The sequence below is a fragment of the Phyllosticta capitalensis genome (genome assembly GCF_038381095.1).
Source record: "Phyllosticta capitalensis strain CBS 128856 chromosome Unknown BKA78scaffold_12, whole genome shotgun sequence".
NCBI classification, from domain to species: Eukaryota; Fungi; Ascomycota; class Dothideomycetes; order Botryosphaeriales; family Phyllostictaceae; genus Phyllosticta; species Phyllosticta capitalensis.
The window spans coordinates 377,154-1,378,820 of record NW_027117450.1 but is presented as its reverse complement, the minus strand read 5'-3'; the positions used below and the strand labels follow the sequence as shown (position 1 = coordinate 1,378,820).

The following is a 1,001,667-nucleotide window of genomic DNA, read 5'->3' as shown; positions in this document are numbered from 1 at the left end:
ACACAGAGTACGGATGCAAGACGAGAATGGAACAAACCCTTGCATAAGCATTAGAAGCTTCTTCCAGGTACCAGTGCAGGATGGATCATGGTGTTGTTGATCCGTCTGACTGCACCTCGGCCAGCATGTGCAGAAGGACGAGGAATTTTTTTTGGCTGCGGGGCCCCGCATTCGACTGAATTCTCTGCACGAAGCCAGCGTTGCACGACATGGGCAGCTGCCAGGACAAGATCCGAGCGTTTTGCAGTCGGTGGTTTGAATGGACAAATGGAATGGGAAAATGGTCGAGGCCATGGCCAAATGGGGAATTTCACGATAGGCGGGCCAGAAAGCCACGAGGCCCACCTTTGCCGCCCGCCAGCCCACAGGCCACGCCCGCTGTGTCGGATGCGGGGGAGCAACCAACATCTTCTGGACAGGTTCTGGTTGATGCTGAAGTTGCTCGACAAAAAGCCGCAGGTTCGTTGCCGGCTTACGGTACTCGTACGGATGCAGGCACGACGCGTGGCCGCAACCTAGGCATGGTCCGCTCCGCTCGCAGCAAATGGAGGCAAGCGAGATTCGACGAGGGTCCAAAGGTTGCTGCGGATCTATGCACCAGAAGTCATACTCGTCGGGGACCGAATGAGGCGAGGCCGAGCAGTGGTCGTCTGATCAATGGTGGCGACTAAAAATGGACAAGACGGAGAAGAAGAAGGAACAGTAGAGTGCAGATGTGGTGGACTGGATCCTTCTCCTGACAAGGCTGGCTCGCGGGGCTGAGAGGCGTCAAGGCGTAGTCTCGGGATGCGGTGAAGATGTGGTGGCGAGATGGATGCTGGTGAGGTGTCGGTCCCAGAAGAGTGGAGGTTGTTGTTGAGGATTTGATGATGCGTCAGCGGGTTCCGCGTCCCGACAGATAGCCGTGTGCGACGTCGGGCGGGCTGCAGCAGCAAGCCGACGACATCACATTTCTGCATGCATCTGGTGGTGCTCCGAGGCGAGGCGAGTGGGATGGCGGACTTGGTGGCGTTTGCAAGGAACGGGAACAAATCCTTCTGGAACAGGGCCTGACGATCAACCATGGGTCACCAAGCACCAGACGCCGGCAGTGGCTCTCTGGCTTGCACGCGGGCGTCGTTCGGGGCCGCCCATTTGCAGGCTGTAGACCCTTTTTCGACAGTGGCAAACGCAAGAGAGTTGGCCTGGTCAGATCTGCAGAAGCCTCTCCACAGAAAATCTCTGCGCCTCTATTCCAGGCCAGGCCCTTGCTGACCTCCAGCAGGACTACTAGCACCCAGCGACCTTAGCACACCTGCCAAACAATCCTATATAACGCTGCGAGAACTCTCCACACTCACTCAGCATCAATCCACTCACTCCTCCGCACTTTAATACCAACTCCACACTTTCGCTTCAAACCATCACCCAACAAACACCACCACCACAGCAACCATGAGCGCCAACTTCAACACCGCCGCCTTCGAGGCCGAAAAGGCCGCCATCACCTCCTACGAGGAGAACTGGGTACGTCCTCTGTCCGTCTCTCCCAAAAACCCAAAAACTAACAACTCAAAAGGACTCCTGGGACGGCCCCGTCTGGGACTGGCGCAGCACCAACGTGCCCGCCGCTGCCGCTGCACCCGCCAACAAGGCCGTCGAGGCCCTCAAGCGCCCCGGCCTCTCGCGCAACCCCTCCAGCTGCTCCAGCATCGCCTCGGTCAAGAGCGAGGACTCGGACTGGTACGCCAACGCCACGCCCGCCTGCTCGCGCTGCGGCCACGGCGCCGGCCACGCTTGAGCCCGTCTCATCCAAGTCGTCGAGTTTCCGACAATCGCTATGAGTAGTGGTTGGAAGCATGTCTCGATGACGATGAAGACGACGAAAAGCGGCACCAGGGCAGCTGAATTCTTCCCCCCTGGTGCTGCCGCCTGATGATGCCGACCCCGTGCGTGGCATCAGATGACGAGACGAGTCGAAGCAAAACGGAAAAAAAACACCTTCTGTCGTTGTTTGTTTTTGCATTGCATCATTGCATCGTCTCCGTCACCCTCTGCGAGCGCTGGCTTCTTTTCTGCTGCATCTCGCATCGCATCGCATAGACCACCTGTTTTTGGATTACGCACCTGCTAGAAAGAGGCGGGAAAATTACAAGGGGTCAAAAGCGATTGGTTGTTTTCTACTACCGTACATACTTGCATATATCTGGCATCTACCTACCTACATATCTTGTTCATACCACCACATACCAATATTTCTACCGACTATTCAATCATACTTTTCAGTCGCTACAGAACTACTGCGCCGGAGCAAAATGATTTCGCGATCGGCTGCTCGCTCATTGCATGGATAAATCTTGTTCAGTTGAGGGCAAACAGAAACAACAAAAGCAAATTCCCGTTTTTTGGCAGTAGTAGTTGTGCTGAGGACGGGAAGGAACGAACGAGCAGCACAGCAACAGCTACAGCAGATTGCGGTCAACCCAATAAGCAGGAAATCATGGAAGTGTTGCTGCGCCCCCTGAAGTTGAACATGCCACACCACGCCACCCCCTGCCTGTCTGCTCCATCCGACCCAACCCGACAGCCGCGCCACTGCCAGAACCCTGCTGCTCCGAAAACACCCGGCCGACCACCTACCTTACGCATGAGAAGCATGAGCCATGACTTCCACAAAGGACAGACGCGAGGCGTGCTCGTTCTCAACTTTTGCCTGCACTGCCTGCGCCACTCGCGCGCTCGCTCCGTGTGGCAGTTCCTTCATGCAGTTGGTACGCGCCGTACACTGCCTCCATGTTATTTGTTTGCACCACAGAGCGATGAATCGCGACATGCGCGCGTGCGGTCTCTCAGTCTGTCGTCAAGAAAATTTGTATGGCTGGTAGGCAAGCATGTGCGTGTTTTGCTTGAAGTATATTCTGTGCAGACATACAGACACTGGTGAGCCAAAGAAGTCGTTTGATTTAATATAAGTGTAGGTCAGTACAGCTGTCACTCTTCTCTAGGTAGGGTGTGTAGTTTCTCATGATTTCTCCAACCGAATTCTTTGTATCAACAAGTGGTCCTCCCCAAGATGCTCGCGACCTGGCATGATGGTTTGACGAATGCCCAATTGTGCTCGGTGGGTCGTGTACGTGGGTATGTAGTTACATGGGAGTTGGGACATGAGATGGGTGTGGTAGGGTGACAGTCACGCGATGTCAGGGTCCGGTCTGCGCCACACCTCACAGCCCTACTTGATGCATCCATCCCCTGAATTCTGCATCGCTCAGCACATACGAAGCGGGAAATGTCGGGATGAGCTGGGACCAAAATAGCCTGCTCGCCAGCCCTGCGTTGTCGGTGCGTGTTGTGTAGAGTGGGTAGTTGGTGGGTAGTGGAGAGAGGCTTTGCGTGGAGAGACTTGGACACGACACGACACGACACGACATGAGATGATGCGAAGGAAAGGAGAGGTTGGATGGGCACTTGGGGGTACATGGGTATGTAGGTATATATTCCACTCCTGCTTTTAGTCTTCATCATCGTTCCAACGGTACAACACCAACAACAACCAAACCTACCAACCTCATCGCAACCTCATCGCAACCACCAATCAACCTCTAAATCTACCAACTCATTCAACCATAACCAACCACACACAACACACCACAATGACATCAACCCCCTCGCCCTGTGCATTCGCCTGCAGCGAAACAGGCACACCCCACTGCCGCGCCCAGCGCCACGACATGGACATTGAGACGCTGACGGCGCGGTTGACGGCGGGCACCAGCAGCTCCACCACCACCACCACCACATCATCATCGCCATGTTTGCAAGTTGTGAGTCAATTGCTCGCTTTCCCTCTTCTGTCCAACGACAGCGTCTCTTCTTCCCGCCCAACAACGTCTGTTGGAAGAGTACGTACGCAGCAGACATAGCGCAATGCTGACAAACCTCGCTCGCTCCCCAGCAGCAGTCCAACAGCAGCAGCTCCACAAACAGCACCGCGCCCTCGGGTACCAGCACGCCGGCCCCGGCTCCAGCTCCGTCGAAGAGTCTGTGGATGAACCCGCGCGTGTGTAGGCGGTGTGGGGATAATGGCGACGGCGGCTGTCATTGAACAACAACAGAGACGGAGGAAAGGAGAGGAAAGAGCGGAAGGAAGAGGAAACAGTGGAAGGGGGAGTCGAGACTAGAGAAGCGAGCTTTTGCTGCTGTCGCAATGGTGCGCGGCGTTGGGATACGGTGTTCTTTTTGGAGTGTCTGTCTGGCTTCTGGCGTTTTCGGGTTGGCAGCATTGGATACAGGCTGGCAGGCAGGCAGGCGAAATGTTGGACGTAGACATGTGGGTGGTCGGACGGTTCCTCGCTACTCGTGATAGAGCTGCAAATTACGTTTTCTCTCCCTGTCGTGTCTCTTCCTCATCATTTCTCATCCAGATACAAACTGTGTCACCACCTCACCCGACGTCGGCTGAGGCCCTCGCGTCTCAGGAGTAGGTCGGATGGATGTAGATTCTGCACTTGCGAGTTGAGATAAGGTCAGTGGACGGTCTTCAAGTTTCTGTTTCGACATCGTCTGTCTCGTTGCAAATCCACGACTTCATGGCTAGGAACTTGACATTGGCATTGATTCAGGATATGGATATAACCGCAGAGTGTTAACAGTCAAAGTTTCTCGGCACCCGCGTTTGTTTTGTTGCGTCTGTAGTGCTGCGTAAAATCGTACTTGATGGCGCGCATGAACTGCAACCGGCGTCAGCAAGTGTCCGTCACTCCCGCAAATCCACCGCCCAAAAGGAGAACTCGGATGCAAACTCGACTCACATCATTCAGCTCCTCCCTCGTCCTCTCATCCACGGCAGCGCGATTGATCGTCTTGATAAACTCATCCCTCTCCCTCGCCTCATCGGCGTCCTGATCAAACAGGCGCCGAATATTCTCGCGACTGACCGGATCGGTAATGTCGAGGTACTTCTGCCGTCTGACATCGCTATACACATCCAAAATTCCCTCGTCCGCCACGCCCTCGTGGATGCCCGCCAGGCAGTCGTACAGGCCGCCGACGTCGACGATGCCGCCCGTGAGCCCCAGCCCGCCAAACGGATTGCACACGTGCCCCGCGTCGGCGGCCAGCAGGAAGCGCCCGCGCCGCATGGCCGGCGCCAGCCGCTGGTGCACCTTGTAGGGGCTGAAGCCCGTCACTTTGTACTCGGAGGGGGAGGGGTGGCCTGGGAACATGGCGGCGAATTTGGCGGGGAGACGTGAGAGCAGCTCGTCGTGGGAGAGCCCGCTCTGCTCGCCGTACGAGACGCGCCAGTATTCGCCGGCGGTGAGCCGCGCCACCATGTGCCAGTGCGAGCGGTCGATGAAGAATTGCATGTCGTGGTAGCCCCAGCGCGAGAAGTCGTAGTGCACCTGGCGGGTGTCAGTGAGGTAGAGGGGGAGGGAAGATGGGGAAACAAACGTTGGTGGCCACGATTTGCTTGTCCCATGTCATGCCGGGGAAGTTGTCGTCGCCAAACAGCAGCCGGCGGACCGTACTGCTCGCGCCATCACAGCCAACGACGTAGTCGGAGTAATACTGCTTCGTGGGCTTCTTCGTCTCGGCCCCTTCTTCTCCCTCCTTCGTCTCCTCCGTCTCCACCCACGCCCTCTGGCCCTCCTCCCCAATCGCCACGACCCTCTCCTGCCACCGAATCTCGCACTGCCCTCGCCCGTTTGCTACCTCCTTCTCGACCTCCTCGCGAATCAGCCGGCTCAGCGCGTCCAGCGGCAAGCACGCCTGGCGGTCCCAGCCGCAATCCAAATCGAGCACGCCGAGCAACTCGGCGCCGCCCTCGCTCTCGCGCTCCGTCCCCTGGACCGCCGCCGCCCGCTCCGCGCTCCACAGCTTCTTCCACGCCATCCAGCGCGGCACGTAGCCGCGGCGCTTGATCTCGTCCAGCAGGCCGGCCCGCAGCATCTCCGGGACCGCGCTGGGTCCGTAGTACGCCGCGCGTGGCCGCGTGTCGCCCCGCAGGTCCAGCGCTTCGATGATGGTGATGCGCGGCGGTGGTGTGCCCGACGGGTTGTTGGGGTGGCGTAGGAGGAGCAGCGCGAGGAGCAGCCCAGCGGGCCCGGCGCCGACGATGGTGATGGCGTTGATTGCCATTGTGGGAGGTGGTTGATTGTCTTTGCTGTATTGATCCAATAGCGGAGACGGTGCGTGACAGAGGCAAAGGAGAAGAAGGTAGTGTTGGTCAGGTCTCCAGCAACAAAGAAGCTGCCCCGGTGGTGGTGTTTGAATGCCACGCGTGGGTCCTACTGAGACAACGCTTGCAACCTCTGAATCTCGTCCAGCCTCAAGCAAAAGAGTAGCAGTAGACCTTGAAACCCGAGATAACCACTCCGCAAGTCTCCAAGCTCTTTCTTGTCTGCAGATAGGGAGATATCCGTACCACTGAACAAACGCAAAACTGACAAAAATCGCCAACGTCAAGACTCAAGGTCCAAGCACCAACTCGCAAGCCTGACCCCAGACGCAACGGCAGCCGATGCAAACCTACAAATACGCAGCAGCCGTCCGGCTCTACTTTTGATCAGCGCGGCAGCCCCTCACTCAGGCAATGTTCGTGTTCGCTCGGGGAGCGTGGGCGTCCGTCTCGCCCACCAGATGGAAGGAAAACAATGAGGGGTCCATTCAATCGGCCTCACGCCAATCACACTGCGGCAAGACCGACGTCGGACACCTTCCGACGCAAGGAGCCCCTTGCCGCGCCCCACAATGAGCATCTGTCATGACGGGCGCCGGTGGGAAAGCACGCCAATTCCTGCCGCTCGGCGCGCAAGAGTGCCAGAAGTGCAGACGCTGGCCGCGCTGCTTGGTGTTGGACGACTCGGCTCGCGCTGCCGCGCCGTGGGCTGCAGGGATGCCGCGTGGAGCAGAATGTGGGGTAGCAAGGCGTGCGGGGCGGCGAGGAAGTGGGGTGGAAACGAGGCTTGCAGGACGACTTTGGGCTACGGGTGTGGCACTGGTGTCAGGGGAGGAAGAAGGGAGAGGTGGCGGTGATGATGGGAGCGTGTTGTTGTTGAGGAGCGGATACGCGCATGTCGGCAAAGCGCCTGATGCCGTAGCCGTTCGGCACCATCAGCGGGTAGCAATTTGGAATTTTAGAGTGCAGACAAAAGATGCCAATCGGAGGTTTTTGTCATCTCGGACGTTTGCAACGACGATAGAGCGAAGGGCAAGCAGTTGAGTCGGGTTGATATGGCAGTGGGGCCGCCGACGACGGACCGCCTCAATCTACGTTTTCAAAATCCTTCAGCCAGTCCTCTCGTCCTCCCAAATACCTGTACACGACTCTGGAATCCAAGTCCCTGCAGCGCGGATCGTTCATGGCCGCCGTGTACGTCTGCAGCCCGACGTCTCCCAGCGCCAACCGCACTCCCAGCCGTTTTGCCGTGTCGACGGCCAAACCAAAGTCTTTGCGCATCAATTGCACCTTGAAGCCGCCCCTGTAGCCGTTGCTGCTGGGCACTTCGGGCACGATGCCCGGCACCGGACACCACTTGTCGAGGATGGTGCTCTGGGCGGTGCTGGCGTCGAAGATTTGCTTCAGGAGCCGTGGATCCATGCCTGCGGCCATGCCGATGCTCATGGCTTCCGACGTTGCGATGGCGATGAGTCCGCTGCAGTAGTTGTTGCACGCCTTTGCCGTCAGCCCCAGAGAGGGTCCGCCGCATGCAAAGATGTTGGAGCCCATTTTCCCGAGCAGGTCGCGCAGGAGCGGCAGACTTGGATCCGTGGACGAGCAGCCGAGCATGAAGGTGAGGGTACCCTTTTGCGCGCCGAGAACACCGCCAGATACAGGAGCATCATAAAAAGACGCAGTGGGATAGCGAGACAGCGTCTGCTCGCGGACGGCAAGAGAAGTCGCTGCGTCAATGGTCGAGCAGTCTATCAAAATCTTGCTCGACACATCGGCAACTAGGACGCCAGCCACGGGGTCCATGTAGACTCCGCGGACGTGCGAGCCCTCTGGCACCATGGACAGGATGATCGACTAAACGCACGAGTTCAGTTAACTCCTTGTGGAGACGGCGCTCTATACTACCGAGTTTTCTGCCACCTCTTTGGCACTGGCGCAGGCCACAACTCTCTCCGGATGCCTGGACACCAACGCCTCCATGGGAGCACGAGTCACGTCGAAGACGTGGAGCCGGATGGATTCCAACTTTTGGACGAGGTTATCGGCCATGTGCTGGCCCATATTTCCCAGGCCGATGAATCCAATTGTATCGTATGCAAAGGCCATTTCGAGAGATCTATGGGATGCTGTGTTGCAGATGAATCTATCCGAGGTCAGCTCAGCAAGAGGGGCAGTGGCATACTAGCGGCAGAGAAGTATTTTGTACCTTTGACGTCAGCTCATCACGTGGACCATCACATCATCACTCCTTCAGCGCCAAACAGAATGTCTTCATTCTCTGCAAGCCATTCCTCATCGTGGGCAGCGACGACGTCGACATTTGCATCCTCGGCCAGCTTGCACAACCTCTCAATTGACTCCTTGGCCGCCTTTTTGTCGTAGTGGATGCACAAGGTATGGCCGGCCTCGTCCTCCCAGGTCCCAATGTCCTTTTCCCCAGTCAAGAGTCGACGGTCGTGAAACGAATCGCCAGCCAGACACATCCAAGTCCACGGGCCGGTTCGACAAAGGAGGTTCAAGTGTCCAGGAAGATGGCCCGGAGCGTCAACGACATACATTGAGCCGTCGCCTACGAGATCGAGTGCAGCGGGAAACGGGCCAATGGGCTGCCAGTCCCAGTGGCTCTTGCTGCCAAACTCCTTGGCCACGGGCAGGGTGCTTGGAAGCTCCTCGGTGCGCTCTTCAGGCAAAAGATGGGAATCGAAGTGCTGGTGTGATCCCCCGGCTGCCACGCCGTTCCGGAGCACGTCGAGAGAACCTGGGCCGACGATGAAGTGCGCGTTGGGAAAGTCTGTTGGGTCTCCGTGGTGGTCGTAGTGGACGTGGCTCAACACTACGACATCGATGCTTGCTGGATCGACTCCCCCGGCCTTGAGCTGCTCTGCGACGCCTGCCAGTCGGTACGGCTGTCGAGTTTCCAAGTGCGCCTGCTGCGGCGGCGTGTAGCGGTCCTTGGAGCTCCTCAGGCCCAGATCGAACAGCAGTCTGAAGGGCTTGCGGAAAGAGGGCGAAGAGGCATGTTTGCCATGATTCAACAGCTCGCATCCGGGGTGCGTCACCAAGAAGCTGAGCGAAGGGACGAAGCGCCTCGCATCGTGAAGCGCGGGACGCACAAAGAAGCGTTCGGGCAGCGTCAAGTGGCCAGCAGCGATTGCAGAGACGGTCACGAAGGTTTGGTCGGGTTGGCTCGGAGGGAGCAGCGTCATGGCAGACTCGAACAGAGTTGGTGATGGCTTCGGGCGCCTTTGGACCGAGCTTGGTGGTAAAGACGATACCTTGGGGAAACCCACACAGGCGGTTGCGAGGCTGGTAGGAAAAGTCTATCACAGCGTCGTCAGAGGGCTGAGAAAGGATTTAGTCAAGTTTGGTCAGCGCGCGTCTAACCATATCACGGCGGCTGCACGTCAATTGGACGCTTGGCGAGTCCCCTTGCTCTCAGCTGTCAGCCAGATCAGATCAGTACCCCGCATCCTCGCCCCTCTCCCCTCCAACCCAACCAAAACAAGACTCCGACTATCAACTGCCGCTGCAGCCATGGCCATCAATAGATTGGAGAGCAGCATATTTGCTCGTCTGGCCAACTCGACCGTCGTCCTGCTACAACCTCCATAATCTTTCCAGAAACAACCGCCACAATGCCCGCGCCTACGCAGCTCAACGACCCCAAGGAGTATCAAGACATTTTCCATTGGGCCGAGACGCAAAAAAACGGCACCATCCAGTCCTTTGCTACCCGCAAGAATGACCCCTACGAATACCAATCCGGCTTTGGCAACAGCTTCGAGTCCGAGGCCGTCCCAGGCACCATTCCCCGCGGCCAAAACAATCCTCGCGCCGTGCGGTTTGGCCTCTACGCCGAGCAGATGACGGGGACAGCCTTTACGGCCTCGCGCCATCTCAACAAACGCTCATACCTGTATCGAGCGAGGCCAGCCGTTGCGCACCAGGGATTTGTGAGCTCCTCCTCAGACTCGTAGACTCTGTACTGACGACGCAGACCGACCTGCCCGACAACCCCGACACCGAAGCCAACTTCCTCACCATCAACCCGCGCGTGCACATCTCGCCGACGCAGCTGGCCTGGCTGCCCATCGACGTGCCCAACGAGCCGACCGACTTTGTCCGCGGGCTGCGCACCATCGCGGGCAGCGGGGACCCCACGCTGCGCGAGGGGCTCGCCACGCACGTCTACGTGTGCAACGCGAGCATGGACAACAGCGCGTTTGTCAACAGCGACGGCGAGATGCTCATCGTGCCGCAGCAGGGGGCGCTGGACATTGAAACCGAGTTCGGGCCGCTGTACGTGCAGCCGGGCGAAATCTGCGTCGTGCAGCGCGGGCAGCGCATGCGCGTGGCCGTCGACGGACCCTCGCGCGGCTACATTCTCGAAATCTGGGGGTCGGCGTGGGAGCTGCCGGAGCTGGGCCCGCTGGGCGCCAACGGGCTGGCCAACGCGCGCGACTTTCTGCACCCCACGGCCGCGTACCGCAGCACGGGCGACGCGACGCCGTGGAGCATCACGTACAAGATGGGGGGCAAGTTCTTCGCCTCGAAACAAAACCACTGCCCGTTCGACGTGGTGGCGTGGCACGGCAACTACGTGCCGTACAAGTACGACCTGACCAAGTTCGTCAACGTGGGCAGCATCAGCGTCGACCACATCGACCCCAGCATCTTCTGCGTGCTCACGGCCCGCTCGCGCGACCCGGCCGCGCCCCTCGCCGACTTCCTCATCTTCTCGCCGCGCTGGGACGTCGCCAGCCACACGTACCGGCCGCCCTACTACCACCGCAACGTGGCCAGCGAGCTCATGGGCCTCATCTACGGCGCCTACGGCGGCCGCAGCGACGCGTTCCAGCCCGGCAGCATCAGCTTCGAGTGCGGCATGGTGCCGCACGGGGTGGCGTACGAGGAGTTCAAGGCGGCCAGCGCCGACGAGCAGCCGCAGATGCAAATCTCCAAAGGCAGCGTGGCCTTCATGTTTGAGAGCTCGCGCCCGTTTACCATTACCGATTACGCGTGGAGGAGCGAAAAGAAGCACGAGCATGAGCCGTCCATGTGGGACAACCTCGTCGACAACTTTAGCAAGCACAAGGCCGAGGTGGATGAGATTCTGGCGGGTGCCGTCAAGGGCCTCAAGACGCAGGATGGCGCGGCGCATAATGGCGCTGGCAATGGCGTCAAGAGGTGAGTGATGAGAGATTGATGAAGGTAGGTGAGCGCCACGTCCAGGTGAAGACAGAAGTTGTAGTTTCCGTCCGTGTGTTTTGTGCCCCTCTCCCTTTACTTTTTCCTCACCACGTCCTCGGTTGCTGTAATCCGCAGTCAATCTTTCAGAAACGGGAAAGGAAACGGAGTCTAGGCTGATGGTGATGTTTTTTCCTCTTTTCAGTCCGCCGGCGCCTGCCTCGCCTTGCTATACCTGCTGTTGTGTCTTGGTGTCAGCCACTCTTTCTCGCTGGTTGTGGCGACAACTGGGTTCTGGGGCCAAGTGAAACCGAAAAGGATGGAAACCCAACGTTGAAGTGATGGGGCAAAGATGATGATGACGGAAATGATGACGAGCCAAAGTTTGTACACGGCCTCTTTTTTCCCTCCGTTGGTGATTGGGGTGGGTAGGCTCCGGTGGGAGTACGGCGTCCTTTGAGCTAGCTAGGTATGTAGTAGGTAGGTCGGTAGATTGTGACGAATGAGTCGAGTTGAATCGAGTCCCGCCCCGGTCCACTCGGGCCAAGTTTTAGGAGTAGATGCAATGGGAATGGGATACGTCTTCATCATCGGAGAGTCATGCATGAGCAGAGCGCACCAACAACGTGAGAGCGTGCATGGCACAAAATTTTGCTTTCATTTCATGGGCAAGAGGTTGCAGCTTGCTGGTTAAGCAGCTAGGCCCAGTCAACCCCTCCCCTGGATATTCGCGAGTATAAATCAAAACGAAAGGAACGCCAAAGATTTCCCACGCTACCTAGCCCCTACAAAGCCAAAATCATTGTACTCCCGTAAATGGACGTTGAAGCCACCACCACCAGCGTCCGGGCCCGTTTTTTGTTGAATGAACCACTTTGCATCATCATGCCGTCATCGAGTTGAGAGCCTTTTGTTTTTCCACGACAAAGAGAAATTTTTTTTGTTTTTGTACACTTCCAACAACAACATTTACACGGGGAGGGGGAAGGTGCTGGCCCAGGCAGCAATCTCCTTCTTGAGGGCGTTGATCTCGTCGACCGTGTGCGAGGCGACCTTTGCCTTGAAGTCCTTGAGCTTGTTGGCCTCCTTGGGCAGCTCGGCCTGGATCTTCTTGCACAGCTTGATGCAGGCGTCGATGTAGGTGGCAATCTTTTCAAAGTCGGCCTCGCCCAGGCCGCGCGACGTCATGGCCGGCGCGCCGATGCGGATGCCCATGGGCGTCAGGGCCGACTTGTCGCCGGGGGTGGTGTTCTTGTTGCAGGCAATGTTGACCTGCTCGAGGACGGCCTCGACGCGGGCGCCGTCGAGGCTGAGCGGCTTGAGGTCCAGCAGCACCATGTGGTTGTCGGTGCCGTTGGTGACGAGCTTGTAGCCCAGCTCGTGGAACTTGTGCTCGAGCGTCTTGGCGTTCTTGATGACCTGCTGCTGGTACTGCTTGAACTCGTCGCTCTGCGCCTGCTTGAGCGCCACCGCCAGCGCCGTGATGGTGTGGTTGTGCGGGCCGCCCTGGTGGCCGGGGAAGACGGAGAAGTTGATGGGGCCCTCGAGGTCGTAGGGAATCTCCTTGCCCGTCTTGGCGTCGGTGCTCCTGATGCCCTTGCGGAAGAAGATCATGGCACCACGGGGTCCACGCAGCGACTTGTGGGTCGTGGTGGTGACAATGTCGCAGTAGGGGAAGGGCGAGGCGTTGACGCCGGCGGCGACGAGACCGGAAATGTGGGCCATGTCCATCATCAGGTAGCAGCCGACCTTGTCGGCAATCTCGCGCATGCGCTTGTAGTCAATCTCGCGGCAGTAGGCAGAGGTACCGGCGACGAGGACCTTGGGGCGGTACATGAGCGCGTTTTGCTCGAGCTGGTCGTAGTCGATGAGGCCGGTGTCGAGGTTGACGCGGTAGGGGAACGTCTCAAAGTAGGTCGAGACGGCAGAGATCCTGCAGGGTTAGCTTTGAAAGACGGAGGGTTTCAAGAGCTCACTTCTTCTGGGGAGTCTGGTAGCCGTGGGACAAGTGACCGCCGTGGGGCAGGTCAAGACCCATCAACCTCTCGTGGGGCCTCATGATGGCCTGGTAGACCTGGAGGTTGGCGGGGCTGCCGGACAAGGTCTGGACGTTGACACCCCATTGAGCGGGGTCGAGGCCAAAGGTCTGGAGAGCGCGCTTCTGGCAAGTGAGCTCAATCTCGTCAATGTGCTCGTTGCCGCCGTAGTAGCGGGCGCCGGGGTAGCCCTCGGAGTACTTGTTGGACATGGGCGATCCCAGAGCATCGAAGACGGCGCGCGAGGTGACGTTCTCGGAGGCAATGAGCAGGATGGACTCGCGCTGGCGCTGAATCTCCTTTTTCTGCGAGCTGTCAGACGTGCGTCGAGGCGGGCGGCGGAGGCAGTGTTTGTACCATAATCTCAGCAATCTCGGGGTCAGTCTCGACCAGAGACTTCTCCATGAGCTGCAAAAGTGAGTCAGCGGGGTGCAGTGGCAATTGAGCGGGACGACACTCACGTCCTGGTGGGACTTGGGCAGAGCGTAGGAAGACATGGTGGAGGATGAATTCAACTTGCGGGAGCCGAGTTGAACAGAGAGGGTGTGTTGGTGGTGGTGGAGAGAAAAAGTGCCGAGGTGGAGGTGAAGCAAGAAAGGTGCAGCGAAATATTTCATCCGCGCTAGACACGCCGGCAGCCGATCCCGGATCTACCCCGGGCATGCTCGGCCAAGCACTCTGCTGCTTGCAGCTGCGAGAGAAGAGGACAAGTCGATCAAGACGTGTCTGCCATTGTTCAGACGACAATATCAAGAGCCCGCCGACCCCAGATTTCCCCACAATCAAAGCTCTGGAGTGGACACGGCGAGATCTGAACGGTGTGATCTGTGCTTTGCGGCATGGCGGCCACGTCCGACGCAGCACTACCCAGTTATACACCAAGTAGTGCTATACCAGTCTTCGTCAAGTGATTCTTATACACGGAGAAATCATCAACCAATCAAGTTGCCGAGGGACTTCCCAAAGCGGTAATGCTTTGTACTTGGGCTCAACACCAAACTAATAAATGATATCTCGCTGTCAGCTGCTCGTGTAGCGTGCGCCCAGAAAAGACAGCACGAATCGCCTCTTGCGGCGACCCAAGCAGCGTCCATCACCCGCAGATCCGCTGTCGTGCTGCAGGTCATCACGCAGCGATTGGCTGTCGGCCTCCAGCAGCAGCAGCCCTAGCCATGTACCTGACCGACTCCTATCGGCAAGTCCGTCTTCCGTCCTGACCAACGTCACTTTGACCGCAGTGCAACGCGAGGGCTCAGCTTTTTCGCGGCCGACAAATTTTTTGGCCAGTGTCGTGGCATATTGGCAAATCTATTGCCTCGGCCGTCGCGTGCGGCTGGAATGAGAATGGCGTTCCTGGCTGAACTGAAGAATGCCATGTAGATATATATCCTCACGCTCTCGCGAATCACAAGACGATGTATTTTTCAAGTGGTTGGCACTGTACCGGAGATCGGAGCCGGCATCCTTGTCACCTCAGTCAGCCCTACCGCGGGGTGTTCATCACTGCCGCTGTCCCGGCCACCTACCTTCTTCCCCTCTCAACACCATCAACGTCCTCTCTCGCTTCACAGGACTCTTGCTCGCTCTCAAACTATATCAGACCCTTGCCGTCGATTGACTACACCTCGTCCGCGCCTTTCCTCACCACGAAGACTACCCCGGACACGCGCGCAACAAACTAGACGGCTGCCTTCGCCATGTCACACTACCCTGGCCAGCAATACCACGGTGGTTATAATGCGCCTCCTCCCCAGCAAGGCTACGGCCCTCCTCCCCAGGGCTACCCCCCGCCCCAGCAGTACGGACCGTACGATCACCCAACTCGCCCTTTTGCGACGTCGCTGACAACTTGCAGCCCCCAAGGACAGTACGGATACCCTCCGCAGCAACAACCGCCCTACAACTACGGAACACCACCACCTGGTCAATTTGGGGGATATCAGCAGGTATGGGCTGTGTGCGCAAAAATTGTGGAAATGACTCGGCGCTGACGCGGCCAGGGACCACCACAGCCTCAGCCAGGCTACGGCTACGGTGCACCACCGCCGCAACAGCAGCAATATGGAGGGCCTCGTAAGGCACAATCGTTCTTCGCGCCTCCCCAGTTCTCGGTAGCTAATGTCCCGTAGCCCCAAACAACTATGGCGGTCAACCTAACGCTCCGCCGCCTCCTCCACAGCAAGCCCAGTCGTTTGGCGCAGGTGCTCCCTCTGGCTACTCGTTCCAATACTCCAATTGCACCGGCCGCCGCAAGGCTTTGCTCATTGGAATCAACTACTTTGGGCAGCGTGGACAGCTGCGTGGGTGCATCAATGATGTTAAGAACATGAGCAACTACCTCAACCAGCACTACGGCTACAAGCGCGAAGACATGGTCCTCTTGACCGATGACCAGCAAAATCCAATGAGCCAGCCGACCAAGGCCAATCTCTTGCGTGCCATGCACTGGCTGGTCAAAGACGCCCAGCCCAACGATTCTTTGTTCTTTCACTATTCTGGTGGGTATCATCACATTCGGCATGACGCAGCTAACAATTGCAGGACACGGTGGACAAACCAAGGATCTGGACGGCGACGAAGAGGACGGCTACGACGAAGTCATTTACCCCGTCGACTTTCGCCAGGCTGGACACATTGTCGACGACGAGATGCACCGCATCATGGTGGCGTCGCTGCAACCCGGCGTGCGCCTCACGGCCATCTTCGACTCTTGCCACTCGGGCTCCGCTCTCGACCTGCCCTACATTTACTCGACGCAGGGCGTGCTCAAGGAGCCCAACCTGGCCAAAGAAGCCGGGCAGGGCCTTCTCGGCATCGTGTCGTCGTACGCGCGCGGCGACATTGGCGGCATGGCCAGCACGGCGCTCGGCTTCTTCAAAAAGGCGACGACGGGCGACGACACGCGGCAGCGCAACCTGCGCACCAAGACGTCGCCGGCCGACGTCATCATGTGGAGCGGCAGCAAGGACTCGCAGACGAGCGCCGACGCGAGCATCGCCGGCCAGGCGACGGGCGCCATGAGCTACGCCTTTATCAGCGCCCTCAAGAAGAACCCGCGCCAGAGCTACGTCCAGCTGCTCAACTCGATACGCGACGAGCTGATGGGCAAGTACGACCAGAAGCCGCAGCTGAGCTGCAGTCATCCACTGAGTACGTCTTGTGTTGCTCCTTCCATCGCCCGCATGCTAACACGCCGACAGACACCAACCTCTTGTACGTCATGTGATTGTAGCGACCGTTTCCGAGGTACCCTACCGTTGAGGATCCGCACATGGGACTAACGGTGCGGGCTGCGTAGATTCGTCATGTGAAGAGTATGCTCTTAAGTTGTTTGCAACCGACGCGCGCATGTAGTTCGCGGTAAACCACATCTTTCTTTTTGCTTTTTCCCAGTCATTCGTCGCCAGGCACGCACGCATGCTGTATATACAGAACCAAAAAGATCAGACGACCGCACGATATATCAGACGGATGGATGACGTTGATTCGGCGATTATTCGAAAAGACTAGTCGACGGAGTCGATTGGATTGGATTCGGTTTGTTCGTTGAGTTGGGACTTAAGGTGGCGCTCTCACTCTTTCCTGCACGGGTTGTGGGGGGGGGCTTGGCTGAGCGGAGTGGAGTCGGCCGTGGTTTGGTTTGATTTTCTGGAGCTGGCAGTGGGTGGGTGGGTGGTGAAGATTTGATTTTTGTCCCTCTGCGACCTGGCTCTCGTCTTGCTCTGACTGGCGTTTTGGGGGATAAAGGTTCCGTTTTTGGTTCAATGGTTGGATGGGTTGTTGCCCTTCCTCCGGTCTCCGTCTCACGCTTCTCGCTTCAACGCCTCTGCTTCTGCTTCTGCTTCTGCTTCTGCTTCTGCTTCTGCTTCTGCTTCTTTGGCTCATCGCTGTCTGTACTGTACGTACGTACGCTCGACCTCCTCTACCAGTCTGCCCTGTCTGTCTCTCCTGTCCTGTCGGCCTTTATCAAGGGCTGGATGGACCGACTGACTGATTGACTGACTGATGGCATACAGTACCTCGTAGTCTTCTAAGTAATCATATGATTTTCTCGTTGCTGTAGCTGTTTCATCCATCCGTCGTCTTGTTGCTTCGGTCGACGCTTCGTCGCTTGGTGTCTTGTGCAGCGAGCGAGCGAGCGAGCGAGATGAAGCATACATACCACCACCACCACGACGCCTCATCTACAGTGACGATGAAATACCGTGTATGTTACGTTGCGCAAGGAGGCCCAACCGAGAGCGAGCGAGCGTGCGAGCAAGCGTGCGCATCGTCTGTCGGGTTTGTCTGGTTTGAGTTGATGGCAGTAGTAGTGGTGGAATTGCGGACCCAACTCGGATGCATGGATGGGGTCGCCGCGAAGTAAGTGAGTGAGTGGGTAGAGGTGGTGGTGGGTACGCAGGGCGCTACCTACCTACCTACCTACCTGTGCTGCTATTGATGCTGCGAGTGCTAGCGCTGCTACTACGTATGCTGCTATGTATGCCAGGTAGCGCCGCCACGTCAGGCCAACCAAGCACGCGCAGGAGGAAAGAAAGAAAGGCATGTATATTACAACTTGAACCTTGGCCGCCCTCGACGAGCCCATCCCTGCCTGCCTGCTCGACAAAAGACTCGATTGTCAGCTCAGCCTTCACACCTCACGCCGCGTGGCACCAGCCAATCCAGTCCAGTCCAGTCGCATGGTGTGGTGTGGTGTAGAAAAGAGTTTGTGAGAAGGAATAGGAACGGGAATAATGAATGAATAGTAAGCTCGCATCATCATCATCATCATCATCAGGCCATGTAGTCAAGAAGTCACAGAACCAACCAACCAAGCATGCAGTCCCAAGGAATGGATTTGCTTTGGACTTTGGAGCCAGTACAGAGATGAACATACTAGCGCGCTAGCGCGCTTGCATGATGAAGTTGCTGGGTTAGGTTGCTGTTTTTTCAACTGGCAAAGATTGCTGTTGAAGAAGATGCACGGACGGGCGGAGAATGACTATTTGTAAGGGAGGAGGTTGTAGAGAAAAGGGCAAGAAGTAAAAACCAAAGGAGAGAAGGAGAAAGAGGAGAAAGAGGAGACAAGAAGAAGAGAAAAAGTCCAAGTCTATGAGTAAAGAGCAATTACTGTAAAGAGATCAAGAGCTCCTTACCATAGCTGGGGGGCAATAAGATAAGGAGTAAGGACGCTGTGTACCTCTTCAAGCTAGGTTGGGAGTAGGAGTAAGGAAAAATAGACAAGGGGTGGAAAGAACAAGGAGGCAAAGCGTCTGCTAGCTAGCTAGCTAGCTTGCTAAAGCGGGGGGTTCTTGTGATTTATTATAGACTGTAGAGTGGCGTGGTAGGTATGCAGTGATTGTCATGTCATAGGGGCGGCGGCTGCGCGGGTGTATTTTTTCCCACCGTCGTAAACCCAGCGAGAGGATTTTTGATTTTTTTGCTGTTGTAAACATGAGGTGCAGATTGCAATTTACTTCCTAGCTACGGTCTACATTGTAATAAACGCGGGCTGTGCACTTATGCTTCAGAGGACTTTCATTTCTACCTAGCAAATTAGTAAAACGCTGCTCCAAACGGACGCCTCGCCATGGTTGCAAGGAAGAAAGGGGGTGGAATACTGCGTACGCCGCCAGCCATAGAGTAGATGCACTCACTCGATCCAATGTGTTGGTATACAGCACCAACGACGTCTCGATTGCCCAACTGCCTTGTCGATTCTATGCTACGCTGAGCCGACGCTACAGTCTCGCTACGCTACGCTCTTGCTACGCCCTCGCCTTCTTCTCCTTCTCCCTCTCCTTCTCAGACCCACTCCCACCACTCCCACTACTCCCCCACCGCCACAACCGCGCACCCAAGCGACTCCTTCCCTTTCCCCTATCCTTATCCTTCTCCTTCTTCCTCCTCTCACCCCCATCCTCTCTCTCAGCCTCTCCTCCCGCACTCCCACTCCCACCACTGCCCCTCCTCTCCCCACCAACATCACTCCCATCGCCAGCAAGCGGCGACGACACGCCCCAGCCCGCCGCCGCATTCAGCCGCGCAGCGCGCTCCGCGTCCCACGGCCCGCCGGCCCAGCGCGACATGGGGATCTCGCCGAGCTTGGTGCTGTCGGACGTGAAGCTGTAGATGGAGGCGGGCGGGGCGGGGAGCGTGGCGCGGCGGCGGGGAGGAGGGGGATGATGGGGTAGGGGTTGTGATTGAGAAAGAGTGGAAGGGTGGGGGGCGGCGGGTTCGTTTTGATGCTGAGAGATGCTAGCGGTCGGGGGCTGCTGCGCTTGAGGATGAGGATGAGGATGAGGTTGAGGCTGTAATTGAGGCGGTCGCTGCCTCTGCTGCTGCCCGAGAGGCTGAGGAGGAGGCGACTTGGAAGACGCCGCCGGTCCCACGCTCGCGAGCGGAATCGGCGGCATGGACGAATGCCTCTGCGGACGGAGGCGCGAGTGCGAGTGCGAGCGCTGACTCGACGGCGGCGGCGGCGGAAGCTGCTGCGGCGTCGTCGCCGGATAGGGCGAATAGGGCAGCAGATTGCTGCTTGGCGTCCTGTGAAGACTCCTTTGATTCTCCTCCCTTTGACCTTGAGCGAGGGGAATCTTGGGGGGTTTGGGAGGTCCTGCGTTCCGCACATGGTCGCTGCTTCGGTGTGTGCGTCGCGCCGTGTTTGCGTGCGGAGGGAGACCTGGGTAAGGGGGCGGCAGGAGAGACAGGGGGAGAGGGGGAGAGGCGGGCAGGGCGTGTTCAGGGATCGGCTCGGCGGCGAGACTCGTCATGCTTCTCAACGCATTCTTTTTCGAGAGTTTGTGCTGCCGAGGCGGAAGAGGCCTTTGCGCGGCTGCGATTGTCGTGGTTGCATCTGGTCGTGGGGGCGGACTGGGAGATCTAGGGGGCGAGATGCCTGCCGTCGCTGACAGCCTGCCAGACGGGATGGCAGAAGTTGAGCTCGACGTCTTGAGCCTGCTGCTCTTGCGCGGCCGCACCATGACGAGCTGCGACCTTGAGCTTTTCTGCCTGGGTGCCTTGGTCGATGCGCATGGCGGTGCAGCAGCAGCAGCGTTTACAGCCACGAGGCTCGGCTTCTTCGCCACGACGGGCTTCAGGTCGACGACGGAGCCGCAGTCGGCATGCTTCTGGCTGCGGCAATTGGGACAGCAAGGCCCGTTGCGGCCTCTGTCGAGACTCATTTGCGACTGCGAAAGGCGCTGGTACAGCTGGTCCAGGGCGTCGACGGCCTCGGATCGGGAGCAGTCGGCCAGGTGCGCGAGGCTCCTGTAGTCCAGATTGGATTCGTTTTTGCCGTGGCAGAGAAAGGACGAGATGATGGCCACGAGGCCGGTGTTTAGTTTCAGCAGGACTTCGGTCAGAGAGGCGTGCGCAATGGCTGTAGGCACACGAGTCAGCTGGGGGGCGTTAGGTTCGTGATACAATCGCCAAAAATACTCACAGTCTCCTTGGGCAAATGGTTCGCCAGCATGTCTGCGATTGAGCTGGTATCGGTCCTGGATCTCGACGGGCCCTCGTTGCAATGAATTGCTGAGCTGCAGTTCGTCGTCTGACAGATCCAGCGCCGTCGTCGAATGCGGTCTGGAGCAATGGGCTTTCCTAGTCTTTTTCCTCCTCCCTCGTCTCTCGCGCAATTTTCGGAATACATCCAGGCCGCTGGTGAAGGCAGTGATGATGGCAAAGACGGAGGCTTCGACCTTGCCCTGGGCCTGTTCGGCGGCCATTGCTATACTATACGGCAGCCTGGAGCCGCAGGTAAAGAGTGGTAGCAGTTTCAAGGGCCAAAAAAGAGCAACGCAGCGTCCTCAAGAGCGATATCGAGACGCATGAGAAGCGATGTTTACAGGCACGGAGACGCACCCCTTCATTCTGTGAATGGTGGGACACGACTGCCCTGGTCGTGCGTGCATCTGGACGTCAACATGATGGCGGCCTATGGAGGGCGCAGCTGCCGTCCAGGCATGTTCCCTCCCCGGAAGCAGCGTCAAAACAGGCGTTTGGTGCGACTGTGCGTTGCTGCTGTGCGTGCCTTGCGAGCCGAAGCGTTGCGGTTCGGGGGCCTTGACCCATGGCCGTCTCGCACCCATTGGCCCACTCGTCCTGCCACACGAAACGCTTCTGGCCACCATCCGATGCTTGCGTCCGCTGCTGCCATGTACTTATCTGAGGATGCAAGAACCGCCCATTCGAGGAAGCGGACGGAGAGCTGCGTTGATATAGTCGACATTCTTTCCAGCCGGGGTCTTCGTATGAGATCGAAGCGAGTCGGTGTGGCCCCATATCCGATTCTTTGGCCAAGGCAGCACTTGTCTGGCTGGCCATGAAAATTCTTCTGCTTCGTATCGTGATTCTCCCCCGCGTCTGACGTATGTGTGTCTTGGACTTGGTGTTGAGGGCAATCAAGGCGGCGGGCGGGGCATCAATGTTGCGCCTGGTCAGATGATATGGATTCCCCCCTCCCCTCGGGAGGTTGCTTGATAAATCGACGCCGGACCAATTTCCACAGTCATATCAAAGAGTTGTATACCGTCAGGATATTCAGTCACTGCACCAACTTGACCGGGTTCAAAGTATCATCTTGCGCCTGCCCCTCTGCGATGCTGGGTATACAACTAATCAACTAAACCACCATATGCCGTGCCAATCGGTCGGCCGCACAGCCAATTTCCTGTATGCTGTGAATCATGGAAATCTCCCCTCTACTTTTTGACGCTAAACTCGTCGCCCGCTCTGACGAGCACGCCTTCCTCGACCATCCGCCCCAGCAGCACGCCGACCTCTTCGACACCAAACGGGAACCCGCCCATCAGTGCGCGCTTCAGCATGGCCTGCACACGCTCGGCGCTCATACGACCCTGGTTTGTTAGCATGCCCATGACAAACTGGCGATACATGGCCATGTTGTCGACGAGAATGTCTTCGGCACGCTTGACGGCCGACGCTTGTTCTTCTGCCTCTGCGGCGGCGGCCGCCGCTGCTGCCGCTGCCGCTGCCGAAGACGATGCGTCGCTGAGCGACTCGAGTACCGTGTAGGTGTTGGGTGCCGATTCGGTGAGGACGAGCTGGGCAACCCAAAAGGTGAGAGCCGAGTGGAGGAGGGACTCGTCGAGCTCGAGGGCAGATTCGAGCTCTTCGACTGTTTTGGTGACGGGCGGAGACGGATCAGGAGTCTGACCGAGGGCGCGTAGGCGGGCGCGTCGAATGTCGTCTTCACTAGTGTCGTCCGGCTCGGGCTCATTGAAGGTGTGTATGACTGCTGCTTGCCACGAAGTGACTTCGAGGTCAAGGTGGCGGTCTGCAAAGTCGAGAGAAAGCGACACGCGACCCAGGGCAGGGAGCCAATGGAGCTTGCGCATGTCCTTGATTGCCTCAAAGCCAGCAGCATAGTCTTCAAAGGCCGACTGCACAGGGCCAGGGAGAGGAAACTCGTCTTCGCGGAGAGAAGGCCAGAAGAAGGCTGACAGGATGTGCGAGTTGACTTGAATGGCATGTGGTGTACTGGTACCTGCGGCGGTCTGAAGCAGCGTCTGGTGGATTTGCTTGTTGATGCGTTTGGATTCCAGCACGTCCTTGAGCATGACCTCGCAAGCCTGGAGGTTGTTCTCGCCAAGGCGGACTTTGAAGAATTCGAGAAGCCGAATCTGTTTCCTGTTAGCAATGTCTTGCGATTGGCTGACTGACTTGCCTCTTTCTCAAAGTCTGCGCTCTCACTTCGCAACAAGTGCTCGCCCCAAATGGTCTTGAGCTCGGAAATGAAGTCCTCCCGATCATACAAAGTCAAGAGGTAGCCAAGCACATTCTCCGACTTGGACTTGCGGTACTCTGTCGACGCATCAACTGGATCCGGCATCCAATTCATGTTACCCCAGTCCAGTTCCATGTCCTGCTCTTCAGAGGTCGACGTGATGGGATTGAGCATTTCGGCTGCAATCTCGACGCTAATCTCTGGACCAGGATCGATGCGACGACCGTCTTCATCCACAATGTCGGCCAACAGACTGGATACGATGATGCTGGCCGTGTCTTCGCGATCCCTCAAGTAGCGGCGGATTGGACGAGCCACCTTTTCTAGCAAGATTCCCTTGGCATCCAACTCGACAAAGGCGCGAATCACGTAAATGTAAATGTCTAGAATGTGCGTCGTGGTGGCGCCGGCATGTAGCAAACGGCGGGTAAGCTGCTGCAGGAAGCTGTGCGTGAGGTGGTTGCGGGCCGCGGGCGTCGAAATGTATTCTTTGAGATCTAGTATCGCACCCAACGAGCTGTCCCAGTTGACGACATAGTCAAAGAGATTGTCGACGCGCGCTCTGCCCAGCCGACCAATGGCCATTTCGGTCCACTGCTGAACACTCGTCTCAACGGTCTCCTCTCCACATGTCAGACTGACCATCAAGTCGTAGACGAGGGGAGAAAAGCCGTCCTTGACCCACTCTTTCAGAACCTTGGTGACTGATCGCCTGCCGTACCAGTCCACCTTCATGTAGTGGCTGCCGATAAAGGCATCTATCAAGCGGTCCATGGCATGCGCCAAAGCCCTTTGCGCGCAATCTCGACCGAGACCAACTTCGTGTAGCTCGCGCAGTAATTTGGTGACTTGCTGCCGCTGCCTCTGGCCATCTTCGCGCACAACCTGTTGTCTCGAAAAACCTCCATGGCCCTGCAGGTCGAAAATTTGACATCCGACATCAAGCAAGACGTGGGCCAGAGTTTTTGTGAAGCGCTGTTGAGGCAAGGCATGCAAAAATGCAGTATGCAATTCCCTCTTGAACCTGGCGGAAACGCGTGTTGCACGGTCAGTCGTTGGGATCCGGGGCAAAAGGAGGTCCGTCAGCGGCTGCAGATATTGAGACTGGGCGTTGTTCAGAAGCTTGACGGTTTCCCGCAGCGTAAGGAGCGCATTTGCGGTCGGGATTGGCTGTCTACATCAGAACCTTTTCTATTTCAGCATCATCATCACGTACAGAATCCCAGAGCTCCTTCAAAGCCGGCCGTACACAGACGATAAAATTGTCCCGTGCCTCGTCCCCGTACCAGTCGACCAGATCAGCCTGATCCTCGACGCTGCCACCCAGCAGATATTTCAATGCCTCGTCCACGTCGGCGGAGACGCGGTGTTTGCGCGACCGGGCTTTTGACACGACATCGGTGGGCAATGGAACGGGAAGCTTTAGAAATCGAGTAGCCGTGCTCCAGGCGACGTTGCGGTTGAGCGAGTGACTGGAGCGGCCGCTGGTGGTGTTGCCCGGCCGATGGTGGTGGTGGTCATGGCTGCGCGTAACGACGCCGACGCCATGGTCGGTGTGGCTCAATCCATGCGACGATGGGCGAGATTCGGAGGGCAGTGGAAAGACGGAGGCGAAGATGACAGAGGGGTGGTCGTGGATGGCGGCGGCCATGACTGGGAGAGGCTATGGTGGCGGCATGGGGGCGAATGGATTGTTGTTGACTGGCGATGCATCATTCTGAAGCGACGACGATGATGTCGCCGGGGAGCGGGAGAGCGCCAGGTCACGTGGATCGGCCTTCAAGCGAATTCTCTTGGCGCCATGGCGGGGCGGCTGCTCTGACTGGCCCAGCTCAGCACACACGTCAAGGCCTACAAAAGAGGTTGGCAGCCCAGTGCGTCTCTCGACCTCTCCCCTCCACCCCACACCCTCACCACCAACCCACCCAACCAACCACCGGCCGTCCCCGCCACGGTCGCATTCTCCAACTCCTCTTGTCCTCAGTGTCAAGCCGCCAAAAACTCGAGACCTCAACTGACCGCGCCGTGCGCCCGACAATACCGCCATGCCCAAGAACAAGGGAAAGGGCGGTAAGAACCGCAGAAGGGGCAAGAACGAGAACGACAACGAGAAGCGCGAACTCGTCTTCAAGGAGGAGGGCCAAGGTGTGTAGTCCACGCATGATCTAATCGCCACCCCACACGGCTGGCGGTAATCGCCTTACATCACATTTTAGTGATAGCTCTATCCTCCCAACAACCCAGCGCTAACACGCTCCCCCAGAATACGCCCAAGTAGTCAAGATGCTCGGCAACGGGCGCCTGGAAGCGCAATGTTTCGACGGCGAGAAGCGGCTCGCACACATCCGCGGCAAGCTGCGCAAAAAGGTGTGGATCAACCAGGGCGACATCATCCTGCTGTCGCTGCGCGACTACCAGGACGAAAAGGGCGACGTCATCCTCAAGTACAACGCCGACGAGGCGCGCTCGCTCAAGGCCTACGGCGAACTCCCCGAGACGGCCAAGATCAACGAGACCGACACGTACGGCGCCGACGGCGACGAGGGCGGCATCGGCTTCGAATTTGACGAGGACCGGAGTTCGGACGAGGAGGGCGTCAAGGACGTCGACATTGATGACATTTGAGCGCTTACCCTCGCGTTTGTGCTCGCACGACCCCTGCGCTTGTGCTGGACGTATGTGTGGACGCCTGGCGTGCCAACCCGCGCAGGCATGGGACCAAATTTTTGGGGCGAACAAACGATCCGATTGTACGGGACGAATGGAGGAGTCCAAGAACAACAGATGCGCGTGGCGGCTTCCTTCTGTCAATACACGATCAATCAGTCCAGCCCAGTCCGCCAGCCACGCCGCGATGGGAGACTGGCGTCAACCCACCACGCGCATCTCGTCTGTCGGCTGCGGCCAGGCGTTTCTTTCCCTACAGGTCCCATCACAAAGCCTACCAACTCTTGGCGCATGGGGCTCATTGTTCTTCCTCCTTTCTTCAGCTTAGGGATAGCCAACGGTCAAAAAAATTCAAAAACTGTTCTCTTATTCCGGCTCCACGTGCGTGAACAATCCGAGGCGATCTTAGCGATTTATGATTGATTGTGTCTTGGTCTACCACTCTGCTGCTCCCCATCTCGTGCTTTGCCCGATTTACCCTACTCTAGCTGTGTTGGCACCACGTGCATGGAAAATACGAAGTGACATATCTACCATGGCAGACCCGAACCCACCCTATCTTGTTAAATTTTACCTCCAATGTATATACTGAGTCCAGTGCCATACTCATCAACGCAACCAACTACCACCGTCGCGCAATCTGGTTGCGCAATGCGATGCAACGCAAGCAATCAGATTCTTCAAATCTTCAAACCATGGCAATCATCCAGTGTGGGGTGTCGGTACATTCGTTGCGTCGTCTCTGTTGCTCTCATTATGCCAATCACGATTTCCACTAAGAATCAGCAGTAGGTTAGTCTGTGCTTTTCGTCTCTGTATTACTAAATAGGTAGGGGGGTTGAACTATGATTGTGAGATGAGTAGAATGTAGATAGTATGAGTATTGAGTGTTTGCTATAGGGGATACCGGATACCTTGGGTATGATTTGTTCGAAACCTTGGAGTGACCAGGGAATAAATCAGCTACCTACAAGACCTCGTCCTCACTCTTCTGGCTACGCAGCGTAGTAAAGGGGAATTAAATATTTATTGTACCTCATACTATGTCATTAACTACACTAGCAGGCAAGCCTTCTTCTACTGACTGCTTTGATTTAGTTAGTATTTATATTGTTGGAGCCAGGAATGTGTGGCTGGCTACTTTTTCTGTATTCGTATTTCGCAAGTCTTGACATTTTGCTTCAGGCACCATGCCCGCCCTCAATAGGTAGGTACTACTGCTATTGCTCCTGTTACTGCTCCTACTCTCGTCTCCCTCTCCCTGTCCCATTACATCCTATACACGTACCCACACTCAGCAACCAGTAAATCAGCACTCAAAGCCTTTGCCAGCACGTCTCCGTCTCCATCTCCCTCACTCCACCCCATCACAAATGACTCCAACCCCATCACGCCCGCCGCAAGCATCAAACAGAGGCAAGCACCATGAAATCGACTGATTGATTTTTTAAAATTGATAACTCCTTCCTACCCTTCTTCCGTTCCTGCCTATCCTCTGCACTCGTCATCCATGACCGACCAGTCAAACAGTCGGTTCAATCAGTCGTCCATCAATCTACGTCTCTTGATCCCACACCTCGCCCCCTTTTGAACGACTGACACCCGCAGCAGCCGTAGCAGCAGCAGCAGCAATAGCGAGTTTCGTCCGTGCTGTATGCGTGCTCGTTCGTCCCTCATCCATCATCCATCATCCCTCATCCAAATCAACGAGTGCCCATCCACCCACCACCACCACCACCACCACCACCGCTCATCATCCCACCAACTTCATCCAAAAGAAGAGTCGCAAAGAATAAAAACAATCAGAAAGAAAACTCCCAACGCAAGGCAAGAAAACTTACTGCCGGCTCGTTGCATCCATCCCGCCATCCATCCATTAGAAAAGCGAAAAGAAGAAAAGAAAAAAGAAAAGAGGCCGATTTGATTTGCCCGTCATAAGTAAAGTGACGCTCTCGAGTGACATCGACACGGAACGAAAAATCTCAAGAGAAGGGGTAGGGGCTAAGAGTAAAGTGCAGGCGGACTGGGTTGGGTTCGGTGGTCTCTCCACCCCATGCGCTCGAAGCGTGATTAAAAGCCCGATCGTCTCGTTTGCGTATGGTCGCTTCAGCTGGTCCAGCGCACCGAGAGGGGGGGGTAAGAGGGAAGAAGGAGAAGGGGAGGACGAAGGCTAAAGGAGAATAATGGCAGAGCGAAAGGGAGGAAAAAGGCCGTCCGTCGTCGTGCATGATGGTGTGTATGTTGTTGGAAAAATAGCCGTGGCTATAGGGTGGTACCTGTCTGGAGCTACCTCCCTCGCTGGGAAGCGTCAATTGCAAGTGTCCGTCCATCCGTCCATCCGTTTATCCGAGAAAAGTGAAGAGAAGTAAGAAGAGAGCAAGTTGGCTTCCACATGAAAAGAAGAAGAATAAGAAGCGAGAAGAAGGGAAAGAAAAAGGGGAATCGTGCGCCCAACCAAGGTAGGTGGGCATTCGGCGTCATGTTCGTTCGTAGTCCAGCCCAGGTCGGCTCATAGCACCTCTTTTGGCTCGCAAAACTACAGCTTGCCATGGCGGCCCTTGAAAATGGCGACCTTGTCGTCGTAGAAGAGAATCTCGCGCAGCCGCAACCGCTGGCCGGCGCAGCTCTCGTCCAGACTGCCCGCCGAGCTGCCCGCGCCCCACACCTCGCTACCGTCCTCGGTCTCGTCTTCGTCGTCGTCGACAAATACGTCGTGGTGGGTCGCGCCGCCGCCGGCACCGCCTAGGCCTACTCCTCCTCCGCCCGCGGCACCGTTGGTGTTGATGTTACCCCCGCCACCCCCTCCTGCTGCTCCCGCCCCACCACCGCCTGTGCCGTCGTCGTCTTCATCCTCGTCATCATCGTCATCTTCCGTTTCTTCGTCGACGTCTTCCTCGTCCAGCTCAGCCGCTGCCGCTGCTGCATGCGCCTCTTCTTCGTCCTCGACGCCAACCGGCTCATCATCTTCGTCGTCCGAGAAGCCGAGGCCGGCTCCACCAGGACCATTGGGCACGCCCGAAGAGCCTGCTGCGTGGTGTTGGCTGTGGTGGGCGCCGTGGTGGTGGTAGTACCGGTCGTACGGTGAGGCGACAATCTTGTTCTCGAGCACCTCAAAGCACTTGTTTTGGATGCCCATGTAGCAGATTTCGACCTCGGGACGCAGCGTGATGATGTCGACGATTTGCATAGCAAGCTCGCGCGGATCAATGTTATTGCCGTGTGCGTGGTCGGCAATGTGCGGGATGTAGATGGAGCGGAGGGTAGGGACTTGGGGGAGGCGTTGGAGGAAAAAGTGCTATGTTCCGTTAGCAAATTCGAGACAGACAAAAAATCGAGTGTTCTCACCCAGTCGAGGTAGTCGATGCAAAATGCGAGTTCTCGCAGATTGCACATACGGCCGCTCGTCACAAACGTAATAATCTCGCGATTCAGCATCCATCGCCTCCACCGCGTGCTCGTCGGCGCACGATCCCCGTTGCCCTTTTCGCTGCTATCTATCATGACCTTTTTCAGACTTGCACGATGCCTCTTCAAAGCACCGCGGAAGATGGCGTTGTTGTTGACGTTGGAGTGGTAGGAGCGGTCTTCTTGCAAGAACAACACTTCCAGACTGTTAGGTGCCAGTGTCTCCTTGATGAACAAGATGAGAGGCCCGGAAACGGTATTGGTGTGAATCTTTTTGAGATTGAGACGATATTCCAAGCGGCTGTGAGTCTTGGTTGGAGATCCTCTCGAGTGTTGCGGGCCACGGGGTGCAAACTCTCTGCGCAGAGTCCGCCATAGAGTCTCATGTCCGCTACAATTCAGCAAAGTCAGGGCCGTGAGTTTCGACCAGTCAAATGCCTGCAGCATCACCGGCACAGACATGGGGACACGTTCGAGCTCAAGCGTTTCCAGCTTGAGTTTGGTGTTGAGCAGCGGTCCCAAATTCTTCTCTCGTTCTCGCCGCTCCGACTCCAAGGCCCGTTCGCGAAGATATATTGCCGCAGGAGTTTGATTCTGAACCGAATTGTCTGCGAGAGGTGCACCCGGACTCGCATCCAGCTCGCGACCATCGACGCCCGACGCATGAGGTAGGTTGACTTCGCTCTTGGTCACCGAAGGGCCATGTTCCCACACGCGATCCACGGCGATGGGCGCTTGATTTGCCTCTTGACTCTCCGTGTTGTGCCGCATGTTGTAGACTCGTCCAACAAGGATGCCCAAAATTCCACCTAACCGCTTGTCTCCAATCTTGCTCGCAGCAGTCCTCAGCGTGCTGTGGTCGACTTGTTGCGTCCCTGTACCCTCCCAGGGAATCACCCATTCTCGCTCAGCCTCGTAAGCATTCTTGGCTATTCCGACCCGCAGCTCGCGCAGCTTGTTTTGTGACCGGCCGATCAGAATGGCCATTTCATCGAGATAGGGCAGCTCATCAATGTCCAGCACGCTCAAGCTCTTCAACGCAGGAATGACGGAGAATGTGGGATGCTCAACGCGATCAATAGCCGCCAGTGCTGCTGCGCTGTGCGGCACAGGCACCACGATGGGCGCTTGCGCCGCACCGACGCCACTGGCATTGTGCGCATGAGGCGGAGGCGGCGGCAGGTTGCTTATTGGCATGGGAGGAGGCGGTACTGTGAGGTCGGCGCCAGAATTGTCGTGCCATCGAATCCACAAACGCTCCAGTCTGCAGTCTTGACCATCGTCTCTGTCTGCAAGAGACGACAGTGCCAACCAGACATCCCTCAAAACGCCCGTCGGCATGTCCCAAACAAAAGTTTCGAGATTCCGCATGCGCGCCACGGCCACTGCCACCAGTGTTCCGAGCATCTTGCCACCCTCCTTGGTGATGAGATAGTCTTGCACCCATTCGACCGGACCATTTCCGAGTGAGAACTTCTTGGTGTACTTAGCAAAGTAGTTTCCACGTCGTCGTTTGGGAATCGGGAAGGGATCGGATGATTGCCGTTGTTGCGCGCTGCTGGGAGTTTGCGTCTGCCTCAATTGCCGTGCTTGGTCTCGTTGCCATTGCGACTCTCCAAATATCTCTTCGCCCATGACCAGTGTTGCCAGCCCGTAGGTGAGAGCGTCGACGCCAGATCTCTGCTCCGAGTTTACGGTGCTGTCAGGCCACACAATGTCGAATCGAGAGTAGATGTAAGGTATGGTGAGGTTGTGCAGGGCGGAGTGACATAGTGCTAGTGAGGTCAAGTCGTTTGTATGTGGCAGCTATTGTCCATTAGCTTCGGACTCGCAGAGTCTCCGCGCGAGTGCGCCTCACATGATTTATTATCTCCTTAAGAATGTCCACGGGCAGGTCGAGAAGGCGGAGTGGGCCCTTTTTCTCTGCAATGGCGGTCCATTCCTTTTCCTTGCCATTCAGAAGCTTAGATATGGCTTCTCGTGGATGTTGCGCCTGAGAGTCCATCCTTTCCTTGCAGTCTTCGCAGTCGCAGGGTTCACGGCCGTCGAGAGCGTCGGCAACGTCGTCACCGTCGTCGTGGAGTGGTGCGGAGTCGGAGCTGTTTGGCGGTTTGGCAGAGGGCGGCGCAGAGCGGCCGGCGGGCAGGTCTTGGTTGGACGAGGGCGTCAAAGTGCCGTCTGACGGGTACGGGCTAGGAGGAGACGAAGATTCCATCGCAACCGTGTTTCAGTGGAGCATGGGCGAAGCGCATGTGTTGTGGTACAGGCTCGCGCTTGCGCGATGAAGGCGGCAGCGGGTTACTCAGGCAGAGGTGGAGGCGTAAGGCGGTGATGTTGGTGGTTGATGGGTGGACGGAGAGCCAGGAAAGCCAAGGAGCTTGAGCAGCAGATGAGATGGCTGGCGAGAGCAGAGGCAGAGGCAGGCTGTTGGTGGTGTCTGGGGGTGGAGGCTGGTGGTTGGTTGGATTAGGTACATGGAGTGCGGGCTGCGGACTGACCGACTACTGGCCCATTCGAAGGAGCGGAGTGAGGTGCAGGTGGACCTCAGGGCGTTGCCGTTGCCGCGCACGGACCATGCGTCTAGCCCGCTGCAGCCAGAGTGAGACGGCCTGTGGTCCGCAAAACACCATGACGACCATCTAGAGATTCATATTGAAATACATACATTCCATCCCACTGATATCCACTGCTTTGCTACAATGACCATGAACATTCCTCACTCCTCAGACGCCATGAAAAAGGAGCAAAAAAGTCTCTGGGCCCATAAAACTCCACACCATAATTACTGCCTGCCATATCCTGCCGGCAGCGTCTGCTGTCCACGCTCCGGATCGCTCATCTTGATGATCTTGACATCCGGACCCATCTTGACGTTGCCCATGGCCTGCGGCGTGATGAACAAAAACTGCTTGCTGGGGGATCCCCGGCAGACCTCGATGATCATCTTCATCGACATTTCTCTGTTGACATTGTCCATGAAGACATCAAACTCGTCGAGGCAACGCGTCGGCGCTCCCATGGCGTCCCACAGCGACAGAAGCAAGCAGACGGTCGAAAACGACTTTTCGCCGCCCGAGAGCGTCTTGGTTTGACGCCCGGCCGCGTCGCGCTTCGTGATATCGGGCTCCACCTGGATCTCGAGCTCCTTTTTCCTCGAGTCGATGATCAGGTTTCCTCTGAACTTGCGTGCCGAGAGCATGTACGTAAATGTGACGCTCGCGCGGTCGGCAATCAAAACACGGAACTTGGTCAGCCGTGCTCTCCGCGTTAAGAGACTGTCCTTGAATTTCTAGACACAGTCAGAAACTTGCCGAGAAAAATGCTCTGCCGATCGACTTACGAGATTGAGCTTTCGCAGGTTCTTCTGTGCAACTCTAGTTGCAGCCAATGCACCTTTGGCCTCCCAAAGCGCCTGGTTCAGTTCTTCAGCAGTCCCGCCCAACCTAGTTGCCGTCAGTTGCCTCCACGTCAAACACTAGACCCAAAACTTACACTCTTTCTTGTTCATCGAGGTCTTTCTGGAGCCTGTTGAACTTCGTTTCTAGACTTTCGGACGTCTCACCCTCGGAAATCTCGACGCGGTCGCAGACTTCACCGGCTTGTTGAGTGTATTCCTGCACGGTTTCCTCTTGCTCTCTTCTCTCCCGCTCAAAGCTCTCTCTTTGCTGGCGAAGTTCATCGACAGCTTCCAGGGCGGTGTTCTTGTGCTGTAAGGCGCGGCGACGGATTTGCTCCAACTTCTCTGCCCGGGCTTCCAATTTTCTGGCTTGCAGCTCGATTTGCTCGATTCGACCTTGGATTTCTTCGATGCTGTCCTTAAGGTTGCTGTTCTTCTCGACCAATTTGTTCTTCTCTGTCTTGGCGTCTTCGAGCATTTGTATATTGTGCTCTTGGGTTTCCTCTGCGTCTTTCAGTTGGGCCTCATATTCATCGAGCTTGCCGTCTTGCGGCTGTTCGGCTTCGAGCGCATCTGACATCTTCTCCCATTCTTCTTGCGCTTTTTGACTCTGCACTTGGAGGTTTTTCGTGTCCCTCTTATGCTTCTCTAACGCATGGCTTGCCTTGGTCGCTGCATCTTGCCGCGTCTTGAACTCTCGTTCAAATCCTACCAACTCGGTTTTCAGAGCTTCCAGGTTCTCATTTGCAGTACTGTTGCGATTAGCGTCCCGTTCTCAAAAATTGACGCCAGAACGTACGTGATTTGAGATTCTGCCGTTGTCTGCATGCGTGCCGCCTCCATCCACGGCTTCACGGGAGCTTCGGCTCGGCCACCGGCATTTGTCCAGCCAAGACGACGTCCATCCACCTGAGAGCCTCTCGCGAAACAAAACACCTGCCTCACGTTGCGTGGTCTCCCCGACTCATTGCCGTAGGCGAAATCGAACGCCTCTGACTGATCTTCGATCAAGACGGCATTCTCCACAGCGTTGTTGATGATGGATATGTTGCGAACAATGTCATGTTCAAACTGGACTTGTCAGCACGTATTGGAGTAGATGCTGGTGACGAAACCCACCTCGAGAACTCTAAGCCACGTGTCGAGGTGAGGTTCCGGCTCATTTCTGGTACAGTCAATCGGCGTTGCTGTGCAAATGAAGACGGGAGCATTACTACAGGAATGATTAGCGGGTTGGTGGCAGAACGGGAGTTTGGACTTACTAATTCGTCTTCCGCATCAGCTCCCGCAAAATACTTTCATCCCTCTTGTTCGTAACAGCGAAGCCGAAAAGGCTCCCGCCAAACGACCTTTCGAGGATGGATGACCACTTTGGCTTCAACAGCTTGATGTGACGACCAATGGGCCCAACTGGTTGGTCGCGAAATTGATGCTTGTTCCGCGAAATGGCATCTAGAAGGTGTGGGAGCTGGCTTGGAAAGGCCGACATCCATTTACCTTGGGTTTGTCTGATCTTTTCGATGCGTGCTTTTTGCTGGTTGACCTCCTCGCTCTTGGCCCTCACGACGCCTTTGAAACTTTCGACACGTTTTGAAGAGTCGGCTTTGGCCCTCTCCAGCGGCCCAAAGCTGCTACTTGCCTCCATGTAAGCACGCTGCGCATCTTCGGCTTTGATCTTGGCCTCCTGAACCTCTTCGAGCCTTCTAGCATGTTCGCCTCCGACAGCGTCAGCTTGGCGTTGCTGTTCGAGCACGATTTGCCCCTTCAAATTATCAATGAGCTTGCCGTTGTGTGTCAGGTTGCCCTTGATATCTCGATGTTGGGCTTGAATCGTCTGCATTTCGGTTTTGTTGGTGTTGAGGTCGGTCTCGATCTTCTCCTTTTCTTCTCTCAGGGGATTCGCCGACTCCTGTTGCTCCTGCACAACGCGCTGAGCCTCCTCGAGCTTGTCGTTGGCGTCATCATATTTCCGGGAAGCGTCGTCTGCCTGCTGAGTCTTTTCCTCGATGTTCTCATCGCAAGTCGCAATGCGTTCCACGACGCTTTCGAGAACCTTTTCCTGGTCTCGAACCTGTGACCAGGTGTACATCCTGCGATAATGATTCTTTCTGAGCCTCATCTCCTGGTGCTTGTCAGCCAAGTCTTTCTTCCTTCTGGCCTCCTCATATTTCGCCTTATTCGCCGCTTCGGTTTCACTGAGCATTTGCAGCTTCTCATCAGTCTCCTCTATGGACTGAGCCAGAAGCCTGTAATCGGTGTTGAGAACGGCAAGCTGAGTTCCTTCCAGGAAGAACTTGTACTTGTCGCTGGGGGATGATGAATTCAGAAACTGCCGAGCCATGTCCTGAGAGAGAACGTTCATGGGATTGTTCATCTGAAGTTGAAAAGCGTCCGATATGTTTTCCAGTTCAGATTTCTTGTTCGATTTTTCTTGTCCTTGGGCGTTCCTGATCTTGAATCCGCCTCCGCCTTTGATGTCAAACCGGCGCTCGACGATGATGGAATCGCCGTAAATTTCAGGTTGGTACGCACTGGAACCCTGATTTTTGAGCTTTACCGAGACACGCGCCTGCCTGCTAACAATTAGGTACCCAGGACAACTCAACTAAAGAACACTCACTCTTGGCCTTCCTTGATGAAGCTCTTTAGACTCTGACCGCGATTTGTGTCCGTGGCCTTGGCACCGAGGCAGAGCGTGAGGGCCGTCAAGATAGCACTCTTTCCACTACCATTATGGCCGATGATGAAGTTGATCAAAGGACCCAAGGAAACCGTGAGATGCGAATGACACATGAAGTTGACGCATTCGACTTCCTCTATGATAGCATTGTCCGCCGGCATGTTGTTCTTTTGCTCCTTTTGCTTGTCCTCCATCTGCTTCCACCAAGCACTTCTGCGTGCGGTGTGAATGTGCGTCGACTCGTTGTAGCCATCGTCCATGTCATATTCAGGAATGTTGATGGGCTGGGTTTCGTTGTAGCCATCGGGCAGGATGATACTATCTTCCGGATCCTCTGGAGCGACCGACGTAGTGGAAAGCCTTTGTCGTTTATTCTGCCATATCGTAAGAGGCTGGATCATTCACAAGCAAGGTCCAACTCACGCCATTCGGACGGTAGCTTGGACTACCATTTGGAGTCTCTTCTTCGTCGTCGTCGTCGTCATCATAAACCTCCGAGGCGCGAGGACGCCTTCGAGGTATTGGCACCATGTTTGATTGACGTCCGAGTGGCTGGCAAGGAAAGTGGTGGCTGTAGAGCAGAGAAACGAGGAGTGTGTGTGTAAGACAGCCGCCCTGGAGACGCGTCGGAGTGGTTGAGAGACGCGTGTGGCGCTAAGCCGGCGCGTTTGGCGAATGACGGAAGGCCCGCCGCGCTCACGGCAACCACTTTGCTGCCCTCACAACTCCCACTTACAACCACCACCACCATGTCGAGCTTATTTTCAAGAGCTTTGCGGCTCCAGAAGCTCCAACAAAGCTCCCGACTGGGCCTCCGCACCTTTGCTGGTCTATCGCGTGATGCGCATCTTGGCGCTGCCCCGACTCGAGGATGGACGCCGACACCCTACGTGACCGAGACGGTTGTATGTTTCCCAGCTTCACGCAGCTCGGGATGAAGCTGACTGAGTAGGCTGGCGGCTGGCATACCTGTGAGTTGACAAAAGCATCATCAGGAACACTGGACTAATGCGACTGGAAGACGACATCTTCTCCCGCTTGCTCAAAGTAAGGATTCCTCGAAGCGCATGGAGAAGCAACTGACATTCTGCTTCTAGGAACGCATTGTGTGTCTGAACGGACAAGTCGATGACAGCCTTTCTGCATCCATTGTTGCACAGCTGCTCTTTCTTGAAGCCGACAATCCAGAGAAGCCCATCAGCCTCTACATCAACTCGCCTGGTGGCTCGGTTACAGCAGGTCGCGAACCCAACTACAAACATGAGGCATCGGGGCTGATAAGGAATAGGACTCGCCATTTACGACACCATGACCTACATTCGCCCTCCCGTCACAACAATCTGCGTCGGGCAAGCTGCGAGTATGGGCTCCCTCCTTCTATGCGGAGGAGCTGCCGGCATGCGCTACTGTCTCCCGCACAGCTCCATCATGATCCACCAGCCGAGCGGCGGCTACGTCGGACAAGCCTCAGACATTGCGATTCACGCCGAGGAAATTCTGCGAGTGAGGAAACGGTTGAATATGATTTACCAGAAGCACCTCACGAAATCGCATACTCTGGAGGAGATTGACAGGATGATGGAGAGAGACAAGTTCATGTCGGCTGAGGAAGCCGTGGAGCTGGGATTGATTGACAAGATCCTCGAGAGGAGAGACGCGGACGAGAAGAAGGAGGAAAGCAAGTAGATTCAGCAATGGTGAGCAGGCCCTGCGTGGTAGCAAATAAATGCGCATTGGATTGAAGCCAGTCAACCTATGACGCGGGTCTCGGCGCCCCGGAACTTGGACCACACTTCCGATTCTGCCAAACCACCGCCAACTGCTCCGCTGCCTGTGAAGTGATGCCGCCACGACCACCTCTGCGGCGCCATCTTCATGACAATTGCCAGCGCCATGTATTGAATGGCCTACCCCAGCGCCAATCGCGGCGCTCCATCTCGCCAGACTCTACAGCGTTCGGCGGCTCAATTTCGTCAACTTCCGAGTCCGCGGACACCTCCAAAACCACCACCACACCATTCGTCCAAGATGAACGCCAGACCTGGCGGATGAGGGCAGACGGCAAGCGGAGACTCCCTCTGCCCCCAATTCTCGACCCAATCGCCATCTCGCAGCGCGAACGCTGGATCGAGCCAAAGAAGCCCGCCGCAGCGCCTGCTGAACGGACGCCGTTCCAAAAGAAGCTCCTCAACAATGCCTTTGGTGCGTCGACTGCTCCATCCGAGCTCTCACATCCCAATCCCAAAGATAAAATCCCGTCCAGAAGCTAACCTACTCCATCATCCAGCACACATGCTCAGCGCGCCCATCCGCACCGACCGCAAACTCGGCCTTGCGCTGCCCTCGTCTTTCCTCGTCCCCTTCCGCCCTCTGCGGCACCCCTCCACCGACGCCATCTGGCTGGTCCCCAGCGCCAACAGCGGGCGCGCCCTCGCGCCCACCAAGGCGGCCGGCTCGTTCAACGCGTGGGCCCTGGCTCGCGCCGCGCACCTGCGCGCCCTCGGCAACGCGAAGAAGGGCGCCTGGCGCGGCCTCACGGCCCCCGAGCAGAACGAGACCATGAGCTGCGGCAACACGCACGGTGCGGTCTGGCGCGCCGATATGGATGATGTGGTGTTGGGCATATTGAGGGAGAATGCGCGCAAGGCTTTGCGGTATGGTTTTGGCAAGCCCCGCGGTGGTGGCGTGCTTGCGCGGTTGTGGGAGGAGCCGGGGAAGGGCTTTGTGCCGTACGTGAAGGACGATGCGGGAGAGGGTGGAAATGCTGCTGCTGTTCGCGAGAGCAGCGTGGAGGAGGTTGAAGACGTCACGCATCCCCATCAAAAACCCCCTCAAAGAAGCCTCCCCGAGCAACTCGCCCGCCACCAGCCGCCCGCCGCTCTCCTCCTCCTGCGCTCGCTCAGCCCGCTCTCGACCGCGCCGCTGGACGCCGTGAGCAAGAGCCTGGACGCCGTCGACGAGCTGGTCAACATGCTCATCCACCACAAGCGCCACGTCCTCAAGGTCTTCTACCCAGGCTTCGTCCCCGGCCCGCACAGCAGGTGGGCGTACGTCGAGCGCGTCCAGCCGCGCCTGACGCCCAAGATACGGTATGGCTCGTGCCGGCCGGCCCTGGTGAGGTGGACGGCGTGTGCGGATATGGTTGATGAGGCAGAGGGCGAGGCGCTGGCACTGGCACAGGCAACATCAACACCACCATCACCATCACCAACCACCGCCATCCGAGACGACCACCACATCGACCACGGCGCCGCCCAACCCGCGTCCAAAGCCTCCAGCCAACCTCCTCACCACAGCCGCCTCATCCCCGTATACAGCCTGCCGGACCTGCTCGGCGGCGACGAGGCGCTCGCGACGTTTCTCGGCAAGCAGGGCGAGCGGCTGTGGGGACGCACCGGCGCCGTGCTGCTCAAGGCGGGGCCGGGGGCCGTCGGCGCGCTCGTGGCCTTGGAGCGGCTGCGCATGTACGTCGATGTGCCGTGGTGATGACGCAAGGCGGGACTAAGAAGAGGTCGAGTTGAGCGGATCATGAGGAAGGGGGGCGAGGGAAGGGAAGGCAAGCGTGGCGTAGAATAAGGGTGTTTGCTGCGCGTAGGGACATACCCCATCAATTGAGACAATTCGAGACTCATCGTCACCCACACACGAGCTTTTGGTGGCTAGAGATGTTCCAACCCAACTATTTTTAGAAGTTGAATCAATTTCAATTTTTTTTCGTGCTGTGACCCTGCTGACCGACCCAATCTAACAAGATAGCTACGTAGCTACCTACCTACCCACACGAATATATGAGGTACCAAAACACCTACACCTCCGTTGCTAGCTTCCAACTTGAAAAAGATTTGCCCGTCCGACGGTGCCTGGATGATGTGCCTGCTTGCTGGCTGGCTGGCTGGCTGGCTGTGTGCGCAATTTTGGAGTTGGGAACAAGAAGGCAAATGAGCAAGGGGAGGGGCATCGATCGCTATGAAATGTGAGGAGAGAAAAGGATATGGGAGATGAAAGGAAGTAGAAGGGGGAAAGGACATGTTCGATCTGTTTGAGCTGTGAGAAAGCACCCGCCCACATACTGTACCACGACAAAGAAAGGAAGAAAAGGGCCCATCCATGGTGAGAAATTTCGTTCTGACAACACGCCACCTACCTACCACACCATAACCTAACGCTCACGCCCTCAACTTCGCCCTCCAATTATCCAACTCCCTCAACACGACAGCAGCGGCAACATAGCGCCAACTCCTCAACTCGGCCCTGCGATCCCAGGCCCTGCCGCGGCGGTGGTCGGCGGTGGAGGAGGAGGAGGAGCGCTCCTGCATGCCGAGCGACAGGCAGGCAATGGCGCGGGCGAGGGCCTCGTTGCGGTCGCCGTCGTTGCCCTGCGTGATGCGGTCGACGGTGAAGGCCACGTCGTGCTCGAAGCGCTCGCGCATCTGCGCCGCCATGTTGCGCATGCGCTGCGAGGTGCTGTTGTTGCTCTTGCCGATGATGTTGCCGCCAAACACCTCGAGCTCCGACAGCGGGAATTGCGGGTGCGGGCTGAATTCCGACATGATGTCGAGGAGGTTGCTTTCGTAGCTGGCGGGGTGGTGCGGAGACGGGGTTAGTATTGGAGAGACGGCTTGGACGGGGGAGGGGTGATGGGATTGGGATGGAAGGACAAGACTCACGTATCTCGAATCTCCTTGGCCAAGTCCTGGTACTGCGCCCACTGAATCAGCTGCGTCTCGGTGCGCACATGCGCCCACACGCGTTCCATGAGAGCGCCGTTGCCGCGCACCCCGCGGCGGCCGGCCATCTGGAGCTCCTGGAAAATCTTCTTCTCGTCAATGGCGCGATACAGCTGGCCCAGGACGCGCTCGCTCTCATAGTAGCGATAGGTCTTGTAATCGGGGTCGAGGGCCTCGATGGGGTCCTCGTCGTCGTCGTCCTCGGCCAGCTCGCCGTCCTCGTCGTCCGGGAACACGATGCCCTTCTTCTCGATGAAGACGCGCGGGCCCGGCGCCATAAAGTCCGGCCGGATCATGTCGTAGCGCGGGCACTCGTTCATGTCGACCGGGTGGCCCGTCTTGGAGAAGTCGACGGCCGTGGATGCCATTTCGGCCAGCTTGAGGCAGTCTTTGCTGTGGGTTCCCGTTGGTTGGCGGTCGGCGAGTTGCATGTGGATCATGGCGATGCGGCCCAGCTGGTCCGTCTCCATGAATTGCACAAAGAAGTTTGCAATGTCCTTGCGCTCGATGGCGCGGCCGATGTTGATGGGATCCTTCTTCGTGTAGTCGGCCGCCTGCGATGTCATGTGTGGAATGAGGCGGCGGTCGAAGATGATGTTGTACAGGTCACCATCGAGGTCGCCGCCGCTGAGTTGGGAGGGCAGGTCCCGCGACCCCTTTTGGCTGAAGACGACGACGTTGTTGAGGTGGTTCAGAGGCGAGTCTGGAGGGACGTCTACCGGCCGCGCCTTTTGTATGTCGCCTGGATGCATGGCTGGCGAGCGCGTCACCACGACTTCTTCGCCCGTGTACACTGTCCGTTTCATTTTTCCATTGCTGCCTTGCCGCATGACGGTGCAGTAAATTTCGCCCTCCTCCAGGAAGCCCGTCTCGTCCATGATTCCGAAAAGCGTCACGCCCTTTTCAACTGGAATGCGGCCGCGGTGCTTCAAGTCTCGGAGATGAGACAGGGCGGCGACTTCGATGACGTGATGAAGAAAAGAGTCTTCGTTGAAGTAGAGGCCAATATCATCGAGAGCCTGGATGAGAAAGGGAATGTGCTTCTTCTCTCCAGTCAGGCCGTTCTCGAGAAACGTTGCGGCATTGACGGGCGACTTTGTGATCATGCGGAGCTCCTCGACGGCGTTGTGTTGCAAATCGAGGAAAACTTTTGCCGGCACACCCAGATCCTCCAAAATCTTGATGAATTGTCGATTGAGGTACATGGGCATCGACTTGAAATTGCCATTGCAAATTTCAAGCTCCACCATGCCCATTGGTGTGTCGCCGAGAGTGAATTTGATCATGGATGTGCGGAGGCGCATCTGTTCGCCTGGAATACGAGTATCGAGCGAGAGCATACCCTTGGCGCCTGGACACGGTCAGTCTTGGTTCAGTACAAGGCGGGGATATACCAACCAGCAAACCGAATCTGGAGACAGGTAGGCTTGCTGACATTTTGCCGCTCATATGACCTCCAGACCTTCTTCAAAAGCTTCGCGGAGATGGTTCCAACGCCGTCGCTAAATGTATGGCCGTGGTGGACAACGTCATTGATCCGCCTAACAGCCTGGGGAGGGATGGAGACGGTGTTTCTTGTATCGGAGAATGCTTGACCGATTCGAGCAGCGCATTTTGCCGGGGACTGAATCTTTGAAAAGTCACCAAGACCCTTGATGACCTCCGGAGAAGCAATCAACGAGCAAGCATTGCCATCAATGAACGGCGCCATGAACCAGCAAGTCTGTGCCCGTAGAGAGGAATGTGAGAACCCGAGGAACTGGAAACTATGGCCGCCAATGTCAATGTACTTGTTCAAGATGTCCTTGAATCGATTATGATATATTTCTGTCGGATCGGTCCTCGCCTCCGCACGGAACAAGTCTCCATCCTCGTCTTGGAATTGCACCCGGACAAAGTGGTCGGTGTGATCGGGATATTTGCGCAGGACTCGATTCGATACTTCGGCTTGCGGGCCTTCGAGGTAGATTCCTGTCGGAGTGATGACCACACGGTGTACGAGAGCCATGTGGCTGTGGCGCGAACTCAGGTCGTAGGGGGAGCCTTCGAGTTGGAAATCTTTGGCATACTGAACCAGGTCCCTTGTCAGCGTCTCGACAGAAAACTTTTGTGTTGAGATGTGCGGCCCCGCGAACTCCATGTGTTGAGCCAGCATCTTAATCGCATTAGCCGTTGCAATGTGGTCCTTTTCTTTGGAAAGTCGCAGGGTGGTTGGCAGTAGATGTATGATCTTGGCTGGCGGCAGATATGCGTTTCTGGCCAGACGCTCAACCTGAAATTTTATGGCAAATTTGAGACCGCCATACTGGTTTCCTGTTCGGAGCATGATTTTCAATTGGCGAAAGTCCTCCTCGAAAGTTGTCTCGGTCTTGGTGTAGCCCGGCGGGGTAAGCAGAGCTGTCGGCATGGCCGTGTTTTTTTGGTTAATCAAGTGGAAAAGAGGCAGCAAGTCTGCACGCTTCTCCAGAGTGATTTGATAGACCCAGCAACTTCCGACCACACTTGCATGGGAATCATCAATGGAAGATACGCGGGTGCGAGTGTACTTTTGATACTTGGGCTTGTTTGGAGCGGAGAAGCCGAGGCCAGACATGAGTCCGTTCAATCCCTCTCCCAAGCGATAGATTTTGGGCGGTTGTCTCAATGTGAACGTCACGGTCGGCTGTTCACGGGAACCTTTGACAATCGTGTCTACGGTCCAGTAGGGCATATCAATCCGGCATGTCGAAGAAACCCAATCGTCGGCGCGTAGGATCAGTGACACCAGCTTTCTGCCAAAGAGGACGACACCTCGCCTGTTGTCCTGAAAATGAGGTGCAAAGGCAGGCTCGGAGCCATCAAAGTCCCAAACACCGCACCAGAGCCCAGAAAAGCCAAAGGCGCGCGGCTGTTTGGCTTTATGGGTCAGAGTCTGTGCCGAGTTGGGCGTAATCTCAGACGGGACGTTTTTGGACTTTGCGCTCGCCTTTTGGAGTATTTTGGCCTCTTCTTTCCGTAGACATTTGACGAGGAATTCATCGGACTTGTGGTGCCCAGGAGCGAGTTTGATGAGTTTGTTCGCGTACAGCAGTCCAGGAAACGGATTGGCGGTGCCGGGACGAGTCTGGGTGCCGTAGTGCTTAATGAGTCGCCTTCCCTTTTCGGGGTCGACAATGGTGATGAAGGCCAGCGGGTGTCTCTTGACTTGGTGACAGTTGAAGGCCAAGATTCCGAATTCCTCGAGTATGGGTTTGAAGAACTTGGACAAGTCGGCCTCGCTAGTCTGCGTGGGAATGCCTTGAACAGCAACATCCATGACGCCGAATTAGATGCGAGAAGGTAGAGAAAAGAGAGACGGGTTTCTCAAGGGTATTTAGAATGGCACTAGCAGAGGCCAGTCATGACGAGGCTAAACAAGAGTCTGTCGGCGAGGAGGAGCGGTGACCAGAGCCGGTCCCGCGCCAGTCGGATACAGCCTGGCCGCCAGATTTCCCTCTGGAGATGATGCAATTGATGTCCGTCTTGGTCAAAGCAAGCAGTTGGGCACAGCAGGGCTCGACGGGTCTCTCGGTGGAGTGCAGGTAAAAAGCGGAGCGGGACGAAGTCGCGGTTCGTGGAGAGGCACACGGCGCTAAAAAGTCACTGTCGACGCGCCGCCCAGGGTCCACCCAGCGAGCCCCTCTCTGGATTTGTATTCCACACCAAAACTCGGAGGAAAACACCAGGTCAGATGTGCATGCCGTCCAAGTCACGATCACGGAACCACAACTTTAATTGGAAACCTGCAGTCGTCGAGGCTACGCATCTTGCTCGAGCCTTGATCCCGGCGCCCGCACCACCTCACAAGTCGTGGCCGCGCCCTTGTTGCTTGACCCACGACCCAACGCGCAAATGATACGCGTCGACCGCCTCAGTATTGTGTTCAAATGTTGGAATTCTGCTATTCGCTGCATGCCACTGACTCCGATATGACTCACCACCCCTCGCATAATTTTCAACCCAACCGGAATCTAGCAACTACTTTTACCCCTGCGCCGTGCCCCTGTCTACCTAGAGGGCGTTGACAAGCCCCCTGCTCTCCTTGAGTGCCACCAGCTTCTCAATCGCCACGTCCAAGTCCACCAGCTCGCCTCTCTGCTGCGTCGCCTGGTCGTCACGGTTGCGGATGTTGACCTTGCGCTGCGTCTTCTCCTCTGCGCCCACCACGAAGATGAAGTTGTACTGCTGCAGCTGTCCAGTGCGAATCTTCTTTTGCATCGTGTTGCCGCTGACGTCGACGTCGACGTTCATGCCCTTGCCCCGGAAGATGCCCTGCAGCTCGTGCACGTAGTCGTTGACCGCCGGCATGACGGGGACAATCAAAATCTGGCGCGGGCTGAGCCAGAACGGCCACTTGCCCGCAAAGTGCTCGGTGAGAATGGCAATGAAACGCTCAAAGCTACCGTAAATGGCACGGTGAATCATGACTGGACGCGCAGAGCCGGGGGTCAGAGGCTTCCTGGCCGCCTCCATGACTGGCTTCTCCTTGCCGTCCGCCGGCGCCTCGGCCTTGGGAGCAGGTGCAGCGGGCTCAGTCTTTTGCTCCTTGGGCTTCTCGGCCTTTTCAGCACTCATGTACTCGAGGTTGAACTGCTGGGGAAGCTGGAAGTCGAGCTGGATCGTAGCGCACTGGTGCTCGCGCTTGAGGGCGTCGGAGATGGTAATGTCAATCTTGGGACCGTAAAAGGCACCGTCACCAGGGTTGAGCTCCCACGCAGCACCACCTGCGGCGGTGAATTGATCCAGTGATTGCTTCAACTTCTCCTCGGCCTCGTTCCAGGTCTCAACGTCGCCGAGGAAACCTTCGGGGCGGGTGGACAGCTTCATCTTGAAAGTGAAGCCAAACTTGCCGTACACGGTCTCGAGGAAGTCAAAAAGACCGGTGATTTCTTGGCCAATCTGTGACTCATGAGTTGCCGACCCACACCATCAGATCAATTCCAAACCTACCTGATCTTCCGTGCAGAAAATGTGGGTATCGTCCTGCTGGAAACGACGCACACGGGTAAGTCCGGTCAAAGCGCCAGAAGCCTCGTTGCGGTGCAGGACGCCAAAGTCGGCAATCCTCATGGGCAGTTCCCTGTAGCTGCGCTCCCTGTGCGCAAAGAGCAAACAGTGACCGGGGCAGTTCATGGGCTTGAGCGCCCATGGGTCCTTCTCAACTTCAAAGGTAAACATGTCCTCCTGGTAGTGCTGCCAGTGTCCAGAGCGCTTCCAGAGTTCTGCGTTGTACATGTTGGGAGACTGAACCTCGGAGTATCCGCGCTTCCAGTACTCTTCGCGGAGGAATGCTTGCAGGGTGTTGTAGATGATCATTCCGTGGGGCAAGAAAAAGGCAGATCCGGGAGACCACTCGTGGAAGAAGAAGAGCTCCTGCTCCTTTCCAATCTTCCTGTGATCGCGCTTGGCGGCCTCCTCGAGGTACTTGAGATGCTCTTCCATCATCTTCTTCTCCGGGAACGATACACCGTAGATGCGCTGCAAAGAGTCATTCTTGGCGTCACCGAGGAAGTAAGAGGCGGAGTTTTTCATAATCTTGAAGAACTTGACTCTTCCAGTGTGGGGAACATGGGGACCACGGCAGAGGTCGATAAGAGGGCCGCAACGGTAGACAGTGGTGCTGGTTCCATCGGGGATCTTGTCCTTGATGATGTGCTGCTTGTACTTGTTGGTTTTGAACATTTCAAGAAGGTCCTCCTTGCTCAGAGTCAGGCGCTCAAACTTTTGCTTGTCCTTGATGGCCTTTTCGGCAACCTTTTCAAGCGGCTTGTAGTCGGTGAGCTGGACCGGCTCGCCATCGGGCAGGGCCATTTCGTAGTAGAAACCGTCCTCGACCGGGGGACCAATGCAGAGGTCACAGCCGAAGCGTCTCTCGGCAGCCTCTCCGAGAATGTGAGCGCTAGAGTGCCAAAAGACCTTCTTTCCCTCGGGGTGCTCAAAGTCCAAAAGTTCCAGGGTGCAGCTCTTCTCCAAGGGCCTCTCCAAGTCCCAGAGCTCGCCATCCACACGGGCGATGACGGTGCGCTCAAACAAGGACTTGCTGATGCCGCGGGCAATGTCGGCAGGGGAGGTGGTCCAGGATTCGCCGACATGGTTCTTTCCATCGGGCAAAGTGACGGTGATGGGCTCGCGGGGCTTGCCAGCAACATCTTGGTCATACTTTGCCTTGAGCTCCTCAAAAATCTTGATTCTGTGGTCAAAATAGGCGGGCGGAGGGGTCATTTCCAGCGGGCGACCATCAGCATCCTGTGCGGGCTTCTTCTTGTCCTTCTTGGGCTGCTGCTTTTTCTGGGCCTGTTCGGGCTTCTTGGCGTCTGAAACGGCCATGTTCTTGACGCCCTCCACGGCATCCTTGACGGCGTCCATGATGGAAAGAGTCCGGCGGGCGAATGAGTTGCAATTGGGTTGCAGAGGAAATCGTTGTGAATTCCTCTGGAGAGACTTGGCGAGGTGGCCGCGGTGAGCCCGTGACTCAATTCGGACCTCGAGCCGGGGGTTTTGCCGATCCTCCGACCCTCACCGCCCGCTAAGCAAAAATCATTTGTTCAACACCCGCGATTGAGCTCCACGTTCCGCGACTTGCACTTTCTCGGCCCCGGACTTTTCTATACCCGCACAACAATGTCATTCCGAGGAGGAGGCGGTCGCGGCGGCCGCGGCGGCGGTTCGTTTGGCGCTCGCGGTGGAGGAGGATTCCGTGGTGGACGCGGCGGAGGTGCGTGTGCGCGTATCGTCTGAATGCTGCAAGAGACTGACTGTTTGCCCACAGCTCGCGGTGGATTTGGTGCGCCCCAGGGCCCGCCTGATGAGGTCTTTGGTGAGTGAATCGTGTCGAGTTGCGCTCGTTACAGAGGCTAATTCGCATCAGAAATGGGCAAGTTTATGCACGCCTGCGAAGGCGAAATCGTCTGCGAGTCCATCAACACCAAGATCCCATACTTCAACGCCCCCATCTTCCTCGAGAACAAGGCAAGCGACACACTGGTCATGGCAAGGGATGGGAAATTGACAGTCGCAGTCCCCAATCGGAAAGGTCGATGAAATCCTCGGACCCGTCAACCAAGTCTACTTTACGATCAAGCCGCAAGAAGGCATCGTCGCGACGTCGTTCAAGCCCGGCGACAAGTTCTTCATTGGCGGAGACAAGCTGCTGCCCTTGGAGAGGTGAGCTTTGGCGCTCAAAAAATATCAAGAGCTGTACTAATGGTCATTTCCAGGTTCCTTCCCAAGCCCAAGCCTCCGGCGGGTATGACGTTCTTTTCCAGGGACCAAAGAATTACACTGACAACTTTGCAGGCGCACCCAAGCCCAAGCGTGCTGGCGGTGCCTCGCGCGGCGGACCCATGCGTGGCGGAAGAGGCGGTGCTCGTGGCGGTGCTCGTGGCGGTGGATTTGGCGGCGCCAGGGGAGGCCGCGGAGGATTTACACCCAGGGGTGGTTCCAGAGGTGGATTTGGCGGACGCGGCGCCCCCAGAGGAGGAGGCAGAGGTCGTGGCCGTTTCTAAACATTTGTGGCTCGGCTTGTCCTTTATGGCTCATGGAACGGCGTTCGCGGTCTGGGAGTGGTTTTTTCTACGTTCAAAATATCCAGGCGACGATGGTCTGGCAGGGGTTCTTGGGTCAGCAAGAAGACACGGCATCGATTGTAGTAAAAAAAAAATCCATGGATATTGTACTTCACTCTGGCGTCGAATGCGAGCGAGACAGGTAGAGCTGACCTTGATCCACATCGTGACGTCCTTGGCGTGTCCCTGCACGGGTCCAGGTCCAGGTACCTGTGACGACAGCCGCTTAGGGCCGCCGAAATCCTGAAAACACGCCTGCAGCAGCAGCACAGCCGCTTTTCAACAACACCACTTCCTCGACTCTCCTCGCCGACTCTCGTCGACCTTCACACCCTCCTCACCTTCTCCCACACCTGTTCATTTTTCCACCGCTTCTTATTCCCATGTCGCGACGCAGCGGTGCCTCGAGCGGCGCCGACAAGGATGCCCACTCTTCGCCTGCCCCGGAGAATCTAGGTATGCAAGCACCGGCTGAACCTCGTTGCCGCTATTCTGACCTGTGAGCAGCTCAAGACAAGCAGATGAGGCTGCTTGCGGCAGATGCGGGCCACTTTTCGCTCGTCAAGTATGGAATAATCGGTCGACGTCACACGGTTCGCGACTGACAGACACAGGGCGCTTCACCTCGCAGACTTGATCACGGAGCTCAATGGTATACTCTTCGTTCTTGCACCTGGAATACCGAGGCGCTAATTCATGGTGACAGGCTTCTGCGGCGTCATGTCCATCTTCTCCTCGCTGCGCTACTGCCTCGGAGACCCTGGCGAACTCGGTAACCTGTGGGCCGCCCTCGCGTTCATGCCCTTTGGACTGTTCTTCGACTTCATGGACGGCAAGGTAGCCAGGTGGAGGAAGAAGGCGTCGTTGATGGGCCAGGAACTCGACTCGCTTGCGGACCTGGTATGTGTCTTGGGTCAATGGGTTGAAGAGGGTGCTAAACATGGATCCAGATTTCTTTCGGCGTCGCACCGGCCGTCTGCGCACTTGCCATTGGCATCCGCACGCCCGTGGACCACCTGCTCCTCTCCTTCTTTGTCCTCTGCGGCCTCTCGCGTCTCGCGCGCTTCAACGTCACCGTCCAAGCGCTCCCCAAGGACGCCACGGGCAAGTCCAAGTACTTTGAAGGCACTCCCATACCAACTTCGCTCGCACTGGACAGCGTCATGGCATTCTGGGTATCCAAGGGTTGGATTCTGGACAAGATTCCTCTGGGAACAGCATTCACCGGCACGGCTTTGGAGTTTCACCCCATTGTGATCATGTTTGTGCTGCACGGGTGCCTTATGGTCAGCAAAACCTTGAAGGTCCCCAAGCCGTAGAGAAATCAGGACAAAAACTCGGGCAAGGCTAGACACGGAGTACGGATATAAATCAGCATTGGCGAACGGACAGCGGAATGTGGCTCCCGCGAATGTAACGAGATGACGAGCGTTGCTGCAATGATAGACTGCTGATTACGATTGGATACGTTCAGACGTGGTCACGGGTTTCGACTGCTATGAATACGTGCGCGCCTCGGCGGGAGGCAGGATCCGGATACGCAAGCATCGTTCCAGGTCTTCGGAACTGGAGAAGGCGATGCAAGCTTTGGGCAAATTGCTGCACAAGGCCGGGGAATGCCGCGGGGCTTGGTCGGGGTCTGGGGATGGTTGCTGCTCGGACTGCAGACTTGGTGACTGAGGACGTCGTGAACAAAGAGAGGATGAGTTGCTGCTCCGACGCTCAACAACCATCGGACTTGTCGTCCACTCACAGGGCTCACATATAAACCCCTTGGGGTCATGTGCAGAGAGGCGGCACTTCCCCAGACCCCATTTTGCCGATCGATGTCATGGCCGTCTTCTCCGGACAGGGCCCACCGCCGCCCGTTTCGTGGAGAACCTGGCACTGGATGGGATGAAGCTGGTTCCCCGCCTTTTGCTTCCGTCGCCGCTAGTCTCCCTGCGATTCAGCATAACCGGCCGGCTCAGGCTGCTGCCTCCTAGTCCTAGGTTAGCCGGTCAGTGCAAACGAGAATCATGTCGTAACTAGCCTCTGCTCCAAGTCTTTGTCTCCGACTCCAATTGTCGCTGTCGTCGCCGGGAGCAGCCTCATGTCTGGCCCATCAACTGCCGACGACCACAAAGCCGGCGACTCGCCGCCCGGCTCCAAGGAATCCCTCAACGACGGTAGACGGGCCTACCGTTGTCGTACCTGTCACCGCGACTTCAAGCGCTCCGAACACTGCTCGCGACACGAAAGAATCCACACCCGCGAGAAGCCATTCGAGTGCCAGTACTGCCACAAGAGATATGCGCGCAAGGATCTCGTCACCAGGCATGTTCGAACTCTCCATCCCAACAGAAACGACGATGCTTCACCAAGCCCCAGACGGGCCTCTGACGGCCTTGGACTTGTTTCCGCCTCGCCCGACAAGACGACTCCCCAACCTCGGCGACGCGCGACCCTGGCAGGCGACCGCAACAGCGACTTTTTCTATCCAGATGCCCCTGCGCTGCATGAACAAACACCGCCGCAATCTCGGCGACGCCCTGGCCTAAGACATGGCCGGAACGACTTTGCTTCTGCGACGCCGTTTGGCGACTTTCAACTTTCCCAGCCAGTCCAAGATCCACGGCAGTCGGTATCCTCGAACGCCACTGGTCATCCTGCAGATGTGCTCTACCCAAGTCCTCAAAGTTGCCCGGACCAGGCCTACGGCATTGGACCCCATGCTGCCGACGGTCGTGCAGAAGCAACCGAAATTCCCTTTTGCGACGTCGATTTTCCAATTGACCCGCAATTGATCGAGCCCAATCATGTCGACGTTGGACTCCAGCTCGAGCGGGCCGCATCCGACATTTCATTTCTAAATATGGACATGCCAAACGACAAGAGCGACGAGATGCCTTCGAGCAAGCGGCGCAAGGTCAATGAGCCACAGCAAGCGCAGCAGCCAGAATCGGATTACAACACCATTGACATTTTTCGCGACTTTTGGTCAGACCCATGCGCTCCTTCCCGGAATGCGCATGCTACAATGCCTGCGGACATGACGCCAGAGAGTCTTGACTTTGCGGGCCACATGGATCCATTCTTCTCCCAATCGCTGGACTTGCCAACTCCGATTCAAACCCTCTACGGTTCGCTAGGCTCGGATTTTTTCTTGGGTGCCATGCCCCCGTCACATTCGCCTTCGCTTCCTTTTGGACAACAAGACAAGACTACAAAGTTGCCAGAAATTAAAGTCACCGAAGAAGTCTTTCGCTGTCTCCACGAAGATTTTCTCACGCGCGCAAGGGAGACGTTTTCAGGATCGCATGGCTTTCCGGACCAAAACGAGCTGCAAAAGTTTATCGAGTGCTACATCAGCTGCTTCCATCGCCACCTCCCGCTTATCCACTTGGCGTCGATGAAACTCGAAGCAACTCCGAGTCCGCTCGTCTTGGCCATTTGCTGCATTGGGGCTCTGTACAGGCTAGAGAGACGGCGGGCCGAGGCCCTCTGCGATCTTGCAACGACACAAATCGAGGCAGTCATTTCTGTAAATCGATCTTGTGGGTCTCTCAAGCCGGCGCCGCTTTGGGCGGTCCAGGGGATGTTGCTACTCTCCATGTACGGGATCTATAGTGGCCGGTCAACTCCCACCATGGACACGATTGAACGTATGGGGTTTCTCGCCAATGACTATCGACTGCGTCGCCTAACCCTCGTGGATAGCTCACCAGGAGATGGCAATGTTCAGTGGGAATCATGGATCAACCGCGAGGCGGAAAAACGTCTGCTCTGCAGCGTCTTCCTTTTGAGCACAATCATCTCCATCATGTTCGGCTCCAACCCCTGCATCACTGTCAATGAAGACCTCACGTTTGAGATGCCGGAAGGAGAAGACGTCTGGGCCGCGCAAACAGAGCAGCAGTGGAATGACGTCCGTCCTCTGAACAACAGCAGTCCACGGCGAACAATCTGGGACGCAATGATGGACGCTGGCCCAAATTCTGAAGGACAAGACGAACCAGACGTGCTCGAACCGATACCTGGCTTTGTGAAGCTCGTCATGATGCACGCGGCCAACGTGCACGTGTGGACCCAACAGCAAGTTTCCCATGCCTTTGGACAAACGGTCGAGTATCAAGCCATCAGCTCAGTCATCAACTCCAAGTCTGCGCGCATTCTCGAAAAGTGTGCACAGTCGCTCGCGTCTCCAGCTCGTCACCACATACGGGCTGAAGACCACCGCGACACGCTCAACAAAGACGCCGAGGCTTCGTTGGTCTTCAATAGTGAAGCCTGTCTTCGTCTAGCACATCTCCGCCTGCTAGCAAACGACTACAAGCTCTCGTTCGACCGACTCACAGTCTTGGTGTCTGACGACCCTGACAAAGTGTCGTCTGCACTGGACGCATACGTTGCATCCCCACAGCAAGGAGGCATAGAAGCCGCGACCAAAGCGTACGAAGGCTTTCTTGTACCCGTCCGTGTCGGACACTTGCTCGTCAGGAAAACGGCAGCCTTCAACTGGAGCGTGGAGCAGGCGATAGCATTCTGGGACTGCGCCATGTTCCTGACAAAATGGGTGCACTGGGCGGAGACGAGTCTGCTGGAGGAAGGTGGAAGCGAGAGCGGCAGCAGCAGTCAGTCGTCGGACTGGAGTCTAGAACAGTCGGAGAGGCAACAGCTGCTGGCCAAGTGCAGCCATCTGCTGCGCGAGATGGAGAGCGAGCATCATGGACGGCGCAATCTGGCCGCTGCCTTGGCGAGGTCGGGTGCGCTGTTTCTCGGCGACACGTGGGTCTGGGGTGGTGAGTACAACCCTTTTGATCTTTCTACCAAAGGACAGTAGTGAAATGGTCTTTGCTAACAATGAGCGTGTTGCAGTGACGCCGCGCATGGGCAACGTGCTGACTCAGTTGGCTGATGTTTACGAGCGTAGCTAACGCTGGAAGGTGGACAGGAGTTGCTTCTTGATGAATTGAGGCGAATCTTGCATGAGATGGAAAACACGTACAAATGTATTTACGATGGACAGAGCCCACTGAAGTTGTATACACCAGGGGTGCAAACAAAATACCACTTACGGCATATCGCGTACAATTCATGCACAAACGCACAGCAAATGAACGGGCAAGCGTTGGGTCGTTTGATGCGGAGCTGCAGCCTGAGAGCGCCCGTTTTTCCTCAACCTGAGGCAAGACGGCAGCGGTTTCGCAATCCGATAGAGTTGGACTTGTTTGATGCTGGACGGATCTGTCCGTCACACTGGACCAAACGGCCTAGCGGAAGGGGAAGAAATTTGTCTAGACCCGTCCGAATGGAAAGGGCTAAGCTTTGGAGCTTTCTTTATTAACCTGGCAGTGCGTATTGGAGGTGTTGATATTGGACGTGGGACCTGTTGTCGCCATAAACAAGTCTTTGCCGGTAGGTGTGTTGGCTCGACGCTGGAATGCTGGCAACGTGTATTTGTCGCGTCCCCCGCAATCGTGACCTCGGACGTCGGTTAGCGTCGCCATTCGTCAGGAACTCAACATGCCCAACGACACGCATCATCCGACAGCCGTCCATTCCATGGCCCTCAGCGACGCCTCGACGAGCGCAGGCGCGTAGATATGCGGGATCCGGCGAGGCATTGCAAGGGTTGCTGACCATGACTGCTCGTCGTCCACGTCCTCCCCCGCCATTATTCCTCCAAGCAGCAGCTCTCCGAGACGAAGCCAGCAGCACCCCTCCTGATGTCCTCGACCCCGGCTCCTGGCCCATTTGAGGCTTCTCTCGGTTGACGCGTTTCCTCGCCCAATCGTTCACATTCCCGCGGCATTAATAACGTTGGCTACCTACCGAGTATCTAGACAGTGTTGTTAAATTGTGCCATGGTGGCTGATGAACCAGAGGAGCATTACGAGTGCCTCGTTGACAGCTGAGCTTGTTGCTGCGTAAGAAAGGGAGGAGCCCGGGTTGGGTTGCGTCCGCTGCCTGTCTGCCTGTCTGCCCGCCAGCCAGGTGCTCGAATTGATTGAGTGGTTGCGCTAGCATCGCATAATCAAGGTTTCGACGTTGTTCTTCTGTCGACCATCCATCATTCCTCGTTCCCCCGCTTGCTCGAGTACAGTACTTCTCTGACCATCACCACGCGCTCGTTGCTGTCGCAGGAAGCGTGATTGTCGACTCCGTCTCTCGTCCCGGTCGTCTCGACACACCATCAACCTGTTGCCCCACTTTGCTCCAACCCTCCTCTCATCTACCTACCCTGCATACTGCTCCAACTCCTTCCTCCCTAGCGTCCGAGCTCCACCATCATCGCACCCATATCAGACCTCGCCTTCAAGGTCGTTCGCCATCAATTCGGACTTTCAGCATGAGCGACTCTGCATCCTTCAAGCATCCGGCTCTCGGTCAGGTGCGGGGCAAGGCCCGAGACGACACGGGCGTCGTTCAGTTTTTGGGCATCAAATATACAAACTTAAAGGACCGCTTCGCACCGGCCGAGCTGATTGAAGAAGCGCACGGCGTGGATGCGACCAAATATGGGTAAGTCTTGAAAGCAACTCTTTTTTTCAAAATCTGCACGCAAGAGCTTCGAGATTGGTTGGTCCAGATTGGTGTTGGATGTGCAAGAGCATCTCTTTCACCGAGAACCATCGTGCATCATCCTTTAACGGAATTGGACATTTTTCATCTTTTCTTCGCCATGGCTTTCTGACCTGGTTGCGACTCTTGCAGCCTTCCAGTCATCTCGCCCCCGGACAGCTGCGACAGCGAACAAAAGTTCATCCAAGAGACGCTGCCAAAGCCGGCCGACGCGCCCAAGGTGCAGTCCGACATTGACGGGCTCAACCTGAACGTCACGGTCCCGAGTCTGCAGGAGAAGAACCTGCCCGTTTTGGTCTTTATCCATGGAGGTGGTTTCCGTCAGGGTGCCAATTGGTTCCCGCAGTTTGATTTTGCGCAGTTGGTCAAGTTTGGCGTTGAAAAGGACATGCCGTTTATCGGAATCAATATAAAGTGAGTACCATTCACTTGAGCACTGATGGACAGGCGGCACTTGAACCAAGACGCGGACGATTGAGATACACCACACTCTAGATGGAGCCTAATCAATTCCCAGCTATCGTCTCGGTCTGCCCGGCTTTCTCACGTCGTCCGAGCTCAAGGAGCATGGCTACTTGCCCAACAATGGCATACGAGACCAGACGGTGGCATTGAAATGGGTCCAAAAACACATTGGCGGCTTTGGAGGAGACCCGGACAACGTCACGCTCATGGGACAGAGTGCCGGAGCCAGTAAGTCATGTCCTGACGCATCGTGGCCCTTTTGCAAAGTCTTGTCCTACGTCGCATTATACTCCAAACCTACTTCCGAGTTTGGAAGTGATCGGCCGTCGAGATGACATCAACTGACATGGAGCCACCCACGCAGTCTCGACCATTTACCAACTCAATTCGTCCGAGCCTCTGTTCAAGCGCGCCATTCCGCTCGGCGGCAGTCCGCTGCTGCTGAGGCCCATGTCGTCCGAAACTGCCGAAGCTAGCTACCGCGCCGTCATATCTGCCTTTGGTCTGGCGGATCTCCCGCCGGCGGAGCGGTTGGACCGGCTGCGGACCTTGCCGCCGGTCGAGCTGCTCACCAAGATACCGCCGTCGGTGCAAATGGGCCCCGTCGTGGACGGCGAGACGGTCCTGGAGGCTCATGATTTTGATCAGTTGAAGGAGCAGGTTGAGCGTATGCCCGGAGCCAAGTGGTGCAGGGAATTGCTCATTGGATGCTGTGCTCTTGATGTATTGACCCATCACGATTCTTTTGTTCGCTACTAACCTCTGCCAGGTCTCCATCTTTGCTTATACGCATCCCCGAATGGCTCAGTCGGCACTTGCCACCGCCTTCATTACGTCCCTCACAAATTCCCTCTCCAAGTATCCCACCCTCGCCAAGCGCCTCCTCGACACGTACGGCATCACTCCTGCGACCCCTGATCCAGCTGCCCTCTCTGCCCTCACCGAACTTGGCTCCGACATTTCAGCCCGCGCCCCGGCTCGCGCCTACGCTGCTGCGTGGACGACCGAGCAGGACCCGTCTCCCATTGGCGCCGAAGAGGCGGGAGACGGCGACGACCAGAGCCCCACGCGTCCCAGACAGCAGCCGTCGAGCGCCGAGCAGGAAGAGGCGCACGCCGTCACGTCGAACCCGAACCTCGAAGGCCACCGGCCGGACGCCGAGCACACGCAGACGACGACGACGACCACGACCACCACCCTGCCCATCCACCCGGGCCCGCCCACCTCGTCCAAGCAAAAAGCGCCAGAAGCAGCAGCAACACCAACCACGCCCTCTTCCTCCTCCTCCTCCTCCTCCTCCCAACCCAAACGCCACGCCCACGTCCTCATCTTCGCCACGCCCAACCCCTGGCCGGGCAAATGGCACCGCCGCGCGACCCACATCCTCGACGTCGCCTACCTCTTCCTCAACTACGCGTCGGCGGGGCTCATCCCCACGCACTCGCTCCCCGTCGCGCACGCCCTCGCGTCCGACGTCCTCAGCTTCACGTCCGGCCGCGGGCTGCGCTGGAACCCGTTCTTCTTCGAGCGGTGCGCCGAGGACGACCCCGCGGGGACGCCGCTTCTCGCGAGTCGCGCCAGGGGTGCGCCCGGCGCCGTCAAGGGCGGCAAGGGCCTGACCAGGGAGTGGCAGCAGGTGCGGCCCGGCAAGGGCGCGCAGGTGCAGGTGTATGGCGAGACGGCGGCGAATGCGTGGGAGGGCGCGCAGGAGGTGGCCGAGGATCGGCTCGTGAGGTGTGTCAGGGAGGAGGGCGTGGGCGTGGGCGTTGTCGCGAGGGCTTGGGAGAGGTGGTTTGCCGGGTTTTGATGGCGTTGTGGGGGTGGAAGAAGGTCACAAGGGGGGTTAGGTGGGGGATGGGGTAGGGGAAAGGGGGGGCCGAAGGGAGAGTAAGGGGTCGTTGGTTGTGAGATTGTTGTTGTCGTCGTCGTCGTCGTCGTGTGATGTAGCCATAAAGCAGCGCGCGCGATCCATCGGTCGACCTCGCACCCAGACCAGAATCGAACAATCGAACCTAGGACTGACTCACTCTCGAATCGAACTTTTGAATCCAAAAAAAACCCCCATCATCAGCCTCCTTCTTCTTCTTTTTCTCGTCTATCCACCCAGCCCCCTTGATCATCCCGTCCTCCACCCTCCCTATCAATCCTCTTATCTATCACAAGTCATCAGAACAACAGGATCAACGCAACACAACTCAACGCAACTCAACGTACGCGCTCGCTCGCTCACTCGCTTGCCCTTCCCCAACGCCTCCAAATGCGATCTGAGATGGGTACCTAGCGCGTGGCCGTGGCTCCTCCTAATGACGGGAAGCAGCCGGGTTTGCTGGAAGAAGCCGATGTATGGGAAATGGGACATGGGAAATGGGAGGGGAGGTAGGCGGGCAGGATGGGGGGAGGAAGTGTGTGGAAGGTGCAGTTAGAGAGCAATGAACCACAAAAGGCAACGCCCAAATTCGACTTGACACTGACTGATGAAGTAGTAGTATTTACCCCAATGTTCCAAGGCTGGATTTTTTGCTCGTAACAAAAAAAAGCTAGGGATGAATTTTGCTTAATAGCCACAACACACCTTTTTTTTTTTTCTTTTTTCCGACTAAACAACACGAAAACTATCTCAATACACACTAAAAAATCACTCAACCCAACAAACACATTGAAACCCCCCACATTTAGTATTCAACATCATGTGAAACATGATCCGCGCTCACTTCTAATTGCATCTCCACGTAGACTTGGGGATGGATACCAAGCAAAATTACGTAGGTAACATGTCACTAAAAGCTACGCTCAAGGACCCATGACAGAGGGCGCACGGGATGCGTTGGCAGCGTTGGCAGCGTTGGGGCTATGAGTACGAGGGAGCGTGTTTTCGTCGAACTCGAAGGATGAAGGGCATCATCTGCTTCTTCCTACTTCTTCCTACCTATACTACCTATACTCCCGTGAGGCGCCGAAGGAGGCTCTGAGTCTGACTCCCGTGAGGCTGGCGGGATCGTTTTGGGCTCGTCTTTCTTTTCTTTTGTTTCTTTTTCTGACGGCTGCAACAGGGTACATCATGCTGCTTCCAACATCAAAAAAATGCTCTGGATTTGTAAAACAGTATGCCCCCACAATGCTAGCTAGCCATGCTATGCTATGCCACGAACAAACCCCCACTGCACTCCCCTGCCCCAGCAAAACGAACCCCTCCCCTTCTCCCTCCTCGCTAACCATCCCCTGCATCCACCTACCAACCTACCTACCCCTCAACAAGCCTCCTCGCCCTCTCCGCCACCACAGCCCTCAAGCCCTCGACAACCTCCCTCCCCAACCACCTCAACCGCCCACCCTCCTCAACCTCCTTCTCCGCCCACCTAAACAGCAGCCGCAACTCCTGCAAGCGGTGGCGCTCGCGAGCCGACTCGGCCGCCGCGCGCAGGACGAGCCGGTCGTCGACGACCGTGCCCTTCATGTCGGCGGCGAGCGCGCTGCCACTGCTGCCGCCGTGCGCGTCGGGCGATGCGAGGACGAGCCCGGCGTCGGCGCGGCTGAGGTCGTTGCGCTCGCGCAGCGCCGGCAGTGCGAAGATCCACTCCCACAGGGGCGCGGTGGACGAGGTGGAGGACGAGGTGGAGGTGGTGACGGCGAGGCCGCCGCTGCCGCCGTTGGCTCCGCCGCTCGCCGCGCTGCTGGCGCTGAGAGCCGCCGCCGCGTCGTTGAGGGCCGTCAGCGTCGCCGCAAAGGTCGAGCTGTGCGCCTCGTGCGCCGGGCGGCGGCGCACGTGGATGGTTTGCGAGGCGCGGAAGGCGGCCAGGTGGGCCGGGTTGCCGGCAAAGTCGAGCGTGACCTGCCAGAAGTCGGGCGAGGCGGTCGAGAGGGACGTGATGGAGGTGAGGTCGGGCAGCAGGCACGGCGCGCTGCGCTCCTCGGTCGAGCCGTCGCGCAGGTGCAGCGTAAAAGGTAGCGAGATGGCGCGGTGCGTTTCGACGTCGCGCACAATGAGGCAGCGCGGCTCGGCGGCCAGCACCCAAAAGTGGCGGAACGCTTGCAGGTGCGCCTTGTTGTCGAGCACGTCGGTCGGGAAGAGCGGGTAAAAGGCGCACACGAGCGTCGCGATGGCCAGGTTGGACGTGCCAAAGGTGTAGCTGCCGCCGGCGAGGAACAGGGCGCCGATGGCCATGTGCGCCGCAAAGTGCGAGCCGTACGGAATGTCTGGGCTGACGCGTCCGTGGAGGAGACGCAGTCGGCGAAAGACGACAATGTCGCCTGTGCCGGCCATGACCGTGGCCGCGGCCAGCGCAATCAGATCTTGACAGTTCCTAACTGTGTTGCGCGTCAGACGGGCGTCGTACCGCACGGCAGGAAGGCTGCAAATGCGGATGAATTGGTCCAGATATTCGACGAGAAAGTCTCGTACTTGAATGTCTCCGGTTCCTGCGTGTCTGAGAGAAATGCTCCAAAGCAGACCGGCAATGATGTTGTAGAACGGCATGTGCTCGCTGCGGAGCGCCTTGATATCTTTCATCGTGTGGTTGACCCTATACTCAGACGGTAGATTCCTCAGAATGAACGCGTGGTCTGCTCGAATTTGGTCCCACATGATGAGGTGCCTTGCCAGCGTCCTCAAAAGGAAAATGTCTGGGCGAACGTAGTCGAACTGGGGCAATGTGTCGGGGACGTCGATCCTCAAGGCCACGGACGAGTTGCCCGTCTTCATAAAAATGAGCGCAACTGCAATAACGGCTCCGGCCGTTGCTTGATCGAGGATGTGGACGACGTCGACCGGTCGTGGCCCAACCGCAACTGCCAACAATCGCTCAACCAAGCGCATGTCGTGAAGACCTTTGAGATCGTTGCCCTGTCCCAGGTTGATGAGACCCAATGAAAATCCAGCTGCCAGCCTGTAGCCTTCGTCCCTAATGTTGTCGCTTGGTGCCGATGGATCCTCCAGCTCGACGTGCTCAATCTCGGAAAGCATTATCTCGCTCATGCGGCGATGCTGAGTGTTGAGATAGAGCAGCCCTATACCCATGAGGCCTGTTGTTTGTGCGAGAGGAGGTAGGTTGAGGTCTGCAGCACCAGGAGGTAGCATACGAGTGACGTGGACAGACAGGAGCCGGGTGACGAGCGTATCCATTGTGCCCATATAAGACACGGACAGACCAAGAAGGAGACCAATCGACGTCATGCTGTGCTTGGGGGTAAGATATTTGAATGAAAGCCACTTGGCTACTCTCTTGAGGTGCCCATTCAGACCAAGTCCGAACAAGAGACCAGCGTGCTTGTTGCTCAGCTCGGGTGGCTTGTTGAAGGCGATCCAAGAGGTATCAATACCCTCGGCCTGCTTGGAAATGCTGAGACCAGCAGACACACCGGCGTGGAAGAATGCCCAGGCATATTTCTCCTCGGTGTACGTAGACCTGTCAGCACTGACGGTGTTGTTCAAGGGCTTCATGATACAGAGCGTCGTGAAGCCGTGGAGAGGGTACTTTTCAGTTACCATGGGCCTTTTGCTGTCGTACTGGAGCATGGAATGACCTGGTGGCAGTGCAAATGTTCGAAGCATCACCCACTCCATGACGCTGTGCTGGGCATCCAGGTGCTGTGCCTCCGTCCACGACGGATCCGGCACACATTCGGCCACAGCAGGCCGCAGAGGCTCCAACAGGCGAAGTGCCTCGATATATCTGCGGTCTTCGCTGAAAATGAGTCGAGTAATCATGTGTCTATCAGCTTCCGAGGACGTTTGGACTGAATCGCTGGCTTCGGCAGACTGGCAAATGCTATGCACGTCGCGAGTTGCCACGCCATTGCTCGGCTGCGATTGACTTGGTGTCCACTCCGCGTGGGGCTTGAGCAGCATATGCAAGTCTTCTCTGCCCACAATCTCGAGAAGCGTGTCGTTCCATGTTGTTGGTGGACTCGCTTGACACGCGACAATCGCCTCGTGCATGCCAGCCACTACTGCTGCTGGAAATGTTTCAAGCATGCTGGAGTCAATTCCAGAAACAATCATCATTTCGACCTTGGCGCTCGATGCTCTATCTCCCTTTCGAATTTTGGCGAGATACAAGCATAGCGCCACGGTCCTAGGTGTCAGATCAGTGACAACCCGAGCAAGGTTTTCAGAGGCAAATGTGGCGGGCTTGTCGGCTTGTCCAACCAGCATGTCCAGTGTCGGAAAGTTTCGGAGACCGTTGGGATTCAGCGATGCCTCCAGCCACTCGAAGACTGATGGAGGTTTCTCCCATGGCGAATTTGGAAGTGTGACAGTCGTGATTGAATCTGGAAGGTCAGCTCGAGTACTTTCCAAAAAGCGAGAATCTTACCATCTTCATAAACCCAGTCGTCCTGGCTGCCGCCATCAAGACCAAAAATATTCCCGTTCCTCCAATCCCAAAAGTCCCAGTCGAGCCATCTTCCCAACTGGGCCAGAACAGGTGCAAGATTGCCCGTCTCAGATGACCTAAAGTCCTTGGTCAGGATATTGAGTTTTGACTCTTCTCGCAATAGGTGCAGAGCGACCAAGAGCGAGGGAAGGTGGGTTGCATGCGAGTCTTGATGCTTTGATCTCGTCGATCTACCGGTGGCATCAAAAATCAAAGACTGTCCCAGCGGCTCATGTAAAAACTCTCGAGCAGTTTTGGCACAAAATGGTATGAAGTCGCTCTTCCGTTTCATTCCCAAGGAAGACTTTGATGTATCTGCCAATGCCTTGTCAACCCATGCCCACGCTGGGCTATCCCAAGTCCTGGCCGCGTGGTCTTGACTTGCGTAGCGCCACATGAGATCAAATGGCTCTTCCGAACTGTGCTTCTTGTGAGACCGCCTACTTGGAGTCGCGTCGACCGAGTGTAGAGTGTCTGTAAGGCGGACCGACTGCGGGTCAATGCTACTGACAGCAAAGGTGAAGAGAGCAGAGACTATGGCGGTCCATTCAATGTCGAAGCGCGTCTCGCCTTGCAATTTCCTGGAAATGTCCCACCACATGGCAAGGACATGCTCTCCTTGGGGAAAGGGCAGTACGAGTCGGCACACCCGCAGGACCTTTGACACAATGTCATCTCTGGGCCAAAGCTGGGTTTGGAGGCGATGGTAGTAGCCCGATTCATCGCGGAGACAAAAGATGCCGGCCAATGTAGAATGTGCGAACCCCTGAAATTGCTTGGGCGTATCGAGCAACTGGTTACCACCATGCCGGGTGGCCAGTCCAACTCCAAGATCGTCAAGATCAAGAATCCTGAGCTTTTTCGGAAGAGTCAACACGACGCGTGCTCGGGGACACCAGCCGGCGAAAATGTTGAGCACAGGACCGATAGGACCCTCTCTACTCAAGGCGAGTACGCGTTCAATGCCCTCATCGTAGATCCTTGTGGCATCCACGTACTTGAGTTGGCGCTGGGTATTTATTCCAATCGGAATCAACATCGACTCCTCGGACTTGCCACTAGTAACATGCGATGGTAGCCGCCTTCTTTGCACAATGAATTCGTGCTCGACTAGCTCGCCCTTTGACTTTTGCATCATGTAGATGAAGAAACGTCCGTCATTGGTCGCTGACTCTGTAAAAGACTGCGGTGCTCTCAACGTGAATATTTTTGCTTGGTCCTGTCAATATTCATCAGCAAGACTCGGTATTGGGGATTTCTAATCTTGACGTACCGATAATTTGAAGCTAGCCGAGGAGCGAAAGATGCTTTCCGAATTGCCAAAGGGAATCTCAGAAAACTTGACGAGTACTAGCTCTCGACGCAGGCCGGCAACCGGCTCCTGGAGGCCACCGACTCCATTTTCGTCATCGACCAAGAGCTCGTCCGGAATCTGGGAGTCGTCTAGAGTGTCGTCGAGATCGTCGTCGAGATTGTCGTCCAGTGATACCGCAAGTAAGCTGATCTGCGACACATCGCCCGGTGTCGACGCTCTAGTCTTGCGTGATACAGGCCGAGAACTTGGGCCCATGCTCGTCTTTCCAAAGCCACCAAACGACTGTCCTCTACGCCCGTGAATGCCAAGGCTGTCACGGAGACCTGCTCGGTGGGTAGCCAGGTCTTGGAATGCCGACTTATCAAAGCTGCTCGACAAGTCTGCGCGGGATATCAATGAGCTGACTCTTCTGGATGCCCTACTCGGCTGGCTGGCAAGATCCGTCTCTGGGTCAAGTTGCGATGCAAACGCTTCTTCCGCGGTTTGTTCTCCACTCGGCTCTCTTGTTTGGCTGCCATTGAATGAGCTGGCCATTTGGCTGCGTCCGGGACCAAAGCTCTCCCTAAATCCCCCTCTCGTACTCAAAGGAGTCGTAGCGCCAGTCCCTGGATTGTAGGAGCTCCGTCGCCGGGATCTGCTTGGGTTGAAGACAGAATTTCGACGTCCCTTTTTGGCCGAGGCAGGCTTCGGGTCGACGTACGAAGCATACCACACCGAATAAGCTCTTTTGTCATAATTTGCAGTGACGACCAGAATCAATGGCTTGTCTGTGGAGCCTTCAGGGTTTTGCACTTCATTTTGCCTTGTGACGTAGAGAACTTCCTCTGCTTTATCCACGGGTTCGACCGTCCTTGAACTGGATCTTCTAGCCGAAAAAGAAGCTCTCATGGAGGTCGATTGAGCTGCGACTACCAAGCCCATTTCTGAAAAAGGGTCTGTGAAAGAAAATAGACGAGGAAGACCGTCAGCAGCTGGGCTGTTTCCTGTTTTCAAAATGTCGCCAAATAATGAGGGAAATCCTGCCATGTTGCTGGCTCGGGAGCGCCGGGGGGTCAAAGAATTGGCGAATGCGAATTGAGAAGAGTTTTGAGAAAACGACTGGGTCGGCTGGCTTGTAAAGAAGGAATTTGGCGGCGCCGTTGGCACCAGCGGACTAGCAGGAGAAAGATCCAATGTCGAAATCTTTCTTTGGATCAAAAGGCCGCGGGGTGCTGGGAAGACGCGCTCAACCTCGAATGGAAGGTTTACGACATGTGTTGCTCCAGCGAGGAAGAAGACGTGGGCCTGGGTCTTGAGAAAGACGGCCAATGCTCTCGAAAGTTTGTTTGCCTGCCTATTCTTCTCCTTTCCGTTGGTCGCAGCGTCTTGTCCATCTTTCGGGGGAGTATTCGAAGACGCATTGGTCTCGTCGGATGGAAACCAGGTCAGAACGGCTTGCAGCACTTTTTCCCCTTCGACAGAAAAGTTGAAGACTTTGCGCACAATGCCGCCGCGTGACCAGACGACGCAAGTCTCCGTGTAGGTGATTTCCTCGTCGCCACCGTCATCGTTGTACGTGTCCCAGGTGTAGGAGTCGGGCGGCGCATCGTCAGGCAGGTAGCCTTCAGCGATCAAGTAGGGAAGGGCGGCGGGAGTGTGGACACCCAAGGATCGGATGGATGCCATTGTTTGCGCAGAGGGAACATGGAAGCAGCTGGCGACGTCGTGGCATAGTCGCGGAGCGGTGGTCGGTGTTTGTTGTTCACCTTTTCGGTGGGCGCATCGCGGGGGAGACGCGACTTGCGGGAAACTTCAAAGCTTCTAGCGAAGCTTCCGCTGCACCTCCGTCAACAACACAACCTCCTCGACCTCACCATGGCCGCCTGGACAGAGCCGCGCAAGACGCGCCATGGCAAGCAGACGCTTCTCTGGTGCGCTGTCTCGCCCCCCGGTCCCTCTCAACCTACTGACAAGGCTCACCAGCTACGATCTTCAACACCGCGTAAACGTCGCCAAAATCTATCCTAGGACCGCTCCAAACGGCTCGACCGTACTCGTCTACGGCCACACAAATGGAATTCACATTGTCTGGAGAGGCGGCCGGGCTCTGAAGCAGAAGGCAGTGGTCAAGGACGACAGCAAGCCCAAGGTCAACGGCACCAATGGGACGTCTTCAGATGTGGTCATGATTGACCTCATTAGCGATGACGAAAGCCCAGCGCAAGCTCCTCCGCCGCCCATGGCTCAGGATGACGCCGAATTTGAGTCTGAAGAAGACGAGGCTAGCGAGTTGGAGCCTTATCCTCACGTTGTCCAGCAACTGGACATCCCACTGGGTACCGAAGTGCTCTCCGTCGCTCTTCCGCATCTCCCCCAACTACCATCATACAATTCTGTCGACGGCATCCCACCTATATTCAACGACAAGATTGTGGTATCCGTCGCATGCGCAGATACGAGCGTCCGGGTCATTACCTTGCCGCTGACACCGCCGTCGGACGCGCGCAAAGCCACGGACCGTAGCAAAACCCCGGCACCATACGGCGAGCAGATATTACGCATCGAGGGCCAACATGGACACACGGCGATACCGAGTGGCATTACCATGACTTGGACACCCAATGAGGCCGATTCGCTCCCCGAGGACGTCGATATGGATGACGATGAAGACGCAGAGGACGACGAGAGCGAGCCCCGGCCCAGGAAGCGCATTAGTATGGGCGACATCAAAGGATGGGATCTGGTCGTGGCTTCGCACTCCATCGAGGTCACTGGCGTCTTGCACATCTTCCGCATCGCCATCGTGTCCAAAGACGATCAATTTTCTCTTACTACGAAGCCCGTTTTCCCGTACCAGACCCAATACCTGCCTGCTCCCGCAACACACGTCTCGTTCACGCCATCTCGCTTCCCAAGCCGCCGACATTTGCACCTACTCATCGCCGACTCGAAAGGCTTCGTCAAGATTTACAACCCGCTAGCTGCTCAGAGGGCAAGGCCACGATCTTCTCGTCCTGGCATGGCGCAACCAAAGCGTTTGGGCGCATGGGTCGCATCGTTCTCGACAAGCTTCGCCGTAGCAAAAGACCAACCGAATCATCCTGGCCTCGCCCAGCGCAAACGCATTCTCGATGCCAAGTGGGCTTCGGATGGTCGCAGCATCGTTGCCTTGCTCGCTGATGGCGAATGGGGCGTTTGGGACGTTGACGGCTCTGGACCTGGGTCCTCCCGGAGCGCTTCTAGCAAGACTCTCAACTTTGCTCTCCGCGGCTGGATCAGCAGTTTCGAGCACAAAAGCACCACGTCAGCTCCGATAGTGCCCTCCAAGACCGGTAGCAAGGGCCTGGCGCTTGCACCCATGACACCCAACACACGTCGCACCCGTGAAGAGAGTCTTTTCCAGGGTCCCGCTTCGTCTTCCACGTCAGACATCCCTCGGGGCGGCATTTCCGTCGCCAGCTCCATCAACAAGTCCAGCGGGCAGTCAGAAGACGCTGTTGTCATGTGGTATGGCGACGAGGTCTTCCGCATCCCCAATTTCCAACAGTTCTGGCAACGCAACAGCAGCTCCGGCAATACCATCGGGTCTCTTTACGGACCAGGATTGACGCGCGTAGAAAACATTACTCTTAACAACGAGCCCATTAATGGCATCGACCAATTTACGCGGGTCGGTGCAGCTGCTAGAATGGGTGTGCCGCGCGATCTGCTCATCACAGGCAGCACGAGGCTGCTCTTCGTCATCCACGCGACACCTCAAGCCAAGACTGGCGGCGGACTGTTTTCCAATGTGGACCCAGCGGAAAGAAACGTCGACAACGAGTTGCTCAAGAGAGGCGAACTTGATCTTGGCGGCATGGATCGGATATTGAATGGCATGTCTGGCGAAGCAGCATCTGACAATCGCAACCCCATGTTTCGGCTTGGCAATAAACCGGCGGTGGCTGCCAGTACGAGGAGAGTCGGTTTTGCTGGCTTGGGTTCGTCGAGGTAGGAGTGTCGCAAGTGTTGGGTGAGAAAGATGAAAGACCTTTGATGCCAAGAGGAAAAGCAAATCTATACCCCAGACCGGCGCTGTCTGCATCCCTTCTCGCATCGTCTTGGCTTTTGGCTACTCGTGTTCTCTTACCATGCTGCAGGTCTGTCTCCAAGTCATCAATCCCGCGGTGCAAGGTGGGGCCCAGGTCGAACTTACGCGCCTCTGGCTCAGTATTCCTCGCGGAACATCAAACGGACTGGTTTCCTTTTACTCGCTGTCTCACCTTCTCGAGCCATTTGCACAGCGGTTCGAGCAGTGGGATCAGCTACGAGTAAACAGGGGCTAGTACCATGCACACAACATCCGGCAATGTCTGGCCAAACTTCCTCTGGGAGACGGCGCGACGTTGTCGACCCAGCACACCTTGACTTGCTGCTAGCTTTGCTGTAGTGGTAAAGGTGTGCGCGCTTGGATCACTGGATGCTTTCTCTTCTTCGGGGGAGGGGGCAGCCGTTTGTGGGTCTTGAGCGTTGGGAGATGATAGTGCTACATGCATTCAATGGCTGTCATCCGAATCAAAGTCAGTCAACGTGTCACGAAAATCAATGCCAGATCCATCATTGCACGAAGGATGTCAACCTCCAAACTACGTCATGACCGTGGTATGCTGTCCTATTTTTGCACTTCATCTCCCGTTCACATGTCCCTCAAGCTCTGATCCGCCACTTGAAAACTGGCTGCCTATCATTTTTCGAGATGCGTCCATACCCACCCAATATCTTTCAAATCCAAAAGCACATCCGAGCAGACAAACAGCATGCATACACGCGCAGGCCGCGTTGTACGCAAATCCGCCCTGTCCAATTCCTAATCCTAGCCTCCCCGCCTCCGCTACACATACTGCCGGATCGGGCCGTCGGCTCGTTGCACCCGACGGGTGTGTACCGTACGCCCAGAGCTTCTTCGCGCCTCGTTGCTCCACGCTTGACAGCAGTTTTACTCAATCAGACGAGGTGCAGCGTGGCGGACGCGGGCGGTTCGGAACAATGGTCGTTCTGCATGCACCGGCCCTTGATGATGAGGTGAGGCACGGCGATCCAAGCCGAGGCTTCAGGTCTGGATCGATTTTCAGCAGGGAATGAGCGGTTTGCCGTGTGGCGCGTTGTTTGTGTGTGGTAGGAGGCGGCACAGATGCAACGGCACGGGAAGAGTCAGCTTGGTGGATTGATGGGCAAGAGGCGAAAAGAGAGAAGACCACGAGGTGGAAATGTTTTCAGGGGAGAAGCGGCTGCTCGTGGTAACTTGGAGCATGCAATGCACGTCAGCCCTGGCAGTACACCTCGACTTGGAGCTCCAAACACACGCTGATATTGCAGCTGTTGTCGTCAGTATCGTGTTACTCACCTGACTTGTCTCCAGGAGCAATCGGTCGTACCATTTCTGCACGACAAAGACATCAACTGCCCGTCTGCCAGGCCCCGAGCAGAGAGCACAAGCACTGCAGATATGAGAACAAAGGCAGCAAGAGGATGTTGCGGGTACTACGGCTCATATCCTGCATGTTGAGCTGCGAGTGGTCTGGGCAGTCCAGCAAGAAACCGAAAATATGGGAAGATCACGCTGTTCTTCCAGTAGGAGAAGACAGAAGCCTTCTCAATTTACCCCCGTCTTTTCTTTCTCTTACTACTTGAGTAAAGACAGACATGCTGGGAATGCCGTCAGTGGGTTTGACAATGACCAAAGTTTTCCTACAGCACACGCGTACCACCTCCCAGATCTGCTTAGTCTTCACCCGTCAATCCTGCAAGATCATGGCCACTAGCAAGCCTGCAGTACTTCGTCACATCCACCTGTTGCTTCTCGTGTGGCAGTGCCACAGCATCATCCTCTCCACAGCAGTCAAACGGCAAGCATCAACCTCAACACTCTTTCTCCGTCGTAACACGCCTCAGCCCGCCTCTCGACCGCAATGTCGTACGCTTCCAGCCAACTCATGGGTCTACCAAAGCACACACGGCTCCCCACACGCCCAGTCCCAATAGAAGAGGGTATAAAGCCTTTCACCAGAAGCAGATTGGGTCGATGTGTTCATCATCCGCACCTGCCACGCCCACTGCCACTGTCACTTGCTGCTCTCGTACCTCGTTGCCTATCCTTAAAGGCTATCTGTGCCGCGCGCCCCTGATCAATTGAGTTTCTGTGCTCACGTTGAGAAGGATCGTAAGACTCTTCGTCTCGAGAAGAGCAATATTCGACGCCTGAGAACCCGAATCTGGAACGCAAAGCACCATGTTGGTGAAAGGTTTTGCTGCTTTTGCTTTGGTGGCTCTTGGAGATGCCGGCCCAGTCAAGTGTAAGCTCGCCAATGTTTTAGTTCCAGTTGATCTTAAATGGTTGTTCCCAGTCCACTTCTCCTTTTAGCTGTCTGCTCAATTTGGAAGGCCGCGGTGGGGAAATGGTGGCCTCTCCTGCCCATCTTCTCTTTTTGCGTCATGTTTTGTCTCCACATTTCCTGACTTCTTTCCTTTTTCTCCTTTCTTCAAGAAACAACCATTTCATCTTCGAGATTTCATAGTGCCATCATCTGACAGCAACAAAGTCAATGTCCCGCGTGGAGACTACCCCGGCCCTTCCTACGCTCCCCCACCGTATGCGAGCACCACGAGCACCATTACCGACTGGTGGCCGAGCTCGCCAACAACCACTTGGTCTACACCCACCACTGCCACGCCTTCGACCCTGGGCCCGCCGACTTCCATTGACACGAGCGTGAGTGGCGGGGTTGGAACGCCCACGACGACGTGGACTGTTGACACGCCAACTGTCATTTCTCCTCCGCCTGGAACGACTTGGTCGACTTCGACATGGAGTTACAGCAGCACGTACATTACGGGATATTGCTGGAGTGGCAATGATTGGGTGTAAGTGGTTTTTCAATTCCCACAGGACTTTGAATTCGATCCGAGTCTTGGGACAAAACGTTTCTGAGCAACATAATAACGAAATCATAGGCCATGCAATGAACTTACGACGACATATTCCAGCACCCAAACAATCACCATCTCCAGCTCTCTGACCATCATCACGGACACTTTCCCCACGCCAACACCGACCAGCTCTTGGACCATTGACACGAGCGTCAGCGGCGGCACGGGGACACCTACCATTACGCCCACGACGTACTATCCTACATCTCCTACCACGACGCCGTGGTGGCCAACAACAACGCCTTCGAGCTCATGGACAATCTCGTCCAGCGTGAGCGGCGGGAGCTCCTGTCCGACGTACACATGTCCTGCACTGACAGTTACAACGACGAGCTACTACGGCACACCTTCCTCATGCCCATTGACTTCTAGCACAATTTATGTTCCCACCACTTACTACGGCACGCCCTCCTCGTGTGCACTGACCCCTGGCACCGTATATCTTTCCACCACCTCCACGTACTGGGCCACGACAACCGCAACCGTGAACACTCCAATCGGCACGCCAGAGCCTTGGACTGTGACATCAACAAGGACGACCTACCTTGGCACGCCTGCTCCTCCCAGCACCACCACAGTGACTCAATACAGTGTCGTGACCAGCATTTATGCGACGCCGCCCACCACGGTCACACAGACATCTACGGTTTTTGACGACTTTACCCACACGATCTACTCGACTGTGTATCGCGGAACCCCGGGTACAACCGTTTACTCGACACACTATTCCACGCTATGGGCAACATCGCTGACCACGACTACGACCACGACGACTGCAGCTCTCTGGCCCACGCCGCCCTCTTGCAGTCCCTGCAGACCATCTGGTCGCGGCACCACCATCACATCGACTCATACGGTATACACAAGCACGACAACTACGGTTTCGCCGTCGTCTTTGGTGTCCACGTCGAGCGATGTTGAAGGCTTGACTTCGACCCCAACTCCGACCCAGACCGTCGTTGGGCCACCGCCACCATTCAGCACCTCGTCGCCGCCGCCGTATGGATACCCGACCTATGCAGCGCCGAGTCTGGTTACGACAGTCTAAGGAGTCGGGGTAGAAGAGGGAAAGGCAAGTTTTCCACGATGTACGGGATGGACGAGGAGAGGCAGAGCTTTTAGGCGTGCAAAAGACGGATAAATTGACAAGCGAAGGCAGCTTCGGTTCGAGATGGCAGACTGGCGGTGAAGTGGCTCGGTCGAATGCGTCCGTATCGAATCCAGAAAAAGCGAGTGGGACATTGCGCGGTACCATGATGGACGTCGGTGAGGGAAAAGCGATGGCGGAGTGATGGGAGTCCTTCGAGTGGTTTGCGGTTCCCACGTTCCCCCTTCCCTTTCCTTCTCTTCCCTTCTTGCAACCGATGGTCGCGACTCGTCTTCTTCCCCGCACACAAAGTTTTCCTCTTCATTTTCCTTGACTCTGCCACGCTCACGGACTCTCCTTTACATCATTGGAACTGGAGCTCCGCGAGGAAGTAATAACGCGGCATCGGGACACGGGACCTTCCTTCCAACGTACCGTATATGCAGAACAATGTATCGTCAATTTCGGCCGAACGTCAGTCACCGCTTCTTTGAGCGATTCGTAGTGCTTCTCGTGCACCGCAAAAAAAAAAAAAAAAAAAAAAAAAAGCAATAGCTTTTCTTTGCTCGGCGTCTCGTTGAACGAACGAGTCGACGATGGAGTAGAGTTTTGTGAACATATGTAGATCGTCCTCTGCGGGAAGTACCGGCGGCCTCGGCAAATGGTAGTGTCGTCTTTTGCTCCTTTCTGCGGCAATGATGTTCAAGTTCTTCCCCACACGATCGTCTTGTAGCGGCCGCTAGACGAGATGGTGTTCGTGTCGCTCTTCCTGCAGTCTGTTCGTCGGTCACTCGGTCACCGGGGGCCAATTTGCGGTGCGTCATGACCCAAAGTGAATGATTCGGCCATGGAAGTGTTGCTCCATGCGCAAGATGCACGATGTCGGCGAGGAGAGAAGTCCATCCAGCCGCTCACTTGGCAGCCGAGCCATGGTCGAAAGAGCACGGGAAAACGTGACGTCCACGAGAGACACTATTGAACTCAATTCAGCGTCTCAATACCCTCAAATCTCGGCTCAGCCTTGCAGTCCACCTCAAAGGCCCCCTAGAACACCCTCTTCAACGTGGTCGAGCCGGTTTATGCCGCCCCGTAGATCACTCCGCAAGGTGGTTGCGGGCCAACGGCCTATGCGCATGGGGTAAAAAAAGGACGGTCTCACGAGAGATCAGGAAAAGGCAGCCAATGGCAGACGAAATCATCTGCCTCATGTGGTCTCTGAGCTCGTGAGTCGCTGTGGCCTCCTCGCCGTGCCTTGTACCGTGACCTCCATGGCACTGTATCATCAACGTCTAACCGAGCCGTGCCCTTTCGCGCCGTTGCGGATGCACTTGCGGTGGAACTCGACGATGTTCTCCCCGCAGACGGTTGTTGAACCACCTGCCTAACTCGTGGTCTTTGCTGGGCCGCGGCGAGCAACGGCGTCCTGGCTTGGAGAGGGATACATCGTCAACAACTGACCAAAAGGGCAAGTCAGTACACCAGGTGAGCAACGGTACGGCGAAAACTCGTTCCCGTTTCATGGACGTACCTTGGTAGTGGGCAGGTGGGCATTTGGGAAATTAGGAGCCAGAGCAACCCACCGACAAAGACTAGAGGTGAACCAGCCTTTAGGCCATCAAGAGGTCATATTACTGTCGACCCAAAGGCGTGCGACGGGTTGGCACGCCCAACAGGGCGAGATACGAGTATGTACCCGAGTCGCTCGAGATGTCTCGCCGGGTGTGACGGTGCCAAGGGCAAACACGTTCGGTGACATGGAATCCGGTAGCCCGGGAGGTTGAAGAGGCCCAGCGCAGCGGTCTCCGCCCCTATCCATTGTTCTGTTTCAGCGAGAAACGACCGCTCGCTTGGTAGAGGTGTTTATGCAGGTACAAGAGAGTCTGCTGCAGGAGCGAGTCAGCGCAGCGTCCGCTCGCGGTACAAATCGTCGTCCTCTAGCCGCATCGGGAAACCGAGCAGTACTTCGGAGCTACCCGGCCGTCGTTTCGGCCCCTTTCCGAACGACCGAGCGAGCAGTCTGACTCGTGCCCGTCCTTCAGCCTCATTGTCAGGACGGTGCACGCGCTCGTCGACTACACGACCCCAGAGCGCCAAGGTGGCCCGGCGGGCCGTGATTGGCAAGGTCTGTCTGCGAGACGGGAGTACCTTGGAGGTTTGGTAGGTCTCAAGGGACACTGTGCCTCCGCAGTGCCTCGTATACACAGACCACAGGGCCAGATGAGGGACTCGATTCTGTTGAAGCGATGGTAGTGTGCGGCGGAGTGGTCGTGGGCGACTCTCGGCAACCCGGTGATGGTCCCATCGCGGTGAGACTACCAAGGTGCTGTATTCTGGCGATGCCGCTTGAAGACTCCAAGTGACATATAAAGGGTCGCCCCGTCGAGAGAGAAGAGGAAAAAACCAGCACCACAGCACAATCCACTCACTCCAAACACTTCTTCCCACCTCAATCAACAACAATCAAACACAATGGCCTCCGCCGCTGCCGTCACCATCCTCACCACCGTCGCCACGGCGGCCATCACTGCTGCCATCAACAACGTGGCTCCCACTCTTGCCAACCTTGGCTCGTGGGACGAGACCCGTGAGGCCTTTACCCAGAAGACCGTCAAGGCCCTGTGGGACGCCAGGGACTCCAGCTACGACGCTGCCGTCTGCTACAACATGGGCTACGTCGTCAGCAACACTGCCCAGATGTACGAGTTGACCAGCGTTCAGCTCAAGCAGGACCTCCTGCACACCGAGTAAGTTGATTGTCTAGCAAGAATGAGGACGGACAACTGACCACTGCAACAGCTACGACTGCTTCTTCATGTCGGGCCCTGACAACCACTTCAACTCCCAGGGTGACGGTGGATACATCAACGTAAGTTCCACGTGCTGCTGCAATTGGGAGAGCCATTGCTAACATTCGACAGCTTGCCACCTACTACGACAGCAGCAAGTGCACGTTCGACTCCTCGACCTCGGACCTCTACTGCGCTTAGATACCCCAAACGCACGCACCTTTTCTTCTTGTGGCCGTTGAGCATCGTCCCTTGGACACCTTCTGGCATTTTGGGAAATGATTTGTTTGGAATGATGGAAATGTGTAACTAGGAGCAATTGACCAACTCCAACAAACCTTGCGGAACAATTCTCAGTGAAGTCATGGTCGGGTGATGATTTTTGTCAACATCACCCGATATCGACCAACAACATTCAACACTCCGTTTCCTTTGCACTGACATGGAGCTTTGCCCGAGCTCTTATGATTTGCAGACTGTTCGAATTCTGTGACGTGCAAGGAGATCAGGTCGTCCAGGAAAGGATGCTGACTCAGCAGCACCATTTCCATCTACAGCATTCCACATGCTGATGCCCCGTACGTAAGAGATGGAAATCAGACGCGGAAACTGATGGAAATAGTCGCTTTGAATGTCGCGAGAAATCATGTCTTCAGTGACGCGTGCGAGCTCGCACACCTCACATCCAGAGCAGAGACCAGCTTGGGTGAGAACATGTATCCTTGTCGATGATGCAAGTGATGGACGATGATGTCGTTGGATGCGGCAGGCTGGAGGTTATGTTGGTTAAAGGTCGAGCAGTTCGCGCAGAAGCTTTGCCAAGTCCAGCCAAGAAAAGAGCCTCAAGAGTCAAGCGAGCCTCATCCGCTTTGCCTCCCGCCATCCTCGTCCGCTCCTCCGACCCACGTCAACTTCGCTCCGTGTCCACCGTATCCTCGACGACTCGCCCTCAAGCCAATCGAGCAGTGCTTGCGCGGATTTGACTATCTTGCGCAGCGACCGAGACTGCCACGCGCACCCCACCAACACTCACCTGCAGGATTCCCGCTCAGCCCTGTGGCGCGCAAAGGCACTTTGATTCCCAGAACAAAGGAATCACTGCAAGCTCTCACCCACAACCACCGCTCACTAGCGCTGCTCCGACAACCCTCTGCGACTTTGACTGCCTCGCTACCTGTGGCTTTTGCTAGTCATGGCTGTACCGACCCAGTTGGCTTGTCAGAACCCCTTTGACCCCGTCGATTGCGACTACTGACACCTTTTGCCAGACCGCACTTTGAAGGGCATTGGCGTCTTCAACGCCGCTCCTGTCTACGAGAACTTGCCTGGATTTGAGAGGTGAGGGTTGCACATCTGGGCTGCCCCAGACATTCGCTGACCGCTATCGACAGGCCTGAAGGCAACCTTCGCTGCTGCTGCTACTCCCCCGACGGCCAGTATTTCGCGTGGGCATCTCCCGAAAAGTATGTTGCGATCCTCTAGCATCTTCCGACACACATCTGACGCATGTTTTGCAGGGTCTCCGTCATTGACGCGTCGACCGGAGCTGTCGTCACCACGCTCCCTGCGGAGAATGTGTTTGAACTCGGCTTCTCCCCGTTGGGCACGTACATCATCACCTGGCAGCGTCCTTCCAAAGACGAGACCGGAAACGCCACCAAGAACCTGAAGGTCTGGAGGACAATCGACGACAATGCCGGCGCCGAGGGACAGAGGAGCGTCGTGGGCCAATTTGTGCAAAAGAACCAGACTGGCTGGAACTTGCAGTACACCGCCGACGAGCAGTACTGCGCGCGCTGCGTCACCAACGTGGTGCAGTTCTACAAGAGCGACGACTTGAGCACTGTCTGGAACAATCTCAGGGTTGAAGGCGTGTCGGACTTTGCCATTTCTCCCGGCAAGAACCATTCAGTTTCAGTTTTTGTGCCGGAGCGCAAGGTGAGCAGCAAGAATAAAGGACAGGGAGCGGCTGGCTGACTTTATGCAGGGACAACCCGCTTCCGTCAAGGTTTTCCTCGTGCCGCAATTCAACTCTGCCGTGTCGCAAAAGACCTTTTTCAAGGGAGACAAGGTCCAGTTCAAGTGGAACGACTTGGGCACCAGCGTCATTGTGCTTGCACAGACCGACGTTGACAAGTCCAACAAGTCCTACTATGGAGAGACCAACATGTACATTTTGAGCGCCAGCGGCGGGTTTGACGCCAGAATCACCCTGGGTGAGTCTTTTGGGAATGATGTGAGCCCAGCTGCTAACACACACAAGACAAGGAAGGACCCATTCACGATGTTGCCTGGTCCCCCAACTCCAAGGAATTCGGTGTCGTGTATGGATACATGCCGGCCAAGACGACCATTTTCAACCAGCGCGCCGTTGCCACCCACAACTTCAACTTGGGCCCCCGCAACACGATTCTCTTTTCCCCTCACGGCCGCTTTGTCCTCGTGGCTGGCTTTGGAAACTTGGCTGGTCAGATGGACATTTACGACCTCGAGAAGGATCACGCCAAGGTCTGCACCATTGAGGCCAGCAACTCTTCGATTTGCGAGTGGAGCCCCGACGGCAAGCACATTCTTACCGCCACCACGAGCCCTCGTCTTCGCGTCGACAACGGCATCAAGATGTGGCACGTGAGCGGCCCTCTGATGTACTTTGAGGAGATGACTGAGCTGTATCACGTCACTTGGCGTCCTCAGCCAATCTCAGCCCACCCGCTCGAGAACCCCCTTGGCTCCGTCCCCGCCCCGCACGAGTCGGCTGTCAAGTACCTTAGCACTGTCAAGGCTCCGACCAAGCCCGCTGGTGCGTACCGGCCTCCCGGTGCTCGTGGTACCAGCACGCCCTTGCATTTCAAGCGCGAGGACGAGGGTGGCGCCGCGTTTGTCAACTCGGGCATTTCCTCGACTAGTGGTAACATGAATGGAGGTGGCTTTGGCAGGCACCGTCGTCAAGTCCCGGGTGCCGAGGAGCACGTTCCACCTGGGGCTGCTCCCGGTGGTGGAGTGAGCCTGGCTGGCACTGGTGAAGGCGCCGACAGCGACCTGTCCAAGGCTGCGCTCAAGAACAAGAAGAAGCGCGAGGCCAAGAAGGCCAGAGAGGCTGCGGAGAAGGCTGGCGGTCTCCAGGCCCAGGGAGGCGGACACAAGAACCACCACAGCCGCAGCCCTGACCGCGGTGGCCGCAGCCACTCGCGTACGCGTTCGCGCAACTCTCCCGACAACCGCTCACACTCTCACCACCGCCAGCAGCACCCTCGCGGCGGCAGCCACCACCACAAGAACTCGAGCGGCGGCGGCCACCCCAACGGCGCCAAGCAGCCGCCCATTCAAATCATGACGGCCAACCGGGGCCCACCTGCGCCCGCGGCCGACAACGCTGCGGCCGAGACGCCCGACGTGACGGTCACCAGCCCCGGCGGCGCGGGCGGCGCGCAGGACAAGAAGGTGCGCAGCCTGCTCAAGAAGCTGCGGGCGATTGACGACCTCAAGATGCGCCAGGCGGGCGGCGAGAAGCTCGAGGACACGCAGGTCAAGAAGATCCAGACCGAGGGCGGCATCAGGAAGGAGTTGGACGGACTGGGTTTCTCTGGTTGATTTCCCTCCCGGTCATGCCCCTGTGTTTGTCCTATTATTGTTCACTGGACGCCGAGCACTGACTGACCCCTGACATGCCCATGTCACCCACCATTCTTCCCCACATCATCACCGCGAGACCTCGCCCAAGAAAGGAACGTCGGAAAATGGAGATTTGAAAATTTACTAAACCATTATCTATCTGCTACTTTTCCCTCGTCGTCCCGTGCCTGTTTGAGTGCTTCTTTCTCCTCGCTCGTGTCTGAATGCTAACTTTGGCCTCTCGTCTCTTTGTCATCTGGAGACAACTTGTGCTAACCCGCGTGCTCGACCAGGCGATCATTTTGCAGGACGACACTCGACTGCGACTGACGGGTCTATCGACGAGGAGGCGTGCAGAGGAGACGGCGACGACGGCGACACTGGCAGCCTTGCGGGCTCATTTTCCGGCAGCAACGACAGGGACGGCAGCGACGCCATCGTCTTCTCTGGCTGGACCTCGCCCTCGCCCTCGTCCTCGCTCAACCCGCGAGGAAGAGCGCCAATACGCGATTCCGATGAATGTGGTGCAGGAAGTGGTGTATCAAGAGCACCTCACGATGCAGCCGAGGGCGATGAACGGCGGCCCACTGGATGGATGGGCAAAAGGAGAAGGGGGAAGGACAGGATGTGTACGCCGAATAAGCCGTTCGATTTGCAGGTGGGGAGGTGGGCGCCGAGGGAGACGGAAAAGGGGAAGGGTGGGCTTGTGGATGATGAGGATGCGTGGAGGTGAGGTGCCTTGTGTGGTGGGGTGTGGGTTGGGAGGTTGGTTGGACTTGGGTTCAGTCTTTGGCTTTTGCTTTGGCTTTGGACTGGTAGGGGAACTGGGGAACTATTGGTCTATTAAACTGGTGACTTAGACCGGTGGGTTTGGTCTTTTGCCGTATTCTTACTGCTTTTTCTTTACTAAGGAGTAGACAAGCGGCCGTAAGGTGTGATATCAGGGGGCAATCAAGAGGGTCAGGAAAGCAATGGACGGGGTCAGCAAAAGCTGTTCTTCTAGATCAATCAGGGATGCAACCCAACGGCCGGACGGTTTTATCCTTATTGCCCTCGAACCAGCGAACAGTTATTGTCTAGGTCTGGTGTGATTCTGTTGGCTGGCTGTAGCCTGTATGTACAATGGCCAAACGCCGCAACTTTTATTTGACGTGCTTCTCTAGGAGACTAAACACATGGATCAGTGGCGTGCATGTCTAAGCAGTCGGTTTCTTTTTCCGGCTCGTGCAAGTGTAGATACCGCATCAGGAATAAGGGCTTGGTTTTGTTTGCATAGGGAGAGGGGGGGAGTAGAGTAGGAGAGGCGGCTGTGATGGAAGAAAAGACACGGGAGAACGGGGAGTAGGAAGTGCAAAAGTTGAGACCGAGAGAGGCAGGCGTATACGTGAAAAATTGAAAGCGAAACTTTTGGATATGTATGTGGAAGGAGGAAGTACGATAGAAGTGGCGACTGCTTGGTTTAATGTTTGCCATGATATTTTTCAATACGCCAGCCTTGCGCCAATTGACTGCCAATATCGAACTACACATGTGGATGGAGATGGGTGATGGGTGATGTGATGGCGGGGCAGTTATACGTACCTACCACCTACCTGGCCAGCCGGCCGACTACTAATTAGTAGTCGCGCCACACGCAACGGCTGTTCCTCCCGCTAGCCGTTTGGGTGGCTAGCACAGCAACGATTTTTCCATTCCCCTTCCCTCGACCTAGCCAGCGCGTGCTCGCCGCGTGCTTTTCCTGCTAGCCAGGTGGCGAAGTAAGTAGGAGGTCGTCGAAATCGCGCCCAGAAAAGACATTATCTACCATGCGCTGTTGCGACAGAGTGAAAGGTGTGTTGGCTGCGAAATACAGTACCTTAGGAGTCGCGACGCAGCGCGTGTGAGAAGAGACAACTCAGCCACTTTACACTAGCCAGCCAGTCAGCCAGCCAGCCAGCCAGCCGTGCGGCTCGACGTGTCTGGTCGCGTCTCGATGGTGTTTTTGAAAGGATGCCGTGGACACAGGGAGTATAGGAAGGAGAAAAAGGACAGACGCATCAATCACATGCCAATTCAGGGTAAAGCATCGCATGGTGGTTGGCCAACCTACTCCTACCTCCCAAGCTACCGCCCGCCCCGTCGTAGCTACGTGCTCCTTAGCAACAGCAGCGGCAACGGTGATGGCAATGCAACGGCGGCGGCGGCATTCGCAGTCAGTGGTGAGGTGGAGTATAAGAAGATCAAACAAGGCTAAGGGGGGGGGGGGGGGGGGGGAAAGCTACACGTTGCTAGGTATGTAAGCGAGCACAATGCAACGCAGCACAACGTAAAACATTGCAGCATCCAAAGTCCCTGGTCACTGGTCGCTGGAGTGCGGTTCGTCCCGGAGGGCTCCGATGCAGGAGGATTGATGGATGGGGAGCAGGGCAGGCAGGCGGGCGGCTTTTGCTCGCCCGGGCTCGGCGTGAGGGGAAGGGAGTGGACGGCCGCTTAGTCGATGCTGACCACGGCGAGCTGGCTGGTGGGTGGGAGGGTAGTGAGCGTGCAAGCGTTTAGGCGACGGATACAGAGGTAGGGAGAGAGGTGAAGAGAGGAGGGTTGGTGCTACTACCGTACAATCCATGGCGTGTTGTTGTTGTTGTTGTTGTTGTTCGCAGGCGTTTCGACTATTTTGGTAGCGAGAATTAACGACTGGTCGAGATCGGGGATCTGGTAGGGCCGTGTGCGATCTGGGGTAGCAGTTTCGTCACAAGGAGAGGATGAGTACTTCTAGGTGCTGCAGGGCCCAACCGCTAGGAAAAAGGCCGACCACGTACGTCAGTGGTTAGCGGGTGGTGAGAGTGACGTCGGGGGTGATGGGTCTAGAATGGATGGGGGTTGCCACGACGAGAAAGAGTTATACAGGATTATTATTTGGTGTTGTAACTCGGCGGGTGGATCTGGTTCTAGATAGCCTCTACTCGCTAATCTGGACGCCACTCCCCTTGGGGAAGTCGAGAAGCCGATCTGGTCATACCTGTACATGTAGTCGGCAATCTACGTCCAACGGCTTGCCAGCAAATAATTGGCAGTATAACGTGGCCTGGTTCTTGGTCGTCTGTGGCTGTTTTTGTTGTACCACCACCACGGCCTAACTGGGGTGACGCAGCACAGTCTACGACGGGAGTACATCCACCAGGCTGCCCGTTATTCATATGCCGCCAACCGACTGTCAATTCTTTTGCGGTATCGACATTTAACAATCACCATCTTGAAAAAGGGCATCCTTTGCAGTTATTTCAGAGGAATCAAAAACAGACTCCAGTCCCCGCATCCCATAACCCCCCAGCTCCCGCCCGCCGGCGCGTCGGACCACGCCACGCCCTTTAACTCCGCCCGATCCAGCGCCAGAGCCAGAGCCAGAGCCCTCGCCCGTCCACTTCTCGATCCCCGTTCGCCTCCGCTCAACCCCCATCGCCCCATCGACTTTTTGGAATTCTTGCTCTGGTCTTGCACTCTTCATCCATCCACCACCCTGCCAGCCCATTTTGCTTTTTCATCGTTTAATTTGGTTGGTCCACCGCCAACTCAAAAACGCGACTCTTCCAAATAACAACCCGCGCCCCCGCTTCTCCAATCCACTCAAGCTTCGCCACCCGTCGTCCTCACCTTGGGAGCCCTCGGGTTCGATATCAGTCGTTCCTCGACGCTCACAATCCACCTTCACACTACCCACACCATGCCGCCTGTCCGAACTTTGGCCACGGCCAAGCCCGTCAAGACGGAGCGCACCCACGAGGAGAACCAAGAGAGGTTTGTCGCATCCGACCCGCAATAGCTCTCCGCTGACCCACATCAGAGCCTACATTGCCGCCTCGCGGAGAAGCGACCGCAGCCTCGAGGCTAGAATCGAGTCTGCCCGCAGAGCCTCTGAAATCCACAAGAAGCGCACCGGCCGAGCCCTGCGCGTCACCGAGCAAGATGTCGTCAACGAGGAAATGTACGAGGAAGAAGACGACGACCTTCCCGCCCAGTACCGCCGCTTGACCGCTCACCTCCAGACCAACTCGGTCGACTTTAACCGCAAGTTGCAGGCCTACCTCGCCACCCACCAGGCTGGCCGCCAGGCCTTGATGGACCCTTCGATGATGGGCGCTTTTGGGCAGCCGTATCCAAACGCTCCTCACTTTGCACCGCAGTTTTTCATGCACCAGCCGTACCAGATGCTGCCGCCGCAAATGATTCACAGGTCGCCTCAGTCCTTCCGCCAGGCCCCGTATCCCTCGCCGCAGACTCAAAAGCCCCAGCAACGTTCCGCCTCCATTGCCACGCCTTCAGATTCCAGCCACCAGCAGTCGACGGGTGCCCAGCAAGCGCGGAGTGACTCTGTCCAGGACCGCGACGAGCAGCAGCGGCGCATGTCAATGCCCGCCCAACCCATCCGGTCGCCGTCAATGCCGTCCACCAACCAAAACACTTCGCGACCTCCAACCTCGTCACCAGACGTATCCAAGGACCAAAAGCCGTCCTTTAACGAACAGCAATATCCCGCAGGCAGCACGACTCCTGCGACGCCGCAGCAACCATTCTTCTCCAGCCCGAGCATGCCGTTTAGCATGGAGCCCACGTCGATGCCGCAAATGACGAGCCCGTTCAGCATGGCGTTGCCGGCCGAGACGCAGCAGATGCTCGGTCCCACGCTCGACCCCAACGACCCGCACACGGCTCTGTTCATGGCCAACAGCGAGATGCTGCCGCAGTTTTCGCAGTACACGTACAACCCCAACTACAACAATCCCAAGGCCCATCTTGCGACGCAGGGCATGAACCAAACACTAGCGCCGAGCTCGGCACCCGAAATGGGCATCAACCCGGCCAACCTGAGTTTCGGCGGCACGACGACGGGCGCAGAATCAATGGCCCCGAGCGCCTTTTCCAGCTCGTTATACGGCTTTGACGCGATGAATTCTGGCGGTGGCCTGGGGTACAGCATGACGCGGGACAACAGCCAGCAAGGGAGCAACTCGGGGCTGCTGACGCCGGGCGGCAACGAGTGGGCCAAGTTCATTGACGGCACCATGTTTGAGGAACTCTCGTCACAGCCTTGATTCGAAAGACGCCAGCGCCGTCTCAACTGCACGTGGCTGCGCGACGGACGGTCAAACCTGCGGGGCGTCTACGAAGCATTCATATGTTCGACTTGCTTCTTTGCGCGACTCCTGCTTTCCTACTGGCTAATCGATCGGGTCGGCGGCGGACGATGGAAGAGCGTGGATGGTTACAAGAGGGCACGGGCGTTGTCGGTTCGCCGGTTCGTGGGGCCTCCCACCGCTCACTCGACAGCTAACAGCTCCACCACCGATCAGTGCGCGCGCAGTGTGTGCCGCCGGACGTTGCTCCGCCCTTGATGCGCTCCCTCGCGTCGATCTTGCGCGACCGTGGTGAGGTGTTGGCTGGCTGCCTCTCCACCACCACTCGTCCTGTGCTGTGCTGCGTTGCGCTGCTTCTGCTCTGCTTCTGCTCGCTGGCTGCACTCGGGCGGGCCGGTGTCACCTTGGTCACATTTCTTTTTTTCCTTCCTTCTCCGCCCCCGTTCGCATTGCCGCCCTTTTGATTGGACTGCGCGCGACGGTCTTGCCTCCGCTCGTTCGGGGCCCGCCGCCACCGTTGTCGCCTCCCCCTCTTTGCGTCCTGGCGTTTGAGGATACCGTCGTTTTGTTGGTGTGCCTGCGTCGCGTCTTTGCTCGTCCATCTTCATCTTTTTTTCTCGTTGACCCACGACAGGTGCCCAATATATTTTCCCAACAGCACCTGGGGGGCGTCGCTGGCCGCATGCACGCGTTGCGCTTGTTTGCCGCCACCGCCCTGTCAATCTTTCATTCTGCCTGTTTGTCTGCTCGACTGTTCTGCGCCGTCTTCTTCATTCCGTTCCGTTTTCTTTTCCACCCTTTTCCTTTTTTTTTTTTTTTTTCGACGTGGAAACAACACACCCCGCTCCGCCTCTTCACGGGCTGTCCGTCCGTCTGATGACTCGTCACGGCTCCTTGTTTTCCCCCTTTTGATCTGGTTGCTTTGATGACGTCGTGTTTTGTTTGGGCGCCCGGCGCGTTTTTGTCGTACTTTGCTGGATTGGGGTGTGTGTTGGGTTACGTTCAATAGGTGTGCGCGCTCGCCTCTCTTCTCCCGCTTGTATTGATCTGATTTTATGTCTTTTACCTTGATGATTGTGAAGGGAGGAGAAGGAGGCAAGAAGGAATGGATGGCTGTGGTTGGGGTTTACTAGCATGTTGGCGAGCCGGTGGTGAGCGTAGCAGCGCGGGAGTCTGTCCCTCGCTTCTCCTCACCTTGCTGCTTCGCTTCGCTTTGTCCTGCTCAAACTCACTGCACCCCGTCGTCCGTCTTGTCCGAGCACGCATCTTTCTGCAGGCGACGAGCAAGTAGCGGCTCGAAAGAGCTGCTGCTCTGCCGTGGTCCCTCTGGCAGGCACGTCGTCGGACTTGACAGGGCTACATACACATGTTGCAAGCTGGCGAGCGAGCGAGCGAGCTGGTGGGGGCGTGTGTGGGTGGTGGAGAAATACAAAACACAAGCGTAATTCGCAGAGAGAAGTTTGAATGGATGGACGGGAAAAGTGGGATGGGATGGCTGGTATAGGATGAGATGCGACGGACGACGATACGAGACGTACCTGGGTATGAGAAGAGCGAGAGCCTAAATAACGCAAGAAAACATGAAAAACTTTGTGAAAAACACGTTCTCGCCCTTTTTCAACCAAATCAACGTGGTTGCTTTGCGCTGGCGTGATGGTGGTGGTGTTTGTGGTGGTGGTGGTGGTCGACATGGTTGGTGGCGCTGCCTGCTGTGTGCCGTGAAGGGATATGGATGGATGGATGGATGGGATGGGATGGGTTATGGTTGATGCATTTCGTTTTACATGGTTTACATGGTCTACATGTATGTGTACCCCATTCCTCCTCTTTCCTTCTTTCTACTCTTTCTTCCTACTCTTCTCTCTACTCTTTCTTCCTATTCTCTCTACTCTTCTCTCTACCTCCCTCCCTCCCTCTCTCGCTACCTCCCTCTCTCCCTCCCTCGCCACCTCGCTCCGCCTCCCTCCTCGAGTCTCTCCGTTTCCATTCCTTCAGCTAGCTAGCTAGCTCAGTTTGACGACACTGGAGCGTTTGGTGTTGTTCTTCATTTATCCAGTCAGCAGTCGTTTAGGAGATAGCTCTGTAAGAGCTACAAGACAGAGAGAATAATAATAGCATAAGGAGCAGCCAGCCAGCCAGCCCATTTCCCCCCCTTTTTCCATTTTTCCCCCCTTTTCCTTTTTCTTTTTCAGTCCTCCCATTTTTTAATTTAATTCCCGATTTCTAATGCGATGCGACGCATTTCGAATGCGATGCGCCGAGGTGATGAGATGATTCTGATTGCCCAATCCTCTCTTCTCCCTCGTTGAAGTCAAAAAAATAATAATAATCCACTTGTAATCCACTTGTAACCCACTTGTAATCCATCCACTCCAGTCCGTCCGCTCGATTGCTCTCTCTCTCCCTCAATCATAAAGGCTCGAGAGCACTCACTCGCCGAGAAACAGAAGAATCCCCTACGTGGCAGCAATGCCAGTAAATCGGTACGGTAGCTCCCGTCGTCAGTGAGTGTGGATGTGGGCTGGCTGCTGATGCGTTCAAGAACTCTCAGATGATGCTGCGAGGGTATGTGTATAAGAGGGCAAAAAAAAAAAAAAAAAAACTGCCAATCTGCCAATTGTCAACATGGCGGGGTAAGTAAAAGAAAGAAAAATTTTTTTGTAGTAGAGAGATGCAACGTTTTGCGCTGCTGGATGATGAGGGACTCGATGCCAGCCAGCCAGCCAGCCGCTCGATAGAGACGTAGTTGTCGTCATTCGAAATTCGAACCTCGCAAGGGCTTTTTGGACGATGCAATGGTGCGGATGAGATGCTTGCTGCTGCGCGGGCCCCCAAATTCAAGGGATGGAGTGCGGCCAACGGCAATCCAACCCAGCCAACCGCCGTGGGGGAGTTGGTGTTTTGATGTTTTGATGGAGGGGGGGAGGATGGGGAGGTAAGTGCAGCAGCAGCAGCGCCTTCGAATTCTCAAATTTCCCACGGCTTGATCTCTCTCTCTCTCTCTCTCTCTCTCTCTGCCCCCGTGTACCTTGACTACCATGCCTTTCTTCTTCTTGCTCGCTCGACCGGTTGGTTGGTTGGTTGGTTGGTCCTACACCTCCCCTCTCCGCTCCTCTCTCTTCTCTACTGCGTCGTTCAGTTGACAAAGGGAAGGGACTTGGTTTGATGGAATGAAACAAAGGGGCTGCGGGATCGACCGCCGCCGCATGCGAGCGCTACGAGGTGGGTTTTTGGTTGTTGACTGGATCTGGTCGGGCGGGCAGGCTTGTTTTGCTCTTGGTTCACCTCGTCCTCGTTTCTTGCGCAAGTACGCACGTAGGGGACTGTTTGTTTTGTTTTGTGTGGACGTTTGGTGGGATAGCGGCCGCCTGAAGTGCTTGATTGCGTGTCTGTAGTCTGTAGTCTGTACGCCTTCTCTCCTCTTTTCCGCCTCCTAGGGCTTTTTCTGCGCATTTGCCTTCCTGCCGTCTCATCCATACCTACCCTCGCTCCCTCTCTTTCCCTCTCTCTCCTCTCATCGTTTCTCCCCTTCCCCCCACCTGCACCTCCCTCCATTTTCCTATCCTACTATCCCATCACCTCCCTTACCCTCAATCCCCCTACCCAGCTGCGCACGATAGACAAGGCACGTACCGCAACGCAAACCGAACGATGGCGACCCACGCAGGCGGAGAACAAAGGCGCGGGTTGCGACGGACGACGGAGATGACTGTGGGTGGGAAGGGGAGCGCGGTGGGGCAGGCAACGAAGGCATCGGGGCGCGTTGGACGGGGATGGATGGATGGGTGGATGGATGGATGGATTGATGGACAGATGGCAAGGAAGAGTGAAAGAAGGACCAAAGGACAGAGTTGAGACAGGGAAGAAGGAGAGGAGGATAGGAAGAGAATTGGAGGTGTGGGCGGAGTGTCATCGGGTGCCTGTCTCTTTGTAGGATGGGAAAGATTGGCTGCTACAATGCTTGGACATGAATTGGCTGTGTGGATGGCTGGTTGAGTGAGGTCACGGGCGGGTGCTCGGTCGATACCACACGTCACGTCACACGCGCCCTCTTGAGCTTCGAGGCGACCTTGGTAAATGAGGGCCATCTGTGGTGGGTTGCTTGGACATGCGATTGTATTATGCTGGTTCGCGGCCATCTAGATGAGAAAGACAAAAGTGTCGTTTTGTCGTCTTGCACGCAGCATGCGCCTAGTTCAACAGCCGCATCGTCATCTCGACCCTGTCATTCAGTCAGCACACAGACGGCACCAGCTCAAAGAAAAAACACTCACACAGCAAAAGTGCCCGCACTGACGGGCATCGCCCTCAGCAAGGTCGGGCCCAAGCCCTTCCAGAAGCCCCTCATGCCCTCGCCCCGCCACGTCTGGGCAAAGCAGTCGCGCATGCTGCTATACCTCGCCTTGTCGCCCAGGCCATCCGTCTGCATCTTGCTCTTGACGACATCAAAGGGGTAGCTACCGAGCCACAGGGCCTCGCCAGCCAAGCCGCCGTACAGGGCGACCTTCCAGGTGGGGATGGCAGCGCGCTCGACGCCGTTGCGGCGCGCGTCGGCCGTCATCATCCACTCGAAGGCCAGGAACCACATGCCGTAGGCCTGGGCCTCGCGCAGGATGGTCACGGCCTCGCCGCGGTACAGCCCGCGCAGCACGCCGTTGGACGCCGCCAGCTTGCGCACGCAGTCGACCGGCCCGCTGTACAGGCGCTGCGCCCCGTGCGGCTGCGTCTGCAGCCGGATGCGCACGTGCTCGATCGGCCCCGAGATGACGCTGTTGGCCACGCCCGCGAAGGCGCCCGCCAGGTAGTACTGCGGCAGCGAGAGCGTGCCGGGTTGCGTGGGGTTGGCGGCGACGTTGCGCGACTCGAGCGCGCGGCGCGCGTAGTGGAAGGCGCCGAATTGGATCGAGACCTGGACGGTTGTTGGTTTGTGTTGAGGTACATGATAAGGGGGTTGAAGGGAGGGGATTGGGAGGGCCCTTGAAAAGAAGGGGGGATACTCACACAAGCACCGATACCGAGCAGCGGCGTCAGCGTGCCCTTGTAAAAGGCCAGCGGGCCCTCATTCTTGTAAATCTTGGTCGCGCAGTCGACGGCGCCCTTGTACTCTTCCGAGGTCTGCAGGCGCACTTTGATGATGTCTTGTGGAGGTCAGTACGGAACTCGATTGGTCTGTTGTTCGTGGATCCTGGCAGATATGGACAGGGCAGACGCCTCTGTTTTCTCACGTACCGAATGGTTGACCTGGAGGAGGTTAGCTGAGTTCAATTTCTTCTCATTGCGCAAATCGGTGGACTTGTCGTCCGCATCAACGTCCCAACGGCAGGCATCCATGCCTCCCACATCCCCCATCTCCCCCCAATCACACCCCCCAAAAAAGAAAAAGTGACAAGACGAAGCAAAAAACCTGAAGAAACAAACATACCAAGCAAAACCTGCGCCACACCGCCCGCAGCGCCCGAAAAAAGGTCCTTGACCGTGCGGGCAAAACCGCCCGTCTCCTCGAGCTCTTTCTCAACACCCATCTTGACGTCGCGGGCGAGTCTGAGATTGTTGCAATTCTTCAGTCCGCTGCCTCTCTACGCTGTGGTGACCACGTGTTGTCGTTGTAGTTGTCGTTGCCGTCACACCGTCTGCTTGCGTGATTTGTCAGCGGGTGTTGTGTGCTGGTGCCGGCATGCCAATTGGCAAAATCAACCGCCTCCTGCCATGGCACGACTATCCAGCCATCTGCCTCGAGCAATCATGTCTCGCAAGCAGGACCATACGCAAGCCCAACGCGCGCAGTTGTAGCAGCAGCAACAGTCGCAAGACGCCAACATCAACAAAAAGAAAGAAAAAACAAAAACATTCGTCCAAACAACTCACCTCTCCGTCTATGAGCTTCCAACCGGAGCGCAGCCAGCCACTTTAGCCTCGCAGTCACTTGTCCCTTGCTGGTAATCTGACAGGGTACACGACGCGCGTGGTAGGGCAACAGAAGCGAGGGTAAAAAAAAAAAAGTAGAGAGTGATCTGGTACGTTGTCGCAAAAAAGATTAGATAAGGTTAGATAAGGAATGCCGCCAATTGGCGCGGCGGCGCGCACGCAATAATACTTATGCGGGCGAGCGCTGGGTACGGTGCGGCGGCGCAGGATTATGGACAAAAGTTGTCAACTTACGCTGCGATTTTCTTGCTGCTTCTGAAGAGAGGATATCCGGGTGCGGGCGATGTCGGCGGCTGGCGGCTGGCGTGTAGACGTCGACCCAAGGAGCAGCGAGCGGTTGTCGTCGTCGTCAAGTCAGAGCGCGCGACAGACACGAGACGAACGTTTGTTTGCTGGAGCCGTCGAACAATCGCAACGCAGCGCAACGCTCACTGCTTGCCCAGTCCACACACACAAAGGAGGGACGCCGAAAGAAAGGTGCCACCAAGCGCGCCCGCCTCCGTGATCGGCCTTGGTTGCTCAGGTCGGCGACTAAGACGCTCGTCGGGTATGTCGCCCGTGGTGTGTGGCTTGCGATTTTGCGGCGTTGGCCACTTACTTACCTTCGTGATGGACATGATTTCCGCTTCATTCTTCGCTGGCGTACCTAGTGGTTTGCTACATGTTATTTGACAAAAGATTCTCACTTCATCCAACCACCTCCTTTTTCTCTGTTTCTGTTTCATCCCCACCACAACGCAACCCTTCAGACCGTTGTCCATTTCCCTATTTCCCTAGATACTACCGACACCAATCAGTCGGTCTACAACACAAGCTCCAACACGGATACGACGCAAAACGACGTACAACCTTCTTTCCCACACACACTCTCTCTCTTGCTTCCTTCTCACCAACTACTGTATCCACCCCCACCTCCCACTAACCAACAGCCTCGAAGCTGAAACAAAACCCCCCAAGTCAAAAACGAGGGAGGCACCTACCTAGTCCACCAAGGTCCAAGGTCCACTACGACATGGCACAGGGTAGGGCAGGGCAGGGCAGGGCACAGGGCACAGGGCAGAGCAAGCCAGGACAGGGCTAAACCGCCAGAGCGGCGATTGCGTCCAACTGAACCTAGGCTAAAAGGGGGGACGCAAACCAAACGGGACAAAGCCTCGCAAGAAGGAGGAGGGACAAGAAGAGGACGACGAAAGGGCGAGCCAGCAGCGGACGGGCAGCCCGCCGGCGACCCGCCATCCGCCAACCGCCCGCCGTCCGCCGCGTCGCGAGCCGTCCCTGGCCGTAACTTGCCGTCGGCGTCGGCTTTTCCATGTACTGATTAAGTATTGCGTGCTTGGATTGGTGCGGGCGGGCCAGTAAGTAGAAGAACTAGGTTGGTTATCCACGTGGGTTAGAGTATATGTAGTTAGGTGGTCAAAGAAGCTGCCGAGTGCGGATACGCAGGCACAGATACCTAGGTGGTGCAGGAATGTTGATGATGGACAACATGCATGCATGCCGTAGTCGACGACAAGATGGCCTTGTTGCGGCCTGCTGGAATTGATGTTGGGTGGCCACACTACTACCGCAGCAGTGTTTTTGAGCGCGAGGCGTGTAAGCTGTGAGCTGTTCTCCGCACCGCAGACCTGGCTGGCTGGCTGGCTCGTCACGAACCACGACCGCACCACAGTTTTGCAGCCAAAGTCAAAAAGATGTGATGTCGCGAAACCCGACACCTTCCACGACTTTTGCGCGGGCATTTCCCGTTGTGGGCAAGTCGACCGAAGCACCATCAGCCAAGATTTGAGTCTGTTGGTTGCTGGGTACGTGTATGAGCATGGCTGGGTGGTCAGTCAGTTGTCCGTCAGCCATGGGAGCTGTCGAGAGATGAGACGAGACAAACAGAGACAGAAGACTTCAATCACAATCATCCCATCACCACTAGAACACGTCCATGTCATCCCATCCAGCTCTCACACAACATTGAAAGTAGACCATGATCAATCCACCCCATCCCTGTCGCACTCGCCGGCCAGACTGCCTGTTCTGTCCAGCGTCAGGTACCTACACCCACCTGGGCTATACGTGCCTGGCTGTCGAAGACGGGATACTCATGCGGGCTGCGCAAATGGACGCGTCGGTGGCTTGCCAGTTGCTCGCGGATGAGTAATGCGCAGCGCGTATCGCCCGTGGCGGTCAGGACGGGTCCCTGCGAGCAAGCTGAAGATGCCAAGGCATTTACCGACGTACTTTGCACGGCATGGTCGTAGTGTGTGTGATGAATTGAAGTCGGCGTGTCGGCGACGGCGTGCTGTCCGCAGCTAGAGCAAGTGAGCAAAGACGTCGCGGTCAGGAGTAGATGGAAAAGATGCCATGCCCTGCCCTGCCCTGTCGGAGAAACCGAGCGACGAGGGAGTAAGAAAGTGGATACGGGAGGGAGACGTGGGGCACGGGCGGAAAAGCAGTGCGGGGCACGAACTTTGCCATTTGGTCGAGTGAGACAGGTAGGGGTGTCGGGGTGAAAGGAAGGGAGGGTGTTGAGTTGTCTTGGTGCCGTCGGCTGCATGTTCAAGGTCCGGGTTTTGGCTGACTGCTGGCATGTAAAACCCAACTCGTCTAGTGCGCGCTACTGGCTATACCGACATTGGTGTGTGAAACGGACATTGGAGAGTGCGAAAGGCCATCTTGGCCATCAATTGCCATGCTACTTGTCGAGCACGTCTTGCCTGCATGTTGGGTAGCACTGGGTATAGGTCATGTTGCGAAGCCCGCGACGGATGTGTCTCCGTTCCGCTAGTTTAGGACTGAGTCTAGTGCCACTGACGCCATATGCGAGAACCCTGTAGACTCTTGACAGCATCATCGTCGTCAAAAAAGTTTCCTCACGTGAATGTGATTTTCAACGTCTAGTTTTGTCCTCAAATGTTGTACACCAATAAGAAATCTTTTTACTTTCAGCACATTCAGAGCGCATTTTCTCTTTCGAATGCCACGAAGGGGTCCTCTGGTTGTGGGTTGGTTGTTGCCGCTGAAGACGAGCTGGATGCTGTTGATTCTGGCTGCGATAGCCCGGCTGCTGAAAGCGATGGCTGCGGGAGTGCTTGTTGTGGATTGGCGGATTCCACTTCGTACGTGCCATTTTGCGCGTGTGGCTTTTCGATGGGGTTGAGGTCCACAGTCGACGTGTACGTGACGACGCCTTCTCTGGCCGCGGCGATTCTCTGCTTGAGTCCTTCTTGTCCAGCCCGTCCCAAGACACCAGCAATCACGTTGGTGGAGCGGAGACTACTGAATTAGTTTAGCTCTGGATCATTAGAGTAGGTGTCTTACCTGTCATCGTTTGCAGGAATTGGATACGTCACCCACGTAGGATCCGCGTCCGTGTCGACAATGCCAATGGTGGGAATGTGATTCTGGCCGCATTCGCGCAGCAAGATGTAGTGGTCCTTTACGGTAAGGGTGACGACGAGGTCCGGCATGAGCGCGGGCATCTTTGACAACTGGTCCTCGTAGCCCGGCACTTCTTGGTCAAACTCGTTGACCAGCTTTCTGGGGCACTTGTTGAGGAGTTGATGCCGGTTCGTCAAGGAGCCGGGTATCCACTTGTCAAAGATATGACAGCCTTGAGCGAGCTGCGCGGCTCTGACGACGCTCCTATCCTGTCCGGCGCGAGTGCCGACAAACAAGACAGTACCACCTCTTCGGGTAACTTCCGTCACAACCTTGGCGGCGCGGCGCAAATGGGCTGCAATCACATCCAGCGCAAGAATGTGTATGCCTTGCCTGATGCCAAAGATGTAGCGTGCATTTGCGGGATTCCACAGAGAGGTCGAGTGACCAATATGGGCTTGGGATGCGAGCAGCAGTTCGAGCGTGACGTCGGACGGTCTTGGAGGATTGGTGAGAAGCTTGTGCGGTTGGTAAAAGGGCTCGCGGTCGTATCCCACATTATCAATGACGCGACCTGAGGATTGTTAGTCAAGTCGCGGCGTAGGTCGAATGTTCGTACTCAGATGCTTTTTGGCTTCCCAATCCAACGCAACTGTAGGGTCTTCGGCGGCGGCTTTGCGACGGCGTTCAAGATCCCTCATCTTATCCTTGGTAGAGCGCTTGTCGACGCCATTGTCGACGGGCTCCTCGACTCTGGTAGGGACGGCGACATGCTGCTGGTCTTGGGAGAAGTCGACGTCGGACTCGGTTGCAAGAAGGCGCCTGGATTGGCGGAGGTGGACGGGCGCAAAGGCAGCGCGGGCTAGAGCGTCAATGGAGCAGCGCCAGAGGGGATGGAGGGAGCTCACCTTGCCTGCGGGCCAGCTGTCTGACTATCATGGCCGTGGGCGGTGATATGGATGTCTGCTGAAGCCTGTCCGTCCTGTCGACCTGAGCCGGGACGGCACACGGCAGAAGTTGGAAAGGCCGCGACAACCCTAGTGCTAAGCCATGTTGGGCGTTAGGTCGCTCCTACCCAACGCGCAAGCCGAACCTCCGCCAAAGTCGACAAGATAACTCTGAGATTCCTCCTACGCCCCGCGACAACCTCCAGCACCCACACCCGCCGCACGCGTGTGATCCCCGGCCATTCCACCAAGTACCACCTGCACGCGATACCTCTGGCCGTACGGGCCGCTCCGATCCTTCATGCGGCGGACCAGCGGGTGATCTCCATCGATCCTCGGTCGTTCGCATCCCAGCTCTATCGATCTCCCACTCGCAGCGCAGCGATGAACGGCTACTATCCGATCGATCAGGCCGGATCTGGGGATACCATGATGGGGGGAAGCTCCATGAACCAGGACGGCATCAGTCCAACCATTGTCGGCGGCCAGTCTCTCGACGACATTGTCAATCAAAACTCAAAGGTCGCTCGCCGCCAGAGCGTGCCCGTCCAGTATGGCTCGAATAACCGCCAGTCCGAGCTAGAGGCAGACCTGCGGAGGGTCTCGATGATGGAGTTCAGCGGCTCCAACCCAGGCCAGCTGGACCAGTACCAGTTCGACCCCGCGACAACGGCCCCGTCAATGGAGAGCGTCGGCGATGCCTACCGAAGGACCGCTGCCCCTTTCCACCGTCGAAGACCCTCCGCAGGTCATTTGAACATCGACACGGGCTATCAAAACCAACAGCAATCCTACACCACCATGGGCCCACCGAGCTCTTACGCCTCGCCCGCAGGGCTGGACATGGACATGACCAGCCCATACGTCCAATCAGGAATGTCCATGTCCATGGACATGACAGACCCGACCCTCAATCCCATGATGCAAGGCGACGGTACACCGATGAACATGTTTTCGGGGCCTCAATTCGCGTCTCCCATGATGGGCTCCCCCATCGGCCAGGACATGAACGACTCGATGCAGGCAGCCATACAAGATACTGGAGGACCTGGGAGCATGGACCTGAACGTCGGCTCCGAACACAACAGCATGTCCCCAGATTTGCCTAGGAGGGACTCGCGAGAACAGAGCGTTCCAAAGAGCGCACATTCGGCAAGGCCACCACCCGCAACGTCTCAGTCGCAGTCGTCAGAGACGCCCACGTCAAATGCTCCTTTTGGGCCGGAAGCACCACCGCAAATGGTATCTTCAGCTGGATCTGCCATGACCCCTCAACTACCCTGGGTTCCACCATCAGGTAACACTGCGGATTTTCAACAACACGAGGACCAACGGCTGATTCCTTGCGTAGGTGGTTTTCCATCAACAATGCGCAACAGGCCGCACATGCAAACTCAATTCAAAAACGTCTATTCGTCAACAGGATTCGACATGCTCGGAGTTCTCATGCGAGTGGCCACGAGACCGAAGCCCGAGATCAACATTGGATCCGTGGATCTTTCCTGCGCATTCGTCGTGTGCGATGCAGAAAAAGACGACATTCCCATTGTGTATTGTTCCGAAAATTTTGAGCGGCTGACTGGGTATACGAGGCATATGATTCTTGGGCGCAATTGCCGATTCCTCCAGTCGCCGGACGGCAAGGTCGAGGCTGGAATCAAGCGCAAGTACACCGAAGACGACGCCGTTCTCTATCTCAAAAACATGATCAACACCCGCAAGGAGGCTCAGATCAGTCTCATCAACTACAGAAGAGGAGGCCAGCCGTTTATGAATTTGCTGACAATGATTCCCATATCCTGGGATGACAGCGAATCCGTCAAGTTTTTTGTGGGCTTTCAGGTGGATCTGGTTGAACAGCCAAATTCGGTAACGAACAAGAATCCCGGTGTGTGCGCTAAGACTGCCCCGCCTTGGATGGTTGCTAATCCCTGTTGCAGATGGCTCGTACAACATCAACTACCAGCGGTCTGTGGGCTTGCCAAGATATGTTTTCAATAAGCCTGACACAAGTCACAACATGGATCTGGGCCAGACTATCCCGCGCGACGACGTTTCCGCGCTACTGGAGACCTTGGTGAATGGAGAAAGCGAGGCCTCTAAGCGCATGTGGGATAAGGCATTACTCGAAAACACCGACGACGTCATCCATGTGCTGTCTCTCAAGGGTTTGTTCCTTTACCTGTCGCCATCTGCGGCAAAGGTCTTGGAGTATGAGGCCTCCGAATTGGTAGGCACCGCTCTTTCGTCCGTCTGCCATCCCTCGGACATTGTACCAGTCACTCGCGAACTCAAGGACACATCTACTGGCTCGTCTGTCAATGTCGTGTTTCGCATCAGACGAAAGCTTAGCGGTTACATGTGGTTTGAAGGACATGGATCCCTGCACACCGAGCAGGGAAAGGGCCGCAAGTGCATCATCCTAGTTGGACGAGAACGGCCGGTCTACGCTCTAAACCGACGCGATATCGAGGCTGCCGGTGGCATTGGTGAAAACGAATTGTGGACCAAAATGTCCACGTCTGGCATGTTCTTGTTCGTCGCATCCAATGTGCGGTCGCTCCTAGACCGCCAACCGGAAGACCTTGTTGGAACGAGCATCCAAACCTTTATGCGACAAGAGTCCAAACAGGAATTTTACCGCATTCTCGAGATTGCTCGAACGGGTAAAAAGGCATCCGTCAAGCATGAAATGATCAACCGGAGAGGCCAAGTCCTTCAAGCATTTACCACACTGTATCCAGGAGACGCCCAAGAGGGCCAGAAGCCGACTTTTCTGGTTGCGCAAACTAGATTACTCAAGTTTTCCCGCGGCAGTGCCAACAACAACAGTCGACCAAGCATATATCCCAAGCACGAGCGCGATTCTGGTAGCTCAGTAGCAACGACAAACTCAGTCGGCGGTGCCGGCAGCACTCCTGGAACGGCCTCTGGTCAAACTGTTAGCTCACACATGACCAATCTCAGCAAATATCAGACGACTGATGGCTCTGCAATGACGTTTGCGGGATCCAACGGACTCAAACTCGGCCACCAAGATGCCAGCTTGGCCTCGGAAGACAATCTCTTTGACGAACTCAAGACGACGAGAAGCACGAGTTGGCAATACGAACTGCGGCAAATGGAAAAGCGCAACAGGCTGCTCGCCGAAGAAGTCCAGAGTCTGTTGGCGGCCAAGAAGAAGCGCAAGCGGAGAAAGGGAGCCGGCCAGCTGCAAAAGGATTGTGCCAACTGCCACACCATGGTGACGCCCGAGTGGCGGAGAGGACCCAGCGGCAACAGAGATCTCTGCAACAGCTGTGGACTCCGCTGGGCCAAACAGGTAAAGTGATCTGATGGGCGTCTCTACAGCCTCATGTCTGACCAAAGTCCAGAACGGGCGTGTATCGCCCCGAACGACTTCACAACACTCTGTCCACTCGGCCGGCAGCGACAAGGCCAGCAAAGCGAGTGCGTCGCCCTTGGCTCAGTCGCATCTTGCGCAAAACAACGACGCCGTCAACCCATCGGCACTGGGGAAGCAGGCTGCACCCACAACCCAGCCGGCCAAGGTTGCAAAGACGGAAGCCGCAGCATCGCAAGGCATCGGACCGCAGAGCGCTGGGACTGGCCGACCAGCCAAGATTGACGAGGAGAAGGAGGGGACGGAATAATGACGACCGACTCGCAATCACGACCAACAACTTACGACCCCTCAGCCCAATTCCGAAACGAGCGGAAAGTCGCGGGCTCTGAAAGTGTCTTTTCTTTTTAAGATTTCCATTTTCCACGTCTGTCTCTTTTTTTCGTCTCATCATCCCATTTACATTTTTCCTTGGATACACGACCGTCATCTCACCGTCATCTCACCGTCTCTCTCTTTTCCTCTCTCTTACGACGATTCATGTGGATTGTATTGTTGCAGTGGTTCATGAGGCCGACGTGGCTTCCCTCGATACCCATTTTCGACTACTAGAAGGTCTGGCCGAGACACATTTTTGACTCTGTGCCCCATGTACCTTATATATAGTTTTTTCGGGCAAGTTTGTGGACGGGGCTGCTTTTTGATTTGGCGAGGCGTTGAGCAGAGTTGGGTGTGCAAGGCGGGCCGGGGCTCCGGAGGGCGGGACGGGCAGCAGCAAGGTTTGTGTTACGGGCGGGCTTCTTCTGGCAGGGATGTGCCAGAGTCAGTCTGTTCCTTTTGACAGTCTTTTTTGTTCACTGGGCCGGGAAAATGCTGGCAATGCAAGGCAAGCGCGGGCATATGCGGTGGCTGCTCTCTCCGTCTCTCTTTTTGTTTCTTTTGGGTCTATTTATGTATGGATAACAGTAGGGACGAAGCTCCAGAAAGGGCTCGCAACATATACAACATGGCTTGGTGTTGGTGGAAACAAATGTGGAGTGCTCTGACAATGGTTCGAGAGTGCACAGACGTGGACGGAGATGTCGAGGAGGTGGACGCGTTTCGAAGGGTTGACTAGGGCGGTGCAGTGAAACGGGGCCAGTGGGAAACAGCAGTGGGAATAAGATTCGGACGTCAGCGGGTGATGGGAGGAGACTTGACGATTCTTAAGCGCGACGTGAGCCGAGAGACGAGCTGGAGCTGGAGGCACTCTGGGGCCCGGCGCCCACCCCCGGCTCCACGAATAGACCAGACCAGCGGCGACCAGGACTGCCTTCATCAATCCATCAGCCCATGTACACTATCCAACCTCACGATAACCTCCTCCTCTTCTTGTTCCCCCGCCAGCCTCACCTCTTCTCCCCCTCCCCCTCCTCTCCTCCTCCCCCGCGACATGTTCTCCACCTTGTGTTCCTGATCCTCGTGAGTCGTCGGCTGCATCTCAGGTTGCGTGGCACCGCTCGTTTCGTTTCGTTTACCTTTGGTTCTCCACCCCCCACGGGCACGCTCTCTCCTCCGCAACCGTGACATGATTCGTACTCTGTGACTGCCATTGAGCCGCCTCCTTCAACACCACAACATCAGCAACAATGGCACCTCACCATGCTTCCACGCTGCCCCAGGACCCTGACGACGACTGCGACGACTCGCACTTGCTCGACCGCGCACCCAGCCACCCCATCGCGTGCATGCAGGGCGCCTTTGACGAGTCAATCGTCGAAGCTCAACGCGCCGTCGACTACGACGACCAAGACACGCTCGACGACCCGAAAGCGAGGAGACAGCGGCTGATCGAGGACAACGATTACGGCGACTCGTACACCGCCCAATGGCGCAAGAAGAACCCCACCGCAAAATGGCACCCGCTGTGGAAACTGGTCGCGCAGATCAGCTTTGGCGTCCACCTGCTCAACCAACAACTGGCCAAGAGCGACAAGGAGGTCAGCAATATTCTCAAGAGGCATGTGCAGGAGCTGGACATCTTCTTGGAGCGCACCACCGAGGATTTCGACCTGGCCCTGGTCGACATCAAGGAGCGCATCAGTCATCTGAAGCTACCGCTGGAGCACGTCAACATCTTCGACATTATGCTCGACGACCACCAATTTCGTACAAGCATCGTTGACGGCAATGAAAAAATTGAAAAAATCGTCGAAAGAACGGCGAGAGCCATGAACGACTCGCTGATGGACGTCGAAAAGGGCATCGACGCGATTCAAGAATTGTCCAAATACCTGGCAGCAATTGGATGCGGTTGGGCGGATGGGGATGAGGAGATTATGGGTATTTATATGGCCATGTGCCAGAATTCCGAGGGCTGGCTGGAATGCTTGAGATCCTTGCAGCAAAAAGGCAACGACCTCGGCGTGGCATTGGTCCAATTGGGCAGCATCCTCAACGAGATATCAAAGAGGGCAGGCGTCGCAAGTAGAAGAAGCGTGGTACGTCACAGTCTTTGCTCACTCGACACTAGCTAACCAAACACCCCAGCTTGCGGCTCGGTCACATGATTCAGATATAAGGCCGGGCTCGAGATCAACCGCCAGCTCGCGGTCTGGAGACTCGAGGCCGCGGCTCGCGAGTCCTCCATCTTCGGCATGGGCGACTCCAAGATCGACCCCAATTCCTGGAGACAAGCCTCTGCCACGAGCTCCAGATTCCGTCAACCCAGGTCCTACCGTCCAAGCCACGTTGCGCAGGTCACAATCAAGACCACCGCAAAGGGCTCATGTCGTCCCGATTGAGCAGAGATTCGAAAATCCTCGCCTGCCACCAAAGAGCCCTGCTCGCAGCATGCGCAGCGTGGCGTCGTCTGAAAATATTCCGGTGGTCCCACATCGAGATAAAAGGCGCCAAAGGCTGCCGGAGCCACGACTGGAAACGCCCATTCCTCCGCCCTATGCCATTAATGGTTCAGCTGGTAGCTCGAGAGCCACCACGCCGAGATCACGCTCACCAGCTCGCTCACCTGCGCCCATGTCTCGCGCTCAGCTTACCGCTTCGCCATCGCCGTCATTGCAAGCTCGCCAGCAAAACAAACCCTCGACATTGCGCCCCAAATCCACCCAATCCACACAGACGAAACCGCCGCCACAACAATCCTTTGCCAACAGGTCAAGCAATCCGTTCCGTAAGCGCTTCTCACGTGAAAAGCCCAGCTCACCAAAGGTCGACTCGGCCTATTCGTCCGGATCGTCCGGATCGTCAAGATCTTCGGATGAGAACAAGCCCGACGTGCTTACTGCACCTGGCAGCATATCATCCAGGCCAGGGACAGGCTATCAAAAGAGCCAGTGCAACACGCCTAGATTTGCCCTCTTTCCATCCAGCTCGCCACGGAGTACTCCGCCGGCCCTGTCGATCCGGTCAGGAATCAGCGGCACCGTGTCGAGGACCACCACAAATACACTTGCAACCAATTCGACTTTGAGCGAAATGACTCGGCCAACAACCTCTGGTTCAAACAATACTAGTCCCAACAAGAAGAGGGGCAGTTTGAAATCGATCCGCAACATATTCCGCAGATCTAGGCACGGTGGGAATAAGCTTGGGCCCACCCTCGAAGAAGCTGAATGACCAGCAGATGGAGGCAGATGTCTGCATCGACATTTCGTATTTGTATTGCGACATATTTTGGATACCCCTTCGCTCTAACAGCATGTCTGTTGGCTGCTGTAGATGTTCTCGTAGCAGTGGTGGTCGGTCACGAATCTCGACGACTTTGCTGACGGATGGCCCTTTTCTGTAATATCTCCCAACTTGCACTTGCATCATTGCGCATCTCGGGTAGACGGCGTCTGAGCGTCCTGTCAAAAAATTGTTTCCGTCTTTTCAATTCCCCTGTCGGCGGCAATGATGCAGTCAAAATCAAAAGCTGAACCGGTTCTTGTAGCATTCTTTGTGGGTCCTGCGGCTCATCAAAAATACATCAGATTAGACGGATACCTGTTTGCTGAATTTTCTCTAGGTGATGCGCTTGACCGTGACGGTTGAGGAAGCATCCATCCTGCTGCTTCCTTCCTCGACTTGTAACCCACGGATGTGGCAGCCTTCACATGGGCTTTCTCAATCTTCCTTGTTGTCGACACCGTTCTTGCAGCTTTTGCTCGGATGAAACGGACCGAGGCCGCAGCTGCTTGAAGGGCACTTTGAGCGGCGCTTTCCTAGTTGGGATGCTGCTCTCAGTCACTCTCTTGATGTTCCCCTCCTCTGGCTCTCGACACTCCACTCCATCAACATCCACTCTTTACCTGTTCGTCGCTCGTTTCAGTCATTTTGTCGCGGCGGTTTTGGTTTTGAGTTGGATACACGCATTGGCAAGGCACCATGCCGCTCACCGAACTTGACCCTAACGTCTCCGGACGCGCGAGCCGGGCGTCGAACGTCTCGGTCAGCTCCAAAGGCGCCCGCAACAGACAGCAAGCCGGCCAATCAGACCTGCTGTCGTCGACTGGCGTCATGAGCATGCTTCGCACTTCGACTGAGCTTGGAGACATTGCAGGCATGTCATTTGGAAAGCCTTCCAGGACCTCGCAGATGCGTCCCGCCCACCGTCGACGCAGCAACAATGCTTCTTCGCGTCTATCAATCAGCTCCTCTCACACGCAGACCACGAATGGCATGTCCAGCCACCACCCGCGGCCCTCGTCGTCCTCGGCTCCTAGACGCTCCATGACCAACAGCCTCAACGCTCCTGTGTTTCTACCGGACACGCTGTCGCCGACGCAGATGAACATTCCGGGAGCTTCGCCGCTCGTCCCTCCAGCCCGTCTTTCCAAAGATGGTCGTTCTTTCTCGCTGACCACAAACTACGCCCCGGCTCACAAGCTGTCCAAACCTCGATCTTTCGCCTCTCTCAGGCACCCCGACATTGTTCAACGCCCCCGCTCTCCCTACCGCTATCCGACTCGCTTGAAGCGTCCCGGATACCGCTCCCCGTCTCCCGCAATGAGCGACGTTACGGGTTTGCAGTCGAGAAGGCCGCGCCACCATGGCCATTCGTCGCTTCCTAGACCCAGACACTCTCCGGTATCTCCCATGCTCGCCCACGAGATGCATGCAATGCCGCCTTTGCCTGTAGGATACCAGGGCACCATTGCAAATGCTATCCAGGTGTCACCTTTGCAACCGCACGAAATGGGTCACATGCCCTACCAGCAGGCTCACTTCAACCGGTCAACCCCAACCATCATGGGTGTCTCGCCTATGAACGATGCTCCAATGGTCCGCCGTCGCCCTGTTCCGGGTGGGCAGCCTGGATCGCAACCGATGCTGCTCAAGCCAATGGGCATGCGATCAGTCACTTCTCTCAGCCAACGCACAGAGTCGGATATTCCTTCGTCTGGAGCAGTGTCGCTGGCGCCTCAGACCCCGAAGCTTCAACACGAGGCCCAAGTCATGATTCAGCCAAACAGTCCGCACACGGTCAACACGACGCAGTCGCATATCGATGAGCATGGAGATAGCGAGGAGCTGATTTACTACGACTACAGCGAGCATTTTGCTGGTGAGGAACCAAAGAGTCCAAGCCCTGCTCCCGCGGAGATGGCAACAGTGGCTCCCGGTAGCTTTGTCAACCACGTCAAGACGATTCTTGAAGGACAAGGCAGAGTCGGTTCGCCGCCCATGTCGACTCCCTCGCCAAATCCAGTAACTCCCATCGAGGAACTCGGACCAGAGATTTTTGAACTTGCTGGCTCGCCTGTGCCCACGCCTCCGCGCGAGGCAGTCGAGTTGCCTGCCGAGCCGGTTCCCAAGAGAATCACCAGGGAGATGATTCTTTCAGTCATTGAGCCATCTTCGACCACGACCGGCAATGACACCACCGTCACTGTGGAAGCCAAAACGGACACGCTCATGCCCGGTCACTATCCAAGCCGTCCGCCCAGTCCTGCGCACAGCGAGTCATCCAACGACTCCATGTCGACGGCGCAGGAGCAGCCAGAAGTCGGACCTGGAGTTGCCTCGACGGATGACGGCAATGATGCCCCGCTGCGTCACAGCTCCGAGACTCGCTCGTCTGATCCGCAAGATGACAATCGTGCGTCGGCCGTCGACTTTCGTGTCAGATACTCTGTCCCGGTCACGCAAGGCTCGATTGACTCGACGGAGAGCTTCAGCGCCGATGATCTTTCGGAGCCTCAGGTCAAACTGGAAATCAGCCCCGAGACGGCTGAAGAAGATGTTGATCATACTGATGAGGTTGAAGAGGACATGTCGGGCGCGGAAGAGTCGACAACCCGTTCGCTCTTTGGACGGGCCAAGTCATTGTCAACTCCCAAGAGCCCAAAAGTCGATGTCGAAGCCAGATTTTCAGCGCCCACGCTCGGTTCTGGTATAGCCAAGGAAGAGAATGAGCAGCCAGAGTGCAAGATTCACGTCCAAGTGTCCCCGCCTGTCAACGCTTCTGCTCCCCAACCTACCCCTGCGGCCTACACTCCCCAGCCAGATGATCATGTCCTGCGCTCTGCGTACGAAACTCCAGACCCCAGTCCAGTTACGTACAGCGACGAGTGCACTCCTGGAAGCGCCACAGGGCAGACGAATAGCTCGGCCCCGGCAAAGTCTTTCAGCTCCCGCGAGAGCAACAATACAACGACGCACTTGGTATGGCCGCTGCGACGGCAGACGGTGAACAACACGGGCTTCCAAGCCGACGAGGAGTACCCGTCGCGCGGCTCTCTGGGGAACGAGACCATTTCGATTGCCAAAGACTTGCGCCTCTCCAATCCTCCGCGGTACCCTAGCCAGCTTTCGGACGTCAAGGAAGAGTCGTGCGAGGAGAGCTTTTCAGATCTCAGCAAACGCACGTCAAACCGAGCGTCGCAAAATTTCAAGTTTCCCTACTCGCGCGCCTCCGCCACCGCGACAGACGTTGGTAGCTCTGTCGATTTGGGCCGACGCACCTCGATGAGCTTCAAGTTTCCCCTGCCTGGCCGTAGTTCCGGACGTCGCACCTCGCTCGAAGAGATTTTTGTGTCGCGCACGCCGTCGGTACGTGCCTCTGCGCCAGTCTTCAAGTCGCCGAAGCGAGCAAAGAGTGGCAAGCGCAGTGCTCTCGCCGAGTCGAGACTGATTCCGTCGATGCACTTTAGCCAGATGGATTTGTTGGAGAAGCTGAGCGAAGCGTTTGGAGACCGCGCGACGCTTTCATTGGACGGCGTCCCGCCTGATTTTGATGTAGAGATTGGACTGCTGCGAGAGCGCCCCATCTCGCTGGGACCGATTCGCGAAAAATATCGCAGCTTCTTTGCCAGCTTGGACTCGACGGACCGCATGCCAGACTTTCGTCCCAAGACTCCAGTCACCGAGGAGGTCGAAAGCTCCAAGCCTAGGCCCAAGGTTGAGGTTGAAAAGGAACCAGAACCTGAGCCTGAGAAGGAGGTGGAGGTGAGTGTGGAGACGGAAACGGAGGTGCGTTCTCTACGCAGCGACACGGCCATGTCGGCCCGCGACATTTCGAGGCCATATTCGCCAGAGGAGTTGCTCGAGGAAGTGGAGCGACTGTCTGTTCCGTCAATGGCAGGTCTCACGGCTCGTCTCTCTGAACTCATCCCATCGCTCAAAAAGTATCGCAGCTCGGAAAATGTCGACGAAGATGTGGAAGAGTTGATTGACGACGATGACGAGCTCAAGGCTGACGTTGAGGATGTGCGTCATCTTGCTGAGCGTCCCGGACTGTTGAACAATATGAAGTCATCGCGGAGGTTGCGCCCTCTGCCGGGCAAGACGTCGCTCGTGTTGGTTGATGATGACATTTACGAGGAGCTCACCCTGCGTGAAAAGGAAAAGAGGGAAAAGGGCGAGACTTTTGTACTTCGCCATCATGTCCGCCGCATCGAGGAAATGAGCAGCTCGGCGTCTTCTTACAAGAGCGCTCAGGAGGAGCGCAAGAATTCGATGGCTGACGAAGACGACGCCAAAAAGACCAAACGCAAGACGCCTCTGGCAGAGCTCGAAGCGCCTCTCCCAGTTCACCTCCGTCGCAGCCACGAGATTGAGGCAACGGGCAAAAAGTCGGTGGATGACTCCAATTGGGACCTGGCAAACGTCAAGTTCCCCTCGGCCATTGACATTGACATTAGCTTCCCGATAAAGGCTCACGTCCGCGACCGTGATGGTGATCGCTCGTCTCTAGCTTCGTCGTGCTCCTCCGAGTACAGCCTTACCAACGCGACAATCAAGGACGCCGCTGCTGCTATTGGCGTACCCAGTGACAAGAATCATACGGCGACGGTGACGGCGCAATCGCACAGTACGCTCGCTGACAGTACGTCGACCCATGACACTTTTAAAAACACGCACAGTCGGCACAACAGCCGGAGGCAGTCGGCCGCTGGCAACAGCAAGCCCTGTACGAGCGTGCTGGGAACGCTGACGCGAAAAATGGGAATGGGCATCATGTCCTCGCACCGCCACTCGCACCATTCGCATCATTCGCACCACCACAACGTCTGCAACCCATCTGACCCCAATCACACACACTCGCACATCTATCTGGCTCGCCGCACTTTGTCTCCGAATCCGACCTTGACGCATCCGTCCATTTCTCTCGACGATACGCGCCCAGTTGACCCTGGCGATCGGTATCCGACTACGGGTCTCACGCCTCCGCAGGGACGCTTCAACATCAACATTGACGACGTGCGAAGCTTCTTCTCGGACGACAGCTCGCAGACCAAGGGTGCGGGTGGACTAAGGAAGCGGCTGACGGGATTGCGATTGAGGCTGGCTGGCGCGGGACCCTCGAGTCTTGGAGCTGGCGCGAAGAATGGCAACAGCAAGATGGCCGAGACGACTTCCAGCCTCATTCCACTCCCCGGTGGTTCCTCTACGGGCGGCGCGGCGGGTGCGAGCACGTCGTACCTTACGCCTCTGAGTCCACTGCCCACGCTCTCGCCATCGACACGTCGCGAATCGCCTTTGAACGTCGAATCGGAAGAACGCTCTCGCACGGGTGGTACTCTATCACTGCTCCCGATTCCCATTTCACTGCCGCTTCCTCTGCGTGGTGGTGGCAAGACTGGCGATAGCAGCAGCAGTTCTGGCGTCGGCGATGTGGGCGTCGTCATGAGCCAACCTCGCTTTGGCGCTACGTCGGCTGTCCAACCCGTTGCTGCTGGACAATCTGGAGACAACAGGGTTGCCGACGGTCCCGGCGGCCCAGGAGGTCTAGGCATGGGCATGTCGCGCGTCGAGTTCCGCACCAAACGCGTGCTCGAAAAGTTGAAGAGCTTTTGGTTCAGCCTCGGTCGCAGCCTGCTGATGGCGGCGGCGGCGGAGAAGGCGAGGGAGAAGAGGAGGGGCGGCGGTGGTGCTGCCGAGGTGGTTGTCGTCAGGGAGCACGAGAGGGAAGAAGTGTTGCTGCGTGAGGGAAACCACCAGAGACAGCTCGAGGTCGAGCGCGTCAGGGAGGTTGAAGTCGACGTCGACGTCGCCGTCCAGCCCGCCGACAAGACAAAGCGTCGCAGCAACAGCATCGCCATGGACGCTTCGCCCCCCAAGATCCAGCCCTTGCTGGCGCCACCCGTCAAACCTTCGCCTGCGACCCTCGCTCCTACAGCTTCTGACTCGAACTCGCCTACCGAGCAACCAGACGTCTTCAACGCCGTGGCGGCCCCGTCGTCGACCAACAGGGGCAGAAGCAGCACCGCCAGCCGCAACGGCCGCAGTAGCCGCCGCTCGTCGACGTATGCCAGCGCGCGTCTCGCACCCAGCGTAAGCGGCCACGGCTCGTCGCGTCGGTCGTCGCAGCGGCGCCGCCAGCGTGCCGAGAGCTGCCCTGGTTCGGCACGTAAGACTGGGCCTATGGTGGCCGCGTCGTCTTCGGTGTCGAAGAAGGTGGAGATTGTGGTAAAGAGTAGGGATGCTGCCGAGGAGAGTGAGGATGTCACCACTGCCACGACGACCGCCACGACGATGATGACGTCGTCGACGGGCGAGGATGCGTTGGCGGCGGCAGCGGCAAAACGTGGCCTCGTTCACTCGATTGCAGAGTCGTCGGTTGCGTCGTTGGATGCGAGTCAGCTTGCGACGCTCAAGTTGTTGGGGGTTGGTGTTGAGCTTGAGGGCGGTGATGAGGAGGAAAAGGAGAAGGTGAATGAGGGGGCGAGCAAGAGGAGTGCAAGTGCAAGCGCAAGTGCAGGCGTTGGCAAGGGTGGTTTGTGAGTTTGTGCGCTGGTGAATGGGGGAAAGGGGGGAAAAGGGAAGGCGACGCCGGCGTGTGTGTGCGTGTGTTGTTCGACATGGGGGTTTTCTGGCATGCTTTTTGGTGGTGGTGGTGGTGGGGGTTGGTGGCAACAAGAAGCGTTTGATGGGGAGCTGGGAGCTGGAAATCATGACTTTACGCCGAGTAGTCTTCAGAACCATTGGTCAAGAGGAGGGAAGTATGGCGGTATGTGGTGGATGGAGATGGAGTTGGGCTGGATAGCGAAGAGCATGGATGGACGGTATGGCTAGTTAGGACAGAGTATGGCTAGATAGGATTGGTATGCATATTTTGTAGCTTTTAATCGATGGGTGTATTGTATTGGAATGTGAATGGTGGTGGTGGTGATGTTTGTGGTTTACGTGTGGTGTGAGTGTGATTTGAGTGTGGGTTTGTTTTGGGTGGAATTCGTTGGTTGGACTTTTTTGAGGGGTGGGTGTCCAGGAGAAGGAAGGGGTTTGGTTATTGTTTGCTTGATTGAATCACTGGGGCACCTGACATCTAGGACCCGACACGCCTGTCGCTTGTCGCCTGACACTGAGCACGTGGGGATGGATCGTGACGGCTGTACAGAGAGAGTGCGTGACTGGGTGTATGAGGGTACTTAAAGTCGGGCATTGCCCACACACCATCAATTGTCGGTTGAGCGAGGCGAATGAACTGCCATCTGCCACATGAAAGACCGATTCAATATGATCACTTTTGTGGTCGTTGTTTGCGTGCTAAGCGCTGGCATACTGTTTTTCTTTCCTGCCCTTGGTCCGCAAAGAAAAGGGTGGAGTGGAACTACAGGTAGGGGCAAGGGGTGATGACGAGGGCAGAGGTTTTCGTGGGATGGTGAGGGATGGCTTTGTCGGACCATGTCGTGTCGCGTCGTGTTGTCGTGATGATGCAGCGGAAGAAGTACAATGATGGAGGAACAGAGAGGGGACGGTGGATTCGGCAGAATCAAAAGTCTAACCAAGAGGCTGAAGAACAGGAGCAAGAAGAGCAAAGTGTGAGGTTTCGATGAGCTTCTTGCCACGCTCAGTAGCAAAGTTTGCAGGTCCGGGCAGCAGAGACAAGTATGTAGATTGGTTGGCCGTTGTCTTGCCCCTGGCTGAGTGCGAGGAGTGTTGGTTGGAGGCGGGAGATGGAAGGGGAGGGAGGGGGGTTTATGTACTTGTGAGATGTAGGATTGGGTTGAAAGTCACGGGGGAGGCTCAAGAGCAAAGGAGGAGCAGCTACATGGTGCTGGGATGAGCTGGGTTTCTATATGATGAGGGTCGTTTTGACGTGTGATGCTGACGAGGTGCGGATTTGACATGATGGCGATGGAAAAGTCGATTGAGCCGGAGGCGGGCAAGAAATCTATGGAGATATAGCACGCGGTGGAAGACAAACGAAAAAGTGGCCAGTCTGTGTTGGGGTCCTCTCTTGCGCCCAGTGATGAACCTCTCAAAATCCAGGCAGCAGAGACAAGTATGTAGATTGGTTGGCCGTTGTCTTGCCCCTGGCTGGGTGTGAGGAGCGTTGGTTGTCGAGGGAAGATAGCAGCGGAAGGGATGGAGGGGGGTTTATATACTCGCTTGCCATGCGCCAACTTGGTTTAGTTTGAGTCACGAGTAGAGGGGCAGCGACTCGGTGCTGGGATTTCGTGGATGGCAGATGATGAGGGACGTCTTTGACGTGTGGTGCTGACGAGGCATGAGAGGGAGTTGATATAATGGCGATAGAAAGGTTGTTGAGCTAGAGGCGGGCAAGAGATGGAGGGGTAGACAGCAAGCGGTGGAAGACAAACGAAAAAAGTGTAAGTTGCCCCTAGCACCCAGCAGTAGGTACTTGGGATTAGAGCTGTAGAGGAACAGTGACAGGCTCGGCTGGCCGTTCCTCTTTGCTGCTAGGTGCGAGGAGAGTCGGCTCAACGGTTGTCGAGGAGAAGATGGCGGCAGAAGAGAGAGGTTTAAATACGCGCTCGCCATGCGCCAACTCGGTTTAGTTTGAGTGTCACGAGTTAAGGGGCAGCTGGAAGCGGTTGGGTGTCTAGTGGCTTGGCTGATTCAGGTGGCTTTAGAAGATAGCAAGGGACGTCTTTGAAGTGTGATGCTGATGAGGCGCGGATTTGATATAATGGCGATGATGGAAGAGTTGATTTAGGTCGAGGCGGGCAGGGCTGACCAATGGATGGGGAGACAACACGCAGCGGCCAGAAGCAGACGAACAAGTGTGGTCAGGAGATGAGTGATCTTCCTCTCGCTCAGCAGTAGACGGTCGGGATCGGAGCAGAAGAGGAGGCAGTGAACTGCTTCACGAAGTTTTTCTTTGCTCCTGGCTGGGTGCGAGGAGCGTTGGTTGGAGGTAGGAGGATGGTAGTGGGAGGGAGGGGGTGGTTTATATACTCGCTCGCCAGGCGCTGACTCGGTTCATTTTGAGTGTTATGGGCAAGGATGGCAGGTGCAAGGTACTGCGATTGGCTGGATTGGAGATGATGCGGGATGTCTGTGCCGTGCAGTCGTGATGGCGGAGGGAATGAGATGCGGGAGGAATGACAGGGTGCGGCCGTGGAGCGGAAGCGCGCAAGAGATGGACGAGGCAACGCGCGGCCAGAGACAAGGAACAAGTGGCCAGTCTTTGTCTTGAAATCCAGGCAGCAAAGACAAGTGAGGCATTTGTTGTTGATTTGCCCCTGACTGAGTGCGAGGAGAGCCGGTTGTTGAGGGGAAGATTGCAACGGAAGGGAGGGTTTATATACTCACTTGCCATGCGCCACCTCGGTTTAGTCTGAATATTATAAGGAAAGGGGCAGCTGGAAGCGGATGGGTGTCTAGTGACTTGGCTGATTGAGGTAGCTTGTGTAGATGGCGAGGGACGTCTTTGACGTGTGATGCTGATAAGGCACGGATTCGACATGGCGGTGGTGATAGAAGAGTTGATTGAGCCAGAGACGGACAAGAGATTGACGGGTAGACAGCACGCAGCCAAGAACGAGCAAACAAGTGTTGGGACGTGAGTGACTTTCCTGCCGCCCAGCAGTAGATCCGTAGCACTAAAGCAGCAGAGAAGGCAGTGAACTGCTTCACGAAGTTTTTCTTTGCTCCTTAGTGCGAGGAGAATTAGATGGAGGCATGGAGATGGTAGTAGGAGGGAGAGGTATATATATTCGCTCGCCATGCGCCAACTTAGTTTAGTTAGAGTATCACGAGCAAGGAGGGCAGCTGCAAGGCGCTGGAGTTAGCTAGGTGTCTACATGGCGAGGTACGTCAAAGACGTGTGATGCTGATAAGGAGCGAGAGGGATTTAATGGCGATGATAGAAGAGTTGAGTTGATTGAGCTGGAGGCGGGCAAGACTAAGAGGGCAATGGGGGGCAATACACAGCCAAGAACGAGCAAACAAGTGCCGAGGCATTTTGATTTCTGGCAGCGGAGACAAGTGGCACATTCTGTTTCTTCCTTGCCCCTGCTTGCCCCTAACTAAGTGCGAGGAGTATCGGTTGGAGGCGAGAACATTTCAGTGGGAGGGAGAGGTTTATATACTCGCTCGCCATGCGCCAACTCGGTTCAGTCTGAATGTCGCGGGTATGAAGGGTAGCTGGAAGGTACTACGATTCGCTGGATTGCAGATGATAGTGGTGCCGGATAATAGGGGTCTTCTTGGCAGCATGGCGAAGGATGTCTCTGTTGTGCGGTAATGAAGAAGAAGCGCAGAGAGTAACAGATTTAGGGGTAGTGCAGGATTGAGGTAGTGGAGTGGGGAAGGCATGGGGAGATGACACACAGGCGAAGACAGAGTCTTGAGGGTTTTGGGTTCGCTCTCACGCCCAGTGATGCCTTCCAAAAATCCTGAGGAGCAGTAGGAAGGCTGCATCACCAGTCTTCTCTCCTAGGTCTGTGGACAGTCGCTTGTTGACAGGAAGAGGCAGCAGAAGTGAATGGTTTATATATCACTGAAAACTCGACTCAAAAATCGGTTTGGAAGTCACGAGTCGAGCGAAGGAGGCAGCTGGACGATCGTGGCAGTATTTCGTTGGCTCAGGGAGATTGCAGGTGATTTGGGTGATTTGGGTGATCTAGGTGACTTGTGTAGATGGCGAGGAATGTCTTCAATGTGTGATGCTGATAAGGCGCAAGAAGGGTAGGATGTAATGACAATGGCAGAAAGGTCGATTGGGGCGAAGACAAAGACGGGCAAGAGGTGTGTCCCTGGACAACACAAAGCCAAAGAAACAAGTGATTGGTCGGAACTTCTCTTGCGCCCAGTGTCTTGCTCCAGAGATTTGGAGAAGCAGAAGTGATCGTTTTTCGAAACCTCTCCTTCGTTCTGGGTGTGAGAGGAGCGGTCTGCCGTGTCTACAGGAGGATGGCAGCGGAAGTGACTATTTTATATACCCCCTGAGAAGTCGACTCGGCCCAAATTGAAGGTCACGCATCACGAGCCAAGGGACCAGGTGGAAGAAGCCGAACACGGTTGGGTGTCTGATGATTGCCATGTGCTGCAAGATCGTGGCAGCCAGTCGTTGGCTCAGGGGGCATGCAGGTGATTCGGATTTTGATTCATGTGACAGGGGTGATTTGAGCGGAGCGGCAGAGAAAGAGGAGGTGAAAGAGGTATAAAATCCTCTCTTGAAACCCCATCTTCTTCGATTATCCATCGTTCACAGGGTGGAGGTGGCTTCACCATCAGCGCAGCGTCACTTTGGGAGGCCTTTTGACCTTTTCTGCAAACTTGGGCTTGCTTCGTCGTTGCTCGCCCTTTGGTTTTAGTCGAGTGATCTGTCCAACAACGGACGCAGTGTTTGAGTATAATGAATGGAATCATTCAAGCTGAGCGTTGCGCGACTGCACCAGCGAGTAGCGGGAAATATTCGCAGGGTTTTGAAACTTTGTTTCTTCAATTGATCGACTGCTCTTACATTGGGATGTGCATTCGAGATGTACAGGCCCTCTGTTCCCTTCTCGACTGTATCTGCCATGTCAGTCCTAACCGAAGCCTCTCCGCCCTACACCCGGAGCGTTCCTTCCTCCAATGACATCGTTCGCCACAGACTCCGCGCGTATGAGAAGCTAGACGATGAACAGTCAGCAACCAAAAAGTTTCAGACATCTGCTTTGCGAATCTTACCTTTCGACTAGCTGACGAAATCTGCATTCCCTATTTCACGCCATCCTCCATCCCATCTCCTGAATTGACGAATGCGCAACCGATCAGCCGCCTCTCACAAAGCTCAATACATTGGCTTCAACGGATGTATCAACGTAGGGAATCTTGAGACGCTCCAGCCGCGGAAGCTTGGCTTGAAGAAACATGAGTAAATCGCTAAAGGGCGCTCAAGTCGTCTGACGGAACTCGGCCGTGTAGTCGACGTTTTGGTTCCGGTGACGAAAAAGGGTAATTTCGCGCAGGTTTTTGCATTGGGCCAGAAGCGTCATTCGTTGGAGCTTGACGGCGTAAGACAAATTAAGCATCGGCAATATTGCAGTATGCTCTAAATCGAAATATCTATACATCGCGACGCTCCGACTGACACTTGGACCGAAAAAGACTGTGGTTACTTCTCAAGGAATACCAAGGAGCGTCCAACGCCTTTTGACGAGCGGGTGCATGGTGGGTGCGTAGGCAACGGCAAAGAGTCACAGATAGAAGCGCTCACTGTATTTAAGAATGAAGCCGCAGACTGTGCAGTCAACAAGCTCTTTGGCAGCAATTGAGTGGCAGTCTGAACAGGAATCAAACGATCAATCGAGCCAAGGAGTCAGCAACAAAAGCGGCAAATCAGGACTTCCTGCTATTTGACTTGGGCTTGCTTGATTCGCATTGCTTGCCCTCTGTTTTGTCTGAGTGATCTATCTGTTTCACAACAGTCGCAGCGTGTGAGCATAGTGAGGGAGTTGTTGGAGCTGACCAGTGCCCAACTGCAGCAGTGAGTAGGAAGTCTTCGCAGCATTTCAACGCGATGAAGCAGATTGTGGCAGTGTTTCAGTGATTCAGCTCTGCGCGCTAGCTGCGGTGGCAAAGGAAGAAGAAAGAAAGAAAAGAGTCTTCGATTACTGTATAATCTCACGAAAGACAAGTCTCTTTGGTGTCTTTGAGGTTCAGCACATGCGATGTAGATGCACAGCTTGAAGAGTGGGAAAACGCAGTCCTGGCAGAGGTCAAAATAGTCTTGAAGACGCCGAAGGTGGAGCTGGAATGTATTCAATCACGCGGTAAGTCAAGGCTATGTCATCCGCGTGGACCGATGCGATGGAGGCTGGCGGTCAGGAGATAAGGAGGTTCCCGAAGCACAGTTCGAGAGGATGAAAGCCTGCTGCTTCTCTTCATTTGAAGAAAGTCATGTAGGTTGTTGTTCTGGCTATGGACGGCGCGCGCCGGAAGACGCGCCTACCTACTGCTCAAGGGTGACGTCACAGGTGACTGCGCCGGAGCGTCCACTCCAACTTGATCATGATTGAAGCACAACAACCTGAGCGCTTGGATGGACCACCTGAATATATTCCACAAACGCGACTCCTTCCGCAACGACCCCTTCCCCACCCGGCCTCAAGCTGGGATAACCCGAGCCCGCTGGCGTAGTTGGGAAGGGGTCAGGCGCGGTTTAGCAAAAGAACGCGAGTTCGAGTCTAGGCCGCGACCAGTGTACCAATGACTTAATGATACTGTACCCTATAAATCCTTCGGGATTTTGATATATCCTTCGGACTACGCGCCGCGGGTGAAGTTTTGCTCTTTTGCCCTCTGCCCGGTCGGTCATTGTCTAGCTCTTGGATGCAAGGTCCTCCAAGCTTCATGTCCGAGGGTACTTGCTGGTTTGTTGAACGACTTGTTTTTGTCGCTCCTCCTTCTGCGATTCTTGCCCACCGACCTCAATGTGACTTGGACTGACAAGTTTTCAATCATCATCGCACCGGCTTCAAACTCATCTCCATTTTCACACAAAGCTGCGTCTCGCTCCATGCTGCTCATGTTTGCTCCCTTTCCTCTACAACTTTCGCTGCTCCCATGCACGCCATTCAAGAAAAGACCACCAAACGGACAAGTCAAAAAGTCTGCAATGTGTTGAAGCAGTTTTCTGTATCCATAGCAGAGGCCATTGTGCAAGCAGGCAAAGGTCTAGCAGCGTGGTTGAAGAAATCGGAAGAGAATGAGGCTTTAAATATTGCAGCAGCCGGTGAAGCCGATGGAGGTCACACGTGGACAAGTTTCGCGAGTCACCAGCCTAATCGATTGTCAAGGGAAAGGTGCAAAGAGGAGCACATTATATGTCTGAGCTTTGAAAGGACTTTATCAAACAGCCCTTGAAACTCAGTATCATTGCTTTGAACTTAAGCCATTCGTCATTTTCCCGCACTGTCGCCTCGACCTAGCTGCTTATCCAGTGGCTCCCTACCCTGCGGTTGCCTACCTTGCGTCTCTCACGAAAAAAGTGAAGAGTGGTAGAGGAGTGTTGTGCAGTAGGTTAAGAACGTCCATTCATTGCCTTGTGAAGAAACAATGCCTGCATGGCTTGATCGAGAGAGATGACTGTGTGGTTTAAATAGTGCAGCGGCTCTGATCAAGGGCTGCCAGAAGACCACGTGAGGACTTCACGCGAGCCTCGGAGCTCGCAGACGGGGCAAGCGCACGGAAGGAGTTGTCCGGGAGTCAATAGATTTGGTTCTGCCACAGACAATGTCCCAATGAAGCAGCAAAATTGCATCGAGAGAACTTTTCAACATCATCACACTCCACCAAACCCCTCCCTCGTCTTCGTATAATGTTGCCTCAACATGGCTGCTCACAAAATCACTTGTTCACTCTGCCCTTCCCTCTCTCGCGTCTACCACGCAAGATCTGGAGAGACGAGAGCCAGAGGAGCAAAGCGGTCCCGTTGCCAGTGTGTTTTGCGCAGTGGCAGGCTTGATCGTTTGCTGTCTCAAGCAACAGCAGCCTCGCCATGCAGTTGATTGAGGGAGAGACGGAGGTTTTAAATAGTGCGGCGGCCGACCAGGGGCGATTCCGCAGACCACGTGGAGATTGCATGTGGCCAGAGAATTGCAAATGGTGCAAGATTTGTCAGGAACCCACCCGTACAGCTTGTAGTAACCGTGTCAGCGTAATTCTTCAGCATCGTCGCTCTCCACTTGATCCCTTCGACGTGTTACAACAGCGCTCATTTCCGCTTGCACTTTCCGCTGCTTGCTTGCCTGTCCCCTCGAATGCTACGCGGAAAAGATTCGCTAGAAAGACGCGCTCCACAACGGAGCAGTTTGTAAATGGGTAGAAATTCGTCGCAGTCTGGCGTTGTGTGCTACCAAGCTCTTTGTGTCGCAGAAGAGTGGTAGATAGCTGAAGAGAGTAGGCGATGCGAAGGGCAGGGGTTTAAATACAGCAGCGATTGCAACCCCCGTTGGTCAGGCGAGTCAAGTGGACCAAAGGGCAGAAGACGTAGGAGGGTCAGGCGTGAGAATGAGTGGTCAGGATTTGTGTGATCGGTCTTCAGGAGGACTGCCTAAGTCGTCATCACCACCACAAAACGGCCAAAGAAGCACAAAGCAGATATCAAAGACGGTAAACAGCGCATTGAATATTAAGAACAGGAAAATTACACCACAAGCTAGAGCCCAACCAATCACCACCTCCTCTCTCCCATCAACAACCCTACACAATGCCACCCACCTCCCACAAATCCGCCACCACATCCCTATCCACGGCATCCCAATCGACTCGGCCACCCTTATACGTCTCCTCAAACGCCGCAATGCTCAGCTGGCCCAAAAAGGGCCGCACAACGCGCATGACAAACTCGGTCTTGTGCATGACCTTGACGTCGGCCAGGTCGCCCCAGACGCCCTGCTCGCGGGCAGCGGCGAGAACAGGGTTGAGGAAGCTCACGCGCTTGCGCTCGTCGGCCTCGACCGCCGCGGAGCCGCCGCCTGCGGTCGAAATGGCACCCGGCAGCGCGACCGTGTCGGTGGGTTGCGGCGAGGAGCTGGCGCCGGGGTGGTCGACGACGTCTTGGGATGCCGAGGCGTGGGCGGCGGCTTGTTGGAGGGATTCGGCGAGCTCGTCGACGAGGGCGACGGGCGTCCAGTCGCCGTCGGGCCGGTAGACGGCGTCGATGGTGTCGGTCAGGTAGAGCCATTCGTGAAGTTGGAAGTCGTCGTGGTTGATGGTGACGAGGGTGTCGAGGAGTTTGCATGCGTGGAGGATGGAGAGGTTGTTGTAGGTTTCGGGTTTGTCGTTGTTGTTCACGGGACTTGTGTCGGGGAAGAGGGAGCTGAGAGCTGCAGTGAGTTCTGATGTGACTATCGGCCAGAGGGGTGCGAGCTGAGTGGGTGAGAGGCGCAGCATGAGAGAACGTAGCAAGAGGAAGACCTCGGCGCGGGTGACCGAAGAAGGGGATGAAGCTGGTGTAGCAGTGAGCAGCTCGACGAGTTTCTCGCCCAGAGCGCCAACGTTGCCGACAAAAGTGTCTTCCTGATTTGCCATGACGAGGGCGGCAACGCGGCGCAGATTGAGCTGCGTCCGACGATCCGCCTCTTGCCTGGCACTTGTTGCACCGACACCAAACATGATGCCAGCAGTGGTTGGTGCGGAGAGACGAGAGAGCAACTCTGGCATGCGGTCCTTTTCGGCAATCGTCCATTGTCGAAGGACTGGAAGCCATTTGCTCCTTGCCAATGTTGGGTCCCCGGAGAAGAATCTAGGGTCGTTGAAGGCGTCGGCAATGTCCTTTTTCCATGCCTTTGATCCCTGGACGACTCGCGTGATTTGATAGAATAGATCCAGCAGGGCCGAAGAGACATTTTCAGGGAATGCCTTGGCTCGAACGGTTGGACCAATGACATTGGTGCTAATTGCAGTTGCAGCACTGGCGATTCGGTCGGGTTCCACCAAGACGAGCGAGAGCTTGGGGAGAATGTTGGCGAGGATGCTGACCATGTCGGGTGATCGAGAGCTCCCATTTGCCGTCTCCTCTGGGACTTTGTCGACAGATAGACTGGAAGAATCAGAAAGATATCCCATAGGTCGGGTCGTAAAGGTCGCAGTGAGCAAGCGAGTGAAGAGATCCTGCAACTGTCAGCCGAGAAAGTCAACATAGTAGGATACTTACACCCAAATCACGGCGCATGCGGCGCTGCTCGCCAAAATTGGTATTGTCGACCTTTTCAGCCAAGGTAGCGGTAAACTCCAATAATCCAGGCAAGATCTGACGATGCGGCATGGGATTCGTCAACACATCCCTCAAAAAGGTAAAGCAGTCGGGCCAGATTTCATCCATGGCGTCGTCCTCCAAAGACTTTGTGTAGTCAACCAAAAAAGCGACCAGATCAGTGTCCGCCAGGTTCGATGTCAGTGTTGACATGCGATGCGGATCCAAAGCATTTGGGTTGGTGCGACTGTATAAAGCGTTGAAAATTGTGGGTGTCGTGTGCTTCGGACTCGAGCCGTTGAGCACATTCAAGAGACTGAGCACGGCCTTGGCCTCGGGACTGCCTCTGGCGGAACTGCACCAAATCACAGCCAAAGTCTCCAGACACTCGAGAGCCTCGGCAGCAAACAAGTGCTCGAGAATGCGACGGGCCCTATTGCGCATCCTGAGAGAGGTATAGCTAAAGGAAGCAATCGAGGTGGTATCCTGCTTTGCAACCTCCAAACCGTATCCGCCCCAGGACCAAATGTTGAAACAACTGCGGACCGTGTCTTGGAAGCAGAGCAACACTGTCAGCCGACTATTTGCGGTTGAGGAGCGGGACTGAGGATGTTCAGGAGAAAATACTCCGGAAACCATGTTGCCAAAGAAACCCTGGGGCTGCTCTGGCGTCTTCGCGGCGGTGGTCCTAACTTCTTGCAAGATCAAGCGGTCGTGCGCGCTCGCCAGAATCTGTTCCAGGCCGTTCATGAGGGAAATGAGTGTCGATTCTGGAGCAGACGGGCCTTTAAAGGTCGAGTCATGAAATGTAGACTTGAGCTGGTCAAACGTGGCCTGGATTTGATTGCCCAAGCATTCGGACAAGGGCAGCAAGTTTTGGAAAATGGTGTCGGCAAACAACGGGAGGACCTCGATCAAAAACTTTACCCAGTCGTCCAGTACCAGTCGACTTTCGGGAGAAGAGAATCCAATCTTGAGGCATTCGACAAGCTGGGGCGGAGGTGCGATGGGAGGTGCGTTTGGCGTCTCGAATTCTTGCTTCTCTACAGATTCGCGGATGCTATCTTGTCGCTGTCGTGTCATGGGCCTGTCTTCGGAAGGAGTTGGAAGACCTCGAAGTCGCAGTCTCAACGCCGCCAACGTCGAGTCTAGAAGCAAGCTCTGGAGATGAGGACTTCCAGCAGCCAAACGATCCATGAGGAAATTCTCTAGCTCGAGCTCCCTGAGCGGCAATGCATACGGACTCATCAAAATCAGGCGGAGCATCGAGATTGCCGTATGATACAGCCCCTCAACATGCAGAGGCTTTTGTTGCAGCTCCGATGCGACTGAAAGCGTTCTCATGCTAGTCTGCACCAGCAGCGTCTGTAGCGACACTTCCTTCTCTTGCCCCGCTTCTGGATCATGCATGGGGACGACGTCTCGAGCAATCACCATCCAAGTAAAGTCCGAAGACCAACGCAGAATGTTGAGAAGGTGTTGCATGTAGTAGAGACATTCTTTGGAATCGTCCACCAAGACGGGCGGCCTGTGAGAGGAAGGTTGGAGCTTTTCGGTTGCTTGGTACTTGAAGCAATTGAGCGAGTGGAGATGTAGGATTATGATGTCAAATACTCTGTTCAGACTTGGCAAGTCCTGCAGCCATGCGCGGACGAAAAAGAAGAGCTCTGTGCCTTCTTCCGCAAGTGCGTCCAAGAGCAGTAGCAATGGCCTCGTGAGAATGGCTTGGTAGCCGCCCTCGAGCGTAATTAGGCCAGATAATGCTGGCACACCGCTAGGTCTCCGAGAAAGACCTCTGCCGCTTTTTTCAGCTTGGAGATTCAGTTCGTGGATTGTGTGCGCCCAGAGGACCGCGAATCGACGTCCGGAATCTGAAGACAGAGTGCAACTATCCTCGGCGGGATTTTGCAGCATCAGCGAGGTGATGGCAGCCTCTACTAGGTGGTCGGAAGCCGTCATTGCTTGAAGCTGCCAAAGACACCTTACGGCTTCAACATGGTACTTGGGCCTAAATGGCGACAAATAGTACCATGTGGCTCGGACTAGTTGGCTCACCAGGTCCGGCAATTGCTCTTGAGGAAAGTAGTCGTGTGGCCGACAGCTGGCTTGGAATGCAGCCATGATTGTTGTAATGGCCAAAATGGCGGGAAACGGCACAGAATGGTCGGGTGCGGGTTTGCCGTCGAGGCATGCATGAAAAGCCGACAAGAGCTGCTCGCGCTCCTGGTCGCCAGGATTCGTCATTTTGGACAAGATGTTGGAAAGGAGTTTGGTGCTAGTTTCGACCTTGCCAGGAACAGGATCACGAAGAGAGTTGATGAAAATTGCACATGCTTCGTGGAGAAGCGATTCCTTGAGTTGAGTCCCGGTGAAAAGGGACCCAGATGCTTCAATATTTCCCTGGGCCTTGTCATAGAATGTCCGAATCGCATCAATACTGAGAACATTCTTCGTCTTGACGTCGTGGTCGCTCGCAAAAACTCGTTCCGGTACGAATTGGACAAGCACGTCGGCAATGTCAAGCTTTGTCGAGTTGATGTCCTTTTCAAACTCATCCTGCACATCTTGTGGTCCACGATTCACGAGGTTGAGCACGACAAAGGTCAGCAAAGGGATATGATGGAGAAGCATCTCCTCCTCGCGAACGTTGAACCGGGTAATGATGAATTTTGCCAGCTTGAGTTTGCGCAGTTGCTCCTCGCGAGATTGAGACTTGTCGGACATGGCTTCGTCCAAGAGCTCCAGGATCTTGCCCCATATGAGACCGCTCTCGACTCCGTCAAAGAAGATGCTCGCGCTGCGCAGCACCTCCTCAAAGGCTTCTCTACTCGCCGTCTCTCCGTACACTCTTGCGCTTTCCAACGCAGGCAGGAAGAGGGCGGGGACGAGCAATCCACCGACTTCCCAGCGGTCCATAAGGGACAGGCAGACTCGAAATGGACGTGCTCGTGCAACGGGCGATTGGTCTCGACTGTTTATCATGGCCATGATTCCATTGGTCAATGGCCGGAGACCATAACGAGCAAAGTACGTGGCATGGTGGGAATTTAGGTCCAATATCGCACTCTTGGAATCTGCCGGAGTCTCGGGTCGCTCGTCAGCAGCAGGCTCGGGACCAAGAAACCAAGACCAGAGTCGTCGATTCAAACTCATGTCCCTTCGTGCAACTACTCCAGCAGCAGCGGTGACCAAACGTTCCAGATCCTGGGAGTCGATCCTGACCTGGAGCACCTCGGAATGCAAGGGCAGAGAGTTGACAAGGAGGTCTAGGTAGCCTCTTTGGATGAGAAGCTGGCTGTCTCCAAGTCCCGCTGCAAAGCACCGTATCAGCAGGCCTGGTTCCGGCGCAATTACAGCTTCGGCAGCGAGTGAAAGAGGTTCATTTTCGTCTCCATCTTCCAATCCTGCTGTTGAGCCTTTTCTAGGTGTCCGTGACCCAAACTTTGGCAGACGTCGCACAAGGTAGGCCAGCGCGCCCTGCCTCCGCGGCGCATTTGTGATTGTAGCCAGGAAGAAGCACTGCCAAAAGTACGAGTCCTGGGCGTCCCCAGTCCCGTCATTCTTGCGGTCGTGGGTCCCGCTAATCACGAACCGCAACTTGTCCATCATTTGCACAATCCGCTCAAAATCTTCGGCCGTCTCCTCTTCCAGACCAGGTAGTAAGCATAGTATTATGGACTTGAGGGCCGGCCGAAGCGCCTGCGGATCAACCGCGAGGATGTGAGACTCGATGAGGGAAAGAAAGGCGGGCCGTACGGAGAGCGAGGCAAACGAAAGGACAGATGCGAGGCCAGGAAAGTAGACTTGAAGATCGCGAGATAGGGCCGGCGTCTTGAGGACGGAGAATATGTACGCATAGACTTCGAGGGCTTTCTGGTGGACTCCGGACGGCAACGAGGGATTCAGGCACTGGGCGAGTCTTGTCGCAACGGTTCCGCTGTGGGGTATCGCCAAAAGATCTGGGGGATGTGTTTGGATAGCCTGAATAGACTGTCAGTGCCGTTCAAGTTCCGGCAAGGACCCAATTCCGTATACCTTCAACAGTCTCCCCAGAAACGAAATGTAGTCGGCCCATTCCTGCTGGGGCGTATCGAACAGGGCGAGGGCGCGCTCCACGTTGCTTTCATATCGGCGGAATGCTTTGTCTTTTTTGAAGGGGCCTGGAGGAGCAGTGAGCACCGAGTAGAATCAAAAGCCGTGCACCACGACGTACATACCGTCCTCGATGCGCCGTCGAGGTGAGCGAATGGGCGAGACGCGGCCTGAGCTCGCGGGCGACGCGGAGCGGTGGATTGGATCGAGAGACATGGCGCCTTGGTGGAGAGGCAGGCATCGATGTTGGATTCTCAGCGGTCTACTCGCATGGTATTGCTGTCGGGGGATATGTCGTTGTCGTCGCAAGCATAGTGGCTGTGGAGGGAGCTGGGATGGAGACGCGTCTCTCAACGTGTGCACATTGCTCTGGGGCGCACGGGCCACGTTTGCTTCCTGGACGGGCACTTGACACCGAGGGAGACGCCTCCACCACCTCGACATCACCACGATACTGGCTCACTCATTACCAACTTCAGACCACACATACCAGGACCAGCCTGAAGCCGTTTTTCATATCAATTGGCAGGCGCAGGCTTCGACCCAACGCAACACCACGATGACTAAGAACAGCAAAGACACAGCAAGGACCGTGACACGACAACCTCATCTCTCCACCACCATCATCATCTCTCATCATCAAACGATTGGAGCTCGGTAACTCTTGACCCAAGGACCCTCGTTCTCTTCGAGAATCTGCTTGATCAATGCCGAATCAAGATATGCGCGGACTTGGACAATTTGGCCCTCTTCGTTGAAGCGCATGCACCAAGCATACGTATTTTCAAACTTCAGGCCTGCGACGTCATCAGCAGATCATATCATATGGTCCCTCTTCACTTGCCGTTGTTGCATTCGACTCCATCTGCGTAGAGTTCGACCGTGGCCCACTCATGATCACCACCTCCAATGACGTTGCGAGTTTTGATCCTGATGGGCGACGTCTTCATAATGGCCTGCAGGCGCCGCAGCGTGTTGTTCTTGAAGTCTTCTAGACTCGTGTACCGTCCCGCAATAGGATGAGTTCCTTGGTCAGTTCCAGTCAGCCGGCTAACCGGAACACTTTGTGGTTTGCGTACCCATCACGGTCCACTCAACATCCGGATGTACTCTTTTGAACACCTCTTCGACATTTCCATCCTCCATGTGCTTGAACAGGGACTCTATTTCGGCACGCGATGGGTATTTGGACGCCATGTCGAAGGTCAATTTTCGGTGCGCTGTCTGTGGAAACCAAACGGATCGAATGCTACTTCCGGCCTCCGCTGTACGGAGTAGTCTTGGCTACACCTAAGCCACAGCAACCCGCTGCCGCATTCACGATGGCACGTGAGAGCATAGTGCTCAAGATGCCATACGCACCAACCGTTGTTTGAGATCCAGTCTACGGAAAAGGTGACGTCCAAAAACCAGGACAATCGTTTTCTTCGACGTCTTTGCTCACAGACAAGGTGTCTTCAATGTGGCCACAAAATCACGGGACGGCAGGTACGGAATATCTCCGCGTCAAACCGCGCTCCGCAACAAGATTCGTTAGCTGAGCTGAATTGACAACTCCTTTTGCAAATACTCAGGACGATTTCAAGATGTCGACTCTTCCGTGGAACTGGCCGAAGACTGACCGGCTAAATGATTTCGAATGCAAAATCAACGTGGACGCTTTCTCTTCATCCAGGCTCAGTGCCAAAATTCGATTTTTCCTCTATTCCAAGGGGGTGTACTCGTTGTCGTGTTCGTCTTTACTACACAAGAATGGGATCTTCCCTGCGTGGAACTCTGAAACACGCCCGAAGCTCCCTACTCCTCTGGTGAGAGAGGGGAGTGTGCACCGAGTCCCGATTAGGATTTCTCACCACAATCTTATTCTTAGAGTTCTTTTGACCGACCACCCGAACCGGTTGAACGATTTGCAAAGAGCCAGGCACGAAAAGGTATTTCCGATGAGTCGACGAACCGAACTCGAACTGCGCAAGTCGTGCCAGTGCTCTATGAGAAAAGGAATCATAGCGCGAAGGGATGCACGTCACTGGGAAAGAGATCGAGGACCCTTGTCGATACCTGCAGCTTGGAACCTTACCACCGTGCGGCCGCTTTGACCAACCATCGAGCCTCCTCCACGACGTCCAGCCCGTGGCTTTCAATCAGAGCCAGACGAATTGATCAAAAACGTCGCCTTTCAAACCTCACGAGCTTCAGAATTTCCGAATTTTTGATGCTCGGCAACGTCGTGACCGTTTACAAGAAGTTTTCCATTAACTTTCAACGTTCAGATGCTCTGAAAGTTCCTGGTTCAGCGTACAACCACAATCACGATCGGATGTTTGTCGATTCATTTGAGGTGAACGCACTGCCATCGCGGTTCAGGCCGCGAAAGCTCTTGAAATTGCAAAGATACGACTGGAGATGGACTAGTCGTGAAGTCAACGTATACGACCATTTTATCCAACCATCGTACTCCATCGACAGATCCAACTGGGTTTGATACTTGGTTCCTGGAGGCGAAGCTAGTGTCTCCAACAGCAAAGCTTCGTACTCGGAAGCTTCAAAATCTCCGGCAAAGCAGTTGTTGTGCTTTACAGCCTCGTGACCAGGATGTTGCTCCAATGTGCTCAATGCACCGGCACCAGCCCAGCAACCAAAACCGCGCAGATCACCATATGCCTCCATCTAGGACCCGGCGCCGACGTCTTGGGTACAGCAGCTACTCTAACCTCAAAAAGGCAGTCCCCTGGTGCCAATCGATGCATCATCCCTTATTTGCTCGATCGCCAAAAAAAGCGACTCGTGGATCATATTAACATGTGTTTTCAGTTTATGGAGCGCCAAGATGACCCGAAATAGGTGGCGTGCTACAACTCGAGATCTTTTACGACTGAAGTGGTCAAGTCTGCGGCTCCAATGAACCGATTCGGCGAAAGACGAGGCTTTTGAAAAAGTTCCTCCTCCTGAAATGGTCACATCACTTTGAGGCTTTTCTTGCTGTCGAAGCGGTGTAGTGAGCATAAAGTGTCATGTCCTACCACGACTACATCAAACAGGCCACGTCTTCTGCTGCTTCAGCCAGTTTGAAATACGGGACGGTCAAGTCGAAGCCACCGCATGTTGTCCGAGGAAGTGTGCGCCTAAGGCAGCTCATGAGGCTCGACTCAGGCCACATATTGCGCGAGCAGATCTGCCGGCGCGAATTAAAGTTTAGCGTCCGTTCAAGTCCGCATCACCTACCATATCCTAGTTAGTGCATGGCGGCTCGAGACCCTGGACCCTGACCGCTTCGCTAATTACGATTGCTCTGTACCTGTTGCTCCTTGGAGGAAAATGTTTTTATGGGGTGAGAGGACCACTCTCCTCCTGACTCCTGGCTGCTCGCAGACATTCACTCATTCATCGTCGTTGCTTTGCGTCTTCATAATTTCTATTCTCGCTCCGACCGCAACGCTCCTTGGCTGTTTTGAGTCCCCAGTTCAATGTGGAAAACGATAGTTTCGCTCCTGGCCGTTGCCAGCACCGTCAATGCGGGTTCTCCTCTCATTGATTTGGGATACGCCAGGTACGAGGGAGTTCGAGACGATGGTGTCCTCAAATGGCTTGGAATGAGATATGCAGACAAGCCTACTGGAGATAACCGTTTTGCTGCACCGCGAGACCCTCCAAAGGAAGATGCGGTGATCAAAGCCGACAAGGTATGACCGTTGCCGTTCTGATTCAACTTTTACTGACATGACAAGTTTGGTCCCATTTGCCCACCTCAGACTCCCGACGATGCCACTGTCTCGGGCAAGGTAGACCGCTACCGTGTCGACGAGGACTGCCTCTACGTGTCCGTCTTCGCCCCAGAGAACCCCAAAAAGACACGCATACCAGTCATGTTCTTCATCCAGGGCGGCAGCTTCAAGTCCAACTCAAACGCCAACTGGAATCCCGCAAACCTTGTCAAAGACGGCGAAATCATCGTGGTCATGTTCAACTATCGTGTTGGGCCCACAGGATTTGCGCACAGTGAGGAAATCAAGAAGAAAGGGGCACTCAATGCTGGCATCCTTGACATTAAGAAGGCCCTGGAATGGACCAAGGATCACATAGCAGCGGTAAGCTCTCTCGTAGTATGCACGTGATCCATACTAACGTTTGTCAGTTTGGTGGTGATTCGGACCAGATTGTTCTCAATGGAATCAGTGCCGGAGGAACAGCTTCGGCACTTCTCATGGCCGTTTACAGAGATGCCAAGCGGCCACCATTCGCTGGCGCCATCATCGAGTCCGGCGGTTGGGTAACGATGCGTAGTATGAAGGAAGGCGAGCAACAGTATGAATGCCTCCTCAACGCAACCAAGTGTACCAACGACATCGACACGCTTGCCTGCCTGCGCTCCAAGAAAGAATCCGAGCTGCGAACGACGGGCTGCTGGTTTGATCCGGGTATCGACGACCAAATGTTCCCCAAGCCGCTGCTCGATATGTTTTCGGACGGCTCCTTCGCAAAGGTCCCCACGATCATGGGCTTCTGCAACAACGAGGGCACCAAGTATGCCGCACCGCAGGACACTGATACGACCAGTCAGGCGCACGACTACCTCAAGAAGCAAGACGGCGCTCTAACGCAAGGCTCGCTCGACATACTCGACGACTTGTACATTAGTCGCCCGGCACCTTACTACCCCAAATCCGGGCGCAAGTGGCGGCAAACGGCCGACGCCATTGGCGACATCGGGACCAACTGCATGGTCTACGAGCTGCAAAACGCCATCGTCAAAAACAGCGTGCCCCCACCGCGCGGCAGCAGCGGCGACCTGAGCCCACCCACCTGGAACTACCGCTACGCCGCGCAAGACGAAGACGACGAAAACGCCGGCTACGGCACGTGGCATATCGTCGAGCAATACGCGCTGTGGGGGCCCAACAACACGGACAACGGCGCGCCGCCCTCCTACCTACCCAAAGGTGTCAACGAAGCCATGACGCCGGTCATGCGCAAGTACTGGCTCAGCTTCGTCAAGCAGCTGGACCCCAACAAGGAGCGCGACGGCGGCGCCCCCGAGTGGAAGCCCTGGACCGGCGCCGAGGACGGCCAGCGCCAGCGCCTCATGCTCATGACGGGAAAGACCAAGATGGAGCGCATGAGCCAGCGCCGCAGCTTGAGCTGTCGCGCAACCCGCGAGATGAGCGTCGCGCTCGGCCATCCGCGCGAGGGCGACCAGAAGACCGATTTGGATGGCAAGTTGGCGAGGGATGCCATGGCGGCTAGCGATAGCATGGATTATTGAGGCGCGCGGGTGGCATGGAGTGAGAATGAGCGGAGGACGCGGAGAGGCGTAAACGCAGAGAGTAAGACGGAGATGTTCGCTTCTTGTAATGTATTGGACGTGCACCGCAGTTTTCTTCCATGGGTAGGCCGTTCTTGCGTTTCAGGGTGGTTTGGCAAAAATAGATGAATGAAGCAAGATGACGACGTCGATGGGATCGTCCAGTGGAGGGTGACTCTGCTCTGAATTTGAAGTGGTTGTGGTCTCCTCTTCCAAGTTTGAGTATTTCCAACGCAAGCAAGTGAAAGCCAAAAAAGATGGCGGATATCGTGGGTGTTCGGTTACCACGCGCACTTGCATGAGCATCTCTACTCCACGCCGCCCCTTTTGCTGAAATCTGCGCACCACAGTAAATGCATGCTCATTGCTCATTCTTCACACACACAAGTCCTCGACGCCCTCGACGACACGCCCAAGTTCAGCACAGTCAGCATCCTGTGCAGGCCGAACAGCTCGCAAGCTTGACCACCTGTCACCTCCTGAATTCTCTTCTTCCCCCTTTTTCCACCTCCCCATTTCGTTCATCCCAATTTTGGTCTTTTGTTCGACGAGACTATTTCGTCCTCGGGTCCGCGCATCGTCCGAATATGGAAGGGAGAGACGTCGTTTCCTACTTGTGTCGACAATTTCTGGGACCTTGTGTCCACGCGGTCGATCTATCTGTATCACGAAAGAATGGGGAAAGCGGACCCAACTTTGCTGCTTTTGCAAGCTAGACACACTCATTGAGCTGCGAGAAAGATGGTGGTTTCTTGGTATGACTGTCCATCGCGCTCCGCCACGGTAGCGCACAGTGCCGATGAACAGGCAGAACAAGTGCAACAGTTTATGAAGAACGAAAGAAAACACCAACAACGCAGACCAGACAACAAAGCCAAAACTCTGCTACACCGAATGCAGATGCGAGCACCATCCCAGCTATTGGCCTACCCGAATCCCTGCACGACACTTCCCACGAATCCCTCCAGCCCTACGAGCCCTCTCCGGCCTCCGTCGGGAGTACCGCCAGTGGTGGTAGCGGCGGCGGCGGCAGCAGCAGCAGGACCCGACACCGCCCGCGCTCTGGTGGACGCCATGACTCCGTGACCGTGTACGCGACCGCCGCCACCCTCCATGACGAGGACTTGGGCGCCGGGCTCCAGGAACTCGCGCGTAGCGACGAACTGGAACGTGACGAGCGTGGCCTGGCAATCAGCCGCATCGTCCATGTCGGAGCCAGAGGGCTGGTCGTCTTCGTCGTCGAAGCCAAACGGGTCGTCGGCTGCGTCGTCCTTGCGACTCGTGCAGCTCCTCGCCGTGCGCTCTTCGCCATCCTCGTCAATGGCAATGGCGATGACCTTGGCGCTTGCACGCACGCTGGAAATGTACGTGACGACTAGACTGCCGACGATAAGGTTGCGGACGGCCGCCTTGGCGAAGCGCGCGACGAAGGAGTTGTAGGAGGGTGGCGCGGCCATGCCCGCGGCGAGCACCATGCCTTTGCGGATGCGGGTCTGGTGCGCCGTAGCGGGGAGAGTGGTGGTTGGTGGGGAATTAGTGGAGTTGGGCAGGTGAGACAGGGGCAAGATTCCCAGGGTGCCAACTTGACCAGCGCGCAAGGTGCGCACCGGGAGGCGCAGGTTGCGGATAGAGGTGATGCGGACGCGGCGCCACTCTTGTGCTCTCGTTCTGCGGGTCCAGGCCAACGTGGACGCTGGGTCTAGACGAGAGGCGAGGTCGAGGTGCCGATGGAGTGTGCCTGGGAACGAGCGGCTAGCCGTGAGCTGATCCGGCTTTGGAGAGCTGCCGCTGCTGTCGCTATCCTCGGCGGCGTGGTCAATATGAAAAGGGCCCAACAGGAGCTCGTCCCCAAGGTGCAGAACGCCGTAGCGCAGGTGCCCGCTGATGATTGAGATTCCAGCATTGGCGGCCCCGGTGTTGCTACCAAGGTTGAGTTTGTAGACATCCTCAACATGGTAGAGGGCAGTGAGCTGACTTTCAGAGGTACTCTCTGGTCCCTCTGTCTGCAAAGAATTCAGCGGCTGGGGTATACGGATTTCGTGCAAAAGAGCATGCAATTTGCGGATGCCGTTTCCTTTCACAGCACTTGTCAAGACAATTGGGACTGTGGCCAGTGAATCCTTTGCAAGTTCATCGGCAACAGTCCGAGCAATGTCCACATCAGTGGCTGGAACAGTGTGTAAATCCTCCTCCGTAATGGTGATGCTGTCAGACATGAGTCTGGGTGTTCTCCCTGCTGCCTTTAATGTGGACAGAAGCTTGTTCAATGTCTGCTTCAAGCCCGTTTTTGAAGCCAGGTCCATCTTGGTGACAACCACCATTAGAGGCATCTTGAGATTAAGGCACAGGTCCAAGTGGGCCTCTGAAAGATCAACATCTGCTACAGCGGAGCCAAGCATCTCTTCCGTAGAGGGCGTGCTGCCAACTTTGCCAGACGTGTCTTCATCATTGTCGGCTGGCATGCACAACAAGGTCCAGTGAGGGGCCCATCCCATGAGCCCACGAACAGCAGTGCGCCGGTATCTTGGATGACCCGCCGAGTCGGAGAGAAACACGAGCCGGCCACCTTGGCAGGCCGAGTGTATGTCGATCCACGAGTCGATATTGCCAGACGCATAGTTGATGACATTCAGGTCCCCAGACTCGTCATCCACGGTGTACCCAATCAATTCCTGGGTAACGGAACTCGTCATTCCAGAAACGATTTCGTGTCTGTGCTTGAGTAGGCTCAAACGGCTTTTTCCCCGGCCATTGTCAAGCGTCGCGGTAGAAAGACTACCCAGCAGACTAGATTTTCCGGACATGGTGGCGCCAGTCAAGGACAATCGAAGCTGTTCAGTTGCCTTTTTGCCGTCCTCGAGGCCCATCTGATCCAGCGATTCAGCCACTGGGTCAAGCTGAGCAGTTGGACTAGGCGTTCCTGAGCCAGCCACTTCGGGCTTGACGAGAGCTTCAGCAACCCACAGCGTGCCGGTGCGAGAATTTTCATCCGCGTCGTCAGACCACGTGCACTCGCCGACGGGAATCATGCGCAACACTTTGACGCTGCAGCCCAAGCTTGCCGCCATGGCGCGGAGATTTGTTAGGCTCTCCTCCATTTCGTCCTCGGCGAGTCCCACAAAGGTGCCATCGTCGGCGACACCAATCTCGTACAATGCGCCTTGGCTTTCCTCCAATCCAGGTAATACCTTTGCGAGGGGCTGAGTCTTGAGCTGAGGGGTGGCTTCTGGAAGCTGAGGAACAACCAGCTCATTGGCGGAAGTCGAGTGGTAGGGCGACGATTGTTGCAAGCGCCACAGCAGCTGTGTCGTCAGCTGCTCCAAGCGGTGCTGGCGCGACTGGCTGGAGGTTGACTTGGGTGGCGTGTGAGCACCGCCGGCGACTTCAGGCACAATCCGAGCAGTTGGGATGCCCAGGGCGGTGCGGTGGGATCCAGCCACGTGACGGGCGGTGCTGATGTGGGTAAAGGACCTCCGTGGACGTAGAAGCAGGTGGAGTTTGTACTCTGTTGGGCCTTCTTGCGGCTCCGCGTCCAGCTTGGTGACGGAGCTATCGGTCTCGAGCACGGCGCGTGGCGTCAAGCCGCTGGTGGCAATGGCATTGGCTTTGAGAGTGGCTGCGGTTCCCGCCGAGGAGCTGGGCTTTTGAGGCGTCACGGAACGCGGAGTCGACCAAGGAGAGGCAACTCGGGGCGGGTCAGGGTCGAATGTGAATAGGGAGGCCATTTTCCAAAATCACCGTAAAGCGGATAAATATAGAGCCAACAATGCAGTTGGTGACAGACGCCGTAATCGATATGCAGTGGACTGTAGTAGGGGCATTTTGGCTGGGATAGATGGGTGGATTTCGGGGAGTTGTCAAGTGGTATAACAACGAGGTCAGTAACGGGACGCCATGATGAAGGCGTTGATGAATGAATGAGATGGAGTTTGGTGTAGGTGGATGACTGGACGGAGGACGATGGGATGAGGCTGGAGCCCGGGTCGCAATAACGTTGCTGTGGCGGTGGACAAGTCACATGACGGGAAGAGGAGCTCGCCTAATTTGTGCTCGCTCCCTGTCCTTGTCCGTCGACATGCCCGTCCTTCTCTCAGACTTCCAATCCTTCTCTCCGACCCAGACGTCTCCCTCTGCTCGACCCTCTCAGCTTGCGCTACGCGGTGCGGCGCGGCACTCGCATGGCGTCATTTCTGCGCCGCAACCCAAGACCACATCCACTCTGCCATTGTCAACGTCGTCGCATGACTGCTTTTCCCGCAGACTTGAGCCCTCGATCTCCAGCCTCAGCGCGTCTCTCACCGCCCGTGGTTGTTGCCTGACGCCTGACGGCCGTTTGACCCGCATGCATGCCACTGCAGATGGCTGCATCTTTGGCGACTGCTTGGCGACTGTGCAGATGGTCAATTCCGCCCCCAACTTCTTTGCATCTCGACACCTCCGCTGCTACACGCCGACGCGCGCTAACCTGTCCAAACCACATGTCAATCCGTCGAAACAGAAGCTGAAGGAAACTAGTTATCCGCTCTGCTCTGCGACAATGACAGGCGCCGAGGTTTGTGTGCAACGAGCTGACTGACCTAAGCGCCGCGTCTAGGACTGAGCCTACGTTTACAGCTACGCCTCCAGCTACACACCTTATCCGCTCCGCCGTGGCCCCGGCCCTGGTGTACGCGTCCGCCGCTCGGATTACCCAGCTCAATAAGACGGGACCGTCCCGTCTGGTCTAATCCGCACGTCCGCACATGCCATCCACACCCACCAGACGGACGTTTTGTTTGTGGCATCATTTTCGAGCCAAGTTGGCCAATGCTCCGCGGCAGCACCAGCAGCAGCAGCACGACAGCAGCGCCAACATGGGCAATATCGCCAAGCCCAGGGCCAACCGTCCAACCCGGTGAACCCCGGCCCGTCTTAGCCGGGGGTGTGTGTGTTGACCACCTCTTACACAAACTCAGATCTCTGTTCAGGTTGCGAATTATCAGCTCGAACGTCAGCAGTGCAACGGGCCCAGCCAACCACCGCTCAGCGCTCGTCTAACACAGTCAGCACCTTGTTTAGACGCCGATGCCGAAGTCGACCAAACGAGCCAAGAGAGCCAGCCCGCCGACCAACCAGCCCGCCAGCCCGCCAGCCAGGCCAGCCCGACCTGTGGCAAGCCAAACCAGGCAATGTGATGAGAGCAAAGTGAGGGGCACGCGGACGCTGGCTGTAGTCGTCTCCTTCTCTCTTTGCTATTAATACACTCAACTCGCGTTTCCTACGTGACGTCGTCTGCTTTTGTCCTTTTGGCCCCCAACCGCGCAAGACCCGCGCTCATGGACAAGAGCGCAAGCCAAGCACCTCAAGAGTCGAGTCAGTGACGCAGATGAGGGGCAGAAAGAGGGGCAAGCAAGCGAGCGGCGAATGCGGTGCTTTGGTCGTTCTCCATTCTCCAAGATCTGCCAGAGAAAAAAAAAAAAGGTTATTTTTGGGGTTGTTCATGTTTTCGCCCCCAACCCGCGCGCTTCTTCTGGACCTCACCTCACGTCACCTCGTCACCAAATTTTGGCCCCCACGACTCCCAACCTCCGCTCGCTCTCGCACTCCATGCCTTGCTGGGCGAATGCAACACGTCAGTTTCCCATGTCCGCGCGCGGAACTCGCCTGCTCACTCTGCTTGTTGGGACCAACGTCCGCGGAGGGCGCCGCGGCCGTGGTTGCATACCGGCCCTCTCCTCCATTGCTTTTATCGTCGTCGACGGCTAAGCGAGGTGAGCAGTGGAGAGATGGAAGTAGCTGTGCGGACGAACGGACGGGAAAAAGCAATCCAACTGTTAGCCAGGGGAAAGGCGCAGAAGATGATGCATAGGCGCATATGCGGATCTATGGGGGCGAAAGAACGAAGAATGGCGGATGTAGGTCCGTAGGTCGGTGAGGCAGTCGACTACCGAAGGTCTGGGCAGGGCTGAATTGGACTACCTAACAAGCTACATGGACCTGGACTGGTAGTCGGGTCGGTCACGTACATCGTATGTAGGTAGGCGAGTGCGCAGGAAGCCGTACTCGCCTACGAGTGCGATTTCAAGGCAACAGCAAGAAGACTTTCAGACGCTTGCGTCTTGGCCGGCGCTGCTGGGTCTGTCTGTCTGTTTTCGTGAGTTTGCACGCTGTTGTTGCGCGCGTGTTGATGGACAGTAGTAGATAGAGACAGAAAAGGAGCAAATCCAAATAGTTGACAAAAGTGATCAAAAGTCCTTGTTGAAGAAGAGACAATCTCCAGCCTCCCGTCCACACATGGTTCTTCTTCGTCGTAAAGGCATGACAACTCGCAACACGTTTTGAGCATTGTATGTGTGTAAAACAACAACGATCCTAGATTCTCTCTTCTCTGTCTTGTCCACCCTCCACCACAGCCTCGTGTGAGATACTGTACTTGGATGTGTCTTCTCGCCATACAACACTACTACATGCAAGCTCTTCTTTCTGATTCTTGTTCGCGCTTTGGTCCAAGTAACAGCTACGAGACACTTGACCTGACTCGGCGCCCCGTCGTTGGTGTCTCGCTTCTTTCTCTCTCTCTCTCTCTTTCTTTCCCTGCCTTTCTGGTCTGTCTGTCTGTCTGTCCGTGAAGCCGAAAGACTGTAGACGACGCACATCTTCTTTCTGTGTCTTTCCCCCTTGCCCTACTTGCCCTACTTGCGCTGCCTTGGCTTGGCTTGGCTTGCCCCGTCATTTCAACAACGCTGCTACTTCTTCCATCGAACAAGCCATTCTCATTTCCTGACGCACTTGATCCACCCCACCCCACTCTTCCCATCCCCATATCCAACATAAAAAGACGAAAAAAAAAAAAAAACCAAAAAACAAATGCGAAGCGAATGCGTGACGGATGCATAAACGAACGCCCGTGGGTATGCAAAAACGGATGGATGGATGGATGGATGGATGCAACGAGCCCTCTCCCTTTATCTCTCTCTGAGCAAATGCAGTGCGATGCGATGCGATGCGATGCGGTGGAAACGAGAGATGATGAATGAAAGCAAAGGGAAAACGAGGGGGGACTGATAGATAGCGCAAGGGGATTAAGAATGCCTGGTTGTTGCGACGACTGACGCCTGCCGTGGGTGGTGGTGGTAGGTAGGTAGGCCATGTCTGGAGCCAAATGCGGGCTCGATGGACGGCCGAGGCGAAGAGCGAGCGAGCGGTCGAGGTGGGTGGGTAGGTCGGTAGGTAGGCCCGTTGTGGCAAAGGCGAAGGCGAAGCGCGGCGCATGTCGTGCTCTCGACGATGGAGGCGGCGGCAGGCGCACGATGCCATGCTGTGTCGTCGGATTCGCAAAGGGGGGCGCGGCGTCGTCGGGTAACGGTTGGTAAAGGTGGTGGTGGAGGTGGTGTGGTCCTGGCCTGATGCTGATGGATGCTGATGAAAGGTATGGTATGGTGGAACTCCGCAAGTCTCGGGGGAAAAAAAAAAAAGTAGAAAAGAAAACTCGTATGCCAGTCATTACAAGGTAGGAAAAAGAAAAACGCAAGACTGAAATGAAAATTAATAAAAAAGATCGCCACCCCTCCGTCCGTTGAGGCTGGCTGCTGGGCTGGCTGAGAGGAGCGCCCCGTTCGCCTGTTCGCCCGCCGCTTGAACCCCGTCTGTTCCTGTTCCTTATGCGCCGAGAGTGAGTGCTGCTGTGGCTACTGTGCTGTGCTGTACAATGCTCGTCTCCTTCCAACTGTGCCGCTTGCTGCCTGGGTATACATTGCGAAGATGAAGAAGAAAGAACGTGATGATGATGACGATGGTGGTGGTGGTGAAATTGGTCGAGGAGGTGGGCGAATGGTGACATGGTGGAGAGATTTTTGGCGTTCCTTTTTCCTCTCCGTCAGTAGGTAGATGTGTGGCAGCGTCAGTCTGCTCTCGTTTTTCCCGTCGTCCGGCCGTCCAGTCCGGGAGCTCGTCGTTTGTCGTTGCGTCGACCCGTGTCGACTACTCGTTGTGAATGGTGTCTCGGTCGGGATCGTCATCGTTTGGTTCGTTTGTGGTGGCTCAGAATACTGGGCGCGTCTTCGTCCGTCGCGGCGGCCGGCCGGGCAAATGTCATGCTCTCGCCCCAACCAACGCAACCAACCCATCACGAGGCGTCCGACGCCTTGCGCGGCTTGCACTTTTCATGCGCCATGTGCCCATTGCGCGCCGTGGTGCGCGTAAACTCGGCGCCACAGCGCGGACAGTACGACTTGGCCGCCGTGCCCGACTTTTCGCGCTGGTGTCGTAGCAGGTTGCTAAACGTCGAGAACTGGCGCCCGTTGCACCCATGTTCCCAGCACTGCGGCTTCGGCCGCGAGTTGAGCACCCGCACGCCCCGGTCTGGCGCGCCTCCTAGCGCTGCTGCGGCGGCCGCGGCCGAAGATGGGTCCTGCCCAGGCCCTCCTGGGTAAGGCTGCGAGTAGTGCGGTGGCGCCGGGTACATTTGCTGTGCTGACTGTGCAGGGGGATAGGCCATGCTGCCGTAGCTGGCCGCGTTGTAGGGCTGTGATCTGGAATGGGTTAGGTCTCATCTCAGAATTTGGCGCGGCACAAATCTCACGTCGTGTAGTTGGTTCCGTATGGTATGCCGCCGGGTGCAGGAAGGTTCGGGTGGATGGGCGGGTACTGCGAGGTTTGGCCTGTTGCCCCTGAGAGAGCCGAGGGGTCGTTGGTTCCGGGCATGTATCCTGCAGATGCGGCCGAAGCGAGAGAGCTGTGTCTCGATACACCAAAGTCGGCGCCGGGGCTGCTCCTCAAGACCTGGGTTGGGGGATAGGATTGCATGTATGGTGAAGGGGCGCCGCTGCTCTGAGGATAGGTGGGTTGCTGAGATGTCGAGTGTTGCGACTGGTCCTGGGGATAGCCTTGTGACGAGCATTAGCGCATGAAGTTATTGGTTTGACAAGGCAAGGTCTTTAATGCAAGTGATTCAGTTTCGAAACTTTTTCCAACAACACGACAAAAGAAAAGTTTTTGATCCAAAAAAAAGCAAAGGATCAACAACGTACCGTAGGGGTCAAAGTTGGTCCCCGAGGGAGTAAAAGAACCGTACTGAGTGGGCATCATGTAGCCAAGCGAGCTGGATGCGGATGAGTGATTGATGAGTGGGAGGGCCGGCAGGATCCTGTTACCTCATGTCTTGTGCGTCGGGGCAAGGATGAGGTTGGGCGGCGGCGGCGGCGGGAGGAGGAGCAGCAGCAGCAGCAGGATAGAAATCTTGGTCGAGAGGATCAATCGCGGCTTGGTCGTGGTCGCCACGCGGGCCTGGAGTAGCAGCAGAGTGGGGATCTCGGGTAGATGAGGATCTTGAAGGAGGAGCAAGAGGAGCCATGGTCAGTACGAACGAGATCCTTGGTGGACGAGGTGAGTAGAAGGGTGTAGTAGTGGTAGCTTACTCTTGTAGGGCGTATTTGAGAGAGTCAGTGGAGCTGGTGGTAGATTCCTAAAAACTGGCACCTTCGGATAGCAAATGCCTGCGCCATGCCCAGGGGGGGCGGAGGGTACATCATATACAAGCCTTAGTCCTCAGTCAGAACCAACAGACGTCTGGTTGGCCCCGTGCGTCGAAGGATCGCGATCCCTGCCGGCACGCTTGGGGGGAAACCCCGTGCGGGCCATATCGTGAGCAGGTAGGCAGGGCAGGCAAATTCGACAAGAGATTAGGTCAAGCTTTGGGCGCTAGCGAGGGATCCAACGGCGCCGCATTCAGCAGTGGGTGCCTTTTGGGTTTGGCATGGGCGGTGTCACTATGTTTCGCGGGCGACTTAGCCCTGAGGATACCGCCCTTGTGGGGTGTTGGTGGCGTTGGAGAGATGGTTTCAGACTGGCTGAAGGCACATTCGGCCGGTGTTCCGTCCAAGCTGTGTGACCAAAATAGGCTGGTGATCCATCTCCACTGCGCCACGGCAGCCTTTGTTTAGAAGCGTGCCCGGCGATAACGCAGGGCTGAAGACTCGAGATGGAGACGTTGTTGCCGGGGCATTGTCATGTTCGTTGTGAATGACTTTGGGGGTATAATCCAAGAGGCGGGCGTCTGTGTGAGATGAGGCCGCCGAGGGCAACTTGTTGTCATACAACCACCAGAGAAGCAAGGGATGAAGAAATGGCGTTGCGAGCTGTCGTTTCGGTCACTTGTTGTAGTCGCTGTTCGCATGTCCCCCGTGTGTGTCTGCTCTTCCAAGTCGTCTCGTCGATGATTGTGACGTTTTTTTTTTTTCTCTCGTCCGTCTCTGATCCCTGCGTTGCTGCCTGGGAGCATGCTGGTCTGCAAATTGTAGTGCCCGTCGGGAGTCCGAGTCCGAAGGGTCGGTGCTCTCCTTGTCGCCCCATTTGCCTGCCCCCCGTCGTCGCTCACGGCCTTACGCTGCCTCACCACCACCACCCTCTTCTCCACCACCTCCACCACAACCACCACCACATCAAATCTCACCTACTCCAGAATCTCTCGTGCCTGCCCCGTGCTATCCCGCCCATGACCCAGCTCGGTTTCGCTTTTGGCGCTACCTTGCCGGTCTACCGTGTTACCGCGCGCTCATCTTCACGAGGCTGCCATGCTCTTCCCCGCCTGTGCTCGCTGGGGTAACGGCACGTCTCATCGTGTCTGTCATGGCACAAACACCACTCGCATGACATGGAACCGACAAACCCTTGCATCCTGCTTGTGCAAACCTGGTTTTCTCCCACGAGGCTGCCAGAGCCCATCACGTCGGTGGCAGTGGGTTTCTCGAATGGCTCCGGCCACGACCCATGGGAGAGAGACGCGCGCGCGCGCAAAGTCTCCCTGGCATTTGCCGCGTGCCACGTCCGCCGGCGCAGGCGCTTGTCGTCGACCTTTTCCGCTACCGGTTCTCTTTCACGTCAGCCGGTCCACGTCACCCAGCGCTGGGTCGGGTGGCCAAGGTCCCAATTACCTAGCATGTAATGATGCTCTTGCTTAGCCTGCTGATACATGATCTCATTAGAGGGCCGAGATGAAAGTCTAATTTGGCAGCCATGGGCACTTGATGTCGCCTCGCGCCACTCCGGTTCAACTATTGCCCCGTTGTCTTCGTTTGTCGTCGTCACCGAGGCGTCCAACATGGCGACGGCGCTAGGTAGTGGCTGGCGAGGGTTCCGTCCAAATGGGTCTGGGGTAGAGAGGCTGGGTGGCAGTCGGCCAGCAGCACCCGGAGCCGTGGCAGTGGCTCACCATGGTAGTCTTGGTGCTAGTGAAATTTCTGACCTCAGCCGTTCTTCAGGGCCACGGCCAGGGGTCTGTTGAGATGGACAAACGCATTGACGAGGTTCGCATATGTGCCGGCCACCTAGCTGAGGTGGAGTAGTCGACAGGTACGGCGGGCCTTTCCAGCTCCCGGTTGCCAGAGCGGCGCCCTCACTCCTTCAGCCCAGCGAACCGGTGCGTCAAGCATTCCTTCCCGCAGCGGCGCACGTGAGGGCGCGTCCGGGTCCAATTTCGTTGTTATGAACGACGACGGACGGGAGCGATGCGGTCGGATTGGCGGCGCGCCTGGGGTACGAAGATTTACGAGGATTGATTTTTGATGACGCGTGTGAGACGGAGTAGTGGGCCCCGAATTGTTTGTTCATTTGGAGAGAGATGAAGGTGTTGATGCGTCGGAATCGCCTCCGCAAACAAGTTGGCAAGTCGATGAGCTGCAGACGACTCCTGGAGTTGTTGGATCACCGGCCAGGAAGGCGATGCACAGCAGATCGAACCGCGAACCGAGATGGCGGGAGAGAGACGAGGGACATGATGCCCGTCGGTCCGCCCAGTTCAATTTGCAAGGGTCCCTGTGCTCGGGGAAGTCGGCTTCGACACCAACATCTGCCCTCATGCCGTCTGCTCTTCATCAAAACCACCAATTCGGCTTGTTCCTACGCCACAGCACCGGCCACGACCGTTGGATTGCAACAGGGTCAACCCAGCAACTCTTCGATCAACTTCGACGACAACACCAAAAAGTCTCCGTCCATCCCCACACCTCCTCTCCTTTTTCATCCACTTGCGCTTCCACTTTCGAGCTCCCCAATTAAACGCCGTTCGCTTTTTTACACCGTCAAGTCTACAACATCTTCTCTTCAACCACCTCTTCTTCTCGATCCACACATCCCTCTCCTCTTCTCCCAGCCATCCCCACCCCATCCCCCACACCTGCACCCGCGCCGCGCGGACATGTTCCTGTTTTCTGCTCGTTCGACGGCGCCGAGAGCGCTGCGTTGCCCTGGTCCTGCTGCTCTGCCGCTCGGCTGACTTGCCGCGCTAACCGCGCGCGCTCTGGCCTCGCCTTTCGCCCGCCAGCCAGCCCAGCCCAGCCCGCGCTTAGCCTGATGAACACCCTCCCCGGCCATCATGTCGTCGGCTTGCCTTTTTTGGTGTTTTCTTGTCTGCGGCTCTGCGCGCACACGGCATATACGCGCCACGCCAATTTTTTTTTTTGTTTTTTTTTTCTCAGTTACGTATGCGCCTCTCTTGGTTTGCGAATACGCGGGTGGTAGCATCACCTTTTATTCGCGAACCAACGCCTTCTCTCCATTGATTTATTCAACACGGCGCAGCGTCGTGTCGTTTTTTGGATGCAGAGCTAGCTACACATGTGGCATCTCCAGCCGCCAGGGTATGTATGCATTTTGTCGACCAAGGCAGGCGAGGTAGGTAGATTAGTGGTAGCCATGACCGGGGAAAATGGGAGCGGAAGGGGGGTTTGGAGTGGACCGTGGGTTTGCGCGTTCCTGGCCGACAAAATATCCCCAGTTGCATGAATGGAGCGTGGGTGCGGATGCGATGGACTGGCTACTTGCGGACGTACGCCGTGTCAGCGGAAAGGTCGCACTGCCAACGCAGGCGTCTGTTGGCGCACCGCACACATCCGCCGCATTATGCTGGCCACGAGGAAGTAGTTGTTCCTTTTGTCAAGCAGGTGCGTCAATGAAAGGGCAAGAGATGGCAGAGACAACACCGGCCACCTGTTGCGCGCATAGGGAGGGAGGTAGGTCTGTGGGTACATTAAGCATTCAACGCTTTTGAATTACCCTGTATCCAGTGCTATAATGACATGCATGCCAGCCACCACCGTGCTGCCACGTCCACAATCATTTGAATCCCTCGTCGTTGTTGAAAAAACGCTCGCTCCCATCATCCCGTCCATCCATTCGCCAGCATGCACAAAACAAAAAGACCGTGCCTGCCACGCCCCCCCTTTTTCTTGCTTTTGATGGTACAGAGGTAGGTCCGTTTGCTGGGTTTGGGGTATACTACTATCGTTCATGGTCGTGGTTGAAACAAAATATCAGTCAGTCAATCAATCAATTTACACATGTCGGGTTGTCGTCATCATCATGCTTGGGCTCCAGCCTGCGTCTCCACGGGTCCCATGGCCGCCAACGCGTGGTTGAAGGTGGCGACGAGCTGCTCCGTGTCTTCGAGGCCGACGCTGAAGCGGACGAGATTGGACTCGACGCCGTAGGATGCCGCCTGTTGTCATCTCTGATTAGCATATCATCCCATAATCCTCCCGTGCCACTTACCCATTCGAGCTCCGTAAAGTGCGCGAGAAGCACGTAGGGTGAGCTCAAGGTGAAGTTGGTACCCAGACTGGGCCCCTTTGCCGTGTCGAGGTTGTCGAAGAACTTGACGGCGTCGTCGGTCGAGTAGAATGTTGCGGATAGGAGGCCGCCGTATCCACCGTGCGGTCGCTTGCATTGGTCGTAGTTGGCGCGCGTGGGACTGTATTTGGGGTAGTTGACTGCTTTGACTGTTGTGTTGCGTTGATTGTCAGCTTGCTGCTTGATGTAATAGTCGGCATGGAACTTACTCTTGGGATGCTTCATGAGCACATCGCAGATGGCTTCGGCATTGACATTGATCCGGTCGATTCGCGATACAAAGTCGCGGCTGTTGCGCTCGAGGAATATGGCGTCTTCGGGCCACAAGTTGTCTTCGTACTCGCTGGCCAACGTCTTCTTCAGCTGCTCGTAGTGGCGGCCCTTGGGGTTGAGAACCGCACTGCCGCCCATCACATTGCTGTCGCCGCTAAAGATCTTGGTCAAGCTGCTAACAACGACGTCGGCGTAGGGGAGAACGTGGACGTTGAGGAAGTTGCCAATCGTTTCGTCCACCACGACGCAAAAGTCGTACTTGTCGGCCAGGGCTCGGATGCGCTGGAGGTCAGGCGACTTGAGCAGTGGGTTTCCTGGAAACTCGCAAAAGAGAGCAAGGAACTTTTCGCCGCTTTCCAGCCTCTTTTCAAACTCGTCCAGCTCCTCGTTTGACCCGAATCCGTAGAAAACTGCCCCCGGTCCAAACTTTTCCAAAATCTTGAGTGTGTCGATGTACGGAAAGCCGTAGCTCACGCTCTTCTCCTGGCCCAGCGTCGCCATGAGGCATCTGTGAGTGTTGAAAATGGCACTCATGCCCGAGGGAAACAGGTAGACGTCGTCCTGTGAGAAGCCCGCAACCTGGCGCGTCCGCTCCTGGTCCGCTTCTAGCTTCAAGGCCTCCTCGAGCCCGACATTGGCAGTCAACGAACCAGCAATTCTCCGTCTGATGGCCAATTTTGCATTGTCTGCGAAACCAACGTCCAAGTTTCTTCCGAATCTCTCCTCCACGAATCGCAACGGATCCTGGCCGTCTGGTTCCCTCTCAGGTGCCGTGTGTTGTCCATTTGCACCCGGCGCTTTGACATCCACGGAACCTCGCTTTTGATATCTCTTGGGTCCCTTGACTCTGCGTTGGCCTGCCTGGCTTTTTTCAACCAACACTCCGTCTTCAAACGCTTTGTGGCAGTACTCGGCCCTGCGGCTCGACACGCCATCGCCAGAATGTTGCCAAAATGCCTTTGCAATTTTGAATTGATCCTTGGGAAAGATGACTGCCGAAACCTTGGGCAGGACGTGGTCTGCCGAATGCTTATGCTCGGGGTTGGGCACCAGATCGACGACATGAACGCGACTGGGGAAGAGCTCGGGTGCTTGCTTGCGGAACCAGTCTAGACAACGATTGGCGATGACAGGGGATGGGAAGAGCATAGCAGTGTCATCTGCATGGCCGTAAGTCGCCGCAATGGCTTCGGCGAATCGTTGGATGGACTTGTGGACGAAGAATCTACGCGCGTGAGAAGAGTTCCATGGCCTCTGAAGACGCTTACCTGGGATATCCAGTCTTCATGCGTCCAACAACGTCAGGTCTGCCTTCTTCGTAGCCAACATTGGAGTCCCAAGTCGGCAATGACACACTCACGGCCTGAATACGTCAGTCAGTGCTGGTGCCCCGCGACGCCCCGCGGCCAAAAAGCTTGGGTGGGCCTTACGTGCGCCGTGAGAGGAGGAATGGTCTCTCCGACATCATTTTCAGGGGAGGCGGCCATGATTGAAACTTGCCCCAGAGCAATGGACTTGAGCGGGAGTGGGTGAATTGGCCATGCGGAGATGCCTCTGACACAAAAGTCTCTCCGATGCCGGTGCGAGTCATGTTTGGGCTTTATCTTATCGGAGCTCGCGTGTTTCGTTTCGCGCAAGGGTTCAGCCAGGAAATTTTGTTGCCCAACCGCGACACCAACATCTCTCGCGCGCCAACATCGCAAACCGTGCGACAACCCCCCAAAATGGCTCCACCGGCGGTCAAGCGCAGAAAGCTCAGTCACGACTCGGATGCGGAGAGCAGCGACGGTGGTGTCGAGGTTGGCGCAGTCGGAAGCGGCTCAGATGTTGAGAGTGACGACGGCGACTCGGGAAGCGCAGTCTCGGACGAAGACGTGGACATGGGGGATGTAGCGCAAGAGGAAGAATCTGAAGACGGGGAAGATGAAGAGGAGGTGCAGTCGCAAGCAAAGGCGCAGAATGGAAAATCGCAGGAAAAGCCCCAAAAATCCAAGACCGAGCCTCGAAAGCCGAAGCGAGACGTCGACATGGCCGAGATGACGGGCGCATATACTGGCGAGGTGTACAAGTCCAACATGTTCAAATTGCAGGTGGACGAGTTGTTGGCTCAGGTCAGACCAAAGCACGGCAAGAAAGAGGTTGCAGCGGAAAAGGCGCTCCGCGAGCTCAAGTCCATTATTGAAAAGATTCCTGCGCGGGAGCCCTCTACGGTGAGTGGAGCTTGATGGCTCTAATGTAGCGAGACTGACTCGGCTCAGGTAATTGAAGCCGAAAGATCTTTGATCAAGCACAGCAAGGTTGCGGTGCCGTTTCCACACCCTCGACCCCCGAAAGACGCCAAGTACACCTTGCAGTACGCGAAGCCAATCGCCATCAACCCAGTCGGTAGTTACCCGTTGAAGATTAATTCTCGGACTGGAGATGAATACGCCATTGACCTCATGGTCGTCATGCCGCCGACAGTCTTCCAGGAGAAGGACTACTTGAATTATCGCTACTTTTACAAGAGGGCATTTTATCTGGCAGCGCTTGCCGCCGGCATCAAAAACTCCAAGGGCCACAGTTTGAAGCTCAGCTTTGACTATTTGAACGGCAACGAGCTGCACCCCATCATTGTCGTCCAAGGAGGTGGCGACGACGACCTTTCGACCTCGAAATACCGGATCCACATCATCCCTGCTGTTCCCGATGGAGTTTTCCCCGAAGACAAGACGCTTCCTGAGAAGAATTGCGTCAGGCCCAAGCAGACTGGTGAAGACGCGCCAATTCTCAAGCCAACTCCGTTTTACAATGCATCGCTGCGAGCAGACTGCCAAACAACAGCGTACTTGAAGCTGCTACATGGGGCTTTGAGCAAATCCGAGGCTTTCAAGGACGCCTGTCTTCTTGGTCGCACGTGGCTACGCCAGCGTGGTTTTGGCAGCAGGATCCGCAACGGAGGCTTTGGAAACTTTGAATGGGCATCCATCATGGCACTTTTGATGGAGGGCGGCGGTCCTGCCGGAAGACCTCTGTTCGCCGCAGGCTACAGCAGCTACCAGCTGTTCAAGGGTATGCTGCAGTTCTTGGCCTCAAGGGACCTCACAGAGCAGCCGCAACTGTACGAAGCGCAAGGAATCTCGATTCCAAAGGAAGACGCTGTTCCCACCTTTTTCGACGGCCCACGTTCTCTGAATGTTTTGTACAAAATGACTCCCTGGGCGTACAGGCTTCTACGGCGCGAGGCCAAGACGACAGTCTCGTCGCTTGGAGACTCTGCATTTGATCAATTCGAGGCCACCTTTGTCCTCAAGACCGATCACGTCTTGCACAGGTACGACATTGTGGCTGAAATTCCCGTCGCCTCATTTGGCATCAACTTTGGAGACGACGACCACAGCCAAAAGTTTTCAAAGAGCTTCCACAAGCTCTATCGCGCGCTCAAGCGTGGTCTGGGGGATCGCGCCCAACTCGTGTCTTTGGTATTGCCAGAGGCTCCGGCTTTTCCGCTTGGTAACGCAAAGACCATTATTCCACGAGATGCAACGCTCCAGGTCGGATTCGTCGTCGACCCGGCCAATGCGCTTCGAGCTGTGGACCACGGCCCATCTGCCGAGAGCAAGAAGGAAGCCGCCCTCTTCCGCCAGTTTTGGGGTGAAAAGGCCGAGTTGCGTCGATTCAAGGACGGCAGCATCTTGGAAAGTCTTGTGTGGTCCACCAAAGACTCGAGCGCATCCATCTTTGAGCAAATTGTCCTCTACATCCTGAATCGCCATCTCGGGAAAGAAGTTGCCGAAAACACCAAGCTGTTTGGAGAAGACTTTTCTCGGCTCGTCTCGGGCAACGGACAGGTCGGACATGATCTCTTCTTGCCATTCAAGAGGGCCTTTGACAACCTGGAGCGGGACATTCGCTCTCTGGAGGGCATGCCTCTGTCAACCCGTCACGTTTTCGCCGCGGATCCACAACTTCGCTATGCTTCTGTCGACGTGCCGCTGCAGCTCAACCACAAGCAGCCTCCCGAACCGGCCAATGTCATGATTGAATTCGAAGGATCTGCACGCTGGCCGGATGATCTGAGAGCAATCCAGATGACCAAGGTAGCCTTTTTGCTCAAGATGGGCGAGCTGCTCCAGGAGGCTGTCGAAGGCGTCACCACTCGGATTGGCCTTGAGAACCAGGGCTTTGAGATTATGAACCAGTGCTTCATGGACGTCATTTATCAATCTGGGGCTATTTTCCGTCTGAGGGTCTACCACGACCGTGAGCAAACTCTGCTCGAGCGCCGTCTCAAAGACAAGAGCCTGGACACGGCAGCCAGAGAGGCCACGGCGCTTGCTTTGGCCAGGTACAAGCGCGATTCTCAGCGCGTTCCCTCCCACACCCAAGCTGTACAGGCCCTTTCGACACGTCTTCCCGCCCTCTCTCCGACTATCCGACTCCTCAAGAAGTGGTTCGCTGCGCACCTGCTCTCCTCGCACTTTGCCCCGGAGCTCATTGAACTCATGGCCATTCGCACCTTTTTGAACTCGTACCCCTGGGAGCCGCCCACCAGCGCCATGACGGGCTTCTTGCGCACGCTATCCTTCCTCGCCCGCTGGGACTGGCGCAACGAACCCCTCATCGTCGACCTCGGCGGCGAAATGAAGACCCCAGACGTCGCGGCCATCACCACGCGCTACGAAGCCTGGCGCAAGATTGACCCGGCGCTGAACCGCGTCGTCATGTTTGCGGCCACGAGCGCCGACCCCGAGGGCACGACGTGGACGGACCACGCGCGGCCGGCCAAGGTCGTCGCCGCGCGCATGACGGCGCTCGCAAAGGCCGCGTCGCAGGCCGCCCGCGACGCCGGCACGCGCATCGAGCCGGAATCCCTCTTCTCCAGCCCGCTGGCCGACTACGACTTTGTGCTGCGCATCGCACCGCAGCACACCAAGAACGGCCGCAAAGACAAGGGCTCCAAGGCGCAGTTCAAGAACCTCGCGCTGTCGGCGGAGACGTCGGCGGCGGCGCAAAACGTCGAGCTGGCCGGCTTCGATGCCGTGCGCCTGTTCCTCGCCGAGCTGCAGGAAATCTACGGCCACGCCATCATCTTCTTCTACGACGGCGACGGCGGCGACGTCGTTGCCGGCTTGTGGCATCCGGCGAATACGGCGAGGAGGAAGTGGAAGGTCAGGATGGGCTACTCGAGCGTGCCCGTGGCGGGAGCGAGCGACGACGACGACGTGCAGGCTGATGTCAACAAAGAGGCGATTTTGGCCGAGATGGCGCGGTTGGGCGGCGAGCTGGTCAGGAAGGTGGATGTAAACCGGCGGTGATTTTTGTGTCCAAAGCTCAGATGAGCCACCATAGTCTGAAATCTACCAACCAAGACTCAAGCTTACAAGCTCAAGTGCATCATCGCCATTATCAGATTCTGTGGCAAAAAGTGACTGGACCCTCCTTCCTCCACAGCGCTAAAGCTCGGCTAGCAAGCGTAGCAGAGCAAAAAGAAAAAAGAAAAAGTGCGCAAAACGGGACTCGACCTTGCGCAGGTCGAATTACCCCTTTGAGGTTTCCAAAGAATTGTAAATGGCGTGTTGTGGCGGCCACACGGTCACTTCTGGTAAAAGGCAAGAAATGAGTTCTTTACGGCCTACCACGCCAACGATTCAAAGTCGCAAATGCAAAATATATACTACCCAAAACCCGGATGGACGCTCAACTCAGGCGGAGGATCGCTTGATTGTCCCCAGGAGCCTCATGGGTGCTTTCAACGTCTAAGAAAGCTGGTTGACAGGTGCCGAACTCGGTATCATCGTGCGTTTCGTCGTGCGTGGCCGGTCGCTATCATTGATGCGATGATTAGTAAGCGGGGTGAGCTTGGACGATAACGAGCGTCTGTTTCTGGCCTTGACGACTGGAACCACGACGCGAAGGCCATTTCTTGAGTGAACGCCCATCTCTTACCTGACCGTCATACAGGATTGAGTCTGTTTGTTTTCTACTTGTTGGAATTGTTTGCTCGAACAGCGTGGTTGAGCCCTCACTGAGCACGCAACAAGTAGCGGCAAACTAGTTGAACCGCTGCCTGTATTCATCTCATGCGGTCGCTTGAAGCCAGTACATTGAAATTGCAATTTCATTCTCATTCAGCACCACGTACCCCCATGCCTGGTCTATCATGCCAATGACGCCGCGTGCTTATTGTACACCCCAGCCAGGAAAGACCCTACGAGTCGACCTCCATCTTCTCCGCCGCCTGTGGGACATTGTCGTCCTTGAGCTCGTGCACCGTGACGTACTGGCTAATGTCCTCCTTCTTGATAATCTTCTCGTTCAAGACGGCCGTGGTGCCGCGCGCAAACTTGTAGTTGCGCTGCTTGGTCTCGCGCACGTTGGGCGTAATGTAGTTGCGCAGCAGAGTCGTCTTGTCCTCGGTAATGACGGCCACGTCGACGTTGCTGCCGGATCCCAGGTCGTTCCAGATACCAGCCTGGATGGCGTCCGAAGCCAGCTTGATGGCCTCGTCGCGCGTCAGCTGCGCCTTCCACTGCGTCTCAAAGACCGACATGGCCGCCAGCGAACCGGATCCCATGGTCACATAGGGCAGCTTGTCCGTCGAGCCGTGTGCGTGGACGGTGAAGAGGTGGGCGCCCGTCGGATCCACGCCCGCCACGACCAGGTACGCGCCAATGTGTCCTTGGTAACGGAAAAGGTGCTGCTTGAGCATCGTCATGCAGGTGACGACGCGAGGCTTGCGGCCGGTCGACAGGGAGTGCAGTTCGAGGTTGGACGAGATGATGGCAGTAGTGAATTCCGTATCAGCGGCAGTACCGGCACCGGCGCACCAGATTTGCGGGGCAATGTAGTGGAGCTTCTCGCAGTTCTATCAGCGTGTTAGCCGTGTCCTCTTGATGCTTTGGATCCAGCAGAGGCGTGCCTTGTCAGCTACGATGGGTCCGCTCGTTGCTCTCGTGTCGGCAGCAATGACGACGCCGCCCTCGAACAAGCATCCGACGATGGTGGTACCCGTGCTGGTAGCCTTTGGCAGCGGAACACCTTGAGCGTGCAGGGCCGCATTGCGGTTGTAGTTGGAGAAGTCGAAGCCGCCCATTGTGGATGGTTGCTGATTGCCTTGTTGGGCGTGTGGAGGTTGTTGTTCGCCCAGGAGGTAGTCGGCGGTTGTGGGTGAAGGCGACGGCTAGTCAGGGCCGGCAGCTGCGATGCGGATGGAGGTGAGATATTAGAACGGCGTGAGGCGAAGAGGTTGATGTCGTGTCGAGAGATGCGTGGAGGTGTAGGATGTCTGCCCAGCGGGAAGCTCAAGCTCCAGGCAACGCGAAACGACGCAGCAAGCAAGTGGCCCGAGCTTTTCGATTTCACCAGGACCGCTTGGCCGACTCTCCAGTTCGCGCTGCATCAACAACATCCACCGCGCGCCAGGCCGCCTTTTCCTCCCCTCCGAGGCCGCCATTCCTTTTGAGATACCCCTATACGTCGCTTGCTGGTCCAGTCTCTCCAACCTCCAGGACCCAGCAGCCTCCAGTCGCGTTCGAACACAACTCCATCTTGGACCTTTGCTCCGGAGTCCAGACATCTCCGCCAAAAGCGCATGGTCGAAGCGCGTCTCGCCGCCCAAGCTCCCCAAGTTTACGCGACGAGGACCGATACAAGATCCTAAAGACTGCAACCATGGCCTTTTCCATGGGCGCTGCGGCCGGGCCCCAAGCAAGACAAAGCAATGAGCTCGACGAAATCGAGACCGAGGTGAGCAGCACTTGGCCGGTAGGCGGATAATCTTGCTGACCTAGCGATTCTGCAGGGCATTCAATTCAAGTTGATTGCCGCGCACGACAAGGCGTCGGGAACAAACAAACTCAAGCTCTTCCCCCAACCGTGGCCGACCGACAGACTCCCTCCGTCCTACGCCAACTTGCTTGCAGTCGCATCGCGCAAGGGTATCGTCGCTGCTGCTGGTCCAGATTCTTTGGTGGTGGCCAGCACGGAGAAGTTGCGCCAGAAGCTGGGTGACAAAAATGCAGCAAAAGACGGAGAATGGGTTGCCTTCCAGTCGGACTTGTCGATACCCATGCCGCGCCTCTCCCAGGTTGCCTTTACCGCTGATGAGCAACACCTGGTCGTGTCGGCAGAGGAAGGTGGCGGGTTGGCCATTCACGATGTGGGCGCTCTCATGCAGGGGAATAAAGACTCGGCTTTCCAACTCGGCACAGAGAACGTTGCGGTCCGCTGCCTCGCTCCGAACCCCATGCCAGAGTTGGCGGAGAACATTGCCGTGGTGCTCACCGGAGGCCAACTGATGATTGCCAACTTGAAGGAGCAAAGATTCATCAGTGGCCAAAATGCTGCAGTCTTGAAAGACGGCGCTACTTGTGTGGCCTGGAGTAACAAGGGAAAGCAGCTCACAGCGGGCCTTCAAGATGGCACTGCCGTCCAGATGAAGCCGGACGGCTCACCGCAGGCAATCGTTCCACGTCCTCCTACGCTTGAGGGTGACCAGTACAGTAAGTCAGCGCCTGCGATTCGCACTTTTATCTAACAATAGCAGTCTCTTCCATCTCCTGGTTGTCGAATGATGAATTCTTGATTGGACACACCGCAGCCAATTCCGACACAGACATGGTCCCCGACACCACATTCCACTACATCTCAAGAGAAAAGGGCACACAAAACTATTCCTTCCACAAACTACTAGAGGAACCTTGCTTGGGATTCAACCAACAGCGGTTACCGCCGCAATACTTTATATGTCGCCTCCGTGGCTGGAAGCCTAGTCTCGACGATTTGCTCCTGGCTGCTTCCACCGCTGGTGACAAGGTCGGCATCATCACCAAGTCCTCCAAGGCGCTCTCCCGCGAACAGCCCGTAGTCAATGCATACACACAGACTACCATCGGTCTCGACTCTTGCAAGGCCGACTTTCCCTCGAGCGCCATCGCTCCGGAGGACATGGCAGACCCGCCTTCGCTGATTGGCATGTCGCTTGATCTGTCCGCCTCTGAAAAGGTATACAGACCAGTGGCGAAGAGTGATCTCGAAGAGTCATCGACACCCCTACCCGCGCTCTTTGTCCTCAATTATGAAGGTGTCTTGGGTGCTTGGTGGGTCGTGTACGGTGACTCAGTCGAGGCGGGTACACCGTTTGACGGTCTCACCGCAGCAAACGGTGCTCTGCAGTCGTCTCAGACACAGGTCGCTTCACAACCGCCAGCTTCTTCCAGCCCGTGGTCGAACTCGGGAGCGTCTGCCCCTGCGTTTGGACAGAGTTCGTTTGGCAACAGTGCCCCAAAACCCTCGCCTTTTGCGCAGTCGGGGGGATCAGCTTTCGGGTCCCCTGCAAAGCCAGCATTCGGCCAGCCGTCCCAGCCCGCTTTTGGCCAGACGAGTTTTGGTCCTTCCAAACCTGCCTTGGCTTTTGGATCGCCTTCCATGCCGGCCAAATCTCCCTTTGGACAAACGGCCTTTGGGTCACCTTCGATGCCGGGATCAAACTTTGGTCAGTCGCCGAGCCAGCCGCAACAACCCTTTTCGGCCGCAAAGGAATCGCCGTTTTCAAAATTCGGCCAGCAAGCCGGGGCATCACCGTTTGCTTCTGCCGGACAGACTGGTCAGTCGCCGTTTGGAGGTCTGAACAAGGCCAGTTCACCAGCTTTTGCCGGCACAGGTAGCGGTTCCACGTTTGGCCAGGCTTCGACCCTTGGAGGCGCCTTTGGCAAGCCAGCGGAGCCAGCGGCCACATCTTCTTTTGGTGCACCAGCTCCCCAGACGGGTGTGTTTGGCCAAAAAGCAGAGGAGCCAAAGACTCAAGAATCTGAAATGGGTGACGTTGATGACCAGCCTGCAGGTGAAAGCGCTCCCAAGGAGGAACCCTCGTCTTTCGGGCTAGGAATGAAGGGATTCAAATTGGAGTCGACGTTCAAGGGCGATGGAACTGCCAAAGACGACTTGCCAAAACCGGCGGAGCCTTCTGGGGGCTTTGGACTTGGAGCATTTGGTAAGGCCCTGGGTGAGGCTTCCAAGGAACCCGAAAAGTCTTCTCCGTTTGCAAACCTTGGAAAGACTCCCCAGGCCGAGAAGTCTTCGCCTTTTGCAAACTTTGGAAAAGCTTCCCAGACCGAGGAGAAATCTTCACCATTCGGCAAGCCCTCCCAGCCAGCCGAGTCGACGTCCCTTTTTGGAAACCTTGGAAAGACTCCTCAGAAGACTGAGCAAAAGGGCATGTTTAGCAATCTGGGAAAGCCTTCTACCCTATTTGGCAATCCGCCTTCGTCGGGGCTCTCGTTTCCCCCAAAGACAGCGGAGCCCGAATCTCCTGCAGAAGAGGATGCCCCGTTGCCGCCAGACTTTACAAAGACCAAAGTCAAGGAAGAGCCCGAAGCCGAAGATGCACCCCTTCCGCCTGATTTCACAAAGGCGCCCGCAGCAAAGGAAACGCCAGAAGATGCTCCTCTGCCACCAGATCCTGAAGAACAGTCGACCCCCACTTCTCCCCAAGACGCTCCCCTGCCTCCGGATTTCACCGCAAAGCCTGCGGAAACCGAGGAAGATTTGCCTCCTATCGCTGGAAGTCCGCCCGTAGAAGTCGAGATTCCAGAATCTCCAGAAGGAGATAAGCCCACTTGGAGTTTTGGAAGTGTGCCATCCAAGACCGAATCTCGGGATTCTCCCAAGCCACAGAGTCCCTCCAAGACAGCTGTTCCACCGACACCTGATTTCCGAGCATCGACGACTCCAGCTGGCATGCCAAAAACATACAATGTCTTTTCGCCCCCCAAGAAAGAGCCCATTCGATCCCCTAGTCCGGTTCGTGCAGCTTCCACATCGCTGCTAAGCCCGGGACCGAGGAGGCATCAACCCATTTCGCTACCTCCTCCTACACCCCTCAAGCGCCAAACCTCTCGTCCTCCCCCCGAAGAGCCAGACTTTGGGGAATGGGCCGAGGATGACAGACAGTTTGAAGACACCCAAGCGCGGCTATCCTCGTCGCCTCCGGCCAAGACCAAGCTTGGTGAACTCTATGCGCATCAAGACTATGTCGGCAAGCCAGGCTCCAATAGTATTGGGGGCTCAATGGAGCAGCTATATCGGGACATCCAGGACATGGTCGACACTGTTGGTCTGAATGCGCTCGAGTTGGCTGGATTCATCAAGGGTCACAACACTCTCACCCACGAGCGCAGTAGAGAGGATTTGGATATTGACGTCGACGGAGAGGAGAACGATTGGGTGCTCGCTGAGACCACGGAGCTGGCCAAGATTGAAGATTCTCTTGCACAGAATCTCGAGGCTGGTCGCGTTGACGACGTCAGGCGCAAGATTTCTGAGCTGATTCACCTCAGCAAGGAGGTGTCACAGCTGCGTCGTCGTATCATCGACGTCCGCAAGAGCATCGAGGCCCGGCGTGACCCAGAAAAGCAGAGGCAGATCCGCGCCACCCCCTTGAGCGAAGAACAATCCGCCCAGCAGATAGGCTTGCGCAACACCTTTGCCGAGACGCAAAAGCTGCTCTCCCAAGCCGAGGAAGGAATCGTCATCTTGAAGGCCAAGCTCGCCTCTGCCGCCGCGGCCAAGGGCTCCAACGGCGCCTCGTCCAGCTCGCACGCCACCCCGACCGCCGAAGCCGTCGAAAGCACGATTCGCAGAATGACGGCCATGGTCGAGGCCAAGAGCGGCGACCTCGACGTCATCGAGGCCAAGATGCGCAAGGCCAAGATCCTCGGCGCCTTTGATGAAGACGACGACGTCGACTACGAGCCCGCGCCCGCCGACGACCCCGAGGACATTACCGCCGGCCTGACGGCCATGACGCTGCGCTCCAGCATGGGCCACCACAGCCGCGAGAGCAGCCCCGCGACGTGGGCGACGCCCCCCAGCGCCATGCGTCGCAACCTCCGCGGCAGTACCCCCGGCGGCACCGGACGCAGCCAGCGCCTCTTGGACTGGGAGAGCGGCAGCCCGCTTCCCATCCGCGCGTCCATTGAAGGCGGCGATGTCGGTGCTGGCCTTGTCACCAAGGGCGAGGTCAAGGCGTTTGTCAGGAAGACTGAGAAGAAGCGCTTTGTGGCTGCAAAGGTCAAGGATGCGGTTGCCGCGAGGGGCGTCAAGGTCACGCGGTTTGTTCCCCAGGCGTGAGGACGGATGGATATTGTTGTGGATGTTGGATAGGCATTTTTTGGTGAGGTGGTGGGATTGTTGGCATTGTCGGGATTAGATTACACCGAGAAGCGTTTGAAAATATAGCGTAGCGGAATCACTTGGTCGAGAAAGCAGAATTGGTAGCGAGTTTTGTCATGTCTTTTCGAGTAGTTGTCAGACTATAGAACGTGCCTGTGGCCTTCATCACTGCGAGGCCCTCATTTCGACCATCAGCGCAGCAGTCTTATGGTACATCATCATCTCATCCACGATCCACCATCCCAACGCCCGTCAACGTCCCCCAGACCCGCTATCCGTCTTGAAACTCCCCTGATCCGCCCATCCAGCTATCCTTCTCCCCATCCTTCCAACAGCCCCCCGCACCCACCAATTCAACCCTTTGCCCTCACTCGTCTCAGCGCAAGCGATACACAGACGCCTCCCCACGCGGCGGAGAGCGGCTGCGCGTGCGCGCCCGCGCCTCGCCACCGCGCTGCTTCTGCCTGCCGGGCTCGACCTCGTGGCAGCGAGGAGGCGCGGACGAAGCGCGGTGGTGCTGTAGGACGGGCTTTTGTGCTGGGTCGATTTCCCACGAGGTCTGGCTTCCTGCTTGTTGTCCTGCTGCAGCTGGAGGGCCGCAGGGGAGGAAGCGGGGGCACGACGGGTCTTCGTCTTCGTCTGATGGTTCGGCGGTGGCGCCTTCGTCGCTGTCACTGTCACTGTCGGCAATGGTGGAAGACGGGGGCCGGAGATGTGCCTGCGCGAAGTCGATGGCTTGCTGATGCTCGGCGAGCTCGGTGGGAGTTGGCGATGGCGATGGTGGTGGCGGCGCGGCTAGAAGGTCGCCGCCGGGAAGATGTTCGTCTCCTTCTTCCGTCTCGTCGCCTTCGTCGTTGTAGACTTTGGCGTCCATGTCTGGCTCCTCGGCTTCGTCGCTGTCGGCGATGGTGGAAATGGTGGAAATGGAAGGCGGGTGGTGGAGGTATGCCTGCGCGAAGTCGATGGCTTGCTGATGCTCGGCGAGCTCGGTGGGAGTCGGCGATGGTGGTGGAGGTGTCTGGCCCTCAAAGTCGCCGCCGGGAAAACGCTCGTCTTCTTCTTCCATCTCGTCGTCCTCGTCATTGTCGACCTCGACGTCCATGCCTGGGTCCTCGGCGTCGTACTCGTCTTCGGCATTGTTGTCGTTTGCAGAGGCGTCGGAAGCTTGACTGCGGCCCTCCACGCTGGAGGACCGCCATGATGCTCCTCTACAATAGATGTGGTCGTGGTCTTCATCTGTTTTGTTGTGTGAGAGCTGCTGCTCTTCAAACTTGTTCGGCTCGTACTCGACCAATGGCACACCGCCGGGCGAAGACATGTCGGAGGCTGATGCCTCTGAACCACTGTCGCTGCCGCGCTCGTCATCATCGTCTTCGCCGACCATGAGTTCAGGCTGAATGGCATCTACGTCGCCCATCGGCCCACCATCTTCCAACCCACCAGAGCCCATCTCTTCGTCGTGGAGCGAGGCACTGAAGCCAGGATCATTGAAGGAATCGACCCGCATGGCCCTTTGACGCTCCACCTCGAGCTGCAGCTGGATCAGGTCCGTGCCGCTCAGCGGAGTGTTCTCGCGTATGCCAACATCCGACACAACATGTTGATTGTAGTCCCTCGCGTGGTCCGGCGAGGTGTGGCTGGGAGGAGCTTCGTGTGGCGATGAAGATGGCTCTTGTAAATCCGACCTTGGCTGGGACGTATCTTGGTTGTTTTGCGGACCAGACGCGCGCGTGGTGTTCTGCTCCAAGAAATCGCCAGGTGAATGAGAGATAGCCGTAGGATCGGTACAAGATTGACTGCGAGACATTCCGGAATACAGCGTCATGGAATCACGAGCCGAGGCGAAAGTGTCCTGCTCTGCCGGTTCAGCCTGGCCCGCGTCACTCGTTGCAATGTTTTCCAGCATTGCCGACGGGCGGGAAGCACGCCTCCGGAGCGGCGATAGCGAGTCGCGAGCAATAGTGCCTAAATGTGACTGGGCAGGTAGTTCAAACATTCCGGGACTGTTGGCCATGACGGTGTCAGAGCTGGGGATGTCGGAAGCGTGCAGGCCTTCTTGATTGTCTCGCGCGGCAGCCGGCAGGTCATCACACGCGTCGGTGGGCGTCTGGCTTCTGGTGCCTTCCAACAGGTCTTGGTCAGTATCGCTCGTGCTTTGCGCATCATGGAGAGTAGGCTGCGGTTCGATCGCCTGTTGCTGGAGGTTGCTCTCGGGAGGCGGCGAGCTGGAGGTCAAGTCAACGACGTCGGCGGAGCCGGAATTGCCCTCGTTCATATCCGCATCTTGTTTTACGTCGTATTCCTCGTCTTCGTCCATCTCGGTGCCATCGTCGTCTTCATCCACCAAGTAGCCGACCTCCTCGTCTTCTTCCATGTCTGTCTCTCCATAGTAATCCTCTGCCTCAAAGCCGCCGTCGTACTCGTTTTCCGCGTAGTCGCGCTGCTCGTCGAAGTAGATGACCGTCTGAGGCGAACCCGGACCATCGGAGGTAAGATCAATCGCGCAGTCCTCTTGGCTGCCAGGATACACGACTGGATCCCACTCAACAGACGCTGCCACATCTTGCTCGACGCCGAATGGAGACGAAAGCGGTGGAAGATGCGAGGGAGTCCCGAGAGCTTGCTGTCCAACGTCATTGTTGTCCATCCAATGGGGACCAGGATAGTAAGGGTGAGCTTCGGACTCATGAGATCCTTGGCCGTAGTCATCTTCCTGGTACGCGTCTTCGTCCTCGCTGTCCGTTACGTATGCCGCCATGTCGCGTTGGTTCGCGTAATACGCCACCATTTCCTCCGTAGTCCACTCCCTACCGCCGTGGCTGGGAAGGGGAAGGACACCGTGCTCTTGATATCCGGCATCATTGTGGAAGGTCTCGGTGTCACGATCGAGAGGCTGTGGGCGATGAATAAAGTCCTCGTCTCGGGCGGCCAACTTCGACTCGTCGCCCACATCTCCTTGGCCTTTTCCATTGGATGAAGGCGAGCTTGAAAGAAGCGAAATGACCTCGCGCTCTTCGGCAACTTGAACGACCTGTTCGCGTCAGTCACATTCCGAGCTGCATTTTTAAAGACACACCTTGTGTTCACGGGCTTCCATCACAGGAGCCAAGTCTCGAGGCGGCGTCTGAGGCCTCGCCATGCGCTCATACCACTCAAGTCCGGGACCCTCCAGCGCAATGACTTGGCGGACATGATCGATGCAACGACGCAAGGGACCGGGACATGGCTCGCCGACGTGCGCGTAGCTCAGACAAAAGAAGCAAATTCCTCTGCAGTTCGTCCGGTCGTGGTCTGGTGGCAGATCACGGCGTTGACCGAGGCAACGCAGGCACACTGAAAACCAGAACCTGTACTGCATGTCAGCGACTGCAATTTGGGGGAATTGGAGGAAATTTTACTGTTTTGTGTCGTTGTTGAGGATGGCGTCGCGGAGTTGCGCGCCGTCACAGCGCATGTTGCGGTAGGAGTAGACTTGCGGGTGGTCGCGCGAGATGTAGGTCAATCTAGAATGCCGGGTCAGAAGGCTGAATTTGATCCTTACATTTGACATACCTGTTCTCTGTCTGGGAATCTTCAGGCGAAGCCTCCTCTTCTTCCTCAGCAAGCATGTCGTAGAAGCTTTGGACGACGGGATCGTCGATCGTGTCGTAGAGGAGAAATTTGGCCTTGTCATCGCGCGTGTTGATGGCATTGATTGCCTTTGCGAGATCAGCATTCTTCTCCATTATGTCTGATGCAAAGGCGACGTGTTGTTGTTTGAGCGCAAGTTGATGAGAGGGAGAGGTTGGTGATGGGATCAGAGGCGCAGAATCTCTCCCGTTGACTGTTCACTGCAGTTGGACGCCGAGAGCGGTTAGCTTTAGGATTGCGCGGCCACTGTACCCACTCTGCGCGGCGCTAACAAGAAGTAAAGTGCCTTCGCAGCAACTTCTGCAGCCTGTGTAGAACCCCAGGAACAGATTCTGTCCAGATTGGCATACTCTTTGCACTTGAACGCATCTCGCAGAGAAAGGTCTTGCTTCCGCAGCCATGATTAGTCGTGGTCCAACTCGCTGGGCCTGTAACAGTTTTCAAGCCAGTCACCAAAGGCTCCACCTCTCAAAGCATGCACACGGGTTGATAAGGCGGTCCCCGGCCATTCTTGGAGACCGAATTGACTTTACGTATGGTGGTATGCCATTCACTCTCAATGTGATGTAGAAGAATCAAGACAACTTTGGAAAAGGGCGTAAAGACTGTCCACATCGGAGATGCAGATTTTGTGATTGATTTGGAAAGTAAGAGAACATGCCAGGTGTTAGAATAGAGCGAATAATGTAATATCATGTAAAAATGCAGTATGAGCTCTTTGAAAGCATAGAACTCGAGCAAAGGAGAGATAGAAAAGAGAAATCAGAGACTGGAGTGGTTGAGGAAACCATAGCGGACAGAAAGGTGCATCGCATCTTATGACTCTCCAAGTGACTTGCTGAAATGTCACAGAGTTGTGCATCGAGACCTGCTCAAGGCTGGGTGACGAAAGATGAGGTCAAAAGAGACGACGTCGATCAGAGCAGGGGTTTTGCGCTAGCGAGCGGATCAATGATCTCCCTGCCCGACATGTCAGGCCGCAACACCACGGTCTGAATGACAGGGGAGATCCTTTGTGTTGGAGCGCTTTTTCTGCCTTTTGTTTCTTATCTGAATGTTTGTAGCAGTATTCGAAGCTGCGTGAAAAAATGCGTCTTTATCTCTAGTCGAGTGCCCCATCCGAGAGACAAAATGATACATCAACGAAGGAGTGTACCTCATGCGGTAAGTAGGGGTGCCAAACAACACGCATCCACTCACTTCTTGCACAATCAATCCAGTGCCTTCGTGCAGGAAATCCTCATACAACACTCCCTCCCTCCATCCTCCTAAAATACACCACCGCCCACAATAAACACCCTCTCCTCCTCCCTCTTGACCCACTGAACTACCCTTCCCACCGCCTGGGCCAGCGCCGCACGGCTCGTCGCTCCCGGCGCGACGCCGTACAGCTCGAAACGCGGGGTGCTCCACGCAATGGCCGTGGCGTGCGTCGTCGACGAGTGGATGATTTTGGCCGATGCGGCGGCGCTGGACGCGGGGCGCGTGTGGAGCGTTGTGTGTAGGGGCGTGTAAATGTTGATGAGCCTGTGGACGCATAAGTTTGGTTCGGGGACGGAATGGGATGGCTTACCGCCGTCGATCCAGCGCCGACTCGAAAGTTGGACTGTACGAGGGCATGGTGAATTGCACGTGCGAACGCGACTTGTACAGAAAATGACGCAGCGGCGTGCCAGGTACAATGTCGGTGCAGAGAGGGCGGCCGCGGCGCACGGCGTCGCGCATGGTGTCCAAGCAGCCGTTGGCACTGAGTTGCTAGATGCTTGTTAGTATCTCTTCCGGCAAACTAATAGAGAAATTACCTTGACCAGTTGGTCCTTCATGTCCCGCAGCTCGAAAAAGCCCTCCTTGTCCGCGCTGATGAGGATTATGGCAATCTCGTTATCCTCGCCGCCTGCGGTGCTGGGCCGCTCTTCCTCCTGGTCCGTCCCGCCGCTCTGCACGCTCAGGAAGCTGACGTACATGTACAGGTAGCCTGTATTGTTGAAGCCGGGCAGGCATAGCGGTATCCAATTTTCGCCGCCGGCTGCCTTGACACTACCGGCTTCGAACAACATGTTGAAGATGAGCTGCAGGTCTCCAGGATGTAGACTATGCTTTTTTGGCCGAATGACGCTGACCAAACGCCCGCCGGCTACAATGAGGCCATAGAGCAGACTTGATGCTCGCGTTTTGAGGAATGTGTTGTCTATCAGTTTTCGCTGCGACTTGCGCAGACGCAGGCATTCGAGCGCCGAGAGCAGCGTCGAGGGCGAGCCGCGCGTGAAGCCGTCGGCCAGAGCTGAGAGAAGAGTCTCGGTCCCTTGGAGAGGTCGACGGAGATCAGTCGAGGCGCGAGCTCGGAACATGCGCTCCATCTGGGGCAGGGTCAGGGTTGAAAGAATCTGCATGTATAGCGATTCGAGCTGCGTTCGCAACTGGCCTTCGCTTTCGGGAAACTTTGTAATGGCGACGAGGTTGAGGGGGCCTTTGGACAAGACGACGAAGCGGACGCCGCCGGCTGTGAATCCTCTAAGCGTGTCTTGGGCATCTTGGTAGAAGGATATTATTGTCTGCACGACGCCAATTGAATTGGCAATGAGCTGGTCGTCACCATGGCGGCTGTAGATGGGCTTGCCGGCCGAGGACAGAATCAAGTAATGCTTCAATTTGGATCTCCATTGCAAGACTAGCGCTTCTACAGACACGGAGAACATCAGCGGGCGTCATGGCGAGCTGGAGCAGAGCCAGACCTTCATTCGAGCCGTCGGCCGCAAAGTCGTCCATGTCTTCAAACTCGCGATCAAACGCCGCCCTGAGCGCCGGGTCCTCCGGGAACAGGGCCTGGGCGTCGATGCCGGCGGCCGGGTGAGCCATAGCTTTCCACGCCACGTTCTCCTGCTCGGCCATGACCTCCCCCAGTATGCTCTCGACCTCGGCGCCCGCCTCGAGCGTCGGCGCGTAGCTGCGCAAGCTGGCCGTGTCGCCGGCATCGCTTCCAGCAGCCTTGGATCCAGCAATGCTAAACTGGCGTGTGGGCGACGGCCCCGAGGCATCTCTCGTGGACTCGTAAGTTTGCACGTCGGGCAGAGACAAGGCGGTGGTGGCGCGGGATTGCAAGGGGGCCCTGGGAGAGGCGGAACCCAGGCGGAACGATTCGTAGGAGGGCTTGGACTGCACGGGGAGTCTCTTGGGGCGGGGAGGGAGCGGAGGCGGGGTGCCTTCTGGGGAGGGCGCGTCGTTGTCGTCGTCGTGGTGTTGAGCGTGGTCGGTCGTGGAGATGGTGGATGGCAGCGCGTCGCCAGGAGCAGCGTCAGCCATTGCGAGGAAAAGTCATAGGTGTGGTTGTGGATGAAAGGTGGTCAAAGGCGAGGTGTAGTGTGGTGATTGGCTTTGTTGGCGTGGCTTGCAGCGAAACCCCCGACTGCGCCCACACACGCCTGGCAGCGTCAACCACCTACGACTCCACTGTCCAGACTTCAGGCACCTCGTCCATCTCACGCTCACGGCCCTGCCATCGCCACGCCCTCCACTCTCCACGTTTCGCTGCTCGTCCCGCCCTTTGCGTCCCGCCTGACCGCCGCCCGCTACACCAACCTCGTCGCCGTCTCTGTTACTTGCCGCTGCTACTCGGAACCACGGCGCTTTGGCCGACGTGCTGGCTGCGCTTCTCGTCGTCCTCGATGCTGCGCGCTCCATCAACTCAAGTCCCCGACAAGAGCTCTTCTCATGACCGGCTCATGAGCGACGCTGCTTTTCTCGAGTCGAGTTGAGCCCACGCCACGCCTCCACCATCGCCATCATCGCACGACAGCCGGCTGTTGCTCGTACATTTATATCGCAAAAATGCACAACCCCTCCAGGCAACCGTACAATCTTCCTCCCCCGCCGCCCCAGCCCTCGGGCGCTTCGCCTCATGGCATGCCTTTTCCTCCTCCGCCGCCTCGCCAGCCCTCTGCCCAGTCGCACATGGGTGGTGTGCCTCTGCCTGGCCCGCCGCCCGGCGCGCCGCCGACGACGTATTGGAATCGCAACTATCCCTCGCAGACCAACGGCCCGTTGCCCACCTACAATCCAAATGCCTACCAAGCCTACCACCAGCAACAGCAGCAGCTGAACCTCATGTCGGTGCCGGGAGAAAACGGGCCCCTGACCTCGGCGACCTACACCCCCTCTGGCGGATCATTTGGCCCGGGCGTTGGCATTCCGCCCCTGCACACTCCTAGTGAGCAGAGCTATTACTACCCTTATCCCCAAGACATTTCGTCCAACGAGACCTCTAGAGGAACGACTTTGATGCCCACGCCCCCCGAAGAGCCCTCGCATACGTACCAAAACCTGCGACACCACGAAGAGCCAGTGGAAGCCCCCTTGTCTCCCTCGGATCCGGCGCTGCAGTGGCCGCTGGACAGGGTGCTCATCTGGCTGGCGGGAAACGGCTTCTCGGGCGACTGGCAAGAGACGTTTAAGCAACTGAACCTGTACGGCGCCCAGTTTCTGGATTTGGGGAGGGGGCATGGGCCGGGTGGCAACGTCGCCATGCTGCATTCCAAGATATACCCGCAATTGAGAGAGGTGTGCGAGGAGAGCGGAACGGGATGGGACTTGACACGCGAGCGAGATGAGGGCAAACGACTGCGGCGGCTCGTGCGCAGCATCGTGGAGAATGGCGGCAACCCGACGAGCGCAAAGCTTCCGCACCGACGGACATCGCGAACGTTTGGCAACAGTTCGAGCGCCGGCACCGACGGGACAATGGAGAATTCGCCGAATCTAGGCCACCAGGATCTCTACAGCGGGACGCCCACAACGGCCGGCGGGGACAGTGACAGCCCTGGCAAGCACGGACAATTCCAGCTCAACTCGCCTGCGACGAGCAACCCGCGACGTTTCTCGGCCCAGGCCGCCCAGCGCAATTTCACCGCACCCCTCCCAACTCACCCCGATCACGTGTCGGGCACCTCGAATCGCAGCCCCTTCACCGAACAGGTCCTGAGACAGGTTGGTGGTGGGGACGCGTCCTCCAACAAGAGACACTCTCCAAACCCATCGGCAGACTACGGCGCCCAGCGCTCAGAAAGCCCTCAGCACAGCCCTGCCCTGGGTGCCGCAAGGCCGGTCCTGTCCTCGTCTGCCAGCTCGCGTTATTACCTGCACAACCGCGCCAATTCCTCCGAGTCCAACCTCTCCAACATTGCCTCGTATGGCTCCAATCCACCATCAGGTCCGCCCTCGGGCAAATCATCAGACCGTCGCCATGGGCTGGAAGGGACCCGTCCGGACAGTCGCGCCTACAGTCAGGACCCCGAAAAGTCGTCCAAAGACCACAAGAAGTTTCTTGACAGAATTGGAAAGCAGTTTCGCAGCAAGCGTAGGGGCGACGACCACATTTCCCCCGACGAGTCCTCCATCGAGTCTCCCACCAGCCCAGCCGGAGTCCGCCATCTCCCGCCAACAGCCCCATTTATGAAGTCCAGTATGAATTCGAGTGACACTTCGCTCAACGACCGACCACCGTCGAGACGATCCGCCCAAGCTGATGTTGAAGCAGCACCACCACCCATGCGCCCACGTGCTGTCACGCGAGATTCGGAGCCCAGGAGATTCTTTTTCGTCACGCCCGACGGCTGGAATTACCGTCTGGTTGATGTCACCGGCATAGACACGGCACAGAAGCTGCGGGACTTGATTTGCTGGAACCTCCAATTACCTAGCACGTCTGACATTTCGCTCCACCTTACTTCTCCAGGCCAAACTGAGCATGACGAGGCGCTGACAGACAGCTTGCTGATGCAGGCACGCCGGCTGACTGATGTATCGGGAACAGTAAAGATTTTTGTCAACGTCCAGGAACCGCCACCTGCGTCTGCCCACGTGGGATTGGGAGTCCAGCATTCCAACTCGCCGTACCGCATGTCATTGACCGGCAAAGCCATTGACCCCGCGACCATGGAAAGGCTCAAGGCGGCCGGTGGTTTGGATTCTCCTGGGCCAAAGTCGGGAGAATCCACGCTGGTTCCTAGCCAAAGCCAATCCACCTACGTGAAGAAGGAAGAGACGCCGGTAGAACCGCACAGGACGGTAGAGCCGCGTTGGGATGCCGCAGGTCCTGAAATCACGCCAGAGCAGAGCAGAGAGTTGCTCGAAGCAGCCCACGAAAAGCACCGGCAAGAGATGAAGCGCAAGCAAGAAGAGTACCTCAACAGGAGACACCCGAACCGGCCGCCCGGACACTCGCCCATCGACCCCACCGCCGTTGGATACAAGCGTGATGGCATCATCGACTTTGATCAGCGCCGAGACTCGCCCTACGAAGATGGCAAGAAACCGTTTGACAGCAAACACAAGCAACTCCCTCTGGTGCCGCTCAGAGAGCCACCTCCCGCTCCCAAGGTCGAAACAGAAACACTACTCAAGGCAAACTCGCTCAGCAAACGCGATGGTAAGGCCCGAGACTCTATCAATGACATTATCGAGGAATCTAGTGGGAAAAAGACGCCCGAAAGCGAAAAACTTCGACTTCGTTCTGCCATTCCAGATACTCCCTCGGGTGCCTTGTCGGGTATTGGCTACGCTCTTCTAGGAGCTGGCAAGCTGGGTGGTCTGGTCGGTGCACCAACGCGGGCACCCAACCGAACGCCTCCTGCTCCCCCTGTCCTGACACCCGGAGGAACCAGGCCACTCAAAACCATGGCTTCCGTCGACTTTGCAGAGTCTGCTATGCACCATGGCAGTCCAGGTGGGTCCCCCCGAACTCCTGGTGAAATCACCATGAGCAAAGGCAAGGTTCCGTTCCTGATTCCTGACTATTTTCAAGCCCTCGAACAACGTCCTGCGACCTCGGATCCATACTTTGGTGGTGCGCCTCAAAACCGGTACTTTGAAAAGGTCCAACAAAACGATGAAATCCACGACGTCAGCCCCAGTTCAGCCCACCCGAGCCACGATCTCACCCGCGGAATGTCTACGCGCTCGACCGGACCCAACCTGGACTTTAGGGAGAATCCCGTGGTGTTTGCTCGTCCGCTTTCGATCGAATCTAGTGGAGATACTGACGATGATTCTGATGATGGTCTCTTTGCAATGCCATTGGCTAGCAAGACGCCTCCCCGGAGCAAGCCTGCCGATGATGTGGAGACTCCCGAGCCCAGGAAGAGGCCACCTCTAGAAATTGAGACTCCAGGACGATCACACAAGCATGGCGTACGCTTCAACACGTCACCTGAACGCAAGCCAGATTTCCCTCGAATGATTCCTCAATCTGCGTCGACAGACTCTCCAGATGACGGCATCCCAGGAAGGCGCAAGTCTTTTGCAAGTGACGTCTGGGCGAACCGTCCTCCCCCAGAGGCTCTCGTGGAGAATCTCGACGAGTTCTTCCCCAACGTCAATCTCGACCAGCCCATAATGGATGACAATGCCATTCCATCGCCGACGTCGGAAGAAAAGAATGGCATGGTCGGAGGCCAAGGCGACGGAATCAACCATTCCGCGCCGCCGCCAAACGACGACGAAGTTGCCCCGCGGGGTGAGACGTCGCTCAAGCGTGACAATACCGTCTTGTCCGTCGCTCAGTCCGTCGCAGCTCGTAATATGAGAAAATCGGGTGGACTCGGCCGTACGCGGTCCATTCGTGAAACCGTCAAGTCGCAGTACCAGCCCATGGAGAAGAAATCCCTTCCCCCGCGGATGAATACGCTCAAGTCGGCGCAGGGTGGCAACATTGTGAGGAGGAAAAGTACCAAGATGTTTGGTGCCAGGATCGAGCAAGTCAAACCTCATCACAGCAGCCACATGATTCTTGACACCATTCCGCAAGACACACTTCCAGCTCAGCACCCACAGCGCCAGCCCACGTTTAAATGGATGAAGGGTCAATTGATTGGAAAGGGCACGTTTGGCCGCGTCTACCTCGGTATGAACATGACGACTGGCGAACTGATTGCAGTCAAGCAAGTCGAAGTCAAGCCCCACATTGCTGGCCAGGAGAAAGACAAGATTAAAGAGCTCGTCAAGGCCCTGGACATTGAGATTGACACGATGCAACATTTGGACCACCCCAACATTGTTCAATATCTCGGATGCGAACGCAAAGAGTTTTCCATTTCCATCTTTCTCGAATATATTCCCGGTGGCAGCATTGGGTCGTGCCTGCGAAAGCACGGCAAATTCGAAGAACCGGTCGTGTCGTCCCTGACGCGCCAAACTCTGTCGGGACTCGCATATCTGCATCGCGAAGGTATCCTCCACCGCGACCTCAAAGCCGACAACATTCTGCTCGACCTGGACGGCACGTGCAAAATCTCCGACTTTGGCATTTCCAAAAAGACGGACGACATTTACGGCAACGACTCGAGCAACAGCATGCAAGGTTCCGTCTTTTGGATGGCGCCTGAAGTCATTCGCTCTCAAGGTCAAGGCTACAGCGCCAAGGTGGACATTTGGTCGCTCGGCTGTGTCGTTCTCGAGATGTTTGCGGGCCGGCGACCATGGAGCAAGGAAGAGGCCATTGGCGCCATTTACAAGCTCGGCTCGCTCAACCAGGCGCCACCGATTCCTGATGATGTCAGCCAGAATATCAGCCCTGCCGCCATCAGCTTCATGTACGACTGCTTCACGATCGACCCCGCCGACCGTCCGACTGCCGACACGCTGCTCCGCGCGCCGTTTTGCTTCCTCGACCCGCATTACAACTTTTTGGATACGGAGCTGTATGCCAAGATCAAGGGCACGTACGACACGCATTACTAGTTGGGATACGCAGTGTTTATTTTTTGCGCATCTTTGAGTTGGAGCGTTTGACTGCACGCTCGGATTTTGATCTTTTTGGACGACGGAGGAAGCACGCAGCTGTTCATCTTGTCTTTTTGTCGTCACTGCTGTAAAGACCCCGCCCAACAAGCGAAAGCATGCATGCGTCACGTCGTCGTTTTACCATTGTTGTTGCTGCTACCAACACCCTTGTTTGCCTGCCTGTCACCTCCCGTATCCGCTGCTTTTTGACGACATCCCCCGAGTTTTGACGTCTTGTTCTTTGCCATCCCCCGTTTGATCGAACAGTACATTTTTTAACTGCTTGCGCATTTTCTTGCTTGTCTTGTTCCTTGGGAGGTGGGTGCTTTTGATGGCGGCTTGCATTGGCAGGGAGGTTGGCAGGCAGGTGGTTGTTGGGGACATGGCGACGGCGTCGTTTGATGGGTGCAGCAACACGTTTCGTACAGTATGGACATGCGATATGATGTGGGAGGGAAGGGAGCAGGAAAGGAGTGCACAGGCGAGATATACCCTATATATTCTTCGTTTGATATCGGCGAGTCCTCTGTCTTTTGACGCGTGTTGTAAGAGCTCACTGCTTAGCCGGCATGATTGTGCATGAGAAGAGAGACGGAAACAAGCTTTATAGACAGGCTATTGACAAATATATTTCATTCGCGAAATTTCTAATCAATCACGTCATCCCTCAGCGCCCAAATGTTGCGCCACACTTCATCCATGCGGCTCCTGACGGCATCGTGGTACATGACATTTGTGACGTACGTCTTGCAGCCCTTGATCTTGCGGGCCGTCTGCATGCTAAAGTCAAAGTCGACGTACATGTCCTCCATGTAGACGGCGGCGTACGTCGGCACCTCGTTGCGCGCCAGCTGCTCCTCGTCGTACAGGGCGGGCCAGTCGTCGGCGGCCGCCAGCAGCTCCGCCTGCCGCTTGAGCCCCCGCAGCTCCGTGTAGTCGTCCAGCATCCACGGAAACACCATTTCGCCCGTGAACAGCAGCGGCGAGTCCTGCGCCGGGTCCGTGTGGTACTCGGGCAGCGTCGCGCGGATCCGGTCCGCGGACCAGTTGGCCGGTTGCCCCTGGCAGTAGATGGGCTCGTGGAGGATGGCGTAGATGATGTGGTCGTCAAAGGGGAAGGCGGCTTCAATCGCAGACCGCGTCGGGCGCGTCAGATGGCCAAACACGTCGAGGTCGTTGGACGCGCGCAGCACCAGCTCGTGGACGGCGTCGATGCCCCCGTGGAAGCCAAAGTTGATGCCGAGCTGCAGGAAGCGGCGCGCCGAGAGGGAGCCTTCTCCCGAGAGGCGGACGGTGCTGTCGCCGAAGCGCTGCAGCAGGCTGACGATTTGCTTGACGCGCGCCACGTCTTCGGGGTACTTTTGGTAGTAGGCTTCGTTGCGCTGCGTCACCTTTTTGAAGGCGCGCTGGTACACCTCGTCCGGGTTCTTGACGAGCGGCGGCAGCCCGCCGAAGAAGAAGGCTTCCCTCAAACCCGCCGGGAACATGCTCAGATACGTCGTGATGCAGAAGCCGCCAAAGCTCTGCCCGGCCACACTCCACTGGCGCTTCTCCTCGGGCCAGTCGTGGGTCAACGCCAACCGCACCGCCTCGCAGTCGCGGACGATGGAGTCGGCCCTGAAGCTCTTGAGGTAGTTGGCTTGCGTCTCGTCGTCGCCTCGCAACCCCAGCGTGCTGGCCGACACGGCGCTGCTGAGCCCCGTCCCGCGCTGGTCCAGGCACAGCAGCTGGTACCCGCGGTCCAGCACCTGGTGCGCCCACGCCATCTCGTGCGGCGACCGGCACCCGAACCCCGGCCCGCCCTGCAGGAACAGCATCCACGGCGTCTGCTGCTTCTTGGCCTCGTCCTCGCCGGATGCTGGCTCGGCCGGCTTCTCCGCCTTGCGCGCTGAGCGTGCAAACAGCCGGAGTGGCCGCGAGTCCGCCTTGTGCCAGTGCGTGGGTACCTCGAAGAAGTACTCTGTGATTTTGATCTTGCCTGTTGGGGTTAGCAGTGGAAGCGCGGGGTTGAATGGATATTACCAGGGACCATGTGAGAGCGCTGCTCAATGATTTTGGCGGCAGAAATCATTTTGGCGTCAGATTGAGAGAAAGCAGGTCGAGGAGACACGAGATGTTGTTGACTATGTCATGGTTGCGGATCAGGGACGGGAGTGGGGTCCCTGGTCCGCCCCGCCGCTAGCGCCTACCCTGCATCGCCAAGACTTTAGCCGAGCGGATCAGCTCTGATTTTTTGGTGTCTCGTCACCTGACTTGGACGTCAACACCATACAGGAATCTTCAATCTGTCATCTCCTTTCGAATTGCATAGACTGCATCTGGTGGGTAGACTGTGGCCCAAATTGGTCCTTTTCCATCTTCGACTCGGTTGGGCAGCATTTCATCAGCCCATTTGATTCTCCTAAATGGCAAAAGACAAAAAGGACAAAAAGGCCAAGGCAGCGGCCAAGAAAGAGCGCGTGGCACAAAAGACGGACAAAAAGGCCAAACAAAAAGAAAAGAAGCAGGCAAAACGGCCCAAGGACGGAAACGACAGCGACGCCGACGATGTCGATATCGATGCGGTTCTAGCAGAGTACGCCAAGCAGCAAGAGCAATTCCTCAAAATCACCGAAGTGGTCAGCGATCCTCCCTCACCGCGAGGCTCTTCAACACTGCTTGGGTCGCCGGCAAACGACAATGAATTGTTTCTTTTCGGCGGCGAGTACTTCAACGGAGCCCTGGCCAAATTCTTCAACGACCTCTTTGTCTACAACATCAACCGCGACGAGTGGCGGAAGGTGACGTCGCCAAACTCTCCTCTCCCACGCTCCGGACATGCTTGGACCCGTGGCGGCAATGACCGCGGCGTCTACCTGTTTGGCGGCGAATTCAGCAGCCCGAAACAGGGCACATTCTACCATTACAACGACTTTTGGCGGCTCGACCCCGGCAGTCGCGAGTGGATGCGTCTTGAATCCAAAGGCAAAGGCCCGCCTGCGCGTAGCGGCCACCGCATGACGTACTTCAAGCAGTACATTATCCTCTTTGGCGGTTTCCAAGACACGAGTCAGCAGACAAAGTACCTCAACGATGTTTGGATCTATGATACGGCCAATTTCAAATGGCATGAGCCGAAGCTGCCCCTGACTGCTCAGAAACCCGACGCTAGATCGAGCTTTACATTTCTCCCTCACGACACGGGCGCAGTCCTTTTCAGCGGCTACTCGCGTGTCAAGGTCACTGCTGGAGGCAAAGGCGGCAAGGGTCCTGCTTCGCGGAATGTAATGAAGCCAATGGTGCATCAAGATACGTGGTTCCTTCGCATCGTGCCGCCCGGATCAGACGCACCAGCAGACAGTCTGCCCAAGGTGCATTGGGAGCGTCGCAAACGGCCTGCCAACCCGCCCAATCCTCCTCGAGCTGGGGCTACCATGGCGTACCACAAAGGCCGCGGCATTCAGTTTGGCGGCGTGCACGATGTCGAGGAGAGCGAGGAGGGCATGGACTCGGAATTTTTCAACACTTTGTTTGCGTGGAACGTCGAACGCAACCGCTTCTTCCCTCTGGCCCTCCGCAAACCGAGGGCGCAAAACAAGAAGCCTGCGAATGCCGAGCGCGGTGGTAGAAGAGGACGCGGCAAGGCAGATGAAGAGGAACTCTTGAGGAATCTGGCTGCGCTGGAAACAAAAGGCAAGCTGGGTGATGATGATGAAGAGGATGCAGCTTTGGCCGCCAAACTGGGCTCTTCCACGCCCGAAGACGATGAAAAGTCGGACCGCCCCCCTGAAAAGGCCGTCATTTACGAAATGCCCCACACGCGCTTCAACGCTCAGCTTGCCGTGCAAGATGATGTGCTCTACATATACGGCGGCACGTTTGAAAAGGGCGACCGCGAGTTTACATTTGACGAAATGTGGGCAATCGACCTGGGCAAGCTCGACGGCGTCAAAGAAATCTTTCGTCGCGAGCCCGAAGACTGGCAGGGCAGCGAAGACGAGGACAGCGAAGATGAAGACGAGGACGACGAAGAAGAGTCTGGCAGTGAAGACGAAGACGATGCCGCAAGCACGGCCGCAACATCCGTATCCCAAGCGCCATCCACCACTGCTGCCGAAGACGACGCCACCGCAACCGAGAAACACGCGTCGTCTTCTGCACTGGCCGAGGACGGTCTACCACACCCGCGTCCATTCGAGTCGCGCAGTGATTTCTACGCCCGCACGTCGCTCGACTGGCAGCGTGTCGTCATGGACGTGCTGGCACGGACGTACGGAGGCGAGGCGAGGGCGCCCAAGGAAATCAAGACCATGGCGTTTGAGCGCGCCGAGGAAAAGTGGTGGGATTGCCGCGAGGAGATTCGCGCGCTGGAGGACGAGCAGGAACAGGCGGGCATTCAGGAGGTTGTCAGTCTGGCGGAACGCGGCGAGGGTGGTGGTGCCGGTCGGCGACGCTGAGTTAGGTCGAAATGGATTCTGAGTCGGGATCTGTTTCCATTCCGTGGTTATACTGGGACGATTTTCAACGCCAATCCAGAAAGGTAGTCGTGGTTGCAGTCGAACGAGATCACTCGCTACCAAACTTACCACCATCCATCAGTCCAAACCACAATGTTGAGTTGCCCCAACATGCCAATTTTGAGATCACAATACTGCTTTTCCGAGTATAAGACGCGTCTTCCGTCTTTCCATTCCTCTGTCCATCCCCTTCCTCAAGTCTTCCACTCCACCATTCACTTCAAAACGCCACGAAATTCACAACCATGCCTTGTGGAATCTTTTCAATCTTCACCACCAAAAAGGCCATCGAGTCCCTCCACAGCGACACGGTCTCTCCGTCCTCCTCCCCGGTCCAGATCCCCCGACACAGGCCATCCCCGGGCTCAACACCAAACTCTCACGAATCGGACATCAGTCCCACGGCTCACTCTCGCCCCCGCCGCGGGGCAATCTTCCCAGCCCAGGACGACGACGAAGAAGACGACGACAACCAGAGGCGCCACTTCCGCTCCTCAATCTACTCGCAGCGGCCGCGGGACATTTCCTTCCCCGCCCCCTCGTCCATCTACTCACGCCCGACGGCCGCGCCATCCTCCGAACGCGAGATTGTTGCCTCGCAAACCGCCCTCTTTGGCAACTACTCCATGGGCCGCCCGGCACCGCCCGCCTCCAGGCGGAGAGAATTTTGCGCCGTCGTGCGCCAGCGCTTCGCCGCCTTCCGCCGCAGGTGCTGTGCGTTTTGCCGCCGTCGCAGGGAGCGCTCGCGTCTGCGCCGTCTTCTGGAGGGCGAGTATGAGACCGCCGGGGTGGTGCAGCGCAGTGCCGCCGAATATGACGACGACGCCGTCGCGTATGACTGCAGTGGCCGCGGCGTGTGTGGCGACGACGACTACGACGACGACGTCGACCCCCATCGCCTTGGCTTGGACATCCCGCCGGATAGCTACGCGGTGCTTGTCAGGGAGACGGGTTTGGCGATGGAGGAGGAGGAGGAGGAGGAGCGCCGGGAGTCGTGCGATTCGTACGTCTCGGTCTTTGCGGAGGAGAGGGAGAGCGAGCGGATGAAGGATACGGAGGAGTTTCTGTTCGGCGGCGGATGGAACGAGTTTGGCAATTGGAATGACCTGTCGTTCCTGATGTGGAGGTGAGGTTCTGGGTGGTTTGGGTTTGCTTTTGGAGGCGCTGCGTACCTTTTGCGAGGAGGATGTACGCATTGTCTTTGGCCGAGTCTGGTGCAGCTGCCAAATCGAAGGTCGGGATGTGCTTGAATGCTCCTTATGGTCATCCTTCTGCAGGCTGAAATGTCCAAGTCTTTGAGTGACGAGGTGTTTGAATGCTCCCTGTGCACATGGGCTGAAGACTGCGCCAGCTCCTCGGCGGCGGCAGACGCGAAGTCGGTGTTGTGGGGCTTGGGCTGGGGGTGACTGCCATGTACAGGCTCAGGTGCGACTTGATATTTTGATTTCGCAGAAACACTTTCATCAAAAATCTGTCGTGGTGCAGTGGTTTAGCACGCTGGACGCATTACTGCCGATTGAGTCGTAGGGGGTAAGCCAGAGGGCGAGACCCACGCGCAACCTGCGGCTCGCGTTTCGGAGGGTCGCAACAGTCCAGAGACCTGAGTTCGATTCTCAGCGACGGAATTCTTTTTTGCCTTTTTCAGTCTTGCTTTCTTTTTCCTCCTTCCCTTTTGCTCATCGCTCAACTTCAGACCACTCTTATCATCAGCATCACCTCACTTGCAGATGCGTGCCACAGCTTTTGCCAACAAAGTGAGCACCACGAAGGCTCCCTATACCCACGCGCTGAGCGCAATTGGAAGATGATGGCAAGGCCCAGCTCAAGTGCATCAACGCAGGCCGCCAGCCATTACATCCAGGTCCTTCTACAGCCCAACGAGCAAAGGTACTCACTCCGCCGAATCTCCAGCACCTACCACGCTAATGAATTCCAGGCTGTTTGCCTTTGCAAGCCGCAACGATTCTCACAGCCAGCAAGCTTCTCTACGAGCAACGAGTACCTTCTGGCCAGGCTTTGTCGCCGTCTCGCTACTGCCAGCCTCTACTCTTCGACTGCACGAATAATCTTTCGACATTCTTTGCGCTTGACCGATTCTCGACTGACCGACTTCTAGGGTTGTAGAACCGACTCCGTTCCTACATTCTCCCCTACTGAGGGTGCCCAATTGAATTCGTCACTCGCACACAATGCGACAATCACCGATGTCTGGCTCCCCTTGATAAATAAAATTCTTCAACTGCTGACAGGATAGAGGCACATACCATTCTTGTCTTCCAAAAGAGAAAACGTTCCCGCGACAATCCGTAAAAACACCCTGGCGGTAGTCGGCTGTGCAATGCGATCCACGCTTTTCCTCCTCCATTTCAACCTCAACCAACGCCCCTCGCATCAACCTCCAGGCGAAGTAAATAGAAAGAAGCAGGTAGAGGGAAGGAGGGTCTTGTAAACAAATCCTGGGGACAAATGCGGCTGGGTTGGCAAAGCAATCATCTCCGCAGGCTCGGGCGACTTTTGCGACGCCTCTACAGGCCCAGCTGAGACACGGTTGCACATGTATGAGCATGAGAGGATAGCCTACTCTATCCCACGGGCGGGAAGGCTGATTCTGCAAATAAAGATGGACCACTCGAGTGGCCGAGTATGACGAGACGTTGATTTTGAGTTGCATCACCCCTGTGGACTGTCGAGCCGCTCGTGTTGCTCCGCCAACGGCTGTTGACAGCTCGGCTTGCCCCTTGGTCCACGCGAAACGAACAGATCACGAAGCTCTTCTCCCGACGACGCGGCGAGCTCCCCACAATGGGCCTGGAACAATCATCATCCCACATCAGTGAAAATGCGAGTTGGTTCGAGCAGGCGACTTGAGCACTAGCATTTGTCGGCTGGAGCGGTGCAGGGGCACGGCGTCAACAACGAAGAAGATTACGCGGGTCTGCAAAGGAGAGAAACGCCCAGTTTCCGGTCATTACACTTGGCGGCTCAAGAGCTCCTGGACTGGACCTGCGTGCTTGGCCTCCTCTCTTGTTTGGGTTGGTCGCGTCGCGCGCTTCCAGGAATACGACGCCGACCTCTAACACGCAGAACGACTGCTCCCTGTAACTGTACTTCTAAAGGCTCGAGTGTCCAAGTCTTTGGGCTTCAAGGCGTCCGAATGTTCCCTGTGTACACACGTCTTGGTTCAAAAGAAAGAAACACGTTGCTCAATCAAAAAGGTGAAAAGCTATTGGTAAAGCATCATTGTACTGTCTTCCAACGTTTGTCTGATTTATCAATCCTACCACTGGAAAATTCTCTTCCGCCCTCGCATTCTCATGATCTTCTTGAAGTCTTCGAATTATTAGAGTCAGCTCGGTTGGTGATTGGTTCGGCTGTTGTTTGTAGCTTTCCTGTTGTTGATATCCAATGCACTGTTGACCTTTTTTTTTTTTTTTGGGAAATTTGCATTGTGCTTGCTCCTTCCCACAATGTCAGCAGCTGCCGGTTCGCTTCCGACATGGCCTTCCTCTACATACCTTACCATATCACCACCCTCCGGCGTTTGGTTGATCCGGCCCCGCCCTCTGGTGTTTTGCATTTTCCAATTCTTTCTCCTCTCCACAACACACTCCACACCATTTCCACAGGAGCCACACAATACAAGCACACCCTTGCTACTGTCCCTCCTCTCCCTCCTCCATCGCCCAAATGGCGATGTACGCTCACAGAGCCCCAGACATGCCTTTCAAGGCAGAAACCGATGGTGGTGACGGCCAGCCACCATTGGACGACTACGGCCAAGCTCTGCCGAGAGGCCACTATCTCGAGCGTCCTCGCTGGACGAAAGGCCAGTAAGTGTCGCTCAGTACCACTATCCAGGCTATTCTAATTTCATTAGGTGTATGACGGGCCTATGCCTCCGCTGTGGGAACGAAGTACACGGTCGAACCTGGTACCAGTGCCGTCGTCCCTGCTTCATCTGTGGCCGAGATGACCACTTCGGCCAACACTGTCCAGAGCAAAAGGATAAGTGTTGGTACAAGCACCACGAGCGCAAAGGCACTGCTCGTCGCGACTGCGACACCCAGACCCCGGGTCGTCCTTCTGGACGGCAAGACCCGATTCAACGCCGCGAGGGTAATCCTGCTGCCCCGTCAGCCCCTGCCGACGTGTTTGCCCGACTCGAAGAAGTTGAAGATGTGGTAGAGAGCATGAAAGGACGTCTGAAAGCGCTAAGTCTCCGCAACAAACAGTTGGCCGAAGATGTCCGCAAAAGCCACAGAGCTGCTGACTCGAACAACTTCCGGTTCAGGCAGTGCATCCTCTACTTGCAGCAAACTCAACATGACCTGCGGCTACAACTGCAGCGCAGTGAAGAGCGGACCATGCAGCAAACGGAGCGAATGCAGCAGCAAATTCAACATCTACTGCCGCCGCCGTACGATGCTGCTGCTGAGGAACGTCGGGCTGAGGAAATTCGGCGGCTTGAGCGGGAGGAGGATGAATACATTTTGTCCCTCCTTGCCGAGTAAACCTCATGCATGCCTTTGCCCATCGGGGCTTCTCTTTTCGTCACTTGCTGACTGACAGCCTCGTACAGTCGTACCTCTGCTCACTGGTCAAGAGTTCCCTTTTTCAGCCCTCTGGCTGGCCAATCTTGCTTTCTTCGGCAGTCGGCATACTTGCCGAATCTTCTCTTCACTGCCCACAATTTCCTTCACCCTCTGGCGAAATTTCTTTTCTCAGCTTCTGCTGGCCCTTCGGCTCTCCTCTGCCTACTTGTCGGGCTTTCTTTTTGTTGCCTTCTGCAACCCTGCAACGCCCTTCGCTTTGCGGCGAAGATCCTGTGCCTGAGCCTCTGCCGGCCACTTCCGCCGCTCTCGGCATCCTTGCAGAGCTTTGTTTTTGTTGCCTTCTGCAACACCCTTCGCTTCGCGGTGCCTCAGCCTCCGCTGGCCACTTCCGCTTTTCTCTGCATTCTTGCAGTGCTTTCTTTCGTTGCCCACTGGCTGACGCTATCTCTCGCCCTCTGGCGAAGCTCCCTTTCCCCAGCCTCTGCTATGACCTACCTTTGAAGACCCATCGGAAAGACCTGTAAGATGAAACTCGTAGTCGGTACCTCAGACAGAACTGCAATCCTAGACGCATGACTATTGAATTGACTTGCTTTTGAATCGTGAACCAGTTGCTTCCAACCTCATACGATGATTGAAATGTGTCGAAGACGTTCGTGAATGTCTGTTTTCCCGTCGGTCAGCATACACTACCAGTCCTCGTTCGAGTGTTTCCTTCCTCCCTCGCATGTTTTGGCGCGATTCCTGGACCTCCTTGACTCTTTACCGTTCCCGTGGTTCCGATTCGGTCCGGATTCCTTGCCCTCTCTTCTCTCCTCGCGTTCAGGAAAAACAGCCGCCTCGTCAAAACCTGCCAGCATCTACGAAGAGTTCAACGCCCAAGCAGCAGCCCTCCGACCTCCAACCTCCGCCCATCTCCTCGAATATCACAATCAAACAGTGCAAAGGCAGGATCAGGTCATTGAGCCACTGGTCTGTCAAGATTCATTCCGTCATCATCAAAGAACTTCTCCTTTTTACGATCTTGGACTTCTCGTTGGAATCCAATTGCTTATCCTTCTTCGCTTCCGTGGACTTCTCGTTAGACTTTACTTCATCCTCTTCCCTCTTCCTTTTTCCTTGATACTCTCTCTCTCTCTCTATCTCTCTCTCTCTGAATGTATTCCACCACACAAGAAATTCTTCCCCTTTGCTCTCTTGGACTTCTCATTGGACTCCAATTGCTTGTCTTTCTTTCCTCTCTTCGACTTCATGTCAGAATCCACTTCGTGATTCACTGCTCTTTGAATGTATTCCATCACAAGAGCTTCTTCTCCTTTGCCCCCCATGGACTTCTCGTCAGAATCAAATCACTTCTCCTCCTTTGTTCTCTTGGACCTCCCGTCGGAATCCAATTCGTCTTCCTTCTCCCTCTTCCTTTTTCCTTGTTCCTCTCGCCTTTGAATGGAATCGCCCGGCCGCATGGAGGCAGCCCGGTGCTCGACATACCCACCTGGTTGCCCAAAGATGTTCCGACTTTCAATGTATCCACGCCTAGGCTGCTCATGTACGTCCCACTTTTGAATGTACTGTGGCGGCTGCTCATAAATCTCCCGTCTCTCAACGTAGCGACGAGGCTGCTCATAAGGGTCCCGTCTCTCAATGTACCGTGGCAGCTGCTCATAACCCTCCAGTCTTTCAATGTATTGTGGCGGCTGCTGATAAGTCTCCCGCCTTTCAATGTATTCCTGCCGCTGCTCGTGGTCTCTCTGCACAGGAATGAACTCGTATCGCGGCCGGTGGTTCCCGCCTTGACTCTCCACGTAGTACCGCGGCTGCTGGTACGGGCTCCAGTTTTCCACGTAGTACTGCGGCTGGTGGGACGGGCTCCGGCTTTCCACGTAGTGTTGTGGCTGTTCGTAAGCGCTCCGGCTTTCCGCATAGAATCGCGGCTGGTCGAAGGTGGTCTGCGTACCAACGTCTCGTGTTGGGCGCCGGGCGTCTCGCGGCTGCTGTTGGGCGTCCCGCGTTTGAGGCTGGTGCTGCGGCTGCTCGAGACCGTGGCAAGGTTCAGGATATCGCAGCTGCGTGTCAGCGGCCTGCATTTCTTCGTCACCTCCGCCCTGCCTCCATACCCTTTTGTCACTTTTACGCCCGTTTTTAGCGTAAAACTTGGGAGGCGCATCGGGGCAATGCTCGCCGACGTGGCCGTATCCGTGACAGAACTGGCACTCCCTGTCGCAGTCTTTCCACGACTTTCCGTGCTCTTCGTCACGGCAGCGAAGGCACTTGCCGTCGAAAAAGCGTCTGTAATACTCAGTAGATGATTCATGAAGAAAGGCGGAACACCGAGCTCACCTCCTTCCCTGGACAACGTCTTGGTCGACATAATGGCCCTTTGGCCCATTTTCGGGAGGCGGTTTGCGGGGCGGCTTGTCGCCACGCGAGGAAGACGTGGTCGCATTCATCTTGTGTTTGCGAGTGGTGTGGTGAGGATTTGGTTAGGGTCGGCGATGCGAAAGAGCGCATACTCGCTGCAAACGCGCTTAGCCCGATTTGGACGACACGACATTTTCGACTCTGCCATGGAAGCCACCCACTCCGCCATCCAGACCCGGCCTGCACTGGCTCAAATCGCCATCAAAGACAGTTACGAAAGGCAACTACCACGATGCAAACAGCAATAGCAAAGATTTCGGGAGCGATTCTGGAGAGGTCTGAGAAGATGTCGGGAGAATCAGCCGTTTGCTCACACCCTCCCGACGAGCCAAGCGACTACAAGACAATCCCTCTGACATCTACCTCCTCCACTTTCAGAGTCCGGGTCCGCTCAACGCCTTGTTATCCGCGCATCCTCCACCACCTTCCCAGTCTTGCTCCTTTCCGCCGCAGCACCCTCTTCTCCTCACCCCATACCATCGCTTCTGTCCAACTCTGAGCAGGTCTGACTCCATGTCCCACGGCCATCGTCAAAATCTGAGCTGACATCCGACACAGGCACACACCATTGCTATCCCGCTTCTGGAAAGAAAAAGAGCTCGTGACATTCCAACCAGATGGTCGTCTGCTACGCACAGCGATCCTCGCTCTTCCTCCCCTCGCCATCGATCCTGGTCGACACCCGTTGTCATCAGCCTCAACACCAATTACAAAAGGCGGGGCAGGAGAAGGAAGTTACAACGGCAGAAGAATATCGAAGAGGAAGCGCGGAGACAAAGGCCGGCCGGTTCTGCAAAGCAATCATCTCCGCCAGGCTCGCGCGACCATTGTAACGCCTATCTGCCCTCGATCCAGCTCGATCCCGTACATGCCTGGAAAAACAAGCGACAAAGCTCCAACTATCAGGATGAAGGCAGAGCAACCGCAAGAAGGTCGACACCACAACCGGGGACGGTTTACTGGAGAAGTGCCGGACGAGAGTACGTTGAATTTGAGTTGTGCGTCGGTCCCACGGACCGTTGAGCCGCTCGTGTTGCTCCGCCAACGCCTGTCAACAGCTCGGCCTACCCCTCGGCCCATTCTGACATGCGAAACAAACAGACCACAAACCTCCTCTTCAGTCGACTCGGTGGGCTACGTGTAACAGTCCTTAAACAGCCATTGCCCCGGCCGGCGAAACGATGCACTGGTTAGGGCAAGGGAGTCGATTTGCAGCACTTGTCAATCAGGGCAGTTCTGGAGCACAACACTGACAATGAAGAAGTTTATGCGGATCTACTCGCTTCTACGCGGGAGACGCACGCGGTTTGCAGCGTCCTCGTTCCTCCTGCGGCTCTGGGTCTTTGGCCTCCTTTTCTGTCCGGTCAGGTCACGTCGCGCGCGCGTACAGGAAGACAAGCTACCTCATCAACATGTGCTGAGCCCCGGTGACCAAAGTCGTCGCACACAGAACAACGACTACTCCCTGTGATTTTACAAACTGTTTTTGGTATGCTGTTGTCTCAAGTATTTGGGGAGCTTGAATGCTCCCTAGACGCACGCTTTTTGAGATTGAAATTCTGTTTGCCTCCGCGGTCGGCTTTTTGATTACTGTCGAAACAACACCCCAAAAAGATGTCTGCGCAACTTGAGCCCTTCTTCCACCAAAAGAGGAAAAGACAAAAGGATTTCCGTCGCCGAGAATCGAACTCGGGTCTCTGGACTGTGTTGAACCCAGTCCACGTGCGGGCTCGTGTCTTCTGCAGAGCAAATCCTCGTGCACTTGACAGTCCCACAGTGCTATCGGTAATTCGTCCAGTGTGCTAAACCACTGCACCACGACAGATTTTGATGAAAGTACCTCTGCGGAATCAAAACATAAAGTCGCACCTGCAGTAGCACTCATCTCCAGTCAGTACCTTCCTTGATTTATTTGCTGAAGTTGCCAGTTTGAAGTTCCATTTCACCCGTACGCAACAGCGGCTCTTTGCGTGCAGGTGGATCTTGAAGTACCTGTCACACCTGGCCAGCCTGTCCGCTCTGTACCGATCAAAGACAGTGAGCAAGGCACTCGACGGGTGCGCCTGTCTTTTGAAACAATAACTCCGATGGTATGCGGACAAGTCAACTTTTCAAATGGACCGCATCCGACAAGAGGATGCAATGATCTTTACACCTTTGTTTCTTCTTGCTTTGTTGTTCGGTTCTTCAAACTGGCTTCGAAATCAACGACGGTCACGCGGCAAAGAGATCGAAAGCCCCGGGATCAATTGATTAGACTCCTTATCCACCACGCCTCCATTCCATTTCCGCCATGAAAAGAAACTTCCCGCCTTCGCCCTTTTGGACCTGTTTGTGGTGGGACCCGCGTCCCCATCCTCTTCCCTGTCCCTCTATCCTTGCTCTTCCTGTGCGCCGCGATCATCACGGGCATGAGCACCGCCAGCGCCACCGGATTTCGAACGAGCCTCATCCTTTGCATCTTCGTCACCAGAACCTGTGCGGGCGGAGGTGGCGGGAGACTCCTGGGACGTCGAGCCAGCTGGCGCGGCCGAAGACGCTTGAGAGGCCTTCGCTTTCTTCCTGGCGTCCCTCTCGGCATACGCAGCCGCGGCAATCTCCCGGACCTGGCAGTAGGCGCGGCGCCTCTCATCTCTCGCTGCGATCCACACCTTGCGTTGCTCAGGATCGGCGGGCATGCGCAAGCTCGGCAGCTCTGGGAGTTCGACACCCCAGCCTCTGGCAGTGTCGTTCATGAGTTCGTATTTGCGCTCTACTGTTTGTTAGCAGAAGAGAAGTAAGATAGGGGATTGAACAGCACTTACGGAGCTCGGCGTCGGCATAGTCGCTTTGAGGGTGGCGAGTCCTCGTGTTTTGGTTGTCTCAAACACTCGTCAGTAGGCGCTCACCAAGCGGCGCGACACGCTTTGAGAGGTACTCACTGGCCGGAGGGTTTCCATCAGATGCAGAAGACATCTGCATATCAAATGTAAGTCAAAGCTCGTCAAAGCTGACGTTTGGTGCTGGTACCTTCAAAGTGGCGAAGATGTTGTTTGGTGTTGGTAAAAAGTCGACCAAACACCGCAGGTGTACCATAGCCCGCCGCAATCTAAGGTACTTGCCAGTTCTCACCTGCCTGAAAACCGCAGTACCCGCGCACGAAGCTTCATCACAAGGTGTCGACAAAAAATGGCGAACTCAAGGCGACGCGGGGTGCTTGAATGCTCCCTAGACCTCTCTTTTCAAAAGCTCAAACGTCTAAGTCTTTGGGGGGCAAGGTGTTTGATCACTCCCTATGTTCACGTGTTTCATTTCCAAACTGACACTCACCACGTCTGCCTCCTCATCCTGCCCCCAAGAAATCTTCTCCAAGGTGTCCCTTTCCTCGAAAGATACTTGCAGATGACTGGAAGTTGGTCTGCAGCAGAAGAGATGGGCAATGCTTTTACATTCACCAGGCTGCCAAAAGCTGCCCAAGAAAGGGGAAATTTTGAGAAGAAGACAACGGACTGTGGATACGTTCATGGACTCTTGCCATTGGAGCGGCGTGGTCGAATCTGCCGTCTGCCCGAACGATCGAGACGCGGAGGTGAAGGTCTGCGTCTGCCGATGCGCGGGAACAACATCATCGTCCAACGGATGGTTCTTTCAATGTCCTGGCCCTCTTCTGCCCTCCAACACCGTCGAGTATTGGCACAAAAAGACGATGCGCCACACTTCCCGCATCTTTTCCGCCCAGCAGTTTTTCTTGTCCAATAAGATTTCCTCCCTGCCACCACCGCAGCGTTCTCGGCCTTGCTGTCCTGGCTCGTTGCCGCACTATGACGAATCGGTTCGGTGCCCGCTTTCGTTGATTCCTAGCGCCACTGCAAAGCAAAGGGGGCGCCGTACCAAGATGAAGCGCTGCTGTACTTGTACGTCTTGTATTCCAGCGCCATTTTCCTCGTTGTCACTTCTCGATGTCCAAAACTTGCTCCTCTCATACAGCTCGAAACCACTCCAGTATGTGCACATCGCGTCTTTGAGCGTAATTCTCGCGTCTACGGCCTGTGCCAGGTGCTGCATGTGTCAGCCGAAGAAGCGCACAATCCGAGCGCTGCGAAGATATTCTCGTGTCCTTATTCCAAGTGGCTCGAGGAGGAGGCATGATGGATTGGGGAATGCGATCGAAGTGCCGATTCTGGCGGCAGTGTTCCGGCTTCATGTGGCTTGGATCGGAGGCATGTAGACCCTGCGAAAGGTCAGTTACTGCGCTGGAGGCTCAATGACTTTGCAGAAACGTACAGCGGTCCGGACAACAGTATGCAGGAGTGCTTGCCGGATGGGTTTCCGGCTTCTGGCGCCGCCCCATTCTTCGTTCGCCGATGAATCCTGGCCGCCGCTTCGATGTAGGCACTGAGTGGTGATTTTGTTGAGCGGCTGACAGGCGCGGACTCGAATGGTGCGATGGCAGTGGAATGCAAGGCAACTGTGATGCTATTCGAAGTGGTCGATGGCGGTGCATGCGCTCAAAGCAGATTGGCCTTGCAGAGTTGAGGAACTGCAAGAAATCATGGGGTCAGGCGCCCTGGCGGTCGAAGGTCTGAGTCTTGTCCCAGGCGCAGTAGGTGATTGGGAAGGCGCAGGCGTGTCACTGCCGGCGTCCGATCTTCCAGTGTCGCTTCCGCAGCGCCGAACCCCAATGATCTCACCTCCGCAGATATATTTCCGTTCGGCGAGTGTCAAATCATTAAAAATCTGTCGTGGTGCAGTGGTTTAGCACGCTGGACGAATTACTGATAGACCAACCGTGGAGGATAACATCACCTAAGGTGGTGGCCGTTGCAGTGAACGCGGTTTCTGCACCACGGTACTGGCTTCAGCTTGATCACTGTCCAGAGACCTGAGTTCGATTCTCAGCGACGGAATCATTTTTTGCTTTTTCTTTTTCTCTCTTTAATTCGAGTCTCTCATCGTCACTCAACTCAAATCTGATTGATGGTCAAGAGGCGCGCGAGGTTTGAGATTGGTAAAAGTCGTGACGGACACATTACCTACGACAACACCAAGCTCACGGAACCTCCGCTCCGGTGCCTGCCTGCCCGGATTGTGCGCGTCTCGGCGTTTCCATGTTTGTCCCAGCTACCGTTAGCCGCGCACTAGCCCGGGAAATCTTCCTGCTCTTCCTGCTTCTTTCTTCTTCCTCTTCTTCTTCTTCCTCCACCAACAACACACAATGGCCGACGCAGCAGCTCACCCTGGCGGCGGTCCGCCACCCCCCAAACGCCCTGGCGATGGCCCGCCCAATGGCCACTACATACCGAAGGAACGGAAGAAGCAGTATGTGAAAACACTCGCCTTCGTGACGATCCGCTGACCATCTCAGGTTTTTCGACGACAAATGTCTGCGTTGCGCTGGTCCAAGGCATTATTGCCATCATTGGACAGCATGCACCATGACATGTCACATTTGCGGAACGGATGGCCACGTGGGACAGAGATGTCCACAGGCGCACCGGAGATTTTACGCGAAGAATGGTCGCGTCACCAAGCCGTCCGACAAAAGAGCAGGGAGTGCGAAGCTCGCGCAGAACGTGAGCAACGGCCTGCAAAGGACTTTTGCTGATGCAGCGGCGGGTAAGTTCTCGTCGGCTTTGGTGACGGCACCAACTGACATTGCCCCACACACCAATCTAGGTGTGCCGCCGGCTCAATTGGACCAGCGTATGCAGTTGGTCGGCCAGATCATGCCTCAGCTCTTGGACTTTGCTTTGCAACTTGTGGGCCCTGGCATGAATGGTCCGTCTGCGTACCCTGGTGCCAATTCCAACTTCGGGCGTCCCCAGCAAGGAGCCCAGGCCAACCCCGGGCTTGCTCAGCAGCCAGCCCCGACCACCCCACAGAGCAACGCTCGCGGAGGCGCCAACGTAAACCCTCGTGGAGGCGCTCCGGCCAGTGCTCGCGGAGGCGCTCCGGTCAACCCTGGCCGAGGGGGTCAATACTTTCGTGGGTTTGGAAGACGAGCCCCGGGTTACGGCGGACGGGGAGGTCACTTTTCCAGAGGACGAGGAGCACCGTTTCCCAGAGGACGAGGAGCTCCGGCATACCGTGGACGAGGGGGGTTCGACAATCGCGGAGGCTCCCACAACAACAACAACAACAACAACAACAACAACAACAACAACAACAACAACAACAACAACAACAACAACAACAACAACAACAACAACAACAACAACCAGCCCCCGGCCTGGTCCACTGCATCGGCCGCCCATATAGGTGGCGATACGGGCATGACGGGCATGCAGCCCGACATGCGGACGGAGCGGCAGAGACTCGACGATGATATGGACGAGGAGAATGTGACTGACACGATGGTGAAAGTAGAGAGCGACAGCGACGGCGAAGAGTGATGAGAAGTGGTGGTGTCTGAAAAGAGTGGACGTTGAACGAAGTGGTGTCTGAACAGAGAGAGCTCTTTCAAAAGAGTCGTCTCTGAAAGGAGTGGTGTCTGAAAAGGGAGAGCCCTTTAAAAGAGTCGTCCCTGGAAGGAGTGGCGTCTGAAAAGAGAGAGCTCCATTGAGAGAGGCGTCTCTCAGAGAAGTGGTGTCTAAACAGAGAGAGCTCTTTCAAAATAGTCGTCTCTGAAAGGAGTGGTGTCTGAAAAGGGAGAGCTCTTGGAAAGAGTCGTCCCTGGAACGAGTGGTGAGTGGTCTACTCTTGAGGAGCTTTTAAATCTGCTACAAATGAAATCTTCTTGACAGGTGAATTCTGCATTTTGCATCTCGCATTGTCTTCATGTTCGTGATTCGGTGATCCATGCATGTTTGCCACTCCATATCTGCAGACGAGTCAATTGTCCTCTGCGAGCCATGTAGGACAAGCCGTCGTCGATTCCCGCCCAAGGCACCCTCGTGCATCGTCTTCTCACATCCTTCAGCAGCTCCCGACCTGACAACCATCTGCACGCAAAGCGCGGCCATTGCGCACAGGCGAAATTGAGCTCCAAATTGTCAATCAGATCCGCCGGAAAACAGACCACCGGCCGCACATCGCCTGGGTGTTCCGGAGGTGCTAGATGCCAGTCGGCGATTGGTTAACGTGGCTGGCACGAGGAGGCCAAGGAGCGCGTTGGAGCAGTCATAGAGTGATAGAGAATTTACGAGCAAAAAGGGTTTACATCCAAGGATCAATCGAGCCCCTGAGCACCGTGATACCGGACTCTATCTACTGATCTGTTTGCGTAAAGTCACAGGGAGCAATCGTAGCTACATGCATGTATGCGGCGACCTTTGTTATCAAGACTCCGTGGATCATGGATCGCGGAAGTCAGCAGTAGAAAGAAAACCACGTGAGTTGTGCAATGTGTGATTTACTCGCCGGAATCTCCCATTCATGACAGCCCCTTCAAACGGAGTCTACTTCTTTTGTTGCATACCTCTCCTTGAATGGACTTCACTACTTTGTGTGGACCACTCCTTCAACGGACACCGCTCGCTACTTTTGAATCAGCTGACTCCTTTCAATGGAGATCACCGCTTTTGAGTAACCGAGTCCTTTCCATGGACTTCTCCACTTTTGAGTAGCCGAGTCCTTTCAATAGACACCTCCACTTTTGGAGTAGCCACGTCTTTTCAATGGTCACCTCCACTTTGGACCTTTGATCTCTGTTTTCAATTCTCACCCTTCTCCAAATATTTCTTCGCGTCCTCATCGTCCTCGCTGTCCACATCAAGTCCCTCAAATCCCTCCCAATCGAACCCCGCTCTGGCATCTTCCACCCTTTTCTCGAGATCGGCCTTCCACTCTTCCATTCTCTTGTCGACGATTTTCTTCAATTGTTCCTTCTTCTCCGCAGCGGACTTGAGCATAGCATCTTGCCATTTGTCGCGAGTCTTTTGGTATCGTTCCAGGGCTTCCGAGAGATTTCTTCGAATCGTTTCCTTGTTCTCGATGTACCACTCGACCTTTTCCGCTCGTTTGTACGCTTCGTCTTTCTCGACAAGCCGCTGCTGCTCCGCCTCCAGGTTCATGACCATGGGTGTATTTTTCTCCACCCAGTCACTGAAGTCGACCCAATGACCGTCTTCGAGGCTGTTGGAATTCTCGTCGATCTCTCCAGCACCGGTGTACGCAAATCCCCAGCCACTTTCTGTGTAGCCATCTCCGATGCAACTGAGGACAATCTCGGCAACACCTGCGTCACCTGCATCGGAAAGAAAGCAGATCGCAAACCCCTGCAGCATGCATTCGTGGTCGATTTCGCCGCTCATCCATAAATTGAAGGCGACCGATTCTGCCAGGCTCATCACACAGCTTGACCTGACATGATCCAGGTGCTGATCGATCCGAGAGGTAGGATTTCCCACGTATCCGAAATACTGTATCGGTCTACCGAGTGGGGTGTCCTGGTTCGTGATTTCCGCCATATTTTCGAGTACGTTTTTGACGAAATCTTGAACACTTGCTTCATCCCCTGGCTCTGGCTCCTTCAATTTCGCCTCCGTAGCCAGAAATGTTCGCCCCTTGTCCCGGTAGCTCGAGCCCCTCCATCTGGCTACATTTGTCTGCTGAAGGACCTCGGATTCTTTGTCGATCTCGTTGATCCCCAAAGGCCTGACTCCCATCATGCGAGCAATTTTGGTCAGGTCTGCCGGCGTAGGTGCATCTCCGTTCTGATCGACAAGGGCGAGGACGTAAATACCTGGTCGTCCAAGGTTGTTTGGACCCGGGTCACAACTACTCTTGTAAAACCTCGTAATCTCCCCAACTTCACTGTCGGGCGAGTTTGCGGCTTTGGCGATGTTTCCGCCAACAATCTCGCGGAGGATTTGGCCGGGAATGGACGCCAGGACTACCGACGACGACGAGATAAACTGGAAGCTGTCGGCTCCCTCCAGGGCTGCCCTCTTTTCGTGCTCGTGTTCCCAAACTTCTAGGGAGCACAAGTAAAAACTGTCAGCAAGAGCGGTAGCCCACTTATTACCTCGGCTCGGGTCTTCGAAGTTATGCAGCGCGGTTGGCCGTTGGCTGCAGGCCGGGGCCGATTCCAGCGTCGAAGTCGCTGCCTCGCCCTCTTCTGGCTCTTCAACCTCCCCAGTGTCTGGCGCCGAGCCGCAGTTGCTGGTTCTGTCAAAGAATGAGTGATCGCATCGGAAAAGTTGGCGAATGCTCACGTTGGCGTTGGGGCTGGCCAGGCCCAGGCGTATCTGGAAGTCTGTCAGGAGAGGAAACACGATCGCTTCTCGAAGGAACACTCACTGGCCGAAGGTTTTTCACCTTCAGACGATGACTCCGGAGGCATCTGTGCTAATGTCAGTGCAATTGACGAAAATTGGCGTGGTGCAGCAATACCGTAAAGATGATGTTTGGTGTTTGGAGTTGGGCGGTGGGTGGCGCAGAAACACCACCAACTTCACGCACCTTCCACCGTTTCCACCTCCACCTCCACCTCCGCTCGAACCTACCTGCCTGACCGTGCACCCAGCGCTTCCCTCTGTGTTCTATCCTCTCCCCATCAACATTAATTATTCGCATCTCCGCCATCGTCGCATCGTCGCATCCAGTCCTCGCAGACACTTGCGTCGGTCTTCACTCATCACGTCTTAGGTACACACAATCCTGGAGCGGCTTACTTTGCCTACAATCTTCTCGAATTCAAAGTTGCTGACCACTTCGTCAGGATGCTTGATCTCGGAGCCACTCGCCAAATCGCAGAACCTCTCCCTGTCGCAGACCAATCCAGCCCCTGAGCTGCCCGCTGTATCATGATACTCCACAGCAGCATCAAGCTCAAAGTCGGAGGACCCGAAAGCCTCGCACTTCCCTCGTCCGCAGCTCATGCAGCAGCTCCAACCGCGGCGGCCAGCGACTTCGCCCCAAGCGACACTGCGCACAATCATTTCGAAACCCGCATCGAAGACACCGGCACAACCACAAAGCGGAGGCTGCAACAAATGTCGTTTCCAAGATTTCGCACGAAATTCGCTTTGCAAAAAGCTGGTGTTCGGACCATAAAGTCAAGATGTGCGCATGCAGGGAGCATTCGAGCATCCCGACAACGCCTTGGAGTTGAACTTCCTTTCGCGTCGCCGATTCTATCTGTCACAGGTCCTGTCAACATGCACGCCTTCCCCCTGCACACAATTGCGCTTTCACCAAGCCTTTCTTCCCTTTGGGACAGCAGATCCTCTATTCATCCATTCCCAAACCGCCGGATTCAGACGCGGCGTGGAAAGATCATGACAAAGTCCCAACAAACCCTAGGGCCTCTGCACAGATCTCCACATCCAGCATGTACTTACTCATCGAGGCGGCAAGTCGGATTCGAGATACGAATCATCTGCACCATTCGACTCGATCTGCCTCATCATTTCTTCGTCGTCCTCCAAATTGTACTCCAAATTCTCAAAGCTAAACCGCCGTGGGGTATCCTCGCTTGAAGCAGCAAAGCTCAAGTCCATATCCGACGCTGTGGTGAACGCCTCCGACGCCTTCTCGGGGCTACCAGTCGTGCTCGCACCCGCCGCTTCTTCCTCCTGAATGGCGTCAGCAATCTCACACCGGTGGAATTGGAGGAGTTTACTTACTCGAGCTCGCCGCCGCTCTCTCTTTTCGTCGTCCTTCTTGTGGTGCAGCCTCTTGGCTTCCCTCTTCTCTAACCTGAGTCGCTTCTTCTCAAGGGCATAACTCTCAGGCTCCGCCGCTGCACTCTCCGGGCGATTCGGTGCGTTTCCATACTCTTTTTTGGCAGACGTAAAGCCTTGGGATGTCATGGATTCCCTTTTTGCATTTTCATGCTGCGCCGGCCGAAATCGAATTTCTCCAAATTTTCTTTGCGGTTGGAGGTGCAAGAAAGGAGTCGCTTCCTCTCCCTCCTTGCTCTCTTTGTCCCGCCCGACGACAGACTCAGGAAGATACCCCAAAAGGCTTTCCGTCTTCTCGATGCTGAATTGCCTCTTCAAGCCGACCCTCTGATCCATGTTTTCCAGCTCGACCTTTTCCCTTTCCGCGATCCCGTGATGAACCAACAAGGCCAAGACCTTTGTTTTGGCCGCGAGGTCCGCCTCCTTCTTCAGTCCCGCCGCCTGGCGCTCCGACAAAAAGTCCAAAAACGCCGGGCCTTGCTTGAGCACTTCATGCAGCTTCTTCAGCTGTACTAAACGGGCGTGGTCCTGGCACATGTCTGCAAACTCGATGGCGCACTCGAAATTTTTGATTAGCTCATCAGGCGTCTGGCGTTGGGTGTGCACGCGGCGATTCCGCAGGTCTCTGACCATCGTCATGACGTTTCGCGCGTCCGGGACGGAATAGCCCTTCTTGAGCGCGTGTTGCGGAACCCGCCCTAGCGCGACCACTTCGTAAATCTTCGTCAGCCATATTGGCAGCTCAAACGACTCGGAGTACTCGACTTGTCGAGTCTTGAGCCAATTAGGAAACCACTTCTTCATAAAGTCGTAGCAAATGTCGGACAGGATTCGCATGGCGCGGTCGAAGATGAAGTTGGACGCCTGCAAAGGGTAATACTTGCTGGCATCCCAGTGGTCCGACAGCTGCCAGCCGTTGTGCGGCGTGCATTCGAGGAGCTGTTTGACTTCGGGGAGTGACCACAGCTTGCGCGAGATGGCCGAGATGAGCGCGTCAACCTTTTCGCTCGACAGCCGCTCTTCATAGAACTCCCGAGCGCTGTGGTGGGGCCTGACATCTTGTGGTAGGCCCCCATTCTCGTCGTCAAGATTGACTGGATATTCTGAAAGAATTTGGATAGTTTTGCTGTTGAAAGCTTCGAAAAAGGTTCTGAGATTGTTGCGAGCCAGGTGACGGATCAGGTCTCTCAGCCGGGGTGCAGGCATTGATTCATCTTCTGGGACCTTGTGCTCGGCTTTCAGACGGGATATCCACCAATCCAATGACTCGTCATCTCTAAAACGGGAGTCGGAGCGGTTTGCTTGGAGAATTGGGTTGTAGGCGCGGTATATCAATTCCAACTGTGACTTGGTGACGGGACGCGAAGTCAAGGGGTATGGGGTCTTGTCGATACCCGCCGACTTGAAATATTTGACAACCGGGACAGGGCGTGGAATGCCGACGCGGGACATGGTTGGGCGCAGTGGAGTTGAAGAAGGACAGCAACGATTTTGGCAGCGCCACAGCGCCGTCAATGTGCTTGCTTCCGGACTTTTGCCGCAGGCCCTGCAGGGTCGTCACCAGGGCAACGTCACAATGGGGATGTAAACATCAAGTCATGGTCACAGTAGGTGAGGAAAGAAATTTAATCCAGGCCTAGCTTCAAGTCGTCGCACCACCTTCAGACGTAAGCGCTTGAATGCTCCCTGTGACTACCTATCAAGAAAAAAATTCTCTCTATATTGAATGTATTAAGCGCTTGAGAACTCCACATCTCTACGTATTTTAACTTGGTGATAGAGATTCCCGGATTAGCAATTTCTTTCGTCACCCACTGTGTGGTGTTGATAATTTTGACATTCCTACATGATACTAAAACAGCCTGGTGCCAATGCTCCCGTCCATTGTGTCCTGCGCAAAGTCCAGGTCCTCATCGTTTGGCTTTTCTTTTGTAGCGTCGACGCCAGGGCCTTTTTGCTCGTCGGGTTCCAACAATGAATCATCCTCCTCCATCACGTAGTAGGCTTGCAGCTTTTTGACTGGCGCCGTCTCGACCTTGTCCTCCTTCGACTCGTCCTTTTCTATCCCTGACTCTTTCGGCATCGTCTCGACCTTATCCTCCTTCGACTCGTCCTTTTCTATCCCTGACTCTTTCGACTCGTCCTTTTCTACCTCTGACTCCCTCGGCTTCGTCTCTAGAGTGCTCTTCGACTCGTCCTTCTTCGAAGCCTCTTCCAGGCCTGTCACCACCTTGGGCTGGCTCCAGTGTGTCTCGACTGGCAAATACTTCTCGGGCTTTGAGCCAGAGTTGCGAATCTCCAACGCCCGCTCTCGTATGTCAACACTAAAATCGTTTTTGCTCTGAATCCGTATCTTATAGATGTCGTCTTGAAACTTGACCCTTTTCTCACGAAAGTCTTGCAGCAGCACGATGAGAAACCTTTCAAAAACACCCATTTCGACCTCCTGCCTCCGAAGATTGGTGTGGCGCTCTTTGAGAAAGTTGATGAGTTGCGGGCCCTCTTTCAATTCATCCAGCAATCCCTGCAATTGGTCGACTCGACGCTCGTCTCCAAGCAATTTTGCAAACTCGACGGCCGACATCATCCTCTCTGCGAGCTCTTTCCATGTGCTGCGGCCTCCTCGGCCCACCTTCTTGTGCTGAACCATGTTCCGCATGTCCCGAACCTGTATGGAAAGTTCCTGAAAGTCGCTGAGGCTGCCTTGAACATGTTTTATCTGGAGATCTCCCGTGCTCAACTGCTCGCGCAAGAGTTCGAGCCAGCTGACGAGCGGTTTGTCTTGGGGGCTCTCAATCTCCTCTCTGATGAGATAGACTGGCATGTGTTGATTGAAAAAGTCGTAGATGCAGTCGGTGAGGATTTCCAGGGCTTGCGTAAAGATGTAATACTCGGCACGCCGCGGGTAGGCCTCGTCCGACGTCCAGTGTTCCTTTTGCATCCAAAACTTTTCTGGTCTGGTAATGACAAACTTCTTGACCGTCTCGTGGTTGTACAGCCAGTTTTGCATTTCGGCCAACTTTTGCTCCACCTGCTCTTCGCCCAGAGTCTCGTTCCACCACTCTCGAAGATGGGGGTCCTTTTTGACCACCGAAGGCGCGGCTGCTTTTTCGTCCGGTGTTCGAAACGTCTGCAGCTCTTTTATTTTGACGCGACCAGAGGAGATGGCTTGCTGGAGCGAGCGCAACCCTTCGCGGGCAAGGTACGCGACACGTCTAGCTTGCACTGCAATGGGAACATATTTGAGTATGGCGTTTTCTCTCGCCCTCTCGGTTGCTTCCACCATTGCAGGAATCGTTTTCTCGGGGGGCTTGTCTCTAATGATTGACCCGTAGTACTCATAATAAGCGTCGAGTTCTTTCTCGGGGAATGTCAATTGCCGGATTCCTTCTCTCCGTTTGACTTCTTCCTTGTATTGAAGGGATTGAAGGTCATAATCTCCCAGGACAACGCGACCGGAGGAAATGGCTTGCTTGGGCGAGTACAATCGTTCCTTTGACAAGAACCAGACGTTCTTGGCTTGGGTAAAGTCGGGGATTGTTTTGAACAAGGGTTCGTTGTGAGCAGATTCGACTTTTCGGATCTCAGAGAGAATCCCGAGTGAATCTGGCGCTCTTTTGACTTTGGACCTGATGATGGACCCGTAGTGCTGATAATATGCATTGAGCAATTCTTCGGAGAGCATCCAAGGGCCCAGGTTTTGCTCTCGCAAAGGCGCAAGCAAAGGGTCGCGTGCCCTTTTCCTGACCCTCCCGAACGAGGGAGCAAAACTGCGCCCAAGCATGGTGCAATGGATGACTTGGTGTTGTGGCGACGTGGTTTTTCGATCAAGTGCTGTGCCACATTGAGCGCCTCGCTCCAATGCGGGGTCACCGGGGCAACAACGATCTACAAAAGTGACAACAGCAGCGCTTCCGACGCCTGAATCAAGACATCCACCGACCCTCCTCTAACCTCGACACTCTCCGATCCGCCTCCAACAACCACTGGCAAGCCCTCGCTCTGCGCCGTCCACTGCTTACCAGCCCAGCTGATTTCCTCTGCTTGCGCCCCTCCGTCCGGCCCTGTCAGCTTTTCCACCCTCACCCGCTGCGCATCCAAACCCGTCAACGTCACCGTGACGTTTGGCCGAGGCGTCATGAAGGACCGCCGCCACAATTGGAGGTCGACGAGAGCCACCTTGGACAAGACGCCCGAGTTGTATGCGCCGTACCCGACCACGTCCTGATCTCCAGACCCGAATTCCGCCACCTGCAAATCCTTTTCCCGCCCAATCAACTCTGCGACAAACACGTTTCCATAAAAGCTACCCAGTGTCTGCGCCGGCCGCAAGCGTCCTCCGATCGTGGCCTCAATCGGCTGCCATGGCGAAAAGGCAAAGCGGGTTCCCAGCTGCATGTTGACCCGTTTCGCACCCTGCGTCGTCAGGATATTTCAAAAGTGGAGACGGAGAACACACCAGAGTCATTGTGTACAGAATCCAGTCAATGGTCCACAGCGCGGTGCCCAAGCTGGCGGCCAAGTCGTAGTCGGGAATGCCAGAGTTGTTTCCCAAACTCGCCGCCGCCTCGCCAATCACAAAGGGAATGTCGGGATGCGCCCTCTTCATGTACTGGATCCGGTCTTTGAACCGCCGGTCTGACTGCGTTACCGTCTCGCGATGGTTCATCAACGTCCCTTGCAAGCTCCGCCCGGATCGCGACTGGTAGTAGTGTTCCGAGACCGTCTTTGTCTTCTCCTTTGCCAACCCGGCGTTGAAAGCAGTTTCCCTGACACGTCAGCTCATCCCATCGACAGACCGTCCTACTCACTCGCTCCACGGATCCGCCGCGAAATTCGACAGCGCAAGCGCCTGAAACTGCGGCCCGCTCAGCGACAGGTTCCCCGCAATCGCCGCCGTCCACTCGTTATACTCCTGCACATAGTCTTTCGGTCCATACGAGTCGGGGCGGTCGTTGACGCCCTCGGCCGGGCCCGTGGCGTTGTACAAGTCGGGCTCGTTGCCAAACTCGAACGAGTTGAAGGCGTCGCCCATGGCCGCGAGGCTGTCTCTGCAAAAGAGCACCGCGTTGGACAGGTTGGCGCGCGCGAGCGGGATTTGAAAGTCCCACTTGACGTTGGGGAGCACCCGCAGCCCGTCCAGCCACGCTTTGCCAATGGTAAAGGGCGCGTGCAGGCGGCGCTCGCTGCGCTCGTTGTTGGCGAGTTCGGGCTGCACCGTCGTAATCGCTTCGGCTTGATTGGGGTCGTAGTAAAAGTTGTCGCTGCCTCTGTTACCTCTGTTCTCGGTCAAGCAATCTTCCTTACGTCGTCGTTCCTCCTAGACGAATGTACGTCGTCGCGCCGGTGATGTTGAAAAAGGTCGAAAACATGTTGACGGAGAAGCGATTCGGCGCAGAAGAACTCCCCGTGTAGTTTGTGAAATCGCGCCCTTCAATGGCCAGCCCGAGGTATGATCTATCCAAGATTTCGGACGCATTGTTGGGCACGCTCCGTGGGATTTCAATGGTGGCACCACGCGATTTCGCGAGCAAAAGGGGAACCGCAAGCTCAAGAGCCTTCATTTTGAACACGGTAGAAGCAGCATCTCATTCAACGTACTTTTCCGACTATTTACATCCATTGCCAGCGTATCGGGCACAAAATATCAAGTCTAGATATAAGGACTGCTAAGCTTTGTAGTCCAAAAACAAGGTTGCAAGTAGATGGAGATGCGCTCCCGCAGGCCGTTGTTTGGGACTTCCGGCGCTACCGGCTTGGCCTTGTCATTGGTCTTGGGAAAGATGCCCCGCCTCACAAAGCATTATCAAAGGCCGCCGCACTCTCTTCCGTCGAGCCTGCTTTGCTGCGTCGTCTCGTCGTGACGGCATTGACTCGGCAGTTTGCTGGTCTCGGGACCGGGACGGGTGGAGAGCCAAACCCTATCTTGAACGCAAAACCCGACCGCTGCTTGTCCGTCTCGGCCTTGCTGTCATGCTTGGAGAAACAGTCGTCTGTTAGGTCGCCTTGAAAGATCTACCCAAAATGCCAGGTCTCCGCCCAATCGTCGCGCTATGTCAAGTCCCAAGGGAATCCAGGCATCTGGTTGAAATACTCGACGGGCGCCCCGCCTTCATCGAGATTTGCGGCATCGTACGGCCACAGCAGCGAGTTGAAGTGGTTGAGCTGCGTCTGCGGGCTGGCCTCCGTCTGGATGACGCGTAAACACCGCGATGCCGTCGAATTCATCTGCGCCATGTCTTCCAACACCGCAACAGCCTTTTGCACCTGTTGGCCCCAGTCGTCGGCGTGTTCTGAGTCGGGCTCGTTGCGCAGCGCAATCAGCGGCACGAGGACCGCCTGGAACAGGAAGAAAATGCCGTACCAGCACGCCATGGCACTCTTGCGCTGCTCGTTCCAAAACTCGGAGATGAGGTCGATTGTTTCTCGTGCGGCATGGTGGCAGCGTTTGATGGCCGCCGTGATGGCCGGATCGTTGTATGCGTCGTCGGATTCGTGGTCGCTCCGGCGTCGACTCTGCACGATGCGCCGCACCAGAAACGGCCGGTAAATGATGATGCGAAAGTTGCGGTAGCGCCAGCGCAGGATGGCGTGGGCGAGGCGGAACTTGGGCGCTTGCAGGGCGTCTTCTCGAAAGTACGGCGGCAGACTTGCGAGCCATTGGCCGATCCACTCGTCGTCCATTTTGATCGTCGTGTCCGGATTCGGCCAGATGCCAGTCATGAGGACCGTGTAAATGTTTTGGATTGCAAAGTCAAAGGTGGCCTGGTGGTGGATGTTGGTGTAGACCGTAGTTTCGGGGGCTTCTGCGGGAAAGGTGTTGGTCGCTTTGGTGAGGTCCTATCTGGTCAGATCGAGCATGAGGAGAGACGGGCGTACTCACAGAATCTCTAAAGTTCCGCGGAAGACCAATGTTGACGCCGTTTGGGAGTTCGATGGGCCGCGAAAAGGTAATGGACGCTCCAATGTCAAAAATAATCAAACACCACCACACCCTTCTCCGCATTTCGACCTGCCACGGCTTGACTGACCATTCTGGATATTCGCGGTGGAGGCCGATGCCGACGGCCATTCGTTTGGCGAGGCCCAGATAATTGTATCCAGAATTGGGCTTGTTGGCTTTCTGGACATAGTTTGCCATGAGCGCCAGGATTTGGACGAGAAGCATGTTTCCCGTTTCGAGAATGTCGATTGTGAGTCTGCTTTTGGCAAATTCGAAAAGAGTTACATGCGTCCCAAGCGGCGCATTGCCTGAGCTGCAGGCTCCGAGTGCAGAAACCACGTAGAGCAAGACGTGCCACAGGCTGTCGGAGGGGCGCGGAACCACTTCCATGTACTCTGCGCGAAAGGTTGGCTCGTGGATGATTGGATATGAAGGATGATACAAGGCAAAGTAGTCGTCGAGATATTGGTCGAGTTGTGAGGGTAGCGGCATCTGCAGTGTCGGCGGAGCTGGAGAGGCTCTGCTGTCTCCATTTGATGGATGGGCCAGCTGGCTCAACTCGGTCAGGTGGAGAAAGTTGGTCCCGGATGCGATGCCTAAGTAATTAGCTGTGGAGCAACAGGAGGAGAAGATTGCCCACCCAAATAGCCCTCGTTCTCCTCTGGTAGATTGGCCATGCCATCTGCCCGCCGCAAGCTCTTTCTCGACAAAAGTCGCTCATCCCATTCCAAATTTCCAGATGACGAAGCGGGAGTTTGTTCGAGAGACACAGGAATGGTGCGGCGGCGGACGGGCTCGTTGGAGCACTGCGCCGATTGCTCGCGATCCAGCGGGGAGGACAGAGGCGAAGGCCCATCTTGAACGACCGTGTCGCGTCGAACCGCTTCAGGCTCGACGCTTCCATTTGCACTCCCCGACGCAGACGCGTACTGCTGGACCAGAGCCCTCGCCTCTGCAAGCTGATTCTCGACCTCGGTCAGATATCTACTGGTCAGCACGCGCACGGCACGACAATCGGCAAGCTCACTTGCGGGTCAACGGAGTCCTCTGTCTCTTTTCATACGAGCACGTCTGCCCGCTGCGACGACATGGGGTGCAAATGGGGAGCTCCCGCGAACACTGCAAAGATTAGAAATCACGTGTGCGAGAGCAAGCTGGCGCGGACCTTGATCTTCTTTCCATAACACCTTCCACAAGACTGCCTGGCGAGAGGAGGCTGTTGCATGAAAAACAAAAGACATGTGAGGGTTCCGCGGTCGGGAGCATGAGGTGAAGTTGGACGGTGATGGTGGTGATGAAAAAGTGTGGGGAACAAACGCGGCGCGACGGCAGCATCATCCATGACACAGCAGCTTCGGGCCTTTTCCCCGGATCTCTCGACTCATGTCAACAACACAAACTACCTACGCCTCCTCCCTGTACACAGTCCCCGTCTTGTCCTCGACGTCGACTACAAGTGAATCCCCTCTTTCCAGCCTCGTTCGAATATCCTCCATCATGCGAATGTCAGACTCGCCCTGGTTGCCGCCAAAAATGTCGTCCATCTCCTCAATCCGCCGCCCCTTTGTTTCGGGCACGAAAAACCAAACCCAAACGATCAATATCACGCAAAACACTTCAACATTAGCTCGAGTCTGGATCGCATTGGAAGCGCCAGCTTACCAAGGAAAAAGTAAAACGTGCCAAACTTGATGGACCTCAGCATGCGCGGAGTGATGAGCGCCACGATAAACTAATAATTAGCATCATCTCGACCATCTGGTGTGGTACTCACATTTGACAACCAATTGGTCGAAATGGCGACGCCAACAGCCTTGGAGCGCACTCCAGGCGGGAACATCTCCGACGGCATGATCCAATTCACGCATCCTTTTCCCGTCAGCTTGGCACTATTCTCGGGACGGCACCTACCAATGCTAAAGGCAAAGTTGGAAATGTACACCCAGACGAAGACGGCAGTTGCCCATCCCGCCGCGCGATTGCTTTCCCACTTGTGTTGATACACGGCGTACATGGTTCCAACAATGAGCTGGGCGACGCTCATGCCGACTCCTCCGACAAGCAGGACTGCGCGACGGCCCCATCGGTCGAGGTACATGATGGCAGGGATCGTGGAGAAGAAGTTGATTACTCCGACAACCCCCGTTGCAAGGAGGCTCACGGAGTTGCCGGAAAGGCCAATGTCTTTGAAAATCGTGGGTGCATAGCTGCAAAAGTCAGTACAGCACGTGTTGGCGCTGGCGACATACTAGATGATGGCATCTACAAATTAGCCAGAGCTCTTTCCTCGGCGATGATACTTACTAATGCCGGTGAATTGCTGAATGATTTGGAGCAGACACGCGATGATTAAGCGCCTGTTCAAATGGCGAACGACAAACAGCTCGACGTACTGCTTGACCGCCAGCTGGACCGGTGAGGTGACTCCCGGAAAGCGTACCGCGAGGTTTTCCTTGTCAAACGTGGCCGCGACCTTGATCTCCATCAACTCGGCAGCTACTCGATGGTCCTCTGGGCCAACGCGGCGCAGCCTGCACAACGTCTCGAACGCTTCGTCGTTGCGGCCTGTCAAGTCAGCACATGGTCGCAGACAGGGATCTTGACTCGCCTTGGTTCACAAGCCAACGTGGAGAATATGGCAGGAAGAATATGGCAACCACCATGACAAGAGAAGGCAGGCATTGGAGAGCAAGCGGCAGTCTCCAAGCAACGGCATGCTGTCCGTCACCGGTCCCTCCAATGTACTGGGTGCCATAGTCGAGCCAAAAAGCGACCATGATTCCAATGGTGATGGCAAGCTGTTGCAGGGCGACGAGACTTCCTCGAATGTTTGGCGGAGCAAGCTCTCCGAGGTACAATGGCACGCCCATGGACAGCATTCCGATGGAGATACCCGCGATGAATCTGCCAACAAAGATTTCCGCCGTCGTCTGGGCGGCGGCTTGAATGATGGATCCCACGAGAAAGACAATGTTGGCAAAGAGGAGCGACCACCGGCGGGAAAACTTATCCGCAGTCGGACCATTGATGAATGCGCCCACCATGGCGCCCAGGGTGAGGACAGAGACCATCCAGCCTTGAAGAGTTGGGTCGTTGGCCAGGTCCGGGAATTTCTTGCCCTGCAGAGGTCAGCGTCTTCTTTAATGCGACCCACTTCGACTTACAAAGTTGTTCATCACCAACACTCCTGAGATGACGCCTTGGTCATATCTGTTGTCGTCAGAGGGAGAACCAAGCAGAGGTATTTCCTACCCAAAGAGAAGCCCGCCGATACTGGCAAAACAGGCCATGCCCAAGACATATTTCTGGGCCAGGAGACCTTTGTATCCTGCAATGTGTTAGTACTCCTCGTCCTCCATTGCACGTCTTTTACGAACCTGCTGGACCGTACGAAATGTCATTGTCACCCGTGACGACGGTAGATGCTGAAACCATGATTGCTGAGCGTTGTCGACCGAATATCGAAAGTCGCCGTGACACGCTTTATAGACACCCGGCCTTGATTCCAGTCGAAATCCGCGGCGACTCGTGCACACGATCAAGAACCAGCCGCGCAGGGATATGCTCCGCAGTCGGCATTCTTGATTGGCTCATCCCAGCCACAAGCCGCCAGGGTTGGTCCATTTGCACGTTTCCGAGTTGCGGGGTTGAACGTCGAAATCTGGGGTAGAGAATGCTTCTACCATCACCTTTTTCCAACACAAGGTTCGGATGCTTCCACCGGAAATCTGACGTCCGTTGTTGACAGCTTTGCGGACTCCTCAGTCCGAGGGCTGTCACGCGGTCTTGAGTCTCTCTGGCATAGCCCCTGAACGACACGTATTCGCATTCACGTTGACATTCCAAGATTATGGCGACGAGCTGTATTCCAATCTGTCTATCAATCTACCGGCCGATCAATCGTACACAATGGCCGCTTTGATGCACGTCTTGTTCCTGACCGCATCCAAGGCCTCTCCAAACTGCTCCAATTTGAAGGTATGAGTAACAATTCCACGCACATCCACCTTTCGCGTCTCCAAGTAATGAACTGCTCTGGGCAGACAGAACATTTCCGAAAATGATCTTCAACCGTCAGCAGCGATCAATGAAGCAGGAAACAACTTACCCAATAATGGTAATTTCGTCACCGAAAACGCGGCCTGGCTTATTAGTTTTGTACATCTCGCTGACCAGACAGACTTACTCGGCGCCACCTTTACCACGGCATCCTTGGGATAAACGCCGTAGTAGACCAGCTTTCCTCCACGAGTGACGAGGTCAAAGGCCGTTTCAAGAAGCTTGTGAACACCGGTAGCTTCAACAACAATGTCAAATCCATACGGGTACTTGTTCTTCAAGTCGGTCCACTGCGCGGCTTGCTCCACCTCGTTTCCGCGGCGCAGGGGAATGTATTCGTCGGCAACGTTGAGCTTCTTTGCCAAATCCAGTTTGGGCCCCTCGTTCGATGCCAAAATGAGATGAGCTCCGCCGTTTTGCTTCAACAATTGAGCCAGGCAGAGTCCAGTTGCACCGGCGCCCATGACGAGAATGGAGACTCCAGGGTCCGGTCGGATACGGTCCAATCCGTGGACGGCACAAGATGCGGCTTCGAACATGGCGGCCTCTTCCCACGACAGTTTTTCAAAATGGAACAGCTTCTCCGCTGGGTAGGCGCAAAACTCGGCAAATCCACCATTGACTGCCAAGTCAGCAAAGCTCCACCATAGGATGGTCGACTTACGATGGACACCGTGGGCCAGGAAATTCTCGCAGTACAGCGGCTTGCCCTGGCGGCAGTAGTGACAGTGGCCGCAGAGCTCCGAGTTGTCGGCCGTCACCTTGTCACCAATCTTGAATCCTTGAACGTCGCTTCCAATCTTGACGACGAGACCCGAGGACTCGTGCCCGGTGACGACGGGCATGCGAGAATCGAAATTTCCATTGTGGATTTCCAAGTCGGTCCCGCAGATTCCGCACGATTTGACTGATCTCGTCAGAAATCGCTCTGGCAGCAACTTTGCACTCACGCTTGACCAAAACTTCGTGTGCCTTGGGCTCTGGGACTGGCAAATCAACCAAAGCCCAGTCTTGCACTTTGTTGTAGCGAATCGCCTTCATCGTCTTGGGAATTTCGAACGCGTCTCCATTTTGTTGGGCCATTTTGACGGTTGACAGGGAGTGTCGGGAGGAAGCAGCAAGAGCAGATTCGCGGTTTAAGTGCAGTCCTCCCACAACACGACATCTGCGGACGTCAAGCTACATGTACTTGGAAGCTTTGGAGCTCCCGCAACAACAAGAAGCTCCCCTGCCGTGGTGGGGTCTTCGGGGGCCAGCAATCCGCGTTCCACAAGTAGCGGGGTCGCTGCCGGAGCACAGAGGACCGAACCGCGTCTTGCCTCCACACAACCTTGCTGTAAACATCATGCACCAAGAGCATCATTTCCTTACTCTGTCGGCGACCGCGATACCCGGAGAGAGCAAAAGTCACAGGATTCAATGGTCATGGATTGATTGAGCTACATGATCTAAACTTGAATGTTGGGAAACGGTGGCTGCTTCAAGGAGCGAATGGCAGACTTGTATGCATTCTGATTCTCGTCAGCGATATCAACAGCATGGCACTGATTGACTCACATAGCTGTCCAACCGCATAGAGTCTGGCTGCATGCTCGGACGATACGGCCCCTGGTTTTCGAGATGCATCACCTTGGCCTTGTCGTCGTCATACTTTTGCCAGTACGCAACGTTTTTCAGGCCGTGTTTGTTCGGGTCCAGGTTGTACGCAAAAGAGATCCACCTGTCAAGTCAGCGAGATCGGCGGCGAGTGTGGAAACTTACATTGACTGCATCGTGTTGGTAAGAGCGACGTCACCCGCGGTCCGGTTTGCAGCCTCACGCACGGTACCAAAGACGTAAGCCAATTCTGACGCGTGCGAGACGCCAAGTCTCTCCAACGTCGCTTCGGGGATATCGCTGGCAGTGAATGGAAACCAAGGGTCACTGAACGAAGCCAGTGGTGGTGCCTGCTTGAAGAGGTAGCTCCATGTCGCCGCCTTTTTGCAATGTTGGCCGACCCAGACCTTCCTCGGAAAGTCCATGACCAGATCCGTGTACACAGCCTCGCCGACGTAGTAGCTAGCGTTTGCCGTGGGGTCGGCATTGTACCCGCGGCCATTCTCCTCGGCGGTATGCTTGTAGTATGTCTCGACAATGGGAATGGCCAGGTCAAGGTTTTCAGTGTCAAGGTCCTTGGCTACGAGCCCGTTCAGGTAAGTACGGTTGTCGGCGGTGCCTTCGAATACGCGGTTTCCGAGCGATCCTTCGTTGAGGTTGGTGCCGTGGATCTGCATCGGTCAACATGGTCCGTCTGGCTTTGGACTGCTTACCAGTGGAATCGGGGCGAGGTCGTGGTTCCAGTAGTACTCCGACTTGATCATCGAGCCGTCCACAGCAAGGCCGACTTGCAAGTTGCCATAGTCGTCAATGTTTTGGTACAGTGGAGACGACGAGTTGAACCACACATATTTCAACGTGTCGTACGGGACGTTGCGAAGGCAAGAGAGCTTGTCCCTTGCGCCGCTGCATCCAGTGGCATTGAGGGTTTGTGCGAGATACTCGTCTCCGCTGGAAGGTAATTGCCCTGTTTCATCAGTTCAGAGTCCTCCTGATTTTTTCAGACTTACCCTTTAGAACTATGCTCGCCGGAGCTCCACTTTCAGCAATGACCCCCTGAAACAGCTTTTTGCTCTCCTTTTTGACGGCCGCATAGCGCATTTGCATCCACGCATTGAACGAGCCAGCACTCTCGCCGTAAATGACGACCTTTTTCGGATCACCACCAAACGCCGCAATGTTGTCGTGCACCCACTCGAGCGCCGCGTGCTGGTCTTTGATTGCCACGTTGAGGATGCCCTCTTTGGCAAACAGGCTGTTGACCGAAAGACCAAAGCCGCCCGTCCGGTAGTTCATTGCGACGAAAATGATGGGCTTGTTGATGGAAGCCGAGTAATCCACGAGTGTTGAGCCATTATACCTTTCAAATCAGTAAGTGGTCACTCGAAGACTTCAAAACTCACAAAATCGTCTGTCCCGCAATCTCCGATCCGCCATAGATCCAAACCAGAACCGGCAGTTTTGCACGACGCTCCCTAGCTTCCACAGGCCGAACAACATCGAGAGTCAAACAATCCTCGGCATATCCATTGTAGAGTGGAGGCGACCGTCCCTGCGGACATCCTGGGCCATACGTCGTCGCGTTGAAGCGCTTCCTGCGAGAGCCAGAAGTGTACGGCTGTGGGTTGGCAAAACGAAGACGGCCAACCGGCGGTGCAGCATAGGGGATGGAAAGAAACTGATCGACGCCGGCCACGCTGGTGTTGGGAGTGTAGATTCCTTGGGAAAGAGACACTTCGGGCGGCAAATCCGTGCATCTGCTGGAGCACAGCTGCCAGAAAACGGAGAGCAAGAGTACGACGAGCATGATGCACCAGACTTTCCGACTTTGCAGGATGTCACTCTCGTTCGTCCACGACTGGTAAGCCCATGTATACCAGTCCAGAATGCTGCTCTTGCACGGCTCCTTCTTCCCGTGTGCGACGTGGTCGAACTGACATCGCGACACTGCAGAGCCATTCTGCCTCGCGCCATGCGCCTCATGCATGCTCGGGCGTCTTTTCTCGGACGACTCTTCAGACAGTGCTTCCATGGCGCGGTGTACACAAGGGGGAGGGCGCAAGAGCCAAGCCAACGACTGACCGGCGAAGAGGTAAGAATACGAAGAGATGGGACTTGGTGGAGAGTCGATGTCCGGCTAAAGTGTCTGTTCAGGCAAGCAGACTATTCATGTAGTCGTGCTGTGGTGGACGCACATTCTGCACGCACTCCTCTTTACACGTGGTTTTTCCCATCCCGCGTGCATACCGCCGGCCCGCTGTCAGACACATTGTTGTGGGAGGGTGGTTACACGCGGCCGCTGTTCTTCTGCCAAACCATTGATTGCGGCGCTGCGTAACGTCACACTCGTCTTCCATTTGCAGTCGAATCACGAGGTTTCGAGCGGTAACTCCCGCGGAGGTCTTGACGTGCTCAGCTTCGCATCAACGGAGAGACACCTGCTGAAGAGGCGCAAGATGCTGGCATTCAGTGGAAATCGAGCTGGCGTCGTGTACCTGTTTTCGGCATGCCCGATGGAATTGATTCTCAAGATCCTCGGACGTCCCGCAAGAGCTACCTCCGGTCCATAGGCAATTGCAAAGCAATGACGTCGGATTGTCATGATCGCTGCCAGGTTAAAGTGGCGTGGGGTTGTGGAATGCGTCGGCAGATTTTCTGTGGGACTGCAATGTTGACAAGGAAGAGCAGGGTGCTTGGAGACTCCTTGCACACACGTCTTGACTTGTAAGTTTGCGCGGCGAGCTCATGTCAGAAAGATGTGTCTGGGGAGTATGAATGCTCCCTAGATGCACATTTCAAGATACGAATTTCCCTGTCTTTGATATTTCACTTTTTTCGCCGCCTTTCCACCCTCGCTCCAGACCAACATTGCACGTTCACACGTACGTGTAGTGAACGTGTGGAATACGGGGAGGCTTCCAGTGTCCATGTGTAGTCTCCAGGAGCATTCGTGAGCATTTCGCAATACTTGGCCGTAAACGGCGGCTGGCAAGCAATACAAGCAGCAGCTCATTCTGGCCGCTCGACCATCACCCACAACTCTCGGTGGTGATACTTCGCCTCGCTCGCTTTGCCGACGCGCGCCGCTCTTACTCAAGCACTCAGCCTCGAGCCGCGTCAAAGCAAATTTTGCCGACAACGTTCGACTTTTCACCCTCCGCTCAGCTCTCTTTCCCGCACCAGATCATCGTCCTTTGCCGCGTTCTTCGAACGTCGCCTTGTGAGTAATGTCTCAGCGGCTTCCCACTGAAAGCTGAATTTTAATAGCCCTACAACATGTCTGAGACTCGTACGCAAGAGCGCGCATCCTTGCCGGCCGACGACGAGCCCTCAATCCCAGTCAAGCGCTCCAACGAACTCAATGAAGCTGCCATCAAGCACGTCACCAGAGATGTCACCTCCAGCAAGCCCTCCGACAAGTCCAAGGGCAAATCCTCCGCCAAGCCGACCGCCAAAGGTGCCACCTCCAACGAGGCGCCTGAAGAGACAGCTGAAGTGTTCGATGCTGAGCTCAGGCTTTGGCACCACCTTGCTTTGGCACCACAAGCATGGTCATCTCCCGGACCGCTTCGAGGATATTCGAAAAATCGTCGCTGAAAGGACCGCCCTTCTACGTCATCAAGGAAATTTCCAACGACATGTCTCTCTTTGGACCTAAAGGACACCAGGGATCAAGACTACCTTGGGACCAGACGCACTTGTGGGGCGCCTGGCGCAACAGTCATGCTCTTTACCCAGAGGAGGAGGAGAAGACAACGGGCTAGCGGGCGAGGAGTCGGAGCAAGCGAGACGACACCTGGGCAAGGTTGCGGCTGAAGCTTCCAAGTCAACGCAAGCGAGGTGGGATCCTGGTGGACAACAACAGCAAGTTCAGCAACGGATGAATCGAGCAATCTGACTTCTAGAAGTTCGTGTGCACAGGGAGCGTTCATGCGTCTTGTGACAGAAAGACTTGGTGATTTGTGCTCGGAGCATGGCAGACGGGGAGCGTTTGAGCACCACCACGGAAAATCTCCTTCGCTCGTTCAGTGATCTCTTAGACCAACACTGCCCACTCATTTCTCAAATTTGCGCGACCATGGCGAACCTACCAATCGACGTTGCGTGGTCTGGAACAAGCACACCGACAGCAGCACCTTCACCATGCTCCTCTACACCGACTGGGGGCTTCATGTGTTCCTGCCGTCGGCGTCGGGGCATGAGGAGTTGTCTGGAAAATGTGCCTCCGCCGCGCCCAAACCCAACTGCGCACTCGTGAGTGTGGCGGATTTCCTGCAGCGCTTGAGCGGAGGTGTTTCCATTCGCCTCAGCATCGCGTCGCTCAGCACGAGGATCGCGAGAGGAAGAGGTACTATCTGTAGTATTTTCTACGTCCGGCGCATAAGCTCAAGGAGGAATGGGCGAGGAAGGATGCGGACGCAGCAGTGGTGGGCAGTGAGATTAATGTAGAGGCTGAAACATACAGCAAGTGACTCGTGTAAAATAAGGACATACTCGCTGGCCAGAAGACTGGGCTATTTCTCCGATAATTTGCATAGTTCACCTACCTGCCAGATGAGGATTGTAGCCCGCTGGCACAGTGAATAGTCTTCGTCACAGGGTATTCGAATCCTCCCTACAGTCGTTGTTTCAGGCTCAGTAATTTGGCGAGTTGGCCGCATGTGCCAAAATTTTAGAGTCAAGATAGACGTATATAGAGAGTGATTGGAGACCTTGTTACCCAAAGACTTGGACGTTTGAGCTCCTGAAAGTATATCTACAGGGAGCATTCAAGTGTCCCGCAATGGAGAAGCGGTTTCTTTTGCGACACTTGGACTGCGCTGCGCAACTGCGACAATCAGCTCCAATGACCATTCTTCCCCTAGGCGCACCGGCCAAGGATCGACCAAAGATGAACAGTCTCGGCTCGGCCCGTCCCGCAGCTAGCCAAGCACGCCTGCAACGGCCCAAGGCTTGTTGCTAAACTTCCCGGCATTTGAAAGACAAAGTGGATGGGGAGCATTCAAGCTCTCGAGTGGATTCAGCCAAGAAACGACCGAGTCCCACCAGTTCTTAGGTATGAGGAGCAATCAGACGAGCAGTCTCAACCGGCAAGCAGCTTCTGTGCCCGCGGCGGCAGCGGCAGCCTCGGTCCGAATTCTCCTATTTCTTCACTGCACCGACAGTGTCTGAGTAGAAGATCAGCAAGAGCATTCGCCAGTCCGAGGAAGTCTTACACTTCAAAAGGCGGCACCGGCCAATGTCAAGACCAAGGAAAATGAAGATTCTGGGGTGGCTCCTCCAGCTGGACGACTTCGACATCGGTATCCTTCTCGGCTATAACAGCAATGGCGTCTGCTTCGGTGGCATCGCCATCTCCTTTTTGCGCGCTCTCGTGGAGGCGCTCAATTGGGTCCTTGCCTAAATTTGAAGAAGCCACCATTTCGGGAGTTGGCATTCGCTCTTCTCCTCCAAGGAGTCTCCAGACGTACAGGGGGGAAAGATGAAAACAACAGGTCAATCTCTACCGAAAGAGCTTGAGCAGTGTAAGTCAACAGCATCAGGTGGTGATCAAGAGGGACAAACCCATACCTGTCGGCATTTCAAGGGGATCCTGAAAAAGACTCCTGTCCAGTGTTCAAGCGCAGCCCTTCACGGTCGATTATCGCCGGAGCGCCCAGCCGTTCAAGGGCAGGAGTAGGGTCCACTCTACACTGGGCATCAAGGCCGCCATAGAAGCTTGATGAGTTCGTTTACACGCTTACCCAGGGTCTGCAAATGCAGTCAGCCAGCATGTCCAGCATTCTCCACAAAGTGACCGACAGGATCTAGATGCTCACCGCATGCAACCAATATCCGTCTTCTCTTCCATTTGCCGCAGAGCAGCGTCCAACGCATCCAGCTCCTCGCTCTTTTCCACAGGCGGCAGCAAAAGCACTGTTTGTCTTGGCTACGCCCACCGAACCACCATCGCAGCGCATCGAGCAATTTTGGGGCCTAATCTTACCACCACCTCAATCCTCTTCTGCCTCGCTCACCGCCGCGGCGCCACCCGCACTACGCCATGTCCGCCTGTCTGTACTCCTTCCATTCCTGGGTTACCGTGCTACCCCGGACGAACCTCCGGCGTGGGGTCCATATGTGTTCCTTCGTTCCTGCGTCAGCTATAGCAGCCAACCATGTTGTGCATGGCTTTGAATGTTCCCTGTAGCAGGACAAAGTGAATTTTTATCCATACCATACAGTCTGACTTTGCTGGGACACGCACGCACGCCATCTAGGCTGCCTTTCTGCAAATCCTTTGTCATTTCCCTTATGCCAGAGAAATCCAAGGGAATATCGAAGGATTCGGCCCCCTCCAGGCGTCCACTCCCAGCCTTTGGATGCTGTGGGGAGAAATACGATGGTACAAAGGCGCGTGAATCGTGGTAGAGTAGGACAAAAGCAGCGGCGCATGATATGAGGAGAAGAGATCTGGCTGACAACAAAGTCGCATGGGTAGCACAACCGCATGGCAGGGAGCCAGGAGACAGCTCCGGTCAGTCAGGCAAACCTCGCTCCTCCATCGCGGTAGAAAACGGTCATGTTGGTCGCGTAATCGTAAATTAGGGTAATTTACCGAGGACTGCTAATTGATGATGGGCGGGCAGTAGACAAAAGGAACGATTGCCGCTGAAGTGCTTGCGTTGCGTCGGTAATGCAGATGATTGAGGCTCGAAGGAGCGGCGGATTTTGCCGTTGGAGCCGGCTCTTGACGGATTGAGCGCGAGCATCTCATGAATGTCATGCTGGTCGGGCGCGATGGACTCTAGATGTCGTCTTCCGGATCAGCAAAAACCAATATTGAGTTCCTCGACGCCCCGGAAGTCGTTCGCGCCAAAATAATGGCCACTTCCTGTCCGGCCGACCATCTCGAACACTTCGGAGTACTCGGTCTCGTTCGTGATGTTCTTTTCCCGATCAGCGTGCAGCGTGTTGAGCGACTGGCTAGTCAGACCGGACTGAACGAGATTGAAGAAAAGGGCATATGCGTCGATTCACGGTTATTCTGTGCAGAAAACGCGCCAGGGGGAACGGCGTGGACAGTTTGCGTCGTACGAAGGGTTGGAAGTGTCTTTCATAACTCGTGGCGAGACCTGATGGTTTGAAAGAGGCGACAATCGAGGCATTCAATTGGTTGTTGGCACCAATTCGTGGCATCTATTCGGAGAGTAAAGAGAGACAGAAGATTGACAGGCTGGCGTATCCAGATGGCAAGGAAAGAAACAGTCGTCCCGCAAAACAAGTCCATTCTAGTCTATTTCGGCTGAGATGCTCCATGCGCATATGTCTCGCGCTTTTTGTTCTCCGACTGCCACCACTGGTCCAGATACTGCGGCACTTTGGCGACTTTGTTGGTCGACGAAGGCAAGGGCGCACCAATTGTTTCGTATACCGGCAGCACTCCAGTCCACACAGAAGACGTGACGCTCTCGTCCTTGAGGTCCTTGCGGTCGTTGCCAGGCTCGCCAGTGCTGACCTTGGCGCTGGCGCTAACAACCGACACCTTGAGCACCGTTGTGCTTGTCATCTCGGCCTTGGTGGGTGGCACGCGCGAATTGTCCCAGCGGTTGGGCACAAGGCCGTCGGTGATGAGAGCCAGGGCCCAATTCTTTTCTGCTTCGTCCGTAACAATTGACGCGTAGCCGTGGATGACGACGCTCCGGTAGTTGCACGAGTGGTTGAAAGGCGTGAGGGCCAGCTTGATGCCGTCAATCAGCGTAGCAGCAACGCAGACCGGGATCTGCTCCAACCCTTGCGCCGTTGGCAAGCGCATCAAACGCGAGGCACTGTGGCCATGAATATAGAGGTCCAGAGGTTGTGCCCCAGGGTCGTTGTCCGGCTGGGTGAACAAGCCCATGGTGCCAATCATTGGCAAAATCGTCGGGAAAGGGTCGTCAGACGGGTCGGTAGGGAGAAATGAGACATGGAGGATTGAAGTCTGGTTGACAATCGAGTGCACCGTGGCATAATCGTAGATGCCTCTCTCGCGATGCCTGCGAACGGTGTTGCGAGTCTCTTTGGCGTAGGCGGCGTCACCCATGGCTTGCGGGTTTTTGAAGTGAGATGTTGAAGAACGGAGGGCGCATTGCGGTTTTCGACAGGCGATTTATAGGTCGGGTACGGAGGTTGTTGCGATGACTCTGGTAGAGCAAAAGAGGTAGGTCCAAGAGATGGCGGGGGTGGAAAGGTGGGAGTGTAATTGCTAGACAGTCACTGGCTGGGGAGGAGCTCCCTGCAGCCATCCTCGCCTCGGGCCGTGCGACCTCAACTCCACGCCCTGTCATCGACACAACGCCCGCGGACTCACACCGGCACAGGCCAATGCAAGCCGACCGCTGGTACCGCCCTCCAGTGTTATCGCTGCAAAATCTCAATTTTCGTCATCTGTACCACCTGCTGCTCAACACCATGCCGCCCGAGACGCCAGGCCCATGCAAATCTACAAGTCCCTCTGTACAGTCATTACATCCTCTTCTTGAGCTCCAGTCCGTTTTTGGCAACTCTAGCCGCCACCAGAGTCAGCGTTCCTCCCATGAAAGCCGACCCTCCAAACAATTGCGCGTAAAGGAATCCTCCGTTGTGCTGCTGAATCAGCGCTCCGGCTATTGGCGGGCCTGTCAAGCATGCGATAGACACAAACGAAAAGCACATGCCAGTCCGAACTCCCATTTTCGAGACGTCGCTCGTCAGGCTTGCGCAGGACGCGGGAAAGAGGCTTTGGATACCGGCTCCGAAGAAGCCGTAAATCACACAAAATGCGAATAGTCCTCCGAGCGAAGACACGGCCGCCCAGCAGTAGAACAAGACGCCGGCGAAGAATGCAACTGGAATGAGCGTATTCACAGGCCCGAGGAGCCGGTCTGCTGTAAGGCCGCAAACCAGCCGTCCGGGTACTCCGACTGTATTCATCACGAGAAGAATCGTGAGAGAAGTTGATGAGGAAACACCGATAATCTTCTTGCTGAATGTGCTGACCTGGATGCTGTCAGAATAGACTCACGACCCAAGATGCAAACTCACGTAAAAGTAGGCAAAGTAGACTGCCCAGAGATTGAAGAACATGCCTACGCAAAAGAGCGTGTATGAAGGCTCCTTGAATGCGCTCCATTCGACCAGAGGACCCGTCTTCCGAGGAGGCAACCGCACGCGGGCGATTGCGACCACCACGATGGAATTGAACAGAATCACAAACCCCATGGTCCTGACGGTCCAGCCAAAGCCAACCTTGGGCAGCAGCTGTTGCGCAATGACGGGGAAGATGATGCCGCCGGTAGCGCCGCCAGATGCTGTGCACGCCATGGCCAACGAGCGCTTCTTTGAAAAGTATGTTGCCACCAGAGAAACTGTGGGACAAAATACCAAGCCGTCTCCGAGCCCCTTGCATACGCCTTGAGCGAGGAAGAGCTGCCAGTACTCTGAAGAGATGGACGTCATGAAGACTCCGAGTACTTGCAGCAACGACCCGAGGCCGAGTACGACGTGAAAGTAGCCCGCATCAAGGGCGCGGCCAGAGAATGTGCCGACCAAATACACGAGGAAAATCTGGATGGACCCGATCCAGCTAATTGCCGATGGTGAAGCAGACAAAGAAGTGGTGTAGTACGACTGGAAGAGGCCGAAAGAACTGAGGTAGCCCCAACCATTGATCAACACCAAGTGGCCCATGAGCACTTGAGTCCATGCCTGGAATCCGCCGTCTGGAGCAGGAGGGGGGAGTGTCGCGTGGAGCTCCGCTGATTCGGCGTCCGGTTCTGCGCTGAAAAGGGCATTTTCCGCCTTTTCCTCACTCTGGCGCAAAGTCGGCGTTGGCACGCCGGGCTCAGGGCAAGGGTTCGCCATGGAGGCAGAGAGGAAGGAATCGAGAAACGTGCAGAGGAAACGACAGCAACGCGGCGCCAAACAAACGATATTTACCGGTCATGGGTCCGCCAAAACTGAGCTATACCCAAAGGGGCAGCTTGAGTCACAAAGCCGGCGAAAGATTTGCGCAGGGGCTTCGAAGGGGGCCAAATGAGATAAGCTGCATCTCCGGAATTTTACAAACGTCTTTTAGTCCACGGATGCTCCTTCTGGATGGGAAACAGAACCGCGGGGTCGGGGCGGATCGTGCGGCCCGCAAGACACCCTGCTCTTGCATACCAAACGTCGTTCTAGCCACGCGGTGTATACAAGCTTTATTTGGCACCAGGTAGGGCATGTCAGACCACATACAGTACCATTCTGACGTGCTAATTTTCCGCAGGATGCTCCAATCATTTCTACTGCTACCATGACATGGCACTCTGTCGTCAACTCCTTGCATTTCTCCGTCTGAGACAGGAACCAAGCCGTCGGGCCACGCGATGATGACTGCGTCGCCGCCATCTCTTTCCAATGTACGACTGCCCAAGTTGAGTGCGAAACCGAAGCCCTGGACCTGTCTCTTAATGAGCAAGTCCAGTACTGTCTATGTTCGAATGCTCCCTGTACGCGAGACCAAAGAGCAAGACGACTCCTTGTCCAAATTGGTTCACGGAGCTTTATTGCTCCCTTTGCTCTGCTTTCCCCATCCAACCTCGTAATTGTCCCACAAATGGTACGACAACTCGTACTAGAGTAGAGGATTCTGAGCAGGGCTTCCAGGCAACTACTTCACCGCCGGCCTTTTTCGAATGGTTCTCCTCTACTCCGGTCTAGCCCCTGCTTTACCCCAAACTGGAAGTACTGACATGTGTCGCTTGCGAAAAGGTGTCAGCAACTTTTGAAGGATTCCTACCTCGAGGTATCAACATCCAATGTCCAAGCCACATAGTCAGTCTACACTTGGGGCCGTCTTGACAAAATGGAGAATAGACAGAGTCGTGTTGTTGTGAAAGTGGGGGCCGTGAGTACATATACACCCAGTTGTCTTTGACTTTTGAGATTCATTAGAATCAATCCGTCTGTCTCAGTCCCACTATCACTTCACAATGGCCGTTGCTCAAGGCGAAAGTCTAATCTTCTGGAGAGATCTTACTCCCTTTCCAACTCCCCTCCACACACCAACATCTTCTTCTCCCCATGTCTTGATCGTGGGAGGAGGAGTGACCGGACTCATCACCGCTTGGACTTTGCTTGACAAAGGGTACAAGGTCACCATTCTGGCCAAGGAATGGGCGTCGTATGGCAAGAAGCAGCGCCTCACATCTCAGATTGCTGGCGCTCTTTGGGAATTCCCCCCTGCCGTCTGCGGCCAACATACCGATGCCATCTCCCTTCAACACTCCAAGCGCTGGTGCATGGTGGCCTACCACATCTGGGATGCCATTGCAGCATCAAAGAACCTTTCGGAGCTATCGGGCGTCCGCATGAAGGGCGCCGATTTCTTCTTTCCCGTCCCGATCGAGCAAGATACCGAGCAAATGTCCAAAATGCTCGAAATCATGGCCAGCGGGATCCGCGGCTTCAGACGCGACCCGGCCATCATCAAGGAGCGTCGCGTCGCGGAAAACTACGGCGCCGTCGACGCCTATGAACACCTCGCTCCCATCATCGACACCGACGTATGCATGGCGTTCCTCAAAGACCTTGTCGTCTCCAAGGGCGCCAAGCTCATCACTCGCACCATCCACGGCGACCTCTTCTCGCAAGAGCACGCGCTGCGCAAGGAGTTCTCAGCCGACGTCATCATCAACGCAACAGGGCTCGCCGGCGCCGAAATCGCTGGCGACAAGTCCTGCTACCCAATTCGCGGCGGCCTCATCCGCGTCATCAACGACGGCAGCGATTTCCCCAAGCTCAACACGGCGCTCACAATCACTGCCGACGCGGTGCACGACTCGAACGAAATCGTCTTCCTTGTCCCGCGCAACGACAACATCCTGCTCATCGGCGGCATCGCCGAGTCCCACCAGCACGAGCTCAACCTCACACTTGACTCGCCCATCATCAAGCGCATGCGCGCACGCTGCGAGGCGTTCCTCCCAGACCTCAAGCGCGCGCGCATGGATCCCGACTACCCGCTTGCCCAGGGGCTGCGGCCGTTTCGCGAGTGCAATGTTCGCGTGGAGCGTGAGCTGCGTCATCATGATGGCAAGCCCAGTCGCATCGTTCACAGTTATGGTCAGGGTGGTGCTGGCTGGTCGCTGTCTTTTGGATGCAGCGGTGATGTCGCAGCGTTGGTCGAGGAGGCACTGCTTGATTTGGAACCCAGGCCTATGATGCTGGAGACGCAGGTCCCCAAGAAGCCGGTACCTGTTGCGGTGACCAAGCAGCAGTTGGTCGGCGAGGAGATGGGTGTGATTAAGGCGAGGTTGTAGGCATGAGGCTTCGTGTGCTTCCACTTGGCTACGGCCGCTTTCCTTGATGGGTTTCTTTGAGAAAAACGGCTTTGGGTGTTTATTTTCTTGCTTGTTTGACAGCAGTCTGTCTTCCTAGGTAACGCCTGATCAAAATGGAGGAAATGCTCGAAATCGCAAATCGAAAGCTTCAGTCGCCAAATCAGGCAACATCACAGATTCACTCCCCAAGTCAGATCTGGGTCATCTCAAGTCAGTCCACCGCATTTCCCAGCCCCTCTCACGAAACCCCCAAAGAAGAACGGCTCCCACAGCCTATCATGCCAAAGCTTGAAGATGTCCGCGCCGATGATCCTGCCATATCTCGCTCGGGAGCGCCCGGTATCTCGGGCCGTGAATGCGGCATCATCGGCAACTACCCCAGCTCCTCTGAATTGCAGCCCGTGCCCTCCTCTATCATCCCCCTGTGGGTTATACACATCAGTCTTTTCGAAGGCTTTGCCGCAGTCTCCGCGCGTACACCTGCGCCGTCGTGCGTCTGTTGCGCTGTTTCTACGGCTTCGCGAGCATCACCGGTTGAGTCGCGGGCGTGGACGAGGCGCGCAAGCATGGCAACGGCGGGCTTGTTGAATTGGGTCTGCGAATCCTGCACCGCGCGAGTGACTTTCCAGGACCGTCGTCGTTGGAGCAATTGCTGGACTTGTGGCCGCATCCATTGCGATCGACATGTTGCAGTTGTCGATGAGGCCGGTCGAGAACCGTGCGCTGCTGTTGGTCATGGCAAAGGCGTTGTTGAATGTCATGAAGTGATTGCAAGGTCAAATTTGGTGGAGACAGACCATCATGTTCTTGCTGGCATTGTTGAGAAGGAGCGGGCCTCTCTGTGGAACTGGGGAAGATGGTCATGGACGAGTCTGCACAATTCCAAAACGGACTGGCTGTCGCGAGAACGCAAGTCCAAAAGTGCTTTCAAGCATTCGCCCCGAACGCGGACAGTGGAAACAATCGTTTGCATTTCGTCATCTATTCTCAAGACCTACGATCGTATTTCAGCAAAGCAAATATGGACATCGCTCACTCAGAACCTTTCCCTGTCTATCAAACACTTTGTTAAATCGAGGGTTGGACCAGCTCCAAGGCAATAGGGAGCAGTCAATTTCGAAAACAGCACGACCTGTCTGTACATGAAGCTCCGAAAAGCTAGAGTTTCGCCAGACGACGGTGAGGCACCTTCCGGATGATTGGAAGATTTGGTGGCTCCGGTCTAGGCGTAAAGGCGGGAGCTTCAATTTCGCGGAAACTGCAAAAGTCAACACCTACACTCATCCACTGATCGACCAGTGACTTACTAGAAGATTATGAACGGCGGTCGACGGCCTTCACGAAGGGCTTGTACTCCCCCGTTGACTTCTGTGTATCCAAGCAGCTGGAATTTGCCGCAAAGTTTTTCGTAGAACATGACTTCATGGTACGCAGTGCCTGTGACGGACGCGATGTATCTACCAGTCTCGGAGAGGACGACGTAGCGAACGGGAAGCGTGCCCGGCATGTAGATTGGCTGCATGCCGAGACTGGTCGAGAATGCAATTGGTTCTGGGTTGGTAGGCCTAATGTCGGCGACGGTCGACGAGCGCTTGATATCTGTGCGTCCTTCAGTTAGTACCAGTCCAGCAACAGATGTAAAGAAACAACTCCACGGCTATGATCCAACTCCACTGTAATATTTTCAAGGGGACTGATTAGTCGGCTGGGTTACCTCTCAATGTGTAGATTCCCGGCGGACCCTTTGAATCGAGACCAGGTTCAACTTTGATCAGCATATTGAGCACATCAGTCGGTGCATTCTGCTGGGTGATGGTCCATGTTTTCACAGGATTCATCTTCCTTAGAGCCGCCTCGAGGTTGACGTGGTCGCGGAGACCAGATGCGACCCAATTCTCAATCGCCACTGTCTCGTCAAAGTCCAGACCCCACATCTGGCGCGAAGCGTCTGTTATGACCTTTCGATATTGGTCCTCCAGCGCAGGCTGCTTTGACAGAACCTGGTACTGCTCCTTCAGCTGATCGTAAAAGACGTTCATGGCGCGGCTGATGGCAGGCGGGTCCGGCGCCTGGTCAATGTAGTATTTGCGGAAGACCTCTGCTCCCTCTCGGAATACTCTGATGACCTCTGCATCCTGAGAAGCTGGGTAGGCATTTCCAAAGACGCGCTCTGCCACAGGAATTGCTTCGTCAATGGTCACATGTCGGCTGTACTGTACCGCCAATTCCCTTTGCTCTTCAGTCCGTGCGGCTCCAATGATTTCGGGTTCACGAGATGGCGTTGCTTTGCAGCAGAGGAGTTTGGCAATGTTGCCGCCTTGTCTCTTTTTGACACCTCCACCGCAAACTCCGCAGTTTTTGAATGCTGAATTAATATTAGATATGCTTTGTGAATGGAGACTTGAACAAACCATTGTGTTTGGTTGACGCTTGAAGGTCTTCAACGGCGGCGTCAGTGTAAAAAGGCACAGGCTTTCCATCGCCGTAGTCGTTGAACAGTTGAACTCTACCGCCTTTGCCCTCGGCTTCGAGAATCTTGCCCGCGCCGTTCGACACAGGTTTGAAATATGACATCACTTCCTCAATCCTCCCGACCCACTTCGCTGCGCCGGCGGCCTGGGCGAGATCATTGACGGCAAAGATGACCTGAACAACGTCGGCAAAAATCCCACCTGCTTGTTCGATTTCGCCGTTGTATGGAATCGTCGGAATAGGCTGGATACAGTGAGCCAGATGATATGAATGAGTTGGGGTCGCAGCACACCTTTTGCGGCTTGAAAACTTCAGCGCAGCCCTCTCGTGTTTTGTCAATTTCCTTTTGATCTTGTCCAGGCAGCTTGAATGTCATGGAATAGCAGGTCGACCTCGCCGAGTAGACGAGGCCATTTCTCAACAGGTTTACGAGATCAATCACACCATTGATCAAGCTTTTCATAACTCCTGTTACAATGAATCAGCGGGATTCGAAAATATCCAAAAAGAGAAGCTTCATGACGATTGATCGCAGACTTTTTGAGCAGTGAAAAGGGCTTCCACGTACCGACCCAGAATTGATCCAGAAGAGGCAAATTGTTTTCCGGCTCGCCAAATAGTGGATCACTAGCCCTCTTCTCCAACGAATACTCCCCAGATCGTGCCATTAGCCTCTTTCCCGGCTGCCCTCCACCCGAAGCAAATTGTACGATGCCGGCGAAAAGGCCACATGCACAAGCACCTCCGGGCGGATTCGCAACACACGGTCCAAGCGAGACTGCACGTATGCAAGCCTCCACTTCGGCCGACGCGTCCTTCTTGAAGCGACGAGCAGGTACATCAAAGCAAAAGGCCGGCGCCAGGTGCAGCACACACTGCATGTTGTGAGGTTTGGTCTGACATATCTCTGGCAGAGAGTTGAATGCCCGAGAAATGAGGCAGTCAAGGTTGGTGTTTGTATCCGTGTCGCAACCAGGCAGCAAGTTTTCGGCGGTGGGCTCCGTGCTTCCTGGCACCTTTTGTCCGATCAAGTTGGTAATCTGATCAGCCGGGACGTGGAAATCTTGCGCCGGAGCCGCGACGAGCTTCCCTGTCAATGCCTGATACACACAAACATTGGCATCGACGTTATCGTTGACAGACACCAATGCTCCGTTTGGATCGACCTTGATGTGCTTGACATCGGCGTTGCGCATCAGATGCATGTTTCCAGCAGTGGCTTTGGTTTCAATCTGATGTCGTTAGAATTGACTGCTGTTCACCACTGCGTCGATACTCACGTAAAACTGAAACAAACGATCCGATCCGCATGGCTTTTGCTCCACGATATCGTTTGCACCAGAAATCCAGCAGTCGCCGCCTGTTGCAAAGGGCTCGGATGCTTTAATGAACGTCTGACTGTTGGAGTCGAATTTTGCACTGTCGGCGAGCCATCCGCTGACGAACCGAAAGCTCAACGAGGCCTTGGGCCCAGATGCAGCAGGTTTTGTTGTGACGATTTTCCCATCATTTGACCAGATGGGGAGAAGACCAGCATCCTTGTCGGCGCCGGCAACATCGGGCGCGCAGGTAGTTGTTTTTGCTGTGTCCGGCGCTATGTAGAGCCGCAGATTCATTCCCACATGCTGCAAAGGTCAACATTAATACTGGTGGAGTGATTGTCTCTTACCCATTCTACAGGTCCCGCTGGGGCAGCAGCTTGCGGTGCTCCTTCCGTCGACAGCGGAAACCAGAAAAGGACAATGCTCAAAAAGAGCGAGCACAAGATACGAAACGGAGACTTGTCGCTACGCATTTTGGTTGTAGAGCCGGGACTGCCGTTTGCGCGTGGATCTGCACCGAAGGCAGACGCGTGAACATATAGAATCCGACATCTTCACTCGTCTGCAGGTTGACTTGTGTCTAAATTTGGATGAGGCTCTATAGAACGTAGGCCTGACGCTTAGAATGGTGTTGAAAACGCGTGTAAGCAAATTAGGCTCACTCGGTTTACAGGATGCTATAGTTTGGCACCTTGCACTCTAAGAACACGGCCACTTTGTTGAACCCGAGGTGTGCAATAAGTGCCGCGTGCTGTCGGTTCCGAGAACGCCGATCTGGTATAGAGTTCTAGCTTCTGTTGGCGGCAGTATTAAGGCGAACTTGCTTTGCTTAATTGTTTAAGTGAAGAGCTGCTGATGATGCGTGGGTGGCGAAGATGTCGCTGGAAGACTGACGCGACGACGAGGTTTTGCGGGGCGCGCGACACTAACCGAATCGAGCCAGGTCATCAACCCTGCATACAAACACTTACCCTTCAACATCACCACTGTGCCACGAGCATTCAAAGACCACTTCCATGATAGTTGACGATTATATTTTGAATGGTTGCTATTGTTGTATAAACGTTGTGTCGGATGTCGTCAGTCCGATCCGGAATTTTTTGGTAATGTTTGACTTCTTTGCAAAGCTCTATTAAACTTTACGATCGTTGTCTTAGGGCGGCCGTTGAAACTAAGCTTAAGAACACATCCTTGAACACAGAGTTAACAGCATGCCAACTGCCGAATGGGTACCTGCATATCTAATTTGCGGCCCCGTATGTGCAAATGTAAGTTGTCGGAATAACAGCTTAACGTGCAGCTATCTAGGTAGGACCCATATGATTGGCTAGACCAGTCGCATCGCTGCGGAGATGGGTCGTGGGAACTCCGCTCGGCTACGCGACAAATTTGCTCGGACCTTTGAAATTTGCGACCGACACTTATCAACCACCACGACCACAATCCCCAGAATCAAAAAATTTAGATCGGGGCATAAACAGCGAACGAGGTTCAAGCCGAAGAGCTAGGGAATTGTTTGCAAATTATATACACATCAAATTCTCCCTATCTCATGAATTACTCAAAAGTCCATCATCTTCATTGGTCTAGTGGTCATGATTTCCGCTTGTCACTGGCAACAGAAGCAAGCGCGGGAGACCTGGGTTCGATTCCCAGATGGAGAGTTTCTTTTTGGCTTCTTAAGTGCTGCTCATTGGGTTGTTCCAATCCTCTCTGCTTTTTAACTTTTCGTTTTTTTTTTTTTTTTTTTTTGTATTTTGGTCAGGATGGATGCGCAAGAGATGAGGACTGCTGCACTACTTTCAAACAGCTCGACAAGCACAATGAGCAATGTAGGAAATCTTAGGCGCACGCTTGTGACTTTTGGGAGTGTTTCCCCGCGATTTGGGGGTAAAGTTTTCCTTTTGGAGAAACCTTTTGGAGAAAAGGTTCGGTCGGTCTACTGCGAAAAGTTTACACAAGCCTCACTGCTTGGCTTTGAGCAAACCTCTCAAAGGTTACGAATGCCCTCTTCAAGATTGACGCGCTCGAAAAGCTATTCCATCAGATGGTGCCATTGCAATAGACCACTTGAAAAAGTACCCCCCCTATAACGCGATGCAGCCCAGGTGTGATGTGGACTCAGTTGCAGTCGCTCCTTATCGTTGCATGGGAAGTTCCACGGGTTCATCCGTCTTGGATCATTCAATCTCTTCTCGTTTGTCACACTCGACCTGAGATCATTCAATCGCGAAAAAGATCACAGTATATGCGACGTCAAGCAGACAAAAAGAGAACACTGATGTGGTGTTCAAAAGTTGAGTGACAAGTGAGAAAACCGGACAAAGCAGGAAGGAAGTCAGAGGCGAGAGCATATCCTACGGTCAGAGCAAATAACTCCAAGCGTGGTTTTTTTAGCCCATGCCTGCTCTTTACCAGTTCCTCTGACCTGCTGATCCAGATTTTGAGTTTCTGAAATACATCTCCATCGACACTGGATCCTTTGTGACCGCAATGGACTGCCAAAGAAATGTGTCGACATCAAGTCAGTGCACAAGTTCTTGAAGGCTTCCTGTACCCACAGATCTTGACTTAGCCATTGAAAACTCGCCCTGAGCCGCGTAATTTTGGCACCAAAACTTGAGTTCAATTTGCGACCTTGCCGTAGCATACGATTGGTGCAAAATGCACTACTACGGAGTCGCCGAATGCGGCAATTGCCCCCTCAACGCCAACAACCAGACCAGTGTAGTTAAGGCGATTGCTTTCGATTGGCGACACATTGGATTCAAGTATTCGAATCGCAAGAGACCACCAGGACCGCGATTCAAAAACATAAGTACTTGCCCGAGCATCTTCAAGACAAGCAAAGACTGGTACCTGATGTTGACGAAGCTATCAAGCGCACGTTTTTCAATTAGGAATCTGGTCTGTCTTGCTTGTTCAATTTGCGACTGTTCCATCGATTTGCGCATCTTGCATCCTGTTTGTTGCTTGCCTCTGGCTTCTTGATTGAAGTCACGGACACAGCACACAATTCGGCGACGAGCGGCACGAACTATAAATTGGGAACCCCCGCGTACTTTCAGACCTTCCCATCGTCGGTCGCAAAAAATATGCTACACTTGCAGCTTCGTCGGTCACAGTCCTTCAAGCTAAGTGGAAGCAGACGATGCTCGCCGGTTTGCCCCATCTGTTGTCCTTGAAATGGAATACAGTATGCATACAGTACTCTAGGGAATGCTGTATTCGAGGAGCCATCACAAGGACGACACTGTGTTTTGCGTACGACTGCTTAGCTTCTACTTCTTTTCCAGTTTTGGTGCGTCGGCGAGTGGCTCGACAAAGCGAGTCTTTATTGCCATGTTATTTTAACACTTCACAGTGTTTATCGGAGCGGACCACACGTGCCTGAACTCAGAGGCTTTCAATGCACTGACTGATTCTGCGTCAGCTTCACAATCTCTCCTCGGCGCCTCAGTCCAGTCGCCGAGGAAAGATCCGAGTTCTTCATCTCTCCGCCTTCGATTCCGGCTTCCCTTGTCACGTTGGACAACCATTCACTCACCGCCGGCGAAGAGCAGACCGATCACATTCTTGAAAACTCCTCGAACAGGAACTGTTTCAGTCGTCTTCACGAGTGACTGCTTCCTCACTCAGGCAGCAACCATCTTTTTCACCCACACGTATATTTCGCTCTTTTCTAGCTCATATAGCAGCTCTTGTAACGAAACAGTCCCATTGAACGTACTGAAAAAGACTTTAGTAGATGAGTAATGCTTGGCTTTGAAAATTTGGCTGGTACTTTTCGTGGCCATTACCCCTGAATTTGGTTACAACTCTGCCTCAGGCCAACATTCACTTGGATTCACTTTCTTTTGTGAATTCACTTTCCCACAAGATTACCCGCTGATGATGTCATTGCTTTGAGCGAGTCTGACTGACGAACCACCACGTCTTCTGCCCTGTGGAACCCTTCCATTTCCATCACCATCAGCCCGCCCACCGCTGATCGACGTGGCGACTCTCCCGACAATCCAATTGGTGAGTGTATCATTGCTTTTGTTCCCCTCGGACACTCATCTCCTAACGTAAGTCTCATCTGCAGGTCGCTCACCATGGGTAGACTTACGGCCTCGGCCAAGAGGACCTCGGTCAAGATCAGACGGCTTGTTTCACGCGGAAAACGTCAGCAAATTGCATCGTCGTTTGGACATGAAGACCTGAAGCACGCGACTCAATTTACCCTTCGCGACCGCCAGAGCCAGTAAGAGCCCCTGGCTGCGGATCAAGTGAGGTACGGGAACTGACCTTTGAGGGAAGACTTCTTGATGCTTCCCCGGCACGCAGAGAAGAAAGAGCATATGGATTGCCTCAACTAGTCGAAGCTGCCATCTCGTCTTCTGGATACCTTCAAGCGGACTTTCCATCCTCGCGGACCTCTTCAGTCTCAACCGCATCGATCAACTCTGACGCGCTCGAAGGAATGGAATTCTTGGAACGGTTCGACGAGAATCCCTTCAAGGACATCACGCTTGGACATGAGTATGCTGCGATCCAGCATGTTCGTGGTCCAGACGATGAGTTCAAAAGACCACCTATTTGGAACAACCAATCCACAGGAAGCCCCATGATTGAACCACCTACCGCCCCACGCCGTCTTCGCCTTCCATCAGGCATCAGAGTGGCTGTTGAGCAGGATCGTCAGCGCAAGAAGGAGCAACAGCAGGCGGGCAAAATCTCGGCGGAAATTGAACTCGGAGAGGACGAGGAATGGGCGCTTGAGCCTCACGAGGTTGGACCGGCAAGGTTTCCGTACGAGTACCCATTTTGCAATTCGGGCGGCATGGATCTTAGCGTCCGTCGCATTGAAAGACGCCAATCACTCTGATGGGATCCAAGAAAGGGAACAACTGAGGGTTGACGGGCGAAAAGTTTCTGGTTCATTGGACTGGAGCAAGACTGAATTCATTGCGTGGTTGCTTGGAACTCTGCCTGTATATGAAATAGTCCCCGAACGTCTTTGGTTCGACGAGTCCAAATAAATTGCTCGATGAAAAGTTTGCACACCATCTGTGTTATTTCCTGGTCGGCGTGGATAGCGTTCGATTCCACAAATCTCATCGAACACGGCAAGGCTGCAGCCGCTTGTGTAGGAGACACGACCAGTCCAAGGCGCAGCTGTTTTTGGACCTGTGCGATGCGCTCTATGGCGTGGGTTGCATAAAGCTTGAAAATCAGAGCTTCATCTTCAAATGCCTTCCAAAATTATGTCCATGTAAAAACCGTTGTTGGTATAGACATTACCCCTGAAGTTCAGTCACAAGCGCAGTATTAGCTAATCAGTTCACATTGATTCACTTCACTTTGAGAAGTGAACAATACGAAAGGTGAAACCTAGATTCTGCATTCTATGCGGCTGGGTCCGACTGCTCACAAGTACTGAGTTGTGGAGGTGCCCGGACTTGTAACCAACCACCTCATCGCTTCATCCTCCTCATCCTCACCACCGAAATCCCCATCGCAAACTGAACCCCTACCACAGTCACATCACAACATCCTCTTTCTTCATCAAGCACTTTTGTCCTGTCGTCCTCAAGTGCAACCTACCATCTCAAGCTCAACACAATGGGCAAACTCTCGGCACGCGCAAAGAAGGCAGCCGGCAGACTGAGGCAATTTGTCAACGCCAAAAGTCGTGATGAGCAAGCCGGCGTTCATCCAGTCGACACACGCAAGCAAAAGTCTTCGTGAGTTGACCACAATGTTGTTGAGAGACGAGCGCATACTAACATCTCCACCAGGTCAAGCGCGTGCTCCATGCATAGGGTCAAGGGCTGTCGGTGCAACGAGCTTCCCGGCCACACCACCATTGCAGAAGTACATCAGACCAACGGCCTTTGCAACATGCTCAACAGCGGCACCAACTCTACCATCTCGTTGGATTCCGTCGCTCTCGAGGGTATGGAGAGACTTGAGCGTACGCCCGGTAAAGACGTCGGCGAGCGTTATGGCCAGCAACCGGAGAACCAGAGCACGAACTCCAGTACTAGCAGCTTTTCCTTCATCTTCGGCGAGCCCGATCGCGTCCCTACTACTTTCAACGTCGCAGGCAACAGGCCGGTCAACGACGTCGGACCCGTGCGCCGTCTTCCGAGGCTCGACTTGCTAGAACGCGCCCGCGCTGAACGCCAGGAGCACCAGCCTCAGGGAGTAGAGCTGCAGGAGGGAGAAGAGTGGGTGCTCTTTCCAGAAGAGATCGGCCCCTTCCTCAACTATGACTTCGAGTACTCAAACTTCACTGAACTACCCAACGTCAAGAGGAGGCGCTCGTTTTGAGTCCCTTAGATTCGGCAACGTCAATCACGACGAAGCAGCTCGGCAAAGTGACGGTGTTCAAACCGGTGTTCTAGATGCTCATTTCGTTGGAAACCATCATCGCATCCACGGCTCTTTCTCTCGCAGTGCGTATCCAATGTTCCAAAATATGCGACCGTCTTCTCGTCACTAATTTTGCAACTTGACTCATCAGGACGGACAGGTTCCTGGGTCGCCAAATGCCGGAAATCGCCTCTTTGTAACAATTTCGAGGCTGGAGTGCGCACCACTAAGGGAGGAGTGATAGGGGTTTCACAGGGACCAAGACCAATCGAAGGAGGGGGGTAAAGAAATGAATATGACGATCTTGTATATTATTTAGACTCCAAAATTCATAAACGATGCGGTTGCTGCATTTGAGTCTGATCAGCACGTAGTCAGAATTGTGAAGGTCTGGTCAACTTCACTTCCTCTCCGCTACCCACCTCGATTGACACAAGATGGCACCTGAAACTGCCACAGCTGGTTCTCTCCCTTCGAAACGCGCCCATCGACGGAACGCGTCGTCGACCTTGGACTGCGACCTGTTAGTCAGCAATCACACGCAGTCTGCTGCACCCGTCTCGGTCTACGCTTAACCTCCCTGTCCGATTCACTCTGCTCCACCTCCACAACACCTACGGCGGAGATTTTCAACAACGTCCCCAAAATAGCCTTCCCGTCCCGTGCCTGAATATCATGGGGCGACTCACGACTGGAGCCAAAAAGGCGACCAGAAAGCTGAAGCACATGCTTCAGCGAAAGTCTCACGAGAACTCCCTGAAGAGGGCGCAGCACCAGCAGTGCAAGAGCTCGTAAGTTGCCGAGATGCTTGGAAAGATACACATATGCTGACGTCCATCAGACTCGATGCGTGCACTGCTCATTTAGTCAGAGGATGCCGATGCGGCGAAATCGAAAACTTCACCTCCGCAAACAAGCACACTTCTGTCATCCTCAGCAGTGGCGCTAACACCAACTCCACGGTATCTCTGGATTCCCTTACCATGGAAGGCATGCAAGAATTGAGACGCTGCAACAACCTTGACGACGACAAAGCCATCATCCGCAGCAAACGTCGTTCACACGAGCCGACTGGAGCCGAGCTGCACCTCAAAATCCGAGATGTCAAGGCCGGAGAGCGCGACTTCTCATTCTCCCTGGACGAGCCTGAGCACCTCTCGACCCCGGATGGTATCAGCATGGGAACAGCAAAACATTCGAACACCAACAAATCCATCCGCCGACTCCCTCGACTCCCGTTTCTTGAACTCGCTCGCATGCAACGTGACGAGGCCCAGTCGCAGGATCTTGACCTGCAAGATGGCGAAGAGTACTATCTCGCACCCGAGGAGATGGGCCCGATGAATTACCCGTACAAGCTCACATACTCCAATTTCACTGCGTCTCCGAAAGTGGAGAAGAGAAGGTCTATCTGAGGTATTTGGCTCGACAATCATTCTTGAGCAACTACAGAGAGCGTACACGCTCGAACGGGAGGGGTTGGGGCATTCTGAGAAGGGGAGGGGGAGGGCAACCCATTTGGGTAACGGCGAGCGATTGGCACTTGGTCCGAGCAGCAAACTCATTATAAAACAATGGCTCTGTCTGCCGGACAAAGTCACTGCACCATAACTCAGTGATTTCTTTCTTCTTTGTTAGTCATCCAGTTCCTCAAGCAATGTGTCTGTCTTCGTGCCATTAATAAAGCAACTTCAACAGTGCAACTATTTTCGGCGGATTGGATTCTCACGGTGCTGGATTGCGAGATATTGGAGGGAGGCTACTATACAATGCCGAAAGGTCCAATTTCTGAATGAGAACTGTCACCCGTAATACAATGACTTTGAATGCTCCTTGTGTTCTCACCTATACTCTTTATAGTCCGTGCCACTGCCCCGGGACCCCTGAAGCTACTTCAAATGATGTAATTGCTACACTTGAGTAGGGCTAGAGGCACATTCACACTGTTGTGAAAGCTTGGCGTGGCTCGACTGTTCACAAGCCTCGTCGATTTCACTTCCCATCTGCTGAGCGCCGCCATCTGAGTTCAGCCACAGACTCCGCCACAATACTGCAATAGGCATCTCTCTTGAGTGACCTCTGCTTTCTATCTCTTTCTACCTCGAGTCTTTTGACACCATCTCCTTGGCTCCAGCTCCTCATCCCCAACTCATCACCCCCCATCCCTCATCCCTGACTACTCACACCGGCTTCCAATCATCAGCTCGACCATCATGGTTCGACTCTCTATGAAGGCCAAAAAGGCCGCCGCCACAATCAAACGCCTTCTGAGAGCTAAGCGGTCCCAATTCAGCGCTGAACGGACGAAGATGGTCCAAAGCAAGATTTCGTGAGTGTCGCACCGCGATGTCTCCAAAGAGACGCGCGCTTACTGACGTCCCTCTTAGATCCAATGCTTGCTGCGAGCACAGAGTGAAGGGATGTCGCTGCGAGGACCTCACCAAGTTCGCGTCCGCAGAGGCAGAGGCAAGCATCTACGCGTCTCCAATTCCGAGCAACCGCACCGCTTCAACTGTTTCCCTTTGCTCCACTGCCTTGGACGGCATGGAGCCACTCGACCACTGCAAGAACTTCAACACGTCCGCGCTCCGCACGACGAGTACGAGGATGAAGATTCGACCCAGCAAAATGGAGTTGATGGACTCGATCACGCATCTCGCGACTTTTCATTCCGACTTGGACACCCTCACTACATCAACCCCGGATCGAGGAACCCCGTTCGCCAGCTACCCAAGCTCGATTTCCTCGAGCTCGCCCGGGCTCAGCGCAACGAACTCCAGTCGGAATCTGGAGTCGAGCTCAAGGAGGGAGAGGAGTGGGCGCTTGCCCCTGAAGAGATCGGGCCCGCCAGATTCCCCTACGAGCTGTCTTACTCCGACAACTACGTCGCAGCTCCACAAGTGGAGAGAAGACGCTCTATTTGAGGTGGTTGATATTGCAAGATTGGTGAGAGGTAAGACAACTGAGTAGTCTGTCAGTTGGTACATAGCTAACACGCGGAGACAGAAAAGCAGCGGCATTTCGTTAGATGAGGATACAGCCCCAAAGTTCTGTCTTTCGTGATCGGTGCGTATCCAATGGTCCGAGAAATTTGTCCGTCTCCCACCAACTAATGCCGCGACTAGTTTAGCAGAAAGCGTCTCCGAAGGAACGTCATTTTACTTTGGCAGTTACCTGAAGACGCCGCTTGGCCACCAAATTCTTGGATAGCAGGTGGATCATGACAGCTTGCGCAACCATCAAGACTGAAGGGACAAATGGGTGCAAGGGTCCAGACAGAAAGTTGTTTTATAGACTGCGCTAGTATGCAATGAACTTAAAGAGACAGTGAAGAGTTCCGATGAATCCTGCAACCCTATTTAGTATTGAGCTTCCCAAAAACACGACGATGTGATCAGTGGTCAAGCCTTTACTAGAGCGCGTTCACAAAGTTGTTTTTGGCGTGTTCTGCCAACCTGGTCGACTTCACTCACCCTTCAATCAACCTCGCCATCACAGGTCGCTTCATCTCAACTCCACGACAACGACAGTGGCAGATTTTGTTACCACATCATCAACTCGTCTGTCATGGGCCGCCTTTCGAAATCGGCCAAGAAGGCTGCCAACATGGTTAAACGCCTCGTCAAAGCCTACCAGCACGAAGTCGTCTCGGCCAGCGTCTCCCTGTCCAACAAGGCTCAGCGCGAGACCTCGTAAGCTACCTGCAATGTTTTAGAAGGGACGCGCGTGACTAACGTCTCCTCCAGATTCAGCGCGTGTACAACTCACATGGTGAAAGGATGCCGTTGCCACGAAATCGCCAAGTACACGATGGCGATGGAAGAGGCAGTCAACAACTCTCCGCTGAGCAGCCGCACCGTCTCCACCGTGTCCCTCAGTTCTCGCGTGCTCGAAGGCATGGAGCACCTTGAGCGCTGCGACGACAACGACAAGGACACCACGCGCGGCGACCTTTCGAACAAGCAAGCTGAGACCAAGCAAACCGAAATCGAGGAGACAAAGTCAGACGCTCGCAGCAGCTTCTCCTTCGACTTGAACCAGCCAGAGAGAATTACGGTCACTCCCAGGACAAGAGATGGACGCCAGCCAGTCAGCCAACCCACGCGCCGCCTACCTCGCCTTCCCTTTCTGGAAATGGTCCGTGCCATATACGACACACGGCCGGACAACTCCCCAGAGATGGGCCTCGCGGAGGATGAGGAGTGGTATCTCGCCCCAGAGGAGACGGGACCGATCAACTATCCGTACGTCCTCTCATTCTCCGAGAACAGCGTGGCTTCCCGGGTGGTGGAGCGCCGTCAATCGCTCTGAAGCCCTTGGAATCAACATCGTCGCCCCGGCTAGATCTCGAGCGACCATGACTCCTTCCGTAATCTCGTTAGCAATAGATTCAGAGAGCCGCTGCTTTGGGCAAAGATCCACACATTGGTTCAATTTTGGGATGGAGCTACAGCATGTGCGCTTCTCCTTATCAGTGATCCGTATGCGTCCAGTTGCCCAAAAGATGCCTCCACCTTCCTACCACTAATACCACAACTTGTAGGAAAGACTTGCCTTTGTAGGCGCAGATTGGTGCGTCACCAGACGATTTCCAGAGCGTGGCAGGGTTCAACGGGGAAACTGAAAGGGACCGGAGGAGATCAGGTTGACGCGGTAAATAATGGCGCCCTCAGGAGGGTCTTTTCATCTATCGCTCAAACACAATGCTTCTGCCCCGGATACAATGACATTGAAAGCTCGCCGTATAGCCCAACCCATTGTGCTCTTTGTTATATGCGCCAGCCCTTTTTCAAGTTGAAACTACCGTTTCTTTAATCATATACTCGGACTTTACCAGACGCCAAATTGTACTGTCTGGCGATGGGTTCAACACCAGACATGGCAGTTCTGATGAATTTTGCGACCCCAGTTAGTATAAAGACTCAAACTCGAGGTTCGACCCGTCAAACTTTCCCCGCCAGCTTTCTTTCACAGAGAACTACACGGGAGCTCCCGAGGGCGAGCGCAGCGACGCGGACAAGTTGCGTCAGTCCAAGGCCGAGTACGAGGAGCACCAGCGCAAGAAGGCGAACGGGGAAGTTGACCCTCTGCAGACAGCCAAGGTCACGTTCCAGCAGACAGCGCCCGAGTTCGAGCGTTCAAGCGCAGGAAGTTCGAGTGACGCAAGCGCTTGAATGCTCCCTGTGACTACCCATTAGGAGAAAATTTATCTCTATGTTGAAGGCATCAAGCGCTTGAGAACTCCACGCATACTCATTCCTCTATTTCCAAGACAGATACGCAAGCGAAAAAGCACTCGAAGAAGACTTGGTGGCGCAGCTGGACTGGGAGGACTTCAAGATTCCCTGGCTGACCAACTCGCGCGAGGATTCGAAGACAAGATTCATTCGCGCCCTGAGGAACCATGTCGTGGAGAGCGGCGTAAGTTTGCTGCATGTCTTGAGAACACCGCGCGCGTACTGACGTCTCATCAGGTCCCGCACATCGTGCTCAACGCACAGGATCAAGGGCTACCGTTGTGTAGAGCTGGTCGGGCACGGAGTCACGGAGACAGCCAACGCCGTGTCTCCAGTATTGAGCAGCCGAACCAACCAGTCGTCCGGCGACTCCCACGTCTCGCGTTCATCGAGACGGCTCGCGCAGCACTGAATCAGCAACGCGCGTCGTCGGTGGAGCTCGCAGAGGGAGAAGAGTGGTATCTGTCACCTGAGGAGACGGGTCCCGTCAACTATCCCTATATCCTGTCGTACTCGCCCTCGAGCGCTACCGTTCCGCCCATGGTAGATCGGCGCCAATCTCTCTGACTTTTGCCCCTACAACGGGACGTTTGTGATCGGCGAGCTAATGTTGAAGACGAATCTCACCGGCGACTCGTTTCGACGGCAGCAGCGCCGCTCTTCTCGCCATCACAGGCGATGTTTTCGTCATCAGTGCGTATGCAATGGCCCAAGACATGTGCCTGTCTTCTTGCCACTAATGCCGCGAGTTGCAGAGTGCAATCGTTCGTCATCAGCAGGGATGGGCCCTTTTGTTCTGAGAGGCTGGAAGATTTTGTCGGCCGGGGGCGGGTGGGTTTATGGTTGGTCTTTGCGCGGCTAGGAGGACAGAGGGTGAGGGGGGAACAGTAGAGATTTTCGGAAGACACGAATAATCATGACGACGGCTTGATGACGACTCCCCGTGCATACATACGCACCGCCTACACTTTCGCCCTCCGACCCAAGTCCACAGCTCCACCACAGGGAGCTATCGTGGAGCGCACGCCCGCTGCGACCAAGTCCGCCGCGCCTCTACAAGGAGGCTCCATGATGACCTGGGAGAGCGGGCCTGCCTGCTTGCTTGCCTGCCTGCTCATGGTGTCAGTTCTAGGTGTTCTTCGCAATACAAAAGAAAAGACTCTGGAACACTACTACTCACCGTGTACATACCCCCGCCCTATCGTCACCATCATCCACGCCCTTCACCACCTACGCGCGCCACCACTTCGGACCCCGACCCCTGAATCCAACCTTGCATCATGACAGCACCACCAGCCACAATCTAGTAAAACGGCTCTGCCAAAATTGTTGGTTTTGATTCAAATCCAACCCGCTACAATATGCTGCTCCTTCCCAACCAACGCCCAGCCATCAAATCCCAGTATCAACAAGCCCAAGCACAAAGTCCATCTGCATTCATCCAGCCCCCGCGCTCGCCTCTTGGTGGCTTGCAACAAACTTTCATTCTGTAAACATTCTGCCTGATTCGTGTCCCGGTCGTGTCATGTCGTATCTTACATTTTGTGGTTTGAAGAAGGACTGACTGCTGCGGCCGATCGCTCGGGCACCCAGCCGCCTGGTCCAGTAGTGTGTGTTTTGATGGGGAAGTCCGTCAGTCAGTCCCGTCGCTCGTCGAATCCGTTGATGCAAGAGGCACGCGTACCCATGTGGCGCGCGACAGCAAGTTCTATGTCATTTTTTCAAGCGAAGAAGAAAAGAGGAAAGAGAAAAGGGTCTAGTCAGACAAGAGGGCCACGCGCAAAGAAATCAACCAATGCCGACGCAACCCGTCCGTCTACCTAGTCCAAACCGTCCACGCGCCACCTACGACCCCGGATCGGCGTTCGGGACGATGCTAGACATGCGCCTCCTGCGGGTTTGATTCGTCGAGGTGCGCGTCTGCGGGCTCATGGGGGTGGGACTGCCCGGTCTCCTGAGGGCGCCGCCAAACGTCGTGGCGCGACGGAGCTGGTGGCCGTTGCTGGGACCGCCTCCCCAGTTGGGCACCTCGTCCTCGATCTCGTCCAGCTCCTCAATGTCGTCGAGGATCTGGGTGGGCACCTCGGTCTCGAAGACGGCCTGGATGTCGCCGTGCACGCTGAAGCGCGCCCAGTTCCAGATGGAGAACTTGCGGCGCTTGTTCGTCGTGGCGAGCGGCTTGCGGGTCGGGTTCCAGAGGTTGCGGCGCTCGTACCACGTGATGGCGAGGAGGATGGGGAGGTTGAGGATGCGGACGGCGGTGACGTTGATCTTGTGGAACCACCGCGGCGAGACTACAAACTTGAGCGGCACGAGGATGACGAGGGCGAGGACGTTAAAGGGGGGACGGTATGCAAAGAGCGAGTCGGACTTGACGCCTTCAAAGGTCAGCACCGTGCGGCGGAACTGAATCTCGGCGCTGGCGTCGGCGGCAATCTTGGAAAACGTGTCGCTGAGAATGGCCACGAGAATGGTGAGGAAGAGGGTGTTGCCGAGAAATGCAAAGGCCACCATGAGCGCCGGGCCCATGAGCAGGTGAAAGTTGGGCGCTTGCTCGATGCCGGTTGCGTCGAGACCAAACCATATGTACAGCATCCATTTGGAAATGGTAATGGGATCCGAGGTTTCGTTGTCGGGGACCTCATCCGGCGGAACTTGACCAAAGCTCAGCCATCTCAGCGCAAGCAAGAAACCGGCAAAGCACCACGCAGCAATCAGCGTGAGCAGCATAAAGTTGCCCATCATTGCCCGAAGAGATATGAACAACATGTTTTCGGGCATCAAATTGAAAGCCAGGCGCGGGAACAGAATGGGCGCAGCGACAGACAGGACGTCGAGGGCTTGCCGCGAGACTTCGAGGTTAACATGCGTCGAGCCGTAAAGTCGCATCACGAGGTAGATGACGTAAATGCCGACAAAGGTAATGTCCAGAAAAGACCACAAGTTTTGGGTGTAGACCTTCCAGCCGTGCTCCAGGATGGTGGCGCTTTCGTCCAGACACCATCCGGCGCCGTAAATGGCAAAGACAATTTCGTATCCAGTCCATTGGGTGTGGTCGCGGTTGGTCATGGTGATGGCGTAGAGAATGATCAAAATCAAGAATTGGACAATGTCGATAATGTTGCGGGTGCGAGGCACAATGAGTCGATAGTGGTTGAGTATGGGTCCCTTGCGAGGATCGTACAGACGCACCGGCTTGTGCTTGTAGTGATCAGGGATAATGTCGATAAAGGCAATTGGGGTGTAGACGACTCTACCCCGATACACGGCATCAACGACCTTTTGACATGCGGAGCCACTTAAAAAGTGCTTGCTCTCTGAGATGATGGCGATCTCCAGGGCGGTGAACTTGCCTTCGTAGCCGCCTCGGTCTTGGAGAGCCCATTCAAAGGAATGTCGACTTTCGCAGAGTACGTCTTGGGGTGCATTTTGGAATGGCTCGAAGCCTGCAACGAGGACGTTTGCCAAAAGTAAGAGGCCAGCCCGGCCAGGATGTTCTTCGTCGAATCGTCTCAAGATTTTTCCCGCAAGCAGCTCGCAAAGGTTGGCACGCGTCGTGTTGACCGTCTCATGATGGTGGGCTTGATAATAGCGCTCATGCAAAAATCGGACTCTGTTGACAAGTAGGCAGTAGACTGAAAAGTTAGAAAGCAAAGATCACATGGAGAATGACCCGATGGGATTGTGTTTCGGCATGTTTTGAACGGTCCCAAGACGGAATTCTGCATGGACAATCGGAATGCGTAGCCGACTTGGCAGAGTCTTGGGTCGGAATGCCAAGAAAGAGAAACTCACCCACAGAGCAGTCCTTGGGGTCGTATAAACGGTCGACAAGGGGCCTGACAATCAGAGCGTTCATGCGCGGATCTCTGAGCTGGACCAAGGTGTAGGGATCGTCTGTGCGGACGTCAGCGTTGTGCCCGGTGAGGTGGTTGGGGATTACGCACCGATGCTGGCGAGGATCAGGCGGCGGATCCTGTACGACCAGTTGGGTGAGCAGGATGTATGCAGACGAGAGGAACAGGCTCATTACCGATGTATGGTGCGGTAGACGGGCAGGTCCTTGTGGGGGTCGGATGCGAAGATTTCCTCGTCGGGATTGCCAGCTACGCCGCCATCGCCGTCGACACGCTCCTCGTCGTCACCGAGCAGCGTCTCTTGTTCCTCTTGAGCGCGGAGCGAGGCGAGGGCAGCGCTGAGGCGGCTAGAGTTGCGCGACGTGGTTGGACGTAGCGGCATGGTTGACGTCGTCGTCGGGGGATGATGTAGACGGGGCGGAGCGGACCGCAGTGGGCTTAGGCATGCGAGTATGCCTGTCGGCGGGTTTTGTCGAGGACGAGGAGGAGCGGAAGAGGATGAAGGATCGGGTTGTCTGGATGTCGATGGCTCTGGCGGCGCGCTACCACTACCGACGAAAATGCGGTCACTGCACGTCAAGAAACGGTCCATGTTTCGCCCGCACGCTCACCACGTCATCCCTACCGAATGGGTTTCATCGTCGACGTTTTTGTTTCGTCTCTCGGGTGCGAGTCATGGTCGTTGTCGACAACTTTGGAGATATCGATGTTGGATAGAGACGACAACTCTTCTGCAGACACGGCAATGGTTGACGATGCCGCGTGCTCTCAGCTGGGCTTTCAAGGAACGGCCCGCGGGAGACGGTGCCATACGGCGTAGCTATCCAATAATTGCTTCGTATTCTAGCTGTACCTTGGTAGACCACCGACCCGACGACGTGTTCTCGTAATTTGGCTCGCCAATCGCTCATTTCCAACGGCCTCAGGCTCCGACTGTCAGGGTCTTCAATCTTCACCTTCAACCTAACCTCACCCTCCCAAGAGACGTCACTGGCCGCCCAGCGACGACGCGTTTCGGCCGCCGTCGCAGGTCAAAAGCAATCCCACCGCCGTCGCTTCGCCTCTCACCACCACCTCTTCCTCCTCCACTCTTCTTCCTCCATCCTCTCCCGTGCGACCAAGACGCGCGCAAACCTCGACCGCAATGGACGACGACAACCGAATATCAATCACCATCTGCGGCGACGGCGGATGCGGTGAGTACCCCCAGACGACCTGTGCTACTGCAACTGGACCGCTCCGCAGACCACTAATGCGCCGCGCACAGGAAAATCCTCCATAACCCTCCGCCTGGTCCGCAGCGCCTGGACCAACGACTACGACCCCACAATCGAAGACTCGTACAGCGTCACACGCACCATCGACGGCCAAACCTACTACCTCGCCCTGACCGACACGGCCGGCCAGGAAGAATACCGCGGGCTATGGGCCGCCTCGAACCTGCGCAGCGACGCCTTTCTGCTCGTCTACGACATTACAAACGCCGCCTCGCTCGACGCCCTCGACTACTTTATGGAAATGATTGAGATGGAGACGGAGCAGCGCCTGGACAATGGCGGCGTGCCCCCCGTCAAGATTGTCGCCGGCAACAAGTGCGACTTGCAGTCTGCGCGCCAGGTGCGCTCCCAACAGGGTCTCGAGTGGGCGCGCAGCAGAAAGTGCGGCTTCATGGAGACGAGCGCCCGCGAAATGGTCAACATTGAGGAAACCTTTGCCCGTGTGTAGACTCGCCATGTCTCGCGCATCCGGATTACTAACAGCCCTGTGTAGTGCTCGTCCGTCGCGTGGTCGAAGCCCGCCGCATACACGCCTCGGGCTCCTCCGCCGCCGCGCAGACGGCCCCGCTGTCCGCCAACGAGAAGCTGTCGCCCGTCGCCGACAACCCGGCGCGCAACCGCCGCAAACCCAGCATCTGGCGCAGGCTCAAGTGCTGGTAGACATGTCAACCGTCACCTCTGTTCTTCGACTTTGAAATCCGTCTCCCGAGGCCGATTGTATTGTACCGTTCTAATACCCCCAAGCCGGCGAGCTTCTTTTGCCCCATAGCTTCTCTTTTCAAAATTACCTCTGTGACTTTTTCTCTTTCCTCGTTTGATAATTGTCCATTTCTTACCGTTTGCTTGATATCCGTGGGCCGGCCTCATCACAACCACTTGCTACATCTCCTTGCCTCAGTCTTTTGCTTTACTTTTGTTGTGATATCCAGACAGTCACGGGGGTTGGGAGAAAGAGGCTCCCAAGGCGTGTTTAGAAGGGGAGGGGGTTGCGGATTAAAAATGGGAGATTCGGGGGGGGGAGGGGGAAAAAAGGGGGAGGGGCGCGCGGTTATTGATTAACAGCATCATCGTCTTTTTTTCTTTTTCCTCATCTTTTCTCTGTACCTGGTTTAAAACTCTTTCTGTTCGATTGTATCCGTGTCACCGAGCAGCACCACCACTACTTGATGATGAGAGAGTAGGGTGGGTGTGTGCGTGGTGAAGAGGCGCATCTCTTTCTCCATTTCTCTTTTCCAGGTTTCTTCAATCCACCATCTGTTGCATCACGCGTGCTGCTGCGAAAACAAAACAGCAACAAAGCAATGTAGCCAGCCCGCCCTTCTACAAAGCATTTAATCCCGACATCAAAAAAGTCAAGCTTTGTCAAGCACTTGGAAAGCACTTCGTCGTCCTTCCGTGGCACAAACTGCATTTGCACATTGTCCTTCTCCCTATTCCAGCTCTCTCTCCATCCTTGGATCATCTGCGTGCGCCTCCTTCCCCTACCTCAGCGAGAGAGTGCGCCCATGATTGCGCCAGGATACCTACCCCAACCGCGACCACGAACCGGCCGCACCCCAGCGTGTAGATGGTGGTGCAAGAGCTGCGTGGTGAGCCACCCACGCCGACGCGCGTCGCGCCAGCCCAGTCCAGTCGGGTCTTGCTGCCTGGGTGTGGGTGCCTCACCATGTCGGCGCCGGCCGTGCCTTGGTGCCTGAGGCATCTACATCCACATACACATCTGCCCATCTATCGATCCATTCACGCGAGTTGAATAGGTCAGACAACAACGCAGAGAGGCGTCGCCGATCAACACACCTGGCTAGTTGGTTAAGCTGGCTAGCTAGCTGCTCCGTCGTCGCTCGTCCGCCGCCGCCGGCCGTTCCCGGTAGATTGTGTATGTGTGTGTGCAGTACAGGCGGGATGGTGATGGGTGGGGTTTGGCTGGTTGACGGAGGACGAGAGGAGTCAGTTGGTGGGCTGGCTAGCTGGCTGGCTGATTGACTGACTGACTGACTGCTTTCCTGGCCCCACAGTAGGCGAGGAAAGAAATCCAACGCAGGCTCTCCATGTTAAAACGTATCGAGCGCTTGAGAACTCCACCTCTCTACGTGTTTTTTTTTAACTTGGGCGACAGAGATTCCCGGATTGGCAATTTCCTTTCGTCTACCCACTACTGTGACGATTTGTAGGCTGCGTTACCCGCGTGATTTGGTTGGTTGGGGTGTCTTCCGAATTGTTTCCTGCAAAGTCTGTCTGCGTGTGGTGTGCTAGGTTCGTACAAGTGCAACGACATTGGATTGGCGTCGAGCAAGGGGGGATATAAGGAGAAAAAGGCGGCAAACAAACGCCTCCGCTAACCCGAGCAAAGCAAAGCAAAGTCAGAATCTCAAAAACGCCAGTCAGCCAGGTCCATCCCACCACAAGGAAAAATCGACAAAGTCGTCGAGGAAAGCAGAGCAGCACACCATCAAAGTCACGACGGCGCATCAGTCAACGGCACGTACTGCACGGCATACAGCTTCTTGCGCTCCACGCTGCCGTCCTCCTTCTTATCCACAACAAAAATATGCTGGACGTAGCCCTCCTCGACGGGCACGAACAGCCGCCCCGGCGCCTTGAGCTGCTGCACCAGCGCCTCGTGGTGCTCCGCCGCCGCCGCGCCCACGTGAATCGCATCGTACGGCGCGCCCTCGGGCCAGCCCTTGCGGCCGTCGCCCTTGACGTACGTGATGGTCCCGTCGGCCAGCATGGCGCGCCCGGCGCTGCTCTTGCCCGTGTTGGCCGCCGCCATGTCGACCAGCGGCTGCACGTGGTCGATGCCGACGACGCGCCCGCCCGGGCTGACGAGTTCTGCGAGCACTTGCGTCAGGTAGCCGGACCCGCTGCCGATGTCGAGCACGCGCGAGCCCGGCTTGAGCAGGGGAAGCAGTGATTCGCAGGCCGAGGCGTGCATGTGTGGCGCGCTGATGGTCGCGCTGTGGCCGATGGGCTGCGGCGAGTCTTCGTAGGCGCGGGCCGGCGCGTAGTGTGCGCGGTCGACCTGCGTGGGCGATGGATCTTGTCAGTTGGCTCTTGTTGCCGTCTCTTCCGCGGGCAATGTATGTTGGGATCCTCCCGTACCTCGAGCATGGCGCGCTTGACGCGATCAGACGTGATGAGCCCGGCCGCCGCCATGTTGTTGATGAGCTCCGAGTTGGAGTTGCCGGAGCAGGCCCACGCCATGGTGGTCAAGAGGCTGCTGCGGCTGCGACGTCTGCGATGTGGGGTGGTAAAGCTTCGCGCGAAGAAGCGGGAGAGGGCGGCCGTGGTCGAATGGGCGAGGCGGATCGTGGTGGCGGTTGCTGCTGAGGCTGACTGCGACGGGGGAGTTGCAATTGGTGGGGAGTAAAGGGAGTGAGTGGGATTGTATTGTTGGATAGGGACGAGGTGGTCAAGGTTGTTGTTGACTTGACTTGCATGTGCAGTGCGGGGAGATCTGGAGGAGCTAGCTAGCCCGGCCCAACGTCATGGCGCAAGGGAACGAAGTGGCGCGAGCTCCTGTGGCTGGTGAGCGGGGCGGGGCGGAGACGCGGAGTGAAGAGGGGCGGACACCAAAACAACGTCGCGTCGTACCAAAGAACGAAGCGAATCCAGGGAACCCAGGGCAAACAGCCCAGAAGGCGAAACATGGACCAAAACCAAACAACAATGCGTAAACTCTCCATTTCCATCTTTTCCCTCCACCCAAAAATCAAGCCACCACCATCGAAATGAGAGAAAATGGACTATAACCACCTCCTCTCGCCAGACGCCCTCTTCTCGCCCTCCAAGGCCGCCCAGCAGCGCGCCCAAGCCCACGACTGGCGGCACGTCGAGACGTGGCTGTCGGCGCTGTACCCCAACCAGCGGCTGCCGGCCTTTGAGCGCAATGACGAGACGCTAAAGGCGCTGATGGCCATGGCCGCGGCGAATGAACGTGCCGATGAGGAGGGGAGGCTTTTGGAGCAGTTGGAGGACGAAGTGAGGGAGGAGTTGCTGGGGGATGAGGTGAGTATCTTTTCGTTTGATTCTGGTGATTTTGTACGTTGCTAACGCGCGCCAGACCGCCATGATCCACGACCAAAAACAAAACACCAACAACGACATCGAAAAGAACACGGACGCCCTCACCACGACCATCGCCTCGTCCCTCTCCCCCACCGGCCTCCGCGCCCTCTCCTTCCTCAGCATCCTCTCCAGCTCCCTCAACCCCGCCACCACGTACCACGCGCCGTCACTCGCGCACGTCCTCATCGCGCACTCGACCTCGCAAGCCGCCCTCGCCGCGCACAGCGAGTCGCTGCACCACCTGCGCCTGCAGCTCGCCGCAACGCTGCTCTCGCTCCGCCGCACGCACGACGCCCTGGCGACCGACCCGGCGCTGGCGCCGCACGCGGCGCTCCCGCGGCAGACGGCCGATTTCGCCCGCCAGACCAAGCACCTCGTCCCCAAGCTGCGCGAGTACGAGGAACGCCTGGCCGGTCTTGCGGCCAACTGTCCGTGGGCGCCGGCCGGGACGGCGGCCGCTCGCCCCTCGACGGCCGGCTCGACTGCGTCGGCGGGGAGCAATCTGGGCGCCTCTGCTGCGCCAGGAGGCGGTGGTAGTCCGACGCTCTCGCGGCGCGCGCTGCACTCGCCGCCGTCGTCATCATCACCATCATCCGCCCCCGCAGCGGCGCCTCCACCAGCAGGGACGCACCTCCTCTCCTCCCCGCTAAACCCCTTCTCCGCGGCCGCGCTCTCGCAGCTGCTGGCGCAGACGGACGAGCTCGCGGCGCTGCGGCGCGGCGTCGAGCGGCTGGAGGGCCAGGTGCGCGCGTTTAGGGATCTGCCGGCCGATCGCGACGGCGCGAGGCGCGTGGTCCGCGCGCGCGAGGACACGTTGAGGCAGTTGCGGGCGGAGAGGGATGGCGCTTTTGAGGGGTTGGTTGGGTAGGCACATAAGGAGGTGGGGAGGCTTTGGGGGGGATTAGAGGGTGGGAACGCGGGGGAAAGGGGTGTGTTGGACGTCAGAGCAGGGGCTGGGCTCAGGGGGCAAACCAAATCTGCACGCATGCATGTATACAGATTCAATCAGGGCGGAGAGGACGACGAACGAGGAGTTGCGACTAGGTACACAGACGGACGAATAGGCAGCCAACAGCGCAATCAATCAATCAATCAATCAATCAAGCATGATGGAGAACGACCAAAACACCTACACTCGACCAATTCAAAAACACCCCCAACCTCCTTATCCATCCATCCATCCACTCATGACCCATCCATCCAACAAGGTCGAGAAGATTTGGCGCAATGGTGACGACCTACGTGGGCATGGACGCCATTATTGGCGCGTCGCAACGTCCAGAGTGCAGCGTGTAGAAGACTACATGTAGTGAGGAGAGATGAACAGTTTGCGTACATGTAGGTATGGAACTAGTGAGGGAGAAGTGGGATGGATGATGCATGGACACGGATTCATGGGAGAGGGACTAAGGAAAAGAGAAAAGAGTTGTTGGCATTAAATCCCCATCCCCATCATCTCTCGTCTTTTTACATGTAACACTGTACTCCACTAAAAACCCACCAACCACGACGTAATTAGCCAGGTAGAGTGAGTAAAGCACTGATAGATGTACACGCATCCACATCCACAACCGCATCCACAACCGCGCCATTACCATCCATACGACACAACCAACGTCAGTCCCTCGAGCCCTCGGTCCTGCTCAAGTCGAGAAAAGTAAAAGTGATTGGAAAAAGGTTTCAACGTTTATAGAGACATAGAGAGAGAGAGACAAGAGAGAGAGAGACAGTAAGACGTCAAGAAGATCAGCCATATAGCCACCAAGTAAACAACCGCCTCAACCACGCCACGCCCCGGATGCTCGCTTCTCCAATGCTGTGCTTCCTTCTCTACCAACCGACCGCCTTGCCACCCCCCGCCCGCCGAAAACTACACCACCGGCCAGGCAGCCAGCGGTCGCCTGGGCGCGCGTGGTCTGCTTTGCTTTTCTCTCCTCCTCTATCACCCACCAGCCATCATCCGTCAGGATGGTATTGTACATACAGCCATTCATCCATCCAACCACACGTTCACAATACCGGCTACCCGCCAGCATACGCAGCCATTCATCTACATCCAATAGTGCTTGTGCTCCTGCTCCTGCTCCTGTTCCTACTCCCGCTCATATCCCGCCTTCTTCCCATCCCGTCCATGCCGCAGTCAGTTCGTCAGTCGAGCCAACCTACCCACCTACCTACCGCGAGTCAGCCAATCGGTCGACAGGCCGACTCAAAGTGCGCCATGCTACGCTACGCTACCCGCCTCCGAAATTGACGAGAGATGAATAGATAGATCGGTGCGCAAGAAACCTCTTAAAGAGAGATGACGAGATGAAACGAGGAAGGAGTAGGAGAAGAAGAAGATTGAATTCGTCGTTCAAGTGCCCGCATGCACGCACGCACGCGTGTGAGCCGAGCTTGCCTGCCTGCTGTTCCACCCGCCAGCCAGCCAGCCGGGCAGCTCGCGTGCTCCAGTAAGAACCTGTGACAACATGGCTGCCTTGAATGATGGATTGCCAGTGTCACGAGAGATGCCAGATCACCGAAACCGCCGCCGCCGGCGCTCGCTACTGCCGCCCTAGCTCGAGACTACCTAGGAGAGAAGACGTGGACTCGTGAGTCGTATGCTCGTCGAACGTGAGCACGTGAAGAAAATCAAAAGGAAAAAAGTTGGTTTGTACAAGAAGTGAAAAAAAAGGACGACGGTCGATGGAGAGAGGGTAGGTAGTACAGAGGTGGGGGGGAAGGAGAGAATTGGAAGAAAAAGGCAATCCAGGAGCTGTTGGAAGACAGGCAAGCAAGCAGTAACGCTTTCGATGATGCAGAAGAGCTCAATGACGGAGCAATGAAAAGTGTTTTCCAAGGAGCGAAAACGATGACGCGGCGGGCGTTGGGCGTGGAATGTAAAGACGCGTACACAACGCGCCCTGCGTCTATAACTGCGAGCCCAAGATGCCCCAGAACTTTTCGGTGCCCTTGGTGTCGGAATAGTCTTTTTTCCACATGTCGTTGAAAGCGCTGAAGAGCACAAGGTCGGACTTGTTGCCGACAAAAGCTTCCTTGAGACTCGAAATGGCGGCAATGTGGTTGGATTCATCCGGAACTGGGCCAGTGTTGAAGACGTCGAGAGGAAAGGACGAGCTGTGCGGCCAGCCAGACTCGGTGATGACGGTGCGCCTGTCGCCGCAGCCCTGCTTGAATCGTCCGACCTGCATGGTCACAAAGTCGCCGGCTTCGGAGCCCTTGTTGTAGTAGCCCGACGTGTCGAAGAATGCATGGCAATTGGCTGCGTTGTAATCAGACTCTTTGCAGAGCTGGATTCCGCTGCCGTCAGGGTTGAGGAAGGTCTCGATCGTGTCAACAGTCACGACGGGGCCAGTGAAGCCACCGCCCTGGAGAACTCCGCGTGCCGCTCTCATTCCGGCAATAACCTGGCCAATTGAAGCGGCGCCGGTGCGTACAGCCTCATTGCCAACGCTGACGGTGTCGATACGGCTCCAGTCACCGCCAAAGTACTTCTTGACAGCGTCCACTATCTGCTGCGCTTCAGAAGCCGCGGAATTGACGTCGTTGATGCCGAGGAACAGCTTCATGCCATCGTGGCTCTTGACTGCGGGAATGACGGTGTTGAGCTGATCGCAGTCCACTCCATAGATGCGAATCATGGTGTACTCCTTCAAGGAATCAATGTCGCGGCTGACTGAGTTGGCGTCCTTGCAGGTACCATCGTCGTTGTACGGGTTGTAGCTGATTCCGTAGCCATTGCCGGTCGAGACGGGAACGGTAGATGGCGCAGGAGCAATTGACGGGGCCGGCGCAAACGTTGGTTCCGGCACGCTCACTGGAGGTGGAGGTGGAGGAGCCTGGATGGAAGAGAACGTCGTGGGCGCAGGGGGAGGCGGCGGTGGAGGAGGACTCTCGGACGAGGTCGGCGCGGGAGGAGGAATCACGACAGGAGGGAGCGACGTGGAGGGAGGAGTGGTAGTAGTTGGCGGAGGCGGAGGTGGAGGCGGCGGCGGCGGAGGGAAGCTCACAGGCGCTTCAGTCGAGGTCGGAGCCGGGATCTGGGGAACTCCCTCGGTGAAGGTAATGGTGTCGGTTCCAAAGACCTCAATGACGACAAGAGGAGCAGTGACGGTAACAATCTCGACCTCAGTGACGAGAGCACGGGGCTTGTTGTGAAAGCGACGGTGGCCTATCGCGCGTCAATGCGCCGGAATTTCTGGTTGAAAAATGATACTCACGGTGCGGCTGCGCAGCAGAGAGCCCCAGGAGAGAAACGAGCGTGAGGAAGATTCCAGCCTTCATTTTAAAAGAGTTGGCGCAGCAATGGCCCTGACCCAGCGAGATTGGAGAGAAGAACTGTAGTGACCGGCCAGCGGCGTTAGTACATGGCTTGAAATGAGCGTTGGCAGCAAGACAAGCAGAGGGGACAGGGGAAAGGAGCCGCTGTCAGAGGTATCGTGCGGCTGAAATTGTGGTGGAGAGGCGCCTCAAATGCGCAAAGCACACGAGGTACGAGGGCTTTGCTTACCAGCAGTCTCCAAGGCAACTTGGTCCACAGGAATGTAAAGGTCAGGCCTGGCAAACAAAGCACGTCGAGAGCGCAGCCAATGCGACTGGAATCTCGAGTGCTCCGTGAGGCTTGGCCGGCTCGATTTTGTCTTCAGGGATTCCTTGTCGGGAGAGCAAAGCCTGGGCAGGTTGTACGCTTGAGCGCGTGCGAGATGATGAAGGAATGTAGGGTCAAGGAACGGCGCAAGGGACACAGTCCGCAAAGGAGAGAAGGAGTGTGGGTGTATAGTAGTAGGAAATGATGCCGATGTAGAGAGGGCGCGCGATGAAGAGGAAACGGTGAGGTGTTGAAGAGCGATAAGGTTGGCGGGAAAGTTTCGTTTTGATTGCCATCACACTCTTGGAAGGTACCCGGACCGGGAGCCATGGGGCGTGACGTCAGCCTCAGGCATCTCTGGACTTGCTGCTCAGCGAATAAGAGTGCCAATTTTACTTGTCGTCAAACGGTTTCTGTTGGACTTCAGGGCCACCACCGGCCAAGTCCACGCTCCCATGTCGTCCTGGAGTCAGCACAGCAGTCAAGACACTGCCACACGAGACAGGCACCAAAACGGCCTTGCATGGCACGCTCTGGCAACACCACAACGGTTTTTCTGCAGGTCACGCAGTGAAACTGGTGAACCCAAGGCGGCCGTATTTCCAGCAGGACCAAAAGGGAGCGGAACTCTGGACTACTGGCAGGGAGGGAGTTGGTGTTGCAGACTGTTCAGGCCCTCTACGCCGGCAGCACTTAACGTTTTCCCCGCCCCGCAGACCAGACGCAACTCACATCACCCCTTGAGCGCGCATGACCAAGCATCATCGAACGACTGGAGGGGCGGCAGACAGGTCGACTAGGAGGTGGTTGAGACGTACGATGGACAGCGAGTCGTTAGTCGTGCGGAAGGATGCAGGACTTGACGTTGATGCAAGGGCCACTTCAGGGAAACGCCCCGTCAGCTGTCAAAGCGGGAACAAATGCGGAGAGGTGGGTCTTCCCCGACCCCGTGCCGATCCCGATGGATGGCTGCAGCCCCTCGGCCCGCTTTTCACGGCCACCTTCACTCGTCCAAATCTCTGGTCGACCCAAGACACACATGCAGGCGGGCGCGTGGCGACAAGACATGATTCACGAGCACACCAGGGACTAACTGCATGCAAAGCACCTAGCAATAACATTCACTACAAAAAAGAAACCCCGACTGGCATCTGGATCCATCCCTCGCATCCGTCTGCCCCCTGGTTTCGCAATCAATCGCTTCGTTTCTTGTGTATGTACTGTACAATTCGGGCTTTCCAAAATAATAGAGAGAGCATTGGAAAGCGCAAGCGCAACGCAATGCAATGAAATTCGTCAAATCGTGAGGCTACTTCGGGCCGGTGGACAACCCGTCGCACTGCCCTCCGCGCCGTGGGTATCACTCATGCGGCCATCGACCCCTGTCGGGGGTACTCGCCGGGGATGTGTAGGTTGCTGACACTGTAATCCGTGTCTGAACGATTGATGGACGGAAAAGAGTTGCCGTTTGGTTGGGAGTCGCCCGTCTTGGAAGTAGCTGGCGCCTCTGCGATGCCAGCAGTGACCGTGTCGTGACGAGAATTGGTCGTCTCATTGGATGCCACATTGGTCGCCGCCACGAATGCTCCTTCAGAGTCGACAGTGGGAGCGAATGAGGAATTCTGTCTCTCCAGAGGCGTCCGGGATGCCACCCCAGCTGGCTTCATATCCTCTTCAGCTATCCCAGGCTGATCACCCCCTTTCTGTTTGTAGTAAGCTGCTGCACCCACTGCGCCAGCTGCGGCACCCGCTGACGGGGCCAACCAGTCCTGGTACGTGGTCGTACTATTGTGCCTTTGAAAGTCAGGCGCATTCGGCAAAGACGAATGGGCGGGAGATACCTGCTGAACCTGCGGCTGGTATGCATATTGTGTGTCGTAGCTCCCGTCTGGCTGCCCAGATGGAAATGCTTCGTATTGATGCGTCGTCGGCTGGTGGTATTGGCGCGGAGGCTCAGCGACGTAGTTGGCCGACATTTCCGGCTGGTGGTGTTGCAGTCCCCCGGCGGCAGTGGTCAAGTCATGATCGGCATCGGAGCTACCACTAGAAGGCGAGAGTGGAGCTTGTAAGTGATGATTGACAGCAAGATCCGAAGGAAAGCGCCCACCTGGTGCAGGCCTTATCGCTGCCGGTTGTTTGATGCCCACATCAGAGTTCTGCGCAGAGTACGGAACCTCGTCCGCTTCATTGTCGTCGAGACCGTCGCTGCTAACAGACCGCGCGCTTCCTTGGCTGACGCTCCTAGTGTGCTTCCGGATAAAAGTCTCGCGCTCGAGTCCGCTCGTCTCGGTCAAAGATTTAATGTCTTCGTACCACGCAAGCATCGTGTCGTATGATTCGGCGCGGAAAACCCAAGTGTGGCCACGGTGCATGGAACCCGCTTGTCGACCCTTGAGGATAAACTTGTGCGACGAGGAGCCCGGCTGCGAGTGTGTTCCAAGTTTCTGGTCCGGCAGATACAATGACATCACGGGTGGTTGAGTGTAGATGCGATCTGCAGACTTGAACTCGTGCAGATGGGTCGGCGACAAGACATACCTGCGGCGCATTAGAGTAATTCGACAACCAAGCTTGCCAACTTACCAGCCCGGAGTGTAGCTCTTGAGATATTTGCTCTTGCGCTCGAGCATGCCCGCGCGAATCTCGGCCGCAGCTGGGTGGTGTTTGCCAGGGTAGTCGATTTCGTCAATGTTGCGCAAGGGTGTCCTGGGATTGACAAAATGCGGGTCATTTTCGACAAACTGAGTCCACTCCAGGTCCTTGGGAATGGAGACGGGGCCAGCGCGGAGTCGCTCCACAGTCTCGTAAGCCTCGTCGGCTTCGCGCTTGAGAATGCCAGCCAATGCATTGTACGCTTTTTGAATTTCGCCCACGACAATCGACTCCAGCTCTCGTCCGGAACCCTCGAGGTTGAGATATGCCTGAGAAAGTTAGCCCCAGCGCAAAACATGGTTACTTTTAATATATACCCTGTGCAGGTAATTCTCCTCTTCAATCTGCTTCTCAATCTGGCGCTCAACAGAAAGTCTCACGACAAACGGATCGCCCTTGCCGGCCACCGAAGAAGGATCGATTTCAATTGCGGCCAATGCATCTTCCAGGTGGGCCACAGCCTTGCGGGTTCCATCTTTTTCTTTTTCCACCGAATTCTTGAAGTCCCCAGAAAGCGACTTGATCTCTTTGATCTTGTTGCCGAGATCGGACCTGAGGCCGCTCAGCTGCGAAATGACGTCGGTTTCAATGTCACGGGCTTTGTTGGCCTCGACGACGGATTGCTTGTGGTAATCGCGCAGGATGCGGTTGGCCTCGTTGATGCCGCCGTCGCTAAGGAAGACGGACGGCGTGTTGGTGTTGTTGATGACGTTGGACACCTTGATCAAGGCTTTGGCGCGCGTCTCGTACGACGATTGTACCTCGCGAAAGTAGGTAATCAGGTCTTTGAGGAGCTTGCGCCATGCTGCAGCTTGCGTCAACCCACACAATGTCGATTTCAAAAACACGGCTCATGCATACCTTGGAACCTGTTTGCGAGAATGTCGGTAGGGGTGCCGGAGGTGGGGACGGGCGTGTAAAAGACATTGTTGAAGCTGTCTGGGCTTTTGGAATCGTCTTGCACGGATATGCCCTTGATGCTGCCGGCGTGCATGCTCCGGCGACTGCCGCTTCTCCGAATGCTCGTCCTCCTACTGACGGAATTTTTCTTTTTCAAGGTACCGCTGCGCGAGACGGCGGCGGCGCCTGCAGAACGCTGGGATGCGCGCGAGGCGGAGCGGTTGATGCCATCGCCGTCAAGGATGGAGGAGCCGCGCTGGCTGGCGTCAAAGTCTTCGTTGAAGCGACCGGGCAGCTGGTGGGGGGCCAGCGTCTGTGAAAGCGGGGAGGAATCCATGGCGGCGGTAGAGTCTGGGCCAGAGTTGGGCGAGGGACGGTGGCCGCGCGAGAGGCGATCGGGGTTATAGGCCATGGACGGGAGGGACGGGATGGTTTGAGGAAAACAATGCAGAGACGACGAGATATCTACCGTTGCAACAAGTCTGGATACCCGGCAGCGGAGATGACGTGATGGCAAGGCAAAGGCCGGCGGTGCAGCGCAGCGCAGCGCAGTGCAGTGCAGTGGTGGTGCTTGTGATGGTGCGCTCAGGTGGGCTGAAGAGGCGCAGCACAGGGAAGTGGCGACGGGCGGGTAATGTCGCGAGTTGAGGAGTCGGAGGGACCGAAGACAACTTCAACTGTTACTGTAGGTTATTATGTACAACAATCACCGAAGAAACACAAGGTCATAGGGGGAGCTGACGTCACTACGCCCGCATGCAGCTCCAATCTGGCGGGAGGTGGTGATCCTCTTGACATCTGCCAGGGAAAAGCGTAGCGCCACTAGCCTACCACCACTCACTCGGTGCTTACAATGCTCCCACGCCCACACCCACGCCACTGCTTTGTTGTTCATCTCCTCTTCATATTGACATTTTTCAATTTCCTCTCCTCCTCTCTCTCTCTACCCCGACGGTTATTCCTGCAGCGACACCCGCCGAGGCCAGGGATGTTTGGCGCGCTCATGTTTCAACACCAGCGCTTTTTAGCTCCCGTCTGGTCTGGACCCCTCTCTTTTGAATCTGGAGCTTAGAACCGGCTCAAACTACGTACACTAAGCTCCTGTCTTGTGAACGTGCCTCGTCTCCGTCACCACATGAGAATTGCAAATACGCACCGCACCTAGCCCAAGACCATCATCTCTCCAACACTTCCACAACCATCACCGACATGTCACGAGTCGGCGTAGCTTTGCGCCATCTACGGACGTACCCGCCTCCCACAGACAAAGCCCTCGATTGTCCCCTAGCACATCCATTCCTCTGTCCACATGGCACCGTCAAAATTGCAGATACCTACCGCACTGGCAACAATGCACGGCCGGGGATGCGCGGAGGTTGCAGCTCGTGGGCGTGGGGCGCGTCGCGGATGATCTTCACCTCTCAGGTCCCCTCCCTCCCGCCAGGCCGTCACGCAGCCTGCATGAGCATCCAATCCAGTATCCACTCCTCTGCGGCCGGCATGTGAAGGAAGCTCAAGCAAACCTAGCGACTTGTCAATCAGGGTCAAAGCAAACCGAGATCGTCGCTGCAGCTACATCCGAGCTTCAAATTGTCCGGGCATCCCTCTCTCCTCGCGCCATCACCATTATTTCAGACACGTATTGTTGCTTGCACGGAGCGTCCGTCTCTCCTTGACCAAGTGACGTTATTTGCACTGGGGATATAACTAGTAGCCATCGCCATCTCGGCTGCGGTAGGACCAATAATGCTATGCCTTGCCGTCAAATCGTAATTCTCTTCCAGACTGTCGATATTTCCCACCACGAATCCCTTTCGATAAATACTCCTCCCACAAATCCAAATTTCAATCCACCTCCCCCTTTCCCCCAACCCCCGGAAAATCCCATGTGCAAATATAGATAGCTGTGGCCAGTCTCGCTTACGCCGCAGTAATACATAATACGAAGCGACGACAACAATCACCTCGAATGACGCTTCTTTTGCGCATCCAAACCTACCGTTTGAAAGACCCGTGATCCGTCTTGAGCCAGGCGGTACGATAGGCGCGCAAGCGAAATTGCGAGGCGCCCTCGTCGCCTGCTGTCGATGGATTGTTGTGTGGTTTGGGTCTGTGGTACTCTTACTTATCTGGTGGGTGGAAAAAGAGCTTGAGAAGCGGTCATGTCTGTCTTCTGTACAAAACGTCGACTGAAGAATCTGGTTGGTGATGGAAGATGGTTGTAAATTTGTTTTTTTGCGTCGATTGGAAATTTAAAAAAAAATTTCCTCTCTGCTGTACTCAAGACTCCATGCGCTCCTCTGCCATGGCACAAAGAATTCGAGGCGACATACAATACACTCCAAAGGACTCATACCCCGCAAATCTAACACTTCAACTTGATGCCATGGCGCAGCTCCTCCTCGCGGACCTCAAACATGACCTGCACGCCGACAAACAGCGCGCCGCACGCCCCCGCGAAGAAGGCCAGGCCCGAGTAGTTGCCAAAGATGGCCTTGACCAGGGCCTGCAAGCCATCCAGACCAATGGCGAAGCCGACCAGGTTTGCCGCCATCATCATGAGCACGTTGCCCACGGCGCCGACGCCGCAGAGGACGCGGTAGGCCGTGGGTCGCGAGGCCCAGCGGCGGCGCGGGAACGCCATCGACGCCAGCACCTCGGGCGCCACGAAGAGCGTGATGAGCCAGCCCCACATGAGCAGCCGCAGCTGGATGTCGTGCCACAGGGCGACGAAGGTGAAGACGGCGAGGAAGTTTGCGACGGCCCGCGCCTTGCCCCACGGCCCGCCGCTGCGGCTGCCGCCGATGGGGATGAAGATGTAGCGCACGATCCAGCGGTTGAAGCTGCGGTGCCACCCGCGCCAAAAGGCCAGCGCCGAGTAGTTGTCGCTCATGCACCGCACCATGTTTTCCGGCGGGTCGATGCCGTCGAGCAGCGCCCACAGCCGGAAGAACCGCCACGGCAGCAGCAGCTTCAGCCAGATGTGGTGCAGGTTGAAGTAGCCGAGCATGCTGAGTTGGAAGGGCGTATACGCGGCCCAGTCGGGCTGCACGTGGAAGATGGCCACGGCGTAAATGTAGTGGCAGACAACCTCCATTGTCAACAGTGCGACGATGAAGCGGATCGCGTAGAGCGTCGTCCTTTGGCGCGTGATGCTGGGTGCCCGGTACCGCTGCTGCGAAATGTAGTCGTTGAAGGTGAGGATTGGGCCCGTGAGATACAAGGGCGAGTAGAGAGCGTAGGCGATGTAGTTGCGGAAGCTGTAATCACTCGCCTTGGCCGGAATGGACACGCGGTCTCGCTCAGAAAGGTTCGAGGGATCAAGTTGCTTCTTCTTATGTGTATAAGCAGTTATCCAGTGGTGATGGGGCCATGCAATCTTACCTCTATGGGGCTTCCTCCCCGCATGTTGATGCTCCAGTAGTAGTCCAGGTTGAAGCTGATCAAGCGCAGGACCGTAATATTAAAGAGAACCTCCCAGCGAGACATCAATCCGCCGTAGCTGTCAAGCCAGGCTCCCCAGGTCCCTTCGCCGTCGTTGCCATGGATGAATGCTGCAACGTCTTTATAGGGATAGCCTTGGAATATTTCATTTGCAAACAAAGTCCCCACATTGAATATCCAGGTAGCTGCGGGCTGGTATTTCTTGGGCACAGTGGTTGCAATTTTGTAGTTCAAGTACAGAATCCCAAGAACTTTGAGAGCCGAAAATCCGTGGAGCGCCGTCACAAAAACCAGGGCAAAGGCAAAATCAAAGGAAATTCTTTGCTCGAGTCGCGCGTCGGCGGCAGCCTCAACGCTCAAGCCCTGGGTCAGATTGAAGCCATTGTTCGCGGGTGCTGTTTGGCGGACCTGGGTATATGTATCCGCGCGGCACAGGTAGTCGTAAAGACGGCGAAGAAGGGGATGGAGAATGACGACGATGAACAAGTAGGGGATGTTGTCACGAAATGAAGAGTATTGGTGGTCCGTATTGTCCTGCACAGAGTCAATTCCTGCATACTTCTCGTTGCCTTTGAGTGACGTACGACTTTGCGACCTGGGATCCAGCCTTTGGAAAGCAGCGGCTCAATCTTTGGATAGTTGGGATGCGATGCTAAGGGTCCATCAGTCACGCCATGTCCTGATTGCCAAATGAGTTGTATTTCCTACGTTGAGATACATCATACACCGATTTGAACATCATGGGCACCACCGTGAGGAAGACCAAATAGTAAAAGTAGAACTCGGGGGTGTTCCATCTCGATGGTTGAGCATTCGTAGCCCGTATTGAAGCATTTGCAGCAGTCCCCTTGGCCTGGCCATTTTGTGTCTCTTGTGCCGAAGAATTTGCAGTGTCGGTGGCGCGCGACTCGCTATTTACTTGTTTGGCCGGAGTTGTCGAGGAGGTAGTAAAGCGAGTATCCAGCGTGTCCAAGGAGTAGAGACGGCGCAGGCCGGAGAGCCATGATATCCACGATGACATGACGAGCGACTCGTTTTCAGACCATTGCAGACAGACGCGCTCCCGAGAACGAGCGAAAAGGAGTCGGAGGCTGGCAGGAGGGCGAGGCGAAGTGCGCGAGGATGGTGGACGTGTTGGAGCGAATGGGTTGTAAGCTGACCGGGTCTCTCCCTCCGCTGGCCTCCGCGCTCCGCTACCAAGCTCCGCCCCGGGCTCGCGCGTGTCGCGCTTCCAATCGCCCTCTCAACTCGACAACTCCATCGCGCAAACCCGATTTGCATCTTCACGCTCGACACCACCTGCTTACATCAGGTCACGCTCGACGCGCAGCAAGCGCACAATCAATCCGCCTGGTCTCCTGCAAAAGCGTGCCAACCTCCATCACCATGGCGCTACCCACCTCTCAAGCACCAGCTCAGAATGAGTACGCCGGAGGTAATTGATGCCATTTGCGAGTCGATGCAAGGCCAACGATTGACATTGATTACGCAGATGAGGTCTCTGCCATCGTCCTCGACCCCGGCTACTCGACAACTCGCGCTGGCTTCGCTGGCGAAGATGTGCCAAAATCAGTGATTCCATCCTTCTATGGCCTGCGCGACGGCCAAGGCGACCCCGTTTTCGGCGAAAACTCGATCCACAACCCGCTGCTCAACCTAGAAATCAAGAACCCATGGTCCACAGAGGGCGTGGTGGAGGATTGGGACGTTGCAACAAAGTTGTGGGAATATTCCATCACTTCGCGCCTGACGGGCACAAAGGGAACCAGTGCGTCCAAGAATGGTCTTAACAACGGAGACGGCGATGTCAACATGGAAGACGCTGAAGAGTCGGAAAAGCCTCTGGAGGGCTCACCACTGCTCATGTCCGAGCCGGGCTGGGTGACTCAGAAGCATCGCGAAAAGTGCATCGAGGTTGCAATGGAGGAATGGGGAGCTCCCGCATTCTATGTCCAGAAGACGGGAGTCTTGGCTGCGTAGGTGCGATGCGATTACTAGGAAGTCTTCAAGCTGACCTCTTTAGATTCGCATCAGGAAAACCATCAGCGCTGGTAGTTGACATTGGCGCTGCAACGACTTCCGTCACCCCGGTCATTGATGGTCTCGTCATCAAGAAGGGTTAGTTTGTTCTCTTGCAGTGCTTTGGATTTTGCTAAGAAACCATGCCCAGGTATCATGAAGTCGCCTCTGGCGGGCAACTTTGTATCGCAGCAATTGCGACTCATCTTCAAGCAGTCACAGGTGCCATTGACCCCTCACTACATGGTCGCCTCCAAGACTCCTGTGGAAGCAGGTGCTCCTGCTCAGGCTGTCTACAAGAAGTTCGACAAGGAACCCCACCCGTCGTTCAGAAGACTGGAGGAGGAACGGGTCATCACGGAGTTCAAGGAATCGGTAGTGCAGATGTGGACCGGCCCAGGGAAGCTAAGCAGCAGTGGCAACGAAGAAGTTGCCAAGAGCTCCCCTACTCGACCATTCGAGATGCCCGACGGGTGGAACCAGGTCTTTGGTGTTGAGCGATTCAAGGCCGCCGAGGGGTTGTTTGACGCAAAGGCTGCTCTCACAGACTCGGATAACCCTAGGCCGCGCGATGACCAGACCATACCGCAACTCGTAGTCCAAGCCCTCAGCCACGTCGACGTCGAAGTTCGCCCGGCACTTCTCGCCAACATCGTCGTGACTGGTGGCTCCTCTCTGATGTATGGCTTCACGGACCGCTTGAACCAGGAGCTGTCAGCAATGTACCCTGGCCCGAGGATCAGGTTGCAGGCACCTGGACCTACTGTTGAGCGAAAGTATGCCAGCTGGATTGGCGGAAGTATTCTCGGGAGCCTGGGCAGTTTCCACCAGGTGAGCTTTATCGATTCAAAGCTATTACAAGCAGCGGCTAATCAGAAACATAGCTCTGGGTCAGCAAGAAGGAGTACGATGAGCATGGTGCAGCCATTGTCGAGAAGAGATGCAAGTAGGTGTAATGAGAAGCAAAGTGGTGGACGGCGTTTGTCAGGATACCAAAAGGCTGTGGCATGGTTTTGCATCTGGTTTAGACATTGGTAGTGAGGAATAAAGAACCAGACGACGTTCCGATGGTGTTTTGACAGCTCCTTGACCGTGGAACGAAATGTGGGGGACGCGCCGCACGTGCGCTGCCCGCCGGGTTTTTAGCGCGCCAAGGCGCCGATGTTTACTTTGAAGCCGCTCGTGTTGTTTGCGCCCTGGACAAACTACTCTGCCAACCCTGGGCAGGCGCGCAACCATTCTGCTACCGTTGCGAACATGGTCGACGAAGTTACTCCCGCGCGCCGTTCGAGGCGTGCTGCTCCCCGCCGCCAAACTATCGTCGAATCCTCCGGTGACGAAGACGCAAACACGACACACCAAGACAGCGAAGAAGAGTACACGCCCGCACCACCTACGACATCAAGACGACGAAAGGCTTCCGAAGTTCCTGTCGCGCCGCGCACCGCGACAAAGTCACGGCGAACGAGAGCCAGTCAGTCTGTCGAACCCTCCGAAATGGCCACACCCAGCAGAGAGAGCGTTTCGGTTGAGCCAGAGGCGGAGTCTACGAGGAAGTCATCATCCACGCGGAGAGGCAGGCGGAATGTTCGCGAGAGTCGCCGGAGTAGGCTCTCAGCCGCCCCAAGTGTAAATTGCCCCATTCAACACCATTATCCCAAAGGTCAATCTTTAAATTGCTCATCATTACTAGGAGCCAGAGGCGACACCACGACGAGCAAGCCGCGCAACCCCGCTATCCGACATCACGGACGCCGTCGATAACACATCAAATATTCATAACGAAACGGACCTTCAATCAGAGGCGACGCCCCGGCCGAAGAAGCAGCAGCCAATCCAGGAGGACTTGGAAAACACTGAAGCTTTGGCTCGTCAAAAGACACCAGTCGCGACGCGAGAGGCTTCCGAAAGACCCGAACCCACTCCTCGACAAGAGCCCGTGCAGACGGAAGATCACGACGTGACGAAGCTCGAGTCCTCGAAGAGTCCGGCAGAGGCGAAACCACCCGCTTCGCAGGCACCAATTCAGTCGCCCATGGCCACCAGGATTGACCCACGTGCTGCCATGATGGAGAGGCCCATGGATATTGCAGCCCGAGCAAAGGCGGCTGCGCAACCCATGTCCCAAGAGCCACAAGCACCAAAGGCAAGAATGGTAATCACATGGCTTGTCCTGACAAACTTCAAGAGTTATGCAGGCGAACAGAGAGTTGGGCCATTCCACTCTTCCTTCTCCGCCGTTGTAGGACCCAACGGCTCGGGCAAATCCAATGTCATCGATTCGCTTCTATTCGTCTTTGGTTTCAGAGCAAGCAAGATGCGTCAAAGCAAGATTTCTGCATTGATTCACAATTCGGCCGGTCATCCAAACCTCGATCATTGCGAGGTCGAGGTCCAGTTTCAAGAAGTCAAAGATCTCCCCGGTGGAGGCAGCGAAGTCATCCCCGATTCTGGTCTCACGGTATCTCGCAGGGCATTCAAGAACAACTCGAGCAAGTACTACGTCAACGGGAAGGAGTCCAATTTCACCGTCGTGACAGCACTGCTCCGGGACCGAGGAATTGACCTGGACCACAAACGTTTCTTGATCCTGCAGGGCGAGGTTGAATCGATTGCGACCATGAAGCCAAAAGCGCCAAGCGAACACGAGGACGGTCTTTTGGAGTATCTGGAGGATATCATCGGCACGTCCAAGTACAAGGCGCCAATCGAAGAGGCCGCGACTGAGGTCGAAAGACTCAACGAGGTTTGCCAGGAGAAGCACAACAGGGTGCAGCACGTCGAGAAGGAAAAAGAGGGCTTGGAGGAGAAGAAGAACAAAGCTTTGGCCTACGTCCGCGACGAGAATGAACTGGCTTCCAAGCAATCCGCTCTGTGGCAATTGTTCATGAGCGAGACACAAGACAACATCCAGGTCACGCAAGAGGCAGTTGACGAGATTCAAGCTTCACTCAATGAGGAATTTGAAATGCACCAGGGGCGTCAGGAGGAAATCAAGGAAATGGAAAAGCAACACAAGTCCAGCGCCAAGGAGTATGAGAAGCTCAACAAGCAAACCCAGGAGCTGCTCAAAGATCTTGCCAAGATTGACAAGGAAAATGTCAAATTCGAGGAAAAGAAAAAGTTCCTGACCAACAAGCAAAAGAAGCTTCAAAAGGTCCTTGAGACGAGCAGGTTTGGTGTTTCCGAGGGCGAAACCCACATCCAACAAGCGGACGACGACATCAAGCGGAATACTGCCCAGATTGATGAGCTGCGGGAGAAGATGGAGGGCGAGGAAGAGCAACTCAACGAAATTCGCGACAATCTAAAGGGCAAGACTCAGCACATTTCAGATGACATTGCGCGGAAACAAAAGTCGCTCGAGCCATGGAACGATAAGATCAACGAGCACAAATCCAACATGGCCGTCGCACAGAGTGAGCTGGACATTCTTAGAGAAAAGGACGGCGCCGGTGCTGCTGCGATAGCCGATACCGAAGCAAAGATTGCCGCCCTCCAGGAATCCAAGGAAGCCAAGCAAGCTGAGTTGGAGGAGTGTCGTTTGGAGAAGCGGCGGACTGAGAAGGAGATCAAAAAGGTCCAGAGTGACTTGGCGTCTCTTTTGGAACAGGAACCAGCCGTCCGAACCAAGCTGTCTTCGGCTCGCCAGAGAGCAGACGAGGCGCGGTCCAATTTCTCTGCAAGCCAATCTCAGGGCAAGGTCCTCACCGGACTGATGCGCCTCAAGGAGTCGGGACGTATCAACGGTTTCCATGGTCGTCTTGGCAACTTGGGTGCGATCGATGGCAAGTACGACGTCGCCATCTCGACTGCGTGCCCACAATTGAACAACCTAGTGGTGGATTCGGTCGGCGTTGGTGAGCAGTGCATCGAGTACCTCCGCAAAAACGATCTGGGGCGCGCAAACTTTGTGTTACTCGACCGATTGGCTCAACGCGACCTCTCCCAGATCAAGACCCCAGAAGACGCTCCTAGGCTGTTCGACCTGGTCAAGCCAAAGCACGACAAATTTAGGCCAGCTTTCTACAGCGCTCTACAAAACACGTTGGTAGCGGATGACCTTGCGCAAGCCAATCGCATCGCCTATGGCGCGAAGAGATGGCGAGTCGTCACTCTCGACGGACAGCTCATAGACAAGTCTGGAACCATGAGTGGTGGTGGCAACAGAGTTCTCAAGGGTGCAATGTCGTCAAAGTTGGCAGCGGATGTCACCAAGGAACAGGTAGCCAAGCTGGAGACTGACAGAGACACCGTCGAAAAGACCCTTCAGGAGCTGCAGCAAGAACAGAGGCAGCTTGAGACGACCCTGAGAAAGCTCAACGACACCATTCCCAAGCTCGAAACCAAGGAACAAAAAGCCGTGCTCGAGATGGAAAGCTTTGACCGCAACGAAGCCGATTTGCAGCGCCGAATCAAGGAGATTGCGGCCGAGTCACAGCCCTCGAAGACGGACAAAGCGCGCCGGGCGAGCTTGGAGAAGAATATTGCAAGTATGGAGAAGGACATTGGCAAGCTCCACGAAGAGACTTCCTCTGTCGAAGAAGAAATCAAGGCGCTCCAAGACCAGATTATGCAAATTGGTGGCATCAAACTGCGAACCCAAAAGGCCAAGGTGGACATGCTCAAGGAGCAGATTGACACATTGACGGATGAAATGTCTCGTGCCGAGGTGTCAAAGGCCAAAGCAACCAAGCAAGTCGCCAAGCAACAAAAGGCCCACAGGGAGGCAGAAGCCGAGCTGGAGAGCCTCGCTGCAGAAATGGAGAAGGTCGAGGAGGACGTGCAGACACAGAGGAAGGACTCTAGCGGCGCACGAAAGCAAGCCGAGGAAGCCCAGGATGCCCTCGAGGAGAAGAAGGATGCCCTTGAAGCCCTCAAATCTGAACTCGACGTCAAGATTGCCAAGATGAACGAGACTCGCGGCGTCGAGATTGAGATGAAGAACAAGCTGGAGGAGCACAAGAAGAGTCTGAAGGAAAACCAAATGCGCTTGAGGCATTGGGAGGACAAACTTGGCAAGCTCACCCTCACAAACATCACCGACATCGGCGAAGAGCAGGAGCCCGAGTCGCCGCCAACCTATACAAAGGACGAGCTGCAAGACATGGACAAGGCTGCGCTCAAGAGAGACATTGCCGCCCTCGAAGAGAAGACGCAAAACGTCCAGGTGGAACTTGGGGTGTTGGCTGAATACCGTCGCCGTGTCGAGGAACACGCTGCTCGCAGTGCGGACCTCGCGCAGGCAGTCGGCGAGCGCGACACCAACAAGAAGCGCTGCGAAGAGCTGCGCAGCTTGCGCCTCGAAGGCTTCATGGAAGGCCTGACCATCATTGGCCAGCGCCTCAAGGAAATGTACCAGATGATCACCATGGGCGGCAACGCCTTGCTCGAGCTGGTCGACACCATGGACCCCTTTAGCGAAGGCATCAACTTCAGCGTCATGCCGCCACGCAAGGGCTGGAAGAACATTTCCAACCTCTCTGGTGGAGAGAAGACGCTGAGCAGCCTGGCGCTCGTGTTTGCCCTGCACCACTACAAGCCGACGCCGCTCTACGTCATGGACGAAATCGATGCAGCCCTGGACTTTCGAAATGTAAGTGCCCTGCCCGGCCTCGCTCTCTCGCACAAGTCGCGTTGCTGCGAGACATTTTCTTTTCTGATTCAGTTCCTGACATGTGGCGCCCCGCCCGCCCGCCTGCAGATCTCGATTGTCGCTAGCTACATCTCCGAGCGCACCAAGAATGCCCAGTTCATCGTCATTTCGCTGCGCAACAACATGTTTGAGTCGGCTGTGCGGCTGGTTGGTATCTACAAGGTGAACCACATGGTAAGGCTCCCCCACCCATTCGCGATGACCACCGCGCGCTAATGTCTCCCACAGACCAAGAGTGTCACGGTGGAAAACAAGGACTACATTGTCGCGAGGGCGCGACCACGCGCCGCATGAGGTGGTGTGTCTCCTTGCATTTTTTTGTTGGCGAAGCGGTGGGTGCTGGTTGGACACGGATTTCTTGGGCAGGAATGGGGCCATGATCAAAGGGAAAGGGCGGTGATCATGATAAGGCGTTTTAGGGTTGTTCTTGGTAGAGTAAGGGGCACCTCGATCGGCGAAAATGCTTACTAGCAAGCCAGCAGCCCGGTCATTGAGCTGTATGAATTTGTTTTTCAACATGATTGAATTCAGACTTCTGCCCCAGCCATAGCTTTAAGATGATATGTACAAAGATGACACTCCAAACTCCATGTGGCCGGAAAAGGGTATATATCTACAAAACCAAGAGTGCGCCGTGAGCCCCCATTACCAACCGCTGTACTGTACACATGTGTCAAGGCGCCAAAAGCAGATCAGAGATACGCACGCGGCGTACGGCGCTCTACTTTTCCGGGCAGCACGGATGCGACTCGGAATGCTCGTGGTAGTGTTTGCACATGTCTCTGACCCAGGGCTTGCAGCTGGCCAGCTTCGCGGCATCGTCGCCGCAGAGGGCCTTTCCCGAGTTTGTACACGAGAGGCAAAAGACGTATCGGCAGTCGACGCACATGTTTGCGCTGAGGTTTGGCTGCATGACGTCGCGGCAGGCCCAGCAGGCGCGCGTGTCCTTCCAGGCGGCGGGCTTCCAGGCGACGAGGGCGTGGCGGCTCATGCCCTGGAGCTCGGGGCGCTTGATACGGACGACGAGGTCGCGCAAAAACAGCGGGTGCCAGTCGTCCGGGTGCGTGGCCAGCAGCACGTCCGTCTTCTTGAAGGCGAACAGGTCGACGACGAGCTTGCGCAGCAGCGCCGTGTCGCGTATGTCGTCGTACAGCGTGCACGTGTCGGACGGCGTGGGCACGCTGTTGCTCTTCTCGGCCAACTCGGCCACCTTGTCCACGACGGCGTTGCGCAGCTTCTCCACCGACAGCCGGTCCGCCAGCCCGTAGAGGTTGAGGAGCAGGTAGAAGGCCACCTTGCCCTGCCGCTGGAACACGTCGTCCAGCGTCCCCGTGTACGCCCAGTGCAGGAAGAGCTCAAACGTCGCCACGTCCTCGGCCGGCAGCGACAGCTCCTGCGACAGCCCCTCGGCGAACGTGTGGTTGAGCGCCGCCCCGAAAAACGCAGAGTGGTGTGCCAGCACGTCGCGATGCACCAGGAAGGACTGCGCGTGCGGTCCAACGAGGATCGTCGAGATGACGGTAAACGTTTTGAATTGCGTCCTGTGCCACATGGACTGTTCGTTAGCAATGCTACCCAAGTCTGTGGGAACAAGAGTGCGTTGTCATGCAGCAATCGCATCCCCTTGCTTCGACCCCCCAAAAAAGTCTCTCCACCTCCATCGACGTACCGTAGCGAGAATGGCCGAGTGTTTTTTGACCGCGCTGCCAGCGCAAAGGAACCATGAGGTCGAGGCTTGACTACTTCGGTCGCCATGAGGAAAAGGTTTCCCCTCTTGAGGGAGCGCGCGGTGGTGGTATTTGTTGTAGGAATGCGCGAGCAAGTTCGGGCTGCTTGTCGACGAGCGAGAGCAATGATCCGCAACTTTCTGGAGAATCAGCACAAAAGGTGGAGAAGTGGAGAAGAAGATTTGCAAGAGAGAATGTTTGGAAGCCCGGCGGTGGGATATCTAATTGTGCGTTTGCTGTGGGTTGGCACCAGGCATGCTGGCATGCAGTGTCAATCAAGGAGTCAAACGGGGCCAGAGGTCGGGAACTGCAGCTTTCGTCATCTTAAGCAAGGATCATATGATGATTTCAACGTTCGCGTCTTTGAAGATGTTGCAAGTCGCCGTTTGGCATGGCCGCAAACTGTTCCCTGATGCTGACGCTTTGTCTCCGCTGGCCAAGGCAGTTTCCGGATGCGGAAGTTTCGGGACCCCAACGCCATCCACTGCGGAATTTTTCTTTGATGCATTTGAATAAGTTGGATGATTTCGCTATTCCAGAGCTGATTCGAGTTTTCGGGTGAGAAACGACATTTCCACTTCCGTATCTCGATCGACGTCGAAAGTCTGCGCAAAGGCACGTCAGAAAGCTGTCCAACGCACGACCCTGAGTAACCGCCCAATTCAACGCCTCCGTTGCAACCACCGCAAAGAAATCAAAAGCAAAAACTGCCCTGCATCCATTGACTAATCATGATACAAAATTGAATCGCGCATGCCAGCTGCAGGCATACTTTTGGCCGATTGAACCCATTTTAAATATCTCCGCCCACTCAAGGAAAAGGAAAGGTATGAAACCCCTCAGATACGGTGTTTTTCGCTCTCTACAGCGACGTTAGCAGCCTTGCGACTGGCTTCACTTCTTCTTGGACTCCTCACCAAGTCGAGAGTAGAGCATGTACAGAGCCATCTGGTTGCACTCCTGAGTGCCCGTGATGGTGACGAGACGCTCGTTGCTGTTGTCCTGGGGCTCGTTAATCTTGATGACGCTGCCACTCAGCTGACGTATCTCGTTGATCTTGGCGCCACCCTTGCCAATGATTGCGCCGACCATGTCGTTGGGAATGAAGATTTGCTGGGTGATTGGCTGACCAGGCATCATGCCCTGCATGGGCTGCGCAGGCTGACCGGCATGACCAGGTTGGGCAACGTGGGGAGCACCGTACTGCTGGGGCTGGTGAGGTCCAGCACCCGTGTAGGCATGACGTGGTGAGCCAGCTCCGTAGTGCACAGGAGCTTGCGGTTGCTGAGGATACTGGCTGTGCATGGGCGCGCCACCATAGCCGCCAGAGGGAGGGTTCCTCTGAGCCTGCGCCTTGTGGCGGTAGTTCTCTGGGTGGCCCCACGAACCACCAGCTGGCTGTGGAACATAGGGGACAACCTGCATGCCTCCGGGGACTACTCCGGCAGGACCACCACTGCGAGTCGCGTAGGCGGACGCCGCTGGGCCCCCAAATCTCTCAGTCAGTTGCTCGACAAGGGTGCTTCCAACGTAGTAAGTGGCAATGTGAACCGCATCAGCAACGCCAAGGACAACAAGCGAACGCTCCGTGGAGAGAGGAAGACAAGAATCAGACGCGTTGAGGCGAGCGCCAGAGGCTTCCTGGATCTCACGGATGCGGACACCGCCCTTGCCAATGATGGAGCCAATGAGGATGTGCGGGATGAGAAGGCGGAGGGGGTAAGTCTTGGACTGTGGGGTTGAGGGGGAGTTGATGTCCTCGTTGTTCAGGGTCCGAATAATCAGGCCGAATGCCTGCGAAACGGTCAGTCTTCACTCACCAAACAGGAGCATCGGCACGTACCTTGGCAACGGCATCAACGGGACCGCTGACGGTAAGGATGCGCTCGACAGCACCACGGGAGTAGTCGCTGACAGTGCACTTAGCTCCAGACATGCGACGGATTTGCGTCACATTCTCACCGCCCTTGCCAATGACGGTGGCAGCTTCGGCGCTGGAAATGATGGCGCGCACGTGGAGCCAGTTGGACTCGTCTTGGTGGCCCGAGCCCGCGGCAGACGAGGGACCATTGGTGGAGGTGGACAGAATGGGCTGGGTGTCCGGAGGAAGAGTCGGGGCCGTCGTCGGCGCATCGGGAACCTCGGTGTCGGCTTGGCCATCATTGGAAGTGCCATTCTGAGAGACCGGGGCGGCGTCTTCCTCCTCCTTTGACTTGGGCTCAGTCGTGTCAAGAGTCGGAATGGCAACAGGCTCAGGGGCCTCAGCAACAACCTCGTTTGCATCTTCTTTGACGATCTTGTCCAAAGCGGGACGTTTCGCGTCTGGCTGGTCGCCCGGACCAGATGGGGAAGAGGGCTCCTCCAAGGGGCGCTTCTGGCTCGGGGCCGCAGTTGTCGTGGGGGAAGCAGACATGATTGGAGAGTGCAGTATGCCCTGTTTTTATCAAGTAAAGAGTTTTGTTTGCTTCTTTTTCAGATCTTTAGGGATCACCGCCAAGGACGAAAACGGGATCAAACGCCGTTGGTAAAAGTGTCTCGTATTTGTTCTCGATTTACGTACAGCAGGGGCTGTCCAAGGAAAACTTGCTGGTGTAGGCGATCGGAACAAGGGGCGAGCGGCTTGGTGCTGGTGGAAGTGACGGAAAGGTGCAATGGAGTCGCCGGAGTGGAGATGGTGCAGAGTGCGGTGGACGGTGTAATGGTGCGGCGAATGGAGAGGTGTGGTATCGAGCGGGAGGAGCTCTCGGCGACTGAATTGAAAGAGGTGCCAAAGATGGTGGAGCGGCAGTATCGGGTGAGGAGGTTGAGTGAAGGATGCAGGGCCCGGAACAAGACGAAGATGGTGTTGAGAGATGAACGCGCGCCCGTCAGAAGCAAACCTTGCAGCGGTGCAGTCTTGTAGAATGGAAACCCGAGCGAGCGAGCGAGCGAGCTAGCCGGCAGAGCAACTGCGCGCGAGCGACTTCCGAATTGGCGAGAATCGGATCAAGATGACCGGACGCTGAGGGCAAAGTGCGGGTGAAGCGACGATGGAGAGGTGGTGATGGCTTTGAAGAGTCGGCGCGACGGATGGAATGTGGTGTCGAGGTGGAGAGGAACAGGAAAGAAGGCGTATCTGCGACAGAAGCTGCGGGAATTGCGGAGCCACGGCATCACTGTTTGCCTTGGCGCCGATCTCACTCACGTGACCGGATTATTTTGTGGCCGGTCGGTACGTGCCGACTGGTGAAGTACCACGGTGAAGTCGACGCTTGTCACTTACCCCGACTCTCGCGTTCCATGGCTTCCAATCAGGCCGACGAGCTTCCAAACATCCAGCAGTATGCCTCGGACGTCCATGGCTCCCTCCAGCATACGCCCAGACCGAGACAATCCGACCTCGATGCCTTCGAGGCGAGGCTCGACCAAACCGTCCAAGAGCTCAGAGAACGTGTCCGAGAGCAACAACGCGCTTTAGAAGAGGTACGGCCGAGCTGCTCCAGGCTGTGCGATTGCTGACCCCGTCTCAGCTTCGCAAATCTCACGCGTCGACTGCGCATTTTCGCTCCGAGGATCCTAAAACACAGCTCCATCAACTGCGGGTCCTGAAAGATGCATACGACGGCCTGACGTCACTCGAGCCGGATATTCCAGCTCCAGCTTCTGTGCTGCCACCGCTTCTCGCAGCTCGCATTACCCAGCAAGTCATCAATGAGACCAAGAATGCTATCCAAGACTCGCGCAAGCAGCTCGCCAACACGAAGCGCCAGCTTGAATGCGAACAAGGCAACCTGCGTGACGCCAATTCCATCACCAAGAGCTTAGAAAGCCGAATAGAACAGCTCCAAGTTGAGGACAATGAGACCTCGACCTGGTCCCCCTCCCAATTGGCTCAGGAGATGTTGACCGCAACCATCAAGCGCAAGGATACCTACGACCTGGAGACTGATAGGTTGCGCGCCAATCTGGAAAGCTTTACCAATGACCATCTGGCGTCCATGGTGGCGGCGGAAGAGCTAGGGGGACCGATTGTCGGCGACCTTTTGGAAATTGACGGTGACATGTTGGCGGCCGGCTTTTCGCTCCAAGGCAAACCGAAGCCTTTGAAGCCGGGGAAAAGTGTGGAGGACAAGAGACAGAGACGTCTGGATGACATTTGGGGAATGGGTTCCGGGACTGATGGAGCATTGTCTTCTGAAAGAGAGGCCGCGGCTCATGAAGTCCAATCTCTCCTTCAAAGCCTCTACGCTGCTAGAATAGGGCAGACCACGAGCGGTGAATACGTAGTTCTAGAGCGCGACTCCGCGGCAGCTCGGTTTCTGGTTCGGGCAAAGGTCGCGCAGCTACATCCCAAAGACGCGCGCAGACTGCGTTTGATCGACTTTGGCAGGGAACTGGAATAGATCAAATAGAGAATTCTTGATGATTACCAAAAAGGCTCTGCACAAATACAGTCCATCGTGCGTCGTCCCTGTTGTCGTTGTGCTCCAGGCTTGGCGCATGTCACGTGTAGTTTAGCCGACGGCACCCCCGGTCCGCACACAATTTCGCTAGTCGACGCAACACCTTCGGCCGCAGACAACGACATCGAAAGCCAACCACGACGCTGCACCAGCAAATCAGTCGCCATGGCCAGTGAGTGGAAGCATTTTGCTGCCGTCTGCGCTCGATGCTAATCGCTCGCAGAGTCAAAGAACTCGTCTCAGCACAACCAGTCCAAGAAGGCCCACAAGAACGGGTACGCTTCACCCCGAACCCGCCGCGTTTCCTAGGACGACACCGCGACTCGCTCACGATACGTCCTCGCACTTTGGAACGAACCGATCGCTGACAATGGCCGAAATACAGCATCAAAAAGCCTAAGACCCAGCGCTACCCCTCTCTCAAGGGCGTCGACCCCAAGTTCAGGAGGAACCACAGGCATGCGCTGCACGGCACCATGAGGGCTCTGGTGCGTACTCCCCGGAACCCACTCTCGAACGAGCGGAAGAAGCAAACCTGGCGAGCGGAGCGGCTGACATGACACTTGCGATTTTACAGAAGGAGTTCAAGGAGGGCAAGCGCGAGTCGGCATAAACGGGGTGCAGGCGATCCAGTACACGACGTTTCTTCGGACGGTTATCATGGCACGAAAGGTCTGAATGACTACTGGCGTTTCTGAGCTGGGTTCACGCTCGAATTGCAGCCCCCCAGCCTAAACTCTGGAAAAAGAACAAAATGGAATGGCTTTCGATCCCGACGCGTCTCGATGATGAACGATTCACACGCTTCTGCCTTGTCTACCTCCCCATCGACCGGCTTTCTTTTTTGCTCAATCTTCGTGGACCACCGTAGAGGGAGATGGATGATTTCGTCAAGAGAATTTGGGGCGCTATGTTTTGATACTCGTTTTCCACGGCATTAGTGTGTACAGCTCCGCGCGCTTCCCATGCACGACAGCTGAAGGATTTATATCGTGCCAAGATTTACTGCCTTTTCACTACCAAACACCCAGCCTTATCATCGTGAGGCTTGGGTGCATGGAGAAATGGCAACATGCCAGAAGCGATGCTTTAGCTCAATCAAGACATTCTTTTAGACTGGAGTTTTTTCCGTGTTGTGACTTGGGCTAATGTTTGCAAGCAGATCAACCTCAGATACAGCTTTTCAATGGAAGTCCTGAGGATGTAAAGGTCGAGCTAGTCATCCCCAAGCAGCCCTCGTCGAGCTTTGTCGTGACTGCCGGCGCTTCCCATGACGCCCGAGCCCCATGTTTACCATTGGCCGCCAACGAAATGTCGACTCGTAAGACAGAGTAGGGGTGCTTGATAGCTCCCTGCATCTGTTCTTCAACAAATCCAAATGTCCAAGTCTGGAGACACTTGAATACTCCCTTTCCACCCTCACCTTTAGCGACATCCAAGCCTCGTCCACGGCACGAACTTCTCTGGCGCTAAGCCTCAGAGTGGACATTTCCTTCGTCATCTTCTGTGGAATCTTCTACTTTACTTCCCAGAGCACCGACTTTGACTCCGCGTTCCAGCGCTCGCTCTCGTCTCCAGAACCTCAAGCAATAAATCCCAACCTGCCACTGTCCTTGCCGAAATATCCAGCGGAATTTGCGATACCTCATCCCCCACGTTTACCTCAACGGTGCATGCGAAGGACACGAATACATGGCAAGACGGCCAGCCCACACATGTCAAGATTCGCTCCCAATGCTCGAGACGGCAGTGGTACAGTAGGTCGCAAAAGAAAAGTCAACTCAATGCGGGATAGGGACGCTCGAGTGGTTCCTGCTCCCCGCTTCAATTCTCAGTTCCGGACTGCAAGGAGCTTGCTTGGATGCTTTTCTCGCAATCTACTATAGGAGCAAGTGAACCAAGTGTCGACATCACTCGGTGGACTGCCTCTGTCCTGCCCTCTGCTGCCATGTCCTGCTCTTCCTGGAAGGCAAACAGCACGGCCGAGTCCGGAGCGTCCTGCGAGCGTTTGGATGCCGCCGACGCCCCTTTCCGCTGTCAAAATCTCGATTTTCCTTCCTCTCTTCGCGTCATCTGGCGCACCTTCCGCGACTTTTGTTGCAGTCCGAGTTTTGGATTGAGGATTGGTAAAGGCCCGTGGCATACAACAACGGCTGCTCCGTCTCTTCTCAACGAGGTGTCTAAACGTTCGAACCTCCCTACGACACTGTCAGAGGACTTGGAAAGTGTCGAGTTCTATACGCACAAGGCGCTCCAGAGTTTCCTATCTGCGCGCTTCACGAGTTGTCCCTCTGGTAGATGCGTGCCGGACCTTTGCTACCTGCTTCGGATCATGGGGGCTTTGCGTGCGCTTCGGAGACGGCAAACAATGAACGCAGCAGAGGGAAACGCTGCTGGCATTTTACGCGCCTTTTCTCGCCTGTTGCTTCCCGCAGAGCAAGTCGCCTTTATGGCTGTGAAGTGACTGATCCTATCACTGCAGGTCCATCGGACTGCCTAGTAGGCTTGATGGAGGATACGTGGAGGTGACTGTCAGCTATGCCGTGGGCATCCATCTATGAGGCCAGACTGTTGGCTCGAGTGTTTTCTTTGCGCAGCTCTTGTGATGGCCGGATGAGAATGGAGGCGCGTCTCCGAAGGCGTGGTCAATCTTGTCGCTGGGAGGGTTTTGATGGTGCGGGTATCGCATGAGCTTGAGATCTTGCATTGGTTGCCGACAGACAGGAAAGGGAGACTTTGTTGAGATCGTGTATCGTGATGATCGCAGAGCACTTGACACTCCTAGTCGTCACCCTTCTAGAAGACCGGTACTCGTTATATCCTCTTTGTCCTGAGCTCGAATGCTTGAATGGTCGAATGGTTGCTGTCTCATGTAGATCTTCACGATCCTCTTATCGAAAAATAGACTGCTTGACGAAGTCCCCGGCAAGTTTGAAGACCTTCCTCCCAAAAGAGCGCACTCCCATAGTGGAATCCGAAAAACCTCCGCCTAGAATTTGTCTTCACAAAAGCGCGCCAGACTACCTACATTATCGTTGCATGAAGCTAATTTCCTTTCAACACCCTCAGGTCCGCTGCGCATCGCATGGCTGGATACGGGTGCCTTTCCTTCAATAATCAGTCGCCGGTTCCTCTAGGACAAGCTTCCAGATATCCCTAATGTGCAGCTTGAAAAGCCGGTCAATATCAACGGCGTAGTTGAAGATGCAAAGCAGCACAAGCAATTTGTCCTGGTGTCCTTTCGTTTGCCCAGGCGCACCAAGAAAGGAAAAGCAACACACTTTGCGCGCTCATTGAGGGGTTAGGCATGCGAGTATTCATCAGGAACAACCCTCTTGCTTCCGAGAAAATCATCACCGATCTGAGAATATGCGACCCCACTGAACCTTCACGTCATGGGGTCTGTCTCCTGGCGTTTCTACTACTAAGTTCGCTGTCGTTTGTGGGAAGTGTACTTGCCGTAGTAAATCCTTGGGCATCCACAATGCAGCCATTCACCTCGACTACTTACTACTCCACTGCGGGGAATGGTCAAGTTGAAGTACATCCAAGATAAGTTAACCTTGGCTTAAAAGCTCGATAGATTTACCAGGGAGTACGAAGTTGCAGCAAACTGATCAAAATCGAAATTGAATGAAGAGCTCATCTCTATGGTTGCTATAGATATTGAGCTCCAAAAAATAGTCTCCGTGCGCATAGAGAGTGTCTTTTAAAGGGTTCAATCCAAAAACAGAGATTGAAAGAAATTTTGGGCGATAGGATGACAATTGAAGACAGCAGATGGATGGGAAGAAGTCGACACAGGCCCACGATCTTATCTGCAGATCAAGCATACCCTAGTTGCCCCGCCATCCCAACCCCACCCACCCCTTGTTCGCCAACGACATCTGCTTCATCCCATCACCAATTCACCCTTCTACATCTCCAAAATGCCTGCCTCAATGCCAGCGCCGTCCCGGCGTGTGCCTATCGAGCCACTGACTCAAGCGGCTTTCGAGCCGTTTGGAACCGTCATCGAGAACCCAGCCCGCCTCGGCGCAAAACGACCAGACCTCGACACCGTCAAAGCAAACCAGGGCACGGCGCTCAAGTATCTCGATGTCACGCACATGACCAACTTCTACCACATGTCGCCGAGCCGCAAGCCTGGGGCTGCCGTCATGAACATGTTTGTATGTTCGCCGCGGAAACTGCGGACCGCGTCGAGCAGCAATTCCAGCGGGCAGCAACGCCTCTTTGACACGACAATCCTCGAGCGACACCCGTACACCTCCCAGACATTCATCCCGCTTGGTCTCTCCCCTGAGAGTGCTGGTGCTGGCTCTGCTCCGTCGCAAACCTACTACCTCGTCATCGTTGCCCCCACTCTTCCCCAGTCTCGCGGCTCCAAGTCGAAGCGCCCCCCTCCATTCCCTCTGCCACCACCGCGTCGCCGACGTTCCATTCGCGACATCTTCTCTCGTGCGAGGCCCTCGCCATTTACCAATGAAGCGGCACCACCCCCACCCTCCGCTACAAAAGGAAGACAGGAAGGGCGGCCGCAGCCGCGACCCAAGGGGCCAGGGCTGCCCGACTTGAGCCAGCTGCGGGCGTTTATCGCACGAGGAGATCAGGCGGTGACGTACGGGGCAGGGACCTGGCACGCACCGATGGCAGTGGTAGGCGAAGAAGACGTCGACTTTGTGGTCGTGCAGTTTGCCAATGGGGTCGGCATTGAGGATTGTCAAGAGGTGGAGCTCCAAGCGGAAGGAGATGGAGGAGTTGCTGTTGTAATTGATGAGGGCCAGCCAGGCACAGAGGGCATTGGGATCAAGGCAAAACTCTAATCCTCGGAAAATCAGAAGAGCTTGGTTTGAAGCAATCGGAGAGGATTGTCGCAGAGTCGGTACAAAAGATTTGTTGTATTCTTGCTAATGGAAATACTGTCGAGTTTCTCCAGAGAAAAGTCGTCATTTTGCTTCGAGCTCGCCATGCGTCATCGAACCCGAGCTCGAAGGTCCAAGTCCGAGCAAGGGGAGCAGCAGGGGGAGAGCACCGACCACATCATCTGAAAACACCCCCTGACAATATTCCGTAAACCGCCGGCAAGCACGGATGGCAGACATCACAATCAATGGCCCAACCCACGAGCCCACATCAAAAGCCGAAACCTCGGAGACGAGACCCTCAGCTGGACCCAGCAATGATGTCGACGGCTGACGGTGGCAGATGAATTGTCTCAGTGCCACAGACGGTTGTGCTGGCGCCAGTAAAGCGCATCCATGTCGTCACTCAAAAGGACCACAGACTCAGGTCCCCTGCCCCCCTCTTTCTCACTTCAGGCCACCATCTCAGGTCCCGACCAACCCCGTCTGCCCCGTCGTCCGCCCACCCATCCCCAGCTGCAGGAACTCAAGATCCGAGCCAGCGGACAACGAGTGTCAGCGGCACAACTTCCGGACACAACACACTGACTCCAAGCCCACGACACCGCCACAACGATCGTCGTGACTCTGCATTTCTGCTTTGATTCGTCGCAGTGGCAGCACTGGTGGACCTTCTGGTGGGAACAGTGACAGGGCGTTGCGATAATAAGTCCCTCAATGCATAGTACTATGGCTGACGCGCCTGCCATACGTGATCACGGTCATCATAATTGTCAGCAGCTGCAGCAGTGGGGGAAAAGGAAGAGGAGAAGAGAAAGAAGCAACGAAGCCACTGTAGCCAGGGTCCCACCGCTCTGGCCAGGATACGCGGATCGGCTCGATCGATGGGCGAATGGCATGTCAAATCTTCGTCGACCCGAAATCACACTTTGCGCGACAAAAGTCACCGGCCATCGCACCCCTACTCCTACCACGACAGAGCGAAGGCACAAAGACGGCAACCTGCTGCTGCTCCTCGCCCTTGAGCTGCGCCGCTGATGTGCGACGCAACCAAGGAAGCTCGAGGCCTGTGTAGCCCGGCTAGGCACGTCGTTCGGCAGGTGTTGTGTGCGGTGGAGCGCCGGCACGGTACCTATCCTGAGGCACGGCGCACAAAGCCATGGTTGGTCGAAACAGAGAGAATTAGGTACATGAGACAATGTACCTGTAGCAGTTGCACGTCCGGCACGCAACGTCGAAGCAGCGGAGCAACAGAAGAGAGGTTGCGTGATGACCTGCGTGGCGGTGCGCAGCCTGCCTTAGCGCGTCGCGGGGTGCACCATCGTGGCCGTCTCTCAGCGAGTAGAGTAGGCAAACCACCATTTCTTACCCTCTCCACTACTTTTCCCCTTCTCGTGTGCTGACGTCTCTCGAGTCATTCTTGTCCCTCTCTACAATTTTGTTGCTGTCCGTCGTCATCCTTGTGCTTTGGGCGCCACTGCCGAGGGTACGCCTGAAGCTAGGCCAGAATCGTTGTCCCCATCGCGCCCCCATTTCCTTCCCCATCTCGTCGAGGCCCATCCTAACGGCGGTGTGTGTGGCGGCGGTCCTAAGGCGGCGTCACTCTAATTTTTCTTTCCACTTCTCGTCCATCTTCCATCATCGCGCCGTCATCTTGACGACGACTACGCAGTCGCGTGCTTCGTGAACTTCCCAAACAGGCAAAAAAGAAAAATTTCCCTCCTTCGCCGCGTCGCCCTATAGCTCTGACGCTCGACATTGACGTGCGGCATCCAGCGCACGACGACATGTGGCGTCGAGAATTTGGAAAACTGACTGCAGCTATCTTTCATCATCGCGGTGAAAGCACCGAGGAAGACGACAACAACCACAATGACGAAGTACGGTTAAGAATTTCCGCACAACTTGTGGATATGAGAAAAGAACAACGTCAGGCACGCAGTAGCCGTTTGGTGTGGCTGGAGCAGCACACGGCCACAAGATGTCGTCGACTCGAGGGTGCAGTATAGAAGTCCACTTCCTTGCCCTGTGACGAGCACACGGCATTCCTCCGCCAAATATAGCACTCGTTGCAGGAACGGCGTCAATCGGTCCCTGTGGATTGACTCGCGTGGTAGTTACCTTTACCTGGTACTGTCACCATGTCTCTCCTACGCGGTAGAGTACTGTACGTCTCACACGTCGTCAGTGGCACTGCACTGTGCCTAGCCGCGAGACGAGGTCCTTGCCTATTCGGGACGCGCGCACAAAACAGTCTGGCCGGCACATGCAAAAGAGGACGCTGTACGAATAGTCGGCGTGAAGCCACGGGGTGCTGCTCTTAGTCTATGATTCGCCGCCAGCTGCTTGGGAAGAGAATGCCGGACTAGAGGATGGATGGCTTGAGGGATGGCGGGTCGTCGCCCGCCAACGGCGCCATATGGCTGAGCTAGGTGCTTGCCTGCTTGCTGCCCGCCCAGCACTACTCACTACTGGGCTGGGCCGGCCCGCAGGGTACCGAGGCTGACTAGGTACATGCACCTACCTGGTGCCCAAGTGTAAAGGAAAGCTCGTGGTAGAGGTACAACAACACCACAGAAGAACGTCGTCTTTTCACAAGAGGCTTGTGCAACTTGCCCGACAGCTCGCTCGCGCTAACCTACGTTCTGATGCACGATGGTCTGCCTCGGCTGACACCAAAAATGACTGACTCACCGCGTCCATCTGCGTGTCGCTCTCGCCGTCTGTCGTCGACGAGCCGAATCCCATCGAGTCATCCTTCTGTCCGCCCACCGCGCACCCCACAAGTCCCTTGGACGAGAGCGGATGTGGCTGGGCTACGGACTAGCCACATTGCCTAGTTTGGTGCTTGGGCTTAGAGAGAGGGAACTAAATGCTGACTGACTGACGTCCATCCAGTAGCGACGACGATGGTGTGGTGGAGTGGTGGTCAGACGGGACCCCGTGTCCATGCGCACTGCTGCTGGCTGCTGGCTGCTGCTGCTGCCCCTCCCCCGCTTTTGCTCTTCCATTCCTTCGTTTGTTCTGTGCTTGGGCTGTTCCCTCTCGCTCGGCTCTTTCTCAGCTACTTGCCCGACTCGGCAGGTAGGTCGCTGTGGTAAGGTAGGAGCTCCAACCTAGCAGCTCAAGGGAGCTACGACCACCATCCCACCACGCGTGCCACCAATTCTTCGACGACGACCAATTGGAACGACCTCAGCCACTTGAGCATCGTAATGCCAATTTCCGACATCGACATGCCTTCCTCGCGATCAGGTCGGCTCATCGGTCGAGGAGGCAGTGTTCCGGACCATTGGGTAAAGATAGTCTCGATTGAGCACACGCATGTGGATGGATAAACGGCAGCCACGACACCACGTCGAAGGAGACCCAGAACAACGGGGGGCGCCACAATTGCGACCAATCAAGGGCGCCGAAAAGCGGGAGCCTGGAGGCTAGTACCTAGGACATCAGCTCGCAGCTGTGGCGACGTGGGGATGCGGCGACGATGTGGCACCACACACTTGTGGCGACGAACAAGACAGCTGTGGCAGTGAGCACTAGTCCTTACCTTGCATTGCATACATATCCGATTCTCTCTCTGAAATCCGCAAGCAAGCATCACATCACGCATATGCTCCCTAGCGATTCCGAATACCCGTGGCGCATGAGCTAGCTTTGCGCCTATCAATGGGCCGGCCGCCTTTTGTAGTTGGTGGCACAGTCTTTTCGAAGAGAGGGAAAAAAAAAAAAAAAGAATGGGGGTGGGTCAGCAGAGCTGGAGCCCAGCAATTGTTGGCGTTTCGGCGTTCGTCATTGCAGATTGGATCCAATCTCCCTCTTCGTCCATGTCGGTCGTCCCGTTTCGGATTTGCATGGCTCCCACGATCCCCTGTTCCAGGCAGGCGAGGGCGAGAAATGGGAGAAGGATTCGGGGGTTAAACCGAATGACCACAAGCGGACGAATGTGGATATGCGGCAGACGAAAAAAAAAAGGAGGAAATTGATGGGGAGGCTGGGCTGTTGCCCGATGGGTCATGATACCGGTCGTCGAACCTGGCAGACGGACACGCGCTCGCTCTGGCGATCGTTGGAATCCATAACACCATGCACTGTGCCACTGTACCACCACCACCAAGCATCCCGGAGCGAGAGGGAGGACAGGGATGGGAGGTGGAAAGCCACAGTTCGAGTCATCTGCCCGCCCGCTGGTCGTTGTTGTCGTTGCCGCTGGACGTCTGTGGATGGACAAGGGGGGGGAGCTCCCGCCACACTTTTTGTTCCCTCTCTCCATCAGCTGCCCCGCGTACCCTAGCTCGAAGGGAAATAGTCCGTCGCACAAACAAAGACGGGTGGAATACCTACCTACATGCTGTATGCAGCTCGCCTACCGCAGAGCAGAAAATGCACTCTAGACAAAACGACGAAGCGCCGAATGAACGAATGCGGCAATTGGCTACGTGATTCGATGTTTTTCCATGCCTCTCTCTCTCTCTCTTGCCGTACCTAGTCCTGCGACAGAGCGAGCGCGTCTGCGATACATGCATGTATACATGGTAGTTACGTATGCATGCATGTCCCGGTGCCCAGGTGACTGGATGGAGAACCAAGTCTGCAAACCACAAACCAACTCTCAAACGCCCTTCAATTGAGAGGGTGACGCGGTGGGAACGCGCGACCTAGTCACCTTGTTAGTCCATCGACTCGCAAGGTTGACGGATTAGAACGTCGAATCGGGGAATTGGCCAACACGCGGAGGAGAGAAGGGCGGCTGTTTGTGCGACTTTTTGATGTTTGTGCATGGTACCTATTGTATGTACCAACCGCGGCATGCAGATAGTTACATGTCAAGTCTTTGTTGGTCGATTTCGTGTCTCCAACTCACGTCTTCCTCCGTTTGGAGAGGATCGATTCGAGACGCGCAAACAGAGAGAGAATGAATGAATGGTCGGCTGCTGCGCGCCGCGTCGCGTCGCGTCTCTTCGTCGAGGTGGTGGTGTGGCGCAACCAAACCAACCCCCGGCCGGAGCCAGCTCCATGCCATCTCCCACCCAGCTGCTCGCGATTGACAACAACATGAACAACGCGGCGCATTACCTAGTTAGTGGCGATGAATGGATGGATGGCGGCAGGACTGCGGGCGGACAATCCCAAGTCCGCGGAGAGCATCAGGTCCTCTCTCAACACCGTCTGTGCCTGCCTAATCTGTAGTAGGTGGTAGCTTAGACCCGGGGCCCCGTACGCAGTACCTTAGTCCCGCGCGTCGCAGTCGGTCGTGCGTGTGCTGTGCGCGGTCTAGACCTTTTGGTTTGGCGAGACGTATAGGCGAGCTGCGAGAGAGAGAGAGAAAAGGGCAGACGAAGAAAACGCCATCGCTCAGATCGCGATCAAGAAAAATCGGGAAATGGAAAATGCGCGCGCATGGAGGACGTGATGGGTTAGCATCGGCCGGAGTGATATTGGCCAACGCCATGGGATTGGATTGGATTATTGGGGGCTGTTGTTGTGAATTCAACGGCCACATCTGCTTGTTTTCTCTTTTGCTGTATTGGTACTCCGTATGCGGATATGTGTCTCTGTCCTTGCGGATTCATACATGGCGCTCTACAACATCATTTTTTTTTTTTTTTTCATTAAGCGAGTAGTAATCCATACACACCTTTTAGAGTGACCAGGGCCGCGTATGCCACTCCTCCGGCACCTCTCTCTCTCTTCGCTTCCGCTCCGCGCGCCGGCCGGCCGGGGCAAATCGGAAAAGCCGCCGTGGCGTCGCCGTCGCGAGTGATGGCATTGAAAGGCTGACCTCACACGGTCCACGATGTGTGAATTCGCTTGTCTCGCCTCTCTGCCGCTCTCTTCACCGACCAGCGACGAAGAAGACTTGACGGGCGGGTACCTAGGTGAGCGATGAAATGATGAGCGGTGGCCGGTGCGTATCCGGTCAACGGCTCATCAGCGGTGGTGCCCGGTGATGATGCCCGTGATGCAATGGCCGCAAAGGGGCCACCTTGTCGCTGCTCGCACACATCAATCATGCCTGTTGCCCGATGATCAGAGAGAAGAAGAAGTAGAAGAAGAAGTTAGCAACAAAGACGCGGCAAAGGGCCTTTTTTTCCCCCTCTGCCGACGCAGTGGTCACCATCCGAATCTCGCGGCGACTGCGGGCAGCTCATCATCGACAACCTCGACACGGAGCAACAACAAGACAAGTGGCCCACCGCACCGCCCATCCATCCCATCTGCCGCCGGTGATGGCCGGGATTGACGATTTGACGGAAGGATTGGATCGACGTGGTGGTCGATGCGCGCGCGCGGCGGACTTGCGGTGGGTGGCCCTCACACTCCTCAGGTCGGCGGTGGTGGTGGTCGGGCAGCCGAGCCCAGGTCCACGGGCGGTGACGTGCTCGGAGCAGACGACGAACACCGGGCAACAGGGAGCCATGCCCCCGCCGCCGCTGGGTTGGCATTTCCCAAGCAATTTTTCGCGCGGTTTCATACGTCGACCGCTATAGGACCCGTTGCGAGACGGTCACGCGCACCGCAGCAAAAGAACCACGTCCCTCGGGAGGACTTTTGTTGTTCCGCAACTGACGTCACTGGGGTCCATCGAGAAGGGTAAAAATAGAGGCGGTTGAGGTAGTTTCTCTTACGAGTCAGATAACTAGCTGGGCTTACGTAGGGTGGGTACTTCAGGTTGGGTGCTGCGGCAAGTCTTTTTGATGGTATGTAGCAGTCACACGAGAGCAGCAGCAATTGTGGGCAACGAGGCTTTTCATTTCGCATTTTCGCTGTCAGCAGGTGTGCCTTGCCTTGCCTTGATACCTTCTCACCCGCTCAAAACGTCGCCACGTGTGCATTGCAACAGTAGATGGTGGTACTGGAAAGAAGAATCGATATTTGAAAGGAAGCAACGAGGAGAATGAAAAGATTTGGGGCCAAACCAAGTCCAGGCCAAGCAAAAGTGGGTATCTTGAACTCGGGGACAGAAGAAGGGGTTCGAAGAAGCAACGGAAGAAGAATGCGGAAAGAAGAGAATGGGAATATACATGTACGCTGTGCTGTGGTGGTGTAGTGTTGCTCGGTGCTATTGTAAAGCAAAGGAAAAGGGACAAATGACCAAGGTCATTAGAAGATTAAATGCGCGGACCATCCTTTCCCGTCATTCATGCAGACTAAAGACAGATAATAATGACAAATGAAAAGAAAGATCAAAGCAAAGGCCCCAGAAAGATGTGTAGATGCACAAATTAAGCCGATGAGAGAAGCTCGTACGTGAGCATGCACGCGCGCTGCCGAGGCTCGCCATGAGCCACAAGCTACAACAATAATAGCAACACCTAGTTCGTTACCAGAACGTACAGAGACACACAGACAGACCAGTGATAGGGGGTATCGTTGGAAAGGAAACTGCAGTCTCGTCATGGTGCGCACGCGCGTGCAGGCAGTCGAGGTACCAGAACGCCTGGGCCGCGCCGCTGCAACACACAACAGCCAACGTCGTCATGAGTCGTGAAATTTTTGGTGTTTCGTCTTTTTCAAGGCAGCACTGCCTCGTCAATAGTAGAGTCGCAGTTCAAAGCCCGACGTCGTGCTCGATTCGACGGCACCAACGTCGCCATCGACTTGAATGTCTGACGGACCCGAGTCCCATTCGCGTTTCATGGGCGACTCTGCGTGAAGCTCCTGGAATTCGGCCACCATGTCCTGGCCTTCGGGGATTTCCAGGACCGTCTGGTCGTCGAGGAGAACCGGAAAGGGTTTCGACTCGAGGATGCGGACGGCACGGATGACGCGGTTGGGTTCGACTTGACACTTGTTGGCGATGGCGTTGACGAGCTCACGCAGGTTCCGCTGCATCAGGTAGACGGCGCGGTAGTAGTTGTCCTCGGCGGGCTTACCAAAGGCTCGAGGCTGGATGTAGAAGCATGCGACTGCTGCCTGTCAGCATGTGACTCTAAACGCGTCGGAAACGGTGGTGAAAACTTACCAGGCTTGATTAGACGCTCAGGAGGAGATTGGTAGGAGTAGTCGACGCCGACGGCGTCAATCCAGTCATTGAGCGCCTTGTCGCCCGTCTTCCTTTGCACCTTGATGGGAAGGTTGGAGGTGTGACCGGAAAACGAGTTGAGGTCCCCTGTCGCTGTTTGAGGCATGTTGCGCCAATCGTTGGACCCCATGCGAGACGGTGGCGGAAACGAGTGGAAAGTCGAACCGTGTCGATCTCCCGAATTGACAGACTGCGAGCTTGGCGTGGGCGAAACAACCGAAGAGTTGTGCGCGCTTTGCCTGTCCCACATGGTCGAATCGCCCGTGTCAACCCTCTTGAGCTCAGGGCCAGGAGCATCTCCTGAAAGGTGGACCGGATGGACGTCTGGGTCGTCCAATTCCTCGCCCCGCAGGTACAAGACGCTTGCAGGCCTGGTCGAAGTAAACATGTCCTGCAGAGTCGCCAGCTTAAGATGCAAGTCTTCTTCAGCCGGTGGCCTAGCTCCCGTCGAGCTCGCCGAAGACATGGACCATGTGCGCTTGTGCTTGGGAACCTTGCCTGGCCGCTCGACGCTGGTTGATCCCGCCTTGATCCCGGCGCTGCTGCGTTTCCTCTTTCCAAAGTCCTTCATGCCAGACTCGACCTGCGCAATCTGCTGCTTGAGCTTGTCAATCGTCTTTTTGACGTGGGTGACGTCGTTGGAGAGCTTCCTCTCGGCGCCGTGGTCTCGGAAAAGCTTGACCTTGCAGTAGCAGATTTCGGGCTTGGGGGGATCCGGCAGACCAGCTGCCTGGACGTCCACTTGCTCTGTTTTTGCGCACAGCCGGACTGGGATGCCCTTGACGCCCTTGGAGTGGCTAAAGTCGGTCGACAAAAAGTTGAAGCGGACGGCAATGGCGCATTCGGCGGCGCCATTCGCAGCCTGAGTCCAGGTCACGGCGAAACCGTCAAAGGAAGCCGATTCGAGCTCTATCCTGGGCCTGGTTGCGCCGTCACCACCTCCGACCTGGGTGGGGTCGACAAACTCGACAGCCTGCAGGCGACCGCCGCGCTGGTGGGCTTCGTTGGTGCCACGTCCTTCTTTCCAGAGCTGCCAGCAGGCTGCCGGTCGTTGGCGTTGCTGTTCGTCCTCAAACGAGATGCGGACGTAGGTGCGGTACTTGGCAATGCCACCGGCTACAGGCTGCACGGGGGCAGTGTCGACGATGGAAATGGAATAGGCTTGGCCCTTGTTCAGGTACGTCACGGGGACCTCGTCGGCATGCTTGATCATTGCCGTCGGTGCATTGAGGGTAACGTGCCAGCGGAAGCTGTTTTGTCAGTCAACGGCGCCCAAGGGGTCGCGAGTGTGCTTACTTTTCGAGGTTCTGTTGCGGCGGTTGCTGGCGCAATTGTTCGGCGAATGCTGGGTTGAAATTGAGCGTCGGAGAGCGCTCGTGCATCTCAATGTCGACGGGCATGCCCTCGATGCCATCAGCCATGCTTTCCAGAATAGGCTCATTTTGGGCCTGGGTCATGGGGTCAAAGTGCGTTTGCTGGTGGGTGAAGTGGTGGGGCGCGAGAGAGGGGGCCTGGGAGATTTGAGGCGGCAGGCCAAAGGGGGCGGGGTTTTGGAACTGCAGCGCAGGCGCAATGGCATGGGGTTGGAAGTTGGAGACGGCGCCCGAGGTTTGGCCAGCTTGAATTGCACCCTCGGAGGTAGGCATGGAGAGCGGGGTGCCCAGGCCCATGCTGAAGCCCGGAGTGTGCAAGTCGCCAGCTTGGCTGTGGTAGAGGGTGTTTGTGCCACCAGGGGTGGGCGTGTAGTATCCCGGGGGCTGGTTTGCGAAACTGGCAAAGGCGAAGCTGTTGGGGTCCATCAGCGAGGGGGTGAAGCGCCACTGGTCGACGGGACCCCTTGGGGTGGGATCCTGGTCCTTGAAGTCTTCCGAGTCGCCAACATGACTAGAAAATGGCGATTAGCATGCGGATGATTCGAGGAGCGCGAACACAATGTGGCCCGACGGCGGCGAAGATCAAGTGGGCGTGGGATTCGCGCGCGCGCACACACGACGGGCGGGGAATGACGTTGCGCGACTGAATCGCAGAGCGGACGAGGACGATCGACTTACTGGAGAGCGAGGTCGAGCGCGGAGGTTGTGTTGTTTTGAGAAGGCGGCTGGCCAGGACGAGTGGTGGCCAGATGAGGAAAGGAAGCCTTGAAGCTCGCGAGAAGCTCGTCATTTGGTTTGTTGTTGGCCCTGGGAGGTGAGGGTGGTGGGTTAGCGCAAACAGAGCGGTGTTGAAGGTGAAGAATACGAGCAGCAGACAAGGGAAAAGGCAGGGCAGTAGGGCGACGGAGCAGGCAGAAGGAGAGGGGAAGCTCACCTGTTGCGGAACATTTCTTCGAGAGAGGGCGCGCGCGGTGCGAGCAATCAGAGGGACAGAAACATGCAGAGGTAGAGTCGAGGTTTGGGGGAGAGTGGAAGTGAAGTCGGTGATGATGGTTAGGCGCGGCTGGTGCAAGGCTGTGGCGGTGTCGGGAGGGATAGGGATTAGATATGAGGAGAGAGGGCGTCGAGTTGGAGTTAAACATGACGGGCGCTTTGGCCGGTGGTGTGCAGTAGGGACGGACGAGTGAGAGAGCAGAGGAGATGCATGATCCCTGATCCATGTGTGCCCAGCGGAGGCTCCAACGGAACAGCCGCCACATGAGCTTCCCTGATCCCTCGATGCCCGCCGCTAGAGGGTCGAGGCTATTTGGACTACTTTTGTCGACTTTTTCTTTGAGCCGGTCGTGGCCGCAGCACAGCAGCATTTACAGAGAACATGTTCTTTTTTCTCTCTCAATCTTCTCTCAATAGTACCTTTGCCATGGCCCACCTCATTGCGGAGATGACTATGACGTCGGCAGGCGCGCCATGCCCCTGCATGGATTCCGTCAAAACGGCGTCTGTGGTGAGGTCTGAGAGCACCTTGACATGGAGTCCAGGCCTCCCTGCTGGTCCCGTCACAAAAGAAAATGTGGCTGGTGCTCCCGCGCAGAAACGACGAAAAAAAAAAAAAAAAAAGACCTGGCCGCGAATCTGATGCGGCCATGTCAACAAAAGGTAAAGAGAAAAAGAGGGCGCCACGGCTGAAGCTGACCTTGCACTGTGTGTGTGCGCCGACGCCACAGGCCGTTATTCGCTGGCCAAGGGCTGACGCGTTTTCTTGCCATGCCCATCGGACACCATCCACACTCGACATGTCGTCGCCACATCGCTTCCACAGACTGCCACAGCTGCTGTCCTGTCCCTCTGTGAGTAGTAGACACCCTCGGTCGCCCGTCGTGGTACCACAGACACGCCTGCGTTACCGTATTGAAACCATCTGTATTCGCTACATGTACTCAATGTGGGGGGTCGACTTTGCGGGCGCGATGTAACTTCGCTTCAGTGGTGCACCAGCACGGCACATCTCGGCGATGATGCAACTGTGTGTTATGTGGTCATTGTGGAGCTGCGCGTGCTCCTCTTCGACCTCCTCCATCTCTTCTCTCATCCACCGCTCTCTCATCATATCCACGTCCATCATCCGCCGCCAACGGAGCTCGTGATTGGAAAATAAAGGAAAATCTCTGCACCTCTGCGCTTCTTCGGCTTGTTCCTGCAATCTCTGTTTGGTCCATGTGCCTAGGTACAGACTAGGTAGCTAGAGGTAGCTAGGTAGCAAGGTAGACGGCAGTGTGGCAGTCCCTCGTCGCCCTGCGCACCCGTTTCTTCTGCCGCCTGCGCAACCATCCTCCCCCAATCTGTATCTCGCCCTTGGCTGTCGCCGTCGCCTGCATCCCATTACGGCTCCTCTCACGTGTCGTCCGCCCATTTTACACCTTCTGCCGCCCTCTCCTCATCCTGCCTGAGACACAGAAGGCGACTGTCCTTTTTTTTTTTCTCCTTGTTCGTTTTCTTTCCGTAATAACCATCGATCGATCGCGATTGGGGGGACCCCACCGGCCGCATCGCAGAATCACAAACGACCGCCTTGGTGCAACTCGAGTCCACCCAACGCCCCGACCGCAGCCAGCCACACACGCGCGCGCCTTTGCCTGTCAAGTGTCCTGCTGTTTCAAGCTGCCGTCCTCATGCAAACCGTGCTCCTCAAAGACGTTGGGGAGCAAAATTTCCCCATGACGGCCGTGTTCCGAATCGGGATTTTGGCACTCTGCCCTTTTGACATGACCATCCCTGCATACAAACGCCCGTCAGTTTCCCCATATGCAATGCCTGCTCGCCGAGAGACGCCGCCATGCAATTGTCGAAATCCGCCACACCGTCTTTACTTTTCCCGTCGTCGATGCTCCTCCTGCTGCTGCTGTTGCTGGTGCAGTTGCTGATGCATCCTCCTGCTGTCCCGGACCTGTGAAGCCTTGCGACCCACATCCCTGTCACCCTCGGCCCGCTCGCCGTTCTTCTTCTCACCACATCCCACTGCTGCTGTTGCGCCTGTTCCTCTGTCGCTGGCGCCAACCCTCGTCGTGGTACCCGCCTCGTTCTCCTTGACATTGAGCCGTTGCTTCGTAACCGCAGTCGCATCCTGACCGCCGCCGCTTCCAATTGTCCACGGGGCCACCTGCATCGAGGCCCTCGCTTTGCTTTTAGACATGTCAGACGCTCCCGCTGCCGCTGGTCCTTGTGCTGCTGCTGCTGCTGGAGGATGATGAGTTCCCCCGCTCAACGACTTTGACGCAGGACGGGAACCAGCCATTGTCTTCTGCGCGCTCTGGTTGGCGTGCCGTTCCGCCGTCCTCGTCGACGCCGCGCCGCCGCTGCCGTAGTAGTCCAAACGATCGCTACTCCGCCGGAAGGCCGTCCGGTGCGAACTGACACTAGACGAGAGCACCACCTTGTCGCTGCTACCGCTACCCGGCCGAGACATGGTCGTCGGGCTGCCAACGAGGTGTCCTGAAGAGCCGTCCGCTTGGCGCCTGTGCGCCCCAGAGCCAACCTCTGGACAGGGACTGGGGATTTTGGTCTTGGTCTTGATCAGCGGCTGCTTCGTGTGCTCCTCTTCTTGTCCCGTTTCTTCCGAGCTGCTGATGGACAGGTCGCTAGTGACGCTCCCACGCCTAGGCTGCGACAGTTCCGATGTTTGTGTTGGGCGACGCGGCCGATCGCCATCATGCCAAAACTCCGTACTCGACCGCGCCTCACCCTGGATTGCTGCATCATCTCCGGGAGCCCAAGATGGGGGGCGGGTCGCATTCGTGTCTTGTTTCTCAGCGCTGACACGGGGCCTTTGTTCGGTCTTGTCCTCGTCAATTTGCTCATCAGCATTGTCGAAAAAGGCAACGAGCTTAGGCAGCACACGCTCTGGTTCCAAGCCGCGGTGGAGACAAACGGCCGTGGCGATTTCCTTGATTCTCGAAAAGTCGCGTCCTATCTTGTGTCAATGGCGACTCAAACCAAAATCCCGAGGGGCCATTACCTTCTCCGCTCAGCGCAGATTCGTCTTCAAACGGAGACGAGTGGTGGTCAAGAAGACTGTGAGCTGGTCCTTGAGGTGGAGTGCCGACCGGGATCTCTGACGGGCCAATCAAGGACAATTGTCTTGAAAGAAGAATCTCTCTGCTTGTTGGCGACAGGACTGAAGCGCGAGCACCTGATGTGATGGTCATCAGTAACAAGACACTCTTCATGAATCAGCAGAGCAGAAAAATACCCTTGTCTCCTTGCTTGCCATCATCAGTCTCCGTCTTTCGTCCAGTCCGCCTGTTGTTGCCCTTGCGCAGCACACTGTCCTGCCTCGAAGCCATCAACCTCGCCATGCCGTCCTGGCCCTTGGAAATGATGACCTCCAATCTCTTGATTTCTTGCTTGTAGACTGCCACCTCGTCGTCGTGGTTCTTCTCAGTCTCTCGTAGCTTTTCCTCCAGCGCGTCGACTCTCTCCCGAAAGTGTTCGTTCTCATATGTCGTGTTGCGGAACCATTCGACGAGCGCCAGGAACGACTTGTTCAAGCGAATTGGCAGGCCTTCGAACGGATTCTGGCAGAGCGTGCTCTGGATCGCGTCCATGGCCTCAAACATGGCCTCTCTGCTGTCACCAACGCCGGCTCCAGAATCATCCACCATGTCGTTCTCGTCTTCAGGCCAGCCGCAGTCGAACGGGTCCTCGGTAGCAGGCGTCTTACTGCCGCTCGGGCTACTCCTCAGGCTGCTCATTCTGCCGATCGGGTTGATGGTGTTTGCCGAAAAGTACGACGAGATCTTCTTGCGTGGGCCGCCTGCTCCGGATGTTGCTCGCGACGCTTGTAGTCCGGTCGTCAACGGAGCGCCAGAGTCTGATCGTGTGTCGGGTGCGTTGCGTAACGGGAGATCGGAGGGCGCTGTTGGCGCTGTGGGTGTGAGTGCGCTCGCAGGCTGCTTTTTTTTCTTGCGCATCCACTGTTGAATGTCGGACATGGTGGGCAATTGGTTGAGGTTTTGTGGTGGTGATGGATGGCGGGTGACGATGCTCGGCGCGCGGTGCTGAGGACCTGGTGTTTTGGGGTCGCAGCACCAAAAGCAGAAGGCGCACTGGGGCCTCTGGAGGTGGACAACTGCAGTTGGGCTTAGTGCTCACTGTCTTGATCAAAGGGAATCACAGCCGCTGTAGAATTGCTGGTTTGTTGACAGATTCACAACTCTCAACTTGGAAAGTTTCCTTAGATCATGTCCAGACGACGCGTTTTGAGAAAACCTCATAACCCATGGAAGGAACGAGCGACCTCGGGAGTCAACTATCCAGGAAAGCGCAGCAAGCGCACCACGAGGTCTTTTGCATGTTTTTGTTTGCCTATCTCGCAGCTAACTCGATATTTCGCGCAGATTCTTTTCTTTTGGCAAACATTGAGTCTGTAATGTTTGATCTTAAACACCAATTTTGGCAACGACAAGGCCTCTTCGATCGCCCGCAAACCCGCTCGTCCAAGTACTCCGTTTCAGAGCTCGACTCCTCTTAGTCTCCAAAAATATCTCTACAGCCCGGATCGATGAGCGCATCCCACTCAGGATAAAGACGCCATGCGCAAGGGAAACTCGTCAACTTGCGCTTCCAAATCCACCCAGACCTGCGCGAAAGCAGACTGTGTTCGCCGCTTCGAGCTGAATGAGCAGCTCGGGCATTCCAGAATCGAAAATTGCCCACTTACGGTGCTCCAGATGACTGGTTGAATCCTCTCCATCGCTCATTCCTGCCCGGCCACTTTTTCACCAACGAGGTAAAAGATGGCAATCTGGCAACGTCCGAATGGGCTGAGAACATTCGGCTTGCTTTTGGAGCTTCGCACAATTTGTCGGTAGGCGCTTCGTAGGAAGCCATTGAACGAGCTGTCCAAATGCTGGAGGAGTGCCACATGGTGTTTGAGTGGAGTCGACGAAGCCATCAAAGGTTGGAACAGATCTCGGAAACCCTACACGCTCGCCTTCTTTCTTTTGTCTTTTTCTCTCTCTTTCAGCTTTCCTGGGACGACAGGCCGAGCCTATTTCTCTTGATCTCGATTCTGCGGTATCAAAGTCCCGGTTTGTTCACCCTGGGCTCTCAAAAACAAGCTCGACACTCGTCCACTTCGAAGCATTTTCTTACCTTTGCACAGGCACACTGTCTGCTGGCCATCGCCCGAGAAAGAGCTTGGTTTGGGATTGGCTGGGCCAGCGGACGAGCCAGCGCTCTCGTTATGCCGAAGTGGCCGCGTACCAAAGGTCGAGGTGACTGGACTCCCGCATGACCATCTCTACATAATGAGTCGAACCCAGCACACTAGTACCGCCCCTCGCCCTTGCACCGGTTCGCTGGTGCAGTGGTTAGAGGGGCAGTCCCGAGGGTCGAGGACATAATGGAGCCAGCCAGTTGAGCGAGAGTGCCGCCGGTTCGAGTCTGGTACTGGCCGGCTCCGTTGTGACCTCCTCTCGGTTCGCGATGAATTTTTTTTTTTTTTTTCTCTAAACACCTACTCGGGCCAGTCTACAGGCTTTAGGCCAGTGCGAGAAAGGTTGAATATATCCTGTAGCCCCGATGGGGTTGCGGGTGGAGTTTTGCTCTCTCTTGCTCTCCGTCTGTCTCTGCCTCTCTCTTGCTTACTCGCCAAAAAACATCTCCCCTCCCCTTCTTTTTGCTCGCCTATCCCATTCGCTTGGCGGTTCGATATAAATGATACCCGCCAGCGCCGGTGCGACTTCCAAATCCACTCCCCCGCCATTTTATGAGGCATATTGTCGGGCTTTGCAAGTCTCTTCTCTTCGCATTTCCTCAAACCTTTCTTCTGGAGACATAGCAATCCGACCTTGATTGGCAAAATCCGCAGCAGACTCCGCGATGCGCACCGATCGCTGGTCTATTCAGAAACTCGAAAACAATTTTGTGCCAATTTTCCACGCTACAGGAAGCGACTTCAACACTGGCCACAAGAAAACGCACACAGGTGCCACACGGTACATTCAACTACCTTTGCTGGATTTTGATCCATCAGCAAGTCAGAGCAAGAATGGACGTTCTCAAGGGCCTTCTAAAGGTGGACGAGAAATCTGATGGTGGAAAGGAGCCCCGCCGATTTGCAACAGTCCAGCGCTCAGAGGCAAGAGCGCTGATACTTCCTGCCACATCAAGACAGCATGGCGAGCAACAAAAGCCGCGAGAGGACGGCTATCAACTCATCTTCCGGTGTCCTACCAACGCCAGCTTATTCAACAGCATGGCACTGGTACCCTTATTTCCTTCCTACAGGCTTGCGCTCCCTCGTCACCGCTCGTGTCGACAGCGTCAATCTTGAGTAGCATCCACACCAGCTCCATCTCCGCCAGCTTCTTGTACTCGAAACCGCGCTTGGTATCATCCACCAGCAGCGCCGCGACGCAGGGAGCCGACGACGAAACCATCCGGTGGGTGGATTTAAGAAGATAGTGGTATCTAAGCACTGTGATCTCATCCCATGCTCCGCTTCCGCCTTCTTTGGGTCGGTTTGGCCACGACCGACGTTACCAAGGGCGTTTCGACGATTCTATGGACACAAAAGAGATGAAAACCTAGATGTAACTCTGTTCCTGCCGCAAATGATGTATTTGTATCTATTAGAATACCTGTCACGATCAGGAGAAGTGGATCTTTCGCCCTACATTCTGGATTTTTGGATCGCTCTTGGCCAACCTCCAGATATCTGTGCAACAAATCGTCACTCAGCCAGGAAGAACCCACGGCGAGGATGCTCTTTCCAAGTCACCAGTCTCTACATTTTTCAGCAGCCCTACGGTCTCGAGTCCTCGTTTTGCCGTCGACGTGACAAGGGATGTTCTCCGTACATCAAACACAGAATTGATCCTAGAGCCGGTAGGGTCGTATCAGAAGGGACCAGTCAGAAAGCATTCGCGAGCACTTTTGCGAGCTGTCCCACCGCACTATCGAGCGAACCTGGCAAGCTTTGCGTCTGCATTCCCCTGAGCTTGGAATTGAGCAAATGCTTCGAGCGACTGCGATGAATTCCCGTTGTACTGACAACTCCTGGATATAGAACTAGAGACAAATTACGATTCATAAGACCGCTAAAGGTGTCCCATGCCAGAAAAATGCTTAGGATGTTCAATGAAGTGCCCGTCTGATGCAGATGACTCATTTGGGTCGGCAGTCAAACGACATAGTTGAAAGATTATGACTCTCTGGTAGAAGTCTCATCACTTGAGAGTCTACCTAACTGAAGAACCTGGACTGTGGACCATACAAGCGCGGCTGATGTGGTCCAAGGACGAAGTGATGTGTCGATTGATTGAGCACAACGCGCGCACGTACATACGCTACAAAAGAACGCAAGCAATTGGGATTGGACGGCCGTTTCGGAGCTTTTTTCACACTAGCCCCTTCACACGAAAATGTGAGACTTCAAAAGGTTTTGCAATCCCATTGGCTGCGGGCTATCAGGGGCGAATGGTAGTTGAGTCTGGGCCTGTGTGGATTGAAGAACAGCAAGCCAGTGGAAAACCCAATCGGCATCATCTTTGTCGCAGGTTTAATCCAGTAGAGAGGGAATCGTACAAAGCGCATACACATCATTGAAAGCAGCAACTTTCAAACTACAGAACCCAGACACCACCGTTTCCCGTCTCCCCAGCACAAATCATGACCGCTATCATCTGCTAGTCAAGAACGCCGGAACCCGCCCAGCACGCCTCATCAACACATCTCTCAAAGTCATGACAACAACCCAGCCCGTCTCCCCGAGACCACGCACCCCTATCCTCCCCGCCCCCTCTCTCCTCAGCCACAGCCCCCCTCCCCGCTCTCAGCGCCCTCGCCGCCAAGATGGCCTCAATTCTACTTCCCCGCTCCGCTTGGCTCTCGGCGCTCCGCGGTGTGCTGTTTTCAGCGACCGCCGCGTCATCTGAGCTGCGCGTGCCAAGGAAGGTTGGCGGTGGCGGAGCGGCGGCGGGGCGGGGAAGACGCGGCCAGCCTGCCCGCCCTTGTTGTGATATTGTGCAGGGGCGCGGACGGGACGAGACTCTGCTGTTCTTCCTGTACGTCAGTGCTGCGCCAAGCTGAGGGAAGGAAGGAGGGATGGAGGGGAGTGGGAGTGGAGTGGGAGGACTTGGTGGTGGAGGCTGTGCTGTGTGCGTTACGCCTAGGGCTGGGCAGGGCAGAGCAGGGCATCGAGGACAAGGCGTGTCGTCGCTGAGGATGGTCTGATAGATCCCTTTCTCGACACGGAATAGACAGGCAAAGCAAGTGCGCGTGGAGCAAACCCGCCAGCCATCCAGGAAGAACATGGCAAGGAGCCAGGCAATCACACCACAGAAAACAACTCGCCGGCATCAACCCAACAGCCTTCGACAAAGACGAGCCATGTGTTGCGACGAAGAAAAAGGCTAAGCTCATCGACTCGGCCCGCGCCATGCCCTAGGCGGCGGTGATGCGGTGCAGCAGCAAATTGAGGCCAAGCAACACCGCAGCAGTACGAGAGTGTGAGACGGGAAGTCGAGTTGCCGCCGCGCACTACGAAATGGCAGCATCCGTGGGAGACGTGAGTCGTTGCCATCGGAGCAGTAGCGGTGGAGGTGGTGTCATCGGATCGAGTGGTGTGGTTGTGCGCCAAATGATGGACGCCAGGAAAGCAAAGCAAAGATAGGGAGAGGTTCGGGTTGCGGTCGAAGGTCATTCTCGGATTCGCGTTCGTCGACGCAAGCCCGTCTGTGTTGGACCTGGACTTTAGTGTCAGGGTGAATTGGAATGCGAACCGCTTCAACAACCGCCATTGACATTGTCCTCTTTTCTGCTGCCTCGCGCGGTCGGTTAGTAGTCCAATCATAGTCTGATGCCTGTACCGTACAATCGATCGCTGCCGGCTGGTTATTTTCGTTTTCGCTTTCGCTCCCTCTCAAACTGCCAAAGCATCGCTCTCGCAGCTCGCACCGCCTTTGGCTTTTGGCCTGTCTCATCTCCACCAACTCTTCGCCTTTCTGCTTGGCAAGTACCTGGTATCGTCCAGGTACGGCGGCCTTGTTGTTTTCGTTCGTCGGGAGCAAAATCTCAAATCTTGTTCCTGCGCGCGGCTTGCCTTGTCGACTCCTGAGCTTCGCCATGTCCACGCTGTCACGACTCTCCTAGGCCACCTCTTCCTCGCATCAACCGCCCTCGAGCATTGGGAGCGCACAGGGAGACGTTCGATAGGATTTAGGGCGGGGGAGGGGGCCTTGCGAGAATCATGACCAAGGGCGCCCTGAGGTCGTAGCGCAGACAGCAGCAGCATGTGGCAGGTGTCAAGGCACACCTTCCTCAGAATTGTACAGCACCTGCGATAGTTTCCTTCCATCGCACCGACAGAACGCCATCAGTCCACCTGCCACAACGCCCGTCGGCAGTTGGTGTCAATCACGCAAACGCCCATGCAGCGCCGCGGCGTCATGGCGCCGAGTACCGCGACTCAATGGTGCGAAGAGCTGTTGCGAGATGATCAACTGCCAAGAGAAGTCCAAGGTGAAAGGCGTGCCGGCCCATGGCTCTGATATCTCTCGGCACTTGATCGATGCCGATGCGGCACGCAGATGCGGTCTTTTTCCTTTCCCTCCTCAACCTGGAATCGAATGCGCTATGCAACGGAGATATTTCGCTCTTTGCGGGTAGCAAGCGAGGTGCTTGTTTGGGAGCGCGAAACCAACAAGTCGCGCATCTCCTGACTGTACTGTGCACATGGGCTTGAGCGAGAACGTTGACCAAGGAAAAAGCTCGCCGTGACTCGGGGGTACGGAAATGGTGAGGAGGAGCTACCCGAGTCCGAGTGCCCTTGATGCGGGCTACCGGGTCGCCAGCAACGGGTGTCGAAACCAACCCGATAGGCAGACTTGCCTCGCAACCCCTTTCGCTACTCAGCAATCTGCTCAGCTGCCTCAAACCCCCGCAATCGATACCTACTCTTCTCTAAAGCACCTACCAACGAGGAACCAGCGCTCGTCGCGCCAACGCCGCTGCAAGGGCACGTTTTGCAAACAACACACCATCGTATCTGGTGGGTTGCTCGCTAACTGATCGGGCACACATTGCGCGAAGGTGCTCCTGAGCAGATATTTCCTAATCTGATCGGACTTTCCCCTCTCTTGCGCTTACCTCAAATTCAAAAACACCACTACAGCTCCATCAGTGGGTCCAAGCACGCGTGCGTAGAGTAAATTGGACGCGGAGCACGCCAAAAAGGAGTGTCGCGCCAAAGCGCGCGGACGAACTTACACCGAGGGGCGTTTGAAGCTGACTGACTGGTGAGCCTGCTTTCTGTGTGCACTGTGCACAATGCACAATTAAGCTAGAAGCAGCAATGAAGGTTCTTTAATCAAATAGACTTCGCAGCATGACTGGGGGCTTTGTGGCCCAAAGCAGCGATGATCATAGTGGCGCAAACGCTTGTCTGTAGACTGGCAAGCAACAATGCGGTACGTTCATATTTCACCGCGGCTAGCTGCCGTCGCTGGCAGCTTTTGGCTCGTGCAAATGAATTCGTGTCTGTCATTCAGTCAATAATCGAGGAAGCTAATTCGTCAGGTACAAGTGATAAAGCCAGCTCCCTGTCACTATGCAGACAACCAGACTTACTCGGCGGGAAACAAGGTTCATGACCAGTCTCTCCAAGTTAGAGTTGCGACAGTCAGCGATGCAGACGCAGGGAGGTAGCGCCTTGGCCCCGTTAATCAGCGAGCTCCGCGCGTTAAATTGATGCTGCGAAAGGGAAAACTTCCCAGGGTGCGCAGACTGACGCATCGTAAGGTTGTGACAATTTGGAAGGATAGTTGTTTGGCGAATAGGCCTTGAGAAAACACGGCGTCCACTTGATTTTCTGGGGGTAGATCGGCACTTGAGGATTTTAAAGTTGACGAGGGACGGTAGAGCCCCTGAAGTGGAGCGCCTGATGGTGTTGGCTCTTGGCTTTCCTAGGGTTGAAGAATTGTTTGCAGGCGGTGAGAACATGGAGGGAAAGAGGTGATAAACCGCGGTACCAGTACAGTGGTTGTCCAAGGGGCAAAGGGATTTTCCGTGCCAAACGTACCCAAGGCGGACTTCAGCGTATTGCATTGGCAGACCAGACTTTATCCGATGCAGATCAAGACGCAGAGGAGACGGCAGCGAGCAAGACTGCAACCGTCAGTCAAGGCTGCTGCTTGTGGAGGGGCCGCCTAGCAGCGATCGGTTTGCCAGTGCTATTCAAACAGCGCATCGAACTGCTGTCGTGGCTTCTGGCGTCGAATAGGATCGACATGATCAACGATTGTGTGCCGAATATCAAATCGCAGAGGGTGCTTTGGCGTCGGGGAGGCCACTGCTCCAGTCGTGGGCCGGACGAGCAACGGCACCGGGAAGATCAAACTGGAGGTGGATCCTGGCAAGTCTTCCCCAACCTCACGGTTAGCGGTTTGTGTCAGCAGCGCAATCTGGGTCGAACTCGGTTGGTAATTTTCAAGGCGCATGCAATAATTCCAACATGAGTAAACGCAGCCGCTCTCTGCATGAGCACAACGGCACCCGAGTCTGTGATTAGATGGGGGGGCGTCGGAATCGACCAATCTGATGTCCTCTGCCTTACGTGCTCTTCTCAGGCCCCGCCCGTGCACCCAATGTGCAAACGTCTCGATGATGGGTCTTCGTTGCCTCACCAGTGGCTGGGCCGTCTCACTTGCTGCTGCTGTTTGACTGGTGGGTTTTGCCGTTCAGGCTGAAAGCCACCACAATTGATGCCCAGACTTGAGCGCTCTTCAGCACCTTGCCACGACCTGATCAAGGAGCGTGGCAGAAATGCGCATCTGGTGAAGCAAGATTTTGAGGCTCGGCGTGCAGGCGGAGCGGCACGTTGCCAATTCAAGCTCCAAGGATGTTGAGCAAGGACAGGTTTCGCAGAGACGTAAATAGAGAAAGTGAAGCAACGCTCTGGCGGTCTTGGTGCGGCGTGATTGGCGGTCTCTCTGGTGGCGCGGATGAATTTCAGGCTTAGCATAAGCTAAAATGTTGGCAAACACGGCTATTTCTTTGCTGCCGAGTGCCAGGTAAGGCAGAGATTCCCTGGAGAGATGCGACTCAGGCCAGAGTTCGAGCGTGTGGTAGCAACCGAGTCAGTCAGCCACCATGGCCACGCCACTTTCCTGGTTTCTGAAAGAGCGAACCTGCGAGACTGTTGATATCTGATGAGTTAGGGGCCAATTGGCCTTCATGACTGAGCTGGATAATGGTGCGCAAAGAGGGGCTGGGTCTCGAGTGGCAAGCATCATGTCTCGCCAGCCCAACGAGACTGCGAGGCCGATTGCCATGGGTATGCACGTTTACCTTTCACGTGCGTCCTGCTCCCGGCTGATGATCGGGGATGCCGTGGCTTCTCTTGGCCACTGCGACAGGACTGCAGATCTGGTTACGGCGTTCGCCTTGGCCGTGAGCTGCATCTTGATGCGCAATGTTTTTTCACGATGGCGATGCTTCTTGTGGCTACACAGCCATTGGCCAAGTCTTGGACAACGAAGCAATAGGGCCACAAATAGGTAGCTCGAATGCTGTTATGCTTCCTGAAGAGCTCGACGACACGAAATGTGGAACTCAAGCAATAGCAGCTGCGCCAGTGTTCACGAGCTCGGATGCCGTACCATCTCCAAGTTCGGACAGGACGAGAGGGCAGAAGTGTTGCTGGCCACCGCAAAGTGCTTGTGATCTTGGTGTCTCGTATCATGCGGAAACTGCCGGCCGAGAGTCTTGGGATGTTTGTTGCCGTTGTTCGCCTGGGCTCCCCTGACTGATGAAACCTGTGGTCGCGGTCACATCCTACTTTGGATTACCTTTTTGGGCCATCTCGCTATTCGACTGTTTAGGAAGCGAAGACTGCTCCCCTTGCTGGCACGACGAAGAGACTAATCATGCCGCGACAGATGGGCACGACGCCACCGCTGCAGCAAGTCGGTGAGGATAGGGTCAAAGTCTACCGCCACCCTCAGTGCCGTGTTGAGATCGGGGGAGGGCGCCATTAATCATGAGACTCGCCGAGCTCAAGGATTAAGAGTTTGAGGGCGGAAGAGAGCTAGGAGAACCTTGTAGCGTATCCAGCGTGCTGGAAACGTTGGGTGCGGCGCGGCGCGTACGTTCAAGGGGACAGGTGTCAGGCGTCATCCACTAGCAAGTCTAGGTCTGGCGGCGAGCAAGACTATTCGCAAGATGAGTGCGGCGACTGCATGGTAGCGAAGAATCGCGAGAGACGGCGACCCAGTGAAGACGGCGATGGCGCAGCGGTCGTCGTAAACGGCGAGCGGTTTAATCGTGTGACCTGGATGGAGCAACTCAGTGCACACTGTACCTGCAACGGGGCTGGGCAGCGCAGCGTAGCGTTGGCACGGCGCGAACCGATTATCGAAAGACGGAAGAGGAAGAGTCGCTGAGTAGGTAAGCAGGAGTTGGTGAGGCAGTCAGGCGTGCGACTCGCGCTGGCCAGCTCCACACCCACAACGGATAGCATGACTCGCGAGCCGGTATGTAAGGTAATCTATGTCAAGCCGTCAGAGTCGGTTCATGCAGACCCGAGAGCCGACAGCGTCATGTGTGCGAACTCAAGCCGTCGAGATCTGCATTCGTACCGTCCGTCTGACATGTGTGCGTTGGAGGAGCAAAAGAAAGCATCCTCAGGTGTGTGGTAATGCTCTTGTTGCGTCTCTTTGGCCACTCTCCACCGGACGCGCCTCCGGGTCCATGGCTGTGGCTGTCCTGGACGCTGTCGTGAGCTAGATTCGAAAAATAGAACACCCAACAACAAACCACCTGCTTTCTGGCGTCTGAGTCTGCCTGTCCAGCCGTCAAGGGCTTGCCCTCGCTTCTTCAAACCACCACCTCCCCGCAATGACAGAGGCGAAGCTCGACGCCGGTGTTTGAAATGCTTCCAGAAAACTCGTGGAAAAGGGACATTCCGCTGAAATTACAGGCCGCTCTCATTCTGCCTGTCGCTCGGCTTTGCCCGATGTCCCGCACGCTGAACGTGGCAAGTGGCGGTCACAAAGTTTTTCGAGAAGGCTTCGAGAAGATGAGAATACACTATTGGGACAGGGACCAAGCGGGCTAGCTTTGATTGCACCGTCAAGGATGCCACTTCTGACTTGGAAAATGGTGGTGACTGCTGCCAGGGGTCGCAAATATTCTCGTCCTCTGCCTACATTTGATGGATCAATATTCGTACTCATGTGCGATTTGAACTCTGTTATTTCTGTGCAAGCTGCAGCGAGCTGCATGTTTCATTGATTCGTGTTGTTGTCGAGCACCCAAATCCGAACACTGGGCGGCGGGAGCTTTGTAGAGCACGTCCCCTTTTCAGGGCCATCCAATCAAATTGCCTCTTGTTCAGGAACCTTTTCCTGAAAAGTCAAGGTAGGTAACAAACTCTCCTAAGCGATCCACGCACGGTAGACAAACTTGCTTCCATACTTGTCGCCGCGTTTGAGGAGAACCTGGCCCTTCCACTCGTCCACGTTCGCAGCGTTCACGTAGCGACTTGGCTCGACACAGAAACCCGTGCGGAAGCCTCGTGCTGGAATGCCGTCGACTTCGGGCACATCAAGGAAGTTGCCCGTGTAGAATTGAAAAGCAGGTTCCGTGCTGTGGACTTCCAAGTGCACCTTGGTCTTGGGCTGATAGAAAGCTGCCAGTCTCTGCAGAGGCTGACTGCGCGTGTCCACAGGAACCTTGTCGGCTTCTGGGTTCATGATGAAGCAATGATCAATTTGAGGCTCCTTCTCTCCCAAAGTGAAGGTTTGGCCAGCATTCACCCCTGGGAAGGATTCGATCTTGCCAGTAGGAATTGCGTTTTCATTGACAGGCAAGTGCTTGTCGGTCGACAATGTCACCTCTGTACCTGCGATGGAGTGACTGCTTGGAGCACCAGACAGATTGAAGTAGCTGCAACAAGTTAGGTCAAAGAGCTTGGCCAAGCGCACACTAAAGCCTCACCTGTGGTTGGTGAGGCCGATAATGGTCTCCTTGACGTCGTCGGGGCCAACAAGTTCGGCCTCATATTCAGCCTCGAGGACCGTTTGCTCGACACCATTTACGTTTTCATTGTAGGCGCTGTAAAAAATCTTGAACTCAACGGTCCCCGGGTAGCCACCTTCTCCATCAGGGCTTGTGTACTTGAAGATGACAGACTCCTTGCCGTCTTTGTTGATGGGCGTGGGGCCTTGGAATTCGCGCTTTCCCCAGCCACCATCGCCTCCGTGCAAAGAGTTTGGCCCGTTGTTGGCAGCAAGGACGTAGGACTTGCCGTTGAGGCTGTTGATCTTGGCACCCGATATGCGGTTTGCGACGCGCCCGATGGTCTCCCCGAAGAAGGGCTTGTTGTACTGCTTGTACTGCTCGGCAGTGGCGAAGTTCTGGACAATGTTCAATCCGCTGACGGAGAATTCTTGGATGATGGCGCCGAGCGGCAGGAAGGTGACGTTGGATGCGGGAGGAGCCATGGCGACGAATGCGCTACCGTAGGAATGAGGATTGAGGGGAGCTGGCCAACTGCGATGGTGTTAGCGGAGGTGGTGAGCGTTGTGCCTTGAAACCTCAGTGTGGACAGAGTTGCAGAGAAGGTTAATCCAAGCCATGGTGGCCGCTCGAGCGACGACGAGGGTGACCATGGTTGCGAAACAGGGCGGGGTTGGGGTGGGGAGTGCCCCACTCGCAGTCTGCTGAGCCTCTGGCGGTTGCGGAGACTGATTGGTGCAAACACTCATCCCCGTCTACCAGAGCTCGGCGACCTCGAGCTGTCTGGCGGCGAGCTGTCGTCGGTTTTACAGTCTTCGTGACGACCAACGGCGACGTACTGGCCGAAGCTTGTGGAAAAATGAAAAGATTTTGCTGATGTGGGAAAAAAAATCAGATAAATGCGCCCATCATCGCGAGTCAGATTCGGTGATGTCGATTACCCCATTGAGAAGCGACAATGATGTGCACTCGAGGAAGCGAACCGCGAGTCAATTGATCGGCTGAAGCATTACTTCTCTGTCGAATTCTCACGTCACACAAGCGATGACAGCAGCGATCAGAGATGAGAGTATTCATCTGGGGATTCGGACATGGTAGTAGAGTACAGTCGAGAAAATACAAACAAGGTATCCAGCGATCGTTGTCCAAAAGCTTCCATCGCAACGCGTAAACATCATTCATAATAGAAAACCCAACCGGCAACAGTTCCAAAGTACGCCAGACACCGCCAGAACCCGCTTGAACGCGCCAGATCTATCCCATCCATATTAGGCGCGATCATGTGGTGACAGCGCTTGTGAAGACCAAACAACCATAACACAAGAACGGAAACCATTACGCAAATTGTGGTGCCCAATTCGTTTGTAATGCGCTTGGGTTGATCGACGACACCCAGTGATCGCTCATCTCGACCGCAGACACGGCGTAAGGGTCAAAAGCACTCTCCATGTATTTGCTCTCCATGTATCCACCGTCCAGTGTGCCGGGCATGACGCCAGAGAGACTTTCGTCCATCACAGGTGGTTCCACGTGAAATGATGGTCGCACGAGCTCTGGTGGAGGCTGCAGGCCACAATGCCTTTCATACATCGGAATGTTCTTGAAGGTTGGAGGTCCGAGGGGGAATTGGTGGTTGGATATAGAGGCCATGGTCGAAGGTGGTGTTTGGAGCGCGTTGTTTGCGGGAAAGGGATCGAAGTGCGACCGAGGAGGGGTTGGAGGAGTTCCATTCGAGGAGGGAGTCGAGATGTGACCGTGGTCCGATTCAGAGCCGATAGACCCTCGCCGCTTGGAAGGAGGGGCAGAAGCGACTTCTTCCTCATCCCGCAACCTTTTCTCCATGCGCACAAAGTCTTCCTCGAAGGCCTCATACTGGCCAGGGCCGTCCTTGGGTTGCAAAAGATCGAGGCGCTCAAGAATGTCGTGCGTCAGAGGGTGACCGCCTTGCTGATCAGACAAAGGCAAGCCAGGCCAGCCCTCACCAGTTTGCAATCGCCTGTACAGTTCGCGGAGACCGGCGACCAATTGATTCTGCTGTTGCTCGAGCATCTCCACATATCTGGTTTAATGTGAGTATTCAGTGATAGAGAAAGTAGTTCGACAGTGCAACTGACCCCTTAGGATACACCTTGTCGTGGGACTTCTTGCGCTCTCCAAAAACGCAAATGGCGTTGTCAGCCTTGCAACGGCCGCAAGGCGAAGATCCATCACACTTTTCGAATTAGTTTCGAGTCCTGAGCGCAAGAGAGAACCACCTACTTTTGACTTCTTCAACCGGCATCTGTCACAAGCTTTGCAGACGCGCTTGCGAATGTTGTTCTCGGTTGGGGAATCCATTGAAGGAGGCCGGTCAGGTGTCAACATAAAGAGACTTTGTTGTTGTAACATAGATCAAGACCTCAAACTCTGTGAAGAGAATCAAGGTCAACTGGTATAGGAGTGATGAAGCAATGTGTAATCCCTCAGGTGTGTCCAAGGTATGTGCAGGATGACGTGACAGATCAAGTGATGTAGTGTGGGGGAAGTGAAGCTATGAGGAGTTGAGCTGATGAATGGATTGAAAAAGAGGTGGAGGCACTAGGCTGACATATATCCCACAACGGAATGAGTATTGGGCCGGAAAGTTTATGTCCATGGTCGTGCTCAGCTGGCCACTGTAATTATGGATTGTGCTCAGGAAAGCGCAGGGCCGCGCACGTACCGCCAGTACGTCTGTACATCCGCGTCGTTGCGCCCAGGTCCGAGAGAGCGTTTGGATTACACTCTCGGCCGGTCGAGCGATTGCCAGGGGGGACTGTAGGGTTGTTGCTTGATGACTGGGGGTTGACACATAGGTCTGAAGCCTGATCCATGGCGCAGCAACAAAGCCAGCAAAAACGGTGCAGACAGGCCTTGACCTGGGCAAAGGCTATCCCAGAAGGGTGGACCCCGGGGGCGGGCATGCACAAGTGGCTTCGAGAAGCGTCGTGTCGGCTTTAGGCTGGGTTGTGTGCATAATTCGGCCCAGGGCTGGGCAGAAAAGGGCTGCAGAGAGACAGCGACGGGTTCGGATTCTGACAAGCTCCGCGTCTGACGAAGGCTCGGACGAAACCTGATGACTGAGTGCCGTTCCCCCCAAAACCAGTTCCCCTCCGCAGTACTATCGGCGACCGTTGTTGCCCGTCGCACCACGACCACCTACTCAGTGCTATCCTGCTCGGCGACGCTTTGCCTGGCCGCGCCCGAGATCCGGTACCTGATGCCTCAGCAGCCCGGGTCCGGATGCGGTCTCTCTCTCGCGGGGATCGTCCACGGACCATCCGAACTGCAGGCAATTTGATCTTCGAATGCTGGTGTTGATGAAGTCATGAGGTGCAAGTCAGAATAGTGTTGTAGTGGACGGCGACTGCCCAGTCCTGGGCGTCTTGTCGACTCGTCGCGCATTTGATCACGGACGGGCGTAGTTCCACTTGGGCACGATTGGAGGCCAGAGGGCGAGGGATCAGAAATGGCTCACACAATCTGACGTAAAGCGACAAAAGTGAAGACATGAATGACTGAACATGGCGAGTGAGGTGTTTGCCCTGCTGATCGCTGATGGCAGCACTGGGGGTTGTCAATAGTAAGCAGCGGAAAAAGTCCTTGCCATGCACCCCGGCCAGACTCACCACCACGCCCTTTCGCCTATCTAAACTCCGTCTCCATGGTCGAAAATTTTCTTTTTCACTTCTTCTTCACCCTCACACGCTCGTTTGATCTCCCTGCTCGGCTGTATTCCTGATTCCACGCCCTTCTTGCCCTCTAGCGTGCGGCATTTGCGCATCAGACGGGCAGCCAACTGGGGGCCATGGCCGCTTGGATCAGAGGTGTTTTATCGCGAAGATCTGTAGCGATTCAGCAGGGCCACAGCTTAATCATCAGCGAGTTTCGTCCGCCCCGTGTGCTCTGCCAAGACGTCACGATCGTTGTGAAGACATAGCAAGTCGCTATGCCAGCGTCACGCTAGCAGCCACCCGTAGTCGGAGACTTCTCGCAGCTATCGCACCTTTGTTGATGCATCGACCTGTCGTGAATCGCAACAGGCCGACAAAGCTGCATTGCAAACCTCAAACAACGACTCCAGTTTGCTTGACTTTGTCTCTTGGCTCGCTGGTCGACCGTGGCTGGAGCGTCTTGGCTGCTGTTGTCAAGATCACTCATCAATTTTCGTCCGCTGCAACCTCCGGCCAAGGCCCACGCGTATTGCCATCAACTTGTCCAAAGTCAACGCGAGTCAACAGTGACAAAACCACAGACAGCCACAACTCGTCCACGCCGCCTGGACCTGCCAGTCGTTTGGACTGATTGACTGTCACCACCGACTCAAAACCGTACCTGCAAACTTGCAACATGGCCTGCGTGACCAACTCCTGTCGCCATGAATGTTCAAGCAACAATGCCATTTCATTGCATTTCATTGCCCTACGCATGCCCACGATGCGAAAACACGTTGCGTGAGCCGCACTGGCCAAGGAGGAATGGGCTCTCCGCATCGGCAGGACCCGAGTGCCGATTAAACTCGTTCGATGCCGTCTCACGTCTCGCTTGGCCGTATTCGTATAGTGTGCTTAGTCCGAGCTTGACATTTTGTGTATTGCTAGGCAGACGATTCTGCAGCCATTTTTCAGCGACGACTCTGCAGAACTCCCTTTTGCGGACGGGATTGAGCGAAGGCCCGTGTTGCAGTTCGCGAATATAAAGTTCGGGATCGTCAGTCGAACCGAACGATGCTAAGACGCCAAGAAGCAAACACCTGACTAAGGACGCATCTTGCAAAGATCAAAAAGTCTCCGGGCCTTTTGCCAGGTGCAGACCGCGTGGCTGATGCGGCGCAGTCCTTTGACGACAAGAGACTCGAGAGTTAAGACCTTTGCATGCTCCCTCTCTCCCCTCCCTCCCCTTTGTCCCGGTAACGCGGTTGCGGTGCTCTCGCGGGTCGCGGAGCCACGTTGCCGAACCGAACGACGACTCGCCAACGTCAGGTCGTTGTTGGTCTCTGCCGGCACCCGTCTTCCGCTCTCTCCCCTCCCGTCATCAAGCCTCCTCTCTGCTGTTGCATCATCATCTCGCCCCGATTCGACCAACAACAACAGTCCTTCGCAGCAGTTGCTGCCTTGCTCCGCTTCGCCACTCAGGCAAGGATGCTAATCATTGCTCCACACCTGGTGCCAATCGCTGGCCAAGACTGTCGATTCGTATCACATCTCTTCAGTGCCCGCACGCCTTTGTTTGCGAAGGATCACCCTTTTCCGTCCCCAAATGGCCTCGAGGCACGTATGCGCGTGGCTCTGCAGATGTCCAACTCGTTCGATGGAGCTTGATCCTTCGCTTCAAAAGCCACCTTTTCTTATTCCCATCTATCGCCATACTGTGTCTAGACCCCGCCAGCAGTGAGCGTCCACTTCGGCAGCGCTGATATTCTTCACCTATTGCACCTGAATGACAGGGATAGGAAGCCTCCGTCATCTTCCCCCAGGGGTGTAATGCTTGAAAGCGCCGCAATTTTGTGCATGTTGACGGCCAATCATACCCTGCGCTTGCGGAGGTCACGCTGCCACGATGTACCCCTTTTCACTGGTCGCGTCACCCTCGAGGCCCTTCAACAGCTCGCTAGCAGTTAAACTTTCTCCTTCTTGGTGTGACTCAATCATATCCAGGTCCATCCAATGCTTGCAAGCTCGATTAGGTGTCAATCGCGCTCGGCGAGAACCAACTTCTCCCCGAGCATGATATTTGTCAACCATCAGGTTGTGCGTCGACCTCGGACGGCAACAAGCAAACCATCGAGCGCATTGCTAATCGATTCAACAGATCAACTCTAGAATTGGAATCTTACGCGGCCGTGAAAGTCTTATCCGTCACCCCAACAGAGCCTTGGCAAAGAACAAGAAATGCGAATATTCTTCCCTAGTTTGTCAACGTTTTATGGCGGAGACGAGGGGAAATAAGGTTCAAGCCGCAGCCTGTATCACGATGATTAGCAGTACAATACGACGATAAGATTACAAAGACGACCACCGTCCAGGCTGATGTGCTCACTGCCATCGCGGCGACACGTGGCTCCCATGGTAATCTTGCACGCTGCTGCTATTCGCCGTCTGGTTCCCCGCGATGTTGACCTCATGACAAGGCTGACATGCCAGGACCAACAAGCATCTTACCATGGATTGCCAAAACAGACGAGAAAGCGGGGACAGAATCCGACTGTAAAAGCATGGACCAGACGAACTTTGGCGTTTGAATCACGATGGATTGCAGTTGCGAAACAGTGTGGAAGGAGAATCCGAGAATCGTCTCTTGTTTGCCTACAGCAGCAGCAAACACGCACTGAGCACATGCTTTGACAGTTTACGCCCGCGCCAAACTTTCCCCCGTAGATAATAACACGCAGGCACCTGTTCGGCTTCAACACTGTTTGCCTGCCGAATACGTCGTCGTCAGGCAACGCGCAATCGGCTGTGCCCTCACGACTTGATCCTTATCCTTTAAACTCACACAGCCACAACCGTAAATTCAAACATTTCTAATTCCAAGGGCTCTTAGCTCGTCCCTTTTTCCAACAGTTTGGTAGCGAACCTCAAGGTCTCTGCCCCCGCTGTACTCGCCGAATCGGCCATGAAGCACGTTGACCTTGCCGTCGATTACCGGGCCTTCCCGGGCGACTGCGACAAAACCACAACATCTGAGCCTCTGCCCTCCTGACCGGCAACGCGCTGCCCGGCCCCGCGACCAAATTTGGTCGGGGGATACCTTGTAGTGGTCGGCGACACCGAGCGGAAACCCGTGCTTGCGGCAAGATGCAGATGCGCATGCACCATGAGGTCCATCTGGTCTGACTGTAAGGTTTCGGCTGTCCTGAAGATGGAAGCATCGTCGCGGACACCGGTGAAGATGCTCTGCTGAGGCTCTTGACTCTTCTTCATGGTGATACTTTCGCTACTGTACCCCAGATATTCGGTCCTCGGCAACAACACTACTAATCATGAAAAACCAAGAGAATACAGCATACTGCAGTCCACCTCAGGAAGGGCACTGAACCGAAACCCGAAAGCTTCACGACGGTGGATACTGTACACACGACCGGCTTCACACAAACCGTTCATCTGTGGAAGGCAAAGTTGACGGGCCGGTTCGGCACCTGAGGGTTCCGATTGGTCTCTGGTAGTGGCAGTGCGGATAGGGCAGGATTCCAATCGACGGTGGAAAAGGCGCAAATCTGGATGCTATGCACCCTGAGGAACACCACAAAGATTCCATGTACGGCACCTGCCGCCATCCCCTGAACTTGGCTGTCTCGTGTACTTCCCTGATGTTCCAAAACGGGGTTGAGGCGCAAATGCACACGTCTCCTCGCGTTCACGCGCTCTTGCGACAAGCACGCGCGACAGGGGTTTCTGGCGGGGAAGACGGGCTGAGGGGAGGAGACAAACACAACAAAAGTTGATGGAAGACGATTTGGTGCAGGTCAGACGGACGGACGGACGGACGGAGTGAGGCTCCGCGAGGGGACGGGTCGCACGGACCCTCCGCGGACCAAACGGAGTTAGTCTCCGACCTTGGACTTCGCGAAAGTGCGAGCCCCGACATCTCTCACCTCCCCACACCAAATCAACAAGCTCCAGGGAATCAACGGACCGTACCTTGTCCTGCCTTAGCCATACACAAGTCAGGTACGTCACTAATGTCATGCGCCACCAGGCAAACCCTCAAACACGCTGGCAACGACATGAGAAGGGCGCGACGGCGGTAAGCTTCCAGCTTTAGTGCCAGTACGAGGCCGTTTTGAGTGTTGGCTTATTTTGCACCCATCAGTAGTACCGTTACCTGATGGAGGCACCGTTGCGACCCAGACCGCTGGCCTTGGTCATGCAATTCGACGAGGACAAGAGGATGAGCTGATTTTCCCATGCTCAAACGCAACAACTGGACGCGGCATCGAGGCAGGGAAGAGTGAGCCTGTCAGTTGTGTCTGCTGACTGCGATGAATTTTTCCCCATTCGACTGAGATTCACACGATGCTGGATGACAGTCGGCATCGGCCAGTCTGCTCTGCCGGACGAAGGAAAAGAAGCAACCCGTGGCTTCAGCACGGCAAGACCAGTGGATCGACTACCTGCAGTGCCTCGCTACCGCCATGTCGTTGTCGTCATACATCATCAATGCCCAGATCTGCGATGGTTTACGAGGACCCTGTCTTCGACAGCAAAACAAAACATGCCACCCCCAGACTTCTCGCAGTGGCTGGTGATGCTGCGAACAGACCTCATTGTGCATCCGCCCTGCAGCAGCGGACGCTAGTGGCGACGGGAGCGGTGCGAGCGCAGCCGGGCACACTACACAACACCGCAGCGGGCAGCCTAGCAGGGCGTCAGCACCGGCCGACGACGGACTGCGGCCGTGCCTGGTTCCTCTCCTACCTGTCACCTGTGTGACGGACAACTACGGGAACTACTGATGGTGGACAGGCGGACTCACAAACGGAGACCGACCGTCGATTAGCGCCCCGCCATGTTGGATGACGTCGCACGCGATCTTCTGGTGCTGCTATTTTCACTTCTCAAAGAGACTTTCTTTAATTCCTGCTTACATTTAACCATGGTGTTGGTTCTGGTCGTGCTCCTTGTCCACGGATTTACATGTCGAGCTATCCGGCCGACTGAGGGCGCTTGTCACCACCATGTTAAGGTGCAAAATCTGGCTCCCGGACATGCCTGATGATCTGACTACTGGCCGCGGAGGGCCGCTGAGGCTAACTCTAAGTCTAATCATCAACGTCCGCATCGCCCAATCCCGCCTACGACTCTACGCTCTTGGTTCCTTGGTGAGACCGCGCTTCGACGGAAGACGGCAGCTGCATGCACCTTCAATGCCTAACTGCAACATCTATTGGAAAACCCAAGAGACTGGAGACCGGCAGTTGAGCCCCTGTCGACTGCAGCCCTGCCGACAAGAGCAGACACAAGCGGCCGTCTGCCAGCCAAACATTTCTTAGCCGCGGGCGAGAAAAGGCGGATTACTCACTACCTCGCTGCGTCGCGCTCTGTCCGGGACGAGTAAACCGTCTCGCACCGTTCGCTTCTGATCTTGGGCGCCAGCTTCCACAGTTTTCTCTGGCAAGTGACTTGTCTCTTTGATCGTTTGCGCTCTTTTCGCACCCAGTCCCCACCGCACGATTCGCTCGCTCGCTCGCGGTACTTCGGTGTCGGCTTCGGTCTCGTAAATGGTGCCGGCAAGCCGAGGACTTCCAAATGGTTGGCCAACACACCTCGGCTTCGGTTGGGGCTACAATTTGTCATCGCAAATGCGAGTGCGTTTGTTTTACTTCTTTCAAGGGCCTTTGCTTTTTGGCTGTTTCCGTCTGAATCGCCAGTGTTGAAACTGAGTCTATGAGCTCGGTGGCGTGGTTCTGATCTGCATCTCGGACGGAATCTTAAGACCAACCGCCCGGCCCGAGCAGGCAACGACGGGGAAGGAACGGTAGGTAAGTCTATTGGTGCATTTGCTCGGTGCTGTTTCCCCGCCATCAGACAGCATCACGAACAGAGCATTGCGCCATCTCCATTTCATTTTCAGATTCAGAAGACTTCCAGAACACCACGAAGAGTATGTACTCACTGTCGGTTCTTTTCCAATCGAGTCCACTATTTTGGGCCTGTCGATTTCTAATTCGTCAGCGTTGCGCCCGAATTACTAACGAGTAGGCTTGACTGGATCAGTTTTGCCGCTCATCCAACTCCTTGTCGGTCAATCAACCCCTTTCCCCATGACACTGAGAGCTGGGAGCAGTCAGTTCATTTTGACGGGATTCGAGATTGCTCACGGATTGTTCGCAAGATTGAAAATCGTTCAGATGATTTGACACGCAAGGTCCGCGCATCTCTGGCCTCATACCCTCATCTTCCTTTGATTGGCCTTGACAGATCTTCTGCATAACCATTCAAAAACACAAAACGTCAAACTACCAAATGTGACTGACCCCTTCTCCTCTCTCTGGGTCACCAAAGGTCCCGGTAAGGGCCACTGCTTGCGCCATTCCACGATTACAAATCCGCTTGCCATTATTACCAACACATAGAAGCACTGTGTACAGACAATCGAAAGGATTCCGCCCCCCTTCCTCATCCACCAACGAGTCCCCATCCAGGGAGTGAGCCGCTTGCGCCACCACTCATGCTTACAAACTCCCCCTTCTAGCAACCACAACAACACTAGCTCGCAACATCACAGCCCAAAGACGGCATGCTGCAACAGTAACATGCATAGCGTATCATGAGCCAATTCCTGCCGGTGTCCATCCCTTTTCCCGTACTCTCTCGCCCCTGAATCCCAGGCAAAGCCACATCGCGTCATCAATGGATTACAATTCTTTTACCAATGCCAACTTGCCCCCACGGCCCAATGGAAAGCATCGATGTCCATGGCTTAAGCATAAGCCATTACCAAGTGATTGCTATTGGCCCCCTGTCAATGCCCTTGAGCGCTTCCCCCCTTTCCCTCTTCGCTCCAATTCTCCTGGCTCCCCCTGTTGCATTCATCTATGTGAGAGATTCATTCTCCATCTAGACAAAAACCTGTATCTTCCTGCCAACATACGCACGAGATGTATTAGCAACGCCTCAAATGCCCATGCTCGTCTCACTCATCACATCGGCGCTGCTCAATCCTGTTTGGAGATATGAGCTTACCAATCTTCCCCCTCTTTCTCTTTCTTTCCTCTCCTCCTCATTTCGCCGCCCACCGCAGGGCTGTCTCGGAGACACGTATCGTTGCTTGCTCCAGCTGGCCCAGACGGTCAGTTCAGCATAGAATGTGGTCGGTGCAGGTGGTTGTCGATGGTCAACTTGGCGGCAGGTTGATTTTGGGAGACTGTGGCCGCTGGTGCACAGATAGCTTGACCGTTTTGACCATGTTCGCATTCGTTTGGCTCGATCGACTTACGTACCTGCTTTTTCCGTTAGCAGAGATGAGGCAAGTCGTGGGGTTGATGCGTCCTATCCCTGGGCGAGCAGCATCCGAGCAATCTGAGCAAGATCATTGTCTTTGAGCTGCGGAGATGTAACATCATTCACTTCCAAGGTCATTCAACATCTGAGAGGACAGCGGACAGGGGCTTTGGCTCAGCACTGTCGTGGAATAACGCCAGATTTGTTGATAGACAAGACAAACGAATATCGAAAACACGCGTAGCAACATCCATGCCGACTGTTGCTTATATGGCTTTCTTCTCACATTCATTTCCATTCATCTTGCCGCTATGCAAAGAGTCCAGACGCCGTCTGTCTTTCGACCCTTTATCTACCTGTCGAGCTGGACCTGAAGGATTCTCCTCTCCTCCCTTCGAAATCTTTTGTGCGAAATTGCAAATGCCGGAATCTGTGCAAATAGAGCCAAGCAAAAGGGGTTGGGTTTATTCAAAAAGCGGGTATGAAGGGGCCCACGAAGAAGAAGAAGAGGAAGGGAAAATGCAACCGAGCTCGCCATGCCATCGCGCTTCCGCGTGCACGCCAACTGTATGTATAAGAATAATGCTGTGTCGCTTCGTCCTCACCATCGCCGAATACGCTCAACACTGTTGCTCCAAGTCCTTCCTACCTGGGCTCACCTCTCCGCCGCAGCGGCGTTCTGTCGCATCTCTGCCTCGAGCTCTGTCGCCAGTCGCGCGACCTTGGCCTCGCGCTCCTCGTCTTCTGACGCAGCATGCTTCTCGGCGCCTACGCCGTTCCGCGCTGGGGTGACATTGCGAGGCGAGGAGAGGGCACGGGCAGGTAGACCCATGCGCGAGCGCCACCGTTCAATCCACTTCTCTCGTAACGTTTCGTACAATAGCGCAAATTGCGATTCGCCTTGCACCATCATCATGCGCTGTGTGCGAAGTGCCTCAACGGTTTCCTCAATGGGGTCTTGACCTTGGGGCACGTCGTCCAAGGAGCCTTCTGCCAGCTCCGACAGGAGATGATCGAGCGCGATGAAGGTGCCACTGCGGCCCACTCCAGCGCTACAATGGACTATTCGTGGGTTGCTCGGGTTGGAGGAGTTCTTCGTCAGAGACAACGGGACGAGGTTGAGTAGAGCCTCCTTGTCGGCACCTTCGGGGACAGAGAAGTCGGGCCATCCTTCGAAGAGGAGGTGCCAGACGGTCTTGGATTCGCCAGAGTTGCGATTCTTCATCTCAAGTTCGCGGATCTTGGACCGAGTGTGCTCGTCTTCGGTGACGGATATCAACGTGACTTCCCAAACATCGCCGTCGCCAAACTCGTCGTGCTCATTGACTACCATCTTGGGCGAGTTCAAGTCATTGGGATAGTAGCGGAAGCACTTTTCACGGCCGGATTCGTGTGTCTGTGTCAGCATCACGACGACCGCTGGCGAGGCGCATTCGTGCCAGATCATGCGCCACATGTGGCTATGGGTGTTGTCTCTTGGTCCCTGGACCGTATCAGCGGCTTGTAGCATTCAACCGCATGGATGAGCTCACCTGAGTCGCAATAAAGTTCTTTGTATTGCCGGTCTTGGAACTCTTGAGCACGATTGGAGAAGCGTTGATATACCCGTCCTGTCCTTGTGGAACCTGCAGCTTGACACAGTTATTGACGAATGGGTCGACATTGAGGTAGCGATTGCGCTGTGATGCAATGTCCCCGCTGACACGCATCCACTGTGCAGGTTTCCCATTGTTGGCAGCTGTACTGGTGTACGCCAGACGGTTCCGCTGTTGCCATTCGAGCTCCACGAATTTCTGGTGTATCTCTGCGCGCCCAAAGGTCAGCCCTGCTTTTCAGTCGCGCCACAGCCTCCTTTCTACAAAAGAGGATTCAAGACAACCTGCCTGATCTCGTATGGGAGAGGAATGGAGGGATTGGCGCTTTATCGGTCGCGGCCTCGTTGGAGTTGGCCGGCGAAGCGCCCTTGGCCGAGGAAGGCGAGGAGTTTTCTATCGAGAGCGACGATACGGCAGCGGACGAAGGTATGCTTTCGTGGGAACGGGATCTCTTGGAGGATGCCGGGGACGCCGGGACTTGAAGCGGCGACGGGGTAGACATGTCGTCTTTGTTCGCGGCTATGAAGCTAAGGCGTTTGCTTGCGGCTTTGCGCCGAAGCTCGCGGAAGTGATGCACGTTGACGGCGGCGGGTCGAAACGAAGCAGCAGGCTGAGGGCGCAAAACGAGGCAGGACTGGCTTTGGCGAAGGGAGAGGAAGAAAGGTGGTGGTGGGCGGCGCGGTTGCGCGGGCGTCTTACGGACGGCTCCAAGAGACGGCGGCACGGTGGATTATGTTGCGACAGGATTGCCGGTGAAATAAGAGTCGCGACCGGAAGCGGCGCGACAGCAGCCACAAAGGGCAGAAACAGAGGCAGTGCAGAGGATGAGGATGGGGCGAGGATCGAAGTTGAGGTCGAGGTCGAGGTCAAGGATGCGGAGGAGTCCAGGACGACCAAGGATGAGCTGATGTCAAATTCATGGAGCAGGTAATATGTCCGTCTGCCCCAGTCCGACGCCCGGCTTGTGCTTGTGCTTGTGCTTCGTGATATCGACGTCAAGTCGGGTCGAGTCCACTGAGTGTCTTTCCACACTCCGTCGCGCGACCTGACGCATCCCAGCATCGAATCCCGCTCTTCCTCCAAGTCCGCCGCCACCCACCACCCGCACCTCTTCCGATGGTCCTCCTCCACAACTCTCGCCCCCAACTCCCCCGAGATGCGTTGGGCTTGGTGGTACTTTGAGGTACGTTTGCAGCACTCGACTGTCTCGCAGTAAAACTAACCTTGGCCGCTCGTAGTACTGGGCGACCGTTCGGGTAAGCCCCGCCTGCTCTTCTTGCGATCCCGCCGCCGCCAACTGATCATTTGCGCACAGCTCCTCCGGAGCCCAGCTTTCCACCGCTGGGTGCACAGTGTCTACCGTTCCGTCTATCGCTTGAAGAATGGCACTCCGATGGAAGAGATGGGCGGGACCAAGATCGATCGTATGCCCCGAGCCCGCCCCCGTCATCGCGACTACATACACGTCTAACGAATCGTTTTGCCAGGCCCGTCGCCGCTCAAACAATTCTTCAAACACTTTGCCGCCGAAATCAAGGCGCAGCTGAGAAACCAGCCATCCAAGAAATAACGCCCGGGCGTTTGCAACACATCAAGATCTACACTGGTATACTGGATACGGCGTTGGATTGATACCAATACTTCACGGGCGCTTCATCATTCGCGTGGTCTTTGCGATAAATTTTCTCAGAATAGGTAAAACACCAATCTTGGAACCAACATTTGCCGTCTTTCTGGAAAAATCGATATTGCGTCTCGACTTCGGCGTCTTGAATGACCCCGAGGACCGCCCAGTTTTGTAGTGCACGTCATCTGGAGACGTTATATTGAGGGATAGTTTGAGCTTCTTCTCCCCAGAGCTCCACAAGAGCCGTGTTCATCACCTCGAGAGCCATCCTTCTATTCGAATCAAATTGCGGTGCGAGGATATCTTTCAGGAGGCTTCCGATTTCCCGAATAATGAAGCCCGCCGCGGGACAGTCCCACTATTCCAGGCGAAGCACTTATTACTCGGAATCATTCCCTTGGACAAACTAGAATCAAGCTGGCCTCCGCAGTATGGACAATGATCCCATCCTCTTCGCTTCTCCTGAAGGCTTCAATTTGGGGGTTGATTGATTGGCTTTTACCCACCACCAGCGGAGTTGATTCTCCATTTCTTCACCCGTGTTAATTTAACGAGTCTAGAACCCCCCGCTTCTCGTCTGGAGGATCGACCACACTCTGCTCATGACGTGTGAAGCAATAGGGAGACGTGGTAGACAGAGAGGAGCAAAATGAAGGATTGCCACACGCTGCCACTTGCATCGAGCTCCGCGGCGACAATAGTCAGCTTTGCAATTTAGCTGATGGTTTTCCTCAAAGACAATTGAATCAATCTCAAAGCCCCATAACCTCCGGCAAGCGATTCAGAGAGCGTCGTTCGCGAAATTCATGGTCGTTGGTGGCGCTATCCCTGCTCGGCCGTGCGGCATCTCTCGCCGGATCGTTCCCGCCGCCCGGCACTCGCTCCCGCCCGTCGGTTCCACACGGCGCTACCTAAGCACGGCTCTTGTCCCTTGCTTCGCTTGCCCCAAAAGCTGAGAAAGCGTCTAGGTTGTTGAATGACCGCAATCTTGCAGGTTATAGATTGCAAAAAATGCACATGAATCATGACAACGTAACCAAAGGCACAGTGCCAGAGTGGTTAATGGGTTGGACTTGAATCAACTGCTTCGAGTGTATCCAATGGCTTCGGCCTCGCAAGTTCGAATCTTGTCTGTGTCGCGTTTCATTTTTGCCTTTTTGCTCTTCGCACGCGCATGCATCTGCACCCGGGGAATGTAGCATCCCTCAGCATTCTTTTTGGTTGACCTCCACAATTGCGTGTCGACACTTGTGAGGTTACTTCACTACAGAGGACCACGTACTTCGCGATACTTAACCATTAGCCACCAAGGTACTACTAGGGTACTCCACAGCTACCAGATCTAATCAGGTCCGCTTCCCTCTCAATCTCGCTTGATCCCATTCAAGCTTGCCAAAAGTAAGGCAATTAAGCTAAAGAACTACCGCTAAAAAAGAAGGACGCAAGCGGTCTCCAACATCTGCAACCAGCGTGCTTTTCAACCAGTAATTGACGTTTTTCTCCGCGAATTAGGTATGGGCCACCATCTAATGGTCTGACACTACTCCAGTTCCAGGTGTGACCTTATATTTCAGCGGGCCAACTATAAAACCTCGAACCTTCCGCCTAAAGGACTGTAGAGTCAAGCTTTCTATTGCTACCTGACTTTGAAAGATCTGATAGCCTCAACGACATGGGGCCAACGAGAGACGTCTTGCAAACCATCCGACCCTCCTCATTGAAGCGGATCGTGCAGTGGAAAGCCGAATTTCGAGGAGGCTGGATCGATGTCCTGTCCAGCGGCGCGGAATAGCCAGCGTGTGACGCGGAGATGAGAATGTCGAAATGCTACTGGTGGCAGCGGTGAGAAGTTTCCGGGCATATCAGAGTAGCGATGAAAGCTTTCTGTACGCCTTGACAACAGAAGGAAAGTTCAAAGGAGCGAAGTCACTGCCAGAGTGTGTAAAAGAAAGACCGAGGACTTGGATTTGGCGCAAACAGAGTCAATCGAGTGCTTTCCCTCTCACCGGGAGCTCCACCCGGAAGTTTCGACGTGGAAGCTGCCTCTTTCTTGAGAGCTAACTTTTATACCAGCGCTCTGGCAGGCTGTTCCGCTCTCTTATCATGACTTTGTCCATCTGATTAGATGCTGGAACTAATAGTGACTGGCATCGATGATCAAAGATCAAATTCAACATGGTACTGATGGGTATCGACGTTCAAGACGCTCAAACTTTTTTTTTTGTTAGTAGAATAGTCTAGTATGACGGAGACCACTTACCTATCAGCCAGCTGTAGACTTCATGTCTCTCAACAGAGAAAACATAGACCGATGAGGCAAGGACGTTTTGGAGTTTGACTCGATTTTTCTATAACGTACCGAGCACCAACAATAAACCGTGCTCCGCAAACTCCACATCTATACACGTCCTTCCTTTGCCAAAAGAGCACGGTGTTTGGTTTGAAGTCGCCATCCACCCTGCCAATGCGTATGGAAACTTTACCCTTTTTTAACCACACCTGTCCCAATCAAACACAACGTCAAACGCGCCAACGCCCGGCGATGGAAACACAACAAAGGCATCCAAAACGTACGTCAATGTGCTTCACGCGCCTAACTTTTGCGAAGAGCCAGCCGGCATGTTTTGCAACGGCATGGACGAGGGCAGGACACCGTACCTGCCAAAGGTCGACTTGTCCACAGAAACATAGTGGGGCAGTCTTGCGAGTAGATTCAGCTTGCGTTCGAGCCAGCGAAGTATCTTTTCCGGCGGCGCCAGGAATTTGATGTAATTCATCCCCCAGAGATAGCCGATTGCGGCGCCGCAGAGGTGGCCTATCAGGCTCGTGTTCGGGATCAAAAAGCTGGTGATGAGGATGACGAAGAGCGGCGTTGTCCAGGTAGGTGCCTTGTAAGGTCCTATGCTAGTGTGTGTTAGCCTCTGCGCGGAATTGGGGTGCGACTGATTTACCTGAAGTACGGATTCGCCCGGTGCGTCTTGATGGCCTCGAATGAGAGCAGAAGGAACACCCACACGCTGTGACTTGGTCAGTCGACTGAACCTGGATCTTCCAGAGTCACTATGTGTACCTGGCGCCCTGTACTGGCGTATTGCCCCGAAGAATGCCGCGCTCAATGAGCAGATATATCACCCCGGGGAGGGTCGCAAATGCTACCAATGTAAGCGACCATTTGAGCCTCAGGACCGCTCCAACACGTACGCCCTGAAAAGAGGGAAAAGGATACGAGTGTGCCATGCTCCGACTCGAAGCGCTCGAGCAGCGGGGTTATCGCAACGAGGTTGATGATGAGGTGGAAGAAGCCGAGATGGGTAATGGGATACGTGTTGAGGCGATAACCTGGTGCCCGGGAGCTCGTCGTTAGTCGGACGACATGGAAAGATGATCAAAGATGGCTGGATAGAGCAGACGTGCCTGTTGCGAAGCTGACTTGGTCAGGAATCAGGGCACACTTTTGGCGCAAGTCGGTCCAAGGAATGCTCGCGACCCAGAGCGCGACAGCGAGAAAAAGGATGATGCGCGTGCAGAGCGGTAGGCGGAGGACGTATGGGCGCAATCGCGCAGGATTCAAGTTGGGTGCGGCGAAAGCCATGGTGTTGCAGGAGGAGTAGAGGTTTGCGGAAGAGAAATGCTGGGTCAGGTCGTGTCGTGACACGCGCCTCGACTGACGCCGCCAATAATCCGGGGAAGCTTGAGCTCTCCTCCTGCTTCTTCAACCAACGACCAACACGGAAGATGCGGTCGGTAGCACGGTAGCCTCTTGTCGCCGCGCCTCCCTCTCAGCCCGCACCAATGGCTTCGCTCAGTAAGTGCCCAAGTAGGCTTTTTCGGATCGCTATTCTTGGTACTGACCCTGTCCGCAGCTCCAGCTCTTCTTGGGCTCCGCCGTGATGCCCGCATACTCAAGATCCCGCCCTACCTCTCCGCCCTGTGCATCATTGTCGGCGTAATATGGCTCTTCATGTTGCCATTGGACGATTATTCGCGCCAGACGTACATCTCCGAGAATGCGCTCCTCCCCGGCCAGGTCCACACCTACTTTGGCGGTAGTGAACACAACATCTTTCGCGCCTACAGACATGAAGTCCACGAAGCCTCGAAAATGCCTCCAGAGGAGTATGTGGCTCTTACGATACCGAAGAACCTCTATGGCTAAAAGTTGGGCAGGCGAAACCAGAAGCTTGAGGAGCTGATGAGGTCGACCGGTCTCAAAACTGCGCGTCAAAAATACGAATACCGCACGCCGGGCAAGGACGTCATGGGACAGAATACATATGGACTATTGCAAGGCCCACGAGCCGACGCAACAGAGGCGGTGGTGCTTGTTGCCGCATGGGAAACAACCAATGGAGAAATCAACCAGAGCGGTGTGGCACTGGCTCTGACCCTTGCCAGATATTTCAAGAGTAGGGCACGCTCGCGCTCAAGTACATCAGCATGCTGACACAAATAAGGGTGGTCTCTGTGGTCCAAAGACATCATCGTCCTGATCGCTGGAGACAGCACTGCCGGATCACAAGCTTGGGTAGACGCCTACCACGACGCCCACGACCCGCGGACGGTGGATCCTTTGACAATCAAGAGCGGCGCTTTGCAGGGCGCCGTAGCCATTGAATATCCCGCTGGCCCTTGGGGGCATCGTTTCGACAAGATCCACGTACTTTATGATGGTATCAACGGGCAGCTCCCGAATCTGGATCTTTTCAACACGGCCGTATCCATTGCCAGCAGCCAGGTAGGCATCGGATGTACCTTGCAACGCATGTGGGATCACGAAGACAGCTACAAGGAGCGGCTCCAAACCATACTCCGAGGCATGATCAGTCAAGGTCTTGGCCACGCATCTGGTCCCCACAGCGCATTCATCCCCTACCATGTCGACGCTCTTACTCTCCAAACTGTGGGAGATGGTTGGCACGACGAGATGTCTCTTGGCCGAACGGTCGAAAGCATCTTCCGCAGTCTCAACAACCTCCTCGAGCATCTCCACCAAAGCTTTTTCTTCTACCTTCTCATGCAAGCCAATCGCTTTGTGAGCATTGGCACCTACCTCCCATCAGCCATGCTCATTGCTGTCAACTTTACGATCATTTCAATAGCGCTCTGGATCGAAAGCGGGCGTGCCCCGAGTCCTCCGACCAAAATTGCGTCGACCGAAAAAGGCAAAGACGAAAAGGAGCCAGAAATGACGGTCGTCAAGTCAGGCAAAGATGCTTCCCTCGTGCCCACGAGCAGCCTGTCAATCGTCGAACGCAGCATGTTTCTTCCGCTGTCCTTTGTCGCCGGCGTTCATTTCCTTGGACTTCTCCCCCTGTATCTTTTCAACAACACGCCGGCATCCTACCTCTCTTCCGTCTTCATCGTCGCTGCGGTGATGACCGTCCTAGGGCCTCCAACAACCGCATATTTTTTGCGGAATCTCCGGGCACCAACAAAGCAGGAGACGACGCTTTTCCAGTGCTTCTCGCTGCTACTCCTTGGCATGTTTCTCTCAGCACTGGCAACACTCAACTTCTCGCTCTCCTTTCTCGTAGGACTTTGTGCGGCACCCTTATCATTTGTGCGCTCAGTCGGCGGAGGAAACAAGCGTCGGCACCTCGCCCTCGCCGGCCTACAGTACGCCCTGCTTGTGGTCCTGAGCCCGGTCGTCGTTATGATTGTTGGGAGCCAGCAGTTGGGTCTCACCAAAGGACAAGGGTTGAGCGGCGTTGCTGAAGTGCTGGCAGAGGCTGCGTTTGGTTGGCATGTTTGGGGCTTGTGGACGCAAGTTGTGGTCTGGCTCGTGTGGTGGCCGGCGTGGTTTGTGGGCGCAGTCGTGGTCTCGGGGTCAACATTTTGACGGCGTTGCATAAGATACAGCGGCTGAGCATCCGGAGTTTGGATGTCATAATGTGTAAGATCAACTCTTGTGTTGGATCAAGACTGATAACTCAGAAATCCTAAGCTTTAGACGAATGTGCCAACGGCGAAAAGCGATGGAATTCTGAGGTTCTGGTCGTCCATCTTCCTGATTTCCGTCTCCCAGTCTCTTTTCACTTTGGTCTCGCCGGGTTCCAAACGCCAGTCTTGCAGCCTTGAAGATCCAAGCAAACCAGAACTCGCTAGTGAAGATCGCCAGCTCGCAGGGTGGACCGCTTTTGTCGCTGCTTCGAGGTATGGACTCTGTGGGATTGGCTCTCTCCCACGCCGGCATGTCTTTCCGCAATCACCTCAGTATCACTAGCATGACATGCACTCGGCCGGTTCCGATGCCTGTGAGGATATTTTCCTCCATTTACCTCCAGTAATCTGTAGATGAGAGACGAAAAACACCTGACCAGCCAAAGTGGCAGTCGAGTCCTTTACAGAGACTCAGCTATCCACATGGTACCTAGCCGTCCGTTGCTCCAACACCCACCAGCGACACACTATGGACAGATCGTCTGCAGCTCTCTTCGAGGATTGCCGCCGCGCCACATATGACAAGAGAGAGCTCAGGCAAAGAAACCCCGCACGCGCATTCTCATGTATCAATCACCTGGTAGCATCCATATTGGACCCAGAAAGCTCCAAGACGATACAGAGAAGGACTCGTGCAGCCTGGGTTGGCCAAGAGGCGGCGAAAAGAGCATTCGAATTGGTAATCCTGGACTAGCAACCAATGCCAAAATCAATCATAGAAGGCCTTTGAGAACGGGCACCGAAGCGATCGAGCTTTTCGCCCTACTGACATGCTTCTGGATATGGGCTCAGAGATACATAACCAACCCCCTCCCTGCGATGTCATCCGGCACAGCACAGCAGCAGCCCCAAGTCCGGCATGATCTCCAAGCGAGCAGAAGCAGGCAGAAAGGAAGAACAGAAAAAAGAGAAGGCAGGGTACATACCTAGGCAGCCGGAACAGGCCGTCTGGTGGGTGGTGGTGGGCCCGACAAAGGAGTGCCAAGCAAAATGGAAGCGTCGCGAGAGGGGGGGTTGGACACTGAACATGCAGGTGACGGTGCGCAACAGGTCGCAAGTCATGTACATATACGTCGAGTCGGCTTCGTCTGTGTCCAGCACCTCGAGCAGCTTGTGTGTTGCCAACTTGTTGGTCTCGAGTCCACAGTGTGTATTGTGTGTGCAAGCGAAGACGATGGAACGTAACGCCAGCGGTCCGTAGCGAGCCAGGCGTCCTCGATCCTGATACAGAGCCCTGGTACGCAGCAGCAGCAGCAGCAGCACACCCTACGGAAGAATATCACCCCCAGCCAGCCAGCCACCCCGCCAGCCCTGTCAGACACTCGCTTGCGCCTGCGACTCGAGAAGGGTAGGTGCGACTGTTTGAGCGACACGCCCGCCGCGGCGCCGCGGCGCCACAGCCCACAAGGGCTCCACTGGTAGTTGGTGCCATGGGATTATTGTGCATCGCCGGTCTGTGCGGCGGCGGATGTCCAGTACTGATAGCGAAACGGTTGTATGCAGGCGAAGTTTCATCGAAGGACCAAATATATGTGAAAATAGATGGGCCACCTAATAGGTGCAAGGGCACTGAGTTTCCGTCATTGCCTGCCTGCCTGCTTACCTACACGACAAGACAGAGCTTCGACACTGTGTGGGTGTGGGTGTGGTGGGTGCGCGTGCACGCGGGGGATTTACCACGGTGGATGCTTGGCTGGGCTGAGGCGTTTATTGGGAGGCTGGGGATGATGGTGGGTAAAAATGATTGGGACGAATAGGTGCATGGTGAGAGATATCGGCAAAGAAGACTGGCTGATGTCGGTAAGCAGCATTTCATGCCTGGGGTTATCGACAGCGAGAAGCAGAATTGGTGATGAAGTTTCTACGGAATGGAATCTAGTCAAGCAGCCGCAACCTCCAACGGCCTCCGTAACGATGCGGATATGCATGGGTATCTTCAAAAGAATACGAAAATCGACCGCCAAGTGCGCCCCTCTCCACTCAATCGTCCAACTCGACAAAATTGAGTGCTCCGGCCAATTCCTCGACGTCTTTTCCAACATCCGACGGGTCCTTCTTCGCCTTCATCTCCCGATACGCCTTCCCCACCAGCTCCATGATGACTGCATGACTCTTTCCCGGATTGTCGCTCTTGATCCTGTTGAAGTTGGCCTTCATGAAAAGTTGATACTCGCTTGCTTGGCCCTGCCTGGGCACTGGTTTCGTTTGCACAAGCTGCGATTTGCAGCCTCCGCATCTGCTGCGGGCAGGATCGATTGATTTGGAGTGGCGCTTGTACTCGTTACCACAGCATGTGCAAGTCCACACGTACTTGAAGTCGATCACGTAGGAATGCTTGGTCGTAACTTTGACATTTCGATGGGCAAAGGCCCGAGTGACTTTTGCTCCCCTGTGGCTCATGTCAGCAAGTCGGAGTTGTGGCGCCTTTGAGCAAGTTGGAACGAACCATGCCTTGAACTCCTTGCCATGTGGGTTATCTCTGATGCCGCTGATCATGTAGTTGAGAAGGTGGCAAAACTCATGGGCAAGGGTATTGACCATTCTTTCTGTTTCAAAGATGATTGGTTAGAAGCGACAACCCTCAGGAATGGATCCAATCCTCACCTTCATCGTCGATAACCTTCTCAGCCAATTCGATAGTGGCCTTGTTATGGGAGCCTTCCTTGGTCCAGATTGCCCGTCCCGCGGTTGTATTCAGGGTCTTGCTCCATACTAGCTTGATTCCGCCACGTTCGGCAGTCATCTCAGAAACCCTGCCCCCTGAGATGGTCTGGTCAAGTTCCTGAATGAACTCTTCGGCCAACCTGTGCTTGCATTCTTCGAAACTCTTTCGTTTCTGGATGGCGACCTTGTCCTTTTTGGCTGGACTCTTGACGGGACTTGTCTTCACAGACGTGCTGGAATTGTCGGCAGAGGGTTTGCTGGGCGGAATTACCGGTCTTTTGCGCGGAGAGTGCTGGTCGTTCCAATCGTTGACTACGTCGACGGCCCAAAAAGCGTCTACACTTTCCCGATGAGGACCTGTCGGAATCCGTATCTTTTTGGTTGGAGACTTGAGTTTGGTAGGACTCTTTGGAGGTGGAGGTGTGGAAGCACGACTGGTCTTGGATGTATCTGGGATCTTGATGGGGGATTTCCTTCTCGGTGGTGAGCTGGGTGGTGTTAGCTAAGGTTGAGAAAGTTGGACGAGACCCGTCTTACTACTTGAGGATCGCATCATTGTCCGCAGAGGAGGAGCTTGTAGGTCTGTCACTGGGACTTGGCTGCGTCAAAGATATGGGCACCAGAGGTTTCTTGAATATGTCGTCAAGCCCCGCATTCGACGCATTATCTCGCAAGTCCTTTTTGGCAAACAAGCGCCTTCTCGGCGAGTCTAGACGCTTATCGCTTTCGAAGATGTCCTTTGACGGGGTTTGGATGGGCTTTTGGCGAGTGGACTTGAGAATGGGTAGGTCGAGATCAGAGTCAGAGTCTGGGTCAGAGCCGTGCGCTTCAGAATATGCATCGTCCTTTTCACCACACCAAATGCTTTGTTCCATGTCCTCGGAGTTATCAGATGGACCCGGAGAACCTCCATCACTGGAGTCTTCAGCATCAGAAGGGTCTTGACTGCGATATTTGACACGTGCAGCGGCAGCTCTCTGCGGAGTGCGCTTGACGGGCGTGTCACGTTCTCGGACGGAATCCGTTTGTTTCCTCAGGGGCACAGAGCTGGAATTTTGGGCGCCTGCATCTACAAGGGGCTTGGAACCAAAGGTTGAGCGATTCAGGATGCGGTGCCGGGTCGGGCCAGGTTCATTTTTGATTTTCGGGACAAGCTTTGGCGTGTTTGCGCGGGCGACGGGAGTGGGCGCGGGACGGGGCCGTTGTAGCAGATGGGCCAGGCTTGGTAAATCGTCGTCCTCATCGCTCGAATCGACATGGGCGCGAGCCATTTCCTACGGGACGGGCGATAGGAATGACGGATGGGGGTGTAACGGGCGTGGAGGTATTTCGTAGTGGTGGTGGTGAGCAGACGGATGGTGTTGGCGGATTTTGCGGTGGCATCCTTGTCGATAGTTGCCAAGGCAACACGGCGCATTGGCCTTTTGCCGGATCGGGAAGGAAGGCGGCGAGGGCGACGGGATGGCGACAGCGGCAGGCGCACAGCAGACAGGCGCAGGGCAGAGGGCAGGCAGGGCTAGCTACAGCTACACATTACTCCCGCCGTTGGAAATTTCATGGTGGCACAATACGGAGACGAGTCCTATCTGTGCGCACAGTCCTTCTTTTTTCGCAGCTACTCAGTGCGGGTGGAGGTGAGGGCCTAGCTGAGACGGTGCCTGCAGATGGCACTGCAGAAGCTGGAGCTGCAGAAAGAAAAGGAAAAAGATGTGGGATGTGGATTGAGGACCTGAAGCTGAAAACGAAACGGCGAGACAGAGGGCCTGGCCAAAAGAAACGGTCGAGTCTTGGCAACGTGCGACCTGACTTGGCTTCTCCGTGATGACGGGCCGGTGATATCGGTGGTGGTCGGGTGGGCCGAGAGACTACTACGAACTAACAGTGTGACAGCTCAAGGTACCACGGTACGTTCCAAGCGGGATGACGGGAGCCAATGCCGTAGCGCTGCTCTACTACAAACCACCTACTCCCCCAACTTCTGCAACCTCAAGACATCAAACGTCGGCTACACAGCGGCGGACCACACGATGGCGGCAAAATGATTCCAGGGCGGCGGTGGAGAATGTGCCAAGAAGTGTAAAAGGCCGCCTGAGCAAGAATGCGGATTGAGATGGGCGCGAGTCGAAAGGGGCAGCCAACGAGGGCGAGGGCGAGCGCTGACGATGAAACACACGCGTCGAGCGACGCACAAAACACATCGCGGCGAAGGTGATGTGCGACTCCACCTGCTGTGTGCGCTGTGACGACGACGGGGCGGGTGGCGACGTGGCCTGGGTGCTTTGCTGAGTGCCCTTGGCCAGGGGCACGCACGGCTGACGACGAGGATTCCTGGCCCAGACGATCCAAATGCTCCAAATTGCTATGTCATGAAACTCCCCCAAGGCCGCGCGCCCACTACTACTGCCCTCTCCCTTATAAGATCCAATCCCGTGCCCGTCCCGTCGCCTTGGCCCACTCTTACTATCCACGGTATTTGTGTCTACCAAGACTACCACTCTCACTCACTCCTTCCTCGCTCTCTCCTCTCGTTTTGGCCTTTATCGTCGCTCTTTAGCACTTGCTTGTTGCTCTGTTCCTCGCCTCTTCCAACCATGTCCGTCAAAAACTACCGCGACCAATACACCCCCAAGCCCCTCACCGACATCTTCACTCATGACACCGACATCGACCGCCGCCAATGCAAGCGCGTTGTGCCCATGAAGGTCCTCTGCCTCGGCCTTGGACGTACCGGCACTGCTTGTGAGTTGTCCTCCGCCTGCCGCGCCTGCATAATCCACAATCGCTAACCTCGGACTTACCACCGTAGCTCTCCGTGATGCCCTCAAGGAACTCGGTTTGAACGACACCTACCACATGATGTCCGTCAGCGTCGAGAACCCTCCCGATGCGCTCTTCTGGATGGACGCTCTGCGCGCCAAGTACGACGGCGTTGGCACCTTTGGCCGCGAGCAATGGGACCAGCTTCTTGGCCACTGCCAGGTTCGCCGCATTCTCGTTCCGCTTCGGATTTCAATTGCTAACCGCCCTGCAGTCTGTGTGCGATTGGCCCGCCATCGCTTTCGTCAAGGAATTGGTCGAGGCCTATCCCGAGGCCAAGGTCATTCTCACCACCCGCGACGTTGACTCGTGGCACGCGTAAGTCCATGCTTCGGATATGAATTGTTCTAGAATTTCCCGCTGACGCGTCACTTAGCTCGACTCTCAAGACCGTTGACTGGAGGGCAAACGACCCCGAGCTCAAGATGGTTGGCAAGTGGGACTGGGGCGCGGGCCTCTACCAGCCCATGCTCCACAAGTTCTGGACCAACTTCTTCAAGGGCGACTTCAAGAAGCACGGCAAGCAAGTCTTCATCGACCACTACGCCGAGGTCCGCGCACTGGTGCCTGAGGACAGGCTGCTCGAGTACCGCATGGGCCAAGGCTGGGAGCCGCTCTGCGAGTTCCTCGAGGTCCCCATTCCCGACAAGAAGTTCCCGCACACCAACGACACTGATGGCTTTGTTGAGCGCTGCCGCGGCCGCAACAGGGCGCAAATGATGAACGTAGCTCTCCGGGCGCTGGTCGTCGGTGGCGGTGTTGCGGCTACGGTCCTTGCTTCGACCATGACGCTTCACAAGTTCTTTGGCCACCGGCTGCTGGCCGGCCACTAAACGGGTGGCTGACCAACGAGGTTACTGTTTTCAAGTTTGCATCACCACGAGCATCGTTTTGGCTTTGACGGCATTCACCTTGCATTTGGTCCTAGAGCGGGAATTGGGCATCATGTGCACTTTAATCATCATCACTTTCTCATCATCAAAATAGGCGATTCCGGAGTTGGCGGGCATACAAGACGAACGGGTCTTGATTTTCTTGGGAGCGGGTTTCAGAGCATTCAATGTCTGATGACGACGCAGACGGATTCGGACAGACATTTTCAGGCACTGGGAAGGCAGGACAGGGACTGGCATTGGCGGAGTCTCAGTTGCGCTGCGCTGTACAGTCCATAGGCGAGATTCACAAGCATTTGAGAATATACCACATGTTCGTATGTTACGTATCCAGCCTGTCAAAATGTCGCACCACCTTTGCGCGGCAGAGCAAACGTGGCGTGCGGCGAAACACGGTGGCCAGGATAGAGGGTCGAAACAAAACCTAGGGATGTCTGGATTGAGCCAGAAAGTAGCTACGAGGCAAAACCAAAATGGGGGCGTGGCGCCAAAAGACAATTGTTAGCACCAGGAATCGATACAAGATAGACATTTTCTCACGACATGTTCAAAGTTGGTCCTGGGCCCTGGCATGATGGTCGAGGTCCCCTGAAATGCCAGACGGACAGCATCCCCAGCCCAAGGGATTGCGATTGACGGGCCGCCGCCCACTAGACCAGCGAAGCAACCAACGAGGCCTCCCAAATCTTTGGTCCCCCATTCCCCGTCCTGACCGACTCGCGGTCCTGGTCCAGTCTTGCGCACGGAGAAGGAGTGCGCAGAGTGGGTACACCATTATTTCAGTTTGCACCACAGGCAGCGGTGCGCTGCGGACACGGTTGCGTTGTACGTCAGTAGAGGAGCAGGACAGGACCTTCAATCACGCGCACTCGCTGCTCCTATCCAATTTGGGCCGCGCGTCGTCCGGCGCGTACCGCAAGGTAGAGAACAGAGAGGCTGTCTGTCGTCTGCAGGCTGCTGCTCTCTTTTTTTGCTCAGTGGCTTGACCGTTCCGCTACCACTTACCACGTCCTCCGTCACAACCACCACCACCACGGCTAGCTTCCGCCCGCACTTCCCTCCCTCCCTCCCACACCTACAATCCTCCCCCCCTCCCTCTCTCTACACATTATTTCGCTTCCCTTCGCTCCGCCTGGCCGCGGGAATTGCGCGTGGTGCTGCAAGGTACTCAAGTACTGCGTCCTCGCCACGCCGCCCTCCCTCCCTCGACTTTTGACGCTTCCGTTTTGCAGACAATGGCGCTGTTTGAGCCTATTCTTTCCCGTCACTCGTTTGCCTTTCTTTGCATAGCGTTCTTTTTCACATTGGCGTCGGCCGACCTCAACAACGACACTTCGCCCACCTTTTTCTTCCAAACTGTAAGTCTGCTGCTTCTTCCGCACATCAATGCGCCGACTCTAATCCGCGCCTTCCCAGAGACCGGAGCTGCACGCGCCGATAATACATTTTGACGTACTATGGCCCGACTTTGTATCGCCGGGCTACATTTTCCTCGCGCCGTATCGAAACCACGATCCCGGCCCGTACATCTACGATAATTATGGCGTGCGTACCGCTCAATGACACGATGCACAAGGGTGGCTAATTGCGCGCGCAGAACTTGGTGTGGTCCGGAGCTGGATTCATGGGCCCAATGGTTGGCCACGCCCCGCGAGTTTGCACCTACCAAGGAAAAGACCACCTCTGCTTCTACCAGGGCGAACAGTACCAGGGCTTTGCGCGCGGCCACGGCCTCATTGTCAACGATGAATACAGGATTGTAAAAACAGTTGAGAGCGGAGGATCTACGGCCCAGGCCGACATGCACGAATTCCGCGTACTACCCGACGGCAAGACGGCGCTCCTCACCGTGTACCAGACCCGGCAGTACGACCTGTCCGCTTTTGGCATCGAGCTGGGCATGGGATGGATCGTGGACAGCGTGTTCCAGGAGGTCGACATTGAGACGGGTGACGTCGTATTCGAATGGCGTGCTCTGGACCACATCTCGCCTAGTTTCAGCTACACCATGCCCGACACAACCGACACATCTGGAACTGGACGATCCGCAGACAGGCCGTGGGATTACTTCCACATCAACTCGATTGACAAGAACGATGACGGCGACTACCTCATCTCGTCGCGCCACATGGCCGCCGTCTACAAGCTGTCGGGCGTGGATGGCCATGTCATGTGGGAGCTGAACGGCGCCAACCCCAGCTTTCACAATCTCGACCTTCATTTTTCCAGCCAGCACCACGCCAGATGGACAAAAGAAAATGGAACCCACACGATTCTTACCTTGTTCGACAACGCCAGCAACAACTTCAACATTACGAATCCCTGGTCGCGCGGCATGGTGGTTGCCATCAACCACATTGACCGGACGGCGACCATGACGCAGGAGTGGTTGGCGCCAGACGCAGCTGGTGGGGTGCTGGCCGGCTCGCAGGGCAACATTCAGACGCTCAAGGACGGCCACGTCATGATTGGGTGGGGGGACCATCCATTCTTCTCGGAGCACCTCCCCACCGGAGAGGCCGTCATGTACGGCAAGCTTGCGCTTCCAGAGTCGGGCGTCATGAACTACCGGGCCTACAAGTTTGAGTGGAAGGCGACGCCCAAGGACAACCCGGCGCTCTACACATACTCGCGGACGGGGACGAGCGTGGCCGGCATGGTCTTTTACGTGTCATGGAACGGGGCAACCGAGGTCAAAGAGTGGAAGTTTTACGGCAGCAACAGCGCGCAGGGGCCGTGGGAGACGGTTGCGCGGACCAACAAGACGGGGTTTGAGACGATGCTGCGCACCGAGACGGTCAGGAACTTTGGGTTTGCGGAGGCCGTTGACAAAGACGGCCACGTGCTCCGTCGATCGTCGGTGACGAAGACGTTTGTGCCGTCGGCAGCGCTGATGGCGGCGTGCGACGACTTTGGATGCCAACATCAACCAGAGGGGGAGCACATTGAGGCAATTCCGCCGTTTGTCGCTGACGGTGGGGCGCACTGGGACACGGGGCTGAAGAGCAACACGTACTACACGTCGCCGCCAAAGACGGCGGGATCTTTCTTCTTGAGCATCGCGGGGCCGGCGGCCGTGGGCTTTGGGATTCTGCTTTTGCTGGCGATATGCCTGTACAAGCACCGGGCGATGCGGAGCGTGTCGGGGTGGCAGAGGTCGCTGCAGCAAAAGGGAGTGGATTTGCGCGAGGTACTGAGTCCGGGTGGGGTGCGGCAGAAGCTGCTGGGGCAAAGATATCGGCGGGTGGCAGAAGGCGAGGCGGTTCCATAGAGAAGGAGAAGGGATGATAGAAGGCCTCAGGCAAGCCAGGCAGGGGGTGGACAGGTCAGATAGAGATTGGCTAGTGGAGAAGGATTGACGGCAATTGAACTGATGACAGTGATGTCATTGTAGTCTGTGCCACGGGCAGGGGGCGAGCAAGGTGTTGTGATTGTTGTTTGGTGATAAGCCGGGCAGTGAAGTCGTCGTGGTGTCGTGGGAGTGGTGGTGGAGGCGGGCCGACTGGCTGACAGTGACAGGTCCCTGGACTATTCTGGAGGCTGGACGGGAGGATTGTTCTCGGCAGTGGTTGGTGGACCGAATTCAGGCGGAGGTTTCGTCTGTGTCTTCTTTTTTTTACACCCTGGGCGTCAAGGGCGTACGTAGCGGGTGTACGTAGGCGGGCCGGGGTGGGACATGTGGCTGAGGATGGCTGAGAGGGTTGCGACGGAGAGGGCTGAGAGAGGACGGGCGGTGCGCAACCGACGGGAGGGCGGATAGAGCTGTCGTGAAGCTGTGCATTGTTGTTGATGCTGTGGTGGTGCATAATGTTTCTGGTGTTTCTTTTCCAGGCGTTTCAGCGACTCTGACCCTGACAGACAGTTGACGGGTTGGCTCAGGATGATTGCGCGGCCCTCGCTTCCCTGTCGCCAAGACCGCTCCTGAGTCCTTGAGAACTGCCACTCATCATGACTGACAGTCCCCACCCGGCAACCCGTCCATCACTGCCCACCGCCTACGCGCCCTGGCCGCGTACTCTCCTGCGTCGCTCTCATCTTTTCCGGATGGCTCTCCGCTCCAAGCCACTCACTAGCTCTCCCACTCCCACCTCGTTCCTTCTCGCGCCGGCCCACCATGCGCGATAGAAACCTGCCCCAACTCCCCGCCCAAGGTGATCCCGCAGACTCTTCCACCGGCACCAGCATCCGCCAGAACCGCGCCCACCAACGTCATGGTTCCGACGTCTATCGCAGAAACAGCTTGAACTTCAACAACAACCAACAGTCCACCTCCCACTCGCAATCTTCCTCGACCTACGGCCACTCGCGCTCCGTCAGCCTCGGCCGCCTCGAGAACTACGACGATCCCGACATGTATACTCCCGTCGAGCACTCCAAGCCGCTGCCCGCATCATGGCTCAACATGCCCCACAAGGGCCAGCTGGCCATCCTCGCCATGTCGCGTCTCGTCGACTTTTTCCAAATGGCCGCTCTCCAAACCTTCATGGTCCACCAGCTCAAGAGCTTCGATCCAACATTACCAGACTCGTCCGTTGCCCACCAGGCCGGCGTGTTGCAAGGCAGCTTCACCGCCGCCCAGATTGTCACTTCGGTCCTCTGGGGTCGTGTCGCCGACCAGCCATGGTGCGGAAGAAAGAGGGTCCTCCTCGTCGGTCTCATTGGAACCTCGGTTTCGTGCATAGGCGTCGGCTTCTCCCAAACATTCTTGCAGGCCACAGTATGGAGGATGCTTGGCGGTGCCATCAACGGCACTGTTGGCTCTGCCCGCACCATGGTTGCTGAGACTGTTGAGAAGAGATTCCACTCTCGCGCATTCCTGCTCCTTCCTCTTGCCTTCAACGTGGCCAACATTCTTGGTCCAGGTGAGTCCCACTAATCCCCCAGGTTCTTGGCAAAATTCTCATGCAGATTCCAGTCTTTAGCGGCTTGCTCGTGGAGCCCGTTGCGGCCTATCCAAAGCTCTTTGGTGTCGATGGTGTGTTTGGCGGAGCTACCGGCGTGCAATGGATGGAGCGCTACCCCTACGCCATGCCCAACGTCCTCTGCGCAATTCTTCTCCTCGCCGAGGCATTCTTCGTCCATTTCTTCTTGCGCGAGACCCTGGCCAGCATTCGCAACGCCAAGGTGCCCCTGCCAGGTCCAATGGATCAATTGAGGTCCTTGGTTTCCAGAATCACGTCGAGAGGATCGGCACAGTACTCTGTTCTCGAGGACCAGTCTGACGGGCTTCTTGCCGGCGTTGATTCAGACGCCATGGAAATGTCTCCGATGGGCGCCAAGTCCAAGGCGGCCAAACGCCCTCAGGTTCTTCCATTCAACCGCATTTGGACCGCAAACGTTCTTGCGGTTCTCTTATCAATTGCCATTTTCGATTTCCACATGGGGTAAGACCTACAATCATTTTCGATAGCTCGGCCGCTGACTTGCCTTTTAGCGCCTTTTCCAGCCTGTGGATCGTCTTCTTGTCCACCGACAGGCCGCAGTCGGCAATCGTTGCTCGTTTTGTGAAGCGCTCCAACCCCTTCATCTTCAGCGGTGGTCTTGCCTTTGAGCCCGCCGCCATTGGTTTCGCCCTGGCCGTCCTTGGTGTTGTCGGTCTTGCGCTCCAGCTTTCGATTTACCCCTGGGCCAACTCCCGCTTCGGTCTCATGCGCTGCTTCAGATACTCGCTCTTCCTCTTTCCCATGGCCTACTTCCTGGCGCCGTACCTGGCCCTGCTTCCCTCGCAAACTCCGGCGCCGAGTCCGGCGAGCGGTTTCTGGGTGTGGATCGGTATTTCGCTGATCTTGACCTTGCAAGTCTCGGCGCGCACTTTTGCTCTGCCCGCTTCGATCATCCTTCTCAACAACTCGAGCCCACATCCGAGTGTGTTGGCGACTATCCACGGAATTGGCCAAAGCGTCAGCTCCACCTTCAGGACTGTCGGCCCTATTGCGGCCGGCTATTGGTACGGTGTGGGCTTGGAAAAGGGCATCGTAGGTCTGTCCTGGTGGGTTGTAGCGGCGATCTCCTCGATCGGTTGCGTTGCCAGTTTCTGGGTCAGGAACGGAACCGGTCACGAGATTCTTCTTCCCGGCGAAGAGCCGCCAGAGAACAGCGAGAAGTGATCGTTCTCTTGTTATTTTCCTCCTTCTTTTTTTCCTTCTGATTCATATCTTCCGCTTCGTTTTTTCTTCTTGGGGCTCCTTGGATAGTCGCGGCTTGTTTGCGGCGAAAACGCGTTGGCTGCGCGACTGCATTGGGACGGCGTTTTGCATCTATACCCGGCGTAGAGAATATTTCAGATTTGGCTCGGAAGTGTAAGCATACAAAGTCGGCGACGGCAGAGAAGATGGCGGAGATCGAGGGAGAAAAGACGTTTTGCGCGTATTCTGGGCCGGACTGATCGAATTCGGATGGACGTGTGGTACGGCTTCGACGTTGTGGATCAGGAAAGTCCTGTATAGTCGCGTGTTGTTGTGTATACCAAAGTCAAATTTCACAAAAAAGAGAAAGTCCTCACGGCGTGTGATCGAGACGAGGCTCCTCGACCCTGGCAAGAGAATGCGGCTGTCGTCTATTTAAGCTCCTTGGCTCATCAGTGCGACTATGGGACGCCAATGTCGCAATCTTTTGGCCTGCGCAGGGGCGTTGACGTGACGAGCACGACATGGGACTACTGGACCCAACCCAAGTCGGGATAAGCAGCCCACGAAAAAAAAGAAAAAAAAAAAGGAACGACCGCCGCCGACTTGGCGCCGCTATATACTTGTCGTCAGCACGCATATTCGCTGAGAAGCCTAGAATGAGTTGAGTGTGACGATGGTATTGGAGGCAGATTGCTGCGAGGGACGTGGACGTCGGAAGAGTTTCGTTGGTGGTGGAGGATCAGAGGTGTGTGTGGCTCATGCATCCTTCCAATGGCTTGGATACAAAGGAAGGCAGATCAGAAGGATCAGGTGGGTGATGGGCTCGTATGTATGCATGTCATATGTCTGACATGTCGTGCTTTGTTGGGTAATCGGTGAGATGGACCTACCCGCAGCAGAGGAGACGAGAGGACGGGAGGATTGAGTGGTTGATCAGTGGGCAAGAGGGTAAGCAAGCGCAGCAGCAGCAGCAAACTGACCACACTTTAAACCTCTTTCTCCCCAAATGACTTCCATCAATGCATGACCCATCAATGCATGATGAATGGATCCATCGATTCCGGCCGTTCGACACGCTACTTCTACTGCAGCAAACGTCAGTGACCAGTAGCTTGGACATGCGTTGCTAGCAGTAGGTTCGCTTTAGCTTTTTCCCTGCATGCATGCTTGCTTTGCTTGCTCCGGCTCGCTACTCGCTAGATCCCGCTGCGCTCCCGTCTGGGTGGCCTGGATGGTTGGTTTCCGCTCTTTGATGTCCGCTTCTGTCCGTCAACGGGCGGCGAATAACGACAGACGGAGCAAATGACTGCGTGCTCAGGCGGAGCAGCCGGTTTCCACGCACTGAACTGGACAAAGAAGATTGTGTGCCAAGGGAGAGAGTTGCGGTGGCCAAGCAAAGGGTTGAGTGGTTCTTACCAGCTTTCCTGTCGACGACACCGACTTCGCTATTTTGTTGGGTAACAAAGGTCCGAGGTGAGAAGAATGGCGATGGGGGGATCGAAGCTCTCTAGACACGCAAGAGGGAAATGGCCACATCCTCTTCAGATAACGTTCGAGCTTCTTCAATGCAAAAAAATACGCGGAGCAGTTGTAGTTGCGTGCGCCACGACTTTGGCTACCAACCTGGAAGTGGAGTGCGGACGTGTGGTCGATGTGCTCTCTCTCTGTTCGTCAAGCGGCTAGATGGTAGATTGTTGATATTCCCCAACCTCAAACTGTGCTGCCGCAAAGTGCAAAATTAACGGTGTAGCGGTATCGATGGCGACAGTACTCCAGGAATGGAGAGGAGGTGTCGTCGATGTGTAGCATCCTCCATCTGTTTCGCTGCAGTCAATATCGTCATTCCCACTTTACTTGAGAAGCGCAGACCTGGGGTTGGAGAGCCGATGTGTGTGTTTCGGGCTAGCGTGCCGTGCAAATGCAGAGCAGAACGACAACTCCAGCAGCGCAACGACAACTGAGTTGGGGCATTCTGCTTTAAAGAAATATATGGGGGAGAGGAGAATGGCCGCAAGAAAAAGAAAGTGGAAGGTGACGAAGCGAAGTCTTATCCAACCGCCGTTAGAAACTCTATATATTTAATTTTCTTCTTCTTACCCGCCATTTTGTGTGGTTGGTTGGAAAAATAGCATTCGCTATAGAAACACCCCTGCACCCGCCCGCAGCATGGCCATCAAAACAAGAAGTCGGCCTTTGAAGCCAAAAGCACCGGTTCTTGCTGTCAATACTTCCGTTTGGGACATGTTTTCCGCACTTGTCGTGGACAACGGCGGCGGTTCTCTTTCGATCCACAGCCACCACGATATCTGCGATGCTCACAAATCCAAAGCAACAGTTGCATAAGCAAAGCATTTTATTGTGGGGAGTGATGGCGCTACGAAGGTGCGATGCAGCGCAGCAGTTCTAACATGGACCAATACCATTTGCGCCTTTTGAACCCAGACTTCCAGACAGCCTTCGAAACGACTTGCAGTACCAACCACCCCGAAAAGCACACGTACGCCCAGAGCGCCCCTCTTTCCCGTCAGCCGCTCTAAGAAAGACAGGAAGTAAATGGAAACCTCGAGCTCTACAAAGCAGCCAGAAAGAACGATGCTCCTGCGAAATGCTAAAGCCACAGGCTTTTCAGATCGAGGGGGAAAAACGAGACGAGACGGAACGAAACGAAGAGCTGAGAAAAAAGAAGCACAAACGAGGTGACTTAGCCAAGACCGATCTTAGACGTCTTGACAACGTGCTGCACGGGCTGGAGGATGCCTTTGTTGTCGACAGCTCCAAGACCCATGCCGGCACTCCAACCCATCTTCTCCAGCATTGCCCGGCCCTTGTTTTCGACTCCAATTTCAGGCGCCGAGGCGCCCACGACTTCTCCGTCGCGGTAAGAGGCAGCACCGTATCTGCCGCCTCCACCGCCTGCTCCTTCTCTTCCGGCTCTTTTACCTCCACCGGCCTTGTCACCACGAGGGAGAAAGCGGCGCTGGTACTTGGAGGTGAGCTTGTTGAACGTGTAGTCGTTCAATGGGGCGGTGCGAGAAGTCTTGATCAATGTAGTGAAACGCTTGTTTCCTGATCCGACTGACTTGGAATTGAGACCCAGAGAAGCGCCGATTTGATGCAGCATCGCGCGCTGATGCTTGTCCATTGGCGGAAATGGTCGACTCTGAGCCTTAGAGCCCATGAACACGCGCAACTCATCCCTGATCTCCTCAAAGGTCATGCCTTCGTCGTACTTGGCGTTCAGGTCCGGCTTGAACTTGTTTTTCCTACCAAGCAGGCCCTGTGCGCGCAATTCCTCTCGCTCAGCCTTGCGTGAACGCTTCTTCTCACGGTCTTTTTCCCATGTTGACTTCAGGTTGAGAGCGAGCTCATCATCGGAGAGTTCGAAGGGCAGGTTTGCCTTCCGTCCTTTCTGCTTCTTTCTGAGACTAGGACGCTCCCAATCCATGACGTCAAAGCCGTTGTAAGGGTCCTGGTCCAGGACATCCGCCATGAGGCTGGCAGAGGGAAAATGATCCTTTCGTTTGCCCTTGTTGTTCTTCTTGCGCGAAGGGCGAAGAATGGCCTCAAGCTCAGCGTCGTCGTCGTCGTCGTCGTCGTCGGCATCGTCGTCAAACAGAAGAAGCTCGTCAGCCCCAAATCCAAGTTCCTCCTGTTTCGCAAGAAGTCTGGCGATATGTTCGTCGCTCATTCTTTCGATTTTCCGCTGGATGAGATCCTCTTCATCCTCAAACTCTGTTTCCTCGTCATCATCGTCCTCGTCACTGTCCTCGTCGTCTTCGTCGTCGTCTTCGTCGTCGTCGTCGTCGTCGTCCTCCTCATCATCACTGGCATCCGACCAGCTGCTGTCACCGCTGGCTTCATTGCCCAACCTGATGTTCTTCACGTTTTCTTCGTAAGCAGCCACAATCTGCTTATCTCCATCATCAACGATGCTCTCCACGGAAATCCACCTTGCTTCATCATCTGTGGTCTTTTCAAACGCGACGAGATACTGGAGCCCGCTCGAGCGCTCCCTCTTGCGGAGAATACGGGCAATTTTTCCAATCATCTCCGACGACGTGCTCAACTGGTCAAAGTCTGCTAGGTCAGGCGAATCCCAGTCGCTCTTGTGAGGGTTCTCCTGGGTGGCTTCCCTGATGCCAATCGACTCCGCGGAAGAGTCGATAAACCAATCTCCTCCATCGCCTTCTCCCAAAGGCCTGCGATTGATTGTATCGATGGGATACTGGCCTTCACTTGATGACTCATTCTCTTGGTTTCTGATGTTCTCGAGATAGTCCGCGATGGCTTCATCGTCATCCGACGCAACTCTCGCCTTTCCTTTGTGTTGTTTGGCGACCTTGCCCCGGCTTGGCAGAATTCCCGAGGTAGATTCGATCGTCGAGGCTGCTGGGGTGTTGATGGTGGGCGTGGTACTGTGAACGGGATCTGCGATGGTGCGAACGGGATTACGACCCTTGAAGAGGACGACTTCCTCACTCGAGTCGGAGGGCGTCGGGGAAGAGCTTCTGACCACGGGAGGAGGAAGTCCGGTTGTAATCGAAATGTCGGCCCCGGTCGTGTCCTCAAAGAAAAATGAGGAGGCCGGAGCTGAGGACTCGCCTGGCGCAGGTGTCTTGTATGCTTCGGTGCCGTCGAGATTCATTTGCGCCATTGCATCCTGCGAGCGCGCAACGTCATCGGAAATTGACTTCTTTTGCTGTACAGAAGTCTTGTCAGGCAAGGTACCCGCCAAATGACCTCCGCTAACAAAGACGATGGGCTTGTGGCGAATTTGGTCTTCTGTGGCCCACATGCGGTCGCGACCACGAGTCTCTGTGTTGCGAGCGACATCCCTCATGGAGAATGAGCCGGCTGCAGGTACAGTCAGTGACGAATGCTTTTGGGACGTGATTTGAGGAGAGCAGACCATTTGCAGAGGGCGGCACGAATGAATTTCTGAGAGAGCCTCTGGAGGAATAGGCCGACCCTCGAGAGGGCCCTCCGCCCCTTTTTCCGCGCTTAGCCATATGGCCTGGCTATGAGGCGGATTGAGGATTGAGTGATGAGTTGATGGAGTGGAGCAGCAGGGAGATGTGAAAGTGGCGGCAGAAGGACGAGGTCGTCATGGCTTGCGCCGGGATGATATCGATAAGTGCACGCCTGACTCGGCGCACCCTGCACCTTGGTCCCAAACTGCTCACGGGTCACTGGCTGTTGGCAAGTGACAAGCAAGTTGGACAAAAGTTGGAGATGGGTAAATTGAATCTAAAAAGCCTTCCAGGCCATGGCAAACGGAGCCATCTCAAATGACGAGCCGCATGTTTGCCCGTCCCGCCATGGCCCGTCGAACGGCGAGCGGCAGCCAGGACGACAACGACGACCAGTCGCCCCGCCGTCGACGTCCGGGGTCAGCTGTCCGGGACCGCGCCTTGTCCACCTTCAACGCAGTCACAACCACCGTCCTTCCTGCCACCCAGCTCCAGCGTCTCCTCCGCCGCTTTCTTCACCATCTGTCATCCTCTGATGGGCATGAAACCCCGTTGAAGCCCGCCATCCAGTCCAACATGGCCAACGATCTCGGCCGCTACAGCAAGCGCATCGTCCAGTACTTCTGGGACCCCATCCCAACAAACGACGACGACGCCCCCATCTGGTGTCTGGGCAAGTGCTACGACTCCAAGCCGGCTACGCCAGAAGACCCTCCGCAAGCTACCCCACCTACGCTTTCGACGTCCCATGGTTCTACGACATCGTCACGGTCAGCGGGTGACGATGCTACCAGCCGGAATAGCAGCGACGAGGGCGTCGTGGTGCAAAGCAGCGATGCTCAGGATGCAGATGCCGCTGGAAGCTGGCCTCCACAATTCTTAGACGATTTCGAAGCTCGAATCTGGCTCACGTATCGATCCAACTTCGCCCCCATTCCCAAGTCGCAGGATCCCAAGGCGGCAGCCGCTATGAGCTTTAGCGTACGTTTGAAGAGCCAGTTGAGCAACCAGTCTGGATTCTCCTCCGACACTGGCTGGGGCTGTATGATCAGATCAGGGCAAAGCCTGCTTGCGAACGCACTTCAAATCCTCAAGCTCGGCAGAGGTATGGAAGCAACTTTGGCAAATGGAGTCGTGTCTGACCAAATCATTTAGAATGGCGCCGAGGTCAAGCACCAGAGGACGAACGCCGCCTGCTCTCCCTCTTCGCAGACGATTCGAAAGCTCCCTTTTCCATCCATAAGTTTGTCGAACATGGTGCCGCGGCTTGCGGCAAGCACCCCGGAGAATGGTTTGGTCCCTCAGCAACAGCGAGATGCATACAGTAAGCAGCAGCCTCAATGCGCAGATTGATGCAAGTGCCTGACGCCAGCACAGAGCCTTGACAGAGAACTACGCCGAAGCTGGCCTCAGAGTTTACATTACCGGCGACGGCTCCGAAGTATACGAAGATAGTCTCATGAGAATAGCAAAAGACGGCGATGGCACCTTTCATCCCACTCTGGTCCTCGTCGGCATTAGACTTGGCATCGACCGGGTAACTCCTGTATATTGGGAAGCCCTTAAAGCATCATTGCAACTTCCACAGTCGATTGGCATCGCTGGGTAATTGCTCGTCTGACCCTCTTTTGCCCACATGTTGTGCTGACAGATTGCAGTGGGCGACCATCGGCTTCTCATTATTTCGTCGGCACCCAGGATTCGCACTTCTTTTACTTGGACCCTCACAATACCCGCCCATTTCTGCCGTTGCACTCTGATGTCTCGCAATACAGCGCCGAAGATATCGAGTCATGCCACACTCGCCGTCTCCGTCGCCTCCACATCAAAGAGATGGATCCCTCTATGCTGATTGCATTCCTCATTCGCGATGAGTCGGATTGGAGCAACTGGCGCAAGGCCGTGACCGAAGTCCACGGCAAGCCAATCATTCATGTTGCCGATTCAGAACCCGTCATTCACGGCGGCCAAGAGCGGGAGGGCGCGATTGACGAAGTAGAAGCATTCGATGACGAAGACGACGGTTTGCCATGAGCTCGTGGGATCTTTGCGGTTGGCGTTGCGGGTTGGATTTTAGTATACCATCAAGACGATAGCGAATTTGAGGCGGATTCCGATTCTGTCGCGAGGTTGTCGTCTAAGTTTGGTTGGATTCAGGTCCGATCTGCTGGTGATTGCGGGGAAGACGCGTCCGGGGGCTCGCGACTGTTTTGATTGGAATGAAGGCCGTGCGCACCAGTAGTTGACTCGATTCGCAAGAGTTCCTGGCAGATCAGCGCATACAAAATTCCCAACACAAATATGACGAAAGCAGAAACGTTTGAAGTACCGATTCCTTTCGGACTGTTTGTCTCCGAAGAGAATAATGTACAGCGCGAGTGATATCTGAAATCCATGAGTCCGTAAAGCCTGAAACCCGGCTTGAAAAGTGAAGCAAGCCATCCCATGATCGCATTAAAAGAAACCGTGAACACCTTCCCCGAAGCCAATCCGCCCTGATGTGATCAAATCAGGGATCATCATCGATTTCCATCCGACGAGTAAACACCAAATCCGAAGAAAGCCGCTTATTTGGTCGACGAAGAGTACTTGGTGACGGCCTTGGTACCCTCAGAGACGGCGTGCTTGGCCAGCTCACCGGGCAGGATCAACCGAACGCTGAAATTGGGTTAGCGCGAATTTGACGCGAAAGGAGGATCGGGAAACGTACGAGGTCTGGATCTCACGGGAGGAGATGGTGGACTTCTTGTTGTAGGCAGCGAGCTTGGAAGCCTCAGTGGCGACGCGCTCGAAGATGTCTGAATGTCGCGTCAGTTTGGAAGATTCGCAAAAATCGGAGGGCTAAAGTAAGACGTACCGTTGACGAAGGAGTTGAGGATGGACATGGCACGGTTGGAGATACCGGTGTCAGGGTGGACCTGCTTGAGGACTAGAGTCGAAAACGCGTCAGAAGAAGCTCGAATCGCGAAAGCGGACGCGTCGAATCTCACCCTTGTAGATGTAGGAGGAGTAGGTCTCCTTCCTGGACTTGGTGCGCTTCTTCTTCTCGCCAGAGGGAGCGGCAGTCTTCTTGCCGGCCTCCTTCTTCTCAGCGGGAGCCTTGCCAGCCGGGGCCTTGCCGCCGGTGGTGGGAGTCTTCTGGGCCTTGGGGGGCATTTTTGCGGATTGAGCAGAGGTGATGGATTCGGAAAAAGTAGACTGGAAGCTGGGCTGAGCTTGCAAAAGGTAGCGGCGAGAGTCGACGTCGATGGAACAGCACGGGTGGTGGGTGGATGGAAGAGAAACGGAGGTGACGGCGTCGTCGCGCGGGCAGGCAGTGTTCTTAAAGGCGGGCGAGTGATCGGGCGGACGCAGCGCCCAGTCGCGTCTGCCGCCCGTCGGGCTGTCGGTGTTATTGCGGACGTGGAACGCTATTCCGCTTCAGGTGGCCCACACGCTGCTTACGGCCCTGTGCGTCCTGCGGTTCTGGTCGCTGCCGCCCCGTCGATTTGGCGACAGGGCGCGCTTGCCTGGATGATTCGTGATTGCGAGCCCATCATATAAGGTCTGTGACCGCCCGCCAACCCGTCGCCGTCCTCTTGCTACCCACCCACCCGTTCAGCGTCCACCATCGTCTTCCGTCGCCTCTCCATCGACTCATCGTCGCTTTCAACTCTCTCACCCAAATCCAAACCCCCAATTCTCCAACCGCAAAAATGACTGGTGGCAAGTCCGGCGGCAAGGCCAGCGGCTCCAAGTCCAACGCGCAGTCGTAAGTCGCTCGACGCGTTTTTCGCCTCCCACCGCTCAATTTCTGACTTTTCCATCTCAGGCGCTCCTCCAAGGCCGGTCTCGCCTTCCCTGTCGGTCGTGTCCACCGTCTCTTGAGGAAGGGCAACTACGCTCAGCGTGTCGGTGCCGGTACGTGTTCCAAATCCGTTGCCAAGTTTCACATCTAACTGAGGTTACAGGTGCTCCCGTCTACCTCGCCGCTGTCCTCGAGTACCTTGCTGCTGAAATCCTCGAGTTGGCTGGCAACGCTGCCCGCGACAACAAGAAGACCCGTATCATCCCCCGTCACCTTCAGCTTGCCATCCGCAACGATGAGGAGTTGAACAAGCTTCTCGGCCACGTCACCATCGCCCAGGGTGGTGTTCTGCCCAACATTCACCAGAGTACGTCTTTTTTGATCCGGAATTTCACAATGACACCCAAAGCTGACTCTTTTCCCAGACCTTCTGCCCAAGAAGACGGCCAAGCCCGGCAAGGGCGGTCCCAGCCAAGAGCTCTAAGCGCTTTCCATCCAATTCTGATCTGCTTTTTCAGGCGCGGGTTCGGTGGTTTCTTATGACTATGGGGTTTCGGCATGGGTTCTGGGTTTCACGGCTACGGCTTTGAGTACTGCAATAGGGCAGTTTGCTGCTGTACATTACATCCACGGTTCTGGATGAAATATCACGAGTTAACACTTCAGCCATTTCGTTCCATTTGCAGTGATGGCATTTTGACGCGACTTTGGTTTTTCTAACAACAACGACGCGTCTGCGGCGCGCCAGATCGTTCGACAGCGATTTGGCGGGAGCCCTGACAGCGAGTAGGGTTTCAGGGAGTTCCGGGAAACCGCGAATTCATGAACGCGTTCCAGTGGATCTTTCCAGTGTGATGTGCGGCAATCTGGGGCAGCCAGAATCCGGGGTAGTCTCCACTGTTGGATCACTTCACAGACTGCATGATCGTGGAGTTTGACGCAGCGGATAATTCGACATGATCGAGTTCTAAATTTCTAGCATATGACCATTGGCATTCCGCGATCTCAGAGCGGTTGTCAAACGCTCTCAATGATGTTGTCAACCAGCCTCCAAGCAGTACCGTCGAGCTCTTGGCACACCCGGCAGCAGCAATCGTCTCGTGCAATTCGTCTTGATTTCTGGGTATTGACGGGTTCCTGGGCCTTTTACGTAGAATCCTCATAGTTCCATCTTCGGGGGAGCTGTTGTCTGCATGAGCGCGCATAAAGTCGAGGCGGGAGTCGATATGCTTACGGTCTAGGATCGGGGCTGGGATATTGCGTTCGTACTTGGAGCCTGGAAGGCATTAGATTAAGTAGTTGACCTGGGTTGAAGGCAGACTGACCACCGGGCGCCGTTGGGGGGACGTATGGGTCAGGGTGCTTCCACTGCTCGAGCAGGCCCTCTGTCTCTTTGAGCAAGTCCTGGCAGAGTCGTTGGTGAGCGCGCACAGTCGCATATGGCCGTGTCCTACTTTGATCATCCGGGGGTCGGATACGTGTTTCTTTTCTTCGAACAGAGAGCGAATGTAGAGTGCCTGGCCTCTCCAGAGGTGTCGGTGCACCGCCCAGCTGAGGGAGAGCTTCAAGGAGCGGCGGTAGAGGGAGCTGATGGCGTGTCAGCGGAGAAGCCTTTGATCGTGATTGAGATTGGGATTGCGGACCAGACAGCTGATTTGGAAGCCATTCTGCGATGGAAGGACGGTTGATGGATTGATGATGTTGGAGCTCCAATGATTGGCACCGTGAAGCAGCGCGCCCGCATCCCTCCCGCGTGGCCCGAGCCTCAAGGTGGAGGGAGTGACAGTCTGAGCCGGGCCGACAGTAAATCCACGCAGCTAGTCGTCGTTGCCGGTGGAGCAGCCCCAGCCATCGGGTCAAACCGGCAATTACATTATTTGCGCTGGAAATCGCTCGGCGCTGACAGGCCTTTGAGCGCAAACGAGCGGGTCTTCTGCCGTCACTGTCTTCACTGCCGCAAGTGTCAACTTGAGCCTCTGCTTTCTTCCACCAAAACTTCCCCTCCTCCCCCCTCCCCCCTTCCTCTCCCCTCCGACATTTTCCACTTTGATCGCTGCGGCTGTCGGGGAAGCTCTGGATCCGCTGAAGCCATCATCTCCCACCCAACCCAACACCAGTACCCCGCCGTCGGCCCAAGTTGCTGTGCAGACTAGCCGGTAGAAAAACATCTTTTCCTCCTTCGCCATGTTCCGCCGCGTCCTCGCTACCTCGGCCAAGTTTGCCGTCACCTACCCTCGCCGCTCGCATCGCCTGCCGCTGGCCCTTTTCCCCCAGTACCGCAGCTATGCTTCCCAGATTGTCAAGGTGCCCGAGATGGCCGAGTCCATTACCGAGGGTACCCTGAAGCAGTTCAGCAAGCAGGTTGGCGACTATGTCGAGGCAGACGAGGAGATTGCCACCATCGAGACGGACAAGATCGACGTTTCTGTGAACGCGCCTGAAGCCGGTACCATTACCGAGCTTCTTGTCAAGGAGGAGGATACCGTCACTGTGGGCCAGGACCTCCTCAAGCTCGAGGCTGGTGGTGCTGCGCCGCCCAAGGAGGAGAAGGCAAAGGAGGAGCCCAAGGAGGCTGCGCCTGCGGATCAGGGCAAGAGCGCAGAGGAGAGCAAGCAAGAAAAGAAGCCTGCTGAGGAAACCAAGAAGCCGGAACCCCAAGCGCAAGAATCCAAGCCCAAGCCTGCGCCGCAAGAAAAGCAAGAAAAGAAGCCTGCCGCGCCCAAGGAGGAGCCCAAGACCGAGTCGCCCTATGGCTCTCGCGGAGAGCGCCGCGTAAGTTTAGGAAAAAGATGCGCTGGGACTTTCCAAGGCCCATGGTATGCTAATATTACTTTGTGCATAGGTCAAGATGAACCGCATGCGTCTGCGCATTGCGGAGCGCTTGAAGCAGTCGCAAAACACTGCCGCCTCGCTGACTACCTTCAACGAGGTTGACATGTCTTCTTTGATGGAGTTCAGGAAGCTCTACAAGGACGAGGTGCTGGACAAGAAGGGTGTCAAGCTCGGCTTTATGAGTGCCTTCTCCCAGGCCTGCGTTCTGGCCATGAAGGACGTGCCCGCGGTCAATGCCTCGATTGAGGGTCCCAACGGTGGAGACACCATTGTGTACCGCGACTACGTCGACATCAGCGTTGCCGTCGCGACTGAGAAGGGTCTTGTCACCCCTGTCGTCCGCAACGCCGAGAACAGGAGCATGGTCGGCATTGAGAAGGAGATTGCGGACTTGGGTAAGAAGGCACGCGACGGCAAGCTCACTCTCGAGGACATGGCGGGCGGCACCTTCACCATCAGCAACGTAGGTACAATGGTTTACTTTTCGATCTCAAGCTAATGGTCTCCTAGGGTGGCGTCTTCGGTTCCCTGTACGGAACCCCCATCATCAACCTGCCCCAAACCGGTAAGTCCAGCCCGTAGTCTTTGCGCAGGGACCCAGTGTGTCTGACTGAGCGTGTGTAGCTGTCCTTGGTCTGCATGCCATCAAGCAGAGGCCCATTGCGGTCAACGGCAAGGTTGAAATCCGCCCCATGATGTACCTGGCGCTCACCTACGACCACCGACTTCTCGACGGCAGGGAGGCCGTCACTTTCCTGGTCAAGGTCAAGGAGTACATCGAGGACCCCCGTCGCATGCTCATCGCCTAAGGTTGTAGCAAGAGTCGTAATCAATCCTAGATAGTCCCTACGGATTTCTTATAGATGTATAAACTTTTTAGGCCTAATAAATGCATTCAAGATAAGAGAGAGCAGTTTCTTTCCTGGTTACTCGCTACCTACGTGTAGTAATGTGGTGCCTCTTACCCCATCTCGCTGGAAGCGTGGCAAACGTCACTAAATGCCGACACCTTTCTCGCGATACCCTGGTGCCGTTCCCTCTCCACACCTTCCCTTTGTTGTAAAATCATGAATACTATATTCTTCTAATGTTTTATATAATGTGTAATGATTTCCTACCTCTATGCTATCTTGTGTGCATAATTAGAGATAAAAAATAGTATCTCGGTCTAATTTTATTGTAAATAAATTGTCTTTTCTACTTTAAAAATTAGATGTTATTTTAAATTCTATTCTAATCTAATCTTCTTAGTGTATAGAATAAAGGGAGTTATAGCTTAAAATCTCTATAATAATATTATTTATCATAGATTAATATTACAAAGAAACTAGAGAGTCTTATTTAAAATATAGAGATAAACTTACTTAAAATACTATTCTATTATTCTTCTATAGATTAATTCTTTTTAATATTTACTCTTAATTACTAGATTTAGGTAAGTTATAATCTATATCCCTAGATTATTTATTAATCTAATTTAATATTATTTCTTAAGTTAGAGTAAGACTAAGAGATAAGAGTCTTGTCTATATATTTTAAGAACTAGCTCTACTTACCCTTAAAACCTCTATATAGATATTAATTTTAATCTCTAACTTTCTATTAAAAAATAATAAAAAATAATTAACTACTAAATTTTCTACTACGACTAGCTCTATTTAATAGAGTATACTTAATATACCTAGGGTACTAATTTTCCACTCCTAATAAGTATACAATATAGTGCTATAAGGGGTAGAAGATTAGGTAAATAGAGGTTAAACTTTATACCCCCTTTTTCTTAATAAATACCTAACTAATTAAGATAAAACCTATACTATTTAAAAGCATACACCTGAAAGCCTATAAACTAAAAACACTTATATTAGTAATATTAGCCTTATTTATTTATTTATTTAGTTTAACGTCCCTCTTTAAGTCAACAACTATAAGAGACGGGGATAGCTATCCTAGTAGTCTATAGCTATATATAGGATAGTGCCTAGTAGGTTTGAACCATAGTAGGCTGTTATACTAATTTATAGCAATCCCTTTTTATGTTTGTTTTCAATGATTGTGGTTAGACATTTCGGGCTAAGCCCTTATAGGAAAATTACCAAATTAGTAATACAAGTAGAAATAAGCAAATACTAAGCGAGTGTGTATTTTAAAGCAAAACAGTAGTGTTTTGTAGATAGGAGAGCAAAATATAGGAAAATTATAGGAAACCTTAACTTTATAGCTAAAGCTATATAATTTATAGGTTAACCTATATACTCTCCTATCTCCTTAACCCTTCTACTAGGTGTCTTGTTAGTCGTTATACCACTATTTAGTGGCTATTTTTGTATTTTTAATAAAGGCTAGTGTAGCCTTTTCATTTTCCTGATTTTTAAAAAGGTTTTTAATACTTAATAAGGGGATGTCCCTTTTAAGTACTTTTCTTTCTTCCCTATAGTCCTTACATAATAGTAGGAGGTATATAGGTGTTTCTTTAGGATATCTATACCTACATGTACTATTATTTAACTTTTTAGTATATAATAGGTAGGTTTTAAAGTAACCATATCCTATTTTTAGCTGATAGAATACTGAGGCTGTAGGTCTTTCTATATCTCTAGGAATTAAAAGCTTATAGCTAGGTTTAGTATTAAAAATACTATAATAGGAGGAGGAATTATTAGACTTAGCCTTAGCCTTATCTATAATATCCTGCCACTCCTTATTAATAGTATCTTTAATATCCATACCTATAAGTGCTAGGGCTTTTGGATAATTCACTAGATCTTTCTTTGTATAGATTAGAGTTAAATATAACCCAATCTACCTTTTTAAGGTTATATCTTTACATATAGGTGGGGTTATCCACTAATAAGGGATCAGAATTATAGATAGTAAAGAAAACACTATAATGGTTAGATCCTATATCCCTAAGAGTCTGCCAATTATATTTTTTTTCTAGGATATTCCTAGTAGCAAAGGTTAGGTCTATTATAGATTCCCTAACTAGGTTAGGCCTATAAAAGGTCCCTTTACCTATAGTATTTACTAGGGATAGTCTATTAGCTTCTAACCATTCTACTAGCCTTGCTAAATTAGGTGATTTAGGGTTATGAGGGTCCCACCAAGGATGGTAGGAATTAAAGTCCCTAAGAATAATAGTAGGGGTGTCTATATTAATGTTATATAGATACCTTTGTATTGTTTCTTGATTATTATCTTGACCTTTTTAGTTATATTATAGACTTGTAATTAAAAGTTTAAGCCTATTATATTAATAACTATTAGGTTAGGATCTTGACAAATATCCTCTCTAGGGTTAATTTCTAAGGGCAGGGATTATCTCTTATAAATTATAACCCTAGGGTAAACCAGGGGGTTACTATAAACCAGGAGAATTAAACTATATAATAGATAATTAATAGACCTTAAGTTTAGGTAATTTTAGGGTATTTCTTTACTATTAGTAATTAAATAAGGCTCTTGTATAAATACAAGGTTAATATTTAATCTAATAGCTATTTCTAAGGCACTTTTAGTAGCTAAGCAGCTCTTATTAACATTTATTTCTAGTACCCTTAATTCCTTAATACTTATTAGGTGCTATTCTTTATTACTAAGAATTTAGGACACCTTTTATAGCTTAATTAATAGTTTTTACTATAATTAGTATATTTAGGCTCTATATAGCTATAGGTCTGCCCTTTTAGGTAGCTACTAGTCCTATAATAGTACTAGGGAGTAGGGTGGGCCCCTATATAAACTTAGTAAGTAGCCTATCTCTTACACCTATTTTCTAGGTGCCTGAATTGCTAGCAGTTCTCACACCTATAAGTTTTAGGTATAAGGATAAGCTTTTTAGTGTGTAGGCCTAACCCTACTATATTAAGCTAGGTAGATAAAGTTAGCCTTATTAGAAAATAAGACTACTATTAATCTATAGGCCTAAGTAGCTCTTTTCTCTTAGGATATAAGCTAAAAGGGTCTCCTAATAGTAGTCAGGCTATTATAGGTCTTAATTTCTTTATAGATAAGTAGTAGCCCTTCCTCTATATTAAAATTAGTAATAGGAAGGCTATAGATTACTACTTTATACTAGGATTCATCCTTTAAAGCTTTTTAGATTAGGAGGATATTTTCCTATATAGCTTAGGTAGCTAATAGGAAATCTATATTAAATTAGTTAGTAGTAGTTAATATAATTAACTTCTCAGTATAGGACTTAGCTACTAAGGAGATAACTGGTTATTTATACCCCTTAGTGGAGAAAGTAGAATTAAATTTATCCCTTATTTCCCTAGGATTAGGGATTCCAAAAGTAGTTGCCTAGAGTACTAGGACTAGTCTCCTATTAGGTAATTTTTATAGGCTAAAAGGTCTTAGTTTAATAGACCTATAATTTTTAGTACCTTTACTATATTTACTATATTTTTTAATTTCTTAGCTACTAGTATAAATTCTTTTAGTTTTTCTAGATTCCCTAACTTAGCTACACTAACCCAAGTGGGTGGTATAGTTAGATTAGTTATAGGAATTTTTTCTAAATTATTTTAAATTTTTAAAATTTTTACAGGTTACTTTTTAGGTTTAAATCCCTTTATCTATAAAACCTCTTTTTGGCAGTTTGAGTTATTTTAGTTTTTAACCTTATTCCCAAGGGTTTTAACTATTTTTTCAATATGTATAGCACTCCTAGATAGTATAGAGCCAATTATTTAGCTATTCCCTATTTCTAGGAATTTCCTAAATAGTCCTATAAAGTCTAGGACCTTAGTTTAGTCTCTTTATATAGGTGCTAGATCTGCTATCTTAATAAGTAGGGATCTAGCCTAAAATAACGTGTCTTGGTAGGTTAGGCTATTAGGCTTAACCCTACTTACTTAGCTACCTTTTTGGTCCTTATTTAGTTATTTTTGCCCCCTAGTAGTTAAGGGGGTAAATTTAAAATCTTTTGCTGTAGGGATAACCCTAGGGGGTGGTTCTTATAGTGAGGGGGTAATAGTGATAATATCTACTACCTTATCTATTTCTTATTTAATTCCTAGGTTAGGGGGTGCCCCTAGGGGGGGCTAGGGGGGGTTTTCTATACTCTTTCTTTAAAAAAAATTAACTAAGAGAGAAATATAACTAATATGAAATTACTAGCTTTTATTTTATATAAACTAAGCTGTAAATAAACTCTACTATTACTTAGTATAAGCTAGTTACTTAGAGAACTAGTAAAGTAGGTAGTTTTTCTATTAGTTTTTTCTTTTAGGGGGTTTTTTAGGGGGAAGATAGTAGAATAAAATTATTCTAAGAATACTACTAGAATTATCTTACTAAGATGGTTTAAATAGTAGTCTTATTATCCTAATCTAGTCTAGTTCTAGCTAGTTTAGAAAAAGTTATATGACTTAAGGTTGAACTAAGGTGCGGCTCTAGTGCGGCTCTTTAAGGCTAAAGCCACGCAGAAGCCTTGTGGAAGCCTGGGGATTTTTAATTTTAATCCCCTACCCTTAATCTAAGGCTAATATTGCTGATGTAAGTATTAGGTTATAGGCTTTTAGGTGTGCGCTTTTAAATAGTGTAGGTTTTATCTTAATTAGTTAAGTATTTATTAAGATAAAGGGGGTGTAAAGTTTAACCCCTAGTTTCCTAATCTTCCACCCCTTGTAGCGTAGCAGCGCGTGCTTTTCTAAAGTGGAAAATTGGTGCCCTAGGTATATTAAGTATGCTCTTTTAAATGGAGCCGGTCTTGGTGGAAAATTTAGGGGTTGATTCTATTAGTTAAAATGATTTAGATACCTAGAAAATAGGTATAAAAGGGAACTAGTATATAGGGTATACTCTAACTACTACCCTACCCCTTAACACTATTATAGGACTACTAGTTATAAGAAAGGATAGAAATATAGCTATTTAAGTCCTAAGTATATAAATTATAGTAATACTTATAAGGCTAGCTATAAAAAATATCCTAAATTCCTAGAAATTAAAAATAGCACCTAATAGGTATTAGGGAATTAAAGGTATTATAAATAAATATTAATAAGAGCTACTTAGCTACTAAAAGCGCCTTAGAAACAGCTATTAAGTTAGATATTAACCTTGTATTTATATAAGAGCCATATCTAATTATTAGTAATAATAATACCTAAAATTACCTAAACTTATAGTCTATTAATTATACTTCCTTTAGTTTAATTCTCCTGGTATTAGAAAATCCTATAGTTTACCCTAGAGTATTAATATATAAGAGATAGTTACTAGCTCTTAAAATTAATCCTAGAGAGGATATTATTAAGGACCCTAACCTACTAGTTATTAATATTATAGGCCTTAGCTTTCTATTAAGGGTCTTTAATATTTATAACTAGAAAGGTTAATTAAATAATTAAGAAACAATAGTTAAAGAGATCTATAATAAAATATAAATAGACTCTCCTACTATAGTACTTAGGGACTTTAATTCCTACTACCCTTAGTAGGATCCCTATAACCCTAAATCCCCTAATTTAGAAAGGTTAGTAGATTAGTGTAACGCGCGTAGTACTAAGGAAGATCTATTTTAGGAAGAACCAAGCCGCGGATGTACCTTGAATTAGACATAGAATTGTAGAGCTTAGCAAGCTAGTTTTAATAGTATAAGTCCTATCTTAATCTATATACAGCTCAGCTCACTACAGGCCGCGCAAGTTTTAAAAAGCCAGGTAGTTAGGGAAAGGGATATTTTTAGTAACCTAGCTACTTTCCTAGCTATCTCTATAGTAACTAGGGGTAATTTAGCCAAGCCTTACCCCTAGATACCAAAGATACTTTTTATAGTATTGGCTTCTTCTAGAAGGTCTTAGGAATCTAGCAAGAGAACCTTCCTTATTAGGAAATAGCAGGGGTTATAGATCCCCCTGGTTCTTTATAATTACTAAGCATGAAATTTAGAGGCTAGAATCTTTAGACCCTAAGGATTCTAGAACTTCTTTTGGACCAAAAATAACCCTTCTAGTTCTTAAGATATAAGCTTCCAAAGTAACTATCTTAAGAGTTAGTATAAGTCCCTTATACTAATAGTTCTACTAGTAGCAGGCCTACTTAGGACTATTATTTTAACTTTATTAGTTATTTCTTTATAGTTACTATTATTACTAGGCTAGTTACTACTACTACTAAGTTAGTTAAGTAACTAAGCTATCTTGCTTTAATTAAAGGAGCTAGGATAAGATAAGGTGCTACTCTACTTTAAAGCTACTAGCACTAGGTTAGTTAATATAACTCTTATTCTTAGGATACTTAAGATTAAGAGTTATATGGGTTATAATAAGTCCCTTAAGTTAACTTAGTTAAGTAGGAGAGTTAGTAGTAACTCTTTTCTTAGGAAAACCTAAGCTAGGAGAGTTAGTAGTAACTTCCTCCTAAGGAAACTTAAGACTAAGAGAGTTATCTTAGGACTATCTTAGTACTAAAGAGAAAGGTATATATAGAGGACTTTAGTCCTATCTAGTTTTACTCTTTAGTAGCAATTTAAATTATTCTTATAAAAAGCGCTACCAAGGTATCATAGAAGGGACCAGACTAGAACCTTTACATTAATAGATCTAGAGCACCTTTTAGAAAATAGAAACTACTATTAGATAGAGCACAAATTAAGCTCTCTAGTGGTACTAGTAACAATACCTTATAACTATAAATAGGTATAAAATTTAAGTCGGGGTTCCTAGTATAAAAAAGGTACTTTAAGGGCCTAGACTTAAATCTACTAGGATCTAGTAGTAGAAAGGACTAGGGGTAGTAGTCTAGCCCCTAATAATACTATTAGGTTAAGGGGTTACCCCTTAAATAGCTCTACTAGATCTCTAGGCCCCTACCTTACCCCTAGTCTATTTAGGACCTAGGAGAACTATTAGATAAATAGTACTATTTACTCCTTACTACCCCTACCCCTAGACTACTATAAGGTAGCCTAGGATATAGTATAAGTCTTAAAGAAATAGGCCTAGTAGTTCTAGAGATCTTAACCTTAATCTTTACCTAGACTAGGTTACCTAGCTAGCCTCTTCTAGGGCTAGAATAGAGGATTCTAAGAGTAGAAGGATGACCTACTAAATTCCCCCTTATAGAAGTTAATACTAGTATTAAGACTATACTAAAAGAATTAGAGGTCCACAGCTAGGATCTATAGAAAGAGAAAAGGTACTTAGGATCTTAGAAGAGAAAGAAGAGTCTAGATCTATATAAAATAGGCTAGATCCCTAAAGAGGTATTTTAGGTATTACTAGACCTCTCTCTAGCTATTAAGAGTCTAGACTATGGTCTAGAAGGACTTAGAAAGTCTAAAGAGTCTAGAAAGGTATAGAGCTAGGATAATCCTTCTAGGAGGATTTTAACTAGCCCTAAGATCTAGAGTCTAGACTATTAGCTAAGAGAGCTAATTCTAGCTACTAGAGGAGTATATAAGAGAGGCTTACCCTCTCTCTCTAAATAGATCTCTAATAGTAATTATATTTTTATATTTATAGTTCTACTCCTCTACTTATCTATTAACTTAGTTACTAAGACCTAGCACCCTAGACTTATTCTATTAAAGCTATACTTACTATATCTTAGTAAAATATACTAAGACTAGTAAAGGATACTTTATAGAATCTAAAGAGAAGTATTATCTTACCTCCTCCTTACCTACTCCCTAGTATAAGGTTATACCTACTTATACTAGGTTATACTAAGAGATCTAAGGCCTATAGCTCCTACCTAGCTATAGCTAATTTAGTAGGCTTCTATTAAGATAGATCCTACCTCTAATAGAAGTAGGTTAGGCCTAGGTATATATTACTATCCCCTAGTAGTTAATATTTATATCCCTATCAATAGGGTTATATATTATAGTAGGTTAAGGTATTATATAGTACTACCTACTACTACTACTAAGCAGCTTTAGTACTTACCTATCTTAGGAAGTACCTAGGGAGATACTATAATAAATAAGGACTACTTTAAAACTAGCTTCTCCTTAGTTTAAGATAAAAAGAATATAACTAACTATATTTTTAATTATATAACTAGTAGAGCTATAGATAATTTACTTTCCTTCCTTCAAGCTATAGATAGTTAAGGAGAGCTAGCTATAGACTAGGATTACTTTAAATTCTTATCTAGAATTTTTAATAACCTATATAAGAAATGGGAAGCTAAGGATACCTATAGTAATCTAAAGTACTATCTATTAGAAAACTTCTAGACCTTCTAAGCTAAGTAGACACACCTTGCCCATAAGTCTTATCTTACTCTTAAAGACTAGAAAGAAGAATTTTACTATACCTTACCCCCCTCCCTTTAGAACTTCATGGTGGAATATAAGAAAGATCTAGAGGTAGACTTTTAACTATATACTAAGAGAGTCCTTCCATATATACACACTCTTAAGGAATAGTACTTAAGTTTATACTCTACTACTTCTACTAAGTCTTAGTAAGATAAGGCTACTATATATATTATAGACTACTCCTGTAGCCAGTCAAGTTAATTATATAAGTATATAGTTACTATATAGGTTAAACCTAAGACTACTACACCTATAGCTATAGTCTCTAAGACTTATCCTTCTAATTATATAACTAACCCTTTAGCTTATGCAATTACTTCTACTTACTTAGCAGAACTTATTTACTTCCGCTATAGTAGAAAAGGCTACCAGGCTAAGTATTATACTACTACTACTAATAAGCTCTATGCTATAGAGCCTATTACATAATCTAATAAGGATAATAACTTTATATTAGCCCTAGAAGAATACTATAATCTAGATTATAAGCATTCACACAAGCACACTAATTAGGATTCTAACCTAGAAAACAATTAGTTCTAGTAAAAGCCTCTATACTAGGACTATAACTTAGAGCTATCTATATCTAAGGATCCTCTATTAATATTTAGAAACTTATTAGCAGAGAACCCTTTATTATACAACTAAAGATTTACACTAATAGTATTAGCTACAAGATTTGCGCTTTAGTTAATACTAGAGCTAGTATAATAAGCTTTATTAGCCCTAGGCTACTCCTAGTACTTAAATCTATAGGAATATACAAGCTTCCTATTACTAGTAGTTATCTTAGTATCTAAGGCTATAATAATAAGCTTAATAATAATCTTTATTATACTACCTATTTCTATATGCAACTGGACTACTACCTTATTAATATTTAGGCCTTTATATATAATATTAGAAAGCATTACAATATTATTATTGGATAATAATAGTTTAAGGATAACTAAGTTCTTATAAACTATACTAACTATTAACTCATTTAGCCTAAAAAAGAATAAAAAAATATTTCTTTCTAATATATTCTTATACTCCCTCCTATTATACCACCACCCTACATTTTAAAGAGAGATAATCCCCTTTAGGAACCCCCTACTTATAGTATAATTAATATTATAGATAGGCTTACTATTAAGGATTATAATATTTTTCTTACTTCCTACTATAAAATAGCCCTTAAGTAGTTAATTAAAATTTACTTAGTTTCCTTAGCTAATATTAATTATAAACTGTAATCCTACAAGTTAAGTTATATAATTCTTAAGGACTTAGAAATATAAGAGCTTATTAACTAGAAGCTCCCTACTGCTTACTACTAGTATACTAATATCTTCTCTAAAAGAGAATTGGACAAGCTACCTCCCTACTAAGCTAGAGTAGATTATAAGATTATCCTTACCTCTAATTCTTCTCTATACCTACCTTTAAGCCCCCTCTATAGGATATTGCATGAGCAACTATAGGTAGCAAAGGAGTATATTATAGATAACCTTAAGAAGGGTTTTATTACTAAAAGTAAGTACTATTAGGCCTCTCTAGTACTTATAGTTAAGAAACCTAGAGGTAGCTAGTATTTCTATATAGACTACTATAAACTTAATAAGTAAACTAAGAAGAACTTATACCCTCTTCCTCTTATCTAGAAGATACTCTAATGTGTATCTAAAGCTAAAATCTATACTAAGTTAGATATCTATTAAGCCTTCTATTAGATTTATATAGTACTAAATTCTAAGAACTATACTACCTTTTATATATATTATAGATTATATAAGTACTATATCCTTCCTTTTAGCCTATCTAATAGCCCTACTACTTTCTAGCGCTTTATTAATAATGCTCTCTTTAAAATTTTAGATAACTTTATTATTACCTTTATAGATAACCTCCTTATTATTTCTAATAACCCTTCTTAGCACTAAAAGTATATTAAAATTATCCTAGAATACCTTTACTAAGCAGGTCTCTAAGCTAATATTAAGAAGAGTAAGTTTAGTATTAAGTAGACTAAGTTCCTTAGCTATATTATCTCTACTAATAGTATTACTATAGACCTAGCTAAGGTAGAGGTTATATAAATATAGAAAGTATCTACCTCTCTTAAAGATCTTTAGTCTTTCCTTAGGTTCTATAACTTCTACCACTAGTTCCTTCCTAACTATAGTAGAATTAGTAGGCCCTTAAAAAAGCTCTATTCTAAGGTAAAGTAGTAACTATTATAAGAGGTTAAGATTAAAGCCTTTAAGTAGCTTAAGCTACTTATAGCTAGTAATTACCTTCTTATATACTTTAACCTAGAATAAGAGACTTAAATTAAGACTAATACTAGTAATAGGGTTATAATAGGTATTATCTCCTAGAAGTAAGAGGATAGTAACTAGAAACCTACTATATTCTACTCTAAGGTAATAGGCCCTGCTAAGCTTAAGTATAAGATTTATAATAAAGAGCTACTTACTATTATCTATGCCTTAAAAGAATAGTGTAGTATGCTTATTACTATATAAACTCCCTTTATAGTGCTTATAGATTATTAAGCCCTAGAGTACTTCTCTACTAAGTGATAGCTTAATAGCTATTAAGTATAATAGGTAGAAAAGCTAGCTAATTACTATATATAGTTTACTTACTAACTAGGTAAAGATAATATTATTACTAATATCCTTACTTATAAGTAAGAAGAGTTGTCTACCTAGAAGGCTAAAGTAGCTACAGCTAGGAATTAGTGCCTAATCCCTCTAGAACTTATTCTTCTAAGTGTTTATATAATAGAGCAAGCCCTATCCCTACCTATTAACCTTCTTAACTACCTACTAGCTATAAACTGTAACTTAGAAAGCCTTATATAATTCTAAGATATAGCTTAGTAAGAGAATGCCAAAGGCTAGGAACTATACTATAGTCTTTTACTTAAATTTAGCTAACTAGTGGTTCTAGATAATAACTATTTACATATAGAAATTATAGATACTATCTATATAACCTCTCTTATAGTATACCTAGGCTAGACTAAGACTAAGAAGCTCCTTAGTACCTACTACTACTAGCCTAGTATAGGATGTTTTGTAAACTAGTATTAGTCTAATTATTATATATGTAAATGTTCTAAGAAATTTAATAATAAAAAACCTAGCCTTCTTTACAACCTACCTATCCTAGAGCACCTGTAGTATTATATAGCTATAGATTTCAAGGAGATACCCCTAGATAAGAAAGAGTATAATGCTATTCTAGTTATTATAGATAGATTAGGAAAATATACTTTTAGCCTCCCCTATTACAAGTCTATTAATATAGAAGCAGTTATATAACTCTACTTTACTAATATCTTCTATATTTATAGAGCACCTAAGATAGTTATCTCTAACTAAGGACCCTAGTTTATCTTAGCCTTCTAGGATAAGCTATATAAGTTAATCTAAGTTAAGTAAAGGCTCTCTACTACCTATTACTTATAAACTAATAGTATTATAGAAATTGTGAATAAGATTCTTAACTAGTAGCTTTACCTATTTATTAATTACTTTATAGATAACTAGTTAGATCTTCTCCCTTGTATAGACTTTACAAAAGCTACTATACTATATTTAGCTACTAGAATAACTCCTTTTAAGACTAAATTAGGCTTCACTATAAATATCCACTTTAACTAGAGCAAACACACTATAGAATTTACTAATATAAATAATAAACTCTCTTATACTAAAGCTTAAGGCTTTAGTAAGTGCTATTACCTAGCTATTAAGATTATATAAGAAAACATTACCCATTCCTAAGCCTAAATAGCTAAGGAAGCAAATAAATATTATTATAAACCTAACTTCTTTATTAGCAACTATATGTACATCTCTAAGCAGGGCTAGAAGACTAACTATCTAAGTATTAAACTAGACTTTCCTAATAATAGACCTTTCTAAATTATAGATATATAGGGCTACTTATATATCCTAGACCTCCCTATATATATTAAGGTGTAAGATAATCTCTTCTATACTAACTAACTATATAAGGCTAATATAGAACTAGTTCTAGGCTAAATTCCTACACCTCTACCCCTAATTAAAGTTAACAATAAGCACAAGTATAATATAGACTCTATATAAGCTTTAAGAATATACTATAGCAAGCTTTAATACTATATTTAGTAGGTAGGGTATAATAAGGATAATAAGTAGTACTATATAGAAGACTTCTTAGGATCACTAGCTATAGTTAAAAAGTTCTACTAAGAAAACCTAGCTGCTGCTAGCCTAAGCATCAATTTATAGAAGTAAAAAGATACCTTCTCTATAGAAGGGTTCTATCAACCCAACGCCTTAGATAATATCCCTATTAAGAAAGAAACTTACAAGATCCTCAGGTAATATTAGAAGAAGTAGCCTATAATTATATAACCTATTACTTCTTATCTTTATCCTCCTCTTTACTCTCTAATTCCTCCTCTCCTATCTAACACTCCTTGCTATCTAAGAGCTTCTAAAGGTAAACCTCTAACTTATCTATACTAGACCTATTATATATGTGCTTATATTCTTATTAAGTAGAATAATAACTATCCTTGCAATAATCCTCTTCCTTAGCTACATAATTACACTTTATAGATTTATTATTATACATATAATTGCTATACACACTACTAAAGAACCCTAGGATTACATAACAACTATTTTTTTTTATTTTATTTAGTTTAACGTCCCTCTTTAAGTCAACGACTATAAGAGACGGGGATAGCTATCCTAGTAGTCTAGAGCTATATATAGGATAGTGCCTAGTAGGTTTGAACCATAGTAGGCTGTTATACTAATTTATAGCAATCCCTTTTTGTGTTTGTTTTTAATGATTGTGGTTGGACATTTTGGGCCAAGCCCTTATAGGAAAATTACTAAATTAGTACTATAAGTAGAAATAAGCAAATACTAAGTAAGTGTGTATTTTAAAGTAAAATGGTAGTGTTTTGTAGATAGGGGAGCAAAATATAGGAAAATTATAGGAAACCTTAACTTTACAGCAAAAGCTATAAGATTTATAGGTTAACCTATATACTTTCCTATCTCCTTAACCCTTCTACTAGGTATCTTCTCTATCCTTGTACTACTATTTAGTGGCTATTTTTGTATTTTTAATAAAAGCTAGTGTAGCCTTTATATTTTCCTGATTTTTAAAAAGGTTTTTAATACTTAATAAGGGGATGTCCCTTTTAAGTACTTTTCTTTCTTGCCTATAGTCCTTATATGATAGTAGGAGGTGTATAGGTGTTTCTTTAGGATATCTACACCTATATATACTATTATTTAACTTTTTAGTATGTAATAGGTAGGTTTTAAAGTAACTATATCCTATTTTTAGCTGATAGAACACTAAAGCTGTAGGTCTTTCTATATCTCTAGGAATTAAAAGCTTATAGCTAGGTTTAGTATTAAAAATACTATAATAGGAGTATAGCTCTTATAGGACTAGTCTTAAAAACCCCTAGAATCTTTTGTAAAGCTAGGTTCTGTATGTATTATAGTAGTTTAATAAGACTATCTATATTTTTAGCCTTATACTATAATTAATAGCTATAATCCAATATACTTATAATGTAGGTTAAGTATAACTGCCTTATAGCATGTGGATTAAGGCCTAAATTAATAGTAGTAAGTCTATTGAGCCTGAATAAGGTTAACCTAGCCTTTAATACTAAAATATTAACGTGTTATTTAAAATTTAGCTTATTATTAAAGTAGATCCCTAGCTAGTAGATGGTTTCCTTAGGCTTTATAGTAATATTATTAGGAAGATTAATAGAACTATTTTTAGCCTTATTCCAGCTAGTAAAGTGTATTAATTTAGTCTTAGAAAGGTTGAATTTTATACCGTTTATAGCACTAAGCTTATATAGCTGCTTAGTTTCTCTTTCTAGTATTTTAAGGTTTTTCCTTATACTAGTAGATAATATAGTAAGACTAATATTATCTATATATAAAAGAAACTTAACTGCCTGAGATGGGAATAATTCTAAGATATATATTAGAAAAAGTATAGGTGATATAGGACTTCCCCATGGGATCCCTATCTCTATATCCCTAAATTCTTCTAATTGTCCATTAAATAATAGTCTTAATAGGCTATTATTTAAGAAGCTAGAGACCCAGCTAATAAGAGATAGTGGTAATCCCTTTTTCTTTAATAATAATAAGAGTTTATTTTTAATAATATGGTTAAAAGCTCCTTTAATATCTAAAAATAGTGTAGAGGTAATCCTATTAGATAGTTTATTCTCTTCTACTATATTAGATAATAATAGAGCAGCATCTATAGCTGACTTTTTTAATCTACCCCCTATTTAACTAGGGTCTAGTAGATAAGTAGTTTTAGCTAGATAGCTTAATCTCTTTACTATAATTCTTTTATTTATTTTTCTAAGGTAGTTTAGTAAGGAAATTACCCTATAAGACCTAGGACTAGTATAGTCTAGCTTATTAGGTTTTCTTAAAACTGTGCCTATAGCTTATCTCTATACTTTAGGGTGATAGCCACTATTAAATAGTAAACTATATACCTTATAAAAGGTAGTAGGGCAGGCCTTATAGGTAGCTATAATAATATCTTAGTTTATAGCATCTGGCCTAGGTGTCTTCCCTTTTATTTATATAGAATAAGCTATTTCTAGCTCCTTATAGTCTAACTTAGGCCACTTCTAGCTATTATTTAAGGTATAATCCTCCTATGTAATAGGTGGAGCAGTAGGGGGCTTTGGAAATAGTGTATCCCTAAAAGTATAGTATTTTTCATCAAAGGAATTAGCTAATTCCCCTAATATAGACTTAATATGAGGTATAAAGTCTACCTTACTATCCTTAGTATAGTCTATAGCCCTAAATATAGATTTTAAATCTATATTTAAAAGGAACTACTGCTAATGTTCTTTTTTAGCCTTTTTAATAGCTAGAAAATACTTATTTTTAGCAGTTAAGTAGGCTCTTATACTAGTAGTATCTAAGTATAAGACTTAGGCTTTCTTTCTCTTATATTCTAACCTTAAATTAGTTAGGGAATCATCCTACCAAGGCTTAGATATAAGCTTATTAGGTATCTTAGGTATACTATTATTTGCAGAGGTAGTAATTAAATTACTAAGTTCCTCAGCTAATATATTAAGGTCTCTTATTAAAAGAGGGTCTTAATTTAGTATATCTAAAGTCCTAGTCCTTTATTCTAGGCTTAGTAGGTTATTAGAGTTTAGTATAGAACTATTCTCTACTAATTCTACTAGATTAGAGTTAAATTAACCCAATCTACCTTTTTAAGGTTATATCTTTACATATAGGTGGGGTTATCCACTAATAAGGGATCAGAATTATAGATAGTAAAGAAAACACTATAATGGTTAGATCCTATATCCCTAAGAGTCTGCCAATTATATTTTTTTTCTAGGATATTCCTAGTAGCAAAGGTTAGGTCTATTATAGATTCCCTAACTAGGTTAGGCCTATAAAAGGTCCCTTTACCTATAGTATTTACTAGGGATAGTCTATTAGCTTCTAACCATTCTACTAGCCTTGCTAAATTAGGTGATTTAGGGTTATGAGGGTCCCACCAAGGATGGTAGGAATTAAAGTCCCTAAGAATAATAGTAGGGGTGTCTATATTAATGTTATATAGATACCTTTGTATTGTTTCTTGATTATTATCTTGACCTTTTTAGTTATATTATAGACTTGTAATTAAAAGTTTAAGCCTATTATATTAATAACTATTAGGTTAGGATCTTGACAAATATCCTCTCTAGGGTTAATTTCTAAGGGCAGGGATTATCTCTTATAAATTATAACCCTAGGGTAAACCAGGGGGTTACTATAAACCAGGAGAATTAAACTATATAATAGATAATTAATAGACCTTAAGTTTAGGTAATTTTAGGGTATTTCTTTACTATTAGTAATTAAATAAGGCTCTTGTATAAATACAAGGTTAATATTTAATCTAATAGCTATTTCTAAGGCACTTTTAGTAGCTAAGCAGCTCTTATTAACATTTATTTCTAGTACCCTTAATTCCTTAATACTTATTAGGTGCTATTCTTTATTACTAAGAATTTAGGACACCTTTTATAGCTTAATTAATAGTTTTTACTATAATTAGTATATTTAGGCTCTATATAGCTATAGGTCTGCCCTTTTAGGTAGCTACTAGTCCTATAATAGTACTAGGGAGTAGGGTGGGCCCCTATATAAACTTAGTAAGTAGCCTATCTCTTACACCTATTTTCTAGGTGCCTGAATTGCTAGCAGTTCTCACACCTATAAGTTTTAGGTATAAGGATAAGCTTTTTAGTGTGTAGGCCTAACCCTACTATATTAAGCTAGGTAGATAAAGTTAGCCTTATTAGAAAATAAGACTACTATTAATCTATAGGCCTAAGTAGCTCTTTTCTCTTAGGATATAAGCTAAAAGGGTCTCCTAATAGTAGTCAGGCTATTATAGGTCTTAATTTCTTTATAGATAAGTAGTAGCCCTTCCTCTATATTAAAATTAGTAATAGGAAGGCTATAGATTACTACTTTATACTAGGATTCATCCTTTAAAGCTTTTTAGATTAGGAGGATATTTTCCTATATAGCTTAGGTAGCTAATAGGAAATCTATATTAAATTAGTTAGTAGTAGTTAATATAATTAACTTCTCAGTATAGGACTTAGCTACTAAGGAGATAACTGGTTATTTATACCCCTTAGTGGAGAAAGTAGAATTAAATTTATCCCTTATTTCCCTAGGATTAGGGATTCCAAAAGTAGTTGCCTAGAGTACTAGGACTAGTCTCCTATTAGGTAATTTTTATAGGCTAAAAGGTCTTAGTTTAATAGACCTATAATTTTTAGTACCTTTACTATATTTACTATATTTTTTAATTTCTTAGCTACTAGTATAAATTCTTTTAGTTTTTCTAGATTCCCTAACTTAGCTACACTAACCCAAGTGGGTGGTATAGTTAGATTAGTTATAGGAATTTTTTCTAAATTATTTTAAATTTTTAAAATTTTTACAGGTTACTTTTTAGGTTTAAATCCCTTTATCTATAAAACCTCTTTTTGGCAGTTTGAGTTATTTTAGTTTTTAACCTTATTCCCAAGGGTTTTAACTATTTTTTCAATATGTATAGCACTCCTAGATAGTATAGAGCCAATTATTTAGCTATTCCCTATTTCTAGGAATTTCCTAAATAGTCCTATAAAGTCTAGGACCTTAGTTTAGTCTCTTTATATAGGTGCTAGATCTGCTATCTTAATAAGTAGGGATCTAGCCTAAAATAACGTGTCTTGGTAGGTTAGGCTATTAGGCTTAACCCTACTTACTTAGCTACCTTTTTGGTCCTTATTTAGTTATTTTTGCCCCCTAGTAGTTAAGGGGGTAAATTTAAAATCTTTTGCTGTAGGGATAACCCTAGGGGGTGGTTCTTATAGTGAGGGGGTAATAGTGATAATATCTACTACCTTATCTATTTCTTATTTAATTCCTAGGTTAGGGGGTGCCCCTAGGGGGGGCTAGGGGGGGTTTTCTATACTCTTTCTTTAAAAAAAATTAACTAAGAGAGAAATATAACTAATATGAAATTACTAGCTTTTATTTTATATAAACTAAGCTGTAAATAAACTCTACTATTACTTAGTATAAGCTAGTTACTTAGAGAACTAGTAAAGTAGGTAGTTTTTCTATTAGTTTTTTCTTTTAGGGGGTTTTTTAGGGGGAAGATAGTAGAATAAAATTATTCTAAGAATACTACTAGAATTATCTTACTAAGATGGTTTAAATAGTAGTCTTATTATCCTAATCTAGTCTAGTTCTAGCTAGTTTAGAAAAAGTTATATAACTTAAGGTTAAACTAAGGTGTGGCTCTAGTGTGGCTCTTTAAGGCTGAAGCTATATAGAAGCCTTATAGAAGCCTAGGGATTTTTAATTTTAATCTCCTACCCTTAATCCAAGGCCAATATTGCTGATGTAAGTATTGGGTTATAGGCTTTTAGGTGCGCGCTTTTAAATAGTGTAGGTTTTATCTTAATTAGTTAAGTATTTGTTAAGATAAAGGGGGTGTAAAGTTTAACCCCTAGTTTCCTAATCTTCCACCCCTTGCAGTGCAGCAGCGCGTGCTTTTCTAAAGTGGAAAATTGGTGCCCTAGGTATATTAAGTACGCTCTTTTGAATGGAGCTGGTCTTAGTGGAAAATTCAAGGGTTGATTCTGTTGGTTGAAATAATTTAGATGTTCCACTACTATTAACATATATATTAATAGATATATTACCCTATTAAAGGCCCTTATAGACTCGAGATATAGAGGCTATATATATATTAATAAATATAGTACCCCGCGCCTTATTAAATATAGGGCTATAAAGATGCTACTTAAACACCTATAAGAGGTAACTAACTTTACAGGCACTTATATACTTAAGCTTACTTACTAGCTAAATATAAATATTTAGATTAGGCCTTACTATAACCTCTTAGTGCCACTTACCATCATGGAAATAGGTGATAATTATAATATCTATATTAGCTAGGACTATTAATAAGAGTATAGGTTTATAATTAATTATAGTATAGGTACACTAGAGGTTTAGAATCTAAAGAACCTAGGAGCCTTATAGGCCTAATAAGACTAAGAAAGGAAGATTAAGGTACTATATAAAGGTAATATAATATCTAAAGAGATACTTACACCTAAATTAAGTCCTAACCTAATAATGAAGGGCTCTACTAGTAATATATTACTAGTAGGCAAATAATTATAAGAGCTAGTTGCCTATTAAATCACCTATAGTGCGCAGGCTTAATTAAGGTGTAAGCCTAAGCCTACTACCTAGGTAAGTAAGTATAATATTGCTCCTATTACTTAGTTATTATATAAGAAGATAGCTTATAAGTATAGCCTAAAGGCCTATAGTACACTGTTCTTTACAAGGAATAATAAAGGTAAGTAGATTAATATAGTATATAACTTTACTAATATTAATAACCCTAACGCGATCAGCTGTGTTCATATAAAGATTAACTATATTATAGCTAAAGATTTTAAAGTTATAGAGAAGAAGTATACTAGGCTAGCTACTAATCTAAAGATAAAGGTACTAGCTAAATATTATAACCTCTTAGAGGTCTTCTTAAAAGAAGCTTTAGACACGCTACTACTATCCCACCTAGGGTTAGACTTTAAGATTAAGATTAGTAAAGGTACTAATACTATAAGTATTAGAGTAAGCTAACTATTATACTACTTAGAGCTTACTATATAGGAGGTTAAATGCTACCCAAAGGAGTAGAAGGATAAAGACTTTATTAAAGAGTCCTTCTCTATGCTATCCTTACTATACCTATTAGTATATAAGCCTAGAGGTGGAATCTAGTTCTATATTAATTACTATAAGCTTAATATAATTACTAAGAAAGACTACTACTCTATTCTACTTATTAATAAGACTATAGCCCTTGTGTGAGGATCTAAATAGCTTACTAAGATAGATATCTAGTAAGTATTTAATTATATTTTAGTAGATAAGCAGACTCGCGATTTACTAACCTTTTCTATACTATATAGTAACTATTAATATAAGGTTATACTGTTTAGTATTATAAATAGCTCTATATATTAGTAATATCTAATTAATTAATACCTCTTTAAATTCCTTAATAAATTCTGTGTGGCTTATCTAGATAATATACTAATATTTAGTAAGATGCTTAAAGAGCACTATAAGTATATATAAAAGATGCTAAAATGCCTCTATAAGTAGGGCCTCTAAGTTAATATAGATAAGTGTAATTTCTATGTGCAAGAGATAAGGTTCCTTAGTATTATTATTATAACTAATAGTTTATATATAGACCCTATAAAGACTAATACTATTATAAACTAGTAGACTCCTAAATTAGTATATAATATAAGGAGCTTCTTAGGATTTATTAACTTCTACTAATAATTTATTAAAGGCTTTATATATAAGGCCAAGCTGCTTATATATCTTATAGGAAAGGATATAGTGTTTAAATAGGGACCTAAGTAGTAGTAAGCCTTTAATAGCTTAAAGGAAATAGTTACTACTATACCTATTCTATAGTATTTTAATCCAGCATTAGAAACAATTATGGAGACTAATACTTTAGATATTAATATTAGTAGAGTACTCTTATAAAAGCACCCTAATAGTAAGGTTCACCCTATAGCTTACTTCTTATAGAATATAATACTAGCTAAGTTAAATTACATCATCTATAACAAGGAGCTATTGGCGATTATAAAGGCACTTAAAGCATAGGAGCCTAAGCTTAAGTTATATAAGTAGGAACTATTTATAGTACTTATAGATTACTAGACCCTATAATAGTTTACCACTATAAAGCGCCTATAATAATATTAGATATAATAGAATAAAGAGCTAGCTAGTTATTACTTTAAGATTATATACTACCCTAGTAAAGCAAATAGCAAGGTAGATACTCTAACATAGTATATATAGGATTATATAACTATAGATAATAATTATAATAAACACCTCTATTAAATAATACTCACCCCTGATCATTTGGATGAGTTATGTAATTAATAGTAGCTAGAGTTGGTTGCTACTACTACGCAATTAAAGGTAAAAGGCTTAAGCCTAGAATTAGCTAAAATAGCACTAGTAACAGCTATTACTACTAATAAGGAAGAATAAGAACTAGGAGTAGCTAATACTATAGAGCCCCTAGATAATAATTATAATAATCTAATTAGTAAAGCCTCTACTATAGAAGATGATGGTAATAATAAAGAGGTTAATAAGGATCTAGTAAGGGTGCTAGATAAGGTCCTTACAGCTAATCAAGCTAATTCTATAGAGATAACAGCTCTATATAACACTATAAAAGACCCTAAGTCTCTATATAAGATACAGGATCAGCTTGTTTATATTATAGGTAAAATCTATATACCTAACTATACTAACCTAAGAGCTTACCTCCTCTACTATATATATAGACAACCTATACTAGGCTACCTAGACCTATAGTGTATAAAGAAGGTTGTTAGTAAACACTACTACTTTCTAAAGATAGGAGAGATAATTACTTAATAATATTATAACTATAACTTATACTAAAAGAGCTATATTACACAAGGAATAAATAGATATATAGAACCTCTTCCTATTAGTAAGTATATATAGCAAGACCTAACCTTAGATTTTATTACTAGCTTAGAGAAGACTATAAATAGTAATAATACTATTCTTATTATATATAATTAATTTAGCAAAGCTAAGTACTTTATTAAGTGCACTAATTATAATAGTAGGATAAGCACCCTAAATACTACTAAACTACTCTTAAAATAGGTATTCTCTCTATATGGCCTCCTACACTTAATAGTATTAGACTAGGGACCTTAATTTATCTCTAAGGTATAGACTAAAGTAATATAATATCTAAAGATTAAGCTTAAGCTTACTATACTATATTACCTATAATTAGATAGATAAACTAAGCAGGAAAATTAAGAACTTAAGAACTATTTCTACTATTTTATAAACTATAAGTAGGATAATTAGGAAGACTAGCTACTAATTATAGAGATAGCTATAAATGCGCTTTATAATAACTCTACTAGTAACTTACTATTCTTTATCTACAATATATTTAAGCTATATATAAGCTTTGACTATATACCTACACCTAAAAAGCCTTACTTGTGTGTAAAGCGCGTAGCGGCAGACTATATTAAAATAATTAAAGAGATATAGAAGTATATATATAATATCCTAACCCTTACTAAGTAATGTTAGGTGTTCTAAGTAAATGAGCACTAATAGGACCTAGGTATTAAGGTGAATAATATAGTTTATATAGATATAAAGTATATAGATATAGGTAGGCTATATAAACTTAGCTACTAATAGATAGGCCTATATTGCGTGGCAACTATATAAGGTAATTATATTAAACTAGACCTACTATAGGGTTTATACTATGTTAATAAGTTTAATATTAAGTGCCTTATACTTGCTAGTAATAACCTACTACTAGGCTAATATAAGCTACTACTACCACCTGTACTAGATAATAAGTACTAAGAGGAGTTCTTAGTTAAAGAGGTACTTAATATATATATTAACTATAGTATCCTCTAGTTCTATATTAAATAGGAGGGATATCTAGATAACCTAATATAATAGGATATAGACTTTAGTAAATTTAATAGTACTAAGATATAGATTAAGAGGTAGTATAGAGAGAGTAAGTGTAAGTACTACTTACTAACTAGATAGACCTGATTTAATAATAGCTAGTCCTTAGGATAAGGACTTAGAGGGGAGGGGGGTAGTATAATAAACCTTAGTATAGGTAGATAGTTATTGTAGGTAATATTATAGGCTTAGGCTATATAAGGATTCTACTAGTATTTTACTATACTACTAATAGGTAGTAGGGCACATGACCTTACTTAGCTACATATGCACCTAAGTTGCCGCCACGCCCTTAACCCTCTTGTAATACTACCTTTAGCACATCTAGCTTAGTAACAATTATCGCCACCTTATTTAGCCCTGTCTACTAAGTTCGTGACAATAAGTATTAAGGAATTAAGGGTACTAGAAATAAATGTTAATAAGAGCTGCTTAGCTACTAAAAGTGCCTTAGAAATAGCTATTAGATTAAATATTAACCTTGTATTTATACAAGAGCCTTATTTAATTACTAATAGTAAAGAAATACCCTAAAATTACCTAAACTTAAGGTCTATTAATTATCTATTATATAGTTTAATTCTCCTGGTTTATAGTAACCCCCTGGTTTACCCTAGGGTTATAATTTATAAGAGATAATCCCTGCCCTTAGAAATTAACCCTAGAGAGGATATTTGTCAAGATCCTAACCTAATAGTTATTAATATAATAGGCTTAAACTTTTAATTACAAGTCTATAATATAACTAAAAAGGTCAAGATAATAATCAAGAAACAATACAAAGGTATCTATATAACATTAATATAGACACCCCTACTATTATTCTTAGGGACTTTAATTCCTACCATCCTTGGTGGGACCCTCATAACCCTAAATCACCTAATTTAGCAAGGCTAGTAGAATGGTTAGAAGCTAATAGACTATCCCTAGTAAATACTATAGGTAAAGGGACCTTTTATAGGCCTAACCTAGTTAGGGAATCTATAATAGACCTAACCTTTGCTACTAGGAATATCCTAGAAAAAAAATATAATTGGCAGACTCTTAGGGATATAGGATCTAACCATTATAGTGTTTTCTTTACTATCTATAATTCTGATCCCTTATTAGTGGATAACCCCACCTATATGTAAAGATATAACCTTAAAAAGGTAGATTGGGTTAATTTAACTCTAATCTAGTAGAATTAGTAGAGAATAGTTCTATACTAAACTCTAATAACCTACTAAGCCTAGAATAAAGGACTAGGACTTTAGATATACTAAATTAAGACCCTCTTTTAATAAGAGACCTTAATATATTAGCTGAGGAACTTAGTAATTTAATTACTACCTCTGCAAATAATAGTATACCTAAGATACCTAATAAGCTTATATCTAAGCCTTGGTAGGATGATTCCCTAACTAATTTAAGGTTAGAATATAAGAGAAAGAAAGCCTAAGTCTTATACTTAGATACTACTAGTATAAGAGCCTACTTAACTGCTAAAAATAAGTATTTTCTAGCTATTAAAAAGGCTAAAAAAGAACATTAGCAGTAGTTCCTTTTAAATATAGATTTAAAATCTATATTTAGGGCTATAGACTATACTAAGGATAGTAAGGTAGACTTTATACCTCATATTAAGTCTATATTAGGGGAATTAGCTAATTCCTTTGATGAAAAATACTATACTTTTAGGGATACACTATTTCCAAAGCCCCCTACTGCTCCACCTATTACATAGGAGGATTATACCTTAAATAATAGCTAGAAGTGGCCTAAGTTAGACTATAAGGAGCTAGAAATAGCTTATTCTATATAAATAAAAGGGAAGACACCTAGGCCAGATGCTATAAACTAAGATATTATTATAGCTACCTATAAGGCCTGCCCTACTACCTTTTATAAGGTATATAGTTTACTATTTAATAGTGGCTATCACCCTAAAGTATAGAGATAAGCTATAGGCACAGTTTTAAGAAAACCTAATAAGCTAGACTATACTAGTCCTAGGTCTTATAGGGTAATTTCCTTACTAAACTACCTTAGAAAAATAAATAAAAGAATTATAGTAAAGAGATTAAGCTATCTAGCTAAAACTACTTATCTACTAGACCCTAGTTAAATAGGGGGTAGATTAAAAAAGTCAGCTATAGATGCTGCTCTATTATTATCTAATATAGTAGAAGAGAATAAACTATCTAATAGGATTACCTCTACACTATTTTTAGATATTAAAGGAGCTTTTAACCATATTATTAAAAATAAACTCTTATTATTATTAAAGAAAAAGGGATTACCACTATCTCTTATTAGCTGGGTCTCTAGCTTCTTAAATAATAGCCTATTAAGACTATTATTTAATGGACAATTAGAAGAATTTAGGGATATAGAGATAGGGATCCCATGGGGAAGTCCTATATCACCTATACTTTTTCTAATATATATCTTAGAATTATTCCCATCTCAGGCAGTTAAGTTTCTTTTATATATAGATAATATTAGTCTTACTATATTATCTACTAGTATAAGGAAAAACCTTAAAATACTAGAAAGAGAAACTAAGCAGCTATATAAGCTTAGTGCTATAAACGGTATAAAATTCAACCTTTCTAAGACTAAATTAATACACTTTACTAGCTGGAATAAGGCTAAAAATAGTTCTATTAATCTTCCTAATAATATTACTATAAAGCCTAAGGAAACCATCTACTAGCTAGGGATCTACTTTAATAATAAGCTAAATTTTAAATAACACGTTAATATTTTAGTATTAAAGGCTAGGTTAACCTTATTCAGGCTCAATAGACTTACTACTATTAATTTAGGCCTTAATCCACATGCTATAAGGCAGTTATACTTAACCTACATTATAAGTATATTGGATTATAGCTATTAATTATAGTATAAGGCTAAAAATATAGATAGTCTTATTAAACTACTATAATACATACAGAACCTAGCTTTACAAAAGATTCTAGGGGTTTTTAAGACTAGTCCTATAAGAGCTATACTCCTATTATAGTATTTTTAATACTAAACCTAGCTATAAGCTTTTAATTCCTAGAGATATAGAAAGACCTACAGCTTTAGTGTTCTATCAGCTAAAAATAGGATATAGTTACTTTAAAACCTACCTATTACATACTAAAAAGTTAAATAATAGTATATATAGGTGTAGATATCCTAAAGAAACACCTATACACCTCCTACTATCATATAAGGACTATAGGCAAGAAAGAAAAGTACTTAAAAGGGACATCCCCTTATTAAGTATTAAAAACCTTTTTAAAAATTAGGAAAATATAAAGGCTACACTAGCTTTTATTAAAAATACAAAAATAGCCACTAAATAGTGGTATAACGACCAATAAGACACCTAGTAGAAGGGTTAAGGAGATAGGAGAGTATATAGGTTAACCTATAAATTATATAGCTTTTGCTACAAAGTTAAGGTTTCCTATAATTTTCCTATATTTAGCTCCCCTATCTATAAACCACCACTATTTTACTTTAAAATATACACTTGGTCAGTATTTACTTATTTCTACTTATATTACTAATTTGGTAATTTTCCTGTAAGGGCTTGGCCCGAAATGTCTAACTATAATCATTGAAAACAAACACAAAAAGGGATTGCTATAAATTAGTATAACAGCCTACTATGGTTCAAACCTACTAGGCACTATCCTATATATAGCTCTAGACTACTAGGATAGCTATCCCCGTCTCTTATAGTTGTTAACTTAAAGAGGGACGTTAAACTAACTAAATAAATAAATAAATAAATAGTAGCTTTTTATAGGAATTAGTTGTTTCTAAGGTTTAGAAGTTTATTCTAGGCTTATAGTAGACCTTATATCTCTATATATAAGGTGCGCGGTAAGGTTAGTATAACCTTATATTATATAATTAATATTAAGGGGTTAAAAGGGTAGGTCTTAATCTATTAACAAGAGGTTATATAGCCTTTATAAGCAAAGGCTACACAACAGGCTATCTATAGGGCCGCGTAGTAGCTAATCTATAGGCTAGGTTTTCTACTAGTAGAAAGGATTCTACTAGTAGAATCCTTACTACTAGCAGAATCCTTAACTGCTAACCTATAGTAGTAGGTCTAGGTGTGTTTAGTAATAAAGCTATAATATACTCTAGACTTCTAGATAGCTAAATATAATTACTCTTGTCTCTTTAAGCTTCTTATACTTTTACCTTCTTGGTTTTACGCGCCTAGTTAACTACTAGCATGCCTAGTTAATACCTTTATCTTATACTACCTACTACTATATTACCTAACTCTTCTACCTAGTTTTATACTACTTAGCTAAGTAGTTAATATATAGCTAATAGACGCCTATACTAAAATAATAGAAATTTAATAAATTCTATCCTAAATTCTATACCACTAATATTTTCTTTATTAGTGCTTTTTACCCCCTAATTTCACACCTATTTATGCCTTTTACTATTATTATTTAGTCTAAATTATCTTATTTAATAATTATTAGAAACATACCTATAATAGCAAACCTATATTTTTATAGGTTAACCTATAAAAGTAAGTAGCTATATAGAAACTATAGGTATTAATCTATTAAGTTTATAGTATACTATATATAGAGAAAATTCTTGTCTTTTATAGTCTTAGACTAGGAAAAGGATATTAAACTAAATAAATAAATTAATAGATAGTTATATAGATAGTTATATAGTTTTATAGCTATTACTAGGTAGTTAGTTATATAGTTAGTTATTATATAATTAGTTGCACTCTTGGTTAAGAGGGAGGGTTAGAAATCTAGTAGCCTATAATTATTAAAAACACACCTCTAATAGCGAACCTATATTTTTATAGGCTAACCTAAAAATTCTGTAGGTTTAAAAAAACTAAAACCTATAAGTATTAATCTATAAATTTTGTAGTAAAATATGTACAAAAACTCTTATCTCTTGTAGTCGCAGACTAAGAAAGGGACGTTAAACTTGATAACTAAAGGAATGACTACCTAAGGACAACTGACTGCGCGAGCGTTGCGCAACTAGCTGTGTGACTGACTAATTGTGCAAGTCCTAGCTGAGCGAGTGGCCGCGCGACTGGCTGCGCAACTGACTTAATTGATGTACTGGATGACACAATAGACGGCACACTGGATGACGCGCTGGACGACGCGCTGGTTGGTGACCACCAACCTAGGTGACTTTTGAGGGGGATCAGAAATCTAGAAAGAGGGGCTCCGAAATCCAAACACCTTTATCAACTACTCTCTCCCTCACTACCATTGTACATCACTTTACTCGCACCTGAAATAAGGCAGCTCCGAAGGGCTACTGTCCTATTAACATCAATGCAGGCCCAGCGCGTGTTCGCCCTGAAAGCTCGTGCCTGGCGAAGTTCAATAGCAATCAATATTCAATTGATGACATCACGCGCGCTGCACCTAGTCAGATGCGACAAATGGGTCATTGTAGGGAGAGGTGTTAGTAATTTGACATGGGGGGTCAGAAATCCAGCGGACGTGGGGAGCGCACGAGTGCGATGACCGATGACGTCATTCACCGTTGTCGTGGGCCGTACATAGACGCGTCTGCAGGCATTCAAACATCATATAGCATTATACACAAGATGTCAATGAAGCTGATGCATATTTCAGAGGCGAAGAGAAAGGAGATATTGTATTTAGAGAGCTACAAAATTGACATGCTACAACTCAAATCGAAGAATACGGGTGTTGTCAAAGGCCAGTTGGTGATACTTTTGGGCCATCTCTTCGTTACCGCTTCGCTTGAAAGCCTTCGCGGCCTGGAAGTAGCACATGGCTTGCCACTGCCCGTCGAGCCGTTCATGCTTCGCAAGCCAGGTCAATTCCATGGCCTCATCAACTGAGCAGCTCTGTTCCGGGTTCCAAATTTCTCCACAATTCGGCCAAATCGAGCGGAGCTTCTGGATGTGCATGTCTGAAATGTCGATCTCCTCCAGAGTTCGCGCGCAGTGGGGACAATTGCACTTGAAGCCCCAGCCTCCATGCAGGACGTAAAGCCTTTCAGCTCGGGGTGAAATCAGATTGATGTCTGAAAGGGGGTTCTGTTAGCGCAATGACTTCCAATGGCTGACGATGCACTCACAAGAAACAGTCAATTCCTGGCCGGCAGTAATAGTGCGGGCGGCATAAGTGGACTGGGTCATGCTAGACGGGTCGAAAGTGTATTCAAGACTGAGGTAAGACATCATGATCAGCTGCTGTAACCAGGCTCTCGGAAGCGACCGACGGCAAAAGAGGAAAACTTACTTGGGGCGACAGTCGTGATTGAAACGCTGTCGGAACCATTGTTAGCCTCCAGCCATACTCGCATTCATCTGCTCTGCACTCGGTCCAACTCACCGAGACCTCTGGAAAGATGGCAACGAAGGTGTGCTCTTCCCCGCCAACGCCTCCCATTGCAAATGAATTCGTGTTGATGATATCTTCAATCTCATCACCACCAAATTCTCCATGCTGCCGTAGGAACAACGACTGTTGCTCCGAGCCGAGCTGCTCAATGGCTTGTCGCTGCATTGATCGCATCTTTTCAGGGGCAGGAACACCCCGGCTACCGACATGTATCATGACCAGAGGATTGAAAAGGGTGACGCGCTCGCCCTTTTTGATGGCCCTTTTGGCTACTGCGCCCATACCGCGGCCTGGGATGATTTTGGCTTCGTAAGGAAGGTCGCTCTCGCGGTTCGCAGCGTCCAACAGTTTGTCCTCGGTGAAGGCAGGCAATTTCGTTACATTGCCAGCAATTTCCGGTGGCATAATGATCGAGATGCCTCGACCTCCGGCGAATGAACTACTGGTGTAAAGACAGGCGTTTCCACCGTCGCCGGACTCGCATCGCGGGGGGTATGCCCAGATATTTGGGTCCCAATCCGGAGTTAGGTGGAGTGAAGACGGAGACCCGCACATGCTGGAATTGTCTGCTTCAACCGTGCCCGGTATGATTTCTTGATGCTGGCCGCCATGTTCTTTCGCTGCCTGGCCCAGAACGTAGAACGAGAGCAGATTGAGAAATGCGGCCATTTTCTTTGACCCCGACATTGCAAATGAGAATTGGACAATATGAGTTCAAAGAGAATCAAAGTAGGGGTTGCAATGGAAAGAGGAGAGAAAAGGTGGCACGTAGAAATAGATGTCTGAAGACCCCGGATGCCCCTAGGGCATCTATCTGGGCAAGCGGGACGTGGAGCACGCCTCTGTATGCGCAAAGGCTGAGGATCATGGATTGTGCGAACGCCTGTATCAAAACTGAAAGAGGAAAGAGGCAAGACTGAAACTGTCGAAGTTAGCCAAATGACGTAGCCCAAGATGCCAACAAGCTTTGTCAAAGCTTAGGATACACTTGGGGTGCTCTGTGGATTACTATCCCCACACCAATCGCCATCTGCCAATACTGGCAGTGCGGTAAAGCCAAGAGTGTTTCAAAAACGGGATGGAAGAAACGGACAAATGGCACGGGAACCTGTGAGCTCCTGATTCCGCGGCTGGAGGCGTGAAACCAGCAACAGCACCACCGCATGACAGCATCGCCCATGGATTTGGCAGGGTACATCGTTCAGCAATCGAAGGGAAGCCAAGCGTACCCCTCCCTCATCAAAAGCCTTACCAATGTTTCTTTTCGGATCCGGACCGGATGACGATACGAAGAGCTGCCGCGAGATGCTGAGCAGTAGAGAAAGTGTTGATACTGTGCTTGCTTGCTCTAGATTGCCAGACCCGTTATCCGAAGAAAACTTCTACGTTGTTCGAACTGTTCGCCGTTGGTAGTGCATGGTCCACGATGATCCTTGGCGGTGATATCGCGAGCTGCCATACATGTGAAACGCAAGTGTGCGCGACTCCTCACGAACTGACCGAGGACCAAAGACTATTCCCACCTCGTATCCCATCAGTAATTGGTGGAGACACGTGAAGTTTTAGAATCAGCTTGGCTGAGATTGTTACAGCAAGATATTTTGCCTGCATTTTGCGGTGTGCAAATGTCTAGTTGAACGCATTTGATTTGCTTTTGACGATAAATCTTTGCCAGAGGAAACCCTGCAAGTGGCTTCCAAGTCGCACATGATGTCTTGTGAGCCACGTGTGGAGATTCCAGATTGGCACGCAGCGCGCGGCAGGCAGCAAACGTGTTAGTATTACTCGGACTTGGGAGCTTTTCCAACATTCCTGAGGTCCCAGTTGTTGAGGTAACCGGAACCCGCCTGCATTCAGCATCGCGATTAGAATTGGTCTTGGTCAGTGCATGTCTAGAGGGTCTTACACTCAAGTAGGTCGCAAAGCTTAGCCAGCCAAGGTAGGGAGCCATCAACCAGGCCGCGGTCTCGTCAACCTGAGCCCACGTTTTGGCGAGGTAACCCACGACACCTGTCAGGGCAATGATGTCAATGGTTGCGGCCAGGGGACGTCCAAGTCCGAAGAAGAGAGGCATCCAGATAAGGTTGAGGCCGAGTTGGACTGTGTAAAGGGTGGCTCCTTGCTGTACAGCCGATTAACACTGGGAGATGTTTTGAGCAAAGAACAAGCGCGACGCACCTTTGCCAGCATCACTTTGGAAGGGTCGATTGAACTGCTGCCGGCGGACCAGGCACGATAGGAGGCGCAGCCCATGCCGGCGTAGAGCAGAGTCCAGGCAGGACCAAAGACCCAGGCAGGGGGGCTACCGCGCGGCTGTTTGAGAGCTTTGTACATGCTGTCTGTCTGGGCTGTCGCGGATGAAAGGCATGGTCAGCGGTTGCAAGGGGATCGGGAGCGCAGCAGGACGCACGACGTGTCAAGAAGCCAACAGCCGTGCCGGCCGCAACGGGCAGCAGTACGGCGATGGCGGGCTTTTCGAAGATGACCCCGGGGAGGGTGAGCTGAGGAATGTAGGTTGTCATGATGGCGGGTTGCAACTGAATGTAATTGGAGTGACGGAGAGTGGACCGGAGCTGGGGTGGTGTTAATAACTATGGTGGTGGTTAGTCGAGCGGGCCGGAGCGTCGCGGTTGATCGCCAGAGCAGCGCCAGGGAGCTAGCTGGAGCTGTACGGAGTAAGCAATAATGATCTCACGATGTAGGTTGATCGGGCCGAGTATGCCGAGTTTGTCCTTCTCTTCAATGGTCATGGCACTCGAGACCGACCCGGCGACTGGCAACGAATTTCTGGGGTCTCCAACCTGAGATGTGCCCTGGCCGCCCGCTCGGATCCTTTTGGCGCTGGCTGGCGGGCGCTGGTCCCCGTTGGTTCCTTCCAATGGCAGCTTAGCTCGGCCGGCCACCCGCCCCGACATCAACACGTCCGACTACCACAACCTCCCATCCTTCTCCACATCCATCGTCCACCTCTCCTCCACCTCCTCCGCCTGCTCACTCGCAGCCCTTTGTGAGTGCCCACTCCTTCGTTTCTCGCCATCGCTTGCGGCAACACTTCTGCTCCTCCTTGTTTGTCTCCTTTGCTACAATCCTACCAATCTACTCCTATGCCCCATTCTCGTCCGCGCCTCGCCGCGCCCCCTCCCGCCAGCCTTCTTCTTCATCTCGTCCCTACGACTCCTCCACCTTACTCCATCTCTGTCCCCTTGCGCTCTCCATCCTGTGTCTCTGCGACATCGCCGAAACCTTCACTTTGTTCACTTACTTTGTCCCCATCCCCTCGTCTCGTCTTTCCTACTCACCCACTCCTCAATCCGTCTTTTGATTGTGCTTCTCTGACCTGAAGTCATGCTCGCAAACAGCTTCTTCCAGAAGAGACAATTGTCTGCATCCTCAAACGCAATCTCGGCATCAATGCGTTTGCCTCACCACACGGGCTCTTATCCATACGACTAGTCGCCGTTCCGCCAGCTGCAGGGCCCTCCATTCCACCCACCCACGCCTTTCGTCCATCAAGACGACTTCATTTTACACAAATGTCCACAATGGATTCATACGGGTATGTGCACCTCTCAAGTCACCCGACAGTCGATTGAAGTCGCAAGTTGCGTGTCGCTGCTCATTGGATCTTGGTTGGCTCCACATCATAACAAAGCATGGCTGACGTGGGTGCAAGTAGTCGCGACGACAGGTCCGTCACGGATTCCTATCGAAGGAGGTCTCCCGGTAAGCTGCCACCTTGGAATCTGTCCACATGCTTCCACCCCTCCATTCCGTTCGCTCGCCAAGATTACTGATTTGGAATTGGCAGCTGGTTCAGAACGCCGTCCACGCTCAGGACGCGAAAGATCTCGATCCCCGAAAGTCATCGACAGATACCAGCCCGACAGGCCAGCTCGAGACGACTACTACCGTGGCCGCGATGAACATTCAAGACGAAGATCCCCTCCGCCGGTGCAGTCAGGCATCGACCGCTACGTTCCTGGTCAAGACCCCGCACCTGGTCCAATGGCGAATCCTCTCCCGAATCCCTTGACGCTGGACTACCAGGTTGGCTTCAACTGGTTTGCTGAATGGTGGCGCATGGATCAAATGGTCAAGGAAGAGAAGGAGCGCCAGGCAAATGGTGGTCGTCGGCCAGACCGCATCAAGGGCGAAAGAGAGGGCAGAGAGGAGCGCGCGCAGGAGAGAGAGAAGATTCAGGCCGCGTACGATTCGTACAAGGAAAAGCTGCAAGTCCAGATGGCGCGTACCTTTGTGCAGCAACACAAAGGCGAGGAGTGGTTCAAGGAGCGCTACGACCCCGAAGCGCGTGCGACATTCCGACAGCACCTCAGCGAATTTCGCCACGGCCTCTACAACCGGTGGGAACACGATCTGGAGTCTGGTACTTTCGACGAGTTCACGCTGGAAGGCATCTACAAGAGCGAGAGCAACGGCGCGGGCGGTGTTGTGGAGAAGGAGGAAGGGGAGACGACCGCTGCCAACGAGGTCCTAGGCGTCAGCGACCTCCTGCCCTCAAAAGGTGGAGATTTGCGGGATGATGCGGCGTTGCAGCCAACACTGTTGATCAAGACCATCGCTCCGACGGTGAGCAGATTGAAGATGGAGGCTTTCTGCAAGGAGCACCTGGGGGAGGGAGAAGGCGGGTTCAAGTGGCTCAGTCTCAGCGACCCCAACCCGATCAAGAAGTGCCATCGAATTGGATGGGTCATTCTGAATCCAGCTTCAGAGCAGCCAGTCAAGGACGAACGTGGAGATGGCCGCGAAGAGGAAGAAGAGGGAGATGCAGATGAAGGCGCTTTGCCTGCCACGAGTACAGCCGAGAGAGCTCTCTCCGAAATCAATGGCAAGACGATTCAGGACGAAGTTCGTGGTGACTTCACTTGTCACGTTGGAGTTCACGAGCCTCCTGCCGCTCCTCGCAAAAAGGCGCTGTGGGATCTTTTTTCGGCGCCTGAAAGGGTTGAGCGAGATTTGCAACTGGCGCTCCGTCTCGTCTCGAGTCTCGACGAAGAGTTGGGAGAGGGTTACGATGGCATTGCGAAGATCGAGCAGAGGGTAGAAATGCTCAGGGATAGCGGAGCCATGCAGCCGCCCGTGACCTCGGCGCCCAAGGAAATCAAAAAGGAGTCGGAAGAGCCGGAAGAAGGCGAAGATGTCAACATGGAAGATGGCGAGGAGGGGGCTTACGACGAGGAAGCAGACGACGAAGAGCTTCTGGCGAGGAAGAAGAAGTTGGACTTGCTCGTGGAGTATCTGCGAAGGGTGTACAGCTTCTGCTTTTTCTGTGTGTTTGAGAGCGACTCGGTCCACGAGCTCACGCGCAAGTGCCCCGGAGGTCACCTACGCCGCCCACGCACAAGCCTGACGAGCGCGGCCAAGATGGTAGCCAAAGCCAGCGCTGCAGGTCAAGCCTTCCCGCTCAAGAAGCAAGAGAGTACGGCGGAAGAAGATGTCTCAGGGTCTCCGACGCAAGAGAAAAGGTCGTTCAAGACCGGGGCAAAGGCGCAACAGCAGCTTCAGCGAGCGTTCAACTGGGTCAAGACTTACGAAGACAAGCTCCTGCAGATCCTGGAACCGGAGAACGTTGACATTCGAAAGCTCGGAGGCAAGCCAGTTGAAGAAGCGCTTGAAGACGAGCTCAACAAGCACGTCAAGCAGGAGGACGAGTCCAAGTTCCGCTGCAAAGTGCCCGAATGTACGAAGCTCTTCAAAGGCCATGCCTTCTGGAGAAAGCACGTGGAGAAGAGGCACGAGGACTTTTACGAGAAGGTCAAGTCCGAGGTATGACATGATTCGTTTTCACATTGAGGAGTGCCTCTGATTAACGTGGCTCAGGTCGAGATGGTCAATCGCTATGTGCTAGACCCAGCGCACATTGCGCCTTCGCGCAGTGATGCCAACAGCAACGGACACTTTCCGCTACACAACAACGTGCCGACGGGAACTCCAAGAGGGTTCAACCTGGCCAGCATGCCCTTTGGGATTCCTGGCATGGCAGCCAACCCTGCGGCGCTGTCAGCGTTTTTCGGAGCGCAGGGAGTATCGAATGGATTCGGGCTTGGCGGCGAAGACGAGCGGCACGGGACGGGCCCGTTGCGGCGGGGCCAGGGCAGTCGGTACGGCAGCCGAATGGGTGGTCCGTATGACCGGCAGCCCAAGGACGCGCGCAACATGCGCTGGAACAATGCTGGCCGATTGACTCCGCCACGGGGAACGAGCGGTCGCACGGCTGCAGGAGGCAGATTCAGCGATGGAGGCGCAGGGGCCGTGGGTCCACGAGAGGCTGTCCAGGGGCGGAGCTTGAAGAGCTACGAGGATCTGGACGCGGCGGGCGGCAGCGTGGGCGAGCTCAACTACTAGGATTGGATCAAGAGGGTTGCCATGGCAGGGCGGAGATGGCCGCCGGTGGCTATGATGCAGATTGAAGAATGGAATGCCTTATGAGAGAGTTGAAAAATACAGACATGATTGATCTGATGCCAAGCTTTCCGGGGAAGTGCAACTGTTGAAGTCGTGATTGCAATAAAGAAGTCCGGGTGCACGGTGCTGGGGTAGGTTGGAGTAGGGGTCGTCGTTGATAATAATAGGTCGAGTGCTCTCTCACTGCCCAGGCCCAAGCCCAAGGCCAGGCGAACACAGCCCGCCCGCAAAGCTGCCCGCGCCCGCCTCTGCTGTGCTAGAGCTCCCCGCTCCGCCGCCCGCTGGCTCGCTTCCTCCTGCTCCAGCTTCGCAGGCGTCGTCATACCAAACGCGCGCGCATCCATCGCCGCTCCCGGTCCGTCGTCATGCTAAGCTTCATCCATGTAAACAACTACCACTCTTCTTCTGTTGCCTGCCGTCCTTATTCTCCTTCCGCTTCCCCACCCACAGTCGCTGCTCAAGGCTCCAAATTCCCTTTCGCTTCTTGGCCGCCTCACACGTCGCCTGTCTCACGTCGTCACCCGGACGCCTTCCATTATCCACCTTCTTCTCCCTCTCCCTCTCCACCCCCCTTCTCCCCTTCTTCTGCGCCAAACACTCCCCGTCCACCATGACAGCCAGCGATAACGCCCCCTCCAATGCTCGACTCAGCCCGCGCGACGTATCTGACGACACCTTCTACGATGCGCTCGAAGAGTCCGACCGCCCGCAACGGGACAACAACAAGCTCGAGAGATCAATCACTTCGTCCAAGTTTTCGGCCGTGTCTGTTCCGCCGCCTGGCTCCATTTTGACAGGCAAGCAGGAGCACTGTACGTCTCCCTTGGCCCCGCATTCTCGGGCCCGCCCTAATGACCCTGACTTCAGATCTAAAGCGCGAGCTCATTGCCCAGCAAACCCAATTCGAAATCTCCGAACTCTCCTCTCCAACTGCCCTTCAAAGATTCGGCGCCCCGTTTCGTTCTGATGCCGGCGAAGTTAAACCCGAAAATTCAGAGCTTCCCCTCTTGCGCTACATCTTTGTTCACCATGTTCGCAACTTTCCCTTTCTCGACCAGGCCAGGGAGAAGGAGTTTTGGCAGGATAAATTACAAGTCGTATGTCTTGGTCCAATCCATGCGCTCCGACATGATTGTGGCTGACACGGGTACTTGATTTGCAGTTTCTAGAGTCGTTTGCGAACAAGCACATTTCGTCGTCCGAGGATCGACTAGAAGAGACGAAGCGCAGGAAGCTTGCTGTGAAAGCCGAAAAGTTGGTCGAGCTCATGATGGTCTCTGGCATTCCTACAGCGTCGGGCTACGAAGAAAGGATTCGGTTCTCGGAAATGGAAGTGGTGGACAGAGGAGCCAATGAGAACGGACTGGTGGTCAACAAGCCTGAGGGACACCCGATCAATGGCTGGGATGTAAATGTGGCGGGCGTCCGCACGACGTCTGTCAAGCGTCATGTGCGCTATCACACCCACGCGGTAAGCGCCAAATACGCCATTTCTCACGTCTCCTTCAACAACATCTGCTAACCTTGGCTACCGCAACAGGAATATCTGCTCCGCGTGCAACGCCAGGGAGAACCGGAGGTCTACGTTGGCCGGAAATGGTCCGATTTTGCAAACCTGCACAAAAGGATTAGGCTCGAGCTGCCAGGCAAAGTCCTCCCTCCGCTTCCTCGCAGGAATAAGAAGAATTCGTTATTCAGCCCAAACGCCGACTACGTTGACGACGATGTATCGCTTTCATCTGTGTCCACCCAGGAAACAACTGGACTTGGCCATGGCGTTGACAATGGAAACGAAGCTAGCGGCGGAGGCGGAGGCTTCAGAAGCTATCTTCCAATACCGGGCGGGCACAGACGAAGTGCATCACGGGCATCTGTAGGGAGCTCCTCCTCCAGGAGAGCATCAGGCGAGGAGTCGAGAGTCCGAGAAAAGGTAGTGCTCTACCGTGAAGAGCAACGAGTATCCCTCCGAGCGTTTCTCCGGACATTCTTGAAGTACGAACAGATAGCCAACTCCAAGGCCATGGCGGAATTCCTGAGTAAAGATCCTGTGTCGTTGAACGAGGAGGAGATGGAGGACATTGAACGGAGAAAGGCAATGGACGAGAAACGGGTCGAAGAGCAGCGCAAATTCTACGAAATTGCCAGGCAACGAGCTGCCGAGCTTGATGTGCACATGGAGAAGTTCAGACGGGAGATTGTGGAAGCAAGTGCGTTATTCGCGTCCCTTGCCCTTGACATCATGCTAACGCGACTCCAGATGGGCTTTCGCACCTCTTCCAAGAAATCCGGGTCAAGAACAAGATCTCCGAGCTCAAACCCGAGTACCAAAAGTTTGCCGAATGGTGTCGCATCGAGGTTGCTGCCACCATCTATCATCTCTTCCTAGCTGAGGACAACTCCCCGGACCTGTTTGCCCAGCTCAAGAGAATCCATTCAATGGTGCCGTACGGCGTTATGAAGAACGTGATTCGCATAGCGAACCCTGCGGCAGTCATGAGCGGCGTGCTGGATCTGTTCCTTGCTCAACCATTCGGCGCTCGATCTCTTCTCCAGCGCATCTTTGGAATGGCCATCAACGACGGTATCAGCAATGTGCAAAAAGCCATTGACAGTCTTGCGGCAACCAAAATCAAGGACGATGTTCTGGTAGACAAAATCAAGGCGTATACGGACGCAGACGAGGACGTAAAAGAGATCATCCGCCAAGAGGCGCAAGAAGATCAGGTCGACATTCTTGTTGTCATCTTCCGGTGCAACTACTTTGGTGCAGAGCTGTCTGAAGAGCAGATTGCCATGACCTTCAACGCATTTGTGGCGTGGAACAATGCCGTTGAAAACGTGAGTGCACCACTGCGAATCGAATTAGTCAAGTGCTGACTGAAACTCGGATTCAGGTCGACAAGGAGATGCGCCAAGGAGCCGAGCTCTTTGCGCATTTGAAGCAACTTCTGAAATTGTGCTTGCGCCAGAGGGACAAGAAGATGATGCTCCAAATCATCGAAGAGGTAAGCAAAGAAGCGGGTGCGAAGATGGGACTCAACTCTGACTGAAGTGATAGCCTACCACCCTCCAATTATTCCGCGACCTCTTCACCATTTTCTACGAGCCTCTCGTGCGCGTTTACAAGTCGGCGAATGTGTACAGCAGCATAACAGACTTTGCAATCTTTGTCGACGACATCATCCGGACTGTATCGGCTGCCCAGCGAGCCGACATCTCCGCCGACCCTAATCAGACTGTCCAGGCGTTCATCGACCTATGCGCACGCCACGAGGACAACCTTTACAAGTTCATCCACGAGGTTCACATTCACGACAACGGCCTGTTCGACTCCCTGATGGGATGGATAGAGGGCATCCTAGAATTCCTCCGAAACGGACCATCGAGTGGCCGCAAGCTGGATATGAATGCGCTAGTAGCAGGGGCTTTGGAAGCTGGAGTGATTGAGAAGACGGCGGCCATCAAGGAGATCAACTCCCTGATCAAGTGGCAGGCAGCAAGAAAGAAGTGGCACCAGGACAAGACGCGGCAGAAGATGGCACAAGGCGGCGAGGAGGGCGCTGATATGATGGGCATGGGCATTGGAGGATTCAAGAGCAGCGACTTTGGTTTGCATGCTGTAAGTTGGCCCTGCGCAACGTGATTGGTTCAAGTTGACTGACTGTACGACGCAGGACGACATTGAGGACCTCAACCTTGATGACGCCGAGTCTGAGACGTACTCGGACGAAGACTCCGACGACGATGCCGATCCAATCGTAGCAGAGCGCAATCGGCGCGCACGACGGGCGGAGCAGTTGAAGAGCAGAGCAGGGGAGCCACAGAAGCCGCAAGTGGTCGAGCTGAAGAAGCTGCATCCCGCATTTCTGAACATGCTGAGGTCGGTACTGGCCGAATAGATCGGGGGAGGGATTGATTGTGTAGCACCACGGGCTTTTTCATTACTGGAACAGCGGCATGTCCGACGATGACTGCATATGTTTGATTGGAACTTTTGATTCACGGTAGATGCGGTTTCAAAGAGAACGAGACCTTTGACGGACCTAGCTGTGTCAAACGGCGAGGGCCGTGATGCGGCCCAGGTATCTATGCATTACTGGCTGCGTACCGTGGTAGGCAGCAACAGACACTAGACAGTCCGGTTCCATGCAACAAGGCAGACAGTGCCGAATAGGCTCCTATTGGAGCGGCGCAAGCGCGAAACCTCGACCACGCTGCCTGTAAATTTTCTGATGAACTTTTCCTGCGCGCTTACTACAGCATCATCCTTAGCCCATGGTCCTCAAGAAGTTGGACTCCTTGATTGCCGCTCTCCTCTTCTGGCGCATTGCTTTTGTGAGACCATCCCTCGCCTTTTCTGCCTCCAAGTTCCCCAGAACCGAGCCGTCTCCGGCTGGCAGGTCGATGGTTTGCTCGTAGAGCGGCACCTTTGGCGCCAGGGATTCTGGGTTCAACAGAGCTTGCTTGCGCAAGGCCTTTGCGGCAGCCCGACGCTGCTTTTTGGATTTTGCTATCAAAAACCCCCAAGTCAGCCCCACTGCGCGCATTTTGGCCGAGAAGAATGATCAATGGTCTGGCAACTCACAGTAAAGATCGGCCTCGAGATTCTCCGCATCTTTCTTTCCCTCGGGCTTGAGAATCCGCCACAGCCAGGGCGGATACTCCGAGTCCTCCATGGCCACGGGGTCCTGCTTGTTCTTGAGAAAGTTCAAGCCCTTGAGCGTGGTGCCCGCCGCGACGGAGCTCTGCACCGTGACCACATCGGGGGATTTCTTGGGCTTGACGGTCTCCGGGGGCGAGGGTGTAGCTGGGGTCGAGAAGGGCTGGGCGGCGGAGGTGGATGTGGCTGAGGGAGAATTTTGGGCAGATCCGGGGGCGCCCTGTCTTGGTGCAGATGCTGCTGCTGCGGCGGCGGCGTCGTGGAGGTATGAGGTGGTGCTGAATGCTGCGGCGCGCGTCGAGGCTGTGGACGTGGTCGTGGCTGTTGAGGCGGCGGCGGAGAGCCGTTGGGCGCGCAGGCTCGTGTTGGCGGTGCGGAAGAGACAGCGAGAGCAGATCATTGTGGGGCGCGTTGGAGCTGCTGCAGGCTCTCGAGGTTGGATTGGATTGGAGATGTTGGTTCTCTGATGCTTCTAGAGAGCGGTTGGCACCTCGAATTTCCGTGGCCCGTGCACCGGAGGTCACACGTGACCAGGATCTTATCACATCAGGATCTGATAACTGAGCACCTCATCGCTGCTTGTCTATATTCGTCTGGTGAATGCCAGCCTGAAGACAACCAAGAATGATGATGCCACACAGGGAGGCTTCTGGAGCCTGGCTCAATGACGCGTAGGTAACAATGTGACCATCTCACGTGCGGCTAGGAAATGTCGGCCAGGCTGCTCGTTGGCAATGAATGTGAAGCGCGACATGGACAGAGATAGACGAGGATTGTTCAGTGGGAATGCTACTCAATTTGGCAGCGCCGGTATTGGAATACGGGCATTGGCGGGGTGCAGCTGTTGGATTCTTAGTCATGGTTGGAAATGTGTCGAGCGAGAAGTTGTGGTGCGGCTGAGGTAGAGTTGGGTAAAGAGGCCGACCCCGCTTGGAACGGGTGCAATAGCATCATGGATTGATTCACGTTGGGGGCAAAGTCCGAGTGGCACAAAGGCCTACACACGTCAGCCCGAGGGCAACGCAAGGAAAAGCACATGGGAGAGGAAGCAGGCAGGCGTAGCACGAGGCCATTGCGAGGTTGCCAGGAACAGCGCCTCGAGCTCACGATAATTGGCGACGCATGCGAGGTTGCGCAACGAGAGTGATTCGGTACCGACAGCGCAGGCTGAGACGGGCAACACGAGCAGCAGAGCGGAGGTGAGAGGTGAGCCATGTGATTGGCAGGTGGGCAGCACCCGACGGCGGCAGACGAGAGAGACGAGGACGAGCGAGTTTGACGGCGGGCGGAAGGACGGACGGGGGCAAACATGTGGATGGGTGAGAGGGCGTGGGGGTAGAGGTAGTGAAGTTGTAGAGCAGCAGAGAAGATAAATAAAACTGTCGTCGACTCTCTCGCCGGCTTCGCGCAGTTCTGGAGAGCAGCAGCAGGCACGGACTACTCGGACCGGGCGTCTAGGTCTTTCTTTCCCTCTTTTAATCCTCCCGGCGGTCGCTCAACTGTCATTCAAAACTCTCTCTCCCTCGTCGCCCAATCATCGCCAAACACCATCGTCGTAAGTCCCAAGTCCTCTCTCTTCATCATGCACTGCCAGCGCACATGTCCCCTCTACCAATCAATCGTCCGTCGCCGCCGCACCCGCCAGCATCCAGCCTCCTCCCACAGCCCACAGCCCACACTCCCGCCCGCCTTGCTCACTGGCACTGCACTGCACCCACCCACCATCCACCACATTCCTTTGCTTCAGCTTCTCTCAGCTAATAATCGTCGTCTCTCAGCTCCCCCCCGCCCTCATATACTCAATACCCTTCCCATCAGTGCGCACCCAGCGCAGCGCATCGCACCGCACCGCCCCAGTCCAGCCCAGCGACAGCCGTTGGACGAGCCGCTGCCGTTGATCAATCAAGCTCCACCATCCCGACCGTCGCAGACTCTGCCACCCCAGCTTCTGCCTGACCCTGTCCGCCCCGCGCCTCTGCCTCGCTCACACCCCGGATCTGCCGCCTCATCCTGACCGTGGCCGCCCAATTGACAACGCATCGCTTCTCGTGACGTGACTCAAGCCAAAAGCTGCAGCCGCCGTCCTCGACACAACCCCGATAACTAGCCATCTCCCAACAAGGGACATCGAGGCAATTCCACGACCCTCATCGTCGGTCCGTTACCAAGTCAAACTGAGTCGCCGACGCTGTCGCGACCACCAGAGGTACGCCGGCCCTTCTTGCACTTGATTGGGCCCCCAGGGACCACGCGCTGACGGATCTTCCCTTTACCCAGGTCTTCGCCACCACTTGCACCTTGTCCACTCCATCCCACCGAGACCACTCTGACAGGCTCCTCCATTCGCGTCCGCCACGCCTGCGAACCCCATTGCTCTACCCTCGCAATTCGTCCGCTCACATATACCTGCCTGGTCCTGTTTTCCCGCTCGCCAATCAGCCACCGCGCCCCAACTAGTGGCGCGTCCGACGCGGTCGACCTCGTTCAACTTTCGCGCACTACTTCGCTCCACGCCTCTGAGCCGTCGAGCTCCGCGAGAAAATCATCCTCATGATGGAGTACGCGCCTTATCAGCAGGCACACCACGCCGGAAGCCATGGACAATCGCATCTGCAAAACACGTACTCTGCCCCGCAGCAAGCCGCCGGTCCCGGAGCCATCACCTCGCCAAACCAACAGTCGCAAATGCATCCCCAGCACAACCAGACTTCGCCAATCCTGCCGTCGCAGACGAACCCGTATTCTCAACAAAGCAACGCAAATGCGACCGGCCATGGCGTGCAACAAATGGGGTACGCGTCGGGAGGGTATCCGGTGACGGGCATGCACCAGCAATACATGTCTCCGACCCAGGCTGCAGCCATGGCGACGGCTGCCGCAGCTGGCCAGACTTACTATCCCATGGGTGATGGAGGCATGCAAAATCAGCTCAGTCAAGATCCGCGAGCCTCGCCACGCATGGCGGGCGCTCAAATCAAGTCGGACCCTCGAGGCCCCCGCTCACCGGCACAGGTCTCGAACAGCATGAGCGCGCAACCTCCCATGCCTCCGCAGGTTCAATTGTCGCGGCGCATGAGCCAACAGATCAGCAGCCCGGCCGTTCAGAACCCTCAACCAGCTGTCAATCATGCGGCGACACGTCCTTCTGTCCCGCCGCAAATGGCACCACAAGCGCCCCCGGTTCAGCAGCACCAATCGTCGCCAGACCTTGTTTCGGCCGGCGCTGATGAGGCGCCTCTGTACGTCAACGCGAAGCAGTTCCATCGCATTCTGAAGCGGCGTATGGCAAGACAAAAGTTGGAAGAAGCTCTGCGCCTCACATCCAAAGGCCGGAAGCCGTACCTCCACGAGTCGCGCCATAACCATGCCATGCGCAGACCTCGTGGTCCTGGCGGTCGTTTCTTGACTGCCGACGAAGTTGCAGCCATGGAAAAGAACAGCAAGACAAACAATGGCGAATCAGAGGGCGGGGTAAATAAGGAAAATGCCGGTACGCCCGCCAAATCTTTCTTACCTGGACAAACCGGCTCGGCCAAAAGAAAAGCTGGTCCTAACTCTTCGTCGACATCCTCGACTAAAAAGGTCAAAACTGAGGCACTACCTGTCCAACACCCCAACACAAGCGGTGACGACGCCAGTGAAGATGTGGATGAGGACGTGGACGATGACGAAGGTTGAGAAGCCAGTTGTGCTACTGGGACAAGCTCTGAGCATGTTTCCTCGCAGTTGGCGCGCCCCCTTTGTATACACGATACCCTCTCATGTGCCGCCAGGCCCTGATACGAGACACTGCGTTTCGTCCCCACGGGTTCGTTCGCAGACCCTACCGACGACTCGCATTGCACATGCGTCCCTCCTGTGTTCCGGTTGTTTCAGTCACGAGTCACGACAAGCGAGCGTGTTTTTGTTTTCTCAGCGGAGTGAGACTTCGATCCCATGTGTCGACAGTGGTATTCAGATTGAACCGGGATTCTCCTTTTGCTCCTGTTGCTTTGTGCTTTTTATTTACGCAAATTTTTTGATTTAAATGCCTTCTAGACCTGTCACTCACACTCGCTCTGCCGGGTTACAGTTCGACATGGTACACTTTCCAACCGAGGTTTGGTGGCGGGGAGCAATGGGAGGAAAACTCGTAGATGGGAGCTCCGTCACCGGAGGATATTGGAGACACCGGCGCCATCCCATATACCCCCTCATTTCGATGTTGCTGCTTTTTACAAACTTTCTCTCCTGCATTGCGTCGGGTTACGGGCTTTCACGGGTTGACGAACAAAGTTGACAGTTTTCTTTTTTTTTCCCCCTCTCAATGTTCCCTTGGCTGTCCCAGGACCACTGCGCTAGCACAATTGCGCGGTTTCCAGAGGAGCAGCATTCTTGGCTACGGAGACAAATTCCGCTCGGATATGTATACAGTCAAGTATCAGTTGGTCTCGAGGAGAGGAATATTCCCTTGTATTATAAAAGACCAGTATAGAGACAGCCGCGCTGCTGCTGACTCTGACCCAAAACACCCCCAATTCTCCAAATTGAATACAAAGCTTTGTAAATACCCCGCTGTTCCAGCCATTGAGATGCTGCCCTGCGTGTACAACTGGCCGGTGTGCTCCCGCCAATCACTCCACTGGCGTCGTGGATTGAAGGCGGAATCCACCATTTGCGCCAGCGCTTCCACCTATGGCTGCGTTGTACCACACGAGCAAAAACCTCCGTGTCTCGAGCAGACCCGACGAGCACGTTTGTTGCCCAGCAAAGACCGAAGAACGAAGCAAGCACGCTCTCTCTCTCTCTCTCTCTCTCTCTCTGATGGAATGATCTCCCGCTAGGCCCCTGGCCCATACCTACCCCTTCCCCGGCGTAGCTCATCTCCGAACCAACGAACAGGCAACCGCCGATGTATTCTTGTGTATTTGTTGGCTTGGCCCAACGACTTGTCCCCTCGAAAATAGGGACTCTCGTCGTCGTGGCGCCGCCATGCTGACCTGCCTCCTCGTTCGGATGGATGGCCACGACGGACGGACGGACAGCAAGCCACCCGGATGATCTTACGCATGTCTCACCCCTTCCTCACTGCCATACCAGAGGACTTATGTCGCCCTCAAAGACGCTCGCGACGACACGCACGGCATAGCGTGGCATGGCATGGCCTGTCGGAAGCCGAGGCACAAGAGGGAATGTATGATGTGGACGATGATTGATGCTTCAACTAGATGGAAAGATTGCTGTTGGCTGGCGTGACGATATTTCGACACGACAGCCGTGGAGCCGCCGTGATGCTCGGGTTGCACGACAGCACCTCACGGAGCTCCCTACACTATGCTGCTGTGCTGTGCACATCTTTCTCTAGTCCATATTGACTGCAATAACCATTGAGCAACACGAAGCTCCTCCTCTTCGTCAATTAATCGCCGTGACTTTCTTCGTAAGCAGATCAGCTCAAGACGCGCCCCAGTCAGCGCATTGCATTGTTGTTTCCATTCCGCCCCCCGACTGTCCATTGGCCCCCTCCCCTGAAAACGCCAGCTCAGATGCTTGATACAGTCACATTTCCCGACCCGCTGAGACAGGCCCAACTTTGCGTCTCCTCGTCTATTCAAAGTCCTCAATGTCGTCGTCGGCGAGCACGAGATCGGCAATCCCCGTCTCTCCGACTTCCATCGTGTTGGCTCCACCCGACGTTGTTGCTCCCACGCTCTTTGCTGTTGGTGGTTTTGATTGCCTCAGAGGCAATGCGCTTCGAGAGTCGTGCTTTGAGGCCCAGTCATCAAGCGCGTCCCCCTCCTCTGCGCCGCTTTGCGTGTTGGGGCCGATTCCAAAACTGCTGAAACTCGTCACCTTCTCAAGGTCTCGACAGAGCTCCGAAAGGCCAATGACGCTCTTTGACGCCGATTTCTTGTTTGCCTGCAGCATCTGAGCCATATAAGGCAGACGCTCGAGAAGCATTTCTCGCCTCATGGAGCCACTGGCGCCCATGACGGAAGAATTCATTTGATCGCTTGCGGGGTGCGCCACTGGCGTCTCGGAACCGGAGATTAGTCCATGAATAGAATCACCTTTTGTGGGAGGTCTCGTAGCCATGAGACCTTCCTGCGCCTTCTTAATAGTGTGCTCGAGGAGACCCTCCAGCTCTTCCTGCACGCGCCAAAGTCTGGCTGACGTAGGGTAGAACATTTGGTGGAGTCCACCTCCTGCATACCTAGCCCCAGGCAAATTGTCAACGCGCGGTCTTTTGACAGGTGACGGAAGGCCGAACAGCAGTCCCCTAACTGCAATCTGAAAGCTCATTTCGTCTTGGCGCAGGCTTTCTGTACCAATACCTTGATAAGCACGTCTGTTTGCTCCAATCGCACTGAAGCGGTCCGGACACAGAATGTCAGCATCGGACAGTACATCGATGCAGTCGTTTAGAGAATCCAGGGTGTCCTCCTCGCTGGGCCCACAGCAAGAGAGGGTGTAGTTCTCATGGAGGGCGGCAACATATGTCTGGATGTCTGTGCCGAGCTCATCTATGAGAGTATCAACGTCAACTTCGGACTGCTTAGGTCGCCGGAATTGGGGTAGATGCGTGGGTGGCTCCGGTAGCTGAGAGGGCCCTTCTCGCTTATTGTAGACCACTTTTCCAACCGCGTGGAAGATCCCCAAGGTGCTTTCTCGCTGGGAGATCATTGCCAGGGAGTCCTGTTCCATTTTCGTGAGAGGCCTTTCACCCGCGGCTTTCTTGCCTTTTTTGGGTTTCGCGGTGCCACCCCAGTCACCTGTCTCATCGCCGCGAAGGCATAAGAACTCAAGGGCCGATACAGCGCTGCGGACATCGCCGATCTCTGAAAGCTTTTGTACGACGAGTGGGCCTGGTGCGGTTAACCTCTTGGACGTTTGGGCTTCCTTGGTCAACGCGAGCTTGAGCGCCTTGGCAATGTAGGTTGGGGCAACAGGATTGAATTCAATGACCGTGGTTCCTTGATGGTTCATGATGCTCGGACCAAGAAGTCTATAGGCAGTGAAGCTGTCTGCAGCTGAACCAGTTGCCGATAGAAGCGTCTCTGAAATAATCATGACCACGGGGATTGGGACCGGCATGTCATCTGCTGAGCGAGTGAAGACTGACCCCAAAGAAGGCACGGAGGACGAAAGAAATTGTTCGATAGCGGAGCGAAATGATTGCAGCGCGAGTGACGATCGCGCGAACGTGTTGGGAAATTCCTCAATCAAGATCAATTGATTACCCGATGCTTTTGGCGGAAAAGGCCCTTTGGCAGATTCTCCAGTGTCGAAAGACAAGCTTCCGAACTTGCCACTCCGACCAATGAAGTCGTCGAATTGAGCGGCCAGAGACACAAAAGTAGCGGACGAAAAGTCGGATCCGACGGGATTCTTCCATTCGTTGATGGCAAACCCCAACTCTTGCGACAGCAGGTTCAGTGTGGTAGTCTTTCCTGTGCCAGCAGCACCTTTGAGTACTAAAAGCCTCTTGCGTTCGCGCTTTGCGAAGACGTTGGTAAGCCATTGCTTGACATCCGCGACCTTCTTCTTGTGCACAGCGAGCTCGTCGAGATTTGTCGGGCAAAACCTGTCCACCCAAGGCCTTGTATCAACAACAGGAGCATATGTTGATTCTTGCACAGGCGTGGGCCGTCTTTGGCCAGCAGCCGACTTGAGAAACTTTTGACTCCCACTCAAGGGCGCATCGGCATCCCCTTCCCCAAGACCAATGGAAGTATCGCGCGAACGTTTGCGAGCAGCAAGTGCGGTAACTGAGGGCCCACTGTTAATCCTGGCTCCCATTAGACCATCGTCTTCTAGCGAGTCGTCCTGTATGGTATCTTCGCAGTCCTCTAAAATATGGTCCCGACCGTTGTCATCCGTGGGCGAGAGCTTCGGCCGCTGCTTTTTGGCAGCATTCTGAAAAAAAGATTGGATCGTCTTCGGTTTCGCAGTTTGGGTTTCACCTGAGGAGGTCTGAATAGATTTGGACGACGTCTTTGATTTCTGACGAGACGGCTGGGTTCTGGACTTTGGTTTGGCGTTGGCGCGAGTGGATGGACGGCGGGACGGTGGGCTGTTTTGAGGACTCGGATCATCAGGCTCATGGTCTGAGGATGAGAGCACGACGGCTCTCTGCCTCGGCTTTGGCATGCCGCAAGACCGAAGGGATGACTGGGGCAATATCAGAGCTCATAGCGGAGCGGTCGCAGTTGGCGCGAGCAGTACGAGCAGCAAGCAGTGTGGTGAGCACTGCAAAAGGCGTGGAGGTGCTCGAGGTGGGAGGACGCGGAGCGGAATCCCAGGAAACAACGCGCGCGGTCGGTTCCGCCGCGGCGGAGGCCAAGGAAGGACTTCACCCGCACGCCAGGCGCCTTCCACCACCCGACTCCACCACCCACTTCAACACCACCCTTGGCGAGATCACCAGCACATCACTGATCACTCCCGCCCGCCTGCAGGTCATCGCTCTCGCCTCCACACGCTCCTCACCCACCAATCACTGTCCTCACCTTTGCTGGCGCTTGACTGTCACCGTCTTACGCTCAAGTCTCTCTATTTTGAACATGGTCGCCTCACTGCCGCCCGACTGACAGCTCCTCATCAGTCTCGAATCTTCTCTTTGCAACAGTCATTGTTGGCAAGGCCGTCTTGATGGCCAACCGTGCTAAACCACGCAGCGGATGCGTGCGTCACCGAGGCACCATGCAGCTGCGCCCTGTCTCCGCATCTCACCACTCATACCCCTCGTCTACAGCCTCCTCTTATTTGAATCACCTTGAGTGGATCCTACGCATGGGATGACTGCGTACACGTATATCTGTGTAACCATCGTCAAACGCCTCTGGCAAGTTGTCTTTTGACAATTGTTGAGGCGACACTGTTCCCTTCGTAAATCCCAGCCCCGTCCATGCCTTCTTCGCTCTCATTGCTCTGTCTCGTTCCATTACGCGCCAGTCTCGCCTAGCCATGGCATCATTTGTCTTTGACGTCGCTCTTGATGCCCGTTTTGGGTAGAAATTCGTCCCAAGCCATGTACCTCCTGCCATAAGAGGAATTTGTCGCCACGCGGTGCATGGACAATCGATTCTCACGCCCGTACTTAGCTGTTCTCGTCCGCTCTATGCTGCCACGCAATCAGAAGTGCATTCATCATTTGTTCCTCGCCGACAAGTCGTCTTGTTGTGATAAGGAATACCAACTTTACCATTCTTCTATATCAGTTCAACCATCCCAAGCCGCAATCATGTATTCACCAAAAACGAGGAAACTCCTCGAAAAAGAAGGGGAAAACCGCCCGAAGGGCAAGGCCCTCAAAAACTCCTCATCCCGACAAAGCGAATACACTCCCCCGACAAGTCCTCAGGTTCAACCGGAAAACCTCCCTCCTCTACCACCTTCTGTTCCTCCATCACCTGCTCTCTCGTCTCACAAGTCGAGACATCCCAGCCCTGCTCCCTCAGTCTCCTCCCTCAATCACTCCTCCCAGAGATCGCGGCACGCCTCTCCTGCGCCGTCGATTGCTTCTGTCGCTTCCAGGGCAACCCTCAGATCACTCCAACCCACTGTCGAAGACTCTCTTAGCGAAGGCGAGGAGCCCTCCTCGAAGAGTTCGTCAAAATCAAAGTCTGTTGTCTCATTGGCAAGCCACTCAAAATCAAAAGAAGCAAACGGGACTACCAGCACTATAGCTCCACTTCCAGACACGCCTCCAACCAGCAAGAAGAGTAGTCCTCAATCAAAGGACGAAGCAGCTAGCACGGCCACAACGGCTTCACCAGAGAACAAGAGCCAGGTTTCCCGGAGTGGGAGAAGCGAAAGTGCGTCACAGGCCAGCAAGAGCAAGAGTCAAACTGAGCCAAAGAAAGAGGCAGCCGAACCGATCACGACAGCCACACCAAAGACACTTAGCCAAGTTTCTCGGAGTGTTAGGAGCGAAAGCCCATCTCAGACGACCAAGAAAGCAAAGGAAGCGCCTGAATCGAACCCCCCACAGTCTGGAGCTCCGCCGACCGACGTTATATCCCCATCAGATAGCGCCTCTCAACAGGGCGATCCTCCACAGGAGCAGGATCAAGCTACTCACGCTATCCCTGATCACTCTATAGTTCCAGACCCTGCAAAAGTCGCTGGCCCCTCTCCCAAGTCAGTGTCTGTCAAACCAGATCTGCCCAAGGCCTCGCCATCACTTTCGTACATCGAGGCAAGGAGCGGCAATCACACGCCACGCTCTCCATCGCTCACAGCATTCCCAATACCACCAAGGCATCCCCCTTACCATCCTGCCTATCCCGATCCATACGGCTCGCCACATATGCCCGGTTACCAACAAGGGTACTTTTATCCTCCGCCCAACATGTCTATGACAGCCCCCCAAGGGACTCCACCGCACTATCCGCCGTATGGTGGGTACAATGGACCACCATTCCCCATGCCTTACTCAAACCAGCGCCACAACTCCACCGGATCACGTGCGAGTGCATTCGGCGAAATGGCTTCCCCTCAGGGTGGGGCCGGTGGTGGCAACGGGTCCGCAGTCGATGATGATGCAGGCGACTTGCTCTCTCGCATCTCTTCGGCCATTCCTGACCTTCACCTCTTGCTCTCGCGATACAACGAAACACGTGGTCAGCTTGGTGTGCGTGAGGAGTTGATTCGCAAGGCAGAAGCGGCCCAAGCAGACGCCCTGAAGCGAAAGGAAGATTACATCGACAAGCTGACCAAGGAATTGGCAGAAGCTGCCAAGCACCACTCCAACGAGAGCAACAAACTCAGGCTTGAAATTGGCAACCTCGAAGACAAGCGCAAGGAGCTTCAGGAGCAAATTGCCGATGCTGAGAAAGCCAAGATTGAAATGCAAGAGGCAACAGCGAGCCTAGAGCAGCAAAAGAAGGCAGTCGAGGAGGAGAAGACGAGCCTCGAGGCCGCAGCCAAAACGGACAAGGAGACTTTGTCCAAGGAACTCGAAGATGTGAAGACCAAGGCTGCTGAGCTCGAAGAGTCCAAGTCGAAACTTGAGGAGACCACAGCCAAGCTGGAAGAAGAAAGGGCGAAGATCGAGGCCGATAAGCATCAAGTCGAGGAGAAGGCTGCCGAAGAGAAGCGCGAACTCGAAAAGACTTTTGCCGAGGAGAAGGAACTTGTGGTGAAGGAATTCGAAGAGTCACAGGACAAACTCAAGGCAGAGTCTCAAGAAGCCCTCGAGAAACTCAAGGCAGAGTCTCAAGAGACCCTCGAGAAAACCAAGGAGGCGTCTGACACCGAGAAGATGGCGCTTGCCGTCGAGTTTGATCGCATGCAAAAGGACTATCACGACGAGTCCGAGAAGCGCAGAATGCAAATGATTGACGAGCACGTCAAGGACAAGGAATCGCTCCTCTCCGAGTTTCAGCGTCAAAAGAGGGAGTTGGAAGAGAGCTTTGAAAAGGTTCGCAAGGAGTTGGAATCAAAGCTCAACGCCGCTCTCTCCAACTACGAGGAGGCACTCAAGAAGGAGCGCGAGAGCCGCGACCTCTGGAACGCTGAGAGGGAAAGCCTGAAGAAGGGGTGGGAGGAGGAGTGTGAGCATTTGAAAAAGGGTTGGGATGAGCAACGTGAGTCGCTCCAAGCTCAGCACAATGCTGACAAGGAGGACATCAAGAAGTCGATGGAGAAGGTCCAGGCCGAGGCCGAAAAGAAGGCGGAAGACGAGAGACAGGCCTTTGTCAAGGAACGAGAGACCATGAGGAAAGAGTGGGACGAGGACAAGGCCAATCTCGAGCGAGTCGTTGGAGAACTCAGAAATATTGCCGGGAACTTTGGCGCTGAGAAGGAGCGCATGCAGAAAATTATCGAGGGATTTGGAGAGGCGCCCGTTGTCAAAAGCAAGGGTGATGAGTACTAGTAAGTCCATTGCCCAAGCTCAAATTGCATAATCTGGAAGATGGGGAGGGCGTTCCTTCGTTTTGATGGGTAATTTGTTTCGGTTCATGTCGTTAGCTCTTAATTCAATTTGCTGTCCTTCCGCATCCTGTCCAATGTCGCTTTGACATGTTGAGATCAGAATCGACTAACTTTGGTTTCTAGTCTCGGCGCTTTCTCTCGTCTTCAAAGACAGGTCCTCGCTGTATCGTCGAACCACTTCAAGAAGTTACCGGACCCGCCGCCGGCTGATTTGCAGAGCAACCTGCCTTCCGGTCTTCCGAACTTTCTTGCCGATAGTCCCTCAGCGGCTCATCTTAGAGTCTCCTATGCCATGTACAGCATCTCCAAAGTCTTGACGAAGCGCATTTTCGAGCCCTTCTTTTTCAGTCCCGACGGCGATAGCGACGAGAGCGTAAAGCTGCTAAAGGAGATTAGTACGCAGCTGCTAGAGAAGGACCCTCTTCGCGAAGCCACATGGCGCCAACACACTTTGAGCGCGCTGTTCCGTGGACACGACGCGAAGCGACGCATCAACGCAGCTGCCAGCTCTGTGGTCGATGAGATTTGCAAGACCTTGGAACCTCTGTTGGCGAACAAGATTGATGAGGAGCTTGTCCGAGCTGAGGTGCGCCGGATTGTGAAGTTGGCTGCAGAGACGTGGAGGTTTGCTTGCATCGAGCGCGAAGTCATCTCAACGACTCTCCCAGCCCCTGGTGAGGCTTGTGCTGAAGATGAGAATGATCTTTTCTGGCCAGCACAACATTTTGATTCGCCTGAGTATCCAGTCAGTTCGATCGGCGACCTCGACGACAAAGACGCCACAAAGAGTTCCAAGGTGCTCCTGAGATTGTTTCCTGTCGTCAGGAGGGAACCGAAGCGGAAGCTGCCCAAGGCGAATCCCGAAGATGCGGACGGAAAGACAGATAACGGCTGCGTCTACAGCTATGGACTTGCGCTGTACGAGGACTCGGCACCCGTTATGACACGTCTCAAGGAATTGGGTATCGCTGGCGGTCCAGATGGTACGAAAGACGCTGACGCTCCGCAAGGAGACAAGAAGGATGACAGTGCTGAATCGAAATCCAAGGAAGAAAGTCCTGATGGAGACAGCCCCAAGAAGAACGAATCAACCGAACCGGGCCCGGGACCTACCGCTGAAGGAGCGGCCGAGCCAGGAGACGCAGCAGCCGACACTGGTGATCAGTATAAGGCTGCCGAAGTGACCAAGAGTGCCGCCGCACCTTCGGAACAGAAGTCTGCTGAGATTGCAGAAAGCGAGGACAAGAAAGGGGAAAAGAAAGACGAGGCTTCTGCTCCGGAAGGCAAGACCGATGACAGCCAGGTGAATCCTGCGAAGAGCGAGGATATGAAAGAGCCAGCCCCGCAAGAAGAGAAGACAGAGGCCTCCGATGCTCCAAAGGAGTCACCTGCACCGGAAGGCGGTGCGGTGCCAGCTGAGACACCCGACCAAAAAGCTTCGGAGGGCGAAAAGACGACAGAGACCCCGCAGGATGGAACGAAAGCTGCTACTCCTCCCAGCACCGAGTCTACCACGCAAGATTCTGCCGAGAAGACATCTGGCGATGCTCCGCAGGAGGATAGCCCGAAAGAGGAAACCGAAAAGGCTGCTGTAACTGAGTCCGCGAACGATCAGCCTTCGGAAGACACTTCAGCGCAGGAAGCAGCAGCTGAGCCCCCTTCGGAAGAAAAGCTAGCAGAGGAAAAACCTACAGAGGAAAAGCCCGCAGAGGAAAAGCCTGCAGAGGAGAAGTCTTCCGGAGACAAGCCCGCGGAAGATGAAGCTTCTGAAGACAAACCAACTGAGGCAAAGTCTGCAGAGGAAAAGCCAGCAGAAGAAATCCCGCCCGAAGAACCGTCTGCAGAAGGGAAGCCTACAGAGGAGGCGCCTTCAGAGGAGAAGCCTGCAGATATCAAGCCTGATGACAAACCCGCCGAGGAGGACCAGGCAGAAAGCAAGCCTGCAGAGGAGCCTGCTTCTGGCGAGACAAAGATCGAGGAGAAAGAGCAGGACACAAACGACGCAGCTGCAGAGGAGAAGCCCGAGGAAAAGCCAAGTGTCGAGGAGAAGTTCGAAGAGGCATCGTCGGAAAAGCAGCCAGAAGAAGCTCCCAAGGAGGAGCCTGCTCCAGAACCGGCCGTAACGGTTACCGAGGAAGCGAAAGAGGAGTCGGTTGAGGCCACGCCCGCTGCGGAAAACAAGGACGCTGTGGATACCGAATCCAAAGTTGAAGAGAAAAAGGAAGAGCCAAAAGCCGAGTACATTTATGTGCCCCGCCGCTATGGGACATCATCGCACACTCTCAAAAGGGAGGAGCCCAAGAATCCCTCTCCACCAGGCAGCAAGCCTGCCAGCGTGAATGGCGAAAAGCCCGCGGAGGAGGTAAAGACAACTGCCAGTCCCCGTCCTGCCTCTCCGGCCCCAAGCCGCAAAGCCGAAAGCGTCAAAAGCGGAAAGTCGCATAGTAGCAAAAGTCAGGCCCCAAGCGTCAAAAGCAGCAAATCACGCAACGGAGACTCCGCGACAGTGGTGGAGCCTGCTGCAGCCAGCGAAAAGCCCAAGACGGAGCGATCATCGTCTCAAGCGCGTACGGCCTCGCGCTCTGGTCGAGACGCAACGGAAAGTTCGGAGCGGCCAGCGTACCGCATGGTTGACAAACCCAACCTCCAGCGCAGCGGCAGCTTGAAGAGCAAGCACCAGCGCAAGGAAAGCTCAGGCGAGGCACGGAGTCCAGATGCGCACCGACGACATTCTTCGACGCTGGTTGGAGATCATGCCGTGCCTGATGATGCTGGACATGCGCATTCGACTCGCAGCAGTAGCAGGCTGGCCGAGGGCACGGGGAGTAGTCGGAGTGGAAGTGTTGGTAGCAGGGGCACGGTAACTGATACTCGGAGTGCAGCCATCAAAGGTCTGTACAAACATCAGCATCAAACGTAGGTAGATTTGACAATTTTGGAGCGGTATGCGGTCATCTTATAATATGGAATCATAAGGACGACGATGGGCAGTCCTGTGTGCCACAATGTTTGCACTGGCCTGGAGAATTGGAGATCGGAATGGCATGTGGTTGTCTTAGTAATTTTCCTTCCTTTTGAGCTTGGGATTCTCAGCGATATAGAAGCAGATTGATTTGAATGTTCGCAACTCTTTTTGCACCAAGGCCTCGCACCTGCCGAGTCGGGTTAGCGCACCCGGCTGCCTTCTTTGGAGCAACGACTACTGCCTTGCATGAACACCACCCACACCGTCAGCATGGACCTATCAGTAAGCATTACAGATCATAATTGGCGTTATCGCATGCTGAGACGACCTCAGAGGGCAGTCGATCAATCAACCTTCCAACTGCACCGGAATTTCAACTTTGCCCTTACAAAATGACACCACGACTTCTCTTCTACTGCGGTAGGACTTTATCAAGTCTCACATCAACATGCGAGCAACAGCATGCCGAATGACATGCCCGCGAGAAACCACACAGACAATTCATTTTTTCGGCCCCATCGCACAGCAGGCTCTCCCGCGATCGACTGCCCCAGCCCCCAAGGCTGTGATTGAACCAGTGGCACAGATTCAGGCATTCATTCTCAGCCTTGCCGTCTTAATCCGTTGGTGTCGACCCGGGACCATGGCCCATTATAAGTCGGCCTTGTTAGCGCACTGGCCTCGATCTGCGCTTACAGTCCGAGTTTATTCCTTCCATGGGGCTCAATTTCGTAAGAAGCCATGATGAGACGGTCCGGTTCAGAAGCTGTTCATCGGAATCAACAGCAGCTAAGACAAGACATGCTGCAAGTTTCCGAAATGGAGATGGGTCTTTTGGACAGCAGCTCGCAAGCAGCTTCTGTTGATCGCCAATCGTCTTATTCGCGCCTTTCCAGTCTCAAAGATTCCCGTCTGCGCTATCCGCTCCTTCAGGTGAGTTTGTTGTCGATGAAAAGCCACGAATATCACTGAGAACCAAGGGCAAATTTTCGGACAACTTTTCGCAGCACATGGGAAAGTTTCCAGAGGATGAAGACTACAAAAAACTAGCCAAGAGCTTTCGGTTCATTGCAAAAACTCCACACAGGGGTGCATTTGGATCGCTGGCTTCTTACCTTGGCTACACACAGCATTCTGGGTTGTCTGATTTAAAACTTCCCAATGACTTGACGTGGTATTCGTGTTTTGAATCTTTCAGGACCTTGCTGCAAAAGAATGCCGAGTCCGATTTCGACCTTCTCTTAATCTTCGGGGGCTCTCCAAAGAAGATCCAGGAGACTTTCACTTTCATGCAAAAGCTTTCGCCGTCCAACCACACTCGTCTTGCCGAAGCGATCAAAACCATAAGACGATTGGTCATCCTCGAAGCGACCTTGGAATGGAACCTGTTCCCAAAAGACATAGACAAAATCAGCAAGCTTCTGGACTCAAGAAAGCCTCATAACACGGCGTGGAAAGCCAGGCTACCTTCACAACAAGCCTGTTCCGAGTACGGACCGCTGATTACCAAGCGGGACATGTTCACGTTCCGCTTCCCATCCGAGGATACCATCGAATCCTTCGCGACAGATCTCCGCGTCTATGTTTTCAGGCCTTACGGAAGGGCTCCAAGGATTGAAACACTCAACATCAGTCTGTTTTACCGCCAATCAACCCAATCGCGCAAGATCTTGGTGGTCGCAGAGAACCCCCAACCTTTTGCGGATCTGTCCGAGGCCCAGGCATGGCACCAACAATTCATGGAAATCGTGGCAGTCGCAGTATCACACATGCGGGAGAGCTACATCAAGTTTGTCAGAAAGGCTTCAGAAGAGCGGAACCAAATGGCAAGCCGATCACATTGACATTTGGACATAAGCTAACTTGGACGAAGGACACTGAAGGCCGATTGTTTCCCTCTGGCAGCAAATTGCAACATATGTTGCACCTGAAAGACTGCTTGAAAGCCGCAATGTCGACGTGTGAAGCCAACATGGAAATCCTGGGTCGGTTGGTTGAGTTTCTGCGCGAAAGCCTGGAAGATCCAATCGCTACGCAATACGCAGACCGTCTTCATGCCATTGAGGCTCTCTCCGACGACCTGGAGTATTTGGTCGGAGAAATGGAAAGTTTCATTAGCGATATTGACCGAATTCGTAGAACGACTAGGGAGCAGCTGGACTTGGTCCAGATGCGACGGACGACAGTGCTCACCTTATTCGCTGGGCTTTACATCCCCATGTCTTTTGTCACAGTATGTATTAGCCCCGTCTTCTTCTTCTTTTTTTCCCCTGTTCAAAAGGTACCGAATATTTACTAATGCCCTTTATTGCTAGTCCTTCTTCGGCATGAACCTCAATCAGTCTCAACCCTGGGAAATTTCGAGGACAAATTACACATATCTAGACCCAGACACCAACAGCATCGTTCGGAGAAACGAGACGATGGAAAAAGATAACGGCAACCGGTCTTTCAGTCTGAGTTTATACTGGGCCATTGCCGTTCCGCTGACGTTCGGCACCATTCTCTTTCCATTGCTCTGCGGCGTCTTTCTGCGCTGGTCACTGCAAATGGTGTCCAAAAGTCGATTGTGGTGGCGCCTATTTGCTGCTTTGATCGGGCTTCTGTGAGTATCCCTCTCTTAACCTCTGCTCATTCATTTAGATTTGATATTCTCCATCTCCCAAATCGTTTACTGACCTAACGTTCCCAAAGGTTTCTCCAGGCCAGCGTGATGTTCGGGCCCTATTTCCCCCTCTCCTGGATTTGCCTGGGGATCTTCGGTCTCATTTTCCTATGGCAGCTTTCGAGTTCCATACTGCGGAAAAATTGGGGAGCTATCGGCTACTGGCTTGTTATGAGTGCCATTCTAACAGGTATCACCTGTCCTGGATGGCTGTTTTTCTGGGACTGGTCAGCAGCGACTTTGTTCTGGCTATATGCCGGACCCATTTTCTGGCTTCTGTTGGGGCTGGGTTGGTGGCTCAAGCCGAACTGGTATTACCGCTGGGATGAGAAGAGGCCGAAGAGCAAGGCGCTGTGAGAGGACAGGCTTGACGGATAGTCCGAGCAAGTGCAGACTGATCAAGGATAACAGGAAGACAGCGGAAGTAGGCGGGGCATGGATATCTCACTTACCAATATACTTTGAGGAAGCGCGGGGAGGCAATTCTAACGTCCTTCGAAGAAGCGCAATTCTCTGAAACGCCACGACGGAATGCCACAAGAAGCCGAGAAGAAATCAACCGACATCGCCGACTAGCAGCATCTCCAAGAATCCATACTTGGATTATCGTTGGGGCACCAAGGCATTGCATCTACCGAATGAGGCAAGCGTTGCGGGCTGCCTTTTGGGGCAGCAACCCTCGGGATGCCTTGCAGAATCATTCCAAAAGTCACCGCGTCACTTGATGGGCTGTTGGTGACCCACTACTCGCTTCCCTCAATCAGTATTGAAGGCGTCAGGCAGACAACATTTGTACAGTACATGACAACCGACCACTTCGACAAGAAAGCCTAGGTCAACCGTCAAAACATTCATCCTCCTCTCAGCCTCAGCACGTCTTCTACTGCAGTCCCTGTGGCTTCTTTGTGACACCATCATGCAGTCGTTCAAATTTAGGCATAGATCTTCAGCCCCCATTTTTCCCAGCTGACAACGAAGCGTAAGCCTGATCAAAGAATAGTCCTCAGCCTTGTTTGATCTCGCACTCTTCCAACTGATTGTCAACCTCCTTCAGGGTCAGATCGAAATTTCATGATGATGAGAAGGAAACCTGCCGATGTTCCCATCCAGCGAAACCACCAACCGCAAAGGCGAGACACGACTCGGATGGAAATGGGCCTTGCCCACAGCGGCTCGAGGCCGAAATCAATTCGCCACATTATCAAGTCGCGCTTCTCACACGACGCAACTCTCTACCGACACGAACGCAAGCTCTCCAAGGTAGCGACGCTCACTCCTTATGATCAGTGCAATCTGACAGCCTCCAAGAGAAAATTCCCAGACGGCTATTTGCAGTACATTGCGAATAGGCCTCACAAAGGCGCCTTTCACACGCTCGTATCTTACTATGGTTACATTGAACACCCTGAGGAGACTGCATCGGAACCGCCGCAAAACTTGACGTGGTACGATTGTCTTATTTCTCTTGGTAATGTGTTGCAAAAGAACAACCAAGCCGATTTTGAACTCCTTGAAGTCTTCTTTGCTCTACCAACGGGAACTGAAGATACCTTCACATTCATGGAGAGATTGAACCCCTACAGCCAAGCCAAACTCGAAAACGCACTTAATGCCGCAAGGCATCTTACAATTCTGGAAGCAGCACTCCGATGGAACCTATTATCAAGCGAGATACTTGACATTAGGCGACTTTTGGACTAGCTCGAGCCTGGAAATTAAGTGTGGGAGGAAAATCTGCCTTCTCAAAATCGCCGACCTGGACTTCAAGATTTCTTCACATTTGACTATCCGACGGCGGAAATGATTCAGGCATATGTGACAGATTTGGCTGTCTATGTCTTCAGGCCCTTTACAAGAATCCCGAAAACGGAAAAATTCAATGTCTGTATATTCTCCCACCAATTGAACCGTTCGTACAAGATCCTGGTGCTTGCTCAAAATCCACAAGTATTTGAGAGCTTGCGTCAAGCCAAGACATGGCACGATCAGGTAATGGAAATTGTTCAACATACGTCGGACCACATAAGGAAGAGTTATGTCAAATTTGTGCTGAAAGCGTCAGAGGAGCTCAAACAAATGGCAAGCAAATCAGGAAGAACTCGTTCCATCCATTTCATTAAATGGCTAACCTCGATGCAGAAAATTAATAGGCGCAAGAATCCAACTGGAAGCAAATTACAACATCTGCTGCATCTAGAGAACTGCGTGCAGCTTGCGAGATCGACCTGCAATACAAACATCCGGACTGCCATAAGACTAGAAGCTTATCTCAGCAGAGTTTTTGTTGGTACCGTTGCAGATAAACATCAGCACCGTCTCGAGTCCATCAAGGACTTTTCAAAAGATCTGAAATATTTCCGAACTAAGCTTAACACTCTTGCCAGTGACACCCGGACCATTCGTGAAACCACTAAAGACCAACTGGAATTGAAGCAACACCGATGGACGACGGTACTAGCCATCTTCGCAGGACTTTACATACCAATGTCTTTTGTCTCGGTGAGTCTCGAGATCTGATCCGGCAGCATTGATGTCCCGCAAGTTGCTTACATTGACATAAACCTCACAGTCATTCTTTGGCATGAACATAAACCAACTGGATGCCGAAACCTCTTCCTGGACAAATCAAACATACATTGATCCAAACAATCAAAACAGAACTCTTGGGGTCAATATCACAAGAACTGCAACTCGAGGCGGCAACCAGGCCTTCGACTTGAGAACCTATTGGGCTGTGTCGGTCCCGTTGACCTTTGGTACTTTTCTATTTCCGCTCCTCCTAGGCGTGTTTCTTCGCTGGGTTCTACAAATGGTATCTAAGGGTCGCTTGTGGTGGCGTGCTATCACCGCCACGCTTGGGCTCGGGTATGTGCCCCCTTCTTATTTTTCCTGGTCATTTGCTCTCCCAGGTTTCTTCCTTCCTTCCTTTTCCATGATCAAATTTCCAAAGAGAGAGTTTCAGTGACAAGAGGCATGAAGCAACCCACTAACTAATTCTCACCCGGTCCATAGGCTCCTTGAAGCCTGTTCAATCAAGTATTCACCGTTGCCTTTACAAGTGGTCGGCATGATCTTTCCACTACTGTTTCTCTGGCAGTTTGTCATGGCCATGTTGCGGAACAACTGGTTAGCGGTGGTCTACTGGATAATCATGATGGGCCTCTTTTACGTTTTTGTTGATCCCGGTGTTGCATTTACCTATTGGGATTGGCCATGGTCGGGTTACCTGGATATTTATGCGCCACTCATTTTTGGGTCACTGCTCGGGCTAGTATGGTGGCGCAGACCGCAATGGCATTACCAGTGGAACGACACATGGCTTAAGAGGAAAGCCGCGTAATCCTCTTGGGCTGGACTGAGATCGGGAGTCTGAAAAACATGTTCGAAGGGTTAAAGTGCGCAAAAACAGGCCTCTTTTCCTTACACAAGTTGAGGAGACGAATCGAGACCGAGCTCACTTTCTTCAAGAGAGCATAATTCAAGCAAGGGAAACACGCAACATTCGAGTGCCTTGAGGAATTGGGAGTAGAGAGGTTTACCTTTCATTCTAGACTGCACTTGCCACAGCGAGTCCATGATCGACCCAGAAGTCAAATCCGACGGAGCTGCTACCAGAAAGTCGGCTCCCTTCGTCTGATGTGCATGCCATTTCATCCCTGAATCTTCATATCGCTTTGGCGAGCGCGAGGGATGTTGCGAGATGTGCGAAGCTCGATGATGTTAGTGAGGAGGGTATGCTGGCATCATGGATGAAAGGAGAATCAGGGACAGCGCAGGAAAGAAAGCACCTATGCTGTCAAGTAGATTTGACTGTGAAGCACACACACCCTGTATCTGACTGGCCAAATCGATCAGCAGAGCACAGAAGGCTTCTACCGCTTGTCTGCAGCTCATGCGTTCACAGCCTGGCCGCAACTTTACTGCAGGATGAGAAACCTACAGCGCAGACATGTAGACATCAATACTCTGCAACTCTGCGCCTTGGAACAGGAATCAGCTGGCAGGCGAAAAGCATCTTTCCCGCAAACATCAAACGAGTGACTAATAGGGGAAGAGCATTGGGTAAGAAGCGACGCTATAACGTCACTGGATTCTCGGCAGGCACCCACGTGGAGAGTAACGGCAGCTGCGGCCTGCGCCGAGACGTGTCGGGCCATGTGCCAAGGGGCCCCGTTGGAGGCTGAGTTTGCGGTGCGGATGTGGGCTGGGCTGGGCCGAGCGGGCGGCCTGCTTGGTTGGTCGTAGGGATGGATTGATGAAGAGGGAAGGTTGGAATCGGTGGACATGGGTGGAGAGGAGTACTGCGTGCCAAGCGGCCGGTGGGAAATAGGCAAGTCAGTCGAGATGGTGAAGATGCAGGTGATCTGGTGTTGATTTGGAGATGAAGATTATTGATGGCCTTGATGGATAAGTGCGGTGGAGAGGTTCGAGGTGAGCAAGGTGGTGTTGATACCGTGGAACAACATGTCGTTGCTCCATCCGGTAGTCGACGAAGTGGATGGTATATCAGCGCCTCGTATAGTTCTTCGCGATTCTCCCCTTTTACTCCCCGCGCCTTCACACCATCCGCCTCGTAGTCGTTGAAAACAAGCCAGAGGACCCTGGCTCTTTCAACCAATAGGACGAGCTGCAACAGAAATTGGTCGTCGGCGGGGTGCGTTTGTAGTTCGGCGTGATGGACGAGACCAGGGCCGGGGTCGGACGGATAGTTCGGACCGAGCTGCGTCCAAGGCGGCGCCGGCAGTCCGTCCGCGTCAGACGTTGGTCGTCGACTGGCATGTGAAACAACGCCCTTTGACTCTCTTGTCAGGAAACTGTTCGCGTGCAGGGACCACCTGTGTGTGAGGAGCAAGTTTTATAGAAGCGGACTGCGGCCCTCCATGGCCGAGTCGGTTAGTTAGGCTTTCGGATGTGGTCGAGGTGGTTTAGGGACGCCGGCTTGATCGGTGTGATTCGCGTTTCATCACGCGGCAGTTGTTTGTCCGCCTGCAGTCTGCCTGCAGCTCAGCGGCTCTTTCGTATCAGACCGTTGGTGGCTGAATCACGACGCCACAGACGACATGACGAGTGAGGAAGGTGGTCGCGTCTTGATCGCGAAGCGCGTTGTACATGAAAGAGATGAACGGGTATAAAGTGCACGCGACTGGCGGGTGGAACGGACAAACAAGCGGCTGGGACCGGGACGATCGGGAGTCGAGTTAGGTAATCATCAGGAAATGGGTTTGGTCAAGCAGATTGCCAAGGTGAGGGAGAGGGCGCGTATCTTTTCTAGAAAGCGGACGAGGCGCAGGGGCAGGCGCGCCATGGCGCATGCAGTGTTACCCAATTGCGGAATTCAAGAGCAAAGAATTAGCTAATGGGAGCTCGGGTCGTGCCAACAGCGCGAGATGGAGTTGGAGACCTGGTGAGGATCCGACGGCGAGAAGGGCGTGAGAGGAGACAATGGCCATGTCGACTCGAAAGGGTAAGCATACGATGGAGATGAAAGTCACGTGAAGGCGCGGATGGACCTCGGGAGGGCAGAAATGATGACGGGGCAGAAGCGGAGGAGAAAGGGTTACGTCAAAAAAGGTGAGCGGTGTCGTCTGTGAGTAATAGGCGATGTAATGGAGAGAGCGAGCGTGGCCAATGGACGCTGTCTGATAAGGCAGGAACAGAGGGCTTGGGCTGTGGTTCAAGAGAATATCTAGTACGTAACCGTGACCAAGCCCACGCCAAGGCTGCCCATTATTACACTAAACCCATCTCTTATCTATAACTTAACATCTACCACTTCAGAAACGCTGCAAAACACCACCAGACGTCCATCATCACCACCCGCGCCGCTCTCTTGGCTCTCCTGCCAGCAAAGCAAAGCAACGCACAGCAGCAGCAGAAGCATCTTGTTGCTTACCCCTGCTTGCTCGCGCCGCTTTGCATTATTCTTTCTCAATGACGGAACGCACCATCCACTTTCTCATCTTCCTCTCCCACGGCCCTTGAGCATTGCAGACCAGGTGGTGGTTGGCTTGTCTGCGTTGGCAGTGCTCTCGCGGCATCCCTACCTCTTTGGATACACCCACCTCATCGCGATAAGCCCGTTTAGATACTCCTACCAGACGCTCCTCCACTCCACACGCGACCCCAACTTTGAACCCAATCCGAACCCCCAGACCTTGTCCGTCGAGATCCCTTATCAGCCCGGGCGGCCTGATCAACTCACGTCACTGGTTAACCACTGGTTCGCAGCCCGCCAGACCCTCGACCCTTTCAGCGGGCACTAACCAACCTGCATCCACAGGTCCACCCGCCAGATCTGTCTATCAGGTAGGAGCTTGGTCATCTCCGCCACAAACGACATGTCGACGGCCGTAGCTATACAGCCCGCCATGCCTCGATCAGACCTTGTGCCTATAGCTGCCGCCCGTCCCAAATCAAAACCTGCCATGCTCGGCAAAGAGAACGTGTTCCCTCTAAAGCCGCACTCGTCTCAAGCCCAAATCACTCCTGCCGTCCGCTCGCGCCGTGAGAGACCCTGTGACGCCTGCCGCCGCCGCAAGAGCCGCTGCGTCATCCACGACGGCGCCCTGCTGTGTGTCTTGTGCGAGTTCCACAAGCAGGACTGCACCTTTGTCCAGAGCCCACTGCCCCGGAAGCGAAAGATCAACCAGGAACCCCAAAAGGAGGAAGGGTCCAAGAAAAGGTACCGACAAAGAACCTACCCTGCCCCCACTCGTCCTGCGTGGTACTGACTCTCGTCGACAGGTCGGTTGATAGGGAGCTGTCCAGACAACCTCCAACACCACTCCAACGCTCCCCCAGGACGAGGTTCTCGCCGCACACCCCCCAGGTCAGGGACACGACCGGCCACACTCTGCAAGAAACCCTTGGTCTCCAACGAAAGCAGCACAGCCGCTACATTGGTCCAACCACTCCTCTCGATCCGCTTCTCATCAGCCTCGCCCAGTTCGACCACCGCAACGAAAGCACCATTGACCTCGGTGTGTTGCGCAAGGTTGACAGCCATGAACATTTCATCATGCTGCCGGACGAAAACACCCAAGACTATGACCACGAGACCGAAGCCCTGAACGCCGTCGAGGCTGTCGTGGCCCCCCACGGCTCGACCTTGATGGACATTTACTTCAGCACTGTCCACCCCAGCTTTCCCGTCATCCAAAAAAGCTTGTTCATGCAGCGCCATCGGGATGCCGATCGTCAAATCTCTCCGCCGCTCTTGGCCGGCATCTACATCTTGGCATTGCAGTGGTGGTCACACGACTCGAGACTGGCCTCGCTTCCAAAACCTGACGTAGCCAGACTAGAGGCCATGGCGTACCAGCGGATGCCCAAGGCCATGGATCGGCCAAAGCTGTCCACCATCCAAGCCGGTCTGTTGCTCCTCCAGCGCCCAGACTCGGATGCATGGAGCTTGACCACTCAATTGGTCGCCATTGGACAGGAGTTGGGTCTGCATCTGGACTGCACCAACTGGTCTATTCCTCTCTGGGAACGTGGACTGCGAAAACGCATCGCCTGGGCACTGTACATGCAAGACAAGTGGAGCTCATTGATCCATGGCAGGCCATCTCACATCTTTAATGCCGACTGGGCAGTGGAGCCATTGACAGACGAGGACTTTTGCGAAGAGGGGGCTTCGTTGACGGGCGAAGTTCTCAGGGCAGGGGGCGAAGATGAGGCTGCCGAGGATGAAAAGGGGGCGTATGTGTATGCGCAGATGATTACCCTGACGGCCATCATGGCCGAAGTCATGGACACGTTTTACACGCAAACGGCCATCCAAGACTTTCGAGCTGCCGGCAAGAACTCGACGCGCCTCATTCTGGAGCGCGCCAAGCCGGTGCAGATCAAGCTGAAGGAGTGGTTCGCGAGACTGCCGCCGTCGACACGCATCGACAGCCAGAGCAGCTCGCGTTCCTCGACCAACACTGGTAATACCACCCCGCCGCCTCTGACAGACTCGTTTCGTGGCATCTTTCCCGCTAAACCGCCCGCAGCAACCGGCGCCTTGCACCTGGCTTACTTTGCGACTGAAATCACGCTGCACCGACGCATCGTGCAGTCGCTCGACCCCGACGCTTCGGATCCGTACCTCCTTTTCATCTGTCGTTCGGCGGCCAAGACGCGTCTCATCTCGGCCATGGACTTTGTCAACCGGCTGACTCCAGCGCACCTGCAGAGCTTTTGGTACTTTGCGTCCAAGATCAACTTTACGCTGATTGGAACTTTTGGATCTTTACTCTGGGCGACGGCGCCGGGCAAGGAGGAGGCTGACTTTTACCGTACGCGCCTGCGTGAGTATCGCTGGACGCTGAGCGTCAGCGCGTCTCAGGCGTCGTGGCTTCAGTACGCCATCCGCGTGCTCGATTCCAGTCGGGAGATGCTCAAGGGGGTCGACGAAAAGCCGCGTCTGGCGGACCAGCTTCCCCAACAACCGCACCGCGACCAGCCATTTTCCGTGTCCGACTCTGGCGTCCCGTCGTGGAAGGCTGGCTTGTCCTCGATGTCCGGCCTCAGCCATAGCGGTTTCCAATCCGCGGCCTCCTCGTCCTCTGGACACCCCTATTCCCGCTACACCCACAACCCCTTGCACTCGCACCATGCGTCTGCATCGGCGTCGATAGACATTGACCCCGACGACGACGGCATGCTCCTGATGAGTGAAGGCGAAGGCGAGGCTGAAGACGCCAGCGACGTCGAAATCGACGGTGAAATGGACGCGGAGGACTATGACCACGACGTCGAAGTGGATGCAGCAGACGCCGACGCTGACGAGCGCGGCGGCCTCAAGACGCCCATCAGCTCGGCGTGACAATTACTGCGGCGGCCGGTCCAAGTTCCTGGCGACTGTGGACCGCCTAGTCCGCCGGCGACAAGCGAGACAGGAACGGATGGTGAGGTCGTTGTCGAGGCCGAAGCTGAAGAGGAGGACGATGAAGAAGAAGGCGACCTCTGGGGCGATGAGATTTCTGCACCGCTTGGTTCGGGCTTGACTGGCCGCGTGCGCGAGGTCAGCGAGGAGAGTTTCTGGTCGGTTTGTTAGACGCCATTTTTAACGTTGGAGACCCCAAGTTCGATTGAGAGCGAGACATGCCAGAAGAGTAGCGCATTTTGGAGGACGAGCAAGCATTTGGAAAGCGACGAAGAAGCACGGGAAAGGAAGGGAGGGGAGCGCAAAGAGAGAAGGGGACGGGAAGCGGCGGCGTTGACACTGCGGTGTCTGCGTTACTTATCTACCTACCTTCGACCATGCCATCCATCTACCTACCTTACCTACCTTTACATGACGGACCTGCTTCGCTTTGTATGTATTATGTATACGACATGAATATCTCTTTAGACTTTGCCTTTGCGCCCATAGGTTGTGTGATTGCAATTGGTATAAGAGAATTAATAGGTGAGGTGGAAGCAAAGAGTTGAGTGGATGAGACAGACAAAGTAGGGAGGGAGGTTGACTATACTGGGAGACGAGTGAAGAAACGCGGCGGAACCTCCTCCTTACCTACTAGCCTGCCTTTCTCGCTCATCCTCACTTTTCTTCTTACCTTTGCCTTCCGCGTTCCACTCACTTCTCGCTGCTTTGCTCTTGGGTTGGATACTCACTCCTCCGCCTGCATCTCGAGCCCATCATCTCCATCCATCCCAACCTATAAACAGGTAGCTGGATACACACACAAAAGACGCAATTGCGTGCACCCTAGCTTCGGTATGCGCAGTCGGCTGGCTTGGCTGGTCTTGTTTAAAGAGGACAGCAGGAAAAACGCGGTACCGGATCAATCGATACGGCAAAAAGTATGACGAAAAAAAAAAAAAAAAAAATGAGAGATGGATAGAGAATGAGGAAATGGGGAGAAAAAGGAACAAAAGAAGAGATCAAGAGACAAGGACACTTGAGGAGAACTGCAAGAAAACGAAGCCAGTCAGCCAGCCAAGCCACCTTGACCCACTCTCTTACAGGCACAGTCTAGAGAAGCAAAAGAGCGTAGCAGCAGCAATGGATGGGCAGTGAGTGGGGATAAGGAACAAAACGTTGACGACGCGAGATGTTGGATGTATGTATGGTTGGCCAGGCGAGTGAGCACCAAGCACGCACGCATGGCGTCAGAGCACCTCACCCACCACCACCTCTTCCCCCTTCCCCTCGTTACCACGCTTCCACCTCAACCTCGTGTTGTTCAGCTCCTCGGCACATCAGAGTTGGCGGGTTGACGCAACCCAACGAAGCTACACAAGGAACCAGATGGGCGGATCGACGGCCGACTGACTCCATGTATTGCTTACATGGCGTGCGTCGTCTGCGTTGCATCCAGAACACGGAGACGGCCGACTTGGCTGCGATTGCTTTTTCTGACGCCATTATTGCTTGCTTGCTCGCTCGCACATTCAATGCGAATGTGGATGGATGCTTTCAGACATTGCATGATGGGATGACGCGCTGGCTTGGACACTCGGGTTGGCACGAGGCGCGCGAGAAGAGCATGGCTACTTGGGCGCGATGGGCAAAAAATGGGAGACCACTAGAGGGCAACGCAGCGAGAACTCCACAGGAAAAGGCCGATGAAAATGAAATGGCAGAAGAGGAAGTTTCGACTGCTTCTTCTCTGCTATATACAAACAAACCATTGGGCCAAAGTAGATACAAAGACTCGACCCAAGACAAAACGCCTACGTACGCCCCCTTCTTGCAGATTTCTTTCATCTTTTGCTGCTCCCACTTTCCCTGGGCGCATCCCTTCTGCTGCCCGAGATCTCCCCTCCTGATTCTCGAGTCTCCGTGGAAAGTAGGTATTGCACAACACGCCTCGATGCTCGTCCTCAACTCACGCTCAACGCGACATGGCCGTGGGGTCGACGGTCGACTCCAAAAATCTTGCCTGTCCTTTTCTCACTCCGTCCTCAAATTTCTTGATTGACCAATACGTACTTGTGAAATTTCTTTTCGTTTTTCTACAACTCTACAAGAGGCGGCCGCTGCCGCCCCGCCATTCATATGCATCCAACAGCTCAAACGCAACGACAACGACGGCATTGTTCCACTCAACCCGTGTGCAGCTTCTTCAGCCGCGAGCCGCCCTCGTACAGCGCGCGGTCGACGGCTGCGGCGACGGTGAGCGTGCCGCCAATGACGGCGCACACGCCCACCAGGAAGGCGGAGAAGCTCTTGGCGCGGGCTTCGCGGTTGATGACCTTCATGGGGGAGATGTCCTGCGAGTGCGTTAGTTGCGTTCGTTTGGACGTGCAAGGGTAGACAAGAGGTAGCCTACGTATGAGAAAAAGACACCCGGGATACCACCGCGAGCGTGCAGTCTGTCCTTGTGGCCCTCGCCGTCAGAACCGCCCGTCAAGCTGCGCTTGTGGCTCGTGACGCTGTACTGATGCGTCTCGATGCTGCCCTCGCCGCCGAGGCCATAGCTGCCAATGGGCAGGCTGTTGCCGTCAGGCAAGAGACCCGAAAGACCCGTCTTCTCGGCGCGCGACTCCCAGCCCAGCGGCAGGTAGGCGGTGCTGACGACCTTGACAAAGTACATGTAGTTAAAAGCCTTTTCGTCGGTGCGCTGCTCCGTCTCGTCGAGGGGGTTGACGTGGTGGTTGGTCCACAGACTGGACGCGCTCTTGCCCGACGCCTCGAGTTTGGCCACCACGTCGTCCGGCAGCTGGGGCCCGAAGCGCAGCGAGTGGATCTTGTGGCTGAAGCTGTGGCCGAATTCGTCCTTGAAGTAGTTTTCGAGGTCGTGGACGTGCATGTTGCCGGTGCTGAAGCTCTTGCCCGGGGCAAAGTGGAAGTTGCCCACGACCTTGTTGACCCGGATGCCGCCTTCGATGCGGCAGCCTTCCTTGCGCTGGGCGTCGAGCTTCTCCGCGTAGTGTTCGCGCTCGCACTGTTCAACATTCTCGCCGCGTCCAAACGACCATGAGATGCTGGCGTAGGCGTCGCGGACCTCGTCGCACGTGTTACAGCAGCCGGGCTTAATGGCGTTGGTGGGAGAGGGGGCGCCGTAGCATTCGCCGCAGTAATCGGGGTCCATATGGGAGGCTTCCTCGGAGTGGCTGTCGATTTTGGTCAACCCTGGGCTCTCTTTGACTGCTAGAAGTGGGGAGGCCTTACAGATCCAGCGCCTTGCTCTCCAGAACGCGGCTGCCCTCGTTTTCGGGCGACAGCCTGACCTTGTTGACTCCGTGCATGACGCCCGTCTGGATTTCGCCAGACACGTCCATGACGTCCAAAGTGAGCAGCTCGCAAGGTACGCGCGGGAACGAAATGTTCATATGAATCTCCATCTTCTCGCCTGCAGCATTGTCCGTCAGTCCAATTGCCTCCTTGTCTCCGTCAATTGACGCGTGCTTGTAACCCACCTCTGCCCTTGTCCACAATCAGCTCCGGCTTGACCTGGATCCGCCGGTAGTCTGCCCACTCGCCCCACACGAGCCACAGAATCATGAGCACGCTGGTGATGGTAATCAGCCCGCCCGACGTCGTGCGCACGCGCGCATCCTCAACCGTCTTTGTAAAGGCATCTAGCCGCGTGAAGCGCGACTTGGCCGGCATGGTGTGCGTGAGTTCGGGGGTGCCGTGGAGGCGCGGGGTAGTATCGAAGTCGTCGTGATGCAGGAGGTCGGGATGTGGTTTCGCCGGGGATGGGCGGGGTGGGACTAATGGACCCTTGGATCAGGCGCGGCTGGTCTGCGTGCGTGTGGTTTCGAACGAGTGGTGTGGCAATGAGATATGGTCGAAGTGGTTTGGTCGGGATTGGATAGGTGTGAACCAGAGCTTCGTGCCTCGAGTGCTGCCTGTACTCAACTGCCAATCGGCTAATTATAGAATTACAGAGGGTATCGAGGGAGAGGACAGGCGCCGTGATGCATGCAGCAGGCAGACCAAGAGTGAAGGGTATGGCGGACGCAAGGAGGTTGGCGGAAGGTCGAGGGACGACGAGTAAAATGTTCGGTTGTTTGATAAAGGCCACCTTACGTATACGCGTAGGTGGTGGTCTGGTCTGGGTTGCAGCTCCGCTCGGCCCGCACAATGCTGCAGCTCTCAGCGGCCGCAACCGAATGATGGCACTTTGCCCCTTTTGGTCCTGTCGCCGCAGCTGCTCATGTTTGATCCCCGTCACAAGTGTTTCAAACTCACGTTGTTGAAGAAATTATTGAACAAAGACGACGAAGCTGATTCATTCCTCTATCTCTAACCCAAAGCGCTCAGATATCCATCCGTCCAAAGCGAATCATGCGCTCATCATGAGACAAATGCAGAGCCCCCACCCCCAAAGAGAACAGCAAACCCAACCACTGCTGTACAATGTGGATATAATATGGTCATAAGATGCAATAGGCGTCATGAAGATTAAAAAAAGAAAGATCAATGCGGCACCAATTAGTCCGAGGGCTTGTTGATGGCGCCGTAGCCCGGCTGATGTATCCGTCTCCTCTCGACGTTTTGGACTGCCGAAATCAGCGCGCTGGTGAGGTCGACGTGGAAGAGTGGCCTATTGACGCCGGCAACCAGCACCCGCTTCTGCTCGCGACCCAACACGGTCGTCTTGTTGTAGTTCTTGTCGATGCTGTCCTGGCCTTCCTCGTCCGACGAGGTCCGAGGATCTGTCGAAATCTCGTGTTCCTCGTCTCCGCGGCGGCTGGCAATGGTCCTCTCTTCCTCGACATGCGCCGCGTTGGCCGCGCTGTCGGAGCCTCCAATTTCCGCCACACTGAAGATGGGCTTCCAGTGGCCGTACGACTCTCCAGACTGCAAATCAGGCGTGGGGTATCCAAAGCCGGCCGATGCGAGAGCACGCTTTGTCCACCGGTTGTTTATGCAAGCAAAGTGCCACTCTACAGTCTCGGGCGAAGCGTAACGATCGAGCTGGTTGCGCACGTCGATGAGGTGCTGCACTGACGTAATGTCGACGTTGTTGACAGACGAGAAATCCAGGATAATAGCCTTGAGGGTGGGTCGGCTGTCCGCTTCGAATTCTTTGCCGCGACGCGGACCCGGGTCGTTCCAGGGGCGGTCTCCGGGTCTGCCGTACGCCTGAGGGTTGGTGCGCTGGGTCTCCTTGAAAATGACCTCAACCATGTAGTCCAAGTAGTGGTTCGCGTTCGGGTAGTTGAAGCCCTCGCTGAAGCGGTAGATGAAGATTCCTGGTGCGGGCGACTGAACATTCAAGTCTGGGTTGGATCCGTCGTGGTGGTCGATGGGAAGGAAGATCTCGCGGGTCGAGTCTTCGTTGTTCTCGCTCTGCCTCGAGCCTTGCTTGAGCATGTCCTCAATGGACTTGGACTTTTGCTCGCCGTTGAGCAGTTGCTCGCCCTCGATGGACTTGACCTTGACTCTGCCCAGGAAACGACCACGAGCCTTGAACACGCGGAAGAGGAGCATTGCGGCCGAAACACAGATTGTCGTGTAGATGCCGTTCTCGATGGAGCTGAAGATGGTGACAAAGACACCGGCGAAGAAGATGGGAACCTCGAGGGGCGAAATCCTCCAGAAGCGGTAGACAGTGTCAGGCGGGGTGATGAGGTCCATGACTGCGTGGATAATGACACCGCTGAGCGTGGCATTGGGAATGTAGAAGAAGACGGCAGGCAGCGCATAAATGGCAAGAAGCACGACGATGGCGGTAATGACACCAGCGAAAGGAGTGCGGACACCGGCCTTGGACTTGATGGCAGTACGCGAGAAAGATCCGGTAGAGGCGTAACCGCCAAGGAAAGGACCGAGGAGGTTGGAGACACCAATGGCAACCAGCTCTTGAGAGGGGTCAATGGAGTAGTTGTTGATACGTCCAAACGACTTGGAGATGGAAATGTGCTCAATCAGGAGAACGATGACGGTCGCGGGGAGGTCGGTCGCAAAGAAGGAGCAAATCTCGGAGTTGATGGTCGGCACAGCAGCATGCTGGAAGCCTCGCGGGACGGTTCCGAGGACCTTGAACTTGGGGTCGTCGCGGGAGTGGCGGTTGACGAGCCAGCTGATCATGGTGTAGAGGAGAATGACGAATACGGTCCTCAGAGTGGACATGAAGAAGAAGAGCTTGGACTTGGAAGGGAACCTCTTGGCAAGCGTGGTGCACACAAATCGGATGATGTAGAGCAGGACGAGCGCAGTCAGGCCCATGGCAGCGTTCAAATCGGATCTCCCAAGATGCTTGAGCACGTTGATGACGACCTTGTAGGTGGTGTCACGCGAAGAGAAGCCAGTGATGCCCATCATGCCAGGAACCTGACCGACGGCAATGTTGAGTGCGCAGCCCGTCATAAAAGCGGAGACGGCGGTGAGCGAAATGAAGTCGACGAGCCATCCGAGGCGGGCCAGTCCGAGGAAGCAGACGATGCCACCAGCAACGACTGCCAGTGCGGATGCAATCTGATGGCCTTCGTATTGGGGGAGTTCGGTGGCAGCGCGCGCGACAATGTCTCCAGTGACGGTGGACATGACAGCGACGGGCTACATCATCTCGTCAGCGCTAGTCGATTGTTGGGGAAGAGCAAACGTACACCAATAGTAATATCCTTGGAAGTAGCAAAGAACCAGTAAACCAAGACACCCATGAATGACGAGTACAGTCCGTAGTAGACTTCGAGGTTTGCGAGCTTAGCGTAAGCCATGCCTTGGGGAACGACGACAGCGCCGACGGTGATACCTGAAGCTGTCAGATTTGGCCACGAGGAAGTGGTTTGAGATGCTTACCGGCAACCAGGTCTCCGTAAAGCCATTGCAGGTTGTAGTGAGTGATCCAAGTCAAAAAGGGAAACAAGCGCTTGAAGTACTGTCCAACATCGCGGCCCGAGGGAAAGATGCTTCGAAACCACTCTGCGACGGTGGGTTCTGTTTCGATGAAGGTATCGGCGCTGGCGACGGAGAAGACAGACTCGCCGCGGGTGACCTTGTCGTTTGCAGTAGCAGTCTCGTCGAGCTGTATGCCGAGAATCTTAGCAAGGCCGTGGCCGACCTTGCTGGCGGCGGGAGGCGCCATGAGCAGAAGCTTGGTGATACAACGTAAAGCTTGGACTTGGGATAGTGTGCGACGGGACCAGAGAGTCGGAAAGGAGAGCAGGGATCTCGATATGGATCTCTGGCGGGAGGCCGGGCGTATTTACAGGCGGACAGGTGGGCTCGACGGCGGAAAATGGTGATCTCAGGAAACAGATGTTGGGGGGTTCAGGGTTCTGGACCAGCCAAAGGCGATTACCGGATCTGTACGAGGGTATGGGATGGTAGTGCCAGCCTTGCCAATCCGCAGCCACCGTCTTGGGACCAAGGCGCCGAAAAGAAGCTTAAGAGGATGCTTGGATGGTGTGGAGAGATGCAACCGGGGTTGGGACAGGGTCTGGCGTGGTTGTGTCAGAGGAGGGCGGTATTGCGTGACAAGCCTCTGGGAAGAAGCAAGAGGAGATAAGTAGGAGGAGAGGGGGGTGGTGTATGGAGAGTTGACATTTGAGCAAGAGAGTGGCGCTGACTAACGGGGGAAGGACACATAGTGGAGAGGGTCCAATTAAGCTGGGAATGGTTTTGGTGGAGAGACGAGTCTAGGTAGTAGATTTGAGAAGGATGCACAAGTGCACGGGTCAGGTTGACGTTGGATTGTCCTCTTGCAGGGTTGACGATGGATCCGCCGTGGTGGGCAGCCCGCGCCTGTCCAATGGCCGGTCGAGAGTCTTGCGTGCTCGGCGACACTGATGTCGTCTTGCAAGAGTGCGGCGGACCCGCAAGCCGGGCGCGCGGAGGCTGATGCTTGGCTTGAAGACGACATTCTCGTCATCAATTGTTCGTCTCGATTTTCTTTATTTTCTTTGTTTCTTTTGTTTGTTCTTGAAAAGACGGCATCGTTGCGTGCAGCGGGCGGCGCTAGGCAGGTATCCCGCTGGAGCCAATTCACACCGGTGCAGGCGACCAGCGACCTTGGGTACTATCAATGTGCTCGGGGGTGCTGCGGTCTGCGGACTTTGGGACATGCAGACTTGCGGTGTTGAAATTGGAGAGGTCCAGGGATGACGTTGCTCGCCCCTAAACGCGTGTCCGCCGTGCGCCCCTTGGCTCTCGCTTGCAAGAGTTGGCCGGCCAAGAGGCAAAAAAAATCGAGAGAGAGGCGACGACGCTGTTTCGCGTCGCAGCAGGGCCTCCAGGTCTGTTGCAACCCGAGCTTGGCGGGTCGCGTCTCATCGAGGCCTGGCCTGATGTCCATCTGATCCCACGTGCAGTCGGCGACGTCGACAATGGTGATGTGGTCTTTGACTTTCTCGCGGGCGGTCAGCAGCTTCTCCCAACTCGCGCCAAGGCTAGCGCGCTCCTTCCAAGGAACTCCCAAGCTCCACGCTCCCGCTCCCCGCCCCCCGGCTCTCTGGTTCCCGCCCACAACACTCGAATGCGCCCAAACACCCGCGCGCGCGTCAGTGACATCTCCACACCTCTCCCAGCGCGTCCTCCCTCTGCATTGCCCTCCGCCATCTCGCCGTCATCATGACCAACCTCGACAGGTTTCTGCTCGAGGGCCCTCCCGATGGCAACATTCAACAGGGCCTCAAGGATCTGCGCTTCCACATTCTCGACTGCGGAATTCCATCCAACCCCGATGGCATGGTGCGTTCTGCGTCCAACCTCCTGCTGCCGTCCACTTTTCTCACAAACACCGCTCCTCCAACTGACCACCCAACAGTCCGAGCTGCGCATCTACATCTGGCTGATCCTGCTCAACGCCGAGCCCGTCCGCGCCGAAGCATACCTGGACCTCGTCCGCAACGGTGCTTCCCCAGCCTACACCAAGATAAGCAACGACACCTTTCGCACGCTGGCCACCGACCCGCTCTTTCGCAAAAAAGTAAAGGAACCTCCCTTGGTCCGCGTCCTCAACGCCGTCGCATGGAAACTGCACGACGCCCACGAGGCCCGCGTCAACGGCTGGCAGTCGCCCCCGACCCTCTCTGACGACCAGCCATTCCGCTCCCGCAGCTCCCTCACCGGCACCACTGCCACCGAAGGCTCCCAGTCCCAAGCCGGCGACCAGGCCGACCAAGATGGCTACGTCCAAGGAATGAATGTCCTCGCCGCCCCCTTTCTCTACTGCGCTCACAGCGAGGCCGAAGCCTTTGTCGCTTTCCACAAGTTCATCACCGCAGAGTGTCCTGGCTACGTCCGCGGCTCCATGGAAGGCGTGCACAAGGGCCTCGCTCTCGTCGACACGTGCCTCGACATTGTTGATCCCAAGCTGTCCATGTACCTCCGCTCCAAGGGCCTCAAGGCCGAGATCTACGCCTTTGCTTCCCTCCTGACCATGTCTGCTTGCACCCCGCCCCTCCCAGAGGTCCTGCAGCTGTGGGACTTTTTCTTCGCCTATGGCCCGCACTTGAACATTCTCTGCATCGTGGCACAACTTGTCATCATCAGGGACCAGATTCTGGCCAGCCCCAGGTAGGCTTCTTCCGGATCAACCCCCGACTTGACGTCCAAGCTAACCCCTGATGTCAGCCCGAATCAAATATTGCGCTCGCTGTCTCCGTTGCAGGCAAAGAAGATCATCAGCCTCGTTGTTGCCAACGCCTCCAAGATCCCCGAGGATGTCTATCAGCAAATGCTGGATCATGCCAAATGAACGACCCCAAACACCAGATGAAGTAATGACTTATGACACGCTTAATGAGACTGTGGGGTATTCAGGCGGCGTCGATATAAAATACCCAAAGAATCGGATTGGGCGACCCAACCAAAAGGATGAAAAGGCGGTGGAAAAGGCGTTGGATTGCCTGTGCTTCTTTTCTCAGCTTGGACACTTATGCTTTTCTTGTCCGTTGCATCAATGTTGCTGACTCTTTCGTAGGCACGCGCGCTTGTATGACTTTGTAATATGCCTACTGTTTGAACATTTTATTTGGCTTGAGGCCTCCTATTTCTTTTCCGTCCGACAGCAGCCTATGCCGCATGAGACCATTCTGCAGCTTTTCCACTAATAATCAAAACCGCTTTCCTTCAAATTCAAAACTGACTCAAGAAATCTTGGTGGTCACAGAAGCTTCTGCTAGGCGGTGCTTGCCAGTTTCCGTGTTGCCAGGGCACCGGCTCACGTCGCTTAGTCAGGAAATTGTCAGCACCCCATGCTGCTCCTGCCTTTCCTTTCCCACAACCCTCTTCTCTTATGTCTTTTCTTGAGCTTTCAATCTAATCATCGAATAAAACAAAAAGGACAGCTTCGTCTGAACCACAGAAGGATGTCGAGAAGGAGCTTCCTAGCCCGCCTTAGAGTCAACATTTCCACGAAGCCATTGTCTACTCAAACTAGAATCAGTACAAGTGGACCATTCATCATACCGTACGATCAAGAAGCAACAATAGAGAGTGGGTGAGAATTCAAGGATTCTCCTTCAGTGATTACAAGTCTAGTTTCGACGTCATTCAAATACAACACATCCATCCGTCTTCTCCTTACACTGCCGCATCCATCTCCTCCAACCACGTCGCCATCTCCTTGAGGCCATTGTTCATCGCATATCCACGAGGCGAAACGCCCTCCTTGTCCCGCATATTCAAGACGCCGCCATCGCGCGCCAACAGCAGCTCAGCAATCGGCCTGTCGTTCTTCATGACGGCCCAAAAGAAGGCGGTCCTGCTAAAGTCCTCTCGCATGCGTGGGTCGGCCCCGTGGTCGAGGAGGATCTTGACCATTTCAAACTTCTGGAACTGGACGGCTTCGATGAGGGCGGTTTTGGACTGCCAGCTGCGCTGGTTGATGTTGACGCGGGCCTTGTCCAGCAGCAGCAACAGGATGCGCTTGTTGCCGTTGCCGGCGGCGAACAGCAGCGGGTGGAACGCGGAGCCGCGCTGGGCGTCGGCGCCGCGCTCGATGAGATACTCGACCACGTCGGCGTGCTGGCGGCTCACGGCCTCGCCGATGGGCGTGATGTCGTTGAGCTGCGCGCGGTTGATGTCGACGCCCCGCGAGACGAGCAGCTCGACGCAGGCCACGGAGCCGCCGCGCGCGGCAAAGAACAGAGGCGTGTCCTGGTGGGTGCTGAGGGCTCCGGTTGGCGCGCCTGCCTCGACGAGTGCCGCGCATATCTCGGCGTGGCCCGCGTCGGCGGCTTCGTGGAGCGCTGTCCAGTTGTTCGGGCCCATGGCTTCGACGTTGGCACCCCTGGAGAGCAGGCCCCGGACGACGCTGGTGGCGCCCAAGCGGGCAAATTCGCAAAGCGCCGTCCGGCCTTTGGTGTCGCGCGCCTCGGTGGCAGTGCCGTGGAGGAGAAGCCAATGGATCTCGGTATTGGGTTGCGCGTAGAAAAGGGGCGGCTGTCCGTCTTCGTCTTCTATGGATGTAGAGGCGCCGTTGGTGAGCATTGCGCGCACCAGCGCCGTTGAGTTCGTCATCGTCGCATAGTGCAGCGGCGTCCGCATGTAGTTGTCTTCTGCATTCACCGTCGCGCCTTTGCGTATCAGGAAATTGGAGAGCTTCAGGTCGCCTTTCCCTGCGGCAATGTGAAGTGGAGTCTGCCCATCATCATCGCGGTACCGGACCCAAGACGGATTCTCCTCCAGCTCCTCGCGGAGGACGTTGATGTCCCCCTCCACAAAGGCTTCCCATGTCCTGGGGTAGTCGGATAGAAGACCTGGAGCAAGTGTCAGTCAGGCAATGCAAGAGGTTGATGAGAATGTACTCACTGGAAGTCTTGACGGGACGCTGGGTGGCTTGAGAAGTTTCACCCCCGTCGTTCTGAGGGACAGATGCCTTGTGGGCGACGAGGTCGTGGATGCGATCGAGCTCTTGTGAGAGCAAGTCCATCTGCCGCTCAAAAACGGGGACGGTAAGCATGTTGCCCCTATCCTGGGCTACGATGCGGAGAATGTCTGTAAGCTGTTGATCAAACTTCTGGTCGAATGACCTATAGGACAGTCAGTGTCTTCTACTCGACTGATTCCCCCCTGAATTCAACCCTTACCTCATCTCAATCAGCAGCCGGGTGTTTATCCGCGCCTGATACGACTCCAACAGCCTGACCGTCGCATCCAGCTCCTCCTTCTTCCACACCAGCTTGATGGCCTTGGAGACATTCTTGAGCGTCAGCTCCTTCTCGCCCGTCAAGCGCTCCATCTTGACCAGCAGCTTCTGCGCCTCGCCGTTGCAGTCGTCGCACAGGGCCTGCATCTCCTTCTCGCGCCGCCGCCTTCCTACCGCGTTGTCGTCCGAGATGGACCGCGAGAGCTCGGCCGTCGACTTTTTCAGATCCTCGACTATCGCCTGCAGCGACTGCAGCTCCGCCGCCGCCCCGTTTTCCCACATTTCCCGGCTCTTGACCACCACCTTGACCGAGAAGTCGACGACTGTGAAGACGTTGCACGCCAGTCCGAAGCCGCTCATGGGATCCATCGCGCCCATGGTTTGTTTGGGAGAGAAGCCCAAATATTCAAAAGTCTTTTGCTTTGTCGAAATTTCTCGGATATTCCAACCTTCTTCTTGGGCAAATGCCCAGCTTTCCCAAGGCTTGTTCGACGCGTGAGATTCCAAAGCAGACCAGATGACGCGTGTCCGGGAGAACAAAGTGGCAATCAAAAACCGTGCAATGCAAAATCTCGTCAAAGTTGTCAAAAGTTCTTGCACGAAAAGGGGCCGCAGCGGACCTTTCAAGACTTTATGGAAGAGCTTAGCGTGGCTGAGTGCTGCACACAGGCAGAACGGTGAAGATCAGATCTTGACACGGGACACGGAGTTCACCAATGATCAGCGTCCAGGGCCCCTCTGCCCCACGACGAAGTTTTGGCCCCCATCCTCTTCCCGACACCCTCGCCTGCATGCCTATTTCGGTAGGTGTTTGGGGTCTATCAGATATCACTTCGCGGAGGAGGTATCGGCATCGCACAACGACTCGATTTGGACATGTTGCTACCGAGTCTCCTCGTCCACCTGAAATTCTTCCGTGTGCTCGATCTCAATTCTTTCCAATATCAACACCATCCCGGCCTATCGTCCGACCCTACGAGAAAATGAAGCAGTTAAACATTGTACTCCCGCCTGCAAACCCAAGTCAGCTCGGTGCTACCAAAGAAAACACGCAGAAAACCCACCAAAAAAGGTTATAAAACCCAACAACCACCATCGCCAACCTAACCGCCTTCCTCAACCAATACTTGGGTCTGTTCTCCGGCGGTTCCAACACATCTTCAAACTCGATGGCGAGCCAGAAGAACCAGACGTGCAGGCCGGCGATGGCGAGGAAAAGACCCAAGCTGGGTTCGCGGTTCGACAGGTGGAGAATGATGACCACCATCATCCAAAAGCCCAGCGCGAGGGAGAGGGGGGAGTAATGGCCGGCGGCCAGCTTCTTCTCTTCTGGGCGGCGGCGGCGGCGGGCGGCTGGGCCATCGGATGATGGCTTTGTTCTTGCTGGATCCCGCGTGCGTGGAAGACGGCGGGATGTGTCCAGGGCCTGGTCGGGACTGGTTCCTGGGCGCTGTGGACAACAGAGCGGGCGATGCGTTTCGTGCCCGTCGGATGAGGTTATGATGATACAGGGGATGGGCGCGTGAGGACAAGGAGCCTGCCTGGGGATCTCCGACAGATCGATGACATGATCTCCGTAGCTTGGGGGAGGGCCGCGGAAGTCCATCTTGTGGGTAGAAGGTAAGGAGTAGAGAGAGAGGAGAGAGAGTGAACAGTAGAGAGTAGAGGGTGATGAGTAGAGAGTAGAGAGCAGAGAGTAGCGTGATGAGGAAAGTGCGAAGAGTGCGGTTTCCATATGTCTTTTCTAACGTTTGTTGAGGCTCAGGACAGGCTCACATCTCCCTTCACTACCACATCTCCTCGTCCATAGTCTCTCTAATCCTCTCCCCCCAACTCAAGCTCTCCCGCCCACTCCATATTAGAGCTTGGACTCATCGCATCGGATCAAAACCATGTTCGTTGTTGGGAATATCGCAGGTCCTCGTTCAGTGATGTTGTCGGATGGGGTATGACGGAGCTACTATGCATGCCAGAGTGGCTCGCAAAAGGATGATTCCAGAAAATTGCTGCCTTAAAGTCAGCCAGAAAGTGATATGAAGACCCAGTGTGATCTTTCGGTGTGCTGCTGTTTGTTGGGGGATACGCAGCTGCCATTGATTCTCAGATGTCTCCTGGCTTGAGGTGCCTCGACGCTGCGCAGCCCGGCTCATCAATGATCAACACTCTCATCGCACTACATGGATTCTTCAAATTGATGAACAGTCCGATCACCAGGTCTTTTATTTTTTGGTATTCTTCTACTGTTGCTACCACTCGCGACATACGGACCAGAGATGGCGTGGGAGGTAACGGTGTCCTTTGGGGAGGCGCGTCCAGCGTCCACGCTTCGCCACTGTGCTTCTCCTCCCGCCTCTACAAATCCAACCTCAGTCGCTTTGTATTTCGAATTTTCCCAAGGTCGTCTCAATCGCTCTTGCCCATGGCACGTCGCTTCGTATCGTCATTCTCTTTCATCCCAGAATCGCCCCATCAACCCTCGGTCTTCTTCTTCTTCTTGTCCTCCACACACTCGACATTATCCTCGGGAATCTCCTTGTACTTCTCAATCAAAAAGTCGTAGACATCGTCGCTCAGGTCACCCTGGAGGGTAATCTCCTCGCCGCCGGCGGGCAGCTTGGTGACGCTGGCGCCCGTGGCAAACTTCTTGCCGAGATCCTTGGACACCTTTTTGAGGTCCAGGCCGAACGTCTCGAGCCCCGTGATGGCCGTCACGTACTTGCGCTTGTTGCGCTCGATGCGCTTGATGATGACGTGCGATGTCGCGCGCAGCTCTTCGGCCTTTTGCGCTGCGGACTCGGCTTTGGCCGCTTTCTTCTTGGCGTCCTTTTCGGCGCGCTTCTGTGCTTCGAGCGATAGCGAGGAGAGGTTGGCTTCGATCGCGTCTATGTGAGGGAGGGGCTGTTGTCAGTCGCGACTCTTTGTTTTGGGCGGTGGTGGGCTGGGCGCTGCCGCAACGTACCAGCCGAGTAGAGGCGCTGGTGCATGTCCGGGTGGTGGGCTTGTAGCCATTCTTCGCACTTTTGCGTCGTGCCACCGAATTCACAGTACTGTCGCGTTCTTTTGTCAACCGATTCTGCTCTTAGTCACTCCTCGTCTGTGCCTCCTACCTACTTCTGGCGGCAGACTGCAGACTGAATTGTGAGTCGAGTTAGCCCGGTATTTGGCAAAGAGGAATTGGCAAGGTTGAAGTAGACGTACCTCCGCAGTAAATGACCTGCTTGGGCTCGGCCAGCTGCGGTGCTTCGGCTTCGGCCATGGTGTGTTTTGTGTTGGTATGGAGTTGTTTGAAAGGTCGAGGAATGAAGAGGGGCCGCAATGAGCGTCCAAGTCATGGTGGGGTAGTGGGGCAGCCTGAGCGAAGCGCCGGCAGCGGACTAGACATCATCACGTGCTCCATTGTCGGAACAGTCAATGAAACGTCACGAACGTTTTAGCATCGGTTTCTTGACATCAGGAAAGCATTGAATTTTCTCTCTTTAGGTCCTATAAGACCTTGACCGTCCAGGATCAATCGTTGATCAATCGTTGATGAATCGACAAGAATCATCTCCACGATTGCCAACTTTTTTGAGGGTATCGAAATGAAGCGAATCATCAGCCGCAAATCAGGTTGTGGAAAATTCCAGAGCTCTAAATCAAGGATTCTTGCACTTTTATTCCAACTGCGCCAAAGTCTTCATCGACAGCCTCCTACTCGCGAAAAGCCACTTCCGCAGGCAAGCGGAAGCTAACACAGAACATCTCCTTGCCGGGAGCAATGTCCCTGACATCGTAAATCTCTCCATCCAGTTCCTTCATCATGCTTCTGTCGATCTTGAAGTCCAGCTTCTCCGAAATCCGCCCCAGAATCTCCGTCTCCGATTCTTCAGTCGTCGGGAATTTGGGGCAAAAGCAGTGGACGTGAATCATTGGAAGCTTGTTGTTGGTATACGGGGCGAAGAGAGTCCTAGGGTCGGCTCCATTGAGGGCTTCCTTGACCGGCGAGCGCGTGTAAAGTCCAATGAAAGATGGGAGGAAGTCGATAGCAGATGCGGGGAGATTCATCACGTAGTGTGAAAAAACTTGGGGCCGATCCATGATGATAAACTCCTTTGGCTTGGGCGAGCCTTTCCGTTTCTCCGTGGTTTTGGGCCCCTTTTGCTTGGGAGCAGTGTCGTGGTAACCAGCCTGGACAGGTTTTTGCAACAAGTATGCCGCTGAGTTGCGTATGAACGCATTTCCGTCCTCGTTGTACGGCTGTGCAAACTTATCCACCTGCAAATTTCTTAGCGACGCTCCCCAGCCTTGACCGAAAGTACTCACCTTGTTTACTTTGATGTTCTCCCTCATGTAAAAGTAGGAGTCAGGGTTCAAGTCGTTGCCAAGGACAAATACTCGCTTCTTTGCTGCGGGTATCACGAAAGGTCCGACTCCTGCCATGACATCGCAAACTGCTTGGCCTGGTTGGAACTTTTCGACAAGTCTCCGATGCTCTTCTTGCAGCCGGCTGTTCCAGTAGACCTTTGCAAAGTTGAATCGGAAAAGGCAGCCGTCTTCGTGGTGCTCAACCATGAGATCATCCGGGCCAGCGAGAACCTCGTACTTGAAGGTTCGGTATGCATTCTCGTCGCCAACATTGTCAAGCTTGTTGATGACCGTCTTGATGTTGCGATTGCTCTTGTCTATCAAGACCTCGCTAATGACCTTCTTGTATGGTTCGTGCTCCTGCCTCAAGTTGAGGTGCACTACAACACTTTGTAAGGATATGACTCAGAACCGGGAGGAGGGTGATTGACTCACGGACGTGGCCAACTTCGGTGAATCGCTTGGGGAAGTAAACCTCTTGGTTTTCTTCGGGCACAATGGCGCTCATAATCTGGTCTGCGAGGAGTAAGAAAATGCGCGGACGAGTTGGGTGTACAGGCGCATACCATAGCTCCAGTAATCGTAGTCCAGGACTAGGTCGTATGGGACGACATCGACGCGCGCTTGATTCACAATCTCGGTGAGGGTGGGGCTCCATGTAGCGGGGTCTTTCTGCTTCCGTTAGCAGTTGGATCCTGAGTCTGGTAGTAGAGTGTTTCTTTACAATCGTGCTTGATATCAGGTCTCAGCAGCATGCACTTGTTGTGGGGCATGTTTGGCGCGGTCTGGAGAAGACTCAGGCGAGGGATATTGAGGGCATCATTGGACTGGTTTAAGGCCTGGCGGAGGCTGGAGATGTCCTTATTCTGCTTGACGACGGCGGCGGAGATGGGGAAGGTTTTCCTGAAGGCGTCGCGGTCGAGGGTGCGCATGGCCCGGTTGACGGGTGGGCGGAAAAGATCCGCCGCATTTGTTTCCGACATGAAGCGCTTGGTCAGGGTTTTGACGTTTGTTCTCATGGGCAAGAGGTTGGGTCGTATTGGGGGCGCAATAATGTGGAAATAAATGTGCAAGAGAAAGAGTTCAGTTGGGCGTGTCGGACGGGAAGCGCAGGGGACGCTAGGCGGCGCGGGAGGCGGGCGGCAGGGCGGCGGGACGCGCGCGTGCGCCAGCTGGAATGACGGTAGGTGGGCGATTCTCTCGACCCCAGCCGTCAACAACACCAACTCTCCCTCCCCCAACCCTCGCTCCCGCAAACTATGAAGCCGCCTTAGTCGACCGACCCGACATCACGCCTTCTGATCACTCCACGATTCTCGATTCTACGCGTCGCGCCGGCCCTTTGGCCACCAAAACCTCACCATGGCCTCTGGCGGAGGGAACATCAAGGTCGTGGTGCGCGTCCGGCCCTTCAACAGCAGAGGTTCGCCAGCCCAACCTCTGCGTACAACCTTGCTCACCTCTCTGCAGAAAAGGACCGCAATGCGCAATGTATCGTGCGCATGAAAGATACCCAGACGCACCTGACGCCGCCTAAGAATTTCGATCCAAAAGCAAAGTCTGGCAAAGCCGCCCTCGAGGGCCCAAAATCCTTCAACTTTGACAAATCGTACTGGTCCTTCAATCGCGATGATCCCAACTATGCTGGGCAGGAACATTTGTTCAAGGATCTCGGTGTGCCGCTGCTGGACAATGCTTTCAAGGGATTCAACAACTGTATCTTCGCCTATGGCCAGACCGGATCCGGTAAATCCTACTCCATGATGGGCTACGGCGAAGACCATGGTGTCATTCCCAAAATTTGTCAGGGCATGTTCGAGCGTATCGGCGAATTGCAAAAAGACCCAAACATGGGTTGCACCGTCGAGGTGTCGTATCTGGAAATCTACAACGAGCGCGTCCGCGATTTGCTCAACCCGGCCACCAAGGGCAACCTCAAAGTTCGCGAACATCCCTCAACCGGACCTTATGTCGAGGACTTGGCCAAACTCGTTGTGCGATCTTTTCAAGAGATTGAAAACCTAATGGATGAGGGTAACAAGGCGAGAACCGTCGCTGCCACCAACATGAACGAGACGTCATCTCGATCACATGCTGTCTTCACCCTTACCTTGACCCAAAAACGCCACGATACCGAAACCAACATGGACACGGAAAAAGTCGCCAAAATCAGTCTGGTTGATCTTGCGGGTTCCGAGCGTGCCACTTCGACGGGTGCAACTGGTGCACGTTTGAAAGAAGGTGCCGAGATCAACAGGTCGCTCTCGACTTTGGGACGTGTCATTGCGGCGCTCGCGGATTTGTCTTCTGGCAAAAAGAAGAATGCCTCCATGGTCCCCTATCGAGATTCTATTTTGACTTGGCTTCTCAAAGACTCACTTGGTGGCAATAGTATGACGGCCATGATCGCCGCCATATCCCCCGCCGACATCAACTTTGAGGAAACGCTTTCGACTCTGCGATATGCCGACTCCGCCAAACGCATCAAGAACCACGCCGTCGTAAACGAGGATCCAAACGCTCGCATGATTCGCGAACTCAAGGAAGAGCTTGCCCAACTGCGTGCGAAGCTTGGAGGCGGCGGCGGTGGCGGCGGAGCTGGAGGGGCGGGCGTCCCTCTTGACGAGCAATATGCGCCAGACACCCCCTTGGAGAAACAAATTGTGTCAATCACCTCGTCTGATGGCACAATTAAGAAGGTCTCAAAAGCAGAAATTGTGGAGCAGCTCAGTCAGTCTGAAAAGCTCTATGAAGACTTGAACCAGACGTGGGAAGAGAAGCTGCAAAAGACGGAGGAGATTCACAAGGAGCGCGAGGCTAAACTTGAAGAACTGGGAATCAGCATCGATAAAAACTTTGTTGGTGTCCATACACCCAAAAAGATGCCGCATTTGGTGAACTTGAGCGATGATCCGCTCCTCGCAGAGTGCTTGGTATACAATCTAAAACCGGGCACGACAAACGTTGGAAATGTCGACATGACGACTACAGCTGAAATACGCCTGAACGGCTCGAAGATTCTTCAGGACCATTGCACGTTTGAAAACACGGATGGTGTTGTCACGGTCGTACCAAAGCCCAACGCAGGTGTCATGGTCAATGGACTTCGCATTGATGAACCGAAACGGCTTCGGAGCGGCTTCCGTATCATCCTAGGAGACTTTCACATTTTCCGTTTCAACCATCCTGAGGAGGCACGAGCAGAGAGGGACAAAGAAGGCAGTTTGCTCAGACATTCGGTAACAGCGAGCCAAATGGGCACGCCAGTTGTCACACCAACTCGACCCGAACACGCTAGGACTTGGAGCGCTGTCAGTAAGGGAGACTCGGAAAATGATACGTCCCGGGGTGGCTCTCCTACGCCGTTCAAGAGCAGTCGGGATACGGACTGGTCATTTGCCCGCAGAGAGGCCGTGTCAGCCGTGCTCGGTCCCGACCAGAAAATCTCCAACCTCACTGACGATGAGTTGGACGTGCTCTTTGACGACTTACAGCGCGTCCGTGCCGTCCGCAAAGCTCGACCCGAGAGCAAGATTTTTGACAAAGACGAGGACCTGGAGTCCGATGCCTCTTATCCTGTGAGAGAAAAATATGCATCCACCAGCACGGTTGACAATTTCTCCCTGGACACTGCATTGACCATACCCGGCACCCCACACTTTGGAAGCGAAGAGGATGAGCGCATCAAGTCGACAAGAGAAGAACTGCAAACCCAACTGGACAAGCAAAGGGGAGAATACGAGGACAAACTCAAGGACGTTGAAGAATCTGCCGTCGAGATTGAAGAAATTCGGGCCGAGAAGGTCAAGATGGAGGAAGCTCTCCGTTCGGCCAAAGAAGAAATGCAACAGCAACTACAGCAACAGAGGGAAGAGTTTGAGAGACAGTTGCTAGAGCTGTCCGCGCCAACACCAGATGGGGCCAAGAAGACGATTTCCTTTGCCCTGCCAAAGGCTCAAGCTGATAGAGCTAGACAAGTCTTGTCGCATTGGAGGCAGCGCAGATATGTTGCCATGGCAGAGACTCTGCTCCACAATGCCGCCTTGTTGAAAGAAGCTCAAATCATGAGCCAGCAAATGGACAAGCATGTCGTGTTCCAATTCTGCGTGGTGGATGTCGGTCACTCGTTCGCATCCTCGTACGATCTCGTGCTCAACGGCGCGCCAGGCGAAGATGACGAAGACCTCGAAATTTGCCCAAAGCCATGCATAGGCGTCAGGGTCGTGGACTTCAAAAATCGAATCATCCATTTGTGGTCGCTGCAAAAGCTGCGAAGACGAATCAGCCAAATGCGCCAGATACATCAGTATCTCAACAAGCCCGAATCGCAGCATTTCCGCCTCGACAACCCCTTCACGGAGTCCTGCATGCCCGAGTTTTCAAGGATTGGGGATGCCGATGTCCCTCTTGCCGCCGTATTCCAATCCAAGGTGCAGGACTTTTCGATTGACGTCGTGTCGACATATACTTCGGGTGTAGTTGGCATATTGCGTCTTTCCGTGGAGCCTTCATTCGCCGAGGCGTCGTCTTCGACGCTCAAGTTCAACGTGGTAATGCACAAGATGATTGGCTTTCCTGAAAGGGAAGGGACCGACGTGCATGCCCAGCTCTTCTTCCCAGGTATCTCAGACGAGTCGGGTGCCACCACAACACAGATGATTAAGGATTTTAACGAGGGTCCTATTCGGTTTGAGAGCGTCCATAGTATGGGCTTGCCCCTCAACAGCCCACGCACGGCTTCCCTTCGAATTTCCATCTTCGCCAGGGTCACGACAACTCATCTTGATAAGCTGTTGAGCTGGGACGACATGCGGGACTCTGCACCTCCTCCCAAGCTCAAACGCAACAAATCTGCAAGGCTGCCCGAGTCCGAGTTCTACGCTGAGGACCGCCATGACATCTTTACGCGCGTTCAAATCCAGGAAATGTCCGAGGACGGAACCTATCGCCCAGTCGATGTCGTGCAGACTAACGCTATGGACCAAGGTGCCTACCAGCTTCACCAGGGCCTCCAGCGGCGTTTTGTCGTCAATCTCACTCATAGCTCTGGCAAGGTGTTGCAGTGGCAAGACATTTCTTCCATCAGAGTCGGCCGTGTCAGGCTCTTGGATCCCAATGGCCGAACTGCTGGCACAGAGTCGCCTCAGCCTGAAATCCCCGTCAAGCTGCTGTCAAAGCCTACGGTCAAAGACAACGCTGATGGCACCAGCAACGTGACATTCGTGGGTCTCTGGGACTCCAGCATGCACGGCTCTTTGCTGCTCGATCGCACGACTGCTGAGAGGTATCGTGTCCAAGTCTCGCTTATTTGGGATGTTGCATGCGCGAAGCTGTCAGGGCCCATGACGTTTTCGCTGGACATAGCAGTCCAAATACGCTCCCGATCCTACGTTCGCCCTTCTTCCATGTTCAGTCAGATTTTCGCAGCGTCGCGCATAGTCCACTCAACGGTCGGCATGTTTTCCGTTGCGATCCGTCCCCTCTCTGCCAAGAGAGTGGTCGACCTGTGGCGAATGAGCACCCAACACGACTATATCAAGGGCGAAGAGATGCTTTCCGGTTGGACTCCGCGCGGCGTCTCTCTGGTCAAAGATTTCATGGGGACGCGCAAGCGCAGGCGACGAGTAGCTGAAATTGAAACCGCTAGGAGCGTGCTGAGCTCTCGGGCGCTCACAGCCAACAAGGATGAGTACGTCTTTTCCGAAGATGGCGAGCCGACCGACCGCCAGAGAGAACTCCTTCTCAAAGTCCTGGCCCTTTGGAAGACCAAGAAAGACATTGGCGAGCTCCTCCTTGTCAAGGAAAACCTCCAACCGCCAAGTCGCGGAGCTGCTTTTGCGACCCCTCCAAACGGCGAAACCAAGCCAACTCTTATAGCAGAAGTGCGCTACGTGGCCAAAAATCCTACGATGCTCAAGTCTGGATATCTGTTGACTCCGGATGACACAAACACGCGATGGGTGCGGCGATTTGTCGAGTTGAGGCGACCGTACTTGCACGTGTACTCCATACCCGAAGGCGACGAGCTGAACGCAATCAACCTGGGCAACTCGCGGATCGACCATCAGCCGCAGCTGGCCAATCTCCTGCAGCGACACAACATGAACGTCTTTGCAGTCTTCGCGCCACAGAACACCTTTCTTTTTGCCGCGAAAAGCGAGCGCGACAAGATCGAATGGATCCTCAAGATCGACCAAAGCTACTTCAGCAGCGGAACCGCAACGCCAGCTGAGGACGACGAAGAAAGCATGTGAGGCCAACGAGGGTTGGTGTGGCCCAGCCGGACTTCAGGTTTGGGACCAGTTTTTCGATGATGATTTTGGCCATTTCACAGATCCTCCACAAAGTGTACGCTGTCTACGTCTCTCCTTTACACCCCTAAAATTTCCTGCCATTGAATTGCAAGGCGGGCATACTCGCATGCACTGATCGCGCCTTTTGAATAGTGACCACGGCGCGGCGCTGCAGCTTGTCTGTCGTCCGGTCTTGCTTGCATTTAGACACTGCTATCCTGATACCCAATGATCTTTTACTTTGTTGTCTTCTACTCCTCTTTTCATTAGATGTACATTTTTTGGTTGTTGAGATCGAAGAAGTCTTGGCTGAGATCTTCCCTGTACCATCACTTGTGTAGGCTACTTGTCTTGTAGTAAGTAGTTGGATTGGTGTGGGTAAGCTTGGACAGTCTGTCGTTGTATGACTACTTGTCTGTCTTGTTTGGGTGGACTATGCTGAAGTCTCTCGGTCTTAGAATCGCGAAAAAAAAAATTGTATATGTCACATTTCAAGAACTTGACGACTGCATCACGAATTCTCCAGAGGGGGACGCGTGCGACCAGTTCACAGTTTCGGATATCCAACAGAGGCATCCAAATTCATCCTGGCGAGAGGAGACGATTAACGAAGCACACGAAGTCCCAAATAGCATGGCCACAAGTAGTTGTCAAGCGATGATGCAGTGGACTTTGTCACTTTAGAATTCGCAGATATTTCGCAGAGGGAGGAGGGGAATTGTATTGTGAGTATCAAGAGTCCACGCACCCCTAAAATGCCTTCGGAATCTCAGCCATGCTGTTTTTTAGAGCAAAGCGCAAACCGAGTGAGCAGCAATTCTGTCATGGTCGCACCATCATCACGATTCTTGTACCAAGGGCCGCCGTACTCCTCACCCTTGAGGAAGCACAGCAACTCCTTCTCGAGGAGCGGGCTGACAGACGTCCCGATTTTGAGACGCTCGAGCCGTGGAAACTTGGCCCTGAAGTACCTGAGAATCCGGCGGAAGCCGTCTCCACGACTCGCGAAGAAGTCGGATGAGTAGTCAATGGCGTAAGGATGGGTGCGAATGAGGACGATTTCCCGCAGGCGCTTGCATTCGGTGAGCCGCGACATCCAGGCGCCCTCCGCAGTGGCGTCTTTCAGCCAGGACGTTAGTTCGATTCCAAATGCACCCCTCCATTGGGCGCGACCAACTGGACCAAGGGACTCGAGAAAAGCGAACGCCTGCTTGTCACCGCGCGCGTGGAAGCGGATGCTTCTCAAAATGTAGGAAAGGGTCTCCCGGCGGAGGTCTTCGTTGAGCCTGTGGAATCGGTCTCCTCCAACGGCATAAACGGCCATGTGGTCCATCATGTCGCGCCAGTTGAGGGGAAGAGTCTTTCTGAAGTCGACGCTGCAGGAGAGGATCGGTTCCGGATAGAGGTGGTTGTAGATTCTGTTGCGGATTTCCCCTGACAGCCGGAAGAAGTCAAACTTCCTGACCGGGCGGCGCGGCACCAGAATGAGGTCGAAGCCTCTTGGTCGCTCGAACTATTTCGAAAAGAATCGGGTTAGTAGATGCGGCGGGGAGCTTTTGATCACTTACAGTCTTGGGCAACTGGGGTCCGATCTCGTCGCCAAAGATTCTGATCTTGCCCTGCTTATCGAACTGGATTTTCAACTCGGTGCTGGTTCCGTTGAAAGAGACGAGGAGATCTGTGCCAGTCGAGATCCCGATTCTGGCTTGTTCGCGGGGGATCTCGCCGTCGATATCCTCTTCGCCGGGCGGTTCAGCGCTCACAGCGCCTGGGGACGCCATTGTGGACTGCAGGCGACGTCGAGGCGATGTTTGAAAAGAGAGTACAAGACGAGGAAGATCTTTTAAAGGCTGGCGATAGGTGGACCGTATACAGCGCGCGAGTGCGCTGAACGCCGAGAGTCATCACTGCGGCGACAGTCACCCATGAACCCCCTTGAAGGCATGTTGAGAAACGAAAACATGGGAGACATGAGCATTCTCACTGGTAGAGGAGGATCCATTTGGAATACTGGAATCTCATGGAGCATTCATCAGACCCTAAGATAGAGAGACTCGTGTCAGTTCAAAAATTCACCAGGGATAATTTTCGAGGTTTACTGGTCCCTTTTCTGTCGACAAAAATGTTAGCACTACGAGAAATATGCTCGCAGTCCATTAGGGAGCTTGTGAAAGAGCACTCAGCAAAGTAGTATCACTAGTTAACGCTGACTTTGGGGTTGAGCATCTAGATCACTGCAAAGATATTCAGTTGATGCCAGAAAACACTCGATAATCACGCTCTCCAAAAACCTTCTTGAACTTTCAAAGTGGGCAAGCTTGTAAGGCCTGACTGCAATTGCATATGCACCAGCAGAGACAAAATTGACAGTTTCAATTTATTTCTTGTAGGTTCTAGGTCATATAAGGGTATGCTGTTGTGTATGTACTCGAGATGCTTGACTGATTTTCGACTGCTATTTCGCGTCCTGGTAATTGCAGTGACAGCTCATAGAGCAGTCAGTGGATGGAGTAATGAGATCCAAATTGTCCATCCAAGTCTGGTGGCAAAAGGTGTGGCATACAACGTGCGTGATTGGCAAAAAATGGAAAGCATCCATCTTGCAAAGCGTGCGGATAGGGAGCATTCGAGTACCCTATAGAAATAGGCGTAGAAAGTCATCAAGTCCTCTGTAGAGTCCTGGGGAGATCTTCAGCACTTCAACGCGAAGACAGGGGAGCAGTCGTAGTCGACCGACGTTTGCTACCAACCCCCGAACTCCTTGGTAAGAGAATCCCCAAAACAGGAAGAGGGCTGTCTGTGGATGATGCTCCTTCTTCTCCAAAGTGAAGGCATAGAAGACAAAAGAATAAGACCTGTTCCAAACTCCATTCATACCGAAGAAACGTGTGGTGGACTCGCGCCCGCCCGGCCACGGCTGCATTAGTAGGGGAGGTAGTCGCTCTGATGGTCGTTGGCTCTTCTACTGTCGTCTATGTGGGCACGGCAGCGCGCACTCAACACCAGAAGTCCTCTCACATCTCAAAGACCTTCGAGCACCTTGGAAATCTTTGGCATCTACAACCTGACGAATGGATATCCTCCCGGCGCTCATGTGCAAAAAAGGTGACCGCAGAACACATGCAGCTTACCTGCCGCTCAATCCTTCCACTCTCACCTCAACACAGCACAAAAAAATTCAGAACCTCTCAACCACCATCGCTAGACCTCTAACACTCCTCAAGAGATCAAAAAGGGCAAAAAGATTCTTTCGGATATTACGCGACACCTGTGAGATTCGAACTCACGCTCCCGAAGGAACTGGCTTAACAGCTAAGGTCATATGAGATCTCCGATGATCGGAGAGCGCGGACAGTAGCAGGCCAGCGCGTTAACCACTCCGCCAAAGTGCCAATTGGACACCGCCTTCTCTGAGGAAGGGGAGTGCTGCCAGTTGTTACGTTGAATCAAACTTTTTGCAATATATACAACATGCCCAGAGAGAGGCAAGCTCGGCGAAAATCAACCCGTCAGACTTCACCCGAAGCCTGTTTCACCTGACTTGTCACTAAAATAGCAACTCCGAGACGCTCCAGCAACACCATCAGCATCGAGGCATGCCCAACTTCCAATGCCCCTCGATTCAAATGCGTTGTGGTGTGGCGAAACGAACGGGCCCTCGGTCGGGCGGGCCGTTGGCGCGGCGGACGGCAAGGGATTCCTTGGGCCCCACAAGAACGCCACCATCACCGCCACCTCGACCAACCCAGCGCTCCTTCACACGATGTGCAGGGACTTGTTTGGCAACAATTAGGCATCGCTGATGTGACTACGAGAGGACGGAGCTATGGAGGTGAGCAGGTTGTGAGAAAAGGAAAGGATTTTCTTGCGGCATCTTTCCATCTTTCCTCGCCAGCTGGCCTACCGCGACTTCACCCTCATTCGAGCATTGCGCCAGCGCGTGGGTCGCACAACGGATCTCAACTCCAAGACGGAGCAAGAATGCTTGAATGCTACCCTAGATATACACACATATCAGCCTGTGTCGCGCCGCTGTTGCACTCCCTTCTGTTGATTCTTCACATGTCCACTTCACATAATCCCAATCCGCATGTCTTGCCAACACGTCCATTCGAAACGAAATGTGCACGCCGTAGTCCTATCTCGAGTAAAGAAAGGGGCGAGAGACCCCAAACTGAAGGACCGCAGTCCCCAACAGCGCGGCACATCTGAAGAGGGGCTTGCTTAGCCCGGCACTTTTAACGGTGAAGCCGCGGTGGATGACGACAGCGACGACGGCCCAAAGAAGTAGAATCTCAAGGTTGGCAAAAGCAGTGATGACAGGACGCATCCCGGCGGTCCGATGGAGAAGCTGGGTCGTAGGAGCAAGTGCGATTGCTGCGCGCGGGAAGCAGTCAAGCATGGTGTGCTGTTATGAAAGAGCGTCCAAGGCACGGCATAGGCAGCTTCCGGGATGTGGAACACTAGCGCATTGAAAGGTTGCATTAAGTAGACATTTTTGAAAAGACGGGACCTGGTATGGCCTATTGACTCCATCTGTTTCTCTTCCGCCTGTTCCCACATTAAAGTCGACTGCAAAAGTGATGCCAACTCCAAGATAACGCGGATCTGCTTGAATAAAGCCTGCGGCTGTCCTTTCACCAGCCCACATTTTCAAGTCTTTAGGGTCAAGTGCTTGAGCGCACTTTGCATGCTCGTATCTCGACTGGGCCATTCTAAACTTACCTTTGGCTAGAACACGCGACTTTAACATTGAGCCTTGGAATTGACGTTTCTTTCACCATCTAGCTGTGACATTTGCCCTTCGATCCATTGACTCTCGTCACGCCGCCGCTTGTAGTCAGGCAGATCGAAGCACTCCGAATGGCCGGGAATAGAAAACACCGACTACTTACCAGAAGAAACGTAGCCAGCAAACACCATGCGCTACGCAATGCATTGCCGAAAGGCAGGTAGGCAGGCGCACGTCGTCCCGTCCCGCATCCACGTGGCGCATGCTCGTCTCCATTTATCGTGTAGATGCCGGTGCGGGTGTCCTGTACCGATGTCGAAGATAAGCAAAGGACGGGATGACGTCTCTTGATTGCAACAGCAGGAAGTCAGGGCTGCTGGCCGCGGCGGCATTGTCACTCGTCTACTTGCCCATCGTTTGGAAGGAGCAAGCACGAATCCAGCTCACGTCACTCGCTCCGAGAGCGATGTCCAGGCACCCAGCCGCTGTGCACGCGCTCAGGTCGCGCATTCAATACGCATACCGTTCTTACCGCCCAGTGCTGCGAACGCACAGGAGAAGAGGGAGGGTGATGGTGGCCTTACGATATGTACCCGGACGTACATAGAAACGCATGCATAGCACATGCGGGATCTCGCCGCTCAGTGTCCAGCGGGAACGAAACGCATGTATGCAGTCCTCTTCACGAACACATGTGTGTGCAAACGGGTCAGCGGGTGGGTGGTGTGCTTACTCGTTGCGTATTTGTCTGCAGGGACGGCCAGACACATAGGCGATGGCCCCAGACCCGGGTTCTGAGGTTGTTGTTCCTGGGTGCATCTGCGAATTGTGAGCGGCGAGAATGTGAGCTGAGAAGTAATGGGACCTGTTGGCCGTGAGGATTCAAGGGAAGGAGCCTACGCGCAAGCGGCGACCGCCTCTGCACAGTCATAGTAACAGCTGGAATGACAAAACCGTCGAATGGAAGCAAGAGAAAGAAGGAGGAGACCTCGTGCCTCGCCCAAGCGCCTCCCCCAGCCTCCGCTCCCGTGCACCGTCCTGTACGTAGCCATTTTGTCAGCGCCCGTCAGCGCGCATGCAGACCCTGCGCGAAAATGTCCGGTAGAGCGGACAAGCGGCGAGGGGTAGACAGGGGGATTCGCAGCGCCCCAGGTCCCATATACCGCTTCGAGTAGTGCACCCATGTCACTTATTTTGCTTTTTCCCTAGTGGACGGGTGTAGCCACCCAGCGCCTTCCGGTGGGTCGGCGCGCACGCGGCACACAGCTCGAGCGTCATCGCTTTATTTTCCTATTGCTGCTAGGTGCCGCTGCCGCTATCGCTACGGTCTGGGTTTTCGCTACCGACCTTACGTACTGGCGTGTCCTTTAAAGGTCGTTTGATTGTCCATCTCAATATGCGTAAGGAGATGACGGGGATGGTTGTTGGGGTCGTTTGAGAGGCCGAGGTTGCCAACGTTTTCGATGGGTGGAGGCCAGAAAAGCGCGGCGATCAGGCAACTGGAGCCGTACTCGTGTGATGGAAGGCAGCCAGAAGGACCCAAGAAGGTAGTCAGCGTCAGCAGCGTCGTGTGTTCTTGGCGGCCTCGTGGCTCTCAAGTGGACTGGCCCCCAAATGAGCGGACAAGGAAGCATTCCACCTGACTCAAAGACCGCGCTTGCCAGACAAAAAGATGTCGCGACCATTGTAGCAAGATAGTCAGGGCCAATTCCACAATTCAGAACGGCGCTAAAAAAGGTTGATACAACAGAGGAGTAGGGCCTTGACTCGCTGTTGACATTTTTATACCAAGGCACGGGTCTCAAGTCGCGCTTGGCTGGGGTGATTTGCAGCGAGGGGTTTTGGCGCAGAAGAGCGGTGCTTTGGACCCATTGTTGATGTTTCATGAGCATCGCGATGTGGAGTAGTTGTCCAAGTTCCAGAGAAACAGCCGGATTGAGATGCAGTTCATCTGTCGTAGGATCGTGAGTGGAGGTCGTGACTGGGTTGACAAAGTCTTTGCGCGCTACACATGACGGCATGTTTCTAACTGGTATTCGTTGCGCGTAGGAAATGGCAGCAAACCGGTGGTCGCGAGGCAGAGTTGTTCTCGAGGCAAAGGCGTTGTTTTGGCGCCACAGTCGTGCAGTCTGCTACTTGAACCTGTCTAGGGCGTGGACGTTACCGTTATACGCCGCGGCTGGACAGGTCTCCAGCTTGTTGGCCGTTGGTTCACGAGACGGACGGGCCACCGTCTGCGGGCGTTGAGTGTGGAGATTCATCCAAGCGCTCAAACGGGCAGGCTGCGGCCGGTTCGCAGGCAACGATCTGCACACTTTCCTTGGACGACTCCCAGAACGTCGACTGGTCATCCTGTCGACCATGAGAATCGAGCCAAGGGAGAAAAATGGGCCAGAAGTAACCAAGGTCTGGCTAGAGGCCATGATAGGAGGAAAAGTCAGGTGAAGAGATTTTCAGTGTAAGGATAGGCCAAACAGAGCTGACAGGCGGACCAGTAGACGTTGGGCATTGGTACAGGGCGTTGATGTGCGCCCGAATGCGGCGGCCGACGTCGCGAGGGTCAGCTCGAACGAGTCGCGACTCTGTGATGGCTCCTGCTGTGTGATGGAACATGGGGATTTTCCAGTTGAAGTTGGCCTCCTCTCGTGGGACGTTGCTTCATGCGGTTCGCGCATACGAGACCGAGTCTCTGTCGCAACAGTCGAGTGACTGCCGAGCCTGCGACTGGGTCAATTGCGTGCGACATCTCTCACGTCGGTCGAGGACGCAGCTCAGACATCGGGCGAGGTTCCGCGGCCATGTCGACAGCGTATTGTATTGCGTATGGCGGTGGACAATGATGGTGGTCGGTGGGCCAGAGACTCGGCAAAGATTCGAGATGCAGCAATGCAAGCGGAGCCGCAAATCCGAGGGCGCGGAATTTGAAGATGGTGATGGCGAAGAGGGCAAAGTGGTTGCGGCGCGACGGAGGGACCGGCAGCCAATTCGGGAGGCCGTCACCTTTGCGGGCAGGCTAGTGGTGTTGATTGGTTGTCGTTGACGCCGGCCCTCGCCCAGTCGGATATGCCCGCAGCTGTCTAGTGCGGCTCAGCTTCCTTCCCCCAAGACCTTCATCCCCGGCCACCAACAGTATTGGCCACGCGAAAAACCCACTTCCTCGAGCCCGAGTCCATGTCCAGCTCCTTTGACCTGGCCGCGTACTCGCCCTCCCAATGGCATCCGCCGTGGATTACACTTTACGAAGCGGAAGAAGCCATGGCGTCCAGGAACCATGGCGACGTCTACAATCCAACATGTACAAGAGCAAGGAAACGGCGTGACCAATACTCGGCATCTGCACTTTGCCATCATTGCGAGCCGCCGCAGCGGCGTCACCGGGTCCTGGCCTGGCCACTCGTGCTTTCGACATGCGCGTTCTTGTGATTCTGTGCCCGAAACACCCCTGCCCCTGTGCTCGACCTCTATCCTACCGGGATCGCCATTCTCCCGGCGCTGTTCTACCATGCTCTGATTGATCGGCCTGTCGTTCGTTTTCCCAAAGCTGAATGGGAGCGTCGGGGAACTCCACTGGTGAGGCCAGAATTTGGGCCCTTCTACTACTCGGCTCCCCATATTCTTGCCCTCTTCCCTCTTGCTTCATCTACCGCTTTTTCGACCTTCCCCTTCCAAAATTGATACACTTGGGGATACTCTACTCGGGACCTGTTCACACTCTGCCACCAGCCGTCCACGCGCACAGTGACTGCTGATCACATTGGCTCGCATTGACCCGAACGTACTATCCCGTGCCTTTTGTCCAACATCGAATATCAGTTCTGTGTCACCGTCGAACCAGTTTGCGCCGTCCGTACCGCGTGCCTGTCAAATTCAGTCCGTCTATACAGCGTCAGCTTCTATCAGCTTCCAATTTCCCCAAACTCTCGGAACAATTGGATCGTCTCGGAGTGGCAACGAAGGGAACGGATTTCGCTTCTTTGGCGCCCGGTGTACGGTTTCGAATGAGTTGAGTAGCGGCCATGTCCGGTTCGGCAGATGGATCCTGTCCGCCTCCATTCTTGAATATAGCTCAATTCGGGGATGGGGGATGTAAGTCGCGGCTTAATCCTCAGATGTGTTCGTAGCTGACATTCGTGTAGATACCCAAGGGCGGCTTTGTGCAAATGTATCAGACGTTTACACTGATCTCGAGTGCTGTCTTCCGTGTCCTATTACGGACTGGATATTTTCAGAGTGTGAGTCAAACTAAATCTGCTTCGATTTTTCAATTCTAATCAAGTCGTAGCATTCGAGTCTGGCTACAAAGTGACCGAGGCCCTAAACCTTGTCGGCTTGATTGCCTGCATGTTCCTTCTTGTATCATGGATATTTTTGCCAGTCGCAAAGACAAGACGACACTATCTCAGCGTCTGTCTAGTGGTAGGTTGCGTGGCGCTTGCAGTAGGTCTCTTCCATCTCATCCTTGATCTTTGCTGATGAAGAAAGCTTGGATTTGCAATTCCTCTTGGTTCGCAGCCTGAGCAATGCTTCGACGAAATCACCCCCAATGACATGCACTCAAGCGTATCGTGCGCTTTCTCCGGCGCACTGATTGTTGCCGGTGGCTTATCTGCAGCAATGTGGAGTAAGTCGCCTCTACATTGCTTCGACTTTCTACTGACAGCGTTCCAGTCTTAATAAGAGCTTTGTCAATGCACGTCCAAATCTGCTGGGATGCCACTCCAGGACGCAAATTCTTTTACGCTTCCCAATTCTTTGGCTGGGGGATACCAGCAATCCTCTTCGCCGTAACCATGGCTTTCACAGGTGTCTCCTTTCGCTTCGGAACAGCCTGCCACGTCAGCCTGGAAAACTCCATGGCCGACTTTTGGGGTCCGCTGCTCGGTCTAGCCGGGGCCGCAGCGCTCGTCCAGCTGGGAACATTCTGCTACTGCATCAACGTATACCTGAAGAACATCTGGAGCGACGACGAGACCGAAACCCAAGATAGCACCAGTCTGCCGTCGTACAATGCGAGCTTGAAATCGCGCAAGAACTCGGCGAAGATCGTTTATAGGCGCGTCAGCAAGGTGCTTTGGCTGCAATGGCGGGGAATCTTGATTGTCCTATTCGTCCTGGTTGACGTCATCTTCTTCTCGGTCGTTTTTGTGTACTTGGATCAAAAGGAGACGACGGCCATGAACAACATGGAGACTGCTCTACCTCTGATACGGTGCTTGGTGGAGCACCCGTACCCTAGGAGCGGCAAGTGCTCTGACGCCGCCCAAGGTCTCAGTGTTAATCAGGGCACTGCAACTGCTACCCTTGTCCTGTTGTCGGTATGTTGGAGCTTGCTCACAAGCCCACTTTGACTTTTCTAACACACCTTCAGGTTCTCGGTCTCCAGTGCTTCTTACTTTTGGGACGCTGGTCCATGGTCACCGGATGGGTGGACAAGATCCGATCGAGATTTACACCAAAACGCGAATTTGTGTCGCTCGATGCGCGCGGCTTCTCCACAGATACACGCGCATTTACGTCAGACCGCACCTTCGAACTTGTCAAGGTGCCTCAATCAAACACCTACGTGGCAGCAATCAAGGCTCCCGAAAACGCAGTGCTCAGTCCCGAGGAGCCTTGGGGGAGTCCAATCAGTTCGACCGACGGAGGAAAGACTCCAGACTACTTCGGAGGCGAATACCAAAGACATTACCGAAGTCCTGTGGGCAGTTTCAGCACACCGCGAGCACCGAGCACAGCCGGATCCAGGGACAGCTCCTACGATCCTTACAACCCGCGAGCAAGAGGAGGACTGGGCCTTCATCCCGTTTACAGCGAGAGCGACGACGACTTTACGCGCAAGTTTTGAGTACAAAAGTTAAAAGTAGAGGCCGCGAGCTCACAGCTTCCAAAGCGGATGTGAACGAATTTTCTAATTTATCAGCTCTGCTTAATCCTAGCGTTGTCGTGGATTTGGAGTAGTGGGCCGGAGTCGAAAGAAAGGGAAGCCGTGTTTCCAAGATTTTTCGTTGTCAATCGTTTTGAGGATACCAGGTTGCCGGTGTTATAATGATGAGGATCAAAAGGGCTGGGCCCACGACAGAGAGTTGGTCTACACGGTGTTTCATGTCCTTCTCTTTTTTGATTCCCCTCATCGTTCAGGTTGATATTCTGATTTCAATAACAAAAATAGCAAGTTGCGGACGCCAAAATCGTCCGTCTTACAAAGCAAATATATGGTCCTCGGTATGCTCCGAATGCCTCGGTCTGATCGACAACAGCACTGTGTGCTGTGTCAAGTCTGGTAGCGACGGCGCCACGGCTGCAGCGTTCCGATGTCTACAACATCAGTCCATGCATCATCACCTAATCCAATTGCCTTTGGAAAATGCGGCACACATATAAAAGCAGCAGCAGGTGTCGGCTTAAGCAACAGGAGCAATGTCCTCGTCAGCCCCGGATTGAATAGCGTGCCGGCCCTAACCGACAACACGAGCCACCGGTCGGCACCACAGGAACTGCCAGGTACGCGGCGACGACGGCATGTCATCAAGGGCGCGTTTCTTCAACCTGGCATGGCGTGAGGATGCTGACGAGGAAGAGACGCTGTTACCATGGCGCACAGAAAGCTCGTCAAAGCACGTGTAGTCATACACTAAAAGGAGCAAAAAGCGTTGCCGCTGCCATGCTCACAAGAAGCGCGTAGCATCGGCCACGAGATGGGTCGACAAGAATCGACCATGCACCTTGTCCCGCGTCCGCTCCAAACAACCCGCGGCGGCGAACAGCGGGGTTCCACGATAGCAGTTCGATGCTTTATCCATCTACTCTATTCGAACGATAGGAACGGTATCGATTGAGAGAGAAAAAAAGATGGGGAATATGCACAGACGACAGAGCAGCAGCACCAAATACGACGCAGCAATGGCGCCGACAAGAACACCCGCCATCCGGCAGCGGCCTTGTATATCAATCTTGCTGCCGCTCGCGCTGCTCTCGCTCATTCTCACATTTCCCACTGCGACCTTGTCTTTGCCCTTGCTCTCTTCCTCTTCCGTCTCCTTTGTCCAATCTCTCCCCCTGCTCTCTCCAAACCACAACCACCAGCAATCCCCACTTTCGACCAAACCAACCCAAACTTTGCTCAAAATGGGCGGCGGCGACCAAACACCCCCGCAGCAAAACGAGACGCTCGTCATCGCGTTACCAGACCCGGAGCCCGTCGAGCAGCTAGCGGCGCTGCAAAAGCGCTACCCCTGGGTCCGCGTCGAGTACCACCAGATTGCCGGCTGGGGGGCGGCGTTACCGGCCGAGGCGTTTGCCAATGCCACGACGCTCGTCACGGGCAGCACGTTTCCGGCAAGGAGCGAGGATGCGCCCAACCTGCGCTGGCTCCATCTGATGAGTGCCGGCTCGAATCAGGTGCAGGGGAGTTGGATCTGGGCGAATGATGACATCTTGATTACCACGAGTAGTGGCATTCACGGGCCGCAGGTGCGTTGCTACGCAGTTCTTTTATTTGCTTTGCCCCTTTTCCTTTGCTTCTCGACAAGTTGTATGCCATCTTTTCCATAATGAGTGTCCAGTCACAGAAAGAGTACTTGGCCTGAAATCTGCATCTTCATTCAAGCCTGAATTCCTCTACTCATCCTTACATTTTCTTGGAACACTGCCTAATGATACCGCTGGCAGATCTCCGAGTGGGTGCTCATGGCGCTGCTCGTCCGCACGCACCACTACGACCAATTCCATGACGCGCAAAAGGCGCACCGCTGGGAAAAGTACCGGCCGGGCCAGACGGTACGCGACCTGGCAGGTCAACGAATTGGCGTGTTGGGATATGGCAGTATAGGACGACAAGGTAAGCTCACCTCCTAAAGGTCACCTCTCCACATGCTTCCCAGGAGATTCGACAAGGAGAGCGCAAAGAGACAGACCGGGGAATGAACAATGTCCGACTTTTGAATCAAAGCATAAGCTAACCACCACCATCACCAGTCGGCCGCGTCGCCAAAGCCATGGGCATGGACGTGATAGCGTACACGGCGCACGCCAAAGACACGCCCGAAAGCCGCGCCGACAACGGGTACATCGTGCCTGGGACGGGCGACCGCGACGGGAGCATTCCGTCGGCGTGGTACAGCGGGCTCTCGACGACGTCGCTCCACCACTTCCTCGCCCAAGACATCGACGTGCTGCTGGTCAGCGTGCCCAGCACAAACGCCACGCGCCACTTCCTGGGCGCCGCCGAGTTCGACGTCCTGGCCCGCGGCAGCAACGGCACCACTGGCCACAAGCGCACCCACGCCCCCTATCTTGTCAACATTAGCCGCGGCCAGAATCTCAACCAGCCGGACCTGCTGGCTGCCCTCGAGGACGGTACTCTCGCTGGCGCGGCCCTCGATGTGACGGATCCGGAGCCCCTACCTGCTGATGACCCGCTGTGGGGTGCCCCCAACACAACCATTACGCCCCATATTAGCGCGGTCACGACGGACTACACGTCGCGCAGTTTGGAGATTCTGACCGAGAATGTCGGCAGGAGGGCGCGTGGGGACCGGTTGTGGAATGTTGTGGATCGGAAGAGGGGGTACTAGGGAAGCGGCGGCGAAAGCAAGAGCGAGAAAGAGTTGAGAGTCGAGTGTTGTTGATGTTGCGAGTCCCAAAGAGGGAGGGAATGGTTTTGACGTTCTCGTTGTTGAAAGTGTGGCATTGGAAGAAAAGTGTGGCTATTCAGCGCTGGTCCAGGGGTTATATTTCGCGGACATTGGCGGAGAAAAGCGTCGACTTTGATTCCTCTTTTCCAGCAAGTGTCCTATTTCCAGAGATTGAGCCAGCCTTCATAGTCAGTTTCTTTTGGTTTTCAAGCCAGGGACACCATCCAGCGAGAATGATTCAATGATGATGGGACAGCCAGAAGTCATAGCAGATTTGCAAGGGGAGAACGGAGAACAAACACATGACTTGATACTGTTTTCTAATTGCCATTCCGCTGGACCAAGTTGAAAGTCTACAACCCTACGACGAAAAGAAAGGGGATCGGCTCATACACTTCTTCCACGTTCATGTTCTTTCCCTCATCACCGGAACATGCGCGTCACCATGTTGCTTGCGAGGGTCTTGGCGAGGCCGCCGCCGTAGAATGCGTTGCCGGCAAAGTTGGAAGCCTGGCTGAACTTGTCGCAGCGGGAGAAGGCAAGCGTGTTGGTGATGGTGAGGATGAGGGCAATCACTGTTGCTCGTTAGCCACGAACCAAGAAACCTCCCCCAAATCCCAACGCCATATCCGATGCGGCTCTTCGCACACACGACTACTTCTATCCGACATCCGCCCCACACAAATCGGAGAAGAAGAGAGTCCAACTCACCAATCAAGGTCAACCAAATAAACTCAAACTTGACGAGCGCGACCACGGCCAAGGCGATCCAGAGCAGCGGCTGGGCGTACAGGCTGAGCCAGAAGAAGCGCTTGTCGGTCGCGTTGATCTGGCGCGTCTCCGGGTCGGCGCTCTCAAAGACCCAGCGCGAGTCGCCCGACGACGTGTCCACTTCGTTCCACCAGCGCAGCCCGACGAGCCGCCGTCCGGCAATGTTTTTGAGGTAGTAGAAGTCGGCCGCCAGTAGGATGATGGTGATGATGAAGATCATGACGCTGTGGTGTGGTGTTAGCTGGGTTTGTGGGAGTCTTTGAGGAGGAGGAGGGCGTGTTGGAGGTAGTGGGTTGGCGCGCGTGGGTTTGGGTTGAGTTTGTCGTGGACGTGGACGTACAAGTTGTCGGTGAAGAGGAGACCAAGGAGGTAGACGAGAAGACTGGCTACATTCTACAGTTAGTATCCGTTGCTGTACAATTTTCCGCCGATTGTCTGCAGAGCTCAGCAACTTACAGATGCGAAAGATCAGGAAGCAGAGCAGCGTGATGGGATGGCTGCTCAGGCGCCAATTCAACTCGCCCGATTGGGGCCCCGCGGCGTGGTCCATGATGTGTGGCCGTCTAGGCGGATCCGAGTCTTTCGCGGTGTATGAAGTTGTAGAAGTTGTAAGAGGAGCTCTTTGGCGTTGAAGCTACGCAGCCTGAGGCGTATGTAAGGGACCCTGGCGTCGGTGTTTCAGTTGCGTTTGCCGACCCATGACGCAGCCCCTCAAGCTCCAGGGCACCTCGGTGTGGGGAAGAGCTACCATCAACTTTACTTTTGCACCGACTTTCAATTCAATCTTTCATCTTTTAGCATGGCGGCGCCAGTCATTCGCCGGGCACTTCTCTATGGTATTCAAGCTCACATCACCTTGCGACAAGCATGCTGAACCTACCCAGTGCCTGGCTCATCCTCAAAGATGCTTCAAAAGTCCCGAGGTCTAAATGTAGACACGATAGCTTACGACCTTGAGGACTCTGTCACACCTGGAAAGAAAGCAGAGGCACGCTCAAATCTCCGCAGTCTCCTCGAGCAGCCTCGGGTGGAAGGCATCCGCGAGCAGGCTGTGCGAATCAACTCTGTCGACAGCGGCTATGCTCTTGATGACCTGACTGAAGTGGTCTGCACCTTAACTTACCATGACCCCATTCTGCGCTGAAATGGCAGTCACCACACAGCTCAAAGCACCCAATATCGACGCCCTCGTCATACCAAAGGTGAATTCGGCTTCCGACCTTCACTTCGTCACCGATGTCATCCGGCATGCGCTTCCGCAACGGCACCCTTCGGGCGACCAATCCGCAGCTCAACCACCTCTCCGCCTCATTGCCCTTATCGAGTCGGCCAGGGCCCTCATGGACCTGCAATCTATCTGTCGCGCAACTCCCTACCTCTCTGGTCTCATCTTTGCGGCCGAGGACTTTGCCCTCGACCTCTCCATCACCCGCACTCCGTCGCTACGCGAATTTCTCTACGCGCGCTCCGCCATTGTCACTGCCTGCCGCGCCTTCAATCTGCCATCTGCAATTGACCTGGTCTGCACGGCGTATAAGGGCGAGCAGGGCTTGCAGACGCTAGATGAAGAGTGCGCCGACGGCAAGCGCCTGGGCTTCAATGGAAAACAGTTGATTCATCCGAGCCAGGTGGATGTGTGTCAGAAGGCGTATGGGCCCGGAAAAGACGAGACGGAGTGGGCGGTCAGGGTGCTGATTGCGAATGAGAAAGCGGAGAAGGCTGGGAGAGGCGCGTGGACTCTGGATGGGAAAATGATTGATCGGCCCGTGGTCGGCAAGGCAGAGTCGTTGGTAAGGAAGGCTGAGCTTTGCGGGATGGACGTGGGATCATTGCGGGACAAGTGGAAGACTCAGGAGCCAGAGTGAGAATCATAGAGGATCTACAGAGTGAAAGTAGATAGTTTCGGTCGAATAAATCAGTCCAGGTCCCCGGCATGGAAAAGGCGTGAATGATGGGGCAGCTTTACGCGGTGTCGCGTAAAATATCCCTCCCCACAAAGGCGGTCAGCACCGGGTTGATTCTGCCACCCATTTCAATTTTCCGACAGCAGCTCGACGTCAACCGACTTTTCCACACGCGCGCACCAGCCCTGCTTCGAATTATATTTCCGCAGGCCGAACACCATGCCGCCATCCCAGCTCAAGCGCCTCAAGGCGTCCCTCCGAGAACAGGGCATCACCGGCCCTCAAAAATCCAAAAAGGAAAAGAAGCGCGCCGGCAAGGATGTCGCTAAGCGCGCGCAGCGTAACCAGGCGCTCGAAAGCATTCGCGACAGCTTCAACCCCTTTGAGATCAAGGCCAAAACGCGACCGGAAAAATTCCAATCTACAACCTTGCACAAGAAGAATGCGAAGGAGGGCATGGTTTCGGTGGCGCGACCGGGTGTTACCAAAAGCTTGGGCGAAGAGACGGTAGGCACAACACTTGGGATTTCGGGACTGGACGTGTCGCTAACGGACGATTATAACAGAGGAGGAAGATGCTGCTTCCCGAATTGCAGAAGCGAAATAAGACTGGTGGAATCATCGACAGGCGTATTGGCGAAAACGATCCGACTATGACCCCCGAGGAGAAGATGCTGGAGCGTTTCACCCGCGAACGATCACGCAAAAAGGGCAACGTTTTCAACCTGGAAGACGACGCAGATGAGGAAGAGGTGCAATTCACCCACGGCGGCATGCCCTTGGACTTTGGCGGCGAGCGCGACGATTTCGACGCTGGCAGTCTCGCGGGCGGCAGTGACGATGAGGCCGATGTGGAGCGCAAGCCCAAGAGGAGAAGGGAGAATGATGGCGAAGAGGATCAAGAAGAAGATGAGGAGCAGCCGGAGAAGAAAAAGACAAAGGCAGAGGTCATGAAGGAGGTCATTGCAAAGTCAAAATTGCACAAGTACGAGCGTCAACAAGAAAAGGAAGACGACGAAGACTTGCGAGAGAAGCTCGACGAGGGCATGTTCGATATGCTTGCAGAACTTGGTCGGTTCAAGAAACCGCCGCCGCCCAAGCCGGAGGAGGCCAACGGTGGCCTTGGTTCGATGGATCCGGAGCGTGCCAAGATGATGAGCCAGGAGGACAAGAAGAAGGCCGACAAGGAGTACGACAGATTGATGCGCGAGATGAAGCTTGACAAGCGAGCTGCTCCTACGACCAAGGTCAAGTCGGATGAAGAAAAGGCTCAAGAGGAAGCGGCACGGTTGAAGGAACTGGAGCAAAAACGTCTCAGGAGAATGAGGGGAGAAGAAGACAGCAGCGATGACGAGGAATCCGAAAAGATGGATGTCGATCCACAGGAGGAGGTGGACGAGTACGACGATGCCGCCGGGTTTGGACTTCAGGACCATCGCCTGGGCACTTTGCGACCAGAAGGCGTTGACGACGAGGACGACTTCGAGATTGATGAAGATCTTGTGGCCAGTGGATCCGACGTTGACGAGGACGATGTGTCCAGCGCAAGCGATGTGGAATCTTCGGAAGATGAGGAAGAAGAGCAACTCCGTCAGCGCGACGAGGATGAAGAAGTCGAGTTTGTGGGAAAGCCCGCGGGTGACCAAGGGGCGAAGAAGCTATCCTACACATATCCGTGCCCACAGACTCATGCCGAACTCCTCCAAGTACTCGACGGCGTCGCTGCCACCGACATTCCCACGGTCGTTCAAAGGATAAGAGCGCTGTATCATCCTCAAATAAGTGCGGATAACAGGGAAAAGATCGAGGGCTTTAGCAAGGCATTGGTTGACCACATCTCCTACATGGCGTCGCAAAAACCAGCACTGCCATTGGCGCCGATCGAGACAGTGATACGTCATATCCATTCGCTTTCTCGCACTTTTCCCACCCCTATTGCTCAGCAATTCCGCGCACACTTGAGCGCCATGTCCAAGAGCTCTGCCATCACTTCTAAGGACATGATGATTCTCACGGCCATTGGGACGATCTATCCGACCTCGGACCACTTTCACCAAGTCGTCACGCCTGCCATTACTATCATGGCCCGCTGGCTCGGGCTCACAACACCGCAAGGCCCAGAGGATCTCCTGACTGGTACCTACCTCTCGACGCTCTCGCTCAAGTACCAGGCCCTCTCCAAACGCTACATTCCCGAGCTCGTCCGCTTCACGACGCTCGCTTTGAAGCACGCTTCTCTCCCATCCACCTCACTCACCTCGACCTACCTCACCAACGTCGGTACCATGGCCAGCCTGTGGTCCTCGTCGCCAGCGTTTACCGAAATCTTTACCCCATCGCTGGAAGCCGCCCTCGAGCGCGTGAAACCCAAGCCCACCAAGACTCTCGAGCACCTGCGCATCCTGCTCTCACAAGCGCGCCTCGCGCGGCGGCCACAAGCACTGCACAACTGGCGACCACTCGCCATCAAGACGTCGGTGCCCAAGTTCGAGGAAGACTTCAACCCCAACAAGCACTACGACCCGGACCAGGAGCGGCGCGAGGCGGCCAAGCTCAAGGCCGAGTACAAGCGCGAGAAGAAGGGGGCGCTCCGCGAGCTGCGCAAGGACGCCAGCTTTGTGGCCCGCGAGAAGCTGCGCGAGAAGAAGGAGCGCGACGCCGCGTACGAGGCAAAGTACAAGCGCATTGTGGCCGAGATCCAGGGCGAGGAGGGCCGCGAGTCAAAGGCGTACGAGCGCGAGAGGGCGTCCAGGAAGAAGAGTCGCATGTAGACGAGGCAAGACTGGTGGGTTGGGAGGAATTTGGATTTAGTTTTAAGTTGATAATTTGCTGCGGTCATGTAGGAACAGGAACAGTCTGCAAAAAGCATTCAACGTCGAAAACGTTTCACACTGGAAATGGAGACACCGAATGTCAACATCAAGCCGCCTCTTCCTTCTTGACAACAACGTCTGCCTCTTCTTTCTTGACAACGACACGGCTTCCTTCCTTCTTCCTGCGACTTTCCTTGCGTTCTTTCCGCTCCTACCACTCTCCTGGCCCTTCGAACAATCCACCCACGCTTGCTTGCCGGGGGCCCGGTACTTGGCTACCCCTTTCCCATCATTCATGTACTGACCGCCGTCTGGATGGTTGTACGAGTAGCTTCCGTCTTTCCCGTGGTAGTCAAAGCCAATCTTCCCTTTGAACTCTCCTTCTAAGTACTTCCTTCGCACCCAGCTCCGCCCCTGGGCGTTGGTGCCCCGCCCGACGACTTTGTAGTCCCCGAAGCGCTTGTCATGGTGAATAGTGTTGTCCTTGTATTGGGGCTGGTGGGTCGTGGTGTTAGCGTCGGGCACGTGGTTGTGGTTTCTCGCCTACCTTTTTGCGATGGGAGAAATAGGAGGAGTTGTAGCGAGGATAATAGGGCATGTTGATAGCTGAGGTGCGTTTCGATTTTTGCTACCGTGCAGCAGTCCTTTCGAAGCATCCGGGACACAACTTTCTGCGCCTGTCTTGCCTTCTTGTTGAGGGGATCGGCGCAGCTCTTAAACCCGACCGTCAACGTTCCGTTCGATCGCCGTGTCGTCAAAAGCGGAGAGAGCGGCACAAACAAAGTTTAAAGACGAAACGTTAACAAAAAGGCAACAAACAACGACCGTTCTTATACTCATTACGGGAAGAAAGTAAACGAGCACATGCGCCGCCTCATTGGTGTTGTGAGAGGTCCAGCCGCTATCATGAGCTCCCCTTCCGCCCTTGCTGTGTCGCTCGTCCACAGCCCCGGTACGCATTGTGCGTGCCACGGGATCCAACGATGTCAACACGAGCCGATCGCTTTCCCCTTGTCCCAAGCTCATGATGCAAACTGTGCGCTCGATGGTGGAGCTTCAACATTGAGCCGCCTTTAAAGCGGCGAGGTCAACATCATCGCGCTGCAAGCAGCTGCAACGCGACTACCGGGACCGATAGCGCGACTATTGGCGACCCCTCGCGCGTGTACGCAGTCGCGTCATCACGTTCGGTCTACGTCATTGCGAGGGGTCGCTTTGGTGTACGTGGGTGGTGTTGTAAAGATTTGAAATTCAAGACCGCTTGGTCAATGGAAAAACCACAAGCACAAATAGCGGAGGCAATGCCACAGTAGTATACGAAGGAAAGGCCAGCGACGAGATTTGGTGCCAAAGTCGCGCGGCACACAGCTAATATTCAAATCGTTAGGTCGAGATGTGTGTGCATAGGAAGCATTCAAAAGTCATACATCGCTCTGGAGTTGAAATCTCCTTCGCGGCCAAGTGTGATACGGTTTCCATCTTTCGCAATGGAAAGGGACTGTCCGGATCCTTGATCATTCTTCCCGTGTTGGAAACAAATCGATACAACTGACTCACTGGGCAGTCAGCTGGGTAATCCGGTAACTTACCAGATACTTGGGCCAGAGGTGAGGGGTAAGGGGTAAATAAGGGGATACTTCAGGGGAGTCGATCGTTGGATCCCAGGGGCCATAACGCGTTCATACTGCCTTGTAAGAGCATCATTGCAAAAAAAATTTTATTCGTTTCTAAAGTTCAAAGCTCCTTTTCAATCTAGCTGGAAACACCATCTCAATCCGCTCGTGGCGTCCAGATATCTGATTTTCAACGCTGTTGGTTTGTCGAGCTGTCGAACTGCTTTGAACAAATCCTTAAGATACCTCCTGTGTCGCCTTTGGAAAAATTCGCTCGTGCAGTCCACAAGGTACCAACCAGTGGTTTTTCGCGCTACCAGCCCGTGAAAACAGATTTCGAGCGCCACCTATTTCTTCGGAAGGGGCCGTGGGGGCATGCGCTTTGTTGCTGGGATTCCATAGATCTTCCCGTTTCCATCTTCACCACTGCCATCAGGATTGAATAAGTGGAAACTCTTATCCTTTTGTTGATAGTGAGCTCCCTCATAGCCTTTGTACTTATTCTCCAGGTACAAGCACCTATCCACAACCGTGCCGTCCTTGTCCACTCTACTGCTGGTGACTGTGTAAGTGCCGTACACGGGCCTCCAAAAGACGCCCCCAACATGATTTTCGGCAGAAGGGTTTGCAGGGGAACCGTGCGGGTTCGCTGGTGATGGGTTCAGAACCTTGCCGCTGGCGAGGCTGTTAGCCTGTGAGGCTTCAAGGGCTCGACGGTCCGGACTGCGCGCTGGATTTGCACCATTGAACACTTGAGTCTTTTTGGGCTTCGTACCTGATATTGATCGTCTTGGTTTCGCCAGTTTCTGCGCTGGCAAAGTTCAGGTTCATGCGTCCGATTGACATGTTTTGCACGTTGATGGAACCGAGTTGAGAGGGATTGAGAGCCTCGACTGCGACTTTCAAGTTGCGAGAGTCGAGTGGTGCGGACTTTGATTTCGCTGAAAAGGCAATGTCAGCAATCGACCGACCACAGTCAGCGAGTAGGGAACACCCTTACTCTTTTCGGAACGAGGCGCCATGTCTGTAGAAATGCCGGAAAGCGAAGACAGCGAGTGACGAATTGAAGATCCAATGGGACGTGGAACCTGTCTTAAGTAGTCAGTCGCGCGTCAGTCAATGCGATGAAAACAATGAGTCTCTGCCCGAATAGGCCAGAATGGGGAAGAGACAAATGAACTGAGACAGTCAAACTGGTACATCTACGCTGCTTCTTATGTTCTCGCAGTCGGACTTTCAACGGCGGAGAAGCTTCGACAGTTTTGAACCTGTGTCGCACATGGTGCGGAGCGAGAGCTTTGAAACGAAGTCCTCTGTTCACAGTGTGCGACGAAAGAAATCACCAATAACTAGACTTCTATACAGCTGTGGTAGATTCTGGGCGGCTAGGGAGCATTCAAGCTCATAGTGCCAGAAGATAGAGAAAATCCATTTGCTTGAAGTATGGTTGCAAGGAGTCATCAAGGGCTTGCGTACCACGACATGCGACGACGCCCTGGCCGGTTAGTAGTTTTTTTCCTGACCCGCTATGGTTGATTGAGGAAAACCGGCGAATGAAACTCCAAGTCAATGGAACAACTAGAGTAGATGAGAGACACAAGTAGTCGTGTTCAAGAATACTGCTCGAATATCCAAAAATCCTTTGTGGCCGTCTCAGCCCCTATCTCGCCCTTTCAAGAAACATTTCTCTCCCCTCCCCTTGCCATCAAGCTGAAACGTGTCCCGAGTATAAGAGAATTATGGACGTCTTCTTTCTCTTCCATTTCCTGCGCAATCAAGAGACAGTTGGCGACACATCCCCCTTCAAAATTCTCCATTCTTCTTTAGCCCCTTTTGAGACAGGCCGCCACCTCCACTCTTCTGAATCAGCTGGTAACCACTTCTTAATTTCACCGAGGCCATCCTGCCAGTAAATCTGGCCATCTGGATTCAGGAATCCCCAGCTGCGGTCTTTGTTGTTGAATCGGTATCCAATATTCCCCTTAGAAAAGTCCCTTTCAAAGTAATGCAAACGGTATAAGCGGTTCCACTGCTCATCATGACCCTTTGCAATAATTCTGTATGCCCCATGACGCTTGGAGAAGCAGATATCACTCGGCACTATGTCTTCCATTTCGTATGTGTCGAGGGGTCCATGGGGCTTGAACTCTGAAGTTGTGTTTGGTGGAGTGGGCAGACCCTTAAGCGATGTGCTTGGAGAGCTGCTGTTTCTAATAGTTTCACTGCTCGGAAAAGTAATTTCGACCTCTGGACTCGGACTATCCTGGCTGTGCACTGAGTTTTGATTTTTGTCCTCTTGATTCAACTGGTCATTGTTGACTTGGTATGTCTTCAGATTACCAGTCGCCCTAGTTCGGGCCGGCGTTGATGGTGCTAAGTAGTCACAATCAGCCCATTTTGCCTTGGTGATAGATGATTTTTGATATGAATTTGCCTTACTTTCTTGGTAGCATAAAGGGCAAACCACCATCTTTACTTCTCATCTAGTTTCGCGATAGAGTAGAACCTGTAAAAACTTTCAAAATGTAATAAGAAATAGTAGAAAAGGATACGGGGAAGTGTTACTTATATAGACAAGGAAAGAAATCAGACTAGTGGTAGAAAGGTCTATTTCCTCATCTTATAAATCCCTTCCTTAAACCTCTTTATGTATTGCAAAGTCATTGCGTGATTATCCCTCTACTATAGATTGATTGTTCTTAAAGAGATGCTAGCCCCTGAGCTCTTCCCCTTTATAGAGAACTTGGTAAAGGGACAAGTGCTATGACTAAAAGTAACCACACTTTAGCATAGACCTAGGCACGCTTCTTTGAGCCCCTTGATTGTTAAATCTGTTACAAACTTAATTAAAGACAGTTAAATGTGTATAGACCCTTTGTTTTTGCTATACTTCCACTTTGGACCCCAACTTCTACCCCTTACTTACTTACCCCCTTTCCCCTTGTTACCTCCCCTGTTTTTAACCCCCTTTCATCACGCCGCTATCATTCTTGCATTTTTTTATCCTAACATGAAGCGTGGAAACCACTGCTACAACTGACAGCGGCAGATACGACAAGCTGGGGGACCGAGTTTCAGTCGCGAAAGTTGCGACGCAAACACATGCGGATATGTGGAAAGGTTCCATGTTAAAGCGTACGCGGATGGGGAGCATTCAAGCCCCTTCGGAGCAAAACATCAAACATTGGACATGGTGTCTGAACACCTGGCTTCACCTTTTGATTATCTGACTCCACCCTCTTTCTGTTGTAGTCCCCGGTCGTGCAGCCGATCGTGCGGCCAGTCAGATATTCAGCGGGTCTGGACAATGGACGTTGAATATCGAACACTACTCAACTCGGAGCAAGAAGAGACACAGTAGTCGTAGGTCGTGTGTCACGACTTTTCTATTGGACTTGGAACACAGTACGAACCGCTTAAGTAGTCAATCTATCAATTCCGCAAAGAAACCATTACCAATTAATTATGTCCAAGAAGATGGCCCCAGTAACACCAAGCCTTCCCCCACTTTCCAAAATCATCACCATCGATCGCTCCTTCCACGGCATCAGACCTGGTGCCGCCGCCACCCCATCTCGCCCTCTCGCACCCAAGACTTCCCATTCTTGCCCCTCCAAAACCGACTCCCGTCCCAATTGGAGTAAAAATAACTCCCATCCGAATTTGAATAATGGTACGCATTTCGATTGGGCGCACCGGGCCCATAATCGCGCTTCTCCCAACGGTTCCCGCGCGCGTTGACGCCGCGCGACACGACGGTGTAAGGCAGGTTGTGAAACGAAGGGCGCGTGGGAGAAGATGGGGACGAAGGAGCGGTTGAGGGCGAGGGCAGGGGGGGCGTGAGGAACGGGTTGCGCTGCGGAGACGCGGGGGAGCGGTTCGTTGAGGGTGAGGAAGAACCGGAGGAGGAAGGGGGCGCGCGGAACGTGAAGTCGGCTTTTGGCAGCGACAGCGCCAGCGAGGGTCTGGGCTCGCGCTCTGGGTTGGTCGAGGACTCGAGTTGTCCCTGCGCGCTAGACAGGCGCACCTGCCTGAAGTCTTCTTGCAGTGTGGAGACGGCCCCGTCGACATCTTGCGTGTTCTGTGAATCGCAATTGAGATCGGGAGAGATGGTCCGAGAAACCTGCATCTTCCGTGGATCGCAATCAGGATCAGGGGAGACACTTCGAGAGCGAGACTCAGGTGTGTAGTAGACGGTCGAAGGGGCTTGAGGAGGTGGCAGATGGGTAGGAGCGTTGAGGGGCGCTTCGGAAGGGAAGGCGCAAGGACTGCTCGGATGGGTATCTGCGGTGCGAATGCGCAAAGCAGGAAGTTTGACGACCGGCTTTTTGGCGCGTGGAATTGAAGATGAGGATGATTCGGTGACACTAATGAGGAGGTGAATTAGCAACTGTCCGTTTGTACATCTGTGTCCATCTTTCCCGAACCGTTGGACGTCAACTACGGCTTCGTCGCACACTCGAGTGCAAGTGCCTGAATGCTCCCCGTCTGCATGGACTCTTCCTCTGCATCAGGAAAACCAGTGGAAATTTCCTCCATCACCCACTGTGCCAACACTGCGCGAGAAGGGAAACAAAGAGACCATAGACGGGTCGCAAAGTGGAATCATCTTGCCCACTCACCTCTGTTGCCCCTGCCGCCCACCTTCCTTCAACACGTCAATCTTCCTCTTTGCGTCTTCTGCTGCCACAGCAAAAGCAACGCTATGATCAGTGACTGCCGACGAGTAGCCGTCAAAGGCATCAACGAGACGCTTCAGTGACTCTCCCATCTCATCCATGAACTCTCTTGCGCCGGGACCGGCGAGCACTTGCTGGAGAAGCCCCATAAAGTGACGGCACTCTCTGCCCACAGCCGAGGCCGAACTGGAAACCGATTCCACGTTCAGGAGGAGGGTTTGGAGGTTGTGCGCGGTCTGATTGTTGTCGTTTGTCGCGGAGTCTGGCATGGTGGGCGGATGGTGTTGGGAAGTGTTGGTCGTGGAGTCGGCATTGTGGGAAAAGACGAGTTAAAGGACAGTTTGAAAGCCCGAATAATCATGGTGGCAGGAGAGTAATTGATAACGAGGGGAAGTGAGATTTCTCACGATGGCCAATCGCAGTTGTGGTTCCAGTCTTTCTTTTCTCTCCGTCCAGCCTCTCTTCGCTCCCCGCCTCCACTCGCAAACTCAAAATGCTCCCATAAGGTGGAATCACATGGAGCGCTCGAAAGCAATCCAGCCACGAGACCGTTGGCCAGCTTCATTGGGTTTACGCAAAGGGTGAATTGAGGTGTTGCTCAGACTGAATAACGAAGAATGATGGCAAGCAAAACCATTGTCCCGAGTGCTCTTCAACAAAAGCATGCCAAGACCTCCAGCCTCCCGCTCCGCAGCTACCTTTTCAGCAGGGATGCCATGAAGCCCCTGAACTATGAGCTAGGACATCCCAGTCGCAACATGACCGGGTTGGCAGATACCCCACGGGGCGAGACTCACTGATACGGGCCACGGCGAGTCGTGCTGGACACAGCCAATATTCCAAGCCCCCCTAGCCTACCTGCATGAATTCTCATCAGCAAATCGGACCAGCAGCGAAAAGTCGAGCCCACCTTCGTACCTGCTCATTTCCTCTCTTGCCCCGACGCTCCTTTAGAAGCGTCGGCCGGCTGGTCCTCGGAAGCAGGAGCGGGAGTAAACTTCGAAAAACCATTGCCCTTGTCGTAGAACTTGCTCCCATCGGGGTTGGCGACAAACTTGGAACCATCTCTGTGCGCGCAGAAGGAAGTCAGCATCAAGCCAGTGCTACTTGGAACAAATACCAATCCAAACCAACCTCTCCTCAAGTATCCCGATGTCGGAAAGAAAGAAAGAGAGAGGTTTCGAGGCAAAAGATGACAACGAATGAACAATAGAATGAATGGGAGCGCAACGATTGACGACAAGCTGGCCATCTCGAACAAACTTACTTGTTGTCATAGTCGTACGAGTTGTCCTTCTGGCCGTATCTGTCGCCGTAGTCACGGCTGGTCCATTTGTTGCCCTGCACGCACGCACGCACACATTGCATGTTAGTCGATACTTGGATCTCTGAAGGACTTCGCCAGGAGACAACTTACCAGGCTGTTGGTTCCGCTGCCAGCCTCCCTGTATGACCCAAAGTTGGGATTGGAGGAGGAGCTGTTGGGGTTGTTGGAGCTATTGGGATTAGTTCCGCTGCCAGCCTCCCTGTATGACCCAAAGTCGGGATTGGAGGAGGAGCTGTTGGGATTGTTGGAGCTGTTCGGGTTGGTGGAGCTGTTTGGGGCAGACATGTTGGACGGTTCTTTCGCACAATTGAGTCTTGGGATTGATGGGTTGTTTGATGCTTTGATTCACCAGGAAAACAAAGTGCAAGGTAGGAGAAAAAGAGAGATTCTTTAGCGACCCTTAAGTAGTACAGCAGCAGGCAGTGGCATGCCAGAGCCCACAACTCCGCCAACCGGTCTGAGCCTAAATCTGGAGAACGCGTCCTAGCGGCGACTAGTCGTGTTCTGGCTAGTCAGGCACGGACCAAGGGACCGCGGGGTAAGGCGGGACAGGGCGGCAGTCGCAGGAAAGCACGACGGACATAGCAAGCAGTCGGGTTCAAATCATCAAAATCCATTGATAGTCGTATGGTGATCTCAGCTTTCATGACAGCAAGTCAACCAATCCCGGAAATCGCAAGCAGCAAAGACAGACACAACGGTCTCGCAAACATTCTCAAGTCCCGCAGTACTCGTCCAAGCCGCAGGCGCAGTCGTCAGATCGTGTCTGCCGGTAGAGAGGCCATTTGTGCCCCTGAACGTCTACTTTCCAGAAGGAGGAGTGTAGGTCGAGCCTCCCTGGCCATTGTTGTAGTAGGTAGAGCCGTTGGGGTTGCTGTAGTAAGTACGAGCCATCTCTTTAAACGCGAGTTGTGGTCAGCAAAGGCCGAAAAAGGCGTGGGGGTGGATTGGGGTAAGGGGGCGGTGGAGGAGGGGAGGGAAACAGATTCATTCGGCCGCACAGCAAGCGAGACAGCATACTTACGTGTTGGAGTAGTGGTAAGAGTTCTGGTTGGAAGCAGACGAGCCGTAGTCACGGCTGCAGTAGTGGTTGCCCTGCCCAAAGAATTGATGTCAGTATGCAAGATGGCCGGAGACATTCGCCCCGAGAGAGGGCAGCTTGATCAGGATGACATACCTGGCTGTTGGTTCCGCTACTAGTGTACGAGTAGCCAGAGCCGGAGCCAGAGCCAGAGTTGGAGTTGGAACCAGAGTTGTTGGAAGGCATGTTGAGAAAGGTCTTGAGAATGGTGGTTCGAAAATTGAAGTTGATGGATTGTTTCGAAGAGTGGAACAGTGAAGAGTGAGGAGAGGATGAGAGAGAGAAGGAGAAGCAAACGAAGAGCACCTCTTGGGGAGCTTAAGTACCAGTCTAGTGTCCCAGGAAGCTGCCATGTGCTAGTCGCGCCATACGTGACCCACGCGTTGAGCAGCGCGCGTGGAGCAAGCGCGGACCCGCTCCCCGACAGGCACAATCCTTGCGAACGCTCCACCGCTGCTTGCACATGACGACAGTTGCTATCTTTCAGTGGGCCGACAGCGGCAAGCGGTTGGCAGAGGTTGTGCAGGCCATGCGTCGTGACAGCGCCGTTTGCAGCAATCTGCAGAATTCATCGAGCGATGATGGTGTCCGGGTGGTTGACGCTAGCATAGGGAACCCGTCCTCTGCCCTACCTGGGAGATGGCTTAAAGCCTACCGGCTGATCCGGGGTTTGGTCGTCCTTGCAAACTCACGCACGAGTCAGGGGCAGGCGCATTGCGGTTTCATGACTAGCCCCAAACGGAGCCAGACGAGCGTCAAGGTCTGGGGGTCTGGCAGATGAATCAAATTCCTGGGTATCAAGCTTGCTTTTTACACAACATTGCTGCTGCGATATCATGACGTGTTGCTGCAGGTAGCAGAAACTCCCTGTGTGACGCGACATATGTCAACTCTAGAGCTTGGTGATTTAGATGCTTGCCATGCTGCTCAAATTTGGTACCAAGTCCAGGCGTGTATGTCCAAGTAGCATTCGAACGACAGCACGCCAAAGGACTTGGACAGTTGAGCTTGTGGAAGCATAAAGAGCATTCAAGTCCGCCTTGCAATTGGCATTTCTTTTGCGACCCACTTTGGTAGCATCTGTGTGAGCTGTCGCTCTTCCACTCGGATACCCGCAGAGCCATTGTACGACAACGTTGCTCGGCGTCAGGAGTTCGCAATCCCCACCAGTATTCCCGCTCTTCGTTGCTGGCTGGTAAAAGACTACATTTCCTCCCTCTTACAGGTACTTTCCTCCCGAAAACTGAGAGCCAAAGTCCTTCATTCGGCTGAACATCTGCTGCTTTTCCTTGTGCCCCATTCTTGAAGACACAGCCATATCCTTCTCCCGATCAAACGCCCTCTTGCTCGGGTCATCCTCCTCTTCCTCTTTCCCGGCCTTGCCCTTGTGTTGCTCCAAGAGGCTCGGTCCCCTCGCTTTTTCCTGCAAATCAGTCAGCCCACATGCCCCAACCCCATGAACCGGCAAACTCACATTCTTCTCCCTCAACCGTCTCGCCGTCTCCTCATCCTGCTTGCTCTTAACATCGCGCTCCGACCCCTTGGACCTCTTGCCCTCGGGCGCCGCGACGCCCATGACCTGGTTCTCCAGCCTCTTGCGCTTCTGCTCCGGCGTCTCGGTCCAGGTGCTCATGTCACCACCGCCAGTATTCCCGCTGCCGGCTGCTCGTGCCGCGCGGCCGGATTGGAAGCCGCGCGCGCGCAGCTTGGTTGGGTCCATGCGTGAGGAGGCCAGGCCGTCGGCGTCGGGCGGCAGCATCATCCACTCGTCGCGTTGGTTTTGCTTCGTGTCTTCTTGCGGCGCGTCGCGGGGGACAAGGCCGTAGTCGCTGGCCTGGTTGGCGGCGTGAGCCTGGTAGGTTGTTAGAACAAGGCAAATAATCAGGTGGGTTGGTTCTTGCCTTTGCGGCTTCGGCAGCAGTTGGAGGCGCAGGTCCAAAGTCGTCGTCGCTACTGCTGTCGCTGTCGCTTTCAGATCCATTTGGACCCGTCTTAGGCATCTCATCGAGGGGCGCTGGCGGTGGTGCTGGGCCTAGGACGCGTCTGCGCTTTTCGCCGCCGTCAGGCGAGCTGGAACGCGATCTGTTGGCAGTGTTCTTTGGCGGCGAGGACGACGCAGAAGACGAAGAGTCTTCATAGTCGCCGTCGCGCTTGCGCTTCGCGAGAAGGTGAGGTGGAAGGGTCGGTCCAATGGTCATGTTGGCGAAAGGTGAGGTTGGGATTGATTGATTGTGGAGGGAGACGAGGGCTGACGTCGACGTGACCCTGTCGCGCTAAAATTCACGACAGGGATACCCCACAAGTGCCTGCGCCTCGTCTAACGGCTGGATCCGTATCCGTACCGCTGCTAGCACCAGCCTCATCACAGTGCAACACTCACATCAATACTGCGGGACATGCGTTTGATAACTTAGACTATTGTACAACCACCACCCTCATCCTCCTATGCCACGTACAAATCCACTGTGACTTGGTATCATGCCTTTGACAACTCCCGAAACCCGGAAAAGTAACGCAAACGAAACGGGCACTCTCGACCAAACGAGGCAAGGAAATGCTTTGCCATTTGACCTGTCAAATCCTGCCATTCGTCTGATTCGTCTCAGTAATTCGCCATGTCGGCGCCATGATCATCAAGAACAACAATACTAATCAAAATCCTGCCCTATAACAAAGTCAGCGGGAACATTGGCAAGCTTAGTGAAGCAAGTTGCGCAAGTTCGGGCTCGCGCTTGCGCCGCTGGCTCCGTTTTGCACCAGGGGACCATCGCGTGGAGTGGACGGCCTGTGTTGCATCGAGCCTGGTCCTGTGACTGCAGCCGGAACAGGACCAGGACCCGGGCTTCCATGGGAGGGTGGGCCGTGAGGAGCGGCACCGTACAAGCCAGGAAACGGGCTCTCAGTGTGCCTCTGAGGTGGCGGAATGTGACCCGGCGCAGGAGATCCATATGGTCCGGTGTGAGGAGAGTGAATGCCATTCGGCAACCCGGCAATCATAGGAGAGCTTGTGTGATGCAAAGATGTTGGAGCAGTAGGAGGCGCGTATGGAGACCGAATTGTCCCCTGTGGTCCAGGAGGGCCGACCCCAGGAGGAACAGTATAAGGAGGGTAGCCGTTGGGCGGTGGCGGTGGCGGCGGATGATGTTGAGCCACTGCGGGATGGTAGGGGTGAAGCGGCGGTCCATGGGGCCCTGGGACAGGCGAATGGGTGACACCATTAAGTGGAGGCGGCGGGTGACTAGTCCACGGCGGGAGAGGCGCACTTGGATGAGCGGTAGGACCTGGGTGAGGCGGCGGGGCCGTTCCCGGCATGGGGCGCCACGAGGGCGGCGCTGGTGGTGGAAATGCTCGCGGAGGAGATCTGATCGGCTGCGGAGGTGGAGTGGGTTCCTTGGGCGAAGGCCTGAGCAGTTCCGGCTTATTCCTCCACTTCCAGTGACATTTGTTACACAGATATGTGCCTGGACGAGGGACAGGTATCCCACTTGCGGGTGTCGTTGCCCTTGATATCTCCTCTAGTGGATAATCAATGTTGATGATGCCGTTCGGAAACCGCGGCCCTTCCTGAGGCGCTGGAGTGCTCGTGGACGACTGACGGGTCTGGCCTGCCTCGATTGTATTGACTGGGAGATCAGGACTGGAGCCAGAAGTCATCGAATCAGCCTCTGGAACTTTCCACCATTTGGGCGAGACTTCAATGTCGCAAAGCTCGCATTTGACGTCGTCCTTGAGAACTGATGGCGCACGAAGTCCGTCAGCGTCCTGGTCCTCCGTCTTGGGTAGTCCAGCGGACGAAGTCCTGGCCGACCTTGATCCAGATTGCACAATTGAAGTCCTCCGGTTGACCGGAGCGCCAGCAGGAGGGGGAATGTTCTTGGTAAATTGATCCAAAAGATTGGCCTTGCGTGCCGTTCCAGTCAAGGTCTGGTCGGCGTGCTTGTAGTTTTGCACGTAGAGCTGGAGCGCAGTCATTCCCGAATCATCCACGACCTCGTTGAGCGGATGCACAATTGTCTTGGGGGTGTGATCCTTGCACCAAATTGCAGCCGCCATTGAGCCCGTTTCTTGACCAAGCGTAAAAGTCGGGACAGCATCGCGTCTTGAGCTCTTGACGGGCGTAATGTCAAAGCCAAAGATGTAGCCGGCAGAGTGCGCGCAACCGACGTGGAAGCTTGCGTGGCATTGGTGACAAGACACACAAGCCCCCTTGTTCGTCTTGCAAATCTTGCACACTTGGTCGTATTTGATCGTCGGCGTCCCAACACCTTCAACAAGCTCGTAGGTTGTGGGGTTGGTGAATTTGAGCTCAGGCGTCCAAACGGCGCAGTGCAGGTGAACCCAGTTATTCTCCGCAGTCTTCTTGAGGGGTTCGCGAGGAAGCTCAGGCCGGCCTCTGTCACGTTGCTGCTGCTGGTATTCCTTGAGCTTTTGAACTCGCAGCTCTTTTTCGAGCCGCTCCTTTTCCCGCTCTTTGTCGGTCTTCTTTTTGTGGGAGACTTTGGGGGGTTCGATCAATTCCTGGACCGTCTCTTTGATTGGACAGATAACACATTCATAAGTCTGAAAGTAGTTAGTGGTGCGGATCCCTCGGCCAGATTGGGCGACACGTACGTATGAGACGGTTTCCTTCTTGTCGTTCTTGCATTGATCACAAACCCACTTTCCTGACCGAGATTCTGTGACGCCGTAGCATTGTCGGTGAACCGTCAACCGGCACTCCTTACATACCAGTCGCTGGTCGCCGAGAGGCTCCAATTGCAGACAGACAGCGCATGGAAGCTCCCTCATCTTTGGCATCACAGGCTGCGGCGGCGGTGTTGGTGGTTTCGGCGGAGGGGCAACCTTTTTCTTTGGTTGCTCGACGGGTGCCTGTTGTGCGAGCTCACTCTCCGGGATAGCGGCTGCACCCTTTTGCCTCTTTCGCGGCGGTTCCGTCTGGGGTGGTGGGAGCGTATCGTTTGCCGGTTCAATGCTCTTGATCGGTTCCGGAGGTGCATTCTGCGCTGCCGTGATTTCATCCATCAACTCTTGGTCAATCAGTTTTCTCCACTTCTTTCCGCCAGTGGCTGAAATCTTCTTGATGAGCTCCTCAGCATCTTCGTACTTGATGGCATACTTTCTCCACAACCGCGCACAACGTTGGCATAGACCCGGGATGAGGTGCGTGCCCTTTTCTTTGCTGCGCCCATCCGCAAGTACAGTCTGTCCAGGTGCGACACCTGGGGCTCTGCGCCACTGCCGAGACTTTTTAGTCGAGCAAAACTTGCAGATAAAGGTCTTCTTGAGCTTTTCGGCCTTGCGAACATCGAAAGCGGAATCATCAACGTCATCGGCAATGTCATCGACGAGTTTCGAGGCCGGACCGAGGAGCTTTTGGTTCTTTCCTTTTCGGCCTTCAAAGTTGCCCCAGACTTGTCTTCCTCTGGGACTCCTTTTCCACATGTAGTAGTACCGGACAACATCGGCGTGGGACATGGTGCGGACGTGAAGTCGAACGTTTCGCAGCTCTGATCCGTACTTTGCAACGCCCTCTTCGAATCGCTTCTTTTCTTCCTTGTTTGGCTCCGGGTTCTTCAAATCCTTCTTCCGATTGAGCTTCTTCAGAGCTTCCAAGGCTGCATCGACATCGTAGTTGAGCGCATATAAAATCTCAAGCGCCTTTGTACGGAAGTTGGTGTCGTACCCGGCAACTTGGACGTAACCCTCACCAATGTCCACGGATTTGCGTATGTAATCGTCAATCAGCTTTTCGCGGTCAGCGGGTGAATCATCACCGCCTCCTTCTGGCATTTTGAAAATGGTCTTTGCGGTGCATCTCGGGTCGTCGTTGGGAAAGTCCTCTCCTCGTCGCACATATCCTGGCGGCTCATCCTGGACCCATTTCGGCCTCTTTGCCTTGTCGGCCCGTTCTGCCTCTACGGCCTGCGCCGACTCTTTCGCTTTGTTGTCTTTTTTGTGGCCGGGCGCCTTGAATCGCTTCCTGGCCTCAGATGGCTTGACAAGCTCAACGGGTCGTCCGTGCCAAACGTTCACGTTTGCTTGATGTCGTGGGCCTAGGCGCGAGCTGGCGCGAGGGTAGATGGCTCGGTCGTCGTACTGCAGGGCGTCCTCGACCCGGCAATGTATGCCAAGGTAGCGCATGGGCCACATTTTTGCCAGTGCAATCTCAGCCTGCGTTGCAGGATGGTCGTCGACGGGAGCATCGGAACCGCTTGGGCTGGGAGCAGTGGTGTTGATCAAACCGCCGGCATCTTCTTCCTCTTCGTCGACTTGCTCCTCCTCTTCTGGAGCAGGCCCGGCCTCACCGATGATGGGGGTCCGGCGCGCTTCGAGTTTCCTTTCCTGAGCTCTTCCGCATGGTCCGCAAGCCCACGCGAATCCTCGAGAGGGCTTCTTCAGTAGTGGGGGCCGAACACAATTCATGTGATACGTGTTGTGGCATACCGCGCACTCGACAGAGTCGTTCCTAGAGCGTGTCAGCTGATCTGCAGCACCCAAGGCCGTGCCGTCAAACTCACGTAGCGCAGTAGCCGGAGCATCGCTTGCACGTTTTCACAGCGCTGGTTAGTTCCTTGACCCGGCTTGTTTCCACTACGACAAACTTCCATCTCTCGTCTAGCGCCTTCTTCACCTTCTCCGGGACATTGATGACGGCCGCCACAGGGATTACGTCATACCACCTATGGATAAAACGATCAAAAACTTGGTTGAACCAAAAAGAGTCCTTTTGTCTGCGAAACTCTTCGAGATCGTCTATTTCGCTGCGGTGTTTGATGTTGCATTTCCCACGCAGAGAGGCGAGCGGGCAAATGTCGGAATGCATGGTTCCGTAGACTAGTCGCGTATCATTGTTGTAGCGCAACACATCCCGAGGCCGATAGTACCAATTCACTCTAAGAGAGTCTACTGGGGAACTCGGCTGCTCGTTGTTTGTGTGCAAAAACTCCATGATCCGACAAAGATAGTATGGCTCACCCGGGGGTTCACACACCAAATAGACATGATCTGCGAAGAAATTAGTAATGAGTATTTGACGATTTGTATTTTGCGCAAATTCAAGCGCTTCTGTGGGCAAGGAAAAATTACCATCAACAGCCAAAATGGTGCCGTCGTCGGCTTCCAGTTGCTGCTTGTCGTTGAGACGGTTTCCGCATTTTTCAAAAGTCATCATGTTTGTCTCGCGGCGCATGTTTGCAGCCACGACGGCATCCTTGCGTCTCGGGGCCGTTGCTGATGGGGCGGCCGACGCAGGCGCCACGTTGGAATTGGCTGCGTTGGAGCCGCCAGCCTTGCGCTTCTTGCCCTGGGCGGTTGCGGGGGTCGCGTTGGGGTTTGCATTGAAAGTAGAGGTTCCGGGTATCGTCGAGGAATCTCTGCTGGCCGCACCTGAGACGGGAGTTCCATTCGTGGCCGCAGCGGCCCTCTTGGCGCTCGGAGCCGGGGATGGAGCTGCATCAAGGCCGCTGGCGGGACTACGAGTGGTTCTTTCGGACGAGGTTCCGTTGCTACCGTTGGCGGCGGCGGCGGCAGCGGGCATTTCGAAATCCATTTCAACGTCCTCGGCATAATTGGGCCTGGCAGTGCCACGAAGGTTCCGCGAGCGGGTGCCGTAGCCGCTGGCACTTGCTGGAGTGCCGTCCTTTGCAGGCGGTTGAGATGATTCCGAGGCGGCCATGGTGGCCGACTCAGACTGCGAGGGCGCTACAGGCTGGGTCGTGACGGTCGTTGAGACCGGGGGCGTTTGCTGCGCGTCCCGCTCGGCGACCAGATGCGAATTGGAGGAATGCGAAGCGGTGTGGTGAGAAGAATCGGAGCTCTGAGGGTTGTCATGACTGGGAGACATGTCACCGGGCATGGTGTTGGCCTGGTGCGCGCGAGGTTGCGCGCTGTCTGAAGGGCTCACAGCGCCCGGGTGGGCGTGGTTGACTGCACGGAAGGAAGACGAACCACGACCCCCCTCGGCCTCGCCATCAACCATGAGAGAGAAGAGGAGAAATCACTGGGGGAAAAGCTCTGGACTGAGGATGCCACGACTCTTTCAAGACGGCCTGATGAAATCCGGGGCGGAGCGTTGCCGTCGTGGCACGATATCAACGGTGCATTGGAGAGATGGCGCAGACAGGGCAGGTTCGCGGCCGCAAAACGCGAATATCTCGGGGATTGTCGCGTACAAGAGGGATGGTGGAGGATCCCGGTAGACTGAGGCCCGGGAGAATCGAGGGGCAAGGTGTAGACTGAGTTGTGCACGGCGGGAGAAGTACACGGGCGGAGGTGGTCGAGGGATGGGAGAAGGCGAACGGTGAGAGAAAGAATGATGGATTGGAGAGAGAGAGAGTCGAGAAGGCCGCTGAGCGGCAGGCCTAATGCTCGCAGCTCCACGACTAATTGACGGGACAAGGATCCTCGCCTGACGCTACGCTACCACGCTAAGCCCCCAGCTTGCTCCAACACCCTTCCATCATCTTGTTCGTCATTCATCCTCATGCCTCGACCTGCGCCCTGCCAAAATTCATCTTCTTTGCTACGTGCATGTATCCTTCCCGCCTCCCGTCCGGTTCGACTTTGCCTGACATGGGGCGCGGCTCTTTGTCGTTGTTGGAAGCGAGGAAAAGGGCGGATGCCTCTCCGCAAATGGCCCAATGAGACGGCACCTCATCCACGACACGGCTGCCTCGACCTGTTCAGCTAAAACAACGTCGTCCCCAAGGTTTACAAGCCAGCGGGCGCTTGGCGTCGTCGGCTTCGGATGATGATGACTCCCTGGGGACGTTGGTATCCTCCCGTCACACTTTCAGCGGTGCGCTATCGTCATCTCCGTCGCATTCCTCTGTGCCAAAACACGGGCACAACGGGCACTGCCAGGGCCCAAGGTACAGGTATAGCCTCAGGGCAAAAAAGGCTTATTGGAGCGGCATCAATGCTTGAAGCGTGCTCGCCTGCCACGTATTTGCACGAGACCTTTGAAAACCCCCCCTGCCAGTTTGCGGCGATAGATGCAGTTTGACCCCGGTCGTACCTGAGGACAGCCGGGACGTAGGCGATGTGAATCGTCTGAGACAGACTGGACCACCAACGTCGCTGTTCGATGGCGGGTTGAGCAGAGGCCGCTGAGCGCGGTTGCAGACCAAAAGGAGGCTAGGCAACTTCAGGAAGTAGCGCCTTGGCCCGCCGACCTCATCAGATGGCCACGCCTACTTTTCGCCAAACTCTGATGACTTTTACCTGCCCTGACCCCCCGAATCAAGAGGGTCTATTATCCACCACTTCCTTCGACCCATTGCCGTCACTTTGTATGTTCCCCTTGTCGCGTCCGTCCCATTTGGCACCCTGTTTGGGTTTTCTCTGTTCCACACGCCTGCTGCCTCTGCTATCCTTATTTCCTGCGTTTCATCGCGTCTAAATTCTTCTTCCACGACCGTCTTCACGTGCTCTATACCAGCCTAGCGCCATGGCGAGCAACAGATGGTCGTCGACGCAAGGCGTGGGCTGCGAGGTTATTGAGGACATGGATGCAGGGGTGCTGTTCTGGGCACATTGATTGCCGTGCCTCCGCTCGTGTCTCAACCTCCCTGGCGTCAACGATCCAGCCGCGATCCACGGTCCACCACAACCATCTTTTTGGTTTATATAACCACCGCCGCCCCCAGAATTTGCACGCTGCTCGCTCTGACATTATCCAACTTCTTTCGCTTCATTTCTGTCGCCATTCGGACAATACTGCAGCGATGCGGCCTTGATGCGGACGTCGGCACTTACATGCCAGTCAGCCAGCGTGCTGCTGCCAAGGCGCATGGATGCTTCCCGCTTGCCCGCCGACAATTTTCTTTTGCCAGCCTGCAGAAACGACTCAAAACTCGTCGCCGCGAAGCTCCCTATACCTGGTAGATCCGCTGTGTCAGCCGCTCTTGTGGCGCGAGGCGCATCTCACTCCCCAAAGCTCCCGGATCCCATTCTTTGTTCCCAGAGATTCTTCAGCTGCACAATCCGGCCATTTTTTGATCGAGCCCCCACTGTTGGGTTGGTGGTGTTTGCGACGCGCCACTTTCAGTTTTGGATCTAGACTCGTCTCGGACTAGGATGCTGCTGACTGAGCCGACGTGGAACGACGTGCATAGGTACGCATTGGAGAGCCATGTCATCCTACCAACAGCCTGGATAGATTGGCGAGTCGCAGGTGGACGCGTACAACTTCAGGCTGGATTTTGAAGTGGACGCATGAGGTGTTGAGGAATAAGCAAACTTGAACGGAGGTTGATGCCGTTCTTCCGTCGCTCAAGCTTCTCGATCCAACCTGGATACGGTTGCAGAGACGAAACGTTCGTGTCAAGAAGCCTTGGCACCGCTCCGCAGTGGGTGGTGAAAGAACTTGGTAATTCCGATGATTTATATCATGTCGAGACGTGGAGTCTTCAAGCGCTTGATGTGTTGAACATGGACAGAATTCTTCTCCTTGTGGATAGTCACAGCGAGTCTCCAAGCGCTTGGTGCGTTGAACATGGAGACAATTCTTCCCCTCGTGAATAGTCACAAGGAGCCTCCAAGCGCTTGCGTCTGAGTGTGCGATGACTTGAAGCTGAGCCTTGGTTGAATTTCTTTCGTCACCTACTGTGGCTCTATGTCACGCTTTGAGTCGAAAAGGGGAAAATTATCCTGCCAAAGATCAGGCAGATCATCCCAACAAGTCGAGGAGCGTAAAAGGGGATTTGGCACGTGAGCCAATTGAAGTTACCAAAGAGAGCATGACAACCGAGACCAGATTGTGAGATCTACCACCGCTTAGTCATCGACCATGAGCCAACCTTGACAGCGAACGTGGCGCTGTGCGACAATTCAAGTACGACTTGATCGCATCGCTGTGTCAAAGAGCACATGTTCAACTGTGTAGAGACGGAGTGCGGGATGTCAGCCAAGGCACGCGTGGAGAGACCGGGGAGAAGCAAGCGATTCGGGCAGACTTTCAGCCTGGACCGGGGATGACAGACGTCGCTAACTACATGTCCCGGACAGAATGAACGGCCCGGCTTTCTTTTCTTAGCCTCTGCAATTTTTGTCTTGATCACAAAAATAAACTGGTCAAGCGGTGGTCGTCCAAGTGATGGTGGAGCCTCCATGTATTTAGTTGGGCGAAGTTATGATGGAAGGAGGCTCTAGTTTGTCGTGGTAAGACGTCTAACCCTAGTGGCGTCGGGCGGATCACGAGCGTTTGAGCGGTCTACTGCCTAAGAAGTTTGGTACCTGGATGCACACAGACTGGCAGTAGCGTCCGTTGCGGCATATTCCCGCCAAAGAGCACTGGAGCAGATTGTGAGGGGAACAAAAAGAGCGCTGAAGTTGGCTGGCGGGATGGGTTGCCAGGGTAGCTGGGTGGTTTGGTTTGATCAAGGTAGGGTAACAGGGCGTGATCCCTGCCACCCCGGCTACGGCTGCTGGCCCGAGGAAGTTCAGGGCGAAGACCGGGAGCGTTATGACGACCATGTCCATGTGCCAGGGTCTGTGGCCAAGCTGCTCGACGTTTTTTGCTTCAAAAAATTGCGACGGAAAAATTGAAAGTGCACAAATGGTAGACAGAGCAACGCAGTCTTAAGGCGACCCAAGTAATAATTTTCTTCACTAGTGATGCGGAGGAAAAAAGGGAGATGCGCTGTCTCGGTTTGTTGGAAACTGCGGCGGTAGGTAGGGTACCTCCCCCGCGGCAATGTCATCATCAGTCAACAGCCATCCCACCTCAGCCTGCCAGCCTGCCTGAAATCCAGGCATTCAAATCCAGCCTCTTCGACCACTACCTGTCAATCGCCACTTCACTCCGCTTCTAGCCCTACCAACCAACCCACACTCCGCCCATACCCACGTCGTACATGTAATGTCCACCTCGTCGCCCGCCTCTGCAGACCTCCCGGTCCCGCCCAAAGAACAACTGCGCGCCATCGCAAAGGCCCAGGACGAAAAGCACCATGCCCTGCGCGCAAAAGGAGACCATGGAGAGGAAGAAGTGGCTGCCAAGCTGATCCAGCGGAATTATCGCGGCTATCGCGAGCGCAGACAGCTCGAGGGCCTGAGGCTAGACGCTTCCACTCGCTGGATTGAGGTAAGACATGTTTTTCTTTTTTCCGACATGGTCGATTAGTGTTGCGCTTCCTTTTTAAGGCATTTTTTCCAATTGTCCGTCGCTGGCCATATTCACATGCCTAGGGATTGATTGCTAACGGACGTGCGCATCAGGCCGTAAAAGAGGGTCAGTAGTATCCACCCCCAACGTCCATCGGCCATGACCAGCGCTGAACTCCTTCAGCGCGCTACAGAAATGCGACACGCCCTCGATCGCGCCACGAGAGCAACCCTCCTTTACCCAAGCCCGACTCCATCCCACAAACCGGCCGCGCGCGCGGCAATTCGGCACCTGCGCGAGAGACCTGGAGACGAGTGGCTACCATTGCCCTTCGCGCCGGCAGCGATGACCACCAGAGCGACACATCGTCAGTGGATACCGGGGCGCTGACTCCACAAGAAAAGGAAGAGCGAAGGAAACGCAAAATAGAAGCAAAGCGATTGCGCGACAAGTCGGCACAGCGGATGCAGTTGCAGTACTACCTCGAACTGGTCGACTCGAAGCACCGATACGGCTCCAACCTGCGCGCATACCACGAGGAATGGAAAAAGTCAGATACGCACGAAAACTTCTTTTACTGGCTCGACTATGGCGAGGGCAAGAATCTCGAGGTTCCCACCTGCTCGCGCGAGCGACTGGAGCGCGAGCAAGTACGGTACTTGAGCCGCGAGGAGCGCTTGAACTACCTGGTCAAGATTGATGGTGAGGGACGTCTCTGCTGGGCAAAAAACGGCGAGCGAGTCAGCACGTCGATGGAGTACAGAGATAGCATAAATGGCATTGTGCCCACGACCGATCAGGACACGCCCGAATTTCGCTCACCGGGAGGACCCGCTTCTCGAAATACCACCTCGTCGTCGAGCAGCTCGAGTTCGAGTGATTCTTCAATTTTCTCCGCATCTGGTGGCCCGGAAGGCGAGCACTACGTCAATAACGACCTGAAGCAGACCAAGGGTGTCAAGAAAATAAAGCACATCTCGGCCGCGGCAGTGCTGGACCATTTGCTCCGCAAGTCTGTCAAGCCCAACAGCTGGATCTTTGTGCGTCTACTCGATTTCTCATCCGTCACACAGTTTGACTAACTTGATCTTTCCTCGTCCACCCAACAGGTCGCAGACACATCGTTCCGCTTGTACGTCGGCATCAAACAATCCGGCGCATTCCAACACTCGAGTTTCCTCCACGGTTCACGCATCAGCGCAGCCGGCCTCCTCAAAGTCAAGGACGGTCTTTTGACCCAACTCTCGCCGCTCTCCGGCCACTACCGACCCCCTACATCCAACTTCCGCGCCTTCGTCCACGCCCTGCGCGATGCCGGCGTTGACATGTCGCACGTCAGCATATCGCGCAGCTACGCCGTCCTGGTCGGCCTCGAAGCGTGGGTCAAAACGAGACGGCGGGTCAAGGGCGTCGGCGAGGTGTTGAAGAGGAGCGAGGAGGCGGTGCTGAGACCGGAAGATGCCAAGGGCCGGAAGGAGAGGGAAATGGATCACTCCAAGGCGGCGAGGAGGGAGGCCGAGGTCTTGAGGTCGGAGGAGGAGGAGAGGAAGAAGAAAGGGTGGAGAGGCCGCTTAGGGCGCAGGTTGAGTCGGCATGTTGAGCCTATCAAGAATGGGGGCGAGAAGGGCGGCGATCCGAGAGCCAAATTACCGGTAGAAGCAAAGGACCTGGGGAAACAAGAGCCGCGCAAAGATGAGCAAAGCAAAGACGAGAAGCCTGAGAATGAGGCAGCAAGCGAGAAGGTGGCAGAAGCGGAAGCTCGAGTGGAGGACGAAGACGCCGAATCGGCCGCACAACCTCTGCCATCGCCCCAGGATCTTGCTGCCGCGAACGCAATAGAGGGCAGTGTCGGCAGTGAAGCCAAAAAGTAGACCTGCGTCTATTTGCTGCCGTCAAGCTGCAAAGCCCTCATCCCGTGGGTTCAACTCTGTCGCGTAACAGACACCGTCGAAGAATAATACGACCCCTACTCGTTCTCGCGCCGCAATCGCACGCTTACACTTTTGTTGCCGCAATAGCATGAGCGACGTCAAGGAAAGACCTTGAAGCAAGTAGACACGCTCTCTGCATATACCCGCGCGCTTGGAGTTGGATGGCTGTTGGGTTGGTTGGTTGGTTGGTAATAACCTATTTTTCTTGATATCCCCTTTGTCTTGAATTACTTTCCTGTACATGGCTGGAATTTTGCTAGAGGTGTTTGCAGTCTGCACGCCTCGGCTTAATGCATGCTCTGAAAACCTACCTGCAAAACAAAGGCCGCATTGTTTAATCTGGTGTGAAGCTCATGAGCAGCGTGCGGCTGTCCTGCTCATCGAGCAGCCCATTGTACCTTCCACTTCTCTGATGCAGTCATTGCCGCGCAAGAACACTCGATTTGGTAAGTTTTGTTTGTTTTCTCCCTCCCTGTCCGCGCGCTTCTGCCTCTTCACTCACTTCCATTCTCGCGTGGATTTGAGCACACTCATCATTTCCCAATCATCCTTTCCCATCATCAAGTGGTAGAGTTTTTCGCCACTTTTCCCCTCTGATCCCCACACACACCAAACGTCTGCCTACCAGTGGCATTTGTCGCTTATCAGATTCGCTTTGCCTCCTGCGTCGCATTTCACTCAAAGCACGTGTGCATACGGCCCTTACTCTGATCAACGGCGAAAGGAAGGTCTCAAGCTAGGTTCAGGCAGTAGGCAGTCGCCAAGTACCTGATCAGCCTGACAGCTTCACGAACACACGCGCCGGCTACCACCTGGCCAAACGTTTCGCGGGTCATACTCCTTCCAGCTTCAGCATCAACCACCATCCACCGGCTCCGCATCAGCTTAACATGGCGAACAAGAAAAGAAAGAGCGGCAACAACACGACCAAGGCGGCGAACAAGACTAAGAGCGCGAAGCATGCCAATGACTTGTCGAGCCAAGAATTCGAGGCGCAGTTGAGAGAGGCGTCTGGAAAAAAGGAATTCAAGTCCGTCGTACAAGTACAAGAGAAGGAGATTGAGACGACGAAGAACGGTGTGGAAGATGGAATTAAGAAGAAGGAGTCACCAGAACCCGACTTCGAACTTGAGCGTCTCTTCGTCACATTTGATGGAGAAGGCTTGCCCGTAGCTGCGCGCACCACGGCAGGCCCAGCCATGATCATCAAGCACGTCCCTTCGCCGACTCTGAGAGAGCCTCATCGTGTCGTTCCGCGCTTCCAATACACCATCCCTGACGATGCTGCCGGCTCGGAACTCTTCCCTCTCATGGTGCATGTTGGACAAGGCCTCATGGATCCAGAAAACTTGCCTGGCCGAATGAAGCAAGAGGGCCAGGACTGGGCCGACTGGGACACGCTTCTCCACGAAGCTCGCGTCGGCTGCGACGTGCTGTGGTACGAGTGGGTTCACGCATACACGACCCCTTTCGAGCCGCCCTTCGTCGTCTGCGAGGGCTGGCGCGCGCAGCGCATCCTCGACTGCACCGCTTTCGAGGATCCGGAGCTGGACCGCTTCTTCTCGGCCGGCGGCGCCAACAAGAGCAACAACGAGGAAGACGATGGCGACATGGAAGACGGCGAAGTGGTCGACGAAGACGACGACGACTCCTTGTCCGACGTCTCGAGCACCCTGAGCGACGCGGGCAGCGACGCGGGCAGCGAATGGAGCGACATTGTCGACAAGATCGACAACGACATGCTGGAGCGCATGCTGGCGACGGCGCGCGAGGCAGGCAAGTACGAAGTCGACATTGCCGGCGCAACGCCGCTCCCACCGCTGCAAGAGCCGCAGCATCCGGCCAACGGCAACGGCAACCACCTGCGGTCAGACCCAGGTACGCGGTTCGGCGATGGAGTGTTTCGCTTCCTCAGAGATCTGGGGTACGATTGCACTGACATCGCTGACAACGACATTGAGAATCAGATGCGAGCGCAGACGCCGAACGACCGCCCGACTATGTACGAGCAATCGCGCCGCAGGAGGAAGAAGGCGAATGAAGGCGCTCGGGCACGAGGCTTCCCCGGCTGCGACGAGAACGAGGGCCTGGATGCGGAGACAATGCATCGGAAAAGGATGGCGGCTCAGGCATTCCGCTGGGCCGAAGAAGACGTGCGTCGTTTTCGTGATCAGGAGCCGTGCTTTCCGAGTGCGGTGAATAGCAACATGTACCTCCGAGGTGGTGGAGTGGGACGTTCGTGGCAAGTGGAGCGGCAGAGTCAGGGGTTTGTTCTGGGTGAGGTTGAGGATGAAGACGAGTGGGAGGATGTGGAGGGATGAGACGGAGCGGACGCGTGTGGTTTCTCCAGATGCTCGGATTCGTCTTGCGCGCCAGCTGGTGCTTCGGTGTTCGGTTGATAGGTTGACAGGGGAAGGTTCAAAACGTCGAGTGGTAGTTGGGGACAAAGATAGGCCACACACAGCAGCGACAAATTACCAACGCCACACTCTACAATCACCAATCCCCCTCCACTCATCTTTCTTTTCAGTCGTATGCGTCTGTTCAACAGAGACTCCTGCAGTGTCCACTACCAGGAGCAGGTCGTCTTTTCAAGCATCATCACTTTCGGAAAACGATGTGGAAGGGCAAGGAAAGCTAATGATAAAGGGACTTCAACTCCACTGGGGTGCTCGTCTGGCGCTTGGTGGTGGTGTGGACAGACAAACGAACACGGCCCAGTACGACGCTTTATTTTCTTCCACACAAGGAGTGTATGCTTCCAATCCTTGTGCAGGCCCCACCAAGCAATGGCTCCCGGAACGATGGATGAAGAAGCAAGCTAGGAAAGTGGGAAGTCTGTTGGGTTTTATACCTTGCGATTCGCCAAATCGACCACGTGGGAGAGCGGCGTGCCAACATTCAGGGGCTGAGCTGGTAAGACTGGAGGGACAATCTTCGTATGGTAGCACGATCAGCGAGCGAACAGTGATGATGTCCAGCAACGTTGGTCGACATAGCGAGTCTCTGGGTCCGCAGCCATAGTCAACGGCTCACCTGGCACCAGGTAAATGCTCCTCCAGGATGCTTCAACGACAAGGCGACCACGAACCAGTCGCCGGTTGCTATTGTTGTGGGCAGACGGCAGTGTCCGATGACTCCTTGTGTCGCCGCTGCACCTGTAAATTTCTGGCTAGGATTTTGAAAGAACCTGAAAACAAGGGTAGAGCGCGAGGTTTTATACTTGCTAGTTTCTAGACGCCCGGCTATCGGAGTGCGCCAGACACGTGCAGAGGCTTTGTGCTGCGGTTGTGGCAGGAGATATTATTCAGCTGACCTCTCTGGCTTTTGGTCAAAAGTTAGCCCAAACTGCTTGAACCTGTGCATTTTAGCCCAATGCTGCCACAATAGGTGAGGAAAATTCAAACTAGTCTCAGCTTTACGTCGTCACACCTTTAGACGCAAGCGCTTGAATGCTCCTTGTGACTACCCATCAAGAAAAAATTCTCTCCCTGTTGAAGGCATCAAACACTTGAGAACTCCACATCTCTGTGTATTTTAACTTGGCGGCAGAAATTCTTGGATTAGCAATTTCTTTTGTCACCCACCATGCTGCCAATTGCCCTTAAGATGCAGTCTGTGATGTACTGATGGTGTCTATCTTTACGATGGGAAGCTATGATGATGGAGAAACCAAGAAAGAGAGCAGGTGCGCCCATGGACGTGGTCACCTATCCAGGCAGTCACCAATGACGTCAACCAAACCCAACTGGATGGGATTCCCTTCTCTTGGCGATCTCTATTACATCTAGATACCATTGGCTGGTGGAGTAAACCTAAAGCACCAAGAGCGGGCCGCTGGACCGTTCATCAACACGACGCAGAAAGCATCTTGTAACAAGGAACTGGGCCGCGGACAGGTCAAATGCCGTGCCGGACCAAATAGACTGAGAGCAGCGAGACTACCTTTGCTCCTTTCCTTGTCCCCGTGTGTTAATAATGCTCCTATCGTTCTGTCAGGCACCTCCCACATCCTCTTCTCTTGAACGAACACCAACAGCAATCACCCTCAACCGACAGACACAGCAAGAGCCTGCGAGCATCTCCCAGCTCAATATTCCTCCCCCAAGCATCCACACCCAGCAAAATGGACGTCTTCTCCGCCAACTGCCACCGCTGGGGCGAAGGCGTTGCCGCCGGCGCCGACCAGTTCTTCGCGCACGACGCGTCCAGCTTCTTCTGCGAACTGGGCAAGCACCTCAATCGCGCAGGCCACGAGAGTCGCCAAGGCTTCGAAGGCGCCATGGCTGAAGCCGGGAAGAGTTTTGAAGGAAAGCCTCGCCGCACGGAGATTTGGCTGGCATGAGCTTCGAGGGCACCGTCATGGCGGTAGGCGAAAGCCTTGAGGGCACGCGCAGGTGCGCCGAGGAGGTTTTCACGAAAGACGTGCCAGAGTTCTTTGCGTAGAATGCAGAGGTGGTGGCGCGGCTGCTGGCGGATGCTGCATTGTTCTTCAAGTATGTTGGAGAGAATGTGTTTGGTCCTGCAGTGCGCGTTGCACTCCAGCAGCTGGCGGCCGGCGTCAGCGCATCGCTGGCCCAGATCGACATCACGGCGCGCCGGACGCAGCGCTTCTTTGAGCATACGACGAGGCGCGTGGGTGACGCGTGTGCCTCGACGTTCGTCAGTATCAAGTGGGACCAGATCCCGAAGAAGGGGCGTGCGTGGATGGAGCGGCATCCCTGGAAGACTGCCTTTTACGTAGCGTGCAGTGTTGTCTTCATCGTACAAGCGCTGGCGTACGGTCCTGCTTTGGGCACGTTTGGGTTCTCTGCTGCCGGGCTTGGTGCTGGTAAGTGGTCATTGAATCGCTTTACCCCTATTCGTCTTCGTATAATGGGGTACTACTGCAAAATATATTGACAGAAAGTGGCATCAGATTCAATAACAACGGTATCCACCGCATATGTGGTACTCCTGGCGTAGTGGTCGGGGAAGGGTCACGACAAGGAGCATCCCCCAGTTTACAAGTGTCTTCTGGTAAGAGTTGCTCCCGGGTTCAATCCTCGCCGTTGTTATTTTGTTTTATCAGTTTTTCTTTTTCCCTTTTTTTCCGCCGATGATGTCGTTTCCCTGCTTATCCCACCATGCCCACCTTGCCATTTGCATCACAATGGCAGCGGCGATCCCGGCAGAAACCACCCGCCCTCATCCTCCATCCTCTGCTCACGATGCTCCTTGGTGGAGAGATGAGTGCTGATGGCAACTGCTTTTTTGTGCAGGATCGCTGGCTGCAGGTAGTCAGTCGGCGTATTCGCCCGTCGTTGCTGGCGGCGTTTTCACCACGCTTCAGAGCGCAGCGATGGGAGGCTATGGCGCTGGGACTATTGCTGCGTTGACTCAGGCCAGCGCAGCTACGGCAGCAACGGCAGTGGGATTGTCAAACATCGATTCGAAAAAAGTCGATGAGGATGAGAAAGAAGAGTAGGGCGTCTGACCTCAATTTGTTGACTGGATTGCACTTCAGTTTTCGTGGTTAAGGGAAGGTGATCTATGCGTTGTCCAGCTTGCCAGGGTCTGAAGCAAACACCGGACAACGCTACAGCATGCTGTCGTCTTTCATCAAGAATTCACACAGCCTTTGGACGGCGTCAATACAAAACACCAGTTTCTCGTTGCGTGAAAGCAGTTCAATAAATCCACGACGATAACGCATCTCAACAGGCGGGACAGAGAACGGAACAAGAGCGATATCCATTACTGGTACGTCGTTTCAATTCTGCAGGCACGGGCGCTCAGGATGAGTCAAAATAGCAAGAGAAGGAGGAACACCTTTTATACCTGTGGTCCTTCCAAATGAGTCAAGATTGCCTTGAGCACGTGGGCGAGCTCCGGGCCTTCTGCAGTAGTTGCGACCCACAAATCCGATAGGTCGGCCCCTGGCTAGAGACACCGCAAGATCAACAGCGTGCTCTATCATTGTAAGGCAATGCTGAGTCTTTACAACCAGTCCAGGTGCTCTCTAGAGTACGCAATTGCAAGCGAGCAGGAAGGAACAGAGGGCCAAAAAGAGAAAATATCTCCTTCTCAGCTAGGTGCACGCCAACAGAGACAGTCGTCCATTAGGATGTTGAGATAGGCTGGGAATTGTCAGGTAGCAAGTGAGAATGACTCCGAGAAATGAGGAGAGAGCTGGGGCTTATATACCCGCCAACCTTCCACAGTGGTCACCTGGTCCTGAGCAGACCTGCCTGGGCCTGAGGCTGGTGCCTAGCGGACGTTCTTGCATAAATCCGACCTTGCCCTTTTCGGCAATCACTGACATACCACCCCCTTACCCCCTACGCTACCCCTGGGGACCTCCTATGTGCAAGTATCTGCGAATTTAAAAAAGTTCTCCGGCCAAAGTTCCATAGACGTTCGAAGTTGCAAGATCCGGACTAACCGTTTTCGGACATCTTAGTCACGCCCGCCCATGCCCAACCATGCCAACGTGGACGAGCTCCTCGTGCCTTCCGCAGCAGTCACAAGTTCAGTCAAAGGCCTCTTCGAACACTCGGCAAGAGTAACATCAATCCATCATACACACACAATGCTGATTCCGCTCAATCAGAAAAGACGGTCCTGAACAACGTTTTCTCACACGCTTTCCCCTGAAGCGCTCGTAGCTACAAGGCGCAGCTCCCGCAAAACCAAACACCGACAGAAAGTGGGTTCCTTCAAAGTCTGTCCACAACGCCGGTCACTCCTGCAGAAGTCAACTGCCTTTCCTTCACAGACAGTCCAGCGAACTTCCTTTGCTGGCAGTGGAAATCCGGCAGCTGAAGAGCGGTTGAGCAAGACAGAGGCAGGAGGAAAGGTGGGTGTTTTTATACCCACAATCCAGTCACATGTCTGACCTGCGCTTTTGGGCTTCGCACACGCTACCGAGATCAGCCAACGTCCACTCCACTCGCTCTTCAAACAACATCCCAACTCCACGTGGCATCACTAAAAGACAACGGTGATGAGTCGCGTCAATGCCCCAAAGCACTGCGTACCATCATCAGCCGAAGCTGTTGTCTTGCTCGGACTAGCATTCTACCGTATCCGCTAGTCTCGCGGGCCTCAGGGCTGAAGCAGCAACGCGCAAAACAAAAAGTCGTTCGTCGAGTTTGTACCATCGGCCAACGCAGCACACCAGTCGAGGCGTGCCAGATTTCCCAAATCCCGAAGCAACGGCACGTCTGTGAGGAAACAAGTCTGCCAGAAGCAAGAAGTCGAGGGGTTTTATACTTGCCGGAGGCTCCCATGCCCGCCGCAAGCGCATGGCAGCGACATTCCGCGTGACGACGCCATGAACAGCTGGTGCCTGGGATCTTCCGCGATTTGATCAGCTGAGCAATACGCGACTGGCTGGATTCCAGGGGTCGAGCGCAGCTCGTCAGGTATAAAAACCACGACTTCCTGCAGTCAACGGCTACCCCATCGGTGGACTCGCCGCAGAAAGTGAATATAGAAGCTCATTCTGTACTGGCTGGAGTCAAGTCAAACACGGTCCAATATCTTGGCTTGTTTGGCCTCCCTCTGCGGCCAAGTCCATATCCAAGTCCACTCCGCGGATCTGTCGACACTTTATAAGAAATCGTCGCGCAGCATTATTGTCCTGATGTGTAGCACATCAACAGCAGCGGATTCTAACAGCGTGACAAATGGTAGTTGTTTTGTCAGTCGAGAGAGAGATAAATTGCCAGACTCGCTTCCAAGATGGGTCGTCAAGCTGCTGAGAACACACGCATACAACGTCTGCCTGTTATGCCGTGCCCTAACCGCCCAATCAATTACCGTTCCAAGCTCTGTCCACCGGCCGTGATGATGATTCTGTGCTCCAAAAACTCATTAAATTAGCCCTTTTACGCCACGCAGTGCCGTCACTTTGAACAGTCCGACCGTGATTCTTCCATCCAACGTCTACCTCTTCAAGAACCATTGCTCATGTCAATCTCATGCGAGTACCGCGATTTGACAGATGAAAGGCGCGGGGTGGTGAGCCCGACTTTTTCTCAGTGACAAGCAACAGACTTGGTAGCGCTTGTGTTGCTAAAGACGACGTAGCCAATGAAGGCACCGACCGCGACGGAGAGCATGACCCAGCCGTTATATGTCATGAAGAGGAGCCTGGTAATAGAGGTCAGTCAACACATCCAACACCCACCGCAGCATACCACAGTCCCGCGATTCCCACCCAGACACAGAAGCGCCGGTGGCCCGGGCAGTGGAACCTCAGGCAGAACAAACCGAAGTGGACACTGAAATACTCACATGATGAAAAATGAATAAAAGACCTGGACGGCATAGAGCACGCCCTTGACGATGGTGGCCCTCTTCTGGTCGCGGGCGGTCCAGGGACCAGCGCGCCTTCTGTCTGTCGACCATAGCGATGAGCTCGAGTCGTTGTTAGGGGTGATGGTGGCGGAGCCGTCTTCAGAGTCACGGTAGGTTGGGTCTTTTTGATTTGTGGGAAGCTGGGTAAGCTTTGTGTTTTTGGTTGTGGTTTGTGGGAGAAGAGGAAAGTGGAAAGGGGCGCGATGCGAGGGAAAAGATGTGGGGAATCTGATAGACTGAAGGGATGGTGTTGGAGATGATATGTAGGGAGCTTCCACACAGCAGGTCTTCGACGTCACAACACGGGAGAACACACAAAGGCAAGAGGGGGAAGAGAGAGGGAGTGGAACTAACCAGGCAGTCCTGGCCCATCATCCTTAACCTTCTGTCTCGCCGCAACCGACGCCTCATAGCGTCGCGAGACCTCGCGGACGCCCTCGTAACCCGCACACAATAAGGCGACAGCAACGAGCGAGAACAGCAAGCTCAGAGTGCCTGTGATGTGCCAGCCGCGGAACACGATGCACAGGTCTGTCGTGTCCCAGGTGAAGAGCATCTGGTAGAATCAGCCATGAGTGCTTTGATGGTAAACATGCTTTATGTTGATATTGTTGATGACGGAAAGCATGAGAGTGACGGAGACGAACGTTCATGTTGCACTTGTGACCCATGTCCATTCCACCATGACCGCCGTGGTCCATTCCGCCATGGTCCATGCCCGAGTGATCCATCTTCTCCCTTCCTTAAATGGTGCAGAGTCGATTTGGATGTAAACGCGCGATGCAGGGTAGATGGGTGTCAGCAGTCGCCGCGTATGTGCCGATAACTCAAAGACAGGATCGACGACAAGATGGAGGGAAAAGTCTCTTGGCAGACAGAAAAACACAGACAGGAGCCGAGGACAGCTTTATCTGATGGCTCGGGCCGTTCGTCACGAGTGTTTTGGGTCGCGGGTGAGATGGGTGAGCAAGTTCGAGGTGGTTAGGCTGATGGATTAGGTAAGGGCACGCGGCCTGTCTCTGCCTGAGGCATGAGCCGACGGATTGGGTCGAGCATGACCAAGCTCTCCCTTATCTAAGCAACATCATGACTCGCCAATGCGCCAGGCTGTCTCGACTCTCGAACGATGTCATAGCTCCAGAGGCTCCTCACGGATTGACTTTCCTCTCCTCAGGTCGGACCATATCCGACCACCACCAGGTCCGCTGCCGACTCCCAAGACCAGAACGCTGCCGCCCTTGTTCCTCTTTTTGCTCGGATTCGCATCGCCTCGTTCGTCGCGTATCCACCGGCAACTGCTTCCGATCCACGCCTTGCGCAACCTTGATCTGCCCGTGGATTTTTTGATTTCCAATCGCAACCAATCGCTACGCCCCGCTCCGCCGTACGCTTCCGCTGTCCGCGCGGTGTTGCACAGACAAGCAATTGTACAGCCTCGCCCCCCGCTCCGGTATAAAACGCAGATAGTCCCTGGAGATCTTCATGATGCATTTCGCCCGCCGCATAATATCATCCACCGGTTTGCGCCGCTCCGCAACCGCACTTCGCACCTCATCGTCTACCGGAATCGCAAGGACCTCACCGCGCGCCATGGCAGCCGTCCAGTCACCACAGAGCGCCAGCTTCTCGAGCAACGGCGCGTTGAAGCAAGAGCCGCAAAGACAAACCGAGACGTTGGCGAGTCCAATCAACCTGCCAAAATGGTATTGCACCTACTCTACTTAATTCGACAACCCGCGCGCGCTCCACCCTACTAACGCAATGCCTTTGAACACGCAGGCTAAAAGAAAACTCGCACCTCCTCAAGCCGCCCGTCAACAACTACTGCGTCTGGAACAGCAGCGCAACAGTCATGATCGTCGGCGGACCCAACGCGCGCACCGATTACCACATCAACTCGACGCCCGAGTACTTCTACCAACACAAGGGCCGCATGCTGCTCAAAGTCGTCGACCACGACCCCGCCGCCGGTCCGGACGCGCCGCCCCAGTTCCGCGATATCTACATTGATGAGGGCGACATGTTTTTGCTGCCCCCGAATGTGCCGCATAATCCAGTGCGCTTTGCCGATACCGTGGGTGTGGTTTTGGAGCAGAAGAGGCCGGAAGGCAGCATCGATCGCCTGAGGTGGTATTGTCAAGGCTGTAGCAGCCAGGTGCACGAGAAGAGCTTCCACTGCACGAACTTGGGGACGCAGATTAAGGAGGCGGTTGAGTCGTTCAAGGCGGATACCGAGGCGCGGACTTGTAAGAAGTGTGGGGAGCTGTGTGATGTTGCGCCTAGGAAGGCCGAGTAAAGGTTACGGGAGAGTCTTTGGCGCAGAGTTTGATTCTTTTCGAGGAAGCGTGCGAACGGTTGAGAAATCCCGTGGCACATCTAGAGGCCCTTCCAGGCCAGTTTAGCGACATGATCAGTCTTTTTCCTGCTGGCCTTTATGAAGCCCAAATACCGCAACTCGGCGAGTGAGCGCTGGAACAAGGCCCTGCTTTTGTCAGCTTTTAATTGCGGAGATTTGTCTCGAGACGACCCACATGATAGTTTCAGCATCATTGTCACTCTCCTGGCCAATGATGGCATTGAACGCCAGCCACAGATCGTGTACGTTGATCAGATTTCCCGACTCCAGATACAGCTGATAGAGGATGGCGACTGGTGGCTGAGTTGGTGAAAGTGCGCCCTGTGGCAAATCGTCAGCTCATTATCCAAAGCCCATCAGCTTCAAACTTAGGAAAACAGACCTCCTTGCTTCCCTCACAACAGACGCAAGACAGGTAATCCCACGGTCTGGATAACGCCCGCTCGACCACATAGCGCGGCCGCGGTATGAAGACATCGCGATGCGGGCTCTTGAGATCATACACGACAACCTCATGCAGAAAGAGGTCCTGCGGCTTCAACAGCATCTCGCGAAAGAAGCCATCAAGGCGCCCGTGCAGCTCATCCACAATTTGGCTGTACTCGGCATCGCCGTTCGACATGGACGAGGCTGATTTGGCCAGCGACACCTTTTGCGCAACGACAGTCGTGCGCAGCGTCGTCGTCGCGCTATGGTCATGAGCCGAGCGCAGCGGCTGGTTGGGCTGCGCAGAGACGAGTTTGTCCAGCGATTCCATCAGCCGCGAGATGACGTCGACGCCAGCGTCGGCTTTGTGGAGGACGGCCAGCAAACGTGCGAGCACGTCTGATGGTGCCTTTTTGACGGAAAGCAGAAAGTCGCGGAGGAGTGGCGAGTCGAGGAGAGTCCCCGAGGCGGCGCGTACGTAGAGCGTGGAGAGCGGGATCCGTGGAAGACGAGGGATGCAGGTGCGGAGTTTCTGGAGAATGTCGATGGTGTCGACTATGTCGCCCATTCGGATCCGCGCTGCGTTGGCGTACTCTTTTGTCCAGTCGAAAAGTGTCTCGTCGGACTCGAGCAGCGCGCGTACAACATCGGCGTGACGCTGCTCGAGGAGATCCTCAATCAGTCTGCGAAAGGATCCAAGGTTACGCAGGGCTTCAAGGTCCTCTTTTGATACATCCTTGTATTTGAGTCCTTTGCGGAGAAAAATGCTTAGGGGGTTTGCAAAAAAGTGGGACATGTAAGCATACTAGCAGGGTCAGCAATCTGTTGCAGTATTCATCGATTCATGAATCAAACCTTCAAAGCATCAGCAAAAGTCTCGACGCTCTGGATATGGTCTTTGTGTCTTTCCAAGATCCGACTAGCCAGCTCTGGGCCAAGCCAAAGAGGTTGATCGCCATGGAGCGTTGTGCGAAAGACTTGCTCGAGGACTTCATCTGCCTGCGTAACATCGAATTTTTGGCCACGCAGACAGCGTATCGCGGTGCTGGGAAGCTTTTCTTGGAAGCCTTCTGCTGACGTGCCGATGCCGAAAAGAAGCACGAATGGGATGCGATCCAACCAAGAACTACAGAAATCAGCAACACTTCTAGGAGGAGAGAAAGGACGTACCTCATTAGCTGAATTGTATCGGCAAGCAAAGGTCCATCAAAGGCCTCGCTATCCTGGAAAGTGACAACAACATGCTTCGGCTGCTGGTCTTGACACCACTCGTACAACAGCTGCAAATCGTAGTTGAGCAGCTTTGGGCCTTTGCGGCGCGTCACCACGTGTTCGTCCCCATCGTCTTCTTCAGCGGCAGTTGCCTTGCGAATGACATTTTTGAGGAGGGTCTTCAGATTGGGACACTCTGTCGACTTGAGTGATACAAAGACGCTTTCTGTTTCATTCGAGACTCGCTCAGCCAAGCTGTCGAAGAATTGCGCGTGCGACGCGATGGCCGGCCCAGCGACTACAAGGCCAGCCGGGATGCGAGAGCCTTGGTCAGGGCTGAAGTCGGAGTCTTTGATGAAAGTCGTAATCTCATCCTGAGTAGATCGGTGCACGTCGGCTACGATTTTCTGGCAGGTTTGAGAAGAAAGAATGGTAAGATGGAGGGAGCGTACGCACGTTTATCCGCCCTTCCTGCACTTCCCACAACTCGCGACAAGTGCGCTTTCGCAGGGTCCAAGACGGGCTCTCTTTGGCAGCTACGCGTCGGCGTTTGGAAGACCTTTCATCTGTTGGTTTGAAAACATAGCACTTTTCGTGTTCCATCTCTTGCAATGCTCCAATGTTGTTGATGTTGCTGGAGGAAGGATGTTGGTAGTTGGCCGACAAGGAACGGGGAAACGCGACTGCGCGAACGCACGTGCCAGGCGTGGACCTATCATGTCGGGCGGGCAAGATGTAGATGCTTCACTCTCAGATTTTATTTCTGGGTAATAGTTTAGTTTACATGTATTACCAGTCGAGAAGTTTGGCAACAGTCAGGTCACTCGGTCATGCTGAATTGTCTCATGATTTTTCTACTACTGCTTGCCAATTCACTTGAATAGTGGCTTCTCTGGCGGCATTCAAGCCGAAGCAGAGGGGAAGGTTACTTGAGAGGTGCACCGACTGTTCAAATGTAATATGGCTTCTCCGGGCTTTCCCTCGGCAATAATGCTTCCAAAAGTTGGAAGGCATTGTCAAGAAAATGGCTTGACTCTTCCCAGGCGCGTGACTTTGAGTGGCTGTTCGACTCAGTCATGATCCTCCTCGGTCACACCAGGACAGCCTTCCATATCCTTATCCGGGTATTGGTACTTGCACCAGAAGCAGTACTTGTGTTGTTCACGCAGGTACATTACCACCTTCTCCAGCCTCTCAGAAGGCGGTAGGGCCATGAACTCTTCGAGCTCAGTGTCTTCCTCGGCCAGATCCTCGTGCACCACAAGCTCAGTCTTGTCTTTGCGCTCGAGTGCCTGCTTGTCGTCCGGGTCCAGGTCTGAATCGTCAAAAGTTGGAAGACGAGAGGAGTCGGTCGACAAGAGATGCTTTCGCATGCGCGCCTCGCTGTCATGCTCCAGACGACCACGCACAAGGCCGCGCCAGAAAACTGGGATGCTCTTCAGAGGCTTGCTAGTGCCTTCGATCGTGAATGCTGGCTTCTTGGTGGTGTCGTCGCCTTGCTCCTCTGCGTCGGCGGCGGCAGCTTGGTCCTCTGCGTCCATGTCAAGTTTCTCAGCCACCCGCTGCGCTCCTACAAACTGGCCATCCGCCCGCTTGTCTTTCCGCTCTTGCATGATCCGGGCTGTGTAGTCCTCGACCGTCTCCTTCTCGACCTTGGCCTTCTTGGCGTGCTCGTCAAAGGCTTCCCGCGCCTTGCGCTTCTTGTCTGTTTCGATGCCAATGCCCTCACGGCCCCGTCTCTCCACGACTATCGGCTGCGCACTGGGCTTGGTGGAAGGGTCGAAGCCCATTTTGGCCAGCATCTGGAATCCTTTGTTGGAGCTATCAATCGGCTTTCTCATGGCTTCTTCGGTTTCTTCTTCACGTTGTTCTTTGGTCTTCTTGGTGCGTTGACTACGTTCGATACGCTTCATTGTTAGGCTCAGCAAGCAAGGCTGCACGAGACGCGACAGAACTTACGTCACGCTTCTCGCGCTGAATGCGCTTGAGCTGCGACTCTTTGCGATCAGGCTCCTGGATGACCATGTTCATGTAATCATCCTCTTCTTCTTGAGAGGCATCCTTGGGTGAGCGCGACATTGTTTCGTGGCGACAAGAGGCTGGGCAGCGCGTGATGAATTAGTAGTGAGAAGGGCGTGATGTTTCGAAGGGATGCGCCAGCGGCGTCAGAGAAGCAAGAGAGTTGGATCCAACGACGCGCCGGGGTTCACCCGAAGTACCCATCTGTTCAGGCCGCGCAAAGTCACGACTCCAACTTTTCTTCATCCTCGTCATGCCTCTCAGTCCGTCTCGCATTGCGTCTGCTTCCCTCCTCATTCCATATCTGCAGATGCAATCTTCGAAACGACGCAGCCCCAGCCGAGAATCTGCATAACACGTCGCCATCGATCCTCGATGGAGCCTTTTCAACGACCTCGGGCGACCCTTCTGCATTATTGCAGACGCCGTGCAACCAGTCTTGCCTCCAACATGATGCAAACCGGTCCTCATCGCCCTGGGGCGTTCATCAATGCCTCGGGTCAAGCACGAGGCCAATCTGCTCCGGCTTTGGCTGGTTGTTTCAGGCAAGCCTGGGACAAGGTGTCTTCAGCCAAGTATTGATTTCCGTATTTTCTTTCTTGAGTCTCGAAACCTATTCAGCACCGCGTATATGCGAGCGTACAGCCATGGCTTCGGAGGTGGTGCACAAGACGGGAAGAGCAAACGTTGAGGCGTGACTTGGTTCCTTCTTGCATGGCTTGCAGCAACCACCTTCCGGCTTGAGCCTCGCGTCCGAGCTCGAGGCTCATCATCCCGCGATCGCCAGTTGTGATGCGGGGGGACAGAAAACATCTGTCTCAAGCTTGTCAACATCCGGCATGGCATCGTGTGGTCGATCAAGGTTGCAGCGAGCTGACCTGTGGCATATCAACGCCGAGCTAAGGTCCTAGCCGCCAGCCACCGCTGGCCCCATGTTTCTCACAGGCACTAATCACCATTCAGTCTACCCAGCTATACCGTCCCTGTCTGAAAATAAGCTATTTGCACCACAGAGTTGAAGAGGATTTCTCTTGCATCATCGCCTCGCCTCTCCCTTTTGCTGCCGTTGGACGCAATTCATCTGCACTGCGGCTTGCTTCACGTGCCTCCGTCTCACCATTTATTGCCAACTCGACCCCAAGACGCCGCTTCCAGGCCTTTGACCTCACCCTTTTGCCATCCGGCTATTCTACTTTACGGGATTCATCGGTCGACGTCCCGTAATTGCCCCCCAGAACGCACTCACGATCCTTGTCTGCTGCACGAACATGAAGCCTTGGGGCATTGATTCATTTCCTATTTAAGCTGGCTTCTCTCAATTCGTGTCTGAAAGCACGTCCCCCGTCACATTTATTGGAATAATTCTCTTTCACCAAGGTTCCATGAGCCCACCTTTCACAAGACCCTTCTCTTCGACTTGACAGAATCCTCCGGCATCCATTGCCGAAAGCTTGCCACGACCAAAGGTGGCACAGCGCCTCGGTTGTTCAAACCATTATTATAATATCCAGTCAACCCTCGCTGAGCGCGTAGCGCTCGAGGACTATCGTACGGCCATGGCGGACGTAAAATACCCCATGACGGATCAAAAATACTCCATGGTCGACCAAAAGTATCCTACGGCCGACCAAAAGTACCCTACGGCTGACCACAAGCACTCGTACGCTGACCTTCCACCGCCACCGTTGGAGGAACACAAACTTCCCGAAGGATTCCAACATGAGCCGGTTCCTTTGGAGCCCGAAGAACTTACAAGTCCGACTCCGTCGGTAGATGAGACGGAACCGACATTCAGGACCAAAGCCAAACGTCATTGTGCCAGATGGTGGTGGCTTCATCTCCTCGTCGGGATACTGATTTTTCTCATAATACTTTTACCCATGTGAGTAGCCTTTCACGGATGTTTGTACGAATAGATGCTAATTGACCGATGTAGCATCTATGTTGCTGTCCCGAAAATAGCACAACAAGCACTCGACAAAGCGAAATTGAACATTACTTCGGAAGAGTTGACGGACCCACGGCCAGATTCCTTCCATATCGCACTCAACTCGACCGTCCATTCATCTTCTCCATTCAAACCCATCCTCAAGTCCTTCAACGCTTCGCTCTACATTGGCAATGGCTCAGACTCCAACGCAAAGCCGTTTGCATACGTCACCATTCCTCAAATGAAAGTCAACCCCGGCGACAATGTCATGTACCTTGAACAAGATGTGTCCATTGCGAACATGGACGCATTCGTTGCGTACAGCAAGCAAGTGTTGGGTTCCGAAGAGTTTCAAATGGCCATCAAAGGACGACCTGGACTCAAGCTCGGCGGCTTGCCAACGTACACGCTCAACTTTAAGCAAGTCGTGACGCAAAAAGGTGAGTTGCCTCCACAGTGGAAACAGACCTTGGCTTACAACATTCTAGGCCTCAACAAGTTGAGTGGTTTTGCCATAAACAACATTACCCTCCCGACAAACGAAACCGATGGAGCAAATCTCCTCGGCATCGTCACCATGCAGAATCCAACTCTTCTCGCCCTCACGCTCGGTAACGTGACCATGGACCTCTACGTCAACGGCGAAAAGATTGGCACCTCCCTCATTCCCCACGTCGCTCTAGAGCCAGAGAAGAGTAACGCCGCTACACCCAAGGTTGCAACCAACACTTCTCTGGCCGCGACCACCGGCGGCACCCCCAACACGTTTGCCCTGCGCGGCTGGGTCGACCTCGGCAAGATTCTGTCGCTGGCGACGCTCAACTACACCAACATGATTCTCCCTGTTGATGTGCTCGGACAGGATGTCAGGGGCGCGCAGAACGAGACCCTGTCGTATTTCACGTCTGCCTTGAAAGCCACGCCCATTCGCTACGACTTGGATGTTGGCAAGGTGATTACAAATCTCGTCAACTCGGACTTGAACCAGGTCGGTCTGGCGACTCGCACGCTGGGAGATCAACTAGGCGACGATGTGTGCAGCGCGGTCGGATCCATGCTGGAGGCCATGGGAGTGGCGTGTGGGAATGGCACGTTACTTGGTTGAGGTCAAGAGATTTTGAGGCGCGAGGAAGGTGGTGATAGAATAGAGCGGAAGGGCGGCAGCTAAGCATGTTGCTTGACGACATGGAGTATTGTTGTTGTGTATGTTGACGTTTGGGGCTAGGCTACCTAGATCGACTTCCCCCTACCTAGCGCTATAGGGCGGTGCATCATCTTTGTTACTTGCGAGCGACACTTCTTTCCATCTTCCTACTTCCACACATGTATCAAATAGCATATCCATTGCAGGAGCATCTTTCCACATCAAAATTTCAACATGTCAACAACATCTCGACTATCAAACTACCGTATCCTGACCGCGGTCACCTCACCGCATCACGACATGTCCTCCATCCCATCCATCACCCGTCCCCCGAACGTGACTTTGTCACGGTCCAACCTAGCACCAATTCTTCCCAATGCGGCCAAGCCAGCATCTACGTGCAGCGCGCCGGCCTCGGTCCAACAGGCCACCAACGGCCCTTAGCCAGGTTCCAAAAGCCGTCCAACTCCAGCGCATGGAACGAACCAAGATCTGCTGCCCCGACCTGGACGCACCACGTGGGCAGGTCGACGACCCATTGCCTGGGTGGTCTTGTGCTGCAGGACCGCCGGTCGGTCAGCCTCTCGCTGTCGGCACATCAGCCGCTCGCTTGCTCGCTCGCTCTCGTATTTGTTCTATTAGGTGGATGTGGGAGCGAGACGGTTGAATTTTGTGCCGTGTGTCTATGCGGCATGCCTTGGTCGGTGTGAAGGTAGCCCTGGGTTGACAACCCGCTTGCTTCTTCTCCTCGTATGATGGGGTTGGTACCTTGCGCCCACGCGCGCCTGGAGGGGGAAAGTCCAACCTGGTTTTGCCGGTCATATGCTGTTGCGCGTCGACATTTTTGCTCTGGGATGAGTCGCCAGCGCAAACGGAGAGAATGGCGACGCAGTCCTCGTTGAAATGTACGAAAGTTTTGATGCGAGCCGACTTCAAGCATCCAGCAAGAGAGGGTGATGGTAGCAATCCAAGAACTTGTTGTGTACCAGCGTTTTCATTGCCAAGGGCCATGTCCTGGGTGTCGGTCCATTGGCACATCAGTCAATCACCTCGTTAGTCAGTGAGTCGCATCTCTTCAAGCCATACACACCAGGCACGCCGTATCAATCTACCCACCATATCGTCACGACCACCACGAAGGAGCATGGAAGCCATGGCTCACCGCGTCCACTGGGTCGGTCATATGGCGACGAGGAGAAGCACACGGCGCGGAGTCGGGTGCGCAGCGTATCCGGGGTGAAAAGCGGACAGGGCAACCTGCCTGAAGCTGGAGATCCAAGTAACTATGAGTGTGGTTGCGATCGGTCGGCCGAGGATGGAGGTCAGGAAGTTAGGGAGGTGGGTTGTGAGGTGCTGGCTGACCCAGCCAGGGCCATCATGACCACAGTGGTAGGTTTCGACACTACATTACGGTGTCTTCGCTACTGCAGCCCATCAGCCCAACCACCTGGTGCTGTCGACATGTCTGTCTGACTTGATGTCTTTCTGGAAGCCTTCTTCTGCCTTGGTCCATATCCAGCCGCGGGACTGCCCACGCTTTTCTCCCCACGTCTCCACCTTCTGCTCCCACGTAGCCATGGGGCAAGAGTGGAGCCAGCGGATACTACCCACGCATGCAGCCACATGTCGCTGTATTTCTTTTTCTCTGAGTGATGCAAACACCAACACCATATCGTCTGCCCTTCCAGAATCGCAGTAGGGCCAGAGTTCAGGAGCGCGAACAGACTTGGCCGCCCAATGACCATGTCTATGATGTTCCTTGGACGTAACAGCCCCACAAGGTCGTCCTCTCGACATCAAGAAACACATACCTCCTCATCGGTGAGTTTGGCACTCTTGGTTCGCCGTCACATGCACCGCCACAGCCCATCCACATCGTATCCCTCACGGTTGGCAGCGCCTTGGGTATCTGGGCCGAGCCTGCGGCCAACCCAAGACGCCACAAGTGAGCAAGCGAGCGCCACTCGTTCCCCTGGCGATCGACTGGTGGGAAAAGGCAGGTATGTAGACCCGCCAGTCGACGACACGGACACGCCGAGAGCAAAGCGTGCTCGGCGGCTTGCCGACATATCTAGTTGGCTGGTTGTGAGCCAATGCCGCGTCGGACGCTCCGGCTGACGGGCCGGCGGACCGTCTCTTTCTCTTGATCTCCTTTCCATGGCCCTGTCACCTTCGTAGCGCCACGGAGAACGCGTCCTCGCTAGGCGGATGTGTGCGGCATATCGTAAGCTGTGATCCAGTCGTTGCGCCGCGTATTTGCCCTGCACTAGGTTGCGGGGGTGGCTGCGGAGGTCATTTTGGAGGAAGCAACGCGCAGGATGTGTCGTTAGCGAAGAAGTACCCAGACTGATGGAGTGTAGAGGCTGGAGCCGGTGCAAAAGCAAGGCACCTATTTGCGTGTAGGCACGTCCTCGCCAGGCACCTCTGCAACACCGACTATCGAACGGCTACCTTTGTGCGAGCCGTGAGTGAAAACCAGCCATGACAGAGCTGCCAATCGGACTGAATTGAGATGCATTATATAAAGCGTAAACTCAGCCAACCTCGCATAGTAACTGTAACTCCTACCACGCAAGTGGGGTTACCTGGCGTGGTGGTTGAGTGTGCAGATCAACTTCGATAAGGAGCATCCCCCAGTTTACAAGTGTCTTCTGGTAAGAGTTGCTCCCGGGTTCGATCTGCGCAGTTTCTATTTTGTTTTGTGGTTCTTTTTCTCCTTTTTTGCTGCGCCTGCTCCACTTGTTGGTCGTTGTAGCAGGAGGGCAGGCACGTAGGTGACTGCTGGAAAGCGCGGCCAGCTGGCCCACACGCCGCGAGCGTTAGGCACTGCGAGAGTCATGTTTAAGTCCCTGCTGCCAACCAGTGGGGACGGCCTTCCAGCATGTGGATTGCTAGGGCGTTGCGATGTCGCCAGGCTGAAGCTGCTGGTGCTCGTTGCCATGCTGAACACAAATTGGACGTCAAAGTGACGAGCCGAAATTTTCGACATCCCATTGCTCTTCTCAAGTCCTGAATCGAGTAGAATGATGAGGAATGGAAATGACTGGAGGAAACAACGTGTTGATGGAAGGTGCCACTCGCCCTGGCCTAGAGCCATCACAGTAGGTGATGAAAGAAATTCAACTTGAGCTCAGCTTCAAGTTGTCACATAAGCGGACGTAAGTGCTCGAATGCTCCTTGTGACTACCTGTCAAGAGAAAATTCTCTCTATGTTTAAAGCATTCGGCGCTTGAGCACTCCACGTCCCTACATTTTCTGACTTGGTGACAGCCCAGATTCTTGGATTAGCAATTTCTTTCATGACCCACCGTGCCTAAGGCTGATGGAAATCCGTTTTTTGTGCTTCGCTCTTGAGTCTCATCTTGCCTGGCGTCTTTTTCTTGAACGTCTCAACCTACACACAAAAACAGCATTTGAGCATTGTTCGTCTGCCCTCTTGTGATTTTATGGGCTCTCAGGGCTGAGACTCTCAAATGCCACCACTGCTCTTTTTCTCGTGACAAATTTGAAGGGGATTAGAAAGAAGATGAATGAGATCGGGACACACTCGGTCGAAAAAGAGACAAACAAAACTTGTTTCCTCCGTTCGTCTACAACAGCAAACGACTTCTACGATACTCAACCCAGGTACCTACTTTGCTGTCCCATTCCAATCCCACCTACGCAACGCGACCCGAGACGCGCGCCAAGCGGGAAACGCGCGGAAGGCGTAAACGGCGGTGCGAGGGTGCCTGAGCCAATAAAGCATAACCGTACCTCGTGGCAGCGAGGAACAAACGGCAGGCGGCAAGCGGCCAACGGCATGGCGCCAAGGAATCTACTCACATAGTTGCAAATGCAATTCGGCATTGGCGTCGATGACGTTGCGATGAATGGATGCAGAGCAGACGGCACGAGGTGCGGTGGGAAGCCGGCAGCTTCCGCTATACACCATAACGGTGCGGATGGGCGCAGAAAGCGAGGACGCGACTGGCCTGTGTAGATTCGTCACAAGTGACGAAGCTGTTGATCCCGTTTCAGAGGATCATGCAGAGCTGGTGAAGATGTTTGGAAACACAGGAATGCAGCAAGCAGCAGTGTCAATAGGCAGCCCGAACAAGCATGCGGCCTCGGACACGGCCGCCCCGCACCGCCACGGGACGAGGTCATTCGTCGACCGACAAGATGCTGAGCAGGCGGAAGTGGAGTCTACAGTAGGAAGGGGTTTGTTGTTGATTGTTGTTTGCCATTCTTCCTTCATGGATGTAGAGGGTTCGCTCGGCTTGTGTTCAGGCACGCCGCTAAGCAAGTCGGTAGGCGAGCGGGCCGTCTGCCGTCTGTCACTTCCCTCACTCCTTTGCCACTGCTGTCGTCTGCAGCGCTCTCACATCTGCCATCGTCCAAATTGCCCCGATTTTTGACTTTCAGTTGAGCCGCCGACTGGCCGCCCGAGAATGCCTTCAGGCCGTGAGGCTTTTGCGTGAGTCTACCCGGTAGGTCGCTGTCTTTCGCGCTTAATGTTCGTATCCAGCTTCTTGTTGATGCACCCACGGCGCCATCAAAGGTCGTCCAGAGACTTGCGAGACATGATGGCTGCATCGCCGTGACCTGACGATTCGACAACGGCTATGTCGAAGCGGTGAAGAGACGGGAAGAAGTTGGAGCAGCCGAAAAGACGTCGCAAAAGACTTCTCACGTCAACTGCGGCGATCGACGGCGGCAGGGCCATCCCCGCGTGGACCCCAGCGCGCCTCACAGAACGACGTGCGGAGAGACGCGGGCCGGAAGCGCAGCACCGCACTGGGCAGCCATTAATCAATTCATGTGAGCTTTTTTGACTGCTGCGGGCGCCGAGGAAGCAGAAGCTCGGTCACGGCCAGCCGCTCGGTGCCTGGCCGCTGGTAGGTAGGGCGGAGTTGTTCACTTGACCTGGTTTTCTTCTCTTCATGCGCTGAGGTGCATTCCGTCCCAATGTCTTTCTCCACTTCAACGACGTCTTTGTCTTGATTCCTTCTCCACCGCCGCGCGTAATCTCGCTCACCGAGTGTGCTGTATCATCGCCGTCATTGCGCATCTTGAGAGTTTGTCTATTCTATTTTCGGACCGCGACGGGGTCCACCTAAGAAGTCGAAAAGCGGACTAGGTGAAGACGCACACGATCAAATCGTCATAACCTTCTCCGTATCCACAAGCAGTAGAGATAAGGTCTCTATACTGAAGCAATAGAAGAGGAGGACTGGTCCACCAACTCCGACAACAAACAAAGGAGTACGGGTTTTCTTTGACGACATCCCTGCAGTCACCGGTTCCAAGTCAACATCCAAACAAACCGCCAAATAAAACAGTCCCAAACCAAGGAACCTACCAAGTGCAGTCTTCAGCGGAAGTCCTAGTCGAGACAGTACAGGAGAAGGGATCAGAGGGAAAAGAGAAGAGGAAACCCACAACTTCAACCATGGCACCAGACAACTCTGGGCAATCGCCCCTCCTCGCCTCCGTCAACTCCACCTTGTGCTCCTCCATCGGAACGCCCTACCCTCCAATCCAACCCGCTCCAGCAATCATCCCAAATTTCCCCGCGAACCCAGGTGGTTGCGCGCCCAACCTCTCACCGGGCAACATAACACTGCTCTATCGGCTGCCACATCCTCTCTCCGCAGTCCTACCTCTCCTCCCCTCCTTCGGCGGCAGTATCGCCGCAACGGCGGGCGAGATAAACGTCGCGCAAGACGCCGTTATGCTAAATGGGACGGACGACGCGCCGGGCACATCGAGACGATACACAGGGGATGGAGGCGACGAGGAGGGGAACTACTTCACGGATACCTTGACCGAGTGGCAAGCGCCGCGGCACGGCGACTCAGGCGCGAATCAGACGCCTCTGGTCGTCGTGTACAGCGTGGCACCCATGTCGCTCAACGTGTCTGCTCTCGGGCCAGGCTTCGCACCCTCATCCGCATCAACAGGAGGAGGAGGTGGCGTAGGAGGCGCCGCAATAGCAGCAGCAGGCGGCGCCGGCGCAGCCGCACAGCTTCTCTCCAACGCCGACGACACCGCACGACCGGACCCCTACCGCCCGTTCCCGGACCAGCCCGTCATCGGCATGTACGCGGGCTCGCATGCGCTGGTCGTAGCGCCCGACTGCCAGAACGCGGGCAGCTCGTCGCTGTGGAACTACACCGTCTCGTTCTGCGCGACCGACGCCACGACCGCCGGCGACTGGTTCCGCTCGCGCAGCCTGCGCGCCGTGAGGAGCGTAGCGGACCGGCTGCGGGCCGACGGGCAGCAGGGCTGGGACGGCGCCATGTTGGACGAGCGGAGCGGGTTTGGCTGTCCTGGGACGCAGACGGGAGCCGGAGACTTGGGACAGGCGGCGAGCAACGCCAGTGTGGCGATTCCGGGGCCGACGGGCAGAGAGACGGGCGCCGCGAGTAGCAAGGCGTATAGCTCGCGGATGAGCATGGGGGCTGCCGTGACGTTGGCGGTGGCGGGGAGTATCGCGTTTGCGGCTATGATGGTGTAGGAGGAGCGTGGATGGGCTTTGTGGTCGTGAGTCAACTCGTAATTGTCTTTTGTGTAATCAGGGAATTTGGTGAGTAGGAGGTGGAAGTTGACTTGTGAGGAGTTTGTTGGTTCTGTCGTCCATATACCCCATACCGTATCCGTTCTCTCGCTTGTCCGTCCATGAATGTAGCTAGCAGTCAGATTGTCATCTTACCCATCAAATTATTTCTCGCTGCCTGTTCTTCCGTCACTGCGAGAAGTTGCCTCCTCAAAACCAGTGATGGTCGATCAGGTGGTCTGCCCCTGAACACTGAACAGATTGGACACCACGCAGAAGTCTTCAACATTTAGCACTCTCGCACGTCAGTCGGTTCGCAACGATGCCGCCAACACTGGCAGTGGTCTCATAACTCCCTCCCAAATAATTTGAACTGACGCCCGACTCGGAACTCTGCTTCCACAGACGCGGGAAGAGGGAGAATGTACATTTGGCCATGTTCTCCTGTCCTTGCACCACCACCGGCCAGATTGACGTTGATTGGGCCAAATGCGCCGTCCAAGACTGGAGTGGGATCAAGAGCTGGATGGGAGGGCTCAGCTTTGAAGTTCAACCCGGCTCAGCTCAGCTGGAGAAGGAAGGGGAAAGGGAAAACGAGAAGCACGGACAAGGCAAGTAAGCAGTCTCGAGCAGATAGGTACATCCAATGACCAATCTTCAAAACCACAAGTGAAGGTTCAAAAGGCAGCAGTGGCGCCGTAGAACCAGGCGCACAAAGACAGTGTAATCTTGGACCTCCTGCCCTCTTCTCAACACCCCTTTCCCCCTCATCTCGCTCTCTCGCTTCACACGTCAAATCCACCTAGTTGACAGGCCAGACAGGAGAGGTGTCGGACAGACAATGTGATATGGCAGCAGCAGCATCATCACTAATTCATCCAGACTCCAGTCCTTCCACGCGGCCATCATCCATCAAAGACATAGAAACCATAAAACCCACATTCCAAACCCTCATGTTTATATTTCCAAGACTTCGATAGTTCACCAAGGATCTGGTGGGCTAGCGCAGTTGGGTAACCTTGGTAGCTGACGATTGGTGGGAGTGCATGGTGTGTTTTCCAACACCTGCCTGTGATCGCTACAACCACGAGTTCGATTCCCGCCAGATTCTTTTTGTCTTTTTGTTCTTTGGTTATTTTTCCCTTTGGCTTACCCCACGTCGCTGGCACTATGGCGAAAGAAGTTTTAGAGGGCTTCTGTCATTTTCTTTCTCTTTAGGCCTTTGTACAGTCGCACATACGAATGGCATAAGGCAGTTCCGGGAAGAAAAGGAGCGCTTCCCTTCCAATCTCATTCATATTTGGAGCTATGCTATTTACTGTCTATCCAACTCCTTACTCCTGTCCATCTTGCGAATTGTTCCCAGTCTTTGTCAAGATCATGTTTGAGATTGGACTGTACCCCAAACATATCCCTGTGTCAGTGGCAGGCAGAAGCAATAGCAGCAGCAGCGGCAGCAGTCGGGCGTGATTGATTCCTCCGCAGCCGTACCACGCATCAACCTCATCCACCATTCCACCACCACTACCACCCGCTTCCCATCCCCACCTGCATACCTACCAACCTAGACATGACGAGAGCAAACCCGCCCGCAGTACCCAGTCAGTATTCCTTTCCCACACATACGGCACCACTCCCTTCCCACCTCGCCATCTCCCCCATGCAAAATCATAATCACAAGCCTCTTCTCTTCCCTATGCCAACTCCCTCCAACTCCGTCCAACTCCCTCCAACAGGCCAGCCAGCCAGGCCCTCTCAACACACTTTACTCGATAGCCACGTTGGCTCTCCACCACCACCACCACTCCTTTGCTCGCTATGGTCTGCTCGTGCTCGTTGCGAGTTTTTGATTAAATCATCGCGGATTATCGGATGATGGGTGGATGGTGTCTCGCACTTGTCGCCCCCTTTTTCCATCCAGGTCTTTTGGCTGCTATGGAAGAAGAAGAAGTATATGCCTGCATACATACATGCATGTATGCGTGCGTACAAAACCTACATATCTATTCATTCTTCAGCAGCTACTCGGGAGCACAAGAGAGGGGAGGGGAGGGGAGGGGAGGGGAGGGGGAGTAGCGAGTTTGATTGACTGACTACTTTTTGAACACCGTTGGACAGTTTGGCCCAACCAGGCCAAGACTCTCACTCGTCGGACACTCACCATCCTCCTCCCCACTTGCCTGCTTACTTACCCGGGGCAGTACCGCTGTACCGCTATACCGTGGGAGGAGGAGAAGAGCAGAAGCGAAAAAAGGCCGGCCGGGAGAGGCAGCGGTCGCGTCGACACGCGTGGGGCGACGAGAGAGGGGAGCAGAGCAAGATGGGTAGGGAGAAGACGAGAGCACGGGACAGAGAGAGACGCAGAACGACGACAGATGGAGAAGGGACAGGGGAGCAAAAAGGGATCAAGACACCAAAACAAGTCGACATCCAAAGCCAACCGCATAGGTACATGCCTACGCGCCAAGGTACGTACCTCAGCTGGACCCCTGACAAGCCTCTCCTCGTCCTAGGTAGGCCCTCCTGATGACAACCTAAGAAGCAACCACCACGACCATGGCGACGGCAACGATCGACAGAAGAAGAAAAAAACGCTCCCGCCCATGCCCAACACGAAAGACCAGAGACACAGAGACATCGAGAGAACCCAAGTACACCATATAATATTTTTTTTATTTATTCATTTAATTTCTTCTTGTTGTATTAATTTCCCAATTTCCCCCCAATCCCCGTCCCACACACCACATACCGGATAGAGAGAGAGAAAAGAGAGAGAGAGAGAGAGCAGCAGCCTCGCAGACACCCCGTTTGACAGCCCAAGGAACCAGAGAAGAGTCTAGGAAGAGAGGAGGGGAGGCGGTGAGTAGTGAGCCGAGGGAGCGTTTTTTGGTTTGTTTACTGGTCGGCGACGGCTCTGCCTGGGTGGATGGCCAGACGATGAGACACGGGTGTCAGATGCCAGCGAAGCTCAGGTCTTTGGTGGGCAATGGCAGCAGCTTCCAGCGCGTGCGGTTGGTAGTCCGTGGGTCGGTGTTGATTCTCGAGAGGCGCTCCGTCCGTCGTATGTCGATTGTCTGTTGGCCAGCCAGCCTACCGCGCGAGGTCCGAGTATTGATTGATGTTTGCAAACGCCGCCGCCGCCGCCGCCGCCGCCGCCGCCTTGCGTCACCTCACCGATGCAATGCTACGGCCTTCAAAGTCTGTCGAGGAGAAGAGGGTCAGGTCGGAATAGGTCGAGTCGAATCGGGTTGGGTGGTCGGTCGAGAAAGCAAGAAGTGCTCAAATGGCTCAATGCTGCAGCGGCGGTTGATAGTTGATGGGGCGCCTGTGCAAAGTCCCTTGTCAGCCATCGTCGAACGTATTGAGACGCGCGTGTCAAGTGTCGCGAGCGGACGGGAGGGTGTGAGGAAGCAAAAGGGGAAGGGGAAGGCCGACGAAACATGCGCATAATGCATCAATCATGCGCTGCGGCCGCGACTGTAGGTCTGGCTCCCCCGCCCATCCTGCGTCCCTTGGCAATCAATCGTGAAGATGGTGGTGTTGAGACATGGGACACGTACTTGAACAGCAGTATGTGAGGCTCCGGCTCGTGTACCTCGTAGTGCTCCCAGCCCAAGCTCTGTTGCGTGATGCGTTAGCCGCGATTCGATTGTCAACTTCGACGCGTGTGCGCGCGTCTTGACGCGCCAGCAATTGTTGATCGACGTACCTGTGTGATGCCCAGCGCTCTCCACTCTTCTTCCCACAGCAGCTTTAGGGTGCCCCTCGAGCCATCAAAGTACTCCTTTGGTATGACCTTGAGCATCTGCTTGGGCAGCTGGACGTGGCGGTATTCGTACTCGCTGTCAGAATACCTGGAAACAAGAGAGAGCGCGTCAGTCAAAGACTTGCCATTGAGGAGCCAGCTGCCTTGGTGCCACCAGCGGGGGGCTGGATAGCTGGAGCTGGCCTGGGGAGCTGGGTTGCGCGCACCTTGCGGAGTAGTGGATCGACTCAACGAATTCCTCGAGCCTCTCCTTCTCAGTCTCGGACAACGGCCTGGGCTTCTTGTTGCGCCGAGTGACGTCAATGTCCATGTTCATGTTGGGCGCGGGGTCGAGTCGAGTCGAGGAGCGCAAAGCAGGAGAAGGGAGGAGGGGTGGTGGGGTGTTGTGCGCTGGCGGGACGGCCAAGCAACGCGTCGAGGGGAGACGAGGTGAGGGTGAGCGAGGGCGAGGGCGCTGGAGTTGGAGGATGAGCCGTCGGTCGGCAAGAACGGTCAGTGGGCGCGGATGAGGCGTGTCGTGTAGGTGAGTTGACGGAGGGCGGTGCGCGACGGGAGGTGGTTGACGGGGCGCGTGGTTCAAGGAGATAAACACGGACGGGCGCAGGGCAAGTGTGTGAGTGGTGACTTGAAAAACATGGCCCCTCTCACGCCCCTCGCTCCCAACCCAAGCACGGCTCATCGGGCAATCCCGAGCCATCCTCATCAACTCCTCACGTCTCCCGTATGTCGTAGACCACCACGCAGCAATCGATGATGCACCTTCGCAGTTGCTGCAGCGGCAAATGCACGCATGTCTCGAAAAGGTACAGGACCGTTACATCACAGCCGAATCGCACCAGCACCGCGCATCTGCTCTGCGAAACCGCAACACTCTGGCATTCGAAGTCGAATCTATCTACTCGCCCTGTCCAATACTTTCAATCCATCCCTTTACGTCATTCTTTCCCATAGTATCCTCCAAGGTATAACAAAGTTCAAGTCCAATCCATATTCCAGCCATCGAAGAAAATCGTACAAGAGTCGTAAAGGAGTGTAATCGGTGGGTATGTGTTCCGTTGACCGTGTCGCACAGGCCTTCCATCCCCAAATCCTGCAAAAACGCCCGAGACAAAGTAAAAAATAAGGGCTGTCAAGGAGTGACGCGAATGGCAACTGTTAAATTATAGACAAGAACAAAGAGTCCTCCCTTAAGGCGAGCAGCGGCTGTCGCAGCTGCATCGGTTAACTGACTCCAGATGCACACGAGCCACGGAAAAGAGCGGCTCGTGCTCAATTCGGGAGCCAAAGGCGTCGGGCCACCAAACCGCCTGGGTCGGCCCTTCGCAAGAAGCAAAAGAAAAATGAAAAAAGAGGCACCTAGATCCACGTCGTGTTCATCGGCGTTGGCGCCGTCGAAACCTTGGTTTTGTACGTCTTCGCGGCGAGGGGTGCAATCTCCGCCAGGTAGTCGGCGGCGCAGAACCTGGCCAAGCCCTTGTCTCTCATGTGCCTGGTGTCCTCATCCAAGGCAACGTCCCGGATAGTGGTTCCCAATTCCTCGACGACCTCGTTGAGCTGCTCAAGCTCACGGCCAAAGGGGTGAGCAGGGTCGACATCGGAGCTGGAGTGACCGTGCTTGAACATGTCAAATGAAGACCGCTGCTCATGCTTGGAACCATTCCGGCTATGAGGAGAAAGAGCAGGTGGCTGTCCGCTGCGGACAGACCTCTTGCGAGCCATTATCTCATGAGCTTCCTTGCTGTGCGACCTGGCGCGGCGAGGAACCTCTGGAGTGATTTCAGGAATGGTCTCGGGCGTACGGTGGGCGACGTCGCGTTGCTGGCGAATGTTATCCACCGACCTCTTCGGCTCGAGCGACTTCTTGGTCTGGCTCTCAGCGCTCGACCTGGGAGAGATGCCGGGCCGAGAGAGCGATGTCGTCGACGCAGATCGGTGAAGAGCTTTGGCCCTGTCCGCACGGGGCGGAGGATCGAAGAATCCACCCCGGGCTTGGTGGGACTCGGGCGACGTCGGTGCTGACTCCAGAGAAGAAGCGTCGGTGGAAACTTGACGAGACCGGCTCGAGGTCGAGCTGTGATCAGACTCGTCCGTGGAGCGCGTGGAGGCGTTGGACGAATACGTGTCGATTGTGGCCTGGCGAACACCCTTGGGAATGATATCCGGCGCGTGGTAAGAGAGCATGTTGGTCGTCGAAATCAAATTGACCGGACCGGAAATCTTGACACGCTCCGAAGAATTGGAGCCGGCAGGCTTCCTGACGCTGAAGGCGCGAGCTGGAGGCGAATTGACTCTATCCGCCTTCTTCGCGCGCCTGGTGGTCAACGACCTGGAGAGAAAATCGGCCATGGCGGTGTTTGAAGTGAAAGTTTTGAGAAAAACAAAAGATCAAACAGCACAGCAAGACTCGGCAGCCTCACTCACGGTCCGGCGCTAGCAGCCAGGCAAACTAAACAAGGCGTGGTCGTTGGGAGTAGCGAGGGCGCAAACGCGAGGGGCCCCTGGCTAAAGAGAACGGTTTCTCGCAAGTGTCCAGCCTCCTGCTGTTTTTGGAAGACAGGAGTGGTCGCGGTCAGCGGACGTTTAAACGGCGGGGTAGTAGACTGGCTCCGGGAAAAAAGCTGGCAATTGGCGGTGCAACAGTGAGAGGCGTCAGGAGACCGCGTCAGAAGGTCCGAGAGGGTGGTAAGCTGGACTGCGAAGCCGGAAGACGGAAGGAAAAAAAAAAGAGGTTGGCGACGATAGGGCCTTTGTTTGTCTGATTGTAGCGCAAGTCGATGGACTTTGAAGGAGCTGACTGGCAGCGGTAAGTGGCAGTGGATGCCGTGTGCGTGAGGACTAGAAAGCAAGGCGTGGAAGGCCGTGTGAGCACAAGGAACGATGGCTGTGAGTAGCTGGTGTAGCGTGGGTTTTGTTTCGATAAGTAAAGACTGGCTGGACAGGTAGAAGGAACGATGTGCCAGAGATCGCGGCCGGGCGATGAGATGGGAAGGAGGGTAGGAATGAGGAGAGGAGAGTGGAGGAGATATGGGCAACGGGGGGGGGGGCGCGTGGGCATTCGAGGGTCGCGCGGCCTTTGAATTCATGGGACATGGAACCAGCCTGCTCGACGACGGGGGACCTGACCACTCTGGACCAGCAGGCTAGCCCCGTCTGGCCAATGGGCGCGGACGAGGTGCCGCTTGAAACAGGTGCATCAAACGACCCTGGCCGGCCGAGCAAACACGCAGTCTCAGCCAGCGACACTTAATACGCTCCCCACTTGGTGAAGACTCACCTCAACTATGTGCCGATCATGCATCTCCTCAGCATGTGGTGGTGAGGAAAGAAAATTCACACCTCAACACCATCGCCACGACGCCGCCTCGACACGTCGTCGTATCTCCACGACCATGCGTCGGTACGCTACGTGCCTCCAGCCAGCCCACCCAGCGCCTACACCACCTATCGACGCGCCAGGGGAACCGCCCGCCATCAAAATGCCCATGACACGATCCATTCGCTGCAGACTCCCGGCTCCGCTCGCCTACCAACAGCTCCAGCGCAAAAACCACTTGCTGGGACTGGAACCCTCCAGATGCGGCCCGCCGTTGAACGGACCCATTGCCATGCACGTCTTCCTCGTCCGTCGTCCTCGGTCTTTGTCGCGCCGTCGGGGCGGCCGACTTGCCGGTCGTGGAGTCACTAAGCAAGCCCCAGAATGCTTCGCGACAACCTCCAAAGGCGGCGCATTCTCAATTATCGCGCACTTTTTCGTCGACCTGGGTAAGCTGTCCTGCCACCCCGGCCAACTGACGTTGCCAAGCGCGGCATGCAGGTCCAGCGCGTCCCTCAGCCGCCCACCGTTGCTGCACGCTGCCAGCCCGTGGACCCTCGCGACCCTTCAGCTCGCAGCGGCTGGCGACTCCAGGGTCTCTCTCTCTCCTGTGCAAATTCCACTTCTACCACCAGGCAATCTGTCAGCATCATCAATGTTTGTGAGCAACCAAAAGCAACCAATCGCACGCCATGGCTCGTCGTCGTCATCTCGCTTTGCTTCTTCGTATATTGCCTTTTTTTTTCGCCATCCAGCAGCCATGCGCTCATCGCACCAACAAGCTTGTCAATCACACATCTCTCCTTCAAATTGCTCAATCAATCGCTTGTCCAGGTTCACGTCGGTCCATCACACGGCGCTATGCCCTTCTGGGGTTTCCCATTCATGTGTGTCGTTACAGGGCTGAAGTTTAAATCGCGGAGCTGTAAGGAACGTGAAACCGCCATTCATCAACTGCCCACTCCTGCCATGTCGCGGACAAGGCCCGCCAAGGCCCGACGAAACGCCCTACAACAACCACTGTGAACAAGTTTCGCGGCCTCCGCAAGTGGAGGATTGGCCATGGGGAAGAAACACTTTTGGTATTTCCTGCTTATCAACAGCGTTGCTTCTCCACCTATACATCGTCTTCGCGATCACCGCGCTCATGCTGCCCCGAAGCAAATCTGACCCAGCCAGATGCTGCTCCCTGGCGAGCTCCCCTTCCAGTTCCCTGCGACCGGGCTCTTTGCGGCCACAAGTCAAGGGTCGCTTTCTGGAAGAAGCTTGCTACGTCGATGATCCCTCTTCTTCACTGGCGGGGCAGCTGGACCCCACTTTCTTGTTCCTGACAGCAATTTCTCAAAGCCGTGCCATTAAGCTCTTTGGCTCTCAGCCCATCATTCACTCCTCCATAGACTCCCAGCCGTCGGGAGCATCACTGCCGTCATCGTCGTCGTCCTCGCCCTCCTCGCTGTCGGATTCGCTGGCGGATTCGTCGACGCCCACCAACCGCTCTTTGACTTCGCCCTCGTTGGCGACTGGCCCAACTCTGTCGGCAAACGCCCGCCGGATGGCCGCATTGGTCGACGTGTCCCACACCTGAACCGACCCTTTGCTGCCGGCCACGGCCAGGCGGAATCCGACTTCCCTGTCCGGTGCAAACGTCGTCGAGAAGACCTTGCCCACTCCGAGGTTTCTCGACACAATCATTGATGGCCCGTTTGCCTGAACGTTCCACAGCTTCACCTCCTTGTCCGTCGACCCCGTCGCAATGTAGCCAGGGATGACGGGGTTGATGTCAAACGACGATATGGACTCGTCGTGAGCCTGCAGCGTCCAAATCGGCTTCGACTGCGACGGGTTGGACGGCGCCAACCGTGCGTCGTGGTAGTGGATGACTCCATTTTCAGTAGAAATCTGCATCTCAATCAGCGGGTCGATCAAACTTGGCTGCAGCTGTTACTCACGTAGAAAAAGTTGGGGTCGTGGGGATCCCACTTGACCTGCTCAACGTCACTCTCGACTCCCCACCTTGGCGCCTTGGCTTCCGGCGCTCGCATGTCGGCCGCCACTACTGTCCTGTCGTAGCTACCGCTCAGCAGTACAGTAGTTTCAGTGGGATGCCATGCGAGCGAGCACACCTTGTCGGTGTGGTAGCTGTATGATTTGGCGCACTTGGTGGTGCTGAGATCCCACAGCTTCACCGTCTTGTCGGCTGACGACGAGGCAAGCAGGTTGCGGTGGGAGCGGTTGTGGGCGAGCGAGAGGACGGCGTCGACGTGGTAGTCATCATTGGCCTTTTTGCTCTTCTTCTTTTTCTTCTTCTTCTTGTCCGGGTTGGCAGCGTCCTCGGCGCCTTGGCCCAGAATCGCATTGGGATACATGCAGTCGACAATGTCCAGATCCCACAGTTCAATGTCTGGGTCCATGGTGCCCACGGCGACAAAGTTTCCTCTCGAGTTCTCATCGATGGGACCCTTGCCGATGGGCGTGTTCAACCACTCCAACGCAAGAGGAATCGCAGGCAACATGATGTCGTGGTGCACGTAGAGATTGTCCGCTTCATCTTCGTAGACATAGACTTCCAGGTGAGCCATCTCGTCCTCTATCCGCGCCGCCAACACGAGGTTGTCAGACTCCAAAATCTGCAAGTCTTCCCGCTCGACGTCATCGTCCAGGTTGTCCGGCATGGTTATGTAGGGGTCCTCGTCGTTGTTCTCGTGGTACACAAGCGACTTGACGTTGCCGAAGATGGCCAGCGGCTCGCCGTCCTTGTCCACTGCTTGCTCATCATCGTCGTAGTGCTCGAGGTCGTATTCCTTGAGGTCGTCGTCGATTTCGCTAGGTGGCGCATGTTAGTTTTCAAACAACCACGCAAGCGCAAAGAGAATTACATGTCGTCCTTGATCTTGTTCACCACGGCGCCCGTCGCCTCGGCCTCGCCATCATCCTTGCTCTTCTCTCCCTTTTTGGCCTCGTCCAAATCCTCCTTTGCGTCGTCCAGCTGCAGGCGCGCAAGCTGCTGTATGCGGTCGAACTCGTCCTCGTCAAAAACGTATTTCTGCGGGAACGGCGCGGCAAAGCCCCGCGGGACCCACGTCGTCGCCGTGATCATCGACATGGTGGCCGGGGCGATGTATGCTCGAGGAATGCGACGCGGCTCTTTACCGATTGGCGTCGTGCGGATGCGTGGTTGCGGTGCGTCCAGAAATTTTGGACTGGGGAACTCGCCGCACAGACGCTTTTTGCGTTTTGCCCAGCCACACCGTCCGCGAGCCGCAGCTTGGCGGCTGTGGCCGTGCGCGTCTTCTCGCCGCGGAGGTTTACCAACACCTTGCTCTTTGGACGACCCGCTCCACGTCTGTCCGCCATCAGGACGCGCCTGAAAAAACAATCTTTCCGATCCCGCGCTGGACTTGTCTGCCCACCATGGACGACTACCAAATCGCGCCCAAACGGCGCAAGCTCGACGTCTCGCGCTCTCGCCCTCCGCCTCGAGCTCACCAGGATTCGAGATTCGGAAACTCGTCGCGCGAGCAGACTCCCCGCGCCTCTGGCCGCGCTTCAAGCCCCCGCCAAAGAGCATTCGAAGGCCCGGAGCCCGGAGTGGATCAAGAGGCGGACATGGCGTTGGACCGGGACTGGTACGGAGGTGAGGAAAACGGGCACGCGTTCGGCGACGAGACGCACAACCCATTTGGAGACGAGAGCACTTGGGTCGAGGCGATGCGGAACCAGGCGTTGGCGGAGAAGAAGAATAGCCAGCGGCTGAATGCGCGGCAGCGGCAGAAGCAAAAGGACGTCGACGCCTGGGAGACGAATCGCATGCTGACGTCGGGCATTGCGCAGCGGCGTGACTTTGCGGGCGACTTTGAGGACGACGATGACGGCACGAGAATACACTTGTTGGTCCACGACCTCAGACCCCCATTTCTGGATGGCCGCAAGATCTTCACCAAGCAACTCGACCCCGTTTCGGCCGTCAAGGATCCGCAGAGTGACATGGCCGTCTTCAGTCGAAAAGGCAGCAAAGTTGTCAAGGAAAAGAGGCAACAGAAAGAACGGCAGCAGCAGGCCAAGGACTCGGTGAACATGGCAGGGACGACTTTGGGCAACATTATCGGAGTAAAGGAGGAAGACGGAGACAGCGCTGCTCCCAACGCCCCCGGGGCAGAACCGGAGAAGAAGGGCGGAAGTCAGTTTGCAGAGCACTTGAAAAAGAGTGAGGGCCAAAGTGACTTTAGTAAGAGCAAGAGCTTGAGGGAACAACGGGAATATCTTCCTGCTTTTGCCGTACGAGAAGAGCTCCTGCGCGTCATAAGAGACAACCAGGTTGTTATCGTCGTCGGTCAAACGGGTTCGGGCAAAACGACGCAGCTGACCCAGTTCCTCTATGAGGACGGGTACGGCAAGTTTGGCATGATTGGATGCACTCAGCCTCGCCGTGTTGCTGCCATGAGTGTCGCCAAGCGAGTCAGTGAAGAGATGGAGGTTGATCTCGGCGCTCTCGTTGGATACGCAATCCGCTTCGAGGACTGCACCAGCAGCGACACGCAAATCAAATACATGACAGACGGAGTGTTGCTCCGCGAGTCGCTTGTCCAGCCAGATTTGGACAAGTACTCGGTCGTCATCATGGACGAGGCGCACGAGCGAGCGTTGAATACCGACGTCCTGATGGGATTGATCAAAAAGGTCCTCGCGCGTCGCAAGGACCTCAAATTGATCGTCACATCCGCAACGATGAATGCTGAACGCTTCTCGCGCTTCTTTGGCGGCGCTCCCGAATTCTTTATTCCTGGAAGAACATTCCCAGTCGACATTCAATATTCGCGCTCACCGTGCGAAGACTATGTGGACAGCGCGGTCAAGCAGGTGCTGGCGATTCACGTCTCGCAGGGTCCGGGCGACATTTTGGTCTTCATGACAGGTCAGGAGGATATCGAAGTTACCTGCGAGCTGGTCGAGGAGCGGCTGCAGTTGCTTGTCAATCCTCCAAAGCTTAGCATCCTCCCGATCTACAGTCAGATGCCGGCGGATCTGCAAGCGCGGATTTTCGAAAAAGCGCCACCCGGAGTCCGAAAAGTAATTGTCGCAACCAACATTGCCGAGACCAGTCTGACTGTCGACGGCATCATGTACGTCGTCGATGCTGGTTACTCAAAGCTCAAGGTGTATAATCCGCGCATGGGCATGGACACGCTGCAAATCACGCCCATCTCCCAAGCAAACGCCTCGCAAAGAGCTGGCCGTGCCGGCAGGACTGGGCCTGGCAAGTCATTCCATCTATACACGGAAAGGGCATTCAAGGAAGAGCTCTACATTCAGACCATCCCGGAGATTCAAAGAACCAACCTCGCAAATACTGTGCTACTTCTCAAATCTCTTGGAGTCAAAGATCTGCTAGACTTTGACTTTATGGACCCTCCGCCGCAAGAGACGATAACGACATCTCTGTTCGACTTGTGGGCGCTGGGGGCGCTCGACAATATCGGCGAGCTGACGGACTTGGGCAAGGCCATGACGGCATTTCCAATGGACCCGCCGCTGGCAAAGCTGATCATCACCTCGAACGAGTACGGCTGCAGCGAGGAGATGCTCACCATAGTGTCCATGCTTTCAGTTCCCAACGTATTCTACCGGCCCAAGGAGCGTCTCGAAGAGGCAGATGCGGCGCGCGAAAAGTTTTGTGTGCCAGAATCAGACCATCTCACGCTACTCCACGTGTACTCGCAGTGGAAGGCGAACCGATATTCGGACTCGTGGTGCATCAAGCACTTTTTGCACCCCAAGGGCCTCCGCAGGGCCAAGGAGATCCGCGAGCAGCTTGAGGACATCATGAAGATGCAGCACATGTCGTTGGTGAGCTCTGGCACGGACTGGGACGTGATTCGCAAGTGCATCTGCTCTGGCTACTACCACCAGGCGGCGCAGGTCAAGGGCATTGGCGAGTACATCAACTTGCGGACAAGCGTGACGGTGCAGCTGCACCCCACGAGCGCGTTACACGGGCTGGGAGTACTGCCGGACTATGTCGTGTACCACGAGCTGATTCTCACGTCCAAGGAGTACATGTCATACGTGACGGCCGTGGACCCGCACTGGCTGGCGGACCTGGGCGCCGTCTTTTACTCGATCAAGGAAAAGGGCTACTCTGCGCGCGACAAGCGCATCACCGAAATCGAGTTCAACAAGAAGGCTGAACTAGAGGCTCAGATGGCCGAAGATCGCGAAAAGCAGGAGGCTGCGCGGTTGGCCAAGGAACAGCAGGGCGCAAAGTCAGCAGTGCGGAAGCCGACGACGGGCAGCGCGGTGCGGCGGGTTGCGACTAGCGGGACGGTCAAGAAGCCCGCCATGGGCCGGAGGATGGGGCGGGGATTCTGAGGTGAGAGGGGTGTTTCCGTAGCGGAATCTTGTTGGCTCATGTTGGCACAAGGGAAACATTGGAGTTGATGTTCGGTGATGGTGCAGGGCAGGCGGGCCGTTGGTGCGCCGAGCTGGCGGGCGTGCACTGCATTTGTTGGTACCGGTGACGCATGCTGGGCCCAAAAATGTTGACGCGATGGGGGAAGAAATTGAGAACGAGGAATCCCACCAGAGAGAGAATTCATGATGGATTCAGACTTGTTTGACGCCGCCTGTTTTCTCCGGCGCCCATCTCAGCCGTCACGTGTGGGCTGTTGGCCGCTCCGCCGCCGTCCTCGGAGCGTTTCTGCCAAATGCCACGCTGATATGACGGCGACCTGCCCTCTGCCTCTGCAAGAGTCTGACCCAAGTGTCGCTCTTCAACACCTGCTGCAGCTTCAGCTTCAGTACCATCGCTGGGATGCCGACCTGGAGCTGGAGGATCCCACACCACCGCGCCCACCACTATCTCCCCCGTTCACAGCAGCACGCTTCCACCGCTTCTAAGCTCCGGATTCCGCATCACCGCACACAACCTCCACTGCAACCACAACGCCTGATTGCTCCCTTTGCCGCACCGCGGGTCTCTTCCCTCTCCGACCGCCCCTTCATTGCCTCTCCGTTCGAGTACCGCCGGCCATGGGCCAGTCCAACCACGAGCATTGCCCTGCGCGCCCTTCTCCGCTTCTTCACATGGACGCCGCGCCGCCCCGTCCCGCAATCGCGAAGCCGCCCGCAACTCGCCCAGGGCACCACAACACCAGCCCCCGATGAGTCGCGCTTGATCCGGTCAGCCTCGCCCTTTTATTTTGAAGCCGGCTACGCGCTGTATGCCAAGAGGGCGTCTCGGCCGTTTCCTCCGCCCTTTTTGTCGTACCCCTCGGGCTCCTTTTCCGATCCGCTCAGCACGCATAACCGCAGCCGCGACACGGTCAATGGCGAGATGATCCGCGGCATCACCAACGGCGACGACGCGGTGCTTGTCTCGGACAACTTCATTGGCGCAAACGACGGGGTCGGCGCGTGGGCGGCCAAGGAGCGCGGCCATGCGGCGCTGTGGTCGCGGCTGATATTGCACTTTTGGGCACTGGAGGCAGAGCGCGACCTGTACGGCGGCGAGAACAAGGAGCCGGACCCGGTCGAGTACTTGCACCGGGCGTTTGAGGCGACCAAGGACGCGACGAGCGCGCCCAACGAGTGGTACGGCACGACGACGGCGTGCGGCGCGCTGCTGGGATCCGACGTGGGCGGCGACGCGACCAAGGTCAAGCGGCCGGTGCTGTGGGTGACGCAGCTGGGCGACTCGCAGGTGCTGGTGCTGCGGCCGCGGACGCGCGAGGTCATCTTCAAGACCAAGGAGCAGTGGCACTGGTTCGACTGCCCGCGCCAGCTGGGCACCAACAGCCCGGACTCGCCGCGCGAAAACGCCGTGCTGGACCGCGTCGAGATTGAAGAGGACGACGTCGTGCTCGCCATGTCCGACGGCGTCGTCGACAACCTCTGGGAGCACGAGGTCGTCCAGAGCGTCCTCGACAGCATGGCAAAGTGGGAAAATGGCGACGCGCGCTTGCTCAGGGGCATCGAGCCGGGTGACCAGTGCTACGCCGACGCCATGCAGTTTGTCGCCGAGGAGCTGGTCAAGGCCGCCAGAAACGTGGCAGAGGACCCGTTTGCCGAGAGCCCGTACATGGAAAAAGCTGTGGACGAGGGTCTCTCCATTGAAGGAGGTACGTCTTCTCCCGAAAAGATCAGCTCGCACCAAGCTAACATCCCGGAGGCAAGCTCGATGACATTAGTGTCGTGGCTGCGCAGTGCAAGCGCCGTAAGGTCTGAGGCTTTCCCTCGTTGACACGCACGATTCAGCAGAACCGGCAGAAGCAGTAGCCCAAGCACGGCTTGACACGAGCTCTGGCTGACATTTGTGGTGCGCTGACAGAAGTGAACACCCATCTGGAGATGGAGTTTACCACCTTCACGAAACTGTCCCAACCACTGCCTGCTCTCCGTGTTCGAGATCCTTGCCAGTCGGCCATTTGTTGCTCGAGCGGGATGCTGATGAGCAGCGACGGCACATGATGGAGAAGGGCCTCCTTCAACTCGCCAGCTAGGCTGCAGACCGGCCCTGCCAGACAAACATGCTCTGCGACCAACTTCATGGGTGAAACCCACATCCTCCGACCCCTCCTTGCGCCTGCTCACGCTATGAAGCTAGAGGCCAGGTCGTACTACCGCAAGAAGACTAGGCGAGACTGTTGGGCCCACCAGTGTACAGCAGAGTACAGCACAGAAAGAACGAGTCGGAGCAAGCCAGTCGGAACGACGAGAGACAATCCGCCGGGGAAACCACAGACACACAGGCGACATCAGCGAACATGACCTCTGATTCTAGTCCTCATCTTTCCTCCAGCGGCGAAGCACAGACGGAAGCAGTTTTGGAAGACAGAAACCTCGCAAGCAGGCAGAAAGAAGAAAGAGTCATTGCGCTTGCTCTACAGTAGCCTCGTAGCGAAGTAGAAAAGAGTAACACACTTGTAGATAATCAAATAATCAAGTCAATCCAATCCAAAACCCATGTGCGTAGACCACACGTCCCGACTGGCCGTTCCCCCCTTCCCTACCACCAGCAATCGAAAATCAGAATCCCATTCATTTACTCATCCATCATCCCTAATCCTTTCCCTCCCTACCAAGTCACTGCAAGCGAGAAAACCATCCAACCAAACTTTTTGACTATGCTCTCTCAAGACGATGATGTGTAGGTGATGATAGCCACCGGACCCTTCTCATCATGTTTCTAGATACAGCGAGGCTAGGCTTCAAACGCTCGACGACGGCACAATAACCGCTCGTGATTGATGAACCAACGTCGAATAACCAGGAAAACTTCCGACGAGGGAATTTCTGGTGGGCAGGTAATGGAAACGAGGGGAGGAGGAGAGCACGCGAGGCCAGGCAGGCAGAGCCATGCGTATACAAACAGAAGAATAGGTCGGCAACAAAAGGGGGGGGATCAGGAAACCAGTAAAGGGGGTCAGTCAGAAAGCCACCCCTCAAGCCGCCGGCGCCGGTGCCGGCGCGCTCCCCTCGACCCAGTCATAGACCAAGCGGACCCTCTTGACGCCCTTGCCCCCCTTGCCCCGCACAACCACATGCCTGACATACCTCCTGACGCCGTCGACGAGCTCAAAGCCCCAAATCTGCCACGCCATCCAGCCCCTGTCGACGCTCTCGACCCAGCTCTCCACCACCTCGCCGCCCTTGGCCGTCACGCTCTCGTCCCACTCGCCCTCCTTCATAAACGCCACGTCCTCGTTGCGCTCCTTGGCCACGTCCTTGCCGGCCAGGTCGCCGACGGCGTAGTCGTCGCCGATCTTGGACAGCGTCGTCCAGCGCGAGCGGCCGCGCACCGTGCCGAAGACGTGGTCGACGTGGCTGTCGAAGGACCAGGTGAGGGTGCGCTTTTCGGACGTGCCCTTGATGTTGCCGGGCGAGAGCGACTGGTCGATGTCGATGTGCGTCGCTTTGCTGTCGCCGTCGGCGGAGACGTATTGGTGCACGTGCAGCGTGACGGTCGCGAACGACACCGTTTTGCGGATGAGCCACGAGATGCCTTGCAGCTGCATCACGGCGTCCGAGTCGCCCGAGAGAGTCTTATTCTGTGGCTTGCGTTAGCTGTGTCGCTCGATTTGTGTTGGGCGGGCCGCGCGCGTTGGTCGTCAGGGGAAGAGGAGGCGGCTGCGTAGGCGAGGGGTGCCGTCAGGGGGCCCAAGTGAGCGATCAGGGGGTGCGCCGCTGCCAGCTGCTCGCGTCAACCAGCACCCAACGCCTCCCTCCGCCTGGACCGGGGCAAGGGCGGACGCTAGAAGCGCGGGTCGGCATGGCGTAGGCTTCGATGCTGCCCGGTCCGCTCTACCCACGTGGGGCATCATGCGGGCAGGCTGCTCTTCAGTGGGCATGCAAGGGGTGGGCGGGTGGTGCGGTGGGGTAGCGCATATAGGTAGCGGCCGTAAGACGTGAAACCAACATACCATGACCCAGGCGCCGTTCAGGTCGCGCAGCGTCTTCTCAGGAGGGGCAGCCATGGTGTCGAGGTGCTGTACTTGGTGCCTTTGCTTCAAGCGAAAGTTGAGGTCTTCGGGAGGAAAGCTTCCGCGGCGAGTGATGGCGCTCGACGTCGAAATGAGCCAGTGCAGGTAGACGGACAGGGGCTTCTGTCGGCGGAGGAGGAGATGGTGGTTGTTGCGGTTGCGAACGCGGTGATGGTTCTTTGGGGCAATGGTAAGGAACAGAAAGGCGATATATAATTCTGTTCTGGACTGTCCTGGCGGTTGATGCTCTGGGGTAGCTCGAGGTAGGTAAATAAGGTCAGGCAAGGTGGGTAGCGTCGGATCGGCACAAGGTGGGTAGGACTGGGTCTGTGTTTTTCGGTTTGCGTCTAAGATGGTGGACAAGGTGTGGGTAGGTTGTAGTAGTGTGGATGATGGTGGATGTTTTGGTTTCTCTCTTCACATGTACCTAGGTCGATTGCGATTGCAAACGCGCACGCAGTCTGGCCTGCCGCGGGGTAAGCGTGGTTCTATTCGGTGGGTTAGGTGCGATTCGGCGCTAGGCAAATGGGGTAGTTTCGACACGGGAGGGTAAGCAAAAGGAATGCCTACCTTGAAATCAACCAACGAAGTCGTGAAACAGACCAATTGGGCAAGAGTGCGCGTCTGGTTGCAAACGACGGCCGGCAGTAGGGGCTACTGGCCACTTATCAGCCTTGGAGATGGAGGCAGCGTCACCCACGACCGAAAGTCGTACGGTGTCGTCTCGTCTTACCCCACGGCTCCACCTCCACGAATCGGGCAGTAAACGGACAAGGCGCACAGCCACATCTTGACACAGACATATCTCCACCAACAACACAACACGCCGACCTCTACAACTTCCAATCTGCAGTGACCTGCGTGTAATCAACACCCATCTCCACCTCCGAAAATATCATCACCACAGACGGGTCTCTTCGGTCAGCTTGACCCCCAGTCGCACCACCATCTTAACCGCCTTCGGCCCGGAGCCAAAACCCAAACCCAAACCCAAACAACAAGCTTAACGGCGACCCGTCCGCCCGCCAGCCAGCCGCCGGCGGAACGACGACCGCTCTCTCGTGGACCGAAATCAGCACTTTATCGTTGGCATCGTCGTCGTCGGCCATGAGTTGCGGCCGACTATACTCGCCGACCTCCGACTATTTCCACAGAGCATGCGCATGTGAAGTCTCGACGCGCTCATTGGCCCCGCTCGAGTCACCTTGACTGCCTGACTGACTCCCGACAGACGACTAAGGGCCTCAGTCGCGGCTCTGAATAACCCAAGCCGATATGTATTCTAGAGCATCGCGCACAAAAGCCACCTAGTCATCCCACTAGCCACCTCACCTGCCCTGCATCCTCACCAGGCCATGTTTCGCGTGGCGTCAGCATTATAACTCCCCTGTTCTGCTATACCCACGCCTTGCTGTCGCCCCCTAAACGCCGTAGGCGCGGCTTTGTCAGTCACTACTAAGACATGATCGAACGACGGAGCGAATGGCTGATGAGGTGGCATGGCTTGGTACCTGTGTGCCTGTGTTGCAGAAGCCAACTTCGCACGCAGCAAAGCGTAGCGCGAGGACCATGCGCAGGGCTCATGGCTGCTTGTGCGGTTGTTCAGGGTGTTGATGAACAGACGGGGACAGGGGAAATCGCAATTCTCACTAGTGTGGTAGATGGTAGGTGAGGTAGTAGATGTGCTTCCAAAACCATGCATTTGTCTACAAGGAGAACATGTGTTTGCCGTAATACATTTGCCTCTGACTTTTCGAATGTCTCCTATGGTGCAGTTACAACGTCCCCGTGTCGTCAGTACCCCAGTCTTTCCAATCGACTTCAGTCTTTCCGATCGACTGAGATGCTTGTTGCTGTTCGCGTCACCCACTACGGGTCGCCGATCAGAATTTCTTGCCTTCATTCACAAACCCCTCCAGCGACGGATGCCGTGGTCATGGTCCGAATCCAACTTGTTTCTCGACTCATTGCACTGAATGGCGAATCAATCGTTGGACTGTCATCTGCATTCCCCCAAGTCTGTACCGGACGTTGTGAGTAGGGAAGCCAATGTACTACGGGCACTTGGGTTTTCTGCGGGATGCCGATGAGCCGGGAGGAAACCACGCCTCGGGGATAGTGTGTGCTAAGGTTGACCGTGGATTCGTGGACAGGCTGAGCACAGAGTCGAATTGTAGTGATTGCACGCTGCACAATCTCCTAGAATCGTCGGGAGAGAATCGTCCCAACCTTCTGGGATACCATGTGAGAGCCGCCTGATATGACCAGAATATTGGGGTAGAGATGTTGGGACCAGAAGTGGTCTGAGCCGTCGGCCAGTCTTGAGTTGCATAAGAAGCGGTGCTGACTTTGGCGTTCTACAGTTCATCCAACACCCGCAGCGGTCCAGAGTCTCCCTGACCCATCCCCTCCGACGTCATCGAAGGTTGGTATGTAGGGGTGCTCTGCGAACTGTGCAAGCTTTGGAAGACCTCGCGAACAGACGAGGGCAGATCATAATCAACGCTCTTGTTCGAGGACAGGAGAGATTCCGCAACGTCGGCGCTCTGTGACCGAATGCCGTACAGAATGTAGGACACAAGGAAAAGGGCAGCCAGAGCGCCCAGAATGCCCCATAGCATGCGGAGACGTCCTAATATCTGGTCAGCACGCCGTCTCGGCTCGGCTCCAAAGCCGCGTGTACTTACGGCTCGTCTTGATCCTCCACTCTTCCTCGAGCTTCTCCCTTTGATCCACCCGCTTCTTAGCAGCATCCAACCTGACCCTTAACAGGCGCGCCTTCTCCTTGGACAAGACTATTCGTGCCTCGAAATCATCCAGCTGCAATGCCTGTGCTTTGAAATCGCCGATGCTGTCAAGCGAGTTGTTTACTTCTTCCGCCAGGTCATCTGCATCCGTGGCAAATTCATCGCGCAGGTCTTTTGTCAAACTCGAGAGCTCTTGGAGATGGTCGATCATGGACCGCAGACCAGACACTTTTTCGAGTATCGAGTAGTACGTGTCGTCGAGGCGCCGCGTCGTGGCCATGGACTGTTCGGAGAGGGTATCCAGAGCAGACTGGAGTTGTCTAAAAAGACCATGTTAGACTGCGACACAAGGACAGGGCTGTAAATATCCGAAAGGGAACATACTCCTCTCGCAGCTTTCTCAAAGCCCGCTCCTTCTCGACGTCCTCAGGCCTGACCATTTTGGTCGGGACGCGTGGGAACCCATGTTCGAGCGCTTCATTCAAAGCTGTCAAGCTGCCCTCTTTTGTGCTGGTGCTGCCATCCCCAGGACTTGTTGTGGTTTTGAGGTCCTTGTCCTTCTCCTTTCCCGGCTTCACGAGATCGCCGAACCCGGTTTTTCCGGTGGGCAGGATCGCACTCTTAATCTCTCTGTCTTCCGCATACTTGTCACGGTGGCTGTGGTGGTGGTGTCCATGATGGTGCTTGTGGTGGTGCAGGCCCAGGTGGGAGCGGCGCGACTCCTTGGAGGGTGGAGCGGCAAACGTGCTGCTGCGGCCGGATTGCTGTAGTTTGGCTAAGCCGACCGGGGCGGAAATGTGGTGGTGGTCGCGATCGCGGTCAGGGCGCGCATCTTTGGAGAGGTGTTTGGGAGAATCCATGCCATGATGTGGTCATGGAAACTCTCGTCGGGAGAGAGGGGAGTGGTGTTGTGGAGATGGAGGGCGTGCGAGCGGTGGACGTCATTAGATCCGCGCTGCCCAGATCGACAAGGCGGAACCCAGTACCACGACAACAACACACCATCGCCTTCGCAGCAACATTCCAGCCCTACCACCTCTCTATCAACCTGTCAGCCTTGATTTTGTTGCCCCAAGCATGGCAAAATCGTATTTCAAATGTTGCCACGGTTGAGAACCAGGAGGTCATCATTTTCTCATGGCTAGACTTGTACTCAAGACCCATGCCGCTGGCATCGTTTCCCAATTCGCCCAAATCCAGCATCTCCACTGTGCCACCTTCATCGACCCGAAAACCTAGTAATGTGGCGCTGCCAGTGGCCATACGGTCCTTAGAGACCAATAAATCGCATCGCCCAGTCCCAACTCAACCACCCTTCCTCTGCTCTCGCGTCGGAGGGAATCGCTCAGGAAGGCCTTCGTCTTGACGCATTAGCCTTTCTGACCTCCTCTTTGGTGGAGGGAACGGCTCTGGGAGACCTTCATCTTGATGCTCTTGTGTCTCTGACCCTCCCTTTGGCGGAGGAAACGTTGCCGGAAGACCCTCGTCGACAAGCTTTTGCTGTTCCTGCTTCGCCGCCCACGCGCTGTATCGCTCAATCCACATCAAGTTGGTGCGCCTGTCGCAATCGGTCGGCACCGTCTCCTCGCCACGGCGCACCCTCTCCTGGTACTTGACAACCGTGTTCTGGTATACCTCATCGGCATACTGCTGCAACCTGCTCTTGGTACTCTCAAGCACAACGGGACGGACGTCGCTGACTGTGGCTGGCTGGACCGGCTGGGGTGGTTGCTCTGCCATCTTACGAGTCCTATAGCCCTCCTCCAACTCATCGACGGACTTGCCAAGTCCAGGGCCGAACTCAGCAAAGAAGTTTCTCCTTTTTTCCTCGAAAGTCATGGGCGGAGCCGTAACTGAGGAAGTCGGTTCGTCCTTCATCTCTTGCTCATTCAAGCAGGTGTCGCGGTAGTTCTCGCCACCAGACGACTTGGCAGGACTGGCCGCCAGTGAGACTGTGATGTCTGTTAGCGACCTGCCAAAAATAGGAAAAGGAGTTTGTGGCGGTTGGCGGTACCATTGTGAATGTTGTCGTCGACATCCATAAAATCAGGAGGTGAGCTGGACCAGAGAATCGGAGGAGTGACGGAAGAGACAGTAGGTTTGGGGTTAGGCTCGGTTTCTTCTCCAGTCTTGTCGAGTTGAAGATCTTCTTTCAGCTTGAAGTTGCGTTGAACATACTCGGGTATGTCTCTTGGTTTGCTTGCACCACCACCGCCACCACCAGGTTGATCGTTGGCGGACATGTCTCCGGGGTAAGCAACTTGGTCCTGGGAAGTGGATGAGAAGTTGATGTGGATTGACCACAGCTGATGTGTCTGCGGTGAAGAATATGTTCTCGTCTCATCGACGCTGCGATCTCTAGGGAAGGGTTCCGTTTGAGCGGGTGCCAATCGCGCGGCTGCCTTTCTGCTCTTGCCACCACGCACATCCACAGCGCCTTCCTCGTTTGCTCGTTTTTGTCTCATGCTTCCAACGGGAGATCGAGACGTTTCAGTACCACTCGAGGGACCGAGGCGAGCCTACCTCGTTTGTCTCTGCGTTTGTCTTGCACTGACTTTTACGCAGCTCGCAGTGTTCTCCCTGGGACTCGTGTCCAGTACAACAGCCTTGGCTTCGTGGCTGCAGAAGGTGACTGCCAGTACTAGAGACGTCTCTTGCGCAAGACGGGTGATTTCGGGGTGTAGCAAGAAATGGACCTCAGCAGAGCGGTTTGCATGGAGGGAGCAAGTACTTATGGTCCTCAGAAAAAAGAGTTCATGGCAGCATTGCAAACAATGGCTTCTTCTAGAAGGCTGTCGAGTCTGCACTGCTGAGGTGTGCTGAAAGAGAGTCCTCAAAGATACCCATTGTCGACCTCTACCGCGGTCCAAGCAAGCCTACCTAGCCCGAGGCTTTGAATCGAATCCATCAAATTGAGGAGCAGAAACACTGCACTTCAACAAAGAGATGGAGTCTACAAGCTCGTTAAGTTTCGGAGTGTAGAGAATCCGGCAGTTCCAAGTTTGAGATAGGTTTGCGCATACGCATGAGTTGAATGGGCAGGCGTTGGGCATTTTTGACGGGGTGCGCGTGTTCATGGTTGCTACATGTACTTGGGTAGGTTGTATTGTTGGTGGGCTATCGGGGAAGGCGCCCTGTGGCAGATGGCAGCAGTCGCTAAGGTAGGCCTTTGGATGCCTGCTGTAGTAATGACATTGCTACTGGGTCTGGTGGACGTCAACAGAGTAAGCAAGACCAGAGTCGCCCAGTGTCAACAACACCTTCTCTCACCACAGGCTGCAAAGCTCGCTGCTCCCCTTCATGTTTATATTTTCAAAAGTTTGGTCTACTTTCAAGGACGCTGGCGTGTCTCGCATGGGTACGTCTTGGTGGTGTGCTTGTCGGGGAGGTGGTGATTTTCGATGGTGTTTCGCGACACTGGATCTGCCTCCTGCCACGCCATAACCATGAGTTCGATCCACGTCAGGTCCGAATTTCTTTTATCCTTTTTTGACTTTTTTTTTTTTTCAAACACTCACTGACGAACTGATCCCCACTCTCGCTTGTCTTGCACCCGCGCCTGTACAATGTTGGGGAGTGTTGAGCATCGCCGATCGAGGAAACCATGGTTCCGCAACCCATTGTTCAGTTTGGACCAACCCAACATGATGTCCGACCAGTATAAACAGTCCAAGAAGCCCGTCGAGGCATACTGGTTTCCCACACACCGACTACCACCTCAATATTCAGCGCTTGATACCTCCCGGTCCCCTTGACAACCCCGGCTGCTTGGACACTCGACCGTTTCTGATCACCTTCCTCTCGGACGACTTCATAATCAAGATGCGGGCCGTTAAGATTGGCTCACTCGTCTTCGTGCTCCTAAGTGGAGTCTGTTTCGCTTCACTGGATGGAAGTGGCGACCTCCCAGACTCTGTATCTACTTTTGACGTCTCCACATTCGTCACCAAAACCGTCGAGCCGACTCACAAGACGAAGCCGTCTCTTTTCCCCGCCGGTCCGCCCCCTCAAATCCCCAGGGAAGGGCCCATCAGGACCAAGTCGGGCAAAAAACCCCTCCAGCTCAAAATGTGCAACAACGACAACTTCGACGGCAAGATTGGCTACAAGGTCAAACAAACAGGCTGCTTCAAGACCAAAGCAATCGAGGGAGAGTGCACAAAGTACCTCTGGCATTCGCCCGTCACGGCCATCTCCATGCCATCCGAGTGGAAATGCATGCTGTACAGCCGCGAAAACTGCAGCACCAGGGACGGCCGCATGACGTTGATCGAGGAGGCCACCAGAAACATCGGACCGCACATGAACGACCGCATGCAGAGCTTCCGATGCCTGCAGCAGTACGACGAGCAGACGGCCGAGCGAGCAGCCGTCTGGGCCTGCCGCTTCCACCACTGGCAGGGCCCCTGTCAAATGCAGCGTCCGGAGATAGGGCGCTGCGTCAACCTGCCCGGCAACCTCAAGGACAAGATCCAGTCCTTCACGCCGTACCAGGGCTACGTGTGCACCGTCTACGAGCACCCGCGCTGCAACGTCGAGAAGAAGGGCTACAGCGTCCTCATGGAAACACCCGGCTCCTCCATGCTCGGAAAGCTGCGCTCCAAGATTTCGAGCATCCGCTGCAATCATCAAAATGAGACGGCCGGAGTGCCTCTACGGGAAAGCGGTAGCTCGAGGGAGTATGAGTATGGCGCCGAAGAGTTTGAGCTCATGATTGGGGACAGGCGCTATGGCAACGACGGCAAGAAGCCCAAGGTTATGACCCCGGAGAATTGGGACTTGGACTTTGAGTTTGATTCTGAGCTCTCGCGATCATCTTAAGGAGGAACTCGAATGTTTTACTTTGTTTTTGGGAGTTGAAACTTCTTTGGAGTTCGGGGCCCTTTTGTCATTTAATGGTGCGGTGGAAGGAGATTTTGGTTTCTTTGGCACAATCAACGTGCTCGCGTGGCTTCAAACTAGTCGCAGGTCTTGATAGATAAAGTCTCGCATCACTTACGAAAAACTTGTCCTGGATCAGCCTCGCTTGTCAATTTCCCAAACGAGCCACACGCCGAACGCATCAATGACGCAAAGAAAGATTCAAAGGAAAGATCCCCTCGTAAATTGGATGTAAACGAACCTATCGGGGTATTGTAATCAAACACGTTCGAAGCAAGGCCCCTCGCAAGAGACAGGGGGTGGCTCGTACTCTGACAAGTACCTGTTCAGCATTAGGAACCATTCCATGTCCAGATATCCAATCCCTTCATTCACAAGATCAATGTCAGAATTCCGTCTCAAAAGCAAACCATAAAGCGAAAGCTGTTTCTTCACCGTCAAGAGAACGTCGCTTACGCTTCATCCTTGATGAGGTAGTCGGCCCAGTCGTCCTCGGCGCAGTAGAACGGCTTGTCCGAGCCCAGCAGCTCCAGGTCGTCAAAGTAATAGATGCTGTAGTCGTTGTCAACGCACTTGCCACCGCCCGTGGGGCCGACGTGAGGGCAGTGGATCTGGAAGATTGATCAGCAAGTGTCGAATAGACCCAAACTTGGTTCTGGGGACATACATCCGGGCGCGTGCCAGTCAGGATGAGGTGAATAATCCGACAAACAATGTTGTCAGCCCACACCTCGTCAAAGTCGCCAAACGGCTTGGCAAGCAGCTGCCGAGAGCAGTCTTCAACAGAGGCATAGACTTGGTTGGGCCCGACGCAGCGCTGCTGGATCTGCGGACACAAGGCTGTGACGATGGTGCCCTGCTGGACCTGTGGGTTGTTGTAGTCGATGCCCGAGCTGATGGCCGTCCAGATTCGCAGGCTGGGAATCCACGCGTCATACCGTAGGACCGCGCCTTCGGAATCGAAGCGCCAGAAGGCGACCTACGTGGAATGTTAGTTATGAAAATGCTCTTGGCTATGGGGTTTGACGCAAGCTCACTTGTTTGAGGGTTGTATCCATCGGACCAGGGGTGTGGACGGCCGTCTGCGGGTCGACCATTCCCGTGCGCAGATACACGACTGACGCCGCAATTTCTGGGCAGCCGCTCACGAAAGAGACGAGATCGGCTTCATAAATGCCAGTCTTTGCAGGCGTGGCGCTGGGAATGGGCGCCAGGGCAAAAAAGTACTCAATCGATTCTTCGAAAGTGGTAAAGTTTCCCAGCGGAGTGACTCGACCCTTGGCTTCGGGATTGAAGAGGCCAGGGGGCACGGCCGGACCCCCTTGAGCGACTATGGGGGCATTGTTGGGGTAGACCTATGTCACCCCTCGTGTTAGCCCGGAATGTTTCAGGTTTTGCTCTTCTTTGGTGATTGCTCGAATTCGATACGTACGGTGAGGTTGTAAATTGCCTGAACAGTCCTCAAATTACGCTCGTAATAGGCTTCTTTGGATGCATGTTTCAAAGAGGCAGAAATGGACAAGGTGGCAGGGCTTGCTTGCAAAAGATTTGCAAAGAATATACCAAGAGCAACAATGGTAATGCCGAACATTTTGGACGCTGGGTTGAGCAAGTTTGAGCAGGAAAACTACGGATTAGAAAGTTGTCTCCGGGGGCAGTTCTTAAACATTGGGATGATTCATTATCGACGGGAGGCTTGGACCGCAATCGACGCCATGCGATGTACCAATGCCGGAAACCTAGAAGTAGGGCTGGACCGAGTCATCAGGCCAGTGTAATTAATCCTGAATAAGAAGCCGTTGGCGCGTTGTATTCCTCGAACGCTGCAGCCATTGGTCGATCACGTTGTTAGGGCTGCTTATTCAAAAGCAAGCTCGTACACGAACTGCCATTGACAAGCAGAAACAGGGAATTCCAGTAAAGCCTTCAGCCTTTCTGCATTGATTAAAAAGGAAGGAGGGAGAGGAGAGTCACTTGCTCCTAAATACGGCTCAGCAGCTTCCAGGTGACCATTTCCTAGGCGCCATGACTATGCTCCCTTTTCTGTGGTGATTTTCTTCCACATTGCTCGCTCCAGCATGTTGATCTTGATTGGAAAGTCTCAATCCATGCAGGTAGGTAGGGATTTAAGCTGTTGATGATTCGTGCTCCACGGCTCGCGTGGACACCCAGGCCAAGCTGTAGGACCACCGCAATAGGAAACTCGAGATAAGGCTGAACCGAATCATTGCAATGTCGTCCCGGTTCCTGGACAATGATTCGTTCTTGACGCGGTGTGTTCTCAAAGATTAGTGACTATTGGTTGTGTTCCTAGTTTGGGCTAACCATCCACAAAAGTTAGCACCTGTCTGAGTTGCATCTGAGAAGTGGAGTCGGGATAATTAAGCTTCGCAATTTATTATCACCAACGGGGGTCCAGCTGAGACGACAACCTCGAAGTAGACGCGTTAGGCGCGAAAGTAGCGGGAGACATCGTTGTATTAGTTGGTCTATCCTATTGTCGTAGCTGTTGAGTGTAGCGAAACACAGAAATCCCCTTCAGAACGTCTTCAAAGCTGCCACTTCGCATGAGCATAGTGATTACTCACTTAGCGCATGACATGCATGCATTCTTCCCGCAGATCCCGGTCCTCGACATGTCAAGCAGAATACGCAAAGGACGCGTACCTGCTCATTCTGCCGGGTGTACTCGGTGCCATGGTCATGGATTTCGGGAAACCTGATCGGTTCGTTCGGATGTGGCTAATGATCCCGGGGTTGCGCGTGGCCGTGTTGTTGCTAATGCTTGGCACAAGACGTCCCGCCCATTACCACTGTAGAATCAGGCTGAGCCGTGTTGTTTGAGACGGCTGGATGACCTAGCGGACTGCTGTAGGAACGGAGCTTCGGCGTTTGTCCAATATCCTGGACCCGCTACGGAAGCTGTTAATTTGTTAAGAGACACAGTCAGTCCTCATGCAACTATCAATGAATCATGGAGGTTGACAATGTTTCCACATGGTTTAAGAGGTCATGTTGAGCGAATACGAAAACAAATGTTGTCCAACGTTGAAGCCGAGCAGTTGGAACGTCTTTGATCAACGTTGTCAAGATGGCTCGTGCGGTACCCAGGTGCCATGACAGCTCCTAATGAGCACCGCTCGATAGAGGTCCAGAGTTTGACAGGCCTATCCCAGAATGTGCCTAGGTTCAAGAAAAGCGTTACGAGAAGCGCATTCATGACCTTGGGATGACGATATCGGGATGTAGGATAGCCGGACTTGTTTTGTAGAGGTTGTGAAGCCCCCAGGCTTTTACTGGCCTGAAGAAGGACTGGCAGCCCGAAGATCAGGGGAGGAGAGCACGCCCAAAAGTTTGACGCCAGAAATTCTCCATTTTGAACGAAACTGGTCTTGACCAAATTTCCGACGACGCTTGTTTGCAATTATTGAAATACGATGACACAAAAAAGAGCGGCCATGGTGTTGTGGCACAAGCAGAGTGAGGGCGGCGAATAGTTGGTGGATTGGGCTCCAACGGAAATCGATGCTCCGGCGAACGGTGGAGTTTGCCGACGTCGCGTCCGAGGACTGCGGGCACAGGGCCGTGGATGTAGGAACGAAGATGAGAAAAACAGGAATAGACAGGCGAAAGGGCGCAGCAGGTGAGGTTGTGATGGAGTTGCAGCAGCAGGAATGGGGCGACAGGGATGGGTATGACGATGTTGGGAGTCCCGGCTGGACGGCTGGCGGCTCTGCCACACCACACGACGCACCGAACCACTCCACGGTCGACGCCCAGCCAGCGCCTCCAGGCCAGACCGACTGCTACCCGCTCGACAACTCCTCCGCTGCAAGACCCAGTCTCCCATCTGCTTCTTCGCTTCAGCTTTCAATCAACTCCCGTCTCTACGCTCATCTCCCTCTGACGCGCCCCCTTCTGCGTCGCCGCCCCTCCCGCTAATCCGGCCCGCTCCTCGCCCTAATCTCGTCCACGCCGACCTCCCTAATTCGGCCATAATCGAAAACCCCCTCGCCCGCTTCGCTCTCCGCCAGAGCAGCCTCGAAGCATACACATCTTTTGTACGGGCGCAATGGTCTTCCTGGGCGTCTACCGCGCCATATACGACTACAGCCCGCAGGGTGAGAATGAGCTGGACATCAAGGATGGCGACCTGCTATTCGTTCTCGAGAAGAGCACCGAGGACGATTGGTGGAGGGCAAAGAAGAAAGCTGCCAGCGAGGACGAAGAGGAACCCGAGGGCTTAATCCCCAATAACTACGTGGAAGAGGTGAGAGCGCATCTGCCCCGGCCGGCTGCCGAGTGAGGGGCATGTTGTGCACCTTGATCTTCTCCAAGCATCTCCAGGTCGCATGTATTGACCATGCCCGCAGGCCAGCCCCATTTCAAAAGCCAAGGCCTTGTATGATTATACCAGACAAACGGACGAGGAACTATCATTTACAGAGGATGCCATCCTTGACGTATACGACACATCGGACCCGGACTGGACACTTGTTGGTTTGAAAGGAGAGTATGGATTTGCCCCGGCCAACTATATTGAACTCACCCAGGGCGCTGAGGCGCCGGCTCCGGCTATGCCTGCGCGTCCTCAGGTCCCAGAAACTCTTCCAGAGCCTGAACCCGAGCCATCTCCGCCAGCAGCTGCTTCAACAGCGAGCCCTGCAGCCGCACTCGCAGGATTAATCCAGCAGAAGACTGGCCAACAATCCGCCGCCCCGCAAAGGACCGTCGTCTCCCCTCCCCCGGCCATCCAACTTCCGCGGCGCCAGACTGCGCAACTCACTCCCGAAGAGTCCGACGAGGAACCCCCGGCCCCGAGACTACCACAAAGACCCATTTCGCAAATATCCTCCCAACCCTCGCCAGTTCCCACGCCGACGATTAGAACCCAGTATGCCGACTCGCCTCGCTCTCCAGCGTCTCCGCCCGGCGTCCAGCCCTCTCCGCCCTACAACCGCGCATCTATGCATGCCGGCGATTGGGATGACGACGTGATTGAAAAGAAACAGCATCTGCCTCAGGGATACCATTTGTACAACATTCACGAAATGATTTCGCACATGGGAAAGAGCAAAAAGATGCCGATGACGCTTGGAATCAATATTCCCAAGGGCTTGATCATGATCGCACCTGAAAAGGCGCGCGATGGGCCGCAAAAAGAATGGACTGCAGACAAGCTATCACATTACTCAATCGAAGGAAAGCACGTGTTTATGGACCTGGTGAGGCCCAGTAAGAGCGTCGACTTCCATGCCGGAGCAAAAGATACGGCCCAAGAAATTGTGACTATGCTGGGCGAGCTGGCGGGGGCTGCTCGAGGAGGTGGTCTCAACGAAATCTTTGCAGCTGCGCGGGGCGCGTCAGGCAAGAAGAAGGGCAAGATGCTTTACGAGTTCATGGCACAGGGTGATGACGAGGTTACCGTTGCCGAAGGTGACGACGTCATCGTTCTGGACGATGTCAAGAGTGATGAATGGTGGATGGTCCGCCGGCTCAAGAATGGAAAAGAAGGCGTGGTGCCTAGCAGCTATGTTGAGGTTACAGGAATAGTCGAGTCAACTCCAGACCCCGCCCTTCTCCAAGCCCGTTCGACCGTCGAGCAAAACCGACTCGAAGAGGAGCGCCTGGCCAAGGAGGCCATGAAGAGGAGCAAGGAGGAGAAGGCGCGGGCGACAGAGGTAGGGACCGACATTAATTTTCCTACACGTCATAGTAGTCTCGCGAAAGTGGGTAATGACTCTGCCAAATCACAGAGAAGCAAGCGCGAGAGCAAGGCCCCATCGTCATCAAAGTCAAGTGAGTATACCCCAAACCGCACACGTTCCCTCTCGCAGTACCGATACCAACGGTATAAACGCGCAGAGCCCGATCCATCCAAGACCCGCACGTGGACCGACCGAACCGGTTCGTTCAAGGTCGAGGCGGAATTCATTGGTTTGAAGGATGGCAAGATTCATCTCCACAAGCTCAATGGTGTCAAGATTGCGGTGCCAGTGCCCAAAATGTCCATTGATGACTTGGAGTACGTTGAAAGAGCAACGGGAGTTTCGCTGGATGACGACAAGCCGCTGTCCGAGGTCAAGAGAAGAAACACGGAAAGAAGAGGCCAGCGCACCACCTCGGGCTCAGGTCCTCGTGCCGGAATTAGCTTGGAGGCCGCCAAACCGACGTACGACTGGTTCCAATTTTTCCTCGATTGCGGTGTCCACCCCCAGATATGCGAACGCTACGCCCAGTCCTTTGCCAAAGACCAAATGGGAGAAGAAGTTCTGCCGGACATTAACGAAAAAGTACTACGGACGCTTGGACTCAAGGAGGGCGACATTCTTCGTGTGATGAAGTTCCTGGACAACAAATTTGGCCGGACCGGTGAGAATTCAAAGCGAAGCGTCAGCTTTGGCGACACCTCTGTCATCGAAGACGGTGAAGGTGCTAATGGCGGTCTTTTTGCCGGTCCAGGAGGCGCCTTAAAAAACAACACTCGAAAAGGTCGCCCAGCCCCGGCCGTCCAAACCAACGATGTCGTCGATGCCGACGCGCTCAAGAAGAGGGCCGAAGAGGTCGAAGGCGGCAAGGCCACGCCATTGGCTGGTGCGAAGACTGGAGACAGCGCAACGGTTGGCGGATTCGACGACAATGCCTGGGAAGTCAAGCCATCCAAGCAGCCCGAACCCAAGTCGACGCCGGAAGCTCAGCCTGCCACGCAAGCTACCGCACCCGCCACGACCGCCGCGCCCGCTCCGCCTACTGGTGCCATGGCCGAACTTTCTTTGCTCACTCCAGCTTTACAGCCGACGCCCGCACCGCAACCCCAAGCCCAACCTCCGGCGCCTGCCGCACCCCCTGCTCCTGCGCAAATCGCTCAGCCTACGGGTGCTACTCCAGGTTTGTTTGAACAGCTGGCGAACCAGCCAGGCCAGCCAAACGCGCCCCCTAGAGCCAGGCCTCAGGCACCTCAGCAGACCGGTGCCGGCTCCCTCATTGCCCCTCCACCACAGCGCTCGTCTTCCGCGCCGCAAAATGCTTCTCAGTTTGCTCCGCCGCCGCTGCAGCCGCAAATGACGGGAATGGTGGCTCCGCCAGGGACAAGCTTGCAAGAACTCAACCAGCAGCGCCAGATGCAACTCCAAATGCAGCAGTATCCCCAAATGCAGCCCCAGCCCACGGGCTTCATGCAACCCCAGCAGACCGGCTTTCCCAACCAATTCCAGCAACCTCAGTTCGGCGGTTCGCCGCTCCAAGCCCAGCCAACAGGCTTCATGCAAACGCAGCCCACAGGCTTTGGCCAGCCACACATGGGTAACCAGTACGGCAGCCCATTCGCCGACCCCGTGCGGCCACAGTCCTTCATGCAGCCGCAGCCCACGGGCTTCCAACCGCAATCCGCGTTTGGCCAGCAGGCTCTGCACGCTCAGCAAACGGGCCAGCCGCTGCAACCGCAGGCCACGGGCATCAACGCGTTCCTGCCGCCAGCCCTGCAGCCGCAGGCCACGGGCGCCATGAACGGCTTTGGCGGCCCGCAGCAGAACAACTTCAGTCCGCCTCCTGTCCCTCCGATCCCGAACCAGCACGCGGCGCCCGCGCTCATTCCGCAGAAGACGGGCCCCCCGCCGCCCGTGCGTTTTGGTGTCCAGCCTGGCACGAAGAAGTTGGCGCCTCAGCCTACGGGCAGGGCCAATTTGAGCAAGGCTAGTAAGTCGATCCTTATTGTTGTTCATGGTTTTGGATGTGTGTTGGGAATTGCATGGCTAACGTCTGACCTACCTCTAGCACCCGACAACCCGTTTGGATTCTAAGCCTGCTTCCAAGCCTCGTGGGAGGCATGCGAGCAAGCTTCCGTACGTGCCGTGTCGTGTTGTGTCGAATACGACTCTGGCAAACACGACATCTATCGTCAAGCGTGGATGGAGCGGGAAAGGAAGCGGGGGAGAAGGATGAAAGAGGAGGAAAGGAGAGAAAGAAGGGAGAAGCGCGAGGCCGACAGGTAAGCAGTCTGTCTGTCTAACTGGTTGGTGGGGGGTTGTTGGTATGTTTGACTTAATCTATCGTTTTTTTCCTACCTGTCTCTCTTCTTTCCTCCTCTTCTTCCATTGGCTCTTCTCTCCTCTGTCATAGCAGTTTGTGGCGGGAAAGTGGGAACGTGTCATATGAGCCGGAGGAAATGACTCGAGCTGGGGGACAGCAAGACAGCGGTGGCTTTGTTTTTCATTGCTACCATCATTGATTGGATGATCGAGGGCGATGATGTCCATGGATTGGTAGCGTTCGTTGTTGGAGCGGACGGGAGGGAGGAAGCTTTCGTTGCAGCAGCAAAGGGACAGACACAGCACACGGCATACACATAGGCTTCCACTGAAGTACATACAGGAGCAGCAGGGGGGCCAGCAGTGGTGGCAGCAGTAGTGCAGATAAGCGTTGGCGCATTGCGGCGTCGTTTTTTTTTTTTTTTTTTTTTCTTGTTTTGCTCTTCATCATCATCGTCTGTCATCGTTGTCATCGTCGCGTTTTGTGGTCAAATCATTCGTCTGTCTTGATTCATCATCACCTTGGTTGGGGGGTCTGTTGGTCCGACGTCTGCATGTGTTTTTTGCTTTGGTCTTGCTTCCACCATTCCATTCTACTGGCGTCGCGTCGCCTCGCCATCATCGCATCGTCACGAGCATTGCGTCGCGCTTTGCCAAATTCGAGCCTTGCTTCTTCTTCTTCTTCTTCTTTCTTGCCTGGTGCATACATCATACACACACACTTTGCACAAATTCGAATGCACACTGTATGTACATCCGTGTAGCTACATATGTATCCAGACGTCATATACATCAGCTGTTTGCCGTTCTCCCATGCAGTCTCTCATGCTTGCCCCCACCCCCCCCCCCCCCCCCCCCCCCCATCTTCCTCCCTCCCTACATACCCACCACCCACCCACCAATTACTGCGCCCCCAACGCCTTGGCGACCCACTCCAACCTGACCGCACTGACGCCGCGGGCGTAGCTCTTGTTGGTGAAGACAAACTCGGAGAAGCAAATGGCCTCGGTCTTGCGGCCAAACAGCACGCTGCTGGGGTGGATGGCGACGGTCTGGTTGCCCATCATGGTGCGGTACGAGCCGTCGGGCACGAGGCGCGCCGTGTTGGGCGCGAAGCCCGCCAGCAGCGAGAGGAGGATGGCGTCGAAGGAGGTGGGGTCGGAGGAGGAGGATTTGGGATCGGTGGTGGATGAGGGGTTGGGAGAGGAGGAGGAGGTGGTGGTGGTGGAAGAAGGTAGGAGCTTCAGCGAGGCGCAGAGGGCGCGGAGTTGCTTGCGGACATCCTGGGAGAGAGAAGAGTTAGTCAAACCATGTACCAGAGTACCGAAAAAAAGGGGGGAAAACGACAGAAAAACTCACCATGACGTTCTGCATAGCGCGATGATTGACGCCGCGGCGCTGACACCACGCCTTGCGATCGACCGTCTCGCCCGCGTACGCCTGGACCGTCGCCAACAGGGTCAAGTGGTCGCCCTCCCTCCGTACCAACTCGCGCCTCGCCATCTCCGCCTCCTCGCGCTGCTCCTCGACCGTCAGGTTCAGGAAGACGTTCTCGACGCTCAGCGCCGCGACAATGTCAACCATGTCCTCGACGCAGCCGCGCTCCTCGGTCGCCGCTTCGACGAGGCAGCGGCCCAGCGTCGGCGTCAGGGGCAGCTGGGCAATCTGGCGGCCGATGGCGCTGATGTCGCCGTCGTCCTGCAGCGCGCCGAGCTGGTAGAGGAGGAGCAGCGCCTTCTCGAGGCTCTCGCGCCGCGGGGGGTCCAGGAAGGGGAAGTTGAGCACGTCGCGCACGCCGCGCGCCTTCATCATCAGCAGCGCGGCGCTCAGGTCGCAGCGCAGGATTTCGGGCGTCGTGTCCTTCTGCAGCGACGCGTACGCCGCCTCGGTGTACAGCCGGTAGCAGTTGCCGGGGGCCTCGCGACCCGCGCGGCCTTTGCGCTGGATGGCCGCCGACTGCGAGATGGGCTTGACGAGCAGCGAGTCGAGGTTGAGCGCGGGCCGGAACTGCTTGACCTTGGACTTGCCGCTGTCGACGACGTGGCGGACGCCGGGGACCGTGACGGACGTCTCGGCGATGTTGGTTGAGAGGATGACTTTGCGGGTGCGGTGGGGCGCGGGCTGGAAGACGCGCTGTTGCAGGAGTTGGGGCAGGGCGGCGAAGAGAGGCAGTGTTTGGATTTTGGGCAGGTCGGGAGACATGCTGGCGGCGTACTCGTTGACGAGGCGCTCGAGGGCTTCGACGGCGTCTTGACCCGTTAGGAAGACAAGAACGTCGCCAGGTAAGGGCTCCTTGACGTGGATTTCGAAGATGGTCTTGAGCGCGGATTCAATAAAGTCGGTCGTGGCTTCGGGGAGGTAGCGCACTTTGACAGGATACATGCGGCCTTCGATGTAGCATGTCGATATCGAGTGATGGTGTCTTGGTTCCGTTGGTTTTGATTCTTCCTTTGCGGCGGCTGGAGGATCGGCCGTGGCTTGTGCCTCTTTCTCCTCCTTCTTGTCCTTTCTCTTCTTCTTGCCCTTTTTCTCAGCGACCTCTGTGGGTGCTGCTGAAGGCTCCTCTTTTTCAATTTCTGCCTCCTCGTTTTGCTCCCCCTTGACCGCACTCGCACTATTCGCCTCACCTTGAGCTTCCCGAAATCCATCATCAAAGAACTTGACAAGTCTCTCGGTATCCGCCGTCGCACTCATGACCACAACCTTCAATCGCTTCCCATTTCTGCCCTTTTGCCAATCGCCACAAACAATCCTCCTCAGGAAACCCAGCACCAGATCCACATTGACACTGCGCTCGTGCACCTCGTCCACCACCACACACCCGTACGCCTTCAACCACGGATCCCTCAGCAACTCCTGGAGCAGCATGCCCTCGGTCAAAAACTTGACCTTTGTGCTCGGCGACACCGACACATCAAACCTGACGCTGTATCCGACGGTGCTCTTGGGGCTCGCAAGTCCCAGCGGCGACCCCATCTCCTCGGCGACGCGGCGCGCCAGCGAAATGGCGGCCACACGCCGCGGCTGCGTGATGGCGATGCGGCTGCCCGCAAGCCACGGCTCGTCGAGCACAAACTGCGGCACCTGGGTCGATTTACCGGATCCCGTCTCACCGACCAGTATCATGACGTCTTTGTCGTCGCGAAGTGCGCCCCGGATCTTGTCCTGTGCCGGCCAGATGGGCAGCGATTGCCGCACGGGGAGCAGCTGCTGGCGCTTTTGCGCAAGACTGCCGCCGCCGCCGCTGAAGCGCGGTTTGTTGTTCTCGTTGCCATCTCTTTGTGGGCCTGCATGGTGCTTTTTCCCCTGGTGCCCGTGGTTTGCCTGTGGTGCGCCGCCGGCGTTGCTGTGCTTCTTTCGTGGAGCGTTGTCGTTGCGATCGCGCTTGCGTTTCTTGGCTGGGTTCGGTAGTTCGCCGGACGACTGGCTTGGAGGCTCTACTGGTTTGCTATTGCTGTCGACTGTCGTGTGCGTCTTCTCGGGCATCTTTGCGATGTTTGGTTTGGAGAGTTGTAGAAGAGCCTCGAGCAGAGTCGCAGTGGAGATGCCCCAAAATTTTGGCAGGGGTCTAGATAAGATTAGATTCAATCAGCGCACAGTCCACCAGCAGCGTTTAACGGCGGACGGATTCTTTAACTCTCTCCAAGTTCATGTCACAAGAGTGGAAGAGGAGTTCTTTATTACAGATGAAAAGAATACGGCGTTCGAAACCCCGGAGCATGTCATCACTCAACATGACGACAAGCCGGTCTATCAATCTATCCATCTGATTCGGTCATATCCTCGCATGTATTTTTCCCCATTCGTCCACCCACGTATTTTCTTTCCTCTCCTCACACTCCCCGCTCATTCACTCAAATAATGAAGCAATGCTCTATCTTGAGCCTTTGTCATCCGCGCCGAGCACCTCAGCACCCGCGTCCCTAAACACCACCGAAGCACAACAAGCAACCCGAAACCCCCGCTAAAGAACGCAGCAGAGCAGAGCAGCGCAGCACGCGTTCAGGAATTTTTTCAATCCTTGGTTGGTCCCATGACCACCAAAAGCAGAAGCGCAGAAAAGTGAGGGAAGAAGCAAAGGTAAGGGAAAACGGTCGACGTAAATCTACGTCTTAAGGAATCCAATCCCGCATCTCGTAGGACGCGGAGCCTGGCGTTTGGCCGGAATCACCCGAGGTGTCACCCGTGGTGGTCGTGCCCGATAGATTCTATCTACGTCTGCCAGGGCTCCAGTTGTCCGTTTGAGAGCGCGGGGGAGGACTCCTACTGCCGCCAAAGCTGTCGTCGTCGCCCCTGATCGCGCCGCTGGCTGTGTATCCTTCGCGGTACTGGGGTGGACGGTCTCCTACTGGCAGGTGTCCGTCGCTCGGATTATCGTTGTAGGCCACAGGACTGATGAGGCCGGTTCGCGGGTCAATCGGCTCGTTATCACTGTTGCCACGGCTGCCGTGGACGATGCGGCTGCCGCGGCCTGCCGCACCGCTGCTCTCGTTCGAGTCTTCGGCGCCGCTCTGCCGTTCGGGAATTTCGGTCATGGGAGGCGCTCCTGTGGGAGGTCCGGTGATCACGCCCAGGCCCGTCTCGACGTCTTCGTGGTCGTCGGGACCGCCACGCCGCATTCTGCTGCGCGAGAAGAAGCGGTTCTTGTGGCTGGTGCGGGAGCGCGCATTGCTAATGTCGGACGGCACATGAGCAAGGTCGTGGCTTTCGCGGCCGGTACTACGGGCCGTGTCCTGCGAGGTACGCGCGCGGGAGGCGCCGTTGGTGGCGAGCGACGATGTGGTGGCGTTGGCTCCAGAGATGAGATGACTGGGCAGGCGACGTGGCGGCGCATCGTCAAATACATCGCCCGTCATATCGGCTGCGCTAATGTCCTTCATACCAAGCGAAAAATCGACGCGTCGGCCCATGGCTGCCAGCGACTCGCCACGCGGTCGTGAGCCGGCGAAACCACTGATGCTGCTTTCACGCTGTCGGAGAATGGAGGGAGGTTGTTGCGATTGGTCGCGCATGGAGCTGCCAATCTTTGGTGACTGAGAGACGGCCGGCACAAACGGAGGCGTACTAGGTCTGCCATCCTGGCGAGGCTCGTCCATCCAGCCGCTGGGGTTGTCCGGGTGTCCATTGCGACCCGTGCCAGGGGTGGCCATGTGGGGGACATTTTGAAGGTAGACGGGGAACGACTCCTTTTGGCCTGGGTAGCGCATGCGAGGGCCTTCTATGCCGCACTCTTGCATGGTAATCATCAGGGCGCAGATGAACTTGTTGCGGCGCTGGAGACGGAGGAGTTCGTTTTGCCAGTTGGACTTGTAGAAAAAGACGACGTTGAGCGTAAGAGAGTGAACTTCCTTCACCTCCCGCAGCTCAGTAAGGATATTACCCTGGTATTCGCGCTTTTCTGCACGGACAAACTCGAGAAGCTTGGTGCGCAGAGTATCAATCTGCTCGAGAGTGGTTCCGAACTTGATGCAGACCGGGACAGCCTCGGCAAGACCGCCAGAACGACGCTGGTTGAGAATGAATAGCTCATTGAGACAATTGTTGGGAGCCTGGACGACGTGGCCTTCCATCTTCTTGAATTCGGTGTACAAGAGGGCAATCTCCTTGACGAAGTAGTCGTCACCAAGACCTGTGGAACCAGTCGTGCCATAGACGGTGACTCGGTCGCCAACATCAAATGGGTGCTTGACGAAGACGAAAATGATGGACTGCAGAAACTCTTGGGCAGTTGCGGAGAAGAGCCAGGACAAGGCGAGGACCGAAGAGCCCGCCGAGGTCAAGACACCGGCAGCCGACGTGGAGATGAGCGAGATGAAGACGAGAATTGTAACGACGGCAACAATGAAGACTAGGACGTCATCGAGCTTGGAAATAACAGAGTCGAGGTCCTTGAGAGAGGCTGTGATGGCTTTACGTTCGCGCCCGATTTCGACGCACACGGCTTCCAGTTCCTCCATGGAAATGTCGCCGTTCATGTCCTTGTCAAACATGGTAAAGGCTGCATCCGCTTCTTCGTCGTTATCGAAGGCGTGTTTCAGATCGTCTGGATGCACCGTCTCGGTCTCTTCGCGAGCAAAGGTGCGGTAGAGGCGACGAGCCAGCACTTGACTCCCCGAGGTGGAGCTAAGCAGGGTCAGGATAACTTGATGAGGGTGGTTGCTCTTGTTGACGACGCGGCCAGTAAAGTCGGCAGCGATCCTCCCTGCCACGTCGCCAAATTTGGTGATGGCCTCCTTGGTGTTCTTCTGGGCCTCCTTGACTAGCTGCGCAGGGGTCAGGGCTCCCGAGGCCGGCATCGACTCGCGCGCTTCAAACTCGGAATCCTCCATGGCAATTTTTGCCTTGGACCAGGTGTAGAGCTTGACAAGACTGCCGATTTGGAATTTGTTTAGCTCGATGCGGTCGGCGTATGTTCGCAAGTGGAAACTGATGGCGATGAGTTGGATGATGATTTTCTCCGCAAAGTTGAGAACGAATCCGACAAAAATGGAGATGAAGACCTTGTAGGTGGTCTTTTCCCACGACTTGATTTTGCCCTTTTCTGCAGGATTGAGATGGTGGCTAGTCATGGTCGGGTAAAATGAGATGATGATGGCGAGCCACCAGAAAAAGAGAGTTGCCGGCAGCTCCAGCTGCTTGCCCATGTCGCGCCACTTTTTGCCATTGTTGGTGAACAAGCTGGAAATAATTCCAATGGGCCAGGGGAGACATTTGGCGAGAATCTGTCAAGTGTCAGCTTTGAATTTGGGTCTTTCAGGGGCCAATTACCCTGCCAGCCCACATGGTCAACCACACTATTTCCAACCATACTGAGAACCACAGAAGCTGGACGCCACCAACCGTGGCATCTCTGAAGACGAGTGCGCCAACAAGCAGCGGCACCAAAAGAATGATGACGACTGGAACCACATAGGTGAGGTAGCGAACCAGCCAGCTGGAGTTGTGGACCTTTTTGAAAAATTTGGCAAAACTGGTGGTGGGGTCCTCGGGAGGCTTGTAGACGGTAGCAGTTTGCTCATGCAAAGGGTTTGTTGCAGCGGCAAATTCATCGACGGGCTCGTGATAGCGAGACCGGGTCTTGTGCAGCGAAGCATCGGCGCCTTCCTCCTGCTGGGATATTTGACGCTCAATCTGCAGCAGTTGCAAGTCGTCATCCAGACGTTTTGCTCTCTCCCTAGTGGCCGATGGCGAGGGCATGCGATTTCTATTCTCCCTAATTGTATCGGCCGTGTCGACGGTCAAGTGCTGGTCGCTTGGAGGGGGCCGCAGATGATTCGAGTCGTTGTACTGGGGCTCTGAATTATGGCGGGTCGAGCCATCGCCGTGCCAGGTGCCATCCTCGTCCGAGGCGGGATCTACGTGAGCATGGAGTCTCTGGTGTTTGGGCTCGTCCTTTTCCTCAGCAGGCGAGGTCATTGCGGGAATGAGAATCTGCTGCGCAGTACCAGTGGGATGGTAGGTCGGGGCGTGCGTGATGCGAGCAGATCACTTGCGGGGCGAAGACGAGGAGAACGGCGAGGAAGAGGGAGAAGCGACAGCGAGGAAAAAGGAGAGCAGCAGCAGATACCGGGGAGCTGCAGGGTCAGGTCATTTGAGTGGAGATATGGTTCGGTGGTTGGGCATGGCCTCTTATCATGGTACGTAGTACAAAAGCAGGGCAATGGGGTTACGGGACTAAAGAAAAAAAAGATGGACGTCGCACGCGCCTTTGGGCTACGGTACTCACTAGCACTAGTAGCACGCTGGGATGACGATGGGCGTGTTTCGTTTGCTTGGTTTAGTGCCTGGCCGGCAGTGCTTCCCTGCCTCCGTTCCGGGCATGCCGATGCGGCTCCTGCCTTTTGACTGGTGGTACGCCGCTGCTTGGCGTCAGGCCCAGCGGGTAGCTTAATTGGCTTGCTCCAGGGCCTTCCTGGCTGCCCGCTGCAGCACTGCTGTGCAGACACGACCTGTGCCTGTGAGAGGAGAGAGTTTGGTGTGCGCGTCTTTTTTTACAAAGGTATTCATTGACGACCGGCGCCAGCACCGTTGGCTTTCGGACGTCTATCCCGATTCAACCTCTCCGCGACGTCATTGGTGTCGCTGACGTGCCCTCATCTGAGATCCAGGGCAAGTCTCCCCACCTCTTCTCCGGACTCTGGATCCACCCACCCACTGGACCCTAGACTTTGACCACGCCAAGTCCCTCTCGCTCCACCACGACGACATGTCTAGCCGACCCATTCTACCTCTACGCGTCAGTGTCACCCAAGACCGCCCATTCACCAAGCACATGTCAGTTTCGGCACTTCATCGTCCGACCTCATCTCTCCCGCCTTCCGCATCCTTGCTTACTCTCCCCGACCACTGGTACAGTGCGAGAGTAGGCCTCCACCCCCTTGGCCCAACCTCTCAGCTCGTGTTCGCGATCGCGATAAGCTCTCAGTCTTAGTGGCGCAGTGACAAAAGAAGCCTCAAACACTAGAGACGCGCCTACTCTTAAAAAGCACAAATCCTCTCTGCCGATGCGAACTGATCACCCCACAAACCAAGTCCCCAAAGCCCCGAACCAAGCTTCGAACGTGACCAGGAAAGCATTCCTCCATGATAAGTCAATCCCAACGTGTATGCAACACTTTGAATGCCGCGGACGCCGTGGGCCACAAACAATGGATGGACGTGCTTACACATGTTGGGTGTCTTTGCAACACCATGAAAGGGAGCGGAACGGATCGCAGTGACTGATTGCCAGCCCTGCACTTGAAGAATGCCCTGTCCTGTCGCCAAGCGCGAGTTGCATTGGTCTCCTCCTTCTTGCTCATTCAGTCTTGCAATGGCAAAGAGTCGGGTCGCTGCCTTCCATTTGCGCACTCACCCTCTGCCCGGACGCAAACCGAAGGGTCCTGCCGCAACGAGCAGCGCGACTGCCTGCCTGCTGCGAGATGATTGCCACCTCTTTAAAACTCGTTCCTCTCTCGTCTGCGACTCTACTCCTCTGCATCTCCGCTCAACCACTTGTTCTGCCTCGCAAATTCGCTGCACCCTTTTGAAACCAACCTCATTCAATTTCGCACTGCAACAACCGCCAACATGTCTGCCCTTCCTGATACCACGCCCGCTGTTCCTGTCCCCGCCAAGGAGGAAACCCCTTCGACCACGACCGACGTCAAGGAGAGGAAGGACAGCAAGGACGATTCCGCCGACATTGAGAAGCTCCTGGAGGCCAAGGCCAAGGAAGACCCTCTGCACGTCACCAAGGAGGATGCCGCTCGCCTCGAGAGTGCCGAACACAAGGCCCTGGGCCACCGTCCTCCCTCTGGCTCTGTTGCTTCCCACGTCCAGTCCCTGGCTGACAAAGTCGAGGTTGGCAAATACAACCCACTTTGATCGTCATTTGACTGACCTGATGCAGAACTTTCACAAGGTCGCTGACCCTATCGAGGAAAAGCTCCGCGAGCACCCTTCGTCCGTCACCAAGGAAGAAGCCCAGCAGGTCCTGAGCAAGGAGCACAAGGTCCTCGGCCACTACCCTCCCAAGGACAGCATCTCGGCTGAACTTCAACGTGTCGCGACTGCCAACGAGAAGGAGGCCTCCAAGAACGGCGACTCCGAGAAGGTCATCTCCAAGGAAGACTCCAAGAAGGACGACAACACCAAGCCAGCTCCCGCTTCCGACAAGGCCGAGACGGGTGCCACTCGCCGCACATCCTCTGTCGACAAGACCAAAGCCGACCAGTTCAAGGCCAAGGCTCTTGATGTGGTCATCAAAGAGGCCAAGGAGGCATTCCAGAAGGAGCTCGAGGACCAGTTCAAGACTGGCGAGGGACAGTCTCTCGAAAAAGAGACTGCCAACAACTTGCTGGCCGAGAAGACGGAGGAGATTGAGGCGAAGAAGGCCGAAGTTGAGGACGTTACCGCTGTCCCTGCGAACGGCGAGGCCAAGTAGGCTGACCGTGTGTAACGTGAGTTTTCCTCGAGACGTTGAAAAAAGCGATACTGACAAGGGGACAGGGTGCTAGTGGAGATGAGCCGACGCTAATGGCAATGGTCTGTGATGGAAGCATGGTTATGGCGCACATTTGATGGTGACGGCTAGAGAAAAGCACATGTATCCAGCTACTCAAAATTGATGACTGCCGGTGTCTTGGTGCCTACACCTCGTGATGTTTTGCGTGACTTGTCTTGTTGCAAGCTCCACAGCGATTGCCATTGACGTGCAAGTGTCTCGACAGGCTGCCTCTTGACCAATATTTGCGCAGTCACAGTGGAACAGTCTTGCCAAAGTCAAGGAGGGCTCGCGTAGCGACGCTAATTTCGGGCGGCAACATGCAAAGGATTGCCGCAGGGGCACCATGTGGGGATTCAATGCACTGCGGGAGGCGTTGATTGCGGAGAGGTGCAGAAGTGAAGAAGGCTCCATGATCATCTTGTAGTTTGTGCTGGTATGCGCCCATCAAGGTCTTCATTTCGCACAGATGAGTGTTCGCTCAGGGGAAAGGTCGGTACTGTAGACGGTGAGTGAGCAGCTGCTGAGCTTGCCTGCGGTGCTGCCCAGTGTCGTGCAGCGGCAAGTAGCGTGTTTCGTGACAGACGTCAATTGACACGGCGAAACGATGCTATGAGCTGGTTTCTCTGCAGCGCGTGAGTTGGTGTTTGAAGTCTTTCTTGGGCCGTCGACTGGAGCTCGAGTCGGGCGGCGGCGGGTTTGATTGGCTGAGCCGTGGCGTATCCCTGCACGGCCTATTTTGACGGCCCCGCTATTCGATTGTCAACACCAACACCGACTCCAACACCATCCACTGAACAAGCTTCTTCTCCTACATACCCATCACCACAAGATACCCACAACACCGCAATCATGAGGGGAGAGGTTCGTCGCCCAATTCTGCTTCCTCGACGGCCTGCGCATGCGCGTTTTACACTGCGTTTTGTCGCCCGCCCGTCTTCTTCCCCTGATCTGCACCGTTTCGCTGACACGTCTCGACGCGTAGGTTTGCCACATCCACATCGGTCAAGCTGGTATCCAGCTCGGTAACAGCGCCTGGGAGCTGTAAGCATCCGATTGCCCACTTCCAACATGCCAAAAACTGACGCCGCCCGACCAGCTACCTCCTGGAGCACGGTCTCAAGGCCGATGGTCGCCCCGACCCCGAAAGCCAGGCCGACACTGAGGGAGGCTCCTTTGAGACTTTCTTCACCGAGACTGGCAGCGGCAAATACGTCCCCCGCTCCATCTTCGTCGACCTCGACCCCTCGGTGAGCAGCTGCGAACAATTTGGATTTCTGCGTGGGAATTGACTGACGCCGGATCAGCCCGTTGACGAGATCCGCACCGGCCAATACAGGCAGCTCTTCCACCCCGAGCTGCTGATTAGCGGCAAGGAGGACGCCGCCAACAACTGTGGGTTCAGGGACCGCGCTAGTGTTGGAATGACAGCTGACGGATGACAGATGCCCGTGGCCACTACACCATTGGCAAGGAGCTTGTTGACAACGTCATTGATCGCGTCCGTCGCGTCGCTGGTTTGTTTGCTCCTCTCAATTACTTGCGCACAAGCTAAAATTGGCACAGACAACTGCTCGTCGCTCCAGGGCTTCCTGATCTTCCACTCTTTCGGTGGTGGTACCGGCTCTGGTTTCGGCGCCCTCCTTTTGGAGCGTCTGTCGACCGACTACGGCAAGAAGTCGAAGCTCGAGTTTGCCGTCTACCCTGCGCCCCGTGTCTCGACTGCCGTCGTCGAGCCTTACAACGCCGTTCTCTCGACCCACAGCACCATTGAGAACTCGGACTGCACGTTCCTTGTCGACAACGAGGCCGTCTACGACATTTGCCGTCGCAACCTGGACATTCCCCGTCCCAGCTACGAGCACCTCAACCAGCTGATTGCCCAGGTCGTCAGCTCCATCACCTCGTCGCTCCGCTTCGACGGTGCTCTCAACGTCGACCTGAACGAGTTCCAGACCAACCTGGTGCCCTACCCCCGTATCCACTACCCCTTGATCAGCTATGCGCCCGTCATTTCTGCCAACAAGAGCTCGCACGAGAGCTTCAAGGTCAGCGACCTGACCTTCCAGTGTACGTATTTCCTGCAAATTTGGAGAATTCCTGCTCACCACCATTGCAGGCTTTGAGCCCAACAACCAGATGGTCGTTTGCGACCCCCGCAACGGCAAGTACATGGCCGTCGCCCTGCTGTACCGCGGAGACGTCGTTCCCCGCGACTGCAACGCCGCCGTTGCGGCCCTCAAGGCCAAGGCCTCGTTCAACCTGGTCGAGTGGTGCCCGACTGGTTTCAAGATTGGCATCAACTACCAGAAGCCGATGCGCGTCCCCAGCGGCGAGCTTGCCCCCGTCGACCGCTGCGTCAGCATGCTGTCCAACACGACGGCCATTGCCGAGGCTTGGAGCCGTCTTGACCACAAGTTCGACCTCATGTACAGCAAGCGCGCCTTCGTCCACTGGTACGTCGGTGAGGGTATGGAGGAAGGCGAGTTCTCCGAGGCACGTGAGGACCTTGCCGCCCTCGAGAAGGACTACGAGGAGGTTGCCAGCGACGCGCTGGACGAGGAGGAGCTCGAGGAGGCCGAGTACTAAGCGACGCAGCAAACTCGTAAAGTCGTGGGCGAGAAAAAGGCGCGGCGGGAGTTTCTTTCGTCGTTGTTGGGTACATCATTCAACCATTGGGCCAGTATGGAGTTGAGTGAACTTGTCAAAGTAGGAGAAGGGCAAAGCGCTGGGAGGCTAGGGTGTAGAGTACACTTCTTTTTCCTCGTTCAGCACCACCACCTTCTTGCTGCTCTCTTTTCTCGAAATGTTGATTTACAGCCGGTTGGTTTTGAGCTTTTCAGGAGGCGACGAAACAGCGCGCGAAGCAGATGCACAAGTTTTTAATGCTAGACTATTGAATTTGACCATCGTCTGGTTGCCGTGTGAGCTTGCTGCGGTTGCGGAGGTGTGCCGTGACGTCGTTGTATAGTGATATTCATGCACGGCTCGCAGCAGCTAGTGTCGTTGAGTGCTCGATCACATCTTGTCAGCAATTATGAAGCGATGAGAGCGATGTCAGCGTTGCGGATTTACCGTCGGAGTGGCGGCGTGTGATTGGCTGGGGGGCGTCAAAGCCACAAGGCAGCGTCGGATTTCCAATCTTTTGTCAGCCACGATCAAATACCCCACGACGGCCAAAGACGTCAGGTCAACCAGCTCCACATACATTCGGCCGCCGAGAAGCACGAGCGCCAGCAAACCAAGCGCAACCGTTTCGTCGCCTTCGTCTGGCGTTCCCTTTTTGGTCGCAGTCGTCGTGCTGATCAATCACGGCCTCTTTGTTACGAGCACTCATCATGGTGGTCCCGCTGCATGGCGGTCAGTTCCATGGCCTTCTCCACCACCACTACCGTCCTTGAGCGCTAGAACAGCCGGCCTCCCTCGAATATATAAATTTCTCTCCTCGATTTCTTGTCTTCATAAACCTCCGTCCTATATGCGTCTCATCCTAACCACCAGCCTCGTCGTCTGCATCGTCGCCGCGCTCCTCGCCTACTACCTCGACCTCTCTACTACCACCCCATCCGCAACCATTTCCACCGCTACCGCCAATATTCTCGCCTGCTTGTCCCGGCAGCGTCCCACCGTTGCCTCGTGGTTCAACCTCTCTCGCGCAAGCTACTCTACGCGCTCCATGGCTTCCAACACGACGCCTTTCCAGGGCCTCCCCGTCATCCCGCCCAATGACCCGGCGTTGGCCAAGAGAGAAGAAGATGTCATACCGCGCCGTATACAGCAAAAGTTTCTGGCTATTGAGCAAGCTGAGGGAGCAGGCGCGCGTGTCAGAAGGAGTGTAGGCACGGCCAAACTGAGGAACTTTTCGCCTTTTCTGATGCTGGGTTAGTCCAAGCCACAATCTTTCCCCTCAACACCCGAATGCCAAATACTAACATGCTGTAGACCACTTCACCATCTCCCCTGGCAGCGGATTCCCCGACCACCCGCACCGCGGGCAAGAAACCATCACATACCTCCTGCAAGGCGCCGTCGACCACGAAGACTTCGCGGGCAACGCCGGCCGCATCAACGCGGGTGACCTGCAATTCATGACGGCGGGCCGGGGCATCATGCACGCCGAGATGCCAGCCCAGAACGCCGACGGCTCGCCCAACGTCGGCATGCAGCTGTGGGTCGACCTGCCGCGCCGCCTCAAGGACTGCGAGCCGCGCTACCGCGACCTGCGCGCCTCCGAGATCCCCGAGTGGACCGCCGCCGACGGCAGCGTGCGCGTCAAGGTCATCAGCGGCCGCAGGCGCGACGTCGAGAGCGTCGCCGAGCTGGCGTACACTCCAGTCTGGCTGCTCGATGTCACGATGCAGCCGGGTGCCAGCTTCACCCAGGCACTGCCCACCGGCTTCAACGCCTTCGCGTACATGCTGTCTGGCAGCGCGGCGTTCTCGGATGGCCCGGCCCCCTCGTCCTCGCAGGTCGTCCCGCAGTACCACAACGTCGTCTTTGGCAGCGAAGGCGACGGCGTGGCGGCGAGCGTCGCGCCCGATGCCAAGGAGCCTGCGCGCTTCATCCTGGTGGCGGGACTTCCGCTTGATCAGCCGATTGTCCAGTATGGTCCGTTCGTGGTCAGTTCGAGGGAAGAGGTGTATCAGGCCATGATGGATTTCAGGGGGTACCAGAATGGCTTCGAGAGGGCGAGGGATTGGGAGAGTGAGATTGGCAAGAACATGGCATTTTAGGGGGGAAAGGGTAAAGCAAAGAGGAGGAGGAGGAGGAGGAGGAGGATTGGTTGTGAGGTGTCTTGTTTCGGAGTATGGGGAAAGAAAGCCACACTGGTTTGAGAGGTCGTTTGCATCATTCACATATACCCGCTCGAATCGATTCATTGAGACCATTTTTCGTTCAGTCCACTGAGGCGACAGCAACGGAGGAGTTGGACGGCACGGACGTAGGTAGCTCCGTTTGGTCAGTCGTGTTCCGCTCCCCTTTCGCCCCCCCCCCCCCCCCCCCCTCCCCCTCTTCACCCAGCGTGAATCGAGCCAGCTTCGTCGAATTGCCAAAACAAGACGGCAATACAAGATACGAACGCGCAGGGTTTTAGCACAACACATCCAGTGATTCAGCCTCCTAGGGAATGTGAGAGGAGAAGACAGGAAGTCAAAACTAGGGCAAAAGGGGTAGAATAGGACTGACTTCAGAGACACAAAATGCTCCAAAACCAGACACCATCTCAGTCTACATGTCTCGCACTCATTTCTAGCTGACTGTCTCTATCACTTTGTCTCCAGATATCCTTCAGGACAATGCGGCGGCGGAGCTGAGTAGAAGTAGTACAAAAGCGCAAAGCAAAGCCCTGCAACGGACTCTTCAAGCAACCATCGTCTCTTGACTCTGCCACTCTCGATTGACTGAAAGCGTTACGCAGCCGTCAAAACAAACCAAACCACTACTACAGCAACCACTCACTCACGCACTACTCCACACATTGCTACTACTACAAAAAAATGTCTCAGTCTCAGTCCTCGTCCGAGTCCGAGTATGAATGCCGCTACGACGACTTGGTGCGCGAGTTGGATCAGGTACATTTCCCCTTCTCCCTCCCCCTTCCCACCAACCCCCCAGCTAACCCCTTTCCCCCCAACTCCCAGCTCGAGCGCGAAAAGACCAACGCAGCCGAAACGCTTGCGTACTGGTACTTCAAGCTCGAGTGGCGCATCTGCTACGAACAGTGTGTTGAATCGAGCAGAGAGATGGATAGAGCCAGTGAACGGTACCGCCGGGCTGAGGAGCGGGAGAAGATGGTTAGGCGGGAGTTGGAGGTGGCGGCGATATTGAAGAGGATGGGGTTGTAGGGTAGGGTTAGGGTGGTGGGGGAACGGGACGGGGGAAAGGAGGGATGGGGGATGATGGTCGTAGAAAATGGGTCAAGTGAGATGGAGGGCGTGATGAATAGTCGAGGTGCAAGGGTTAGTTGTAGAGTATAATTCAAGGGAGAAGTTTTGGTTGCGTGTGAAAAAAAAAAAAAAAAAAAAGGGAGACTAGAGTTAAGCTGGATGACGGGTGAGAATTGACATGAAAATGTAGTGTCAGAAACTTCATGGCACACTGCTTCCACCGATTGTTTTCTTGTTTTTCTGCGCCTAAGCCGACCACTTCCCCTATCCCATTCCTTTCCTTCATGCGCCGCTCCCCCTTGGGCATGCTCGCCAGCTGTTGCCTCTTCATCAGATTCAGATGATGCCCATACCAGGCCCCGCCATCGACAACCCGTGCCTGGCACGAGATTCCTCCTCGCACAACTCCTCGTACCATTCGTGCGCCTCTCTCATCGCCTTCCGGGCAGCGGCGCGTTGCCTCTTGCTTCTGGCACTCTGAAACTGCCTCAGTGCGAGCACGTGGTCGTCGAGTGCCTCGCACTTCTGGTTTTGGATCTGTGCAGTTTTCAGCGTCTTAGTTGGGGCGGTTGGGAAGAGGAGGATATGCTCACGCGTTGCAACCAGAGCAGATTATATGTGAAAATGTCTGGCATTGTGGTAATTTGAGTAAGTGCGTGTTTTTTGGGTGTTGAGCTGCGACGGTAGTGTGGTTTTGGTTGCCTGTTTGGGACGCGTTCTGCTGGCGAAGTTGATCAAGTAGATGGTAGAGTGGAGGTGGATCGATGCTGTTGGTTTGAAGAGACAACTGCAGGACTTGACTCGCGTTTTATATCTGCTCCATCGCCAGCATTGCTGTTGATGATGCTGTCAAAGCTCTGAGAGGGTTGAGAAAGTTGGTGGAGACATTGAGCGGAACCTGAGTACAGAACATGCGACTCAGACAATCTTGGAAACACATTATGTCTTTGAATTGTTGTTGTAGAGCAGCAGGGTGTGTGTGAAACTACTACTGAGATCCTCAAAAATTGTCGAAGAAAGTAAGTGCATCGTCTCAGTCTAACTCGTGCCTTAAAAGGCGTCTAGAGCAGACAGGAAATCCACTCCACGCCAAAATGCAACTCCTGTGACCTGAAAAACCAACAGAACCAAGCCAACCATTCAACTCCGCTGCCTTCTTTACATGTAGTCTTTCTACCAGTCGCACCATCACATCCCGCTCGTGACACCATCTACTTTCTTCGGGGGATACTTCAAAAGAGGACCAAGTGTCCAGCCGACTCGTTCCCAATCCTCTCCAGCTTCCCCGCCTAAGAAATCTTCAAACGGCTGAGCTCTCTGCTCATCAGCACGTCGTCCATCATCGTCTCCTCTTTTTTCACAATAGTGTCCAATTCCTTCTGCATCTCCTCCTCTTCTTTCGCAATCTTGGCCAACGCCTCCTCCGCCATTTGCACTCCGACCAATGCGCACTCGTGATGCTTTTCATCAGAGCCCTGCTCTTTTGAGAGCTTGGTATCCCAGTCGCGTAGAAACCTGTGTGAATCGTCACGCTGCGCGATTGCCTCTTCTTTGTCCTTTTGCATCTTTTCTTGGGGTGTTAGCGTAGGCGGTGAATGGCGGACGGGAGAGGAAGGAGGGGCAGGAAGGAGTTCGGACGCACCTGCTCATACTTGCTCTTCCACTTATCCTGCCATGTTTTGAGCGCGGGGTTAAGGGGTTCTCCAGGGACGCTGAAAGTCCCCCGGAAAATTGCCGATGTGTTGAGTGCGAGGTGCAGGGGTTCGGCGGTGAATGAGAATTCGAATGTACGAGTGTTTGAAGCCGGGCATTTTGCCTCTATGCGAAGCTGCTCGCGAATCTGCTCAGTGGTCTGAGATGGCGACTTGGTTTCGCATGGCGCCTCGTTGCCTACGGGAAAACTAATGGGCATCATTGCTGTTTGGGCTTGATGGAATGGGTAGTGGCAGAAGTTTGGCTTTTTTGTATAACTTTGGCTTGCGGTCGAAGTCTTTCTGGAAGCCTTGAGATGCGGAGTCTGAAACATCGCGGTCGACGATGTTGATCAGACATTGTCTCAGAGTTTTTGAGTGCTAGCTGTAGAAGTCCGAAGACCAAAAGAGAGAATAGGGTCAAGAACTTGGGGAATGCAGATTGTTTTAGCATCTCACCTACTCTGCTGTTTTCAACATTCTGGAAGCTTTGAGGGATTTGGTAATTGAATTTCCCCGTCTTTGATCAAAATGTGAATCCAACCTAACAGATCGAATGTTCCCCTTACTTCTCTGTTACTTCCAGAAGTCTCTCTGCTACCACCTGGGTAATACTCGATGATTAATAATGAGCAACTTGTAAAGTGAGGCTCGCCCGGCCATTCACCCCTGGTCCTTGATACTCACACTCCCCAATCCACCGGACGACTTATTCTACGGTTTAGATAGCTTGCTCAATTGCTTTCGCAATCTTTGTCTGCTCCACCGACTCCTTTCTGTCCTCTGCAATGCACCTCGCAGAACGTCCCAAAAGCTTTTGGAGTAGTACTGCTCGGACGCTTGGCCTCTAGGAGCAATCGTCTTCCCACTAGTTGGTGGCACAGTTCTGCGGATGATCCAATATATGGTTGCGCCGACGCTGTAAACGTCATACGCAGGCTTCGCGGAGCTATAGGCACTCGCCTTTGGAGGCCAGCCCAGCTCGGGCGGTGCAAAGCCACGCGAGAAAGCCGCCAGGTGACTGGGGCGCAGCGGCTTCCGCTTGCCACAGTTGGTGCTTTCAGCCTCCAGCGCGCCGCCAAAATCGCAAAGCTTGATTAAGGGCAATCCGAAGCCGCGAGGGTTCTTGGTCACCACGATGTTGTCCGGCTTGATGTCACGATGTATGATCGGACCGTGGGTAGAGCCCTTCGCCGGCTCATGTAGGAACTTTAGCGCGCTCAGGAGCTGCATGAAGATGTGCCGCACTTTTCTCTCAAGCATGTGGTTCGACGTTTGAAAATAGTTCCCGTACTTATCCAGCACCAGGTCCGCAAGCGTGCCCAGTTCGCAGTACTCGAAGAGCAGCACCTCGGGTTTTCCTGGGCTCATGGCCTCCCAATCTTGGCCAAACTTGACGACGTTTTCGTGGGAGACATATTTCAGCAGGTAGCCGATGTGGGATTCCTGTAGCGGGTCTGTGCGTGGTACGAGGATTTTGGCCGCGTATGCGTACCCAGTCCGTTTACTGTTTACGCGGTAGACTTTTCCGTCAGCCCCGCCGCCAAGGTACTTTCCCACAGTGTAGTGGTTGGTGAAGTTGACGTTCAGATCTCTCAGCTTGATTCGCGCCATGTCTAAGAACTGGGATTAGGCTGGATCAGGGGTCACTCCTGAGTTCAGTGGTATGTTGCGGTGGTCTTAGGCTTACGGTTTATTTTATCTCTCGGAGAGAACAAAGGACTTGGGCAGTGGATTTTATAGTCTATGTATGCTTCGAGGAAGTCGAGGAAAACTCACGGTAAACTTATAGGTGAGAATTAGACTTGGAGAGAATTGGTGCACTCGGGAAGGCAACCGACTTTGGATATATAAGCTCTACTGAGCGAGCGAAGAAAACGGCCGATTGCGCTTCGCGAACAGCGTTGACAAGGGATTGTCTCTCCGACTTTGCCGGCAAAGTCAGAAACACGTTGGCGTTGGTCACTCTCGCTGTCTCATACTACTCAACCAACATGTCTACGAAACAAGCTTCTTTGTTTCGGGTCATTGAGAAAGACCAAAGACGTGCTTTCATTGTTACACTACGCGTGTACTGTGGAAAAGCTCTGAGCGAGACACGTTTGTAGAGTGTCATGACCAGCGAAGCAACAAGAGTATAAAGCTGGTGACTTGCCAACTCGAACGGACAACAGCACAACTTCGTTCGATACGAATAGCACTCCATCCAAAACTTTTGCAAGACTCCAAATCTCTCGGCCTGGCAAAACAAGTAACCACGATGCCTGCTACTACTTCTGATACTCCTGCCGCCAAACAAGACAAGAACGAAATCATGGCTCCGCAACTATCGCAGGAGATTGCGGATAAACCCAAGGTGTGCATGAGTTCTTTGGCCCCCTGAATACGGTCAAAGCCATTTCCCCCTCCCACAAAATTGACACAAGCTGATGAATTGGTTGCAAACAGCCTAAAGCACACCGTGGCACACGCGGTGGAAAGAAAGAAAGGGCTAAGCGGGAAAAGAAGACTCTTCGAGATGCCCTCGAAAACGCTGCGGCTAAGGCACGAGATGGCCTGTCCGTCTGCAACGAGTGTCGTTGCGTTTGTCATGAGTGAAGGGTGATCCGAATGCTGGGTGCTCGGGTCCTAGGGGAAGACTTGGTCGTAAAGTGTACGGACGGGGTGCCCCCTGAGGGAAATGGGATTTCTCTATCGTTGTGATTAGGGAGTCAATTGATGTCAACATAGGCGACTGGAAAAGGCTACCTTCATGTTGCTGCGTTGACCGCGGCAGCCAATCACTCACCTCTCGGCACAGGTGAATGAAAACAACAGATGTGGCTACTAATACCGTCAACACATCCTGCCTGCATCACATTCCATCTTCCTCCGATCACTCCAGAAGCGCCTCCCCACCATGGGCTTCTTCAACCACATAGCCAGCAAAATCAAACGGGCCATCACCGCCATCGAGTCCGGCGAAGCCCTCCGCGCCATTTCGACCGTCTGCAAGCGCGCGATCACCAAAGTCAAACGCGCCGTCTTCAAGACCAAGAAGTTCCTCCGCACGCTCGACTGGGAGCAGCTCCTGCGCAACATCTGGGACCGCTTCAAGGATCTGCTGCAAGCCCTCTGGTGCTGGATCAAGGAGCATCCGTACCTCTTCGCCTTCATCGTCGTCTGCATTCTTGTTGTCATCATCGTGCCTGCTGTCGTGCCTGCGGCCCTCGGTGCGGCTGGCTTCGGTGCTGCGGGACCTATTGCTGGTAAGTTGAAGACTGGGTTTTCACCGAATGGGGAGCGTGTGGTGCTGATGACTCCTCTTCCATTGTAGGATCTGCGGCTGCGAGCTTTCAGGCTACGACTGGAGCTATTGTCGCTGGTAGCATGTTCGCCACCCTGCAGAGCGCTGCCATGGGTGGCTACGGTGTCGCGATCGTTGCGGGTACTCAGATCGTAGCTGGCGTGGCTGCTGCTCTGGCGCTTGTGTGGGCGTACTTTGACGGACGCCAGGGAAGCCGCGAGGGACACAAGCAAGTCAAGCAGGACTAGCTTCAGCAACCAATTGGAAGATTCTGGCGGGTTCATGGGACAAGACGAGGTGTGTCGGGAAGGGTTGATGAGTAAAACGGACTGAATGAGCTAGAAGACAGACATGGCTGGTCAGTCCAAAGGATTCAATGTAGCCGTGCCTATCGATGAAATTTCCCTTGTCGCTGGCACCTGGGGGTCGAGATCGTTCCGGAAGAGATTCGATTCCGTGACACAACCTGGTCCATCACAGCAGCTGCAATGTTGTAGGACTTTGAAATTGGATTGAAAAATCTTAGCCCTTCTTCGGCAACAGCTAGCTGTCCCAAAAGTCATTAGCGAGAGCAAGTACGCACGCACGAAGAGACGCAGCGGCAACAAGAACGATAGACGTGCGCATCTTTTTTTTTCCTTCTTGCCCCTCCCCCGGCTTCCAGGCCCTTCGAGTGCGTCCCCGGCGAGCTGGACCGAGAATCCGTCGTCTCCCGCCAAAAAGAATGGTCCACGCACCCCACGCCTCTCCCACCGTCACCATACACAGGCGCGACATGTGACGTCTAGAAGTTCTCTTTGCCCCACACGTATGAGAAGCCCGGGTCGCTGTACATGTTGCACTTGATGTGCAGCTGGGAGCCGAGGCCCTTGGGGCCGCAGAAGAAGACACCTGCCTCGGCCGGCGTGTGGATCTTGCGGATGCACTTGAAAATCATGTCCCAGTTGGGGCGGCCGAAGTTGGTCGGCGCGCGCAGCCCCGTGATGGCATCTTGCTCAGCGTTGGCGTCGTTGATCATGATGTTGGTTGCGTCGGCGATGTTGATTTTGGCTGTCAGGTACTAGATGAACGTTCGTTAGTCGGGAGGGACATGTGATGAGGTTGGAGCACAAGGGAAGAAAGGGCAGACAAACCGTGTGAATCTCAATCCTGTGCTCCAGATCCTGCGCCTCAATCGCCATAAGCAAGCTTCGGAACCACTCGAGACTGCCAAAGTCGCGGCAAATCCAAAAGAAGTAAACCTTGCGCAGCCGCGTCTTGCTCTGCGGGTAGTTGAGCCGGTACCAAATGGACTTGAGAATGCTAGCAAACGGCGTCACACCAATACCGGCGCCCACGAGAACTGCAATCTCAAACTTGAACACATCTTCTGACGCGCTTCCAAAGGGTCCGTCGATGTACACGCGCGGGAGCACGCGCCGGAGAGACGGGTCGACCGAGTCTTCGTCTTTTGCGGCGGACACGACGGCGCCGTCTTTGGATTCAAAGTCGCAGCCTAGCGCGCGTGCGAGAGAGCGCGTGAAGTTGCCGACGCAGCGGACGTGGACCGAGATGTAGTCTTCCTCAGGGGCTGATGTGAGAGTGAAGGGGTGGTATTGCCAGACTGAAACCTCGGGACAGCAGAGGAAGATGTACTGAATGGATTAGCAATGTGGATCGGTTGAAGGAGCAGTGTCTCACCTGTCCAGCCTTGGTTTTCGTGTTCTCCTTCTTGATCTGGATCTCGCACACGTTGCTAGGGTGCTGAACCACCTTGGACACGTACGTCTGGTGGCGGCCACGCACCTCGCGGGCAATGCGCTCAGCCAGGTACAAGAAACCTCCGTACATCCACCAGAGCCAAAATACACCGACCGTGTTGCAAAAAGGGGCAAAGTCTGGACGAATCACGCAAAAGGCTCCGTGAATACTCCACATGACGAAGAAGATGATGAAAAAGTGGTGCGTGTACCAGAAGCGTTCGTAATTTGCGCGACGTGTCTTTTCGACCGACGTGAAAACCATGGCCATGAGCGCGATGAGCATAACCCAGCCGGTCCATCCGGGGCCAGTCACAAAGTTGGCGACGAGCCATCCGGCGAAGCCAAGGTGGTTGACAGCGGCAAAGCGTCCAAAATTGTAAAAGTGAGCAATGGTGTGAATCCAGGTAAAGAGCACAATCGACCAGGCTACCAGTTTGTGGAACGTAATGTTCTTGTCGAGCTGGATGATGCCGTTGAGCGGTGTCTCGCGGAGCAACGAGATGAAGGTGCGGCACACGGGAAACAGAATGAGGGCTACGTCGAAATGTAGAACCATGGCCGCAGACCGGGCAATGATGTATCCTGTCCGGAATTCGATACGTGCTTGCGAAAGATTGTCCTTGAGGGCGTAGTTGAGGACGCCAAAGACAAAGATCATGACGTGTACCAGCATGAAAACGGCCACAAACAGCCTCCTGTACCCTTCGTTCACCATCCAACGGTCGAAACGCTCCCGTACCGTCAGATCTCGCGGTGGCTCATCGCTCATCTCTCCCGACATTAACATGCGCGTCAGAGGCGGCCATCGTGATCGCTCGCGGCCAGATAGACTCCGGAGGCTCTGCCCGGATATGCTCCCACCAGAGAACCGATTCTCGGGGTAGTATTCCTTCTCGGAGGACATAACAAGGCTTGGAGAAGCAACTTTGAATCAAGTTGCTTGCTTCGCGGCGGCGTGGCGAATAATCGTGACCAACGGCGGCGGCGGCGGCGTGCTGTGCGAGAGGAAATGGACTGACGGCGAGGCCAGCTCGGTAGTCCCAATTATCGAGTCGCGCCTAGGGATTAAAAGAAATACAGTCCTAGTCGGTACGCGTTAGAATTGAGCGAGATTGGCCGCGAGGATAGAAGGGATAGTCCTGTCCTACCAAAGAAAAGTACCAGCCTTGGAAAAGATGGAAAAGGGCCAAGTCAGAACGCGAGTGGCGAGGAGCAAAGGGTCAAGGCATTCAGGCACTGCGAAAATCACTCTATGGCGTGGGATGGAGGTTGGATGGCAGGGCGACTGCTGCGCCAGAAGCGTAGCAGAAACGAAGCCGCGGTGCCCGGAGCGGCGGGCGAACGTCAGAGGTGCAATTCATTGGCAGCCGTTGGCGAATCGCAACAGGCGGGTCGGGGCGGCGACGCGTCGGAATTGGTTGTATTGTGTTACCAGCAAGCATTGCGACGTCTCGCGTCTGCATCGTGGCCGTCATTGTTCGTGCGAACCGGTCTTGGCCCCGTGTCAGAGGTGCGTAAGCGCCACCATATACCGTCGGACCATAGTGTTCCTCCTCTTCCCAGCCGCCGATTCGTCCTTAAGCGATTCCTGTGCAGGCGGCTAACTGCCAACATCGGCGCCAGGTCTTGGACCTGCAGTGTTTCAGTTCCCATTCGAGCTGATGAATGTGATTGCGAGCTGATGGTGGCGAGATAAATGTTGTATTCTTTCTTCTGCACTAACCCCAAGCTGGTCCTTCATCCACATTCCTTCTCTTGAAACTCTTCTAGATCATGACCATGCCTCCTGTCGCGTTGATAGTTTGTCCTGTAACCCATCGGCTCGATTCTTCGGCGAGGAAGCCGACAACGCTGGCAATGTCATCGGGCTTACCGACACGACCGAGGGGCGTTACGGCCTTCAACTGCTCGATTAATGCTGGGGGAGCGCGACTAAGCATTTCAGACTCGGTGGGACCAGGTTCAACTGCGTTGACGGTGTGGCCAAAGGGGCCTAGTTCGATGGCAAGAGCGCGGGTAAGAGCCTCGAGCGCGCCCTTGGAAGCAAGATAGACGGTGTAGTACGCAACGGCAGACCGCGCTCCACTGGAGCTGATGTTGATGACACGTCCGGGAGCACGCAGGTGCGGCGCGACAGCTTGCGTCAAAAGGAGCACACCACGCACGTTGAGGTTCATAACTTCGTCAATGTCCTCAGGAGTAATCTCGTCCAACTTCTTGACCTTTTCGACGGCCGCATTGTTGACCAGGATGTCAATCGATTGCCCGAATGCTGCAGTAGTTTCGGATACAATCTTTGCCGGCGCATCGACCTTGCTGAGGTCGGCTCGGATGCTGATGGCTTGGGCGCCATTGCCGAGACCATTGATTTGGTCAACAAGCGTTTGAGCGATCTTCGTACTGTTTTCCGACGTGTACGTGAGCGCGACCTGGAATTGCCGTCATTATCCTGTGCCCACATCTTGACTCGGCAGTTCCAAATCTACCTTTGCGCCACGGGTGGCCAGCTCAAGAGCGATAGAAGCACCAATACCACGAGACGACCCCGTGACGATTGCGACCTTGTTCGCCAAGGTAGGCTGGATGTTGCTAATGGAGCCCATGATTGATATTGTGTTGAGAGGTTGAGAGTTGGGACGACTTTTCCAGGGGCATTTTCCGGAGACGTCTGTTTTTATACAGCGTCTTTCAATGACCAATCCTGAGCCAATTCATTGCTGAATGACCAAGAGGTGTCCCAAAGAAGTTGCCATGATGCCATTCGAGGGGTAATGTCCGGGGCCTAATGAGGGGAGGTGATGAGGCCAAAGATCGGTATGAGGTTTGTTCGCCATGTCTCCATTGAATGGAATGGTGTCATTGGTAATCAGTGTCGGGGACAAGGAGTTAGGAGCAGTATCTGGATCGAGCCAATGTTCAGCCCCCACAGGGACCACGGGTACCTCCACTGGGAAGCTCGTGGCATCCAAAAAAGGAAGGAGCCCGAAGTCTGCTCGAGCATTTTTCAGCATTTATAAACAAGGTCATGCCGAGCTCGACCATAGCCTTGACTTGTCCTAGACCTCAGCTGCGAATGAGCCGTGGTCGAAGCAGGAAACGTGTGCTGTGCCGGAGTCGGCATTGTCCATGGGTCGGATCATCGTTGCCGGAATGCGCACGGAGAATGGAATGAGCGCGGCCGACGAGCGGAGTGGGAGCGGGTTTGGCAAAGCGATCGAGGCCAGCGGGAAATAGTCGACAGCGGCAGAGAGCGGGATGCGAAGAGGTGGAGTGCAGGACGGAGGGTTTTAGCTTCAGCTTGGGTGTTGGTCAAACTGCGGAGATTGGCCGTAGCGAAAAGGGCGAAAAAGTCTGCGTTGGGGTCGTGAGTCTTCTTTGCTCTCTCTCTCAACACTGCACACAGTAAATCAAACCACCCGACCGGCGGATTTTTCATCTTTCGTATCATTTTTATCATGGCATCATCGAACAAGGCCGAGGGCGGTGTCAAGCTCGAGCAGAGCCAGGACGAGAGCCCCCGCCCAACCTCGATGCAGCAACGCGGAACCAAGAGAATCAGTCAGTCTTCGGCCCCAAACCACCACCACCACCACCACCTTCCCTTTGTTTCTTTTGCCGCACCAAAACACGCTCCCTCGCTCGGTTCGTTTCGTCTAACTGGGCACCATGATTTTCGACCACTCAGGAACCCAATCGCTGCCTCCTCCCGACCTCCCGCGCCTCGTTGCCGAGCAGGCCACGCCAATCCCTCGAAGCGACAAAGATACTCAACGCCTCATCGTCGTCCTCTCCAATGCCTCTCTCGAGACCTACAAGGCTTCCCACGCCCGCGCCGGCCCCGGCAAAGATGACAAGTACTCGCTTCTCAACAGCGATGAGCACATTGGTATCATGAGGAAAATGGGCCGCGACATTAGTGACGCGCGCCCAGACATTACCCATCAGGTCGGATCCAGTCTGCTATTCAACATAGTCCAAGACGGTTGACATCCTTTTAGTGCCTGCTCACCCTGCTTGACTCGCCCGTCAACAAGGCTGGCCGCCTGCAAATTTACATCCACACTGCCAAGGGCGTCTTGATCGAAGTCAGCCCTTCCGTCCGCATCCCGCGTACCTTTAAGCGCTTCGCCGGTCTCATGGTCCAGCTCCTGCACCGCCTCTCCATCAGGTCGACAACTTCCCAGGAAAAATTGCTCAAGGTGATCAAGAACCCAATTACTGACCATCTCCCGCCAAACTGCCGCAAGGTCACCATGTCCTTCGACGCCCCGGTCGTCAAGGTGCGCGACTACCTCGAAGAATTGAACCCCAACGAAAGCATCTGTGTCTTCGTTGGTGCCATGGCCAAGGGCAAGGACGACTTTGCCGACGATTTCAAGGACGACACCATAAGTATCAGCAACTACAGCCTCAGCGCCAGCGTGGCATGCTCCAAGTTCTGCCACGCTGCCGAGGATGTTTGGGACATCCTCTAATGTCCATGCGTACCCCGTACGTATGACAACACAAGTTTCAGCGGCGCAAGATACGAAGCATGGCTTCGGCGGTGGGGAGGATAGCTGGGGTTGTCCTGGAGCTGCGATCGCAACATCAAAGCTCTGGCACGACGTCCTGTCGCGATGAGGATCTGTGGAGCGGTCTCTGTTTTCGCAACCAAAACACAAGGCTTTCAACAGACTCACGGCGTCTCTCTTCGCAAAGCACTTCAACTTGCTCTGCGACTTTTCCTTGATACCATTACGTAGTGCTCACTCGAATAGGGTGCGTTTAAGCTGGCGTTCAAAGGCTGAAAAAGGCAAGGTGTTGGGGGGATAGGACTCAATCACGACTTTAGTCGGCCCTGCCGCTTCCATCTTGAGGATCATCCAGCAAGACCTGGATACTAACGCGTAGATCCCCGAATCAAAAACTTCATTACATGCGCAACACACGACCAATGGCCATCCTGACCCAACATCCATATTGAACCATTGAACGATAGAGCCACTTTCAGGAAGCCGGATCATGACAAAAAAGATGAAAGAAAAAAACACTGATCGATTTGTTGAGTTCTTGTTTTCATATCCCTAGGCCTGCCACGCCGGAGAAAAAAAGCGCTCATCCCAGGGCTTCGAGTCACGATTGATGTGGGTGAGGAGACATAAGGTGCTACTTTGGTCGAGATAAGGACATTGATGGATTTATGGTCTGCCATGCGCCGAGGAACTTCCGCAATCCACTGCAAAAGTCCACAATGCCCTTGGCGCAGACTGCTTGCCTATCTGCAATATTAGTCAAAAGGAAACAAGCTGGCAGCAGGGAAGGACGAGGCGAGCGAGGCCCAGCCAGCAAACAACGTGACCGAGCCGCATCAGTCTGTTGGTTGGATCAATGTCATCCTCGAATCAGCAGCCCATCTGATGCAGGTGAGATGCGTTAAGCGTTGCGTTGCGGGGCACGCTCTCTGCCACTTCAGATACGAAGAAACCCAACGCAGCGCGGTGCAGTTGCGCTCCCGCTCTGTCGTGTCACGCTCAGTCCGTCTCGTTTCTCTCCGACTCTTCAGTTATAAATACGAGTCCACTCGTCTCTCGACTGCTGCGGCCTCATTCTTCCCTCTGGTCAATCGGCGTTGGTGTCGATGTACGTGTGCCAGCCACCGGCTGCCAGCCACCCAGATGCCGACATGCATGCATGCAAGTGGCGACCTGACATGACAGTCTGGGCCTGGTCTGGGCCATCCTCTTTTCCTCATTGTCCACTCGAGCTCACATTGCATTGCATAATTACAGCACAGGAAACGCAAGCGCTACTGCTGCATAACCGGCTGGCGATCCCCGGCCGTTGTGTAGCCGCCAGACGTGATGCATGCGAGAAGAGTGCAGAATCTGATGGATGGGTGAGGAAACAGAGACATGAACCGCAGCAGCAGACAGGAAAGAGATGGCAAGTTTCGAGCGTCAGAGATACAGCATGGCCGTGAAAGTGGACTGTTGTCCAGGTATCAGTGGCAAACACTGCGAACGGCTCGCCGCTCAAGTCCATGCTACATGGCGTACCATATTCCAGTCAAAGGGGTCTGCCTTTCCTGCCATTCATCACAGCTGTCACATCTACCTGGTGCATTGAGCCGCAGAAGCATTGTTGCACAACGAGGCGCACTGCCCCGTGGTGCCCATACGGGTTCTCAGGCGGATTGTATGTCCACTTGGCAGTCTTTGGCAGCGCCAGTGATACGAGTTGGAAGGTGGTCGAGGTAGGTAGGCAGCTACAGGAGTAACGGCTCCGGCGGCTGCCGCGCTTGTCTACTGGTCGCCTGTTTGTCTCAGTCGCTTCTCCGCCGACTTTGGTGAGGAGTGACTAGTCGCAATTACTTGAGTGAGTGCCTCCATGGTGGAGCGTACTGGCTAGCCTCTTTGGCCCGAAGGTGACGCTACAGGAGAGCTCTTACCCCTCGTTCGTCTCCTGCTATCGGTCCGCTGCGGCTCGGACGGCCCGTGAGCTGCAGATGAATGTCGGCGCTTTCTTGTGTCAAGTTCAGGGTCTGCTCAGGAGAGCCTCGACGTTGGTTCTTGGGTGCACTAACAATGATAGGCACGGGTTCGAGAACGGTGCAGATGATGAGGCCGCTGCCTGCTCCGCCTTCTCGACTATGTGCATCTCACTGGCTCAAGCAACATTTACATGTTAGACCAGAGCTCTCATGGATAGACCATTGACAAGGCGGACACAGTGCTGTCAGAATGTAACACCATTTCGACCTTGCGCATCACCCATCTCTTTCCTTATTTGACCAAGTATCGCTAGGACTTGACCTGGATTTTTGAATATTGAACAGTTTGCAATCGTCATATTGAAAGTCCACTTACCAAGGATCGACACGTCGAAATCTAGCCGCAGTAAGCCTCCAAAAAGGCTGCTCGAATCGGACTGCTCTCGATCCAGAGGTACATGCAGGAGCATGCACACATACAGAAAAGCGACCGATTGAGGTCAAGAGTGAGGCAATCACTGTGGCCAAGACGGATCCCAGGCCCATTCCGCGTCCAACCACCAAGTCGACAACGTCTTTCAACCGCCAGCCTTACGTGGCCATGTGCGCTGACTGACGAGCGCTCAACCTGCCTGGCGGACCACGGTCATCGACGGTGCCAGATGCGTTTGCCGACCGCGACCAGGATGCTGCAGCGCTCCCCTGCGCATGCGTCGCCTTCTTTCGGGGCTTCTTTGCGCGCTTCGCCCACCTCCGCCCGAGCGAGCCCTGCCTCGACGCGGTAGGTCAAGTAGCAGCAGGAACGCTGCTCGTCTGCCTGGGAGAACTTCGCGCCATGATCTGTTACTGGGTCGAAGGAGCGCCTCAAGCAGGATTGGGGCGTTGCGGGGCGTCAGGAGTGCCTTTATCCGCAGCACACCCCCTCCACGATATATAGACCGGAGAGGTACAGCGGATGCAGCAAACATCTACCCAGGTAGATCATCTCACCTTGCTCACCGCAATTCTTCATCTTTACACTCAATTTCGCAAAAGTCTCTTTAGACTTTTTGTTTTTCTTTCTTTTCGTCAAAATGCCCGTCTCTCACATCGGTCTTACTGTCACTCATCTCCCTACGTCGTGTTCATTCTTTCTAGCTGCTCTTCAACCTCTCGGCTACCGCTTTATCGGTCAGCAGGGAGCTCAAGTCGGACTTGGAATCAACAATGAAGCCGATTTCTTCATCACCCAAGAAACACCTGGGTAAGTTTTCCCTCGCAGCAAGCACTTTCGAAATTCTGACCATTTCACTAGCATAAAAGCGGGTGCTGCTCACATCGCATTTTCGGCACCAGACCGGATTGCCGTCCGGGATTTCTACACTGCGGCATTAACTGCCGGTGGTCGCCCTCACGGCTCCCCTGCCACGCGAGACGAGGATAATGGCGTCTTCAACGCCGCCGTGCTCGACTTTGACGGCAACAGCATCGAAGTGGTCTTTCGCGAAAGTGTAGACCCCATGGACGACACGGCATCGGCCGTGGGTGGAAAGAGCCGAGTGCTGACATGGCGAAAGTCTGTCAGTGAGAGCCTGAGCGACGGCCAGTCAGTCGTCAGCGCAAAGTCGGCATCCAAGACGGCCATGGTACCCTTTGCGCAAGCTGCGCAGAGCGTGGTGTCTTCTGTTCGCTCGCAGTCCATAGCCGCACCCTCTGTGGCACCCTCTCAATCCATTAGCCAGGCTCCTACTATGATAAGGACAAGCTCCGCTCCTGTACAACCACATGCACAGACTCAAGCCTCGAAAGAGCTGAATCCGGAGCTGATGGCCGATGCTGGAGCGAGGAAAATCATTGGCACATTAATCGGCGCTGCGGCCGGGGCAGCGGTGGCATACGCCATGGTCAAGAGCGAGCGTGGAAGCGCCCGAGAGGAAGCGGAATGGATAGCATCCCAGAGAGCTGCTTCGTCCAAACCTCCTTCAATCAAAGCACCCAGTCCACAGCCGCAACAACAGCAGCCAGTCCAATACATGTATACGCCGTCTGAAGTCCACCGGATCATGCAATACGAACAACAACAGAGCCGCCGCAACTACAGCGAGACGGAATCCTATTACAGCTCGCCGCACCAGCAACGAGCAATCGAAGCTCCGCCGGCCAGGAGTGCCCACGCGCCCACTCTCGTCTCTGCCCTGCAGGCGGGCGCCACGTCTGTCCGGCAGGGACACTCGCAATCCCCCCATCGCAACTTTAGCGAGACCGAAAGTCGTTATAGCACGCCCGACAGCAGAGACCGGTATGCTCGCGCTGCTCTCGAAGCAGCCCCTGTCTCTGCAAAGGCCTACCTCAACCCGACGTGCCAATCCGTCGCCCAGTCATCACCGCATGACGAGGCCATTGACTACATCCCCGCCGGCAGCGCGGTTGCAAAGAGCCACTTTTCCATCAATCGCTCAGTGACGGCGCCCAGCGTTGTGTCGCAGACGAAGAAGAGCGCAGCACCATCGGCATCAGGGGCCTCGCCGTCCAAAGCTCCCTCCAAGGCCCCCTCGAACGCCCCCTCGAACGCCCCCTCAAAAGCCCCATCCAAATCCCCCTCCAAGCTCGCCGCCGACAACGACGCCGCAAGCGCCACCCGCCGCAGCTCCGCGCCCTCCACCCACTCGCACCACTCGCACGCCAGCAAAGCGGCGCCCGACGACCCCGAACGCCGCAGCTCCGCCGGCGGCAGCAAACACGCGTCGCGCGCCACATCGCTCATCTCGTCCTTCGTGCCCGACTACGCAGACAACGGAGCGTCGTCCTCGCGGCGGTCAAGCACAGGCGGTTCCAAAGCTTCTACCGTGCGGCCGAGCGGCGGTAGCGCAGAAAAGGCGCCGAGCCTGCTGGGCAGCGTGCTGGGCCGGGCGGCCGCGGCGGCGGAGGCGGATCGTGAGGGACGCGGCGGAGGGGGCGAGTCGGACAACGACACAGTGGCGCCGAGCGACAGCATCAGCAATGCAGGATCCTCGCCGTCGTCGCGGCGCTCGCGAACGGGCGAGAGCAGGAGCGGTGGCAGTAAGGTGTCGAGGCATTCGTCGAGGCATTCTTCCCACTCGCATTCGCACTCCCATTCCCATTCGCGTCGAGGCAGTAGGGACGCGGGCGCGTCGTCTGCGTCGACGAAGGATAAGGATAGGCGCTCGAGCGCTGGTAGTCGCAAGAGCTCGCGGGCGGGTGTTACTGAGGAGGCGGCTGTTCTCCCGGATGCTGTCAGTGAGGCGAGTACGGTGAAGCCGGGCTCGGTCAGGAAGGATAGCGTTGTGAGCGTTTCGTCGGCGAAGACCTCGCCTTCCAAGGCGAGGTCGAAGAGGGGGAGTCGGGTCGAGGCTTAGGTCGTCAATGGGAATAGATGTGTAGAGGGCGAGGTGTCGTGAGAAGAAGAGCTGCCTCGAGGGGTTTTCATCTTGACCGATATAACTATGTCCATGGGCTGCGGTTGTCTTTTGAATGTACTCTAGTATACATATTGCTTGCATCAGAGCGATCCTGTCGTCCTTCATTTGCGACTTGGTTTCGAACATTTGGCAGCTTCCATCCCCCTCAGCGCCATTATTCAAAAATGAAGATGCTTATTTTCCGGGCTCAGCACGATCTACTTATCGAACATTGACCGTGTGACTAGAGCCATGTCGTCGCATTCCTGCCACGAGCCCTTATCAGTAACAGCTCATGTGGACATCGAGACTGTAAGTCGGGTATGAAAACCACGGCTCCCTCCCCCTTTTCCGCCAGCATTGCGGTCAAGCAATTCCTGCTCTCAGGCAATGCTCGGATTTGTGACTGTTTCTTTTGGCCTCCCAGAAAATGCCAAACTCTCTGCGGGATCTTTGCGTTCAGTTCAGTAAGTACATGCCCGGGTGAGTCAACCCTTGAATTCAGGGGTCAGCAAAACCACAAAGTGCTGCTAATTAGCGTCACAGTGTTGAATCATTGACATCTTTTGGTGGTTTGATGTCCAATTACCAAGGCACTCTTATCGACTGTCGCCTGATTAGGTCTCAACTTCTTCTTTCGGAACCAGCACTAGTCGCACCACGCGGAGCTCTTCCACGTGCGCAGTATCCCCATATGGCAAGCGCGCTGAAGTCCGCTGAGTATAAGAACCTCCTCAAATCGCTCCCTCGACTGCTTCCACACTCGGGGAACTAACGAGTCGCATTGACAGGAAGACAATCATCCCACTGTGTCTGCGGCTGAAACCCCTCGTCAAATCTTCGACTGTGGTGCTCCTTTGCTTTCCGCATCGTACTTTCGAAAGCCATTCAATACTCTCTCGACATCTCCTGCTTTTCAACGATCGCGGATGGCGATTTGGAGCAGTGTCGAATAATGGTGACTTGCATCTTTGACTCTCAATCACAGAGTGCCCAAACGCTGACGGACTTGCTTCCTGGTCGAATTCCACCTGCAGAGTCACTCATGTCACGCGGAGTCCTCGCACGTGGTCAATCTTTGCCTCTGACAAGGCTAATGGTATAAAAGCCAGTGCCTCGGCTCCAGTTCCTAGATTCTAACCGTAAAGGCCTCCAGCTGCTTCTGGATACGGAACTACATTCCGTCCTCGACTGCTGTCTTTGCTTCAGCTCTTCTCAGTTTCACTTGCGTCCTGGCTCGCCCAGGACGTTGAGTGAACTTTGACTTGGGGCTCAGGGGCTCCAACTTTGGAAGCGATGCTGTCTTTTGTCAACATCTATCTACAAATTTGTTTGATCATGTTAAACAGCACTATGCTATTTCGTTCTTCCCCTGTGCCATGGAGCATCCAAAGACTGAAGTTTGGGCCAGCTGGCGTGAGCGCCGAAGGCAAGCAAAAAGAACAACCAAAGTGGCCCCAGACAATTTTGACGGTACAAGAAAGGGGACAAGCAAGTGACCCACATTGTGACTCTCTGTCTTTGCAAAGCTGGATGAAGCTGCAGAATGAAGTTGAAGATTCAGTGAGTCCCAGAAGGTATTTATACAAGAAGATCGCAGCCCGTGCGACACGTCTACCCCGTGATCTACTAGCACGGTTGGCTACATGCAGTCAGGAAGTTGGAGCAATCTTGACCATGTGCATTGGACCTCTGCAACGGTATAAAAGCAGGACAGCTCTCCCTTCAGTCCCTCGCTCATGCAGTCAGTCTTTGTGCGCAGACTCAGGGATACCGTACGGCCGAAGCCACTGTCTGTTCGTGAAAGATGGATGACATTGACATATCACTGGGAGTTGCTCCTCTACTAACCTTTCACTCGGCCCGTGGGATCTCGCCAACGCAAAGGAAGCTTCTCCCCGTTATCACAGTCAATCGACATGCCGTTTCAAAGTAACGATGCTCAGCAGCGAGAAGCATGGCTTGAATTCCTTCAGTATCAGTTGATGTTGGAGTCAGCATAGTCGAGTCAGAGAGGGTTTAGAAGGGCCTCCAGCGCGCGCAGTGCTGCTGATGGGAAGTGATACTTTTGTTGAGTCGGCAGGAGACAGTGAAATTGTCTCTAAGTAGTGTGACCATCAGACTGAGGGCGGATGGAAAGCAAAAGCTGAGAGTCTCTAGGAGGTTTATATAGCTTAAAAGACCTGGTCTGTGGCACGCATCTTCCTCATGACCTACTAGCTCATGTGCTCGAACCGACGTCAGGGAATCACAGCAGACAAACAAACGACCCGTGTTACTCGATTGGCAAGGCAGCTTCGCGCAGTGCCCCACAAGCTTCGTTGTGGCCGGAACACTTCAAGCCATGGTCGTTGTCACACCATCTGACCAGTCAAGAAGAACCCACAGGAGCTTACCCGCGCATTCAAAAGTTCCAGCAGCGGCCAGCCAGACCTACCAAGCAGACACAAGCTGTACATGCGTTATGGCAAGATTCGACCCGGGCCCGGCCGGGGTGATGGAGCGACGGGGCAAATTTTTGATCCTGATTATGGATCATTCGGGACGAAGATCAGGAACGGTAGGCAAGCAGACGTCAGTTCAGAGTGTGCATAGGATTCGTGGACCACTGAGCGAGGTGTTGATCGGCTTTCATTTTTCTACGGATGGTCCCCAAGCAAACGTACATCCGCATGGTGAGTGGACACCAAGAACGCAATCGTAGCTCGACATGGAAAGCTATGGAGTTTCTGTGATCAGCTTTTGCATTTCTCAAGACAAAAGGATGGCCCACCTGTTGACGTTGCTCGGAAATTCGGATATCCAACAGCATTTGTGACTGCCATGATCCGTGAATTCGATCGATTGCAGAGTCTCTGGCCATTCAGGTCGGTGTTGTCAAAGCAAGAGACGTCTTATTCCAGTTCCACAGGTTGGTATTGCTCAGTCGGTTCGGACGCTCGCTGGGCCCGTCGTGGTTGGTTTCTCGCGCTGGTGATCAGTCCACGCAGGGTCAGGATATGAGCGTAATTGTTGCACACGCAACCCGCAATAATTCCATTCATTCGTATTTGCGAAGCGTTTTGTTGGTGCTGGTGATTCATGTCATGCCGCAGATTCTGGATGCAGTACGCCAAGAATTGAATGTCGCTCCTCATGTCGAGATTGTCGCGTTCGAGGCGGTCAAAGATAGCCCAGACGCCATCGCTCCCCTGGTTTGTGGACCGAAGATCCAACGGCGTGTCAATGATGGAGGGTCTAGTGGCCAAGGGGGGGCAGCTCCGAGCGCGGCCTCTCTCATGACCGTCACGTTGACAATGGCCTCTGTAAACGTCCTCGCGGCTCCTTCCATGAGCAAGATCATCAGCGTTGCATGCTTGACGCTGCTCTTGAAGCTGGCCCTGGGTAGACTGCAGCCCGCTCGTGTAGTAGGCCGCTGCATCTTCAAGCTCTCTGACGTGGTGCTCGTTTTGTGTCTTCTGATCAATCGTGGCGTCGCCATGTCGATGGTACCAAGTAGTGAAGTCTCGCTTGGGGCAAGACACGCCTTGCAAAATCATGAGCGTCATTTTCTGGTTAAATTGGTGAAGTGACATACCCTGGTGGTCTCTTGTGTGACACTCGCCGCAATTTTTCTGGCACAATCGCCAGTGAGAGCACTGCTGTCGCTGCTCACAATGTAGGCAGATTGCTTTCCAGGTTCTACAAGTGAATGTCAGTGATTTGGTAGAGTGAGCAGAGGGACTTCACTTACAGCTTGTCGTCCTTGCCAGTGGGATGGCCGTCTTCGTCGCGGTCACAGTGTTCATCGGGCTATACTGGAGATTGGACTCCAGCACCAGAGCTGCCGGTGATGCCGTGTGGGTGGTGAGAGTACAGGTCAGGAGGGCGACGAGTCCTGGAGGCTGCCATGGTGCACAGGATGAAAGTGGGTGTTTTGAGAGGAATAGGACGGTCGTGCGAAGATACATCCTAATTTACAGCACCGGATTAAACAAACTCCGGTGGGCAGGGCAAAGAAGGTGTGGCTCCTTTAGGCAGGTGGGTGAGTTGGTGGATGTGAGCAAAGGAAGGTGCGAGGTGTTGCCTGGTAGCAAAAGTCGTGGCACACACAACTACGACTGCTCCCTGTGGCTCTGTACAAAGGAACGGTAAGCTCTAGTCTTAATTATACAAGGGCCTTGAATGATCCCTATACGTATACCTTCAAGATAGAACACTTCCATGCTTCCATAGCTGCTCCTTTATACACTCTCTGGTCGCTCTGGATCAGTTTCTTGCCTGTATATACCATGAATTTTGCTACCAACCAATTGCGTACAGCTTGCTTGATTGCAATCAACGTTCGGGTGGTTGTTTAGATGAAGTAAAGGAGGAGTTGCCATTGCTAGATGCGCAATCAGGGACCGCGATTGAGGGATGGGGAGTGATACCAAACCTGCCTCCCGCTCACCTCCTCACCCTCGTAACCTGCTCTCTGGCCCTGACCATATCCTCTCCCATGGTCTCCCCCTTTCCCTCTCTCGCCAACACACTACTCTCCCTCTTCCAAATCTCCACCTCCATGCCTCCCTTCACGATGCCCACACGCATCGTACTTAGCAGGTTGTGCGCCGCATTGCTATGCTCATATACTCCACCATTGAATGCTGCAGTGGCATCCTTGCCAATGTAGCCCTTGATCAGCGCTTTGCCGCCAGGATGCTCGGCGATGAAGTCAGTAACATCGTGGACGACGCCTGCGACGAGGATCCAGGCGCGCTTTTCCTTGTTTTCGGGAGAAGGGTTGGCCGAGCTGCGCGCAACGTACTCGTCCCACGAGATGACGGGGAGTTGGTCGAGTGGCGTGCCCCAGTCGAGCGTGGCGCGCGCGCGGTCGAGCTTCTTTTGCGACATTTGGAGGCGACCCTTTTCGATTTCGTTGGCACCTGGTCATGTCAGAATCAGGTGAACGGAAAGGGGTTGGAATGAGACTGACGGAATTGCTTGAGGTCGTAGGCAAGGCCGACTTGCTTCCAAGCCCAGATGAACCACTGCGTACTGTGAGCTTTGGTATGATCGAGAGTCTGCGTCATCGTACCTTTGTTGGATCATACTGCCACCATTCTGCTGTCTGTCAGTCTCTATTCACCAAGTCAGAAATTATTGGACTGACCAATGGCGTTTCTGTAGTCACTTGGGAATTCATGATGAAAGTTGTGATATCCCTCTCCCAGCGTTGCCAGCGCCGTAATCCAGTGGTCGCGCGGACTATTTTTGTCATCAAATGGCTGCTCACCAATCCAATGGGCCAAGCTGTTGATGCAAAAAGTTGCCTGCTGGACGAAAAAGATGCGGCAAATGCCTGCATACACAAGACCACCAACCCAATCGTTCCAGAGCAAGCCGGCGACGAGCGCGGGAAACACGATGCCCATGAAGAGCGCGCACTTGACGTAATGGCGGTGCTGGAAGACGACAACGGGGTCTTCGTTGAGGTCAGAAATGTCGGTGCGGCCAATGCGTTTGGGGTTTTGGTTCAGCAAAATCCATCCCATCTGGTGTACTTAGTGAGGGCCTTGGTTGTTTAGAGGTTTAAGAGCTCACGTGGCTGTACCACAGTCCCTTTTTGACTGAGTAGGGATCTTTTTCAGTGTCCGTGTAGCGGTGGTGCGCTCGATGGTCGCGGGACCACCATCTTATTGACCCTTCGACTGCTCCAGCACCAAAAGCGGCCAAGAATATACGTAGTGGAAGTGTCGCTGAATACGAAGTGTGCGACCACAGTCTATGGTAACCAGCAGTGATGGCTGACCCATGATTAGTCAAGCATTTTCATAAATGTCGAATACATACACAAGCCGGTGAAAAAGTCTGGAAAGTGTCAGCGAGGGTAGGCTCGTAGTATAGATTGATTTGAGGACGCACAGAACACGAAGGCCCAAATGGCAGTCTTCCAGCATAGAGGAACGTAGATGGCGGAGACGCATCCGGAGAAAGGGATGCCGACGGTGAGAAAGACGTTCAACCAATTGACGTGCTGGTACCAATTCCGCAATGTCAGGGGAGTGTCGGAGACGTGCGGACGTGCCATGATGGGCGGCAAAAGTCGATCAAAGGGCGGAAAATACGAGCGCTGGCCTCCTTCTCTTGACAAGTAAAGAAAGTCGACTGACTATATACAGGCATTGGCAACGTCGGATGGGCGGTTCCGTGGCAAATGTTCATATCATAGTCTCGCGATAAAACCCAACAAAACGGTGGGTACGATGCGATTTGGGGAAAAGCGGTGATGAAGTGGGTGGACGTTGCCTAGAAATCCGGGGTGCGTCGAGGCGGAGGGTGATGCTACAGGGCTGAGGTCAGGCCATGGCGTCCCAACCATTTTCGTGTCACGCCATTGGTGCACCACGGTCAATTATGGGGAATATGCACTTTGTTTCTCGACGTTTCCTGGGTTCCCTTTGGCCGTGAAGCTGCAATTGACGGCGTACGGCCGGTATATCTCCTGGCCTCGGTCGTTGAGTACTAGGCGCCAGCTTTTGACAGGTGAGTTGTTCTTCGAAGGATTCTTGCCAAGCCGAGGATATCAATTCCCAACATGGACTCTATTGGAATCAGAAGTATTCATCGCTTCTGTCCGCGGCATCTTGATCATCGCAGGTCCAGCAGTTGACAAACGACAGAACTTCACGTGACCGCCGGACATGATGCCGGAGATTCGAGCAACCTTGCGGAGAAGATAGAATCCGAAAGCGAACCGTATATTCAACATGGATATAAGAATGCATCCAACCAGTACTGGCTAGATGATCAAATTTTCCCCAGATGTATTCCTACGCCGTGCGACGATAGGTTGCCGGTAGCTGCCGCATTCCAAAGCTTCGTGTGTCGAGGGATCATGCAATGGATCGGTGGTCCCTGAATATGAAGCGGGGCAGAGGATGCACATTTGGTTGCCCTAGCAGGAAATGAGCGGTAGCGATGAAGAGATGGAGAAGATGATGAACAACAGCAACATGTGTGTTGGTCGAGATGGACGGACGGAGGGACGGAGGGGAAAAAGACGGAGGCGGTCATGTAGCGTGTCGGCCCGGGAGGACTTGGCACTTGGCAGGGGTAGTCGAGGCTCTCGCGTCCGCTATCTGTTGCATCCAAACCACAGCTCGTCAACATCGCTTGCTTCTTCGTCGCGACAAATTCCAATGCCCGTTGGCCCCTCCAGACCTGATGCCGAGACTTGAAATCACCGATGCGACGCGTCGCAAGGTGCAGAGAGAAAGAAGAAGGACAAAGCAGCCTGAGCCAGCCTCTCAGTGACGAAGGCTGCCAACGTCATCACAATCAATTCAAGCTCCACCGCACGGTCACAGAGGCGACAAAACAACATGACTAACCCAGAGTTGGCTGTATCCGTCAGGCAAATAGGCATTCATCATCCGCGCGGCCTTGCTGAGGATTTGCCGCTTGCCCCACGTCGAGCTGCTCCCTGCGCAACCTGCGAGACGTGATCAGCTGCCTCGTGCGTAAGCATTGCGCTTCGAGAAGATGGGGGGAGGACTGAGGAGTGACCCCTGGGTCCAAGCCGCTGCGACGCGGAGGCTTGCGCGATGCCGTTGTGCAAAGAGAGGGCATCAAACTCCGAGGGAGCACAAACAATGTTGGCCGCGACCGATGCGGCGTTCGAAGCGGCCTTATCGCAGCAAACCAGCGCACCGAATGGCTGGCCTGTGGCTCAAAACCGGGGGCGTAAGTTTGACGTACATGTCCACTGTCGACGCCGCGGCGGGTGAGAGGCTTTCCTTTTGTATCGGAGCGTCGCGCGCAGGCATGTCGAGTGGCTTACGACGCCCATAGCGGAGACTTGCCTGATTTTCACCTCTGCTGCCAAAAAGTCCACGTCTACATCTGCGCATGCGTCGCCCGCACGTGCATTTCGTTGCTGATCGGGCTTTTGATAAAACTCCTTGCCCTGGCAGTCGGTCACCACGATGCCGCCGTCATTTGCTTGAATTCCTTCTTCGACTCTGTCGAGCTGCAGCAGCCCCTTTCTTCCCGTTCGCGCATCCATCTTCAGGCTCGCGGCGGCCGAGCGAGCGACCTTTGCGCCTTCTCATACATCGCCGTCTTAATATCCTCAATGTTTTCGCTTCCGTCCTTTGCAGCGCTTTCAGTTTCTTCTCTGTTGGCCTTTTCGTCCCTCGGACATGCCGACTTAATTCCTTATATCGCCGACAAGGGCTACGACGCAGGCGAATATGGCTCCTATCCCATGCAAGATTTCAAGTCGACGCGCATTCGGGCGCCGCGCGTCAACATCATGGCCACCAGTCCGCAATGCGACGACGAGGGACAGTACATTTTCCTGAATCCCCGTGGTCGCGCAGTGCCCGAGGCAAACCCCATGATCTTGGATTCGGCCGGAAACCTCGTTTGGACGCTGGACGGGAAAAACCATGGAGAAACGTACAATCTGGGTGTCCAGACGTATAAGGGCGAGCAATATCTCACATTTTGGGGAGGTAATGACGCCGTTGGTGGTCATGGACAGGGCAAATATTATATGGTGAGTAGTAGTTGTAGTGGCGCCCTACAGAGCCGCGCGCGGGAGCACCCGCCCCCGAAGCACGCCATCGGCACCTGTCCATCGCACCATTCTGCGAATCGGACCCTTTGTGCAGCTCATCTTTCCATTCCGAGTAACCACGGCAATCGACTGACGTTCAATTGCAGTTTGACTCGAGCTACAATCAGGTCCGGGAGATATCGTCAGTCGGCGCCATCGATGGCGACCTGCACGAGTTCTATTTTACCGAAAACGAGACGGCCATATTATCAGTGTACGAAATCTCTCAATTGGATCTAACGCCGCTCGGCGGCTCGGAGAATAGCTGGGTGTGGGATGGATCGTTTCAAGAGATCAACCTCGAGACGGGCGAACTGCTATTCCAATGGAAGTCGACAAGCCACTACACAGCCGAAGACTGCTACCACAAGTTCGCCGGGGGTGGCACGTCTCCCAGCGGCCCGTTTGACTATTACCACATCAACAGCGTGCAAAAGGACGACAAGGGCAACTACCTCGTCAGCGCGCGCTACTCGCACTCCGTCACATACATTGACGGGCAGACGGGCGAGGTGCTGTGGCAGCTGGGCGGCAAGCGCAACAACTTCACCGACCTATCCGAAGGACGCGCAACCGACTTCCGCTGGCAGCACGATGCGCGGTTCCATGAGAATGGCACCATCATCACGCTGTTCGACAACGGAGCCGAAGCCGGGCTGTTCGAGTCCGAGTACAGCCGCGGCATGCGCATCCGCATCGACACGGAGGCCATGACTGCGGAGCTCGAGACCGAGTACATCAACCCGCAGCACACGCTGAGCAGCAGCCAGGGATCCATGCAAGTCATGGAGAACGGAAACGTGCTGGTCGGCTTTGGATACGATGCAGTCTACACCGAGTTTTCGGCCAACGGCGTCGCGCTGTGTGACGTGCACTTTGCCGCGCAGAGCAGCTGGGAGACGGGCGACGTCCAGAGCTACCGCGCACGCAAGCACAAGTGGGTTGGGCGGCCCAACACAAAGCCTGACATTGTCGTCGAAGGCTCATCTGTCTACGTGTCGTGGAATGGTGCGACTGAGGTTCACCGCTGGGTTTTGGAAGAATCGGATTACGTGCAGATGGATGGTGCAGAGGCTGGCGCCGCCGCGACGGTCAAGGGTTTTGAGAGTGATGTCGGCGAGGCGTGGTTCCCGGTGCAAACGGTCGAGAAAGCTGGATTCGAGACGGAGCTGCGTTTTGGCGTCGAAGTCAAAAAGTACGTCCGTGTCGTTGCGCTCGACAAGGACGGCCGCGTTCTAGCGGCCAGCACACCGGGAACCACGCGGTTGGATGTCGATGTGGCGGGTGTAAGTCTTTTCGCCATTTGTTGCCACATTTCTTATACTAATTTGTCTCCGAGACCTCACAGATCTATTTCGGCTTCCGGATCCAAGACTCGGACTCCACGCCCCTCATCATCCTCATCTGCCTGGGCACGCTTGCTACCGCCATCCTGGGCGTTGTTTACGCCGGTCTCGCTTACCGCCGCAAGCTTGATCGCGTCGCGTACCAGAAGATTCTGGCGGAGGAAGATCAGGATGTTGTCGAGGTGGGCGAGGAGGAGCAGGGCTTGTTGAGGGGACGGTTGTATGAGGTGGAAGATGGGGTGGGCATGAGACCTGTGGATTGGAGGAGAGAGGGAGAGGGTGGCACAAGTGCGGGAATGAGGTAGTGCGCAGGGTCCTTGGGTTGGGCGTTGAGTCGAGGAGCGTGCGAGTGTTGCGATGATACCACCATTTGCTTTGAGAGATATGCGCAAGATCTGAATGAAACAATTCAAATACTCCAGCGTGTCGTTGAAATGGAGTGATTTGTACTGTACCCAATAGATCTCGCAAGACACAATTGGGCTTGTGACGTTTCTTCGAGCTACCTTTCCTCACCTCTGCCATTACCTCATCACCACACTTGCACAATGCCCTGTCCATACTCCGAATCGCGTTTTCCATGGCGCGTTTCGACACGTCTCGCAAAGACGAGAGCGCAGAGGTCCAAAGCTGCGAACTACAGTCGCGTCCAGACAGCCAACGCGTGCGCGTGCGCGTACTCGGGCGACGGGTACCGATCACAAATTGATATCCCGCCGGACCAAATTTTTACCGAGCAGCTTCATACGGCGCCTTTTGGCGTGACTGTCGCTTCCGGTCGCCTCCGTCACAGACTACCCAGAATTCGTCGGCTCGACGCCGCCAAGGGGTGGGACCGATGAGGATTCGACGAGAGCTTGCTAACCGTGTGCTGGTCCATCAATGACTGGCATTTCCCAGAGAAAGTCGAAGAAGTCTCTGCGTTGATTCGGGCTTGTGACTCCAAGCTGTGGTGGATTGCTGGCTCGGCGAAGCGGTGGTTCAGGGGTATGGGCGAGGACGGGCGAGCCGACGAAGTCTTCTCAGCGGGGTTTCGCTTTCTTCGGATGACTGGAACCATGGTAGCAAACTTTCGAGGGAGTAAATGCTATCTGGATTGGTCTTCCCTTGTCGGTTGGCGTTGGTGACAAGTGACTTGCTATCGCGGTGATTCAGGGGCACGGACGAGACAGGGGCGGGGCAACGAGAATGCGGAAATCAGATGATTGAACAGGTGACGAACTTGAACTTGCGGATTGAAACCTGGCTGGACCGCTCTGGCTGATGTGCTTGGTGGCAGACTAAGTCTCTGCGAGTGACACTGACTGTTCAGGGGCTGCGATTAGGTGGGGCGAAGAATCTTCGTCGGTTACTCTTTGGTTTGTATGGACCTATGATAAGCTATGGTACGGAGGCTCCAAGGTTGGGTTTGAGATATTTCTGTCAGGCGGCTGCTTGGGAGAAGGACGAGTCCAGCTTGGGGGCTTTTGCCCGACAAGGTGCTACGGAGTCGCGACTTCCCAGAGCGAGAGAGTTTGAGAAACACGGGCGCAGGTGTCATTCGACACCCGTCTACCAGTGCTTGTGATGATGACAAGGTGACGAGTACTATCACATGTCTCTACGAGAACGACGAAGGGGACCGACTCTACCTGGCACGTTCCTCCAAACGCTGACACAACGACCGCCACTAACAAAATCTCTCAGACCTCGCGACTCCTCCCAGACTTCTTCAACTTAGTTGGAGCTGATTACTCCTACCGAAAATACTTTTCGGACATTTGCCAACCATTGTCAGTCCCACGAGCAAGTGAAGGCAAAAGGAGCGCGGATCAGGCCAGCCTCCAAACACTTCAACACCGTCTTTCCCTCTGAAAGATTACGCGCTCGCAACCGATGGCCATAGAAAGCTCTGAGGGTCCAGATACTTGGTACGGTCTATCGCTGCGCGAAACACTTGAATGTTGTTGAGGCAGTAGACCTGAGGCTCGTCGCCGCTGGGTCTCAGGGGCACCGGTCCGACATGATGTGCCCTTGGCACAAAAGCCTTTGAGCTGTTTGGCATACGCCAAAAAGCCCAGAGCCAAAAGCACATTTCTATGGTTGAGCCGCCGCGAGCGCGTCGATCAAGCACTTGCGCCATTTGTTCCGGTGTGGCCAACGGCACCCGCAGACAGCCCGACCCGACAACCAAACATTCAACCCCTGACAGCACCCTCGTCCTGACTCACAGAACATCGCTGGAACCAACCGCTTCGACTTCGGATTTCCAAACTTCATACGCCCACGCTACCGCAAATTCTGCCCTTCACGCGGCGGTCTGGAATTTGCCAGCTCTCACCGCCGGCCCCTCGCCCGAGTATATAACACCTTCTCCTCCCCTCCTCTGACTTTACAACTTCCACCAAGAGAGGGCTGAGCGAACGCGAGAGAGCCCTCCACTCCAGCCTCGCCGCAACGTCGCGATCGTTGCATCTGGCCACTCCCCAGCCGCCGGTCATCACACAAAGGTATGTCTCTTCTGCCCCTGAGCTTTCGTCTTCATCGAGCGACACGTCGGCAGACAGGCCAGCGAGAGCTACGCCGCCCTCGTCTCGCCTCCGAGTCTCCTCAGAGTCGTCTACTATGGCCTCTATCTGGCAGTCTGCGGACACACAAAGGTATGTGTCTCCAGCCTCTGAGATTTTGCTTTTCACCGAGCAGCAGGCAGTTCAGCGCGAGGAACCTCTGCACTCACTCTTCCTTCACCCCGACCGGAGAGTCTGAGCTGCTAGGGCGCTTTCTGCCCTCTTTCTGACCGCCCCATCGTTGAGTCACAACTTTTCTGCCCTCCCACTGACCGCCCGCCAGAGTATATGTGTCGGCCCTCCGCCCGCCTCTGAAATTTATCATCCTCTCTCTCGACACTCACCTCTCTGCAGCTCTCTCAACGCTGTCGCCCAACGCTGTCGCCCAACGCCGTCACTCATAACTGAAATTACTTACAGCTGCTCTGGCATCTCTCTGAATGCTACCGCAGGTATTAAGGTATGTTTCCCACTGCCCCAAAGCATCTCATCCTGAACGTCTCATGTCATCGAGCAGTTGGCAGGCAGACATCGACACAGGCCAGCGCAGGCCGACCTTTACTCCAGCTTGCAACGTCGTCGAATAGCGACATCTTCGAGCCTCAGCTGCTCTCGCCTCTCTCCTACCGCTTGATCGGCTGCAAAGGTACGTCTTTTGCGTCCGAAATTCCCACCTCACTGAGCGACCGGCAGGCAGACCGGCAGCCTGCAGGCCAGCATGGGCTCCCCCTCTACTCCGACTTCCCTCCGGCGTCTCTGTAGCAACAAGTTGTGAGTCACATCTTTCTGCCCTCCTACTGACCGCCCGCCAGAGTATATGTGTCCGCCCTTCTCTCTCCTCCGAAACTCATCATCCTCTTCCTCGACACTCTCCCACGTCTCTGCTCCAGCTCTCCCAACGCCGTCGGCTCACGACGCCGCTGAGCTACAGCTGCTCTGGCATCTGTCACTACTACAGCAAATGTCAAGATATGTTTCCTCCTGCCCCTGAATGTCTCATCTCCTCGAGCGGCTTGCGGGCTGGCAAGCAGACAGGGCGACAGGCCAGAGTAGGCCAGATTTTCCTCGAACTCACGACATCGTCGACTTGGCTGCTCTCGCTTCTTCTCTACTGCTTGCTCAGCCGCAAAGGTACGTATTTTGCCGCTGAAATTTCGATCTCACTGAAGCGACAGGCCGGCAGGCAGGCTCGCCAGCGTGAGCTCCCTCTCTCCAGCTAGGGCTCCCTCTCTCCGGAGTGGACTGCCTCTTGACTCCGACCTCCGTCTGGCTTCCGGCGTCTCTGGAGCAACGGTTCGTGAGTCACCCTTTTTCTGCCCTCTTACTGACCGCCCTCCAGAGTACAAAAGGTCTCGCTCCGCCGTCTCTGAACTCATCCACACCTTTCCTCTCCACCTTTCCTCTCTCACTGCTCTCTGCCTCCGGCCATCGTTTCTTCGCTCCATCTCTTCGTTCCAACGTTTCAATTTACTCTCTTTCTCTCTTTACATTCTTCTTGGTCTTCTCATCTTCTGAACTCAATCTGCCTCTTCTTCATCTTTCCGTCTCGTCGTCTCTTTGCCCTGTCGTCTTCCGACCGACAGCGTTTTACCACGACGTCTCCCTTCTTCGCAAACTTTCATCGCTTTCTGGACGTTACACAGATTTCTGTTTCTCTGTTTCTCAAAATCAGCTTCGATTCTGGCTGCTTCTCAACATTTTCCTTGTACGCGTCGCGGTCGCTCTGTTTCCCATTTTCCGACCGGGCAGTCTTTGCTGCCTTTCCTTTACGTATCTCATGAGTCACTTCTGAGATTTCTCATGTTCTTGGTCGAACCAGATTTCCTGGCGCTTTCGCCTCGCTGTTCAGCTGGGAAATCCCTCACCCCAACCTTGGGTCAGCAGTACCAACGGTTTTTCTTCTTCTCATCGAAAATGTCTCATTTCTTCAGCATTCTAAAGGACTTGGTGAGTCACTTCTGGAATATGAGTCACTGCTGGTCTGGAATAAAACCTACCCTCTTCCCTCGTCTCAACTCTTCATCCTCCATCTTCCTTTCATCCTCCTCCGTCTTCTGCGCTCTCTGCTTTCTCGCCACATTTCAACTCCATTTTCATGCTCTGACTCCAGTCTGGTCTTCGTTCGCAAGCCTCAGGTTCGACTCCTGGTCAGCTCAACGCGCATGCATTTTTATCATACTTTCCCGGGCTGGTGGTGCAGTTGGTAGCACGTATCTACGGTGGCAATCGCTGCTATGGATGAAACTCAGGTTCGATTCCTGGTCAGTCCTAGTGTGGTAGAAATGTATGCGCTATTCTCTGGGTTGGTGGTGTAGCGGTAACACGTGTTGGCGGTCTCCGCTGGCGGTCGAGCATGATTTATCCCCGCCTCGTCGTCTTTCACGGCTTCAAATTTTCGACTACAGACTATTTGGCATTCACGTTCGTCTTTCCAATTATCAGATCAGAGTTACTTTGGCGGTCGGACACTCAGTGTCGTTTTGGTGTTGGCGCGCAAAGCGAAGACACGCTCTTTCTCTTCCATCGTTTCATTTTCGCTCTACTACCAATCGAACCACTTCTGCAGCTACTTAGCTGTTTTATCAATATTTCCTCCTCCTACTCTTGACGTGACCTTTTCGGACCCATTTTCAGGACTTTTTCACCAATTCACGGAGTTAGAGCTGCTCCTGTTGGCAGGCAAAACCAGGCCCCGCTTCCCAGCTTCCAGGAAGCCACGACGAGCTACTTCCGGAAGAGAATTGGCATGGCTGCAGTCTGTCGAAGACTCCTTGAGTGACAGGTAAACAGACTTCTGCTTCTTCATTTTTGACGATGCTGATATTCCACCAAAACTCCGGAATCGACCGTATCATCCAGCATCATGTTCGTCGCGATCAGGATGGCCCACGATGAAAAGGTGAGCACCCGATCTGGTCGTTTTCCGTACACTGACTGACGGCTCTGTATCTTTCCTCGTCCGACCGCGACTATGAACTCAGAGTCAGGGATGCTCTCAAATCCCGGGTGGGTGGGCAACCAGCTTCGTGCTGGGGGTGACCGACCGACCAACCTCGCCGACCGACCGACCGGTAAGTCTCCCTTCATCCTTTCCTCCATCACTTCGTGGTTTGCTAACCTGTTGCCTTCAGAGCCGACCGAACGCCCGACCGACCGACCGCCGCCGACCCTCCGCCAGCTCAGCCAGGTCTGAAATCATTGTGGTCCCAAACCTTGAAACTTGACCCCAAAGAACCAGCGTCAACGGCCGCGCTGCATAACAAAGCCTGAGTCGTCGACGCCTCGCTTGCGTATTATACGGCTCTCCCTGTCACTACACTTTATTCCCGAGAGTACACTAGCTGCTTCGGCGGCGGGCGTCTCTGGCTGCCAGACTGGGCTGGCAGTAAAAAATAATAATTCTCAGCCGAGATGCCATACTTCCGAAAGGGGGTCCCTCGCTCTCGCCCTTACCACACCACTTCACTACTCCTATTGTCAGTTCTTTCGGGGTCAAGGATCTCGCGTTACTGATGCCAAACTTCGATCAAGAGAGCCAGCGTCTACGGCCGCGCTGCATAACAAGGCCTGAGTCGTCGACGCCTCGCTTGCGTATTATACGGCTCCCCCTGTCACTTCACCTTCAGCCCCCAGATTGGACTCTCTGCTTCGGCGGGAGGGAATTTGGTTTGCCAGACTGGGCTGGCAAGTAAAAATAATAATTCTCAGCCAAGGTGCCACACTTCCGAAAGGGGGTCCCTCGCTCTTGTCCCCTACCACACCACTGCCCTACTCCTATTGTCAGTTCTCGAAGATTGAAGTTTGGTGTCGAAGAAGTTGGCCACTTTGGTGGATGACCTGGCTGGCCGAGTCAGGGATGCTCGAGTGCTCGGATCCCGGGTGGGTGGGATCTCCAGCTTCGCGCTGGGGGGTACAATGACGAACGACGACTTTCGGCGAGAAAAGTAAGTGTTCAATGAGCCAGCTCATTTCTTGAAGACGACGTCTGTTCTCTGTCTCGTCAGCTTTTCCAGATCTTTCTCCGCTGACATTCGCGTTGCAGCCACGACGGCACATTCGACGGACGACGGACGACCATCAACGGAAGACCATCAACGGACGACCATCAACAGACGACTATCAATCGACCACCGTCAATCGACCACCATCAACAGACGACCATCAAACGACCACCATCAATCGACGACCATCAACGGACGACCATCAACAGACGACTATCAAACGACCACCATCAATCGACCACCATCGATCGACCACCATCAGAAGACCATCACGTTGACCATCGAGTCACGACTGACGACCGCGGCACTCAAACCCCGCTGGTCTCAATTTTTGGAACCTGCTGCTGAACAAGTGGCTGCTTTTTTCGTCTGCGAGCGACGGGCGTTTCGGGACAGTGTGGCCCATCAAAAATCCATTGGCGGAATCACCACAAAGACTCCATTCTTTTTTCGAGCAAGCGAGTCAATCCCAGGCGACATCAGGAGTCAGAGCTGCTCTGCAAGTCAAGCAAAGGACGAAATTCTCGTTTTTCTTTTCTTTTTCGGATTGGGCGGTGGACTGCTTGGTTCGCTGTCACTGGAGATTCGTTTGTTTGAAATGGTTTTCTTTGGATGGTGTTGGGGTTTGTCTTGGTGAATTTGATCTCGGGATCGTTTTTCTTTGGTTTGGATTGGACAGTTGAGTCCGTGTGGTTTGGATTGGGAGTCGTTTGGTCTGGGATGCTCGACGTTGCAGAAGGAGTCAAGACTGCGCTGTTGATTCGTCAACCAAATCGACAAAGGCCTGAGCGAAAGGGGCAATGCAAGCTTACCTGGGGGTCGACCTTTTCTCATCAATCAAATTTTTCTCCAACCACCTGAGTTCTTCGCTCCTAGCTTGACGTGAGCGTGAGGTGATCGTACTTGTGCAGATTCACGGGGAGCAAAAACCGCGAGAGACAATGAAGGGCAGCCGGAGATGGTGAAAATCGGATCAAGACACAATCAACGGGCAATGTCTTGTCAAAAGCGTGAAGAAAGAAACGAGTGATCCCTGGAGTTGACAAGACTTTGGCCCGAGTGTCAAGCAGGACGAAGCGTTCGGTTGGTGGTATCCACTGCGCCAGCATTGGACTGACAGATCGAACGTTGTTTTTATCATCGGAGTCCGATCGTATTCTAGCCCAAGCATTCTCGAAACAATTCCGGAGGTTGTGTGGGATTTCTGATTGGTCGGCCTGGTAGTGTTTGCGACAGGGTATCCCAGGTCATACTTGTTTCTGACAATCTTACCCCTGATTTCAAATATTCATCAGGCCTGTCCGACCTCGAGACTCAGAAGGTGACACCTCTCCTCCCAAGACGTTCAACGAAAATGAGGAGAGCCGGATTTGCCCGCTATGTAAGGTCAGTCAGAAGCCCAGAAGGGTAATTCTCCTTTTCAATTCAACGTCGGCCGTCTGGATTGAAGCGCTGGGTGCCACCTCCAATCCTGGAAGAGTGATTCTCAATATTCTCATTTTTTCAACATTGAACGTCTGTGAGCCGCCAGAGGTGCCACCTACCGTCCCGAAATAGTAATGGTCACAGTTATTCCGGCAGCGTTGGACTTCTATTGAAGTGCTGGAGGTGGCACCTCAGTCCTTGAAGAGTAGTCTTATCGTTGCTCCAACATCGACCGTCTGCGGAGGTAGCCATCTCCAGGGAGGTGAAATGATAACTGGCCCGACTGAAGCGCCCGAGGTGCCACCTCCTGTCCGCGGACGTTTGATGATGACCAGAAGGCCTACCTACCACTTTCAGCTTCGCACGGTAAGCAGGTAGCTCAAAAGGGTGATAATGCCCATCATTCTTCGAACATCAAACCTCTTGCAGTGGCCACTTCTAGGGAGTGGCAGCCGGTGTGGCCCAACTAGAAGCGCTCTGGGAGTCACTTCTTTTTGAATTGTCCGACGATTGACGCACAGCAAAGAGATCGCTGGAAAATGTGATGTACTGTTCTTCGACCATCGAAAGTCTCGATATGCCCCCTCTGGATGTTGCCTTTTCTGCCGGATGACTCTTTTGCAACCGACAACTCCCAATGCCAGCGAGGCTTGGATGCTTCTTGTCAGCACCCTGGGCCAGTCGCTCTCCGTGTGCCGCAATTCCGCCTCAAAGCCTCGCGTAGGAATTACTGATGGCGAAAAGTGCTGGTATAATGCGCATGCAAATGCGATGCTTGAATTGTGCATGACCGTTTTCGGAAGTCCGCTGCACCCCGCCTTTTGGGAACTCCTGTCGCTGCTGAGGCAATGTTGAGAATCGAGGCTCATCAAGACGCTCATGGTCTTTTCCGCAGAAAGAGCTTTGCAATCAATCTGGGGAAATGGAGAACAAGCAGCACGTCGACATGACGTCCAGCGATCTGCGGGCAGACCCGCGTGCTTTGTGTGGGGAAGACAGGGGGTCCGGGCGCCAGGGATGACGAAATGGAATGACGGACATGGGATTTTGGCACTTTGGCAGCAGGAATCCCATCATCGCAGGCGCACGGACCGTGTTCGACCTTTCTGACTGGACAAACATTCCCTCTGTGCCACTGCCTTGGTGCTCCTGACGTCAGAAGCGCTGCGTCCGGCTGCACCTGCTGCTGCTCCTTCTTAAGAGGCCTCCTTCTTTCGTCCTCAATCCATTCATCATCATCCTCCTTCTTCCTCGAACGTCGATACACCTGTCGATTTGATCAAAAGCCGTACCTCTCAAAAGACAATCACACTCCTCTTTGAACGACATCCAAATCGTCACCATGTTCCGCGCAACCGTCGCACGCAACGCCCGCCTCTTCTCCACCTCTGTCCGCTCCCAAAAGTCGGTCACCGAGACTGTCAAGGACGCTGCATCAAAGGCCAACAGAGTCATCTCCGATGCTGCGTTGAAGGGCATCGAGAAGGGCGGTACGTCAACTCCAAAGCCCTGCTTCATTGAAATGACGACTGACTTGGTTCACACAGACGAAGCTGCTTCCGCTGTGAAGGGTGACGCATCGAAGGCTTCGGGCCAGGCATCCGGAAAGGCGTCTGAACTCGCCGGAGAAGCCAAGGGAAAGGCGAACGAGCTTGCCGGCCAGGCAAAGGGAAAGGTCGAGGAGACAAAGAAGAAGATGTAAGGGCGTGTCAGGGTCCTAGTGCTGGTTGAAGAGATTGTCAAAAACCTGGGAACGGCCTCACGTCGATATGACCGATAAAGCTTTGTAGTAAACATCAATTCTTCTTTCGATTTCGCGTGGGTTCTTGTAGTGAAGAGGCACTTGTTGAGAGGCTTTTTGGGAGTCTCAAGCATTGGAATTGCAGTTGCTCAGAAGAGACAACGAGGACTCAGGATAACGTGACGCGCATTGAAGTATTCATGTTGAAATCCTTCCGCCGTCCAAAGGGGCGAAACCCAATTTGGAGGCATTAAGTCGTGACACCTTGACGCGGTAAGCTCGCAAAGAGCATGTTCTGGAAGAACCGGACTTCTAGGCGTTTCGATATGCGAGTGTAGCGTGGAGAAACCGGGCGCTGTGAAAGAGGAGACAATTGCTTGAAGGCTCTCAAGAGGTCGATTGTCTTTTGATGATAGCGCAAGATTTTTGATGTTTTCTGTCAAAAGAGACGAAGGAACTGTTGCGGGCGGCCCGGATCTTACATAAGCACAGGCGTTCGGCTACATCGTCATCTCTCGCCGACGCCGCGGCGATTTACGTGTCCGGTTGACCAGACCAGAGGAGCTGCGTCCAAGCTGCTCCTCAACACGACTTTACATTCGACGCGTCCCTCGATTCTCCACAACGTCAGATGGAGCTCTCCCGATACCAGGTTTATCACTAAATCGCCAAATCGCCATCATGCGGATCGCGGCGTACGTCGGGGTAAGCTCCACCACTTTCTACAGCTCCAAATGCAGCGTCATACTAACTGTATGGCTACAGACTTCTGTGGCTTTGGCCGCTTCGGTCCTGCTTCGCGCCGCCTATGAGAGACCAAACTTCTATTCCGCCTGTGTATACCTTTCTCAATCCAATGCTTGTCTCATGGTAAGTCAAGTTAGGCTGCTGGCGCACCAGCTGCGGGGTGTTGGTTGAGCTCGCGCGCTTCATAGTCACGCCCAAATGGGTGCAAGCATCGGCTAATCAAGGTACAGATCCTAGCAAACCTGGTGCTCCTATTCACTGCCTCCCTCATGTATGGCCTCCAGCGCCTTCTCTATGGCCCTCTTCGCCCGATGGAGATCGAGCGCCTCTACGAGCACGCCTGGTTCGCCGTCACCGAGACCCTACTCGCTATGACCATCTTTCGAGACGATGTCGGTGTCTGGTTCTTTGTCATGTTCGTGGCTCTCATCGCGGGAAGGATGTGGCAATGGATTGGAGCCGGCAGAGTCGAGTTCGTCGAACAACAGCCGCCCACCTCCAACGAGATCTTCTTCCACTCGCGACTCCTCTCGAGCTTGCTACTGTCGATCATCTATGATGTCGTCATGCTCCGATACTGCGTGGAATTTGTGCTGAGACAGGCGCGACCGAACATGATCGTCATGTTTGGATTTGAGTTTGCCCTGCTTCTCGTCGCCTCTTGCGCCACCCTGTGTCGGCATACCTTGTGCTTGGTCGACTTGTTCGTCCAGGCCAAACAGACTGAGCAGAAGAGAATTGAGATGATTCAAGAGAGAATGGCTGAAAGGGCGCGCGAGAGAGAGCAGAATGGGCAAGCGGACGCACAAGATGACGCGCCAGTCGAGGTTGACGACAACGAAATCGACGTACCTGGATGGGAGAGCAAGGGCCGATACATATTCTACCTCGACCTTGCCACTGGTGAGTATCTCAGTTGCTCCATCTTTGCTATTCTAACGCGAGCCAGATTTTGTCAAATTAACCATCTACATGGCCTTCTTCTTCATTCTTCTGACCTTCCACGGCCTACCAATCCACATCATGCGCGACGTTCTGTTGACTGCCCGATCGTTCCATCGCCGCATTTACGACTTCCTCCGTTACCGCAATGCTACTCGCGACATGAACACTCGCTACCCCGACGCAACAGCCGAGGATTTGGGAGAAAATAACATTTGCATCATCTGTCGCGAAGAGATGCGTCCATGGAACAACACGCCACAGCCAGGCAGAGAGGGCGCCCAAACAGGCCAAAATCCCCGCATTGATGAGCGACACCGAGCGAAGAAGCTTCCATGTGGTCATTGCCTGCACATTAGCTGTCTCAAGAGCTGGCTTGAACGCCAGCAAGCGTGTCCCACATGTAGACAGCCGGTCTTGGTTGAAGAGACTAGACGCCGTCAACAGGCAAACCGACCAAATGCTGCGCAAAATGGAGCGGCCAACGGAGCTGCAAATGGCGCTGCTCAACCACCCAATCCCCAGGACCAAGCCAATGCCTTGATGCAAGATCTTTTGGGAAATAACCAAAACCTTCGTCAGATACGCCTCGGTCCTATTCGCATTGGATACGGTGTGAGAGCTGTAAACCTGAACGGCCAGCAACAGCCACAGCAACAGCAGCAACGGCTGGAGCAAAATGCGCAACAAGCCAACGCCCAGGTCAACGCCGTGCGGAACATGGTTCGCCGTGACCAAGATAACTCGCGCCGCCTATTACACGAGGCATTGCAAACTCCGCTCACTACCCAGTCTCTTATCGCTCAAACACTTTGGCTGGACCAGCTCGACAGACGTCTTACTCAGGAGATCAACTCTTTGAATCTTGCGCAAAATCAGCTTCAGGTTGTGCGCGGATTGCAGGCAGAGTACTTACGGCTTCGCAGAGCAGCAGCAGCAAACGTCGTAGCTGGCTCGAGTAACGCTCAGGCGATTCCCACTCCCACTGTCAACGCCAATGCCAGTACTGTGCTTCCCGGGCTTGGCTTAGGAAATCAGGGCCATGACAACCTTCAAGGAGCTGCGTCAGCGCAACAACCGATGACAGATGGCGATCCAAATCTGCCCCCTGGACTCACCCTGCCGCCGGGTTGGTCTCTGCTGCCTCTGAACACGAACGGGGCTCAGCCTGCCCCATTGCAAAGCAACGCAGTCAATTTGCCGGGGCTCAGCACTGGAGCTGGCGCAACTAACCAAAGTTCGACGGACACTGCGGCTGAAGTTTCCCAGTTGCTTCAAGAATGGCGGGAGACGATGAACATGGAGAGAACGACTCAGGATTTCAATACCTTCATGACGCAGAGAGCTGGAGATCAAGCTGGTCTAAACGGTGGGCCTCAACCCCAGAGGTCGGGTACTCCTGCTGGAGCCGGTCAACCGCTGGGCCCGGCATCTACCTCTGGCCACCAGACAGCTGCGAATGAGCGTGCTGGCGGAGAAGAATCTCGTCTCAACTCCAGCCCCGTCCCGCAAAATGTTCAGGACCCCCGCGTTGAGCTTGCGAGGATTGCCAGACAATCTGGAGATGTCCTTGAATTTGGAAACCAAGATTCTTCGAACTCGGCGCCGGTTGATGCTGTGCCAAGCGGTAGCCAGCCCGGAGAGCAGTCATCTAGCGAGCCTCCCGCGGCAATGGCGCAGGAGGACGCTGCCATTGCCGCAAAATCATCGTCTGTCCAAGTTCCAGCCTTGTCGAGCGCTGGCCCGGCTTCGCTGTCTGCGGAGAATACGGCCGCTTCTACGACTGGAGATACAGGCACACGTCACAGCGAACCAGGGGCCTTGCCTCCTAGTCTTCAGCCGCGGGTAGAAGATGGTGACGACGATGGAACCTAGCCGCATCTTCCTTCCCCCTTTACTCCCCTCTTTCTCTTTCTCTTGTAACTACTACTGCTCTGCGATTATACCCTTTGCATAGCGTGGGCGCAAAACTTCATTTCTCCGTCCGCTGCCCTTGTCCTGTTTTGACTGGTAACACGAACTCCACTCCTCTTCACTCCTTGAGTAGAAGATGAAAGGGGCGGCGCGTCGCAAGCTGGAACGTATTGATGGCAGCAGCGGATGGACGGTTAGGGTCGGCGTGCTGGTGCTATGCAGATTGATGGCTGAATGGTTCAATGGATGGTTGGGAAGACTTTTTGATAGTTGAAATGAATATGTCAATATTGGAATTGATTTTAGACTCTAACCGGGGCTGACGATGGTGGCAGTCGTGGTGATGTGCCGCTAGGCTTTCCGCTGCAAACACACGTTGGTCCTCGCCAATCCCACACGTCTTGGAGGCTCGGATACTTCCCATCCACGCTTATTTCACTCCAATAATGCTTCTTCAGTACTCATCCACAATTTTGTGTGTCGATACTGGTATAAATCCTTGTAACTAAGAGGACACGGCGCAATAACTGTGGAAAATGTCGACAGCATCAGTTGGATCCTTTAGTTAACCCAACCTTTGACGGAGCAGACTGGCGCCAAGTGTAGGCACATCTGACATCCGCTCACATGACCATATGTATGCCAATTCTCCTCTTTTCTTGTGTTGGGAATATACAAAGTCTTTCCACAAAAGTTTTAATCATTGGTAGGTAGGTATCGCACCCAAAACTCCGAACCCTATGCGTCAAACAGGACCGCCGAATGTGGCATAAGAAATTGAGATAGGAGTTTCTTTTAAAAGCCTTTTTCTATCAACCAGTCTTGGATCTCCATCTTGCGGTTGCCCTAGATCACTGTGTCAGCATGCTGCTCGTCCCATCCGTCGCTGCAGCCTCCACTGTACCTTTATCAGAATGCTTCTAGTGACATCATTGATCTTGACCTGTGACGGGTCCAAGCCCAGCTCGGTTTGAATCGCTGATTTGAGCTTCCGGATGTCTCCCTCAATCTTGCGGAGCTTTGTTTGGTGCAAGTTGCCGCCGGCCTTGGTTTCGTGGTAGACGGGGAGTTTGGCGGAGGGCGTCCGCATGACGAAGTAGGGCAAAAGAGGTCGGGTCTTGGGTGCGACGGTTTGCGACTCGTGCTCAACTGCTGCGGCTGTCAATTCATGTCAGCAGAGGTCTCTGTCGCCGTCTGGGGCATGCTGTACCCTCCGATCTCAACCGTGCGCATTGCGAGAAGCGGGCGATGCTTGCGGTCGTTGCCGGCTTGGGTGCGACTGGGGCGCGAAAGAGGAAAGGCAGTCTGAACATATTGTCGGTGGGATTGGCGTCGGCTCAATTGATCAAAGGATGCGGCGGGGCTTTGTGATGCTGTCGTTGGAAGTTCAGTTTCCGGCGATGCTGGCTGCGAGGGTCGCTGTGGCCCGTGCGAGGCGAGCCCGGCGCGGAATTTTGAACGACTCACCCCACAGACAACCATCACCACGCGGCACCTACATCACCTCTGCCAGCGCGCGCGACCCCGGAACCTCCATCGACGCGTCTGCCCGCCTTCTCAGATACCAGGACTATCAGGACTCTCGGCAACTCGATTCACCATGGCCAGCACCGACGCCGACGTCGCGGAGCAGTATGACCTGCTCCCCAAGATGATTCCCAATCTGGACCGCCACCTCATCTTCCCTCTGATCCAGTTTACCTTTGGCGAGGAGCAGACTGTGGAGGACAAGAAGGTCATGCTGGAGCTGCTCAAGCCTACGAACATGGCAGACTACGTCGGCAACCTGCACGCTGAGATCAACAACCTGTCGCAGCCTGCGGATGAGTACACAAAGAAGAGGGAGGAGGTTCTGAGGAAGAGGGAGCAGTTTGAGGAGGAGACCAAGAAGGTTCTCGACCTTTTGGACGACGAGGCGGTCGTTAGCAACCTCCGCAGCGACAAGACGGCCAACTTGAACTACCTGAAGGAGACCCACGGCGTGACCTACGAGATGGTTGACAAGCTCTACGAGTTTGGCCAATTCCAGTACAGCTGCGGTGACTACGAGCGCGCAGCCGACCTCCTGTACCGCTTCAGGATTCTCTCGACGGACAACGAAAAGATCTCCGAGGCCACGTGGGGCAAGTTTGCCAGCAACATTCTGTCGACGGACTGGGAGGCCGCCATGGAGGAGCTCGTCAAGATCAAGGACGGCATTGACACCCGGCTATTCAACAACCCGCTCGCCCAGCTCCAGCACCGCGCTTGGCTGATCCACTGGTCCCTCTTCCCCTTCTTCAACCACGAGCCCGCCCGCGACACCCTGACCGAGCTCTACTTTTCTCCCGCCTACATCAACACCATCCAGACCAACTGCCCCTGGATCCTCCGCTACCTCGCGGCCGCCGTCATCACCAACCGCAACAGGAGCCGGACCTCGAACCAGTACCAGAAGCAGCTCAAGGACCTGATTCGCATCGTCAAGCAGGAGGGCTACGAGTACAGCGACCCCGTCACCGACTTTGTCAAGGCGCTGTACATCGACTTTGATTTCGAGGAGGCGCAGAAGAAGCTGGGCGAGGCCGAGGATGTTTTGAAGGGAGACTTCTTCCTCGTGGCGACGGCAGATGCCTTTGTCGACTCGGCACGGCATCTCATCTCCGAGTCGTACTGCAAGATTCACCAGAGGATAGACATCAAGTAAGATTCGCCGGGAAACGAGTGACTTGAGACGCTAACCATTTGCAGGGACCTGTCTACCCGTCTGGGTCTCAGCCAGGACGAGGGTGAGAAGTGGATTGTCAACCTGATCCGTGATACCCGTGTCGACGCAAAGATCGACTACCAGGCCGGCACCGTCGTCATGAACCACCCGCCGCAATCCGTCTACCAGCAGGTCATTGAGCGCACCAAGGGTGGCTTCTTCAGGACCCAGGTCCTCAGCGCTGCGGTTGCAAAGTAGAGCATTCGCTGCGATTCGTTTAGTTCTTCGGGTTTACGAAAAATTCGGCGCGGGTAAAAGCAAATCTTCGATGCGTCCTCTAGACGGGAAAACGGTCACGGGCATGAGGAATCAGGGTTACCGCAAAAGCTGCCGGCCGTCTTGAATTCTGGCCGGGTAGAGTGACGGAGCACTCAATCGCGGAGACGTGGGCTTCGGGAGGATGGCATTTTTGGAATGCATGAACGGGATTCTCCAGTGATGATTTGATTAGAGAAGGAAGGGAATTGCATGCTCCGTGAAGATAATGAATGAGATTATCAACTCCTGCGAGCGTGTACCTTTGATAAGATGAGAGCGACTCGTGAAAGATGGTTGAGTCGCGAGAGTGCAGGCCTGAGGCCAGAAGAGGAAGCGACGCCGGTCGCGTCGGTCGGTAGACGCGCGTGCTGCGTTCGTGCCGACCCTTGCGCCGGGCCGGAGCATCATCAAAATCTAAGCCTAAACAACCCTGCCAACGCTCAACTTCTGTCTTTGGAAACGTCGACTATCATCGAAGACATCACGAGTCAGGATCTGCTTGGTGCATCTATTTTGGAATCGTCAAGAACCTTCGTCGGCCGTTTGCTTCACACGGCTCATTTCAACATGGCGGGCGACAACCCACGAAAGCGCAAAGCGCCGGCGGATAACCATGGCTTCAACAGAGTGCGTCTACTGGTTTGACACTGTGTTGACGTGATGCTGACGGGCGTAATAGAAGGGCAAGAAGCAGTGGCGCAAGCTACCGCCGGCAGCCGGTGGAAGCATTGAAGCTGGAGACTCTGGCATCTGGGCCTCATGCGCCATGGGAAGAGAAGGAAAAGCAGTCGCTGAGCTTCGCGACACCTTTGATCAGGTGAACTTGTACCAGCCTCATGTCTTGAGGGACGGTACGCCAGCGGTCTTGGCTAATCCTCAACCAGTACTGCAAGAAGCTGTACGGCGTCAACGGTGACGGCACCACCGAAGGCGGCGGCGATGCTTCCGACGAGGAAGACGGAGGCGACATTGAAGCCGAGATCAAGAAGGAGATTGAAGGCATCCGCAAGCCGACCAAGGAGCCGCTCTTCAGAAGCGTGCGCATCGAGACAGATTGCAGTCCGTCCCAGCCATCATGTCAACTCCCACGGACACGCTGACGCGCGTGTAGTCATGTTTTTCAAGACGCGCTCACCTATCGACCCGGTCGAGTTTGTGCGGCGCATTTGCGAGGACGCCATGGCGGCGAGCGCTGAGCAAAAAGCAGCCGGCCGCTTTGTCAAGAGGCTGACGCCCATGACGCTCATGGGCAAAGCAACCGAAAATGGGCTTGAAGAGGTCGCGAAACAAGTCCTCGCCCCTCACTTCCACGGTCCAGAGAACGCCGGCAAAAAGGTACACAAAAAGATGCCCTCTTGCCGATTTGCTGCTCGTCAGATGGTCTAGGCGCGAGACGTGGCCGATGTGTCGTTCTCCAGAGGCTGCTTCTATTATTTGCAAGCGCGAGATGTACATTGGCTAATACGGCAACAGTTCGCCATTCGGCCCAACGTGCGCAACCACAAGACCATGACTAGAGACACCATCATCCGGACGGTTGCAGCGGCGGTCGGCCAGGGTCATTCGGTAGATCTCAAGAATTATGACCTGCTGATTCTCGTCGACATTTACAAGGCAAGTTCATTTGACGTCATGTTGGTTGGGGGGAGTGACCGTGTTTAGAACTGACGGATATATGTATAGAACATGTGCGGAATTAGCGTCGTGGGGGAGGAATTTGAGCGACTGAAACGCTTCAATCTTTCCGAGATTTACGAGCCAAGTCCGAAAGAACAGCCGAAGGAATCAGAGGCGTGGTAGGCCGTCGGCCTGTATAAGCCTGGGAATTAGTCATGGCGGTTTGGGTACGCATGAAGCATTGGACGAGCAGACGTCAGCCCCCCGAACGGTAGCAGGGAGCAGTTGATGGGGCAGTATCAGATGTCGATGTTTGCAACTGCGGGGCGGCAGCAAAGAGTGCCAGCTACGGCGGGGGCGCCGCTGACGATGGGCGGCTGTCGAGAGCTGGAATAGCATTTGGTAAGCGAGAAAGAGAAGCAGTGGAATGGTGAACAACAAAGCAATAAAAGAAGTTTGGTGGTGGTGGTGGTGCGGCAAGGGATCAAGAAACTGGGGCTTGGGGTCGCTCGCTTTCTGGAACACGGCAAGCGAGAGGCTTGAGCAGCCTCGGCGGACGCACACGCACGCCAGCGGACCTGGACCTGGACGAGGCCGAGGGCAAAACGAATCAGCAGCCGGTCGCGGCTTGCCGGAAGTGAGCGGGGAGCATGGAGGAAGCATTTTGATGAACATTTTGGCGCGGGGACTGTGTTGGTTCATGAAAAAAACGTGCTGCTTCAGCCCTGCATCCATGAGGCCCACCTGCCCGGCTCGACGCTTTCCTAATCCGGTAATCTCTGACGAGAGGTTCAAGACGACCTTTTCCACGCGCGACCACTCCCTCCCCGATCAGTCGCCCTCACCGACTATCCTGCTACCGCGTCTCGTCAGCCGCCAGCTATCCTCATCACTCTGTATCTGCGCCACTCGCTCGTCTGCATACCGGTATCCGCTTGACCCTGTCCAACGCCCTCGGACCGACTCCCCCATAGGTAACACCCTGCCGCGTACCCAGAGCCAGAGCTGCCTCTGATGCTGTAGCTATTATTTCCTGTCCCAGCCCTGCTGAAATGCACAGTCCCCATCCGCCGACAAAGTCCCAACCATCCCTGACCTGCTGCGAACCTCCCGCCGCCCACGCGATCCGCTTAGCGAGTGGTACTTCGTATGCCTCCTCTGCTCTGCCATTGGCTCGTACCATCCCACTGCTTCTGTGCTGTGCTTTGACAATCATCTCTATAACACCGGTCCCACGGCCTGCTTTCATTTCAACACTGCGCTTTTGAGCACTTTACCCGGTCCCACGTCTGTTTCACTTGCGCAGCAATTGGTACTCTACCTCTTGGAATTCTTTTGCTTGCATTACAGCTATCCTCAACGTGGTCACCTGCCGCTGCTCTCAATACCCAAGGCCTCCCAGCATCCGCTCCCAGTTAAAATGCACCTTCACGCGCCACTTGATGTTGCGCCCTTCTCCAGGTTCGCCATGAGTCCGCCGACCTTGAACCACTCCTCGGACCTCTCGACTCCCTCTCGATCCCAGTCCCCCTCTGTCGACTTTGCAAGCATACGTACACTTGTTCGGGATCTTTTGCCGTCCTCGCGGTCTCTTCAGCAACTCGAACGCTTTCCAGCCCGGCTCCATATCATCTATCTTCTTCATTTGCGGGATGGATCTCATCTGGTCCTCAAATGCCCTCCGTCTCCACGGACGCGGGTGCTGCGCTGCGAAAACTTCTCTTTGGCAAACGAATCTACCGCCCTCGGAATATTCACCAGCATGACATCCTGTCCATTTTCGGTCCCCGAGGTCATACGCTACGAAAGTGCCTCCACGACAATAGGCACACCGTACTTGCTTAGAACACATGTCGGCGGAACTCCTTTGCGTGATCTTGCTGGTCGTTTGGCTTCGACACACCGGGACACGATCGACCAATCCCTTGGATACTTTTTACGCTTTCAATCGTCACTCACTGGACCCTCATTTGGACCGTTGGTCACAGTCAACAGCGGCCGCGGAGCTCGGACGTGGCGAGAAGCATTCATGCTGCTGCTGGAATCTATCCTCCGGGATGCAGAAGACATGCTCATCGCCCTGCCGTACGACATGATTCGCTCGGGGATCCAAGCAAAGATCAGCGCTCTCGACCAGGTCTCAACACCTCGCCTGGTAGCCCTGGATGCCGGACGTCCCGAGAACGTAATCATTGACTCGAGGACCAACAACATCAACGGCCTGGTTGGATGGGGAGCCACAATCTGGGGCGATCCACTACTCGCGGCCGTGTTCTGGTTTAATGATGTCGAGAACATTCGGGAGGCTTTTTGGCAAGGACTTGGCAGGCAGAACGGTGTTGGCCAAGCGGCAGGGGAAGTAGAGAGGCTGCAGATGTGAGTCATTCCAAGCGCTTTCTCCGCTGTATATGCGAATGTTAATATGCTATTAGATATGCAGTGTTTAGGGCAGCGTATGCCGTCGTCTCGCAGTACTACCGACCGGCCCAGGAGGAACTGCAAGAGCTCGAAGGCAGGCGATGCCTCACTCGAGCGTTGAGTGAGCTGCAGGGCGCATGAGAAGAACGAATTAGGCTTGCAAGGCATTCATCGTACCATCGATTCTGCATCAGGCGCACCGAGCGTCGTGGCCGCGCCCATGCTGGCAGTTCACAACCATTCCTACATTCGTTGTAGTAGGCGCCTGCTGCCCAATTACTCGGTCGCTTTAGCACAGGCGGACAAGAGCGCGAAAGGGGGACCAAATAGGTCGCCCTGGACGCTGCCGTGGATTTCCGGGTCCGACAGGAAGGAAGGCCCTCGTCGCGTACCACGTGGGATTGATTTCAGGGCAGCCTTTCACGTCTCTGTATCTTGGGCTACTTACATAGCAGCTGCATAGAGTAGCTGCAGAGTTGCTTCGGAAGGGGGAGTTGCGGCGGCCGCAAAGAAGACCTATTGGTGGTGGAGCCACCAGGAAGAAGCGACTGGGGGGGGGGGGGGCCAGTAGTGAGAAAACAAGCCGTTTGGTTTTTTCCCTTCTGCTTTTCTGGGCACTTTCTTAATGCTTGGTACCTGTTGAGGCCCACTTGGCTTTCATGATCGCCGCCATGGGTTGCTAAACACTTCCTCTTCTCTCTGGTCTGACCACCACCCACCTATCCCTATCCTCTGCGTGGCACGGCCCTTTTCGTCACTTGTCGACTCCCACCATTGCAACCCAACCTGACCCCCAGGGCCCGACCTCCCATTCGAGGACTGCTTGCCGACGGAAAGAGCTCCGGGATCGCATTGCCGCGCGTGGCAGTGGTGGACTGGTGTGGTGGTGTCCCTGGCCCGTCGCGTCTCTCAGCTCCGCAGGCAGCCAGCAGCAACTCCTCCGACCCCATGTTGGTTTGCTTGTTTGCTTGTTAGCTTTCACCGACCTTGTCGCCACTCGTCCATCTCAACGGGCTTTCCTCGCGTCGATGCGCACCCCGAACGCGGCCGGGCCACGGCATCATGGTCCCGAGTGGGCAGTGCCACTACTATGTACTGCCGTCTGTCTGGGAGCGAGCGGGCTCTGGTGGGAAAGGAAAAATTGGCGTCCCGAAACGCAACGCACCCCGGCTCCTCGGGCCGGGCCCGCTACATTTGTTTCGGCGTCCACTCTCTGGTCCGAACTCGTCCGCGATTGCTGCTTTCCCCTTCTTGCCCAAGTTTTTCATGCTGGGGGGTGGTGTGTGTGTGTGTTGGAGGATGGTGTTGCTACTGCAGTGCCGTTGGAGGTGGTGCGGCATCGGCCCGGTCACGCCATCTGTTTAGGAACAAGCTATAAGCGCGTAGATGGTTAGATGGAAGAAAGCTTGTGGCATCCTTGTCCACTGTTCCTTTCTCTCTCGTCGTCAAATCGACAATTGGTTCTGCGTTGGCTTCCAATCCATATCTGATCCTTCTCGCGGCGCCGCGCCGGGGCTTGCATGCATGCATGCCTACATGCAGTACACATAAACACATGCAAGAAAGCAGGCACAACACGCTGTGGCGTGAGATGGGAAAAACAGGCACATATGTCGTTCGTTCGCAAGCAGCATCTCTTGCGGTTGCCGATTCCGACGCGCTGCAGATGCAATTCAGGCGTGTTAGCATTGTTTCATGCAGGGCAGCCGGCCGGGGCGCTGGAGTGACTTGCGTCGGGGTTCTGGACTTTTGTGTTGCATTGTTGCTGGTCAGGCGAGGAGGAGGGGACTGCGACTCTGGATCGCCAAAGGTAGACGATGGTGTTTGTTTTTGTATGATGCTTAGGTGCGCAAGGAGCAGCAATACATGCCTTGGAAGACTACAGAGTAGCGTCAAGACCGTCACGAGCATTTGCAAGGCTTGCAATGAAGTCTAAGGTGCGTTGCATTACTATGACTGTATTGCACATGAGAGACCAAGCGCATCCATCACGTTTATTCCCCCCACTGTTGTTTCGTTCTTGCCGCGAAACCTGCAAGATACGCAAGAGGAAAAGTGCAACGAGAAGACAATGCAAACCAACTTCGGCACAATCTTTCCACTCATCATCTAGATGCTATACACCAAATAAATCTACCAAGCAAGCAGGCCCATCATTTTTCTTTACGCCTCACCTCCCAAATGCCACCCACCTCACCACCGACAATCATTGCCGAGCGAAATCACGGCACCTGGCTGATTCCACAGCAGAAGGACCATCAGCCACCACCCACCTCGCCTTGTCGCCTCGCTATCCGGCACCTCCGAATCCTGCCTACCGCCCGCACGCACGCGAGCGAGCTGAGGCGCAAGCAAGCGACGGGGACGCCGCTCGCTCTGCTCCTCCCGCCGCCGCCGCCGCCGCCGTCACGCAAGTGCCGTGTGTTTGTGTGCCTGGAGCTGGCTGGCTGGCTGTGTCGAGCTGCAGCAGCAGCAGCCACCCCACGCTCGCACGCCGGTGGCATGCACGGCAGCGGCAAGGCGACAGGGGTAAGCGAGACGGGGGGGGGGGGGGGCGGGAGGGACAGGGGCAAAGGCAAACATGCGAGCGCGTGCCGCCGCCGCGGGTGGGTGCGCGGATGGGATGGGATGGGATGGGCTTGGGGCTGGGCTCGGTCGGAGGAGGGCTTCCATGTCGAACAGGGGTAAGCGAGCGAGCAAGCAAGCCCTCTTGCTCCTCGCTCGTTGTTGAGAGTGCTGTAGTTATTTATCCCGTTTTGCGACGGGATGCTGCACCCGCAGATATGGGGTGGGACGATCTGGGCAGGAGATTGTTGCGTCTAGGGAGGAACCGGGACGCAGCATCAGAGATGAGTCGGTGGTTTGGCAGAGCCAGAGCTGCGGGAGGCGTGTCCATTGGATGCGACGGTCAAGGGACCAACGGTGTTTTCATGCAGGTTGCGGTGGTGCAAAGCTTAGGTGGTGTGGTTTAGCATTTAGGGTTATGGTTAAGGTAGGAGGAGGCGGCGGGCGGGCGGGCTTTTGCAAAATGTGACGGGTCGTCGAGGAGTTGCAAAAGAGATGCTTTCTTTTTGCAATGGGGATTCAGGGTCAGCTTTGATGACGTTGCCAGCGATCAGGACTTGCATACTGTGCTCTTTTTTTGCGTTTTTTAACGAGTGTTTGTCGTCTGGGTTGAACTCGCAGTACCCATGACAATCGACATGTCATTCAGTCCTTGTCGAGCCATCACATGCAAGCCGAGACGCAATGCGGTTCTCAGCTACCCAAACAAGCACGCAAGACTACATCAGGATGATATTTCAGCCGTACCATTTGGTCCACGTATAGAAAAAGTACCTCGGAGATCCACAACGACATCACAAGCCTTGATTACTGTATGCTTCAGATTTTTCGACCTGCAACGACATGAGAGGTCATGTCTCATCGGATTGGCCGCTGCTTGGTAGCTTTCCCAGAGCCATGGTAGGAATCCGACGAATCCGAAACTCAGCAACCCAATGGAACAATGTAAAACGGAGCCTCCATCGCCTGTGTTTTCCCCATGAGGAAGTAATAGGCTCTAAGCTTATCCTCATTCGCCGATGCTCTCGGTAAGCGGCGGCGACCGCCGGTGAGCCACGTCAAGGCTTTTTTGTTCTTGGGCGAGTGGCTCTGCATTGACTTGGCAGACCGTGACGAGGTGGAGAGAGAGCAGATAGCGTTGTGCTCGCGGTCTGTCAACGATCGAGACTTGGTTGCAAGTGGTACACGCAACCATTTTGACTGCTTTTTCGAGCCCAACCCCGGATTGAATGCTCTCATGACTTGGAGCTGGGGTTCCTCGATACTCCCGATCCTTGCTCTTCTTTTACATCGCCAAATTCTCCAAGTCGCCACAGTCTCTCTCTCCGGTATGTGCTGTGAGTTTTGCTTTAAAGTCTCGGACCAGCAAAGCAACGTGGCGACCAAAAGTACTAGCGAGAAAATGATGGTGGTTCCAGGCTTTGGGATGCTGTAGAACCGACGACGACGTAGAGTGATATTGTAACGTAGCAACCTCTGGACCCTGAAATGGAGAATATTGCTTCTCTGTGTGTCTAAGAAGCACCCGTGTGCGTCACCTCTGTGCAACTTGGCTGAAACACACTCGTTAAATGTGGCAATCCGCAACAGTGTGCATGCAGTCTGTACACTCGCTTATACCAAACTTCTTGTTGGCTGGCAGCTTGCTTTGTGTCGGAAAACTGGAGTTGAGCATGTGTCGAAAAGAAATTCTTGGAAAAAGCTTCAGACTGTGAGACGTAGGGATGAGAGCCACGGTTGGCTGGTGCTGAAAGGAAGGAAGTATAGAGGGACTGCTTGCTTGGCTGATGGCATCCGGCGCAGAAAGCCAATTTACGAGAAGCTGAGAATTTTATGTATGACAATGGCCTGGATGTAGGCGGAAATCCACAGCACAGACCTAACTCGCGCAATGTGTTATCCAAAGTCTTTCACTTTTTAAGAAGGTCTGGGCAGGGGTAATAATTGTATCTCTGCAAACCTTGTAACGTGGGCACGTTGAGCTTGTCGATAGACGCATTCTTGGGAAGCAAGATTGAGGAAAAAAGTTGGCCGAGGAAAGAAGTTGGCGACAAGTAGTCAAACGCCAAAGTGCGAGCACTTGAATGTCCCATACAACCATCCCATTCCAAGTTCTCCCCACCATCGAGCTGCCAGAAGCTCCAATGTTTTCCTCTCCCCAGGAAGCAGGAATCCTCGGGGTTCGCGACTTCTTCCATCACACACTTTGGCGAGGTCAAAGCCATGACCAATTTTCCACAACACTGGTCCTGGAAACTGTCGAGAAAAGACGTTCTGGCTGATTACGGTTGAATGTGATTGGAGTCGGTACGTGTCCCTCAACAGTCATCTCCCTGTGTCGCTCTTTCACTTTTCGCCTTCCCCGGTCTACCTGCACGTCAAACGTCGATCTGTTTGACCGATTGGGCACAAGTAGACGACGTGGTTCCAAAAGCGGGCTGATTGACAGTCGAGATGCCAGCTTTGGAGGAAACAACCACCGACTTTTTAGGTACACACCGCCGTGGAGCCCACCCGACACTCTTTTTGATCCACAGACTCGGGTATCAATATCCGCCAGACAATGCAAGCTCGCTTCTTCTGACCGCAGCTTCATCATGGCCCCATCTAGCCTGCAAGTCCACCACCTCTGGCCATTTTGCGAGCGCGCTGATCACGCCGGTTGTGATTTGCGCGCGATGACTTGTTTGCCTCCTTCCGATGCCTGTTGGCCTGCGTCTGCTTGTCGCTGGCCGGGCCGGCAGCGCTGCTGGCGTCGGCTTGTCCACCACCACCACCACGTCCACCTCGCCCTCGCCCGCGGCCTCTCCCACCTCTGCCGCGAAACCCACCGCGACCTCCTTGACCCTCGCTGTCCTCGGTTCCTGACCCAGCGGGACTGTCCCTCCATCTTGTTGAAGCAATCTCGCGTTGTTGCCCGTCAAAGGTGGAGAACTTTGCCTCCAGCCGCTTCAGATTCCGCGGGTCCCTAGCCAGCATGATGGACCAGCCCTCTATCGCTTCATCCGTCATCCCAGTCTCGCTCTTTAGTGCCTCTCTTGCCTTGCTCCGCCGTGTCGAGGTATCCCTGTTGAACGTGTCCTTTGAAAGAGAGTAGGCGCGGAACAGGGCCTCTTCATTCTTGTCGCGCAATTCAGCCGCTTCGTCGTTGCCTGGAACAGCCGAATCAACCGTGCCACCGACGTCTTCCACATCGTACGTGTCATCGCGCTCATCATCATCCAAGTCAAAGGTTGCCAAGGCAGACAAAATGGCAGCCTTGTTCGGGGCAGCTTTTTTGTCCGCCAGTATTTTGTCCGCTGTCAGATTTTCATTCTTGCGCCCAATGTGCAACCGCGACGCATCGACCGTGAGCTGGTCGAGTTCGTCATTGTCGAAAATGTTGCGTCTTTCCGGAACAGGCGTAGAGCGAGGCTCCAGTGCGGAGTGGTGATGAACTGTCTTCTCCTGGATGGTTGGCGGAAGTTGCGCTGCCCGGTCAGCATTCTTGAGATGTGGCGGGAGCGAATCGTCGAGAAGGTGTGCCGTGACTTGCTCAACATCGTCGTTGTATTCGCGCAAGCACTGAATGATGAAGCCAGATCCGAGGTCTGGGAACAGGTCTTGTATCTGAGTGACTAGACTCATCTGGTGAACATTGACGCTCCCAGCTGCATGGCCAAACTCATCATCCAATGCTCTTCCCTTGCCCTTGTCGGCCTTGCGTCGCGCAATTTGTTTCGGCCTCGCCAAACTCGGCTGTCTAAAGGAAGACAGAGTCTCGGCAAAGTTCTTGACCCGGACGCCCTCGTCGGCGCTTCCACTATCTCTGATGCGCGCTATCAGAGGAGTATTGGTGACGAGATCGGATAAGAGGGAAGGTTGCAGGCTTGACTCTGCTACTGTCTCTGCGTTGCTTTTCAAGCTGTACAGAGTGTCTGAGAGGAGGGAGTAGCTTGGTTTCTCTCCTTTCGTCAAGGAGAGCAATGCTAGTGACGCGACGGTGACAATTTTTGCCCGAAACTCCGGTGATGATTTGGTATAGCTTGCGCAGAGAGAATCCAGAAAGTCGGTGCCGGCGATGAAAAAGGTCGCAACTTCCGGAGAGGTGTGCAACAACGGCACAAGGTCCTTCAGGGATTCTTCTGCTGTTGCTGGGGTGCTTGACTCCAGAGTCTTTGTCAGAGATGACTTTAGCCTTTGCAGGCCTGCCTCGATCTGGTCGCCATTCTTCTTCCACAGACTGGATAGCAGTTCTCTTAATCGCTCACTGCGCATGAACACGTGGCTGAGATTTGAAAGAAAAGTCCAGTCAAGGAGTTTCTGCGGAATCTTTTCTGCTGAGAGCAACCTATGTGACAGTAGGAAACATTGCTTCTTAAGCTCATGTGCCTTCTTGGACTGAAATTGAGAGTCGTTCCCGGTAGCCTTGGCCGCCTCCTGGAAGTAAGACGTCAGGAAAGAAACCAGATGGCCTTCATCTGCAGCTGCTTGTGAAAACTCGGTTTGAGAGAGATGCAAATGCGCTCCAGCAAGCGTGATCCAAGCGTCAAGACATGATTCCCATTCGGCAGGTGGAATGCTGCGTCGGACAGAAGATGGAGGAAAGGGAGCAAGAGGCGGAAGAGGCATCGTTTCAAAAGTCAGATGCAACGATCAATGACGGAGAGAGGTAGAGGAGAGGAAGGAGAAAGACTGCGACTCGAAAGCAGAAACGACAGAGATCACATTAAGGACGGCGTGACTGATGCTGAAGGTGCTCTTTTGCAGACACCGTCAGCGATGACCGCATGTAGACTGTTTGATGTGCGCTAGTCCGAAGGCGTGCTAGTGCGCCAAGATTTTTCCGAACAACGCACATTTGCCGAAAATGCGCCCGCAACACCAAACTTCTCTTCTTCAGCAACACGACAGCTGCCAGTCATCACGTTACCGAGAGGAACCCTCCGAGTCTTGACTGGATTTTCATCTTCATAACCGTACGTCGAAACCAATCAATCGCGCGCATGCCAGCAGCCGCACCGCGCAGCATCCGTCGTCAACCTCAACCCGCTAACAGCTTGTCGCCTGCAGAATCGCCAAAAATGTCTTACAACAAGGAGAAGGACTTTTCCGAGGGTCCCAAGATCCACAAGATCCGCATCACCCTGACCTCGCGCAAGGTCCAGTCGCTCGAGAAGGTCTGCCAGGAGCTCATCGACCGCGCCAAGAACAAGGACCTCCGCGTCAAGGGCCCCGTCCGCCTGCCCACCAAGAACCTCAAGGTCACCACCCGCAAGACGCCTTGCGGTGAGGGTTCCAAGACCTGGGACACCTACGAGATGCGCATCCACAAGCGCCTCATCGAGTAAGACAGATCCCTCCACACTTCCCCCGATCAGCGGGCTCGCAGGACCAGTAGACTGACGCGACTTTTTTTGCAGCCTCAACGCCCCCACCGAGGTCGTCAAGCAGATCATCATCAACATCGAGGCCGGTGTTGAGGTTGAGGTCACCATTGCTGCTTAGATATACCCACTGGCAGTGCGGAGGGGAGCGGAACAAGACATTGGGCATCTCATGTAGATTTTAATCTGACGGATCGTCCACGGCGAACATGGAGCTTTGCACTCATGTGTGAAGGTGACATTGGTGCTGAATCTGTCTCGCAGCATTCACGCCTGTCGGCCCTCCTCCCAAAGGTACGTTTTTGATCGTCTTCTTTTCACACCACCATGCCGCCGCGCACAAGGATGAGCATTATCACTAGTTATCCCTGTCTGAAATACCCTGTTGAGAAACGTATTCACACTCTGAGTTCCACATCGAGTCGCAAACTTTACACGAAAAGGCAGACTTGAATAGCCAGCTAACTTGCTCGCAGAAAGATCTACCGCTGCCAACTCCGCGAACAATGTCTGTCCCTTCGAAGAGTGCTCACCTGTGAATCCGGCATCATTTGCGCCTCGAGACTGCCTGCATTCCAGCACAAACGGAGAAATGTTCCAATGACATGACAGCACCCGAGAGAGAGGATTCCAAGCCCAGCCCAATCAAAGTGCAAAGTCTTCGCCAGTCACCCACGCAGCACGTACGGTCGTTGCCAAAAAATCAAAACTCTTGACATCACTCCACCAAGCCAGCCTTGCGTCACCTTATGAATGTTCCCATTGTCAACTCGCAATTAAGTTCCTTCTGCACTCCGATTGCAACGTCAGAAGTGTCTACATGTCTACACCCAAACTTGGGGACATGTTACGAAACACGCACCCCATCCATCCCATTTGCCTCCCGTCCACCCCATTTAATCCATTCCAAGAAAAGATTCATCACACACGGGGCATTGATTCCCCCCATTCCGTTCAGAAGAATCCACTACATGGGGATGTGTAGGAAATCAATCCTCCTTTTGAGGTGAAGGAGGCACACTCACTGCGACTTGGCATCATCCGCCAAGTATATATACATATATATATATATATATATATATTTTTGAATTTGAAAAAAGTGGCCCGCCCTCCTCCCATCACCACATACCTACATGTAGCTTATATGCTCCGGCGGCGACGACTGCGACTGCTTGGTCTACCGCGCCGTAGAACGGAGTATCAGCTTGGCTTACCTGAAGTCGATCATGGGGAGGAGGGAGGGGGGATTGCGCTGTACTTGGTCTCGGGGGGAATGAATGGCAGCAACGGGGCTTTTTGAATGTTTCCCACACCTAGCCCGTTCCCGTCCTTCTGTCCAAGTACATAGGCAATGGCAATCCAGCACCCAGACACACAAAAGGTTTCCCCGCGTCCCCTATTCTCATGTTGGGAAAAACAGGGGGGGGTTTTAACTTTTTTACTCTGAACATGCACGGCAGCGGCGTGTGTCGCAAGACAACCAACGCCGTCGTTCCCAATTGGCAAATACTATACGTCCTATAGGGGCAGAGGGCCGATAGGGGCAGAGGGCCTTTTCGCCAAAAGCCCGTAGAAGCCTGCCTACCCTACGCGTATTCCAGTCCTTATCCCCAATCCCAATGGTTTACCAACCAACCAGCCAACCCCTGAAAAATCAAAAAAATCCCAGATCCCAAATACTGATTCCCAAAACGCAGCAAGTCATTATTCCGTCTCATCCATTCCGTTCCGTTCAGAAAATGATGCGTGCGTGCGTGCGTCGCGGCCGCAGCGCAACAGTCTATTCCAACCCATATTCGATTGTCGCCTTTGCTCCAGTGGGGGAAAAGAAGCAAATTTCAAAGTCAGATAAGCCAGAACCAACTCCGTTGAACGCCAACTTTGCCCAAGACGCGAGGGAGAAAACAAAATCCAAATCCAGTCTATGCATGTGGTGGTTGATTGTGGGGTGATGCAAAAAAGGAATCGACAAAAAAGGCAGGCAAATATTGCCGTAGCCCCTTCTCCCCTCTCAAAGAATGCAAGATAGTAATGATGTGTGTTCGTGTGTATCGTCAGCAACAGCAGATTTCGAGCCCTTTCCGTTTGACTGCGGTGCTTGCTGGATTTGCGCGTGTGCTCGCTTGCTTTCCGACTCTAGGGTATACCCATGAAAACCCCCAAAAAAAAAAAAAAAAAGAATCGCAGATTTCAGAGAGAATGAAGAAATGGTGGGGAATACGAAGAATGACAAGATGTCAGAAAGGAACGAGGCGCAATGGTCACCATATGTACGTCGGTTCGTCTTTGGAAAAGGAAAAAAGATCGGACGCGCTGTTTGGGTGCGTCAGGGACCTACCGCAGATTGCGCGCAAAGTACGCCTCACCTGATGTCCAATTGAAAGGGCTTGAATTTACCGCCAATTGTACCGCATTTGGGACAACGGGCACGGTTACGGTTTTGTTCGCTCGAGAGGACGTCGACGCAGTCCTGGCACAAGCCGCAGATGCACTCGGTGCACGCGTAGCTTGCGCGCAGGAGGGACAATCTTCGACACGCAGCGCAGTAAATGTGTACCGTCTGTCCATATGTCGGAGACGAGTCTGACAGGCCCTGGGACGAAATGTGAAAATTGTGTCCCGATTGGGTGGACTCGATGGACGACTCGACCGAGGGAAAGGGCTCAAGTCCCGAGTGGTCGGGCGGTGGCGGCGTCAACGTGTTCTGCAGTGGTGAGGCGTGGTAGGATTGGAATTGGGAAGCCACATAGGGCGGCAGCGAGGCACGGTTCAGGTGGTGGTGGTGGGGCGACCCGGGGATCTACGGTGCAGCGTGAGTTCAAACGTCTGAAGCCAAATTTCGTGCAACAATGGCACATACCGGTGTCAGATCCCTACTGTCTTCTTCAGTGGCCGAAGCTGCAGCATCAATAAGATCCTCCCATCGCTTGCCATAGGCATTGGTGGTGGAGCTTGGGGGTTCGACCGAGAATGCTTTGCGGTCGTGGCTCATGCGCCGCGCCATTTCCCTCGACCTGCCCTTTTCGTGCTTTGGGCGGCGAGCATTCTGCGTGACGGAATTCTTGCGTGGGCGCGACTTGTTGGAACGAGGAATGGGGGGCAGGGTCGAGGAACGGCCTGGTGGCGAGTGGGCCAGCGACGAGGGGAGCAGCTCGCGCGGCGTCGAAGTGTTTCCGTAAGCATATTCACCTTCTCCCATGAGCTGCGGGTCCACCGCAAAGCGCGCCTTTTGCCTGTTTTTGGACTCTGGATCGGACAGGACATCCTGAGTCGTCACGGTTAGCAAAGTCCAGTAGCAGCTTGTCGCAACGCAAGGAGCGCAAATGGCAATGAATGGTGATGCGCTGCTGCTGCAATGGCAGCTCCCAGCTTGGCTCAGCGACCGCAGAGCTCACGGCATACCTGTTCAGAGTCCCATTCATAGTCTGGTCTGTGGTTGTGGAGCTGTGCCAGTGCTGCGGCTGCGCTGGCGGCTGGCAGCAGCGAGGCGCGACGCATCTCGTCCGACGATCGCGGAGTGACGTCGTCTGGGTAGAATACGGCAGCATCGCCGACATGGCCTGAGGGAGTCAGACCATATGCCCACGAGGCAGTCATGTTCTGAGCCGCAAACGCACCAGCTGATATTTGAGGAGGGGCAGCATTTGTCGGTGGAGGGGCAGGACGCTCGTGGGGCGGGGTGTTGACCATCAGGGCAAAGCTCTCCTCGGTTGCGGGCAGCTTCGGGATGTAATGCTCGGGGTGGGCGCGGCGAATGTGCTCCTGCATGGAGCGATACCGCTTCTCCTGGTGTCGGTCAGTCGTCTTGTTCTTGGCTGAGGCTGAATCGATGACGTTGCGGGCGACCTGGGACGGGAGTGGAGCAGGGCGGAACTCACACCGAGGCAGCGCTTCCGGCAGCTGGAGCCATCTTGGTTGCGCAGCGGACAGACAACCTCGTTGGTGCTGTCGGAGACGGAGAAGGAGTTTGTGAGGTTGCGAGGGGGCGGCATGGTAGAACATGCACGCAGGAGGAGCGGGCGCAAGAGCGAGAAGAAGACAAGGGTGGTTGAGGCGAGCGAGGGAGCGGTCGAATGGTCGAGGGCGCAGGTCAATGGTCGGCGGAGGCGAGTGTCGGCGAACAAGAGACGAGCGGACGAGGTGGTCGAGATAATGTACTGTAGATGTAGGGAGTAGTGTACTGTAGCTGAGGTGTAGCTGAGGTGGGAGAGAGATTGGGAGCTAGGTAAGGTAAGGTAGCTGTCGAGGAGGGGCTAGGTTTTCAGTGAAAGGACATGCGGGGATGTGCAGAACTAGGGTTCCTCTCTTTTTGCAAGCTCTGACTGATGGTGACTCGGTGATTGGCCGGCGCGCCCGGTGAGAAAAAAAATATCTGCTGGGCCATGGCCAACCTCTGCACTGCTATGCTCATCTGGCGCCATTCTCTCCGTTGCTCGGTTCTGGTCCTGGAGCTGTGTGGCTCAAAGAGCTCAAGCTTGCCGGAGCTCCTCGTAGCTACATGTAGGTGCTGAAGCTCCATGTGGGAGAGCTGTGGGAGCTATGGCGCAAAACTCAAGTCACCACCATCGACCCCGACACGGCACGACGCATCGGCTATGTGCAAGTCTCCTGGCTCAACGCAGTGGAGCGCAGCGCATTGCAGCGCGACAGTGCAGATTCGCCCTTTTCGGCAACCGCCTGGCAAAAGGCTTTGATCCTTCTGTTCCGAAGGCTTGCCACAGACGATTAGGGGCGCCCAAGGCTATCTGATATCGTAAATCATCATTTCTACACTGGTTGACGGCCGCCAGCCATTTTGCGCCAACTGCGCCCGCGACCGCGAACATGCGAGCTGCCCGTGCACTTCAATTTGCAGGCCTCTGCTCCTTGCCCGGCGATCCATCAGGACCCTTGACTCCTGCTGTGCCTTTGGCCAGCACACTCCTAGCCCAACGGCAAAACATCTTGAACATTAAATCCCTGCTGCTTCAACGTGTCGGCTTTTTCAACCAGGTCGGTGGCGCGCCTTCGGTTGCGCGGCTGGCGTCAGACTCTCCTCAGATAAACGACTGTCCTTCTCCGCGCCTTCGAGAAGCCAAAGACCACCAACCTCGCTTAATCTTGCCCCCAAGCCTCGTCCACCACCTCCAATCGATACATTATCCGCCAGGACAACATGCTGCCGCGCGCTCTCTCGCCATCCATTGCTCTGCTCTCCTCGTTCTTTGATGTGCCTCCGACTCCTCTCGCCATGACGACCACGTCCAGAGGTCCTGCACTATGCTCGTCGTCAAGGCGCTAAATGGCGATGCCTCGTTTCTGCTTGTCTTCGTCCCGTCCATCGCTCCAGATACGCCCTCAGTCTCCCAATTTCCAGGCGCCTTTACTGTCCTGATAGACCCATGGCTGACGGGACCCGCCAAAATCCTGACCTCTGCCTTCTCCGTATCGCACCACCAGGCCCAACCATGCGTGGCCTCTCTCGCCGATCTCCCGGAGCCGGACATGGTCATTATATCCCAGGACAAACCAGACCACTGCCACAAAGAAACCCTGACGCAGCTGCCACCAGATACCCGCTCTCTCATTGTCGCGGCGCCGGCTGCCGCTGCAAAGATTCGAAAATGGAAGCATTTCAAGCCAAACATCATTCATGCCCTGCAAGACTTTTCCGAGACGGACCAGTCGACCATTTTTCGCATACAGGTGCCCTCGTTTACGCCATCAGGTTCCCCGGGCCAAGTCACCGTCACGCTCATTTCGCAGAAGAACGACTTTACCGGCCTCCACAAGGCCATTGGCATCACCTATCGCGCTCCCAGCAGCGTCCTGACCCCTAATCGCCAAACTCTAATCAACCTGCCCACCAGAACCACGCGCAACGCCAAAACCGGCTCCCTGCAGACGCAGTCTACAAACACCAGCACCTCATCCGGCCCCAAGTCCAACCCCAAGGCGAGGGCCGCCTCCATCGACGTGACCGTCGCCGCCGCCCGCCTCCGCGACACCAACCAAACGCCCCCGCAACCCCCCAAGCCCATCTCGGCGCCCCTCCAGCTGCTCGACACCCCCTCGACCCTGCGCTCCGCCGTCTCGCACAGCTCCATCGCCAGCGCCCTCACTGGTGCCGGCGCCGGCGGCTGCCCCGACCCCTCTCCCACCCGCGACCGCGAACCCACCCTCTCCGTCCTCTACTCGCCCCACGGCGTGCCGTACGCGCTGCTCGAGCCATACGTGACGTCGCAGCTGATCGGGCAGGCGGCGCTGCCGCTGACGCTGCTGCTGCACGCCTTCGACCGCGTCGACAACCCGTGGTTCCTGGGCGGCAACATCTCGACGGGCGCCGAGGGCGGCGGCGCAGACATTGCCAAGCGCCTCATGGCGCGCGCGTGGGTCGCGGCGCACGACGGCGACAAGCGCAATCGCGGCGTCGGCGTCAGCATGGTCAAGACGCGCAAGATGGGCGTCGAGGACGTCAGGCGCGCCATGGTGGTGAATGCCGAGGGCGAGGTCAAGAAGGTGCCGACGCGCATTCAGCGCTTGGATAGCGGTGACGAGTTGAGGGTCAAGGGGGGGTGAGATGAGGTCCGTTTTGTTGCGAGACTTTGAACACAGCGAGAAATCTAGGGTGGGAAAAGAAGTCGCGCCGATCTTTCTGTACAATACGACGAGGAGTGATCATGTTCGCGGTCCCGGACATGGGCGCACGAGAAAGGATTCGGTGGGCGCATCGGGAGGAATCTCGACGTAGACTGGAAGGAGGAGAAGCAGCAGCAGCGACTACCTGCCCGTCTGCACGCCTGTCATGAACTTGGGCCATGCCGGACATGGACAAGAACCATAGTGGCAGCAGCAGCAGCAGCACGCAGGAGGAAAAGAACTCGCCAATCTTAAGCGGGACCTCCTCACACCATGTACATATCATGCTCGTCCTGCGCGGCCGACCCTAGATTGAGTGGCTAGCTACATAGCTACCTGCTCGGTGGGTACACCATGGATGTAAATACAACATCATGTAGTCCGACAAGACGAGAATATTTTGCCTGCAAGGGTAGGTAGGTGTAGAGGAGAACCAGGCGCGAACGCGATGCACGCTTGCTTGGGATATGATGGCAAGAACTGCACGACGCCCATCATTCTTTACAGAGCCTCCTGCGTGATGCTTGCTCCTTCAATGCCCTGAGGTGTGCCCCGTTCGAGTTGGGCAATGAGTTGATTTGAGATGGATCCATACATATGTAGATAGAGGACGGGCGGGGGATTGTTGATTCGATTTTGGACTGTCTCGGGTCGCGAGGCTACATTACGCTACATGCCTCGCCGTGTCTTTGTGTTTCAGTGGCACTTGTGACTTCGCATGTGTGCATCTTTTTTTGCTTTCGAAGTTCTTTCCCCGGCGGTCTCGATTCAGCAAGTAGATGCATGTCCATCTTCTGTATGTGTCGTGTCGCACATGACCCGGCGTCAATGATAATGATACAACGCATAGCCTTCTCGCATCATTCAATGCCATCTCTTCTTCTCCTCGGCTTTCCAACTCTTTCATTCTTCTCCCATGATCAGCCCTGCTTCTCATCCAGCACCTCAGCTTCGCCCTCGCCCCCTTCAAACAGCGCCTTCTCCTCCTCCACCGACGGCGGACTCCCCGGCTTGCTTGCCTCCGCGCTACCGGTATCCTTCGGCGGGCCCCCTGCTCTCGGCGGCCCTCCCTTCGGCGGCGGCGGCCTGCTGCCTCCCTTGGGCGTGCCGCTCCCTGACCCGTAGTCCAGCTCGCGGCTTTTGGCTTCGCCTTCGGCAAAGTACTCATCGATGCCGCCGCCGCCGTCGCGTGAGCTTGCTGCGTGGGCATGTCGCGGTTTTGCTCGGCGGCCGGCCGGAGGAGGAGCGGTGGATGATGATGACGAGGGAGGAGGTGGCGGTGCCAGTGTTCCGGCGGGAGGAGGCGTGTTGGTGCTGTTGAGCGGGGCGGGCGAGGCGCGCGACGAGCTCGCGGGCATGGCGTCGGCGGGGACGAAGAAGGAGGACGGCGTCAGCGGAGCGGGCTCGAAGCCATTCTGGCCGCCGGCGTTGTTGGTCGTGTATTGGGACTGCGGTGCCGTTGCAGCGGCAGCGGCGTGGTCGGAGCCGTCGAAGAGGGTTTCGCCAGGTCCTGCGGGCGGTTCTTCCAGAGGCGCGGGCAGCCGGTGCAGCGCGCCGAAACCGAGCACGCAGCCCAGAAGCCCTTGGCCGCCCCAGCTGCGGCTCGGCGTGATGGTGACGGGCCGCGTGACGTTGTATTCGTGGTTGTAGACGAAAAGGCGCAACGGCCGGTTGGCGTAGTCTTCGACCAGCTCGCCGAGGCCGCTTTCGCCCTTAACCAGTCCCTCTGGGCTACCGATGATGTAGTCACCGTATGGCAGCAGGCCTGCTACATCGGCTGGCGAGTTGGGAGACACGTCGAGGATATGCCAGACGTCGTCGGTGCTGGAGAGCGGCGTCCATTGCAGTGACAATCCCAGCGTCGGCGTCTCGGCGGGGATGGGCACGTAGAGCTCGCGGATGCGCTGACCCTTGGCGCTCCAGATTCCCAGGCTGATGGTGCTGCCCGCGCTGTTGCGCACCTCTTTGGCGAAGAGCGTCGGGTCCGGGTTGTCCTGTGCGAGTGTCGTGGTTAGCAAGGTATTCGTAAAAATCTGTTGGGACTGTGACCTGAGAGAAGTCTTACAATCGTCCGTCCATTGATGCCAATGACAAAGTCGAACCATGGCTCCAGCGGCAGCGTGTCGTTGGTGTTGCGCAGGATCTGGAAACCCCATGCCTCGTTGTCGCCGCCGTTGCTGCGCTCTTGCGGTTCGGCGTCGAGTCGCGCGATGAAGCGATTGAGGGCGCCAAACATGCTCATCTTGACTGTGTAGCGACCGGTCTACTCGGTTTGTTGCCGGTGTGGGTATTCGATGTTCGTCGGAGCGAGCGGTGGGGTTTTGAGGAGACAGGCTCTGGAGCTGTTGTCGTCGTGGTCTTCTGTTTTGGACCCCTGCTTGGACGGTGGTCATAGCTTCCATCCCGCTTGCATCCCGGCGCTGCTCTCGTCATTTTCACCACACCTTGCTGGTTTCCGTTGTGCTCCACAACATTTACCATTTCGAGTCTCCGGTCCTCCGTGTGCCCCGTACGCTTTCGATTACGGGTAGATCAGGGCCCGACCACGCCGTCCGGACTCGTCGATTCAAGCCATGGAAGAAGGATACGAAATTTACGGCGACGAAGCCTACGAAGAGGAGTATGAGCCCGTTGCATGGCACTACAACAGCATCGATGAGGTCCCATACAACATTCGAAAGTAAGCGTTGCCCCAGAAGTGATGTGGCTTTGGAGCATCTGACACTTATTAAGATATTTTCACCAGCGCTATAACCTCTTCGAGAAGTACGATGATGGCATCCTACTAACGGATGATGCATGGTTTGGTGTCACCCCAGAAAATGTAGCAAAGTAAGTTGCTGCTGGAAGTCTTTCAAATTTCGCTTACAGGCTTAGAATCATTGCTACACACGTGGGTAAAGCCGCCGGGTCTGAAAAAACAACCATCATCGATGCCTTTGCTGGCGTCGGTGGCAACGCCATCGCATTCGCGCTCTCGGGACGCTGGGAGCGCGTCTTTGCAATCGAAAAAGACCCAGAGACGCTCAAGTGCGCAAAACACAATGCCGAGATCTACGGCGTCGCCAACAAGATTTGGTGGATCCAGGGCGACTGTCTCGAAATCATTCCCAAGCGCTTCCCCGGCATGAAAGAGGCCGTCGTCTTCGCCAGTCCACCGTGGGGAGGCGTAAGCTATCGCCACCAGCCCGTCTTTGACCTCGAGATCATGCAGCCTTATGGATTAAAGGAGCTTTACCGCGCGCTGACCAAGGCCTCAAAAGATCTGGTTCTGTACCTGCCGCGCACGTCGGATCTGAATCAGATTGCCAAGTATGCCCCTGATGGCGTGAAGACTATGGTGGCTCACTACTGCTTGAGAGGTGCGAGCAAGGTAGGAGATCTTTAAATCGATTGAAGCGCTCTCGCTCTAACTTATGATTGCAGGCTCTCTGCGTGTACTACGGCGATTTTGGAAGCATTCCCTGAGTAGATGCTTTCTGTCCTTAGTCAATCGCATTTCTCAGTTCGAATCTGCCTACGAGTCAATGTTCCATCGCAGCTTTGAGATCATATCTCAGGAAGGCCCTGTCATGTTGAGGGCCTCTTGATGTCGCCCGCTTTCAGTCAAGTTGGAAGCATCTGACGACTTTGACCTTTTCTGGAGCAGGGATGATGGTAACTCCTGCGGTGGATAATGCTTTCCTCCAGAAGTAAAATCTTCCCGCAAAGGTGAAGTTGGAACATAGATCAGAGTGAGGCCAAGTATTTTTGGGGAAGTTTGCTACGTGCAGGATAAGTCCTGCCACGCGTCAAGTGAAATTTAGATTTGGGAATCAAGGCATTTCGTCCTCGCTGCGACGAACACTTTCAGTGCTTAAGTAGAAAGGCCCCAAAATTGCAGTCCACATTGCCAGTCCTTTACTGTCCAGAGCTGCGTGAAGTCGAGCGTGACGTCTTTTGGCCGCAAGCTTTCCTGACTCAGCATCGCCCCGACGCGTCGGGTGAGGTCTGTGCGCCGGAGGCTTGGCCGCCGCTCGCCCGCTGGCGCTTCACGTCAATCGACCTCCCCAACATCATCATATTGCTTCCTGCGCCCTGTCGCTCACCGAGCCCTTCCTTAAATGGGCTGATTAACCCCCCATAGCTCAAACACGACATTGAGGTCGTGTTCCACCCTCGAAATCACCGTCGGCGAACGTGACTCCTCATCGCTGCTGTCGCGGCAGCGCCGCCTTTCTACTCGACCTCGCCAAACACCCGAACCGATTTCCCTCAACCTTGAAGCTCACGACCCTCGACTCGCGCACCCTATCGCGTACCCGTCAAGATGCCTCATGCCGTAGACCAGCAGGAGCAGGCTGACGACGACCTCATCAGCCAGCTGCTCGCTGCGGACCCTACGCACAACCCGCTCGATGGAATCCTCACTGGCGAACGATTCGACCACGAACCCAAGGCAGATGATGCGGTAGACTATGAAGACATCGGCGACGATGATCTGGCGGACGACGATGTGGCAATCAAGACGGAAAATGACGCAAATGGAGACGTGGATGTCGACGGCGACACTCTCATGGATGATCTCTTTTCTGAGGCGAAACCTGAAGATGGTGCGGATGCAGAAGCTGAGCATGACGAGTTCGACGACCTGTTCGGCGACGGACCTTCGTCACCTGCGCCAGGAGACACTCAAGAGCTGGATGAGTCGCAAGTAGCGGCTGCCACCGAGGCCATTGCAGCAGCAGATTATGCTCCAGGCGCGCCAAAATCTCCCCCGCCTTCGCAAGTGGCGAAAGTCGTCGAAAGCCCAGAGAACCGCCGCGAGGACTCCAGTTTGAAGGTCGCGCCCCTCGAAGGAGCCAGAGGCGATGAAGAGGAGGATGATTCAGAGGAGCTTAGGATACAACGGGAGCTGTTCGCCGAGGCTCAAGCACGTCTTCGTAAGGGCGCTGTTGAGACGGACGTACTCCCTCCTGCGCCGCAGACCGACCAGGATGTCTTTCAAGCAATCTGGCACAACTACGAGCCCGGGAGCGTACTTCGCTTTGGCGAGCTGCTGCCTCATCGACGCGCATACTACGTCCCCAAAGTTCCGCTAAAGCCACCAAAGCCGGTCCAACCAACAAAGGTCAACCTTGACATACAGGCTGACCAGGAAAAAGCCTTTCGTTTACCTCCTTCGGCCACGAACAATCGTAACCAACGGCCCAACGATATTGATCACAAAGGTCTCGAGTTTATCACTGAGGCTGATGCGGGCGGAGAAGAGAGCGATGAAGATCATACTTTGCTTGATGACTTTGATCCCAATGAAAGATTTGGGGCCGTCACTGGCAACGACTTGATCATGGTGGTCGACAGCTGGGATATCCCCTCGCCGGACAGCACGTCTGAGGCCGATGCACAAGAACCCTTCGACGACTGGGACCACGAAGAAAGGCTGCGCCCCAGCAAGAAGCGTAGAACTGATTCGGGCCAGAGCTTGCCCATACTATATGACGCGCTGCCCAACTTTGAAGAGCCAGAGGATGTTACTGCAAAGACTGGACGAAAGGTCGTTCTTGACCTGAACGACCCTGAGCTCCTTTTGGACATTCAGCAACCGGAAACTGCTCGTAGGAAGGCTCGTCCGCAAGACTTCCGTCGCGAAGTCAGCGGAAGTTTGACAAAGTCTTTATTCCAAAAGTTCAACATTTCCAACGACGAAAGCTACGACGTTTTGAAGATCAACAACCGCGAAAAGGTTCGGAACATTACCAATTTGAACTCATTGGAGCACAGTCTTCCTGCAATGAGGCTGCAGTTCCCCTTCTACAAGCTCGAGCTGGCTCCTCGCGACTGTCGTGCATTCCATCGACCCAACATGACTTTTGTTCCTGGCCAGGCCGTTAGGTTTGACAAGCCAAAGTCGAAGAAGAAGAAGAACCTCAAAGGCCAGGATCCCAAGACCCTTTTCGCCAAGTCGGAAGACCTGTCCTTAGGCGACAATTCCAACATGCTCCTGCTGGAATACTCGGAAGAGTGTCCGACCACATTGTCCAACTTTGGCATGTGCAATCGGCTCATCAACTACTATAGACGCAAGGACAAGGACGACAACTTCCGTCCCAAGCTTGATCTCGGCGAGCCCGTCGTGCTGAGCCCCAATGACCAGAGTCCTTTTGCCATTTTTGGCAATGTCCATGCGGGAGAAACGGTGCCAACGCTTCACAACGGCATGTTCCGGGCGCCTGTATTTGCGCATCAGACTAAGCCGACGGATTTCTTGGTCATTCGCACCACGACCGGCATACAAGGCACTAGCTGGTACATGCGGAACCTCCAAAATTTGTTCGTGGTGGGCCAGCAATTGCCCTCGCAGCAAGTCCCGGGAATTCACTCGAGAAAGGTCACGGACATCTCTAAACGACGCCTCAAGATGATTGCATATCGGCTTTACAACAAGAACGCGAACAAGAGATCGCCTTTGACCAACCACATGATTGCGGATCATTTGCGTGGTAGCGACATCGCACAGAACCGCGGAAAAATGCGCGAGTTCATGCAATACGACAAGGAGGTTTCGTCGTGGAGACCGATGCCAGGAGAGACACTTCCAGACGAGAGTCAAATGCGTGGATGGATCTCACCAGAAGACATTTGTCTCCTCGACGCGATGCAGGTCGGCGTAAAGCAGCTGCAGGACGCTGGATACCAAGAGGACAATGATGTTGCCATGGAGGACGAAGACGGCGAAGCGACCGACGCGTACGTGCACCAGCAGTTGGCTCCCTGGAACACCACCAAGAACTTCCTCGAAGCCAGCTCGCGGAGAGCGATGTTGGAGCTCCATGGCAAGGGAGACCCGACCGGCCGTGGAGAAGGTATCAGCATGATCAAAACATCGATGAAGGGTGGATACAAGCCCCAAGGCCAGAGTGCGAACGACAAGATGGATGCCAAGGCGCGCAAAGACACCGGTGGACACAGTTACAACGTCAAGGAGCAGGAGGCAAACTACAACGCTGCCATAAATAAAATTTGGGAAGCGCAACGGACGAGCCTTACCTCAACGATCGAACACTCCGATGTTGAAATGGATCCGGATGATGCCGGAGAAGCTGTCGACACCATGAGTCGCGGAAGAACACCCCAGTCTCAATACGGCACACCCGCTACCGCCCGCCGTGACGACGAGACCATGAGTCAATTCAGTCGGTTTAGTACATCGAGTCAGACGAGGAACAGGGCTCTGAAGATTATACGCAGGATTCCAAACAAGTACGGCAAGATGGAGGTGCAAGAAGAGCTCGTGACAGACCCCACGGTCATCAGGATGTACACCGAACGGCGTCGCGATGAACAAGTGGATTCGGTCGGCATTGGACAGCTCAAACCCACTGGAGACGAAGACACGGACGCTCGCGCTCGCAAACGTCTCATGCTTGAGCTGCAACGTCTGGAGCGCAACAAGGAGCGACGACAAGTCCGCGAAAAGGCCAAAGCTGCGTTGAGCAACGTGGGCACTGGCGCCGACGGTAAGAACGTCGGGACGACGCGCAAGTGCGCCAACTGCAACCGGCCGGGACACATCAAGACTAACAAGAAGATGTGCCCGATGCTCAACAACATTGCTTCCACAATCGAAGAGTTGGACAACGTCGAAGCAGCCAATCCGGGCTCGACTTTTCCTCCGTTCGGCAAAGACAAGAAGAAAGCCAACGCCGGCGCCAACAATGCAGGTGGCGCGGGCTCTCCCCCAGGGGCGGCGACACCAGCAGCAACCCCGCAGCAACCGCTGCCGGAATTCGAAATGGCAGATTGAAAAGCGTGCATTTGGGATAGAAGTTTTGAAACATTTTTTTAGAATCAGCAACAATGAGTGGATTGCGGTGCTGCTCGACGGGAGTGCATAGAGATGTCGGCAGACGACGAAGGGCCCTTGGGAAAAGAGACAAAAGCTGCGGGGTGTTTGGGCATTACAAGATGCCATCGCATCAGCCTGGCTCTTGCCAGTGTTTCCGAATTTGGCCTGCTATCAAGATGGTGAACATCAGGCTCTCGCTCAAGGTACGGCTGACGGAGGAGTCAGAAGGAAGACTAGAGACGATAGCGAATACATGAACTACCCAAGTCCCGTGGGCTCGAGTAACACATGTCGATTGTCGAGTGAGGATGATTGGGCGGATGACCTGAAAAGGCAGACTGGCTGCTGGTGACACAAGAGTGGTTGCTGATTTTGGCAAGTGCCTGGAAGGGCGTTGAGACGGAGCTTGTCATGGAGCTGAGGCTGGTCGACGTGGCGCGTCTCCTGTCACAAGTTGGGTGTGAAGGACACAACAGCAATCACATCGGAGGCTCATAGATTTCCCATCCAGACGGGAGGAGACGCCCCAACCCCTTAGCCACTCAGACGGAGGGCGAGGGAAAAGCCATGCGCGATTTCGGTTTGGTGGTCACGAGGGCGCGTCTCCTTATCCATGTGAGCTTGGGCTAGCGCCACACCCAGAGCTGTCGAGAGCGGCCGCTGACGGCGGGAGCGAACAAGTGACTCAAAATAGACGCGCGACGAGAGAAAGGAACAGTGAGACAGTCTGAGGGACGAATGACCTTGAAGATAATGAAAAGGCATTGGTGAATGGGGAGCAATGGAGGGAGGGGTGGAGGACAGGGAAAGCAAAAGCTACGGCGCGCGATAAGAGCTAGGCACGACGTTGCGCAGCGGGAGCTGACACGGGGAGTCGATGGAGTCTTGGGCGGCCGGGGTCGAGTCAAAGAAGAGAGTGCTGGAGGTCTTGGTGGTCGTTGCTCTGCACAAGGGTAGGTGGGTGGGTGAGTCGGGGTCGGGCGTTGAAGAGAGGAAGGGTGCATGGCACGGCGCCAGGGTCGAGGTGGAACGTGGACGACGAGGAATCCAATGTATGTAAATGTAAGATTTCAGACGACAGCAGCACAGCACCAATGGATAGACGATGACTATGCGGGTTCCTCGAGGGCGTCAGGAAACGTGGAGGAGCGACATGTTGTGGTGTTATGGATTAGGTTTAGCGTTGAAGCGCTGGTCCAGAGTTGATGGGATGGTTGATTTTCAGCGCTCCGAGCTCAAAACCCCCCGCCTGCCCACCCTCACGCGCGCCTCGAGCTCCCATCACCTCGCGACCGCTACAAACACGACCACTCCACCACAAGTCCCTGCCGCTATAACCCATCCATCAAAAGCTCTGCTTCCGCTCTATCTCGTCCGACCACTTTCGCAATTCAATTTCCATCACCATGCCTCCCAAGAAGTCCGCCTCTGCCGCGCCCAAGAAGGCCGCGAGCTCCTCTGCTCACACCTCCTACCAAGGTTCGTGCCACGCACCACCACCACCGTCCGATGCAATCGCATCATGCCCATCCGCTTCGCCGATCAATTCTGACTGTCATCCATAGACATGATTTCCGATGCCATCATCGCTGTAAGTCCACATGCTCCGGCGCATCACGGTCGCAAGCGACAAGCGCGACTCGCCCGTCCGACCGCCCCACCCACTTCAACCACGACCGCTTCCACGACCCCAAGCATTGCAATTCACCGTGCTGACGCCTAGTTCTCCGTCTTCAGCTCAAGGAACGCTCCGGTAGCAGGTTGGTTTGCCCCTTTTTCCTGTCCACGTCTGCCTGTTGAGGCAGGGAGCCTTGAGCCTTGGTTTGACCGTTGAGACTGACGTGTCCGCAGCCGTCAAGCCATCAAGAAGTATGTCCAGGCCAACAACAAGATTGGCGGCGTTTCGGACGCTGCCTTCAACTCGCACATCAACCGCGCCATTGCCCAAGGTGTCGAGAAGGGCCACTTTGAGCAACCCAAGGGTAAGTGAACACATCTGATCAGGGGATGCGTTTCGCCAGCCCAAAAGCGCGCGTCGAGCGTCTCCTCCCATTCAGCTTGAGCTTCCGCTGACCTGCATCAGGTGCTTCTGGCCCCGTGAAGCTCAAGAAGTCGGACAGCAAGGCCAAGGCTGCCCCCGCTAAGAAGGAGGCGAAGAAGGAGACCAAGAAGACCACCACGGTAATTTGAACTTCTCGAGCCTTGCGCATCAGCTTGCTAACTTATTCAAAAGAAGGCTGCCCCCAAGGAGAAGGCCGCTGCCCCCAAGAAGGAGAAGGCTGCCCCCAAGAAGGCTGCCGCCCCCAAAAAGGAGAAGGCCGCTGCTAAGCCTGCCACTAAGAAGACTGCCACCAAGGCCAACACTGGCCGCGGCCGCAAGGCTGCTGCTCCCACCTCCGTAAGTTTTCTGAATGACAGTAGGAAGATCATAAATTGACGTTTTCAAAGGCCCCCGCTGTCGAAGAGAAGCCTGCTACCGTCCTCGGCAAGACCAAGTCTGGCCGCGTGACCAAGACCAAGGCACCTGTTGCCGCCAAGCCTGCCGCAAAGGCGAAGAAGGCGGCCACAGGCAAAAAGGCAACTCCCAAGAAGAAGGCCGAGGTGTAAACGACAGAACTCGACCAAAGTCTGGCGTTTCGCGTTTTCATGCTTTCATGTCCAAGTCTTTCTTGTTGCTGTTTTCGACTCGAACGCTCTTCTCGGCTACCTACTTCGAAGTGTAACGGCTGGGTCTGGGTGGCGACTGGCTACGTCGTTGTTGGCCGGTCAACAACCGCCGGGCCAGCCTTACGATCAACGGCGTCAATCCTGGGTACGGAACGTTTACGGTACGGTATAAAGGGCGCGTGAGGCAGCTCGTGACCAATTCAGCGCAGCTGCGGTGGACAGTGGATGGGAGCGACGGGCGAAGCGGAGCCCCGACGACCTCATACGGATGTCTTCTGCCTCCATTGCTGCTCTCCGTCTCTCAAAGCAACGGCTGTCTGCGTTCGACGGTCATGACTGACGGCGATGGGAGCGTTCCCTTTTGAGCTTTGTTTTGTTTTTTTCGGACGGGATGGGTGGCCGATGAGCGGGAAGGGCGCGGACGGGCGGGCCGGCCACTTCTTTCTCTCTTCTTTCCAGTGGGTTTCTTTTTTTCGCACGTCACGGCTTTGCTTTCGTTTTATTTTCCTCTTTTCCAATTTCCCCTCGACTGTCCTCTCTCGCTCTCTGCTACTACATGTTGTTTTGGGTTGTTCTGGAGGGGGGGCCTGCTGGCGTTTTCTGGGAGGGTATGCGGTCTCTGCTCAAGCTTGTCAAGGGAAAGTACCGGGACGGATGAAGGAACGAAACAGGCAGATGGACGGAGGGAGGGCGGGCTTGCTTGTACAAAGCAAAAAAAGAACTCTGTCTGCTGTGTTGCGCACCTGTGCTGCTACTGCTCCTTTTTTTTTTTTTTTTTTTTTTTGCTTTGGTAAACCCATGTTTCCACGGAGCGTGCTTTGGTTGCTGGTAGTTATATTGGCGCGAATCAGGGCGAGCTCCATCTCTGCTGGATGGTCTCGTCGATGGCACGGTAGTAGTAGTAGTATGTACAACGAGAGACGACTTTCTCAGAGCTTTTGCTCGAGCTTCCCCGTTTTCATGTGCTTTGTTGTTGTTGTGTTTATCCCTGATGCTTTTCTCTGCCCTGTCTGATTGGCCAATGACTTGGACGGCAATCCCGAATCACCCAACTGCAAGTCCACTACTGCGCGCTCTCAGCCAACTCTCGTCATATCGCGGCTCCACGTCTCCAAACTGAGATCGAAAACATAGCCACAGTTCGCATTATTAACGTGTTTAAGTGGACAATAAAAACAGCGCATCTATACATGTAGAGAGCCGCAGCAGCAGCAGCAGCAGCAGCAGCCCACCTACAGATAGTCGACACAGCCAGCAAGCCAGCCAGCGAGCCAGCAAAACAGAGACAACGACGCGTAAGATACGTCGCCAAGGTCCCTTCGCCTCGCCTCACCTTGACTACCGCGTCCCCACAACCCAAGCACCGTGGCAGTAGTTCCGACAAACAGCGGCAACTCGAAACGCGACCCAGGAGCGGCGGCGGCGGAGCGAACGTGCACCACCGGGCAGACGTTACCATTTTATGCGATGGAAGGCCTGCGCAAGCGACCGTTGTGACTTGTGTCAACAGGGTCGGCCGGCCGGCCGGTCGATCTGACTGATTATGTCGATTATTGTTTTGGTTGGCATGGACTACAGCTCGGGAATAGCCAATCTAAAGTTCGAGAGGAGCAGTAGCAGTGTGAGGAGGGGAGGACGACTCGTTTGTGGAAGTGGATACGGAAACGGGAGCGTGCTCGGCCCGACTGGTACTGTACTGTTTGAGCGCTGTGCTTGGCTTTTTGGGGTGCAGGGCTGGGCGGCGGGCTCACGGCTGGAGGCCGACTGGTTGGTTGGTGGGCTCGACGGACGGGAATTATTTGGGCTGCGGCTGCGCTGCGCTTGTTGATTTTGGGGTGACAGGAAAGGGAAGTAGGTTTTTTTGAGGGTTTAAATGTATTTTTGAAAAGTGAGGGGTGCGTGGTGTTTAGATGATTGAATACGTAGATGTATGTAATTGTGCTTATAGTTGATTAGTAGGACTCTGTCTGGGTGTTGGATATTCATCAACGTGTTTGAGAGCAGCAGATGATGGACGAGGTCTTGAAGAGTATGGGAATCTGCAAAGATTAAGCAACTGGTGCAAAAAGTAATCGGTCTTGGCCAATTGCCAGTGATGGACCGTGTTACTATTCTGGGACCACCTCAGGCTGGTCAGGTCCATCGGCCGCGGCGCTCCACGGTGACGACCTTGAAGATGTAAAGAAGCCATGTTTTGGAGTGGTGCAGTCTTGGTTGCCCCTGTCGAGGGTGCACCGATGCGAGGCAAGCGAGCAGCGTGTTTCGAATGACCTTCTTGACGAACACCAAGCCAGCGCGGGTCTAGAGTGGGTGCGGTATGACGGCCTTCCTCCTGTATGGAGTCGACAGCGAGGGAGAGCGAGACTCTGCATTTCCAAGGCCCGAGCACTGAAGCACAGCCGCAGCGTCATTTCGGGCGGTCGATTCTCCGGCCCTTCAGCGTCTTTGTCATCGCCCCCCCCCAGCCCTGCCTACCTGCCTGCCAGCCTGCCAGCATCTACACCCTTTCATTTTCTCCTCTCCCACGTATACCCACCGCCCGTCTTAACATTCTCACTTTCTGCCGCTTGTCGTGATACCCCCTCGGACTTCTCCTTCTTTCCTACTCTCTTCTCCATAGCGCCAGTCGTCCCAACCTGCGCCCCCCCCGCTGTCCGCCTTCCGTTGCGCCCGCCGCTCCCGCGAACCGTCCATCAGCGCAATCAAATCATCACCTAGACGACTGGCCCCCTCCCCTACCAAGCCTCGCCAATACAATCCTCGACCCATGCCCGCTGCTTCATGACTTACCTGCTCATGTTGCAGTCTGGAGACATGCCGTCCTTTCTCGCCGATGACACCGACCGCACCGCATACTCCGCTTCCTCTTACACGGCGCCGCTGACTGAAAAGTCCCTCCACCTTACCAACGGCGACTCCAAGGCTCACCACCTCAATGGAGACTTCTTCCACCGCCCCGACCGAGTCTTGACCAACGGCACCTCTTCGACCAAGACTACATCCTCCTCGCTGCCAAGCGGGGGCCCTGTCGGCGACGTCAGGTCCTTCACCCTGCAAACCACAACATCAACCACCCCCATGGAGTCTGTCCGCACCGTCGCCCCCGAGAGCCCCGCCTTGGGGAGCCCGCTCGAGACTGCCGACTCCTCGGGCGGCAAGTTGACCCCTCGCGATGACGGTTACTTTGCTGCCGTGCAAAATGGCGTTACACAGGACGGCTGTCTGACAACACACGTCAAGCTGGAGCCAGCCGTAACAAGCGAATCCTTCCAAGCGACGAGGGTCGTCTCGTCACCTGCATCCTCGGGCATGCTCTCACCTACCGCTGCGTCAGACTCTGCACATCAACGCAAGACGTCGACCGCGACAAACACTTCGTACCAAACCGCTCCCGACGCGACCCTGCGCGTGCCAGCCACGACGCACAGGTTATCGTCGCCGCCTGCGCTTGGATACAACCCTCCCAGCTCGCCCTCGAGCAGCAACCCACCCGTCGCTCCTGGATTGCAGCATCGACATACGTTGGAAGTTCCCAAGGCCCAAGGTTACCGCTCCTCCAAAGACGCTCCCCGCACCTCGGACGACCAAGCCATCCTTGCGACGGGTCGCTTTTCTCCGAATACCCCCACTCGGAGACGAGGTTCCATGTCGCTGGTGAGACGAACGACGCGCTCCATGCAATCAGATGTGCATCTCGACGAGGTGCCGACTGATGAGGATGCCGCGCGCTGGGCGGAGCACATTCGGCAAAAGAGGGCCAGCAAGAGAAAGAGGAAAGAAGACGAGGATGACGACAGAGTTGTTGTCGGTACCAAGGTCGACCAGAACCACGTCAATTGGGTGACGGCGTACAACATGCTCACTGGAATCCGCTTCACCGTTTCCCGAACCCATGCAAAGATGGACAGGGAACTCACCGAAGCTGACTTTGTTGCTAAGCACAAGTTCTCTTTCGACATGTAAGCTCCAGCATGCCTACATTCGCCACAGATTTTGCTAAACGTATCGACAGTGCTGGTAACGAGCTCACGCCCTCTGCCAAGTACGACTTCAAATTCAAGGACTACGCGCCGTGGGTCTTTCGACATCTTCGCCAGACCTTCAAGATTGATCCCGCCGACTATCTCATGTCTCTGACCTCGAAATATATCCTTTCCGAACTTGGGTCACCCGGCAAGAGTGGCAGCTTTTTCTATTTTTCCCGGGACTACAAGTACATCATCAAGACCATTCATCACGCAGAGCACAAGTTCCTCCGAAGGATTCTCAAGGATTACTACGAGCACGTCAAGGATAACCCCAACACGCTTCTGTCCCAATTCTATGGTCTTCACCGCGTCAAGATACCCTATGGTCGCAAGATTCACTTTGTGGTCATGAACAACTTGTTCCCTCCGCACCGGGACATCCACAGGACTTTTGATCTCAAGGGCTCGACCATTGGCAGAGATTTCAGGGAGGAGGATTTGGAAAAGAATCCCCGTGCTACCTTGAAAGATTTGAACTGGTTGAGGAGAAACCTGCATCTGGAATTTGGACCAGTCAAGCGACAGGCCTTTATTGAGCAGATGGAAAAGGATGTCAAGTTGCTGCAGAAGCTCAAGATCATGGACTACTCGCTTCTTGTTGGAATCCACGACCTGGAAAGGGGCAACGAGGAGAACCTTCGCGACAAGACGCTGCAAGTTTTCCAGCCCGGGGGCGAAGATCCAGGCGAAAACACGCCGAACCCGCTCATGCGGACCCCTTCCAAACTGGAGAATGCACGCAAGGCCAAGGAACTCCGTCAAATGATCAAGAACCAGCGGCCAGTCCCCATGGATCAAACTACCAATAAGATGCCGGACGACGTCCAAGAGACGCGGAAGCACTTTTACTTTTACTCGGATGACGGGGGGTTCCAGGCGACGCACGAGGACAATGCGCCTGGAGAGGAGATTTACTATCTGGGCATCATAGATTGTTTGACTCACGTAAGCACCGCCGGAACCCAAAGACGCTGCCCATGCTAACGCCTTTACAGTATAGCTTCATCAAGCGGATGGAGCACTTTTTCAAGGGACTCACGGCCCAAGAGTCCCAGATTTCGGCCATTCCGCCAGAGAGGTACGGCGATCGGTTTGTCCGCTTCATCAGCGGCATCACCAAGACCCGCGAGCGCGCCGAGCAGGAGAAGAAGGAGCACCAGATTTTCGACGACCCACAGCTGCGGGGCGTGAACCTGCAGCATACCAAGACAGAGGAGGTCATTGAGAAGGCGGAGCGCGTAGCCGACCGTTCCGTCCGCCATGGCGCCAACGAGGAAAACGTCCCTGAACGCCGTATTCACCCAATCCGCAGCCCCTCTGCCGAGCGTGGCGAGCCGCACGGAAGCATTCTCCCCATTGTTGAGGAAGCTGGCGAGTCTGCGAGCGTGGGTGGCCGTAGCAACGGTGGTCGCAGCGCGGAAACTTCGCCGCGTCTGGGGCCCGCCGGTGGGTCCGTCAAGCCTCCGCCCACGCCTCCCAAGGACTCGAGGGATGAGGAAGCTGACGTGCGCCCGCCGACTCCGCCCAAGAACGACGGATACCGGCCGGCATCGCCCATCTCACCTCCCACTCCTCCCAAGGACGAGCGCGGCAGAGGCAAGGACAAGACGTTGCCGGTGCCGCCGACCTTTACCGAGACGTTTACTAGGAGTCCGTCGAGGGTGAAGGGCATGGAAATGGAAGAGGTTGGATTGAGGGTGGAAGCTCGGGTCAGCTGATTGGCGTGACAGCCATACCAGATTGAGCCTCGAGTAGCACACAAAAAAAGCATAAGCAAAAAGCGAAAAAAGCGCTATTGCAAGTAGTTTGTGGTGGTTGAAGGATACCCCATCTTCGAGTCTTATCGTTTTCCTTTGTGTTGGGTTTTTATCTTCGTTGTCCAGCGTCTGCTGCTTTTTATTTCATTTTGCTCTTGTTCTGCCGCTACTCGCCGCTGTTGTTGCCACTTTTTCGAGCAACCGGGGGCGAAACTAGCAGGCACAACTCGCTCTCTGCATTTTCTTTTCCTTTGTCATGGATTTTTCTTTGCCTCTCGTATTTCTCTCGTCATTCATGGATCTCTCAATCGTCTTCTTTGTTTGCCCGTCTTCGTTTTCTTTGCGTCGTCTCTCCATTGTTTTCTTGACGTGTGCGCGATTGGAACGGACTTTTTTGCATGGCCCGCTGTTGTCGTTGTCGTCGTCGTCGTCATCAATCACAATACCATCATCGTTTTTCCTTGTCATTTTTTCTCTCATGTTCATCTCCATTCCCATTACTCTCCCCACCTCTCCACACCCACCTCCCTCCATCAACAACAACAGCAAAGCGTGGCGTTCATGGCGTGTTTCGGCGGCTTGGGGACGGGTGTGCGCGCGGCAGCACGGGTGGGAGTAGCAAGGAAGAGAAACGAGGGAGCGCGCAAGTAGAGTGATAGGCGGGGTAGAAATCGTGCAATTTGCGAGCCAAGGGCGTCGCTGAGAGAGAGAGACCGTCCTCGTCGTTCACTGCACATGAGGCGCACACCCGCGTAGAAGTAGCGGAGAGCAAGCAGTGGCCGGGGAAGTGAAGGGGCAAGCAAGCAAGCAAGCAAGCAGCGCCTAACCCCCAACACTCTGTGCCGGGTCGAGTCGAGTCGAGCCGAGCACAACACCGTCGTCTGTAGTCATGGTGCCCGCACGCAACTGCTGCTGCATGTGCTGAATGGAGTGGAGATTTTGGCTTCAGTTTTCTTTTTTGTGTGTGAATCTGCCTTGGTTTCTTCTGTGAATTGGCTGTGTCTCGTGGTTTGTTTCCATCCACGTGTGTGATGATTTGATAAGCCAGCAGTAGTTGTTGCCTCTGTCTGCTCCGTCTTTTTTCCCTTCCCCCTCCCTATACCCCATAGTAGGTGACGACAGAAACTCTACTAAGTAGCGTCATTCATGGTCGTCGCGCACTCGGGTGCGAGCACTACGCTATAGTTTGCTCTTTGTAGAAATACTCTCGTCTTCATTTCATGCGTTCATGCAGACCACCAAGAAGCCAGCCGCCTGCCTCGGGCGCAGCGTTGGAATTGGCGATGGATTTCTTCCTTGTCACCCACCGTTCCCTCCTCCTCCTCCTCCTTCTCCTCTTGGAGGAGCTAGCTGACCGAGTACGTACCCCCTCAATCGAATCACTCATTCGGCATCTTACCCCCCCCCCCCTGCTGTACCAATGTAGGCTGCCTACTGTATCTTGTCATTTGGTGAAGGTACGAATGAACTTACACCTTACCCAGTGCCCCAGGGGGGAGGGGGGGGGGGGGGGGGGGGCGGCGACCCGGTGGGAGGAGGCGAGCTGAATTGAAATATAAAGCATACCAAAAACAAAACAGATTTTCCCACCACCGGCAAAACCGAGACAAGTTGCCGTCAGTCTGGCACCTCTAGAGACCCTAGTAGGGATGAGAGTGGACGGTGGTGAGATGTCGGTGCTTCTTGGTGGTGGCGTGTGGAAAGAGCAACAGGAGAGGTCGGTCAGTGGTGGTCAGGAGCGAAGTGCGTGCCTTCCCGACAGTACCGCCTCCAAGTCATGGTAGTTTGTTTGAATACTTAAGCAAGTAGGTTTCCAAGTCCTCGGCCACATTTGAGGAGGATAAAAGAGAGAGAAGAAGAAAAAAAAAAAGACCAAAAGCAACAAGCTGCAGCGAGGAGGAGACTCCAACACCGGTTGGTTGGTCATAAGCCGCGAGAGCTTCAATGTCAAGGGCAACCTGACTTTCCAATCGGGCCAAGTGGGGCCATAGCTCGTTGGAATTAGTACTTGCCAGAGCAAAATATAATCATCATACAATTTTCCATTGAGGTCAAGGCCTGAGCGCCTGGCACTCTTCAAGGCGGTTACGTTTCTGATGCCCGTTTTGGAGTCACTGAAATGGTTGGTTATCATGCATCGAAGGGTCGACTTGTCTGCTCTTGCGCCTCCTACGTAGGCACCCACCGATTGCGCGTATTGTGGAGCAGGACAGCAGGAAGCTTGAGGTGTGCTGCCGCAGCAATACGGTTCCACACAAAGGGGAAAACCTCCATCCCCAAACCGCGCGGCTAGGGAGTCTTCAAGCTTCGGAAGGCCAACTCAATGGGCCAGTGGCTTGAGTCTCTGAAAGAGGACGAAAGGGAGCTTTCAGACATCTGAGCGTCTTTAATGCCTTTGAAAGAGGCTCGTAGTTGATTGCAACATGGATTTCTTGCTCAAAAGGGGGCTCGGTTCAGTTCTTCAGTCGCCTAATTCGTAGTACACACAAAGCTTGCATTGCTCAATTGATCCTACTCACTCCTCATACCTACGCACCCCACGCGCTCAAACTCCACGGCCGCTCCCCGCCATCCCACCCCACCGGCTGCGTGCCCATCTCAAAGCTCAGCTCGCCGCCCTCGCCCAGCTCCTCATGGCTCAACCAGGCGCGATCGACGCTCCTCCCATTCAGCGTCACGCCCTGCACATACATGTTTGTCGGACTCAACCCCTTTGCCGTCACGCGCAGCGTCCTCTCCAGAGGCGTGCCGTAGAACAGGCGCACCGAGACGGCGGGGAAGCGCGGCGCGGACAGGAGGTACAGCGGCTGGCCGGCGACGGGGTAGAAGCCCAGCAGGTTCCAGATGAGCCAGGCGGGCAGCGCGCCGCTGTCGATGTTGCCCGGGTACCCGCTGCGCGAGGCGTCGTAGTAGGCGTCGACGATGAAGCGCGTTTGGTTGACGGTGAGGTGGTGAGATAGGGGCACGTAGGTGTAGAGGAAGGGCGTGAGGAAGGAGGGTTCGTTGCCTGTTGGGGAACGAGATGTCAGTCAATGGGCGGTCCAGTGAGGAAAGATCGGTAGGATTTCTGTCGTCCACATTCAGACAAGGAGAAGATCATGAGCTCACCTGGATTAAACAACGCACTGCCCGCGTCATTGTTCGCTCCAACGCTCGTCCCGAACCCGGGCAAGAACGACGCATCCAGCCTCTTGACAAACGCCTCGTCTCCGCCCATCAACTCGACAATCTTCGCCATGTCGTGCGGCGCCGCCGCGAAGCTCGTCTCCCACACCTTGGCCTCGTAGATGTCGCTTCCCCAGCCGCACTTGCCGCAGCTGCGCGGCTCGTAGTCGGTGAAGTTCCAGCTGCCGTCGGCGTTTCGCGCGCCCACGAAGCCGGTGAATTTGCCCACGCCATCGAGCGTCGTGTTGGCGCCGGGGTTCCACTGCTCTTGCCACCAGTCGGCGCGGGACCGGTAGCGCGAGACGTCCGAGGAGGAGCTGGAGGAGGGGAGTTGACCCAGAGCTTGCAGGCCCGTCGCGATGCTCCACACGGCAAAGTCGTTTTGCGGGTACTCGACGCCGCGGGAGAGGCTGCGCGTGTGGTTGCGCGTGAGGAAGCGCAGGCGCAGCTGTTCGTCCAGAGCGCCTCGGCCCTCCTTTGTTGCGCCGTCGAAAGCTACCGGGTCGACGTTGCGGGCTGGCAGCACGTCTGCGTCTTTGACTACGGCTGCGTATGCATCTGCCCAATCGGAATCTGAGAGTGACAGCTCGCCTCGGCCTCGTGTCCCGTTGGTTGGGTAGGAGAAGACAGACTTGACAAAGGCATCGGCTAGCACGATGTCGGCATGGGTTCCGCCTTGGACTCGCCCGTTCCAGTTGGCAGCGCGCCCGGCGGGGAGGTAACCCTCGTACTTGAAAATGTTGATAAGGCCTTTGACGATGCGCGAATAGGTCGATGTGTAGAGGATGTGGAATAGCGGAAGTGTCGCACGGTACGTGTCCCAGAGCGTCTGCGGGGCCGTCAGCTTTCACCCCCTTTTCGTGATGTTGTCTTCAACTCACATAGTGATCATCAAAATATGGCTTGCTTTCATCCGACTCCCACCACGGATTCTCGCCTGTCTTGTCCGTCGGCATCAGGCCCGTCTGATAGAGCGCAGAGTACAGCATCTTTTTCAGCGTCTCATTCTGGCTCTCCGGGGAACCATCGTCCTCGACAATCACTGAACCAAGCACACGCTCCTCCCACTCGTCCCGCGCCTCCGCAACCACGTCGTCAAAGCTCTTGCTCGCCGGTATCTCGCTGGCTACATACGAACACGCTTTCTCGGCCGACTCGTAAGAGATGCCCACTTTGGCCTCGAGCACAGTCTCGGCGCCCGGATCGGACGGCCTCCAGCTAAACAGCGCGCCCAAGCCCATGCCGGCGCCAGCATACGATTTGACGTCTGTGTATGACCGCACGACGGGCGCATCACTGGGAGGGATGGCCGGGTTATACGGCCAGCTCAGCGTACCGGCACCATCAACACGATCGCCAGCTCCTATGGCGGTATGCGCCGTAGTTGGCTCGAGGGACGACGCAGGAGGCACGCTGAAGTTACCGCAAAAGTGCAGCGTGTGGATGTCTGGCTGCGGCCAGCCACCCGTGTACGACGCGCTGCCAAAGTACGAGGGCTGCGAGGAGTCATCAGCGCGCACGTGGACGTCTCCGTGGAGGTACTTTTGCGAGTAGGACTGCGTGTCGCCGTCAAACGCTGGCAGGATATGGGTCAAATCGACGTAGGCATGGGCGTCATACGCGGCCGGACTTGCGTCGTTGGATAGCATAGGCATGCCAGAGCTGCTGTTGCCGGCGCCAGGATAGGTGTAGCGAATAAAGGCTGTGTGGTTGCTCGACGTGATTTCAATCTTGACGCCATTGAGCAGCACCGTCGTGAAGAGGCCGACAGTCGCCGTTTCCTGCTCCAGCGACCGGTTCTGCCAGTACGTCATGTTGTCACCCAAATTGACGCCCTCCAGCGGCCCGAAAAGCGGCATCTGCGAGACGAGCCCATCTGCAAACTAGTCAACACCATGCCACTCTACTCCAACAAAGATGATCTTTCAACACCACCAACTTACACGTGGGGTTGCCACCACTGCCGCTGACATGCGTCATACTAACAGCCGTGAGGTTTCCAATTGGGCTATACCCGGCATTGCAGTCATTCCCAATGCCGTCGGGCAGACCAACGTAGCTCGTGTCTATCCCCGCCTTGACCATGGCCCACGGTAGCGCCGCGCCGGGGAAAGAGTTGCCGCCTGCTATCGTCGAACCTGGTGTCGGGCCCACGGTGCCAATCAATGGGTCGACGAAGTCTGTTAGACGTGCTGCTGCTGCTTGCGATCCGCCAATGGCCCAGCTGTTGCTAAGGAGTAGCAGCAGCAGAGCGGCGGCGCTGCTATGTCTTTCCATGCTCTTTCTTAGCCTCATGATGACTCCTTGCGACGCGTCGACGATGCTGTCCGCAGAGAGAAAGCAGACAAAGTGGTGCTACTCCAATGGCAGAGAAGAGGGGATGTCAAAGTGCCCCAAGTAACGTGCCAGGGAAAAGAGAGAGTGAGGGCACGCGCGTGATGGGAAAAGGGCAAAAAAACTCTTTTCTATACTTCATGGCGTTCGGAAAAATCCTGCGCACAGGGTGGGACAAGAGATGGATGTAGCAACTTGGCGCGCTGCTTGCGCGCGGGTGGTTCCTGGTCTTGACTCGATCCATCGCATGTTGACCGGCGGCCCGCGCGTTGAGTGCGGGGGAATGCGATCCGAGAGCAACAAATGAAGAAGAGGGGAAGCACGAACTGGGGACGGGAGACCGTTGCCCGCCCGCTTAGATGGTTCGTATCGTTTTCCTCGCACGGAAAAGAATCCGAGCCCGAGTCATGTTGACTAAAAGGCGCGTTGGGTCCATCTCCGAGTCCGAGGTTAAGGTACTTGACGCGAGTAGTGGGTGTGGTGTTTTTGGCAGGTGGGGAGGGAGTCGACGACGACGAAGGTACCCCATACCCCAGAAACTCGCTAAACAGCAAAGCAAAACATCACAAGCACAAAATGCACATTAAGAGCCACAGGATATTTTGAACACCTCTCCATTACCGTCAAGCTACATATACCACAATAAAATACCTAGACAGCAAATGAGACAGCATACGCTAAACTACAACAAAGAAACCTAGGAAAACTGGCTTTTTGCAACAAATGCAAATCCCCAATACAATAGTCATGTCTTCATGCTGTCGTTCGTGAACTCGTACCATCAGAAACCAAGAAAACGAGCTTGCAACAAACGCTTTTCAGAAAGATGGGAAAGAGACAAGACGGAAAGAGAGAGAGGCAAACAGGAAAAGAGGAGGGAAAAACCATTGCATCTCACACCGACGCCTCACATTGTGGCTCTCCGACTTCCTCCCACAGAAGCCGCAGAGGCGATGCAGGCATGGGCGTGCTGCTCAAAGCTTCCCCACAAATCACCTACTCATCGTCTCCCCCAGGACGACCTTACTTGCCACCACCACCGAGGAGGCCACCGACGAGCGGGAGACCTGCGACGGGGTTGCCCTTCTTCTTGGTGTCCTTCTTCTTGCCGCCCAGCGCCTCAGCAATGCTGCCGAGACCAAGTCCGTTGAGCAGCTTGTTGATGCCCAGACCACCGAGCAGGCCGTTGACGAGACCGCCCAGTCCGAGACCGTTGAGCAGGCGGCCGACGAGTCCAAGAACACCCGACAGCAGCAAGCCGACAGCCGCGATGATTTGGAACAGCGGCTCCGTGAGAAGGGCCCAGAGAGGGTTCAGCTTCTTCTTGGCGTGGGGCATGTCGGCAATCTTCTTCTTCGCGTTGTCGATGCAGGTGACGACTGTCTGCGTGAGCTCCTTCAGGCAGTCGGCTAGGCGGTACTCTTCGGGAGTGGCCTCGCGTGTACCGGCACGGCCCTTTGCCTGGGCGGCGATGCGGCCATCGGGGTCGAGTCCACGGAGAGCACCGTTGCACTCTTGCAGGATGCGACCAGCTTCTTCAATGAGTGGCTTGACGTTCTCGACAAGCTGTTCTTCGTCGAGCTCGTCGCGAGGCGTCTTGTCCGCGGCTTCGATGTACTGGAAAAATGTCAGATGAGTTTGGGAATGGAGTGAACAATCGACTTACCTCGGTGATCTGCTTGCAGACTGGTTGCACTCTCTCGAGCGTCTGCTGGCAGATGTTGGCCATCTTGTCCGCCAACTCCGCGTCCTCCTTCTTCTTGCGCATCTCCTCGAGTTCCTCCTCAGTGGGACCCTCTTCTTCAGGCTCCTCTTCCTCTGGCTCCTCAACAATGTTCTCAATCAACGTCACCTCGCCAACCTTGTTGCCGTCATTGTCAACAACGTAGCCGTTGTCATCAATCTCGAGACCGACACAGTGGCCCAAGTCGCCAGCAGTGAGGCGGCCCATGATGTTTCCTTCCTCATCACGGACCTCTCCCTCCTTGTTGACGCGGCGTCCGGACATGGGGTTGACACGACGCTCCTTCTCCTCGGGCTCCCAACGCTCTGCCTTGCCGATCAGGTTGCCGTTCTTGTCGACGATTTCACCCTCTTCGTCGACCTTGTGGCCCAGAAGCTTCTTGAGGTCGCCTTCGACGACCCGTCCGACGATGGTACCGTCAGGGGTGACAACCAGGCCCTCCTTGGCGACCGTGATGTTGTCGAAGCCAGCGAATGGACCTTCAGGGGTGGTGTCGACTCCGTGAGCCAACTCGGCGCGACCGATGACGTTGCCGGCGTTGTCCCAAATTTGACCCTTTCCATCGACCTTGCGGCCAATCATTGCCTTCGGGTCCCCTTCAGCGACACGACCGATAATGGCACCGGCGGAGTCCACCACATTGCCAGCCTTGTTGACTGTGCAGCCAGCAAGAGCAGACAGGTCCTCGGGCTCCTCGGGCTCCTCCTCGGGCTCTTCCCAGCGTTCTGCGTGGCCCTTGACGTTGCCAAATTTGTCGATAATGTCACCGTCCTCATCGACAGCAAGGCCTATCAGACGCTTGGGGTCACCCTCAGTGAGTTCGCCCACAACGTTTCCATCTGCGTCTTCCACTTTGCCGCCCTCAACGACACGGAGACCCTCAAGACCGGAGAATGGTCCTTCAGGCTTGGCCACACGCTCGTTCTCGGGAATGAGTTCGCAACGTCCAACCACCTTGCCCGTGTCGCCGTGGATCTGGCCAAGTTCGTCGCAACGGCGGCCAGCGAGCTCGGCGATGTTGCCTTCGACCAGACGGCCAATCGGGATGCCGTTCTCATCAATGACGAAGCCCTGCTTGTTCAGGAGCTTGTTGTTGAGAATCGAAAGGTCTGGCTCCTCCTCGGGCTCTTCTTCCTCGAGCGGCTCCGCGTGACCCTTCACGTTGCCGTACTTGTCGATGATATCACCGTCCTCATCGACAGCGAGACCAATCAGGCGCTTCGGGTTGCCCTCTGTGATGTAGCCGACAATGTTGTCGTCTTCATCCGCAACCTTGCCATCTTCGACAACGCGGAGACCTTCAAGACCGGCGAATGGTCCCTCCGGGCGACGCTCGCGCTGGTCCTCAGGAATGAGTTCGACGCGACCGATCAACTTTCCAGAGTCGTTGAAAATTTCGCCGTTCTCGTTCAGTGGCCGACCAGCAACTTCCTTCACGTTGCCTTCGACGAGACGGGCAATGGGAGTACCCTCTTCGCCAATGACGTTTCCAGACTTGTTGACAGTCTTGCCAGCCAGGAACGAGAGGTCGACAGGCTCTTCTTCGGGCTCCGCTTCAGGTTCTTCCTCGTGCCAGCGCTCAGCATGGCCAATGACAGAACCCTTCTTGTCGATGATATCACCGTCCTCATCAACAGCCCGTCCTACAAGCTTTTTCGCGTCACCCTCAACAACGATGCCGACAGTGTTGCCGTTCTCGTCCTCAACCATGCCATCCTTGACAACAATGAGGCCTTCAAGTCCGGCGAAAGCACCTTCCTCTTCGCCTTCCTCGATCGGAACAGTCTGGGCGCGACCAATCACGTTGCCCTTGTTGTCCCAGAACTGGCCTTCAGCGTCGGCAGTGGCACCAAGCTTGGAGAGCTTCTTTGCATCACCCTCAACTAGCTCACCAACGGTGACACCGTCGTTGTTGATGATCTTTCCGGCCTTGTTGACTTTCAGGCCTTCGAGGACGGACAAGGGCGGGAGCTCGGGACCAGCTTCTTCAGCAGCTTCTTCAACACCATCTGCGGCCTCATCTGCGGCCTGCTCAGCTTCCTCAGTGGCCTGCTCAATGGGCTCGCCGTTCTCGTCTGCAAGCTGGGCGCCTTCGGGGATTTCTTCGTCTTCGCCAAGCTCTTGGGGCAGGACACGGACACGACCGATGATGTTTCCGTCCTTGTCCAAAACTTCTCCCTTGTCGTTGAGCTTCTTTCCGGCGCAGTCGGACAGTTCTCCCTGGACGAGCTCGCCAATGGCATCTCCATCCTCGTTCAGGACTTGACCCTTCTTGTTGACCTTGAGGCCATCAAGAATGTCGAGGTTGGGGATGATTTGCTTCGGGCCCTCGTCCAGCTCACCCAGACGCGAAAGCAGCTCTCGTGTCGCCTCCTGAGCAGCCTCACCAGGCACAATCTCGACGCGACCAATGACTTTGCCGTTGTCGAGAACCTCACCCTTGTCGTTGATGGTCTTGCCAGCAACCTTCTTCAGGTCACCCTGCACAAGCTCACCAATCTCCTCTCCTTCCTCATCCAGGACCTTGCCCTTCTTGTTGACTTTCAGGCCGTCCAAGATTCGGAGATCGAGGTTGACGGGGTGGAGGCGCTCCTGCAGAGCTTCGGCAGCACCATCAGCCAGCTCCACCTTGCCGAGAACATTGCCCTCTTCATCCACAACTTCTCCCTTGTCGTTGACTTGCAGGCCCTTGACCTTGTCGAGGTCGACACCAGACTGGACTTGGGCAAGGACGTTGCCCTCGTCATCGACAATCTCACCCTGAGAGTTGATTTCTTGACCCTCGAGGGCGGAGACACCAGGGAGATCGGGAACTTCATCTTGGACTTCAGACTTGGCCTTGGAAACTGCCTCGCCCGTCTCTTCAACACCTGACTTGGCGGTTTTGGCGGCGGTGGAAGGCGCGGTCCCGGCAGCAGACTTGGCCTTTTCGGTAGCGGCACCGATTGTCTTGCTGGTCTTGCTTGGTGCCTCCTCAACCTTGCTCTTTGCTTCTTCAGGAGCTTCGGTCTCGGGTGCGGCGTCCTGGAGTTGCTCGACTAGACCCTCTGCATCGGGATGAATCTCCGCGCGGCCGATCACGTTTCCATCATCGTCGAGGATCTCGCCCCTTTCGTTGACGGTACGGCCACGCAGTTCTTCAATGTCGCCCTCTGCAACGCGTCCGATGAAGTCACCCTCGTCGTTCAGGATGTCTCCGGCGTTGTTGACAGTGAGACCCTTGAGGATGGAAAGATCGGGACCGGCAGAGGCGGCGCGACGAGCCTCCTCGGCCTTCTTCTCTGCCTCGCGCCTCATCTTGTCGATCGTCTCGGGCAGAAGCTCGCAGCGGCCGACCAAGTCGCCATCATCGTCCAGAATTTCTCCGTCGTCGCCAATTGAGTAGCCTTGGAGGTCTTCAGCATCACCCTCAGCGAGCCGGCCAATCTGGTTGCCCTCCTTGTCCAGGATGCTTCCGTCTTCCTGAACTTCAAGACCCTTGAGGATGGAAAGGTCGGGTACCTCGGGGAGCTCCTGGCCCGAGGCTCCTTCAGCTGTATCCTTCAAGCCATCGACGGCGCCCTGTGCCTTTGAAGGGGCATCGCTCGTAGCCCCCTGAGCGGCGGACTTGGCGCCATCGACTGCATCTCCAGCTTGGCTCGTGGCCCCCTTAGCGGCAGACTTGGCACCCTCAACGGCATCGCCAGCCTTGCTAGGTGCCTGACTCGTGGCACCCTGAGCGGTATCCTTAACGCCATCAACCGCTCCTTGGGCTTCTTCAGGCACTTCGGCATCAGGCACGTCGGCATCAGGCACGTCGACATCTTCAGCCGTCTCCTTCGTGGCATCAACACCATCTTCAACACCCTCTTGAATGCCATCGGTGGCTTCTTGGGCTGGGGTTTCAACTTCCTCTGGCAGGTCCTGAGCTTTTTCTGGCAAGTCCTCGGCTGTGAATTTGACGTCTCCAGCCGTGTCTTCCGCGGTGCCCTTTGCTTCAGAAGCAGTAGACTGGGCATCGCTGGCGACTCCTTGAGCAGCCGCGGTGGGGTCCTTTGCCGCCTTGCCGGACTTGCCTGCGAGGCTCGAAGCGCGACCAGCGAGGTTCTTGGCTCCAGAGAGGACGCTGCCTCCCCTTTGCTTTGCACTCTCGCCCTGGCTGCCGGCCTTCTCCGACACGTTGGCAGAGTCATCGACTGACTCGGCAGTGTCCTCTGCGTCGTCACCGAGGTCACCCGCCTTCTCAGTCGCGTCGTCAGGGGTGTCGAGGTCTTCGGTTGGGTCGGCACCGCTCGTAACATCTTCAGCCTCCTGAAGAGGCTTGGGTTCCTGCTCCTTCAAGTCTCCAGTGGCTTCGGAGACCTTGCCGGTTGCTTCTTCACCCGCATCGCTCGCAGCTTGACTAGCCTGCTTGGGAGCATCTTCGGCGGTGCCCTTGAGGTCCTGGGTCTTTTCGGTGAGGTCGTCGGACGACTGGCCGAGTGGGAGATCCGGCTTGTCGTCAATCTTCTTCTCGCCGAGCTTGGGGGTACGCGCAGACTGGCCCTTGCGGCCGAGCTTGGTGGGAGTGCGGGGTGTCTCGGTCTTTCCGGCAGCGGGGGAAGGCATGTTGGTTGGTCGTAATTTTCGTGGAGTGGAACGTGAACTCGTAGAGGATATGGAGGATCGTCTCGTGGGGGAGGGAGGAAAGGAATACAATTCGTAGGTTTGGGGAGATTTTGGCATGCAATGGATGCAATGGTATAGTGGGAGGTTGGTGTGGGAGGATAGATGTCGACGCAACTAGCCAGGCCATGGAAAGGTTAAATGGTTGGTGGCATGGACGCGAAAAAGCCGTCAAGGCTATGACGTAGCCATGAGGAGGTATCCGGAGCAGCGTAGGTGTAGGCAAGCTCGTAGTATGCAGGGTAGCTCGCGCCTCAGTGATAGCGTCATTGGGAAACTTGTTTTGGACGCCAGGTTACGCAGAAGCGGGCGTTGAAGGCGAATGAGGAGGGCGTATTGCGTCAGACGGCGAGGATTCGACGGCCTGGCGCAGGAGGCCTGGGTGGTGGTAAGACGGAGCTGTGGCTGGGCAGCGACATGGTAACGAGTGACGAGTAGCAATCGACGATGGGCGGACGGGTAGCCAAGTGGAGCAGCGATCGGTAGAGCATGGCTCTAGCTGGCCGTGAGACAGACGGCGTCAAGACGCGTTGGAGTTGAGTCGAATTGTGCGTCTGGTCGCCCGCATGACATCGCTGTGGCGGACCAATGCTGCACAACAGCAGGTATCATCCCGGTCGCTGGGTGCATAAACCGGATTGGGAGCACCGCGTCAGAACAGAACTTCTTCCCGTAACCATTTGTGGTCTCCGTCTGTTTTTGTCCAAGCTCTTCTCAATGGGTGCTGATGCCGCTGTCATTTTTCAATTGCTGAGATGAATTTCGGATTGGCGTGTGGCTGAGGAGTGATGGTCGATGGAGGTTGTTCAGACTTGGAAAGAGAAGTTGGAACGGCGGGAGCCAAAGCGCCGGCCGCCACTGACGCCACAAACCGCTCTGTGCACCGGGACCTGCCACAACACCAACAACTCCAGTTCTCGCTCCCACATTCTACAAGACATCCATCCCATCCGCTCTCCCTCGAATTCATCCCTCGATGCAGATCGCTAGCGGCTACCCGCAGCGCCCATGCACTCTTCGAAACCTTCCAAGTCCACGACACGCCAAAACTTGACACGACCCTTTCCACCCGCCGTCAACTGACCGCCGCTCCATCGGCGTTTCCGTCCCCAGCTCGGAATCTGCCTCAACCATCCGCTGCATCTCGCCCGCTTCGTACTACTGCTTTGCTTTTCTTCCTCTCGTGAGCGACACTGTCGTGTCACCACCCGCTTTATCGGAAGCCAGGTCCAACTTCGCCCGCCGTCGATCACAGGAAACGGCAGCGCTAGTCGCTCCTCGTCAAAGCTGAAACCGGACATTTTGCTTCGTGCTTTTCTCCGCCCGTCAAACAATGCGTGTTCATTCGTCTTTGGGTATTTTTGCGTCCTAATCTGGTTTCTCTTTCATCTTTTGTGGGGATCTATATCCACCCGTACATCATCTGCCCTACGTCAAGATGCTGTGTGAACACCTCACCTCCAACTTATTCTCTACAGGATTTGGTCAATTGCATTCAGTCCCATCCGATTTAGACGTCACTACCACTTTCATCTATCGACTTGTCCAACGACGCGTCCTCGACTTCAAGTTACCTTTAAGTGGGTCAAAGACTACGTCCGTACGCCTACTCATCTCATGATCAATGCCGCCGTCTCCGCAATGACATCGTGCAAGCTCCAATGCAAGGACATGAGAGACCCGTCTTGGTCGACTCTACATCTCGACTCGCATCAGCCGTCTCCAACCCGGTGCCATCTGACATTCGACGGCTGCATCACCTGTCAAATCTGTCCAAACCATCTCGGCATGCCGCCTCAACTGCGGCTGGGAAGGATTCGGCCAGACTTGCTAACTTTGCCCCGAGTGACTAGGGGACGTCCATCGATTCGATCCGTTGCATCTGATTGTTTCCACGTCCACTTCGATCCACCAATCCCGTCAAATTTCAACAAACGTGCAACTGCCTAGTCTTGGAGAGTCGTCGTAGCGAGTCAGGTAGGCAACTAAAAGGGTAAGGCGTAGGAATGAGGCTCTGCGGTACGTCTACCCTGGGGATCCATGGCCTAAAATGGTGCACCAGAAAACCGGAATAAACTCTATTTACGAGCTCTTCTGATCCTTCTCGCCGGCGGAGGAACGCTCTTCTGTAGCGCTGCGTCGCAGACAGACTGCATTGCCAAGGTGGTGGGATTGGCTGACCATCTACCGAGTCAACCGGACAGACCCACCCAAGCACTCCATACCCCAGAATACCGCCAAGCGGCCTCGAACATGTACATTGTCTTCCAGAAAACGGAGTCATCAATGGCGACACAGCAGTCAGTCGCTTGGGCACTGCATCCTAAGCACCTTGATGACCTTATCACCAAATACGCGGATAACGGCGCCTCGGCAGCGAAGCCGATCGCAGGCGCCCGCACAACTACAACCTCAACTCCATTCCACTGTCGAATTGACGGAAAACTGCGGCGCAGAAAGACTATCACGAGCCGTTGCGGAACTCATTCAATATAGGTTGCGTTGTTAAATAGTCAGCATACTTTCCAATTTTTCGTCGCGTTGCGAATCCCCCACTTTCGATACCTTGTTGCTCTCTATCGAGCTCTACTTAAACAGCAGCCTCATTAAGCATTGCGCTCTCGCAACATTCATCTTCGCGGCGTGCAACCCAGTATCTTCAATTGCTGCTAGTCCAGAAGAAAGCGACACCAAAAGAACTCAACATTCACCATGGCGACCCCAAAAATCACCTTCGAGCCCAAATACATCACCTTTGACTGCTACGGCACGCTCATTGACTTCAACATGTCGCGCAAGGCACGCGAAGTCTACGGCCCACAACTCTCTCCCGACGTCCTCGAGCGCTTCGTGCACCTCTTCAGCGGCTACCGCGTCGACGAAGTCATGGGGCCCTACAAACCCTACCGCGACGTGATCCTCAACTCGCTGCGACGAACCTGCACGCGCATGTCCATCCCCTACGACGCGGCGCTGGCCGAGACCTTTTACGAGGCCATCCCATCCTGGGGCCCGCACCCCGACGTCCCCGCGGGCCTGTCGCGCCTGGCCAAAAAGTACAAATTGGTCATCCTGTCCAACGCGTCGGACGACCAGATCGGGCACAACGTCGACAAGCTGGGCGCGCCGTTCCACGCCGTCTTCACGGCGCAGCAGGCGCAGAGCTACAAGCCGCGCATGCAGGGCTTCGAGTACATGTTTGAGCAGCTGGGCTGCCAGCCCGAGGACGTGCTGCATGTCAGCAGTAGTCTGCGGTATGATTTGATGACGGCGGAGGCTATGGGCATTAAGCACAAGGTCTTTGTCGCGGGGAGGAAGCATGAACCCCCGACTCCGGAGTACAATTATTACGAGGTGCAGGATATTGGGCATTTGGCCGACTTGCTGGGCTTGTAGGTGCGGAAGGAGATTTGAAGGCAGCGTAAATGGACGGCAGAATTTTGGCTGCCGAGGATTTTGGATCGTACATAGTAGGAGCACTTGCTCATTATTCTTTTCTTCCTCACTCTTCCTCAATTCAAGCTCGCTGTTCCTAGCAAAACGAATTGGCATGACTTGCTCCGGTTGGCTGGTCGTCTTTGGCCTCAGCACTTGAACACCATCATCAGTGGCCTATTCACATTCGTCTGCCATTGCCATGTTTGAGGCTGCGCAAGACTGAGCCTCTCGCTCCCTTTGTATGGTGGAAGTTGATGGCGGCCCTGCCGTCGTTATGTGCTTTTCACGGGAATGATGACATTCCTGATAGTGACAAGCATGATGCAAAATAGGGAGAATTTCCAACAGACAATGCGGGGAAGAAGATGTCCAAAAGAGTCAAGCTGGTGTGTTGCAACCTTTCAAAAATAAAGGATGACTCACTCACTCACTCAGCGGAAAAGGACGAAACAACAAAACAGCAAAAAATGATACTTAACCCGAAGGTTAGTAAATCAACCAGCCCCGGCAACTTCTTCGCCAGTTGGGATTCTACTACTACTCAGCTATTATGAAAGTTGCTGCGGATTCCAGGAATTATAAAGGTCGATTTGTGGGTCAAGGTGGCTTTTGCTGCCATTTTGTGACGGTTTGCGGGCTGGTTGCCAGGTTGTAGTGGGCTGCTGCCTCGTCCTGTTGAGTTTTGCCACATCATGGATTTTGGCGGGCAATGGCACAGAGGCAGAGATGAGGACGTTTGGGTGCAACGTGTGGTGCTTTTGGCCAACTTCAAACGTCCATGCGAACTGAATTTTGGCCGGAAATGGCCCGGACGTAAGGACACGCAGGCAAGAGGTGGGTGGGTAGGGGAAAGAGCCAACATGGTCCGAACAGGTAAGGGGTTTTACAACTTCAAACGTCTATCTATAGGATTTTGACCGGAGGTACCTGCCTTGGACATGAGCACATGGTCAGGATGTGGCTGTGGTGGAGGGAAAGAGCCAACATGGCCTAAGAGGCTTGTGGGGGTTCTATAATTTCAAATTGTCTATGAGATTGAATTGACCGCATGTACACCGGCAGGGAGCGGGAAATGCCCAAAAGAGTCCAACGGACGAGTGAGGCAGGTAGGTGGTGGTTCAATAGAAGTGGGAGGTGCTTGCTCACCCCAAGCAACCGTTTAGACGGGCGAAAGCTGTCCGGATAGGAACTTGGGTAGGAGGACGTGCAAGAGATAGGTTCCCAGGTGCGGAAAATGTTGGTTCACCACATGGCTTTTTGCTTGTTGTGGAAAGGGCATGCTTCGGAGCTGGGGAAGAGAACAGCGGTGTAAGAGACAGGGAGCATTCATACACACTGAATGTTCGAAAAGGTCAACCGAGAGGAACCAGACTGAATGGAATATCTAATGCAGCGCATTCATCAATGGAAGACGAGTACTTAAAATACAGGCGGCGGAACGACTCATCGGAAAATATGCAGAAGCCGTGCGTACTAACCCATACGAAATCAACACAAGCAGTCACAGCCAACTCCAACAATCTTGGGAAAACGGGAAGAATAGCTGCGAAATCGAAAAATCAGGCTCGTCTCAAAGAATCACGACGCCGCAATCTTGACCTGCTCCTTCATGCGCCGCGTGGCTTGCTCGACCTCCTCTTCCGGCACGGCTTGCTGGACACTGTACTTGACGATGAAGCTCTCCATCAGGCGATCCCAATTGTGGACGTCGAGCGAGTTTTGGAGATTGCTCAGGACCACCTCGTTGCCGCGCGCCACGACTTCCTTCTCGTAGCACTTGATGGCGTCCGCCAAGGAGGACGGAGTCAGCGAGGGCAAGGCGTTGATTTGCTGGAGGAGCTGCGCGCAGTCTAGGATTGCGTTGTTGAGGCCTTGACCGCGGTCTGTGGGTAATGAGCGAATTGGTTTCACGGAGATGAGCGAGGAGATGGTCTAATTGGAGGAAATGAGAAGGGACAGGACGAGACGAGTACTTACGGGGCGTCATCGGATGCACAGCATCACCGGCAAGCGTGACTTTGCCATGAGCCGGATGGCCGTCCCACGGCTGTGAAGGCCAATACGGCAGGTAGTTTGCCCAGGCGGGCTCGTCCTCGCTCACTGCGCGCGTGATGCTGCGGAATTTGTCGTCAAAGTTCTCGGCGCGCTGCTTCAGCGTGCGCATGATGTCGCTGCTGTTGTTGAAATTGAGCGGGCCCGTCTGCCGCCAACTCATGATGAAGTTAAAGGTCCAATCTTCTGGGTCTGGCTTGGAGTAGGCATCGTGCGCTGAGGGTTGATCAGTTGAGATTTTGAGAGGAGAGGGGTGGCAGGGAGACTAACTGCAGAACCAAAGCATGTCCCCATCGGGATGCCACGCCGTCAAGATGCGTTCGTGCAGATTTTGCAGCTCACGTATTTTGTCGACCGGAAGTTTGACTATCGCGCTTGCCATGACAATGTCGGAGTAGTATAGCTTGCTCTTCTCGGGCCCAAGAAGATATTCTCGAGTCGGCGAGTGCGCTCCCTCTGCCCCTATGAGCAACGTCGCCGTGTGCTGCGTTCCGTCCGCAAATGTCGCCGTGACTCCGGGCCCGGATGTTGCGTCGATGTTGACGAGCTTCTTGTTGTACTGCGTGGCGGTTGGCATGTCATCTTCTCTCAAAGTGGATAGCAAGAGAAATCAACTCCAAGGCAGGTCTGCAATGCTCCCTGTGCCTTTCCTTCTGAAACTTCGAATACCCAACTCCTTTGTACCTTGGGCAATTGATTGCTCTCTGTGTGCTCCAGATTTTGAACCAAGCCTCGGAGTGACTTTTCTCTTGCTCGCCATTATGCTCCTCTTTAGTTGCTCACCTGCACATCGATTCCGTGGCCCATGACGCGGGCAAACTCTCTTCGGCGCAATCGCATGTAGTGAGGCGTGGGGATTTTCTTGATGACATCTCCAGTCTTGCCATTGTAAAAGGTAATGGTCGCGTCGGCTGACCGCGGGATTTTGTCCACTCCAGCTGTGATGATTTTTTCTTGTACCTCCTCGGAGAGGCAAAGGTCGAGCGGAGTCTACTGCCGTCAGAGGAATTATACGAATGACCCAAGGGCGTTCCCATACCTGAGCCCAGTAGATGCCAAAATTCCAGTCGCGCGGTCGTGAGTCCAAGTCGGGGTCTCGCTCGAACACTGTGCATTTGATGCCGGCCTGGAAAATTCGTCAAGGTTTGTTTGTTGTGCTACAGCTGCTCGTCCTACCTTTTTCAGCCCCTGAGCTATTAGTCGCCCCCCGGAGCCTGGTCAACTTCATCAGCAGTATTCGGGTTCGAGTGAAAGCTGCCACAACCTGCTCCGATAATCATGACACTAACGTCATCGCTAATGCTTCCCATTTCGAACGCTTTCACTTGTCGCGACTCGATATAAGTGGGAAAAGAAATTTGGGCGAAAAGACGTGTTGGATGAAAATATCTCTACAACTTTTTTTCGACAAAGTAAGGCGGGGAACCATGCAGATATGTCGTTGACATGCGTTTCTCGCCACTCTTTCAATCAACGCACGATCGCTGCCTGCACACTACCGTACGGACTAGTCGTCCTCTCTACTCCGTAGCACCAGTAGGCGAGGCGGCACAACGGAAACGCGGCCGGAGAGATGGTGCGCGGGCTATCGCGGGATCCGCGGCTGCAGCTCTTCCCGTTCCCTCGCGCCATGCTCTCTAAGCACGCCGGTGCTGTCGCACACTGCAGACTGGTGGTGTTGATGGCTCTCGGGGACTCGGGCTCGGAGAAGACGTCTCGCTTGCATTCCCCTTTCTGGGCCCCCACAGTTTGTCCCGGATCTTATCCCTCATAGGGCTGGGTCAGATGCTACTCTTACTCGTCGCCGTCCCCGTCCCCGTCAGGCGGCGAATGGCAGGCAGCTCTTTCTATTTTTCGATTTGTGGAGTCGACTGAGCCTCGTTCATGGAGGCCTCGTGTGCTATTGCTGTAGAGTCTTGGGAGTCGAGGTGCAGGTTCCTGCGGCCATTCTTCCACAGCATCAAGACAGGAGAGCCGGAGACTTTGCGACGAGTAATCACAGAAGCTGATCAGAGGGGTCAAGTTTGTCGTTCTCCCTCCCGTGCCGTCCCCTTTTCAGTCACGTGTTTGGGATAAATGCTATTCCGCGCCGAGCCCTGCAAGCCTTTGCGTCAGGCCGAGACGTCAGGATGCCTTGCCAACTTTTCATTCTTTGTCCCCCATCACCGCCTCTTGCCACAACCACGTATAGAGAGACGAATCAATAATGGCTGTGAAGTGGAAAACCAAGGTGAGGACAAGCCCAGAGACGCTGATCCACACGCCTTTGGTAAGTCAGCCTCAGCCTTGATGCTGTGGCAGGTGAGTCCTTTGGGAGCCAACAAGTCTCTCATTGGCCACGGCGTTATTGATGTCTCATCATCATAAACGAACGAGATGTTTTCTGGCACCGACTGTGGCCGTGAGGCCTTGACACTGCCACGAGCGTCATTGCGCGTCCCGCCACGGACCATGCGAGGCGCCTTCTCACCCTGGGGAACAGAGGCCGAGCACCTGCTGCCTTTTAATTGCAACGTCCATCACGCTCAACCTCCTTGCTCTTGCAACATCTCAACCCTACCTCTTTCTCCAGTCACGACCGTCCTGAGTCCACACGTTACTCCAGTTTTTCGAAACCTTGAACGACTTCTTACTCCTCTCTACGAACCTCTCTCAACATGCGTCCTACTACTTTCGGTCTGTTTGCTCTCCTGAGCATTGCCTCCGCCTCTGAAGTCCACCACGTCCTTCGTCGCCCTCACGGCTCCTCCGACAACGTCCAGGCCCGTGATGTGATTGGCGACGTCGGCGACGATGTCAAGTCCGTTGCTGGCGATGCCGCTTCTGGAGTGAGCGCTGCCGCCACGGGAGCGGGAGCTGCCGCATCGGGAGCCGCAGGAGATGTAACAAGCGTTGGTGGCGATGTGACCAGCGCAGCGGGCGACGCTGCCAGCAAGATCACGAGCGCGGCAGGCTCAGCTGGAACCGACATCAAGTCTCTGGCCAGCGCTGGCGGCGACGACATCACATCCGACCTCAGCAAGCTCCTTTCTGGAACCAACATCCCCACCAGCCTCCTGTCCGATTTGGCCAGCATGACCAGCATTCCCGCGGCCGTTTCATCAGCTCTTGAGTCCCTCGAGGGTAGCCAGTCTGCTGCCAGCGCGTCCGCCACTGCCACGGGCTCTTCCGCTTCTGCCTCGGGATCGAGCGCCTCCGCTTCGAGCACTGCCGGCGCTGTCCCCATGGCCACCGCTGCCGCTGGCCTGACCGGTCTGCTTGGTGTCGGTGCCGGTGTCCTCATGGGCATGATCTAAGGATTGGATCAACTCAAATCAACGAACCATGTCGAGGGGGGACTACAGCAGGGCTGGACGACGACGGAATGCATATACCTAGATTGGCTTAATCATTGATGGACGGATGGATGTTTGTGTTTTGCATTATACCTGGGCTCTTGAATCATATCGGGATACCCCACCACTTCGAGTTCGGGCTGTCGTTTCAATCGACGAACCGACAGTCTGGATGCTGCTGCTGCGAATTGGCAGTCTTACCAATTGAGAAATCTTACATGATCAACTTTCAATGACTTGTATCTTGTGCAATGTCTTATGCCTTATGACTCGATATTTGAGCTCGCAAAGGGATGGCCACAGGGAATATTCAAGTACCTCTACCCTGCCAGGGAATTATCATTTCTTTTGCGGTCCACTGTGGCAGTATAATCCAATTGATCAGGTAGACTCAAGATATTGTGGAGCAGACAGGCATTGAGTAAAATGCACAACCATGGTTTGACTCCATCAAATTCGCACACTCAGTGATCGCATGTCGTCCAACTTTCCGACATGATAACAGGGGTGGCGGGTTGTTCCTCCTCCACCTTTGCGCTCTAGCGGGGAGACCCCATCCCAGTCCACCCAGCCAACCCCACCTTCGGCAACGAGCCGCTTTTCCAAGCAAGCAATCTTTCCAATAAAATCAGCCACACTGCAGCAAACACAGCAAAGCCAAAAGAACACCCCCAAGATGACGGATCCCACGGCTTCTGAGAATCTGCTGATATGCGTCGCGTGTGGCACGCAGTTCGACGTGCCGGCTTCCAAACCGCTCGCCAGTTGCAGGATATGTGACGTCAGTGCCTCTGTTTCTGCTGTTTGGCGCGCGCAAAGCGATGCATTGCAGTTTGCCATGCACTGTTCGAGGAGATCATTATGTGGAGGCAATGGAGCATTTCGCTGACTTGAGCAATCATGAATGCAGGACCCGCGCCAATTCGTGCCGCCGACGGGGCAGCGATGGACCAGCTTGGCCGAGATGCGCGGAAAGTACGAGAACAAGTGGGAGCAGGATCCTGTAGAGCCGAGCATGTGGTCGATTTGGACGGAGCCCAAGGTATGCAAACAAAACCGCTACTCCTACCTTGATGTCTAGATTGCCGGAAGTGGAATCAATAATCGGTCCTTTGCTGACGATGCTTTGGGACAGTTTGCCATTGGTCAACGGGCCATCCTGATTGAGACGCCAGAGGGCAATGTGCTGTGGGATTTGATCACGTATTTGGATGAGAAGACGATTGAGTTTGTATGCGTTTTCTATTTTATTTGGTGTACTGGATGCGTGTGTCTTGTAGATTTGTACCTCTGTTTACCTATTTGTTTCCTTGGTGGTCTGCAATGAGCTCTCCGAGTTCAACATCTCAGTTGCTCGATAACTTCTCAGGATCACAAGCTAATGTCGACAGATCCACTCGCGCGGACCTCTCCTCGCAATCGTAATATCCCACCCACACTACTACACAACCCACCTGCACTGGTCCTCCATCTTCGACGCCTGCCCCGTCTACACGGCCATCGAAGACGCCTCATGGTTCAGCCGCGAAGACGCGTCTCCAGTGCCAGCGCGGCACTTCATCGCCGACACGCCCTTCCAGATCCCCATCTCGCCCTCACTGGACAAGGCCGACGCCGTGACGGCGCTCAAGCCGGGTGGGCACTTCCCGGGGTCGCTGGTGCTGCACTTCCGGCGGCTGCTGCTCATCGCCGACACCTTTGTGACGGTGCCGTCGGGCATGAATCCGCACCCGCTGGACCCGACGGTTGCGAAGAGGCTGGTGCCTGACGCCTCGACTCCCTTACCTCCGCCGGAGCCCCTGCCCGGCACCACGACGTATTCGTTCATGTGGAGCATCCCCAACATGATTCCGCTCGGCCCCGCCGATTTGAGCGCCATGTGGCATGCCGTCAAGGGGCTCAGGTGGGACAGCACGCATGGCGCGTTTGTGGGCATGGATGTCAGGCGAGTGGGGGATGATGGGAAGGAGGGTCCGCGTGCGCTGCTCGAGAGTATGAAGATTCAGGCCCGTGGGATGGGTTGGGCTGATCACGGTTTGCTCAAGGAAAAGGTGGCCTAGGGGACGTCAGTCTTGACATGTGACGTGCCTTTTGGAAGGTGGGAGGAGCAGCGACAGGTTTGGTCAAGATGATTTGGCTTTCAGGGGTCTTCAGGAGTACTGACTGTAGGATTGACATTCGTAGCTAATGAGAACCCGCCTTAGCCGTCCGTCCGTCCGTCCGTCCATCCAGCCGTCCGTACAAAGCCGTCGATTACAGGTTGTTGTGACAGAAGCGGTCAGAACTACCTAGATGTAGTTGGTGCAAAAAGGGGGAAAAACAAATCCAACTTGGCCCAGCCCCGCAAACTCCTCGCCATTCATGAAAACAACTTTGCCATGGTATCTCAAACAACCGTCCTCGGCGCAATCTTGACATCCAGCCCGCTCTGCACGACGAAAAAGTAGGTGCGGAAGTCCAGTTCCCGGTCCGGATGCACCAGCTCCAGGCTGAAGTCGCGCAGCAGCATTGGAAGCACCTTGTTCATTTCAAGGAGCGCGAGGTTGCGGCCGATACAGATGTGAGCGCCGCCGCCAAACTGCAACGAGACGACAACGTGCGTTAGCATCAGGTACTCTCTGCCGCTCTGGAACACGGAGGACGGGGGAAGGCTGAGGCCGAACAGGCAGATAAGGGGGAGTAAGCAGGTGCCGCATCACACGTACCTGAAACATGTGTCTGTCCATGACCTTGGCGCGGTCTGCATCCTCGAGCCAGCGCTCCGGGCGGAAGACGGCGGCATCGTCGCCAAAGACGCCCCGGTCGCGGTGGAGCACCCACGCATGCACGTCGATTGCCGTTCCGCCGGGATACCACTTGCCGTCGATGTCTGCGCCGGCTGGCGGGACCTGGCGCGCCATGGCGACGCCGACGGCCGGCCGCATGCGCATGGCTTCTTTGAGCGCTGCCTGGAAGTATGGGAGCTGGATTGCTTCGTTGAATTGGACGACCTCTGAGAGACGACCAGCTTTGACGGCGTCGTCGATTTCGGCCATGATTTGCTGGTAGATGCGCGGCTCGCGGAGGATGTGGTGCAGGAAGGATTGCATGGTCGAGGCGGTCGAGTCGGAGCCGGCGAAGCTGTGCATTCGATGGTTAGTGAGAGGTCAGGAAATGTGAGGTTGTGTAGCTCACATGGCTCCATGGGCTACAGCAAAGACATCGCCTTCAGAAAACTTCTCCGGCGTTGCTTCGTGCGCCCTGAGCAGCTGTCCCAGCAGATCCTTCCTCTCCGTCTTCACTTCGCCCGTCTTCCTCTTCCTCAGTTCGTCCAAGGCCAGACGCGTAATCAGTGGTTGCGTGCTCTTGACAAGGACTTGACAGAGCTTCCAAACCGGGTTGTGTCGCAACAAGGCATTGAGCTGTGGAATCTGTCCAACGGCGGCGTTGTATTGCTGGTTCACGTTGATGGCACTGATGCATCCTTCCACATCTTTGCCTGTGTCCAGGAAACCAAATCTTCGGCTGAAAGCAACCTCGCCCAGAACGTCAAACGCAAAGTAGTGAAGCCAGATGTCCAAAGCCACCTCTTGCTTGCCCTCGGCGAAACCTCTTAGTTTCTGCATCAGTAGGTCGATGGTGTTTTCGATGCACGGAGTCAGGGTTTGCATCGTCGCCATGCTGTACGGTACGGCAGCCACACGCTTCTTCCGCGCGTGCTCATGTTCGCGGACCTCGGTGAAAATGTCTGGGTTTTCGGGCGGCGGGAACACGGCGTAGAAGTCCGTCTTGTGGAACCCCTTTCCAGCAGACAGGATTTCACGAGCTGCAAAAGGCGAGGCGACGGAGATGGAGTTGGGAGAGGTGCGGACGACGGGTCCTGGGCAGTTTGTTTAGTGCGTGGCTTCGACCTCAAGGCCGACTTGAATAGTGCAATAACGGATGGTGGTTGAGTCATGAGAATCAACCAAAACACGAGGACCTAACATGGGAAACACTCAAGAAAGACAATCACCCAAAAGCCGTTGGGTGTTGACTGGGATAGAAGTTGTTTGTTGGGAATGGGAAACTGATAGGGGAGGAAGGAAGAGAGAAGCGAGTTGTTTCCACGCCAAGAAGAAAGTCTACGAAACAAGATAACGGTTCAAGGTGCAGAAGAATTGCCTTACCATACTTCTCGTGCAACTTGATATACTCCGTCTCCTGGTGCTGAGATATGGTAGCCCAAAACTTCCAAAGACGAGTCCCCGAAGCAACAAATGGACCAGGAACACTTCGAAGCGGCGAGTTATATCGATTCCAGAAGAAACGGATGGTCAGAAAAACAACGACAGCGAGAAAAATGGAAATGGGATCAGCGCGAAGGAACAAGCGGCCGATGGCCGAGCCCGGGACGGTTTGCGAGTAATTTTCCATCTCTGCAGCGGGTCAAACGAGAGTACAGCATCCTTCTAGAGACTACAGAAGGGCAGAAGTCCATTTAAAGGAGGGTAGGAAAGTTATTATCCGCATGACTAAACTATGCCACATCCGACACGGGACTGTCGGATTTGCTCTGGAGCACTGCGATGGACACGATTGCTCAAAAGCTGACACGAGCGATGGCAGGGCAGAGGACTGGAGCCATGACTTGATGGAGCGGCGCATGATTGCCAGCGAATCGCGGGGTTCCCTACGACAATCATCCGTCGATGTGGTGGAGTATGGGTATCGGATTTAGGCAGTGCCGGCATATGTCGAGTTGTTTGAACAGGGCTGAGATGCTCGCTGCGGTCGTTGTGACCGGGTCCAGAAGTGTCTCCGATTCGACCGTTTGCCTGAGGCAAGTCAAAGGCTATTGTTGATAAACGTAGCGCCCCGCAGGTGGGAGGTCCAGGGTTGGCCAGAGCAAGTCATGGAATCTGCCGACCAATCTCGATGCGCGAGCAGTGTCGGAGGCTCAAAGTCGAGATCCTGGGTCTGTCATGCAGCGGACCGGAGAAACCTCAGTCCCCAGAGCTACCCCTGTTTGGTTGTGGCTGGTGTTCCTTGCATCCATCGTCCCAAGCCATGACGCGCACAGCGTGTTGTGCCGGCGCCTGCTGCTAGCGCTACAGACGGTTTGCTCGCGGTTCCGTGACGCTTTCCAACGTCGTCAGCATGTAGTGCTCACCGCAGCAAGGCCTTTTTGGCCGCCCTGTCGTCGACTCGGTTCCTTCCTTGGACAACAGCCACGATGAGAGGTCTCGACGAACGTTCCCCGCTGTTGCAAAGTTATCATATCGAAAATGGTGATGATCAAGAGGTATGAGAGCTCCTAGGCTATTTTCAGCTCACTCGCTTAGCTCGATTGCAGGAGATCAAGTTTGACAAGAATGACCCTCAAAACCCCAGGGCATGGAGGCGGAGAGAGAAGCTCGCCAATGTTTTTGTCATATCTTCCATGACGAGTGCGTCGGACGACTCCTAACACGCCATGATACTGACTTTCTCGCAGTCATTAGCCCACTCGCCAGCTCAATGTTCTCTCCAGGGATCCAACAAATCGCAGACTCGCTAGGAACGTCAACCGACGCCGTGATAGGCGCGGCAACCGGGTTCGTCGTCATGACGGGCATCGGGCCACTGATACTAGCTCCGCTGTCCGAAACGTTTGGGCGGCGAAAGCTGTACCTCTCGTGCTTCTCCATCTTTACGCTGCTTCAGCTGCCGACGGCGTACAGCCCCAACATCGCCACTTTGCTCGCATTGCGCACGCTTGCTGGTTTCTTTGGCAGCGTGGGATTGGCCAATGGCGGTGGTACCATTAGCGATATGTTTGTTCCTGACGAAAGAGCTGGCGTCTTTGGATGGTATCTGCTGGGACCACTTCTGGGCCCAACTCTGGGACCATTGCTTGGAGGCGTCATTGTTCAGAGACTTGGATGGCGGTGGGTCTTCATCGCCCTTACCATCTTCTGCGGCGTCAATACTACGTTCGGCTTCTTCTTCCTGCGGGAAACCTACGCACCCGCCATCCTCGCCGCCAGGAAACGAGAACGAGAAAAAGCAGACGGACCGGCTGGGCCCATCTACTGGTACAAGGGGGAAGACGGTCGTTCGCTCCACGTGAAACTCGGCCACTCACTGTTGCGACCCCTTCGCATCCTTGTGCAACCAATCGTCATGATAATGGCCATTTATCAGGCCCTCATCTTCAGCACGACATATAGCTTGTACACCAACTTCCAGGAAATCTACAGCGGCGAGTACGGATTCACGACGGAGCAGGTCGGCCTGATGTACCTGGGGCCCGGCCTCGGGTGCCTTGTCGCCGTGCGGTTGCTCGTCCCGCAAATCGACGCTGTGTTTAAGAAGCTGACGGCCCGCAACGGCGGTGTCCCACAGCCAGAATTCCGCCTGCCTCTTGCAAATGTTGGCGCGGTCCTCGTCCCCGCTTCGCTCTTTTGCTTCGCCTGGACGGCGCAGTTCCACGTCCACTGGGCTGCCACCCTCGCCAGCACTTTGTTCTATGGCATCGGGCAGGTCATGATTCTCAACGCGGTGCAGAACTACTACATTGACTCTTTCGAGAAATGTGCCGCTTCGGCCATTGCTGCAGGTGCTGTTTTCCGCGCTCTCATTGGTGGCGTGGTCCCCCTCTTTGCGCCGCAGCTCTTCAAGGGTGTTGGCTACGGGTGGGGCATCTCTGTGTTTGCGTTTGTGGGCGTGGCACTTGCTCCTGCGCCGTCGTTCTTTTTTCGGTACGGCGAGACCATCCGAAGACGGTTTACAGTCGAGTTGTGACCAGTCGAGAAAAGAGATGGCGTTGTCTGGCCTAGGGTGAGTAACATCCAAAGACCTCCGACACTGTGAGGGACACTTACCCGTATTTCATTTAAAAAATTGATTTTTCCACTACCAAAGTTTGCCCTGCTACTGTCCTCCAGGCGAATATCGACTAGTTGGTTTGAAAGCCTTCAGCTGCTTAGGCACGGCGGGTCAAAATTTTCGACTCAGGCTTAGGCATCGCGATTTCTTTCTGTCATCCACCACGATGTCGGCCCAATACAGATAGTCAATGATTGCCTCTCAGAAAACGAACCTCGAGATGAATCAAGAAACGCAGACTCGTCAGAGACCGCATGGTGGAATACCAAAGATTCTCTCAGCATTCCTCCACGCAATCTTACGCTTGGTTTCTTCTCCCAGCCCCTCAACACCATCAAACCAATCCGCAGCATCCTCGTTGCTCTCATACGGATAATCAACGCTCCACATGACGCGCTCCTCGCCCATCTCCTCCAACGCACACCTCACCGCCGACAACCTCCTGACGCCGGACAAGGTCGCCAAAAAGTTGTTGCGCAGATAGTACGAGACGCTCTCCTTGTGCGGCCCCGAAGCACCCGGCACGCCCACCGCCAACCGGTGATCAATACGGTGGGCGAGGTACGGTAGCGCCTCGGCCGCATGGCCCAAGACGACCTGGAGGCGCGGATAGCGGTCGAAGAGGCCGGAGCACGCGAGCCGCAGCGCGTGCGCCCCCGTCTCGGCGCCAAACCCATACGCGGCGTGCGCCAGCATCGGGAAGCCGGCGTACACGCGCTGCTGGCCGGGCGGCGGCACGCGCGGGTGCAGGTACAGCGGGACGTCGAGGCGGGCCAGCGTGGCCCAGACGGGCTCGCACGCCGCCTCGTCGAGGTAGCGCACCGTCTGGGCGTCGCCGCCGTCGAGCTGGCTGTAGCCGTTGACGAGCGCGCCTTTGGCGCCCAGCTGCGTCACGCAGCGCTCGAGCTCGGTGGCCGCGGCCACTGAGTCCTGCATGGGCAGGCAGGCGAAGAAGCCGAAGCGTGTGGGATGTGGCGCGACGTAGGTGGCGTGTATTTCGTCGTTGACTTTGCGCGCGTACGACACGGCTGTGGTGGTGTCGAAGATGCCTTCGATGCCGGGGCTGGTGAGCGAGACGATGGCGTAGCGGATCCCTGAGGCGTCCATGGATTGGAGTCGCAGCGACACGTCTGTCAGGCGTTTGCCCACGTCCACCATGAAGGTGGAAGAGAGCACTGCGCCTGCTACGCCATCAACTGAGGATAATGGCGGAATTTCGTTGAGGGGGATTGAGACAGGTAGGATGGCTTCTTCGAGGGCGATTTTGTGGGGGAGACGGCATATCGGGTTCGTGCAGGTGGTGGTGCGATTGAGGGCGGCCATGGCTTTGATATTTCAAATATGAATGCTCCCTGTGATTACAACTTCAACAGATGCAAGCTGTGGTTTTGTAGGCTCTTGAGGTCGGATAGGCCGGATTTGCATACACCAGACGAGCCGCTCTGTCCAAGATTCCGGTGGTAGCCGTATGTTGTCGACTGTTGTTGTCCTGACATTCCAGCATGTTTAGTCCGAGGTGGCATGTTTCGGACTTATGCAGCCGTCGAAATGGACCAACCATTCTCCTGGCGACACTGACACAAATGATGTTCATTCGTCGTGCAGGTTGGAGTTCAGGGAAGAGGCTCGAGGAATCCGGAATTTCCGAGCTCGATGAGACGCTAACTGAACGAGGCAGGCGGGGAGCGGGAAGACAGCGTTATGGGAAGTTTGTTTGGGCCAATCGTGCGGATCGAAAGTCCGAGCAAATGTATCCCCCTCATAACTGCTCTGCTCGCCGAGCGGTGAGGTTTGACTGAGATTTCTGTGTGTGCTGGGACCACGGTGGCAAGAATCGATCAAGTATGCCGAAAAGAAAGCAGCTGCGGTAGAATAATCGAAAGGGAGACTCTGATGTCTTGGAGAGGACCTTGTAGTAGGGAGCGTCGGCGTGTTGGCTCGAACAGCAGGACTGTGCCAAAGAACATGATGTTCTACTGGCTTGAAAAGCGTCTCGGTACGCAGGTGCAACCAATGAGTTGAGTTGTATGCACTGTCTAGGTAAGCTCCGGTGATGGATTTGGAAGTGGAAAGGTGTAGTCTATAACACTCACTGACCACCACAGTAGTCAAAGAAATGTCAACTCTAAGACATGGTGTCCAAAATTCAGGCATTTGGGCAGCTTTAAAATGCCTTACCATTCCAGAAGTTGGACATTTGGGCTTGCATTGGGATAACCACAGGCAGCATTCAAGCAGCTGTGCCCTACCTTGCAACTGATGTTTCTTTTGGAACTAACTGTGCCACTGGACATGACGTCACCTGTGCAAGTGAGGTCGCATCACATGTGCAGGGCTGAAGATGTGCAGTCGCCCAAATTCACGCCCCCAGCAGTGGAGACTGGAGAATTCCGAAAATCATCCAGTCTGTTTCAGACTGGCGAGGGCTCGACGATAATCATAGTCTTTTCCAGAAGACACCGTGGATTAGGGACGCAATCTTCCGCAGATCGGCACCCTGCTGGCCCCTGAGAGTTTGATTATATAGTCCTGTTCGACTTTGCTACTTCGGCAGAGCGGACTTTTTCACCGTGGATATCTCCGGACAAGCTCAGAAAGTCTTTGAGACGGATGGGAAAGGGGCCCAGTGGATTTGGGGAGCAAACGCACATGGCTTGGCATTTGAGAGCAAAATTGCGTCTGGAGTCCGATATCGTCGAACAACGTATGAGGGTTGCATGCGCGCAGGCTGGACGCGATCCAGTTTCAAGTCGGCTGTCCGTGCATACAGGAGCTCGCTTAATTTGTGACGATCTTGATGCGGTCGAGACGGACCTCGATTCTAGAGGTTGAAGAGTTGCAGGTATCCCCGAGCCCGTTACGAGGCGATCACAGTCCTTGAAGCAAAGGACAAGCGGAGTGCAGAATTGATGTGCCTTGCAATGTTGACGAGGATATGGCGTGCTTTCTAGCAATTGGCCGAGAAACCATGTTCCAATTCTTGTTCTTTAGGTGGATTGTTCGTCGCGATGCAGCGTCGCTGCTCTTGTATACGAGGCCTCCTCTCAGTGGCTAGTTGTCGACACTGCGAATGCAAGACGATTGATCTTGCTGATAACCCGTCCAAACTCCATGCGCCCACAAACCCACCAACGCCGTGTATGCTTTTTGTGTGAATCGATAACGATCAGGACTTGAGAAGCTTGTTCCTCTTTTCTTTCCTCTTCAAGCGCTCGACCTTCTTTGCGTGCATCTTGGCTGCCAGTTGTTCATATCTTTCGCGCTCGGCCTTCTTCTCGCGTCGCTCCTTGATGGACTGCACATGGGCCTGTCTACGGTGTCAGTGAAAATTTTCCAATGCGTGCGAGGTGGCGGACCTGTCTTGCAGCCTCCTTCTCGTCCTTGAGTTCCTTCTCTTTTGCCTTGACGGCAGCGAGAGCCTTCCGCTCTTCGGCACGCTTTGCATACGAGGTCAGGCCGGCGGTTGGGCGAAAGGCCTTCTTGGGCTGGTGCCAATGCTTCCCTGGAGATGTGTGAGCTGCAGGTACGATGTTGCAACGAAGAAGAGGGGTACCATTCTTGCGCATGCCCTGGACGGGCGGCTGCGAGGGAGCAGAAACGGGGTTAGTAGGCTCGGCTTCGGGGGCGGACATATTGGGTGGTGGCAGGTGAAATGGTGCGAGATGAAGGTGCGTAAGAAAAATGTCTTGGGTCGGCTTCGGGGCCATTTAGGGTTATCGATGGCGCTAGCGGGACGGATCAGATACGCAAAAAGCGGAACCTGGTGGGGCGGTGAAGCAGGATGGGCCGCCAAGCGCCCAAATTTTGCAACATCGTCCTCGCATTTGCGCCGCCCCTCCCCACGCCCTCTGCGCCCAAGGCCCCATCTTCGACCAGTCGCCAGCTCTGCTGCCCTCACTCCGTTGCCTTCTAGTCGCGTCTATCGTCGATTCTTGCGCCTTGATTCGGGCTTTTTCGAAATTGCCGCAGGCGAATCCCCCCGCCGGTATTCGCTCAACTTGCTGGTGCCGCGGAAGTTTTGGAAAAGCCCGCACCGCCGTCAGCACTCGTCACCACTTCTTTAAAAAGCACTTTCGCCTACGCCCCGCACCATCTGCCCATTCTCCGTCGAAACAACATGCTCCCGCGATAGCATCAACCTCCCTCCCTCCCTCCTACACTTCCAGTCACTCGTCCTCCTACCCTACGTCACCAGGAATGGCCTACGCCGAGCGCCCTACGCGTGTCCCCGACACCGAAATCCACGTTGCCGCCCCTGAACCCAAGCAAGAGTCTTCCAAGGAAGCCCTCGCCGGCCAAGGCATGGAGGCTCTCAAAGACATAGCCTTTGGCTCAATTGCTGGCATTGCCGGCAAATACATCGAATACCCCTTCGACACAATCAAGGTCCGCCTCCAGTCGCAACCGGAGCACCTGCCCCTCAAGTACACGGGCCCATTGGATTGCTTCAAAAAATCATGGGCCCAGGATGGAGTCATGGGTCTCTACAGAGGCATCAGCGCCCCTCTTGTCGGCGCTGCTGTCGAAAATGCCAGCCTCTTCTTTAGCGTAAGCGACAGCATCGTCCCATCCTGAACATGGCTGATTGCGCACCAGTACCGCCTCTGCCAGGAAGCCCTCCAGAATGTGCTGGGAGAGTCGCAGACCATTCCCTTCTCTGGCCTGCTCCTCTGCGGTGCCGTCTCCGGCGCCTTCACCTCGATGCTCCTCACACCGATTGAGCTGGTCAAGTGCAAAATGCAAGTTCCTCTGGAGACTGGCAGCGGTCAGGTGCGGCGCATGGGCCCGCTGGGCGTCATGGCCAACGTGTACAGACACCAGGGCATCGCTGGATTCTGGCACGGACAAATGGGGACGCTGATCCGCGAGACGGGCGGGTCAGCTGCGTGGTTTGGTGGATACGAGGGCATGTCGCTCTTTTTCCGCGGCCGGCGGGAGAAGGCTGGCAAGTCCAAAGACGACCCGCTTCCAATCCACCAACAAATGGCATGCGGTGCCATGGCGGGCATGAGCTACAACTTTTTATTCTACCCGGCCGACACGATCAAGAGTCGCATGCAGACCGAGGACGTTACGCGGATCACGGGCGTCAAGCGCACGTTTGGTTCCGTGGGCAAGCTCATCTACCAGCAGTCAGGCCTCAAGGGCCTCTACAGAGGATGCGGCATCACCGTCGCTCGCTCGGCGCCGAGCTCAGCCTTCATCTTTACGATTTATGAGACTCTTAAGACGCAGTTTGCCTGAGCGATGTCGATCTTTTTTGCATTTTTCGGAGTCTGGAGTTCAAAAAATAGCGAGGGTTCGAGGTGGAAGTTTAGCGAGCTGGCAAGATACCAATTTTTAGACAGCGAGGAGGGATCAGTCGTTGGAGCAATAGACGGTTCTTATCCAAAAGTTTTGAATGGTGGTGCAAAGAAAGTCTTGACGTGCACTATTTTCAGCTTTCCGCATCGAGGTTAGGCTACAAGCCTCTGGAGTAGTGAAAGGACTCGACCGTTCGACCGGACATGCGCGTGGGCTGGAACGTGAGAAAAGGGTCCTTAACGGCTGTCCAGGGTCTCGCCATGAGGAAGATGGACAGGCTGTCAACATCAATCCTTGGTTCGCCATGATGGAGATATTGCCCAGCCACAATCACATGCGGAGAGCTGTGGCTTGTGCGGCGGCTGTCAGTGTCAAAGTGCGCGCGGCAGACGCCAGCGACCGGGGTGCCCAATCTGCCTCGGCAGTTCACCGCAGTCGACAATCGTCATACCCGAAGCGGCTGTCCGGCGCCGCGGGTAAGGTCAAGAGCTCCAACCACAGTTGCAATCCAGACGGCGTCGACGACCTGACAAGCCGCCCGAATCCAGAACACCCTTCGCCTTCTTCTCCGCCTGTCCCTGGTCACGGTTCGCCCTCCCATGAGGCTCTGGATTTTGCTCGAGCGTTGCGGCTAGCCCACCCATCCAGCATCTCTACCTACCCTGGCTCGCTGCCAGTGCGATATTCTTGGACACGCACCCCGCCGCCCACTCTTTTTTTCTCTTTTCCTTTTAGGGGCTTCGCTCGGCCTTTTGAAGTGGAGACGGAGCATTGCCCGCGGCTATTCCTACAGTGACAGAACAGCGGAGAAAAAGAAGACGCCTTTTGTTTGCGGGGAAGAGCGAGGATTCTCACTGGAACCGCTTCGCACGTCCACATCGAATCTCCAACCTCATCGCCTCGACTCGGCTGGACTCGACCTCGTCTGTTGGTGTGTTGGGATACTTGATACCACCCGCATTACTGTCCTATCACTCGGGCGCATCCGTCTCTTCTTGGATACACTGCAACAACCATGGACTCGATAGCAAGACTACACGTATGTGGAGGCGCGGATACAAGTGAGCTTTGGAGACGCAGGCTGATGGATGCGAGCAGGACGCGGCGGAGCGCATAGCGCTGGATCCCAAATACCACGACATCCTGACGCTGGTAAAAGGTCTGCGAAATGGTATTGTATACGGAGCAAAAGTGCGGTTCCCGCACGCGCTGGTGTACGTCTCCAACGATAGCGACCCCAAGGATGCAGTGATCAAGTCTAACGCGACCAATTCAGCATGATCTTTCTCTTCCGCTCTGGCGAGTAAGTCTTCACTTTTCCCCTTCCCCGACCAACCAACGCTGACGACCTTTTGCAGTTTCCGCACCAAGCTCTCCATGGTCCTCAAAGCGACCAAAACGCACGCCCGCAACCTCGGCACCTTCGCCCTCATCTACAAGACCAGTATGCTCCTCCTGCGCAACGTGTCGCCCACGGGCAAGGAGCGGCAGTACGACTCGCTCCTCGCGGGTCTCGCGGGTGGCTACTACGTCTTCGGGCGGGGCAACCAGTCGAGTGTCAACCAACAGATCGTCATCTACGTCTTCGCGCGCGTGGTGCTGGCGTACGCCAAGCTGCTGGTGCAGCCGCCGACCAACGGCAGCCGGCCGCTCATCAAGGACGAGAAGCTCGCTGCGACGCTGCGCGAGCGCAGCTGGCCCGTCTTTGCCAGCTTGAGTTGGGCCCTCGTCATGTACGCCTTCCGCTGGCACCCCGAGGCCGTCCAGCCCAGCATGCGCAGCAGCATGGTTTATATGTAAGTGCCTTTTTCCCCCCTGGACCCCAAGGGTTCACTCACGCCCGCCCGCTTGTGTGGCAGATTCGGTTGAGTGGACGACACTACGTCAACAGACACATCATAAAATGGCAAAAGTATACTCGATATCCAGAGCGCTGACTCAGACTTTTTCCCTGCTCGATAGATACCAACAAGCCGACCACTGGGACTCGCTCCGAAATCTCATCTGGCATAACAAATAGACGCGTCCCCGCATCCTGCTCTCTGGGGAATAGAGATGAGATTGAGGAGCAGAATAAAACCCGACACTCTTTCGTGCGGCGATATTAGATTACCCTCATATCCATCTCGACGACGGCTACATCTCTCTCTCCTGGATGCGAACGACCTCGCACTTTCAATCTTTTCACTTTACGCACGTTGGTTACTTTTGCTCATTGTCTGCCACCGACAACATTGGCGCTCGCGGAGTAGATTGGGGCAGACAGACGGGGAGGATCGGGTTGGAATTTTTTGTTTGTTCGCTGGTAAGGTTGCAGTGAGGGACGGACTTTTTCTCCTCGGGAGGGGTGTCGGATTTGGGAATTGCTGCTGGCGTTGTTGTCCTCCTTCTTGGCCCTTTTGCTTTTTCTTTTCTGCCATGTTTTACGATATAGCACCATTTTCATTTCGCCATGTCTAGACTACCTTGTACATCGAATGGAGACGAGTCGAAACTGTGCGTAGACTGCAAGGGTGGTAGAAGAGGGAGCGTTTGAGCCCGCTGTCATGTGTGTAGGCACGCCAGTGGTCGGACAGACTCCCTAGGGAGTACTGGTGTGTTGCAACAAGTCGCATGATGGGGGGCATGTAGGTGATGGGCAGGCAGGGAGCTCCACCCAGCCAAATGCCCACCCAGCAGCATCGTAGCCGTCGCCTTTCCTCAACTGGATGAGCATTGTGGCTCAACCACTGCGAGGTCGTAGTCGTCTGCTCAAGAGTATTACTGTGTCCTACCCGTCTATCGTGGACACTTCACTTCTTTCGTTGCTGGAGGGTAGGTGTCTGTCTGCGATCAAGAAGCGGATGGAAGAAGGCCTTGGTTTTGAGCATTTGTTCCTCTTTCAAAAAACTTTGTGGCATCCCGCGAGGTGGAGGAAGATATTTTTTTGGGTGGGGGGGGGGGGGGGGGGGGGGTTTGGGGTTTAGAGCAGGGACCTTGTCACTTTTTGACTGACTGACTGCCGTATTGAAACTAATATTTGATGGCCCCGCGAAGACTGTACATGTGTGTTTTAAAGCAAGAAGGGGTAAAGGGGTAAGAAAATGTGCGGAATGTGAGTTGGGTTTGAGGTCTATAGTCGTGGTGGTGGTGGTGGTGGTGTGTGTGTTGAGAGTAAGGAGCGTTTCTCTCGTGCTGCCTGTTGTTCCTGTTGGTGGATTGACTGCGTCCAAGTCCCCAGCAGCAGCAGCTACAACGCAACGCCATCACGACCTGAATACGTGACAGCTACCCAGGTACACTGATTCGCACTGCCGGTTTGAAAGGCGCAAAGGACAGATGGACACTTGGAGAGCGTGGCATACATAATCTCGGGCTCGCCGACGACGGTGCTTGCTTGGTACCTTCCCAAGCCAAGGGAGAAGAAGATGCGCACATCCGAATCTGCAAATCCAGACTCCACCTACCAACATGGGGGGTGGGCAACGAAATAATTGCAAACGAGCCACGTGGAAGACCGACGTGCGTGCGTGCCTCGTGGCATGAAGCTTGTTTGGAGCATGCAAGACCGGCGACGCGAGGTGGATCGACGCGGCGCGGATTGCGGTGGATGGATGGGGGCTGCCCACACGCAGCTGCGATAGATGGACAGGGTTGGAGAGAGAAAAAGAGGTGGTAGACGCGGCAGAGGTGGGCGTGTGCCGCGAGTGAGGTGCGTGGATACCTAGATAGCACCAGATCGGGCGGAAGGGTCCAGGCTGGCCAGGTGATGGATGCGCTGGACGACACCGGTCGGGTATGTAGTGGGCGAACGGACGCGACGTCGTCCGCGGAGTGTGACGGCAGAAGTCGATCGCGAATCTATTTGGGGATGGGGGTTAAATGACGCGCAAGGGTGAGAGGTTGCGGGTGAGGGGGTGCGTGGTCTAGAGCTGCTGTTGCGCTTGCGCATAGGACATGTAGAGAGCGCGATGGGCTTTGGGGGATATAAGGGTTGTTGCCTAGGAGAGAACGTGCGCGTGGTGAAAGGACAAGATGTTGTGACGGTTGTTGCGTGGTGTTGAGTTGGAGAGGCGCAGCAAGGGGGAATTGCCGTTTGGCAGGCAAGGTGCTGGACCCGACGACGATAAGACACATGCTGCAGGGCGATCAAATTGGCGAATCCATAGATGAGCCGCGCGTGTGACGACTTTGATGGTAGTTTGTCGGCAGTCTGCGCCGCATCACAGCTGGAGTGGGCTGCAATGGACAGAAATGTCAACTCCAAGGCGGTGCAGGAATGCGTGAATGCTCTCTGAAGCCCACGTCTCGACTTGATGATTTGAACACTCGCCGTGTGCTGCAGACCACTTTGACACCAGAGCCTAGGTGGAGTTGACGTTTCTTCCGCCGCCTGCTGCGGCATCGTGATTGTGTGACGCGCCCATGCATAGACCAAGCGCCATGACGGGAGAAGGCTTCTCGAATGATGCCCGATCGGGTGACGCAGAGGAGCAGAGGGAGAGCATGGCGGCGGCGAAGACCGACGACTTGTCCAAGCTGTGATGATGGTTGCAGGTTGGGTCCAAAAACTTCGGCTAGTCATTGGCGTGGGCGTTCGTAGGATTCTGCAGCTATGTCCGCGATGCTGCTCTTGCTCAGAGGTATCGTGACCCCTCGCCGACGCAGCAACGACCAAACTCGAGGTTGGCGTCAGCAGGCAGGCCTTCGGATGCTTGGTCCGACCAGCTATCGTCGTTTGCATCCGCCATGTCTGCAATCATGGCCGTTTCGTTTCCCAGCACTGCTGCAGGGCGGCGTGGAATGGCTTTCATGTCTCGCCTATTCTTCCACTCATGCTTGCTCAGCCTGGCAAGGCAAGCTGAAACTGCGGCCTGCAGGAAGGACACACGAAACTGAGGAATTCTGCCTTGCGCAATGGGCAACAAACTGCTGGGATCCTCGGTGAGTGAACGAATGGCTCGAGCCTTGCTGTGGAGCCCAAAACGTGGTGAGCGGGTCGACGACTGGGATTGCGCGCCGCAGACGGTATTGTGTCACTGCGCTTTTGGCTGGTGACCACAAGGGCCAAAGACTAGGGACTGGCGCACTCGCCAGAAAGTGGCAACGGCAGGTCTTGGGAAGAGCCTCATTGTTGTGCTGCTTACCCTTTTAACTGGCCATGATGGCCAGGTCTGCTTTTGCAGCTTTACCTGCAGCATCTTTGTCGGTGGATTGCCACATAAACAATCACCTCGTTCTTTTCGAATTCCATAACCCAAACTTCTGGTAAGCTTACCTTTGAACAATCTGGGGACCCAACAGACGATTGGTCGTGGCCCCACATTGACATTGAAGGCTTTGCTGAATAAGATCAGGACGAACAAGCCCAATGGCGTCAGCTTTTCGACGCATCTCTCAGAGCGTATCAGGCTCCCTTGGCCTCGCAGAGGCAGAACACAGACGAGCATCGACACAGCTTCAAACACCGGAATGTGAAAGCCTTTGCGAGTGCCCAAAATGTCCTTGTCGAAGAGCGCGCAAAGAACGTGCAGCCCGGCTAGAGGAAGGTCTATCCGACTACGTCATGGTGGATAGCCTCGGGGAGTGCTCAGATGCGAGTTCGGAGGACGAGTCGATTCGATTGGAAAAGGAAGACATTGGAATATGTCCAACCACACCCCAGTTTGAGCGAGATGTCCCATTCTCCTGGCGGCTCGACTTTGGCTTCGAGGGCGGTTGGAGGGGCAGCGCCACAGATGAATTCTCGAATATCGACAATGGTCGAGCAGAGATGATGCACTGCTCGGACATTCTGAGAGGGCTGGCAGCGATCGACCGGACGGGGACGCCAAACTCGATGGCCAACGAGGCAGCCAGCGTGAGAGCATTGAGCATGACGAGCTCGGAATTCCTGCGTCGGAGGAGTTTGACGCCGTCCATGTCGAACATAGAGCACATGGGAACTTGGAATCCGCCGCAGGCATATTTGTTCTCGAGCCAACCGCCGGCCATGACGACGTCAGAGCAAAGCGAGGAATGCAGACAAGACGACGAATGGGACCAAGGTCTATATCCACGATTCATCAGAGACGAAGACCTTAGGTAAGAGGCGGAGTCGAGCAGAAGCAAGAGTGGAGTTGAGGATTTTAGCGGATATGGTTTGATGGCGTTGTTAGAGGGTCCAGGGCGTTTTGATAGATCGGGGCGGCGTTTACTAGTCGAATCAAATGGTCGAAGTATCTATATTCAGTGGAGGACAGCTCTTATCTGCAGGCAATTGACGCCGCATAAAGGATCATACGAGAAGCGCATCTAGATCTGCAAGTGGTGTGTTCGTCAGGCATGGTCTACTCCACAGCGGCAGGGTTTGGAGCACGAGGACGCCAGATTCTGAGTCTTTGGTGCCGTAAATGCTCGAGCAGCGAACTGCGCGAGAGAAGAGGAAAGACGGACCTCGAGAAATGGAGCCACGTACCAAAGCATGCTGTGACGCAGTTCAAGTCGAAACGACTGGAGGTCTACAATTAGCTGCTTGCGGTGACGACGCACGCAGCTGCGTTGAGTTTCCCTGCCACCAACAGGCAAAAAAACATCCCCCACTCCCGGAATAGACGACGGGGGAGCTGTATATAAACAACGCGTGCATCTTGGCAAAAAGAGTCTTGACTCTTCCTTGTGTTTGTGCAGGCCGTGGAGCTGGGATCTCCGCTGTGTGCATGTCGAGGGACCGGGCGCGTTGCTTGGGTCGTTCTCGACCATTCCAAGGTACGTCGAAGCCTCAACCGCCGCCCTGCAGAGCTGCTACATTATGCAGCTCCCGTCTCTCCTTGCTTTAGATTGCTGAATTGACGTTCTTCTCCAGTCCTTCCCGTCAGTCCTCGTGCTTCTTGCTTATCTTTCTGTCCCCTGGCTCGCTGGCCCTGGCGAAATCGGTCCTCCTGCGGTAGCACCATAGCTGGTGTCCTGTACACTTCGTCCCGATCCCGCAGCCTTAGACCACCGTGGCCCATCGACTTCGTTTGAAATCGTGACGCCTCATATAGCCTGGGGTAGAAGCGCTGCCGTCAATCCGGGGGTGTCGCCGAGAACAGTCTTCTCCGCAGTGTGCAGCCTCCTGTGTGGGTTATTTCTGGCCATCTCTCTCGCACGGCCACCGCAACAATCACAGCGTCCACCAGCAGTCGACATTCGCCTGTGGCTGCAACCCTTGTATCGACTCCTTTTGCTGGTCGTGGGAACCCAACCCAATCTCCTACATATAGCCAGTCTGCACCGGGAGTCGTCGAAGCACCAAAAACCAGAAACAACCATTGGATCCCATTGCCACTACCATCCCGGCCCACCGACACGCGGCTCCACTATTCTCGACGTCACGCCCGCCGCACAACATACCGGCCAAACACTCCTCAACCAGGTCGCATCTTTGCGTCTCTCAACTCCTCGACTCCCTCTCGACTCCCTCTCCTCGCTCTCCCTCGTCCGCTTGCGCCATTGCCCGCCTCGACTCTCCCGACAAGGTCTGTCTCAGTCCATGTCGCTCACTCCTGAACCCCTAGCAACCCGACTACTGCAGCTTTTCGGTTGAGGCTCTGACATTGTTCGGCAGACGTGCACAAGGCCAGCTTAGTTTGACCGTTGCGCCGGCTTGTGAAAACACTTGCAACACCAGCGATTCCTGGACCCTTGACTTCCTAAATCGCACCCTCGGTAGTCCGACAACTCCCCACGCCTACGCACACCACGAGGCTCCCGTCCAGCCATCAATCGTCATACGGACACCATTCACACTTGTTGTTTGGCTACTGCGCTTTGGATCGACTGGAAGTCACTTCAAGCCATCCCGATTCCTCCCGACGACCTGCACCCCGCCTTCCCTAGTCGCAGAGAGCTTCGCAGCTTATAGACTGGGACATGATCTGGTGGATTGGGGACAAAGGCGTTGTTTAGATGCGGAATTTCTTCCTGCATCTGTAGCCAAGCTTTGGATCCGACTCCTGCCTTTGTGTTGAGACACATTGAAACAAATACAAACATTCGCCATGTCATCTTCACCACCGGCTCCGAAGCGAAGGTTCATGCCGGAGCCAGTCGAAACCACAACAAAGTCTTCTAGAAGATTTGCGCCAGAACCGGTGGAAACCACGGCCAAGTCGACGCGCAAGTTTGCTGTCCAGCCCGTAGAGACGACGGCAAAGAGCTCGAGACGATTCGCGCCAGAGCCAGTTGAGACAACTGCTCGGAGTAGCAGGGACCAGCCTGCCGCAGAGCCACCCACCAAGAAGAAATTCGCCCCGCAGCCAGTGGAAACGACGACGAGAAGTAATCGGAACAACCGCGTCGCCAATGGGACCAGCAGCTCGCATGTGGCGTCCGCGGGATCCAGCTCCAGTGCGGCCGGCGCCCAGGCTACTCCGCAAATCGACGTCGATTCCCCGCAAGCTGAATCACGTCCAAGAAGGAAATTCGCTCCTCAGCTCATCGAGACTGCCAAACGCTCCAGAAAAGCAGGCGATGTCGGCCCTACGATAAACGAAGCGGACAGAACCGAGGCCACGCCCGATGACGGCGGCGTGCGCACTCCTACGCGACGACCAAGGCCATGTCCCTTGCCCATCCCTCCGGTCAACTCACCAAACATTTGCGTGCCACCGGTTCCGAATCCTTTGGACGCGCGGCGGCTTGGAATTCCAATGTCTAGAAGCGACTCTCTGAGCAGCAGTCGCTCGCATTCTTTCAGAGTCCCCGACCTGGATACCATTGAGAGCTCCGAATCCGACGGAGAGGATACGCCTTCTTTGTCCATGTCCCCATCTTCTTCTTCAGATCTTTCCACTGCTTTCAATCATGCAACTCGGCTCCGGGAGAGTGTCGATGAGCGTTTCTCTGGATTCTTGCTGGAAATCGCCGCAAAGGCGGCAGAAAAACAGATGAGGGAACAGGCCATGGCAGCCTTTGCAAACGACGACCATCACGAGCCTGTTGATCATTTCATAACCAACGAGCCTGATGAGCTGGAAGACGAAGAAAAGGAAGACGGTCAGCGCCGGGAGTCTTTTACCAAGGTTAATTGGGAGTTGGTGGCCATGCAAAAGCACATGGAGGAGAAGAATGAAAAGAAGCAAAAAGAACCCACCAAAACGGCTGCGGATCCCGTCAAGACTGGTCCGTGGGGCGAACCAATATTCGGACAGCCTGCTACCAAGAGTCCATGGGAATCTGCCAAGAGCCCTTGGGGTGACCCTGCTGCCAACTTGTTTAGCCAGCGAGGTCGACAAGAAGACCGTGAGATGCATGGCATGCAAAAGGGAGCACGGCCGCCGATGCTGGGTTACGACATTGTTTTCCCACGATGTCCGTCTCCAGAGCCTGCCAAGTTTGACGTGACGCAGGGCTCTGAAGCGCTCCGTAATTCCATGTGCTACCTGACGGGACACAAGCAACCCTCTGAGCCACACACCGGGCTCTGGCGGGGAGCTTGCGAAAAGAAAGAAATAAAGGAGCCACCTAAACCAAAGCAATCCCGAAAGGAGTCTCAGACGAGAAAAGCCCCCTCGAAGGGGTCGTCGTCGTTCCTATGGCCCGGCCCGGAGAGCCGGCCACCCAGCCGAGGAGGTCTCTGGAATGGATTCTGTCTTGACACTGGCCCCCGACCTGATGAGCAAACTGGCATGCTCACTCCTCGGATCGAAGTCGACAACCCATTTGACAGTCCGCCTCCCACGCCCGCACGAGCTCCGCCGACGCCACCTCCATCGAATCCAGACATGCAGAGCCACATGCAGAGCATCGATGCCAAACTGACGGCGCAACAAACCATCGAGGAAGAGTTCAGCGATGCTTTTGTGACTCAAGTCTACAACTACCTCTCGCTCGGATACCCGTCCATTGGACGCAACTACGACGACGAGCTCAGCAAGATCAGCCGGATACCGGTCGAAGAGCTAAGACAGGACGACGACCTGGCCAAGGCTAGAGGATACATTCGTCTCGGCGAGGACAACAACGCCAAAGATGCGGGAATCACGGAGGAGACGTGCATGAGGTGGCGAGCTCTGCGGGTATACATATACGAGTGGGCCAAGCAACAGCCACGCATGGTACCCGCAGATCGTGCTCTTGGTGGATTTGGCGTTTCTGCCCGGAGAGGCAGTTGGGCCTGGTAGAAAAGCTACCGCTTGTGGACCATTGGGAATATTTTTCGACAAGGCAATTTGGGAACTAGCCGCCTGATATCTATGGGAATAATCGGGCGAGGATATGGCATTTAGCAGGCGTTTTGGGTTGTCTTTTTCTATTGAGCAGGGTGTTTCTTTTTGTGGTCAAGCCAAGCAAGGCGTGGGATAGTTGGGTGTCATCTGCAGCTGAGCGTTAGCGACCAGCATGATTACTTGCAGTCAATTTTTCATTTTTTCAAATCCATCTGCATTTTTACTGATGCATTACTGAATGGAACATCGTGGCCAAGCCTGCAAGAGCTCCACCTGTGAACGTGCCTGAAGTCCGGGAAGCGTCGACCAGGATGCCAGGTCCCGCCTGCTGGCTGAACTTCGGTTGTTCATGCCGCGGCTTCGTCTCGAGCTCCGCGGTCTGAGACGAACACTCCTTCAACATCACCAGTTGTTCTTCGACGTTGTATACCTCTCACCATGATGGCGACCGCCGCGGACAAAAAGCTCCTTAAGCAAACCAAATTTCCACCCGAGTTTGACCAGAAGGTGGACCTTGGAAAAGTCAATCGCGCTGTTATGAAGAAGCAAGTTGCAAGCTTCCCCTCGACCTTCCAGAGCTAACCTATCCTCAGCTGGATCGCAGCTCAGATTCAGAAAATACTCAACAATGAGGACGACATTGTCATCGACTTCATCTACAACATTTTCGACGCCGGTCCGACTGTGAGTCCACACTGTCCTCACTTTCACCTCCTCGCAAGCTGACCCGAAGCCTTTGCTTTAGCTCGACATAAAAATGCTACAAATTCAACTCCAAGGCTTCCTCGACAAGGACGCGCCCGCATTCTGCAAGGAGCTTTGGGGCCTGCTACTGGACGCGCAGACAAGCAGCCACGGCATTCCCAAGGCAATTGTGGACGCAAAGAAGCAGGAGCTGAAACAGGAGAAGGTGGGCATGTGGATCCTCGATCCAAGACGGTTGGCTAACTTGTACACGGCAGGTCGATACAGAGAGAGCCGCCGAGGAAGAGCGTCAGAGGCGTGAAAATGAGCGTAGACGTCAGGACGACCTCGACGACATTCGCCAGCGAGAGCGCAGTGATCGTGGACGCATGAGAGGCCGTGGTGGCCGTGGCGGCTCGAGCTATTCATACCGTCCAGGTCGCTCCCGCTCTCGCTCGCCCCGGCGTAGCTACTACGACGACCGCCGTCCACGTCGCAGGGAGACAGACTCATACGTTCCAGCTGGTCGAAGACGTAACGATAGAGGAAGACCACGTTCGCCTTCGCCCAAGTCGCCGTCCAGGTCGATCTCCCGCTCCCGCTCGCCGCCGCGACGCCGCCGCCGTCGGTCAAACACTCGCTCCCGCTCCCGTTCCGCAACTCCTCCGCGGAGGCACACCGAGGGTCGTCACAACAGAGATAGGATCCGCTCGCGGAGTCCTGTAGGAAGATCGAGGCGGGGCAGAAGCCCCGTCCGTGGTGATCACCGTGCTCGAACATCCGTATCGCCAGAAAGGTCCAACTCACGCGCAACCAGACGCCGCGACAGAAACCGGTCTCTGTCGTCCCGTGCATCACTTAGCCGATCCCCACCTCCTCGCACCCGCCAGCGCTCTCGCCCTCGTCACCGTTCAAACACTCGGTCTAGGTCCCTGTCAAGCAGCCCCCGCCGAGGGAGCCACAAGAACAAGCGATCTCCGTCCGTTTCAGAAGACGAAAAGTACAGCAGGGCTGATAGTCGCAAGGGCCGCCGTCGCCGGAGTCCCAGCTCCTCTAGGAGCCCAAGTCCCCGCGGACAGTCTTACAAGCGTTCCCGACGAGAGAGTCCTTCGGTCGAACGCTCCCGTACCCCTGTCCGCCGCAACACGTCTTCCCCAGCGGATCACTCGATGCCCGACGCGAAAAGTTCCTCCTCACAGGTTGGTCAATGATTTCGAGCTTCGCGTTGAAGTTTCTTTCCACGTTAGTCTTCTGGATGGATATGCCGCCCCGGTGGTTGAGAATCTTGCCCTCGAAAAGGCCATCTTTGAGATGGATGAATCAAAAAGTTTGGACAATGATTCGATGGCGCGTAGTGCTACGACTTGGGGCTCGATCACGAAGCCGCAAAGCTGCGAAACCTGAAAATGATTGCATGCTCGAGTTCTTTGCGTAGTAGAGGCAATTGGTTTGATTCCGGACAGAAGTGGAGAAGGCTTGAATTGGCAGTATTTTGTAGCTCCAGTTGCCTTGTCTAAAATTTGTTTGGGCTTTTGAAGCGGCATGCATGACTTTTGAAAATGCCTTTAGAGAATGGTAGCATGGCAAATGCATTCATCTGGCATATAAGATGTGCTCCTTCTTGGAAAGCTCATTCCACGTCGAAGTTGTTGTCTGACGCCCACGTGGATGTCTAGATGACAGCTGGTTCAGCTGGGCTGAGCTAGTGTCGTTGTCAATCCAAGGAACGGAGATTTTTGGACATCTCAGGGCGTGATGGGGTCGGTGCGCGATAGAAGCATCAGAGAAGACGAAGGAAGGGCGTGTGGTGCGCTGGCATGGTCGGGCTGATTAGGAAAAGAGTCTCGTGGAGGGCGGTGAGCGGGCGGGATGACAGGAATACGGCGGGCGGAGTGGCAACAGGCGCAACAGTGAACGGCTCTACTGGCGGTCAGTAGCAACGCTCCCGCGACGACAGCAAAACTGGGCGCCCGTCACACGGCCAGGATCCTATTCACCCTCACCTTCACTCTCTCCATCCCCTCGCCCGCCCTCGTGGTAGACCTCTCCTTATCCTGCCATCCCCCCGAGCAGGCCGACCTTGCCGATCAAAAACGTTCTCACTCGCCCTCGCCGAACCCCCGCTCCGTTGGTGTTTACCCGTCCACCACATAGCAACCTTCCTTAAATCCGACGCGGCGCGAAGCTGCTGGGCTCTACAATACCGCAATCATGTCTCTGGGCGAGGACCTTCTCAACATTGTCAACAGGCTGCAGGACCTGGTTTTCAACACCATCGGAAATGATTCCCTGGACCTGCCGCAGATTGTATGTTTGGGCCACAGCTACGCAATCCCCTAGAGCTGACTCGATTCCAGGTCGTCGTAGGATCGCAGTCTGCAGGAAAGTCGTCCGTTCTCGAGAACATTGTCGGCAAAGACTTTCTCCCCCGTGGGAGCGGCATCGTCACCCGCCGGCCGCTAATTCTCCAGCTCATCAACGTCCCTAGCAAGCGCGAAGACATGCCTGATCACGATGAAGTGCACGTCCCGCATACTCCAGCAAGCGTGGCGGGCCAGGAGGAGTGGGCAGAGTTTCTGCACATGCCGGGGCGCAAGTTTTTCGACTTTCGGGAAGTGAGGCAGGAGATAGAAAACGAAACCTCGCGCATAGCAGGAAACAACAAGGGCATCAACCGGCAACCCATCAACCTCAAGATCTATTCCCCCGCCGTGCTGAGCTTGACTTTGGTGGATCTGCCCGGACTGACAAAGGTTCGTAGCGCCCGCATGCTTGCCTGAGACACGAGAATCTGATTGCTCCCCCAGGTCCCGATTGGAGATCAACCCACCGATATCGAGAAGCAGACGAGGAACCTCATCACCGAGTACATTGCCAAGCCCAACAGTATCATTCTCGCCGTTTCCCCCGCCAATGTGGATATTGTCAACTCGGAGGCTCTGAAGCTGGCGCGGCACGTGGATCCCATGGGCCGCAGGACCATTGGAGTTTTGACAAAACTGGATTTGATGGACCACGGCACCAATGCGCTCGACATTTTGGCTGGCCGCGTTTACCCGCTCAAGTTGGGATTCATTGGCGTCGTCAACCGGTCCCAGTACGACATTCAGGAAAACAGACCCTTGTCCGACGCCCTTCAGGCCGAACGCGACTTTTTCAGACAGCACCCTGCCTACCGGAATATGGCCAACCGGTGTGGAACCGAATTCTTGGCAAAGACCCTGAACCAGACCCTCATGGCACACATTCGCGAGAGATTGCCCGACATCAAGGCTCGGTTGAACACGTTGATGGGCCAAACGCAACAGGAGCTGGCGAGTTACGGCGATGTCGCCTTCACCGGCAAGGAGCACAGAGGTTCTTTGATCCTACAACTCATGACCCGGTTTGCCTCGTCTTTTATCGCCTCGATTGACGGCACATCTTCCGAAATCTCGACGCGGGAACTCTGCGGAGGTGCCAGGATTTATTACATCTTTAACTCTGTGTTTGGCAATTCTCTCGAAACCATTGACCCTACCACAAATCTCTCTTCCCAAGACATTCGGACTGCCATTCGAAACTCCACCGGGCCCAGGCCTAGTCTTTTTGTCCCCGAAATGGCGTTCGACCTACTTGTCAGACCACAAATCAAGTTGCTGGAGCCGCCAAGCCAGCGCTGTGTGGAGCTTGTTTACGAGGAACTCATCAAGATCTGCCATACCTGCGGGTCGAACGAGCTCAGCCGATACCCCCGTCTCCAGGCCAAGCTGATTGAAGTTGTCTCGGACCTCTTGCGCGAACGCCTTGGACCCAGCTCGACTTATGTCGAATCTCTCATTTCCATTCAACGCGCCTACATCAACACAAACCACCCCAACTTCCTTGGTGCAGCAGCTGCCATGTCGTCCGTCCTCCATGACAGACAAGAAAAGGAGAAGAAGCTGGCAGCATTGGAAGAGAAGAAGAAGCGGGAGCGCAGACGACTCAAGGAGTTGAACGGTGTCAACGGCACCGAGACGCCTGAGGACGAGCAGGAAGAGATTGAGGTGCCTGGCGAGAAGGCCCTTCCCCACCGCGGTCACTCGAGCAAGAACAGCCGCAGCATGTCTCCCGCCGTGGGCCGCACTGGCAACGGCATGCCAGCCATCGCAAGCCAGCTCAACGGAGCGCGATCCATTTCCCCACCAAGACTTCAGCAGTCTGGAGCCAAGGACTCTTTTCTCAACTACTTCTTTGGCAAGGAAGGTGGTCTTCCCGGCCCGTCATTGCCCCCGCAGGTCTCAGACACCCGTCCCGGCAGCAGACATGTGACGCAACACCAGGAGCCCAGCTTTAGCGCCAGCATAAGGCGGGGCGACACGCGCCTTCCCGAGCGCAGCATCGTAGACGTGGCGGCGGAGGCGTCCGACATTGCCATTCCGCGAAACGACTACGACGTGGGCGGATTTGTAAGCATCACCATACACCATATCCCTCAACTCACTAACAACCCACAACAGGACCAAGAGCCGCCCGAGCTCACGGAGCGCGAAGCCCTCGAGACGGAGCTCATCCGCCGGCTCATCTCGTCGTACTTCAACATTGTGCGCGAGACGATTGCCGACCAGGTGCCCAAGGCGGTGATGCACCTGCTGGTCAACCACAGCAAGGACGCGGTGCAGAACCGGCTGGTGAGCGAGCTGTACAAGGAGGCGCTGTTCGAGGAGCTGCTGTACGAGGACGACGGCATCAAGGCCGAGCGCGAAAAGTGCGAGAAGCTGCTCAAGACGTACAAGGAGGCGGCCGCCATTATTGGCGAGATAAGGTAGGTTGTTGCTGCGTAGCTTGACTTGAATGTTTTTTTCGCCTTCGGTTGAGCGTGTTGTCGTTGCTTGCGCGCGCGTTTGAAAGAGGAGAAGAGTCGCTCCTTGTTTTCATGTGTGGTTGTTGTTGTTGTTGTTGTTACCGTTGTCGTCGTCGTTGAGGCAGGCGCTGTAAGAATTCTAGACTTTTTCGTGCTATCCCACCACCACCCATTTTCGCCAATGGGGACGGAGCGAGTAGTAGCAGCAGCAGGATATCACAGGAGAAAGACAGAGAGAGAGAGAAAGCGAACTTTATCTTGTATCATCATTCACGGTTACTGGGGCGGCGGATTGTCTGATTATTGAAATGGGGATTGATTGATGGGTTCGGCTCGGCTGGACGAAGAAGGGATGGAGCAGCCGACGACTTGGACGGTCGATGGACGGCGGGCGCTGACTGGAATGAATTGAGAGACGGAATTGTTTGGAACACACTCTACACACCACTGTATACTTGTACTTTAGCGGCGAGGAAGTAAAGACGAGAGCGGCGCGAGTAGAGAGAAGGACGGACGTGTGCGTGCGTCCAACGCCAGCCACCATCATATCTTTGCATCTCAGACTCTTTTGCTTGTTGCGTTGTCTTGCTTTCCTGCTTGCTTTGCGTTCTACTGGTCCTTCTGTGCGTGTTCGCTGTCACATATTCCTGTCGTCCGTCCTTCCTACAAACTTGGCTCGCATTTTCGGTTTTCTCTCCACAGTCTCTTTCCACTCCACTGTATATTGTGTGCGACCCCCCTTTGCACACATGAGTCTGTCCATTTTTTTCGCGCTTTCTTCCAGGTTCTGTGCGGCGTTTACATATTCCATTCGCGATCAAACGTCCTCGGACTGACACACCAACCTACTTGCAGATTCAGCTTCTTCCCTCACGCGCCTTGAACTGCCGCGTACCTAGGGTTTGCCACCCACCTACGTTGCAGCACCCGCGAATCGACGAGCGATTCGACGGGGCGCCGGCTGAGAGCAGGGGTATCAACAGACTTGCTGCAGTGGGTGTGGATTGTTTGGAACGACAAGACCAGAGTTTGGTTTCGCGACGAAAATGGCATGATGAGGGGACGGGGGGAAGCGAATGGCCTCGCATTCCAAGACCGCACTGATGCCTTTTCTTTCTGATGGGCCAGAGAAGAAGAAGACTGATGCCCGGGCCAGAGAAGAAGAAGATGATGATGATGATGGCGAGGAGGCGGGCAGGGAAGGAGCGAGCATCCGAGCTGCTCCGAGCAGCCACCTACTTACCTACCTTGAGCAAACGGACATCTCCTCCCGAGCAACTGATGGGGCACGAGCAAGGAAGGGGCCGTCGAGTGTAGGTACGCGACGGCTTCGGACTGAGGTGCTCTGGTCGACCGTTCCTGTCTATTTGGTAGCTGGCTCCTCCTGCTGCAACGGCGAGAAAACCAAGAGAAATAACGTGGGCAGTGCTATGGCGCGCTGGGATTGGCGTTGAAACTTGGAGGAAGACTTCCTTCGGTTTTCTCCGCTCTCAGTTTCTCTTTCTCTTTTTCTTTTCTGGAGCGGCGTATGGACTCTTTGAGAACGGTTCGAGCAGGTTGAAAGAGGAGTAGAAGTGGTTGGTAGACTGGGGCGGGTCCGAGTAAGGCTATGCTTTCTGTCTCTTTTCCTCTTGTGACTTGGTCTCTTCCCAGTTCTTCGTCCGTGTTTTCTTCACATGCTTTGCTCAGACTTACTTTCTGGGGATATGGAGTTCGTGTGTGACTTTTTTTCTCTACTGGCTGGTTGTCGAGATGGGTGGTTTCTTTCTCCTTAGCATGGGTTCAACCAAGCAACTCAATCTCTTGAGTGGCACGGGCCTTTTGCTCTCAGTTCCTAACTGTAGATGATTGATAGCAGACAAGGTTCGGGTAGTGAAGGGAGTCTCTGCGTTTCTGAGCGCCAACACTTGGACCATGACGTGAATTTTACGTGAAGCAAGTATTCATTCAATCATCGTCTCCTTTTGGTATCGCCTCTATCGACGGTAGAGCTGGATATAGCGCTGCCTCCTCAATCCGTTAACGCCAGCCCATGTGATATTCGGAACATTCCCATCCTTCATGCGCAAAAGATTTCGTCCTTTCTTCATCCTCGGTAGGCTCGCATGCTCGCACCTAGTGCATCAGCGTCACCACCATCCCCTCATACGACCATGTGCCGTTCGTAAAACTCCGAGTGCTGGTTCTGAATCATGGTCGTGATGCGTTCGACTTCCTCGGCCAAGCCGCGCACGTTGTCGTCCCACTTGCGCAACTCGCCGCCGACGACACGGTCCAGCGCGCCCGTGTTCTTCTTACCGCTGGCCTCGCCCCCCTCAAAGTAGATGTACGCCGTGATCTGGTCAATGTGGCCTGCCAAGCGACCCTGCTCAATCATCTGTGCCGCGTAGCTCTCTGCTCGCTCCGCATCCACGTTCAGAAGCTCGCCCAGCTGCGCGATGCCAATGTTGCTGTACAGCCGCGACGCCGCGAGCAGGTTGTGCTCCAGCACTGCCTTGTCCAGCACGGTGCTACCATCCGACGTCTTGGCAAGCTGGTGCGGCGCTAGCTTTGCTGCGAATGCGGCCACTTCCTCTGGGGTAAGCAACCGGTCCAGGAATATCTTCTCCAAAATGCCATACTCGTCGACTTGGCTTGCGCGGTCGTCCTTGTAGAGGCGAGCGAGGGTGCGGCCGCGTTGGGGACCGGCGGGTGCGAGTACGGCGCACTTGATGGAGGCGGAGAGTGCCTGCAGACGCTCTTCCTCGTCGATTATGGTCTCGTTGGAGATGCTGTGGTATGCAGCGCTGGCGTCCAGGAAGGCGCGTTGTGAGTCGTGGATGCGGGCTTGCGAGAGTTGGAATTGAAGCCTGGTGGCCTTGTCCGATACATCATGGATAATGTTCTTGACGCGGCTGAGGTAGGTGGTCGCAGAAGTTGGGTCATCTTCTTCAAGGTAGCAGCGCACGATGCGGATCCAGACCTTGGCCTTGTCGTCAGCTGTGATGGCGCGTTGCGAAGAGTCGAGTGTGATTGTTTGAAGGATTTTGGCGGATGAGATGAAGTCCTCGTTTGCCTCGTAGGCATCGGCGACAATTTCCTTGAGTTGGGTGTCTTGTTCTTCGTAGAGGACGACGCGCGGTTGTAGGAGGTTCAGGGCTCGCTGTCCGACTTCAATCTTGACATCGGGGTCCTGGACGTTGCGGAACTTTTCGACAAACGAGATGAGCAGCGGCTTGGACGAAATCTGGTTGAGCGTGTCTCCGAGAACAGACTCTAGGTAGGCAATGAGGTTTGGCGCGAGCGTTTCCGGGGTGGAAGTGTCGACGATCCTGTTTAGTAGATCATTGTAGCCAGAGGTTTTGGAGGAAGTCGAGGGCGATTCGAGAGCACTCAGAGCCGACATCACATCGGGAGAGGGGGGCGTTCCAGAATTCATGATGGCAGAAGGTGGTGTTGAAGGTGTGAAGAAGGTTGTGGCTGCAGCGGAGAGCTGTGGTGGAGAGCTGTAGGGCTAGCCGCTGAGCTAAATCGATAAGCCGCGCTATGACACCCGCCTTTACTTGGCCTCCGCCGCAGCGCAAGCCTCATGGTCCTTTCAACCCTTTCAACTCCTCCAACCGTCCACCTCCCACGCCCTACTCGCCCTTTCGCCGACGTCCCACCCACTGCCGAGCTTTGCGCATACCGCAGCGCGCGACGCGCCATTCACGTCTCCCACCCGCACTCTTTCGACGCCCGCTGCGCACCAACCCATCCCACGCCCGACCGGCAACATGAACGGAGTCAAAATGGAAGAAGACGCACCGATCAAGCCTGATCCGGACACGGCATCTCCCGGCGGCTTCGTGGACGACGACATGTTCGAAGACACTGGCGAACTCAACATTCCCCCCGACTTTCCTGCAAGCCAACAGGTGTGGTTGACGCGGGTGCCCAAGTGGCTATGGGAGAAGCTGGCCGACTTCGACGACGACGAGGAAATCGAGATTGGCAGGGTATACAGCTGGAAAGAGCCTGGGAGCAGCGAAGAAAAGGTTGGCATCCTTTGACGCATCGCGCTGGATATAGGCTATGGTTGCTAACCAGTTTGGCACAACAGGTCAAGTTCCAACTGCGACTGGATACGGCAGATTTCATGCGATTCAAAGACATACCCAAGGAGTACAAGCTCAATACTACAAACCCAAGCCCGAACAGTTCCTACGTATTCTCCGAGAAGGACCTGGAGGGCTACAACCCCAACGCCTACAAGCGCCCGGGCCGCCCTAACCAGCCTGGTAACAACCATGATCGTGTCAAGGACGGGCGTGTGAACAAGTACGAGAAGCGTGGCAAGAAGCCGATTCCAAAGCACACAACGCTTGCTGCCAAGGACATTAGAGATGTCAACTGCGTCCCGATAGACAACAAAGAGCTCGCTCAATTCCGACTCAACCAGAACAAGAAGACGCAAGCTGGATCCAACAAGCTTGTCATTGAAGACCTCACCAAGCTCACCAGCGCCATCGGCGGAACCACAGCCGCCGACCCGTCAATCATGATAGAGGCCAAGGCTAAGCCCAAGGCCCAGGACAACAAATTCGCGCGTATTCCACAGAACGAGTTGCTCGATATGCTGCTCAAGTCGTTCCAGGAGTACAAGTACTGGCCGATCAAGGCGCTCAAGGACAAGACGCGGCAGCCAGAGGCGTATCTTAGAGAGACGTTGACCAAGGTTGCAACCTTGGTTCGCACTGGTCCGTTTGCAAACAACTGGATGCTCAAACCAGAGTTCGAGGAGGCCAACTATGCCCACTTTGCAAATAGTGCAGTGAAGGAGGAGATGGCACCCGCGCCAGAGTATGACGACGACGACGATGACGGGGATGATGAAATGGTTGACGCGCTTTGAGCTTCTCCGACTTGCCGGAAATCTTAAAAGAATGCATGGGACGGCGTAAAGGAGACATGGGAATACCCGTGATCGGTATCATGGGCTTTGGGTCTGTTGCGACTTTTACTGGCAGTATGCAATGGGAGTTGGGGGTTTTAAAGGGAAGAACTCTAAGGCGGCTCTCAGTACTGTATCACTAGAGCAAGCAATAAACATTCAATATCATTTGCACTTTTTGAAGTCAGTTCTAGCTGCAGCCATACCTAGCATCACCTCCGCCCCGGCCGCGCCAAGAGCCATCGGCCCGAGTTTCTCCGTCCAGATTCTCGTAGAGACGGACTTTCCAGCTGCACGACAACTCGCACGCCAATCAACCCGGCTCCAGCTCGCTGTGGGCCAAAGTCTCCAACATGTTTTCCCGAACGATACGGCGGTCAATTGTTGACGTCCAATCCGCATTGGCCCCAAGACACGCCCTGCCACTCCGCGCACGCCTATCGACCGTCTCAAATACCCTCGAGCCAGGCAACGTGCCCGAACCGCTCACCAATGCATCCCGCCACAAGAGCAACAGGACGGCCGACTACTCTCTCAATATCCAGGGAAGCCGACAGACCAAGACGCCCTCCACGCCCAACGACTCGGTAGCAACACCTCCCGCGCCATCCTCCGCCTCTCCGCTGCCGCCGCCGACGGCCATCTCGCCATCCTCTGGCAACACGCCACTCTCCGACTCGGTCAAAGAGCTGCTCCCTCTGCTCAAGGCGCAGACGCCGCACTACATGGTGGCGCACATCCACGAAAAGGCATACCTGGTGACCGAGGGCGACACGGTGCGGCTGCCGTTCCTGATGGCGGGCGTGCAGCCGGGCGACGTGCTGCGGCTGAACCGGGCGACGGTGCTGGGGTCGCGCGACTTCACGCTGCGGGCGGCGGCGCCGGTCAAGGGGACGCGCGAGGACCCGGGCCGCAAGATGCGCTGGGTCGACGAGCGCGTCTTCGTCTGCCGCGCCACCGTCGTCGGCGTCGAGAGCGAGCCCATGCGCGTCAAGGAGAAGACCAAGCAGCGCAACCGCCACGTCAAGCACGCAAAGAGCAAGCACAAGTACACCGTCCTGCGCATCTCGGAGCTGACGGTCAGGGACGTCAACGAGATCAAAGCCAACGAGAAGGTGCGCGTGCAGAAAGCGCATGAGAGATTGGCCATGCTTGCTGAGAAGGAGGCTGCCAGAGAGGCCGCGGCTCATGCGAGGGCGGCGGCAAAGCTGAGAAAGGCAGAACAAAGGAGTGAGCTGAAGAAGGAGGCGGCAAAGAGGAAAAGTGACGAGAAGACGCAGGCTGCGCATGTACCCAAGGCTGAGGTGGAGCCCGAGAAGCAGGCGGCATAGACTGAGCCCACATGTCGAAATAAAACCGGTGGTCTCGAGCTTGTCTGGGGGATTGTGGCGATACCTGATTACGACACCGGAACCGCGGTCAGGATGAGTCCCGGACGGTGGGATGGATGAGAAGACCACGTCCTCAAGGAGCACGTCAAGAAGCCTTGCTCGCCAGGATGAAGAGACTCAGGATCGAAAGGAGGCAGGGAGGTGGAGGTCACCACAGAATAACGACTGGATTGAAGTGAAAGAACCAGGCGAGCGTGTGATGCGAATTTTGACCCCGGGAGAGGTCTGAGAAACTGTGGACAACATACTCGCTGTAGAATACCAACCGACATCAAGAAGACCCGCAATAGATACGGCACATGTTGAAGTGACTTGAACACAGCACCCGTCATATGACAGTACAGCAAGTAACATTTAGCTAGAAGACTAGCAATACACAACAACGCTCGTCCGAATCCGCCAACCCAACCCTGCCCTACCCTCCCCTCCACAAGCTTTCATCTACAAATGGGACGGGCACACCCACTCTCGCATCAAAATACCGACAAAGCGCTCCTCTCTCCTTTTTCTTTTCTCGACTATCCAGTACTCACTTACACCTCCTCGTCGCTCTCTTCGCCCAACAGCTCGCCCTCATCTGGATCCACGACGGCATAATCTCCCCTCGCAAACGAGCTCCTCGACGTAAACGTCCTGCCACCATAACCACCACCCAGACCCGAGTAGCCGCCGCTCGCGCGACCAAACCAGCCCTGGGCCGAGCGCCACAGGCTGGCGGCGAGGAGGGGGACGGCAGCGGCGACGGCGACGGCGGCCGAGACGGCGGCGACGGGCCACGCGATCCAGCGCGAGTCCGAGTCGAAGCTGGTCGTGTGGGTCGAGTCGCCGAGGCGGATGCGGCCAAACTTGCCGTCCCAGTTGCGCCAGGCGTAGTAGCCAATGCCCGCGGCCGCGGCGACGGGCACCACCACGGCGAAGAAGACGCCCGTCGCCGACGGCCCGTGTTTCTTGCGGTACTCGTCTTCCTTGTTGGGGCACGGCGCCGTGCCCGCAGACAGGTCGAGCTCCACGCCGCCCGCGCACGTTGTGATGGGGATGCGGCGGTAGCCCGTGATTTTCTTGTATTCGATGACGTTGGGGTCGGAGCAGACCTCCATAGGGTCGGCGGGCTCGAGGCCCTTGACCAAGGCGCAGGAGCCGTCGCTTTGGCGCTCATAGTTGTAGTCACTGGTGGACATGTCAGCGAAGGGTACCTGTGGGAGGGAGACAGGGGGCACTTACCATTCAAAGTCCTGTCGGGTGCAGGTACAGTTCTTTGCAATGTTGTGGAGCTTTTGGATGTCGTGCTCGTTCCAACACTTGGCACCGGCCTTCTTCCTGTGATACTGAGCGACGTGACCAAACAGACAGTTGTCCTCCTGCATCGGGTGTTTTGGCTCCCACAGGTCGTAGTCGCCTGAAGTGGGATTCTTTTCGTCCAACTCGCAAGCACGGTCGTAGAGGCCAGAGAAGTCCAGGTTGATGGTGATGAGGTTGCCGTCCAGCCGGCCCCAGAGGAGGAAGTTCTTGGACGTGTCACTTGGGACGGTCGAGATGGAACTGATAATGACGGCCCTGCCCGGGCTAAACTCATACTCTTCCCATGTGCTGCCCTCGTCGAGAGAGTAGAAGACGGCGGTCACGGGCTCTCCTTCTTTCACAATCACGATGATGGAACCTTGGTCGCCGTACTCCCACATGTAGGTGCCCTTCATGGCTTCAAACCAGGTGACGCCGCCATCACGAGTAACAAAGGTATTGCCATCTCTGTAGCGTCCAAGGTACTCACCCACGTTGCCCACGCCCATCATGAGACCCACGGCAGAAGGAGACGAGAAGGTATCTCTAGGATCTTTGCGCTCGGTGTATCCGTGAATGTGCAAAGAACACTTGTCGATGGAGTTGCCGGTGCACTCGTATTTCTTGCCGTCGGAATCCTTTTCGGGAGGCTGCAGAAGAGTCCAGTCCGCTCCATCGTTGTGAGTAATTAATGACTTGAGTTTCTTTGCGGCGCCCTTGTCTACCTCTTGCGAGTTCAATACGATGTTGATGAGAGCAACGCCCTCCAGACCTTGCATCTTCTCAAAGTCGACATACCCATCTTCATTTCGGTTGACTTGTGCTATGCTGAGGACATACTCGGTACCGTTGCTGTTGCTCTTCAGGATCGTGCCGTACTCTTGCTCGCGCTCATTGTTCATCGTGACGTGCAGGAACACCGAGTGGGTCGAGCTGTCGAGGACAGTGTACGCCTGACGGTGGTCCAGGTTGAACTTGGGTGGGAACTCCGCTTCCGCAAACGTTTTGCCGTCGATGCTGGCATCCACCTTGAGGGAAGTGCGGTTCTCCGTCTTCTTTGCTACGATGATGAACTCAGCCATGGTGGCAAAGTTGGCGACATCTTCATACTGGACTGTCCTCGTTTGGAAGAAATCGGTGCTGGACAACAGCTGAAGTGGGTTCGTGGTATCTTCGCCCGCGTATTGTTCGCAAAACACGAGCTTTTCGCTGTCGACACGCTCTTCTCTCCAGGCAAACTGACACTTTTGAACAAACGGAAGCATTGGTTCCCAGCTGCCTTCCAAGCCACCTTTCGTCGAGACATAGGCAACGGAATGGCAGTCGCCGCTGCGCATATCACAATCCTTGGCGCCCGTCCAAAGTATCCAGCCCTTTGCGTGCGGATGGAAGCCCATGGTGGGCAACCTCTCCCGTGTAGGGGGAGCGGGCGCTTCGAACTTGTGAATGCTGTTTCCAAGACCGCGGTTGTCCGAGTAGTAGACGGTCTTGTCAGGAGTAAGGAAGTAGACAATGTCGTTGAAGTACTGATGGGGATAGATGGTGACAACTTCGGCGTCGACAGCAGGTTCCCAGGTCTTGCCATGATCGTGACTGATGTGGGCTGTACGCATGTCGTCGAGAATGACAATGGTTTCGTCTGATTCGGCGCTTGCCTCAGATGTCCTCTCCAGGTAGTAGTACTCTCGGTATCCGCCGGCTTGCTTGAACTTCGTAAGAGTGGCTTCAACCTTGCCGCTAGATGCGGGCTTCTTGGATTCGGTACAAGGCCTTTCGACTGGATCATCCTTGCCTGGACCGCTCTTTTCGCACTGGTTTCCGGGAATAAGACGCCAGCCAGAGCTTCCCAAGAACGTGTCCGACTCGCTCTGGCACTGCCCACTAGGCACGAGCACTGGTCCAGCTGGAATACACTTGTCGCCCTCGCGAACAAAGTTGAAGTCGCATTCGTAGTCTGCTTCGGTGCACTTGCAAGTTTCCCACTTTGGCTCCGGATCAACAAACTCGTCCTTGATGAAGCAATCGGCATCGGGCTTCCTCCGTCTGTAGGACTGTGTCCGGCCCATGACGCACCCTGGCTTGCCGTCAACTTCGCGTGCATGCCAGAGCTCAAAGTCATCATCCTTGCACTGGCGCTCGTGAAGTCCTTCAAAGTCGAGAGAGTAGATCTTCCACGACAGACCCTCCCTCGCTACGAGGACAAACTTGAGGCTGGTAGAATCAGGAATGGTTGTCAGCTCATGAGCGACGATTTTGGCATCCAGTTCCACTGTTGCCCAGTCCTTGCCGTGATTCAAAGAGTAGCGGACTTTGTTCGTCTCCCCCTTGTCATAGACGGCAACCAGAAGGGACCCCTTATCGCCGAATTCGTACTTGTGCGGACTGTCGAGAGCATGCCTCCACGTTATTCCAGCATCATCAGAGACCCAGAGATCGCCATCATCGTAGGCTTTGAGGTAGTCTCCGGTGTTTCCGACTCCCATGACAAGGCCAGGGGCAGGGCTGGAAAAAACTTTGCCGCTGTTGCGTTGCTCGGTGTACGAGTGCAGGTGGAGGGCTTTGCCGTCCTTGGTCTTCAAGTTTTCGAATGTACGGCCATCGTCAAAGCTGATTTTCGAGGTGACTTGCTTTCTCTCAAACAAGGGGTTGTGCTCCAACTTTTCCCAATTCTTAACAGTGTTGACTATAAAGATCCCCTGAATGTTGGTGACCTTCTCAAAGTCGACGTAGCCAAGTTCATCGCGATTTGTGTGTGCAATATTCCGAGTGAAATAGGTTCCGTTGGAATTGCTCGTGAACAAGTTGCCCATATTTGCCCACTTGGACGACATGACATCGACCTGAACGCTGTAGTTTGTGGATTCCAGGATGGTGTAAGCGTCTTCCTCGAGTTTGTGCGCCCCAAACTCGGCCCTGTGCCAGTTGTTCGAGTCGTGGGTCACATAGAGTGCCATTTCGTCGGTGCCTTCGGACTTGGCCGCAGACACCAGGTATCCTTTTGCCGAAGCCAGGTGTGCCATGCCCGCAACAGTCCGCCCATCGGACATTGGAGGCTCGACAATGGATTCGCCAAAGTCGTCCGTCATTATTAACCTGTAATCTTTTCTTTGCTTGGAAAACCTTCCCTCTGTTACACATAGCACGCGATTCTTGTCTGTTTCCGAGGAGCCGGTGGTGAAGACGTTGGTGTTGCGCGCCCACATGCAGGTCTTTCTGCCGTCGACCAAAGGTTTGAAATGTTCGAATCCATTTGTCGTCCACCAAGTCTGGTCACGCAGTCAGTCGAGAGCCAAGCGTGAGGCTGGGGTCCGCATCCTACCTTTCCCACGCAATTCATCCACAGGTCGCAACGGTCCTGGCCGTTGAATAATACCCTCTCCGGATCATCCGCATGCCAGCCGATGGGATTGTAGGGGCTGGGGTCAGCCTCGGGGGTCTCAAACTTGCGCCAAGTCTCGCCGTGGTCTTTGGTATACCAGTGCAACCGCTTCCGCCCCAGGGCTACGGCAACCTTGTTGTTGTAGGGGTGATGGAGGACCTGATAGACCTGATCTTCCTTCAGACCTTCGACGCGCTCCCATTCCTGACCAGAATCGGTGGTCCGCCAGACTCTGCCCGTGTCGGCCTCGGTGACGATAGCTGTCTCGGTGTCATCGAAGAAGAACAGGCCGCGGGGTTGGCCGTCGAAGGACTTCTTGCGGACGGTGGGCCCATCGGACTTTGCGAGGGAGCCGATGGCCAGCAGCAGTGGCAGCCAGACGGCCTTGTGTATTATCATGATGGCATGGGGAGTTGTGGAGAGGTGTAAGGACTCGAAGTTGCGCCCCAGTGAAGCTTGATGCCAGCTTAGCGCGCGGTCGCGGTCAACCTCCGGCAGGGTAGGTTACGTATGTGCGCTCGGGCCAGATCCGGAGCAAAAGGGTTTGGTTGCGCGACGGACGTTTGACAAGTCGTGGAAGCTGTCTATTGTCGATGCAGTCGTCGTTGCAGCATCGCAGCCCGACCAAACACTTTTTTTTTTCTTGGTGCTTGTTGCTGCTGGGCTGACTACCTACTCCCTACTGCCCTGCTTAGGTACTTCGGGTGCTCGCCAAGCCAGCTCTGATGTGCTGCAGGGGCCGCTCTGCTTGCATCTCCGCCCGACCAGGATGACTCTTTCTCAACACCACGTCTTTTCATCCTCGGCTATCGCCGTGTGCACATTTTCGACTTGCCCTTGAGCGTTGTTTTCTTGATTTTCTCGTTTTGATCGTAGCGTCAGAGCCTTTCCGAGATCGTCGAGAAACCTTCACCACACAAAAAGAAAAAAGAAATTGGTCCTTTGCAAGGCTGAGACCGCAAGCAACACGCTGACAGCATCAATCTACATACGGTTCATCTACCCTGCACTACCCTGTACAAAACCCTAAAATGCAGGCCGATCACTGGCTCTCCCGCTACGCCAGCGACTACCACGCTTGGCGAAAAGTTTACTCTGGCCAAGATCTCGCCTACCAAAGACCGCTCGGCTTGGTTGAAACCGCTTTCGACGTCGACGGATTCCACTATGGCGGCAGAGCCGATGTGACTTCTGTCTTTACCGTCGAAGCGCGCACCAGCCTGACCGTCGACGACTTTCGCAAAAGGATCCTCTTGGCATGGGCCAATCTCCGACTTCACCATGTCCTGCTCATGTCGACGGTACTTCGCGACAGTGCCTCGGGCTCGCGGGAGTTCGTCCTGAAAATCCCTGCAAGTGCTCAAGAAGTCCTCGGCAACGCCGCATCCACCATTCGATTCTTGCAAGATAATTACGAGCATATCGATGTTGACGACTTTTTCAAGCATTGCACAAACACGGCCAGGATCATTGACTCTGACCATAGCCTCTCGCAGCTGTTTGTTCTGCCAGCCGAGCCACGTAGTGGAGGAACGTTTCGCATTACCTTTTGCTTGATCGCCGCTCACGAAATCTGCGACGGACTTGTAATTTTGGCAAACTGGTGGCCACATTTTCTCCGCCTTTTGAACGCACCTGTGGCAGAGCTGGAGCGCAACGTTGACCACGAAAGACTTCCACAGCGCATGTGGAGTCGTTTGCCGCGAGCACAAGAAGACCTTTACCCGCGAGTCCAGGGTAGCATTGCTAGGAAGCGCTGGTACTGGGCCATCATGAGGGTTCTTCGGCACGTCCGCAAACCGCCGCCGGCAGGCTTTGTCAACCCGCTCAAGACAGAGAGACGCGATCATGCCATCACTCCGTCATCAAAGTTTCCGGATGTCTTTGACTACTCGCAAGACAAGAAGCCTCCGATGAATGGCCATCGTATCGGCGCAGTTCTCTCCCAAACAGTAACAACCCGTCTGGAACGCTTGGCGAAGGCAGTAGGTGCAAGTGTTGGCGCTGCTTGTTTTGCGCTTGTCGGTTTGGTGATGATGGAGCTCGAGGAAGCAAAGAACCCGAATGTTCCCTTGGAGCAGCGTCTTCCGTTTCTTGGGTCATTCCCCATCAACCCAAGGCCCTTTTTCGGATTCACCAGTCTTGCGGATTCGTGTATGCTCACGTTTTCTGATGGTGTTTGGCTCCCATTTCTCCCGTCATACTTGCCTGTGGAGGCAAGGTTGAGATTGCTGACCCGCCAGGCGCATAGACAGCTGGGGATGTATCAAAAACGTCTCCGGAGTGATAAGCTGAAGGGCAGCTGGGACCCAACCGACCCAGCTCGCGTCATTGCTTCGAGCTTTCTTTTAGGCATCGAGAGGATTCAAGACAAAATGCCCGAGGATCTCCGGTCTGGTCTGAATCCTCAGGGGGCATATCCCATCAAAAATTCTCTCTTTCTGGCCACCTGTGGAATCAGCTCGATGGGGTCTGTCACGAAATTCTTGCAATCTGGCAAGTACAAGCTGAACAAGGAGGCGACGGAGAGGACTGGTCTTGTAGCAGACTACCGCGCTTGCAGGACTTGTGTGAGAGCAAGACCAGGCGAGTTTCTTGTCGGTGTGTCGGGCATGGATGATGGAATGACGTTTGACGTTTCGTACGACGGCAACGAGATTAGTGAGGAAATGGCCGCGGTCTGGAAGAGTAAGATTGAGGGCATCCTTGGGCCCGGTGTCCCGAGACTTTAGATGGTAGAGTGTGGTGTTGGTCTCGATTCTGTCCTACACTGGGATGCTCGCTATCACCTTCCTGGGTCCGGTCGTGGGTGAAAGAAGCTTCCAAGTCTTTCGGTTTTCCATATTTTCGGTGGGATCTCCTGACATCAAACTTCAGGACTGAGTGCCGGTCTGGGGGATGGCGACCCTGATACATTTGGCTATTCTCATTACCTCTCAGAGGTGCCGAGATAGTGTATCTGTAGCTAGGGTGGTCGTTCGAAGCAAGGATGGGGTTCTCCCATCAGACGATCTGCACACGAAGTTGACTGAGATATGACGCTGGATGAAGCCTCATCTGGCAGACTCTTTCCCACCGTTTCGTGCTTGGCAGCCGTTGTGGAGTGACGTTGAGGTGGGTGTGTGCCTCAGCCTTACGACGGTCTGGGCTCGTGTAGCTTCACATGCATGCGGTGTGAGATGGGGCTGGGATGCACTTAGGACGCAGCACCTCAGCTGACTGAGATAGGGAGACGACCAGAGGAGCTAGAGGAGCTAAGAACGGAGGCTTTGCAAAAGACGCTGAATATTCCGTGCAGTCTCTCTGGCGTCGGGAGTGGCGTCGAGGGTCTCGCAGAAACGCGGGGGGTTGGCGCTCGCAGGGACCTGGGCACTAGCAGGTGGCTGTTGTCAGGCCCGCCATGCTCTGTCAACGGTGATCATGCTCCCTTTTTTATGCGCCTCCTGGTCTTCTTTTGCGCTTGCCTCCTTCCATGGCTTTGACTTCTCGTTATCCGGTCGGGGTCATCACTGCAGTCGCCGCCGCCCTCGGTATACTACCTCCCTGACCGGGCATGGCTGTGGCCTTCTGCTCCCGTATCAATCCAACACATGCTGTGAGGAGGTTGCTGCAGCCAGCAGCCAGGCAGGCGCTACGGCCGTGACGTAGCACTAACAGGTCAAATTCCCCACGCCCTCAACTGTACTTGTACATGACCACTGCTAGGCCCTGGACTGCTATTCTTAATCCCCGCTCTCCTACCTAGTTTTTATCCCCCTGTCTCTTTGCGCTGCTAAGCCTCTGCTGCCTGACTCTCTCCCTTCGCCTCTGTCCTTTTTGTTTTCCTTGCCTTTTCCTATCGATAGTCCATTTCTAGTATGGCGGATCACCATGACGCCCCACCGCACCAACACCATCATCACAATATCAACGGCCAAACCAACGGTCACGCTCAGTCGAAACACGCCGTCCCAGACGACTTTCCCGGGAGCCCCGGCATGGGACGGCGGCTTGCGCGCGCTCCCACGGTCAAGGTGCTGTCGTCCCAGATCGGCGGAGACGACGATGCGCCTCTGCCCTACACGGCAGATCCGTTCGATCTGTGCTGGGAAGACATCAAGCTGCTGGCCCACAAGCTCTACCTGTTCCCCGTCCTCTTCTATCCGTGGTCCCAGCATCCGGACGACGAGACGTATCTCCAGCGCGGCAACATTGTCAACCTGCTCTGGCAGGCCTTTTTGACCATTTACGAGGTCGTCTTCATTTTCTCCCTCCCGTTGTGCTTCTGGATGCCCATGTCCGGCTTCGTCATCTACGTTGCCGTGTCCATCCTCATCTGCGTGCCAATTTGGATGCGGGTGAATGGGAAGAAGAGACTTTTGAGAAGTGACCCGCGCATCGTCTCCGGCCGGCAGCATCGGGATGAGCACTGGGTCTTCATCAACGGCGTAGCCGTTGGGTGAGTCTAATTTTCTTGCTCCAGAGAGCCACAAGTGTCAAACTTCGCGTCGTCAATGACCTGACCATGGCCGCAGCAAGTACTGGCTCCAAGCCAATATCGACCGGCTGGCGCGGATATTCCGGCGCCAGGTGACGGGGGTCCACAATCCGACCAACGGCCTCGTCTTCGACCTCATCCAGTGCATGATCGAGCGCAACTTCAGCTACTCGACCCAGGACGTGCGCGACGCGTACAAGGTGGTCAAGGAAGCGCTGCTGGACCCCTCGCGCAAAAAGATAGTCCTCATCCTGCACTCGCAGGGCGGCATCCAGGGCAGCCTCATGGTCGACTGGCTGCTCGCCGAGCTGCCCGACGACATCCTGCGCAAGGTCGAGGTGTACAGCTTGGGGTGCGCGGCCAATCACTTCAACAATCCCCATCGCCATCTCGGAACCACCACCACTGACAGGCAAGACGGCCGCCGCGTCCCGACGGTCAACGAAAAGGCCATTCGCTACATCGAGCACTATGCCAATGATGGCGACATGGTGGCTCAGTGGGGCGTCTTGTACTTCACGCGCGTGCCGAACCGCTTCATGGGCCGTCTCTTTGAGCGCCAGGGCACCGGGCATCTGCTCAACGTAAGTCCCCCATGCATGGCCCACATCAGGCGCAGGCCATATCAACTCACCACGTGCGTCTAGCAACACTACCTCAACTACATGTTCCCGCTCGGCCAAGACGGCCGCGTGCTCGAAAACAACGACTTCATGGACGAGCCCGTCGTCTTCGACGAGGACGAATTCGGCGGCCTGGTGGACACGGACCGCGAGGGCCTTGAAAACTTGTGGCGTCTCCATCTCCGCGTCCCCGCCCACTCCCACTCCCGATCCCCTTCTCCCCATTCCTGTTCCTCCTCTCCGTCCGAACCCAACGCATCATCACCAGATAACAAAAACACCCTCCTCCTCCACCCCAACTCCCCCTCATCTACCACCGCCGCCGCTCCTCCCGACTCGTCCTCCTCCGCTGTCGTCGTAGTTAACGGTGATGCTAGCCCCGTCATGCCCGCGTCGCTCTCGAACCCGGACACCAAGATCGTCGGCAGCCGGACCAATTCGGCGAGCGGCAGCGGCAGCGGCAGCGGCGCCGTCATCGACGTCGACATCGGCATCGATGCGGACGCAGACGCAGACGACCGGCGGAGACGCGACAACAACAGGCGCCGCCGTGAGCGCGTGCCCCGCGTCAAGGACTTTAGTCGGCTGTGGCAGTATCGGAACGGGAGGAGTCCGAGGGATTGAATGGGAGGGAGAATGACTATCCACGGACAAGGAGCGCGGGAGCGTGGGAATTTGGCCTCCCTCCCTTCCCTTCCCTCCCTCACCTCCGCCAGCCAACCAGCTAGATAGTAGAGAGGCCCTGGTGACCGAGGCGGGCGATGTGAGACGACACAGGACGTAGACACGTCCAGCGCAACACGGCGTTGATTTGGATTTCACACATGAGCGTTGCCTCGTAAATACAGGCGTGTTGTATTGTACATACGAGCGTCCTTTTTGTTGTTGATACCTACATAGAGCGGGCAGATCGCGGAAGGAGTCCAGGAAGTGGGTACCTAATTGGATTTGATGGCACCAAACACCACCGGGTCGCTTCTCTGTAAATTTTGCTCTTGTCTGTCCGGGCATCCTTCCTTATGCCTTCATGGCCGTGCGTTGACAGTCTGGCCGCTTCTTGTCCTCTTTTCCAAGCAAGCGGGGTGCGGGCGGTGCCCCCGGAGGCGAGGTGATGGAGACGTGGGCAACAACGTGGAGCGAGGGACGGGTGGACAGATTGGCTGGCTGTCGTTTGGAGACTGTGTTGGTGAAGTAGCTCAGCGTCCTTACCTTTGTACCATGTTTCTGCGAGCAGGGGTGCTGGTCCTTTGCACACAGGTCTACCTTGTCAAGGGGTTTGAGATTTCCTCGCTGATTCAAGTACAAGTCTTCTGATTTTGGGTCGGTCGTTGGATGGTATGTGCGCGACTGGGGTTTTGGGCGGACGAATGGTAAAGATCGACTATTCCACTCCGCGGGGATTGGGCCTGAACACAACATCATTTGCAGAGTTTGGATGCTTGTAGTCTCCAAATACTTTCAGTCAGTTTCAAATCAATGCAATTGTGAGTCTCTTGAACGCTGGTACTAAGTTGCACAACAGAGTCTATTTGACATGCCAAGTTAGTTGTTGGTATTGAGGAATGCTCTATTCGAACGCAGTCCAAGCATCTAAGCCTTCTGCTGAGCAACGATCCCTAACGATTTGATTAGCATGGACAAGGACTCCCGAGACCATCGTCACAACTTACTCTCGACGTCGGCAACGCTCTGGTTGAGGATCTGCTGGAGGGTCTTAGGGTTCTCAAGCTCCTTCTCAATCTTGGCAATAATGCTGGCGGCGAGCTCCTGCTGCTGCCTCTGCTTGACCTGGCCCTCGTAGCGGACCCACGAGTCGAGGACGTTCTTAGCCTCGGCGGCAATGGCAGTCTTCTGCTCGAGCTCGTAGGCCTGAGCCTCGATCTGGGCGGTTTCCTGCGAGCATTGTCAGGCCCCTGTGTGCCCCTACATTGTCCATTTCCATGTCGTAGCCCGCGTACCTTGGAAACCTCAAAGAGGTTCTTGGTGACCTCAACAACGCCGCTCAGGTCCTGGACGCTCGAGATGCGCTTCTGGACGGCCTCGGTGTGCTCCTTGCGGGCGCCGTTCAGGATGCCGAGGATCTTGCTGTGCTGGCCCTCGGCCCACTCGCTGTAGGCGGGACCGCCGTACTTGAAAGCAGCGAAGAAGACGGTCAGGAGGGAGAAGGCGACGATGGACTCCTCGTTGACGACGTAAAGCTCGTTGCTAATGGCAGCTGCGCCGAGACCGGCGCTGGCAGAAAGGATGGCAGCCTTGGAGGCCAGAGAGTTGCCCGGCAGCGAGTCAATGATGGACTGAGCCTTCTTCTTGGGCTCCTCGGAGGGGACATTGGACGAGGCGCGCGACGAGACGACTGCGGGAACAGCGCGGACAGGCACGGTAGGGCGAAGGCGGGCAGCGCCTGCGTCACGTCAGTGAAGTGCTGCGATGCCAATTGCGGTCGGTTCGGGGCGTGGACGGTGCGGCCATACCGAAGGCGCTCCTTGCGAGACGCGAAGCCATTGTTGGTGATGTGGGAGTGGAGAGTTGAGGCTCTTGATCTTGCCGTGAGGAGCTGTCGGGTGCGGTTGCAGGCAGGTTCTGAGGTGACCGCTTGGCGTTCGGCGCCGACTGGTCCGAGTGCCCATCCCGGACGGTGCTACTTTACATTTTTTGAGCCTGCGCTCGCACACATCAAACTTCTCTCGAACCCGCTACCGACCTGTGTTCCGTCCCAAAATGACCATGGCCTCTCCAGACCCTCTCGCCGGACACAAGAGGAAAAGAGAGGGCGAAAAGGGCGCCCAGAAAATGAAGAAATCCAAGAGCAAAACCAAGCAAACAACCACCGCCATGGAAACCGGCGACGACCTGGAGTCCCGTATTCTCGAGCTCGAGGCTCAAGTCACCGAATCGCGTCGGCACTACAATAACATAGTCGAGCTGATTTCGGCCGCCAAAGACATTAATGCGAAACGGGAGAAGGAGGATCCAACGCCGAACCTGGCAATGGTCGCGCTTTGTCGCGTGTTCTGCAGGCTCCTGGCCACAGGCAGCATGAAGAAAAGCAAGGGACTGCCTGAATCGGAGGTTGTAATTGTACAATGGCTGAGGCAAAGATATCAAGAGTTTACAGACTATCTTCTGTCGCGCCTGAATTGCGATGACGCTCTCGAGAGCTTGTCGCTGCAACTTGCAATGCGTCTGGTGAAGGAAGAAGTTCGGGGACAGACAGGTCAAAGCGACGATGCTTGGAGACAAGGCTTGTTCCACAGAGTTGTCCGTGAGGCGTTGTCTGGAAAAGACGGGATAACCATGGACGAGTTCAGAGAAAAGTTCGTGGAAGAGTACACGGACGTGAGGTTTTACACTCTGCATGCAATTGCGTATGTTCAATGTTTAGTCTCCAGGTTCTAGGCTGACGATTCTAGATCGATATTGAAAGAGCCACCGTCGCCCAAGGAGCAGGAGGTTTTGGCGAGAAACAGCCTCGACTTGCTCGTTTCACTTCCGTCGGAAGACATCCCAGGAGACGAGTCCTTTTTCGACGAATTCTACGGCCCGGAGCCCGAGCAATCAAAGCACGCTCTAAATTCTCTCTCAGCGCACAAACGACAAGGACAGGACGCCTGGTTAGCGGTATTAAGATCTGGACTGAGCGTGGAGCAACGCAAGCTCGCGCTCGGAAACATGACTGACCGCGTCACTCCGTGGTTCTCCAAGGTCGAGCTGTTGATGGACTTCTTGACCGATTCGTACAATGTGGGCGGAGGCACCTCGCTCTTGGCTCTGTCAGGCCTCTTCTACTTGATGAGGGAGAAGAATCTGGACTACCCCTCATTTTTCCAGAAGCTATACTCGCTCCTTGACGATGGGCTGTTGAATTCCAAGTACCGCTCACGTTTCTTCCGCCTTTTGGACGAATTCATGGCCTCGACCCATCTTCCAGCTGCACTTGTGGCCAGCTTCATCAAACGTCTCTCCCGGCTAGCACTCCACGCTCCCCCTGCCGGCATCGTCGTTGTTGTTCCATGGGTGTACAACATGCTGAAACGGCACCCCGCCTGTACCTTCATGATCCACCGAGAAATACGGGATCCGAAAGCGCGGCAAGAGCTCGAAGAGCTGGGAATGGCGGACCCATTCAATATGGAGGAACAAGACCCGATGGAGACTGATGCTATTGAAAGCAGTCTTTGGGAAATTGAGACTCTGCAGTTTCACTACCACCCGAATGTCGCCACCCTGGCGAAGATCATTTCGGAACAGTTCACGAAGCAGTCTTACAACCTCGAAGACTTTTTGGACCACTCATACAATGGCGTAAGTCTCATTGATCCATGTCAAGGCAATACATACTGAATTTGGTAGCTTCTTGAGGCCGAGCTCGGAAAAGATTTGAAGAAGACGCCCGTAGTGGAGTATGAGATTCCAAAGAGGATATTTACGGCGGAAGAGGGAGAACTTGCGCCACTAGGGGCATTGATGGCACAAGTGATGGAAGCTAGTGGATGAGACAGCTTGCATGGCAGTCAAGCTATCCGCAAAATAATAAATCTTTTTGTCTATGAAAAACCATCTGAACATTTCATGCCTTCGCATTTCACATGTCAATGAGTCATGTGAGTTGCTACTGTAGGGCTGGTTTGTCACGTGTATGTGATTGGCACCACTCTCACCGCCTTTAGTACCAAGCGCGCGGTGCTTCTATCTTCAAGACCCGTCCCTCTTCCCTAGCAAACATCACTACCGCCACCACAGCACCCAGTATCACCTCTCACATTGTTCTGTCTGATCGCACGAAGAAACTCAGTTACAGAGAGAGAGATGTCAGAAGACAGGGAATTGCAGGCGAAAATCGCTGCCCTTTCCGGTATGTCGACTCGTTGGCGCTGAAGATTCACTACCACTTACCACTGACACTCTCATAGGCAAAATCAACCTTGCCAAACAGCGCGAGCAGACTAGCCAAGGCCAGCAGCCTTCCTTCGGTATGCGCGATCGTCAACTTTGTGTCGCTTCTGATCTTGCCACTGATTCCCGACGAGGTTATGGTCGCGGAAGCGCAAACTGGGCGCCGTACCGTGGCACTCCCTATGGCGCTCCTCGTGGTCGCGGAGGCAAGGTTTTCAACAATCGCACGCTGGTTTTGAACAGCTCTGGCTCGCGGGCTCAGTCTTCGGCACCTTCTACGCCAAACGCTGCCACGACAAACGCTGAAGCAACGCCCTCTCCTCGAGCCGATGGAAACGGATGGGTTGTCAAGCGCGACCGACACATGCAGCTGATCAATCCGGCCATCTACGACAAAGTCTCGCAGCAGCGGGCCAAAGACATGGAACAAACGGCCGAACAACGTCGCCAGCAGCGGAGTTTGAGGGAGAGGGCCAAGCTCAACAAACATTTCCAAGCGTCGGCCATGCCCGTCACGACCAACGCCGGCATTCACACCCCAAACCCTTCCGCGGCATCCCAGTCTTACGAAATTGACGTGGAGGGTGTTCGCTTCCGCGTTGCCGACGGCGGCAGCAAGCTCATCCGAGTCTCCAGTGAGTGCGACAGCGACAGCGCCGTACACCGCGAATCTAAAAATCCAGCAGACGACCCCAACACTGCGCGTGTGACTCCGAAACATGCAAAGATCGGAGGAGTAACATTTTTGCGCAGCAAGAATGGCAATCTCTATCGTGCCGGTATCGTCAAAACGAGACAGTGTGTCGACCAGCGCCCTCGACTCTGCCGGCAGGCTAACATCAGAATAGAATCAAGCCCGTCAAGAAGATTAGCGAACCCTGCCCGAGGTTCACTACCACTGGTTGGCCTCTTCCCTCCCGCATAAAGGATACAAATGGCGCGCTGCGCCTGAAGATCCGGTTTGTACGCCCTGTTCAGCAGCTGACGATATGTTCCAGGTACCTGTTCCAAGGGACCGCAGTGCCGGTACCAGCATGATCCCCACAAGGTTGCCATCTGCAAGGACTTCTTGCTCAGGAACAATTGTCCCTTGGGCGAAGCCTGTGACCTTTCACACGAGCCAACTGCGCATCGCGTTCCAGCGTGTCTGCACTTCCTCCGCGGCAACTGCACCAACGACGACTGTCGTTATGCCCACATTCGAGTCAACCCTTCGGCCCCCGTATGCCGTGCCTTTGGCACTATTGGATACTGCGAGAAAGGACCGGAGTGCACTGAACGCCATGTATTTGAGTGTCCTGACTATGCTAACCACGCAGTTTGCCGGAACCCAAAGTGCCGCCTGCCACACGTGGACAGGGCCGGGCAGATCCGCAAAGCAGCAGGTGCTCAGAGCTCCGCCCTTGACAGCGTCGAGATGGACATCTCCAGCGACGATGAAGCGCAGATAAACAGCGACGACGTGGACTCTGACGCCGAGATTGAAGAGGAAATCATCATGACGGATGCCGACGGCCAGGGTCATGAGGTCTCGCGGCAGCAAGACTTCATTGGCTTTTGAGCCCCGAGAGTAAGTTGACTCGATGTGGATTATAACCACACAGACCCATGAGCGGTATTTCACTCGAGCAAGGTGGCGGCGTCTGAGGACGTGAGGCCAAGTTGGGAGGATCCAGATGTGGTCTCTTGTCTTGTGCCATGATTCCTTGCGTACATGTTGGGCAAAAGAGTATGTTGGATCCCCAGGCTTAGATACCCTAGAGAAGGAGGGCGTTGTACCTAGAAGACGAAGGCAGAAGAGAAAAAAAATGGAACACACGATGGATTATGAAGTTGGTGCTCAGTGCATCGTGACAGGAGTGGTTGGACAAAGGGCCCCCATGTCAGCCCAGCAAGCACAAAGCCAGGATGCGGCGGCGCGTTGACACACGTGGCTTCGAAACTCGGGGAAAGGTAGTCGACGGCGATGTTTCGTGTAGCAAACTAAGGTACAGTCGGTCTTGCGGGAGGCCTGAGGCATGATGAAGCAGCGCGCGCGCGCGATCCGCCTGCGCCGATCAGTTGGAGCACCGATTTTGCGGGGAAGGTCGATCACCCGCGGGCGTTGATGAGCCAAACTTTCAGGACAATTCTAAAAGCTCCTGATCCAGGTTCTCCGTCTTTGTTGGTTGCGATGATCAGCATTTCGTGTTCGTAGCCGCCGTGTCGCCGCATTAAGGCAAGCCAGCCCAGGCTGAGGCGAGAGAACTGGGCCCCACGATTCATTTGGACGACTACGCAGGGCAGGAAACAGGTGCTGAGCCACTTCCTGTTCTCACAATTATAACCAGTCTACTGCGCCCCTACTCTTCACTGTTTTCAGTCTGCGGATGCATTTGGCCCTCTTGCTGCGCACGCACAAACGCTTCAAGGTCAACCTGCGCGTCAGATGAGATTCTTTGTACGGCTGCTGCGCCCACGCCGTCATCGTACTAAAAAGCTGGGGTTTCCTGGAGAGACGGCATCAGACGCTTATTCTTCGACCGACTCTGCTATTCTTTGAAGCTGGCCGCGACATGACGCTGAAAGATCTACTCAGGAAAAAGGAGACTTTCAGGGCCGCCGAGAACACGGTGCCGAGCCATCATGGCGGGCTTGCCCCTCCCCCTGACAAAGTATCCCGCATCACCTTCATGCGTACCACCACCAACACCGCCGAGCAAATCTCCCCGCCAACCTACCCGGGCGACGACGAGAAGCCTCCACGGCTGTTGACACCTGGGAGGCAGGATGGGGAACAGAAGCGTCTTTCAATATTCCGCCGGCCGTCCCAAATGGTCCCTGACGGCCGCGCCGGCGCTCGCAACGACAAACGCCTGTCAGAACGCCTGCATCTGTCCCGCCCGCACGCAAACTCGAGCCTCGTGAACTTGCCGTCGAATCTGCCTGCCATAACCGTCGACGTCGCCAGGAGCACAGAGGAGCAAGCCGAATGGGAACAGCGGGCGACGGCCCTGGCTAAAGGAACATTGATCAGCAAGGGCGATGGAGTCGGCCGAGAAACCATGCGGAGCCCAAGTCCCAGCGTTAGCGACGAGCCCGGTGACGTATGTGCTGTGCCATTCGCGTCGTACGGGCATTGAATGCTAAAGGATTCTTGGTGTAGAACAATATCCAGGAAGCCATAAGGCTTCACGAGAGCGGAGGCCAGCGCAGTGAGTCACACGAGAGCTTCACGCGTCCAAAGCCCGGGACACTTCTGACCGGATTTGCAGACTTGGAGAGATCGACCGATATGTTTAGCAAGCTGGCAGATCCAAACGGCGCCAACAACGCCCTGAGTCAAGTGCTGTATGGCCTGGCATTAAGGTAGACTCTCATTGGAAAACAACGCCTCACGCTTCCAGCTGACATGGATACAGGCATGGCTGGGGATGTCAACCAAATCAGGAGCTTGCCGTCACGTATCTTTCCTACGCCGCAGCCAACAGCGCCGAGATAGAATCTCTTGCCTTGGCTGCGGGCATGAAAAAGGGCGGCGCGGCCAAAGGCGAACTGGTTCTGGCCATGTTTGAGCTCGCCAACAGCTTCCGGCATGGCTGGGGGGTCAAGAAGGATCCCGCTGCCGCAAGACAGTACTACGAGACAGCAGCGAACCTGGGAGACACGGACGCCATGAACGAGGTGGCGTGGTGCTATCTTGACGGATTTGGAGGCAAGAAGGACAAGGTAAGAGATCTGAATCTGGGAAAACTCCTACAGATGCCCTTATGCACGACGCCACGGCTTCCCATTTGGCAATCAAAGCCTGTTCCTACGCCGCAACAGCCTCACTTTTTGGGCAGCAATGGAAGGCTAATAACGCTCACGCGCATCAGTTCAAAGCCGCACAGTTCCTTCGTCTCGCCGAAGAGAAGGGAAACAAGACGATTGGCAATTCATGGTAAGCGACCATTCCACTTCCCCCGAACCCTGCGCCTCTTCCTTCCACGCCATTGCATGTCCGCACCGCCTGCTTCCGCCTGCGCCTCCCAAGGCCCACGCGTATCAGCCTCGACCGCAAACACTCGTGTTGAGTGGTCGTTGAGCTGGGTACCGTCATCCAGGGATCCTGGCAGCTCGCCCGAAAAAGCACATTGGCCGTTCGCAAACGGTTGTCCAAACCCGGTTCCGGCACGACCCTGGCCATGGCAGTCACAAATGGGCCTGTCCAAGGCACATGGACTGGTTGACGTGCGTCGGTTGGTCGAGCGGCTACGACTCGGTTAAGCAGCGGGAAGAGGGCGAGGGGAAAGGCACGGGACGGCCCCCACCTAGCCCATCCGGTGGTCGCCAAGCTCCCATCGAGCAAGCAACACCCCTCTGCCATGCATACACGTGGCAGTGCAGCTGCTAGTTTTGTCCCGGCGCTGTGGGTGCCTCCTGTCCCTGGGCCGTCTTCTTCTTGCGCTTCACGAGTTCGCAACCGCCGCTCCGGATGGACGTGACGACTCTGCATTGAAAACTGCAGTATGATCCGGGAACGCCAATATGCCATGGGCGCCAGGCTTCCGGGCGCTGAGTCGTTGGGAGACGATCGCCCTTCATCTGCACGTCTCCTATCTCCTGCTTCTGCGGACTTGGTCGTTTGTCGCCGGTCTCGCCCTCGCCTCATGATCTACCTTTGCTCTTGCCGGCCTGGTAAATCTTTTCTCGGCCTTTGCCGGGTCTGGTCAGGGAGAGACATCAGGGCCAGAGCCGGGGCTCGAGAGCAAGCATTCGGCACCAAAGGCTGGCGTTGAGCACGGCGCCTCTCGCTTCCCTCCCTGTTTGCGCCCTCTGATCCCGGCCATTTTGCATAATGCTCATGGTCAAAGATTTGCAAGGCGAGGACGGGGAGGGAGCAGAGACTGAGAAAATTTTCTCGGGCATGGCTGCTTCTCATACCGGCGTTGCGGACCACGAACCAGTCAACGGTTTTTGGTTGTCACGTCTGACAAGCCATCTTCATGCAAAGCACCCAACCTTCTCCAAACCCTACATAACTTTACCCTACCTCATCCATGTTACACCAGATAAGATCTTACTAACCGCGTCTCTTTGCTTTTCTGCTCGCAGGATCTGGAAAGACAAGTACAATCCCAAATGATTGTCCCCACCAATCAGATAAACATCCAGACGAATGAAGAAACGAATCGGGAGCTGTTTCCCCCATCTCACCACACATTCGACTTCGATCCAATCCAATCCTCTCTCTTCCTTATACCCGTCCGTCCGCCTCACTCTTCGTCTCACCTCGATCGCCTGACCCTTTCGACTGGCAACATGCATTCGGCTCGCGAGGTGTAATGTATGGCATGGAGAAAAAAAAGTCATTTTCACGCCCGTCGTCTTGGGGCTCTCGCTGCTACTGTCAGGTCGTCTCTATGGAGTGGTCTTATTATCCCGTTTGGCACATGGCAACTTGCGGCGGGCACGCATAGGCTACTTACGTGGCGCCCGCCGCTTTCATTCGTACATACCCATTCTTTCCTATCATCAAATTTCCATCCTTTTGCTCTCTCTCCGTCAACCAATACTGTCTTTTGTCTCTGCGCGCTCCTTGTTCGTCTTCTCGGGCTCCTCCTTGGCCGACAGACAGAGCCGCAGGGCCCGCACGCATGTACGTTTGTACATGAATACCCTGCACCTGTCTGCGTGTCTGTCTATATAACTGTACATCTTGTTGGCCATGTCGACCATGCTGCCCCGTCCGGCTTTCCAGTAGCCAGCCGTCCAACCGGCTCCGCACCCGCCCTTCCCTCCTGTCCCTTGTCTGCATGCACATGTACTGTAGAGCCCGTACCATGCCACTCCGTGCCCTAAGATTCGGCTTCTTGCTGCGCTACTGGTCGGCGCCTCGCCGTCTCGAGTTGCGCGTCGTTGGTTCGATCAGCGGCAGTTGCGTCTGTTGGTTGGGCTCTACCTACCTGTCCAGCGGCAAGTGAGCGTGCACGCGCACCTCGACGCATCGATCGGTCGGTCGAGCTGCGAAGGCTGCCGCCTGCCGGGCATGCGTGCTGCTGACTAGAGTCATGGCTCGCTGGTGGCTGGCTGGCTGGCTGGCTGGCTCGCAACACGCCGCCGAGTTGCGGTCTCTGGCCTAGTTGGTTGGGGGGGGGGGGGTTGTTGGGCCTCGATTGGGTGTGAAAGGTGCTCGTTTTTGTTTCTCGTACGCGCAGAACTCGGGCTGTGAAGGAGACGCGGGGATAGTGGGCGTCTTTCATGTCACTGCCCATTCACTGGGCTCTCCTGATTCCCGTGCATCGCTCACTTTGGAGTAGGCACGCGCAAGTCACCGCAAGTGTCCCTGTGCATATGCAGTCAGTACAGACCAAAGAAATCGATCCATAGACGCTTTCTACACCCAAGTCCAGCCAATGGCATATTGTTGTCTTGTCACAAAGAATTTACAATCACAAAGCAGACAAAATACCGCCTTTATCTGCAGCTTAAAGCTAGCCCCTATTCCTCTTATCCGTGCCGCGTGGTTGTCTCCCTATTCCAAGATGTTCCATCGTCAGAGACGACCGCGGCGCGGCAGAATCAGCAGGCACCTCCTCCTCCTACTTTTAAGAAATGGGACACGGGAGGAAAGGAGCCCCATATAGGCACAGTAGGCAAGGAAAGAAATTCAACCTAGGCCCAGCTTCATGTCGTTGTTGCACCTTTAGACGCCAGTGCTAAAATACTCCCTATAACTACACATTAAGAGAAAAATTCTCTCTATATTTAATGCATCAAGTACTTGAGCACTCTATATCTCTGCGTGTTTTAACTTAGTGAGAGAGATTCCTAAATTAGCAATTTCTTTTGTCACCCATTGTGCAGGTATCTCTTTAAAATGGCTGTCCTCCCTATCCTTGAACCTCGCTCGGGCGGGCCCCCTGCTTCGCTGCCTGGGTATCTACCCATCATTGGTTGGTCTGGAGGAAACCCAGCATCGAGTCTCGTAAGAGTGATGTAGACGAAGCAGAAGGGGAGTCAAGAGGAAATTGTTTGTGCTGGGAGAAAGGAACGGTCAAAGGAAAAACAACTACACTATATCTAGACATCACGGAGAGAGAGAGAGAGAGAGCTTCAACGTCTACATCCATGTGCCTCTTCTTTCCGACTTCCAATTCTCCTTTCCATGCAGAGTGGAACCATCCTCGTCTTCAAGGGGGAGAAGATTCGTTTGGGGGAAAGAGTCGGTAGTTCCTGCTGGAAAGAGCTCGTCGCTCGCTCGCTGCTTCTTTCCAGTAGCAGCCCCTGAGAAGTAGCAACACAGCAAAACAGGACAAGAGTGGCTGCTGGTAGCCCCTTTGCATTTTTGGGAAAACCGGAATTTCTTTTTTAGGCACAGCTGCTGCATGGAAAGAAGTGGGACATGAACAGATAATGGGAATAAGGACGTCGTCAACATTTGACTGTTTTTTATTTATTTATTTATTTATTTATTTATTTATTTATTTTTTAGACTGGTGGTTCTCCTTCTTTCTGCATAGACGCATCCCGCGCACGCTGCCTACCCGCCCTCAATTTCCCATCTGTGGGGAGAGCCACCAACGAACAGCGGCATCGTCTTGTCTGATGGTCGTTTGTGGGCAAGATTTCTCGAGGGGTGTCTTCTTCTTCATCTGCAGCGCCATGCCAGGATGCACGGGAAAATATAGGGGAAACAATCAAAATGCTTGGACATGTGGCAAAACTCAAAGTGTTGCTGAAAGAAAAAAAAAGGCAACACGCGTGCATTGAGAGATTGTGTGAATCCACCATTAATCGACTGGGAACAAGGACAGGCGGCGGAAAATGGGCAGTCTAGCTCTCTAGGTGGGCGCACATGAGGTGGGATATGGAGACACACAGATGCCTACCTACTTGGTGTTGCATGCAGGCAGCAGAAGAGCAATATAGTGTAGAGTATAGTATCTTATAGGTGGAACAGAGGAGGCAGCAGTAGTGGCAGCAGTATAGTAGGTGAGGAAAGAAATTCAACCCAGGCCTAGCTTTATATTGTCGCACCTTTAGATGCAAGTACTTAAATGCTCCCTATAACTACCTATAAAGAGAAAAAATTCTTTCTATATTAAACGCATTAAGCGCTTAAGAACTCCACATCTCTATGTGCTTTAACTTGGCGACAAAGATTCCTATATTAGCAATTTCTTTCGTCACCTACTATGGCAATAGTAGTAGCAGCGAAGGACCTAAGTGGTGGTGGCTGTATCCATCTACGTGTCCAGCTCCCCAGGTAGCTTATCCACACCTCCTCCCATATGATCAGAGTTGGTTGTTGCTGTGATGAGCCGGGCAGCGCAAGATGGGGCATGTACCTACCCACCTATTGACCTAGCTTATTTCGAGCCCACCCACACGCATGCACAGATAGATGCCCATGTCTCCGCCGCCGCCTACAGTACAATACCCATCTTGCCCGCCCTACTCCTCCTACCTACTACTAGTTACTAATAGCCGCACCTACCCACCTCGCCTACCCACCTCTGTACGCTGTGATCGTACAGCAGCAGCCGGCCAGCAGCACCGGCCACAAACACCGCCGCCACCGCGAGCTGCGCCGAGCGCCCTGCCTGAATGCGTCACCACACAGGTAGGTAGGTATACTCGTCGAGCTTGGACAGAGGAGCGAGGGGGCCCGCCCGGGCCGGGCCAGGGTTTGTTCGCCTCGTCGCTCGCTCGCTCGGGCGGAAACGGGTTGGACGACGGACCTGGTGGAGTATGTACGATACATGCCCACGGCGTGTTGTTGTGTGGGCGGGGAGGGACTACTGGGAGTGAGAGGGTTGGGGAGCCGGAGAGGAGAGGAGAGGAGAGGGGCAGCAGGCATGAACGAACAGGAGGGGCTACCTACGGGGGACGTGTGCGTGTGTGTCTGCTTGATGACTACCTATAATTAATACCTATATTGAGATTTGTCCTTCTATAATAATAATGATAAAGTAGTAGAGTAGAGCTATAGTGGGTGATGAAAGAAATTACTAAACTAGGAATCTCTATTGCTTAGTTAAAATATGTAGAGATGTGGAGTTCTTAAGCGCTTAATGCATTTGATATAGAGAGAATTTTTTCTCTTAATAGGTAGCTATAGGGAGCATTTAAGCGCTTGCGTGTAAAGGTGCGACAACTTGAAGCTGAGCCTGTATTGAATTTCTTTCCTCACCTACTATGGAGCAGAGCAGAAGAGACAACGAACGTGACAATAGGAGGTCCAGCGGCAAGTCCAGTGGCAAGCCAATCCGTCAGCCATGGCCAATTCCTTCTTCGTCATATTCTGGTGGCGGAGACGGCGCTGGCTCTTTCACGTTCTCTCCTCAACAGACCCTTTCTCGACTTGGGCAGGCCGGAGGGCAGATCGCCAGTCTCTAGGCTTTTGTTTTTGCCTCAGCGGCGGTTGGTTGGTCAGGCGGGTGCGTGGGATGGCCCAGGTGTTTCTCTTTTTGCACCGAAAAAAGAGAAGAGGGCGACTACTGAGCGTTTTGCATGCAGACAGACGGAGACGGACCACCATGGAGCGTCGACGACGACGACGGCGGCGGCGGCGGCGGCAGCGGCCTTGCTTTGCCTCCACTACTGCCACAGCCTCTTGCTGGCTGATGCTGATGCTGGCTGCTCCGTGTGTCCATGTCTGGGTCTTCGTCTGCGCATGAAAAAGGGCAGCGTGGCAGATGGAGGCCTGAGTGCCGTAAAGAATGGAGAGAAGGAGGGAAAATGGGCACCAAGAATCCACGGGCGACGTAAAAGATGGACATATGAGTTGTGTGTGGACCTGTTTCATGGTGAGAGGGTTGACAAAGAGCCATGACGCTCTTTGGTGAGTTGTAGATGGCCAGGTTTCCTTTCGGCATCTTCTTTTCTTTTTCCTTCGAGAAGATAGCTTAAACTGACTTCCGTCAACATGCATCACAAAGCGCCAGCCTTTTTAGAGGGTAAAATGGAGAGGGAGGGGGTGCTTGCTGTGCTGCTGGGCTGACTACTGACCTACGGGCACGCCTGTCCGTTTTCCCCCTGCAAGATCTTCCCACATCTCGGCTGATGTCGACGCCAGCCAGGCCGGCAATCGCGTCACCCATCTGACTTTGCGTTGAAGCCCTTCCTCTCTCGACTCGAACTAGACCAGGCCAGGCATGGTTAGTTACGGGCATTGAGGGGCATGGATGAATGATGGATCCATCTTGCCCCCCTTACGCCGTCGTCATCATCCATCCCTATCTCTTGCTCTGTGATTCTCTCCACCACCACCCGAATCGGTCCCCTCCTTCGCCCTCTTTTTTCCTCTTTTTGCCCACTGCCAGACCACACCATCTCCAGAAATCCCACAACAGGCCTCCCGTTTCTTGCCGCATCCATCTATATCCCCGCCCCAACACGCCAACCCACACTCCAGATGCAGCGCCTCTTCCGGCGCAGCTCGCCAGCCAGCCAGCCAGCATTCGTCACTCACCGCCCATGCCGCCGCTCAGCAGCCCCTCTGCTCACTCTCCCAGCTGCTTCATCATCACGCTCCAACAACACACTTTTTTCCTGGCCATGCCGAACGCATGACCGTCGTGACCATCCTGAAAATCCTAGCTCCTTCCTCATTCCAAAAAAAGGGCCCATGACGGGCCAGTCAGTAGTCACTAGTCAGTCATCCGTCAGCCTCACTGCCTCACTCTCCTGGCCCAGTTACAAGTTGCGGGTTCCAGGCAACCAGCTCCTCAGGCGGAGGCCAAACCAACCGCCCCAAAATCCAAAAGCTTTGACGCGCCAGCTTCGATGCCCGCGACGAAGGCGGAGCAACGTCGTTCCATCGGCCCTGGCATGGCAGTAGTGGTCGTCATGATGAGCGCGCTCTCTTAAGCCGAGTCCAAGGGGCACTTTGTTCATCCGCCGGAATATGGACCTGCGGCGGTCGCGGGCGACGATGGCAAAGAGTGGAAGCAGCTGGTTCCTGCCAGTTCACACAACAAGTTGCTTGCCCGAGGCAAAACTGACTCGGGGCGCTCCAACTCGACTCATGCGAACAGCTGGTCAGTGTGCCAACCCGCTCGCCGCGGCTCCAGCGAGCGTGCATAGGTGGGCAGCGAAAGATGCAAATGAGCGGGGTGATTGCTTTTTGCGAATTTGCGTTGGCCGCGTATTTGGCGACGAAACAGACCGTCCGGTTTGTTTGTGAGCTCTTCTCTTCTCCATGACCGTTGTTGCCAAGGATGGAAGAAAACGGCTCTGATGCGTGTATTTTTTTTTTTTTTTCAGCCCACCTTTGGGGTGGCGCGATTCCTTCCTCCGCGGCAAGTGCCTGGCTGCTTCCTGCCCTGGGTCAGCAGCGGCGGCGGGCGTTCGGGCCAGTCCACTCCGAAAAACTCTCGAGACGCAGCCGGCGCAGTGCTCGGGCAGCTCGGGGCGGTCGCAGGCTCTCCCGCGGGTTCAGAAGCCGCTCCGCAGCCGCGCGGGCCGCTCTGGTCTTGTCGTCGTCGTATGTGCGTGACGGACGTGGTGCCTGGTGGCCCATATGCACTGCGCGCATAGAGATAGCCTCGTCGGTACTGGCTGGACTACTGGCAGAGTCGACATATGGCCGCGGAGCAAAGAGACAGCGGGCGCGGACGGATCACGGGAGCAATGTGGTTGGCCGCTCGATTGGGATGACTGTTGGCAGTCAGTGGATGGATTTTGCGATGCCCGCGCGGGCGCGAGGCCGGGGGAAGCAGCCAAGGCAGAGCAGACGAGGATTTTTCGTAGGTTGAGAGAGCAGGAGAGGTGGGAAAAGTCGAGAGAGAAAGAGGGGCACAGGAAAAATGTCTAAAAGTGTCGGGGCTGACGAATGGTGAGTGGTGGTGGTGGTGGTGGTGGTGATGGTGGTGTGCTGGGATTGGCGGGCAAAGGAAGAAGAAGCCTGGCGGTTGGCGGGCAGTCAAGAGGGCACATCGCATCGACCGTCTCCCCACCACCACGCACACCGCCTTGTTACCCGCCCGTCTGGCTCACTCGGTCGTCTTCCCCTACTCCGAAGCTTCAACCAACCACAACAAATAGTAGTGGTGGTTGTGCGCCCGCATGCCTCTGCTGGCCATGTGCCTGTGGCACCGTGCCATCCAACGTCGCTGCTGTCTCAAACTCTGATAGCTTGCTTGCCGCCCTTTTCACTTTGTGACGACATGCATTCTTTTTCTCCTTGCACACTGGTCGACTGTATGTCTTTGACCACTGAGAGCGAAAAATGGAGTGTCTATTTTCTGCTATACGGTGGTGCCTCCTAGACGTGCAGAACACGAACCAACAACCCAACCTCCCTCATGTCCGTACCTACATACATACTTAGCCATTGTACAATGCCTCCCCTCACGATCCCCTTGCCTCCAGTAGTTGATCCAGCCTCCTCCATCCGCCGCCCGAGATCTTCTCATCCAAGCAAGCAAGTGGCGACGCGCAACCGACATCGTACGCGCCAACGCTGCGCTGCTACCCACCCCCCATGGCTACGTGAACTACCAACGGAGGGGTAACGGCCGGCCGGCTTGGCCCACCCCAGACAAGTACCCGCCCGATTGCTCGCTCGCTCGCTCGCACACATGCCGACGGGACCCATCCATGATGAAACTCGGCCACCCCCTTGGCGTCGGCCGGCCGGACGTTCCTCTGCCCCTGCGGCGGGCGGGCGGGCGGCCAGGCATAGCAGCGATCGGGTATAGCCAAGGTACGTAGGGGGGGCAGGGGCAAGGCAACAGACGCTAGGCATCGGAAGGGGGCCTTTTTTTTTTTTGCCTTCCCCTACACAGCCCACCACCACCTTAGTTGCGAGTTGTTATAGACAGCGGTTGCCTTGGTCCGCCGCACGGTAGACATGGAGCAAGTGAAGTAGCTTGTTTGGGGTATGTAGAAGAAGAGAAAAGAATTTGCAATCATCTTTGCCAGCCTGAGCCTCTCCAAAACGGGGGCATTGGTGCGCAAGCTAAGGTAGTTGTGCCTACGTTTTTGAGTTTACATACATGAAGGGGAAGGGCAAAGATTGGGGGGAGGGGTGAAGGGGGTAAGGGAGAGAGAGGGAGAAAACCAGCCAGCCAGCCACATCGACAAGAGCCACAAGAAAGGCTCTTCGGACGAAGAAGAGGAAGAAGGGGAAAGACGCAGTCCAAGGGGTGTGGAAACAAAAAGAAGAGCGAGCCGGCCGGGGTTTGAGGGAATCTGCGCAGAGAAGAAGATGATGATTGAGGGAAGGAGAGAAGAGATGTGTTGGATGAAGTTGGTTTGGCGAATGATGATGGGGAAGTGAAGGAAACAACAAATCGAGTGCGCTTCTTCGCAGCTACAGGAGGCCCGGGCCCAGCCTGGCCTGACTGACGTCTCTTCCGTCATCATTTCGTTAGTTCATCCGTGAAATCTTTTTCTCCTCCGCTGCCAGCTCCAATCTCATCTTGACGCTTCAGAGTGAGAAGGAAAACAAAAGGCGAAACAAAATAGAAAAGGAGACGAGACGAAAAAAACAAAAAAGCCATCGCGGTCTAAGGAAAAATACCCGTTTCGTCAATCTGCCCAGTCCAAAGTAGTCCAATCCAAGTTTCCATATCAACATGACTCGTTCCATTCATCCATTCTGCTCAATCGTGTCACATGTCCTCGTCATCCCATCGCCGTCGTGTCCGTCATTGCTGTATTCCGTCTTCGCGTGAAATTGCCAGGAGCAAGCACAAAAAAAAAGATAAGAAAAAAGCCTCAGCCATCGTGGTGAGACATCATCGACAAAAAGGGAATGAGAGGAGGAAAACAAAACACACATGATCGCTCGCAATGCTTGGGGGGAAAGAAAAACATCAGGGAAAAAAACTTTGAGACCGCTCGCCACGCTTTGCAATGTATCCAATCCAAGAAAAGAAAAGCATCAAAAACTTGACAAGCAAGGGGAGGAAAAATCAACAACAGGCCCAGGTGTAGCAGGCCAGCCAGCGGCATCCAGCAGACGGAGAGGCCCAGTTCGGTGGAGGGTGCGCATCCGCCCAGCCACGTTGATTCGTGGTTGGCTGACATGTCAGCCGCGTGCGCACACCCCCACGAACTGGTCAGCTCTCTTTTGTTGCTGGTAGCACATGACGCCTTCTGCATCGAGAGACAACCTCCGATGCTTGCTCGAATGGTGTGTTTGCAAAGTGAAGTTGGTGTGGGAGTAATCGACACAGTCGCGGGGTAAAGGATTGGTGGTTAGGATCGGAGACATGCAGAGCGGATTGTGTGCGATATCGTGTATTGGTCGTCATTTTTTTCTTCTTTTCAAATGATTGTGAGCGGAGGGGTTTTGCTTTTGCTTAGACTTTGGCTTCGGCCTTTACGAGGACGGGGCTGCCGTTGCTGTTGCTGCCGCCGCCGCCGTTGACCTTGCCACTCTCCTCAACCATGCGCTTGAACTCGCGGACGACCTCGGTGGGAATCTTGTCCCAAAGCAAGCTGCGAGTGTAGACCTCTGCGGCAGTCTCCCCCTTGCGTTCTTCGCGCATGGCGGCAAGGGTTTCTGCGAGGTTGCGGCGGTTTTGCGATGTCGGTGTGGCTGGCGGTGTGCCGTCTTCGTACGTCCGACGACCAAAGTCGGCCGACGTCAGGCTATTGTACTGCGCAGGGGTGATGGAAAAGGCCTGCTCAGCTTCCTGTTCCTTGGTGGGTGCGGCGAGCTGCGCATAAGCGTCGAACTGGGGTTTGCCTGCGGTCTGCGAGATGGTGGCAAACTCGGTACCTGACAGCGTCGGCTTCGGCCAGGAGGCACCAGAGGGCGCAGGCTCGAGCGCCTCGACGCGGTGGGCGAGCAGATTCTGAGCCGATTGAGCTGAAGGCTCGACACCGGCATCCTTGAAGATGCTGTCCAACACCGAAGCTGAAGCCGCGCGGACTTCGTCGGGCATGCGGGGAATGGCCGGCGGTGATGCGCCAGAGTTGCTGGCGACAAAGGCGCCGCAGAGAAGCAGCATGAGCAAGAGACCCGAGGCGACGGGCTTGTCCTGCTCCGTGTCCTTCTTGCGAGACACAGCCTCGACGGCCTGCGAGTGGTTGTTGGATGGCGGCTGGTCGTCCATGTACACGTCGTTGTAAATGTAGCTGTCCCAGTCGTTGCCTCCCATGTTGAGGTTGTCCATGTCTTGGGCAAAGTCGGTAAAGTTGGAGCTGGGGACGGCAGCCATGGGGCTGCTCTGGCTCTCGAGCTTCTCAGCCAAGATGTTGACCTTTTTGCGGAGCTCAATGCTCTCGAGCGTGTGGGCCTTGACCATCTCCATCTTCTCCCACTCGAGGTTGTGGGCGCGCTGCTCGGCCTCGAGCTTCTCGCGGTGGGCCTGGTCCTTTTCTTGCATAAAGGCCTCGGCCTGCAGGCGCATGCTTTGCAGCTCCTCCTCGAGTTGCACGACGCGCTCAGTCCAAAGCTTCTTTTCTTCCTCGAGCTCTTCGGTGTGCCTCTTCTTGCGTTGCCGCGAATCAAGACTGTGGACGAGTTAGCAGGGGAAGAGAAAGACCAAAAAAACACGGATCGAGGGACCGAAACAAGGTGCGGGAGGGAGTCGTACGCGGCCTGTCTGTTGCGAAGCAGACGCTTCTGTTGCTTGAGCTCCTTGATCTCCTCCTCGTTGCTGGATTGGGCGATGAGCTGGTCAATGTTGTGGAGGCTCCGCTCGGGGGGAATCTCGAATCTTGCATTCTTCTTCCTGATGCCGTCGCGGCGGGGGAATGGCGAGTAGGAGCGTCCGGTCGGCGTGTTGGGGCGCATCCTCTTGTTCATGGGGCGCGACTCCATTTCTTGGGCGGCCATGGCCATCCACTCCTTGTTGGAGTGTGGCGAAGGGGGGTTTCCAGAGGGCGTAGGTTGGAATACTGATGCCGGCCGCACATTCATGGGAACGGCAGAGCTGGGGAATGGCTCAGAGGAGCCGACTGCGAGGTAGTTGGAGTCGTTGAAGTCGTGACCAAACATTGAAGAGGTGGGAGTCCGCGAGTCGTCTTCGTTCATGGGGGGCCACACAGGCTGCTGGTGGTCGTACGAAGGCATTTGCTGGTGGGCGCTCATGCGCATGTAGGGGTTGTTGTTGGTTGCGGTAGAGTGGCCCGGGGCGAAGAAGGGATTCGTCGAGACAGCAGGCGGTTGGTGGTAGTCTTGAGGGTCGAAAAAGGCAGAGTCTGGAGAGAAGATGGCGGCAGCACTATTTGCTGGACTCATGGTGTCGAAAAGGTCGTTGGGATCGTCAAAGGCGTCGTGGTCGTCGGGGCGGGCAAAGTCCATGTGGGTCATGGATTGGGAGGTCCTAGGGCCGTACTTGTACAGCGGTCGGTGTGACGGGCGATGTAGCGGTGAGAATTGAATGGGGATGGACGGCAGGCTACGGAAGCGGATCGTGGTGTAAACGGAGCTAGTTTGGCGGAGCAGGGCCAAGGTAGACAACGGCGATGATGGCTGTGGAGGGGTTCGCGGGATGCGTGGGCTCCCCGGGGCAGTCTTTGTATGCTGAGAGTCGGTCGTGGGTGGGGAAAAGGTCGAAACGAGCCGCTGCTCTACCATTCGGCGCCTCAGCACTGAGCGCTCCGTCAGGTAGCCGTGCAGTTATCACCAGGGCAGGGGTGGTGTTGCGATGCCCGGTGACCCCTGTCCTTGTCCTTGTAGCCCTGTCGACCCACTGCTGGGGGGCATCAAGTCCGTCTCCTCTGTCTACCTCCCCGGCGATGTCTGGCCGTCAGTGTTCTGTGGTCCTCACCATCGCTCTTCGTTTGGCCATCATCACCACCATCATCATCGTCGTCCTCTTCGTTTGTCACCACCACCACCACCCTGAAACACCAACTCGCTCCAACTCTGGTTGCTGGTAGCTTGCGGCCCGCTGCCCTTCCCTTGATCCTCCCGTCTGCCCTATCTACCGTTTGTTTGAGCCTACTTCCGCCGAGCTACGACTCACTGCGGCTGGGCCGGAACGCACCGTGGCGCCCAAGCATCGCTCCCTTCCAGCTCCGAATCGAGCCACATCCAACCATCTTCCCAGTCGTCCAATTGCGCCGCACCACCACAAATCCACCATCATCCCCGCCTCATCCAAACGCCCGTCTGCTCTTGGGCACGCGCTGCGCCTTCTAACAAACTGTTTATCCACCAGGTAAACACGCCCGAGTCGAAACGCCCTCGTCATCTTCCAGCCCAACAATCCGCCACTTCTCGGGGTACATCGCGCAGATTAAATCCTCCCTACTCTATCTTCTTCTTCGTCGTCTCAGCTTTTCTTCTTTGTTTACCCTCTTTTATTCTTCCCGCTCGTCCACTCAGAAACCGAGATCGGTGCCGGTGCGTTTTGGACTTTGCGCCATCTCAAGCCTCGCAAACTCTCTTTGCTCTTCCATCTCGCCGTGTCCCGGTACATGGATGCCGCCCACCGCTGAGCTCACTACTCACTGCCGGAGCTGCACGCCTTGCAGCATGCGTCTGCGTCCGTCGGGTCTCTGGCTCGCGTTCCTGTTTGCCCGTTGCGGTTGGGGGCGCTGCTGCTGTGCGACTGTACCATGGCGGTAACGTCTTGCTCCCCATGCCGGAACATCCACCGCCATGGGCGAGACCCTCCGAGCTTGCTGCTATCATCGACCTCCCGTGACGGGCTCCTCTTCGCTTTCTGACATTGCCCCTAGACTGCCTCCGCCCTTCCCCGGCCACTGAGCGCGACGACTCTGTCCCATCAGCAGTGCCCATAAATATCTCGCCCTCTAGCAGTTGCGGCCCAAAAGACGAGGCTACCATCCCTGCTCTCGCTCTCTCGTCTTCATTTGCCATTTCTGCAAATGTCTTAGCTCAGGTGCTTCCACAACAGCATATCACGTGCGTCTGCAGATCACTTGGTTCTGACGGTACGCCTGCCCTGGGTTGGTGCTGTGCGTGTCTCCACGCGCGAGAAGACGCTGGAGAAGACATTTCTGCTTCGGTAGCACGAGATTCTGCGCTCCCCACTGAGACCAGGGCGCCGTTTCAAGAGCCGGATTGTTGCCTGTCTGTTCGTCTTTACTGCATTTTCTATTTCGGGGTCCTCTTTTTCCTCCCCGTCCACCAACACTTTTCGAAACAAATTCTTCACCAAAAAGATTTCGTCTACGTCAAGCAAGCCCGGCAAAAACTCCACAATGACATCCATGCCGCGAGCTGGGCACCCATCCGCCCCATCGGCAACATGTAACTCTCGTCCGGTCCGGTGCCGTGTTTTGATCGCGGGAATCCTTTCGACTCATTGCTTGCCCTCCCGCAGCTGTAGCATCCATTGGCACAGAGGCGTCAAAGGGTGGTTGGCTGTATTACCCGAGATTGATCGTGTGCCTTTTTCTTCTCTCTTGGACTGCTCTCGAGCAGGCTTTTCAGCCTTTCGATTCCCGTTTTTCTTCCGTGTGTTCCCCGAGCAACACGGGGCTCCTTCTACTTTGAGCATTGCGAAATACGCACAGTGTTGTACGGGTACTCTCAGCCAAGAGGGCATGGTCAGACCTGCGCCTCGTTGCGATCGAATGTCCCTCGCAGGGCCTATCACCTCTTTCTCCCTTTCCCAGCCTCATTTCTTTTTTCCTCTTTTTCTGTCAAAAGCTGGAAAATGAGGGTGATGGTGCCAGGTTCTGGCCAGTAGTAATCGCAGCACCAGAAAAGAAACCCCCCTTTTATCTGCCACTGCCGCAGCTCCTCCCCATCAGCAAGCAGAGGCAGCAAGCAGTTACGGAACGCCCACTCCGTCGGTGTTCTCGAGACCTTGCAATGGTCACATCGCTCATCACCATCATCGCTCGAGCAACAACCGGCTCATGTCGTCTCCATCCATGATCATGTCGACGCTTCCGCCCGCCCGCCCGCTCTTCGAATTGCCACCACGCCAACCAGCTCTAGCATCTCGTCAACGTTCAACTAGCTAGTCATGCCTAGACACACGATGGTAGGTTGTTCCTCGCTCGCGCACCGCCACTCGCTCAGCACCTCCGTCCGTCGACCCGCCAACGCCATTCCACTAGCACGCTAGACATGAGCATAAAATTCCACACGCCCGGGATTGCCACGGTGCGGGAGCAAGTGGATGCGCAGAGAGATGACTGGACTGCCTGGCTGGATGACGGCGGGACGGTGCAATGGATGCATGCTGACCCCCGCAACCCACCGGCAGCAGAAGAAGCAGCCCGTCGGGATCTGCGTGAGAGATGGAGAGATTGATTGAGGTAGGGGATGGTGATTGGGACGGATTGGCGTGCTAACCATTTTGTCAAAATGGGAAGCAGGTTTGCTCGCTCGTCCGCTTCCTTGTGAGGCCTCGCGTCGCACCGCGGCACCGCACATTTGTCAAAATGGCGGACGTGGACTCACTGCCGATACACATTGGAGAGCACGGGATGGATGGTGGGATGATGGGACGAGAAGATTTGACGCCAGTCAGGATCATTCATCACTTGGTCCGACGGTCAACCCTCGACTGACACTGAACGAGTGCTTTCTTTGTGGCTCGGTCGAGGGGAGAGCGCGCACCATCTCTCGCACGCGCCGTGCGGTGGGTTGTAGTAGCAGCGGTGGCAGTGCAGCCCTCGCCTGCTTGCTTCTTGCGTCTTGCGTGCGTCTTGGACCTGGGACACACTGCAATGCCTCCCTCCTTACATGAAGCCTCGGTATGTAATGTAGGCCGTCGTCACTCAGCCATATTCGTCGTCGCACCCATCACTATATCTTGCCTGGCTGGGTTTCCTCGACTCCAATCGCCCCGTCCCAAGCAACTCAAGTCACCTGGCCGTCACTTGCTGTGTGTGCGCCAACCACCTCCAGTCGGATGGACGTAAGGATGGGATACGTTGCGTCTTTCCACTGCCCTTCCCCTCCACCCACCGACATGGATGCGCGATCGTAAAGCGCACTACGGCGGTGACGCGACTTGACCGCCGCCACCTTCGCGAGACGCGTGTACCTGGCCTGCGCGCTGCCTTCCCCGCTCTGTATCTCCTTTGCTAGGAACACCATTGCAGGTACCGAGGCTCGGTGAAGGAGGTCGGGGCGCACATGGCCAGCCGACTGGTCCCTTTGTCCGTCTGAAGGAACTTGGTTATTCTTAGACTGGGTCGTCGACTATCACTACGATGCCAATATCGTGGGAGCTTCAGACTACATTTTTCCCTCTGTTGTAAACATCTTAATATCCATTTTTCCGCGCTCTTTTCTTCAAATCCAATTCATCTCCCTTCCTCGCGAGTGCTGTGCACAGTTGGCTTTTGGCAACCCATGTTTTCATATACGCACATGGTGGTGTAGTATGCAGATGTAGATGTGGATGTAATACCACCCCACCACCACACATTTACTCTCCCCGCCGCTCCGCTCCCCTCTTGTTCATCCAGAGATCGCGTGTTGGTTCGACCGCTTGTCTGTCCAGCTGTACGCCGCCGCTCTCCTTGCCTCATCTTGTGCTCGTTGGTCCATCTCGTCATCCATCTCTTCTTTTTTTCTTTTCCTCGTCTCCCCTTCTTTTCTTTTTCCTTTTCTTGATCACCCCGCCTGTTTGCCTCCTTCTTCCCCTCCCTCTGCTCTGACTTCCTCCTTCTCCCCCTACCGCCATGCCACCGCTCCGCTTCGCCCCCCTCCCTCCCCATCTACTGGCCCAGGAGATGAAGAAGCGAAGCGACTAGCAAGATCGCAACGACCAACAACTGACGCAACCGAACCGAATCCGACCCATCGCTCGTTGTGGTATGCTTGCTCATGGCGCCTGTACGGGCTGAGCTGCCTGTTGACTAGATAGCTACCTACCTAGCCGGCCGGTCGGCCGGCCGTCCGAGCAGCGAGCGCTCTGCGTTGCGTTGCGTCGCGTCGCAGCATCGTCTGCGTGCTGGTGCCGGGTCTTGTCTGCTTCTTTGCTTCTTTTCTACAGAAAAGGGGACAGGGCAGGGCAGGGCAGGTCGAGTGGTGGTGGTGGTGGTGGTGGTGGCAGGGTGTGGTGCCCTTTGTGCGATCATGATCATGATCAAGCTGCTTCTCGAATCTTCCTCTGCTCCACTCGCGCCAAGCCGAATGCACCAAAGAGAGGGCGTCGAGGCGGTTGTGCCAGGTCGACTGATAAGTGCTGCCTACCTGCCTGCCTATCGCTGTAGACAGTTGTGTACCTAGGAAAAGGGAGGTCGAGATGTCTCCTGCGTGCATGGAGAATGTAAGGATGGACACCACCACCATCACCGGCCGGCCCGTCAGCCAACAATTGCGTGAATGGGTAGACCGGTGGACCACCGACCAGCGATGTGACAGAGAAGCTGTGGATTAGTGTGCTAACCCCCCTTACCCACCTACCGCCATTCCCAACCCGCCAGCCAGCTATTATTCATTTATCCACTTCTACACCCGAAGAAACAAGAAGCAAGCCAAACAAGCAATAGCAGCAGCTACAGCTCCAGCTATAGTGGTGTGCTAACGCCGTATTGTGGTGTGCTGCCCCGTCCGTCTTGAGTCCACCCATCCCCAAACCCCAGCACGTCCACTTAGCTCCCGCACCGATGTTACTAGGGAGAGGGGCAAGCACTCCAGTAGCGAGTCATCAGTGATGGAGCGAGAGGGTGGTGGGGTGACTTGTCTGCCGTGTAGCGCGCGTGCGGGCGCACAGGAGTATGTAGGACGTACATGTATGTACATGTATGTACTTTGGATGCATTCGCTACTACTGGCTAGGGGTTGCCACACACACAAATACACCATACACCATACACAACATCTAAAGACCAGCCTACACATTGACGCAGCCATGCTACGCGCCCACGAGCCGGCCGGCCGGTCGGCGTCTATCTGGCGTCGGTAGTTTGTCGCAGCACCGATGCTGCTGCTGCTGCTGCTGCTGCTGCTGCTGCTGCTGATGATGATGATGACGAGAGCAACAACAACAACGTGATGTTGGCGGTGCTGACAAAGACTTGGAATAGTAGGTAGGTGGGCAGGTAGGCAGGCCGGTGTCGGCATGGGACGAACAAGGCACAGTAGGCGAGGAAAGAAATTCAACCCAGACCCAGCTTCAAGTCGTCGCACCACCTTCAGGCATAAGCGCTTAAATACTCCCTATGACTCCTTATCAAGAGAAAAGTTCTCTCTATATTGAATGGCATTAAGCGCTTGACAACTCCACATCTCTACGTGTTTTACTCGGCGACAGAGATTCCTGGATTAGCAATTTCTTTCGTCACCCACTGTAAGGGGAAGTAGGGGATGACCGACTAGATAACCGACCTGCATACAAGCATGCGTGAGTGCAGGAAGCGACTGGAGCGAGCGGGCGAGCGATCCCGTCACCCTGCTCTACCACCCACCCACCGTACCAGAACGCATCCGATCTCCCCGTCTGATCCGGTCCGAGCGGCTGGGTCAGTCTCGTTTCTTGGATGGCGAGGTTGTTATGATGGTGGTCAGGTAGGTAGGGGGCTTGCCTCGTGCTGCGTTTTGATGATGTGCTAGTTGTGCTCTTGTTTCTTGGGGCCGTGGCACACCGGTCAGGCACGCGTGAGGATTCTTGGGGGTCGAAGTGAGGGTTGAGGGGAAGAGATTGCTGTGGGAGGGGCCAGGTTGGGGAAGGCGGGAGTGTTGCATTTTCTGTTCTTGAATTGATTCCCTGGGTAAGGTAGGTAGCTGGTCAGTGTGCGTCAGTGCGACTTTGTAGTCGATTCATTGCCTAGATTGATCTCGCGCGCCTTCGCACCTTTTGACTTCGTGACTAGACGATTGAGCAACATAGGTAGACACGTTTATGTCGACTGTGAAAGAAGGCGATTTGAGGACATGCGTGATATCAATTATCCCAACTGGTGCCCTAGAGAGGAGCATTGAGGAGTGGTGTCCACAAGTGTCAATGATTGGAGATCTCTTTCGTACAAGTAAACTCGATACATGGCCTTGACGCCTCGCTGTTCTGGCCTCGCGCTCCAACGCCTGAAAATGCTGATGATTTTACATAGGATCTCCTGTGCCTTTTAAGTCCTCCTCGGGCTAGAGTGTAATCGAGACGTTGCGAGTACGTTTACGCTCAATCCCAACCTTTCCGTCTTTTGGACTGCCCCGTGTGTCGAGGCGGCTCATCCTTGGCTTCAGCAAAACGATCTTGCCAGTGAAGCTCGTTGGCTTCATCACCAGCTAGCGGGTCTGTGTCCTTCGGGTCGGATCCGAGATCCTGCTCAATTTGAGGTTGGGCCGTTTGTTCAGACGACTCGCCCTCGGTTTCAGCTGGCGGATCTTGCCAGCGAAGCTCGTTGAATTCATCACCAGGCAGCGGATTCGCGTCCCTTTGTCCGGATTCTTGCTCGGGTTCAGCATCGTGTCCTGTCTCGACTCCTGGTCCAGGCCCATCATCGCTCAACGCATCGTTCATGTAAAGCTCGAGGTATATCTCCAGCGCCGTTTGTTCACCAGTCGAGCAGTCCTCGACGCCCCAATACTTCATGATGCGGTTGATCTTTTCCTCGACATCTTGTGGACTGCGATCGCGCATCATGGTGATGCGGAGGAACTTTACTAGCGTCTCAACCATGAGATGTCCCCGGAGCGTGTCGTCCAGCGTCTTGCCCCTTTCAAGCTCAACCTGAACGCGCATGTTGAACATTTGGCTCATGACCTGGATTAGCTGGCCTGCGTCGAGCTGGTAGATGTGGCTGTGTGCCGTGAGCCTGCGCTGGGTGGGACTTCGCGTGGGGAACGAAATCGACGCAACGCTCTTTGCGATGATCTCAATCGTCTTGGGTGTCGGCAAGATGCCAAACCGCTTGGCCAAGACGCAGAGCGTCATCAGAGTTGCCTCGTAGTTGCGCATGGCGCAGAGGCACTGAATCATTATTTTTGTCATTCGTGAGCTTGTGAACGTCTTCTTTGCGGTGCGTGCGCGGCCGCGCCACGCAGATTTGAAGGAAGACAAGTTGTGCTTCATTACGTTGGGGCCCCGCAGCTTGATGCGGTCTGGATGCTTCATAAAGTTGGACCCACGCCGAGCTATGCTTAGGAAGCATGCATTCCAGAGTAGTGCGATCAAGGCCTCATTTAGGTTGTGATATTTAGGGCCATTTTCGATGAAATCCATGACGGTTTCTTGTACCTTGCGCAGGTTGTGAGTTCGGAGGTAGTAATGGACTACAAGACTCAGCCCCTTTGGATCCAACGGAAGCTTGCACTTGCGGAGCATATGCATTAGTGTTCCGAACTCGGCCCTTACTCTGCCGGTTGTTCCTTCCTTTCGCAGTCGTTGGAGGAAGAGAGTCAAAAGGACGGAAAACGTGGCACTGGTGGCAGGCGGAACAGGTCTTTGCTTCCAAACCTCCGACTTTTCCCAGAGCTTTGGGTGTTGGCTATGATATGTTCTCACTTTAGTACCGTCGAATGCCTGGGTGGACTCGCGCCTTTGAATTATTTCGCGTCTTTGCGCAACCATGCGTAAGGCTATTTCTTCAGACAGTTGAAGATTTCGGTTTGATCCCACCCAGCTGTCGAGGATTGCATCCATGATACGTGGAGCGGGCACGCAATTCGACTCATATGCCAGCTCGACCACTAAAACGGCTGCCTCGGTATCGTGCAGACCAAGAAGTCTTTCCAACCACGTATTGAAGAACAAGCCTTTTTGAAAATTCGCTGGCAAGGTATTCAACAGTGGCAGGAACATTCGATGCGCTTCTTCGGTGGACTTGGCCGATTTGGTGAGACGGGTAATTTGGTGAAAAAACTTCGTCTGATCGTTTCGAAAATTTAATTGGAACTGTCGGGAGCGTAGCATGTCCTCGAAGATTTTCTGGGCGTTTCTTAAGGCATTGGCGTTCAAAAATGACCCCGTAAAAAATTCGTAGTCAGAATCCGTCATTTCGTCACCAAATCTTTCGTGCACTCTGAGGTACCAATCCCAAGCCGCGTCAATGTCGTCTGGTCTGAATTCTCTGAGCCCCTCGAAGATGTTTTTGTAAGCGGGCAATGTCTGCTCATCCATGCCTTCTAGGATCATCTCGGCGTAGTCGAGCCTTCCAGATTTGGCGAGAACATAGACTCCATACTCAAGAAACTCTGGCTGGTCGAAAACTGGATCCGAGTTAGACCCGTAAATTCTCAACCACTCCGAGGATGCTTCATCCCGCTTGCCCGAGAGAAATAGATCATCGAGGTAGGCTCTGTGAAACTTTGAACTTCCAAACTCCGTCAGGTGATCTGCCAACTGTTTCATATGGGCCAATCTGTTGTCGTTGGTGGGGGAGCGTTGGGACTGGGTAGTCCATAAGACAGTCCACGCTTCATCGGGCATGAATTTGAAGACATCTCGGTGGAGCTCTTTGACCCTTTGGTAATCTTTCCACAACTCCTTTCTGCAGGTGTCGTTGGTGGGCTCATTCAGGCCTCGCCTCAAAGAGGCATTCAACTTCTTAACAGCGGGTGGTCGTGGACCAACAGGGTAGTCGACAAGTACGCTTCTTTCCAATATGACGCGCCTCCATACTGGTGGCGACGACTCGTGGTCATCAGCTTGGCTTTCGTTGTTTGGGCGTTTGCCCAACACGGTCGATGATTTTGTCGCAGAGAATTGGTTTTGTGCCACTGCTCGTCCCTGTGGTGTGCGATGGCCTTGCTTTCTCTTGTTGATACCGCCGCGTCCCAAAAGTTGCGAACGTCGCGCGTCGTCAAAAAATCTGGAGAAGCGAGATTTGTTACGGGAGGGCAAGCGGTGGATGGCCGTAGACCAGAGCCGCCTCATCAGGAGGCATGCGATGCCTGTAAACCTTGTGTGGATTTTTTAGATGAAGAAAACGACGCACGCAGAGGGTCGTAAAGGCTGCTGGTGCGTCCATGTCGCGCTCCAGAAGCACAGAGGAGTTGAACTGACATGAGGATCACGTGCGAGTCATGAAGTCCAGAAATTTGCGCGCAACTGACTCTTGCATCCTCTTCATCACTGGAGCTGAAGTGAGACGATGGCATTTTGCACATCGCAACAGCCAAGTGCCCAGACCGATCATTCTCATCTCGTTCAAGATTCGCATCCATGAGAGAGGATCTACCGCGCCCGTCTTCGGGACGATGCGGCAGAACATAAACCATGCGCTCCGGCTCTTGCCGTTCTAAGCGTGACTAGCCTTTCCATTGCAGCGCGATGTCTGAGTACACTTCATTATTCAACAACAACAAGAGGGAGATTCTTCATCTTCAAATCTGCGCTCCGAGCTGTTGAGCCGTGGCAAAGCGTCTACACACTGGTCGGCAACCGATGATACTGCCGGATTCGCTTGACACAGAACTGTGCCGTCGGCCTCACTCCGTCCTGATCCCGTATCATCAGCCAAGAAAGAAGATGTCCTTCGGCACGCCCTTTGGATTCGGAAAGGGCGCACCCGAATTGTCCGCATCCATGAGCCGTCGCCGGTGCCCAAGTGCCGGCGATTGCGCGTCGCTCGACTGTCCGCTCTGCTGTCCGTTTTCAGCCTCATCGTTAGGCCCCTGTTCCTGCCCTCACAACGTGGCTTAGGGTTGGATCCGATAGTAAGGTTAAGGGCCGCTAAGGTTTGTTTAGAGCCCGCAGGGCTGGAAGAGCTAGGTTTCCGCTTGTCAAGATGCGGCTCAGGTCGACATGTTTCTTGCGGATCTCCAAGTCAGAGTGTTTAGGTAAAGAAAGACGGTGCCAAAGCGGCAATCGACCCGTATAAAGTGGAGGCTGTGGGTGCTGATAAGATCTGGGGGCGTTTGGGGATTTCCCCAGTGGTCAGGGGCCAGCGTGGACCTTCTCTGTTCAGATTCGACGCGGTGGTCTTTGAAGTGTCTTATCAGGACTTGTCACCCCGCAAATGACCACCGGAAATCTCCTTGTGGCTCGAGCTGACAGCATCAATCAGGGCCATAGAACGCTACCGCTAGGCATGTACAACCTTTGGCTTGGTTCAACCGGGAATCAGAACATTGAAAGGCTTCATGTTTGATGATGTTCATGGTAATCGTTACATGAAGACCCCCCGTTCTCCATTGACATTCAATTGTCACCACGACGCGGAGCTCTTCTTTGATTTGATATCAACTCGGCGTCGGCCTGATGTCCTCTGCGGGAACAATACTGAGTCCGTTTATCTTCACAACCCCTGCAGACATGTAGGTATGCGCTCCGGTAAGCCACCACAGGGCGCAGAAAGAGTCGCCGATGTCCGATGGTCCACTTCAATGTGGTGGATATTGACAACTATATAAACATGGCATCTTGGCTGGAGGCAGATGGCTTGCCAGACACACCTGGAAACTTGGACGGTTATTCCTCATTTTGCCCGGCAATCAGTCCTTGTTGTGGAAATGGGTCTCTTTTTACTCACAGCCGCCAGTGCCCTGGTCGCTCAAGCGGCTGGCAAAGCCCTTCCTCGGTCACCAGCAATCCACTTCGAGGGCCCCTTCACGGCGGATGCCGAAGGCGTGCACAACATCCACATCAGCTTTGCCAGTCCTGTCGATGGAGAGCTGTCCGTCTACTATGGCTCCTGCGACATGAGCACTCCGTATGAGGCGCACCATCGTGTGGGAACGACTCACATCGGAGACCACCCCTTGGCCAAGCGCCATATGGGATGGGAATCCAACAGACCTACCCGCTTCACATGGCTCCCTCCGGCAGACACCTTTGACGGCGGTTGTCTGCACGCATTCAGTGGCGAGGAATCTGTGGGAAGATCCGCAAGCTTTGAGATCAAGAAGAGGAAGACTCGGCGCAGCGTCACCTTTGCGGAGATTGCGGATGCCATGGGCCCTTGGTTCGACGGTGTCGAGTATCTCAAGGAAAAGGAGCCGGACTCGGTCTTTGTGTCTCAGGCAAAGGAGAAGACCATTGGTATCCTCGGAGGCGGCATGGCTGGTTTGATGACCTCTGTAAGTTTGACAACTCCTCATCAGTTTCGTTCAATGCTGATTCTTTCCAGCATCTGCTCGACTCTGTAGGAATCTACAACTGGGAAATCCTCGAGGCTACTGAAAGGGTCGGTGGCCGTGTCCACACAAGTTACCTGAACGGTACCACCCCTGACGAGTACCAATACCAAGAGATGGGACCCATGCGCTTCCCCGTCAGCATCACCAACTCGACGACCAACGAGACGATTCAAATCATGGACCACCGCATGGTGTTCCAACTGGCCGACACGATGAACAAGCTGAACGGCAACGACTCGGCCCTCGCCGTCAACTTCATCAAGTGGATCCAAAGCGCTGTCAACGACCCCGAAGACACGACCAACACGACCGCCACCTACTCCAATGTGACGGCGGTCGAGGAGGCCCTGGCCCAAGTCGACTCCTGGGACGCATTGACGTGGGAGAAGAAGAACGAGATTGCGACCAACGTCTTCCAAGCGCACAAGAAGGCCGTCGAGGAGGGCTACTTTGACTTCTCCGAAGCCTCCTACCTGCGCTACGTGATGCACCAGTCGGCCGACATCACCGACCAAGCCGTGTCCACGGCGACCAACAGCCCCGAATGGCTGTACGATAGCATCTACTTTGGCGCGACCGAATGGCGCACCATCGACAAGGGTCTGTCGAGCCTGCCGCGCGCCTTCATGCCCTTCGTCGCCAACCGCACGCGCTTCAGCACCAAGGTCGAGAAGCTGTCGTACGACGAGGAGGCGCAAAAGATGACAGTCTCGTGGCGCCCCGACGGCCCGTGGAGCGACCTGACGAGCGCCGAGTACGACTACACGGTCGTCGCGGTGCCCTTCACGCGCGTGCGCCTTTGGGAGATGCCCGACTACTCGAGTCTGCTGAGCCGGGCCATCAGCAGCATGAACTACGGCACGGCGTGCAAGGTGGCGCTGCACTACGAGACGCGGTTCTGGGAGCACCTGGACGCGCCCATCATCGGCGGGTGCGGCAGCACAAACATCTCGGGCATCGGCAGCATCTGCTACCCCAGCTACCAGATCAACAGCACGCTGCCGGGCGTCATCCTCGCCAGCTACGACTCGGACGACACGGTGCTGAGCTGGGGCGGCCTGACCGACGACGAGCACGTCGCCTACGTCCAGCGCGCCATGGTCGCCATCCACGGCGACGAGGCCGCAAAGCAGTACACGGGCAACTACGACCGCATCTGCTGGATCAACAACGAGTACGAGTCGGGCTCGTGGGCCAGCCCCCTTGTTGGCCAGCAGGAGCTGTACCTGCCCGCCTACTTCAAGACTGAGAAGCACACCGTCTTTATTGGCGAGCACACGAGCTACACGCACGCGTGGATCTTTTCGGCCCTCGAGAGCGCCGTGCGTGGAACCACGCAGCTGCTGCTGGACATGGGATTGGTGGATGAGGCCAAGCAGGTCACCGACGAGTGGATGGCGAGGTGGATCTCTGTTTAATGGGATTGCCTGGTGTTGATGATGAAGTAGAAAAGTAAAATCTTGAATAGACGACTAGACGCTTTTAAATTTAAGGGGTACTTACTGGATCCACACCATCGCCAAAAATATAAACTCAATCCACATGTAGTTACTTAATCCACACTCCCAAACTGTATCCACACCTCTGTTAGTAGTAGGTGGACTGAATCCATACCGTTTGAACCCCATCCACACCATAGTTGGTGAGGAAAGAAATTGCTAATCTGGGAATCTCTGTCACTAAGTCAAAACACGTAGAGACATGAAGTTCTCAAGCGCTGAATGCGTTCAACATAGAGAGAATTTTTCTTGTGATGGGTAGTTACAGGGAGCTTTCAAGCGCTTGCGGCTGAAGCAGAGTGGTAAGCAACCCCACTGATTGTCGAGTTGCGCAACTCAGTTGCGCAACTCCCACACCACCCCACGTCACTAAGGCCTCTAATTCAGCAATCCTGCACCACCAGACCTACTAGTGGGGTTGCCGAGTTGCTAAAGTTCAAAATATTATAAGATTTTACTTAGTATTAAGTTTTTAGGTGCTCTAGTTAGCTATTTCTACCTTACTCTACTTACTTGCAGCTTTTGCACCACCTCCTTATATATATACTAATCTCTCTACGCGCGCTACTCAGCCCAAGCCGGCCTACTATTATTACTAATCATTAGTAGGAGGTAGAGGGGGTGTCCAAAATAAAACTCAACACCAAGAAAATTACCTAAATAGGCAAGTGCTTTCAGCAATCCCACCCCACCCCACGCCACCGGACCCCTGATTGCGCAATCCCACAGCCCTCAACGATTGCCTCGGTGGGGTGGGGTGGGGTTGCTTACCACTCTGGGCTGAAGGTGTGCGAAGACTTGAAGCTGGGCTGGGTTGAATTTCTTTCCTCACCTACTGTGACACCTTTTTACTACTTAGTCATTAGATGGCCCTTGCGAAGTCCGTGCCTGAAGAGTTTTCTTACTTATTACTTTGTCATAATACATCGTCCCTTATACCCTCACCTGCAATAACCCTGCTACTCAACGAGCAGCATGTTGAGGAGGACATTGAGGAGCCTAAAGAGGAGCCTTCATCACCTCTCTCCTCTCTCAACTTGACGCCACCACTACCTGATTCGCCTCCCAACTACTACTTGGCCCAAAAGGGTAAGGAGTGAGGTGAACTACGACGTGCGCGCGGTGTTTAAGAGGCAGATGGGAGAGGGTGGATTGCGCAGATAACAGGGTGGATTCAGTTCAGAATAGTGTGGATTGAGTGAAGATATTGCTAGCAGCGATATCTACACCTGAATAATTGCTCGTAGCGATAGAGGGTGTGGATTGAGTAAGAAATGGTGTGGATTGAGTGTTTTTTGGCAATGTGTAATATATATATCTCTGCTACTACATTAGGCAATTACACTATTTTCAGCGGGGATGTGGATTAAGTTGATTGAGTGTGGATTTAGGAGCAATCAGTGTGGATTGAGTAACCGCATATGGATTTGGTTGTGGGGAGTGTGGAAGTGTGTGGATTGAGTAAATAACTGTAAATTTAATGGAAGAATTCATTACCTTGCATACAGGGAGTGTTTGTAGTCTGGTGTGCTGTTCATGAGAAGCATTTGTAGAGTTTGACCACATGTGTACAAGGGTTATTCACGATCGGGAGCAACCTAGAGAAGAAGTCATGGTTCAATTTCATACTGAAAAGAGGCTATCCTGGGTGCCCAGTGACCAAGCTGTGGTCAGACACCGTCCCAAGCCCAAGTGACCAACCGCAAAGCCCCTCACCGAGCTACAAAAGGATTAGTGCAAAGTCGAATGAGCGACTCCAGGGAGCCTTCAACATACCGAGCAAGTCTTTCACCAGACCAACGACCGCTTCTCGTTCTTTTCCCCGAAGAAGTTGTTCTCATACTGGAAAGGGCTACCCTAGGTGCGCAGCGACCAAGCTGTGGTCAAGCACCTTCTCAAAGCCCAAGTTATCAACTACAAAGCCTCCTACCGAGCTAGAAAAGGATTAGTACCAAGTCAAATGAGCGACAACAGGGAGCATTCAACGTACCGAGCAGCTCAATCTGCCAGACCAACGATTGCTCCTGGTCCTTCCCCCAAAAGACTCATGATTGAAGCCAAGTAAGACAAGCCGCCTAGAGCAAGCCGGTCAAAGTGCGGTTGGCCAAATCCATCTGCTCATTAGAGTGACGGACGGCGGTGGTGACGCTCTGGAAGAGCGCGGTGACGCTGTTGATGCGCTCGGCATCCTTGGCCGCAGCCTCGCTCTTCCACATGCGGAGCTGGAGGAGCTCGTTTTCGCGCTCCATGGAGGACTCGCGCTCGTGCTCGAGATCCTTCTTCAAGCGCGAGATCTTGTCCTCCCTCAACTTGAGGTTGCGGACAGCAGACTCCTTGGAGAAACGCTCGCGGTCGAGCGAACCACCCAGACGGCGCAACTCGTCGCCGTAGGCGCTCTCTGTGGCCTTGAGCTTGGATGTGAGAGAGAAAATTTCGTCCTTGAGCGCCTCGATCTCCTTGGCGTGGGCCTGCTCAGAACGGAACTTGTTCTCGCGGTAGACGCGGGCGTCGTCCTCGAACAACTTGATCTTGTCCAAGTACTTCTCATTGTGGGGGAGGGTGGTGAGATAACGGACCTCCGCCATGAGAGAATCGATGCGGTCTCGGTAGTCTTGCTTGTCCGAGAACGAAAGCACGGACTTCGTGCGAAGGCGTGCGATCTCCGCCTCCAAAGACTCGATCTTGTCTTTGGAGATCTCGGCGTCGTGCTTGCCGACTTCCACCTGGAACTTGAGGGACTCGAGACCGGCCTGGGACTCCTGGATGAGGCCAATGCAGACATCATGTTCAAGCAGGTCGAACTCGTTGGGGAAGGCGCCAATGACAATGGATTCATTGGAAGGGCGCTTGACAAAGGGGAATCCCTGGCCAGCTTCTTGCTCGTGGACGGGAATGGGCATGTCAGGGAGTTGGGCGTACTTGGCGGCAACGAAGCTGCTCCTGCCCTCATCGAGGGTGCGGGCGGACTTCACGCTCAATTCGCTGTGATGACGGGCATGACCGTCAAGCTGGCCGTCCTGCTTCTCGGCACCATCGGAGACAGTGTGGTCGTACTCGCCGGGAGGAGCAAAAGAGACCGTGTGACGGTGACGAGCATGGCGGCGAGTCTGGTCGTGCTTGCCCTTGTATCCGTCGGTAGAGGTCTGTCCGTACTTGTAGTTCTCGGTAGCGGGAAGAGTCGGCAAGTCATAGGGCTCTTCGGCGAACTGGAATGCAGCGCGCTCAGAGGTGGGAGGCTCGACGCTCATGTGACTAACTTGACGGGAATGGGCATTGCGGCGGCGGGTAGGCGTATCGATGAACTCGTCAAGGTAGCTCTGATCGGGACCGAAGAGCTGCTCGCCAGTTGGGATACCCTTCTGCATGGCCTTGACGCTCTGCTGGGAGGATTGAGCCGATTTGTTGCATGTGGGACCCATGCCCGCCTGGCTCAGATGACGAGTGTGGCCACCGCGCCGACCGTGCGGGTCGACGTGTCCACCGAGGGAACCATAGTTGTGAGAAGAGTGCTCCTCGCCAGCAGGGAAAGTCGGAACGCCCTGAGAGTCAACAGCTGGCGCTGGGCAATAGGCGTACACAGCCTGAACAGGACTGCCTGAACGAGTCGCAATGGTCTCCATTATGTGTTCAACGAAGGTCATGTAGTAGATAAGGTAGCGGAAGGGTGGAGCTGCTGCGGAGAGTCAGTTGGTGGGCTGGTGGAAGAGAAGGTCTGCGGAGTTATACGTTGAGGCGCGGACAGCGTTGTAGCAAAGCGCAGCGAAGCAGAAGCGCGGCTTTCACAAGCTGTAAAGGCTTGTGACGTCCACGGAGAATGATTGAGAAGCAAAGGTCAGGTAAGGTGGGTGTTGAGTGAGAATTGGTACATCGATGTGTGGTGTTTTGCAGGGCCGCGTGGGGTATGATGTCGTTCCGCGCGGACTACCCACGATAGCGCAGTGAACCAAAGCGAATTCACGAGCGTGAATTTCTTCTACCTGTGAAGAATCAACCAGAGTTGACCGTCGGCTTCTGGATGATCAAGGTACAACAAAGACAACTGGTCGCCTCAAGGTGTGTGACGTTGACGGGAGAGAATTCAGGGGTACTCAGAGCCTTGAGAGATCCAGGACCCGCAGCGCAGTCAAATGATCCACGATTGCTGACACTTGATAGAGTCGACTCTTCAGATGAATGCCTCGTGAGCAGACTCAGCCCGCACCGATCGCGACCTTCTCCTTTTTCACGCCTCCGCCCCTGACAAACTCCACGGCACGATGCGTCCTCTCCTCAAAACCGGCGCTTTCTCCCTTGTGGCCCTCGAGCCAGCACTTGCGGCAGTACAAGTCACCATCGCAGCCGAGACACCGCAACGTAGCGTTGTCGTAGCATATGATGCACCAGCTGTCAATTTCTTCGTCGGTAAACTTCGATTTGTTGGTCTTTATCGGAGGCTTCTTCGACGGTGCAAAAGAGGGCGCCGACGGAAAGCTAGGATTTCCGGAAAGAGCTGCTAGCCGCGCGTTCAGAGCTTCATCATCCGGAGTGCTAGTACCCGAGTCTTCTTTGGGGAGATCTCTCGGTGCTGCTGGCAAAGACAAACCAGAATCGGTCTTGTTTGCGTTGGAGCCCGCGATATCTTCGCCCTCATCAGTTTCGATTTGTTTAGATTCCTCAGCCTCAGATAGAGCGTGGTGCTTTGGGTCTTGGTCTTGCTCGGCATCTTTGGTGTCGCCATATTTCTCTTGGATTTCCAACTCTGCAAGTACCTGGGCGATGTACTCGTCGGCTTCTTGATCATCCAGAGCCTCCTCATCCGCCTCCTCTTCCGCCTGTTCTGGGTCCACATTGCCGACGTCCAACTCTTTGGCATCTTCGTCAAATTCGCCTTGACCTTTCCTTTCTCTCCGAGTCTCTTTCTTCGGGGTCTCAGGCGTTTCAACGGCAGGAAGGACATTCCTGACCTCCTTAACCAGCTTCCCAACATCCTTTTTTTCGCCCTTGTTCATGTCCCACTCATCACCGCCAAGTTCTTTCAACAGGACATCCAAGCTCTTTTCCTCGCCGCCAAAATCGACCCCGGCCTCTGCAGCCGGTGTTACTTTCCCCGAAGACCGCGGACTAGGCGTGTGTAGCCGCTTGAACCGTGTGGCCAAATCCACCACTGGGTCTTTCGTCTCATCCACGGACGCTGAAGAGAGAGGCGCAGCTTCGCCGGCAACCTCGCGCAGAACATCCGGCTGGATCTCTGCCCCTGGCGGCGCCGTGGACATGTTCACGCTCGACTTCTTGAGGGCGTTGAGGCGGGCGAGGAGGGCGTCGTCGCTCCGGTTGTCGGAGGGAGCCATGCTTGACTTGAGACACGCAAAGAGCTCGTTCGACAGACGTTGGCCTGGTGACTGGAGCAGAGGAGGCAGACCAGGCCATATACACTGCTGCAGCAGCTACAGCAATAATATGAGCGCGGTATGAAGCTACAGTAGCTCGAAGTGCCGTGACAGAGGGCGGTGGGATGTTGGCGCCTCAATATGGGGCCCGGTGCCGTTGGGCTTTCGTCATAGGTGCAGGGGGACGCGAACGCGGTTCTCGTATGACGGATCCAAGGGATACGTGCGCAACCAACGATGGCAGGTTGAAGGTGAGGTGAAGGATTTGGAGCTCAACGTGAGAGAGTATCTCAATCCACCCTCAGAAAGAATGAAGATGTCAAACTCGAGAGCAGCATGGAAGCTCCAAAGAAGAGAGCAGCAGGTGATGTGCGACCAGGATCTTTCGGACCGCAGTTTATCCGGCAGAGGTGAACACACCGTCTCGCTCTCCTCATTGGCTCATGCCTTTCCATGGTTGCTGCTCACTTGTTGGTCTCGAGAAATCGACCGCAGTCTAATGCAAAGCCAGCTTTTCCATTATCTGCTTCTGGCAGTTTTAAATTTCCAAAATCCTACCATTTTTCAAACCCTCACGCATGTCACGAGAGCCAGTCCATCAGCAATAGGTACACCAATCACCAAGACAGCATGGTCACAGCAGCAGAAACCAGCAGCGAGGGGGGTCATCTTCGGGCAATTTCCCATCGTAGACGTTTGAAGTTGTTGGGCACACCGCTTGGCGTCGCAGACAGATGACGTGGTACATTAATATTACCTACCGGTACGCGGTCCGAAGGGAGGGGGGCGGGCCGTAATGCAAAATGCAAAGAAAAAATGTCTCCGGCGGGGAATGGGTGGCATGCAGCTATGATGCCATCGTACGCGTCATTCAAAGTTGGTAGGGTGGATCGTCTCAGATTCCAAAAAGATGGTTGCGATCAGTCTTATGCAACATGGCAGTTCATGAAGGAAATATCAAGAAAACGAGAAAACCGTCCCTCTATGTAAAACAATGCATTGCACAATGGTATCGCCCGACGTCGTCGCCCACATCACCACTTGTGAAGAAGCCAGAAATAGTACGCCAACACCACTAGTGCAACCTGCGCGAGACTCTTGCCCAACTCCACCATGAAAAAACTATGGATTATTTGTTGCCACACGCTCTTCTTCCGCGGTCGAGTTTCAACAGGCGAGACGACCTTTGGCTTTTTCTCCTTTTCTTCGCGTGGCTCACCGTAATAGCCCGCGTAGTGTATGAGAGGGAGCGGGTATTTCCCGTTACCATTTGCCTGCGGCGACGGCAAGCCGTAGCCCCCGCCTACAGGACTTTGGTTGTGAGAGGATCGTGGCGGCAGAGAACGTGCAGATAGGCCCCCCTTGTCTGATGAGTCTGAGGAGTTGGATGAGCCTTGTCCAATAGAGTCGGTCCTCTTGCGGTTCGAATTCCCCTCTGCCTTTTCTGCCTCTGCGGAAGACTCGGTATGGTTGTGAGTAGGAAGGATAGCGCCGTTGGAATGGGATGCTGTCTTCTTGGCTCGAAGACTAAGAACCGTTGCGCGAATGATGAGAACGCTTAGTGAGAAGCCAAAGAGGAATCCATAACGGATAAAGGTGCTCAGCTGGTCTGGCAGCAGACAGAGGTGAGTCTGGATAGTCGGCTGTCCAGACGTCTCCTGGGCCGAAAGTGAATTTCCCTGATTGTCGACGGGGTTCCACATGCTGACCATGAGGAATCCAGGCTTCCTCACTCCCATCGCCCAGGACAAGGACTTGACGGTGATTTCTCTGATACCGCTCCCGCCCGAGGGGTATCCCATGTGTACAACTTCGCAGTAATCATGGTCATCTCCCGAAAATGCATACTCGATGTGACCGACTTTTTCCGTAATGTCTTTTGAGATTTGGCGTGTCAGAACGTTTTGATATTGGTAGCCTCCGCGTACCGGGATTGCGTTGCGTTCATCGGGATTGACGGGCTCCTTTTGGCCTTTTGGTGGTTCCGTCGGCGGCCAGTGTTCTCTCAATGGTCCGCATGGAGTGCCCTCAGCTCTGTATAAAGGCACATGAGACAGGAGAATCGTGGGAAACTCGGCATCCTTGACTTCTGGGTATGGAAGCTGGTGGCCAGCCATGTCCTCGCCTTCGAGCACGACGTGCTCATAGAGCGGATGCGGAGGCAGACCTTGTTGCTTCAGCAACTCCCTTGACACTGCGCGTTTCTTTTGCTCTTGCGCTTGATCCAGGAAGTCTTGCGTAGGTTTCCAAAGCGTCTCGGATCCAGCGGCATGGCCAAGCGCACTCAGCGAAACGGTGTCCACCGACACAAACGTGTGATTCCCAATGACGTCGACTCGATTTCCATCTCCAAAGTAAGTGTTGAACCTCTTGCGCACATTCGGCCGGATGCCAGTCGCGAATCCGAGATCGTGGTTCCCAGGCAGACTCGAAATGATTTTGCGGCCCTCTTGTCCCTTGCGAGCCGCCATTCCCGCGTCTGGCCAGTGTCCGAAGAACAGTCTGCCAAATCGATCATACTCGCGCAACCAGTACTTGTCTCCGTACTTCTTCCAGGACTTGTCCTCGCTCATGCTTCCATCTGCCGTCCATTCTCGTCCGCCGTCGAAGAGGTCACCGAGGAATATTACGGTATCAGGGTAGAGGTCCGTTTGGATTAAGGAGAAGGAGCGGCGGAGGTATTGGTCGGTAAAGGCAACGGTCAGGGTGGACAGCGGCCACGGCCTGCCAGGATAGGTGTGGGGGTCCACGAGCTGCGGGTCAGCGACGAAGACGAGATGATGCGGAGTGGCATCTTGAGGCTGCAGAGGAGGTCAGCTTGAACCTTTGCATGTTGTTGACAAGCGGGCTGGGCGTAGACGCGACATACCCAGCTTTCCCAGCTGTCCCAGTCACAAGCTTGGATGGCGTTGCTGAAGACGGTCCGCTCGCCCCAGCGAATGTAGAAGATCCAAAGAAGTATCAGGAAATTAGGGAGAGAGAGGATGCGCCTGAAGTTCCATCTCCTGGAGGCTGGGGCACGCGGATTGTAGATTCCCGCCTGCTCGAGGCCCGACTTGGCCAATGTTGTCGCCCGAGCAGTCAACGAGAGTGGCTCGCGGAAGTGGTTGCGCGTAGACGTCGGATAGCCCCAGTCATCGTAGGCGGTCATGATTCAACGGGGCGGTAGGGCGAGGGGTCGGACGGGCATTTCTTCGCAGCAGCGAGCGAAGAGAACGAGAGGCTCCCTTTGGGTGGATATATTTGGAGGTTTCGTCGAACAGAGCCAGGGTACGTATGGCCCCTGGTCCCCGCCCGCGCCCAAAACCCCGGTCGCCGCGATTCAGATTGCGTGGCCCTGCCAACACCAACACCCCACGCGTCCAAGTCCAAACAATCAAAAGGCCCTTTTTGCTTCACGGCACCCCTTTCTTGTTGAAACCACTGCTCCCGTGAAACCTCAACGTACCCACCTCCGCATTTGACCCTCAATCCGTTCCGTTCCAGCTGATCAATTGCCCGCCTCAACAACCCTGTCTCTCGATAGGATACGTTCGGATGCTCCACATCTGCAGCTTGTTGGAACTATCTTTATTTTGAACTCTTCTATGATGCTCCTTTGTAATAGGAGCGCATCTTTGCGCCACTCCATCTAGCAACCTGAGCATGAGATGTTTGAGCAACACCATGTTTGCCTCGTCTCGTGCCTGTTCCCGCATTCCTCCTCAGCCCGGACCGCTCTCCTACTGCTTGAATGCCAACTTGAACTTGAAGGGCAGTTGGAAGGCAGGATCTGTGACCACAACTTCCTCGCCGTCCTCCACCAGCTCCTCCAGCTTCTTTTTCAAGTTTGGCCTAGTCTGTTCCTCGATGCTTTGCGGGAACTGGTAGTACAAAGTCTTGGCCTCAGAACGAATCGACGGCTTTTTCAGCTGCGCTTCAGGTCTCTCGGCCAAGCTTTCCAGGAACTCTTCCAGCGTGCTCTTGGCGTTCACGTCAAGCTTCCTAGCCAGGTTGCCGCAGACTGGACAGTCGTCCTTCTTCTGATGCTCGAAAGTGAACGTGTAGACGCTGTCATCGCCCGTGTACATCATGTAGTTGTTATCCTCAGGCATGCCCAGCGGAGGAGCGGTGCTGGTGGCGACCTTGAATGCTTCGTTGCAACAGCTGGCTGCAACTATTGCGTTTGTCGAAGCAATGGCGGGAATGATGTTTTTGACAACGCCCTGGGTCATGGAGTATGTGACGCCGGTGATGTTGAATTCCTTTGCGCGGTCGAGAGCCTTGTGGTAGAGCCAGGTGATGTGTTCGGGATCGTCTGTGTCGAGCGTATCTTCCTTGCGCTCCTCTTCCCAGGCAATGATGTGTGCCCACTCGATGCAGTGTTGTGGTTGTCTAGGAATGGTTGCGAGCGTACACAATGGCACAGCCGCCCGTGGTGCATGCATGTCTAACTGACACTCGATGCACGAAGTCATGGTCGGCAGGACGACACGAGCTTGTCCCTTGAAGCCTGTGAGACTGTTAGAGATTGTCTTACTCGAACCTGTCGCGATTCTTACCTTCGGTGCCTCCATCGATCAGGGGCTTCAAGGAGTCAGGGTTGTCACCATCCACCATGCCGACAAGCATAGCATTGATCCAACGGCGGGCCTCGATGCTGTCCAGACCACAAATCACCATGCCAAACTGCATGTAGTAGTCTTCATCCTTATCCTGGATCTTGCCGCAGTAAGGGGTGATTTTGACTCCCTTGACGCGCTTCTCCACGAATCGAGCTGCGACTTCCGCTTTGGGCTTGCCGACATCAGCTTGACGGAAAAGGAATTGTCTATTCAAATTTGAGACATCGATAGTGTCTGTGGACAGGTCAGTCACGTGATGTGAGAGTTGGGCTGAATGTGTCCCCGTCATACCCATATCGATGACATGAATGTCCTTGAAGCCAGATAGAGCAAGGTTCTTGAGGATTTCGCATCCCAAACCTCCCGCACCGCTACTCGCGGTCAGCTAGGCAACTAGATCGGGCGCGTGGTCGCTTACATGACCCTACATCAACTCATTAGTCTTTTGGAGTGACCATGCATATGAGCCGGCTTACAGAATCTTCATATTTGCCAGAGTCTCGAGCGACGTCATGCCCGGTTCCCACTCAGGGTCCGTGAATGGTCCCCGTCGGCCGAGGATGTTTTGGAGGTATTTCCTAGATTGTGTGAGCAAAGCCTAGAGTGGTAATATGACAACTGACCATTTCGGGGGCGTTTGAACCGAGTCTGCTGCCATGGCTAATCGTACCGTGGAAGTCTCAGTTGCGAAGATCTGGAGATGGTAACGGTCGACGTTCTGTTTGGGCCATGAACCCAACAGATGGCCCAAGCTCCAAGTTTGATCGATAAGATTCCTAGAATCGCCGAGATTCTACCCGTCCACACCTGGACGACAAGAACCTCGCGCAAACGCCGACTCACCATCTTTCCGACTCAGGCTTCCGCAGTCGAGATATTATGACAATCATTCTCGACCATGGATGACCTGCTGACTGCCGTAAAGACCACCAAAATCAAAGTGGTTGATTCGGAAGACGATTTCTCGAATACTAAACATCTCACATCGGTCTCCGCGGCCGTAGGCACTCCAGACCAGGCGCTGAAAATCCTACGAGAACAGCCCAATCCACAGAGCCTCCACGATACTTTGACTTACCTTCAAAAATCTGCCAAGAACTCGGATGGCTTCAATGTTAGAGTCCCTGGACCACTTTCGGCACAAATCATCAACACGCTGGTCAATTCGACCATCCCCGACTATTGGGAGACGTGGGAGCAGTCGGAGCATCATGACCGCCGTATTGTACTATCAACTCTCAAGAGTGTCGCTGGCATCGGAGCCTTGATTGCGCGGCTCAAGAGTCTGTGCTTGGAGGAACAAACCCATCCACATCAACAGCTGAAGAAAGCCAGAAGCACGAAACCCCAGATTAGGATTGCTCTAGACGTTTTGAGCGCGCTCATCGACGGGTCTGACACTGCGTCTGAAATTTGGAACAACATCAATGCCTTTGTTTCGGCGCCGACGCAGCGTCAACTCATTTGGCGCGAGTTTGTTCTGCAAGCAACCTCTGGCCGCATGATATCGGTCGCTGCGCAAGCAGAAGATTTGCTGAAAGAATCATCCGAGCAGGTTGAAGACTCGTGGTTAGCGAGCGGCCCCAGATTCTCGAAATGGATAGGGCTTAATATCAGCAACATGCTGTACAGCGCTGACGGCGACGGTATTACAGCTACGGCCCTCTTGCTGGGCAAGTCGTTGACATTGGGCTACAACGGTGAGCATTCCCATAGTGGCAAAGGATATGTACTGACGAGAGATAGATCACATTGTAGGAGAGATCTTGTCAGACCTGATTCGCGGGCCATCTAGCAAAGCAGACCAGCTGCAGTTTGTGTTGCAGAAAGCTCGCGCCCATGAACAAAGACGCTTCCTTCTTTCGGCACTAGACTGGATATCTAAGAAGCTTCCCAGCGCCCAGAAAATCCCCAAGAAGGAGACGCAAGACGAAAGGACTGCCATCAGTGCTGCTGCCGCTTTGATTGCGGTCATAACATCAAGCAGCGAGACCACAAAAGAAGCCCTGGTGAACTGGTTGACCATCGAGAAAAGCGTCGCCTCTTTCGCAACTCGACGCGCAGCGTTAGCTGCGTTGCAGACTGACGGAGGTAAGATGGCCCTGATTTCAGGTCTGGGACTGCCGCTGACTTGTGCAGACCGCATGGCAAAGGTCATGGAACGCAGCATGCAGCAATTTGGAGACGAGATTTTCATAAAGCACTCTCCAATCATGCAACAAGAGGCCCTGGCTCAGGTGTTGCTCATTTCAAGCGGCTACGTGCATCGTTCGGACCCTATGTTCCTCTTCACCATTGCGAGATCCAGCGTCCACACGAGTGGAACTTCCAATCGACTTTCCGCTTCGTCGTTACGGGCGAGGTTCCTCGGAATGGTCGCGGCCATGGCCTTGTCTGAGCTTATTGACAAGCCCGACAAGAGATTGAAATTTGAAATTGAGGAACTTGAATCCGACGAGGCCCAGTGGTATCGCCAGCTCGTCACAACGGAAGACCCGATTGGAAACCTAGAAGACTTGGTTGTCGAAAAGAAGACGGACGAAAAACCGACGACCTTGTCCAAAAAGAAGTCGAGCACGCAAAAACAGCGCGGTCCCACGAAGATAGAAGAAGCCCCCAAACCAGCAGCCAGTGGGCCCCGAATAGTGGAAATCCTCGACTCTGACGAAGACGACGACCTCACCCCCTACGCCAAACCCGACTCGGACCCCGAAGACGACTCGGAGGACCCAACGCTGGTCAACCGCAACAAGCCCACGGCGCCCGTCTACATCCGCGACCTGCTGGCCGGCCTGCGCGAAAACGAAGACTACGACAAGCACCAGCTGGCGCTGAGCACGGCGGCCGGGCTGATCCGGCGTAAGACGGGTTTCGGCAAGGAGGTCACAGACAGCCTCGAGGAGCTCGCATTCGTCCTAACCAACCTCAAGGACCAGTTCAACCTCGACGGCTTCGAGGAGATGCGCCAGCAGGCTCTGATTGCCGTCCTCGTCGCCGACCCGGAGAGCATGGGCCCGCAGTTTGTGCAGTCGTTCTACACGGGCGACTTTTCCATCAGCCAGCGCGCCGCGCTGCTGACGGCGATTGGCCTCGGAGCGCGCGAGCTGGCCGACTTTGACGACGACAAGGACAACGAGGGCACAAACAATAGGCCTGGCGAGAAGAAGCCATCGCCATTTCCGAGCAAAAAACTGCCCCCGGCCCTCGACAGGATCTACTCAACAACAACCGCCGCAGCACCCGGGAACAAGACGCCCATCGACGCCGTCAGCGCGCAACTCAAACAAACGCTCATCTCGCCGCTGGCCCTGTCGGCCGCCGACCAGCTGACGGGGCCCGCGGCCCTCAAGGTGCGCACCTTTTCTTCGCGCATGGACGTCGCCAAGCGGCGTCGCGTCATCAACAACGCGCTGGCCAAGGTGGTCGCGGCCGGCTTCTTCTTCCCGCTGACGGGCGGCTGGTGGGCGTACGCCAAAGCCTCTCCTGGAGGAGGTGTGCTGCACTCGCCGCCCGTCCTCCCGCTGCTCCTCAAGACGCTGGCAATCGTGCTGCACGCGTCGGGCCCGGCGACGCTGTCGCTCCCGCAGATGACGGCCGAGCTGCTCGACGTGCTGCTCGCGCTGCGGGCGGCGGCGACGGCCGACGCGGCCGTGTGCGAGGCGGTTTTGTTTGCGCTGCTGGCGGCGCTCGAGGTGAATGAGGACGGCGAGGAGCTGGTGCGCGAGCAGGCGCGCGAGCTGCTCGAGATGCAGGAGTGGGTGCGGATGGTGTTTGAGAGGACGCCGGCGGGCGGCGGCGACGAGGAGGAGAGGGTCCGGAGTCTGGCGGCGGCTGTGTTGGTCAGGGTGGGCGAGGTGGTGGAGAGGTGGCAGCGCGTGTTGATGGGGGACATGGTTGATTTCTGACATTGTTGCCCAAGGGGTCGATGAATAATATTTGGGGTGATTGGCAGTGGTGCTTGTTGCCGCTCCACTTGGCCGCCTCTGTTCCTCGACGACACACAGAAAAATTTTCCAAGTAGATGGAAAAGATCATTTCATTTCATATCATTCTCGTCATTCTTCCTGGTGCCCAAGCACCCTCACTGAAAAGGTGACAGGGGGCCTCGTTTATATCATCGCCATCCCCCTTCCCTTCCCCAAGCCACCACTCTCATGTTCGTAGGGCCATCTCCACACGCCTACAAGAACTTGCCGGCCAGCTTCATGAGCCCGCCGCCACTGGATCCGCCGCCGCTGCCGCCCATCTCCGACTTCATGTACATCTTGAGGGCCATCTGGGCCGCCGAGCCCACGGCGTCCTGCTTGGTCGCGCTGGAGTGCTGCAGAAAACAATCATTAGCAAGAGCGTTCTTTCCCGACCTTCTGGTGATGATGAAAAAGCAGCAAGGGACAGCTCAAAGGGACAACACTCACCGCCTTGCCCGACGCCTGCTGCTGATCAAACAGCTGGCTCGCCATGCTCATGGCCATGCCAATAAACTCGGTCTTGCCACCGCTACCACTTCCACTACCTCCGCCGGAGAAGTGCTTGAGGGCCTGCATGGCGGCGGCGGCGCCCATGTTGTCCGAGGTGGCCTCGTGGCCGTTTTCCTCCTGCGTATACATGCGGCGGTGCTGGCGGACGGCGTCCTCCTCGTCGACGTCCTCGCTGGCCAGGTGCTGCTTCTTGCCGCTCAGCATGCCCAGCGCGCTGCTGAAGAGCGAGTGGTCCCCGCTGCTGCCGCTGTGCTTGGACGCGTGCTCCGCCGCGCTGCTGAAGTCGTCGTCGTCGTCGTAGCGCGCCCCGCCGCCGTATGAGGTGCCCGTTGAGTGGCCGTATCCTCCTTCTTCGCGGCCGTAGCTGCCGCCCTCGGATCGGCCGTAGCTTTCCTCTCCCCGGCCGTAACCCTCCTCGCGGCCGTATCCGCCTTCGCCGCGGCGAGAGTATTCGTCGTTGTAGGACATGATGGTGGTGTTGATGGTGGGGTTTGGTTTAGATAGGTGGTCTGAGAGGTGCGGGGTAACGTCAGTTGGGCAACGCAAAGTTGAGCCTGTAGATTTGGAAGAGATGAAGGGGGAAGTTGGATCTTTTGACGCCGAGCTAGCTCGAGTAGACGCAGGCTGAGGCAAGCAATGGCGACCCGAGTGACGTGAACAGTGTGGCTGCGTCAGGGGGAACTGGGAACCGGAAGAGGGGGGGAAGTTGTGGAGCTCAGGCCCTGACTCGCGGGGTAAGTTGAGCCAAACGTACGTACACTCAAGATTGTTTCTGCGGTTGTTTGTGCGAATTGAAGATTTGGCAGCAGTGGCACCTTTGCTGGACGGACAATTGAACACTCAGAAGATGGGAAAGTGGCAGGGCGGGGGATAAAAGTTGTATGCATGTTTGGAGTAATGCCTGATGACGCATGGGGAGCTCTGTCCAACTCAGGGCGCCAGGGAAGCTCCAGCCAAGACGGCTTGCCCGCTACGCCATGATTGGTGCTCCTCGCGCTACGGCCAAGCTTGTTTTGGATGCTGGATGTGAGACGTCGGCACCGTTTTATTTTATGCAAACCCGCCTCTCTCTTATCATTTTCGATGTCCCGTTTGCTTCGACGTGCAAAATGGGTTTGATGCTCTAAGATGGCCGTTGGGCTTGTGTGGGCTGGCTTGGCTGTGGCTGGACTGGAGTGATTTATTCCAGGATATATGCGCCTTGCCTGCATGTATTACTTTGGCAAACCACTACATTTCTCCGCATTGAGAAATGGCCACGTCCTGGACCGGCTTCTCCCGCTGCGTGCGCGTGTTCTCAATCTTGCGCACCACATCCATGCCGTCGACGACTTGGCCAAACACGACGTGCTTGTTGTTCAAGAAGGGCGTGGGCACGGTAGTGATGAAGAACTGGGAGCCGTTTGTGTTGGGACCAGAATTCTAGTCATGGTCAGCCCAGATGGGTGGTACATGTGCGGCCAAAACAGGGGGCTTACAGCCATGCTCAGCAGACCGGACGAGTCGTGCTTGAGCTCGAAATTCTCATCGGCAAAGGAGCGCGAGCCATAGATGCAGGTCGAGCCAGTTCCGTCGCCATTGAGAAAGTCACCACCTTGAATCATAAAGTCTTTGATCTGGTACACGAGATGATCAGCAGGAGAAGGGGGGCTAGACGAAGGCGCACTTACGACACGATGGAACTTGCAGCCCTTGAAGCCCTGGGGCCTGCCAAGACCATTCTTGGACTCGCCGGTACAGAACTGGCGAAAGTTTTCAGCCGTCCGCGGAACGACGTCTTTGAATAGCTCCATCTTGATGCGGCCAAGCGGCTCGCCTGAAGAAAAGGCAGGGTCAGCATCTTGGGCCGAAAAGGGAAGACGCCACGTGCATGGTCGAAGGGATGATATGATATTTTACTGATGCATGCTTTAGCCAATGGCGGTGCAGCACTACAGGCGGGCTAGCTGGATTTCCGTTGGCGGCGATCAAGCGTCGAGGGTGGCTTCGCGGGAGATCGGGCCAAGGATGGAAAAACAAAAGGCTGCAGTGAGACAGGTGGGAAAGAGGCAAGCAAACAAAGCGAAACGGATGAAACGGAGAGGGAGGAGAGTGGATGGAGCTTACCGCCAAGGGTGACGTCGAAGAAGACGACGGGATTGTCAGGATTACGAATTGGCTGAGCCATTTTGGGTCTTGGGCGAAGAAGAGTGGTGATGGTGAGCTTGGTGGTGACGACAGCATGTTGAAAAACGAGGTGGCGCCGGGTAGTGAAGCTGTGGCAGGCCGAGTTGGACGGGCGGCGGCCGGTCCCGGCGCGCAATGCCGCGTTTAGCGTAGAGTAGAGTAGGTGAGAGTGCTCGGTGCGTCCAAGGCCGAAAGCGCTCAGCAGGTGAGGATGCGCACGGCAATAATGGAGACGGGCGGGGGTTCTTCTCTCACCTCGCAGACCAACTCCACTCGCCTTACTTGAACAACCCTCCCGCCGTCTCCTCCTTGCCGCCCGCGCTGTCATTTGCCTCGACATCCCGACTCTTTGCGCGCGCGCCGGTGCCCTACCTTACCTACTGTACCTCACTACCGCTATTCCCGCCTAGCCGCCCGCCTCCAAGCCCAGGCCCTCAACCCTCCCATCTGCATCCTGTCTGCGCCGTCGCTCGCCGCTCGTCCCTCTTTGTCATCGTCGACGACTTGACGCCATCCCTCAAATCCTCCTCACCTGCCACTCCACCTTACTCGTCCTTCGTGCCCGCGCCCTGCGCCTCGTTCTACATGAGTGCCATACTCTGCCTTTGCACTTGGTAGGATCCTTCACCAAGAAACACTTCCCGTCGTCGCACTGCGCCGTCGCCCGTCATGGTCAACTCTACGAGTAGCGGCGCGCCTTCTGCGACGTCAAACACCAACAGTAACAACAATGGAGGCGGAGGCGGCCCTACAAACTCTCCCCTGCTCTTCTTCGTTGCCCTCGGCTTCGGTGTCGTCTTCACCAACTTATGGTTAGCGCTCCGTCCAACTGCCGCATCGCTGCCGCATGAACCCGCATCGCTGACGTTTTGCTCAGGATCATTGTCGGTGTCAAGTACTGCTTCCGCTACAATCAACGCACCCGTCGCGCCCGCCAGAATGGAGAGGCCGAGATCGATCTCGCCGCAGTCCACCCGCATCCGCGTCGCCGCCGTCGCGAAAAGAAGCTCATGACCATGGATGAGGTCAACGAGCGATTTCCATTGATCAAGTACAAGACCTGGCGCTCCGGACGGGAAAAGGACGGCCTTCCTGCGGCTGGAGGCATCTCGAGACCAGGCAGCCGTGCTGCCAGCCTCAAAGATGCTGACGGCATGGTCAGCTCTGAAGCCATCGTTCACCACGAAACTATCGATGCCGAAAAAAGAGAATCGCACCCACCCGACCAGCCCTCCCCCTCGACTGCCGCCGCTGCGAACGAGGAAACAACCACTACCGAGGGCGTCCGGCATTTGTCTTCCGAAGAAAAGGATCTCGAATTGGAGAAGTGCAAGACGGTGGCTAGCACTGTCGAGCATGAGCATTTGAACCCGGCTGGAACCGAAGATGAGGAGGACGACGACGACGATGAGGACCCCATTAGGACGGCCGCTCCACCAGAACTCCTTTCTTCTCGCGGCGATACTTGCGCCATTTGCCTCGAAGACCTTGAAGACGATGACGACGTTCGCGGTCTAAAGTGTGGCCACGCATTCCACGCCGGATGCGTCGATCCCTGGCTCACTAGTCGTCGGGCCTGCTGCCCATTGTGCAAGTTTGACTACTACGTGCCCAAGCCCCGTCCAGAGGGTGAAAATGCCGCCGATAACAACACTGGTCGCCGCACCCCTGGGTTACGCATGCCGCAGACACCAACCTCGGTCTGGATATCTGCCAGCCCCCGTCGACCACTGCGAACCGCTCGCCTCATGGTCATTGGAGACCAGCGCAATGGCGAAAATCGTCGCAGCAGCCCCCGCACTCCCCGCACCCCTGGTGCGCAGCAGACGTCGCAAGAAAACGTGCAATCTCCTGGCCTTGGCGCGCGGTTGCGAGCCATGAGTCCCACGATGCCGTCTTTCAGCAGGCCATTCAGAAATGTGTGGCGTCGCTCAGAGAACTCGAATGAGGCCACAGCGACCACAACGACTCCGGGCCAGCTGGAGGCAGGTACCCGCTGATCCACCACGTGCACTGCTCTCCTTGCGTCCAAGGAGTTATCATCTCGCTCCACCAGAACCCTGTGCATTCCAGTATCGGGCCAGGATTACCTACACGATTCATGGCCAAGAGTTTACTTGCATTGGGATGCTCAAAAGCAATGTTCATCCCACTGAGGACTCGATGACTTCCATCTCTCCTTACTTACCTCCTACCAGCAGGATCTTTAGGGATGCATCTTTTCCGGCGGGCTTGGCCCGTTCACAGGCGCTCGGTTTCTTTTCATATCTGATATTTCTCTCTTTCCGGCAGGATGGTTATGCGGTTCGTGGTCGGCAGGACAAGGTTTCAATAGGCTTTTTTTTCTCTTTTCAGTCGGGATCTTTCCACTTGTTTCATTGTCGCCGTCAGATACCCCATCTTATCCTTTTGCTCTCTGTATACCCCCAGTTGAACGTTCCTCCCGGTCGCTTCTTCCTGCCACGAGATCGACATTTGTCAAAGAAACCAACGTCAGCAACCACCCATAGCGTCGTTCAGTGTTTTTTGCGCGCTTGCCAAGAACAAAAAGGAGAGCCGTGCGGAACCCAGCTTTTGAGAGGGCAAAATTAAGTGAGGACAGGTGGTACCTGGGAGTGCTCGTAGTCTTTTGTCTCGTTCGTCCCCTCTTTTTCCAGCGCGCATGGTAGGCCTATCTCTCTTGGGAACGAGTATCCCTTTGGACCGTTTCACAACTTTTGCTTTCCCATCTTTTCTCTCGTTCCAATGGGTCTGGGTCTATTCCGGGTCTATCCCATCTCTCCTTCCCTTTTCTCCCATGGGAAAACAGTAGGCGATTCCAGGCGGAGTCTTCGCCTCGCCCTGCTTCTTTCTCACTCACGACCGCGAGTTACCACGGCGCGCCCTGCGCTTCTCCGCGGTGCAGTGTTCTGTACGTTCAGACACGTATTGTACGTATGTAGGTAGATTCGCGGGCGGATAGCGCCCGTCTGCCCTTTCCCCCGGTGCTGGGAGGACGGCGCAATGCTGCTCAATGATATACGTCTGTCTTGTTCCTCTCCTCTCTCCTCTGTCCTTGTGCCTTTGTTACTATCTCCCCTTCGCGGTGTCGTCTCAACGCCGAACCTCCCCTCTCTCGTCCCTCCCTTCATGGGCTCCCAACACTCGGCTTCCCTTGGGCGCAATGTAGGCAATGGATGGTAAGCGGCGGCCTCCTCCCTCGTGCGCAACGGCGCGACCTGATGCAGCTGCTCGTCCACCTATCTCCCCTACGCGATCGATCCGCACATCCCTTTTCGTCGCCCATGCCACGCGACGCTATACGTACTATACCGCACCATGCACTGCCCTGCCTTGCACAACTTGGCCCCGTAACCTCTCTCTTCTCCTCTGCCTAGAATACCTCCAGCCTACCTTTCCATGTAGTTGGCTACCTTGGCGCCAGACCACCGCTGCCGATCGATGCACCTGCAGTAGCGTTCGCCCGGGCATGAGCTATCAACGCACTACCCCGACAGACGCACGCACGCACGCACGCACGCGCTCCGACATCATCTCCGCAGTCAGTCGCACGTCACTCATACATGTTGCCATACCAGCTGCCTACCTACATACCTACCTACAGGCTTTGCCCTTTTTGAGATTGCACGCACGCACTGCTCACGTTGCCCCCTTTCAGATGGCCGTCGTCTGGACGCGGACGGGATGGAACGGTTGTTGGTTCCATGGCGACAGGGTACCTAGGGATGTTGGTGCTGGTGCTGGTACTTGACGTGACTACACTGGACTGTATTGGCGGCGCTGTGTGGAGAATAGGCAAGGCATGTAGAAGCAACTAACGGCCGCTGTAGCCAACCCACCGACGGTGCACCTGCCTACCTATACCTAGGTGGACTGGCATGGTGGATGGATGACGGTGCGGTGCGCTGCACCTGCGTGCGCGCGAGGGGTGGTGGTGGTGGTGGCCGGCGCTTGCTACCGTCGCCTGCCGTTGTTCGTTGTTGGTTGGTTGGTTGGTTGCGCTGGCTGCTTCCATCTATGGCTACATATCTAGACATCTACGCAAGCCATTTAGATTGATGGCGCGCTTAGATGCGGCGGTGTGGTGCGGCGCGGCGCGGCGCAGCGCAGCGCAGCGTAGACCAACCGCCTTTTCTACTTACTGTCCACTGTTCACAAAATTCTAGAGAGCCGTCTCATCAGTCGTCGTACAAGTACAGCGCACTATACATCATCCACCTACCTACCTACACACGGAGCAAGGCACATTAGAACAGGACGGGGGAGTGAGGGAGGGGGGGCCAAGGAGCAAAGCAAAACAAACGACAATACACGCAAACTTAATCTACTTTTACATTGTGTTGATTTTTCCAAAAAGCAGACCTGTTCGTCTCTCCGACCATGCTTTCTATAGTAGTTAAACTGCTGCTACAGCTGTTGCGCAGGAGGAGGAGGAGGAGGACGAGGAGGAAGAGGACGCATCTCACTCACAGCGAGCCCGCGAGCTCTCGCGAGCGCCATGCTTGCTTCCTCCCTGATCCTTCCGTGCCTCGCTACGCACCCACACTGCGCTTCTCGCTCCTCGCTCGTATCCTCGACCCTCCATCCATCCATCCACGCATACACGCGTCGCCAGTCGATGCGGGGGCGGGGTTGATGGCAGCGGGCAGCGGCGAGTGAGAGTGGATAATACAGCAACAGTGGATACGCCGATATCGGGGAGTTGTGGGGATGGGGGGGGGGGGGGGGTTGATGATACCCAGGTGTTGGGGTAGGTAGATGTGTAAATGTTTGTGGGCAAAGAGATGGAGCTCGTGGAAGAGGTGTTCCGAGAGCCTTTTGCTGGTTCAGAATCGGCAAAAGGGAGATTGGAGGGTTGGGAGGTATAGGTGGATGGCCATGTGGCTAGCTAGCTGTTTGAGCGGAAAGAGTCTCTGGAAAGATGCGTGCGCGTGTTGTAGGTTGAATTCGTTTTCTTGTCTTGGGCGCTTGCTTGGAATGGAGATTGTGTATGTAGGCAGACAGATAGGGGGCAGGCGCAGTCGATCTGCTAGGTAGGTGGCTCTTTCCATGTTGACTTCAAACTACTTGCCAAAATTTACCCGAATCACCTGTTGTGCCTACACTCAAAGTGTTCTGTACCTCCTCAAAACATCATCCGCAATCGACGAAAATCTTGGAGAATTTGTTGTGTCCGCAGAAATGTGGGGATATCGATATCGTGATTTCTTTAAGATATATATAGAGGTATAGCAACAAAAAAGGTGGTTGTAATAATACTATTTCAAAGGGGTCATTGACGATTAGGACATTGCGGATTAGGAAGGAAAGAAAGATGCGTGTATGTTGTCGACAAGGGGAAAAGGAAGAATTGGCAAAGATGTAAAGCATCATGACACGTCATGACACGAGAAAAGAAATAAAGAAATCGTTTGGGGTCGTCAATTCGTAATAGCACAAGGAAAAGAAGAAAAAGTCTCACAGTCCATCCCAGTTGGACCATTCGTTCGCCTCGAATGGATGCCATGCCTGGACCTTCATCAACGCCAGACCTTCCATCCGCCGCTGCCCCTCCTCTTGTGCTGCTTGGCAGCTCCAGCCTCCTCGTCCACCGCATCTCCATACTGATACTCCCGCGCCTGCGCCATGCTCGTCCTCGGGGCACCGACTCCTCCACCGCCTCCATTGATGCCCACTTCCTCACCCGGCACGCCCCTATCTCCCAAGACGGCCCTGTCGCCTCTGCGCTCGACGACGAAGCCCCGCTCGCGGCTGGCGCTTGGCCGCCGGAACCCCGCGCTCAGCGCGCGCAGGCCGCCGCGGAGCTCCTCCTTGACCTCGCCAAACGCGCCCTTGACCTTGAAGCCGCCACCGCGCCCGTTGCCCAGCCCGCCACGGTCATCCTCGGCGTCCCAGCTGCGCATGCTGCTGCTCGTGCTCCGCCTTGGGATGTTGCCGTTGGCATTGGCATTGACATTGGCGCTGGTATTGACGTTGGCATTGCGCGTCTGCGGAAGCGAGTCGTCCGACAGGTAGCGCCCCTCGCGAGCTGGGTCGGCGCGTTGGAGATTACGATTAGACCCGTAGATGGGACCTTGGCCATATTCGACATTTGGCTCTCCCGGAGCTGGGCGTGATGTGGCGGGCGGGGACCTGGCTCGGCGCGAGATGCCATTGGAGGCATTGGTGTCGCGTTCGCGGACGGCATAGGTGCCGTCAAAGGCCATTTCGCGGGTCCGCGAGCGAGACCGGGAGCGCGAACGGGTGCGGCGACGAGGAGAAGCAACGCGGGGGTCAGACGTTCGCGCCTCTGTGCTCAGGGGACTCGCGTCGCGGCTGTCAATGTACGACTCTCGTCCGCCTCTGCCAAACCCTCTCCGGCCGCCCTGCCCGCCAAAACTGCCAAAGAAGCCCTTGATACCTGCGCCATTTCGCTTCTTCATCAACTCATCGACGCTCTCCTTGACGGGGCCGTGGTACTCGAGTGCGGGGACAAGGAGACGGTATGGCGTCGTTATACCCACAGGTTCATGTTGCGAGACCTCAAGATTGAGAACCACGTCGAGGCCGTGCTCGAGATTGATGGCGCCAGCCACGTTGTCTGGATCATCCGAATCGTAGCCGGCATCAGGGTCAAAGGGTCCTCCTTTGCGAGCGGCTTTGACGCTGAGGCCAGTAGGGCGGCGGTGGAATGGATTTGGCCGGGGTGGGTCAGCAGCTGGACGGTGCAGATGTGGTTGACTGCCATTGCTAGGGAGCGTAGAGTTTGTCTGATTGGGGTTGCCTGCGCGCGAGTTGGTGGCGCCATCGAAACTAACAGAGCGCTGCCGGCGATTATCGACATAAGGAGTCGGTTGTGGATCACGTCCAGAGAGTCGTCGGATGATGTTGCCCGGCTTGAAGCCGTTGGACCGTGTGCGAGGGACGTGTGCCTGGTCAACAAAGGAGCCATCAAGTGAACGAGCGCGCTGACTTGGAGTAGGAGGTGGCGTTGAACCAGGTCTGTACTCGCGGAGTGAGCACCAATTGCGTCGGGGCAGCAGGTGGTGATTGTTGCGCGGCTTGCCATCCACATCGTGGGTGAACATTGGAATCATGTCTTCGTCGGTATTATCGTCGAGATGATGGATTTTGTTGCGCTTGTTCAGAATGTCTCCCATGAGCTCGGGTGGTGGTGTATTGACAATGGCCGAGGAGATGACGTTTGGCATGTACCGATGGTCTCGGTCTTTGGGAATGTGGAGCCTCTTGTTACTGTAGAATTGACCAACCGCAGCCAAGTGAACGTCACCACCGAGTATAGTGACGCGAACAGACTTTTCGGCAGCGAGTTCTTGCAGCTCCTGGATGAACCAGTTGCGCTCCGCCTTGTGGTGCTTGGCCGTCCAGTGGTCATCGAGGTCGTCCAGAATCTCAACTCCGCCGTCAAACTTGTTGACAAATCCTCCGAGCATGCCAGTGCGACCCAGAGCCTTGATGGGATCCATGACCCTCGAAGTGAGGAGATTTTCCAAAAAGTTCAATCGGGGATAGGCAATGGGCTACATGGTCAGCAAATGCAAGTCAAAAAGGGTCTTGGACTTACCACTCCAAGTAGCACAATCAAATGCTTCGTCTCGCCCTTGCGGATTTCTCTGCGGCACCGTTCAAAGATCTTGTAATAGGTATCCTCGCTGAGGACTTCGTCTCGCATCCTCTCTGTCCGGCAGTCAAGTCCCAGGAAAGCAACGTTTTGGCCAAGGAACATGAAAATGTTGCGGCTCAGTTGGTTGATATAAGGGCCAGGTGCTGCACCCAGCAGCCAGGACGCTTCATGCCTCTCAGTCTCATCCGGCACGCTCTGATGCTGAAAGAGCATGTAGTACTTGAAAGCGACAGCTCCAAGCCCACAGAAGACGGGGTTTTTCATGAAGTGATGAGGGTAGGATCCGTAGCCGTCAATAATATCATGGTCATCCCAGATGTTGACCATTGGGATCTGGCTGGCTGCCATTCCAAACAAGCCCTGCGAAAACCACATGGCGTAGCGATCAAGATAGAACTGCTCAAGCTCGTCCTGCATCTCCGGCGTAAATTGAGCAGTATGCTTGATCACTGAATTCTTGGTCGCCAGCCACTCTTTGAAGTATGTTGTCGCCTGCGTTGCCCTGTCATTGTAGATCTGGTCACCACCTCCAAGCATGACATGGAATGGCCGAGTTTGGTGGTTGTTGAGCACATCTCGCCACATGGGGTCCGGCCCGCAAAACTGATTTGGGTCAACGCTCAAAGAGAAGCCGTTGCAACTGTGGAACATGATGTTCATGGTTTCGCCCCTGGCAGGCACCCAGAACCCAATGGCAGGCCCCCGGTTGATGCGGTACGCCAAACGTGACTGCACCTTGCCGAGCTCCACTTCAATGTTGAAGCGCCAAAAGGTGACTCCTCGCTCTGCATGGAGTCTTGCGGCCTTGACCTCGCGGAATTTTCCGGCCTTTTCACCATCTTTTCGACTGATTCGGGATCTGTTGTTGGTCGCGCTGCGCGAAAGTTCGAAAAGACCCGAGTCGTCCTCGCGAGTTGAAAGGTCGACTCCCTCTTCGAGATCCTCGACTGGTCGGACGTACAGTGTTTTGCCGGTGCGACTGACTTTGGCCTCTCCAGCCAGGGGGTCCACATACTCGGATGCCAGCTTTTGTCCAGTGCTCTCGTCGAGTTCGGCTGGAGGCGGAGGCAAAAGATTTCTGGATTGAACAAACAGGCGCAAAACAGGTGGGGTATCGTAAATGGAATACTTGTCAATCGTCACAATCATCACGCTGCCACGCCATAGCCATCGGTCCTTCAGACCCATGCGAGACTCTCTTCTCATGCCGGTGTATCGCAGTAGCGGGCCGCATTTCATGTAAAGAGGCGGATTGAAGCGTGTCTGGCCAGTCTGGTCATCGTATGAGCCGTTGAGGCCATCATACTGCGCTGAAGCAATACCGCCCTGGCTTGTTCTGCGACGATGGGAGCTGGTGCGTTCCCACCAACCCTGTGTAAGGTCCGTCTCTGAATCGCCATCGACATTGAGGTCATCAGCAGTCAAGATTGCCTTGTCTGCCGTCTTCCAGTCATCCAGTCCCTTGAAAGGCGCATACCGGCGTTCTTCAGAATGGTGGCGGTGGAACAGACCGGAAAAGTGATGTTGTCCAGGCTCGCAGCTGTCTGTGGCCACTGCAGCTGGGTCTTCTTGATTGAAGCCAACTGTGTCCTGCGCACGGCGCGCGCCCGCGGTTTGAGGCGGCATTTCATATTTGGGGCCTCCAGCAACAGGTTTGCGGACTATCTCTCTGGGCACCGGGTCAGGTTCGTGGTACGCCTCAGCAGCACGAGCGCCCTGGGAATGGCCCATACGATCACTCGACAATTGGCTGTAGGCTTCCGGTCTCTTTCCATTGTCCCGGCTTGCAAGTGGTTGCTGGTATTCCTGGGGCACATTGCGCTTCTGGAGCTTCCGACTATTACTACGGCCCACACTGCCATTCCGGCCAATTTCAGGCTGAGATTCCTGGCGATATCCATTTGGACTGTCAATCCCCGCAAGCGCAAATCCAGCACTCGTAGCTACGGCTGCGGCTCCGCTGGATTGGGGCGCACTTGCATCAGGCTCGCGAAAAGTTACGGAACGTCCAGGACCATTTTGTGGCAGAGTAGCTCGTTTGCGGTTCTCAATCTTGTAGCTTTCCTGAGGGCGACGGGACTCGCGACGCGAAGATTCTGCAGCATACTGGTCCTGACCTACGGGCTTGCGCGCAATGCCTTGGTCGGTGTTTCTTCTGGGTCGTTGGGATGAAGATGGCAAAGGTTCCGGCATTGAGACATTTCTTCTGTCGGCAGGCACTCTATCGACGACCTGCTCGGGCGCAGCGGCACTAGACACACGGCGAGTCCTTGTCCGGGTGTATTCATCCTGTTCAGAGGCACGCCTGGCAGCCAGTCTTTCCTCGGCCTTTGCTTCAGCATCGGCTACGCGTGCTCTCCGCTCTTCCTTGCTGATGTTGTCCAATGCGCCCTCGAGCTTTTGGAGAGGCGAGCGATGCGACACGGAGCCTCGTCCGCGTCGCACAGTGGCTGGGTCGTCGCGATGGTCGCGGGCAGGTGGAGCAACATTGGGGCTTGTTGGGGCTTGCTGGACCTGGCGCATCGGCTCGACTTGAGTGTAGACGTGAGCTTGAGGTCGGGCCCGTGTGGACCCTTCGGTTCGCATCGCCGGGGCTGGTTGGTAGCGCTTATGGCTCTGGGATCCCGCGGGAGCCGCGAAGCTGCCCGTGTAGGCATCTTCATAACGCAACGGCTCTGGAGCTATGGCGTAGTTTGAAGGTTGCCCGTTTGCAGGACGAGTGTTGGAGGTGCTGCTCCGACGCTTGCTGGGACGCGCTGAACCGTTTTGGGCCGACCCGCTGTATTGCTGGGGGTAGATCAATTCATCCGGGGGACGAGGGCCGTAGCTCTGAGTGGGCTGCTGTGGGTAGCGGCGGTACGAAGCAGGCTGCTGGAGGTTTTGAGCTTGGTAAGCTTGAGGAGGAGCAGGTTGGGGGCCCCTCGTGTAAGATGCACTGTCTAGACGGGCCTCCATGGTAGAGGTATTGATTTGCAGAGGTTACAGAGGCATTTGGACGGTCGGGTGAGAATGGAGCGTTAGGTTGCAGTAGCGGTGGTGCGGAGAAAGTGGAGGAGGGCTTTCGAGCGCGCCCAAGATGACGCGGGGAGACAGGCAATGATCAATGGGTCAAGAATGCCAGCAAAAGTTTGCCATGACGATGATGATCTGAGATGCGACGGCAGAGGAAAAACCTGGACAAGCTGAGCGGTGAATTGAGTGTGCGAGCAGGCAGGGAAGATGGAGGTCATGTAACGTGGGAGGCAGCATGGGTTGGGCTGATTCGCCAGCCACGCCGGGGGCAGAGGGAAGGCGCATGGTTGGAGGCGTATGCGGCGGCAGTACAGAATTAATTCCATCATGGTGAAGATGTAGATGGCGGAAAGGCGTCTACATCCGTGTTAGGCCATCAATAACTAACTGCCCTGGACCCCGGGCCTACGTACTCCCGCAGCCCCTTGCTTTGACACTGACGCTGCTGGTGCTTGTGCGGGTGCTTGGCCCTCAGGTTGCCGTTCTTTGATTCGACTCCCTCCTGGCCTACCTTACATGTAGCCTTACGACGACTCCTGCTCCGCCAGCAAAAGCTATGCCGCAGACACCTGTTCTCTAACCACCACCTACAACTGCCACTCGGATGGTCCACCAACTCTTCCCATCCATCCCATCCGCCTGCTAGGACCCGACTCAACCCAGGGTCCGCACTACCACCTACCTGTATGCGCTTGGCTCAATTACGACACTTGCTACGTGCCTAGCTACTAAACGGCCGCTAACTCCCCACCCTTTCCTCAGATTCGCTCCGCCGACTTGCGCTTCCGCTCTCACACTTCTCGACGAACAACATCTTCGCGCGTCGCTATGCGGCGTTCCCTCCTTCTTTCGCTGCTGGCGGCGGCCTCGGCCCTCTGCGCAACAGACCTCCCCCCGCGCGACTACAACGCCCATGACTTTTACGCTCTCGAATTGCACCCCGGGAATTCGCCAGCCGAAATAGCGCAACATCTCGGCCTAGAGTATGAGGGTCCTCTGGGAGACCTCGACCGTCACCACCTGTTCCGGACCATCAAGCACGAAAACGACCTTGTTGGGGATGCCGTAACCGAACTCAAGAGGCGGAGGCGAAAGAGGGACCTCCCCTTCGAGGCGAGCCCTCTTGACGCTGTCAGATTCCACCAAAAACAACAAGCGAGAAAACGTCTGGTCAAGAGAGGTCCGGTTCCCGCTCCTGCGCGCGTCGACATTTCTGACTCGTGGTCCGGTGCCGTCGCCCTCCCCTCAACCACCGAGGCCGCCGGCCTATTTCGCTCGAATCTGGTCGATTCTCTGCAGATCCAAGACCCCATCTTCAAGGACCAGTGGCACTTGTTCAACGGCCAACAACTCGGCAATGACTTGAATGTCACCGGCCTGTGGCTGGAAGGAGTTACCGGCGCAAACTCGACTGTGTGCATAGTGGACGATGGACTAGACATGGACAGTGATGATCTCCGAGAAAACTACTTCCAGGCAGGATCTTACGACTTTAACGACCACGTCAAGGACCCAAAACCTAGGCTTTCTGATGACAGACATGGAACAAGATGCGCCGGCGAGGTTGCCGCCGTCAAGAACAACATTTGTGGAGTCGGCGTTGCCTACGATGCAAAGGTTGCCGGTGTGCGCATCTTGTCTGGAGGCATTACGGATGCCGACGAAGCGCTTGCCATGAATTACGCCATGAACGAAAACCACATTTACTCATGCTCGTGGGGGCCACCCGACGACGGCGCTTCTATGGATGCGCCTGGCATCCTGATCAAAAAGGCCATAGTCAATGGGGTCCAAAAGGGCCGTGACGGCAGGGGTTCTATTTATGTCTTTGCTGCAGGCAACGGCGCTGCCAACGACGACAACTGCAACTTTGACGGATACACGAACAGCATCTACAGCGTCACGGTCGGGGCCATTACCAAGCGCAACCAGCACCCCTATTATTCAGAGCAGTGCTCGGCCCAGCTTGTCGTGACGTACAGCAGCGGCCCGACTGACGGGATCCACACGACCGATGTGGGCACAGACAAATGCAGCAGCACCCACGGAGGCACGTCTGCTGCTGGACCGCTGGCCGCCGCCATTTACGCTCTCACGCTCTCGGTTCGGCCTGAGTTGACCTGGCGCGACATTCAATGGCTCACCATCGAGACGGCTGTGACCGAAGGATTGGAGGGAGAATGGCAGGACACGCCATACGGCAAATACAGCCACCAGTTTGGCTATGGCAAGATGGATGCCTACTCGCTCGTCCACGCTGCCGAAAAATGGGAGCTCCGCAAGCCCCAAGCCTGGTACTTTTCGCCGTGGATGCACGTAAAGCACGAGGTTCCCCAAGGACAAATGGGCCTGGCCAGTACATTTACAGTCACCAAGGACATGCTCAAAAAGGTCAACCTGGAGACGATTGAGCATGTCACAGTCACCATGAATGTCGACCATACGCGTCGCGGTGACCTTAGCGTCGAGCTCCGCAGCCCCAGCGGCGTCATCAGCCACCTGTCAACGGCGCGACGCCACGATGACATTAACGAAGGTTACGTGGACTGGACCTTTATGTCGGTTGCGCATTGGGGCGAGCCCGGCATTGGCAACTGGACCGTGATTGTCAAGGACACCAACGTCAACGAGCACAAGGGCAGCTTCACCGACTGGAGGCTTCGTCTGTACGGTGAATGCATTGATGCCAAAAGCCAAGGTCTCATCCCAATGCCCGACGAGCACGAAGACGACGACCACGATGTCATCGTCACGCCTCCGCAGACCACCATTCTTTCCGTCCCCACGGCCACGGCAACCGTCTCGGTTCCCCCAACCGACTCTCCGGACCGCCCAACCAAGCCCAAGCCCATAGGTACCGGCGCAACCGTCACCCCTTCGCTGCCGACCGCGACCGCCGGCCTCGGAGTCCCTACCGACGAGCAAGAGGAGCCCACCTCGGACGCCTTCCTCCCCTCGCCGTTCCCCACGTTCGGAGTCTCGAAGCGCACGCAAATCTGGATCTACGGCTCCCTCGCGCTCATCGCCGTCTTCTGTGCCTCGCTGGCCGGCTACTTCTGGTGGGCGCGCCGCAAGCGCCTCCGCAACAACCCGCGGTCGGAGTACGAGTTCGAGCTCGTGGGCGACGAGGACGACATGGACGGCGGCGGCGGCGCGAACGGCGCGGGCGCGGGCCGCAAGGGCAAGCGCCGCGCTGGTGAGCTATACGACGCGTTTGCTGGCGAGAGCGACGAGGACCTGTTTAGCGACAGCGACGACGGGTACCGGGATCGCGATGATGACGATGAAGTGTATGACGAGAAGGCCGGCATGATGGGACGCAGCGGCAGCGGCAGCGGAAGCGGCAGCGGCTCGAGCGACGAGGGCAACAAGAGGCTGAGGTAGCCCACTGGAGAAGCCTTGTTGTTGATCCCATTTGTTTGTATCGTAGGAGCAGAGCAGCAGCAGGAGTAGTAGTAGCACGCACGGCACGCACGGCACGCACGCACGGATGCACGCATGATGGCGGTGTTTGGATAGAGCTGGTTTCGTTTTTTTTTTTTTTTTTGAGTGTTTTTCCTTTCTTGTTCGAGTCAATCATGTACAGTTGTTGCATTTCTCCCTCTCACATCCTTCTTTTTTCATTCTTTCCTCTCTCTCTTCCATCAACTTGGTCCCTCCTCATCTTTCCTCTGACTCTCGCTCTTCTGCAAATGCATGCAGCGGCCGGTGGTGGGTCATCAAGGAACGAAAAGACGGGATCCAAAGTCATCCATGCACGTCCGTCTGGTTTTTTTGGGCATGTCTGTCAAAGCATTGTATTATTGAGAAAGAGACTGGCTTGGTGGCATATGGATCGGTTGGTTGGATGGTTGGCGACTGGCCCACATCGGGCCCAGGACTGGCTGAATGAAGTGTTGGCATAAAAGTAGGAGCAAAAAGAAGCAATCATTAGTGGGTTGGCAGGGGTACGTAGTGCTCTGTGGATAAGAATCAAGTCTTTTAGGAATTGTGCTGGCTTTTTCTCTGGTGATTTGGCCTTGCCTTGCCTGTTCCTAGTTACCAACGTTGGGAGACCTACATGGTTTTGGAAACGCTTCAATATCGTGGGGGTGACACGATGATGGATGCTGGAGGAGCTGCCGATCATTGTTGCGGAGTGAAGTTGAACAACGCTCCTTGTGACCATTCTTCCAGAGAGAAAATGCTCTCCAAAAGGTACTAGGAACCTGACGACCCCCCGTCTCTATGCCTTCTCACCTTGGCACCAGGAGCCTCGGAGTTGGCAATTCTTTCGTCAACTACTGTTGATGCAACCAAGGCAATTCAGAGCGACACAATGCGATTGAGGAGATCGTAGTGATGTGTTGCTGACTACACCGCTTGAAATGCAATTGAAAGATGGTAAACAGACGACAGAACAGTATTTCAAAATTCAAAGAAGAGACATCGCTTCGTCTCAACCGCCGCGGAATTAGCCCAGGTATCTCACGATTGAAAACGCCATAAAAACCAAATACAGACATGCAGGCCTGAAGTCGATCACTCGTAGTTCAGCACGTCTTTGATGATCCAAACTTGCCCGTTGGCAACCTTGTCAGCAACGCTCAGCACTTCGACATTACCCGGCTGGATCTGATATGCCATTAGCAACGGAGCAAGTTCACAATCAAGGCTCACTTACAAATTTCTTGCCATCCTTGACTTCATACCAGACAGTACTCCCCGCCACTGTCTGGACCTTCTCGTCCTCTTGCCACGGGCTGCGCGGCACGATGTGGGCGTCGACAAACTTCTGCAGGTTCTTGTTCGCACGCCCCTCGCCTTCGGCACCGACGTACGCCTCTGAGCCCAGCGCATCGTAGTCTTGGGGATTCTCCCACGGCTTGCGAGGCAGCTTGGCGATGGCGGCGTTCTGGGGCGCGAGAATGGTCGCGTTCTTGTTGCTGTCGTCCAGCCGCGCCGACACGGCGTCGACGTCGCGCGTGAAGCCGCTAAAGATGTTGATGCTCCTGTCGCGCCCCATGACGTCCGACAGTATCGGCTCGCCCGTCTTGGGGTCGTGCATCGTGTCCATGGGCGGCGGCGACGAAGGCGGCAAGACGATGCCTGGCGCGTCTGCGATAGGCGCTTGTTGGTCAGGTCGGTGCGCGAAGAGAGGGTTGGGTCTTGCGCTGGCGGTCAGGTAGAGGAGTGAGCAAAGGGAGAGAGTCTGAATGATCGCGGTCCTCATCTTGATGCACCCGCCTGTGGAGATCAAGGACCGGGCAGCCTGCGTCTCGAGCAGGACTGACTTCCAGCGGGGTGGATGACGGCCGATAAGACACCAACTGCGTCATCGGATCGCCGTTATCTGCATGTGATCTCGCTTACTCGTCCGAGTCAGTGCGCAAGCTCAATCGCGACGCGGCGCGCGCTTGCTCTCTCAACTCTTCCATCTGCGACTCCGACGGCAGTTCGCCAGCCAAACATCCGGTCCAAGCTGAGTCGTCGGGGCGCTCAGCCAGCCAGCCATCATGAAAGTCCCGGCGGTTACAGTGGTATGTGTCCTCCGCAGCCTGGCGTCCAATCTCCGCTAACTCTTCTCAGGATGACATGTGTGACTTTCATGCAAAACATTTTCCCAACGCTCCAGTCCCAGGCGATTTCTTCTCCCACCAACAAGCGCACCCTGACAGTGCCAAATGTGTGGCAGAGAAGAAGCCCATGAAAGAGGAAATCGTGGGAAAAGAGGAGCCCGAGCCTCAGCACGATGATGACCTCGGATATTACCCCGACGGCGTCAAGCGCACCCTCACTGACGATGAAATCTCCGTCTTCCGCCACAGTGAAGTCCACCGGCTCTACATCCAGCTATTGGAGCATGCTTCCGAAGCTGCAGAGCGCAGATTGGCGGCGCTCGAAGAGGCGCAGGCGGGCTTGAACGCACCCTCCGAGGATGAGTATGTGCCGTCGCCGCACCGGGAGCCTGAGGCTGCGGTCGCCGAGAATGTTGCTGTGGAGAAGACCGTGGAAATTGTGGAGAGAGATGAAGCCAGGCAAGAGACCAAACAAGAAGCCATGGAAGAAATCACGCAAGAATCGAAACAGGAGGCCACTCAAGAGGACGAGCCTGAAATCATACAAGCAAAGAACACAAATCAACAGACCGCAGCCCGACGAAGCCCACAGGTTCCTCACGACGGGAATGCACGCAACAATGGCCTGAAGAAGCGGAAGAGAGCCAACGAGGCCGACCATCACACCTATCGGCGAATCGCACGCGAGATGGACGATGTGAAGGCCGTTGAGGTTGAATTGGACTACTGAATTCGCCGAGAGACAGCCAAGTGGCACATGAGATGTGGGCTCAGGCATGAGAACTGCGCCATACGAATATCCAAACAGGAGACGCATCCCAAGGTTAGTGATACTCCCCTTTTCTCTCTTTTTGCCTTTCCTTCTATGATGAAAACCTGTTATCGTCATCCTTAGCCTTAGATCCGGACGCATGATGTGATGAGGGAGGATCGTTCTTTTCGTGTGCTTGGCACTGGAAAGATACGGGATCTCAGAACCTCTCATGGACAGTCTGGGTGATGCCGAGTAATCTTCTCTCTGAAAAGAAGCTGCGACCACGAGTGAACAGAGAAGCCGTAGAGAAATAGGGCTAACATCTGCTGCCACAGGAGTTTCGAGGACTGCGCAACCCGCCAGGGTCTTTGATGGCTCCCTGAAGTCACGAGATGCAACCCTAACCCCGATAGACTGCCGATGGAATTCGACCATACCGTTGGCAGGTTGCTGGGCGATTTAGTTCCAATCGCCTCCCTCCTCGACGGATTCCCAGTGAGAAGGTATCATTCTGATCGACGTTCACATCCCAGGCACCAGTGATAGCTGGATAGGTGATGCACCCATGGTCCTTTGTTAGAATGCAGACAAGGTAGAAGACTAGGTCAACGGTCAAAGGCACCGTCAACCAACTCATACTTCATGAAGCACCAGTTATTGCTTTGTTCTTGAACATTGTGACGTCGTTCTATGGACGTCCTGGCTGGCATGAATACCATTGGGTTTAGATTAATAAGAGTATTTACACAATCAATAATAAAGACGGCAACATCACAAGCTTCGAAATCACCTCCGAGTACGCACATGTTGTTGTGACACATTTTTTGACTCGTACGCGTTCAGGACCCTGCCCGGTTCAAGAGCCTCAACTCTGCCCCACGTCACACCTCTCACCACCGACGCCTCAATCCATTTTTTGTCTCTCACCAAACAACCACAATGGCTACAAGCGCGATGCCAGCTACCACTCCGAACGGCGTATCGCAGGCCGGGTCCACTTCGATTTGGGCCGACAAATACCGCGGGGTAAGCTTCCTTTCGTCGTCGTGGTCGCGGGGCACCTCAACCTGTCTAGGCCGGCGCATGATCGACCCGGCCATCCCAAGACTCAGCGCCAAAGAGCAATGGCTAACAGCTCACATAGGCCACTGTGGAAGACCTCGACCCTCCCTCGGCACTCTCAGTCTCTCCCCGGGACCCCATCTCGCACGCGCTCATGTCGGCCTTTGAACGCGACTACACGCACTTGACAGTCGTATCGCCCGAGAACCGCGCGCTCCTCGGATACCTCAGCATACCGCGGCTGCGGGAGCTGCTCAAGGAGGGCAAGGTGAAGGAAAGCGACCGCGTCGAGCAGGCCATGCTGCGCTTCCGCCGCACGCGGGCCAACGTCTACAAGGTCATCACCATGGACACGCCGCTCGAGGAGCTCGAGGCCTTTTTCGAGGGCCACAACACGGGCGCCAAGCAGGAGTTTGCCGTCATCACGGACGCGAGCAGGAGGTTTGTGCTGGGCGTGGCGACGAGGAGCGATCTGGAGGAGTTTGTCAAGAGGAGGCCTTGATTCTGTGGTGCGTGATGGGGCTGGTTTTCTGGGAATACTACGGATCACGGGGGGGCTGAGAGGCTGCCAAAGACGAGCGGGAAGCATGGGCAAGGCGTTTTGGATCATCTCTGCCTCCTCTTTACAATTTTCAATTGCTAGTCGCCATGGCTGCGGCCAGGACGCCAGCTTTCCAATCTTGCGGTGCTTTTTTCCATGGTACCTATCTTGAAGACTATGCCTGCATTGTAATTGTCAACTTTGCCAAGACGTAGAATTTGTGCTGGCAGGAAATGTTGGGAAGCAGTGTATGTCTCGTGCAGTTCATCTTGCCCTAAGCACGTCAAGTAAAGCATGACCGCATTTAAGTCAAATCACAGATCAAATCACAAAGCGCCCAGCCAGATCCAAGTAGACGTTTGACATTGGACATTGGAAATAGAGACAGAACGAACGAACACGCCTTGCGCTCGTGATTGAGAGGGTCTTCAAGTTCAAAGGGGCTGCACACGTGGGTTTACTGACTAAGCGACTTGGGAGGCCAAGGTCGTCTGTCCGACGTCTCGGCGCTCAAGACCATCATTCAAGCCCACGTTGAGCGCCGCGTCTATTTCCACGACCGCTTCGCAAGCCGCATCAAGTCTATCGCCGCCTGCTCTACCCCCAAGTCCGTTTGGAGCATCGACAACGCAGTCCTCCTTCGCTTGTCGGCGGCCGGTCCACATCGCACAAAGCCCGCCTCCAACAGCAGACATGGTCCGATCGAATATGCGATCTTTTCGGTCGCCGCGAGTTGTTGGGCGCAATACCTATGGCAGTCTACAGTCCAGGTTGTCTTGAGAGTCTCGAAGGAGTCCTGGCCCTCTCGCATACTGGCGTTATTTTGGGGTCGCCACAAAGTAAACAGGCTGCGCGAGGTCTGAGAGTCACGGGTGACAGGGAGATGACTCCTGTAAACTACCCACATCGCGGCTAAGGAATCTCCTGCGGCCTCGAGAAGGGGCGCTGGGCCTCGCGGCATAGCTCCGTCCGTTGAAGATGATCGGCCCAAGAATTATTGCAGCGGAAACCTCAGGATGCGCGACATTGCGGGTCATTCCAGACGTTGCGATTGTTTAAATTTACCTTGCGTCGCTGCCATGGACCATGGACATGTCCAACTCGAAGACTCCACAAGCGCCATGGTCCTCCATCGAAGAGGTCTCACACTCGCGCCATGAGAGATCTTTTTGAGCTTGGAATAAGAAATGGTCTGATTGGTCCGTCAACTTTTCCTTCCAACTCGACGAGCTCTTCTCCCACGCACGTTATGGCTAGCTGGCAAGCCATTTCCACTGATGCGAACTGAACCACCATGGGAAGTTTGCATTGTCGATTTCAAAAATGGCCAATTTCTCTGGTTCCTTCGCCGGTCAATTCTATCTCTGTTCAGTCCACAGCATTTCTCTTCAAGGAAATGCCTTTCCTACTTCGAGTCTCATCTTCTACCGTCACTTTTGGCTCTGTGGTTAACACCTGGAGTTCAATACTCAAGTTTTCATTGCCTATTCAACTCCTTTTCAGACCCAAGGGCACTCGTGGGCCCCTGGCAAAACTCAGGACAGATGCCACGTCGGAAAATTGTCAAAGACTTGTGGAAGACTACCTTATCTTCCTCCGTTTATCTTTCTTAACGAGCACACTGGGGCTTTGAATGCTGAGCTCCATTCAAGGGGTTCAAAACACGCACTGCGCTCCCAAAATTCCTGACGCCTGGGCTAACAAGCAATAGAACTTGATACCACAGTAATGGGCCGCACACTAGGGGGTGGCTGTTTCCAGAGCGCAATCTCAACATCAAAGCTGAATTTGCGAGAAGGACTGCCAAGCTGAGAATTTCCCTCGTGAGCACGATTGCTTCCCTTTATTCTCTAGCCTCCCCAGAAAAATATGTGATACTCTTTACTACAGGTATCGGCACTGGTTCCAGCTTATCAGCATGTTCGGCCCTCCTGGGGCTACTGTCCGGAGCGATCGGACGTCTGGACCGGCGGAGTCCTCAAGGAAGAGCTTGGAATGAGAAGCAGGCGGCGTGAAGCACGCTTTCCGGTCACTTCTGGGAAACTCTCAATGCTTCATTTGAGAGCTCTACAGAAGTGAATCGCAGCACTCCGACTTTGGGCTTCAATCTGCGCAATCGCGGGAAGCTCGGGCGCTGTGTTGGGGGATGCGTCCTTTTCAGCGCAAGCGACCGTCCCGATCGGCCAGGACTACGACGCGCCTCACGCCACGAACACGCCCATTTGGTCCAGGACAAGCGGAAAAGCGCTGCTGCATGAGCGAACATCGCGAGCTACACCCTCATACATTTCTTTGGTAGCTACCTGTCAGTGGTGAGGCTGCTGTCGCGTTCGCAGCTCGCCTCAGAGCGCGCCTACCGACACTCGTGCTCCTCCGCCTGACTAAGCCACACATTTTCCGTCAAGCTCTGGGCGGCCATTCTTAAAAGCACACCAACGTCGCGCGCTCCACTCCACCACGACTGCTTCCTTCCATCAACCACATCGCCTTCCATCCACCAACCCTACCACAGCATCATCGCGACACCGGCCTCGTCGCGCCTAGCGTCCACGGGCCTTGTTTACGCTCCCCACCTGCCAGGACACGCGTCGCCGTCGAACCCAACTGCTGCCCCGGTCGTGCAACGACCTTTCTTCAAGCACAATGGCCGATCAACCGACTACTGCTGCCGCAGAGACTGCACCCAAGGCCGAGCAGACCTCTACATCGCCCGCCGAGGTCAAGGCTACCACCGACGACGCGCCAGCCGATGGCGTCACTGCTGAGAGCAAGGGTGAGGCAGCCGCCGAACCGTCCGAAGCAGGTACGCAAGATCATGGGGAGCATCTCAAGAACCTCAGTAGCTAATTGACACGCCTGATACAGTGAAGTCGAACATCGATGAGCCCACGAAGCCGGAGCCTAAGGCGGAGGACCCCGCGTCTGAGAAGGCAGATAACGCTGAGGAGAAGGATGAGGTAAAGGAAGATGTGAAGGCTGAGGGTACGTCAACACCAACGGACCTGTCGTGTCGGCGTGCTGACTTGTCTGCTCCGCAGGTGATGCTGGTGAAAACACCACAGCTGGCGTCAATGGCGCCGCCCCCAAGTCGAACGGCAAACGGAAGTCTACGGGTGGTGTCCCCGAGCACAAGACCAAGAAGCTGAACAAGAAAAAGTCTATGCCCGCCCTGCACCTCTCGGCCAAGCCTGGCGAGTACTGGTGGGCTAGGATGAAGGGCTACTCTTCCTGGCCTGTCATCATTTGCGATGAGGAAATGCTTCCCGAGGTGCTGCTCAACAAGCGTCCCGTGAGCGCCATTCGTCCCGATGGCACGTACCGCGAAGACTTCGCAGATGGAGGCAAGAACGTGCGCGACCGCAGGTATCCTGTGATGTTCTTGGGAAGCAACGAATTGTGAGTCGGCCAAGCTTCACATCGATTCCTTGAGCTAACACAGCTATCAGCGCCTGGCAACCCAACACTGACTTGTGGGAACTTGACATGGAAGATGTCCAGCGGCAAGTTGCTGCCGAAGAGCAGGGCAAGAAGAGCAAGGCGCTTTGGGAGGCTTGGAAGGTCACTGCCGAGAATCACGATCTTGCCTACTACAAGAGTTTGTTGATGGACCATGAAAAGGCCGTCGCCCAGGACGCTGAAGAAAGGGCCCAAAAGGAAGCTGAGAAGGCTGCCAAAGAAGCCGAAAAGGCTGAACGCGTGGCCGAGAAAGCAACCAAGGCTTCAAAGAAGGAGAAGCGCAAGAGCAAGGCTGGCGCCGCCGATGAAGATGTGAACATGGACGAAGCAGCCGAGACTGAGACCCCTGCCAAGAAGGCTTCGAAGAAGCGCAAGAAGGACGCCGACAGCGAGGCGGACACTCCCAACGTAAGTTTATTGCCCGTCACTGTAAAGGTAGCCAGAAATGACCTCGTTGATAGCCTGCTAAAACGCCGAAGACGAAGCTCAAGGTTAATGGCCCAAAGACTCCGGCGGAGACCTCCACCCCCAAGACTAAGAAGACGCCCGCTTCCAAGGCCAAGGCGAGCAAGAAGGCTGACAGCGGCTCGGAGACGCCCAAGGTTGAGGAGGTGCTGACGCCTGCTCAGCAACACGAAAAGCGCTCCAAAGCTAGTAAGGCTGTCATTGCCCTCTGCGAAAAGTTTCAACGCTAACTTCCACTCCAGTTCTGTACCTCCGTCACCGTCTGCAGAAGGGTTTCTTGACCCGCGAGCAGGTTCCCAAGGAGGAGGAAATGCAGCAAATGTCCGAGTACTTCAATCAATTAGATGGCTACCGCGACCTCGAGGTTTCGATCATCAGGGAGACCAAGATCAACAAGGTCCTCAAGGCCATCATCAAGCTCGACTCAATCCCCAAGGATGAGGTCTACAACTTCAAGAAGCGCTCCTCCGAGCTTCTCGCCGTGTGGAACAAGAGCATGAGCGAGGCGAATGCTGGATCCGAGGCTCCTGTCAAGACCAACGGTGTTGAGAGCAAGAACGAGAACAAAGAGGCGGCCAAGAACGAAAAGGACGACAGCGAACAGGCCACTCCTGCGGCTGAACCCGCCAAGGCTGAACCTGCCAAGGACAGTGACGCCATGGATGAGGACAAGCCCAAGGCTGAAGAAGCTCCCAAGGACGTGGAGATGAAGGATGTCGAAGACTCTCCTTCCGCAGCCCCTGCTGACGCCGAGTCCAAGGAGGGCGAGAAATCCGACGTCGCCATGGAGGATGCAAAGCCTACCGAGGCTGCTGCTGATGCCACCGAAGGCGAAACCAAGTCTGCAGAGGAGGCTTCTGCAGCTGCTTGAGTTCGCTGCAGGTGGTGGATGTGAGCAAGCCGACGAAGATCATGATGATGAGCGAGGTTGAGGTTTTTGATTCTGCCGGCCTGCTGTTTCAGGCCCGAGCCCCACGAGGCTGCGATGAAAAGCAATACCAGGGCGGATAAATAGTTTTGTGGCTTCTTCCCTTTCTTCCCCTTTTTCCCCTTTATCTCTCCGAGCCATTCTCTCGCTTTTCCAAGTCTACCCTCCGCTGTCGGGTTGCGTTGCTAGCAAAATGCAGGGCGCAGAATCACTGATTTCCTATTTCTTCCTTTCTTCTTGGGGGGGAACACGCGGGAGGAATTGTAAATAAAGAGCACTTTTTGATATTGCGAGACGGCGGAAGGATCAAATGGCAGTCAACAAGTTGAACGTCAGTGGTGGTTAGCAGGCCTTGGTTATCTTACAAGACTAGTGGCCTACAGATCTCAAAAATGCTTCTCTTTTCGCTTTTCGATGCTCGATGCTACGGCAGACCTTGTGTGTTTGGGTATGTGCTGAGGCCTGCCGAGAGGGGCCATTAAATGGGAAGGACCTCTCTCAATGCGTGGTACACACAGGGGTTCCCTTCTCGGGAAATTCGTTCCTGATAACGCCGAACAAAGCTGGACGTTGAACGGCGTGGAATCAAAACAATTTTTCGAAACTGCACACTAGTAACGTACTGCTTGATCACAGGGTTGGGTATATGTGGATTTAGCCATTGACTTCCTATTTTGTCCACGGCAGTCCCAACTTCTTCATTTCTATAGCAAGCTGGAAGATGTAATCCAAGCTGTAAAACAGAACATCAGTTTTTGTTCATCTTCGGTGGACATGCTGGGGCTTGGCCTACCTCTCACACTGCGTCTTCGCCTTTTGGACATTGTCTCCCCAAACGTAACTGTATGCTGGCGTCAACATCGCTCCGGATCAGACGCAATCACCACACTTACATGCCATGTCGCCGGACAAGCACCGCATACGAATCGGGATACTTGTCCATGGCGCCCTCCAATGTCTCGGCGAGGTCCTCCTCATGCGCCGTGTTCTCGATGATGGGGATGCGCAGGCGGTCAAAGTAGCCGAGGTAGCCCTGCTTGCCGTGGCCCTTGGGGATGCCCTTGATCTGCTCAATCATCTCAATCTCGAAGCAGGCGTCGGCGCCGAGGTCGCGCTCGACGAGCAGCGTGACGAGCACCGCCCACTGCGAGTGCGTGTGGATGCAGCAGCCCGCGCCGCGCTTGGTGAAGGCCGCCAGGAAGAGCGGCGTGCACGCCGACGGCTTGAGCGAGACGGGCTTGCGCAGGTACGCCCGGCTGGCGAAGTCCATGACGAACATGTCCGACGGCGCCATCAGCTCTTTCTGCACCCCCGATGGCGCGATGTAGATGTGGTCATGGTGTCGGATTGAGGTGCCGCCGCCTGTGCCGGTGACCTGTTGGCGAGGGAGCGCTGTTAGCCGTCATTCATCCCCGGATGTCTAATTGTTGTAGAAATTGGAATTGTCGTGGGAGTAGGAATAGAGTGTTGTGTAGACGCGCGTCAGCAGTGAAGTGTAAGAGGTCGGCATACCCATCCCCAGGTGTAAAACTTGCGGCACAGCTCGCAAATGAGGTTGGCCGGATGCTGAGGGTCCTCTGAGCGGACAAGGTGATCGTTGTTGGTCGCGTCGGCCATGTTGGAGGGTCCAAACGGTGTTGATGCTGTGCGACGTGAGATTGGACGAGAAGAGCTAAATCTAGACCCTGTTCGCAAAAACGGTCTAGAGCTCTCGGCCTATCGATAACGGCAAAATTGACCCCATTGCGTCACTAGGCGGTGTGGGGTGTTTGTGGCGGGTTCATGTTCCTCCCTTGACATCCCAGCCGCCCTCATTTCTTAATTCGGACGGGGACTTGTTTCGATGAGTCTTGTTGTCCACGATGGAGGTCCAAATTGACGTCTTCGAAATGCAAAGGAGAGCGCAGACAGCTTTGCAACTCTATCGCCGCAAGGCACGACTCTCCATAACATCTGCGGCATGAGGTCATTGGACCCCTGGACGCAACCACCCTCCTCGCCTTCCTGTCATGGCATGTCGGACGACGGCGGAGCACGATCACTTTGTCGCTGTACTTCCCCGCCGTCCGCGTCCCGATCGGCGACTGCACGGCCAACGTCATAGTTGTAATTCTAGACATTTGGTCATTGAACCTTATTCGAACAACACACTAGCGGAAACGTATGACGATTCGTTGCGCGTTGGCCATATCTAAAGAGACAGCTGGAAGCTCGGGAACTGAAAGAGCCAGGGACAATGGAGTTGAGTCTCGTCAAGGCTCTTGGTAGCAAGACCATTGCCTTCGACCATGAGTCCGCAGAGGAGCTCCATCACTTCCTGCTACCCAAGCAAACGGGACGGGAAAACCCTAGGGTGTAGCCGTCAAGGTGGCCAGGACCATGGTCAAGCCGACTGAGTTCGCACAGCGGACTTCCTTGGTTTCTCGTGTCTACTGCACGGCCAGTGTGGGGTTCTGAAGCTCTGGACCCTTTTGGCGCGTCCGAGGCGCGAGAAATCTTCTTTCGTAGCCTACCCCTTTGCAAAACACAAACCGATACCTCCATCGCTCTTCTGAGTTGTTATGTCAGCTGACTTCGGTGAAACGGCCCTTCGCCAAATACATATGAAAAGGGACCTCTTCCGTTTTCCCCAAGTTGCGTTCGCCTGGGCTTGATCCACTTTGCTTTGTAATGCTATTTTTGCGTAACCAACCAGACTGAGCTCAGAAGGACAGGCAAGCAAAATCTTTCGAGATTGCGTGTCCAATTCTCTATCACCATGCCCAAGTTGGTCATCACCAGCGCCTCCGGCAAGCTGGGCGGCGCCGTTCTGCACAACCTGCTCGAATACAATCTTATCCCGCCCCACGATATTGTGGTTTCGACGTCCTCGAGCTCTTCGTCGCAACACTGGGACACGTTCAAATCGCGCGGTGTCGAAGTCAGACATGCTTCGTACGATGATCCGGAGTCGATGCGAGCAGCTTTTGCTGGCGGGGAGCGGTTGCTTCTAGTCTCGACGCCGCGGATCAGCATGGATTTCGACGACGCACCGTACGGCCAGGGGCGAGAGGCTCACCACTTTGCAGCAGTGCAAGCTGCACGCTCCGCAGGGGTCAAGCACATCTACTACACGTCCCTGGGGTTCAAGAGCAACAGCAGGAGTGGCGTCATGAGGGCGCACAACCGCACCGAAGACTTTCTCCAGATGCTCACCGATACGGGCTTCACCATCATCCGCGAGGGCCTGTACAACGAATCTTGGCCGCTGTATCTGGGCCACTACTTTGAACTGCCCACAGAGGACCGGTCCGAGATTGTCGTGGCTGGCGACGGCCACATTAGCTGGGCTGCCATTGACGACTTGGGGCTTGCCACGGCCACGATCCTGACCGACGAGCCCTCGCGCTACTCTGGCATTACTCTGTCCCTATCCACGACCAACAACTCGCACAGCCTCAACGAGATTGCCAGCATGGTCTCCAACGTCAAGGGCGAAGCTCACACGCTGAGCTTCAAGACGGTCGGCCGCCAGGAACACGAGCGCCATTACATCGAAGACCGCGGCCTGGAGCCGAGCTACATTCGCTGGTGGGCCAAGACCTACGACGCCATTGGCGACGGCGAGGCCGACAACCACGACACGACGCTCGAGAGGTTGCTCGAGAAGCATGGGAGGGTGCCGAAGCCCCTGGAGCAGACTATACAAGAAATGGTGGGCGGGCAGACCAACTCGTCTCACGAGTAAGGGGGTGAATCGTACACAAGCCGGTCGAGCACAAAAGGGGGAGTAATCTTCTAACGACTAATGACATAGAAACCTTCCTGTCTGCAAACACCCGCATGCAGTGTCTGATTTTGGCAAGTTGTGGCACCGTTTGAACGTTCTTTCTTGACAACACAATCCTGAAGCGCTCCTAGATCATAGTAAGCAAAGGTAACAATGCGCAGTCAATCGCTCGCCTTGACGCAGCCCGGGCCGTCCGCCTTCTTCTGACGATGATCTTACGATGAATGACCATTCGCCATCCACCACCTCCATGCGAAACGACTCGTTTTCTCTCAGGCTTAATGTCTCCAGGCTTCACACTTGTAGACAGGACAACATTCGCATTTTATCTATTCTTCCCGGATGATTGGACCCCCCTAGTCATTCTACGTGCCAAAACAACAATTACTATCTACCTCTCCGTCTCCGAGCAGCTACGTTGGCCTTTGAAGATGCTATACCGTTTGTGACGCACAAATTCTGACTAGCCCCTGATTTACTTTCTCTCGCGCTGAAAGAACCCCTTTCGTTGCCGTGCTTTACTCTGATAAGAACGACAGACCAAATCTCCCTTTTGACTAATCCCTCGTCCGGCACACTCCAATCAAGACAACGCACACAAACTTGCCGCAGTGGTCAGACCAGCCGACCACAAATGCCACCCCTTCAAGCTGGAGAACACCTCGATTGAGAACAGGGTCCCTGATCACATCCTCATCCTTTCGCTCCCGCTGCCCGCAACTCTCCGCAAGCCGAGACCGATACCGAGTCCGAACAAGCGGCCCCTCCGCCTTCAAAGCACTTGCTGCGCTTGTACGCTGCGTGGAGAGCTCCGCGGACAGTTACACACAAAGGTGCAAGGGAGGAATAGTATCGGCCGACTGGTTCATCAACTTCAGCGTCTGCCGTGCTCTTGGAATTGCGTGCAATAGCCGCGGCCATGCGCACTCTCCGGTCACCACCCCTTCCCTTCCTATGCTCGTTTTTGGGGTGTCATCTTGCCATCTCGACGGCTGTGCGGTTGGGCTGGCTTGGGGCGGGACGGGCCGTGCCTCTGGCTGTTGGATGTTGGTTTGGAAGTGGGAAGAGGCCGTTCCGTCAGGTAAGAGTGGATCTATAATATCGACTTGTGTTCTTCGTAAGTTGGCTTGTCGATGATGCTGCCAGTAGGGGACGTGAGTAACAACCCGAGAAGATGATCTGGAGTGTGCGTTGAAATCGCAGTGACTGAAGCCGAATAGGCGGTGATTTCTAGACTTGGCTTGACATTCGTCAACTCGTTCAAAAATCTCATTAATTCCGTCAATGGCTTTGCGCTCATGAGGCCGAGCTATGATTATGGAACCAATTCCTCATGGAGCACTGCACGACCATGAGAAACACTTTCACTTGTCAAGGGAGACAGGTATTCAGGGGTATCTTTTTAAACTTCCAAATTACATTACTTCGCATTTGACAGGAAGACCACATGGGCCACTCTTGTCCGACTTCTTCTTCTCCTGCGGCGTCGCCTCGTTGGAAGTGGTTTTCTTTGTTTCGGCTGGAGCAGCCACAGCACCGACAGGCTTCTTCTCAGCACCATTGGTCTCGGCCGCGGGAGCATCCTTCTTCGCGCTGCCATCTAGTCACGCGGACTTGGAAACAGCCTCATAAAAGGCCTTGCCCTGGACCTTGGCAATCTCGAGCTCGGAGGACGAGGGCTGACGCGAGCCGTCGGCGCCGGAAAAGGTGCCCGCGCCCCAGGGGGAGCCGCCGCGGACCTCGTTGACGTTGGCCATGAGCGCGAAGGTGGTCTTGTAGCCCAGCGGCACGAAGATCATGCCGTGGTGCACGAGGGTCGACATGGTCGAGATGGCCGTCGTCTCCTGGCCGCCGCCGAGGGTGCCGGTCGAGATGAAGACGCCGGCGTACTTGCCCCAGAAGGCGCCGGTCTGCCATTGGCCGCCAGTCTTGTCCCTGGATCGAGCATGAGCACAAACATTTCTTGCAACGGTGGGTGAGCGAGCGCTCGACGTACCAGAAGGTCTTCCATTGCGCGGGGAAGTTGCCGTAGCGAGTGGGGATGCCGAACAGAAAGCCGTCGAACTGCTCGAGGGTGGCGGGGTCCTCGAGAACCGGGACGCTGTCATCCTTGGGGGCAGCGTGCATCTTGCCCAGAACCTCCTCGGGGAGAGTCTCGGGAACCCTTTTCAAGAATTAGACCATTGCCGGCGTCTCGTTGTTGGTGGGGCATGTGGACGTACTGGAAGAGGGTGGCAGAGCCACCGGCGGCCTCAATGCCCTCCTTCTCGGCCAATGCGAGCTGCTTCACATGGCCGTACATGGAGTACTGTTCGGAAGCAAAACAATCAGGTTCTGGCATTCAATTGGAGCTCGTATAGTCTGAGCGGGGTAGCTTGCGGTAACTCACGTAGACAATGGCGATTTTGGGGGCCATGGTGACGGTTGGAATTGACGATTTGGGGGTATCACAAACAAAAGACAAGAGGTAGTGTTGATTGTAGGAGACTGCAGCCAGGACGAGCTGGGCAACTCTTTATGTACTGGGTCCTGGAATCTGGTAGTTCGTAGCGGCCTGAACCGTGCGCATCGGCGGTGGTATCGTCGCTGGGGGATGCGCGCTGACTGATTAGCAAAGCCTTACCAATCCCCAGAGCCTTTGTTCCTTGCGCTACGGTGCTGCCAAATGATTATTCCAGCTTCATCAGCACCTTCATCCCCTCAGAATCGTCATCAGACCGCCGTGGGGGCCAGGCGCACTCTGCACGGCTGAAGAATGCCATGCCGTCGAGCGGTCGTATTTCCGCCCTTGTTTACCGCAGTCTTGGACTTCAACGACGTCACTGGAATTCTGACAGGGCCCTCCCTACCCGCTTCTGCTGACGTTGTTTAAACAACAGTCTTAATAACTCTTGCCCCGTCGTCTTGACGGCAGATGCCCCGCGTCCGCTGCCGTTTTCTTCCCTGTCGTCTCTCGCCATGTCTCTGCCCGCTTCATCCAAGCTTCGTTCCATTGCCTTCGACAACAACGCCCGTTCCCCGTATTCAACCGCCGACGGTGGACCTTGCTGCGATTCAGACGTTGCTCCGAGTGGTGCGTTTGCGCGCAGTGGCTGCCCCACGTGAGGCTATTCGGCCTCGTCTCGGGAACGTCCGTCTCCTTATTTTGTACCGAATCGGCATCCCGATCGAGATGTATGTCGGACTTTTGTTGTCCGAGAACCCTCTTGGACACGATTTCCCGACGCCAGATCGAACAGCGGGAGCGTCGTCATCAACTTCCAGGCTCTTCCGATTCGTGTTCTCGCTCTGATTTGTCCTGATTCAGATGTCGGATGGAATATCTTGCTTCCAGGCTGACTGACGTAGCTCGTGGTGCTCTGGTCCCGTCAACACTTGGAGCAAGAGTTCATGTCATCCTCTGCGGCTTGTCTGTCTTGACATCCTTTTGTCGGGAGGTTTCTCTAGCTCCCGTCGTCCATACCCGAGTTAGGATTGGATTGGATTCCTAAGACTAGGCCCCGTCCCGCCTAACCACCCCCAGATCCAGACGCACTAGCTGTCCAGTAGCAGTGCCAGTTGTCTAGTTCTCGAAGCTCGCTGGCCTGGTATGCTTCAGGAGTCATGGCCAGGCAAGTTGACTTCTTTGGCTCTAAATAGATATTGCGAATTAGCAACGTTATTTCCAACAACACCTATCTCCAAGGTTCTATAGTGTAATGGCTAGCACATGAGATTCTGACCACTTCAGAGCATTCTCATAATCCCGGTTCGATCCCGGGTAGGACCTGATTCTCTTTTGTCTTATTGGACAACTTTTTGCTGCACTGATTTTTGTGGTGGTGCTGTTGGTGGGGCGGCGAAAAATTTTGTCGGTCGGGCTCGAACGCGCGCGAGGCTTGCATACGCGATGAGCGCGCGCCTAAGGTCATGGCTGTAGCTTTTAAATCTCCGTATCCGGAATAGGGTCCAGAAGTGGCTCTTTTTGGTTGTGAGCCGGAGATGGTGTTGCCAAGGCGATGAGGTTTGGACGCTGGAGTTGGTCCAAAGGGTCTGACTGGGCTGATTCCAGTCATCTCCCAAAAGTCATGGCAGCTTCAGAATGAGTCAAGATGATGCCAGTGAAGACGACTCTAACTTTTGAGTCTGTAGAGCGAAGTGCAGATGACGCAACAGAGCAAGATGCTCGAACATCCATTTTGGTCGTTAGCGCCAGCGCTCGGGCCACAATCGAATTCTCGTCGGGCGGCCCTCCACGACGCTCCAATCCGAAACTCCACACGCGACACTTTTACACCAGCGTTCGCTCCCGCCCACTTTGCATACCTCCTCTCCGTCGCGACCCTTTCTCTCTACGTTATTCCGACTTCATGGTATGCTCCTTTAAAGATGGTCTCGCTCGCCGCACCCGTTGCGGCATTGCCGTCGCCCCCCGCCAGCTCGGCCGCAAATCCAGGCATAATCGCCAACATCAGCCGTAAACGCAAACACGTCGACGACGACGACGACGGGCCCGAGCCTTCAGCGTCCAGCCAAGCAGTGAAAAAAGCACGAGTCTCGTTTGACCCTGCGATTGAAGTCCATGTCCTGGAGGATTACGATGAGAAGGGCTTGGACTTAATTCGAGAGGAAGTCCGCCGCGCCATCGACAACCACATTGCGGGCGACAGCACCGATTACGATCAGATCAAAGCTCTTTTCGCATCGCGACCCTCCGCCCCAGAAGCGCCTTCCACCAAGCTGCTCAAGAAATATGTCGTCGCGCTCATCGGCAGCGTCAATATGCTCGGCAAGAATTGCTCTGGGCTTGTCCACGCTGTGCTGGATTGCTCTTGGCTTGCGAGGGATGAGTCATTCAAAAGACTATACATCACTTTCCTTGGGAGCTTGATGTCGGCGTACGGTGGATATACGTCGCAGGTTCTTCAGATGCTCGTCAAGTATTTGGTACAACGTGAGTAGCCTCGCAGCTGCGCATGCCATGCCCTAGCTAGGCGCTGACTTTTCTCAAGTCCCACCACCCAGCATCCGGCACTCGTTGGATCCGCCCATTACGAGGCCACAGCTGCGCGAACGTGTGCACGAGGCTATCAATCGTATCCTCAAGCTCATTCCTTCTGCTAGTGGTGTTCTCTCGCCCATCTTGGCTGCGCAGTTTCCTCACGAAACAGAAAACGCCAGGGTGCACATGAACTACATCCAAAACCTCCTGGAGATTACCCGTTACGCACCAGAGCTCACAGGCGCAACTCTTGCCCTCATTATGACGAGGCTTGTCAGGATCGATGTCCAAATTCAAGTCGACATGGAAGACATGGATGACTTGGAAGAGACCCTCATCCAAGAAGCTGTAGAACAAAAGGAAGAGACGATTTTTGGGGAAGACGAAGATGACTTGTCCGACGAAGATAGCGACGATGAGTCGGTCACAAACTCAAGCCTAGATGAGCCCACGGACCAAAAGCGACTCAAGAAGTTGAGGGAGTCGGTGATCAAGATGGATTCCATCATCGACGTTCTGTTCGAATACTACCATCAGAAATTCGTCAAGAGCAACATTGTCGACGCCACGGAGCTGTTTGAGCTGTTCATGTCGCAGTTCGTCGCAACGCTCGTACCCACGTACCGTTCCAGGCACACGCAGTTTCTGATATTCCACTTTGCGCAGACCAAGTCGCAGTTCACTGATCGATTCGCTGGAGTCTGCGCCTCGTTGACCTTTGATCCCTCACGCCCGCACATCTCGCGTCTGGCAGCGTCTGCCTATCTTGCAAGCTTCATTGCTCGAGGAGCTCACGTCGGTACAGCGCTTACCAGGGATGTCTTTGACGTGCTCGGGCGCAATATGGACAACTACCGCTTCGACCGAGAAGCAGCATGCAAAGGACCAGATCTTCGTCGCCACGCCAGCTTCTACGCCATGATGCAGGCCCAAATTTACATTTTCTGTTTCCGCTGGCGGGACCTGATTGTTAGCGACGAGGACGACGAGGAGATTGACGAGCTCATACTGGAGGGCAGGGAGTTGACTTGGTTGCCCGGAATCAAAGAGACCATGACGCGGAACATTTACTCCAAGCTCAACCCCCTCAAGATCTGCTCGCCTGCCATAGTAGGGCAGTTTGCGCGCATTGCTCATGCTCTCCGGTTCCTCTACGTCATTCCACTCGTTGAAACAAACAAAAAGCTGCGACTCAACAAGAGCGTTGCCTCTTCTGTGCTCCACGGTGGTCTCCAGGAAAGAGAGACGGCGCTCTCTGGCAAGCTTGGGGAAGACATGCTGCAGCTCGACGCTTACTTCCCCTTCGACCCGTACAACCTACCAAAGAGCAAGAGGTGGATGGAGGGCGACTACAGGGAATGGAGCGGGGTCCCTGGCATGGAACCAGAAATCGAGGACGACAGCGATACCGACTCGCAAGCCGAGGAGTCGGATGTGGAAGAGCCTTATGAGGAGGGCACAGCCACAGAGATGAGTGGATGATTTGCGTCAAGGCCCGCTGAGTGGGTCTGATTGACGACGGCCGGTCAAGGGGGGCGTTTACCCGATGATTTTCGAAAGTCTTTTACAGCGTGGAGTTTTGGGACGGCTACAAAAATCAGGGCGGTCTCTCGGGAAACTTTTGGACAAGGAAAGCAAGGTGTTTTTGATTTTGGAGGGGCGTTTTTCAGATGCAAAAGATCACGGACGCTGGGGAAAGATGGACGTTCTGATTCAGCGGCTGAATACCCTTGGTGGCTTGAAGACCGTTGTACTGATAGTTCCGAATTGAATATTTTTGAAAGATGAAAACAAAGATGATCATGCTCGATGAAATTGCACCATGGCGTTCGTAAAGATCGTATACCGCTCGTGACTGGTAAATATGTAATGTGACGTCCTTGCTTGTATTTTCCCCCTTGACCGCCACTACAAACCGAGCGGGTTGCTTCCAGCACCCTTGGTAGCGGGCAGTCTCTTTGTGGTGTTCTTCAGGAATGCAGCAGACTGGGTGGAGCCGCCAGCAAGACCCAGCGGGTTGGAAGCAGTCGGGGCCCTGCGGCCTGAAGCGTGAGTGGCGTCCTTGACCTTGTTGCCATAGCCGCGGACGCCGTCGCCCACTCCACGGGTGGTGTTGGTGACGCTGTCAAAAGGAAGGCGAGTCAGTACCAGACATAAGCTTATTTGTTCGAGGTGGAGAGAAGGGAGCGCACCTGTCACCGATGCCGCGACCAAAGCCCGATACGCCGTTGCCCACACCGTTGATAACGTTGCCGACGAAGCCGCCAGCGGAGGCAACCGCGCCCTGGACTTGGCGGTTGAGCCAGTTGTTTGGAGGAGCCATGATTGCGATGGATAGAAGAAGAGGATGTTTTGTGTTGGAGAAGACTGGAAGAAGTTGGCAAAGACATGTCGAATTGATATCTTGGACAGCTGACATCATTCTTGGACCTCGAAACAGGGATCCCTGCGGCGATCATGGCCAGCCAGGCTAGGCCACCAGCCGCTAAGTCGCCGGCCGCCGACTCCCTTTGAGCCTCCACCACTACCAGACTGTCGTCTGTCCCCAAGTACGACTCCCAGATCTGCCTATCCACCTGCGCTGCTCAGGGCCGACAGTCCCGTCCCGACTCGACTCGATTTCCTTTTTCTCTCATCTGCCCGCGGCCGGCCTGGCGGGAGGCTACATTATCGTACTTGCTCCTGCTTCTGCACACCGAGGCCGCCCCCCTCCCCGTCGCAGCTTCCTGTTCCCTTAGGTTGTCCTCTGTCCATTGCGCGCCTCTCGCTCCTGCCTCGATTCGAAAACATGCGCAAGATCACGTCACAGCCTCGTTTGTCCGCCTGCTAGCCACTACCTAGTCTGCTCCACCTTCACTTTCACACTCGCGTAAGTCCACTGCAACAACCACATGTCGCCCGACTTCGCGCCGCCCTAGCACCTTCTGCTTCAACACCACAACTCCCTCCTATGGATGCTGCCTGAGTCGTCGCCGCGCCGACTCAAGCACCGACATAAACGTCAACATGGGCTTCTTCGACACCGGCTCAAAGCCCTCAACTCCAAAACGTACAAAGACTTCCAGAGGCTCTACACCGCTGAGGAAGCAGGGCATTTCATGGCCACTGACAAGATCTACAGGCGCCGACGTCGTCTTCAACGGATCCCTTGGATACTACAAAACCCTGCCACGCCTCGAGCGATCCCTGACTGCACCTGAGCACCCGCCGGTCCTTGTCCGCAACAAGCACAAGCCCACTTCATCCTCCTACCCCGAGCCTCTCCCGTCGACGTCTACACCCCCCGTTGCTGTCGCCCCTCCAGACCCCAATCGTCTGGCACCCCCACCGACTACTCCCTCCGCTTCAATCGCTGTTTACACCCCGCCGGCCTCTGCGACTTTTCCGTCCGTTTTCCGCTATGCGCCGGAGCTAACCGAAGCCTCGCCCCCGCCGTCTCCAACACAAACAGATTGGAAATTGTCTACCCCGGAGTGCAATCTTGCGCGCAGCAACGCGCGTCGCCGTCCTTCGTCGAGACGCACGAGCGCTGAGGATCCAATGGCCAACGAGCTGTTGAACCCTCGCCTGAATGGGGCAAGAGCGCGGCAAGCCCAGGCGGCAAAGGAAGCGCAAAAGGCTATTGAGGACCGCGCAGAGCTCAATGGCGTTGCTCCGCCGCCCTACGACTTTCTCGAGTTGATCGGCAAAGGAACCTTTGGTCGAGTTTACAAAGGGTACTCCCCCGTCCTGCAAAAGTCTGAGACGGCATGGTCTAATTTTCACTTCTAGTAAACATCGAGAGCAGAACCAGCTGGTCGCCATCAAGATCTGCGACATTGACAAGGTTGACTACGGAGAGTCGAGCCACGCTCACCGGGATGAGACGATCAAGCAACTTGTCAAGGAGACCTCGATTCTTCGCCAGCTCAAGGACAGCGCTGCGAAAAACGTCAACCGCCTTTACGAATCCTTTTCATTCCATTCTCAGCTATGGCTCATTACCGAGTATGTAGCCGGTGGCAGCGTTCGGACTTTGATGAGGGCGACGCCCGGTGGCTCCCCTTCGAAGCCAATGCCCCTTGAAGAACACTACATCATCCCAATTGCTCGAGAGGTGACCATCGGTCTCAAGTTTGTCCATGATGCTGGAATCTTGCATCGTGACATCAAATGTAAGTGTCTTTGAACTGAACAGCCCCCGCATTTGCTTACCTTCCATTCCAGGCGCGAACATTATGATTTCGCAGGAGGGTCGGGTGCAATTGATCGATTTCGGCGTGTCTGGTCTGATGGAAACATCTGTCGACAAGAGATCAACCATCATCGGCACTCCGAATTGGATGCCACCTGAGCTCATCAAGGACCAAGTCGGAGCAGGATATGGAACGGAGGTCGACTGCTGGGCACTCGGATGCACGATATACGAAATGGCCCATGGTTTGCCACCTGACGCCGGAAGGAATCTCGAGTTTTTGGCCAAGCGACGACAAGCCCCGAGGCTCGAAGGACCCCACCATTCCCCTGAGATCAAGGACTTTGTTGCTTTCATCTTGAAAGACCGTCCTTACGAACGCCCCTCCGTCCGCGAAGTTCTGGAGCACCCTTACATCTTCGGCACCGAGCAAACGCACCCAAACAGAACGTTATCACGCCTTGTGAAACGCTTTTTGGAATGGCAGGACAGAGGCGGCAACCGGTCCTCTCTCTGGGCGGCTGGTGGTGCAGCTGGTCTTGATCCGGCAACCTCTGGCACGGACCTTGATGATGACTGGGTCTTCAGCACAACCGCGGAGTTTGAGAGAGATTTCCAAATCGAAAAGCGCATTTCCATGGTCGACAACTTGCGCAATGGCCCAGCAACCTCGGGTGGCAAGAGCATGGAGAATGGCAATGCGGCCCCTCGCGGTCGTAACCGCAGGTTTGAAGGCTACCAAAAAGCAATGAGGGAGCAACAGATTAAACGTGGCGAGGAAGCAATGCAGAGGCTCTTCAACCTGGATGCCCCGGATTACAAGTACGGTGAAGACCCAATGATGGATCACCCACCAGGCAGTTCATCGAGTGCCCCGGACCGTTCCTCTTACGCATCAGACCTTGCTCTCCGTAACTGGGAACCCAACCGAGCATCCAACAGAATCACCATGATCGATTTGGATGCTGCTGAGACGGGCTTCGAATACACCCCCAATCTCGACCTTGACCTCGCCAATGCCTCTACCCTCAGGGCCAGCAGAATCAACAGACTCATGAGGGAGTTTGAGGACGATGACGACGGATATACCTACCAGCCCAACCGAGGATCAAAGCGGGCGACCAAAGATTGGAAGTTCCCATTCATGGACCCCCCAGCTTCAGCACCTCCCGAGCCCGAAGAATCCAAGAACCGCCGCACTATGGACTGGACCTTTGCTAGCTCCATGGTTGATTCTGGTGATGACGAGAATGACAGCTACAGGACGAGTAGACTTGTGTCTGACCGCCGCACCAAGGACTTTGAATTTGGAATCAGCGAAGGACAGTCTGAAGAAGATCGGCGCAGCTTTTTGCCTGGATTCTCATTTCCGCCATCTCTGGAAATCGGCCGCAAGACTTTGGACCCATCTCCTGACATTGGATCCAACTACCGTCCTCCACTTCGCCATGCGGCTACACAGCCAGTCGGACAGTACGATGACATGCGTTTCGCATACTCCGCGCCAGGCTCTCCTGAGCGGTCTTCGATGATCGATCTAGACTTTGCTGATGTCAACTTTGTTCCTCGTCCTCCGACCGCGGGATCGGTGGCAGAGTCTGTGGCAGATTCGCTGACGCCGAGCGCCGAGTTGGACATGACTACAGGCAATCCGTTCGATCTCGAAGAGCAAGCCACCCTCTCAAAGGGAGCTCACAGAACATCGTACCATCGGCAGTCTCAATCGGAGCCCCACAAGCGCGTCTCTGGACTTCTCACACCGCAGGACCAGGAAGAAGGCAAAGCCCAGGGCTATGCCTCGGACCATGGCCCTGTCGTGTCTGAACGTGAGGACCAGCTTCGCGTCTCCGTCAGCTCGAGAAAGTCTTCACATGCACGGGACTCTCATGGTCAGATTTTGCAGCGTGCAATCAACACGAGGAGAAGATCTCGCATGAGCCAAGAAAAGAGCATTGACAGTCGGACTAGCGATGACGGCCCATTTTCCAGCAGCTTCACCAACGCCATGTCCAACTCAATGCCCGATGTCTCGCGGTCTGAAGAGACCATCAGAGGTTCTCGCCAACTGAATCGGAGTGGAAGCTTGCGGTTTGATCCCGAATGCCGCGCGACATGGCGCTACCAGGACGCGCTGTCAAATACTCCCCCGTCCACCAACGGCTCCCTTTCAAGCAGTATCTTCGCGTCCCCTGAGACTGCCTTTGCCACGAACGGCGAGGGTGAGATTACAACGCTCACTACGCCTCGCTCTTCCGCTGCGGCCTCTGTTGCCGGATATTCTCCTCGCAGCGTGACGAGTTTCTCCAGGCAATTGGACCAGCTCGCACAAGGGCAGCGGATCCCGTACCGCATGGCGCGCCCTGTCCCGCCACACCCAGGAGCTCTCGATAACAACGCTGATGCGCGCCTGTTGACGAATGAAGGCACCAAGGCTGCTCGCGACCATGTGTTGCACCTCAAGACTTTGCGGCGCCACCTCAAGGCGCGCGGCTCCCAGGCTCAGGCTCGACGTGCGGGCCATCGGACTCGCAACGGCAGCGTAACTGAGACTACGGCACTGAGCAGTGCTGACAACAGCGACGTCGAGGGCGTGGGCGGCACCGTACGCCGCGTCCTGCGGCGAAGTGACAGCAGTGATTGATTCGTTCGCTGCTCCAACAACATCGCATTATCCTCGTTTGGATGACGAATCCTTCCTACGCCGGCGAGGAAGAAGACTTGGATCAGCGCACCGCGGTAAATAATCCTTGCGAATCACACGAAGACGCATGAAATATCAAATGAACGACACGTTCACGTTACAAAGAAGGCATCCGAAAAAATCGAAAGCGACTGCGCGGATTTTTCTCCCTGTTCCGGCACTGGCGTTGCGGTGTAGCGGCGATGGTCACCACAAAAATTGCATACCCTGACTTTCTTTCACCATTGAACTTCGGCATCTTCCCTTGCCGTTCTGGCTTTTGACCTTTTGTCAGTTTGCTCAGGGCGGCCCTTTTCGACGGTCGAGCGGAACTAGCGAGCAAGGCGAATCGGGCGGTGCTGAGAAATTTCTCTTTTTTTTGCTTTCTTCATGCTTTGCTCGCCTGTCAGTCATTGCGCGCTTTGGATAGGAACGGCGGACTCACACTCCTTTTTTATACCCCAAACCCGCGTCTTTTTCCTACTCATCCACGGTCCTTTTTCTTTTTTTCTCCCTGGTACATACAGATGGCGCCACATTATAGCGCGACAGTACAGCGCAACAGCGCCACAGCTACATGGCAACGGGGGGCGGCGGGCACCGTTTTCTCTCGACGTTGTGTGCATCTCGCACACGACACTGAGCGGAACTCGGGCACATCGGCCGACAACGCCCATGGCTTGGTCCCAGCCTTTGTCCCGAGGGGCCCCCCCAACCGTCTCTCGGGGAGGCGCAAGAGCAGTGTCTGCTGCCCGTCCCCTCCCCCCCGTTGCTTTTCACATACATAGTCCTCCTACCCCTTAGCTACCCATACACCACCCACCTTTCCCCACCCCCACTTTGATGGCGGAGAGCTTAGGCCCGCATATGCGTTTTGTCCCCACAACCACCACCGCCTCCACCTGCTTTTTCTTTCCTCGATGGCTTTCGCCTCTTTTGCGGAATGAGTGGAGAGCTGGTGGAGAGAGGGGTGAGGCGAGGTGGTTGGTCGCTGTGCAGTCGGACCAATCCAGACAGATCAGGTTGATAGATAAAACTTTTTTATATCCGATTTTCTCTGGATGAGGGTGTTGATGCGTGTAGTGACTTGTGGATGAGTGTCTGGTAGGCTGGGGGGCCGCGGGTTTCTGTCGTCTTGCTTTGTGACTTGTTAGGACGAGGTGTGCACGGTGTGTTTGATGTGGGCGTGGGCGATGATGTTGGCTCTTGCTTAGACTACGGGGCTGGGGTTGGGCTGGGTTGCGCGTTTGATTGATTGTCTGTTGTCATTACTGCTTTGCGAAAGATCTTTTGACGTCGTCTTTGCACCCGACGTGCGACTGAAGCCAGCCTCGCGGGCAGCACTGGTCATGTTGGTTTTGTTGATAAAGGCCGTTCATTCGTCCAACGACAGCACGACATCTACAAGTGCCCATCCGGCCAGCATTGTGCAATGACGATGGACGTCAAATTATTACCACAGCCCACCAACGAGGAGATGGAATAGAGAGAAAAGAGTCAACCAGGAGGATGACGTTTGCCGCGTTGCAACGCGGCCGCAGACAAAGTGCGTCATGTCCAGCAACGCGGCCACAGACAGTGTGCGTTGTAGCGAATATATGGATTCCACAACCCAGCCCAGTAACATCAGTGTAGTCGTTTTGACCACGCAAGACCGTGGTGGACCGCGAAGTTTGACAGGCAGTGAGTAGAAGGGGAGAGCTCTGGCTGCTCTTGCTGCTTCTTTTATAGACCTATGCTCACCTTCAGCGGATGGACCGTGTCACAATCACATGCCCGGGCACTTTTGGAGAAGGCAGGAGAGTGTCAAGAGTAGAAGGTGCACGCAGGCAGAGTGGACGGGCGGCAGAAGGGCTCGCGAGCGTGACCAATCGGCTGCATTTGACTACTCGTGATCGATCTGGTAGGTCACCCGGTCAGTTTCCCTAGGGAGGCGAGGTCTGGACGTGAGTATAAAAGCTCCCCCCCTCTCTCTCTCAACGTCGCGGCTTGTGGAAGTCGACTTCAACACAGGCATCGCTTGCCGTGGACTGCGACGAGTGAAATCCGGGGTTCCACTGTGAAATGTACTGGCTGTGTTGGGTCGTCAGTGGGTACAGTCAATACTTGCCTGTTTTTGTTCTTTTGTCTTCTGCTCTGGATTTTGCTGCCTTTGCGCTCCGCCAGCTGCCTTCTTGCTCGCTGACCTCCGTGTTGATGAGGGAGTCGTGGCTAGCAGCGTTGTTGCTTTGAGGTGTTTGATTGCCTGTCTGAACAGCTCTGCCCGCCTGCCCGTCAGACATCATGAGGTAGGCAGATCATTCAGTCAGTCAGTCGTCCCAGCAGGTGACGTCGGGGCGTGAAGCTTCGTGGGTATAAAAAGACCTCTCTCTTGCTGTTCGTTTTAGCCTCACTACAACCTAGGTAGTGCCATATAAGGGGCCAACTGACAAAACTACCCTCAATCACTCGCTCACCCTCAATTACTCGCTGTGTGGGATCTGCAGTGATCGAAATAATCGAGCTGACTTGGTTTTGTTGTCTTTTGCTTCTGGCTTGACTGGCTTTCCTCTGAGGAGTTGGGAGGTTGAGCCTTGATATTGATTTGGGACACATACAGATTTGGGACACATACAGAATCCACCCATTCCAAAGTGCCTAGTTACAAAATCCACCCATAGAAAATAAATCCACCCATTGTCAGCAAGTTAGTCATCCGGAGTGTAGTTATACCGAGATAATAAAAATTTTCACCTTATCTAGTAGTTGTCACGATCTTACTCTACACCTTATTTTTGGTGTTTTTGACTACCACCTCTACTATCTACCACCTTAATCACGCTCCCTACTAAAGACAATCTATCTACCTAATCTTAGGTGCCCCATTACAAAATCCACCTATACTAAACTTATTTCTTTTTGCCTAATTAGGACTCAGGGTGCATATAGGATTATATCATTGCAGCTGGAAGTAACACAAATACACTTGAATAGGAATAATACTAGGGATGGGTGGATTTTTTTGGATGGGTGGATTTTGAACGGGGCACCTCAAAATGGGTGGATTTTGTAAATAACCGTATTGATTTCGAAGTGATGGTGAGCAGCGTTGTTGCGTTGAGGTGATTGCTGATTGATTGCTTACCCGCCCAAATGCCTACCTACCAGAGATCATGAGGTTGGCATGTTATTCGGCCGGTCAGTCGTCCCAGCGGGATTGAGTTTGAGCGTTCAGCTTCGTGGGTATAAAAAGACCTCTCTTTTGCTGATCTTTTCAGCCTCGACTGCAAGTCAAGTCGTCGCCATAGACTTGGACGAACCTTGTTGTCCACCATCAAGTCACTGGCTGTGATGGATTCCTAAAAGCAAGTTTCTACCGACTTTACTAGCTTTCCGTTGTCTTTGTTTTTGGCCCAGCTGCCTCCCTGTTAACTGATAACGCAAGAGGGTGTCTTGATGTTGGATTGCAGTGATGGTTAGCAGCATTGGTGCTTTGACGTGTGTGATTGATTGCCGACGTAGCCAACTTCTGCGTAAAAATGATCATGTGGCAAGCTATTCGGTCAGTCGTCTTCGCGAGCTGGGTCTGAGCGTCGAGATTCGCAGGTATAAAAGATGTCCTCCCACTACTCCCTTTACACTCATCTTCACGCAGGGCCTCTCCATACATTGAGACCACAAACGATGATGGTATTAGTAGATGACTGGTTGTTTTGGATTTCCAGCGGAGAGCTACAACAGACTCTTTGACTTCCGGTTGTTTTTGCTTCTGGCTCCTTTCCAACCTGCAGCTTAGGCAAGTCTTGGTGTCTATTTTTCAGTGAAGGCTGTCAGCATTGTTGCTTTACGGTGTTTACCGATTGATAGCCGATCTAGCCAACTGTCTGCCTAACAGTGATCATGTGCCAAGCCACCTATTTGGGAAGTCATCCACGCGAGGAAAGTCCGATCGTCTAGCTTCGCGAGTATAAAACTCCCCTCTCCCGAGATTTGTTTCGGCCGCGACATCAACGCATGGCATCACCGCGGACGGAAAACTGAAAGTCGCCAACCGAGCCACTGGTGGCGTCCGGTGAAGTTACTACAACAAAAGGCTTACTCTTTCGTGGTGTTTCCGTTGTCGGTTCGCCCCTGTCTTTCGTTTTCTCTTGCTTCCTGTTCAGCTGGTAGGCATTGTCGCCAAAAAGAGGACTTCTGGTAATTTTTGCGCAATGATGGCGAGCAGTATTGTTGCTTAGAGTCTTGAAAAGGGCTTACTGGCTACTCAATTACCGGGAATCGGGCAGGCTGGTCATTCGACACTTGTTCAGGCAGTCAGTTGTCGTAGCTGGTCATGGGTCTGAGTGTCGAGCTTCGAGGGTATAAAACTTCCCTCTCTCGCGGTTCGTTTTCGTTGCGACTTCAACGCAGAGAGGGCGTCATCGCGGACAGAGGTAAACAAACGTATTCGCCGCTGTGTTCACTGGTGGCTTCTTGCGGGAGAGAGAGACTCTAATTACCTTGTCTCGCATTGTCTTTGCCCTCATTCAGCCAGTCTTTTCTGCGACCTCGCAGCTCGAACCCTGGACGGCGTCACTCGAAGTTGACGGGCAGCGATTTCATCGCTTGAAGATGTTGTACAGTTTCCTTGCTTCCCTTCCTGAGATCGGTGAGACAATGCGGTCGGTTGGTCAGTCGTCATGGGTCTGGGCGTCAAAGAGTGCAGGTATAAAGTATCGCTCCCCCTTTCCGCTCTTTTTCAAACTCGACCTCAGAGCATGCAGTCGCAACGGACTTGAACAAGCGTCTTACCAGGCTCAATGCGTGCTATTGATGTTGCGTGGATAGAAAACTTGGGCTCGCTTCGTTTTCTTGTTCTTGCGTCTTTTCTAGCCAGCTCCTGTTGCCAAACAGCTATTCAAGTCCCGATGTAGAGGGCGCAATGACGCACAGCAGCGTGGTTGACTGAAGATGCTGACTATTTTGCTCGCTCGCTTTACTGACTTACTAGTAGCTCGCTGATTAGTGATTGCTCGGCCCATTCCATCAGTAGTCACCTGGCTAGTCACCCTGAATGGCCGCTGGGTCAAAGCGTCGAACTCTCCAGGTATAAAAGCTCTCCGCTGCTCGCGCCAACCTCTCCATCCAAGATGTCGCTTCATGCGATGAGGATATGAATCGAGTCACTAGCCATGTTCAACTGGTGGGTGGCGTTGGAATGGGTTCCTGAAACTTGCCTGGTTGTTTCCTTGTCTTTGTGATTCGCTCAGCTAGTGCGTCTTGCCAACTGATGTCGGGCAGCTCGAGCCTTCTATGAATCTCATGGTGATGACCGGCAGCATTGTTGTTTGGAGGTGCGTCTTTCTTTGCTTGCCCACTTGACCTACCGGCAATCCTAAGGCAAGGTCATATGGCCAGTCAGTCACCTAAGCTGGCAGGATCTGAGCTGCGAGCTTCAAAGCTTCAAAATCTGTGGGCAATAAGAGCTCTTTCTCGCCTCGGACAAAGACAACGAAAATCCCAGTGAGCAGGCTGCCACTGGTGGTGTTGTGTGGAAGTTGCGGGTTGAGCGGAAAGTTGTACCTGCCTCGTTGGGTGGGTGTGCTATCCGGGAAGGCGCCCTTTGGCGGACGGCGCTCCGGGCATTTCGAGGGTGTTGTGTCTGCTTGTTGATCGCAGTCGCTGAGGCAGGAGGTGGGCTGCTGGGTGCTATCTGTCTTGACCAAGTAAACAACGGCTCCCGCTGTTACTCTCGCCGCTTCTGACTCTATGTGGGTGCAAGAGCAATGGCCGCAGTACCAAACCTCCCTCACCGGCTGCAGCGAGTCCCGCACTTCATGCTTATATATTCCAAACCTCCACTCTACTCTAAAGGGCGCTGGCGTGTGTCGCATGGGTACGTCTTAGTGGCGTGCTGGTCGGGGAGGCGGAGAGGTGTTCCGCGACACCTGATCTGCCTTCTGGAGCCGTCATAACCATGAGTTCGATCCGCGTCAGGTCCATCTTTTTTTTCCTTTTCTTTCTTTTTTTTTTTTCTTTTTGGAATCGTCCGAGGGCAAGTTGTATTTCGCTTGTTCAGCTGTCTTTGCGGTAGCTCTTTTTTCTATCCGGCTGCTCAATTGGTACTGACGGCGAAGTGACGTCGAGAAGCATGAGATGCCAACCAGTCTGATCGGTAACAGCTTGATTGACAGTGACTGACTGGTGAGGTCATTTGATCATGTTGATCATTCGGTATTGGGCTTGTCAGTAGCCACGTGGGTCAGGGCATCAAGGCTCGCAGGTATAAAAACACTCAACTGTCTAGTGTTAACCTCGACTTCAGAGCAGGCCTCGCTTTGGACTTGTAAAGATCAATGGAACCTTGATCATTTCCACTGGTGGAGTTGGGTGGAGCTGCACACAGAAACATGTATTACTTGCCTGCTTTTCTTCTCGTGTGTCTTATTCCGCTGTCTTCGAGCCATCCCTCCTCCATAGTCCGACCTAAGTCCTCGCCTCGATCCGAAAATGAAGTCAAGCATCATTTTTGATTGGAGGTGTTAATCGACTTGCTCATATGCTCGCCTCTTCATTTGCCAATGGCCAGTAAGCCACAGTCACACGACCAGTTCGTCGGCCGACCCAGCTGGCTGGCCGAGTCTGAGCTTTGAACGTCAAGCCTCGCAGTATAAAAGACCTCTCGACTGCTCGTTTGGAGTCCGACTTCATTGCAGGCACCGCCATCAACTGGAGCGAAAAGAAATGCCGGGACCAATATCCTTCACTGGTGGTGTTGTGTTGTGTTTCTGGAGTTGCCAGGCCTCCGAGTTTTTTCGCATCTTGTTTAATGTCCTCAATTTCAGTCCTCCTTACCGTTTTGCTTGAGCCGTTGTATGAAATATGATTTAGAAACTGATGTCCATCAGCATCATTTACCAGAGGCGCTCGTCAGTTAAGATACTTGTGTGCTCGCTGGCTGTGCCGTGTGCTTGCCAAAGAGAGATCAATCAGACCATTCGGCCAGGCTGATCACTCGATTTGTTGTCCTGGGCCTGAGCGCCACAGACTTTGCAGGTATATAAGACTCCTACCGCTCCTTTCTCACCTCGATTGTACACAGGCAGCATCATGGACTGGGGCGAATAGCTTTCATGTAATCACTGGCGGCGTGGCAAGGAAGTTCCATGTGGAGGACAGTTGTACTTGCTTGCCTTTCGTTTCCCTTGTCTGTGGTTCAACTCCCTAAAGTTCAGCTCTGCCCGCAAACTTGCTCGAGCTCTGCTCTGGAATCAAAAGCGATGTTCCTCATCATTGTATTTTCCAGATGCTGGCCAGTTCACGGACTTGCTGGCTGAAAAACTGGCCACATCATCTGATTTGGTCACTCGCCCAAGAGCGTCAGTCTTCGCGAGTATAAAAGATCTCGCGGTTCGCTTCAACTCGCATCCAAAGCAGGTGTTGCCATGGACTGAGAGGGCACGCATCGGCAGATGCGCCTGTGGAGCTATGATACTTGCCTTGCTTTTTGTTGTCTCTTCTCTCTTTCAGCCGTCTTTGGGAGAGCTCTTCTTGTTAACAAGGTACGTGAGCCATGCCTGGGGTCCGTCATGAAGTGACAGTTGACAGCATCATTGCCTTGAAATTCTGGCTACATCAGCTTGAGCACTCGCTGCGCACTCGCTCACCAGTGACTCATTGGTCGGGTTCCTTAGTTAGTCAGTTGCCCTAGCTGGTCATTTGACATCCGGTTCGTCATTTGCCCTTGCTGCCTGGGTCTGAGCGTCAAGCCTTGCAGATATAAAAGCACTCTCTCTGTTCTCTTTCAGACTCGACTCCACAGTCGGCTCCACGGACTTGAAAGTACAAACTGCAAAGACGTTTCGACTTTTGACGCAGGTGTCATCGTCCAATTGTTCTACTGCTCCGGTGGTCCGTCGTCTTTGCACCTGTCCCACTGGCTTTGGGGTAGCTCTTGTCAACTAGTTTGAGTCCTGGTATCCATCGAGAAGTGACGCTTAGTCGAATGATTGTTGTACAATACTGGCCGCTGGTATCAATTCATGAAAGGTACTGTGGCAAAGAAATCAAACGTGGGCTTGGAGCGACGCTTCTGCAGACAAAGGAAGTCGTCGGAAATCAGAGATCCGTCGTCCACCGCAGCACAGTGGCGCGTTTTTGATTTTGTATCAGGGCAAGGCAGATGGCCCGATCTTTGCGGAGCGAAGAAGATTTGGCGAATAGGTTGCTTTTTTATATGTGCTTGGGCCCTGGGTGAGCCAATCATGTGGACATGCCGTGGTAGATGCGCATCATGTGGGCGAGTGACGAAAACAAAGGCCTGCACCGGAGATGGAACGTCGGTAGTAGAAAGATTATGATTGCTGCTTCTCAAACAAAATAGCGAAAGCATCTGTGAGACGGCCGTTAGACAAGGAAAAACACCCTCGCAATGCCACTGCAAAAACCAAACTCAATCGATGCACCACCTACCCCACACCATGCAAGCTCTCTCCACCGTGGTTTTCAATAGTCATCTACAACTTCGACGTCTTCTCAAAGATGGCCTTCGCATCCGCGACCTCCTTTTGCAGGTCTTCGTTCCAGATCCAGAGCATGCGCGTGCGGAGGTCCTCGGCAATCTTTTCGACGTCGTCTTCGACGCCCTTGAGCTCAAAGTCGTACAGCTGGCCGCAGGCACGGCTAGTGGTGACCAGGTTGTGGGTGCGCTCGATACGCACCTCCTCGAACGCCTTGAAGGCGGCGTGGATCTGGTCGGCAGACTTGACACCTCCCAGAATCTCGGCCAGGACGTACGCGTCTTCAATGGCCATGCCCGCGCCGGAGCCCTGGTGCGGCGTCGTGGCGTGCGCCGCGTCGCCGATGATGGCTATGCGGTCACGGACGTAGGTTTTGGCTGGGAGGTGGTTGAAGAGGGCCCAGATGTCCGTCTTTTGCATCAGGGTGATGATGGAGTGCACGTGCGAAGACCAGCCCTCAAAGTCGGCGCGGAGGTCTTCTTTGGTGGTTGTCACAACCCAGGAGGGGTCATCCCAGCTAGGCTTGCTGGCGAAGGCGACGACTGCAGAAGAAGATTAGAAAGCTATTCGAAAGACGGACAAAAGACGGACAAAAGACGGGTGCGGGGAAACTTGCCGTTCATAGTCTTGCCCTTTTCTACTGGAAAAGTCAAGACGTGGCCATGATATCCAAGATACATCTGCGAGTTGCGCGCAAGTTCGTCGCCCAGCAGTTCGGCGGCCTGGTCCATAGGAATGAGACCGCGGTAGGCGTATTTTCCTGAGAAAACAGCGTGTGCAGCTGGGTCACTCTCGCCGAGAACCACCTGCCTCAAGCAGCTCTTGATGCCATCACAACCAATGGCAGCGCTGTGGACGGCCTCGGTGCCATCCTTGAACTTGAGCTTGACGCTGCCGTCGGCCAGGGTCTCAGAATCCATCAGGCGCTTGCCAAACTTTGCAATGTTGTCTGGAACAAGCATAACCAACTCATCGAGAAAGCGAGCGCGGTGGACATAGGCGGATGGGCGCGGGGTCTTTACGCTGTAGATGAGCTCGCCCATGCCCGCGTCCTTGTCGGCGCCGCTGTGAGCGCCGTGGCCTACGCCGCGGCGGTAGTCGAACCAGATGTTGTTTTTCGACTCCCACTGGTTGAAGGTCGCAACCTTTTCGAATGCGGCCTTGACATCGGGTCCGATGCTTTCCATGGCATTGACTGCATTAGTGCCGAGAGCTACACCGGCGCCGATTTCGCCAAAGGCTGCAGCAGATTCGTAGAGCGTGACGGGAATGTTGTGCTTCAGGAGGCCAATCGTCAAGCACAAACCAGCAATTCCGCCGCCGACGACAGCAATGTCAAAGGGCTTGGTGGTGTTGGTGGTCGACATGTTTGTTTTGGATTGAATTGAAGTCGGTTGATGTGATCAAGGAGGGAAATGGAGGGTATATGAGCGAAATTAGAGTAGATGACGTCGATGAGAGATGTGGAGTGAATGCTCGGCGGTATTTGTATTTGATGATGAATAAAAAAGTCCTCTTCAGACCACGGAATTTCCGAAAGATATATAGAAATCAAGGAGGAGGTTTCATCGCGAGACTTCGGAGAGTGACAAGCGCGAAACCTCGTGCGAGAAAGCTATGCCCAGGGTGTTGTCCTTGCCCATGGTGGTGAAGGCGTCGGATGAGGGCCGACGGAAGCGGGCCCTCTGGACTGGGATTGGTCGTTTGGCAGCAACATGACGATACATATCCGAAAGAGGGCGATCTGACCCCAGGGCCGCCCAGTGGCGTCCGGGTCGGCATGCCGAGGGCTCGGGGATGTAAAGGTGGTTGGCGCCGAATATCAAGGGGTGACGGATGAGCGGCATCGTCCTAAAAGGTCGACGCGTCTCGCACGAGGGGCTCTTGAGAATGAGTGTCGGGTGTAACAGAAGAAGAAGTTGTGGTCAAGCTTTTGATAAGAATGTAGCTGTAGGTACCTGCAGAGAGACGGAAGTTATGTCAGCATTTCACGTGTCTTGGGGGCTCTATCTTATCGCGCAGTCGGACTAGGCGGGGTAACAACGGAAACGTCAGTCCTCAACGTCCAACAACACCAGACCTCGTCCCTGCTAGACTCGTCTTCTTTGGCCATTCATTTTATTGTAAGTCTATGGTTTTCCTTCTTCTCGAACTATTCTAGCGTCGCTGCGACCAAAGCATTAAAGGCCTCGGTCTTATTCCGCCCCCGCAATCGGAACCACGCCGCCTCTCCGCCATAACCGCTCGCTCGTCTGTCAGGTTCCCAACGGCATATCCAAACCGTTAATACACGGCTCCCTTGTTGGACCACGTGGCGGCTGCTCTTCTTCTAACCAGCCCTATAGTCTAGCTGCTCGCAAGGTGTACATAATCGCGCTCTAAAAACGTCTTTGAGCTGTCACGCGACTCGTTTTGCCCGTTCGAAGCCATGGGAGATGTCCGCACAGAACCACCGGCCGCCCATCTAGTCCTGGATCACCATGGTCCGGATCCAACTCCAGACGAAGTAACCGTGCTCATAACGGGCTTTGGCGTAAGTCTCGCCGTTGTGTTCATGCCTGATGGCCACGCATAATCCTGTGCTGCCAAAACATGTTCCACTGCGTATCCGGTAGCTCCAATACCTCGACATGTTACTCGACATGTCTCTTGCACTATTTCAGCCCCCGACCCTCTTATGCAACCTGACGTCTTTTCCGTTGTCAGTCTGAAGCCTTCCGAGATCTTCTGTTTCCATCTTGTCATCATCGTCGTTCCGTTTCAACACCTTCGGATATGGTACTCGGGTCTACACCATTATCATGATGCCGTCACATCCGCATTTCTGCCTCTTGTCCAGTTTCTCTCGTGAGCATTGCATGGCACGAAGACGCTCGCTTGGATTTCTCCGCCCGAAGGCTTTGTCTCAATTCTCGTTTCCAGCTTACTCTTTGAAGGATCCTGGCAAAGATGGAGAGATGCATCTTTCCATTCAACAATTTTTCCTCGAATCATGACGGACAGTGCTGACCTCTGAGTTATCAGCCTTTTCTGACGCAATTTCCAATCAACCCCTCGCACGAAATAACGAAACTCCTTCCGACAACAATCCTTCCAGACCCAAGCGACCCAACAAGTCCACGAATCCGGTTGATCATTCATCCCTCTCCCCTTCCCGTGGCCTACCATCCCGTCGCGACCCTCGTCCCCACCATCCTCTCTGCGCAGAATCCAGATCTGGTCCTACACCTCGGCCTCGCCGCTGGACGCAACTACTTTGCGCTGGAGCGATCGAGCGTGCGAATTGGGTACGGCCGCAACAAGGACGTCCTCGGCCAGCGCTGGACAGACGTCGACTCGGACCGGCAATGGCCAAGCCACCTCAAGGCCTTCACCGAGGGCGACGGAAAGCTGTGCTCGTATCCAGACCGTCTAGCGACGTCGTTGCCGTTTGAAGACATTTGGCGGCGCTGGCGCGCGCTGTGCGCTGACATTGAGGGCGTAGGCGACGGTCCTTCTTCCAGCGCTACGTTTGTCACGACAATATCGACGCCGACACCGATTGGCGTTGCCCCCTCGGCAACTTCGACTTCAAGGCCGTGGAACAGAGTCGACGTGCGGCCGAGCGACGATGTCGGCAGCTTTCTGTGCGGCTTCATCTACTGGACGACGCTGGCGTGGTTTTGGGCGCGGGGCCAGCAAAGGCAGAAGGAAGAAATGGAAAAGGAGGACTCTGGTGTTCAACAGTCAACGACGCAGCAGCAGCAGCAGCCTCCCGCGTCTACCGAGGACGAGGGACAGCGGCCCGTCCTGTTCCTGCATGTCCCCGGCTGCCCGGAAGAGCGTGACCTGCAGCGCGGCAAGGAAATCACCGTGGCTGCAATCAGGGCCATGGTCGCGTCGTGGTTAGGACAGAAGAGGCGCAGAGAAAAGGAACAAGCTCTGGCAGTGTGAGACGATGCAAAACCACACGACACCTTACAGCACACCCAAAGGCAGAACACCACAGACACTTGGAAAGGACGCCGCAACATTGGATGCGCGTAACACAGCCAACCCACAACTCTATAACACCTTCCACTTTTCGCTTTCTTCCCCTCTTCATACGACTCGACACACAGCACGGTCTCGGTCTATTCCTCTTTATTAGTCCATGACATTGTTCGGCATAAATCATCAGCAAGACGCGCAGACTCCTTTCCTCTCGTTTGCGAGATTGTATCTACACATCTACATGTCCGCACTACACATTGAGCGAAATTTCTATTTGGTGTATGTACATAGCACCCTTGGGATCATTTGGTTCAGATACAAAGAGACAGATCATCACATCGGCTACCGCCAACTTCGACATGAGCAGCCATCTGTTCCCTGCGCGACTTGAGCGGCGTCGAACCACCTCAGTTTGCCAAGATGACCGCCTTTCCGGCCCGCTCGCCGTGGACCATATGTGCGTACAGTACTTGTAGGTAGGTGGACGTTGTGGCTTCTTCCCCGCTTGCGTCCTCCTCCCTCCCCTCGCCTCTTCCGCCCCGCCCCCGGCCGTCCTCTCCCCGCCGCTCGACCTCGAAGCACGTGGGCGACGCGTCTAGTTCCTGGATTCCACAAGTATCTGTTTGTGTTCGGTGGCGCATGGCATGATGACACGAGAGCAAGACGAAGACCAACCGTGGGTAGCCGTCTCCTCAACAGACGTGGCTTTCGGGAGCAAGTTGCAAGACTCGGGGTACGAATTAAGAATCTCTCAACTCTACAGATACATGGCGCAAACTACAAGAAGCAAGCAATTGCTTCCCAGAAGCAACAACAGACAAGACGGCAAACCGCCAACGCCGACCGAGGCGGAAACCAGAAGCAGCATCGTCATCATCAAACAAAAACGCTCGACATCCCCCGCTACAACGTCCCCAACCCCATCATGCCCATGCCATTATAACTCACCTTGCCGTTCCCATCCATCTTCATCCACAAGCATGTGCTCCGCTTGTCGCCGCCGTCCTTGTACGCCTCCTTGGCGCTCAGCGTCGCGTCGAACCACTTGCTAGACTTGGGACTACTCGCCGCGCCGCCGCCGCCGGGCGAGCTGGGCGGCGAGCTCGTCACCAGCAGGCGCTCCTTGGCCTCGCGGTCCTCGGGGGGTCCGCTGCCGAAGAGCGCCGAGGACCGCTTGCCGCCCGTGTTGCTGCTGCTGCGGTTGGCGCTGCTGAAGAGCGTCGACAGGCGCGGGCTGCTCCGCGAGGCGCGCGGCGCCGTGCGCAGTTTGTGGAGGTCGCCGTCGCCGCCGCCGCCGCTTTTGGGGCTGTCTTTACCGTTTGCCGATGACGACGAGGGCGGCGGGGGCGGCAGAGGCTTTGCAAGGTCGGGGTTGAGGAACGTGTCGCGCGGATTGACGCGCGAGGCGCGCGAGAAGAAGCTTGCGCGGTTGTTGCCGCCGCCGCCGCCGCCGTGGACCGTCTCGCGCCGGCCATCTGACGAGGGGATGGGAGGCAGCGGCGGCACGCCGACGTCTTCCTCGTGCGAGATGCCGCCGAGGAAGGCGTTGAGGTCGAGCGACGTCACCCAAGTGGAGCGACGCGAGGCCTTCTTGTCCGCCTCGTCCTTTTCGACGACCGAGTCCTTAGGGGCGCGCGGACGGGGCCGCGGCCGCGGGCGCACGTGGGTGAGGCTGGTTGTGGATTCCGAGGCTTGTTGGGCCAGGGGGTTTTTGGGGCGCTCGACGACGACGGTGGACGAGGCCGACGAGGATTTGGGGCGCGAGCGGGGGAGCGCGGGAGTCGAGGTTGAGCGGCGCACTTGCTTCTTTTTCTTCTTCTTTTTCTTCTTCTTCTCTTTGCTGTGCCGAATGCTTCCATTGGAGCCGCCCTTGGGCGGTGGAATTGGCGGCGTTTTATTCTTGGTTGACGGGAGAGAGCGGCTTGGTGCTGTGGGAGAGGGAGCCGATGGAATCAGATCAAGAGAGTCGACGTATTCAGTGCTGAGGTGGCCCATGGGAGTGCTGCTGTTGGATGCTTGACATGCGAGACATCGCGGCGGCTTGATGTAGTCGTGGGAAAAGCCCTGAGATACGGGCGAGAGGGCCGTGAAGAGTCGAAGACGGACGGCGTTGCGTCGTCGCTGGCAAGTGTGTTCAAGCATCATGAGATGCGGAGACTGAATGGTTGAACAAAAAGGCGAAGACTGTGACGCTCTCTGCGGTAGTGGGACGGCCCCACTGATATTGAGGCCAACATCGCAACGCGAGCAACTCAGGGGAACCGGCCTGTCTATATCAGAGGCTATGAATTTGGCTTGACCAGGATGTCCACAACTTCAGGGTTGCGGGCACCGTTGCGTTCCTTAGATAGTGATCAGGCGGCACCCGGAAGGCTTGACATGGCGACAAGATGAGCAATTGACGCGAAGACGGGGATGCACCCAGGGAACAACGCGAAAGAACTACCGCGGTAGGGAGAAGATGGACAAGGCGAAGCTCAGCCCGATCCGGGCCAAGCATGGTCAACTCCAGACGTGGAGGGAACAAGGGACACGAGGACCCTGCGGAAACCCGCTCAGGACAAAGAAAACGAAAACGAAAGCCAAAAACGAGGTGTAGGGTTTGGATTTTGGACGGAAAGGGCCCTTGCGATTCTGATATGACTTTTGAAAATGGAAATTTAAACACGACGAACCCGAGGCTCTTGACCGAGCCGCATGCGGTATATTGTAGAGGCTCGGTGCTCGGTGTGAGGCTTTATGCGCAATACCTGTCCACTGCTGTTGTCGTACCGGTACGACCAGTACACGTCGACGTCAATCGCCAAAGTGTGTTTGTTGGTGAGAGACGTTAACCCAGAAAGGTACCTCATCGGCAGATCTGAGAGCTTAAGAGAAGAAGACCAGGAGTTGACAAAAATAGTGGCCTTGGGGTCCGTGAGCTGTCTTGCTCGTGCCGCAGTGCGACAAGTCCTCATGGCATGCTCTCGTCGTCGCTGATGCAATCGGTACAGGCCGGAAATGGATCCCAAGACGAAGACAGTAACTGTACGGTGCCTGCAGCTGTGCCTGGCGTGTGTATTGCTCTGCTCGTGCCTGGGCCAAAACGCGCCGGTCTCCCTCGAATGACGTGTTACGATACCGTACGCGATCCAAGTGCTTACCAACCCCAGCCCGGCCGACTCTGGCGCAACACTTCCAACCTCACCACACCTCTCCAAAACCTCCAATGGACCCTTGGACTGCCTCGGATTCTGAAAGTCTGCCTGCTAACCTCTACCCCGATACCTCTTCATCAACCCAGGTCCTGCTTGACAACCTGCCGTCTGCCCGCCGCTTCCGGGCGTCCCTCAACACCTAGCTTCACGCCGCCATGCCTGCCAACACCAACTTCGACCGCCGAGCTCTGGCCCTGCCAATAGAGGACCCTCCCGAGAATCGCCGCGATCCCGAATGGCGACGCCGCTCCTCCTCCCTTGCCACAGGATCTCTGTCGTCAACCAGCCATGACCGCCGCCGCTCAGGTCTCTCGAGAATGCGCAACGGCGCTTCCAAGCTGCAACGGAACGGCTTGAAGCTGTACAACCGCTTAACACCGCTGCAGAGAATCCTGTTGGTCCTGGGAGGCTTGGTCGCAGGCGTTCTCGGAATCCTCTTCCTCGTATACAACGAGCACATTTTCAAATACTGGTTGGCGCCCGTGGCCCGGAAATGGCGGGACGTGCCCGCTGGCTGGCTGATACTGTGGTCCATGACCTTCATGGTCAGCTTCCCGCCGCTGATAGGCTACTCGACCTGCGTGACGCTGGCGGGCTTTGTCTACGGGTTCCCATATGGGTGTGTGACATCTTTTCCCTCGCGCTGCTCAAAAGCTACTACCAGAATTGTTGGATTGATACGTGACTCTGCAGCTGGTTCATCGTAGCCTCGGCCACCGTCATCGGCAGCACGGCCGGCTTCCTGGCGACCCGCATGGTCTTGCACCGCTACGTCACCAAGATGATAGCCAACGACCCGCGCTTCGCCGCGCTCGCCCTGACGCTCAAGCATGACGGCCTCAAGCTGCTCATCATGATTCGTCTGTGCCCTCTCCCCTACTCCCTCTCAAACGGTGCCATGGCGACCGTGCCCACGGTACACTGGGCCGCATTCATGGCTGCCGGTGCCATTGCGTCTCCGAAACTGCTCCTGCACGTCTTTGTCGGCGCCAAGATTGGCGAACTGGCCGAAAAGGGCGAAGAGATGGACACCAAGACCAAGATGATTTCCTACATCAGCATCGCCATTGGCCTGATTGCGGGCTTCCTGACGGGCTGGCTCATGTACCGGCAGACGAAGAAGCGGGCCGCCGAGCTCGAAGCGCAAGAGCGGGACGGCGTGCGCAGACGCAGCTTCGACGAGATTGTGCGCGAGTACGCCGACGACCCGGAAGCGGCGCTGGCGGCCGGAATGCTCAGGGAAGAGGACGACGACATCAGCCTGCGCGAAGACGTCGCGGACTTGGGCAACTACCGCGACGAGAGCGGCAGCAGCGACGACAACATGGACGACGCGCGCGAGTTTGACGTTTTCAACGCTGGGGACGACTCGGATGCCGAGGTGCGCAAGTGAAAAAATTGATAGATGTCACGATCCTCACGGTAGCAAGATTGCATAGCTGGTGCTGGCGACTCGGGACGGATGGATGGAAGGCGTTGGCGAAGCATTGACGCACGCTCTCTTGGTAGGTCAAAAGCGCAGCGGATCTTTCTGGGCAGACGCCCTCTTGTTTTTGGCGGTGTTGGGTAAAACCTTCGTCTCTAGAGCACACATCCATAGACAAGCCAAAATGTACCACCATTCTCCATGCCTACTTGCGTCAATTGCGCCTCGCTCAAATTCGCGAGCACCGGGGTATCAATCAAGCCAACTCCAAATTCACGCCAAAAGCAAACGACCAGCCCATTTCTCCTTCGTGGACACGCACGCACGCTCGCGTCGGCCGGCCCAACCCTTGTCTACCTGGCCATCACAGCCCTCTCACAGCCCTCTCCACCGCGCCCCTCGCCTCCCTCAGCTCCGCGATTTTGCCCGCGCCCGCGTCGCCCTTGAACAGCTCATGCAGCGCTATCAGGTCCTTTGCTCGCATCAGATCCACGTCGTCGTCTGTTGCGGGTGCCTGCTGCGGAGTATCCGACGACGGCGGCTTTGTGTCAGAGGCGGCAGCGGTCGTGGAGGTCGAGGTGGCCGGGAACGGATACGTCGTTGTTGTCGACGCGGAGACGAGGGCGAGGGCGGCCGGTGCGTCCTGTGCGGTGCGATGATGGTCAGTCAGTGTGGCTCGTGGCCGGGTCGTCGGGTGTTTGTAGGCAGAGGGCGGGCATGCAAGGAGTAGAGGGAGGGAATGAAGGGATTGCTGGGGAAGACGGACGCAGACGCGCAGCGTGTCGAGGTCGGACAGGATTTCGGCGATTTGCATGCTGGTTTGTTGGTCTGGATGGAGTAACGCAAGAAGCGGTGGGAGAACGGGAGCTTGAAGAAGCAAACAGAGAGGGCGCGAGTCTTCTAAAGAGTTTTAGTTTGGCAGAGCTGGTAGTGACGGCGACTGGGAGTGGTTGGTTTAAGGTTGTGTTGAAGCTTTGGGTGATGGTCGCCGGGGTCGCTGCCGGTTCCAGTGGAGGTGTCGTCACGCTGGGTCCGTGCGTAGTAGCCTTCATCGACGTCGAACGACAACAACGATTGGGATTTTGAACAGCAAAAGACTCCCGCCATCCCGCCGACACCATCATCTTGTGAGCTACACAAACCAATGCCATCACAGTGGGCGAGCAAAGAAGCAAGCGCTTGCGCTTGATCACTCCTTGGAATCATCCTTCGAAGCAAACGAACAAGAGAGCGACCGTATGAGCCATTGTGGAGACGCAGGGAGACTTGCGTCTTAGAAAGTGGTCATCAAGGGAGCATTCGAGCCCCTCTTTCCTTCTCTCCGACTGAGAGCAACGATTTGACACGACAAAGTCCGCTCTATCAACGTCATGGCAAGCGGCAGGGGCAACGAAGATCGTCCATTGTACTGGTTTTATTCGCCGGACACCACCTGTCATCTATGCATGTGCCGCATCTATCCTCGCTCGTTGGTCAGAGCCGGTATGTCCTTTTTCCATTGAACCCGGGCGACACGGCGTGTTCAAATCACCATGTCGAAATGGGCTGGTACAAAGAGCATTCAAGCACTCTCCCCAACTGCCAAGGAGTTGACACTTCTTATTCAGTTGTCCAGGACACAGATAAAGTCTCACCCGTGTTCGATCTCCAATTTGGACCCCATGAGAGTTTGGTGCTCGGCGGACGTGTTCTCACTCGGTGGAGAAAGTCTTTCGCCGCCCCAGCTTCGGAGCTAGCATACCTGGTACATGATTTCTGTTACTCGATCATTTGTGCCGTAGCCAAATCTCCTGGCGGCGAAGTTCTATGGAGATTTTGTTTCTCTCTGGAAAGCTCCGGCACAACGTCATATTACTGCACGAACCGTGTGGCAATCAAGTCGCTTCAGGATTCTCTCGTGCGGTACTGCAACCATCTATCTTCATCCGCAGAATGCGACGAGACAAGTGTCAACGCGTATCTTCGGCGACTCCCAATGGACATCGTTTTTCATATTGCCGAATACATACCACAAAGAAGCTACTATTGGCAGTGTTTGGTCAGTATGATGCAGGCCGCACGACTTGTAGAGAATATACGCTCTCTGGATAAGCACAAACGAATAATCCGTCTCGACTTGACCAAAGAGTTGCACATCACGTGTGTCGACATAGGAGGCTCTTCGTACATCTCTGGATTTCACGACAGCAAAGTGCCACATTCACGAGTGTTGCGGCTCCCAGGCGACCAAGAAATCGTGTTCGTTTGGGACGACTTTGGCCTGCACGACATTCAAACATCCGCGGACGTCGCAAGCAATTCGACGAAGGGAAGATTCCCTCGGTGGTACCAGCTGATGGAGAATGTCGCGATGACCACGTTTTCAGTCGACTACAAGGTGCTCTTCTGCAAATTCTAGTGGGAATAGCTTTCAGACTAACAGTCCTTCTCTAGGGGTTCATGGTAAGATCAATCACCGACAAGAAATGGAGTGGTACAAGGAGTAGTCGGTGGGACACGCCGTGCCCTCCAAAACCTGAAGATCTCGTCATGTTCGCCACCCATGACATTGTCTCCAATAATACGCCAGAAATCAGCCTAAAGATATCCGAGCGTCAACATAGGTTGTTCGACAACCTTGAAAACTTCCTCGCCCGATCACTGGTCTATCCCTTGCGAACGGCCGATTTGCGGCGGCAGCGCGATGCTATCATCGGCCTTGTAATGCCTGTGGAAGAAAATGGATATCCCATTGGCATAAGTGCCGTCTATTCGATGGACAAGACGCCGCAAATACTGGTCGATGCTCCATGGAGGAGGTGCAAGTTCTTTCCTTTGAGGCAATACGAGACGATTACGCATTTGTGGATTCAGGAACAGGAGAATATGGCAGGACGCCACAGACTTGCCCCCATCCACTCGCTCGTGGTGCGTATTCTACTCCCCTTCCAACAGTGAAACGCAAAAGAAATGTCATCGCCAAGGTAAGGTATTGGTGCTTGAATGCTCCCTGTGGCTACGTCTCTTTGAGCTTCGATATCCATGTCAATGCGCAGCAGGGCATTCAAATGCTCCGTATACATGTGCGAATCGACCGAATGATTTAGATGTTCGCAGTGTGCTGAGCGAATTTGGCACCGAGCCTTGGAGTTGACATTTCTTTCGTCGCGCACTGTCCCCTCCGTTGATCATGATCCTTCCGAACTAACAATTTCAGATGCGAACGAGTCACGGTCGCCACTTTTTCTCCGGCCGTTATGTCCCCCGCAAATATCGCCACACTTGCAGATATTTCCCCCTCGCATCAAACGACAGCGACAGCATGGTCACTGCAATATACTACCATTGTGGCAAACGGCCCGGACTGGCAGCCACTTGCAGCAAAAGACGCTCGTGCCCGCGATTGAAGGATTGCTCACATGATGACGGAGACTCCTTTAGGCACGAAGAAGACTCCGCGAATGATGCCTATGTCCCTCTGAGTCAACAATCCATTCCAATCCACCCCAATTGGCCCATCGCCATCGACACAGAACAGGCAAATCGACCATGGAGTATCTGGGATGAAGATGACATGTCGTCCATTGTGTCACTGGAAGATGTGACGGCCGTCGAAACATTTGGGTCAGACTCTTCAGGAAACGAGTTGGTGGATCTATTCGACAACTGGGACAGACATGTCGGCGCCGTGTTCCACTACGCAAACGGAGACTCCGAAAGCATTGGCTCTATCCGCATTGGGGAGGCGCCGAGGACCGTTGTGCACTCGCCGACCAGTGTTTGGTGGTGGGAGAGGGTCTGCGTGGATAAGGTCGACGCTTGCGACCGCCTTCATCTGAGGGGAGGCCTGCACTTTACGTCTGAGGACGTCCCTCCAGCCTCGGGAGCGGGCTGGGTTGGACGGCCCATGGTGGGTTCGCTCTACTGGTCTTTTGACCATTGCGGCTCGTGTGTCCGGGTGGTGCAACCGTGACGTTGAGGCGTGTATGTACAGGGAGTATTCGAGTGCCTGATCGCCCAAAGACTTGGACATTTGAGCTCGTATGACAACGCCCACAAGGAGCATTCAAGTATCTGCCGTCCCATAGACTTGACCAGCCGAGCTCTTAGGGCAACTCTCACAAGGAGTCCTCAAGCATCCCTGACCTGCCTTGTAATTGACATTTCTTTGCGGCCCGCTGTGAGGTGACAACAGTCGAAGTTGCGTATCACAAGAACCTTGAAACTACCCGCTCAGCTTCGATGAAGGTGAGGCGACTGTTCGCATAGTTCCGTCGCAAGCTAATTGAGCGCTGACCGGGCACAGACGGCCGCACCGCACCGCCGTCATCGGGCACTGGGCACTCCTTCCCACCCTCACCACCACGCCCACAGCGCCTGCTCACACCTTCCACCACCTACCCAATGCCTTCCTCTTGTAGCGAACTATTACCAAGGCTCGCTTAATCTTAGCGCGGCCGGCGCAGTTTAAAAGGACTCCACGCCCTCCATTCCTCCGTTCCTTTTCATCCAAATCCGCCTTCCCCTCCTCTCACCACCTCCAGCCCCTCCCTTCCTTTCCTTTCTCCGCCTCACCTCGCTGGACTACGAGCGAGTATCCACCCTTCCCAAAGTCTTCGGTCCCCTTCGGTCCCCTTCGGTCATCTGCACCCGTCACTTCACCCTCTTGCCCCTCCCTTCCTTTCCTTTCTTCGCCTCGCTGCACCACCACGAGTCAGGGATGCTCTAAATCCTGGGTAGGGTTGGGAAGTCCTCTGGCCAGGGCCGATTGTGAAGCCTTCGGGTGGAGCTTCGATCCTGGGAGGCACAATTTTTTTTATCTTTCCTTTTGACACTGGGACAGACCGCTGATGATCTTGCGCGGCCTGACGTGAAGCCTTTTGGAAATCTCCCATTATCAACTGTATCACTTGACCACTACATGTACGCTCTGTCACTTCAATGCTGCCCTGTGATCTCAAACGTCATCCGACGAAGCGATGCCGCACTGAGCGTGGATTTGGATGTCGAACAATGTCTTGCATTGCTGTAAGGGTTTCTCATGGGTTCAGTAGCGCGACAGAGGCTGAACGCTCACCGCGAAAGCGAATGGCATTGACACCTAGTGCCATGGGCTGGTGAGTACGGACTCTGGTACTGACTGGGTCGCTCAGCCCTTCTCAAATACCCAAACTGTTTTTTGGCCCGTCGAAGATTTTCGCTTGATGACCACAACAACCTTTGCCTAAATGTTTGTCCAGAGGTCGACGCTTTGGCCCCTAGGATTGTCTCTCGCCTGCCATGTACTCATGATACTATCATGTGGCCCACCTCTCACCCACACTCAGTCCATGTGGAGGAGAGCTGAGTATAAATCCCATCAGCTCCGCCCTTCAAATTGCTCCTCATCAACCGCGCCAGTCGAATGCCGATGCGGTGTGACCAGTGACAAACAAGTCCCATACTCGGAGACTCCTTGCGACTTTGCTTTCTCTTGGACGACCGACAAAACCCTGGTTCCTTCAACGATCTGGTGTCACAGCAAACTACCTGAACCACCATCTGCGAGCGATGGCAGTGGTCGTTGTGTTCCCCTGCTCGGTAATGAACACACCGTCAATGAGTGATGTTTCCACGCCTACTGAGTGTCGCCGGCCTCGTCCGTCCAGGTGACCCTTTGACCATGAGTATACGAGGATGATTGCAGGTCAGCTGGCGGGACCGAAGCCTATAAATTCTGAGGCTTCTCTCCTCTCTTTGAATGCTCCTCATCGGCCTCACCTCCTTGCCCGCAAGCACGAGATTTGCACTGAGCAGACTTCTTGCCGGGTCTCAAAAAGACAAAGTCCATGTCCACTGGATTTTGCTCTCGAGCAGCCACACACAGCAAACAGAGAGAATTGCCGCCCCAGAAAATGATCTGAAGCTTCCAGCAACATGGCTGACCGATATCAACGAGTAATGGCGTTGAGCGTCGCCCTGATCGATGCACCCAAACCTGCCGAAACGTGCCTTCCACGAAAGCTTGCCTGGTAACGCTCGAAGTTTGCCGGAAGCCTGCCTGGTCGGCCAACCAGCAATCTTTGCGAGCGACTTGAATCCGCTGATTTGAGCTCAGCGCTGAGCTCACATGTCATATGATGGTTGATCACTTGACTCCCACCGGTAATCCTGTGAGTATAAAAGCATACCTTCCCTCTCCCCCTGAGTGCTCCCTTTCAACCGCGCTGGCTCGTCGGTAGCATCACAGCGAGGGCCTGATGCGACTTGCCCAACACCGCGTTTCGTAACACCGCGTTTCGTAACACCGCGTTTCGTACCTACACCACACTTTGTGTTTGCTTTGTTCTCGCGCAATTGAGCCGCAACTCTTAAAAAGACACAGACATGTTGCCCGCTAAGTCATGAGCTGCAATGCTGCTGCCCGCCTGTATTGTCACATCATGATGTTGGACATGATACTGCCGTCTATCGGCTTTGGTGAGAGTGCTGCCAGATGTGTCCGAAAACGAAAGTCGAACACAACCGGGGGCAACAGCAAGTGCATTGTTGCCTTTCCTTCTTTTGACAAGGGCGCGAGCTGGGCAAGTTGGTCATCGCAGCAAGCGACGTGCCAGTCTTTTTATAACCTTGTAGCTTCGTGCTCAGACATCCCGGGAGCCAGGCGATTGCTGGATTATCATTCGGGCGATCGGTGCGGTCAGGCGGCTTGTCCTTATTTGGTTTTGGCACGTGTTCAAGAGAGGTGAGTGATTACAAAAGTCGCTGGAGTTTTCTGTTCGCTTGCTTTTTGTCAGATGCGTTGCCCCCAGATCATGGCCAAATCAGACCAACAGGAGGACACGGTCTCCGCTTGAAGGGACGCTCTGATGAGCATCTTCCACTTGTTCTTTTCTTTCTGCCCCTTTCACCAAAGTTCTCTTGAACCTTGAAACCACGAAGACCCTCTTTTGGCATCGCCGGCACCACCTGGAGTGATCGAAAGCACCGCAGCATCATCAAACGATGTTTTTGGTCGCCTGGAAGAATGGACACCAACTTGTAAAGAAAGTCTAGGACTCATACAAGGTATCATCACATCATAGGAGACTGGCAGTCGAGGATCACCGTGCCTGGCGGGAAGTCTTTGAAAGTGGGTATATATTTCGATTCAGCGAGCTTAGCTTTCACGAGTTACAGCTTCCTTGGAAACATTGGTCAGACGGTTCATCTGTACCTATGATAATTAAATATCATCATTTATGAGCTAAGCCAATCGTCGCGGGTTGCTGTGGCTCGCCTTTTTTGCCCAGGTCAGAGTTCGATTCCCGGGTCTGCCACTCACTCCTTTTACCATTTATAAATTCAATTTTCTTTAATTTTCGACTGCGTCAACAGATTTAGTGTTCTTGTAGCTTCGGCGACGCACCACAAGACAGCGACCGAAATGGTAGGGGGCGCATCCCCTGGATCTTCTGTTGCATTCATTTGGAGGCGCTAGTTTCAGGAGTTGAGAATGATCGAGTATCCGACCGTTTTCATGCGTGATCCTGCTACGCTCTCGAAGCTAGAAAGAATGTCAAGTGATCGGCGCCCGTCTGGTACCGTCATGTGGTTGCTCCCCATGCGCGCTGAATCCAGAGCATGTGAAAGAGGTAGATGTATAAAAGCTCCCTGAATTCCCCGATCTCCACTTCCCTCAAACACACAGAATCATTTCAATTGCTCCAACAATTGAGCTTGTGGTGACTGTTTGGTGTTTGTCAAGAATATCGAAAGACTTGACTTTGCAGAGCTCCTTCAACCACCAAGCACGTGCTCTGGAGCTGATCACTCTCGTCATTATCATTGCTAGATGGTAATGAATCGAGACGTTCTAGCAGATTCGCGTCTTGTGGTGATGATGCCGGAAAATTCTCCGGATGCGCTGACTTGTGTGAGCGACAGGAAACCGCAAACCAGTTATTCGCGAGTCGGATCTTGCTGCAACAAACAAGTACGTACGTGGTGCTGTGACAAGAGCAAGACGCTGGAATAGAGAAGTTGACTCTCTCTGAACTGCGCACCTGCAGGGTTTTATACCCCTCGACTCAAAGCTTAAAGTGCAGAGCAACTCGTGACTGGTCGGCAGTCGGGACAGCTGACCATCCAACTAACAACTGTCTCGTGGCAGTGCTGCTTGAATGAGGTTGGATCTTTCACGTGCTCATAATACAGACACACCCAGGATTTCAGGGGCATAAAGCTTCTCCTGAGCCACACTCCTAGCTTGTCTTCTAACATGCAGCCTGCATTGCCTTTGTTGCGAGGAATGGTTACGTGAATGCCACTGCACTTGATGATCCTCCGCTACTTGTGCTGTTGAGGGAGAGGGAGCGAAGCCCTGGAACGGGACAAGCAGAGAGTTAGGGGAAATGACATCGCTCAGCATCATCAGGTGATGCAGCTTGGAACCCGTGGATGGCGCAACCGGCTCAATGTTCGACGAAAGAGCGAAGCGACCAGCCAATGGATGTCGAATCCGACAAACCACCACCGGCAACAGTGGCCATAATGTCGTCGGCATCAAGAAGTCCCTCGAATGGATGCGGATATCCGCCGATACTTCTGGACTGGATTCTGGCGGCTTTTATACGTTTCACGTCGTGCACTTGGAAGCGGAAAGCCCCTAGTGGCTGGCGAGCTGATTGAGCAGTGAATCACTGGTCGTCTGCATCCTGACGACGCAACCACGTGAGGAGGAAATAAGGCTACAAAAGTCCTCGTTGAACTAGATCTCGCCTGCTCCCTACCAGTGTCTGTGTGATTTCAACTCGTGAATTCTCAAGCGTGGGAAGAACTGGCTGGCGGAGATGGAACTCAAGAAGATGACTGGTGGTGGAGTCCGGAAAGGTCGATTCTCAACGGCGCGAACCTGCCTGTCTACAGGTGATGCCGTAAGGCTACGTCATACCAGAAATGTATCGTGGTCCAGCGTTTTTGGGTGATGCTGAACTTGCAAAGTTAATCTGTGAAGTGTTAAGTGGCATAGCCGACCTCCAGACAGTAGTCACTGCTCCGATGTGTGGTCCCTGCGTGGGCCTCCTTGGTCAAGGAAGCGTGTCAGAGTTGCGAGGATGGCACCACTTCGAGGGCAGCTTTATAGCCTTTCCTTTCCACGCTTGGACCACGGGAGCAACGGTCGAATGAGTGCATGGTCAGCTGTCCCACTGACAATATAAAAGCCCTGGACAGCGCCCTCCATTTCCCCTGAACAAGCGCTCTTGATCACTCCACGACTCCTGGCACCAACGAAACTGCCTTGGAGGTTCGAGTTCCGACAACGATCTTTCAGGTCACTGCTCTGTCTTTCCTGAGCCGACAAACGAAAATAACAAGCTTCCTGGAGCCTTTGCTCTCTCTAGGGTCTGGCAAGCACAAGACATTTCGCTGCGGCTCAGCGTTTGCCAATGATAATGGTGGATACTTGGAAGGTATATGATGTGCATGAGAGATGAGAAACCCACAAATAGACCGTCGCGGGACAGCTCGTCATGGGAATCGGCTCCCAAAGTCACTGATGAGGTCCCGAATCTCCTCTTGATTTCAGGTAATTCTACAACTCTCTTGAGTAGAAAAAACTCGGTGTCCAGAGCAGAAGACGCGCCTTCGCCAGACTTTTATAGCTCCTCGGCTTCTCTTCGCGCTAACGTTCGAATCAGTCACAACCCCGGGTCGACACTGCCCGTTTGAGAAGTCCAGCTGACTGAGCGCACTGGGCAGCTGTGCTCACTCGCTCCTCCCGAATGCGGAAGGCCAACGGGTATAAAGCCAACGCCCTTCTCTTCGATCGACTGCTCATCAAGTGCGCCGGTCACCTCGGTCGTTTCGGGGAACGAGAGACAACACCCGTCACTGCCTTGGAGCAAATCGCAGCGATTGATGAACTGTGTGGTCGTCCCTCGTTCTTCTACTGGCCTCCGAACTTGGAGTCTGCGCCTGTCGTGCCCGGAACCCCTGACAAATTGAGTCGTCATTGTGTCTCAGCATTATCAAGTGATGGTGTTGTAGACCGCAACCGATGGCCTGGCAGCAGACACAGCTGGACCACCGAGAAAGTCGAACCGTGATTTCAGGGCGGGCAAAGCCTCCACCAGTGTTCTGAATCTGCAATGATGACATCATGAGTCCTCTGACTGTCTGGGGGTTGACGGCAGCAGACCCGCACATCGGCAGATATTTATATCTGACACTTCTGACGCACAGGCCCTTGTGAAGTACTCATGACCACGACCACGTGGTGAATCTCCCCCTATCTGCGCTCCAAACTGTCGATGGCACGTGGAGCTGTTGCCTGATGACTCCTTGTGTATCGGGAGAGTCGACGGGTATAAAGTCTCCGCCGATTTACCCACCTCGCCTCCTCTTCAATCTGTGTACGGAGTGCGTGTCTATGAGGCACAATGGATTTCCGAGTGCCGTACTGTGTGGTGGGTCCTGTGCGGCACATTCCCCATTCCACTTGTGCGTCGCCGCCACCAGACGCGCCTCGCGTCTGAGCTCACTATTTGCAGACAATGGTTTGTGCCGGATGGCTGTGATGCGCGTCTCCGTCAATTCGTCCTGTTGTGGTTATCTGCATAGGCCAAGACACAAGGCGATTGGGAGCTAGCACGTCCTATGATCAATCATGGGTCATCTGGTATGGAGAGATTCAATGCCTATCTACACAGTCAGAAAGAAAGAGAAGAGAAGGACCCGCCAAGCGCCCAAGTGCAAACGCCAAGGTCGAGCATGCCAACATCGCTCTCGACCTTATTCCCTTTTCTCATTACCAAGCCTACAAACGACGACGCTGCCCCGTCACCACTCTACTCTTCCTCTTCCTCCTCACTCTCCTCATCCTCATCCATGCCCTCAGCCGCCGAGACCTTGAACGTTGGCGCCTGATCGACGCCCATGTAGCTGTCACTCATGAGGAAGAGGGTCAACTCGTGCTCGCCCTCCTTGGGCACGACGTACTCGAGGCGCGTCTTGAGCTCGCGGCCCACGGTGACGCGCTTGATGGCGAGCAGGCTGCGCTCCTTCTCGTCGCCGACGACGAGCCACCAGTTCTCGCTCTTTTGCGCGGGGAAGAAGGGCGCGTGGACCTCGCCCTTGGGGTCGTCGTCGTCCTCCTCCATCTCGCGGGTGACGGTGACGGAAAGGTAGGCGGGCGCGCCCGCGACGATGGACTCGGGCTCCTCGACGACAAAGTCGATCGACAGGTCGGGGTAGTACTCGTTGACGAAGCGCGCGGCGTCGGCGAGCTGCGACTTTTCGAACGAGAGCGCCTTGACGAGCGGCCCGTTGCGCTCGTCGTCCGGGTCCATGGCCTCGATGAAGTCGGGGATGTCGCGGACGCCGAGCGCCGTCACCTTGGCCGCCAGCGCGTCGTCGACGTGCGGAATCTGCTTGAGCGGCGAGTCGCGGTCCCACATGGCTTGCACCACCATTTGGCTGATTTCCATGGCGTTCATGGCATTGAGGTGGCCTTCAGATGAGAGTACATCGACAGTTGCGCTGAGCAAGGGGAGAACCTTGCGCAGGATCGTCTCTTGGTCCTTGGACAAATCGATGGGAAGCTGCATGCGTGAAAAGTGGGCCTGGAGGAGGACAAACGCCTTGAAGTGCGGCGACTCCTCCGATCCTGTGGCCATCTTGACGGGAAGACGGTCATGGACGCGGCGCAGAACTGCGTCCTCGTGGCGCCGGATCTGGATGCTTTCGAATTCGGTTGCTGAGGTGATGATTTCGAGGATGCCCTTGAGCTTGGTGCGCGCATTCAGCGACAGCAGGAAGGTTTGCATCGTGATGAAGGAGATGTTGTAGTAAGCCGCAATCATGGCCGGGTTGAGCGGCGTGATGGAGTCGTCTTCCTCGTCAAGCTCGATAATCTTGGCGTCTACAAGGTCCTTGATTGTCGTCTCAACGAGCTCAGACAAGTGCGCGCTGAGCCCCTCGTGCGAGATGTCTGTCAGACCGTAGTAGCTTGGGTTGGCAAGCAGTCTCCGGTAGAAGTACGTGTAGGTAGACCAGTCAACAGCATCCTGGGTCGAAGTGATCATGCGAGTGCTAATCTCAGCGACAAAAGCGTCGTGCAGGTAGACCTGGAGGTGCGACTCGATCGGGAGCGCTTCGTTCAAGAACTTCTTGTAGTAGTCGCGCTTGACTGCGGGCAGCATCAGGACACCCTTGCTAATCTTCTCCTCGCCTGGTCTGCCGGCCTTGCCAAACATTTGCAGAATCTCGCTCAGGGGGTAGTCAATGTACCGGTGCTCCCTGCCCTCGAAGAATTGCGTATTCATGACAATGACGAGATGCGCGTTGACATTGATCTCCCAGCAGCAGTCTCGCGACACCAGGAGCACCTGAATCGCGCCGATACGGAAGAAGTGCTCGACCGCCTTCTTGTCAAACGAGCTGAGCGCCTCGTGGAAGTAGCCGATACCGTGAGACAGTGACTCGGCTAGCGCCGGTTCACTGATTCTCTCGAGAACAGGCTGCATCTCCTCAATGGGAGCATGCAAGAACCTGTCCTCATCATCATCCGCTACGCAATTTGCCAGCAGGTCCAGCGCCGTGTTCCTGACCTGCTTCCTGCTAGGCACGAAAATCATGGCAGGCTTGTCTGGCGAGAGCTGCAGCACAGACTGGTAGGCTGGCTTAGCCATTGCCAGCATGAGCGAGGGGAAGTGTGGGATGGTAAACGACTGAATGTGCAGCTCAAGCGGAACGGCGCGGACATGCGGGCTGAAGTTGAAAATGGTTTGCTTTGTTGCACCAATCCACTCTCCAATGTCACGGGCATTGGCGAGCGACACACTGAGACCTACGATACGCATCTCCGACTCGAGCTGGAGCGTCATGGCATGCATGCGGGACACGACAGTTTCATAAGTATGACCGCCTTGGCCTCCAATCATTTGCAAGTCGTCAGCAATGAGCAGCTTCACGCTTTGGACATTCTTGCGGCGCTGCCATTGCCGTGAAATGGCGTCCCACTGCGGAGGAGTAGCAAGGATCAAGTCGCCCTGCTCGAGAAGTCGAAGATCCGCCGTGGTCTCGCCAGTCAGCTTGACAATGTTCTTGCCACCTGCAACCTTTGCGAGGCGCTGTTGCCAATCCTTCAACTTGTTGTCGACGAGCTCTTGGAATGGTGCGAGGTAGACAGCCCGCCCCTCAGATTTGGACCAGTGACGCAGCAGAGCAAACTCGGCACAGACGGTTTTGCCCATGCCCGTCGCAGCTCCGATGAAGACGTTCTCGTCCATCTGGAATAGCGACGGGAAGGTTTGCGTCTGGACCTTGTTGAAGCGCTCCCAGTTGGGGTAGAGCTCCTGGAAGTCGGGTCTCTTGAGGGCTGCCACAGGTAGGGGCTGCATGTCCAACAACGGGGTAGGCTGCGGGAACTTTTCAGGGAGAATCAGCTTCTGGAAGCTGACGGCAATCTTGGTCTCCGAGTGCATCCACCTATCCGACACGACGCTGATGAAGTAGTGAGGTGGCATCGGCTCGGTAATGGGAACGGTGAATTCGACCAAGTGCTCGTTCATCTCCGACATGGCGTATTCGCGGCGAAGGAGAAATTGGTCGTGGAAGAGAATCTCCTCGCCGTCGCAGTCCTCGACAATGATCCAAAAGCTCTCGGCGCTTCCATGGAGAGTCTCGTCCCACACAAAGTTGGGAGTGATGGTCAATTCCATGCGAAGCATAGTGCGGGTCATGGGCTGGACGTGGGCCTGAATGTCGAGACGAGGGAACTTTTCAACAAGCCCGCAGACAGTCCGTCCAGCGCGGGGCAGGCCCATCATCTCTCCCATGCGCGGCGGGTCGAGGTCAAAGTAGCTGGACCAAGGGACATCGATACGCTCCGCTTTCTGAACAATGTCGCGAGGGCATTGGGGGAACTGACGCAGCGGAGACATGGTCGGCCACATGCGCTTCTCGGCCATTTTGCAGAGGTCGAGGGCGGTCTTTGCTACAGACGCCCAGTTCTTCTTCAAGCAAATCTCAAAGATGGCGCGCAGGATACGGCCAGCCGATTGCGTGACGTAGACCAAGTCCGCCATCAAGGCAAGACCCTCGAGCTTGAGACGCGAGATGTAGGCCTGGAGCAAGACGTTGATCTTCGCGTGCGGCTCCTCGATGCTCTCCTTGACGGGAATGGGGACACGACCCAGGAGCTTCGCCAGCTCAACCTTCTCGTCCTGACGAACCGGAATGTACTTGAACTCATCGCTGAGCGCAAAGACGCGGAAGAGTTCAATGGTCGAGATGTTGGGTTGGATGTGCAGATTGTAAGTGAGCATCGAGCTGTGCGTGATGTAGTAATGCGAGGCAATGCGACCAAGCTCGGTACTTTGCAGTCTGCCAGACTTCTTGTCGTATTTGATGAGGCTTGATTTTTCCAAAACAACAGCAGCGGAGTGAATCAGATCCACACGCTTCTGTTCGAGAGCCTCATCATCTTCGTACTCGGCGCCGACGCTGTACAAGCCAGGAGAGCGCAGCATGCGAACGTAGAGGTATGTGTAGCCGAGCCACTCGACGGCCTCATCGCGACTACGCACGTTGCCCAAGACGATTTCAGCATTGAGATTGTCGGACAGCCTGCTCATGAACTGTGACTCGATGGGGAGTTGCTGGTTCATGAGCGACAAGTAGTACTGCAATTCCGACTGCGTGGTGATGATGATACCTTCACCGTACGTGTCGTATTGAGGACGACCAGCACGACCAAGCATCTGGAGCACGTCCTGCGGGCTCAGCTCCACCCAGCTACCCTTTTCGGGGGAGTAGATCTGGGTACCCTTGATGATGACGGTGTGAGCGGGCAAGTTGACACCCCAGGCCAGTGTCGCTGTACAGACGAGGACACGGAGCGACCCATCGGCAAAGAGATCTTCGACCGATGTACGGTCAGCGCGGCTCATTCCAGCGTGGTGAATACCAAATCCGTAGGGCATGACATCCTTCAGATCGGCATTCTGCACTCCCTCGGCTTCTGTCCGCAGAATTTCCCTGCTGGCGGCGTCGCTTCGGATGATTTGGCCAATCGTCTCGAGTTCCAGCGCCTTGTCCCGGATGTACTTGGCCGTCTTGGCCGTCTCCTTTCTGGAGTGAACAAAAATCAACATCTGGTTGTCGTGCTGGCCAACCTGCTCCAAGACCTTGTTGTAGCAGACGTCGTTCATAATCTTGAGCTGCTTGATGGCCTTCTTGTCTGTCACGCCAATGAACTCTTGCTTGAGCGGACAAGGCCTGAAGCTACCGTCAAAGTGGAAGAGCCCCTTGATGGGATCAACACGCAGGAAGCTGGCGACGTCGCGGTAGTTGGGAAGCGTAGCACTGAGACCAATAATGCGGACAGGGTCACCAGTCTGCTCCACACGGCGGATGGTTCTGCTGACGATGCTCTCCAAAACGGGACCACGGTCGTCGTGCAGCAAATGGATTTCATCAATGCAAATCAGGCGGACCAGATTGGTGTAGCTCGTGTCCGTGGCCTTGCGAGTAATGACATCCCACTTCTCCGGCGTGGTAACAATGATTTGCGTGTCCGCGATTTGCTGCTTCGTGAGTTGACGGTCACCCGTCAGCTCAGAAACCTTGATACCGTACGGCTCGAGCCTCTTGCCAAAGTTGCCGACTTGCTCCTGCACCAGGGCCTTGAGGGGCGCAATGTAGATGATTTTGAATTCATCGAGATTGATCTCGCCTGTCTCGGGGTTCCTGTGCTTGCCGATTTCGCGGAGCATCGTCAACATTGCCACGTTTGTCTTACCAGAACCAGTCGGAGCGCAAATCAGCATGTTGCCATCGTCGTTAAAAGCAGTGGGGTAGCAGCGGGTCTGGATGCGATTCAGGCTCTTCGACGAGCCGAACCCTACTCTCGCCCACTCTGGCAAGTCGGAGACAGGCATGTCCGGAGGATCATTAGGGTCTCTCTTCGGCTTCGGGGCGGGGACATGAATTTCTTCGTATCCCTTGAAAGTACGCTTCGTCGATCCCTGAGGCAGCTTGACGTTCGGGTTCGTCATGAGGTGGTTGCCCTGGTCAAAAACAAGGTTTTCCAAGTTGATGAGACGCTTGGGCTGGAGCCCACCAACCAATCCTCTTTCGCCAGCATCAGTCATCTTGGTGTCCTCGGCCTTCGGAACATCAATGTTCATGAGATCCAGTTCCATTTTCTTCTTCGTCGGGGCGTCGGATGGCGCTTCTTCTCTCCTCAATTCGGTCAAGATGTTTTGGTGGCCGCTCATAATCATGTCCTTCTCGATGGCTTTTCGCTCCTTGGGGTCTTCCTCCTCCCTTCGCCACCTCGTGACCCAGACAATCTTGTCCCGGTTGTTGAGCAGCTTGGAAATTAGGTCGTGGTGGTCCCAGTCGAAAAGGTCCATAAGATGGTTTTCAATCTCACGAGGGTCTTCCTCGACCGTCCCATCCTCGAGCTCGCCTGCCAACAGTTGCAGTGCCTTCTGTGACTTTTCTTGCTGGATATGTGCGTCCTCGTATATGTGGCCGATTTGGCGTTGTAACCAGTAGGCGTCAATCTCGTACGCTGGAATAGACTGGACGTCCTTTTCACCCGCGTCCGCTGTAGCACCGTCAATAACCATGCCGTCCTCGTCAATCCTGCCCTCCTCTTCCTCAGGGACGATTCCTCCTGCAGCCGTCACGGCCTCTTCTGCGCCGTTTCGATCTGCAAACTCGCCATCTTCCTCATCCGAAGTTTCGTTTTCATCCCGGACCTCGTATGTTTGGCCAGCGTCCTCGTCGTCTTCTTCCTCGTCGAACACGACCGCGACACCCTGCCTGTCATCCAGCTCCGCGCCGGCAGCGTTTGCGCCACCATCAGCCATCTCTTCATCGTCGTCTTGCGCATCATAGTCTGTAATCTTTTTTCCCAGGTTGACCAGCTCGTTGAACTCCTTGCCCCCCATGCTGGTTCCCAAAATGTCATCAATCTCCTTCTTGCGGTCGAAATCCTTCAGATTCTCATCCTTCAGGTACTCCAGCACCGCATCAGCCGCACTCCTGACAACGTGGTTCGGCACATCGCCCAAATGCCTCCCCACAATCGTCGTGATGAGCTCGTACGTCGCCCGCGTAGCCGGCGTCCGGGGCCTGTATCTCAGATCCTCAACCAGCAAGTCTGCCTGGCTCAAGATTCCCGTACCACGCGTCTGGTTGCTCTCGCCTCCGCGCTTGCGCTTGCGCTCGCGCTCGAGCACGTCGGCGCCGGCGTTGATGCCACCGCGCTGCAGTCCCTCGAGGGCGTTCTTGGGCTTCTTCTTTTGCGTGGGCGCCGCGTCGCGCGCTACCCGGCCGCCCATTTCCTTGATGCTGATGCGCCCCGCCAGCGATTCGGGGTCGCCAGTGGCCTCGTCGCCGCGGCGCGACACAAAGCGACGGTCGGCCTGCAGCACCAAGTTGGACATGGCTGCATACTTGAACTGCGCCAAGTTGTTCTGCTTTTGGTCCGCCATGATGGGCTACTGGTAGGGGAGGTCGTTTCTAGATCGATGATGGACGGCGTGGCGATGAAGGCGTTGTAGATTTTCGACGGCGATTGGGGGGATTGGCGGATTAGGAGCGCGGTGAAGCTCTCATGGCCTCTTCACAGGCCCGGAGAATGCGGATTGAGAGACGGTCGCGGGTGAGAGGACGGACAGTGTGGAGAGAGGCGGAGAGGTGAGGTTTGATGATAGACGCGAAGACAGCTTGACGCGAAAATGCTGGAGCATCAACTCGCCGCCACACCGCCTCACCGCCTTCACTACTACTTGGCATGCAAGCTACGCCTTACCCTTTATGGATTAGCGTGTCAACCTCACCTCGTCGTCGCGACAGCTTGATCGCTCGATTTTTCTTCTCAAAGAGAAACTGAAAATGCACCGGGAGCATTCGTATCGTTCAGCCCAAGGACTTTGAGATGATTTGACCGCATGAGGCCAAATTTACCACGACGATGCCGACAATTCACAGCATGCATACAAGGAGCATTCAAACACCCAATGCGAGCACTTCGTCTTTTTATACATTTTTTTGGTATTTTCGCTATGACGTCCTATCCTACAGTCGCACCTTTTTTTCCTATATACCTGGGGAGTCATCAGCACCACCGACCTCGACTTCGTCATTTTCCAACCACCAACGGGCCCATTAATCGTTGACCCAGTTTCCCAAAGAAGCTCCCAACCAAAGAAATCTAGCGAATCAGAACCAATAGAGGAATCACCTATCCACGCCTATAACCACGCCTCTCTCTCTCCTCCATCCTCAACCTCGCCCTATCCATCTCTCCACCTGAGTAGCGCGTATCCTCAATCTCCCTGACGCGCGTAGGGTAGCCCATGGAGTCAACATCATCCACCTCGCGGACATCAACCAGATGGTACGAGCCACGGCTTCCAGCAATGCTACCGCCGACATTGGAGCTATGCTGGGTCCAGGGTCGGGAGGCGGGCGCGTGGTTATCAGCAGCAGGCTCGAAGAAAGCTTCGGATGGCACTTGGGTGATTCTGACGGGACCGGCTGTCATCGGGGCGCGCGGATCCACGACCAAAGCGGGGGGTTCGGGCTCGTCGACAATGCGACGATAGCCGCGGGCGGTGTAGGAAGTTGGCTCTGAGGACGGCATGGCGTGTCGGGGCGTTGCAGACCACTGGCGAGGCGCATCCATCCAGTAGTACTCTCGCATGCCCTCTGCAAATGGAACATCCTCGCTGAAATGACCATCGTATCCCCTGCGTCGGCGAGCTTGTTCGTCTGTAGGGCCAGGAGTGAATCGAACGCGGGTCTCATCGTAGTAGTTCATGCCTTCCTCCCGATGGCTTGAGTGGCGGGCCTGCATGTGCTTGCGCGGTGAGGTCGCTGGGCGGGAAGGGCGCGTTCCAGAGCGAAGGGTGCTTGTGCTCCTGGTTTCATGGTCCGCTTTGGGAGACTCAGGAGGGCTTGACGCTGGGTACGTGACCCACGAAGTGTGAGTGCGTGCAGCTTGCGAGCCGCGCCTCGATCGCGAGGTGTGCTGCGAAGCTTCAGTGCGAGCCTTGATGTGCGGCGGCGGGTCAGTCATCGAAAGCTTGCTCATGCCCGCAGATGGTGGAGACGGCGCACGAGTACGCTCCTTAGACTTGGATTTGGTGAAGATGCCGTGGCGGAACGCCTGAGGATGGCTCTTGAGTTTCTTCTCGGCATCAGTGACGTGACGCACTGTCGTCGGTTGCTTGGCCGGAGTGTCCGTAGAAGGTGGAAGCGAGCGACGACGAGCGCGATCCTGCCACTCTTGAACCCTTACAACAGTCCTACTCCTGGATCGCCGGTGGCGAGCCGGCATCGTCTCTTCAATGGTGATCTGGACGCGACTGTCAGACCTCGACCTTTGGCGACCTCGGCGGCCCTCTCTCTCCTTGACATTGATGTAGACGCGGCTGCCGGAGGTTTCCCTTTGACTGTCTCGGGCCTTGTGGCGCGGCCTACCACGCTCGCTCTCTTCAACAACAGGAACCACCTTGACTCTCTCCGTCTCCAAGACACCACCCCTCAGCTTCCTTCCAGGTCTTTCAATGACAACCCTCTCTTCATCGTCACTGGAATTGTCCTCTGTCTTGCATTTACCGCAAATTGCAGGGTCGATGCGTTGTCCAGGCTCGACGGGATGGTCATGGTGGTACTTTCTTGAACGAGGTTGCCGACAGACGGAACAGAAGTGGTAGGCTTCGTAGGCATGGCCGTGTCGAGATGAAGCCTGTCGAGAGGAACGATGGCTGGCACCAATTGCTGGCGACTCCTTGGTATGGGTGATCTTGAATTCCTCTTGAACATCGCCACGAGCCGATCTGGAGCGGGAGGGTGATGGTGATCGGAGGATTGGAATGGGAAGAGCGTAGCCTCTGGTCGGCACGGATGCTCCACGAGGCTCGTAGGAATAGACATCTCCCATCATCAATGGACCTGAGTAGTATCCGGCTCTGCGGGGAGGCAGGATTTCGTCGGGAGACTCTACCTCATACGGCGAAAGGGGGGGAGGAGCCATGGTTGCAGATTGGTCGTCTTGATATACGGGTGTTGGTGAGCTGGAAAACGTATTATAGAGTCGTCGTCCTAGGTCGAGCTTGGGTAGCTTGATCTTTCCGTAGCGAAAGGGGTTGGACTTCTGCGCAGAATCAGGCCTTGCTCCCGGTGGCGGATAAGTCGTCGCTTGCTCCGGTTGGTCGACCTTCAAATTCTGCTTTTTCGTCTTACGACGAAGTCTCCTCTCCTCTGCGCGAGCGATCTCGGGTGAAGGCGAGCGACGGAATTCCACTTTTCGCTCAAACCTGCTGGCACGAACTGTTGTGTCCCTAGCGGTGATCTCAGGTGTTCGCTCAACCTTGCTGGCACGAACTGTCGTTGTGTCCCTAGCGGTGACCTCGGGTGAAGGCGAGCGACTGTATGCAGAGAGGGCAAAATGGACTTTCTTGGGCCGCTTTGGGCCAACCACGGGTGAGGGCTCTGGAAACTTCTTCAGGGAAGCTCGCAACTGCGGCAACTCTGGCGGCGGAGGGGGAGGAGAGGAAGACGATGAAGTCGACGAAGGAGAAGGTTGAGGCGGTGGCGGCGACAAAGTAGTCGGAGCGGGAATCAGAGGATAAGGGACGTAGATGGAAGCTCTTTGTCAACAATGCAATCAGTGTCTGTCTTACAAGCAAACGTCTCGCATGCGATGCAATGCACTGCGAAAGACAGAGCGGAAACTTACCGGTCAGGAGGCACAGCGTAGAAATGGGCCGGTCTTTCCACAGGACTCTGGAATGTCTCCAATTGTTGGTTGCTAGGTGTTGTGATTGGCGCATCAATTCTCACTGTGGTGGACCAGGCCTTGGGCGACTCAGGGCTGGTCGTGCTTTTCGGATGAAAAGGAATCGTGTGATTGGAGCTTGCCATGGCTTTTGTGCACGTGCTGGCCTCGGCGCCTGGAAATGGAAAGGGCTGGTGGTGGCCGCCGAATTGGGAGTGGTTGTGCGCGATGATGTCGCCGCGCGGTGTTGTTTGGTGTTGGTGGAAACTCGTGGAGCGAGATGATGTCGTCGCGACATCGTTGCGTGACGGGTGCCTTCTCTTTCAGTGCAGCAGAGCTACAAGCTCTAAGGTGAAAACGTGCACATAGGGAGTTATCAGGAATCACTAGAATATAGGTCACTACTAAAAACTCATTGCGCGAGATGATATCGTCGCGATGTCGTTGCGCGGGTGCCTTCTCTTTCAGTGCAGCAGAGCTACGAGCTCCAAGGTAGAAACGTGCACATGGGGAGGTATCGGAAATCACTAGAATATAGGGCATTACCGAAACTCGTGGCGCGAGATCATGGCGTCTCGATGCTATTACGTGACGGGTGCCTTCTCTTTCAGTGCAGCAGAGCCACGAGTTCTCAGGTAGAAGCGTGCGCATAGGAAGTTATCGTGTACATGACAACACCTTTGGCACAAGAGATAGAAACGGGTAGAAGCGTGCGCATAGGGAGTGATCGTGGACCGCTACGGTTCCTTTACCGAAAGAGACAGGAGAGACGGGACTGTGGATACTACGAATATCTTGATTTCGAGGGGATGCCCACAAGGAGGTATCGTGTGCAGCTGCAATGCCTTCACAAGAGAGCTGAGGCGGCACAGGCACGATCCGGAGAGCCATCGTGTACGGATACTACGAAAATCTTGAAGTGTATACATAACAGCACAACTCTTCCATCGCGAAAGTCAATGGTGACCAGACTCAAGATACTCGAAAAACTTGGAAAAGTCGTTGTGAAAGAACGATGCATCAAAATTTAACACTTGCAGACTTGGCGAAGAAATTGGGGAACAGGATCCACAGCTCCGGCTAAAGTCTTCTAGTAGAAGGGGCGTCTATAAAGAGGTGTCGTAGACTGTTGTAATGCCTTCGCCAGAGAGCAGACAGCACGAGCTATCTATCGTGGTCAGCAGATCCAGCAGCCGGATTGTAAGGTCTTGTTGAGGCGTTTTTCGTCCAATAAGTTGGGTCACTCTTACAAAGAAAGACAACAGCGCAAATTTTGAACAATGGCGTAAATACGCGGACACTCCGTCTTCACAAGCATAGAGACAAAGCCAAATGAGACCAGACAAACCAAGACAACAAAACAAGACTGGGCAGCCCAAAGGCTATTGACATAAGATCGGCTTCATTTGATTTTAGTTGCCCGCTGAACGGGGCTTCTTTTTTTCAGACTGTACATTCTAGACTGATGCAAAAAATTTTGATGCAGGCAATTATTTTGCAAGAAAATCAAAACACTACTCGACCCGAAGGGTCTTTGGACCCTTCTTCTTCGCAGTCCTCTTCTTCTTGTTGCCCTTGTCGAATGCCATGGCCGCCGCGTGATCTCTTCCGAGGTTGTCCAAGTCCTTGACCTTGTAAATGCGGATGATCCAATTCTCGCTGGTGAAAGCCTCCTCGACCGTGCTAAGTTGGGGTCCCTCGGCCGGAAGGCGGGAGCCACGGACACGGTCGGTAGCCTGGCCAGAGGGGAAGAGGGAGTTGTAGTTGTAGTAAGACATCTTGTACCTGTTGCTTTGTTAGCAATCGTCACCAGATTCGGGGCGGGAAAACTTACATCAAGCTGTTCCTCATGGTAGGGGTAGCTTGGTCATCAACACGGTACTCGCCCCTGGGGGTGAAGAAGTCGCGCTCCTTGACCTCATCGGGCCAGATGCCCTCGGCGATCCTGACCATCCACAGGAACTTGTTGATATCGTCGCCGGAGTAACCAAGCAGACCTCCAAAGACGACGAGGACATAGTCAACCTCGTGTTGGCGCATGATCGGGTAGCTGACCTCCTCGCGAGAGCTCATAGCCTTGCCCACCGTGGCGATGTGCGTGTTGTTCCAGGTGTTGTTGTCGACCAAGGTGGGCCTGTCAGCCATGCCACCAATCTGGTATCCGTAGTCCCACCACGACATGATCTTGGCGTTATCGGGAGTGTTTTGGCGAAGCCAGTAGTAGGCCTCGCGGTAGTCATCAATGATGTGTTGGCTGCCGTCAGGAAGTCTGCTAGCCAAAACAACCGAAGGCGACGAGTACGCGTTGGAAGTGACCCATGTGCAGTGCATGACGAAGAGCAGGAGGTAGATCGTGGTGGAAGCAACGACCGTAAGCTTCGAAGCATACGAGTAGATACCGACGACTGGACTACGGGTGGAGCGGAGAGATGCTGGCAAGAAGCTAGAGGCAATCTCTTCCGTAGTGTGGCCATTCTCCTTGTTGCTAGTCTTCGTGGACGGCTTGGGGCTGTCCACAACAAGGTAGGCGTCCAAGATGTGCGAAAGAGCCATGGCCGAGGCGACGCAAACAATCGGAGTCAAAGTCAACATCAGACGGACCATGACGCCAGCAAAGTAGCTAGACAAGACGGCGTAGATGACGACAAAGACTTGCTCGTCGGTGAGCTTGCGGTAGCACATGTACACTCCCGCGGGGAAGAGCCAGATGAGCAGGTTGAGATCGAAAAAGAAGGCAGGCCAGGCGGTAGGTTGGTGCTCAGAGACAGACGCGATGATGGGGATGTGAATCTTGGCGTATCCAGTGTCCCAGAGAGAGTAGAAGCGGCCAGTCCAGGGAGCAATGACACCGGAGAAGGTGAGCAGAACAAGGCCTCCAAAACCAACGACGAAGATGGAAAGGACCAAAGCCCGCAGCAAGGTCTGGAACTGCTTGCTGGGGAGCTGGGCCCTCACGTACTCGGTGAATCCCACAATCTGCAGCAATCCAAAGACACCTGCAGTTCAACGTCAGTAAACGATGTGGAAGTAGGCCGGAAAGATCATACCAAGGGCAGACATGTGCTCGCTGGACCTGATGGGCAAGAATCCAACAAACGGAATCTGCATGCTAGCCAACGTTCCCAGGGCATACCAAGTGGTGTAGCTGACGTAGAGACGCGGGCTGTATCTTCCCATGCAGATGAGGACGAAGGCGTGCAGAGGAATCAAGTTGGTGATGAAGACGTATCCACCCCATGCGGACACCATGTAGCCGTAGAAGAGGGCGCACAAAGCACCCCACAGCGCAGAGCCATTCTTGAGAGCCTTGATCCAGAGGAAGAAGGTGAACACCAGCAGGAAGATGGCGATGGCTTCGTTGTCGTAGCTTCCAGCGACGGAGCGCGAAATGTAGCCGGGGGTGATGCCCATGAAGGCGGCGGCCAGCAGTCCAGCAGAAGGAGACTCGGACATTTCCGAAGTCAAGAGGTATGTGGAAAACGCCGTGAGGCCTGAGAAGGCCGGCGCAAGGAGCACACAGATGTTGCGAATGTCAACGGGGATGGTGAGGAAGCGGAGAATATGGTAGATGACGCCACTGGTGACCATGAGGCCTGGGTACAGCGTACCACCAGTAACTCTTCCCAGAGGATGCCATGTTCCTGATGGAAAGCCGAATCAGCAATTGACTCGAAATTGTGACGTGGAGATGGTTGGAAGGGGTGGTGGTCGGGCAGGACGCGTACTGTCGTCGAACCAATCCCAAAACTTGTAGAAACCGTGCTGGACGAGATACTTTGTCGCGCGAAAGTTGAACCAGGGGTCGACTATCGGAGATGTCAGCAGAGGCCTAGAGAAGCTAGAGAAGCAGTGTTGAGCTTACATTCGTGAATGATGCTCTCGAAGCGGATTACACTGAACAGCCGACTAGCTACCGCAGCAGCAGCAATTGTGACGAGAATAATGATGCGGAGCATGCCGCGGGTATTTCTACCCGTGACGCCCTGCAGAAAAGCGCTCTTGTCCGCGGCGTCAGCCATGGTAGAGCAATTGCAGAGGAGGATGCAGCTGGACAGGTGGTTGTGGTGTTGGCCAGCTTGCCCTGACAGTGAAGCCGCGTAACCGGGAGGAAGCCACCTGGAGCTTTGGACAGGGCCCGCGCCAAGACATTCGGCCACCGCCCGCCGACAATCGACTTGGGGATGATGCACCACAACGTCTGCAAAGAAACTATCTTTTGGGACGATTTATTTTGGTCGCAGAATTCGGCCCGCTCCGTTTCGAAAGTGTGCACTTTTCATGTGGCGTCAAGTTTCCCGCATCAGGATTCATCGTCTTGGCGGCTAACAAAAAGTTGAACATTATTGCCGGGTGAACAAGTACATAGAATATCCAGTCGTGAAGAGTACCCCAAAGAAGAAATTCATGGCTCCCGCAGCAGTCTGAGAAAGAAAATTGGGTTGCGCATAACGCCCACTACCACCACTCCGAGCATCTCAGCATCGGCTTCGCTTCCAGGAATAATCAGCACCGCATGTGCTACTTCTCCTTCTCTATACCCAAGCCAGAAATTGTACCGGGTGTCGGGTATCATCGTAGTGTCAGTTCAGGTCAAGGAGACGGCCCTTTTGACGTCGTAATCTCGGGCGTGAGTTGCGTGTATTTGGGGATTGGCCGACATGGCCGTGGATCGATTGCGGCACAGGGCGCTTAACAGCATTCCTCGGCGCACTGGGAGTCGCGTTAGCTGTGGCTCGTTTGAAACTGGAGGGCGTTGGCCTCGGCTCACCTCGCAGCATTCTGCGCAACACTCGCAGCCTTCTTCGCAGACGAAGCAGCAGCAAAGAACTGCAAGACAGGTACCAAGGCAGCCACGGTCCTTCTTCTCCTTCACAATGACCTGCTGGGGAGGGCCCTGCTGGTATTGCATCTATTCGGTTCTGGTCAGCGACGGCGCATAGGGCCAGGGGTAATGGGCGACGTACAGGCTGCTGAGGGTAGCCGCCGTAGGGAGGTTGTTGACCATAGCCCTGCTGGGGAGGGCCGTAGCTGTTGGAATCGTCAGCCTTGTTTGCGCGCGCAGTAGGCCGTTGCCAAGAGGAGCGGTGCTCACCTCTGCGGCGGGTACTGAGGACCACCCTGGTAGTAACCTTGGTTGGACATTTTGCGATGTATGCGAGACTGTCGAGTCAATGGCGACGATCAGCAGATGCGCAAGTGAGGATGCGAGAGCAGCGTAGACTCACAGTCGGTGGTGAGGAGAGGGATGTGGAGGTTGGTTTTGGTGGCGGCGAGGAGAAGACGGGACGCGGAGTTGCGGGAGACAGGCAGAGAGGGTCAGGTTGTGAGATTGCAAGGGAACCGGGACGGGGCTGCGGTTTTGTACCACTGGACGGCTTGTCAAAGCACCTCCGGCTGGCCGCCGGCGCACATCACAAGCGCTGCTCGTCGCCCCCACTCGACACCTTTTTCGCGTCCATCTCACCTCCACTACTCTGTCACTGCTCAGCTCAGCCACCATTCGCCGCGCAACAGCACCAATACTACACAAATCCTCGCATCACCGTCTCTGCTGAGCCTCAAGACAATCGCAAGGCTGAAGATGCCTCTTGGTCCACCTCGCTCGGATACGATACCGCAGCCGCATTTCGCACCGGCTCATCTTAATGCAGCGCTCAGTCCCACTCTTACCTCGTCGCCTGGCCGGTGCATATGCTAGCACACCTCACAAGCAGCGGCACTGCGAAACCCACGGCGTCTATCACATTGTCGGATTCTTGAGCTTCCAGTCGAGTTTATGCAGTGGTGCGGCCGTGGCGTTGCGAGCCGCGCCAGGCAGCTGACCGGGTCGACTCCGACTCCCGAGCCCTCACAGCCTGGGCAGAGGAGCTGCATTGCTGCCCTTTTGGGTTTAGCTTTCCGCGACGGGGCAGGTCATGGCGACATGATTATTCCATTCTGCATGAGGCGCTCCCAGAAGCTTCCTGCAAAACGCTGCTACATTTCATACGACGACCTCTTTGGGCCGCTATCCAAAGTCTCATTTCCTTTTCTGCGCTTTATACGACAGCCCTCTGCCCACGACTTAAGTCATTTCGTTCATGGTGCATCCCTCTGCAGATCCGACGTCTGTCGCTCACCACGTGGAGTCCCGCGACTGATCGGCGCTCAAAGACATGCGTGCGTCTCGCCAAAGACGACGTGACTGCACCTGGCAATCTTCAAGAAACACACCCTGTCCGCCCTGAAGATCACATCCACCAGAAAACGACCGCTGCCATCTAGCACAGGACAAACCCGTTGGACGCAGCGCCCTTGCGCGTCACGATCCCGCAGTAATATCCCACAGGATGGCTATCGTACGAAATGTCGCCGCTCCGGTAGAAGAACACCACGCGCTCATCACCCGCATTCGTGTCGTTGGGTCCGCCATTGTACGCAAGGCCGTTGGCGAGAGGAAAGTCGTAGCGCATGTTATTGGCCGGACAATAACTTGTAGGCACAATCGTCTGGCTCGCAGCGCTGCTGTTGAACGTCTGCGGAAATTGGCCCACTGGAGAAGCGTAAGTTGCCAGACATGATCCAGGAGTGATTGACTTACTGCCGCGTGTCTGGTCCGCGACAAGCAGGTTGATGCCATACTGCACCGCGAGGTAGATTTCGTGGCCCGAGTAGCTCTTGTCGCCGCACTTGAACATCCCATCCGGATCCGGGCCGTACTCGAGATGGACAGGCGTCGCAGGCGGATCGCCTCGCCGCGCGAGTCTTGCCAGTGGAATGGCACTGACGGATCCGAGGAGAAAGACGAGTAGCAAAGTGACGACCACCATTTTGAAAACGAAGACGAGTTGGAATAACTCGTGGATTACTGGCGTTGGCTCACTGGATGAAGCGACAGTTGGAAGGCAGGTGGCATACGGTCGACATATATCTTGCGTCTGCTTCGACCTACACCACCTGCGTCCAGTTCTACAACAAACCGGCTTTGGAAGCGCATCCTCCTCGTCCTCCTTGTCCACACCTCTCGCGACTTCTAGCCTCTTTTCAGTATCCTCCCAGGCCACTTGCTGCATCGCGCGGTGGTGCAATGTGGTTGAAAGGAGCAAGTGTTGCACGAGCGACACTCCAACAAAGGACAGACCAACCCGGAAACAATCGGCCATGGTGGTGCAACACAGGTCCATGACGTATCAGCGGTCGACACAACCAGGTAGGTGGGCAGTCGGTAAACTGACAGTGTATCTGTGCAGCTTCATAGCCAGGTAGCTACGTTGCCTCGTGTGGGACTGCCCAGTATTGCAGTAGACAACTACGCTACTCCAACAGCTGTGACTGCCTCGGATGCAACGAGCAATTCAGAAGCTGGATCTGGAGCCAGACGGCGTCACGCACAGTATGTGACTACACGGTAGGCCGGTGGCAGACAGTCGGTTGGGAAGCCCTCCCTGATTGAGAATCGTGAGCTACACCGCAACAACCTGCAGAAGGCACCTAGCTCTAGTTCAGTGTCCTGTACACCCACATACACACAAATACTGCCTGTACAGGACACGCTCATCATGCCAATCGAGTCTTTGGACACAATCATGCCTGTTCCCACCATCGTGACATCAACACTCCGCCCATCCAAAAGCCGGGACACTCCGCAACGCCAGGTAGCTTTCCAGCCCTACCCACAACGCGCAATGAAGCTTTTTTTTGGCAGGTGCTTGGCTTTATGCCGCGCGGGTCAACGGTTTTCTCCCTAGCAGCCGGCGCGCCGGCAGGCGCTGCGGAAAATGCTTGAATTTGTGTCAAGCGTGGGTGCAGCCGGGCATAATGGTCCGCTGCTCCGGCGGCATCCGTGTCGCGATCTGCGGCTTTGCGCGGCTCGGCTCGACTTGCCGCGGGCGGGATTTGGATTGGCCCACGACCTATCTAATGCCTAAAACGAGGGGAGGCTTTGGGTGGATTGAGGTTGCTGTTGTTGCTTTCAATGTCAATTGGCTATAGAGGCAGCGGCGTGGGGATTGTGCAAGCACGCTCTTTGGAATTGAGACTCGGCCAGTGCGATTCGTTGGAAAGGGTATCACTTTTTTTGATTTCGGTTCTACTCCAGACGCCCTGCTCCGGCCTGCAATCCATCGGGAGCGAAGCGTTTGCCGTGTTGCCTACATCACGCCTAAACCGCTAACACCGACCTCCGTCTCCCCAGAGCAGACGGGCTCCCCTCAAATGCCCTCGCCATCGTCCCTCGCCCACAGCTTGACAGTCCTGTCGTGGCCGGAACTGCAAATCCACTTTGCATCCGCGCTGATGTCGACGCTCAGCACGTTGCCCGAGTGGCCCTTGAGCGGCTTGCAGACCGCCCAGTCGTCCGCGCTGAAGATGTTGACGCTCTTGTCGAAGCCGCAGCTGACGAAGAACGTGCCCGCCTTCTTGGGGACCACGGCGCCGCTGTCGGCGTCTGTGGCGGGCATGGAGCCCGTGGCCGGCCCGTCGATGCCCTTGAACCAGCGCAGGTCCGTCACGCCGCCGCGGTTGGCTCCAATGTTGCCCATCTCGCGCACGGCGCGGACGTCCCAGCACTTGGCGAAGCCGTCCGCGGAGCCGGATAGGACGCGGTAGCCGTCGGCGCCCCAGTCGAGGCCGTAGATGGGCGCAATGTGGCCGTCCAGGAGCATGACCATGCGGCCGGTGCGCAGGTCCCAGATGCGGCCGATGCTGTCGAGACCGGCGCTGGCTACGAGAGAGCCGTCGGTGTTGAAGCTCACCGTGTAGACTTCGCGCGAGTGGCCTTCTTGCAGGAGTAGCTCGGTTGTTGTGTTCACGTCCCACAGCCGCCACGTCGTGTCGAAGGATGCTGATGCCAGATATTTGCCTGAGGGATGGAACTCTGTTCGGCACACGCGGCCGGTGTGGCCGGACAGGGTCGATATTGGAGTGTCTTGTTCCAGATTCCAGAGGTGAATTTGGCCTTCGCCGCCGCCAGAAGCTAGGTTGACCGAGGACGTGGAGACGTTGCCTTCGGGGAGAGTCGCACCAGGAAACCAGGTAATGCCACCGATGCGGTCGGTGTGTCCTCTAAGCACGCCTTTCTCTTCCAAGTTGGGAACATCCAACAGCCTAATGCCACCGCCCCAGTTACCTGCCGCAATCATCTGACCGTTTGGCGCAAACCGCGCGATGCTGACAGGCCTGTCGCCGGCAATTTGAGATCCATAGAGGTCGAAGCCGGAAAGTTTCTCCTTGATGGCCTTGCGGTGCTTGACGTGCGTGCGCAGTGGTATACTGCTCTCCATCTTCTGATACGCGACGCGATTTTGTGCGCGGGGCAATGAGTACCGTGCTATGTCTTTTCGTGCAGCAAGAAGCTCATCCAATCCCTCAGTGTAGAATTCCTCGTTCTCTCCGCCGGCGTCGTCCTCCGCCGCATCTTGCATTGGCAAATCGCCCTCGCCATCTCCCAATTCGGCTTGGACAGTGAGCAGCTCTCGTAGACGATCTCTCCTATCTGCTGGTCCTTCTCCAAACAGAGTGATGGGCTCGCCGAGTTCTCGCAGACGTAGCCGTACTTTTGTGTCATCCGTGGGGACTGCGATTGTTGCTGCCAGGCGTTTGCGTTCGAATTGCGCGAGGATGGCCGAGGCTTTTTCAGATGGCACGCCGGTCGCACCAGAGGGCATGGCATAGTCGCGATCGATTGCTGCGCGAGAATGTCAGCGCGGTAAAGATACAGCGGTTGAAGAGCACTTACGAATGTTGGTCAAATCGATGCCACCCATGTTGGTGTCCTGTCGGGCAACTGACATCAGCTCCTTGTCAAGACGGGCGTTTGTTGCAACTATTGCAGAGCTGCGCCTTCTAGAGGTAGACATATGTGTAAACACCGTGTGGTCGCAGGCAAACGCTGGACGTGTTTGATAGCTTACCTCGTCGTGGTCCTCCTCCACGTAGGCCTGGCGCGCTGGGTGCATCATCTTGGCGAAAGTGACCAGCTTCAGGTGCTAGCTGGAAAGCAACGAAAGATCAGATGAAAGGGGAAAAGAGTGTGGGATGGCCAGGACTGTAGCAAGTCCAAAAGCTTCAAGGTGACCGTGTTGGAGGTGGACGCGGAACGGCGCGCCTGGCGGCGGAATTATGAGACAAGCTTTTTTCCTAAGTCCGCTCCGCGCCGCTCGGGTTGGGAGGAGCGGAACTAACCGTTTTGACATCACAGCCTTCGTCCAAGACGTCGTTGTTTGTCGTTTCATCTGCTTGAATATTCTATTATTTTCTCCATCTTTGCCCTCTTCACCAGCTCCATCCATCCTTCGTGCATATCCCGCCATTGGCTGTAATGCGCGCTGCCTAGACGGTCCGTCGCTCATGCGTGCGACTACCCGCCTGCTCGTCTCACTCGTCGTCCTCCTCATAGCCATGAGCTTCGCCGGACACCAGCTCCCGCGCAAGCTCGCTGCCTCTGCTAGAGCAGGTCTCTGCAGCCGCTCGCCGTGGCTATGTTCAGCGATACCAAGCCTGCCCATCGGCGTCGACCCACAATACCTGCCTAAAAGCATCGCCGGCGTTTCCTTTCAACGACTGTTCGGCTCGACCACACGGAACCCATCCCAAGACTCCAAATTTACCTATCGCATATCCGCTTCGTACACGGCCAAGGGCGTGCGATACAGCCCGGAGCGCAACTTGTTCAACCACAACCCCTTCGTGCGGCTGACTGGCAAGGGAGGAAAGCGGCGACCATTGAGCGGCCAAGATGCCTTCTTTGTCAATCAAATCGGAGACACTGGCGCTGTTGCCTTTGGAGTGGCTGACGGCGTGGGGGGATGGGTCGAGTCTGGCGTCGATCCCGCCGACTTCGCCCACGGCCTGTGCGATTACATGGCCGTTGCTGCCAATGGCTACCCAGAGGGCTTCGCCGACGGTCCCCTGCATCCCAAGGACTTGCTTCAAATAGGATACAATAATGTCATGAAGGACGACTCCATCCTCGGGGGAGGAAGCACGGCCTGCATAGCTGCCGCAGAGGAAGATGGCACGGTTGAAGTCGCCAAGTGAGCAACGCGATAGGTAATGGCTCGATGCTGTTTGGCTGACTTGATTGCAGTTTGGGTGACTCGGGATTCATCCACCTTGGGCTCAATGCCGTCCGCTACTTCAGCCCTCCTCAGACGCATGCGTTTAATACCCCGTACCAAATGTCCAAGATTCCCAAGGTCATGCTGGAGCAAATGAAGCTGTTTGGCGGCTCCACAGCACATGCCGAGACGCCCAAGGACTCTGCCGTCACACAACACAAGGTGAAGCATGGAGACGTCTTGGTATTTGCAACGGATGGAGTATGGGACAACCTGAGTCCGCAAGATGTCTTGTCCATCATCGCCAGGAACATGACCACGTTGGGCGGATGGTCGGATACTCAGAGCGAGCTCATCGTCAACCCGGACATTCGCGCTCTCACCGAAAAAGGAGGAATAGGAAAATCGGAGAACAACACTCTCCAGGCACTCCTCGCCATCGCTGTAACGGGGGCAGCCAAAGAAGCCAGTCTCAACTCTCGTCGGGATGGGCCTTTTGCCAAGGAAGTACAAAAATACTACCCGGGAGAAAACTGGCACGGAGGAAAGCCAGACGACATTTGCGTGGTAGTCGCAGTTGCGGTCGACCAATCTCAATGAGCATTTTTGTTTTGTATTTCAACCAGGGAATGGCAATACTAGCGGGGATGGCTGGAGGACCGTCTGTCTTCGGTTGGAATATTGGCGTTTACAAGAGGCTTCATGACATGTGGCATGTACCACTACTGTAGAGGCATCAGTGTGTACCGGTATATCGGCGTATGGCTGCATTAGACGTAGTCCTCGCGCTTGCCTTTTTGTCAACGAAAAATACAAATTTTTCTGCGCTGTTGATAATTGATTGACTAGAATATGAAATCCTCTGATAAGTCTCCCGGATATGGATAGATTCCATGACCTCATGCTGCTCTAGAGCGGTGTGCCGGCAAGTGGGACCAAAAAGCGTCATCACGTGTTTTGTCTGTGTTGTTGGTTGTGGTTGCCCCGGCAGCGGACCGACCGGCGACGCTCACGTAAATCTCGCGAAGCGCCGCTTCGGACAAGACATCAACCCAACGCGACGACATCCAACGACAGCCCATCCCCCCGTTCAGCCTCCCAGCATCCCCTATGGAAAGGTAGCACACAATCTCGACATTCGCTACAATCGGTCCACCGGTCTCGTACATCCGCATACATAATCTGGCCATAGCCCACGACCACGCCATGGCCGCCGCATCTCCGACTCCTCTAGCATCGTACAGTAACGGTGGGCGCATATCGCGCCAGAGCTCAATGCACAGCTCGCTACACCAAAGTAGGCGCGAGTCGCCCATGTCACTCCTAGGACAATCCCATGGCTTTACCGCGAATGCCCCAATGATGCAGCGCATCGACATTGGCGACAGCTCGGATGAAGACGAAATCGAAGCGCCCATGAAGCTGAACCCCTATACCCGCGCACTCCTTGGCCAGGATGGACCGAGTTCGCCCGATCGTCAAGCAAGAGGGCCTCCGAAGCTCCGCATATCCCGGAATTCTCTGGGACACACATCGGATACGCCGATGCAAGATAGCATTACGCCGGCGCCATCGCTGCGGATCAAACGAGTTCCATTGCGCGGCGCACCAATGCGCAGGCTGAGGCGAACGCCGCAAGGAGACGATGATCAGCAGCAACCGTCCATCATCGACGACAACATGTCGATGCAGCAAGCGGGCAGTCCGCATGCCCGCAGTCCCCCGAGGGCTGGGAGTCCCCGAATTGTCCGGATTACTAGTCCCTCGCAAGATCAAGAAAACATCAACGCTGCACATGCAAAAGCAGAGTCTGTCATGAGAGTCAATTCATCATCGTCCAAGGTGGACTCAATGATGAAAGATGCGAGTCTAAAGGACTCGGTAATGAAGTCCGATAGGAGTTCAAGGCCATCGTCAAATCACGACCACAAACCTGCACCCTTGGCTCCCGTCAGCGTTAATACACCACTTCGCCCCGCGCCACCTCCGCCGCCAAAAATGTCAGTTTTGGAGACGGCAACTTCGGCAGCTGGAGCCTCGACGGTCAAGCAAAAGAAGAGGCGAAGGGCATTTATGGTCAATGGCAAGCCGTATCAGGAGATTGGTAGAATCGGAAAAGGAGGAAGTTCAGATGTTTACCGAGTAATGGCTGAAAACGGAAAGCTTTTTGCACTGAAAAGAGTAAAGCTCGAGGACGCGGACGAAAATGCAGTCCGAGGATACAAGGGCGAAATCGACCTGTTGAGAAAACTCGAGGGCGTCGAAAGGGTTGTCAGGTTGTTTGATTGGGAGGTTGATGAGGAGAAGCAGATACTGAGTGTGGTAAGTGAGGTTTCCATGTTTCCAAGACAGCGGCAGCTGATGTGTCGCAGCTCATGGACATTGGTGAATCCGACTTGGCCAGGATATTGCGCATGAAGATCGACCCCGAAGACGCCCGCCTGGACCTATCTTTCACTCGATATTATTGGAAGGAGATGCTCGAATGCGTGGCATCAGTACACGAACACGACATTGTCCACTCTGATCTCAAACCCGCAAATTTCTTGCTTATTCAAGGCCGGCTGAAGCTCATTGACTTTGGCATTGCCAACGCCATTGACATTGAGCATACGGTCAACGTCCACCGCGATTCCCACGTCGGCACGCCGAACTACATGTCTCCCGAATCGCTCCAAGACGCCAATGCGGGCGCTCGCCATGGTCCTCACGGCGACTCGTCCCTCGGCCGTTGCATGAAGCTCGGCAAGCCGAGCGACGTGTGGAGTTTGGGCTGCATCCTGTACCAAATGGTATACGGCCGTCCGCCTTTTGCACACATTGCCAACCAAATCCACCGCGTCATGGCCATCGTGAACCCCAACGTCGGCATCGAATTCCCATCGCACGGCCTTGGCGACGTACGAATTCCCGTCGGGCTCAGGCGCACGCTCAAGCGCTGCCTCCTGCGGGACCCGTCGCGCCGCCCCACCATCCCCGAGATGCTCAGCGAGCGCGACGAGTTTCTGTACCCCGACGCCGGCGACGACTTGAAGATCCCCGAGGCGCTGCTCGGCCAAATCATCCAGCGCGTCGCCGACCGCTTCCGCGACCAGTCGCGGCCCATGCCGTCCGAAGACGAGATTCGCCAGTATCCGTCGAGTTTCTACGCCAAGATTCGCGACTTGATGGATGAGGTGTAGGCATGGGGCTGGACGAGGAAGCGGGAAACACAGAAAAGCTTTTTGTTTGAGAGGCGACGCCCATTGCATATCCTTTCCTCCACTCCCCCTTTTCACTTCGACTACACCCTTCGCCAGGCGGTTTTGAAGGCCTCGTGGAAAACTTTTGGATGAGCAAGGCGCCCGGGCGTTTGGTTTTTTGGGTTCTTTGTACTTGAAGGTTTGAAGCTCACACGTGCCTGTCATTTGACGGCACTCTCGATCGACACTAGTTTCGTTTGTCTAAGCGGTTTTTTGCCCCCATTCATCATGATGGTGTTGTTGTTGCTGTGTTGGTAGTTTCGCCATGGGCTCCGTCCAGTCACCCAGCGCATCGTTGGTCTTCGGTGGTAGTGACGGCGCTTTCATATTCGTGGCCCAGGCAGGAAAAAGTTGGCTGTGCTTGGCGCGCTTTTCTTCTTCTACTACTGCTGCTACTGCTACTGCTCCGCTCATCTTCGCTTCTCTTCTGCCTATTCATGGCGACCTTGTATAGCTTCTTTGGCACCACCTACTTTATACCCTTTCTTTCTTTTTTCCTCCACAACGCTGCGCTAGCAGCAGCTGCTGTTGCTGTTGCGCGGGCTAGCTAGCGAGCAAAACAAACTCTTATCATCGCCCTAACGGTTGACCAAAGACGTGATGAATCGCGGAATAGCAGATTCGAGACATCATCGTGCGTTTTACGCATCTCCGCTGTCTCTTGTCGCCAAAGAGACGGGAGACAGCGTGACTGGTACTAGGTAGGCCAGGTACATACGTTGCTCCAAGAATGGCGACGTCATCCCGTTGCGCTCGCTCTTTTGGCTGCTGGCCCCCTGCTTTGCTTCTTTGTTGATTGGGCGAGGAAGGAGGGAAGGAAGGAGATAAGTTGTTCGGCGAGCACTCGAGCGTGTCTTCCTTAGGTACCTACCCTACCGTCTGGTTAGGAGGCAGGCACCCGGGGGGCTCTGGCTCTGTGGGTGCACGCACCGCCCGTCATCATGGACTCGACCGACAGCTAGGTGCCGTGGACGAGATGTGTATGCGTCCGTCTGTCTTCCATGCCTCTCGACTGACTGACTGACTGACTGCCTACTTACCTACTTTTTACTCCCTCAGGTACTCCCTTCGACCTCCCTCTTGCCCCTTACTGTCCCCCTCCTTCCGCTTCCCCTTCCGCTTCCCCCTTCCACTTCCACCCCCCACTTCCGCATCCGTATCTAGTCAGCTTTCTTTCAGCCAGGAGGGAAGCGAGCTCGCGCAAGCAAGCAAGCAAGCAAGCAAGCAAGCAAGCAAGCAAGCAAGCAAGCGGGTAGTAGGTTAGATCCGCCGCCGCACCACACACGCAACTTCACACCCCACGCACGCACGCACCCGTCCCCTCCCCTCCCCCGACAAAATCAATCAACATTACCTCTGGGACGACGTCCAATCGGGCCAGTCCAAGCAGCCAGCCAGCCACAGCGGCGGCGGTGGCGGTGGCGTAGCCGTGGCGGCGGCAAAGCGTAGTGGAGGAGGAGTAGGTACGCGCGCCGAATCCTGCTGCGCATGACGCAATGCGGATAGGGTAGCTTGTAGATAGGTGTAGCGCAGTGTGGCGCGGGGGGCGTGCGTATGTGGCTGGCTGGCTGCCTGTCTGCGTAACCTAGTCTAGCGTTGTGGCGAAAGGGGGGCGGCCGGAGGGCGACAGGGGCGAGGGGTGGAGGGGGTCGAAAGGAAAGGAAAGGGGGAGAGAGGGGCTCCCTCGACTCGCCGCGTGAGTGCTCGTCTTTCGTGGGGGATGATAAGTGGGAGCTGAGGGGAGGGGAGCTGGGATGGCACGTTTCCTTTAGCACGCATCGCCGCAAATCTTTGGCGGTGTGGTTATACAAAAGTGAAGTTCCACTCCATTGACTCATCTACTGACTTGCTTTCTTTCGCCTCTGCTCTGCTATGCTGTCCTCTCCTCTCCTCATCTTCCCCACCAAACTCACTTCTTAGCCCCGCCAGGCTGCAAGCAACGCCTTGTACGCTTGTTGGCTCGACGGGATGGAGAAGCAGACCAAAAAAGCCTTGTCAAAACATTACAGGTGGACAGGCGGATTGACTCGATGAGCCAGTTGTCCAAGTGTCCACGTCGCTAGTGCCCGTATAGATACATGCGTGTACCGTACAGAGTATATCGTACAGGAGACGATGCAGAGGTGGGGTGATGCGAGCGCGCGCGTGGTGTGGTGAGGAGGAAATAGCGGGAGAAGAGTGTTGCGATGCAAGGACTGAAAGAAGACTGATAGCAATGGTGTGGCGAAAAAACAAGTTGGTGTAATGCGTACGTGCCGTGCAATACCACGAAAATTCGATAGTAGGAACGCAAGCAGGGAAGCAGAAGCGCGCTTGCTTTGATTGTGACAAGGAAAGACTGGGCGGGGGTAAAACGCGTTGAAAGATTGACAGAGAAAACGAAAGACTGCTTCGCGGTGGAAACGACGTAGGAAAAAGGATGGCAAAGAAGAAAACTCGCTCCTGATGTGTGGAATTTGCGCGTTGCGTGTAGATGGTTGCTGTGTTGCCAGAAAAAAAGTGGGTATGTTGAGAAAATGATTGCGATTGGCAAATGACAGAAAGAAGAATGGAAAATCTTGGCCCAAGATGGACGGTAACGATGGTAAGAAGTCAGTAAAAGTTGTGTGAGTGACGGGCACGACGCAATGAGACAATACAGAGGGAGAAAAACCGAAGGAGAAAACAACCGCCAACCTGATGAAGCTGCAAATGCAAGACATGGCCAAATTCGAAAGGGAAAAGAGGAATGGGAGAAGAAGAATTAAATGAAAACCGTGAGCACCTTTCACAGCCATACTTGCTAAGCGAAAAGCTACGCTCATCTTCCACAACAGTGCATTTGGGTATAGCCAGTTGAGAAACCAGTACGGTGGACAGAAGATGCAGCAAAAAACTACCACAGTGACAAATGCAAAGCCCGCACTTTTGGCGAGATGTGTCAACTGATGCAACGCCACATCGTGCAACTGCCCGTGGTCCCTTTCAACTCTACCGTTGCCATCTTTCAGCGTGATAGAGACGCATCGCAGACGGTAGAGCTGACCAAGGGTGAATGAACTCCCGCCATTGGAGTTGACGACTTCGTTAAACCAAGGTCGAGGGGTTTCGGCCGGACGAATCAGAGAATCTGGCTACGCAGAGGCAACGAGGAATTAAGCGTTGCTCTTCTTGCGACTGAAAATGGTCCGGGTGCGCGACTTGTCGCGAGCCTTCTTCTCGCCATCTTTTCTCGCCGACCTTCCGCGGACACTGCTCGCGTCGTCGTCATCCTTGTACTTATCCTTGTGTATCCTGCGCGGGTAAATCGTTAGCGCTACCTTATCGGATGTCTCAACCAGTAGACAGGAACCGAGAAAGTCTGATTGTCAAAATCTCAACTTACCAAGAATTGCCCGCCACGCTAACACCCTTCGCCTCGGCCATTCGGTAAAACTTGGCCGACTTCTTCAAGTCCTTCTTGCATCCAATGCCTTCATGATAGCAAAATCCTGCTTCGGAAAGCGCATCGGCGTCGCCCCAGCTGCCAGCAATCTCGAAGCAACGCAGTGCGAGGCCCTTGTCTTGCTGGATGCCCCAGCCGTTCATGTAACTGACGCCAAGCTCGTAAACGCTAACGGCGAACTGCGCCTTGTGGGTGCGGCGCTCTACGACGTCAGGGGCCGGCTTGCCTTTGGTCGCGTTGTCCTCATCGTCTGCAACTTCTAGCTGCGCCGCATCGACAGCCTTGCGCAGCCATTTGACTCCTTCGGCTTGGTTGGGGCGCATACCCCAACCATGACGACATGCAAGGGCGTACATCAGCATCGCCGTCGGAATCTCGGCCTTGGCCGCGAGCCGCCAGTGGTACGTGGCTTTTTGCACCTCGCCCTTTTCGTGGAATTCGATGCCCTTGTCCAGGTGCATTTGGGGCGTCATGTCGGCAATGCGTGTGGTAGTCGCGGTCGCAGCACCAGAGGAAGACGGCCGCGTGGCATTGGCCTTGATCGTGCTGTTACTTGACACGATAGACGGAGAAGAGGGTCGAGGAATGTCAAAAGACTTTGGCTTGGCAGCTTGAGAATCTGAGGTCGAAGACTTTGGCGGGGCAGGCTCGTCCTCGGCTTTCGCAGTGGGCGGAGCGCCTCTTTCCCAGTTCCAACCGCCATGCAAAGCATCCGTAGCGCAAACCGACTCGCGGTCAAGAGTGCGGCCGCGGGGCAAATCGTATCTCGTGTAAATGTACGATGGAGCGGGTCCATACGAGTCTGGTCTGGGGTGACCGTAATGATCTGGCCAGGCAATGCTCGAGCCCTCACTCGTCATGCTAACTGGCGTAGACACTTCTTGAGCGTAGGGGGCGTTGGAGTCTCCAGACCCCTGTCGGGAAGGTATCCTGTCGTAGAAAGGTCGAGACGGAGTACGCGAGTGGTCGAAACCTGGCTCAAGCGCAGACCGGGCATCAGATGGCCGCCTGTTGTTACTCATTGGCCTAGAAAAGTTGAAAGCAGGAGTCGGCTTGGCTCCGCTATACGAGTAGTCTGAGGCCACAGAAGGAGAACGCGGGAGGGATGCAGGATACGGTGATGCGGGAGAATGCGACCTGGAGTAGCTCGTGTTGGACGAAAGACCCCTCGGGGGCAGCGAGTCGAAAGAGCCTCCGAGGGAAAGGCCCTCGCCATCATCACCACTGTCGTTTCGCACTGAGCGAATGCTGGGTGAGGGACGAGGAGATTTCTGAAATCCTGGAGATCGCGGAGGCATGAGTCCCCGGCCGGTTCCAGTCGAAGCAACCGACTCGCCGGTGTGGGTTCTGTGGGGACGAGTCGGCAAGCGCTGTGTCGGAGTTCCTCTAGAACTGGGGGTGCCTGGAGTAGGTTCCTCGACCCGGGGTTCGATGGGCTCAGGCGAGGTCGCCCTAGGTATCGCAAAGTAGTCTTGGTTGGGGGCTTTTGGAGGTGTGTGCTCTTCCTCTCCAAGAGGCGACAATTGGCTCTGGTGTCGAGATGCTACACCGTCATAATCCCCAGATTGGATGGTCGGGTGGTGGGACATGGGTCTATTTTCCGGCTTCACCTCGCGTGGGTTATGCGGCACGCCGTCTTCATCAGCACTCCTTGGAGATTGGGGTGACCGGCCGTCCCTCTCTGCTGAGCGGCCGCGCAAGTAGCCAGGTCGTCTTGCAAGCTCATTCTGAATTTCCAACGGGGGTAACCTGCTCAAACGCCTGCCATTTTGTTTCTCTTCAAATCTTTTGGCCAGGATTCGCGACTGCATAGCAAAGGCATCGAGAGGCGAGAGGGCGGGCGGAACTTCGCCGGTACGCGGTGAGGCGGTCTCGTGAACGAACTGGTTCGGACGGCCGCGTCGCGACTCGTTGGAGCCTGGACGGAGGTCCAAGTCGTTTGGACGATTCGGAGGCATGGTGGTGCTGGCGGTCGGAGTACAGTGGCAGGAAAGGTCGTTGGAGGTATTTCGAGTGATGGATTTGCAAGTAGTCGAGCTCCGCGGCAACAGTGGTGACTAGGTAGGAGCCGGGGCCGGTGCGGATAGAGTTGAAGAGGCGGCGAGCATGGGAAGCGGAAGTCGGTCGGGTGGTGGCGAGACGACGAGGGTTCAGGGAGGAGATGGGGGATTTGGGGGGATGGGGATTGCGCGACTGAGGGAGCTTCGCCTTGGGGTTTCAGGGATGGTGGTGTCGAAGTAGGGGGATGCTGGCAAGGCTTGAGCGGGAGGCCGGGCGGGCGGGCGAGGGACGACTCAGGCGTGGCGGATGTGGTGACAGTGACGATGGGCGCAGGCAGGCTTTGAGGCGGCAATTGCAAAAAGAGCGACGTCGAGTTGGAAGGCAATGCTATTGTTGCTGCTGCTGCTGCCGTGGTATACGGGCGCCAGTGACCTGAGTGGAGGAGAAGGCGGCGCGGAAATACGAGCTCACCACCACTCGCCCAAGGGGCACCGGGCCTTGGCACTGAAAATGTCGATGGGACACACGACGACTCCGACTCGCTTGTCAGTTTGCCATTTCCAGCCTTGTACATAAATAAACATGCAGGGACACAATCTAGATTTTCGGTCCAGAGCGAAGACTTGTTCATTGAGTCGTGGTCCCTGACCAGCCCATCTGCCGACTGCCGGCACATCACAACCACCGTCGTCCTCTTCACCATCTCGCTCAAGTTCAACCTCCGTCCTCGCCCCATGCGTCATGTCATGCGCCCACATCTGCACACGCACCTACCCTAGCTCCCGACATGGAGATTGCAGGCGCCTCTAGCCCGTTGCCTCAACCTTTTCCCACGCCACGCTATCCTTGAGCTGCGGCTCCGCATCCACCGCCCTCGCTGCTCCCCCTGGGCGGATCCCCAACATCCACCTTACTAGCCCACTCGGCACCCATTTACCAACAATATCGTACGCCACGCTTCCCCGCCCTACTCGCCATACCTGCTGTGCTCGCCGCCGAGTCAGGCAGTCAAACACGGCGTTGTGCAGCTCTCGCAGCGAACTGCCCTTGGCGACGCTGCCGTTGTCGGCAAAGAGTCCTCTGCTTGCCGCGACCCGACTCTGCGTCACGTAGTTTTCTGCGTACAGCATCCGCGTACTAGCAGGCCACGCATCTGGATGCCCTTCTCTAATACTCTGCAGGGACTGCTTATTTCCCACCCCGCTGCAGTCAAAGGTTCCGAGCTTGATGTGACACAGGTCGATGCCGATCGTCCCCAGTTCACCGCTCAGCGACGACGCAAAGCCTTCGAGCGCCCCAACTATGGTGCTTTGAACGCTGTGGAATGGAGGTTTCAGCGACGATACGATGCTCGGCGTCAAAAGTACCACACGTGACTTGAACTGGCACACGACCGGCAGGAACGCTTGCGTCGTCGCTATCGTATTGAGCACTTTGGCGTTTAGTGCGTCCGACCAATATTCCGGGGGAATGGTTTCGACTGGTCCCGATGGATAAATGAGGTCGGGCACATGGACCAGACCTGCAAAGTTCATCTTGTGTGCAGATGCCCCTGGGAATGCGTGATGTGGACTGAGCAAGGTGTTGGTGAAGCGCTCGATTGTGTACTGCGCATCGAGCGGCTGTGGCACGTTAGTCCTGGCCATCGAGTGACACCGTCGCCCATCTTACATTTGCGATATCCAGGAGGAGGGGTCGGACGGCGAATTCGCCTTGGACAAGCTGCTCCTCTTCCGGCGAAGACACGACGACGTAGACGATGAATCCGCGCCGCTCCAGATCTGTGCACAGCGACCTCGTGATCGGCGAAGCTGGTGGTCCCGCGATGACTGGGCTCAATGAGCGACAATTTCTCCCGTGCAGGCATGGCGATCCGACATACCAACCACCTCTGTCCGCGCGCCATTGCTTGCGCGCCTAGCCCTCCGCTTCCTTGTAAAGGATTTCTTTTGCTGGTACATTACAAACGTTCCTGTGCCGATAAAGGCAATGATTGCGGCGGTGATGGCGCGATTCCTGGATATCCAATCTTGCGCGCGTTCCAAGTAACTCGATGAAGCGCTCACAACGGCGCGTGGCGGCGGCGACGGGCGAGCGGATTTGGGGAGCCATGTCGAGTTGGCGAGCGTTTCCCGTATGGATATGGCGACGGACTCGAAGTGTTTGTCTGTTGCGTCGGCGAGGTCTGCTGAAAATTTCCGAATGTCGCTGGAGACGCCGGCAAGCTGCGATAGCAAGGTCAGAACGGGCAGAGTCCAGGCAAGGAAGGCAATCGTACGACGTGGAGAAAATGCTGGTCATCGCTCGTCATGGCGTCTGCAAAGCTGTTGCGTCTTTGGAATTCCTATCGTACACGCGAAATACAAGCTGGGCGAGGGCGTGTGGAGGTGAGCATTGATGGAACTGACGACGGGAAGCCCACTTGGGTCGGTGGAGCCTATCGCGAGGTGATCAAAGCGGAGCGGGCAACCTAACCTTTCGTCATTCGTCACCCAGGTTCCGCTTACAGATTAGCTCTCCAGTCTACCTGCACGTGAACGCGTAAACCGCGTGCCTGCACCGCCAACCAAACTCGTACAACCAAGCCTCAAGTCGTCACCATCAAGTCTTGGTCTTTGACTGCTTGACGAGTCCAGTTGTGGCAATGTGAGGTGCTTACGCAGTCACCTCACCTATCTCTGCCTGAGCTGCCATTTCCTTCTGGGCGGCGCCTTCGCGTCGCCCGTTTCACCTTACTTCCCTACCCGTCTACTTTTTTCTTACATTTCCGCTCTGTCGCTGCTTTTGACATCGTCTCTCTCATCTTCAAGACCTCCATCCATCACCCTTTCTACGCCCATCTCGTGTCACCATGGCCCGAGGACGCGAGGTTGATACCCTCTTTGGGAACTTTGTGCACTTGCAGCATCTACCCCGGGCCAACGAAGCACAGAACATGCTCAAGAAGCTTGCGTCTGTCGTCAAGCCCATCATGAGGAAGAGGAACTGGAGAGTAGGTCAGCTAGGCGAGTTTCTGCCTGAAGCGGCCAATTTGTTAGGTGAGCGGCTCCAAACGTACATTGCGCCGCAGGCTTGTGCTGACGTTGGCGCGCCAGGCTTGAACGTCAACCACGGGCAAAAAATATGGATCCGGCTGCGATATCCACACTCGACCAACCAGTTCATGGACTATGATACAGTCGCAGATACGTTGCTCCATGAGTAAGTCTCTGGTGAACTGGAACTGCTACATTCTGCTTTCTTGTACCTGCGAGATACATGATCAAGTTTTCAGCTCGGTACCAGCATTTTGGCCTTGCCTGATCTCGGAAAAGGAGATACACCTTCCCACAAAATTCGCCATCAAAAAGTCACTCGTAGCCTTGCTAATTCTTTCGTAGACTTTCGCATAACGCCATAGGTCCACACAATGCACAGTTCCACAAGTTGTGGAATGAACTCCGCGAAGAATATTGGGCTCTCAAGCGCCAAGGCTACACAGGGGAAGGCTTTCTTTCTGATGGCCATAAGCTCGGCGGCCGGCGTGTACCTGTCCACGAAGTACGAAGACAGGCTCGGGTTGCCGCAGAAAAACGGAGGGCCTTGAACGCTGGCTCGGGGCAGAAGCTGGGCGGCAAGCCCGTAAATCGAGGAACCGATATGCGCAGGGTGATTGCCGACGCTGCCTCTCGCCGTACGGAAATCACCAAGGGCTGCGGCCACGGTGACCGCGATGCGGAGAAGAGAGCAGAAGAGGAAGCAAAGAGGCTAGGATTCAGCACCCAGGCAGAGATGGAGGACGCAAATCAAATCGCCATTGCCATTGCCATGATGGAAGGCGAGCAAGATGCAGACAGGGCAGTTCTCCAGCAGCTGGCATCTCAGTCAAGAGAAGGATTGACATGGTCGGCCGACGGAGGCTTAGAGATGGCTCCGCCTCTACCACCAAACAAGCCCCCTCCTCCAAGCAAACCCGCCAGCGCACCTCCATCGATGGCCACCTCATCCGCCTCCAAATCCAGCTCTTCTTCCCGCTCCAAACGTCCAGCATCGCGGCTCGTCGCCGACTCAACCCCTCCCAAGTCTCGCTCAACCGACTTTATCGACCTGACAGTCGACCGGTCTCCACCCCCTAAAAAGCCGTCATCCGTCATTTCCAGCGCTTCGTCCTACACCGCAGCACCTTCATCCTGGACATGCGAGATATGTACCCTGGTCAACCGCTCGGAACACCTCTGCTGCGACGCCTGTGGCGTTGAACGACCGTCGCCCCCTGAAAGTCTGGCTACAAAGGCCCGAAGCACCGCGTCAAGCAGCACCATACATCCGCTGGACCGCATCCCGAAACCGCGCGAGAAACCGCTGGGTTGGAATTGCATAGGTTGTGGCACATTCATGGAGCAGCAGTGGTGGACTTGTTCGGCCTGCGGCATTCTGCGGCCTGATTCATAGGCTAGCTCGTGGAGAGAGGGGTAGTGACTGGGGGCAGAGATGTTGTGGATGCATCTCGAGGTTTGGCTCACGAAAAAGGAGACGGAGAAAGAGACGAAGAAGACCTTGCTTTCACGATTAGAGACGACAGTCACGACGTAGGCATATAGACTCGAATGCACACACAGAGACAATATGAAGTCTCAAGAATTTCAGTCACTTTAACACTTCAAAAGATGACCACGTCCCCATCCCACCAAAATTCCCCCATTCCCCACCACGGCATCTCGGGGGAAAAAAAAAGCTTTCCATACACACCGCCAAAAGGGTAGGTAATCCACCTGACCACTCAGGCAGCCAGCCCACCCAAACATCCAAACCTAAGCACCCTGTTCGACATGCTTTTACGGTAATTTCCCCCATCCCAACCCAACCCAACCCAAACTTTCCCCCACCTGATGCACCCCACGCATGCATGCCTTCGAGTCGGGGGAGTGGCGTCGAAACAGACGGCCCGCGTGCCGGCTCCCGAGTCGATTTTTTTTTTTCCATTTTCTCCAATTGAAGGAAATGCTTGAGTGGGTGGTGGTGATTTTTTTTTTTCATTCGTCAAGGTCGCAAATTATGTGTGTTGTGTGTGCCGCTTCAAAAGCGTCCAGAGTATGAGATGGCTGCTGTAGTTACATAGGCGACGGACTTGATGCTGATTGTTGAGGAACTGGGGGTTTGTGGTTATGTCTCACTGAGAAACACAAGTAAACTGTGGGTGGGGAGCGTCTTTCGATGGGTTGCTTGGTTGTGATGGTCGATGGATTTGGTCTCGAGTTGAAGGACTAGCTTATGGGAAAATAAATGTCGTGGCAGATTGATGCAATGTGACACTATGAGAGTGGTCGTCAGGTGTCTGGAATTCAGTATTGATGCTTTTTTTTTTTTTTCAATGATCCAACCAAACGCCATGTCCCGCAGGAAAAAAAACATGGACTCCAACTTTTCGGTGTCGAGAAAACGATGGTTCGTCTTTCAACGCCTGACAGCAGCAAACAACTTTCGTCTTTTGGGTATCATAACACCGGCGAGTCTAGTTCCGCTAGAACCGACCCCTCTTGCCGCCCCTCCCTCTCTTCCTCCCAGGCCAACCGCCGCGTCCGAATTTGCCTCCACGCATCACGCCGCCCTGCTCCTCGAACCGCTCCCTCTCCCGCTCTTCCTCGCGTCTCGCCTCCTCTTCCCTGTGTGCGCGCTCGCGCTCAATCTCCTCAGGGCTCTTCTCCTGCCGCACCTCGGGTTTCTTCAAGTCGTCGACCCACCGGGGATGCGCGCCCTCGGAGCACGTCTTGCCGTTGGGGCAGAAGCCGGCGAGGTAGAAGCGGCAGAAGCGGGCCTTGCGGACGTGCTTTTTGGCGCAGCGCGGGCCCAGCGGGCAGAAGCCGCGGTCGTAGTGCGGGCACGGCGGGCGCTTGGATTCGGGGTCGATGTGGAGGTAGAGGCAGTCGTCGCCGTTGCTGCAGGTCAGGTGGCGGCTGTAGTGGTTGCATTCGGGCATGCGACGCAGGTTGTACTCGTGCAGAAACTCGCACGTCTCGCCCTTTTTGCAGAGGCCGCGCAGCCAGTGCTTGCAGACGAGGCTGTTGTGGAAGGAGCTGTTGTTGTTAGTATGTCGTGTGCTGGCGGTGGGTGGAGCTACTTGGCGTACTTGTTTGAGGCTGACGACGTCGGATGCTTGTCTGGACAGAGGTTCCCCAGGGGACAATGGCCTTGCTTGAAGGCATTGCAGATGGGCCGGCTGGGGTCGAGGCCGAATCGGTGCTCGCGCTTCAGGTAGTCGAGGAAGCCAAAGTTGAAGCGCACCGGGGTGGCCGGCTCGAGGACGCGCTGGACGATGGGGACGTTGCTGGTCGCCGTCTCGGCGGCCATGGCGACGGTGGGGTGGATGGTGTTTGGGAAGCGTTTGTAGCTTTTGAAGCTTTGGACAACAGCGTGCAGTTGGTGAGAGGCGCTGAGGTAATGATCTACGCGAACAAGGATGCCCGTCGGGTTTCACACGTGAAGGCGACTCAGGAACCTCCGGTCGATTCGAGGCAGGACGCACAATGACATGTCTTGGAAGAGTCTTGTTTGTCTTTTACGGCGCCCCTCGCGTCGCTCCTCGTTTTCAACACCAGCATTGGCAGCTCACAGCTACTTGCTCCACCGCCAGGGATCCACTTTGGCTGCGCCTTGGACAAGCCGAGAGAGGATGGTTTGGCTGAAGCGGCCCTCGCAAGCACGATGCCTGCCAACATTGGCTCCAGCGTCGCCTCGTGAACTGCTTCTACCTGGGGCAACCCATGGCGACTTTGCATTTCCTGGCGACAGGGAGTCGGCCAACGGTCTCATCCCAGCCCTTTTTTGCATCATTTTCTTCAAACACTTCCGCCTCCAGAGACGATCCGGTGATCAATCCGCCCAGTAGGGCTAGACTGCCGCTCATTGTAACTGGAACCTCGGTCAATGGCCGTCGGGTTGTTGACAATTCCACTTCCCGGTTCGACATGAAGCATGTTTACCACGGGAAAACGGTGGTTTCGTGACCTCTCCATGTACCCTTTTTCATACCGACTAGGCGGATCATCTGCCGCGAAGCAGGCCTAAGCTTGATGCGCAGTCCAAGACGCAAAAGCTTGAACGGAAAATGGCCGACACGCTCGACGGAAAACAAGCCATATTAGAGCACCATGTCCAGACGTCTTGCTGAAGCGCTCAACTTGCCCGTGTTGGCTACCGCACCCGTCGTATACACAGCAGCGAGCCGTCCCGCCGAGCTTCGCCCTGCACAGCCTGCTTAGCCATGCTCGGCATAGGCGCCCCCAAACCAAACACCTCCCTCTTGCTGAGCGACCCAAAGAGTCGCAGAGGCTACAACTTCACCCTCGCCGACGACCGCCTCTCTCCCAAAATCACAATGTTCCTCAACGGCGTCTACTACCCGAATTGGCACATTTACAAGCAGCTGCCGCCCTCGTCGCTCAATTTCGACGTCATCTCTCACGTGTTTTATTCCTTTGCTCACGTCAAGCCTGATGGCACCGTCTACCTGAGCGACGAGTGGGCCGACGACCAAATTGACGTCGACGGCACCAAGGGCTGTCTGCGATCCTTTGCGGCTCTCAAACAAAAATACTCCATCCTGCGCCTTGTCCTGTCAGTAGGGGGAGGCGGCGCCGGCAGCGAGCCGTTTGCTGCAGCTGCTAGCACCGATGAGACGAGGGAAAGATTTGCCTCGACTGCCAAAGCCTTGGTGAACAAGTACAATCTGGACGGCATTGATAGTGCGTCTCCCTTCTCTTGCTGTCATACGTTCCAAGTTACAAGTCCACGTGGCTTTTTGTTTTCAGCCTTCTGGAATGTTTCACAGATCTTTGGACCTTCAAAACTTGCTTCATGATTTTTAAGCTGACCATTTACAGTCGACTGGGAGCATCCTAGCGATTCTCACCAGGGCTCCAACTATGTCAAACTGCTCGCGACCATACGGTCATATATGCCTCCTCCAAAGTACACCCTGACGACTGCTTTACCAGCTGGACAATGGGCTCTCCAGCACATAAACTTGGCTCAAGCTGCCTACTACCTGGACCTCATCAACGTCATGACGTACGACTTTTCCGGCCCCTGGGTACCAAGCACAGAGCACCATGCCCAGCTCTTCAGTCCGCAGCGCCCCCACAACCAGCACTGCGCCATTTCCTGCAACAGCGCCATTGACTATTTCGTCTCCCATGGCGTACCCGCTAACAAGCTGCTCCTCGGTGTGCCGGCCTACGGCCGCTCGTTCCTCAAATCCAAAGGGGTCGGGCACAAGTACAGCGGACACGCCGGCGAGGAAGGCACCTTTTTGTACAAAGACCTCCCGCGACCCGGCTCGAAAGAGTACGTGGACGAAAAGGTTGGAGCAGCATTCTGTGTGGGCGGAGATGGTGGATTCGTGACGTACGACAATGCGCAGACGGTCCGCATGAAGGCGCAGTATGTCAAGGCGAATGGGCTGGCGGGCATGTTTTACTGGACTGGCACGGGAGACAAGACCGACGCGAAGGAGAGCTTGGTGTTTAATGGCTACCTTGGGATGCACAACTGAGGAGGAATGTGACCACGATCAAGGCATTCAAGGCGGGTACCATCATTTGGCATGCATGACAGAAGGGGCATATTATGATGCATACGTAGATATCATGGCGACTTGTCGTCCTCGACTTTACATGAGTAGTATATTGCTTGTATGATTTACCACTACGCATATATTGGAAATGAAATCTTTCTTTTTCATAAATGTTGGTCAAGTTGGAGCATCATTGTTGCCTCAGGCACACGGAGCTCTGACCCCTGCAGAGCAGCTCCGGCCCCGGTTTACTCGCACGTCCGCAAGCTGTTCAAAGGAACGCCCCGCGCCTTCAACCTAAATCTACCCCACGATCTGGAATATTTCGACTCGCCAGGCCTCGGTCTCTGACGTTTACTCCAGCTTCGTTCAGAGTATATTGCGCCGCCGTGTCGTGGTCAATGCGAGCGTAGGCTGACCATATGTCGGCAGCAACGTCAGCGTCGCTCGACTCTGGTATTCTCCCGCCCCTGTTGAACACCATCGTGTCCCTCTGCGTTCGACGAGCTGACGCGCTAGCAAGCCGACTACAGTCCGATCGACCACTTGAATCAAATCTTTTCGCACCCCGCGACCCTCTCCTCGGTTGCCTCGACCTCCGCCGCCCTCCGCAACTACGAATATGACTTGGACGAGGACATTGCCGAGTCTGTCGAGGCACAGACGGCCTCGGACGCCGAGAGCGTGCGCCACATACAAAACGCCAAAGCGGAGCTGGACGTCTTGTTCAAGAAGATTGACGATGTGCGCGACCGCGCCGTGCAGACGGAGCAGAGCATCACGGAGATGACGGCCGACATTAAGCGCCTGGACAACACGAAGCGCAACCTGACCCTATCCATGACTGCTCTGAAGCGCCTACAGATGCTGACGACTGCGTACGAGCAATTGAGAGGACTGAGCAAATCGAGGCAATACAGGGAGTGCGCGCAGCTGCTGCAGGCCGTCATACAACTCGTTGCGCATTTCAAGAGCTACCGGTCAATCGACCAAATTGCCACGCTGAGCCGAAACGTCGCCGAGCTTCAACGCGAGCTTCTCGAGCAGATTTGTGAGGACTTTGAGGTCACGTTTGCCAAAGGCGAGGTGCCGCAGCGCCGAGGAATGCTGGCCGAGGCCTGCATGGTCATGGATGCTCTCGGGGAGCACGCGCGGCAGCGCTTGGTGACTTGGTACTGCAACACCGAGTTGCGAGAATATCGTCAAGTCTTCAGGGGGAATGATGAGGCGGGCTCGTTGGACAATATTGCCAGGAGGTACTCGTGGTTCAACCGCATGCTCAAGACGTACGACAGCGAACATGCTGTGCTGTTTCCGCCCCACTGGAGGGTCAACGAGGTGCTTGCCAACTCCTTTTGCGAAGGCACAAGAGAAGACTACAAGGGCATTTTGCAACGCACAATGAGGGAAAGGGGTCAGACTATTGACGTCAACCTGCTCCTCTCGTGTCTGCAAGAGACTCTTGACTTTGAGCACAGCCTTGAGAGACGATTTTCCGGCGACTCTCGATCATCAATGGACACGGTAGTCTCTCGAGAAGACAGGCCGCACACCTTTACGCAGGCCATTTCGGAAGCGTTTGAGCCGTACATGAGTCTTTGGGTAGAGTCGCAAGACAAGCAGCTGGCGGCACTCATCCCCAAATACCGTGCGCAGCCCCTTCGAAATCTCGAAGAAGAATTCTCGCCTCAAGGCGTCATTCCCTCGTCCACCGAATTGTTCCACTTTTACCGTACCGCGCTGGCACAGTGTGCAAAACTTTCCACGGGCATTCGTCTGCTGGACCTCTCTCGGACTTTTGCGAGATACCTCGACCAGTATGGCCAACAGGTGCTCTTTTATTTCCTCAAGGAGAGGACCTCGCTCGAAGATTTGATCTTGATCCTCAACACTGCCGACTACTGTTATCAGACTTGTAATCAGTTGGAAGAAAAGATACGGGGTCGCGTTGATGAAGAATACCGCTCCAAGGTAGACCTGCAGAGCCAGGCCGACGCGTTCATGGGCATTGCAAGTGCTTGCGTCAGGACGCTCGTCGGCAAGGTCGAAGTCGACTGCGAGCCGGGCTGGCGCGAGATGCGCAACACGCCCTGGAGCAAGCTCGAGAGCGTGGGCGACCAGTCTAGCTACGTGGCAGAGCTCCTCCGACACGTCAAGGAAAAGTCGTCGGAGATTTTGAGACTTTTACACAAGCAGCAGTATGCTCGCGCATTTTGCGACAACCTCGTCGACTCCATGGTCAACACGTACATCCTCAGCCTCGTCCAATGCCGCCCCATATCCGAGGTTGGCGCAGAGCAAATGCTGCTGGACTCGTATGTCCTCAAGAAGGGATTTACTGAGCTCCCCATTCTCACGAGCGAAGACCACAACGCTCAGCCCCCAGCAGCGTAAGTGCTCTTTCCAACGTCGTGACTCGTCCTAACATCACAGCTTTGTCAAACGCGTCAACGCAGCCATGTCTCGCCTCGACCCCCTCCTCAAAACCCTCCAAGTCCGGCCATCGCCGCCAGAAGCCCTCGTCCAAGCCTACCTCATCCACATTGCCGACCGCTCCGACACCAACTTCCGCAAGATCCTCGACCTCAAGGGCATCCGCAAGGCAGACCAGACGGCCCTCGTCGACCTCTTCTCCGCGCACCGCCAATCCCCGTCGCACGCGGCGCTGCCCACCAACTCGGCCCTCCTCACCCCTCTCCAAATCTCGTCGGGCTCCGCTCTCGGCGGCGCACTGGGAGTGGGCGGAACCGCGCCCGGTGCTGCCGCTGTCGTCGGGCTGGGCGGCGGCGCGCAGAGCGGCGGCCTCGCGTCGAGCAGCCGCTTCGATCCCGCGACGTTTGCCTCGGGCATCATGAACGCGGCGCGCGACGGCGTCGACCGTTTCGGTCCCGTCGGCGTCGTCGGCGCCGGCAACGCCATTCCCCAGATGCTGCGCGACCAGAGCGGCGGCGGCGGCGGTGGTGGTGGTGGCACTTCTGCTTCGCCTGGTCCTGCCGGTGGCGGCGCGGCACCACCTCCCTCGTCGGGCGAGGCGGGCTCTGCGTCGGCTGGCGGCGGCCCTGCTGCCAACTTGAATGAGAATTTGCGGAATATCGGCAAGTTCTTCCGCCGCGATGTGGGCAGCTTTGGCCGCTTTGGCAGGACGGAGACGAGTTAGTGCTGGGGCGGTGCTTTGCTGTGGGAGGGGAGGGAGCATCTTTCTTCTTGGTCGCTTTCTTGTTCTTTGCGCCTTTGTACTCGTACCAGATAAACCTATCCTAGACTACCATCATGTATCCTGCTTTCATTCGTTGTGGGTTGACTCTGCCACGGTGGGCGACGAGAGAAATTGTTGATCCGAGAATCTCTACTGCCAAGTCAGAACGCGTGGACACGTGCAATGTCCATGCGCTTGATGCTTTGAACACAGAGAATATTTTTCTCTTTTCATGGGTAGTCACATGGAGCATTCAAGCACTTGCTTCTGAGTGTGCGACGAGTTGGAGCTGAGCTCAAGTTTGGATTTCTCTCGTCACTCACTATGCTGCTGCTGTCGTCGTAGACCACTACCTAGTCTCGAGTGGATTGCCGATGATGATGTGTCATTGTGCTGGAGAGGGAAGGCTTCCGGGCCGTGATTGGAAATTTTGGTACAAAGCTACTACTACCTACATGTACGTGCCCCCCCCCCGGTCGCAGTAGTCAGGAAGCAAAGCAAAAGCTTACAACGAGTCCTCCTCAGCACCCACCGCCATCCGACTCGAAATCGCAGTCGAGCTTCGACAGTCGGCGCGCTCTAGTGTTGGCGACCACCTCGCCGGATGTGACACTACTGGCGCGACGCAAAAAGAGAAGGTCGAAATTGTGCAACCAGGACTGACTGACTGACTGATGGTGACAAGAGGCGTTCGTTCCCTCATTCACGAATGCTCCTCGGCATCTGCCTCCTGCTGCTGCTGCTGCTCCTCCTCCCCCTTCTCACTCTCGACACCGTCCAACCAACGCGGCTTGGGCATGTCAACAACTTTGACCAGATGCGCCATGTGCGGCGGAATCTGCATCGGCGGCGGCGGGAATCCCAACGCGATGCCGGGGGGCAGGTTGTTGTAGTCCGGCAAGTGGAAGCCTGGCTTGGCTCCCGGGATTTTGTACGAGGCGAAGACGCTGGGGCCGCCGCGGACGATTGCCTTGTTTGTCTCGTGAGGAATTGAGACGGGGAGCTCGGGCGGCTCGTTGACGAAGTTGTACGTTGTGTCGCCCAGGGTCACGGCGTCGGGCGTGTGGTGGGAGGGTGAGGGCGAAGGTGAAGGTGAAGGTGAAGGTGAAGGTGACTTGCGGCGGCGGGCTGGTGCGAGACGTGCGTCGTTGTGCGTGCGTGACTTGGACTTGGACTTCTTCATCTTCTTGGGAGGGATTGGGGCCGTTGTGGAGGGTTGGTCATCCTTCTTTGCTGTTGCTGCTGCTGCTGCTGTGCTGGTGGAGGCCTCGCCGCTGGACTGCTTCAGCTTCTTCGGCGCTGAGCCAGACGCGATGACTTCGTTCGACGACGAAGCAGCATGCGCCGCGTCCTCATTGCTGCGCTTCTGTCCCGCTGCCACAGCAGGTCGATCACTCGTGGTGGCTGCTGGTGCTGCTGGTGCTGGTGCTGGTGCGCTGGAGGACTGCCCGCCAGCAACAGTTGGCTGCAACTCCCCACGTGTGACGGTCATGATTCCACCGTCTGCGACAGTGATCTCAGTAAAGGTCGTCGGATTTCCGACATCCTCCCCCCTGCGCCTGCGCCTTTCGAGTTCCTCTCTCGCCCGCGCCGCCGCCTCTTCCCTTCTCCTCTGCTCTCCCCACTCACGACTCTCCCTCTCATCTTCTCTCAGGTATGTCATCAGCTCTTCGGCCTCCGCGTCGGTGAGGTCCTTGAGATTGCGGCAGAGCCATTCCATCCTCGCCTCACGGTCTTGCGGTTGGGGCTGTTGGGAGGGCGCCATGATGGTGTGAAGGCGAGTTGGGTATGTAGGTTGTTGAAGTCGTTGAGGGAGTTTGTGAGGAGGTGGTGAACCAGAAGATGCTGACCGTATCTCGTCGAAATTGGCTTTCCAGTGTGTATGGTGGGCGAGTCGTGGTGATATGCCGTTGGGTCGAAGTTGAAGACCAGGGGAGGGCAACGCGACACAGCACCAACGCGGCAGGAGAAAATAAGCAAGTAACCGTACGGGCAATTTGACGCGCGTGCAGCGGAATGACTTGTCTGAGCTGGTGGCAGTCGAGGTTGTCAAAGGAGGGAAAAGCGACGGTGATGACGAGTGACAAGTGACCGCGTGAGAGAAGAGGTACCTGGAGTGATCGGGGCAGGCAGCCAAGACGCAAGAGTCTCGCGAGTGGAATCAGACAGGAGCCGCACACACCAAAGTTGAGAAACGGGCTTGAAGATGATGAGAGAAACTTGTATTGGAAAAGATATATCGGCTGCACATCAATATACAAGATCCGTGCGGACACAAACAACATCAACGACCTTCCTACTTCCCACCCGCAACGTCCAGCCTTCCTAAACCCTTCGCTCACTGACCGCCGTTGGCCTTCGCCCCACCGCGTGAGGGAGGAGAGCACTGTAGCTGTCAGCACACGTGTTGTGATAGAGGGGGCAGAAGCAAATCGTACCTGAAGACGCGTGACAACAAGAGCAGGGCCGCACTGGAACGTCTCGCGAAGGTCGCCGCAAAGGACATCGGGGTACTTGGAGTCCTCGCCGCCGTTGGCATCGAGAAGCTTGAGGTAGACACCCTGGATCTTGTCTCCACCCTTCTGCCTCATGCACTTGTCGCTCTCGCCGTTCGTCGGGTCTGAGTCTTGCTCCTTCTTCGGGCACGTTTTCTCCTCATCCGAAACTTGCGAATGCGGGTTGAGCGCCTCGCAGTTGTAGAAGCGGACCTTGATGTACTGGCCCTGGTACTGGATGAGAGTGTCACGAGTGCACCATGCGGTGTCACCCTTGCCAATGGTGGTTTTTGCGTTGCAGACAGGCTGGCCGCCGACCCAGGCAACGTAGCGAGTCTCGCCATTGAGACTGTTGAAGGTGTCAGCCACCATGTAGAGACCTGGACAAAAGGAGGAAACTCACGTCTCAAGACCGACACGGTAGTCAAAGTCCTTGACCTTTTCGGCTGGGATGATATTCGTCTCGCCTCCTCCACTGCTTCCACCGCCCTTTTCCTTCTTCTTTGAATCCTCTTGCGCACTGGGGAGCGCAGCGGCAAGGCCGAGGAGAGCAACCGATGGGAGGATCCACTTCATTATGACTGATGTTGGAACTTGGTGTTGATGTCGTAAATGCTGATCTGATGCTGGTGTCTGCTGAGCAGGTACGAGAAGGACACGAATGTATATATACTCCAACTACACATCCCCTCCTCCACGGCCACGCCCACGGAGCTCGTTAAGCAGACAAGCCCGGCAAAGAGACTCTCAATCGAAAGTCAATCTCGGAGGCTTCGCATGGTAGCCAAACCTCGGGAACGGCGGAGGTCAGGCCACGGCCACAGCCAACGGACGAGCGCGTCAAGCCTCACTCTCCTGGCTCCTGCCTCGCTTGCGCGCCAATGAGCTCAGGTCGAATCCAAAAATTAGACAGACAAGACTTATAGCAAAACATGGTTAAAGCATACAACACATATACGGTGGCCAGTGCGGGGCGGCCAGTGCTGGGTTTGGGACTGAATGTAGAGTTCGTCTTCTGTAACTGGCGACACCCTGGCTCTGGACTGTCCGCATTGGCAGACGATGGCTGGCAGGAGAGCTAAAAATGGCCGGATTTTGCTTGTGTGCTCCGCTGGTGGACAGGTGGTCCCATGGAGCGCGCGGCTTCTGGTTGCTCTGACTGGTCGGCAAGAGGAAAGCAACCCCGCGCCAGGGGAGCAGAGCCCATGGTCAAGGCATCAGGGGAACCTGCGCGAGGAAAGCTAGGTTAAAGGGATTCACCCTTTTCCGAGTACATGAAGAAGCGTCGTCGAAGGTCGCGCCAAGTCTCGCTCTGGCGCACGGCTGGGGCTGGCTGTTGGCCAGGTGCTTGTTCACCTAATGTCCGATTAGATTAAGGCTGTCACCTTAGCGGCGTGATGTCAGTTCTTCCCAGCCGGGGAGGGTTCTCTGGGGTAAACAGGCTCGGAAGATGCCTATTGTTTCGCAATTGGGCCAATTAGCTTTGCGCGGCCTCGAGACTCATCTGCAAGTGTTAGCAGAGCCTCCCTAGGCCGCCAAGGAGGTGCCCGCTCCGCCAACACGCTACCCCAGCTCCTGTGCCAGTTGTCACCCGTCTTCCAGAAATTCGATGGGCTCATGGACAAACAATTTCGACATGTGGTGGCTCATGGACTTTTGATAATCTCGCCGCCAGCGTTGTCCAAGTCCTGTACATCATCTGGTCTGAGCGCGCCATCGTCCGCCGTTCTAGAGTCCTTCTACGCTGCTTCTGCCGCCGACGTGCCCAATTTACCTGATGCGACTCATGCCAATCGCCGAAATGAACGTCCAGTAGCCACCCTGCGCAAACAGAGTTGCGCCCTGAGGCCATGGTGCAAGGTTCCAGGCGCAAGGAGGTGGCTGGGCATTTGACTGATCCCCATCCACACCATGACACTCGATGCCAGCTCCGATTGACAGAGTCGCTGCCGCGGCATTCCGACTGCCGCTGTCTTCCGGGAGTTGGGGACGCGCTAACTGCGGTCGTGGGCGATTATCCGACGGCCAACTGCGAAGGCAGGTGCGGTTGCGGGACGAGCCTCAACGGTGACTTGAGAGCACTGCGTTAGTTGCCGGTCGCAACCGTAGTTGATAGAGAATGCAAGAATTGGAAAATATCTTTTGGATAGAGAACTCCAAACACGCTCCCCTCGAGGCAATATTCTTTACTAGCCCACGACGGTCCGGATTAGTAGGCACCAGCAAGAAAGTGGAAGAGACGTCCGTCGCTTCACCCGCAGCGCCTCGGCTCCTGTGTCCCTCCTCACAAGGAAACAGGAGCAAGGATTTCTCAACATCTTGCTTCGTGATTCCTGCACATGTTGTTTTCTTTTTCTCAGGGAGGGTGGTGATGTGATCACCGCGAAATCTTGGTCGAGCAGGATGCTTAAAGCGAAGAGCAATGATCCGGCAACCTTAAGTCTATCAAGTCGAACGCTCCGCGTCATCGATAAACCAAGTTGAAGCAGTGAAAAGCCAAATGGCTATAAGCACAGCTCGAGCGCTTGGTGGAGAACCTGCAGCTGTCGCAAGAGACTCCCAGAGAAGAAGTGGAAGTGCACCCGGGCTGAGCATTGTTTGTTACACCTGTTCTCCCAACTGACCATGAGTGGGTTGGAAACACTTGCAGTCAGAGTGCTGCTTTGCACAGTGTCTCTGATTTTCCAAGATGCCTGGCAAAGACGGCTGCAGAGCTTCGGGGCAGTACAAACTCTCAGCTCCGGGTGAGATGCAGGCCGAGCGTAAGTTGCGGTAGAGGAAGCCCGAGACATCAGCAGCGGGCTCGCATTTCCTGTGGCTTCCTTGTGTCCTCATGAGAGACTGCGTCGCCAATCCACCTGCAGTGTTGTGTGGCTGGGGTTTTTTGTCTTTGCTGCGACGGGCCCGAGTTTTCGGCAATAAAGGCGCGATGCGTTGGGCACGTAAACTTTGCGAGTCGGATTGCTGATTGAGGACATTTTCTGCTCATTATCCTGGAATTTTTGAACATGTCTTCTTCTTCTTCTGGTATCTCTTATCTGATATCGACGTCAGCACATTTGGTCTCTTGACGTAGATTTCGGAAATTCCGATCAATCAAGACACCACACTCAGCTTCATCCCCATCCGCAAAATATCCTCTTTAGGGCAAGCACGGCAACATGTTCCGCAGCCTGTGAGCATTTGACATTGTAGCACGGCTGATGAATAGGTCAATGGCCTAAATCTGCAAACGTCGTATTTAAGCTCGCCTAATCGAGAGCCAAGTTCGCCATGGATACTTGGCGCGCCAAACGTTGTTAAGGTTGTTTTTGATGCTTGACGCACTCAAGCTGCCCGAACCTCGTGGGAAGGAGCGGGAAGACATGCTGTCCGTTGCCGGCGGCCGAATGCGAGGGTACGATGTCGCCTGCCAAAATACGAAGTGTTGGCATATTGATGCCTTACAGTGTTGTTGGCACAAGCAGTCGTCATATTTCTTCTTCTCTAGGCCTGACAAGGGTGCGAGCGGGCGTTTCATGCAGGTAGAATAATAGGATGGCGAGAAAACGGGTCAGTGAGTTGTGAGTGAGGTTGCGGGAACAGTGAGAAGCCGAGCGCTCCTTCATTCCCGCCTGTCATTCTCGCTTAGCCAGTGGTGCCTCGGCAGTGCTCCACTTAACTTTTGTTAATTTATATCTGCAAAAAGTTGATTGCCTTTCATCAAAATAGCCCCGCTGGCGCAATGGTAGCGCGCGAGACTTCTAAAGTAAATTACCCCAACAGGGACTGCTTAGTAATCTCGAGGCTGCGGGTTCGAGTCCCGCGCGGGGTATTCCGCTTTTTTGGCTCTTTAAAAGGTGAATAAATCTTTTTGTGGTGTTGTGGTATCGTTTTGGGAGGCCGGGGGCTATTCTGCGTGGCCAGGGGTCGATTTTTCGATTTGCGGCGGAACCACGGTGGAATTTCGGCAAGAGCGACGCGAAAACCGTTCGAGGAAGGTACCAGGAGACTAGGAGAGGCACAGGCAGAAGCAGGGACTTCTTTATTGGTTTCCAAAGCCGAAGTGTTGGTGGTGAAGGGTGAGAGTTCCGGTCGGGTCGAAGACACGATTGAGACTGCGCGCAGGTGAGTATAGGCTGATTGCTGAGCGTCGAAGGATTGCAATTGTGGTAAGTGACAGAGAACATACTGGCAATATTGGTAATTGACCAAGACATCAGCGTGCAGTGGTCTTGGGGATGACGGCGACGCGTCTAACAATGCGGGGCAAAGCGCGACGCCACCAGGGCCCGAGGCGCGCAGTCGGGCTTACACATTGCTCTCCGTCGCTTCGCATTACTAAGCAGTCTCTGGTTCTAACTAGGTGCTCGCAGAATTACTGCCTGCTGCTATAGCCCTTGCTTGTTAGTCGCGATTGCGCCATAGTTGGCAGAGTTGTATGTGCACTCTTTATAGTCATTCCATTGTCTTTTAAAGGGAAGCGAGCCCCAGCGCCCTTTTGCCCGACCACACGGACGGCCTCGTACGACGTCGACTGCCATTCCATTACCATTCTATTACCCAAGACTTTGAAAACTTCGTCGCCTTAAGAACCTCTGCCTCCTCACCTGGCCTACACCAGAAACCTCTAGTCGTCCTGTACATAGCCGCCGCCATGACGCATACCGAGCACCCTATCGATACCCCGCCGCGAGCCCCATCGCCAGACCACAGGTTTGGCACTTTGGCAGTACACGCCGGATCGCCTCACGATCCCGTTACTGGCGCCGTTATTGAGCCTGTATGTATGCGACTGCGCAAACCAAGGAAAGGCGCTGACTTGGCAGATTTCCCTCTCCACCACCTTTGCGCAATCAGCTGTCGGCAAGCCCATCGGCCAGTACGAGTATACTCGAAGCTCAAATCCCAACCGGTGGGTAGAATTGCCTGAATATCCCGAGCATTTCTGACGAAGTATGCAGAGACAACTTTGAAAAGGCAGTAGCTGCCCTCGAGCACGCCCGCTACGCCCTCGCCTTCTCCTCCGGCTCCGCAACCACCGCCATCATCCTCCAGTCTCTCGCCTCGGGCTCGCACGTCGTCTCCGTATCAGACGTATACGGAGGAACCCACCGCTACTTCACCAAGGTCGCTGCCGCGCACGGCGTACACGTCACCTTTTCGCCCTCCATCGAGCTTGACATTGAGAACCTGATTCGCCCCAACGAGACCAAGCTGATATGGATCGAGACGCCCAGCAACCCCACGCTGAGCTTGGTGGATATTCGCGCCGTAGCGACTGTTGCACACAGACATGGAATTCTGGTGGTTGTGGACAACACGTTCCTGTCGCCATACGTGCAGAACCCGCTCGACCACGGCGCCGACATTGTGGTGCACAGCGTGACCAAGTACATCAACGGACACTCGGACGTCTTGATGGGCGTCGCCGCGTTCAACTCGGATTCGCTGTATGAGCGCCTCTCGTTTCTGCAAAATGCGATTGGAGCCGTTCCCGGCGCATTCGACTGCTGGCTGGCGCACCGCGGTCTCAAGACGCTGCACCTGCGCGCGAGGGAGGCGACCGCCAACGCCACGGCCGTCGCAAACGCGCTCGAGGCATCGCCCGACGTCATCGCCGTCAACTACCCCGGCCTGGCCTCGCATCCTCAGCACTCCATCACGCTCAAGCAACACCGCAACGGCATGGGTGGTGGTATGCTCTCCTTCCGCATCAAGGGCGGCAAGGAGGCCGCCGAGCGCTTCTGCACGCACACCAAAATCTTCACCCTGGCCGAGTCTCTTGGCGGCGTCGAGAGTCTGATCGAGGTGCCGGCGAGCATGACCCACATGGGTATTCCCAAGGAGCAGAGGGAGGCCGCCGGCGTCTTTGACGACCTGGTCCGCGTCAGCTGCGGCATTGAAGATGGCGCAGACTTGACGAGCGACATTCTGCAGGCGCTCAAGAAGACGGTCGGTGGTGTCGCCAGCAACGGCGTCGCCAATGGTGCTTGAGCTCCACCCAAATTCAAAAAAGACGGACATGAATTTCCTTCTCTTCTCCCTTTGAAACCGGCAAAATACCATTGCTAGATACAGGCATAGACGTGGGATGACGGCGTTTTTCTTGCACATTAGATTCAGTAGGTCGGTTGGCGACATCCCAACTCCTCTTTCGGAAATGCATTTTCTCTTTTCAGTCTATCTGATTTTCATTCGGATGATGATTCGTCTTCAGTCAATGCGTGCTTTTAACAACTTTCCTATCACAAGTCAAATCTTTCCCCCTAATATCGCCGAAGACATGTTCCTCTATTGATATAATCCTGCATATATTCTCTAAGGCTGCTGCAGTAGCGGCAGAGGTTCGTATATATGTGCCTAGTCAACTCCTGGCCATCTCGAGTCGTTTCGAGCTCGCAGAGGAGTCATAGCGAGCAGGCCCAAGGGGCTCAGGCGTTTGAGCGCGTCAAAGCAATTGGCATCGGATTCTTTTTGAAAGCATCTTGCCTCGTCAGCACCCCCGATCCCACCCGCCGGAGCAGAAACGCCCGTCGTAGCGATGAAGCTACGCCCGCGATGCCCATCGAGGAGTACGATCCCAAATTGATCGCCAATCTGGACATCTCGTCCAGGTTGATCACGGACGTGTATTGTTCATTGTACATCGCCAATCTCTCCGCGGGCACTGTCTGGAGTTGCGCGCACTCCTATTGATGTTATGATCCGGAAAGGTTGTACGTCAACCTGTGGTACACAGAGTGATGCTCTCGGTCGACGTCATCATAACCCAGTACGGCAATGCCGAGTAGGTAGTCAGTAGTGGGGTACTACGCCTGCTGCTTTGCGATAAGTGTACCTCTATCGCCTCTGTCCAGGTCCCCCCCTAAAACGCCCAAGTTGTCTTTCCGTTTTATGTTGTTCTGTTGGAGACCTACTGGGGGAGCAAGAGCTTGGGAAGACGGCACCGGAAAGCAGCAGGCCAGCGCTGGCTCCGTGTGGCCCTGCCTGTCCTGCCGTTGTTGGTGGCAAGATCCTGTCTTTTCGCGATGCGCCAAAACGGCGAAGACTTTCGGTATGACAACGGTCTGTTTCTACGAGCACAGGTCAATGTCTTTCAAGTTGACCTTCCGCAAGCTTGCAGCAGCCCGTCACGATGGATACCGGGCTCGGTTTTCCGAGTGACGAGCTGCCAACGCGTCGACGCGTTTTGACAATGGTATTGTCTGGTTTGTCCGGTCACCTGCCCCATCTGTTCGGCAGGCCTTGGCGTTTACGCTCTATGAGAGGGCTGCGTCAAGTCATCTTCTCTACTTACCATCAACACCATCCACTGCTTCGCAGTGTTCCATCCAATTTCGAAGCACTCATCTCCATCCACCCGGAACCTATGGCGACTTTCAAGTCGCTGGCCACCAAGGCCCGCAAAAAGTTCAAAAGGTTCTCCCGTCACACCGACTCGGACAGCCGTCAGGAATCCCCGAAGACGTAGGTTCTCTCATTGTCTCTTGGATGGGCTCGTTTTCTCACCATCTCGTCTGATAAGGCTGCGCTCGCACGCGATCCGCATGCTTGTGGACCATGAGCTTCAGCAAATTCAAGAGACCAATGTCGCTGGCGAAATCCACACATTTACCTCACGCGGAGATCCTCAGCACGCTGAATCGAAGATGTCCCCAGAGCTCACTACTTCTGGTTTCCCCAAGCCCGACCTCACCAATCATGGACCTCACCCAGCGGACGTAGCCAGCCCACGGGAATCCCGCGAATGGTCATGGTACCCGTTGCCCAAATCGAGTCAAAACCTCATGTCGGACGACCGGGAGTCCCTAAACCCGTATCTGGAGACCGCCTCTTTCGTCGATGTCGGCACCACCATTGACCCGCAGCGTCCCTCTCGCGAGTACGGACGCGCCCGTTTCGGCTACGATTTTCTGTTCTCAGACTCTACAGGAGAGGGTGACTTGTTCACCGAGGACAACTACATCCAAGCCTTTTTCGAAGAAGCTGCAACGGCCAGAATGTCGATTTTGCAGACGACTCCCAAGTACGAAAAGTGAGAGATGATGACTTATACGTACCATTACGACCAACAACACCCAACGACTCCAAATTACGATCGAAAGCTTATGTGATGATTCACGACAACCTGCGAGGCGGAAGCCATTTGCTTCGGCCGAAGATGGGCTAGAAAGACTTGAATGGAGATTGCTTCTGTTCTTTTTCGATTGCTTCCATCAGAAATTCGTCGCAGCCAGGGGGAAAGGGCGAATCGGGATGGGAGGGTCCATGTACCTAGACCTCGCGTATTGGCTTGCGGATCGATCCAACACTGAAAACTTTTCTTTGTGCCCAGGTTTCCTCAACGGTGGTTGATCCGGTTCTTTTGCTCATATTTTTGGGTGCAAAGTGTGCACGAGGCATTCGTGTGTGGTTCTCTTTATCATGTCTCTTGTTTTATTGCTCGCGGCGCTTCACTTTGCGCTGGAAGAGTACTAACCGGTTGACGTATCCCATCTCCCGGGAGTGGCCCTGGTCGCCATCCCTCGGTGTACTTCAAGTATATCTTCATTCTCAGACGGCCCGGAATCGATGAATACCTACCTCAACAAGACGAATTCACTAAGCTCGGACACGATCAAAGACCCCCACCGCCTTTCACGTCGTTATAGCCCCGTTCGATTTGGTTAATACTCCGGCAGTACGACCAGTGAGGACCTGCTGTTTCTAAGCGTCAATGTATCGACCAATTCTTCGACGAGGCTACGGTCTCCAGGCTGGCGAACGGACAATAAAGGACTATGACCTGCGCCACATGAAAAGCCTTTAAGAAGGGCAAACGGCGAGCCAGCACAGCAGACACCCAACCGCATGTCTCTACCACCAAAATTCCCGATTACTGATGATGCAGCACTACTGCGTCGGCAGGAACAGATCCTAAGCCCGCGTCCTCGCCCTACTCCCCTTCGAGCGTATCCTGGAACATTTGGTCCTCACCGCGACCCACAAAAAACCTACCCTGGACGAATCCTTCGAAGGAAAATTCCTGGAGAAGCCAGATCAAGATTGTGGTGGATACTTCCTCACACAGCTGAGCTGGTTCACCCAACTGTACTGCGGCGATCACCGCCAGCGAGGTCTCGACCTCGTTAGCCCAGGCTCTGAGCCTCATTTCGAGGACGATGGGAACAGTGAAGATGACGACGACGACGACGATGACAACGACGTCTACTGGTCTTCCTCTCCAACAAACAAATCTGACTCTGCTCCGATCTGGCGTTGCCCAAGGGCTATATGTGTGCTTTGGAAGAGCGAGGTTCAACAAGCTCAAGAGGATACCGCCCGGCATTCGCATTTGAACTTCCACCGGAAGCACGAAGCCTGCAGAGATGATGAATACATTGATGGCTAGCTCTATAGAATGCCCTCAACAGTCTAGAACGTTTGTATTCAGCAGGTATTAGGCGAGACAATGACGACCAGGCTATCGAGCCAGAGCATGACCGGCCGTCTTTAAGACAAGAGTCGAAGGACCACACGACCCATGATTTTGGGAAAGGAGGCACCCGGATGACAGACATGTTGACCTCCTTTCGTGCTGACTTCAGTACAGGTGGAAAGGTTTCAAGGGGACACTTGTTTCTCGTTCTCGTGGTTGGGCTGTTTCTCGTGCTGGCCTTGCAACATAACTGCAGCCTCCCTGATCACTTCACGGAGTCAGTACATCAATTTTCTTGTAAAGGTAGCGAGTTTGGCCATCGGAGTTGAGTTTGTCTGCTTTGAGTCTTTCTTTGGCCGCATGACTGGCATCAACCCTGCGTGAACGGTTGTGGTCATCTTGATCGGACTCCGAAGAAAATCAACAGGCAAAGACGCCTGACCTAAACCCAAAGAACGAAGCGACACTACACACAGATCAAAGCGTCAACACCATCATCTCTTTCGAGCTTATGATCCAACAGCTTTCTTTGCAACTTCAGTCTCCCGAAATAGAGTTGCGGCCTCGCGTGCGGCTCGGGAAAGGACCACGAAGAAGACCCTTTCGACGAGGCCACGGTCGCGCACACAAGCCTAGACGAGGGCAGCACAGCACGTTGGATATTTGCTATTGGCTTGGTTTCGCCGGAGCGAAGGGTAGGGATTGGTGAGTCGACTTTCCCAATTTGCTTGTCTCTTTGCGTTCAGGGTCCAAGCACAGCGCTCGCTCGTACCCCAACAACACCGATGAGTCGCTGTGGGCGCAACCACCGTTGCATACCACTCTTGCTCCCATCGGATAACTTTCATCTCAGCATCTGGCGTACTCGAGTTGCTTTGTCCACACACTTCTTTCCGTCACCACCATATCGGCGGTTCCACACCACTGCTCTCCAAACTCCGTCAAACATCTATCCTACCTACACCCATCGGTCATGGTACCTCTGCGATTAACCGGAAAGGCTACCGAGAATCACTCCAAGCTCCCACCGAATCCATGGTTCGATACGAAGATCTCGACCTGAACCAAGATTCCAGTTTGAGGCGAAAATGGATTGTTGGGGACCCCCAACAGAAGCTTGGTTCTGGTGTGTCGCCGCAACGATATAAAAGTCGCCTTCCCGTGCACTGATGTCTGCATTTTGGCAGAGACCTCTGAGCCTTGCTTTCTACCTCCCACCCACGTTTGCACTTGGACCGTCGAAATTCGCGTACGGACAACTTAACCTCCCTTCTTTTGAGTTCTTCTGAATCACATTCCAAATCTGATTCCTACCATGGCCCGCACTCGACGTGCCTTGATCAAGGCTGGAAAGCTCATCACGGGCCTTTACTGTGCTGGCTTGGGCGGAGACGAGCCAGAGCCGGTCCCGCTCTCCTCCCGCACGCCTACGCCTCGGTTCTCGCCTGTCATGGAGAATCGTGACGTGTGAGTGCCTACCAGACTGTTGCGAGAGCTTTTGACTGACTGAGATCATTTAGGGATATCCGAAGCAGATCGCCGGCGAGCATCACGGCCTCGGAAACCTCTAACGACAGCTCAGAGGATCCCTTCAGCGTGGAGGAGAAATGCGCAAATCCCGAGACGCCCTACCGCCACCGCGAAACGACTGTGTGGACGTTCGGTCCGGATGGCTACGAGGCACTGCAAAACCAAGACCGGAATCAACGCTCCGGGCAGGAAGCCTCGCCCTCCACGTCTTGCGTTGAGATCCGGCCCAAGTTCGAGCTCTCGACGATCTTCGAAGAGGATGAGACGGAATCATCACCCGTCACCTTCATCCTGCCTTCGAAGAGCGACATTTCAGAAGAGCAGGAGCCGGCAGATTCCGAGAGTGGCTGGGAAACCCTCTCTGCGAGCAGCACACTCGTGGGCGACGAGAGTGACATCAGTGTTGTCCGGGAGTATGGTCCCAACCCCTACTCCTACGAGTACCCGTTCGCTGTGCATGCTGGCGGACCCTGTCGGTCCATCTCGCTCTGCCTCCCTGAAGGCATGAATGCTGGACTGGAGCTGTGCCTCACAGTGGGGTCTGAAAAGCATGGAAACAAGCGTCGAAGCCATGTCCCATTGCTGAGGCTCGAGTAGCGTCATCCTCGCCGTGTTTAAACTGCTTTTCCCACAGCTGCGGGGCACATTGGGGTTTCGTATGTCTTTTGTTATTCAAGCTTTTGTTTGCACAGATTGACAAGTTTTGCGTTGTGTATGACAAGTCGGAGAAAAAAGGGGTGGATTGCCTGCATCGTTCTTCAACATGGGCGCAAAATCAGGGCTTCATATCTCCATCATCATCGCCCTCGGTACATTGCTTCCCTTCGTTTCGCGCGGTTCGCATATCGTCAGAGTCTGCAGTGTTCGTGGCTGATGGTCTTTTGGGTTTTGGTTGCGAGGGAAAGCGCGACTACGGCCGCCTGCCTGCACCAATGCGCGTTGGGCACGCCGACAACACACTCGGGTTTCTTCGCATGGTGCGCTCACACTTCAACATGTATATCCAGGTCGAATTTGGCGTTTGATCACTCCCATCATGAAAATTCAAACCATTGCACCTCCGCCTCCAACTCATGTTTCCGCGTTCGACACGCTCTGTTGGGTCCCAGCAGATTTCTTAACACGTACGGATGCAGGAGCAAGCCCTTCAACCAGGAACGAGTCAGGTTGTAGGAAGAGATGGAAGCGGTTCAACTTCTACAGGACCTATCAAGTGTGCAGAGCTCTACAGCCTGCCATCGACAAATTCAAGCTCGCTGTCCGTAACGGAGTTCACCAGGAGAATGCCAACGAGGACGAAAAGATCAGGGACTTGCGCCCAGAGGAAGTGGGAACCAGACGGTTTCCCTACCGCCTCTCTTTCGCAATGCCGACCGACGTCTCCCAAAGCAAGTGCCATGACAGCAACGTTTTTGCTAGAGGTCCCGCAGAGAAGTGCCCCGCCTCGTTAAGGAGTACCTCCTCGCAGGAATCGATCTGGTCGGAATAACAAGGGTCATTTCTGCATCAGGAAGATCCTTTCTCGTTTCTTGACGCCACAAGACAGCTTGCCACAAGACAAGACTTTGAAAGATTGGGCTTGAGAAGAGGAGAAGCTGTCTTATAAATTACCAGCCAAGTCGAACACCACAAAAACAACGTCTCATTAGTATGGATGATAGATCGAAGTTGCAGGAAATTAAGCGGTTGGTGAGCTTCTCTTCTTGTGCCTTGTCCGTCATAGACTCATCGTTTTACTAGAGGTCATGGAATAAGCGGAAGCTAATATCAACAGCGGTATGCCTCTTCGAGAAACTTGTTTTCCATGTGAAAGATCAGAGCGGCGGGACTCCAGGGGTTGCACATCCGAGGTCGATCATTTTGTTTCTTCTTGTACGAGACGTGACTCGTCTTTCCAAGCGACGATCAAGTTCCAAGCTCAAAGATCGTCAATGGAAATTATCTGGAGAAACTCATGTTGCTGTTGCACTTCCAGTGAAACGCCCACAGCGTCCTGACGAAGTAGATGTTGAGCGTCTGAAAGCCCCCCGCACGGGTCTTCTCAACCATTCCCAAGTGGTCGACATGCTCAGTCATGTCTTCATCATCGCGCTTGATGGCTCCTTCGTAGACGAAGACGATCGAAGTGTCTTGCTGATTGCCAAACTTGAAATGACACTGCAGCTAACTGACCCCTGAAGCAAGACCGGCAAACGCATACAGAAGGACGGAAGATCGTGTCAGTTCTCCCAAGATGGTTTCCCGAGCCATTAGACACACTTGGAATCGAGTGATAAATTCGTCACACTGGTCTCCATGGAAATGACTGGTCGCAGGGAGATTTCATCTCCAGTCAGCCATCTTCCGCGATTCTATGAAGTCAAGTTTGCGCTCCGCCACCAAGGTCACGAGTCGGACACCGATGCCGACGCAATCAGGGAGTTCCACGCAGAGGAAACTGGCACCAAGCGAATTCCACATCGTCTCTCTTTTGCCAAATCAGGAGAAGAGACGCCAACTCACCGCGCCGACAGAGAAGTTTTTGGAAGGGGACCGACCGAGGTGTGCCGAGCCTCTTTAAGGAGTATGACTTCACTAGTGAAGGTACAGAGTTGTAGGTGCCAGATTCGTCTGTCATCGGTAATGAAGACCATGTTTCTTTCTTTGCAAGATGGAATTGATTGGCGACGAAGAGGCTGGGTGTTTCGGAGCAGTAGGTTTGAACAGAAGCAGTAAAGGAGGAATCAAGCCCAGAGACCATTGGATGTCGACAAAGTCAGCCTATAAGAGCTGCAGATTCGCTAATTGGCAGGTGTCGCAGCTACCCAAAGTCTACCAGAAGGGAGAAGAGACGACGGAGTCAATAGACAATGAGCATCATGGACCGGTGATTTCCCTCCTTGTCGATTTTATTTGCCCGGAGGATTTAGGAAGGTAACGGATAAGCATGTCAGCTTTCAAAGTATGGGAACTTTGTATGTATGAGATTCGTTTTACTCCACAATTCCACCACTTTTTGGCTTCAGGGAGGCCGGGAAGTGAAGTGAATGAGAGTATTAGCAATAGCAAGACTTTACATAATGCTGCAATATACTCACCTTGCGCTTATTCAGCCAAGCTATTTCAGTTGCTTCGACCTGGCAGCGCGCGTCATGTGCCATGTCTGTCTCGCACCCGGCAACCATCGCCGGCGGCCTTTGCTCCATCACCTACCACCTCGATTCCCATCATCGAACCCAACCCTGCACAAATCACTCGAGCAAATTCAACATGGCGTGTCTCAAATCTTGGTTTCCCAAGATTTGGGCCACAACCAAGGAGACGCTCTGCATTTGCTGCAACGATGACGACGAAGACACCCCATTGGAGCCTGCCTCTCAAGACGACGTTACCAATGCCAACCACCCCATGTCGTAGGTATCCCAGTAGTACCAAGTTACAAAAACCAAGCAGTAACCAAATCCTTCGTCAGCGTTCGCAAAGTCTACAGCAGCCATTCCATACCAACTGTGCCAACCAAGGACGGCCAGCGCAACCCATCTTCGACGAGCAAGACGGTCAACAGAGACCCAAGAGCACAAGTTCTGAGCACCGTCCCAGCAGGAGCTCAGGTGAGCGATTCGGGAGCTTGCTTTCTCTCCGCACGCTAACCTTGTGCTAAAGAAAGAGGCACTTCGACAATTCCTCGGAGCCCCAGCTTCTCCTCCCCGCCCATTGTTCCCTGCCACGCACTCTTCGCATGGAGGCGCAAAGATGCATCCTCATCAGAAGGAGAATACCGACGGTCCTCGACGTCTCCCGCCGCTGCCTGTATTCAAGCTTCTTCATGCACTCCGTGAGCGCAATGAGGCTTCCAACACGACCAGACACAACAACAAGGACTCCAGCTACGAACCCAGGGACCTGCAGCCACACGAGATTGGGCCAAAGCGCTTCACCTACCGCTTGTCGTTTGCCAACCCAGTGGCCAGCGACGACTCGGGCAACGGAGACCAGGAAGACGCAGTTACTCAGGGAAATCCAGCGCAAAAGTATTGAGTACTTGTGGACCGTCCTCACCACAACTTCAGCCAGACACGCGGACGAGAGCCAGGAGGAGGATTGCAGTCTGTTTTTTCCGGCTCAGAGCCACCATTTGCGCGACACGATGACTTTGCGGATGTCCCAGGAAGCAGTACCGACACAAAGGTGCGGGTCAAGCTGCACTTGATTGACTTCTGTCTCCACTGTTTTCCTAGAGCTGGGTAGACTACTTCGATTCAAATTGCGAAAAACAGGATATGTATGGTAGCAGGCTTAGAGAGCCGGAGAATACCAAAGGATTCATTCTCCTTTTGCCACTGTGAGGAAGATTTGGTGATGTATTTGATCAACTGTGGTTGTATTGGGAGCAGTCTTGCCCTAAGATTGTAAACGAGTCATTCGCTAGGTATTCTAAGGATATGGGGTGGTCTTTGCCGTTCGTCGCGTTCTGTTAATGTCATTGTCAACGACGTCCGTGGCAGATGAGCGTTGTGTCTTTGTCCTTCGATTCGTCTATGTCTGACCGCCTTGTATTGTGCTGCTTTTGGCTGCCCTGGCTGCCGGCTATCTGCCTCTCAATCCACCGACTCGCGAATCCAAAGTCAATCCACTAATCTCGCCAATCTTTCACTCGCAGCCGCTGCTTCATCCTCCTATCCGACCATTCTTCTCGACACCGAACATCAACAACAGCCTGAGATCTACTCTCAACGAAGCAGACATGTCGGGTCCTCGATCCTGGGGACGGAAAATTCGGACGAAGGCGAAGAAGGTGTTCCATAAGACTTCCGCCAAAAAGCCAGGCAAGACACAAGATGTCAACTACATGACAGAGGATGATCCTACCAGACCTACGGACCACAAGGCGTAAGCATGCTTCACATTCCAAGAGACAAGACCGTAGGAGTAACTAGTCTCGCAGCTGTGGAATCTCAAAGCAGAACGACCCCTCTGGCAACCCAACTTCAATCAGCGACACTGATCGTGAAGATCGCAAGTCCTCGCTCTTGAGCGCTGTCAAAGCAGGACCCCAGGTAAGGATCTCTGGCTTTTCTTGTTGCCAAAGTTGACCTTTTGCCAAAGAAGGACGCTTTGCGCCAGTTTCTAGGCGTTCCGGCCTCTCCCTGCAGATTGAAGTCCTCTGGCGCGCGCTCCACCAGAGACAACAGCACCGTTCCACGTCTTCTACCATCGCTTGCGGCCGCAAAGCTCATCCATCATGCGAAGCGCAATAAGGCGGTCAAGATGGGAGTTCATGGGAATGACGACTCCCAGCGCGACATTCCTGAATTGCAGCCTTCAGAAATCGGCCCAGCGCGCTTCACCTATCACTATCCATTCGCAGAGACATCTGTCAACAACCCGGCCGATTGTGGGGATAAAACAAAGAACACTTGAACAGCAATCACATCTCGATTGCTGCTGCTTGAAAAGCATCCTACCAAACGAAATGCTATTGACCGAAACGGATGGACCAGACCACGGACTAGCTCACCCGAGGGTCGCCGATTTGGGTTTTGGAGTTGGGTTTTGGAAAGCTATTGGTCTTTGGCAGCAAAAGAATACATGTACAGTAGCAGTACCAGATTCAAGACCGATTGCTCCCCGAAGTTTCAGTGCTGTTCCTTCCAGTCTCACCCATACGTATGCCAGAGCGTTGTGGAGCTGAGAGAGCGTCTTTGAATTTCTAGCCCAGTCTTCTAACCCACAGAAGTACGTGGTTCAACCAGCGAGGGTGAGTCTTGCCGCAATCTCTTGTTTGTTATTTTGACGCAGGATTGCACGTACCAAATCGTTGACTTATCTGATTGCTACAACGCTTTGCTTCTCGACTGCGAGGCAACCAATGCAGGCACTATTTGTGCGCGGCGCCCCGACCAGACTTCAAATACAGCACAATCTCCACGGAAGTGCAGCTCAAAAGCCTTCGTTCACGATGGCTCCAACCGATTCAGACAGGGCTGCAAACCTGAGCAAGGGCCGAGTGTACGTCAAAGACGATCAGAGCTAGACACATCTGCTCACATAATCTAGGATCGTACCCGCGATCCCCGACAAGAGTCTGGGCAGATCGCGCTCCAAGAGCGAAGCCGCAATTTTGGAGCTGGCTGCGACTCAGGACAAGGTACCTGCTTCTCACCTTACAGAGCTGTACGAATGTCTGCAGGCTAACTTCAACGACGTTACCCACTTGTAGGCCGAGGAGCTGCTTGAAACATTGCACAATGAGACTGAAAAAGTAGTCAACTTGCTCCGCCGCAACTCGGCATTCAACACTGACATGCGCAACTTCCTCATCGAAACTCAGAAGTCGCAACCCACGGAAGAGATGGCTGAGGGCTTAACTCTTTCCTCCGACGATCATCTGGATTGGGCTGCGAAGTTGCGCCGTTTCGATGCGGTTGGCTTGAAGTATGCGCCAGAGGACTCTGGCTTCTTTCGCTATCTTCCAGCCCGAGACGACGAGGAAGACGTCGAAGAGAAGGCCTACTACTTCAAGGAGGAGCGTCCATGTGGAAACGGCGACAAGGAGGTAGTCGTCAAAGGACCATGGACAAGAGCTGAATGTTTCAAACCGAACTTTGGTTGCTTCCTCCTTAATCGCTTCGACGCAGGCGAGTTGCAAGACGCGAGAGCGTACTCCGGTTTGTAATCCCAAGAAATTTGACGGACAAAGCGCGTGACGGCAAGCTTTCACTCGTCCAAATTTTTCTTCTTCATTGCCAACTGGGGATTTACATTTGCACGGGAGGCAAGGTATGCGCAAGTCTTGGAGACTAAGAGTCAGGGGTAAAATGCTCGGAACGAAATTTGTCGTCGGCGGAGCTTGAAGGGTGTCGAAGGGTCCTTGTGAAGATGTATGGAGGACTTGGTTACTTCCAAGCTTCAGGTGCTAAAGAGGCTTGAATGCTCCCTGTTTACGTCCTTTTATATTGCGAGTTTTCCCATACGGCCTTTGCCATCAAGCCACGACACTTGGGCGCTTTACAACAGACAATGTACGTCTCCCTTGCCTCGTCCTTCAGATATTCATCTCTTTCGGCGTGCTTCATCATAATCGGGGATTTTTGAATAGTATTTGCAACGCAGTATTTGCAACGCAGTATTTGCAACGTATATGTCGCGAGCTGTGAAGATCTTTGGAGTCGGGGTGTTTTGGCTTCAGAGCTGACAATGACTTGAGGCTTTTGAGAAGAGAAGAGAGTCAGAACGAGCCTTGAAGAGTTGTCCAAATCGCAAAAAATGGGGTCAAATGGATGCTACCTACAAGCAAGTCCATCCTCTTTCTGTTCTGCGTGTTTGACTTGTTTGCTCTGTAGTTGCTCCTTCCTGCTTTACAGAAGGTGCGCCACAGTTGCTACTTCCACAGGTCACCGATTTTGCTGCTGTTGCTCTTTGCTAAGGCACCAAATGATTGTACTCGCGCCTTCCTGCCAACTCGCGCCTTCCTCTCCAGGTGCCTATCCCAACGGCGCCATTTTTGCACCGCTTCAAAACTTTCTGCACCTCCAAGGTTCACCACCCTCGCAAAACTCAGCACCATCCACGATATTGAAGGTCCAATAACCGGCATCCAGGATGCCTACCACAGACATAGGCCAGGAAGAGAGCCAGCAGTAAGTTTTCATGCTCCCAGCTCAGAACACCCACTCACAGACATCCAAAGGACTCAGGAGAGCCCTCCAGTCGCCGATCGCAATATGCAAACTCCCGCAGCCCCTCACGAGTCCCTTCGGTCTACTCACTTCCGCATCGAAATTACCATCATTGCTCATGGTCACACGGACCACCACACGACATCTCAACCCCAAGACCAGGCGAATGGCTCTCTCGAGGGCTCTTCTCACACACTCCCGTTGGACGACGAAGAACAGATGAGAGAGGAGATCCGACTAGCGACTAGTCTCGACATGCATTGGGTCATTCGGAGGTCGAACGATTCAGCCACTGCCGGAGAGCCGCTACGCCTGCATTTCCGTTCCACGGCTCAGAACCATCGAATCCTCACATTCATCCCGGAGCCATTCGGCTTTACCCGCGTAGATCAGACAGCTGAAAACGAACTCGAGAACGAAGCGCTGTTTTTCAGGCAGCAGTACCACTCGAATTCAGGCTCAGCCGCCGATGGGTCCTTCTCTGGCCCGTTTACCAGGCTCGACGCCTTGGAGGATGTCCTTGCAGAGTTCTTTGGAGCACTTTGACGACGGTTTGTTGTGAGGATTGCTGGACATGGTTGGGGACAAAAAGGTTCTGGGGACAAGCGAACAAAAGGGGGAGTAGAAAGTACCTATCAAAGCCTTTCATGACCGCAATTGGCTCGCGGAAATGAACCCCTACTCTAAGCTTTTGAAAACTTTGAGCAATCTTGCGCCGAGCAAAAGTGATTGATTCTTTGATTGTTACATTGGACGAGACTCCTGGCCACGAGTTTGACGACGACGGGTTGTTCTTTAGAACGCAGTTCCACCCAGACTCGGGCTCGGCCGCTGAGGGCTCCTTTTCTGGCCCATATACTCGATTCGACGCTCTGGAGGATGTCTTGGCAGAGTACTTTGGAGCGGTGTGACCACGGTCCGCCGTGAAAGTGGCTGGACATGGTTGAAAACGAAAGGATTTTGCGGACAGGCCGCTCAAAGGAGAAGAAAAAAGTGCTCGCTAGAGCCTTTCATATCCACTATTAGCTCTGCGCGAGGAATAGACATTGGCGATTGTGTGGAACACTTTTTCAGCCACTGTTGTAAGGTGCTGCGCCCAGCGTGAGCAGCAGTAGCAAACTGGGCCCTGGAGGGAGGAGATACGGACAAAAATGTTGCGATTTGCAAAAAACGGAATTGGCACAAGACATGATTCTTGCGGCCCCAACCATCTCGACTGGTTCCTTTGTGATGTGTTGGTTTACAGCCTGTCTAAATCAGTAAAGTTGTCTTGCTACTAGAGGTCGCCGACTCAAGCAGAAGCACAGGATTTTGTGCAATCATGCTTGTTCTGAAAGACCTGGTAAATTGAGGAGGACATGGAAACGACATCAATATAGCCTATTCTTTTGACCAAATGTCTCGGGGCACTCTTTAGCTTCGACTGGACACCAGAGAGTATTGGGGAGAGGTTCAATAGTGACCCATTTATTTCTCATCTACTCGGCAAGAAATCCTCAGTATGCTGTTTGATTGGTTTGGTTGACTTTACCTTTCTGGTCTCGCGCCTTCCCTCTCGACCGTGTTGGAGCGGAAAGCGCGCGCGCAATGATCCGAGTGACTGATATTTTGCAGCCACCAGAACTCTACACAACACCTCAACGTCAACGTGGAGCAATGTCCTTCGAAAGCAGCGGCTAAGGTCATTAGTGAGTACCTCATTCCCTGAGTTTACGATAACACTCGCCGACGAAATCCGCAGAGGTCCAGCCCACGATGACACTTCTCGTCCGCGGTATCGCTGCAAGATCTTCGTCGATATCTTGGGTCGCCGATTAACCGCAGCAAACGTCTCCGCAACCAACACCACTCATACGCAGCCCACGACTCTCCTGCAGCAATTCCAGCAAGACATTCGAAGCGCTCGTGATCTTCAGATCACGCTGCTGGCCTTAGAGCGTTCCGGACTCGATGTGACTCGCCAATGAACCGCCAGGTCTACGCTCACAGCCGTGGCAATACCGCCTCACGCAGCAGCCCAGCCCCGGGACCTGGTGCCCCTCGAGCCGCATCTTCGCGCAACGCCTCAAGCGCATCGCCAGGTGTGCGGACCTTTTTTTCCATAAAATCTCGATAATTCTGACATCTTCCTGCACGGCGTGCAAATATCCCGTGGCTAGGACTCTTCCACAGACCCAACCGCCCACACTTCACCCACGAAACAGGGGCAGCAGTCGATGCAACCTAAGGGCCGATGTGTTTCGAATCATGGCAGCCGAATTGGAGCCTTCTGAAGACCGCCCATGCGAAGGCGGATGGTCAACAGGGAGCAGATGATGGACGTGGTGTGTCGAGTCGACGCGGGGATTTATGGCCAGGGTCATATTGAGTTGCTCGAACATTCGGTAGCAGGCAACCGAAGAGGAAAGAGCTCGCGCCGAAAGAGCCAACCTTTTGGGCCAAAAGCTGGCATTGTTTTGAAGGTCTTCTTTGTGGCGTTAGAGCTACCAGCCGGTCCTTCCTTTATTAACACCATTCAGACATTGTGCAACGCTTCTAGCGTTCCAAAGAAGGTGCGTACTCACCTTTGGTCGCCCTGCTCCGTGTTCCAAGCAAGATACTGCGCACCTCTTGGCATGTATTGCGCGGCAGGCACATGGAAACCAATCCTCGGTGCCGAAATTTCGGAGTCCGAGGTGAGGCATCATGATGCGAAAAGCTTTGTTTATTTGGCTGAGTTAGGTTGTCTTGGATAAATATCACCACCCAATATGGGCATCTGAAGCAGCTCCGCCCCCAAAGATTCTCCTTAAAATGGAATCTGCACATCGGCTTACTTAGATCGGAGGTGCTTCAGCCATCGACGGCTGCTTGTTTGAAATGTCCAGAGGCCGCTGCCAACACCTCATTAAGTGGCTTGATCTCAGAGAAGAACAAACGTACTGGGGTTGTCCTCATTTAATGGGGGCATTTTAGACCGGATTTTGATTTTGAAGTTTCAGGCCCGTGTACCAGAAGATAGGTGTCCATATCATGATGGAGGAGTTGGAAACCTCGTTTTGGTCGACCAGCTGATGCCACAGCCGATTCTGAACGCAGTATAGGGCAGGTCAAGGTCCAGAGAATAGTCGAGATTTGAGGATCAAAAGCAAGACAAGAGCCAGAGTTGGGCAATCCTTTTGGAACAAGTGTAGACGGCAGGAGCGCCGACCGGCACAACAAGACTTCGAAAGGCGGCCAAGTCGTCAAGGTCCAGGACGGCAAAGAGGTCAAGATGCATATCACCCTGGGCCTGAAGACTCCCAGCCAGATTGCCGACATGGTGTTTACCACTGTCCACGGTAACGTGGATCAGAAGGGCGTTCCATACCAAATCGTCGACATCGACGTTTTCGATACCTTCCCCGACGATGCCGTTTTGAAGCACCTCCGCAAGAAAAATAATAAATCCTTTTCGGACACAATTTGTTTTACCACCAAAGGTTTGAGTTGGTTTTTGAATACTTGACTTGTGCTGCCCGAGCTTTTCGCTGCGGACGCGCCTCCCCGTTGCGACCTCTGTCGTAGAGGAAGGTGTCCGTCCACCTTTGCGGCGATTCGAAGTTCCTTTTCCTTTGCACACCAAGACTGTACGGCAACCTCAAACCGAGTTGACCCGAAATGCCAACAACCAGTGGAGGACCTAATGAGAATCAGCAGTATGTCATCCCCTCTGAGATTGAAGCACTCACTGACAGAGCTCTGAAGAGGCCAAGGCCAGAGAACTACCGGACCTCCTACCTCGTTCCTGACTTTGTACCAAGTGATGTGCGTGCAGGCCTCGTTTCGGTTTCATCTGTGTTGACCCGGACGCAAGTCATAACCTATAGAGGTTTGAGATCATGAACTCGGAGATCTTCTCTTGATTGACAACCAATGGACAGCCGAAGAGCGCGCGAGCGCCGAGCCTTCAACACGTCATACCGCGGCCAGCAAGGCTCAGCAGAACGCGAATGCAACGCTGCCGCCCGCGCTATATCCTGAGCAGTTCGTCTTAATCCGTGTTGACCCAGAGGCGGAACACGACCACTATAACGAGGAATAAGAGCATGATGTTGGTGGAGGGGTCGATTGTGAGGATGACATCTACGAGGAGGAAAAGGGAGCTCAGCAGGCCGAAAGGGAGGATGATGATGATGGCTCGCCCAATAAAGGACTTCGTGTCCGTCCAGGAAGCCGTGACAACCGGACGTCAGCTTAAGGGATGAGATGCTTCAGGTCGTCATGGAGGAGTGCAATTCCTAATAAAGAGGCCGGTGCTGCGACTGGAGGTATAGACAACAATAGAAAAGAATTCCAATTGGCTGCAATTGACAGGAAAAGGATCCAATTGGGGCCAGGATGGACAGTGCTTCCTGGAAAGAGGGAGGACAGTAGACAAAGTAGGCCGGTCTTCTTTGTCCTCCAATGATCGACTTGTGCTGCTTCGCGTTTCGGTCTGAGAGTAGTTGGTCGCGCCTTCTGGTGGCAGCAGGAAGGCGCAAAGGAAGGTGCGCACCCACCACGGCTGTGCTTGTTTTTCCTCTTCGCACACCAACTCTGCACCTTCGCACGCTGAAGCTCCGAACCTTCGAACCTTCAGACTTGGCGGGAGATTGAAACATGCCGTCGACTCACGAAGGCAATGTCGATGAGGGTCAGCGGTACGTTCATCCTTCTCTGGGATCACACGAACAACTCACCAACAGATTCCCAAAGAAGCGAACCCAACGAGACAAACCAGACGACCGACGAGACCGCTCCCACTCATCCAGGAAATCTCCACAACCCGACTCCCATCCATGTCCATCTGAGCGTCACGGTGAACGTCTTCCCGGTAGACAATGGAGGCCAGCAGGAGAACGCTCCCACTTCGACGCATCCAGTGAATCTCGAGCAAGCGTTGCCAGAGATTGTCAGCCGCTCAGGCATTCTGGAGACTGCTTTGAGACTCCTAGTGGAAAACATGACCACGAACAACACACTCTCAAGTAACGACAGCCAGCAGCGCAGGAGCACTGAATCGGAGACTTCACGGAGACTTCTCGCGAAGTCCCCGGAGAGCATCAGCGCAACGAGATCACACCGCCTGAAACAATGGCCGACCTCGATCCAGCGCAGTTCGGATTCATTCTGATCGACCCGGAAGCGAGTCACGATGACGAGAACACATTGTACTGGCGCCAGCAGCGCCACGCTCACTCAGGATCAGCTGCGGAGGGCTCATTCAGTGGGCCCTACACCCGCAATGAAATGCTTGAGATGATTTCGGAGGAGACAACTTAACAACATGGGTGGTGTCGCAGTCCAACGCATGGCGAGACAAACGACTGCTTACAGACCCTGGAATCCTAGGGCTGAGAGACTGGGCCAAAGCTGGAGTGAACAAGAATCTGCCGCAACCCACTTGCAAGCTATAACGATGAGTGTACTGCCGCCAGTAACACCACGCAATCTCGGAATTCGCAGCTCAGGGGTTGTTCAGCGGCACTTACACTCAGGATGAAATAGTCCAGATCATCATGGAGGAAATCTATGGCTGTGCTACCGATAGACCAATGGAGAAGGGGAGGGTTAAGCCCAAAAAGCGAGAGGATGTGATCAAATAATCCATGGAGCGTTCAGATCATGGTGGAGTAGTCGGGACCTCTTTTTAATCGAATCGATGGAGCCTTTTCCCATGAGTATAGAGGAGAGATAAAAATTTTGAATCTTTTTGGACTCGATTTCAGCTGTGCTGCCTGTCTTTTCGGGCTCATCGTACTTACCACTTTGATGTCGTGCCTTCACTTTGCGACTTTCCGCGGGGAGAAAGGTGCGCATTCACCCATACGGTGCCTGCTCTTTTTCCTTCTCTTTCTTCAGATCAAGATCACACCTCCGAAACCTCCAACGACAAGCTCAGGACCGAACCTGACGCAACCAAGATGCCTTCGGTCAGTGAGGAGAGCCCTCGCAACGGTCAGCGGTTCGTTTATGCTTCTCGGAGATTCAAACACTTACTGACATGTTTCCAAAGAGGCCAACCCGAAGGAACCGCCCCAACGCCCGCTGCCGAAAATCCTCGTCCCCATCCGGAGAACCGCCAGAATCTCACCGTCAATTTGACCGTCACGATCAATGTGTTCCCCGTCGCCGGCGAGCTCCGTCAAGAGAATGCTCCCAACACCACCATTCCACAGGCAGTGAACTTAGACCAGATCCTGCAAGACGTCATCAGCCGCTCGGGAATCTTAGAGACCGCCCTTCGACTGATGGCGGACAGCACGGTCACTGTCAACACACCCGCTTCGAGCAACCACGCGCCGCAAGCAGAGCGCCCGAGGGCCGATCGTGCAACACATCATACCGCGGCCAGCGAGGGCCAGCAGACCGCCAGTACAACGCTGCCGCCCACGCTCAATCCTGAGCAATTCGGCTTCGTCCGCGTCGACACGGAAGCGAACGATGACGATGAGAACACCCTATACTGGCGCAACCAACACCATTCACACTCCGGATCAGCCGCGCAAGGATCCTTCAGTGGTCCTTACACGCAAGAAGAGATGCTGCAGATTGTGAGAGAGGAGACTTCTTAATCCCCAGGCGTGCTGCCGCCAGATCATGGAAAAGGAGACAATTGGACCAGATGTGGTGGGTATGGGGCGACCTGGCAGAGAGTGAGAGAAAGAGAAAAGTCCGGGAAGCCGAATAAAGTAAAGACGTTGGGTCGAATTGGATCGGTTCGGCCAAACTCGCACTGTTGTTGATTCTTTTCTCCGTGACGTGCATGTCGCTCTGGCACCTGGCAATTTGAACGTCAACATCTACGTCTTTCCCCCGGCTAGTGACGCCCGTCAAGAGAGTCGTCCCGCTACCGACGCCGCACAACTGGTCCACCTGAACGAAGTTCTGCCTGACATCATCAATCGTTCAGGAATTCTAGAGACAGCGCTGCGCCGCCTAGCAGAAGAAGCGGCGGCGGCAAACACTTCTCCCTTCACCAGCGAGCAGCAGGCTACGGACCCAGAGACCGATCCTTCGAACACTCGTGCCGCCACCAGCGAGATGCAGCTCAACGAGAACACACCATTTGCGCCCGTAGTCGACCCCGAACGCTACGGCTTCATCCGCGTGGATCCCCAGGCAGACCACGAGGACGAGAATACGTTGTATTGGCGCGAGCAACACCATGCTCGCATGGGATCGGCAGCAGATGGATCCTTTAGCGGTCCATATACTCGGGACGAGATGTTGCAGATTATCAGAGATGAGACCTCTTGATCAAGAGGTGTGCGGCCACCAGATGGAGGAAAGGGGATTAATCAGGCCCAACAAGTAATAGGATTAGAATTGGACGGGACTATAAGTGATGGAGCCCAGGATCGAGTAAGATGAGATGGTGCAGATAATCAGGGAGGAAACGTTGCCTTAGTCCATGGGTGTGCTGCCGCCAGGTGCATGGAAAGAAAGCCAATTGGGCCAAGATTGCGAGAAACTTGGAGCGAAGTGGCACGGAGACAGAGTCCAAGAAGCCGAAGATAGTTAGACGCTAAATGGGAATCGATTGGTTCGACCGAACTGCCGTTGTTGTTGGTTGCTTGCTCCGTGACGTGCATGCCACCCCGCCACTTGGGCTCTTCGTGACAGAAGGTTCTTCAGGCCCAATTGGCAAAAGCCAGAATATTGTGCAGAATCGAAATGGTCTCGCAATAGTGAAGTGGACGTATTTCTTGGCACCCCCTGACAATATTGGACTTTCGGAAACTAGGCCAAATACAAATTGGAGTCCAATTTGAAAGCATCAGGAACCCATCGGATAGAGAATGCGGCCTTTTGGCCTCGGTTCTGGGGCCATGCGTGCCAAAATGCGTGGTGTCGGCAGCCTTGGCGGTCTGGTGTTGTTCTATCCGTCGTCTTCCCGTGTCTGCGATGCTGTTCTTGACTTCATCTAGGGATTTGTGCAAGCAAAAGTCCGTGGAACTAAATTGACCAGTCTTGGATGTCTGATCCCCGGGAATTTCACAAATGTCTTGACTCGGGAATCCGGCATGCCAGAATTGCAAGCTGTCGGCGAAGCATTGAAAGTTCAAAACACGTGCGTAGAGCATCTTGTCAATGTGTGAAGTCGAGGAAAGAAACAACGACCACGAACAGTGGAAGCCATCACCACCGCGGACACGTCGGCTGGCGGGCATCAACGAGCGAGGATTTTGCAGGCCACTCTTCCTTGGCTTTGAATGGATCCGCAGAAGGTATGGCAGGTTGAACAGCCTGGGAATAATTGCTTCAAAGATAGTGACAAGCATAACAGAGCCTTGAGCCCGCAAACGCGTAGACTTCGTCTATCACGACACTCTTCATGGCAATGTCGGGCATGCGAACGCGCTTCATGTTGGAAAAGCTCCACAGAGGTATCAGGACGGTTGACCAAACGAAATTCGAGGCAAGGTACGATATCCAAAAAGGCCAAGAGTGCAGGAATGGGCGAGCGTTGGCAGCAAAGTGAAGAGGTGAGGTTGAGAAGACGCGCCGGGCAAGGCGGGAGCGGAATGAGTGACGGATGGCGGGGCCCCGCATCCGCGGGCTAGGATGACGTACCTGCGCTAGCCGACAGCACAGCGGCGGGAAGCTCCCGACACCAACGCGTCAACTTTCCGACTCTCCAACTTTTTGCTCCCGCTAAAACGTCTGTCCAGTTTGAAAAAGACAGCCAGTTGCGACTTTGAAAGATCAATTAGCTCGCCCAACCTTGCATACATTTCCCGGTATGTCATACGACTTTCAATGGCTCTCCGAACACTACGCTTGGAGCTTTACAGCTAACCAGACAAAGCTGCCTACATTACCAACCTGAGCGAGACAGAGTATGACAAGCTGCCGAAGCTCCCCGACCAAGCACTGACACGGCATCATCATCCAAAGACTCCAGCGATCTTTCCCTCGCCCAATCGAATCAGCCAAATCGTCCAAACAGCCCTATAATGGCACCACCGCCACCAACACCCTCATCCTCCCAGCGCAGAGCATCCCTCCTCCACACACACGTCACCGCTTTCCTCGAGGCCCTGACACCGCCCGATCCCTCAAACTCCAATCCACCGCCGCCGCCCTCGCCGCCCTCCCTCATAGACGCCTACTTTACCTGCTCCTCCGCCTCGCCACCAACAATCCACGAACACGGGCCTCCCTTTACGCAAAAGCTTCTTCCCTTCCTCGGCCGCCCCTTCATCAGAAAACTGCAATGCGTGCAGTATTTCGAGCTCATGGGCGGCGCGTTAGAGCTAGCAATAAAACGGGGCAGCGTGAGGGTGAGCGTAGATGCCGATTTCCCGATCTCAGATGACAAAACGGGCAAGTACACTAGCGAGGATATCGACGCCGACGGCAACATATGGCGCCAGTTGCCGGGCCGCGTGCTTGCGACTGGCCAGTGCCACTGCGTCAGCCGCAAGACGGGGCGCGGCTGGGATGAGGAGGTCGTTTGGGTTTTTGGCGGCTTTCAAGAGAGCGAGGATGGGAGTGAGGCGCGGTTCCAGCGGTGGGACATTTGGGCGGACGCGGCGAGTGCGTGGGTCGCTGAAGGTGGCGGGGACGCGGGTAGTGTTGGGTGGGAGAGTGGACAGGAGAGGGATCGAATGCCTTGGTAAGATCTCGTCGAGCAGGGTGGATCGATTGGCGAAGAGAAGAAAGGCGATTGAAAGAAGTAGGGTCATGGAACTATGGGCTGTGCACACTTGAGGAGACTGGAAAGGACCTCTCAGCAAGAAGGCGCGAGAAAAGTGGCAAAGAAGAAGATTGTTCAAGACTAACCTTTCGCCATCCGAGCCTTTGTTGTATCATGGTGCTTTTGGACGAAAGACATTTAAGACTTGAGACAGCATGCAGCGACAGAAGCTTCATGGACGTGTTCCCTCGACGCGCCACATATGGAAAAGCGCCACCAAACACTCCGCGGAACCCCCAAAAGAGATGGAAAGAACTTGAAGCTCTGGGAAGGCCCAGGACATGCGCATCAGCGTAGCAGGTCAGGAAGCAACAAATAAATGCAGCATCCCCTTCAAAGCCGGACTTGAATAGCAGCGCGCTGGACCTCTTCTCCCATCCTTCTGAAAAGGTCACCACTCGAACGCAAGCAACATCCACCTACGCCTCCCATCCTCCACGAAAGACGGCCCTCATCACCTACAATGCTACCATCCCTCGTCGGCCCCGTCATCGACGCTGGTAAGGCCCTCCTCCCTCCCTTCCCCGTCTCCCACCAGCTAAACCCTCTCAACTAACACCTGTCCCTCTCGCTTCCCGCACGCACAGGCTCCACCGACACCGAATACGCGTGGAACAGCACCGTCGCGGCCATCCCCTGGGGAACGTGGGCGCTCACCGCCGCCATCGTGGCGCGCGCAGTCTTGAACGGAGGGAACCTCCTGACCCTTCCGATGGTACCGCGGACGTGAGGCGGTCGATCGACAGACGGACGGACGACACCAGATGTGAACATGTGCGGCTTGGCGTGGTTCTGGTTGGGAGGATTGGGGTTTGCGGGACATGGATGGGAGAGGGAAATGGGGATGCGTGGGGTTCTGAGTTTTTGGTGGAGTCGCAGGAGCAGGAGACGAAGGGAGATTACACACGGTAAAAGAGAGACGGCGACCTGACAGGCGGGCGGGCTGGCTGGCTGGCTTCGGAACGTACGTGGGTGGTATTGAGCAGCCAGTGCAGCAGCAGCAGGGAGGCACAGTGGGCGACGAAAGATATTGCTCATCTGAGAATCTCTGTCGCTGAGTCAAAACATATGAGAGACGTAGAGTGCCAAAGCGCTTGATGCTTTCAAGACAGGGAGAATTGTCTCTCTCTTGATGGGTAGCCACAAGCAGCAGTCAAGCGCTTACGTCCGAGCGTGCAATGAAAGCATGCCTCCATTCCTTCGCTCTAGCAAGAAGAAATATTTGTCCACGTCATCCTGTCAACCAAAATAAAGAAGGCACTTGTTCAGAGACAAAAGACTACAGTCTCACTGTAGGTATCTACCTTGCCCGCAATCCCCAGCTCCTCTCTCTTCTCCTGTCCAACCACTCTCCTAAAGCTGAGGATGCCGAGGTCTAGTAGCAAAAGTCGTGGCACAGTAGCCACGACAGCCCCTGCCAGACTCCAAGTAGGGGATGGACTTGGTAAACACTGTTCTCAAGTGCCTGAGCATCTTGAATGCTCCCTAGATGCACGCTTTCCAAGACGGAGAATCTCAACATGTCTGTAACCGACTGTCGATTGCGCTCTTTGTCGCTCTCTCTCTATTCCTTGCTTGTGTGTGGTGGTCATGGTGTTTGCTACCAATTTTCGGACAGAAGGTGAAGACAAGCTGATGCAGCCGTCGTTTGTCGGGATGAGAACGCCAAATCGCTCAAAGCCGACCGTCTTCTCTCTCGAGGAGGTGGAGAGGCCTTTAAGGCAAGAGAAGACGCTGCCCATGCTCGTCCGCCTCGTCACATCGGCCAGCGCGCATCTCTTGAGAGATGATGGTGAGGTGGGCGGGAGGACCTGGGATCTCCGCCTCGAGTTGTTTCGCACAGCGGCCGGCTGGGAGCTCCTATGAGCGGATAGGAAGGCCGCAAAACGTTGCGATCCTCTTCCCAGTCTCAAATCCCAGTGTGAAGCGATACCCGCATTGTGTTCTGGCTGAGCGATTCCGTGCTGTGCGTCCATTGTCCTGGGTGTTTGCGTGGCCGTGGCTGCCTGCTGTGTGTCACGTCTCGCGCAGTGAGCGGGTGGTGGTTTCTTGGCCGGCGTATGATGCGGTGGAGGCAGAGTACGATGTGTAAGTGTTGCGGGTAGAGGATGAGGCCTCCTGGTGCTCCCTGGGCTGGTTAGCTTCTATGCTCAGCGCTCTGCTAGCTGTCTGTTCTTCCCTCTGCTCAGACTGTCTGTCAACTTGGAGATGCGCAGCGCGCAGAAGAGAGAGCTGCCATGCTGTACGTAGTTGGGCGCGTTGCTGGCGCGCGATAGAGCTGGATGCGCCCAGCGGATGCTGGCGTGCTTGGATGGCGTTGAGAGCAGTGGCTCCAGGTGAGCCCTCTCTCACCGGCTCTCGATTGCACGACGACGACGGCTTCTCAAGACGAGCGATGATGGAGAGCAGAGATAACCATTCAATGCTGGAGCTGAAGCTGAAGCCGATCATAGGCACATCTCTCTACAACCATAGCCCATCTCAAGCTCAGCAACAGCCGCGCACCCTCTGCGCCAAAGCTCCGCCAGCACCTCAGCCCACCCTCAGGCAACCTCATCACAATCTTCTTCTCCAACGTCCCGCACAAGGCGAGCACGTCAACGAAAAAGCAACAGCCGCCATCAAAAATTGCGCCATCGGAGCACCCGAAGGCACTTCGAACCAAGCAGCCGCCGCGAGGTGCAATGCAGGGCCGCCGGGCCACCAAACCCGAAAGCTTGAGCGCAGGTTGGTATGGCTAGGTAAGTATCCGGAGAGGAAAGGGGAGCGGGGGAGGCGCCCTTTTTGTTCACGACGACACCTCGCTTAATTTGCCGTTTAGGGACGTCACGTGTTATTAGGCCTGAGGCGTTGAGGGGAGAGGGAGGGGCGGAGGGCGTGGTGGAAGGCGTGGTGGTGTTGGGAGGGAGGTGCGTCGCTGGGTGCGGAGGAGCGTTGGACGGGTTCTGCGTGTGGGTGGGTGCACTTGCTCACTGCTCCTGCTCACTGCTCCTGTTGTATCTAGCTTTCATAGAAAGTACAGTTGGCTAACCACTGGGGTCATGAGACTTTTGACGCAGCGGCGAAGCAAAAGCAGCGGTGCCGGAAAGATCGACTTCCTTTCTGGAGCTAATGGGTGGCATGGCATGCTCTTCTCTACACCAAGGCCAGAGTGGGTTGCAAAGAAACGTCAAGTCCAAGGAGGTGCTGAGGTGCTTGAGTACTCCCTGTAGCTGCCCTCTGACTTGCTCAAATATCCAAGTGTTTACGTCGCGAGGTGCTTGAATGCTCCCTGCGTACACACATCTTGACTAGGTAATTTGAGTACCAGCTTTATGCTGAGCAGCTTTTGCAGGAGTTGACATTTCTTTCGGCCCCGACTGTGCTGAGGACCATGCTCTTTCTCATACCCCTGGAGGACAACTCGACCTTGCAATGTGCAGTCTGTGATTGTGGTTTCAGTCTTGGTTCTGCGTTTTGCAGGACATGGGCTGAGGTGGAATCACCTACCTGTCACTGACGCTCCTGCTCTGGCAATGGAAAGACTGACAAAGGAGACAGCTGATTATCCGGCCCATGCAGCTCTTGAGGCAATCAGACAAAGTCCGATAGTCACCTTGACCCCGTTTCAAGGTAGAACATTCCATCCAGCAGCTAGCTCGCCCGCAGCTCGAACAAGCCAGTCACTTTGCTTTCAACACCAGCAAACGTACTTACCACAAACATAGACGCGTTACCGCCAGCAAGACACGCACAGCCAGGCCATCAGCCCGGCACAACCGCATCTCGCATCGGCAATTGAAGACCGCCATCACCACCTGACGGCCATCGACGTTGATGACCAGCATTCAGCGCACATCAACCCCAACAGCGTCCGCAAACGATGGTTACACTCTACAGTCTGCACCGACGCAACCCACGCGGAGACCCACTCCATGTCGCGCTCTACACCCTACAGCCCAGCGACCCCCACGCTTTTTCTGGAGTCGGGGCAATGCGGTGCGAGCGAATGGGGAGGGCGAGTTGATGGTTGATGGTGTGCAACGGCTCCACTTGTTCGACTGTCTCCACCCCCACTCCCCCACGGATTACCCACATACGGAGATTCCCAGGGCTACCTACATCTGTACATCTGCTCCTTCTGCACGCCGGTGGAGCCTGGAGACTGTGTGGACATGAACGCTTCCTGTCGATGCCTTGTGACCGACCGCCGGCACGGTACGTTGGAATCGGCAGCGGGAGACTGGGCTAGACCACGGTGGTTGGTGCGTCAGTATGCACAGTGAGGATGAGTGTGGAGACGATTGCGGGGGAGGGGCGACTTGGAGGACGACGACGGACGGCGGACGCGCCCTTTGCGCCAGAAGATTGACGAGCCGAAGCTGTCAGGCGGCATCGCGCACGCAACGTCAAAGTTAAGCGAAATAGAGAGGGTGTGAGAGCGAGCGGGCATGTGGCATGTACTTTTTCAGATGAGGGGGGTTACTTTGCAGCTTGAGCGACGCAATGATCCAGATGGCAGCAGACTCGAGCCCAAAAAACCTTGGAGTGTTGATGTTGAGCAAAACGACCAATAGAGGCGTAGGGCCAGGGCCCATTTAGTAAGGATCTGTTGGCTGCTGTCCCGCTACTTTGTTTCGTTAATAAGCCTCCGGAAAAGGCAACTGGTCGAGTGATGGGGTGCTAGAAATAGAACAAATGTTGTTGACGTATGGTGGCCAAGGTTGGAACAAGTACTTATTACGTGAAGGGATGGATCCATCGAGCAAAGGATTCGAGTTCGAGTACGACTGACTACTCTTGTGACAATTCATGGCAGGCCGCATGGCGACTCGCTGCGGTTGGACGGCCGAGCAGCCAGCAGGATGCAGCAGACTGAACTTGGCCGCTTGGGGAGACAGCAAACGAGTCCTGAGGTAGGTAGCTGCATGGGGCTAGGCCATGTTCACGGCATCGGGAGGGATCTGTGGGGTAAGTCGATTGGGTTCTGCACTGAAACCGTGTCATCAAGAAACCTCGCGAGCACCCAGCACCCGGCCACTGGTCAGCACCATCCCTGGTCCTGGTGCCGAGAGCAGGACAACACCACATAACCAGTGACGCGTTCTTTCCTGGCGACTCTTTTTGGAACATTTGTTGCTGGAGCCCAATGATCGATGAGCGGCAAGGGGAACCGAGTGGGAAAAGAGGCATCAATTCAATTCCAAAAGCGGCCGTCTGATGGCTTGGTGGGTTTGGCGCCAGTTTGCGGCTGAGATGGTGCACGGCATGATTCAGGAAGCTTGCGTGAGGGGCTGCGGCTGCTGAAGGCTGTAGCAGGGCCACTGTGTGTTTGGTATGTGACTGCGAGATGGTGAGGGGTTGGAGGTACGGTTCTGAGAAGTGAGAGTGGTGGTCGGCTACGGGGTTGGCTAGCCGAACCCAGCGGGCCTGCGTCACTCTGGCGTGGGGGTCACACAACACACTTCCCCCGCGTCGCCACAGACGACAAACCACGCTGCGAACCTCGTCCACACCATGCTCACCGCACCGCCTCATCCTCGACTCGACTCCCGCTCCTCCCGGTCCCGCACCGCATTCTGTCTCATGACAACCTCTCTGCCGTCACATCTCGCATCACAGAAGATCCATCAACTCAATTCATACCAGCTGACTGCCACCGTCGTCGGTCCAGCCAAGAACCGCTCCACCACGTCTCAAGAACCCCCACGCTACTGTGTCCATCCGCGAGAACCCCAGCTGCTGGGATTCCGCACGTTGCCAACCCCCTTGGCCTTCCTTGACTGGAGCGTCATTCGACTGGAGCCTCCGCCAAACCAAAACTATCCCTTCCCGCCTCAACACCTGTTGTTGCGCTGCTGCCAAGCTCCAGCATTGATTCATTTATTCGTGTCTGGCCACTCGAAACGCTGCTAAACTTGTCAAGCCCTTGGTGATACTCTGCTGCTGACTTAAGTCTCCGAACAGGACGGGCCATCTTTTCCTATTGTGCCTTGATTCCCAAACCGGCCTCCACTTTCATACTGCTGCGACTTCAAGCTGACCCCCACGCTGCTTCCCTTCTGGGGGATTATTTAGCAACACCTTAATCCCGCTCTCCCTGCTCCTTGTACCCTAGTCACAGCCTCCTGGTTCCTTTAAAGCACTTCGTCAATCCTCAATATATTTTGACATTGACCTTTATCTTCTATCCACCACCGTCACATGTGGTAGCTTCAAGAGTTGGAACTTTTCTCGTTCGATATATTCCATGTCACCACACAAAAACAACCCTACGCCCCCCAACGCCGCCAACATGACCGGAAGCACTGTGCCGTTGAACAGTCCTGCCAACACGCGGATTGTCAACAACCGTGGCCGCCGTCCTCTTCCGCCGGGAGTCTACGTTCCCACCGTGGCCTTCTTCGACCCCGTCACGGAGGACCTTGACCTCGACACTACCGCTTCACACGCTATCCGGTTAGCACAAGCCGGCGTGGCGGGCATCACTACCCAGGGCTCCAATGGAGAAGCAGTCCACCTTTCACATCACGAGCGGAGCCAAATCACGTCAACTACTCGAGAGGCGCTTGACGCCGCCGGATTTCCAAATGTCCCGGTCATGGTCGGTTGCGGTGCTCAATCCACCCGGGAGGCGATTGAACTCTGCAAAGACGCGTACTCGGCAGGTGGCGACTACGCGCTGGTCCTCCCACCCTCCTACTACCAAGGCCTCTTCAACCAAGACTCGGTCAAGTGCTTCTTCACCGACGTGGCATCCGCCTCGCCCGTCCCCATCCTCATCTACAATTACCCCGGCGCCGTCTCGGGCCTGGACCTCTCATCCGACACCATCACCGCGCTGGCCGAGCACCCCAACATCGTCGGCTGCAAGCTGACGTGCGGCAACACGGGCAAGCTAGCACGCATCGCGGCGGCCACGCGCGCGTCGACGCTCTCCAAGCCGGGCACGGGCTTCCTCTGCATGGGCGGCAGCGCCGACTTCATGCTGCAAACCCTCATCGCGGGCGGCAGCGGCGTCATCGGCGGACTGGGCAACGTGGCGCCCAAGGCCATGGTGCGCATCATGCAGCTGTACGCGTCGGGGCTGGTCGAGGAAGCGCAGACGCTGCAAGAAGTCGTTGCGCGCGGCGACTGGGCTGCCATCCGCGGCGGCATCGTCGGCACCAAGAGCGCCCTCATGTCCTTCTTTGGCTACGGTGGCTACGCGCGCAAGCCGCTGCCCCGCCCCGGCAAGGACGAGAGCAAGGCCTGGCGCGAGGCCTTTGACGAAATGGTCCAGGTCGAGAAGAGCTTGTAAGAATCAAAACGTCAGCCGGTCAGTGGTTAGGCCGCCAGATGCTGCGCTGGTGGTGTGCTGGGTGAGATGCAGATGTGGAAGCGTCGGCAGCAGGCAGCGCGTCGACGTCATTGGGCCGGTTGCCGTGTGCGCTCAATACCGAGCCAGGCCGTCGGCAGAAATGTCCGTCTTGACCACAGATCGAGCAATGGACGGTTGAAGGGTGTATGTGGGAGGACGGACGCGTGCCGCGTGGGTAGGTTGGCCTTGCTTGGCCGCGCCGCGCGTGGATGGACGACAACGTACGAACGAATGGACGGGTGGAGTGCTGGGCGTCTGCTTGGTTGGACAATCGACTGACTGGCTGGGAAAGCCAAAGTATTTCACAAAAGTCTTTGTTGCGAGTCTCCGCATCACATTCACACATCTCGTCCACCATCTCACATGCGCTTCTGCTTTGCTCTGCTCTGCACGCCTTCAACTCGTCTTGCTACTCCTGCTTCTCCTGCATGCATGCTTCTGCCATCACACTGCCGCTGCAATGTTTATGTCGTTTACCGCCTGCTACTACATGCTTTTCTCCGGTCTGCGCTGATCTGGTCTGGTCTGGCCCGAAAGGGGCCAGCAGCCTCAGCCAGCCAGCCCAAAGAAAAGCTTAAAAGTTTACATGCATTTTGATCGACTTGACCCCTCCCCCTCCCCTTTCCCACATCATTACACTCCACTCCCATCACCACTGGCCACTCTCATTCGCCCCTCCGCAGTTAAGCATAGACATCGCGCTATTATTTCCTGTTTGGTGTGCGCTGCTTGCTTGCTTGGCGGGGCCTTGTTTCGTGGCCTTGGTATGACTGCGTCTGCCTTTTGTGTCTGTTTGAGTTGACCGTCTTTCCTGACGACTTTGACTCTGCAATGGAAACGTTAGCCGTGGTATACTGGCGGGCAGGCTGTCACGCAAATACACAAGCTGGGTTGGGCGGATGTGGAGGCGCTCACATCTCGCGCGTTTAGTTTGCACATTGCCTTGTTTTGCATGGACACGGATTCTGAAAGTTGGAAAGGAACAAAGGAAGGAATGGTAGACTGGACCTCTGGCGTTTTTTTCTGATTTCTTAAACTCCTTCACTCCGTTCTACAACGTCACTTTGAAACCTCACCTCTCCAAAAGTTCTGTCGATTTGTCTAGATCCACAAACAAAAACTTGAAAAGATTGTGATGTAGGTCTTTGACCTTGCGCATTGCGTGAGCATGCAGTCCAGGAGACTTTAAGAAACGGGTTCTGCTGGCCAAGTTGAGAGGTGAACAGGACTTGTCCAGTGATGGCTAGTAGGCAGGGCTTACTTCCTTTGAGCAGCGCCCAGTCCTACCAGTTGCTTGGGAAGATATGAGCGATGCAACGCAGCTCAGTGCACCACAGCTTTGGGTGTTCCATCATTGATTTGAATGACTGCTAACGGCTCAGGCTACATGGTTCAGCGTCACGCGCACGCAGCGCGCCTGTGCTCGCCGGCCGGCCCTGCAGCAACACACGTCTGCGATTGTTTTTGCCCGTTCTATACTAACCTCCCTCTCGCGAACAAAGATTTTTGGCCTTGGGCCAACTAGTTTACAGTCCACAATGCATGCATCCATTCATTTTGCGGGCGAACAACGAAGAGGTGTGGCCGGTGGCAACGAAGTGGATTGGCATTGACGCTGACAAGCCGACGACGCTCAGCTGGCTGCATGGCTCTGTGTGGCTTTGCTTGCGGAGTTAGTGGCATCATCGTCAATTCGTCGTTCATCGACCTGCCTGCCTCTGTTGCCGCATTGGGCAAAGAGATCGGAGGCGGGGTTGATGGGCGGTGGTGGTGGTGGGCGCGCGTGGGGGTTGACGAAAGGTACATCTGTACAAGAGGATGATTGAATCAAGTCAATGTCTCCAAGTACGCTGTACATGACTTGGAGTACCTACATACTCTACACGGACCAGTAGGCTGTCGCACCAGGCAGAGGTCGATCGCCGTTAGTTGACGGATCAACAGGAGAGACCTGAAGCCACAGAGAGCGCTGACATTCGACTGCCGCCCATGCGTGGACTGCTGGCTCCCTGACTACATGTACATAGTGACATAGCTGAGTCATGTCTGCCTTGTTTAAAGTAGAGCTGCCTATAGCACCTCGACCCGCACCTACAGCTGAAAACAGAAGTCAAACAGACGCGCGGTTACGTCGCCTCGTCTCCCAGATAGGCATCCATCTCTGCATCTCTTGAAATGCAGCCCAAAAAGGAGTTGGGTAGGCATGCGTGCCCGCGCATGCAGATCCAGATCAGGTCCAGATGGCTGTGGTGCGGTTTTGACTTTGCGCAAGTCGGCGAGATCGGTGATGCATGGCATGGCAAAGGGACTGGAGCCGCTGGAGTCGCCAGCCAGCCCAGCCGCAGAGCCGTGAGTGAGTGGCGCGAGAGAGAATTGAAGATTGCTGTGGCGGCCATTTCTGTTGTAGCGTCCTGCGTGGCTACTGTGATAGCTGGCGGTGACGCATCATGGCTCTCTGTTTATGGAAGGTCGATTTTAGTTGGTCGGTTGGAAGGCGATTCGCTGTTCCCGAAGTCTGAGATGCAAGTGGTAGTTGCTTGGGCATCTTTCTAATGCATTGCAGGGTGATCTAGATTGTGTTGCAGAAGGCACCTCGAGACGATGGCGATATTGCCGGGACAGAAAGCTATGCGGATGACACAAGTGTATGGTCTGCGGAGCAACCTCCCTGATACATCTCAATTCGAGACGGAGAGTGCGCCTGGGCCGGTCTTTTAAACCGCCCGCATTGAGTGTGCATTCGGCAACTTGTCGTGGGAAAGAGGCGTGCTCGAAAACAAGCGTTCAAGGTGTAGTTCCTCCCTTCGTGCAAGTGCCGAAGACATCTGGTTCGTTGCTTGTACTGGAGCCGACGTGGTCATCATAACACGGAGCTCAAAGTGGCAAAGAAAATTGCAATGCTTGCCGACAGAGAGTGGACTCGAGGTCGAGTTTGTTCAGGGGACAAGATTGGTCCCACAAACAAACGCTGGTCCAGCAAACTAACGTTTATTCCCAGGCTTCGTGGTAAATTCGTGGCACACAGAAGCCCGAACGAGAAAAAATGTATGCATCCAGGGAGCTTTCAAGCGCCTTGGGCAAATGATACTGGATTTCACCAAGTCTTTTGCGTAGAGTTCCAAGGAGTAGTCGAGCAACGTGTGCCACGACTTTCGCAACCAGACCTCCCATCGTCCGGCGGACGAATGCATCCCGCCTCAGCCGCTCCGCTCGACCTGCCAAACCATCATCAACAACTTTTGCACTCTCTCCTACCTGGATGCCACGCCACGGACGACGTATAAACGCACCGGACACCGGCAGTGGTCCGACAGACAACGCGTCTTACTTCGTCCGGATGGACGACCTCTACGAAGCCTCAACCATCAACATCTTGGGCTTCTTCGGCGAGCATGGGCTCCTCCGCTGTTCCCCCCACGGATGACTCGCCGTCCAGCGCGCAACATTACCCATTCAGTCCGGTCGAGCAGTCCGTCTGTCCTTTCGAGGCAAAGCCACCCGCCTCGTCCCTGAACAGGGCAATGCAACAACCTCCGCCCCTTGAAACCGAGGAAGGCGACGGCTAGCAACGGAAGCCGATGAGAGTTGTCCGGAGCTCTCGAAGTCTTTCATGTTGGCAAAGTATTTCCAATGTCGAGAAAGCAGACCCCGAAAGATATGGTATTATAAAGGCGGACGCGTCCGGATGGTGTGCAAAGACGCGAGAGCGAGGGCACGTGCACTGTCGACATATGACGTTGGCCAAGCTGTTCGATATAAACACGATTATTTTCCCACCGCAAAACACCAACATTGTTCGCACCGCAAACGGCACGATGGGGGACTCGCAGGCCGCGGAAGACTTTTGGTTGTTTGGCTACGGGTGAGCCACTTTCGGGGTTCCCCAATCCATGAACTTTGCGCTGAGACGACTACGCAGAAGCCTCATATGGAAACCCCCGCTGCATTTTGGTGATTGCTTCTAGCAGCGCTTCTCCACCGCCGTTCTGGTCCGACTGACGCGTGCTGCAGATGAGCGCGTTCCTGGATACATCGATGGCTACGTGCGCCGATTCTGGCAGGTATGTCGAGGAAGAACGGCGTCCATAGTACGCGGGCAAAGAGGAAGTGCAAAAGCTAAGAACTAGGAAATGACTTCTTAGGCAAGGTACACCAGCGCCAGATAAACCACGTCTACCCAACATTCCGCGCGAAGGGCTGACACGTATGTACGTCCGCACAGCCAAGACCATCGAGGAACGCCCGAGGCCCCAGGGCGCGTCGCGACGCTCATCGACCGTGCGCATTGGGAAACGCTGACCGACCACGTTCGCCTGGCCCCCTGAACGACCACCACCCCCCAAGTCCAAAGTTGACAACATGCAGCACGATGCGCCGGGCGAGCGGGTCTGGGGCGCCGCCTACCACATCCCGTCGAGCCACGCGGCCGAGATGCGCGAGTACCTGGACATTCGCGAGATCAACGGGTACAGCATCCAGTACACGCCCTTCCACCCGGCACCCACGGCGAGCAACCCCAAGCCAAACCCCATACGCTGCATGGTGTACATTGGGCTGCCCGAGAACCCGCAGTTCACGGGGCCGCAGGACCCGCAGGCGCTGGCGGAGCACATTTTGAGGAGCAAGGGGCCGAGCGGCGAGAACAAGGAGTACCTGTACATGTTGGAGACTGCGCTGCTTGGGCTCAGCGACGAGAGCGGCGATGACCACATCACCGACCTGGTGCGGAGATGTCGAGAAATAGAGGCTAGAGCTGTGGAGAGCGCGACGGCCGAGAGTGACGAGCGCATTGGCAGCAAGCTGCATCGGGTGGGTAGCACAGAGGAACAAGAAGAGGTTGAGAAGTAGACACAATAGACAATTCAGCAGCACCAAGGTTTTGGCACCAGGGTTGTAAAGCCACTTCGATTCTAAAGCGGCGCTCGAGCGCTCACGTCGAAATCTAGTTTTTCTTGCATGCTGTCCCAGTTCTGTGTAATTTCTTCGGGATGGAAAGTCGAATGAAATTCAAAAACGCTCAAAGAAACCCGGTCCCGTCGGCTCTCAAACTACAACAATATACAGGTGGTTTGCCCGTTGCATTGTGTCCAAGGCGCACCTCAATCATCCATCTCTTACCTGTCGACCTCGCCAAACACCAAATCCATGGTCCCGATAATGGCGACGGCATCAGCAAGCAAATGTCCTCTTGAAACTTGGTCGAAGCAGCCCAAATGAGCAAAGCCGGGCGCCCTGATCTTGCATCTGTACGGCCTCTCGCTGCCGTCACTGACGAGGAACACACCCATCTCACCCTTTGGTGCCTCGATCGCGCTGTAAGTCTCTCCTGGCGGAACCGAGTATCCCTTGCTGTAAAGCAAAAAGTGGTGGATAAGAGCCTCCATATTTTCCTTCATGGCAGCCCTTGGTGGCGGGGCAATCTTGTAGTCCTCGACCTTGACCGGACCAGCGGGCATCTTGTTGAGACATTGGTGGATAATGCGCAGGGATTGGCGGAACTCCTCCATGCGGCAGAGGTAGCGGTCGTAGCAGTCACCGTTTTGGCCAACGGGGACATCGAACTCAACTTGGTCATAAGCGTCGTAGGGCTGGCTCTTGCGCACGTCCCAGGGCACGCCCGATCCACGGAGCATAACACCAGTAAAGCTGTAGTTGAGAGCATCAGCAGCGCTAACGACTCCCACTCCTTGTGTTCGTCCAACCCAAATGCGGTTGTCGGTCAAAAGTTCTTCGGTCTCGTCGATGCGGTCGCCGAATTGGGTGGCCCATTGGTAAATGTCGTCCAGCAGACCAAGGGGCAAGTCCTGGCTGACACCACCCGGGCGAACGTAGGCGGCGTGAAGACGGGCACCAGAGACACGCTCGTAAAATTCCTGAAAAGCATCAATCACACGAATGTCAAAGCATTGGCGCACCGGAAGAGGCCGGAGCTTACCATCAGCTTTTCACGCTCCTCGAAGCCCCACAAGAAGGGCGTTAGCGCACCAACGTCCATGGCGTGCGATAAGACCGACATCAAGTGGTTCAAGATGCGCGTAATTTCTCCAAACAATGTCCGAATCCATTTTGCGCGCTCCGGGACCTCGATGTTGAGCAGCTTCTCCACAGCAAGCGAGTAACATTGTTCATTCGTCATCATCGAGACATAGTCCAGACGATCGAAATAGGGCAGCGCTTGCAGATATGTCCGGTACTCGATAAGCTTCTCGGTGCCTCTGTGAAGCAGGCCAACGTGTGGATCCGCCCGGACAATCTGTTCACCATTGAGCTCCAGAATCAGACGTAATACACCATGCGCGGCCGGGTGCTGAGGTCCAAAGTTGACAGTGTAGTGGCGCACTTTGCGCTTGCCCGCCTCGCCGACGTCGATTTCACTCTCCATTGGTTTGAAGTCGGCATCTGCGCTGACAAGGCGCGTTCCTGGCGGTCCACCTTCGAGACTCTCGGTCGCATACTGCGCATAGTGGCGGGGAAGGGAGGTCGAGAGGCAGCGGGCCGAACGGAGCTGTTGTGGGAGGGCAGTGCGTGGCGTCTGGGAGTGGAGGCACATACGCCTGGCCGTCTGGCCAGCGAAACGAGCAAAGGAAACAGGCATTGTTGCTTCTGAGCAACGCCAGGCCCTATGCAACAAGAAAGCGGGATTGAAGATGGAAAGGTAGAGTGGAGAGGTGATGATGGAGGTCGAACTTAGTAAAGCGAATGATGAGATCAACGATTGGATTGCCCGAGGGGGCGGTGAAACCTGGGGCGGCAGAATTATGGTTCCGCCCGCGCCATCACACTACTCGGAACTTTTTTCGACGTTCCGCGATTCGCAACATCCCAACTCACGCCGACATACACCATGGGCCAATTCAGAGAACCGAGCCAGGAGGAGGTTGAGAAGCGCAGGGTGAGTACCCCCTCATCTTATTCCCGGGTCCTCTAACTCGTGCAAAGATTGTCGGCGTCCACGCTGAGCACGTCTCGAACATTACCTCGACCGACTTCCCCGGCCACTATCCCGGCGAGGACCACAAATGGGACCTGCAAAGGTTTAGAAACGTAAGTCTAGTCAGTTCCCAATCTACCACACTCGACTGACCTTCTACAGAGCTTCAAGGTCGACTTCCACAAGCATGAGCAGTACGACACCCAGTTTTCCCTTGTCGGCATCGACACCGCTGTCGCAAACGCCTTCCGCCGCATCATGATTGCCGAGATCCCTACGATTTCTATCGAAGATGTCTACATTGTCAAAAACACCTCCATCATACAGGACGAGGTCTTGGCCCATCGCCTAGGACTTATCCCGCTCAAGGGAAACCCCGAAGCAATCAAGCAGATGAAATGGTACAAGAAGAAGGCTCCTGGTTCGGAAGAGGAGGAAGACCAGCGGACGGACTACAACACTGTCGTTCTCGACCTGAATGTTGCTTGCGAATGGCACCCGGATGGCAAAAATCTGGCGCGAAAGGGCGAGACGGATCCCAAGAAGATCTTTGTCAACTCGAGTGGTGCGTCACATTTGCCCCTGCGATTGCTGCTCTCACTAATTTCGATCTAGTATACGCCCACCAGATCAAATTCCTTCCCCACGGCAACCAGGAGCAGCTCTTCGCTGGCGAAAATGCCATCCGACCCGCCTACCCCGACATCCTGATCGCAAAGATGCGTCCTGGTCAATCAATCCAACTGTCCATGCACTGTATCAAGGGAATCGGCGCCGATCACACCAAGTTCTCTCCCGTCGCAACTGCTACGTACCGGCTACTGCCCCACATCGAAATCACCAAGCCCATTATCGGCGCCGACGCGCACAAGTTTGCGCGATGCTTTCCTCCCGGCGTTATCGAAGAAGTTCCGATAACCAGGGAAGAGGCCAGGCGAGAGAAGAGCGGATACGAGGGCCACGAGGGCGAAATCAAGGCCGTCGTGAAGAACCCGTTCAAGGACACCGTTACGAGGGAATGCCTGCGCCACGACGAGTTCAAGGACAAGGTGAAGCTGGGACGCGTGCGGGACCACTTTATCTTCAGCGTCGAGAGCACGGGACAGTTTGATTCGGACGACATCTTCATCCAGAGCGTCAAGGCTCTGAAGACCAAGTGCCAGATCATGAAGAAGAACTTGGAGAATGTGGCGAGGTAGTTTCGATGACCCTCTTCAAGTGTCACCACGTTCTGTCGAGTCTTGCATAGCTACGGAGTTTGGGGCTTGGATGGGCGTTTTCGATGGGTTAGACCTGGGTTGAAAAAAGCTGATATCCGCGGTCAACGAGACCTGGGGTCAGGGGCGACCCCTTACCACTCAGGACCACTTAGGGCCTATCTTCTGTTTTCGAGAGTAAATAAAGGATCTTATGGAATCAACTTGGCCATTACATACATCTAATCCAAAGCCAAGCAAAACTTGGCCGTGAAGGAAATCGCAACGCACGAAAGCAGCTATGAACATGCGTCGAAGGAATCGTAAAAAAGGGTGATTGAAGGTCCGGATGCTTGCTATGGACTACCACTCGACTTGATACGCCACTTCCAGGACCTAAACTCCATTGCGCCTGATGAAGCCCGACCATTAATGCCCATCCATCCGTTCGTCCCCAGTGCAGTCAACCATGCTGCAGGCAGGCCAGGGTGGCCCCAGGAATTAATGTACAGCGAAAAGAAAAGTTGGAAAGCGTCCCAGTGACCACCCTGGGAGTTTCGAGGTCAAAAGAGCCCGAGGTCAAAATGGCCGAGGCCAATCAGCGTCGTTTAAGACGGGAGAATCGAAAGCTCCGCGTGAGCTAAAGAGACGAAAACAGGCATTGCCACTTTCGAAATAAGCAGGTTTGAGTTGCTAAAGGTCACCCAAGGCCCTGTTGCGCAACTCCTCATAGCGGCTTCCGTCCCAGCGCTCGCGTTGCCAGCCCCTCTCTCTGCCCCTGAGGATGCGAGCGGCGCGCTCCTCGTCGGTCATGTTGCGGCTTGCGGCACGAGTGGAGGGGACTGCGGAGGCGGTGCGTGAGACGCCAGGGCTCGCTGGCACTCCGAGAAGCTTGCGCACAGTCTCGACGTGGGCCACGAGCATGGCGTGGAAGGTGGCCAGCTCGGCGTTGTAGCGGGCGACGCGGGCGCTGTGCTGGCTGGAGGAGCGATGGACGTCGGGAGAGTCGTCCTTGGCCAGGCGAGCGCGGAGGCCGCTGTCGATGAAGCCGGGGAAGCGCGAGTCGGTGGGAGTGACGGGGATGGTGGCCAAGGTTGTGGTGCTGTTGTAGGTAGGCTTCGGGCCATTGGGAGGAGTCGTGACTGATGGGGTGCGCTGGCGGGTCGGAGTCTTGAGAATAGGCGCCAGAGGCTGCTTGTCGAAGGGAGGAGTCAAAGGCGCTGCGTCAGTGTTGCGCTGAGGACGTGTCTTGGTGGGAGACTCGGGAGTCTTCTCCTTGTCCGCGTCCAGGTGCTGTGAGAAGCGGTTCTTGATGATGCGGAGAGGGGACGGCTTCTTGACGCTTGGATGGGCAGCATAGTCGCTGTCGGAGAAGGCATCGACGTGACTATTCAGACCAGTGATCCAGGAGACGACGGAGAGCATCGAGTCACGGCGAGAGTCGCGAGGAGTCGCCGGGGTTTCTTCGCCCTTGTTCTTCTTCAGAGGAGGACTTGGCAGCTGGCGCTGAGGCTCGACGAGACTGGTAGAAGAGAAATGGACCTTGGCTGTCTTGACAGATTCCTTGTCTTGTTCGCCAGACGCAGGAACGGGAAGGGTATCCAGAGCCTTTTGATATAGCTCTCCGGCCTGCTCGAGCATTGGATTCTTTGCCCTAGAACGATTGTGCATGCTTTGGGCAAGCGTGTCATACGAGACTGCAGCGTAGAAGTAGAGGAAGGTACGGATCAAAGGAATGGCCTAATATCAAAAGCGTCAGTTGATAGTGATGGTAGCTCGTCCGAAGAAGAACAAACCTCCCGACACTTGCCACTCAAAAGCTCCTCGCAAGTCGTGGCGCATTGCCTGTAGCGGCGCTCGAAATAGAGGTGCTTGATTCCATTGAGCGTCTTGCGGAGATCGTTCTCCTTCTTGATTGTCGCGCCGGGCAACTTGAACTTGGGAGCACCCAAGGGGCTGTAAGCTCCAAAGGAAAAGCTCTCCATCGATGCGACCGCCGCAGCGGAGAGATTGGGTGACTGATGACCGGAGGCTCGGGCAGACGTGCCTCTGTCCATGACGAGGCGCGTCTTTGTTGTGGTTGCGTTGCTAGGAGCAATCGTCAAGGTAGACATGGTGTCGTGGGTGGAGCTTTGAGCGCGGTGCGCAACCGTCCTGTGTGAACCAACGACTACCCACGAACTTTTCTCGAGCCAAGGAAGGAAGGCAGCTTCGCATGAAGTACTAGCCAAACAAAAGAGAACGATTGACAGCTGGTTCAGCTCAATGATGGGGGCGCTACGCGGCTGTCTCGGGTCCCGAAACTACAGCGTTGTCACTAGTGGCTATTCTTACAGTTTTGAAGCTGCACCCAAGGCAGCCTTGTTTTGTTACAGGTGAATATGTGTGAAGACTATCCGCAAGGCACCAATAGCAGTCGAAACATTGCTGGACTTGGTGGGGGCTAACCGGACTTGGTTTTGCGTTGAAGATTTAGAAAACGGATGTTGATAGCTCCCCAGGTGTCAGCATACAGCTCTTTAGAAGGGCATCCCTACTCGATCCGACGGATGAAGCATGTGCTTACGCCGCAGCAGCATGGGAGCGTCGAATTTTTCTGGCCAATGGACTTAGCTCCGCAAGTGCGGGCAGCGATTCGTATCCTAAGTGGGCTGTACTGCAAACAAGCTTCTCCATGATTCGCTTTGGCCTCAAAATACATGCATGAAAAAAGACTATGTGAAAATGGTGGAGCCCAGGCAGACCATGCCAACGCGGATGGGACGGGAAGAAGACCTTGAGCGCTTTAGTCGAAGTTGTCCGAAACGCATCCTGGGTGTCGTCCCATTTTGGACACTTACATACTGACGTGGCTACCTATCTCTTGTCTGGTCCAACGTCTCTCACAAGTTTCTCGGGCCCTGGTCAATGACGTTGCACCAGGACGCGGCATTCTTTCCCGTCAGCCAAGCCATATTCCCGAGCACCGACCAGGCTCACAGTTGAGTTCAAGACAAACGGGGATGCGTTTACCTTGGCCCTTTCTGGACTTCAAGGCTTCGGAATAGGCCAGCCTAGACGTTTCAAGGACTTTTACGTCACAACGCATTCCTTTGGTGCGCGGAATGTTGAATGTACCAATACGGCCCAAACGTTCCCCTGCGCTGCTTGGCACAGGCGAAGCTGTCTGTTATTTTGGTTAACCAATAAGCGTGTGGCAACATGATGGGTACCACATCCGACTGCATGGACTGAGTTGCCCGTTGTTGAGTATATACTCCCTTTCCCGACTTTGTATCCGCAGCAACAAGGCAAAGATCCAGAATGTTTCTGGTACGGCGGCAACAGATCATGAGTTTGGACAGGCAAATATCTAACCAACAAGGGATATCAGAAGCGCTGGTTTGTATTCTACGTACACATCAAGTGATTTGATCGCTCCAGCATATGCAGGATGGAAATTACCAAATGCCACCCGTCTACTCCTCAGAGGCAGCGGCACCAGTGATAATCTCAACCAGTTCACCAGTAATGACGGCCTGGCGAGTGCGGTTGAAGAGAATCTGGAACTTGGTGATCATGTCACCGGCGTTCTTGGAGGCGTTCTAAAGTTGCATTCATCAGCAGAGGCTCTTCCTTTTGGATACGGATTAAACTTACATCCATGGCGTTGCGACGAGCTGACTGCTCGCAGGCGTGGCCCTCGGCCAGAGCCTAAACAGCATTAGCCTCAATTTCCAATTCCAGGTTACTGGTCAACCTTACCCAGAATAACGAGTTGGCCAGAGCGTACTCCTTGAGGTTGGCAACAACCTCCTCGTCAAGCTCGAAAGCGGAGATGTTGCCTATATTGTGTTAGCAACGGACAATGGGAGACTCAGATCATCCACTGACTCGACTGGAGGATGGCCTCCTCGGAGTGCGCATCGATGATGGTAGGCTCGTAGCTCTGAGCGTTGACAAACTTGTTGTACAGGATCTGGACGGAGTCGTATTTGCCGGGCAGCAGAGAGACCTGGTCCGCAATCGCCTGGGCGTCCGCAAAAGTAGGGACGTCCTTTCCGACACCGGCGAAGCTGAGCTGAATGGCCTTGGCGTTACCTCTGGAGAGCTGCGCCTTGCACTTCTCGCCGAGGATGACGAGGTCGGTGTTGGGCTGCGTAGAGAGCAGCTTGCGGGTGTACCTGGACAGACCGGAGTGGATACCACCGCAGAGACCCTTGTCAGAGCTGCAGATAATCATGAGGTTCTTCTGGTTCTCCGACTCGGTCGGCTTGGTCTCGGCCTTCTCAAAGACTTCGTTCGAGGTGGCACCGTAGACGCGCGAAGACTCCATGGCCTTGGTAGCTCGGGTGAGCTTGGTCGAGGCGACGATTTTCATGGTCTTGGTGATCTTCTCGATGTTGCGAATCGACTTGAGACGGCCCTCGATTTCACGGAGGGTAGCGTAGCCGGCGCTGGGGGCGACATTGAAGGTTGCAGGCCTGCCAATTGCGAAGCACAGTTAGAATCCGGATGGCAATGGATGTGGAAGAGGTCGGCGGGAGGGGTGTAGGACTGGGGATCGGAAGTTGCATACTGGATGGCGGCGGCGCCAGCGCGCAGGGCCGGACGGGCAGCCCTCGAGAGCATCATGGCGACCGTAGAGCTGGCGGAGGGAGGGGAGATGGATGGATGCAAAGGTGCAGGGTTGAGGTGCTCCGGCTAAGAGGACGGCGGACAGAGAAGCTGTGATGCTCGCGTCGTGCCTCACTTGCCGTGAGTTCGGTTTCCTTAGCGCAAAAGTCACGTGGTTCGGCCGGCAGCACCTTAAGCTTTCCTTAACCCTTTGGACCTCTCTTCTCCCTCTTTTCTTCCCCAAACCTCCTCCTCACGCTCGCTCCGCTCTCTACTACTCGCCACCATCAACCGCCTGTATACCTTTGCTTTGGTGCGCGTAGGCCTCCGCAGCCGCCTGCCCACCAATCTTCCACTTCCGACACCATCAACCTCGCGCATCTTTGCTCGACTCGGCGCCACCCACCGCGCTGTTGCAGCTGAGCGAAGGCTTCGATTCGACCTCTCACCCGCGCCCACCTATCACCGACGCCGTCCCTCACGAACCATGTCCGCCTCCGACAGCGATACGCCGCTCGTCAAGAGCAAGACCAATGGAGGTACGTCCCGTCTCACGGCGCTCGGCTGAGGCACACCCTCACTTCGCTGTTCACCCTGCCGAGACAGGCGCGTGCCTCGACTTCACCCATAGTCCCTCGCGCAATTCGTCTCAATCCTCGAGTCCTACTGACATGTCTATAGCCGTTTCTGCCGACACCATTCCCAAGAGCGTCGATCAAGCCATGGACAAGGACGCACCCATGTCCAACGGCCAGCTCGAGCCCGGCATCTCGATACGCAACGGTCCCGTCGAACCGATGGACGTCGATGCCCCAGCTACGAATGGGGCCATGAACGGCAAACGTAAATCACGCGCCAGCGTCAATGGCACTTGCTACAAGGAAGCCTCAGGCTCTTCAGACGACGATGATAAGCCTCTGGTGCGTCCCCCACCTCCGCCTTTGATGTTTCTCCGCTGACTCTTCCCTTAGAGTAAGCGGCGCAAGACGACTCCTCTCCAGGACGCCTCAGACTCGGAAAACAGCGACGTTCCTCTGGCTCGCAACGTGGGCAAGAAGCCTCCCAAGGTGAAGCCTGAAGACGTTGGAGAGTCTGACTCGGACGTACCGCTCGGCAGGAAGCTGGCCAACGAGAAGAAAAAGATCGAGAACAACGCAGAGAAGGAGGCCAAGGCCATCCGGGCCCAAGAGCGCAAAACCAGTGTCAGCAAGAGGAAGGCGAATAAGGTCGAGAGCGAAAGCGATGACGACGTGCCACTGGCAAAGAAGAAGCCTGCCAAGAAGCCTGCCGCGAAGCCCGCCGCGAAGAAGGCCAACGGCGTCAAGAAAGAGGAATCTGATGACGATGTCCCTCTCAGCAAAAAGGCCCCAGCAGCCAAAAAGGGCGCTGCAACCAAGACTCAAGCGCCGGCCAAGAAGACTGCTGCCAAGGGCAAGGCTGCCAAGAAGGAAGAGACCGAGCAGGATGAGGAGGCTGAAGCGGAGGAGGAAGAGTACAGGTGGTGGGATGCACCAAACACAGGCGACGGAACCAACAAATGGACAACGCTTGAGCACAACGGCGTCGTCTTTCCCCCAGAATATGAACCGCTTCCTTCACACATCAAGATGAAGTACAACGGCGTTCCAGTCTCCCTCCACAAGGACGCTGAGGAGATTGCCACATTCTTCGGCTCCATGCTCAATTCAACGCACAACGTGGAGAACCCCACCTTTCAAAAGAACTTCTTCCACGACTTCAAGGAAGTGCTCGACGAGACTGGCCACGGCAAGGGTCCCAAGGGCGAAAAGATCAAGATTGAAAAGTTTGAAAAGTGTGACTTTCAGGACATCTTTGCGTACTACGACGCTCAGCGCGAGGCCAAGAAGGCATTGCCAGCGGCCGAGAAGAAAGCTCTCAAGGCCGCAAAGGATGAAGCCGAGGCTCCTTACATGTACTGCATGTGGGACGGCCGCAAGCAAAAGGTGGGCAACTTCCGTGTTGAGCCTCCTGGACTGTTCCGTGGACGTGGCGACCACCCAAAGACGGGGAAGGTCAAGAAGCGAGTGATGCCTGAGCAAATCACCATCAACATTGGCAAGGAGGCCCGAGTGCCGCCGCCCCCTCCTGGTCACAAGTGGAAAGAAGTCAAGCATGACCAGACGGGAACGTGGCTCGCGATGTGGCAGGAAAACATCAACATGGCCTACAAGTACGTCATGTTGGCCGCCAACTCGGATATCAAAGGTCAAAGTGACTACAAGAAGTTCGAAAAGGCCAGAGAGCTGAAGAAGCACATTGACCGCATCCGCAAGGATTACACGCGCGACCTCAAGTCTGAGGTCATGGCGGATAGACAACGCGCTACAGCTGTCTACCTCATCGACAAGTTCGCACTTCGTGCCGGTAACGAAAAGGGTGAAGATGAGGCTGACACGGTCGGCTGCTGCTCCCTCAAGTTTGAGAACGTGACGCTCAAGCCGCCCAACAAGGTTGTGTTTGACTTTCTCGGTAAGGACAGCATCCGGTTCTACGACGAAGTCGAGGTCGACACCCAGGTGTTCAAGAATCTCAAGATCTTCAAGAAGGCTCCGAAGAAGGACGGCGACGAAATCTTTGACAGACTGACCACGTCCGGCCTCAACAAGTACTTGAGCACGTACATGCCAGGCTTGACTGCCAAGGTGTTCCGTACGTACAATGCTTCGTACACCATGTCGACCCTGCTCAAGGAGATGAAGTCGACGGGAACAATTGCGGAGAAGGTCAAGGACTACAACGAAGCCAACCGCAGGGTGGCGATTCTCTGCAACCACAAGCGAACGGTCGCCGCCAGCCACGCGGCGTCGATTGAGAAGATGCTAGAGAAGATTAACGGTCTTCGGTACCAGCAGTGGCGGACCAAGCAGATGATGATCGACCTCGACCCCAAGATCAAGAAGAAGAAGGGAGCCGAGTACTTTGCGCTGCCCGAAGACTTGACGCAGGAGTGGGTTCAGTCGCATCAGAATGCTTTGGTTGAAGAGCAGAAGGAGAAGATTCGCAAAAAGTTTGAAAAGGACAACGAGAAGCGCATTGCCGACGGAGAGAAGCCGATGAAGCCTAAGGAGCTTGAGGAGCGACTCGAGGTGGCGGACGATTTGGAGAAGAAGTTCAAAAAAGAGAACAAGACGGGCAAGGTCGAAGCCGAGGGCAAGGGCGTCACGGTTGAGAAGCTGGAGAGCCAAGTCGAGAAGCTCCAGACGCGCATCGAGACGATGAAGGTCCAAATGGAGGACAAGGACAACAACAAGGAAGTCGCGCTTGGTACCTCCAAGATCGTAAGTTGTTTTCTTATACCAAGATGAACTGGGCGTTGGCTAACATGTGGCAGAACTACATTGACCCTCGCCTCACGGTCGTCTTTACCAAGAAGTTCAACGTGCCAATTGAGCGCTTCTTCTCCAAGACGCTGCGCGAAAAGTTCGACTGGGCGATCAAGTCGGTCGACGAAAACTGGGAGTTTTGATTTATCTAGACAAGAGACGGTTTGCTTTGAAGGAGTTTTGAGGAGTTGACAAGACTTTGTTAGCATTGCTTGCGGTGAGGGCAGCGAGCCTGGAAGTACGAACCCAGAGCGGTATTCAAAAGCGAGTCAGTGGGGAAAGGAGGATGCATTGGGAAAAGGTTGATTTTCGATGCATGCATAGCGAGCAGCGGGCCGGCACAGAGCTTCGGGGGGCGTTTGCTCGTCAGAGGCCGATGGCTGTATATCTCTGGAGGAAGTTTGGCTTAGCGACTCGGCTGGCGGAAGGACGCGCGCCCAATGCGGAGAGAGCACTGGGGCAGCCGAGCCTACATACATACATGATGCAAGGGCGGGACGATCGTGACGGATCTTTGCATGGCATGGTTGGTCGATAGATATTCAATGAAAATGGATCATAGACTGTACACAGAGTGCTTGGAGTTTAGGTATAGAGGAGAATAACAAGTGCTCAAGGTGTGCCATGCTCCAATTGAAAAGAGTGCATGACTGAGGCAACCTAGGTGGATGAAGTGACAGGGGTCTTCGGCAGCTCCACGTGCTCCCGCCCTTTTGGCTTGTGGCACAGCGAAGAAAGGAGGAGGCAGTACCTAGGTATAGTACATGTAGATGCAGATACACCACCACCAAAGAATTATATATCTCAAAAGCTTCTCTGATATGCCGCTGGAACCTCCCGCTTGGCTACACACGCGTACAGATTGTGGATGACGATGATGATAATTGCTGTCCAGGGCAGGGGCCGCGTGCTGCGCTCTCTCATGCCCTGGCTCGCTGCGCAAACGACGGACGAAGAAGCTCAGACGTGATTTTTTACAATACACAGGCACATGAAACAGCCTGAGCTGAGGATGCTTTTCGACGATATGGACCTGCGAAAAAAGGAGTGAGGCGGCGGTGAGAGGGAGACTGCTGCTGGGCATGCGTGTTGGTGCTATAGGTGTCCATCAACACGACGCCACAGTTGATGGTCGTCGAATAAATCTTCGCCTGCGTCCTGAGCGACGGCCGCATGATGAGCAGACGAGTTAAATTTGCTGATCTGCTGTCTGCCCTCAGCGTCAATTAAAGCAATACGCGACCCCCTCCCAGACCTCTCTCTCGTGCCTGAATCATCCCTCCCTTTTGCTGCAACCCGCCTCATCCCAGCGACCCCCGACACTACACCACCACCGACTGACACTTGCCAATTGTTTCGCTGTTTCAACCTCTCAATCCACCTCTGCTTTCCTCTACACCTCTGCCCTTTTTACATCCTCGACAGCGCCCACGCCCTCTTTGACGGCTCTCGCTGACCGCAGCCCCTCGTCCTCGAATCGCCGTCGCCATCTTCCACGCCCTCGCCGACGCCGCCGCTGCTACAACGCCCGCGACTGCTCCGGTTCCAGCTTTGCCGCAGACGCCTCGAGGCTTTCCTCTCCAATCTACCTTCCTCACCATGGGCGAGCCTGCGGACAAGCCTTCGGTGCTGATTATCGGCGGCCTGGGTACGTTGCGGTCTTCATGCACCCACCCCTCCTCCTCCTCCACCAAGACCACTTGCTAATCCGCCCTCGATCCTGCAGGCTACATTGGCCGCTTTCTGGCCAAGCACGTCCATGACCACGACCTTGCCTCCGAGGTGCGCATCGTCGACAAGCACCTGCCCGAGCTTGCATGGCTGGCGCCAGAATTCTCCGAGGCCTGCTCCAAGCAAAAGTTCATGCAGGCGGATGCGTCCCGGGAACGTGAGTGACACGAGATATCCAAGCGCAAGTTGAAGGGTCCAACGCTAATGCACGAGGCCTGGGGGCCCACACAGAATCTCTCGGCCGCATCTTTGACCGCGAAAACGGACAGCCGTGGGACTATGTCTTCAACTGCGGCGGAGAGACGCGCTACTCGCAGGAAGACGAGGTTTACAAGGTGCGCTCGTATGCGCTTTCCATGGCCGTCGGCCGCGAGGCCGCCAAGCGCAAGGTCAAGTGCTTCGTCGAGCTGAGCACGGGCATGGTCTACAAGCCAGAGGGCACGCCGCGAAAGGAGACGGACAAGCTGAAGCCGTGGTTGAAGGTGGCCAAGTGGAAGCTGCAGGCCGAGGAGGACCTGTCCAAGGTCGAGGGCCTCAACCTCGTCATAATACGTCTGCCGCACGTCTACGGGCCGTACACGAGCAAGTTCTTGGCCACGGCTCTCTGCATGGCAAGGGTGTACCAATCGCTTGGAAAGGAGATGAAATGGCTGTGGAAGGACGAGCTGCGGTCCAACACTGTGCACGTCGAGGATGTCAGCAGAGCCATGTGGACCGCAGCCAACTGGTACACGCAAAACAAAAAGACGCAGCCCGTCGTCTTCAACATCGTGGATCATACCGAAACCTGTAAGTTTTCGTTGCTGCTGCGCCACAGCATCAGCCAGCCCCCCAGCCCCAGCCTTTCCTCGCATCCTGCCATTCTCTGAGACGCGTTTCGGAAGTGTGGTTGGGGGAGAAAGTGAAAACCAGCAATTTGTCTCGCAATATTACTGGATTCGCTAACCAGTCGTGTTCCTGTGTAGCGCAAGGAATCCTGGCCAACTTAATACACGAAACCTTCAACATCCCGACTGGTTTCCACGGCACTCTCATCTCGGCATTTGCCCGGCTGAACCTGGAACACGTCGTTGACGACGTCAATGACGAGACGCTGGATCCCTGGGCCGAGCTGCAGGAGAAGGCGGGCATCTCCAAGTCGGGCCCGCTGAGCCCGTTTATGGAGAAGGAGCTGCTCAAAGACACCGACTTGAGCCTGGACGGCAGTTTCTTTGAGAAGGAGACTGGGTTTGAGTGAGTTGTTTTCTTCTGATTACTGTTTTGAGGGGCTTTTTTGCTGACGACGTCTTCTTCGTACAGATACAAACACGCCAAACTCACAAAGGAAGAGCTGGAAAACGTGATAGAATCGTACAAGCGGATGAACTGGTGGCCGTAAACATTATACCCTGATTTTGAAGATCAAAAATGTTGTTTTTGTTTATTGCTTCGTCGTTCCTCTAACCATCATCCTCTCTCCGCATGATTCTGTCATTTTCCTCCACTGTAACAAACTCCTTTTTCTTCTTCTTCTTCTTCTTCTTCTTGATTGTTTTCTCCCAACACAAGATCTTTTCTCCTTTTTCCCCTCCACCTCGGCTGCTGCTGCTACGATTACTTGGCCGCCGGTTGATAGATACGGCCGATCCCCGATTGCACTACTACTTGTCGTTATCCAAATCATCCCATGTCATATCTCTGTACGGCCGTCACATATTACGTTTTTGACTTTTTGGTTGCGTTTGGTGGATGAGGACGAGGAGAAGGAAAGAAAGACGGGGAGGCTGCAAGGCCAACCAGAGGAGAGGGAGAGAGAGAACTAAAGAAGGAAACATTTTCCATCTGTTTTCAAAAAACTATATATGCCAACGACGCATCTTTCCAAGTTTCTGACGTCTTCCTGTCCTGGTGGGAGCGGGGAGCGAGGAGGAGAAAGGGGTTGGGGGGCAGACAAGCTCGATGTTGAAGGAAGCCATGTGAGTGGCGCGAGGTGAAGTTCCTGGTGATGAATGGGAGCGTAGACAGATGGAGCACAGAAAGACGTGTTGGTTAGCCAGACAGGAAGGAACAGAGGCGGCGGCGGTGGTTTTTCAACGCCTGGATGGACGTGTGTCGTGCCGCATCGTGTGAATATCTACACGGGAGGATGGATCGATCCATCCTCGCCCCTGGCTAAAACTCTATACCTACCTGCCTATGTAGCTGATTGTTCATCCTGCTGCTCTTGTCGCTCTCCATACAAGGCACCACCACTGCCACTTCTTCCGCTCATCTAATTCTGGCGGGCTTGCTTGGTCGGTCATCTCGACTTCAGGTTGTCTCTCTTTGCGCTTCTCTCCACTAGTTTTCTTCCCATGTATTTTTTGACCATCCATCTCATCGCCATTCCTGGCTGGCTTCTTGCTGCTGCTGTCTGCCATCCATGTCACCACTCGACTGCCCACGACGCGGCGCTTTTGCTCGCCAGCTTCACGGACAATGGAAGCCCGGCAGTCGTCGTTGTTGGCCAGTCAGTCAGTCAGTCAGTCAGTCAGTGACGTTTGCCAACACACTTCCTTCAACCATTTACAACCTACATGTACGGCAGTACATACACGCGTTGCATGCATGCATCATCACGGGAGTCATCATCACGGGTTAGTTACTGAGACTTGGAGTTTTTGCGTCAAACTTTACTGCGAGAAGAGAGAGAGGTTTCGCCATGAGGGTGTTGAAAGCAGGTCAGGTGAGTGCCGCTGTCTCGTTGCTTTGCTCCCAATCCTTCAAAACTCATCTTTACCCCTAACCCCCACCACCCTTCTCATTCTGAGAGATTTGTCTACATAGCCGCTTGCTTGCCCAGCCTTTGCGAACTGCGGATGACAACAGCGATACGGATACTGGTAGTGATGGGAACAAGAACAGCATTGGCCGCAGCACCGACACCGACACCGGCATCAGAGCCAAGGCGAAAATCAACGCTCTCTCGCTCGCGACGTGAAGATAGCCGCAATCTCGATCAGATAGAGACGTCCGCTTGGGATTTTGGGACTGCAGGTGAGATACGGCAACGGGAATCCCCATGGGTGATGGATGTGATGGGACGGTGGATGGATGGATGCTACATTGATATCGCAATCATGCCCCAAGCCTCCTGCTGCAAATCATGTCCTCCTGCCTTGCCATCATTCGTCTGCTTATCATCCATCGAGATCTTGGCCATGTATGTAGTAGGTGGTCGCTTGGAGCGCACTAATACGTGGGAGATACTGTGGGTAGGCAGCTATCGTGGAGAGCACAAACGTCCCAGTCCAGTCAGTCAGATGCGTCGATGGTGCTTTTTGTGGTTTGCTGAAGGGCGGGCGGGCAGGCAGGCAGGCATCTCGTCATGCTGCGCGTGCGCTTCCTTGGTGCATTATTGCAGCTTGTCGTCGTCGTCGTCGTTGTCGTTGTCGTTTGATTCGCTGGTTTTTTCGGTCGCTCTCTCAGCTCTCTCTTTAGTTATGTATCTATACTCGCTCACTCGTCGGATTTCCAAAAGCTAAACGACGCATCGCGAATTTTTCGCATTCGGTTGCCTACCCTCGTCTCGCCTCGCCTCGGTCTGAGCGCCGATTGACTGATTGATTGCTGACCGAGCCCGCCTATTACTGCCACTGGAGCTGTTGCTGTTGCTGCGCCGCAGCACGCACCCGTCACGTCCTCTCAACCGGAGACGGACGCCCGCTCCGACAGCGTGAGTGCGTACGTGCCATGGGCGTGTCTGTGGGCAGAGTCTGTGAGCTTTTGCATGCTTGGACGACCCCCGTATCTCGCCCGTCGGGGATAGTTGAGATAGCCATGGGTCGGCCGCTACTCGCTAGGTGCGTGATGGGCGCTGGGATGCTCGGAGACGGGGGACGTGGATGGAATTAGAAGGGGGGTATTTTTAGAAGAGGGGGAGGGAGGGGAGAGAGGGAGCGGTGAGGGGGTGAGTGAGGCTTGAGAGTTGGGTGGGACGGAGGGATGGAGATGGGAATGGGATGGAGATGTTTGTGGAGAGCAGGACGTCAGCCAACGCGGAGACAAAATGGCGATGAACAGCGGTGATGTTGTTCCTTTGGAGAGGAGGCGGGCGACTGGCCGGGCTCGGGGCAAGCCGAGGTAGCCGAGAGGAGCATCCCATCCCATCCGGATTTGGAACCACAGGTGAAAAGGTCGGGTCCTGGACTGCGGTGCGGTGCGGTGCGTTGGATTTTTCTGCTTTGGATGAAACGGTGGACGGCAGGGGGTGTTGGTTCGCTCGCGAAAAAAAACGGACGGCGGCCTGGTCTGGCCGGGCTTGGCCTTTTATGAAAGTACTGCTAGTGTTGATGCATTATCGTCTTTTTGGTGTCTTTTCTCCCTTGTTGATGAGTGATGATTGAGAGGGTTTATTAGTCAAGTACCGTAGCGAAAAGGATGATGACGGCATGGAGATCAGCATTGGCAATGATGGAAGAGTGATGAGGGATGTTTGTGAGCGGCAGAAGAGGTGTCGGTATGCATGGCCGTGGACCCCTTGCCCCACGGATGTACGCAAGTGATGAGGGGATAAAAAGGGGCGTGGTCGTGGAGGAGAGAGAGTGAGCGACGACGTGGACTGAGCGCCGACCCTGCAGGCGATCTGCACGTCATGGGCTCGGGCGACGGTACGGGAGTGTAGCGTACAACTACTCCTAATTGTAGATAGTCTTGTTGTGGTAGTGGTTAGTTTGGAGAGAGGGGAAGACCTTGTTCTTGGTTGTCTCGCCGGACCGGGAGATCTACGTCTTGTCTTGGCCTTGGGAGAATGTCGTGTCTGCATATTGTGAGATGCGCGTCGCGTCGGCTTGCCAAGGGCGAGCGAGTGTGGCGGTGTCGCCTCAGCACAGAATCATGTCGTCGTCGTCCAGCAAATCCGAGAATCACACGAGAGGAAGACGCTAGCGTGGTAGCGCTGTTAGTTGCCGCGGTTGGTTGGGTTGCGCCGTCTTGGTGTTGCAGTCACAGCAGCGGTACGATGCGCGCGCTGCCACTGCGATGCGATGCGATGCGGCTGGAAGTGCGGAGACACCCCAGCAACCCGGCTATGGTCAACACGCGCGTACGTACTGCGAGGCTGTGTAGAGCAGCAAGAAAATCCATATGGGCGTGGCATTCTTGATGTACGTCACTGGCGGGAGCCAAGGGCTGGCGGCCGCCATGAGGATGAATAGAACTGGGAGCAAAGAGGTCGGGCGCCAGGCCAGGAATCATCATGGGTTGACCAGCCACCCACTACTTGTGGCCATCCATGTACCTAAAAGTGCTCCAGCTACGGGTAGTCGAACTGGACATGGACACTGTGCATGCGTCAGCCGGCGCGTGCGAGAGCATACGACACCAACAAAAGCCGCTGGACGCCCAAGACCTTCAGCTTCAACCTCCATCTATCCACACGCCTCATCCACCCATCGCCTCCCCGTGTGTACGACGGCCGCGCGCCGACAAGGTGCTCCCTGGACTCACGCCCGCGCTTCGCTTCGCCTCACAGCCGAATTGCCATAGCCCGCCTGCTTCCGCCGCCATACCCATCTCCCCGTCCACGTCCCATTCCAACCTGAACCTAACCTATGCTAACTACCTGACCAACCCGCTCCCGCTCTTTTCTCGTCATCTCTCTCTCCTCTCGTGATTCTTTCATCCCCCCGTCTCCGCCGTCGCTCGTTTTCCTCGTCCCTCTACTCTCCTCCTCGCCTGTCTAGGCAGGCCTTCCTGGCGAGCTGCAAGAATGCCTCGTCCACGCGGTATCCGACTCCTCGCTGCCAATTGCCTGTTCGCTGTATCACCACGCTAATCCCTTGCTTGCCAGTCCTGTCGTTCATGTCGCAATGGGGTGGCTCCCCGAGGTCCAAAACGCCCGCCGCCGACGCTCCTTCCTCTCCAAAGCACTCGTCGACGCCCGACAAGTCGAGCAGCTCCCCCATTACGCCCCCCTCGGCCTCGTCCCACAACCTCGACAACTTCAACTCGTCGTCGCCCACGGCCGCGCAACGCTCTCGCTCCGACTCGCGCCCTTCGTCGCGCCCCATCTCCATGGTCCAGACACACCAGCCTCCCGTCATGGACGTCGCCCAGGACACCCTGCCCGAGCTGCAGCGCATCTTCCAATACCTCAACTCTCACTCCAATAAACTCTATCAGGAGGGCTACTTTCTCAAGTTGCATGACTTGGATGGACGTGAGTACAAGTTCGGTCCGAATCGGGAAGGTGATCTGACTGCTCCAGGCGGTCGGCCCAGTCCGGATCGGAATTGGACCGAGGTGTTTGCCCAGCTTGTAGGTACGGTGCTCTCCGTATGGGACGCTCAGAAGCTCGATGAGGCCGGGACCGATGGAGAGGTGGTGCCCAGTTTCATCAACCTCGCCGATGCCTCGATCAAGATGGTATGTTGCCCGACCCCCATCACGACCAACTCTAACGAGCCAGATCGAATCGCTGCCAATGAGCGGCCAGGGCGGCCAAAACTTGACCAACGTCTTGAGCGTATCCACGGCCGGAAACAACCGCTATTTGTTTCATTTCAATTCGCTCAACTCCCTGACTCAGTGGACCGCGGGCATCAGGCTCGCCATGTTTGAGCATGCTTCCCTGCAGGAGGCCTACACGGGCTCTCTGATTGCGGCCAAAGGCAAGTTCTTGAACAACATCCGTGCCATTATGGAAAAGACCAAGTTCAAGCAAGAGGATTGGGCAAGAGTGCGGTTTGGTGCCGGGACGCCCTGGCGGCGATGCTGGTGCGTCATAACACCACCGGACGAAAAGGACGTTGTCAAGGCGGCCAAGTCGGCGAAGAAGTCAGTCTACGACCGCCAACCCATCCTCAAGGGCGACGTCAAGTTTTACGACACAAGGAAAGTAAACAAAAAGACGCGGCCGATAGCCACGCTCAAGGATGCCTACTCTGCGTACGCGATATACCCGCAATCGAAGCCGCTCATAGATCAGTCCACCTTGGTCAAGCTCGAGGGCCGCATCACGATACACTCCAAGCCCGAGTCCACCACCGAAGGCTTCGTCTTCGTCATGCCCGAAGTGCATCCCGCCGTGTCTGGATTCGAAATGATGCTGCGTTTTCTTTTCCCCGTGTTTGATGTGTTTGCCATTTACGGCAGGCCCTCTCGCCTCATTGCCGATCCACTCGACACTCGCTCCTTGATGTTTGCGATGCCCACCTCCCGCCGCTATGGCTACCTGGACATTTTGGACGTGGCCAGTCTGATTCACGCCCAGGGGAGCAGCAATTGGACGGAGCGTGAGTGGAGGAAACAATTGAAAGACCTTACCGTCAAACGAATGACTTCAGGTCCTCCTGATCGCCTGAGGCAGCGCAGCAACACAGCCAGCCGGGTGAGCCTGCCGCCCTCGCGGACGCAGTCGATCAAATTTGGCGACCAGCAATCGACACGCTCCTCTCCTGGATCTCGCAACTCTTCTCCGCCACGACCAGGTGACCTGGGCTTCCCGGCTCCTCGACGCGCCGAGACTGCGTCGCCAGCGGCCATGTTGAGTCACAGCCGTTCTGTGTCGGAAGCTGGACCCCTGCGCCGGCAAGCCAACGGTGATGACTCTCCACCGCGCCCGCCAGCTCATCGCCACTTGCTCAATGGCCTCAACCAGGATGGCGACGGCTACTCGACGCCCTCTGATGAGCAACTGCAAAACTCCTCTGGAAGCTCGCCAACTGACCTGCCTCGGGTCGGGGCGACTGGCACATCCGGTCCGCCCCCAACTGCCGTGCAGCCTCCGCACTTTGGCCACGCTCCTGGCGCTCGCCCTCGTAACCGTCCGCAGGATTCCCAAGACCTGCGGCGTGCCCAGTCTTACATCGACGAGGCGACCCTGCAAGAGATGCAGCAAGCTCACTCCCATCCACTGCCGGCTGAGGCGGCGACGATGGGGGCCGCGGCAGCCCTGGCCCAGCGGGATGGAATTGGAAGGCCGGGTGGCGAGGGCGACCGCGCCCACGCCATGCATTCTTACCGCAGATCGGTCGACGAAAGCCGCCAGCAATGGGGTGAGCAGCCGCAGGACCGCCTGCCGACCATTCCTGCGTCGCCGTATGTTCCACAAGGCACGCCCCAGACGGCCACCAGTGCCACCTTTTCCCCGACTGGCCCACCCGTCCCTGAACACAAAGAGTTTCCAAGCTACTTTCCCCCTGATGCCATAGCTGCGCAAGCTAACCACGGGCACGTCGCCGAGACCGCGCCAACCCAAGGGGCTGTTGCTCGCAAGCCAATTCCAGGTCGGTCACCCCCTCCGGCGGACCATCCCGCCGCCGCCCCTCGTCCTCCCTCACGCTCAAGTGTTGGCAGTTTCCAAAACGACCTGATCAATCCCGACCTGATTCTTGGTCATCTGGATGCGCAAGAAGAGTTTGAGCGCGAGCAGGAGCAGATTGAGGCCGAGGAGGCCGCTCTGGACAATGAGTCGACGGGCACCCCCGACTATGCGAGCATCAAGAGTGTGAGCACGGAAAAGTCGGTGCGCGTCACTGAGCGCGTGGAGCGGCCCCGGACTGGCAGATTGAAAATGGTTGGCAATGTTCCCACGGCTGAGCACCACGAAGCAATCACGGTTGGCGACGCTCAGTACAGTGGCGAGGCAAAGACGGAAGAGCAGCTCAATCTCCCCAGAATTGATTTTGGTCCTACGTACGACTTGACCAAGAGTGATGCCAAGGCTCTCCCCGCCAACGGACACGCCGAAGACGCTGTCGAAGGTGCTGAAGAAAGGTCGACAGCAGGGGATCGCATGAGCCTTGGGTTTGATGCGCTCTCAATTCGTCCTGGAAGCTCTGGCAACCTCATGGAAAATGGACACATGGGCAGGGCTAGTCCTGGCGCCGAGTCTCATAGGCGCGCCAACTCGAGGTCGCCGCAAGAGGTTAACGGCAACCGACGGAGCCTTTGGCAACCCCAGCCGGCCGGTCCTAACCGCACACCGAGCCCGAGCAACCGCATGAGCTTCACTCCTGAAGAATGGGTCAATCACCGCGCTTCCCTTGCTGCGGCGCCGCAGCCAGTGTCTGGTCCTGCTGGGGTGGCCCATGGACGACACAAGTCTACGACCAACCTCACTCCCCCAATCAGCCGTAATGCTTCGGGCGATTGGTCGCAGATTCTCCCGCACTACCAACGGACGCCCTCGGGGGATCGCGACTTCCGTCGGGATTCCTTTGCTACGCGCCGCGACTCTCGCACCACGTCCATGTTCTTGACAGCTGCCGAAGCCGATAGGATTCCACGACCAAACTCGCGCAACGCCGCTTCAATGCTTCTCAGTGCTGGCTCGGCAGGTCTCATCAATGCCGATGCTTCGCAACTCACAGCGCGAGAGCAGGAGCACGTGGCGCGGTTGACAGGCACACCCCTCATCGACATGACCCAGAATCCAACCAAGAAGAAGGAGCCCGAGTCATTTGGTCTCGTAAGCGCCATTGCCGCCCGCCAAAAGGAAAAAGAAAGCATCAAGCAGGGCTCCCGCTCAGCTCTGGTCCACCAGGCCATTCAGGCTCGCCAATTGCATGCGCATGCACAGGCTGAAGCTGAAAACCGCCGCAAAATGGACGAGGTGCAACGGCAGGCGGAGATGCGGATGCAAAAGGAGCAGGCGGCTCTCTTCCAGCAGCAGATGCAAATGCAGCAGCAAATGCAGCAAGCCGCCAACCGCAACTCGATCATGAGCCTGGGCAACATGTCGCAAATGTCGATGCCCATGCAGCCGCAGGGGATGCAGAGCATGCCGAATCTGTCGATGATGGGGACGCCGCAGCCTCCGCAGCACTCGCCCATGAACGGCTACTCGCCGGGCACGCCGTTCGGCATGGGCCAGCCAGCGCAAAACGGCGGCGGCTACTTTGCGCCCCAGCACATGGCGCCTCCGCCCACTGCTGGGCCCTACATGAATGGCCTGGGCAGCATGACCAGCCTGCACAGCGGCGCCGTCAGCCAGCACGGTGGCATGGGCGGTGGTGGCTTTACGCCGCTGCCGTACGGCGCCAGCTGGGACCGCGACCAGGCGCAGCGCATGGGAAGGCGGTAGACTGATTGTGGGGGGGTCATGCTTGAAGTGGTAATTTTTCGACCCGATTGGCGTGGGCCCATCTATCGATGTGGCGTTGATAGCAACAACCACCCCAAAAAAGCTATCGCACGTGGGATGCAGAGACGCATCTTGTCTTTCTCTTTTTTTCTTTTTTGTGTCGTCGTTGAGCGTGCGGGTTATTACAGCATTTCCTGCCTACATTTTTTGCTCCTTCTTCCTCTTTCTCTCCTTTATTTCCCTTTGTCTTTTTTTCTCCCATCTCCTATGGGAACTCCATCAAACAAACTGGGAACGGATCGGTCACGGATAGGTTGGGGTTGGGTCAGGATACGGTTAGGTTGGGGCTGGTCAGGTCAGGTTGGGCTGGGTCATTTTCCCCTTTCTCTCTCTCTCTCTCTATTACGGCAGGAGTAGAATGTGAACGCAGTATTTGGTTGTGATGGTGGCTTTAGCAGGAGGAGTGAGAGGATTGATGGTTGAGTTTGAGCTTTGAGTGAGAAGACTTGAATTTGGGAAGAGGGTGGATGAAGGGGTCTCTACCTTTTTCTTTTCTATATACATAATTCTTTTCCCATCATCATTCTTCAAAATGGGTGCGGTGGTGCATTGGGATCATCGTGATGCGAGTGCAGAGCCTGCAAGGCTGGAAGGGAGACCGAGTGGAGTTGTGGAAATGTGTTTCTTGTGTATGCCAACATGCATTCATAAAGTACATAAATTGAATAACCGTCGTCTATATTGGAGGAATCTCAGAGCCACTCGCATCCCGTTTGATGGTCTGCCTAGCCAGCCAGCATACCTGCCTGCGAACCTGCCAGGCCAGTTTATCTACCGCCAACTACCAATCTGCTCAATTCTTCTCACGACCACGACCACTACGACTTCTTGCACACCCACTCCCTACTTCGACTTTTTCACTGCCCAACACCAACAACACCAACAAAAAATTTCGCAGACCCTGTAAACAATCTGCAGACCCGTAGCCCAAAAAAAGAAACACACACCTTGACATCCAGACAGCCGTCCGCGACGGAGCGGGACTCTGAAACCGGGACAACAAATAAATAAACCCCCACACCCAACACTACGCCCTTTCCTTGCCAGATCCCTTCCCCCGGCTGCCGAGCCGCGACGGGCGGCGGGTCGCAACCTAGACGCGCGAGCTGCCCGAGCCGCTCTGCTCTTTTTCTCGGCAGGTGATGAGTGGCATGGTTTGGGGGGTGGGGAATGGGAGGGTGTTTCTATTTTTGCGATGATGGTGACGCTGCTTTGGTTGTTTTGGTGGGTGTTTAGGGGTGGGTGAGCGGTTGACGTGGCCGTCGAGGTGGATGGATGGGTTACGCTTGCAAAGCCAGTGTAGGTAGGGCATTGGGCGGTGATGATGTGGGTTTGAGTGCGTGCAAACAGAAAGAAGGGGGCATATGGGAAGCAGACGCTTGGTGTGGGTGCTTGGTGGTAGCCATTAACCACCCTCACGAGCCCCCGTTTTTGTCGTAGTCTACTGGCCGCAAAAATATTTTCTTGCATTTCAAAAAATCCATGGACATGAAACTTGCTCATCTTTAGACCTGTGATTCGCTTTACTGCTCGACAACTCTCCCATCTCCCTAGCAGCTGCCTGCCTACCGACTCCCCATATCACTCAGCATCTGGCGCTGGGTATCACGGTCTTTCTGGGCCTGGCTCAGAGGGGGCAGACTCCTCAAGTCACCCACAATATCCTTGGCCTTGCCAAAATAAACCTCCTGGAGGAGGTTGCGCATCTTGAGCTCGTTGTCCTCGACCATCTTGCCGACGTTGACGATGTGCGACGTGTCGTCGTCGACGGGGTGGTCCTGCTCGACCTGGCGCACCAGGTTGCCCGACAGGTCCATGCTGCCCAGGGCCGGGTCGGCGTCGCCCGAGCTGCCCAGCGAGAGGATGACGGTCGACGTCAGCTTGTAGTGCGACGTGCGTGCGCGGTCGAACGCTTCGAAGACGTGGATGCTGTCCCAGCTGCCCGACGACTTGTTGCCCGGGGTGACGGCTAGCGCAGCGAGTGGTAAGCTTGCGGGAGGGTGAACCATGGGACGGAGGAGGCTGGTGAGGGGCAGGATTGATAGAGTGCTTATTTCTGGTGCTTGTTTCGACGTCTGTACGTACCCTTTTTCAGGAGCACGCAGCCTGCGAAGCCGTCGTCTTGGTCCCACAGGTACACGCTCGATATGCCGCCCTCAAAGTACCTGCATAACATGCGTCAGACATCGGCCCTGACGGCTAGAAGACAATGTACCCACAGCTCCCTATACACGTCAAACGCCTCGTTGGCCTTGACCTCCATGCGGCGCACGCGCTCGCTCGGCAGGATGCCCTCGCCATCCTCAATCGGCGGGTCGAACTCGTTGCTAAAGGGGCTGCGGTAGCTGTCGCCGTCGCGGTTGTAGTCGCAGCACAGGTAGTCGCGCTTCTCCTTGGGACACCGCCGCACGGCCAGCGGCACGTCCACCGACTCCAGCAGGTCCTCGGTCAGGTCCGGCTTGATGCTGCAGATGCGGTCCACGTGGGCCGATGTGTCCTTGGGGTTGAGCCGGCGCAGCAGGTCCCTGTTGTTGCCGGCGTCAGTGAGGGACATTGGTGGTGGGGAGCTTGGAGGGCGGGGACGGGGGCGGAGACTGACAGGGCGCTGTCGAGGGGGTCGGCGGAGGCCATTGTGAGGCGGGAAGCTTTAGATTTGCGGCGGGACGAGGCTGGTTGGGGTGGTGATAGCTGGGCGTGGTGTTGTTGAACGAGTGATAGTCAGTGTCTGGAGAGCTTCCAGGTTGCAGCAACATGGGGGTTGCCCGCCGCCGATCCGTTGCCGAATCAGGGCCTAGCGCGCCCGTTGCTTCGCTTGCTTCTCCGCAACTCGAAACCCAACCTCACCCCATCCCTTCACCCGCCAAGTGACCGACCAGCAGTCCCAAAACTCCATGTAGGGAAGGCAAGTGTCTTGATGTCCGCTAACTGCCCATTAGACCCTCCGATGACCGCGAATGGTGCGACCCAAGGTCGATTAGAATACACAAAATAGAATGAGAAACGTCACAGCAAGCCGGGTATGCCCAACCATCGCCAGGAATTGCCAAGCAAAAACAACATCCCGAAACCTTGTTATTATCAAAACCAACCTCTCCGCTGGGAACTTGACCCTTTTTTTGGCCCACGCCGGCATCCCATCGCAACACACCGTCCCTTAGAGCGTCAACAGACCCATGAAGAGACTGCCGAGTCCCACCATCGACGCGCTGTACGCATAGTTGCTGTTGGCTGCTCCAGTAGACGACGACTTGGCCCCCGAAGCGGTGCCTGTGGAAACAATGTCAGCGTTTTGCTCAATGATCCCTGCCTCGGGACAAACGTACCGCTCTTGCTCGCGTTCGCTCCAGTCTCTTTGGCGCCGCTGGTCTCGGTGCCAGTGGCCGTGGCCGATGCAGACGCAGCAGTATTTGCTCCAGTTCCAGTCGCCTGAACGCCGGGTGCGCTGCCAATGGGGAAGTATGAGTTGATGCAAGACTGCTGGCAGTCGGCGTATTCCTGGACGGCCTTGGGGGATCCGTCGCCCTGGTTGCACTTGGCTGCGCACTCGGTCGTCTGGTTTGCTTGAGCGCTGTTGGGGTGCGCAGTTCCAACGCACTTGGCCTGGCAGTCGACGTCGCCAACGTCGCAGGCGGCAATGCAAGATGCGGTGGGAGAGAGCGAGGTCGAGGTCAGGGTCGAAGACAGCTCGGTGCTGTTGGGCTTGGGCAATGGCTCGTCGGCAGCCACGGCCAATTGAGCAAGGGCGAGCAGGCCGCCAAAGGCAAAGGTGGAAAAGCGCATGTTGGTGGTGGAGTAGGTAGTCGAGCGAGTGTTTGTTTAGTGTGAGGTAAGTGTAGAAGGAGAGGAATGGAGCGAGTGACTGGGGAAGCTTATAAACATCCAATGCCGGCTAAGGGGGTTTGACGGAGGCAGGAGAGCAGGCAGGGACACTACAGATGAATCCGGGGCGAAATAAATAAGACACGACAACCCTGTCTCGGGTGCCCCGTCTGGCAGGTAGACAAGGTGTTGGCGCCAATGAGGGCCGGTTGAAGACGATGGGATGCCGGTGGCTGCAAGCGGGACGCAGGTGCTGGCGGGAGCATCAACAGAAATAAACATGGGCTATACCAAAGTCGCTACCATTCCTGCTTGGCAGGCCTGTCATTGGGGGGAAGGACTGCCCGCCCTTGAGCGCCTTATTAAGCAGCCTTGGCATCTTCCAGGCGCGTCGGCACGCGTCTCCCCGTTTCCCGTCAAAGATACCTCAGACATCGCTCGACTCTTCTGCGCCATTCCAATCCGATGCGCCGTTACAACGCCCAAATCGTCTGACCCTTCAGGCACCCTGCGCTTGGCTCTGCTGGCGCCCAGCTGTCACCTTGTTCCGCTCACGGCTAAGCTATACGAGCGACTTGCAGCCCTGTGTGCAGCCATTCGCCACTCCTCCTTCGTACAGCATGCCACCGCCGCGCAAAAAGCGCACCGTCACTGTTACCAGCAGCAGTGATCACGAAGAACCCGAGTTCGTCAACGGCATCGGTAAGCTGATCATCGAGCCTCCCAAGAAACCTGAGCCAAAACCGCGGAAGCCCAAGGCCAACGACGATCCCGACGCGCCCAAAAAGCCTAGAGGAAGGCCACGGAAGAGCGCGCAAAATGACGATGATGCTGCTGCTCCAAAACCCCGCCGAAAGCGCAAAAGCATCGTCGAGGACGAGGAGGGCTCGCCCCCAGAAAAACGAAAGAGGAAGCCTCGCAAGAGCGTGGAAGCAGAAGACGATTACGGATCCTCAGATGACAAGCCATCCAAAAAGTCCAAGCTGAAAATTCATGAACCGACCTACAACCTTCAACAAGACACCTACTTGACGCAGTTGCCACGTGAGGAGAGTCCCCCATGGGCAATACGGCCAGCCCGCTGGCAAAAGCAGGACCCGCCCCCACCGCCAAAGCCCATGTTCCAGAACTTCAATCCTCTGCCAAAAGCATATCCGCCGCCGCCGCCGCCTCCCCCAAGGCAGACTTCTTTTCCTCCTGTGAGTAGACCTGGACCAGTGCAGACCAAGTCTACAAGGCCTCCGAGTAGCCCTCCAGACCCCTTCGAGGCCAGCTCTCCAAATTCACTCTACGACCTGTCACCAAAAGTCAGACCTGCTGGACAAAGCAAAAGTCCGCAATTCCGTGTACCGAACAGAGCTGCGTCAGTCGTCAATAGTGGGAGCAAGGTGTCTCCGAAAAGACCGGAACCTGCCCCTGATCCGACGCCTGTTCCAGCAGAGTGTCCTAGTTCTCCTCCAAATATCCCGAAACAATCAGAGTTTGATGATGACTTTGGCTCGGCAATCTTTGATGACTTTGACGAGGAACGTGACATCCCTCAGGCGACCAAGCAAATGCCACCTCCAACTTTGCCAACGAGGACGGCAAGAAATCCCACGCAACAAGTTCCTCAGGGGTAAGAATTCATACAAAAACATGGAGTGGAAATACTGACCAGACCAGTCGACCTGAAGACGCTCATGACATCGAGGCCGAATTAGCAGATCTTCCATCGGATGCCTTTTCGGACTCGGGATTTTCGTTTCCCGATGAAGTACAAGAGCAAGAAACGGCTCCCGCCCAGGCGATTGAAATTACATCTTCCCAGATTGCGTCCCAGACGGCTCTCGAAATCGCGCCGCGTTGTCTAGTTGCACCCCTGAACGGATTGAGACAGACGACTCTGTTTGGCCGCGAAGCTCCTGTACCCCAATCGCAGGCCAACAAACGGTATAGCTATGCCCGTGAGGAACCACCCACACACCACGAGCTCGATGAAGAAGCTCTTCAGACTTGGGTCTATCCTATGAATATCGGCACAATACGAGATTACCAATACAACATTGTCCATCGGGGCCTATTTCACAACCTGCTCGTGGCATTACCGACGGGTCTGGGAAAGACGTTCATCGCAGCAACTGTAATGCTAAACTGGCTTAGATGGACAAAGAAGTCCCAAGTCCTCTTTGTAGCACCAACTAAGCCGCTGGTCTCGCAGCAAGTAGAGGCATGTTTGAATATCGCTGGAATTCCTCGGTCTCAGACGACCCTTTTGACAGGCGACACTCCCCCGGCGCTGCGCCAGCAGGAGTGGGAAACGAAGCGTGTATTCTTCATGACGCCACAGACTGTTGTCAATGATCTGGCCAAAGGAATTGCCGATCCGAAAAGGATTGTTTTGGTCATTTTCGACGAGGCCCATCGGGCAACTGGTGGGTACGCATACGTCGAGATTGTCAAATTCATCCGACGCTTCAACACCAGTTTTCGAATCCTGGCTCTGACTGCCACACCTGGTGCAACGGTCGAAGCAGTCCAAAAGGTCATTGACAGTTTGGAGATCTCCAAGGTTGAAATCAGGACCGAAAACTCGCTTGACATTCGGCAGTTTGTCCACTTGCGAAATGTTGAAAAACGCGTATTGCGAGATAATCGAGACATACTGGTCTGCACCGATCTTTTTTCAAAGGCAGTGCAGCCGGTGCTGGACAAACTCAACCAGCAAAATGCGTACTGGTCGCGCGACCCTATGAAGTTAAGTCTGTACGGCCTGACTCAAGCTAGATCGGAATGGTCGAGATCACAGGCTGGCCGAAATGCAACTGGGCCGGTGAGAGGCATGGTCAATACCCTTTTCATGACCTTGACAAGCTTGGCACGCCCAGTCGACCTGCTCAAGTACCACGGCATCCGTCCCTTTTACGTCTTGCTAAAAGATTTTAAGAATGACGCTACTACCAAGACGAAGAAGCAGGTCACTGATCATCCATCCTTTGTTAAGCTCATGGACACCTTGCGGAACTGGACAGACGATCGAGAATACATCGGCCACCCCAAGTTGGAATTTTTACGAGAGCGAGTCTTGAATCACTTCCTCGACGCCGGGGAAGGCACGGATGCTTCAGGATCCAAGACGCGCATCATGGTCTTTGCGCACTGGCGAGACAGCGCAGAAGACATTGTCAGAGTCCTCAAGCTAAGTTCGCCCATGATTCGACCACACGTATTTGTCGGTCAGGCGGCTGCAAAGAACTCCGAGGCCATGGACCAGAAAAAGCAACTTGAGGTTGTTCAAAAGTTCAAGGCTGGCGAATACAACACATTGGTTGCCACGTCGATTGGAGAAGAAGGTCTTGACATTGGAGAAGTTGATCTCATCGTCTGCTACGACTCCAAGGCATCACCCATCCGCATGCTGCAACGCATGGGGCGAACAGGACGCAAAAGACAGGGCAACATTTTGCTGCTCATGATGGCTGGCAAGGAAGAGGACGACTCTGAAAAGGCGAAGGACGCCTACAACAAGATGCAAGAAAAGATTGCCAATGGGGACGAGTTCAACTTCCACACCGACCTAGCGAGGAGGATCGTTCCGAGAGGCCTAGATCCGAAGGTGGACAAGAAGGAGGTCGAGATTCCTATTGAAAACTCGCAACCTGATTTGCCTGAGCCGAAGAGGGGAGGTCGCGCTCCCAAAAAGCAGCCCAAAAAGTTTCACATGCCAGACGGTGTCATGGACGGCTTTGTCAAGGCGTCAACAATGAAGGGCGGAGATGTGGATGAGCTTGGCAACACTCGTGTCAAAGCAAGAAAGACGAAGAAGCCCGCCTATGTCGACCCCACGGAGGAGCGAGTCAGCGCCAATCAAGTCTATCTCAGCCAACAGGAGGAAAAGAATCTCGAACGGCAGTACCAAAATATTCACGACGAGGACGGCGACTTGGAAATTCCGCCATTGGACCTGGGCGCACATCCTGCATCACAGCGTGTATTGTTACCAACGAAATATGTCCCTAGCAGTCGCGCATCCTTGGCATTTGTCGGAACCATGAATGCTATACACGACGCGGACCATTTGCGGATTGAAGCATTCAAGCGGAATTACCACGCATCCAACTTCGATGGCTGGAGGTCGGCCGACGAGGACAGTGAAGTGGAAGTTGTCAACGGTGGAGACTACGAAGACCCGGCAACGCCAGCACGGTCCCGAAACCGCATCTCAGACATGGTCATGGAGGCAGACGAGAGCAGCCCACCACCAACGGATCCGCGCATGCGCATCGCGACGCAAGGCATCAACCTCGGGACGCAACACACGGACGGATTCGACGAACCAGAGGACGAACAATTAGACTCGGAGCTACTCAGCTTTATCGCAGACGATAACGAGGAGGTGCAAGTGTTTAGTTCAAGCCTCCCGGGTCGCCCGCGAAAACCCGTCAAGCTTTTTTCAGATTCGCAAGATTACGACGACGACCCGAGGCACAACCAGCATGGCTATGCGAACGAAGACGACGAAGAAGATGATTTGCCAGATATAGGCGCGTTGCTCAAGAAGCCTGGGCACAGAATTAGCAGGGGGCAGGCAACGGCGAAGGTAGCTGCAAGCAGTTCGGATAGCGAGGACGACGAGGTGGTGAGGCAACCGCAGAGACGGCGGCTGGTGGTGGAGGATAGCGAGACGGACTGAGAGGCAGAGGCCGTTGCGAGAGAGTTTTGATGCTAGCTGTAGTTTGTTTCTTCAATTCTCTCAGGCAGCAAGGAATCCATCAAGCTGAGGCGGCGGGGCTTGGCGTCATGGCTCCCGGACCGGCGCCCTGCCACCTGCACTCCTCCCGCCGCCGCTTTGTCTCAACGCCGGGGTTGCCCGATCATTTTCAAGACTGCATACTCTCAACATCCTCCTCTGCCAATGTTATGTTGTTGCTCAGGAGATTCCATCTTCCTTGACCTGCTCCGCGCATTGCCCCCAACACCTGCGACTCGCGACTGAGCCATGACTGTGCATGCCGGCCATGTAGCTGCCAGAGGCATGACGCGCCCCAAATCCCCCTAGCCCACCGGCATTGACTGACGCGCCTGCGCGTAGATACATTGGCGTCATGGTCTGACATTCCCTTCGAGGTGCTCCGGCGAGAGCTGCAAAGACGACAAGATGAAGGCGAGCGACCAGAATGCGGTTCCGGAAAGAAGGGGTCGTCTTACAACACGCCTCTGCACGTCTTTGCCCTGATATTGATCTTGGTGCTGAGCATCTTCGGTACATGCGCTTTCTTTTGTAGATGCGCGTTTAGTGCTGACTGCCTCCAGCATGCTCGTTTCCCATCATCGTGCGGCGCTTCCCCAAGCTGCCCGTCCCGCACCACTTTTTGTTCCTCTCGCGGCACTTTGGCACCGGCGTGCTTATTGCGACGGCATTTGTCCACCTGCTACCCACGGCCTACACATCGCTGACCGACCCATGTCTTCCGGCTTTTTGGAACAAGCAATATCCGCCCATGGCGGGGCTCATCGCCATGGTGTCGGTCTTTGTCGTGGTGGGCATAGAAATGTTTTTTGCGAGCAGGGGCGCGGGACACGTACACACGGCAGATTACGACACCTTGTTGGACGGCGGCGACGCGGGCGAGGTGGAACATGATCACCACCACCACCACGGACAAGGCGGGGCGGAAAACGGCAACGCACGACGAAGAGGTAGCCTGAGCTTCAACCGGCTCAAGCAGCAGGGCAGCTGGGGCAATGGCAACGGGACATCGCAGCGGCCAGCAACCATCATGCTCAACGACCACCTGCCCGTCGAGACGGATGGTCTAGTCGAAGGGAGATCGCCGCGGACGCCGCAGTCGGCGACGGGCCCAGCGCCGCGCTCGCCCAACGGGTACGACAAGGAGGACGACACGCACCGCGACAGCGCGTCGCTGGACCTCGATCTCGAAGACCCCTTCACGACGACCGACTCGGCGGGCCTGCTCAACGGCGCTCCTACGCACCGCCGCTCGCGCGACTCGGCGCGCTCGCCGTCTCCTTCTGCCGGACCAAGTGGCAGCCAAGGCGGCGGTGCAGCAGCAACAGGCGCCGCAACCGGGGGACGCCTCTCGCCCTCGCAGCAGCAGAGCAAAGCACTGCTGCAATGCCTGCTCCTCGAAGCCGGCATCCTCTTCCACAGCGTCTTCATCGGCATGGCGCTCTCGGTCTCAACCGGGCCTCCGTTCCTGATCCTCCTCCTCGCCATCTCGTTCCACCAGACCTTCGAGGGCCTCGCCCTCGGCAGCCGCATCGCCAGCCTCTCGTTCCCGTCCGGCAGCCCCAAGCCGTGGCTCATGGCGCTGGCCTACGGCACCACGACGCCGCTCGGCCAGGCCATCGGCCTCGCCGTCCACCGCCTGTACGACCCCGCGTCGCAGATGGGCCTGCTGCTCGTCGGCGTCATGAACGCCGTCAGCACCGGCCTGCTGCTTTTTGCCGGTCTGGTTGAGCTGCTTGCCGAGGACTTTCTCAGCGATCATAGCTACGTCAGTCTGAGGGGCCGCAGGCGCGCCGAGGCGTGCGGAAGCGTCGTTGCCGGCGCTGCTTTGATGGCGTTGGTGGGCGCGTGGGCATAGGCGTCGAGCTGGTGGGCGAGCTGGCTGGACGACGGTGGTCGGCTGGCTGGCTGGCTGCTGCCCGCTTTTTTTGTATTCATTCATTGCGTTGGGTTGGGGGTTAGACTGTAGAAAAATCCGGACATCTTTCTTAATCACCTCACGTTGCTCACCGCCAGTGCACTTCTCTTCCACTCGTCTATCTTGACCAGCTCAACTAACCCAGGGGCGTCCTTCGTTTATGCAGCGGCCGGCAAAGCCCAGCCCAAACAAGAATTAAAAGAATAAAAGAAAAATTTCGGACCTGACGCGGATCGAACTCTCAAACTCATGGTTATGGCGATCACAGGAGGCAGATCAAACGGCACCACACTTCCTGCCGGCACGCCACTAAGACGAACCCATGCGACACGCGCCAGCGTCCTTGAAGGTAGGACTGAAGTTTGGGAATATAAATGTGAGATGGGTGTGGGGGATGTGGTGGGATGGCAGATGAATGGGGAGGAGGGGAGGGAGTGGTGGGGAGGTTTGTGGCCGGCGGGTGCGGTGAGATTCAGGGAGAGGGTTTGGTGGCTTGTGGATTTGATATTGCGGAGGTTGCTGCTGGGTGGGCTTGCTTAATTGCTCTTCTTTAGACGTCTACATTACGGAGACACGCCCTATAGCAGCGACAGCGAAAGTGGTGGTGGTGTTGTTGTTGTTGACTGGGTACAGACAGCACAGCACCTTCCAACGGCCTCAGCACTTACCTATCTACCTACCTACCCACCTCCCGGCCTCAGCGACAGCGACAGACAAAACGAGCTACTCGGAAAATACTGCAGCCTTCCAGTACTCAGTCTCCTTTCGCTGCGCACCGCAAAAATGGCTGCACAACTGACCCAACATACCCACCTGCCCATTCTTCTACCCGGGACTGGCCTAGCTGCCCGCGCACCTTTGGGATTTGGCCCTTTGTCCACCACTTCCCATCGGCCGTGCCGTTGCGAGAGATGCTGCTGCACCATTCGCTGCAGTGTAGCAGCATCTCTCGCAGTGTTTACCTCCTCAAGGCACGAATGTGTGGGCAGCCAGCCTGGCAGCCAGTCAAAGAGGTTTAAGGCCACTTCGTCACCAGTAGTGGAGTGGGAGAGTCGAAGGGCTTGTCGTTGGAAAGGAGAGGATGGGAACGTCTGAGCGAGGCAGATTGGATGGATGCTTGTAGTGAGAGATGCCTCGTTCCTTTCTTTGCGGAAGTCCGAAGGGACTGAGACGTGCTTTGATAGGTCGCCTGCCTGCCTCTCCCATGGTACTGGAGCAGCCATCATGTCCGTTGCGCCGCTGCTCGGCGGGTTCCTTTTGAGCCACGGTGCGGGATCCTAGAGAGGCGATGGCTTTTGTGGCGATGCCTTTCGCTTCGGCGCGTTTGCTCACCCATCCGCGCAAAGCTCTGGGGCAGCTTTCTTCGCACACGACTCTCTGTGTTGTACGCAGATTTGAGGTGCGTTCACAAGCACTGGAAGAAGGAGTTTGGAAATCAAGCCCCAGTCCTTGGTTCTCATGAACTTCTTTCTTCCTATCTTGTGCCTCAGAGCTTCTCCAGTATTGTATCCCCCACCTCTATGTGCCACGGCGGCTGGGTGCCGGTCCACTATTTGGTTGTCCATGACGTTTCCGCCCCTCTCTCCTCAAGTTGTCCTCGAATGAATGAACTGAAAGGCACATGGTTACATCGTATGCGTCGCAATCTAAAGGCGGTTCTCGTAAGCCGCGTTTGCCATGTTTCTCAGAAGCTCTAGAGCACACCCGTCAGCCTGCATTAGCAGAGTCCAGACCAGAAGCAGACGCACCTTGAAGCAGCCCCGGCGGGGAGAAGATCAAGCGCATCAGAGACTCCAGGATGGCAACTTGACAAGCAGGTAGAGCCGTAACGTCTTGGACAGTCGTCGCGTTCTGATAAGTGGCAGCAAAACCATCGGGAGGAGCCACTCCGCTGGGCCAGTAGCCAAAAGGCCAGTTGAAAAGTCTGAAAAGAGCAACCAAGCGAGCGAAGTATGTGTAGAAGAGCTTCATCAGAGCTTCGCGGCCCAAGCCGCCCATCGCGGCGCTCTGAAAGAGTGCAAACCAACCACCGGCAGGGACAGGTCCAAAGAAAAACTGGAACCACACGGCGAATGAACCTGACGGCTGTCAGCGTAGAGATGCGCACTCAAGGCACCGGTACTGACCAGCGATGGGCCCCAGAGGTCCAAAACCGAGGAGCTTGAGTAGAAAGAGGAGCAGAAAGTCTGGCATCTTGGCGTGAAGAGCTGGAAGGGGCTGTAGGCGAAATGACGTAGACACCAACGAGCAATGCCCTACCGAAAGGCTGGGTCGACAGATGGGTGAGTGGGTGTGAATAGCTCAGATAACAGGCACACTAGGAGGAATTGGCCAGCTGTGAGCCCGCCCGTGTGTCTCGTTTGCCGCGAATTTCTGAGGGCGACGTGATCTGAGCGCTGAGCGACGCTCTAGGCAAGTGGGCAACGCAATAGGCTTGATCTTGAGTTGAAAACGACAGCGGCTCGCTGGAGCGCGCCTGGGTGCTTCGCGTCATGGCCCAGAGTAGGGCGCCGGCCTGCGGCCACAGCTGGTGTTTTGGCTACGCCGAGAGAGCCTCTATGGACAGTGTGATCGTACCGCTCCATGAAGAGCCTTTTCGCAAGCTGCCTGGTAATCCTCTCGGCGTTCTGTACTGCCGCTGTGATAAAAGATGAAGATACTGCCTTTGAACCGGCTCCAGAGTCTCATCAACATCTACATGGAGAGCTGAGCTGCGAGGCCCTATCCACAATGGCTCAGCGGCGGTAGCACGACACCATCACGATGGCATCACGACGACATCAGGCTCATTGACGACGACCTCAAGCTCAATCCATGCGCCGAGAGATGGCGCCTCTCAAGCTCACAAAGTCAGCGGGCATGCGCCTTGTGTTGCGCGTCCAGCACATCCATCCAAACAACCAGCCAACAAACAACACCTCTCCAGCACACCACCCACGCGCCACAGCCATCCAAACATCAACACCAGGCAAAATCTTCACTCCACCAAGCAAGCAAGAGGTAATCATCCTCAACGTCCCGCACAAGGCGAAAAGCGTCAATGAAAAAAGCGTAGGTAGCAGCCATCAAAAATTGCGCCATTGGAGCCCCCGGGGGAACTTCACACCGGTCAGCCTCCGCGTTGTGCAGTGCAGGGCCTACCGCCGGCCTCGTGTCTTCATGTGGGACACTCGGCATGGCTAGGTAAGTATGAAAAGAGAGGAAAAGAGTTCGTCTGGCAGAGGGGGGAGAAGTCTTTTATAGTCGTCTGGAGGCCTCGCTTAATTGTGAATAAACGTAAGCTTGACGCCTGAGGCGACGAGGAGATGGCGTCATAGAAGGCGGCGGAGGGTTGGCGCCGGTGGAGGAGGGGAGGTGGTGACGAAAGGGGTACGGCGCTGGGGGGTGATGGGAGGTGCGGCGGGCGCGCTGCCGGCTGGCTGCAGGTGGCACACCGCTCTACCGGCTGTTCTGGCACTTGGACGTGTTGGCTCACTTTGGATTCATGGGTTTCTTGTTTGCGGCTTTGAACGCTTTGTTTGAAGATTGCTATATGCGCCTTGCAGTCTTGCCTCGAAGAGCGTCCAGACGACGCAGACACTTCACCCTCACCACCGCACATCAAGCCCCAGCTCGCCCAAGATACTTTCCAGCCAAGACTCGGCGACTCCTCCTACGCTGGGATACCGGCAATGCGCGAAAACTAGGAAAGGCGAGTCTTCAGTTTGTTCCGCAGCGGCCCTTCGCAGCGCCCAAACACTTCGACCGCCAAGATGCGCATCGAGCCTAGAAGCGTCCAATATGTTTTCACCTTCAAGCAGTGACATCTTCCTGTGTAATAGCTGTTTGGGAGCATGGAAACAACAGCAAGTCCTTGTCCCTCTCGCTGCGACCGCACAAAGAGCGGTCAGTCACTTCAGCAGCCAGCCGCGACGCCAAGCTTTACCACACCAGAAACAACGCCGACACATGTTGCGCTCATGGGTGAGTCGATTGGTGGTGCATGATTCGAAGCATGGGGAATGTTTGTGTCTAACAAAGAAATTTTGCAAGTTGCGCCAAACAGCAAACAATGGATACAGTGGCTGCCAAAATTGGCCCGCTTTGTCTGCTTTTTTCAGGCTCTTTTGCAAATTTAACATTGAGAAAATCTCATCGAAGGACCTGGGGCTTCTCAGTCATAAATTACTCATGTCAATAAATTTTCTTTGGTCTTGGGCGCAAGGTCGCTCTCTTCCAAGCGACTCAAGCCATGGACAACAATCAGTCAAGGCAGCATTTCTGAGCAAACAAACAGACAAAGTGATTCAAAGAGGCATTGTATTAAGAGTAGCGAAATATTTACAGTCGATACAAGTGTAATCCCTCTTGCCAACCAAAAGCCATGCAAATGCATCAATCGGGCAAATCATCAATCATGACCACACCTCAACAACCACCAAAGAAGTTTTTTAGATAGAGAAGGAAGACTTGGCCTTGATGTCCCGGCTGGAGAAGCCGACGTGGACGCCAAAGGTGCCCGAAGGCACGCTCCACTCCTGCGAGACGACGTCCCAGATGGACAGGTCGCGGCGGGCGAGGGTGAAGGTGACGGTCTTCTCCTCGCCGGGGGTGAGCTCGATCTTGGTGAAGCCGCGCAGCTGCTTGACGGGGGTGCCCTCGCCGGCGGAGGCGGGGAGCTGGATGTACAGCTGGGGAACGGCCTTGCCGGTGACGGCGCCAGTGTTCTTGACCGTGGCGGTGACGGTGTAGACGTCCTCCCAGAGAGCGGGGTTGCCACCGGGGACGGCAGAGGTGGTGGGCGCGGGGACGCCGGCAATCGAGCTGTTGGAAACGGGCTTGACGGTGATGGAAGGCGACAGGGAGAAGTTGGTGTACGAGAGACCGAAACCAAACTCGTAGGGCACCGACAGGTTGTAGTAGTCAAAGTGGCGGTAGTCAATCAGCAGGCGCTCGGTGAAGTCGGCTTGCCAAGCGTTGGTGTCGTTGGGGTTGCTGACGGAGCTGGTGATGTTGGCAAAGTAGTAATCGCTCTCCTTCTCGGCGAGGGTGTAGGGCAGGCGACCCGAGGGGTTGACGTCACCGTACAGGACGTCGACGACGCTGTTGCCAAACTCCTCACCGGGGAAGTGAGCAAGAAGGATGGCGGTGACGTTGGGGTGCGAGTGCCAGGGGATGACGTTCTGGCCGCCAGAGTTGGTGATGACAATAGTGTTGCTGCAGTTCTGGGCGACCTGCTCAACGACCTCGTTTCCTTGCCAGTCGAGCTCGAGGCTGTCGCGGTCAGCGCCCTCAGAAGCCCAGGCCTTGACAAAGACAAGGCAGGCCTCGGGGACGGGGTAGATCATGTCGTGGAAGCCACCAGGAGTGACGAGGCGAGTGTTGTTGAGGATGTATTGGACGTGGGTGCCGTCGGCCTTGGCGCGGGCCTTGATGGCCTCAAGAGGAGCAACAACGTTCTCGAAGCGGGCAGAGCCGGATCCACCACCGACGGGGAGGACACCAGGCTCGTAGTTGACATCGTGGTAGTAGAGTCCGTTCTGGACGTCACCAGCAGCGTTGCCAACAACAGCAATGTCCTTGGGCTTGCTGAGGGGAAGGGCACCGTTGTTCTTGATCAGGACCATACCGGCAGCACCAAGCTCGCGGATCAGCTTGGAGTGGTTGGAGCGGACATCGACGTTGCTCTCGGTGTTGATGGCACCGGCGGCAGTCCAGGACTCGAGCCAGTCGCTCTCAGGCTCGAACTGGTTGTTCATGGGGTAAGCGCCGCTGGAAGCGTCAACGCCAGGGAAGCCCTCGTCCTGTCCAAGGAGGTAGAAGGGAGTCATGACACGCTTGGCCATGTCATCGACACGGGACTCAGCAACGGTACCGTTCTCGACAGCCTTGGTCAGGTTGCCGCCGAACCAAGAGGGAACGCCAGGGAGGGTAGGCTCCCAGTTCCAGGCACCGGGCATGGTCTGGTCAAGACCAGCCTCAACGGAAGCGACACCACCGTGGGTACCCATCCAGTCAGACATAGTGTAACCCTGGAAACCAAGCTCGCCCTTGAGAATGCCGTTCATGGTCTTGGAGTTCTGGCAGGCGTAGGAGCCGTTGATCCTGTTGTACGAGCACATGACGGAAGCGACACCAGCGCGGACGGCGTTGGCGAAAGGCCAAGTGTAGAGTTCGTGGATGGTGCGATCCTCGACGTTGGACGAGACGGACATGATCTGGTCAACGCTAGGAATAGTGTCCTTGTCGAAAGTGTCCTCAGGGTTGCGCTGAGTCTCCTGCTCGTAGGCGATCCAGTGCTTGGCAACAGCCTGGACACCGGTAGACTGAACACCGATGATGCTCTCCTCCATGGCAACACCAGTGAGGTAAGGGTCGGGAGAGAAACCTTCCCAGTTCCTGCCAGCAAGAGCAGAGCGTCCAAGAGGACCGGCGACAGGGCCCAAGTAGACTTGACTGCCCTTACCGCGGAATTCCTCACCAATGTACTGGCCACGGAGCTTCATCAGGTCACGGTCCCAGGAGGCCGCGGTGCTGAGACCAGCGGGGAAAACACTGGCGTAGGTGGCCTGGCGGATAGCCAGAGGGCCATCCTGCAAGCAGAGACCCTTGAAGCCAACACGGGGAATAGGGGCGATGTTTCTGGGCAAGTTAGTTTGTGTTGTGGAGTCACAGGGAGCAGTCGTAGTTTTGTGCCACGACTTTGCTTCTGAACTTACCCAACGCAAGGTCCAGGGGCACCAGTGAGGAGGGAGACCTTCTCCTCAAGGGTGAGGTTGGCAACGAAAGCCTCGGCCTTCTCCAGGGCAGCAGCCCATCCAGAGAGGGAGGCAGCGTCAGCGCCAGTCATGTTGGCTACAAGAAAGTCAGCATCTCCCAACATTCCACCAACTCGTCTCCAAACTTACGGGAGGGGTAAACAGGAGGGCTAGTGGCAAATGCCGCAGAGTCCCAGTCCTGGGCTCCCTCGACGCTTGCTACAGCGCCGAGGAAGAGAGCAGCCAAAGTCGTGAGAGGCGCCATTGTCAATGTCGAGTTGCTCGAGGCCTAACTGGAGAATCCTCAGCTCCCGGGTCGTCAGGCATACTTAAAGACAACGACGGCAGCTTGTCGGCACGCCCTTTCCGCCATCAATTGCTACATGGACTGGGGAACGTTCCTGCCAAGGGCCTCTGCTCCGCCCATGTCACGATAGAAACGTCATTTGGCGAGGACTGCCATGGCTAAAGGAGCTCCACAAAGTAAATTTGCGGGGTGAAAAGAGTTGGCGGGCATGCAGAGGCTCCACCCCCAAGTCCTTTGGCCGTCCAAGCGAGGGCACATGGTCAATCATCATGAACAATATCCGGAGAAAATCCGCAATGCTGGTAGGACCACGCGCCGTGAAGGTAGGTTTGGCCCGAGAGCATGGCACGGGCCTGGCCGCCAAATGCGAGAACTGAATTCTTTGACCAGTAACGAGAGGAGTTGGAGAAACATGGTGTACCGCGCAAGCATATGCCCTGGCTCTTCCTCAGGCCTTCAGTGAAGAAGTAAGATGTAGAGTGATGGCCTGGGAGACGAGACGGGTCACGTCGTCCGGGACTTTCCACGGTTGAGGGGTTCGATGACCGCCGTCGTTCCTCGTACTCCGGACGGCGACAGTGCCTGGGGGCCGTGAGGCGGCGGCACTTTGGAGAACAATGTCCTTGTGTCCTCGTGGTCAGTCGGGGTCGGCAACGAAGCCCGTCGTGGAATCATAACCGCCTGAGGCAAAAGTTCGGACCGAGAGCGCGGCCGAGATGGAGATTCTGGAGGCCCGGCTTCCCCAACTCGTGCTTCCCCTCGTACTGACTCTCCATCTTCTCCACCCCCGGAATATGTCCCGAACTTTCTCCAGCACTCCAGTCTGCTGGTTCGAGGGTCCTGACCGGAGACTTTTGCGGCTCAAAAGCTTACCCACGCACCTTCTCTCGACCTTTGCATCCTGCCAGCTCGATGTTGAGAAATCATTCCACCGTCCGCGCGGCTCGCCAGCATTCTTGATAACCGATAGCCCATCACACAAATCACACTCAAGAGTGGAAGAATCGCGATATCCAGAGATAGCTTCGCTCGCGACAGCGGTGCTCGAGACGAGGTCCTCTAGGCGCGCAGGCGGCGCGGCTCCGACTCTGGTTCCATCGCCTGGGTCTGGGGTAAGGTTGCAATGGCGCGCATGGCAGCAATGCCGAGTCGTGACGGCGTGAGCGTGGTGAGAAGTCGTCCACTTCTGGTCGGGAGCGCGCAAAGGCCCCGTGGGATTGGCCTGACGGTGCGGAGGACGTCCAAGGCGACACCACGCTGGTCGACACGCACCTCTGCGGCGTCATGCCATGTGGGCCGGGTAGTCCTCGGGGACGGAGAGTTCCATGGTCGATCGAATGATTAGGGGTGATGAAAAGGTGAGGAGCCGAGTTGCCCAGCCATGCGGAATCGTGGGGTGCTGTCGTGGGGAAGCTTATCCTTGGCACCGGACGCTCGTCATACCTCACTGGACTTCGGCACTCCGGTACCCCTGTCGCTCCGTTCTCCGAATCCACCGGGCTCTTTTCTTTAAGTAATTGTTGTTATGGGACATCGTCGCCTGCCTTGTTTTTCGGTCATTTGGCTCGGTTCAATTGTTGCCGATGTTGGCGGGAATAAAATTCCGGGGAAAAATCAAGCCGGTGATGGACGAGCGCACTTGAGAATTTTTCTCCAGTCCTTCTTTGTGAGAGTTATGGAGAAGTGGACTTGGAATGGAAGAATCGGATAAGGAAGTAGAAGACGGAAAAGCTGACTGCAAAAAAGAGGCCGCAAAAGTGTTTCGGATTCATGTCGAGCGCACGCGACTCACCAGGGGTGGCAGGAGACCACCACTCACCGACATGACTCGTTGGGGGCAGTTGATCCAAGACCTTGCTCGAGCCTACTTGAGACCGAAACGTTTTGTTGACTTGTCAGTGACGGCGAGGCGGTGGGCGACAAGAATGACCTCATCCGTCAGAGAACGGAAGGAGGCTCCTGGCGCTTGGGCTCTTCATTGATTGCCTTTGAATGAAGCATTGCTTCTTCGTCTTGCTTCATTGACCAGCGACAAGAAGTCAAGACAGACGTGCCTTCGAAAGGGAGCAAACTTGTATGGGCGTTGACATTGAGAGTATCGAGCAACTAAATAGACCTGTGAAACAGAGTCAGCAAGTTTCTATGTGTAGGATGCGACTCCAGGAGGGTAGAAAGAATATCGAACCTAAACTGGTATGACCCTACCAAGACTTCTCACGCAGCACGAACAAACTCCGGACCAAGAGAAGCTACTGCACAAGTTAAGTCAGTGATGAATTGGAAGAAGTCTCGTCCAAAGGTTCAAGAGCACTTACCAGTTGAGTGGAACCAAACACCACTATTCGAATATCATAATGGACGACCAAGCGCACTTCCAAACGCAGCCAAAGAGTAGCGACACCATCAGAAGCGAAGTGCCCATACACTCGCAACCAAGTTTCGAAGTACGTCCCGGACGCCCCCATATATACTCCGTCCATCCTCCGCTCCTCTCTCCCCCAACCAGCAACGTATTGTACCGAGCGAGTAGCGACATGGGACGTATGATGTGTTGATGTGTGTATCAGCTGGCGCCTGACCCCAGTCTCCGCTCCGCCGTGTTCCCACATTCCCCCAGTTAGTCCACCACTCGCAGCGACTCCACCCCCAGCCCAACCCCAGCTTCGCGCTGGATGACTGGCTCGCCTTCTTTTTTGATCTACCCCCACATGACCGAACATCCCACCGCCCGCACGGCTCTGTACCTACCGCCTTCGACTATCACGCAACTCCTCGACGCGTCTGGTGTATCAAATCGTTCGGTCTTTGGTCGTGATGCTAGCGACGGTGCTCCACATGTCTCTGACATTCTCGCCGACGAGCGAACGGTCGAAACGGACGGTCTGGCAAATTTTCGTACGTACGGCCCATTCAGGCTGAAGGAAGAATCATCATCCGGATCTGGGTTTGCGGTTTGTCGTTATCGTCTCTCTCCGCTTCTTGGCTCTCGCGTGACCCCGAAGAAAAAAAATGCTGCCATCATCAAATGGTTTACGCACTATCAGGGTAGTCAGCTCCGCTTGCGATGATCTCAGTCCTTCTTCTCTTCCCGACAGTGACAGGTAGACGATACAAGGGTCGGCTCGCCAGCCATCCGCTGCAGAAGGAGCAGTACAGGTATTTATTCCGCCGTTTGCCAAGAACCTCGCGTAGGTATATCGTTGTAGGATCTGCTAACTCCAGCGCTGTCCGCCGTTACTCCGTTAACTCCGCTCTATTCCATCATTTAGGTCGCCAGCCAGCTAATTGACCAGCCAATGGCTTTGCATAGTTCAGAGTAGGCAAGACGACTTGGACGTCGATCCAAACACGGACACACAGAAGGTAGGTAGCCCTACTTGCCCTATCCATGCTTGCGGGAGGAGATCATCAGGCCAGACTGACGGCATGCCGATGAGGCGATGACGCCGTCCAGCTGGTCGCCCGAACCGAACCAAGCTCGAGGCGGAGAAGCTTATCTGTCAACCTTAGCTCGACGTGTCGTGCCTTTTCGGAAAAGTGTCTGCGAGGTGTGCGAATCAGGAAAGAGATTGGCGGTGCTTCTTAATGTTGGACCGACCAAGAGAGACCGAACTGGACAGAGATGACTACGTGATGGAAACGGGAGGCTGGCGGGGTTCCAGGTGTTTGAGATGTGGTGTCCTACGGCCAAGGAAGTCGTGTTCGGGTAGCGCTTTTCGGGAGGACTGATTACTAGATTCTGTCAGGTCCGGGACATACTTTCCTAGCTTCAATCACTCGATTGACGAGTCTTATGCTTATTCCGACGTCCAAGTTCGTGCTGCACAACATACTGCGACTCGGCAATGTAGGCTTTGCAAATCGGGGAGGTTATTAGCGTACTCTCTCGACCCTTTCGACAGTAGTTGAAGAATATGAGATTCGGAAAGCAAGTGGACCGGTCAGTTTTCGGAGTCTGGATAAAGGAAGGAACTCTTTGTTTCTAGCTCTTGGTTGCATCACACATGTTTCGCCTATTCAAATCCATCGCGATGTCGTTGCACGGCAGATGTTGAGTCTGCCAGCATCAGTTCCAGCCAACGCACTTACCGCTCACTCCCCCATCCCTCATCCCGATCTCTCACAAGTACCCCAAGCCCCGTCCTCCAACAAACTCCAAGTCACTCCTGACAACCCACTCCTCAACACCGACCTTCGCGCATCCCTCAGCGCGGCGACCACTCGGCAGCTCAGCCCAACGGCCCAGCAAACCCAGGCCAGCGTCGACGATACCGCGGGAGCCAAAGCCCTCGCTCTCGACGGCGCGGTACGCACGCGGGTTGAGCCCGCAGTGGTGATCCAGCGAAGCGGTCAGGAAGGTCTGTAGGGCGTTGAGGCGGCGGTACATTTGCTCGTCGACGGCCGTCACGAGCGACAGCGCGCCCGTCTGCGTCGTCATGAGGATTTGGTGCGTGACCGAGGCGCCGGGTTTGGTGTCTTCGCCGTCGATCACCATGGCGTCGTTGTTTAGGGCGCCGTCGGCTTGAGTTGGTGTTGGTGTTAGCGTCGAGGGGAGAAGTGTCATGTTCGTGATGAAGTGGCCTGTATGGAAGGTCGACTTGTGCAGTAGGCGCGCACCGCTGACGGACTTGGGATCTATATACAGTGTCAGTTAAAAGTTGTTTCGAAGTGGGTTTGGGTGCTACGAACGGTCTGGGTCGTATTGCAGCACATTCAGGTCCCCATCTGCGTCAGCGACCATCATGAACAGATCCTTTTCATGCGGGAGAAAGTCGGCCGCCATGACCTCCATGGTCGTACGTGATTTGCCAAAGAGAATCATCTTGTAAGGATCCTCCTATGAGACAGTTAGTAAGCCAAGTCAATTTCGGTTTGGATATTCGGGTGTACCAACCGTGTATCCAGAAAACCACAAGCCCTTGGCAACATCGCCGAAAATTAGCATGCCAGTACCCGCCAACTCTTTGGCGACAGTGACGTAGCATTGCATATCCATAAATGCCACAGGAAGCAGAGTGCCATCCTCCTTGAGACCTCTGACCATGCACTTCTGTCCCTGTGTCATGAGAAGGAAGCCTTGGCTGCCAACCTGCGTGATAGCCGTGACTGGGCCCCTGACTTCCTCCTTGGCAATGAGCTTGAGCTTGCGATTCGTCTCAGGGTGGCCGGGCTCAGGAACAACATTGATCACGTCAAAGACGTAGATGCAGCCGCGGCTGGGCAGGTCCTCGCCACGAATAAAACCTGTGCCGATGCAGACAAGAGGTTTGCGTTCGTGTGTTATCTCATTGACCTCGAGGTTCAAGACTTTGATGGTGAGGACGGCCTCGGTGGGCTCGAGATCGAATCTGAATCAGGTCAGCATGTTCAATTTCTAACGAGTAGAAGGGTCCCATACGAGTCAATCTCTATGTACTTGTCCGCATCGAGGAGCTTCACTGAACCGTGTTCAACCTGAGGCTTGAAGGTGACATCTGATAGCATGTAAGTAGACGCATCCTCGACCAGACATCTTGAAACCTACCTTCGTCTCGCCATTCGGGGTGGTGCTCGTCTTCGGGCATGGTAAAGTCCTCCTTCTCTGCCAACCCTACGACGAAGATGTCTTTTGCTGGATGGTAGCAGAGACTCTGAACATCTCGTCCCATGGGCATCTTCTTGACCACCCATCCAATGTCACCATATCTGCAACCCTTGGGCAACTGGCAGACTTGCATTTTGCCATCCTGGTCGACCATGGTGAAACCTCTTTCGATGTCTGCAGTGTGGTATCCGCCGACGCATTTCACCGCCTTTGATCCCAGCTTTATGACTCGGGGCAAGCTTGAAGCTTCTTTCAGGATGAAACTCGGGGAGGTGCCCGTCATGAAGACCGCACTGTATCCACCAACATTGGACAGCGTAGTCAGAATCGACTCTCGACCCAATGCCATGTCCTCGGCTTCCAGCGCCGGCTCTTCTGAAAACTCTGGGAGCTTCGGCTGCGGCACTTTGAGCCAACACAGGTTACTGGTGAAGGGCTGGCTTGATTCCTGAGGTTGTTGATGATACGGCTGGTAGAGAACCAGGTCGTTGGACGATGTACGAACCTCGCTTCAGTTAGTGCAAGCATCTTATTTGCTTCCGGGGAAAAGCTTACGATGAGATGAGACGACTTGGAGACGTTGTCACCCAGCTCGGCCATGAGAATTTCGGTAAGAGTGGCTTTGGCAGATGAGCGCCTGGGTGTGTAATCTGCAGTCAGATAGGCGGGCAGGAAACACAAGCTGGTAGCGACGTGGACGGGCTCTGAGAAATTTGTTGGGTCGAAGACCTGGCTCCCGAATCAGCAAATCTGCTCTTTGATTTGGGAAGAGAAATCGTACATGTAAACCTCCTTCGGCGCTTAGGAGGTACACCAAAGGCTTGTTACCAGTGGATGCTGACTTGTGGATGCATCCAGAGAGCCACTTCGTGGACAAAAGGGCGTCGCCACGGTCAATCTCTTCCATCTCCCCGTTGGAGTCTGCCTGGAGCACAATGACACTGGAATCTTCACGAAGGACCATGATGTACGGGTCGCAAAAGCTCGTGCTGATGATCCGCAGTTCTTGATCATTCTCATCTTCCATTACCAACATTTGCTCGAGGCCAAGCTCTGCAAGGAAACAACGTTAGCCAGATGCTCGCGAAAACCAAAGTCTGGACGAAGCACGATGGGCACAGGGGAAGGTGTGCAGGGAAGACATTTTATTGATTAACTGGCGAATGATCTGACGCGACTCTGCCCATTCCCTCAAAGTCTCCGACCGTTGCGAAAGGATTTTTTCGAGGGGGTACATGACCCACGAAAGCGACAACGTGAAAATGAAGTGCTTGTTTGGAGGTTCGGGTTGCATGTCTCCGCAGAGCAGAATGCCTGCACACTCCACAATTGCCCAAGCCTGTTGGCTTTTCTCGTATTTGACACATTCGAGGCACGGTGAAGGTTTATGGGTAGCACATTTACAAAGAACATTTGACTTACCGGAGTTGTAAGTCCGAATTTCGCCTTTGAGGACCTGGACAACGCGTGTACCTGCTGCAATGGTTCCTACGTCGATAGTGGCAGCGTCTTCTCTCTCAAATTCGCCCTTGGTATTCTCCTCAAAGCCCGTTGCAGTTATGTCGTAAATTGCAGTCTCTTCACCTCCTGCGCTGTTCGACCTGGACACGATTAGGAGGTGGTCATAATCCACATCTGCAGAAAGCTTTGCCTCTGCATCATCATTGCCGGCGAGCTCTATGCCCTCAGGAGCTGGTTTTCTGGCATGGATAGACCAAACTGCCTTTGCATCCGAGAATTGCCCCTTGCGAAGCACGTCAGGATCAATTTCTCGGCGCACAACTGCAATGGCACCGGCCTGTCCTCTGCCCGTGGCCATGACGAGATCGACAGCGTCTTTCGATTTGACAGGTGTACTACTGGTCAAGTCTCGTTGTTTGTGGGTTGCATGCGCAATGTCTTTGATTGGGGCAAGACTGGGCAAAGAGTCGTGGATTCTGAAGGTGTAGTTGCCCGGGTCATTCAGCTCCGCAGAGCTGCTTGCGGCTTTGGTGGTTGTCGCGCCGTCTCCATACAGATCGTCATCATCCTCGAGGTCCTCTTCATCAAAGGACAGATCGGCATCGTCGGCCAACATTTCCGCATGGGAGCGCTTGCGGGACAATTGTGCGGTCTTGCGCGTCCAACCCAGCACCACAGAGTCGCCCTCTTCGCTGCCAATGAACATTCTGTTGCGTCCAAGACTGGTGGCACAAGAAGCCGCACTTGCCAAAACCAGCCCTCCTTTCTCTTGCCCCACGCGGTGCAGCGAGAGTCCAGAGACAGATCTTCCGTCGAGAGTGAAACTGATGATGGCCAAACTACCATTCTTGAGCACGACTAGCAAGTCACCATTTTCAGATGACAACTGCTCGATGCGGCAACCTTCGAGTCGCATGCCCAAGTCCGATTGGTCTGCCATGGGAAACGAAGAACATTGTTTTGCAAATTCATTGACCGCCACCGCGTTGGTTTTGCCCGCTTGATCAACATGGATTAGCTGGTTGGCACCCACAAGAAGGGCACCGCCAACAGGCAATGGCAGTGGAACAACTTGACGGGTGTCATAGGGCAGACCAGGCACGGAAAGCAGCGCCGTGGATGCCTTTTCCTCCAAGTCGAGAGTAAACACCGTGTAGCTTAGAGCGTCCTTTCTTTCGTAGAGCAACGATGCAGCCATCGCCTTTGGTGCAGATATTATCCCAAACGTGGGCTCGCGGTATTCGTGCAAGAAGTCGAGGTGCACAGGGTGAGTAAGAGTTGGGTCCAGTTGCGGCAGCGACAGGGTAAAAGACGACTTGTACGGCGTCTGAGTCGAGCCATCTTCGTTGGTCTCTTGACCCTGTGGCGCCGAAGCTTCATTCATAGGCTCGTCAAAGTCGGGGTCGTAGTCGCCCTCGACTAAATCGTCACCGAGCTGACGAAAGGGTAAAATCGCCAAATGGCGAGCACCGAATTTGAGCGCCGCGCATCTACTGTTCGGATCTGCAGCCAAAAAATTGTAATACTGGCTAGGGTCTGCGTCCCATGGAGCGCCTTGCAACTCCTCCCCTTCGTAGTAGTGTATTGACACGGTAGAGATGGCATGGTTCTGTGGATCCCATTCAATCAAACTCATCTTGGCATTGCGAAAAGCAACCAGAAGTGCGTCTCCCCCAGACTTGGTCTCGAGAGCCTTGATTCGAGCCATTGAGGTGACGGTCCCGGCGAGAGGGTATTCGGCAACGAGCACAAGCTTGGTGGTGTGTTCGGTTCGCTGGACGAACATGTCGGCAGGCTCACCGGCCTCGGCCGAGGGTGAGAATCGAGATTGAGCATCTTTGCTGGCCTCGGTGACGACGGATTTGGGCTCAAAGACCTGCAGCAGCGATGTCTTTGCGACGACCAGGTTGTGCGATTTGGGGCCGAGGAAGTCGAGGTTTACGGCGAAAGAGACGGCGGTCGGCGGGGTGAGCTCAGTGTAGACCTGCATGATGGGCTGGATTGGTAGTCACAAAGGACGTGGGCATCCTGCTGTGGTGAGGTGGTTGTTGTGGAAATGTTGTCGCGTCGGAAGTTGAGAGAGAGACGCGGACCCATCTCCCCCGGCGCCGATCAGCTCCCAGCGCAGGTACCGCATGATGGTCCAAGCGCGAGCTCCTCCTCAATGCCGCTGGTATAGCGTCATCGGTCGACGTCCGCTCCAGTCAGGTCAGCACCAAAAGCAGGCTTCGTCCTCGCCTCCCTCTTCTACCCTTCGTCCGCCCATGTCGCCCTTTCAATTCGCACCCGTCTCTTGATCAACACCCTCGACCTCGACTCCATCGCCGCCATGGCGCTCATCCAGACCAGCCTGATATGGGTGGCCTACGCCATTGCCATCGTCATTCTACTGGCAATCGCCTCCATCTTTGTCTACCTTTACCAGACTCCACGCGATCGGGCTGCCTCCGTCACAACAATCTGCATCTTCACTACAAGCGCCCTGTTGGCAACCGTCCTGCTCATGCCCGTCGATGTCGCGCTAGTCTCCTCGACCAACATCTCCAAACAAGGTCGCAAGAAGGATTGGGCTACGCCAGACAGAGTCGATGACATTCTGTTCACGCTGAAAGTCCTATACTACACCTTGTACTCGTTGGATGCTTTCCTCTGTCTTCTCGTGGTCCCTTTTACCTATTTCTTTTACGAGGAATACGACGAGGGGGCAGAGGCCGAAGGGACCCAAACCGTCGGAGGACGAATTTGGGGCGCGTTCAAGTACACCATTGCCTTCATCGTTTTGGTCGTCATTCTTTTCCTCGTTGGCTTCTTCGTTCCCGCCGCAAGGAGCACGAAGCACAAACACTTGGATCTCGACTACTTCAAGAACCTGCTGGCTGAGAATCGTAAGTGACGTCATTCTTTTGAGACACCATTGATGCTTACGCGCTGGTAGACGGAGAAAGAGCCCTTACTTTTTCCCTTGGCCTACTCATCACCATCGGCACACTAATATATATTTTGTACACGGCAAGTGGCATGGCTCTGCTGCCAGTCGCTATGATCAAGTCCGCTCCTTCAGTTTCGACCCCGACACTGGTCGAAAGCACAATTGGTCAACTTGAATCCAACCGCGAAAGACAGAGGCAACTCGAGCGCCGCAATGAAGGTCGTGAAGACGGACTAGACTCCCGTGATCGACGAGAGCTTGAGGCTCTTTTGCGAGAAGAGCGCACGCTTGTGAGACGGGAACGTCTAGCCGCCGAGTCCAGTGGCCAAGATCGTAGCTGGTTGGTCAAGACCTGGATCAAGATCGAAGCTATCTTCAGACCCTTGAAGCTCCTCGGCGGTGTTCTGTTGATGCTTCTCGCTCTCGTCATCTTTGCATCTATGCTTATCACCGGCATCGACAAGGCCAAAAACTCCATCTGCAAAGCCGGATGTGGATACATACTCGGACACATCAATATTTTCCAGCCCGTCAATTGGATATTGGTGCAGTCTGCCAAGGTCTTTCCCGTCGATTACATAATCTTCTTCTTCCTGTTCCTATTCCTGTTCTGCGCGTCAGTGGCCGGCATTGCAACCGTTGGCATTCGATTTCTGTGGGTCACCATCTTCAAGATTCGAAAAGGTCACACCAGCCCGCAAGCACTTTTGCTTTCGACGGTCCTGTTGACTCTCATCGTCTTGGCCATCAACTACTCGGTTGCGATGATCATAGCACCTCAATACTCGACCTGGGGCCCGCAGACATATTGCGATCGACCAGCAGAAACTCCGGGAGGACAACCAGATTGCTCTAACAACAAGAGTGCAATCAAGCCATGCACTGAGCTTGCGAAGAACCCAGTTGCAAAGGATGTTTGCACGCCAAGCGTGGTTAGCACGTTCATTAACCGGGTTACGGTCAATTTCCCTTTCTTTGGGGTTGTCGACTTCTGGGCTCAATTTGCATTTCTCGGTAGGTTTGGTCGTCGTTATGCGAGATTGCGCGCTTACCTTTCCAGCAATTTACCTCATTTTCTTCCTTACCACCTTGTTCCGTACGCCGAAGCTCGATACGAACCAACTCGACGCCGACCTCGAAGAAGAGGAAGAGGAAGGCTTACTTGCCAGCACGGGGCGACGCTTCAATGCTACCTGGCAAGACATTACGGGTCGCTCCAAAGCAAGAGCTGCACGTTATGGCGCCACCGACGACGGTGCTGGTGCACGAGACACTCAGTGGTAATCGTTCCTGTCGGAGATGCGTAACACGCGCACAAATTTCCATTTCCGGATTGTCGATACGATTCCTTTGTCTTTGAGTTGCCTTGGCCTTATTTCCTAGTATGATATCCCGATTGCGATTGGTGTTGCGCAAGTGGAGAGCACATAGCGAAAATTGAATGTCAAGGAGTGGCGTGTCTTTGCCCATCATGCTTTGGTTCCTGGAGCTTTGTTGGAAGCATCCGCACCTTGCGACTGCCCCACAGCATAGCCTTCGTGGTGTGCCTGCCGAGCCCAGTAAGTATCCAATCACATTGAGGAGCGTTGACTGGTATTTGCGATCGATTAACCCTCCTTCCGCCAAACTCTTCCTTGTTCCGAAACCATTTGATGAGCAATGCGATAAATTTCCCCTTGTGGCATCAATTGTTCTCCAAAGATGCAGCTGTTCATTTCAGAGAGTTTCGGGAGTGAGCGAGGGCCGATCCACTGCGCAACAATCTACAGGAACACACCAATGGACGTGGCCGAATAAGAGCAAATTTCACCCGTGATGCATTCACCAGCCATGCGCCGGTGTCGCTCAAAGCAGAGGTGGAGAAGTCGCATCCAGCCACCCTGCAGAGTATCCAGTTAGAGGATCGAAGGTATGCTTAGCCTGCTAGACTTCAGGCCACGCCTCTTGTTTGGTAAACAAGGCGGCATTAAGCTCTCCAATTTCGCCTTTTACCGCCATGGAAGCAAGCTTCTAACTCTATCACATCGGATGTGGGCCTCGGTCTTCCACTTTCTGCTTCACCGATTCTGCGGTGAGACCAGATTCATCTTTCGCCTTACCTGCCGTGCTCTGCTGGGAGCTAGGTCGACGCCACTGTAACGGCTCTCCCGACAACTAGCGCCACTGTCGCCCGGATGGATGTCCTTCTGGTGTCGTCAGCGCCCGACGTGCTGCACTCTTGCCCGTTTGGGGCGCGGCTATGAAGTTTCCGTACCTCTTGGCTTGCAAGTTGGTTACCGTTCCTGAAAACCTCTGCTGCACGCTTGGCCCGTCTTCCCAACCCGTTCCACGTCGCTGGATTTGCAAATGACCGACGTGCTGCCTTGAGGCTCTGGACGAAGTGGCCAATTCCAAGGTGAACATCGTTGGTGGAGTAAAAATAGCAAACCAGGGTTTAAGGCTGCTAAGGTGAGTCTGTAAGGCTAGGACGGGGATGTCTCTTGGTACGGTTTCTTGTTGCGACAGGGATCAATCTAACGTCTGCAGGACAACCGAGCTCGCGGAACCACCTCGACAACTCCATCTGCGACATGCGACGAGCACGTTGCTGCCAAAGTGTGGAGAACAACACGAGCCGTCATTTCAATCAAAAGTCTTTCATGCATGCGGTCACAATGCGCCGAGCTCTCCTGTTGATGCACAGCTTGCAGAACCTTGCGAGTAATAACCATGTTGGAATAGGCTCTTGCGGAACGTCTAACATGGCTGTCCTCCTCCACGACTTCTTGGAGTGACTAATCGGCTGCGGACGGAACGGCCCTTGTGCGCCTCAGGCATCAACTTTTCAGTCCCACTGTGGACGTTCTTGGTCAGCGATCTCCGCAACAGCGTGGCAGTACCAAGCAGGAACACGCGTCTGTCCCCAGAAGCGGGGTGATACGCGCAAAGAGTTTGGGAACTCCATGCACAATCACTGGAATTCAGCTACAGCATTCAACGAGCGCTCGCATCGCGGCCTTGAAGCATACCCTCAGTCTCTCGATGCAATGTTGTTTTCCAGATCCAGGAACGGCTTGGGTGTCTTCTAGGGGGCCAAGCGGATCAAGACACGCTAGGAACCGTTGGCAAACTGTCAGGTGAGCCAAACAATGCCATGGCAGCTGTTCCAAGCACCAAGACCACGCCGTATGCAGGAACAGAAAGCAAAAAATCTTATTCAGGACAGAGACGCTCGGGGTGGCCATGCTCCGCCCATGACCAAGCAAGCCCCCTTGCCGCCGCCACCAGACCCTGGTTTCTAGAACAACTTTGGTACTTGGTCTACCTGCTGGTCACAGCACCTCTTTTCATGGATTGCCGCAAATCACATTTCGAGAATGTTACCACAGGTATCCACTGGAAGCAGCGAGCTCCCTGGCCTGCCTACAAAACTCAAGAAAACGGTACTTTCGGACGCCGGGTAAAAGCTGCGAGTGAGGAAGAAAACGACCAATAACTTACGCTCGTCCTTGCACGGCCTCACCTACAGCCTTGCTACCGCTGCAAGTCTACCATTCGAAGCGCCTTCCCAAGCGTTGGCTGCATACGGCTTTTGGGCGGTGGCAGGCATTGGGTAGACTCTCGCATGCCGATCAGTCCACCAACCCCAGACCTTGTCTGTCTCCACGTCCCCATGGCCAAGCTGCATGTGGCCTCTGCACCTCACTGTCGCCAGAATCTTTCAGTTCCGATGCCACTAAGCTCGCCTAGTGGAAATCCTGCAATCTAGTTGTTCTAAGAATACGGGTGAAAGCATCTTGGACAAGGTACACTTGGTGGAGAGGCCAACCCGCTGTGTACATTATATATACAAAGAGTCAACCCCCCTCAGCTTCTTCTTTACCGCAATCACCTTGTCATTCCCATCTCATCACCCACAAGGTTCAAACATCAATATGTTCGGATTCGGCAAAGCCCTCATCGCGTCTCTCCTTGCGAGTGGAGCACTTGCTCTGCCCAAGGCCCAGACTAATACCAATGGTAACACGGACCCGAACAACATGAAGTCGCCCACGACCGGCCAGACCACCGAACAGGTCAAGTCTCAGGGTGTGCCTGGAAAGATTGGCGAGAATCCTCCACTGCCTCCAGTTTCAGATGTCGGGCCTGCCTACTCCCTTCTACTCGCTAAAGAGATGTAAGTGTCTTCCCCACACGCGGTCGACGAAGTTCCCAATGCTAATGACTCCATTAGTTCTCCCACAGATTTGGATGGTGTCATTGTCGTCTGGGCTTATGGCCTTCCCTTCTGCACACAGCGCCAGCTCCTCTCGGAGAGTATCGAGGACTTCTGCTACAGGAACCTTACCTTCGACCGTGTGCCCAAGCTTGACGAGAACCTTCAGGCGACTGGAGAAGTTACTCAAATTTCCGGTTATTTCGCTGGTTGCTCTGATGATGTTTCTCTCGGCCGTTCCTACGCAGGTCTCTACTGGGTGGAGTTGATCGGCATGCACGACGGCATCGGTGACCAGCCTGCTTCTGATGGTGGTTCGTCCACCACTCAATCTACTACCAATCCGCCTCCCTCCACCCAACAGAACTCTGGCACTGGTACCGGCACTACGACGACCTCCAATGGGAATGGACAAGGACAAGGAGGCGTACGCGGATCCACTGAAGGCGAAGGCGAGGGCACAGCGTACAAGTGCAACAACGACCGCGAGGCTCACGGCTGCCCCCGGTCCCCCACAACGGAGGTCGACATTGTTACGTTTGCATCTGTCAGTTCTCCCATTGCATGCCTCTTGTTGGACTTTTTGCTAACATGGCCCAGTGCGGTCAATACGCCTACACCGACAAGAAGGGCGAACCCGGTACTGGAGGGACAACGACCACTTCCACACAGAACACCAACCAGCAGCAAGGTGGTGGTGGCGGCAGCGGAGGCGGCAGCGGCATGGGCGGCAAGAAGTACAAGACGCTCAAGGCTATCAAGGTCTAATGTGTCGGGACGGTTGTTCATTAACGGATGTCACTCATACAAAGGTCAGCTGGCTGGGAGTAATTTGGCTTGTTTGCTGTAGTCTACCCCCTCAGGTGGGGAAATAGATTGTATCTGTTCCTACAATTCTCTTTTGTCACGTAGACCGTGCTCTTCAGACGCATCTGCTCCTAACGCATCAGCATCACCTATCCCCTCCTCGACCCCCAAGTTACTTCCCCACCACGGCTCCCACTCATACACCGACGAACCTTGACCTCAACCCTCCCCTCTCGGCCCCAGAAAAAAGAAAAAGCAAGCAATCCTTAGCCGCCCATCCGGGCTCCATGGCATCCTCTCGGGGTCGTCGCCTCCTCTTCCGTCTTGCTCCCAAGCCTCCACGGACGGAAAAGCACGCGCCAATAGCGCGCGAGCGCGCAAAGCATGCGCAGGCGCGGCACCGCGCTGTCGGGACCACCTTCCATCGCATCCACGCCATGGCCGTGGAGGGTTCATGCATATTCATGACGTGCACGAGCCCCCTTATCCAATGTGCAGTGTGTTCGGGGATCGGGAGTTGAGAAGCGGGACGACGGCATTGTGGGTGCTTGATGGTTGGTATGCCGTGGCATGGCAGGAACTTGACGGATGGTTAATGGGTGTGTGGATGGGGTAGGAGGGATAGTCAGACGGGCAGGGGAAGTAAAGGCAGGGTAGGGCTCGAGCAACATGGGATCGAGAGGGCGGGCGGACGGGCAGGAAGGCATTATTGGGATAGACAGACGGAGCACGGGGAACGGATCTGGTGGACGGAGCACCGGAGCTGCGTGTTACGAGGGACAGGCGATGGTGGTGGAAGGGAGAGGGAGGGAAGAGGGGAGTATTCTGTTTGTTTGTTTGGGAGAGCCTGAGGACGACTTGGTGGAGGCCTTGTACGAGGAAGGAGGAGGAGGAGGCAGTGAAGGTGGGTTTTGTTGGTGCAGTTTAGTTTGAGTTGAGTTGAAGGGTCAGCGATTTGGAGAAGCATGCGTGTGCTTTGACTCTCCCAACAGCTCGTGATTCCGCTGCGTAGGTTTAACGAAAAGACATCTAGCAGCACAAACGAGGTCTTCATTCCAGATATCGATGCGGCAGCAAAGCAGAAGCTGGTGTCTCTCCAAACCAGCACACGCTACGTATGTGGCAACCGATGGACGTCGACGCGAAATACACAGCCGCCGGCAAAGGCCGGCTGGGCGGAATGGAATGCATGCGAAGGAAAAGAAGAGCAACCAGCTCCGCATCGGGTCTAGCGTTCCTTCCGCGCTTGGTCGGACTGGGCCCGGCAAGTCCGTACTTTGGGCAGCATTGGCCGAGAAGGGCGACAAGGTACGCTCTCAAACGGCAACTGTACGCACACACGGGTCGTCGACTCGTCGTCGTTGCGTGGTGCTTGAATCGCCATCTTTCCAGAGTGCGAGCCGGCGAGCTTGAAGGCGTGGGCGGGCGGGCCACAGGCGGCCGCGAGGCGTGTCGTGTGGTCGTCATCGTTGTTCATGAAGAGAGTTTTTGCAGGCAGGGCGCGCTGCTTGCTGCTCCCGATGTTTGTGCCATGAGCCTGATCCATCCCGTCGGCTTGGCCATCGGCTGGCCCTTTGAGTTCGTTCTTCTCTCTCTCGGGCTTGGATTGCCGCGGTGCTGCGAAAAGTCGACTCATCATCGGTGCTCCTCGCACCCCGCGGACACGGGAATCGTCTCGTCACTATGCAAAGCAAGAAGCCGCTTCGTTGTCTCTCGGCGCATGGGCTCGGAAAGTTACTCTCTCACGGACGGCATCGAGTTTTCAAATACTCATCGACCAAGGCCGAATAGCGAGACCGACTTGCCAGCATTTGGCGGCATGCCATCAAGGGATGTTGCTGTCGAGTGCAGCTGGGCTACGGCTTGAATGGATGCCGCGGACGGAGGATTTGAGCGAGGGGCCATAATCAAGCTTCGTAGACCAAGGCGGCATCGGATAAGTATTGGAATCCTCGTCTTTTCAACTGACGTGATCAAAGGTCCTGGCGCGTCCTTGGCTTCCGGTGTCGCAGTTTTGGTGTTTTGGTATTTGGGAAGTAGCCGACGACATTCTCTTGCCGACTGCGCGAATCTATGCAGAAATTTATTGACCATCCTTCTTCGAAACAACTTCGCCAAAGCTGCTGAATGCGCATCATTTGGCCGGATCCAAGGGTTTTCAATATCTGGTGACAGATTCAAGGCTGCAGCAATACTTTCCTCATCGGGTTAGCTTGCCGGCTGTCACCATCCCTTCGCAGTAGTAGTGGAGCTGCATCTCGGACCGAGGACAATTCTTTCAAGACCTTTGATGCTGAAACAAATTCGTCGAAACGACCAGAGATCACGGCGGAGGGTTTTGCTCGAACGTTCGTCTCGAACAGAAGCAGATTCTTCCCTTCTCGAGCGCGCTCAACCGGAGTGGCTTGCGTTTCTCAGCTATCGTCTGTCGGTTGCGGAAATGGCAAAGACCGGCGACCACTCAGACAATCGCCAGTCTAGTCGAATTACCGTTAGCACTCTGCAAGCCTGTCGGGAGGCACCATGGGTTTCCCGCTGCCAGAGAACCACAATACGCGATAAAGATTGTTCTAGAAGCAACAAGCTGAATGACTGCTTCAACTTTTATGTTGCGACCTCGCATCCACGATGTCTTTGGGGACGTGCCTGCATTACATCAAATTCCGACAGAATCGACTCAGTTGCAGGGTTGGCACATTCTCTGTATATCTGATGCAGCAATGTCGGGACGGACCGCCGCCAGCTGCGGGAGATTGACATTACAACCAGCAGATAGACCTTTTGTCAACGTCCGCTTTACCACAGATACGAATACGCGGCAGTCGGAAAGATTTCAGATTCGTATCTTGAGTCGCAATAGTCGTGGAGCTCCCAGTCGACCAGAGGACCCTTCGAAGCCGATCAATGAGGCTAGCGAAAGGTGGACGCGGGCGCCGAAGTGGCGGCCAGAGGTACCAGACAAAAATCGCCCAATCAACAGAGGTATTGAAGGAAGCAGGCACAGCCATTGGAGCAAATAGAGCACCGCCAACGTCGAGTAGCCAGAGCTCTGCGGGTACAGCTTTCACCCGTGGATGCAATGGGCATGGTGACAAGCCTCGCCACAAGTCTCAGGGCTGGCAATGTGGCTCCAGCCATCCCGCGGAGTGGCCGTGTTCGTCCACCAGATCCTTTAAGACCCCTCTCGTCTTTTGGGAATCTGTGGTTGGGGGCATACGTCTGTCGCGGAATCCCTTTCCTTTTGTTGCGTGCTCATTGACCCAAGCCGCTCTCTCCATACACTGTCTCCCACCACGACTTCCTCTCTCACATCAAAGACACTCCCTCCAAATCGAACTCCACTCCTTGACCACCGAATTGTTGTCTCTTCATCATGGCGAACAGAGGCGACAAGCTCATGGGAGCAGCTTACTTTTTTCTTGTCTTATGTACGATACTCGTGGCCCTGCGATCCTACACGCGGGCCTTTGTTGTACGAAATTTCGGCTGGGATGATGGAATCATGGTATTTGCCTTGGTAAGTTGACTGGACTTCCCGTTCGATCTGCGAGCAAGCTCTGACATGCCAAGGTCATTTATTTCGTTTTTGTTGCCTTCCTAAAGATGGGAACACACTATGGCATCGGAAAACACCTTGTCGACATACAACCTCCGTACAATATTGTCCCAGCAATCAAGGTGCGAGAATCTCGACATTTGACGCTGTACCGCAATCTCACGCTTCACAGTATCTGAGCATGTTCGAGATGTCATACATTTGGTTGACGGGGTTCATCAAGCTTTCCATCAGCTCGACGCTCTTGAGGCTGGTCGTTCAACGCCGATACGTCTACTTCCTCTACTGCACCATGGCCGCCAACATCATCGTGACCATCACGAGCTTCTTCCTCTTTCTGTTGCATTGTCGGCCAGTTTCGTATGCATGGGAACAGGTGCTCCCGCACAAGGAGGGCAAGTGCTTCAGTTGGACTGCGCTGGTGGTGATTGGCTACTCGGTGTGCGCTGCCACCATTGCGCTCGACGTCCTTTACGCCTCATTGCCCTGGGTCATGTTCTGGAATCTGAACATGCCGCGCAAGACGAAGGGCGCTCTCATGTTCATTCTCAGCCTCGGTGTCAGGTACGTCAGGAGGCGATGAGCTTTGCATTCGATCGCTGACAAGACGCAGTGCTGCCGTCGTCAACATCATTCGCATCAAATACGTTAAGACCCTTGGAGACAAGAAAGACCCGCTTTGTAAGCCGACGCCTCGCTTTCCAATCCGAGTTGGCATCCTAACAGGTCGACAGGGCTCATCGCGCCAGCGCTCTTCCTGACCGTAGTCGAAGTCGGCATGGGCATGACAGCATCGTGCCTCGCCTCTCTGCGGCCGTTCCTGCGCAAGCTCAACTTTGGCGGCTTCGAATCGCAAAACGACAGCAACCGCAAGCGCACGCTGCAGTCCAAGACTGGCGGCGGCGGCACCATGAACCGCAGCTCCGAGGTCTACCAGCTCGACGGCGGCTCGGCGTACGGCAAGAACCTGACCATCACCGAGACGGCGCGCTCGCCCAGCGGCACCAGCGACGACGACACTACGCTGGCTGGCGACCCCGCCAGCGTCAATGTCATCAAGGTCACAAAGGCCTTTTCGGTCCGCGAGCAGCACAGCCAGGCGTCGTCTTCAACGTCGTCGTCGCCGCATGGCTCGCTGGGCTAGTCCAATGCCACGAGCAGTTGTTGGTGCTTGCCATTTGTTGCGTGGATTTGGACATGGAGGGCGTTTTGGTTTGGCGTTTAGATGACGACACCGACACGAACACTGAGACGACTATTCCCAATACTGCGTTCTTTGAGCCTCGTTTCTTTTGCAACTAGAGATGAAGAGGGTCTGGGTCAAGTAACGCGGCGTCTGCGGTCTTTTCTGTAAGAATATGTACGTTAGAGACGACCATCAATCAACTTTGCAACGCTTGAAACTTTGCACCTGATTTTGCGCTTTTTATTGGCTCTTGGTTGCTTTCGATCACAAGCATCAAGACGTTGAACTCTTGAGGTTGAGCGAGACCTTGTGTGTTAAAGACTCCTAGGGTGCTTTGCAGATGCACGTCATATTTCGTCTCATCTTCCGCCTGATGTGAAAATATTGCAGAAGGTAGGCTCTTTGGTCAGGCACAGTGGGTCTCGAAACAGCGCATCAATATTGCAATTTCAAAGAATTTCAGACTGGTTGGACGAGGTTCCGTTTGACGCGAGAGCAGCAGTAAGCAGTAATGAGGGATCCAAATCATTAGTAGAATTCAAGACGATGTCTTCGCGATCACCCCCTGGATCGGTCTCTGGCACATCTTCATATGCCACGAGAAAGTCGACGATAACTACGTCGCAGAGAGTTTACAGAACCCAAGTCCTGAAGAGCGTGGGCATATTCATCGAGGAGGCCATTGACGAAGCCCGCCGCCAACTGCTGTATCCCCCTGAAATGACCGGCATCAGCGACGAGATCGTCGACGAAATATCCAACGATTTGGTCAGGTCCTCCTCGAGCCTGCTGGCGGATTCCGGGTCCAGTCGTCCAGTCCCGGAGTGATTGAATGCTCCCTGTGGTCATGTTCGCGGACTTGGTTGTTCAGTGATCCGACAGCCCCTCCGGCTCTTACTTCGGACCTCCTGCTACCGCACCAGTCGTCACCCACGCCTACCCTTTCCACGACCTCCTTCCACCTCCATCCTCTACCTATCCACACCGAGCCTAGCGTGCGCTCGGACCAAGCAGCAGTGAACAAAACTCCCGCCGGCCGCGTCCTCAAACCATCTCCCCTTTACACTTGTCCGTCCCTCCCAAAGTCCCCAACATCGACGACGCCTCTGCTAACATGCCTCACAGACCTTGCTGGGCTGGCTGCGCTCACCAATGCGGCTTAAGCTGTCAGGACGCTCTGCATTGCACACCGCAGGGCTGGCCTGCCATGTAGTTCCTTCGGGGGCTCCTCCGGCGCAATTTTTTGTTGTTGCTTCACTGCCTGCTCCGCAGGTGGCTCTTTTTTCATTGACGATTTCGCCTTGTGCGGGACGTTCAGGAAGATTGAGGCGAGTGGTTTGCTGCCTGGCTGGCTCGTCGAAATTGTGGTAGATGATGATGGAGACTCCTGGTGTTTACGCAGTCACCTCATACGCCGTGGCCCTCCTCTGAAGCTCTTAAAGGCTGTGGGATAGACCACGGCTTCATCTTCTAAACCACACGTTTCGACGGCCCATCATGGCGCCAATTGCACTTGTAGTCGTCTACATCATATCCCGGCGTATCGTGAAAGGTGTCGTCGAGGGAAGGTTTCACGACACGCAGTACACGATAGAAAGGGCCCTCTACGAGATGGGGCTAACCAGTCGGAGAGGCCTCAACTGGAATCAGATGGCGCTCAAGCTCTGGCGTTGGATCCAAGCCCACAGAACGAGCTCTTGTTCGGCACCGCGTGCCCGACGCCGCTGCACCTCGCCGTCTGCTCCCTCCTCACGATTGTGGGCATCGACGTGGAGGAATTTCTGCAGAGAGCCGTGGCGTGGATGACGAAGACTCCATGGACATACGCTGCTTTGCTGGCTCTTTGCGTCGCCTACATTGTTCTCGCCCTCAGCGCCATTCCCGGCATGGTTGTGGCCGTAGCTGGTACAGCCCGACTTATTGTGACCAGTAGGTTCTCCAAAGCACCGGGGACGTCTAGTGTTAGAGTACTGACGCGCGCTTTCTGTAGGTGTCTTTGTCGCGCTGGCGTTCTACGCCTACTTCACCTCCGAGGCCGACAATGGCCAGTATCCTCTGGATCCTCTCGGGAGACGCAGGCTCAGGCTGAGGTACCGGCGGTGAGTTCTCTTCTACCACATTCGCGACGTGTCGACGTGCTTACCCGTACCTTCTGCAGGCACCCTCCTCGCGCCGTCCCACCACATCGACCACGCCTCCGCTGGCGACAACGACAAGAGCCGTCACCACAACTTCTAAACACGTCTCCAGCGCCAATCGACCCGCCCCATTTTCCAACTGCCAGTGCCCCCCGCCGAAAACGACCTGGCCCATTCCCACACCCTCTGGACGAGCTTCGCGGCACACTCGAAGCCTTCCCAACATCTTCCTCTACTCCCAGCGCTCCAAAAATCTCGCAACACTCCGTCGAACAAACATGGTCTTCTTCCTCATCGGACCTCTCCTCGGCCTCGCCGGCTTCGGACCTGGAGGAATCATAGCTGGTACGTACACGAACACTCCCCAAGACACACGGAATCATACTGACGAGGACTCCGCGCAGGTTCGGTGGCCGCCGCGGCCCAGTCTTTCTTCGGTGTCGTCGCCGCTGGCGGAGTCTTTGCCGTTTTCCAGAGCGCGGCCATGGGTGGATACGGGGTTGGAGTTCTTGCGCGCGTTTTCGGCTTTTGGGTGCCGTGTGCTGCTGCTGCTGTCTTGACGATGGTTTTGGGTTGGAGGTTCTGGATGGCCGATGGACATGTTGGATAAGGGGCAAGGAAAGCTTTGGATTGGATGGAGGAGTTATTGGGACACGGGCAGGCTGCGGGAGGCTTCCACTGTGCGAATCGCCTTTGGCTATTTCCCTTTGGATGCCATTTGAGAACATTTCTCGAACTCCGCAGGTATCTTCTTGGATATCATGTCCATAGTCTCCAAAAACACCAAGACTCCACGCCTTTTCTGGAAATTCAACGCGATGTCCAAAAACGCTAAGCGACAGCAAAAAAGCAAAAAGAATGGTCACCGTGAGGATTGACCCGTGACCACCAGAACGCAAAAAGAACAGCCAAGGTGGGAATTGGACCCAAAGGCGAGATTTTGTCCAACCAGGGCCCGTAGCAACGTCTCAGAAACCACCAAACCAGTTGGGATCTGCTACTCAGTGACTGCTGAAAGACTGGCGGATTGTGCAAATTATATAGACAAAAACAAGTTGTTTGGCTGCATGTCCAATTTTGTGTCAATGTGGACAGTGTGGCCAACAGGATTGCCGTCGTTGCGCCATCTCGTTGCGCGACGCAACGCAATGCAGACACTCACTCTGGGGGTGTAGATGCGCCGGTGTGGTCAGCAACGCTTTCTTTTGCAATTCACTGTGGGAAGTTCCTAGTAGGTTACAGAGCAACACAGCTTGGGCGATTCAACGCAATCACCTGGGAGTTGCTCAGAGCAATGCAACTCAATCGAGGAGTCAGTTGCGTTGTGTTGCTGATCACACATTATGTGAGAGGCAAAAGATCCAAAACTCGGCGCATGGTTGATGAGAGATGCCGCAGGCACTGCTTGATCTTTCCATGGAGAGTTTCCCGCACACGCTTGTCAGACTCGCTTCTTTTCAGCCAGTGCATTGCGCTTTCCTTCGATGGAAAACCCACTGTCTCCACACCTTCCCGCGTAGAGCTCGTTCGGTATGACCGTATCAACAGGCCCAGCAGACAGGCCGGCGTGCCGCCAGGCACCCTTCATGTCAGCAGGCGGCTTCCCCGTCACTGCATCAAGTCAGCAAGGAGAAATAGAAGAGATTTGGATCAAAACAGAAGGAAAACTTACAGTCACCCCACATGATGCCGCCAACGGGGAAATCGGTCAGCTCGCTGACGGCTGAACAGACTGCACGTATCGAGCCAAACATTTGCGGAATGTAGCCCTCGCGGCTGTAGGTGAAGGCCCACCAGCAGCCGACGGTCATTCCCATCATGAGGGCGCAGGAGCCCCACAGCGCAGACGGCACCGTGACGACCTGTCCATGTTAGAAATCTGTCAAGTCTGCAAAAGCAGAATGCACAAGAAAGCATCGACAAACCTTGTACATCGAGTCCTGTCGCAACGCGCTGACAATGACGGTCTCGTCGGCGTAAATGGCCAGGCCGAGCAGCCAGTGCATCGTGGTGCTGTAGACGACAATGGGCAGCATGATCTTGGCCGGCATCTGCAGCAGGTAAGACTGCTCAAAGGACTCGCTCTTGACAATGGTGCAGCGCAGCCGTCCCCGTCCCTTTTCAAAGTCGCCCCACTCCTTCTCCATGCAAATCAGCGAAATGTTGTACAGCAGTAGCAGGTAGAGCATCGAGTAGATGAGCTGCGCGCCGTTGGACGTCGCGAAGGCGGCCAGCTCAAGACCCAGGCCGGACTTGAGGCCTCCGTCGAAGCTAGCCAGCTGCAGCGGCCGCGTCGACGCTTTGGCAAAGGAGATCCAGCCGGCGCAAAACGCCAGGTGGTAGTTGTTGAAGAAACTGAGGCCAACCATGATGGAGCCGACCAGCATGCCCGTCGAGGCAAAGGAGAGGGTGATCATCTGCGTCACTGCCGTCTGCCCGAAGTTGGCAATCAGCGACTTTTTGCTTTTAGTCGCAAGCGTCGGCCAGGGCAGGTTCGGCATGTTGTTGATGATGTTGAACTTTTTGCACTTTTGGCAGTGCCCGATCTCATCGCCAGTGGCCGATGGCTCGACCTTCTTACTGCAGTGCTTGTGGCAGGTATGAGAGACTGTCCGTCGGTGGAAGTCCCCGCCATTCACCAGGCATTCCGACGGTATGCGTATGTCTTCGAGCACAGCGGCGACGATGACGTCTCCGAACGTGAGACAGTGCGACTTGACCTTGGATCGAGATCGGATGTTGGTGACAACCATGTATATGGCTTTTGCCGAAATGCAGACTGCGAGAATGACGGCGGCAAGAAGTCGAACCACCAGCTTGAACTCGCCGCAGACTTGCTCGATTTGTGAGGTGAAGCCGAAGTTGGACCCTGTGCACTTGTCCTTGATTGACAAACCGGTACAATTGTGAGCAATCGGCCTGGACGAGTGTAAGGTCTCGTTGATGTAGTTGTAACAAGACGAATCCAGGTATTCTTTCCTTGCCAGTCCGAAATCACTGAGCGTGCCAAAGTACTCGCCGCAGGCCTCTTCGTCGTAATGCACACGTCGTGTGACGATAAAGCTGCATCTGTCCGCGGAAGAGTTGAATGGATTGGGATTTATCTTCAGCGCAGTACGATTCAAATCGCCGCAGGAGCCAACGTAGGGATACGAATCTTCATCCTGGTAGCCGAATTTGTCGTAGCTCCTCAGCTTGCGGTAGTGGGCACCTAGTCGAAAGTCGACCCACGAGTTTGCATCTGGATTATAGTAATCGCTGTACTGGCTGTAATGATAGTCGTAATTTGACACATTGTACGCCTCCGTGGGAAGCAGCGTTGTGGTGTAATTCATATTTTGCGGGTAAAATGCAACCCCTACGACGGAGTTGGCCAAAAGATGAACTGGCTGAACACATATTAGACGAATCGCAGCGCAGGAACGAGGCCAGACGTACCATTGATGTTGCCACCAGGAAGATCCAAGAGATCCAAGCCTTTTGTCGACCGAACTTTTTGTGCTTGATGGCAAATGGAGAGTTTGTTCCAACTCGGGAATCTCCAAAATTTGTGAGAATGTACTTGATGTCCTCGATTTTCAGGGAGGTGAGCAATTGCTGATACGTATTGGACGCACTCAGAATGATGGTGGCCGCAATGTTGATGAGGAATTTGATGCCCTAGAAATTTTGAATCAGCTGTCGGTCCATCGCCCAAGGTCCGTCTCTGTTGGTCGAGGAGCATTCGTACGTACCTCGCTGAGATTCTTCATACTCGTTTCGCTACCAGAAAAGATGGCGACGGACGTTGTTGAAGAGTGCCAACCAATTCTCTTGTTAAACTGTGGCGCCAATGCAATGCACACGACAATCATTATCACTGCGAGCCAGAAAATCATGCCCGCCATTACCCTTAGACACCTATCAACCAGCATCTGCTCATGCCACCATCCGCCTCCTGGTCGAGTAGATTGGTGCGCATTTTCCAGCGGATCAGCAGTCAGGGGAACGTAGGAGCTCGAATAAGTCGAATAGGCGGGCAACTCCTCGTCAGCCAGTGACCGAAAATCAGAACTGCAAGCACCGGTCAGAAATAGTCAAGACAGACTTGAAGTTTCAGGCTCACATTGTCGATTTTCTCGAAGCAACCTCTGTAGAATCGACGCTGGCATATTTTGCTTTTGCGGGCGCATCGAGACTCAGCCCTGCGTTCGCGCTCGGTTGATCTGACAACTCTATTTCTCCCAAAGGCTCTGAATTCGAGCTGGACGGGCCGTCAGTCGTAGATCCAAAAGTTCTGGCGCGGTCAACTCACCCGGTTGAAGTCGCGTGCCATTCTGACGAGCCGTCTCTTCTGGGCGCGGATCCTATACGAGAATAAGACCCACGGCGAAAGGGATTAGTGCGACTCATGATCCCTCCCCAGTTGCATCAATCCTGCGGAAACGGGAAAATTCTCGAGGCTCGAAAAGCCAATGCGAAACGGTGTCTCAGAGGAAAAAACGAGAGCGCATCAGTCTAAGTCGTCGGCCGGGTAGTTCAATGGCAGCAAGTCTTCGGGCGCCACCGAATCGACGCCTCAACGGTCATATACAGACTGAAAAAAAATGCAAAAGCAGGCGGCGAGAAGGGGGAAAAACGCGAGGGAAAGATCGGCTGCTGGTGTGAGTGGTGATTGAAAAGCGCCCCCACGGTGGGGGCAGAATTGCGTACCACCGACCATCGACTTCTGTTCTACAATTAGACGATCAGCATGGGAGAACAATCTCTCGCGTCGCCAGATTTGTCCGTGTCCGTCTTACTGCAGAATCCTCGATAAGTTCGCGCACAATGGAATACCCCACGGTCCGGCGGTGACGTCCTTGCGGGAAACCCGTTTTGCAGTTTTCCTTCTCAAGTCTCGCCATGAGAACACGGCGTTTTTCTCTCAGCTCTTCCGCCCTTGCCTTTGGCCCCACCGCAGGTACCCACGAAGAGATCGCAGCTGATAGACTTGTTCAAATGTGGATAGCATGGGTCGTGCTTGGCACAACATTTTGTTGCATCCACAACCGCACAAGGCATAAGCAGTTGTATAGACATATTGGGAAGCAATCGCCGAAAGGACGTAGCTCCCTGCGCTTATCAACCCAAAAATCCAACTCTTTGCAGCAATCGCCTTTTCCCCTGGCCATCGCATAGGTTGCAACATGGGCGTGCGCCTTGGCCATGTATTTGGTCAGCATACGAGATGATCTTCCAGATGTTCAGCGACACGCACCAGAGGTCCAAAATTGATATAGTTCAAGTGCGCCAATTGCGGCCAGCTTCCTGAGCAATCCCGTTCTTGTGCACCACAGCCTTAGACATTGCCTGCCTACGCGCCCGGCAAGTTTCAGCCTTATTCAGGCGTTATCCAATTCTGGAAACCCACTGACGGCTCGTGCCACAACCGACTGACCCTCATGGCAACATGTCTCACAGCCTCCGGCTTCAGTTCGTCAATGGAAACGCATCGACCGTTCAGCAAAGATGAAGTAAAGAAGCACTACTTACAACGGCAAGAAACACGCACCGCAGCCCTCGCTCGCTCAATGAATCATCCAGCCAGCCAGCCACAGGATATCCAAACACGTCAAAACAGCGCAACGCATCCCTCCCCCACCACCCTCCCGCACAAACACGCCTACGCGGCTCCCGAATCCTTCCTATCGCCATCACGGTTCTTCTCCGAATTAGCGCTGCCAGGCCAATTCGGGACGAGCCCTGTCGGCCTCAAGACGCGCTTGTACTTTGCGCTCTTGCTGGGGCTCACCAAACCGCTGACCAAGCCGCCCTTGTGCTCTTTACCCTCCTTGCCCTCTTTGGTCGCCGTGTCGATGCCGCGGGGCGTCTTTGGGTTGGGCGAGGCCTTGGTCGCGTCGCCGCCGGTGAAGTACTCGCTGGTTGCGCGCGACGAGTCGACGCTGGTTTTGCCGACACCCAGCGTGCCGCCGCCGGGGCGTTCGCCCGTGCCCGAGGTCGATGGCCGGTACGTGTAGAACGTGTCGTCGGGGAAAGGAGAGGGGCCGCCGGTGAGAAGCTGAAGCAAATGAGTGATTTTATCAAGGGGGTAAGGGGGCCTTGGCGGGATCATCAGGGGTAGACTACTCACGTGCTCCAGGTGCTGCAAGCGGCGCTCCATGGCGTCGAACGACTTGAGTTTCTCTTGCACTTCGGCCGGGACCTCGGGGTCCTTTGGCTTGTCCGTGACCGTCTTCTCCAGACGTCGCAGGCTCTCCTTCAGCGTGGTGCCTTCCTCGGCCAAGTGGCGGTTCTTCTCGGTCAACTCTGCGATTTCCGACTGCAGCGACGAGTTGCGAGTCTTAATGGCGTCGAGGTCTTCGCGCAGCGGCGCCGTGCCATTGGAGCTGTCCTTGCGCAGCGCCGTCACCTCGTTCTTGAGCTCGTGCGCTAAATTGATTTCCTTCCACAGCGACGTGACCTCGGCCTTGAGCGCGCTGTTTTCGGAGCGGAGCTCAGTCAATTGGCGCTCATAGTGCTCCGACTCCTGCTCGAGCTGGCGGACGACTTCAATTAGAAAGTTACCCTTTTTCCAAGTGAGCGGTTCCGTCGCTCCACCGGTCGACGTAGGCGCAGAAAGCCGCGGGCTCGACGGGCTCTGCGGACGGTTCGACTTGGACTGGTGCAAGGACAAGATCAGTAGGGTGCCCTTGTATGGTTGACGCAAGCAAACGTTGGCAAACGGCGGCCGCTGACCTCATGCTCTGAACCCTGCTGGTTTGTCGAGTTCTTCTCCGCCATGTCGGGGTGCTGTTGATTGCGGCTTCCGGGACGTCTCCTAGACAAGCGAGAGCGCGGGCGCGATGGTGTAGGTAGGCAGGACGTTGGAATGCAGCTCGAGGTGTGGGTCGAGAAGGTGATTTCGTCCGCCACTGTCGGCGCGTGATACAACTGCGCCGACTCGCCCATCCGTTCCCCTCTTTGCGATGGGTCCTCCATTTTCACTTTTAGTTCCGCGTCGCATGGATGGGCGAGGTAACGTCGGTCGTCGTCGACCTGTACCTGGCACTTTGACTTTTTGTTGTTGGGGACAATGCCTGCTTTAATCGAGCCATCCCCGCTACGACCCTTTAGCCCCGGAGCTTATTGGAAGTCCGCTTTGCAGCTGTTGCAACTGCTGCCGTTTGGAGCTAACTCCGCCAGAAGTTTCACATGCACTGCTCAATCAATCCCCGTCGGACGTCTCCAGAACGGCCATCGGTCTTTTGCTTCGTTTCCCGAATGGAAGCACTCGGATCGCGACCTGGAAAAAGGCGCCTGGCAGAGGTCGAAAAGTCAGCTTTCAATTCTCAGCCTCTCCAATTGTAGCTGGTAAACGCTCCATTGAGCATGCCAGCCTGCATATTCTGAGACCCTAGTCAGTTCCGCTTCCAGAATGCATGCGCGACTAGCAGAGTCTTGAGACGCGAGCAGACCCTGCCTAGCCGCTTTTTGAGTCGGGCCAGACTCGAAAGTGGGCTTGCGTCCCGCATAGGGCGGTGGCTGACGGCACCCAAGTAAGCTTAAAGACGCTCGCACGGTTTTGGCGATTTTTCTTAACCAACCGACATGCTCATTGGTCCATGCGTTACGCCGTTGAGCTGGGGCGATCGATCAAGTCAGGTCTCCAGCGTGATATCCGGGATGACAAGGCGGTAGGTAGATCGATTCCCGGGCCGGAGACGTCATTGTCAAAGCAGGAATTCGCAATTTGGGATGCCACCCCTTGCCGAGTCCCCCTGATGCCCAACCCCTTGGCAGATCCGACCCCTGGTACCGTTAGCTCGTCAGAAGAGGCGATTGCACCGGCAAAGCTCCAATCCTTCTCTGAATGACTTGCGATGAAATTTTCTACATCGGCTCTTGTTTTTCTCTTTATCCAACCTCATCTAAATCTTAAACTTCTCAAGGTATTTCCTGGCTTCCTCGACGCCATCGTCGACCTTCTCCGGATTTGTGCCCTGACCGACGGCCGTCTTACCCTTGCCGCCAGCCTTACCGCCAATGATGGCGGAGACGGCCTTGGCCCATTCGGCAGCAGAGGCACCTTGGGACTCGAAGTGCTTTGGAACGTTAGCAAGTTGCCATAACCATTGAATTATCTTCAAGCACTTACCTCTCCAACGTAGCACCCGTGGGCGACCTTGCCTTCCTTTTCGTCACCCGCCACAAGGTAGACCGCCTTGTCCTTCTCCTTCGTGCTGACGTACTTGATTGCCTCGGTTATCGCCTTGCTCGTGTGCTGGCTGTACTCGAGACGCAGGACGCAGAACTTGGTCTCCTTGTTTGATTCGAAGTGGCTCTTGACCGCATCCAGCACTTTTTGGTTCTCAGCCTTGCTCAACTTCTTCTGCTCGTCAAGGATGCCCTTTGAGACGGCAGCCACGCGGCGACGCAGCTTCTCCTTTTCGAGGAGCGGAATCGTGAGTTCGTTCAGGCGGGTCTGGATGTTCTTGGCGGTTGTCTCCTTGTCGGACGAAAAGGGCATCTTCTCAAGGGAAGTAACTTCGTCGGAGAATTCGTTGGCGACGCGTTGGACGTCGTAGGCACCTTGGCCAGTAACGGCAATGATGCGGCGGATACCCTTTGCGATACCACCCTCTTCGAGGACGACAAGTTCCTTGATCTCACCGGTCGAAGCAACGTGAGTGCCACCGCAAAACTCAATGGAGAGCTTCTCCCACTCGGCGTTGTCTGGGTCCTTCATGATGTCGGACACGGACACACCGATGGAGACGACGCGTACAGGGTCAGGGTACTTCTCGCCAAAAATGGCACGCACACCGCGAATCTTGTAGGCATCAGCCAGGGCGAGAGGCTCAATGTAGACGCTGCGGTTGTCGCGGATGTAGGCATTGGAAATGGCCTCAATCTTCTCGACTTGCTGCTCCGACAGCCCCGACTTGTGCGAGAAGTCGAACCGCAGCTTTTCGGGAGCGACAAGAGAACCCTTTTGATCAATCTCCCAGCCAAGGACTTCACGCAAGGCATAGTTGAGAACGTGAGTACCAGTGTGGTTGTTGCGGATGGGATGACGGCGGAGCTCGTCGTATTCGCAGAGGACCTCGTCATCGACTGAGATGGTGCCGTAGGATAGGTAGCCAGTGTGGAAAACGTATCCGTTGGAAACTTGCACGTTCTGAACGTCAAAAGCTGCCTCACTGGAGCCTTCAATCATGATCTTGCCAGTGTCGTACTCTTGACCGCCCTGCTCGGCATAAAAGTTGGTCTTGTCCAAGATCAGACCAATTTGCTCGCCTTCGGCCACCTCGGAAGTGCTCTTGATGAACTTCTTCTCAGGGTGGAAGATGGCCTTGACGTGAGCGGTAATGTCATCGCGACCGTACTTGTAGTCGTCCTGGGTCGGTGCAACCTTCATCTCCTGGAGATTTCCGATTGCGTGAACGTCGAGCTTGACCAAGTTTGCACCGGCCTTCTTCGCGCCCTTGCTGGCCTCCTTTGCTTTTGCTTGCGCCTCTCTGACTTCAGCATCGTCAATGGTGAGGCCTCGCTCCTCGGCCATGATGAGAGTCAAGTCCTCAGGGAAACCGTAGGTGTCGTATAACCTCCAAACGTCGGCACCAGAGAGCTTCTTGGTACCAGCCGCTTCCGCCTGCTTGGCGTACTTGTCAAACACAACCTCACCACGGTCCAAACTCTTTGCAAAGGCCTTTTCCTCTTCATCCAAAATCTCCTTGACATCGTTCTCCTTCTTCTTAATCTCAGGGAACATGTCGCCAACTTGCGCGACGAGGGTAGGAACAATCTTGGAGAAAAAGTCGCCAATGTCGGTGTTGAGGTACTTGCGGGCATAGCGCGCTCCTCTTCTGAGCACTCTGCGCACGACGTAACCACGGCCGACAGCATCAGGAATGGCGCCGTCAGAGATGGCAAAGGTGAGGAGACGGACGTGATCCGCAACGACGCGGTAGGCGGTGTCAATTCCATCAGGGTCCTCGTCACCAAACTTGCCCCGGTACTCCCTCACACCCGTAATGTCCTGGATGGTCTTGAAGAGCGGAGTGAAGACGTCGGTGTCATAGTTGGACATTTTGTTTTGCAGGACCGAGACCAAGCGCTCAAAACCCATACCCGTGTCAACATGCTTCTGCGGCAGCGACCTCAGAGACCTGTCCGGTTCGCGGTTGTATTGAATGAAGACGTTGTTCCAAATCTCCAAAACGTTCGGGTCATCCTGGTTGACAAGAGAAGCGGCGTTTCTGCCGCCTATTCTGTCATAGTGAATTTCAGAGCAGGGACCGCAAGGACCTTGGTCACCCATCTCCCAAAAGTTGTCCTTGGCGTTACCCGTGAGGAGGTGGTCGTCGGCCACGCCAACTGCCTTCCAGTAATCCCTGGCCTCGGTGTCCGGTTCCAAACCCAGCTTCTCGTCGCCCTCAAAATACGTGACATACAAGCGATCAGGCTCCAGGCCGTAGACCTTGGTCAAAAGCTCCCATGAGTACTGAATGGCCTCCTTCTTGAAGTAGTCACCAAAACTCCAATTGCCCAACATCTCGAAGAATGTGTGGTGGTAGCTGTCCTTGCCGACATCGTCGAGGTCATTGTGCTTTCCTCCGGCGCGAATGCATTTTTGCGAGTTGACGGCGCGCTTGAGCGTGGCAAAGTCCGAGTTTGGGTCAACGGTGCCGAGGAAAATGGACTTGTACTGGTTCATGCCGGCATTGGTGAAGAGCAGCGTCGGGTCGGACAGAGGCACGACGCTCGATGAGGGCACAAAGGTGTGGCCATTCTGCTTGAAGTAGTCGAGAAAGGTGGAGCGGACCTTGGAGGCAGACCAGGTGGGATGTTGGTCGGCGGCGGAGGCCATGGTGCGTTGCAGCGCCGCGGGGAGCAGCAAAGGCGCTGGGCGAAGGCGGGGACAGCCGGTGGAGCGGCGGAGGAGGCTGGATGAAGCGCGAGTAGCAGCGATGAAGTGTGTGGAGGTCGAGGTGGTTGTGGTGTTGGTGCTAGGAATTTGTAGAAGCTTCGAGCGGGACTTCAGCGAGGTCAAATATCGACCGTGACTCACGGCGCCGACTCTGCAACGCAGCATGCACTCGGTTGAAGTCGACAATCAAAGGATCCGGCGTTGCGCGAAATGCACTAGGGCCCGCAGCTTTCTTTGACGTGAAATCGATCTCGGCTCCAAGTTTTTTTGTCGCCGCGAATGAGGTTGAATGGTTTGTGATGGCCGCAGAATGGCATCCATACCAGCCTCCGGCGTCAACAAGAAGCGCCCAGCTTCCGAAGCTCTCGAGAGCGACCAGCGCCTCGCGAAGCGCTTCAACCTGCTGAACATTGGTACGCGCTCCAATTCCAACATCTCTCACTCTCATCCTGCCCCATCTCTAACCTCAAGCGCAGAGAACAATGGCAAGCTCTACATTCCCGTTGCTGGCAACCCCGCCACGGCCCAAGCGCCTCACCACGAACCCCTCCCAAATGGCGAGATCAGCCAGCGCAAACGCGCCCCCGTCGACGATGACTGGATGCCTATAGATGAGACCAAGGATAGAGTGTACATTTACGACCTGGACCAAGAGCTGGCCGATATCGAGTCAGACGAGGAGAAACCGATCTTTCTGCCGGACATTGAGAAGCATCTCAATCGCATTCCACCTCACTTGCTGAAGACCAAAGTCCCACAACCGACGGAGCATAATCAGCTGGTTCTCTATAGCATACCACAGTCGTTGAGTGTGCCAGAGGACAAGGATAGCGTCCGAAAGGCAATCATCGAAGCAAGAGCCAGAGCCGGTCAAAACTGGTCGCCACCAGATGGCTCAGCAGCAACACAGGCTGGCACGGCGGTCGAAGAGCCACAGGTCGAAGCAATGGCCACCGATGTGGACACGGATCCGCAGGTCATGGACGTGGAGCCAATGGACATTGAATGAAGGACATTGCGCACATGCCGGGAGTCACGACTACGAAGATACGACCCGCGAGAAAATTAATTGATTAATGCCCCAGAATGGAACTGCCTACATGCAGTGAGGCCGTGTTTCATTATCAAGGGCGTTCGTATATGCCCCATATGCGATGACATCGCTATGACCCCGATTGGTTTGCAACGCCACAATGCCTCATGCTTTAGGCAGCAGATCAAAGCCGCCACGGGTTGGAGCCACCTGTTGAGTGCGCCTGCGCGGGTTGGGTGGGCTCATCGACTACACCAGTCGTTTGACCACTTGATGGTGGCGGGCCAGGGGGCGGACTGTAAGAAGTGGGTGGGGGACCATAGTGCTGCTCCGGCGCAACCTTTGTTGATCCCGCCGGCGGCTGGTATGTTGGAGGAACGTCGTTGTTGTACAGAGGCAGCGGTTCTTGATAGGGCTGCATGTTGTGACCTTGGTATTGGGGGTTCGGACGGTAGAAGGTATAGTCTTCGCGCACGTACGGCTCGAAGCGCGCCCGCTGATAACTAGGAAGAAGCCACTGCAAGATTTAGCACTGGCGCTGAAAATGATGAACATTTTCGACTTACTCGGTGGTATGGCAGAGGAGCCAGTCCCTTTTTCATACGGCGTTGGGCGTGGTAATAGCCCCCGACGAACCAGAGGAGAAAGAAGAGGACGAGGACGCTGAAAATGGTGAATTTGACAATAAAGCCAGTCTTTTCAATATTAGCAAATGCACATTTCTCCAGCTCGGCGAATTTCTTACGCGAGTAAACCAAAAGTTGTCGAACCGGCTATCGTCTTCGAGGACGATTCCATCGTTGTTGTTATTATTCGTAGGAGCGTTTGTTTGACGTGGGAGAAGCATTTTGAAAGACTGCAAAAACAGAAAGGACTGGAGAAGACGACGGAAATGAGAGAGCGTTAAGAAGGAGGAAAAGAAGTAGATAATTGACGTGGCGGTGAAGTTGGGAGAAAGCTGTGGCTGTGGAGAGCGGAACGCAACGAGTTTCACGCAATGTAAGAGGCACGACGAAGATGTCAGATAGTCGTAGCTAGTGTGGCGCGCGAATGGTGCAGCCTGGACGGGAAGGTCGAAACAGGGCGAAGGACACGAAGCTGAGAACAAAAGCAAACGAGGGAGCGGATTGGAGCGAGGTTATAGATCTTTGGGCAATATGAGCGGAGGTTGGCGCCCGGAGGTGGTCAAAAGGTTCATCCCAGTCGTAGGGTAGCTTGGTGGCAGGCAGGGCACTTGGTTGCAAGCACGTGGCGCGTCCCGACCTTGGACTCCCGTACCTTACCTAGCTACTACTGCACCTCATCAACGGCTTCGCATACCGCCGCGCATCTCCATTTCTCCCCCATAAACACCTGGACGACCACCGCGACTCGGACATTTGCTCTGCGCCAAGCTCCAATTCCACCCCCCTCCCCTCGCCCCGCGCCTCCGCCCCGGTCTCGGTGCTCGTGCTTCTCTGCCCACGGTCCCGCATATCGTCACCGCGAACCAAGTCCGAATCGCCGCCTGGGATTTTAGTCTCTGCAATCCCCACGCCCTCTCCAGCGGAGCGATGAACATCGAGAGTCGAGCCCGATGAGCTCCGTAGATGGAGAGAGCAATGTCAGCGGCGGCAGTGAACAAGTCAGCGCTAACACGCTCTCTGGACATGGACCTGCGGATCCGGCGGCAGAAGGTGGTGCGGAACGTCCTAGCTCGGAGCTCAGACATATAATAGAGGAAGAGCAAAAGGAATTGGGCGCAAAAGCGGCAGAGGATACCAATGGCACCAGTTTTCATGGATATCGCAAGGTCAAGGAACAAGAAGATGCCGCGTCTGAAGGCTCTTCCACACCTTTGCCTCGCCGGGGCCCTTTGACTGGGCCCATGAGCCCAGAAGGCTCCATTTCTACACCAGATGATACGCCGTCAATACAGGTGCGTCCTGTCTTGGAAACGTCCAAGGATCATGCTCACCATCTCAGGGTTCCGCGCTATCTTCCCCCAGTAGCAGTACTCCACCCTCCTTCGCTGCCTTTCAGCGAGCTCGTCCTGCTCCGCTCCAGCCCTTTGAGCGGCGCTTCTCCGCAAGAATTACATCGTCCTCAAGCCTGGGTTCGCCCAGAGCAGACTCGCCGGCCTTTCTCAATGCGCATTCTCGCCAATCCTCTCTATCAAGTCAGATTTTTCAAACCCAGGATGAATCAGAAACGCCGCAGCCGCCTTGGGAAGTCGTGCGGTGGACCAAACTGCGCAAAATATCAGGTCAGGCCTTTTCTGAGCTAGGAAAGCGGAACTTTGGCAGACCGACATGTCTGGCCGTGGCTTCGTCAATCATTCTGGGTACCTCAAAGGGCTTGATATTAGTCTTTGACTATCATCAGACACTCAAGTCTATCATCGGACCGGGAACAAAAGCAATCGAAAGTGGTGCTGTTACCGCATTGGCTATTTCCGCCGACCATAGTACCGTTGCAGGAGGACACAGTTCTGGCAACATATTTACCTGGGAGCTTGCGCGGCCAGCAAAGCCCTTCCTTCACATTCCTCCGCTCGCCAAATCAGAATTGGAAAACCGACAGTCTGACGGTCATGTCTCAGATGTTTCGGTTTTCCACCTTGGGTTTCTGGGTACCCGTCACACGGCCTTGGTGTCGGCAGACGAGGGTGGCATGGCCTTTTCTCACTTGGCCACCAGGGGCCTTGGAGCCATGGGCCGTACAGTAAAAACGACTAGGATCCTTGGCCGGTACCCTCCCTCTCCAAATACCCCTGAACCAGCTCGAAAGGCGAGCTCTGTTCTAGCCTTTTCTCCCCTTCCGCTGGGAAACGTCGAACAGCCCACTGATACCCTTGGCCTGACTGCCCTGTTGACACCTTATCTGCTTGTCATTGTGTCGACTACTCCTATTGCCGAAACGCAACACAAGGCGACGCGGCCCAAAGAGTTGGCTCCTCATGGCACTCTGAGTGGCTGCCTGGCCTGGTTTCCGGCTGTGAAATTAAAAAATGCGTCGGGTCACGATGAGCAAGGCGTCTCCAAGACGAAGCTAGTGTACTGTTGGTCCAACATTTTGACGGTCTTGGATGTGGACGCGCAAGAGCACCCCGAGAAGAACAAGCCTCCAATCCTGCACTTCCAGCCTCGCAGCAGATGGAGAGCCGAGGAGGCCATTGTAGCTGTGCAGTGGCTTAGCAGATCTGTGATTGGAGTGTTAACCATAAGCCAGCAGCTCGTGATTTTGGAAGACAATTCTTTGAGACAGACGGACTCTTACGACCTCATCCAGAAGCACATCTTTCACCAGGATCTCTTTTCGCGTCAGCTCCATTCCGTCGTCGAACAACACGATGAAAGGGATGATTCATTACATGGCGTCGTTGCTGACGCCTTTTATATGAGCTTTCGCGCATTCAAGGGCCGGCTCTTCCTGCTTGGATTCAACGACGTGTCCATTGGAACGCTGTCAAATTGGGCCGACCGCCTACTTGCTCTCATGGAAGAGGGCGACTACATTGGTGCCTTGGAACTGGCCACGGCGTACTATAATGGCGATGCTGACAAGTTGACCGTGGGTCTGCCTAGCGATGACGAGGCACGACAAGCCTTGGTCCAGGAAAAACTCGTCGACATGCTGTCCGCATCCCTCAGGTACACCTTTTCGCGGAACTGGTCAGAATACGACGAAACCTCGCGATTACAACTCGTAGCTCTTTCCACTGCTAGTTTCAATGCCTGCTTGAGCATGGATGAGATGGACTTCTTGTTTGAAGACGTCTTTGAAGCATTTCAGGGCGCAAGTCTGCTGGAAATCTTTTTTGACGTGTTGGAGCCGCGCATTGTCGAGGAAGAAATTACTTCAGTCCCACCCGACGTCTTGAAAGACCTCATCACCCATTACGCCTCTCATGGTCGTGCCGACCGATTGGAAGAACTGATTTGCAGGCTCGACACATCAACAATAGACATCAACCAGGTCACGATACTCTGCCGTCAGTTCAATCTGTATGATGCTCTGATCTACGTTTGGACACGGTCGTTGCGCGACTACATTACACCTCTGATAGACCTTTTGAAAATCATTGCGACCTTGAGTTCGGATTCGAATCATGACGGTGCTCCTTACGAGCAGCTAATGGCGTCCGCGATGAAGACATTCCCCTATCTCGCATACACTTTGACTGGAAGAATATACCCCGGCGGCGTCCCTTTGGAAGACGAGGAGGCTGACGAGGCCAAGGCGGCCTTGTACTCGTACATATTTTCGGGAAAAGCGGTGGAGTGGCCGAAAGGCAGCAGAGAGGTGTTTAGTCCACCGGCAGACTCTGACGACTCGTTCCCCTACCTGCGGCTGATTTTGAGATTCGACACCGGGAGCTTCATGAGCATGCTGAACGAGGCCTTTGAGGACTCATACCTTAACGGGGACCAGGCATCCTCGCCAAATGGTACCGCCAACGCCATGACCTTTGAACGGTCCTCAGCACGCAGACCCACGCGTCAGTACATTCTCAACATTCTCCTGGGCGTCATGAGTGACGGCCAATTCGACCCGGAGGACACGATTTACTTTTACATGTTCATCGCCCGTAATTTGCCTAAGTTTCCTCAATACATCATCCTCCCAGGAAGCACTTTGCACAAGCTTCTCGAGGGTCTTTGCGACTACCCATCCGAAGCGGTGGCGGATGACTGCCAGCTGAGCGTCGAGTACTTGCTCTCCGTCTACCATCCCCCGGACATTGACTCTCTCGTGCCCTTGTTCGAACGGGCGGGGTTCCATCGCGTCCTCAAGGCAGTATTTCGGAACGCCAAACAACATGCTCGGCTGCTTGAAGCGTATTTGAACGATCCCGATGATCGGAGCGCGGTTTTTGATTGCATCAGGGACATTTCGCGTCCCAACAGGGGTCTCAGCAAGAAGCAGACAGGCGACATTCACGCCGTGATTCTTCGGCATGCACTCGAGCTTGCGACTGTCGATGCAGCAAGAACTGCCCGAACCATTCGAACACATACTCCTGCGCTTCTTGCGGGCGTTTTGGACAAGCTCGATTCGGATCCTCATCTCCAGTTTCAATATCTTCGAGCGCTGCTTGAACCGGAAAGACAGTCTGGCCTGGGGCAGTCGTCACTTCCCCCAGAAGCCCCAGCTGCCGCTTTTGTCGAGCGGTTTGTTCAGCTCATGTGCAAGTACGAGCCAGGACATGTCGCAGAGTATGTAGGACTGCTTCGATCAGGCAATTTACGGCTCGACAAGGTCCTCCCCGCCATGGAAAGCAGCGGTGTCATTGATGCAGCTGTGGTTCTCATGGCGCAAGATGGGCTGGTTCGTGATGCCATGAACAGACTGTCCAAGCACCTGGGAACTTTGGAGACGGCTCTGGTTGGGTTACTCGAAGAGTCTGGGAACAGTCCCGACACTGCCAACACCGAAGAAGCTGCAGCTGACTTGCTGGAGGCCGTGCACAAGTACACCAAAATTGGTGTGTGGTTGTGTCAAGGCCAGACAAGAGCGAAGAAGCAAGTCAACGGTGGGAAGAGACCGCGTGTGAATGGCATCAGAGATTTTGAAAAAGAGTTGGATCTCGACGAGGTCCTTTGGCTCGATCTTTTGGACGCTGTCGTCTTGATGACCAAGGAGGTGGCCACCGCAATCACCCAAATCAACCCCAAGACTCCGCCTGCTAGCACTTTGGACACGGCCAAAATCTCAAACAGCCTCCGCACAAACGTTCAAAACACCTTCTCTGCCCTCCTAGCCTGCATGGCCACGGCCGAAGCTCCAAAGCCCCTGACGCACTCGGCCGCCATCGCCGCCGCGCGCAAGCACCACACGCCTGCAGCCGCCGGGCAACCTTCTCCCTCATTCCTCCGCATCCTGCGCGCCTTCCTGACGCGTGCATCGCGCGCCTCGCCCTCTCTCTCGGACCTGCGCACGGTACTTGGCTCCATCTTCGCCGCCTACGCCTTCGAATCGACCATCCTGGCGCTCGCCAACGCCTTCCTCGACAAGGACGTCTTTGCCCGCCTGCAGGACGTGACGCTGCGCCGCGGCCGCGGCTGGCGGCCCAAGGGCAACGTGTGCGAGGGCTGCCGCCGGCGCGTGTGGGGCCCCGGCGTCGAGGGCGGCGCCCGCATCTGGGACGAGTGGGAGCGGCGCGAGAAGGCCGCGTGGCGCAAGAGGTGGGAGCGCGACGTCCAGCGCCGCGGTGGCGAGGAGGGCGCAAGGGCTCGACGCGGCAAGGGCAAGGCGGAGCCCGTGGAGGATGAGGTTGATGAGGACAACGTTGCGTCTGACGACGGCGCTGGCAATGGCAACGGCAACGGCAGCGGCAGCGCGCAATCGGCTTCTGCCTCTGCAAACGGCTCTGGCGACGCTGTCGGTGCAGGAAACGGGAACGGCGGCACCGCAGCAATAGTAGCCGGCGGGGGCGCGCGCAAAAACAGCTCCAACAACGACCTCGCTCCCGTGGCGCTGCAGCCGCTCGTCGTCTTCGCCTGCCGCCACCTGTGGCACCGGCGATGCTTGGAAAGCGAATTGGCACAGCTGAGGCAGAACTACGCGGAAGCTGCGGCAGCAGCAGGAGAAGACAATGCAGTGGTCAAGGCCAAATTGGAGGCCGAGGATGCCGATGGCGAGGATGGCAGGTTCAGGTGCGCCATTTGCGTCAAGCTGCGGCCTGTGGGTAGCGCTGGTGGTGGTGCTGGCGGTGATGCGGATGACTGAAGGGAGATATGCAAAGAGAGAGACCGCGCTGCGGATATTGGTGAGCAATTAGTCGTCGATTCGAGGGAGTCTGGCAGGGGAGGGGAGAGGCTCGAGTTGCAAGATTCGGGGACATCACACGGGGTAGTTTGAACGATGATGGCACTGGAAGCGAGTTTCCTGTTTTCTGTAGATAAGGCGGCAGGTACTGTATTGGGTCTGGGGAATGCGCCAGCAGTTCCCAGTGCGAAGGAGACAAAGTAATTGATGATATCAATTATTGATCCCAATGAGAAAGTGTGATTTGTTCCATCAGTTCCTTGCACTTTTGCTCCTGTTTCTTGCCCCCCCCCCCCCCCCCCCCCTTTTTCTCTCCACCGCTTCCCGGACGGTGAAGTACATCAAGGCCCAGCCAGCGAGTCCTTCTCTTCCCTTTGACCCCGAGTGAAACTGAAAGATGCCTCCTCGAAAACGTCCTGTGTAGTAACTCAAAGCGTCACATGCAGCGGCATAGCTGGTGTTTGCCATGCTGACTACAGATGCGGCAACAAATGCAGACATGGACTCAAGCAGAAGCAGTGAAATTCAATTCCTTCTTAAATCTCCCTCCTAATCCCCCTTCCATCTTTTGAGTCCCCGAACCAGCAGAACTTGTCGAATTTTTCCGCAACGTCTACCGTCTACTGTAGTCTTTTCATTTCGGTGGTCTTTCGGATCGACCGCTCAATCTAGCTCTGTCCAAAATTTCATTCGCAAGCTGTTCATGTCGTGTCTAATCCAATCTAGTCGCCGAATCAACCAACCTGTTCGACCTTGGACCACTAAACCAACCGTCAGGGTATAATTGAACGAATATTGAGTGAGGAAAAGATCAGGAGATGAGGGTTGAGACTACAAGTCGAACTCGACCTACTTCGACCCGCCGCGGCTGCCCCTGCCTCCTCTTCAAGTCTGAGCATTCATGAGCTCCAAAGGGGTTTTGATGCATGGTTGCTCGCCAGCCGCCAAAATCGACTCGACGGCTCACCCCAACGCCCCCTCGCATTCCATCCACACGCCAGCCACCCACGCCGCGACCAACGCGTCCAAGGCGCGCCGCTCGAGCGGCTTCTCCAGCCGCAGCCAGCGCCGCGTCTCCTCTCTGACGCGGAGCACCTCGGCCGGCCCCGTCGTCACCGTCCTCGTCTGGAAAGCGCCGGCACCTTGTGCCGCTCTAGCGGTGGTCGACGGTGCCGACGACGAGGCAAACGTTGGAGCCGTCGACAGCGTGCTGCAGCTGGGCGCCGTGCGCAGCGAGACGCGGCTTGCCACGCGCCGCAGCGCCAGGGCCGTCGTGCTGGGTCGGCGGTGGAGCGTGGATGCCGGCGCGGTGGCTGCGTGGATGGGGCGGGCGAATGGGTGCGTTTGCGTTGATGTTGTTGAGCCTGAGGTCGCGAGGAGTTGGGTAGGGAGGATGGGAGCAGGTGGAGGTGCGTTCGTGGTGGTGGTTGTCGAGGAGAGCGAGACGGAGCCAGCGCGCCATTCGAAGACGCGGTGGCGGTGGTGGTTTTTGCGGTGGTGTATTGTCGGCGAGGAGGCTTCGTCGTCTGGCTCACCACCGTTGCCGTTTCGACGATGCTCGCGGGTCCAGTCGTCTTCGCTGCTCCTCTTCGTCCCGAAGCCCCGTCGCAGAGACAGCCCCAGACTGCCTTTCCGCCTGACTCTGCGCACCAAGCCCTCTTCCCGCTTCTCTTCTGCTTCGTCTTTCGGCTCACCACCTGCTGCCGCGCCTCTCCCCAATTCCGTCTCTTTCTCCGTAACCGCAAACACAACCTCTCTCCTCCACGCATCCTTATCTTTGTATCCCCACTTCGTGCCGACCTCTTTTTGCCCCAGTCCCAAACCGCCTCCTCCGACATGCCCATCTTCGCCATCTCTCTCCCGCGTCAGCCGACACAGCTCCCAACATGCTCCTCGTCCCTTATTTTTAGTACCGCCATTTCTGCTCTTTTTGCGCCCCAGTCCAGCCCGAAACCCACTCGCTGACGCCGGAGGGAAGGGTCCACTCGGCTGTAGTCGACCCGCCACAGTCGATGCCTTGCACCCTCGCATCTCAGGCACCGCGGCGCGCGGGCTGAAGTACGTCACCGTATACAGCGTGAGGTCGGAGTCAAACGGAATGTGTACCGCCTCTGCCACCGCTGGCGGCTCCGCCGTCTCGGTCGTGGTGAGCGCAATGCGCCTGCTCTCACTCCGCGTGAGACGCCGCAGCGCCAGTTGGTACGGCCGGCCGGCGCGCGTCTGCGACGTGGAGAGCTGGTAGCGTGGAGTACATGTTGATGATGGAGACGGAGAGGCGTTGGCGTCGCCACTGCTGGCGTAGATGTACGGAAAGGCGATAGTGAAGAGGAGAGCGTGAGGGTCGAAGGGCGCGTAGGCAGGTGGAGGTGGAGGTAGGCGTGCGTAGCCATAGCCTGACGGAGGACGGGATGGCGGTGGAGGGACGGGGAGCGGTTTATTGAGGTCGAGGTTTGATTGATCTCGCGGCCGTGGAGACGACGTCGGCGAGAGCTGATTAGACCAGATGGTAGTGGAAGGTGATGCAGGAGATGGCAGGCCCGGCGATGGCGGTGAGTCGGGCGTCCTGAACGAGTCTGGCGAATCGGGAGCCTCGTCGGTCGAAGGTGGATATGTCGTTGGAGGTGTTGGACTGGATGAGGGGACCATGCCCAATTGAGGCGTCGAGCTTGGGCGAGTAGGTTTGCTTTTGGCAGACGACGGACCCGACGTACTCTGGGAAAGTAGCGATGTGGACGAAATGGTCAAGCTTGGAAGGGCATCCTCCCGAGTTGAAGAAATTGTTTTTGGTCTTTGTTCTCGGTTCATTCTAGGGACTCGACAAGATGGAAAAGACTGATGGCAAAGAGGAAAAGCAGCAAAGACATGGACTTGGCACCTCTAGAACAAGACCACCCTGGAGAAATATCTTGGACATCATGCAAGCCGTCCAGGAATGATTGCTTATATCGCTGCGAGAGGACAAGCATGGGCGGGCTCAGTGGCCAAGGTCCAAGGCCGACTATCATCAACAAGCCGTATTAGCTGGAGCTTCATTGTTTTAGCGCTTGACACGACGGTGGGACTTGGCCTTGGAGACGGGACTTGGCAATGGGGACACCACAGCATGTGTGTCGGTCGTAGATGATGTGCTTCGCGGGCTATGCAGCCTCATGGGCTTGGACGAAAAAGGCGATTGGCCTGGCGGCCATGTGCAGCGCGGGAGTTTATCTGTGAGGCGTCCCGATGGCTTTTTTGACTGGGAATGTGGTGAGAAGCTGGTGCTGTCAGCAGGTCTGGGGTTTAGGCAGTTTGTTGTCGTTGGTGAGTTGTAGACTGGAGGTTGAAGGGACTCCCTGTTGTCGAGGTGCTATGATGTAGGGGAAGCAGGGGGCAGCAGACGACTGGCACCCAGGAAAATGCGGAGAAGCGATGGACACAAGGATGTGTCGATTCGACCATCTTTACACCACACCCATCCGCTCCCCCACCATGGTTGATAGCATCGCACGCGAACAATGAAGTCCGGCGCCAGGCTGCTTATGGCTTTGGCTTCTGCAGCCATGACGTTGTGGTGACAGCCAGAGTCCAGACCTTGTTCCCTGCTGCCACCCGTCCACCACTTCCTTTTCCCATAATTGCAACACCCATTTCTTCTGTTCTCCATCCCCTCCCCCCAGTCTGCTCAAGCCTTTGCCAACTTGAGCCGCCATGGTCTCTCTCTGGGGAACGAAGCGCGACGACGACGAGGGGCCATCCGAGGACCATGGCCAACCCTCACGTCCGTCCTACGAATCGCGCGAGCCGGACGAGAACACCAGACTCTTGGGCTCGCAGCGCCAGCGGCCCGCCGATGGCTACTTGGATCCCAATGACCCTGCTGCAAGTTGCCGCTCTCATGCCACAGCATTGTTTCTGACACGCCTACCCAGGTCTCGCCGTACAACCTATGGAGCGTCCGTTTCACCCGCTACCTGACGGTCCTCATCCTCGTCGTCACCTTCCTGTGGTGGGTGCTGCTGCTGGTCTCGATATTCGTTTCACCACCAGGCATGCACTCGCGCGGATCCGGCTTCTTCGACTTTTCGTACACGACCCTTTCCCTCGGGAACCTGTTGGTCGCCCTCCTTTTCTTCGCGACCCCCTCGTCTGCCATGCGCGTCACGGCCGCGCTGGTTGCACTGGTGCTCCTTGTCGACATGATTCTAATACTGGCCGCAAGGCGTATTCGTCTCGAAGAGGGCTGGGTCGGCATCGCGTCCGTCGTCTGGGCCTTTGTGGTTGCCATATGGTGCGTGCTGGCTGACAGAGTCGTTGCATGGGGCAAGGCCGAAGAGGAAGAACGTCTGACGGGGAGACCAGAGTCCCGGCGCACGCTTCGCGAGTGGCTGGCCGTCTTTGTGTCTACCATCATTCTGGTAGTTCTGTTCATCATAACCGTGCTGATGACGGCGACCCTCATAATCCGTGCACGGGATGCAACGCTCGAAATGCCTGGCCAACGGTACCTTGTCGACGGGGACAAGTACGCCGTCCATCTTTCATGCGTCGGCAACGTGACCTACACAAAGAACCGCAGAGATCCAACCATTTTGCTCGAGGCTGGCGAGCACCCAGCCGAGCAAAGCTTCGAACACTGGATCTACAGCGCCCGGCAAAACAACACCATCTCGCGCTTCTGCTACTGGGACCGTCCGGGCTACGCCTGGTCGGACAATGCACCCTCGCCCCATTCGGCTGGCATGTCTGCAGACGCGCTGTCCGAGGCACTAGCCCATGCCGGAGAAGAGGGCCCCTGGATTCTGGTGTCGGCCGGAATCGGAAGCATCACGAGCCGCATCTTTTCGTCGCGACACTTGCGCGATGTCACGGGCATCATGATGGTGGATCCCATGCACGAGGACATGCTGCATCGCATCGGGTCTGCCGGCCGCGGCTTCGTGCTATGGGGCTGGGGAGTCATCTCGCCACTCGGACTGCAGCGCATAGCCGGCGCCCTGTTCAAGGGCCGCAGTCGTGAAGACCGCGTCTACGGCCGCAACGCGTACCAGTCGGGCAAGTACATCAAGGCACAGCTGCAGGAGAGCCTCGTGGCCGACTCGCTCAGCAAGAGCGAGGTCGTCAGCGCGCGCGCCATCCAGGACCGCGGCGCGCCGCTGGCGCTGATAAGCTCGGGCATCGAGGTGCGCAAGAGCAGCGAGTGGGAGCGCAAGCAGCGCGACCTGGCGTCCCTGACCGACAACCTGGTCACGTGGGAGGTCGTCAACAAGGCGCCGCACGAGGTGTGGCAGACGCTCGAGGGCCGCACCGTCATGGAGAGCGCGCTCGCCGAGCTCGTCAAGGCCTCGGCGCTCTACTCGAAGCCTTGGGATGGGAGCGACCGCAATCCCGAGCGCAAGGACGGCAAGAAAGGTAGGCGCAAGGGAGGACACAAGCGTAAGCATCACGGGTGAGTTTGGATATTCGATTGATCGATTGGGGGAGAGGGTTGGGCGAGGCTTGCATGAGCACATCCAAAACACGTGGCAAAGTGTTTTTGAGCCTGGCGTTGGATTGGATTCGTCATTTTGGGGCAGAACTTCAGGTTGTTTTTCATTCATTATTTCCCCCCTTCTTCCTCATGTCCTTCTGCCAAACTATTTCAGTTGCATTTCAGCTTCTTGGACCTCGACTTGGATTTAACCGCATTAGTTTGTTCCCTCAGAGCACTTTGAATGCAATCACAATGTCCTTTGGTTGGCTTGACCCATCGCATCCGTCATTGGTCCCAAGCAACGCATCGCATGCACCCGTCCAATTGCAGAAACCTTCCAGCCCCCAACTCTCATCCAACATCAAACGTCGTGGTGGAGTAGCCACCCTGGACGCGCCGAGAACAGGCTGTTTCCCCCAAGCGCCGATACTGGCCAATCAACACACGCAGTGGCGAGGTACACTGCATGGTACAACAACAAACCACGACGTCCAACCATTGGATGGCTCCCCCCCCCCCCAAACCGACCCACCACTACCACCCACCGCTCTCACCTTTTCTCATAAGTAATTGTTCCCTCCAGGCGCAACTTCAAACGTATACTCTCCATACCAACATCCCCAGCATGCATGCAGGCTAGGCTAGTCCCAAGAAAACGAGATGCGTCGTGCGTTATATGGCGACCAGTCCCCGCACCCCACCCACCCCCTGCAATCTTGGTCCTTGAGTGCTGTCGTCTGTATGACGCCAGGTGCTTGTGTTTGTGTGGACTGGACGGGTGTGGGATGGCACCACTTACTTCATCCACCCCGCCGTCTGGCCACAAACCGTGGATAAAAAAAGGATTCCGTGACGCTACATACCCTGCTGGGTTAGTGCGTATTGACCGGGGTGAGCGTGATCGAACAGGTGGTTTTTTTTTTTTTTCATTTTTGACAAGCCAGCAGTTGTGGGGCTTAAATCTCAAGTCTCGATTTTCATGATGTCCTTTTTGATTCGTTTCAGGGGGGAGGGGGGCTTGCAAGGTTTCTTGCGTGGCTTTTGTAATCACTTTCCCCAACTACTGCGTTATCAGACCAGAAGTAGCGGCATCGTTTTCGGGCTTTCAGGCCTGGCTCTGAAGCAGGCCGATTCCCATTTCCCCCCCCCCTTCCGAATTGTAAATACATGTATACCCAATGTGCAAGTCGATGCAGGCAGAAGAAAAGAGACCATGGGGGTATCAAAAAAAATGCATCAGAAGCAGCGGAGCAACCAACGCTACCTTGGCCAGCGCTTGGCCTGCTCCGCCGTCCACTATTTTCCTGCGCTCAATCATTCCATCGTAATACTGTACAAACCAACTCAATCCCTTTATTTTACTCGTCACGCTCAAAGATGAAGCTCAACCGGAGCAATCGTCACAGCAGCGCGAGGCGGCGGAGGCGGAGGCGGGGCTCCGGTGGCCGGTCTCTGAAAAATGTCGTCCTGAGTGATGGGACGATCGCCATTGTTGATGACGACGGCCTCGCGTCTGACGCGGCGGCGAGCCACCTCGTCGGGGCGCTCGCGGCGCCGCCGCGCCGCCGTCATGAGGCTGCGCGTGATGCGGGCGTGCTGCTCAACGAGGCCTTGGTTGCCGTCCCAGTCGTCCCAGTCGGGGTCGAACTGGCCGTCGGGGTCGTTGAACAGGTCGGCCTGGTCGGCCTCTGTGAAGTCGGGCGCGGGAGGGTTGCGCGGGAGGAGCGGGAGCGTCAGGTGGATGGGCGTCAGGTCGTCGCTGGGGGCTTCGGCGTCGCTGTGGTGGTTCCGCGGCACGCGCGACGATGGCTGCATCTCCCAGCGGCCGTGCTCGTCGGGCGAGCATGGCAGCACCTCCCACAGCTGGCGGGCGTATTGGTGGTGGTCTCGGCGGCTCGGGTGCTGGCCGCGTTGATCCCACTGGTCGAGGTCGACGCCGTGCGTGTCGCGGATCATGGAGAGGGCGAGCTCGGCGGCGCGCTGGTGTGGCGAGCCTGAGGGTTGGCGGGCGTCGCGGAGGAGGGCGTGGATGTTGGTCGTGTCGGCGAGGAAGCGGTTGGTGAGGATGGCGATGGCGGCTTTGCGGACTTCGAGGTTTTGGTGCGTCGTGGCCAGCATGCCCAGCGACGAGAGGGGAATGTCTTGAGAGACGTTCTTCAGCGACTGGGCAGTCAAGGGGCTTTGGTGTTGGGTCCAGGTACCTTCTTCTGTGCCCTGGGATACGGGAGGTGGGTTTGGTTCTTCTTCCACCTCACTGTCGCGGTAAACGGAGTGGAGGCCGATGCTGACGCCGCGCACGACGATGGCGATGCCCACGCCCAAGCCGAGCATCAGCATGGCGTCGGCGAGCCATGGCGATGAGGGAGCCATGGTGTTGAAAAAGTCGTCGAGAGAGTTTGGGACATGACGTTGGCGTGGTTGAGAGAGCGGCAGACCGTGCGCCAGATAGGGCTGCAGGGATTAGGTAGCGCGGGGCTCAGGGCAGCCAGTCCCGCGGGGTTGTCTTCTGTCTTTAGTTGACAGGGAGAGGATGCGACTAGACCAAGATATTCTACCACTGGTCATGTGCATGCTTGACTATGTGAATACTTTTTTAACGAACAAACAAAAGCACCGTTTGTCTGTTTGGATGTTGCGCAGGGATGCGACACCAGTCATGCCAGGTCAGATCATGAGCGACACTGCCAATACCCTGTATGTACAGCCTGTGTATCCATGGTTACTTTCTGATCACTCGCGTCCTTGTCGCTCTACTGTACTGCTTTGAATATATCGGTGCGCTGTCTTGACTATCAGATCGGATATAAACACAAGGACTTTTCTGCCACTCCCAAAATAGACGATTCCTTCAGAAGGTCTTTTTCGGCTTGCGCCTTTGACGCGCTCGGTCCGTCGGACGGTGCGACAGATGGTCAGGTACAGGCCGCGGAGGCAGCCCAACACACCAAATTAGGCTTTTTCCAGTTCCTGGATTCAGAGGCGGGGAGGGCTGGAGGCGAAGGATGCCGTGCTTCGACCTCAGCAATTTCTCTCGCCTTTGGTCTGTCGCTGTCGACGCCTCTTTGTAGAAAAAGTGTTGACTGAGGAATGAATGCCACGCTCGGCCAAATCTTGATACAGCGGCCTCGTCGACAGCCAGCACCGGGAAATGAATGGAATAGTCGCCCCTTGGCCTAAGCGGATGGCACGTCGCTCGGCGGCTTGTGTAGTGAGGTGTACATACAGTGGTATATAGCGATGGCAGGAGACGTTTGCCGCATCGGGTGTTGATTGCGTGAGCGTGAGTCTGAGGGTCCCGTCCCTCCTCCGCAGTCGCGAACCTAACAAATCCTGGCCGCTCCTCTGCCGACGGACACAACTCTCCAAACCCTCCCACTCCCGTTTCCACCCTCCACACTCACCACCACCTGCTCGCCCATGAGTGCGCCTTGAGTCTTCCTCACTGCGATCCGCTTCGCCGCCGCATCTTGCCGTCCAGACCTCGCCGTCGACCTCAACACTTTTTGCGCCACCGATTTCGCCCTCGCTGCGCGCGACACGACAATCATGGGTCTCTCCAAGACGAACAGGATTTTGATCCTGCTCGCAATTGACACGGCCTTTTTCCTACTCGAGCTCATAGTCGGTGCGTGTCTCCTTGCCTCGCTCACCACGAGCCCTCGCTGATTCTCGCAGGCTATGCCGTGCACTCGCTGGCGCTGGTGGCGGACGCTTTTCACATGGTTGGTTACACCGAGACATCGCGCCGCCGTGACATCACACTAATTTTGCCCAGCTCAACGATGTCTTGTCCCTCTGCGTAGGCCTATGGGCCGTCCGGGTCGCGAACTCCAAGATGCGGTCCCGTGTCTACACTTACGGCGTAAGAAGTTTTGTGCCTCGTAATTGCCGTCGGCTAACTTGGCCCCAGTTCCAACGCGCCGAAACTTTGGGCGCCCTCGTCAACGGTGTCTTCCTCGTCGCCCTCTGCCTGTCTATTTTCCTCGAAGCCATTCAGCGATTCGTCGAGCCCCAAGAAGTCTCCAACCCGAAGCTTATCCTGATCGTCGGTTCCTTTGGTCTCGCCTCCAACATTGTCGGTCTCTTTTTGTTCCACGACCACGGCCACAGCCACGGAGGACATAGTCACGGCGGACACTCTCATGCTCACAGTCACGATGAGCTTGGCGCAGCCGAGGAAGGACATGGACACTCTCACGACCCCATTGCCGACGAGAGCGGCAACGTGGCCGATGTGCTGCCTCAGAACAAGATTGGCAACTGGCCGCAGAGCAAGAATGTGAAGAGGAATTCGGGTGAGATTGAGGACGGTTCCTCTTCCACGAGCCAGTACCGTCGCCACAGCCGTTCCAGGTCTAGGGTCGACGACTTTCCCATCCACCCCGCCTCTTTCCGGAACGAAATCATCAACGCGGCCCGTAGGGACGAGAGCGACTCTGACGACGCGGTTGACGAGAACGGCAACCCGTCTGAGAATTCCCCGTTGCTGGGCAACAAGCGCCACTCTCACAACGGCCACGCACACGGCAAATCTCAGGACTCGCACGCGAACCACAAGCACGCCCAGCCCAAGGACTCGGGCTCGGGCGGACATGGTCACTCGCACGAAGATCTCAACATGAAGGGTGTCTTCCTCCACGTCATGGGCGATGCGCTGGGAAATGTCGGTGTTATTGCATCCGCGCTCATCATTTGGCTGACGCCGTTCTCATGGCGCTTCTACTCTGACCCGGCCATCTCTCTCATCATCACGGTGATTATTCTCTGCTCGGCCATTCCGCTCTGTAGGGCTGCGTCGCGCATTCTCCTCCAGGCTGCTCCTTCGTCCATCAACGTGGAGGACATCCAGGACGACATTGTCAATCTTCCCGGCATCATCAGCTGCCACCACCTGCACGTGTGGCAACTCAGCGACACCAAGCTCGTTGCCTCCCTCCACGTCCAGGTTGAGTTTGACTTCAAGGGCCAAGGATCCGCACGCTACATGGAGCTCGCACGTGCAATCCGCAAGTGCCTCCACGAGTACGGCATCCACAGCTCCACCATCCAGCCCGAGTTTTGCCTCAACGAAGAACACGACCACGTTGGCCGCGAAGGTTCCGGCGACGACAGCTCGTGCGATGGCGACCACGCTGGCAGGGTCAAGGGAGCTCCCATCACCAAGCAGGCCAGCGCCACGGGTAGTCTCCGTGGCGGCCAGGGCAGCAGGGAGGACTCGGAGGCGTGCTGCCTGCTGGACTGCGGAGACGCCTGCGGCGATGGGAAGCAGTGCTGTCCCCCCAAGACGCCGCCGGTCGAGGGTCAGGACTCTTGCACGACGCAGAATGGCGGCGGACACAGCCACTCCAATGGTCACAGACACTAGAAGGAAGTCCTGACAACATTAATGAGGTTTGAAAGCAACGTTCAAAAAGCAATCTTCAGATTCTCTAGAGCTTTCCCATCCTTCTCCTTTCTGACTTGAACCCCTTCCCTCCGTCGACTCGGAACAAAAAATACCAAACCAACTTCCCGGCAGCCTCGCCGCGTCGGGTTCACCCCTCACACATGACCATTCTGGCGCTCATCAGCCTACCCGAACCTTTTCCTACTGGCGTTGCTTTACACGGTATACGGTGCATGCCTCGACCATGCAACAAGACTCGGGGGTCTCGCGCCCCTCGCTTTTCTTTTCCTATCTCTCATTTTCTCTCTCTGTTTTTCCTTCAATGCTTTGGATCGTTGATCGGTAATAATACTGCTGAGGCTATAGACATCCAGGGCTTGCTTGCTTGCCCCACTCCCTCTCTCTCTCTTTTTTCCTTTGCCTCTCTTTGTCTTGATTGATGTGGATTTTCATGCCCTTGACACTAGTATACAACTTGTATTTTTTGACAGGATAGGAAGGGTATATGACGGAGTGGAGTGGAGTGCCACGATCGATGTTGTATGGTGTCGTTTTTTTTTTTTTTTTTTTTTTTTACAAATTCCGCGCCGTCTCAGCTGTTGCGAGCAATGGAAGTATATGTAAGACAGACGTCTAGTGTAGTGTTGTGTTGCTGAGAGGAGGTGCAAGTACGTATACGAAGCGAGTGACTGAGCAGGAGCTTGTAGGATCAGGAGGAGGGAGGGGTAGGGGTAGCTAGGTATGTAGGCAGGGGTAGGAATATGAAATGAGATTGGAATGGTGGTGTGGTGTCGGTGCGTCACGTCAGCCGTTTTGTTTGGTCTCTGTGCATTTGTCCTTTCGTCCTTTCGTCCTCTCTCTCGTGTGATTTGACCGAGGGGCCAGGGCTTCTGTGTCGTGTCATGTTTGTTGGTTCCCTACTGTGTACAACACCTTCCTGGTTTTGTATGCATGCACCACGTTGGACACACACACACACACGCCCTCTTTCTCTCAATTGGTCTTGACACGTCTCCGTACTGCGCGGCAGCCTTGATCGCCCTCTAGGCCCCTACCTCCACTTTCAATCCTTCGATGTCTGTTGTCTTCTGTCTTTTGACGAGCAGAGGGAAACCAACCAAACTAAATAATCAAGGGGTTTGAGGGTCAGGGGCGGGGGAGGCGGCATGGATAATAGAATAACAAATCGAGGAAAAAGTCGGTTTAGGTCAGAATCAGGGGCGCTAGAGCAGCCTCCATCTGGCCTGGCCTGACCAATGTGACCTTTTACATGGAGCTATGTAAACCTTCTTCTCCTTGGAGCTAGGGCAAGGGCAAGGAAAAAGAAGTTTGGGGTAAGAGCAAGTGGTTGACAGAAAAGGTTTTAAGGTGAGGTGGGTGTGTGGTGGTAGTCCCAAAAATTGAGCGTGTTGGTCTGTTTGTTTTGGACTTGATGCAAATTGGGGTGGGGGGTTAAAGTGGTTGGATTTCGGATTGCAGTTAGTTGAAAGGATTGAGACGATTTGCAGAGGTGGTGGTGGCTGGATTGAGAATTCTTTTTCTGAAAAAAAAAAAAGAAAAGAAAAGAAAAGGGGGTGAATGATGTGTGATGGAAGAGGCTTTAGACGACATACCAAGCTAGAGTGCACGGCTACGTAAAACTGAAGAACTACCGACTGACTTGCTTGACTGATTGGACTTGTCTTTTCTACAACAGCTCTCACGCACACGACAGACGCGTCATCCCAATCAATGCCCAAACAAACCCCTTCCTCCCTCCAGCCGCAATCAACCAACCGACTCACTTGCTCGCTCGCTCGTGCCAGAAGTTGAAGAGTAGAAAACAAACAGAGAGAATTCCTCCTCGCTCCCCAACCTTGCTCCTCCCGTCTAGTCTGCCTGCCCTTGTCGCCTCCCTCCGCAATCCCGAGAGGAAGCGTTCGTTCCCTCCGCTTTCCCGGCGGACGCCCGTTTGCCTGCTGCCTTGCCTTGCCTTGGCACGAATCCTACCGCACGCGCTTCCCCCTTAATCCCACCCTCACTCCTTTGCCGGTCACTCTCACCACACGCCAACCCATCCATCCACCGTCTACCATGCTCAGCACCTGCTCTACCAATCATCGCCATCGCCATCCTCGCCCTTACGCATGGCCGCCTGCCTCGCCCTCAACGCCTCGGCCAAGCCACCCGCCATGCTACCACCACCGCCACTGCTCGCACTGACGCCGCTATCCCGCGGCTGGGCGGGGGCGGGCGGCGGGGCGGGCTTGCCCGCCGTCTTGGCGGCGGGGCGTTTGGCGGGGGGAGCGGGCGGGACGGGCTTTCCTTTTGCCTTTGCGGCGGCGGCGGAGCCATTGGCAGCGTTGCCGTTGATGGGGGTGGGGACAGCGCGCGCGGGGGCAGACGGCGGCGGAGGCGGCGGCGCGGGTTTGGCGGCTGAGATGTGCTCTTCGAGGTAGGCCGAGGGGGCCCAGCCTTGGGCGCTGTTGTCGAGGCGTTTGGCGAGCCACCAGCCTGATCGTTCGTGTTAGCTGTCTGGTCTGTCTGTGGGGTTGGGCAATGGGATGGAGCGGCTTACCGTTGTTCTCTTTTTGCAGCACCAGCACGATTTCGTCTTTTTTGACGCTGAGCTCGCCGCTCGTCTGGCCGTTGAAGTCGTACAGCGCCTTGAACGTCGGCTCCTTTGGCGCGGCAGGGGGCGCTGGCGGGGGAGGTGGCGGCGGCGGTGCTCGCGATGCTCCTGAGGGTGCAACGGGAGCGGCACCGTTGGACAGAGCCGCCATGGGTTGCGGGACGGGTTGGGGAACAGGTCTCCTGGAAGCGGCGGCTGCTGCTGGTGCTGCTGGCGTTGGCGCAGGGGCGGGCTTGGGGCGGTTTGCCAGTTTCGAGGGCCCGCCGCCAGGACCACCGGGACGCAGCAGTTTGCCCTTGGTGATGGGCTTGGCTGCGAGTTGCTTGCCCTTGGGCGTAGGCTTCGAGACCGAGTTTGGAGCCTCGCCGGGGCTGGTGTGGATCGTGCTGCTCTTGTAGACATCTTGGTAGTATGGAACCTGCGGGTCCTTTTGTGTCTTGACCATGGCGATTTTGCCGGGCTTTTTGCTGTACTCGACGGTGGGACCGATTTTGAGGTCAAAGGTACCACGAGTGGCGTTCTTGAGGTGGGTGAAGAATTCGGTTTTGAAGTAGCAGTGAAGCAGGGGGTCCGGTTCTTGAGGCGATCCAACACCTAGCGAAAACCAATCATCTTTCAAGTTGGAACAGCTGATGAACTTGATGGCGCCCAGACTAAATGTCCGATCGGCAACAATCTGGACCTGCTTGTTGATCATGGCCTGCTTGATGAGGTAGACGCTGTTCCGAGTCAACACCAACGTGCGTGGCTCGGGTTTACTAGAGCGGCCCAGTTTGGAAATGAGGACCTCGGCTCTGCACGAAAACAAGACGTCTCCGTTCTTGATGCCGACGCTGTTGGCAATGTATGCTCCAGGGCCACTGTCGCTGTTCATGTAGAGGTAGTCGCCCATGAATCTGCGGTAACCAACCAAACTGTACCGCCGCCTCTCCTTGCGGCCGGCGAGGACTTGGTGGCCCTGGTCTCTCCACTCGATAAACTCTTTACCACCATTAAGCTTCCTCCAGAAACGCTGAATGCGAATGGCGCATTCGGTCCGGTAGCGAAGATAATTGCGCCAGGCGCGCTGGATCCTAATGGCCATGTTGTGCCAGTAGCGGTCGCGCATCGTCTCCAAAGCAAAGAGTGTCTCCGGAGTCTTGATAAAAACCTTTGTAACACCCATCTGCCATTCCTCGGGAGGAATATTGGTATCCTTCAAGATTTGACGGGCGCCAGTCTGAAAGTCACCCGTCCATGTGTACTCACCAGCATACGACAGCCTAGGAGAAAGCAGGAAGAAACGCTCAACAAACTTTTCAAACGTTTGACGGGAAGCAAAACCAGCGCGACGAATCCTGACGTTTTCTTGCAGACCGAGGTATTTGACTTGGTGGAGCACGTTGCCGACATTATACTCGGAAGGAGATTTGTTTTCGTTCGGCTTGATCGTGCGAATGTACGAGGGCGATGCTTTCATTAGAGTAGCGACAAGGTCATTGGCAGAGGCCTTGATCTTGTCACCAGCGGTAGGCGGCCTGCGCTTGTTGTCCTGGTCGACTTGGTGTGGGAAAAGGGTGTGGAGGAACTGGTTCTGGCTGACAGCAACCAGGTTCAATAGATCCTTGAGCAGCTGATCCTTGTTCTTGTCCGTCATTCCTTGGACGGCGTATTCGACGTCTCCTGCGTAGTGTTTGATGATGAAGTTGCCTTGGCGAGCCTGGAAGTTGGGATTCGACCCAAGTGCATTCAGACGCTGGACAAAGGTGTTGTCGGCAGCGCTGGGGTCGGCGTGGGCGGTGGCGCAGGCATCGTTGAGAGCAGCAAATACACCCGGGGGCCTCTTTTCTTCAATCAATTCACAGACGACCTTGTTATCAAAGTACTTGATAGGTGTCCACTGAATCTGCTCCCTGGCGTATTCATCTTGCTCCGTCTTTAGCGTCAACTGAATGAAAATCTGCTGCAGCTTTTCATTCACGTAGTTGATGCACAGCTGCTCAAAGCTGTTGCGCTCAAAAATTTCAAAGCCGTAAATGTCCAGAATACCAACCGACTGAGCGTGACCTCCACGCGCCTTCAGCGACTGGTTCACTCTCATGACGATCCAGTCAAACATGTTGTAGTAAATGGCCTTGGCGAGAGCATCCCGGACCGCGCTAGCCTGCGCTCTGTTGAGCGGGACGTCATACACCGAGCCTCGCCGACCACCCCTGCTCGTCTCCATTACTCGCTCCGTCAAGGCCTTGTTGACGTGGGCCGAATCAACTTCGAGGAGATAGGCAACAAAATCAACGACGGATTGGTCCGATATCGCCGCGTTGCCTTCGTCATTTTCCACAAAGGTTACATTGCCAAGCCATAGCACAGCCGACAGCATTCGGAAGAGGTTGTCCTGCTCGTCCTGCGTCATGCCAACGGTGCGCATTGCGCTGAGCACTTCTTGGAAATCCGCGAGGTCATCGATTCCATCGACGTCGTAACATTGCGACTTGCTCGTGTAGGTATATGACTGCGGCGGCTGCACGCCAAACAGCTCGCGGTAGTTTTGTGGTGCCGACTTGGTGAATTGGTAAAAGATGTGGAAGTTGCGCTCGTTCTTAATCTGGCCTACGACGCGCGACTTTTCCAGCAGGTAGTTGTTGATGGTGGCTCCGACAGGCTCTCCTTGCGCGTTGAACTGGATTTCGAGATATTTTCCGAAGCGCGACGAGTTGTTATTCCTTAGCGTCTTTGCGTTTCCAAACGATTCGAGTAGCGGGTTGGTCGCCAGCACCATGTCCTTGGTCTCCTGAATAGACGAGTTGGAACCTCCCGACACATTTGCAATGTACTGCATTATGCGCTTCGCCGCCTCCGTCTTGCCTGCTCCTGACTCGCCGGAAATGATGATGCATTGGTTCTCCTTGTACGCGTTCATGTTGTAGTAGGACGATTCGGCAATGGCGAAGACGTGCGGGGGCATCTACGAGAGCTGGTCAGCACCCAATGCGATTGACGCAGGACCGTACTCACCTCTAATCTGTTTTTGCCCTTGTAGCTCTCCAGCACCTGCTCCGTGTAAATGCCCAGGTCGCGAAAGGGATTAACCGAGACCAAGACATGGCCAATGTAGGTGTAGATTTCGGCATTCTCGAAGCGCTTCTTCAGGTTGTCGTTGATGGCCTCGTTGGAGATTTTGCTGATGAGTGTGAGATCCGACACTCCCACCTCCTTCTTCTTGGTTGTCTCGAAGACGGCCTTTTTTGCGAAGCCGCCTTTCCCACCTCCGCCGCCTGCGGCAGACTGCTTGGAGGCGCCGGCATCCTTCTTGCGCCCGGCGCGCTTGGTGACAGCCTATTCACATCAGTACAGCTTGCGGCGAGGTGGTGGTTGGGCGGGAGCCTGGAGGTGAGGTAATTACCATGGTGGGTCCAAAATCCGCCCTGAGATGCCGTCAGGTTCAGGTCAGGCAGACGGCAGCGCGAAGTGTGCGGTCAACAGGCGGGAGCGGAACGCAAGCCTGGGCAGTGGTGGTGAGGATGTCGAGGGTATCACGGGGATGGGTGGGTTGCAACAAGAGAGGGTCGTCGAGGTTGATGAGCCCAAGGGTGATGGGGTCGGTGTTGGGTACGGAGGATCAAATGAATGGGGGCATGTTACGTAGGTAGGGCAGCGGAGTGGATCTTGCGACGGGAGGTCGGGAGCTGTGGCTCCTGGTGTGGCGGTGGTGGGCGGTGCTATCTGTACGCGCAATCCCCAAGTCAGCCCCAGCCAGCCCGACACCTCACAGTAGTCTGACATGACTTGGCATAAATAATACTGCTGCTGCCTTTTATGTTGGTTACAATACTATCATCCGAAACGTCTCTCGCTGTACAACGTGCTCCTGTGCAAAACGCCGCCAATGCCTCGGTGCTGCTGTCCATGCCCCAAACCAACTCCTCCGCTAATTGCCGAGAGTGCAAATCCAAAGCCCAAGTCATGATCAACGCCAAAGAAAAGGCCGAGAAAAGACCAACGTCATCCCACTCCCTACACACCCCGAGGACAATCGCCCCCGCAACGCCCAACCGTGATCCAATCCTGCTTCTTTCCGTCGTCGAGCTGCGGCCCGGTCCACTGGAGCCGATCTGACGACCTTCCAAGGCCGCCTCCACACATCCAGGCGTCAACCACCATGACGATAAAATCAAGCTTTTCCTTAAGGAGATTGGCCGACGCAAGCGCCTTGATCTCCGCTCCGTTGGCGCCTTGTGCATGCAAAAGAGTGCGCAAAAGACACGTCAGGACATTACGCTGCCTAATGTACTTGAAAGGGAGCTCCCCAAACTCGGCCAAGTGCTGTGTGGCCTCGAGCGAGAGGCACGTAAAATTGCAAAAGCAACCGTCTGCCGAAAGCACCAGCTTGGTGTGGTCTGGAAAGTTGAACTGCGCCATTGTCAGCATTCTGTACAAATCTCCAGTCATCAAAAGAAATACCTGAAAGGAGCCATCCGCAAATCCCCATATTCCTACACTGCCTAACCGCTGGTAGAATCTCACAAACATGGGCATGTCTTGCTCATTCTGCTCCGTGTCGCTTCCGGCATACTGCTGGCAAAGATATTTGCCAAATTTCGCCCACAGGATGCCGCAGGTCCGTTTTCGTTCCCGCGAAAGCTCCGTCATCTGAATACCGTCCTCGCCGCAGTCTGTAAGGTACGACATGGGAACTTTGTCCACCGAGCTCGGGTCTTTGGAGAGAGATTGCAAATGCTGAAATCCTTTGCGAACAATCACATGCGTGACAGGGTCTCGCGAGGTTGCGCTGAGCAGGCACCCTACGTTTCCGTCTTCAAGGACATAGCCTACACCGTGTTTTCGCGAGTAGTCCACCCATTTCGCAACAAATGGAAGTCGATACGAGTTGTTTGGTTTTCTGCCTGGGGTTGACCTGCCAGCAAGGGCCCGAGCAATGTTGTCACGGAATGTCGAAACGCGTTCCAAGACCGACGTTGGGTCGCTGCTGGGTACCGTTGAAGCCGATAAGGAGCGAGGTGCGGAAGATGTTGGTGCTGTACGAGTAGGAATTGGTTCTAAAGAGTCGATTCGTTCCGCTCCTTTCCTCTTGGGTTGGGGAACAGCCTTTGGAATAGTATCCAGAATTTCCACCTCATCCTCCGAAGGAGATCTTGAAGCTTTCCTTCCTGTTGCAGCTCCTGTTAAGGCAGACGGTTTGGTTTCCTTTGACGGCCGCGGGGGCCGTTGAGCACTTACAGTCCGTATCGCCGCCTGGGTGGTCCTCGTTCGCTTGGGTCTCTCCAACGCCTCGCCCGTCTGCAGCGGTTGCGGCGCAACATTTTCTTTGTAAAGGCCCAACCTATTACCTCTGGTGGGGGGCTTGTTCAGCACCGACTGCTTTCTGTCGTTTCCATTGATCTCGGCCAGATACGCTGCGTCCTCCTGCGACGACTCCCGCTCTTCTGCAATTTGACTCAAGCCTCCACCATTAGTGTCGTCCCAGTCATTGCGGTCTGGATACGGAACGTAGACCACGTCTGACGGAATTGGTACGACAGGCTGGCGACCCAAAGCCAGCTCTTTCTCGCAATCTTTGACGACGGAGCGGATCCTCTTGCCGCCGAGAAGGGGAAACATCTTGCCGGGAGAGTATTCTCCGACACCCGACTCCTTGCAAATCTTGAACCACTCATCCGTATATCCTCTTGCCCTTGTTGACGTCGACATGGCTTTGATTACGAACTTTGGCGCACCGGTCTTGTATTTGGCATCCAATCTTGGGGGCATGTATCCGAGCTTGAAGAAATCGTGGCTGACAATCAAATCAGGACTTGGACGGTCATCTTCGTGCACGAGCAGTGATCCCACGAGATCCTTGAGATCCTCGCAGACTTCCGATCCAATCGTTCCCTCGGGCCAGCTGTACTCTCGATTTTGGAGTTTTCTGTAAATATCCTCTCTCTTTGGTGCGTGGAATGGAGCCCTCCCCACTGCCAGGGTGTATGCAATGATGCCAATTGCCCAGAGATCGACCTTCTCGTTGTGGCCGTTGCCCCCTTTGTCCAGGATTTCAGGGGCCAGATAATTCGGTGTCCCGCACATGGTCGTCCGTCTAGCGCCGAGGTCGTTCTGGGACACGAGAACCGCAGCAAGGCCAAAGTCGCCCACTTTGATGTTCATGTCACTGTCGAGAAACAGGTTTCCGGTCTTGAGATCGCGGTGAATAATATTTCGGTGGTGCAGATATTTGACAGCGCCGCAGGTCTGGATCAGGAATCTCCGTATTTCGGGCATGGTGAAGAACTTGCGCTTCTTGAGCATATCTGCGAGAGAACCATTTTCGCATACTTCGAGGACGACGTATGTGCTGCTGTAATAGGAAAAGGCGCGGTAGAATTGAACAATGTTCGGATGCGACAGTTTGGAGTGTATTTGAAGCTCCGTGACAAACTATGGTGGACGGCGTCAATGAGGCTGCATCTTGGCGAAGTTGTAAAGAAGAGATTGGTACCTTTTGTGCAAGCTTCGGAGGCTCCATTTTGGATTTGACAATTTTAAGGGCGACTATCCTTCCCGTGGGTCGGCCTTGGTCGATGACAGATGCGCGGTGGCATATGGCGAAGCCGCCTTTGCCAAGCTGTTCTGCGGTATCATATTCGTAGCGCTGGGGCTCTCGCACCCGCGACGGAGGCGGATCGGCGTGGACAGAAGACATTGATTGATGGTGGTGAGAGGGACGTGGGTTGACCGCTGTCGAAGGACGCGGGTAGCGAGACGATACCGCTTGGGAGAGGTTTATTCCTGTAAACAATCGCCGCATAGCGTTGCCAGGGCGGATTTCCTTCACCGCCTTCGGCTAGCTGCACCCAACGCTCCAGGGCCAAAAGTCGTGGCCGGTCCGGTCCAGGGCGATGGGATGGTAGTCAAGTGAATGTTGAAATTGAATGCGCGCGCTGTGTTATCGTCGTCTAGATGTTGATGTTGAACGGAGAGGTGCTCGGCTTGCTTCTTTTCTCTACAGCATGTCCTTCCTTCTACAAATCGTCGCATCCCGCCAAGCAGCAAGAGGAACCGGCAACCGCTGCTTCGGCGCATGGGTCCGAGCATCAGACCCGCAACCACGAGCTCCCACCATCATCATGGCGCAGCGTCAGCGACAGGCAAGGACTGTCTTGACTCAATCGCCTCGAACCTCGTCTTACCAATCCATGGCCTGCTAGAACTACTCATCATCCTCCAATCCCGCCGCACATTCCGTCCCTCCACCCGCCTCTGCAGCCATGTCGCTGAGCCTCAAGATTGGCTCACTGTTCATCAGGACATTGGCAAAACCAATTGCTGTGGGTGATGTCATCGGCGTCAGCTTTGCACCTTGACTTACATTTTCCCTCAGAATACCATCAAGCGCAATGCCCGTGACCACGAAGCCTTCCGCCGAAGATGCGTCCAGCTCGCCCAAGGCCTGCACCGACTGGACGTGCGATGGCGCGTCGGCCTGCTCCAGGATCCCGTAGTCATCGAGAAGCAAATACAACGAGAGCTCAAGGAAGCCGAGGCGAAGCGCCGCGCTGCCCAAGGCCCAACCGTCAAGACCGAAGCCGAGACAAAAGCAGATGAAGAGGCGCTTAAGAAAACCAAAGAACAGCTCGTGAAGGAGAAGTCTTCGAGGCCCGTCAAGGTCCGACCGCTGTCGGAGAACAAGGCTATCGACATGGGTGCAACCTTCATATCCGAGACCTTCATGTTCCTTGTTGCCGGCGCTGTTATCGTCTTTGAGCAATGGCGGTCTAGGAGAAAGGCAAGTGGCCGCCGGGATGAGGTAGACGAGAAGATTGAGGAGCTTCAGAGTAAGAACCAGGAGTTGGAGAATGAGCTCCACTCGCTGAAGACTCAAATTGCTGCCGTTCTACCGGGAAACATTGCTGGAGAGAAAAAGGCTGTCGCCGCAGAGCCGCAACCGCAAGCCAAGTCTGAGAAGGATCAGGCTGCCGTTACTGGTACTCCTGAGAGGTCGAAAAGCCCAGAGCGCGAGTCTGGAAACTCCCAGAAGACCGTGAAAAAGCCATAGTCGCTCGCTTTCTGGAAACGCATTCAAGGCGTCGTACTTCGCTTTCAAATCTCTCCTCGATACCCGATTTATTGCACAAAATTTGTATTGTGCAAAGCTTTAGACTTTGGGCCTTTACTGGCATAATCTGGATATCATGTGTACAATCTTTGTATTTTGGCATATTGGCACATTTGCTCTGGTGTTGCTTAATCCGGTGCAGAATGAAAAAAGATTAACCATTCACTTCCATCCTCACACGAATGATTTGTGAGGGATGTATGTGAGGATTGTTTTGAGTTTGGTCGAAGTCCGCGCGGAGCATTCAGGAACCTACAACGTCATCTAGGCTCCATCTCAACAACTTGAACCTCACAGAATCATTGACCAAAATCAAGACCACAACACTGCCTATCCAGCATGTTCTGCAGCACTCTTCGGCGTCGCCCGTCTACGGAGCCGATCATCCCAATCCTCAAAGATCGCAGTGGACTGAATTTTCAAGGTAAGCTTAGAGACACTTGTTTGTTTCTTGCGCGCTCACTCCATGCAGAGAACAATTTCGAGAAATATGATCTCATCATCCCCTCGAACCGCGGCAATGTTCTGGTTCTCATCGTCACGCCCGGATCAGTGGAGCCGGAGCGTCTGGCAGCTACTGTCGAGCGAGTCCGTCGCTTTGCGACCTTGAAAGGAGGTAATGATTCGGCCATCCTGTTCTTGCTCCAGCCACTCGGCAAGACGATTCCCACCTATTTCCTCGACGGCGGCGTTGGAAGGACGGTTCCCGTGCTTCCTGCCTCCCGCGACCCATCTCCCATCGAGCCCTACGACCGCTTCAAGACCGCATTGGACGCCAACTCCATCTCCGCCCCGCCGATCCTGCTCGCGCCATCCAACCAGTCCGTGGAACCAGTCTTGAAGGCTTTCATTGGCGGTCAACAGTCGACTCATCCACCCAGCTTCGCCGAATCCTTCAACACGGCGCTCGACATTCTCCCACACTGCACCGCCGCAACCGAGCCTCTTGACCGTGAGACCATCTTCTGCTTGACGGACTTGTTCCCGTGTCTGCGAGATTTGGCATACTCGTCTACAGATGACAAGGAGGCGCAGGAGCTTTTGAAGGGAATGAACAAGATCGTTGGCCAGCAGGCGGTCCAAGATGTCATCGACTTTTGGCGCGAGGAGTGGGTTGCTGAGTAGCGTGGTATGGCAACTGCGTCAAAGGGTTCAAGAAAACGTTGAAATAAGGGAGCCTCGGTGTTAGGCAAAGGTTGCTTGCTGAATCGCACAATAATATGGCAGCTGACCAGGTCAAAGGTATGGAAGGGGTCAAGGAGGGTGAGGCTGGGTAGGGGTATGGGTAGCCAATGAGACGCAGGCAATTGAACGTGTGACGTGGGGACACGGCGGTTTGTTGGTGATGCAGCCAGAGCATGCGGCCGCCCAGCTGGCAAGCCGTGACGGAGGGTGGTGATGTACAGAGCCGTAGTTAGCAGTCAGGGGGCACCCATCAGCTGGCCCAGACATGCAGATGGGTGGTTTGTGGTGTGGTTCATGCTCGAAAAAAGCAGCGAGAGGGCTGGGAGCTGGAGCTTCACCGCCGGCAGAAACTTAGGCCCGTTTAGGCAATGCGTCATCGGAGTTTCCTCTGTGCCGAGTGCGAGCGAACGGAATGGCCCGCGCGGTTGGATGCGCGACTCTTTCTACCACGAGCTAGCCCTTCTACCATTGCTTCAAGCCGCCAACCTGCCCACACAGACATCGCTACTCAGCGGTCTATTCGCGCATGTGGTACGGCCTGAGACTCTCCAGTTAGGGTCGTCTATCCTTTACGCCGGCCATCTCTGCCGCTCTCAACGTCCGGATTCGTTTGCCAGCCCTCGCACACGTCCACACTGCGAGCTCCAGCATTCGTCAAAACCGCTCCCTCTTGCCAGGCCAAGCTCCGACTCTTGGGGCACATGTCATCCAAAGGCTGATTTTACCTCTTCTTCTCCCATCGAGACCCTCGTCGCAACGACGTGTGCGCGTCGATCACCTCCACTCTCGACTCCTGTCGCATCGCCATGAATCCAGCGAATCGCGAGAGCTGGCCTCCATCGCACGGCCAGGGTGGTGCTGGTGCATCTCAGAACAATGAACAGGCGCAGTCGCACGCTTCTCGTCCCATAGGCGGGTTTGGGTAAGCGCTTCCTCTACCCAGGGTCAGCTGGGCAGACGCGGGTTCGAGTTTGGACACCGAGAGACTCGACACCAACACTGGAGCTTCGAATCCGTCAAGTCCAGATGCTAACACGATCTTACTGCAGCTCAAACGCCCCCAGTCAGCAGCCTCCACAGCAAGTCTCTGCGCAGGGCGGTGGAACTGTGCTCCCTCCTCCAAACGGTAAGAAATCAAAGCACTTCCAACTGCATTTTCGCCTAGCCGTGTCGATAGCTAATCCGACCATTTGCAGCACCCTTCTTCTCGCCAAATCAACCGTCCGGACATAACCTGCCCGGTCTTGCAGGACTGAACCAACCATCACAAGCTTCGCCTGCGCAGACTTCGCGGTTAACTCCGTCCCAAGAACCCGGTGGCGGACCTCAGGCACATCAGGCCTCACAGCAAGGACCTGGCTACTCCCTTCCCGGAATCGGCCAGATACAACAGCAGCAGCTGGCACATGGTCCGCAGGAAAACAGCGAGCGAGATAGAGACATGAGGGAAGACAGGCGTGCAGAGGAGGTTGCCATGCAAGAGCATCGGGACCGTGAAATGCGCGAGCGCCAGCAGGCTGAGCAAGCCACGCATGAGAATCATGCTGGTTCAGTCCACTTGCATCAACCAGTGGCTGTTGGGCCCCAAGTGCGTGCCATGCACGGTCCCAATGGCATATTGGGCAATTCGTCTCAAATGGGACCAAACTCCCTTCCAACCTCCATGAGTGGTCCTAATGGACCTGCTGGCATTTTTGGCTCTGGCCCTGGTCAACAACAGACTGATGGTCCCCGCCTGCAACACCCGGTCCAAGGAGGTCAACAGAGCCTCATGGTGCCATTTGGCGGTCCTCCGGGCATGCAGCAATCAATAGCGATGGGTCAGGGCCAGCAGCCGATTCTCAATGTAAGTCGAATCGGCATGGAAGTCTCGCGTTTTGAAAAACGGACTGATTTGCCACAGGATGCGTTGAGCTACCTTGACCAGGTCAAGGTTCAGTTCCACGATCATCCAGACGTTTACAACAAGTTTTTGGATATCATGAAAGACTTTAAAAGTGGAGCGTGAGTTTTCTGAAGGCTGGCCGAATTCAAAAATGCTGACGTGGATTCAACAGAATTGATACCCCGGGTGTGATTGAGCGCGTTTCCACGCTTTTTGCAGGACATCCGAACTTGATCCAAGGCTTCAATACTTTTCTCCCACCAGGCTATAAGATTGAGTGTGGGACAGGCGGCGATCCGAATGCCATCAGGGTCACTACGCCCATGGGAACCACCGTGTCCTCGATGCCAGTTCCTCGTCCGCTCTCGAATCCTCGCAGCGTGCCCGTCAACGGTGACGGCGCAAACAACGCCGAGAAGCAGCAATTTTATGACGCAAACTCCCGTGGACCCATAGCGGCTTGGGCTCAGCAGTCAGCTGCCCAGCAACAACAACCACAACAGCCGCAACAGGCGGGTGGCGCCGACGTGTTCAGTCCTAGCCGCCCAGTTGGGCAAGGTCATTTTCCTCAGCAGGGTCAGGGCCACCAAGCTCCGATTTCTCCCCCAGAGATGCACGTCCGAGAGCAACAGCAAGCTGCAATGACAGCCGCCGCGCTCGCTCATCAACAAGAGCAAAGAGGCGTGTCTCAGTTGAGCAATGCTGTATCGGCTGCGACGGGCATGCTGAACAGGCCCGACCTCATGTCCGCACCAGGGGGCGCTGCCGGCCAGATGGGAGGCCAAAGCATGAACGGTGTCGGCGCCATGGGCCAACAAGCCGGCGCGCCAGGTGTTTTGGACAAGAAGGGTCCTGTCGAGTTCAACCATGCGATAAGCTACGTGAACAAGATCAAGAACCGCTTCGCCACTCAACCGGACATCTACAAGCAATTTTTGGAGATACTTCAAACCTACCAGCGGGAGTCGAAGCCGATACAGGACGTCTACGCGCAGGTGACACAGCTTTTCAACTCGGCGCCTGATCTGCTCGAGGATTTCAAGCAATTTCTTCCAGAATCCGCTGCTCAACACCGTGCAGCTCAGGCAAGGCAGGCGGCAGAGGAGCAATACATGTTCAGCAACGTCCGCGGCGAGCCTGGTGGAACTCCCCAGATGCACCACACACCAAGAAACGAGCAGGGACCTGGACGTCTGCCTCCAGTTGGCAACTTTGCTCCCACACCAAGTGCTAGCCGCGACAACAAGAGGAAGCGTGGTGACAGGCAGGGAACGGTGGCTAGCTCGACTGCGATGCCGACCTCTATGCCAATGGATGGAGCTGCCGCTGGTCAGAGGGGCGGTCTTCCAATTGGGACGGGCATGGCCAAGGTGAGTGCACTTCGTTTGCTTTTCTATCTGCACGGACCATTTTCACTTCACTGCTGTTTTCCTCCCTGTTGGTCAATTTCCCTGCCCACAAACAGCAGAGCTTCCTTATCGTTCTCCTTTGGTTCTTGATGCTGGCCCAAGTCTCTCTGCTCTGGTTTGTTGGGCCACTCTCTTGAACCAATCCCTTCCCCATGCAGATTGCTTGGTTTACTAGACCAGCGTCTCTTTGCGCCCACCAGCTTCATCAGCTGCAAGCTTGACCATTGCTAATTGTTTCCTTTGAAGCGCCCTAAGCAGCACGGTGCGAAGCAAGCAGGCATCGCAGACGGCCCAGCTGTTTCGCCGACGTTGACTCCCGCTCCCCCGGAACCGATGCCGCCGACCACGTCGCTCGCGGCTCAGGCCGATGAGCTCGCTTTCTTCGATCGCGTCAAGAAGTACATCAGCAACAAGAACACCATGAACGAGTTCCTTAAGCTGTGTAACCTCTTCTCTAATGATCTCATTGACAAGTCGCTACTGCTGCACCGCGCACAGTCCTTTATCGGCGGAAACCCCGAGCTCATGAATTGGTTCCGGAAATTTTTGGAGTTTGACAAGGAAGAGGACAAACTTGAGAACCGTCCCAAACCCCCAAGTGGCCGCGTTGCTCTGTCGAATTGTCGTGGCCTCGGCCCCAGCTATCGCCAGCTTCCTCGTGCGGAGAAGATGAGAACTTGTAGTGGTCGCGACGAATTGTGTCACTCGGTCTTGAACGATGAGTGGGCTAGTCACCCCACCTGGGCCTCTGAAGACAGCGGCTTTGTGGCTCATCGCAAGAATCAGTTTGAAGAGGGTCTGCACAGGATCGAGGAGGAGCGCCACGATTACGACCACACCATCGAGGCATGTGTGCGGACGATTCAACAACTGGAACCCATTGCTCAACAGCTCATCAATATGGCCCCTGAAGAAAGGGTTGTGTTCAAGTTACCAACCAACCTTGGAGGTCAGAGCGAGACCATCTTCAAGAGAGTCATCTACAAGATCTACAACCGCGAGAGGGGTAACGCTGTGATCGAACACCTCTTTACCACTCCATACACTGTCATTCCGGTTCTTCTCAACAGGATGAAGCAGAAGTTGGAGGAATGGAAGGCCGCTCAGCGTGAGTGGGAGAAGGTGTGGCGCGAGCAAACCCAGCGGATCTTCTGGAAGAGCTTGGACCACCAAAGCGCAAGTGCCAAGGCTGCCGACAAGCGTCAGTTCCAAGCAAAGACTCTTCAGAACGAGATTCAAGTCAAGTACGAGGAGCAGAAACGCCAGCGGGAGGTGCAGGGTCTCCCTGTGCCCAAGTATCAGTTCGAATACTCGTTTACCGACGTCGATGTCCTCCTGGACGCGTCGCGGTTGCTCCTGATGCACGCAGAGAACAGCAACTCTGCCGAGTCACACCGTCTCTATACCTTTGTCAAAGAGTTTGTTCCTCTCTTCTTCGGCTTGGACGCGCAAAAATTTGACCATGCCATTGGGTCTCCTCAATCCGACTACACCGATGACGAGATGGGTGGGACCGAGGAGCCTTCTCGGCGCAGTTACAAGGTCAATGGCAAGAACCAAGACCTGCGCCGCGGTGTCCTCGACCCTGGCCGCAGTGGCAAGGCTTCTCGCAAGGACGCCGACGATAGTGTCGCCTCTGGCAGCCGCGGCAGTACTCCCGAGGCCGGATCTGTGGGTGACGAAGAGATGGCAGACGATGCAGATGCGCCCCAAACCAGCAACGCGACCTCGGATCGATGGCTCGAGCACCCTGTCGATGGAAACGTCATGGACGTCCAAGACATTGCTCCTGATTGCCCGTACAAGCGCGACACGTACAACATGTACTGCAACCTCCCGATTTACTGCTTCTTCCGGATGTTTGTAATTCTTTACGAGCGTCTGGCAAATCTGAAGAAGAATGAGGACAAGGTGCATGAACTCGTTGAGAGGGCGCAGCAGACAAAGCCAGCTCTCGATCTCAACCTCATTGACAAACGTCCAGAAGACTTCTTCCGCGACACCTCGCCAATGGCCAACTTCTACCAGCAGGTCTTGGAGATGTTCATGGACCAGATCAAGGGTGAGATTGAGCTCAGTCAGATTGAGGAGACGCTTAGGCGGTATTACCTCCAGACTGGATGGCAGCTCTACTCATTCGACAAGCTCCTCAGCTCGTTGGTCAGGTTCGCAATCGCGCTGCTGAGCAGCGATTCCAAGGACAAGACATATGACATCTACCAACTCTTCCGCAAGGACCGGTCTCAAGAGGAGACGACCCACGATGCCGAGCTCAGCTATAGAAGGACGGTTGAGAAGTACTCCAAGGACGGCGACGTGTACAAAATATCATATGTGAGTATCGCCGATTCAGCTCTAATGACCATTCGCCTAACGTAAGTAGAACAAACCAAGCGCAGTTGCTCGCGTCATGATCTTCAAGCGCGAGGAACCGACGTTTGATGCCAAGCAGGCCAGCCACGAACAAAAGTGGCGTGCATACCTTTCCTCCTACACCAGGATTGCTCCGACAGAAGGCGTCCCCCATGGTCGCGTTCGCTGGCCTGTCCTTCGAAGGGACATTCCCGGCGACGACGAGGACCAGGAAGAACAATTCGACGAGATCAATCGGAGCCAAGAAAGTCTTACCATTCGCATCAGTCTCGAAAGATTTCACATAGTCTTCGAGCCTGGCTCGTTCGAGTATTTGGTTAAGAACGACCGAGCGCGCAGCGGTGGGAAAGACGGCTTGGCTGAGATGGAGCAAGTCAGAGAGAACCGCTCCAACCTGGCCCACGAGAAACTCGTCATGAACAATGCCTGGATGAAGGACCTGGACAAGGATGTCGTCGATTCCAGGAAGGCCAGTTTCATGAAGCTTGTGGAGGGTGGCTCAAAAGCTTCGGAGGGCGAGTCGAAAGGGGACGACGACGTTGAGATGACGAGTTCATGAGCTTGGCTTATTTCTTGCAGCGAGATCAAATCGGCTTGGTTGTGGAATTACACGATGGCAACGGGCGTCATGGGCGTCGGCAGGCACATGAAGGAACGGGAGGTGGGCTGCCAAACTTTTTAGGAGGCGATGGGATCAGGATTGATTGATTGATTGAACGGGAGTCTGAGTTTCTGGAGGAGTGCCTTTTGTTGTTTGTGAATTCTACTCTTTCCTTTTTCGATTGACCCTTTTGTGCTCTCTATTCCTTTTTGCCCACTTCCTCTCGGAACATTGCTGGATTGGACTGACTGGCTGTACAATATTGGCATGAGTTTACCTCCGACTGTCCGTCGATTTTGCAGGCGGTCTTTGGAATTTGGTGATGGATCTCTCAGGCACCCAGTACCATTTTATGTGTATGCCTAGGTAATGTAGACAATGGTCACTTTCTCATGCTACTTCTGTAAAAGATTTTCCTACTAACAGGACATAAGGAGTGTTCGAACTTTCGCGAGGTCCCGGTTAACTCGACGTGATGGATGACGTCACGGAGTCACGTGTCTTGGCGTCCCGAGTCGCGTCCTTGACGCGTCTTCCAACACTAGCTTTACTTTACCCGACAATCTAACTGACGCCACTTTCAATTCCACAGCTTCTCATTTTCTCTACATCGAAGACTCGTTCTCTGTTGATGACCTTGTTGATGCCTGTATTTGACCATCAATGAACCAACGCCATCATGGCGTTTAGCGACGCTCTCACTCCGCCAACCACGATGCACGCTCTGCCGCGCGACACCTCTAGTGTTCTATCATCCGCGCAGCTGCTGACATCCCCAACTGCTGTGGCAAAAGAGCTTATCGATAATGCCTTCGATGCTCACGCAACCTCCCTCACGCTCGAGATATCTGCAAACACCATCGATCTGATCCAGCTTCGCGACAATGGCCACGGCATTCCACCCGCCGACCGCCCACTTACCGCTCGGCGCCACTGCACCTCAAAGATCCGCTACCTCGCCGACGTCGCGCGTCTTGGGGGCGCCACCCTAGGCTTCCGCGGCGAGGCACTGGCAGGGGTTGCCGAGTGCGCCGGCACGTTTCAAATCGTCACACGCGTCGCGGGCGAGGCGGTCGGAGCCTCCATGGAATTTGGCAGCAATGGCGAGCTCAAGGAGCAGCCGGGCCGCAAGAGCCATCCGGTTGGCACGACGGTGACGGCAAAGGGCTTCTTCGACCGCTGGCCAGTCCGCAAGCAGGCGGCTCTGAAACACGCGGACAGAGTCGTGGCGCAGGTCAAAAAGTTGATGATGGCGTATGCGGTGACCAGGCCGGCGGTGCGCTTCCAGCTCAAGGTCGTCAAGGGAAAGGGCAAGGCCGGTGCGGCTGCCGCAAAGGGCGATTGGGTCTACGCTCCGAGCCCTGGGAAGCTTTCCATGCAAGACGCGTGCTTGAAGGTGTTTGGGGTGGGTTGCGCGAGCCAGTGCGACTTGGTGGTGCATGAAGAGGACGGCTTCACGGTGGAAGGGTTGGTCCCAAAAGTCGAGGCTGATCCGGGGAAAATTAGCGGAATCGGACAATTCGTCAGCGTGGACGCAAGACCTGTCTCTACTTCCAAGGGAACACTCAAAAAGGTTGCCGAGCTTTTCAAGGACCGATTGAAGAAGAGTGGAAAGTCTTTTGAGGGCATCAAGGATCCCTTCCTCCGCTTGGAAATCAAGTGTCCGCCCGAAGCGTATGACCCGAATGTGGAGCCGGCAAAGGACGACGTCTTGTTTGTGGAACCGAACCTGGTGTTGCAGGTCGTTGAAAGCTTTCTGGCAAAGGCTCTTCCGGAACAACAGCGACACGATCTTGCCGAGCAGCTTACTCAAGCTGCCGGGTTGTTTGAGGAGCACGCAGCTGGGGGAGGCGCTCCATTGCCGAATATACCTGGGTTAAGACGACCACATATTGAACCTTCGACCAGTCCACGTGAACAAATAACACCTCGAAAAGAGCTCACACTTCCAATTCGGCCAGACGAGGGCTGTAGGGTATCGAATGAAGCTGCAGCTGATGAGGGCCATGAAGTGGATGAACTCCGCCTTCTCTCTGAGCGTCAAGCCTCAGTAGGCGCACACACAGCAATTCCGTCGAATGAAGATGGTTTCAGCATTGCCGAATCCCACCTTGATGGTCAGAATCATCGCATTGATCATTCCATAGCTACGGCCTCGGATTGCATCGATGATCGAGCAACAAAAAGAAGACGGACGTGGAAGTCCAACATGTACGATTTCGACATGGAAGACATTCCACAAGAGATTATTGACGCTTGGCATCCGTCAGAGCCGGAAGAAGATGTAGACGACTCGGAAAATCTGAACGGCGGTGTCACCCTGTCCAATCCGTGGACGATGGCCAAGATGAATGCATCTTCCACAGCGCGAAAAGTACCGCAGCCGCGTTCTTCTCGACAGCTTACACCTTTGACGGAGAGATCGCCAGCGCAACTCAACGTCTCGGCTTCTACGCCAGGTTCATCATCTCCACTGAGACAGCAACAGCTTCCAAGTCCACAAACGTCCTCATCCCCTATACGAAATGCAAGTGTTCGCGATGACTTTGAAATGGAACAAGGTACAAGATGTCTTCAAAGGCCTTCGGAGGAATTTCATGAGAACCGACCCGTGCCCATCTCTCCTCAGACTCCTCCTCAGCCGCAAACTCAGAGCCTTGGCTTCCAGCCCGTCAACAATTTCGTCCCTATCAACCGCCCAAACAATGGACCGACCCTTGGTCAGCGCCCAAATCTGCCAGCAGCAGCAGAACAACAGCAATCAAGAGCACAAAACCAGCGTCCCGGAGGCCGCGTAAACAAGCCTTTCAAGTTGCCCATGATTTCCAAACATCCCAAAGCATCAACGGCTGCAAACTCAAGGCGCTCTGGTGGCAGACGCTTTGAACCCGAGTCCTTTGCCCCGGAGTGGCAGGGCCGCGGCGCACGCCATAATTCTGCTGATGGACCGGATCCGATCTTTGACGTTCCCGAACGTGATCCCAATCGTGACATTCGGGAGTTCATGGCGAACAGGATCGGACAGCGCCAAGGTCCTGCTCTTTTCGAGCCACCCGTCATTGATCCAGATTACACTGTTGACAGAGAACCGCAAGCTGCACGGCAGACGAGGAGTTCGGAGAGGACTGCGTTGCTGCCCGACTCTGCTGCTCCAAGCAACCGCGAACACCAGGACTTTATCAGCCCAAATCAAAGCGGGAGCAGAAGGGCAGGCGTATCACAGGGGCCATCGGACCAAGACGAGCAACTTCCTGTACAGTCTCCATCACACGCTCAAGTCCACACGCGACAGCTGCGCCCTCGTTCCGCATCGACCAGCGCGACTGCTGGACACGATGCTCCCCTTCAAGACCGCGACACGGCCTCTTCGCGCCCCAGCACGCGTCGCCGGACCCGCACGCGAACCAAGTCGCACTCGGCGCACCTGCCACTCGAGCGCATCCCCAGCACCTCGCGGACGCAAAACCTGTCCCTCACCCTCTGCACCGGCGGTGTGCGCGCCATCTCGGAGAATTTGCGCAGGCTCGACGCGTCGGCGTACGACCAGCTCGACTGGATGGACGAGGCGGCACAAGGCGCGTACGACTGCTTTGGCTTCGAGGAGATGCGGACGGTGCGTCCGGGCATTGTGGCGGCTTTGGCGACAAGGCTGAGGGCCTGTGTGCAGCGAGCTACGGCGGACGAGGGCTGTGCTGTCGCCGACGAGCACGTGTTTGAAGAGGTGGTCGCGGCGGCTCTGGGGCGCGAGAGCAAGAGACGTGAGGGCGTTGCTTGTGGCGGAAGCTTTGCAACGACAACGACGGCGGGCGAGGACGAGATGCTTGTGATTCAGTGACGAGCTGCGTGGTGAGCTGCGGACTGGGAGGTGAGCTTTGTCTTGCTGATCTTCGCTCATAGGGGTGTCCATTTGTCGCAATGTTGTGGTATCTGATGTTGCTCTTTGGCTTGGAGTAGTTTCGCATGCTCTGGCTCTGCGTTTCTGTCGTCGTTATTTTTTGCTAGACACATACCACGCCGCCTCGACAAGAAGGACGACTTGCCACACCTGTTCTCCAGCCAGTCCAGTCCAGCACATGTAGGGAGAAGTGGCGGAGTCGTCGTCCGTCTGTCAAGTTGAAATCGAAATCAAAAAGTCCTGCGCGTGTGCCAGGGCGCAATCCGAAAGCCCCTGAGGTGTAGAACAAGCGATGAGACCGCTTCCCTCGGAGTAGTAGTAGTACGTGCGCCGGCCTGCATGCGTCTTTGCTGTCAGTCCACTTGTTTTGGACGAAGATCTGCGCTTTGAACATTGGGGCTGCTGCTGCTGCCAACGACGACCCGAACCTGCCCGAACTCCCTAATTCTCCATGTCCTCTCCTGCTGCCTTGACGCACCGACGATGTACCTGTGCGTCCGGTCTGGCGGCGGTGGCGGTGGCTGTCTGCGACGATGATGCCGGGGAAGAGGGAGGAGGAGGACCTCCCTGTCGGTCAGGATGCGTCTCCTGAATGGCCGAACATGCCGGCACATGAGCCACCACATCTAAGTCTCTGCATGGCATACAGGAGGACCTTTTAAAAGACGGCGCTCGGGATCTTGGGTGCGGACGCAAGAACCCCTCGTCGTTGGATGAGGGCGTATACCTAGGTCGAGTATCCAAGTGCTTCGAGCGAGGAGAAGGCTCTCCCTTTGACACCGCCGACTACCGGGCAACTAAGTGCAAGTACAGCAGCAGTGATTGTGGCTCGCTAGCTGGCCTGTTCCGCGGATTGTTTCAGGGGAGCTTCGTCCGGTACACGTAGAGAACGTTTTTGTCTAGTGGGCGTGACAGTGATGCCGCGTGGCTTCCATCCGGACCTCGCGACATGAATGGTTAGATAACAGTGCCTTGCCCGGTTAATGCAAATGGGTTGTATGATGCTTCTGCCCAGCAGCAGGTATGGGGCACGCACGCCGTTTTCTGTCCGCCCTCTTCAACGGCTCCAGCAGCAAACGTCAAAACTCAAGAGTGATGTGGTCCGTCGGCTGGCCGTTGCAGAGAAGAAAAAGGGTGAAGCAAAATTCAGACGAGAGATAATGTACACTTGGAAAGAGGGAACAAGAATTCTCGAGCAAAACGACCAACAACAACAACAACAACAGCGTCTAAAGAAGCAGCAGCAACAGCAGCAGCAGGCAAAGCGCTAACCTCCCCCGTCGCCAAAGCCTCGCAAGGCAAAACGGGAAAAAAAAAATAAAAAATAAAAGAAATAAATCGAACAATACCGCCGACGCGGGTCACCACCGTCGCACATACAGCCGTCGATTCAGCCATTTTCTTGGCCCTACGTGCGAAGTTGCGACCACGCACCTACTGCCAGCGCCTCCAACGAGCCTAGCGCCGCGGCGGCTCCGCCCGATGCAGCAACAATCGTCCATCTACCAAGGTATTTCTCGGCTTGTCGTGGGGAGAAGAAGGGAAAAAGGCGGTGGGCCGTGGGGCATGGGCAGCGGTGGCACCATCGTCCACCACCCACTCACCCGGGACTTCCAAAGAGGAAGCGGTAGGGGGGGTACTTTGGGGACGAGGGCAGAGCAACAGTCGAGGACGGGGAGAGAGGCAGGGCTCTCTGTATGGCAACAGGGGCAGGAAGGATCTGTAGAATGGAGGAAGCCACGGGGGGGTTGGTCAGTAGGTGGAGTCTGCCGGGGCTCGGGCACTCTTCGACGGGCGGGCACTGAGACGAGATGGATTGGGACGAAATGAAGTTTACCGATGGGGAGGTAGGGCGGCAGGCGCCGCGCGCGCGGACGACGAGGCAAGGGGAGGGAGGGAGCAACAACAAGCATGGGCGGCAGTCAGTTCGGGCTGCAGGGGAGCAAGGCAGACGACGACGATCCCTCTCCGTCGTCGTCCCGGCAGAGGAACGAGCATTCTGCTGCTTTGCTTTCCTGCTTGCCTGTCCGCTGCATGCTGTGGCACGCGTGCACCACCCACCGCGAATCGGCATGGCTGGATTGCGAAAATGTTCGTATCGGTCGAAGGGGGCACCGAGGGACGAGAACAAATATGGGAGGCCAAGGCAAGACGCTGCTGCGTCCGATAACGACATGATGATGTGGTTGCGGGTGCAGGGTGTTTGCATCTTGTTGGTGCGCTGGAACTGCCGTCCGTCTGCTTTGCACTCCCGCTTAGAGCAGAGCAGAGAGCACTTTACGAAAGTGGGCTGATTTTCGTACGTGGGTACAAGGAAAAGCCCGTCCGGAGACAGAATGCTAGGCCTAGGTGCGTTGACAACACCACGTGAAAAGCTTGTGCCAGCGACACCAAGTCGGAAGGGATTGTTTGAGAAATGGCGGTGTTTCCTTCACTTCTTGCAAGATCGCCTGCTGATTGGCCAAATTGTTTGCGCTGCAGTATCCACCATGGACTTTGTGGTGACAACAAGACCACGGGGTCGCAATGGTTGTAGATGGGATCTGCCGCGCAAGGTTTCCTCAATCGGGACTGGGTGCCAGTGAGGTGATGACGAAGTTTTGTGGACGAACCAGGGCATGATTTGAGGGAACAGCGTCAACATCTCCAGATCCCTGAGACGGGAAAAGGAGATCAAGTCGGGGCAGCACGTCATTCTGCCAGGCTGGAGCGTGGCTCATCCTGGGCGAGCCAAATGCCGCGGTGGATGGCGGTCGCAGCAAAGGCAAAGGTGGCCAATGAGGAGAAAACGCCCGCCATGCCCAGCCGACCGAACTCTTTGCATCTTTCTTCGGCCGTTACGACTGGTCAAGATGAGTTCCTCGCAGAATATTCAGCCAATGGATTGAAAGATTCGAACGGCAAAGAGGAATAAGACAACAAGTCTCGAGTTCGTGGCAGCACGGTTCATGGAGAAGGCAATGCGGAGATGCTACCGGCCAAGCAGGAGGCCTCGATGGGAGGACGGCCGGGGTGTCGTCCACTAGTAATACGCTGTCGGGTGGTGCGTTGAGAAAAGCAGGGAATGTAGCCTTCGGGCTCTCCTTGCTTGCCAACCTCTTATTCGGGCATGGGGTCGATCCGGTGCATTGGGTCAGCGCTTGTGTACTTGGGACAGTGAGCAGGCATCAAGTGTCTTTCCTGAGATGCTTTGATGGTGTCATTGTTTGGGGGAATTTGCTCTTACTTATAGGACGCAAGCCAGACTTAGCGCCGACATTGAAATCAGGATCGCAACACTCCGCAGATATCTGTCACTGCTTTTGCCGTGGGTTTTGTCTAATCGATGTTCTGTACGACTTTCGACGAGGTTCTGGAAAGTGTCCTTCATCTCATTGTGTGCCTGGTTGCTGTGGGTTGGAAAAGAAGAGAAAATATACAGTGTCAGACGGCTTGTACTGTTCCTA

At 54.7% G+C, this 1,001,667-nt stretch overlaps 359 protein-coding genes and 6 non-coding genes across 365 annotated transcripts in view; 195 read left to right on the top strand and 170 right to left on the bottom strand.

The window, feature by feature from the left end:
* Window positions 1–671, bottom strand: part of BKA78DRAFT_363072 (uncharacterized protein) — a 1,180-nt gene extending 509 nt beyond the window's left edge. The window contains exon 1 of the mRNA XM_066892471.1: window positions 1–671. This exon is cut by the window's left edge and continues 509 nt beyond it. Within this exon, the coding sequence (XP_066739414.1) occupies window positions 1–408 (408 nt within the window). The 5' untranslated portion in view covers window positions 409–671.
* Window positions 672–2,947: 2,276 nt separating this feature from the next.
* On the bottom strand, window positions 2,948–3,825 carry BKA78DRAFT_56554 (uncharacterized protein). Its single transcript, XM_066893384.1, has one exon. The coding sequence runs from the start codon at window positions 3,502–3,504 to the stop codon at window positions 3,031–3,033; it is 474 nt and encodes a 157-aa protein (XP_066739413.1). The 5' UTR covers window positions 3,505–3,825; the 3' UTR covers window positions 2,948–3,030.
* On the bottom strand, window positions 3,503–4,491 carry BKA78DRAFT_56408 (uncharacterized protein). The gene is made up of 2 exons (XM_066893383.1): window positions 3,928–4,491; window positions 3,503–3,803 (listed from the first exon to the last, which is right to left on the bottom strand). Exons 1-2 carry the CDS (start codon window positions 4,260–4,262, stop codon window positions 3,596–3,598), a joined length of 543 nt encoding a protein of 180 aa, XP_066739412.1. The 5' UTR covers window positions 4,263–4,491; the 3' UTR covers window positions 3,503–3,595.
* A 140-nt stretch (window positions 4,492–4,631) lies between these two features.
* Window positions 4,632–6,117, bottom strand: BKA78DRAFT_357308 (uncharacterized protein; the record flags this gene model as incomplete). The annotated part of the gene is made up of 3 exons (XM_066892202.1): window positions 4,632–4,709; window positions 4,791–5,381; window positions 5,431–6,117. The coding sequence occupies 3 exons, from the start codon at window positions 6,115–6,117 to the stop codon at window positions 4,632–4,634; spliced, it is 1,356 nt and encodes a 451-aa protein (XP_066739411.1).
* A 1,126-nt stretch (window positions 6,118–7,243) lies between these two features.
* On the bottom strand, window positions 7,244–8,260 carry BKA78DRAFT_258339 (NAD binding domain of 6-phosphogluconate dehydrogenase-domain-containing protein; the record flags this gene model as incomplete). The annotated part of the gene is made up of 2 exons (XM_066885272.1): window positions 7,244–8,008; window positions 8,060–8,260. The coding sequence occupies 2 exons, from the start codon at window positions 8,258–8,260 to the stop codon at window positions 7,244–7,246; spliced, it is 966 nt and encodes a 321-aa protein (XP_066739410.1).
* BKA78DRAFT_327301 (beta-lactamase-like protein) lies at window positions 8,060–9,557 on the bottom strand. Its single transcript, XM_066889503.1, has one exon. It carries the CDS (start codon window positions 9,358–9,360, stop codon window positions 8,389–8,391), a length of 972 nt encoding a protein of 323 aa, XP_066739409.1. The 5' UTR covers window positions 9,361–9,557; the 3' UTR covers window positions 8,060–8,388.
* Window positions 9,558–9,649: 92 nt separating this feature from the next.
* BKA78DRAFT_56299 (homogentisate 1,2-dioxygenase) lies at window positions 9,650–11,576 on the top strand. The gene is made up of 2 exons (XM_066893382.1): window positions 9,650–10,107; window positions 10,152–11,576. The coding sequence occupies exons 1-2, from the start codon at window positions 9,790–9,792 to the stop codon at window positions 11,343–11,345; spliced, it is 1,512 nt and encodes a 503-aa protein (XP_066739408.1). The 5' UTR covers window positions 9,650–9,789; the 3' UTR covers window positions 11,346–11,576.
* Window positions 11,577–11,968: 392 nt separating this feature from the next.
* On the bottom strand, window positions 11,969–14,326 carry BKA78DRAFT_327297 (serine hydroxymethyltransferase-domain-containing protein). Its single transcript, XM_066889502.1, has 4 exons — window positions 13,839–14,326; window positions 13,735–13,785; window positions 13,318–13,682; window positions 11,969–13,274 (listed from the first exon to the last, which is right to left on the bottom strand). Exons 1-4 carry the CDS (start codon window positions 13,992–13,994, stop codon window positions 12,311–12,313), a joined length of 1,536 nt encoding a protein of 511 aa, XP_066739407.1. The 5' UTR covers window positions 13,995–14,326; the 3' UTR covers window positions 11,969–12,310.
* Window positions 14,327–15,074: 748 nt separating this feature from the next.
* BKA78DRAFT_357304 (caspase domain-containing protein) lies at window positions 15,075–16,603 on the top strand (the record flags this gene model as incomplete). The annotated part of the gene is made up of 6 exons (XM_066892201.1): window positions 15,075–15,184; window positions 15,233–15,323; window positions 15,378–15,450; window positions 15,507–15,875; window positions 15,919–16,527; window positions 16,578–16,603. The coding sequence occupies 6 exons, from the start codon at window positions 15,075–15,077 to the stop codon at window positions 16,601–16,603; spliced, it is 1,278 nt and encodes a 425-aa protein (XP_066739406.1).
* Window positions 16,604–18,787: 2,184 nt separating this feature from the next.
* Window positions 18,788–21,182, bottom strand: BKA78DRAFT_56208 (uncharacterized protein). Its single transcript, XM_066893380.1, has 2 exons — window positions 20,804–21,182; window positions 18,788–20,740 (listed from the first exon to the last, which is right to left on the bottom strand). The coding sequence occupies exons 1-2, from the start codon at window positions 21,084–21,086 to the stop codon at window positions 19,128–19,130; spliced, it is 1,896 nt and encodes a 631-aa protein (XP_066739405.1). The 5' UTR covers window positions 21,087–21,182; the 3' UTR covers window positions 18,788–19,127.
* A 550-nt stretch (window positions 21,183–21,732) lies between these two features.
* BKA78DRAFT_56210 (uncharacterized protein) lies at window positions 21,733–24,830 on the bottom strand. Its single transcript, XM_066893381.1, has 3 exons — window positions 24,324–24,830; window positions 23,048–24,277; window positions 21,733–23,003 (listed from the first exon to the last, which is right to left on the bottom strand). The coding sequence occupies exons 1-3, from the start codon at window positions 24,756–24,758 to the stop codon at window positions 22,062–22,064; spliced, it is 2,607 nt and encodes an 868-aa protein (XP_066739404.1). The 5' UTR covers window positions 24,759–24,830; the 3' UTR covers window positions 21,733–22,061.
* A 340-nt stretch (window positions 24,831–25,170) lies between these two features.
* On the top strand, window positions 25,171–25,732 carry BKA78DRAFT_232749 (nucleic acid-binding protein; the record flags this gene model as incomplete). The annotated part of the gene is made up of 2 exons (XM_066883804.1): window positions 25,171–25,252; window positions 25,371–25,732. Coding segments are annotated over 2 exons (444 nt in total), but the record flags the coding sequence as incomplete, so codon positions are not given.
* A 2,475-nt stretch (window positions 25,733–28,207) lies between these two features.
* On the bottom strand, window positions 28,208–31,483 carry BKA78DRAFT_56174 (uncharacterized protein). Its single transcript, XM_066893379.1, has 3 exons — window positions 31,038–31,483; window positions 29,120–30,985; window positions 28,208–29,069 (listed from the first exon to the last, which is right to left on the bottom strand). Exons 1-3 carry the CDS (start codon window positions 31,392–31,394, stop codon window positions 28,311–28,313), a joined length of 2,982 nt encoding a protein of 993 aa, XP_066739402.1. The 5' UTR covers window positions 31,395–31,483; the 3' UTR covers window positions 28,208–28,310.
* A 191-nt stretch (window positions 31,484–31,674) lies between these two features.
* BKA78DRAFT_327282 (DNA repair protein RAD18) lies at window positions 31,675–35,840 on the bottom strand. Its single transcript, XM_066889501.1, has 8 exons — window positions 35,680–35,840; window positions 35,197–35,630; window positions 33,839–35,149; window positions 33,696–33,789; window positions 33,376–33,647; window positions 32,672–33,328; window positions 32,520–32,622; window positions 31,675–32,468 (listed from the first exon to the last, which is right to left on the bottom strand). Exons 1-8 carry the CDS (start codon window positions 35,785–35,787, stop codon window positions 31,962–31,964), a joined length of 3,486 nt encoding a protein of 1,161 aa, XP_066739401.1. The 5' UTR covers window positions 35,788–35,840; the 3' UTR covers window positions 31,675–31,961.
* Window positions 35,841–36,005: 165 nt separating this feature from the next.
* Window positions 36,006–36,942, top strand: BKA78DRAFT_357298 (Clp protease-domain-containing protein; the record flags this gene model as incomplete). The annotated part of the gene is made up of 5 exons (XM_066892200.1): window positions 36,006–36,161; window positions 36,209–36,227; window positions 36,278–36,303; window positions 36,354–36,495; window positions 36,545–36,942. The coding sequence occupies 5 exons, from the start codon at window positions 36,006–36,008 to the stop codon at window positions 36,940–36,942; spliced, it is 741 nt and encodes a 246-aa protein (XP_066739400.1).
* Window positions 36,943–37,304: 362 nt separating this feature from the next.
* On the top strand, window positions 37,305–38,742 carry BKA78DRAFT_357297 (uncharacterized protein; the record flags this gene model as incomplete). Its single annotated transcript, XM_066892199.1, has 2 exons — window positions 37,305–37,458; window positions 37,544–38,742. The coding sequence occupies 2 exons, from the start codon at window positions 37,305–37,307 to the stop codon at window positions 38,740–38,742; spliced, it is 1,353 nt and encodes a 450-aa protein (XP_066739399.1).
* A 399-nt stretch (window positions 38,743–39,141) lies between these two features.
* Window positions 39,142–43,613, bottom strand: BKA78DRAFT_327277 (RNA dependent RNA polymerase-domain-containing protein). The gene is made up of 3 exons (XM_066889500.1): window positions 41,382–43,613; window positions 39,924–41,334; window positions 39,142–39,831 (listed from the first exon to the last, which is right to left on the bottom strand). Exons 1-3 carry the CDS (start codon window positions 43,276–43,278, stop codon window positions 39,423–39,425), a joined length of 3,717 nt encoding a protein of 1,238 aa, XP_066739398.1. The 5' UTR covers window positions 43,279–43,613; the 3' UTR covers window positions 39,142–39,422.
* A 399-nt stretch (window positions 43,614–44,012) lies between these two features.
* On the bottom strand, window positions 44,013–46,367 carry BKA78DRAFT_357295 (threonyl-tRNA synthetase-like protein; the record flags this gene model as incomplete). The annotated part of the gene is made up of 2 exons (XM_066892198.1): window positions 44,013–44,900; window positions 44,952–46,367. The coding sequence occupies 2 exons, from the start codon at window positions 46,365–46,367 to the stop codon at window positions 44,013–44,015; spliced, it is 2,304 nt and encodes a 767-aa protein (XP_066739397.1).
* Window positions 46,368–46,622: 255 nt separating this feature from the next.
* On the top strand, window positions 46,623–47,506 carry BKA78DRAFT_334032 (Gar1/Naf1 RNA binding region-domain-containing protein; the record flags this gene model as incomplete). The annotated part of the gene is made up of 6 exons (XM_066890159.1): window positions 46,623–46,716; window positions 46,771–46,818; window positions 46,870–46,970; window positions 47,020–47,165; window positions 47,219–47,247; window positions 47,298–47,506. The coding sequence occupies 6 exons, from the start codon at window positions 46,623–46,625 to the stop codon at window positions 47,504–47,506; spliced, it is 627 nt and encodes a 208-aa protein (XP_066739396.1).
* Window positions 47,507–47,840: 334 nt separating this feature from the next.
* BKA78DRAFT_56008 (phosphatidylserine synthase) lies at window positions 47,841–48,966 on the top strand. The gene is made up of 5 exons (XM_066893378.1): window positions 47,841–48,022; window positions 48,074–48,131; window positions 48,181–48,218; window positions 48,273–48,466; window positions 48,517–48,966. The coding sequence occupies exons 1-5, from the start codon at window positions 47,950–47,952 to the stop codon at window positions 48,883–48,885; spliced, it is 732 nt and encodes a 243-aa protein (XP_066739395.1). The 5' UTR covers window positions 47,841–47,949; the 3' UTR covers window positions 48,886–48,966.
* A 692-nt stretch (window positions 48,967–49,658) lies between these two features.
* BKA78DRAFT_357292 (fungal-specific transcription factor domain-containing protein) lies at window positions 49,659–52,482 on the top strand (the record flags this gene model as incomplete). The annotated part of the gene is made up of 2 exons (XM_066892197.1): window positions 49,659–52,347; window positions 52,424–52,482. 2 exons carry the CDS (start codon window positions 49,659–49,661, stop codon window positions 52,480–52,482), a joined length of 2,748 nt encoding a protein of 915 aa, XP_066739394.1.
* A 1,415-nt stretch (window positions 52,483–53,897) lies between these two features.
* On the top strand, window positions 53,898–55,595 carry BKA78DRAFT_258496 (Alpha/Beta hydrolase protein; the record flags this gene model as incomplete). Its single annotated transcript, XM_066885287.1, has 5 exons — window positions 53,898–54,070; window positions 54,263–54,544; window positions 54,648–54,823; window positions 54,960–55,318; window positions 55,365–55,595. Coding segments are annotated over 5 exons (1,221 nt in total), but the record flags the coding sequence as incomplete, so codon positions are not given.
* Window positions 55,596–57,836: 2,241 nt separating this feature from the next.
* BKA78DRAFT_289836 (uncharacterized protein) lies at window positions 57,837–63,946 on the bottom strand (the record flags this gene model as incomplete). Its single annotated transcript, XM_066885773.1, has 3 exons — window positions 57,837–60,862; window positions 60,907–62,185; window positions 62,240–63,946. The coding sequence occupies 3 exons, from the start codon at window positions 63,944–63,946 to the stop codon at window positions 57,837–57,839; spliced, it is 6,012 nt and encodes a 2,003-aa protein (XP_066739392.1).
* A 166-nt stretch (window positions 63,947–64,112) lies between these two features.
* Window positions 64,113–66,254, top strand: BKA78DRAFT_289831 (uncharacterized protein; the record flags this gene model as incomplete). Its single annotated transcript, XM_066885772.1, has 3 exons — window positions 64,113–64,191; window positions 64,244–65,674; window positions 65,738–66,254. The coding sequence occupies exons 1-3, from the start codon at window positions 64,136–64,138 to the stop codon at window positions 66,252–66,254; spliced, it is 2,004 nt and encodes a 667-aa protein (XP_066739391.1). The 5' UTR covers window positions 64,113–64,135.
* A 155-nt stretch (window positions 66,255–66,409) lies between these two features.
* Window positions 66,410–66,849, bottom strand: BKA78DRAFT_55957 (uncharacterized protein). Its single transcript, XM_066893377.1, has one exon. It carries the CDS (start codon window positions 66,793–66,795, stop codon window positions 66,565–66,567), a length of 231 nt encoding a protein of 76 aa, XP_066739390.1. The 5' UTR covers window positions 66,796–66,849; the 3' UTR covers window positions 66,410–66,564.
* Window positions 66,850–68,528: 1,679 nt separating this feature from the next.
* BKA78DRAFT_300138 (uncharacterized protein) lies at window positions 68,529–70,274 on the top strand (the record flags this gene model as incomplete). The annotated part of the gene is made up of 3 exons (XM_066887151.1): window positions 68,529–68,592; window positions 68,815–69,160; window positions 69,251–70,274. 3 exons carry the CDS (start codon window positions 68,529–68,531, stop codon window positions 70,272–70,274), a joined length of 1,434 nt encoding a protein of 477 aa, XP_066739389.1.
* Window positions 70,275–72,554: 2,280 nt separating this feature from the next.
* BKA78DRAFT_55873 (uncharacterized protein) lies at window positions 72,555–73,598 on the top strand. The gene is made up of 3 exons (XM_066893376.1): window positions 72,555–73,057; window positions 73,110–73,179; window positions 73,232–73,598. Exons 1-3 carry the CDS (start codon window positions 72,783–72,785, stop codon window positions 73,298–73,300), a joined length of 414 nt encoding a protein of 137 aa, XP_066739388.1. The 5' UTR covers window positions 72,555–72,782; the 3' UTR covers window positions 73,301–73,598.
* A 693-nt stretch (window positions 73,599–74,291) lies between these two features.
* BKA78DRAFT_258401 (eukaryotic translation initiation factor eIF2A-domain-containing protein) lies at window positions 74,292–76,690 on the top strand (the record flags this gene model as incomplete). The annotated part of the gene is made up of 6 exons (XM_066885278.1): window positions 74,292–74,316; window positions 74,368–74,437; window positions 74,491–74,562; window positions 74,617–75,037; window positions 75,087–75,315; window positions 75,363–76,690. The coding sequence occupies 6 exons, from the start codon at window positions 74,292–74,294 to the stop codon at window positions 76,688–76,690; spliced, it is 2,145 nt and encodes a 714-aa protein (XP_066739387.1).
* A 3,718-nt stretch (window positions 76,691–80,408) lies between these two features.
* BKA78DRAFT_357286 (uncharacterized protein) lies at window positions 80,409–81,777 on the top strand (the record flags this gene model as incomplete). The annotated part of the gene is made up of 2 exons (XM_066892196.1): window positions 80,409–80,482; window positions 80,529–81,777. 2 exons carry the CDS (start codon window positions 80,409–80,411, stop codon window positions 81,775–81,777), a joined length of 1,323 nt encoding a protein of 440 aa, XP_066739386.1.
* Window positions 81,778–81,904: 127 nt separating this feature from the next.
* Window positions 81,905–82,565, bottom strand: BKA78DRAFT_55850 (uncharacterized protein). Its single transcript, XM_066893375.1, has one exon. The coding sequence runs from the start codon at window positions 82,425–82,427 to the stop codon at window positions 82,032–82,034; it is 396 nt and encodes a 131-aa protein (XP_066739385.1). The 5' UTR covers window positions 82,428–82,565; the 3' UTR covers window positions 81,905–82,031.
* Window positions 82,566–83,536: 971 nt separating this feature from the next.
* On the top strand, window positions 83,537–83,935 carry BKA78DRAFT_327246 (uncharacterized protein; the record flags this gene model as incomplete). The annotated part of the gene is made up of 1 exon (XM_066889499.1): window positions 83,537–83,935. A coding segment is annotated over exon 1 (275 nt), but the record flags the coding sequence as incomplete, so codon positions are not given.
* A 2,075-nt stretch (window positions 83,936–86,010) lies between these two features.
* On the bottom strand, window positions 86,011–87,341 carry BKA78DRAFT_334025 (mitochondrial carrier domain-containing protein; the record flags this gene model as incomplete). The annotated part of the gene is made up of 4 exons (XM_066890156.1): window positions 86,011–86,041; window positions 86,094–86,728; window positions 86,821–86,957; window positions 87,242–87,341. The coding sequence occupies 4 exons, from the start codon at window positions 87,339–87,341 to the stop codon at window positions 86,011–86,013; spliced, it is 903 nt and encodes a 300-aa protein (XP_066739383.1).
* Window positions 87,342–87,823: 482 nt separating this feature from the next.
* BKA78DRAFT_55818 (uncharacterized protein) lies at window positions 87,824–88,568 on the top strand. The gene has a single exon (XM_066893374.1). The coding sequence runs from the start codon at window positions 87,916–87,918 to the stop codon at window positions 88,414–88,416; it is 501 nt and encodes a 166-aa protein (XP_066739382.1). The 5' UTR covers window positions 87,824–87,915; the 3' UTR covers window positions 88,417–88,568.
* Window positions 88,569–89,687: 1,119 nt separating this feature from the next.
* BKA78DRAFT_55779 (uncharacterized protein) lies at window positions 89,688–90,487 on the bottom strand. Its single transcript, XM_066893372.1, has one exon. It carries the CDS (start codon window positions 90,287–90,289, stop codon window positions 89,780–89,782), a length of 510 nt encoding a protein of 169 aa, XP_066739381.1. The 5' UTR covers window positions 90,290–90,487; the 3' UTR covers window positions 89,688–89,779.
* BKA78DRAFT_55792 (mitochondrial 37S ribosomal protein uS2m) lies at window positions 90,488–91,898 on the bottom strand. The gene is made up of 3 exons (XM_066893373.1): window positions 91,733–91,898; window positions 91,054–91,687; window positions 90,488–91,011 (listed from the first exon to the last, which is right to left on the bottom strand). Exons 1-3 carry the CDS (start codon window positions 91,812–91,814, stop codon window positions 90,687–90,689), a joined length of 1,041 nt encoding a protein of 346 aa, XP_066739380.1. The 5' UTR covers window positions 91,815–91,898; the 3' UTR covers window positions 90,488–90,686.
* A 609-nt stretch (window positions 91,899–92,507) lies between these two features.
* On the top strand, window positions 92,508–95,713 carry BKA78DRAFT_334027 (PAS domain-containing protein; the record flags this gene model as incomplete). Its single annotated transcript, XM_066890158.1, has 3 exons — window positions 92,508–93,948; window positions 94,001–95,382; window positions 95,435–95,713. 3 exons carry the CDS (start codon window positions 92,508–92,510, stop codon window positions 95,711–95,713), a joined length of 3,102 nt encoding a protein of 1,033 aa, XP_066739379.1.
* A 1,026-nt stretch (window positions 95,714–96,739) lies between these two features.
* BKA78DRAFT_383705 (uncharacterized protein) lies at window positions 96,740–99,386 on the top strand. The gene is made up of 2 exons (XM_066893070.1): window positions 96,740–97,883; window positions 97,933–99,386. Exons 1-2 carry the CDS (start codon window positions 97,032–97,034, stop codon window positions 99,016–99,018), a joined length of 1,938 nt encoding a protein of 645 aa, XP_066739378.1. The 5' UTR covers window positions 96,740–97,031; the 3' UTR covers window positions 99,019–99,386.
* On the top strand, window positions 99,387–100,056 carry BKA78DRAFT_327232 (uncharacterized protein). Its single transcript, XM_066889498.1, has one exon. It carries the CDS (start codon window positions 99,498–99,500, stop codon window positions 99,786–99,788), a length of 291 nt encoding a protein of 96 aa, XP_066739377.1. The 5' UTR covers window positions 99,387–99,497; the 3' UTR covers window positions 99,789–100,056.
* Window positions 100,057–114,264: 14,208 nt separating this feature from the next.
* On the bottom strand, window positions 114,265–120,067 carry BKA78DRAFT_357280 (cellular morphogenesis regulator dopa; the record flags this gene model as incomplete). The annotated part of the gene is made up of 4 exons (XM_066892195.1): window positions 114,265–115,677; window positions 115,721–119,740; window positions 119,795–119,919; window positions 119,977–120,067. 4 exons carry the CDS (start codon window positions 120,065–120,067, stop codon window positions 114,265–114,267), a joined length of 5,649 nt encoding a protein of 1,882 aa, XP_066739376.1.
* Window positions 120,068–120,490: 423 nt separating this feature from the next.
* Window positions 120,491–121,093, bottom strand: BKA78DRAFT_383702 (uncharacterized protein; the record flags this gene model as incomplete). The annotated part of the gene is made up of 3 exons (XM_066893069.1): window positions 120,931–121,093; window positions 120,753–120,878; window positions 120,491–120,648 (listed from the first exon to the last, which is right to left on the bottom strand). Exons 1-3 carry the CDS (start codon window positions 121,046–121,048, stop codon window positions 120,491–120,493), a joined length of 402 nt encoding a protein of 133 aa, XP_066739375.1. The 5' UTR covers window positions 121,049–121,093.
* BKA78DRAFT_327221 (uncharacterized protein) lies at window positions 121,080–122,285 on the top strand. The gene has a single exon (XM_066889497.1). It carries the CDS (start codon window positions 121,438–121,440, stop codon window positions 121,945–121,947), a length of 510 nt encoding a protein of 169 aa, XP_066739374.1. The 5' UTR covers window positions 121,080–121,437; the 3' UTR covers window positions 121,948–122,285.
* A 1,156-nt stretch (window positions 122,286–123,441) lies between these two features.
* Window positions 123,442–125,111, top strand: BKA78DRAFT_334026 (carboxylesterase; the record flags this gene model as incomplete). The annotated part of the gene is made up of 4 exons (XM_066890157.1): window positions 123,442–123,531; window positions 123,577–123,936; window positions 123,984–124,118; window positions 124,140–125,111. The coding sequence occupies 4 exons, from the start codon at window positions 123,442–123,444 to the stop codon at window positions 125,109–125,111; spliced, it is 1,557 nt and encodes a 518-aa protein (XP_066739373.1).
* Window positions 125,112–126,076: 965 nt separating this feature from the next.
* BKA78DRAFT_258947 (uncharacterized protein) lies at window positions 126,077–128,875 on the bottom strand (the record flags this gene model as incomplete). The annotated part of the gene is made up of 2 exons (XM_066885323.1): window positions 126,077–126,131; window positions 126,222–128,875. The coding sequence occupies 2 exons, from the start codon at window positions 128,873–128,875 to the stop codon at window positions 126,077–126,079; spliced, it is 2,709 nt and encodes a 902-aa protein (XP_066739372.1).
* A 1,476-nt stretch (window positions 128,876–130,351) lies between these two features.
* On the top strand, window positions 130,352–131,351 carry BKA78DRAFT_55691 (uncharacterized protein). The gene is made up of 2 exons (XM_066893371.1): window positions 130,352–130,752; window positions 130,802–131,351. Exons 1-2 carry the CDS (start codon window positions 130,516–130,518, stop codon window positions 131,054–131,056), a joined length of 492 nt encoding a protein of 163 aa, XP_066739371.1. The 5' UTR covers window positions 130,352–130,515; the 3' UTR covers window positions 131,057–131,351.
* BKA78DRAFT_55648 (uncharacterized protein) lies at window positions 131,323–133,111 on the bottom strand. The gene is made up of 2 exons (XM_066893369.1): window positions 132,012–133,111; window positions 131,323–131,909 (listed from the first exon to the last, which is right to left on the bottom strand). The coding sequence occupies exons 1-2, from the start codon at window positions 132,967–132,969 to the stop codon at window positions 131,647–131,649; spliced, it is 1,221 nt and encodes a 406-aa protein (XP_066739370.1). The 5' UTR covers window positions 132,970–133,111; the 3' UTR covers window positions 131,323–131,646.
* BKA78DRAFT_55655 (uncharacterized protein) lies at window positions 133,112–134,103 on the bottom strand. The gene is made up of 2 exons (XM_066893370.1): window positions 133,711–134,103; window positions 133,112–133,660 (listed from the first exon to the last, which is right to left on the bottom strand). Exons 1-2 carry the CDS (start codon window positions 133,932–133,934, stop codon window positions 133,255–133,257), a joined length of 630 nt encoding a protein of 209 aa, XP_066739369.1. The 5' UTR covers window positions 133,935–134,103; the 3' UTR covers window positions 133,112–133,254.
* A 1,172-nt stretch (window positions 134,104–135,275) lies between these two features.
* Window positions 135,276–135,915, top strand: BKA78DRAFT_55634 (uncharacterized protein). The gene has a single exon (XM_066893368.1). It carries the CDS (start codon window positions 135,343–135,345, stop codon window positions 135,730–135,732), a length of 390 nt encoding a protein of 129 aa, XP_066739368.1. The 5' UTR covers window positions 135,276–135,342; the 3' UTR covers window positions 135,733–135,915.
* A 2,249-nt stretch (window positions 135,916–138,164) lies between these two features.
* On the bottom strand, window positions 138,165–140,565 carry BKA78DRAFT_327210 (cystathionine gamma-synthase-like protein). Its single transcript, XM_066889496.1, has 5 exons — window positions 140,456–140,565; window positions 140,294–140,388; window positions 138,962–140,250; window positions 138,675–138,901; window positions 138,165–138,621 (listed from the first exon to the last, which is right to left on the bottom strand). Exons 1-5 carry the CDS (start codon window positions 140,510–140,512, stop codon window positions 138,484–138,486), a joined length of 1,806 nt encoding a protein of 601 aa, XP_066739367.1. The 5' UTR covers window positions 140,513–140,565; the 3' UTR covers window positions 138,165–138,483.
* A 184-nt stretch (window positions 140,566–140,749) lies between these two features.
* On the top strand, window positions 140,750–144,322 carry BKA78DRAFT_258805 (Nrap protein; the record flags this gene model as incomplete). The annotated part of the gene is made up of 2 exons (XM_066885312.1): window positions 140,750–141,235; window positions 141,284–144,322. The coding sequence occupies 2 exons, from the start codon at window positions 140,750–140,752 to the stop codon at window positions 144,320–144,322; spliced, it is 3,525 nt and encodes a 1,174-aa protein (XP_066739366.1).
* An 893-nt stretch (window positions 144,323–145,215) lies between these two features.
* Window positions 145,216–146,100, bottom strand: BKA78DRAFT_334017 (nucleophile aminohydrolase; the record flags this gene model as incomplete). The annotated part of the gene is made up of 2 exons (XM_066890155.1): window positions 145,216–145,872; window positions 145,927–146,100. 2 exons carry the CDS (start codon window positions 146,098–146,100, stop codon window positions 145,216–145,218), a joined length of 831 nt encoding a protein of 276 aa, XP_066739365.1.
* A 578-nt stretch (window positions 146,101–146,678) lies between these two features.
* BKA78DRAFT_357272 (uncharacterized protein) lies at window positions 146,679–151,136 on the top strand (the record flags this gene model as incomplete). Its single annotated transcript, XM_066892194.1, has 3 exons — window positions 146,679–146,753; window positions 146,809–147,508; window positions 147,553–151,136. The coding sequence occupies 3 exons, from the start codon at window positions 146,679–146,681 to the stop codon at window positions 151,134–151,136; spliced, it is 4,359 nt and encodes a 1,452-aa protein (XP_066739364.1).
* A 301-nt stretch (window positions 151,137–151,437) lies between these two features.
* BKA78DRAFT_327204 (uncharacterized protein) lies at window positions 151,438–152,661 on the bottom strand. Its single transcript, XM_066889495.1, has one exon. It carries the CDS (start codon window positions 152,626–152,628, stop codon window positions 151,555–151,557), a length of 1,074 nt encoding a protein of 357 aa, XP_066739363.1. The 5' UTR covers window positions 152,629–152,661; the 3' UTR covers window positions 151,438–151,554.
* Window positions 152,662–156,228: 3,567 nt separating this feature from the next.
* On the bottom strand, window positions 156,229–157,789 carry BKA78DRAFT_55574 (vacuolar fusion protein MON1). The gene is made up of 2 exons (XM_066893367.1): window positions 156,611–157,789; window positions 156,229–156,563 (listed from the first exon to the last, which is right to left on the bottom strand). The coding sequence occupies exons 1-2, from the start codon at window positions 157,502–157,504 to the stop codon at window positions 156,378–156,380; spliced, it is 1,080 nt and encodes a 359-aa protein (XP_066739362.1). The 5' UTR covers window positions 157,505–157,789; the 3' UTR covers window positions 156,229–156,377.
* A 417-nt stretch (window positions 157,790–158,206) lies between these two features.
* On the top strand, window positions 158,207–163,844 carry BKA78DRAFT_55559 (uncharacterized protein). The gene is made up of 3 exons (XM_066893366.1): window positions 158,207–160,263; window positions 160,339–161,526; window positions 161,605–163,844. Exons 1-3 carry the CDS (start codon window positions 158,634–158,636, stop codon window positions 163,536–163,538), a joined length of 4,752 nt encoding a protein of 1,583 aa, XP_066739361.1. The 5' UTR covers window positions 158,207–158,633; the 3' UTR covers window positions 163,539–163,844.
* Window positions 163,845–164,224: 380 nt separating this feature from the next.
* On the bottom strand, window positions 164,225–165,714 carry BKA78DRAFT_383691 (proline iminopeptidase; the record flags this gene model as incomplete). The annotated part of the gene is made up of 2 exons (XM_066893068.1): window positions 165,603–165,714; window positions 164,225–165,558 (listed from the first exon to the last, which is right to left on the bottom strand). The coding sequence occupies exons 1-2, from the start codon at window positions 165,649–165,651 to the stop codon at window positions 164,228–164,230; spliced, it is 1,380 nt and encodes a 459-aa protein (XP_066739360.1). The 5' UTR covers window positions 165,652–165,714.
* Window positions 165,715–165,985: 271 nt separating this feature from the next.
* BKA78DRAFT_231296 (uncharacterized protein) lies at window positions 165,986–168,004 on the top strand (the record flags this gene model as incomplete). The annotated part of the gene is made up of 1 exon (XM_066883773.1): window positions 165,986–168,004. A coding segment is annotated over one exon (2,019 nt), but the record flags the coding sequence as incomplete, so codon positions are not given.
* Window positions 168,005–168,321: 317 nt separating this feature from the next.
* BKA78DRAFT_357266 (uncharacterized protein) lies at window positions 168,322–169,206 on the top strand (the record flags this gene model as incomplete). Its single annotated transcript, XM_066892193.1, has 1 exon — window positions 168,322–169,206. The coding sequence occupies one exon, from the start codon at window positions 168,322–168,324 to the stop codon at window positions 169,204–169,206; it is 885 nt and encodes a 294-aa protein (XP_066739358.1).
* Window positions 169,207–171,793: 2,587 nt separating this feature from the next.
* On the top strand, window positions 171,794–172,587 carry BKA78DRAFT_357265 (uncharacterized protein; the record flags this gene model as incomplete). The annotated part of the gene is made up of 2 exons (XM_066892192.1): window positions 171,794–171,906; window positions 171,954–172,587. 2 exons carry the CDS (start codon window positions 171,794–171,796, stop codon window positions 172,585–172,587), a joined length of 747 nt encoding a protein of 248 aa, XP_066739357.1.
* Window positions 172,588–173,978: 1,391 nt separating this feature from the next.
* Window positions 173,979–175,076, bottom strand: BKA78DRAFT_357264 (uncharacterized protein; the record flags this gene model as incomplete). The annotated part of the gene is made up of 2 exons (XM_066892191.1): window positions 173,979–174,915; window positions 174,967–175,076. 2 exons carry the CDS (start codon window positions 175,074–175,076, stop codon window positions 173,979–173,981), a joined length of 1,047 nt encoding a protein of 348 aa, XP_066739356.1.
* A 2,343-nt stretch (window positions 175,077–177,419) lies between these two features.
* BKA78DRAFT_300110 (uncharacterized protein) lies at window positions 177,420–178,008 on the bottom strand (the record flags this gene model as incomplete). Its single annotated transcript, XM_066887150.1, has 3 exons — window positions 177,420–177,802; window positions 177,852–177,908; window positions 177,969–178,008. The coding sequence occupies 3 exons, from the start codon at window positions 178,006–178,008 to the stop codon at window positions 177,420–177,422; spliced, it is 480 nt and encodes a 159-aa protein (XP_066739355.1).
* A 2,233-nt stretch (window positions 178,009–180,241) lies between these two features.
* BKA78DRAFT_357262 (uncharacterized protein) lies at window positions 180,242–181,418 on the top strand (the record flags this gene model as incomplete). Its single annotated transcript, XM_066892190.1, has 3 exons — window positions 180,242–180,345; window positions 180,392–180,642; window positions 180,703–181,418. 3 exons carry the CDS (start codon window positions 180,242–180,244, stop codon window positions 181,416–181,418), a joined length of 1,071 nt encoding a protein of 356 aa, XP_066739354.1.
* A 1,533-nt stretch (window positions 181,419–182,951) lies between these two features.
* Window positions 182,952–184,011, top strand: BKA78DRAFT_327188 (uncharacterized protein). Its single transcript, XM_066889494.1, has one exon. The coding sequence runs from the start codon at window positions 183,333–183,335 to the stop codon at window positions 183,942–183,944; it is 612 nt and encodes a 203-aa protein (XP_066739353.1). The 5' UTR covers window positions 182,952–183,332; the 3' UTR covers window positions 183,945–184,011.
* A 1,097-nt stretch (window positions 184,012–185,108) lies between these two features.
* On the bottom strand, window positions 185,109–187,249 carry BKA78DRAFT_55520 (uncharacterized protein). Its single transcript, XM_066893365.1, has 2 exons — window positions 185,595–187,249; window positions 185,109–185,543 (listed from the first exon to the last, which is right to left on the bottom strand). The coding sequence occupies exons 1-2, from the start codon at window positions 187,101–187,103 to the stop codon at window positions 185,310–185,312; spliced, it is 1,743 nt and encodes a 580-aa protein (XP_066739352.1). The 5' UTR covers window positions 187,104–187,249; the 3' UTR covers window positions 185,109–185,309.
* A 254-nt stretch (window positions 187,250–187,503) lies between these two features.
* On the bottom strand, window positions 187,504–187,788 carry BKA78DRAFT_327186 (uncharacterized protein; the record flags this gene model as incomplete). Its single annotated transcript, XM_066889493.1, has 1 exon — window positions 187,504–187,788. A coding segment is annotated over one exon (285 nt), but the record flags the coding sequence as incomplete, so codon positions are not given.
* A 1,751-nt stretch (window positions 187,789–189,539) lies between these two features.
* BKA78DRAFT_357258 (uncharacterized protein) lies at window positions 189,540–191,215 on the bottom strand (the record flags this gene model as incomplete). Its single annotated transcript, XM_066892189.1, has 4 exons — window positions 189,540–190,067; window positions 190,111–190,420; window positions 190,463–190,930; window positions 190,986–191,215. 4 exons carry the CDS (start codon window positions 191,213–191,215, stop codon window positions 189,540–189,542), a joined length of 1,536 nt encoding a protein of 511 aa, XP_066739350.1.
* A 3-nt stretch (window positions 191,216–191,218) lies between these two features.
* Window positions 191,219–193,839, bottom strand: BKA78DRAFT_274456 (fungal-specific transcription factor domain-containing protein). The gene is made up of 5 exons (XM_066885552.1): window positions 193,760–193,839; window positions 193,622–193,713; window positions 193,235–193,578; window positions 192,535–193,190; window positions 191,219–192,491 (listed from the first exon to the last, which is right to left on the bottom strand). Exons 1-5 carry the CDS (start codon window positions 193,817–193,819, stop codon window positions 191,703–191,705), a joined length of 1,941 nt encoding a protein of 646 aa, XP_066739349.1. The 5' UTR covers window positions 193,820–193,839; the 3' UTR covers window positions 191,219–191,702.
* Window positions 193,840–193,858: 19 nt separating this feature from the next.
* BKA78DRAFT_339096 (sugar transporter) lies at window positions 193,859–196,029 on the bottom strand (the record flags this gene model as incomplete). Its single annotated transcript, XM_066890277.1, has 10 exons — window positions 193,859–194,033; window positions 194,107–194,209; window positions 194,257–194,326; window positions 194,369–194,463; window positions 194,506–194,801; window positions 194,895–195,159; window positions 195,203–195,713; window positions 195,759–195,804; window positions 195,847–195,922; window positions 195,972–196,029. The coding sequence occupies 10 exons, from the start codon at window positions 196,027–196,029 to the stop codon at window positions 193,994–193,996; spliced, it is 1,560 nt and encodes a 519-aa protein (XP_066739348.1). The 3' UTR covers window positions 193,859–193,993.
* Window positions 196,030–196,490: 461 nt separating this feature from the next.
* BKA78DRAFT_357256 (chaperonin 10-like protein) lies at window positions 196,491–197,736 on the bottom strand (the record flags this gene model as incomplete). Its single annotated transcript, XM_066892188.1, has 5 exons — window positions 196,491–196,659; window positions 196,703–196,736; window positions 196,781–197,275; window positions 197,318–197,560; window positions 197,604–197,736. The coding sequence occupies 5 exons, from the start codon at window positions 197,734–197,736 to the stop codon at window positions 196,491–196,493; spliced, it is 1,074 nt and encodes a 357-aa protein (XP_066739347.1).
* Window positions 197,737–198,101: 365 nt separating this feature from the next.
* BKA78DRAFT_357255 (Alpha/Beta hydrolase protein) lies at window positions 198,102–200,281 on the bottom strand (the record flags this gene model as incomplete). The annotated part of the gene is made up of 6 exons (XM_066892187.1): window positions 198,102–198,164; window positions 198,211–198,373; window positions 198,415–198,920; window positions 198,963–199,216; window positions 199,260–199,609; window positions 199,653–200,281. The coding sequence occupies 6 exons, from the start codon at window positions 200,279–200,281 to the stop codon at window positions 198,102–198,104; spliced, it is 1,965 nt and encodes a 654-aa protein (XP_066739346.1).
* Window positions 200,282–204,882: 4,601 nt separating this feature from the next.
* On the top strand, window positions 204,883–205,451 carry BKA78DRAFT_55443 (uncharacterized protein). Its single transcript, XM_066893364.1, has one exon. The coding sequence runs from the start codon at window positions 205,041–205,043 to the stop codon at window positions 205,374–205,376; it is 336 nt and encodes a 111-aa protein (XP_066739345.1). The 5' UTR covers window positions 204,883–205,040; the 3' UTR covers window positions 205,377–205,451.
* A 74-nt stretch (window positions 205,452–205,525) lies between these two features.
* Window positions 205,526–206,311, bottom strand: BKA78DRAFT_259008 (uncharacterized protein; the record flags this gene model as incomplete). Its single annotated transcript, XM_066885331.1, has 1 exon — window positions 205,526–206,311. The coding sequence occupies one exon, from the start codon at window positions 206,309–206,311 to the stop codon at window positions 205,526–205,528; it is 786 nt and encodes a 261-aa protein (XP_066739344.1).
* Window positions 206,312–206,444: 133 nt separating this feature from the next.
* On the bottom strand, window positions 206,445–208,144 carry BKA78DRAFT_327171 (MFS monocarboxylate transporter). The gene is made up of 2 exons (XM_066889492.1): window positions 207,292–208,144; window positions 206,445–207,246 (listed from the first exon to the last, which is right to left on the bottom strand). The coding sequence occupies exons 1-2, from the start codon at window positions 208,108–208,110 to the stop codon at window positions 206,734–206,736; spliced, it is 1,332 nt and encodes a 443-aa protein (XP_066739343.1). The 5' UTR covers window positions 208,111–208,144; the 3' UTR covers window positions 206,445–206,733.
* A 1,075-nt stretch (window positions 208,145–209,219) lies between these two features.
* Window positions 209,220–210,548, top strand: BKA78DRAFT_334008 (uncharacterized protein; the record flags this gene model as incomplete). The annotated part of the gene is made up of 1 exon (XM_066890154.1): window positions 209,220–210,548. One exon carries the CDS (start codon window positions 209,220–209,222, stop codon window positions 210,546–210,548), a length of 1,329 nt encoding a protein of 442 aa, XP_066739342.1.
* A 1,032-nt stretch (window positions 210,549–211,580) lies between these two features.
* On the bottom strand, window positions 211,581–215,221 carry BKA78DRAFT_55430 (uncharacterized protein). The gene is made up of 8 exons (XM_066893363.1): window positions 214,711–215,221; window positions 214,322–214,666; window positions 213,610–214,273; window positions 213,334–213,509; window positions 212,981–213,284; window positions 212,284–212,934; window positions 211,877–212,168; window positions 211,581–211,827 (listed from the first exon to the last, which is right to left on the bottom strand). Exons 1-8 carry the CDS (start codon window positions 214,834–214,836, stop codon window positions 211,728–211,730), a joined length of 2,658 nt encoding a protein of 885 aa, XP_066739341.1. The 5' UTR covers window positions 214,837–215,221; the 3' UTR covers window positions 211,581–211,727.
* Window positions 215,222–215,938: 717 nt separating this feature from the next.
* On the top strand, window positions 215,939–216,027 carry BKA78DRAFT_t174. Its single transcript has one exon. It is a non-coding gene; the product is annotated as a tRNA-Asp (tRNA).
* A 2,433-nt stretch (window positions 216,028–218,460) lies between these two features.
* BKA78DRAFT_357249 (uncharacterized protein) lies at window positions 218,461–219,233 on the top strand (the record flags this gene model as incomplete). The annotated part of the gene is made up of 2 exons (XM_066892186.1): window positions 218,461–218,609; window positions 218,666–219,233. 2 exons carry the CDS (start codon window positions 218,461–218,463, stop codon window positions 219,231–219,233), a joined length of 717 nt encoding a protein of 238 aa, XP_066739340.1.
* Window positions 219,234–219,970: 737 nt separating this feature from the next.
* BKA78DRAFT_300096 (uncharacterized protein) lies at window positions 219,971–220,681 on the top strand (the record flags this gene model as incomplete). The annotated part of the gene is made up of 2 exons (XM_066887149.1): window positions 219,971–220,092; window positions 220,147–220,681. The coding sequence occupies 2 exons, from the start codon at window positions 219,971–219,973 to the stop codon at window positions 220,679–220,681; spliced, it is 657 nt and encodes a 218-aa protein (XP_066739339.1).
* A 479-nt stretch (window positions 220,682–221,160) lies between these two features.
* Window positions 221,161–222,138, top strand: BKA78DRAFT_300095 (uncharacterized protein; the record flags this gene model as incomplete). The annotated part of the gene is made up of 3 exons (XM_066887148.1): window positions 221,161–221,246; window positions 221,269–221,514; window positions 221,565–222,138. The coding sequence occupies 3 exons, from the start codon at window positions 221,161–221,163 to the stop codon at window positions 222,136–222,138; spliced, it is 906 nt and encodes a 301-aa protein (XP_066739338.1).
* Window positions 222,139–222,936: 798 nt separating this feature from the next.
* On the top strand, window positions 222,937–223,647 carry BKA78DRAFT_357246 (uncharacterized protein; the record flags this gene model as incomplete). Its single annotated transcript, XM_066892185.1, has 2 exons — window positions 222,937–223,035; window positions 223,111–223,647. 2 exons carry the CDS (start codon window positions 222,937–222,939, stop codon window positions 223,645–223,647), a joined length of 636 nt encoding a protein of 211 aa, XP_066739337.1.
* A 643-nt stretch (window positions 223,648–224,290) lies between these two features.
* BKA78DRAFT_357245 (uncharacterized protein) lies at window positions 224,291–226,527 on the top strand (the record flags this gene model as incomplete). The annotated part of the gene is made up of 5 exons (XM_066892184.1): window positions 224,291–224,415; window positions 224,470–224,995; window positions 225,637–225,874; window positions 225,996–226,144; window positions 226,198–226,527. 5 exons carry the CDS (start codon window positions 224,291–224,293, stop codon window positions 226,525–226,527), a joined length of 1,368 nt encoding a protein of 455 aa, XP_066739336.1.
* Window positions 226,528–227,805: 1,278 nt separating this feature from the next.
* Window positions 227,806–230,199, bottom strand: BKA78DRAFT_258221 (uncharacterized protein; the record flags this gene model as incomplete). The annotated part of the gene is made up of 4 exons (XM_066885262.1): window positions 227,806–229,595; window positions 229,756–229,857; window positions 229,908–229,936; window positions 229,994–230,199. 4 exons carry the CDS (start codon window positions 230,197–230,199, stop codon window positions 227,806–227,808), a joined length of 2,127 nt encoding a protein of 708 aa, XP_066739335.1.
* Window positions 230,200–230,690: 491 nt separating this feature from the next.
* Window positions 230,691–232,100, top strand: BKA78DRAFT_327165 (P-loop containing nucleoside triphosphate hydrolase protein). The gene is made up of 3 exons (XM_066889491.1): window positions 230,691–231,013; window positions 231,085–231,534; window positions 231,588–232,100. The coding sequence occupies exons 1-3, from the start codon at window positions 230,962–230,964 to the stop codon at window positions 231,752–231,754; spliced, it is 669 nt and encodes a 222-aa protein (XP_066739334.1). The 5' UTR covers window positions 230,691–230,961; the 3' UTR covers window positions 231,755–232,100.
* Window positions 232,101–233,549: 1,449 nt separating this feature from the next.
* BKA78DRAFT_347592 (protein-L-isoaspartate O-methyltransferase-like protein) lies at window positions 233,550–234,665 on the bottom strand (the record flags this gene model as incomplete). The annotated part of the gene is made up of 2 exons (XM_066890565.1): window positions 234,197–234,665; window positions 233,550–234,116 (listed from the first exon to the last, which is right to left on the bottom strand). Exons 1-2 carry the CDS (start codon window positions 234,296–234,298, stop codon window positions 233,550–233,552), a joined length of 669 nt encoding a protein of 222 aa, XP_066739333.1. The 5' UTR covers window positions 234,299–234,665.
* A 30-nt stretch (window positions 234,666–234,695) lies between these two features.
* On the top strand, window positions 234,696–236,030 carry BKA78DRAFT_383673 (uncharacterized protein; the record flags this gene model as incomplete). The annotated part of the gene is made up of 2 exons (XM_066893067.1): window positions 234,696–235,102; window positions 235,158–236,030. The coding sequence occupies exons 1-2, from the start codon at window positions 234,836–234,838 to the stop codon at window positions 236,028–236,030; spliced, it is 1,140 nt and encodes a 379-aa protein (XP_066739332.1). The 5' UTR covers window positions 234,696–234,835.
* A 528-nt stretch (window positions 236,031–236,558) lies between these two features.
* On the top strand, window positions 236,559–237,853 carry BKA78DRAFT_327160 (uncharacterized protein). The gene has a single exon (XM_066889490.1). It carries the CDS (start codon window positions 236,961–236,963, stop codon window positions 237,414–237,416), a length of 456 nt encoding a protein of 151 aa, XP_066739331.1. The 5' UTR covers window positions 236,559–236,960; the 3' UTR covers window positions 237,417–237,853.
* Window positions 237,854–238,074: 221 nt separating this feature from the next.
* On the bottom strand, window positions 238,075–239,449 carry BKA78DRAFT_300087 (glycoside hydrolase superfamily; the record flags this gene model as incomplete). Its single annotated transcript, XM_066887147.1, has 2 exons — window positions 238,075–239,336; window positions 239,386–239,449. The coding sequence occupies 2 exons, from the start codon at window positions 239,447–239,449 to the stop codon at window positions 238,075–238,077; spliced, it is 1,326 nt and encodes a 441-aa protein (XP_066739330.1).
* Window positions 239,450–240,785: 1,336 nt separating this feature from the next.
* On the bottom strand, window positions 240,786–243,983 carry BKA78DRAFT_327156 (uncharacterized protein). Its single transcript, XM_066889489.1, has 4 exons — window positions 243,267–243,983; window positions 242,723–243,210; window positions 242,337–242,674; window positions 240,786–242,291 (listed from the first exon to the last, which is right to left on the bottom strand). Exons 1-4 carry the CDS (start codon window positions 243,715–243,717, stop codon window positions 241,118–241,120), a joined length of 2,451 nt encoding a protein of 816 aa, XP_066739329.1. The 5' UTR covers window positions 243,718–243,983; the 3' UTR covers window positions 240,786–241,117.
* A 1,474-nt stretch (window positions 243,984–245,457) lies between these two features.
* Window positions 245,458–247,952, bottom strand: BKA78DRAFT_55215 (glycerol:H+ symporter). The gene is made up of 5 exons (XM_066893362.1): window positions 247,458–247,952; window positions 247,334–247,401; window positions 247,158–247,283; window positions 246,690–247,097; window positions 245,458–246,636 (listed from the first exon to the last, which is right to left on the bottom strand). Exons 1-5 carry the CDS (start codon window positions 247,768–247,770, stop codon window positions 245,671–245,673), a joined length of 1,881 nt encoding a protein of 626 aa, XP_066739328.1. The 5' UTR covers window positions 247,771–247,952; the 3' UTR covers window positions 245,458–245,670.
* Window positions 247,953–247,958: 6 nt separating this feature from the next.
* BKA78DRAFT_327147 (actin family) lies at window positions 247,959–249,849 on the top strand. Its single transcript, XM_066889488.1, has 5 exons — window positions 247,959–248,184; window positions 248,242–248,725; window positions 248,773–248,867; window positions 248,920–249,599; window positions 249,653–249,849. Exons 1-5 carry the CDS (start codon window positions 248,136–248,138, stop codon window positions 249,716–249,718), a joined length of 1,374 nt encoding a protein of 457 aa, XP_066739327.1. The 5' UTR covers window positions 247,959–248,135; the 3' UTR covers window positions 249,719–249,849.
* A 393-nt stretch (window positions 249,850–250,242) lies between these two features.
* Window positions 250,243–254,942, top strand: BKA78DRAFT_327142 (condensin subunit Cut3). The gene is made up of 4 exons (XM_066889487.1): window positions 250,243–250,397; window positions 250,462–254,364; window positions 254,473–254,598; window positions 254,653–254,942. The coding sequence occupies exons 1-4, from the start codon at window positions 250,266–250,268 to the stop codon at window positions 254,716–254,718; spliced, it is 4,227 nt and encodes a 1,408-aa protein (XP_066739326.1). The 5' UTR covers window positions 250,243–250,265; the 3' UTR covers window positions 254,719–254,942.
* Window positions 254,943–255,145: 203 nt separating this feature from the next.
* On the bottom strand, window positions 255,146–256,179 carry BKA78DRAFT_357235 (uncharacterized protein; the record flags this gene model as incomplete). Its single annotated transcript, XM_066892183.1, has 2 exons — window positions 255,146–255,965; window positions 256,094–256,179. The coding sequence occupies 2 exons, from the start codon at window positions 256,177–256,179 to the stop codon at window positions 255,146–255,148; spliced, it is 906 nt and encodes a 301-aa protein (XP_066739325.1).
* Window positions 256,180–257,045: 866 nt separating this feature from the next.
* On the bottom strand, window positions 257,046–258,564 carry BKA78DRAFT_258441 (uncharacterized protein; the record flags this gene model as incomplete). The annotated part of the gene is made up of 2 exons (XM_066885283.1): window positions 257,046–257,945; window positions 257,995–258,564. The coding sequence occupies 2 exons, from the start codon at window positions 258,562–258,564 to the stop codon at window positions 257,046–257,048; spliced, it is 1,470 nt and encodes a 489-aa protein (XP_066739324.1).
* Window positions 258,565–259,393: 829 nt separating this feature from the next.
* BKA78DRAFT_327139 (uncharacterized protein) lies at window positions 259,394–260,566 on the top strand. Its single transcript, XM_066889486.1, has 2 exons — window positions 259,394–259,613; window positions 259,661–260,566. Exons 1-2 carry the CDS (start codon window positions 259,431–259,433, stop codon window positions 260,531–260,533), a joined length of 1,056 nt encoding a protein of 351 aa, XP_066739323.1. The 5' UTR covers window positions 259,394–259,430; the 3' UTR covers window positions 260,534–260,566.
* A 192-nt stretch (window positions 260,567–260,758) lies between these two features.
* Window positions 260,759–261,206, top strand: BKA78DRAFT_357232 (60S ribosomal protein eL29; the record flags this gene model as incomplete). Its single annotated transcript, XM_066892182.1, has 4 exons — window positions 260,759–260,765; window positions 260,817–260,868; window positions 260,979–261,081; window positions 261,171–261,206. The coding sequence occupies 4 exons, from the start codon at window positions 260,759–260,761 to the stop codon at window positions 261,204–261,206; spliced, it is 198 nt and encodes a 65-aa protein (XP_066739322.1).
* BKA78DRAFT_55117 (uncharacterized protein) lies at window positions 261,074–261,648 on the top strand. The gene is made up of 3 exons (XM_066893361.1): window positions 261,074–261,081; window positions 261,171–261,265; window positions 261,316–261,648. The coding sequence occupies exons 2-3, from the start codon at window positions 261,254–261,256 to the stop codon at window positions 261,532–261,534; spliced, it is 231 nt and encodes a 76-aa protein (XP_066739321.1). The 5' UTR covers window positions 261,074–261,081; window positions 261,171–261,253; the 3' UTR covers window positions 261,535–261,648.
* Window positions 261,649–262,037: 389 nt separating this feature from the next.
* On the top strand, window positions 262,038–263,482 carry BKA78DRAFT_327130 (uncharacterized protein; the record flags this gene model as incomplete). Its single annotated transcript, XM_066889485.1, has 1 exon — window positions 262,038–263,482. A coding segment is annotated over exon 1 (598 nt), but the record flags the coding sequence as incomplete, so codon positions are not given.
* A 1,040-nt stretch (window positions 263,483–264,522) lies between these two features.
* Window positions 264,523–265,419, top strand: BKA78DRAFT_300080 (ureidoglycolate hydrolase; the record flags this gene model as incomplete). The annotated part of the gene is made up of 1 exon (XM_066887146.1): window positions 264,523–265,419. One exon carries the CDS (start codon window positions 264,523–264,525, stop codon window positions 265,417–265,419), a length of 897 nt encoding a protein of 298 aa, XP_066739319.1.
* A 943-nt stretch (window positions 265,420–266,362) lies between these two features.
* Window positions 266,363–267,212, top strand: BKA78DRAFT_55050 (uncharacterized protein). The gene is made up of 2 exons (XM_066893360.1): window positions 266,363–266,804; window positions 266,873–267,212. The coding sequence occupies exons 1-2, from the start codon at window positions 266,496–266,498 to the stop codon at window positions 267,143–267,145; spliced, it is 582 nt and encodes a 193-aa protein (XP_066739318.1). The 5' UTR covers window positions 266,363–266,495; the 3' UTR covers window positions 267,146–267,212.
* Window positions 267,213–269,159: 1,947 nt separating this feature from the next.
* Window positions 269,160–269,867, bottom strand: BKA78DRAFT_55038 (uncharacterized protein). The gene has a single exon (XM_066893359.1). The coding sequence runs from the start codon at window positions 269,729–269,731 to the stop codon at window positions 269,207–269,209; it is 525 nt and encodes a 174-aa protein (XP_066739317.1). The 5' UTR covers window positions 269,732–269,867; the 3' UTR covers window positions 269,160–269,206.
* Window positions 269,868–272,991: 3,124 nt separating this feature from the next.
* On the bottom strand, window positions 272,992–275,805 carry BKA78DRAFT_357230 (CP2 transcription factor-domain-containing protein; the record flags this gene model as incomplete). Its single annotated transcript, XM_066892181.1, has 5 exons — window positions 272,992–273,368; window positions 273,425–274,734; window positions 274,781–275,368; window positions 275,536–275,664; window positions 275,792–275,805. 5 exons carry the CDS (start codon window positions 275,803–275,805, stop codon window positions 272,992–272,994), a joined length of 2,418 nt encoding a protein of 805 aa, XP_066739316.1.
* Window positions 275,806–278,148: 2,343 nt separating this feature from the next.
* On the top strand, window positions 278,149–279,026 carry BKA78DRAFT_54902 (uncharacterized protein). The gene has a single exon (XM_066893357.1). It carries the CDS (start codon window positions 278,319–278,321, stop codon window positions 278,967–278,969), a length of 651 nt encoding a protein of 216 aa, XP_066739315.1. The 5' UTR covers window positions 278,149–278,318; the 3' UTR covers window positions 278,970–279,026.
* BKA78DRAFT_54903 (uncharacterized protein) lies at window positions 279,027–279,989 on the bottom strand. Its single transcript, XM_066893358.1, has one exon. The coding sequence runs from the start codon at window positions 279,843–279,845 to the stop codon at window positions 279,084–279,086; it is 762 nt and encodes a 253-aa protein (XP_066739314.1). The 5' UTR covers window positions 279,846–279,989; the 3' UTR covers window positions 279,027–279,083.
* A 1,192-nt stretch (window positions 279,990–281,181) lies between these two features.
* Window positions 281,182–282,296, bottom strand: BKA78DRAFT_357228 (uncharacterized protein; the record flags this gene model as incomplete). The annotated part of the gene is made up of 2 exons (XM_066892180.1): window positions 281,182–281,213; window positions 282,143–282,296. The coding sequence occupies 2 exons, from the start codon at window positions 282,294–282,296 to the stop codon at window positions 281,182–281,184; spliced, it is 186 nt and encodes a 61-aa protein (XP_066739313.1).
* A 1,367-nt stretch (window positions 282,297–283,663) lies between these two features.
* On the top strand, window positions 283,664–284,068 carry BKA78DRAFT_54828 (uncharacterized protein). The gene has a single exon (XM_066893355.1). It carries the CDS (start codon window positions 283,711–283,713, stop codon window positions 283,945–283,947), a length of 237 nt encoding a protein of 78 aa, XP_066739312.1. The 5' UTR covers window positions 283,664–283,710; the 3' UTR covers window positions 283,948–284,068.
* Window positions 284,069–286,174: 2,106 nt separating this feature from the next.
* Window positions 286,175–287,053, bottom strand: BKA78DRAFT_54871 (uncharacterized protein). Its single transcript, XM_066893356.1, has one exon. It carries the CDS (start codon window positions 286,960–286,962, stop codon window positions 286,423–286,425), a length of 540 nt encoding a protein of 179 aa, XP_066739311.1. The 5' UTR covers window positions 286,963–287,053; the 3' UTR covers window positions 286,175–286,422.
* Window positions 287,054–290,291: 3,238 nt separating this feature from the next.
* Window positions 290,292–291,359, bottom strand: BKA78DRAFT_258991 (bifunctional protein GAL10; the record flags this gene model as incomplete). Its single annotated transcript, XM_066885328.1, has 2 exons — window positions 290,292–290,802; window positions 290,854–291,359. 2 exons carry the CDS (start codon window positions 291,357–291,359, stop codon window positions 290,292–290,294), a joined length of 1,017 nt encoding a protein of 338 aa, XP_066739310.1.
* A 1,165-nt stretch (window positions 291,360–292,524) lies between these two features.
* On the bottom strand, window positions 292,525–293,196 carry BKA78DRAFT_231747 (uncharacterized protein; the record flags this gene model as incomplete). The annotated part of the gene is made up of 3 exons (XM_066883783.1): window positions 292,525–292,933; window positions 292,989–293,086; window positions 293,134–293,196. Coding segments are annotated over 3 exons (570 nt in total), but the record flags the coding sequence as incomplete, so codon positions are not given.
* Window positions 293,197–297,939: 4,743 nt separating this feature from the next.
* On the bottom strand, window positions 297,940–298,744 carry BKA78DRAFT_54419 (uncharacterized protein). Its single transcript, XM_066893352.1, has one exon. The coding sequence runs from the start codon at window positions 298,578–298,580 to the stop codon at window positions 298,116–298,118; it is 465 nt and encodes a 154-aa protein (XP_066739308.1). The 5' UTR covers window positions 298,581–298,744; the 3' UTR covers window positions 297,940–298,115.
* A 741-nt stretch (window positions 298,745–299,485) lies between these two features.
* On the bottom strand, window positions 299,486–300,596 carry BKA78DRAFT_54798 (uncharacterized protein). Its single transcript, XM_066893354.1, has 2 exons — window positions 299,914–300,596; window positions 299,486–299,647 (listed from the first exon to the last, which is right to left on the bottom strand). Coding segments are annotated over exons 1-2 (504 nt in total). The 5' UTR covers window positions 300,417–300,596; the 3' UTR covers window positions 299,486–299,646.
* Window positions 300,597–302,676: 2,080 nt separating this feature from the next.
* On the bottom strand, window positions 302,677–303,643 carry BKA78DRAFT_228459 (protein-tyrosine phosphatase-like protein; the record flags this gene model as incomplete). Its single annotated transcript, XM_066883728.1, has 2 exons — window positions 302,677–303,318; window positions 303,368–303,643. Coding segments are annotated over 2 exons (918 nt in total), but the record flags the coding sequence as incomplete, so codon positions are not given.
* Window positions 303,538–304,623, top strand: BKA78DRAFT_54449 (uncharacterized protein). Its single transcript, XM_066893353.1, has one exon. It carries the CDS (start codon window positions 303,729–303,731, stop codon window positions 304,359–304,361), a length of 633 nt encoding a protein of 210 aa, XP_066739305.1. The 5' UTR covers window positions 303,538–303,728; the 3' UTR covers window positions 304,362–304,623.
* Window positions 304,587–305,000, top strand: BKA78DRAFT_357223 (uncharacterized protein; the record flags this gene model as incomplete). Its single annotated transcript, XM_066892179.1, has 4 exons — window positions 304,587–304,613; window positions 304,669–304,686; window positions 304,746–304,854; window positions 304,918–305,000. The coding sequence occupies 4 exons, from the start codon at window positions 304,587–304,589 to the stop codon at window positions 304,998–305,000; spliced, it is 237 nt and encodes a 78-aa protein (XP_066739304.1).
* A 1,098-nt stretch (window positions 305,001–306,098) lies between these two features.
* BKA78DRAFT_t175 lies at window positions 306,099–306,196 on the top strand. The gene has a single exon. It is a non-coding gene; the product is annotated as a tRNA-Ser (tRNA).
* A 1,446-nt stretch (window positions 306,197–307,642) lies between these two features.
* Window positions 307,643–308,649, bottom strand: BKA78DRAFT_258810 (uncharacterized protein; the record flags this gene model as incomplete). Its single annotated transcript, XM_066885313.1, has 5 exons — window positions 307,643–307,961; window positions 308,009–308,074; window positions 308,128–308,209; window positions 308,259–308,410; window positions 308,468–308,649. 5 exons carry the CDS (start codon window positions 308,647–308,649, stop codon window positions 307,643–307,645), a joined length of 801 nt encoding a protein of 266 aa, XP_066739303.1.
* A 124-nt stretch (window positions 308,650–308,773) lies between these two features.
* On the top strand, window positions 308,774–311,229 carry BKA78DRAFT_54391 (GPI transamidase component GAA1). The gene is made up of 4 exons (XM_066893351.1): window positions 308,774–308,862; window positions 308,921–309,173; window positions 309,225–309,463; window positions 309,512–311,229. Exons 1-4 carry the CDS (start codon window positions 308,850–308,852, stop codon window positions 310,894–310,896), a joined length of 1,890 nt encoding a protein of 629 aa, XP_066739302.1. The 5' UTR covers window positions 308,774–308,849; the 3' UTR covers window positions 310,897–311,229.
* A 1,748-nt stretch (window positions 311,230–312,977) lies between these two features.
* Window positions 312,978–314,932, bottom strand: BKA78DRAFT_300072 (SprT-like family-domain-containing protein; the record flags this gene model as incomplete). The annotated part of the gene is made up of 3 exons (XM_066887145.1): window positions 312,978–313,543; window positions 313,602–314,149; window positions 314,199–314,932. The coding sequence occupies 3 exons, from the start codon at window positions 314,930–314,932 to the stop codon at window positions 312,978–312,980; spliced, it is 1,848 nt and encodes a 615-aa protein (XP_066739301.1).
* A 1,320-nt stretch (window positions 314,933–316,252) lies between these two features.
* Window positions 316,253–317,311, top strand: BKA78DRAFT_300071 (P-loop containing nucleoside triphosphate hydrolase protein; the record flags this gene model as incomplete). Its single annotated transcript, XM_066887144.1, has 4 exons — window positions 316,253–316,400; window positions 316,468–316,640; window positions 316,693–316,796; window positions 316,855–317,311. The coding sequence occupies 4 exons, from the start codon at window positions 316,253–316,255 to the stop codon at window positions 317,309–317,311; spliced, it is 882 nt and encodes a 293-aa protein (XP_066739300.1).
* A 1,295-nt stretch (window positions 317,312–318,606) lies between these two features.
* Window positions 318,607–320,427, top strand: BKA78DRAFT_333990 (ASST-domain-containing protein; the record flags this gene model as incomplete). The annotated part of the gene is made up of 4 exons (XM_066890153.1): window positions 318,607–318,729; window positions 318,788–318,916; window positions 318,969–320,383; window positions 320,406–320,427. 4 exons carry the CDS (start codon window positions 318,607–318,609, stop codon window positions 320,425–320,427), a joined length of 1,689 nt encoding a protein of 562 aa, XP_066739299.1.
* A 250-nt stretch (window positions 320,428–320,677) lies between these two features.
* On the bottom strand, window positions 320,678–321,331 carry BKA78DRAFT_54199 (uncharacterized protein). Its single transcript, XM_066893350.1, has one exon. It carries the CDS (start codon window positions 321,175–321,177, stop codon window positions 320,713–320,715), a length of 465 nt encoding a protein of 154 aa, XP_066739298.1. The 5' UTR covers window positions 321,178–321,331; the 3' UTR covers window positions 320,678–320,712.
* A 391-nt stretch (window positions 321,332–321,722) lies between these two features.
* Window positions 321,723–323,478, top strand: BKA78DRAFT_333989 (major facilitator superfamily domain-containing protein; the record flags this gene model as incomplete). Its single annotated transcript, XM_066890152.1, has 3 exons — window positions 321,723–322,233; window positions 322,287–322,755; window positions 322,806–323,478. 3 exons carry the CDS (start codon window positions 321,723–321,725, stop codon window positions 323,476–323,478), a joined length of 1,653 nt encoding a protein of 550 aa, XP_066739297.1.
* Window positions 323,479–325,752: 2,274 nt separating this feature from the next.
* Window positions 325,753–328,562, bottom strand: BKA78DRAFT_347572 (uncharacterized protein). Its single transcript, XM_066890564.1, has 2 exons — window positions 328,409–328,562; window positions 325,753–328,353 (listed from the first exon to the last, which is right to left on the bottom strand). The coding sequence occupies exons 1-2, from the start codon at window positions 328,506–328,508 to the stop codon at window positions 326,201–326,203; spliced, it is 2,253 nt and encodes a 750-aa protein (XP_066739296.1). The 5' UTR covers window positions 328,509–328,562; the 3' UTR covers window positions 325,753–326,200.
* A 483-nt stretch (window positions 328,563–329,045) lies between these two features.
* Window positions 329,046–330,503, top strand: BKA78DRAFT_259055 (putative cysteine protease atg4; the record flags this gene model as incomplete). Its single annotated transcript, XM_066885334.1, has 4 exons — window positions 329,046–329,574; window positions 329,625–329,793; window positions 329,847–330,074; window positions 330,128–330,503. The coding sequence occupies 4 exons, from the start codon at window positions 329,046–329,048 to the stop codon at window positions 330,501–330,503; spliced, it is 1,302 nt and encodes a 433-aa protein (XP_066739295.1).
* A 533-nt stretch (window positions 330,504–331,036) lies between these two features.
* On the bottom strand, window positions 331,037–331,625 carry BKA78DRAFT_333987 (histone-fold-containing protein; the record flags this gene model as incomplete). Its single annotated transcript, XM_066890151.1, has 4 exons — window positions 331,037–331,127; window positions 331,180–331,267; window positions 331,327–331,398; window positions 331,460–331,625. The coding sequence occupies 4 exons, from the start codon at window positions 331,623–331,625 to the stop codon at window positions 331,037–331,039; spliced, it is 417 nt and encodes a 138-aa protein (XP_066739294.1).
* A 379-nt stretch (window positions 331,626–332,004) lies between these two features.
* On the top strand, window positions 332,005–332,928 carry BKA78DRAFT_327059 (histone-fold-containing protein). Its single transcript, XM_066889484.1, has 4 exons — window positions 332,005–332,220; window positions 332,281–332,369; window positions 332,420–332,623; window positions 332,682–332,928. Exons 1-4 carry the CDS (start codon window positions 332,165–332,167, stop codon window positions 332,738–332,740), a joined length of 408 nt encoding a protein of 135 aa, XP_066739293.1. The 5' UTR covers window positions 332,005–332,164; the 3' UTR covers window positions 332,741–332,928.
* Window positions 332,929–333,195: 267 nt separating this feature from the next.
* BKA78DRAFT_327047 (uncharacterized protein) lies at window positions 333,196–334,212 on the bottom strand. Its single transcript, XM_066889483.1, has 5 exons — window positions 333,900–334,212; window positions 333,711–333,843; window positions 333,582–333,660; window positions 333,491–333,532; window positions 333,196–333,438 (listed from the first exon to the last, which is right to left on the bottom strand). The coding sequence occupies exons 1-5, from the start codon at window positions 333,998–334,000 to the stop codon at window positions 333,416–333,418; spliced, it is 378 nt and encodes a 125-aa protein (XP_066739292.1). The 5' UTR covers window positions 334,001–334,212; the 3' UTR covers window positions 333,196–333,415.
* Window position 334,213: 1 nt separating this feature from the next.
* On the top strand, window positions 334,214–336,355 carry BKA78DRAFT_327038 (dihydrolipoyllysine-residue succinyltransferase). Its single transcript, XM_066889482.1, has 4 exons — window positions 334,214–335,028; window positions 335,099–335,551; window positions 335,599–335,653; window positions 335,713–336,355. The coding sequence occupies exons 1-4, from the start codon at window positions 334,441–334,443 to the stop codon at window positions 335,895–335,897; spliced, it is 1,281 nt and encodes a 426-aa protein (XP_066739291.1). The 5' UTR covers window positions 334,214–334,440; the 3' UTR covers window positions 335,898–336,355.
* Window positions 336,356–364,190: 27,835 nt separating this feature from the next.
* On the bottom strand, window positions 364,191–365,957 carry BKA78DRAFT_327035 (uncharacterized protein). Its single transcript, XM_066889481.1, has 4 exons — window positions 364,926–365,957; window positions 364,833–364,858; window positions 364,669–364,757; window positions 364,191–364,614 (listed from the first exon to the last, which is right to left on the bottom strand). The coding sequence occupies exons 1-4, from the start codon at window positions 365,619–365,621 to the stop codon at window positions 364,247–364,249; spliced, it is 1,179 nt and encodes a 392-aa protein (XP_066739290.1). The 5' UTR covers window positions 365,622–365,957; the 3' UTR covers window positions 364,191–364,246.
* A 466-nt stretch (window positions 365,958–366,423) lies between these two features.
* On the bottom strand, window positions 366,424–367,682 carry BKA78DRAFT_53984 (TspO/MBR family-domain-containing protein). The gene is made up of 4 exons (XM_066893349.1): window positions 367,345–367,682; window positions 367,113–367,282; window positions 366,841–367,056; window positions 366,424–366,781 (listed from the first exon to the last, which is right to left on the bottom strand). The coding sequence occupies exons 1-4, from the start codon at window positions 367,454–367,456 to the stop codon at window positions 366,716–366,718; spliced, it is 564 nt and encodes a 187-aa protein (XP_066739289.1). The 5' UTR covers window positions 367,457–367,682; the 3' UTR covers window positions 366,424–366,715.
* A 794-nt stretch (window positions 367,683–368,476) lies between these two features.
* Window positions 368,477–371,297, top strand: BKA78DRAFT_357207 (uncharacterized protein; the record flags this gene model as incomplete). The annotated part of the gene is made up of 4 exons (XM_066892178.1): window positions 368,477–368,490; window positions 368,611–368,657; window positions 368,743–370,718; window positions 370,773–371,297. 4 exons carry the CDS (start codon window positions 368,477–368,479, stop codon window positions 371,295–371,297), a joined length of 2,562 nt encoding a protein of 853 aa, XP_066739288.1.
* A 670-nt stretch (window positions 371,298–371,967) lies between these two features.
* Window positions 371,968–375,256, top strand: BKA78DRAFT_333981 (PX domain protein; the record flags this gene model as incomplete). Its single annotated transcript, XM_066890150.1, has 8 exons — window positions 371,968–372,169; window positions 372,225–372,454; window positions 372,520–372,828; window positions 372,898–373,564; window positions 373,615–374,199; window positions 374,229–374,362; window positions 374,416–374,976; window positions 375,032–375,256. The coding sequence occupies 8 exons, from the start codon at window positions 371,968–371,970 to the stop codon at window positions 375,254–375,256; spliced, it is 2,913 nt and encodes a 970-aa protein (XP_066739287.1).
* Window positions 375,257–375,428: 172 nt separating this feature from the next.
* Window positions 375,429–376,643, bottom strand: BKA78DRAFT_53851 (mitochondrial 54S ribosomal protein mL54). Its single transcript, XM_066893345.1, has 2 exons — window positions 375,943–376,643; window positions 375,429–375,867 (listed from the first exon to the last, which is right to left on the bottom strand). Exons 1-2 carry the CDS (start codon window positions 376,415–376,417, stop codon window positions 375,626–375,628), a joined length of 717 nt encoding a protein of 238 aa, XP_066739286.1. The 5' UTR covers window positions 376,418–376,643; the 3' UTR covers window positions 375,429–375,625.
* Window positions 376,644–377,510, bottom strand: BKA78DRAFT_53836 (uncharacterized protein). Its single transcript, XM_066893344.1, has one exon. The coding sequence runs from the start codon at window positions 377,326–377,328 to the stop codon at window positions 376,870–376,872; it is 459 nt and encodes a 152-aa protein (XP_066739285.1). The 5' UTR covers window positions 377,329–377,510; the 3' UTR covers window positions 376,644–376,869.
* Window positions 377,464–378,158, top strand: BKA78DRAFT_53903 (uncharacterized protein). Its single transcript, XM_066893348.1, has one exon. The coding sequence runs from the start codon at window positions 377,600–377,602 to the stop codon at window positions 378,029–378,031; it is 432 nt and encodes a 143-aa protein (XP_066739284.1). The 5' UTR covers window positions 377,464–377,599; the 3' UTR covers window positions 378,032–378,158.
* A 225-nt stretch (window positions 378,159–378,383) lies between these two features.
* On the top strand, window positions 378,384–379,908 carry BKA78DRAFT_53883 (CCAAT-binding transcription factor (CBF-B/NF-YA) subunit B-domain-containing protein). The gene is made up of 3 exons (XM_066893346.1): window positions 378,384–379,507; window positions 379,600–379,690; window positions 379,744–379,908. Exons 1-2 carry the CDS (start codon window positions 378,568–378,570, stop codon window positions 379,608–379,610), a joined length of 951 nt encoding a protein of 316 aa, XP_066739283.1. The 5' UTR covers window positions 378,384–378,567; the 3' UTR covers window positions 379,611–379,690; window positions 379,744–379,908.
* On the top strand, window positions 379,838–380,946 carry BKA78DRAFT_53901 (uncharacterized protein). The gene has a single exon (XM_066893347.1). It carries the CDS (start codon window positions 380,154–380,156, stop codon window positions 380,838–380,840), a length of 687 nt encoding a protein of 228 aa, XP_066739282.1. The 5' UTR covers window positions 379,838–380,153; the 3' UTR covers window positions 380,841–380,946.
* An 828-nt stretch (window positions 380,947–381,774) lies between these two features.
* Window positions 381,775–383,631, bottom strand: BKA78DRAFT_243256 (Rad17 cell cycle checkpoint protein-domain-containing protein; the record flags this gene model as incomplete). Its single annotated transcript, XM_066883950.1, has 1 exon — window positions 381,775–383,631. A coding segment is annotated over one exon (1,857 nt), but the record flags the coding sequence as incomplete, so codon positions are not given.
* A 1,439-nt stretch (window positions 383,632–385,070) lies between these two features.
* BKA78DRAFT_327018 (uncharacterized protein) lies at window positions 385,071–388,001 on the top strand. The gene has a single exon (XM_066889480.1). The coding sequence runs from the start codon at window positions 385,118–385,120 to the stop codon at window positions 387,875–387,877; it is 2,760 nt and encodes a 919-aa protein (XP_066739280.1). The 5' UTR covers window positions 385,071–385,117; the 3' UTR covers window positions 387,878–388,001.
* Window positions 388,002–388,421: 420 nt separating this feature from the next.
* On the top strand, window positions 388,422–391,160 carry BKA78DRAFT_327014 (uncharacterized protein). Its single transcript, XM_066889479.1, has one exon. The coding sequence runs from the start codon at window positions 388,877–388,879 to the stop codon at window positions 390,854–390,856; it is 1,980 nt and encodes a 659-aa protein (XP_066739279.1). The 5' UTR covers window positions 388,422–388,876; the 3' UTR covers window positions 390,857–391,160.
* Window positions 391,161–391,779: 619 nt separating this feature from the next.
* Window positions 391,780–393,969, top strand: BKA78DRAFT_53806 (uncharacterized protein). The gene is made up of 4 exons (XM_066893343.1): window positions 391,780–392,727; window positions 392,775–393,134; window positions 393,217–393,506; window positions 393,596–393,969. Exons 1-4 carry the CDS (start codon window positions 391,912–391,914, stop codon window positions 393,921–393,923), a joined length of 1,794 nt encoding a protein of 597 aa, XP_066739278.1. The 5' UTR covers window positions 391,780–391,911; the 3' UTR covers window positions 393,924–393,969.
* A 671-nt stretch (window positions 393,970–394,640) lies between these two features.
* BKA78DRAFT_300054 (uncharacterized protein) lies at window positions 394,641–395,267 on the top strand (the record flags this gene model as incomplete). Its single annotated transcript, XM_066887143.1, has 1 exon — window positions 394,641–395,267. One exon carries the CDS (start codon window positions 394,641–394,643, stop codon window positions 395,265–395,267), a length of 627 nt encoding a protein of 208 aa, XP_066739277.1.
* On the top strand, window positions 395,248–396,358 carry BKA78DRAFT_53790 (uncharacterized protein). Its single transcript, XM_066893341.1, has one exon. The coding sequence runs from the start codon at window positions 395,367–395,369 to the stop codon at window positions 396,081–396,083; it is 717 nt and encodes a 238-aa protein (XP_066739276.1). The 5' UTR covers window positions 395,248–395,366; the 3' UTR covers window positions 396,084–396,358.
* Window positions 396,359–397,103: 745 nt separating this feature from the next.
* On the top strand, window positions 397,104–397,937 carry BKA78DRAFT_53792 (uncharacterized protein). Its single transcript, XM_066893342.1, has one exon. The coding sequence runs from the start codon at window positions 397,301–397,303 to the stop codon at window positions 397,748–397,750; it is 450 nt and encodes a 149-aa protein (XP_066739275.1). The 5' UTR covers window positions 397,104–397,300; the 3' UTR covers window positions 397,751–397,937.
* A 1,967-nt stretch (window positions 397,938–399,904) lies between these two features.
* On the top strand, window positions 399,905–402,378 carry BKA78DRAFT_258375 (fungal-specific transcription factor domain-containing protein; the record flags this gene model as incomplete). The annotated part of the gene is made up of 3 exons (XM_066885276.1): window positions 399,905–400,290; window positions 400,311–401,497; window positions 401,564–402,378. The coding sequence occupies 3 exons, from the start codon at window positions 399,905–399,907 to the stop codon at window positions 402,376–402,378; spliced, it is 2,388 nt and encodes a 795-aa protein (XP_066739274.1).
* A 989-nt stretch (window positions 402,379–403,367) lies between these two features.
* BKA78DRAFT_53749 (uncharacterized protein) lies at window positions 403,368–404,630 on the top strand. Its single transcript, XM_066893340.1, has one exon. It carries the CDS (start codon window positions 403,610–403,612, stop codon window positions 404,477–404,479), a length of 870 nt encoding a protein of 289 aa, XP_066739273.1. The 5' UTR covers window positions 403,368–403,609; the 3' UTR covers window positions 404,480–404,630.
* BKA78DRAFT_53707 (COPII-coated vesicle membrane protein Erv46) lies at window positions 404,542–406,268 on the bottom strand. Its single transcript, XM_066893338.1, has 4 exons — window positions 405,921–406,268; window positions 405,673–405,853; window positions 404,831–405,614; window positions 404,542–404,771 (listed from the first exon to the last, which is right to left on the bottom strand). The coding sequence occupies exons 1-4, from the start codon at window positions 406,111–406,113 to the stop codon at window positions 404,604–404,606; spliced, it is 1,326 nt and encodes a 441-aa protein (XP_066739272.1). The 5' UTR covers window positions 406,114–406,268; the 3' UTR covers window positions 404,542–404,603.
* A 555-nt stretch (window positions 406,269–406,823) lies between these two features.
* On the bottom strand, window positions 406,824–409,659 carry BKA78DRAFT_53705 (sulfate permease). The gene is made up of 3 exons (XM_066893337.1): window positions 409,255–409,659; window positions 409,062–409,207; window positions 406,824–409,011 (listed from the first exon to the last, which is right to left on the bottom strand). The coding sequence occupies exons 1-3, from the start codon at window positions 409,538–409,540 to the stop codon at window positions 406,942–406,944; spliced, it is 2,502 nt and encodes an 833-aa protein (XP_066739271.1). The 5' UTR covers window positions 409,541–409,659; the 3' UTR covers window positions 406,824–406,941.
* Window positions 409,660–411,024: 1,365 nt separating this feature from the next.
* On the top strand, window positions 411,025–412,153 carry BKA78DRAFT_258694 (rab-GTPase-TBC domain-containing protein; the record flags this gene model as incomplete). Its single annotated transcript, XM_066885303.1, has 3 exons — window positions 411,025–411,144; window positions 411,221–411,972; window positions 412,030–412,153. The coding sequence occupies 3 exons, from the start codon at window positions 411,025–411,027 to the stop codon at window positions 412,151–412,153; spliced, it is 996 nt and encodes a 331-aa protein (XP_066739270.1).
* Window positions 412,154–413,103: 950 nt separating this feature from the next.
* On the bottom strand, window positions 413,104–414,087 carry BKA78DRAFT_242542 (ankyrin repeat-containing domain protein; the record flags this gene model as incomplete). Its single annotated transcript, XM_066883934.1, has 1 exon — window positions 413,104–414,087. A coding segment is annotated over one exon (984 nt), but the record flags the coding sequence as incomplete, so codon positions are not given.
* Window positions 414,088–414,441: 354 nt separating this feature from the next.
* On the top strand, window positions 414,442–415,262 carry BKA78DRAFT_53716 (uncharacterized protein). Its single transcript, XM_066893339.1, has one exon. It carries the CDS (start codon window positions 414,585–414,587, stop codon window positions 415,044–415,046), a length of 462 nt encoding a protein of 153 aa, XP_066739268.1. The 5' UTR covers window positions 414,442–414,584; the 3' UTR covers window positions 415,047–415,262.
* Window position 415,263: 1 nt separating this feature from the next.
* BKA78DRAFT_53698 (uncharacterized protein) lies at window positions 415,264–416,377 on the bottom strand. The gene has a single exon (XM_066893336.1). It carries the CDS (start codon window positions 416,280–416,282, stop codon window positions 415,572–415,574), a length of 711 nt encoding a protein of 236 aa, XP_066739267.1. The 5' UTR covers window positions 416,283–416,377; the 3' UTR covers window positions 415,264–415,571.
* A 231-nt stretch (window positions 416,378–416,608) lies between these two features.
* Window positions 416,609–417,853, bottom strand: BKA78DRAFT_326995 (translation initiation factor SUI1). The gene is made up of 4 exons (XM_066889478.1): window positions 417,746–417,853; window positions 417,659–417,678; window positions 417,507–417,594; window positions 416,609–417,429 (listed from the first exon to the last, which is right to left on the bottom strand). The coding sequence occupies exons 1-4, from the start codon at window positions 417,801–417,803 to the stop codon at window positions 417,017–417,019; spliced, it is 579 nt and encodes a 192-aa protein (XP_066739266.1). The 5' UTR covers window positions 417,804–417,853; the 3' UTR covers window positions 416,609–417,016.
* A 134-nt stretch (window positions 417,854–417,987) lies between these two features.
* On the bottom strand, window positions 417,988–419,976 carry BKA78DRAFT_326991 (guanine methyltransferase Trm5). Its single transcript, XM_066889477.1, has 5 exons — window positions 419,616–419,976; window positions 419,458–419,559; window positions 419,327–419,407; window positions 418,850–419,271; window positions 417,988–418,801 (listed from the first exon to the last, which is right to left on the bottom strand). Exons 1-5 carry the CDS (start codon window positions 419,908–419,910, stop codon window positions 418,238–418,240), a joined length of 1,464 nt encoding a protein of 487 aa, XP_066739265.1. The 5' UTR covers window positions 419,911–419,976; the 3' UTR covers window positions 417,988–418,237.
* A 277-nt stretch (window positions 419,977–420,253) lies between these two features.
* On the top strand, window positions 420,254–425,145 carry BKA78DRAFT_357191 (kinesin heavy chain; the record flags this gene model as incomplete). Its single annotated transcript, XM_066892177.1, has 2 exons — window positions 420,254–420,314; window positions 420,362–425,145. The coding sequence occupies 2 exons, from the start codon at window positions 420,254–420,256 to the stop codon at window positions 425,143–425,145; spliced, it is 4,845 nt and encodes a 1,614-aa protein (XP_066739264.1).
* Window positions 425,146–428,446: 3,301 nt separating this feature from the next.
* BKA78DRAFT_t170 lies at window positions 428,447–428,576 on the bottom strand. Its single transcript has one exon. It is a non-coding gene; the product is annotated as a tRNA-Ser (tRNA).
* Window positions 428,577–428,941: 365 nt separating this feature from the next.
* BKA78DRAFT_326983 (uncharacterized protein) lies at window positions 428,942–429,646 on the bottom strand. The gene has a single exon (XM_066889476.1). The coding sequence runs from the start codon at window positions 429,584–429,586 to the stop codon at window positions 429,323–429,325; it is 264 nt and encodes an 87-aa protein (XP_066739263.1). The 5' UTR covers window positions 429,587–429,646; the 3' UTR covers window positions 428,942–429,322.
* A 1,557-nt stretch (window positions 429,647–431,203) lies between these two features.
* On the bottom strand, window positions 431,204–432,232 carry BKA78DRAFT_53627 (uncharacterized protein). The gene has a single exon (XM_066893335.1). It carries the CDS (start codon window positions 431,935–431,937, stop codon window positions 431,308–431,310), a length of 630 nt encoding a protein of 209 aa, XP_066739262.1. The 5' UTR covers window positions 431,938–432,232; the 3' UTR covers window positions 431,204–431,307.
* A 1,208-nt stretch (window positions 432,233–433,440) lies between these two features.
* On the top strand, window positions 433,441–436,250 carry BKA78DRAFT_326978 (uncharacterized protein). The gene is made up of 6 exons (XM_066889475.1): window positions 433,441–434,002; window positions 434,053–434,148; window positions 434,199–434,353; window positions 434,399–434,537; window positions 434,585–435,231; window positions 435,285–436,250. The coding sequence occupies exons 1-6, from the start codon at window positions 433,933–433,935 to the stop codon at window positions 435,759–435,761; spliced, it is 1,584 nt and encodes a 527-aa protein (XP_066739261.1). The 5' UTR covers window positions 433,441–433,932; the 3' UTR covers window positions 435,762–436,250.
* A 55-nt stretch (window positions 436,251–436,305) lies between these two features.
* BKA78DRAFT_326970 (uncharacterized protein) lies at window positions 436,306–438,837 on the top strand. The gene is made up of 3 exons (XM_066889474.1): window positions 436,306–437,386; window positions 437,585–437,753; window positions 437,891–438,837. The coding sequence occupies exons 1-3, from the start codon at window positions 436,766–436,768 to the stop codon at window positions 438,487–438,489; spliced, it is 1,389 nt and encodes a 462-aa protein (XP_066739260.1). The 5' UTR covers window positions 436,306–436,765; the 3' UTR covers window positions 438,490–438,837.
* BKA78DRAFT_326968 (golgi apparatus membrane protein-like protein tvp23) lies at window positions 438,838–439,979 on the bottom strand. The gene is made up of 4 exons (XM_066889473.1): window positions 439,777–439,979; window positions 439,661–439,706; window positions 439,261–439,544; window positions 438,838–439,124 (listed from the first exon to the last, which is right to left on the bottom strand). Exons 1-4 carry the CDS (start codon window positions 439,868–439,870, stop codon window positions 438,973–438,975), a joined length of 576 nt encoding a protein of 191 aa, XP_066739259.1. The 5' UTR covers window positions 439,871–439,979; the 3' UTR covers window positions 438,838–438,972.
* A 26-nt stretch (window positions 439,980–440,005) lies between these two features.
* On the top strand, window positions 440,006–441,245 carry BKA78DRAFT_326964 (Pyruvate/Phosphoenolpyruvate kinase-like domain-containing protein). Its single transcript, XM_066889472.1, has 3 exons — window positions 440,006–440,156; window positions 440,205–440,425; window positions 440,484–441,245. The coding sequence occupies exons 1-3, from the start codon at window positions 440,120–440,122 to the stop codon at window positions 441,183–441,185; spliced, it is 960 nt and encodes a 319-aa protein (XP_066739258.1). The 5' UTR covers window positions 440,006–440,119; the 3' UTR covers window positions 441,186–441,245.
* A 198-nt stretch (window positions 441,246–441,443) lies between these two features.
* On the top strand, window positions 441,444–443,995 carry BKA78DRAFT_258902 (nucleolar protein 14; the record flags this gene model as incomplete). The annotated part of the gene is made up of 2 exons (XM_066885319.1): window positions 441,444–441,731; window positions 441,791–443,995. 2 exons carry the CDS (start codon window positions 441,444–441,446, stop codon window positions 443,993–443,995), a joined length of 2,493 nt encoding a protein of 830 aa, XP_066739257.1.
* Window positions 443,996–445,997: 2,002 nt separating this feature from the next.
* On the bottom strand, window positions 445,998–446,672 carry BKA78DRAFT_300037 (uncharacterized protein; the record flags this gene model as incomplete). The annotated part of the gene is made up of 3 exons (XM_066887141.1): window positions 445,998–446,373; window positions 446,426–446,591; window positions 446,651–446,672. The coding sequence occupies 3 exons, from the start codon at window positions 446,670–446,672 to the stop codon at window positions 445,998–446,000; spliced, it is 564 nt and encodes a 187-aa protein (XP_066739256.1).
* Window positions 446,673–447,424: 752 nt separating this feature from the next.
* Window positions 447,425–448,120, bottom strand: BKA78DRAFT_300036 (uncharacterized protein; the record flags this gene model as incomplete). Its single annotated transcript, XM_066887140.1, has 1 exon — window positions 447,425–448,120. One exon carries the CDS (start codon window positions 448,118–448,120, stop codon window positions 447,425–447,427), a length of 696 nt encoding a protein of 231 aa, XP_066739255.1.
* Window positions 448,121–449,089: 969 nt separating this feature from the next.
* Window positions 449,090–450,598, bottom strand: BKA78DRAFT_347543 (uncharacterized protein; the record flags this gene model as incomplete). The annotated part of the gene is made up of 2 exons (XM_066890563.1): window positions 449,090–450,155; window positions 450,273–450,598. 2 exons carry the CDS (start codon window positions 450,596–450,598, stop codon window positions 449,198–449,200), a joined length of 1,284 nt encoding a protein of 427 aa, XP_066739254.1. The 3' UTR covers window positions 449,090–449,197.
* Window positions 450,599–451,251: 653 nt separating this feature from the next.
* Window positions 451,252–451,941, bottom strand: BKA78DRAFT_300034 (uncharacterized protein; the record flags this gene model as incomplete). Its single annotated transcript, XM_066887139.1, has 3 exons — window positions 451,252–451,396; window positions 451,597–451,670; window positions 451,747–451,941. 3 exons carry the CDS (start codon window positions 451,939–451,941, stop codon window positions 451,252–451,254), a joined length of 414 nt encoding a protein of 137 aa, XP_066739253.1.
* A 516-nt stretch (window positions 451,942–452,457) lies between these two features.
* Window positions 452,458–452,923, bottom strand: BKA78DRAFT_357182 (uncharacterized protein; the record flags this gene model as incomplete). The annotated part of the gene is made up of 3 exons (XM_066892176.1): window positions 452,458–452,530; window positions 452,681–452,751; window positions 452,834–452,923. 3 exons carry the CDS (start codon window positions 452,921–452,923, stop codon window positions 452,458–452,460), a joined length of 234 nt encoding a protein of 77 aa, XP_066739252.1.
* Window positions 452,924–453,788: 865 nt separating this feature from the next.
* Window positions 453,789–454,968, bottom strand: BKA78DRAFT_53524 (uncharacterized protein). The gene is made up of 2 exons (XM_066893334.1): window positions 454,639–454,968; window positions 453,789–454,589 (listed from the first exon to the last, which is right to left on the bottom strand). The coding sequence occupies exons 1-2, from the start codon at window positions 454,933–454,935 to the stop codon at window positions 453,957–453,959; spliced, it is 930 nt and encodes a 309-aa protein (XP_066739251.1). The 5' UTR covers window positions 454,936–454,968; the 3' UTR covers window positions 453,789–453,956.
* A 156-nt stretch (window positions 454,969–455,124) lies between these two features.
* Window positions 455,125–461,050, bottom strand: BKA78DRAFT_326947 (uncharacterized protein). Its single transcript, XM_066889471.1, has 4 exons — window positions 459,824–461,050; window positions 459,256–459,742; window positions 457,349–459,203; window positions 455,125–457,297 (listed from the first exon to the last, which is right to left on the bottom strand). The coding sequence occupies exons 1-4, from the start codon at window positions 460,713–460,715 to the stop codon at window positions 455,435–455,437; spliced, it is 5,097 nt and encodes a 1,698-aa protein (XP_066739250.1). The 5' UTR covers window positions 460,716–461,050; the 3' UTR covers window positions 455,125–455,434.
* Window positions 461,051–462,207: 1,157 nt separating this feature from the next.
* BKA78DRAFT_326943 (uncharacterized protein) lies at window positions 462,208–463,264 on the top strand. Its single transcript, XM_066889470.1, has one exon. It carries the CDS (start codon window positions 462,474–462,476, stop codon window positions 462,795–462,797), a length of 324 nt encoding a protein of 107 aa, XP_066739249.1. The 5' UTR covers window positions 462,208–462,473; the 3' UTR covers window positions 462,798–463,264.
* A 1,222-nt stretch (window positions 463,265–464,486) lies between these two features.
* Window positions 464,487–464,946, top strand: BKA78DRAFT_326942 (uncharacterized protein). The gene has a single exon (XM_066889469.1). It carries the CDS (start codon window positions 464,598–464,600, stop codon window positions 464,859–464,861), a length of 264 nt encoding a protein of 87 aa, XP_066739248.1. The 5' UTR covers window positions 464,487–464,597; the 3' UTR covers window positions 464,862–464,946.
* A 2,718-nt stretch (window positions 464,947–467,664) lies between these two features.
* BKA78DRAFT_357178 (uncharacterized protein) lies at window positions 467,665–469,095 on the top strand (the record flags this gene model as incomplete). Its single annotated transcript, XM_066892175.1, has 1 exon — window positions 467,665–469,095. One exon carries the CDS (start codon window positions 467,665–467,667, stop codon window positions 469,093–469,095), a length of 1,431 nt encoding a protein of 476 aa, XP_066739247.1.
* A 5,605-nt stretch (window positions 469,096–474,700) lies between these two features.
* Window positions 474,701–476,206, bottom strand: BKA78DRAFT_53439 (Ctr copper transporter family-domain-containing protein). Its single transcript, XM_066893333.1, has 4 exons — window positions 475,765–476,206; window positions 475,472–475,673; window positions 475,055–475,157; window positions 474,701–474,910 (listed from the first exon to the last, which is right to left on the bottom strand). The coding sequence occupies exons 1-4, from the start codon at window positions 475,846–475,848 to the stop codon at window positions 474,796–474,798; spliced, it is 504 nt and encodes a 167-aa protein (XP_066739246.1). The 5' UTR covers window positions 475,849–476,206; the 3' UTR covers window positions 474,701–474,795.
* A 25-nt stretch (window positions 476,207–476,231) lies between these two features.
* Window positions 476,232–477,789, top strand: BKA78DRAFT_326931 (3-hydroxyanthranilic acid dioxygenase-domain-containing protein). Its single transcript, XM_066889468.1, has 2 exons — window positions 476,232–476,820; window positions 476,897–477,789. Exons 1-2 carry the CDS (start codon window positions 476,600–476,602, stop codon window positions 477,411–477,413), a joined length of 738 nt encoding a protein of 245 aa, XP_066739245.1. The 5' UTR covers window positions 476,232–476,599; the 3' UTR covers window positions 477,414–477,789.
* Window positions 477,270–479,786, bottom strand: BKA78DRAFT_53421 (origin recognition complex subunit). Its single transcript, XM_066893332.1, has 6 exons — window positions 479,568–479,786; window positions 479,070–479,518; window positions 478,755–479,025; window positions 477,856–478,704; window positions 477,649–477,794; window positions 477,270–477,599 (listed from the first exon to the last, which is right to left on the bottom strand). The coding sequence occupies exons 1-6, from the start codon at window positions 479,712–479,714 to the stop codon at window positions 477,494–477,496; spliced, it is 1,968 nt and encodes a 655-aa protein (XP_066739244.1). The 5' UTR covers window positions 479,715–479,786; the 3' UTR covers window positions 477,270–477,493.
* A 44-nt stretch (window positions 479,787–479,830) lies between these two features.
* Window positions 479,831–481,260, bottom strand: BKA78DRAFT_326923 (uncharacterized protein). Its single transcript, XM_066889467.1, has 2 exons — window positions 481,071–481,260; window positions 479,831–481,018 (listed from the first exon to the last, which is right to left on the bottom strand). Exons 1-2 carry the CDS (start codon window positions 481,188–481,190, stop codon window positions 480,182–480,184), a joined length of 957 nt encoding a protein of 318 aa, XP_066739243.1. The 5' UTR covers window positions 481,191–481,260; the 3' UTR covers window positions 479,831–480,181.
* A 997-nt stretch (window positions 481,261–482,257) lies between these two features.
* BKA78DRAFT_53377 (uncharacterized protein) lies at window positions 482,258–484,274 on the top strand. The gene is made up of 2 exons (XM_066893329.1): window positions 482,258–483,012; window positions 483,067–484,274. The coding sequence occupies exons 1-2, from the start codon at window positions 482,687–482,689 to the stop codon at window positions 484,163–484,165; spliced, it is 1,425 nt and encodes a 474-aa protein (XP_066739242.1). The 5' UTR covers window positions 482,258–482,686; the 3' UTR covers window positions 484,166–484,274.
* Window positions 484,275–485,037, top strand: BKA78DRAFT_53401 (uncharacterized protein). The gene has a single exon (XM_066893330.1). The coding sequence runs from the start codon at window positions 484,384–484,386 to the stop codon at window positions 484,912–484,914; it is 531 nt and encodes a 176-aa protein (XP_066739241.1). The 5' UTR covers window positions 484,275–484,383; the 3' UTR covers window positions 484,915–485,037.
* Window positions 485,038–485,809, top strand: BKA78DRAFT_53402 (uncharacterized protein). Its single transcript, XM_066893331.1, has 2 exons — window positions 485,038–485,240; window positions 485,293–485,809. Exons 1-2 carry the CDS (start codon window positions 485,161–485,163, stop codon window positions 485,675–485,677), a joined length of 465 nt encoding a protein of 154 aa, XP_066739240.1. The 5' UTR covers window positions 485,038–485,160; the 3' UTR covers window positions 485,678–485,809.
* Window positions 485,810–487,997: 2,188 nt separating this feature from the next.
* On the top strand, window positions 487,998–488,854 carry BKA78DRAFT_53341 (uncharacterized protein). The gene is made up of 2 exons (XM_066893328.1): window positions 487,998–488,663; window positions 488,715–488,854. The coding sequence occupies exon 1, from the start codon at window positions 488,077–488,079 to the stop codon at window positions 488,602–488,604; it is 528 nt and encodes a 175-aa protein (XP_066739239.1). The 5' UTR covers window positions 487,998–488,076; the 3' UTR covers window positions 488,605–488,663; window positions 488,715–488,854.
* Window positions 488,855–489,448: 594 nt separating this feature from the next.
* On the top strand, window positions 489,449–490,787 carry BKA78DRAFT_53335 (uncharacterized protein). The gene has a single exon (XM_066893327.1). The coding sequence runs from the start codon at window positions 489,639–489,641 to the stop codon at window positions 490,704–490,706; it is 1,068 nt and encodes a 355-aa protein (XP_066739238.1). The 5' UTR covers window positions 489,449–489,638; the 3' UTR covers window positions 490,707–490,787.
* A 2,002-nt stretch (window positions 490,788–492,789) lies between these two features.
* Window positions 492,790–493,898, bottom strand: BKA78DRAFT_326916 (uncharacterized protein). Its single transcript, XM_066889466.1, has 2 exons — window positions 493,360–493,898; window positions 492,790–493,201 (listed from the first exon to the last, which is right to left on the bottom strand). The coding sequence occupies exons 1-2, from the start codon at window positions 493,403–493,405 to the stop codon at window positions 492,960–492,962; spliced, it is 288 nt and encodes a 95-aa protein (XP_066739237.1). The 5' UTR covers window positions 493,406–493,898; the 3' UTR covers window positions 492,790–492,959.
* A 4-nt stretch (window positions 493,899–493,902) lies between these two features.
* BKA78DRAFT_326914 (regulatory subunit of cyclin-dependent kinase) lies at window positions 493,903–495,223 on the bottom strand. The gene is made up of 4 exons (XM_066889465.1): window positions 494,718–495,223; window positions 494,455–494,599; window positions 494,306–494,364; window positions 493,903–494,070 (listed from the first exon to the last, which is right to left on the bottom strand). The coding sequence occupies exons 1-4, from the start codon at window positions 495,212–495,214 to the stop codon at window positions 494,034–494,036; spliced, it is 738 nt and encodes a 245-aa protein (XP_066739236.1). The 5' UTR covers window positions 495,215–495,223; the 3' UTR covers window positions 493,903–494,033.
* A 644-nt stretch (window positions 495,224–495,867) lies between these two features.
* On the bottom strand, window positions 495,868–496,857 carry BKA78DRAFT_300021 (uncharacterized protein; the record flags this gene model as incomplete). The annotated part of the gene is made up of 1 exon (XM_066887138.1): window positions 495,868–496,857. One exon carries the CDS (start codon window positions 496,855–496,857, stop codon window positions 495,868–495,870), a length of 990 nt encoding a protein of 329 aa, XP_066739235.1.
* An 841-nt stretch (window positions 496,858–497,698) lies between these two features.
* BKA78DRAFT_53280 (uncharacterized protein) lies at window positions 497,699–498,969 on the top strand. Its single transcript, XM_066893326.1, has one exon. The coding sequence runs from the start codon at window positions 497,793–497,795 to the stop codon at window positions 498,729–498,731; it is 939 nt and encodes a 312-aa protein (XP_066739234.1). The 5' UTR covers window positions 497,699–497,792; the 3' UTR covers window positions 498,732–498,969.
* Window positions 498,970–499,207: 238 nt separating this feature from the next.
* On the bottom strand, window positions 499,208–500,927 carry BKA78DRAFT_333957 (periodic tryptophan protein; the record flags this gene model as incomplete). The annotated part of the gene is made up of 3 exons (XM_066890149.1): window positions 499,208–499,723; window positions 499,774–500,647; window positions 500,701–500,927. The coding sequence occupies 3 exons, from the start codon at window positions 500,925–500,927 to the stop codon at window positions 499,208–499,210; spliced, it is 1,617 nt and encodes a 538-aa protein (XP_066739233.1).
* Window positions 500,928–504,632: 3,705 nt separating this feature from the next.
* On the top strand, window positions 504,633–506,044 carry BKA78DRAFT_258572 (phosphatase 2C-like domain-containing protein; the record flags this gene model as incomplete). The annotated part of the gene is made up of 2 exons (XM_066885295.1): window positions 504,633–505,938; window positions 505,989–506,044. 2 exons carry the CDS (start codon window positions 504,633–504,635, stop codon window positions 506,042–506,044), a joined length of 1,362 nt encoding a protein of 453 aa, XP_066739232.1.
* Window positions 506,045–507,261: 1,217 nt separating this feature from the next.
* On the bottom strand, window positions 507,262–508,293 carry BKA78DRAFT_300017 (uncharacterized protein; the record flags this gene model as incomplete). Its single annotated transcript, XM_066887137.1, has 2 exons — window positions 507,262–507,867; window positions 508,240–508,293. 2 exons carry the CDS (start codon window positions 508,291–508,293, stop codon window positions 507,262–507,264), a joined length of 660 nt encoding a protein of 219 aa, XP_066739231.1.
* Window positions 508,294–509,526: 1,233 nt separating this feature from the next.
* On the bottom strand, window positions 509,527–510,429 carry BKA78DRAFT_53177 (uncharacterized protein). Its single transcript, XM_066893324.1, has one exon. It carries the CDS (start codon window positions 510,200–510,202, stop codon window positions 509,645–509,647), a length of 558 nt encoding a protein of 185 aa, XP_066739230.1. The 5' UTR covers window positions 510,203–510,429; the 3' UTR covers window positions 509,527–509,644.
* On the bottom strand, window positions 510,430–512,128 carry BKA78DRAFT_53176 (uncharacterized protein). Its single transcript, XM_066893323.1, has 3 exons — window positions 511,431–512,128; window positions 510,987–511,366; window positions 510,430–510,931 (listed from the first exon to the last, which is right to left on the bottom strand). The coding sequence occupies exons 1-3, from the start codon at window positions 511,904–511,906 to the stop codon at window positions 510,657–510,659; spliced, it is 1,131 nt and encodes a 376-aa protein (XP_066739229.1). The 5' UTR covers window positions 511,907–512,128; the 3' UTR covers window positions 510,430–510,656.
* BKA78DRAFT_53175 (uncharacterized protein) lies at window positions 512,129–513,216 on the bottom strand. The gene has a single exon (XM_066893322.1). It carries the CDS (start codon window positions 512,922–512,924, stop codon window positions 512,352–512,354), a length of 573 nt encoding a protein of 190 aa, XP_066739228.1. The 5' UTR covers window positions 512,925–513,216; the 3' UTR covers window positions 512,129–512,351.
* On the top strand, window positions 513,107–514,001 carry BKA78DRAFT_53248 (uncharacterized protein). The gene is made up of 3 exons (XM_066893325.1): window positions 513,107–513,298; window positions 513,373–513,559; window positions 513,612–514,001. The coding sequence occupies exons 1-3, from the start codon at window positions 513,288–513,290 to the stop codon at window positions 513,867–513,869; spliced, it is 456 nt and encodes a 151-aa protein (XP_066739227.1). The 5' UTR covers window positions 513,107–513,287; the 3' UTR covers window positions 513,870–514,001.
* Window positions 514,002–514,868: 867 nt separating this feature from the next.
* On the top strand, window positions 514,869–515,867 carry BKA78DRAFT_357162 (uncharacterized protein; the record flags this gene model as incomplete). The annotated part of the gene is made up of 1 exon (XM_066892174.1): window positions 514,869–515,867. One exon carries the CDS (start codon window positions 514,869–514,871, stop codon window positions 515,865–515,867), a length of 999 nt encoding a protein of 332 aa, XP_066739226.1.
* A 512-nt stretch (window positions 515,868–516,379) lies between these two features.
* On the bottom strand, window positions 516,380–517,518 carry BKA78DRAFT_258751 (uncharacterized protein; the record flags this gene model as incomplete). The annotated part of the gene is made up of 4 exons (XM_066885307.1): window positions 516,380–516,538; window positions 516,595–516,906; window positions 516,965–517,282; window positions 517,360–517,518. 4 exons carry the CDS (start codon window positions 517,516–517,518, stop codon window positions 516,380–516,382), a joined length of 948 nt encoding a protein of 315 aa, XP_066739225.1.
* A 2,481-nt stretch (window positions 517,519–519,999) lies between these two features.
* Window positions 520,000–523,726, top strand: BKA78DRAFT_258990 (uncharacterized protein; the record flags this gene model as incomplete). The annotated part of the gene is made up of 4 exons (XM_066885327.1): window positions 520,000–520,197; window positions 520,301–521,608; window positions 521,684–523,622; window positions 523,701–523,726. The coding sequence occupies 4 exons, from the start codon at window positions 520,000–520,002 to the stop codon at window positions 523,724–523,726; spliced, it is 3,471 nt and encodes a 1,156-aa protein (XP_066739224.1).
* A 134-nt stretch (window positions 523,727–523,860) lies between these two features.
* On the bottom strand, window positions 523,861–524,564 carry BKA78DRAFT_53144 (uncharacterized protein). Its single transcript, XM_066893321.1, has one exon. The coding sequence runs from the start codon at window positions 524,425–524,427 to the stop codon at window positions 524,074–524,076; it is 354 nt and encodes a 117-aa protein (XP_066739223.1). The 5' UTR covers window positions 524,428–524,564; the 3' UTR covers window positions 523,861–524,073.
* A 261-nt stretch (window positions 524,565–524,825) lies between these two features.
* Window positions 524,826–527,462, bottom strand: BKA78DRAFT_326883 (P-loop containing nucleoside triphosphate hydrolase protein). Its single transcript, XM_066889464.1, has 2 exons — window positions 525,314–527,462; window positions 524,826–525,237 (listed from the first exon to the last, which is right to left on the bottom strand). The coding sequence occupies exons 1-2, from the start codon at window positions 527,438–527,440 to the stop codon at window positions 524,857–524,859; spliced, it is 2,508 nt and encodes an 835-aa protein (XP_066739222.1). The 5' UTR covers window positions 527,441–527,462; the 3' UTR covers window positions 524,826–524,856.
* Window positions 527,463–528,162: 700 nt separating this feature from the next.
* Window positions 528,163–531,370, bottom strand: BKA78DRAFT_357158 (Mechanosensitive ion channel-domain-containing protein; the record flags this gene model as incomplete). The annotated part of the gene is made up of 2 exons (XM_066892173.1): window positions 528,163–530,676; window positions 530,723–531,370. 2 exons carry the CDS (start codon window positions 531,368–531,370, stop codon window positions 528,163–528,165), a joined length of 3,162 nt encoding a protein of 1,053 aa, XP_066739221.1.
* Window positions 531,371–533,023: 1,653 nt separating this feature from the next.
* On the top strand, window positions 533,024–533,879 carry BKA78DRAFT_300009 (uncharacterized protein; the record flags this gene model as incomplete). Its single annotated transcript, XM_066887136.1, has 2 exons — window positions 533,024–533,296; window positions 533,346–533,879. 2 exons carry the CDS (start codon window positions 533,024–533,026, stop codon window positions 533,877–533,879), a joined length of 807 nt encoding a protein of 268 aa, XP_066739220.1.
* A 746-nt stretch (window positions 533,880–534,625) lies between these two features.
* BKA78DRAFT_53050 (tubulin alpha-2 chain) lies at window positions 534,626–536,637 on the top strand. The gene is made up of 7 exons (XM_066893320.1): window positions 534,626–534,803; window positions 534,925–534,983; window positions 535,039–535,189; window positions 535,247–535,334; window positions 535,385–535,456; window positions 535,506–536,009; window positions 536,059–536,637. The coding sequence occupies exons 1-7, from the start codon at window positions 534,792–534,794 to the stop codon at window positions 536,526–536,528; spliced, it is 1,356 nt and encodes a 451-aa protein (XP_066739219.1). The 5' UTR covers window positions 534,626–534,791; the 3' UTR covers window positions 536,529–536,637.
* A 461-nt stretch (window positions 536,638–537,098) lies between these two features.
* Window positions 537,099–538,698, top strand: BKA78DRAFT_326867 (RmlC-like cupin domain-containing protein). Its single transcript, XM_066889463.1, has 2 exons — window positions 537,099–537,820; window positions 537,882–538,698. Exons 1-2 carry the CDS (start codon window positions 537,418–537,420, stop codon window positions 538,670–538,672), a joined length of 1,194 nt encoding a protein of 397 aa, XP_066739218.1. The 5' UTR covers window positions 537,099–537,417; the 3' UTR covers window positions 538,673–538,698.
* A 2,177-nt stretch (window positions 538,699–540,875) lies between these two features.
* Window positions 540,876–542,030, bottom strand: BKA78DRAFT_53035 (uncharacterized protein). Its single transcript, XM_066893319.1, has 2 exons — window positions 541,470–542,030; window positions 540,876–541,392 (listed from the first exon to the last, which is right to left on the bottom strand). Exons 1-2 carry the CDS (start codon window positions 541,851–541,853, stop codon window positions 541,117–541,119), a joined length of 660 nt encoding a protein of 219 aa, XP_066739217.1. The 5' UTR covers window positions 541,854–542,030; the 3' UTR covers window positions 540,876–541,116.
* A 1-nt stretch (window position 542,031) lies between these two features.
* Window positions 542,032–543,158, bottom strand: BKA78DRAFT_362785 (kinase-like domain-containing protein). Its single transcript, XM_066892470.1, has one exon. The coding sequence runs from the start codon at window positions 543,130–543,132 to the stop codon at window positions 542,233–542,235; it is 900 nt and encodes a 299-aa protein (XP_066739216.1). The 5' UTR covers window positions 543,133–543,158; the 3' UTR covers window positions 542,032–542,232.
* A 118-nt stretch (window positions 543,159–543,276) lies between these two features.
* On the bottom strand, window positions 543,277–544,232 carry BKA78DRAFT_52895 (uncharacterized protein). Its single transcript, XM_066893317.1, has one exon. It carries the CDS (start codon window positions 544,108–544,110, stop codon window positions 543,631–543,633), a length of 480 nt encoding a protein of 159 aa, XP_066739215.1. The 5' UTR covers window positions 544,111–544,232; the 3' UTR covers window positions 543,277–543,630.
* Window positions 544,233–544,417: 185 nt separating this feature from the next.
* On the top strand, window positions 544,418–545,052 carry BKA78DRAFT_357151 (uncharacterized protein; the record flags this gene model as incomplete). Its single annotated transcript, XM_066892172.1, has 2 exons — window positions 544,418–544,766; window positions 544,835–545,052. The coding sequence occupies 2 exons, from the start codon at window positions 544,418–544,420 to the stop codon at window positions 545,050–545,052; spliced, it is 567 nt and encodes a 188-aa protein (XP_066739214.1).
* A 536-nt stretch (window positions 545,053–545,588) lies between these two features.
* On the bottom strand, window positions 545,589–547,450 carry BKA78DRAFT_333949 (NADPH oxidase; the record flags this gene model as incomplete). Its single annotated transcript, XM_066890148.1, has 3 exons — window positions 545,589–545,864; window positions 545,938–546,438; window positions 546,485–547,450. 3 exons carry the CDS (start codon window positions 547,448–547,450, stop codon window positions 545,589–545,591), a joined length of 1,743 nt encoding a protein of 580 aa, XP_066739213.1.
* An 827-nt stretch (window positions 547,451–548,277) lies between these two features.
* On the bottom strand, window positions 548,278–549,263 carry BKA78DRAFT_52989 (uncharacterized protein). Its single transcript, XM_066893318.1, has 2 exons — window positions 549,033–549,263; window positions 548,278–548,975 (listed from the first exon to the last, which is right to left on the bottom strand). The coding sequence occupies exons 1-2, from the start codon at window positions 549,147–549,149 to the stop codon at window positions 548,313–548,315; spliced, it is 780 nt and encodes a 259-aa protein (XP_066739212.1). The 5' UTR covers window positions 549,150–549,263; the 3' UTR covers window positions 548,278–548,312.
* Window positions 549,264–550,212: 949 nt separating this feature from the next.
* On the top strand, window positions 550,213–551,021 carry BKA78DRAFT_258417 (nucleolar essential protein; the record flags this gene model as incomplete). Its single annotated transcript, XM_066885281.1, has 2 exons — window positions 550,213–550,491; window positions 550,545–551,021. 2 exons carry the CDS (start codon window positions 550,213–550,215, stop codon window positions 551,019–551,021), a joined length of 756 nt encoding a protein of 251 aa, XP_066739211.1.
* Window positions 551,022–553,653: 2,632 nt separating this feature from the next.
* On the top strand, window positions 553,654–556,668 carry BKA78DRAFT_339034 (uncharacterized protein). Its single transcript, XM_066890276.1, has 2 exons — window positions 553,654–554,261; window positions 554,313–556,668. Exons 1-2 carry the CDS (start codon window positions 554,092–554,094, stop codon window positions 556,372–556,374), a joined length of 2,232 nt encoding a protein of 743 aa, XP_066739210.1. The 5' UTR covers window positions 553,654–554,091; the 3' UTR covers window positions 556,375–556,668.
* A 2,361-nt stretch (window positions 556,669–559,029) lies between these two features.
* On the top strand, window positions 559,030–560,567 carry BKA78DRAFT_326790 (uncharacterized protein). The gene is made up of 3 exons (XM_066889462.1): window positions 559,030–559,942; window positions 559,994–560,097; window positions 560,150–560,567. The coding sequence occupies exons 1-2, from the start codon at window positions 559,416–559,418 to the stop codon at window positions 560,076–560,078; spliced, it is 612 nt and encodes a 203-aa protein (XP_066739209.1). The 5' UTR covers window positions 559,030–559,415; the 3' UTR covers window positions 560,079–560,097; window positions 560,150–560,567.
* A 277-nt stretch (window positions 560,568–560,844) lies between these two features.
* BKA78DRAFT_258517 (uncharacterized protein) lies at window positions 560,845–562,468 on the bottom strand (the record flags this gene model as incomplete). The annotated part of the gene is made up of 7 exons (XM_066885289.1): window positions 560,845–561,323; window positions 561,374–561,428; window positions 561,476–561,504; window positions 561,551–561,932; window positions 561,982–562,184; window positions 562,231–562,248; window positions 562,303–562,468. The coding sequence occupies 7 exons, from the start codon at window positions 562,466–562,468 to the stop codon at window positions 560,845–560,847; spliced, it is 1,332 nt and encodes a 443-aa protein (XP_066739208.1).
* Window positions 562,469–564,607: 2,139 nt separating this feature from the next.
* Window positions 564,608–566,250, top strand: BKA78DRAFT_241215 (ASST-domain-containing protein; the record flags this gene model as incomplete). Its single annotated transcript, XM_066883916.1, has 3 exons — window positions 564,608–564,940; window positions 565,108–566,052; window positions 566,107–566,250. Coding segments are annotated over 3 exons (1,422 nt in total), but the record flags the coding sequence as incomplete, so codon positions are not given.
* A 3,234-nt stretch (window positions 566,251–569,484) lies between these two features.
* On the top strand, window positions 569,485–570,931 carry BKA78DRAFT_52468 (uncharacterized protein). Its single transcript, XM_066893316.1, has 4 exons — window positions 569,485–569,538; window positions 569,705–570,023; window positions 570,076–570,185; window positions 570,232–570,931. The coding sequence occupies exons 2-4, from the start codon at window positions 569,864–569,866 to the stop codon at window positions 570,682–570,684; spliced, it is 723 nt and encodes a 240-aa protein (XP_066739206.1). The 5' UTR covers window positions 569,485–569,538; window positions 569,705–569,863; the 3' UTR covers window positions 570,685–570,931.
* Window positions 570,932–571,077: 146 nt separating this feature from the next.
* BKA78DRAFT_t176 lies at window positions 571,078–571,162 on the top strand. Its single transcript has one exon. It is a non-coding gene; the product is annotated as a tRNA-Thr (tRNA).
* A 4,174-nt stretch (window positions 571,163–575,336) lies between these two features.
* BKA78DRAFT_52218 (uncharacterized protein) lies at window positions 575,337–576,467 on the top strand. The gene is made up of 2 exons (XM_066893314.1): window positions 575,337–575,808; window positions 575,866–576,467. The coding sequence occupies exons 1-2, from the start codon at window positions 575,661–575,663 to the stop codon at window positions 576,018–576,020; spliced, it is 303 nt and encodes a 100-aa protein (XP_066739205.1). The 5' UTR covers window positions 575,337–575,660; the 3' UTR covers window positions 576,021–576,467.
* BKA78DRAFT_326752 (uncharacterized protein) lies at window positions 576,458–579,944 on the top strand. Its single transcript, XM_066889461.1, has 4 exons — window positions 576,458–576,764; window positions 576,825–576,929; window positions 577,037–577,709; window positions 577,756–579,944. Exons 1-4 carry the CDS (start codon window positions 576,741–576,743, stop codon window positions 579,621–579,623), a joined length of 2,670 nt encoding a protein of 889 aa, XP_066739204.1. The 5' UTR covers window positions 576,458–576,740; the 3' UTR covers window positions 579,624–579,944.
* Window positions 579,945–580,457: 513 nt separating this feature from the next.
* BKA78DRAFT_258353 (mitochondrial 54S ribosomal mL49 domain-containing protein) lies at window positions 580,458–580,767 on the bottom strand (the record flags this gene model as incomplete). The annotated part of the gene is made up of 2 exons (XM_066885274.1): window positions 580,458–580,508; window positions 580,567–580,767. Coding segments are annotated over 2 exons (252 nt in total), but the record flags the coding sequence as incomplete, so codon positions are not given.
* Window positions 580,768–581,097: 330 nt separating this feature from the next.
* On the top strand, window positions 581,098–583,000 carry BKA78DRAFT_326745 (eIF3 subunit 6 N terminal domain-containing protein). Its single transcript, XM_066889460.1, has 2 exons — window positions 581,098–582,344; window positions 582,393–583,000. The coding sequence occupies exons 1-2, from the start codon at window positions 581,263–581,265 to the stop codon at window positions 582,604–582,606; spliced, it is 1,296 nt and encodes a 431-aa protein (XP_066739202.1). The 5' UTR covers window positions 581,098–581,262; the 3' UTR covers window positions 582,607–583,000.
* Window positions 583,001–583,233: 233 nt separating this feature from the next.
* BKA78DRAFT_333942 (uncharacterized protein) lies at window positions 583,234–584,466 on the top strand (the record flags this gene model as incomplete). Its single annotated transcript, XM_066890147.1, has 6 exons — window positions 583,234–583,293; window positions 583,346–583,483; window positions 583,551–583,725; window positions 583,778–584,001; window positions 584,140–584,280; window positions 584,350–584,466. 6 exons carry the CDS (start codon window positions 583,234–583,236, stop codon window positions 584,464–584,466), a joined length of 855 nt encoding a protein of 284 aa, XP_066739201.1.
* A 122-nt stretch (window positions 584,467–584,588) lies between these two features.
* Window positions 584,589–585,541, top strand: BKA78DRAFT_52095 (uncharacterized protein). The gene is made up of 2 exons (XM_066893312.1): window positions 584,589–585,257; window positions 585,344–585,541. Exons 1-2 carry the CDS (start codon window positions 584,711–584,713, stop codon window positions 585,376–585,378), a joined length of 582 nt encoding a protein of 193 aa, XP_066739200.1. The 5' UTR covers window positions 584,589–584,710; the 3' UTR covers window positions 585,379–585,541.
* Window positions 585,542–585,751: 210 nt separating this feature from the next.
* BKA78DRAFT_258292 (uncharacterized protein) lies at window positions 585,752–586,842 on the top strand (the record flags this gene model as incomplete). Its single annotated transcript, XM_066885269.1, has 2 exons — window positions 585,752–586,659; window positions 586,716–586,842. The coding sequence occupies 2 exons, from the start codon at window positions 585,752–585,754 to the stop codon at window positions 586,840–586,842; spliced, it is 1,035 nt and encodes a 344-aa protein (XP_066739199.1).
* A 1,518-nt stretch (window positions 586,843–588,360) lies between these two features.
* BKA78DRAFT_52119 (uncharacterized protein) lies at window positions 588,361–589,782 on the top strand. The gene has a single exon (XM_066893313.1). The coding sequence runs from the start codon at window positions 588,627–588,629 to the stop codon at window positions 589,671–589,673; it is 1,047 nt and encodes a 348-aa protein (XP_066739198.1). The 5' UTR covers window positions 588,361–588,626; the 3' UTR covers window positions 589,674–589,782.
* Window positions 589,783–591,873: 2,091 nt separating this feature from the next.
* On the bottom strand, window positions 591,874–593,877 carry BKA78DRAFT_258440 (uncharacterized protein; the record flags this gene model as incomplete). Its single annotated transcript, XM_066885282.1, has 1 exon — window positions 591,874–593,877. The coding sequence occupies one exon, from the start codon at window positions 593,875–593,877 to the stop codon at window positions 591,874–591,876; it is 2,004 nt and encodes a 667-aa protein (XP_066739197.1).
* Window positions 593,878–594,147: 270 nt separating this feature from the next.
* BKA78DRAFT_289577 (40S ribosomal protein uS10) lies at window positions 594,148–594,753 on the top strand (the record flags this gene model as incomplete). Its single annotated transcript, XM_066885770.1, has 3 exons — window positions 594,148–594,224; window positions 594,319–594,592; window positions 594,669–594,753. Exons 2-3 carry the CDS (start codon window positions 594,330–594,332, stop codon window positions 594,751–594,753), a joined length of 348 nt encoding a protein of 115 aa, XP_066739196.1. The 5' UTR covers window positions 594,148–594,224; window positions 594,319–594,329.
* A 2,040-nt stretch (window positions 594,754–596,793) lies between these two features.
* On the bottom strand, window positions 596,794–598,923 carry BKA78DRAFT_326731 (uncharacterized protein). Its single transcript, XM_066889459.1, has 4 exons — window positions 598,511–598,923; window positions 598,035–598,418; window positions 597,493–597,897; window positions 596,794–597,432 (listed from the first exon to the last, which is right to left on the bottom strand). The coding sequence occupies exons 1-4, from the start codon at window positions 598,622–598,624 to the stop codon at window positions 596,995–596,997; spliced, it is 1,341 nt and encodes a 446-aa protein (XP_066739195.1). The 5' UTR covers window positions 598,625–598,923; the 3' UTR covers window positions 596,794–596,994.
* A 968-nt stretch (window positions 598,924–599,891) lies between these two features.
* On the top strand, window positions 599,892–601,190 carry BKA78DRAFT_333937 (uncharacterized protein; the record flags this gene model as incomplete). Its single annotated transcript, XM_066890146.1, has 2 exons — window positions 599,892–600,437; window positions 600,669–601,190. The coding sequence occupies 2 exons, from the start codon at window positions 599,892–599,894 to the stop codon at window positions 601,188–601,190; spliced, it is 1,068 nt and encodes a 355-aa protein (XP_066739194.1).
* Window positions 600,955–601,843, bottom strand: BKA78DRAFT_326728 (uncharacterized protein). The gene has a single exon (XM_066889458.1). It carries the CDS (start codon window positions 601,534–601,536, stop codon window positions 601,177–601,179), a length of 360 nt encoding a protein of 119 aa, XP_066739193.1. The 5' UTR covers window positions 601,537–601,843; the 3' UTR covers window positions 600,955–601,176.
* BKA78DRAFT_274239 (GRASP55/65 PDZ-like domain-containing protein) lies at window positions 601,844–603,604 on the bottom strand. Its single transcript, XM_066885551.1, has 3 exons — window positions 603,316–603,604; window positions 602,700–603,244; window positions 601,844–602,597 (listed from the first exon to the last, which is right to left on the bottom strand). The coding sequence occupies exons 1-3, from the start codon at window positions 603,490–603,492 to the stop codon at window positions 602,171–602,173; spliced, it is 1,149 nt and encodes a 382-aa protein (XP_066739192.1). The 5' UTR covers window positions 603,493–603,604; the 3' UTR covers window positions 601,844–602,170.
* Window positions 603,605–603,701: 97 nt separating this feature from the next.
* BKA78DRAFT_326723 (RNA cap guanine-N2 methyltransferase-domain-containing protein) lies at window positions 603,702–605,146 on the top strand. The gene is made up of 4 exons (XM_066889457.1): window positions 603,702–603,930; window positions 603,984–604,082; window positions 604,128–604,623; window positions 604,677–605,146. The coding sequence occupies exons 1-4, from the start codon at window positions 603,824–603,826 to the stop codon at window positions 604,716–604,718; spliced, it is 744 nt and encodes a 247-aa protein (XP_066739191.1). The 5' UTR covers window positions 603,702–603,823; the 3' UTR covers window positions 604,719–605,146.
* Window positions 605,147–605,297: 151 nt separating this feature from the next.
* BKA78DRAFT_326720 (uncharacterized protein) lies at window positions 605,298–609,092 on the top strand. Its single transcript, XM_066889456.1, has one exon. The coding sequence runs from the start codon at window positions 605,560–605,562 to the stop codon at window positions 609,034–609,036; it is 3,477 nt and encodes a 1,158-aa protein (XP_066739190.1). The 5' UTR covers window positions 605,298–605,559; the 3' UTR covers window positions 609,037–609,092.
* Window positions 609,093–610,484: 1,392 nt separating this feature from the next.
* On the top strand, window positions 610,485–611,685 carry BKA78DRAFT_299983 (linker histone H1 and H5 family-domain-containing protein; the record flags this gene model as incomplete). Its single annotated transcript, XM_066887135.1, has 7 exons — window positions 610,485–610,557; window positions 610,644–610,669; window positions 610,816–610,838; window positions 610,930–611,060; window positions 611,162–611,259; window positions 611,312–611,476; window positions 611,527–611,685. The coding sequence occupies 7 exons, from the start codon at window positions 610,485–610,487 to the stop codon at window positions 611,683–611,685; spliced, it is 675 nt and encodes a 224-aa protein (XP_066739189.1).
* Window positions 611,686–614,823: 3,138 nt separating this feature from the next.
* BKA78DRAFT_258626 (uncharacterized protein) lies at window positions 614,824–617,491 on the top strand (the record flags this gene model as incomplete). The annotated part of the gene is given in 3 exon segments (XM_066885298.1): window positions 614,824–615,704; window positions 615,716–616,718; window positions 616,769–617,491. The coding sequence occupies 3 exon segments, from the start codon at window positions 614,824–614,826 to the stop codon at window positions 617,489–617,491; spliced, it is 2,607 nt and encodes an 868-aa protein (XP_066739188.1).
* A 148-nt stretch (window positions 617,492–617,639) lies between these two features.
* On the top strand, window positions 617,640–618,312 carry BKA78DRAFT_51911 (uncharacterized protein). The gene has a single exon (XM_066893311.1). It carries the CDS (start codon window positions 617,787–617,789, stop codon window positions 618,147–618,149), a length of 363 nt encoding a protein of 120 aa, XP_066739187.1. The 5' UTR covers window positions 617,640–617,786; the 3' UTR covers window positions 618,150–618,312.
* Window positions 618,313–620,058: 1,746 nt separating this feature from the next.
* BKA78DRAFT_333932 (glycosyl hydrolase family 92-domain-containing protein) lies at window positions 620,059–622,972 on the bottom strand (the record flags this gene model as incomplete). The annotated part of the gene is made up of 4 exons (XM_066890145.1): window positions 620,059–620,537; window positions 620,639–621,524; window positions 621,577–622,571; window positions 622,639–622,972. The coding sequence occupies 4 exons, from the start codon at window positions 622,970–622,972 to the stop codon at window positions 620,059–620,061; spliced, it is 2,694 nt and encodes an 897-aa protein (XP_066739186.1).
* A 1,080-nt stretch (window positions 622,973–624,052) lies between these two features.
* Window positions 624,053–629,360, bottom strand: BKA78DRAFT_357127 (uncharacterized protein; the record flags this gene model as incomplete). Its single annotated transcript, XM_066892171.1, has 2 exons — window positions 624,053–624,646; window positions 624,696–629,360. 2 exons carry the CDS (start codon window positions 629,358–629,360, stop codon window positions 624,053–624,055), a joined length of 5,259 nt encoding a protein of 1,752 aa, XP_066739185.1.
* Window positions 629,361–632,129: 2,769 nt separating this feature from the next.
* On the top strand, window positions 632,130–632,813 carry BKA78DRAFT_357126 (HAD-superfamily hydrolase; the record flags this gene model as incomplete). The annotated part of the gene is made up of 1 exon (XM_066892170.1): window positions 632,130–632,813. One exon carries the CDS (start codon window positions 632,130–632,132, stop codon window positions 632,811–632,813), a length of 684 nt encoding a protein of 227 aa, XP_066739184.1.
* Window positions 632,814–634,211: 1,398 nt separating this feature from the next.
* Window positions 634,212–636,297, bottom strand: BKA78DRAFT_51857 (uncharacterized protein). The gene is made up of 7 exons (XM_066893310.1): window positions 636,172–636,297; window positions 636,084–636,121; window positions 635,947–636,033; window positions 635,691–635,897; window positions 635,178–635,466; window positions 634,833–635,123; window positions 634,212–634,738 (listed from the first exon to the last, which is right to left on the bottom strand). Exons 1-7 carry the CDS (start codon window positions 636,215–636,217, stop codon window positions 634,434–634,436), a joined length of 1,263 nt encoding a protein of 420 aa, XP_066739183.1. The 5' UTR covers window positions 636,218–636,297; the 3' UTR covers window positions 634,212–634,433.
* A 1,267-nt stretch (window positions 636,298–637,564) lies between these two features.
* On the top strand, window positions 637,565–638,203 carry BKA78DRAFT_357124 (uncharacterized protein; the record flags this gene model as incomplete). Its single annotated transcript, XM_066892169.1, has 1 exon — window positions 637,565–638,203. One exon carries the CDS (start codon window positions 637,565–637,567, stop codon window positions 638,201–638,203), a length of 639 nt encoding a protein of 212 aa, XP_066739182.1.
* A 622-nt stretch (window positions 638,204–638,825) lies between these two features.
* On the top strand, window positions 638,826–640,417 carry BKA78DRAFT_326697 (beta-lactamase-like protein). Its single transcript, XM_066889455.1, has 4 exons — window positions 638,826–639,023; window positions 639,153–639,284; window positions 639,378–639,473; window positions 639,634–640,417. Exons 1-4 carry the CDS (start codon window positions 638,919–638,921, stop codon window positions 640,300–640,302), a joined length of 1,002 nt encoding a protein of 333 aa, XP_066739181.1. The 5' UTR covers window positions 638,826–638,918; the 3' UTR covers window positions 640,303–640,417.
* A 211-nt stretch (window positions 640,418–640,628) lies between these two features.
* On the bottom strand, window positions 640,629–642,637 carry BKA78DRAFT_258413 (cytochrome P450; the record flags this gene model as incomplete). Its single annotated transcript, XM_066885280.1, has 4 exons — window positions 640,629–640,820; window positions 640,948–641,362; window positions 641,417–642,101; window positions 642,391–642,637. 4 exons carry the CDS (start codon window positions 642,635–642,637, stop codon window positions 640,629–640,631), a joined length of 1,539 nt encoding a protein of 512 aa, XP_066739180.1.
* A 799-nt stretch (window positions 642,638–643,436) lies between these two features.
* On the top strand, window positions 643,437–644,986 carry BKA78DRAFT_333928 (membrane transporter; the record flags this gene model as incomplete). The annotated part of the gene is made up of 3 exons (XM_066890144.1): window positions 643,437–643,505; window positions 643,557–643,650; window positions 643,698–644,986. The coding sequence occupies 3 exons, from the start codon at window positions 643,437–643,439 to the stop codon at window positions 644,984–644,986; spliced, it is 1,452 nt and encodes a 483-aa protein (XP_066739179.1).
* A 70-nt stretch (window positions 644,987–645,056) lies between these two features.
* BKA78DRAFT_362675 (amidohydrolase 2) lies at window positions 645,057–646,611 on the bottom strand. Its single transcript, XM_066892469.1, has one exon. The coding sequence runs from the start codon at window positions 646,391–646,393 to the stop codon at window positions 645,314–645,316; it is 1,080 nt and encodes a 359-aa protein (XP_066739178.1). The 5' UTR covers window positions 646,394–646,611; the 3' UTR covers window positions 645,057–645,313.
* Window positions 646,527–647,465, bottom strand: BKA78DRAFT_51774 (uncharacterized protein). Its single transcript, XM_066893309.1, has one exon. It carries the CDS (start codon window positions 647,249–647,251, stop codon window positions 646,661–646,663), a length of 591 nt encoding a protein of 196 aa, XP_066739177.1. The 5' UTR covers window positions 647,252–647,465; the 3' UTR covers window positions 646,527–646,660.
* Window positions 647,466–648,360: 895 nt separating this feature from the next.
* On the bottom strand, window positions 648,361–648,740 carry BKA78DRAFT_326688 (Cgr1 family-domain-containing protein). Its single transcript, XM_066889454.1, has one exon. The coding sequence runs from the start codon at window positions 648,700–648,702 to the stop codon at window positions 648,382–648,384; it is 321 nt and encodes a 106-aa protein (XP_066739176.1). The 5' UTR covers window positions 648,703–648,740; the 3' UTR covers window positions 648,361–648,381.
* Window positions 648,741–649,267: 527 nt separating this feature from the next.
* On the top strand, window positions 649,268–652,394 carry BKA78DRAFT_258542 (mitochondrial carrier domain-containing protein; the record flags this gene model as incomplete). Its single annotated transcript, XM_066885292.1, has 8 exons — window positions 649,268–649,618; window positions 649,667–650,304; window positions 650,433–650,464; window positions 650,752–650,891; window positions 651,470–651,588; window positions 651,651–651,677; window positions 651,733–652,170; window positions 652,337–652,394. The coding sequence occupies 8 exons, from the start codon at window positions 649,268–649,270 to the stop codon at window positions 652,392–652,394; spliced, it is 1,803 nt and encodes a 600-aa protein (XP_066739175.1).
* Window positions 652,395–655,385: 2,991 nt separating this feature from the next.
* Window positions 655,386–656,556, top strand: BKA78DRAFT_51702 (uncharacterized protein). The gene has a single exon (XM_066893308.1). The coding sequence runs from the start codon at window positions 655,725–655,727 to the stop codon at window positions 656,439–656,441; it is 717 nt and encodes a 238-aa protein (XP_066739174.1). The 5' UTR covers window positions 655,386–655,724; the 3' UTR covers window positions 656,442–656,556.
* Window positions 656,557–658,374: 1,818 nt separating this feature from the next.
* Window positions 658,375–662,284, top strand: BKA78DRAFT_357115 (uncharacterized protein; the record flags this gene model as incomplete). Its single annotated transcript, XM_066892168.1, has 5 exons — window positions 658,375–660,494; window positions 661,137–661,227; window positions 661,289–661,453; window positions 661,506–661,761; window positions 662,253–662,284. 5 exons carry the CDS (start codon window positions 658,375–658,377, stop codon window positions 662,282–662,284), a joined length of 2,664 nt encoding a protein of 887 aa, XP_066739173.1.
* Window positions 662,285–663,301: 1,017 nt separating this feature from the next.
* On the top strand, window positions 663,302–666,161 carry BKA78DRAFT_51677 (Dynamin central region-domain-containing protein). Its single transcript, XM_066893307.1, has 4 exons — window positions 663,302–663,534; window positions 663,585–663,980; window positions 664,035–665,657; window positions 665,709–666,161. Exons 1-4 carry the CDS (start codon window positions 663,439–663,441, stop codon window positions 666,015–666,017), a joined length of 2,424 nt encoding a protein of 807 aa, XP_066739172.1. The 5' UTR covers window positions 663,302–663,438; the 3' UTR covers window positions 666,018–666,161.
* Window positions 666,162–668,195: 2,034 nt separating this feature from the next.
* On the bottom strand, window positions 668,196–669,470 carry BKA78DRAFT_299964 (uncharacterized protein; the record flags this gene model as incomplete). The annotated part of the gene is made up of 1 exon (XM_066887134.1): window positions 668,196–669,470. One exon carries the CDS (start codon window positions 669,468–669,470, stop codon window positions 668,196–668,198), a length of 1,275 nt encoding a protein of 424 aa, XP_066739171.1.
* A 160-nt stretch (window positions 669,471–669,630) lies between these two features.
* Window positions 669,631–671,194, top strand: BKA78DRAFT_326667 (transcription initiation factor IIF, beta subunit-domain-containing protein). Its single transcript, XM_066889453.1, has 2 exons — window positions 669,631–670,068; window positions 670,134–671,194. Exons 1-2 carry the CDS (start codon window positions 669,808–669,810, stop codon window positions 670,923–670,925), a joined length of 1,053 nt encoding a protein of 350 aa, XP_066739170.1. The 5' UTR covers window positions 669,631–669,807; the 3' UTR covers window positions 670,926–671,194.
* Window positions 671,195–671,317: 123 nt separating this feature from the next.
* BKA78DRAFT_258317 (mitochondrial 54S ribosomal protein bL21m) lies at window positions 671,318–672,295 on the top strand (the record flags this gene model as incomplete). The annotated part of the gene is made up of 1 exon (XM_066885270.1): window positions 671,318–672,295. One exon carries the CDS (start codon window positions 671,318–671,320, stop codon window positions 672,293–672,295), a length of 978 nt encoding a protein of 325 aa, XP_066739169.1.
* A 593-nt stretch (window positions 672,296–672,888) lies between these two features.
* BKA78DRAFT_299961 (vacuolar protein sorting protein) lies at window positions 672,889–677,411 on the bottom strand (the record flags this gene model as incomplete). Its single annotated transcript, XM_066887133.1, has 3 exons — window positions 672,889–673,522; window positions 673,577–676,899; window positions 676,953–677,411. 3 exons carry the CDS (start codon window positions 677,409–677,411, stop codon window positions 672,889–672,891), a joined length of 4,416 nt encoding a protein of 1,471 aa, XP_066739168.1.
* Window positions 677,412–678,043: 632 nt separating this feature from the next.
* BKA78DRAFT_258291 (uncharacterized protein) lies at window positions 678,044–679,744 on the top strand (the record flags this gene model as incomplete). The annotated part of the gene is made up of 1 exon (XM_066885268.1): window positions 678,044–679,744. One exon carries the CDS (start codon window positions 678,044–678,046, stop codon window positions 679,742–679,744), a length of 1,701 nt encoding a protein of 566 aa, XP_066739167.1.
* Window positions 679,745–680,331: 587 nt separating this feature from the next.
* On the top strand, window positions 680,332–680,771 carry BKA78DRAFT_51591 (uncharacterized protein). Its single transcript, XM_066893305.1, has one exon. It carries the CDS (start codon window positions 680,433–680,435, stop codon window positions 680,658–680,660), a length of 228 nt encoding a protein of 75 aa, XP_066739166.1. The 5' UTR covers window positions 680,332–680,432; the 3' UTR covers window positions 680,661–680,771.
* Window positions 680,772–680,869: 98 nt separating this feature from the next.
* Window positions 680,870–682,736, top strand: BKA78DRAFT_299959 (uncharacterized protein; the record flags this gene model as incomplete). Its single annotated transcript, XM_066887132.1, has 3 exons — window positions 680,870–681,450; window positions 681,527–682,073; window positions 682,137–682,736. The coding sequence occupies 3 exons, from the start codon at window positions 680,870–680,872 to the stop codon at window positions 682,734–682,736; spliced, it is 1,728 nt and encodes a 575-aa protein (XP_066739165.1).
* Window positions 682,737–683,574: 838 nt separating this feature from the next.
* BKA78DRAFT_326659 (mitochondrial ATPase subunit ATP4) lies at window positions 683,575–684,667 on the bottom strand. Its single transcript, XM_066889452.1, has 4 exons — window positions 684,584–684,667; window positions 684,071–684,513; window positions 683,783–684,005; window positions 683,575–683,728 (listed from the first exon to the last, which is right to left on the bottom strand). The coding sequence occupies exons 1-4, from the start codon at window positions 684,612–684,614 to the stop codon at window positions 683,703–683,705; spliced, it is 723 nt and encodes a 240-aa protein (XP_066739164.1). The 5' UTR covers window positions 684,615–684,667; the 3' UTR covers window positions 683,575–683,702.
* Window positions 684,668–684,775: 108 nt separating this feature from the next.
* Window positions 684,776–686,666, top strand: BKA78DRAFT_326656 (CBF/Mak21 family-domain-containing protein). Its single transcript, XM_066889451.1, has 3 exons — window positions 684,776–685,477; window positions 685,523–686,414; window positions 686,463–686,666. The coding sequence occupies exons 1-3, from the start codon at window positions 684,831–684,833 to the stop codon at window positions 686,604–686,606; spliced, it is 1,683 nt and encodes a 560-aa protein (XP_066739163.1). The 5' UTR covers window positions 684,776–684,830; the 3' UTR covers window positions 686,607–686,666.
* Window positions 686,667–686,698: 32 nt separating this feature from the next.
* Window positions 686,699–688,566, top strand: BKA78DRAFT_299956 (uncharacterized protein; the record flags this gene model as incomplete). Its single annotated transcript, XM_066887131.1, has 5 exons — window positions 686,699–686,713; window positions 686,853–686,964; window positions 687,023–687,803; window positions 687,854–687,968; window positions 688,027–688,566. The coding sequence occupies 5 exons, from the start codon at window positions 686,699–686,701 to the stop codon at window positions 688,564–688,566; spliced, it is 1,563 nt and encodes a 520-aa protein (XP_066739162.1).
* A 994-nt stretch (window positions 688,567–689,560) lies between these two features.
* Window positions 689,561–690,931, top strand: BKA78DRAFT_258781 (uncharacterized protein; the record flags this gene model as incomplete). The annotated part of the gene is made up of 5 exons (XM_066885309.1): window positions 689,561–690,091; window positions 690,151–690,203; window positions 690,270–690,353; window positions 690,407–690,713; window positions 690,863–690,931. The coding sequence occupies 5 exons, from the start codon at window positions 689,561–689,563 to the stop codon at window positions 690,929–690,931; spliced, it is 1,044 nt and encodes a 347-aa protein (XP_066739161.1).
* A 5,127-nt stretch (window positions 690,932–696,058) lies between these two features.
* Window positions 696,059–696,969, bottom strand: BKA78DRAFT_51456 (uncharacterized protein). Its single transcript, XM_066893304.1, has 2 exons — window positions 696,163–696,969; window positions 696,059–696,084 (listed from the first exon to the last, which is right to left on the bottom strand). Exon 1 carries the CDS (start codon window positions 696,901–696,903, stop codon window positions 696,301–696,303), a length of 603 nt encoding a protein of 200 aa, XP_066739160.1. The 5' UTR covers window positions 696,904–696,969; the 3' UTR covers window positions 696,059–696,084; window positions 696,163–696,300.
* Window positions 696,970–701,329: 4,360 nt separating this feature from the next.
* On the bottom strand, window positions 701,330–703,170 carry BKA78DRAFT_239274 (uncharacterized protein; the record flags this gene model as incomplete). The annotated part of the gene is made up of 2 exons (XM_066883898.1): window positions 701,330–702,440; window positions 702,524–703,170. Coding segments are annotated over 2 exons (1,758 nt in total), but the record flags the coding sequence as incomplete, so codon positions are not given.
* Window positions 703,171–704,216: 1,046 nt separating this feature from the next.
* BKA78DRAFT_51361 (uncharacterized protein) lies at window positions 704,217–704,932 on the bottom strand. Its single transcript, XM_066893302.1, has one exon. It carries the CDS (start codon window positions 704,758–704,760, stop codon window positions 704,305–704,307), a length of 456 nt encoding a protein of 151 aa, XP_066739158.1. The 5' UTR covers window positions 704,761–704,932; the 3' UTR covers window positions 704,217–704,304.
* Window positions 704,847–705,722, top strand: BKA78DRAFT_51385 (uncharacterized protein). Its single transcript, XM_066893303.1, has one exon. The coding sequence runs from the start codon at window positions 705,105–705,107 to the stop codon at window positions 705,564–705,566; it is 462 nt and encodes a 153-aa protein (XP_066739157.1). The 5' UTR covers window positions 704,847–705,104; the 3' UTR covers window positions 705,567–705,722.
* Window positions 705,723–709,117: 3,395 nt separating this feature from the next.
* BKA78DRAFT_326585 (uncharacterized protein) lies at window positions 709,118–709,584 on the bottom strand. Its single transcript, XM_066889450.1, has one exon. It carries the CDS (start codon window positions 709,555–709,557, stop codon window positions 709,336–709,338), a length of 222 nt encoding a protein of 73 aa, XP_066739156.1. The 5' UTR covers window positions 709,558–709,584; the 3' UTR covers window positions 709,118–709,335.
* Window positions 709,585–709,743: 159 nt separating this feature from the next.
* On the bottom strand, window positions 709,744–712,766 carry BKA78DRAFT_326584 (uncharacterized protein). Its single transcript, XM_066889449.1, has one exon. The coding sequence runs from the start codon at window positions 712,685–712,687 to the stop codon at window positions 709,991–709,993; it is 2,697 nt and encodes an 898-aa protein (XP_066739155.1). The 5' UTR covers window positions 712,688–712,766; the 3' UTR covers window positions 709,744–709,990.
* Window positions 712,767–714,264: 1,498 nt separating this feature from the next.
* BKA78DRAFT_258834 (flavin-containing amine oxidoreductase-domain containing protein) lies at window positions 714,265–716,309 on the top strand (the record flags this gene model as incomplete). Its single annotated transcript, XM_066885314.1, has 2 exons — window positions 714,265–714,831; window positions 714,882–716,309. The coding sequence occupies 2 exons, from the start codon at window positions 714,265–714,267 to the stop codon at window positions 716,307–716,309; spliced, it is 1,995 nt and encodes a 664-aa protein (XP_066739154.1).
* Window positions 716,310–718,182: 1,873 nt separating this feature from the next.
* Window positions 718,183–720,305, bottom strand: BKA78DRAFT_51328 (uncharacterized protein). The gene is made up of 2 exons (XM_066893300.1): window positions 718,381–720,305; window positions 718,183–718,324 (listed from the first exon to the last, which is right to left on the bottom strand). The coding sequence occupies exon 1, from the start codon at window positions 720,029–720,031 to the stop codon at window positions 718,466–718,468; it is 1,566 nt and encodes a 521-aa protein (XP_066739153.1). The 5' UTR covers window positions 720,032–720,305; the 3' UTR covers window positions 718,183–718,324; window positions 718,381–718,465.
* A 275-nt stretch (window positions 720,306–720,580) lies between these two features.
* Window positions 720,581–721,717, bottom strand: BKA78DRAFT_357099 (uncharacterized protein; the record flags this gene model as incomplete). The annotated part of the gene is made up of 1 exon (XM_066892167.1): window positions 720,581–721,717. The coding sequence occupies one exon, from the start codon at window positions 721,715–721,717 to the stop codon at window positions 720,581–720,583; it is 1,137 nt and encodes a 378-aa protein (XP_066739152.1).
* A 920-nt stretch (window positions 721,718–722,637) lies between these two features.
* On the bottom strand, window positions 722,638–724,988 carry BKA78DRAFT_326574 (uncharacterized protein). The gene is made up of 2 exons (XM_066889448.1): window positions 724,626–724,988; window positions 722,638–724,557 (listed from the first exon to the last, which is right to left on the bottom strand). The coding sequence occupies exons 1-2, from the start codon at window positions 724,905–724,907 to the stop codon at window positions 722,791–722,793; spliced, it is 2,049 nt and encodes a 682-aa protein (XP_066739151.1). The 5' UTR covers window positions 724,908–724,988; the 3' UTR covers window positions 722,638–722,790.
* Window positions 724,989–725,307: 319 nt separating this feature from the next.
* BKA78DRAFT_326573 (putative NEDD8 activating enzyme) lies at window positions 725,308–727,062 on the bottom strand. Its single transcript, XM_066889447.1, has 6 exons — window positions 726,984–727,062; window positions 726,837–726,938; window positions 726,779–726,784; window positions 726,652–726,731; window positions 726,298–726,594; window positions 725,308–726,248 (listed from the first exon to the last, which is right to left on the bottom strand). Exons 1-6 carry the CDS (start codon window positions 727,016–727,018, stop codon window positions 725,479–725,481), a joined length of 1,290 nt encoding a protein of 429 aa, XP_066739150.1. The 5' UTR covers window positions 727,019–727,062; the 3' UTR covers window positions 725,308–725,478.
* Window positions 727,063–727,258: 196 nt separating this feature from the next.
* On the top strand, window positions 727,259–730,265 carry BKA78DRAFT_299947 (telomere length regulation protein-domain-containing protein; the record flags this gene model as incomplete). The annotated part of the gene is made up of 3 exons (XM_066887130.1): window positions 727,259–728,060; window positions 728,107–728,451; window positions 728,500–730,265. 3 exons carry the CDS (start codon window positions 727,259–727,261, stop codon window positions 730,263–730,265), a joined length of 2,913 nt encoding a protein of 970 aa, XP_066739149.1.
* A 137-nt stretch (window positions 730,266–730,402) lies between these two features.
* Window positions 730,403–731,652, bottom strand: BKA78DRAFT_51255 (uncharacterized protein). The gene is made up of 3 exons (XM_066893299.1): window positions 731,597–731,652; window positions 730,776–731,347; window positions 730,403–730,681 (listed from the first exon to the last, which is right to left on the bottom strand). Exons 2-3 carry the CDS (start codon window positions 731,304–731,306, stop codon window positions 730,541–730,543), a joined length of 672 nt encoding a protein of 223 aa, XP_066739148.1. The 5' UTR covers window positions 731,307–731,347; window positions 731,597–731,652; the 3' UTR covers window positions 730,403–730,540.
* Window positions 731,653–732,068: 416 nt separating this feature from the next.
* BKA78DRAFT_333906 (putative peptidyl-prolyl cis-trans isomerase) lies at window positions 732,069–733,005 on the bottom strand (the record flags this gene model as incomplete). Its single annotated transcript, XM_066890143.1, has 4 exons — window positions 732,069–732,260; window positions 732,317–732,454; window positions 732,509–732,654; window positions 732,945–733,005. 4 exons carry the CDS (start codon window positions 733,003–733,005, stop codon window positions 732,069–732,071), a joined length of 537 nt encoding a protein of 178 aa, XP_066739147.1.
* Window positions 733,006–733,673: 668 nt separating this feature from the next.
* On the top strand, window positions 733,674–735,004 carry BKA78DRAFT_333905 (uncharacterized protein; the record flags this gene model as incomplete). Its single annotated transcript, XM_066890142.1, has 2 exons — window positions 733,674–733,816; window positions 733,882–735,004. 2 exons carry the CDS (start codon window positions 733,674–733,676, stop codon window positions 735,002–735,004), a joined length of 1,266 nt encoding a protein of 421 aa, XP_066739146.1.
* Window positions 735,005–738,523: 3,519 nt separating this feature from the next.
* On the bottom strand, window positions 738,524–743,583 carry BKA78DRAFT_299943 (uncharacterized protein; the record flags this gene model as incomplete). The annotated part of the gene is made up of 2 exons (XM_066887129.1): window positions 738,524–740,524; window positions 740,569–743,583. The coding sequence occupies 2 exons, from the start codon at window positions 743,581–743,583 to the stop codon at window positions 738,524–738,526; spliced, it is 5,016 nt and encodes a 1,671-aa protein (XP_066739145.1).
* Window positions 743,584–743,978: 395 nt separating this feature from the next.
* Window positions 743,979–747,187, top strand: BKA78DRAFT_338997 (neuroendocrine convertase). Its single transcript, XM_066890275.1, has 3 exons — window positions 743,979–744,324; window positions 744,403–746,930; window positions 746,970–747,187. The coding sequence occupies exons 2-3, from the start codon at window positions 744,469–744,471 to the stop codon at window positions 747,022–747,024; spliced, it is 2,517 nt and encodes an 838-aa protein (XP_066739144.1). The 5' UTR covers window positions 743,979–744,324; window positions 744,403–744,468; the 3' UTR covers window positions 747,025–747,187.
* Window positions 747,171–747,632, top strand: BKA78DRAFT_326553 (uncharacterized protein). The gene has a single exon (XM_066889446.1). It carries the CDS (start codon window positions 747,219–747,221, stop codon window positions 747,543–747,545), a length of 327 nt encoding a protein of 108 aa, XP_066739143.1. The 5' UTR covers window positions 747,171–747,218; the 3' UTR covers window positions 747,546–747,632.
* Window positions 747,633–747,956: 324 nt separating this feature from the next.
* Window positions 747,957–748,929, bottom strand: BKA78DRAFT_326551 (uncharacterized protein). Its single transcript, XM_066889445.1, has 2 exons — window positions 748,304–748,929; window positions 747,957–748,254 (listed from the first exon to the last, which is right to left on the bottom strand). Exons 1-2 carry the CDS (start codon window positions 748,850–748,852, stop codon window positions 748,162–748,164), a joined length of 642 nt encoding a protein of 213 aa, XP_066739142.1. The 5' UTR covers window positions 748,853–748,929; the 3' UTR covers window positions 747,957–748,161.
* Window positions 748,930–748,958: 29 nt separating this feature from the next.
* BKA78DRAFT_51203 (uncharacterized protein) lies at window positions 748,959–750,007 on the top strand. Its single transcript, XM_066893298.1, has 2 exons — window positions 748,959–749,159; window positions 749,209–750,007. Exons 1-2 carry the CDS (start codon window positions 749,136–749,138, stop codon window positions 749,926–749,928), a joined length of 744 nt encoding a protein of 247 aa, XP_066739141.1. The 5' UTR covers window positions 748,959–749,135; the 3' UTR covers window positions 749,929–750,007.
* Window positions 750,008–750,768: 761 nt separating this feature from the next.
* BKA78DRAFT_326548 (uncharacterized protein) lies at window positions 750,769–751,919 on the top strand. The gene is made up of 2 exons (XM_066889444.1): window positions 750,769–750,978; window positions 751,097–751,919. The coding sequence occupies exons 1-2, from the start codon at window positions 750,892–750,894 to the stop codon at window positions 751,514–751,516; spliced, it is 507 nt and encodes a 168-aa protein (XP_066739140.1). The 5' UTR covers window positions 750,769–750,891; the 3' UTR covers window positions 751,517–751,919.
* Window positions 751,920–754,010: 2,091 nt separating this feature from the next.
* Window positions 754,011–756,367, top strand: BKA78DRAFT_51149 (uncharacterized protein). The gene is made up of 6 exons (XM_066893297.1): window positions 754,011–754,358; window positions 754,421–754,537; window positions 754,594–754,951; window positions 755,002–755,419; window positions 755,473–755,665; window positions 755,719–756,367. The coding sequence occupies exons 1-6, from the start codon at window positions 754,199–754,201 to the stop codon at window positions 756,345–756,347; spliced, it is 1,875 nt and encodes a 624-aa protein (XP_066739139.1). The 5' UTR covers window positions 754,011–754,198; the 3' UTR covers window positions 756,348–756,367.
* A 706-nt stretch (window positions 756,368–757,073) lies between these two features.
* BKA78DRAFT_289488 (Methylthioribulose-1-phosphate dehydratase) lies at window positions 757,074–758,052 on the bottom strand (the record flags this gene model as incomplete). Its single annotated transcript, XM_066885769.1, has 4 exons — window positions 757,917–758,052; window positions 757,298–757,779; window positions 757,198–757,245; window positions 757,074–757,137 (listed from the first exon to the last, which is right to left on the bottom strand). Exons 1-4 carry the CDS (start codon window positions 758,019–758,021, stop codon window positions 757,074–757,076), a joined length of 699 nt encoding a protein of 232 aa, XP_066739138.1. The 5' UTR covers window positions 758,022–758,052.
* A 1,110-nt stretch (window positions 758,053–759,162) lies between these two features.
* Window positions 759,163–760,131, top strand: BKA78DRAFT_333900 (uncharacterized protein; the record flags this gene model as incomplete). The annotated part of the gene is made up of 1 exon (XM_066890141.1): window positions 759,163–760,131. One exon carries the CDS (start codon window positions 759,163–759,165, stop codon window positions 760,129–760,131), a length of 969 nt encoding a protein of 322 aa, XP_066739137.1.
* Window positions 760,132–761,588: 1,457 nt separating this feature from the next.
* On the bottom strand, window positions 761,589–762,589 carry BKA78DRAFT_333899 (flavoprotein-like protein; the record flags this gene model as incomplete). The annotated part of the gene is made up of 5 exons (XM_066890140.1): window positions 761,589–761,759; window positions 761,784–762,108; window positions 762,170–762,337; window positions 762,396–762,481; window positions 762,563–762,589. The coding sequence occupies 5 exons, from the start codon at window positions 762,587–762,589 to the stop codon at window positions 761,589–761,591; spliced, it is 777 nt and encodes a 258-aa protein (XP_066739136.1).
* A 1,268-nt stretch (window positions 762,590–763,857) lies between these two features.
* Window positions 763,858–763,942, top strand: BKA78DRAFT_t177. Its single transcript has one exon. It is a non-coding gene; the product is annotated as a tRNA-Gln (tRNA).
* Window positions 763,943–764,541: 599 nt separating this feature from the next.
* Window positions 764,542–766,994, top strand: BKA78DRAFT_362619 (RNA polymerase I-specific transcription initiation factor RRN3; the record flags this gene model as incomplete). Its single annotated transcript, XM_066892468.1, has 2 exons — window positions 764,542–765,087; window positions 765,143–766,994. 2 exons carry the CDS (start codon window positions 764,542–764,544, stop codon window positions 766,634–766,636), a joined length of 2,040 nt encoding a protein of 679 aa, XP_066739135.1. The 3' UTR covers window positions 766,637–766,994.
* A 68-nt stretch (window positions 766,995–767,062) lies between these two features.
* BKA78DRAFT_357082 (uncharacterized protein) lies at window positions 767,063–767,477 on the bottom strand (the record flags this gene model as incomplete). Its single annotated transcript, XM_066892166.1, has 2 exons — window positions 767,063–767,276; window positions 767,347–767,477. The coding sequence occupies 2 exons, from the start codon at window positions 767,475–767,477 to the stop codon at window positions 767,063–767,065; spliced, it is 345 nt and encodes a 114-aa protein (XP_066739134.1).
* A 595-nt stretch (window positions 767,478–768,072) lies between these two features.
* BKA78DRAFT_51054 (uncharacterized protein) lies at window positions 768,073–772,184 on the top strand. The gene is made up of 4 exons (XM_066893296.1): window positions 768,073–768,203; window positions 768,276–768,870; window positions 768,926–769,308; window positions 769,361–772,184. The coding sequence occupies exons 1-4, from the start codon at window positions 768,161–768,163 to the stop codon at window positions 771,967–771,969; spliced, it is 3,630 nt and encodes a 1,209-aa protein (XP_066739133.1). The 5' UTR covers window positions 768,073–768,160; the 3' UTR covers window positions 771,970–772,184.
* An 8,220-nt stretch (window positions 772,185–780,404) lies between these two features.
* Window positions 780,405–781,951, bottom strand: BKA78DRAFT_51035 (uncharacterized protein). Its single transcript, XM_066893295.1, has 2 exons — window positions 781,102–781,951; window positions 780,405–781,027 (listed from the first exon to the last, which is right to left on the bottom strand). The coding sequence occupies exons 1-2, from the start codon at window positions 781,850–781,852 to the stop codon at window positions 780,483–780,485; spliced, it is 1,296 nt and encodes a 431-aa protein (XP_066739132.1). The 5' UTR covers window positions 781,853–781,951; the 3' UTR covers window positions 780,405–780,482.
* Window positions 781,952–782,540: 589 nt separating this feature from the next.
* Window positions 782,541–784,518, top strand: BKA78DRAFT_51001 (uncharacterized protein). The gene is made up of 3 exons (XM_066893293.1): window positions 782,541–782,608; window positions 782,831–783,018; window positions 783,510–784,518. Exons 2-3 carry the CDS (start codon window positions 782,914–782,916, stop codon window positions 784,416–784,418), a joined length of 1,014 nt encoding a protein of 337 aa, XP_066739131.1. The 5' UTR covers window positions 782,541–782,608; window positions 782,831–782,913; the 3' UTR covers window positions 784,419–784,518.
* A 711-nt stretch (window positions 784,519–785,229) lies between these two features.
* BKA78DRAFT_51004 (uncharacterized protein) lies at window positions 785,230–786,779 on the bottom strand. Its single transcript, XM_066893294.1, has one exon. The coding sequence runs from the start codon at window positions 786,600–786,602 to the stop codon at window positions 785,361–785,363; it is 1,242 nt and encodes a 413-aa protein (XP_066739130.1). The 5' UTR covers window positions 786,603–786,779; the 3' UTR covers window positions 785,230–785,360.
* A 1,030-nt stretch (window positions 786,780–787,809) lies between these two features.
* On the top strand, window positions 787,810–789,047 carry BKA78DRAFT_258915 (uncharacterized protein; the record flags this gene model as incomplete). Its single annotated transcript, XM_066885320.1, has 2 exons — window positions 787,810–788,273; window positions 788,348–789,047. The coding sequence occupies 2 exons, from the start codon at window positions 787,810–787,812 to the stop codon at window positions 789,045–789,047; spliced, it is 1,164 nt and encodes a 387-aa protein (XP_066739129.1).
* Window positions 789,048–789,444: 397 nt separating this feature from the next.
* BKA78DRAFT_357076 (uncharacterized protein) lies at window positions 789,445–789,894 on the bottom strand (the record flags this gene model as incomplete). The annotated part of the gene is made up of 2 exons (XM_066892165.1): window positions 789,445–789,723; window positions 789,847–789,894. The coding sequence occupies 2 exons, from the start codon at window positions 789,892–789,894 to the stop codon at window positions 789,445–789,447; spliced, it is 327 nt and encodes a 108-aa protein (XP_066739128.1).
* Window positions 789,895–790,128: 234 nt separating this feature from the next.
* Window positions 790,129–793,231, top strand: BKA78DRAFT_326519 (uncharacterized protein). The gene is made up of 3 exons (XM_066889443.1): window positions 790,129–791,457; window positions 791,514–791,987; window positions 792,277–793,231. Exons 1-3 carry the CDS (start codon window positions 790,522–790,524, stop codon window positions 793,030–793,032), a joined length of 2,166 nt encoding a protein of 721 aa, XP_066739127.1. The 5' UTR covers window positions 790,129–790,521; the 3' UTR covers window positions 793,033–793,231.
* Window positions 793,232–799,676: 6,445 nt separating this feature from the next.
* BKA78DRAFT_326513 (RNA helicase BRR2, DEAD-box superfamily) lies at window positions 799,677–806,751 on the bottom strand. Its single transcript, XM_066889442.1, has one exon. It carries the CDS (start codon window positions 806,525–806,527, stop codon window positions 799,868–799,870), a length of 6,660 nt encoding a protein of 2,219 aa, XP_066739126.1. The 5' UTR covers window positions 806,528–806,751; the 3' UTR covers window positions 799,677–799,867.
* Window positions 806,752–807,378: 627 nt separating this feature from the next.
* Window positions 807,379–807,959, bottom strand: BKA78DRAFT_326511 (uncharacterized protein). Its single transcript, XM_066889441.1, has one exon. It carries the CDS (start codon window positions 807,843–807,845, stop codon window positions 807,579–807,581), a length of 267 nt encoding a protein of 88 aa, XP_066739125.1. The 5' UTR covers window positions 807,846–807,959; the 3' UTR covers window positions 807,379–807,578.
* A 3,375-nt stretch (window positions 807,960–811,334) lies between these two features.
* On the bottom strand, window positions 811,335–813,839 carry BKA78DRAFT_258237 (oligosaccharyl transferase stt3 subunit; the record flags this gene model as incomplete). The annotated part of the gene is made up of 5 exons (XM_066885264.1): window positions 811,335–811,605; window positions 811,655–812,816; window positions 812,868–813,461; window positions 813,546–813,626; window positions 813,683–813,839. The coding sequence occupies 5 exons, from the start codon at window positions 813,837–813,839 to the stop codon at window positions 811,335–811,337; spliced, it is 2,265 nt and encodes a 754-aa protein (XP_066739124.1).
* A 1,010-nt stretch (window positions 813,840–814,849) lies between these two features.
* Window positions 814,850–815,773, top strand: BKA78DRAFT_50968 (uncharacterized protein). Its single transcript, XM_066893292.1, has one exon. It carries the CDS (start codon window positions 814,969–814,971, stop codon window positions 815,464–815,466), a length of 498 nt encoding a protein of 165 aa, XP_066739123.1. The 5' UTR covers window positions 814,850–814,968; the 3' UTR covers window positions 815,467–815,773.
* Window positions 815,774–816,080: 307 nt separating this feature from the next.
* On the bottom strand, window positions 816,081–816,629 carry BKA78DRAFT_357070 (uncharacterized protein; the record flags this gene model as incomplete). The annotated part of the gene is made up of 2 exons (XM_066892164.1): window positions 816,081–816,352; window positions 816,401–816,629. The coding sequence occupies 2 exons, from the start codon at window positions 816,627–816,629 to the stop codon at window positions 816,081–816,083; spliced, it is 501 nt and encodes a 166-aa protein (XP_066739122.1).
* Window positions 816,630–817,820: 1,191 nt separating this feature from the next.
* On the bottom strand, window positions 817,821–819,941 carry BKA78DRAFT_326497 (U4/U6 small nuclear ribonucleoprotein Prp4). Its single transcript, XM_066889440.1, has 3 exons — window positions 819,711–819,941; window positions 819,536–819,572; window positions 817,821–819,484 (listed from the first exon to the last, which is right to left on the bottom strand). Exons 1-3 carry the CDS (start codon window positions 819,756–819,758, stop codon window positions 818,010–818,012), a joined length of 1,560 nt encoding a protein of 519 aa, XP_066739121.1. The 5' UTR covers window positions 819,759–819,941; the 3' UTR covers window positions 817,821–818,009.
* A 48-nt stretch (window positions 819,942–819,989) lies between these two features.
* BKA78DRAFT_326494 (phosphatase 2C-like domain-containing protein) lies at window positions 819,990–821,702 on the top strand. Its single transcript, XM_066889439.1, has 2 exons — window positions 819,990–820,832; window positions 820,886–821,702. The coding sequence occupies exons 1-2, from the start codon at window positions 820,147–820,149 to the stop codon at window positions 821,454–821,456; spliced, it is 1,257 nt and encodes a 418-aa protein (XP_066739120.1). The 5' UTR covers window positions 819,990–820,146; the 3' UTR covers window positions 821,457–821,702.
* A 360-nt stretch (window positions 821,703–822,062) lies between these two features.
* Window positions 822,063–824,038, top strand: BKA78DRAFT_299919 (kinase-like domain-containing protein; the record flags this gene model as incomplete). The annotated part of the gene is made up of 2 exons (XM_066887128.1): window positions 822,063–823,178; window positions 823,229–824,038. 2 exons carry the CDS (start codon window positions 822,063–822,065, stop codon window positions 824,036–824,038), a joined length of 1,926 nt encoding a protein of 641 aa, XP_066739119.1.
* Window positions 824,039–826,018: 1,980 nt separating this feature from the next.
* On the bottom strand, window positions 826,019–827,180 carry BKA78DRAFT_50602 (uncharacterized protein). The gene has a single exon (XM_066893291.1). The coding sequence runs from the start codon at window positions 826,900–826,902 to the stop codon at window positions 826,102–826,104; it is 801 nt and encodes a 266-aa protein (XP_066739118.1). The 5' UTR covers window positions 826,903–827,180; the 3' UTR covers window positions 826,019–826,101.
* A 52-nt stretch (window positions 827,181–827,232) lies between these two features.
* On the bottom strand, window positions 827,233–829,480 carry BKA78DRAFT_357066 (uncharacterized protein; the record flags this gene model as incomplete). Its single annotated transcript, XM_066892163.1, has 2 exons — window positions 827,233–827,371; window positions 827,463–829,480. 2 exons carry the CDS (start codon window positions 829,478–829,480, stop codon window positions 827,233–827,235), a joined length of 2,157 nt encoding a protein of 718 aa, XP_066739117.1.
* A 473-nt stretch (window positions 829,481–829,953) lies between these two features.
* Window positions 829,954–832,112, bottom strand: BKA78DRAFT_326488 (uncharacterized protein). The gene is made up of 4 exons (XM_066889438.1): window positions 831,802–832,112; window positions 831,406–831,748; window positions 831,195–831,352; window positions 829,954–831,145 (listed from the first exon to the last, which is right to left on the bottom strand). Exons 1-4 carry the CDS (start codon window positions 831,832–831,834, stop codon window positions 830,330–830,332), a joined length of 1,350 nt encoding a protein of 449 aa, XP_066739116.1. The 5' UTR covers window positions 831,835–832,112; the 3' UTR covers window positions 829,954–830,329.
* BKA78DRAFT_289447 (WLM domain-containing protein) lies at window positions 832,113–834,151 on the top strand. The gene is made up of 3 exons (XM_066885768.1): window positions 832,113–832,561; window positions 832,619–832,724; window positions 832,904–834,151. The coding sequence occupies exons 1-3, from the start codon at window positions 832,375–832,377 to the stop codon at window positions 833,952–833,954; spliced, it is 1,344 nt and encodes a 447-aa protein (XP_066739115.1). The 5' UTR covers window positions 832,113–832,374; the 3' UTR covers window positions 833,955–834,151.
* A 231-nt stretch (window positions 834,152–834,382) lies between these two features.
* BKA78DRAFT_326482 (uncharacterized protein) lies at window positions 834,383–834,895 on the top strand. Its single transcript, XM_066889437.1, has one exon. It carries the CDS (start codon window positions 834,405–834,407, stop codon window positions 834,597–834,599), a length of 195 nt encoding a protein of 64 aa, XP_066739114.1. The 5' UTR covers window positions 834,383–834,404; the 3' UTR covers window positions 834,600–834,895.
* On the bottom strand, window positions 834,858–836,021 carry BKA78DRAFT_274112 (uncharacterized protein). The gene is made up of 2 exons (XM_066885549.1): window positions 835,630–836,021; window positions 834,858–835,576 (listed from the first exon to the last, which is right to left on the bottom strand). The coding sequence occupies exons 1-2, from the start codon at window positions 835,848–835,850 to the stop codon at window positions 835,024–835,026; spliced, it is 774 nt and encodes a 257-aa protein (XP_066739113.1). The 5' UTR covers window positions 835,851–836,021; the 3' UTR covers window positions 834,858–835,023.
* An 856-nt stretch (window positions 836,022–836,877) lies between these two features.
* On the top strand, window positions 836,878–838,053 carry BKA78DRAFT_333888 (glycoside hydrolase superfamily; the record flags this gene model as incomplete). The annotated part of the gene is made up of 2 exons (XM_066890139.1): window positions 836,878–837,244; window positions 837,383–838,053. 2 exons carry the CDS (start codon window positions 836,878–836,880, stop codon window positions 838,051–838,053), a joined length of 1,038 nt encoding a protein of 345 aa, XP_066739112.1.
* A 311-nt stretch (window positions 838,054–838,364) lies between these two features.
* Window positions 838,365–840,536, top strand: BKA78DRAFT_50588 (Vps53-like protein). The gene is made up of 2 exons (XM_066893290.1): window positions 838,365–838,530; window positions 838,598–840,536. The coding sequence occupies exons 1-2, from the start codon at window positions 838,497–838,499 to the stop codon at window positions 840,466–840,468; spliced, it is 1,905 nt and encodes a 634-aa protein (XP_066739111.1). The 5' UTR covers window positions 838,365–838,496; the 3' UTR covers window positions 840,469–840,536.
* Window positions 840,537–841,034: 498 nt separating this feature from the next.
* On the top strand, window positions 841,035–841,558 carry BKA78DRAFT_326473 (uncharacterized protein). Its single transcript, XM_066889436.1, has one exon. It carries the CDS (start codon window positions 841,149–841,151, stop codon window positions 841,407–841,409), a length of 261 nt encoding a protein of 86 aa, XP_066739110.1. The 5' UTR covers window positions 841,035–841,148; the 3' UTR covers window positions 841,410–841,558.
* Window positions 841,559–842,397: 839 nt separating this feature from the next.
* On the top strand, window positions 842,398–843,214 carry BKA78DRAFT_326472 (uncharacterized protein). Its single transcript, XM_066889435.1, has one exon. The coding sequence runs from the start codon at window positions 842,610–842,612 to the stop codon at window positions 843,102–843,104; it is 495 nt and encodes a 164-aa protein (XP_066739109.1). The 5' UTR covers window positions 842,398–842,609; the 3' UTR covers window positions 843,105–843,214.
* Window positions 843,215–843,608: 394 nt separating this feature from the next.
* On the bottom strand, window positions 843,609–844,341 carry BKA78DRAFT_357059 (uncharacterized protein; the record flags this gene model as incomplete). Its single annotated transcript, XM_066892162.1, has 3 exons — window positions 843,609–843,656; window positions 843,709–844,114; window positions 844,169–844,341. The coding sequence occupies 3 exons, from the start codon at window positions 844,339–844,341 to the stop codon at window positions 843,609–843,611; spliced, it is 627 nt and encodes a 208-aa protein (XP_066739108.1).
* A 3,064-nt stretch (window positions 844,342–847,405) lies between these two features.
* On the bottom strand, window positions 847,406–848,182 carry BKA78DRAFT_50548 (uncharacterized protein). The gene is made up of 2 exons (XM_066893289.1): window positions 847,937–848,182; window positions 847,406–847,862 (listed from the first exon to the last, which is right to left on the bottom strand). The coding sequence occupies exons 1-2, from the start codon at window positions 847,962–847,964 to the stop codon at window positions 847,519–847,521; spliced, it is 372 nt and encodes a 123-aa protein (XP_066739107.1). The 5' UTR covers window positions 847,965–848,182; the 3' UTR covers window positions 847,406–847,518.
* Window positions 847,476–847,579, top strand: BKA78DRAFT_t178. Its single transcript has one exon. It is a non-coding gene; the product is annotated as a tRNA-Arg (tRNA).
* Window positions 848,183–848,401: 219 nt separating the features above from the next.
* Window positions 848,402–849,741, top strand: BKA78DRAFT_259013 (cystathionine gamma-lyase; the record flags this gene model as incomplete). Its single annotated transcript, XM_066885332.1, has 3 exons — window positions 848,402–848,527; window positions 848,574–848,659; window positions 848,709–849,741. 3 exons carry the CDS (start codon window positions 848,402–848,404, stop codon window positions 849,739–849,741), a joined length of 1,245 nt encoding a protein of 414 aa, XP_066739106.1.
* A 1,375-nt stretch (window positions 849,742–851,116) lies between these two features.
* Window positions 851,117–851,786, top strand: BKA78DRAFT_357057 (uncharacterized protein; the record flags this gene model as incomplete). Its single annotated transcript, XM_066892161.1, has 2 exons — window positions 851,117–851,214; window positions 851,273–851,786. The coding sequence occupies 2 exons, from the start codon at window positions 851,117–851,119 to the stop codon at window positions 851,784–851,786; spliced, it is 612 nt and encodes a 203-aa protein (XP_066739105.1).
* Window positions 851,787–854,450: 2,664 nt separating this feature from the next.
* On the top strand, window positions 854,451–855,753 carry BKA78DRAFT_383500 (uncharacterized protein). Its single transcript, XM_066893066.1, has 2 exons — window positions 854,451–854,632; window positions 854,686–855,753. Exons 1-2 carry the CDS (start codon window positions 854,481–854,483, stop codon window positions 855,290–855,292), a joined length of 759 nt encoding a protein of 252 aa, XP_066739104.1. The 5' UTR covers window positions 854,451–854,480; the 3' UTR covers window positions 855,293–855,753.
* BKA78DRAFT_299908 (uncharacterized protein) lies at window positions 855,732–856,184 on the top strand (the record flags this gene model as incomplete). Its single annotated transcript, XM_066887127.1, has 1 exon — window positions 855,732–856,184. One exon carries the CDS (start codon window positions 855,732–855,734, stop codon window positions 856,182–856,184), a length of 453 nt encoding a protein of 150 aa, XP_066739103.1.
* Window positions 856,185–857,944: 1,760 nt separating this feature from the next.
* On the top strand, window positions 857,945–858,712 carry BKA78DRAFT_357055 (uncharacterized protein; the record flags this gene model as incomplete). Its single annotated transcript, XM_066892160.1, has 3 exons — window positions 857,945–858,087; window positions 858,147–858,285; window positions 858,338–858,712. The coding sequence occupies 3 exons, from the start codon at window positions 857,945–857,947 to the stop codon at window positions 858,710–858,712; spliced, it is 657 nt and encodes a 218-aa protein (XP_066739102.1).
* Window positions 858,713–859,418: 706 nt separating this feature from the next.
* On the top strand, window positions 859,419–860,095 carry BKA78DRAFT_357054 (uncharacterized protein; the record flags this gene model as incomplete). Its single annotated transcript, XM_066892159.1, has 3 exons — window positions 859,419–859,564; window positions 859,620–859,731; window positions 859,781–860,095. 3 exons carry the CDS (start codon window positions 859,419–859,421, stop codon window positions 860,093–860,095), a joined length of 573 nt encoding a protein of 190 aa, XP_066739101.1.
* A 538-nt stretch (window positions 860,096–860,633) lies between these two features.
* Window positions 860,634–861,350, top strand: BKA78DRAFT_357053 (uncharacterized protein; the record flags this gene model as incomplete). The annotated part of the gene is made up of 3 exons (XM_066892158.1): window positions 860,634–860,683; window positions 860,732–860,822; window positions 860,895–861,350. 3 exons carry the CDS (start codon window positions 860,634–860,636, stop codon window positions 861,348–861,350), a joined length of 597 nt encoding a protein of 198 aa, XP_066739100.1.
* A 600-nt stretch (window positions 861,351–861,950) lies between these two features.
* On the top strand, window positions 861,951–862,899 carry BKA78DRAFT_299904 (uncharacterized protein; the record flags this gene model as incomplete). Its single annotated transcript, XM_066887126.1, has 2 exons — window positions 861,951–861,971; window positions 862,018–862,899. The coding sequence occupies 2 exons, from the start codon at window positions 861,951–861,953 to the stop codon at window positions 862,897–862,899; spliced, it is 903 nt and encodes a 300-aa protein (XP_066739099.1).
* A 2,707-nt stretch (window positions 862,900–865,606) lies between these two features.
* Window positions 865,607–866,532, top strand: BKA78DRAFT_362577 (uncharacterized protein; the record flags this gene model as incomplete). Its single annotated transcript, XM_066892467.1, has 3 exons — window positions 865,607–865,814; window positions 866,012–866,203; window positions 866,256–866,532. The coding sequence occupies 3 exons, from the start codon at window positions 865,607–865,609 to the stop codon at window positions 866,414–866,416; spliced, it is 561 nt and encodes a 186-aa protein (XP_066739098.1). The 3' UTR covers window positions 866,417–866,532.
* A 1,745-nt stretch (window positions 866,533–868,277) lies between these two features.
* On the top strand, window positions 868,278–869,613 carry BKA78DRAFT_357049 (uncharacterized protein; the record flags this gene model as incomplete). Its single annotated transcript, XM_066892157.1, has 3 exons — window positions 868,278–868,318; window positions 868,370–868,907; window positions 869,194–869,613. The coding sequence occupies 3 exons, from the start codon at window positions 868,278–868,280 to the stop codon at window positions 869,611–869,613; spliced, it is 999 nt and encodes a 332-aa protein (XP_066739097.1).
* A 1,369-nt stretch (window positions 869,614–870,982) lies between these two features.
* BKA78DRAFT_50487 (uncharacterized protein) lies at window positions 870,983–872,075 on the top strand. The gene is made up of 3 exons (XM_066893287.1): window positions 870,983–871,097; window positions 871,166–871,196; window positions 871,255–872,075. The coding sequence occupies exon 3, from the start codon at window positions 871,314–871,316 to the stop codon at window positions 871,977–871,979; it is 666 nt and encodes a 221-aa protein (XP_066739096.1). The 5' UTR covers window positions 870,983–871,097; window positions 871,166–871,196; window positions 871,255–871,313; the 3' UTR covers window positions 871,980–872,075.
* A 406-nt stretch (window positions 872,076–872,481) lies between these two features.
* BKA78DRAFT_50494 (uncharacterized protein) lies at window positions 872,482–873,304 on the bottom strand. Its single transcript, XM_066893288.1, has one exon. It carries the CDS (start codon window positions 873,092–873,094, stop codon window positions 872,609–872,611), a length of 486 nt encoding a protein of 161 aa, XP_066739095.1. The 5' UTR covers window positions 873,095–873,304; the 3' UTR covers window positions 872,482–872,608.
* A 5,026-nt stretch (window positions 873,305–878,330) lies between these two features.
* On the top strand, window positions 878,331–879,335 carry BKA78DRAFT_357047 (uncharacterized protein; the record flags this gene model as incomplete). Its single annotated transcript, XM_066892156.1, has 1 exon — window positions 878,331–879,335. The coding sequence occupies one exon, from the start codon at window positions 878,331–878,333 to the stop codon at window positions 879,333–879,335; it is 1,005 nt and encodes a 334-aa protein (XP_066739094.1).
* A 3,875-nt stretch (window positions 879,336–883,210) lies between these two features.
* Window positions 883,211–884,243, top strand: BKA78DRAFT_258796 (ChaC-like protein; the record flags this gene model as incomplete). Its single annotated transcript, XM_066885311.1, has 5 exons — window positions 883,211–883,257; window positions 883,315–883,346; window positions 883,407–883,476; window positions 883,618–883,702; window positions 883,761–884,243. The coding sequence occupies 5 exons, from the start codon at window positions 883,211–883,213 to the stop codon at window positions 884,241–884,243; spliced, it is 717 nt and encodes a 238-aa protein (XP_066739093.1).
* A 266-nt stretch (window positions 884,244–884,509) lies between these two features.
* Window positions 884,510–885,990, bottom strand: BKA78DRAFT_357045 (nife hydrogenase-like protein; the record flags this gene model as incomplete). The annotated part of the gene is made up of 2 exons (XM_066892155.1): window positions 884,510–885,268; window positions 885,331–885,990. 2 exons carry the CDS (start codon window positions 885,988–885,990, stop codon window positions 884,510–884,512), a joined length of 1,419 nt encoding a protein of 472 aa, XP_066739092.1.
* A 219-nt stretch (window positions 885,991–886,209) lies between these two features.
* Window positions 886,210–887,796, top strand: BKA78DRAFT_326444 (DNA-directed RNA polymerase). The gene is made up of 4 exons (XM_066889434.1): window positions 886,210–886,287; window positions 886,335–886,439; window positions 886,489–886,891; window positions 886,942–887,796. Exons 1-4 carry the CDS (start codon window positions 886,240–886,242, stop codon window positions 887,523–887,525), a joined length of 1,140 nt encoding a protein of 379 aa, XP_066739091.1. The 5' UTR covers window positions 886,210–886,239; the 3' UTR covers window positions 887,526–887,796.
* A 419-nt stretch (window positions 887,797–888,215) lies between these two features.
* BKA78DRAFT_299895 (uncharacterized protein) lies at window positions 888,216–889,636 on the bottom strand (the record flags this gene model as incomplete). Its single annotated transcript, XM_066887125.1, has 2 exons — window positions 888,216–889,262; window positions 889,319–889,636. The coding sequence occupies 2 exons, from the start codon at window positions 889,634–889,636 to the stop codon at window positions 888,216–888,218; spliced, it is 1,365 nt and encodes a 454-aa protein (XP_066739090.1).
* A 1,344-nt stretch (window positions 889,637–890,980) lies between these two features.
* Window positions 890,981–892,133, bottom strand: BKA78DRAFT_258973 (ATP synthase gamma chain; the record flags this gene model as incomplete). The annotated part of the gene is made up of 5 exons (XM_066885326.1): window positions 890,981–891,106; window positions 891,162–891,215; window positions 891,267–891,346; window positions 891,396–891,985; window positions 892,081–892,133. The coding sequence occupies 5 exons, from the start codon at window positions 892,131–892,133 to the stop codon at window positions 890,981–890,983; spliced, it is 903 nt and encodes a 300-aa protein (XP_066739089.1).
* A 224-nt stretch (window positions 892,134–892,357) lies between these two features.
* BKA78DRAFT_326438 (eukaryotic DNA topoisomerase I) lies at window positions 892,358–895,493 on the top strand. The gene is made up of 3 exons (XM_066889433.1): window positions 892,358–892,657; window positions 892,800–893,038; window positions 893,090–895,493. The coding sequence occupies exons 1-3, from the start codon at window positions 892,606–892,608 to the stop codon at window positions 895,442–895,444; spliced, it is 2,646 nt and encodes an 881-aa protein (XP_066739088.1). The 5' UTR covers window positions 892,358–892,605; the 3' UTR covers window positions 895,445–895,493.
* Window positions 895,494–896,804: 1,311 nt separating this feature from the next.
* BKA78DRAFT_50156 (uncharacterized protein) lies at window positions 896,805–898,592 on the top strand. The gene is made up of 5 exons (XM_066893284.1): window positions 896,805–897,110; window positions 897,189–897,350; window positions 897,425–897,982; window positions 898,159–898,426; window positions 898,493–898,592. Exons 1-5 carry the CDS (start codon window positions 897,062–897,064, stop codon window positions 898,569–898,571), a joined length of 1,116 nt encoding a protein of 371 aa, XP_066739087.1. The 5' UTR covers window positions 896,805–897,061; the 3' UTR covers window positions 898,572–898,592.
* A 957-nt stretch (window positions 898,593–899,549) lies between these two features.
* Window positions 899,550–900,800, top strand: BKA78DRAFT_50243 (uncharacterized protein). The gene is made up of 2 exons (XM_066893286.1): window positions 899,550–899,897; window positions 899,999–900,800. The coding sequence occupies exons 1-2, from the start codon at window positions 899,651–899,653 to the stop codon at window positions 900,694–900,696; spliced, it is 945 nt and encodes a 314-aa protein (XP_066739086.1). The 5' UTR covers window positions 899,550–899,650; the 3' UTR covers window positions 900,697–900,800.
* Window positions 900,801–901,287: 487 nt separating this feature from the next.
* Window positions 901,288–902,141, bottom strand: BKA78DRAFT_50173 (uncharacterized protein). The gene has a single exon (XM_066893285.1). It carries the CDS (start codon window positions 901,974–901,976, stop codon window positions 901,509–901,511), a length of 468 nt encoding a protein of 155 aa, XP_066739085.1. The 5' UTR covers window positions 901,977–902,141; the 3' UTR covers window positions 901,288–901,508.
* An 872-nt stretch (window positions 902,142–903,013) lies between these two features.
* Window positions 903,014–907,238, top strand: BKA78DRAFT_299891 (uncharacterized protein; the record flags this gene model as incomplete). The annotated part of the gene is made up of 2 exons (XM_066887124.1): window positions 903,014–903,577; window positions 903,621–907,238. 2 exons carry the CDS (start codon window positions 903,014–903,016, stop codon window positions 907,236–907,238), a joined length of 4,182 nt encoding a protein of 1,393 aa, XP_066739084.1.
* A 1,625-nt stretch (window positions 907,239–908,863) lies between these two features.
* On the bottom strand, window positions 908,864–909,852 carry BKA78DRAFT_258499 (F-actin capping protein beta subunit; the record flags this gene model as incomplete). Its single annotated transcript, XM_066885288.1, has 3 exons — window positions 908,864–909,267; window positions 909,384–909,463; window positions 909,518–909,852. 3 exons carry the CDS (start codon window positions 909,850–909,852, stop codon window positions 908,864–908,866), a joined length of 819 nt encoding a protein of 272 aa, XP_066739083.1.
* A 338-nt stretch (window positions 909,853–910,190) lies between these two features.
* Window positions 910,191–911,473, bottom strand: BKA78DRAFT_50027 (uncharacterized protein). The gene is made up of 2 exons (XM_066893282.1): window positions 910,622–911,473; window positions 910,191–910,565 (listed from the first exon to the last, which is right to left on the bottom strand). The coding sequence occupies exons 1-2, from the start codon at window positions 911,076–911,078 to the stop codon at window positions 910,453–910,455; spliced, it is 570 nt and encodes a 189-aa protein (XP_066739082.1). The 5' UTR covers window positions 911,079–911,473; the 3' UTR covers window positions 910,191–910,452.
* Window position 911,474: 1 nt separating this feature from the next.
* BKA78DRAFT_50134 (uncharacterized protein) lies at window positions 911,475–915,942 on the top strand. The gene is made up of 2 exons (XM_066893283.1): window positions 911,475–912,735; window positions 912,783–915,942. Exons 1-2 carry the CDS (start codon window positions 911,738–911,740, stop codon window positions 915,787–915,789), a joined length of 4,005 nt encoding a protein of 1,334 aa, XP_066739081.1. The 5' UTR covers window positions 911,475–911,737; the 3' UTR covers window positions 915,790–915,942.
* Window positions 915,943–917,859, top strand: BKA78DRAFT_50017 (Zinc/iron permease). Its single transcript, XM_066893281.1, has 3 exons — window positions 915,943–916,129; window positions 916,189–916,359; window positions 916,410–917,859. Exons 1-3 carry the CDS (start codon window positions 916,096–916,098, stop codon window positions 917,702–917,704), a joined length of 1,500 nt encoding a protein of 499 aa, XP_066739080.1. The 5' UTR covers window positions 915,943–916,095; the 3' UTR covers window positions 917,705–917,859.
* A 515-nt stretch (window positions 917,860–918,374) lies between these two features.
* On the bottom strand, window positions 918,375–919,293 carry BKA78DRAFT_49994 (uncharacterized protein). Its single transcript, XM_066893280.1, has one exon. It carries the CDS (start codon window positions 918,988–918,990, stop codon window positions 918,445–918,447), a length of 546 nt encoding a protein of 181 aa, XP_066739079.1. The 5' UTR covers window positions 918,991–919,293; the 3' UTR covers window positions 918,375–918,444.
* Window positions 919,294–922,194: 2,901 nt separating this feature from the next.
* On the bottom strand, window positions 922,195–924,766 carry BKA78DRAFT_299884 (glycoside hydrolase family 3 protein; the record flags this gene model as incomplete). The annotated part of the gene is made up of 3 exons (XM_066887123.1): window positions 922,195–924,385; window positions 924,463–924,598; window positions 924,652–924,766. 3 exons carry the CDS (start codon window positions 924,764–924,766, stop codon window positions 922,195–922,197), a joined length of 2,442 nt encoding a protein of 813 aa, XP_066739078.1.
* A 151-nt stretch (window positions 924,767–924,917) lies between these two features.
* On the bottom strand, window positions 924,918–925,958 carry BKA78DRAFT_49962 (uncharacterized protein). The gene is made up of 2 exons (XM_066893279.1): window positions 925,690–925,958; window positions 924,918–925,430 (listed from the first exon to the last, which is right to left on the bottom strand). The coding sequence occupies exons 1-2, from the start codon at window positions 925,781–925,783 to the stop codon at window positions 925,069–925,071; spliced, it is 456 nt and encodes a 151-aa protein (XP_066739077.1). The 5' UTR covers window positions 925,784–925,958; the 3' UTR covers window positions 924,918–925,068.
* A 2,787-nt stretch (window positions 925,959–928,745) lies between these two features.
* On the bottom strand, window positions 928,746–933,918 carry BKA78DRAFT_326391 (CPSF A subunit region-domain-containing protein). The gene is made up of 8 exons (XM_066889431.1): window positions 931,815–933,918; window positions 931,174–931,445; window positions 930,948–931,121; window positions 930,333–930,897; window positions 930,207–930,282; window positions 929,703–930,156; window positions 929,498–929,645; window positions 928,746–929,443 (listed from the first exon to the last, which is right to left on the bottom strand). Exons 1-8 carry the CDS (start codon window positions 933,841–933,843, stop codon window positions 928,929–928,931), a joined length of 4,233 nt encoding a protein of 1,410 aa, XP_066739076.1. The 5' UTR covers window positions 933,844–933,918; the 3' UTR covers window positions 928,746–928,928.
* Window positions 933,919–934,060: 142 nt separating this feature from the next.
* Window positions 934,061–936,559, top strand: BKA78DRAFT_326388 (putative lysosomal cobalamin transporter). The gene is made up of 3 exons (XM_066889430.1): window positions 934,061–934,738; window positions 934,789–935,796; window positions 935,843–936,559. The coding sequence occupies exons 1-3, from the start codon at window positions 934,183–934,185 to the stop codon at window positions 936,064–936,066; spliced, it is 1,788 nt and encodes a 595-aa protein (XP_066739075.1). The 5' UTR covers window positions 934,061–934,182; the 3' UTR covers window positions 936,067–936,559.
* Window positions 936,560–938,650: 2,091 nt separating this feature from the next.
* Window positions 938,651–939,870, top strand: BKA78DRAFT_49943 (uncharacterized protein). The gene is made up of 3 exons (XM_066893278.1): window positions 938,651–938,938; window positions 938,996–939,524; window positions 939,578–939,870. The coding sequence occupies exons 1-3, from the start codon at window positions 938,697–938,699 to the stop codon at window positions 939,743–939,745; spliced, it is 939 nt and encodes a 312-aa protein (XP_066739074.1). The 5' UTR covers window positions 938,651–938,696; the 3' UTR covers window positions 939,746–939,870.
* Window positions 939,871–942,886: 3,016 nt separating this feature from the next.
* Window positions 942,887–944,484, top strand: BKA78DRAFT_362552 (uncharacterized protein; the record flags this gene model as incomplete). Its single annotated transcript, XM_066892466.1, has 5 exons — window positions 942,887–943,301; window positions 943,388–943,462; window positions 943,513–943,904; window positions 943,954–944,021; window positions 944,075–944,484. Exons 1-5 carry the CDS (start codon window positions 943,158–943,160, stop codon window positions 944,482–944,484), a joined length of 1,089 nt encoding a protein of 362 aa, XP_066739073.1. The 5' UTR covers window positions 942,887–943,157.
* A 588-nt stretch (window positions 944,485–945,072) lies between these two features.
* Window positions 945,073–945,689, top strand: BKA78DRAFT_357029 (uncharacterized protein; the record flags this gene model as incomplete). The annotated part of the gene is made up of 3 exons (XM_066892154.1): window positions 945,073–945,329; window positions 945,398–945,594; window positions 945,652–945,689. 3 exons carry the CDS (start codon window positions 945,073–945,075, stop codon window positions 945,687–945,689), a joined length of 492 nt encoding a protein of 163 aa, XP_066739072.1.
* Window positions 945,690–946,023: 334 nt separating this feature from the next.
* Window positions 946,024–947,274, top strand: BKA78DRAFT_299878 (uncharacterized protein; the record flags this gene model as incomplete). Its single annotated transcript, XM_066887122.1, has 5 exons — window positions 946,024–946,094; window positions 946,121–946,512; window positions 946,561–946,625; window positions 946,685–947,009; window positions 947,069–947,274. 5 exons carry the CDS (start codon window positions 946,024–946,026, stop codon window positions 947,272–947,274), a joined length of 1,059 nt encoding a protein of 352 aa, XP_066739071.1.
* An 831-nt stretch (window positions 947,275–948,105) lies between these two features.
* Window positions 948,106–951,268, bottom strand: BKA78DRAFT_383479 (uncharacterized protein; the record flags this gene model as incomplete). Its single annotated transcript, XM_066893065.1, has 7 exons — window positions 950,959–951,268; window positions 950,770–950,907; window positions 950,399–950,717; window positions 950,103–950,324; window positions 948,590–950,053; window positions 948,337–948,526; window positions 948,106–948,275 (listed from the first exon to the last, which is right to left on the bottom strand). The coding sequence occupies exons 1-7, from the start codon at window positions 951,054–951,056 to the stop codon at window positions 948,106–948,108; spliced, it is 2,601 nt and encodes an 866-aa protein (XP_066739070.1). The 5' UTR covers window positions 951,057–951,268.
* Window positions 951,269–952,308: 1,040 nt separating this feature from the next.
* BKA78DRAFT_357026 (uncharacterized protein) lies at window positions 952,309–953,426 on the bottom strand (the record flags this gene model as incomplete). The annotated part of the gene is made up of 3 exons (XM_066892153.1): window positions 952,309–952,704; window positions 952,777–953,304; window positions 953,382–953,426. 3 exons carry the CDS (start codon window positions 953,424–953,426, stop codon window positions 952,309–952,311), a joined length of 969 nt encoding a protein of 322 aa, XP_066739069.1.
* Window positions 953,427–954,553: 1,127 nt separating this feature from the next.
* On the bottom strand, window positions 954,554–957,495 carry BKA78DRAFT_258948 (tRNA synthetases class II (A)-domain-containing protein; the record flags this gene model as incomplete). The annotated part of the gene is made up of 2 exons (XM_066885324.1): window positions 954,554–954,727; window positions 954,781–957,495. The coding sequence occupies 2 exons, from the start codon at window positions 957,493–957,495 to the stop codon at window positions 954,554–954,556; spliced, it is 2,889 nt and encodes a 962-aa protein (XP_066739068.1).
* Window positions 957,496–957,865: 370 nt separating this feature from the next.
* On the top strand, window positions 957,866–958,564 carry BKA78DRAFT_258639 (uncharacterized protein; the record flags this gene model as incomplete). The annotated part of the gene is made up of 1 exon (XM_066885299.1): window positions 957,866–958,564. The coding sequence occupies one exon, from the start codon at window positions 957,866–957,868 to the stop codon at window positions 958,562–958,564; it is 699 nt and encodes a 232-aa protein (XP_066739067.1).
* A 104-nt stretch (window positions 958,565–958,668) lies between these two features.
* Window positions 958,669–959,528, bottom strand: BKA78DRAFT_49879 (uncharacterized protein). Its single transcript, XM_066893277.1, has 3 exons — window positions 959,334–959,528; window positions 959,155–959,283; window positions 958,669–959,105 (listed from the first exon to the last, which is right to left on the bottom strand). The coding sequence occupies exons 1-3, from the start codon at window positions 959,433–959,435 to the stop codon at window positions 958,773–958,775; spliced, it is 564 nt and encodes a 187-aa protein (XP_066739066.1). The 5' UTR covers window positions 959,436–959,528; the 3' UTR covers window positions 958,669–958,772.
* A 345-nt stretch (window positions 959,529–959,873) lies between these two features.
* On the top strand, window positions 959,874–965,624 carry BKA78DRAFT_362545 (Golgi CORVET complex core vacuolar protein 8-domain-containing protein). The gene is made up of 2 exons (XM_066892465.1): window positions 959,874–960,506; window positions 960,554–965,624. The coding sequence occupies exons 1-2, from the start codon at window positions 960,165–960,167 to the stop codon at window positions 965,297–965,299; spliced, it is 5,088 nt and encodes a 1,695-aa protein (XP_066739065.1). The 5' UTR covers window positions 959,874–960,164; the 3' UTR covers window positions 965,300–965,624.
* Window positions 965,625–966,080: 456 nt separating this feature from the next.
* BKA78DRAFT_49865 (uncharacterized protein) lies at window positions 966,081–968,259 on the bottom strand. Its single transcript, XM_066893276.1, has one exon. The coding sequence runs from the start codon at window positions 968,141–968,143 to the stop codon at window positions 966,302–966,304; it is 1,842 nt and encodes a 613-aa protein (XP_066739064.1). The 5' UTR covers window positions 968,144–968,259; the 3' UTR covers window positions 966,081–966,301.
* A 521-nt stretch (window positions 968,260–968,780) lies between these two features.
* BKA78DRAFT_326367 (mitochondrial integral membrane protein) lies at window positions 968,781–971,062 on the top strand. Its single transcript, XM_066889429.1, has 2 exons — window positions 968,781–969,196; window positions 969,247–971,062. Exons 1-2 carry the CDS (start codon window positions 969,026–969,028, stop codon window positions 970,765–970,767), a joined length of 1,692 nt encoding a protein of 563 aa, XP_066739063.1. The 5' UTR covers window positions 968,781–969,025; the 3' UTR covers window positions 970,768–971,062.
* A 1,096-nt stretch (window positions 971,063–972,158) lies between these two features.
* BKA78DRAFT_357019 (uncharacterized protein) lies at window positions 972,159–973,157 on the bottom strand (the record flags this gene model as incomplete). Its single annotated transcript, XM_066892152.1, has 1 exon — window positions 972,159–973,157. One exon carries the CDS (start codon window positions 973,155–973,157, stop codon window positions 972,159–972,161), a length of 999 nt encoding a protein of 332 aa, XP_066739062.1.
* A 1,176-nt stretch (window positions 973,158–974,333) lies between these two features.
* On the top strand, window positions 974,334–976,152 carry BKA78DRAFT_299868 (cation efflux protein; the record flags this gene model as incomplete). The annotated part of the gene is made up of 4 exons (XM_066887121.1): window positions 974,334–974,412; window positions 974,463–974,509; window positions 974,563–974,649; window positions 974,698–976,152. 4 exons carry the CDS (start codon window positions 974,334–974,336, stop codon window positions 976,150–976,152), a joined length of 1,668 nt encoding a protein of 555 aa, XP_066739061.1.
* Window positions 976,153–978,262: 2,110 nt separating this feature from the next.
* BKA78DRAFT_357017 (P-loop containing nucleoside triphosphate hydrolase protein) lies at window positions 978,263–985,460 on the bottom strand (the record flags this gene model as incomplete). The annotated part of the gene is made up of 6 exons (XM_066892151.1): window positions 978,263–978,666; window positions 978,731–981,728; window positions 981,779–982,099; window positions 982,817–983,173; window positions 983,225–985,195; window positions 985,257–985,460. 6 exons carry the CDS (start codon window positions 985,458–985,460, stop codon window positions 978,263–978,265), a joined length of 6,255 nt encoding a protein of 2,084 aa, XP_066739060.1.
* A 565-nt stretch (window positions 985,461–986,025) lies between these two features.
* Window positions 986,026–986,813, top strand: BKA78DRAFT_258568 (optic atrophy 3 protein-domain-containing protein; the record flags this gene model as incomplete). Its single annotated transcript, XM_066885294.1, has 2 exons — window positions 986,026–986,085; window positions 986,139–986,813. 2 exons carry the CDS (start codon window positions 986,026–986,028, stop codon window positions 986,811–986,813), a joined length of 735 nt encoding a protein of 244 aa, XP_066739059.1.
* A 200-nt stretch (window positions 986,814–987,013) lies between these two features.
* On the top strand, window positions 987,014–988,063 carry BKA78DRAFT_49811 (uncharacterized protein). Its single transcript, XM_066893275.1, has one exon. The coding sequence runs from the start codon at window positions 987,213–987,215 to the stop codon at window positions 987,996–987,998; it is 786 nt and encodes a 261-aa protein (XP_066739058.1). The 5' UTR covers window positions 987,014–987,212; the 3' UTR covers window positions 987,999–988,063.
* Window positions 988,064–989,084: 1,021 nt separating this feature from the next.
* BKA78DRAFT_258932 (uncharacterized protein) lies at window positions 989,085–994,284 on the top strand (the record flags this gene model as incomplete). The annotated part of the gene is made up of 6 exons (XM_066885322.1): window positions 989,085–989,184; window positions 989,255–989,904; window positions 989,962–990,062; window positions 990,116–991,313; window positions 991,599–993,686; window positions 993,736–994,284. The coding sequence occupies 6 exons, from the start codon at window positions 989,085–989,087 to the stop codon at window positions 994,282–994,284; spliced, it is 4,686 nt and encodes a 1,561-aa protein (XP_066739057.1).
* A 757-nt stretch (window positions 994,285–995,041) lies between these two features.
* Window positions 995,042–996,076, top strand: BKA78DRAFT_258389 (histidine kinase-like ATPase; the record flags this gene model as incomplete). The annotated part of the gene is made up of 1 exon (XM_066885277.1): window positions 995,042–996,076. A coding segment is annotated over one exon (1,035 nt), but the record flags the coding sequence as incomplete, so codon positions are not given.
* Between the last annotated feature and the right edge of the window lie 5,591 nt (window positions 996,077–1,001,667).

Excerpts from the sequence above, each read along its gene's own strand:
- BKA78DRAFT_56554 (XM_066893384.1), bottom strand. The coding sequence starts at position 3,504 with ATGATGAAGACTAAAAGCAGGAGTGGAATATATACCTACATACCCATG.
- BKA78DRAFT_56408 (XM_066893383.1), bottom strand. The coding sequence starts at position 4,262 with ATGCTGCCAACCCGAAAACGCCAGAAGCCAGACAGACACTCCAAAAAG. Across the intron at positions 3,804-3,927 it reads TGTTGGACTGCTGCTGGGGA|AACTTGCAAACATGGCGATG; the intron begins GCGAGCGAGGTT and ends CAATTGACTCAC.
- BKA78DRAFT_327301 (XM_066889503.1), bottom strand. The coding sequence starts at position 9,360 with ATGACGCTGCTCCCTCCGAGCCAACCCGACCAAACCTTCGTGACCGTC.
- BKA78DRAFT_56299 (XM_066893382.1), top strand. The coding sequence starts at position 9,790 with ATGCCCGCGCCTACGCAGCTCAACGACCCCAAGGAGTATCAAGACATT. Across the intron at positions 10,108-10,151 it reads CCGTTGCGCACCAGGGATTT|ACCGACCTGCCCGACAACCC; the intron begins GTGAGCTCCTCC and ends CTGACGACGCAG.
- BKA78DRAFT_327297 (XM_066889502.1), bottom strand. The coding sequence starts at position 13,994 with ATGAAATATTTCGCTGCACCTTTCTTGCTTCACCTCCACCTCGGCACT. Across the intron at positions 13,683-13,734 it reads CCGAGATTGCTGAGATTATG|AAAAAGGAGATTCAGCGCCA; the intron begins GTACAAACACTG and ends GACAGCTCGCAG. Across the intron at positions 13,275-13,317 it reads TACCAGACTCCCCAGAAGAA|GATCTCTGCCGTCTCGACCT; the intron begins GTGAGCTCTTGA and ends CTAACCCTGCAG.
- BKA78DRAFT_56208 (XM_066893380.1), bottom strand. The coding sequence starts at position 21,086 with ATGGCCGCCGAACAGGCCCAGGGCAAGGTCGAAGCCTCCGTCTTTGCC. Across the intron at positions 20,741-20,803 it reads ACCATTTGCCCAAGGAGACT|CCATTGCGCACGCCTCTCTG; the intron begins GTGAGTATTTTT and ends GTGTGCCTACAG.
- BKA78DRAFT_56210 (XM_066893381.1), bottom strand. The coding sequence starts at position 24,758 with ATGGCCGCCGCCATCCACGACCACCCCTCTGTCATCTTCGCCTCCGTC. Across the intron at positions 24,278-24,323 it reads TGAAGGAGCTCTGGGATTCT|CCAATCCCGACCGCAAATGC; the intron begins GTACGTGATGAT and ends TGATGTAGACAG. Across the intron at positions 23,004-23,047 it reads GCGCAGACTTTGAGAAAGAG|ATTCGGCTTCTCGAATTCTT; the intron begins GCAAGTCAGTCA and ends AACAGGAAACAG.
- BKA78DRAFT_56174 (XM_066893379.1), bottom strand. The coding sequence starts at position 31,394 with ATGGAATCTTCGTCTCCTCCTAGCCCGTACCCGTCAGACGGCACTTTG. Across the intron at positions 30,986-31,037 it reads TTAAGGAGATAATAAATCAT|CTGCCACATACAAACGACTT; the intron begins GTGAGGCGCACT and ends AATGGACAATAG. Across the intron at positions 29,070-29,119 it reads GCATCGACTACCTCGACTGG|CACTTTTTCCTCCAACGCCT; the intron begins GTGAGAACACTC and ends AACGGAACATAG.
- BKA78DRAFT_327282 (XM_066889501.1), bottom strand. The coding sequence starts at position 35,787 with ATGGTGCCAATACCTCGAAGGCGTCCTCGCGCCTCGGAGGTTTATGAT. Across the intron at positions 35,631-35,679 it reads CAAGCTACCGTCCGAATGGC|AATAAACGACAAAGGCTTTC; the intron begins GTGAGTTGGACC and ends ACGATATGGCAG. Across the intron at positions 33,648-33,695 it reads CGTGGCTTAGAGTTCTCGAG|TTTGAACATGACATTGTTCG; the intron begins GTGGGTTTCGTC and ends TGACAAGTCCAG.
- BKA78DRAFT_327277 (XM_066889500.1), bottom strand. The coding sequence starts at position 43,278 with ATGGATGTTGCTGTTCAAGGCATTCCCACGCAGACTAGCGAGGCCGAC. Across the intron at positions 41,335-41,381 it reads TCTCCAGATTCGGTTTGCTG|GCGCCAAGGGTATGCTCTCG; the intron begins GTTGGTATATCC and ends GACCGTGTCCAG. Across the intron at positions 39,832-39,923 it reads GCCAAGGAGATTCGAGATAC|CTACGAAAGCAACCTCCTCG; the intron begins GTGAGTCTTGTC and ends CCACCCCGCCAG.
- BKA78DRAFT_56008 (XM_066893378.1), top strand. The coding sequence starts at position 47,950 with ATGTCGCGACGCAGCGGTGCCTCGAGCGGCGCCGACAAGGATGCCCAC. Across the intron at positions 48,219-48,272 it reads CTTGATCACGGAGCTCAATG|GCTTCTGCGGCGTCATGTCC; the intron begins GTATACTCTTCG and ends TCATGGTGACAG. Across the intron at positions 48,467-48,516 it reads TCGACTCGCTTGCGGACCTG|ATTTCTTTCGGCGTCGCACC; the intron begins GTATGTGTCTTG and ends ACATGGATCCAG.
- BKA78DRAFT_55957 (XM_066893377.1), bottom strand. The coding sequence starts at position 66,795 with ATGCATGTAGCACTATCATCTCCCAACGCTCAAGACCCACAAACGGCT.
- BKA78DRAFT_55873 (XM_066893376.1), top strand. The coding sequence starts at position 72,783 with ATGGCCTCCGCCGCTGCCGTCACCATCCTCACCACCGTCGCCACGGCG. Across the intron at positions 73,058-73,109 it reads CAGGACCTCCTGCACACCGA|CTACGACTGCTTCTTCATGT; the intron begins GTAAGTTGATTG and ends CCACTGCAACAG. Across the intron at positions 73,180-73,231 it reads GTGACGGTGGATACATCAAC|CTTGCCACCTACTACGACAG; the intron begins GTAAGTTCCACG and ends AACATTCGACAG.
- BKA78DRAFT_55850 (XM_066893375.1), bottom strand. The coding sequence starts at position 82,427 with ATGAAGATGGACGAGCAAAGACGCGACGCAGGCACACCAACAAAACGA.
- BKA78DRAFT_55818 (XM_066893374.1), top strand. The coding sequence starts at position 87,916 with ATGCGGGCGAGCGCTGGGTACGGTGCGGCGGCGCAGGATTATGGACAA.
- BKA78DRAFT_55779 (XM_066893372.1), bottom strand. The coding sequence starts at position 90,289 with ATGCAGCCGACGGCACCAAGACAACTCAACACCCTCCCTTCCTTTCAC.
- BKA78DRAFT_55792 (XM_066893373.1), bottom strand. The coding sequence starts at position 91,814 with ATGAGGGATCTTGAACGCCGTCGCAAAGCCGCCGCCGAAGACCCTACA. Across the intron at positions 91,688-91,732 it reads GGAAGCCAAAAAGCATCTGA|GTCGCGTCATTGATAATGTG; the intron begins GTACGAACATTC and ends AACAATCCTCAG. Across the intron at positions 91,012-91,053 it reads ATTCCTGCAAACGATGACAG|TAGTCTCCGCTCCACCAACG; the intron begins GTAAGACACCTA and ends AAACTAATTCAG.
- BKA78DRAFT_383705 (XM_066893070.1), top strand. The coding sequence starts at position 97,032 with ATGGCACCTCACCATGCTTCCACGCTGCCCCAGGACCCTGACGACGAC. Across the intron at positions 97,884-97,932 it reads TCGCAAGTAGAAGAAGCGTG|CTTGCGGCTCGGTCACATGA; the intron begins GTACGTCACAGT and ends CAAACACCCCAG.
- BKA78DRAFT_327232 (XM_066889498.1), top strand. The coding sequence starts at position 99,498 with ATGGGCTTTCTCAATCTTCCTTGTTGTCGACACCGTTCTTGCAGCTTT.
- BKA78DRAFT_327221 (XM_066889497.1), top strand. The coding sequence starts at position 121,438 with ATGTCGACTCTTCCGTGGAACTGGCCGAAGACTGACCGGCTAAATGAT.
- BKA78DRAFT_55691 (XM_066893371.1), top strand. The coding sequence starts at position 130,516 with ATGAGGGGCAGAAAGAGGGGCAAGCAAGCGAGCGGCGAATGCGGTGCT. Across the intron at positions 130,753-130,801 it reads CTCCATGCCTTGCTGGGCGA|TCTGCTTGTTGGGACCAACG; the intron begins ATGCAACACGTC and ends TCGCCTGCTCAC.
- BKA78DRAFT_55648 (XM_066893369.1), bottom strand. The coding sequence starts at position 132,969 with ATGTCACCATTCGCCCACCTCCTCGACCAATTTCACCACCACCACCAT. Across the intron at positions 131,910-132,011 it reads TTCGTTTATGCATCCGTCAC|GAAATGAGAATGGCTTGTTC; the intron begins GCATTCGCTTCG and ends CAAGTGCGTCAG.
- BKA78DRAFT_55655 (XM_066893370.1), bottom strand. The coding sequence starts at position 133,934 with ATGCAATCCTATCCCCCAACCCAGGTCTTGAGGAGCAGCCCCGGCGCC. Across the intron at positions 133,661-133,710 it reads TACGGAACCAACTACACGAC|ATCACAGCCCTACAACGCGG; the intron begins GTGAGATTTGTG and ends AACCCATTCCAG.
- BKA78DRAFT_55634 (XM_066893368.1), top strand. The coding sequence starts at position 135,343 with ATGATTGTGACGTTTTTTTTTTTTCTCTCGTCCGTCTCTGATCCCTGC.
- BKA78DRAFT_327210 (XM_066889496.1), bottom strand. The coding sequence starts at position 140,512 with ATGGCCGCCTCCCCTGAAAATGATGTCGGAGAGACCATTCCTCCTCTC. Across the intron at positions 138,902-138,961 it reads GCTCATGAAGCATCCCAAGA|TCAAAGCAGTCAACTACCCC; the intron begins GTAAGTTCCATG and ends GCAACACAACAG. Across the intron at positions 138,622-138,674 it reads ACTTTACGGAGCTCGAATGG|GCGGCATCCTACGGCGTCGA; the intron begins GTAAGTGGCACG and ends AGATGACAACAG.
- BKA78DRAFT_327204 (XM_066889495.1), bottom strand. The coding sequence starts at position 152,628 with ATGGGCTCTGGTGGGTTGGAAGATGGTGGGCCGATGGGCGACGTAGAT.
- BKA78DRAFT_55574 (XM_066893367.1), bottom strand. The coding sequence starts at position 157,504 with ATGTTCTCCGTGTCTGTAGAAGCGCTAGTCTTGCAATGGAGATCCAAA. Across the intron at positions 156,564-156,610 it reads TGAAGGACCAACTGGTCAAG|CAACTCAGTGCCAACGGCTG; the intron begins GTAATTTCTCTA and ends ACAAGCATCTAG.
- BKA78DRAFT_55559 (XM_066893366.1), top strand. The coding sequence starts at position 158,634 with ATGCACAACCCCTCCAGGCAACCGTACAATCTTCCTCCCCCGCCGCCC. Across the intron at positions 160,264-160,338 it reads AGCCCCATTTATGAAGTCCA|CACCACCACCCATGCGCCCA; the intron begins GTATGAATTCGA and ends ATGTTGAAGCAG. Across the intron at positions 161,527-161,604 it reads TATGCACCATGGCAGTCCAG|CCCTCGAACAACGTCCTGCG; the intron begins GTGGGTCCCCCC and ends ACTATTTTCAAG.
- BKA78DRAFT_327188 (XM_066889494.1), top strand. The coding sequence starts at position 183,333 with ATGATCCAGGTGCTGATCGATCCGAGAGGTAGGATTTCCCACGTATCC.
- BKA78DRAFT_55520 (XM_066893365.1), bottom strand. The coding sequence starts at position 187,103 with ATGTCCCGCGTCGGCATTCCACGCCCTGTCCCGGTTGTCAAATATTTC. Across the intron at positions 185,544-185,594 it reads GAGAGCGGCGGCGAGCTCGA|GAGGAAGAAGCGGCGGGTGC; the intron begins GTAAGTAAACTC and ends GACGCCATTCAG.
- BKA78DRAFT_274456 (XM_066885552.1), bottom strand. The coding sequence starts at position 193,819 with ATGCAACAGCCTCCTCTCGCCAGGCAGTCTTGTGGAAGGTGTTATGGA. Across the intron at positions 193,714-193,759 it reads GTTATGGAAAGAAGATCAAG|TGTTCGCGGGAGCTCCCCAT; the intron begins GTCCGCGCCAGC and ends TAATCTTTGCAG. Across the intron at positions 193,191-193,234 it reads GGAGAACGAGGGCTATTTGG|GCATCGCATCCGGGACCAAC; the intron begins GTGGGCAATCTT and ends CTAATTACTTAG.
- BKA78DRAFT_55443 (XM_066893364.1), top strand. The coding sequence starts at position 205,041 with ATGTCGTCTTCCGGATCAGCAAAAACCAATATTGAGTTCCTCGACGCC.
- BKA78DRAFT_327171 (XM_066889492.1), bottom strand. The coding sequence starts at position 208,110 with ATGGCGAACCCTTGCCCTGAGCCCGGCGTGCCAACGCCGACTTTGCGC. Across the intron at positions 207,247-207,291 it reads TCTACTTTGCCTACTTTTAC|GTCAGCACATTCAGCAAGAA; the intron begins GTGAGTTTGCAT and ends GACAGCATCCAG.
- BKA78DRAFT_55430 (XM_066893363.1), bottom strand. The coding sequence starts at position 214,836 with ATGCGTAGCGACAAGTCTCCGTTTCGTATCTTGTGCTCGCTCTTTTTG. Across the intron at positions 214,274-214,321 it reads ATCGTTTGTTTCAGTTTTAC|ATTGAAACCAAAGCCACTGC; the intron begins GTGAGTATCGAC and ends TAACGACATCAG. Across the intron at positions 212,935-212,980 it reads AGCGTCAACCAAACACAATG|CATTCAAAAACTGCGGAGTT; the intron begins GTTTGTTCAAGT and ends ATATTAATTCAG.
- BKA78DRAFT_327165 (XM_066889491.1), top strand. The coding sequence starts at position 230,962 with ATGGACGACGACAACCGAATATCAATCACCATCTGCGGCGACGGCGGA. Across the intron at positions 231,014-231,084 it reads CTGCGGCGACGGCGGATGCG|GAAAATCCTCCATAACCCTC; the intron begins GTGAGTACCCCC and ends CGCCGCGCACAG. Across the intron at positions 231,535-231,587 it reads CATTGAGGAAACCTTTGCCC|TGCTCGTCCGTCGCGTGGTC; the intron begins GTGTGTAGACTC and ends AGCCCTGTGTAG.
- BKA78DRAFT_327160 (XM_066889490.1), top strand. The coding sequence starts at position 236,961 with ATGCTCGCTTCTCCAATGCTGTGCTTCCTTCTCTACCAACCGACCGCC.
- BKA78DRAFT_327156 (XM_066889489.1), bottom strand. The coding sequence starts at position 243,717 with ATGGCCTATAACCCCGATCGCCTCTCGCGCGGCCACCGTCCCTCGCCC. Across the intron at positions 243,211-243,266 it reads TCTCGCAAACAGGTTCCAAG|CATGGCGCAAGCTCCTCAAA; the intron begins GTATGCATGAGC and ends CGCAAGCTGCAG. Across the intron at positions 242,292-242,336 it reads AAGAGCTACACTCCGGGCTG|GTATGTCTTGTCGCCGACCC; the intron begins GTAAGTTGGCAA and ends AATGCGCCGCAG.
- BKA78DRAFT_55215 (XM_066893362.1), bottom strand. The coding sequence starts at position 247,770 with ATGTCATCGTGGATATCATGGCTCTCCGGCCTGCGCCGTCTCTACTCC. Across the intron at positions 247,284-247,333 it reads GGATCCCAGGTCGCAAAGTC|GACAATACGGACCACCAATA; the intron begins GTACGTCACTCA and ends GACTCTGTGCAG. Across the intron at positions 246,637-246,689 it reads GGGGAGGAAGCCCCATAGAG|AAGCAACTTGATCCCTCGAA; the intron begins GTAAGATTGCAT and ends ACACATAAGAAG.
- BKA78DRAFT_327147 (XM_066889488.1), top strand. The coding sequence starts at position 248,136 with ATGGCGCTACCCACCTCTCAAGCACCAGCTCAGAATGAGTACGCCGGA. Across the intron at positions 248,726-248,772 it reads AAGACGGGAGTCTTGGCTGC|ATTCGCATCAGGAAAACCAT; the intron begins GTAGGTGCGATG and ends TGACCTCTTTAG. Across the intron at positions 249,600-249,652 it reads GCCTGGGCAGTTTCCACCAG|CTCTGGGTCAGCAAGAAGGA; the intron begins GTGAGCTTTATC and ends TCAGAAACATAG.
- BKA78DRAFT_327142 (XM_066889487.1), top strand. The coding sequence starts at position 250,266 with ATGGCCACACCCAGCAGAGAGAGCGTTTCGGTTGAGCCAGAGGCGGAG. Across the intron at positions 250,398-250,461 it reads GGCTCTCAGCCGCCCCAAGT|GAGCCAGAGGCGACACCACG; the intron begins GTAAATTGCCCC and ends CATCATTACTAG. Across the intron at positions 254,599-254,652 it reads TCTACAAGGTGAACCACATG|ACCAAGAGTGTCACGGTGGA; the intron begins GTAAGGCTCCCC and ends TGTCTCCCACAG.
- BKA78DRAFT_327139 (XM_066889486.1), top strand. The coding sequence starts at position 259,431 with ATGGCTTCCAATCAGGCCGACGAGCTTCCAAACATCCAGCAGTATGCC. Across the intron at positions 259,614-259,660 it reads AACAACGCGCTTTAGAAGAG|CTTCGCAAATCTCACGCGTC; the intron begins GTACGGCCGAGC and ends ACCCCGTCTCAG.
- BKA78DRAFT_55050 (XM_066893360.1), top strand. The coding sequence starts at position 266,496 with ATGTGCGACGCAACCAAGGAAGCTCGAGGCCTGTGTAGCCCGGCTAGG. Across the intron at positions 266,805-266,872 it reads GCCGTCTCTCAGCGAGTAGA|TCATTCTTGTCCCTCTCTAC; the intron begins GTAGGCAAACCA and ends ACGTCTCTCGAG.
- BKA78DRAFT_55038 (XM_066893359.1), bottom strand. The coding sequence starts at position 269,731 with ATGGAGAGAGGGAACAAAAAGTGTGGCGGGAGCTCCCCCCCCTTGTCC.
- BKA78DRAFT_54902 (XM_066893357.1), top strand. The coding sequence starts at position 278,319 with ATGGTCGTCGGGCTGCCAACGAGGTGTCCTGAAGAGCCGTCCGCTTGG.
- BKA78DRAFT_54903 (XM_066893358.1), bottom strand. The coding sequence starts at position 279,845 with ATGTCCGACATTCAACAGTGGATGCGCAAGAAAAAAAAGCAGCCTGCG.
- BKA78DRAFT_54828 (XM_066893355.1), top strand. The coding sequence starts at position 283,711 with ATGGCCTCAATTCTACTTCCCCGCTCCGCTTGGCTCTCGGCGCTCCGC.
- BKA78DRAFT_54871 (XM_066893356.1), bottom strand. The coding sequence starts at position 286,962 with ATGCAATACGCTGAAGTCCGCCTTGGGTACGTTTGGCACGGAAAATCC.
- BKA78DRAFT_54419 (XM_066893352.1), bottom strand. The coding sequence starts at position 298,580 with ATGACATTAGTGACGTACCTGACTTGTGTATGGCTAAGGCAGGACAAG.
- BKA78DRAFT_54798 (XM_066893354.1), bottom strand. The coding sequence starts at position 300,416 with ATGGCGGGGAAACAGCACCGAGCAAATGCACCAATAGACTTACCTACC.
- BKA78DRAFT_54449 (XM_066893353.1), top strand. The coding sequence starts at position 303,729 with ATGGGAGAGGAATGGAGGGATTGGCGCTTTATCGGTCGCGGCCTCGTT.
- BKA78DRAFT_54391 (XM_066893351.1), top strand. Across the intron at positions 309,174-309,224 it reads TCGAAAATGCCTCCAGAGGA|GCGAAACCAGAAGCTTGAGG; the intron begins GTATGTGGCTCT and ends AAAGTTGGGCAG. Across the intron at positions 309,464-309,511 it reads CCTTGCCAGATATTTCAAGA|GGTGGTCTCTGTGGTCCAAA; the intron begins GTAGGGCACGCT and ends GACACAAATAAG.
- BKA78DRAFT_54199 (XM_066893350.1), bottom strand. The coding sequence starts at position 321,177 with ATGCACCACCACAGCATCAACAACAATGCACAGCTTCACGACAGCTCT.
- BKA78DRAFT_347572 (XM_066890564.1), bottom strand. The coding sequence starts at position 328,508 with ATGGCTAAGCGCGGAAAAAGGGGCGGAGGGCCCTCTCGAGGGTCGGCC. Across the intron at positions 328,354-328,408 it reads CGTGCCGCCCTCTGCAAATG|CCGGCTCATTCTCCATGAGG; the intron begins GTCTGCTCTCCT and ends CTGTACCTGCAG.
- BKA78DRAFT_327059 (XM_066889484.1), top strand. The coding sequence starts at position 332,165 with ATGACTGGTGGCAAGTCCGGCGGCAAGGCCAGCGGCTCCAAGTCCAAC. Across the intron at positions 332,370-332,419 it reads CGCTCAGCGTGTCGGTGCCG|GTGCTCCCGTCTACCTCGCC; the intron begins GTACGTGTTCCA and ends CTGAGGTTACAG. Across the intron at positions 332,624-332,681 it reads TCTGCCCAACATTCACCAGA|ACCTTCTGCCCAAGAAGACG; the intron begins GTACGTCTTTTT and ends CTCTTTTCCCAG.
- BKA78DRAFT_327047 (XM_066889483.1), bottom strand. The coding sequence starts at position 334,000 with ATGCGGGCGCGCTGCTTCACGGTGCCAATCATTGGAGCTCCAACATCA. Across the intron at positions 333,844-333,899 it reads GCTTCCAAATCAGCTGTCTG|CTCCCTCTACCGCCGCTCCT; the intron begins GTCCGCAATCCC and ends ACACGCCATCAG. Across the intron at positions 333,533-333,581 it reads CCCCCCAACGGCGCCCGGTG|GCTCCAAGTACGAACGCAAT; the intron begins GTCAGTCTGCCT and ends AATGCCTTCCAG.
- BKA78DRAFT_327038 (XM_066889482.1), top strand. The coding sequence starts at position 334,441 with ATGTTCCGCCGCGTCCTCGCTACCTCGGCCAAGTTTGCCGTCACCTAC. Across the intron at positions 335,552-335,598 it reads GCACCTTCACCATCAGCAAC|GGTGGCGTCTTCGGTTCCCT; the intron begins GTAGGTACAATG and ends ATGGTCTCCTAG. Across the intron at positions 335,654-335,712 it reads CATCAACCTGCCCCAAACCG|CTGTCCTTGGTCTGCATGCC; the intron begins GTAAGTCCAGCC and ends GAGCGTGTGTAG.
- BKA78DRAFT_327035 (XM_066889481.1), bottom strand. The coding sequence starts at position 365,621 with ATGTCGGGGTCAAAGAAAATGGCCGCATTTCTCAATCTGCTCTCGTTC. Across the intron at positions 364,859-364,925 it reads CCATCTTTCCAGAGGTCTCG|CGTTTCAATCACGACTGTCG; the intron begins GTGAGTTGGACC and ends TGGTTCCGACAG. Across the intron at positions 364,615-364,668 it reads CCAGGAATTGACTGTTTCTT|ACATCAATCTGATTTCACCC; the intron begins GTGAGTGCATCG and ends ACCCCCTTTCAG.
- BKA78DRAFT_53984 (XM_066893349.1), bottom strand. The coding sequence starts at position 367,456 with ATGACAACCTACATTCCTCAGCTCACCCTCCCCGGGGTCATCTTCGAA. Across the intron at positions 367,057-367,112 it reads CCAAAGTGATGCTGGCAAAG|CAAGGAGCCACCCTTTACAC; the intron begins GTGCGTCGCGCT and ends TCGGCTGTACAG. Across the intron at positions 366,782-366,840 it reads GCTTTGCGACCTACTTGAGT|GCGGGTTCCGGTTACCTCAA; the intron begins GTAAGACCCTCT and ends TGCTGAATGCAG.
- BKA78DRAFT_53851 (XM_066893345.1), bottom strand. The coding sequence starts at position 376,417 with ATGATCTGCTCTCGCTGTCTCTTCCGCACCGCCAACACGAGCCTGCGC. Across the intron at positions 375,868-375,942 it reads TCTCGAGGCCGATCTTTACT|CAAAATCCAAAAAGCAGCGT; the intron begins GTGAGTTGCCAG and ends GGTTTTTGATAG.
- BKA78DRAFT_53836 (XM_066893344.1), bottom strand. The coding sequence starts at position 377,328 with ATGTTTGCCCCCGTCCGTCCTTCCGCCCGCCGTCAAACTCGCTCGTCC.
- BKA78DRAFT_53903 (XM_066893348.1), top strand. The coding sequence starts at position 377,600 with ATGCACTGCCAGCGCACATGTCCCCTCTACCAATCAATCGTCCGTCGC.
- BKA78DRAFT_53883 (XM_066893346.1), top strand. The coding sequence starts at position 378,568 with ATGATGGAGTACGCGCCTTATCAGCAGGCACACCACGCCGGAAGCCAT.
- BKA78DRAFT_53901 (XM_066893347.1), top strand. The coding sequence starts at position 380,154 with ATGGGAGCTCCGTCACCGGAGGATATTGGAGACACCGGCGCCATCCCA.
- BKA78DRAFT_327018 (XM_066889480.1), top strand. The coding sequence starts at position 385,118 with ATGCTGCCACGCAATCAGAAGTGCATTCATCATTTGTTCCTCGCCGAC.
- BKA78DRAFT_327014 (XM_066889479.1), top strand. The coding sequence starts at position 388,877 with ATGACACGTCTCAAGGAATTGGGTATCGCTGGCGGTCCAGATGGTACG.
- BKA78DRAFT_53806 (XM_066893343.1), top strand. The coding sequence starts at position 391,912 with ATGGGAAAGTTTCCAGAGGATGAAGACTACAAAAAACTAGCCAAGAGC. Across the intron at positions 392,728-392,774 it reads CAGAAGAGCGGAACCAAATG|GACACTGAAGGCCGATTGTT; the intron begins GCAAGCCGATCA and ends ACTTGGACGAAG. Across the intron at positions 393,507-393,595 it reads GCTGCTTTGATCGGGCTTCT|GTTTCTCCAGGCCAGCGTGA; the intron begins GTGAGTATCCCT and ends ACGTTCCCAAAG.
- BKA78DRAFT_53790 (XM_066893341.1), top strand. The coding sequence starts at position 395,367 with ATGATTCAGGCATATGTGACAGATTTGGCTGTCTATGTCTTCAGGCCC.
- BKA78DRAFT_53792 (XM_066893342.1), top strand. The coding sequence starts at position 397,301 with ATGCTGGCATCATGGATGAAAGGAGAATCAGGGACAGCGCAGGAAAGA.
- BKA78DRAFT_53749 (XM_066893340.1), top strand. The coding sequence starts at position 403,610 with ATGTTGGATGTATGTATGGTTGGCCAGGCGAGTGAGCACCAAGCACGC.
- BKA78DRAFT_53707 (XM_066893338.1), bottom strand. The coding sequence starts at position 406,113 with ATGCCGGCCAAGTCGCGCTTCACGCGGCTAGATGCCTTTACAAAGACG. Across the intron at positions 405,854-405,920 it reads GATTGTGGACAAGGGCAGAG|GCGAGAAGATGGAGATTCAT; the intron begins GTGGGTTACAAG and ends ACAATGCTGCAG. Across the intron at positions 404,772-404,830 it reads CGGGTGTCTTTTTCTCATAC|GACATCTCCCCCATGAAGGT; the intron begins GTAGGCTACCTC and ends ACGCACTCGCAG.
- BKA78DRAFT_53705 (XM_066893337.1), bottom strand. The coding sequence starts at position 409,540 with ATGGCGCCTCCCGCCGCCAGCAAGGTCGGCCACGGCCTTGCTAAGATT. Across the intron at positions 409,208-409,254 it reads TTACGGAGACCTGGTTGCCG|GTATCACCGTCGGCGCTGTC; the intron begins GTAAGCATCTCA and ends TGACAGCTTCAG. Across the intron at positions 409,012-409,061 it reads CCAAGGATATTACTATTGGT|CCCGTCGCTGTCATGTCCAC; the intron begins GTACGTTTGCTC and ends GAGATGATGTAG.
- BKA78DRAFT_53716 (XM_066893339.1), top strand. The coding sequence starts at position 414,585 with ATGGCCTTGGAGACATTCTTGAGCGTCAGCTCCTTCTCGCCCGTCAAG.
- BKA78DRAFT_53698 (XM_066893336.1), bottom strand. The coding sequence starts at position 416,282 with ATGGAAACCGCACTCTTCGCACTTTCCTCATCACGCTACTCTCTGCTC.
- BKA78DRAFT_326995 (XM_066889478.1), bottom strand. The coding sequence starts at position 417,803 with ATGGCCGAAGCCGAAGCACCGCAGCTGGCCGAGCCCAAGCAGGTCATT. Across the intron at positions 417,679-417,745 it reads GCAGGTCATTTACTGCGGAG|TCTGCAGTCTGCCGCCAGAA; the intron begins GTACGTCTACTT and ends CTCACAATTCAG. Across the intron at positions 417,430-417,506 it reads CCAGCGCCTCTACTCGGCTG|ACGCGATCGAAGCCAACCTC; the intron begins GTACGTTGCGGC and ends TCCCTCACATAG.
- BKA78DRAFT_326991 (XM_066889477.1), bottom strand. The coding sequence starts at position 419,910 with ATGAGAACAAACGTCAAAACCCTGACCAAGCGCTTCATGTCGGAAACA. Across the intron at positions 419,560-419,615 it reads ACCTGATATCAAGCACGATT|ACCCCGCTACATGGAGCCCC; the intron begins GTAAAGAAACAC and ends GGAAGCAGAAAG. Across the intron at positions 418,802-418,849 it reads AGAACATCAAAGTAAACAAG|GTGGATAAGTTTGCACAGCC; the intron begins GTGAGTACTTTC and ends AGAAATTTGCAG.
- BKA78DRAFT_326983 (XM_066889476.1), bottom strand. The coding sequence starts at position 429,586 with ATGCTTGACTGCTTCCCGCGCGCAGCAATCGCACTTGCTCCTACGACC.
- BKA78DRAFT_53627 (XM_066893335.1), bottom strand. The coding sequence starts at position 431,937 with ATGCCGTCATGTGTAGCGCGCAAAGACTTTGTCAACCCAGTCACGACC.
- BKA78DRAFT_326978 (XM_066889475.1), top strand. The coding sequence starts at position 433,933 with ATGTCCGGTTCGGCAGATGGATCCTGTCCGCCTCCATTCTTGAATATA. Across the intron at positions 434,149-434,198 it reads GGACTGGATATTTTCAGAGT|CATTCGAGTCTGGCTACAAA; the intron begins GTGAGTCAAACT and ends ATCAAGTCGTAG. Across the intron at positions 435,232-435,284 it reads CTACCCTTGTCCTGTTGTCG|GTTCTCGGTCTCCAGTGCTT; the intron begins GTATGTTGGAGC and ends ACACACCTTCAG.
- BKA78DRAFT_326970 (XM_066889474.1), top strand. The coding sequence starts at position 436,766 with ATGGGGAATATGCACAGACGACAGAGCAGCAGCACCAAATACGACGCA. Across the intron at positions 437,387-437,584 it reads GTGGCATTCACGGGCCGCAG|ATCTCCGAGTGGGTGCTCAT; the intron begins GTGCGTTGCTAC and ends TACCGCTGGCAG. Across the intron at positions 437,754-437,890 it reads TGGCAGTATAGGACGACAAG|TCGGCCGCGTCGCCAAAGCC; the intron begins GTAAGCTCACCT and ends CACCATCACCAG.
- BKA78DRAFT_326968 (XM_066889473.1), bottom strand. The coding sequence starts at position 439,870 with ATGGACCACGCCGCGGGGCCCCAATCGGGCGAGTTGAATTGGCGCCTG. Across the intron at positions 439,707-439,776 it reads CTTCCTGATCTTTCGCATCT|CCAGTCTTCTCGTCTACCTC; the intron begins GTAAGTTGCTGA and ends TGTAGAATGTAG. Across the intron at positions 439,545-439,660 it reads CTCCTCTTCACCGACAACTT|CGTCATGATCTTCATCATCA; the intron begins GTACGTCCACGT and ends ACCACACCACAG.
- BKA78DRAFT_326964 (XM_066889472.1), top strand. The coding sequence starts at position 440,120 with ATGGCGGCGCCAGTCATTCGCCGGGCACTTCTCTATG. Across the intron at positions 440,157-440,204 it reads TCGCCGGGCACTTCTCTATG|TGCCTGGCTCATCCTCAAAG; the intron begins GTATTCAAGCTC and ends GAACCTACCCAG. Across the intron at positions 440,426-440,483 it reads TTGATGACCTGACTGAAGTG|CTCAAAGCACCCAATATCGA; the intron begins GTCTGCACCTTA and ends GTCACCACACAG.
- BKA78DRAFT_53524 (XM_066893334.1), bottom strand. The coding sequence starts at position 454,935 with ATGACCATTGGACCGACCCTTCCACCTCACCTTCTCGCGAAGCGCAAG. Across the intron at positions 454,590-454,638 it reads CTGCTGCCGAAGCCGCAAAG|GCTCACGCCGCCAACCAGGC; the intron begins GCAAGAACCAAC and ends ACAACCTACCAG.
- BKA78DRAFT_326947 (XM_066889471.1), bottom strand. The coding sequence starts at position 460,715 with ATGGTTGATGGCGAGGCCGAGGGGGGTCGTGGTTCGTCTTCCTTCCGT. Across the intron at positions 459,743-459,823 it reads CACCATTTTGGCTGTTGATG|ATCATGTCTATTTGGTGTGT; the intron begins GTAATTTTTCCT and ends ATTTCTTCGCAG. Across the intron at positions 457,298-457,348 it reads AGAAGGAAACCGTCTCATAC|ACTTATGAATGTGTTATCTG; the intron begins GTACGTGTCGCC and ends AACTACTTTCAG.
- BKA78DRAFT_326943 (XM_066889470.1), top strand. The coding sequence starts at position 462,474 with ATGCGGACGTCGGCACTTACATGCCAGTCAGCCAGCGTGCTGCTGCCA.
- BKA78DRAFT_326942 (XM_066889469.1), top strand. The coding sequence starts at position 464,598 with ATGTCCACCTCGTCGCCCGCCTCTGCAGACCTCCCGGTCCCGCCCAAA.
- BKA78DRAFT_53439 (XM_066893333.1), bottom strand. The coding sequence starts at position 475,848 with ATGGATCACTCGGGCATGGACCATGGCGGAATGGACCACGGCGGTCAT. Across the intron at positions 475,674-475,764 it reads GTCACAAGTGCAACATGAAC|ATGCTCTTCACCTGGGACAC; the intron begins GTTCGTCTCCGT and ends TGATTCTACCAG. Across the intron at positions 475,158-475,471 it reads TGATGGGCCAGGACTGCCTG|ACAGAAGGCGCGCTGGTCCC; the intron begins GTTAGTTCCACT and ends TATGGTCGACAG.
- BKA78DRAFT_326931 (XM_066889468.1), top strand. The coding sequence starts at position 476,600 with ATGATGCATTTCGCCCGCCGCATAATATCATCCACCGGTTTGCGCCGC. Across the intron at positions 476,821-476,896 it reads CCAATCAACCTGCCAAAATG|GCTAAAAGAAAACTCGCACC; the intron begins GTATTGCACCTA and ends TTGAACACGCAG.
- BKA78DRAFT_53421 (XM_066893332.1), bottom strand. The coding sequence starts at position 479,714 with ATGGAACACGAAAAGTGCTATGTTTTCAAACCAACAGATGAAAGGTCT. Across the intron at positions 478,705-478,754 it reads CTTTTGCTGATGCTTTGAAG|TATGCTTACATGTCCCACTT; the intron begins GTTTGATTCATG and ends TGACCCTGCTAG. Across the intron at positions 477,795-477,855 it reads GTTGTGAGGGAAGCAAGGAG|GGCGCACTTTCACCAACTCA; the intron begins GTCTGTTTTCCT and ends GATTTGCCACAG.
- BKA78DRAFT_326923 (XM_066889467.1), bottom strand. The coding sequence starts at position 481,190 with ATGTCGCGCTCACCCAAGGATGCCTCTCAAGAAGAAGAGGATGATTAC. Across the intron at positions 481,019-481,070 it reads TTCAGCGCGAGAAGCGTGAC|CGTATCGAACGTAGTCAACG; the intron begins GTAAGTTCTGTC and ends CTAACAATGAAG.
- BKA78DRAFT_53377 (XM_066893329.1), top strand. The coding sequence starts at position 482,687 with ATGGCGGACGTAAAATACCCCATGACGGATCAAAAATACTCCATGGTC. Across the intron at positions 483,013-483,066 it reads CTCATAATACTTTTACCCAT|CATCTATGTTGCTGTCCCGA; the intron begins GTGAGTAGCCTT and ends TGACCGATGTAG.
- BKA78DRAFT_53401 (XM_066893330.1), top strand. The coding sequence starts at position 484,384 with ATGTATCAAATAGCATATCCATTGCAGGAGCATCTTTCCACATCAAAA.
- BKA78DRAFT_53402 (XM_066893331.1), top strand. The coding sequence starts at position 485,161 with ATGGTAGCAATCCAAGAACTTGTTGTGTACCAGCGTTTTCATTGCCAA. Across the intron at positions 485,241-485,292 it reads GGGTGTCGGTCCATTGGCAC|ACCAGGCACGCCGTATCAAT; the intron begins ATCAGTCAATCA and ends CAAGCCATACAC.
- BKA78DRAFT_53341 (XM_066893328.1), top strand. The coding sequence starts at position 488,077 with ATGGATGCAGAGCAGACGGCACGAGGTGCGGTGGGAAGCCGGCAGCTT.
- BKA78DRAFT_53335 (XM_066893327.1), top strand. The coding sequence starts at position 489,639 with ATGGCACCAGACAACTCTGGGCAATCGCCCCTCCTCGCCTCCGTCAAC.
- BKA78DRAFT_326916 (XM_066889466.1), bottom strand. The coding sequence starts at position 493,405 with ATGGTGTACTTGGGTTCTCTCGATGTCTCTGTGTCTCTGGTCTTTC. Across the intron at positions 493,202-493,359 it reads CTCTGTGTCTCTGGTCTTTC|GCATGTACCTATGCGGTTGG; the intron begins GTGTTGGGCATG and ends CTTGGCGCGTAG.
- BKA78DRAFT_326914 (XM_066889465.1), bottom strand. The coding sequence starts at position 495,214 with ATGAGGATGGCTCGGGATTGCCCGATGAGCCGTGCTTGGGTTGGGAGC. Across the intron at positions 494,600-494,717 it reads TCGATCCACTACTCCGCAAG|GTATTCTGACAGCGAGTACG; the intron begins GTGCGCGCAACC and ends TCTTGTTTCCAG. Across the intron at positions 494,071-494,305 it reads CCTCACATACTGCTGTTCAA|GCGCCCCATCAACTATCAAC; the intron begins GTACGTGTCCCA and ends GACTTTGCACAG.
- BKA78DRAFT_53280 (XM_066893326.1), top strand. The coding sequence starts at position 497,793 with ATGTGCCGATCATGCATCTCCTCAGCATGTGGTGGTGAGGAAAGAAAA.
- BKA78DRAFT_53177 (XM_066893324.1), bottom strand. The coding sequence starts at position 510,202 with ATGAAGGCAAGAAATTCTGATCGGCGACCCGTAGTGGGTGACGCGAAC.
- BKA78DRAFT_53176 (XM_066893323.1), bottom strand. The coding sequence starts at position 511,906 with ATGGATTCTCCCAAACACCTCTCCAAAGATGCGCGCCCTGACCGCGAT. Across the intron at positions 511,367-511,430 it reads TTGAGAAAGCTGCGAGAGGA|ACAACTCCAGTCTGCTCTGG; the intron begins GTATGTTCCCTT and ends TGGTCTTTTTAG. Across the intron at positions 510,932-510,986 it reads GTGGAGGATCAAGACGAGCC|GACGTCTCCGCATGCTATGG; the intron begins GTAAGTACACGC and ends ACCAGATATTAG.
- BKA78DRAFT_53175 (XM_066893322.1), bottom strand. The coding sequence starts at position 512,924 with ATGAAGGACGAACCGACTTCCTCAGTTACGGCTCCGCCCATGACTTTC.
- BKA78DRAFT_53248 (XM_066893325.1), top strand. Across the intron at positions 513,560-513,611 it reads GTACCACTCGAGGGACCGAG|CTCGCAGTGTTCTCCCTGGG; the intron begins GCGAGCCTACCT and ends ACTTTTACGCAG.
- BKA78DRAFT_53144 (XM_066893321.1), bottom strand. The coding sequence starts at position 524,427 with ATGACAACGATGACAGACGATGATGATGAAGAGCAAAACAAGAAAAAA.
- BKA78DRAFT_326883 (XM_066889464.1), bottom strand. The coding sequence starts at position 527,440 with ATGCCCGAGAAGACGCACACGACAGTCGACAGCAATAGCAAACCAGTA. Across the intron at positions 525,238-525,313 it reads GCGCTATGCAGAACGTCATG|GATGTCCGCAAGCAACTCCG; the intron begins GTGAGTTTTTCT and ends TCTCTCTCCCAG.
- BKA78DRAFT_53050 (XM_066893320.1), top strand. Across the intron at positions 534,984-535,038 it reads GGTAACAGCGCCTGGGAGCT|CTACCTCCTGGAGCACGGTC; the intron begins GTAAGCATCCGA and ends CCGCCCGACCAG. Across the intron at positions 536,010-536,058 it reads CAGCGACCTGACCTTCCAGT|GCTTTGAGCCCAACAACCAG; the intron begins GTACGTATTTCC and ends CCACCATTGCAG.
- BKA78DRAFT_326867 (XM_066889463.1), top strand. The coding sequence starts at position 537,418 with ATGCGTCTCATCCTAACCACCAGCCTCGTCGTCTGCATCGTCGCCGCG. Across the intron at positions 537,821-537,881 it reads TTCGCCTTTTCTGATGCTGG|ACCACTTCACCATCTCCCCT; the intron begins GTTAGTCCAAGC and ends AACATGCTGTAG.
- BKA78DRAFT_53035 (XM_066893319.1), bottom strand. The coding sequence starts at position 541,853 with ATGTTTCAGACTCCGCATCTCAAGGCTTCCAGAAAGACTTCGACCGCA. Across the intron at positions 541,393-541,469 it reads GGAAGAGCAAGTATGAGCAG|ATGCAAAAGGACAAAGAAGA; the intron begins GTGCGTCCGAAC and ends CCCCAAGAAAAG.
- BKA78DRAFT_362785 (XM_066892470.1), bottom strand. The coding sequence starts at position 543,132 with ATGGCGCGAATCAAGCTGAGAGATCTGAACGTCAACTTCACCAACCAC.
- BKA78DRAFT_52895 (XM_066893317.1), bottom strand. The coding sequence starts at position 544,110 with ATGACAAACGCAACGACACTCGTTGCAGACGGACAGGCCATCTCGTGC.
- BKA78DRAFT_52989 (XM_066893318.1), bottom strand. The coding sequence starts at position 549,149 with ATGGGCTCCATTAGCAACATCCAGCCTACCTTGGCGAACAAGGTCGCA. Across the intron at positions 548,976-549,032 it reads TGGCCACCCGTGGCGCAAAG|GTCGCGCTCACGTACACGTC; the intron begins GTAGATTTGGAA and ends CGGCAATTCCAG.
- BKA78DRAFT_339034 (XM_066890276.1), top strand. The coding sequence starts at position 554,092 with ATGCCCGTCTCTCACATCGGTCTTACTGTCACTCATCTCCCTACGTCG. Across the intron at positions 554,262-554,312 it reads ATCACCCAAGAAACACCTGG|CATAAAAGCGGGTGCTGCTC; the intron begins GTAAGTTTTCCC and ends CCATTTCACTAG.
- BKA78DRAFT_326790 (XM_066889462.1), top strand. The coding sequence starts at position 559,416 with ATGAGCGTAATTGTTGCACACGCAACCCGCAATAATTCCATTCATTCG. Across the intron at positions 559,943-559,993 it reads TCGCTTGGGGCAAGACACGC|CCTGGTGGTCTCTTGTGTGA; the intron begins CTTGCAAAATCA and ends GAAGTGACATAC.
- BKA78DRAFT_52468 (XM_066893316.1), top strand. The coding sequence starts at position 569,864 with ATGTTTCCTCCTGCCCCTGAATGTCTCATCTCCTCGAGCGGCTTGCGG. Across the intron at positions 570,024-570,075 it reads CTGCTTGCTCAGCCGCAAAG|GCAGGCTCGCCAGCGTGAGC; the intron begins GTACGTATTTTG and ends ACAGGCCGGCAG. Across the intron at positions 570,186-570,231 it reads CCGGCGTCTCTGGAGCAACG|AGTACAAAAGGTCTCGCTCC; the intron begins GTTCGTGAGTCA and ends ACCGCCCTCCAG.
- BKA78DRAFT_52218 (XM_066893314.1), top strand. The coding sequence starts at position 575,661 with ATGTTCCGCGCAACCGTCGCACGCAACGCCCGCCTCTTCTCCACCTCT. Across the intron at positions 575,809-575,865 it reads GAAGGGCATCGAGAAGGGCG|ACGAAGCTGCTTCCGCTGTG; the intron begins GTACGTCAACTC and ends TGGTTCACACAG.
- BKA78DRAFT_326752 (XM_066889461.1), top strand. The coding sequence starts at position 576,741 with ATGCGGATCGCGGCGTACGTCGGG. Across the intron at positions 576,765-576,824 it reads GGATCGCGGCGTACGTCGGG|ACTTCTGTGGCTTTGGCCGC; the intron begins GTAAGCTCCACC and ends GTATGGCTACAG. Across the intron at positions 577,710-577,755 it reads CTACCTCGACCTTGCCACTG|ATTTTGTCAAATTAACCATC; the intron begins GTGAGTATCTCA and ends AACGCGAGCCAG.
- BKA78DRAFT_326745 (XM_066889460.1), top strand. The coding sequence starts at position 581,263 with ATGGCCAGCACCGACGCCGACGTCGCGGAGCAGTATGACCTGCTCCCC. Across the intron at positions 582,345-582,392 it reads CACCAGAGGATAGACATCAA|GGACCTGTCTACCCGTCTGG; the intron begins GTAAGATTCGCC and ends AACCATTTGCAG.
- BKA78DRAFT_52095 (XM_066893312.1), top strand. The coding sequence starts at position 584,711 with ATGGTGAACAACAAAGCAATAAAAGAAGTTTGGTGGTGGTGGTGGTGC. Across the intron at positions 585,258-585,343 it reads TCGGACCGACTCCCCCATAG|TCCCCATCCGCCGACAAAGT; the intron begins GTAACACCCTGC and ends TGAAATGCACAG.
- BKA78DRAFT_52119 (XM_066893313.1), top strand. The coding sequence starts at position 588,627 with ATGAAGTCTAAGGTGCGTTGCATTACTATGACTGTATTGCACATGAGA.
- BKA78DRAFT_326731 (XM_066889459.1), bottom strand. The coding sequence starts at position 598,624 with ATGCCGCCCCCTCGCAACCTCACAAACTCCTTCTCCGTCTCCGACAGC. Across the intron at positions 598,419-598,510 it reads GCCGGAAGCGCTGCCTCGGT|GAGAAGCGGTATCGCTCCAT; the intron begins GTGAGTTCCGCC and ends GACCGACACCAG. Across the intron at positions 597,898-598,034 it reads ATGAATGGGACTCTGAACAG|GATGTCCTGTCCGATCCAGA; the intron begins GTATGCCGTGAG and ends GTGACGACTCAG.
- BKA78DRAFT_326728 (XM_066889458.1), bottom strand. The coding sequence starts at position 601,536 with ATGATATGTACATGGTGTGAGGAGGTCCCGCTTAAGATTGGCGAGTTC.
- BKA78DRAFT_274239 (XM_066885551.1), bottom strand. The coding sequence starts at position 603,492 with ATGAGCATGTTTGGCGCCCTCAATCGCTTCATCGCGCGACTCGACGCC. Across the intron at positions 603,245-603,315 it reads GCATCAATGGACGGACGATT|GACAACCCGGACCCGACGCT; the intron begins GTAAGACTTCTC and ends ACACTCGCACAG. Across the intron at positions 602,598-602,699 it reads GCCGCTGCAACGGCACCGCA|CTCGTCGCGCGCCTCGCCCG; the intron begins GTCCCAATACAC and ends CATGCCCGCGAG.
- BKA78DRAFT_326723 (XM_066889457.1), top strand. The coding sequence starts at position 603,824 with ATGGAAGAAGGATACGAAATTTACGGCGACGAAGCCTACGAAGAGGAG. Across the intron at positions 603,931-603,983 it reads GTCCCATACAACATTCGAAA|ATATTTTCACCAGCGCTATA; the intron begins GTAAGCGTTGCC and ends ACACTTATTAAG. Across the intron at positions 604,083-604,127 it reads ACCCCAGAAAATGTAGCAAA|AATCATTGCTACACACGTGG; the intron begins GTAAGTTGCTGC and ends TTACAGGCTTAG.
- BKA78DRAFT_326720 (XM_066889456.1), top strand. The coding sequence starts at position 605,560 with ATGCCTCATGCCGTAGACCAGCAGGAGCAGGCTGACGACGACCTCATC.
- BKA78DRAFT_51911 (XM_066893311.1), top strand. The coding sequence starts at position 617,787 with ATGGATTTTTCTTTGCCTCTCGTATTTCTCTCGTCATTCATGGATCTC.
- BKA78DRAFT_51857 (XM_066893310.1), bottom strand. The coding sequence starts at position 636,217 with ATGGGAAGCATTAGCGATGACGTTAGTGTCATGATTATCGGAGCAG. Across the intron at positions 636,122-636,171 it reads TGTCATGATTATCGGAGCAG|GCTCCGGGGGGCGACTAATA; the intron begins GTTGTGGCAGCT and ends GAAGTTGACCAG. Across the intron at positions 636,034-636,083 it reads TAGCTCAGGGGCTGAAAAAG|GCCGGCATCAAATGCACAGT; the intron begins GTAGGACGAGCA and ends CGAATTTTCCAG.
- BKA78DRAFT_326697 (XM_066889455.1), top strand. The coding sequence starts at position 638,919 with ATGACGGATCCCACGGCTTCTGAGAATCTGCTGATATGCGTCGCGTGT. Across the intron at positions 639,285-639,377 it reads CGATTTGGACGGAGCCCAAG|TTTGCCATTGGTCAACGGGC; the intron begins GTATGCAAACAA and ends GCTTTGGGACAG. Across the intron at positions 639,474-639,633 it reads ATGAGAAGACGATTGAGTTT|ATCCACTCGCGCGGACCTCT; the intron begins GTATGCGTTTTC and ends TAATGTCGACAG.
- BKA78DRAFT_362675 (XM_066892469.1), bottom strand. The coding sequence starts at position 646,393 with ATGGCCGCCCTCAATCGCACCACCACCTGCACGAACCCGATATGCCGT.
- BKA78DRAFT_51774 (XM_066893309.1), bottom strand. The coding sequence starts at position 647,251 with ATGGTAAGGCATTTTAAAGCTGCCCAAATGCCTGAATTTTGGACACCA.
- BKA78DRAFT_326688 (XM_066889454.1), bottom strand. The coding sequence starts at position 648,702 with ATGTCCGCCCCCGAAGCCGAGCCTACTAACCCCGTTTCTGCTCCCTCG.
- BKA78DRAFT_51702 (XM_066893308.1), top strand. The coding sequence starts at position 655,725 with ATGGCGTCAGCTTTTCGACGCATCTCTCAGAGCGTATCAGGCTCCCTT.
- BKA78DRAFT_51677 (XM_066893307.1), top strand. The coding sequence starts at position 663,439 with ATGTCTCTGGGCGAGGACCTTCTCAACATTGTCAACAGGCTGCAGGAC. Across the intron at positions 663,535-663,584 it reads CCCTGGACCTGCCGCAGATT|GTCGTCGTAGGATCGCAGTC; the intron begins GTATGTTTGGGC and ends ACTCGATTCCAG. Across the intron at positions 663,981-664,034 it reads ATCTGCCCGGACTGACAAAG|GTCCCGATTGGAGATCAACC; the intron begins GTTCGTAGCGCC and ends TTGCTCCCCCAG.
- BKA78DRAFT_326667 (XM_066889453.1), top strand. The coding sequence starts at position 669,808 with ATGAACGGAGTCAAAATGGAAGAAGACGCACCGATCAAGCCTGATCCG. Across the intron at positions 670,069-670,133 it reads CTGGGAGCAGCGAAGAAAAG|GTCAAGTTCCAACTGCGACT; the intron begins GTTGGCATCCTT and ends TTGGCACAACAG.
- BKA78DRAFT_51591 (XM_066893305.1), top strand. The coding sequence starts at position 680,433 with ATGCTCCCTTTTTTATGCGCCTCCTGGTCTTCTTTTGCGCTTGCCTCC.
- BKA78DRAFT_326659 (XM_066889452.1), bottom strand. The coding sequence starts at position 684,614 with ATGGCTTCGCGTCTCGCAAGGAGCGCCTTCG. Across the intron at positions 684,006-684,070 it reads ACCTCTTTGAGGTTTCCAAG|GAAACCGCCCAGATCGAGGC; the intron begins GTACGCGGGCTA and ends CAATGCTCGCAG. Across the intron at positions 683,729-683,782 it reads GAGCGTTGCCGACGTCGAGA|GGATCGTTGCTCAGCAGAAG; the intron begins GTAAGTTGTGAC and ends TCAAATCGTTAG.
- BKA78DRAFT_326656 (XM_066889451.1), top strand. The coding sequence starts at position 684,831 with ATGACCATGGCCTCTCCAGACCCTCTCGCCGGACACAAGAGGAAAAGA. Across the intron at positions 685,478-685,522 it reads TACACTCTGCATGCAATTGC|ATCGATATTGAAAGAGCCAC; the intron begins GTATGTTCAATG and ends TGACGATTCTAG. Across the intron at positions 686,415-686,462 it reads TGGACCACTCATACAATGGC|CTTCTTGAGGCCGAGCTCGG; the intron begins GTAAGTCTCATT and ends TGAATTTGGTAG.
- BKA78DRAFT_51456 (XM_066893304.1), bottom strand. The coding sequence starts at position 696,903 with ATGCATGTTGACGGAAGTCAGTTTAAGCTATCTTCTCGAAGGAAAAAG.
- BKA78DRAFT_51361 (XM_066893302.1), bottom strand. The coding sequence starts at position 704,760 with ATGGCAAATGAAGACGAGAGAGCGAGAGCAGGGATGGTAGCCTCGTCT.
- BKA78DRAFT_51385 (XM_066893303.1), top strand. The coding sequence starts at position 705,105 with ATGACATCCATGCCGCGAGCTGGGCACCCATCCGCCCCATCGGCAACA.
- BKA78DRAFT_326585 (XM_066889450.1), bottom strand. The coding sequence starts at position 709,557 with ATGCAACACTCCCGCCTTCCCCAACCTGGCCCCTCCCACAGCAATCTC.
- BKA78DRAFT_326584 (XM_066889449.1), bottom strand. The coding sequence starts at position 712,687 with ATGAGGCGGCTCTGGTCTACGGCCATCCACCGCTTGCCCTCCCGTAAC.
- BKA78DRAFT_51328 (XM_066893300.1), bottom strand. The coding sequence starts at position 720,031 with ATGACCTTCGTTGAACACATAATGGAGACCATTGCGACTCGTTCAGGC.
- BKA78DRAFT_326574 (XM_066889448.1), bottom strand. The coding sequence starts at position 724,907 with ATGACCGCCTACGATGACTGGGGCTATCCGACGTCTACGCGCAACCAC. Across the intron at positions 724,558-724,625 it reads GGGACAGCTGGGAAAGCTGG|CCTCAAGATGCCACTCCGCA; the intron begins GTATGTCGCGTC and ends CCTCCTCTGCAG.
- BKA78DRAFT_326573 (XM_066889447.1), bottom strand. The coding sequence starts at position 727,018 with ATGGCAGCAGACTCGGTTCAAACGCCCCCGAAATG. Across the intron at positions 726,939-726,983 it reads GTTCAAACGCCCCCGAAATG|GAAATACCTCCAAAACATCC; the intron begins GTCAGTTGTCAT and ends CACACAATCTAG. Across the intron at positions 726,249-726,297 it reads GATCGATGGAGGCACCGAAG|GCTTCAAGGGACAAGCTCGT; the intron begins GTAAGAATCGCG and ends ACAGTCTCACAG.
- BKA78DRAFT_51255 (XM_066893299.1), bottom strand. The coding sequence starts at position 731,306 with ATGTCCTACAACGACGAATACTCTCGCCGCGGCGAAGGCGGATACGGC. Across the intron at positions 730,682-730,775 it reads AGCAGGCGTCGGGCAAGGCG|CACTCCAGCGCGACCAAGCA; the intron begins GTGAGTGTTGTC and ends TGTTTTCTGCAG.
- BKA78DRAFT_338997 (XM_066890275.1), top strand. The coding sequence starts at position 744,469 with ATGCGGCGTTCCCTCCTTCTTTCGCTGCTGGCGGCGGCCTCGGCCCTC. Across the intron at positions 746,931-746,969 it reads CGCGATGATGACGATGAAGT|CGGCAGCGGAAGCGGCAGCG; the intron begins GTATGACGAGAA and ends ACGCAGCGGCAG.
- BKA78DRAFT_326553 (XM_066889446.1), top strand. The coding sequence starts at position 747,219 with ATGTACAGTTGTTGCATTTCTCCCTCTCACATCCTTCTTTTTTCATTC.
- BKA78DRAFT_326551 (XM_066889445.1), bottom strand. The coding sequence starts at position 748,852 with ATGAGGACCGCGATCATTCAGACTCTCTCCCTTTGCTCACTCCTCTAC. Across the intron at positions 748,255-748,303 it reads TCAAGGATGGCAAGAAATTT|ATCCAGCCGGGTAATGTCGA; the intron begins GTAAGTGAGCCT and ends ATGGCATATCAG.
- BKA78DRAFT_51203 (XM_066893298.1), top strand. The coding sequence starts at position 749,136 with ATGAAAGTCCCGGCGGTTACAGTG. Across the intron at positions 749,160-749,208 it reads AAGTCCCGGCGGTTACAGTG|GATGACATGTGTGACTTTCA; the intron begins GTATGTGTCCTC and ends AACTCTTCTCAG.
- BKA78DRAFT_326548 (XM_066889444.1), top strand. The coding sequence starts at position 750,892 with ATGGCTACAAGCGCGATGCCAGCTACCACTCCGAACGGCGTATCGCAG. Across the intron at positions 750,979-751,096 it reads GGGCCGACAAATACCGCGGG|GCCACTGTGGAAGACCTCGA; the intron begins GTAAGCTTCCTT and ends CAGCTCACATAG.
- BKA78DRAFT_51149 (XM_066893297.1), top strand. The coding sequence starts at position 754,199 with ATGGCCGATCAACCGACTACTGCTGCCGCAGAGACTGCACCCAAGGCC. Across the intron at positions 754,359-754,420 it reads CGCCGAACCGTCCGAAGCAG|TGAAGTCGAACATCGATGAG; the intron begins GTACGCAAGATC and ends CGCCTGATACAG. Across the intron at positions 754,952-755,001 it reads TTCTTGGGAAGCAACGAATT|CGCCTGGCAACCCAACACTG; the intron begins GTGAGTCGGCCA and ends CACAGCTATCAG.
- BKA78DRAFT_51054 (XM_066893296.1), top strand. The coding sequence starts at position 768,161 with ATGGGCTTCTTCGACACCGGCTCAAAGCCCTCAACTCCAAAAC. Across the intron at positions 768,204-768,275 it reads AAAGCCCTCAACTCCAAAAC|GCGCCGACGTCGTCTTCAAC; the intron begins GTACAAAGACTT and ends CAAGATCTACAG. Across the intron at positions 768,871-768,925 it reads TTTGGTCGAGTTTACAAAGG|TAAACATCGAGAGCAGAACC; the intron begins GTACTCCCCCGT and ends TTTCACTTCTAG.
- BKA78DRAFT_51035 (XM_066893295.1), bottom strand. The coding sequence starts at position 781,852 with ATGTCGACCACCAACACCACCAAGCCCTTTGACATTGCTGTCGTCGGC. Across the intron at positions 781,028-781,101 it reads AAAGGGCAAGACTATGAACG|TCGTCGCCTTCGCCAGCAAG; the intron begins GCAAGTTTCCCC and ends CTTCTTCTGCAG.
- BKA78DRAFT_51001 (XM_066893293.1), top strand. The coding sequence starts at position 782,914 with ATGGGAGATGTCCGCACAGAACCACCGGCCGCCCATCTAGTCCTGGAT. Across the intron at positions 783,019-783,509 it reads TGCTCATAACGGGCTTTGGC|CCTTTTCTGACGCAATTTCC; the intron begins GTAAGTCTCGCC and ends CTGAGTTATCAG.
- BKA78DRAFT_51004 (XM_066893294.1), bottom strand. The coding sequence starts at position 786,602 with ATGATGCTTGAACACACTTGCCAGCGACGACGCAACGCCGTCCGTCTT.
- BKA78DRAFT_326519 (XM_066889443.1), top strand. The coding sequence starts at position 790,522 with ATGCATGTGCCGCATCTATCCTCGCTCGTTGGTCAGAGCCGGTATGTC. Across the intron at positions 791,458-791,513 it reads CGTTTTCAGTCGACTACAAG|GGGTTCATGGTAAGATCAAT; the intron begins GTGCTCTTCTGC and ends GTCCTTCTCTAG. Across the intron at positions 791,988-792,276 it reads CCCCCATCCACTCGCTCGTG|ATGCGAACGAGTCACGGTCG; the intron begins GTGCGTATTCTA and ends TAACAATTTCAG.
- BKA78DRAFT_326513 (XM_066889442.1), bottom strand. The coding sequence starts at position 806,527 with ATGGCGGACCAAAAGCAGAACAACTTGGCGCAGTTCAAGTATGCAGCC.
- BKA78DRAFT_326511 (XM_066889441.1), bottom strand. The coding sequence starts at position 807,845 with ATGAGACCCGCGTTCGATTCACTCCTGGCCCTACAGACGAACAAGCTC.
- BKA78DRAFT_50968 (XM_066893292.1), top strand. The coding sequence starts at position 814,969 with ATGTATGCGAGACTGTCGAGTCAATGGCGACGATCAGCAGATGCGCAA.
- BKA78DRAFT_326497 (XM_066889440.1), bottom strand. The coding sequence starts at position 819,758 with ATGATGCACCCAGCGCGCCAGGCCTACGTGGAGGAGGACCACGACGAG. Across the intron at positions 819,573-819,710 it reads TGGAGGAGGACCACGACGAG|GACACCAACATGGGTGGCAT; the intron begins GTAAGCTATCAA and ends GTTGCCCGACAG. Across the intron at positions 819,485-819,535 it reads CATCGATTTGACCAACATTC|CAATCGATCGCGACTATGCC; the intron begins GTAAGTGCTCTT and ends ATTCTCGCGCAG.
- BKA78DRAFT_326494 (XM_066889439.1), top strand. The coding sequence starts at position 820,147 with ATGCGTGCGACTACCCGCCTGCTCGTCTCACTCGTCGTCCTCCTCATA. Across the intron at positions 820,833-820,885 it reads GGCACGGTTGAAGTCGCCAA|TTTGGGTGACTCGGGATTCA; the intron begins GTGAGCAACGCG and ends ACTTGATTGCAG.
- BKA78DRAFT_50602 (XM_066893291.1), bottom strand. The coding sequence starts at position 826,902 with ATGAGCGTAGCTTTTCGCTTAGCAAGTATGGCTGTGAAAGGTGCTCAC.
- BKA78DRAFT_326488 (XM_066889438.1), bottom strand. The coding sequence starts at position 831,834 with ATGACGAGCGATGACCAGCATTTTCTCCACGTC. Across the intron at positions 831,749-831,801 it reads ACCAGCATTTTCTCCACGTC|CTTGCCGGCGTCTCCAGCGA; the intron begins GTACGATTGCCT and ends TTGCTATCGCAG. Across the intron at positions 831,353-831,405 it reads CGCGCGGACAGAGGTGGTTG|TCATCGCGGGACCACCAGCT; the intron begins GTATGTCGGATC and ends CATTGAGCCCAG.
- BKA78DRAFT_289447 (XM_066885768.1), top strand. The coding sequence starts at position 832,375 with ATGGCCCGAGGACGCGAGGTTGATACCCTCTTTGGGAACTTTGTGCAC. Across the intron at positions 832,562-832,618 it reads TGAAGCGGCCAATTTGTTAG|GCTTGAACGTCAACCACGGG; the intron begins GTGAGCGGCTCC and ends TTGGCGCGCCAG. Across the intron at positions 832,725-832,903 it reads GCAGATACGTTGCTCCATGA|ACTTTCGCATAACGCCATAG; the intron begins GTAAGTCTCTGG and ends ATTCTTTCGTAG.
- BKA78DRAFT_326482 (XM_066889437.1), top strand. The coding sequence starts at position 834,405 with ATGCATGCCTTCGAGTCGGGGGAGTGGCGTCGAAACAGACGGCCCGCG.
- BKA78DRAFT_274112 (XM_066885549.1), bottom strand. The coding sequence starts at position 835,850 with ATGGCCGCCGAGACGGCGACCAGCAACGTCCCCATCGTCCAGCGCGTC. Across the intron at positions 835,577-835,629 it reads ACGTCGTCAGCCTCAAACAA|CTCCTTCCACAACAGCCTCG; the intron begins GTACGCCAAGTA and ends TAACAACAACAG.
- BKA78DRAFT_50588 (XM_066893290.1), top strand. The coding sequence starts at position 838,497 with ATGTCGGCAGCAACGTCAGCGTCGCTCGACTCTG. Across the intron at positions 838,531-838,597 it reads GTCAGCGTCGCTCGACTCTG|CCGACTACAGTCCGATCGAC; the intron begins GTATTCTCCCGC and ends CGCGCTAGCAAG.
- BKA78DRAFT_326473 (XM_066889436.1), top strand. The coding sequence starts at position 841,149 with ATGAGAATTTGCGGAATATCGGCAAGTTCTTCCGCCGCGATGTGGGCA.
- BKA78DRAFT_326472 (XM_066889435.1), top strand. The coding sequence starts at position 842,610 with ATGCGCCGCGTCCTCATTGCTGCGCTTCTGTCCCGCTGCCACAGCAGG.
- BKA78DRAFT_50548 (XM_066893289.1), bottom strand. The coding sequence starts at position 847,964 with ATGTCTTGGTCAATTACCAATATTGCCA. Across the intron at positions 847,863-847,936 it reads GTCAATTACCAATATTGCCA|TCTCAATCGTGTCTTCGACC; the intron begins GTATGTTCTCTG and ends ACCTGCGCGCAG.
- BKA78DRAFT_383500 (XM_066893066.1), top strand. The coding sequence starts at position 854,481 with ATGGCCCGCACTCGACGTGCCTTGATCAAGGCTGGAAAGCTCATCACG. Across the intron at positions 854,633-854,685 it reads GTCATGGAGAATCGTGACGT|GGATATCCGAAGCAGATCGC; the intron begins GTGAGTGCCTAC and ends GAGATCATTTAG.
- BKA78DRAFT_50487 (XM_066893287.1), top strand. The coding sequence starts at position 871,314 with ATGGCACCACCGCCACCAACACCCTCATCCTCCCAGCGCAGAGCATCC.
- BKA78DRAFT_50494 (XM_066893288.1), bottom strand. The coding sequence starts at position 873,094 with ATGAGCAATATCTTTCGTCGCCCACTGTGCCTCCCTGCTGCTGCTGCA.
- BKA78DRAFT_326444 (XM_066889434.1), top strand. The coding sequence starts at position 886,240 with ATGGGCCAATTCAGAGAACCGAGCCAGGAGGAGGTTGAGAAGCGCAGG. Across the intron at positions 886,288-886,334 it reads AGGAGGTTGAGAAGCGCAGG|ATTGTCGGCGTCCACGCTGA; the intron begins GTGAGTACCCCC and ends ACTCGTGCAAAG. Across the intron at positions 886,892-886,941 it reads GATCTTTGTCAACTCGAGTG|TATACGCCCACCAGATCAAA; the intron begins GTGCGTCACATT and ends ATTTCGATCTAG.
- BKA78DRAFT_326438 (XM_066889433.1), top strand. The coding sequence starts at position 892,606 with ATGTCCGCCTCCGACAGCGATACGCCGCTCGTCAAGAGCAAGACCAAT. Across the intron at positions 892,658-892,799 it reads CAAGAGCAAGACCAATGGAG|CCGTTTCTGCCGACACCATT; the intron begins GTACGTCCCGTC and ends ACATGTCTATAG. Across the intron at positions 893,039-893,089 it reads ACGACGATGATAAGCCTCTG|AGTAAGCGGCGCAAGACGAC; the intron begins GTGCGTCCCCCA and ends CTCTTCCCTTAG.
- BKA78DRAFT_50156 (XM_066893284.1), top strand. The coding sequence starts at position 897,062 with ATGGGCGAGCCTGCGGACAAGCCTTCGGTGCTGATTATCGGCGGCCTG. Across the intron at positions 897,351-897,424 it reads GGCGGATGCGTCCCGGGAAC|AATCTCTCGGCCGCATCTTT; the intron begins GTGAGTGACACG and ends GGGCCCACACAG. Across the intron at positions 897,983-898,158 it reads CGTGGATCATACCGAAACCT|CGCAAGGAATCCTGGCCAAC; the intron begins GTAAGTTTTCGT and ends GTTCCTGTGTAG.
- BKA78DRAFT_50243 (XM_066893286.1), top strand. The coding sequence starts at position 899,651 with ATGGAAGCCCGGCAGTCGTCGTTGTTGGCCAGTCAGTCAGTCAGTCAG. Across the intron at positions 899,898-899,998 it reads GGGTGTTGAAAGCAGGTCAG|CCGCTTGCTTGCCCAGCCTT; the intron begins GTGAGTGCCGCT and ends TTGTCTACATAG.
- BKA78DRAFT_50173 (XM_066893285.1), bottom strand. The coding sequence starts at position 901,976 with ATGCAGACACGACATTCTCCCAAGGCCAAGACAAGACGTAGATCTCCC.
- BKA78DRAFT_50027 (XM_066893282.1), bottom strand. The coding sequence starts at position 911,078 with ATGCGCTTTTCCACCTTTGCCTTTGGCGGCCTGCTCGCCCTTGCTCAA. Across the intron at positions 910,566-910,621 it reads AGCGAACGCGAGCAAGAGCG|GCACCGCTTCGGGGGCCAAG; the intron begins GTACGTTTGTCC and ends TTGTTTCCACAG.
- BKA78DRAFT_50134 (XM_066893283.1), top strand. The coding sequence starts at position 911,738 with ATGCCACCGCCGCGCAAAAAGCGCACCGTCACTGTTACCAGCAGCAGT. Across the intron at positions 912,736-912,782 it reads ACGCAACAAGTTCCTCAGGG|TCGACCTGAAGACGCTCATG; the intron begins GTAAGAATTCAT and ends TGACCAGACCAG.
- BKA78DRAFT_50017 (XM_066893281.1), top strand. The coding sequence starts at position 916,096 with ATGACTGTGCATGCCGGCCATGTAGCTGCCAGAG. Across the intron at positions 916,130-916,188 it reads CGGCCATGTAGCTGCCAGAG|ATACATTGGCGTCATGGTCT; the intron begins GCATGACGCGCC and ends GCCTGCGCGTAG. Across the intron at positions 916,360-916,409 it reads CTTGGTGCTGAGCATCTTCG|CATGCTCGTTTCCCATCATC; the intron begins GTACATGCGCTT and ends GACTGCCTCCAG.
- BKA78DRAFT_49994 (XM_066893280.1), bottom strand. The coding sequence starts at position 918,990 with ATGATGGCTGCTCCAGTACCATGGGAGAGGCAGGCAGGCGACCTATCA.
- BKA78DRAFT_49962 (XM_066893279.1), bottom strand. The coding sequence starts at position 925,783 with ATGGGCTATCGGTTATCAAGAATGCTGGCGAGCCGCGCGGACGGTGGA. Across the intron at positions 925,431-925,689 it reads GATGCAAAGGTCGAGAGAAG|GACATTGTTCTCCAAAGTGC; the intron begins GTGCGTGGGTAA and ends CGAGGACACAAG.
- BKA78DRAFT_326391 (XM_066889431.1), bottom strand. The coding sequence starts at position 933,843 with ATGCAGGTCTACACTGAGCTCACCCCGCCGACCGCCGTCTCTTTCGCC. Across the intron at positions 930,898-930,947 it reads CCAAGTCGTCTCATCTCATC|GTTCGTACATCGTCCAACGA; the intron begins GTAAGCTTTTCC and ends AACTGAAGCGAG. Across the intron at positions 929,646-929,702 it reads TGTGGTTTTCTGGATACACG|GAGGATCCTTACAAGATGAT; the intron begins GTTGGTACACCC and ends ACTGTCTCATAG.
- BKA78DRAFT_326388 (XM_066889430.1), top strand. The coding sequence starts at position 934,183 with ATGGCGCTCATCCAGACCAGCCTGATATGGGTGGCCTACGCCATTGCC. Across the intron at positions 934,739-934,788 it reads GAACCTGCTGGCTGAGAATC|ACGGAGAAAGAGCCCTTACT; the intron begins GTAAGTGACGTC and ends ACGCGCTGGTAG. Across the intron at positions 935,797-935,842 it reads GGCTCAATTTGCATTTCTCG|CAATTTACCTCATTTTCTTC; the intron begins GTAGGTTTGGTC and ends TTACCTTTCCAG.
- BKA78DRAFT_49943 (XM_066893278.1), top strand. The coding sequence starts at position 938,697 with ATGTTCGGATTCGGCAAAGCCCTCATCGCGTCTCTCCTTGCGAGTGGA. Across the intron at positions 938,939-938,995 it reads CTTCTACTCGCTAAAGAGAT|TTCTCCCACAGATTTGGATG; the intron begins GTAAGTGTCTTC and ends TGACTCCATTAG. Across the intron at positions 939,525-939,577 it reads ACATTGTTACGTTTGCATCT|TGCGGTCAATACGCCTACAC; the intron begins GTCAGTTCTCCC and ends AACATGGCCCAG.
- BKA78DRAFT_49879 (XM_066893277.1), bottom strand. The coding sequence starts at position 959,435 with ATGCTTCTCCCACGTCAAACAAACGCTCCTACGAATAATAACAACAAC. Across the intron at positions 959,284-959,333 it reads ACAACTTTTGGTTTACTCGC|ACTGGCTTTATTGTCAAATT; the intron begins GTAAGAAATTCG and ends AATATTGAAAAG. Across the intron at positions 959,106-959,154 it reads CTCCTCTGCCATACCACCGA|TGGCTTCTTCCTAGTTATCA; the intron begins GTAAGTCGAAAA and ends TAAATCTTGCAG.
- BKA78DRAFT_362545 (XM_066892465.1), top strand. The coding sequence starts at position 960,165 with ATGAGCTCCGTAGATGGAGAGAGCAATGTCAGCGGCGGCAGTGAACAA. Across the intron at positions 960,507-960,553 it reads ATGATACGCCGTCAATACAG|GGTTCCGCGCTATCTTCCCC; the intron begins GTGCGTCCTGTC and ends TCACCATCTCAG.
- BKA78DRAFT_49865 (XM_066893276.1), bottom strand. The coding sequence starts at position 968,143 with ATGAACCGAGAACAAAGACCAAAAACAATTTCTTCAACTCGGGAGGAT.
- BKA78DRAFT_326367 (XM_066889429.1), top strand. The coding sequence starts at position 969,026 with ATGGTCTCTCTCTGGGGAACGAAGCGCGACGACGACGAGGGGCCATCC. Across the intron at positions 969,197-969,246 it reads TGGATCCCAATGACCCTGCT|GTCTCGCCGTACAACCTATG; the intron begins GCAAGTTGCCGC and ends ACGCCTACCCAG.
- BKA78DRAFT_49811 (XM_066893275.1), top strand. The coding sequence starts at position 987,213 with ATGTTCTGCAGCACTCTTCGGCGTCGCCCGTCTACGGAGCCGATCATC.